The sequence below is a fragment of the Rana temporaria genome, chromosome 1, assembly GCF_905171775.1.
Source record: "Rana temporaria chromosome 1, aRanTem1.1, whole genome shotgun sequence".
NCBI lineage: Eukaryota > Metazoa > Chordata > Amphibia > Anura > Ranidae > Rana > Rana temporaria.
In genome coordinates this window covers 267,916,993-269,007,845 of record NC_053489.1, presented here as the reverse complement: position 1 = coordinate 269,007,845, position 1,090,853 = coordinate 267,916,993, and the positions used below count along the sequence as shown (strand labels likewise).

Genomic DNA, 1,090,853 nt, shown 5'->3' with positions numbered 1-1,090,853 from the left:
TGCTTTAATTTACGCAACTGTTATAGCATCTACAAACTATGGGATAAATTAATGATTTATTTTTATTTTTTACTAGTAATGGTGGTAATCAGCGAATTATAGTGGGACTGCAATATTGTGACACTAACTGAATAAATTTATAAAATATAGATGCGCTAATATTAACTTAAAAGGTGATAAAACGTACAAAGAAAAACTAATCAGGGAGAATACTCCATAAACTGTGAATTACTAATATGTCCTTAATTAGTGCACAGTGATTAGCAGGATTCCATGCAGGGAAAAAATCACTCTCTTCAATCTGAATGCTAATCCAGCCCTCCACCGCTGTGATCAGATGATACAGGCACTCACAGACAGGGATTGCATGAAAGAAAAGAGAAAAAATCTCATTGCGCAATATTCGATGACAGATCAAAAAATGTAATCAGAGCATTGACATATGCACTCACGAATCCCGGCTTTCAGTAAAGCATGAAAACGCCACTCAGTATGTTGTTTCCTCAGCTCGATCCGATGCACTCGGATTCGATCGCAGGCTCCTCCCTACGCGTTACGTCACAGGCACGCGACTTACTCATGGGTTCATACGTTATGAGAATGGCTTGGGGTTTAGATAGCCTTCTCATTGACAGCGTTTACATTAGTGTGAGCAACCAAAGGGAAAGACAAACATCATTGCGGCAAAACTTTACTCACATAGCTGAATTCTAGTGAGATCAAATGTCGATGCATAGACACACATAATTTTAATAAACAAATTTAAAAAAATGTAATTGATATAAAACTTTAAAAACATTCTATGTAGTTTGCTATGTGAATGGTGCATTTGCATTTGCATTTGCATATGCAATCTACTGCCCTCTTGTGGCCAGATATACAACAAGCATAGAATAAGTAGATGAACATTTAAAAATACAATTAAATAGATGCATCAACACTATTCAATATTATCAATAAAACATATAAAACCATCAAAAATATGTAATAAAAATTGTACTAAAGAGTTAAAAGATTATTACTATAATAACAGTAATAAAAACCATCATAATGAATAAAAATCAATATATATTAATAAAATTAATTATTAATACAAAACCAAGAGTATGTTTACGAATTGGAAATGAAGCAATTTAAATCAAATTCGATATTAAGGCCATTGGGAGATAGAGTCTGCATCTCATGTATCCAGCGAGACTCAGTTTTACTTAATTCCCTTACTTTATGACTGCCCCTCCAGTGTGGAGTGTATTTGGCAATGGCCCAAAATTTCATTTCCTTGGGATTGTTGTGGTGGCATAGATCAAAGTGCCGAGACACATTGTGTTTGGGGAAGGCTTTTTGGATATTTTGGACATGTTCTCTGATGCGCTTCCACATTGGGCGCTTCGTGCGTCCAACATATTGGAGTGAGCAAGAGCACTCCAATACATATACTACCCCTTCAGTCCTACACGTGATCAGATCCTTTATGTTGTATTCCTTCTGAGTCACTGTAGATTTGAATTTAGAACATTTTTGTCCATTGAAATTGGTTTGCCTACACGCAAAACATCGTTTACATGGAAAAAAAACCTTTTCCTTGGTAAAAAGTGAGTAAATTGTTTCTCACTGGTGGGTCAGGAATATTTTTTGCCACCAAATCCCTTAAAGTTGGTGCTCTTCTGTACACCACCCGTGGGTAACTCGGTAAAATTCCCTGTAGCTGTCTGTCTGCTTTCAAAATTGGCCAGTGTTTCTTTATAATAGCTTCAAGTTGCTTGTGTTGGGTGTTATAATTTAGAATTATGGGTAATTCAGTTTCCAGCCTTTTTGTCTTGATTTTGTCTTGTGTTAGAGAGGTACGTGGAGTTTCATACACCTTTTGTATTTGTTCCATTATAAAGTCCTTGTTATACCCTTTATCAATAAATTTTTTCCCGATCGTTTTAGCTTGATCCAAAAATACCTCAGGGTCTGAGCAATTCCTGCGAATCCTTAGCATTTGACCCTTTGGTATATTGATTAGCCACGGGTCATGGTGGCAGCTATCCACAGGGATATAGCTGTTCCTCTGGACCGGCTTAAAGTGTGTTCTAGTTTTTAGTTGTTGATTGTCTATAGTAATCTCTAAATCAAGGAACTGAATAGTAGTGTTGCTCAAAGTGTAGGTGAGTTTTATGTTCTTCTGGTTATCATTTAATTTCTCAAAAAACTGAGTTAGGGTATTCTCATCCCCCTTCCAAATGATGATACAGTCGTCTATAAATCTTCTGTAGAGTATGAGCTGCTCCGGCATACCTTCATATATGGACGACTCCTCCCACTCAGACATGTACACGTTGGCTACACTCGGTGCATATTTAGCACCCATTCCTATACCATTCAGTTGCCGGTAATACTCTGATTTATGCCAGAAGTAGTTGTGCTGTAGCCCATATGCAAGACATCTCAAAATAAACCTTTTTTGTTTCGATATGAGATGACCAAAACTGTTCAATGCCCATTTTGTGGCCCCAATGGCTTCTTCATGGTTTATCACAGTATACAATGAGGCCACATCAGCTGTGGCCAACAAGTAACCACAATTAGGTTCCAGTACTGTGCTCTCAAGGATCTGTATTAAATGCTTTGTGTCCCTGAGGTAAGCCCTAGTTTGGGGCACTAACGGCTGAATAAATCTATCCACATACTCCCCTAGGCGTGAGTTGATGGATTGAATCCCATTGATAATGGGACGTCCAGGGGGTTTCTCAGGATCCTTGTGGACTTTGGGAACAGTATATATAATGGGTACTCGGCACACCTCAGGTATTAGGTATTTAGCTTCTCTTTTGTTCAGCACTCCTTTTTCTTTTCCTCTATAGATCAAGTCAACTAGCTCCTCCTTGTATTCTCCTGTCGGATTGGAGCGTAATTTGATATAGGTATTGGTGTCCTCGAGTTGCTTGGCCAATTCTTCATAGTAATAGTCTTTGGCGAGGACCACAATGGCTCCACCCTTATCGGCTGGTCTTATTATAACCTCTTTGTTTTCTTCCAACATCTTAATACCCTTATGTATGGCCATGGGGTTCGGTAACTTCTTCACTTTAAGTTGGTCCAAATCTTTCAGTACCATCTTTGAAAAGACCTCAATATGTTGATTATTTACAACTTGCGGGTTGAACAGTGATTTGTTTCTCAACTGACTATGTTCAACCCTTCCTGGCATATTAGGTACAGCCTGATACGTTATTGGCTGTGTTAGCATGTATTTCTTGATGTTTAGTTTGCGTGTAAACTTTTTGATGTCTACATAAGTATCAAATTTGCTCAAATTCCGCTTAGGGGCAAACTTGAGACCCTTATCAAGTGTTATCAATTCTGTTGGGCTTAGGTCTATCCCACTTAGATTGATAATGCCTTCTCCTATTCTAGTTTTCTTCTTTTTGTGTCCCCCTCTGCATCCCCTCTTCGATTTGGGCTTCGGCACTCCCTTTGACGCGTGGGTGAGGACCTCTCCTCCCGGCGATACTCTAAAAAAGATGAGGAACGAGGATCCACATCCTCTCTATAACTAGATAGAGGCTCATATTGGTTGTGAGTCGGTACTGGACTTCTTCTCACATCATATTGGTGATGTTCATAATTTGGTGGTCCCCTTTGATAGTAGGCATGCGGCTGTCCCCCTGTATGATGGTATTGTGGGGGTGCATGATAATCTCTTGGATCTCTTCTATCCTGATTGTGATAGTAAGGATCATGGTGGTATCCTTGTGTGTTCCCACCCTGAGATTCCTGTTGATTTTTAGGGGGGTTAGATGGTTTTTGGTTCCCCTTATTCTTCCAATTAGGCTTTCTTGGAGATTTTGATCGGGGTTTACCATTGTTTTTATTTTTCCACCATTGTTTTGGTGTTCTTGGTTCATTATGTTCATCTCTTGGTGGTCTTGGTGGGTTAATGTGGTGATCCCTTGGATGTCTACTATGGTCATCCTCATACGATCTCCCAGGTTCAGGTGTTCTATATCTCAAATCCCTCTCAGGTGAGATAATCCGTACTTCCCTATCAGGTGAAGAGGATACTGAACCATCCCCACCTTGTTTTAAATTAAATTGCCATTTAAATGTTTGATGTAGACGATAGTCATTAGTATCTCTAAGGTATTTCCTCCTTTTTCGTTGCTTTATTTCAAGGTCTTTTTGTTCCAAGACCTTATTAAGTTGGCTCGTAAGTGTTGCAAAGGATGGAGTGTCTTTATGACTCTCCAAAGAAGTTTTGCACTCTGCTATTAATTTGTTCATATTAGCAATTTTCCGTTGTTTCCTTTTAATGAGGAATTGCAAAGCTTCCAGCCCTTTTTCATTGAAGAATTTATACCATTCCTCAATGGAATCATTATCCATTAACCCATCATTAATAGGAATATCCCATCTCAGTCTTCTTGGGACTATTCCTTCTTTAATATATTGCTCATGTGTTGTGAGATCCCACCAAGCACTAACTTTCTTCTCCATCAGGTGCCCGAATTTCCTAAAATTAGTATCCAGGTCACCCGTTTGAGAGATAGTTTTGGTGGTAAAAACTTCTTTCAGATCAATAGTACGATTTTCCATGAAATTAAAAATATCCATAATTGCTGCTAATAGTGATTGTAGGTGAAATAAACAAGTAATGTGAAAAATATACTACAGCGCTAATTAAATAATCAATTCCACGTGCACCTAAATAAAAAAACAAATAATATAGCTGCTATCTTGAGTGATACCAAATCCAAACAGTGAAACATATAAAATATAGATGCGCTAATATTAACTTAAAAGGTGATAAAACGTACAAAGAAAAACTAATCAGGGAGAATACTCCATAAACTGTGAATTACTAATATGTCCTTAATTAGTGCACAGTGATTAGCAGGATTCCATGCAGGGAAAAAATCACTCTCTTCAATCTGAATGCTAATCCAGCCCTCCACCGCTGTGATCAGATGATACAGGCACTCACAGACAGGGATTGCATGAAAGAAAAGAGAAAAAATCTCATTGCGCAATATTCGATGACAGATCAAAAAATGTAATCAGAGCATTGACATATGCACTCACGAATCCCGGCTTTCAGTAAAGCATGAAAACGCCACTCAGTATGTTGTTTCCTCAGCTCGATCCGATGCACTCGGATTCGATCGCAGGCTCCTCCCTACGCGTTACGTCACAGGCACGCGACTTACTCATGGGTTCATACGTTATGAGAATGGCTTGGGGTTTAGATAGCCTTCTCATTGACAGCGTTTACATTAGTGTGAGCAACCAAAGGGAAAGACAAACATCATTGCGGCAAAACTTTACTCACATAGCTGAATTCTAGTGAGATCAAATGTCGATGCATAGACACACATAATTTTAATAAACAAATTTAAAAAAATGTAATTGATATAAAACTTTAAAAACATTCTATGTAGTTTGCTATGTGAATGGTGCATTTGCATTTGCATTTGCATATGCAATCTACTGCCCTCTTGTGGCCAGATATACAACAAGCATAGAATAAGTAGATGAACATTTAAAAATACAATTAAATAGATGCATCAACACTATTCAATATTATCAATAAAACATATAAAACCATCAAAAATATGTAATAAAAATTGTACTAAAGAGTTAAAAGATTATTACTATAATAACAGTAATAAAAACCATCATAATGAATAAAAATCAATATATATTAATAAAATTAATTATTAATACAAAACCAAGAGTATGTTTACGAATTGGAAATGAAGCAATTTAAATCAAATTCGATATTAAGGCCATTGGGAGATAGAGTCTGCATCTCATGTATCCAGCGAGACTCAGTTTTACTTAATTCCCTTACTTTATGACTGCCCCTCCAGTGTGGAGTGTATTTGGCAATGGCCCAAAATTTCATTTCCTTGGGATTGTTGTGGTGGCATAGATCAAAGTGCCGAGACACATTGTGTTTGGGGAAGGCTTTTTGGATATTTTGGACATGTTCTCTGATGCGCTTCCACATTGGGCGCTTCGTGCGTCCAACATATTGGAGTGAGCAAGAGCACTCCAATACATATACTACCCCTTCAGTCCTACACGTGATCAGATCCTTTATGTTGTATTCCTTCTGAGTCACTGTAGATTTGAATTTAGAACATTTTTGTCCATTGAAATTGGTTTGCCTACACGCAAAACATCGTTTACATGGAAAAAAAACCTTTTCCTTGGTAAAAAGTGAGTAAATTGTTTCTCACTGGTGGGTCAGGAATATTTTTTGCCACCAAATCCCTTAAAGTTGGTGCTCTTCTGTACACCACCCGTGGGTAACTCGGTAAAATTCCCTGTAGCTGTCTGTCTGCTTTCAAAATTGGCCAGTGTTTCTTTATAATAGCTTCAAGTTGCTTGTGTTGGGTGTTATAATTTAGAATTATGGGTAATTCAGTTTCCAGCCTTTTTGTCTTGATTTTGTCTTGTGTTAGAGAGGTACGTGGAGTTTCATACACCTTTTGTATTTGTTCCATTATAAAGTCCTTGTTATACCCTTTATCAATAAATTTTTTCCCGATCGTTTTAGCTTGATCCAAAAATACCTCAGGGTCTGAGCAATTCCTGCGAATCCTTAGCATTTGACCCTTTGGTATATTGATTAGCCACGGGTCATGGTGGCAGCTATCCACAGGGATATAGCTGTTCCTCTGGACCGGCTTAAAGTGTGTTCTAGTTTTTAGTTGTTGATTGTCTATAGTAATCTCTAAATCAAGGAACTGAATAGTAGTGTTGCTCAAAGTGTAGGTGAGTTTTATGTTCTTCTGGTTATCATTTAATTTCTCAAAAAACTGAGTTAGGGTATTCTCATCCCCCTTCCAAATGATGATACAGTCGTCTATAAATCTTCTGTAGAGTATGAGCTGCTCCGGCATACCTTCATATATGGACGACTCCTCCCACTCAGACATGTACACGTTGGCTACACTCGGTGCATATTTAGCACCCATTCCTATACCATTCAGTTGCCGGTAATACTCTGATTTATGCCAGAAGTAGTTGTGCTGTAGCCCATATGCAAGACATCTCAAAATAAACCTTTTTTGTTTCGATATGAGATGACCAAAACTGTTCAATGCCCATTTTGTGGCCCCAATGGCTTCTTCATGGTTTATCACAGTATACAATGAGGCCACATCAGCTGTGGCCAACAAGTAACCACAATTAGGTTCCAGTACTGTGCTCTCAAGGATCTGTATTAAATGCTTTGTGTCCCTGAGGTAAGCCCTAGTTTGGGGCACTAACGGCTGAATAAATCTATCCACATACTCCCCTAGGCGTGAGTTGATGGATTGAATCCCATTGATAATGGGACGTCCAGGGGGTTTCTCAGGATCCTTGTGGACTTTGGGAACAGTATATATAATGGGTACTCGGCACACCTCAGGTATTAGGTATTTAGCTTCTCTTTTGTTCAGCACTCCTTTTTCTTTTCCTCTATAGATCAAGTCAACTAGCTCCTCCTTGTATTCTCCTGTCGGATTGGAGCGTAATTTGATATAGGTATTGGTGTCCTCGAGTTGCTTGGCCAATTCTTCATAGTAATAGTCTTTGGCGAGGACCACAATGGCTCCACCCTTATCGGCTGGTCTTATTATAACCTCTTTGTTTTCTTCCAACATCTTAATACCCTTATGTATGGCCATGGGGTTCGGTAACTTCTTCACTTTAAGTTGGTCCAAATCTTTCAGTACCATCTTTGAAAAGACCTCAATATGTTGATTATTTACAACTTGCGGGTTGAACAGTGATTTGTTTCTCAACTGACTATGTTCAACCCTTCCTGGCATATTAGGTACAGCCTGATACGTTATTGGCTGTGTTAGCATGTATTTCTTGATGTTTAGTTTGCGTGTAAACTTTTTGATGTCTACATAAGTATCAAATTTGCTCAAATTCCGCTTAGGGGCAAACTTGAGACCCTTATCAAGTGTTATCAATTCTGTTGGGCTTAGGTCTATCCCACTTAGATTGATAATGCCTTCTCCTATTCTAGTTTTCTTCTTTTTGTGTCCCCCTCTGCATCCCCTCTTCGATTTGGGCTTCGGCACTCCCTTTGACGCGTGGGTGAGGACCTCTCCTCCCGGCGATACTCTAAAAAAGATGAGGAACGAGGATCCACATCCTCTCTATAACTAGATAGAGGCTCATATTGGTTGTGAGTCGGTACTGGACTTCTTCTCACATCATATTGGTGATGTTCATAATTTGGTGGTCCCCTTTGATAGTAGGCATGCGGCTGTCCCCCTGTATGATGGTATTGTGGGGGTGCATGATAATCTCTTGGATCTCTTCTATCCTGATTGTGATAGTAAGGATCATGGTGGTATCCTTGTGTGTTCCCACCCTGAGATTCCTGTTGATTTTTAGGGGGGTTAGATGGTTTTTGGTTCCCCTTATTCTTCCAATTAGGCTTTCTTGGAGATTTTGATCGGGGTTTACCATTGTTTTTATTTTTCCACCATTGTTTTGGTGTTCTTGGTTCATTATGTTCATCTCTTGGTGGTCTTGGTGGGTTAATGTGGTGATCCCTTGGATGTCTACTATGGTCATCCTCATACGATCTCCCAGGTTCAGGTGTTCTATATCTCAAATCCCTCTCAGGTGAGATAATCCGTACTTCCCTATCAGGTGAAGAGGATACTGAACCATCCCCACCTTGTTTTAAATTAAATTGCCATTTAAATGTTTGATGTAGACGATAGTCATTAGTATCTCTAAGGTATTTCCTCCTTTTTCGTTGCTTTATTTCAAGGTCTTTTTGTTCCAAGACCTTATTAAGTTGGCTCGTAAGTGTTGCAAAGGATGGAGTGTCTTTATGACTCTCCAAAGAAGTTTTGCACTCTGCTATTAATTTGTTCATATTAGCAATTTTCCGTTGTTTCCTTTTAATGAGGAATTGCAAAGCTTCCAGCCCTTTTTCATTGAAGAATTTATACCATTCCTCAATGGAATCATTATCCATTAACCCATCATTAATAGGAATATCCCATCTCAGTCTTCTTGGGACTATTCCTTCTTTAATATATTGCTCATGTGTTGTGAGATCCCACCAAGCACTAACTTTCTTCTCCATCAGGTGCCCGAATTTCCTAAAATTAGTATCCAGGTCACCCGTTTGAGAGATAGTTTTGGTGGTAAAAACTTCTTTCAGATCAATAGTACGATTTTCCATGAAATTAAAAATATCCATAATTGCTGCTAATAGTGATTGTAGGTGAAATAAACAAGTAATGTGAAAAATATACTACAGCGCTAATTAAATAATCAATTCCACGTGCACCTAAATAAAAAAACAAATAATATAGCTGCTATCTTGAGTGATACCAAATCCAAACAGTGAAACATATAAAATATAGATGCGCTAATATTAACTTAAAAGGTGATAAAACGTACAAAGAAAAACTAATCAGGGAGAACACTCCATAAACTGTGAATTACTAATATGTCCTTAATTAGTGCACAGTGATTAGCAGGATTCCATGCAGGGAAAAAATCACTCTCTTCAATCTGAATGCTAATCCAGCCCTCCACCGCTGTGATCAGATGATACAGGCACTCACAGACAGGGATTGCATGAAAGAAAAGAGAAAAAATCTCATTGCGCAATATTCGATGACAGATCAAAAAATGTAATCAGAGCATTGACATATGCACTCACGAATCCCGGCTTTCAGTAAAGCATGAAAACGCCACTCAGTATGTTGTTTCCTCAGCTCGATCCGATGCACTCGGATTCGATCGCAGGCTCCTCCCTACGCGTTACGTCACAGGCACGCGACTTACTCATGTAGCCAACGTGTACATGTCTGAGTGGGAGGAGTCGTCCATATATGAAGGTATGCCGGAGCAGCTCATACTCTACAGAAGATTTATAGACGACTGTATCATCATTTGGAAGGGGGATGAGAATACCCTAACTCAGTTTTTTGAGAAATTAAATGATAACCAGAAGAACATAAAACTCACCTACACTTTGAGCAACACTACTATTCAGTTCCTTGATTTAGAGATTACTATAGACAATCAACAACTAAAAACTAGAACACACTTTAAGCCGGTCCAGAGGAACAGCTATATCCCTGTGGATAGCTGCCACCATGACCCGTGGCTAATCAATATACCAAAGGGTCAAATGCTAAGGATTCGCAGGAATTGCTCAGACCCTGAGGTATTTTTGGATCAAGCTAAAACGATCGGGAAAAAATTTATTGATAAAGGGTATAACAAGGACTTTATAATGGAACAAATACAAAAGGTGTATGAAACTCCACGTACCTCTCTAACACAAGACAAAATCAAGACAAAAAGGCTGGAAACTGAATTACCCATAATTCTAAATTATAACACCCAACACAAGCAACTTGAAGCTATTATAAAGAAACACTGGCCAATTTTGAAAGCAGACAGACAGCTACAGGGAATTTTACCGAGTTACCCACGGGTGGTGTACAGAAGAGCACCAACTTTAAGGGATTTGGTGGCAAAAAATATTCCTGACCCACCAGTGAGAAACAATTTACTCACTTTTTACCAAGGAAAAGGTTTTTTTTCCATGTAAACGATGTTTTGCGTGTAGGCAAACCAATTTCAATGGACAAAAATGTTCTAAATTCAAATCTACAGTGACTCAGAAGGAATACAACATAAAGGATCTGATCACGTGTAGGACTGAAGGGGTAGTATATGTATTGGAGTGCTCTTGCTCACTCCAATATGTTGGACGCACGAAGCGCCCAATGTGGAAGCGCATCAGAGAACATGTCCAAAATATCCAAAAAGCCTTCCCCAAACACAATGTGTCTCGGCACTTTGATCTATGCCACCACAACAATCCCAAGGAAATGAAATTTTGGGCCATTGCCAAATACACTCCACACTGGAGGGGCAGTCATAAAGTAAGGGAATTAAGTAAAACTGAGTCTCGCTGGATACATGAGATGCAGACTCTATCTCCCAATGGCCTTAATATCGAATTTGATTTAAATTGCTTCATTTCCAATTCGTAAACATACTCTTGGTTTTGTATTAATAATTAATTTTATTAATATATATTGATTTTTATTCATTATGATGGTTTTTATTACTGTTATTATAGTAATAATCTTTTAACTCTTTAGTACAATTTTTATTACATATTTTTGATGGTTTTATATGTTTTATTGATAATATTGAATAGTGTTGATGCATCTATTTAATTGTATTTTTAAATGTTCATCTACTTATTCTATGCTTGTTGTATATCTGGCCACAAGAGGGCAGTAGATTGCATATGCAAATGCAAATGCAAATGCACCATTCACATAGCAAACTACATAGAATGTTTTTAAAGTTTTATATCAATTACATTTTTTTAAATTTGTTTATTAAAATTATGTGTGTCTATGCATCGACATTTGATCTCACTAGAATTCAGCTATGTGAGTAAAGTTTTGCCGCAATGATGTTTGTCTTTCCCTTTGGTTGCTCACACTAATGTAAACGCTGTCAATGAGAAGGCTATCTAAACCCCAAGCCATTCTCATAACGTATGAACCCATGAGTAAGTCGCGTGCCTGTGACGTAACGCGTAGGGAGGAGCCTGCGATCGAATCCGAGTGCATCGGATCGAGCTGAGGAAACAACATACTGAGTGGCGTTTTCATGCTTTACTGAAAGCCGGGATTCGTGAGTGCATATGTCAATGCTCTGATTACATTTTTTGATCTGTCATCGAATATTGCGCAATGAGATTTTTTCTCTTTTCTTTCATGCAATCCCTGTCTGTGAGTGCCTGTATCATCTGATCACAGCGGTGGAGGGCTGGATTAGCATTCAGATTGAAGAGAGTGATTTTTTCCCTGCATGGAATCCTGCTAATCACTGTGCACTAATTAAGGACATATTAGTAATTCACAGTTTATGGAGTATTCTCCCTGATTAGTTTTTCTTTGTACGTTTTATCACCTTTTAAGTTAATATTAGCGCATCTATATTTTATATGTTTCACTGTTTGGATTTGGTATCACTCAAGATAGCAGCTATATTATTTGTTTTTTTATTTAGGTGCACGTGGAATTGATTATTTAATTAGCGCTGTAGTATATTTTTCACATTACTTGTTTATTTCACCTACAATCACTATTAGCAGCAATTATGGATATTTTTAATTTCATGGAAAATCGTACTATTGATCTGAAAGAAGTTTTTACCACCAAAACTATCTCTCAAACGGGTGACCTGGATACTAATTTTAGGAAATTCGGGCACCTGATGGAGAAGAAAGTTAGTGCTTGGTGGGATCTCACAACACATGAGCAATATATTAAAGAAGGAATAGTCCCAAGAAGACTGAGATGGGATATTCCTATTAATGATGGGTTAATGGATAATGATTCCATTGAGGAATGGTATAAATTCTTCAATGAAAAAGGGCTGGAAGCTTTGCAATTCCTCATTAAAAGGAAACAACGGAAAATTGCTAATATGAACAAATTAATAGCAGAGTGCAAAACTTCTTTGGAGAGTCATAAAGACACTCCATCCTTTGCAACACTTACGAGCCAACTTAATAAGGTCTTGGAACAAAAAGACCTTGAAATAAAGCAACGAAAAAGGAGGAAATACCTTAGAGATACTAATGACTATCGTCTACATCAAACATTTAAATGGCAATTTAATTTAAAACAAGGTGGGGATGGTTCAGTATCCTCTTCACCTGATAGGGAAGTACGGATTATCTCACCTGAGAGGGATTTGAGATATAGAACACCTGAACCTGGGAGATCGTATGAGGATGACCATAGTAGACATCCAAGGGATCACCACATTAACCCACCAAGACCACCAAGAGATGAACATAATGAACCAAGAACACCAAAACAATGGTGGAAAAATAAAAACAATGGTAAACCCCGATCAAAATCTCCAAGAAAGCCTAATTGGAAGAATAAGGGGAACCAAAAACCATCTAACCCCCCTAAAAATCAACAGGAATCTCAGGGTGGGAACACACAAGGATACCACCATGATCCTTACTATCACAATCAGGATAGAAGAGATCCAAGAGATTATCATGCACCCCCACAATACCATCATACAGGGGGACAGCCGCATGCCTACTATCAAAGGGGACCACCAAATTATGAACATCACCAATATGATGTGAGAAGAAGTCCAGTACCGACTCACAACCAATATGAGCCTCTATCTAGTTATAGAGAGGATGTGGATCCTCGTTCCTCATCTTTTTTAGAGTATCGCCGGGAGGAGAGGTCCTCACCCACGCGTCAAAGGGAGTGCCGAAGCCCAAATCGAAGAGGGGATGCAGAGGGGGACACAAAAAGAAGAAAACTAGAATAGGAGAAGGCATTATCAATCTAAGTGGGATAGACCTAAGCCCAACAGAATTGATAACACTTGATAAGGGTCTCAAGTTTGCCCCTAAGCGGAATTTGAGCAAATTTGATACTTATGTAGACATCAAAAAGTTTACACGCAAACTAAACATCAAGAAATACATGCTAACACAGCCAATAACGTATCAGGCTGTACCTAATATGCCAGGAAGGGTTGAACATAGTCAGTTGAGAAACAAATCACTGTTCAACCCGCAAGTTGTAAATAATCAACATATTGAGGTCTTTTCAAAGATGGTACTGAAAGATTTGGACCAACTTAAAGTGAAGAAGTTACCGAACCCCATGGCCATACATAAGGGTATTAAGATGTTGGAAGAAAACAAAGAGGTTATAATAAGACCAGCCGATAAGGGTGGAGCCATTGTGGTCCTCGCCAAAGACTATTACTATGAAGAATTGGCCAAGCAACTCGAGGACACCAATACCTATATCAAATTACGCTCCAATCCGACAGGAGAATACAAGGAGGAGCTAGTTGACTTGATCTATAGAGGAAAAGAAAAAGGAGTGCTGAACAAAAGAGAAGCTAAATACCTAATACCTGAGGTGTGCCGAGTACCCATTATATATACTGTTCCCAAAGTCCACAAGGATCCTGAGAAACCCCCTGGACGTCCCATTATCAATGGGATTCAATCCATCAACTCACGCCTAGGGGAGTATGTGGATAGATTTATTCAGCCGTTAGTGCCCCAAACTAGGGCTTACCTCAGGGACACAAAGCATTTAATACAGATCCTTGAGAGCACAGTACTGGAACCTAATTGTGGTTACTTGTTGGCCACAGCTGATGTGGCCTCATTGTATACTGTGATAAACCATGAAGAAGCCATTGGGGCCACAAAATGGGCATTGAACAGTTTTGGTCATCTCATATCGAAACAAAAAAGGTTTATTTTGAGATGTCTTGCATATGGGCTACAGCACAACTACTTCTGGCATAAATCAGAGTATTACCGGCAACTGAATGGTATAGGAATGGGTGCTAAATATGCACCGAGTGTAGCCAACGTGTACATGTCTGAGTGGGAGGAGTCGTCCATATATGAAGGTATGCCGGAGCAGCTCATACTCTACAGAAGATTTATAGACGACTGTATCATCATTTGGAAGGGGGATGAGAATACCCTAACTCAGTTTTTTGAGAAATTAAATGATAACCAGAAGAACATAAAACTCACCTACACTTTGAGCAACACTACTATTCAGTTCCTTGATTTAGAGATTACTATAGACAATCAACAACTAAAAACTAGAACACACTTTAAGCCGGTCCAGAGGAACAGCTATATCCCTGTGGATAGCTGCCACCATGACCCGTGGCTAATCAATATACCAAAGGGTCAAATGCTAAGGATTCGCAGGAATTGCTCAGACCCTGAGGTATTTTTGGATCAAGCTAAAACGATCGGGAAAAAATTTATTGATAAAGGGTATAACAAGGACTTTATAATGGAACAAATACAAAAGGTGTATGAAACTCCACGTACCTCTCTAACACAAGACAAAATCAAGACAAAAAGGCTGGAAACTGAATTACCCATAATTCTAAATTATAACACCCAACACAAGCAACTTGAAGCTATTATAAAGAAACACTGGCCAATTTTGAAAGCAGACAGACAGCTACAGGGAATTTTACCGAGTTACCCACGGGTGGTGTACAGAAGAGCACCAACTTTAAGGGATTTGGTGGCAAAAAATATTCCTGACCCACCAGTGAGAAACAATTTACTCACTTTTTACCAAGGAAAAGGTTTTTTTCCATGTAAACGATGTTTTGCGTGTAGGCAAACCAATTTCAATGGACAAAAATGTTCTAAATTCAAATCTACAGTGACTCAGAAGGAATACAACATAAAGGATCTGATCACGTGTAGGACTGAAGGGGTAGTATATGTATTGGAGTGCTCTTGCTCACTCCAATATGTTGGACGCACGAAGCGCCCAATGTGGAAGCGCATCAGAGAACATGTCCAAAATATCCAAAAAGCCTTCCCCAAACACAATGTGTCTCGGCACTTTGATCTATGCCACCACAACAATCCCAAGGAAATGAAATTTTGGGCCATTGCCAAATACACTCCACACTGGAGGGGCAGTCATAAAGTAAGGGAATTAAGTAAAACTGAGTCTCGCTGGATACATGAGATGCAGACTCTATCTCCCAATGGCCTTAATATCGAATTTGATTTAAATTGCTTCATTTCCAATTCGTAAACATACTCTTGGTTTTGTATTAATAATTAATTTTATTAATATATATTGATTTTTATTCATTATGATGGTTTTTATTACTGTTATTATAGTAATAATCTTTTAACTCTTTAGTACAATTTTTATTACATATTTTTGATGGTTTTATATGTTTTATTGATAATATTGAATAGTGTTGATGCATCTATTTAATTGTATTTTTAAATGTTCATCTACTTATTCTATGCTTGTTGTATATCTGGCCACAAGAGGGCAGTAGATTGCATATGCAAATGCAAATGCAAATGCACCATTCACATAGCAAACTACATAGAATGTTTTTAAAGTTTTATATCAATTACATTTTTTTAAATTTGTTTATTAAAATTATGTGTGTCTATGCATCGACATTTGATCTCACTAGAATTCAGCTATGTGAGTAAAGTTTTGCCGCAATGATGTTTGTCTTTCCCTTTGGTTGCTCACACTAATGTAAACGCTGTCAATGAGAAGGCTATCTAAACCCCAAGCCATTCTCATAACGTATGAACCCATGAGTAAGTCGCGTGCCTGTGACGTAACGCGTAGGGAGGAGCCTGCGATCGAATCCGAGTGCATCGGATCGAGCTGAGGAAACAACATACTGAGTGGCGTTTTCATGCTTTACTGAAAGCCGGGATTCGTGAGTGCATATGTCAATGCTCTGATTACATTTTTTGATCTGTCATCGAATATTGCGCAATGAGATTTTTTCTCTTTTCTTTCATGCAATCCCTGTCTGTGAGTGCCTGTATCATCTGATCACAGCGGTGGAGGGCTGGATTAGCATTCAGATTGAAGAGAGTGATTTTTTCCCTGCATGGAATCCTGCTAATCACTGTGCACTAATTAAGGACATATTAGTAATTCACAGTTTATGGAGTATTCTCCCTGATTAGTTTTTCTTTGTACGTTTTATCACCTTTTAAGTTAATATTAGCGCATCTATATTTTATATGTTTCACTGTTTGGATTTGGTATCACTCAAGATAGCAGCTATATTATTTGTTTTTTTATTTAGGTGCACGTGGAATTGATTATTTAATTAGCGCTGTAGTATATTTTTCACATTAACTGAATAAATTTACCATTTCCAATTGAAAGACAAACTTGGAACAGAAAGGGTGTATTTACTGTCTCAGATCTTTAGCTCCCCCCACCCTCCCCTTCCTGCCATGACTTTGACAGCTGTCCGAAGACCTTCTAAAAGGCCACAATGATCTTAAAGGGCAAAGTTTCAAGGACGCAGCCAGCAACCCCTTGTTATATTTAACAAGTATGGCTCACTCTACAGCATGCAAACATGAAACACATTTTCAATGTTAGCATTTATTTTACATTAAGCATTGGGGCCTCTGATGCTGCAAAACATTTAAGCTACAGATCAGGTAGTATAAAAGTAGACTATGGGTAACATTAAAACCTGTTCTAGTAAAGGTAATTCACTATTTTTGGAGGATAATGGTGTCGGTTTAATTGTGCAAATTCAAGAAGGATAAACTGCACGGCAGGCAGCATGCCTAGACTGGCAAACATTTGTACGTAGGAGGATTCCTAGTGTATCCCTGTAGGCTGCTCAGATTCATTATGTTCAAATGAAAAGGCAAATCGCATCGCAGAATATGCATAACCACAAACTTCATCACAAAACTTTATTGTGCAACAAATGGTTTGCTTCCAATGATCTCCCATCTAGCTGATCATGGTCTTTGTATAGTGAACAACCGCATCACCTGCTGGATTTGATAGGGAACTGAAGCACACTGCCTGTCACATTACAAAGCTGCAAATACAAATTCTGCTTAATGCACTGCATTAGTGCCTGAACAAATGCCTCCTGCTGGTTCATTTTTAAAGGGGTTGTAAAGGTAAAACATTTTTCCCTAAATAGCTTCCTTTACCTTAGTGCAGTTTTCTTTCACTTACCTCATCCTTCCATTTTGCTTTTAAATGTCCTTATTTCTTTTGAGAAATCCTCACTTCCTGTCCTTCTGTCTGTAACTCCACACAGTAATGCAAGGATTTCTCCCTGGTGTGGAGAAAGCCTCTCGAGGGGGGAGAGGGCGAGCAGGAGTGTCAGGATGCCCACTAACACACAGCTCCTTTCTCTATCTGCATAGTAGAGAGCGTCCTGACCCTCCTGCTCGCCCCCTCCCCCCCTAAAGAGGCTTTCTCCACAACAGGGAGAAAGCCTCGCATTACTGTGTGGAGTTACAGACAGAAGGACAGGAAGATATAAGGACATTTAAAAGCAAAATGGAAGGATGAGGTAAGTGAAGGAGGACTGCACTTCCTGACCCCACAAAGGGGGGTCAGGAAGGAATTTTTTCCCCTGCCACGGCACATTGGCATATCACGGACAGGGGTTTTTCGCCTTCCTCTGGATCAACCAGGGAGGTAGGATTCAGTGAATCGCCCTCCCGTCATTTACCGAAACCCCCCCCCCCCCCCTTATCGGCATCTGCCCCCCAGTGCGCCAGCAACTATGACTAAACTGAGTTACTCGGCTGCAACCATATGGGGACTAAAGCCATTGGCCTCAATATTACCAGCCGCCACCAAAAAAGTCTTAAGGAGTGAACGACTGTTTAGAATCGATCGACGATCGACAGTCAAACACTACACCTTCTTATCCAAACCTAAGCGCATATTATGCGCTCTGGTCAATACAAGATCAGCAGTAAGACACCGAGCAGAAATTCATGATCTCATCCTATAATGCGATTTAGACTGCCTCTTCATTACAGAAAGCTGGCTCACAGCTGACTGTAACACCATTCTAGGGGAACTGGTGCCAGTGAACTATCGCATAATAACAGAAAACAGAGTGGAGCAAAGAGACAGAGGCCTGGCAGTGATCCACAAGAGTTATCTCTCGATCACTAAACCAGTCCTTCAAAATACACTTCCATTCATGGAAACCCTCTCCCTACAGCTTCAAACAAACCCCCAGGAGACCGTCCATATTCTACTCTGCTATAGACCACCGGGTCCTAAATCGCAGTTTCTCACATCATTGACAGAATTTGTTTCCACTTATACACTAAACAGCAAACATCTTTTGCTGCTTGGGGATCTCAACCTTTGGGCCAACTCCTCACAGGATCCCGTGGCCGTCGCCTGCATTGACCACTTGGAAGGACTAGGTCTGCAGCAACTAGTTTGTGGGCCCACACATGCTTCAGGTCACACGCTCGATCTTATTTTCAGACAAGATCTGGAAGTAAAAATTCTGGAAAATGAGCCGTTACCATGGACAGACCACCACGTAATAAAATTCCTGATTACCGAAAAATGTCTCTTTGGACTAAAACACTAAAACCAGTGACAACACACTGGACCAGATCTCAGAAGAAGCTCCATTCGGAACTCTTCAAAACAACATTAGGGAACAAAGTAAAAACAATCTATTCACACCAGTCTGCCACGGAAACCTTGGATGCCATTAACACAGCTCTACTACAGTCAGCCGACGTAGTAGCGCCCAAACGCAAAACCTGCATCCGGAAAATCAACTCCAGCTGGTTTAACGACCAGCTGGCATTGTTTAAGCAAGAACGCAGAAGAGCGAAAGCAGCTTGGAAAGAAGCACTACAGACGAAAACCACACCATCTACAAGGAAATAACAAAAAAATACCACAAATAAATTTTCAAGGCCAAAAAGAATCATTTTTCCAAGATCATCACCAATACCCTAAATCGTCTCCGCGAACTCTTCAAGCTTGTCAGCCAGACCATGAGTCCAGTCTGTCTAGAAGCTCCCAAGAATTTTGCAATGAATTATCGGATAATTTCGTTAACAAAATCGAAAGAATCCGTGAAAGCATTCAGGCCCAATCAACAATGTTTACTCTAAAACCCATCTCCATCGAGGCCACAAAAAATATCATCAACGCCCTGCAAAATAGCACAGCGCCTAATGATATTATCCCCACCAAACTGCTTAAGGAATGGGCCGATATTCTGGCACCACCTATCAAGCAGCTGATTAACCAGTCATTCAGGGAAGGCATAGTGCCCACCCTGTTGAAACAAGGTATAATCAAACCCATCCTAAAGAAACCCACCCTTGACCCCAACGACCCTGAACATCGTCGTCCCATTACAGGTCTGAACGTCTTCTCCAAGGTAATGGAGAAAGCGGTGGTACAACAGCTGCAACAGCATTTAGACACCCATAATTTGCTCGATCCATTTCAATCGGGTTTCCGTCCAGGGCACGGGACGGAAACAGCATTGCTCAAAATATGGGATGATGCTCTCGAGGCCGCAGACGAAGGCGAATCTTGTCTTCTAGTACTGTTGGACCTCAGCGCAGCTTTTGACACGGTAGACCACAAACTATTGCTGACTCGGCTAGCTGAAGTAGCCAAAGTCGCGGAATGTGACTTATCCTGGTTCGCCTCCTTTTTGGAAAACCGATCACAAGTAGAGAAACTGGGACCGTTCATTTCTGAAAAATGCGGAGTCCCTCAAGGATCCCCTCTGTCCCCGGTGCTGTTTAATATCTATCTTCGCCCCCTTTTTGAAATCATCAGCAGCCAGAAGCTGCTCTACCACTCTTATGCGGATGACACACAATTGTACTTTCGCATCGGCAACAAAAAGGATCATCATCTCGGTCTAGAGAAATGCCTCTCGTTGATAGAGAACTGGATGACAAAGAGTTATCTTAAACTCAACAGCTCAAAAACAGAACTTCTCCTGTTTCACGCCAATCAAAAGAATCATTTGGCAACACCCTGGATACCTCCGCCCATTCTGGGCAAAATCATCACCCCTAGCACCAAAGTCAAAAGTCTCGGAGCCATCTTTGACACCAACATGACAATGGATGCACAAATAGGGTCGGAATGTCAGCGGATCCCACCATCTGCTGCGTCTACTACGCAGACTTATTCCATTTATTCCCAAAGAGGACATAGCAGTCGTGGTGGGAACAATTGTTAACTCCAGACTTGACTATGCAATTGCCCTTTACCTCGGACTCCCAAAGTACCAAATCACTCGCCTGCAGGTCGTTCAGAATACGGCCGCGTGACTGGTGACTGGGAAAAAACCTTGGGAATCAATCTCACCCTCACTGAGAAGCCTTCACTGGCTGCCAGTGAAAGACAGAATCACTTTCAAAGCACTCTGTCTGACACATAAATGTACTTTGGGAAATGCACCCAAATATCTGTGCGAAAAAATAAAGGCTTACAACCCCAATCGCGCTCTGCGATCCTCCAACCAAAATCTACTCCAAATCCCCAAAACCAGATACAAGTCCAAAGGAGAAAGAAGATTTGCTGTCCTGGGCCCTCGACTTTGGAACACTTTACCAACATCCATTCGGTTGGAGGAGAACCACTTGGCCTTTAGGAGAAAGATCAAAACCCATCTATTTTGAGGTCAAAGGAGAACTGGTTAAACAAGCGCCCAGAGGCAATTCAGTTCGCATGTGCAGCGCTATATACGTTTTTCACTCACTCACTCACTAAGGTAAAGGAAGCTATTTAGGGATTTTTTTTTTACCTTTACAACCCCTTTAACTGCTATGATCTATTTCCTTGATGTTTATGTAGCGCTACCCTCATAAAGGGCCGCTGGTGGAATCTGTACCCCACTGATTGCCCCAACTCCGAAAGTCCTTCACCACCTCTGACACCCTGGGCTCAGTCATTTTTTACCAGTTGATACCAATAACAATAAACTTACACGATGCAGGTGAAGCAGTTTAAATGTGTTTACTGTGACAAAAGGGACACATAAAAATGCATAACATTAAACTGTACGGCATAAGGATGAATTGCCTGGAAACAATATAGCACTAGTATGAAATGTGATTGTGCAATCTAGAGATATCTATTTAGCAATCAGGGGACTGACACTTAAGGGGTGGTAAACCCTTGTTTTTTTTTTAATAACAAACATGTCATACTTACCTCCACTGTGCAGTTCATTTTGCAGAGAGTGGCCCCGATCCTCCCCTTCTGGGGTCCCCCGGCAGCACTATCAGCTCCTCCCCGCATCGGGAAACCCCCTAGGAGAAGCGATCTTCCTGGGGGTTACCCTGCACGCACGCTCCCAAGTCAGCTTTTGAGTCCATAGACACAGAATGCCGGACTCGGCCCCGCCCCCAGCACCCGCATCATTGGGTTTGAATTGACAGCAGCGGGAGACAATGACTGCACTGCTATCAATCTATCCAATCAAGAGCCGATAACTCCTAGCAGAGAGGTAGAGTGCATCTCTGTGTGGGAACGAACGGACTCAGTTGAGTAAAACTGCGGCTGGGGGGCTGCTCAGTGTCAGAAGTTTTTTCACCTTAATGCATAGGATGCTATGGGTAAAAAATCATGAGGGTTTACAACCCCTTTCATAGAACTATGTCAGGCCACTCCACTCTGTCACTTCAGCCCACAGGCACTTAACATCCAACAACTGACAACATTCAGCAAACTGTTGTGTTTAAATTGGTTGGCTCATTTAAGCAGAGTTACAAAGAAATGAGAGCAGACCCCTTGTATTAGACAACACTCAGTCACTTGTGAAAATGAGGAGAGGGTAAAAGGGGTTAATGGCAACCCCGCAGAATCCAGCAGATCTTCAGCTAGCACTTAAAGTATGATGGAAGGAACAATCCTTGATGTCTGAGCAGAGCAAATTTAGCTGGTATGTAATTAACCCCTTTGAAAATGCAGACTTTTCCTGTATGACCTAAGCACACGTGGTCTACATATATGTTGTTTTAATATAATTGTATCGAGTAGGACTACAGATGACAGGGGTGTGAGCAAAGCACAGATGTCTTCATACATTGTCTATGGGATTTACTGAACTTGTGTCCAGTAGCACTACAAGTATCAGGAATGTGGGAAGAGACAATGATGTCTATATGCAGTGTCTATAGGATAAAATAGGCAGGTGCCCGCTCACCGACAGCATAACAGAATTTGCTGGCAGTGATGCAGATGATGATGAAGATTCTTTCGGGATCTTCCATTGGGTCCTGGCTCAGGGAATGGCATCTGACCTCCGTCATACTGCGCCGCTGCCTCCCTAGATCTGAAGTGCAGGTAGAGCTGAAGGATCAGGAACAGCCTCCGAACTGCTGTAGATAGGAAGCGACAGTATGCATTCGGGCTATGCCCTCACATGGATGTCAGATTGGGAGAAATTTACATAAATTGGACTACCTGCACTATGGAATGCCCATAACACCTGTTAACCTATAATCTGCTGGATTATTAAACAATTGTAGCGCTCACCCCCGAAAGAGCCGCTGGTTGATTTGCGATCGGCGCACTAAGTTACCAAATTCTTCTGTCTAGGGGTAATACTTGTGAGTGTGGATAAAAGAGCAAGTGTCCAGCCGGTAGCGTGAGTTTGCAATGCTTTATTCCAAGGCCAACATCAACATGGACACACATGGCAACAGCACAAACTAACAATTAGTGAATGGGAGCAACTGAAATCTCCCATTCCCCACTAACTTTAGCGTAACGCCCCACTAACTTTAAAGGGGGGGGGGGCGCTACACAATATAATATGAGAGATGCGCTCTATGAACAAATATAATAAGTGACAAATTGTGACAATAGTGAAAAATACAACAATATTAGTCAACACTAAGGTTTGTTGAGTTCCAAGAAATAGGTCTGCAACATGAATAAATATGTCCTTCGAAGTAGTATCCAGGGTCCTCGATTCTCATGATCATGATAGCCCAAAGAAAGGGAAATGGCTCGCCATAGGTAAAACCAGACAAGTAATTTATTGAATAAAACAGTATCACTTACATGGAAGTAACGTAATTCAAGCATAGATAGTAAGCCAGCCGGATACAAATGGAACGCCGTATCTTCAGAACGTTGAACATTGCTGTAACGTCAGCACGTTTTTTTCACAAGTCTGACGACGTCCTGGGGCACGGACGACATACTGACTCACTGCAATATATATCTAACGTACACCATCTTTGAATGGGGAAAGTTGCCAATACCAAACAACTTCGATACTAACAACCTAATTGAGGAAAAGCTGATAAATTAAACTGGATGTAGTTAAACCAGTATAAAATAGAACCTACAGTATCTAGACGTCCACACTCAAGTTCAAAATATGACTAATGAAGTGAGTGGAAACGGCAATTGTAAACATATATGGATGATTTAAAAGTCATTAAATAGTTTTATTACAAACGTATCACCAAATAGCGGCCACTAGTGGTGGTATCAAAAATCACCTAAACTTCAATTAATGAGTAAAAACACATTAAGATCTAAATAGCAAAATGAAAACAAAAAATGCCTACGGCTCAGACTAAGTTCACAATACAATTGGGGCACATGACAGTAGGTTAAGAATTATCAATAAATGCGTTGACATCTAAATCAACGTTCAACCCATGTGGAACATAGTATTTGATCCAAGCCATCTCAAGCCTGGAAATGCTTCTAACTAGGGAACTACCACTCCAATGGGGACTGTATTTATCTATCCCCATAAATGCCGCGTGGGCGGGGTCCCTATTATGCGCCGTTGCTGGATTATTGCCTGTGATGCCTTATAACATTAGTAGCTATGTACAGCCTTACTGTATGTAAAAACCTGTTTACTTGTGTCTGTTCACGTAATATATTAATTACCACCAATGTACAATACTTGCATGGTATATGAAGTATAAACAGACAGAGTAGTAGTGAAATAAATGTATGGTAATTTTTCATATTTATTTAGGCCTTGACATTATATCCCAAGTAAGAAACTGTTATATTTTTAGCAGACTAATAGTGGCATTCACTGTGACATTTATTTAAAGGTCGGGCTACCATCTCCCATTACATCTAAGGGTTAGTGTGCAATACCGAGCATTAATCATTACAGTGCTGATTTTGCAATCACCTGGAGATAGTCAAACCTTCATTTATGAATATTTATCAATATACACAAATTTTTTATTTCCAGTGGGGGAAACAAGCAGATTTCTATCATCATCTATAATATCACAGAGTAAATAACTTGGAATAGGATGTAACAGTATTCAGAAGCATTAGAAATATGGGCTCCATGCCCAGACTGGGACAAAAAAAAGGTCAGGGTATTGTAGACTGAGCAGCCCATTTTTTTGTTTACTTAACCACTTCAGACTCACGCTATAGCCAAATGATGTCTACAGCGTGGCTCTGTTTCATAGTTACATAGTTAATCAGATTGAAAAAAGAGTCCATGTAGTTCTTCCAAAAAAAAAAGAAAAAAGAAGAAATACAACCCCATAAACACAATCCTTCACCCACAGTTGATCCAGAGGAAGGTGAAAAACCCCAGCAGAGCATGATCCAATTTCCTACAGCAGGGGAAAAAACTCCTTCCTGATCCCCCGAGAGGCAATCTGATTTTCTCTGGATCAACTTTACCTATAAATGTTAGTACCCAGTTATACTATGTACATTTAGGAAAGAATCCAGGCCTTTGTTTTAAAAAAAATCTACTGTTGTTCCGGGAGGGCATCCACAGATCGCGGTAAAGGGCCAATCCCAGCGGATCACATGTAAAAAAAACTTGCTGGTTATGGGCATTCCTTTTCTCACGCACTGTTAAAGCGCGAGAAAAGGAGAGCCGGTAACTGGCCAGTATGACAGGAGACATGTACACAGCTAAGCAGGGCACAGTGCAACCCCATCATTGCCAATCTGTGCCCATCACTGCAGCTTATTAGTTCCCATCAGTGCCCCCCCCATGCAATTTAGCTCTCCGTCCCAACATCCCGGTGCTAGTTCAGGCCTGACATCCCTGCTACATAACGTAAAGGCACAGGGGAACTGGTGGGACCACTACAGCTGTCTGCTGCATCCCCCAAACTCAAGTTGCATTCACCTCTGGAGGTGCTGCCTTCTCCATCACCTCCTCTATGCCAATGAAATGTAGAGATGTCCACCAGGCTCCCGCTGAAATCCCCACTCACTCTCCTGCAGCTTCGATCTCCCCTCTCCTTCAGCTGTAATGCCCGTTCCTCCAGCCACGATCCCCATTCCTCCAGCCACGATCCAGTTTCTTCCAGCCCTATCCCCTCTCCCCCAGCCAGGACCCATTCGCCTCCTGCAACAATCTCCATTATCCTCCAGCAGTCACAGCTAAAATGTCCATTGAACACCCGCTGCGATCCCCGCTTTCCTCCCACTCCAGTCCATTTCAGCCTCACCGTTTCACTGATCCAGCCCCGCCGCTCACCACTCCAGCACCTCCAGCCTCACCACTCACAGCATACCATCACAGCACATTACCCTGCTTTAAAGACAGCCATGGTCCCGCCCCTGGAAAATGCCGCCCCGTCCCACAGTGCAAATTCCCATTGTGCCCTATGGCCAGTCTGGTTCTGATGGGCTCCAGCTATAAACTGAGTTTATAGGTCTGTAAACTAAAAGCAGAATTCAAGTGAAACTATCCTCAAGGGGATACACAGAGATGAAACAAATCCTCCTACATAGGTTGTACCTGTTTATCTACAGCCGTCTTTATCCTACATCCATTCAAAGTGCAAAATTTACACAGGACCTCTCAGCTCTGAAAAGCAGGGGAGTTGAAGCTGTCAGTAAGGACAGTTCTGAAAGCTGATTGGAGGAAAGGATATACCCCCTTTCACACAGCACACATAAACAGAGCAGAGGCTGTCAATCAGCTGGAGTTCCATCCCAGTCACCATTTTTCTATTGGTGTCAGGAAAATCTGTCAGAAGTGAATCATGCTGATGGAAGAAGAGAGGGGCACCAGTTAGAAATAACACATAGTGCTTCTAATTGAGACATGTATACACTATAGAGGGATATGCTTTTTTTATATTTCATGTCTGAGGTTTACAACCACTTTAAGTCATTGTTGCAAAGGATACATTCTGGTCAATCCTTGAAGAAGTCACATGATTAGTGGCGACACGTGTCAGGACTCAGGAGCAGAGTCAGTGATGTCATCAAGCTGAACCAGGATGTGATGCTGATATGCAGAGTTAGAAGGTGATGCCGATTTTCTGGTGTTTGAGGGGGCAGTACACTGTATACTTTCAAGCCATATAACCATGTGCATGGTTTAAAGTGCACTGTTTCATGTGAGTGTATTTGGGTTTTTACTAAAGATTGAGTTTTAATTATGGTAAAATGCGATGATGGCCAATCTTTGATTCTGTTTGAGCTATGAATGTCTAAGAATGTTATACAGTAAAGCAAAAGGAGCTGTTGGATCAAAGATCCACCTGAATAATAGCCAAAACAAGTGGCATTAATCCCAAGGTGGGGAAAGCATGCATTGACCGGTTTTATAAGTCAAATATGAAGGCAAGCTCTTAATACTGCTGGTGACCGATATCACGTGGTGCAACTGCTGTGGATTTGGCATTGTGCTCCTAACTCAGGTTACCATTAAGTGGATTGTTTGTTATGAACATATTGATGCACTGGATTTTAATTTTGTATTCAACCACTATTCACTGTATGAACTTTATTATATAATTTAGGAGGTCTCCACCACTATTCATCATATGTTGTTGAAATATTTGAGTAACGTTATTGATATTCAGGTATTGCATGTTACTTTGCAGTATAAAAAACACAATCACGAGGTGTATGGTATAGGAATTTATTTAATTTATATTTTATTTACTTTTCATGTATTGTGGTTCAATATTCTATTGAGAATAGGAGTGGTAAGCTGATATTCTGTATAGGAGAATATATCACGCATTAGTAAAGGAATTACTTTCCACCACTATTCACAGATATTGGAAAAATTTAGGTAGCGCTTCACTTTTCTGTGATATTTAACCAGTTACTCCCCGGCCTTCAATTTGCTATTGTCTGGTGGTAATCACACAGTAGGTGTGATTCTTAAAATGAATATATATTGTATAAAGCTTGCTTTATGAACTAAAGGTCACGTATGAATGATCTATTTTTTGCTGTGTTTACCACAAAGACCCAATTCCAGAATTGTATATAAATATGCTTCTTTAGAATCATCTAAACTTGCAGCATTTTGTGCAAATATCAGAAATTAGCAGACAATTTCATGAGACTGCACTTTAAGAGTATAAGACCAGTATTTTACCTTTGTGGAGTGTCACCACGTATAGAGTAATGGGCTTAGTTGTGCGTTAACGTACATGTGATAAAGAAGTCAAATTATTCTAAATAGGCTGAGTAGACTACATTCACACTACAACACTGTAAGGAAAGGACGGAGTGTCAGGGAAATATCCGTAGTAGAAGTACTGGCAATCTTGCCAGTAGAATAAATGGCCATAGAAGAAGTACTGGCAATCTTGCCAGTAGAAGAAATTAACATAGAAGAAGTACTGGCAATCTTGCCAGTAGACGAAATGGGAGCCATAGGCTCATCATGTGACAGGAAGATCCTTCCTGATGCCTATTTAAAGAGAGCTCTGACCATCAGGCGGTGCTGACTGGTCTTCAGCTTGTACCCCGATACCCTGAACCTTGCTGATCTCCTGTTGCTGAACCCAGCTTGCCCTGACCCTGTTCCTGAACTCTGTTATTCCCTGACTACCGGTTTCTGATCCTGGCTACTCACCTGACGCTGCTACCGCCTGCTGCTTGGTACCTCGCTGCCCGCCTTCCACTTGACCCGGCTTTCTGTATGACCCCGCATCTGCTTCCTGTGCTGAGCCCTGGCAACCCCCTAGTGTCTGAGACTTGCTCCTGCGACTTCCTGCTACAAGTCTTCCAGGAACTACACCTCATCTGATATCCAGTGTCACTGCTCCCGCGGAGTGCCTCCTACTCATCTCGGCTTGCACCTCCCGCTACTGCTGTGGGAGTCTTCATCTGCAGGCACTCGTGTTCCTCCTGTCCCTCGGTGTCCTCTGTTTCATCTCCAGCGGTGCCAGGGCGGGAGATACAAGAGAGGCCGACCTCGTCATCTCAGTCTCCCATCAGGTACGTCACAAACACTATGGAGTTGATTTACTGAAGGCAAATCCACTTTGCACTACAAGTGCACTTGGAGGTGCAGTCACTGTAGATCTGAGGGGAAGATCTGAAATGAGGGGAAGATCTGCTGATTTTATCATCCAATCATGAACAAGCAAAAATGCAGTTTTTTTTTTTCCTTGCATGTCCCCCTCAGATCTACAGCGACTACAATTTCAAGTGCACGTCCAAGTGCACTTGTAGTGAAAAGTGGATGTGTCTTTAGTAAATGACCCCCTATGTAACAGAACTACACTTTTCCAGTGCACCACAACACAGATTATTCACAAAATAATTGATCTCTAAACTTTCTAAACAAAGGACTAGTTTACTGTCCGTCAGACTTTAAGGAGGAGGGGGGAGTGCTGTAGCCATTGGGAGTAGAAAATGCCCCAGTGACAGTGGGATTCAAAAAAATGATATAGAGTCTGTAGTAAGTAGGAGGAATAGTGCCCCATCTTTGGTATTAATAGGAGGAATAATGCCCTATCATTGGTGTCATTGGAAGAAAAAAAAATGCCCCATTGTTGGAAGCAGTGAGAAGAATGGTTCTCCACTGTTGGCGTCAGTGGAAGAATGGTGTTTTCTTGTTGGCATCAGTAGAAGGGATGGTGCCCCAAGGGCCTGATAAAGGCAAGCATTGGTCCTCATTTGCCCCACACGCTGAAGTTTGGAGACCACAGCACTAAAGCATAAGTCCATAGTGCATTGGAGATGTAGATTAGGGTACTATTCAAAATGAATGGTAATGTACTGCACCATTTTACACATATCTGCATACAGAGGCGTTGCTAGGGGGATGCGGTCCGCACCCGGGTGACAACCGCTAGAGGGGTGACACCATCCCGACATTGAGGTTTTCTTTTTTTTTAGCCGACATGCCCCAGAGGTGTACTAAGTGGGGGGCGGGCACACTGGGGGGTGTCAGGCCGGCGCCCCCCCCCTGACTGCCGAGCGCCGTGGTACAAGAGGGGGGTTGCGGGGTGACACCACAGCACCATCCATCCCCTCCTCTCACAGCCACGGGCTGTTCGCGGTGCTCTGCACACAGGCACAGCCGAGTGAAGTTGCTGCCGCCTCCCCCTCTCAGTTTGTGTGGAGAGGGGGAGGGGCCAAGGGGACCTTCTGTCCATGTGCCGTGACCGTCGCTGCAATGATCTGAGGTATTAAATGGGGAGGGGGGTGTTTGCACCTGGGGGTGTTTCACTGGGGGGGTGTTTGCACCTGGGGGGATTTCACTGAGGGGGGGGGGGGGTTTGTACTAAGAGGGGGTTTGCACTGGGGGTGTTTTCACTAAGGGGGGGGGTTTGCACTGAGGAGGGGGATTTGCACTGAGGGGGGGGGGGTCTGCACTAAGGGGGTGTCTGCGTAACATGCAGGGGGTCCAGAGCTGTGGGGGCTGTATAATGTAAAGGGGTCCAGAGGTGCAGGGGGCTGTGTAATGTAAAAGGGGTGCAGTGATGCAGGGTGCTGTGTAATGTAAAAGGGTCCAGAGGTGCAGGGGGCTATGAGATGTAAAGGGGTCCAGTGATGCAGGGGGCTGTGTAATGTAAAGGGGTCCAGAGGTGCAGGGTACTGTGTAATGTAAAGGGGTCCAGAGGTGCAGGGGGCTATGTGATGTAAAGGGGTCCAGAAAGATGGATAGGTAGAGAGAAAAGGGGAAGAAAGGAGAACAGAGAGCAAACAGTAGGGTAAAAAATATTTGGAAACGGTTATTGGGGGGGGGGGGGGGGGGGGGGACACCATATTTTACCGCACCAGGTGACACCAACCCTAGTGACGCCACTGTCTGCATACTGAAAATGACAGGCAATCATTAACAAGAAATTACAGAAACTTTCCACTTTTGTGGAGAAAGTAAAATGGTAGGAAACCTTTACAATTTCTTAGCAGCACCTGTAAAACTGCTGTTAAGTGCAGAATAAAAGAAGGACATCCTGCTTACCTGCAGCAGTGGGGCAAGCATTGAGGGTTTTCCACATTCTCTCTGCCCCCCGGCACTAATGTAGCTTATCATGTTACTTTACAAATGCTTAAGAAAGCCTAATGAAATACACAAGACTTAGTTATAGGTAAATATAAAAATTTATTCACATTTTTAAGCAGACCTGAAATTTTTTAGAAAGTTGTGTTCCTGAGAATCTATGAAAGATCACAGATAATAATAAACGATTGCTCCACGAACCATTCAGAAGAGCAGACACTGAATTTTGCTTTTTGACAGACACCCCCAAATGAATTGGTACGAAGTTCAAAGGACCCCTTTACCAGTTCACCAAGTAAACTGATTCACCCAGTGAGAAGCTGACCCATAGAGATCTACTTGCTGTGAATCAGAACCATACTTTGGGTGAATTGATCCGCTCATCATTAAACACAGACAAGTATTATATTCTTTGGTCCTTTTTCTAGGAATTCAGTCCAGCAGCCTTTTATTTCTTGGCATGTTTCTTGAAAATCTCAATGTACTCCTTCACATCTTCTGTAGAGCCCAGGGCTATGGGCATTCTCTGGTGAATACTCTCTGGAACTATATCCAACACATTCTCCAGTCCATTGGTGGCCAGTCCTCCGGCCTTTTCCATGATAAAGGCCATGGGATTGCACTCATACAGAAGCCTCAGCTGTTAGACAAATATGACATTAAGATTAAATCAGTATTAGTACACTGAAGATTAAAATGTATGAAATGTTAGTGGAATTTAGGTTTTAAAATATACCTGTGAAATGAAAAATGTGTAACCTATTACTGCTGAACTCTCCAAAAATGCTAGTTGGCCGGCTGTCATACTGATCCCATAGTTTCAATAAATTTGTTTTACTGATCCAAAACAAAATATGCATATGAGAATGTGATTTTTAGATTTTCCCGATCTACATTCTAATACTACACTGCTTGAAGAGCAGGCAAGTGGCTCTAACGCCCACTACATTTTTAACCTCCCTAGCAGTAATCCCGAGTCTGGCTCGGGGTGGAAATCCTGAACCATTAGCGGTATCCTCGAGCCAGACTCGGGATTGCATCGCAGTATCCAGGCAGAGGTTACTTGCCTTGTCCCCTGGATCCTGCAATGTCTCCCCGCTGTGTGTGCGACCTGTCTCCTCGCTAGATTCACACAGTGCCCGTATGCCGCCGAGCTCTGTTCCCTGCGACGTTACAACGCACGTGGGTGGAGATCGGCACCAAATTCAAAAAAGTAAAAACACAATACACATACAGTATCCTGTATTCTTACAGATTACAATACTGTATAAAAAAAATACACACCAAAATTGGTTTTAGACCAGCTAGAAAACAGCGATAATAAATTAGAATCATTTGCAGAATTGAGCGATAGTTGGTACCGAAGCTGATATATCCATCAGCTGTCGTCTTCACGCTAGGTCCCTACTGCGCATGCGCGAGGCACCACTGCGCTCTCCTACTGGCCTGTCTGCTGACGTAATTCGCCGTGGGCCGGTCTCCCGGAAGTGGGGACAGTGTACCTGTTAAAGTCAGGTATCCGCTTCCCCCTCCCCCCAAAGGGGGGGGGGGAGGAGACAATGAGCAGAAGTTACACTTTTGGGTGGAACTCCGCTTTAAGAAGAGTGTAATGCTTGGAAATGGTAGTAAATTGATCATATAAACTTTACTCACATAAGCACAGCTGCTAAAATCCTAAAGGTAAGTGTATAACACAATGTAATTCAGAGTGTTTTAAGTTCCTCTTAGAGTACATTATGTTCTATTCACCAGAAGATGAATGAATACTAATTCTATTTAGGAACAGACAGGTGACTTTTACAGAGGAGTCGTGTTCAATGTATATACAGTAATTACATTGTACATTACATGGTAACATACATTAGTGGATATCCACATAGACCACCTTGCTATTTTATACAGAAAAAAACTGAAGTTACCTTTCCCTTTGGGCTTTTAGTGTTTGCAGGATATAAGAAGATTCCTCCATAAACCAGTGTTCGGTGAACATCAGCCACCATGGAACCAACATATCGTCCTCCATAAGGTGAACTGCCATCCTATTACAAGAGAAAAGATACAGAATATCTATCACAACTGTGGTACACTATTTTAATTTTTTTTACATTTTAGAAATGGGGTTCCTCGAGAGGGTGTTTTGACTGAAAACGGTTAGGAGACACTGCTTTAGACAGTGGGAAAATACTATGAGGTTGAAGGTCATGGAAAACCTGCTTTCATATGGTCATTCATCAAACAGTTCTGGCATAGTAAAGTACAATGCCTAATACCATGGTTTAGGCAAGTTGCACAGAGATTTTAGAGCAACCTTGACATTTTTTAGGTGTGATATAGAAAACTATGCTATGTAGTATTCTATCTAGCAGTACTACCTAAATGGCACAGTGGGAAACTACCATAAGGTTGAAGGTCAAGAAGAACCCGCTTTCATGTGGTCATCTGTATGGCAATATTGGCACATTAACGAACAGTGCTATACATCATGGTTTAGGCAAGGCAAGTTGCACTGAGATTTTCCAACAACCTTGAAAATAAGTATGCCCAATAATGGATGGCTACCAATTATCAGACAAACACAATTTTAAGGTTGTTGGAAAATCTCAGTGGAACTTGCCTAAACCTGTCCTCTGCTCAGCTAAACAGTACATGCACCACTTTAGCATATCAGTCGTGTTGCATGATTGCAGGAATGTCATCAAGTTTTGCTAGCCCTTAGTCTCAGGAAGATATCTGCACATTTAGAACTAGTCTAAGGCAGGCCATATACGGTTCGAATCTTGGCCGGTTCAGCAGGAACCAGCCGAGATTCAAATTGTGTATGGGCAGATTCGAATTGTGTATAGCCGCTAGCAATAGTCACTGCCTTTTCCATTTGTGGATGAGAGAAGACAATGGTCCAACAGTCTTGTCTGTGCTGATGGGGAAATCTTCATGTTTTTACCATTGAAACATACCTCTGGGAATTTCTTCTTCTGGAGATATTCTGTGACTGCTGCATCAAAGTATTTGGCATAGCCTTCATTTAGACTGTAGATATTGCCTCTTGGTTTAACCTTCACATTTTTATTGACCAAAAGGAATTCTCCAATTGCCTAGAAATTGATAAAGTAATATATGCTGTCAATTACATTTTGAAACAAAATTTCCTTCGTTAAATATGAAATACTGTATGTTAACATTTTGAATTATTCCTTTGAACCAGGAGGTGGAGCTTTAGAATTGCATATTGCCAGATTATCATTTGACTCTGTTGTAAAAAGCCTGCAGTTTACACACCTCAGTAGCTTAAAGAAGAAAATGTTTAAAATAATAATTATATTCCCGAGGAGTCTAAGTCTTGGTCTCATTCAGCTCTACCCTGCGGTTGCTAAGCAGTCCCACCAGCACTGACTGAGGTAATTTACTATTAAAGGAGTTGTAAAGGCAGAAGGTTTTTTTATCTTAATGCATTCTATGCATTAAGATAAAAAAACCTTCTGTGCGCAGCAGCCCCCCCAATACTTACTTGAGACCCATCTCTGTCTAGCGAGTTTACAAGTCCCTTGGCCATCCAGGACACTCCCTCCTGATTGACTGAGACACAGCAGCAGCGCTATTGGCTCCTGCGGCTGTCAAAGTCAGTTAGCAAATCAGAAGAGAGAGGGAGCAGGGCCGAACAGCATCTCTGTGCTTGAATGGACACACAGAGCTGCAGCTCGACTGCCCCCATAGCAAGCTGCTTGCTGTGGGGGCACTCGAAAGGAGGGAGGGGCCGGGAGCAGTGAAGAAGGACCCGAGAAGAGGAGGATCCAGGCTGCTCTGTGCAAATCCACTGCAATAGAGCAGATAATAAACATTCACTTCACCAGAAGATCTATCACACAGCACTGACTGTTCATTCTCAGCACTGTGGGGCTTTTGATGAATCATTTGGTACTGTGTATAGCAACTGCAGATCTATCACACAGTCCCGCCAGCACTGACTGACATCATTTACTATTAAAGGAGTTGTAAAGGTAGAAGGTTTTTGATCTTAATGCATTCTATGCATTAAAAACCTTGTGTGTGTAGCAGCTACCCCAGCTCACCCCAATTACTTACCTGAGTCCCACCTCTCTCCAGCAATGTCCACGAATGTCTGAGCTGAATGTCTAAGCAATCCTTCGGACATCCAGGACACTCCTCCTGATTGGCTGAAATACAGCAGCGGCGCCATTGGCTCCCGCAGCTGTCAATAAAAATCAGTCAGCCAATCAGGGGAGAGAGAGGGTTGGTCGGGTCGTGGGGTCTGTGTCTTCATGGACACAGGGAGCTGTTACCCGGTTTCAGTGCCCCCATTGGAAGCTGCTGACTGTGGGGGCACTTGATAGGAGGGAGTGGCCAAGAGCAGCAAAGAGGGACCCGAGAAAAGGAGGATCCGGGCTACTCTGGGCAAAACCAACTGCACAGAGAAGGAAAGTACAACATGTTTGTTATTTAAAAAAACAAACAAAAAACAAGACTTTAAAATCACTTTAAGTCTGTGAATGAACAGTCAGTGCTAAGCAGCTGTTCACAGTGGGAATCTTAGAGAGAGAGCAGTGACTACAGGGCTGGGATGTAGCTCCCCCATAGGAACATCCATAAACGGGGCTTCAGCCTGAGGAAACAGAAATAAAAATGTGCTTTTAATGAAGAAGGCAGCTAGGGATCAGTATGTGACCAGGTCCTACATGTACTTAGTCCCTTGGGGGAAATTTAATAAAGATTTTAAAAATGAAGTGACACATCTCTAAACTGAGATGCACACACAGACGTGAATGACATATTGCAGTGGCTCATTCCCCATCGGAAGGTTTCATTCTGAAAAATATATATATATATATATATATATATATATATATATATATATATATATATATATATATATATATATATATATATATATATATATATATATAACAAATATTATTTTTATATTTTTTTTATTATAGATTTATGTTTGTCCCAAGCATGTTTGAAGCCGTTTACTCTTGACCATCTCACTACCTCTGTTGGTAGTGTATTCCAATCATCAATACCCTTTCAGTAAAATAATACTTTCTAAGATTCGTTTTGAACTTTGCTCCAGTTAGTTTGAAGTCACATCCCCTTGTTCTACAATTTGGTTTCATATTGAAAAGACTGCCTTCCTGAACCTTAATTACTGCATTAATGTATTTAAAGGTTTTGAACATTCATAAACTCTGTGACTCTTGTCGTGTATTAAGTATTTACTTGTTCAAAACAAGTTTTATATTCATGCATACATATATATGTATAGAAATTAAATAAAACTTACAGGGTCTAACATGAAGCAATTCACTCCATGCTCTGTGGCAAGGACCAGCATTGTGGCACTTCCATACAGTGCATAACCTGCGACTACAATGTCACGTCCTGGTTGCAAAGCATCTTTTTCACTAGGCTCATCGTCTGACACCTGAAACAGAGAATTTTTTTTTTTTCATTTATAAACTTGGGGTACATTTTGTAACAATAAATAACAAGACAATCATTTGCTAAACGAAGGTGAATGTCAAGTGGTTTTTATACTATAATATATATATATATATATATATATTATATATATATATATATATATATATATACATACATATACACACACACACACCGTGTTTCCCCGAAAATAAGACCGGGTCTTATATTAATTTTGGCTACAAAAATCACACTAGGGCTTATTTTCAGGGGATGTCTTATTTCTTTACGGTATGTACAATAATCTACATTTATTCAAATACAGTCATGTCATCATGATAATCTTAGAGTGGTTGTAACCCCAAAAAGAAACATAATATATCCTGATCCTTTAAAGCATGATAGCCAGCACAGTGACCTGCCGTAGCTCTTCTCCACTCTGAGCACTGCAGAGGAAGGGACCGCTGACGTTGGAGAGTAGAAGATCTCCGGCCGGTCACGTGAGCGCCCACCGGCACTGTAAGTAAGGTATTTTCCAAAACAAAGTTACAAAAAAGAGACACATTGCACATTATATAATCTTTTTACAAAACGAATTACGTTCGTTTTTACGACGACTTTAACTAGGGTTTATTTTCGGGGTAGGGCTTATATTGCAGCCATCCCCAAAAATAACGCTAGGTTTTATTTTCGGGGTAGGGCTTATTTTCGGGGAAACAGGGTATATATATATATATATATATATATATATATATATATATATATATATATATATATATATATATATATATATATATATATATATATATATATATATATACACACACACACACACAGCGGGTAAAATAAGTATTGAGCAAGTCACCATTTTTCTAGGAAAATATAATTCTAAAGGTGCTATTGACATGAAATGTTCACCGCATATTGGTAACACATGGAATCCATACAAACAAAAAAAAAACAAAACAAATAAAGTTCAGGAATAACATTATGTGTAATAAAATGGAATAACACAGAGAAAAAGTATTGAACACATTAAGAAAGAGAGGCGCAAACAGGCATGGAAAGCCAATACACCAGCTGAAATCTATCAGTAATTAAAAAACAATCCTGCCACTTGTCAGTGCAATATGTCAGTGCAATATGTCAGTGCAATATGTCAGTGCCGATGGCCTAAAAAAAAGGTGTCTCATTACCAAGGTGTCACAGAGCAAAGAGCTCTCTCAGCACTCAGCAGAACAGCCGGCAGGGGGAACCAAAAAGAAGAGAATCGGGGCTGCTCTGTACAAAACCATCAGCCAGAAGCATGCGGGGGCCGTGATGTCATCAGGAGGCGGGCCACCTGGGGATGTCACTAGATGACTTCTCCCTATAGCTATTTAACAACTGTCAGGGTCTGAATTTTTTTGTTGTTTTTTTGGGGGGTCTGGCGGGCAATGTGATTGATTTTGGATCTATTTTTTTAATAAAGGAATTATCAAAACTGTGTGCGTTTTTATTTCTTTTTAACACTTTTTGTCGAATGAGTAGGGGTATAATGTAAAAGGGGGCTTCCAGATTCTGATCCTGCCCGCAGACCCCCACAACCACTGCTCAAGGTTGTGGGGAAGAGGCCCTTGTCCCCATCAACATGCCAAAAGCCATGTTGAGGTCATGTGGTATGGTATGGTATGGTTCAGGAGGTGAGTGGGGGTGCTCCCATTCCTTTCCTGGCCTGCTGGGCTACATTCTCTGGTATGGGTCTGGATTTTGGGGGGGAGGGACTCCATGCCATTCTTTCAAAAAATGTTGGGGTGAAGTTCCCTTTAAAATCTATACCAGACCCAAAGGGCCTGACATGCATTGGGGGAGGGGGGGCACGCTGTTTTTCTTTCATAACTTTTAATTGCCAGCATGTTTTCTTTACATTCAGCTGTCAGCGGGGAACCTACTGACAGCTGATGAGTCATCTGTTAACCACTTAACGCCCGCCCACTGTATATATACGTCCTGTTTTTAAAGATGGATATCTCGGTAACGGCAGCAGCTGCTGCCACAACCGAGGTATCCATCTTTTCAGTGGGCGAGCCTGTAAACGATAACGGCGGTCTCCGCGGCGCATTTGCCGCGAGATCGCCGTTATCGGTGGCGGGAGAGGGCCCCCCCCTCCCTTCCGCGCCCTCTGCCGCTTACCGGAGCCGTCGGTAGCGGCGGAGGAGATCGGATGCTGCTGCCTGGTGTGTGAGGACTTGAGTGAGGGCAAGATGGCCCCCACCCGTCCTCATAGCTTTGCTGGGCGGAAGTGACGTCAAAACGTCAGTCCCGCCCAGCGTCTTAAAGAGACAATTTTTTTGTTGTCATTTTTTTAAATGACAAATTTTCCTTTTTTTTTTTCTTTCTTGCATTTAAGTCTAAATATGAGATCTGAGGTCTTTTTGACCCCAGATCTCATATTTAAGAGGACCTGTCATGCTTTTTTTCTATTACAAGGGATGTTTACATTCCTTGTAATAGGAATAAAAGTGATCATTTTTTTTTTTTTTATTTCAGTGTAAAAAATAATAAAATAAATAAAAATAAATAAGAATACAAAAAACGTTTTTTTTAAAGCGCCCCGTCCCGACGAGCTCGCGCGCAGAAGCATACGCGAGTAGTGCCCGCATATGAAAACGGTATTCAAACCACACAAGTGAGGTATCACCGCGATCGTTAGAGCGAGAGCAATAATTCTAGCCCTAGAGCTACTCTGTAGCTCAAAAAATGCAACCTATAGAATTTTTTAAACGTCGCCTATGGAGATTTTTAAGGGTAAAAGTTTGACGCCATGCCACGAGCGGGCGCAATTTTAAAGCGTGACATGTTGGGTATCATTTTACTCGGCGTAACATTATCTGTCACAATATATAAAACAATTGGGCCAAATTTATTGTATATCTTATTTTTTAATAAAAAAAAGTGAATTTTTTCCAAAAAACATGCGCTTGTAAGACCGCTGCGCAAATACGGTGTTACAAAATGTATTGCGATGACCGTCATTTTATTCTCTAGGGTGTTAGAAAAAATATATATAATGTTTGGGGGTTTTAAGTAATTTTCTAGCAAAAAAAACTGTTTTAGTCTTGTAAACACCGAATCTGAAAAACACCTTCTGTCCTTAAGTGGTTAAGGATGCGGCAGGTGGCTTCCCAGCCTGCTCCTTAGCAGCCAGCTCAATACAATAAATTACCACATGAAAATATGTGGCAATTACCACAATATCGAAACTTTACCACAGTAGTTATTTACTGCACAATTCTTAGTGAATTAAACATTTGCACAATTGTTTCCACATGCGTTATTGTACTCTTGACCCCAATGTCTGGTGTGATAAGCAGGCTTTAAAGGGGGAGATTTATTAGAACTGGAGAATGCAAAATCTGGTGCAGCTCTGCATAGAAACCAATCAGCTTCCAGGTTTTTTGTCAGAGTGTAATTGAACAAGCTGAAGTTAAAAACCGATTGGTTATAATGCTCAGCTGCACCAGATTCTGCACTCTCCAGTTTTAATAAATCTCCCTCAGTGTGTGGTGTCTGCAAAAGAAGAAAAATGCAAAAGAATAGAGTTGAACCATTCAAACACGAACCCAGTATCAAAATGTTCAATATTTGCAATTTTCTACTGTTTTAAACTGTCAAAATGACCATGACTTTCATAGCGAAGGTGAAGAAGCAGTAATGCAATGGGATGAGAATAAATTACTTATTCAAGTCCAAAAAAATAAGTTTTTGAATTCCCATAGACTTTACATACTGACAGCTAAATATTGGCTCTTATTTGGTATGTGCAATGGTATCATTATACGGTATTTCCCAATTGCTCTATTTATTCATCCCTTTTTATCCCTAGGAAGCCATTGTGGGAATTATACCTCTGGAAAAATCCTTACCTTTCTATATATGGCGAAGATTGTGCCAATGGATGCAAGACAATCAATGTTTGACGAACCGTCCAAAGGATCAAAGCACACAATGTATTTACCCTGTAAAACATTAAAAATTATTTACAGCTTTCTCTTGTTAAAAAATAATAATATTTACAGCTTGAAATCTAACAGAGGACATGCTCATAATTAGATATTTTAGGTAAAATCAGTAAATCAACAAGCCTGAACTAGTAGTCACTATGGGGTTAATTTACTAAAGGCAAATAGGCTGCGAGTGCAGTTGCTCCAGAGCTTAGTAAATGAGGAAAAGCTTCACTTTGCAAAGGAGTACACAATCATGACCAAGGAAAATTTTTTAAAAAAAAAAGCATTTTTGCTTGCACGTGATTGGATGATGGTAGTCAAAAGAGTTTCTGCTCATTTACTAAGCTCTGAAGCAACAGCACTTGCAGAGTGCAATTGCATTATGCACAGTCTTTTTCCCTTTAGTAAATCAACACCTATATAACCAATTTAATGCCAAATGATTCTTTGATTTGCACCTCAGAAAGTAACTGCTATACAACTGTACACAATTATCCTACAGTTACATTTACACACCGATTTGTATGGCCTACATGTTTAACCACTTTACTACCGGCCGCCGTCAATTGACGGCGGCACGATAATGCTCTTGTTCTGAGAGGATGTCATATGACGTCCTCGCCTTGCAGAGCCACTAGGGGGGCGCGCGCACCCCCCGCCGCATTACTGGGACCCTGATGTGCGTGCCAGGCGGCTGCGATGTCCGCCGGGCACCTGCGATTGCCCAGTAACTGAGCAGGACCGTGGATCTCTGTGTGTAAACACAGAGATCCACGTCCTGTCAGGGAGAGGAGACCGATGCTGTGTCCCTTGTACATAGGGACACTGATCGGTCACCTCCCCCAGTCAGTCCCCTTCCCCCACAGTTAGAATCACTCACTAGGGTACACATTTAACCCCTTGATCGCCCCCTAGTGTTAATCCCTTCCCTGCCAGTCACATTTACACAGTAATCAGTGCATATTTATAGCACTGTTCGCTGTATAAATGTGAATGGTCCCAAAATAGTGGCAAAAGTGTCTGGTGTGTCCGCCGCAATATCGCAGTCACGATAAAAATCACTGATCGCCACCATTACTAGTAAAGAAAAAAAAATGCTTTAAATCTATCCCCTATTTTGTAGCCACTATAACTTTTGCGCAAACCAATCAATATACGCTTATTGCGATTTCTTTACCAAAAATATGTAGAAGAATACGTATCGGCCAAAACTATATTATATATATTTTTGGGGATATTTATTATAGCAAAAAGTAAAAAAAAAAATTTGTGGGGGAAAAAAGGATTCAAATTTAATTTGCATAATGTGTAGCACGACCGCGCAATTGTCATTCAAATTGTAATCTACCTGATATGTGAATCTATCCCTCAATTTTTGGAAATTAGGAGCAAATGCAATAACATATTCAAACACTAGAGGGCACTGTAATAGAGTCATTTTTAGCCTGGAAAAGGCCTGTTTGCTGTACACAACTGTGCATCTTCTGCCTCCAAATGCTATTTATCATTATTATCATTATTGAGGATTTATATAGCGCCAACAGTTTGCATGGCGCTATACAACATGAGGGCAGACAGTACAGTTACAATAGAATTCAATACAGGAGGAATCAGAGGGCCCTGCTCGTTAGAGCTTATGTGCAAATCAAAGTGAGGATTTATGTAGAAGGGTTGTTTATAATATTTTAATACATTCTTTAATATTTCTCAAGAATTAAACAGCAGCTTACACAATTCATAAATACAAACTTTCACATAACAAAGGCTATCTGGTTATCGGCTAGCTGCTATTACTGCATACATGTTCAAAGCATATGAGGAAGTCATAGAAAAGTTCGCCTGTGCACATACCCTGGTCTCGGGCTCCACTATGAGTGCATGATCGTCTTCTTCTGATACAAGGACACAGGTACTAAATGATGACTTTAGCAGGTTAACAACCAGATCATTTGATAGAACATCCAGCTTCTTCACCTGGTCCCCTGTCACATTGGTGGATCCAGCGATGCCGTACCTAAACAAAAATACTCCGTGTGAAAACCATCATTTATGACAACTCCAACTGGAAGTATGTACAACCCCAATTTCAAAAAACGTTGGGACACTATTTAAATTCAACATACACTATAAACAGAATGCAATGATTTGAAAATCTCACAAACCCATATTTTTTCACAATAGAAAAGAGAGAACAAATCAAACGTTTAAAATGTAGAAAAATTTAAGAACTTAGGGCCAGATCCACAAAAACCCGGCGCAACGTAACTTTTTCAATTTAAGTTACACCGCCGGAAAATTTCTACCTAAGTGCCCGATCCACAAAGAACTTACCTAAAAATATTTGGCTGTGTAACTTAAATCCGGCCGGCGCAAGGCGTTCCTAATTTAATGGGGCGAGTCCCATTTAAATTAGGCGCGCTCCCGCGCCGGCCGTACTGCGCATGCTCACGACGTCATTTTTCCGACGTGCTTTGCGCGGTTTTACGTTGCGCCGGGTTTTGAGAATCGCGACGGGCGTAAAAAAAAAATACGAGTTGCGGCGGGAAAAAAAAAAAATTTGAAAAAAAAAAAAAAAAAGACGGCGACGCGGGATAGAAGGGTCTACTTTTACAAGGTGTAAACAGTTTAAGCCTTGTAAAAGTAACCCTAATATTGCGACGGCAAACTAATACTTACGGAGAAAAAACGAAGCGTAAAAGCTTTGTGGATCTCCGTAAGTGCTAATTTGCCTACCCGAAGCGGCATTCCCGAAGAGAAATGCCCCCAGCGGCGGCTGCGGTACTACATCCTAAGATCCGACAGTGTAAGTCCCTTACACATGTCGGATCTTCTGCCTATCTATGTGAAACTGATTCTGTGGATCAGTTCCATAGATAGAAACAGGGATACGACGGCGTATCAGTAGATACGCCGGCGTATCCCTTTTGAGGATCTGGCCCTTAAAGGGGTGGTTCACCCTAAAAACTACTTTTTTTTTTATTACACTGGCCCCCCACATTACAATACGATTAAGGCTATTATTTTTTTTTTGATGCTGTACATACCTTTGTACAGAATATTCACCCGTGGCTTCCGGCTTGCGAGTCCCGCGGGAGTGGGCGTTCCTAACATGTCTGTGATTGACGTTTTGACCAAAAACGAGCTCCCCCCCGTCGCGTAAGCCGCGTCACGATTGGCGAAAGGAGCCGAACGGCGATGCGCATGCGCAGTATAGCGCCGACTCGCCGTTCGGCTCCTTTCGCCAACCGTGACGCGGCTTACGCGACGGGGGGAGCTCGTTTTTGGTCAAAACGTCAATCACAGACATGTTAGGAACGCCCACTCCCGCGGGACTCGCAACCCGGAAGCTACGGGTGAATATGCTGTACAAAGGTATGTACAGCATCAAAAAAATAATAATAGTCTTAATCGTATTGTAATGTGGGGGGCCAGTGTAATAAAAAAAAGTAGTTTTTAGGGTGAACCACCCCTTTAAGGGCCGAGCCTCTTTTTAAGATTTGGTGTTTACAAGTTAAAATCTTTTTATTTTTTTGCTAGAAAATTACTTAGAACCCCCAAATATATATATATTTTTTTTCAGACACCATAGAGAATAAAATGGCGGTCGTTACAATACTTTATGTTACACCGTTTGTGCAGTGGTCTTACAAGCCAATTTTTTTTGGAATAAAATACATTCAATTAAAAAAATAAGACAACAGTAAAGTTAGCCCAATTTGTGTCTATATTGTGAAAGATAATGTTACGCCGAATAAATTGATACCCAATGTGTCACGCTTCAAAATTGCACCAGCTCGTGGAATGGTGGCAAAATTTTACCCTTAAAAATCTCCATTGGCGACGTTTAAAAATTTCTACAGGTTACCAGTTTTGAGTTACAGAGGAGGTCTAGTGCTAGAATTACTGCTCTTGCACTAACGATCGCGGCGATACCACTTATGTGTAGTTTGAACACCGTTTTCATATGCGGGCGCGACTTACGTATGCGTTCGTTTTATGCCCGTGAGCTCGGCGGGACAGGGCGCTTTAAATTATTATTTATTTTTCTTAATTTTTTAACTTTTTACTGTTACACTGTCCTTTAAAAAAAAAAAATTGGGTCACTTTTATTCATATTACAAGGAATGTAAACATCACTTGTAATAGAAAAAAGCATGACAGGTCCTCTTAAATAAGAGATCTGGGGTCAAAAAGACCTCAGATCTCATATTTACACGAAAATGCAATAAACAAAAAATTTATTATTTTCACTTTAGGACCATTGGGCGGAAGTGACGATTGTCTAATTGACTAACACTGTTGCTATAGAGCAGTGTTTTTCAACTCCAGTCCTCAAGGCGCACCAACAGGTCATGTTTTCAGGCTTTCCATTATTTTGCAAAGGTGATTTGATCAGTTTCACTGCCTTAGTAATCACCTCAGCCATTTCATCTAAAGGAAATCCTGAAAACATGACCTGTTGGGGCGCCTTGAGGACTGGAGTTGAGAAACACTGCTATAGAGAAGACCGCCAATCTCAGGAAAATGGTATGTTGCTGGTTGTAGAACCTTGTAGGTTCTCAACAGACTCTCTGATACAGGCAATATTTAAATTAAACTAAAAGTTAAAAATATTTCTCTCTCGTTGAAGGGATTTTCCACTCACTTCCTGTTTTGGCTATGAGACAGGAAGTAAAGAGAAGTCTCCACAATGGGCACAGATGGCAAAAAGCTGACAGGGGTTGAAAACCCTTACACTATCCAAACTGAAAAAAAAAGTTTTGCTTTCAATTGTCTCGTTGTTTTTTACCTGAATGCATTCTAACCTTCTGTGCTGCTCCCCCCAGAATCCCGCTTTTGCTTAATCTGAACCCGATCCTTCCAGCCGCTGTCTCGGGGTCCTCATTGGATAGATTAAATCCAGTGATACGGTAGCCAGGGGCGGGGCCGAGCCCTGCTGTCTGTGTCAATGGACGCAGCAGCAGGACTCGGGAGCACTCCCGCACAGGTGCCCCCATGGAAAACGGCTCTCCATGGGGGCACTTTATGAAGAGGAGGGGCCAGAAGTGCCGCTGGGGGACCCCAGAAAAGGAGGATCAGGGCCACTCTGTGCAAAACCCTTGCACAGAGCAGGAAAGTATAACATATTTGTTATTTATTTTCATACAAGCCTTTACAACCACTTTATAACCACTTCCTGCCCAACAAGTGGGGATATCTGAATGATGCCTGCAGCTACAGGATCGTTTTTCAGTTTTCTTTCAGACTTTCATAAAAATTAATGCACCCCTGTCCCCGCGTGCAGAAGAGAACGCATACCCAAGTTACGCCCACATATGTAAATGACATTCAAACCACACATGTGAGGTATCGCTGCAAATGTTAGAGTAAGAACAATAATTCTAGTGCCAGACCTCCTCTGTAACTCCAAACAGGTAACCTGTAAAAGAATGTAAAGTGTCGCCTATGGAGATTTTTAAGTACCAAAGTTTGGCGCCATTTCAAAGCGTGACATGTTAGGTATCTATTTTTTTTTTTACAAGTTTGAACAATTACTGCGCAAATACTGTGCAAGATAAAAAGTTGCAACGATCACCTTTTATTCCCTAGGGTCTCTGCTAAAAAGAAAACATATAATGTTTGGGGGTTATGAGTAATTTTGTAGCAAAAAAATGACTCTTTGTGGGTGTCAGAATTGGTCTGGGTAACAAGTGTTTTTTTGTTTTGGAGAGTGGAGAGGGATCTATCAGGTCAATGTCCCTGTTAGGAAGATTCCCTCTCTCTATTGTGCCACTGAAAGTGAGAAAATCTCAAATTTTGGGTTGCCCCCAGAACAGTAATGTAGGGGAAATTGTCCAATGGGGACATTAGTTCTGGTGACAACCAGCGATTCCCTCACTTTGGAGGGATTTCCTCTGACTTCTTGTTTTGGTTATGGGACAGGAAGTGAAGGGAAATCTCTACAATGGAACTTAGATGGCAAAAAAAAATATAGGGGTTATAATAACCCTCCTTTACTGAGTGAGTGAGAGACTTGTAAAGCGCAACACATGCGAACTGAATCGCCTCTGGGCGCTGTATCCATTTCATGGGTAAGGAACCCCTTGACCTTATCCAAGATAAAAAATAAAAAAAGTTTTGCCTTTCCAATTTGAAATGCATGGATAAATAAAAAATAACTTGTTGCAGTGCTGTATGTTAAGCCTCGTACACACAACCGAGGAACTCGACGGGCGAAACACATCGTTTTCCTCGTCGAGTTCCTTGTCAGGCTGTCAAGGAAATAGAGAACTTGCTCTCTTTTTGGCTCGTCGAGTTTCTCGACAGTTTCCTCGACGAAAATGTACACACGACCGGTTTCCTCTGCAAAAAAATATCTCCCAGCAAGTTTCTTGCTGGTTTGTACAAGGCCTGAGAAAAACATCCTGCTTGCTGATTTTCTTATGCACTGCCTTGCAAGTCAATAGAACAGGACCTTTCAGCACAATGGCACAAAGCATGTGAAAACACAGTGACACGTGTCACCTTGCACACAGAGCTGTATGTACTTTTAAACCTGTACTTTGTCCATAGTAGGAAAATAATGAAGGCTTGCCTGTTGAGACACAGTGCGCAATCAATACTCTCGTTCCTCACACACCAAGCCACTCACTTTTGTTGCCAGCGGTTTAGACATTAATAGCTGTGTGTTGAGTTATTTTGAGGGGACAGCAAATTTACACTGTTATACGAGCTGTACACTTACTACACAACATTGTAGCAAAGTGTCATTTCTTCAGTGTTGTCACATGAAAAGATATAATAACATATTTACAAGAATTGTAAGGGGTCTACTCACTTTTGTGACGATTAATTTCTGATGATTTTCTAACCGTGTTTGGAAAAGCCTTACCTGCCATTCACACTAGGGTTGCCACCTCATCCCTTTAAACCCGAACACATATTAATTACACAGGTTCTGTGGCTGATCAAGGTGGTAATTAGACTCACTTGTTGTCTTATCTGCATTAAATTTGCCTCAGAACCTGTGTAATTAATATGTGTTCGGGTTTAAAGGGATGAGGTGGCAACCCTAATTCACACTTGCCATTTTGGGATCTTGAGCAGAAACACTGCGATTCTGCCCACAATATCAAAAAAATTAAAAAAAGAATTGCAAAACGCAGGTTCGGGTGGCATGCTTTTTTAAACGTGGCGCGGTTTTGCCACAATTGTCGCCCGATTTGTCGTGAGGCAATCGTGGCAAATCACATCGTGTGAAGCTTGTCGCTCAAAAAAGGAGTAGGAGCTTCTTTTGGGCAACAAGCTTCACGCGATGCGATTTGCCGCAATTCCCATGCGACAATCGCGGCACAAACGCACCGCGTTTTAGATGCCGTTGAAAATAATACTACCTGAACCTGCATTTTGCGGTTTCGGTGCATTTTGATATCCAGGGCAGAATCGCAGAGATCCCAAAACAGCAAATGTGAATGGAGACTAAGGCCAGGTTCACTGATGAGGTGCGGAATTCACATACATTTTTTGTGCGTTTCCCGCACTGCATTAAAATCACACCCCGTTCACGCAAACAGCTGCGGGCGTGTTTATTAAGTTAACGACACCAAAGCCTTATATGACTCCAAAGTTGCACCGACTTTGGAGTGCAACTTTGGATGGGTGCAACTTGGATACGACTTTGGCTTTGACCAGTGATGATGGACAACTGTTGCATTGCATAACACGAATTTCATGCAACTTTTGAGACTATGGCCCTCAAGTTGCATGAAAGTCAGACCAACGTAGTGCATGAACTACTTTGAAGTTGCTGCAACTTTAAGTCGCGCATGCGCAGTGGGTGCCCGGCCGTCAAGCCGAAAGCTGTCACTGCTGGGTGCCCACACTAGGAAATGAAGACACCGGCCGGCGAGGGGGGGCGAGGAGCGGATGCCCGGCCGGCGCGTCGCTGGAACCGTGGAGCAGGTAAGTGTCTGTTTATTAAAAGCCAGCAGCTACACTTTTTGTAGCTGCTGACTTTTAATAAACTTAAAAAAAGGCTGGAACACCCCTTTAAGTTTTTCGCAGGTTTGGGAGCCATCCACAGTATGGCATTAAAAAACTTTTCTTTTTAAAGCTGTACAGTGATTTTTAAACTTGAATGCATAGGAATTTTGTATTGGAAATGTGAGTTACTTACACAAACCCAGTGAAGTGACTGGCCTCTGGTAATACACAAAAAGATGAAATAATCCTCCTGCATAAGTTGTACCGGTTTATCTTATCTACTCTTCTCTACAACCATTCAAAGTCCAAAATGTATAAAGCTGTCAGAAAAAAAAGGGGGTGGAGAGCTGAAGTTACACTCTGCAGAGCTCAGTGAGGAGAGCTCTGAGAACTGATTGGAGGGAAGAGAAACACCCCCCTCCACACAGCACACATGAACAGAGTTGAGGCTGTCAATCAGCTGGAGATCCCTCCCCTGTCACCTTTTTTCTCTTTGTGTCAAGAAAACTTGTCAGAAGTTACTCATGCGATAGAAGAGAAATGAAGCAGCAAAGAGAAAATGACACTTGAGACAAGTACACACTATAGAGGGATATGCTTTGTTCATATTTCATGCCTGAGGATTACAACCACTCTACATGAATTCCGTTTACTGAGGTTTGTTGCACAAAAGCATTTAGTAATGCCAGTTCCACAACGGTATACCTTGTTGCACCACAACCACCCTTCTACAGGAAGTACAGTCAGATGGGGCAATGATGATATGCTTCGCAGCCATGGCAGACATTATACCCTCAACGACCAAGACCTATTCAATTGAATAGCAGTGCAAGGGAGGGGAGGCACATTGCTGTCAACTGCTCTCTGAAGAGTGATCCAAATGCTGACTGCTCTTCAGAGAGCAAAGCATGCTTGAACAAGTCTTTATTTACATTTTTTAGATTTTTTTTTTTTTATTTAATTTTTTTGTACATTTTTTTTAACTGCCCTTTTGGGGAGCCTTTGGTAAAAGAGGTCTAAACAGACCCCTAATGTCTCACGTTTCAGACAGAGAGAGGGCCTGATGCAAAGATTCATCAGTTCCTTTCTCTGCAGCCTCAGTGAATGAATGCAAAGCGTTTTGTGCTGAGCGACTTCCTGTTCACACACAAACTGAACCATAGTACATACTGTTTACTATGCTTCAGTGTGAACGAACACAGGAACGATCAGTACCGTTCACTCACTGTGTACATTCAAGAAAGGAAGGGGCCAGTAAATATGACATATTTACTGGTTCTCGTGCTCTCCATCCTGAAATTGATCCCCCTTGTTGGAGGGGGAGGAGAGGGGGGAGGCTAGAAGCACTGTGAGGCAAAGGGGCACACAGGGGGGCCAGATAGCAGGTGGAAAAGGGTGCAGATCCAAGGACCAATCCCCCTGCAGCACAGCCAAAGAAGCACTGCAGGAAGATCAACAAGTGTCAGCAATAAGGCAGCACAGCCGGCCCTGCTGATCACCCTTTTTAGTGGCCCTGTGTCCAACAGTCCACTTTGTCGGCTGAAAACTCTGACAAGTCACATTAATGGAAAAGGTTTTCCGTAAAACTCCATTAAATGCTTCCTTCTTTTCAGATAGGACTAGATCCTCTATCAGGTTTTTGTTGCTGTTTGTGTTCCAATTTACGTTTTGAAAAAAAAAAAAAGGGTGCACCCATGGTATGACGAGAGCGTTATGGGTTCTCTAATAGGAGAGCACAGCAGAAGCTTTTTTCAGTCTGAACGCTCTGTTCAGGCAGGAAGGAGAGAGGGTGGTGGGTGTCTCCTCTGATCTTTCTGTTGTATGTATCTTGAGCTACTGAGCTCTGTAAACAGCATACTTTTTTAGAAAAGCAAACAAGATCTATCTGCTAGTTTAAAGCCGACCAAGAAAATGTGGTATTCGTTATAGGACTTGGCTCCTCTTGGGGATGATGCTACCTGGGTAAACTGGAAAGCTATTGGCAGCTTTAGGCCTCTTTCACACGGAGCGGACCGTTTTTGTGTCCGCTGGCTCATCGGGGATCATCCGTAATCCCCGCTAAGCTGTCGGCGGACAGGGCGGTCCCCACACACTGTGCAGGGACCGCCCTGTCTTTCCTCCGCTCTCCCCTATGGGGATTCGGATGAAGACGGACCGTCTGTCCGTCTTCATCCTTCGCCAAGAATGGGCTGCCATCAGTCAGGATGAGGCCCAGAAGTTGATTGGCAGCATACCAGGGCGATTTGCAGAGGTCTTGAAAAAGAATCGCCAACACTGCAAATATTGACTCTTTTGCAAGAGATTAAAAAGCCAGCAGCTACAAATACTGCAGCTGCTGACTTTTAATACTAGGACACTTACCTGTCCTGGAGTCCCAGCGCCGTCCGCAGCAGAGTACGAGCGATCGCTCGTCACTCTGCTGCCCCCCCGCCATCCTCGATGAGGGAACCAGGAAGTGAAGCGCTCCGGTTTCACTGCCCGGTTCCCTACGACGCTAATGCGCGAGTCGCGCTACACCTGCCGATTGGCTCCCGCTGTGTACTGGGAGCCGAGTGTTCCCAGAACACAACGGGGGGACGGACGGAAGGTGACATCATGCCCGCAGTCTGCCCGAGACTGTGTGGCCGGAAGTGGGGTGCAAATACCTGTCTTTAGACAGGTATCTGCACCCCCCCTCCCCCTGAAAGGTGTCAAATGTGACACCGGAGGGGGGGAGGGTTCCGATCAGCGGGGTTCCACTTTAGGGTGGAGCTCCGCTTTAATGTAATTGTCAATAAAAGCCTTTGACACTTATAAAATGCTTGTAATTATACTCCAGTATACCATAGTAACATCTGACATAAAGACCTATAAACGCTGAAGCAGCAAACTTTGTGAAAATGAATATTTGTGTCATTCTCAAAACGTTTGGCCACGACTGTGATGCTGTAGCGTTCATTATTCATTACATAAAACCAGAACATTTCCAGAAGACGTCCCACCTGCCCCTTTTTAAAGTACTGACACATTGTTATCCCAGCCCACAGGCATATTGTCTTCTAAGGTGGGAGGCAGCTTTGTGATGAAAGAGTTAACAGACAACAGTGTAGGGGAGGGGTTGATGATGTGAAGGGTTAATGTACCTGGAGGCTGGCACACTGCTGCCAACAGGAAGAGGGTTAGGATAAACACGCACCAGTGAGCTGCTGATTGTCATACAGTACATGGCCGAATCTTGTCTAACCACCAGTGATTACAGGGTTAACAGGACTCTGGGAAGGCTCTGGTTATATAAGGAGTGATAATGCCCGGGCACCACAGAGATAAAGGAGTTCCTTTCATGCAGGCACCAGGGAGCTGCTAGTCATGAAAGAGTTAATCACATACAAACATCAGGCGGCCAGTACTCATGGGGTTACATTGTATCAATAATAGTGTGAGCACAACCACTGACAATAGAGACCCCTACAGTATGGGAACATAATAGCAAATAAAGTTTGTATTCCTGAGTGGTCAGTGTAGGCAGAACTGTTCAGAACCGACCTGTCCCCCAATGTTTTTGTCCAAGCCATGGTCATTGTGTGACATCTAGAATTACTCTAGGGGCGCCCAGATGTCCTATAAGTGACACTACTTACCTAGAGGGGTGTATAGATGCCCTATACATAGGGTTGCCACCTGTCCAGGATTCACCCAGACAGTCCGGGTTTTGAATCATGTGTTCAGGTTTCAGGCAAACTGAAACCCGGACACATTATTCAGACCTAGTATCCCCCCCAAGTAACCAAGATCTGTTGCTGTCCGAGAGCTGTGGTGGTTGTCTGGGCACAGGTTCAGCATCACTGGGGGGCAGGGCGATGATGTCAGCAAGATCAATTTGGCCACACCCACTCTTTGCTGCAGCACGCTATGCGCACCACATTACTACTCTCCTTGAGGGCACCCAAAGGTGTCCCAGGATGCTAAAATGTTCGGGTTTGATTTGAAAAAAAAGATGGCAACCCCCACCTATACATAAAAATGCTCTATAGGTAACAATGCCCACCTATAGGGTGCACAGATGCCTTATAGGTGACAATATTCACCTATAGGGTGCACAGATGTCTTATAGGTGACAACAGCTACTTATAAGAGTGCACATATGCCCTATAGGTGACAATACCCACCTAGAGAGACTCACAGAATCCCTCTAGGTGCAATATTCACCTATAAGGATGCCCAATAGGTGACAATCAGCAGCGATAGGAATGCACAAATGCTGTATAGGTAACAATGACCACCTATAGGATGCAAAATGTCCTATAGGTGACAATACTTACCAATAAGGACGCACAGATGTCCTTTAGGCAATAATGCCCATCTACAGGTGACAATACTCATCACTAGGGTAGCACAGATGCCCTACAGGTGACAATACTCACTAATCAGGGACAGTGGCGTATCTAGGGTATGGCAGCCATGGCAAGTGCCATGGGGAGGGGAGTGGAAAAAAAGCCCCCCCCCCCCCCGCATGAAAAAAAAAAAAACACCCGTCCTCCACGGCCACCTCCCCCACTAATGTAGCTCCGGCGCTGCACCCCCCCTGCTGAAGCGCAACACCGGCACAACAATTGCTAATATTTTCTCCTTCTGCCTAGGGAGGGGAGTGACAGGTGTACCCAAGACGGCCGATGACTGGCCAGACTGGATCCACATAGGGTAGTGGCTGCGTTTGATGGGCACAGTGGCTTAAATTTATGTGTTTTTTTTTTCAGTTTGTTTACACCCCCCAAAAATGTTCAGTACCAGCCGCCAGTGGTCCTCAGTGTCCCTCTCTGTCTCCGCCGTGTCCCTGGTTATCTGAAAGATGGGTTTAAATGTTTTGACAGGGGCGCAGTTTCAGTGCTTGCCATAGGCGCCATTTTCACTAGATACGCCTCTGATCAGGGTGCACCAATGCCCTATGGACGTATATACCTACCTATAAGAATGCACAGGTGCCCTATAGGTGACCATACCCTCCCACAGGCATGCATAGATGACCATACCAACCTATAGAGGTGCTAGGTGATCTATAAGTGAGAATACTTGCCAAAAGGGGAGCACAGACACCCTACAGGTGACACTACTCACTTAAAGGTATGCAACAGTTGTCCTAGAGGTGACGCTTCAAGGGATGCAAAGTTGCACCTTGGGCGCCGATATTCACATATAGGAATGCATAGTTGCCCTGCCTATAAGTGACAACATTCACGTATATAGATGCACAGTTGTCCTACATGTGACAATTTCCACTAAGAGAGATGCACAGATGTCCTGTAAGTGACAGTACCTACCTAAAGGGATGCACAGAAGTCCTGTAAGTGACAGCACCCACCTATATGGGATGCACATATGTCCTGTAAGTGGCAGTACCCACCTATATGGGATGCACAGATGTCCTGTAAGTGGCAGTACCCACCTATATGGGATGCACAGATGTCCTGTAAGTGACAGCACCCACCTATATGGGATGCACAGAAGTCCAGTAAGTGACAGCACCACCTATATGGGATGCACATATGTCCTGTAAGTGGCAGTAACCCACCTATATGGGATGCACAGATGTCCTGTAAGTGGCAGTTGTACCCCACCTATATGGGATGCACAGAAGTCCTGTAAGTGACAGCACCCACCTATATGGATGCACATATGTCCTGTAAGTGGCAGTACCCACCTAAATGGGATGCACAGATGTCCTGTAAGTGGCAGTACCCCACCTTTATGGATGCACAGATGTCCTGTAAGTGGCAGTACCCACCTATATGGGATGCACAGATGTCCTGTAAGTGACAGTACCCACCTATATGGGATGCACAGATGTCCTGTAAGTGACAGTATCTACCTATATGGGATGCACAGATCTCCTGTAAGTGACAGTACCCACCTATATGGGATGCACACATGTCCTATAAGTGACAGTACCTACCTATATGGGATGCACAGATGTCCTATAAGTGACAGTACCTAACTATATGGGATGCACACATGTCCGTAAGTGACAGTATCTACCTATATGGGATGCACAGATCTCCTGTAGTGACAGTACCCACCTAACGGATGCACAGATCTCCTGTAAGTGACAGTACCCACCTAAAGGGATGCACATTTGTCCTGTATGGACAGTGCCCACCTATCTAGGATGCACAGATGTTCTACAGGTGGCACTTAGAGGGGTGCACAGATGTTCTATAGGGACGCACAATGGTGGCACAGGGTGACAATACTCACAGGTTGGCCAGACCAGCTTTGCGCACAGCAGAAGAGATGGCTTTGATGGCAGTACAGAGGGAATTGAGGAGCTGGGTCATCTCTCCGGTTCCTTTGGCTTTGATGCCCTCCTCCATGATGAATCGGGTCATGGTGATGACATTGGTGTCAAAGGGTGCTTGGTCCGTCATGGTGGAAGGAGCGGTGAGTGCACACAGAGGAGACAGGTAAGTGAATGGCCAGGTCAGCACGGATCCCGGACAGTGACACTCTTATATGAGGAGACACGCCCCCCTCCCACATCGTACAGTCACTGGAGGGGAAGGGATGTGGGTGTGGCACTCTGACAAACTCTCAGCCAATCACTGCTCCCAACTGGCAAACTTTTCACTTTCTTCTGCTGATTTGTACAGTTCAGCCCAAGGAAGGGGTGGAAGAGGAAATGTCAGTGTAATGTTCTGCTTCCCATCCCCCTCATGTAACTCTGCCCATATGACTAAAGTCCTCTGATGAGGCAAACAGGAATAGTGACAAGAGCTTTCTCCCTCCACACATCTGGATTGTTTGTGCAAGGCTTATCCTCTCACTCATTACACCAATACATCTACTTATACAGCTTATATGATAATACAGACATCTACACTGGTCAGCCTTTGTGCAATTATTACAGGGCACCCCATACCCCTCTGCACTGCAAGGGTTTAATACATAGCCCTTCCCTGGCTCAAGCAGGCTTCTTCCATCCATGCAATGGCGGTGCGTCCACACGGGCGCTGCCCCCTCTCTCCAGCCACCCTTTCTATGTATAATGGATACATTTCTGCATTGCATTAATCCATGGCTGCCGCCGCCACCCCCTATTCAGGCGTCCGGACCCTGAATTCCTGCGGCGGGGGGTGTTTTTGAAGCACCTGATTAGAGCCTTAGGCTTTAATAGGCTCCAAAAAAAGGTGAACTGCGAGCACTGCGCTCGGAGTCCACCCAGGTGTGTTAGAGAAGCGAATGAATATTCGCTTTCCTAACTCTGAACCGCCTCTCAGCCAATCAGATGCGCGGGTCTGTTACCCATCACCTGATTGGCGGAAACGACAGGTGCTACGATTGGACGCCCATCAGGAGAAGGGGAGGAGATGCACGGTCTGAGCCGCTGCAAGGTCCCCCCCGGGCACGGGGGGGGGGGCACAGTGGCACTATTTGATGGGCATAGTGACAGCATTTGATGTGGCACTATTTGATGGGCACAGTGACAGCATTTGATGAACACAGTGACAGCATTTGATGTGGCACTATTTGATGAGCACAGTGGCAGCATTTGATGTGGCACTATTTGATTAACACAGTGACAGCATTTGATGGGCACAGTGCAGGCATTTGATGGACACAGTGGCAGCATTTGATGGTTACACAGTGGCAGCATTGATGGGACACAGTGGAAGCGTTTGATGGGACACAGTGGCTGCGTTTGATGAGCACAGTGGCTGCGTTTGATGAGCACAGTGGCTGCGTTTGATGAGCACAGTGGCTGCGTTTGATGAGCACAGTGGCTGCGTTTGATGAGCACAGTGGCTGCGTTTGATGGACACAGTGGCTGCGTTGATGAGCACAGTGGCAGCATTTGATGAGCACAGTGGCAGCATTTGATGGGCACAGTGGCAGCATTTGATGGGACACAGTGGGCTGAGTTTGATGGGGCACAGTGGCTGAGTTTGATGGGGCACAGTGGCTGAGTTTGATGGGGCACAGTGGCTGAGTTTGATGGGGCACAGTGGCTGAGTTTGATGGGGCACAGTGGCTGAGTTTGATGGGGCACAGTGGCTGCATTTATGGGGCACAGTGAAGCTGCAATTGTTTTTGTTATTGTCCGAATTTTTCAGTTTTGAGCACCAGCCGCCACTGCATCCATGTGACCGGTCTTGTGCTGCCAGCTTTATAAGGTCCTCCAGGCCACAGTCACATGCTCACCTCCTCTGCATACAATGAAGGGTTAATGGCCCTGCACTGTATGTGATAACACCAGGGCTCCACTCCCAGTCAGGTGGTTTAGGCGTCAGAGAACAATGCAGGGACCAAGGGACAGGGTAAGTAAGACACATATACTTCATGCACCCCTAGGCTCAATTAGTTGCAGGGGCCACACTGCAAGGGTAGATTCTATTCAGATTTAAAGCCCCAGCTCTGAAAAAGTCCCCTCTTGTAATGGAGCTGCAAGGCTCATATAGTCTAGGGCAGGGGTCTCCCTGCCCTAAACTTTCTAAGCAAAGGGCCAGTTTACTGACCTACTTGCTTTAGGGGGGCCGGACTGTGGCCAGTGGGAGTAGAAATTGTTCGGGCATCAGTGCCCCTTCGTTGATTTTAATGGGAGGAATAGTGGCTCATTGTGGATATCAATGAGAAGAATAGTGCCCCATTAATGGTGTCAGTTGGTGGAATAATGCCCCAAGGGCCAGATAAAGGCAAGCAAAGGGCCACACCGGGCCCCCGGGCCGCAGTTCGGAGACCACTGGTCTAGGGGAAAGGAAAAACACATTTATTACCTGACCCTCTCAGTTCTGGATTTCCATATAGGCAGAGTAGGCATCGGCCTATGGGCCACACCGTTTAAGGGCTCTGCAACAATGCTACAAAATAATATTGATTTGCTCTTAAAAGAAAGTTACAATGAAGCTTAAAGTGATTGTAAAGTCTTATTTAAATAATACAAACATGTTATACTTACCTTGCTCTATTGCAGTGGATTTGCACAGAGCAGCCTGAATCCTCCACCTCTCAGGTTCCCTTTTCACTGCTCCTGGCCCCTCCCTCCTGTTGAGTGCCCCCACGGCAAGCAGCTTGCTATGGGGGCACCCAAGCTGAGCCACAGCTTCCTGTGTCCATTCAGACACGGATCTGCCATTTGGCCCCACTCCCTCGCTCTCCTGATTGACAGCTGCGGGAGCCAATGGTGCCACTGCTGTGTCTCAGCCAAATAGAAGGGACGGCCGAGGGACTCATAAACATTGCTGGAGAGAGATGGGGCTCAGGTAAGTATTAGGGGGGCTGCAAGCAGAAGGATTTTTATCTTAATGCATAGAATGCTTTACTGCATACACAGACTGATTTTACTCTTGTGGGTTTAGTAACACTATAAAGTCTCTAATCCCTGGTTCACACCGGTGCAATGTGCCATGCCATTTGTGAGTTCAAAGTTGCATGCCGGCAATGGAACCTTTCAAATCTGTGCAGCTCAAGTGGCAGCGACTTTGAAAAAGGTTCTTGCACTACTTCTTTGCGATTTCATTGCGTCTTGATTTGTCTTCTGTTCAATGAAGTCGCAAGCTGCAATGAAATCAAAGATCCAAATCACACTGATATGCGCTGACATAGCGGGATTTCAAAGCCGCACTGGTGTGAACCAGGACTAAAATGAAAATACCGTAGTAATGTAACATATCTAATAACAACTTAAAGGGTCACTAAAGGAAAACATTTTTTTTGCTGAAATGACTGTTTACAGGGTATAGAGACATAAAAGTTAACTGATTCCTTTTAAAAATGTTTACAAATAGATAAAAAATCAATCATATAATGTGCCTGCAGGTTAGTTTCACTTTTAAACTGGTTTCATGTTCCTGTGAACTAGAGAGACACACAGAACAAAAAACAAACAAATCCAGGGCAGTGTTTTGTTTTTAAATGAATCTGATTGGTTCTGTTAAGTTTTAGACACACAGTAATGACAGCTTAGACCACCGTGAAAATCTCCCAGTACCATGGTTATAAGAAGACAGACAACCAGGAAGTGTGGAGATCAGAGCAGAATTACAGCCACTTCAAAGCAAAAACGAACAATAAGGACATGAAACCAGGACTGCAGTAAGATAAAGGAAGCTATTTAGCTAAAAAAAAGAATTCCTTTAGTGATCCTTTAACCTGTATACACGTAATGTACAGTGGTAATGGTCATTTCCGTCTAGCGGCCTACGTGCATGCAACTTAGTTCAATGTTATCCCACTAGAGAGCGCATATGAAAAACCTACAGACTGCCATACCAAAGGGATGAAAAGGCAGCAGGGACCAACCTAGCAGCACAGAGGAGGTTTAGGTAAGTAAAACTGTTTTTGTCTAGTCCCACTAGACTAGGGTTGCCACTTTTTCTTCAAGCCAAAACTTTAGCGGCCTGGGGCACCTTTGGGTGTCCTAAGGAGAATAGAAATTCAGTGCACATAGCGTGCCGCAGCGAACAGTGGGTGTGGCCAAATTGCTCATGCTGACATCATTGCCCTGCCACCCAGTGATTCTGAACTTGCCCCCAGAACGCCGCCTGCAGCTCCCGGATGGTAGCTCCCAGATGTGTGTGACTATCTTGGTTACTCGGGGGAACCACAGCCCAGTCTAAATAATGTGTCCGGGTTTCAGTCCCCCTAAAACCCGGACACATGATTCAAAACCGGGCCGTGAATCCCAAACATCCTTTCTCAGGCTTTTCAGGAACCTTGAAATAACTTTCCATTTGCAGGAGACCACTGCTGACAAATGTCTATATCTACCATTTATGATAGAATAGTGTGATGGACAGTGGGAAGAGAATGATCCATGTGGTCATGGGAAGAATTTCCCCCTAACAGATAGCTAAAAAAGATCAAAGGTGTCAGTAGGAACTTATCTGACAGGCAGCTATTGCTCATTGCTCAAGGAAGGAACCCTGGTTGAGAAAAATTTCCCTAGACAGAACTAGCATTTAACCCCTTGAGTGCAGCCTTGGCCATACTGCAAAGGAGGACTTTTGGCTTTCCTGAAGTTCAGCTCTAACCCTTTCTCCCTTAGCAACATAGGAAGAACGCAATAACAAATGAAGATGAATCTCAAATCAGATAAGGGTACCCAGGGATGTGAGATCACAATCATATTGATGCTATCTAGTTGCTATTTTTCCAATAATCAATTTTAACCGTGGCCAGGCCAAGACAGTGCCAGAAGAGGCACCCACCTTTTATTTTGTCTTTTTTTTTTTTTGTAATTGCTTGTATGTAACTTTTTCCATTTGTGTTTTTAGCACCAAATTAGAACAACAAATGCTTTGTACCAAAACATGATTCTAGTGCTGTGCAACATGGACAAATTCCAGAATGATATCTGACATTGCTACTTTTTAGGAGGGGATACATCAGCCAAAAACAGTCACAGTAACCTTGGTTTGAGAGCGTTTTGCAAGACAAGCAAAATGTTTCAATACATTTTGACTTGATATACAAGCGATGCCTTGATATAAGAGTAGCTTCATGTCACAACTGGGTATAAAATAGAAGAGAGGAGCCTCTAAGTGTAGCAATATGGTTACATTTAATGAAGGTACAACATTCAGCAACTCACATTTGATGATTAAAAGAGGCAAATCTAAAGCCTTGTACACACGGTCGGACATCCGACAAAACTTTCCCTTGGATTTTTGTCTGACGGGAGTTGTCCGGTAACACCCATAGCATACACACGCTCTGACTTTTCTGAAAACTTTTCTAAAACTTTCCCAACATCACGTGGTTTTTCTGCTCTTTATCGCCACCCTTTGGTTAACTTCTGCTATTGTTGGTTGATTTTAACATTGGTTCTGGGCATACGTGTTTGTACTTCGGACAAAAATCCGATGGCTTGCTGTACACACGGTCGACTAGCACCATCGGACTTTTGTTGTCGTAAAGTTTGTCCGTTTGCAGACCGAACCTTTTGTCCGATGAAACCCGAAAAAGTTGGACAAATGTGAAAACTTGTTGATTTTGAAGTTTGTTGGCTGAAAGTCCAACCATGTGTACGGGCCTTAAGTATGCAGGCATCCGGGGTAAAGCTGTCCACATAGACCATCCTCCTATTGCTACACGTAGAGGCTCCTCTCTCTCTTTTAATACCCTGTATTCCTATGGATTTTGCTTCTAATTCCTTTGTGGATGGACATTTTATGGTTACACAACCTGGTCACATTGCTATAATCTTTTTATATGGACTATAAATTGAAGGACTTATGAATAAAAGTTAATTGACAGCCTCAGCTGTGCATGTTTCCCTGAGACTGTTTAGAGGAGTGCATTCCCTCCACTCCCTGCCCCCGCATGCTTGAACTGCAAAAGGCCTTTGTGTTTTAGAACACCTCAGAGGAGAGGTGCTGGAGATAAACAGGTACAACATATGTAGGAGGATTTGTTTAATCTATGTGTATATCACCTGAGGCCAGTCCACTTCACTGGTATATGTAAGGACTGGTTCACACCTATGCAGGCTGCAGTTGATGCATATTTCAGGTGCATTTTGCGTTTTTTTTAGGCTGGATTCACACCTATGCAGTTTTAGTGCATTTTGCACTACAGCCCATGTAACATGGTTTCCTATGGAACATGTTCTGTAGTGCAAATCTGCAAGATGCAAAAAGCACATTTTGGTCCACTGAAGTCTATGGAACCAAAACACAAACCTGCTGGTCCTTTCTATAAAATGCCTAGATGTGAACGTGACCCAAAGGAAACCATGTTAAATGGACTGTAGCGTGTTTCTGCAAAACTGAAAACGCACTAAAAAATGCATAGGTGTGATCTAACAAAACTTTAGTTAACCCTTATTATGTTTATTAACTCCTTCATTTCATTCACTTACCTTTTTTTTTACTATTTTAACTTTATGTTAGCTTTTGCAATGCCGAATAAATTATCTTGTAGGGGGTGTGCACTTTGACAACTTTACCTTGAGTGCCAGAGTCTTGTGCCATCACCTTTTCATCCTTTCCTGACAAAGTTTTATGCAGGCTCTGTATATTCCTGATAAACAGACTGTCACAAAGCTGAGGATTACACAATGGTAGACTGAGCACACCATGTCATGAAGCACAGGGCCGGCCTTTGGGGTGTGCGAGCTGTGCGGCCACACAGGGCGCCATGGGCAACAGGGGCGCCGTGCAGCCATAACAACTTGCAGAATGTGAGTCGCAGTCACTCACATGATCATCACAGGAGTCCGACTCCTACAAGTCACAGCAGCAGGCGCTGCCAGGTTTCCCTGCCCTCGGACTGGCTGAAGAGCAACGCATCAGCTGTGGCACCTGAAAAAAAAATGGCTGCTGCCGGGCCCGACAGGCACACTGCGCATGTGCCGCTGCTGCTTGGGAAAGCCCGAAAACGCTTGGCTATTCTCGGGAAGATTGGCGCATGCGCAGTGGCGTCTAAGCGCCGGGCAGTGCCATTTTAAATGCAAAGCCGCACTGTCCACCGAAAGGTAAGTCACACTGAGCCCCTTATAGATAAAAATAAAAAGAAGAAGTATTTACTTTTTATAGCCAGCCTACACACAAAAGGGGAAGAGGATACAAGGGACCTCTTTGTGTATGTTTAGGTGAACAAGGAGCGAGGGGTGAAGATGGGGGGGGGGGGGGGGCGCCACGAGCGCCACAGGATTAGCTTGCACAGACCGCCTGAACACCTAAGGCCGGCCCTGATGAAGCATTCTGCTGACAGTTTACCTGGGTATTCTGCAGTCTATAGATGACCATGTTGGGATATGCAGGGTGTATTCAATTACTCTCAGGGCATCATACAACAGTTGAATCAGGTGATATTAAAGAGGCACTGCGGTCTGCTCACATATTTGTAATAAAAACAGCTTTGCCATTCTGAAGCTTCCCTCCAACCACTTTGCATATTATTTTATATATACTGTGATTCTGTACTTGCCAAATGTGCTGCAGAATTCTCCCTCCACCAAGTCTGGCTGCATCCATTTTAACTGTGGGCAGCTGAAGCTGCTGCCTGTTCACTTCCTGGATTTACACAGAGGCACACCTCCAGCTCTGTAGCTCTCAATTGGCCCTCTTATGAGTCATCCCCCCTCCCTGGCAAACTCTCATGAGAGTGAGAGAGAACTGTGCATGATGTCATAAGCCTAGGCATTTTACCAGACAAGAAACAGGAAGTGGGCTGTAAAAGGTATTTTACGATCCAAAAGTTCAAACAAGGGCAGAGGATTTAATACAGGGGGTCCTCAAACTTTTTAAACAGGGGGCCAGTTCACGGCCCCTCAGACGGTGGGGGGCCGGACTATAGTTTGAAAAAAATATATAAACAAATTACCTTTGCACACTGCACATATTTTTTTTTTGTAGTGCTCACAAAACAGTTAATCAACATATACTAATAAGTTTTTCACACAATCCCTTCATCAGACTCCCCCCCCCCCCTCCCCATCACAGATCTCTCCCATTACAAAGCCCCCCCATCACAGATCCACCAATCATAAAGCTCCACCACAGATTCCCCCCCGTATCACAGAGTCCCCCCTTCCCCCATATCACAGAGCAGCACTTCCCCCATATCACAGCACGGCACATCACAGCCCCCCCCCCCCCCCCATATCACAGCACAGCACTTCCCCCCCATATCACAGCACAGCACCTTTTTTCCCTTGGTGTCAGCAAAAGATTCTTGCAGATATCAGAGGACGAGGCAGCAGACAGAGATGACATTTAGTGCTCTGGGGTCAGACAAGTTACGCACTATAGAGAAAAATGCTTTTTTTCACATTTCATGTCTGAGGTTTACAACCACTTTATTTAAAGTCTGAACCTGTACTGCTTATTTGAAGAGATATTTAATAAAAGCAAATACTAGCATGAGTAGCTTTAGATGTAGGTTGGTGTTCTCTACCTCCAGGCTCCTACTAATTCCAGCCAGTCAAGCTGAACTCGTTCAGCTAGGGTCACCATAAACTCTTTGCAGCCGTCCCTATCGGATTGTGGGCTGTAGTAATGTAGCAATCATTGAGTCAGCTCCTTCTCACTTCGGGAAGGGAAATATTTGGATATGGGGAAAGAGATGAATAATATGAACCTAGATGGAAGAAGTTAGAACATGAGTATATACAGTATGACTTGGGGTAGTTTTAATAGCTACTAGAAGTCATAAGATATCAATTCATCTACTGTATGTGCTTACAGTACTCCACCACTTCCTCTACAATACTGAAAGCTGGTGTTTGAGTAGCCAATACTCAAACATGAGGGATAGGTCACCCAGGCACTGTCCACTGCATTATTTATTACAGGCATTAATATAGCATATATCATAATATAACATTTTACACCGTACATTACATACTGTACAACTGACATCAGTCCCTGTCCTGAAGGAGCTTACACTTTAAAGCGGGATTCCACCCGCAATTTTTTTTTTTTTTTAAAGTCAGCAGCTACAAACACTGTAGCTATTGACTTTTAATAAGGACACTTGCCTGTCCTAGGTGCCTGCAATGTCGCCCCCCCCCCCCCCCCCCCCCCCCCAGAGGCAGATCCCTCGATCGTGAAGGGGCCTGGCGCCGCCATCCGCAGTAAGGGAAACAGGTAGTGAAGCCGCCCGTTTCCTACTGCGCATGTGCGAGGCTCGCGCCACTTTGTGAATGGGCGGTTGCTTTCTGGGATACACACAGTTCCCAGAAGGCAGCGCGCCACATTCCCCAGAAGACACCGCGAGGAGGACGAGGAAGAAGACCTGCCGAGGTGGAGGAAGAGGTAGATTAGCAAGTTCTGCATAGCAACCGCCCTTTCTGGTGAGTAAAACATATTTTTTTTTTTTTTTTATTAAATAAAGGATTTTGGTGTATTTTTTTTTTTTAGGGTGAAACACCAATTTAACCACTTGCTTACTGGGCACATATACCCCCTTCCTGCCCAGGCGAAATTTCAGCTTTCAGCACTGCGTCGCTTTAAATTAAAATTGCGCGGTCGTGCAACGTGCCTCCCAAACAAAATTGACGTACTTTTCTTCCCACAAATAGAGCTTTCTTTTGGTGGTATTTGATCACCTCTGCGGTTTTTATTTTTTGCACTATGAACAAAAAAATAGCGACAATTTTGAAAAAAAAACTTTTTTACTTTTTGTTATAATAAATATCCAATTTTAAAAAAATATATATATATTTTTTTTCTCAGTTTAGGCCGATATGTATTCTACATATTTTTGGTAAAAAAAATAATAATAAAAAAATCGCAATAAGCGTATAGTGATTGGTTTGCACAAAAGTTATAGTGGCTACAAAATAGGGGATAGAATTCTGACATTTTTTTTTTTTTATAATCTTTTTTTTTTACTAGTAATACGGCGATCCGCGAATTTTGTCAGGACTGCGATATTATGGCAGACACATCGGACACTTTTGACACATTTTTGGGACCATTCACATTTATATAGAGAACAGTGCTATAAAAATGCACGGTTTACTGTATAAATGTGACTGACAGGGAAGGGGTTAACACTAGGGGGCGAGGAAGGGGTTAAATATGTATCCTGGGAGTGATTCTTACTGGGGGAGGTGACCGATGCTGTGTGCCTATGTACAAGGGACACAGCATCAGTCTCCTCTCCCTGACAGGACTTGGAGCTCTGTGTTTACACACAGAGCTCCATGTCCCTGCTCTAAAACTGCAGATCGCGGGTACCTGGCAGATATCGTGGCCGCCAGGTACACGCATCGGCATCGCGGTGACGCGCTGGGCCGGAAGACCCGAGGCCGTAAAAAGATGGCCTTCCGGATTTATAGAGCCACCTGGAGGCCGTCTTTTTACTATGGCCCGGGACTTAAGTAGTTAAGGTCCCTAGCTCACATACATACACATGCATACTAGGGCCAACTTAGACAGAAACCCATAAATGTACCAGCATGTTTTAGGGGTGTGAGAGGAAATCCATGCACGTGCAAAGATGGCCTTCCGGATTTATAGAGCCACCTGGAGGCCGTCTTTTTACTATGGCCCGGGACTTAAGTAGTTAAGGTCCCTAGCTCACATACATACACATGCATACTAGGGCCAACTTAGACAGAAACCCATAAATGTACCAGCATGTTTTAGGGGTGTGAGAGGAAATCCATGCACGTGCAGAGAGAACATACATACTCCATGCAGTTAGTAGTAGGACCACAGTACTGCAAATCAGTAGTGCTAAGCCAATGTCTGTGTTGCCCATGATAGGATGGAGGATGATTTGTGCCTATTCTCCTCAAAGGGATATTTCTGGGAGACTCAATCGTTGTTGTGAGGATTGTTATGCCCCGTACACACAATCGGATTTTCCGTCGGAAAATCTTTGGATGTTTTTTCCGACGGAATTCCGCTTAAGCTTGGCTTGCATACACACGGTCACACAAAAGTTCTCTGAACTTTTGTCCATCAAGAACGCGGTGACGTACAACATTACCACAAGCTGAGAAAATTAAGTTCAATGCTTCCGAGCATGCGTCAAATTGTTTCCGAGCATTTTGCGCGTCGGAATTGCTACAGACGATCGGATTTTCCAGTTCTCAATCTTTTGTTGGTGGAAATTCCGACAGCAAAAATCAGATGGAGCATACACACGCTCGAAATTTCCGTTCAAAAGCTCACATTGGACTTTTGCTGTCGGTATTTCCGATCGTGTGTACGGGGCATTACTGTAATTGTACTAGTTTGATTTTCAGCGCTATGGTGCCTCCTAATCAAGCAGCAATTTCTAAAATACCCTTAGTCCCAGATATCTTCCAATAGGCTCTAACTGATGCTAAAAAAACTTGCTGTGTAAAACCAACTACCGTATTTATCGGGGTATTGCGCGCTCCGGCGTATAGCGCGCACTCCTAATGTGGACCCGCATTCCTGTAAAAAAAACATTTTAGTACTTAAAGTTTTGGTGTCTTGCGCGGCGTCCATCGGCGGCCTCGTTGGGTCCGGCGTCCGTCTGCGGCTTCGGTGGTGTCCTCCTCGTCGGGTCCGGCGTCCTTCTGCGGCTTCGGTGGTGTCCTCCTTGTCAGGTCCCGCGTCCGTCTGCGGCTTCGGTGGTGTCCTCCCGGCTTCTCCCGCGCTGTTACCCGTCAAATCGCCGCTTCCCGTGCTCAGTTTGAATGCCTGCGCCGACATATACCGTCGTGCAGTACACTCGGCTACATTCGGCCAGGCTCGGCTTCGCTCGTGCTCACGCTCTGTGACGTTTATGCAAGTGTGTACTGCACTCGGTATATGTCGGCGCAGGCATTCAAACTGAGCGCGGGTATCGGCGTATATCGCGCACCCACGATTTTCCCCTTATTTTAAGGGGGAAAAAGTGCGCGGTATACGCCGATAAATACGGTATTTAATGGACGTGAGAACGAAAATAATAACAAGAGAACACGTCTATCACCATAGCTCCCAACTGTCCATAGGTGTGTGCCAGGTGTGCCTGGGTACACCCTTATCACTCTGTGTGGCACAGATTCCCATTGTTTAAACCCCCGATATTTCACCAAAGCCCCCTAATGGACCGCCTAAAAAAATTTGTACAAAAAATTTAAATTGCAAAAAATAAAATAATACAAATAAAATAATACAAAAAAACAACTGACACCATCCACTGCCATACAGAAACCAATCTCTGCCCTACTGACACCGCCAATATATACTGTAAACACACATGCACACACAAATGTGTTTGAACTTTGAGGTGCACACCCTAATGCAATAGGCTGCGCACACCTATGCAACTGTCCCTGATTTCAAGGACTAATCGAACACCACCTTAGTAACTGTTTGTTCGTCTCATCCCTGTAACCTTCAATAAAACACTGACAACAGCTTATCTTTGAGTGGACGTGGGGGTCGGCCACAGCTTTATTTTGGTAAATCATAACCTTAACTTTATTAAACTTTATTAACCTCTCATAGGTTGTTCACCAGGGGGAAGCAACCAGCCAGCCGCCGGCCTAAGCCGACGGGCATAATAGCCTTCCACCTCTCTTTGCATAACTTTATTCTCCTGTACCGCCACAGGAGGAGCTCAGCCCCTCAAACTGAGCTCCGACCCCCACCCAAAATATATAGGGCCTGCTCAATGCCATCTTGAAGGCCAGACAAAAATATATCCATGTCATTGAGGTGTACGCCGTCTTGGCTCATAAGCCGTCTGTTATCTCCTTCCAACTGTCTATGCCGGACAACTACCCCAGACCTGGCCCTGACATATCGGGACATACGAGAATTAATGGTCCTGCGGGCCCTCTCTATGCCAACCGCGTCCCTGTCCTCCTGCCATGTGACCCGAGGGACAATTTCCGACCAAACAATAATAACTTCGGAAAAAAGGAGCACCATTCTTTCAAGATCAAGACGCATCAGAACAATTAGTTCCGGAACCCGTAGGGAACGTATGTCGTTCCCACCAGCATGAATCACTAAAACTACCGGTGTCCGAGACACTCCAGCAATTTGAAAAGCTTCCATAAGGATCCGGGACCAGGGAAGACCCCCAATACCTCGCCAATGCACCTCCACCTGAAATCCCAGGGATCTTCCGCCCGTCCGGCAGATAGCCCTCTGCGCGGCCCGATGAATGTAGGAGTGCCCCACAATGTGCACAACCGGAGCACGAGGACCTAAAAAGAAAAAACATTAAAGCAACAATTCTGGGCGAACATAGCCGGCATAGCACCCCGATTTCCACCGACCAATTCTCTGAATGTCATTTACCGACAGACCCGCCCTGGCTGCTTCCGTGGCCGCACCGATTCTAAACGAATGCGTGCCAAAATCGCCAGCCGAAACCCCGGAAGCCGCTAAACAGCTCTTAAACATCGAACTAAATTGATACCCGCGTAAGGGGGACCCCGGAGGCATGTACTAAAAACTTCACCCCGATTGGACTCCCCTTCAGGAACTCCGTTACCATAGCGACTGGGCAAAAAGGGGGCCCCCCACTGCCCCCAGGCGCAACCAACAACCCTCGCCCAACTGATCTGTCTTTGATTTCCTAATCCGAACTTGGACCGCCCCGTTGGCTAGTAAAACATCCTCCCTAGCAAGACCCCCGGACCCACCGGCTGAGGCCGGTACCAGCTCTTACCCTCAAAGCACCGAAAAATGCTAAACAAAAAGCCTTGAAAAAAGAAGCCCCTCGTAAGGAGAGGAGCAAACACCCCCCCGTAGCCCCAACTAAAGAATCTAATAAGGCAAAGGAAACCGGACGCCTGTTGTTCTTCTTGGCGTACACCTTCCGCCAGCCCTTTAACGCCTGTAACATAACAAAATGTTTCGTACAATCCTGCCAACCTCGTAACTTCAGGTGAAAGCCAACCCCCCCCCAAACGGCGTTTCGCTACCGCCGCGGAGCAATCAGAAAGCTCCAGGCCCAATAGGTAATCAATCGTGACTTGAAAGCGGACACTCTCACGGGAAGTCACGTCCCTAGTACCCGCCACCACTAACCAGGCCTCCCATGCCTTACCGTGATTGGACCAGGTAGCCGGAGTCACAGAAGAAGCGATGAGCGGCATCAGATTCACAATGCCAGGGTCCAAAGGAACTGCGGGCAAGGCAGGCCCTCCTGAGCCGCCCCCGGGCACAGCGTGCGGAACTCCTGGAAGCGGAAACGAGACAACAAATCAGCGCCAGTGTCAACACCAGGAACGTGTCGAGATCTGAACCATATATTATACTCCAGACACCTCAGAACCAGGTGTCGGAGTAGGGCCAAGACCGGAAGGGAGGAGGAAGACAGACCATTAATACAATGAACCACACTGCTATTATCGGTCCAAAAACATACCTTCCTGTCTCTGAGCTTGTCCCCCCAAAGCTCAACCGCCACCACAATGGGAAAAAGCTCAAGGAGAGTCAGGTTGCGGCACAGCCCATTATCCCGCCACACTTGTGGCCATGCTTCCACACTCCAATCATTCCCGAGAATTGCGCCGTAGCCCACCGATCCAGCCGCATTGGTGAACAGGGACAACTCCTGATTGCATACCTTATCCGACAAAAAACACGTGCGACCGTTGTAGCGGCGCAAAAACTCACGCCAAACCAACAGGTCCGCCTTTAGGGATGAGGTCAGTCGGATACGATGCTCAGGTCTCTTGGCCCCTTTGGTAGCCAATGACAACCGTCGGGGAAAAAACCCGACCCATCGGCATGATACAGCATGCAAAGACCAAGAGACCCAAGAGCGACTGCAACTGACGCAAAGTGACTTTCGGAACTCCGCAAAAACCATCAATCAAACTTAATAGTTTTTCAAGCTTGCCAGCCGGCAACCGTATAACCAACCATTTCTAGGGAATCTATTTCAATGACCAAAAATGACAGGTTGGAAGTCGGACCCTCCGTTTTTTCAGCGGAAAGCAGAACACCAAATCTGCTCATCGGGGCACAAAATGAATCCAACAAAAATTTACAGTGAGAGGACTCATCCGGGGCCACGAACAGAAAATCATCCAGATAGTGAATGATAGATCTACAGCCAGTGTCACATCGTACCACCCATTCCAAAAAGGAACTGAACATTTCGAAATAGTGGCATGAAATGGAGCACCCCATCGGCAAACAGGTATCATAGTAAAAGAGGCCATCCACGCAGCAACCCAGAAGATGGTAGCAATCCGGGTGTACCGGCAACAGCCTGAAGGCGGATTCGATATCCCACTTAGCCATAAGGGTGCCCCGACCCGCCCGTCGTACCAACATCACCGCCCTATCAAAAGACACATAGGAAACCGACGCCTCCTCCTTTAGAGATGCCGTCATTGACCGATGAGCCCCTCGGATAGGACAAATGGTGAATCAGGCGAAACTTACCACTGTCCTTTTTGGGGACCACTCCCAAAGGAGAAACCCTCAAATTGGAAAAGGGGGGGGGATAAAAACGGGCCCTCAATGCGACCCAAATTTACCTCTTTACTAACCTTGTCCCGTAGGGCATCCGGATAAAGCGTAGCCGATTGCAAATTGTCAGCCAGTTGAGGGGAAGCTGAAGGAACAAAGGGGATGATAAAACCATACAAAAAGCCTATGCGCAACTGTTCTGCCTCTGACCTATTGGGGCAACGCTCTAGCCAGGGCAACATCTCGTCCACGCTCACTGGCGTCTTTCCCATCAGCAGGCCCTGCGCCCTTCTGCGCCGGTCTTGCACCGCGGGGGGAACGGACTGCCCTGTGGGAGCCCCCACAAGAGGAACACACATGTTTAAACTTGCATAACCCGAAGAACTTGCAATGGCCTTCGTTAAAGAGCCAGCAAGTTCCGGGTCTCTTTGCGGCCGCTGCTCCCTGCTGACCTGTGGAGGAGGCAGCGGCCCCGCCGAGAAAGGGAGTCTGCCTCTGCGCCATCATAAGCCGCAGCCAGACATCCGTCGCCTTGCAGCCCCATCCCACTTCGGGCTGCAACGCCAAACGCCTTCGGAACTCCTCATCGTATCTCCACCAGGCACTGCCGCCATGGGATTTATATGCATTGTAAACCGAGTCCAAATAGATGAAGAGTTCCGAACAGCGTTCAGGGTGTTTCTCTCCCATTATACCACCCAGCACCACAAAAGCCTGAAGCCAGTTACCTATCGTTCTAGCAACGCGTGGCCTGCGCTCTGCTGACATGTCCGTAAAAAGCTTGCGCTCTTTCTTTGTCAATTGTGTGCTGGTCCGCAGATACCAGGGACCATATATCCACGTACTTGTTATCCCAGATTTTTTGCTTAATGTCATCGCTAACATGTGAACCCAACGGGCTAATCCCGCAGAAAAAAGACTCCTTGTGCACACTAGCTCTTGGCGGAGACGGAGCCCGATTGTTCGGAAGAGGCGTAACCACCCCTTGGGAACCGGACTCCAGCTGCGTCAACAGTGCCTTTTTAGGGCCGGAACCAAAGCCTGTGACCCACCCCCAGCACCCCAGGCCCCTGCGTAATCAAACTCCACCAATCACAGCAGAAGAAGGAGGAGGAGCCATTTCTGGAGAAACCGCGGATGACAACACCACCGTAGAGGCGGACACCGGAGCAGCCGGAGGCATCGCAGGTACTGGAGAGGGGGCCACCGGAGCGAGAGTAGCTAGAGTAGCAGAGGAAACGGGCGCGCCGGACCGCTCGTCCACGCGAGAAGGCTGCCTAGAGCGCCTTGAGGATTCGTGCCGAGACCTGTGGTGGCCCTCCCAGCCCTTAGGGCTCCTGGAGCGGCTGCCAGAGGAGGATGGTGACCCCCAACGGGAGGACCTAGAGTGCCTGGATGTACTACGGTGCCTGGGGGACCTATGGCGACGGCTTCTGCTGTACCTGTAGTATCTCCCTGAACTACGGGACGAGGACCTAGAAAAGGACCGTACATCCTGTCTGCGGGAGCGGTCGCGCCTGTGACTCACAGCGCGGGGGCGGTCATCAGCAGGGTTGGCCAGAGGGGCAGAGGAAGGGCCTGCCACCTCCGCCCCAGCATCTACAAATACAGATGCAGGTGGATCGCTGTTAGTAGGCTGGCCATGGGGGGGCACTAGACTCAGCACAGACTCAGAAGCGGGGACACCATCCCAAACTAAGCCAGCCACCTCACTAGCTGAGGAGCTGGAACCACCTGGGGTGTTAGTGTTGCCCATAGCCATAGAGACAAGGGGGGGAGAGATACGGGCACCCACTGGAGGCCGGCAGGGGAGTGAAGAGGCACCGCGAGGAGAGCCAGAAGAGGAAGGGGGCGGAGCCACAGCGCCACCGCGCGCACGGGCGGCGCCGCCCCTCCCCCCCTCCCAGCCTCAGATGCTACGAAGCATCCCCGCCGCCTGGGGGGACTCGGGCTCAATTTAACAGGCGGCCGGGTAGCCCTGCGAGGGGCCCGCCGACCCCTTACCTGGACATCTACATTGGGGCACGGTCCCGACACCCCCAGGTCGGCGGCGACACGGGCCAGGAAGCTGCCATCGGACCGCACCCGCTCCCGGATCAAATCCAGCAGATCATCAGCCATGACACAGCCAGAGCTTCCTCTGCTGGCGCTGCTACAGGTAAGAGGAAGTGGGAGGGGTGGAATCCCTCCTTAAAGTACCTCTGACCCAACCTCCTGAGGCAAAACTCCCTTTCCCTGCCATCTAACTGGTCCTGGGCTAGCCTATAGGGGGCCTCCATCTGCCGCAGGGAGGAGGGGGGGGGATGAGGCTCACTATTAACCCCTTCCTGCTATACCCTGACTATTTCTATTAGTCCGTGGCACCTAGCCCTAATTGGCCCGGTGCCAACCAGCATTGTCCCTAAATTGTAACAAAGTCCCTCTGTCCCTTCTTCCGCTTCATTTATACCTCACTTTGGTCTGATCTACATAGTTGTATATACAATGCACTTTTTATCTTTCAAAAAGTGTTTCCCAGTGTGTTTCCCAATGCTAAACCTTTCTTCCAATTTCTAAATTGCTGCATCTGTAAAATTCAAAAGGCAATATAAAGGAATAGTAGTTGTAAGAAAAAGCACTTGTGGGTTTAACCAATAATTTTTTTTGTATAATTCTCCTTCAAAGTGGCGTGGCAGGAGGTGTGTCCTATGCCTACATACTTTTGCTTATAGGTGACCCTCGTTCCTATATCAAAAAGTTGGGAGGTATGATATTACTGGATAGCGGGAGATCACTTCTGGGGTGCGCAGTGACCTTCACATGCAGTGCTGCTGAATTCTTCTTCCAACAGAGTAAATGGAACCTACATTTAACAAAGGTGCCGGCAAAATGTTACACAAACTCAACAGGACAAGTTATACGGCCTTGTCAGGAGTTGGATTCGCAGTGTTTACTGTTTATCTGCATTGTCTGAAAAGTTTCCCAAAGCATTTAGCAGACTTCATTAGGTAAAAGAGCAGATGATCTTTGTACAGAAAGGCTGTTAGTGGCTGTTTGTTATTTGTCTTGTATGTACATTGGGTGTAGCCTCTATACTCCTAGGTGCAAGTAGGTAGGCCAAGAATAAGTAGCACAGCTCAGGGCCATCTTAATAGCATCATGTGCCCCTGGGCAAAGTAATGTTCTGGGGCCCCTACAATGATGACAGTGCAGGTAAACAGACATCAAGTAGGTAGGAGGCAGATTGCCTCCCCTGTGTATCTATCACTCTTGGCGCCATCACGGGCCACCCAATTTCGGGGCGGCTTGGGCTTAAAGACCAGCTGCTTTTGGGGAAAGTGCAGGGGTCCCTCATGCAGCTGGGGCCCCTGGGAAGTGCCCAGGTGTGCCCTCTCATTAAGACAGCCCTGGCATAGCTATAAAGTAGTTTACCTGACATTCACCAAACATTCACTGTGAGTGACTTTTCATGATGCATGTGTTTAACTTTTAAATGACAGTGATTCACCACCAGTGGATGTGTGGTGAAAGTCACATTCACTACTTTATAAAAAAAAAAAATCGAAGCAGTGGCGTGCCTAGCACATCTGGTACCCAGGATAAAATCTGGTACCCCCCCAGATAACATAGTCTGTTGTGGTATAGCGCTGTGTAACACAAAAAATAAACAAAGGAAATGTCAGGTGGCTGCAGCATCCCTAAAGATTTCTTAATCTGCCCAACAACAAAATTACCAAAAAAATGCATAAAAAATGCAAAATGCATCAAAAACGTAAGAAAAACGCATGTGCAAAAAAAGGTAAAAAGCACTTCAAAAAGCAGAAACAGATCAAAAGCAAACTGCATAGGTGTGAACCAGGTCTTAGTAAAACAAATGCACCACCAGAAATAGTTTGCAGGTGTTATTGCTATTTTTATCGCCTGCAAACCAACCCTAAACAGCGGATGCTGTTTTTCCAGTGTGAAACCCCGAGGGCTTTCACACGGGAGCGGTGCGCTAGCAGGACCGCTCCAAAAGTCCTGCTAGCAGCATCTTTGGAGCGGTGTGTGTTTACCTCCACCGCTCATTCCCATTGAAATCAATGGGAAATCGCGGATATACCGCCGGCAATGTGCCTCTGCAGAGGCGCATTGAAGGCGGTATTCAACCTTTTTTGGCCGCTAGCAGGGGTTAAAACTGCACTGCTAGTGGCCGAATACGCCGCAATTCCGACGGTATAGCGCCGCTAAAAATAGCGGACGATATACTGCCACCGCACCTCCCGCCCCAGTGGGAAAGGGGCCTTATAGTATAACTAAAGGCAAAGGGATTAGAACACTTGTCAGTTTTGAATGCTGTCTGTGTCTCCATTAGGAAGATTCAACCTCTTTATTTGTTCTGTTATCCCTGTAATAAGAGGGAAGTCTTCTGGTGACAACCAGGGATCCCCTCACTTCCTGTTTTGGTTATGGGACAGGAAGTGAAGAAAAATCTCCCCAATGGGACACATATGGCAAACAAATGATATGGGTTGTATAAGCTGCGTTTATTGTGAGTGTTGTAAAGAAAAGGGTAGTGCTGCGCTGTAAATAGGGAATGGGGTACAAGTGTAGAGGAAGTGTAGCAAATCCTTATATGTAAAAAGATACAGTCTGACTAATGATCAAAATGACAATGTGAAAAAATATTGACATCAAAATTAACGTGCTACAGTGCAGCTAATCCAGCTGGCAAAAGTAGGGTCATTTTGACCTGAATTTCCCCTCCATCAGCTGGAAGGAGGCCAAAAATGTCCTAAAAAGTCTCAACAAGAAGCAGAGACGGGAACACTATGGCGCAAAAGATTTTTATCAAACTGAAGGATATCCCAACATGGAAAGACACAGCAAAAAAGGTAAAAGCCAAACCTTCTGAAGAAGTCAAGTTCCCGAAGAACAAAGACCTAATAGAGAAAATCTCTCTCATCAGGGGGGACATCACTAAACTGGAGATAGATGCCATTGTCAATGCAGGCTTCTCCTTCCTTACATGAATGAATTGCCAATGAGAGAGATTTATCTCTGGAGTCCATTTGATGGTTTACTACACTGTGGATGCAGCTGATATCATTCCCCTGCTGGCTTTATTACATGCTGAACTCGGTCCATTAGGACCATAGGATCTGGTAAGCAGACTAATTGGCTAAAGGGGTTCCATACGGCATCACAAGAACGTAGCCATTTGGTGCACCAGATGCAGTCAGTGGGCCAGATTCAGATAGGTCAGCGGATCTTTAGATCCGCGTAACCTATCTGATTTACGTTACGCCGCCGCAAGTTTTTGAGGCAAGTGCTTTATTCAGAAAGCACTTGGCTCTAAAGTATCGTAAATCCCCCGGCGGAATTCAAATTCCACGGCTAGGGGGCGTCTAAAATTTAAATCAGGCGGGTCTCGCACCGATCGAACAGCGCATGCGCCGTCAGCAAATTTTCCCAGCGCGCATTGCTCCAAATGACGTCGCAAGGACGTCATTGGTTTCGACGTTAACGTAAATTACGTCCGGCCGTATTCGCGAACGACTTACGCAAACGACGTAAAAAAATTCAAAACTCGGCGCGGGAACGACGGCCATACTTAACATAGGATACGCCGCACTTACCCCTCCTATGGCAGGGGTAACTTTCCGCCGGAAAAAGCCGAACGCAAACGACGTAAAAAAAAGTGCCGGGCGGTCGTTCGTTTCTGAATCGGCGTAAATGCTCATTTGCATATTCGACGCGTAAAAGATACGGAAGCTCCACCTAGCGGCCGGCCTGGAATTGCAGCCTAAGATCCGACGGTGTAAGTCACTTACACCTGTCGGATCTTAGGCATATCTATGCGTAACCTGATTCTATGAATCAGGCGCATAGATACAACGGCCGGACTCAGAGATACGACGGCGTATCAGGAGATACGCCGTTGTATCTTCTTTCTGAATCCGGCCCACTGTGTTTTTTTTTTTCCTGCATCCAAAAATGCATGGACAGTAGTTCATATGACATAGTTCACACAAGAGAAATGCGTTCCATTAGAACATGCTGCAATTTTTCAGCATGGAACTGCACTGAAAACGCACCTAAACGCATCAAAAACCTGTATGTAGAAACATATCTGGACTGTGTTTCTGTGGTGTGTACCAGCCCTTACTGAGTATGCAGCTTCTTATCCTTTAATCCTTGCCTATATTCCAGTTTAAGCTGGTACCATGAGGACTGCCCCAGTTTCCCTGTTCCAGGGTGGCTATGTTTTCTTGCAGCATCCTGTGGAGTCACCCTTTCATGCAAAGACTAGTGTTGTGTCTCCCTACACTGTGTGCATCAATAGAAATACACAGCTCCATAGCCTAGGATGGCAAGGCACTCCCCTGCTCCTTCCTCTGTCTTACCCTTCCCATCTCTAAACAAAAGGAATGGCTCCAGACTGCCCCGTCTACTTTGAACTTTTTCCTGTGAAGACCAGAAGTCCAGGGAAGCAGCACTGGTATAGCAGGATCTAGCAGCTTTTAGGCTCCGTTCACACTGGATACCAATGCGGCTCCCAGCAGGCATCCTGTGCGTCCTGGTTCACTGTCTCAGGTCTGATTTCAGCCCAAAATTTGGGCTGAATTCGGGCCTAAAGTGGACCAAAAGCCGCCCAGATTCTCCTCTTCTCAGACCCCTCTTCTGTGCTCCCAGCCCCTCCCTCCTGTTGAGTGCCCCCACAGCAAGCAGCTTGCTATGGGGGCACCCGGGTCAAGCCGCAGCTTCATATGTCCATTCAGATACGGAGCTGTGGCTCGGCCCGCCCCCTCTCTCTCCTCATTGGCTCGCTGACTTTGACTGACAGCAGTGGGAGCCAATAGCGCTTCCCTGCTGTCTTAACCAGTGAGGAGGGAGAGTCCCGGGCAGCCGAGTCTCTTGTGCAACATCGCTGGATCGAGAAGGGGCTCAGGTAAGTATATAAGGGGGGGGGGGCTGGGAGGCTGATACATACAGAAGGCTTTTTAGCCTAATGCATAGAATGCATTCAGCTAAATAAATAAAAATAAATAAATAAATCTGCCTTTACACCAACTTTAAGCTTGACTAGTTTTTGGTGTTTTTGGTAAAATATGATTAGTACTCCTTAAATAATTGTAACCCACAGTGTGAAATTCTTCTTATTGATTCTTTCTATACATTGTCACCCCTGCAAAGAAAAGAAAAAGTCTTAATTGCCTTGTTTTCGTTTTGCTCTTTGAAAATAAATGGTGTCCTGATAATAAGGAACAAACACTTGGAAAAAAAAAAAGCTTGTTCAGCTGGTTTGTTCTTTGCTAGTCAGGTTTATGAAAGGTTTAACCCTATCTGCCCTGGTAACCTCTATAGGTGAAATGTTTTTATTGTGTGATTACAATTTTTAGCATTTCATTTAAGGAAACGTGTCAGTTTTTATTTAATCCTGTAATATCTATACATATCTAAGTAGATGAGCAGTAGAAGATTTGCAGCAAAAAATGATTTGTCATTCTTTTGCAAATGGGGTACCAGTTGGGTCCCTTTTACTTTCATGCTTGAAGCTACAAGACATTCAACAAGCAAATTGAATGGCCCCTGTTCACATCTGAGCATTTTGTCGCCTGTAGCAAAACACCTGTCGCTCCAAAAAAGTACATAAGCTTCTTTTCACTGCCGAGATTGCAATCACATGACTGGCCAGCTTTCTCCTTTCCTCCTCTGAGAGATGCAGTGGGCGGGGCTGAGATTCCTCTGCTGATGTCAGTCTGGAGGGGAGGAGAGACCTGACTGGTCATGTGATCGCAATCTCGGCTCATAAATTAGGTATTTACAACATTTATATTTACAGTAAAACCTTGGATTGCGAGCATAATTCGTTCCGGAAGCATGCTTGTAATCCAAAGCACTTGTATATCAAAGCTATTTTTTCCCATAAGAAATAATGGAAACTCAAATGATTTGTTTCACAACCATTTATTCATAAGTCCTTCAGTTTATAGTCCATATAAAAAGATTATAGGAATGTGATGATAAGTTGTGTAACCATAAAATGTCCATCCACAAATGGAAGCCTCCACAAGGGGATTAGAAGCAAAATCCTTCATGAGCTACAGAGTATAAAAGAGAAGAGAGATGCCTCTAAGTGTAGCAATATGGTTACATGGTACAACATTTAGCAAGTCACATGGTTGATGATTAAAAGAGACACATCTAAGTATGCAGGCATCCTGGGTAAAGCGATCCACATAGACCGTCCTCCTCACCGCCGGCTCTCACCGCTATCAGTCTGCAATCGTGACCGGGAAGACGGCCCTGCAGTAGAGCGATCTGGAAGCGTGGCTTGAACCACTTGTGGAAGGGACGACATCAATGGCGATGATGTGCCTGTTTTAATCATCAACCATGTGAGTTTCTAAATGTTATACCTTAATTAAATGTAACCATATTGCTACACTTAGAGGCGCCTCTCTTCTATTTTATACTTAGTTGTGACATGACGTTACTCTTATATCAAGACATCGCATGTATATCAAGTCAAAATGTATTTAACATTTTTGCTTGTCTTGCAAAACGCTCTCAAACCAAGTTACTCTCAAACCAGTTTTAGACCAGGTTCACACCTATGCGAATTGAATGCGGTTTAAACCGCATCCAATTCGCAGAACATTTTAAAATACATTGTTTTCAATGAGGCTGGTTCACATATGTGCGATGCATTCGCACTGCGCATTGCCGCCAAACCGTGTGCGTCTTTTAGGCATTGTGGTGCTGCTCAGGTGCGAATTCAGTCCCATTATCTTCTATGGATACGCAGCTGAATTCTCAGATGTGTTCTGTTCTCTTCAGGAATTTCTCTCAGGTCTCCAAATTCGCATCTAAAACATTGCTAATCTGCTGAACACTTCTCTTATCTCTCTGCAGAGATAAGAGAGCTGAAATTCGCACCGCACTAGTTTGATTCCGGCCTTACTGTATAAATCATTCACAGAGAGGGACACTACAACAGGAGGCAGTGCTGTTGGTGTATGCAGGTTATGCCGCGCGCACACGATTGGAAATTCTGACAAGAAAAGTTCGATGTGAGCTTTTGGTCGGAAATTCCGACCGTGTGTAGGCTCCATCGGACTTTTTCTGTCGGAATTTCAGACAGCAAAAATTTGAGAGCTGGTTCTCAATTTTTCAGACAAGAAGAGTTCTTGTCGGAAATTCCAATCGTCTGTATGCAATTCTGACGCGCAAAAAAAAAAGCATTCTCAGAATCAATTTTGACGCATGCTCGGAATCATTAAACTTAATCTGTTTCAGCTCGTTGTAGTGTTGTACGTCACTGCGTTCTTGACGGTCGGAATTTTGTGTGACCGTGTGTATGCAACAGAAGTTTGAGCCAACATTCCGTGGGAAAAAAATCTACGTTTTTCTTGTCGGAATTTACGATTGTGTGTATGCGGCATTAGTGTTATAAGAGCAGTAGGAGGGGGGAAGGGCCGGTTCACACACACACACACAGACAGAGATGGGAGGGGGGAAGGAGGACACAGGAGCAGAGAAGACTGCAGATAGCAGGCTGCTGATCACAGAGGCATGTAAACTGACCACGGCGTCTGGCCTCAGCAGCCATAATACACCGTGGTCAGTTTACAGAGGGTGGGGAAAAACTGGCAGAATCAGCCAGGTTTTTTTTAGGTATTACAGGGGATCAAATGACACTGGACAAGCACTGTGTTATGTAACATGCTTTTAAGGAGCAGGTTCCATTTTTTGTTTTGGGGGGAGGTTAACAAACGCTTTAAGGGATCATTTTATTGGTTGAAATAGATGGACTTGTGTCAAACACAAACACATATAGGGCAGCCCATTTAAGTGAATGGTCTGGCCCTATGCGACACGCAGAATCACTTGTTCCCACTAAACGATACCTTTAATGCTTGTAATACACTTCTACAATGGTTGTATAAGCGTGCAAACCTCTCAAATAAAAACACATGAAAACGTGAGTGCCCAGGAATGTGGTTATTACATTTATACCATGATCAGAGAATAGTCACTTTATAATTAACTTTCCATCATTACATTCTTTATCCATGTACAAGTGGACTGGGTAAATATTTGTGTAATTAGTTGCATTAGAGATATTAATTACCATAGTTGCCATGAGTGGGTATTCTACCAACCAGAGAAGAACACACTTGGGGACTTTATTCACATTACCGGTACATAGCTAAATGATTTGAGAGGAACATACTGTATTTTTATTGTACCGATCCAGGCTGGATGTTTGAAGTGAACGAGCATAGGCATGAAACTTGTTCTCTAGAGACACAATAATCAGTGGTTTTTAGCATTGTAAATTTTGGCACAGTAAATTTAGGATCAGAAGAGTGAGCTTTCAGCACTAATCTGGACTCAGGGTAGCTGATATTTTCTGCCAACAACATAAGTACAGACTAGGGGTTATGCTAAGGTCTCTATTAAGGGCTAAGATCCAGGTTGATTGTAAGGTAGTAAAAACTTGATTACATTTTAATTACTTTTTTTTTTCTACATTTAGGGGCCATGATACATAAGGGGACACAATATGGATTGTTTTCAGCAGAGAAAACTCTATACTGTGAACTACCAGTTCTCAGGGCCAAAAAACAATATCAGGTAAATTAGCCCATATGTATACTGCAATGCCCAATACTAGCAGTACATTGGCAAAGAGGGAAAATCACAGTATTTTACAGTGCCCATAAAGTAAAGGTAACTGACAATAGACACTGTCTATTAAATCAGAAGTAGGACCAAAGCACTATCGGCCATACTTCTCGAGTTGCTCACAGGAATCCACTTAGTTCTTCACGCCTGTGGCAAGATTCAGCTAGGGTTGCCACCTCATCCCTTTAATACAGAACACATATTAATTACACAGGTTCTGTGGCTAATTAAGGTGGTAATTAGACTCATTTGGTGCCTTACCTGCATTAAATTAGACTCAGAACCTGTGTAATTCATATGTGTTCTGTTTTAAAGGGATGAGGTGGCAACCCTAGATTCAGCAGATGTCACAGATCCGGTCTGGGCTCTGCAGGGATCTCGACAATAATGTCGGTATCCACTCAAATGCCTGACTAGCAGCTGGCTTAGCCTCTCACATGCCACTGAAAGCCTGAGTCAGCTGCTCCCGACCCCTTCACAGCCCAGTGCCCAGTGAGTGCTGGAAGGGCAGAGCAGAGAGTAGTGACTGACGGTCACTGCTCTGTGTTCAGAGTGGACCCGAGAACTGAGCGATCAGCGGTCTTTGATCACTCATTTCTCAGTGTAGAGCAAGCAGGGGACATCTCCAGCATCGGGTCAATGATGCATCTACATAGGTGAGTATAATTGTTTCTTTTATTAGAATCCCACACTTTAAATGCATAGGGCATCAAGCAACAAACTATTAAAAAAACAATGTATTAGAGAGGATATGCTCAGTCTGAATTCATGCTATGAAGTCCATTCATTTTGAATAGGCTGTCAATGCACTAAAATGCAGGTTTTGATGCACCTGAAATGTTTTATTGCAATGCAGCACAACACACAATTTGTCAGTAGGCATGTGCCATACCTGTGGGATCCCTAAGTAAGCCATTGGCTTCCAGGTCCCATGCTGAGTACAGTAGATGCCCTGCTGCATTGTGAACATGGAAGGTTTTTCGTTTAGCACGGGAACCATTCAGAGAACATTTTGCAGTTCCTCAATGAATGCAAGTGTATGAAAGTGAATGAAAGTGTTTTCTGATTAAACAAGGTGAAGAAGCAGAGCAGTGACATCGCATTCTCATCCAGTCTGAGAATACTTTGGCCCGGATTCACAAAACACTTACGCCGACGTATCTCGAGATACGCCGCGTAAGTGTAAATATGCACCGTCGTATCTGTTCGCCGTGCCCACAAAACTAGATGCGCCTGAAAATAGGCTTCCTACGACGACGTATCTTGTCTACGCCGTCGTATCGTGGGCGCATATTTACGCTGTGCGCATTTGCCGCTCCCATTGATTTTCTATGCACATATGCAAATGAGGGAGATACGCCGATTCACGAACGTAGTTGCGCCCGCGCATAATATACGCGGTTTGCGCAAGTCGTACGTCTGGCGTAAAGTTATTGCCCATATAGGAGGCGCAAGTCATGCAAAGGTATGGACCAGGGAACACAGCCGTCGTATTTTACGTTGTTTACGTAGTACGTGAATAGGGCTAGGCATAGGTTACGTTCACGTCGTAGGCAGTGATTCGACGTATCTTAGGCAGTTGTTTTGATGTGATTCTGAGCATGCGCAGTGGTATGCGTCCATGGGACGGCACATTCGCCGTACGTTATTCGTAACTTTATGACGCTCAGTCCTTCATTTACATGAGGTCACGCCTCATTAGCATGGCTCACGCCCACTTCCACCTACGCTGGCTTACGCTGAGGAAACCCAGCGTAGATTTGAGAGCGACTGGGGGCGAGTGCTTTGAGAATACTGTGCTTGCCTCTGTGCGCTGCGTCGGCGTAGCGTATATTCGATACGCCGGCATAAATATGCGCCAATGTATGTGAATCCGGCCCTATGTGTTCATTCAGAAAATGTAAAGGGTTCTCTGAATGGTTCCTGTGCTGAGCAAGAAACCTCCTGTGTTCAGTAAGTAGCATGGCAGCCATTAAGCACAGGATGTGGACACTAAGGCCTCGTACAGACGGGCAAACATGGTCCGCCGGACCGTTTTCAGTGTACATGCCCGCCCGGAGATTTCTGTATAATGGCTGTACACACCATCATACAGAAATCCGCGCGTACACAATACGTGGCGACGAGTGCGCGGCCCTGGCAGTTCAATGCTTCCGAGCATGCGTCGAAGTCATTCGACCCATGCGAGGGATGGCGGCCGCTCGGACATGTACGGTGAGTCTGTACAGACGACCGAACATGTCCGACGGGCAGGATTCCAGCGGGCATGTTTCTAAGCAAGTTTAGAAACATTTGCCCGCTCGAAAACGGTCTGGCGGGCAAATGTACGCTGGAATCCTGTCCGCTCGGCTGTACAGACGACCGAACATGTCTGCTGAAACTGGTCCGCGGACCAGTTTCAGCAAACATGTTCGGTCGTGTGTACGGGGCCTTACAGGCAGGGCCGGGACGAAGGGTGAGCAAGGACAGCTGCCCTGGGCACAACGGCATACTGTAGAGATGGTGGGTGCCTTCCTTCTGTTACAAGGCTGACAGGAGTAGTGACAGTGGCAGTGGTTTTGACAAACGAGTGACTGCTGAGTGTATTATCCCCTAAGCTTGCACATCATTAATGCATAACTCCCAACTGTCCCTGATTTCGAGGGACTGTCCCTGATTTAGAGCAATGTCCCTCTGTCCCTAATTCCTCCTCATCTGTCCCTCATTTTGATCTGATCTATATTGTTGTATATAAAATGCACTTTTTATCTTTCAAAAAGTGTATCCCAGTGCTAAATCTTTCATCTGATTTCTAAATTGCTGCATCTGTACATTTTAAAAGCCAATATAAAGGAATAATAGTGGGACAAAAAAAGGCCTTGTGGATTTAATTAACCTTTTTTCTTGTTAATCCTCCTTTAAGGGTGTGTGGCAGGGTGTGTGTCCTATGCAGGGCCGATCCGCCCTATAGGCTCACTATGCAAGCTGCTTAGGGCCCCGCAAAGCTGCGGAGGACCCCCAAATTACTAAAGGCCCCGTCTGGTGAGAATTAATTATTGGGCCCATGGGAGAAGGGGTATGAAGTCAGCACCCCCTGCTTCTCACTTTAATGTAATGTAATTTTCGACAGTAGAACACCCCCGCTCAATGTTTAATGTGACATGTCACTGTCGGCAGTGCCCCAACCCCCCCCCCCCGCTTCTCAACTTTAATGTTGTGACATGTCATTTTGCTTGCTTAGGGCCCCAGGGAGGTCAGGATCGGCACTGGTCCTATGCCTACATACGTTTGTTAGTAGGTGTCCCTCATTCCCATCTCAAAATGTTGGGAGGTATGTATTTGGAGGCACAGTTTGGGATCTTTGCCCTGGGCGCTGGATGACCTTGTCCCAGCACTTCTAACAGCATGCACTGTAGTAACTACTATGCATGGCTACTCCAGATTCTGCCTGCCATGGTTTTAGTAAATTCTACAATGAGTGTTTAGATCTGTGCATTAAGGTGCATGTGCAATGTGGTAGGTTGTGTATGTGCTTTGGGGTGCCATTATAAATTAATGGCAACACCAATAGAGCTGTGCATTTAATGTGTGTTACCACAATGCAACATACTATGAATAAGGTTTCTTGTGATAAAAAAAAAAAAAAAAACAGGGGATTGCTCAAAGTCAACGAGCATATATTCATATATTCCCGAAATGAGCACACATCACAGTAAGCACAATGCATAATGAGTTTGCAATATTTTTTATAAAGATAAGATTAGCATCTTTGGGTGTGTTTAATAGTGCCGTCCAATATTTGGAACTTTGATATATTTATATTGGTGGGTGCTGGCATAAATCCACATCAGCAAATATGTACAAGAAGTTATTTATTTTATACTGTAAATTTTACAGTAAATACAAATATCCACTCCCAGTCAAGAACCTGGGTAGATAGAAAGAATTACTATTCGTGAACATGCAGGCATAGTTAAGACAATTTGTTACCATGCAATAAAATATTAGAATGAGGAAAGACAATCACTGCATGCGAATGTGCACTAAAAGAAAACGCCACTTTTAGGGCTGATCATTCATAAGCTCAAACACTATCCAAAATCAGTTTGGGCTCTTTCACACATGCGGACAGTATGTCCGTATTTCATCCATCTGTTTTCAGATGTCTTGGGACAGTACGAGGCTGAAAAGCGCAAATCGTCTCCCACCAAACTTCTACTAACACGAGATTAGCAGAAGGAGCCCAAAGGGTGGCGCACTGGGTATTGAACTTCCCCTTTATAGTGCCGTCGTACGTGTTGTACGTGACCGCGTTCTTGGCGATCGGAATTGCCGACATTTGTGCGACCGTGTGTATGCAAGATAAGTTTGAGCCAACATTCGTTGGAAAAAAATCCACGGTTTTGTTGTCGGAATGTCCGATCGTGTGTACGCGGCATAACAGTTTTATGTATCTCCTTAAACATTGTCAGTATTTATTCTTTAGTAAATAGACCCCAGTTATAAATGTACATTGTGATATGTGCAGTTATCTGTTGCAACAAGGAAGTCCTTATGGAACTAACGCATACCCGAAAAACAAATTGGGGACTTAAAGCGGATCTCCACTCTAAAGTGGAGTCCCGCTGATCGGCACCCTCCCCCCCTCCGGTGTCACATTTGACACCTTTCAGGGGGGAGGGGGGTGCAGATACCTGTCTACAGACAGGTATCTGCACCCACTTCCGGCCCTACGATACGGGCAAAAGACGGGTTTTTTCCTCGTTTCCCGTCCGTCCCCCGTTGTATGCTGGGAACACTCGGCTCCCAGCACACAGCGGGAGCCAATCGGCGGGCGCAGCGCGACTCGCGCATGCGCCGTAGGGAACCGGGCAGTGAAGCCGGAGCGCTTCACTTCCTGGTTCCCTCACCGTGGATGGAGGGGGGAGCAGCAGGGTGACGAGCGATCGGCTCGTCATCTGCTGCGATCACCGCTGGACTCCAGGACAGGTAAGTGTCCTTATATTAAAAGTCAGCAGCTGCAGTATTTGTAGCTGCTGGCTTTTAATATATTTTTTTAGTGGCACATCCGCTTTAATACAGAACTGTGTAGTCTCATAGAATGCAGAAATGTATAACTGATGGTATCATGCTGGAAACTAAGTAGTCATATGCAGCAAACTGGACACCTCTGCACATTTCCCAAGACATGAGATGTGCCAAACAACTTGCAAAATGAGGAGACTTTCCTACAAAAAGAGGAACACTTATCTGTGAAATGGAACTCGACATGAGCATGCTTTAAAGTTACCCATTCCTTTGTCCATGCAGGGCAAAGTAAAGGGGTCATGTAAGTCCCATGATCCCCAGAAGCATATACTCTCCTTTTATTTACTTCCCCACCAATTTGTTCAGCTGCTGGGAACAATGTGATAGTATGGGTAAGTATGTGACTCAATCACTGTAATTTCTAAAGGTTAATTCAAAGCTTTCTTTCCCCAGTCCCAAGAACTAAATGCAGCGTGGAAAGGTAAGTATAGGTATGCTGCTGAGTACGAAGGGGGAGTTAGGTGACCCTATTAATTTTCCCTGCATGTGCAAAGAAAAAGGTTACTTTTACAGGTGCTAGCCTCATAGCTGCTGTTGTCTTTGCTTGTATATGAGCAACATTTTTGTAAGATTAAAGGGCTTCCTTTATACTATTGTGTAGCACTACCCCCAGAGGAGCTGCTAATTTGTTTTGGGTCTACACTCTGTGGTCAACCCCTGAGAGTGGCTCAAAACTCTCCCTTGGCACAACTGGTAAAAATGGGAGTCGTGGACCCCAATAATTCGTTGGAGGGCACAATATCCCGTTACATTGCAACAAATTATGTGTAAATTAATTGTTACCTTAAACTGGATGGATCCTGCGATATGACAAGTAGACTGGACACAGATTTCAGCTTAACCAAAAAGGGGTACTTTACTGACAAAAATAAGGTGAAGAACAAAGGGGTAAGACTCTAGTAAACTGCTCGCAGAGCCCTGCAGAGTCAGCAACAATAACAACAAATAGGTGTACCGTATTTGCCGGCGTATAAGACGATCTTTTGGATGCAAAAAAATGCATCCAAAGTCAGTGGTCGTCTTTTATACGCCGGATCTGTCTCCGTCAGGCTACGGACATCCATGTTTCAGGCTGCGGGCATCCATGATTCAAAAGCCGCACCTCCTCCTCAGACTGTTCCGTGATATGCGGAACACTCATTTTTCCAGCAGGGCCTCTGTTTAGTGTTCCGCCTATCACGGATGCCTTCTCATCCTCGGACGAGAGGACGTCCGTGATGGGTGGAACACTGAACAGAGGCCCCGCTGGGAAAATTTAGTGTTCCGCCTATCACGGAACAGTCTTCTGAGGAGGCGCGGCTTTTGAATCATGGATGCCGCAACCTGAAACATGGATGTCCGCAGCAAAAAAATAAGGTAGGGAGATCTTCTTGGCCGGCACAGTGGAGGCATTTGATGGACAGTGGAGGCATGTGATGGCACAGTGGAGGCATGGAATGGCACAGTGGGGGCATGGAATGGCACAGTGGAGGCATGGAATGGCACAGTGGGGGCATGGAATGGCACAGTGGGGGCATGGAATGGCACAGTGGGGGCATGGAATGGCACAGTGGGGGCATGGAATGGCACAGTGGGGGCATGGAATGGCACAGTGGGGGCATGGAATGGCACGGCATAGTGGGGCATGTAATGGCACGGCATAGTGGGGCATGTAATGGAATGGCACAGTGGGGCATGTAATGGAATGGCACATTGGGGCATGTAATGGAATTGCACAGTGGGCATGTAATGGAATGGCACAGTGAGGCATGTAATGTAATGTAATGGCACAGTGAGATTTGAAAAATGCCTGTTTCTGTCAGTGGTTGTCCTGTCAGCGGTTGTTCTGGCTACCCCTCAGCTTCCAGACAGACTAGTAGGAAGGGGGTACTCTTATACGGCGAGTATATCCCAAAACCAAATTTTTTCCTGGAAAAATAGGGGGTCGTCTTATACGCCGGCAAATACGGTAAGTTAAACTACAGTGTCATATAGACCTGTGCAAGCACACAGCAAGGGGATTCCCTCAATTAGGTATTCGCATTGAAGCACCCCCTTGCCAAGCCTCACCCAGCTCTCTCTCTATGAACAATACTGTACAATACCTGTTAGCTGGCAGCCTCCGGTTCTCAGACAGGAAGCCCATCCGATCACTCCGTCAGAGGTTCCGTCTCTCCTTCTCAAAGGCACTCCGCCTGGGCGTATGTAGGCCTCAGCTGCAGCCTACTCCCTGTGAAGACACTTCTGGCAGTGTCCTCATGGGTTGAAGGGGCGGTCCAGAGAGAGCGCGCCAAGTACGTCCTCTCCCTTAAATTACCTCCCCCAGCAGGCCGTGCGGAAGGCAAGGCATTCTGGGATTGTACAGTTGCTCTCTGGGTAATGTAGTCTATAACAGGCCAGGGCAAAGTGGAGTCTATTCTCTCCTTGTACTCAATTCCCCAACATTCCCTGCAGTACCAGAACAAAATGTAAACAGGTGGCTCTAACTCATCTCGGCCACTGGAGGGAGCTGAGATCCTTCACGATCTGCAATAGTAGTCTTTTATATCACATTAAAAAGGGTGATATCCCGCTACAATTGCAACAGTTATTAGCAGCACCACAGACACACATAATTAAAATTTCATTTTTTGGCTGCAGTTCAGCAATAAATACTGTTCCGTTCAAGCATAAATTATCTGAACCCAGTGTATTTGAATGCAGTCCCAAGTTGGGGGTATGCTTATAATCATAATATGATTTTTAGAGTTAATTTGCAGGAAAAAGTCATGAAATCTATTGACTATATTACCATGGTCAAAATTACACGTTAAAGACCTCTTGCTTCACAATGTTCCTTATTTACGCACCCAGCTTGATATGTGTGTACAAAGGTGCAAATGATACGTGCTGCAGGGGAGAATTTTTAAACAGCTTGGTCAGACGGGTTTGCTGAGCCTCTTCAATTATTGCTTTGTAATTTATTTTGCTAAAAAGTGAGCCATTTGTTTTAGACAAAATTAGCATATAAGACATATATAAAATATTTCCCTGCGCAGCTACCCAAAACCACCAATAATCTGTTTGTAACACCAAAAAGCATATCACATACTGTTGACTTCCAGACAAATGTATATACTAGTATAAAGTATAGCGCTCCACTTCTTATAGTGATGAAATTAAGGTAGGAATATATGCACCAAAAAAATTGCTAATAAATCTTTTAACTAATTTACATCAAAATAGATCACTATAAGATCGGCGATACAAAATTAGAAAACTACTTTAAATGGCACCACAATCAAAAGTGTCACAAACATACTGTATGTGCTTTAATAATATGTGATTGTAAACCTTTAAAAGTTCACTAAAGTGTCCACAGAAATCTAAACCCTTCATTCAGTGTAACCCTGTGATAACCACAAATGTGCAAAAAAATGCTGTGGCACTGTTTGTGAAGTGCATTGAACCTTGGGGATATATAGGCATTTTAGCACTTTGTTGCAGTTATCAAGCAATATGATCTCTGCACTGGTGCCCTTGTACATTATTATACATCATGCACTAAACAGGCTAAGTGACTTGTTTTCTGAACTAGCAGTCAAGGACTTAAAAACAACACATCTGTCATTGTGTGCTGCTGCAGGGCACACACAGAAAGTGAATTATAAGTGACATCAAACATTCCAGGCCACTGTTAATCATAAACAGCTAAAGGCTGAAGACAACAGGCAAAGGTCTGTCTGGTCATAGGTCAAAACTCAGGACTTCATGATAGTAAGCTGTTTATTCTACATGCTGCATCATTTACAAATTTCTTGTATAATATGGCAAAAACAATCCTACATGATACATTTAATAGTTTAGAGCAATGGTTCTTAACTATGGACCATGTACTTCTAAGCAGAGATGGGCCAAACACCCCCCTGTTCGGTTTGCACCAAAACTTCCGAACAGAGAAAAAGTTCTGACCCGCACCGCAAACCCTATTAACGTTTATAGGACCCAGACTTGAAAAATCAAAAGTCCCCATCTTGAAAGCTTATATGCAAGAAATTGGCCATAAAAAGGGTACGCGGGTCTGGGTACTGTCCTGGAGGGCATATATCGATGCAAATAAAACAATTTTTTTTTCTTTTTTCACGTACCTCGGCGTTAATCTAAGCGGGAGTATCGTATCTCACATACACTACGCCGCTGTAACTTAGTGCGGAGGTTCCTTATCCACAAAGAATTTGAGCCGTAAGTTACGGCGGCGTAGTGTAAATGTGTCGGCGTAAGGGCGCAGAATTCAAATGACAAAGATGTGGGCGTGTTTTATGTTAATTCAACTTGACCCCACGTAAATTACGTTGTTTTTTTTTACGCCGCATGCACCGTCCGTGGGGGTATTTCAGTGCGCATGCTCGAAATCACGTGGCAAATAGTCAATGCTTTCGACGTGAACGTAATTTACGCAAAGCCCTATTCGCGAACGTTTTACGCAAACAACGGAAAATTTGACGCTGGCCCGACGTCCATGCTTAACATTGCGTACGCCTCATAGACCCAGGGGTAGCGTTACGCCGAAAAAAGCCTCACGTAAACAACGTAAAAAAATGCGCTGGCCGTACGTTCTGAGAATCGGCGTATCTAGCTAATTTGCATAATCTATGCGGAAATCAACGGAAGCGCCACCTAGCGGCCAGCGTAAATATGCACCTAAGATCCGACGGCGTACTAAGACGTACGTAAGTCGGATCTAGCCCCCATTCAGGCGTATCTTGTTTTGTGGATACAAAACAAAGATACCCCGGAGCATCCTAGAAGTTACGCGGCGTATCAATAGATACGCCGACGTAACTTCTTTGTGGATCTGGCCCCAAAGGTTTTATTGAAGCATAATACAATAACCGATAATAAAAAAACAGGTGTAATAAAGAATATCATACATCCATGGCTAACCGTTGTTACTGTAATGAAATTAAAAACAAGAACCCATAGCCAGGTGAATGAGTAAGCAATACATAGAACATACATAAGCTTTGGAAGTATTATATAAAAGGGTTGGGATAGGGAAAGGGCAGTGGGGTGGGGGGGGGGGGATAGGTTGGGGGAAAGGGTAAGTAGCATATTGAGTGGAGCTTAAGGGTTCAGGTACGGTGATATACCACCTTTTTTTTTCTCATGGAACGAGTTGTGTGGGCTAGCTTGACAACAAATATGCGTAGACGTAAAAGTAAAAAGAGGGTTTTACTGGAATGATACTTAATCACTATAGACAACTTTATTTGGTAAGTAAAGTATTATGCAATGAGTTTTTGGAACTCCGGGGAATAAGAGAATGAAATCCATGATTTCCAGGTCTCATTAAAACTTGTGCTATTTTCCTTTTTCCTGGCCGCAAATTTCCTCCATTTTGTGAATATGGTTCACTCTATCTAACCAATCCCTTATCTTGGGTGTATGTGTGGTCTTCCAGTGTAGGGGAATAAGGGCTCTTTCACACGGAGCGGATCCGTATTGATCCGCTCCGTTAGCCCGTTTGGCTCAGCGGGGATTCATCCGTTAATCCCCGCTGAGCTGTTGGCGGACAGGGCGGCCCCCGCACACAGTGCAGAGACCGCCCTGTCTCTCCTCCGCTCTCCCCTATGGGGAATCGGATGAATACGGACCGTGTGTCCGTATTCTTCCGATCCGTTCCGCTGGACGGAAGAAAAATAGGGGTTTCTTCCATCCGCAAAAGCAGATTTTTGCGGACGCGGATGGTTGCGGACGTTAGCGGATGCATCATCCGCTGACTTCTGCAATCCCATAGGGATCCCATAGGGATACATTACAAGTCCGTAAACGGACTTGTAATAAACGGACCGTTTGTCCGTGCGTGTGTAAGGGCCCTTAGTGTTTTAGCTGCTAGTAAGAGATGTCTGGTAAAAGATTTCTTGTATATGCTTATGGGGATGGTGTTGATATTAATCAAGCATGAAGCTGCGAGTTCTAATTTAGTTTCTGTAATGAATTTGATCCATTTTCTAACCTCATCCCAATATATAAGAATTTGTGGACACTCCCACCATATATGAAGAAAGGTGCCAATTCCGTTACCACAACGCCAGCACAAATCTGAAGCAGTAGGGGACAAAAGATCGTTTTTAAAGAGGCAGTGATTTTAATGATACTTAGGCCCTGTACACACGAGAGGATCCATCCGCTGAAAAATCTCAGCGGATCGGTTTCAGCGGATAGATCCCCTGGTGTGTACGTTCCAGCGGATATTTATCCGCGGATATTTCCGAATTCCAGCAGATAAAAATTTGTAGACATGCTTACAAATCTATCCGCTGGAATCGGCACCAGCGGATCGATCCGGTGGTCTGTACAGACTCACCGGATCGATCCGTCCGAACCCATCCCTCGCATGCGTCGTAATGATTCGACGCATGCGTGGATATCCTTATATGACAGCGTCGCGCACGTCGCCGCGTCATCATCACAGCGACGGCGCGACACGTCACCGCGATGGGAATTCGGCGCGGATTTCAATCCGATGGTGAGTACACTCCATCGGATTAAAATCCGCAGAGGATTTATCCGCGGATACGGTCCGGCGGACCGTATCCGCGGATCAATCCTATCGTGTGTACCAGGCCTTAAAGTGCAACAATAAAAATGACAAATTCATTTAAATATAGTGCCCTGATGCCCCGTACACACGATCGGAATTTCCAATGGCCTAAAATCCGATTAATTTTTGGTCGGAATTCCATTTAAGCTGTCTTGCATACACCCTGTCAGACCAAATTCCAACTGTCCAAAACATGGTGACGTAAAACACTACGACGAGCCGAGAAAAATGAAGTTCAATGCTTCCGAGCATACGGCGACTTGATTCTGAGCATGCGTGGGTTTTTTCTCCGTTGGAGTTGCACACAGACGATAGGAATTTCCTATAGTTTTTTTTCCATCGAAAAAAAAAAACATGTTCTATTTCTAAACAAAGACGGAAAATAGTCTGATGGGGCCCCCGCACAATCAGAATTTCCGATGAAAAAAGTCCATCATGTGTACGCGGCATTAGTCTGCTTGTAAAGTGGCACATCTGTAGCATGTATAGAACATGGTTCAGCAAAAATCAAATTTCTAAAGAAAAAATTAATGAATGAAATGGCATTTAAATTTCCGGCATTACAATACCATTGCCGGCAATAGAAAAATGTAAAAAAAAAAACGACATGGGGTTTCCCCCCAAAATCCATAACAGACCCTTATCCAAGCATGCAGCCTGGCAAGCCAGGAAAGGGGGGACAACCCCTTTCTGAACCATACCAGGCCAGGTCGGCGAGCAGGAGGCTTATCATAATCTGGAAACCCCCTTTAACAAGGGGAGCCCTGGATCCTAGCCCCCTACGTAGTACCCCTACGCATGCTGCAAAAAAGTTCAAAAAGTAATAAAAACACAGACAGTTTTTAACAATTCACTTATTAAAAAAGGTTAAAGGGGGCTTCCAGATTGCAAAAAAGCCTTTTGCCCTCAGACCCCCACAACTACAGCCCAGGGTTGTGGGGATGAGGCCCTTGTTCCCACCAACATGGGGAAAGGTGCCCCAAAGCACCCACCCCCCCCCCATGTTGAGGGCATGTGGCCTGGTATAGTTCAGTAGGGGGGATGCTCGCTCATCCCCCCTTTCCTGGCCTGCCAGGCTGCATGCTTGGGTAAGGGTCTGGTATTACTTTTGGGTGGGACCCCCCGCTGTTTTTTGTGCAAGTTCGGGTGTTTGCAAACATGCAATGTTTGGGCTGAACTTTTGCTCCGCCCAAACTATTCGCCCAACTCTACCTCTAAGTGGTCCCTTGGATGGGTTTCAGGGGGTCGGTGAGGGTCAGATAACAATGACATTAACATTCACAGTGTAGCATCCTCTACCATAGGTAGGTGCTAGATGTGAGGTTTTTGGTGTTGGCTGCCAGTGCAGCTAAATTTAAGCAGGCCTATGCTGCGAGCTAGGCCTGTTTGTTTTTTTATCTGGGGCAGGGAGTGGTTAGTGTAGCAGTGGGTGTGACTGACATGTACTTTAGATTTTTAGCGCCTCCCCTGTTTCCAGTGAGAATGTTCTGGAAAGGGGGCAGGGCTGAGAGTTGGAGTGGCATAGGGTGTGTGTAGGAGCTCTGACCAATCCCCAATTGAATTGGCAGGGGGCGGGCCTCCTATATATTCTCTTAGTCAGCCTGCTGGGGAGTAGTTGTTGACCAGGTGAACTGAAGGATGGAGTGCTAGACTGCGTGCTGGGGAGAGACCCCTATCTGCAGGGGTGTGGATCCGGTGGAGGAGCTCGGGAGCTGGGAGGGAGCCTCTCCTTACACAGTCATGGAGTGGTGTCCTGGAACAGGAGCTGGAGAGCAGTTGGTCCGCATGATTCTTCAGGAAGAACTCGGTGCAGAAGTCGGTGAGTGAGGCACAGTGGAGATCTGGAAGAGGCACACCAGGGACAGCTGGAAGGGAGCCTTTGCTGACACGGTCATAGAAAGGTGTCCTGGAACAGGAGCGGGGTGTAGAGCCAGAGGAGAGACTGTAGAGTTTGTGTCAAATTGATGCAACCCGAGGGCGCAGGATTTGCAATTCAGGACCGCTGGAATCAGTAGTCCATCATCAAATATTTTCCTCAAGTAATATCAATGGCCACAAAAGGCGGTACTGCTGGCCCCTGGCCTATTCAGGTTCATCAATTGAAACTACTAGGACTTATTCAGAGTGGGGCCTAATGAGCTGAAGATGGCGGGACAGAAGAACTAATCTGTGACAGGAAAGTGATGTGCAGGAGGTGAAAAGTCTGCCAGGATTGGGGTCCGCCATTTTATCCCATCTGAGGAGTAAACCATTTGTCTATGTAAAGCTGGATACTTTCTTGCTGGTTTTTGCCGAGAAACTTGGTCGTGTGTACAAGGCTTGAGCTGCAGTTTAGGAGGCTGAGACCAGGCAGGTTTTTATTTACAAAACAAAATTACAGTCTCTTACATCACAGAAACACAGAACACCACAGAAAAAAGCTAAAAAAATTGTAGATTATCTGCACAGTATGTAAACACTACTACTAGGCTTTAGTTCAAAAGGTAGAGAACAGGCAGATTGATAATCAAGAAATCTAAATTAAAGTGTATTGTTTCACAGACAAGACAAGAAATATTGTACAGACTCGAACAGTATGCAAGCAGTTTTCCTAAGCCACCATTTCAGAGAGAGAGAGAGAGCACAAGCAGGTTCTTTTTTCTAAAACCATAAGTATAAATATTGTACACCAGGGGTCTCAAACTCAAATTACCTGAGGGCCACAAGACAAGTTTTCATATGCCATGGGGGGGCCGCATGCAAACTTTCAAACTTCAAAAACAACAGTACTGGTGTCAGCGAACACATTATTAACCCCCGGCACTGGTGTCAGCGAGCGCATTATTACCCCCAGCACTGGTGTCAGCAAGCGCATTATTACCACCAGCACTGGTGTAAGTCAGGGTTTGACAAATTTGCTTGGAATCTAGGAGCCAGCTAAAAAAGTTATGAGCCAGAAAACGCACCCCGTCCCGACGAGCTTGCGCGCAGAAGCGAACACATACGTGAGCAGCGCCCGCATATGTAAACGGTGTTCAAACCACACATGTGAGGTATCGCCGCGATTGGTAGAGTGAGAGCAATAATTCTAGCTCCTCTGTAACTTAAAACATGCAACCTGTAGATTTTTTTAAACGTCGCCTATGAAGATTTTAAAGGGTAAAAAAGTTTGTCGGCATTCCACAAGCGGACACAATTTTGAAGCGTGACATGTTGGGTATGAATTTACTCGGCGTAACATTATCTTTCATAATATTAAAAAAAATGGGGATAACTTTACTGTTGTCTTATTTTTAAATTAAAAAAAGTGTAATTTTTTCCCAAAAAAGTGCGCTTGTAAGACCGCTGCGCAAATACGGCGTAACAGAAAGTATTGCAACGATCGCTATTTTATTCTCTAGGGTGTTAGGATAAAAAATATATATAATGTTTGGGGGTTCTAATTAGAGGGAAGAATATGGCAGTGAAAATAGTGTAAAATGACATTAGAATTGCTGTTTAACTTGTAATGCTTAACTTGTAATACCAACGGCCACCACCAGATGGCACCAGCTCACATCTGGTGGTAATAACTTGTAATACCAACGGCTCACCACCAGATGGCTCCAGCTAAAAAAAAAATAAAAAAAAAAAAAATTTTTTTTTTTTTTTTTTTTTTTTGCTCCCCTCACTTCCACCCTGCCTGCGGGCCATTTATAACTGGTCCGCGGGCCGCAAATGGCCCGTGGGCCGGTACTTTGAGACCACTGTTGTACACAGTATGCAAGCAGTTTTACAAGGCCATAACTTCAGAGGGAGAAACCAGATGGGTTTTATTGTAAAATAAAGATGAGAGTTTATCGTGCAAGCTCTGGCCAGTGGACAAGCCAATACTCCACATAGACCTCACTTTGAAAAGTGTCCCCATGAACCCTGGGCCTAAAGTATATTACAGCCATATGGTTTAGCTACTGCCTATCCTGTTAGCCGCAGCTGGGCCTGTGCGATATAGTTTGAAAAAAAATACTTTAAAACCATTGCTGATGCAGTCATCACCAATGTTTCTCCTCCTTTTAAGCTATCTGAGAATCCAAAACACATTGGGGACCTAAAGTAGTTTGCAATAATATGGTTTAGGTGCTGCTTGTGATTGCTACCTGCAGCTGGGCCTGTGTGCTGTTGTTGGAAAAATAATTTAAAACGGATGCATCCATTACCACCTTTGCTCCTCCTTTTAAGCAATCTGGTGATTGAAAACACATTGGGCACAAGATTGGATACTGCCACAGTCTGGAAATGTGGTAAGGTTCTTCAACAGAAAGTGGCACATATTTTTTCATTTACAGATGTAGAAATTGCACGCCCCCTACTAGCTGCACATGCAGAACCTTTGCCTCTCTTTTTAGACATTATGGGCCAGATTAAAAAAAACACTTACGCTGGCGTATCTACAGATACGCAGTGTAAGTGTAGAGATGCGCTGTCGTATCTATGCGCTTTATTCACAATACTAGATACGCCTGAAATATGGCTTCTTCCGACCGACGTAAGTCTTAGTACGCCGTCGTATCTTGGGTGCATATTTACGCTGGCCGCAAGGGGCGCTTCCGTCGATTTACGCGTCAAATATGCAAATGACCTAGATACGCCGATCAAGAACGTACTTGCGCCCGTCGTATTAAGCTACGCCGTTTACGTAAGGCTTACGTTCGGCGTAAGTTTACCCCTCATAAAGCAGGGGTAAGTCATGTTAAGGTATGGACGTCGGAACAACCGTGGATTTTTACGTTGTTTACGTAAGTCGTACGTGAATGGGGCTGGGCGTAGGTTACGTTCACGTCACAGGCATTGAGCTGTCGTATGTTAGGGAGTAAATTGGACGTGATACTGAACATGCGTGCGCATGCGCCGTTCGTTCGTCGCTTCATTTACATGGGGTCACGATTCATTTAAATACATCACGCCCACCTTCTTTGAATTAGACGGGCTTACGCCGGCCTATTTACGTTACGCCGGCGCAACGTTGTCGGCGAGTGCTTTGTGAAAAGTGATCTTCCCTCTCTATGCTACGCCGCACTAAAGATACGCCGATGTATCTGAATCTGGTCCTATGAATGCAGGGGATTGCCTAACTTTATTAGCTATAGCAATAAAGGGATTGAGGAGATGGTGCTTTGGTGTATTAATGTGGTGATTTTTGTGCAAGTGCGAGTGGTGACAAGAGGGGAGCGCTAAGATCGCAGCACTGAAAGGCATTGCTTGCATGATGAGCAAATATACTGTGCATACTAGAACATTAAGGCAAACAGCTTCTAGAGGCCCAAAAAAATATTTTGTTGTGGTAGTTTAGTAGAAACCTTGTTCTACATATTCATTCTTTCTACTTTTGCAACAATCTGTAGATAGTACACAACCTAAGCACATTCAGGTAGTGATTGCAGAGAATATTACATAGCAATCTGCAGAGAAAAACAAATTGGTATATTTCTCTATGCAGAAATAATGGATGTTGCAGCAACAGAATTTTTATTTCATAACAGGAAGGAGGAAGGAACTGGTATGATACAATTATTAATGTTCTAGAAAACAAAATTGGAAATGTGTGGTCAGATTGACACAACTGGTGATGAAAAAAAGCTAAATCGTTTTGCATCTTTACTATTTTGTAGCTATTTAAAAGGAAGTGCACAAGGTTAGGCATAGTTCTGAATATCCAGTAACTGTGAATGTATATCACAACTCCGTGCATAACATTGTTGCCCTACAGATCTAGGCTCCTTGATTCCCAGCAGTATACTACTTGCATAGACCTTGTATGTTCTCCCTGTGCACTGCACATTCATTTGAACTGGACGTCTAACACACCAAAAAACACCAATTTTTTTAACTCATTGTTGGTTTTGCCATTACTCCTAGGATTTTACATTGCTAAATTACTCCTGGGCCAGGTCAGATGAGGGATTTTGTAGCAGAGATTAATTGCTACTACAAATTGCTAATGCCATCAATTTGTTTGAGATTTTTAGCTGGAATCACCAACGAATTGTCACTGCGAAGGATCAAACTCTAGGGTTACGTGTTCTGTCTTCCTGGACCACCATGAATTCTGATGTGGAGATTTCGTTTTTTTGCCTCATGGTAATTATAGCTGTATTAAAGCATATCTATAGTCAAAATGTAAAATTATATATTCATTTCCACTTTGTATTTCAGTTATTTCAAGCTTATTCTGAAGGATCGTGATTTTCTAAACCTACTTTGCAAAGATCTCACAAATTAAAATTGTATTTCTATGACACATACCGTATTTATCGGCGTATACCGCGCACTATTTTGCCCTGAAAATCAGGGCAAAATCGTGGGTGCGCGATATACGCCGATACCCGCTTTCCCGCCACGAGTTTTGAATACTGCGCCGGCATATACCGAGCGCAGTACACTCGTGTAACTTCGGGCAGTCTCGGCGCCTCTCGCACTGACGTCCTGAGCGTACAGGATGTCAGCGCGACAGTTGCCGAGCCTGCCCGACGTTACACGAGTGTACTGCGCTCGGTATATGCCGGCGCAGTATTCAAAACTCGTGGCGGGAAACGAGCGGGGAGGACGCGAGGACACCGGACCCGCCGAAGAGGACGCCGGACCCGCCGAAGAGGACACCCGACCCTGCCGAAGAGGACGCCGGAACCGCCGAAGAGGACACCCGACCCGCCGAAGTGGACACCCGAAGCCGCAGAAGGACGCCGGACCCGACGAGGCCGCCGATGAACGCTGCGCAAGACACCAAAACTGTAAGTACAAAAAAACTTTTTTCCACAGGAATTCGGGCCACTTTGGGGGTGCGCGGTATACGCGGGAGCGTGCTATACCGCGATAAATACGGTATTCACTAAACCCTATAAGTGGGTACTGCTGTGTCACACATTTAACAGAGCCTGCCTTCTGATCTACAGAGGTGCTGAGAGGAGGTGTTTTAGGAGGCGGAGTCAGTACAAGAATCACTGTTTGTAGGCACCATGGGATATGTAGTCCTTAGAAGTTAAAGTAAACAGCAGAGGAGAAGCTGCAAAGACTAGACTAGCCTAAGGTGACCAGATTTTTAAAATTAAATCGGGGGACATATTTTTTTTACTAGTAATGGCGGCAATCAGCGACTCTCTGCCCCGTCGCCGCCGCCGCCGCCTGCCTCACAGCCTGTCAAGTCTAATGCCGCGTACACACTATCATTTTTCGGCATAAAAAAAAAACTTTTTTGTTTTTCAGCATGTCCAAAAAAACGACCTTTTTCCAACTTCATCATTAAAAACGATGTTGCCCACACACCATCGTTTTTGAAAAATTATGAACAAAGCGCGGTGACGGCACTCTAAAGGGGAAGTTCTATTCGCCTTTGGGCTGCTTCTAGCTGATTCCTTGTTAGTAAAAGACGATTCACGCTTTTTTGTCTGTTACAGCGTGTGCTTACTTCATTATGAACGGTAGTTTTACCTGAACGAGCGCTCCCGTCTCATAACTTGCTTCTGGGCATGCGCGGGTTTAAAACGTTGTTTTTGCCCACACACGATCATTTTTAACAACACGAAAAACGACATTTTAAAAAACGACGTAAAAAAATGCAGCATGTTTTTTTTTTTTGTCATTTTTCAGAAGCCGAAAAACGATGTGAAGCCCACACACTATAATTTTAAATGACGTTTTTCAAAAACGTCGTTTTTTTTAGGCCGAAAAATAAAATGTGTGTATGCGGCATAAGGCCGGGTACACACGATAGGATCGCCAGAGGACAACGGTCTGAAGGACTGTTTTCATCAGTCCAAACCGATCGTGTGTGGGCCCCATAGGTTATTTAACCTTCGGTCAAAAAAATGAGAACTTGCTTTAAAATTTAACCGATGGACGCCTAATCGATAGGTCAAAACCGATCGTTCGTATGCAAAAGCATCGGTTAAAAACCCGCGCATGCTCAGAATCAACTCGACGCATGCTTGGAAGCATTGAACTTCATTTTTTAAGCATATCGCTGTGTTTTACGTCACCGCATTCTGACACAATCGGTTAAATAACCGATGGTGTGTAGGCGCGACTGACCATCAGTCAGCTTCATCGGTTAACAGACAACAACGGTCCTTCAGTTCCTTCTCATCGGATGGACTGATCGTGTGTACGAGGCTTTACACTCCGGGCCCCCGGCTACTACTGGGTGGGTAGCGGAGGAAGATCACTCCGCCAGGGAAGGCAAGGAGATAAGCAGGCAGGGGCTGGCCAGGATTTGAGCCAAGGCAGAAGAACATGCGAGCGGAGCTGAATGGGCATGCAACCGAAACTGAAGAAATATTTCCTCTGCTCCAACCAGCACATGATCATCAGAAAGGGGCACAGATAATGGAAAAAATACACCCCCCTAAGCTAGTAGGAGTGGCGGAGCGGGGGGGGGGGGTAATTCAGATTTTCTTTTTTTTATTCTGCACTGACTGTCTTTGAAATTGCCCCAGCCCCTGTTCAAATCCAATCCGGGGACAGACTTGGCTCGGGGACAGTGTCCTCAATCTGGGGACTGTCCCCTGAAACCGGGGATGTCTGGTCACCCTAGACTAGACTATCAACTCCTTTTAAACGTCAATATCCACATTTTTTCTTCATGCTATCATCACCCCCCTTACATTGTCAGAAAAGTCCAGGGATGCACGTGGGGCAAAATTGCAAAGTTGTTTTAAATTATAGAAAATATGTGCAGATCACATCATCACCTCTGGGAGGCCAGTGTCTGATCTGACAAACTTACATTGCAGGGAAACTCATTGTTTAATTTTTTGAAAAAGGGGCAAAATGGTGTTTAGACTTATTACGTTGCATTTCTTCTTCTCCCATGTTTTCTTTAACAAGGCAGTGACAGCCTTACAATTAAAAAAATGCAAAACAAGGCTTAATGTAAATGTCTAAATACAAAATACTGTTGAAAAACCTTAATTTACTTAATACCATGAAAGCTATGGCAAAAGGGGAGAAAAATAGGGGATGCTTTGGTGTACACTGGTGTTAGACACAAGTATATGGTGATGTACTGATGGAAAAGGGCAACGTTGCCTGTGTCAGGAACAAGCAGGGCCGGTGCTACCACTAGGCAACCTAGGCAGCCGCCTAGGGCGCCCGGCCACTGGTGTTCATACTCTCTTCTCTCTCCAGCAAGCTACTAAGTCTCAGCATCAGCAGGCAGCCGCCGCTCCGTTCACACAGTGTCAGAGGCGCATCGTGGCGGAGGACTGTGTCTGTGTCCCGACTTCCAAATGAATGGAAGCAAGCAAACATTTATTGATGGGCACTGGTAGGCTGCATTGATGGGCACCGGTAGGCTGAATTTGATAGGCGCTGGTGAGGCTGCATTTGATGGGCACTGGTGAGGCTGCATTGATGGGTGCTGATGAGGCTGCATTGATGGGCGCTAGTGAGGCTGCAGTTGATGGGCGCTGGTGAGGCTGCATTTGATGGGCGCTGGTGAGGCTGCATTTGATGGGCGCTGGTGAGGCTGCATTGATGGGTGCTGGTGAGGCTGCATTTGATGGGCGCTGGCAAAGTTATAGCGTCTACAAAATAGGGGATAGATTTATGGCATATCTCTGTCATGTTACTAGGCAGAACAGGGAAATGCCTTGTTTACATAGGCATCTACCCGTTCTGCCTCTCCTCACCACAATCATGGGCTGCCGGCGAACATCGAGTTCGCGGGACCAGCGGGCACACTCCCGAGGCACGCGGCAGGAATGCGTGATCCTGCTAGGTGGCAAATTCAAAGGGACGTACGGGTATGCCCATTTGCCTGCCCATGCCATTCTGCCAACGTATATCGGCGTGCGGCGGTCGGGAAGCGGTTAAAAAGCAAACGGGCAATGAACCCTGGTTATCTTTGATCTCTTTCATGTTGTTCAGGTAGATCTCCAACTCTTACAGGGGGCCTACCCCAGCTGTGTGTATTTAAAAAAAATGGAGTGGTATGTCAAAATGTGGACAGTTTCTCCAAAATTTTTTTAATTAACCACTCAGTATGTAAATAAGGATCTGAAATAACTCTTTAGCCACTTGGAGTGGCAGGTGGTAGTGGGGGGTCCCCAGGTCAACTTTTGCATTGGGCCCACAAGCTTTGAACTATGGCTCTGGTTGCACCCCTTTTCAAGATCAACCCTATCTCATACCTCTCATGAACGCATTGGGGGGAATTATTAAACAGTGTATGGAGCAAACTTTGTCTCAACTGGAGTGCAGCCATTGTTTTGTTCCAAGTGGCTGCTTTGATGCATAGTAATCACAGAGGGCCTCCTGCACGGCATAGCCACTATTCAGAAAACGCCTTGCATTTTATTTAATCAGATGCAAAGCATTCTCAGATCAGATGAGGTGAGGATGGTGATGTCACCATCCTGCCTCGCCACCTCGTCCAATCGGCTTGGCGATTACTGTAGTAGTGGTGACCACTACTATAGGGATTCTCTACTACCACAGTAATTCCACAGGTATAGAATTGGCATACTTACATTAATCAATGCTGGACCAATGTAAATATGCAATATAAACCATACCTGCAGTTCAGCTTTAAATTTTCATTTTCTGAAATGAAAAAAAATTATTGGTAAAAGCTGATTACTATGGAAAATGACACCAGTTGAGATAAGACACCTATTATTTTTCCCCATTGTAGCTGCACTCTTATAAACGTACTGGAAGATGATATCTTTGAAATGTAATGGTGTGGGAAAAATGTGTGGAGCTTCATTTATACATACAAAAATTACTAAACCAATATATATACTTTCAAGTGGCATCATAATTAAACATGTAAAACTAGTATAAGTAAACTGCTTATATTACTAAAAACGACAGCTATGCACATGAATGGAAATGAGATAGCATAACTTGGCCACTAGATGGAGTTGGTAGACCTATATGCTGATAATAAATGAATGACAATTTGCTACAATCATCGAAAAAGTGAAACAATTGTAGAAAAAATATAACCAAAATGAGTGGATAGAAGCACACAAGATAGGAACAAATGGAGGAACAATGCAAGGGGATATAAAAAAGGAATACCTGAATGCAAAAAATGAAAAAATGTAAGTAAAACAGCAATTGTATAAGTGCTATATTAAAAGATTGTTTACAAAAGTGTACATATTACAAGCAGAAAACCATAATTACATTATTTTAGTTACTTAAAATGATTAGGATGAAACATTGCTCTAAAAAAACAATATTAATGGATAAAACCATGTGAATAGTATACTGCAGTGGTCTCAACTGTGGCCTGGGGGCCGAATGCAGCCCTTTGCTTGCCCTTGAGGTACATTTCCTCTCGCTGATAAAAGACACAATTTCTCCCACTGACACCAACAATGGGGCATGATTCTTGGTGGTGACATCAACAACGGGCCACTATTTCTCCAATTGACACCAACAATGAAATTCCTGCCACTGATACCAATGATGGGACACTCTTTCTCCTACTGACACCAACAATGGGGCACTGTTTCTCCTACTGACACCAACAATGGGGCACTGTTTCTCCTACTGACACCAACAATGGGGCACTGTTTCTCCTACTGACACCAACAATGGGGCACTGTTTCTCCTACTGACACCAACAATGGGGCACTGTTTCTCCTACTGACACCAACAATGGGGCACTGTTTCTCCTACTGACACCAACAATGGGGCACTATTTCTTCTACTGACACCAACAATGAGGCACTTTTTTTCCCACTGACACCAATTATAGGGCACTATTCATCTCACTGATACAAATGATGGGAGACTATTCCTCCAACTGATACCAATGATGGGACAATATTCCTCCCACTAATACCAACGATGAGACACTTTTTCTCCCACTGATGCCAATGATGGGACACTATTCCTCCCACTGATACCAATGATGGGACACTATTCCTCCCACTGATACCAATGATGGGACACTATTCCTCCCACTGATACCAATGATTGGGCACATTCTTCCCACTGACATTGATGGGGTGCTATTCCTTCCCCTTATACTAAAGATGCATTGTTTACTCCCACTGATGGCAGGACAATTTCTCCAAATTGCCGCAGTCCAGCCCCCCTAAAGTCTGATGGACAGTAAACAGGCCCTTTGTTTAGAAAGTTTGGAGACCCCTGGTATACTGTGTATATATAGATTTATTATATGCATACACTGAAAGCTTTTTTGTGTCTTTCAGAATTTAGGTATGATCCCGATGTCATTTAGACCAAATGGGGTCATGATGTTTAAAGTATAGATCCAGAATTTTCCTTGGTTACATAGTTTAGAGGGGACCTTCACTGAAATGTAAACTTACCTTATTACTTCTCCTCCTCAGCATGCAAAGTTATGTCAGATCTTTTTCTTTTGGGGGGGGGGGGGGTAAATACTTATTTTTGGTGGTACCCTCTTTCACATCCTCATTCTTTACCTGGTTATATAAATTAAAGTGGACCTTCACCTGAAATGTAAACTTGCCTTGTTTGTTTTCCTCTTCTCAAATGGATTTATATACTTTTTGGCTATTAAGTATATATTCAAATAAAAGTTTTTGTGCCAGGAGTTCAGCTTTCGGTTCGGCTAAAGTATAACTAAAGGCAAAACTTTTTTTTTTTGGTTTTAGAGTAGAGAAGGATTAGAACACCTTTTTTGTCGTGTTTACTGTTATCAATGGAAGAAAATCACAAATTTTGGGACATCAACACACTAATAAACGGGAAATCTTCCAATGGGGACATTAGTTCTGGAAACCCTGGTATTGCCTCACTTTGGGGGGATTTCCTCATATTTCCTATTTTGGCTATGGGACAGGAAGTGAAGAGAAATCTCCCTTATGGCATACAGATGGCAAAGAAAAAAAATCTGACAGGGGTTTTAACCCTCCATTTATCCAAAATAGAAAAAAAGTTTTTTGCTTTTATTTACACTTGAAGAAATCTCTATGCCTACAGTATGTTAGTTTTGAAGAAATCATTTCTATTACAGAAATCTTTAAGCTCTCTGTCCTTTTTTTTGTGTGTGCTTCATTGTAAAGTATCTTGGAACACCCTGGCCTAAAACATTGTTTTTTAACCTTTTTTCAGTCAAGGCACCCTTTAAAATTCTGCATAATCTCGAGGGACATCGGCGTCTAGAAGGTTGTAATGGTGCACAATGAAAACCTGTGGTTTTGTGTAACTAAAAGGCAGGCTCAATCAACCTGCTGACTTGTATCCTCTTTTTTTGGGGGGGGAAATTTTTAGATATTTTGTCAAGGCACCCCTGAAGAAACCTGAAGGCACCAAAGGATGCCTGGACACCCTGGTTGAAAAAGGCTGGTCTAAAGAACCATTTTCAATGAACCTTCAAGCAGCTTCTTAACAAATTAATGTTATTCATTGTTACATATTTGCTATAACTGTTTCAATTTGTTAGTAACTACTTACAAAGCCATCCACACCTCTGCCCCCAGCTACATCACTGACCTAGTCTCCATATACCAACCTAATCGTTCTCTTCAAGACCTCCTGCTCTCTAGCTCCCTCATCACCTCCTCCCATGCTCATCTCCAGGACTTTTCCAGAGCCTCTCCAATCCTATGGAACTCCTTACCCCAATTTGTCCAAATATCTCCAACTCTATTAGCTTTTAGACGATCCCTGAGAGAAGCCCATCCTACCCACACCTAACAGCTGTTTTTTTCCTTTTCTCCATCTGATCATCCCTCACAGCTGTTACCTTTTGTTCCACTTGACCCTCCCTTCTAGATTGTAATCTCTAAGGCCCCGTACACACGAGAGGATCCATCCGCTGAAAAATCTCAGCGGATCGGTTTCAGCGGATAGATCCCCTGGTGTGTACGTTCCAGCGGATATTTATCCGCGGATATTTCCGATTTCCAGCAGATACAAATTTGTAAGCATGCTAACAAATCTATCCGCTGGAATCGGCTCCAGCGGATCGATCCGGTGGTCTGTACAGACTCACCGGATCGATCCGTCCGAACCCGTCCCTCGCATGCGTCGTAATGATTCGACGCATGCGTGGAATTGCTTATATGACAGCGGCGCGACACGTCACCGCAGTGTAAATTCGGCGCGGATTTCGATCCGATGGTGAGTACACTCCATCGGATCAAAATCCTCAGAGTATTTATCCGCGGAAACGGTCCGGAGGACCGTATCCGCGGATAAATCCTATGGTGTGTACTAGGCCTAACAAGCAGGATCCCCCTTGTATTAAATTGTATTGTTACTGTACTTTCTGCCCCCCATGTTGTAAAGCGCTGCGCAAACTGTTGGCACTATATAAACCCTAAATAATAATAATAGTTTGCAAGCTAGTAGCAAATTGTCCTACAATCAACGATTATCGCATGTAGCTTTAATAACGCCATCTAGTGGACATGTGATGCTATTTCATTCCCATTCACATCCATAGGGGGTCCCTGTAGTAACATGTTTACCCAAAACTTATTTATATTATTCTATATAATGTGCAATGTGCAGACTATATTTTTAGCATTACGTGTATATGTGTGTGTGTGTGTATGTATATGTGTGTATATATATATATATATATATATATATATATATATATATATATATATATATATATATACTAGGGCTGTGCAAATTAACTTTTAATTAATCGATTAATCTTTAATTTTTTTGATCGATCAAAATCTTTTTGATCAATTAAAATTCTTTTGATTAGTACTCGCCTCTCCGCCGGCTTCTGGGCCTTCAGGGAGTTCCGTCGGAGATCCAGTAACGTCACGGACACCGGCGGGGCTTGCCGTGTCCATCTGAAGGGCTCCTTTGCTGTTCCTTCATATCTGCATGCCAGCGGGACCTTACTATCTGCCACACGCAAGGGCTGTTGCACTTCCCTCTATCAACCTGGGATTCTACAACCATCCACTGGGAGTTGTGATAGTTCCCTTCATGGGACATCTACATGCTGACGGACTGATGTTAACCTCTCCTCATCTGAATTCAGCAGTGGTATCGTTGTACACATTTTTATACCAGTATCATACTTAGCTACATGTTTTTATGACTGTTTTTTGTACCGTTTGGTATTACTCGCACCATTTTTACAGTTTATGTAGCTACATCGATTTTATCTCCAGTGCAATATTTATTGGGTTACCTACTTGAAGACTATAAAAGTTTTAGTGCTATTCCCATTGAGCGCTGCCTTTGTGTGTTTTTTGTATCCTGCTATCCATTTTTTCCAGTGGTTGGTAGCTGCAATGGGAATCAGCCTGCAAGGAGATCAGCTAAAAGTAGTTGGATCTGTATGTGCGTTATAATTAATCGAAATTAGTCGATTAATCGATTAAAAAAAAAACGATTAATCGAACAGAAAAATTTTGATCAGTAACAGCCCTAATATATACAGTATCTCACAAAAGTAAGTACACCCCTCACATTTTTGTAAATATCTTATTATATCTTTTCATGTGACAACACTGAGGAAATAACAAAATTAATTCCCTGCGCTAGTATAGCTTGCTGATAGTGGCACTGCTGCATATTTAATTATGATCCCACACAGGCCAGTTTTTGTATTATGTGTATTGTGTGTATATTGGCCTATATGAAGTCTTACAAAAGTTCCCATATTTTGTATCGTTTGCAGATAGCCCTTTCCAGTTCATTATAAGAGAGCAGCAACAATCCCCAGAATTCATAAAAAGTGTCATAGACTCTTTTTAGAAAGCCTGTCTTCAGTCTGTGCAACAAATGTCACAACTTGTGACAGATTCATCTAACTGTTGGTAAGGTACATATGAATCTGTTGCAACATTGCTTCAGACAGAATTTTGTACTGGACAGAATTTTGTCAGCAACACAATACTTACACATGCAAAACAATTTACTACAATATTGAAAAGGTCTTACTTACCCCCACTTTTCCATAGGCCAATATGACAGTATTTTGTCACAGCCACGGCGCCAAAATGTAAAAGTAATGCACATAAAAACTACATGAATTTGTCACGCATGTTGGAAATAACCATGTGCTAAAGACAACCATAGGAAGCTATCATACCCTAATGCTAGGTTCACACCTTAGCATTTTGATCAACTATTTACATCAGTTTACATCCACATCCATCAAAATCCATTTTAACGGATCAAAGCCCTATTTTTGCTCCGTTAAAAAATGGAATGGATGAAAAAACGGTCCATTTGTACATCCTTTTTTGCATTGGTAGTGGATGTAAAAAACTGAAGTAAAAGATGATGAGAAACTGATGCAAACTGATGTAAACTTCATCTGTGTGACAATAGCGTGTCCTGGAATGAAACTGGCACAGCTGATGCAGCCATGTGTAATTCTGCATCAATGCAGAGAACAACTGCATCGATTGTCGATGATGTGATCCCAGCATGCTGTGAGGCACCCTGCTTCTCCTGGAGAAATACAGCAAGAGGTGGATAGAGCCCTCTCCTCTTCCTAGTTGGGCATTTCACAAAGGAGGAGCCATGGGCATTAGACAGCTCTGTTTGCCCGCCTCCTGCTGCTGATGTCACCACCAGCCGCCGGTGTTCAGTATGTTTTACAGACGTGGGAGCCCCAAGCGTTCCGACTCCTAGATGAAATCCTGGATGCCTCAGTGCTCAGTCCTCCTCCTCAGTGTGTTACAGACATCGGGTACATTAAAGGGGTTGTACACGGTTTTTCACCTTAATGCATTCCATGTATTAAGGTGAAAAACCTTTTCTACTGCTGCAGCTACCCCCCCCCCCCCAATCCCCCTCCCTTTTTTCTTGCCTGAGCCTGATCGTTCCAGCAACGGGGATGAACACAGCAGCTCCAGCCGCTTTCTCAGGTCCTCATTGGATAGATTGATGGCAGCAGGAGCCATTGGTTCCAACTGCTATCAATCAAAATCAGTGACACGGGGGGCAAGGCCGAGCCCTGCTGTCTGTGTCAATGGAGGCAGCAGCACTGTGGAAGCGCACCCGCATGAGTGCCCCCATGGAAAGCGGCTCTCCAGTTCCGACAGAAAAAGTCAGATGAGGCATACACACGGTCAAAATAATCAGATGAAAAGCTCCTATCGGACTTTTCCCATCAGAAAATCCGATCGTGTGTACACGGCATTACACTCTTTGATACCAAGTGGCTGCCTGCAACTGCAATGTTAAGCTAACATACCATACATTAAACAAATGCTTTTCTATCTAAGCCAGTGTTTCTCAACTCCAGTCCTCGGGGCGCACCAACAGGTCATGTTTTCAGGCTTTCCATTATTGTGCACAGGTGATTTTATCAGTTTCACTGCCTTAGTAATTACCACAGCAGTTTGATCTGAGGGAAATCCTGAAAACATGACCTGTTGGTGCGCCCCGAGGACTGGAGTTGAGAAACACTGATCTAAGCCACTAAAGTTGCATATAAACCCTGCTCCGATCTCGAGCACAGCCACCCGCCGATTGCATTGTAAGCCAAGACATTTCTTAAATAGCTATGAGGCAGGACCAGTAATATTACAACAAAAAACAGTGTCCACCACTACCAGCTATAACTGGCCTTTGCATCAAGTACCATAGGAAGGCAACATATGATATAAACAAGACCAAGGATAAATCCAACTAAAGATCCAAGCTTTACTCACCGGCCAACCTGCTGACAACCAAATCAACCTATCTAACAGTCTGCGTTAAAACAGGGGTTTAGTCTGCACACATTTACAAATGCATGCGTAAGCCACAGAGCCTTGTCACGGCACCCTGGTATCTGTGGTCCTATCTCTAGCTCATGAGAGACTTCACAATGGAATAGAAAAATAGCAGCGCTTTACCGTCGCCGCCACCCACGCCCCAGTGTGAAAGCAGCCATAGTTGTGGTACACTGCAGGGAACTGAAGAGTGCAGAATCGTCCTTCTCCTCTGAGCTGGAATTGGCCGGAAGGAGAACCAGGAAGACAATAGCGAATATTAATTCACTATTGTCACACAACTAGGTGGGCTCGGGGAGCAGAGCACCCTTTTTTGAAGCCTCCGGCTCTAATCCATGCGTCTGGTGCTCTGCATGTAAGTTAGGGCCCAGGCACATGGATTAGGGGGGCGGCACTCCTGTGCCCATATGGATGGGCCACTGCTGGTTGAAACACATGGTGACAAGGTGACATATCGCCTGACTTAGGAACTCTGTGCAGGGATGGTGGGAACTCTTTATTATGGGCATAGCAGATATATAGACTAGGGAACGTGGTGCAGAGATCTCATTTATAGAGTGCCTGAGAGATAGAAGTGTCTGTCTAGGGGGTTTGCTTCTCCAACATCCACAAAACACAAAAATATCGTCTTTGGGAGCACTGTAACAATAGCCAGCTACTGGCTGCACATGTTATTTAAAGGATTGGTGTTTTTATTTATACAGTATCAACCTTGAAACTGCATTAAATGGAGGAGCCTTTCCCTACTCTATGATATTTAAGAAAAAAAAAAGATTTGCATTGGTACATGCAGGGCTGGCGCAAGGATTTTTGACACCCTAGGCGAAGCCTCATGTTGACGCCCCCCCGCGTGACATTCGCTCTGCCCCTCACTGACATTTTTGCGGTGCCTCTTCACTTATTTCTTCTGCTGTGGTCCACATGCCTGCACCTGTGCCTCTGGACCCAGCCAAAAGTCAACTAGAGGATGGCATCGGCTCACTTCCTCACGCCAGCTGTGGTCCACAGGCTAGGCCAGTATACAAAGAGGCTAACTGTGTAACTGCCTGTCTGTACGACCAGACAGATACACTGACAATGCTACGCTCCTAGTAAAAACAATAATAAATGCACATTTTTTGACCTGCAAAAAGATCTGCATTTATTTTTTTTACAAAACTGGATTTGAACCTCCACACCTCAAATAATCCCAATTCTTGTATTTTTAGGTCTCAGATCACCACAATTCTTCCACCTTTACACCTCAGATCACCCCATCACTGTATCATCCTGAACGCCTGTTCCCCTCTGCACTCCCTACCTTTCTTCCCCTTAAACCCCCCCCCACACACACACACACAGTTCCTATATGTACCCCCTGCACATCTGTTCCTTCCCCCACCCAATCAGTTCCTCTCTGTAACCCCCCCTAACACACACACACACACATCTGTTCCCCCTCCGTACTCCCCTGCACATACACACACACACACACACACACACACCAGTTCCCACTCTACTCTGTACCCCCCTGCACATCTGCCCCCCCCCACACCAGTCCCAACTTTGTACCCCCCCACACACACACGCACACCTGTCCCCCCCCCACACACACACCTGTCCCCCACACACACACACATCTGTACCCCACACACACATCTGCCCCCCCACACACACCTGTACCCCCCCACACACCTGTACTCCCCCACACACACCCGTATCCCCCACACACACCTGTACCCCCCCCCACACACACCTGTACCCCCCCACACACACCTGTACCCCCCCACACACATACCTGTACCGCCCCCCACACACACCTGTACCCCCCCCACACACACACACACACACCTGTACCCCCCCACACACCTGTACCCCCCCCACACCTGTTCCCCACCCCCCTCACACCTGTACCCCCCCCCCACACACACACACATGTACCACCGTGCATGACAGCCAGTTGAAGAGAGTTTTGTGGGAGTTACTAAATATCCCTCAGATGGAGTGTATATGCATTCATATCACTAGAAAAATATAATATTTTGATTTTTACAGCTATACTTTAGGTTGTATGAGATAAACATCCCCTCCTCAGAGTTCCCTGTGAGTTTAAAAACATGGGGATCCATCATCCAATTCACTTATGAGCGGGAAGACAAGAAGTGTCGCCCGTTAGGCCCCGTACACGCGGTCGGTTTGGTCCGCTGAGAATGAACCGAAGTTCCGTTTCATCGGACCAAACCGACCGTGTGTATAGGCTAGCGGTCTGGTTTCCTCCGGTCCAAAATTTCTAAACATGCTTCAAAACCGAACCGATGGACCGCTGCCCCATCGGACCAAACCGATGGTTAGTACAGAAAAGCATCGGTTCAAAACCCGCGCATGCTCAGAATCAAGTCGACGCATGCTTGGAAGCATTGAACTTTGTTTTATTCAGCACGTTGTGTGTTTTACGTCACCGCGTTCTGACCCGCTCGGATTTTGGACTGATGGTGTGTACACATATCAGGCCGTCAGGCCACTTCAGAGGTGAACCGCTGAAAACGAACCGACGGACCAGTCTCATCGGTTTGGTCCGACCGTGTGTACAAGGCCTAAGGGATCCTGGGAGAGATGACAGAAGGGATGAACCATGGGACATTTGAGTCACTGAAGAAATTACTTTTATATTTAGAAAGTGTCTACAAATAATTTTTAATGCTTTCCATATTCACATGGATGGTGAACAGAGGTAAAAAGACCAATACATATCCACTTGACATGGGGTGACCTCTGCATAAAAACAGGTACATAACCTAAGCTTATAAAAAAAAGGTCATTGCCCCCACCTATAACTGGTCTTCACAGCAAGGAGCCAAAGGGAAAACGCATGCCAAATAAAACCAAGTGTAGCGGTACCCCCGAAGGGGCTGCTGATTAGTTTTGGGTCTACTCTCTGACCTATCCACCCCTCTAATAGGCTCGAACCCTCCCTTGGCACATCAGACAGAGGCAAATGTATTGCGAGTCCCCTGCTTGGTTGGGATCCCAATAACACATGTGAAATATACAATGACATGCAATAATGTGGTTACCTTCTTCTGAATGCAGTCCTTAGGAGCAAACACACCCCACACAATCAAAATAGTAAACCAAGGGTAACTTTACTTGGCATGTAATAAGAAAGATAAAAATATTAAACAACAGATTAACAATAGCTGACTCTGCAAGGGCCCTTTGCAAGAGTCAGTAAGAGCAAACTAAAAATGTTAACGTTACAAAGTCTGCAAGTGGCTATAAATAGTCTATGCTCGCGAACTTCCCCTAGTGGGCAACCCCTTTAAGCGCAATCACTAGCAATCCTGACCAGGCCTGGCTTGGATAACTCTAGAATGTTCCTCAGTGGTGAAGTCTATTGTAAATTTATTGGTGCATGTTAACTTGTTTGTAATCCAAAGGGTATTCAGGCTCAGTTAAAGGGTATAATCAATACAGGTGCTTGTGGACCGATTCTCAAGTCAGCATCAGTCAACTTGGCTAGCGTGACTTTCAGATGTCAGGCCTCTGGGTTAGATCAGTAGAGGGTACGATGCTCTGATATGTGGAGCACTACGAGTCACAAGGTTGAGGTAGTATTGAAAGCTTGGGCAAGTGCTCTCTCACCCGAGCAGGCCTAGTCCGCCTGAGTTCCTCACGAAAGATACGCTGATCAGTGGCCACTCTGCAACGCACAATCTCCGGTATCTTGCTCTCCACTGGTACAATCATCAGCTGGTGAGTCTCTCCGGTCTCTTGGAAGCACGAGCTGGACGCACTTGATCTTGTCTCTCTCCGGATGGCTGGTCTTTCGGTGGATCCCGGCTCAGGCTTCAGGCCTAACTGCTTGGCTGGAGTGCTCTCCCTTGTTCCGCAGAGGGAAGAGTGCCGATCCCAAGAGAGTGAATTGAGCTCCTCCCCGCCTTTATGTAACCTCCCCCATAAAGCTGTGCGGGGGTGCAATGTTCTCTGGGAAGCCAATGCATTATGGGTACCGTAGTCTATTTTTATTAATGTCAATGGAGTCCTTTTTCTCCTAATACTTCAAAACCCACAATGAATTGCTTTTAGGAAAAAAATAAACACATATATACAACGTGACCGGATTTAGGTATGCATAACTATAAAATAGTCCATGATAGTATGACCCCGCTACACAAGGAATTTTCAAGCTCAACTTACCAACCTGCCTGCGAACAATCACATTGACCTATCTAACATGTTGCGTTAAAAACAGGGGTCTAGTTGCATACATTTGCAAATACATGCGTAAGCTGCAGGCCCTCGGCAAGGCACCATGTATCCTGCAGACCCTACCTCTAACTTATAAGAGTCTCCAGAGTGAGAGCACATGCATTCTGATGGATAGATGAAGGGTAGTGATTGGAGGAAACTAACCCCCCCCCTAAAGGCGCAGGAACACACTGAACACCAATCACAATGGCAGCAAAGGTGTCAGTGCGTTGCATGACCAATAGGTCAACAATACTATAACAAAAAAAATCGTATTGTGTTATAGCTACATAGTTAGTCAGGTTGAAAAAAGACACAAGTCCATCTAGTTCAAACAAAAAAAAATGTTGACATATTGGTCAGGCAACACACTGACACCTTTGCTACCATTGTGCAATGTGCTTGGTGTTCAGTGTGTTACTGCGCCTTTAGGAGGGGTGGGCTCCCTCCAGTCATCTGCATTTCATCTATCCATCAGAATGCATGTGCTCTCACTGTGGAGACTCTTAAAATTTAGAGGTAGGGTCTGCAGGATACAGGGTGCCTTTCCGGGGCCTGCAGCTTACGCATGTATCTGCAAATGTGTGCAAGTATACTGTTAGACAAGTAAATTCGGTTGTTCGCAGGCTGCTTGGTAAGTTTAGCTTGGAAATTCCTTGGTATTATTTGACATAACCTAACCTTGTCTTCGCTGTCTCTTGCACACTAAAGATGCCAAAGAACCTCATTCCTGACAGGCTCCATGGCAGCATAGGTGTATGTTGGCCTTGCCTCCATAACTATACAATAGGACCCCTCCCTATAAATTTCAGCGCTGGGCTCCTAGCTGTGTTGCTTTTTTGTTCTCCTCCGTAGGACCATATGTTTGGTTCTCCTACCTGAACACAATTTTTGGGGGCTTTTTCCACCTGCAGCCATTACTGAATTGGTTATGGACTCTTCACTGCCCCCTGGTGGCCAGCTCTTTCACAGCAGGTAAGATTGGGAAACTGTTTTTTCTCTTTACTCTACCTGCTGGGGAGGAAGAGAGTGGAGTATAGGACATTATGGTGATCTTGTGCCTTTCTCTCTCTCTCTGTGTATTCTTCTGTCTTCCCTTTCTTCTCAGCTCTTCAAGGTGTGATCAATGACAAAGCAGTTCCTGCAGAAGGAGCGGGTCCTCTAAATCACACCACCGGCACTCCTCTGGCTCTAGACTCCATGATTCTTCTTCTAAATCTGGACATCCCAGTAGAGACACCCCCACTCCCCCTCTTCTCACAGTAAGAGGTCAGAGCGGTTATGTTGGGGGTGCAGGGCTCCGGTTCCTGCCAGCAAATCTCTCTGTGATCATTGTTTCTCTAAGGCAGCTAATGAGATGGAAGGTGCAGAACAACACCTAGAAACATTGGTCAAGCAGGTCGTGAAAGAGACACTAGAAAGCCTCATGATTCCCCTTCAGATCCACTGATTCCTCTGTCAGGAGAGGTACAAGTGCATGAGACATTGGAATCTTCTCAACCTAGCCACCCTTCAGCTCCTCCTTCGGAGAGCGGTTCAGAAGCAGATGATCCTGGCATGGGTTTTGATTACGCCCTAGTTCCTGTTCCATTGAAAGCTGTTAAAGAAGATCTGAATTGGGAAGAATCAGTTATTTCTCCTCCTAAGCATAGAATTTTTTTTAAACAGCTCAGTAAAGAATGTTAATATTTTCCTTTTCTCGCTGAAGTTGGCGCCATCATTTCTGAAGAATGGGGCAAAACAGATAAGAAAAGCTCTATGCAGTCTAAAGTTTCAAAACTGTATCCTTTCAAGGAAGAAGAGTTTAAACACCTTGATTGAGCTCCCTTGGTCGATGCAGCATTAATGAGACTTGTTAGGTATGTGACGCTTCCTCCGGAAGATACGGTCTCATTTAAAGATCCTCTGGAGAGACGGATTGATTCCGACCTAAAACTGATTTATTTGACAGCAGGAACAGTCTGTAAACCAATTCTGGCTTTGGCAGCAGTCTCAAAAGCCTTGGAGGCATGGTCTGACAATGTGGACGAATCTCTTAGAAACATTTCTGAAGAAATAGCTCCCCTATTCAGGAAATCAGGCTTGCATCCGCCTTTCTGAGGGAGGCTTCTATTGAGGTTATTCGCCTAGTGGCCCGGGTGATGTTGTTAGCGGTCACCGCCCGTTGTGCCTTGTGGCGGATCCAGCTTCCAAGCAGGCTTGGTGCCGTATTCCTTTTGAGGGCTCATCTCTCTTTGGTAACAATCTTGATAACACCATTATCAGGGTTCCTCCCTCAGGACAGGCGTTTACAGAACCAGAAGCGCACCTTTCCAAGAGCTCAGAATAGCGACCATGCAAGGGAAGCACGCAGCTACAGGCCTGGTCGTGAGTTTGCAAGGTCCTGGAAATCCAGACAGTCCTCTTCCAAAAAGCCCACAAAAAGTGGTCCCTCTGGAAGTCGAGATTCCACTAAGTCCTTAATTGGGCCTGCTCAAACATGTCAGATGGGGGCTCGTCTACTCCACTTTCGGCATGTTTGGGCGGCCTCAATTTGGGACTTTTGGACCGTCAAGACAGTCTCTTCAGGCCACACCTGGGTCTTCAACAGCACCCCCAGGCTCAGATTCATACCTACAAGTCTTCCATGTTCAGAAGAAAAGAAGCAAGTCTTGTTAGCTTATGTAAGCTCTTTATTAAATCAAGGCACAGCCATTACTGTTCCAGATGGCGAACAAGGCAAAGGCATGTATTCTCCTCTGTTCATGGTACAGAAAAATAACGGTACATGGAGACCAGTTATGGACTTAACTCATCTCAACCGATTTATTCGAAAATAAAAATTCAAGATGGAGTCACTATTGACAATCCAACAGTCAGCCCATCCAGGAGACTGGTTGGTATCAATAGACCTGAAAGACGCCTTTTTCCACATTCCAGTGGCTGCAGACTACCAGAAGTACCTCCAGTTTGCTGTAGGCAATTAACACTTACAATTCACCTGCCTACCCTTTGGTCTCACGACATCACCTTGGGTGTTCTCCAAGGTTCTGTTAGCTGTTGTTGCTCTGCTCCGAGTCAAAGGAGTTCATCTTCACCACTACCTAGACAACCTCCTGCTTCTAGCTCAAGACAGAGGTCAACTCCTAGAGAACAGGAACCTAGTAATTGACACTCTCCAAGAATTTGGGTGGCTCCTGAATCGGCAAAAGAGTCATCTAGAGCCAACACAATCTCTTATTTTTTTCTCGGTGCCCTCTTCAACACGTTGGAAGACATCATCTTGTTGCTCGAGAAAAAAGATTGTGGTAATCTGGGACAGGATCCGCTCAACACTTGCCTCATTTTACCTGTCTGCTCTTGAATGTCCAAAGGTGATTGGCACCATGGCAGCCACCATTCCCATGGTGAAGTGTGCTCAATGACACACTCGCCCATTCCAAAAAGGGTTCCTCCAGCAATGGGACTCCCCCAGCAAGAGTCAAAGCATCATTCTTACTCCGCCCATGAGAGAGTCTCTTCTTTGGTGGCTTCAAGGGAAAAATCTTTGCAACTGTCACTCGATCCGTCCCATCACATGGGTTACGATAACCTCAGATGCCAGCAATCGGGGTTGGGGCGCTCATTGCCTCTCGGAAATGGCCCAGGGCAGGTGGGACTCACCTTCTCAAGGAGTTGTATCCAACATACTGGAATTGCGGGCTGCCTTCCAGGTGCACTCCTCAGTGATGCTCAGGTTGGACAATACAACCACAGTTGCTTACATAAGGAAGCAAGGTGGAACTCGCAGCTGGTCCCTACTCTGGGAGGTGGAGGCAATCATTAACTGGGCTCAGAGGAATCTGTCCAACATCTCGGCAGTTTACATCCCAGGGGCCCAGAATGTACAAGCGAACTTTCTGTCTCGAGTTCAAATGAACAAACGAGTGGTCTCTACACAAAGGGGTGTTCAATTGGCTCCTCACTCTGGGAGTGTCTCCAGAAGTGGATCTGTTTGCGTCCCCATGCAACTACAAATTGACCAAGTGCTACTCGAGGTTCCGGGATCCCCAAGCCTATAGGATAGACGCCCTCACGGACTGGTGGAGATTCAGCAAGGCTTATGCCTTTCCCCCCCGATACCTGTGATACTCCAGTTTCTCCGCAGACTCAGATCAGAGGAAGTGAAAGTCATAGCAGTGATTCCGTTATGGCTCAACAGGCCATGGTTTCCCCTCTTAACACTTCTCAGTTATCGAGACTCAATTCCTCTACCTCTCAGGCTGGTTCTCCTGTCTCAAGGTACAACTCTGCACCCATGTCCGGCTTATCTGCACCTCAGGATGTGGTTTTTGAGAGGGGAAGGCTTGAAGCCTTAGGTTGCCTAGAAGAGGCCAATAGAGTCTACGAACGTGTCTGGTCCAAGTTTACAGAGCACATGTCTTCTAGGCCTAATCCTTGTAGTTCTCTAGAAGTCCAGGATATTCTTGGCTTTTTACAAACAGGGTTGGATTTGTTTCTAGCAGTAAGTTCCCTTTGGGTACAAATATCGGCCATCTCTGAATTTACAGGAGTCTCATGGGCTAATCACTCCCTGGTTCGCCAGTTCTTTAAGGGTGCTATCAGACTTAGACCTCAAAGGAAACCAAGGTTTCCCCAGTGGGATCTACCTCTTGTACTGGACTTCCTTTCAATGCTTGGTACAGATCCAGACAAACCTTTATCAGCTAAAGACCTTACTCTCAAGACCGTCTTCCTGGTAGCGGTCACTTCGGCTAAAAGAGTGTCTGATATTAGAAACTTGGGTTCCAAGGAGCCTTTCCTGACCTTTTTTTCCAGACAGAGCAGTATTAATTACAATGCTGGGCTCAAACCCTTAAAGCGGGAGTTCACCCAAAAAATGTTTTTAACATTAGATTGAGGCTATTTAAGGGGAGCAGAAACGGGTATTTTTTTTAAAATCAATGTTTATAGCGCAAAAAATAAAACCGCAGAGGTGATCAAATACAACCAAAAGATAGCTCTATTTGTGGGAAAAATGGATGTCAATTTTGTTTGGGAGCCACGTCGCAGTTAAAGTGACGCAGTGCTGAATCGAAAAAAGTGGCCTGGTCTTTGGCCAGCCTAATGGTCCAGGGCTTAAGTGGTTAAGAAGAGATCTGGGGTAAAAAAAAAAATAATGTTTTTTGATCTTTCGTATGAAAAAAAAGAAAAAAAATAGTTTTGTCCAAGGCCTAATGCCGCGTACACACGATCGGTTTGTCTGATGAAAACGGTCTGATGGGCTGTTTTCATCAGACAAACCGACCGTGTGTGGGCCCCGTCGTTTTTTTTTTTTACATCGGTTAAAAAACTAGGAACTTGTTTTAAAATTATCTGATGGTTAAAAAACCAATAGAAAAACTGATCGTCTGTGGGCACGTCCATCGGTTAAAAATCCACGCATTCTCAGAATTAAGTTGACGCATGCTTGGAAGCATTGAACTTCATTTTTCTCAGCACGTCGTTGTGTTTTACGTCACCGCGTTCTGACACGATCGTTTTTTTAACCGATGGTGTGTAGGCACGACTGATGAAAGTCAGCTTCATCAGATATCTGATGAAAAAATCCATCAGTCCGTTTTCATCGGATGAACCGATCGTGTGTACAGGGCATAAGAGGAAATCAAAGTGGATCTAATCTTTGATCACCTGTGTGACTAGCCGGTGGCACTGTCGGATCATATTTTCAGGCGAACCTGCGGAAACACCGGAGGGAAAAGGAACGTCCGTCCCATCCTGCCACTTCTGAAAGTGTTCCAGCTGCTCATGAGCCGCTCGGAACACTTTCAAGAGAAAGCCAGCCACCGGCTGAAAAAAACATTACAGGGTTATGGATGATATCTTCAGCCATGATCACGGTAAATCACTTGCAAACCACAACATCTATATATACGTATTGCGGTTATTAAGTGGATTACTTCCAGTTTCATTGGACAATGGGTCTCCATTTTCATTAGAAGATTCGATGATTGGCTATTTCAACCATGCCAATGTACAAAGCATGTGGTGAATGTGCAGTACATGCTCTGTCATAACAAAGAGTGTATGTTACAGTAACTACTTTTTCCCCTTGGAGAATGAATGCTGTTGAAATACGTAGCAAATATACTGCAAAAATACATTATATATGGAATTAATGTTCCCAATAAAGGCATTTTTAAATATCCCCTTAGTTGGCTTTTGCCAGTTCGGCTCTATATAACACAATTGCATTTCACTGCCAGTATGCTCCTGGCTCATACTAGGGCAGTTAGGACTATAGTAGTGCTAACAGCTGATTGAATCCACAGACTTCTTTTTTCTTACAATCAAGTTAGACTATTGCATTACCTGATTTCATACTTTATGTATCACCACTTTCATTAAATTGCTGAGCAATAACACATTTTCAATAATGCAAGCACATGTCTGTTTATTTGTTAGAAAATCAACCAACTTTTTATGAAGGTAATATATGATGGGCAAGCTACCACTTTCCTCCCTAGGCTCCCCAAACAAATTCAAGACAAGAGCGCAAGGTTATCCCGTTTGTCCACAAGATGGCAGTGCTTTATTTGTTTTCTCTCTCTCACCTAACATTACCTTAGCTAAATTGCTTGGAACAAGATCATGTTCAATGGAGTTATGATCCTTATTTGGTTAAAGTAGCTAAATAATGCATTTATTATTATGTAAAATAAATTATGAAAATTAGATAATAAACTAGAATATGGTAGAGGATGGTAAGCTAAGCTTTAATGTACTCCATTAACATCCCTTCAGTCAGTGCTATCATGTAAAAATAGTGTTATAGGATAGAAGAGTAGAAGAAGATATGTGATCCACCCACTAAGTAAGCCCAACATAATGTCATATCATGTTTGGATTGTACCGTTGGAATTATTATTTCTTTTTTAATTGTCATATATAATTGTGCAGCTTTATCATCTTTGGATTGTACCGTTGGAATTATTATTTATTTTTTAATTGTCATATATAATTTTGCAGCTTTATCATCTTTACATTCAGCTTCACTTCTGTGGGCAGACATGTAGGTGTCCAGAGAGAAAAAGATCCTGCCAGTTACTACACATAACCAAACAGCATTTGGTATATTAATTCTATTATGATCAAAAAAAGGCCAATAACAGATATCTCTGATGCCGCGTACACACCATCACTTTATGTGATGAAAAAAAAACTACATTTTTTGTGAAGTAAAAAAACAACGTTTTTGAAACTTCATTTTCAAAAACGACGTTGCCAACATACCATCGTTTTTTCACAATGCTCTAGCAAAGCGTGGTTACATTCAGCACTCGTTTCCATTGAAGCTTGCTTCATAACTTGCTTCTGAGCATGCGCGGGTTTAAAAACGTTGTTTTAAACGTCGTTTTAGCCTACACACGGCCATTTTTTGTGACACAAAAAACGATGTTTTGAAAAACGACACAAAAAATTGAAGCATGCTTCAATTTTTTTTTTGTCGTTTTTCACAAGACCTAAAACATAGTTTTCTCCCACAAACTGTCATTTTAATTGACGTTTTTCAAAACGTCATTTTTTTTCATCACATAAAGTGATGGTGTGTACGCGGCATCACAACATTTGCCAATATTCTTTATAGTCTTCCCGCAGTTCTGGATAGGATGATTACTGAATGTTGGTCCAAGTTTCATTTAAATTTAAATAGATTCATGCTATGGTTGGGGGGTAGGGGGTGAGAGGTGGATTTTTATTTGGGACAGGAAAATGTTTAGCAGTATTATCGTCCACTTGCCCATTTGTTGTCTGTATATTGCTACAACTGCCTGTTTGTTGTCTGCATATTTTCATGATTGTATGTTTGTCGCCCAAATATTGTCACTGCAATTAAACCACCAAATTCTATTTAGGTCAATTAACGAGCATGATTATACATACAACATTCTGAAGAAGAAATCCTTCACTATCTTCTATGTTTCTGCACATTATTAGTATTCATTTAATTTCATGATTATTACAAAAAATAACTTCAATGCATATAGTCACACGTGAGGATGGATTTAAAGGTATTTTGGCTAAAATAACATACAGTGGGGAAAATAATTATTTGTTGCCCTGCAGATTTTGTAAGTTTGCCCACTTACAAAGAAATGAAGGGTCTATAATTTTTATCATAGGTGTATTTTAAATGATAGAGACAGAATATCAACCAAAAATACAGAAAAAAAACACGATACAAATGTTATAAATTGAGTTGCAATTCAGTGAGTAAAATAAGCATTTACTTACTTGATGGAGAAACCCTTGTTGGCAGGCACAGAGGTATAATACGTTTCTTGTAGTTGGTTACCAGGTTTCCACACATCTCAGGAGAGATTTGGATCCACTCTTCTCTACAGATCTTATCTAAATCCTTAATGTTTCTTGGCTGTCACTTGGCAACTCAAAGTTTCAGCTCCCTCCATCAATTTTCTATAGGATTAAGGTCTGGAGACTTTAATGTGCTTTTTCTTGAGCCACTACTTTGTTGCCTTGGTGATGTGTTTTGGGTCATTGTCATGATGGAAGATCCATTCACGACCCATCTTCAGTGTTCTGGTTGAGAGAAGAAGGTTCTCATCCAAGAATTTACAATACATGGCCCTGTTCATTGGCCCCTCAATGCTGCAAAGTTGGCCTGTTCCTTAAGCAGACATACAGGCCCAAAACATAATGTTTCCACCTCCAATCTTGACTGTAGGGATGGTGTTCACGGTGAGTCAAATTATTGCCAAAAAGCTTCATTTTGGTCTCATTTGACCACAACACTTTCTCCCAATCCTTCTCTGAAACTTTAGATGTTCATTGGCATACTTCAGACAAACCTGTACACATGTCTTCTTGAGGAGGAGAACCTTGTGGGCGGTGCAGGATTTCAATCCATGGCGGCATGCTTATTTTACTCACTGAACTGCAACTCAATTTAAACCATTTGTATCATGTTTTTCTTCTGGATTTTTAGTTGATAATCTGTCTCTATCATTTAAATTACATCTATGATAAAAATGATAGACCCTACATTTCTTTGTAAGTGGGCAAACTTACAAAATCTGCAGGGGATCAAATAATTATTTTCCCCACTGTATATTCTTTGTGTAGGCCTCTTGTGAGAGGGAGAAAACCCAGCTACATTTACAAAAAAGCTCCTAATCTTAGAGGCATGGTTGTTAAGAATACAGTACAACCACCCATGTTTTGGGATATGAAAGGATTTTATGGATGTGGTAGGTGCCATTGCTTCACAAAGGTTCCTAAAAATATCAGAAAAAGAAAGGAGTTAATTAATCCCACTAACCAAAGAACATATGCCATAAAGGATTTTATATCCTGTGATACTAAGGGGGTTGTATATTCCTTTAAGTGGTTGTAAAGGTTCAGTTTTTTTTAAATAACAAACATGTCATACTTACCTCCGCTGTACAGTTAGTTTTGCTCAGAGTGGCCCCGATCCTCCTGTTCTGGAGTCCCACAGCGGCTCTCGCGGCTCCTCCCAGCAATAGATAGCCCCCTCTGGGAAGCTCTCTCCCGAGGGAATTACCTTGCGGGCGCGCTCCCGTGTCATACACTCGGCGTCCATAGCTGCTGAGTTTATGACTCGGGCCCGCCACGTCATTGGATTTGATTGACATCAGCGGGATGGCCAATGGCTGCGCTGCTATCGATCTATCCACTGAAGAGCCAAGAAGCCATGAAAACAGCGACGCAGGATTGCGCCCACAGAAATTCTGGGCTCAGGTAAGTAAAACAGGGGCTCGGGGGGGCCGGACACTGAAAGGTGTCTTTTCAACTTAATGCATAGGATGCATTAAGGTGAAAAAACACAAGGGTTTACAACACTTTTAAAATGTCAATGTGACCTAATTTATATAGGCAGAACAAAAAGATATTTAAAAGACCTGATAAGGAAGCACATTTATAATATATAGGACATGAAAAAAATCATCTTTACCTTTTTTTAAAAAAAGCTCATAACAAAGATTATAGGGGATTGCAATTTTGGGGTATAGAAGCCCTAAAGAAATATCGGCGGGGACAAAATGGAGTAAGGGAGTTAAGTAAAAGGGAATCATGGTGGAAAAGGGTTAAATAAGGAATTTGATTTAGGATGTTTCCTTAGTAATTATTGATATTTAGGAGAGATTAGATAAAATTTATATTAGGGGGTCTTTTATTTCTACCATACACATTGTGACAAAAACCACTAAATCATAACAGCCAATATAATAATGTATGTGAATCCTGTTATGATATATACAAAGGGGTTAAATTAGGTATACGCCATAGATAGCTCCCATATCAATATCTAGGAGAGACTAGATACAACTTATACAGAAATAGGGGGTTTAAAGGGTCACTAAAGGAATTTTTTTTTTAGCTAAATAGCTTCCTTTACCTTACTGCAGTCCTGGTTTCATGTCCTCATTGTTCGTTTTTGCTCTGATGTTGCTGTAATTCTTCTCTGTTCTGGACACTTCCTGATTGTCTGTTTCCTGATCACCACAGTACTGGGAGATTTCTCACTGTGGTGACTAATCAAGGAGGTGTGTCTAAAACCCCTCAGCACCAACCCAGTTTCGTTTTGCAAAACCTTCACTGCTCTCTATTGGCTCTCTGGCTCAACCAGGCTGAACCAGGAAACAACAGCAAAAACAAAACTAAACTGCAGGTACATTATATGATTGGTTTTTATCTATTTTTAATCATTTTTAAAAGGAATCAGTTAACTATTATGTCTCTATACCCTGTAAACAGTCATTTCAGCAAAAACATTTTTTTTCCTTTAGTGACCCTTTAATATTTCTTCTGTGTACATTGTGATGAATATTTTTTTAATATATTTTAAAAGCCATTATATTTTATGTATTTATAGGAATGTTTTAACAGTGCACAATGTTACATTGTTAGTCAGGTTGAAAAAAGACACAAGTCTATCAAGTTCAACGAAGAAAAAAATTGAATAAAATACAATCCAATATACACAAACCTATACCCACAGTTGATCCAGAGGAAGGCGAAAAACCCCAGCAAAGCATGTTCCAATTTGCTACAGCAGGGGAAAAAAAATCTATCTTGATCCCCCGAGAGGCAATCGGATTTTCCCTAGATCAACCTTACCTATGAATGTTAGTACCCAGTTATATTATGTACATTTAGGAAAAAATCCAGGCCTTTCTTAAAGCAATCTACTGAGCTTGCCAGAACCACCTGGAAGGAGTCTATTCCCCATTTTCACAGCTCTTACTGTGAAGAAACCTTTCCACATTTGGAGATGAATTCTCCACTGCTCGATGTTAACCCACCAAACAGCAACAATATCGAGGTAAAAGCTTTATTAACTTCAACACACACACAGATTGGAATCGGGTTGATTAATCACAAAAGTCCTAGGCGCGGCATTGCCGTGTGTGAGCAGCAGTCTTAAGTATTAGTATAAAAACACACCACGGACTGTAAAACCAATTAGTGGAGCAGGTAAAGTCTTGTTCACCAATAAGAATCCCACTGAGGAAGTCACGTGACCCTGTAACACAACACGCAGGGGAGGGGCATAAAGTCTGACGAGACGCTTAAATCATTTTCAGAGTGGCACAGCATTGTTGCAGTGTCGTGGATTTCTATAACTTTTATATGCTGTACATAGTTGGTGCACTGGAGCACCTGTCAAATATTAATCTAATCAAAGTAATTGGAAGTGGAGGAACTACTGCAACCAGAATATATCATTAACTTTAAGGAGGGATGCACAATACCATTTTTTTTAAGTACCAATACTTTTTTAAGTACTCGCAGATGCCAATTGCTGATGCCCACTGCAACTATATTGTTTACACTTCAGCTGTCAGCTTTTTTCCATGTGAAACGTGTAAATATATGTTAAAGGTGTAAAAACTTTAACAGACAAAGCAAACAAAAATAAAGTTTAAATTATTGATATAAAATACAGATGTAAACAAAAAAAATCATCAGGAAAATAATAATTAAATGGAGGTTGAGAATAGTGAGTTAAGTCTGATTAGAGTAAATTAAGGGTTAATAATTAATTTAATAAAAAAATGAAAAAAACATTTACTTGACAGGTTGCTTTAAACTGACTTCATCTGCAGAGGGAAGTCCATCTCTTTGATCTGTAGATGAAGAAACAGATACAAAAAGAAGCAATGTTTACTTTTATTTCTATGTTCCAGCAGCTTAGCAATGTTGTTGATAAACATTGCCCGGCTGATTTTTTTTGACAGCTCCAATTGCTGGGACTTCATTTTACACTTCAGCTGTCAACAGGGGTACCCCACTGACAGCTAAATGAGTCATTGGTTCTTAAGGACGCGCCAGTCCCTCTCCTTAACAACCGATAATTACCTGATTTTTTGTTTTACATTTCAGTGGTCAGTGGGGGAATCAGCTGAAAGAACCAAGCCTGAAAGTATCGGTTTCAGGTATCGGAGCATTTGCATGAGTACTGATACTCGTGCAAATGCTTAGTATCGGCATTAATGCCAGTGTAGCGCTACCCCCTCAGGAGCCGCTGGTTGTTTTTTTGGGATCTGCAAATTAAGTTACCTCTAATCGTTGTCTAGGGTGATAGCAGTGAGTAGAGCAGTAAACGAATGTCCAATCAGCGAAATAGGTTTTCTGAATGCTTTATTTCTCGGTCTAACACGACCAACATCAACACGAGGTATGACAGGAAAGGTTGATGAAGTAAGAAAACTTTGCAGTATCAGGCTTGGATAGAAGATAAGCAATCCTGATCTCAATAGTAATAGATACAGTTCGTCGCCACTCCAGCCAGAGTGGGTGAAGTGCCTCCGAACAGACCCCTGCCACAGGCCTGGCAGCCAAAGTGTCACTTTATGGATACTGGGAGGAGCAGGTCTCTGCCACAGACCTGGCTCTGAGGGAGCCTCTGCCACAGGCCTAGAACTTGGCTACTTGGATGAGCGAAATGATTGAGCGTATCCTCCCAGTAAATTTTGCACTAGGGTCACCGGTTGACAGTGTAAGTGTACCTGTCAATGTCCCGGTCACCAGATCCCCGATGGTTCGTTCAAACTCTTTTGGACAACCTGCCTCCGGGTTCTCTTCAAGCCGACTCCCCACCGAACGGCATACAGCCTGGGATCTCCTCAGTAGAAAGGGAACCCAGTCAGTCACTGGGGCCCCTCTGTGGCATCAGTTGCTCCAGGCCAGGAGGGCCCAGAGTCAGGAATTTCCGCGTTGCGCGCGACCCCAGGCCAGGTAGGCCATAGTGGTGGGGCCCGCGATGTGCGCACACTCTAAAGGTGGGTGCAGCACCCGGAACCCGCGAAGTACCAAGAATAACGGCCTCCGCCACAGAAATACCCCCTCCCAGCATGCACAGTGAGGCTCAACTCCTCTCATTGGCTGCTGGGAAGAAGCGGCTCCGCCTGGATCCTCTCTGGCGCCACCTGCCGCCCAGGGCTGGCACCACATCTCCAGAACGCAATCTGGCACACAGAACAGTCCAGATTTGGCGACAGCCAAATTTAACATAAATTCAGAATGAGAGCAAACTATCTCTCTCATTCCCCACTAACTTTAGCGTAGTGCCCTTACTGAAAGTAAGGGGCGCTACAACAGTATCGGTATCGGTGCATCCCTAACTATAAGTATATAGATCTACGACAGTATAGAAATAATACAAGCTTTATGTAAGAAAAAATTTGCAAATAGTACATGCATCCAATATACTAACAAGTCGTATCAGCAAAGAGCTCAACAAGAGTCCTGGTTGAATTGTGCCCATATATCCTGGTATAGAGATACTGTATATTTTGCTGCAAAGTCCAGTTGCAGGGACACCTGAGGATGATCGTGATGTGGCATCTGTCTTTGTATCGGAGACCTAAAGACAAGATCAGTGGTATTGGAGAGAACCTCCAACCATTATCCAACCAGCATGGAACACAGATTCTCACCAGCAGAAACCATGGTGTGCCACTGGAACTCAGAGTCAGTTTATCTACGCTGTGTCTTAGTCCCGAGTTGTTTCAAATCTGTAATGCAACTGGACCTCTAACTGTCCTAAGTGACTGTTGGATGCTTAACCTGGCTTTAGCCAAAAACTAGCTATAGAATCCCAGACCAGGTGGGACAGGGTTAGCTACGGTAAATTAACAGGAGCTGCATATAAACTCTATTAAATAGGTTCACTTACTAATATACTGGAAGATGACCAATACACACATACAGTAGCACAGACCTAGCTATCTGGCATTGTGCAAGTTAAATAAAAACAGGACAGAAATAAGTCTATTACAGGGATTTAGATACACACTCAATAAAATATGGGCAGCTGCAGTTAAACTATTAGAACATACTTTCCTAATAGCCTCTACTTCTGGTCTAAGTAAAATACAGCACCTCCTGTGCACATAATGTGTCTCAGTTCTGTGTCTACTTCCTAAAAACTCCCCTTTATATAATATCATAGTCCTCAAAGTTGGGGTTTCTAACCCAACTAGCAGGGATAGAAAGCCTGTAACCTACTAACTCTGGTAATTAATTATCTTTTACGCTGACTATACGGTACACAACAACTTTTTCTTTAAGTTAGAAAAGTGGTTTGAAGAGATGACAGCTTGTGTGGGATATGTTTATCTATTCAGTACCGTTTTTTTTTGTTTTTTTTTAACCTAGCTTGAGATAATACATGAATTTTGGAGTATAGTCGATAAGTCCTGGTATCCAGATTTTTAATGACCAAAAACATTGAAGGACAAATGTTCAAAAGTTGAGACTCCATGGAATTCAGGGGCAGTTGGCAAGCCTGTATAGTTCCTTTGATGCTGACCTGAGTCCAGACTGCGGAGGAAGCAGACAAAAGAGGCCAATATTAGACATTTGTGGTTAGTCATACTAGTAGGACAGGGTTGTAAAATTTGTGTTTTTATTTCAAACAGTGAAAACTGCAATATCTTTGTATGGTAAAAGAACCACATTTCCTTTTTTTGATCAACACAGAAGTTACTCTTAGTTTATGAATCATTTTTTTTTTGTATCAGAAAAGTCCCCAACTGTTATTACCCGCTTGAAATTAGTGGACGTTCCAATACTGAGCTCCTAAGGATATACAGTATTATGCTCCTAGCTCCCTATGGAAAGAGCATTGGATTTATGACAAATAAACACTCATTTGAAGAACAGAATTTTGTGCCAGTCTTCAGCAAGTAGACCACTGGTGTCTGATAACCACACATTGATTTCTTTTTCAGACAAAGGCAGCATTACACAAATAAGCGCTGGGCAGATGCATAACGCTGAAAATACTGAGTGCTTTTCTGGCCATCAGCCATCCTTTAATGACTAAGCAATGAAAACAATGTGAACTCATACCTAGATTCTTCTATTTGTATTACATTAGTTTTCATCTCCATTTTCTCTTTAAAATTATACTTTTTATGTGCTGGTTATTTCAGTTTATTGAAGAAAAGCTGTGAATGTGCAGTAACTGAGCAGCCAATTGCCTGTCCAGTTCTATAAATTGATTTTATATACAAGGTAATTGTAAATCTAATGTCAACAGTCATCAGATTTTAATAATCCTATGCACAGCAAAGTGAGGAATGTATGAACAGGTGTACCCTATGTATCTCTTGTTTATCTAAGGTGTTATTTCTAATAACAGAGATTAAGCACACATTATTGCTTGATGCATTATGAAAGGATATTTTCCAGGGTGCCACTACCATCATCTTTTATTTATAAGGCACCAGCATATTCCACAATAGAAATTCATTCGGAAAATTGAATAATCGTGATATAATTAGTTGGAAGCTACAGAGCTTACCCTTTAGTCTGCGGTGTTGTATAACTTGCCCTTGCTCTATTGTTAGCTGTTCTTTAACCACTTCAGCCCCGGAAAGGATTTACCCACTTCCTGACCAGGCCATTATCTTCGATATGGTACTGCGTCGCTTTAACTGATAATTGTGTGGTTGTGCGACTTTGCACCCAAACAAAATTGATGTCCTTTTTTTCCCATAAATAGAGCTTTCTTTTGGTGGTACTTGATCACCTCTGCGGTCTTTATGTGTTGCGCTAGAAATTTAGAAAAAAAACAATATGTTTTACTTTTTGCTATAATTTTAGTTTTGACCAATATGTATTCTGCTACATATTTTTGGTAAAAAAAAAATCCCAATTAGCGTATATTGATTGGTTTGCGCAAAAGTTTTTGCGTCTACAAAATAGGGGATACATTTATGGCATTTTTATTATTTTTTTTACTAATAATGGCAGTGATCTGAGATTTTTAGCGGGACTGCGACATTGCAGCGGACAGATCAGACACTTTTTTAAGACCAGTGACATTTATACAGCGAACAGTGCTATAAAAATGTGCTGATTACTGTATAAATTACATTGGCAGGGAAGGGGTTAACACTAGTGGTGTTTAAGGGGTTACATGTGTTCCTTGGGAGGCTGGGATGACTGGAGGAGGAGAGAGATTGCTGTTCCTAATCACTAGGAACAGACGGTCTCACTCTACTCCTCTGACAAAACGGGCATCTGTTTGTTTACACTGGCAGATCACCGTTCTCCCTCTCTTTGGAATGATCGCGGGTTGCCGGCAGACATCGAGTCAGCCGGACCCACTTGTTGGCTCCCCCGCTAGTGAATGGGCACGCACTCGCGCCCACCGATCGCGTGTACGCATTCACGTACAATAACAGCGATTCGCGCAGCCGAGCCAACCTGCCGCAGTACAACTGCAGCGGCTGGTCGGCACGTGGTTAAAGGGGAGCTCCAGCCCCTCCACCAAAATGTTTTAAGTCAGCAGCTACAAATACTGTAGCTGCTAACTTTTAATACTAGGACACTTACTTGTCCAGGGAACCTGCAATGTTGGCACCGAAGCAAATATTCAGTTGACTCTCGGGTGCTGCCACCACCATTTCTTGTAAGGAAAACTGGCAATGAAACCTTGCGGTTTCACAGCTGATTCCCTACTGTGCATATGCTAAGCAAGCTGCACTTTGAATGGCCCTGCGGTGGGGGGAAGGAAAAGTGGGGCTGAACTTCCGAGTGACTTTACCGAGGCGAATAATGCTAAAGATTTTATGGATCTGTTTAGCTTTGACAAATGTTCCTGTAGACTAATTCATGTGTTCTTTAAGGTATGCATACTGTAAACATTAAGTAATCACTGTCTTCTGGCCAATTTTAGTCAGAACAGGTGAGAATATCTGTGGGTGTTGATGTTAAATAGTGTTTTTAGTTTGTAGTGCTCAGCTTCAGTTGAGATTCACTTTAAAACTGAACCATTTTGTAGGCTAGCATATGTAGCAATAATCCCGGAGGAGTCCCTGGAAATAAATTGGGTTCCCCTTACCTGTCCAAAAGCTGCCCACCCTGTTTTCTGTTTTAGAAGTACACTGACAAACTCAGGCTCAATCTAAGGGTATCTTTTGAAGATTTTTTGCTCATCTTGAACAAATGCAGGGAGGAGTGTTGAGGGTTGCAGAATACTCAAGGCACAAAATCTTGGAGGACAGCATCCCTGAATAATTCTGTATTTGACCTTTCGATAACAGCCTAAAAATGATGGCAAAGAAAGAGGGGACAGCCAGTATATCTGAGACCTTATGAGAGCAGTCACTGTCCTTAAAGGGGTTGTAAAGGAAGCATTTTTTCCCCTAAATAGCTTCCTTTACCTTAGTGCAGTCCTCCTTCACTTACCTCATCCTTCGATTTTGCTTTTAAATGTCCTTATTTCTTCTGAGAAATCCTCACTTCCTGTTCTTCTGTCTGTAACTCCACACAGTAATGGGGGGCTTTCTCCCTGGTGAGGTAAGTGAAGCACTAAGGTAAAGGAAGCTATTTAGGGAAAACAATTCCTTTACAACCCCTTTAAGCAGCAACTTCTGACATCTTTTCCTCAGTGAGCAGTTCTGCACATGGAGCTTGAGGGAAAAGCAAGTTTCCTTAAGTCCAGCTTCCTTCAGGCCCTCAGCCATAGCACCCGATGAGGCCCGGCGGGAGTAAGATCCCTGGAACATCCACATGCTCCATCCCAGGGGAAAAGGACCCTGGGAAAAAGAATTGAAGTGTGTCCAGACCTCCAGTCAGGAAATTATCCTATTGCATGCACCAGAATCCTGCAGATTCCGCAGGGAAGGTGGTAAGAAGGAAATCATTTACATTTACTAAAATGGATTCAAATCATAAGACAAACATTGCATTTTTCTGGGACTGGTTTCCTTTAATTTATTGTAGGAGTTCAGTATTGTCCAGTCTTTTTTTATTTCAGCTGAAACTAGCCATGGTTAGAAGCCATGGTACTCCTTTACTATTACAGCAGTCAGCAAGTCTGACATTGGAAATGCAATAGTGACATCGCCAGGTCACTGTGATATAATATAAAGCCTAGCAAAGTACTATTTTGGTTCCATCTGTCTGTGTATGTATCTGTCTTTTCTTTCTGAATTATGTTTGTTAGCCAAAAAAGAGAGCCAGAAAAATACTTTTTAGCTTCCAGGTATATCGATGACAAACCTTTGAGATAAGCCTCTGAGATCTACTGATGTTACTACACAATTGTTAAAACATATTGGGACCCTCAGGTGATATTTTTGTTGTTGAGATTTCATTTAGACACATCCGTAGACCAGAACAGATATATTACGTCCATCAGGTTTGTTAATCAAAACCTTACAGTTCGGTTGTAATTCTATGTCAGCTAACAAAAATACACTGTGCAAGAATTTACAACGTACATTTCCAGGAGGGAAAAAATCTTTCCTGATGCTGTGTTTTAGCAGTTCTCCCATAAAATGTATACCATTAAGATGTTCTTTATTTTATTACTGACAACAATGGGGGAATTGGTCCCTTGTTTACCAGTAAGGTCGTCTTTGTTGGATCTGTCATGGCTGGACAAGATGCTGCTGGTAAAGAAGAGAAAGAAGAGAAAATGTGTGTAAAATTGTAATAATCACTCCAAAGGTTTCAGTTTTATTATGTATTATTTTCTTCAAAATGAAATACAACTAGCAAGTGTGTGTCCATTACTTGAACAGGTATTTTGAAATGCTTTACAGTGATATAATCCATTTGCTTCATGATGAAAAAGGTAGCACTACCCCAATAGGAGCTGCTAAAGTATTGGCCAGGTATTCCCCATTTTATCACAATCACTGATAGATGGTAGTTGTCACTTGTAATTTATCATAACCCCATGCAGATTGGTTTTATGTGTAGCGCCCCCTTACTTTCAGTATGGGCACTACACTAAAGTTAGTGGGGAATGGGAGAGTTATTTTGCTCCCATTCACAATTTGCTAAATTGTGGCCTGCTGTCATTCCTGAACTATCCTGTAGGTCAGTCTGCGCTCCAGAGGTGTTGTTTCCACCCCTGGGTGACAGGTGGCGCTAGAGGGGTTTTGGCAGAGCCACTCTTTCCCAGCAGCCAATTAGAGGGGCATGCTGGGAAGGGGTATATCTGTGGCAGACGCCATCTTTATTGGTTCTTCCCACGGGTTCCAGGTTCCAGGTGCGGCATCCACCTTCAGGGTGCGCGCATTCAACGGACCCCGGCGATGGCCTTCCAGCAATTGGTCGTAGCTCCAAATTGCTGAGAGGGGCCCCAGTGACTTACTGGGTCCCCCAAATTACTGAGAAGATCCCAGGCTGGGTGCCGCTCGATTGGGCGGTCGGCTTGAGGAGAACCAGGAGGCAGGTTGTCCAACAGACCTTGAACGAACCATCGGGGATCTGGTGACCGGAATGCTGACAGGTACTCTTGCTGTCATCCGGTGACCTACTTTCAATATACAGGGAGGATTCGCTCAATTCATCCGTTTAGCTCATTCAAGTAATAGGCCTGTGGCAGAGGCCCTAGAACCAGGCCTGTGGCAGAGGCCTGTTCCTCCCAGCAACTCAAAGTGACACTTCGGCTGCCAGGCTTGTGACAGAAGTCTGTCCGGGGGCACTTCACCCACTCTGGCCAGAGTGGCGACGAGCGGTGACTATTATTATTGTGCTGCTGAGAGCAGGATTGCTCTTTCTATATCCAGGCCTGATACCGCAAGTTCTCTATCGCTTCATCAACCTTTCCTTCCTACTACATGTTGATGTTGGCTATGTTGGGCCTGAAATAAAGCATTTGAAAACCCTTTCCTCATGTACTGGACATTCGCTCACTATTTTATTCACCAACTGCACCCCTAGACAACACTGAGATAACTTAATATGCCGATCCCAACAACAAACCAGCGGATCCTGCGGGGGTAGCGCTACATATGCATGAGGACATATAGCATTCATATCACATTTTCACATAGTGTTAAATCATATACCACTTGTAACCAGTAGGTAGCGCCATTCACCCCACCTTCCTAGATTCCTAGAATCCCCGTGTGGGAGCTGTATTAGGGGAGGCTGCAACCAACGTCCGTCCTAAGCGTGGTACTCCCTATCCTTCCTTTTAGAAGAATTAGGGCCACTCTTCCATTCCAGTTTTAGGCCACATGGCAGCAAGTGCCAGGGGAAGCAAGCCTGGCTGGTGCAATCCACTATGGGAAGGACCCAGAGCCCATTTTCCCCCATAATATATATGCCTGCCCCAGCATGCTCAGGGGCACCCTCCCCTGTAATTGGCCAGAGCTGAATACATATTCATGCTGTTCATTTGCCTAGCTCCCACCTATGTTCTGGAAAAGCTCTACTAGTTTCCAAAAGGCAGGAGGAGCCCAGGAAAACTTAACGGCATCAGAACATCATGAGCAGTCCTGACTAGTTAATTGCAGCAGTCTGTTAGGCAGAATGCTAGAGATAATCTTGCCTCTAGCTCCACCGTTAGGCGAAGGAGCAAATTACACTAACCTAACTATTTACATCCTAGTACATATATCATAGGTGTGCGCACAGGGTGTGCCAGGTGTGCCTGAGCACACCCTAATCACCCTGTGTAGTATCGATTTCCCCTGTTTCCTGTCTCCCCTTGCAGTGCTGCCAGCTTCCCTCATTTTCTCTGAGGAGTGGGGAAAGGGGTTGGTAAATATTTCATTAAGTGGCCCCTTCCTTTTCTGAATGAACACAGTGAGTGATCTTTACCGATCGTTCCTGTCTTCATTCTTAACTGAAGCATCGTAAACTGCAGAGAAAAGGACTGGGGAATTTATGTCCTTAGTTTTTTTTCTCTGTCTCAAACGAGAGACATCAGCAGTCTGTTTAGACCCTCTATATTTCACCAAAGCCCCATAATGGGACCCCTAAAATGTTTTAAAAAGTAATAAAAAATATTATTGTAAAAATTATCTAAAACAATATTGTAAAAAAATTATAAAAAAATTATAAAAAAAAAAAAAAAAATGACTGACGCCGTCCCCTGCCCTATTGACACCAATCTTTGCTCTACTGACACCGTCCACTGCTCTGCTGCTATACACGCATATACATTTTTGCTCTGGGGTGCACACCCTAATGCAATAGGCTGCACACTATGCCTATACTAGGAGGGTGCTACACAAAGAAAAGTAAAAAGGCAATACAGGTCAATGGAAATGTGCAAATAGCCATAGTAACCAAATATCATGTTAGACTCAAGGTGACTGCTATCTGATACTGTTCTTATTAGATTCCTATTGCCATTTGTGTTGTTTATTTTTTATAAATATTTCTTTAAGCATAAAAAATGCATTAGAGTGGATGCAAAGGCAATACATTTTTATCTTGTTGCATTACCTGCATTAAAGGATAAGTTCACTTTTCCTAACATGTTACACACATATTAAGGGTGTAACATGTTAGTGACGCAGAAGCCCCTGCACCCCCACAAGTTCCATCTGTGACAAAAGGATGAGGATCTTCTCTCCCGCACCCGCTGTCACAACTTAAAAAAAACACGGCAATGAGGGGCTCCGCCTAACCTGCCGAGTCATTCATTCACAGAGTTCTGTGAATGAGGGAACTACAATTACCGTCATTGAAACAAGAAAAGCCGCTCCAGGTGAGTGAGTCTCTGGTTAATCCCCACACACACTAGTCAGGTGCTAGTCCAGCTTGCATGCTGTGTAACATAGGCAAATAATTCCGGATGACTGCACTTAAAAAAATGGATGGTGCAAAGGACAAAGAGGTAGACGTGTTTTGTGCAAATGTTAGCACTTAGTCATTACCTATTGAAGCTAGTCAGTCACCATAATCACCTATATACTGCTCTAATGTGTCATCATTAGGTTACAGGTGAACTAACCAATTCAAATTAGTACTCAGCTGTTGTTACAAAGAAAACCCGGCTAGAATACACGGTACTTACACTCAAATCTCCTACATTTTTTTTCTCTCTAGTTTCCTGCAGTCTATTAGCACCAGTGTTGTAAGTAACGGCGTTTAAAAAAACGCTGTTATGTAACGATGGGCCTCCTAAGGGGAACGAGTAATCTATCAGATTACTCTTTCCCTCTCGGCAACGCCGTTCCCATTACTTGGGCGGCGTTACCGAGATGAGATTACATTGAGCGCGCGCGGGGGGCAGTCCAGGGCTCCGGGCAGACTCTGACTCCACCACCACCGGTCCGGACTCCGGGGATAGTCACCTCACCACCTGAGAGTGCCAGCAGACCAGCACCGACGGACCGTGGCCCTGCAGGTGAGGAGCCGAGGCGAGCGGCATCGGATTGGAACTGGGAGTGGGGGGGGGGGGGGGTGGGGGGGAGAGCGGCCTAGTCTAAGGCCTGGTAAAAAAAAATATGAACTTTGTGCTGATATTGCTTGTAAAGCTTAAAAGACTCCAATTATCTGTCTATATCACCCTCACAGGCACAGAGATAGCAGCAGGAGGCATTGGCTCCTGGTGCTGTTAATCAAATCCTGTAGTAAGGAGCAGTGAGCAGGGACAAGCAGTGCTTTGTATGCCTACAGACACACACAGCCCGGCTCGGGAGCAAGCCCAAAGGTGTGCCATCATAGGAAGTGGCTTCCTGTGATGGCGCACAGAGCAGAGGAGATGCCGAGAGTACTAACGAGGGTAACCAGAAGAGGAGATTCTAGGCCACTCTACCATTGCACAGAGGAGGGACAGTATATACTGTATAACATGTTTATTATTTTAATAAAAACAAGTGTTTTTTCCTTTACAATCACTTTAAAGCTTAAGTATAATCTGCTTTTTTTTCTGCTTTCCCCTCGAATAATCCCTCCCTTGTCATAAATTTGCTAATGAGATTTATAATTAAAACATAAACATTTGGATTACATACTATATTTTTGACCCAGTGATGTTTTATGTGGGTCCCTGTGTTTGCTATAGAATGCAGGCAGATCATGGTTGGTGGAGGACTGGGGGGGTAGCAGGGTTCTGTTCATAACTTCCTGAAAACATCACACCACCCTGCCTCAATAGTTAATAGCATTAATAGCAAACATGCAAGCAGTGGGCTGGTTCTTGGGAAGATTTATGCAAATATTAAGGTGCTTTGATGGGTGCATGTCAGTCTGCAGGATTGGGAATTCTTAGGCAGGTTGCATTTTTGTACAGACTGACCTAGGCAATCCCTACATGTAGGGTTGCATCAATACCGGTATCAGTGCAGATACTAAGCATTTGCACGGGTATCGGTACTCGTGCAAATGCTCTGATACCTCTGATACCTTTCAGGCTTGGTTCTTTCAGCTGACAGTGGCAATAGCGACACTAGCTCATTATGTAATACTTACCTTAGAACGAAGCCCACGTAGTGGCGCCATCACGTCGCTGAGACGGCCAACATCTTCCCCGGTATTTCCTACAGGTTCGCGGGCTAAGTCGCTGTGAGTGGTCGGATGTAACAGCACTGGTAAATGGAGTGAACCACAACTGCGGTTAGCAAGGAATTCAATGCGATTCTCTATGCAACAACTCAGTATTGGGCCCCAGGCATCACTCCTCGCAACAGGTGTTTGGGGGATCTATACATCATCTCTGTGTCACATAAAGAAAGGCGTTGAGCTACTAAGCATGGACACATTACAACATGCGACCAAAGCTTAGCGTTTAAAATTATAGCTCAAGGTCAATATTCCAATACACCTCTATATGCAAGTGATTATCATGCGTCACTCCTCACAACAGGAGTTTGGGAGTTCTCTACATCATATCACTTTGAGCATATAGGGATGTATTAGGCCACTAAGGGAGATGCTATGAAATAGCATCAACCCCTAGCATAGAAAAGTTAGAGGGAACATGTTCAAACAGTTAGGACAAGGCCTATAAGTAATTATACTTCTGTCAAGCACGTAGTAACGTAGTAATATGAGTTGTAGTAACAACCAGTAGTTGCATATGAGAGGCAATATAGCTCAGCTTCAACCTCCGATGAAGTCACGTGTCGTGACGTAATGCATAAGGTTAGATGTGACCGGAAGTGACGTGACACCCTGACCGTCCACCGGAAGTGCCGCTGTTTGGCGTTTTATTAGTTTTTTCAATGTACGCACATTTTTACCTTTGTTAAATTTTAAAGTGCTTGCATACTTCACCATGAGAGCTTTTTATTTCTACATTTGCTCCTGATACACCTTGTGGCTATCCTGTGGAGTCGACTTCGTTGCGCCTGGACCTATACTGGTATTGGATACAGAGAACGCCCCTCGATTCTATCTCAGCACTGGGAAGATTCCGTGCAACACGTGTTACCCACTGTTTGGATTCTGTTCCAGTTTTGGGAGGATTTCGTTGACACGCATGACCTAGTGTCTGGAGGTAAGCGCACTGTGAGCCCAGGCTAAGCAAAGAGTTATCAAGATTGTCCACATTGATGCCTGAAGTGCAGAAGTTTTGTTTATCACTGGCACACTAGATTGATTTATCCAAACTTTGATTTATATATTTGGACTTTTAGTTTTGGATTTATTATCAGTTTTGGGTTATTTCACTAATTTTGAATTCACTGCATATCTTTATTGATTGTTATCAGTCCCCTATGGACTGTCTTTATATTCACTTTTAGATTTTCAGTTTGCGCTCATCATTCTTTATTCAGACCTTTGTTGTTAGCACATTTTAGATTTGAGCAGCATTTTGTTTTTCACTGGTCACTTTTAATTTTCACTGTTGGCTAGCGCTTTAGTCACCCACTTGTCTATTCCAATATAGCTCAGGTACTTTGAGAGTATACGTAGTAATACACGAGTTGTAGTGGCAACTAATAGTAACGTATGAGAGGCATTATAGCTCAGGTACTTTGAGAGTACATATAATAATTAGGAGCTGTAGTAACAAATAATATTTATATATGAGGGGTGAATATAGCTCAGGTACTTTGAGAGTACATATAGTAATTTATGAGCTGTAGTAATAACTAATAGTTACATATGAGAATTGGATATAGCTCAGGTACTTTGAGAGTACATATAGTAATTAGGAGCTGCAGTAATAACTATTGGTTACATATGGTTACATAATAGAGGTGAATATAGCTCAGGGTATTAGAGTGTAGATGTCGCTTTAAGATATTCCTTAGCAGACAGTCCTTTAACACAACAGTATATCCTAGATCGGGGATATGCAATTAGCGGACCTCCAGCTGTGGCAGAACTACAAGTCCCATGAGGCATAGCAAGACTGACAGCCACAAGCATGGGACCCAGAGGCAGAGGCATGATGGGACTTGTAGTTGTGCCACATCTGGAGGTCCGCTAATTAGATATCCCTGTCCTAGATGTTGATCAACAGAAGGCATGATAAACAATAGCAATTGTATATCTGGTATATAAGTAGCAGATCTTGCTATAGCACTACAAGTAACACAATAGCTACTTATCCGTTTTGCAGGCTTCAGTATAGGTACTAGGGCTCATGTGGTGAAGGATGTTCAGCAGGGAAGTCTGAAAGGTTGTCCCCAGCAATGGCATCGAGTTGCAGTAGATGCAGATGGCATTAAAGGAGTAGTTGAGGCTGGAGCGGTGTTCCGGCATGGGGAGCAATGACACCCATCTCTGTAGCGTAGGCCAAGCTACGGCTGACAATAATAAAATGGAGAATCTTTGCCAAGTCAATGCCTTTACGGGCTGGAACGCATCGCGGCGCCAGGCAATGTGTTTAACGTATTACGACGCTGAAAGCGCCTGTTTTGAAAAGGAACAGACAGCGAAAAAAGCAGCTGTTACATCGGAGCTGCAATAATGTCACTCCTGCGCATGAAGAAACGGCATGGGCAGCTGTTCATTCAGAGCGCATGCACCAATGACATCATCAGTAAATATCCCCTAAACGGTGGAAGTTTAGGAGATATTTACAGTATCTATAGGTAAACCTTATCATAAAACCAGGGGAGTTTACTTCCTCTTTAAGGAGTGGGGCCGCCATGTCCTTAACAAGGAATGACTCATGTCAGTGGGGTTCCCCTGTTGTCAGCTGGGCTGTAAACTGAAGTCCCGGCAATTGGAACTGTCAAAAAATAAAAAATTAATGTTTAACAACAACAATGCTCAGCTGCTCAACCGAAAGATGAAAATAAATATTGTTTCTTTTTGTATCTTACTGTCTTTCGTCATCTACAGATCAAAGGGATGAATTTCGATCTGCAGATGAAGTCAGTTTAAAGCAACATGTCAAGTTTTTTTATTAAATGTTCCTCTGTTTAACGCCTTAATTTACTCTTATCAGCCTTAATTAACCCCTTATTCTCCTCCATTTAATTATTATTTTCCTGCTGATTTTTTTTTTGCTCACTTCTATTTTTTAAACTATTAATAATTTAAAACTTTTTTTTTTGTTTGCTGTGTTCGTTGGTATTTTTACACCTTTAACATATATTTACATGTTTTAAACATTGAAAAAAGTGCAAAATTAAATAAAAATACTTTTCAATGCTTTGTACCATTGCTGAAGTATAAACAAAACAGTTGCAGTAGGTATCGGAAAATTGGTATTAGCGAGTTCTATAAAAAATGTACTGGTACTCAAAAAAAAATATGGTATCGGTAATCCCTACCTACATGTGAGGCTGAGCCTCCATGGTTAAAAGAACTGAAATAAATGAATAAAAAGGGACAGGAGTAGGACAGTCATGCTGGGGGAGGATAGATCTGGATGATGCTGGGGGTTTTCCAGCCAGGAAATGAGAAGGCCTTATTTGACTTGCTGCAGCTTCTAAAGCACATTGTGGGAAGCTCCCTAAAAAGAAAATGGATAAATTAAGCTGTCAGTTAAAATGGTTGGAAATTATGCAATTTTCTTGCCTTTAACCACTTCAGCCCCGGACCATTTTGCTGGCCAAAGACCAGGCCACTGCTTCGCTTTAACTGGCAATTGCGCAGTTGTGCGACGTGGCTCCCAAACAAAATTTACGTCCTTTTTTCCCCACAAATAGAGATTTATTTTGGTGGTATTTGATCACCTCTGCGTTTTTTTTTTTTTTTGCTCTATAAACAAAAGTAGAGCGACAATTTTATTTTTACTTTTTGCTATAATAAATATCCCCAAAAAATATATAAACATTTTTTTTTCCTCAGTTAAGACCGATACATATTCTTCTACATATTTTTGGTAAAAAAAATTGCAGTAAGCGTTTATTGATTGGTTTGCGCAAAAGTTATAGCGTTTACAAAATAGGGGATAGTTTTTTGCCATTTTTATTAATATTTTTTTACTAGTAATGGCGGCGATCAGCGATTTTTATCATGACTGCGACATTATGGCGGACACATCGGACACTTTTGACACCATTTTGGGACAATTGTCATTTTTACAGCGATCAGTGCTATAAAAATGCACTGATTACTGTAAAAATTACACTGGCAGTGAAGGGGTTAACCTGTAGGGGGTGCTGAAGGGGTTAAGTGTGACCTAGGGAGTGCTTCTAACTGTTAGGGGGTGTGGCTTGCCCTGACACATCACTGATCACTGTTCCAGATGACAGGGAACAGACGATCAGTGACATGTCACTAGGCAGAATGGGGAGATGTTGTGGTCTGTGACCTGATCCCGGGACACCAGGTGACATCGAGTCTGTGGGTCCCGCGGGCACAGTCACGGATCTCGCGCGCGACCATGCGGCCGGCAAATTAAAGGGGACGTATATATACGCCCATTTGCCCTGGCGTGCCATTCTGACGACGTAAGAAGTCGTGCGGCGGTCGGCAAGCGGATAAACACTTAAATTGCCTTATTTATGCTGGTATATTAAAATAGGCACTGTGAGGTAACCCATACGAACTTGTTTTTAAGTTTCCTGTTGGTAGTTTCTTTAAGAACTACCTATGCCAAATTCAGGCAAGCATTTGGGCTAGTGTTGATAACATTATTGGCACGTGTGGCAGGGACAAATTCTTGAAGAACTACCACCAGATCCCAGAGGAAACTGGTGGCAATGGAAACCAACCCTGAGCTGGCATACAGAGGTACACAAGTACTCAAAGCAGGCCCCATCTCTGCTTGGAAGCTGTTATTTACGGTGTGTACGGCTAACACTCAACCAAATGTAATACTTACATCAGTTGTATTTAGAATACATTTAATCTATTTTTTTTATCATTGCACAGCTGGAATATTTGATGTTTTTTTTTATATCTGGTAGGTAAACATTGCAACGATAACTCCTTTAAGGTGAGATCAGCTGTGAGTGCTCAGACTGCTAAAATCAGCCCTCGCCAATTATCTTTTCAAACAAAAAATATTTTTTTCCTCCTAAATTTCCTGAATTTGTCTTACTAGGTTGGAATTTTGCATCATATGCAGAACCTTCACTTATACGGTTAGATGTCCAAATCACATAACACACAAGCTTTGTTTCCTGACTCTCTACTCCATACAGTTATAGTGGCTATTTAGCTGAACTGATCTCATGGGCTTCCACGATTTAAGGTAGGAAAACAAATGACCCCATTCCATGCGGTGCAGTGAATTACTGATCAGTTAAAGTTTACAGTCACTGTAAGTGCTCAAAATTGTTAAACAAGCTACAGCTGTGTTAAATGGCTACACATATTGGAAAAAAAATAAGCCCTTTGATAATATTGTGGAAATCTGGCCAACATATTAAGAGAAACCTGACCTGTATTATAGAGAAAATGAGATTCCTGCTGGGGAGCATGCAGGAGCATCGTTGTGAGGGAAAATGCGCAGTGCTGCCTCACAGTAGGAACTGCTCACAAGTGTAATAGATGGACGGTTAAAGGAAATGGTAGAACAGTACTCCATACTAAGCTGCTAATAGCTATAGACCTGTCTTTATGCAGTGATGTAAGCTAGTGCAGTAAAAGAAAAAGAAAACTCTTCATAAAGCAGTCAGTCAGTCAGTCAGTCAGTCAGTCAGTCAGTGTCAGAGGTGGAGTAGGGTGCTTCGGACCTTCCGCTTACGAGCCTGCTCCCACCCAGACCTGGCAGTCAGAAACTAGGCAGACTAGGCAGACTTTCCATTACCTGTGCTGCACAAGAAACAGCTCCTAGGAACCAGGAACCTAGGAACCAGGAATCCAGCTCTCTCCTCTCCTCGTGGACTCCTTCCTGCTCCGCAGGTAAGACCCTGTTCTCTCAGGGCCTACCATCTTGGGGAACCACTGACGGCCGTCCTTTTCAGGGCAGCCGTCACACAGACCCCACACTGCGGCTCTCTATTTTTCTCGGCATCCTCTCTCGCACGGCCACCCACGATTGTGGTTGCCCCCAGACACCCCCCCTGGGTGTATTTTCGGCGCTTTTTGGCGTTTTTACACGCCCGCGCCAGCCTGCTACTTTTCGCGGCCGCCGCGCCTCAGGAAAGTCCGCGGCTTCAGCCGCGGCCTACCGGCGCTCCGACCGTTTCTCCCTGCACCTACCACCAACAGTGCAGTTTTCGTTGTTTATCGCCCCTGCACCCCTAGAGGTCCCCTCCACCCCCCCTATTAGCAACCAGATCGGTGGAATCATTTTCTTACCTACCTGATTGCTCCCCCAGCCTGGGTCCTGTGTCTTTGCCTGGCGGCCATCTTGGTGCACCCCAGCAACAGTGACACCCAGCATCCCCCCCCCCCCTTTTCCCCTCATTAAGTCATCAATCTTTGATCCAGGGCTTGAGCCGATCGCCTTTAGGGATCAGGAAGGAATTTTTTTCCCTGCCGCAGCACATTGGCCAGCTTGCCCAGGGTTTTTTTGCCTTCCTCTGGACCAAGGATTGCTGAGAGCGAGGATTCCCTGAATCCTCTCTCACCAAACACCCGCACCCCCCCTCACGGTGACTGGCAACAATGGTTAAATTGAGATACTCTGCGGAAACCATTTGGGGTCTGAGACAATTCGCAACAATATTACCTGCCGTCACCACAAAAGCCTTAAAATCGGATCAACTTTTGAGAATCGATCGACGATCGATCATCAAAAATTTCAACCATTCAACACAGCTCAAGCACATATCATGTGCGTTGCTTAACACTAGATCGGCAGTTAAACACCGCTCAGAAATCCATGATTTCTTACTACAAAACGATCTAGACTGCCTCTTTATTACAGAAAGTTGGCTGTCAGACGACTGCAACACCATTCTCGGAGAATTGGTGCCAGAAAATTATCGCATCCTAACGGAAAATAGAATAGGGCAAAGAGGAGGAGGCCTGGCGGTGATTCATAAGTCGCATATTGCAATCACTAAACCGGTCCTTCAAAATCCTCTACCTTTTATGGAAACCCTTACGCTTCAACTTCAAGCTCACTCTCAGGAGACCGTTCACATTCTCCTCTGCTACAGGCCCCCTGGGCCCAAATCGCAGTTGATTCCAGCATTAACGGAGTTCATTTCCACTTACTCCCTTAACAGCAATCATCTTTTGCTGCTCGGGGATTTCAATTTGTGGGCCAACTCCTCACAGGATCCCATCGCGGAGGCCTGCATCGACCACCTGGAAGGATTAGGACTTCAGCAACTTGTATGCGGTCCCACGCATGCCTCAGGTCACACACTCGACCTAATTTTCAGACAAAATCTGAAAATAAACATTTTGGGAAATGAACCTTTGCCATGGACAGACCACCATGCAATTAGCTTCATAATTCCCAGAACTTCACTAGTCATGAAAGTACCCAAGCCGGTGACAACACACTGGGCTAGATCTCAGAAGAAGCTCCACTCGGAACTCTTCAGATCTACCCTGGGAAACCGAATTGGGGCTATTCCTCCTCAGCTAGCAGCCTCAGATACTTTGGATGCCATAAATGCAGCTCTGCTACAGTCAGCCGACTTAGCAGCACCAAAGCGCAAACTCCGCAGCCGGGCAAAAAAGTCCAGCTGGTTCAATAACCAGCTGTCGCTATTGAAGCAAGAGCGCAGAAGGGCGGAAGCCGCCTGGAAAAGAAGTCCTTCAGAAGACCGCCTCAACTTCTACAAAGCAGTAACAACACGATATCACAAGGAAATTTTCAAAGCCAAAAAACTGCACTTTTCTATGGTAATTAACAGCGCAAGGAATCGCCCACGCGAACTCTTCAGGATGGTCACCCAGACCATGAATCCGGGATGTCTTGAAGTTCCCACTTCAGACACCCAAGAGTTCTGCAATGAACTATCGGATTTCTTCATCAACAAAATTGAAAAAATTCGGGTAAGTATTCGGCAAAACAATACTCCACTCAGCCCCCTCTTCAATCAATACACCGACGGAACGCCTCTACAATCAACTAAGTTCACTTTGGAACCCATCTCCATCGATACCACAAAAAAATTCATTGGTGCACTGCGCAACAGCACAGCACCCAATGACATCATTCCCACCAAGCTACTGAAGGAATGTGCCGACATCCTGGCGCCTCCGATCACGCAGCTTATAAATCAGTCATTTAAGGAAGGCATAGTGCCTTCCCTGCTGAAAGAGGGCACAATCCTGCCGATCTTGAAAAAACCTAATTTGGATCCTATGGACCCAACTCACCGCCGTCCCATAACAGGTCTAAATGCTCTGTCCAAGATAATGGAGAAAGTGGTGGTAAATCAGCTGCAACAGCATCTGGACACCCACAACCTACTCGATCCATTTCAATCCGGGTTCCGTCCCGGACACGGTACAGAAACGGCCTTACTGAAAATATGGGACGATGCGCTCGAGGCCGCAGACGAAGGAGAATCGTGTCTCCTGGTTCTGCTGGACCTAAGCGCAGCTTTTGACACAGTAGACCATAAATTGCTACTGAGACGACTAACAGAAGTCGCCGGAGTCTCAGAAGATGCCTTACCATGGTTCTCCTCTTTTCTCGGAAACCGATCACAAACAGTGAAACTGGGATCCTTCACCTCAGAAAAACGCACGGTGCCATGTGGGGTCCCCCAAGGATCCCCCCTATCACCGGTGCTGTTTAATATCTATCTTCGTCCTCTCTTTGATATTATCGGTAGCCAAGAACTACTCTATCACTCTTATGCAGACGACACGCAGTTGTATTTTCGCATCTGCCATAAAAAGGATCATCATCTCAGATTAGAGAAATGTCTCTCTTCAATAGAAAACTGGATGACTAAGAGTTATCTCAAACTCAATAGCGCTAAAACTGAACTCTTTATCTTCGATGCCAGTTGGAAGAAACAACCGACAACAAACTGGACACCATCTCCCATCCTGGGACAAATCATCTCCCCTAGCTCCAAAGTCAAAAGTCTGGGAGTCACGTTTGACACCTTCATGACAATGGACGCACAAATAGGGTCAGTAGTCAGCGGGGCGCACCATTTGATGCGCCTACTACGCAGACTGATTCCATTTATCCCCAAAGAAGACGTAGCAGTCGTGGTGGGAACAATCGTGAATTCCAGACTGGACTATGCAAATGCCCTTTACCTCGGGCTCCCCAAGTACCAAATCGCTCGTCTTCAAGTCGTACAGAATACGGCCGCCAGACTGGTGACTGGGAAAAAATCTTGGGAATCAATCTCACCTTCATTGAGATCCCTTCACTGGTTGCCAGTGAAAGACAGAATTGCATTTAAAGCACTCTGCCTGACACATAAGTGCATCCATGGGAAGGCTCCTAGATATCTATGCGACAAGATCAAACCGCACAATTGCAACCGCATTCTGCGATCCACCGACCAAAATCTGGTCAAGGTTCCTAAAACCAAATACAAGTCCAAAGGAGAAAGAAGGTTTGCTTTCCAGGGCCCCAGGCTTTGGAATGCTTTACCAACCAGCATTCGGTTGGAGCAAAACCACCTGTCCTTCAGAAGGCAGATCAAAACCCTGCTTTTCTGATAGGCATGAGACACAAACAACAAGCGCCCAGAGGCGATTCAGTTCGCATGTGCCGCGCTATATAAATTTTTTCATTCATTCATTCATTCAAAGCAATAATAATAAAAAGCATTTCTTTGCAAAAAATGAATATTACAGCCACAGATTTCCCCAGTCACCCCCCTCCTATGTATAAGGATCAGTTCAAGGTATGGATATTTTATACATACAGTAAAACCTTAAATTGCGAGCACAATTTGTTTCAGAAACATGCTTGTAATCCAAAGCACTTGTATATCAAAGCAAATTTCCCCATAAGAAATAATGGAAACTCAAATGATTCGTTCCACAACTATTTATTCATAGGTCCTTCAGTTTATAGTCCATATAAAAAGATTATAGCAATGTGATCAGGTTGTGTAACTATAAAATGTCCTTCCACAAATGGAAGCCTCCACAAGGGGATTAGAAGCAAAATCCAGCAGGAGCTACAGAGTATAAAAGAGAAGAGAGGAGCCTCTAAGTGTAGCAATATGTTGCTAAATGTTGTACCTTCATTAAATGTAACCATATTGCTACACTTAGAGGTTCCTCTCTTCTCTTTTATACTTGGTTGTGACATGACGCTACTTGTATATCAAGACATCGCTTGTATATCAAGCCAAATTTTATTAAAAAATGTTGTTCGTCTTGCAAAATGCTCTCGAACCAAGTTACTCTCAAACCAAGGTTTTACTGTAGTTTCCTTGGTCCAGCTTGGACCAAGGTAACTATGTAAATACCATAGACAAAAACTCACCCAAGCTCTACTGCATGTTTGTAGGATGATGAGCTGAATAATGGTGCTCAGGCCATTGTGCCCCAAACATCAAAATTGCATAAAGAATTCCGGCAACTCGATTGCTTCTTTTTAAATCTTTATTGAGCACAAACAGCAGAGCGGCATCAAAACGCTAACATGTTTTGGCAAAAGCCTTCCTCGTAGTTATGAGGAAGGCTTTTGTTGAAACATGTTAGCGTTTTTGCCAAAACATGTTAGCGTTTGATGTCGCACTGCTGTTTGTGCTCAATGAAGATTTAAGAAGCAATTGAGTTGCCGGCATTTGTATGTAAATACCATACCTGGCTAACCCCCCCCCCAGAAACCACTAAAGTAGATGCTGGTACTCCAATGACCTGCTTCAGGGTCCCATGCAAAGTAGCTACCTCCTGGATTCTGAACACAGGAGGTCAGCTGCTGGATACCACGTCCAATAAGAGAATGTTTTGCATTCATTCAGTAAATGGAAAGCATTATGTAAATGGGGCTGGTGCCAAGTGGAAGACCTCCTGTGTTCAGAATGCAGCTGGGCAGCACAAAGTCTGGCCCCAGGGCTACATCTCGCCAGCTAGTACATTGTATCTGCCCCACAGCTAGGGGAGAGACTCTGATGGGAGCAAAGATGTGGGGAAAACTCTGATGGGGAAAACAGATGTGGGGGAGACTATGATGGGAACACAGATGCGGGGGACATATTGATGGGGACACACGAGGACACATATGCAAGTTCACCCTTACATCTGTGCCCTCCTCAAATTCCCCCTTTACATCTGTGTCTCCCTCAGATTCCCCTTTATATCTGTATTCCCATCAGTGTCCCCCTGTACCTCTCCCCATCATATTCCCCCTTACATCTGACATCTTGCATGAATAAGTGATTTTTTTTCGGCAAGTGAAAATGTGTAAAATATGCAATGTGGCCCTTGTACTGAATAGTTTGGGGACCACTGCATGGTGCATTGTGGGTAAAGAAATTCTAAATCCGAGAACAAAAATTGCTAGTATTGCAGCTTATAGTTCCTTAGATGTGCTGGCTGCATTACGTTACTTATTCACCTCGTTTTTTTAAATCTGGTAATCCTGCCATTAACATGCTTCCTATCCTGGGGTGACAACTGAACTGACTAACCTTGTCACCCTACTACATGGAATATGTCAAAGCAACATAACACTGTGTGTAACTTAGGACTACATAACACCTAATTAAATTCTCCAAAATAAGGGGAGGTGTTTTGTATTTCACAGAGATAGCTGGGAACAAAGCTAGCTGATAACAGTCCAGAGGAAGAGAGTACAGAAATTTACAAACTCACTGTTTTGCTGGCTGGAAAAACAATTTTTTATTTTTATTTTTTTGCACTTGTTAAACAGACGTGATAAAATATTTATTAATAACAAACCAAAAGAGAGCAAATAAGAGAAATGTATTGTTAAAGTTTAGAGCTCAACTAAAAAACGAACTAAAAAATGTTGACAGGTTGGCTTTTTTTTATGAAAGAAGAGATTTTGTATATCTCTTGTGTCATAAATGTTTCTTCCTGGCTTCCCAGTGAGTAAGTGTATCCCTTATCAGAGGGTTTGCAGGCAGCTCGTGCTGTTGGTAAATTTCGGGCAGGTAAACTCACTGGATATGACCATAAGTGGCTGCACACTCCTTTGGAATGCTGCAAGACACGCTAGAAACCAGGGTACCTAACTAGAAACCAATGCACCACTGGGTTCAGTATGTGTGTCAGGCAAGACACATGTGTAAACTTTACTCCGTATGCATGTAAACAGCACAAAAGTTTGGTCAGAATTGGACCATGTATGCAAATTTTTCCAGTTTGGGTTTACGCAGTCAAATGCTGCAGATGCTAAAACTGAGCTGCGAGAATGGGCTCATAGCATGCAATGAACAACTGATCTGAACGCAGCTTTATGTATGCCTGTGTGCATGAGCCCTTAATGGGATGCTTATTATCACCCTATATGGCACCGTTAAAGAGTAGGGATGAGCTCCGGCGTGTTCGCACAGTCCACGTGCAGAGCCCGCCAGGAAGTCTGCATGGCGCTGCGCTAACCACAGGCAGGGAGACATTTCCCAATCTCTGCAGCTGAGCATTGGGACAATGTCTCCCTGCCTGTGATTAGCGCAGCGCGGTGCATACTTTCTGACTGGACTGTGCGAACACGGCGGAGCTCATCCCTATTCAGGGCCATCTTAATAGCATCATGGGCCCCTGGGCAAAGTAATGCTATGGGGCCCCTACAATGGAGACAGTGCAGGTAAACAGAAATCAAGTAGGTAGAAGATAGGGAATATCTAGGGCGTAGAGGGGTCAGAGTGCTGGGGGGATATCTGGGATGTAGAGGGGCATCCCGGGCTGCCCCACTTTTGGGTCAGCCCGGGCTCAAGGACCAGCTGATTTGGGGAAAGGGCAGGGCGCCCTCATGCAGCTGGGGCCCCTGGGCAGTGCCCAGGTGTGCCCTCTCATTAAGACAACCCTGTCCCTATTAAAGAGCAGAGCATTTGTCTGTGTGTCAGGAACGGGCACAATTTTGCATGCGTTCCGTGACGCACAGTAACGTGAACCAGATTTTTAAGGGTAAAAGTTTGTTGCCATTCCACGAGCTGGCACAACTTTGAAGCGTGACATGTTGGATATCAATTTACTCAGCGTAACATTATCTTTCACATTAAAAAAAATTGCGCTAACTTTACTGTTGTCTTATTTTTTTATTAAAAAAGGTGTTTTTTTTTTCAAAAAAAAGTGTGCTTTTAAGAATGCTGCGCAAATACGGTGTGAAAGAAAGTATTGCAAAGGCCGCCATTTTATTCTCTAGGGTGTAAAAAATATATATATATAATGTTTGGGGGTTCTAAGTGATTTTATAGCAACAAAAAAAAAAATAGTTTTTAACTTGTAATTGTAAACTCCAAATCTCAGAAAGAGGCTCGGTCCTTAAGTAGTTAAGTTGATGTGTGCAGAGTTGTCACCCCTGGAGGGCAGTTCATTGGGTGATATACTCTAGGAAAATGGAGCTGTGCAGTCTTCATACAGAATAAGAAGACATCCTGAGAATGACTGTCATGTTTACATAGAAAAACATAAAAATAAACATATCCAGTGTGTATAACAAAAGAAATAGTACAGTAAATGTTTTGGAAAGTAATAAAAAAAGGAAATTTGTGAAGGAAAGGTGTCCTCAGCTGACAGTACTGCAGTCATACTGCATCCATCATACTCCCTGGCTCAGTTGGAAAGCTCCGCCTAGTAAAGCAGGCAGCGTGCTGTTTGTTTACCTTTGTGTGATGAATGTGCTGACACGGACTTGCAGCCTCCGCTTCCCCCGTGTGGAATGTGCTGATGTGAACCCTGTACTAGCGGTGTGCGTGTGCGGGATCCAGAAGTTGGAGCAGCTGCAGTGCAGAGTGGTGGTGAGCCAGTGCAAAGAGCAGCAAACAGCTGGTAAGTGCTGGACCTGTGTATGTGTGTGTGGGCTGTCTGCTCTCATGTGCTGGGATGTAAAAACAATCTCTATAATTGCAGTGATGCCATGGAATGAAGATGAATCCATGCTGGAGATGACTTCTCCATAGAAATCTATTGTGGTCAGAGGAAATAGCAGGTGGTAGAGTACAGGGTAATGGCATCAGCTAGAATTGACAGGAAGGAATACCTGTGTCATTCAGTGCCATCTTAATAGCATCATGGTCCTGTTGGCAAAGTAATGCACTAGGGCCCTTACCAGCCTTCATCAGGTGTCCCCATCACCGTGCTCCCTTACATCAGGCTCCCCTATCACAGTGCCCATATACATCAGGTCCCCCATCACAGTGCCCATCTATTGCACATTGACATCCCCATGACAGTGTCCCCTTATACATCAGGTGTTACCATGACCGTGCCCCCTTACATCAGTTTACCCCATCACAGTGCCCCCTTACATCAGGTGTACCCATACATAAGGTGTCTACATACATCAGGTGGATCCATCACATTACCCCCATGCATTAGGTGTCCCCATCACCGTGTCCCATACATCAGGTGTCCCCACTAAGGATGAGCTCTGGCGTGTTCGCATGGAACACGTGCAGAGCCCGCCAGGAAGTGTGCACGGCGTTGCGCTAATAACAGCCAGGGAGACATTTCAGGATCCCTGCAGCCGAGCATCGGGACAATGTCTCCCTGGCTGTGATTAGCGCAGCGCCGTGCACACTTCCTGGCGGGCTCTGCACGTGTTCTATGCGAACACGCCAGAGCTCATCCTTAGGCAGCATCTCCTTCCTCTCTCTGAGACTGAGGTGAGTTCTCAGTCTCAGTGCTGGCTCTACTGCAGGAGGGAAAAGAAAGCTGAACCCTCGCTCCAGACTTCTGATAGGAATGACATTGCTGTTACTCCTGTCGATGAGTGACCAAATTGCCAGTGCACCCTGCCAACACAGCGCCTGCCCCCCCCTTTTCTGGCCTTGATCATGGGCCCCCATGCACTTGGGGCCCCTGGGCAGTGCCCACGTGTGCCCATTCATTAAGATGGCCCTGGTGTCATTCATATGCACTACTTACTACACCAGGAACTTACCTTTTTCTAAATGTGCATGCTGTTCAGGGACAAGGCGCTTCTTTTGTTTGCCTGTCAAATTTGCAGCTGGGTCTGCAGCCACTTCCATAGTGTTTTGTCGATATGTTGCCCGCCTTCGAAAAGTGCCCACGCATGTGCAGAACGGAGTTGCCGATCAGCTGGAGTGTTGTCACCATAGCTTATGCGCACATCGTAGGAGCCTTTTTTCAACGGGAGATACCATTTTCCGGGCACAATTTAATGCTATGCAAACAGCGCAGGGACGTGGTATTTGTCATATTGTGCCTCGCTGTTGCGCCACGGGTTTACAGCGAGGCACAATCTGACATCTACATTGTCCCTCCGCTCTTTGCATGGCTTTCAATTGTGACTGTGAAATGGTATCTCCCGTCGAAAAAAAAAACCTCTTACAATGTGCGCATGCACTATGCTGACGTCATTCCAGCTGATTGGCAACTCAGCTGGAGTGCCCTTCCATTCTGCGCATGCGCGGGCACGATTCGACGGCGGGCACATATCGTCAAAACACAGGCAGCCTATGGAAGTGGCTGCAGACCCAGCACCTTCAAATTTGACAGGCATACAAAAGCAGCACCATGTCCCTGAGCAGCGTGCACATTTGGAAAAGGGTAAGTTTCTGGTGTAGTAAGTAGAAGTGGATGACAGGGCACAAATCGATAGAACACCTGCATGATGCTTTGGGTAGATGTAGGCACGAAAACAAATGCCTCGTTCATGCAGGTGCCAGGCTGCTTGTATACAGAAAAACTATTTTACCACAGATTAATCACTTGTTCACTAATGCCATTTATAAATGTATGGTAGACATGGATTTTAAACACAGTCCTGGTTGCTATAGCAATGGGGATTGTGTCTACATGTGTAGTGTGGGCAGTGGGCTTTCATGTTAAAGTGATTACTGGTTGTAAACCTCAGACATGAAATATGTACAAAGCATATCCCTCAATAGCAGGAGTCTCCAAACTATGGCCCTCCGGTTGTTCAGGAACTACAATTCCCATCATGCCTAGTCATATCTGAATGTCAGAGTTTTACAATGCCTCATGGGACGTGTAGTTCCGCAACAGCTGGAAGGCCGTAGTTTGAAGATCCCCGCTATAGTGTGTTCTTGTCTCAATCTAGAGCACCCATTGTCATATCTGTCTGCTGTCACATTACCTTGCAATCATCATAAATCGCTTCTGATTCATGATGACTCCTGACACCAAGTGAAAAAAGGTGACGAGGGGAGGATCTCCAGCAGATTGACAGCCTCAGCTTTGTTCCTGTGTGCTGTATGAGTTTGTCCCTTCCCTCCAATTAGCTCTCAGACCTCTCCTCTCTGAACTGTGCAGAGTGTGACTTCAGCTCTCCCCCCCCCCCTTTTTTTGGAACTCTCAGACAAACTATAAATTCTGGATTTTGATTGCGTGAAGAGAAGACTGCTGTGGCATGTTCTGTGCTCCATTAGCTTCAGTGGAAGGCAGAGAAGACATCAGGGGTCTAATAGACCCTTGATCTTTCATTAAAGAGAACTTGTTATTACATAGGGGCTGTATTTGTAAAAAATATAAATAGTGTCATATTAAAAAAAAGAAATGTTAGACCCCCACATCTGTGTACATATACGTAAGGACATAACTGCATTTGGCAGGTGCCTGCATACAAGATAGCGGCCTTACTACACCATATATATATCTATATCGCCAGGAATGTCGGTAGGAGAGCAAGAAATCTACAGTCATCTTTTGCAGTTACCCCCAAAGTGATAACCTAGAAATTCCTTTAATACACTACCTGTGGGCATATATTGTGATAACCTTTAACCCTTTTGCTGCCAGAGCTGTTTTAGGGACAAGGAAGTGATATTTTACATGTCGCTTCTGGGTCAGAAAGAAGAAGGGGAGGAGAGCGGATGGACGTCCACTCTGCTCCCTCCCCTCTATCTGGCAGCACCCGCCATGCTGTTCCTGGGCACGCCGATGGGTGCTCAGAGCCTGGGATACATGGAGGGGACACGTGTTGGGGGGAGTATTTGGAAGCAATTTGGCTTGTCAGAATTCACACTCTGTGACTGCAGCAACTGGGAGTGTGTGTAACAAACCCCCCCCCCCTCCCCCATTGTTATCTCCATACAAAGTACATTAGTGGCAGCGGAAAGGCTTTCAAAGTCTAAGGCCCAGATTCACAGAGAGCAAGGCGCACATTACGCCGCCCTAGAGTAACCAATGTACGCTACGCCAACGCAGCGCAGAGAGGCAAGCAATGCATTCAGCAAGCCAGTGCTCCCAACGCTGCGCCAGCGTGGCGCGGGATTCGAAGGTACGCCAGCGTAGGTGGAAGTGGGCGTGACCCATGCAAATGAGGAGTGCCCCAATGCAAATGATGGGCCGAGTGCCAGACAGATACGTATAACGAACTGCACATGCGCCGTGACGTGGACGCATCCCCCTGCGCCGGATCACTGCGTACGGCGTGAACGTAACCTACGCCCAGCCAGACACACGTCCAACGTAAAATACACCGGCTTGTGTTCCCTGGTGCAGACCTTTGCATGCCTGCTGCTGGGTTGCACCTCCTTTATGGGGAATAACTTTACGCCGGACGTACAACTTACGCGCACCTCGCGTAGCCTGCGTCGGGTGCACGCAGGTTCGTGAATGGCCGTATTTCCCTCATTTGCATGTTTAAATGGCTAATCAATGGGAGCGGCACCATGCACCCAGCTTAAATGTGCGCCCACCCTACGCCGGCGTAAGCAAGCTACGTCGGCGGGTTTTGTAGCCTGGTTTTAGGCGCATATCTGTTTGTGGTCTGGCGCACAGATACGACGGCGCACATTTGCACTTACGTCGGCGTAACTTGTTATACGTCGGCGTAAGTGCTTTGTGAATCTGGGCCTAAATATTTTTTAACTAAATGCATTCTCTGCATTAATTTAAAAAACACTGCACTACTTCTTTTCCCACACCCCTCCTTAAACACTTACCCGACTCCTCTCATCACTCAAATTCTGTCCTTGCTTTCTTCTCTTCCTTGTTTCACAAGAGACACTAAGTACAGCAGGAGTCATTGGCTCATTTTGCTGTCAGTCAAACTGACAGCAGGTGCCCTTTAGCACAGTGCTTGCTGAGGGGTCACCCAGAGAAGGGAGGAATGGACAGAGCTGGCCGTGGACTGCCAAACAGGAGGTAAGGGACCGCTCTGTGCAATATCGTTGCACAGAGAAACTAAGTATTACCTTTTTTTTTTTTTTTCTATTTTAGCCCAAAAAAGCAGTTAATATCACTTTAATGCAACACCTATAGACAATTATGTTTGTCACCGTTTCATGGGTGTGAACAATTTTGGGTCTTGACATATTCAGTATGTATTTACTTGTCGTATCTCCATCTTTTGTATTTAACCAAAATTTGTGTAATTTATTGTGTTTGTGTGCACTAAAGTTAACTTTAGTATGTATTTTTTGTTTCTTGAAATTTTGCGTTAGTTGTGCACTAATATAACGTGACATACAAAATTGCAACTACCACCATTTTATGCAACTTAGGCCTCGTACAGACGAGGGGACAGTCCGCTGATAAGAAACCGCATGCTAAGAAACATTTGTCCGCTGCAAAACGGTCGGCTGGACAAATGTCCGCTGGAAACCTGTCCGGTCGGCCGTACACCCGACCGAACATGTCTGCTGAAACTGGTCCGCGGACCAGTTTCAGCAGACATGTTCGGTCGTGTGTACAAGGCCTTACACCAAAGAATCCTCAATAAATTGCAGCACCAGTTCCCTTGAAAACAACTCCTGTGTGCTTAATACTTCTCCTGTCCGTCTGGGGGAATGGTCTAGGTGGAGTAGTGTGTCCGGATCAGGAGGGAAAAAGAGGATCCCATTTAAAGGGTACACAAGCCTATTTTGCCCTTGCATTTTTATGTGGGTGTAATATTTGATGTACAGTATAGTGCAACACAATTTTTTGTTAAATTTAAGTTAGTTAAAATGGTTGTAAAGTCCAGAATTTTTATTTTATTTTAATGCATTAAAATAAAAAGCCTTTTGTGTTCAGCAGCCCCCCTAATACTTACCTGAGCCCCATATCTGTCCAGCCACATCCACGAGTGTCAGAGCCGATGGGGACTCTCCCCCCTGATTGGCTGAGACACAGCAGCGGGAGCCTATGACGCCGCTGCTTTGTCTCAGCCAATCAAATCCAGTTAGCCAATCAGGAGAGAGAGGGGACGGGGCTGGGTCACGGCTCTGTGTCTGAATGGATAGACAAAGCTGAAGCTTGACTTGGATGCCCCCATAGCAAGCCGCTTGCTGTGGGGGCACTCAACAGGAGGAGAGGGCCAGGAGCACAGAAGAGGGATCCAAGAAGAGGAGGCTCTGTGCTGCTCTGTGCAAATCCACTGCAACAGAGCAGGTAAGTATAACATGTTTGTTATATATATAAAAAAAAACAAGACTTTACAATCACATTGAAGATTAAATTTGACTGACCTCCCCATCTTTATTTTTTTTTTGTCCCTTTTACCAGAAGGTGGTATCTGCACATTTCACATAATCGCCCATCCAATGGATCCAGCATTGTCCTCCCATGCCTGGCCACAGCTCCGCCCCGTGCCACCATGTTCTCCCTGACGTCATCGAGAGGCCTTCGACTCTTCTGGGTCCAGCGGCCGTGCCTCTCTTTGACACGCCGATAAGCCAGCCCTCTCCTCCTTACCTTGAATGAAAGGCTGTGCCTCCTGGGATATGTGATGTACATATCCCGGAAGGCACAGGAGGCATTGTGCGTATCATTCGCCTAAGGCGAGTGACGTGCATAGGAGGCCAGGCGGACTTTAAATGAAAAAACAACACCCTATTCCTGCAGAGGAAGGGAGGATGGGTGGAAAGGCAGGACCATCCTCGGAAGGCTGAAGGTCCGCTTTAACACATATGGGAGTGTTATTAGGTGGAAGCTGTTGAGGTTCGCTCAAATTGTCATTTGGTTAAATTAAAGCAGCACACAGAATTCATATTTTATATATATATTGTGGTGGTTTGGGTCTGTCTTACCTGAATGATGGCGGGTTTTTGCCATATTTTGGGAGAGACAAACACAAGTTAATTGGCCAGCTGTGGTTTGGGCTTTTAAAGGCTGATCTAAACAGCATTCAGGGCCACACCCCACAGACAGGAGGTCTGTGCTAAGGAGTCAGGTGACTCCCAAAAGCTCTGTGAGAGAAGACAGAGTGGATGCATCTCTGCAGGAGGCAGAGGTGATGACTGTTGGAGCAGAAAGATGTAAGCTAGACGCTGTGTGCCAATTAGAAGCCGTGTGTGTCAAGAGGACAAGTCGCTGTGTGCGAATCAAATGCTGTGTGCAGATAAGTCGCTGTGTGCGACTGTTGATTTTCTTTGCAAGATACAGAAATGATGAAACTCCCCTGCGAGGGCTGCTTTTGTTTCTTGTGAACTTTGAACTTTTCTTTTAAATAAAAGTGGGCTACCAGGCCCTTAAAACTCAGCTCCGGATTGGCGTCTCACTGAAAAACGCATCTACCGTTGGAGTATGATCCCCCAATCTTACAATATATATATATATATATACAGTATCCCACAAAAGTGAGTACACCCCTCACATTTTTGTAAATATTTTATTATATATTTTCATGTGACAACACTAATGAAATTGCATTTTGCTACAATGTAAAGTAGTGAGTGTACAGCTTGTATAACAGTATAAATTTGCTGTCCCCTCAAAATAACTCAACACACAGGCGTTAATGTCTAAACCGCTGGCAACAAAAGTGAGTACACCCCTAAGTGAAAATGTCCAAATTGGGCCCAATTAGCCAATTTTCCTCCTCGTGTCATGTGACTTGTGTTATAAGGTCTTAGGTGTGTTAAATTTAGCGTTATCACTCTCTCTCATATTGGTTACTGAAAGTTCAACATGGCACCTCATGGCAAAGAACTCTCAGAGGATTTGAAAAAAAAGAATTGCTGCTCTGCATAAAGCTAGCCTAGGCTATAAGAAGATTGCCAAGACCTTAAAACTGAGCTGCAGCATGGTGGCCAAGACCATACAGCGGTTTAACAGGGCAGGTTCCACTCAGAACAGGCCTCCCCATGGTTGACCAAAGAGTGCTTTAAAAGTAAAGGGCGACGTTGTTTTAATTGCACAGGTCTTTTCAGTTCTCTTTCAGATCAGGGATGAGCTTGGGTTTTGTCTGACCCAAGTTTGGCAGAACGCACAAGAAAGCTGTCAGTACCATCACAACATCCCAGCTCCGCAGCTGTATGTACGAAAAGGGTCTGGGGATACTCATGACGTCATTGTCTACCTAATATGGAGGAATGTCCTAATTGGAAGGTTCCCCCATCAGGGACACAGACAGCAATAAAAATGTTGTGGTGTGTTGAGGAAAAGCACCAAAATTAGTGTGTAAGCTAAATGTTTTTTTTTTTTATTCGGTGTCATATGAAACACAAATCCAGCATGTTTTGAGGGTTCCAAGGTGCTCCCTTCATCATAGCTTTATAAAGATTAAAATAGCATAGCATGTTGTGGACAGTATTCAACAAATATGTCCTGGAATACAGATTAGATTGTAGAGTTGCTCCTGTCACTAGTTTAACATCAACAATATTTGCCAAGCCCTCATGACGGGGGCCCATTGAAATCCTCATGCCGCGTACACACGACCGTTTTTCGGGTTGTAAAAAATGACGTTTTTCAGGCTCTAGAAAAAAACGTTTTTTTTCAACCCGATCATTAAAACGCCCTTGCCTACACACGATCGTGAAAAAAAATGTTCTAGCAAAGCGAATTGACGTACAACACGTACGACGGCACTATAAAGGGGAAGTTCCATTCGGATGACGCCACCCTTTGGGTGGCTTTAGCTGATTTCGTGTTAGTAAAAGACGATTCGCGCTTTTCTGTCTGTCACAGCGTGATGAATGTGCTTACTCCATTACGAACGGTAGTTTTACCAGAACGAGTGCTCCCGTCTTATAACTTGCTTCTGAGCATGCGCAGATTTTTCACGTCGTTAAAGCCCACACACGTTAATTTTTTACAACCTGAAAAACGACAACGTTAAAAACGTTGTTAAAAAATAGAGCATGTTCGAATTTTTTTTTGCCCGTTTTTCCGGACCCTGAAAAATGCTCTGAAGCCCACACACGATCGTTTTTAATGACATTAAAAAAAACGTCATTTTTTTTAAAAACCCGAAAAACGGTCGTGTGTACGCGGCATCAGAAAGCAATAGTTTTGTTTTGTATGAGTCAAATAAAATCTCTGAACCCAGTGCACTGATTAGGCCCTTTCCTTCATACACTTCCAGTATTACTGACATAAGAGTTGAACTTCAGCTTCTGATTTCTGACGAACTGTTTGAAAGAAACCCTTCCCACCAGATGAGACACTATCAGGTCCTTAAATTGATATTAAAGGTTTGTGCTTTTTTTTTTTTTTTTACCAACAACATATACTTTACTTGCTCTGTGCAGTGGACTTGCACAGAGCAGCCCCGATCCTCTTATTTTCGGGTCCCTCACTGGCTCTACTGGCTTTTCCACCTTGACCAGTGCCCCCATAGCAAGCACTTGCTATGGGAGCACTGGTGCGTGCTTGCTCCCGAGCCTTGCTCTATGCATCCATAAGACACTTAGAGCCGTGGCTCTGCCCTGCCTTCCACTCTTTGATTGGCTGTGATTGACAGCAGTGGGAGCCAATGGCTCCTGCCGCTATGTCTCAGCCAATGAGGAGAGAGAGAGACTTGAGTCTCTCTTGAGTATTAGGGGGAGCTGGGGGGGGGGGGGGGCAACACACAGAAGGTTTTTTAGCTAAAAAACCTTCAACCTTTTCAACCACTTTAATTTTACTAGAGATCCAGCTCTCCTCGAAGTTACTCTGGCAGAGGTTCATCCTTTGCTTACTCTATTAAAAAAAATACATGCAAATCTAAAAAAAGAGATGCACTATAGCTGATTCCACTGATCACTGTATTAGTGTCACTGGTGATGTCAGTTAGTTAGTTACAACCCACTGTCAGTTAGTGTCAGATTGTTTTGTTACAGTATTGCACTCCCATTATAAGTCTTTGATCGCCGCCATTACTAGTTTTAATTAAAAAAAAAATCCTGTATACTGTATATACCATCATTTGTAGATTCTATAATTTTCATGCAAACCAAACCAATTTTTTTTTTTTTTTTTTTTAACAAAGACATGTAGCAGAATACATTTTGGCCTAAATTTATGAAGAAAGATCATTTTTTTATTGGATATGTTTTATATCAGAAGGTAAAACTTTAATATTTATTTTTTTCTAAATTTTCAGCCTTTTAATTTTATTTTAATTAAAAATACAGGGGTGAACAAATACCAACAAAAGAAAGCTCTTGCCTGACAAAAATTATAAAAATGTAATTTGGGTGCAGTGTTGCATGACCTTGCAATTGCCAGTTAAAGTAGCACAGTGCCGAATTGCAAAAAACAAAAAAGGTCATGAAGAGGGTAAAACTTCCTGGAGTTCAAGTGATGATTCTTTGCTGAAAGGTGTTCCCATCCTAGAATTCTGGGCATTATGAATGTTCCTAATTTTACACACTTAATAGCTATACCCTCTTTTTAATGTACTGTTGAGTAGCAGAATTCATTATTTATAGAAGTATTCTTTAAAAAAGGGAATTTCGTAAGCACAGGATTTTAGCAAGGGGGTACATTGTTCTGCATTTTTTTCAGCACAAAGGGCCAGATTCACAGAGCAGATACGACGGCGTATCTCCTGATACGCCGTCGTATCTGTTGTTCTATCTATGCGACTGATTCATAGAATCAGTTACGCATAGATAGCCATAAGATCCGACAGGTGTAATTGTTTTACACTGTCGGATCTTAAGATGCAATGCGGCCGCTGGGGGGAGTTCGCGTCGTAAACCAGCGTCGGGTATGCAAATTAGGAGTTATGGCGATTCCCGACGGTTTTTCGCGTTCGCTACATCGCCGCTAGTCTAGTTTCCCGCCGCAAAGTTAGTCGTTTTTTTTGGTGCCTTAACTTTACACAGCAATCGTATTGCTGTATAAAGTATGGCCGTCGTTCCCGCGTCGAAATTTAAAAAATAACGTCGTTTGCGTAAGCCGTCCGGGAATACGGAATTACGCTACGCGCGTCGCCGTTCGAAAAAATGACGTCACTTCGCGCAAAGCACGGCGGGAGTTCGGAAACGGAGCATGCGCGGTAGGTCCGGCGCGAGAGCGCGACTAATTTAAATGGCACAAGCCCATTTAAATTGGCCCGCCTTGCGCCGGAGCCTGCCGACGTAGGTTTTCATTGCAAGTGCTTGGTGAATCAGGCACTTGCGATGAAAAATTGCGGCGGTGTAACGTATCTAAGATACGTTACGCCGCCGCTGCCCTACGTGAATCTGCCCCATAGTACATAGACATGGAAAAAATGCCTTCTAATGTCAGTATGGGGCCATTATTGCCAACTGGATGCATTGACGTGCACTGAAAATTGTCCTGCTTTCTGCATGTTCCCATTAATAAGCTGCGGTCCTTCTCACAAACTGGGAGATACGTATTGTAAATCTTGCCAGGTGTATATGAGCCGGTAGCCACTTGCCTATATATGTCCACATGTATTATAGTAATTGTTGTTTCTGTAAATACTAAATCTACTTAATATGATTTACATAACACACATGCATCTTCTCTTATCCTGAGGACTAACTCTCCCTTTGCTCTCATCCATGTAGAATTTTTTTTTTCACTTGTTTGGCTATAGTAATTGAATACCTGATCAGTTCCCTTATGGTTCTGTACCCTGAACATGGTCATTGCTTATGTTACTGTCTAATTGGTAAATCTGAAAGGATTATGTAGTGCCTGTAGAGTGCACTTCACTTTTAAATTAGCCTTGCAAAATATCCCTGCTACATTTTCAATTACCTTGGTAGCAAAATGTTTTTGCTTATTTTGAAAACACATTATTATACTTGGTTTCTATTGTGTTCATGAGACATAGACATCTCAAAAATGTATTTTGAACAAAATAGTCGTTGGTTAGTACAATGAGTAACAAACAGGATTGATTAGTCTGCTCTTCACTCTGACCTTGTTTGGGGTACATGAGCATACAGAAGTCTACTCCCCTGTATTATCTTAGGTAAACATTAAGGCTCCATGCACACTGAAACTATAAAAAAACGCCAGTAGCTTTGCAGGGAGCCTTTCAAGGGTTTTTATCGTTTTTGCAATAGCTTTAATCAGCGTTTTTCAGTGTAACTTTTCTTTTTTTTTAATGGATAAAAAACCGCTAGCTGGCTCAAGCGTTTATGAGCGTTTTTGAGCATTTTTCGTTTTTTTGCGTTTTTTCTCGCTGAAAAACGTCACTTTGAACGCAAATTTCGGGCGTTCAGAAAAAATCCAATAAACTCCAAAGCTCATTAACACTAAAAAACGCACAGGTGTGCATGGGCACAAAGGCTAACATAGAGTTCAGTTCATGGGCTTTTAAAAAAAAAAAAAAAAGCCAAAACGCCAATAAACTACAGTGGTAAAAAAGGATACCCATGATCAATTCAGAATCTGTTTTTCTGTTATTGGTTAGCACGTCTGCCTTGCAGCCCTGGGGCTCTTGTTTCCAGTCCTGGTCAGGACACTATAAGCATATTTTCACTGTTCTTGCATGGGCTTCCTTGGGGGACCACACTCCAAGGATTTGCTGGTAGGTTAATTGGCTTCTATTGCCCCATGTATGATATTCTACAAAGGGTGCCCAAGATGGCTTCCTCACCAACAGATAAAGCATATTGAGTTCCTAGAAAGAAAAGGGCTATGGAACTATAAATTCATATGTACATCATATTTTACTAACTACCATCATATTAATGGAAAAAGAAAATATGGACAGCCGCACTCCAAAAAACCTTGATGGTTGTCTTTATTTAAAAAAGGAAAAATGCACTACAAGTCACAGCACAGCTATGATTAAGCACTAATTTATAGTGCGAAGCGCGTCAGCTGTTTTACTCCCGTGTTGTGTGCTGTGGCTTGTAGTGCATTTTTCCTTTTTTAAATTAAGACAACCATCAAGGTTTTTTGGAGTGCGGCTGTCCATATTTTCTTTTTCCATTTGTTGCCTTGTGCATTGCCAGCACCCTTGATCTCCTGAGACCATACTGATCATCCTAACACAATCCACCTGGAGCGGTAATTTTCTTTCTACCATCATATTAAAGCATAAGGAAGGATTAGAACCCCGACTAGGCTTTTATTACTAATTTGAGCTCGGTTAGAGAGATTTCAAATTGGATACTGTAAAGGGGACAACAGTTTCAGCAGCGAAGGTGTAGTAAGATCATACATAGCACTATAATCTAGTATTGAAGAAGAGGGCAGGTTTGGGACTATAAATGAGGAGCATAGTATAACAACTAAGTTTCTCCATCCCTATGTTGGGAAAAGAGTTTGTTAATTGAATGAGATGCGTAGTGTACAGTCAGTAATTGATTACATAAAAACACATTTGTAATATATGTACACAATACAATGGGATATAGCGTAGGTCAACAATAGACAATAATGTTGAGAGCAAAATGTATTGTTGAAGAGCCTCACCAACATACAATGGATATAAAAAAGGCTACACACCCCTGTTAAAATGTCAGGTTTCTGTGATGTAAAAAAATTAGACAAAGATAAATAATCCACTTGCTTACTGGGCACATATACCCGCTTCCTGCCCAGGCAAAATTTCAGCTTCCGGCACTGCGTCACTTTAACTGACAATTGCGCGGTCGTGTGACGTGGCTCCCAAACAAAATTTACGTCCCTTTTTCCCCACAAATAGAGCTTTCTTTTGGTGGTATTTGATCACCTCTGCGGTTTTTATTTTTTGTGCTATAAACAAAAAAACAGCGACCCCCCCCCCCCGCTACATGCGGCGGTCGGAAACCCGCGGAGAGCGATCCGGGACGAGGGTGCAGCTATTCGTTTCTAGCCGCCCCCTCGCGATCGCTCCCCAGAGCTGAAGAACGGGGAGAGCCGTATGTAAACACGGCTTCCCCGTGCTTCACTGTGGCGGCTGCATCGATCGAGTGATCACTTTTATAGGGAGACTCGATCGATGACGTCAGACCTACAGCCACACCCCCCTACAGTTGTAAACACACACTAGGTGAACCCTAACTCCTACAGCGCCCCCTGTGGTTAACTCCCAAACTGCAACTGTCATTTTCACAATAAACAATGCAATTTAAATGCATTTTTTGCTGTGAAAATGACAATGGTCCCAAAAATGTGTCAAAATTGTCCGAAGTGTCCGCCATAATGTCGCAGTCACGAAAAAAAATCGCTGATCGCCGCCATTAGTAGTAAAAAAAATATATAAATAAAACTATCCCCTATTTTGTAAACGCTATAAATTTTGCGCAAACCAATCGATAAACGCTTATTGCGATTTTTTTTACCAAAAATAGGTAGAAGAATACGTATCGGCCTAAACTGAGGAAAAAAAATGTTTATATATGTTTTTGGGGGATATTTATTATAGCAAAAAGTAAAAAATATTGCATTTTTTTCAAAATTGTCGCTCTATTTTTGTTTATAGCGCAAAAAATAAAAACCGCAGAGGTGATCAAATACCACCAAAAGAAAGTTCTATTTGTGGGGAAAAAAGGACGCTAATTTTGTTTGGGAGCCACGTCGCACGACCGCTCAATTGTCTGTTAAAGCGAAGCAGTGCCGAATTGTAAAAAACGCCTTTGGGCATTTAGCAGCATATTGGTCCGGGGCTTAAGTGGTTAAATTACATACTGTAAGTTTTTTTTTTTTACCTGGCCCTTCATAGTTGGCCTCATCTGCTTAATAATCAGACTTTGTATGGGAATATTCTGGTTTTATTGGTTAAAGTAGATGTTGTGCTTATGTAAAAAGACTGTAAATGAGCCACAGACAAGAACTGAAGAAAGTAGTTCAAGGCGTTCACATAGGCTGTTTCATGTATTCACTAAGACTGTGCAAAGAGCAGTGGGATATACAAGATGCAGAAACCATTTGCATGTAAGGCCCCGTACACACGGCCGAGAAACTCGACGTGCAAAGCACGTCGAGTTCCTCGTCGAGTTTTGGGATGAAGCCGCCGAGGAGCTCGGCGGGCCGCCTTCTCCCATAGAACAACGAGAAAATAGAGAACATGTTCTCTATTTTCTCGTCGAGCTCCTCGGCGGCTCCATCGAGCCAAAACTGTACAGACGACAGAGTTTCTCGGCAGAATCCGGGTTTTGACCGAGTTTCTCGGTGAATTCTGCCGAGAAACTCTGTCGTGTGTACGGGGCCTAACAGACCCGATAATAACCAGTTACCGTGATCTACTGCCCTTCGCACTTTCCCTTTGCCCTGCCCTTTTTAGAAAGCCTGAATGCATTACCAACTATGTACACTAGATGGCAGGTGAAATGTGTTCAAATCTATGTTTGCTCTGAGTTTTAGTGTATTGTGTACAGGTCAGAATAAGAATTAAACGAAAAAATACTATTTGAATACAATTATTAAGTTTGAGACCAACAAAGATAAGTAGCCCTCTTTGCTTTACCTTGGAAATTTATATACATGCATTCTATCATTATTTGCTGGTTAAAAATGATTGCTTGGTCACATTCTTAAAGCCTACGTTTAGTCGCACAAGGACATTACATACATAAGTAGGATGTGTCTCTTTGCTGCAGGAAAACTGCAAAAAATCATCAAAGAAAAGCAGAATAGTAAAGACGATATCTGTGCTCAGTATTTAAGTGTTACTAAACCCAGGGCCCTGCATTCATTATATCTGGTCTCCCACAGTACATGGAAATGCAATTATTTTTGTAAATATAAACTGCTAAATACCCTTTCTCAACAGCAGTATATAGCAGTCTTGTGACTTTTATCAGTGTCTTGCCAAGCACTGCATACAGCTTGTAGGAGGAGTTTCCATTCTCATCTGAATGTCCTATGAGGCTGCATGACCTGATTTTCTGTCTGGACAGCGCTGATTGGCCATGTGCCAATCAAATGCACTCTCACCAAAAAAGACAACAAGAAAAATAACTCTCTTTTAATACTTACAGTGTTACATTTGGCAGCAAATTTCGATTTGGTTTTAGTCTTAATCTTAGGGCTAAATTGGCATTTTAGTTTTCATCCCAATTTTAGTCTTCTGCAAGTGTTTTAGTTGTAGTTTTTAGTCTTTGATTAAAATGGCATTTTAGTTTTAGTCCCATTTTAGAAATCGTATTTTAGTCGATTAAAATCTCCAGTACATTTTAGTTGATATAAATAATTTTAGTGTGCACAGTACACAGCCCCCTACCCTCTGCACAATACACAGCCTTCACCCTCTGCACAATACACAGCCCCCCACCTTCTGCACAATACAAAGCCCCCCACCGTGCACAGTACACAGACCCCCACCCTCTGCACAATACACAGCCTTCACCCTCTGCACAATACACAGCCCCCCACCCTATCCACAATACACAGCCCCCCACCTTCTGCACAATACAAAGCCCCCCACAGTGCACAGTACACAGACCCCCACCCTCTGCACAATACCAGGCCCCCCATAATACACAGCATACAGCCCCCCACCCTCTGCACAGTTCACAGGCCCCCCTGCATTACCAGGAGACCCCCAATCTCCTGGGACAGCACTGCCAGCGTACTCTAAAGTCAAGAATAAGTCACTGCCAGCCCTTTCTTATACACAGCTCCTCCTGTCAATCTCATTGTAAATCAAAGCCTCTAAATATAACTCAATAGCTCCATTCTTGCATGGACCCAGTCACATGACTGCTCTCCTCTGATGTTTCATGGATGGTCATGTGACCGCTCTCCTCCTCCAATCTAAAGCAACACTCTGAGAAAAAGTTTTTTTTTTTTTTCTAATTTTGTACTTTGCTGGCAGTGCTGTCCAAGGGCCAGGAGAAGCGGGGCGGCGGCCTTGACCACCCGCCCAATGTGTGGCATCCGGGGCGGAGCGCCCAATCCCCTCTAGGTCAAATATTGGCGTACAACACGCACGTGTTATACGCCGATAAATACAGTAGTTTATGAGGGTAAACGTCCCTCCTTGCCATTAACCTCCCTTTTTTTTATTCCTTAACGAAAACGGATTGGATTTTCGTCATAGTTTTTGTCAGTTGATGAAAATGTGCTGTACTTTTAGTTTCGTTTTCGTCACTGTAAAAAGACCGTGCCAAATTATGACAAACATTTTCGTTGACAAAATTAACACTGCAAACTGAGCATGTGCAGAGAGTGGCCCCAAGGCTCTGTTCTTTTGGGAGATGGATTAAGGACAGTAAAAGAAGGGGGGGTCAGAGAAGTCATAATCAATGCAGAGGATTAGCCCGTTATGCCGCGTACATACAATCGGAATTTCCGATGAAAAATGTCAGATGGACTTTTTTCATCAGAAATTCCGATCGTGTGTGGGCCCCATCTGACTTTTTTCCATTAGTGTTTAGAAATAGAACATGTTTTCTTTTTTTTCCGATGGAAAAAAATCCTATAGGAAGTTCCGATTGTCTGTGTGGAACTCCGACGGAGAAAAACGTACGCATGCTCAGAATCAAGTCGACGCATGCTCGGAAGCATTGAACTTAATTTTTGGTCTGACAGTGTGTATGGAAGACAGCTTGAACGGAATTGCGACAAAAAATTCCATCGCATTTTAGGCCATCGGATATTCTGATCGTGTGTACGGGGCATTAGGTTCCACATTGAGTATAACAAGCCTGCTTTACTGCTTATACAGGCTGATTTTACTGTTGTGGATTTAGTAACACTTTAAAATGCTAACTGTCGTGTCACTGAAAGTTACTTGCAGCTTGTCCACTTTTCATCCACTTGTCCCAGCCCTGAAACTCTAGCTAATCTACTACAAAAATTGGGGCTTTGGTCCTTGACATTGCTATTTGATGTGAATATATAAGTGGGGGGAGGAACTGTGTCTTATTCAAAAATTACTAACACCATCCCCCCATTTAATTGTACTAGACAAAAAAATAGGGAGAAACTGTTCAAATTACTAGGCAGGGAGATTGGTGCATGTAAGAGTGTCATACAATACACAAAACTTACCGTATTTATCGGCGTATACCGCGCACTTTTTTTTTTTCAGGGCAAAATCGTGGGTGCGCGGTATACGCTGATACCCGCTTTCCTGCGCCGAGTTTGAATACTGCGCCGACATATACCGAGCGCAGTACACTCGGGTATAGTCGGGCAGTCTCGGCTCCTTCCGCGCTCACGCCCTGGACGTACAGGACGTCAGCGTGAGAGTTGCCGAGCCTGCCTGACAATACACGAGTGTACTGCGCTCTGTATATTTTGGCGCAGTATTCAAACTCGGCACGGGAAACGAGCGGGGAGGACGCCACAGAAGGACGCCGGACCCGACTAAGAGGACACCCGAAGCCGCAGACGGACGCCGGACCCGACGAAGAGGACACTCGATGCCGCAGAAGGACGCCGGACCCGACGAAGAGGACACCCGAAGCCGCAGACGGACGCCGGATCGACGAGGCCGCCGATGGACGCCGCGCAAGACACCAAAACTGTAAGTACAAAAATAACTTTTTTTCCACAGGATTCGGGCAACATTAGGGGTGCGCGGTATACGCGGGAGCGCGTTATACCGCGATAAATACGGTACAGTGTATTGGAAAGGTATTCATACCCCTTTGAAATTTTCCTAATTTTATCATGTTATAACCAAAAATGTAAATGTATTTTATTGGAATTTTATGTGATAGACCAACACAAAGTGGCACATAATTGTGAAGGGGAATGATAAATGTTTTTTTTTTTTTTTTTTTTAATATGTGAAAAGTGTGGTGCATTTGTATTCAGCCCCCGAGTCAATACTTTGTAGAACCACCTTTCACTGCAATTACAGCTGCAAGCTTTTTGGGGATGTCTCTACCAGCTTTGCATATCTAGAAATTGACATTTTTGCCCATCCTTCTTTGCAAATCGCTCAAGCTCTGTCAGATTGGATGGAGAGCTTCCGTGAACATCAATTTTCAAGTCTTGCCACAGATTCTCAATTGGATTTTAGTCTGGACTTTGCCTGGCCATTCTAACACATGAATAATACTTTGATCCAAACCATTCTATTGTTGCTCTGGCTGTATGTTTAGGGTTGTTGTCCTGCTGGAAGGTGAACCTCCGTCCCAGTCACACGTCTTTTACAGAATCTAACAGGTTTTCTTCATAGATTGCCCTGTATTTGACTTCATCCATCTTCCCATCAACTCTGACCAGTTTCCCTGTCCCTGCTAAAGAAAAGAATCCCCACAACATGATGCTGCCACCACCATGTTTCAGGATTGGGTTGGTGAGTTCAGGGTGATGTGCGTGTTAGTTTTCTGCCACACAGCATTTTGCTTTTAGGCCAAAAAGTTACATTTTGGTCTCATCTGACCAGACCACCTTCTTCCACATGTTTGCTGTGTCCCCCACATGGCTTCTCGCAGACTGCATACAAGACTCCACAGATTTGTGGAGTGCGTGACTAACAGTTGTCCTGTGGACATATTCTCCCACCTGAGCTGTGGATCTCTGAAGTTCCTCCAGAGTTACCATGGGCCCCTTGGCTGCTTCTCAGATTAATGCTCTTCTTGCCTGGCCTGTCAGTTTAGGTGGACAGCCATGTCTTGGTAGGTTTGCAGTTGTGCCATACTCTTTCCATATTCAGGTGATAGATTGAACAGTGCTCCGTTAGATGTTCAAAGCTTGGGATACTTTTTTATAACCTAACCCTGCTTTAAACTTCTCCACAACTTTATCCCATCTGGTGTGTTCCTTGGCCTTCATAATGATGTTTGTTCACTAAGGTTCTCTAACAAACCTCTGAGGACTTCACAGAACAGATGTATTTTTACTGAGATTAAATTACACGCAGATGGACTCTATTTACTAATTAGGTGACTTCTGAAGGCAATTGGTTCCACTAGATTTTACTTGAGGGTATCAGAGTAGAGGGGGCTGTATACAAATGCTCGGCACACTTTTCAGATATTTATTTGTAAAAAAAAATTGAAAGCCATAAATTTTTTTCTTCCACTTCACAATTATATGCCACTTTGTGTTGGTCCGTCACATAAAATACATTTACGTTTTTGGTTGAGAAAATGTGCAACATTTCAAGGGGTATGAATACTTTTTCAAGGCACTGTATGTAGTATATAAAAAATACATCTTTATTTGTAGATAAAAAAAATCCATATCCACATAAAGTACACAAAATACAAATATGGAGCCTAGTGGACCAACACATTAAAGCTAATCGTGTTTAGCAGGAATTAAGGACCAGGACGTTTTTTTTTTTTTGGGTTTCTAACACCTTTTTAGAAGTGTTGTTACAGTAATACTTTATAATAGTGACTATATCTCATGGTAGTTCCACAGCTACAACGTATGGGACACCATAAAACAAACAATGCCTCTACACCCTTATTACTCCACTCATTTTAAATGCATATATAAGACTTTCTAATGATGTATTTTAGTGCTAAGAAATTCTGCAGTACCTTACAGAGTATATAGACTATTTATATGAGAAGAGCTATACAGTATAATGTCCCTAGCAAAGACCTTTAGTCTTAAAAAGGGGAAGGAGGAAATGGGGAAGGCATATTTATAAGATGTTTAAACTTTCAACTTTATTAAAGCTCAAATTCATTTTTTGTGTTGTTTGAGTGAGGTAGAAAGTTAGATGACCTAAAGAAAACCCCTGCGAGCATAAACGTAATATAAATGGTTGGATTTACTATTACAATTTCATATGTTAGTTTGCACATTGTCCTAAAACAGTAGGCCAAATTTGGGCCCATAAAACAAGAGGTGACCTCGGCTGAGGGCCTGTAGTGATGGCCACTGTGCCAGTGTTTTGTAGTTGGTCTGATTACTTCAGGGTGACTCTAGTAAGATACATGTCTCTATAGCAGGTAGCTCAAAACATTCTTTTCTCTTATCGTCCATGGACGGACACAGCTCCTTAAGTCTTGACAAGTGGGTTATGTTCCCTGTTTACAGGAGAGGACTAGGCAGAAACATGTTAAATACATGTTACATTAACAGAGTTGAACAGCCCCTCCTCACTGCAGCATGCAGCCTCAGTTTCGTTCTGCCTAGCAAAGGAGAAGGACGTATGGCTCCCTTTGGGCCCAGCGCCTGAGGAGAAATTTTCTTTTATTTTCTTTTCTTTTGATTTTTTCTTGAAGAATCTTCTGTCGGCTGAGAGACAGGCTGGATAATATAGATCCTTGTAGTCTACTCAGTCCGACCAGCAAGCGTCGGCACACCTTTGCAAAGAGGCTTGGTCTGCCATGCCATACCCCATGGCTCCTGGGGTGGCTGGTGAGCTTTGCTCCGAGGTCCACATATGACTGGGCTGTGGTGTTGTCTCGCTCACAGTGGACCGGGCCGACAGCTACCTCCATTGCGATTGTAGGTCTGTCAGGAATGCGTCAGCGAGTCCTCGCTTGGACGGGTAAGTACAGTCTCTCCCGCTTAGGTGGGTTGGTACAGCTGGGCATTCCTGGGGTTCGGGGGTCCTCTTCTCCCCCTTCCCTGCTCCTTTCCCTCTGCTGCATTGCTAACACTTGCCGGGGGGCGGGGGGGGGCCTCCCTGAGGGGACTGTGTCTGGCCTGTGTTTTTTTGTGGGGTTTTCTGTGTGATATTTTTTTTTATTACACTTTTAAAAGCCTTAGAGGCTTTTGCTATTTAAATGCGGCGTTTTGCCACCATGTGGTCGGCTCCGGCGCCATTTTTGGGGTGGTTTTCAATTGCATTGAAAACTCCCATTGGTGGCCTTTTTGCCGTAGCCGCGCTCCGAGGACATTAGGCGGCCATCTTGGCTAACCCCTAGTGCTGAATCTACAGCGTACACAGGTCCCTTCGGATGCCGCGGCCGTGAAGCAAGTTACCTCACAGTGTTTTTTCCTCCCCACACGCCGTGTGCTCTGGCGGATGGCGGCGCTGGACAGTCCCCTCCTCGGTGAGTCCCCTGATACCCCCGACCAGCGCAGCAATGAGTTGCCCTGAATAGGGCATGGGAGCTCCCGTTTTCTGGTGACACAATGGCATGTTGTACATACACACTAGTGTGTCTGTTGCTCTATTTGCTGTCAGTATCTGGTCCTTCCCCTACATGTTTGTGATGGCAGCTGGTTTCTAATACCTGGGATCCCCACAGATGTTTTTTACTGTTTGTCCTGGACACTTTGGTGCCAGGGTGGGGGTGGACTGCGGACGGGCAGGGGTTAAAGGAGTGCCCCCCCCACCGTTATCCCCTGGGGAATGCTCTGTCACAATGGAGCCATGGACCAGATACCTGGGGGTGCAGGATAAGGCACTTGGGGGTGCGCTTCTCACTGCCGTATGGGACTTTCCGTAGCTGGATAGTGCAGCTCGGTTTCCGCATGAGTGCTCGGTCTTTTTTAGGATCACACAAAAACGTTCTGTTTAGGTTTTTCCTTCTGTGCCCTTTCTTTGCTAATCTTTAAGATGCGGAATGAGAAAAGCCACTAAGGGCTTTTGTAGTCCCTCACCGCCTGGCGGCTCAGTGCCCCTTGAGGAGAGCCTTTTTTTGAAGACAGTGGGCTTCTTCTCCGGTGGTGGACCCTCCGGGGGTCATGTATAGGTGACCACCCCCCCTATTGCGGGACACCCCCGCTTGTATGGATTTGACTGAGAAGATCCGAAGTTCTGACCCGTTCCATGTCTATCATGCTGGGGTCTGCCTTGAGGCCTATTGTGGCCACTACTCTGGAATCCCAGTCGCTTACAGGTGAGCATGTTGCACCATACAGTGGAGGAGCACCGGCTCTCTCCTGAGGTTATTGGGCTAACGGACCAGCAAAAGGGTCCAGGGCCTTGTATATGTCTGTGATTTTTTTCACTGGATGCAGCGCCCTTGATATCCAGGGCTTTGGTTTCAGAGATGGCGCCTTCTCTGGTTGGGATACTGGTCTGCTGGCCAGGCCTCTAACATACGCCCTGACGGATTTACCCTTTATGGGTGGGAGACCTTTTGGGTCCTCGCTGGACGACATTATCAAGAATGTCACTGGAGGGAAGAGCGCTCTCCTCCCTCAGGCCTCCAGGGGGAAGGGGCCCCGCCGTTGGCCGGGTCCTTCTCTTTCCACACCAAAGCGGTATTTTTTCGTCAGTCAGGGTCCGCGGGCGAACCTCCCGGGCCGACAAGGGCTCAGGTGGGGGACTGATCTGTCCCTGGGTGCGTAAGCCGATCGCGCCGGCACTCAGACCCGCCAATGTATGTAGCTTCCCCTGCCCGTCTCTGAGGTGGGGGGTCGCCTTTGCTGTTAACAGCTCGGTGAACCTCCCTGCTCCCCGACCAGTGGGTCCACGAGATGGTATCTTCGGAGTACTAGATAGGGTCCCTCCCGATCCACCGAACAGATTTATTCCCTCGTGTCTCCCTCTCCTGGCTCGTCGGTCTGCCTTGGGGCAGGGTGGGACTTGCTAAGCTGCAGGGTGATTTTATCTTTCCTGCAGTACTAGAGGTTTGAGGGATTCTATCCAAACCTGTTCTCGGTCCCAAGGATGACATGGTCCGCCCGATTTTGGGCTTCAAGGGCCTAGGGGGCTTTTGTGAATGATGGGTAGTTCCGCTCGGAATCCATTCGTTCGGTGGTAGCTGCGCTCCATCCGGGGGACTTTCTGGCGTCCTTGGACATTAAGGACGCATACATGCATGTCCCACTTTGCGCAGGTCACAGAGGTTTTTCTGTGCCTCGCGATGGGGATGCCCACTGTTAGTTGTGGTCCTCCCTTTTGATCTGGCGCCAGTACCAATGGTTTTCACCAAGGCTTATCCTAACCTTGTTGGGACAGCGAGGTTTTGCCATTGTGGCTACTTAGACGACCTTCTGACACAGAGGTTGTGTCTGTAGCTTTTCGGACCCTCCGTGAATCCGGGTGGGTGTTAAACATTTGGAGTCGGTCCTGGTTCCGACTCAGTTTGGAGTGCCTACGGCTTCCGGACTCCTTGGTGGCGAAGGCCTTTTTTTCCCCTGGAGAACTTGCAGATTCTTCAGTCGGCGGTGAAGTTATTGGCATCACGCAATCGATCTCTCTCCGTTTGCATGCAAATCCTAGGTCTGTGGGTAGCCTCCTCCGAGGCGGTACCATATGCCCAGTTTCACGCTTAAATTTTTTTCCAGAGGGAAATGCTGTCTGAGTGGATACGAATCGTCAGATTCAGGTGCGTCACCTAGTCAGTGTGTCTCTGAATTGGTGGCTGAGATCCCTGACTCGTCGTTCCGGAAAGTGGTTTCTTCCTTTCTGTGGACGGTGATTACAACGGATGCCAACCTCCAGGGTTGTGGGGGCGCCTGGGGGGTCCGGTCGGCCCAGAGTCCCTGGACTTGAGTGGACCTACGGCCACACCGCCCTGCATGTGCCCGGTCTCGTCGGATCTCGGTAACTACCCAGGCTCGGGCCTGGTTAATACCTGGGTGGGAGTCCGCCTGGAAATACCAGGTGCCGTAGACCCTGTCTACCGTTACTTGTCCTAGTACTGTAGGCGGTCAGGCTATGCCTCTCCTCGTGGTTGAGGGGGTTGCAAGGTCGTTCGATCTAGATTCAACCTAACAACGCCATGCCGGTGGCTTCGGACTTCCATCAGGTATACCGGCAGGCAGGCTACTGGAGTCGCCTGATGTTGGACCAGGACAACTGGTCTTGGCACATGGAGTCGACTCTCTTGCAGGAGGTGAGCCTCGCAGGGCAGGGATCTCCTAGTCACTCGTTTTAGCCACAGGGGTATCAAGGTTCGTGGCCAGATCTAGTGATCTGGTACAGACGCGCAAGTTGCGCTGGTGGCCCTGTGAGGGTCTGTCTCGGCGATTTTATGCCTTTCCCCCATTGTGGTGGCTTCCCCGGCTGCTCCACACAGTGGAGGCTGAGGAATCATGGCGATATTAATAGCTCCAGATTGGCCTTGGCGTCCTTGGTGCACCCATATCGGGTGCCTGGTAGTGGAGGTACCCTGGCGGTTGCCAGGGCAGGAGGTCCTTCTGTCTCGAGGTTCCATACTTCCTCATGTTGTACAGTCGCTGACTTGCTCAACAGGGCTATTGGAAGCCAGACTTTAAGGGACCGGCGTCTGTCCGACTCGGTCATCTCAACAATACTGAGGGCATGATAGTCGTCCTCCGGAGGACCTACTGTCGCGTCTGGCTGACCTACATCTCTTGGTGCGAAGAGATGGAGTGACGTCCACGGACGTACTCATTGTCCATGGGCCTGCTGTTTTTTACAGCTTGGAGTGGATCAAAATTAGTTTAGAGCACCGTTTGGGGGCAGATTTCAGCCTTAGCTGTGTTCCTTTAGTGACCTTTTGCGACCGTTCCCTGGTGGGTACCTTTTTTGTGGAGGGGGCTTGTCCTATACTTTCCCCTCTTGGCCCATCTCTTCCCCCATGCTTGATCCCTCATAGGCTTAGGTGATGGTGCATCCGCGACCTTTCCTTCTTCCGAAGGTGGTTTCGACCTGTCACCGGAGTAAGGACATTGTTTCTTCCATCCTTCTGTCCTCAGCCGGCACATCCTACGGAGGTTGTCTTTCATACTTTAGGCGTGGTACACGCTTTGCGGGTGTACCAGCCGGCTCGGCTCCGTTTCGGAGATCTGACTCTCTTTTGTGTCGGTGTCGGGTCCACAAAAGGGCCTGGCAATCTCGTTGTCCACCTTTTCTCGGTGGATCAGGTAGGCTGTCATACAGGTCTATGCTCTTAGGGGGCGGGCCCCCCTTTTCCGGTCCGACAGCATGCGTCGGTCTCAGGTGTGCGAGGCGGCGACTTGATCGTCCGTTCACACTCTTTCCAGAATTTTCATGGTTGCTGTGAGTGCATCTTCTGATGCTTCTTTCGGCCGCTAGATTTCTGCAGGCGGCTGTTTAAAGTTGCACCTCCTCTTTTGAGGAGCTCTGCTTGTTTTGGGGTGAAGTTAAAATTGGTTTTACTGATATATTTCCCACCCCTCGTTTTGACACTGCTTGGGGACGTCCCACTTGTCAAGACTTAAGGAGCTGTGTCCGTCCATTCACGATAAGAGAAAATAGGATTTTTTGTACTCACTGTAAAATCCTTTTCTCTGACGTCCATGGGCGGACACAGCTCCCACCCCTCCTTTTTAGGTTTGTACTGCTTGTTACGAACTGAGGCTGCATGCTGCAGTGAGGAGGGTTATGTCTGGAGGGACCGCCCCCTGGGCGGGGCCATGCAACTCTGTTAATGTAACATGTACAGTGATGAAAATAAGTATTTGAACACCCTGCTATTTTGCAAGTTCTCCCACTTGGAAATCATGGAGGGGTCTGAAATTGTTATCGTAGGTGCATGTCCACTGTGAGAGACATAATCAAAAAAAAAAAATCCAGAAATCACAATGTATGATTTTTTTAACTATTTGTATGATACAGCTGCAAATAAGTATTTGAACACCTGAGAAAATCAATGTTAATATTTGGTACAGTAGCCTTTGTTTGCAATTACAGAGGTCAAACGTTTCTTGTAGTTTTTCACCAGGTTTGCACACACTGGAGGAGGGATTTTGGCCCACTCCTCCACACAGATCTTCTCTAGATCAGTCAGGTTTCTGGGCTGTCGCTGAGAAACACGGAGTTTGAGCTCCCTCCAAAGATTCTCTATTGGGTTTAGGTCTGGAGACTGGCTAGGCCACGCCAGAACCTTGATATGCTTCTTACAGAGCCACTCCTTGGTTATCCTGGCTGTGTACTTCAGGTCATTGTCATGTTGGAAGACCCAGCCTCGACCCATCTTCAAAGCTCTAACTGAGGGAAGGAGGTTGTTGCCCAAAATCTCGCAATACATGGCCCCGGTCATCCTCTCCTTAATACAGTGCAGTCGCCCTGTCCCATGTGCAGAAAAACACCCCCAAAGCATGATGCTACCACCCCCGTGCTTCACAGTAGGGATGGTGTTCTTGGGATGGTACTCATCATTCTTCTTCCTCCAAACACGGTTAGTGGAATTATGACCAAAAAGTTATATTTTGGTCTCATCTGACCACATGACTTTCTCCCATGACTCCTCTGGATCATCCAAATGGTCATTGGCAAACTTAAGACGGGCCTTGACATGTGCTGGTTTAAGCAGGGGAACCTTCCGTGCCATGCATGATTTCAAACCATGACGTCTTAGTGTATTACCAACAGTAACCTTGGAAATGGTGGTCCCAGCTCTTTTCAGGTCATAGACCAGCTCCTCCCGTGTAGTCCTGGACTGATTTCTCACCTTTCTTAGGATCATTGAGACCCCACGAGGTGAGATTTTGCATGGAGCCCCAGCCCGAGGGAGATTGACAGTCATGTTTAGCTTCTTCCATTTTCTAATGATTGCTCCAACAGTGGACCTTTTTTCACCAAGCTGCTTGGCAATTTCCCCGTAGCCCTTTCCAGCCTTGTGGAGGTGTACAATTTTGTCTCTAGTGTCTTTGGACAGCTCTTTGGTCTTGGCCATGTTAGTAGTTGGATTCTTACTGATTGTATGGGGTGGACAGGTGTCTTTATGCAGCTAATGACCTCAAACAGGTGCATCTAATTTAGGATAATAAATGGAGTGGAGGTGGACATTTTAAAGGCAGACTAACAGGTCTTTGAGGGTCAGAATTCTAGCTGATAGACATGTGTTCAAATACTTATTTGCAGCTGTATCATACAAATAAATATTTAAAAAATCATAAATTGTGATTTCTGGAATTTTTTTTTTTGATTATGTCTCTCACAGTGGACATGCACCTACGATGACAATTTCAGACCCCTCCAAGATTTCCAAGTGGGAGAACTTGCAAAATAGCAGGGTGTTCAAATACTTATTTTCCTCACTGTATTTAACCATTTAACATGTTTCTGCCTAGTCCTCTCCTGTAAATCGGGAACATAACCCACTTGTCAAGACTTAAGGAGCTGTGTCCGTCCATGGACGTCAGAGAAAAGGATTTTACGGTGAGTACAAAAAATCCTATTTTTACTAGGCCACATCATTGGGTAGCAAGTTTACAGCTATCTCCCCAACCCCCAGTTTTAATGGAAGTTAAAACCTGAAATATGTAAGCTGATTCACAAATCCGAATGGGAACATTACTTTAGTATGAACATTGTTACCCCCACACCACCTGGGGTTGGTTTACTAGACATTTGAGCTAAATTGGTTGGAAAGTGGATTATTATAGCCACCTTAGCAGTTTCTTGGGCAATAAAAAAAATTTGAGCAGTTGTATAAATCAACTACACTAGCTACAGGGGGTAGCTTTCTGAGCAGTTGAGGATGTAAATGTCTTTAGGTCGCTCCATGTATCCTCTATGATTATGCCTTGCCACTTCCCAAATAATACAGCAGATATTTGACGTTGACATATGTGTAGTGTTTTGATCTTCTCTTAATCATTAGGTTTATGAGTGTACGAATCTGAACTTTTTTTCCCCTTCATGGTCCTGTTAACAGAGGTTCATATTTTGGTGCCACTGTCACAGGATAGGATTGCAATGGAATTTTCTGTAAGAATAATTATGTAATTGCTATTTTTTTTATGGTCATATACGGGCTAAGCATGTTAATGCATTTCCTTGAGATGGAATAATATAGTGTTTGTAACCTGTAATTGAGATGAGAAAAAAATTGCAGTTGATTTTAGAATATTTCATTCATTTAGTCCCTTTTTACTGCTACCTGTATGGTCACACTGTCTAGACTAGCACATTATTGGTAAAACAAATAGAACATGTGTTAAAAGTATCAGTATATGTAGGTTGTCTAAAGGTGTCAGGGCTGCTCACTTTCCACACGAGACTTCATATATTTGCACAGAGAATCCAGAGTTAGGATGATATTAATATGTAAGATAAGGATTAAATAGTGTTCAAACCTGGTTAAGGATTTTAAACCACCTAATTTATTTATTTTTATTGAGGGGGAAATCCCCCAATTTTTTGTTTTTATAAGAGCAAGAGGTGAAAAATACTCCAATGTAAATAAATGTTTCTGTGACTCTGATGAAAATTGCGTTCCTCTCATTCTTGTTTCAACCTTTTGACAGGAAGTGAAGGAAAATACCCCCCCTCCCCCAGTGGGACAAAGACCGCACAAAAAAACTTGACTGAGGTGTTAACCCTTCCCAACATTATTTAAAACAAAAAAAGTTTGAACTTGCATATTAATTGTGGGTGGGGATTCAAAGTTTATACATTAGGGGTTAAATGTTGGTGAACATGTTAAAGCTGCACTTCAGAAATTCAGACACTTAGATAAATGTGCAGGCATACAATAAGGTAAGTCCAACAAAATGCATGCCACCACCTGGACCGAGCTGTCGGTAGCGGCGGAGGCGATCGGGTCCTGTCACGCCAGTGGTATGGATACGAGTGAGGGCAAGGTGGCCCCCACCCGTCTCCATACCATAGCAGCGGGCGGAAGCAATTTCAATACCAATACAGTGCCCTGTGCCAAAACTATAACATATGAATCTCTCAATCCATCAAAAAATGTGAAATAAATCCAAAAAGATTTCAAATATGCTACTGTTACAATCCACAGATTGAATGTGCCCCAAGAAAGCAAGAAAAATTTATTGTATACGAAAAATATATAAAAAATATATATGTATATGTGCTAAGAAAGTCCTTAATAGATAGATAATTTGTGATGCCCAGCTATGTTTCCACCTTCACCGCAAATAGTGCCTACACCGTCACCGGATAAAATGGCCACTCACCAGATGGACCCAGAAATCTGCCTTTGGTTCATATGGATAACCACTCCCTCTCTCAGGTTTATCAGCAATCACTCCCAATGCTTTGGCTGTAGTCTCGTTCTATATCCACTCATGTAACATATAAAAGACTATCATGGTGTAGTATATCAAAGAATTTATTATGATTAAAACATATATAGTGGTTATCCATATGAACCAAAGGCAGATTTCTGGGTCCATCTGGTGAGTGGCCATTTTATCCGGTGAAGGTGTAGGCACTCTTTGCGGTGAAGGTGGAAACATAGCTGTATTTTTTATATTTTTTTTGTATACAATACATTGTTCTTGCTTTCTTGGGGCACATTCAATGTGGATTGTAACAGTAGCATATTTGAAATCATTTTTGGTTTATTTCACAGTTTTTGATGGATTGAGAGATTCATATGTTATAGTTTGGCACAGGGCACTTTATTGGTATTTATTGCACACTATTTGTTGATTGTTTGCACATTAATTAATAACCATAGACACATGTACATACTTTTTGAGTAACAAGTTCACAGGATCAGTAGTGGTAAAATGTTTATATAAATATAAGTTAGCGCAATTTACTTCACAGATACAGAACGTTAGAAGCTGATTGGTCACCATGCACAGCTGCACCAGATTTTGCACTCTCCAGTTTTAGTAAATTAAGCCCAGTGTGACATGTCAGGAATGTATTCATGAAAACTTGTAAATAACATTCTCCCATTTTTATGACACATCCCATGTCTGCATCTCTGATCGTTATTCTCAAAGCATTGTGGGATTGGGTAGCATGTCTAAGCTTTTTAAAATGTGCTTAGACATTCAGAGGTGTCCTGGATGTAACCTGGAGGAGCATCTAATAGTATGCTGAAGCCTTCTTTTATGCAAACAGTTGACATGTACATGCTTGATTATGTGACCATTGCTGCTGAAGAAATGACAGAAAGCTACAGGGAGGCATCGGTGCTAAAGGCAGTAATGGATCGTGCATAACGTTGGCTTTCCGTTCCTTTTTCTGTGGCATCATTTCTCTCCCCAGGGTGGCAGCTGTTACTGTCTGCATGATGATCAGCTTCTCTTGCATCCTGCTAGGATATATTAGGTGAAAGAAATAGGTAGAAACCAGTTGTTAGACGCCAGCACATAAATCAGCTTATACAGAAACATGAAAACTGCAGTAGCCACAAAATTGAAATTTAATTTATTACCTAATTTTCAATAAAAGGAATTCTGATTGGTTACTATAGTATACTGTGAAATTTCTGTCAGCGCTTTTAACTCTTGCCACTGAAGTGACTCTTCTGGTAGTTTCAATTACAAGGATAATTGCTTCGTATTACAATTGCTTATAACTCAAAAGGAACCTGCCATAAGAGAATAATAGCGGCTACCATTAAAGAATATTTAAGTCCAAAATGTCATATTCCTGATATGTGCCTGCTGTATCATATACTTTTATGAAGACATATCCTGATCTCTTTGCATCTCTCCTTTTGTGTGAAATCCCTGGTGTTCCTGCCAGTCCTTCTGCCTTCTATAAATAAAACTGACCATGCTAAGCAAGAGAACACAAGTGGTCAGTTCTCTAGCTATGCTGGGAACTTAGGGCCAGATTCACAAAAGAGATACGACGGCGTATCTCCTGATACGCCGTCGTATCTCTGTGATCCGCCCGTCGTAACTATGCGGCTGATTCATAGAATCAGTTACGCATAGATATCCCTAAGATCCGACAGGTGTAATTGACTTACACCGTCGGATCTTAAGATGCAATTCTAGGCCGGCCGCTAGGTGGCGATTCCATTGCGGTCGGCGTGGAATATGCAAATGACTAGTTACGGCGATTCACGAACGTACGCTTTACCCGTCGCTCTAAATTTACGTTGTTTCTGTCGAGATACGCCGAGTAAAACTAAGGCTGCCCTCTAGGTGGTGTAACCCATGTTAAGTATGGGCGTCGTTCCCGCGCCGAAATTTTAAAATTCACGTCGTTTGCGTAAGTCGTCCGTGAATGGAGCTGGACGCCATTTACGTTAACGTCGAAACCAATGACGTCCTTGCGACGTCATTTAGCGCAATGCACGTCGGGTAATTTGACGGACGGAGCATGCGCAGTACATTCGGCGCGGGAACGCGCCTAATTTAAATGGTGCCCGCCCCATTTGAATTAGGCGGGCTTGCGCTGAGCGGATTTACGTTACACCGCCGCAAATTTACAGGTAAGAGCTTTGTGAATCAGGCACTTACGCTGTAAACCTGCGGTGGTGTAACGTAAATGGGATACGTTACACCGCTGCGGCGTAACGTAATTGTACCTGAATCTGGCCCTTAGTCTGCTCTCCTCCAATGATCAGACTCGTCCTGACAGTTGACCCCCCCGCCTCCGCACAGCCAATCACTGGGAAGCTCAGTGTACCTCATTTTCTCCTCCCCCCAGCTCTTATGCAGCTAAGAACAGAGGGAGTGTGATCACTTATAAAAAAGGGAATATATATATATTAGGGCTGTGCGTTAAACGCGATATTAACGGCGTTAACGCAAACCCATGTTAACGCCGTCAATATTTTTATCGCGCGATTAACGCAGGAGCCCTCGGGGTGGACATGCAGAGTGTGCAGCGGCGCGGCGCGGCTTACCTTCTCGCTGGATTCACAGGCAAGTTACTCACCTTGTCCCTGGATCCAGCGATGCCACCCCGCTGTGTGATCGAGCGGGTCCTCCTTGCTTGGCGGGTCCTCCTTGCTTGGCGGGTCCTCCTTGCTTGGCGGGTTCTCCTCGCTCGGCGGGTCCTCCTCGCTCGGCGGGTCCTCCTCGCTCGTTTCACAGTGCCTGTGTGCCGCCGAGCTCCGTTCCCTGCGACGTTACGACGCACGGGGACGGAGAACGGCGCCAAATTTAAAAAAGTAAACAAACACAATACACACAGTATACTGTAATCTTATAGATTACAGTACTGTATGTAAAAAATACACACCCCCCTTGTCCCTAGTGGTCTGCCCAGTGTCCTACATGTACTTTTATAAAATAAAAACTATTCTTTCTGCCTGAAAAACTGTAGATTGTCCAAAAGTGTCCCTTTATGTCAAAAATGGTTTTAGATCAGCTAGAAAACAGCGATAATAAATTATAATCACTTGCAGAATTGTGCGATATTTGTGGGGAAATTCGTCATAAATTAGAGCGATTAATCGTGAGTTAACTATGACATTAATGCGATTAATCGCGATTAAACATTTTAATCGTTTGACAGCACTAATATATATATATATATATATATATATATATATATATATATATATATATATATATATCTCTATACACAAATGTTTTGCCTTTCAGTTCTATTTTAAACAGAATGGGTTGTTTTACAGGACGAGGGTTTACAATCGCTTTAATGACTTCTCCTTTTGATCCCCGTTCACACCTAAGCATCTTTTTGAGCGATTCCTAAAGCTTGTTGCACGGCATGTTTTAAGCCCCATAGACTTTAAAGGGGTTGTAAAGGTACAATTTTTTTTCCCTAAATGGCTTCCTTTACCTTAGTGCAAAAAGAAGGGGGAGTTTTTGGGACTTTGAATGAGATGCGTTTTTAAGCAAAAAATAAGTATAAATAAAGTTGTATACGTAATAACCAGGCTCACGCTTACCACCCAAACGGCAAACCAAATTCAACTGTCTAACTGTGTGCATTAAAAACAGAGGATTGGTTGTACGCATTTGCAAATACATGGTTAAGCTGCAGGCCTCGCCAAGGCTCTCTGCATTCTGTCCTTATTTCTTCTGAGAAATCCTCACTTCCTGTTCTTCTGTCTGTAACTCCACACAGTAATGCAAGGCTTTCTCCCTGGTGTGGAGTGTTGTGCTCGCCCCCCTAACTTGGACTACAGGAGAGTCAGGACGCTCTCTACATTGCAGATAGAGATGGGAGCTGTGTGTTAGTGGGCATTACTGTGTGGAGTTACAGACAGAAGAACAGGAAGTGAGGATTTCTCAGAAGAAATAAGGACATTTAAAAGCAAAATCGAAGGATGAGGTAAATGAAGGAGGACTGCACTAAGGTAAAGGAAGCTATTTAGGAAAAAAAAAATTGTATCTTTACAACCCCTTTAAAAGGTGTGCCTTTAAAAAAAACTTTGTTTACATAAGTTTTCATGTGCTGCCATACTGTATATTTTTAGTTTGTAAGCTCTAAAGAGCAGGGCTCTCTGATTCCTCTTGTACCAAATTGTAATGTAACTGTAATGTCTGCCTTTATTTTGTTAAGCGCTGCGCAAACTGTTGGCGCTCTATAAAACCTGTATAATAATAATAATAATAGTCTAAAGCAGGGGTGTCAAACTCAATGTAATCGCTGGCCACATCAGCATTATGGTTGCCCTCAAAAGGTCTGCTGTTTCTCGAAGGCTAGATGTCCATAGCACCCCCCCCTCTACATCAAATGTCAAGAGCTTCCCCAACATGCAAAGTTATGAGTCCCCCCACCCTCTCTTACATCACAGTACACCCCCTTACCTTGTGGTGCTGCCAGGAAGAATCTGGGTGGAACTGGGAGGCAGAAAGTGCAGGATCTGGAGAGGGACAAGAGGATGCTAGAGTCAGCTGCTGAATGCTGAGACAAGAGGAGGCTGAGATTAGGGAGTGTTGCAGCTGCACAAAGAGATGCAGGACTTGTAGGAGCCTCTTGCCGCCGCATGGAGAAGTGCAGAATCTGGCGGAGGAGTTCTGTCCTCCCTTTCTGTTTCTGACTCCCGAGACAAAGTGGGGGTGGAGACGAAGGGGGTACCACTGCCACAGCTGCAGTAAAGGTGTGCGGGCCACATGAAATGGCCTGGCGGGCCGGATCCAGCTTGCAGGCCTTGTGTTTGACACATATTGTCAAAGGGGCCATAAACACCTGTGCTACAAATGCAAAGAATAAAATGCCTGGCTAAGGTCACCTTCAAGTGTGAATGGGGGCTCAAAAATAAGAAACTGATGCTTTAGTTATAACACACTGGTCCCAGGTCTTTAGCTAAATGAAAGTCAGGCACAGCCAGCCATCAAGCATTTTCAGATGGAGAATCCATACATCTCTCTGGGCAGGGTCACACTTTAAAGCAGCATGGTATCACAAAAATTACCTCTTCGGCATTAACAACTTTGAATAGTCTCTATCCCAGTCCCAAATACATTATAGAGGTTGTATAAAATAAACAGTAAATTTTCTGCAAATCTGGTCATGTCTACCTACTGTACATTGGCAAATATCTATAATGAAGTAACAGCAAAGTATGATAAGAACATATATCCTTTCCCAAAGAGAAAACACTTTGGGCTAGATTCAGGTACGAGATACGACGGCGTATCTCCAGATACGCCGTCGTATCTCTGAGTTGCGGCGTCGTATCTATGCGACTGATTCATAGAATCAGTTGCGCATAGATTTCCCTAAGATCCGACCGGCGTAAGTGTCTTACACAGTCGTATCTTAGGCTGCATATTTACGCTGGCCGCTAGGTGGCGCTTCCGTATATTTACGCGAGGAATATGCAAATTAGGTAGTTACGCCGATTCAGAAACGTACGTCTGCCCGGGGCAATTTTTTACGTCGTTTACGTTAGGCTTTTTCCGCCGTAAAGTTACCCCTGCTATATGAGGCGTATCCTATGTTAAGTATGGACGTCGTTCCCGTGTCGATTTCTTGAAAATTTTACGTCGTTTGCGTAAGTCGTTCGCGAATAGGGCTGGACGTAATTTAAAGCAATGACGATTTGCGGCGGAATTTCGAGCATGCGCACTGGGATTCTTTCACGAACCGTTCGTAAAAAACGTAAAGTACGCGGGGTCACCATTCATTTAAATAAAACATGCCCACATCATCCCCATTTGAATTAGGCGGGCTTACGCTGGCCCACATACGTTACGCCACCATAACTTGGGGCGCAAGTTCTTTCTGAATACGGAACTTGCGCCTTAATTTGCGGCAGCGTAACGTATCTGAGATACGTTACGCCCGCAGAAAGATCCGCTCATCTTTCTGAATCTAGCCCTTTGTTTGCTATCATAAGTTCATTATTTAGAATGTTAATGGCCCTTCTGCTATGAAGATGGTAATGACATACCTTGAATATTTAACTATAAACTTGAAAAATCTTCTCACACAGCCTCTGAGGAATACTTAGGATGCACTTCTAGTAAACTGGCTCTTTTTCTCATAATTTACTAGAAGTGGTGATCTGCGAGCTGTCCTATTATACATAGTGTATAAATCCCTTGCGTTACATTACACTTTTGCCTTTAAAATATGAATTTTAAAGATGAATAATACAATTTTGCCTGCTTATATTTTGTTTTCATCAAGAAAATATTTATTTTTGTTGCACATCTTCGTAAGAAAGTTAAAAAAAGTCATTCATACTGGTTTTCCCATTTATTGCATTCCATTTGCAGAATTTGTTCTTGATGCTGGCACTTTAGTGTCTGCAGGTGTTTTGTGAACTGGTCAGATGAAAATCCAGATAATGTTAAATGCTGAACTTAAAGTGATTGTAAACGATCACCTTGTAAAACAACCCATTCAGTTTAAAATACATTTTTGTATAGGAAAAACATACTTTTTTTCCCTTTATTCTAAGTTATTTATTATACAGGATTTACCCTGTTTCCCCGAAAATAAGCCCTACCCCGAAAATAAGACCTAGCATTATTTTTTGGGATGGCTGCAATATAAGCCCTACCCCGAAAATAAACCCGTCGTAAAAACGTAATCCGTTTTGTAAAAAGATTATATAATGTACAGTGTGTCTCCTTTTTGTAACTTTGTTTTGGAAAATACCTTACTTACAGTGCCGCTGGGCGCTCACGTGACCGGCTGGAGATCTTCTCCTCTCCAACGTCAGTGGTCCCTTCCTCTGCAGTGCTCAGAGTGGAGAAGAGCTACGGCGGGTCACTGTTCTGGCTATCATGCTTTAAAGGATCAGGATATTTTTTTTTTTTTTTTTTGGGGTTACAACCACTCTAAGATCGTCATGATGACATGACTGTATTTGAATAAATGTAGATTATTGTACATAAGACATCCCCTGAAAATAAGCCCTAGTGTGATTTTTGTAGCCAAAATTAATACCCGGTCTTATTTTCGGGGAAACACGGTATATAGCGCCAACAGTTTCCGCAGCACTTAACAAAATGAAAGCAGATATTAAAGTTAAATTACAATTTGGTACAAGAGAAATCGGAGGGCCCTGATCATTAGAGCTTACAATCTAGGAGGAAGGGTCAAGTGATACAAAAGGTAATAGCTGTGGGGGATGAGGTGATGGAGGAAGTAAAACGGTGTATTAGGTAGAAGCAGGATCGGCTTCTTTAAACAGAAGGGGTTTCAGGGATCATCTAAAGATGCATTGATTAGGGCACTGTCTGACAGATTGGGGTAGGGAGTTCTAAAGGATGGGAGAAGCTCTGGAAAAGTCCTGGAGGTGAGCATGGGAGAAGGTGACAAGGGAGCTAGAGAACAAGAGGTCTTGGGAGGACCCAAGAGAGCGACTTGATTGGTATTTTGAGACTAGGTTAGTGATGTAGCTGGGGGCAGAGTTGTGGACAGCTTTGTAAATTTTGGTTAGTACTTTAAATTGTATTCGTTGGGTGAGCGCAAGCCAGTGCAGAGATTGTCAGAGAGGGGTGAAGGACACTGAACGGTTGGTAAGGTGGATGAGTCTTGCAGCAGCATTCGTTATGGACTGAAGGGGAGATAGCCAATATAAAGGTAATTCAACAAGGAGGGAGTTGCAGTAGTCGAGGCGAGAGATAACTAGCGAGTGAATTAGAAGCTTGGTGGTGTCATCGGTTAAAAAGAGGCGTGTTCTAGAGATGCTGCAGAGGCTAAGGTGGCATGATTTGGACAGGGATTGGATGGGGGCCTGAAAGGACAGTTCAGAGTCTAGGGTTATCACTAGCACTCTGGCATGTGTTGACGGACTGATAGTTGTGCCATTGATCTTGACAGAGAACTCAGGGGCAGCGGCATGTGGGGGAGGAAATATTATGAGCTCGGTTTTAGATAGATTCAGTTTGAGGAAGTGGTGATCACAAATGATCACATTCCCTCTGTTCTCAGCTGCATACGAGCTGGGGGAGAAGACACAGCAGCACACTGAGCTTCCCAGTGAATGGCTGTGCAGCGGTGGTGTGCGAGGACAAGTCTGATAATTGGAGGAGAGCAGCCTGAGTTCCCAGCATAGCTAGAGAGCTGACCAAGTTGTGTTCTCCTGCTTAGTAAGGTCAGTTTTTAATAGGAAAGCAGGGGGACTGGCAGGAACACCAGGGATTTCACACAAATGAAGCAATAAAAAGAGAACGGATACTTTTCCATACAAGTACATGATACAGCAGACACATATTAGGAATATGAAGTGTTGGGGTAATAAACGCTTTAAGACAAACTGAGAGCTAGTTTGTCCATCAAATGATGTGTATTTCTGTCCATCCAGTCCTGCATTCTACACAATTCTGACACACAGCTCAGTCCTGTGAAGCAGGGGAGGATACCTAATCTCTTGATGCTGCAGTTTCACTTGCAGGTCCCTTCCCATCTCTTACCTTATGACTGGACATTGAAAGTAGAAATTGTGGAGCTCCTCTTTCTGCCGCTCTGCTCTCTCCTCTTGGCATGCTTCTTGTACTGCATCACATCTGATTTGCTCCTTGTGCTTCTTCTCTCTCCTTTTCTAACCTCTTCTGTGCACACTGTACGGTGGACTGCAAGAGGCTGATACCATGTCAGATTCAGGTACTACTGCTTGTATTTAATGATGTATTTAATGATGTATTATTGATGTATAATGATGTATTATTGATTGGGAGCTGCATTCATTTGTGTCTCATATATGTCTGGAGTTCAGTTTTAAAGAAGCATTAAAAAACCCTTTACATATACCCAGTGAAGTGACTGGCCTCAGGTGATACACAGAGATAAAACAATTTTTTTGGCATAAGTTGCACCTGTTTATCTGCAACCACCTCTCCTCTACAGCTGTTTACAGTACAGAATTTACACAGCATTTCTCTGCTCCAGAAGGTAGAGGGATGTAATCTCATGGACCTCACAGCATAGAGCAGGGAGCTGAGTGTAATCTGAGTGAAGGGAATGGACACTCCCCCTCTACACACAGTCTCAGAGGAAAACATGCACACATAGGCGGCTCTTTAATTAGGTGATCGCCTAAGGCCTCGCACTCACAGGGGCCTCGCAGCCGCCTAACTTGCCCAAAGCATTACCCCAGTTTTGAGGGACAGGGGACCTTAATGCTGCTGTGCTCAGGCAGCGTTATGAGTCTTGACTTAGAAGCGGGGCCGCCAGCCTCCCTAACAACCAGTGAATATCGGTGACACCACCCCCTGTGACGTCAATGACACAGAATGCCCTCAGTTAATATCGTCACAAGGGGAAGGTTCACCAGATGACAAAACGGGTGCCCCGCCCCTTAGTTATTAAAGAGCAGGATTCCAATAAGCCCCCTGCCCGCAGACCCCCACAGCCAGGGTTGTGGGGAAGAGGCTCTTGTCCTTGAATTATTTTTCCCATCATGGGCGTGAGTGGGGCCCCAAAATTGACTCATGTCAATTTTTGCCTAAGGCCTCACAAAGCCTAGAGCCACCTCTGCATGCACAGCACACCTGCTGTGTGCGGACGTCTCCAGGAATTGTCTGATGACGGCATAAACTTTCAGACAGGGGTGTACTCACTTTTGTTGCCCGCAGTTTGGACATTAATGGTTGTGTGGTAAGTTATTTTGAAGGGACAGCAAATTTACACTGTTATACATGCTGTACACTCACTACTTTGTAGCAAAGTGTCATTTCCTCAGTGTTGTTACATGAAAAGATATAATAAAATATTTACAAAAATGTGAGGGGTGTACCCACTTTTCTGAGATACTGTGTATACAAAAATACACAAACGGATACATTCACTCTTATGATTAAATGTAAAAATGTATTAAAGCGTGGACGATGTCAGTAGAGCTGTGGACATGTCAATAAGGCAGAGGTTGGTGTCAGTAGGACAGTGGATGGTGTCGGTCAGTACAGCAGTGGATGGTGTCAGTAGGGCAGTGGACTTTCCCAGTAGGGCAGAAGACAGTGTCAGTTATTTTTATTATTTTTTTTTAAATTATATTTTACAAATGTCTTAATTGTTTACAATAGTTATTTATTTTAGATTTTTTTTTAGGATCACCATTGGGGGCTTTGGTGAAATATCAAGGGTCTAAACCCCTGATGTCTCACATCTGAGATGGGGAAAGGGACTGAGGACAAAGATTCCCTAGTAACTTTGGCCCAGATTCACAGCCGAGATACTCCGTCGTATCTCTCAGAGTATCTATGCGACTGATTCATAGAATCAGTTACGCATAGATAGCCCTTAGATCCGACAGGTGTAATTGTTTTACACTGTCGAATCTAAGGATGCAATACCGCGGCCGCCGCTGGGGGGAAGTTTGCGTCGTAAACCAGCGTCGGGTATGCAAATTAGTAGTTATGGCGATCCATGACGTTTTTTTGCGTTCGCTACGTCGCTGCTAGTCTAGTTTCCCGTGGCAAAGTTAGTCGTCGTTTTTGGTGCCCTAACTTTACACAGCACACGTATGTGCTGTATAAAGTATGGCCGTCGTTCCCGCGTCGAAATTTAAAAATGTTTCCTTCTTGCGTGAGACGTCTGGGAATACGGAAGTACGCTACGCACGTCGCCGTTCGAAAAAATGACGTCACTTCGCGCAAAGCACGGCGGGAAATGGGGGTGGGGGCATGCACAGTTGGTCCGGCGCGGGAGCGCGCCTAATTTAAATGGCACACGCCCCTTTGAATTACGCCGGAAGTTTTCTCGCAAGTGCTTTGTGAATCAGGCACTTGTGATGAAAACTTGCGGCAGTGTAATGTATCTACGATACGTTACGCCGCCGCGATTCTATGTGATTCTATCTGGGCCTTTCTCTACAAACTCGGCTGCACTGAACAGTGAATAAATAGGAAGTTTTCCATGCTGAGCCACAACCTGTTCATTTGCAAGCTCAAGCATAATAAACCATTTTTTTTTTTTTTTACTATGCTTCAGTTATGAATTAACACAGTGAGTGATCAATACCAGTGAGAAAAGGAAGGGATCCATAAATTACATATTTTCCAGCCCCTTCCCCCGCTTTCCATTCTGAAATATGCCCTGTAGAAGCCAGCAAAAGAGGAGAGAAGGGAGGCCACAGTGCTGGGAGGTGGGTGACACGAGGTCCCAGACAGCAGGGGGAGTCTGCACCACATAGGGTGTGCCCAGAAACACCTGGCACACCCTGTGTGTGCACGCCTATGCATACAGTGGGCAATCAGGCCAATTCTGGTGGTAAAGTCAGTGTTAGATGACAGCCTGGAACTGTCAGAATTTGATGCTTTCTATTACATTTCTGTTTTTCTTTTTTTCTTCTTTCAGATTTTAGTTTGCCATTGAATTGCACTTGCTATCCTGCTGATGACACTCTGTCATCCCTGAAAAAGGTTGAGGATGGAGCCGGATACTGACGACTTGCCATTAATGGCTAATACAAGTCACATACTTGTGAAGCATTTTGCCCTGGACCTAGATGTCAATTTTGACAGCCAGACGATATCAGGTAGTGTTGTGTTATTCCTTCAGCCTACAATGACTGGTGAAGCTTACTCCTCTCAGCTGGCTGAAGCCCATGGAGTCCAAGAACCCGAAACTTCTGTGCCACATTTAAATATATGCTCGTCACATAGTGGCATGAAAGACACAACTTTGTGTGCTATAGGTGAAAGAGATACTTTTGATAAGTGTGATCACCATGGTAACAGCAAAGAGACTTCTGGGATTACTAGTTCGGGGAACTGCCATGACAGATGGAATCATGGGAGTGGGGATTTTATTCTAGTGCTGGACTGCTGTGATTTAACTGTGTTAAAGGTCGAAGAAGTAGATTTAACGGCGGTGCCAGTTACCGAAAAATGCCAGTCAAATCGTGGATTGGAGCAACAGTTCCCTGAGAGCCATCAAATGCCACCTGAACTAGCAGCTTCTCCTGCAAGCTGTTGGAAGGATCAACTATCGTGTTATATTCAACAAAGTCGGGCACCAGGAGGTGGGGAGCTCATCTTTGTTACTGACTCATGGAGCCTGCAGATTAGAAAAGCTGGAGTAAAGATGCCATGTGCTTTCCCATCAGCAGTACGAATATGGTATAAAACAGCAGCAAATGGGAGGTCTGTGACGTGGACTAAGGACCAAAGTGGAAGGTCAGTATTTACCTAAAAAAAAATGATCAGCTACTGTCAAGTCACACAGATACAAGCATGAGACATCTAATACGAGTGGATTCAACTGCCATTAAGACATAGTAAATATGCTCGGCATCCCTTTTATGCCTTGCTTCAAATCATGATCACAGTAAAGAAGGTCAGCTTTATAGCACATTGAGTTCTAACAGGATTACATCCCTTAAGCTTGGATCAAAGGCTCCGATTTGCCGTCCCTCTCTATTCAGACGTAACCATTTAAAAGACAGGGACTGCAGGAAGTCTAGTTCACAATACAGCTGTCTGTATGCATTTTTAGAGTGGCAGGTTATTAGTTGTCTGAGATTCTTAGCTTAACATATGAACATTAGGGCAGGTGTGGTGAGCAGAGGTATGTACCTGCATTTTTTAAACACCTTTATTGACTTTTGGACCTTAGACATTTATCTTTTATCCAAACGATCTGACACTTTTTTGCTTCTGGCTTTAGACATTTTTTTAAAAGTCTAAGAACTGCGGGGCAGCTTGTTGTAAAACACATTGCTGACTACACTCGGATACTGTGCCATCTGTTCCTTCGTTTCATTTAGTGAATTACTAGAATTCCTAGGGAGCGTCACATATACATATATCTACCTTTTGCCTCTAGTGTTACAAAATAAATTGGCAGTGTGTAGATGTATGCTTAAAGAAAAAGCATACTGAAGCTTGACTTGCATTAGAAAATATACATGTACTCTGTGGATTTTTGGGGTTCTTTTTTTTTTTTTTTTTTTAACTCTTAAAGGGGTTGTAAAGCTTCGTGTTTTTTCACCTTGAGGCTGCGTACACACGATCGGTCCAAACCGATGAAAACGGACTGAAATTCAGTTTCATCGGTCCAAACCGCCCGTGTGTACGCCCCATCGGTCTGTTGTCCTTCGGTCCAAAAAAAGAGAACTTGCTTTAAAATCGAACCGATGGACGGCTGACCGATAGGTCAAAACCGATGGTTAGTACGCATGCTCAGAATCAAGTCGACGCATGCTTGGAAGCATTGAACTTCGTTTTTTTCAGCATGTCGTGTTTTACGTCACCGCGTTCTGACCCAATCGGTTTTGAAAACGATGGTGTGTATGCACATCAGACCATCAGTCTGCTTCAGCGGTGAACCGATGAAAACGGTCCGTCGAACCATTCTCATCGGATGGACTGATCGTGTGTACGCGGCCTAATGCATCCTATGCATTAAGGTGAAAAAACACCTTGCACTCTCGGGCCCCCAGCCCCCCCTTTTACTTGCCTAAGCCACAAAACTCTGTGGGCTCGTTCCCGCGATGGTTTCCCCCAGCTTATGGCTGCTCGTCATTGGAGATTGATGGCAGCGCAGCCATTGGCTCCCGCTGCTGTCGATCAAATTAATGACGAGGCGCACCGGGGGGCGGGGCAGATTGATACAGTCAGCGGCTGTATCACAGGAGCGCGCCCGCAAGCTAACCCCTTTGGGAGATCGCTTCCCAAGAAGGGGGTTAGCTCTTGCGGGGGGGAGCCGAGACAGCCGCCGAGGGATCCCAGAAGACCGGGATTTGGGCCACTCTGTGCAAAAAAGAACTGCACAGTAGAGGCAAGTATGACATGTTTGTTATTTAAAATATACAGGGAGTGCAGAATTATTAGGCAAGTTGTATTTTTGAGGATTAATTTTATTATTGAACAACAACCATGTTCTCAATGAACCCCAAAAAAACTCATTAATATCAAAGCTGAATATTTTTGTAAGTAGTTTTTAGTTTGTTTTTAGTTTTAGCTATTTTAGGGGGATATCTGTGTGTGCAGGTGACTATTACTGTGCATAATTATTAGGCAACTTAACAAAAAAAATATATACCCATTTCAATTATTTATTTTTACCAGTGAAACCAATATAACATCTCAACATTCACAAATATACATTTCTGACATTCAAAAACAAAACAAAAACAAATCAGTGACCAATATAGCCACCTTTCTTTGCAAGGACACTCAAAAGCCTGCCATCCATGGATTCTGTCAGTGTTTTGATCTGTTCACCATCAACATTGCGTGCAGCAGCAACCGCAGCCTCCCAGACACTGTTCAGAGAGGTGTACTGTTTTCCCTCCTTGTAAATCTCACATTTGATGATGGACCACAGGTTCTCAACGGGGTTCAGATCAGGTGAACAAGGAGGCCATGTCATTAGTTTTTCTTCTTTTATACCCTTTCTTGCCAGCCACGCTGTGGAGTACTTGGACGCGTGTGCTGGAGCATTGTCCTGCATGAAAATCATGTTTTTCTTGAAGGATGCAGACTTCTTCCTGTACCACTGCTTGAAGAAGGTGTCTTCCAGAAACTGGCAGTAGGACTGGGAGTTGAGCTTGACTCCATCGTCAACCCGAAAAGGCCCCACAAGCTCATCTTTGATGATACCAGCCCAAACCAGTACTCCACCTCCACCTTGCTGGCGTCTGAGTCGGACTGGAGCTCTCTGCCCTTTACCAATCCAGCCACGGGCCCATCCATCTGGCCCATCAAGACTCGCTCTCATTTCATCAGTCCATAAAACCTTAGAAAAATCAGTCTTGAGATATTTCTTGACCCAGTCTTGACGTTTCAGCTTGTGTGTCTTGTTCAGTGGTGGTCGTCTTTCAGCCTTTCTTACCTTGGCAATGTCTCTGAGTATTGCACACCTTGTGCTTTTGGGCACTCCAGTGATGTTGCAGCTCTGAAATATGGCCAAACTGGTGGCAAGTGGCATCTTGGCAGCTGCACGCTTGACTTTTCTCAGTTCATGGGCAGTTATTTTGCGCCTTGGTTTTTCCACACGCTTCTTGCGACCCTGTTGACTATTTTGAATGAAACGCTTGATTGTTCGATGATCACGCTTCAGAAGCTTTGCAATTTTAAGAGTGCTGCATCCCTCTGCAAGATATCTCACTATTTTTGACTTTTCTGAGCCTGTCAAGTCCTTCTTTTGACCCATTTTGCCAAAGGAAAGGAAGTTGACTAATAATTATGCACACCTGATATAGGGTGTTGATGTCATTAGACCACACCCCTTCTCATTACAGAGATGCACATCACCTAATATGCTTAATTGGTAGTAGGCTTTCGAGCCTATACAGCTTGGAGTAAGACAACATGCATAAAGAGGATGATGTGGTCAAAATACTCATTTGCCTAATAATTCTGCACTCCCTGTATATATATATATGTGTGTGGGTGTGTGTATGTATATATATATATAATATTATATATATATATATATATATATATATATATATATATATATATATATATATATATATATATATATATATATATATATATATATATATATATGCCTTTACAACCCCTTTAAGTATATTTTTATTCTCTAGGAAGCCCATTTCTTGGAAGTTGGCAGTGTAACAGTAGATATTCTAATGACACTTTGCTCTACCAACATTAGATAGGATGTCCACGTTACAGCCAGTTTAAGTTGGCTAAGGCCATGACAGGATATTTTAGCTTAGGACCACACAGGCAATTTTTAGTAGGGTAATCACGCTGTAACAGACGCAATTGACCGCCACTCTTATGGAACAAATAGCTCCCTATGGAGTGAGGCGCAGAAGTTACATGTACAGTATACGTGATTAATTGTGCAATGTTTCAAATGTGTTTGATTAATTGCTACTATATATGTGCTGCTTGTGTGCCTCACTCCATAGAGAGTCATCGGTTCCAAATGCGTAGTTATCGGTTGCTACCACTAGAAATTTTAATAGCACAATCAAAAACCTTTGCAAACAGAATGAGCCTTCAAGAAAGGTTAAAGCGGACCCCCCCCCCTTTTCATCTCCCCGTTATTTAATTAAACCCCTGCATACCTGATGGTGTGTTCTTCAGATTTTAGATACTCACTCACCCAGTGGATTCAGCATTGTTCTTATGAGATTCCCTGCTCCTCTGGCAGCACCCGGCCATGTGCCGCCATGTTTTGTGTGATGTCATTAAGAGGCCCCCGTCTCCTCCAGGTTGAGCCGGTGGGCCTCCCCAGAACATGACACTAGGCCCTCCCCCTCCTCCTTTGTGAATGAAAGATTATGCCTCCTGAGATATGGGAGGTGCATATCCCAGGCAGCATAGGGAGCACAGCGCACACCATGTGACGTGCATGGGAGGGCATCCTGAAGAGTTATAAATAAACAAAAAAAGCCCTATTTTTTTAAAGGAATGGAGGAGGGGTGGAGAGGAGGGATGATTGTTTTGGGGGTTAACATCCCTATTAAAAAGATTGATATTGTTCCCCCAATCCCCATGGTTATTCATGTTCATAGTTTTTAAGCTCATGAAATGTGTAGTCCTATTAAAAAAAATAGACCCGAGCTGCTAAGATTATGAATTTTTATTATACTTAACTATTTGAAGAATCACATTGATGCTACATACGTATTAAGTTAAAGGACTTTTTTTTATATTTTTATAAAAAATTGTTCTCGTCTACCTTCCCCAGTCCACTAACCTAAACAAACTAGTAAACCTTCACCCAGCTGCTGATTTATAACAGTATGACAACCAAATGCTCTCAACTGTTAAATTTTATAAATGATGTAAAGTGACAAGTTTAATTCATAGGGAAGAAATAAAATGTATGTTCTTCTTCTTCTTTTTTTTTTTTTTTTAAATAATCAAAAAATCTTTTTAATTCTAGTTTATTGGTTGTTGGTGATGCAATGTAGATGTGAACAATATACAGTATTTCTTCCTTAGATAATTTGGAAATTGACCACCAGGTGGCACTGGAAACGCAAGAGCAACATGATGATCTAATCAAGTTTTCTTCTTGTGCATTTTTTACCCCAACACTTCATATTCCTGATATGTGTCTGCTGTACCATGTACTTGTATGGGAAAGTATCCTGTTCTCTTTGTATTGCTTCCTTTATGTGAAATCCCTGGTTTTCCTGCCAGACCCTCTGCTTTCCTATTAAAAACTAACCACACTAAGCAGGAGAGCACAACGTATTCAGTTCTCTAGCTCTGTTGGGAACTCAGTGTGCTCTTTTCCAATGGTCAGATTTGTTTTGACATGACCCGCTGCACAGCCATTCACTGGCAAGCTCAGTATGCTGCTGCTTCTCCTCCCCCAGCTCTTATGCAGCTGAGAACAGAGGGAATGTTAAATTTTTCCTTTTTTTTTATAAATTATATTCGTTTTTTTTTTTTTTTTTTTTTATATATATCTATACAAAAATGTTTTGCCTTGCATTTCTATTTTAAACTTAATGGGTTGTTTTACAAGATGATCGTTTACAATCACTTTAATGTAAAGGTACTGTGGAACAGAAGTGCTTCCAGTGTCACCAGATATTGGGCCCTTTGAGGTTTTGCAAGTCAGGTCCCGTTTCTTATTAAGAGCCAGGGTTTTCTAAATGCCAAAAAATACCGTAATGCTAATTTTCCTACACAGGAGTGTGGCTCACCCATTGCTGCCCCCGTAAGCCTCAATATTGTCTAGTGAGCCTGTCTGTTACAAGAAGGAGCCAATAGAATGGCTTGGGAAGTAGCATTTACTCTGTACTGTGACAATAAAAACAGTGTAAACCTTCAGGCCTCAGGTTCACAATTCAGGCAGTAGTGACCACTTCCCAACGAAGAGTGGCATAACCTCTGGGAAAACACTATTTAATTACTAGGCTTTTGTTCTCCTTACCTGAATTCAGTCTTTTTTTTATTTTAATTAATTAAAATATGAGTTAAACTAACTCAGCAAGGGGCTGCAATGTTGGCTTTGAAAATGGTATTAAAAGATTGCCTATTCTTTTGGAGTTTCTAAGATGGTTTGCAATTTTGCTTGGATAGCAAAATCTTCATTTGACATATGGAGTTTGTAAGACCGGTCAAGGTTATTCATTGTGTAAGCATTGGCGTATTGACAGCATATAGTGATTTTATGTGATCTAGAGCCAAACATGTGTGCTTATTTGATGTATATTCTAATATCTGTTTGTTGGGTATTTTTTTTTCTTTGTAACTAGGCCCTGTGTTTACACATTTGGATCTCCCATCAACAATAGGGCTCTTTTTCCATGTCAAGAGCCACCAGTAGCAATGTCAACATGGCATGCAACTGTCCGAGCTGACAGCACATTTATTGTGCTAATGAGCGGTGAAAACTTTGCTGCTCCAACCAACTGTGGTCAAGGTAAGTAGCCTTTGCTTTAATCAAAAACCACGCTTGTATGTCTCTCTGTTTTGGTTTCACTGACTATCCTAGAATTGTAAATATACCCCTTTTTTTTTTATTGTTGTATGAGTAATGGCCCATAAATACCTTCTGTTTCTTGGGAGTATCGAGGTGTACCTGCCTTTTTTTCATTTATCACTTTTATTTTTTTAAACATTAACATAATTGCAGTACATTATCACATGTGCATTAATTAATGTCTGTAACTCCACACAGTAATGCAATCTCCCTGGTGTGGAGAAAGCCTCTTGAAGGGGGAGGGGGCAAGCAGGAGAGTCAGGACACTGTCTACTTTGCAGATAGAGAAAGGAGCTGTGTGTTAGTGGGTGTCCTGACTCTCCTGCTCACCCCCTCCCCCCTCAAGACGCTTTCTCCACACCAGGGAGAAAGCCTCGCATTACGGTGTGTAGTTACAGACAGAAGAACAGGAAGTGAGGATTTCTCAGAAGAAAGAAGGACATTTAAAAGCAAAATGGAAGGATGAGGTAAGTGAAGGAGAACTGCACTAAGGTAAAGGAAGCTATTTAGGGAAAACATTTGTTTACCTTTACAACCCCTTTGATGCACATGTGATAATGTACTGCAATAATGTTAATGTTTAAAAAAAAAAAAAAAGTGATAAATAAAAAAAGGCAGGTACACCTCAATACTCCCAAGAAACAGAAGGTATTTATGAGCCATTACTCATACAACAATAAAAAAAAGGGGTATATATGAGGGACATAGTTTGGAGACCTCTGTTGTACATTAACATGCATTTTTGCCAAGACAGCCTACTGAAATGAATGAGCTGCTAAAATACCCTAATGTGCCCGAAGTTGGAGGTGACCTATTTTTTTTTCTAAAGGTAATGGTTTGTTGCGTGTTATTGCATTTGCATTGCGTTGGGATGCAATCCAAAATGAATGAAACTTCAATGCAATAATGCATTTAACACGCACATTACTAGGATGCACACATCTAAATGAACCCTAAGGCTCCATTTACACATGATCGCAAGCGGAATCGCCGCAATTCCACCCCACGATTTCAAATGGCTGCAAAACACGGGACAACGCGCAAAGTATTGTAACAAAATTGCGCAGACTAAATCGTGGGACACGTGTTGCCCAAAAGTAGTTGGCCACAATTGGGGTATCATTAGAAGTGCGTGAATGGAGCAATACTGACTTATCTATATGTTATAATTAGTTTATAGTTAGGTTCTCTGTTGGCAAGGTGTTCATTACTTTTGATAATATATATATATATATATATATATATATATATATATATATATATATATATATATATATATATATATATATATATATATATATATATATATATATATATATATATATATATATATATATATATACACATATACATTAATTATGTATACATTTCTTCTCTGGAAAACAAAGCTTTCTTTTGGCAATAGTGACTAAAAAAAAGTATTGATAAAATAAAACTCATTTTTTTTTTCTGTGCAATATACTGGCAAACAGACAAAAATACATGCTAAAACAAGCAAACAAAACAAATAAAATGTTAGTTTAACTTTAGTTTAACTTTTTAACTAACAAGCAACTAACTCTACACATAAAAAAGTTCAAAGCTGTATAATAAAAGCTGTTAATATTGTCAAATTCATAATCACACTTAGTAAATATAGTTCTGGTACAAAAAATTGTGTTTTTTGCAAATAAATTAAAAATTATGTTTTTTTCCCTGTTTGGTCTATTTATTCATGAAACTAAAAAAATCTAACAAAAAAGTAATAATAAAAAAAAAATTGAAAAAAATGTGAATACAGTATTAAAGGAGTTGTAAAGTCTCATGGTTTTTTCACTTTAATGCATTTTATGCATTAAAGTGAAAAACCTTCTGTGCTGCAGCTATTGTCTTGCAAAAACATTTTATTTTTATTTTTATTTTCCTTGTAAGCTTTTTTAAATCAATGTTTTAAAATGTATTATAGTTTGACCTACTAAAAATGACACAAAAATGTAGTTTCTGGTACAAAGCTTGGCAAAGTTACTTGCACATGAAAAAGATGTGTGTTTTTTTTTTTTGTTTGCAATTTATCACATACATTTTATGTGACAATAAACAAACTAGCAAAAAAAATAAAAATTAAGATAAAACAATAGCTAATGAAAAAGGGGAGACAGGGGGTTAATTAGGGTGGGTTAGGCTTAACTAATGGATTAAACAATATTAAGGTAGAACTTTTTTTTTTCCATTTTGGATTAAGGGTGGGCTATAACCTTGTGTTGTCATGTGTCCCATTTGAGGCGATTTACCTTCACTTCCTGTCCCATAGCCAAGCATAAAGTGAGAGGAAATCCCTGCAAATAAGGGGAACTAGTTGGGGCCCCCAGATCTATCCACTCTGTCCAAAACTGAAAAAAGTTTTGCCTTTAGTTATACTTAAAACCCTTGTTTTTTTTAAGCACTATCAACAGCTGATTTAATCATTTACTGATTATGCAGCGTCTTTATTTTTTGTTACTAGTGTTTGTTCCATTTTAAACTGGTGCCATGACCGCTACCCTAGGTTTTCTGTTTTAGGGTGGCTCCTTTCTCTTGCAGTGTTCTGTCGGGGTACTCTTGCATGCAGAGATTAGAGCTGTGTTTCCTTAAACTGTGTTTTAACAGAAACACATAGCCCTGTAGGCAAGGATGGCAAGGAACTCCCCTGCTCCTCCCCCCCCCCCACCCCTTTTCCCTTTTAAAAGCTACCAGACTGGCTCAAGACTGCACTATCCACTGTTAACGCGTAACTGTAATGATTGGAAGTTCAGGGAAGCAGCACTGAGACAGCAGAGGCCAGCAGCATTGAAAGTTGAAAATTGCGCAAAGTGTTAAGCTTAAAAAAGCACTGGGGTTTTTTAATACTACAGGTTGACTAGGAATAAAACTTTGATCCACATTTGAATGGGATTATAAACACAATGTTGTAATACATTGTTGTACTGTATTACCCAATGACACTTGCAGACTGATAGGGTAATTTTCACTTAGAAGTGCCTGTATTTTGACAGCTGCTTCTGCTATGTAATACGTAGCAATTCCTGGTATGGTTGCTTTAACAGTGATCATGTGCAGATCAAAGGAAAGTTCTTTGCTCAACATATAAACAATGTTATTTCCCTCCAACAGTAATATTGTTAGGGTGACTTTATCATTGATGAATGAAGGTATCACATTTCATTGAATCCACTGCAGTCGATTCTGACATATAGAGTGAGACCCAATCTGGTGCTATAAGTCTGGCTGTCATTTTGACAGTTGGGCTTTGCAGATTCTAGTGGCAGAGGAGCTATGGCAGTGGAGAAGAAACGGCATGCACGGTATATGCACAGGGTACTTTTGTTGAAATATTTTCGGGAGTAAACCATAGAACAAGGATCCTTAACTGTTTAATGGGTAACAATTCAACATTTTGCACAAGACCAATTGTGACTGGTTCCATTTTAGTGGTCAGCATTTAGTAAACAGGTATCCTTAAATGCCAAGTCTTTTTTAATGTTTGTTAACAACTTCACCTCCGGAAGATTTACCCAGCCTTCCTGACCAGGCCATTTTTTGCAATACGGCACTGCGTTAATTTAACTGACAATTGCGCAGTCATGTAACGCTTTATCCAAATACAATTTATGTCATTTTTTTCCCACAAATAGAGCTTTATTTTAGTGGTATTTGATCACAATTAGATTTTTTTACTTTCTGCTACAAATCATATCCAATAAAATAATTTAAAATCTTATGTCTTCATAAATGTAGGCCAATATGTATTCTGCTATATGTTTTTGGCTATAAAAAATTCCAATGAGCGTATATTGATTGGTTTATGTAAACATTATTACATCTACAAATTGTGGTATAAATGGAATTTATTTTTTACTAGTAATGGCTGTGACTTCTAGCGGGACTGTGATATTGCAGCAGACAATCAGACACTCAGGCCTTGTACTCACGGCAGGACATGTCCGATGAAAACGGTCTGCAGACCGTTTCCATCGGACATGTCTGGCCGGGGACTGCCCGGGGACTTCTGTTCGATGGCTATACACACCATCGAACAGAAGCCCGCGCGTAAACATTACGCGGGGCGTGTCCGCGGTGTCGCCGCGTCGATGACGCGGTGTCGCCGCGACAATGACGCGGCGACGTGGGCGGGCCGCCTTAAAAATGCTTCCACGCATGCGTCGAAGTCATTCGACGCATGCGAGGGATGCGGGCGGCAGGACATGTACGGTAGGTCTGTACAGACGACCGTACATGTCCGGGCGGACAGGTTTCCAGCGGACTGTTTTAAAACAAGTCGGGGAAACAGTTGTCCGCTGGAAACCTGTCCGATCCGTCCCAAAATGGTCCGCTCGGGCCAACACACGGCCAAACATGTCTGCTGAAACTGGTCTGCGGACCAGTTTCAGCAGACATGTTTGGTCGTGAGTACGGGGCCTGACACTTTTGACACTTTGAACCAGTGACACTAATACAGTGATCAAAATATGCACTGTATATTCACTGTACTAATGGCACTGGCTGGGAAGGGGTCTAACATCTAGGGCGATCAAAAGGTTAAAGCGGGGGTTCACCCGAAAAACACATTTTTAACATTAGATTGAGGCTAATTACGGGAAGCACAATCGGGTGTTTTTAAAAAAAAAAATCAATACAGTACTTACCGTTTTAGAGATGGATGTTCTCCGCCGCTTCCGGGTATGGTCTGCGGGACTGGGCGTTCCTATTTGATTGACAGCCTTCCGACCGTCGCATACAGCGCATCACGAGTTGCCGAAAGTAGCTGAACGTCGGTGCGCAGGCGCCGTATAGAGCCGCACCAACGTTTTTTCTGCCTAGCAAAGGAGAAAGACATGGCTTCCTTCGGACCCATAGGCCTGGAGGTTTATTTCTATTTTTATTTCTATTTTTTGTTCCTGTGATCTGCGATCAACTGCCAACTGGGTGACAGGCTGTATCCCAGATCCTTGTAGTCTCCCCAGTTTTGGCCAGCGAGCGTGTGCCGACCTTGGCTACCACTGGGTCGTCCACGACATGCCCATCGCTCTACGGGTGGCCGGTGAGCTACAAGATTCGGGGCACACATATGACCAGTCTAGACGGCTGAGTCACAGCGCGCCAGGCCGACAGTCACCTTCGTAACCGTGCGGAGGATGGTCTGTCTGGGATGCTTCCAGCATAATCCATGCAGAAAGGGTATGTAGTAATCCCCTGCTTCGGCAGGAGGGCATAGCTGGACATTCCCGGGGAGGTCGAGTAGGGGGTTCCATCCTTCCTTTCCTCCCTCCCTTCCTTCCCTCCTCCCTGGGCTCTGTGAGCTAGGCTGGCTGCCTGGGGCTGGGGGTTCACCTGGGGGGGCTCCATCTGTGGCGGGAACTGTGCTGTACGTCCGCTACTGGGGTTTACGGCCGACTCGGATCTTGGTCTCCCCCCCCCCCCCTTTTTCATATTGAGCATTGCTCTAGGACGTTCCATTATGTAATGATTTAAGGCTCTGTGTCCCGAGGTGTACGATAACGAAAATAGGATGTTTATAACAGCTTACTTGTAAAATCCTTTTCTTGGAGTACACCACAGAGGTCCCCCCCTTCTTATGGGAACCTTATTGCTTGCTACAAATTAAGGTACTTCCCTGATGGGAGGGGTTATATGGAGGGGAACTGTCTTTGATTGGTTGTGCCAGTGTCACATCACCTCTGGTGACCATACAACCCATTATGTAATGATTTAAGGCTCTGTGCCCCGTGGTGTACTCCAAGAAAAGGATTTTACAGGTAAGCTGTTATAAAAATCCAATTTTACATTAGTTACATACAAACTGAAGTCAGTCATTTTTTTCCAGAATTAAGAACGGCATTTCTGATCTGGGTAAAATCACTTTACAGAAGGCAAATACTGCAGATATAAAAGATGAAACTGGCGTGTACGATTGTTTATCCTAAGAAATGTGCAAGTAAATTTGACAATCTTTGACAGGTGTTCCAAGTGACAATGATGTTCCAAGTTGTTGGCAGCACCAAACTCTATGATTAGTCATTTGCACCTAATGGCAGAGGGCATTGATGTTCTATTCATAATTTCTGAATGAGTCATTTTTTACTTTAGCAATTATAAGGTAATTTTAGATTTTCCACAGCCCTTTTCCACCTCTAACTAAGCAAAAAAAAAAAAAAAATGGAATGTATTTACTTAAAACGAATTAGCTCATTCCAGCTTCAGTTCACATGGACCCCACCCATCCTGTGTACACCTCTTTATTCGTTCACCATAGACAGACGCACATTGTGTACAGTACTCTGCTAAAATAAATCAATAGAATGGTGTGTTTTTTGGTGTGTTGGAATTTTGGACTCCAGTCTCACAGCTTGAACAAAGGGGATTTCTTAAGCAACAGAAAAAGTTTTGTGGTTTCCACGGAAATTATCATAACTGGGAAATGCACGCTAAAATGACTAACACTGTGTCTACAATGGATGAATTGCACAAAAATATGTTGTTGACGTCTTTATTCCTAAAATTCCGGACACTGACTTATGTAGTCAACTGACTTATTTAAATGGGACATTCATACATGGCTCAGGCATATTGGCCTGATAATAACAGTTGTGTACTTTGGTGTGCAGCACAGTTGTAATTTGTATATAATTTAGAGTATGTAGATGGTTCTTTTGTTATGACACCTGGTCTGCTGTAACAGTAGCTGTGTTCATTGGATACCTCTCTGGATGAGAGATACCGTTTTCTATTGCAAGCTGTTGCAGCTGTTTTTTTTTTATCTATGTTCAAAATAAGTGCACCACAAAACACTTTTTCAATGTAGAAGAAAAAAAAACAACAAAGAATTAACAACATAAAACAGAACAAAAAACATGGTGTGTGTTCAGAGCTTTGTCATTGGTAGTATAAAGCATGACATTTAGCACGTTTATCTCTTGTGTATCTTATAAGTCATAGTGGACACATCAGTCATCAGCCGCCATATATGACTATAAATAAGAGACTCAAGCCACTTATTGTCTCTTATTTATAGTCCTTTTAAATGCCATTCATGTATTTGTGGATGTTAGTGTAAAGGTTAAAAATGTATCAACCAAAACTTATTTTTCTTTTATTTTTTTTTGGGTTAAAACTTGCATTACTTTTTTCTACCCTAAGTTGCCCCATTGGCGGGATTTTCAATAATTTCCTGGTGATCTGTTCTGGTGAGTAGGGGGAAGACTAAACACAAATTTGTGTTGCTAACGGTTCTTTGTTAGAGATTATAATTTCCTGTCTGGGTGGCAACATTTTAGTGGGATGGCAAAAATAAAGACAGAGGGGCAGATCTTTGTGGATCTGCCCCTCTGTCTTTATTTTTGCCATCCCACTAAAATGTTGCCACCCAGACAGGAGATACGCTACGCCGCCGTAACGTTACGACGTAAAGTACTTTTTTTGGTTTGAATCCTGAAAGAATTCGCGCCGTAAGTTACGGCGGCGTAGTGTATCTCTCGCGGCGTAACGGCACCTAATTCATATCGGCGAGTAGGGGGGCGTGTTTCATTTAAATGAAGCGCGTCCCCGCACCGAATGAACTGCGCATGCGCCGTCCCTAAATTTCCCGGCGTGCATTGCGTTAAATGACGTCGCAAGGACGTCATTGTTTTGACGTGGACGTAAATTACGTCCATCCCGATTCACGGACGACTTACGCAAACAATTTTTTTTTTGTAATTATACGCGGGAACAACGGCCATACTTAACATTGCGTACGCCACCAAATAGCAGGTTTAACTATACGCCGGAAAAAGCCGACTAGAGACAACGTAAAAGAATGCGACGGACGATCGTACGTTCGTGGATTGTCGGAAATAGCTAATTTGCATACTCAACGCGGATTACGACGGGAACGCCACCCAGCGGACGCCAAAGAATTGCATCTTAGATCCGAAGGCGTATGAAGACGTACGCCTGTCGGATCTAACCAAGATGCCGTCGTATCTTGTTTTGAGGATTCAAAACAAAGATACGACGCGGGAAATTTGAAAGTACGCCGGCGTATCAGTAGATACGCCGGCGTACTCTCTTTGTGGATCTGCCCCAGAGTTTCTATGACTAAGCCCATAAGGGTGAAACATATCTGATGCCGCGTACACACGATCATTTTTCGGCATGAAAAAAAATAAGTTTAAAAAAAAAATCATTTAAAATGATCGTGTGTGGGCTTCACATAATTTTTCGGGTTCTGAAAAACAAATGTAGCGCCCTCTTACTTTCAGTATGGGCACTACGCTAAAGTTAGTGGGGAATGGGAGAGTTACTTTGCTCCCATTCACAATTTGCTAAAATTGGGACTTCTGTCACTCCAGAAACGTCCACTGGTTCAATCTGTGCTCCAGGGATGCAATACCATCCCTGGCCAGCAGTTGGCACCAGAGGGGTTCTGGCAGAGCAACTTTCCCCAGCAGCCAATTAGAGGAGCTTCTCCCTCGCGGGGCATGCTGGGGGAGGGTATATCTGTCACAGGTGTCATGTGCTAGGCAAGTTTTTGCGGGGTCCCGGTTCCAGGTGCGGCATCCACCTTCAGCGTGCGCGCATCCATGGACCCCGCCAGCGCGGCCCACCAGGCCAGAATTGCAGACTACACAAACCCTCATCCGGAGGTAAAAAAGGGACTCCAGTGACTTACTGGGTCCCCAGTTCTATTGAGAGGATCCCAGTCTGGGTGCCGTTCGATTGGGGGGTCGGCTTGAGGGGAACCTGGAGGCAGGTTGTCCAACAGGGCTTGAACGAACCAATCAGGGATCTGGTGACCAGAATGTTGACAGGTAAGTTTTGCTGTCATCTGGTGACCTTTGCTAAAATCTACTGGGAGGATTCGCTCCATTTATCCATCTAGCTCACCTGAAGTAATTGGCCTGTGGCAGGGGCCCTAGAGCCGGGTCTGTGAGAGAGATCTGTTCCTCCCAGCAAATCCTAAGTGACACTTCGGCTGCCAGGCTTGTGAGAGGGGTCTGTCCGGGGGCACTTTACCCACTCCAACTAGAGTAATTTGGTACTCTATTGAGCTAGGACTGCTCAATTAATATCCAGGCCTGACACTGCAAGGTTCTCCCTTTTCTTCATCAACCTGCTCTTCCCATTTGATGTTGATGTTGGCCGTGTTTGGCCTGGAATAAAGCATTGGAAAACCCCTTTATTCACTGTCTGGACCTTCGCTCACTGCTTTGTTCTCCAACTGCACCCATACGCCACATTAAGGTAACTCAATATGCCGATCCCAATAACAAATCAGCGGCTCCTGCGGGGGTAGCGCTACACAATTTTTTATTTTTTTCGAACATGCTGCATTTTTTAACGACGTTTTAAACAATGTTGTTTTTCGGGTTGTAAAAAATGATCGTGTGTGGGCTAAAACGACGTTCAAAACCCACGCATGCTCAAAAGCAATTTTTGAGCCTGGAACTCTCGTTCTGTAATGGAGTAAGCACATTCATCACGCTGTAACAGACAGAAAAGCGCGAATCGTCTTTTACTAACAGTAAATCAGCTAAAGCAGCCCCATAGGGTGGCGTCATCCGCATGGAACTTCTCCTTTGTAGTGCCGTTGTACGTCACCGCGCTTTGCTAGAGCATTTTTTAAAAACGATCGTGTGTGGGCAACGTCGTTTTAATAATGAAGTTGGAAAAAACGTTTTTTCTACATGCCAAAAAACATTGTTTTTTTCATGCAGAAAAATGATTGTGTGTACGCGGCATGAGAGTCTAGGATGCTAGCAATAATGCTGTATATGTCTGTAAAGTTGCTTGTTCTGTAGTAAACATATGACAGGGGGGGACGATCTGCTTGGCAGGGATGTGTTGCTTTTATGGCTAAATAAAAAATTAAAGAAACGGATGATGTCATCAGTGTGCAGCTTCCCCTTTTTTGTCAGTGCAGACAAATCTAAATGCCTAAGCACAATTTTGCAATTTTGACATGTGTTAGTAAAACCATACATATCATGACAACTACCAGTACTTTGTGTATCCAGGTGGCTTATTCCTTTTTTTTTTCCTCAGGACAAATTGGGCTTTAACCACTTAAAGACCACTCGCCACATATATACTGCGGCAGGGCGGCTCTATTGCGCCCCCCGAAATTACAAAAAGTAGTACAGAAACCACATTTTGAAATCGGTGCGGTGTCGCACCCACTGGACGGTTCCATTGCCAGCAATTGCCACCAATTTAACATGTCAAATCGCACCAATGAGAACCAGGGCTCAGTTTGTTTGTTTGTATCCATACAGCCCAGAAGCAATAATGCAAGTTTTTCTTCTTTTTTTGTCCTACCTAAAACACATTAACACTAACTGAAAACCTGTCCAAAATATACTGACCCTGACCTTTGCTCCTGACCATGACGCTTACTTGACTTGATCTAGGTATTTTTTTATTTATTTTTTATTTTGTTTTTATTTATTTAATTTTTATATTTTATAATTTTTATATTTTTATAAACACTTCTTAAAGACAGTGGCTCAAATAAGACCTTTCATTTTAAATGGGGGTTTTGTCTCTGATAAAAGGTGTCCTAGAACTACTGTCACTGTACATGTAAAATACTACAGAATTTATGCTGTAAGCCTATGAGTAAAGGTCCCATTTCAAGTTCAGGTCCATTTTTTTGTTCTTAAAGCACTAAGGTGTGAATTGGCATTGTTTAGCACTTTTAAAAAGTCTGGCTTCATAGCATATTTTTATAGGTACTAAAATTAGCATGATTGCTTGTTTCTATTCTATTCTACTTTATTTATTTGTTCTAAAGTTATGTTTGTGAAATTCCTTTTTTAGGTTATTTGAAATGATTTTGCATTGCTTTAAACAAATTCACTTTCAATTAATAAAAAGAGCAAATGTACAACAGCTTGGTTAAGATAACAGTTTGCATCAGCAGAGTAGAACTAAGTACTGAAATATGCTTTGTTTCAAAATGCAAGCCAATAAACAGTAATATATTTAAAAAAGTAAAAAATGACTGTTAGGCTAAGATAGAAAATATATGTCGTTTTTTTTTTTTTTTACATTTCATCTTATTTGTTATGGTAATACTGGACATTTTTGCATTTCCTGCTAGGATACCATGTTTTTTCTTTGTATATTAATTTCTTATGTGTGTGTGTATATATATATATATATATATATATATATATATATATATATATATATATATATATATATATATATATATATATATAGCAAATCTGCTCTTGAGTATATAAAACCACTAAATCTGCTGTGTACTATGCCACGATATGTGACATTACAAACCTGAATACAAACAGTGCAGCTTTATATGCGATAAGTGAAAGAACTATACAAAAAATCTGTGAAAATGGTGACTTATGCTCCAAAAGAAATGAATATATGCCAATGAAGTCCCAAATCTCCAGATTCTGAATGATTAAATAGGAGACAGACAGTCTCACAAGCCGTGTTCAAGTGGTGGAGGTTAATAGGAGAAAAACCAGAGTGTCACCAAAGAGAGCTCCTATTGCGCTTACCAGAACTTGTGTGACCCCTTAATTAAAAGTGGTCAGATCCTGCTCAAAGTGAAGGGACATAAGTCCACCTTCCAGGTTCTAGAGAGCAACCGAATGCTATGGCTTGGTATCAGCTCACTGACTCAGGTGTGGAGGTATGTTAGCAATCTGTACGTCATAAAAAGAGAACACATTGCATAGTGTATAATTGTAGGTAAAAAAGATTTAATGAAAAGAATAACACTCGCATGTATTATAATGATTTAAGCATGGTCGCTGGAAATAGTACTTCCTAGAGTAGCCAAAATGGGCGACAGTGATTTACGCATGTGTGCTTGCTTGTGTACGTGGCTCTGCTCGTTTCGTCACATATGACGTCATCAGGGGCATCTAATTTCTTATAGAGTTGGACAATGCTTAAACCTTTTTTCATATTTTTATTCCTATCTGTGTCTCCACTGGAAAGATTTCCCTTCATTTTCACCAGGGCATAAGGTAACCCAATAGAAACACAGACAAAGCAGTAAAAAAATGTAATATTACATCACTCCGAGTAATTTCATTCCTGATATGTATGCATTCATAATTCCCCTCATGACCTGGTGACAACATTGTCCCTGGGCCAAAAAGAGAGGGTTCAAAGCCAATAAAGATTGATTTGTCTCAACACTCTAAATGTTACATGTTACATTTGTATAACAGCTTGTTGCATTGAAAACCAATACACGTACTGGCAGAATCACCAGGTGAAAATAAAGTAAAGGAAAGCATGAAAAAAAAAATAGGCATCATATCTAAGAATTGGTAAGCTGCAATATAATAAATGTTGGGTTTGGGGTTTAATACCACTTTAAAAATTGACAGAGCTGGGTGGAAAATTATCTGGGGAATTATGACTACATCATATTAGGTTCAGTTACCTTTCATGTATTCAGACAGCCACGAGTGCTGCAACTATCTGAATACAATAGTCAGTAGGGAAAATCACTGTTTAGCGGGAATTGAGTAGCCTATTGATTTTTTTTCTCTTTCAGTAAATGGGCATGCATGTATGGCTAGCTTTAAAATAAAATACATTGCTATCTTCAAATGCTTGAACTTTTGTCTGCCAAAACATGTATAATACAAAAGGTGAGAATATGGGGAATTTCAATAGAAATTGTAAGCATAAACAAAAGAGCAAGCAGGCAGATTATGTAGTCCCTTGTTACTACAAAGTCTTTGCTTTTATATAAACTTCATAAAATTATCCATCTATATTACTTCAAACTCTAATCTTTTTGTCTTGCTACAGAATTGGTGAAAAAAGGTGTCTTGGCTAAGCTTCAGTTTCCTGACACCGCCTGCCATCAGTTTTTGCTGAATGCACCATATTAGCTGGTAAGCTTGACATTCAAGTAGACCCTTTAGTAGCCTTACATGTATAAAATTATACATTTAAAAAGGCAGGCCATAGACTGTGCATTTTTTTTTATCTGGAACCACCGTTGCAGGAGAGAAATTCACACGTTACCCCCATCAACACAGACAGTGGGAATCACTTCTGCCAAGCAATTGTCTTCTCCTGGGGGGCATTCCCCACCAGGCGAAGACTGTGATTATCACTAGTGGCTATAGCACCTGATTGCGATAATCACAAGAAAATCAGGCAGTCTGTTGTACCTAAGTTGATCAATCGACTTGGTACATTCAGCCTGACCATTAACGGTTTGAATCCTGGACGGTTCATACTGAACCGTCCAAGATTCGAACCGTGTATGGCCAGCTTTAGTTTACAAAAGTAAATAGGAATAGGTGATAATGTTTGAGATTTTATTGCTGCATTATAAGCTTGCTACAGATAGATAGGAGCTTACTGAAATTTTGGCAAGTTTAACAAATATTTTTGTGACTTATTGAACAAATTTGACCACTACTGGTTCGAATCTTGGCTGGTTCATGCTGAACCAGCCAAGATTCAAACCGTGTATGGTCGGCCCAAGAGTTAATGTTTTATATCTGATACTAGGTGCATTTCAAATAATTGGAAGCAAATTAGAGGGAGCGTGTTAACCTTAAGAAATTCTGCCAGTTGTGTGTTTTTCGTCTGAGTAAAAGTGTATGAAATCTTGTTTCTCAAAGAAGCATTCTCTAAATATGCAATATTGTTGATGATTCTGTGGTTTGCTATATTTTTGTACAATCAGCCTATGGCATTTTTATGAGTTGTGAACTGAAAACGTAGACAAAGATCACATTTCACAGTAAGTTTATACTACTTAAAAATGTATGTTAATAATAGTTCCCTCTTAAAGTATACCTGAAGTAGGTTGTACTCCAATAAGAACCGAAAAAGTCTGTGGACAAATAGTTTGAAACGTTATGAATGGCTTTTTTATTATATATAAAAAAATGAGAATTTTGGACATAAAGGAGGTGGTGGTTAAAAGACAGCGTGGTCTGTGTTACTGGTTTATGTAGAAATATTTCAAACCAGATGATTTATGTACAGCAAATGATGTTGCACAAGACTTAAGCACCATTTAAGAGCAAGTAATGCTACTTTTGGACATTAATAAATGTCAAAAGCTATGCATTACTAAGCTTTATGAGCATATCAGAATAACTGAAGTGTTTGTATTGTACATGACTTAAAACCTGTATGATATCTTTTCTAGACCCATGTTGGTCATTTTTTTATCAATCCATTAAGCTCTTGCATTTCTCTGGCCATACATTAACTCATTCGACTGTTTGCTTAGCTAATTTGCCAAGGTAGGCTCCATTTTTCCTAGCTGAGTTAATGGTCCTTCTAAGGAGTGTGTTTGACATTTTTAGTCTGTAATAGGCTACACCATTTTCGCATATTTACATATTATGTCTGCAAATATTAGTCAAAGAAAGGTTCCACAAATGCATTGCATTAAGGGAGAGGTATACAGTGAAAGTTTGAGTGTCTACATGGTTCATGGCAAAAGTGATGGCAAAAGTGATGGAGATTCCCAGGTAATACCAGCCGATTTAGCAATGTTTAATCCACTGGTTTTAAAATCTAATTATGCTATATAATTTGCTAAAAAATCTAAAAAAATATTTATTAACCATTTGCTGACTGCCCTATAGCAGTTTTAGTGCTGCAGGTCAGAAGCTGTGTAGAGGATCGCATGTATATACATGATCTGGCTCTTCTGGGTAGTGGACGCAAATGCATGCCGCTCATCCCCACTGTGATTATACACAGCGGGAGCCGATCAGCAGGTACTGCAGACTGGATGTCTGCCGACACCCACCGATCATTCTGTACAGAGGAAGAACGGCAGTCTGCATATGTAAACAAGGCAGATTTCCGTTCTGTCAGTAGAGAAGGCATGGATCCTGTGTCTTCCCCTAGTAAAAGCACCTCCCACACTGTACAGAAACACTTGCTAGGCACATAATTAACCCTTTGATCACCCCTGATGTTAACCCCTTCCCAATCAATATCATTAGTACAGTGGCAGGGCATATTTTTAACACTGATCACTGTATTTGTGTCACTGATTTCCATAAAAGTGTCAGTGTCCGATTTTGTCCACTGCAATATCGCAGTCCTGTTATAAATTGCTGATCGCAAAAACTAGTAAAAAATAAATAAAGAAAAAGTCCATAAATATATCCCATAGTTTGTAGACGCTATAACTTTTGCGCAAACCAATGAATATACACTTATTGGGATTTTTTAACCAAAAATATGTAGCAGAATACATATTGGCCTAAATTGATGAAGAAATTAGATTTTAAAATGTATTGAATATGTTTTAAAACAGATAGTAAAATGTATTTTGTTTATATTGCAAAAAGGAAAGCTCTATCCGGTGGGTGAGGAACTTCCACCATGTACACATGCAATCTAAGCATTCGCTAGAGACCCATCTATGAGCCGAGCAGAGACACCCCTTTGTCAGATAGAATAAACATGTTTCATAACCTCCATGTTTTACACTGCTTGTTCTGTGCTGTAAGGATCAAGTCATCCAATTTATTTATATCCTCTACCTTGTGCAACCAAGTCCCAATAGAGGGAGGTACTTGCTTCTTCCAAAGTACCGATTACCGATACACGATTTGGCAGCATTCAACAAATGTTGCACGATTGATTTTTGGTATTGTTTTGTTGGGATTGTGGTAACATGGAGTAAAAAGAAAGCAGAATTGTTAGAAATCCTATAGTCTGTGAATTTTTGGGTGATATTCCGGACAGTCGTCCAAAAATTTTTCAGCTTAGGGCAAGACCAAAATATATGGAGGAGCGTTCCCCTGTCCATTTGGCATCTCCAACATCTATCCGTGGTGTTTGGATAGTATTTCTGCAATAACTGAGGTGTATAGTACCACCTGGTCAAGATTTTATAATTGGACTCCTGTATTTTGGTACAAATTAATGACGTTAATAAGAATTAAAGGATATTTTTTGTTGGAGTATCATAAAGGATCAGTTTAAGTCTACTTCCCAGTTTTGTAAAAAAGGCAGTTGTGGTTGTTCAGAGGGGGAATTAAGCAAGGTATAGGTTTTAGACAAAGTGAAGCTTTTTACCTTTATTCACTAAGCTTTTGGGGACATTGAGTGCAACTGTATTTTTTAAAAGCATATGGTCTCATATGGTCACGGTAATATCATACTTCTCTATGAACTCCTCTGTGAGCTCTGACCAGCTTTCTATATAGTAAAAGCGTATATTACTGAGAGTGGTATAATTCATCTTCTCTAATTGTTCACTTTACTTTTGAGTATGGACAAAGCCACTTGTCTTCTGATTGTTGAAACTGTAATGTCTGCAGGTGACAACACACCGTTGCCATGGTAAAATAGCTGCCTATTACAAAAAGCTTTCCACAAACCGACACGTTTGTGTCTGAGCCTGTTGTAATATAAAAATTTGGAACTCTTTTGATTGCCTGATGAAAGATTTGAGGTTCTTCACGCTGTGTGACTCATTTAACTTTTCCTAAGTGGCGCAATGGAAAACACTACTAAACAATGTTCACTTCTGGATTCAAGATAATCATACCAAAGTACGATTGACTTCACAATAATTAAAAAGTGTTGGCAAATGCATGAATATTGACTCATCAGGTAAGATATATAGAGATGGTCTCTGATCAGTAAGAGAAAATATATTATGGGTAAGACCATAAAGGAAAAACATGTTTTTAACTTGACCATAAAGTGTAATTTTAAGGGAAAATATATATTCAGGACATTTTACCGGTACTTCAGAATGTTTGTATTTTTCTTCTTTAATCCATTATGTCAGATGCCCACTTAGCTTTTCTACAGAACTTTCTTCAGTTATAAACGCTAACAAAAACATACCTGATGGGTAGCTTTTTACAGATTTTTGGTTATAGTTTTTATACATGAGCTTTTTTTTTTTTTTTTTTTTTTTTACACATTAAAAGCTGGGTGATTTCAGTATGTAAAGAATTTTATGGGTACCTAGTTCCTTACACAAGCGCAAGTAAACTCACCGATTTAACAGTTTCAAAAAACAGTTTCATTCCTGGCATGTGCTGGGAATGTAACTGTCACATTGGTTGTGCTCTCAACCACACTGTAAAACTATCCAATGGCTGGTGTCATAAGTGATCACATGTGCAGCATCATAGCAGTTGAAGATTAACCAATTGCAGACTGCCCACTGTACATATACTGTGGCAGGGCGGCCGTTCTGTGCCAGATCACGTTCCTACTATGTGATCTGACAATTTTGGGTCTGGGGTATGCACGCGTGCCACCGGCAGCCCGCTTTCACTGTGATCACACACAGCGGGAGCCCAGCGATGGGTACCACAGACTCAATGTTCGTCAGCACCCTCCAATTAGACAGTGTACAGGCAAAACGGCAATCTGCCTATGTAAACTAGGCAGATTGCCGTTCTATCAGAAGGGAAGGTATTGATCCTGTGTTCCAGCAAAGCAGGAACATGGATCAGTGCCTTTCCCTAGTCAAATCACCTCCCCCACAGTAAGTAAGCATATGCTTTGATTGTCTTTGATGTTAACCCCTTCCCAACCAGTGTCATTAGTACAGTGACAATGCATATTTTCAGTCCTGATCACTGTATTAGTGTCACTGGTCCCCAAAAAGTGTCAGATGTCCGATTTGTGCGCCGCAATATCGCATTCCTGCTATAAGTCGATGATTACCACCATTACTAATGCAAAAAAAATATATCCTATAGTTTGTAGACTCTATAACTTTTGCGCAAACCAATCAGTATATCCGTATTGGGATTTTTTTTTAACCAAAAATATGTAGCAGAATACAGTACATATTGGCCTAATCTGATGAAGAAATTATATTTTTTATTTTTTTTATTATTGGTTATGTTTTATAGTAGAAAGAAAAATATTTGGGTCTTTTTTGTTTATGACGCAAACAAATTAAAACCGCAGAGGTGATCAAATACCACCAAAAGAAAGCTCTATTTGTGGGGAATTTCTTTTATTATTTGGATACAGTGTTGCACAACCACGCAATTGTCAGTAAAGTAACAAAGTTCCATATCGCACAAAAAAGGCCTGGTCATGAAGGGGGGGGGGGTTTAATCTTTTGAAGGTTAAGTGGTTAAATGTTTACAGCATGTCTGTGCCATATCTAATCGCAGCTTGAAATGACAGTATAAACAGATTTGTATAATTTTTTTATTTTTTGTTTAAACGGTCTTTAAGTCTTCTTTTTTTTTGGGCACACTCCTTATCCTCCACTGATACTCTTCACTGCTGTTAGTGTAAAGTGAACAGTGCCGTTATTTCTGGTCACGTGATCTGTTCTATGTGTACTGCAGTTCCTATAGAGCTGAATATATCTACAAGTAGATGTGTAGTTCATCTCAGGCAGGAGTAAGAAAGGGTGGCTATGTTTACATAGACAAGGGGACATGGAGAACGACCATAGCCATCACAGAGAAGGAAGTCTGAGAATAGCAGAAACAAGTTTGCATTTGAGAGATGAAATGAAGGAAGAGAGGGATAGAAGGTGCATTCTGATTGTCTTTAAACATTTTATTTTATAAAAAAAATGTGAGTTAAGTGTCAGTTTAGGCCCCTTTCACACTTGTACGACTTGTCCCTACGATTTGGGACTGCAAAGTAGCATGACAAGTCGTTCACCATTAATTCCAATGACAACCATTCATATTAATACAAAGTCATTCCGACTTTAAAGTAGTCCCTGCACTACTTTGGTTCAATTTTAAAGCCAATTACAGAGGCATTGCTTGAAATCGCAGTAAAATTGCATGACTTTGAAGTCGCACAAGCGTGAAAGAGGCCTTAATGTTGCCTGCAACAGCAATTTCTCATCCCTTCATATAGAAAACTGGGTCCATGAAATAAAATCTTTACCCCTTCATATTTCTCAAAACTGCCCTTAAAAATGCTAAAGACTATAATTAGTATTTCTAAAATAACAGATTTTTTTTGGGCACTTGGATAAATGAGGCCCAAAACAACGACAAAGCGTAATGTACAAATAAATGTTAATGATGGCGTTTCTGTTGCCTTTCAGGGTTAAACAGTTGGTTCTATTATGTAACTATGCCAATGCCAGCCTCTACCTTCACCATTGCAGTTGGAAGGTGGACAGAAGTTAAGGAAAACACCTCTGAAGAAAGTTTTGCTTTATCTCATTTTCCACCTTTGAATGCCAATAACAGGTTTGTAATGTTACTTATACAGTGTTATACTAAGTCACTATGCATACTGTAGTACTAAATAATTATATAAAAATGCATGACTTTGGTTTCAGTTCTTTTTTGATACCTTATTGGAAAAATTCTCCATGAATAAAATAAGCTAATAATGAAATGTGCACATGCCAAGAGAAAGTTAGCATTGCTAAATTTTATAAGCTGATCTCGGTTTGTTACACAACACAAATATATTTTATTCCTTAGGATTAGTAGATGTCAATTTTTTTTTACAAATGCAAATCTATTCAGAATGAAAACAAGCAGTGAACAGGAAGCACAGGATAACTGTCTTTGTCTTACTTTGCTCTACTTCCAGGCAGTATTGTAGTGTGCCATGCCAGCTTGCTGCCCAAAATTGCCATGTTGCTGGTACAGTAACTACATTTTCTGACATCAGATTGTCTCCTGTTTAACTAGGCATTGGTAAATTCCCTGCACTCTTAACAGTTCTCTTGTCTGAGAAGGGTTTGGAAGGAACATGGTCATGTAGATATATATGTCAACTCATGACACTCTGCTCATACAACCTAGGCTTTGCACAGCTTCTCTTGTGCTCTCCACCCCAACCACCTCCTTCTTTAGCTTCTGCAATTTCCATGAATTCTGCACAGTAAAAGTATCAAAGCAGACCTGGCTTGTGGGTTCTCTGCTTCCAGGCACCCACGTGATCCTTGCAAGAGCCCCTCTTTGGTCAGGTCAGCATGCTCCTATGATGCAATAACACTGCAGCCTCATACAGAAGCCTCCCCAGGAATCTGGCTATTCTGCAGCCAGCAACTAGGGATTCAATCAGGATTAAGGTGCATTAAATGGATTTACTGACTTTTAGTGCCATTTCAGTGTTTTCTACATAGGATTAGGAGCTCACTGATTGAATTTACTTGCCCAAACATGCAGTAATTTTTGTCTGTTATATAAAATCATATTTTCTTTTACAAATTTCTGTACATATTCTTTAGTTTCTTATTTCACTACATATTGTAAACATATTTATATCTTCATTTAAACGAACAAACAAAAGACATTTAAATAGCTTTGTCATAGTTATTCCTATCCTGTTACATAAATACAGTGTATTTATAACAGAGAAGGAGGTTATTTTACTTGTACACTACTTGACTATAGCACTGAAGCTGGGTTCACTTATATGCAGCTGTGGGTGCATTTTTGTTCACCGGTTCAGGTGCGATTCATGTGCAAATTGTTCCCTGAATTTGCACCTAAAGTGCACCCAAAAAACACACCAGACCCTTTTCAAAACTGCACTGCGGACACCTCACTCATGTGTGAACCAGCTCCATTGAAAGCCGGTCACATTCACATGGTATGCAAATTGGATGTGGTTAAAAATCCACCCAATTCGCATATATGTGAACCCAGCCTTAAAGTAGGCTTTGCAGTAAAATTCAAGGTCAGAGCCCTCTCCCCTATTACAAATCACCTAATATTAGTAGTTCCAAACTATACCTAGCTTACCCCATCTTCCGCATTGTTGGGTGTGACATGACCATCTTTCTAGAAAAATTCCTGGTGGAATGCAGAGCTGGCATAGTGTGGGAAAACACCAGAGTCTATTGCATAAGTGTTCTCTCACAAGATTTCGACTGTTCTAGCAGAAAGGAGCATGACATCATACTCAACTAGATGGTGCAAACAGGATGAGGATGTCACGCCCAGCGATGCGGAAGATGGGGTTAGGTAAGTAAGCAAATAAAAAGACTCGTACACACGATGAGAAACCCGGACGAAAAATTCTGCTTTTGATGCGATTGGACTATAATCTGATCGTTGGTACACAGCTTTCGTCCAAAATTTTCTCAAGGGACAAACCCGAAAAAAAATTCTCCTACGATACAAGATTGTACAAATATTTTTTCTGGCGTAGGAGAATTTTCGTACTTTTAGTAACCCATTTGCATTCGATATGGAGAATAGCATGCAAAAAAATGGGCGATCATTAATCCGATAATCTCATCCTGTGTCTAAGCTTTACTTTTGTATTCACGGGTACATTTGGAACAATGAACCATTAGTATTTAATAAGGCTTTGTAACAGAGTACTTTTTTCTGTTTTAAAAAAAAATATCTGTTTCACCATGTCCTTTCCAGACAGATTCCTAAATGGGAGGATATGTGTTCATTACAGTTCTATTTTTCTCTTATACTTTACAAATGTTATTGAAAATGTTATGAAATTCCAAGTTCATAGTTTTTCTTTCTATTGTATTTTACCTAAAACTTGTATGGTGATTTGACTATAAGATTGATTTGATTTGGTCTGCGAGAGAAATCCTTTAGACAACATCCTAAACATCTTCAAAAAAATTTAGTTCATAAACATCCAAAAAATGTTAATGCATGGGATGTTCTTATGCTGATTGTTGCATGATTTCATTATGAATAACTGGATTTATTGTTGAAAAGACAAAGGGCCAGATTCATAAAGACTTACGATGGGCGTATCAGTAGATACGCCGTCCTAAGTCCGAATCCGCGCCGTCGCAACTTTAAGCGTATGCTCAAACTGAGATACACTTAAATGTTGCTAAGATACGACCAACGTAAGTCTCCTACGCCGTAGTATCTTAACTGCATATTTGCGCTGGCCGCTAGGGACGTGTACGCTGATTTACGCCTAGAATATGTAAATCAGCTAGATACGCCTATTCACGAACGTACGCCCGGCCGTCGCAGTAAAGATACGCCGTTTACGTAAGGGGTTTTCAGGCGTAAAGATAAACCACCAAAAAGATGGCGCAGCCAATGTTAAGTATGGACGTCGGAACCGCGTAAAATATTTCAAATTTTACGTCGTTTGCGTAACTCGTCCGTGAATAGGGCTGGCCGTAATTTACGTTTACGTCGAAAGCATTGACGATTTGCCGACGTCATTTGGAGCATATGCACTGGGATACGTCCACGGACGGCGCATGCGCCATTCGTTAGAAACGTCAAATATGTGGGGTCACTAGTATTTTACATAGAACACGCCCCCAACCAGCCTATTTTGAATAAGACGGGCTTACGCCGGCCCAGTTACACTGGGCCGCCGTAAGTTACAGCGCAGGTTCTTTGTGAATACAGGACCTGCTGCTCTAACTTACGGCGGCGTAGTGTATCTGAGATACGCTACACCCGCCGAAATCTACCTGAATCTAGCCCTTCATTTTTCATGACTAGTCTCTCCCTTATATGTAGAAGGGATTTGACAGCTCCCAAGCCATGTGTTCATTTGTACACTGTAAAATAGTGCCTTCCGTGCTCCAGATCCTGGCCCTCCAAATGTAATAACAATATAATATCAAACGCCTAAAGAGCTCTGCTGCTTTGATACAAGTATGCCCAGGGTGCTCCCCATTCCTGGTGAGTTGCAGGCATGGTGATTCCATGCATGTTTTGGCAAGTCAGAGCACCTATTTCTGTGAACACCAGAATGTCAACACCCTATATCAAGGTGTGAATAATTATTAGGCAGGGTCTTTCCTCAGGCAAACTGGGCCAAAAAGTCTTTGAGAGGGATTCAGCACTCTTGAAATTTCTAAAATATAGGGGGGAAATTACAGAACCATCAAATGTTTTGTTGCATATAGTCAACAGGGTCGCAAGAAACGTGTTGAGAAACAAGACGCAAATTAACTGCTAAAGATTTGAGAAAAATCAAGCCTGAAGCTACCAGGAACACATTATCCCCCAGTTCTGCCATATTCCAGAACTGCAAAATACCTGGAGTGCCCAGAAGTACCAGGTGTTCAGTGCTCAGTGACATGGCCAAGGTAAGATAGGCTGAAATCTGACCACCACTGAACAAGACACATAAGTTGAAACATCAAGACTGGGCCAAGAAATATCTGAAGACAGGTTTTTCAAAGGTTTTATGGACTAATGAGTTGAGATTGACTCTTGACGGATCAGATGGATGGGCCTGTGGCTGGATAAGTAACGAGCACAGAGCTCCACTTCTACTCAGATGCTAGCAAGGTGGAGGTGGGGTACTGATGGAGGTGGGGTACTGGTATGGGCTGGTATTATTAAAGGTGAGCTAGTTTGACCTTTTTCGAGTTACAGATGGACTCGAAATCGACTCAATCAATCCCAAGCTCCAAACCTACTGCCAGTTTTTAGAAGACACTTTCTTTAAGTAGTGGTACAGGAAAAAGTCTGCATCTTTCAAGAAGGACAATGCAGGACAATGTTCTATCACATGCATCGAAGTACTCCACTGTGTGGCTAGCCAGTAAAGGCCTTTAACCACTTAAGGACCAGCCCATGTACATATACGTCCACAATATGGCACGTACAGGCACATGGGCGTATGGGTACGTCCTCGCCTATTAGCGGGTGGGGGGTCCGATCGGGACCCCCCCCGCTACATGCGGAGGTCGGGTCCGCTCGGGGAGCGATCCGGGACCACGGCGCGGCTATTTGTTTATAGCCGCTCCGTCGCGATCGCTCCCCGGAGCTGAAGAACGAGGAGAGCCGTGTGTAAACACGGCTTCCCCGTCCTTCACTATGGCGGCGCATCGATCGCGTCATTCCCTTTATAGGGAAGACACGATCGATGACGTCATTCCTACAGCCACACCCCCAAACAGTTGTAAACACATACTAGGTGCACCCTAACTCCTACAGCGCCCCCTGTGGTTAACTCCCAAACTGCAACTGTCATTTTCACAATAAAGAATGCAATTTAAATGCATTTTTTGCTGTGAAAATTACAATGGTCCCAAAAATGTGTCAAAATTGTCCGAAGTGTCCGCCATAATGTCGCAGTCACGAAAAAAATTGCTGATCGCCGCCATTAGTAGTAAAAAAAAATAAAAAAATAAAAATGCAATAAAACTATCCCCTATTTTGTAAACACTATAAATTTTGCGCAAACCAATCGATAAACGCTTATTGCGATTTTTTTTACTAAAAATAGGTAGAAGAATACGTATCGGCCTAAACTGAGGAAAAAAAATGTTTTTATATATGTTTTTGGGGGATATTTATTACAGCAAAAAGTAAAAAATATTGCTTTTTTTTCAAAATTGTCGCTCTATTTTTGTTTATAGCGCAAAAACTAAAAACCGCAGATGTGATCAAATACCACCAAAAGAAAGCTCTATTTGTGGGGAAAAAAGGACGCCAATTTTGTTTGGGAGCCACGTCGCACGACCGCGCAATTGTCTGTTAAAGCGACGCAGTCCCGAACTGTAAAAACCCCTTGGGTCTTTAGGCTGCATATTGGTCCGGGGCTTAAGTGGTTAAAGATGAAAGAATAATGGCGTGGCCCCCTTTCTCACCTGATTTAAACCCTATTGATAACTTGTGGACCCTTCTTAAATTAGAGATTTTATGGTGAAGGAAAACAGTATACCTCTCTGAACAGTGTCTGGGAGGCTGTGGTTGCTGCTGCACAAAATTAGTAAATTTTAAGGAGTTTATTATTCTCACTTTAACAGATGAAAATAAGCAAGTGAGATGGGAAAAGTTTTGTTTTTCATTTAGTTGCATAATAATTCTGCACACTAATAGTTGCCCAATAATTCTGCACACATAGACATTCTCCTAAGAAAACCTTAACCCCACGTTTACTCTCTTAAATATTCAGGTTTAAGGTTTATTAACAATTTCAATTGACCGAGAGCACTGTAGTTGTTCAATAATGAAATAAATCCTCAAAAATACAACTTGCCTAATAATTGTACGCAGTGTACCATGCAAATTGAGAACTACTTAGAGGCATGACAAAAGTGAAAGGGGATCTCCACTTTTTACCTGTTTCTTTACTCTATCCTATCAACATATTGGGATCAATAAAAGATATTATGTAGCTTTTTTTTGGTGTTGCCCACTGTAACTATAAAAGCCCATAAATTGCCACCCATCTACACAAATTTTCACTACTAGTAAATTTTGCTTGGGTAAGGCCCATTCAGCAGCAAGTGGGATCAAACGGGCAAGTAATTCTATTTGCGAAATACAAACCAGAGGTCCATTTCCTTTATTCAATGAACCCCACTTAAAATAAAATAAATTAGGGGCAGGTAAGTGAGTTTAGTCTACAGCGCTTTGTTTTGATAATAAAATGAAAGCTAGATAAGTAACAAAGAGAAGCCCAGCTGTCTTTGGCAAGATTACTACTCACTCATTAACTGTGAATGGTGCAGCATGAAACTTGTCATTCCTGTCACAGTGTTTGAACACAGCTGGAGTGAGCTCATTTCACGATTTCGGTGGAAGAATAGATCTGTCAAGAAAAACTGGAGGCAGTAAGAATAAGGACATAAACATATATTATTTCCCTGGATTAAATAAAGATGTTTCAAAGATCAGCTTGTGAAGGGCAGCACAGCTGGATGCTTCAGGGCTGGTTAAGGCACTAGAAATGTCATTTCTGCCTATGTGCCTATTCATCGTTCCTTTTCACAACAAACACATTTGCAAACATCTATCTAACGTTACGGAAGTTATTTGTGTTCACATCCTTTATGTATACGTGTGTGTGTGTGTGTGTGTATAAGATACCAGAACAGGAAGTCGCGGGCCACATCAGAGGGCGCTGCGGGCCACTGGTTGGGCACCTATGTTAAGAGCTTCTGACTTGACCAAACCCCTCTCCTCAATTTCTGCTCACCTTGTAACATACAGTATCTCGCAAAAGTGAGTACAACCCTCACATTCTTGTAAATATTTTATTATACCTTTTCATGTGACGGCACTGAAGAAATTACACTTTGCTACAATGTAAAGTAATGAGTGTACAGCTTATATAACAGGGTAAGTTTGCTGTCCCCTCAAAATAATTCAACACACAGTCAATAATGTGCACCCCTAAGTGAAAGTTTCCGAATTGGGCCTAATTAGCCATTTTCCCTCCCTGATGTCATGTTACTCATTAGTGTTACAAGGTCTCAAGTGTGAATGGGGAGCAGGTGTGTTAAATTTGGTGTTATCACTCTCTCTCTCTCATACTGGTCACTAGAAGTTCAACATTGCACCTCATGGGAAAGAACTCTCTCAGGATCTGAAAAAAAGCATTGTTGCTCTACATAAAGGTGACCTAGGCCAGTGATGGTGAACCTTGGCACTCCAGGTGTTTTGGAACTATATTTCCCATGATGCTCATGCACTCTGCAGTGTTGTTGATCATCATGGGAAATGTAGTTCCAAAACATCTGGGGTGCCAAGGTTCACCATCATTGGCCTGGGCTATAAGAAGATTGCCAAGACCCTGAATCTTAGCTGCTGCAGCACAGTGGCTAAGACCAAACATCACTGCATTAGATGAGCTATACATGGTAACTGTCCAGATTGGCCTTTCCTTAGCCTAGCTTTAGAGCACTGTACCTGGCCCCTGCTTTTCTGGACATTGTAAGGTTAGCCTGAAAGTAATCTTCTGGCACTGGGTTTTATTTTAGGCACTTTCTAGACCCTGTTTTGGTAATAAATTAGCCATTGAGTGCTTTCCATTTCCAGAGCCATTGGCATTGCCTCAGTGCTTGCCCTGTCTCCCACACCCCGCTGTTGCTTCTGCTTTGCTAAGTACCACATGGAAAGTCGATCTCTAGTTTATTCCCACTAATCACCTACAGTGACTTTTTGCTCACCTCTGGACTCTGCTCTACCTAACTGCCAGCTGTCTGGGTTTTTGTGAGTACCTAGGGCCCGGCCTTGTACCGTGAGCTTAGTTGCATCACCGTCACACAGTTGCAACATTTCTGTGTCAAGACATAGAGGGAAAGGTTCTGCTGCAATGGGTAACTCCATCTCACTCACCTCCTACAGGTTCAGAAGATGTTTTTGTTTTGTGCCACCTGAGGGAGCCAGCATCTGTTATCTAACATTTTTATTATAATCAAGGATATCATAGAAGGCCAGAGAAATAACCTTCCACAGTCCAAGTAGAGGTCAGTGGAGTCCAATACTTCTTCACCCACTTCTGGAGAATGCATACCTAAAACCACCAATCCTGGCTCACTTGCATCTTGAAAGCCTGGAAACAAAAAATCCACTAAACTATTGGAGAAGCCTTCAACATTAAGGTGCACCCCCACATTTATAAGTCAGGGGATGGTTGCTAAGCCTTTCAGGTCCTTGGGTACTTTTTACCTTTAAATATTCGGAAGAAGAGAGCTCCTCTTTGGGTTTACGGGCTAACCTCATGCTTCTAGCATTCTCTTCAACTGCTCACCTTCAACTTCCCTGTGCCACTGCACAGATTAACACACCCCCCCCCCCTACTCCCTGTAGGGTCTCCTCAACCCAGGGATTCTTGCTCTAACTCTTGAGTCAGCTTGGCTTCAGGAGCTGTTTTACACCCTGGCCACCCACTGCAATTGCCTCACGGCAATCCTCTTCTCTTTGGGCATGTCGGGTCATCAGTGGTACTTGGTACTCATCAGTGTAATTTTCCAGAGGGACATTCTGCCCCATTTGGTCAGTTGGGATCAGGAATGGTCATTCTCCAATCTAATAGGGCTCTGACTCCTCAGTTTCCTGCATACATATTCTTCCTCAGGGTGTTGACTTCAGTGTCTGTCCTTGTACTTTCTCATGGCATCCCTATTATGCGGATGCCACAATCAAACAAGCTCTTGTGAAAGGAGCCATTGGTCCTGGTGCATGTAATTTCTCTGGTGATCTAATTACTTGCAAGTGGTTTTACAGGTATCGGTGCTGGAGACTGCCTGTTACCTATAGGTGAAGTTAACCAGCATGGCTCTTTGCTTGGGGGGTTCACAGCATATCTGCCCTCTTACCTCTAGCCATCAGCCAAAGATTTACCCGTCTCTCAACTCTTGTCTTCCCTTCCTCTTCTCCTCTCTCTTTTAGCTCTTCTTTTTTTTAATTTATTTTTTTGACAGTAAAAAAAACCTTCAATTTTAAAGTTACAAAGTATCCACAAATCACAGTCAACATACAAAAAATAGTATGCAAAGATGTTCGACATCTATACAGACCTCACAGAAACCATAGCTCATGACATTTTGTATGCCCGTATTAAAGGAGCAAGCATCATCTAGACCTTTTTAAACCCTGGATAAATTGAAGGGAAGATGAGAGAAGGGAGGGGGTGTTCAAGTGGAATTTATTCATGCGACCAGATTTTGTCATCTTTGGCCAGACAGCCTCTGTTCATATATGTCAACTGGTACATAGGAAGAGTGATCTGACAGCTAGTTTTCATTGAAGAAGAATTTTTCTTCTAGCGTAGTAAGATGAATATATAAAAAACTGTAATTTAGCATGTTTTTTAATCAGAAATGTTTCATCAATACCTAGCAATAGTGCAAGAGCATTTGGTATCAACAGTAGCTTAAGTAGTGTCAAAACACCTTGTGCGCTTCTAGAACCCTTTCCAATATTTGATGCTGCTGCTACCACCTATGTGCTCTCACATCCAAATGTCAATAATAATTAAAAACCTATATTACAAAAAATAGTCAAAATGTGGATAAATGCAAACATTTGTTGTACTCAAAAAAACAACAACATAACAGTGTAAACAATCACAGTGGGTGAAATACAATTGAAGGTAATCCCCTCAGTTCTACCAATTTGAATACACTAAGGCCCAGATTCTCGTAGATGGGCGTAAAACTGTGCGGGCGTAACGTATCTGATTTACGTTACGCCGCCGCAAGTTTTACAGGCAAGTGCTTTATTCACAAAGAACTTGCCTGTAAAGTTGCGGCGGCGTAGCGTAAATCACCCGGCGCAAGCCCGCCTAATTCAAATTAGCCGGGTAGGGGGCGTGGAGCATTTAAATTAAGCGCGTTCCCGCACCGAACGTACTGCGCATGCGCCGTCCGGAAAATATCCCAGGGTGCATTGCTCCAAATTACGTCACAAGGACGTCATTGGTTTTGACGTGAACGTAAATGGCGCCCCATTCACGGACGACTTACGCAAACAAAGTAAATTTTAAAATTTCGACGCGGGAACAACGGCCATACTTAACATTGGTTGCCCCTCATACCGCGCAAATCTAACGTAAACGTAACTTCACTGCGTCGACCGCGTGTACGTTCGGGAATTCGCATATTTAGCTAATTTGCATACTCGACGGGGAAAACGACGGAGACGACACCTAGCGGCAAAAAAAAAAATTGCATTTAAGATCCGACAGCGTAAGAGCCTTACGCCTGTCGGATCTAATGGATATCTATGCGTAACTGATTCTAAGAATCAGTCGCATAGATACGACGTAAGCCCTTTGAGAATCTGGGCCTAAAAGTCCATATTTTCAAGTGCTGGAATGTGCACTTCACATGTGTGGGCCTCTCTGCCCTTATATAAGCAATCTCATTAATCCATGATATACCTGTGGTCCACCTCAGTGTGCCATATGTGCTTACCTTTCTTATTGGACCCATATAATTTATATCATATAGGTCACACGTAATGTTTATAATTCCTCACTTTGCATCATAAATGGAATCAGCCTCTCTTCCTCCCAGGATATGATGCTTTAAATGGGGGAAAGTTGGTGGACAGGTCCCTTTACCAGATCTAGCTTAGGTTTCCATAGCGAAGAATGACACTCCCAGAGAAAGAAGAAAAATTGCCAATGGTGCAATACTGTTAAAAACAACATACTTCTTTTATAACAATGTAAGCACTCACATGTAAAATCTAATGGACAGCATTGCATTAACTCTCAGTATAGATCAGGAAACCTGCAATTCGCAGTATCTCTCACCAACTTCCAGTTTCGATCTGTACTGGAAGTGATGTTACCCAGCTCCGCCTGATGCGCTGCATCATAGATCACATGATTTCCCTTAGAGATGTTAATATTTTTTGCTTGTGAGGGCTTACAATTTTAATAAAGCATTGTATTGTTTTTTAACAATATTGCACCATTGCCAATATCCCCTTTTCCCTGGGAGTGTCACTCTTCATTATGAAAACATGCCAGATCCCCCATTTAAAGGATCTTACCCTGGGAGGTAGAGAAGCTGAATCCATTTATAATCCACAGTGAGGGATTGCAAGCCTGTGTAACCTATATGATATAAATTATATGGGTCCAATAACAAAGCTGAGCACATAAGACACACTGAGGTGGTCCACGGGTGTATCACCCTTATTTGGGATTACTTATATTAAGGGCAGAGAGACCTGCATGATTGAAGTGGACATTCCAGCATAGTAGGTGCAACAGATTGTGAATTTATTTATGTTCAACAAATTTTGCATTAATTCACATTTTGATTATTTATTTTTTGTAATATAATAGAAGAGTGGTATTGTAGAGCAGTGCCACAGCAAATTATTAATATTAAAGGTAGCTTAAGTGCTTTGGACAATCTGATTGCAATTTGATTCAATAATAAAAAACCTGAGAGTCACAGCATGTGATGGAAGGTGTCGGTGGCACCTGACATTTGTTGCAAAGGGGGGCAGAGGGCCAGGTTGATGTGATGTAGCCTCTGGCTTATGTAACGCATCCTATATATAAAAATTAATATTGGACAAATTTGTCCTTGGCATAGATCATGAGTTTAGTGTATTGAGCGATCACATCCTCCCACTTCTCCTCTGAAAGGGCAGGTATATCATTCTTCCACTTCTGGAACAAAGAAGTGATCATGTACTGCATGTTTTAAGGTGAGGAGAAATTGAGGAGAGGGGTTTGGTCAAGTCAGAAGCTCTCAACAAAGGTTCTAACCCAGGAGCCACATGTGTTCCACGATTTCCTGTTCTGGGATGGTGGGTTGGCAAGCACAGATCACGATTGCTACCCTAGAGCATCAGTGTTGTGAATGAAGCCAGGGGTAGAGGAAGCAAGCGGCTGCGGAGCAGAGCCGCATAAGCTGTTGCTTCCTGTATAGCGCCGGCTCCTGGTACAGGCAGAGTGATGCCAAAGGCACTCTGCCTGGGACAGCAACAGACTGCAATACCTGAATGGAAGACTGTTATTAAAGGTAAGTTTATTACTAAAATCACAGCGTATATATGGGCATATCTGTTCTGCAGTGGTTACCGAGCTGCTTTCAAACTGATCCGCAGGTGTAGCGCAGAACACCTGAGGGTTACCTGCACTGAGCCATAGACTTCTGTTATTACCTGCGGGTTTGGTGTGCTTTTAAAAAAGTGCAACACACCTGCAGGATATAATAGAAGTATTTGGCAAAGTGCAGCTAACCCACAGGAAAGCCACTGATGCACTGCGCTGGTAATAACCGTATTGAGTCTTCCAGTTAGGACCTTCACCAGCATCTTTGCATCCATGGTAAGGATGCCGGGAGGGTCTAAATTTGAAAAGCATATGAAAGTGTTTTGTGCAGGCAAGAAATGATAATGTCAGCTTAGTGTGTATAATATTTCACCTGAAGGCTGTCGGTCCCAGAGGTTTTATCAGATTGTAATAACTTGATGGTTTGAAGTATCTTATCTGGGGTGATATCGGCCTGCAGGCTTCAATGTGAAAGCCCGAAGGCTTTCACACTGAAGCAGTGCGCTAGCAGGACCGCTCCAATAGTCCTGCTAGCCGCATCTTTGGAGCGGTATAGGAGCGGGGTGTTTACCGCTCCTATACCGCTCCTTCCTATTGAGATCAATGGGAAACCGTGGTAATACCGCCGGCAATGCGCCTCTACAGAGGCGCATTGCTGGCGGTATTAACCCTTTTTCGTCCGCTAGCCGCGCCGCTATACCGTCACCGCACCTCCACTGCCCTCGTGTAAAGGGGCCTTACAGAGTCCAGAAGAAATCTAGCTGAGTTTACCATTCAGATGATGTCAGTTTTTATTGGATTGCATTGAAAATGCCTCTGTCACTTTGAGAGGAAATAAATGAAAGGCTTTAGATGCACATTACAGCAGCCCCAAACCTGGATTAATCATTATGTACAGTAAGCAGTTTCACAACCGAGGAAATGTTTGCTTTAAAATAAAACTATAGATCAATATAACACTGCATAGTTTAACCCTGCGCGCTTCCCTCTTGCCGATTCTGATATGTCACATCTGTTTTTATGCAGTTTTTGTACTCTTTGTTGTGTACCATCACCATTAATAAATAAATAATTAAAAATAAAAAATAAACAAGAAGAAGCATAGCTTTGGTCTTTTTGCCATGTCCTCATCACAGGGCCTAATAATCAAAAATAAAAAAAAATATGTTTTTCATTACTTGGGGGTGGGAAATTACCCTGATAATATAGACACAATAAGGATTTAAAGCAGGATAAAATGTATTGTCTGAACTAGCTAGTAAATGTCTTGTGTAAAGTAATCACATAAGAAATTCTGCAGGGTAAAGAGCTAATGTCAGGTGACACTCACTTATTGTCATATGTGAAGAAAACAATAAGTCATTACACAAATTCCACCAGATAAAGCAGGATATCTAAGATATTAGCCCACAGCAAAAACGAATAAAGGGATGAACCCATGTAGACAATACATAATCTGTAAAAAGTGTCAGTTCTCAGACTAAGGAATTTTAAAAGGCCACACCTTTTAAATAATGAAAAAGTTAAGTGCCTGGTATTGTTCATGGTTATAATCTGGTGACATTCCTTCACACATATTGTAGTCAACAAGCATGCAGTTTATTTTAGCTAGTTTAAAAACGTTTTGTTCATTTGCTGACTCTTTCATGTGAAAATGTATGCGGTTTCTTCCTTTTGAAAATATTCAATAAATAAACAAAAAAAAATAAAGAATGTGTTAATTTAAAGTATATGTTGTCAGTACACAGATCCATATCATATACGTAGTCCACATATTTTTGGGGAATTAAGTTATTGCATCGCAATTAATGGTAGTGCAGGACCCCTTCGCCAGGCTTATGACATTCAAATTGCAGGAAAAAAATATTTAAAATAAAAATCTACACCATGTCTCAAGCCAGACAGATTTCAAACAAAAGAAAATTTACACCATCAGAGCAGTTTCATTCAAATAAAGGCTATATGCATACGACTATGCATGATGTTGTTTATGGTGTTTCCTAAAAGAGTCACACCAGTCCGAGCCTCTGTGAATTTTCTGCATTAAAACACTTAAACAATGACAGTATGCTAATTATTGGGAAATTGTATTCATTATGTTTGCAGATACTACAAGCTATGTAAAGCTGGACCGAGACCCACTGTGCAATACAATAAAAAAATGAAATGCCCTGGTTAACCTGGGCTGGTCCAATGGTTACTTAACCAAAGTGATGTTGAAATTCTCATGTAATGAACGTCCCCATCTCCTGATCATTTATGTCTTGCCTAAAATACTTAAACGGATTTCACTGTCGACAGTTAGGCTCATTGTATTTGCCACATGATCTGTGACACAACTTCTAGCTCGCCTCATAGGCTTTTACCCTTATCCAAAATGACCTGCATATAACCAGTACACAAATGACATTTGGAGAGGCTTATGCCGCATACAGACGGTCGTTTTTTGCGATGAAAAAAAATTAAGTTTTAAGTTATGAAAAAAAACGACATTTTTGAAACTTAATTTTCAAAAACGATGTAGCATACACACCATCGTTTTTCAAAATGCTCTAGCAAAGCGATGTTACGTTCAGCACGTATGACGGCACTCTGTTCCATTGAAGCTCGCTTCATAACTTGCTTCTGAGCATGTGCGGGTTTAAAAATGTTGTTTTGCCCACACACTATCATTTTAATTGACACAAAAAACGACATTTTGAAAAATGACACAAAAAATTCGAGCATGTTCGAATTTTTTTTTGGTCGTTTTTCTGAAGACATAAAACAACGTTTTCCCCACACACTATCATTTTAAATGACGTTTTCAAAAACGTCATTTTTTTTCATCACAAAAAATGACCGTCTGTACGCGGCATTAGATCATACTCTGCATTCAAAGAAAACTGGAAGTTGCTGACTATAGACATTAAATCTCTGTGTACCTGCTTACCTAATGAAGCAGATTTACAGGCAGTAAAACACGTTGTCTGCATTTACATTAGGGGGCTTATCAACAACTCTTGTTTGAATGTCTGAGTTTTGAACTTGAGAACAACTATTATGTATTTAAGGGGGAATTATATGCAAAGCAGTTCAGCTGCCTCTGATCTGCAAACTTATTAGTTGGTTGACTTGAAGAACATGATATTTATGCCTCTACCATATACACTGGGAGTGTTGTTTGATCCAGAATTTTTCCCAAGCTGTATTACTTTTTTTGATGTTAATATCACCAAAAGTACACTGACCATGTCCATCGATTCCAAACTGACTGATGGGAACAAATTACTACATTAGCACAGTGCAACACCTTTTGAGAAGTCTACCCTATCCCACAACTTTTTACTTTTTGAAAAGCTCTAGTCAAATGACTGAACCTATACAGATTCTCTTCCCCTAGTTATTACTCACTAGACTTTACATTGCAAGTTACAAAGTGAGATATGGGTGCAGCTGGCTAAACTGTGTAATAATCAGTACACTCTCAGCCAAAAACATTAAGGGCTAGATTCAGGTAGAATGGTCTATCTATGTGCCGGCGTAACGTATCTCAGATACGTTACGCCGCCGTAAATTTGGGCGCAAGTTCCGTATTCAGAAAGAACTTGCGCCCTTAGTTACGGCGGCGTAACGTATTAGGTCCGGCGTAAGCCCGCCTAATTCAAATGGGGATGATGTGGCGTGTTTTATGCATATTAACTGTGACCCCGCGTATTTGACGTTTTTTACGAATGTCGCATGAAAAAATCCCAGTGCGCATGCTCGAAATTACGCCGCAAATCGTCAATGCTTTAGACGTGAACGGAACATTCGTACAGCCCTATTCGCGAACGACTTACGCAAACGATGTAAAATTTTCAAAACTCGACGCGGGAACGACGTCCATACTTAACATTAGCTACGCCTCATAAACTACGTAAAAAAATGCGCCGGCCGGACGTACGTTTCTGAATCGGCGTAAATACCTAATTAGCATATTCCTTGCGTAAATATACGGAAGCGCCACCTAGCGGCCAGCGTAAATATGCTGCCTAAGACACTTACACCGGTCGGATCTTAGGGAAATCTATGCGTAACTGAATCTATGAATCAGTCGCATAGATACGACGGCCTGCACTCAGAGATACAACAGCATATCCGGAGATACGCCGTCGTATCTCCGTTCTGAATCTGGCCCACTGATTACTGAATGGGCACAAGGAATTTCCTGACTTTATCATTCCTGGGTCAGCATCGTAGTTTAAAGGTAGATGCTGCTCCCAGGTGATACTTGAACAAAGATAAGGCTCGTCTTCTGGGGCTGATGGCTTTGTCAGGGAATACATTGTATTCTTTTTGCAAATTAATAAATACTTGCAAGTATTAAACTGATCTATTACTAAGCAAGCATTGACCTAACCTAAAAATCAGGTCTAGATTGTGCTAGATTATTTTTAAAATGCTTGCACAAAAGATATTTACATTAACATATTTCACATGTATATCTAAAATAGAATAAAGTTCCTCTTCTTCAAGCAAATATGGCAAAAGGATAGAACATCTAGTACTTATTTCTGAATTATTCTATTTTTCATTGTTTTTCCAGATCACCGGGACCAGAGTGCAAGCACATTGAATACCCATGTCGTTATAGTAGTCCTGAAGCTCATACCCAGATGTGTATACCGTACCGTGTTTTTGCCCCAGATGCACTTTTGAAAAGGTGTAAAGAGTTGTTGCTTCCTTTACTATGTCATTGCCTAGAAGCTGCTTATTCTGTGGTGGGTGTTCATCCATTCTCAAGGCTTGATGTTCTCATAGTGCCACCCAATTTCTCTAGTTTAGGAATGGCAAGGTAAGCCTATTTACACCTTTTTACTTTATTATTTTATTAATCTGAATGTAAGGAACTATGTGTTTTTTAACTCCTAACACAGTATCTTCATAGTGGCTTTCTTTAGAACTGGGTGTAATATTTAATATGAATATCATGTGTTAAAGAATTAATGGTAGGTGAAAAAAAAAAACAATTCTCTAAAACGGTTGCCAAAAGGTAAACCGGGATAGGTAAAATATTTGTTCGCAAAGAAACATATTATGGAATCAACTTGTATACTTTTTTTATTTTTCTTAAAGTGTAAATTAATTTACTGTATGTTAATGTATTTTAAGGTCATTTGAAATGCTTTTAAATCTAATGCCGCGTACACACCATTGTTTTTCCTGACGTTCAAAAAGCCGTTGTTTTTCACAACGTGATTCCTCTCCAGCCTGACTTGCATACACACTTTCATGCAAAAAAAAATCTGACCAAAGCGCAGTGACGTACAACACATACGACGGGACTATAAAGGGGAATTCCTTTAAATTGGCGCCACCCTTTGGGCTGGTTTTGCTGATCCTTGCGTTAGTCAATTTTGATGAGAGACGATTCACGCTTTTCAGTCTTCGTGCTTTTCAGTCCATTACACTGTTAAGCCTCGTACACACGACCGAGGAACTTGACAGGCGAAACACATCGTTTTCCGCGTCGAGTTCCTTGTTAGGCTTGTCAAGGAACTCGACAAGCTTGCTTTGCGTACACACTGTCAAGACAAAATCTCCTCGTTCTCAAACGCGGTGACATACAACACATACAACGGCAGGGGAAGTTCGATTCCACTGGCTAAACTCTTGGGGCTGGTTTTGCTAATCTCATGTGTTTGCGTGTTAAGTAAAAGTTTGTTAAGAGACAATTTGCACTTTTCAGTCTGTTACAGCTTGACAAATGTGTTATCTCCATTACAAATGCTACTTTTACTCCCGTCTCATACTTTATTCTGAGCAAGCGCGGGTTTCTTAGCATACACATGCTCGAGTTTCTCGTCGGAAACCAGCCCGACCAGGAACTCGGTCGTGTGTACGAGGCCTTACACATGTGCTATCTCCATTCTGAATGCTAAAAAACTGCCCGCACGAGCGCTCCCATCTCATACTTGATTCTGAGCATGCAGTTTTTTTTCCCTCGGAAAAGCATACACACGACTGACGGTAAACACAACTAGAAAAAAAGAGAGCTGGTTTCAATTTTTTGCGGGCAGTTTTTTAGTCTAGAAAACTGCTAGGGAGGATACACACGACCGGTTTTCTCGATCATTATAAAAAATGGCAGTTTTCTCGTCGTGAAAACCAGACGTGTGTACAAGGCATTAACCACTTAAGGACCCCTTAACGCCGATATATGTAGGCAGAATGGCATGGCTGGGCACATCAACGTATAGGTACGTTGCCCTTTAAGCCATGGGCTCCATGACCGTGGGACCCGCGGACCCGATCGCCACTGGAGTCCCGCGATCGGTCCCCGGAGCTGAAGAACGGGGAGAGCCGTGTGTAAACAGGGCTTCCCCGTTCTTCACTGTGGCGGCGTCATCGATCGTGTGATCCCTTTTTATAGGGGGACACAATCGATGATGTCACACCTACAGCCACACCCCCCTACAGTTGTAAACACACTTGAGGTCACACATAACCCCATCAGCGCCCCCTGTGGTTAACTCCCAAACTGCAATTGTCTTTTTTACAATTAACAAAATTTTATGCTGTGAAAATGACAATGGTCCCAAAAATGTGTCAAAATTGTCCGAAGTGTCCGCCATAATGTCGCAGTCACAAAAAAAATCGCTGATCGCCGCCATTAGTAGTAAAAAAAAAAAATGAATAAAAATGCAATAAAACTATCCCCTATTTTGTAAACGCTATAAATTTTGCGCAAACCAACCGATAAACGCTTATTGCGATTTTTATTTTTTTTACCAAAAATAGGTAGAAGAATACGTATCAGCCTAAACTGAGGAAACATTTTTTTATATATATTTATTATAGCAACAAGTAAAAAATATTGCATTTTTTTCAAAATTGTCGCTCTATTTTTGTTTATAGGGCAAAAAATAAAAACCGCAGAGGTGATCAAATACCACCAAAAGAAAGCTCTATTTGTGGGGAAAAAAGGACGCACATTTTCTTTTGGGAGCCACGTCACATGACCGCGCAATTGTCCGTTAAAGCGACGCACTGCCGAATCGCAAAAAAAGGCAAGGTCCTTTTTAGCTGCATTTTGGTCCGGGTCTTAAGTGGTTAAGCTTTCATTCAGATAATACCTGGTCAACATGCCATCATGTTCTTATTTCCTCTTTCAGGGTGACAACTTTATGCCTGTCTTCAAATTGTTCTCCTGTGTTGTCACCCTGACACACCCTCCTAGTGAAAAACAGTGTAGTCCTTTCTGGATTGCATGTATATGGATTATAATGGCTGCAGAGATAAAAAGGTGAAACTTGTATATTATTAAAAAAAACGTTATATCTTAGGCTGCAATATTTACGCTGACCGCTAGGTGGCGGTCAGCGTAGAATATGCAAATGACTAGTCACGCCGATTCTCTAACGTACGCTTGCCCGCCATAGTGTTTTAACGTTGTTTCAGTAAGCGTTACGCGGCGTAAAGATAAAGATGCCCCCTAGGTGGCGTACTCAATGTTAAGTATGGCCGTCGATCCCGCGTCGAATTTGAAAATTTAATGTCGTTTGTGTAAGTCGTCCGTGAATGGCGCTGGACGCCATTTACGTTACAGTCAAAACAAATGACGTCCGTGAGACGTCATTTAGCGCAATGCACGTCGGGTAATTTACCCGACGGAGCATGCGCATTACGATCGTCGCGGGAGCGCGCCTAATTTAAATGATCAACGCCCCCTACCAGGATCATTTGAATTAGGAGGGCTTGCGCGGGTGGACTTTACGCGACGCCGCCGCAAGTTTACAGGTAAGTGGTTTGGGAATCAGGCACTTGCCACTTAAACTTGCGGCGGCGTAACGTAAAGGACATACGTTCCGCCGCCTCAGATATTTAAGAATATGCCTTGTAATGTTTATGATCAACAGTTCTTTAGCCAATGTTATTCATTTAGGCCTAGATTCACGTACGGCCGATCTACGTTGCGCGGGCGTAGCGTACCGTATTTACGCTACGCCGCTGCAACTTAGAGAGGCAAGTGCTGTATTCACAAAGCACTTGCCTCCTAAGTTACGGCGGCGTAGCGTAAATAGGCCGGCGTAAGCGCGCGTAATTCAAAGTAGGCTGTAGGGGGCGTGTTGTATTTAAATGAGGTTTGACCCCATGTAGATGCATGGCCGAACGAACGGCGCATGCGCGCGCATGCGCGCGCATGCTCAGTATCACGTCGTATTTGCCTGTGACGTGAACGTAATTTACGCACAGCCCTATTCGCGTACGACTTACGCAAACGACATAAATAAGATACGCTTGTTCCGACGTCCATACTTTGCATGGGATGCGCCACCTAGAGACCAGCTTTATCTTTACGCCGGCGTATCTCTAACATAAACGGCGTAACTAATTGCGACTGGAGCACGTACGTTCGTGAATCGGCGTATCTAGTCACTTGCATATTCTACTCCGAACTCAACGGAAGCGCCACCTAGCGGCCAGCGTAAATATGCACCCTAAGATACGACGGCGTAGGAGACTTACGCCGCTCGTATCTTAACCTAATTTAAGCATATCTGGTTTGCAGAATACGCTTAAATTTACGACGGCGCAGATTCGGACTTTCGACGGCGTATCTACTCATACGCCGACGTAAGTCTCTGAGAATCTGGCCCTTAGGGTTTAAATTGTTAAGTAGCTTTTATTAAAGGATTGAAAAGGCAGTTACAATATTTAATAAATTACTTTATGTCATAAAGAATTCAGATTTTTATTAATCTGTAAAATATTTGGCACAGAATCTAGGAATCGTACTGCTTTGCAGATATGAAAATTAGATTGTCTAATTGTGTCTGGTTGTTGCTGAACAGAGACGAAGGGACATAGAAGGGCTTATTTAGTAGAATGTGTAATTTAGTGATTTAAGCCTGTGGCTGATTCAGAATCCAGCTCTAACTACTGCCATTATGTAGATTTGGAGAAATCATTTTATCTGCACATGTTCAACTCGCCCATCTGTAATTGAGTTTTGTAACAATGTCCCTTCTCTTGGACGTAGCAAGGTTAAAGCGGAGGTTCGCCCAAATAACATTTATATAAGACCAAATTCTTTATACTACCAGCATGTACAGTCGGCACTTTTTTAGGCTGTACATACCTTATAATCTATATTTGCAATCCGGCTTCCGGGTACTTCTCCCGCGGGAGTAGGCGTTTCTAAGCTGAGCCGCAATGTAATCTGGGCGTTCGCCCAGATTATTGATGTCTATCAGAAAATGTTTCCCCTGGTGGATAAGGCCCTGCCCCCCGTATTGCGTAGGCGCGTCACGGAGTTGCCGAAAGGAGCCGAACAGGTAAAGCTGCGAGTCGGCTCTATACGGTGCCTGCGCAGTCAGCTCTACACGGCTCCTAGTCGGTGCATAGGCGCCGTGTTGAGCCAACTTGCTCCTTTACATGTTCGGCTCCTTTCGGAAACTCCGTGACGTGCCTACGCAATACGGGGGCGGGGCCTTATCCGCCGGGGGGAAACATTTTCTGATAGACATCAATAATCTGGGCGAACGCCCAGATTACATTGCGGCTCAGCTTGGAAACGCCTGCTCCCACAGGAGAAGTACCCGGAAGCCGGATTTCAAATATAGATTATAAGGTATGTACAGCCTAAAAAAAAAAAAAAAGTGCCGGCTGTACATGCTGGTAGTATAAAGAATTTGGTCTTATATAAATGTTATTTGGGTGAACCTCCGCTTTAAGCCTGTGAACCTTTCTGCACCCGAAAAAGAACAGTAGTAATCTTTCTCTAGCTCCATATGCTCAAGTTACACTTAATCCTAGCTGTTTGCTATATAACCACGTTCCCATATGCTTGCAATCAGACATGTCAGCTGGAAAATCTGTTTTCCTGATTAAAGAAGAAAATGTCAGGAGTGTTGTTTATTTACTCCATGTCATGTCCTGAATTCTGACCAGTAACTGTTTTAATCCCATAAATGTCACTGAAATCTTAACAGTAGACATACTACCAGTTAGGCTTTTGATCATTTATTTGTGATTTGAAGTCTAGCAGCTTAAATTTCCTTGCCGTTTGTGTCTAGGTCTGTGAAGCCCCATTTTGTAGTTCTTTTGATGCCCTCTTCGTGCAGCTTTACTCTATACTTTACATATTTCAGTCTTTTCACTTGCAAATTTTATTTTTGTAATGTTAGACTGTAGTTAACATTTTACATTAACTTGAGACTTTATAGCATAGTATAGATGCACATTTACTGTATACAAAATAGAACAAGAGGGTGGGAATAGGACCCATGTAGTCCTTGTCTTCAATGAAGCAAAAGGAACAAACATCGGTTTAACCTGAAGTGTATTATTGAAGGGAAAGCATATACAATAAGGAATTACACAAAGTAAAACCGACAACATTGTCAATTGAAAACGCATGCCCATGAGCTCGGCCATGCCAACAACATCATCGGCTTGTGTTAATCACCCCAAGTCACCTATTAGTGTAACTTATCACAAAAGGCATATACACATTGGGTGAGGTGAGTTCTGGGAAACCTTGGTGGCACAGACCGATACACATTATTATGCATAACAGTGGACCTCCAGACTCTCTATATGCCCTTAAAAATTTTGCATTAGGTATCTACAGTGACCGTAAATGCATTGATCATCACAGACAAGTAAATACAGCTTTTAGGCTGGAAAGTTTCCCTGACAATTAGTAGAAATGGCAGGTTTAGTTTCCTGATGTAGCACTATCAGTCATACTAGAGATGGTAAATGAGTGGAATGCAACTCGCAGTGATATATTAATGTAACTTGAGCCTAGGAAGAGAAATGGATCTGCAATGAGCCTTTATACATTCAACACCATGTTTCCATGAAACAGTAAGGTAGCATCCCATATGGGTTATGCACATATCATTTCTACTAATTGGCAGGGATACTTTCCAGCCTAAAAGCTGAATTTACTTGTCTGTGATGATCCATGCATTTACTGTCACTGTAGATACCTAATGCAACATTTTTTAAGGGCATATAGGGAGTCTGGAGGTCCACGGTTAAGCATAATAATGAGTATCGGTCTGTGCCACCAAGGTTTTCCAGAACTCGCCTCACCCGATGTGTATATGTTTTTGTGATTAGTTACACCAATAAGTGACTTGGGGTGATTGACACGAGCAAAGATGTTGACATGGCTGAGCTCATGGGCATGGGTTTTTAATTGACAGTGTTGTCAGTTTTATGCTGTATATTTGCTTTCCCTTCAATGATTCACTTTTCTATTTGTTCTAATAAAGATTAATCAGATAAACCGCTGTTTGTTTCTTTCCCTTCATTGAAGACAAGGACACCTTGGGTTCTATTCCCACCCTTTTTCTATTTTGGCTGCCTCTCCTGTTTTTACAAGGAACTCCACCTGATTTGGTGAGTCGGTAACCTGCTACCTGAATTGACCAAAAATGACTGGTCATCAGGACCCCACCAATGTCCTTTTATCCTTTTTCACATCCAATGTATAGTTAATATATAATAATAGGTACGGTTATAATACTTATATCATAATTCAGTCACCAGTAGCCTTGTCTTTTTCATGATGGCAGTCAGGTGAGTCTCTGAAAGCGGAGTTAAATCCTTGTATCCTTTACAGCAAAGTAAGCTGCCATATTAGCCTCTGTTTGATCTGCAGTTGCCATGGTGCTGCACATGTGATCAGTTATAACACCAGCCATTTGATGGTTTTTACAGCTTGGTTGAGTGCATAAACAACGGTGACAGCTATCATTCATGGCATGCCTTAAATGTAGCTGTTTTGGGAAACCGTTAATTCAATAGGTTTAGATCCATATTATGGTTTTCATTGGCACATAAATACCCGCATTGACATCTGGTTCATCTAAAATTCTATGTGATAATTTATGGACACAACATTTATTGGCAGTTTAGGATGGAAAAAAATTATCTGTAATTCGTTGTTACGGGTTAATATCGCCATTCATCATTTACTATAATAGGACTCCAGCCGACAGCCTATCAGATCTCAAATTTAGAAACTTCTTTCAACCGGGCTAGATATTTTCAAATTCAGAATACAGGCAGGTTTAGGTGGCCATAGAAAAGCAGTTGGTTCCCTAAGGAAAACAGGTGTAGGTAAATTTGTTCAAACACAAGAAAGCTGTTGGATTGCTAGGATCTGCTATAATTCTAACCTGTTGATGACGGTGGTATATTGGCTGTTATCGCTGTACTGCTAATCGCATACTCCTGTACATGGAGCAAAATTTGACAGTACAGATGGGAGACTCTCCCTGTTTGGGCTTTTTTGATCTCCTTGTTGCTCACAAGGATGTTACAAATGGCCTGATAATCACAAACGATGCTCAAAATTGAGAGCATTGCTTTCAATAATTAATGCCCAATATTTTACTATATATATATATATATATATATATATGTCTGTGTACTACTGGTCTGATTGTCAATGCTGTGTTATGTTGGATATAAGAAAAATATATCATGCTATCATAATGCCATGGATCTTGAAAACAAGGGGCCAGATCCACAAAAACCTGGCGTAACTTAAAAAATCCCATTTAAGTTACACTGCCTTAAAGTTTCTACCTAAGTGCCTGATCCACAAAGCACTTATCTAGAAATTTCAGGCTGTGTAACTAAAATTCCGCCGGCGCAAGGCGTTCCTATTCAAATGGGGCGAGTCCCATTTAAATGAGGCGCGCTCCCATGCGCGAAGTTACGTTACGCCGAGTTTTGAGGATCGCGACGGCTTAAAGTTGCGTCGGGGAAAAAAAAAAAATGACAGCGTCGCTCGGCATGCATTCCTGAGAGGGAGAACTCCATGCCAATTTTCAAAGAAAAAACCGGCATGGGTTCACCCCCCAGGAGCATACCAGGCCCTTAGGTCTGGTATGGGTTGTAAGGAGACCCCCCTACGCCGAAAAATCGACGTAGGGGGTCCCCCTACAATCCATACCAGACCCGTATCCAAAGCACGCTACCCGGCCGGTCAGGAAGGGAGTGGGGACGAGCGAGCGCCCCCCCCCCCTCCTGAGCCGTGCCAGGCCGCATGCCCTCAACATGGGGGGGTTGGGTGCTCTGGGGCAGGGGGGCGCACTGCGGGCCCCCCCACCTCAGAGCACCCTGTCCCCATGTTGATGAGGACAGGACCTCTTCCCGACAACCCTTGCCATTGGTTGTCGGGGTCTGCGGGCGGGGGCTTATCGGAATCTGGGAGTCCCCTCAAATAAGGGGGCCCCCAGATACCGGCCCCCCACCCTAAGTGAATGGATATGGGGTACATCGTACCCCTATCCATTCACCTGTAGGCAAAAAGTTAGTTAGTAAACACACAACACAAGGCTTTTTAAAATAATTTATTATTCTGCTCCGGAGGCCCCCCCTGTCTTCGTTATTAGCTCAATTACCAGGGGGGGCTTCTTCTTCCACTCTCCGGGGGTCTTCTCCGCTCTCCGGGGGGGGGGCTTCTCCGGACTCCGGGGGTGTTCTTCCATCTTCTCCCCTCTTCCGCTGTTGACTCGGCGAACTCCGGTTCTTCTGCAGATGTCCGGTGCCTTCTTCTTCAGCGCTGGCTGCCTGCTATCTTTGTGTGTTAGCTCAATTTCTAACAGGCAGCCAGCGCGGTCTTCTGTGACGTCAGGGTCTTCTTCTCCCTTCTTCCGATGTTGCCTCGTCGCCTGTTGTCGCTGTAATGATGGAAGCGCGCCTTGCATCCCATTTATATAGGCATCACCGTCCCATCATGCTCCGGCAGGTACCCACGTGGTGGGTGCACGTGGGTAGGCACCCACCACGTGGGTACCTGCCGGAGCATGATGGGACGGTGATGCCTATATAAATGGGATGCAAGGCGCGCTTCCATCATTACAGCGACAACAGGCGACGAGGCAACATCGGAAGAGGGGAGAAGAACAGAAGACCCTGACGTCACAGAAGACCGCGCTGGCTGCCTGTTAGAAATTGAGCTAACACACAAAGATAGCAGGCAGCCAGCACTGAAGAAGAAGGCACCGGACATCTGCAGAAGAACCGGGGTTCGCCGAGTCAACAGCGGAAGAGGGGAGAAGATGGAAGAACACCCCCGGAGTCCGGAGAAGCCCCCCCCCGGAGAGCGGAAGAAGAAACCCCCCCCCCGGAGAGCGGAGAAGACCCCCGGAGAGTGGAAGAAGAAGCCCCCCCTGGTAATTGAGCTAATAACGAAGACAGGGGGGGCCTCCGGAGCAGAATAATAAATTATTTTAAAAAGCCTTGTGTTGTGTGTTTACTAACTAACTTTTTGCCTACAGGTGAATGGATAGGGGTACGATGTACCCCATATCCATTCACTTAGGGTGGGGGGCCGGTATCTGGGGGCCCCCTTATTTGAGGGGACTCCCAGATTCCGATAAGCCCCCGCCCGCAGACCCCGACAACCAATGGCAAGGGTTGTCGGGAAGAGGTCCTGTCCTCATCAACATGGGGACAGGGTGCTCTGAAATGGGGGGGCCCGCAGTGCGCCCCCCTGCCCCAGAGCACCCAACCCCCCCATGTTGAGGGCATGCGGCCTGGCACGGCTCAGGAGGGGGGGGCGCTCGCTCGTCCCCACTCCCTTCCTGACCGGCCGGGTAGCGTGCTTTGGATACGGGTCTGGTATGGATTGTAGGGGGACCCCCTACGTCGATTTTTCGGCGTAGGGGGGGGTCCCCTTACAACCCATACCAGGGCCTGGTATGCTCCTGGGGGGGAACCCATGCCGGTTTTGTTTTTACAAATTGCCGTGGAGTTCTCCCTCGGGAATGCATACCAAATGCCGTCGCTGGAATGGGCTTTTACATGGTGTGACTAGTTTACACTTTGTAACATCAGCCCTAGTTTTACACTTGCAAAATAACACTTACGGCGAAAAAACGAAGCTGGAAAGCTTTGTGGATCGCCTTAAGTGCTAATTTGCATACTAGAAACGGCATTTCGACTCGAAATGCCCCCAGCGGCGGATGCGGTACTGCATCCTAAGATTCGGCAGTGTAATTCAATTACACATGCCGGATCTTCTGCCTAACTTTGGAAAAAGCCTTTTGAGGATCGTTTCCAAAGTTACACACAGACTGAACAGCAGTTAAGTCTGCGTATCTCTTTTGAGGATCTGGCCCAATGTCCGTATCAATTTAAACTTCTTCTAGGTAACCAATTCTGAGGAGTAATCTTTTACACCACCACAAATTATTTTGTCTCATTTTAAAGACCTACGTTTATCTACTGGAGCACTTCGTTTTTACACATTAAAAATTCCAAGAGAAAAAGCCCTATGCAATAAACTCACTTACCTTTGTGAATAAGATGAAGCTTTCATGACCTCAATAATTCAGTCATGCAATAAAACAAATCATGTTTTTTAAATTTTACTTGCACGTGATTGGATATACGTTCGATTGTCAATTTTCAGCACATTCGTTAACCACTTGACCTCCAGGAAGTTTTAAACCCCTTCCTAACCAGGCCATTTTTTGCAATAAAGCACTGCTTTCCTTTAACTGACAATTGCGTGGTCGTGCGACACAATTTAGAAAAAAAAGCAATATTGTTTACTTTTTGCTATAATAAATATCCTCCAAAAATATATAAAAAAAAATGTTTTCCTCAGTTTAGGCCGATACATATTCTTCTACATATTTTTGGTAAACAAATTGCAATAAGCGTTTATTGATTGCTTTGCGCAAAATTTATAGTGTCTACAAAATAGGGGATAGTTTTATGGCATTTTTATTAATATTTGTTTTACTAGTAATGGCGACGATCATTATTTTATTTTATTTTTATTTTTTATCGTGACTGCGACCTTATGGTAGACACATCGGACACTTTTGGCGCTATTTTGGTACCATTCACATTTGTACAGCGATCAGTGCTATAAAAATGCACTGATTACTGTGTAAATGTGACTGACAGTGAAGGGGTTAACCACTAGGGGGCTAGGAAGGGGTTAAGTGTGTCCTAGGTAATGATTGTAACTGTTATACCAATCGCTGCTCCTGATGAGAGGGCGCAGACGATCAGTATGCAATCACTAGGCAGAACAGGGAGATGCTTGTTTACCCCCATTCTGCAGCTCCGTGACACACGATAGCGGGACACCGGCGGACATCGAGTCCGCCGGTCCCACGGGCATGATCACGGAGCTCGCAGCAGGGGCGCGTGCGCTGCCCACATGGCGGCAAATTTAAAGAGATGTATATTACGTCGATTTGCCTCTCCGTGCCATTCTGCCAACATAAATGTTTGTGCGGCGGTCCATAAGTGGTTAATTGGTTTGTGCAAACCAGGGACATATCCTACTTCGAACCAACTGTGTCCCATGATCTGCTGACTATTGCTTACAGTAGAAATCTTTCCTCCACTGGCGTTGAATGCTCCCACAGTGGTGATCTTCCACTGCTGCATAGGTTAAGATTAGTGACTGTGAAGCATTAGTGCTGTTTGCCTTCCTCTTCCTCCTCTCTAGCCATTTCAGGAAAATTATAGTATTCTTTTCAGAATGCAAATCACTTTGTGATTGGAGGAGGTGGAACCTGTCAATCACCCTTCCCTCTTCCATTCACAGAAAGCAGAAGGGGAGTGCATGCGGCGCCAATGCTACACAGCAGCTGATCCTAACCTTTTGCAGCTTCAGAATATTTGTACAGTAGTTAAACCTATCTTCCAATAAAATGTACTTACTTGTACTGTGACCATTGCACTGTAAATTTAAGGGAACATTACATTGTGTTTCCCCATTCATTGTTGGGATGAGTTCCTGACACGTTGTTCCTCTGGCTACATTTTATACTCTAACTATACTGAACATTGAAGATAAAGTTTAGTGAAAAATAAAAAAACAGTATCAGGGGCCATACTTACCATTAGTAAAGAGTGGCCTTTGTGCTGGCGGCTACTGTGTTCCTTTTGAAATTCAAAGTCCTTAGCCCCCAGAAACCCCTGCAGTGGTGATCTTCCTATTTCCATGCTGTGTGGATGAATATGAGCAGCTGCTCATGTTCCACAATAAAAAGCACTCTATGAATGGAGAATGGGCAGATGCATGAAAAGTCCTCCTTCTCCATTCACAAAGTGTATTTCATTGTGGGAACCAATATTGTACAATGTCTATAAATGGAGTATGGGAGTGGAAAGGGCAAGCAGAGTCGACATCTGACGAGTGCCTCTCAACTGCAGAGACACTTCTATTAAACCCCCCAGCACCAGAAGATCTTGGTTATCCAGAGACAGAGGACTTCAGATTTGAATGTATCACAGCAGTTATGGGTAATTAGTGCAGCACTAGACGTGTCAGAACACAATGCTTATAGTGACATACGATCCATAATAATAGAAACAAAAAATGTGAATTAATAAATAATGAAAAATTCCATATGCAAAGACCAGACACCACAAACAATGTGATGCTGGAAACAAGTGTACACAAAACACTATGGGGTAGATTCATGTAGATCCGCGTATCTTTGCGGCGGCGTAACGTATCCGATTTACGTTATGCCTCCACAACTTAGACGGGCAAGTGCTGTATTCTCAAAGCACTTGCTCCGTAAGTTGCGGCGGCATAGCGTAAATTGGCCGGCGTAAGCCCGCCTAATTCAAATGTGGGACAGGGGGGCGTGTTTTATGTTAATGTTCTGTGACCCGACGTGATTGATATTTTTCCCGAACGGCGCATGTGGAATTTTCCAGTGTGCATTGCTCCTAATACGCAGCAAGGACGTCATTGGTTTCGACGTGATCGTAAATGACGTCCAGCCCCATTCACGGACGACTTACGCATACGACGTAACTTTTTCAAATTTCGACGTGGGAACGACGGCCATACTTTAACATTGGTACGCCGCACTTACGCCACCATATAGCAGGGGTAACTATACGCTGGGAAAAGCCTAACGTAAATGGCGTAACTGTACTGCGTCGGCCGGGCGTACGTTCGTGAATTCGCGTATCTAGCTGATTTACATATTTCGATGCGTAAATCAGCGTACACGCCCCTAGCGGCCAGCGTAAATATGCAGTTACGATCCGACGACGTAAGAGACTTACGCCTGTCGGATCTAAGGGAAATCAATGCGTAACTGATTCTATGAATCAGGCGCGTAGATACGACGGCGCAACTCAGAGATACAACGGCGTATCTGGATATACACCATCGTATCTCCAGTGAGAATCTGGCCCTATATGTGAAAAAAGTCAGTGTACAGAAATGTGTATATCTTTCCAATCGCTGACGTAGACTGAATATCTAGTTGTCTGCAGGGATCACCAAGGCATCAAGTATGAATAATGAGGTACTCTTACCATGGGGTGTGGACTCAGCTGTTTTGCAACAGTAAGTCTGATACACTTGATGGCCTCTGTGGACCTGGATCACTGCAACAGGGACTCCAAGGATGATGGTACGTTCTCAATCACTCAGGTGGGATGAATGCCAGGAACGACAGGAACCAAACCGATGGGCCTTCCGATGCAGGATAGGTGGGAAAAGGCAATTCCAACAGGCTTGGAAAAGCAAAAAGAAACAGAGTGCTCCAGATGGTGCAGGTCAAAAATAAATCATGACATGTTTTATTTAAAAGGTCATAAAAAATGCCAAAAATATGTAAGTTAAAAGTGATCACATAAATAAAAGCAGTATAGGGTGCTGTAAAGCGGAACCCGACACGTTTCGGCTTAGAGAGCCGTCATCAGGGGTCCACATGGTAAGAGTACCTCATTATTCATACTTGTTGCCTTGGTGATCCCTGCAGACAGTCTACGTCAGCGATTGGAAAGATATACACATTTCTGTACACAGACTTTTTTCACATATAGTGTTTTGTGTACACTTGTTTCCAGCATCACATTGTTTGTGGTGTCTGGTCTTTGCATGTGGACTTTTTTCATTATTTATTAAGTCACATTTTTTGTTTCTATTATTATGGATCTTATGTCACTATAAGCATTGTGTTCTGACACGTCTAGCGCTGCACTTATTACCCATATTTCCATTTACTTTGTTTGAGTGCTAGCTGCTTTCTTGTTTTCGTGGTTTAGCGCAGTTTTCCCCCCCTTTTCACCTATCACAGCAGTTGCCATTACACGGGACACTCTTCGTTCATGGTATGTACCATCCCTGGTGCTGTTTTTTAATTCACTAAAAATCATGTCTGTATCTGATTTATCTGTCTTTTCACCCCCATTTTCCACTGTTCTATTTTACTTGTATACTTTCTTCATACTGGATGTCTGCACCATGTACATTTTCTCAATAAAGCTGTTTTCTGATTAACCACTTCCCTTCTGCCATATAACAGAATGATGGCCACAAAGTGGTTCAGTTATCCTTACTGGGCGTCATATGACGTCCAGCAGGATAAGCCTCTCACGCGTGCCCACGAGGTCACACAATGTGGCCTCCGGTATTGCGGTGTGTCGCTCTGACACACTGCATCTCCGATCTTGGTAAGGAGCCTATGACGTAGGCTCTTTACCATGTGATCAGCTGTGTCCAATCATGTGTCCTTTGAAATGTACATAATATTTTAACTGGAAAATGCTTACCTGTAGGCTGAAACTAATTGGAGGCAAAGCAAGGCACATTTCGATTTGCATGTTTCTATTAGTTATGAGTAAGTGCCGGGCTTTTCCTGTATCTTTTTGCTTTATGTGGGAATTGTTGTTTTGTAGATGACTGGAAAGGAACGAAGTGATGGAATGAAGAGTGTATATTATTTTTCTAAGCATATAAGCTCTTCTCTTGAAACCAAGAACATAACTTATTCATAAAGCAACAACATACTCTATCTTCTGTTACTGGTAGTCAGATCAGAAAAGCCAAAATCTTTCTTTTTCATTGTCTAAGTAGTTCTCAACCTTTTAGTGTTTCCCTCTCCTAATTAGTTCTAACAATATCATTACCGTATGTGAGTATCCAGCTTGCTATTAAAGCAGGCAAATGTTCAGTATAATTTCCTAGCTCCTACCCTTCTGTTTATAATTAACAATTCATCCAGGAGTAAAACTATAAATTCTGATTGCTAGACTTTTGCTCAGCTTTACTTAATGTAATCCCTCAGGGAGGATTGTTTGAAAGGGGAAAAAAAAAAAAAAAGATGGGGGGTTGCCTTTAATATACAAATTTGAACACTAGATTGGTCTCATTTTGGAAGGAATAAAGCAACCACATGAAATGTACATTCAAAGCCTTGCTAAATTTAGAATTATAAAGCTTGCAAAGTAGTCATTCTGAAGTTTGAGTCTCCACAAGAAACGTTTATTTGTCATTGGCTGTATAAGAAATCTCCAAAGGCTTTATCCCAGAATGTGTTTATATTAAAAAGCATTAATAGAAACATTTCAACATAATATAACATATTTATTTAACTTCTGCATACCTTTTTAATGCTGGTTTCACTATTGGCCATGCATAAAAAAAAAAAAAAAAGCAATACATAGAACCATTAGACTGATAAAAGACTAGCTGTTGTTATTGTGGCTCCTCTAGGTTTGTGCTTAACATGTCACCGAACTGTGCACCGAAACAGATGTTACCGTTTATATTCAGAAAGCCAGCAAGTTTTTTGGCATAGAGGTGGTTACATTGGCAAAATCCTGAATATAATTTTTTATTGTAAAAATTATGTTTAGATTGTAGCACAGTATCAATTTTAATTTTAAAATATTAAAACTTGTACACATGTTTCTAAATTTGTTGAGTTTTTCAAATGTAGGAGACACGTTTAGGGTTAATTTACTAAAGGCAAATAAACTTGGCGTTTTGCAAGTGCAGTTGCTCCAGGGCTTAGTAAATGAGGGGAAGCTCTGCTGACTTCCATCATTCAATCACATGCAAGCAAAAATTCATTAATTTGTTTTGCTTGCTTGTAATTTCCACATGTCTATTTGGCAGACAAGTGCTAACAGGACAAGGCAAATGAACAGAGATGATGAACCCATCACTGATAACCCTGCGCTCTTAGAACAGTTGGAGTTGATGCCTTCAGCCTTATTGTTTTGTGTTGACGCTCTAGAGCAGGGATCCTCAAACTACGGCCCTCCAGCTGTTCTGGAACTACACATCCCATGAGGCATTGTAAAACTCTGACATTCACAGACATGACTAGGCATGATGGTAATTGTAGTTCCTGAACAGCTGGAGGGCCATAGTTTGAAGACCCATGCTCTAGAGAATGTAATTTACCAAGTCTATAGAATGACCCTTATGTCTGTGCACATATGGATTTTTTGGCTAAAAGTTTGGTCTGCTGAACCTGCTTGTAAAAAATGTATTCTACACCTGCCTTTTGAAGGTGAATCCCTTGATTAAATACATAAAAGAAGTTATGGAGGGAAAGGTGCTTCTACCTTCCAAGAAAAAGCCTAAGCCTATGGCTACTTTTTTTTCTCAGCAAAAGGGACCTTTTCACTCTCCCCAGGCATCAACCTCAAAACCAAGGCTTAACACTTCCTTTCGTTGCAAGCCCTGGATTCCCAAGTCCACAAAGCTTCCAGAATCCCTCCTCTTAATGAAAAGATGACTCCTTTACTCGCAATGGGAGGATTTAACAACACACAGTAATGCAAGGATTTCTCCCTGGTGTGGAGAAAGCCTCTTGAGGGGGGAGGGGGCGCGCAGGAGTGTCAGGACACCCACTAACACACAGCTCCTTACTCTATCTGTAAAGTAGAGAGTGTCCTGACTTGCCTGCTCGCCCCCTCCCCCTTCAAGAGGCTTTCTCCACACCAGGGAGAAAGTGCCGCATTACGGTGTTGAGTTAGACAGAAGAACAGGAAGTGAGGATTTCTCAGAAGAAATAAGGACATTTAAAAGCAAAATCGAAGGATGAGGTAAGTGAAGGAGGACTGCGCTAAGGTAAATGAAGCTATTTAGGGAATTCTTTTTTTACCTTTACAACCCCTTTAATATTTCTAAACCGATTCCTTTTGTGTATCAAGATTCCGGATTAAATCAACAAGATCTGTCATTGCTTCTCTCAGACAAGGGGAATTTCTGGCATAAGTAGACACACAGTACATGATTCCTTTCTACTCATCCCTGTCTTCCCTTCACAGCAATGCTTTCTGCTTTTTTCTGTGGGAGCCCAACACTTTCAATGTTTAGCACTACAATTCTGGCTGTCCTCTGCACCACACGTGTTCACAAAATGCTTGACCCACTTCTAGCACTTCCATACACCCAGGGCAAGCATTTATGTCACAGGTTAAACGGGTGACCTCTATTTCCTCAGCCTTGTCTGCCAATGTCCAGAGGATGATTTAGTTCCTTCAAAATTTGGCAGGATAATCAACTTTCCAAGGTCTTCTCTACACCCCCCACACTGTCTTAAGTACCTGAATCTAATATTGGACGCTGTACAAGCCAGAATATTCCTTCCTCAGGAGAGGGTTGCTTCCCTAATGTCCCACGTGCAGACCCTCAGATCAGAATGACATCCCTCAGTTAACATCTGTATGAGGTTTATAGGTGTAATGGTAGCCTCCTTTGAGGCAGTTTCATTTGCCCAGTTTCCATTCAGTCCTCTTCAATCCAACATGCTCATGATGCAGAACAATCGGATACAATCCCTGGATCATCCAGTGCTTCCATCCAGCCAGACAAAGCTTTCCATTGGCATGGTGGATCTCTAGTTCTTCCCTGAAATTGGAAGTTCCTTCACATGCCCGAAGTTCCTTCACATGCCCTGGAAGGTGAAAAAAAATCCTGACTGTCCAGGGGATACGGTCACCAGAGAAGTTGACGCTCTCTATGCTAGGGGTGCCCAACCTTTTGAAGAGTGAGGGCCACCTAGGCGACTTGGTAACAGATCGCGGGCCAAAATGAGTGGAGCGGGTGGATGGCATGTTCGTATCTGCTCTGCATATGCAGAGTGGACATGGACACAGCCCAGTATACTCCTTTTTTTTTTTAGCGGATCAGATTGGAGGTAGGACACAAGTCGGTTTATGTCTGCCACTACTTGTAGGTGAGGGTCCAATTGGTCGACTGTTGGACGGGTGAAACGGGCCCAAGGCTGCTTTCATATTGATGTGCTGCAGTTTACCAGCACCGCGGTATGCCCATATATACACTGATTTTAGAAATAAACTGACCTTTAATAGCAGTATTCTATTCCATCCTAGAGAAGGAGATCGCTGGCCACATCAGAAGGCTCTACGGGCCACATGTGGACCCCGGGCCACTGGTTGGGCACCCCTGCTCTATGCGCATTCATGAGAGCCATCAGATTAGTGCTTGAACACTGGACCTCCCTTCTGCAAGGTCTCAACGTGCAGTCAATGCCATAGTGGTGTCCTATATAAACCATCAGGGCATCAGCAATAGCTTGAAAAATCTGTTGAAAACCTGATGTGGACATCCTGACCAACAATCTCAGGACCAGAGATCCCAAAGCTTTCGCAGTAGATGGTCTGTTTAATCCTTGGAATAAGTTCAAACTGAATCCTTTTAAATCCTTCTGGTGGGACACAGTGCAGGTTCACTCCCAAGCTGGGCTGTGTCCAGCCACAGACACACACAGCGTGGCTCAACCCTGCCCCCCTCGTTACAAGTTTTGACTGACAGCAGCAGAAGCCAATGGTTTCTGCTGCTCCTAGTGCCTCTTGTGAGAGCAGGGATTAGGGAGAGACCAGATGCAGCCCAGCACAGCACTGGATAGATAATGGACTCTGGTAAGTGTAGGGGAAAGGGGGGCACAAAGCAATGGCTAAAAGTTTTTTTGTTTTTTTACCTTAATGCAGGGAATGCATTACAGTAGAAGATTTTAACATTATAACTACTTTAAAGTAAAAGTCCAGTGTAAGGGCCCTTTCACACGGGCGGATCAGTAATGATCCGCTCGGTGTGTCCGCAAAAGCTCAGCGGGGATCCTCCGTAAAATCCCCGCTGAGCTGGCAGCTGGCAGGGCGGTCCCTGCACACTGTGCAGGGACCGCCCTGTCTTTCCTCCGCTCTCCCCTATGGGAGATCGGATGAACATGGACCGTATGTCCGTGTTCATCAGATCCGGCAGACGGAAGAAAAATAGGATTTTCTTCCGTCCGAAAAATCGGATCTTTGCGGAGGAGGACGATTACGGGTGTCAGCAGATGGTCATCCGCTGACACCCGCAATCACATAGGGACCAATGTATGTCCCGGTTTCATCCGCAACGGATGGATGAAAATGCACGTCTGAAAGGGCCCTAAACCTTACATAATCTAAGCTTAAACCTGCTACCAACCCCTGTAAAGGAAAGATGTGTATGCATACCTAAGCCAAGGGCTCTCCAGTCCGGTCATATGATCTGCCCAGCATCCAGCTTCAGGGGAGAGGAGAGAGCAGTGACAACTGCTGCAGTGCCTGAGCGGTGACGTCATCCATAGGCTTATTATGGGGCATTCATTGTCCTATCCCTTAAAGCCAATGCTGGAAGTCGATCATGTGAGAGCATCAAGACCAGAGCATCCTTATATTAGGTAAGTATATACATCTTTCCTTTACAGGCTAGTTAGTATAGGGTGTGAATGGATGTGGGAGCCTGTTTAAGCTTGGATAGGTTTAGACTGGTCTTTTTTTAAGCTGGCCATATACCAGTAGAATTCAGTTTGAAGGTTTGAGTCAACACATTTATTTGGAAAACCTTTGAAGAAGTAGGGCCACTGCTCTTTTGGCCCTACTTCTCCTGTGGATCACAGGAGTGCACTTCGTTCTGCACTCCTGTGACCCATATTCAGCTGACAGTGGGCTAAAGCTCGCTGTGGTCTGATGTTACTCAGCCGGTCCAGACTCTGGCGTGATCTCAACATTAAAGTGCCTGACTGGCAGTTGGCAAAGGCTCTCCGCATGCTGCAGAGAGCCTGAGCCAGCCACTGCCGCTCCCTCCACAGCCCAGTGTTCCAGTGCTGGAGGGACAAAGCAGAGAATTTGTGACGGACAGTCACAAGCTTTCTGCTCACTGAAGACTGAGAACTGACCTTTAACCACACAGTTCTCTTTTTAGAGGCAATGGTGGGAGGAGCGATGCTGCATCTGCCTAGGTCAGGGATATGCAATTAGCGGACCTCCAGCTGTTTCAAAACTACAAGTCCCATCATGCCTCTGCCTCTGGATGTCATGCTTGTGGCTGTTAGAGTCTTGCTATGCCTCATGGGAATTGTAGTTCTGCAACAGCTGGAGGTCCGCTAATTGCATATCCCTGGCCTAGGTGATTATGTGTGTTTGTTTTTTTCATGTCCCGCACTTCGCTTTTAAAATGTCATTCATACTTGCTACTTTAATGGAATCCTGGGTTTATTAAACAGGATTGTTTTGTTAATTTGAGGAAAAAATTCCATCATGCTCCTTTTGAATTTTCTCACTTCTAAAATGAAAATTTTTAAACAAAATTCTGTCTTATGGACAGCTTTAGTTAACCACTAGCCGACCAGCCACCGTCATTATACGGCGGCAGGTCGGCTCTCCTGGGCGAGAGCCCGTAGCTATACGTCCGCTCTTCGAGCGGCCACTAGGGGCGCGTGCGCGCCCCCGCTCGCCCCCGACTCCCGTGCGTGTGCCCGGCGGGCTCGATCCCCGCCGGGCACCCGCGATTGCTCGTTACAGAGCGGGGACTGGGAGCTGTGTGTGTAAACACACAGCTCTCGGTCCTGTCAGCAGGGGAAATGCTGATCTTCTGTTCATACAATGTATGAACAGAGGATCAGTGTTTCCCCTAGTGAGGCCACCCCCCCCCCCCCACAGTAAGATAACACACAGGGACATACTTAACCCCTTCCCTGCCCCCTAGTGTTAACCCCTTCACTGCCAGTGGCATTTTTATAGTAATCCAATGCATTTTTATAGCACTGATCGCTATAAAAATGGCAATGGTCCCAAAAATGTGTCAAAAGTGTCCGAAGTGTCCGCCATAATGTTGCAGTACCGAAAAAAAATCGCTAATCACCGCCATTACTAGTAAAAAAAATATATTAATAAAAATGCCATAAAACTATCCCCTATTTTGTAAACGCTATAACTTTTGCGCAAACCAATCAATAAACGCTTATTGCGATTTTTTTTTTACGAAAAATATGTAGAAGCATACGTATCGGCCTAAACTAAGGAAAAAAATATAATTTTTTTTCAAAATTGTCGCTCTATTTTTGTTTATAGCGCAAAAAATAAAAACCGCAGAGGTGATCAAATACCACCAAAAGAAAGCTCTATTTGTGGGAAAAATAGGACGCCAATTTTGTTTGGGAGCCACGTCGCACGACCGCGCAATTGTCAGTTAAAGCGTCGCAGTCCTGAATCGCAAAAAGTGCTCTGGTCTTTGACCAGCAATATGGTCCGGGGGTTAAGTGGTTAAAGTTCCAATACACTTAGCCAACTTTAGGGATGAGTGTGATAAAGAACCTTTGGAGAGTTTCTAATGACTGGTACAGTGATGCTGCTCCATGACAGATCACAGGAAAACTTTGGGACGCTGTCACTTTGTCAGGCTTTAGAAGTTTCCTTGTTTGCTTGTGGATGATCTTTTACAAGCCCCTTTCCGCTGGCATGTTCTACAAACCTGTAAGTTGCACTAGTAAAGAGGGATAGGTGTAAAGTGCATGGGGCTCAATAACTGGAGGAATTGAGAAGGGTTGTTAAAGATAGAGGATGGGGTTGCCTAGTTCAGAAACCAATATAGGTATGTCATTGTTCTGTAGCTTTCTGTTGCTCCTGACTTAAAGGGGTTGTAACTCCACACAGTAATGCAAGGCTTTCTCCCTGGTGTGGAGTGTCATGCTCGCCCCCTCCCTTGGACTACAGGAGAGTCAGGACGCTCTCTACGTTGCAGATAGAGCGAGGAGCTGTATGTTAGTGGGGGTCCTGACTCTCCTGTAGCCCAAGGGAGGGGGCGAACACTACACTCCACACTAGGGAGAAAGCCTTGTATTACTGTGTGGAGACAGACAGAAGAACAGGAAGTGAGGATTTCTCAGAAGAAATAAGAACATTTAAAAGCAAAATGGAAGGATGAGGTAAGTGAAGGAGGACTGCACTAAGGTAAAGGAAGCTATTTAGGGAAAAAAATTGTACCTTTACAACCCCTTTAATTATATTGTGGTATGTAGTGCCAATTTAAAATTATGATGGTGCATCTTTTTTGTTTTATCATTGATAGTCATCATAAAACGAAATTACAAGGCCATGTCTGGTTTTGTTTGTTTGACCTGTCTACTAAAATCACAGATTGTAGTGGATAACCTGTTTTTTTTTTCTGTCTGTTTGAAGTGAATTCCAGTTATTTAGCTTTCCTGCACAAAGCACTTCACACTTCAAAAACACCTTCTATAATAGAAAGAAAAATGCAGTGGGTCATTGTAGCATGTATGTGTGACTGAAATGTTATTTTGTTAAATATATGCCATCATTTAATATCCCACGTTGTCATCACTGACGCTCATGGCCCAGGTAGCAAGTGTGATTTTTTTTTTTTTTAAGATTTTTGCTGCTTGCTACATTCTTCATATGGTTCCCATTATTACTATGTTTTTGTCAGTTAATGTGGGTGTTGAATCTTTATAGGTTGTATTTTATGTTCGGGTTTATTAGAACAAAAGGTGCACCATAGTTATCAATTATTAGAATGATATATGTACAGTGATTCCACCACTGTTGGGCCAAATAATGTACTGCAATTAAATAGCATTGTTTCTACCATGAAGTTAGCCGCCAACTAGAAATTTAAAACATTTTCAGTCGGCATTTGTTTGGGGTGGGGGCACAAACTATATATGCTACCTTAGAAACCAAGGCCTAGATTCACGTAGGGTGGCTTTACGTTGTGCGGGCGTAGCGTATCTTATTTACGCTACGCCGCCGCTACTTAGAGAGGCAAGTGCTCTATTCACAAAGCACTTGCGTCCTAAGTTATGGCGGCATATCGTAAATCGGCCGGCGTAAGCGTGCGTAATTCAAAGTAGGCAGGTCGTGGGCGTGTTGTATTTAAATTAAGCGTGACCCCATGTAGATGCATTGCCGAACGAACGGCGCATGCGCGCGCATGTTCAGTATCACATTGTATTTACGCCCAAAGATACGCCGGCTCAATGCCTGTGACGTGAACGTAACCTACGCACAGCCCCATTCACGTACAACTTACGTAAACGGCGTAAAAAGATACGCTGAAAAATGATCATGTGTACGCGGCATAAGCTCCAGAGAGGTGTCTTATTGCCTGCTGCCACTTTTATTTTTTTAGTTGCAATTAAATATGCTTGAGAAACAAAATGCCCATTCAGACATGTTCTGTCCGAAGACACTTGTTCTTCTGAATATATACAGTTGTGCTCAAAAGTTTGCATACCCTGGCAGAAATTGTGAAATTTTGGTATTAATATTGAAAATATCATTGATCATGCCACTGACCTCCTCATGTGAGAGCTAACAAACTCATTGCCTATTTATACACAGACATCACTTGTGATTTAAAAAGCCACAAATGTGGGAAATTAACCTTTTAATTGCCATTTAACCTGTGTGCCACCTTCTGTGTCTGTACCAATGCCAAACATTCCGGGGTATGTCAACTTTTTATCAGGGCCATTTGGGTGATTTCTGTTATCATTATGATTTAAAAAGGATCCAAAAAACGATGTGATAATAAATTACTTCATGTAAATGCTATCCTTAAATAAAAGAGAGTTTTTTGGCAGGATCAGTCATATTTTCAAAATTAATGCCAAAATGTTACAATTTCTGCCAGGGTATGCAACTTTTAGCACAACTGTAGGTGTTGCTTCCAAGGCATTGGCACCTTCAGTTAATAAATTGACTATACTTTGCTCTTCCTGCATTCTAACCATGAATAATTTCTTTGTTTATCAGTCTAAATATATTTGCTTTTGCTCCAAAAGAAAAATGAAATGAGTAAGATGGTAAATCAATTTATGTATTCATATTCTGTTTCTATATGTCTGGAAAATGTTCCTAGCAGTTCACTTCCATCGTGATGTAAAGTGGGGAAACAGCTGGCGAATTAGAGAACTACTCGGGAGGGATTGAGCCTTAAATCATTCTTTATGTTTTTACAGCAAATCACTTGCAAATGAGGTTACATACTATTTTTGAAGATTAGATCTTGCTCTGTTTTTCCTTCACTTGTTTGAATCCATAGATATCAACTTCCAAGGATCCAAATAAGTAGAGTTTCAACATTTTCTATATATATAAAAAAAAATGACATTCTGTGGTTAAGGCTCCAAGTTGAAAGTGCGCGGCATTACTGTGATCTATGAAAGGAGTAATATTGAAGTCAGACTGCCTTCACACAGTGGAAGTAGAGGTGTCTGGAAATGAAAGTGATTGAAGGTATTCTAGTCTAACTAAAAGAAAATAAATGGTTACTAGTATGATGCTGCTTGAGCTGACCATGCTAGTTGAAGCCAGTGTCAAGGAAAGAATGGGGTTTCCAGATGCACAGCTGAGACTTGAAAAACACCCTTGAACATGGTATGCTATAGTCTAATAAAGAGTAACTAGTTTTGATTAAAAAAAAAATACCATCTTGATGATCAATGTACATTGCAAAGATTTAAAAAACTTTGTAATTGAATAACATTAAATTAGAATATGACTTCTGTGCAACTGTATATGCTATACATTGTTTTTGGTATATTTATTTCCACCACGTGGAGTTACTCTTTAAGCACTGTAAACACAGGATAAAACATATTCCATTATGATATGAGCATTGCGCTACCCTGGTAGGTGGCCTACATCCACCTAATCGTGTGTGATACACATAGGTGTTAATTAGAATTATTTTTGTTTATCACCTTGTGCTATTTCACCACAGGTTTACTACTAAATGACAATCCACCAAAAATGTGTGTATAAACAGATAACAATCCTTCTTATATACAGAGATTATGTATGTATATATGAAAAAACGGAAATAAAATTAAGCTGCGCTGCTAAAGTATGACTTAGATACAGTTCCTATCCCAATTATAGCACAAAATTAGAGATATAACCATATATATGTACAAATAATGAAAATAAAGTGACTTAGTGCACACATTAAAATGCAATCAGTATTGAACAAAAGTCCCAAAGAAATTTCAACAAAACTCCAAATTCTGTGCGGACATGAATGCCAGAAAGAAAGGTGCTGAAAGTAGTGTCCAAGTAGCAGGATAGATGAGAAAGCCACCACCTCCTATCTATATCCTGCTTACCGGATGGGATGGATCCCTATAATAAGGAATCAAATGCGCTTGTGGCTCTACAGCCCAGATGGCAATCAATCGATCCAGCAAGCAAAGGGTCCTCACTTCTTAGTTTGCAATCTAGCTTTCCCCTTAAGTTCACATTACCGCTCTCCAGCAAGTCACCATGTAGATATCCAAAAGGAAAAAAGAATCGACATAGAGCAGTATTGCAAACAAAGCTGATTTAATAAGAAAATGTCAGTTTCACTCACATTTAGTGGAATAACAGTAAGCGTTTAAATGTCTCTAGCCGGCCGGCTTTCTCGTGTCGCTCGCTCCTTCCGGATGGCGATGAGGTACACACAATAGTGGCGTCAGCACGCCGCTCCTCCCTACGCCGTTTCGTCCTATCGTGGACTTCTTCCAGGGGCACGAGCGGCGTGCTGACTCGCCACTTGATATTCGTTAGCAACGCCCTAGGTCCGCCCAGTTCTGACATCATGTGACCTGGCGTGCCGATCCGCCATCTTGGAATTGGGATCGCTTGCCCTTATTAGTGTTTTCACATAATAAGGGTGCGGAGAGATGTGTATTAAGTGAATTTTCTGCTGGGATTCAAATACGAGCCACAAGAAATAGACAAACAAGGGTGGCATTGTCCATAACAAAAACTCAAGTAACCCTCCCAAATCAGTACATCAATCTCCGAATTTGATAATATCTCAGCATATCCATATTAAAGATTCAAAACTTATATTTGCATAAGTTGAACATGTATATGTAACAAAAATATATATATGTGAAGTTAAAAGTTATTTTAATAAATTCATTATGTTAAAAACGAATGTGCATTAAAATTGATTGTCTGCCAGTAGGTGGCAGTGTATCTCAGTTCCAATTCATTTTAATTAAAAAAACAATTGGAACATATTCTTTAAAAATTACAGCCAGCCTCATATAAATTGATGATGAAGGGCCATCTAAAATAACAACATAAAATGTTAATAATAAAAAAAATTAAAAAAATTATTTTATATTTTAAAATTTAAGGAGATATATTTTACAATTTAAATATGACAATTCAGTCTGCACCGAGGATACATCACACATCTAATTGCGTAAGTAATGCAGACCAAATATGTCAAATAAATATTCTATATGTCTCCAATTTATAACCTTATATACAACCGTGTAGGTGTCATAGGACTATAAAAAAGGTTAAAAATCTATGTCCCCCTTGTAAAGTTTGAATTAGAAGTCCAGGTTTACCAGGATGTCAGATCTGGTTCACACAAAATTTCTCAATTAACCATTGTCTATAAATGCGTTAACATCTGTGTCAACATTTAATCCATAGGGGACATAAGTTCGAACTCGATATATCCAAGACATTTCAAGTCTGGACAGCTCCCTTACTAGAGAACTCCCCCTCCAATGGGATTCAAATTTGTCTATACCCAAGAAGAGGGTGCCCTCCGGATTTCGCTTATGGTGCTGATCATAGTGTTGTGACACAGAATGATTCGGGTAACCAGATCGTATGTTTGCAATATGCTCCCCTAATCGTACCTGCATGGATCGCTTGGTCCTTCCTATGTATTGTTGTCCACATGGACATTCCAAGAGGTAAACTATACCCGTTGAGCTACATGTAATAAATGGCTCGATTTTATGTCCCATGGACGTGCTGGTGGAGACAAAATTTACAGTTTTTTTTGTTTTGATTTTATTGAGGGTGCAAACCTGACACCTCCGACATTGGTGATATCCTGTGAGGCCCCTCTGAAAAAATGAGACTTTTTTGTCAGGAGGGTCTACTACATTAGGAGCAACTCTGTCTCTTAAAGATGGTACACCCCTAAAGATTACCCGAGGGTTAGCAGGCAAAAAGGTTTTTAAGATCCTATCACTGCCTAATATGTGCCAATGCCTCTTTATTATTTTCTTGATCATATAGTGTTGGGTAGAATAGGTAGTAATAAAGGGCACAATAGGCCCTACCTGATTGATCTTGGGGACAGTTTCCAACAACTGACATCTATCTATGTCGGCCACCTCTTTCATAGTATTTTCAAGGGTTTCTGGGTCATATCCCTTTTCAGATAGCCTATCTTTGAGAGTGGTGGCTTGAATATTGTAATCATCCAGGGTAGTACAGTTCCTCCTCATTCTGACAAATTGGCTCCTAGGAACCGACTTTAACCAATTATCATGGTGGCAGCTCCCTACCGGTATATATGAATTTCTATCAGTTTTTTTGAAAAACGTTTTTGTCTTGAGCTGGCCTTCTTCATTTCTTATTGTTAGATCAAGAAAATTGATTGTTTCCTGGCTCGCTTCATGTGTGAGACGTATTCCCCTATTGTTGACATTAAGGGCAGATATAAATTCTTCCAATTGGAGTTTGGTGCCTGTCCATAGGAGGAGGACGTCATCTATATATCTGGCCCATAGCCTGATGTGGGGGTTCAGGCCACTATAGACGACGTCCTCCTCCCATTTGGCCATAAATAAATTGGCCAGACTCTGCGCATATTTTGCACCCATCGCGACACCACGTGTTTGCCTATAGTAATTATGGTTGAACCAAAAATAGTTATGGCTAGCCGCGTACTCAAGAAGCTCTATAAGAAAAGTCTTCTGATTGGAAGGAAGGTCAGAGAGGATGTCTAAATAATGTTTTACAGCCGAAATACCCATATCATGTGGAATAATGGTATATAATGAATTGACATCGGCTGTCACCATCCAAATGTTCTCATCTACTTGTATTTGAGAAAGCAAATTGATCACCTGTTTGGTGTCCCTCAAGTATGAAGGCATTTTTTGTACAAGGGGTTGGAGAAAAAAGTCTATATACTTGCCCACCCTGGACGTCACTGAGTCTATACCACTGACTATTGGGCGTCCAGGGGGGCAAGTCAGACTCTTGTGAATTTTCGGAAGACAGTATAAAATGGGAACCCTTGGGGCCCTTGGAATCAAAAAGGATTGCTCCTTTTCGTTAAGAATCCCCAATTCTGAGCCCTTCTTAACTAGCACTTCCAGTGTATTTTTATATTGTATGACTGGATTTCCCAATAAAGGTGCATATGTCTCACTGTCCTCCAGTAATTTGTTGGTTTCTTGAATGTACACTGTCCGATCCATTAGGACAATCCCCCCCCCCCTTATCTGCAGGGCGAATGACTATGTCCTTATTAGAACACAGAGAGTCCAAACCTTCAACCAACCTTTGGTCCATCCTATCCTTGGCCACTTTAATAGTCTCCAAATCCCTCAGCACCACATCTCGGAACACCCTTAGAGGAGGTGCCAGAGTTCCGGGGGGATTCCAGGTAGAGGCATTAGCAAGGCCAGAATGAGTATTGACCTGCTGTGTCTCAACTTGAACACATATATGAAAAAACACCTAAATATACCATGCGCGTGTTAATATATCAAGATAGTGCTCTTTAACCACTTGGGATCCGCACTATGTACGAAAGACGTCCACAGCGCGGCTCTCCCGTCCCTGGACGTCCTGTTGTTGTTGTTCCCTGTGCGCGCCGCTGGGGGCGCACAGCGGGAAAACAACGTGCCCGGCGCATCACTCGGGAGCCGATGCGTGTGCCTGGTGGGCGTGATGTCCGCCAGACACCCGCGATCGTCGGTGACACAGCAGGACGTGGAGCTCTGTGTGTAAACACAGAGCTCCACGTGCTGTCAGGGAGAGAGGAGACCGATCTGTGTCCCTTTACATAGGGACACAGCATCGGTCACCTCCCCCAGTCAGTCCCCTCCCCCCACACAGTAAGAACACACCCAGGGAATACATTTAACCCCTTCCTCACCCCCTAGTGTTAACCCCTTCACTGCCAGTCACATTTATACAGTAATTAGTGCATTTTTATAGCACTAATCGCTGTGTAAATGTGAATGGTCCCAAAATTGTGTCAAAAGTGTTCGATACGTGCGCCACAATATCGCAGGCCTGACAAAAAAATCGCAAATCGCCGCCATTACTAGTAAAAAAAAAAAAATCATAAATCTATCCCCTATTTTGTAGGCGCTATAACTTTTGCGCAAACCAATCAATATACGCTTATTGCGATTTTTTTTTTTAACAAAAATATGTAGAAGAATACGTATCGGCCTAAACCGAGGGAAATTTTTTTTTTTTTTTTTAAAAATTGGGGTATTATTATAACAAAAAGTAAAAAATATTGTGTTTTTTTTTTAAAATTTTCAGTTTTTTTATGTTTATAGCGCAAAAAATAAAAATCGCAGAGGTGATCAAATACCACAAAAAAAAACTATTTGTGGGGAAAAAATTATAAAAATATAATTTGGGTACAGTGTTGTATGACCGTGCAATTGTCATTCAAAATGCGTCAGCGCTGAAAGCTGAAAAATTGGTCTGGGCACGAAGGGGGTTTAAGTGCCCAGTAATAAAGTGGTTAAATCTTCAAAAACGTGCGTTACCCTGTTACGGGTTTTACAAAAAATATTGTGTCATAAAACCACAACAAATGATAAAAAATTTTGGAAAATATATGTATAAGGGAGAAGGAATCCTCTTCAATTTATTAGGAAAGTCCCAATGTGATAACCAAATGCTCATAAACAATCAATTCCTCCTGTGGAGTGTTCAAGTACAGCGTGATTTCACCACTTCCGTGATCATCCCATCACCGTTAAAAATGGCCACTCACCAGATCCTATTTAATAAATGCCTTTGATTCATTCCCAGGATAACCACTCCTATTTTACGTCACCACAGTTGTCAGCCTTTCTTACGATCGTAAGAAAGGCTCGGGGGAAACGCGATAGAGGAACGCCTTTTCTCTCATATGTTTGCATACACGGCTGGAGAAACTTAGTGCCGGCATACAGGCACACTAAGATGTGAGTGGGAATATATGCTTTGTTTTTTAATCCAATAAATTCTTTTACCTACTATACTATGATGGGCATCCCTTTCCTGTGAGCTTTTATAGGGAAAGAGAGGCAATAATAATAATAATCTCAAGACACCTGACAACTGTCGTGACGTAAAATAGGAGTGGTTATCCTTTATACACACATTTTTGGTGGATTGTCATTTAGTAGTAAACCTGTGGTGAAATAGCACAATGTGATACACATAGGTGTTAATTAGAATTATTTTTGTTTATCACACATGATTAGGTGGATGTAGGCCACCTACCAGGGTAGCGCAATCCTCCTATTATATTAAATACACTTTGGGCAAGCCACCATAGAGTGACGTGCACCCTTTTGATTGCAGCAAAACCATCTAATTTAGAACAAATTTGTTTTTTCCATTTGCGCCAGTAACATCCGTCCCATATAGTCCATTATGAGAATGAGATTTACTAGACAACATCATACACCTAACAAATGAAACACAGGATTAAATAGGTGCGCAGCATTCTCAATTCTAAATTTCTGCACCCTCCACTTGTCTCTCGATAATAAAACATCCCCATTGTTCCAGCTACATTCAGAGAACACTGATGTTATTTCATATTCCATCAAGTTGATTATGGCTAATGTGGTCGATATACCATACCACTTGTAGCACCACATATCTGTTGTGCGATAGTTACTACGCCTCCTGCAGTGTACCCCAAACTCTATTCCTGACAACAGGCACACTCCAACCCGATGCTGCAGTCCTTGTATGTATCATCCACTGTCTATACCTATGAACCCCCCTACCCTGAGTAGTTTCATCCTTCGGTTCACCTTCTAGAAATTTAGACAGAGATATCCTGTGTCCACAGTTGAACCTGTTGGTCCTTCTCTCCTTGAAACACAAAGCTATCCCCCTCAGATTACCATTACTACATACTAATCCCTTTTTCACCTTACGACACTGAGCTAACTTGACTGCCAGGAACTGGAACCTCCTTCCCTTTACAATTTTTGTATATTATAGTATTATTGTATCTGTCAGATACTGTGTGGCAACTTGGCCTAAGTATTGTTCAAAACCATTTTACTGCTTTTCTTTATAACTTTTTGTTTTCATATGTTTTCCTTTTGTTGTCTATAGAGCTCTCAGATAGCAATAATAACCTTAGAGAGGTTCTGTCTTTTTACCACTCTGAAGTTTTTTCCACTTTTGAGGTTCCTGTAGACAAGACCAGATAATCTTTTCTTCTGGTCCATTACATTATGATCAGAACACTATTGTATCTTTGTAGGCACCTACTTTTCTTTGTTGATGTTTTTCAGGTAAAACAATTAATCAGCACTGGAGTTATTTGGCAGTGCTCCCCCTGCCTCTTTCATAGACATAAACTTACATACCTTGCAATCCAGGAATGCATATTTATGATAAAACTGAAGTCTTCAGGTAGTTTGAGAAGCAGATTATTATACGTTTGCAAATAAGCTTCCAAGTTGTACTTCAAAGCTGTCTACCCAGACAGAGCCTGTAAATCGACAAAAGATGATGGCCTATGTACAGTCTAGTGTGTTTACAGGATTACATACAGAAAATACATTTTATTCAGCCTTACTGACCATGCTTTCCTATGGATATACAGTAGGGGCTGCATGATCAATCGTCAAGATCACGATATAAAACCCCCCACAATCTTAAAACAGCATTTCCTGGATTCAGTGCAGAGAGTTCTCTGCTCACAGCTGACGGCTGTCAAAAAAACCCCAAAAAACAGGAAGCCTGCCAAGTTTATAACAACATCGCTTAGGAGTAGATGAAGACAAACATTGTAACATTTACTTCTTTTAGATCAAAGTGATGAACTTCAGTCTGCAAATTAAATCAGTTTAACCAATTAAAGACTATTGACACTTGTTGCTTCCAAGTAAAAATCAGTATTTTTTTCTAGAAAATTACTTTGAACCCCCAGAAATCATATATACCCTAGAGAATAAAATGGCGGTTGTTGCAATATTTTATGTCACACTGTATTTGCACAACGGTCTTTCAAATGCAATTTTTTGGGAAAAGATGCACTTTAATGAATAAAAAACAAAACAATTAAGTTAGCCCATTTTTTTTTGTATAATGTGAAAGATGATGTTACGTGAGGGAATCATGATCTTTATTCTAAACAAAAAAAATTCTCATTTAAGCCAGAATCGTGCAGCTCTAATGCAAATATTAGAACTTGGAAAATGCTTTGTTTAAATGCCGAATTAGAGACTAAAGTTTCAGCAATTGCACTTATTATTAGAAAAGATTATTTGTCTGATTTTACTTTTCATGTAAGGTCTTTTTGTGATTTTTTTTTCTGTTTGTGGGATATTTGGAGCGAGGGAGATTTCAGTGAAAGACCTCAAAATCCTCTATGTGTGCCCTGTAGTCTTTTTAGATGTGCAACTGTGTTACAGATGACCACCTCTGCTTATCGTAAACCCAGAGCTTACGGTAATAAAGTCTCTTAGACTGAAAATCTAGCTCAGATAGGCAGGGTGCTCATTCCTTTTCAGCTGTCATTATTGTTCCAAAGACCATAATAATGCATTTCTGTTTGCTGATGCATAACCCGTGGGATGTCTTAAACTTGCCTCAAATTAGAGGTCTACTATAATGTGAAGTGAGGTGCCGTCTCTGAATGTGACTTTTGTTGTGTATTTAACACATTAGTATGTTGACATTTGTCACTGATGGGTTTCATTATTTGCTGAAAGGGTATTAGAGGGCTTGACAGCATGAATGGTTTGTCCTACAGACTTTGAGAATTGATAATGGCATCTTTGTTCTGAAAGCAAAAGAATAACAGACATCTTATTGACGGACACACACAAATAGTGCAGTGCTCTGTCTCATACATACACATGCTTCACAAGATTATGCAAACTTCATCTATTACATCAGATTTTTTGCATTTATCATTTATTTTATTTATTTTTTATTTTAACTTGCTATGAGACAAGAAGCATAGGATTTAGTGCATGGTGTTTTTCAACTTAAAAAATAATAATATTCGGTTTACATAAATCTGTTTAGGTAATAAGTGCTATTGATGTATGATATGCAATACTTTACTGCATGCTGCAACTAGTAGTTTGGCTGCAGTGAGTGAAGCTACTATTATTGTTGCCATAAAGTAGGAAGGTTCCAATAAAACAAGTGCATATAAGGTCAGTAGTGAGGAGTCATTGTTATTTAGGAGGTTACCAGTGAGGAAATAATAACTGTTGCTTACAAACAGCCTTTGGCTGGCTGTGCCAAGTGCTAAAATTGTGTTTTATTAAATCCACATTTATTTTTATTAATAGGGACAGTTGACAATTTGTTTTCTGTCAAATTTTCATTGGCATGGTATTTACCAGACAAAGAAATAAGATCATTCTTATTTTTTTTTATTTTTTTTTTTAGTTTAAAGTGGTTAAAAAGAACTTGTTCCAAAAGGAATTATGAAAATTGCAATTACTGGTTTCTCCTTCTAAAAATACTAATTGCCAGGCTTTCATGTTGTTTTAGTTATTTCAATGTATCCTGCAGGAGAAGTATGCAAATAAGTTCTTCTGACTTTGACTTCAGTGCAGGGGCGGACTGACAACTCATGGGGCCTTCCGGGCAAGAGGAGATCCTTGGACCCCCTGTGTCCCGGCCTACACTCCTGCCACATCCATGTAAAGCCCCCACCTACATATAGCACTGCCCACATTACAAACGTTTGTCACAGAATTGGGCTACACTATGTTCAAAATAAATTTAAGTTAGGAAAATAAAGAAAAATGTGACAAATTCTTATTAGAAGCTAAAAGAATTGATATTTAACCTTTTCGCTGCCAGGTCCATACGTCGTACAGACCTGACAGCAGGGGGGCTTCACACACAATCTGGTGGCTGCAACCAGGCTGGGATTCTTTCCTAAATGTACACAATATAACTGGGTACTAACATTTATAGGTAAAGTTGATCTAGAGAAAATCTGATTGCCTCTCAGGGGATCAGGAAGGAATTTTTAGACCCTGCATGTCTTATTAAAGAGAAACTATCACCTAAAAATCATCACATAGGGGACTTTTTTTTAGGGCCCCCCCACATATACGCACCTACAAATGTAAACGCAATGTAAACACGTGCCTATGTGATATCCATAACATCCGACAGGTGTAATTGTTTTACACTGTCGGATCTTAGGATGCAGTACCGCGGCCGCCGCTGGGGGGAGTTTGCGTCGTAAACCAGCATCGGGTATGCAAATTAGGAGTTACGGCGATCCACGACGGATTTTCGCGTTCGCTAAGTCGCCGCTAGTCTAGTTTCCCGTCGCAAATTTAGTCGTCGTTTTGGGTGCCCTAACTTTAGTCAGCAATCGTATTGCTGTCTAAAGTATGGCCGTCGTTCCCGCGTCGAATTTAAAATTTAATGTCGTTTGCGTAACACGTCCGGGAATACGGAAGTACGCTACGCGCGTCGCCGTTCCAAAAAATTACGCGCAAAGCACGACGGGAATTGCGAAACGTAGCATGCGCAGTAGGTCCGACGCGGGAGCTCGCCTAATTTAAATGGCACACGCCCATTTGAATTGGCCCGCCTTGCGCCGGAGGCTGCCGGCATAGTTTTCATCGCAAGTGCTTTGTGAATCAGGCACTTGCGATGAAAACTTGCGGCGGTGTAACGTATCTACGATACGTTACGCCGCCGCGATTCTACGTGAATCTGGCCCGTTGTGTTTACTTTGCGGTAATATCATGTGACATAAAAAATTTAAACTATCACTATTTTATTCTCTATGGTGTCTGTTTTTATAAAATATATAATGTTTGGATGTTTTGTGTAATCTTCAGGCCTAAAAACGTGTGCAAGAAATGCTGCAAAAACTGCTCTGGCAGCGAAGCATTTTAACAATTAGTACATCTTAACAATGGCAGTAACAAATAATCTGCTTGGCTTTACAATGAAAAATCAAAAGAGTGAGACAAAATGTGAGCATGTCTAGGACTTGGGAAAATCTGGGATGGAGCTGTAAAAAGTCCTGTGGCATACATAGCATGTTTTGGCAAACAGAACTGATGGTCAGTTGGTGAGTAACAGTGGGACTGGCTTAAAAGAGAAGTATGGTATTTTCTTCTCAAAATCATACTTATTTAGGTGTCCCCTGTCGGTTCTAACATTGTTATCGGAACAATCAAAACACTGCTGATTGCTCAGTTCTCCCTGCCACTCTGAGCAGAGTGTTATGACAGTCAGTAAATGCCTCTGTGCCTGCCCCCCGATGTTCATTGGAGCACAGGGCTGTGAAGGGGATGGGAGCAGCTGGCCATGGCTCTCGGTGGCCTCACCTAGAGAACCAATACGGCCAGCATATCGGAGAAGGCCTAGCAATTCCTTTAATTTTTAAAAAGATTAAAATGTGCTAGCCTTTGTACTGCAATCCTCATCTCATTTTATAGGTGTGTTGTGGAGGGTATCACTCTTGCACCACTTGGTATGGTACTGCAGCAGGTAGTAAACACTGCCTAGAGGATAATTGGCAGCAGTATGCCCACCATCAATAATATATACTATATAAAAGTAGGTGTGGGAAGATAACCCTTAATATTATGAAAGAAGGTTTCTGTAGTAGTGAGCCCTTGAAGAATGCCCACGCGGTGTTCTCCAGGGCCCAGTGTCTAAGCCCCAGTCTGCTTCTTCACCACAGGAGCCAAACCGCACATGTGAATAGAAATAACAGGTCTAACAGAACCACTGCTGCAAGGTGGTAAAACATTTGCATGAAACTGCATGCTGAACAGTGACAGAAAGACTGTTCCTACCTTGGTTATGGACTTTGTTCCCCTCCCTTCAGGTCAAAGGCTACACAGCATCAGAGATGGAACCACCAGGCTAACGAACAGCTTTTTTCCCCCTGATGCTGTAAGAATGCCAAATTCTGCATTACCCTGAATTATTGCTGCTATACAGTAAAAACTTGGTTTGCGAGCATAATTTGTTCCAGAAACATGCTTGCAATCCAAAGCACTTTTATATCAAAGCATTTTTTTTACAGAGTATAAAAGAGAAGAGAAGCACCTCTAATGCCGCGTACACACAATCAGTTAGTCTGATGGACCGTTTTCATCAGACGAGAACTGATCGTGTGTGGGCCCCATCGTTTTTTTTATCCATCAGTCAAAAAACTAGGAGCTTGTTTTAAAATGATCTGATTGATAAAAAACCTATAGAAAAAAAACGATCGTCTGTGGGTATGTCCATCGGTTAAAAATCCACGCATGCTCTGAAACAAGTCGACGCATGCTCGGAAGCATTGAACTTCATTTTTCTCAGCACGTCGTAGTGTTTTAAGTCACCGCGTAGGACACGGTCAGATTCCATCAGATATCCGATCGTGTGTACAGGGCTTTAGGTGTCCACAACTTGTGTTTTACGTCACAGAGTTCTGACACGATCGTTTTTTTAACTGATGGTGTGTTGGCACGATTGATCATCAGTCAGCTTCATCGGATAACTGATGAAAAAAACCATCAGACCGTTTTCATCAGATTAACTGATCGTGTGTACAGGGCATTAGTGTAGCAATAAGTTGCTAAATGTACTTGTATATTATTATTTTATTTTCTGGGCATTGCTGCAAATTGAGTTTGGTATTATTACACTTTATAATTGTTATTAATTGCAATATTAATTTATGCATTTATATTTATGTTTGCATATTTATACGCTATTCTTTGTTTGTCTTGATTTTATTATTGATCACCAGGATCATATTTCGTTCCTTTCATGTATAGCATGTTTTTGGAATGGCAATAAAAATGATCCTTATGTTATAAAGAGCTAGCTAATACTACTTACTGTGAAAGACACCTGATTCATGACACAATACTATAGTGTAGATTGATGTACAAGATCATACAAGTTTATTATTAGCCACTCCCAGAAAACTTTTTTTTTTGTTGGAGGCTGTCCCGACTCCTCAAGTACTAATGATGTTCTAGTTTTGTTTAAACTTGCATTATGCAGGGTGTGAAAGCTTTTCCGATTTTCTGGTAATTTAAAGGAATGGTTTTATTTGAACTCCATTAAATCTCACCTGAATATTAAATCACTACAAACCTTCCTTGATTAATTATGGTTAACTATACCTATACATTCACTTAAAGCGTCTGAGGCTAAACTCAGAACATATTCGGATAAGGATCCTGATTTTTTTTTTTGTATAATCAGTATTTATTGAAAAATTAAAAGGGAAACAGAAACATAAAAGGGGGAGGGGGAAGAGCGTATAAGCCAAATGTCAGATACACCCAACAGGTTATTATTACATAAAGATCTGGCCACGCAGGGCCGCCAAACATCGGAGCCATGTATCAATCAATGCACATTGTGTGAGCAGGTATGGGCCGCCAGTGTCAGACTCAAACTCAGCCATGGGGGGCCGGTCTAGCAGCCAACACCCTAAGGTCGTCCGCGGCCGGCCCGGCCCCCCTCTGCAACATGGAGGCCACACGGGCCACGATCAAAGATGTTGTGGGAACGAGCATCTAAGGTGTGATATCCCAGAGGGGGAGGAGCAGAACTCCCCGCCGGACCCCCCAAGCCCGGATATGAGCCAGGAGGGAGGTCCGCGCGAGAGCCCCACCAACCCAGGCGAGCCGTAGGGCTCAAAACCGAACCAGAAGCCCACATCCGGAGCGGAGGGGGGGGTACTAAGACCTCCAACTAACCACCCACCACCCCCAAGTGAGCTCCAGGTCAGGGCCAGGAGTCGGCAAGGGCCCCCAGGCGGGCTATGGGGTATACCAAGGTCTAGCAATTTGCTCGAACTAGCCCATCACCACACTCAACATTCTCAAGGAGTAACATTCCATCACTGGTCACAAGCTGTATCAACAAAAAAGGGGGGGTCGGACTTCTGGGAGGGGAGAGGGTGAGAGGGAGATAAGGGTCTAGGATCCTGATTTTAAAGAAAGTGATCGTTATTTTCAGCAAGATTTGAAAATTCCATTTACATGGCTGAAAAAAAGAACCTTATCCTTTGTGTTAAAGCTTCAGAAATTAAGCATATGATTCTCTAAATATATCCAGTAGGTTCATCTTTATCTAAAATTGTTATATTACTTTAAAACTATATTCTGCTAACATTGATATATTTAAAAAAAATTAAACATGTATACTATTGTATGCCAATAATGTGATGGATGCAATACTCTGTCAAAAACGTTATGTAACTCATTCCTATCTCTTTGTCATTTATAGCTTATAATACAGTACACCTAAATCTCCTGATGAAGCTTTTTGAAGCAAAATATGTAGAGTGGTAGTGTCTGTATATGCCTTGAATACAACAAATTATATAATAAGGAATTTTGTACTATGTTTTATTGTTGTAATAAAATGTATTACGGGGGGCGGAGCCAACGGCCGACATGTGAGCAGCGCTGGTCCGGAGCTCCGTGCAGGGCAGACGAATCCTGAGCTAATCCTGGGCGATAGAGCAGCCGAACACCGCAGGCAGAGACATCCCCCGACTCCTAGTCCTGTGCTGCCCACGTAGGGATGGTCAAATACGGCCGTGCACCAATGGCATCTCCGGAACAGCGCCCGGTCCACTTTCCCTGGAAGTCCCAAGATGGCGGCCGCCATGAGGCAGAGGGACAGGGCCCCAGCGCGGAGCGGCCTCCGGACGACGAATGGCCCTCACTGTCTGACACCCAGGTGAGCCAGCTACCTCCCAGAACTAAGGGGCCGAAGCGGGGCACACAGCAGGCCGGATCACAACCACAGGATGGGGGTGATGAGGCTTCTGAAGCCGGAGGAGGGGAGCCCTCCCTGAAACAGATCATGGAGGCCATATACACCTGCCAGGCCACCCTCACTGACCACATAGATGGCATTAAGACTGAACTGTCGTTCCTTAAACATGATGTGCAAACCATCAGGGAAAGAGCTGGGGAAGCTGAGCAGAGAATTAGTGACCTGGAGGATGTGGTGCGCCCTTTGGAGAATAAATTGCAGACCGTCCACTGTGAGGTGGGAGCTCATACAGATAAGTTATGGGACATGGAAGACCGCCAGAGGAGGAATAACATACGTTTGGTAGGCTTCCCTGAGAAGGCAGAGGGCAAGCAGCCTGAGGACTTCTTGAGCTCTGGCTAAAAGATACTTTGGCTGACACTACTTTCTCCAGTCTGTTTGCTATAGAGAGGGCACACCGCATTCCGTCTAAACCCCCTCCACCGGGCGCCCATCCGCGTCCTATGATTGCACGTATCCTACACTTTAGAGATCGTGAAAATATTCTGAGGGCAGCTCGCACTGTAGGGGAGCTCCAATTCAATGAGAATAGGATCTCTATTTATTCTGATTTCTCTGCAGCTACGCAGAAACAGAGAGCCAGTTTCCTGCATGTTAAAAAGAGACTGAGAGATATGCACATGGCCTACAGTATGATGTACCCTGTGAAGCTCAGAGTGGTCGACGAGGGCAAAGTGTTCTTTTTCAATTCCCCTACAGAGGCTTCACGATGGTTGGACACTAGGGGGCGACCTAGTCCAAGAAATGATCACTAACTGCATTACATAGGCTTGGCCCTTAATCTGGGCCGTTTGTTTCTGCCTGCGCTCTGTTTGCCGCTGGGACGGATGTGGTCAATCCCACTGCGATTGTTTTGCTCTGACGCCTCGGTCTTCCTGGACTGAGCCCTGCCCGGATTCACCAGCATTCTTTCTCTATCGGTTTTTGTGTGGTTTGGGTTTTTTTTTCTCCCCCTTTTTTTCTTTTTTGGAACTTTGACTTACTGAGTCCGTGTCAACGGCAATGTCAACATAGACTCCCTGGAGGGAGTTGGTGGTTGGGGGGTGTGACTGTTATAATCCCCTGACAATTTGTTTGCTGAAGTTATGGGATACAGGCACTCGGCAGGTTGGGGCTGTGTGCAGGGTGGGGTTCTGTTTCTCTCTGTGAACTTAGGTCGTGTGTCGTTGTCTCTCTTTTGTTCAATCTCCACAGGTTGATATGGTTGACCGCACCGGAGGTGTCCGGGGAGTCCCTGGGTATGCACCTGCGATTCGTTACTTTACAGGATGACGGGTAAGATAAATGTGTTGTCCTGGAATGTCCGGGGTATGAATTCAAGGATTAAGCGTTCCCTTGTCTTTGACTTCATAAAGAGGTATAAACCCCATATTATTATGTTGCAGGAGACACATCTCCAAGGTTCTAAGGTATTAGCGTTGAAAAAAGCTAATGTGATGAGGGTAATACATGCTGAGTATTCTACTTATTCTAGAGGAGTGGCCATTCTAGTCACTAAGAAGGCGGCTGCACATATTTTACAGGTTAAGAGTGACCCAAAGGGGAGGTATGCTGTTCTTGTCTGCCAAATGTTCGGGATCTGTATGACGCTGGTGTGTGTATATGTCCCTCCCCCTTTTTCCTTCCAGGTACTGGAAGAAATCCTTACAGCTGCAATACAGGTGGCCCAGGGCCCACTACTACTGTTAGATTTTAATGCGGTGTCAGATGGGTCACTCGATAGACATGGGAGTGTGACTGGTCCACGCCATACTCTTTCCGCCTGGTTGGACAGCTACGCCCTCACTGATGTGTGGCGTTGTCGCAACCCTGGGGTCAGAGAATACTCATGTCACTCGGGGACGCATAGGACACTATCTAGAATTGATATGGTGCTGACCTCTGTGGATGCATTACCCCTGGTTTCAGGAGTTAGATACCTCCCCAGAGCTTTATCTGATCACTCTCCTATGGAGGTCACGCTGACTTTAGGTGTGCCTGCTGGGAGACGATTATGGCGTATGAAAACGCAGTGGTTGGAGGAGGAATATGTAAAGATCAAATGTAAGACGGCTATTGACCTATATTGGAGGGAGAATAGCTCCGGCACCTCGGTCCCGATCCAATGGGACGCTTTTAAAGCAACTTTGAGGGGGTGTTTGCCAAGGAAACTAGGGACTTTGCAAGGGCCTTAAATTTAGATGTGAAACAGGCTACTGTAACTGCTGAACGACAGTATATTCAGGCCCCATCCCCGGATACCTATAGCTCATGGCAGGACTTAACGAGACAATATAAACTACTACTAACGGATCAGACTATGAAACTGCAACTGAAACAGGCTAGGTCCATTTTTGAGTTTGGGGACAAAAGCGGCCGTTTGCTGGCATTTTTGGCAAAACCCTTATATGCCCCTACATCGATACTGCAGATTAAGCGCCCGACCGGGGAATTAGTGAGCGACTCTCAGGATATCCTGTCCATGTTCCGGGACTTTTATAATACACTATACCAGTCCCAATCTAGCTCTACAGTTCAGGACGTCTCTTCCTATCTAGACGCTATGACACTCCCATCTTTGACGCAGGGTGAAAGTGCTGCTCTTGATCAACCCATAACATCAGAAGAGGTGGCTGGTGCCATTGCTTCTTTTAAACCGGGAAAGTCGCCAGGCTTGGATGGCCTCCCGGCCGAATGGTATCAGTTGCATAAGGAGAGCTTAACCCCACGCCTCCAAACGGTGTTTAGCAACGCAGAAAAGGAGGGCATATTACCAGAGTCGATGCGTGAAGCACTGATTGTGGTAATTCTGAAACCGGGTAAAGACCCGCTGGAGTGCGAGTCGTATCGGCCGATTTCTCTGATCAACACCGACGTTAAGGTGTTGGCAAAGATTTTGGCAGGTAGATTGCAGTCGGTAATACTGAAATTAATTCACTCAGACCAAACCGGCTTTATACCGGGGAGATGCACTCAGATGAATCTAAGGAGGTTGTATGTCAATTTGCAAGTGTCCCATGCTAACTGTGGTCAGAGGGTGGTGGCATCACTAGACACGAAAAAGGCATTCGACTCCGTAGAATGGACTTACCTTTTTCCCCTGCTTCTAAAACTGGGCCTGGGACCGAGGTTTGTGAACTGGGTCAGGTTGCTCTATGCTGAGCCGAGGGCTAGTGTCAGGGTCAATGGCCTCATCTCGGACTCATTTCCGATCAGGCGGGGAACTAGGCAGGGTTGCCCCCTGTCACCACTTTTATTCGCACTAGCCATAGAACCTCTGGCGATTAGGCTCAGGGATCGAGCTGACATTGCCGGGCTGCTGGTGGGGGATCTGGAGGAACGTGTGTCACTATACGCGGATGATATGCTCCTATACTTGGGTGATCCCGGGGACTCCCTGGCAACCGCGTTTTCCTTGATCCGGGAGTTCGGTGATTTCTCTGGATTCCGGATCAATTGGTCCAAGTCGGCGCTCTTTCCTCTGGACCCACAGCCAGATTTACCTCTCCCTGCTCAGTTCCCCCTGCAGGTGACGGACCGCTTTAAATACTTAGGAATAACCATAGAATTGCCTATAGAGAAATTTTCGAAGACAAATTTATGGCCAGTCATACGAGACTTCGAGGACAGGGTGAAAAAATGGAAGGACCTCCCGCTTACAATGCTGGGGAGATCCAACCTGTTTAAAATGATCTTCCTCCCAAAATTCCTGTACATTCTTTCTAATGCCCCCTTAGGCATCCCCAGGAAGACCTTTAGATACATCGACTCCCTGCTGACCTCCTTTCTGTGGGGTAGTGGGGCAGTTCGGGTGGCGCTGGCTGTGCTGCAGCTGCCGGTGGGGAGAGGAGGTCTGGCGATTCCCGACCTCCGTCTATACTACCTGGCGTCACAGTTGGTTCATGCCCACTGGCGTATGTTCCCCCAGCTGAACAATGCCGCTGTAGCGGTGGAGGCGGCTGTGGCAACCTCATATGAGACATTGCTGAACTTTTTTCATAGAGGGGAGGTCCCGACAACAGATGGAATGGTGATCCTTAGATCAGCCAAAGCGGTGCTTGAGATATGTGGGAGACACACTCTGGACACCCCCCTGCACTTGTCCCCTAATGCTCCACTGTGGTTTAACCCCAGATTAACCGACATCTTTCTGCTGGAAGATGGACATAGGTGGGCCAAATTTGGCCTGGTTTATTTACATCAACTGTTTGACAGGGGGGAGTTGAAAACGTTTACGCACTTGAGAAGGGAACTGGGGGTGCCCGAAACTTGGAGATTTCAATACACGAGATTGAGACATGCCGCTCAGGCGCAGTTTGGTACGGGGGTAGTGGTGTTAGAAAACACTAAGTTAGAATCATTATTGTTGAATCCTGAACATACCAAGTTAGTCTCTACCTACTATACTATGCTCATGAGTAAGATACGACCGAGGGAGGAAAAGACGAGACTTAAGTGGACTACGATAATACCAGAACTGACGGAACCCCAGTGGGAGGAAGTCCTAGTGTCATATCTCCCTACTGTGATCTCGGCAAGGGACAAACTGATACAGCTGCGCTACCTGCATCAAATGTATTACACACCACACAGATTATATAGAATGGGCAGAAGAGAGAACCCTGTTTGTCATAAGTGCTTGGTGGCAGAGGGCACCTTTATGCATATGGTGTGGGACTGTAATAGGATTCGACCGTTTTGGTCGCAGGTTACGCAGTTTATTGCCGACACCTTTGATCTCCCGAATATATGCAGTCCACTCTTGTGTCTTCTGGGTATTATAGAGGATGATATCATGAGTAACAATATGCAAATTTTCCTGAGACTGCTCTTCTACTATGCCAGGAAGCTCATTGTCTTGAACTGGATAAAGAGGGAATTCCTCACTCTCTCTGCTTGGAAGGGGTTAATCAATGCTAATATTACGATGTACAAAATGACCTATGAAGCGAGGGGAAGCAAGAAAAAATTTCATAAAGTGTGGGGTAGCTGGGTAGACTCCAGGGACACTAACTCTGGAGAAGTGTAAGGGACTCTGTTTCTTGTCCTCTGTATACAATGTATGAGACGTATTGTGCAGCTCTGGTGCGGGCGGCTCTGGGGAGATGGGGAGACAACGACACACGACACTTGGGAGAGAGGGTTCTTTTTTCTATGTTTGTTTATATGCCCTAGTTTTGTGGTTTTTATTATTTTAGTTTCTGGTGGGCATGGTGCTCTGAACTTACGATATATGCTATAATCTAGCTACACTGCTCAGTTTTTTTTGGTCAGGAGCCCGAAGTTTGAATAACTAGTTCTCTGTTAATAAAATAAAAGGCTATATGCACTTTAGAAGAATCCATGTTAGGATTGTTCCTTATCACTTTTACGGACATGGAAATGTACAATGGGGGAATCTTTTTCCCTTTGATTTTGTTTTCCCCTTTTGACTGTCCTACATGAGTACTTGTCATTTCTATGCAATGCTATTTCCTGTAACCGTGTATATGGCTAATAATAAAAACCTTTTAAAAAAAAAAAAAAAAAATGTATTACATTTTATCAATTGTAATCTATTTACTGAATTGACACCTAAAAAATCCCCAGGTTTGTTCCTTCCTCCCTTTTCTTATGATATATTGGGATGTGGTGTCTCTCCTGATCTCTTTGCCCTTACTTTCAAATCTGATCACATTCTCTTGTAATGACCTCTTTTGAATTCTGTATTATTTAGGGGAAAAACAGATCTACAGAATGACAAATTTTCTTTGAAACTTCTAAACCAAAGAGAAGAAAGATGGTACACATTGCAGCTTACCAGTCCTTCGATGTTGTGGCTGCATTAGCTTACTTTTTTTTTTTTAATACTGTGATCCTGCTAGTAATACATTTCTTTTTTTAAGAGGACAATGCTTACTCACTATATTGTATCAATGGAGGAGCAGCATTGACACTCTAGGCTGCGTTCATAGTGTGGACTACAAACCCCTACCCTCTCCTGATCTCAATTACATGGGAGGAAGGTGTTCTGCAATTTACAGAAGATAGCTGGTAAAGCTAAGAAAATTGTTTGAGATTCAGTGCACAGATCAAGAGGTAAAAACCGAACAATGGACTGTTTTCATCAGACAAACCAAACCAAAAAAATAGAACATGTTTTAATTTTTTCCTATGGATCAAAAACCGATAGAGAAATCCAGTCGTCTGTGTGGAACTCCATCGGAGAAAAGTCCACGCATGCTCAGAATCAAGTCGACGCATGCTCGGAAGCATTGAACTTCATTTTTCTCAGTATGTCATAGTGTTTTACATCACCACATTTTTGCACGGTCGGATTTTTGACTGATGGTGTGTAGGCAAGACTGATGAAAGTCGGCTTCGTTGGATATCCAACGAAAAAATCCATCGGATTCGATTCCATAAGATATCTGATCGTGTGTACAGGGCTTAAGGGTTGGGACTTTGAATGAAGCAGGCAGGTGTAAGTAGTTTAAAATTTATTGGAAATCAATAAAAAGTTACAGGGTAATCATGAGTAAACCAAGAGACCAATAAAATTCATTCAGTAAATATACATACAGCAATGACAATTTACCACTTAATAATACAAATCACATGATACAGGTGATCACTAAAAGGCAAAACATATAGTTGACATAAAACATGGCATATAATAGCTCTATGCATTTTGTAGATTCATCTACTCTTCAGGAGCATGCACATGAAAACTGAATGCTGTAGTATAATAATAGTAACGGGAATATCTGTAAGGTCTGACCCTGTCCGGAAAAGAGATTAAAATAAATTTATTGGAGGTAATATTGCCTAGGATAAGCCCCCCAAAACCACTCAACAGAATGTAAGCATTGTCTGTGTCTAAGCAATAGCAATGTACCAATATGACTCAGAAAACCCTTAGGGGTGTCACTGGTGGCTGTGACAGATCGGGACTCAACAAGGATGGTTTCCAAAGAAGGAAAGTCCAAAGGATACTGGTCAAAAATGAACACAAGTGCTGGAAACAAAGGTGACATTAGAAATAGACTAGAAACTCATATTATGTGGTATGATGGGTCATCTTTCCTAAACTTGGTAAAGGATAGGGTAATAAGATGCTAATGAGTGTATAGGTAAAGTTAAGTTAGCGAGAGTAGAAAGTAAAAATGATGTGGAGGTGAAATACATAGAGATTTAAGAAGCCATTTTACCCAAGGGAATAAGATGGGATCAAATTAAAGTGCAGCATAAATAAGTGAGGAAAGGGTAAGGTCAAATGACCTAATGAACACTTCAATTCTGAGTGATCCACAAGGTATGTAGGTAGAGAGCGTGAACCACCATGTGAGTCAAATCGCCCCAGAATGGTTTATAAGGGCTGGTCTGCCACACCCACCAACGTCACGTGGGCGTGCACTATGGAGAGTAGGCAACTGCAGCTGGGCGGAAACCCCCCCAAGCAAAATAGTGCCAAAATGTCCCTCCACCTGGCTGCTAGATGTAAAAAGCAATAGAAAGCGGCGGCGCCAAGGGCGTGGCACAACAGTTCCATCGCATAAGGCGTGACGTCGATGCGTATTGCAGGGCGGGCCACCCACCCACCCTATGTTGGTGGGAGAAGGCGCACCCGCAGTGTGCCTCGCAGCTCCCAAAAGCGATAGAGCGACTGCTCCTATCTGTATCATATAACACAAGAAGCTGCCAGGGGTATTAGACTAACTAGTATGGGGGGGGGGAGATCAGGAGGTATCTTTCTGTATTTCTAGAAAATGCACTTTGTCTGAAAAAAACAACTGCCATATCTAGGGATTGGTAAGCTGCAATCTATAACATTTTTGTTCTTGGATTTAGATATACTTTACAGTGATTGTAAAGTCTCATTTTTTATTCAATAAAAATAACAAACATGTTATACTTACCTGCCCTGTTGCAGTGGATTTGCACAGAGCAGCCCAGATCCTCCTCTTTTCTGGTCCATCTTCACTGCTCCTGGCCCCTCCCTCCTGTCGGGTGCCCCCACATCAATCAACTTGCTATGGGGGCACCCAAGCTAAGTCACAGCTCCCTGTGTCCATTCAGACATGGAGCTGTGGCCTTTCCCCACCCACCCTCTCTCCTGATTGGCTGGCTGACTGACTTTGATTGACAGCAGCGGAAGTCAATGGCGCTGTTGCTGTGTCTCAGCCAATCAGGAGGGAGAGTCTCGGATGGCCGAGACACTCGTGGACATATCTGGACTGAGCTGGGGCTTAGATAAGTATAAGGGGGGCCGGAGGCGGCTGCTGCACACAGAAGGCTTTTTATCTTCATGCATAGAATGCATGAAGATAAAAAACCTTCTGATTTTACAACTCCTTTAACTACTTCAATACAGGGCTTTAAAACCCACCTCCATACCAGGCCTATTCTGGCACTTCTCTCCTATATGTACAAATCATCACTCATTTGCTAGAAAATTACACCCTAGGGAATAAAATGGAGGTCATTGCAACGTTTTATCTTGCACGGTGTTTACGCAATAATTTTTCAAACGCCTTTTTTTTGGAAAAAAAATGGTTTCATGAATTAAAAAATAACAAAACGGTAAAGTTAGCCCAATTTTTTTGTAAAATATGAAAGATGATGTTACGCCGAGTAAATAGATACCTAACATGTCATGCTTTAAAATTGCGCACACTCATTGAATGGCGCCAAACTTTGTTACTTAAAAATCTCCACAGGCGACACTTTAACATTTTTACAGGTTACTAGTTTAGAGTTACAGAGGTAGTCTAGTGCTAGGGAGGAGGAGACGCTCTGACGTGCTGCGTCTAGGTCCCGAAGGACGGGCGCTCGTAGAAGCCGGCCGGCTCGCAAATTTTTTTTATGCTGACATTACTCTTTTTATGTAAGTGCATCTACTTTTTATTAAACCTATATCTGCGATACTTCACTATGTGGATTTCATCTTTCTTTCTGGTGACATATTCCGTCATGGTTGTCTGAGAAAGCCGTGTGCTTTGGCTGGTGTGTTTGGAGATTATCTAAAGGCCCTGGCTGGGTTTGGCCACAAGTACTCTATTTAGCATATCTGGTAAGAGTCCCCCTTATTTGGTGATTCTATTTGGTGGCGGCTTTTCCTGGTGTGCTTATCATCCTGTGTTATCTGCGGTACATCACCATATGCTGTATATATATTTCTTTCATGTTTTTCGGATTCCATATCCACCCACACCATTGGAGGAATATTATTTGGATCATCAGCAGCAGTTTCCATAAAGACCCTTGCTGGGGGTTTCCAGCTGCAAGCCCTAAGTGCTTGCCCTTCTGGTAAGCGCATAGCCTTTTTATCTTTTCACTGGTGGAGGAATTTTGTTTGCCAGTCACGGTTAAAAACTTCACTCAACAATTAACCTGAATTCTCAATATATCTTTATTGTTCATTGGACACTTATTTGTTTTGTTTTAGTCTAGTGCTAGAATTGTTGCACACGCTCTAACGCACGCGGCGACACCTCACGTGTGGTTTGGATGAAGTTTACATACGTGGGCGGGACTTACGTGTGCGTTCGCTTCTGAGCGCGAGCTACCGGGACAGGGGCGTTTTAATTGTATTTATTTTTTATTTTACTTATTTATTTTTTTACACTTTTTTTAACATTTTTTTTTTAGATCGCTTTTATTCCTATTACAAGGAATGTAAACATCCCTTGTAATAGGAATAGTGTGTGACAGGTCCTCTTTATGGAGAGATGCGGGGTCAATAAGACCCCCACATCTCTCCTCCAGGCTGGAAAGAATGAGATTGTGAAAAAAAATTCACAGATCTCATTCTTGCTAGCCGCAATTGCGGTTTTGTTTACTTACCGGTACCCGGGCGCGACGTCATCACATCGCGCCCGGGCCTCCGACGGTCATAGAGATGACTGGTGACCATCCTTTAATTGTATTCACCCCCTGTAGCATAGTGCACTAATGCCCAAGTTTCCGCACAATGACCAAGTTAAAGTATTTCTAAATTCAAAATGTTTATACTACTTTTGTATTAGAGTTTGACTGATAGTAAATCTGTCTGTAGAATTTTAAATCCTGTCTTAGACAGTTGTCACAAAAGTAAGTCCCATTGAAATTCTTTCCCTCTATTCCTGTTCTAGTGACAACCCACATTTTTGGATTTCCCATCACTTCCAGTCCCTGTGACAGTGGTCACCAGGCTGAGAGAGAGAGTGAATCTCCCTAGCAGGGTCACAGACAACAGAAAAAAAATTGCAGGGGTTTTAACCACTCACCACCAAAAATAGTTCCACCTTCTGACTTTAATTTAAAAAAAATAAAAAACTTATTTAATTTTTTTTTATTATGATAAACAAATGCAGATGAGTAGATTTAGGCAACCTTTGTTTGTTATTCATTGTGGACAAGTCTGTATGTTATTGTTTGCACACATGAGCTTTATGAATCTCACGGGAAAGAGAACGTGAAAAGAAGAAGTCCATCTGTAAATAGGAAAATTCCATAAATGCTACTGATGCATTGACCACTGTGTATGGGAGGATTAACTTGTCTGTTGGTTTGTTTGTGTGAGCACACATATGTGTATATGTACTATAGACCAGAATTTTCCAAAAACAGAATCCCATAAAAATACCTTAAGCCATGAATCAACATGGCTTATGGAGTCTGTTAGTAATTATTATTATGCTCTTTTAATAATTTTGATGACTGGATCTTATTAAGTGAAATACAGAAACTTTCAAACTCTACATTTATTTATTTTTTCATCCTGAAAGCACAAAGCTGTCGGGCATGCACATTTATTGGCAAACAGGCAGGAAATGGGATGGACAAAAGTGCAAGACAATGCCAGTACTCAGGTGGAAGGGATAACCTCAGGGATGTTTCCTGCTGATTAATTGACTCTAAAGTACAGGAGAGAAGACCACAAACACCCAGGACTGCTATAATTATCACTCTTGTAAAGATTACACATAAATTCCTTCTTGCATTCAGAAACCATTATGGGAAAATCAGTTTAGAAATTCTAGCCAGATTCTTAGTGTAACAAACGAAATATAAACAAAGTTAGATGGGGCATCATATTTTTGTTTTAGTAGAGAAGGGGACCTGTTGTTTTCAGAACTCCTTGGGGGGAAAAAATAGATTGGATGATTTACTGCTTACTGGCCAAACACTGTACGTTTTCACGAGCGATACAGTGGACTCATGTGTCGTGAAAGATCTACGGTATACAGATAGGAACACAGAATAAATTATTTCCTTGTGTTTAAAAACTAAAGCTCTCTTTTTACTACAGATGAGCAACACGCATTGTATGTGTGTGTGTGTGTGTGTGTGTGTGTAGCAACATTCACAGAGGTACTCAGCTCTTACTGTTTAGTTTGATAATGGAACATTTTGTGGCTGTAAAATGGGGAAAGGGGATCTCTAAGGCCTTGTACACACGACCGGATCTGTCCACTGGGATTTATCCGTGGATCAGTTCCAGCAGACAAATCCGGTCGTGTGTACGGCCTAGCGGACATTTTTCGGCGGACATTTGTCCAGCCGACCGGTTTTCAAGCGGATAAAAATTTCTTCGCATGCTAAGAAATCTATTCGCTGGAAACCTGTCCGTCGGACATGTTCAGTCGTCTGTACAGACTCACCGGACACGTCCGACCGTCCGCCATCCCTCGCATGCGTCGTACTGATTCGACGCATGCATGGAAGCTTTGAACTTCCAGGGCCGCCCACGTCGCCGTGTCATCGTCGCGGCGACGGCGCGGCCATGCCCCGCGTATTGTTTACACGCGGATTTCTGTCTGATGGTGTGTACAACCATCAGACAGAAATCTCCGGGCGGACATGTCCGCTGAAAACGGTCCGGCGGACCGTTTTCAGCGGATTATCCGCCCGTGTGTACAGGGCCTAAGGCTGTCCATAGGGGCATGTAAAATAAGTTTGAAATGCATACAAGTACAGTAATTTGCCACTCCCAATGTTTCTAATTCATGTAAGAAAATGTATAGGTTTTTGCTAGTTACAACAGTTACTAGAAAATCTGGGCTTTGTATAGCTAAAATACTATACATAGGCGCTCGTTGATCTGTACTGCAATAGCTAAACAAAATGCAGAAGAAAGACACTTGTAATTACAAACGTAATGACCTAGAAGGTTTGATACCTTTCATATACAAGCATTTAGGTTATTGAAATGATCTAGAAGGTAACAGCTTCTTTTTCCCAGGAATGCTTCTTGGCCCTAATTAAAATGCACAAAAAATACATGAAATGATTGGTGAGAGAAAATAATTTTTCAAATCTGTGTGGACTATTAAGGATGTTTTGGCTGTTTGCAAGCAGTCGAAAAGGATGATTGTGTTTTATGAAGAAGGAATATATGGTGCAGAGAGGCAGAAGTAAGTAAAGGTTTAGACATGAAACAGATGTAAAAACAATGGAGCTCAAAGCAAGGAAAAATCTAGGTCTAGGATCTAGCACTCATGGAGTTCAATACTCCATGCTTATCAACAGAACGTTTGAAGGTTCTTGAAGTATAGCCTTGTATTGTGTTTATTGAATCTGATGTTTACTGAATCTGACTAATAAATAGTTTTAGTGATAAGCGGTTAGTAATATGGGACTGTTATGTCTTTCAAGCTTTAGTGGTATGCATTCTCAAAAATAAACATTAATTGTTAGAAATAGACAATAGTTATTCTGCTGTCTGAAATGGCCCTAAAAGGGATGTTCCGCTTTAGCACTGCTTTCCCCCCTCCTCTCCTACTTTTGGAGATTTTTTTTTTTTTTTGGGAAGTGAGTACCTAATTTTAGCAGATACCCACTCCAACTTCAGCTTTGACCTCCTAGAACAGGGGTGTCAAACAAAATTTAATCGCAGGCCGGATTACCATTATGGTTGCCCTCAGAAGGCCGGTTATATCTGTAAGACTAGATGTCCCTCCCTTACATCACAGTGCCCCCCCTTAACTTGTGCTGCTACCAGGGAGAATCTGGGGGCAGAGATAGGGGGCCGGGATCTGGGGGCCCCCTTGTTAAAGTGGGCTTCCAGATTCCCCCCCCCCCAGAGGCCCCGACAACCAACGGCCAGGGTTGTCGGGATAAGGCCCTTGTCCTCATCAACATGGGGACAAGGTGCTTTGAAATGGGCGGCGCAGGGCCCCCCTGCCCCAAGGCACCCACCCCCCCATGTTGAGGGCATGTGGCCTGGTACGGTTCAGCAGGGGGAGGTGCTCGGTCGTCCCCACCCACTTTCCTGACCTGCCAGGCTATGTGCTCGGATAAGGGTCTGGACACACTTATACGACAAACGCTCCGACTTTAAGAGCTCATGACGCATGACGTGTGAAAATCAATGTTTCGACATGAGAGCTGTCTTAACTGGTCCGACACAAATCGGTCCGCCTTGAAAATGCTCCCTGCACTTCTTTGGTCCAACTTTGATCTTACTTCAGCCCGTTGAACATCATTGAAGTCAGATCAAAGTATGATCCTTGTCCTAACCATCCGACATGGTGATTACATCAGCAGGAATTTATGTCACACTGGGATTGTTTTGATTGGTCAAAGGACAAGTCAGAATATCTCAAAGTCGGATCAAAGTAGTATCCTGTTCATTCAATTCAGATTGATGTAGGACTGATGTAGGACTGATGTCGCAGAGCAAAGTAGAATGACAGTGGTATGAGGCTGGGTTCACACTTGTAAGACAAACGCTCAGACATTGGGAGCTCATGTCGCATGACATGTGTAAATTAATGGTGCATGATAGGTGGTGACATAAGGGGCGGGTCCTCCGCATGACGTCACACTGCGCACCAGGCATTAGAGCGTGAGAGACTTTTGTGTCAATGGAAGAAGAGCAGAGGGAAGAAGACGACGAAGAAGACCGGGCAAGAGCGAGCAATAGAACGGACAAAAGAGCAGAAGATAGCGGGGGAGACCGGCAGAAGACAAAATGAGAAGAACCGGAGAGAGTGCGAAGAAGAGCCAGAGAGGGGAGAAGACATCAGTGGAGGAGGCAGAAGAGCTGGAGAGGGGAGAAGAAATTGTAAGAGTCCCCCGGACCTGCCTAATAAATTACTTTAAAAACCTGTGTAGTGAGTTTTATTTTTGTCACTTTTTTCAGGTGAATGGGTTGGGGTACAGTGTACCCCATACTCATTCACATAGGGTCTGGGGGTCCCCTTATTAAAGGGGGCTTCCAGACTCCGATAAGCCCCCTGCCCGCAAACCCCTACAACCAACGACCAGGGTTGTCGGGGAAGAGGCCCTTGTCCTCATCAACATGGGAACAAGGTGCATTGGGGTGGGGGGGCACTGCGCCCACCCCGCCCATGTTGAGTGCATGCAGCCTGGTACGGTTCAGGAGGGGAGCGCTTGCTTGTCCCTACCCCCTTTCCTGACCAACCGGGATGCGTGCTTGGATAAGGGTCTGGTATGGACTTTGGGGGGACCCCCACGCCATTTTTTTGGTGTAGGGGGTTCACTTTAAAATTCATACCAGGCCAAAGGGCCTGCTATGCTCTTATAGATGGAACCCATGCCAGTTTTTTATTTTATTTGGTGTGGAGTTCCTCCTAAAGATTCATACCAGATGCATGTCGGACTTCAAGTTGCAGGGTAAAGTCAGATCCAAAGTTGTATGATTGTCGTATAGTACCAGTGTGAACCCGGCCTTAAGCCGGGTTCACACTGGTACGACATGACTGTTGTATGACTGTCATCCTACTTTGCCCTGTGACATAGATCCTACTTTGGCCCTACTTCCATCCGACTTGAATGAACAGGATACGATTTTGCTCTGACTTCAACGATTTTGAATGGGCTGAAAATGGACCAAAGTAGTGCAGGAACCTTTCTAAAGGATGGTTAGGACAAGGATCCGACTTTGATCCGACTTCAATGATATTGAATGGGCTGAAAATGGACCAAAGTAGTGCAGGAACCTTTCTAAAGTCGGACTAGTTAAGATGGCTCTCATAGGGAGCCATTGATTTGTACAAATCATGTGACATTTTCTCCCAAAGACAGTTCATATGCTGCACCAGTGTGAACCGGGCCTAGGGCCTCACTGCCTGTTTTAGCCTCCCAAATGCTGCACCACCCACCAACGCACCACAACCATGTGCATTACAATGCAATTGTGGGGAGGTTGGAGCACAGATATTTTAATTTTGAATGAGTTTCATTCGGTGGGCGGTAGTGCCTGCCAAATGCAACCGGTGGTATAATTCCTGCTGCAGCTATGAAGCAAAGCATTGCAGTTGTGGCATGTGTACACCCCCAGCCACTGTCTTGCCCGCTAAGGGTGTGGTATCAGCACTGTGTATATGCAGCTATCGCATAGGAGGTAGCGGATTGCCTTGCACTGTACTGAAAGAAAGTCCTACATGCAGTACTGTTTTTCAGTGCACACCACTACAATACTATCACTTCTTGCAGAGACAAGAATACCTGCCAAACACAATCCCACTGCACCTGTTGTGAATGGACCCTAAAGGGTGAGTAGTAAACCACAGCTGAACCAGATGGTTTTACCAACCCTAACCAAAAATGTGAAAGAGTCCTGAATAACATATAAGCAGAGCTGCATAGTCCTATGGAATGAGTAACCACTGCGTAGATACAACTTGAAGTGACCTCTATACATCACTCTGTGTTCCATTCTCACTCAACCCCCTTCTCATTCTCTATCTCTCTCACCCACCCTTCTCCTTCTCTCTCCCTCTTCCCCCCTCTCTCTTCCCCTTGCTCTGTGATCCTCTTTCCCTCTGACCCTCTCTCTCCCTTCTCGCTCTTTCACTCTCTCCCTTTCCCTCCTTACCTCTTTTTTCTCCCTTGCCCTCTCCCTCTCTCTTTTCTCTCCTTCCCCTCTCTCCCCTTCTGTCTTCCTCAACTCCCTCTTCTCCTCTCTTCCTCCCCTCATTCCCCCCCCCTCATTTTCCCACCTGTCACTTCCCTCCTCTTTCCCTTTGCTCCCCTCTTTCCCCCTCTCATCCTGACTGCTGCAGAGACCAGACAAATCTTGGTCTATTTAAGCCCATATCCATTTAACAGAAGTTGGTCTAATGATCGACTGTTGGAAGGAAATGTTGTAAAAAGTTTTTCAATCATCAGATGCAGAACAGCAATTTGTGTATTGTGACAGTGGAGGAGTTCCTGTTTTCAGAATACCATAGCACAGAGGGAAGAATTCCTCCATCCACCTTACTTGTGTGGATGAAGGAATCTGTTTTTTTTTTTCATTCGGCTAAACGAAAAAAAAAAAAAAAAGATTAATTTATTGGCATGTTTACTGCTGACCCCTACGCTCTCTCTCTCTCTCTCTCTCTCTCTCTCTCTCTCTCTCTCTCTCTCTCTCTCTCTCTCTCTCTATATATATATATATATATATATATATATATATATATATATATATATATATATATATATAATTGTTTTTATACAGTGCTCAACATGAATGAGTACACCCCTTTTGAAAGGTAAGATTTGATTCGATATCTCAATGACCACAGAACAATTTCCAAAATTTTTACAAAACTGAGTGTCATTATTACAGTGCATATTATTTTAGCACTGATCACTGTATTGGTGTCACTGGTCCCCAAAAAGTGTCAGTTCGATGTCTAATTTGTCTGCCACAACATCGCAGTCCTGCTAAAAGGTTGCTAATCGCCACCATTACTAGTAAAAAAAAATCCCATCTTTTTTAGATGCTATACCTTTTGCACAAACCAACCAAAATAAGCTTAGTGGGATTTAACTTATCAAAAATATGTAGCAGAATATATATTGGCCGAAATTGATGAAGACATTTTATTTTTTATTGGGTATGTTTTATAGCAGAAAGTAAAAAATATTGATTTTCAAAATTGTCTGCCTTTTTTCTGCGCAAAAAATAAAAACCGCAGAGGTGATCAAATACCACCAGAAGAAAGTTCTATTTGTGGGGAAAAGAAAAAAATGTTATTTCAGTACAGTATATCACAATCGTGCAATCGGCAGCTAAAGCAAAAAATGGCTGGTCGAGAAGGGGCTAAAACCTTCTGTACCTCAAGTGGTTAAAATAACCATATAAAAGTAAATGATACAGCGCTGTCACTTTAAACATAAAACAGCAGCCAGCACAGCAAGAGACAATTGCAAGTGAGAAATAACAGATAAATGTGCAGCGCTAATAGGAACGGTCACTAGATGGTGAAACTGTATACAGTGATGTAAAAACTGAAAATATGCATTATTTACGTACACTTATAGTGACACATGTGTAAACACATAAATAAATAATAAACTCAATGAAGTCCACAACGTGATAAAAAAGTAGAAACACAAAGTCCACAGATGAAAACTGTGATATTGGTATAAATCCGGATGATTGGATGACCTCCTTAGGACATCAGTAGGAGGACAAGTGTGAAGAGTAGATAATGGTAGATCCACCACCAACATTAGGAAGGCTTAGCAGAACTATCGGACTCAAAAGGACATATGCCTGATGAGTCGTTAAGACTGGTGGTGAAAACACACCAGTAGATAGGAAAATCCACGTCTGCATCCACTGGCACGAATGAATGGTGATCCCACTGTCCTTCGAATGGTTCCAAGTAAATAAAAGATCTCGGAGGGAGGTTGGCCGAACCTTTCCCATGAGCTCACAAGATGCAACCTGTGCTGTGTTTCGGAAAATAGCCAGGGGACGCGGTACGTAAGTACAGGTTGCATCTTGTGAGCTTATGGGAAAGATTTGGCAACTTCCCTCTGAGATCTTTTATTTACTGGGAACCATCTGAAGGACAGTGGGATCACTATTCATTTGTGTTAGTGGCTGCAGACGTGGTGGCTATCTCCCATTACTGTATATACTCTGCACACTTGTCCTCCTATTGATGTCCTAAGAAGATCATCCTTTCACCTGGATTTATACCAATATCCCAGTTTTCATCGGTGGACTTTGTGTTTCTACTTTTTTATCACATTGTGGACTTTGAATTTATTATTTATGTGTTTACACATGTTTCACTATAAGTGTGCGTAAATAATGCATATTTTCAGTCTTAAAATAACCTTAGACATTTTTTAGGGATGAACATATAAGTAATTCTCAGTGGAATGTACTTTGAAATTACCTGTTCTACAAATTATTACCTCTTCTGCAGATTTCTGCATTCGGTGATGGAGGAACATCAAGGTATAATAGACTCGTCTTGGTGGCCCCTTCAATTTTTTTTCTTGTTAGTGATGTTTCTTTGTTACAGTTGAGTATTGCAAATGTCATTACTACTGCTTAATTACACAGGATTTACAGGATGATGCAGTATAGACTTTGTCTTTAAATTATTATACTACATAAATCAGTTCTTTAAAGTAAAATTTTGATTCACATCAGATGCAAACAAAAAAAAAATTGGTGTTTTTTCACAATAAAAAAAAGTTACATCTATTTATCGACCCTTACTAGACCTTCCTCCTAAAAAAAAATATCTCTTGCATTAGACACTAGAGAGCTTGTGTATTTAGATCCTGGCTATGACACAGGAACATAATATCTAAATATTGGACAAAAAAGCAAAATATAATCTGGGGAGGTACATAAAAGGAATGTAAAGGACAGAAAGCCCACTTTTTGCCAGTGCAAACACAGTGGTTGTATACAGATACCATCAATACACACCCTGAGCCTTCAGCCAAGTATTAGTCACCACACCACTGAAATACTAGAACATAATAGTGTTTGTCTTGGAAATCTGTGACAATTTACCTGTACCCTTATGTGTTTTTGTGGTACTCTCTTTTGTAGGTGTTGGTTTACTAGGTATCAAGTGTCTTATTAATATTTTACAAAGAAGTGACAACTGAGACAGAGGTATGCTTGGAATGTTCTTTACAAGGTGCATGTCTGCGGTTGTCTTTCTAGGTGTACTTATGGTCCTGTCAGATCTGTTGCAAGACAAAATCACACACCTAGGGTGTTATTTTTCACATCAGACACGCTGTAATGAAAGAGACATTTCCACATACCTTCTATTCACAGTTGTTTTTCTTTCTTGCCAAAAAAAAATAATATTTTCCTTCCCAGGTGTCATGAAGTATGCTACTATAGCTAGGCTAAGCAATTTCTCAAATTATTTGAGAACAATAAATGCATATAAAACATTACTGTATACTAGTAGCCCTTATTCCTGTGTTAGGATTCTGCAAGCTGCTGATGAGTAGCAACATTTTCTGTGCTGGCTTGTTTAGGGCAGTGGTCCCCAACAATTTTTGTCTCCAGGGACTGGTTTCATGGCAGCCAATTTTCCTAGGGATGCGGGCTGGAGGAGGATGGTGGTTGTGGTGGTCGGGGAATGGTATATTCATGAAGTCTGTCCTCAACTCCCTTCACACCACAACCCACTTTTACAGCACGGTCCCCCTTTACATCACAGCACTGTAATGTAAAGGGGACTGTGATGTACAGAGGACTGCACTGTAAAGCTGGTACTGTGATATAAAGTAGACTGCACTATAAGAGGGCCTGTGATGTAAAAAGGGCTGCACTGTAAAGTTGATCCAGGGTAAATCCGATTGCCTCACGGGGGATCAGGAAGGAATTTTTTTCCCCTGCTGTAGCAAATTGAATCTCATGCTCTGCTGGGTTTTTTTTTGCCTTCCTCTGGATCAACTGTGGGTATGGAGTTGGGTGTATGGGATTATACTGTGTTTTTTATTTTGTTTGTTTATTTTTTTTTGTTGTGGTTGAACTGGATGGACTTGTGTCTTTTTTCAACCTGACTAACTATGTTACTATGTAACTATGTAATGGGGCACTGTGATATGAAGGGGGCACAGAGTTATAAAGGGAACTGCAGTGTAAAGGGGGCACTGTGATATATAGGGGGCACAGAGTTATAAAGGGGACTGCAGTGTAAAGGGTGCACTGTGATATAAAGGGGACTGCACTGTAAAGGGGCACTGTAACACTGACCCTTTACAGTGCAGTCTTCTTTATATTACTGTGCCCCCTTTACATCACAGCCCCCCTTTACATTACAGTGCCCCTGCAGTCTGCCCCCCCCTCCTCCCCTCTGCTCAGGACTCCTACCTGCAGGGCAGAGGCTGTTAACGGTCCATGTGTCCTCTCCCAGCTCCTCCGCCTGACGATGTCATCCTATGAGCATGGCAGGAGGAGCTATCCATTTCGATCTGAAGCTTCTCCCGCCCCCTGCCCTGCTGATAGGATGACATTGTGACCTTGTCAGCCGGGTGGCCAGGGGAGCCTGGAGAGGACATACGGGCATGCCATGAGATGGGCGGCAACCTTGGTCTGTGATGGCCCTGTGCAGACCCCGGTCACCGCTCATCTCCTGCTGTGTGGTCCAGTCAGCAACAGGCCATGGATCAGCACCGGTCCATGGCCTGGGGGTTGGGGACTCCTGCTTTAGGGTGTTGAAAGTAAAAGAAAATCCCAAATATTGTGTTGTCCCCAGAACTGAAATAGAAGGGAAAACGTCTAATGGGGACATTTGTTCTAGTGACCCTGATGGCAGCCTGGTTTTCCCTCACTTTGGGGGAATTTTCTCTCAGTTCCTGATGTGGTTATGGGACAGAAAGTGAAGGGAAATCTCCTCACTGGGACAGAGATGACAAAAGAAAACCTGGCACAGGTAATAATCCTCCCTTACTATATCCCAAATTGACAGTTTCCAGAGCTGAAAAATGTGCTTTGTTCAATATAGATTTTCACTATACATCAGTATAGTCCAGTGGTGATCAATTTTAAATTATAGAGCGTCTCATGTGTGGCCCTGACACTTCCAGAGAGCCGCCTAATAGCAGCGCATTTTCTTGCATTGAGGTGCATGGCGTCAAGTTAGGTAACCCATTCAAAATGAATAGACTATAGTTCATGTCAGTGGCCAAAAAGTTTGGCCCTGCTGTATTTTTTTCAGTGTATCACAATGCATATGGAAAAAGTTGGAGTAAAATAACCCCAGCTTGGTATCAGTGGATGCAATAATTATTCTCAAAGTTGATATCAGTAGACACAGTAATAACCTCCAATATTGGTGTGAATGAAAGTAATAATAACCCCCAATATTGATGTCAGTGGATAAAATAATAGCTCCCAACACTGATGTCAGTAGAGGCAATAATACCAAAAATTGGTGTAAGTAAGTGCAAAAAAACAAAAACCCAACATTGGTGTCAGTGGACTCAATAATAACCTTCAATATTGCTATCAGTGGACATAAAAATAACTCCCAACATTATTGTCAGTTGACGCTATAATAACCCACAACTTTGGTTTCAGTGGATACAATATAAGCCCTCAGCACTGATATCAGTAGATGCAATAATTAAACTCACCATTGGTATCAGTGAATGCAATAATAATTTTGAACATTGTGAGTGAGTGAGTGAGAAACTTATATAGCGCAACAAATGCGAACTTAATCGCCTCAAGGCGCTTGGCATCCAGAGTTGTACAGGTCTTTCAGAAGAGGTGGGTCTTCAGTTTTTTCCTAAAAACCCGATGGTTTTCTTCCAAGCGGATGGTCGTGGGTAGAGCATTCCAGAGCCGTGGTCCTTGGACCGAGAATCTACGTTCTCCCTTAGATTTGTAGTGAGATTTGGGGATTTGTAGAAGGTTTTGGTTGGTTGATCGGAGCACGCGCTTGGTGACGTAGGGTTTTATTTTCTCGCTTAAATATTGAGGAGCTTTACCCTGTGTACATTTGTGGGTGAGGCAGAGTGTCTTGAATGTCACCCGGTCCTGTACGGGCAGCCAGTGGAGGGACCTCAAGGCCGGGGAAATTGGTTCCCACGGCTTTTTACCAGTTACCAGTCTGGCTGCCGTGTTTTGGACGACTTGTAGACGTGAAATCTGGTATTTCGGTAGTCCTAAATAGAGTGAATTTGCGTAGTCGAGTCGTGAGTTGATGATAGTTCCCACCACTACTGCTGTGTCCTGTTCCGGGATGAAGGGGATGAGTCTACGTAGCATGCGGAGCAGATGATGAGAACCGCTGACGACTGATCCTATTTGTGCATCCATCGTCATGTCTGCGTCAAAGATGACTCCGAGACTTTTGACTTTATTGCTTGGCGCGATGGTTTGTCCGAGGATGGTGGGTGGTGTCCATGTGGTCCTGGAGATAGATTTCCTATTTGCATGAAGGGTGAGTAGCTCCGTTTTGGATCCGTTGAGTTTGAGGGAGCTTTCCGTCATCCAATTGTCGATCAGTGTAAGACATTTTCCTAGTTCATGAAATTGGTCTTTTTTGTTGGTGATTCGAAGGTACAGCTGCGTGTCGTCCGCATAGGAGTGGTAGCACAGGTCCTGTTTGCTGATGATTTTGAGGAGCGGGCGGATGTAGATGTTGAAGAGTACAGGTGAGAGAGAGTCGTGCGAGCAGTATGTTGTGGTCTACCGTGTCAAAGGCTGCACTAAGGTCCAGCAGCACTAGGAGACAGGATTCTCCGTCATCTGCTGCTTCCAGAGCGTCATCCCATATCTTGAGGAGAGCCGTTTCTGTGCCGTGGCCTGGGCGAAAACCTGATTGTAGGGCATCTAGTAGTTTGTGGTCGTCAAGATGGGGCTGAAGCTGTTGTACTACTGCTTTCTCCATGATCTTGGAGATGGTGTTCAGGCTTGTTACCGGTCTGCGATGGTTTGGGTCTTTAGGGTCGAGGTTGGGTTTCTTTAGGAGGGGTTTTATTATGCCTTGCTTCAGGGTGCTCGGAACCATCCCTTCCCTGAACGATTGGTTTATGATGTGCGTTATGATGGGTGCCAAGATATCCGTGCATTCTTTCAAGAGTTTTGTAGGGATGATGTCATTTGGTGATGTGTTGTCTCTGAGGCTTCCGATGATGGTTTTTGTGGTGTCGATGGTAATTGGGACCAGTTCGAAAATCGTTGATCGTGGACTATTCATGTGGATTGCTTCTTCTTGCTGTATCTGAGTGGGGTTAATGTTTTTTTTCTGTTGCACTGTTTGCCGAATCTTTTCTATTTTGTCGATGAAAAAGTCAGATAATTAGTTACAGAATTCTTGTGTCTCACTTGCAGGGGGCTCCAAGCATGCGGGGTTCATAGTCTTAGCAACTAGTTTAAAAAGTTCCCGTGGACGGTTTAGGGCTTTTGAGATGGTGTTTGCGAAGTGCTCTTTTTTGGCTTTAAAGATTGCTTTGTGGTAATTCTTGGTGAGGGTTTTGTACTTTGTGAGGTTTTCTTTTGATGGGTTCCTCCTCCAGGCTCCTTCAGCTCTTCTGCGATCCTGTTTCAGTAGAGTCAGAGTGTCGTTAAACCAGCCCGAGTTGTTTTTCCGGCTGAGAGCTCTGCGTTTTGGAGCGACTGTGTCGGCTGTTTGCAGTAATGCTTTGTTTAAGGCGTTGAGTGTTTGATCCGTTGAGTGGTTCAGGTTTGGTACTTCTATTTTGGTCGCTAGTGTGGTTTTGAAGAGCTCGGAGTGTAGTTTCTTCTGCGATCTTGTCCAGTGTATTGTTGTTAGGAGCTTGTGTTTTTGAAGGATGGTGTCGATGGTTAATATAAATTTGATGGCGTGGTGGTCCGTCCAAGGTAAAGGTCTGTTGTCCAGAGTGTTAATATTCATGTTTTGTTTGAAGATGAGGTCCAGAATGTGACCTGACGCGTGTGTTGACGTCTTTATCAGTTTCTGCAGACCAAGTTCTTCGAGTTGGCCGATGCAAGCAGTAGCGATGGGATCCTGGGTTGAGTTAGCCCAGAGGTTGAAATCCCCAAGTAACAGCAGGTTTTTGGTTTTCAGGGTGTACGTCGAGAAGAATTCGGTGAAGGGTGTGAGGAGATGCGTCTTTGGTCCGGGTGGTCTGTAGCATAGTAGTATGTGGACGGTTTCCTCGGGTGTTGTTTGAAGTTGCAGGGTGAGTGTTTCCATAAAGGGCAGTGAGTTCTGTAGAGTTGGTTTGGTGAGAGCGAGGTGGGATTTGTAGATCACTGCTAGTCCTCCTCCTCTTTGTCCTGTTCTGTGCTCGGTTAGGATGCGATAGTTCTCGGGCACTAAATCCGCTAGGATGGGATTACAGTCGGGTGTTAGCCAACTTTCTGTGATAAAGAGGCAATCTGTGTTGTGTTGGATGATGAAGTCGTGGATTTCCTGTCTGTGCTTGACTGCCGATCTTGTGTTGATCAGGGCGCATTCTAAGTGTTGTAATTGGGGCGGTGGCTTCTCGTTTTTCAGTTTTGTTTGGCGGTAGAATCTTAGTAGTTGTTCTTTCCGTAGTGTTCTTTGCGTGGAGGTTGGTAGCGTTGAGGCCAAATTCCTTAGGCTGCGGAGAGTGTCTGCTGCGTACTTGATGATGAGCATGGTGGGAGATGGCTTGATGGTGATGTGATGGTACAGTGATCCTGTTGATCCAGCGAAGATGAAGATGGTGATCAGGGGAGCTGATATTCCCGGAGGTTCGGTCGGTATTCGCTCACTGACGGTTAAGCAGATCTGTGATGTTGCTGCAAGGATGATGGCCTGGCCTACCGCCCCCCTCAGTTGATCCAGAGGAAGGCAAAAAACCCTAGCCGAGCTGGCCAATTGCTGTAGCAAGGGAGAAAAATTCCTTCCTGACCCCTAGGCGATCGGAAAACCCTGGATCAACTGCTAAGTGATACCCCGGATGGACTTACCTGGCAGGTGTTGGCTGGGATGCGATGGGTGAGCTGGGGAAGAAAAGTGTAAAAGGGGGGTGGGGAAAAGGAAGAATGGTCAAGAAGGGGTGCCAAAAGTCCTTTACTTACCGGGCTGTGTCCCTGGGCTACTCATCCAGGTATGAGTTGTCAGTGGACCCCGTGAGAAATGTTCCAGTGCCTGTATGGCCTGAGCTTGCAAGGCTGGCTGGGTGTACCAAGATGGCCGCCGGGACCGGAGCTAGGCCCGAGCCACGGCCTTTCCTAGGCTCTGGTAGCCGAGATGCGGCTAGTGGGCGTCGATTACCAGCCTCCGGGTGTTCCTGGGACCTGTCTGGCTGGGGAAACCTGTGGAAAAAGGGAGAGATGATGCGGCTGGCTGGGGCTAGGCCGCAGCCGCGGTCTTTCCTGTGGCTCTGCCCGCGAGAGGGGGGGGAGCGCCCGTGGACGCCTGGATGTCCACAGGGGAAGGCGGCGGCTACGTGGGGGGCGAGCGGAGCTGTGAGAGGGGGCCGCGGGTCCTGGATCCCACGGAAGGGTGCTCGGCGGCGGGTAAAAGGCCTCGGCGAGGGGGGGGGGGCTCGGATGTGCCGCTGGAAGGGGGGCGCGAGTGCTGAGTAGGGGAGCCGCGAGTGCTGAGTAGGGGAGCCGCCGGTCCTGGATCCCACGGAGCTCCGATGAAGGGGCTCTGGATGGATGCCGCTGGAGGAAGGGGTGGTCGCGGAGAGCCGAACCCGAGGGAACGGGGAGACCAAAAGATGCAGCCCTGTGTCCGGCTGACAGGAGCTGACAGGAGCTGCAGTTGCACACGTCCACACGCTGTGAGTACAAGCTGTCAATGAGTGCCATAATAACCCCCAACATTGGCATCAGTGGATGCAATAATAAATCACCAACATTGGTGTCAGTGGATGCAATAATAACCCCCAACATTAATGTCAGTGGATGCAATAATAAACAACAGGATTGGTATCAGTGGGCAGTAATAAACACCAACACTGGTATCAGTACTAATAACTTCCCCCATATTTGTTGTTAGTGGCATTGAAATTTAACCCCACATGACCACTAAAGGGGGGGAAATGGGAGTTAACTTTTACTGCCACTGACCACTAATACAGGGGGGATAGTGGCAGTGAAAGTTATCCCCCCTCCTGCACTGGTGAGCATACAGTGGGGATCAAAAGTTTGGGCACCCCAGGTAAAAATTTGTATTAATGTGCATAACGAAGCCAACGAAAGATGGAAAAATCTCCAAAAGGCATCAAATTACACATTAGACATTCTTATAATATGTAAAAAAAAGTTAGATTTTATTTCCATCATTTACACTTTCAAAATTACAGAAAACAAAAAAATGGTGTCTGCAAAAGTTTGGGCACCCTGCAGAGTTAATATCTTGTACTGCCCCCTTTGGCAAGTATCACGGCTTGTAAACGCCTTTTGTAGCCAGCCAAGAGTCTTTCAATTCTTGTTTGAGGTATCTTTGCCCATTCTTTCTTTCAAAAGTCTTCCAGTTCGTTGAGATTTCTGGGCTGTCTGTCACGCACTGCTCTTTTAAGGTCTATCCATAGATTTTCAATTATGTTGAGGTCAGGAGATTGTGAAGGCCATGGCAAAACCTTCAGTTTACGCCTCTTGATGTAATCCCCCGTGGATTTTGAGGTGTGTTTAGGATCATTATCCATTTGTAGAAGCCACCCTCTCTTTAACTTCAGCTTTTTCACAGATGGCATCAAGTTACCATCCAAAATTTGCTGAAATTTTATTGAATTCATTTTTCCTTCTACTCGTGAAATGTTCCCTGTGCCACTGGCTGCAATACAACCCCAAAGCATGATTGATCCACCCCCATGCTTAACAGTTGGACAGAGGTTCTTTTTATTAAATTCTGTGCCCTTTTTGTACCTTTGCTCATTCCGGCCAAAAAGTTATATTTTAACCTCATCGGTCCACAGAACTTGTTTCCAAAATGCATCAGGCTTGTCTATATGTTCATTTGCAAAGTTCAAACGCTAATTTTTGTGGTGAGGACGTAGAAGAGGTTTTCTTCTGATGACTCTTCCATGAAGACCATATTTGTACAAGTATCTCTTTATAGTGGAATAGTGTACCACAACTCCAGTGTCTGCCAGATCTTTCTGGAGGGATCGTGCAGTCAAACGTGGGTTTTGAATTGCTTTTCTCACAATCCTGCGAGCTGTTCTGTCTGATATTTTTCTTGGTCTTCCAGATCTTGCTTTAACTTCCACTGTTCCTGATGACTGCCATTTCTTTTTTTTTTTGATCAAAAAGGTTTTTATTGCTCACACAACAGAAAAACATAGTACAGATGACATTGTACATTTAAAATTGCAAAAGAGTATATCTTCAAGAATACAGTTCAACCATCAGATGCATTTTATAAGGTCACTTATGCACAATCGTTTTAACATCAGACCCACCTGGGCACCAACCCTTACACTCCGCCCCCGCCCACTCTCCCCGTCTACCCCCCTTCATTTGTCCTCACGAGTGTGCAGGCCCGGGGTCCTGCAGATCAGTCCCTGTCTCTACATCCCCCCAAGTAACCGTTCTTGAACTAGTTCCACGGGGCTCAGCCCCGGCGTTGCGAGCCATGGGTCCCATAGTCTGAAAAATTTACCTGCATTACCCCTGTGCTGGTAGATGTATTTCTCCATCAGTAAAGTCTTGCCCACATGCTGTACCCAGACCTTAACAGACGGGGGCTCCCTTGACTTCCAATGTATGAGGATAAGCTTTCTCGCCTGGAACAGAGCCCTGGCAAACGCCACTCTAGTGGCTTCTTCTGCTATCGCCCCTTCCAACACGCCCAAGAGGCAGCAAAGTGGGTCTAATGGGACACTAGTCTGAAATACCGAGTTCAGGGTCGCCAGAACCTCCGACCAGTACCTATGGAGCTTTGGACAACGCCAGAGCAAGTGGACCAAGTCCCCCTGAGTCGCCCTGCATCGACCACACAGTGGGTCTGGGGCACGGCCCATTCTAAAGAGTTTGACCGGAGTGTAATGCACCCTGAGTAAGATGTAGAGCTGAGACACCCTTTGCGACACATTCAGCGAGCACGCGTTCACCGCCAGCAGGGCCTCCTCCCATACTTCCCCCTCAATCGGCCCCAAGTCTGTCTCCCATTGCTCTGCCACCTTCATAGGATGTCCCTCTAACAACGACGACAGGAGCATATTATAGCATTGCGAAATCATGCCTTTGGTATCCTGCGCTTGAAACAACGTTCGGAAAACCGGAGTGGGGGACTGAACCCACTCAACCGCTGTCCCCTGCGCTCTCACTGCGTGCTGTAGCTGTATGTAATAAAAGTGCATATTGTGCGACAGGTTAAATCTACTTTGTAGTTCACTGAAGGGAAGTAGGGCCCCCCTCTAAAGATATGTTTGAGATGCGTGACCCCATAGGAGCTCCACCTGCGACCCTGCTCGAGCTTGGCCAGTTCCTCATAGGCGTCATTCCCCCAAATGGGACTGAACTCTGTGAACCCGGTTACTCCCTGGAGCTGTCTAGCCTTATTCCACACCTTCTGGACAAGCGCATATGTGGGCATTCTCCTATTGGGTTTTTGGAATTTACACGCCTCCAGCCCCTCTGGTATCAAGGCTGCCCCCGATCCCCGCAGCATAAGTAGAGCCGCCGAGGCCTCGGGTTGCACCCCCGCGGTTCCTATCAAATGTTGGAGTTGGGCCGCTAAGTAATATATCCAGGGGTTTGGCAGTGCCAGCCCACCCCCCTCCTCCGGGCGCTGCAACTGCTCAAGTTTGATCCTAGGGGTTTTGGTGTGCCACAGCAGCTGCCTGAAAAGAGAGTTGACCACTCTGATTACTTTCAAGGTGATCACCATAGGAGCATTGTGCAAGAAATACAGCAGCTGGGGCATTAGTATCATTTTGATGAGATTAGTTTTGCCTGCCAGGGACATTTTTAGTTTGTTCCACACTTGAATTTTATCTCTGAATTTGGATAACAGGGGGTATATATTTAATTTACAGAAGTCAGTAATCGTGGGGGATATCCAGACCCCCAGATATTTAAAAGATGACACTACGGGTACTGAGCACGCGGGGCCACCCCCCTGCGCGGGTGCCCCATCCAGGAACATCAGGGCCGATTTGGTCCAGTTAATTGTAAGCCCCGAAAAGCGGCCAAAGTCAGTAACAATGGCCATGGCCTGTTGCAGAGATCCCTCCGTGTCCTCCAAGAAGAGGAGCATGTCATCTGCGTATAGCATGATTTTCTCATGCATGTCTCCATATCTGAACCCCCGAATCGCCTCGCAGCTCCTCACCAGGACCGCAAGGGGCTCGATGGCCAGAGCAAAGAGCAGGGGGACAGGGGACAGCCCTGCCTAGTCCCCCTGCCCAGAGCAAAGGCATGGGACATCCTATCCGCCATACGTATGGCCGCTTGAGGTGTAGCATACAGAAGCCGGACCCACCCCTGGAACCTAGGGCCGAAGCCGAATTTGGTCAGTACCGCCCATAGATACCGCCAGCCGACACTGTCGAAGGCCTTATTGGCATCTAACGACAACAGTGCCCTACTGCCGACGGCCTCCGAGGGGGTCTGCATGTTCAGGTACAGCCGCCGGAGATTCGTCGCCGTGGATTTGCATGGCATGAATCCTGCCTGGTCAGGATGTATGATGGACAGAATAATTTTGTTCACGCGCATGGCCAGGACTTTTGCAAGTATTTTGACGTCGCTCTGTAGTAAAGAAATGGGTCTATACGATCCGGGATCCAGCGGATCCTTGCCCGCCTTCAGTAGTAAAATAATATTCGCCCTTGTCATGGAAGGAGGCAGGGCCCCCGAGTCGAGCGAGGCGTTAAACACCTCGAGCAACCTAGGCAGCACCACCCCCCCATACTGGGTATACACCTCCATGGGTAGGCCGTTATCCCCCGGGGCCTTACACGTGGGAAACGAGGCCGCCGCCTCCCCCAGCTCCTCCAGAGTCAGCGGCCTCTCCAGCTCGGCCCTTGCCCCCTCTTTCAGGGCCGGGAGAGCTATCGCATCCATGTAGCGCTGCAGCTCCCCGTCCGTGAAGTCATCCCTTGAACTGTACAGTGTCGAGTAGAAAGCCGCTAACTCGGTCAAGATTGATTCAGGTTCATTCACCAGCCTTCCCTGTGTGTCCCGAATTGCTCCTATGGCCGGGGACGCCTGTTGTGACCTCGCTATTCTGGCCAACAAGCGGCCCGTTTTCTCCCCCTCCTCATAGTAGGCCTGCTGGGTAAAGAATCGCTTTTTCTCCGCGGTGGAGGATCTCAGCCGGTCCAGGGAATCCTGGGCCGACATCCATACCTCCCTCGCGGATTCCGAGGGGTCAACAACATAGGTCAGTTCTAACCGTCTCACCTGGTCCTCCACCCGCTCCAGGAGAGCAGAGGAGTTGTGTTTTATGGACGCAATCTCCTCAATGAACGTTCCCCGCAGGCATGCTTTAAAGGCATCCCAGCCCAGGGCCCTCTCCGTCCCCTCCCAATTGTCTCGGAAGTATTGTTCTATTCTGCGGGTAATATGGTCATGGGAAGTGAACAGTTTTAGCCAGAAGGCGTTTAGTTTCCACGGGGCTTTAGGCAGAGAGGACACCGGGCGTGTGACCAGGTAGGCCGCAAGCGGAGAGTGATCAGAGACCCCCCGTGGAAAATATTCCACTCTGGGGATCATATGAAGTACCTGCGGGGACCCGACACACAAATCGATGCGGGACAGTGAGCCGTGCGTTTTGGAGAAGCATGAGAACTGTTTAGTTGCAGGGTATCTAGCTCTCCAAATATCTAGCCACCCTACCTCTCCCATTAATCTGCTCAGGGCTGTCCCCCTACTCCCCTGGGGCATCCTAACTGGTGGGTGCCTATCCTCCCTCGGGTCAATACATGCATTGAAGTCCCCCATAATCATTACGGGGACATCGGGCTTATCACCCAGGTATGACAGCAGAAGCTGTAACACCTCTCTCGAAAAAGGGGGAGGAATATATACGAAAGCAATAACCATCGTTACCATAAATACTTTGCAATATAGAAAGACATATCTTCCGAGCGGGTCAACCTGTGCGTCCATTTCCTGGTAGGCCAAGGAGCCGTGTATCAGCACACCCACCCCCCTTGAATATGAGGTGTGAGTGGAGTGATATGCCTTGCCCACCCAGGAAAATCCCAGACACCCAACCGTGTCCTTGGTAAGGTGAGTTTCCTGCAACCCCACAATGGCAGGGAGAAATTTCTTCAACCCTGCCCGTATCATAGTCCGTTTCAGCGGATCATGTACCCCGCGCACATTCCAAGTCACTATCGGGGTGGTGGCCATAACTGAGTCTGAAAATAGTTACCGTCCAGGGTATAAGGCCTCAAGGCCATTTCCGAAGGGCTGGGCCCCAACCGGGGCCGGGTCTGGTCCATCAAGTAACCGTGCATCATGTGGCATAGGTCTGTGAGCAGAGTGTCAAAAATAATAGTAAAAAAGAGAAAAAACATTTAAACATACGTGTCCGCCTCTCGGCCCCGTCCGGGGCAGAGGTCGATCTCCTGTTGCGTGGATCCAGCAGTCCCCGTGTGCCAACAGGGCACCAAAAAACAAGGGAAAACTCCCCCGGCCGGGGTTCGTCGCTGGTACCAAATAGCCCATAAGTGTAGGCCCCCCCCCTGTAGCATGGAGTCCAGAGGGGGTGCGATTCAGCTTCCGAAGCTCTTAGGTAACGCTATCAAAGTACAATCAGGTAAAGTTCCGGCTTGCAGGTAACAACAAAACTGGTCTGCGGCGAACTTAGCGGCTATGTAGGGGTGTCCCTGGGGCCTCAATCCCCCCTGTCTTCCTCGCGGCGTCTCCTCAGGTCCTGTTCATTGTGGTCCAGCCACTGTGCGGCCTCCGTGGCAGATTCGAAGAACGTGGCTTGACCCCTCACCGTAATCCTCAGCTTGGCCGGGAACAGCATGGCGTAGTTGACTTGGATCCTTTGCAGGCGCTTTTTAACATCCACAAACTTGGCCCTCTTGCGTTGCACCTCAGCTGAGAAGTCGGGGTAAAACGACACTCTGGCTCCGTTATAGTGCACCGATCCCCTTTCCCTGGCCAGCCGCAGGATGGTTTCTTTGTCCCTATAATTTAGGAGCCTGGCTAGGACGGATCTGGGAGGGCCGCCAGGGGGAAGGGGTCTGGGAGGCGTTCGGTGCGCCCTCTCTACCGCGTACAACGTGGAAAATGCCTCCTTGCCAAAGGTATCCTGGAGCCACGTCTCAATGAACGTAGTGGGGTCCCTACCTTCCACCTTCTCGGGGAGACCCACTATGCGGACATTGTTCCTCCTCAAGCGGTTCTCAATGTCATCTGTTTTTGCGGCGGCCTGTGCGGACTGCTGCAGTGCGGCCCTAGCATCCCTGGTGAGGGGTGGGAGCGCGTCTTCTACCTCGCTGATACGCCCCTCCACAGCCGTGGTCCTCTCCCTGATTTTCTGGAGGTCATGGCGCATGAGAGATACTGTCTCAGTAAGCTCCCCAAACTGTGCCTTCAGGCCGTCCACAGAGGCTGTAACTGAGGTTGTGCATTTCTGCACCGCCCGGAGGATCTCACTAAGTGTGGGTTGTGGGGCATCATCCTGTAATTCCCCAAATATGTCCTGCATAGTGTCCGTGGAGCTCTCAAGTGGCAGCGTGTCATCCATAGCAAAGTCTCCATTGAGGCCCTGCACTCTCTGCGCCCATGTCGGCTGTGTAGGCGCCGGGGAGCTGGTAGATCCCTGCAGCCTTTGGGTGTAATAGAGCATGTCCTTGGGGGGTTCTTTCCCCTGGTGTTTGGGCGCCTTACCTCCAGCCTCTGCATGCCTTTCAGGCCCGCGCACTGCACGCTGCTGCTGAGAGGCCCCGGCGCCATCTTGGATCTCCATGGCCGAACCGACCGCGGCTCCTTTCTCGGGTTTGCGGGTCATTCGGACCCCCGCCACTCGATCAGACACCCCCCGCTGAGGTCCGTGGAGTGCGCTGCCTCGTTTGGTCCGCTCGTTGGCGTCGGATTTTGCCGGTAACAGGATCGTAGCAGGATCAGTAGCGGGAGCTCCGTGAACTGCGACTGTTCACATGCCCGTCCAGGCCACGCCCCTGACTGCCATTTCTTAATTACATTCCGAACAGAGGATATTGACATCTGAAAACGCTTTGCTATGTTCTTATAGCCTTCTCCAGCTTTGTGAGCGTCAACTATTTTCAGTTTCAGTTTTCTAGACAACTGCTTAGAAGAACCCATGGTGCTGATTGTTGGGGCAAGGTCAAATGAGTCTGGGCATTTAAAACCTTTGAGATTGACATCACCTGGTCTTCCCAGACAATGATTGAGAACAATCCATGACACTGGCAGTTCTCAGCTTTGCAAAGGGGGCAGTGAATGCTATAAATTCTGCAGAGTGCCCAAACTTTTGCAGACGCCATTTTTTTGTTTTCTGTAATTTCGAAAGTGTAAATGATGGAAATAAAATCTAACTTTTTTTTTACATACTATAAGAATGTCTAATCTGTAATTTGATGCCTTTGAGATTTTTTCATCTTTCCTTGGCTTCGTTATGCACATTAATACAAATTTGTTCCTGGGGTGCCCAAACTTTTGATCCCCACTGTAGTAGTGTAAGTTAACACCCTCGCCCGCATTGGTGATCTTGACAGTGAAAGGTAAGCCCCTGCATTGTTTATTTCTTACCTGGCTCCTGTGCCACTCTCGCTCTCTCTCTCCCCAGGCTGAGATTACTCCCCCCAGAGTACAGTGTTCTTTTCAGTGTCAGGTACTGGAACACAGAGAGCGTTCCAGCGTCCAGTGCCCTGCTGCCACTCTGCTGCCTAGCTGGTGCCCAACAGCGCAAGTTAGCTGTTTCACTCCAACCGATAACTATGCCCAGATGTTTAATAAAGTCCCATTTGTAGGAGAACTTTTTTAACTTTAACAATCTTAAGGGCGAAACCATTTCTAAGATTGAGTTCTAAGATGAGGTTTGGGAGAGTAGTCTCCAGTTGCATGACAAAAGAAGAACAAATCATCTGCTACCTTTTATGTATAGTACCTTGGCCCTCAATGGCATTGTTGTTTGGGTTAGCTCAAAGGTGAAACAAAAAAGGTTCCAGGGTGAGTTTAAAAATTAAAAGGTGAGAGGGGCACCCCTGTCCAGTGCTATTGTGCAACTCAAAGTAGTCCAATGTAACCACAATAATTTTGACTGCTGCTGATGGGTGAGTGCATAACATTGATCTATTTACACATTGTTCCACCCAGACCAATCCACTTCAGAGAAAGAGAGCCAATTGACTCGAACAAAAGCCTTTTTGGCATTGAGAGGAGTAAATTTGGCATGTTTTGAGATGTGTGCAAGATGGATGGCCTCTCTACCTGGGACAAAATATGTTTGGTTTAAGTAAACAGTATTTAGAATTTTTAAAAAGACAATGTTAAAAAGCTCAAAATGTATAGAGTCCTCAGTAATATTGTAGTAGTGCTTTAGTCACGCTCTGAGTTTGACCTAACTTCCATATATTGTTCATATATAGGGAATGGGGTGATGTGGAGGAGTATAGTATTGTTGGGTATGGTACTCAGTCTTTAATCCATGCACCTTCCACAAAAACTTCACCGCGTGAGGGGGTCTCCCCTCCAGGGGATGAATTCCCCAAAATTCTGAATAAAATGCACCTTAATCACACTGATCATCCACCGCTGTACTTTCCACTCAGTTAGTATTCACACTTGCAGTATGCAGAGGGTACAGCAATCATATGTGGAAAAGATAAATTGTCCACATAGTATAATATTGCTTTTTCAAAGTTTATTGCAAAACCCAGAACCCCTTACAATTAAACGCACCAAAAGACAATATTTCTCAAGCAAAATGAAGTGTGAGAGTAATTGCCCGGTTACCGCGGTAAGCAGGGAGAGCTGGCTGTGTACATCAGCGGTTGGTGTTACTTCCTGGTTCACCTGCGGCCTGTGGAGCGCACGCGTCACTTCCAGTCTAAGCCACAGAGATCACAACTGACGCGTTTCGTCACTTCCTGAAGTTTACCAGAACAGACATTTTTTTTTTTCATTCGTTGGAGAGCACAGCTTTGGTTTAAACCATTACCAAAGGGTATAGTGCTATTTGTAGGAGTAGGACACTAGGTAAAAGTAAAAAACAAGACAGTCCAGGGGCCACAACCCCCTACACTGTGAAACAAGCTCAGTTATTAGCTTAACATCTAGAAGTTATAACTTTTTTTATTTCCTCCTTGAAATCCTGGTTCCTTTAGTTTTAATTCAAGCAAGTTGCTGGTTGGGTTACAGGCTGAATAATACAGACCTTCGTAATCTCCCCAGTTTGTCTTCGAATGCATGCAGTTTCTTTGCGTGAGCAGGTTTGGATGTTAACGTCCTTTATAATATAATAGCCTGCCAGAATTAGCATGCCGCTGTGCACCTTTAAGGCGTGTAGTGTTGCAGCTTTGGCTCAAGGTGACCTGCTTCTCACAAGGAGGACCACTTCTGATTGCCTATCAGCTTCTGGAGTGTAATTTTGGAGGTCTCCATTTTTCTTCAATTTTACCTACTTCAATCTTGCTGTGGAGTTTTACTCTTGTGGGATAAAGGCAATTTTGGTGAGCAGGTGTGCTGTGCCCCACATGGGGGAATCTGGACCACTATGGTTTTCCAGGCTGCAGCCACAGTGCATAACATGGCCCTACCCGGAGGTCTGTTTCATGCTGCTTGGGTGATTGCTGCATCCCTACCTCTAAGCAAGTAGGCAAACTGGCTAGATGCTACTCTTGTCCCCGAGCCATGGCAAATGGTGGGTTCAAGGCAATAAATTCTTTGCATTTTACTGAACAAATGTTAAAATCTGAAAAGTGTGGCATGCATTTGTATTCAACTCCCTTTACTCTGATACCCAAAACTAAAATCTAGTGATTTCAGAAGTCACCTAATTAGTAAATAAAGTACACCTGTGTGTGTTTTTAATCTCAGTATAAACACAGCTGTTCTGTGAAGCCCTCAGAGGTTTGTTAGAGAACCTTAGTGAACAAACAGCATCATGAAGGCCAAAGAACACAACAGACAGGTCAGAGATAAAGTTGTGGAGAAGTTTAAAGCAGGGCTAAGTTATAAAAAAAATATCCTAAGCTTTAAACATCTCACAGAGCACTGTTCAATCACCATCTGAAAATGGAAAGAGTAAGACACAGCTGTAAACATACCAAGACATGGCCTTCCACCTAAACTGACAGTCCGGACAAGGAGAGCATTAATCAGAGAAGCAGCCAAGAGGCCCATGGTAACTCTGGAGGAGTTACAGGGATCCACAACTCAGGTGGGAAAATCTGTCCACAGGACAACTATTAGTGGTACACTCCACAAATCTGGCCTTTGAGAGTGGCAAGAAGAAAGACATTGTTGATTGAAAGTCTTGAGACGTCCCGTTTGCAAGAAGCCATGTGGGGGACACAGCAAACATGTGGAAAAAGGTGCTCTTGTCAGATGAGTCCAAAATGTATTTATTTATTTTCTCTAAAAGCAAAAAGCTATGTGTGATGGAAAAATAACACTGCACATCACCCTGAACACTTCATCCCCACCGTGAAACATGTTGTGGGGATGCTTTTCTTCAGCAGGGACAGGGAAGCTGGTCAGAGTTGATAGCAAGATAGATGAAGCCAAATACAGGGCAATCTTAGAAGAAAACCTGTTAGGCCCCGTACACACGAGGAGACATGTCCGATGAAAACGGTCCGCGGACCATTTTCATCAGACATGTCTCCTGGGAGCTTTTGGTCTGATGTGTGTACACACCATGTCACCATGACATGTCTAATCGCATGTCAAATTGGCTGCATTTGCCGACAATGGCACCGTCCTAACTTGTGCGACGCCGCATCTGTGGTGCTGCACCGATTTCAAAAAGTAGTTTCTGTACTACTTTTTGCAATTTCGGGCCGCGATTTACATTGACATCTATGCAGTAACCTGCACAGATGTTTCTGTAATCTCGACCGAAATTGGGACTGACAAGCGAGAGTGAAATCGTGTGAGTTCAGCTAAACTCGCACGGCTTCATTCTCGCAGCTCAGTGTGAACCTGGGCTACAACTTAAAAATAAAGTCGTTTAACATGCACTCCATGCCAAAGCATTAGTACTGTTTTGCAGTTCATTGCCAAAGCAAAAGAACTGTTTTGCAAAGTGTTTCCATGCCAGTTTAAAATTGTTGCCACATCGAAAATGTGCGCAACAATGAGTCAATTAGAATAACATAGCAGGCGTTAGAAGGAGACTAGAACATTTGCATGCTTATTCATTGTGCAGATAATTGCTTGCTGTTTTGGAGCTGATGTAGGTTGACTTCTCGTTTGCCAAAAGATTGTTTGTGGGAAGGGATTTTTTTTTGAACTCTAACAATGTAATTTGCTTAGGCTATTTTAAATCGTATGTGCCCTGGCAAAGACATATTTTTTTTTTTTTTTATATGTTGTATTACTTCTTTTTATTAAGTCCAGTTAACATAAGTTGGCATGTGTTTTCAGCATCTGCCAAGTGCCCTCCAAACACCAGGTATGAAAAGGCTGCACTTTCCTATTAATTACATGGACAGTTTTGACTCTTGGGGCTGAAAGGAGCCTGCAAAACATTGGTGCTGTGTGTTCTTTTGAATCCAGTGCTCCTATGAATTTAGCTTCAGTGTATGTTTAAAGCAATAAGTCTTGTCCAATAAGTTTTAGAAAACTGGAGAGTGCAAAATCTGTTGCAGGTCTGCATAGAAGCCAATCACCTTCCAGGTTTTTTGTCAAAGCTTAATTGAGCAAGCTGAAGTTAGAAGCTGATTGGCTACCATGCACGGCTGCAACAGATTTTGCACTCTCAAATTGTAATAACCATTTCTTGTTGGTAAAATAAAGTAAAGCAGCCCATATATGGTTAAAATGGGCCACCTGACATGGTGCCAAGATGTATGAAATGTTGCTATCCGTTGTCTTTCTCTGATAGTATGCTCATGTGCAGACATCTTATGGTATGATATATTACCTGTCAAGGCTGTAGAGCATGGGTCTTCAAACTACGGCCCTCCAGTTGTTCAGGAACTTCAATTCCCATCATGCCTAGTGATGTCTGTGAATGTCAGAGTTTTGCAATGCCTCATGGGATTTGTAGTTCCGCAACAGCTGGAGGGCCGTAGTTTGAGGATCCCTGCTGTAGAGGTAATACGCCTACAGTGCAAGCTCAGGCCCTGACAAAGAAAGTAGGCAAAAACTGTTGCATAATTACACTATAGCATACAGTGAGGGTTAATTTGCCTTAAAAATTTGCTCAGTCAATGGATTAGTAGCAGATAGGTTCCTACCTCTTTTACTAGGAATTTCCTTTAAAATAAATTACATCTTTAGAAACACTGAATTTTATTTGGAATGTATAAGGCCCGAGAGCTGCAGTGGCAAGACGGTGCAACAAGTGGGACTAACATTTAGGGCAATAGGTACTCGGGGACAACTGCCCAGAATGCAAGCAGTCTGTTTTCCGGGCTTTCAGTGAATACTGACCTAAATGTTAGTACCACTCGGTGCAATGCCCAGCCCTGTTCAGCCACAGAGATTTCCCGTCTCATAGAGCTTTACAGGCTGCCGTTCTGGATGGTGCGTCTATGCTTTTTGCCCACACCAAAAAACTGCGATTTCATGCACCTGGGCTAAATGCCCAGTAGGTAACCTTGAGATGAAAAAGTACATTTTGAGGCAATTCCCCATTAGTACCCCAACGTTGTAAAAATTAGGACAAAAACTGTTAAGCCCTGTACACACGATCGGTTTGTCTGATGAAAACAGACCGATGGACTGTTTTCATCGGACAAACCGATCGTGTGTGGTCACCATTGGTTTGTTTTCCATCGGTGACAAAAAAATAGAACATGTTTTAAAATTTTCCTATGGATAAAAAAACGATATAAAAAAAACGATATAAAAAAAACGATCGTCTGTGTGGAAGTCCATCGGTCAAAAATCCATGCATGCTCCAAATCAAGTCAACGCATGCTCGGAAGCATTGAACTTCATTTTTCTCAGCACGTCGTAGTGTTTTAAGTCACCGCGTTGGACACGGTCGGATTCTATCAGATATCCGATCGTGTGTACAGGGCTCTAGGTGTCCACAACTTTTTTAGTCATACAGTATGTCCTATACAACACATATATCTGATCGGATGTTTTTAAACCGTTGTGTAGCAGTACAGTACATGGGATGTGATTTGATATTGTGCATCTATTCTGCAGTTGCAGCTGGTTTTGGTAAAGTAAAAAGACTCAATGGACGATGGGAAACACAGTGATTATGAGTTTATCACTGCAATGTGATAAATGAGGTGATGTACAAACCATGTTCAGTGCTAAAAAGACACAAATTGACATGTGTTTTATCTATCTATCTATCTATCTATCTATCTATCTATCTATCTATCTATCTATCTATCTATCTATCTATCAGTTGAAACCATAAGCAATTACCAAACTTTTGCTAAAGCAGTCTATATATGGCCTGATATTCACAAGTAATCTGGTTAGTCTGAGGCCTCGTACACACGACCGAGAATCTCGTCAGGAAAAACCCATTGTTTTCCCTGACGAGATTCTTGGCAAGAAACTCTTGCCTCCCGAGTGTACAGACTTTCGTTTCAAAAGAACCGCAGTCACTTCATCACGTACGACGAGCGAGCGTTTGTCCCATTTGATGCCGTTGCCGCCATCTTGCTTCACCCTACCTATGCCGTGGAAGCTACCGCGCATGCGTCAAAGTCATTTCGAGCATGGCGACCGGTAAGTATACACTCTCGGGTTTCTCGTCGGGAAACAGGCCGACAAGATACTCGACGAGAAAAAAGAGAGCAGGTTCTCTTTTTTTTCTCGTTTAGATTCTGCCTAGATTTCCAGACGAGAAACCTGAATGCTTTGTACACACGAACGGGAATCTCGGCAAGAAGCAGTTTTCTTGCTGGTTTTTGCAGAGAAAACCGGTGTGTGTACGAGGCTTCAGAACTGCTTGTAGATTGTTTATGAACAAGCAAATGGCAGCATGTGGAATTGTTTAAATCTAAAATCTTGTCATTGCTGTTACATAAATTCCATTTTGCTTGAGGCGATTGTAGCCGCATAAGTGCACTTGCGACAGTACTCAATAAATTTGATTTAAATATAATACTTGTAAATGTAGGAGTAATGTATAGTGTATTGCACATTTTTTCTTTGACTAAATATATATATATTTTTTACATTTAGATCTGATATTTACTACTTTAAGCCAGCGGGTGGTACAATCAAGGCTGATCTCTTTCACTTTTGATGAGTGATTAACAATTAGTTCCTCCCCTCCTTAGCTTTTATGGAGCATGTAGGTATTAATGAATGAAAAATGAGTAGGTAGTATTAGCAGTGGCGTAGCGTGGGTTGTCAGCGCCCGGGGCAAGGCAAGAAATTTGCGCCCCCCCAACATATGGACTTTTAGCACTCCCTGAGTCCCTTCCCTTCCTACAAATAGTACTGACCAGCCAAATTACTACAATGACCACTACACTAACCTCTACACTGACCTACATGATTCCTAGACTGATCACTACACTTACCTAACTGTCCACCGCACTGATCTACCCGATTCCAGTGCTGACTACTACACTGACTAACCGGATTCCTATACTGACCACTACACTGACCTACCTGTCCACTACATTGACCACTACACTACACTGTCCACTACATTAAACTGTCCACTACAATATACACTACACTGTCCACACTACACTAAACTGTTCACTACACTGTCCACTGACCACTACAATACACACTACACCACACACTACACTGACTACTGCAACACAAAGACTACACTACACTGACTGCAACACAAAGACTACACTGACCACTGCAACACACACTACACTGACCACTGCAACACACACTACACTACACTGACCACTGCAACACAGACTACACTACACTGAACACTGCAACACACACTACACTACGCTGACCACTGCAACACACACTACACTAACCACTGCAACACACACACCCACACTACACTGACCACTGCAACACACACACTGCACTGACAGGCATGTAGGTAGCCAGCAACATCCAGAATGTTCGCTGGTGTAGGATGGAAGTGCACCAGTGACCATGCTGGGGAGAAGGACAGAATCCCTGTCTGAAGGCGTGCACCCAATGGCTGCCGCCAGGCTATGGGCAGAGACGCGGCCGTGTTTAGTAGATGGTGTGTGGTGTGCATTTGGTACAGTACCTGCAGTACGGGAGGATTTGGGGGCCGGTGTTCTGACAAGAAAAGCCACGGCCGGCCTAGGCCAAGCTGGTGTCCGAGGGCCCGGGTCCGAGGAGCCTTGTCTCACCTGAGCCATGCTGAAGCCGTCCGGTGCGCTAAAATGAAGTCAGAGCAGAGCGGTAGGTGGAACAGGAAAGCCACACAGGCACATGACCCCATTCCCCCAATCACAGGGGCAGCTGGAGACTAAACATGGCAGCTGGAGCGCAAGCTGCGGGGACACAGGAAATAAAAAGTTTGGTGGACATGGACAGAGCCAAAATTGTGCCCCCCCCCACGCTACGCCACTGAGTATTAGTTCAGTTTCACATTGGTGTGCTGCATTTTGGCAGCAACACAGGTGTATCCCCATGCTTTACCTGCAGTCCCATAGACCTTTTTATTAGGTTGCTTGTTTTTGCCGTGTTTTCTTAAAGCACAAAAAAAGTCCTACATGCTGCATCTTTGGTGCACTTTCAGAAATCGCAGGAAAAATTCAGTGCCTACTAGTCTATGGGGCTGCAGGTAAAGTGTACGAAAACCGGAGATACACTCAAGCCAAACTGCAGCACACCATTGTGGAATTGTCCAAAGGCGTTCTGATTGCAAAGCCCAGTATGCTCTGAAAACACAAAATCTTGAAAGCTCCTTGGTTTAGCAACTTAGGGACTGCCCTATAGCAGTTTTACTGCTACAGGAGGGCCGCTGTGTGCAGGATGACGTCAATATACGCAATCCTGCATTTCCGGATAGCGGGCACAAGTGCGTGCTGCAGACGGCTCACTCCTGCTGTGATTATTCACAGCCAGAGCCAATGGATGGATACTGCAGACTCCATGTCCGCCAGCACCTGCCGATCACTCAGTACACAGGCAGAACCTCAGTCTGGCAGATTGCCGTACTATCAGGAGGGAAGTCATGGATCCCGTGTCTCTACAAAGCAGGGACATGGATCCATGTCTTCCCCTAGTACAAGCACCCCCCCCCACAGTAAGAAAACCCCAGCTAGGCACACATTTAACCCTTTGATCGCTCCTTATGTTTAACCCCTTCCCTGCCAGTGTCACTATTACAGTGACAGTGCATATTTTTAGCACTGATCATTGTATTAGTGTCACTGGTCCCCAAAAACTGTCAGATAGTGTCTGATTGCCCACCACAATATCGTAGTCCCACTATAATACCGAGCGCAGTACACTCGGGTATACTCGGGCAGGCTCGGCTCCGCTCGCGGTCACGTCCTGTGCGTCCTTTACGCGAGAGGAGCCGAGGCTGCCCGAGTATACCTGAGTGTACTGCGCTCTGTATATGTCGGCGGAGTGGTTCAAACACAGCGCGGGAAGCAGGGATCGACTGAAAATACAGCGGGGAGGACACCACGATGGCCGCAGAAGGACGCCGGACCGGACAAGGCCGCCGATGGACGCCGGGCAAGACACCGACGAGGGGCATACAAACTCCTAAGTATTTCTTAATACGCTGGGGCGTGTTATATGAAGATAAATACAGTACTGTATTTATTGGCGTATAACACTCACTTTTTTACCCTGAAAATAGAGGGTAAACTGTGCCTGCGTGTTATACGCAGGGGGCTGTGGAAAGTTTTATTCCTGAAACTTCCCTCTTAAAGTTAGGGTGCATGTTATAATCCTGTGCGTGTTTTATGCCAATAAATACGGTAAATATAAATGCACATGGAGTGGCCCTAATAGCTCATTGCATTTCCAGACTCTGCTTTCTCCTGTATAATACAGTACTTATTTTTTAATATTATTCTCTCTTTCTCTATCTATGTAGATCTGTAGCTCTAAATGGAAGTCTACTAAACAATAGACTTTCTGTGTGGCTAATTTATGTTATTTCAGCATTTACGCAACTATGTATGCTAAGTGGTATTTTTGACATTCAGATAAAGCACATGTGTACCTGCATGACTAGTCAAATTAAAAGGATTTTGAGTTGCAGAAGATGAACTGATGTAGCAGTTCAGACAGTGATGGCACCAATCTCATGTCTCTTAAAGTTTAAGGCATCTTTGCAACATTTTCGTTTTTTAGTGACTAAAAATATTTTGCGTTAAAGTTCAGTCAGTTTTCATGCATACTGTACAGAATGTAAATAGATGTTTTTAGCATGGTACAAATTATGCAGTCTAGTTGCTATTCCTTGCACTATACTTCACTGTGCAGCACAATTTTATTAAAAATTCTGCAAGCAATTAGTACATCCAGACAGATAACACTTTGAATATGTGCCAGGAAGTGAAATCACATACGGGCAACCGCCAGTGCGTTTCCGCTGCCACACAGTCTTAATTACTGCAGCGCTGTAAAGCACTTACCATCACTAAATTTTGATTTTGGCAAACCCAATACTTATGAGAAGAATAATATGGAAACTGTATAAACCAAAGTGATTTTTCCTGTTAACCATTTTTTTTACTTAATTTTCAGGGTTTAATTGATGCTTTGTATTTTTTGTTTTTTGGAGGGACACATTTTTCTAATTTTGTGAATACAAAGTATTAACATTTTTAATGGTCAATTTTAGCTTTAAATTGTGCTCGAATGACAGTGAGCTTTTGTTTTTGCTGCTGGTTTTATTAAATTTTTTACCTTGTTAAGGATGTCTGTGCTGCAAAAGGCTTGTCAGAACCTGGCACCACATACTAACAATAATAAATCGACATAACGAAAAAGGAACACATAATAGCAGAGATGTTCATGCTGCAACAAGACCGCCACCTAATATGTAATTTGCTCTTTATTTTTATGATCCAGCCCACACATTATCTACCTGTCTCAGAGTGTTCTGTCTGGAAGTAAGCAGCTTTGCTTGACACGTGTCAGCCATGAAATTGCACATGCTTGGTTTGGGTTGGCCATTGGTGCACGTGATTGGACAGAAGAATGGATAAGTGAAGGCTTTGCTACACACCTAGAGGATGTATTCTCAGCAGAAGTTCAAAAGGTATACTGTTCTTTGAAAACGTTTCAAAGTATTTATATTAATTTCCTTTACCAGCTCACTTCTGATTTAAAGTAACTCTGTCCCACTTTGCTGACTTCAGACATCTTCAGCATCCATAAATATTCTGTGAGTGTCAGATATCTGGTCCCCCACTGGCTGCTGTGGTTCCTTTCTCTGGATGCTACATCACTGCAATGTCCTCTTACTATAGTGATATACAGTAGGTGAACCCGATTTTGTGTCAATCTCGCTCTCTTTCTCGGCGAGATTGAGCACCTACGAGCCCCATCGCGGGAGCCAGCGCCGAGCTGGCTTGCCGCGATGGAGACAGAGCCGTCATAGAAGCGACGGGAGATCCGACTTGGATTCCCGCCAATTCTACACGTGTGCGGCGTTTGTTATGAATCCTGAGGGGGAAGTCCCCGCCGGATTTTAAATAAAAATCCGGCATGGGTCCCCCCCTCAGGAGCATACCGGGCCCTTAGGTCTGTTATGGGTTGTAAGGAGAGCCCCCCTACGCCGAAAAAAACGGCGTAGGGGGTCCCCCTACGATCCATACCAGACCCGTATCCAAAGCACGCTACCCGGCCAGCCAGGAAGGGAGTGGGGACGAGCGAGCGCCCCCCCCCTCCTGAGCCGTACCAGGCTGCATGCCCTCAACATGGGGGGGTTGGGTGCTCTGGGGCAGGGGGGCGCACTGCGGCCCCCCCACCTCAGAGCACCCTGTCCCCATGTTGATGAGGACAGGGCCCCTTCCCGACAACCCTTGCCATTGGTTGTCGGGGTATGCAAACGGGAGGCTTATCGGAATCTGGGAGCCCCCTTTAATAAGGGGGCCCCCAGATACCGGCCCCCCACCCTAAGTGAATGAGTATGGGGTACATCGTACCCCTACCCATTCACCTGCAAGAAAAGTGGTAAAAACACAAATAAACCACACAGTGTATTAAAATATTTTATTAGTCTGCTCCGGAGGCCGCCCCCTGTCTTCTTTATTAGCTCTTTTACCAGGGGGGGCTTCTTCTTTGACGTCTTCGGGTGGGTGGGGGCCGCCGTCTGGTTCTCTTCCACCGCCGGGGGGGGTGGCTTTTAAAAAAGCCCCCACCCCCCCGGCGGGTTTCCTCCGGCGTCTTCGGCGGGGCTCTTCTTCTTCCGCTATCCCGACGGGTCTTCTCCGCTATCCGGGGGGTCTCGCCGCTCTCCGCTGTTGACTCGTCGCACCCCGGTTCTTCGTCTCGCAGTCTGGTCCCTTCTTCCGTGCTGTACGTCTTCTTCCGTGCTGTGAGTTCTTCTTCCGCGCTGTGACGTCATGTTCTTCACTTCTCTTCTTCTCCCGATGTTGACACGCCGGTCCTCCTCGCTGAAATGACGGATGCGCGCCTTGCATCGGACCTATATAGGCCTCACAGTCCCATCATGCTCTGTACCTACCCATGTGATACCTACCCACGTGGGTAGGTATCACATGGGTAGGTACAGAGCATGATGGGACTGTGAGGCCTATATAGGTCCGATGCAAGGCGCGCATCCGTCATTTCAGCGAGGAGGACCGGCGTGTCAACATCGGGAGAAGAAGAGAAGTGAAGAACATGACGTCACAGCGCGGAAGAAGAACTCACAGCACGGAAGAAGACGTACAGCACGGAAGAAGGGACCGGACTGCGAGACGAAGAACCGGGGTGCGACGAGTCAACAGCGGAGAGCGGCGAGACCCCCCGGATAGCGGAGAAGACCCGTCGGGATAGCGGAAGAAGAAGAGCCCCGCCGAAGACGCCGGAGGAAACCCGCCGGGGGGGTGGGGGCTTTTTTAAAAGCCACCCCCCCCCCGGCGGTGGAAGAGAACCAGACGGCGGCCCCCACCCGAAGACGTCAAAGAAAAAGCCCCCCCTGGTAAAAGAGCTAATAAAGAAGACAGGGGGCGGCCTCCGGAGCAGACTAATAAAATATTTTAATACACTGTGTGGTTTATTTGTGTTTTTACCACTTTTCTTGCAGGTGAATGGGTAGGGGTACGATGTACCCCATACTCATTCATTTAGGGTGGGGGGCCGGTATCTGGGGGCCCCCTTATTAAAGGGGGCTCCCAGATTCCGATAAGCCTCCCGCCCGCATACCCCGACAACCAATGGCAAGGGTTGTCGGGAAGGGGCCCTGTCCTCATCAACATGGGGACAGGGTGCTCTGAGGTGGGGGGGCCGCAGTGCGCCCCCCTGCCCCAGAGCACCCAACCCCCCCATGTTGAGGGCATGCAGCCTGGTACGGCTCAGGAGGGGGGGGCGCTCGCTCGTCCCCACTCCCTTCCTGGCTGGCCGGGTAGCGTGCTTTGGATACGGGTCTGGTATGGATCGTAGGGGGACCCCCTACGCCGTTTTTTTCGGCGTGGGGGGGCTCTCCTTACAACCCATAACAGACCTAAGGGCCCGGTATGCTCCTGAGGGGGGGACCCATGCCGGATTTTTATTTAAAATCCGGCGGGGACTTCCCCCTCAGGATTCATAACAAACGCCGCACACGTGTAGAATTGGCGGGAATCCAAGTCGGATCTCCCGTCGCTTCTATGACGCGCTTGCTGGGATGTGCTGTCACTATTCCAGTGAGTGCAAGATGTCGGCGAGATCTCGGCACCATGTCGCCGAGTATCAGCGCGACGCTGTCGTGCTAAAAGCACAATATCACAAACACCTACTGTAGGTGTCGGGCAAAGGGATATCAGAATATAGATATAACGATTTTTCAGCCAATTTATCCCTCCAAGGCTACTAAGATCAGTGGTGCTGTTGGTGGGAGGTATACCCCCTGTCATACATCAGAAGCCCTACTATACAAATTGATAACTAAAAAGAATTACAGCGCTTGCAAATAAGTAAATAAAATGCAGACATTAAATAAAAACAATTCATAAACAATTAGTGAAAGTTCAAAAGAATAGTGGTAAATAATGTGTTCCAATGTTAAAGTGCAGTCGTGCTCCAAATCTCAAGGTGTGCCACCCCCTCCTGTATCCCCACTCTATGGATGGAATGGACCTCTAGCTTTTTAGTTGGGGGTCGTTCAGGCTTTGAGATGTTGGCCAGGGATGGCTGAGTCACATCAATGTACCAAGAAGATGGGATGGAATAGACACCTAGCTTTTCAGTCTGGGGGTCATTCAGGCTTTGAGATGTTGGCCAGGGAGTCGCATCAATGTACCAAGAAGATCTCCAGTATTTTATAATCATCACATGTGAATAAATGAATGAGTGACTTGTATAGCGCTACACATGCGAACTGAATTGCCTCTAGGCGCTTTTTCCAGCCAGTATCTGCTTGGCTGGTGCGGTCATTTTACCCCGTAGGATCTCGACACGCTTGGGACACACAGTCGTACACACACATATATACGAAAGAAAGAAAGGGTTGGGACTTTAAATGAGATGCGTGTTGATGCAAACAGTATTTATAAGTAAATAAATAAAGTAGTATAGCGTAATAACCAGGCTCAAAACTTACCAACCAAATTGCAAGCCGAATTCAACTGACTAACTTCGTATGTTAAAAGCAGAGGATTGGTTGCACACATTTGCAAATATATGGATAAGCCACAGGCCTCTTACAAGGCTCTCTGCATTCCTGTGGTCCTAACTAAACTTTTCTAGTTTCCTCAGTAGAGGCATACAAGTGCTAATGAGTAGATAGAGAGCAGGTGACTAAGGGTGTGTGTCACCAGCCAGCCTCCATCTAAAATAGGTGTAGCAATAAAGAGCACTGGAAAAAACGCATAAGGGTAAATGTATAAGCATCAAAATTGCATCTCCATCCCTATTGATAAACATGGAACTGGGTTTGGGACTTTGAATGAGGCATGTGGATGACACATGCCTCCATCCCTGAAAATTGAAAGAAAGAAAGGGTTGGGACTTTAAATGAGATGCGTGTTGATGCAAACAGTATGTATATGTAAATAAATAAAGTAGTATAGCGTAATAAACAAAGCTCAAAACTTACCAACCAAATTGCAAGCCGAATTCAACTGTCTAACTTAGTATGTTAAAAGCAGAGGATTGGTTGCACACATTTGCAAATATATGGATAAGCCACAGGCCGCTTACAAGGCTCTCTGCATACACACATATATACATATATATATACTGGGTCAATTTGGACAAGATCCAATTTACCTACCAGCATGTCTTTGGAGTGTGGGAGGAAACCGGAGTACCCGGAGAAAACCCACGCAAACACAGTGAGAACATGCAAACTCCAGGCAGATGGTGTCGTGGTCAGGATTCGAACTAGCGACCCTTTTGCTGCTAGGCAAAAGTGCTATCCACTACACCACTGTGCTGCCTCCATGTGGATCATGATGCCCAAAATAATGAAAAGAAAAGGGACCATAGTGAAGTATTGTTTAGTAAAGAATTTATTGCGCAAGTGCACAGGTACTTACAAACTGAAGGTTAAAAATAGACATTAATGATACTCTATAGATGGTGCTTGACACCAGTTCGTCTATCTAAAATACATAAAGAACATTCTCTGAACTGCTGGCGTAACTGTGGGCAACCGGGGAACTTGTTACATATACTCTGGCACTGCAAATCAATAACCAGCTTTTGGAAGTCTGTCTTCCAACTAATCTCAACTATTAGAGGGATCATAACTCATCCCTCACCGGCCTTGGCACTGCTAGGACTCTCCATAGGAAATTTCCCCACTAACTTTAAAACAGTAGTTCTACATATTTTAATTGAAGCTAGATTGTCCATAATGTGTCAGTGGAAAAAAGATACGGCATAATTACAGAAGTTATCTCTAGGGTAAACTTACATTGCTCTTATGAATATTCTTAGGCCAGCATCCACGGAAATAGGAATAACTTCAGCAGGAAATGGGAAGTATGGATTAAAACTTACAAATTAAGGGCCAGATCCACAGATAATTAGATGGGCACAGCGGATCGGAGATACGCTACGCCACTGTACCTTACCTGGCGGATCTTCGAATCCTCAAAGAATTTGCGCCTTAAGTTACGGCGGCGTAGTGTATTTCTGGCGGCGGAATTTAAATTGGCGGGTAGGGGGCGTGCTTCATTTAAATGAAGCGCGTCCCCGCGCCGAATGAACTGAGCATGCGTCGTTCTGAAATTTCCCGCCGTGCATTGCGCTAAATGACGTCGCTAGGACGTCATTTTTTTAACTTGAGTTACGTCCATCCCTATTCACGGACGACTTACACAAAAAAAATAAAAATTTCAAATTTCGACGCGGGAACGACGGCCATACTTAACATGGCAAGTCTATCTATACGCCGCAAAATACCAGCTTTAACTGTACGCCGGAAAAAGCCGACTACAGACGACGTTAGAAAATGCGACGGCCGCGCATACGTTCGTGGATCGTCGTAAATAGCTAATTTGCATACCCGACGCGGAAAACAACGCAAACTCCACCCAGCGGGCGCCGAAGTATTGCATCTAAGATCCGAAGGCGTATGAAGCCTGTCGGATCTTACCCAGATGCCGTCGTATCTTGGTTTGAGGATTCAAACTAAAGATACGACGCAGGAAATTTGAAAGTACGCCGGCGTACTTGCTCTGTGGATCTGTCCCTAAGCAATTACTTTTGAGATACTAGAAAATAATGGCAGGCAATTAAGCAGCAAGCAACTTACAAGTAGTAGATGAGGACTAGTAGTAGTTTATGGATACTTGTTTTCTTTTCAACGTTATGCTATTTGGTTTATTCTTTTGTTAGATGTCGTTTGTTTTCTATAAGGTCGAAGATTTGTACCTCTAGGTTAGCTCGATGACCTCTAAAAACAGGTTTATGTACAGAAGATGCAAATATAACTCATACCTGGGTTACGATAACTATGAATATTTTGGTCAAAGTAATACTACTACTATTAAACGCAGCCTGTGATTATCTACACATTATAAAACGCTAAGATGAAATGTACAAAACCTGTAAGAATACCAACTTGTTATCTAGGTCTGTACGTATATGATACAGCTATGTTAATTTTTGACCTTGTAACTGCTCAAAACCAATACAAATTTAACGTAAAAAAAAAATAGGCATTAATTCGGCAACAGTTTAAAACAACAAGCAAACACCGCTGGTGTGCGTTCCACCCAAAAATTGGAAGTGACGTCTCGTTGATTAGGAACTGAAATTTCCCCTGAATGACTCCCCAGACTGAAAAGCTAAGGGTCCATTTCATCCAGTGAGTGGGGATACAGGAGGGGGTGGCGCACCTTGAGATTTGGAGCATGACTGCACGTTAACATTGGAGCACATCATTCACCAATATTCTTTTGGACTTTCACGAATTGTTTATGAATTGTTTTTATTTACTTATTTGCAAGTGCTGTAATTTTTTTTAGTTATCTATTTGTCAAGTGTTGGCACTTTGTGTACAGCAGCTGTAACGTCACATATCACACATTCTATAAATGTTTATTACATTCTCTATGTACTTCTAAAGGAAGTTATATATATATTTGATCACTACATATTGCTTATGGTCATACCCTCTGCATACTGTCCATTGCCATACTCTCCACATCCCACTCCTGCACATACTGCCCACTGTCATACCCACCACACTTCTCTCCTGCACAAATTCCCCCCTGTATTACCCTCCTCACTCTTCTACTGCTGCACATACTACCTGCTGTCAAACCCAGCACACTCATGTACTGAACATTAGCCTGCTGTCATACCCTCCTTTTTCCTTTAGTAAAGGAGTATTTGACAACCCATAAATCTTCAACAAACAATAAATAGTGAGAATTCCGTGCCAACCCCTCAAAATAAAGTGCAAAAAAGAAAATATATATATATATATATATATATATATAACAACTTAAGCTGCTCCTCTGAAAGTCAAGTATTACTTAATTGGAATAGTGGTGGATAGTTGAGGGTGCTAACTTGTGATACAATGTGCAATATTACACTATTCTGTCACAAAAATTCAAAAGATAAATATACATAAATAATATTAGTCTATTGTGATGAGTTCAAATTTCAAATAGATCACCACAGTGCACTCAGTGTACACTAGTATGTAGTCCCAATATTTGATATAAGTTCCAAACAGTCCAGTGACCAAAGGCTTAAAAACTGTATCAAAAGTCTTGCTTATAGTGAGATAATCCTTCACCAAACACAAATCTCTGTGATCACCCAAAGTGCTCAGATGATTAATGCGCTTACCAGATGTATCTGACTTCTTTTGTGAAAAAGAAAGTCAGATAGAGCATTAGCAGGATGGTGCCTGCATACACACCAATCGGACAGGAGAAAATTTCAAAAGCCTCTTCCTCAGAGTTATAAATAGGATATGCAAGAAAGAATATAGAAATCCATCGCATAATACTGGTGATTTATTTAAAAATTATACATAAAAAACAGCCAATTGGCCTCTTACATTAAAATGTGCCTATCCCGGCACCGGGGCTGCGGGGCTGCTAGCTTGTCTGTGTCTCGCTCTGCTTCCACCTCCGTGGTGGCGTGTGTTCCACCCAGCGAAAACAGCAACCAGATGTCCGGAACTAGCGTTAGGTAACACGTGACCAGGTCCGCTGCCGACGTACGTTTCGTTGTTTACGTCTTCAGTATTATGAGATGGATTTCTATATTCTTTCTTGAATATCCTATTTATAACTCTGAGGAAGAGGCTTTTGAAAATTTCTCCTGTCCGATTGGTGTGTATGCAGGCACCATCCTGCTAATGCTCTATCTGACTTTCTTTTTCACAAAATAAGTCAGATACATCTGCTGAGCGCATTAATCATCTGAGCACTTTGGGTGATCACAGAGATTCGTGTTTGGTGAAGGATTATCTCACTATAAGCAAGATTTTTGATACAGTTTTTAAGCCTTTGGTCACTGCACTGTTTGGAACTTATATCAAATATTGGGACTACATACTAGTGTACACTGACTGAGTGCACTGTGGTGATCTATTTGAAATTTGGACTCATCACACTAGACTAATATTATTTATGTATATTTATTTTTTTAATTTTTGTGACATAATAGTGTAATATTGCACATTGTATCATGAGTTAGCGCCCTCAACTATCCCCCAATCTTCAACAAACAGCTTCCTAATTGGCTCACATAAACAACATATTTATTGGCTCGTGTTATAGAATCCAGTGCAGATAATGGCACTGTGGTGCTATGAGTAAGGTGTACATTAACAATTGTAAATAATGTGGGGCTAACATGTCAGCTGAGGGGTACTTAATTAGTAACTCAAGCAGTCTTATACCAGAAGGGCACCAATCCAAAAATTGCAACTACAAAAGAAGAGAAAGGGTATTCTAGGATGACCCACCGATATATTAATAATATATCAGAGACAATTAAATATTTAAAACCATCAACATAATTTTTTTAATTGTAAAAAAGTGGCACGTCTTTTTTCAAATATTTACAATAATATTTTGTATGTTGATGGTTTTAAATATTCAGTTGCCTCTGATTTATTATGATTATACTGGTGGGTCACCCTACAACACCCTTTTTTTTTTTTTTCTGAGTTGGGCATAACTGCTGAAATGCGCCACTCCATTATTTGCATGTGAGCTGAAAGTTGTTTATTTTCTGTGTTGCCAGCTACTCCTTTACTAAAGTCTGCATGCTGCATGGTTTAACAGTAGCCCCAGCCTGAGCACTAGTGTGTCTTCTATTACACAGCCTGGAGGTAGAGCGCAGCCCCTCTGTGCTGCAAGTCCTCTGTCCTACTTACGTTCTGCTTGCTGTCGTAACCTGCACAACCATCTTCTGCACATGTTGATCACTTAGACACTTCTTTAGCATTGTTTGTTATATTCCCAGCCTTTCTTTTTCTGGAATAGGCACACTTCTGCTATTTTCCATAATGACACCTCTATAGGACAGTATAGTATTGGCGGAGCATGAAGATGCTACAAATAGTTTTTTAGTTCAGTGATAAAGTACAACTTACAGCTGAAGAAGAGCTTATGCTAGCCCTCAAATGCTGTCAAATAGTTGTCATATTTTTGCATGTTAAAATTAACCTTGCACTGACTATTGGATTATTTGCAAAAGTCACAAATTCACAACATTTTATACTTAAATAAACCATTGCCTTGGCATGTCCCACACCAGCATTTTCTATATTGCACACTTTCCTCTCCAAAGTGCTGTGTCCCCTCTAGCTAGATGACTAAAACCTGTTTGAATGCATTGCTATTGCTGCAGTAAATACCAGGGTTTTTCCCTCTAGAATAACAAATATCAAGATAATTCAGCCATGGTCTGCTGGAGGTCATAATGTGTGTAGTAGTGAGTCAGAACTGTAGTGTGGATGCCATTTCAGGGTAGGGCTAGATATTACTAAATAGGTATATGTTACACTCCTTTGGGAGACATGTTACGGCAAATTGTTATTGTTATACAGAAAATACACATATGGAAAATAATCACATTCTGACATGTTGGTGTTGTATCTTTCACTTGGATGTTATAAGATGCAGCTGGATAAAACGAAAAATGTGTCTGTCTTCAGTTCAGGCTGCAAAGCAACAAAATGTGATTATATAAAAAAAGGGGGGGGGGATTCTTTTCTATACCCACTGTAGATGCGTTAGGGGTCCTATTGACCTGATTATTTTGTGTTTGCATACAAATTCTTATTTTCAAATAAGTGCAAAACAGGATTTCTACATGCACTGAGCTGCTAAGGTAATATAATATTGTGCTTAATTGCCTTTATCACCATAAACACAAAATGCAGTATTTTTATACAATGCTTGTGACACTTGGATCATAGTTTATATCTTTTATGACAACGAGAACTGCAGTGTATGCTGATACACAAACCTTTCCTTATCTTAATAGTGCAGGATAGATTCAACAGTCATTATTGGTAACAAGAACACTTGGTGCAGGGAAATAACAGACGGAGTGATGATCTATTTATTTATGACTCAGTTGGACTATTTTTATGTTATGATTTTCTTGCCAAAAATAAGCTAATACTGTGGCTTTGCCATAGAATTTCTGATTTCTCTGGGAGTATTAAATCACAAATATATTATTTAAAGGAAGTTGTTTTGATGCTGTTAGGTTTTTATTACCCAGACGGTGTTCCTACACTTTTCTGTATTATACTTCTCTTGTCTTCAGTTTTTTTCTGTTTTGGCAGCTCTTGCTTACCACTTCTTTTGAAAAGGCTTGTTGCCTGGAAGCCTCACCAGGCTTCAGTATTTTTGTCACTGAACTAAAATAAGTATAAGGATAAAGTAATTTAATATTTCTCCCAACTTTCATTTGCAGCTTGTTTGTTGCATTACCTTTATTTCTGACCTGTGAGCTACAATAAGGCTGCATTCACACCTGAGCGTTTTGTCGCCTGAAGCGCGACGCTCAAATACGCTAGAGGGGAAAAAATACATTATTCCCTATGGAGATGGTTCACATCTCCACGCCAATACGCCTGACGCCGAACGACTGAAGCTCAAACAAATTCCGGACCGCGTATCGGGCGGTTTGGGCGTATTTGAGTGTTTCCATTTCCCATAGAAAGTAATGGAAACGCTCTATTCAAGCGACTAGCGCTTGCTGCGGGCGTTTGGTCGCTTTAATCAATAGAACTTTTCACCCAGGCAGAAGATTAAAAAAATCTACCAACATAGCAACAAGTGATGAAAAGATGATGATTTTTCCTATTGGCTAAAATAAAAAACGTCGAAGTACAAAAACGTCGGACGACGCTGTATGCAAATGCGCAAATAAGCATGAATATGCGCGACAAAACGCCGGAAAAAAACGCCAGAACAAACGTCCGAACGACTGACCGACGCTCAGGTGTGAATGCAGCCTAATGCCTGCAAATCAGTTTTGCCACAGAAGCAGGCTTCTGGCTACAGGACTAAATCTGTATGCACCATTATTTTTGCTTCTAAACGATCTCAACAAAGCAAACATTGGTAAATTACTATCTTAACTATAGAGTACAAAACACAGGCAGCATACCCATACACCATGAGCTATAGGTGTGTACTTTCAGGTGATTGGACACTGGCAAGGCTTTAGAAAACATGTTCTCTGGGTGCCTCCCATGTAACCCTACCCCACTCTGTGACTAATTACCCTTAGCTTAACTAGTTTAATATTTTTCTTTATTGATTTATAGTCTGATTCTTCAATAAAGCCCTCGTGGGCTTCTAATGACAGCATATAAGCAGTGTATCTGGATCGGCACAATCTCAGTTAAGCTATGGGAGCCACACCCAAATCCCACCTTGTGACGAGGGCCTTTATAATTTGAACACTGGATCCTGTATGGGTGCTTACTTTGGCACTTGGCGCAATGTGAGGAGTTAGCCACAGGGTGCTATACAGATCCATCGCCATGGAACCCAGTCACTGAAGACCCTTCCGGTTGTATGCCTACCTTGATGGGTCTGAACTTCAGAGTAAAATATGTGTTTATTGCTTTTCAACAGGATAATACAACACATATAAATGTCAGATGCTCAAAACATAAAATACGAACATAAAACAATATACTGTATGGAGCCTGTCCAACACGAATCCAAACAAGTTGCCGCCTTTACTAGGCAGACAACAATATATTATACATAAAGGCAGTGAGAACCAGTGAGATATAAACTATAAGCCCGACATCTGACTACCGGAAGAGGGCAAATAAGCAAAAACAGAAGAAGAAAGAGAAAAAGGAAAAAGGAGGAGAAAAAAAAGGGGGGGGGGAGAGAAGAGTGAGAGGGAGGGGAAAAGTGTACCGAGCAGACCACGACATGTCATCCTAAAAGAGGTAAGTAGGTCGAACTTTAGGACTGGCTCTGAGGCTTTAGTAATGACTTCAAGAAATCCGAGGTAGAGTAATCGATCCATAAAAGCCACAAGGACTTAAATTTATCATAAGTGTCATTATCTAAGGCCAGCATTTCCTCCATACGCATGATGTCGTTGACCACAGAGACCCACAAGGACAGGGGAGGGGTAGTAGTAGTTTTCCAAAATTGGGGGATAAGCTGCCTTGCGGCCGACAAAAAGAAGCGCAGCAAGGTTCCTTTTTGGGAAGCTCTTGAGCCAGGTAGCATGGACAGTAAAGCTATCTCCGGTAGGGGTGTTAAGGGCCGGTCATAGAGCCTGCTGTATATGGCAAAAACCTGAGACCAAAGGGGTTGAATGACCGGACACTTCCACCAAACATGGAGGTAGCTACCGTCTGCCGAGCCACATCTCCAACACAAGGGAGGTACAGATGGGAACATTTTATGCAAAGAATGAGGATCCCTGTACCACCGAGAGAGGAGCTTAAAGTTTTAATCCTGGGAGTAACAGGAGATAGAGGATTTGTGTGTAAAGTGGTACAACTTTTGCCAATCCACTCGGTGGAGTTCTTTTCCCAGATCGATGGATCACTTCCTTGTGTAAAAGGCAGGTTGATCATGTATCAATGAGTGTTGTAGTGTGTACATGGATGAGAGCAAATGTCTCAGCGTTTCTGAGACAGATCACAGCTGTTCAAATCTCGTTAGGGGTCTGTGAATCTGGGATGAGGAGAAAAGGTCAGAGCAGAAGGAGGATATGCGTAGGGACGTGAGCCAATTGCCTTGGACACTGGGCACTACGGGAGAGCCAGAAACGGGGTTCACAAAATAACTCGCTACGGGCCAAGTGTGGTGGGAGTATGGCCCCACCGAGCGTGAGCCTATGCCCTGTGGTAATGCGGGATGGTCAAATAGGGATGTAAGTGGTTTGATGGGTCTGGACTTTAGCGTAGACAGGTAAGACCCTGTATCTCTGACCATGAACCTAAAAATGGGACTATGTTTGGCGTGCAGTGTAAACTTTACTAACCTGGCGCAAAAATGTACCACTCAGAGCTCAGTCTTAGGTGGATGACCAAGTCACATCACTAGTTGCATACTTTAACGCCACTTCTGCTTATAGCGGTAAGGTTCTCAGGTGCTTCCTCCAACCCTTTCACCACAAGGATTTGTAACAGGATGGACTACACCAGTTGAATAACCTCAGTTGTAGTGATGATGGAGACCAGGTGAAAATGAGTCAATGCAAAGTCACAGGCGAACATTCACTCTGCCAAAGGTCCACACAACACCCAGCCTCAGAGTGTATCCCTTGCACAAGGACAAGAACAGGGCTCCAACTTCAGGCTGAGCATCTGATTCTAGCTCTATTTCAGGCACGCAACAACAATCTATGTCACTAAAGCAAAATTCTGTGCATCTATGTCACATTTCTTTGGGCAGATTATATGTTTAATACAGCCATCCCTGTCCAGAGCCCAAAAATTCCTTGCTTTTTCTCCTACTCCCATCTTTCCACCAGAGTTGGATCCTGAAATGCCAGTCCTAGAAGACACAGACACAGAAGAAATGAAAAAGGACATTGAGGCCATATTGGAGGAAGCTGGTGCAGATTCTTCTGCCCCAGATTTTCACTATATTGAAAGGGAAGCTTCACGCAGCATGCTTGCTAATGTTGAAAAGCTAATTTCCTCTATCCACAAAAACCTTGTTCATTGTATCTCCTGTGTTTCACCATGCCGCTTTGAGTATAGAGGCATACAAAATCCTGCAAAACATTCCCTGTTCCCGAACAATGCAGTCTGTTCATGTGCATTCTGTGACAACTGGGAAATGCTTGAAAAAAAATTCACTTCCCCAAAATCTTTACTGAACATTTCAGAGTTACTATTGAAGATGTTCCTTCTTTCAAAGATTCTGTAGAAAGTTTGAGATTCTTCTAAAAGCTCTCTAACCTTGCAAGCCCATCCCTGCAACCAGATTTTGCTGCAATTTCACTATGTCTGTCTGTAACTAACTGGACCAAGGACAATGTACAACTGCCTTCTGCTCTGCTTTTTTGCCCTGGAACATGCCATGAGACCATTTTTCAAAATGGCCCTAAGCTCCATTCACATGCACAGAATCCTACGGTTAAAAGCTTGGAGCGGAAAATGCCTGCCATAGGTGCCCTTATGAATCCCAGATAGCAAGGATAACTTGCCACAAATTTGTGGCAGTGTTGAACTGCAAGTCTGTTAATTTGCTGCAGATTTTGACTGGCAAGTTGTGCACTTGAAGCACAAGTTCTAGTTGACACCTTTCCAATTTGTAAAAAATTTGCTTGGCAAGTCTCTAGCAAGAGCAAAGGTGTAGTGATGAGTCTACAGCAAGAACCAGAACTTGCAGAAGACCTGCAGACTGTTTGCAATGAAAGTTGATCTGGAGTCATGTAATGCGGACTTGCTGCAATTGTGCAACAAACTTGTAAAGTCTGGCAAGTCTAGCAATAGCTTAACAAGTCGTTTTCAAACTTGCAGCACAATTTCTTGCTATCTGGGATATGCCTTTCCAAGAAAGCGTTTAATTGGTAGCACCTCTAATTGCCTTGCTCAGAACTCAGGCATCCAGTCACAGACTATCTAGGCAACCTTCTTTTGAAGGACCCATCTCCTTTTCAGGTATCATAAAATGTCCACAAGACGATTCAGATGCTCCAAGCCATTGGCAGGTGATCAAATCCCACCTTGAGATTCTCCATCCGAGTTCTAGCCCTAATGATGAAGGTAAATTGGGTATCTGGCACTCCAGGGGTCAATGCCCTTAGTTTGTAATAATGTACATTTGATTAATCAGTCTTTAGATAAAAACAAAGTTGAACCATGGTAAAGAGGTGATTTAAAAAGAGGCAGCCATCTTCAGAGTGTGTCCTGCAACTCTACAAAACATATGAAAGAAACAAGGGGGTGCCTCTCTACGTGTAGTATTAAAACAGTAACATTTATTGCACAAGATTAAAAACACTTACAAGATATAAGTGGGAGTCATGCTCATCATAAGTAAGTAGTCCTGGCAGTTCTACTGCGTCCCACAGGCTCCTTGCACGATCCTGGTAGCTGGGAAAGGTTCTGGTGTGATGTTGTGCTGAATAGCTGTACATTCAGGAAAACCAGGTGGTAGTTAGCTCCATGTTGTCCAGCTTGAACTGGAAGAGGAAACGATGTCACCAGCAGGGGGCGGGAGGAAGGGGTCAGAACTGTCTCAGTGAAATGAAAGGCTACGTGGTCGGAGCTCACAGCTCCTTCTACTGGCAGTAGATCAACAGCCATCAAGGGGGCACCAGGAGTCTGGCTGCCATGAAGGACGCTAACCAGACCATCTCTTGAACAAAAACTCACTGTCCACCGATCTTTGCGGTACACATCCCAGGAGTGGACAACTGGAAAGTGGATTAACTTAGCTGCCATCGCCTGTATCAGGGAAAATTGACTTTTCATCCAGATGTCTTCAATCTCATATGCAAAATATCAAGAATTCAGAATGTGAACATCCTAGCTTGCAGATTCAACAACCATCTACCTGTTTGTTGCCAGAACCAGGGATCCTCTATCTCTAGACACAAATGCCTTGAGAATTCCCTGATCTCTATATCCCAGATTTTCAAGGATACCTGGTCCTCAAGGTTTTACCAGGAGGATGTTCAGGCTTTGGCTGCTGTAAGCTTCTGCCGTAAGTTGCTTCAAGCTGTCATCTTAGTGGGTTTTTTTTTGTACAGGTCTCTTAACCCTTATTTTTGTGGGCTTGGTGGCAGTTCTGTTTGCTTTATTGTTGTCCAGTCTTCAGTTTATTGCTTTGGGGCCTCCCATAGTCTATGCATACAAGCCCTGTGTTCTGTACTGTACTCCAATATAACTTTCACATTTTTTTTACATTTAGTATTGCACTGTGAAAGCTGTTGCCTGCCAGTACTATGGCCTCAGCCTTAGTGACAGCTGAAGCCAACAGATTTGTTTGTAAACAAACCTCATTATATGTAATTACTATGATTGGCTGATCATGCTATGTGGTTGCTGATAACTGTTGAAACTAGCAGCTGTCAGTGACAATTGCATGCTGATAGTATTACATTGAAACCTAAATCATCATTCTTTCAGCATGGGATACAATGCCTCTGAATGTGAATCTACAGACTGTGGTCAGTGACAAGTTAATAGCTTTAGATACCTGTGAGTTTAATTGGATCTAGATGAAACTGGAAATATCTCCTCTTTTACAGCTCCTAGCTCCACTTCTCTTTGTCAGACATTATTTCAGCCAGGAATGTCAAACTGAAATGAAACAGAGTGCCACGCTGATTAGAATAACTCTGTAAGGGGCCTCATTAGTGCTACTCAGGCCTGTAGGTGGTAAATGTTGTAACATTTTGGAGATTAACATACCAGTTCTAAACACCAATAGTTATTTTACAGGGGAAAAAAATAGAATTGTTAGTTTGTTCAATTTTATCACGCCAAAAAAGTTACAAAACATTGGTATAGACCTTTAAAAACGCAATGCAGTGAGCAAAATAACAGTTTAAGACTAAATTCAGCTTGGTTGCTTTAACAGATTTTGGGCAGCATAAAAGCAGTAAGGGGACTGAATATAATCCAAGACCAGTTTGACATGTGTGAAATACTGAATGCCTTATATGTAAGGAGACTAATCAGATGGGCATTTGCACTGTGATGCTTCTTCCACGAATATTGCAAGGTGTTCTGCTGCATCCGCTAAATTAAAACAATGGGGTAGATTCAGGTACATTTGCGCATTTTTTACGGAGGCGCAGCGCACCGTTTTGCCGCTGCGCCTCTGTAAATTACCTGCGCTACGCTCAATTCACGGAGCAGTAGCTCCGTAAGTTGCGTGGGCGCTCCTGAAAAATGCCCGGCGTAATCGTGTGTAATTTAAATGATCCCATAGGGGGCGTAGATCATTTAAATTAGGCGCGTTCCCGCGCCGAGCGTAGTGCGCATGCTCTGTCGGGAAACTTTCCCGACGTGCATTGCGGTAAATGACATCGCAAGGACGTCATTTGCTTCAAAGTGAACGTGAATGGCGTCCAGCGCCATTCACGATTCACTTACGCAAACGACGTCATTTTTCAAAACCGCGATGCGGGAACGACGGGTATACGTAGCATTGGCTGCCCCTGCTAATAGCAGGGGCAGCCTTACGCAAAAACCGACGTACGCAAACTACGTAAACTGCGTACGCAGGGCTCGCGTAGGGTTGTGAATCGGCGTTAGTATGCAATTTGCATACTATACACTGACCACTACGGGAACGCCACCTAGCGGCCTGCGTAAGAATGCAGCCTAAGATATGACGGCATAAGAGCCTTATGCTAGGCATATCTTAGGCTGCAGTCGGCTTAACGAGGTTCCTGAATCAGGAGCATTCGAAACGCCGGCGCCAGTAAGCAATTGCGCTGCGTAACTATGGTTACGCAGACGCAATTGCTCTCTGAATCTACCCCATAGATTCATGGACCCCCATGATCATGAGAGTCATGTGAAGACTGGATGAAGCATAATTGCAGCAATATTCTGGATCTCTCTACTGTGAAGTCTTATAGGTAGATTCAGGTAGAGTTAGGCCGGCTTATCAGTAGATAAGCCAACCTAACTCAGAATCTACGCCGACTTATGTTTAAGCGTATGCTCAAACAGAGATACGCTTAAACATATCTAAGATACGACCGCTTGCGCCGTCCTATCTTAGATTGCAATATTTTGGATGGCCGCTAGGTGGGGTAGAATATGTAAATGAGGGGATACGCCGATTCACGAACGTACGCCCGGCCGCCGCAGTCGATTTACGCCGTTAACGTAAGGCATTAGCAGTCCTAAAGTTATTCCACCTATTAGATGGAATAACAATGTTAAAGTATGGCCGCTGTTCCCGCCGCGAGATTCAAATTTTTTACGTCGTTTGCGTAAGTCGTCCGCGAATCGGGATTTACGTCGTTTACGTCCACGTCGAAATCAATAGGCCCCCTCCAAGACGTTTGAATTGGGCGCCCTTACGCCCGCCCGCTTTAGGCTACGCCGCCGTATATTAGCAGGCAAGTATATTGAGAATCATTCCTAGCCTAGCTAATTTACGGCGGCGTAGCCTAAAAACGCTAAGCTACGCCGCCGTAACTTTGCTCCAATGTACCTGAATCTACCTATTACTCTTCAATGGTCTATGGACTCCTTGCTTCATATACTGCCAGTCTGCAGTTGGTACTGCTGAAAAGAAACAATGCTTAGTGTATCTTAGTGGGACAGTACAGCTCAAAGACAGAAGTAAAGGCCCATTCGCACTGGTGCATTACATCAATATGCAGTAAAGTACATTCTATGGTGTGGTCCATTACAGTGTCATTCATTTTAATGCAAAACATCTACAGTATGTGTTGTGGTGCATAAAAAAAATTGTGAAAGTTTTTTTAGTTTATTGAGGGGCACTGACCACCAATCAAATGTAATACCTTAACGCCGCAGCCTTAATGTAAAAACGCACGGAAACATATAATGGGACCTCCCGGCATCAGGTAACCCTCTAGAAGAAGTGGGTGGGTTACCAATGGCTGCGCTGCTATCAATTTATCCAATCTAGAGCCGGGACCCCATGGAGAGAGGGACAGGAAGTCCCAGCCGAGGGAAATACAGAGCTCAGGTAAGTAAAACAGGGGGGTGGGGTGGGCGGTCACTGCTAGGTGTTTTTTTCACCTCAATGCATAGGATGCATTAAAGTGGAGTTCTGGCCACAATTTCACTTTTTTAAATATAAATACCCCTGTAATACACAAGCTTAATGTATTCTAGTAAAGTTAGTCTGTAAACTAAGGTCCGTTTTGTTAGGTTGTTACAGCATTTAGACACTTTATAAAATAGAAATTGACTGGGGCCATCTTAAGTGTGGGCATCATGAAGCCAGACTGTATGACTTCCTGGATTTCAGCCTTGCATATCTCGCACATGCTCAGTGCTGCACAAGCAATGTAATAGTTTTCAGATCAGATTTCAGCACCTGTACTGTCCAAGTCACATGATTCTTCGAGACTGGGGAGTGCACAGTTACACCCACTACATTCCCAGGAGTCTGTGCGGTGAAGCTTAAGCACCTAGGTGCAGGAAGAGGGAAGATTATCTATTCTGCCTAGCAACAACACTTTGAAGGCATCTAAAAAAAAAAAAAAATTCTTAAAGGACTAATGAATTTTTTTCAAAACTACTGATGTAATGTTATATTTATGGGTGGAACTCCACTTTAAGGTGAAAAAACACAACCTCTTTAAGTATGATAGTTTTCTGTTTAACGCATCTGATTTTTTTCAGAATTACAAATGGTCTAAATTACATTTCCTTGTACAACCTTTACATGTATTCCTCCTGTTAGGAGCAAAAACATACTTTGAATCACAACTGTAATATGAATAACCTACCAAATACAATTGTTTTACTACTCCCGGGGAGTTTCTGTGATATTTGTTGTCACATATCTTGCTACCTGAATAACGGCTTTAAAAAAGTCCTAACGAGGCTGAAGATCTGCCACCCACCAACAGGACAATCTGGAGGTATCCGAGCCATCAGCAAGTGTACAGACATATGGATGGATGGTGTAATTGTGAAATTAATATATGTAAGGCCCCATGCACACGAGACGCTGGTAAATGCTGGTAAATGCGTGTTCAGAGACAGTTGGACAGCTTTTTCACCTGCCTCTGAACACATTCAATGTTATCCTATGTGTCCATGCACACAGTCAAGTTTTTCAGCTTTTTTCGGCAGTTGCGCTTATCCTTCGTTTTTCCAGAAGCAAAAAATTGGGTTCAGACGCAAAAGTTTTCCACGTTTCAGACGAAAAACACAGCCAAACGCGCTACACCAGCGTTTTGCCGCGATTTTGTTTATAGGCGTTTTTAAAGGTGACCTATTTTTTTACATTAGAAATCTCAAACATGTTGGCAAATTATGAAAAAACATTAAGAAAACATAAAAAAACTGTAATTGTTTTCATTGCATTGTGGACAACCCACAACTTGTGGCAGGTGACGTGACAAGTGGACAATTCACAACTTGTGGCAAGTGGACAATCCACAACTTGTGACAGGTGTCGTGGCAAGGTGATGTGGCAGGTGATGTGACCAGGTGACGTGGCAAGTGGACATTCCACAACTTGTGGCCAGGTGACATGGCCAGGTGACGTGGCCAGTGGACAATCCACAACTTGTAGCAGGTAACGTGGCCAGGCGACGTGGCCAGGTGAAGTGGCAAGTGGACAATCCACAACTTGTGGCAGGTGATGTGGCCAGGTGATGTGGCAGGTGACATGGCCAGGTAACATGGCAAGTGGACAATCCACAACTTGTGGCAGGTGACGTGGCCAGGTGACGTGGCCAGTGGACAATCCACAACTTGTGGCAGATGACGTGGCCAGGTGACGTGGCAAGTCGACAATCCAAAACTTGTGGCAGGTGATGTGGCAAGTGGACACTCCACAACTTGTGGCAGGTGACGTGCCAGGTGATGTGAACAGGTGATGTGGCAGGTGACATGGCCAGGCGACATGGCCAGGTGACGTGGCAAGTGGACAATCCACAACTTGTGGCAGGCGACGTAGCAAGTGGACAATCCACAACTTGTGGCCAGTGGACAATCCACAACTTGTGGCAGGAGACATGGCCAGGTGACGTGGCAGGTGATGTGGCCTGGTGATGTGTCAGGTGATGTGTCCAGGTGACGTGGACAATCCACAACTTGTGGCCAGGTGACGTGGCAAGTGGACAATCCACAACTTGTGGCAGATGACGTGGCCAGGTGATGTGGCAGGTGACGTGGCCAGGTGACATGGCCAGGTGATGTGGCAAGTGAACAATCCACAACTTGTGGCAGGTGACGTGGCCAGTGGACAATCCACAACTTGTGGCCAGGTGACGTGGCAGGTGGACAATCCACAACTTGTGGCAGGTGACATGGCAGGTGATGTGGCCAGTGGACAATCCACAACTTGTGGCCAGGTGACGTGGCAAGTGGACAATCCACAACTTGTGGCAGGTGACGTGGCCAGTGAACAATCCACAACTTGTGGCAGGTGACGTAGCCAGTGGACAATCCACAACTTGTGGCCAGGTGACATGGCCAGGTGACGTGGCTGGTGGAAAATCCACAACTTGTGGCAGGTGACGTGACCAGGTGACGTGGCCAGTGGACAATCCACAACTTGTGGCAGGTGACGTGGTCAGTGAACAATCCACTTGTGGCAGGTGATGTGGCCAGGTGACGTGGCAGGTGACGTGGCCATGTGACATGGCAAGTGGCCAATCCACAACTTGTGGCAGATGACGTGGCCAGGTGACGTGGCCAGTGGACAATACACAATGTGTGGCAGGTGACGTGGCCAGGTGACGTCAACCTAAAAACTAATTTTAGTCAACTAAAAACTAATTTTGGTCATCTAAAATCTAATGAGTGTAATTAAATTGTAATGCATTAGTTAACATTTCTCTACAATTTCCAAATTTATTATATACTGCAAAAATCTAATATGTTATTATTTATGGTATTGAGGTATGAACATGCACTACAGACCATTGTTAATTTGGAAGTCATATTTAAATTTAGTTTTAGTCTTAGTCTTTTGACCAAAATGGCATTTTAGTTTTAGTCGTATTTTAGTTATCGCAATTTTTTTAGTTTTAGTCGAATGTTAGTCGACTAAAATAGTATTCATTTAGTCGACTAAAATGTTTTAGTCTACGAAATTAACACTGCTGGGGAAACAGATCATGGAGATCATCTCTCAGACTCTCTGGATCCAACTCTGAGGGTGGGCAGAGACCAGCGGCACTCTGCCCCTTAGCCAGCGATTCAGCCGGGTCACTGGATGCGATACTCTGGGCTTGCTGCTGATCGCCATCTAACAGCCTTCCATTGCCCATCTCAATTCCCCCTTCCGAGACCTTTATGCCATCAGCTTGTCTCGCTGCCTGGGGAACCTCCTGTTTGCTATGGCATTCAAGCAATCGCATTACCCTCAGTATTATCGCCCCTTCGTCCATTGTGGTTAGGACAGGGAAAATGTAGGGGCACTCGTCTCGTCTCGTGGTCGTTCCCTCAGGAACACCTCTCGTGCATGGTACTGCATCCAGTACATCTCTGTGGAGGAGTGAAGGTTCTTCCCCTGATGGTGCCGCTCGTTGCTTAGCATCTCTTGCCAGAGTTGCTGGGAGATCACATCCCCCCAGCCGAGCATGGTGCGCTCCATCGCTGGTCCCCAATGTTGCTTCCGCATGCCTTGCAGCCTCTCGAACTCCGCTCTCATGCTGGCCGGTCCCCATACCGCTCCTCGGCAGCTGCCCAGATCTTGAATCCCGGTGGTGGTTTGGATATCCCGGACTGCAGGAGACATCCCACTGCTGCCACCAATGTGACAGATCTCAGATACCCCAGCTGGGCACCATCTCCTGACTTGTGTATCCTGTTCTCCAAACGCACCCGCAGCCAGAAGACTCGCCATAACCAGCCCTTAACCCCCCAATCATGAGGCAAACCACACAGGTGTTGAATGTTAAACATGCAGAGCATTAACTGTTTATTAAGTACAAAACATACACCTTTAAAGTGGAGGTTCACCCACAAATGTTAATTTTTAACCTTAGATTGATGCTCATTTTGTCTAGGGGAATCGGGTAGTTTTTTTAAAATCTAAGCTGTACTTACCGTTTTAGAGAGTGATCTTCTCCGCCGCTTCCGGGTATGGGCTGCGGGACTGGGCGTTCCTATTTTGATTGACAGTCTTCCGACAGGCTTCCGACGGTCGCATCCATCGCGTCATGATTTTCCGAAAGTAGCCGAACGTCGTTGCGCAGGCGCCGTATAGAGCCGCACTAACGTTCGGCTTCTTTCGGCTACTCGTGACGCGATGGATGCGACCGTCGGAAGCCTGTCGGAAGACTGTCAATCAAAATAGGAACGCCCAGTCACAAAGACCATACCCAGAAGGGGCGGAGAAGATCGCTCTCTAAATCGGTAAGTACAGCTTCGATTTTAAAAAAACTACCCGATTCCCCTTGACAAAATGAGCATCCATCTAAGGTTAAAAAAATTTTTTAGGGTGAACTCCCGCTTTAAACACAGTTAGGGACACTCCCCTTAGCCTTGTCATAGAGGGGGTAGGGGACAAGGAAGAACTAATGGAAACGCGACACTTGTACATTCAAACAGAAACTACAGTTGAAACACACAAAGGGATTATGATAAGCAGGCAGCCCTTCCTTACAAATCCCCACACCTTTTATCACATGCCATAACCTAATATAATTAAACACATTAACAAGAGGGGGAGGATGGGGGAGAAGGTATGCAACTTTTATAGAGACATCATTACATTAACCCAACGCCATTTTGTCCCCAAGTATCTCGTTCTCTGCTGGGCCATAGTCTATGGGTAGACGGCCAGCCCACAGCCCCTTCCAAAACATACATTGAGGCCGGGTACACACGAACAAACATGTACGGTGAAAGCGGTCCGTCGGACCGTTTTCACCGTACATGTCTGCCAGAGGGCTTCTGTACGATGGTTGTACACACCATCGTACAGAAGTCCGCGCGTAAACATTACGCGGGGCGTGTCCGCGTCGTCGCCGCGACGATGACGCGGCGATGACGCGGAGACGTGGGCGGGCCTGCCATTTAAAGGCTTCCACGCATGCGTCGAAGTCATTCGACGCATGCGAGGGACGGCGGGCGCCTGGACATGTACGGTAGGTCTGTACTGACGACCGTACATGTCCGAGCGGGCAGGATTCCAGCGGACGGTTTTAAAACACGTCCAGGAATATTTGTCCGCTGGGAAAAGGCCCGGCGGGCAAATGTTTGCTGGAATTCGGCCCGCTCGCGCCCACACACGACCAAACATGTCTGCTGAAACTGGTCCGCGGACCAGTTTCAGCATACATGTTTGGTCGTGTGTACGGGGCCTGACAGTGGGTTTTGTCACAGTCTCTACATCCAAGCCCACAAATGTTCAGGAGGTACTGCAAGGTCAGTAATCAGTGAAATTAGATGAGGTGTGTTGTTTACATACGATAGCAATGAGCCCACAACATATTTAAGGCTGCATTCACACCTAGGCGTAGGCAATAGCGGCGTTTCGTATTCATGCTAATATGCGCGTTTGCATACAGCGTTGTCCGACGTTTTTGTACTTTGACGTTTTTTTTTTAGCCAATAGGAAAAACTATCATCTTTTCATCACTTGTTGCTATGTTGGTAGATTTTTTTAATCTTCTGCATGGGCGACAAGTTCTATTGACGAAACGCCCGTAGCAAACGCCCGTTGTCGCTCAAGTCGCTTGAATCGAGCGTTTCCATTACTTTCTATGGGAAATGGAAACGCTCAAATACGTGCATATCGCGCGATATGGGCGACAAAAAAGGGTCCAGATCTTTTATTGACTACATGCAATGCGCGTCAGGCGCATCGGCGTTCAGATGTGAACCATGCCCATAGCCTTACATGTATTTTGGTCCCTCTGGCGTTTGTGCGCGTCGCGCTACAGGCGACAAAACGCCAAGGTGTGAATGGGCTCTTAAGAAGGAATCTATATACTGTATATATACTTAACTTTTCTTTTGGTGACCTACAGCTCAAGGCAATGGGTCTTCCCAGCAGACATTCATGGTTCTTTTGAACTTTTGGCCCTGCATAAAAAGCCCTTGAGTCCTTAAATGTTTAAAAATTCAGCTCTTGACTAATCCATAATCCTAATGTTAAAGGTCTTTTCCGTTATCTTAATATTGAAGAATACTTCCATGTGGTATTTTTTTATTTTCATTCTACATTTCTTAATTTCTTTTTGGCCGTGGCTTAATATTGCTCATTGGCCATCACACCATTGGTATTACAGTACTGTGCAAAAGTTTTAGGCAGGTGTGAAGATATGCTGTAATGTAAGATTGCTTTAAAAAATATATATTTTAATTGTTCAGTTTTATCAATTTACAAAACACAAAGTGAGAGAACCGAAAACAAAACAAAATCAAATCAATATTTGCTGTGACTACCCTTTTGCTTCAAGCCAGCATCAATTCTAATGCCGCGTACACACGATAATTTTTCGGGTTCTGAAAAACGACAATTTTTTTTTCCGAACATGCTGCATTTTTTAACGACGTTTTAAACAATGTCGTTTTTCGGGTTGTAAAAAATGATCGTGTGTGGTCTAAAACAACGTTAAAAACCTGCGCATGCTTAGAAGCAAGTTATGAGATGGGAGCGCTCGTTCTGGTAAAACTACAGTTCGTAATGGAGTAAGCACATTCATCACGCTGTACCAGACAGAAAAGCGCGAATCGTCTGTTACTAACACAAAATCAGCTAAAGCAGCCCCAAGGGTGGCGTCATCCGCATTGGAACTTCCCCTTTATAGTGCCGTCGTACGTGTTGTACGTCACCGCGCTTTGCTAGAGCATTTTTAAAAAACGATCGTGTGTGGGCAACGTCGTTTTAATGATGAAGTTGGAAAAAACAACGTTTTTCGAGATGCTGAAAAACATCGTTTTTTTCATGCCGAAAAATGATCGTGTGTGCGGGGCATTACACTTGCACAAAGTCAGGGATTTTGTAGAATTTGACTCTGGTGTATGAGCACTTGTACACCTTCCTGCCCAGACCAATTTCCAGCTTTCAGCGCTCACACTTTCAATGACAATTGCACGGTAATGCGACACTGTACTCAAACAAAATTTTTATCATTTTTTCCCCAACAAATAGAGCTTTCTTTTGGTGGTATTGGATCCCCATTGTGTTTTTTTTTTTTGCGCTAAAATAAAAAAAAATTTAAATTGAAAAGTTTTTGTTACAAAACTTTGTAAAAAAGGACGTTTCTCCTTCACTGATTGGCACTGATGATGAGACACTAATATGCAGCACTGGTGGGCACTGATAGGTGGCACTGTTAGGCAGCACTGATCAGGGGGCACTGGCAGGCATCACTGATGGGCACAGTGCCAGCCCTATTGAGCACTGATTGGCATACCTGGTGGTCATAGATGGCATCCCTGGTGGTCCTGGGTGGGCATCCCTGGTGGTCCTGGGTGGGCTTCCTCAGAGGGGCTGCACCCTATAATCGGTGCAGACCCCCCCCCCCCCCGGTCAGGAGAACAGCTGATTGGCTCTCTACTAATCATGCCTGTCATATATGGCTCTTTCTGTTTACACTGTGATCAGCTGTGGTTGGACACAGCTGATTATATGGTAAAGAGCCTACGTCGGAAATTCGGTTTGTCAGACTGACATGCCACACTACTGATCGCTGCCTTGCGCGCCCCTGGCTTATTCTCCTGGACGTCATATTATGTTCAGTCAGGATAAGGTGACCACTTTGTGCATGTCATATTGCTATATGGCGGGCGGGAAGTGGTTAACCAATTATACCAAGCAGGTGTTAATGATTATCAATTTCCTACAGTATGTAGGTTGAAACACAGTAGTCATTAACTGAAATGAAAAAAGCTGTGTAGGAGGGTTAAAACTGGGTGAGGAGCAGCCAAACTCTGCTACTAAAGTGAGGTTGTTGAAGACACTTTCATGTCACAGGTCATACACCATGACAAGACTAAGCACAGCAACAAGACACAAGGTCGTTATAATGCATAAGCAAGGTCTCTCCCAGGCAAACATTTCAAATCAGACTGGGATAAGCACAAAGAAACTTGCAACGTTGCGGACCACAGGTGCAGTTGCAGTAACAATGTGGAAACGTAATGCAGCAAATGAAAGATACATCATGCATACCTCCCTTTGACATCAGAAGACGTCCAGCAGTGCCACCAGTGTAAAACTGGTGGAAACCAGTGGGATCCATCTGCAGCCCTTGTCAGTCAGAAGTGGTCTTTACTAAAGAATTACAGCCAAAAAGCCATACCTCTAACATGGAAACAAGACTAAGCGGCTCAACTATGCATTAAAACATAGGAACTATTTGGCTGTAACAGGAGGCAGTTTTCTCGTTGAAGAACTGGAGAGTGGTACAATGAGTGTCTGCAAGCAACAGTGGAGTATGGTGGAGGTTCCCTGCAAATTTGGAGCTGCATTTCTGCAAATCTAGTTGGAGATTTGGTCAGGATCAATGGTGTCCTCAATGCTGAGAAATACAGGCAAATACCTCTCTATCGTGCCATACCATCAGGGAGGCATGTGACTGACCCCAAATTTATTCTGCAGCAGGACAATAACCCCAAACATATAGTCAATGTCATTAAGAGCAATCTTCAGCATAACGAAGAACAGGGAGCCCTAAAAAAATGATGGTTTGGTCCCCACAGAGCCCCGATCTCAACATCGAGTTTGTCTGGATTTACATGAAGAGACAGAAGGATCTGAGACAGCCTACATCCACAGGAGCTCTGTGGTTAGTTCTCCAAGATGTTTGCAACAACCTACCTGCTGAGTTCTTTCAAAAACTGTGTGCAAGTATACCTAGAAGTATTGATGCTGTTTTGAAGGCAAAGGGTGGTCACACCAAATATTGATATGATTTGGATTGCTCTTCTGTTCATTTACTTTCCATTTTGATAATTAATAAAAAATGTCATTATTAACAGTTCTTAATTTACAGCATTCTTTCACACCTGCCTTAGGCCTGGTTCACACCTATGCGTTTTTTGGTGCTTTTTGTAGACACGCACTACAGTCCATTTAACACTGTTTCCTATAGGAAACTTTCACGTCTATGTTTTTTTATAGCTGCTGCATTTGTGGAAAGTGTCAGGGACATTTTTTGTGTTTTTTTTGGTTCCATAGACCTCAATGGAGAAGCTGCGGAAAAGCATCTAGTGTGTTTTTGCAGTGATTTGCGTTTTGCTTTTTTCAATCGGCCCAAGAACAAATTGGTCAAAAACAAAAAAAAAAACATAAACGCCAAAAGCAAATCATGGTAAGAACGCACTATATGAATTTTTGCAGCTTCATTGAACCAAAAAAGCACAGTTTTGCATTTCCAAAAATTAAGGCGGCTGAAAAAGTATAGATGTGAACGTGTCCCATAGGAAGCCATGTTAAAAGGACTGTAGTGCATTTCTGCAAAAAGGAAAAGCACCAAAAAACGCAAAGGTGTGAAACAGGCCTAAAACGTTTACACAGTAGTGTACATCGTTGGCCAGATTCACGTACGGCGGCTTAAAGTTATGCAGGCATAGCGTATGTAATTTACGTTACACCGCCGCAAGTTAGAGAGCCAAGTGCTGTATTCACAAAGCACTTGTGTCCTAAGTTACGGCGGCGTAGCGTAAATGTGCCGGCGTAAGCGCGCCAAATTCAAATTGTGAAGAGGTGTGCGTGTTTTATGTAAATAAAGCATGACCCCACGTAAATGACGTTTTGAACGAACGGCGCATGCGCCGTCCATGGACGTATCCCAGTGTGCATGCTCCAAATTATGCAGCAAAGACTCATTGGTTTCGACGTGAATGTAAATTACGCCCAGCCCCATTCACGGACGACTTGCGCAAACGACGTAAAAATTGAAAAATTTGACACGGTTCCGACGTCCATACTTAACATTGGCTGCGCCATCTTTTTGGTGGTTTATCTTTACGCCTGAAAACGTCTTACATAAACGGCGTATCTTTACTGCGACGGCCGTGCGTACGTTCGTGAATAGGCGAATCTCACTGATTTACATATTCTAGGCGTAAATCAGCGTACATGCCCCTAGCGGCCAGCGTAAATAGACAGCTAAAATACGACGGCGTAGGAAGACTTACGCCACTCGTATCTTAGCAACATTTAAGCGTATCTCAGTTTGAGAATACGCTTAAATATACGACGGCGCAGATTCGGAGTTACGACGGCGTATCTACTGATACGCCGTCGTATCTCTACCTGAATCTGGCTACCTATCTTTATTCTGAATTGGAAATAGCATCCCTCTGTTCTAAAGTGAGGTTATATTTTTGTATACCAGGGGGCTTTTCTTATACAATTTTGTTTCACTATGTCCTGTCAAATTTTCAGATAGCAACATTCTGAGACAAAGGTGGGGATGTGGTCGATCTCTTTTTACATTTTGTAGTTTTGCATGTCTACTTTTGTTCTAAAATGTCTGTATTTTTAACAACATCTCCAAGTATAGCCCACCTCACACACTTTGTTTAGCTCTGTCAGGGCTCTATACTTCTTCCCGCCAGTCAGAGATTATTTTATCTAAATGAAAGTTGCCAGTGTCATGTTTTCTAACTTTCTGCTGAACAGAAAGTTGGTCATTTAGAGATCACTTTCTACTCCTTTTCTGTAAATTCCAGAGATTTTGTATTAATTATATAGCTTGCAATAAAACATGTTCTCTATTCTGTAAAATAGAACTGACAGCACTGATTGCTGACAAGTACACAGAAGGGGAGGCAGCCAGTGCAAAGCACATCTGTCGGCTGTCCTCATTTTCAAACACGGTGTTATCTGAGAGCATCATCAACACGCCATCCCACATTTAGCAAAAACATGGAAAGGCTCCATCCTTTCTCCCTTTTAACTGCAGAAATGGTTTCCATTATCCTCTAGCGTGGTATTGTGTGCTATAAATACAAAATGTAGTATTTTTGACTCTGCTTTTAATTGTAATGGCAGGAAATGTAGATTTTGAGTGATTAGTTTTGTACAAAACAACAGTAATGTCATAATGCAGTCTGCAGAGAATGAACACAGTCAGGCATTTTAATTTAATTCAGAAAGTGTTACTAAAACTGAATTTTTCTTTGAAACTATGATCAAGAAATAGAGGTCTTACTAACACTGACTTGCTTCATCTTGTTTTTTTTTTTTGCTGTACATACCGTATTATTGCTATTTTTCACCCGGCTACCGGGTACACACTCCCGCGGGAGTAGGCATTCCTATGCAGAGGCGCAGTGTCATGTGGGACTTCGCCCAGATGATTGACGTCTTGAGAAAAACTTCCCCTCGGCGGATAAGGAGCGTCACGAGTTTCCGAAAGTAGCCTATACAGCGCCTGCGCACCGACTAGGAGCCGCATAGAGCTGACTGCGCAGGCGCCGTATAGAGCCGACTCGGCTACTTTCGGAAAATCGTGACGCGCCTTATCCGCCGAGGGGAAGTTTTTCTCAAGACGTCAATCATCTGGGCGAAGTCCCACATGACACTGCGCCTCTGCATAGGAACGCCTACTCCCGCGGGAGTGTGTACCCGTAAGCCGGTGGAAAATAGCAATAATACGGTATGTACAGCAAAAAAAAAAATGCTGTAAATGTTGGAAGTATGCAGAATGTAATGTTATATACATGTTTTTAGGGTGAACCTCCGCTTTAAGTATGCTTCCAAGTATAAATGCAGACTTAATCTCAGATATATTTTACTCATGTTAGGCAGATGTACACTAATGCCACGTACACACGATCAGACATTCCGACATGAATTTTTTTCAGATGGATGTTCGCTCAAACTTGTCTTGCACACAAATGTTGTCGGAAATTGCGAACGTCAATAACGCGATGACGTACAACACTACGACGAGCCGAGAAAAATTAAGTTCAATGATTCCGAGCATGCATCTAATTGATTTCGAGCATGCGTAGAATTTTTGTGCGTTTGAATTGTGTACACACGGTTGGAATTTCCGTGTTGTCGGAAAATTTGAGAACCAGCTCTCAAATTTTTGTTGTCTGAAATCCCGACAGCAAATGTCCGATGGAGCATACACATGGTCGGATTTACTGTCATTTAAGTGGTGTGCTAGCGACCGAAAAAGGGATAAAAGCGCCTGCAAAGGGCGACGCTTCGGCGGCACTGCCCATTGATTTCATTGTGTACACTGCTCCTACAGCGCCTCAAAGATACAGCTAGCTGGACATTTTTTGATGTCCTGCCAGCGCACCGCTCCAGTGTGAAAGCCCTCGGGCTTTCACATTGGAGAGACAGGAGAGGCGCTTTACAGGCGTTATTTTTAGCGCTATATGTGAAAGGGGTCTTAGTAAAGTTTGAGTGCAACACTTGTATGTATTTTATTAGTTGTCATCAACTACTCCCCGTAATGATGCCTTCAACATCCTCTCTTACCAGAAGGTTGATCCAACTTTGGTCAGGGTCATCTACTTGTAAAATCATATATTATTAATATTTAAGGTACTTGTATAGTGCCATCAATTTAAGCAGCGCTTTTACATATACATTGTACAATCACATCGGTCCCTACCCTCAAGGAGCTTACACTCTAAGGTCCCTAACTCACATGCATATACTTATGCCCCGTACACACGATCACTTTTTGTGATGAAAAAAAAATGACATTTTTAAAAACGTCATTTAAAATGATCGTGTGTGGGCTAAACATAATTTTTTGTCTTCTGAAAAACGACCAAAAAAAAATTCTAACATGCTTTAATTTTTTATGTCATTTTTTAAAATGTCATTTTTTGTGTCGTAAAAAATGATCGTGTGTGGGCAAAAATGACGTTTTAAACCCGCACATGCCCAGAAGCAAGTTATGAGATGGGAGGTAAAACTACCATTCATAATGAAGTAAGCACATTCATCACGCTGTAACAGACAAAAAAGCACGAATCGTCTTTTACTAACAAGTAACCAGCTAAAAGCAGCCTCAAGGCAAATACAGGGAGTGCAGAATTATTAGGCAAGTTGTATTTTTGAGGATTAATTTTATTATTGAACAACAACCATGTTCTCAATGAACCCAAAAAACTCATTAATATCAAAGCTGAATATTTTTGGAAGTAGTTTTTAGTTTGTTTTTAGTTTTAGCTATTTTAGGGGGATATCTGTGTGTGCAGGTGACTATTACTGTGCATAATTATTAGGCAACTTAACAAAAAAAAATATATATACCCATTTCAATTATTTATTTTTACCAGTGAAACCAATATAACATCTCAACATTCACAAATATACATTTCTGACATTCAAAAACAAAACAAAAACAAATCAGTGACCAATATAGCCACCTTTCTTTGCAAGGACACTCAAAAGCCTGCCATCCATGGATTCTGTCAGTGTTTTGATCTGTTCACCATCAACATTGCGTGCAGCAGCAACCACAGCCTCCCAGACACTGTTCAGAGAGGTGTACTGTTTTCCCTCCTTGTAAATCTCACATTTGATGATGGACCACAGGTTCTCAATGGGGTTCAGATCAGGTGAACAAGGAGGCCATGTCATTAGTTTTTCTTCTTTTATACCCTTTCTTGCCAGCCACGCTGTGGAGTACTTGGACGTGTGTGATGGAGCATTGTCCTGCATGAAAATCATGTTTTTCTTGAAGGATGCAGACTTCTTCTTGTACCACTGCTTGAAGAAGGTGTCTTCCAGAAACTGGCAGTAGGACTGGGAGTTGAGCTTGACTCCATCCTCAACCCGAAAAGGCCCCACAAGCTCATCTTTGATGATACCAGCCCAAACCAGTACTCCACCTCCACCTTGCTGGCGTCTGAGTCGGACTGGAGCTCTCTGCCCTTTACCAATCCAGCCATGGGCCCATCCATCTGGCCCATCAAGACTCACTCTCATTTCATCAGTCCATAAAACCTTAGAAAAATCAGTCTTGAGATATTTCTTGGCCCAGTCTTGACGTTTCAGCTTGTGTGTCTTGTTCAGTGGTGGTCGTCTTTCAGCCTTGCTTACCTTGACCATGTCTCTGAGTATTGCACACCTTATGCTTTTGGGCACTCCAGTGATGTTGCAGCTCTGAAATATGGCCAAACTGGTGGCAAGTGGCATCTTGGCAGCTGCACGCTTGACTTTTCTCAGTTCATGGGCAGTTATTTTGCGCCTTGGTTTTTCCACACGCTTCTTGCGACCCTGTTGACTATTTTGAAAGAAACGCTTGATTGTTTGATGATCACGCTTCAGAAGCTTTGCAATTTTAAGAGTGCTGCATCCCTCTGCAAGATATCTCACTATTTTTGACTTTTCTGAGCCTGTCAAGTCCTTCTTTTGACCCATTTTGCCTAAGGAAAGGAAGTTGACTAATAATTATGCACACCTGATATAGGGTGTTGATGTCATTAGACCACACACCTTCTCATTACAGAGATGCACATCACCTAATATGCTTAATTGGTAGTAGGCTTTCGAGCCTATACAGCTTGGAGTAAAACAACATGCATAAAGAGGATGATGTGGTCAAAATACTCATTTGCCTAATAATTCTGCACTCCCTGTAGAACTTCCCCTTTAGAGTGCCGTCGCTTTGTTCATCATTTTTCAAAAATGATGGTGTGTGGGCAACATCATTTTTAATGATGAAGTTGGAAAAATTTCATTTTTTTTCATGATAAAATTTTTTTTTTTTTTTAATCACAAAAAGTGATTGTGTGTACGCGGCATAAGGCCAATTTTAGACAGAAGCCAATTAACCTACCAGCATGCCTTTTGGAGTGTGGGAGGAAACCGGAGTGCCTGGAGGAAACCCACGCAGGCACAGGGAGAACATGCAAACTCCAGGCAGGTAGTGTTGGGGTTGGGATTCGAACCAGCGACCCTTTTTACTGCTAGGCAAGAGTGCTATCCACAGACCTGTATATATGTGTTGTGCTGTCATATAAATACTCAATAGTTGCAAGATATTGCCAAAAGACACAAAAGAGTCCAGTGCAAAGATATATCACCAAAAAAGTCTATTCAGTGAAAAGTGCATCCAAATACGACTCTAGTGTGTCCCAAAATGGTGTAATCAGAATCCTTCAAAGTCACCAAAGTGCACCCAAGCATGCAACACGAAATCTGCTTACCGGAAAGTTATACCCAAGGACATAAGAGGTCTGAGGCCATGTACACACGATCGGACAAAACCGATAAAAACGTACTGAAATTCAGTTTCATCGGTCCAAACCGACCGTGTGTGGGCCCCATCGGTCAGTTATGGACGCCTAACCGATAGGCCAAGACCGATGGTTAGTACGCAAAAGCATTGGTTCAAAACCTGCGCATGCTCAGAATCAAGTCGACGCATGCTTGGAAGCATTGAACTTCATTTTTCTCTGCACGTCGTTGTGTTTTCCGTCACCCCGTTGGACTCGTTTGACTCGATCGGTTTTGTGTAGGCACATCAGACCATCAGTCTGCTTCATCGGTTAACCGATGAAAACGGTCCTTCGGACCGTTCTCATCGGATGGACCGACCGTGTGTACGTGGCCTAACAGTGCTTGTGGGTAACCGACTCCAATGATGGATAGATAGTATCAACAGTCTCTAATCACACCACTTGTTAACTGGGTGGATGATTGAATGAGAGTAAGTCCCTACTTGCCTCAGTGGGTAAATTACCGTAATAGAAGTCGGCCTCCTCATCTACAGTATGCCGACCTGCCCGATGGATGGATCAGAGCTTTCACTTCTGTAGTTCAGTGCCTGGATGAGTGGATAGGTGTGATATGTCTCCACTCACTCTTCCTGCCACTCAAACCCATATTTCCCAGCAGATTAAACAGGCAATCCACCGCTCAGCCACAAAGGAAACGGCATATAAAAGAGGAAGGGAGAATCGCTATAGTGTAGCAAGTAGCAATAGAAACAAGTTTATTAAAAGCCATTTGTCTACTCACATTGATGTAAAATCAAGCCGCATGTCAAACTACCACTTCACACACCGGCAAGTGAAATGATGTAACCGCTGTAATTCCGCCCTAGGGATTTCATCCAAACAGAAGTTATCACTAAGGCAAAAGTGGGCACTTCCACACCAGCCATCAGGATGAAAATGAACCTTGTGGCCGCCATATTTTCGAAGCTGGTGGCATAAACAGAGTCTCCTCTGCACTTCCTTCCTGAGGGAGGTAATCACAGACCACCAATAAATGAGGGTCCTTCTTCCACTAACGCCAACGATAGGGAAGGCTTCTGCAACTGACAAAATTGTTTTGGGGTTCTTCTCTTCATGAACACCTGCATTGGTGGACTCACCACCGACCACCCATGTAATAGGAGCATTTGCACTGACACCAATGCAATAGGGGTGTTTTACACTGATCACAATTATTTTGGGAGCATTAGTATTGAGTGCAGAATGCTTTTGTTACACTGGTGGTTGCTGTGATTGTCTCTGTTACATCACTGGTTAATGTGAATTTCATGTTACATTGGTAGCCAATGTAAATGATGTCCGTTATATATGTATTTACTTTAATATTTCATTGGTAGTAAATTTAAATGCTATTGATACATTGGTGGCAAGTGAAGAATCCTCTGTTGCAATAATGGTAAGTGTAACTACCCCTGTTAAGTTGGTGCTCAGTGCAAAAGCCCCCTTTACATTGGTAGTCATTGTAAATGTCCTAAAAAAATGTTTAGAAGGCTGCCTTGTGCTAAATATCAAATCATAACTAGGATACAAATGTTCTTATTTCTGGACAGCTCACAGCAGAGGAGGCCAGGGAGCAACATGAGTTAAAAGCTCTTCTTCGATGGCATCGCCTTAGTGATGAACTCACAAATTCCCAACAGGAGCTACAAATTCTTAGGTATGTAATATTTAAATATTTTTAATTTGTTTTTTGTTTTTTAGGACCCTTAAAAATTATTATTATTTTTTTTACATACTAATCTGATCATTTGACACTATATGAACATATGTGTTTTCCAGGACAATCAAACACACGGATGTAAGATAATCTATTGTTTTCTCTAGTACCTGCTCCAGCATCTTGCATTTCATTGGAAAATAATTCTTCTGTGCTGTATTTTTACATACGTGTTGGCATGCTTTGCAGTTAAAGTCCACATGAATTTTTTTTTAGTTTTGAATGGAGTGGGGAAGGATTGGAACCTTTGTTGGTTCTTTACTCCAATCAGGAGCTCCAAATATTAGGTAATATCTTCAGAAGAGACACACAGAAATATATTTTTTTCCCCTGTAAATTAGTGAGATCATGTAATTCTTCTGACCATTTAATTTCGATCTGTCTTGCTGGTCCCTTATTTCGTGTCTGATGAAACAGTAAGTGGAGGGTAAATCTCTCCAACTGAGCCCCGGATAGCAGTAAAAACCCAACAGGCGTTCTATTTCCTGCCAACTCTATCCAAAATGTAAAACAAAAGTTAGGGTTGGAGATACAGCATAATGTTAATGCAACATGGGTCAAAGTTAATGTTTTTTGGTGTCAATTAGCCATTTCTGCCCAGTATATCCTGTACTGTGTTTTAACTCCATGTGTATTGTCACATTTGAATTTTTATAATTTGGTAAAATAATTTCTACGCAATCTAGACGTCAACCGAGTTCTAAGGCTACATTCGCATGGACATTTGTATCTGACAGCAGCTAAGCACCAGTAATCTGCACTTGAAAATGTTGAACTATTACCTGCAGATAGTCGCAGTTTGTAAATGCGATTATCTATGTTGAGAAGCATTTACCGTATTTATCGCGGTATAACGCGCTCTGGCGTATACCGCGCACCCCCAAAGTGGCCCCCAATCCTGTGGGAAAAAAAGATTTTTTGTTGGTTTGTACTTACAGTTTTGATGTCTTGCGCGGCGTCCATCTGCGGCCTCGTCGGGTCCGGCGTCCTTCTGCGGCCTCGTCGGGTGTCCTCTTCGGCGGGTCGGGCATCCATCTTCGGCGGGTCGGGCGTCCATCTTCGGCGGGTCCGGCGTCCATCTTCGGCGGGTCAGGTGTCCATCTTCGGCGGGTCCGGTGTCCATCTTCGGCGGGTCCGGCGTCCTTCGGCGGCGTCCTCCCGCTCGTTTCCCGCCACGACTTTGAATACTGCGCCCGCATATAGCGAGCGCAGTACACTCGTGAATCTTCGGGCAGGCTCAGGCGCCTCTCGCACTGACATCCTGTACGCTCAGGACGTCAGGACGTCAGTACGAGAGGCGCCGAGACTGGCCGAAGATTCACGAGTGTACTGCGCTCGCTATATGCGGGCGCAGTATTCAAACTCATGGCGGGAAAGCGGGTATCGGCGTATACTGCGCACCCACGATTTTGCCCTGATTTTCAGGGCAAAATAGTGCGCGGTATACGCCGATAAATACGGTAGCTGCATTTCAGTGCATCCGCATTTTTTGGGGGGAATGGTATACCCCAAGCACCTCATCTTCCTCTTTGTGGGTAGTTTTCTGAACACTGAAATCTGTGTAATTAAAATGGAGTACAGCACAAAGCTGGTGTTTACTATTGCATGCCTGCTTGAGAGAAGAAGAAGATTGAGGGTCGGTTCATACCAGGATTGCATGGGAACGTGGCACGCATTCCTATGCGATGTGATTTGACAGGGAATTTCTTTAATACTGTGGTACCATACAATTTGGTGCTTGGGGTGCTGTTAACAATTCATTGGCACTTGCATGTAGTTTGCAAGGGCAGTGTTGTCACCTGCAGTGCAGGGAAACACGTCTTTCCTGCACTGCGTTCTGGTGTGAGGCAGAGAGCGGGTCAAAGGAAGTGAATACTGTAGGTACAACCAACACTGTATCCTGGCCTAGGCCAACGGCAGCACTTTGCAGGGGGGCAGCACGGAAAGTGTCCCCGCTGGCTTGTGCTACACTGTTGGTGTAATGCAAGCTGTTTCTAATTTTGACTGTCCTATCTTCCTGGACCACAAACCTTCCTCACTGTGCTATATGTTTTCTGCTGTACCATTGGCATGGTTATATCGTCTTAGTCCTCTCCATAAAATTATCAGAAATTTTGTGCTTGAAGTAGAACTATAGGCAACACTTTTTTTTCCATTTTGAATAGAGTAAGGGAGGGTTATAGCCCTTGTCAATTTTTATTTTTTACCATCCCTGTCCCATTGCAGAGATTTCCCTTCACTCTCTGCCCCATAGATAAACAGGAAGTGATAGGAAATCTATGCAAATTAAGGGAATCCATTCCCCCCACCCAGGCATTGAGAACTAGTGTCCCCACTCGAAAATGTCAGGGTTTGTCTTAAACAGAAAGGGGTGTGGCCTTGACAAGAAGGGGGTGGGTCATATTTAAATTAGGGGGTGCACGAGTTTAGTCAGGCCTAGGGCAGCACAAGACCTAAATACACCACTGGGTACAACCCATAACATCCTAGCATTTAACTAGGAGATATTTTATCCTGATGTATGACACAATCAGAGCCTATCCCAATAAACTTTACAACTTTGCCAGAATGTCAGTGTCCACTTTTGACAGTTTACTAACTGTTGTTAGACCATGTCTGCAAAGAATGAAGACCAACATGAGCAGAAATACCAACATTTCAGGAAGAAAAGGGGATGTGCGTCATTTTCTGCTGCCAAATGCACCTCAGCTATCTACAGCTAAACACAATGCACTTTTAGCTGCAGATAGGAATGAAAAGTCGATCCTGGTTGATCATGTGACCTCACAGAGGAGCTATGCAAAAAGGTATTTAGGATTATCATTTTCAAAAAAACTGACATAATGCACTGAATATTTTGCTAAAACATAGAGGATACAAGTAATTGTGTTTTATGTAATACTTTGGAATAGAGGCAGGAGGAGAGGGGAGGGACAGAGAGGAGATTGGCTCTGCAGACACAGACTGGAGCTGACAGGCAAGGAAGGAAAGGGAGAGACATTTAGAACACAGGATGACAAAGGCATGTAACCTGCCCACGGTAATCATGGATCAGCAGCCATGATTACCATGGTCAGCACACACAGGGGGAGATAGGATCAACCAGGTATTTTAGATATATTTAAAAATACACTGCAACAGCACTCACTGTTCTACTGATAATGCTTTAAAGGAACAGGAGCTTTTATTTATTTATTTTTTATGGTTACAACCACTTGAACCATTTGCCGACCCGGCTATAGCCGAATGACGGCTACAGCACGGACGGCTAGTTTTGGGAGGCCAACATATGATGGCCTAGCGTGATCATGCCCGCTGCAGAGGACACTGCTGATCACAGACTGAGGTCAAGAGCCAGTCAGCGGCTTTTCACCACATCATCAGCTGTGTCCAATCACAGCTGATCACGGATGTAAATAGAAGTCAGTTCTCTGCACTGAGAAAAGGAGAAGAGAGACGATAATCGGCTTTTCTAAAAGGGACATCTACACTGGTAAGCAGGGCACTGATTATCAGTGCAGTCCAAACAGTGCCCACTAGTGCTGCTAATGTGTGCCCACCAGTCAGTGCATGCTCATCCTGCCCTGCTAGTGATCATCATTGCTGTCTACCAGTGCCCACATGTGCTGCCTCATCAGTCCCCATCAGTGCAGCCTATCATTACCCATCAGTGCAACCAATCAGTGCCCATTAGTGCAACCTCATCAGCGCACATCAGTGAAGGAGAAAATGTACCTGTTTCCCAAATTTTTTAACAAATTATGAAAAAAAAATCTATATTTTCGGTCTTTATTTGTTTATTTAGCAAAAAATAAATAAAACCTAGTGGTGATTAAATACCAACAAAAGAAAGCTCTATTTATGTGAAAAAAATGATAAAAGTTTTGTTTGTGTGCAGTGTTGCATGACCGCGCAATTGTCATTCAAAGTGTGACAGCGCTGAAAGCTGAATTTTGCCCTGGGCAGGAAGTGCCCAGTAGGCAGGTGGTTAAGAGTTGCCTTTGAAATCAGTGATAAGTCATTTAAATTATTAATGCCTTGTTAGGTTTAGATATAAGCAGATTTTAGAACCATGTTTTGTAAACAATACTTCTGTTTTTCTGTCTACATTTTGACACTACCCATGAATGAATGAATGAATGAATGACTTGTATAGCGCAACGCATGCGAACTGAATCGCCTCTGGGCGCTTTTTCCAGCCAGTATCTGCTTGGTTGGTGCGGTCATTTTTACCCCGTAGGATCATGACACGCTAGGGACACACAGTCATACACACATATATACTGGGCCAATTTGGATGAGATCCAATTTACCTACCAGCATGTCTTTGGAGTGTGGGAGGAAACCGGAGTACCCGGAGGAAACCCACGCAGACACAGGGAGAACATGCAAACTCCAGGCAGATGATGTCGTGGTTGGGATTCGAACCAGCGAACCTTTTGCTGCTAGGCGAAAGTGCTACTCACTGCACCACTGTGCTGCCCCATTAATTAACATTCCTGTTGTTCATTCTTGTGCTGCGATGCCTTAAATGTCTCATTTAATAAGATAACTGAAATGTTGTACATTCATTCTTAAAGCGGAGTTCCACTAATTTTTAAGTTTATTAAAAGTCAGCAGCTAATTCATACTTACCTAGGTGGATGCAGTATGGCTCGGTTCTCACAGCTCCCGGAGCGGAGAGCTGCTGACTGTCAATCATCAGCTCTCCTGCTCTGCTCCTCCGTGCTCACTGGAGCGCTGAGCTGTTGAGGGGTGGGGTGCGGCCGTTTCAGGCTCTCAGCGGTTTGCTGAGAGCCTGAGAAGGGTATCAGTCCCGGCACCTGGTGGTTCCAGACTCTTATTGTCGTGATGATGCAGTGCCTCGACTGATTCCTGTGACCTCAGCAGAGAGTGGACTTCAGATCGCTCTCTCCTGAAAACAGGTCACAGGACTGGACAATTGCACTCCTGTGATCCATAGGAGAAGCCCAGCCAAACAAGCTTTGGCTGGACTTCTCCTTTAATAAAAAACACTAACCTGTTCCACGGTCCAGCGATGGGGTCGCCCAATGCCTCGCTCCTTTCCTCCACTTCTCTGCAGGGCGGGCATTGGAAGTGTAGGCGCCCGGTTGTGACAGTTTGTGGCTTCACTGCTGGGCACGCACTGCGCACTATCAGTGGCCAGGAAATCTTCTGGGACCTGTGATGTGTCCCAGAAGATTGCAGGGAGGGTGGAGTCACCTAGGCGGTGAGGCGACCAGACCTGGAAGTGGAAGCTGGGTTCCCGTCAAAACTAGGTACCCCCCCCCCCCCAAAATGATGTGCCAGGGGGTGAGGAGTGCTTAAAGTGGAAGTTCTACTTTTGGGTGGAACTCTGCTTTAATATGGTTATTGACTCAGACTGATATAACCTTGTTGTTCTTCCTGGCCAGAGACTCTGTTTATGATATTTTTGGGGAACAGAAAAGGCACTTTCTATTTAATGTTGGCTTTTTATAGAAAAGGGGGGTGCACATGTTTCCCATGTAAAAATGGCATCTGAATAATTTTTATTAATGAATAACTAAAGGAAAAATGTTTATTTTAGTTTTGGAAAGAGTGGCGAAGGATAAGAACACTTGTCAGTTGTTATTGCTGTCAGTGTCCCCGTTGGAAAGATTTGTCCCGTTTACCATTATCTTCAAAAATGAAAGTAAAGAAAATTACAAATTATGGGTTGTCCTCGGAAAAGTAATGGAGGGGAAATCTTCCAATGGGGACACTAGTTCTGGGAACATAGGGGTCCCCTAAAGAATTCTCGTATTAAAGTGTATGTAAAGTCGAGTAAAGTTTTCTTTTTAGTTTTGGATAGGATGTGGAAGGTTTAGAACCTCTGTCTGGTTTTCATTTCTGCCTATGTCTGGGTTGGGAATGTTCAACCCTCTCTATTGGACTTGGTGACCCTTGTCTTCACTATGGAAAGTGGTGTGAGGTCCAAATCTTTTTGAGCTGTAACAGGAATAATAGGGGAGAAAAATATTCCAATGGGGGCAGATGTCTAAGCCGGGGAATATACTCTTGCTTTTGAAGAGATCTCTTCTTACTTCCCTCTGTGTCCTTTGGGACTGGGTGTTAAGGTAAATCTCTCCAAAAAGACAGTCTAAAATAAAAATGTAAAAAATAATAAAACATTTTAGCCGGATTCAAAAAGACTTACGACGGCGTATCAGTAGATACGCCGTCATAAGTCCGAATGCGCGCCGTCGTATATTTAAGCGTATTCTGGAAACCAGATACGCTTAAATTTGGCTAAGATACGACCGACGTAAGTCTCCTACGCCGTCGTATCTTATGTGCATATTTACGCTGGCCGCTAGGGGCGTGTACGTGGATTTACGCGTCGAATATGTAAATGAGCAAGATACGCCGATTCACGAACGTACGTACGCCCGTCGCAGTAAGATACGCCGTTTACGTTAGACATACGTCGGCGTAAGGATAAACCACCAAAAAGATGGCGCAGCCCATGCAAGGTATGGACGACGGAACAGTCATCCTATTTTACGTCGTTTGCGTAAGCGTACGTGAATGGGGCTGGGCGTAGGTTACGTTCACGTCGAAAGCATTGAGCCGACGTTGTTACGTAGGGAGTATTTGCGACGTGATTTTGAGCATGCGCCCGCATGCGCCTTACGAACGGCCCTCATTTACATAGGGTCACGGTTACTTTAAATGTAGCCCGCCCACTACCTGCCTATTTTGAATTAGGCGGGGTTATGCCGGGCCATTTGCGATAGGCCGACGTAACTTAGGGAGCAAGTGCTTTGTGAATACTGGCCTTGCCTCACTATTTTACGGCGGCGTAGCTCAAATGAGCTGCGCTACACCAGCTTAAACATACGCCGATGTATGTGAATCTGGCTATTTGTCTTTAAATACACTTTAAAAATCTTTAGACATACACCGAGATAAAATAACTAAGTAAACTGGGTCTTGGGTTCAGTAAGTATACATTTTATGCAGTGTATTTTTGGATATTTGAATATTTTAGTAATGGCTAAATGCCTCCTGGCATTTTCCAAGCGTTCGTCTTAATCAGAGAGAAAAAAAAAAAAAAAAACGGTTCCAGATTCTTCCTTTCCAAGCAAAAGTCCTTTGTTTGAAGTCTTTCATGGTTGCTTCATTTTGTAACCGCAGACAGAGGGGAACATAAGTACAGCACTGGCAGACTAAAGGAAATCAATGGGATGTAGAAAGCAAGATCCCAGGCAGCCTTAGTAGAAGCAGATGCCATCTATCTGTTCTTGCTGGCAGATCTAGGTAAGAGAGATGCCAGAGACCCAAGAACACTGGACTGACCTACCCCCGCCCTGATACCCAAAAGAAGAGCATACATTTAGGGAGCAGAGGAAGGAAAGAGAATGCACCTCCCAAGCTTAGAGATTAAGTCTGGAACGCCGCCTGCGCCTTTGTTCTGTGCAGTAACCACTACCATACCCTGTCACAGACACACAGGCCAGGAAAACATGCCTGCCGGCTTGTTTCCCCTCTCAGGTTACTGACTGTACCACATTTGGGATTAGCAAAGAAGAAAATACATATTGTTCTGAAAACCACACCCTGCTGTCTCTACTTCAGAGCTTGTATCCTTCCATGTGGCTACACATCATCAGACATGGGGTGGGGCGGGGGGAACACTGAGCTGAGAAATGCCTTGCCAGTCATTTGTCTACAAACAGAACGTGATGAATGGGACAGTTCTGATACAGGAGGTGGCACTCTGGTGGCCAGCACTGTGTGTGCAATGACTTGATAGTTTGCAGCCACAATAACAGAAGGCTTATCACCTGCTAGCATACAACACTGACTAACAGCAGCTGATTGCCTTTATTGTAAGGATTAAAGAATAACAATCACCTTTCAGAGATGCATCACTTATCTGCCGATGGATTTCCTCATTTATTTATTTTTTATGTTCAATGAACGCATTTGGGAATGTCACTGAATTGGGAGTTCTGCAGTTTAACCCTTACTGACTCTAAACGCACACAGCAAAGCAAGGCAGCTTTTTTTTTTCTCCCTCTGTGAACTCTGCACACTGTTACTGTCACCTCCCCCTTCTGTCTGTGTGTTTTATTGTGCTGTCATCATAACTGGTGATTTTCACAAGAAGTTATTGGGGGATTTCTCCCAGAAAATCCTGGGAGTGGTTGACGACAGGAAGTCTGCCAATAATAAATTCTGCAGTGCCTGGGGCTCAAGCTGTTTTCGTGAGACTTGTATTTTACAGCTCTTGATTTCCTGATAATGCTGTGAAGAAACACAAGCTCACGTGAGACAAAGCCGACATAGCTGTGGCATTCGTACGAAAACAATACGGCATTGTCGGCGGTATTATTTTAGTGATCTTTGCTATAAAAATAGAACCTGAGACACATATCTTTTCAGCTGCCAGATCATTTCATATAGGGATATCTAAGGTCATTCTTATGTCTATGCTCTAATATTTCCTGCTATTTCTTCTTTAAAGGACAAATCCACTAAACACTATTTGTGTCTGAAAAGGCCAGTAGTCCTAAAGCTTCTAACTTAGTAAAGCAAAAAAAATAAGCTAATGCCCACCTAAATCACAAAATCAGTGCATAGAGAGTTAAGAACATCAATTAGTTCAGAGTCACACATATGCGATGCGGAAACCAGCGAGATTCACTCGCCAGCGTTCACACTGACATCTGTGAACCACTGCATATGTAAAGTTAATGACACCCCCAGATTAGTTTGCAGATCTGTCAAATGGTGCAGGAATCAGATTGCAAATGTGTGAACACTCATGTGATCCGATTCCAGTGCGAACTAAAAAAGGGTCCCGCACCATTTTGGTGCGAATATGATTTTAGCCATACAATTTGTATGGCAGAATTTGCATCGCACAGACATTGCATGTGATCTGCACAGCAATGCAGTGCGAATCACATGCGATGTCTGTCATCGCACAAGTGTGAACCCAGCCTGAAGGTGCTGAAACCAAAGATTGGGTTTGCTCACAAAAGACCCAGGATACACACTTAAATAAATAATGAGCAGCACTCCAGACAGCTAACTGTTCAAGTTTAATATATTTTTGAAAGGAAGCATCATAAAAAGACATACAATTAAGGCCCCTTTCACAGGAACATTCTGTTCCTGAAAAACAGACAGGCGGACCCCATTGGAAACCTTCATTATCTGCTTTGGAGCAGCGAATGCAAAAGGACATGTGTCCGTTTACACCTGCCTATATCCAATCCAATCCACGAAAAACAGATGGAGGGGTATCCATTTACCTTCCTTCCAGCAGATCGGAACGGATGGAAGTCGGGTGTAAACGAATAAGCAATCCATTTACATTCGACCGCCCTTAGAGGAGAGCAGGCTGTGTCTGTGTCCACTCTGCATAAGCGGAGCAGACATTGACCTGTCATCCGCCTGCTCAGCGGACAGATCCTCTGCTGAACAACCGGATGACAGGCAGAGTCCACTCTGTGTGAACGGACCCTTTAGCTTCCTACGGTTCAATTGTCATATGACCAAGCATCTGATTTTTGGCAAAAGTGCGTGTGCAGGATTTTGTCTAGCATACTAAGTATTCGTAAATTGACACGAACGTAGTGATGTACCACGAGAGTATAAAGAGGAAGTTAATTTCATTTCTCGAGTGCCACCCTTTAGGCCCCTTCTGCTAATTTCATATCGCCAGCAAAGCAGCTTTATTATTATTCCATTAAAGAAGATGATAATTTGCACTGCATTTTGACATTTCATCAATTGTCCCGTCACAAATGTTAATTCTAGATTACGAACGGTAGTTTACAAGACCAAACTCTTCTGGGTCGTTCCTTAATTCCGATCATGCGTGTTTGTACTTTGGACTTTTGTGTGACGATTTCTGTACTGACCATCCGAAAATCGGACGCTGAGCTGTCCTTCCTCAAATTTACTAGTCTGCTCTTCCAGCCTTTGTCTTACGACAAATTAAAATCCGATGTCAAAAGGAGCATACTAACGGTAAGAATTTCTGACGACGGGCCGTCAAACGACAATTCCCTTCCAAAATTTGCATCATGTGTACGAAAATCGGAAGTAAAATTTAGTCCAATGAACGATCTGCCGATTTTCAGGTCGTTGGTACAGTGCTTTTCGACAGCCGATTCCGTTTTTTCGTCCGACAAAAGCTGGATGTGCAGACTATAAAATTTTTGACGGAATTTAAAACCCAACGTCCGATTTTCGTATAATTTAGTATGCTTTTGTAAAAAAATGGTAAGAGCAAGACTATACATGCTCAGAAACTAAAGAATACATACAAAATTATTTTAACACATTACAACACTTCTGAAGTTGTATTCTGTCGTACGATAATTTTCCTATGGTGAGTAACTGCTTCCCCTTAGACATGAGACTAGCATGCAACAAAAAACGGACGTTAGGTCGTCCGAAAATCTGATCTTGTGTACAAGGTTTAAGTTGTAGTACAAACACAAGATCTCCCCACAGTTCCTCTATCTAGACAAAGTCAAACTCTACAAGCATCATATGGGTAAAGTAGTTATTCCTGCGCTACAGTGAAAACTATGTGTGCAGAGGGTAAAGGTGCGGCAACTACCATATGGGCCAACCTCTACACACAGTGAGACATGGAAAAAATCAAGAGATGGTGTTGCGCTCCAATAGCATAGAATGGTGTAATTGGTAAAATGTATAAATAACCAGAATAATATAATTGATAAATAAATGTGCAAATATGCAAATAGACTGACTGAAAGATATAAATCGCTATAAATGCTAAGATAAGGTGCATCCAAAGGTGTACTGAATGAATGTGCAAACAGATAAGGTGACTCAGGTGCATTATAGTTATACTATTCTGGTTATTTATACATTTTACCAATTACACCATTCTATGCTATTGGAGCGCAACACCATCTCTTGATTTTTTCCATACAAGCATCATATACATTTTCATTAGAAGAGGGAGGAGATATATATAGCCAGGGATAGATACCAGAAAAAAACATCAGTTGGCATGCGGACACTCAGGATCAGGTGGAGGTGGGAATCACAAAGTTTTGGAGTACAAACCACTTTGTCAGGTGGATCTCATTTGATGAGTTCTGATTTTCACCTTCACGTGATCCTGAGTGTCCACATGCCATTGCCAACTGAAGTTTGTTAATTACTTTTAAGCTGGCAATTATGCACATTTCTTATTCAATTTCCTTTAGATTTACCTGCCTGATTGCATGCAAATTCAAAGTGTTTAGGTTTGACTTCATATTATATGGTTTTGGTAAAATTAAAGAAAAATTGTGCAATAAAATTGTATAATGTTTGGCCAGCCTTAGCCTGGATCTTCTCCTTATTCTAATAAAAAATGTATAAGATCCTTGTAGCTGAGAGTTTGCCTTTGTCTAGATATAGGAAGTGTGGGGAAATCGTGTGCTTGTACTACAATTTACTGTTATGTCTTCATATGATACTTCCTTTCATAAATATATGAAACTTGAAACGTTCGCTGTCTGGAGTGCTCCATTATTTATTTAGACTAAAGCTTCTAACTGCAGGATAGCTAAGCACAAATTAAAATATCATTATTATAAATTTCAGGACACAGCAATCGACTCCTAGACCATGGGTTATATGCTGCAACCATGGCCTTTGAATCAATTCCTGTGTCCTGTACTTTATCCAACATAGAGTTTACAGGTACTGTACATGAAAATTCCTTTTATCTTTATCTTACAGTACAGGACTTAGAATTCATTCCCAGACCATGGTGGAGACATACAACTCATGGTCTATTTTTGAAGTCCTGAACTGTAAAATCTGTAATTTAAAGGTACATCAAAATGTCTGTTTGTAGATCCTTTTGGTCTGGTTATTCATTTTCCCTTTGTGCAAAATGTTCTGGCAGTCTCCATCATGGGTCTGATATATACATATTTTGTGGAATCTCAGGCTCTGATTTTTGTTTGGATATGGGAGCACCCAGGAAAAGCCTAAGAAAACCAGGAGAACAGACCTGCAGATGCCTTGGTGGCAATCAACACAGGCGCTTGTCCGAGTGCTTCAAGGCAGAGTATGTTAGTACAAAGTGGTTGCACTTTGCTGCTATTCTGCCCAGATATGTCTTCCAATGTATGCCTAATATATTATTATTTTGACATAGAAACATGTGTTCTTCTGGATGGCAGGATCGCTGTTGGGCCCACTCTGAAAAGTGGTCCACTGTGAATTGCTTTTCAGAGAATAAACAAGTGTAAACTTATCCCCTGTACACACGATCAAAATTTCCAATGAAAAAAGTCAGATGGAATTTTTTCATCGGATATTCCGACCGTGTGTGGGCCCCATCTGACTTTTTTCTTCAAAGTTTAGAAATAGAACATGTCTATTTCTAAAAATCCTATCGGAAATTCCAATCGTCTGTGTGGAACTCCGACGGAGAAAAAACTACGCATGCTCAGAATCGAGTCGACGCATTCTCGGAAGCATTGAACTTCATTTTTCGTCGTCGTGTTTTTTTACGCCACCGCGTTTTGGACAGTCGGAATTTGGTCTGACAGTGTGTGTATGCAAGACAGCTTAAACGGAATTCTGACGAAAAATTCCATCGATTTTTATCCCACCGGAAATTCCGATCGTGTTAGGCCCTGTACACACGACCGGTTCATCCGATGAGAATGGTCCGACGGACCATTTTCATCGGTCCACCGCTGAAGTGGCCTGATGGTCTGATGTGTGTACACACTATCAGTTCAAAAACCGATCGGGTCAGAACGCGGTGACGTAAAACACACGACGTGCTGAAAGCATGCGTCGACTTGATTCTGAGCATGCGCGTGTTTTGAACCGATGCTTTTGTGTACTAACCATCGGTTTGGCCTGATCGGTCAGCGGTCCATCGGTTCGATTTTAAAGCAAGTTTTAACATTTTGGTCCGAAGGACAAAAGACAGATGGGCCGTACACGCGGTCGGTTTGGACCGATGAAACTGAACCTCGGTCCATTCTCATCGGTTTTGACCAGTCGTGTGTACGCGGCCTTAGATGGGGAAAAGTCCACTTTACTATCTGTTCTGTTTATTATACCCAAATTGTTCATTGCCTTATTCACGCTGTAATATTGTTAGGGGTTTTGGAAACATTTTGGGGAACATTTGTGTAAGAGCAACAAATTTGCATTTCTCATATATATTGCCAAACTTACCTCAATAAAAAGGTTTTGGGGAAAAGAAAAAAATTTGTTAGGGGTGGATGGCTCATAGCACTTCCAGTCCCTGTTTTTAATTTTGTCATAATGTTGTTATTTGGTGTCTGTCCACTTTGGGTGATACATCTTTATACAGTCAGTCTTTGGGTCCAATGCAAAATTACAATAAAGTTATTGTTTTTTTTTTTTATTGCAACCTTTGTGTTGTGGAAATTTGTTTTAGGAGGTACTTTTTCTTGTAGGTTTCTTTAGCTGCCGTGGACAGCATAGACACTTACCTGTTTTTTTAAATGAGGCCCATTGTGCAGATTTAACGATTTACACAAAAGCTCTTTAAACCTTAACAAGTGTATTCCTAATAGCTTTTACAGAGCCAGTTCCTTGTCCTCTATGCATTTTGCAGCTTGTTATTAAGTTACAGGTATCAAGACTGGCTAGATGTTTTACTTGGTTCACTGCTGGTTTGAGTTGGAAAGACAGCTTCACCAGCGTTCTTTTAAAAGAACATCACTGTATTGTAAATCTGATTTATAATTCAGAATCCTTGTATTTAAGTAAAGGCTGTTATATTTTTTTATCATTTACAAAAAATACACAGACATACATAGAGGTGTGCATTACAAATTTCACTAAATGATATCCTTATTTTCCAAAAATAATCTATACAAATCTACTACCTAATTGACCCTGTAATTGTTTTTTCATTAAAAAGTTTCTCGCTGTGTTTTTCTGCCTCCTTCAAACATCCTCCATAAGTGCCCAAACCTCTTCTCCCTCACTTTCATTTGTTTGGAACAAGCAGTGCGTATTCGTTGCAGTCATGTCCACTGCTCTAAGCACATTACACATCCCATAGTCCATGGTCCTTAGACCATGAAGAACCAACACAGTCACCTACTAAAAGGAAGTAAGAAAAGAGATTTGGAGGAGGCTGAGGGCAATAGAAGGTACTAATTTGAGTTAAGAATACATACAGTGCCTTGAAAAAGTATTCATACCCCTTGAAATTTTCCACATTTTGTCATGTTACAACCAAAAACGTAAATGTATTTTATTGGGATTTTATGTTATAGACCAACACAAAGTGGCACACAATTGTGAAGTGGAAGGTAAATGATAAATGGTTTTTAACATTTTTTACAATTAAATATCTGTAAAGTGTGGCGTGCATTTGTATTCAGCCCCCCTGAGTCAATACTTTGTAGAACCTTTCACTGCAATTACAGCTGCAGGTTTTTTTGGGGATGTCACTACCAGCTTTGCACATCTAGAGAGTGACATTTTTCTCCATTCTTCTTTACAAAAGAGCTCAAGCTATGTCAGACTGGATGGAGAGCGTCTGTGAAAAGCTATTTTCTAGTCTTGCCATTGATTCTGAATTGGTTTTCGGTCTGGACTTTGACTGGGCCATTCTAACACATGAATATGCTTTGAACCAATCTGAACCATTCCATTGTAGCTCTGGCTGTATGTTTAAGGTCGTTGTGCCATTGGAAGGTTTACCTCTGCCCCATTCTCAAGTCATTTGCAGACTCTTAACAGGTTTTCTTCTAAGATTGCCCTGTAATTGACTCATCCATCTTTCCATGAGCTTCCCTGTCCCTGCTGAAGAAAAGCATCCCCACAACATGATGCTTCCCCCACCATGTTTCACAGTGGGGAGGGTGTGTTCCGGGTGATGTGCAGTGTTAGTTTTCCACCACACATAGCGTTTTGCTTTTAGACCAACAAGTAAAATGTTGGTCTCATCTGACCAGAGCACCTTCTTCCACATGTTTGCAGTTTGCGATAAGCCATGTTTGGGACACAGCAAGCTTTCCTTTTGTCACACTTCCATAAAGGCCAGATTTGTGGAGTGCACTACTAATAGTTGTCCTGTGAACATATTCTCCCACCTGAGCTGTGGATCTCTGCATCTCCTCCAGAGTTACCATGGGTCTCTTGGCTGCTTCTCTGATTAATGTTCTCCTTGCCAGGCCTCTCAGTTTAGGTGCATATCCATGTCTTGGTTGGTTTGCAGTTGTGCCATACTCTTTCCATTTTCAGACGATGGATTTAACAGTGCTCTGTGAGATGTTCACAGCTTGGGATATTTTTTATAACCTATACCTGCTTTAGACTTCTTCACAACGTTATCCCGGCCCTGTCTGATTTGTTAATTTGCCTTTATGATGCGGTTTGTTCTCTACGGTTCTCTAACAAACCTCTGAGGGCTTCACAGAACAGCTGTATTTATACTGAGATTAAATTACACACAGGTGGAATTTACATGGTTCTACTAGATTTTAGTTAGGGTATCAGAGTAAAGGGGGCTGAATACATATGCATGCCACACTTTTCAGATATTTATTTGTAAAAATATGTGAAAACCATTTATGTTTTTCCTTCCACTTCACAATTATGTGCCACTTTGTGTTGGTCTATCACATAAAATTCCAATAAAATACATTTAAATTTTTGGTTGTAACATGACAAAATAAGGGAAATTTCAAGGAGTATGAATACTTTTTCAAGGCACTGTACATGAACTCAATGTATTTTTTTCGATAAACCAGAGTTTAGTGTCAGTTTAAACTCTCTATTGAAAGCACTGTGATGGAACAGAGGCTAGGGGACAAGCTGCAAATGCTCAGTTTGGTGTGTATTGCTAGAGAGTTTTTTTCTTGGGAGAGTGCATGTGATCAGCACAGGGCCAATCAGCACCTGCAGCCTCATAGGACAATCAGAGCAGAATTAAAACTCCTTCTACAAGCTCTAACCAGACACTGATAGAAGTCACAAGACTGCTCTAACTGCTGATGAGAAAAGGTATTCGGCAGATTATATTTACTAAAATGATTGCATTTGCATGTTCTGTGTACTGAGAAAAACCAGATATAGTGAATGTAGGGTCCTGGGTTTAGTAACACTTTAACTTCTGCTGCTTCCACTTGCCTACTGGGCACTTTTACTCCCTTCCTTCCCAGGCCAATTTTCAGCTTTCAACGCTGTCACATTTTGAATGACAATTGCTTGGTCAGGCAAAACTGTACCCAAACAAAATTTTTAGCATTTTTTTCACACAAATAGAGCTTTCTTTTGGTCGTATTTATTCACCAGTGGGTTTTTAATTTTTTTTGCTAAATAAACAAATAAAGACCGAAAAAACAAACAAAAAAAAACCCTTTTTGTAGTTCATTATACCATTTAGCAAAAAGGTAATTTTTCTTCACTGATGTGAACTCATGAGGCTGCACTGATGGGTACTGATAGGAGGCACTGATAGGAGGCACTGATAGGCATCACTGATGAGGAGGCACTAATGGGAACTGATTAGCAGCACTGGTAGGCAATGATTGGCAGCACTTTTGGGACTGCACTGATTATCAGTGTACATGTCTCTTTTAGAGAAGCTAGTTATCGGCTCTCTTCTCCTCTCCTCATGTTGTCGGCGTGAAGAAAAGAATGCAGAAAACCAGCTTCTGTTGACATCCATGATCAGCTGTGATTGGATACAGCTGATCACATGGTAAAGAGCCGCTGATTAGCTCCTTCAGACACTGCGATCACAAGACGCCATCATATGATGACATCCCAGAACAAGACAGCCGCGCTGTAGCTGTCATTCGGCTATAGCCTGGTCGGCAAATGGTTAATCATTACCTGCCTCTATTCATAAAGGAGGCAGCTCTGCGGTTAGTAAGCAAAGCCCTGCCCCTCTACCAAGATAACCACCTCTACCCAGAGAAACAGTGCAGAACAAGGTATGGTAAGTCAGTAATGGGAAAAGGATCAGCTGCAGAGAGCCAATGGATTCAAACGGACCAATGTGTTAGCGGGACAAGCCGGAAGATTACCAGCTGTAACAACCAGATTGGTTTGTGAACTCACAACAGGTATATGGCTTGACAGTCCTTTCTATCAGAGTGTTGTGATATTAACTTTTAAACATCAGGTGCTACATTGTCCCTGCCACCCTTGGACTGTCCTTATGCGCCAATTACATTGTTTATAGCCGCATTTGATCAGCCTTTATTTATTTTATACCTTCCGTGGTGAGGGGTTTAGTGATCTGGATAGGACTTTCGAATCGGATGAACCATCCTTCGCTCTTTGATTTTGTGACTCCCACATCTCCTGTGGAAGCTGCCCAAAGCGGTGAAACATGTAGAGAAACATCAAATGTAGGACTGTCTCCCATGCGTTTATGTATATACCTGATACTGTAAAAAAATCCCTATATTATATATGGCAATTGCTACTTTAGACACTTGTATGTATATATTGTATGGAGACAATTCCACTATCGGGTGGGAGTCCCTTTTCGGAGTGTGGGACTCTGTGCTACGTAAAAGGTTGCTGGTTTATGCCATATTTCGGAGAGAAAGACACATTAATTGCACAGCTGTGCCTTGGGCTTTTTAGTTCTGACCTGACATGGCTCAGAGCCCCACCCAACAGACAGGAAGTCTGGGGATCCTGGGGATCCCATTTCCAGTACAGCTCCCAGTTTCTTCCATCTATCTACCTAATAGAAGATAGGATGATCGGCTAAGTTGTGATTTTGCCATGGATCGTTTATTGACTTTTTTTACTTTTTTGACTTTTGGTGGCATACGTCACCCTAAGTCAACGTGCTCTGGTAAGCCTGCATTGCTTTCGGTGGCAGGATTATTGCACATTGGAGAAGTCACTTATTGAATTTGCTCACTCATTCACTTGATTGACTTTCTGATTCAAACGGACTTTCATATCTCGCACTGGTTGATTTTATTTGCGAATAGGTGCAACAGTTCATGTTGTATCATGTGCTAGCGGCACATTTTTGTTCTTTGAAAAAGGGACTCTTATATTATTTATGCACATTTATAGTGTTCTTATTTTATATATTGTTATGTGTTTTCATATTTTCACATTCACTGGTTATTGATCTTCATTAATGATCGTCATCATCCAAGCGCTACACATTTATTTTTCCTTTGTCTTTTTGCTTTTCTCAAACAAGCCGTGTTAGCAGCTACCATTTATTCATTGTTGGCAGCGCAGGCTATCCACATTTTTCTAAAAACAAAAAAAGGCAGATCATCTTCTAAGGCTGTCTTCCTCCGTATTGTTGTCGCCCAATGTGTGGCATCTCTTATATAGCCATGGGGCCTGGCCATCCGATGACATCACCCAGAGAGCCCACCCCGTGTGATGACACGTGTCAACATAGAGCAGAACCCCCCTGCCCCAAGCTTCCATCCCCCTATGTTGAGGGGTATGCGACCTGGTATGGTCCAGGAGGGGGGGCCCGCTCGCTCGTCTCCTCCCTTTCCTGTCCTGCCAGGCTGCATGCTCAGATAAGGGTCTGGTATGAACAGCATTTATTTATTTTTGGCATGGGGGGCCTGGTATGGACCTGGGGGTGACCCCACACCATTTTTGTTTTTCCAGCAATTTTTTACATTTTTAAATTCAGCGCTTATAGTTGATAACACATCAGTTGTTAATGATGAGGTGGCCAGCTTCCCGGCCCCTCCTTAGCAACCAGTGTACAGGAAGAAAAGAAAACGCAAAAATGCATGAAACCTGAATGCAAAGACGCATAAAAAAAACAGGGGTTTAAAAGCAAAAAACACACTTCAAATTGTGCCTAAAAAACGCATCCACCACAGCCGCATAGTCAGAAGGTTTTTTATCTTAATGCATTCAGATAAAAATAACTTTTATCTGTAGCAGCCCCCCCAGCAACCCCCTAATTATTTACCTGAGCTCGATCTCTCTCCAGTGATGTCTACAAGTGTCTAAGCCGTCCATTGTACTCCTCCTAATTGGCTGAGAATTGGCTGAGACACAGCAGCGGCGCCGTTGGCTCCCACAGCTGTCATTCAAAGTCAGCCAGCCAATCAGGGGAGAGAGGGTGCAGGCCCGAGTCGGGGCTCCATATCTGAATGGATACACAGAGCTGTGACTTGGCTTTGGTGCCCCCATAGAAATAAAGTATAAAGTGTAGCGCTGTGAATGGGAAATCGTCACTGTAAAATGACGTAAGTGAAAACCTTAGGAGAATATAACTGTTCTCAATATACACAGAGAATATATACTAAACCATGTTCAAGTATGTGCAGTGTATATGATCCAAACATTTTAAAAAATATACTTCATGTGTTAAATAAGAAAAATAAGCACAGAATACAGTGAAAATCCAACCAACACCAAAAATAGTGTATCTTGACCACTGTGAGATAAAACAATCTGCATGTGATATAATGCCAAAGTCCAAAGTTATGAACATTAGACAGTTCAACAGTATATGTCCAAGTGGGAGGAGACTTGTCCAAAGTCGGACTGTACTCTGCACTTCAAGTGATGTACTGTATATTTGGTGTACTATAGAGAGTGTCACCCAGGAGTGCCTTCACCTTTGGGCAGGGGGAGAGAAATTAATACTCTTACCCTCCAGAGTGGACCCAACTCACTGTACGGTGGTGGATCTCCAGAGCTTGTTCACACCAAGGACTCGTAAGGACCGGATCTACAGGACACCTCTTTTTTCTCCACTTTAAACAGACCTCTGTATCCAACCAGCTGTTAAACCGTCAGGATCTGGAATACTGGAACTTAATGTGCCAGACTAGGACTCCGCCAGACTTGCAAAGCATATAGAAAAAAAGGAAAACCTCCACATGGTGTAAATCCAAAAAGTAAGCTTGACAAGCTTTATTAAAAAAAAAATTCAAAACAAAGCTCCAAATGTGTAAAAATACAAAAAAGACAGAAAATAGAAAACATATATAAAAAAATATAAAAAAACTTCCAAAGTGTGCAACAAAGAGAGAGGGTAATATTGCGTGGTATGGGCATCTGGAGCTGACGTGCGGACAAGCGCTGGAGATCCACCACCGTACGGTGAGTTGGGTCCACTCCGGAGGGTAAGAGTATTAATTTCTCTCCCCCTGCCCAAAGGTGAAGGCACTCCTGGGTGACACTCTCTATAGTACACCAAGTATACATCACTTGAAGTGCAGAGTACAGTCCTACTTTAGACAAGTCTCCTCCCACTTGGACATATACTGTTGAACTGTCTAATGTTCATAACTTTGGACTTTGGCAATATATCACATGCAGATTGTTTTATCTCACAGTGGTCAAGATACACTATTTTTGGTGTTGGTTGGATTTTCACTGTATTCTGTGCTTATTTTTCTTATTTAACACATGAAGTATATTTTTTTCAATTTTTTGAATCATATACACTGCACATACTTGAACAGGGTTTAGTATATATTCTCTGTGTATATTGAGAACAGTTATATTCTCCTAAGGTTTTCACTTGCGTCATTTTACAGTGACGATTTCCCATTCACAGCGCTACACTTCTATACTGCTATACTTTATTTTCATTTTCACAATTCCTGTCTGATTGTAGTGTTTAGCTGCTATTTTTTGTTCTTGGCGCAATATTAGATTTTTTTTATTTTAGATTACTATTTCCCCCATAGAAAACTGCTGGCTGAGGGGGCACTCGATAGGAGGGAGTGGGCAAGAGCAGCTAAGGGGGACCCGAGAAGAGGAGGATCCAGACTGCTCTGTGCAAAACCAACTGCACAGAGCAGGTAAGTATAACAGGTTTGTTATTTTTTTTTTAAAAACAAGACTTTGCAATCACTTTAAACAATCCCAAAGTCATTTTCTTGAGTTTACCCATCCTTGGCAAATGAAAGCTATTTAGTAATTGGTTGTCATGAGTTGCAGCATTTAAAAGAGAAGTATGGATTTTTTTCCCCTCCATTATACTTACCTAGGTGGATGCAGCATCTGTCCTCCAGTACCTCTGCACTGAGAACCGAGCGATCAAACACCGCTGATGGCTCGGTTCTCACAGCTCCCTAAGCAGAGAGCTGCTGACTGTCAATCAGCAGCTCTCCTCTCTGCTCCTCCACGCTCATTGGAGCACTGAGATGTGGAGGGGCGGGGAGTGGCCATCTCAGCGACTCACTGAGAGGCTGAGATGGGTGTCAGTCCAGACACCTGGTGGATCCAGACTTCCAAGGTCGGGATGATGCGGTGCCTGGACTGATATCCATGACATCAGCAGGGAGCAGACTTCAGTCCGCTTTCTGCTGAAAACGAGTCACAGAAGTGCAAAATGAATTGCACTCCTGTGATCTATAGGAGAAGTACAGCCAAATGAGCTCAGGCTTCTCCTTTAATGCATCCCTATCCAGTGCGGCAGCTGCTGACCTAATCATGTCTATGCATGAATGCAACCCTTGTTTACTTCTATCATAAACATAGGCTCTCCTGCACATGAAGTGCAGGTCATCAGACAAAGCATCTCTCTGTGCAGAATACTGGGTAGAACTGCAAAATACAGCTTATCTGTCATATATCTTGCTGAGAAAACGCTCTCCTTTGTTAAATTTAGCACTCCGTGGACATAAATCACTTTCTGTATTTATTAAGGCCCAGCACAGATGCCTATTCTACTAATTTGATGATCTTAATAATGTTTCCTTACTTAGTGAGTGTATAAGGAGCATATGTTGCATCCCAGCAACAACTGCAACCCTGGCATGATGAGGCAATAGTAATGCCTGTGCAGTTTTGTCTGCAATGATCATACTGAACACGCAGCAAGTGATTAGACAAGTACATTTTGCACTTTGATTTGCCAAGGTGAAGGCACTTCAAGAATAGTTGGGCTCTTGTCTAAAGTTTTTATTACTTTGGTAGTGTGATCAGACGGATCAGAACAACATTTCACACAACATTTTTTACACTACTTGGCTACTTGCGGAAGTTATCTTAGAACAGTCTGTTAAATGTCTAAAGTTAAAATAAAATGACTTGGAAGGGGGAAAAACATACAAATTCACATATAAAACGTACTATGGCCTTGCTGAATGTATCTTGCCTTGCTGAATCTTGCTCTAAAAGTTTCTGAAAGACAGTCTTTGCTAATCTACTGTTCCTTATCAGCTTCATGGAGTATGGATGAAAAGAGCCATTCATTCTGGCAGGCTTTGTATTGTGAGCTTTTAAATCAATACTTGGAAGTGTAATAGAATACCTGTGCTCTCAGCCATTGTGGTGATTTGAGATTCATCTAGCTAAAAAAAAAAATATTAAACTTGTCTCTTCTTGTAATGTGACAACTCTAAACATATGGACTATTTTCCCTTTTTTTGTGTGGAAATTACCATATTTATCTTGCTATAACGCGCCCCGGCGTATAGCGCGCACCCCCAACCTAGAAGGAAAATTCCTGGAGAAAAAATAAATACTTACAGTTTGGATGCCCCTCGTCGGTGTCTTGCCCGGCGTCCATCGGCGGCCTTGTCCGGTCTGGCGTCCTTCGGCCATCGTGGTGTCCTCCCCGCTGTGTTTTTCAGCCGATCCCCGCTTCCCGCGCTGTGTTTGAACCACTCCGCTGACATATACCGAGCGCAGTACACTCGGGTATAGTCGGGCAGGCTCGGCTCCTCTTGCGTAAAGAACGTACAGGACGCACAGGACGTGACAGCGAGCCGAGCCTGCCCGAAAATACCCGAGTGTACTGCGCTCGGTATATGTCGGCGGAGTGGTTCAAACACAGCGCGGGAAGCGGGTATCGGCGTATATCGCGCACCCGCGATTTTGCCCTGATTTTCAGGGCAAAAAAGTGCGCGGTATACGCCGATAAATACGGTATTTATTAGTGAAAAAATACCAGTCAAGCATTTATTTATAAGACTGTCTCCCCTTGTTGTATCAGTTTAACATTTACTTCTCTAAAATATTTGTAATGCCTGTTAGTGAGTTCTCTTTACTTTCCTAGAATAATTGTAACGCCTGTTAGTGAGTTCCGTTTTTAAAGTAAAGATTTGCTGTGATAGATAACATTTAGAACACATGTGTCAAAGACGAGGCCTGTGGCCGAATCCAGCCCGCCAGGCCATTTCATGTGGCCCCCTCACACCTCTCCTGCAACTGCGGCACCCCCCTCTTCTCCATCCTCACCTTGTCTCAGCATTCGGCAGCTGAGAGGAAGATAGAACTCCTCCATCAGATCCTGTGATTCCTTATGCAGCCACAGCACCCCTTCATCTCTGCTTCCTCTGGTCTCAGCATTCAGCAGACTCTGGCAGCTGACTCCAGTCCTCCTCTAGACGCTGCGCTTTTTGCTTCTCAGCTCTGCCCCAAGCTTCTTCCCAGCAGCAGGACAAGTTTCGGGGAGTGATGTGATGTAAGGGATGAGGTGGGGTGTTGACATCTGATGTTAGCAGGAGTGGGGTACTCCGGACATCTAGTCTTATGCCTTATACACACGATCAGTTTTTCCGACAGGAAAACCGTGTTTTTTTTTCAGCAGGAAAACAGCTCAAATTGTCTTGCATACAGACGGTCACTCAAATCTTGGCTGAAATTCCGAACGTCAAGAACGCGGTGACGTACAACACGTACGACGAGCTGAGATCAATGAAGTTCAATAGGCAGTTTGGCTCTTATGCTTGATTCTGAGCATGCACGTTTTTTGCGCGTCCAAATTGCATACAGACGAACGCGATTCGCAAATTTTTCCTGTCACGAAAATTGAGATCCTGCTCTCAATCTTTTCTTGGCAGGAAAACTGACAGAAAAAGTGTGATGGAGCATACACACGGTCGGATTTCCTGATAAAAACCTCACATGGCACTTTTCCTGTCAGGAAAACTGATCGTGTGTACGAGGCGTTACAGGTACAACTGGTCATTGGAGGGAAACTATAATGCTGATGTGCCCTAATGAAATCAAGTTTGACACCCCTAATCTAGATGGTTAACTGTGCCTAAGCTGTACCCTAAAAAAAATTATCTTTTATTTTTCATACATCATGGGACACAAAGTTAGGCCCCTTTCACATGTATACGACTTGGGACTGCAAAATCGCATGGCAAGTCATTCTCTGTGATTTTCAATGACTACCATTCATATTAGCACTGCTTTCAGTTGTGCCAACTTCAAAGTAGTCCCTGCACTACTTTTTTTCTGAAGTCGGATCCCCATTTTTTTTTTTTTTTTTAAACAGCATGGGTTCCCCCTTCAAGAGCATACCAGGCCCTTCGGAAATTCCGACGGACTTCGAAAAAGAACATGTTCTCTTTTTTTCAGACGGAAAAAATTTCTAGCGGAAATTCCATTTGTCTGTATGGAATTCTGACAGAGAAAAAAACGCATGCTCGAAAACAATTTGACACATTCTCGGAAGCATTGAACTTAATTTTTCTAGACTCATCGTAGTGTTGTACGTCACATGTTTTTGACGGTCGGAATTTGGTGTGTCCGTGTGTATGCAAGACAGCTTGAGCGAAATTAAATCGGAAGAACCCGTCGGAGTTTATTCCGATGGAAAAACTGGTCATGTGTACGTGGCATTTGAGAACAAAGTCTAAAGACATGGCAACAATGGAGGGAGTTCAAAACCTCTGCAACAATAATAGATTATATCTAGCGCTATCATTTTTTTTGGGGGGGGGATGGGTATGGGAGGGGTTATCTGGATTTATGTTTGTTAATTTGTAAGAGTCTGGACAATGATTTGGGGATCCTGGATAGATACTGTATATACTGATTGAGAATTTTAGATAGTATATTTAAGATAAAGAAACAGGAATTAACATATAAAATGGTAATGGCCTATAGATGGGTTTACAGGATACCCAAGATCATTTTTCTTTTATGTTATGTATATTTGTGTAAAATGGAAAAATGTATAAAATAAAGATATAAAAAAAACACACTACACAGGTGTTTAAAGTAATTTATTAGGCAGCTCCTGGGGTCTCTTCTGACTTATTCTGCCCTCTCTGGCTCTTCTGCCTCCTCCCCTGATGGAGCTATGACTAAACACTAGATACAGTGTGAAACGCGTTAGCTGTCTGGGGTTTGAGTGCTGTTCCTATTTTTTAAATAAAGGCAACTTTTGTTCGAGAGTGCGGCTGTCCAGAAATAAATTGTTGTTATTCCTTCCTCCGCTGATGTCTTCTTTGCGCTCTCTCCGGTTCTTCTCCCTCTGTCGGGTGTCTTCTGCTCTTTTTCCCACTCTTGCCCGGTCTTCTCCGTTGTCTTCTTCCCTCTGCTCTTCTTCCGATGTTGACTCAGCACTCTCTCCCACTCTAATGCTGTGTGTGCAGTGTGCAACAACTTATATTGTCATGGGGCGGTGTCATCAGGTGATGTCATTTGGTGACCCCGCCCCTTATGACGTCACTGCAGAAGTTAGCAGAGGAGACCTGGCAGAAGGCACCGAACCCAGGGAGAAGAACCTGAGAGAGACATCAGCGGAGGAGGCAGAAGAGCCAGAGAGAGGAGAAGAAGTTGGAAGAGACCCCCGGAGCTGCCTATTAAATTATTTTAACACCCAGGTTTCAGGTGAATGGGTAGGGGTACGATGTACTCAATACTCATTAACATATGGAGGGGGGCCAAGATCCTGGGGCCCGCAGATCCCAACACCTTAAGGGTTCTCTTCACTGGAAATAGGGAGCCAAACCCAACCTCTGAAAAACAACCCCACACCATAATCCCCCTCCACCAAATGAATTGGACCAGTGCACAAAGTAAGGTCCATAAAGACATTGATGAGCGAGTTTGGGGTGCAAGAACTTGACTGGCCTGCACAGAGTCCTGACCTTAACCTGATAGAACACCTTTGGGATGAATTAGAGTGGAGACTGTGAGCCAGGCCTTCTTGTCCAACATCAGTGCCTGACCTCACAAATGTGCTCCTAGAAAAATAGTCAAACATTCCCATAGACAAACTCCTAAACCTTGTGGACAGCCTTCCCAGAAGAGTTGAAGCTGTTATAGCTGCAAAAGGTGGGCCAACTCAATATTGAACCTTACAGTCTAAGGCCCCATACACACGATAGAATCCATCCGCTGAAATTTATCCGCGGATCGGTTTCAGCGGATCGACGGATTTATCTGTTGATCCGCTGGAACTTACACACTAGCGCCCAAAAATCTCCGCGAACCAGAACGTATGCAACGTAAACCACGTAAGACGTCACTATAAAGGGGAAGACCAAAGTCAACGGCGCCGCCCTCTGTTCCGCTTTTGCTAGTTCCGTGTGACCGCGTGCTAGTGAAGGTTTGGTTAGAGCCGATTCGTGCTTTTCATTCTCCGCGTTTTGACAGTAGGTATTCTCGGGTTCAGTGCGTTTGCTTGCGGGTTTGCAGTTGGCATTCGGGCACAGGCTTTCAGCACGTTTCCGCGTACTGTGCGCTCGTATCTGTGTGTCGTGCGGGCTTAGCAGGTTGTGCTGGATTTGCGAGTGCTTTCTGTTGGAGTGTGTTCTTGACTGACCAGCCGGCCGGTTTGAATCCATGATGGAGCAGCAGCGTCGATTCTCGCGAATTGGTGCTGGTTATGGGATTGCTTCTGGACAGGCTCAGCGAATCAGTTGTTTGGCCAGGAACAGTGGGAGGAGGCGTTTCTGGGCCAAGAATTGGTTGCGCCAGCGTGACCAGTTTTCTCATATGCCTCTGCTTAGGGAACTCCAGGAGAATAATCCGGATGATTTTCGGAATTTTCTCCGCATGACGGACCCCGTATTCAACCGTCTGCTGGATCTTCTGTCCCCCTATATCACGAGGCAGGACACTGTGATGCGCGATGCCATCACGGCCGAGCAGAGGCTTATTGCCACGTTGCGGTACCTGGCGACTGGGAGGAGCCTGCAGGACCTCAAGTTCTCGACAGGCATCTCTCCCCAGTCACTTGGGGTCATCATACCGGAGACGTGTACTGCCATCATACATGTTCTGCAGGAGGAGTATCTTAAGGTAAGTTCCCTAATTTGAACAACACAAAATATTTTTTTTAAAAGTGTGAGAAAGTCATTTTTTTTTTCTTCCCTAATAACCATGAGATTGTAATCTGCTGTGTGTGGGATGTTCCCTTTTCTCCCCATGCATGTTGTTATCGTTTATACATGTTTGTTTTGGGCCTAGCTGCATATTTTGTCCTTACCCACCATAAACCTGTCCAGCATGCTTTCCTAGGCCCAAACCCACCTAGCCTAAATTGTTGGTTATTTTTTGGATAATCAATTGTAGCTCTGACCCTCCCCCCCCCCCAAAATAGTTTCTTGCTCTATCATCAGAGGGATGTGGAGTCTGATAATTAAGTGGGTCTATATTTTGCCAAAAAATAAATCACTTCACAATGCTTGTGTGAAATGTGAATCCTGTTGTTCATGTTGCACAATGATGGATTTTAGATTATGTTTGCAATGTTTATGTGCCAAAGTAGTAAATCTCATTTTTTTTTTGTCCCCACAGCTACCCTCCACCCCACAGGAATGGCAGTCTGTGGCTTCCCAATTTGCCCAGCGGTGGGATTTTCCTAACTGCGGTGGAGCAATAGATGGGAAACACGTCCGCATTGTGCCCCCACGCCACTCGGGGTCCTACTATTTTAACTACAAGGGTTATCATAGTATTGTGTTGATGGCGGTGGTGTCGGCACAGTATGAGTTTCTATATGTGGACGTGGGGAAGAACGGCCGGATGTCAGATGGGGGAGTGTTCTCACGGACTGAATTCTACGATCGTCTCCAAACTGGTGATCTGGCACTGCCACCAGATGAAGACAATGTGGAAGGACTTCCGTTTGTGTTCCTAGCGGACGAGGCTTTCGGGCTTGGACCTCACCTAATGCGGCCTTTTCCCCAGAGGACCCTCACCTCAGAGAGGAGTGTGTTTAATTATCGGTTGTCCAGGGCTCGGAGGGTAGTCGAGAATGCCTTTGGGATCCTCAGCAACCGGTTCCGCCTGTTCCTGACATCGATACATTTGGCGGAATATAAATTGAACACCGTTGTATTTGCCTGCTGCATTTTGCACAACTTTTTACGCAGGCATTCCCAGACGTACCTATCAGACAGCGTTTCTGAGGCAAGACTACTCTCAGATCCTCTCCCTGGGCTGGTCACTGGTCGCGCTGGCATTGGCACCCCATCTGCTCGTGAGGTACGCGACAAATATGTTGAGTACTTCATGGGTCGGGGGGCCATTGCTATGCCAGATCATATTTCTTTCTAATTTGGCCCCCCAAAGAAAGGAATATTCACAGAAAAAATAAATAATTAGACCATTGGACTTTATACAGTTGTTTGTCATTACTGCTTTTTGTATTTTTTTCTGTCTTCCTGGTTAGCCCAAAAAATAGTGCACTTCTAGTGCCAAATGTAGGGTTCAGGTTTTAGTAAATAAACACAATTGCACATTATTCACTCATCTCCAAACTGGGTATTCAGCATCTTAAATAATCAAGCCACTCCTTGTAATGTTTTTAAACCAACTTTTTTTATTGTCAGTTTTTTCCTGTTTTTTTGCAAAAAATTTTTTTTTTTGCTCTTAAACATGCCAACATTTTAAATTTTCACGTTTATTATTTTTTTTTATTTTTTTTATTAAGTATCCTTTTTTTTTTTTTTGGGTTCCAAACAATTTCTTCAATATTTTTTGGCGTAATTTTGTATAAAAATATTTTACACATTTTTTACACATATTTGTTCACCAAATAATCTTTTTTTTTTATTTTTGGTAAATATTTAAAAACAATATTTTTGGTTTTTTATTGTTGTTTTTTTTTTTTTTTTTTGGTGTTGTGTTTTTTGGAAATCAATTCAAAAGATTGATCTGATTTTTGGGATCGATGTGTTAACCAATCTTTTATTTTTTATTTTTTTTTATTTTTTTTACATTATTTTTATTTATTTTTGTTTAGTTTTTCTGTTTTGTATGGCTTGTTGAATGGAAGCCATTTTTAAACTATACAATAGAAAACATGTCCCACAAAATACAACCCCAAATGTGTCACTTTTGCATTCCCAAAAACAGTCATGGTGTGAGGTCACACCGGAACACGCCAAAATTTGAAGATGCACACATTCAGTGCTTTTCGCCAAATGTCAGTTATACCACACCAAAATACTTTAAAATGGCGACATGTGCTATCTGCCATCATGGGTGAACAATGTCTGGGTTTTGTGGGAGCAAACCTTTCCTCGAAAATTTTTTAATAATCGAGGAGGGGGTTGTACCCACAAAGCACAGATATTCTCTATTCTGTGATGGCAGATAGCACATGTTGACACACTGTGTGTGCATCTTCAAATTTTGGCGTGTTGCTGAGTCAGACATAAAAACAGGTTGGGGGATGGGCGGGGGGGGGTTGTTTTAGTCTTTGACACGGCCCATCATGTCAATGATGTTCTTATAGTTTTGCTCTATAACCACCATTCTTTGCCGCATAGTGTCCAGCTCGGCACAGCAGTCGACTATTATATTGCGCACATTCTGTTCCATCTGAACCATCTGTTGATGCATATTTGCCATTTTGCTGCTGCACTCCATTACTTGCTGGATTATAATTCCCGCACTTGCCCGAGAAAAATGGGGAACAGCATCTTCATCCCCTACAAAATTATTAAAAAATATAAAATTAGACATTTGACCGGCCGAGATACATCTAGGGTTGCCACCTCATCACTTTAAACCAGAACAAATATTAATTACACAGGTTCTGTGGCTGATTTAAAGGTGGTAATTTTACTCACCTGGTGCCATATCTGCATTACATTAGCCACAGAACATGTGTAATCCATATGTGTTCGGGATTAAAGGGATGAGGTGGCAACCCTATCTACATCTGTTTTGCCCTATCAAGCTGGGATGACACTGACCTGATGTCGTGTTGATTTCCTCCTCCTCCACCACTTCTCCATCTTCAATAACTCCTCCTTCTTCTTCTTCCACCAATCCACCATCTTCAAAATCACCAAAATCTTCTTCTTCAATTTCATCTTCCTCCTCAACAACTACTAGATCTAAAATTACGCCATCATCCTCTCTTCCTTCCTCCTCCTCCTCCACATCCTCCTCTCTTCCTTCCACCTCCTCCTCAACATCCTCATCTCTTCCTTCCACCTCCTCCTCAACATCCTCCTCTATTCCTTCCTCCTCCTCCACATGGCCAGATGGCATATCCCGGGCGTGTCTGGCCCTCTCTGCCTCCTCAAATTGCTGGCGTCTTCTTTCCCCTAGAAAAAATAACAAAACAAAAGGTATATACTCATCAGCACACAGATATTGTAGAGCATAAATCGCACACATTGCATAGAAGTTTAGAGGCTTTTTTTTTAAATATTTAGTTGTCTTATCAACCCAAACCTATATTTTAGGATGACTTCTAGGCCAAGCTCTGATTAATTCCATTTTTAGCAAAGTGACACACATGGATGTCCCCCCCTTCTAATTTAGAGCTGAGACCATCCAAATTTTCGTGTAATATTTTGGGGGAGACACAGGTGCTATGGATTACAGATATGAAAACACCTGCCTAGTAGCACTGTTTGCATTTCCCATTCTTGGATTTAATTGTTCGATTAATAAATTTGACCACAATGTTTACAAACAATGTTTTTGGCAAGAGAGGCATGTCCAGGTGTGTTTTTCCTGGGCCAACATCGTATTTTTGAGAAGCAACCTGATGTGAACAAGGTTTCCTATTAACAGTCGTTGGCCAAGCAAATGAGATTTTGAGAAATACAATTATTTAAACAGATTTTCAGAAGTACAACCAGGCCAAGGATACAGATGTAGAAATGTACCTGACCAAACATTCAAACAATAAAATTGTCCCCACCCCTCAAACCAAAAAATAACTTACGTTTTTTGAGTATTTTTTTGATTTTCTTGAGTTGATGTGGCTCACGAAGCTTTAAGTCGGACCACCGCTTCCGTAGCTGCTCCTTGGACCTTGCGATGCCAAACATCCTCTGCATTTTACGTGCCACCTTCTCCATAATTTTCCCCTTCCTGCGGTTGGGGGTCTTGTATGGGCCATATTGCCCATCATAGTCCTTCCTCCGCATAATCTCTACCAGCTCCACCATTTCGTCAAAAGACATATTAGTTGCCTTATAACGTTTAGGCCGGGATCGGGACGTTCCTGCCTCTGTCCCCTCACTTCTGGCCTGAGAGCTCCGTGCATGCTCGCCTGTCATCGCCATCTTTCATCCCCACAGAGATTAGGGGCGTGGAAATCTGGAAATGTCCCGTCATGGGCGGGGACCAGGGCGGCGGGTACTACATACGCGGAGTCTAGAGAATGAATAAGACGTGATTACGTAGGTTACGCGGAGATTATGCGCCCGTTTCTGCTCAGTTGCTTACGCGGAGATTAGTAAAACATTTGACTGCAGTAACACAGTTAACGCCAGATTTACAGAATTAACATTGAGTAGGGGGCATGGCAATGTGTCACGCACACGCGGAGTCTATAAAAGGGAACCGACGTGATTACGTAGGTTACGTGGAGATTATGCGCCCGTTTCTGCTCAGTTGCTTACGCGGAGATTAGTAAAACATTTGACTGCAGTAACACAGTTAACGCCAGATTTACAGAATTAACATTGATTAGGGGGCATGGCAATGGTGACGATGTGTCACGCACACGCGGAGTCTGTTAAAGGGAACCTACGTGATTACGTTGCTTACGCGGAGATTTGTAGAACATTTGACAGCAGTAACACAGTTAACGCCAGATTTTGAGAATTAACATTGATTAGGGGGCATGGCAATGGTGACGATGTGTCACGCACACGCGGAGTCTATAAAAGGGAACCGACGTGATTACGTTGCTTACGCGGAGATTATTTCATTGAGCTGCACGAGGAGCTAGAGATAAGGTACAAACTTGAAACATGGGATCAGCAGAGGCCTAGAAACTTGAGAGCCATGGGATTGTGGTTTTGTCTGTTTGCAGCCTTTTAACGCACCTTAGTATGTTTATTGTGTCCCCCAAACTGAATTAAATTATCACAATGCTTTTACACATCACTTAAATCTAGATGTGAAGAATGCTCTACCTAGTTTTAGTTTTTGCCAGGTGTATTGTGATCATGCAAGTATTGTTCTGTGTTGGTTGGCCAGAGGTTATTAGGAAGTGTATTTAGATCTCCGGAATGATGAGTGGCAGGCTAAGTACACATTAAATACTGCCTTCATGAAAGGTCTCAATCTGTAAATTTGTGGATGGGTCTAGATTACACGTATTTAGCAAACTGATTTTAAAAAGGGTCTGCATGTGAACTAATTTGGGGTCACAACAATGGGGCAGAGCTGGCCAGCATTTTGGCTGCAGGAGACACTGTGTTTGCATAGTACTAGATCAATCTGGGGCCACATATGAATACAATGTGAATGATGGGCATTTTTTAATTTTTTTTTTTTTTGGTTTAACAGTGTTCATCAGAAATTTACATTCTAAAACTCCCAAATGGAAAATATCGTGGGAAAGGAGATAATTTCTCGTCTCATAGAGAAGTTTAGGGAAATGCCCCTACTTTGGGATTCAAAACATCCTCATTATTCAAACCGGGACCAACGAAAGGCAGCACTTGCTGAAATAGCTAGATATATGCAGACATGGGTTCCCGGCTGCACAGGCAACATGGTGAAGAACAAAATGAATAACCTGAGGGCCGCATACCGAGCAAAAAGAAGAGAACTTCGGGAGCAAAGATCAGGAGCAGCAGCAAGACAGTCCACGTTGCCAAGTCTGTGGTACTACCAGGAGATGGAGTTTTTGGGGGATCAAATAGAGGGCCGGCAATCAATGTCAAGCCTTCCTCCCAGACAGCATCGCAGCAGACCTTCCACAGATCACCACAGCCAGGAGGAGGACGGTGAGGGGCTGGCTGGCAGGCAGGAATATCTGCGATTATCCACTTCTGATGAGGTAGAGTATTTTAAAAAATGTTTTTGGCCTGCTAATTCTTGTTTGTTTATTGAGTTGATATTGTAATCCCAAACAAAAAAATGGACTAGAAAAGTCATGGTCATAAAAATAGGGGTGATGGATGCCAAGTACAGGGATCAGAAGGAGAGTCTATTCAAGTTTAAAGTAAGATAAAACAAACCAGTCTAGAGCATGAAAATGTGTGTGATTTGCTTGTGCCAAATTTTTAAACATGTGACTTTATTTTACACAGGAAGAAGGGAGCAACCAGGAAAGATTGGCTAATGATGCTGAGCTGCCTGCCAGCCAGGAGGAAGGGGTCATTGTCAGCCAGGAGGAGGAGGCCGGTCCCAGCACCAGCCAGGAGGGCCCCAGGCCCACGGTCAGCCCCACCAGGCAACTCCCTCCCCCCAGGGTCAGGCAAACTGGCCTAATGAGGCGCAGGAGGCAGGTGGAGGATGAGAGCCTCCGAATGATTAGGGAAGCTAGCGCCTTAATGAGGGCCCCCCTCAACCCCACTGAGGCCTACAGTGCCTATGTGGCACATGAATTGTCCCAAGCGGGGGAGGACGGTCAGAGGCGTGCCAGGAACCTCATGAACCAGGTGCTTTTATGGCTGCACCAGGGCTGGCTGACCGATGACACTGAGCTGAGTGACCCGGCCTATCCTGCACAACACCTGCTAACTCCTCCTGCTGCCACATCATCCCGACCTGCAAGGGGCCGTGGACGGGTCCGTGGAAGATCTGCTGCAAGGAGGGTTCCAAGGAACAGGAGAAGATGATTGCCGGCCTTCCATTTGATCCCCCAAAAACGTCATGTTTTTTGGAGTACCACAGCCTGGGCTCCATTGGCTCACTTGCTGCTGCTCCTGGTTTTTGTTTTTGTTGTTCTTTTTTAGTTCTCGGTATGCGGTCCTCAAGGTTCTTCATTTTGTCCTTGACTATGTTGCCTGTGCAGTCTGGAACACAAGTCTGCATGTATGTTGCTATCTCAGCAAGTGCTGCCCTTCTTGGTAATTTAATTTTGTTTATGTACCAAATAAATGGTTATTTGATTTACTGAAAGACCTTGTCTATTGTGTTTTAATACTGTGGTGATTAGGCATGAAACATTTTAGCAAATAATATGTGTCATTTAGAAAGGACACCAACTCCTTGGGGGGGGGGGGTACATTTGGCGTACCAACTTGGGAAAACAAAAGAGGAAAAACACACGCCTACATAAACTGGTGACATAACTTTACCAAAACGAAACAAAAAAAAAGGGTAAAAAAATGGCCAAGAAAAAAGAATGGGGACATAATTAGCTAAACCAAAAAAAAAGGGTAAAAAAATGGCCAAGAAAAAAGAATGGGGACATAATTAGCTAAACCAAAAAAAAAGGGTAAAAAAATGGCCAAGAAAAAAGAATGGGGACATAATTAGCTAAACCAAAAAAAAAGGGTAAAAAAATGGCCAAGAAAAAAGAATGGGGACATAATTAGCTAAACCAAAAAAAAAAGGGAAAAAAAATGGCCAAGAAAAAAGAATGGGGACATAATTAGCTAAACCAAAAAAAAAAGGGTAAAAAAATGGCCAAGAAAAAAGAATGGGGACATAATTAGCTAAACCAAAAAAAAAGGGAAAAAAAATGGCCAAGAAAAAAGAATGGGGACATAATTAGCTAAACCAAAAAAAAAGGGTAAAAAAATGGCCAAGAAAAAAGAATGGGGACATAATTAGCTAAACCAAAAAAAAAGGGTAAAAAAATGGCCAAGAAAAAAGAATGGGGACATAATTAGCTAAACCAAAAAAAAAGGGTAAAAAAATGGCCAAGAAAAAAGAATGGGGACATAATTAGCTAAACCAAAAAAAAAGGCAAAAAAAATGGCCAAGAAAAAAGAATGGGGACATAATTAGCTAAACCAAAAAAAAAGGGAAAAAAAATGGCCAAGAAAAAAGAATGGGGACATAATTAGCTAAACCAAAAAAAAAGGGTAAAAAAATGGCCAAGAAAAAAGAATGGGGACATAATTAGCTAAACCAAAAAAAAAGGGAAAAAAAATGGCCAAGAAAAAAGAATGGGGACATAATTAGCTAAACCAAAAAAAAAGGGAAAAAAAATGGCCAAGAAAAAAGAATGGGGACATAATTAGCTAAACCAAAAAAAAAGGGTAAAAAAATGGCCAAGAAAAAAGAATGGGGACATGATTAGCTAAACCAAAAAAAAAGGGTAAAAAAATGGCCAAGAAAAAAGAATGGGGACATAATTAGCTAAACCAAAAAAAAAGGGTAAAAAAATGGCCAAGAAAAAAGAATGGGGACATAATTAGCTAAACCAAAAAAAAAGGGTAAAAAAATGGCCAAGAAAAAAGAATGGGGACATAATTAGCTAAACCAAAAAAAAAGGGAAAAAAAATGGCCAAGAAAAAAGAATGGGGACATAATTAGCTAAACCAAAAAAAAAGGGAAAAAAAATGGCCAAGAAAAAAGAATGGGGACATAATTAGCTAAACCAAAAAAAAAGGGTAAAAAAATGGCCAAGAAAAAAGAATGGGGACATAATTAGCTAAACCAAAAAAAAAGGGAAAAAAAAATGGCCAAGAAAAAAGAATGGGGACATAATTAGCTAAACCAAAAAAAAAGGGAAAAAAAATGGCCAAGAAAAAAGAATGGGGACATAATTAGCTAAACCAAAAAAAAAGGGTAAAAAAATGGCCAAGAAAAAAGAATGGGGACATGATTAGCTAAACCAAAAAAAAAGGGTAAAAAAATGGCCAAGAAAAAAGAATGGGGACATAATTAGCTAAACCAAAAAAAAAGGGTAAAAAAATGGCCAAGAAAAAAGAATGGGGACATAATTAGCTAAACCAAAAAAAAAGGGTAAAAAAATGGCCTAGAAAAAAGAATGGGGACATAAATTGGAAAACAAAAACAAAGACATTCACATGTGGATGCAAAAAAAAAAGTTAAAACATCTGGATAGATGGCATCAGCAAGAGAACAGGTTTAGTCTAGCAAGAGAACGCGGAAAAAACAAGAGGAAATAAACGACACACTATATAGTTAAAATGACGAATGTGCCATATCACAAACAAACGAGAGTTTTACCTGAACGAGTGCTCCCATCCCCTTATTTTGTCTGAGCATGCGCGTGGTTCTTATCCGCGGATAATGTGTACTAACCAACGGATCTATCCGTCGGATAGATTCGCAGCGGATAGATTTGTTCAACATCTCAACAAATATTCGATCTGCTGAAAAGCCATTCGACGGATAAATATCCGCGGAAACAGATCCGCTGGAGTGTACACACCATAGAATATATCCGCTGAAACCCATTTGCGCGGATTTATCCGCGGATGGATTCTATCGTGTGTATGGGGCCTAAGACTGGGATGCCATTTAAAGTTCATGTGGGTGTAAAGACAGGTCTCCCAATACTTTTGACAATATAGTGTATGTCTATCTATAAAGTTAAAGTACAACTAAAGGAAAAACTTTTTAGAGCCCCTGTCAGTTGTTATTGTTTTCTATGCCCCCTTAGGGAGATTCGCCCTCTCTATTTGTCCTATTTACCATTATCATTGAAAGTGAAAGTAAAAGTAAATCCCAAACTTTGGGTTGTCCCCAGAAAAGTAATAGCGGGGTAATCTTCCAACAAGGACACTAGTTCTAGTAACCTGGGGGGCCCTAAGGGATTCCCTTTGCATGAATCTCCTCTCACTTCCTGTTCTGGTTATGGGGCAGGAAGTGAAGGGAAGTCTCCCTAATGGGACATATATGGCAAAGGAAAAAAATAAAATAAACTGACAGGACTTATGACCCTTCCTTACTCTATCCAAAATGAAAGATAAAAGTTTTGCCTACAGTTTTTCTTTAATTGAACCTGAATGGATAAAGCAAAGGTTTACTTTAATCAGTATTTGACAAAAAGTGTTGTATTGTTTTTGAAAATAATGGCACATCCCTCATTTCTCATACCATCAGGCCCCAAGGTGATAGCACGGGAGAAGTAAGTGACTCTGGAGCTTCTGTTGTACGACACGGACTAAATGCAGACAAGGCTTTTATGCAAGTGCATTATTTAAAGGTAACTTGTTTATTTTTTCCTTTATCAAACATTGATTTGAGTTATTTTTGAGTTAAATGTAATTTATTACATTTTCAGGGTTATTTTCTACTTCGATATCTTGAAAAAATCATGGGTCCAGATGCATATTTCTCTTTTCTGAGAAAATTTGTGACTAAATTTCATGGGCAGCTGATACTCTCTCAGGTATGTTTAACAAATTATCAACTGTACAAATGGTCAGACTCAAGTTTTCTGTACACTGAATACTTTCAGCTTCATTGCTCAAGAGTCAGCATGCGATAACTTTGAATTTCATTTTTTATTTTTAAATTTGTTTTATTCAATTTTTTAAAACGCAGATATAATTTCCATTACATTTTCAATAAGCATACAAAAAGAATCACATTTAAAATTAATTCAACACTACATTGACATAAATAACAACAATAACAACAATATGGGTCTATCCTACATCCTCTCTTCTACCTCAGTCTTCTCCTTTCCCTCTCGCCTCCCAAGGGCAAACACATAAAAAAAAAAAAAAACTATTAAGTGCTGTATGCCCTATTTCCCATTTCTTATCCTTTAGTGATTGTGACCTCTATTTTTTATTGTTATGAGGGGACGGGAGTATCACTCTCTTACCCCATTACCTATTTACCACTCAATAAAAAAAAACAAAAAAAAACAGGGGGGGGGGTAAATAATAATATATTTTTTAAAGTGCATCGTGCGCGTTTACCCCATATCTTATCCTTTAATTAACTCATGTGACTTCTATGTATTTCTATTAATTTTAAGGGGACAAAAATATCCCTTTTTACCTGAAAACCTACTGACTTCCTTGTGAAAAAAAAAACACAGATTGGGGGGGGGGGGCTACTATTCCTATATTTAACAAACCAAAGTTACCTAGGCACTGCCTTCCCTACTCATATAGCCTACATAAACCAGAGACTGTCTAAACTCCACCCAACCCCTCCAAGTTCTAGTATCTCCACTTTTAGGTTCCTTCTGTTGGTGCGTTACCTCCTCCATAATTCTTATTCTTTCTACCTCCCTCAACCAGTCCTGTATCGGCGGGGCTTGCTTTTCCCTCCATCTTTTCGGGATCAATGTCTTCGCTGCATTTAGTAGGATTGGCATAATTGTTGTTTTATATTTCTTCCTAGGGATAGCCATTGCATGGAACAAACATTGCCAAGGGTCCAAGCCAATCTCAATTCCACTGATCTCCTTAATTAATTCTAATATTTGCACCCAGTATAGCTGGATCTTAGGGCACTGCCACCAAATGTGGGCAAGAGTTCACACCTCCCCACACTCCCTCCAACATAAAGGTGACACCTGGGGGTTTATCATGTGTAATTTTGCTGGGACATAATACCACTTAATTAATCATTTAAAGTTCATTTCTTTTATCAGTGTGTCGACAGATGTGGAGTGGACATAATCTAAAACTTTACTTCTTATTGTTTCTGACAGTGACTGATTCAGTTCTAATTCCCAACTCTCCGTTGGACACACGGCTCCTCCCTCTAGATGTGTCATCAACAACTTATAAATAATAGAAATTCCATGCCTATCTATCCCCATTTGATCAACCAATTGTTCCCATGAGTTCAGCCTACCAACCCCCCAAAGGGGTTTTGGGAGGGAACCTACAAAATGTTGCAGTTGTTTATATATACAGACTTCCCATGGAGTGGACCCAAATCTTTCACGTAATTCAGTTAATGAACATAGGACATTCCCCCTCATGACATCCCTTAATCTCAAATAGGAGGATGTAGTCCATTTTAGGTATAGTTTGTTCTCTTTCCCCGGTGGAAAATAGTTATTTCCTGTTAAGGGCATTAGGGGGCTGTTGTATTGTCCCTGTATATTTTTTATTAATTTGTCCCACGTTCTTAAAGCTTCTAAAGTAATCGAGTCTGCTTCCTCCAGGGGACCTCTAAACTGCCTTGGTATCCAAATAATCTGTCCCAGCGCAGATTTACAGTTTTTTTCCTCCAACTCGACCCAATTTTATTTATTTTTTTGCAGAGGGGCATGAGCCCAGTCCATGACCCTCCGCAAAATTGCTGCTTTATGATATTTTTCAAGATCCGGGAGGAATACACCCCCCCCCCCCCCCTTCTCTTTAGATCTAGTTAATGTCCTGAAGGCAATATGGTTACTTTTGTTATTCCATTAAAATTTCTGTATTACCGATCTCAACGTTTTAAAGTATGCCCCAGGGATATTTATCGGCAAACTTTAAAAATATATACAGGGCTTTTGGGAGGATCATCATTTTGACCACACTTATCCTGCGAAACCATGACAGTCTATGAGCGGGATATCCTTTCAATTCACTTTTAATTTTATTCAATATAGTTGTCTTGATATAAATCTACAGTTGATTTCGACAGGAATACTCCCAAATACTTCAGACCTTTTTGTTTCCACCTGAAGGGATATAATCTTCGGAGGTCTCTACTCTCACTTATTGGAACCAAAATATTTAATATTTCCGTTTTTTCCATATTTACCTTTAAATTTGATACACTCCCATATTTTCCCAGTTCCTCCAGAATTTTTGGAAGAGTTTGCATAGGGTTGGTTATATACACCATGATGTCATCTGCAAAAACAGATATTTTATATTCTTGACCCCCAACCTCTATGCCTTGAATTTCCTGATTGGCTCTTATAGATATTAAAAAGGGTTCCAACGAAAGCACAAAGAGCAAAGGGGACAATGGGCTACCCTGACGTGTCCCATTGAAGAGCCTGAAACTTTCCGAAAGGGTTCCATTAACTTGAATTTGGGCCGTGGGGTTAGAATACAAAGCCTCTATTCATGTAATCATGCGGGGTCCTATACCAAATTTGTATAGAGTCTGCAACATAAAATCCCAATAAACCTATCAAAAGCCTTCTCGGCATCTATTGATAGGAACAAGGCTGGCCTTTTACTTTTCTTTGCTTCATGTATTAGGAGGATTGTTTTTAGGATATTATCTCTAGTCTCTCTACCGGGGACAAAGCCTGCTTGGTCTTCCCCCTATAAGTTCTGGCATATGAAGCTTTAGTCTCTCGGCCAATATCCTCGCATAAATTTTCATATCCTCATTAATCAGGGATATTGGCCTAAAGCTAGAGCACATTGTAAGGTCTTTTCCCTCTTTTGCTTAGAGGGATATATAGGCGCCTAGGGCTTCTCCTCGTATCTTAAGACCTCCCCCTATAGAGTTCATATACAAATGATAATAAGGGGACAGAATTCCAATAAATTTCTTAAAATATAGAGATGTATAACCGTCAGGGCCGGGGGCTTTTCCCTGCCTTACTATTTTTAATAGCCTGCTCTATTTCTTCTCTAGAGATATCCGTATCTAATCTCCTTGAATCATCTTCTGCTATTTCCGGCAGTTTTATTCCCTTCAGATATCTTCTTATTTTATCTTTTCTATCTTGTATATCCCCAGGGTCCTGTAGGTCATTTACTTTATATAATAATTGATAGTACTCCATACAAATTGTGTTAATATCCCTAGTAGAATGTTTCATCTCTCCTATTTTATTTTTTATCTTAGCTATATAATTAGGATTCCTTCTAGGTTTAATCTGCCCCGCCAACAATCTCCCCGATTTATTGCCGAATCTATACTGCTTTTTGGCCATTTTAGTAAAAGCTTGTTTAGTATCTAACTCCAACATATCTCTCAAAGCTTCCCGCTTTCCCATCAGCTTAGCCATTACCTCCCTGTCATTTACTGTTTTATGTTTCTATTCCAACTCTTGAATTTCCTGTAACAATAATTGTTTTTGGGCTATCCAAATTTTTTTCCTCTTTGCCCCTTCTGCACTCAATATCCCCCTCATGAAAACTTTATAAGCTTCCCACAGGACAGTTGGTGCGATATTCTCTTCATTATTTTCTATAAAGAAGAGAGACAATTCCCCTTCCAAATCTCCCACTATAGTCTGATCATATAGGAGTGATTCATCCAACCTCCAGGATCTTTGCCTATCCGGTAAATCTTTTAGCTCCAGGCTGACCACAACCGGTGCATGATCGGAGAGGGTGATCGATTTCACTTCTGCCTTTATTAAGCCTTCTAAGAGCTGATGGTCTAGGTAGGAACACATAGTCTATTCTTGAATATGAGGAATGTACTTGGGAGTAATATGTAAAGTCCCTCCCCCTCGGGTACAGGACTCTCCAATCCTCCATTAAATGCTGCTGGTGTAATTTTTGTTTAACTGTCCTTAAAAGGTTTTCCCTCTGACCGTAGAGAAATAGGTTGAGTATCCAAACTTGGATCAAAAACAAAATTTAAATCTCCTGCCATAATCACTTCCCCTTCTCTAAAATTTTCCAATTTTTTCAGTACATTTTTTAAGAACAAGCTAGGGTAAACATTAGGACAATATATGTTTACTAATGTATATTCCTTATTAAACAAATGTCCCTTTACAAATAAAAACCTTCCTTCAGGATCTGATTTCATTGCTTTTTAAATAAATGGAGTATTCCTATCGAAACCCACAGCTATCCCCCTTGATCTCTTGTTGGGGGAATATCCATGAATCCACACTGGGAAGCCTGTGGAATTCAAACCCACCCTAGATGAGTACTTAAAATGAGTCTCATGCAAGAAAACTATATTTGCTGCCCAACCTTTCAATTCCTGCAGTATTTGGTGGCGTTTACCAGGGCTGTTTAGACCTCTGACATTGTAGGTAACTCTATTTAAGGGAAGCATTTCTCAAGTAAATATGGCTTGTATTGCTGACTCTTTATATCCCTAGAGATTAAAACCAATTCTTGTATTTTTTCAGGATCAACCCATTCAACTAACACTATACAAAATGACATGACTAAACTACATAACACCTCCCTCATGTACTTCCCCCCTCCCCCCTCCCCCCTCTCCTCCCCCACTTCAATGAATATCAATGGTATGGCCCATCCAGCTGTCGCCTAAATAAAAGGCACCCAGCCGGTTGGGGCATTTTCTAGGGGCCCTTATATGACCTCCCAATCGTCCGGACCTCATCCCCACTATGGAGATGGTCCCGGTAAATCGGAAGGGCATCGCCAACCCCCACCGTACCCTCCCTGAATGAACACCCCTTCTCTTACCCCCCCCCCCCCCCACTGCCCTGCTACCAATAATTCTTATTTATTTTCTTAATGCTTCTCAAGGTTCTAAACTTTTTTCCATGGTTGGTCTTTTAACTTCCTCCATTCTGATGGCTTTTTTTCCCAGTTTTCTATTGTGGCATTGGCACATCTAATTTACTTCAGAAACCCTTCAGATCCTCCAGGAATCACAGTATGGCCAAAACCCTCTGATTCTTTGCTGTTAGACAGGCTGGGAAACCCCATCTATAAGCAATCTTTTTTTCCTGTAATTGTTTTATCAAGGGTTTCAACGCCCTCCTGTGAGCCAGAGTTTCTTGTGATAGGTCTGTAAAAACCAAGGGCCAGATTCACGTACAGCGGGCGCAATTTTGCGTAACCGGTTTACGTTTTCACCGCCGCAATTTTTCCGATTTAGTGCCCGATCCACAAAGCACTAACCTGGAAATTTGTGGCGGTGTATCGTAAACAGGTCCAAGGCAAGGCGGTCCAATTCAAATGGGGCGGGTACCATTTAAATTGGGCGCGCTCTCGCGCCGGACGTACTGCGCATGCTCCCGTCGCAAATGTCCCGACGTGCTTTGCGCGAAATTACGACGCGCCAACGTTTTGTGAATCGCGACGTGAAAAAAGATTTACGCCGGGAAAAATAAAAGATTTAAAAAAAATTCAAAAGCAACGCGGGAAAGACAGGCATACTTTAACATGGTGGAGTACTTTTGCACCATGTTAAAGGTGCACTATCTTTGCGACGGAAATCTAACACTCGCGACGACGTAACGACGGGAAAAAGCTTTGTGGATCGCCGTAACTCCTAATTTGCATACCCGACACTGGTTTACGACGCAAACTCCCCCCAGCGGCGGCCGCGGTACTGCATCCTAAGATCCGACAGTGTAAAACTATTACACCTGTCGGATCTTAGGGATATCTGATTCTATGAATTAGTCGCATAGATAGAAACAGGGATACGACCGCGTATCAGGAGAAACGCCGTCGTATCCCTTTTGTGAATCTGGCCCCAAGATCTCTGCACCCATAAATTCAATCAGTGCAGAGCTTCTCAAGCCCTGTGTGACTTGTTGTTTTGTTTCAAAGTTTAAGAACCTCGCTATCACATCTCTCACTATATCTGTTGATGGTGTGGTTATTCTCTGCACTCTATGCACTCTTTCAAACGACATGGGAGTTGTTGCTTCTCTCTTCAATATTTTATTAAACAGTTCACGGATCGTTGTTTCTAGATTACTGTTTTCAACTGACTCCGGTAGTCCACGTAGCCTCAAATTATTGCGTCTATTACGATTCTCTTGATCTTCTAACTTATACCGGATACTCCTCATTTCAACCCACTCCGATTCTGCCCTTTACTGTAACTCCAGGATCGCATTTTTATGATCATCCAAATGTGCTTCTGATTCTTCCATTCTTTGTAGTACGTTTTGTATATCTGTTCGGGTAGCACCCAATTCTCTTTTAATCATACCTTCTAAATGGGCCATCATCTCTACCATGTCTTGCTTTGTGGGGAGTGCCTGGAGCTTATCGATTTGTTTCCCATTTTCTTTTGATGTTGATCTTGCTGTTGAGCCCCTTCTTCTCCTAAGTCCATATTTTTTTCCTGTTCTTCTACCAAAAGAGGTGTTTCTCCTGTATTTTCTATTGATTGTTCCAGCCTCTGATCTACTATGGGCCAAATTCTCAAAAACCTGTGTAAATTTAGGATTATCTAACTTATGTCATTTAAGTTACGGCGCCCTAAGTTGGTGTCGTAAGTACCGTATTCTCAGTGCATTTGCGCACAAAATTGCGCCATCCTTAACTTAAGTTTCAATGCGTAAGGCGTGGTTATGGCAAGTGGGAATGAAGTGGGCGTGCTTCATTGTAATGAGCCGTGACCCCATGCAAATGAAGTGCCGGCCGTACTGCGCATGCGCGCACGAATCTGGACCTCACTGCGCATGTGCAGAACTTTGGTCAGCGCAATCAGTGAGATAGGTAAAAGGCCAAGCGTACTTAGTTTGAAGATCGCCCTGTGTCTAAATAGCCCCAGTCAAACAGACTTCAATTGCAAAAGTATTTCCCTGTGTTCCCTTCCTAAAGCAAGTTGCTTCTGCTTTGAACGTTTGTCAGTGTTTGTTGGTAAGATTTGTTTGTGAGAAAAGTGTTTGTGGAGTTGGAGGGTATAGTTGGTGTTTGTTTTTGATAAGTGTTTGTTTTTTGGTGTGTGATTGTTTTTTGTTTTCCTTTTTTGCCTGTTTGTTTTTGAATTTATAGTAGCTGTCTGTATATTTTTTAATTTTGCTTGTTTGTATTTTCTTTGTTGTGTGTGTGTATTGTTGTTTGTTTTTTGGGTGAGTTCCCTGTTGCTGGGTGTTGTCTGTCATGGCTCCCAAGCGCAGGAAGCTTAATTTTACCCTGGCAGAGAAGCATATACTTGCTCAGGGCGTCATTAAATTTGGGCGATTTCTCCATGGCCCTGAGAGCCACAACACCACCCCGGCCAGGAGGAAGGAGATCCTTCAAAAGATCACCGATCGGATCAATGCGGCGGGGGGGGGGGGGGGGGAGACCAGGACCATCGCTGGAGTTCAAAAAAAAATTAATGACTTGAGGAGCGTGTCCCGGAATAAGCTGGCAACGCTGCATGCCCATACCAGGGGCACTGGAGGAGGGGGACCCTGCCCAGTCAGGATGAGTGAGGAGGAATGGGCAGTGGCCCAGTGTTTCCACCCACAGCAGGTGGTGGGCCTGCCTGGCTTTGACAATGATCCTCTTATGAGGACAGGTAATTTTTTGGAATTTCTATCTGGTGATTAGCATGTGTGGGTGGGGGAAGGGAAGATGTGCCAAGTGTGTGGATCCAACAACCTGTGATTGTTTTGTGTCCTCCCCAGATGGCCAGGAGGTTGCAGCCCCATCAGCCCAGGAGGTGGCAGCCCCATCAGCCCAGGAGGTGGCAGCCCCATCAGCCCAGGAGGTGGCAGCCCCATCAGCCCAGGAGGTGGCAGCCCCATCAGGTCAGGAGGTTGCTGGCCCATCAGGTCAGGAGGTTGCTGGCCCATCAGGGCAGGCTGCTGCACCACCCCCAAGACAGACTGATGCAGAGTCCCAAGAAGGGCAGGATTCGCCATGGGAGGGGAGTGCCCACAACTCCCCTAATTTGGATGTTGAGTGGGAGGAGGATGAGGGGGAGGAAGATGACAATATTCTGATTGGGCAGGAAATAATGATGGGCCAAGATATGACCTTTGAATCATCCCCTGAGGGAACCCCACAGGCGCCCAGCAGTCAGGCCACCATCATGGGTCGCCCCTTCCAACCCTCCTCCAACATGCAGCAGCACCCATGGCTCACTCCAACTCCTCCTCCAAGGCCACAAGCCTCAGGGGCAAGTAGGAGGCCGACCCCGGAAAACAGGGGGGGGGGTGGTGCGTCTGCCGGTCAGTCTGTTGAGGGACAATGTCCGGCAGACCCGCAGTCTGTCTGCAATCCAAAAAACAATGACCAAGGTGGAGCGCAGCCTGGGTGCAATGAGGGAGTCACTGGGTGACGTGGCCACCAACTCCGTGGGGGTCATCACCTGTTTGTGGGACCTGAGGAACGCCACAACAGGTGTGGCCCAGGAGGTGACTGCCCTCACCCAGGCTGTGCAGGCCAATACCCGGGCTGTGCAGGCCAATACGGCTGACATTACTTCCTGTCTGACAAGGATAGCCGTTGCCTTGGAGGGAAGGCCAGCAGGAGGACAGACACCAGGGGAGGCTGCTTCTTCCCCTGCACAGACCCCCCCCTGAAAATACTCCCTCCCCTGCACAGTCCCCCCCCTGAAAATACTACCTCCCCTGCACAGTCCCCCCCCCCTGAAAATACTCCCTTCCCTGCACAGACCCCCCCGTGAAGATCCCCCAGTCGGCCGTGGCCGTCCCTGTGGCCGTGCCCGTGCCCGTGGCCGTGGGCAGCCCAGAAGGAGCACTCGGCAACATCCTTAATTTGCAGGGGTACTTTTGATTTTTTTTTTTGCTACTGTACTTATGATTTGGTTTATGTGTGTGAATGATGTGTGAATGTGGGGGGGTGGCATTCCTGAAATCATAAGGGTGTCACCCTCAGTTTTGGTGGAGTATGGATCCCCAGGACCAGGGAGAAGTCATCCTAGGTTCCTGAATGGTGTATGAATGCACAGTGACATAATTGGAGCCGTGGCGGGGCGTTACTGCTCCCAAGTACCAAAGGGGGGGGGGTACTTGGATCTAATCCAATTCGATGTGCATGTGATGTGTCTGTGCTAGGGACCACAGTGACGTGCATTCATGCATTCTCATTGGCATATAAGTAATGTGCATTTAATTTGCAAAGAAAATATTTAAAGGTCACATAATCTCTGTGATTTGTTCTGGGCAAAGCAAAAACAAAAAGATAATTAGGGTCCATTTACTGGGCAAAGATGCCTTCAGACAGTTGTCTCCTTATTGTCTGGCCCTCAGCAGACCGGGTAGAGGGGTTTGGGGGGGGGGATTGCCTGGGTGGGGGGTTAGGTCAGGACATATCTCCACATGCAGGCCCCTTCTCAAAGCAAAATTGTGCAGGATGCAACATGCCCCAATAATTTGGCAGACAAAGTCTGGGGAATACAATAGTGTACCCCCAGTCTTGTCAAGGCATCTAAATCTGGACTTGAGAAGGCCAAAAGTCCGCTCTACTATTGCCCGGGTCTGGATGTGCACCTCATTGAATTTCCGTTCTCCGGGTGTTTGGGGGTTCCTAAAGGGGGTCATCAGGTGGGGTCCCAACGCATATCCTGAGTCACCTGTAAGGGAAAAGACAGGAGGATATTAGTCATGCATGTGCCCCTTGTGATGTCTGCATCATGGGGGGGGCATACCTGACACCAATGTCACTCACCAATCAGCCAGCTGTCTCCATAAACGTTCATCTCCAAGTCTCTGTAGATCTTGGTCTGCCGTAGGATGTAACTATCGTGGCACGAGCCTGGAAACTTGGCACAAACGTGCCAGATGAGGCCATGTGCATCTACGATAACCTGTACGTTTATCGAATGCCAGCCTTTCCTATTTCTGAACAGGTGTTCAGTATCATGGGGGGGCTGTAGTGCCACATGGGTGCAGTCTATCGCCCCGATGGTCCTTGGAAAGCCAGCAATGTTATAAAAGTCTGTCATGGCTTGCACACGCTGGTCCTCCTGGGTGGGCATGACAAACTGGTTGGTCATGCGCCGCAGTATGGCAGGGACCACCTAATGGACACATTTGCTCATTGATGACTGCACCATCCCAGCCACACCTCCAGATGCACGCTGGAATGAGCCACTCGCTAAAAAATGGAGGGTTGCCATCACTTTTTCGAGAGGTGTCAGGGCATGGGAACGTAGGGTTGGGGCGATAAGATCCTCATGAAGGAGTTGGGTGATCTCCAGGATGGCCTCCCTATCAAAACGGTAGTTGCCAATCACCTCATAATCTGGCATTTGCCAAATATCACGCCGTGGACGATAAACTTGCGCCTGTGCCCTCATCCTCCTCCTCTGTGCCCTCCTCCTCCTTTGTGCCTGTAAGGCAGCAAGTGCCGTCAGAATCATAGCTGGTCCTGGCATTTTTCCAAAAATAACCTTCACAACTAGAGCTCTAACCTCTAGTCACTACCTACAGCAAACCCTTCCACAGCATGTGTAAAATTAGGGCTGGTTTTATAATGTGGAAATTTAGTCAGAAAAACTAACAGGTGCGCACAGGGCGGAAAATACGGCACACACACTTAATTCTGAGAATCGCCCTAACTCCCTCATTTGCATCTTTGCCTATCAAAAACAGCGGCGAGCCTAGCGTAATTTGCGCCCGGGAATGCGCAGGTGTAACTAATTTAAGTACGGCTGAAAATACGGAAATGTTTGCTTAAGTCGTTTTGACGATCGTGCGCAAATATACGCGCCGTGTAAATTTAGAAAAATGGAGTTAAGTCTGCGTATCTCTTTTGAGAATTTGGCCCTTTATCTTTATCTACTTTATCTTGTACCAAGTACGTTTTTATGGAGTTACTACTTCCACTGTCTGCTTGATTAGTTTTTGCTCCTTTTCTCCCCATTTTCCTTCCTATTTGAAAATGTATATTCTTATTCACTCTATGTGTTTACCTCCTGCTCACTTCCCTCATATCAGTCAGAATTAGCTTCTTTTCTAATGGCACTATAGAGGGCTACCCCAAGTACACAGACCTCTTATAAAGAGTGTCAGTAAGTGATAACACACAAAATAATATATACCTGGCCTGTTGATGACCTATTTAGTTATTTGGCCAAAAAAAAACACACACACCCTGCAGCTCAAAAATAGCAGGGCAGAAGCACATGCAAAGCAAACGGCAGATAGTAAAACAGGAAATATAATCCGGGCAGTCACAGCAATCAATTTAAACAGTATATTCAAAACTGGTTCAGGCAATTATGAATAACTAATAAATAAATAATAAATCGCATAAATATATAAATTATAAATAAATGCAATCAGATCAATCACTTTGAATATTATATACAGGCTTATACCAGCACATATAGATACCTTTCCAAAAAAAAGGAGAGGGGGAAAGAAGCCCCCTATAAGTGGATAACAAGAATGTGTATATATACGCCCCCCCCAACTCAAAGATATCACAAGCAGGGGCTCACACAGGATAAATGGGGATGACAGAGAAACAGATCCAATCAGTCACTTTAAATGGTTTAGGCAAGTTGGTTCTTGGGACTTCTGAAACATTTTCCAGGCCCCCCCCCCAAAAAAAGGGGAGGGGCACCTAGTTGCCCTCCAATGTATAGCTGTATAAAAAAAAACAAATTCAGTTCGTTCTACAGGGCATTCTAAGTTCCTTAGTGTACTACAGCAGCAGCAGGTCAGTAGAAAAAAAAAAAGACCTTCCGTATGTGTTTACAGACTACAGCTTCTCAGGCTCATCGTAGACCTCTTCCTCCTGATCCTGCTCCCCCCCAGTCTAATACCAAGCTTTTATATGCACAGCAAAGTTCCTATTCGGTCTCGATGATCTGTGAGAGTCAATAGAAGTTATGGAGCTATATGGGACTGAATATAGCTTTTGTACAGCTTTATCTGGTTTGTTGTATAACTTTATTTGGCTCTGCGCGCCTCCTTCAGTTCCTTATCCCCTTCCAGGAAGTGTGGGACCATGAAAGACCGTGCAGAGCTTTTCCCAGGCTTACCCGAGAGTCGCCTTCCCGCTCTTCTTCCGACCTCCCGATCGCCAGACTCGGCTCCACTCAGGGTCATGGGTGGGTTTATCTCGGACACTCAAACCTCTTTAACATGACCGCTCTGGGAGAGAACCCGCCTGGAGTTCACAGCATCAAACTGCTAGGCGCCATGTTGTAACTCCTCCCCCTTTTGAATTTAAACCTCATATATCCATCTAACTTTAGTGTTCTCCTTCTATACGTTACGCTTAGACAGGAGACTGAAACTTTCTTTTGTCATAAGTATGTATTGGTAATTTGTCCTGTTTAATAATGCAAAAAAAAAAACATATTCATAGCTGACATTCCTCATACCATAGCCTTCTGTCAACCTCCTGGCTCTTCTCCTTGTATAATGATGCAGATAAGTGAGTAGTTGATTTATGGTCACTTAAAGAGCACTTCAGTAAAGAATTCAAACAATTGTTTCAAAAATCTTTTTAAAGGTGTCACAGAAACCCTTATTTGATAAAAGACTTATAAGCCCATGAGTCATTAGAAAATAATAATCATGATTGGTCTAATATTCTGTTCCATCTCATGCAGTACACAATGGTAAGAAACAACAAGGCTTCATTATCGAAGGACTATGAAGTGAAGACTCACTTTTACAATTTTTGAATCATGTGAAAAGCAGGTTTCGCCTTACTTATTTCATCTGCATGATTGGATAATTGAAGTGAATATTCAAAAAAAATTTGAGTTAGCATTACTAAGTACTTTTAGTAATTCAACCTCCGTGAGTCAAAGAAAGTATTTAAAAATGCCAGCTACTGCAAGATTTCAGATGACTTCTAAGCTATGATCATCTAAAGCACAGGTGTCAAACACAAGGCCCGCGGGCCAAATCCAGCCCTTCAGGCTATTTTATGTGGCCCTCGCACCTCTCCTGCAGCTGCAGGAGAGCTCCAGCCTTCCTCTGGTCCACCTACAAACCCTTACTTTCTGCTTTCAAGCAATGCATCCAGCTTCTTCCCAGCAGCAGCTTAAAGAAAAGGGGGTGCACTGTGATGTAAGGGAGAATAGGGGACTCAACTTCTGATGGTGGGGTGGCTCTTAAAATCTAATGTAATGGGGAGGGGATGCGCTGGACATTTAATCTTACAGAAACAACCGGCCCTTTTGAAGACAATCAAAATGCTGATGCGGCCCACCATGAAATTGAGTTTGACACCCCTGATCTAAAGCATGGGTGTTCAACCTGTGGCTCTCCAGCTTTTGCAGAACTGCAGGTCTTTTTATGGTTTTACTTTTGGGAGTCATGCTTGTAACTGTTCAGCCTTGCAATGCTTCATGGGACTTGTAGTTCTGCAACAGCTGGAGGGCCACAGGTTGAGCACCCTTGATCTAAAGAGTGACAACCCCTATATGTCTGTTTTCATAAGTTCCTAGTAGGGCCACATGCACAAGGGTGTTTGAATTTAAGCAGGCCATACACAGTTTGAATCTCGGCCAGTTCCTGCTGAACCGGCCGAGATTCGAACCGTGTATGGGGTAGGCGAAATGTACCAAGTTGATTGATTGATCAACTTGGGTACAACCAGCATTCCAGGTTTTATTTGCGATTATCGCGAGCGGCTGCTATAACTGCTAGCAATAATCACTGTCTTCTCCTGACAAATATAAAAGTGTTTTTTTTTGTTTGTTTTTTATACCTGTGTGGATATGAGGCCTTAAAGGCTACTCTTTTTTTTAAAGATATGTAACTACTACACACACCCTATTATGATTCAAAGGTATTAAAAATCCCCTTTCCATTTTAATCTACAACCACTTAAAATTTCCAAACGTGACAAAATTAAAATTTTCTCTTTTTGAATGTACAGGGCCTTGAAAAAGTATTCACACCCCTTGAAATTTTCCAAATTTTGTCATATTACAACCAAAAACCTATATGTATCTTATTGGGATTTTATGTGATAGACCAACACAAAGTGGCACATAGTTGTGAAGTGGAAGGAAAATGATAAATGGTTTTCAATTTTATTACAAAAAAAAATATGTGAAAAGTGTGGTGTGCATTTGTAATCAGTCCCTCTGAGTCAATACTTTGTAGAACCACCTTTTGCTGCAAATTACAGTCTTTTTGGGGATGTCTCTACTAGCTTTGCACATCTAGAGAGTGACATTTTTGTCCAATCTTCTTTGCAAAATAACTCAAGCAGATTGGATGGAGAGTGTCTGTGAACAGCAATTTTTAAGTCTTGTCAGATTCAGATTCTAAATTGGATTTAGGTCTGGACTTGGACTGGGCCATTGTAACGCATGAATATGCTTTGATCTAAACCATTCCATTGTAGCTCTGGCTCTATGTTTGGGTCATTGTCCTGCTGGAAGGTGAACCTCCATTCCAGTCTCAAGTCTTTTTCGGACTCTAATAGGTTTTCTTCCAAGATTGCCCTGAATTTGGCGCTATCCATCTTCCCATCAACTCTGACCAGGTTCTCTGCCCCTGCTGAAGAAAATCATCCCCACTACATGATGCTGCCACCACGGTTCACGGTGGGCATGGTGTGTTCAGGGTGATGTGCGGTGTTAGCTTTCGACCACACAAAGCACTTTGCTTTTAGGCCAAAAAGTTCAATTTTGGTCTCATCTGACCGGAGCACCTTCTTCCAAATGTTTGCTGTATCGCCCACATGGCTTCTCGCAAACTGCAAATGGGACTTCTCATGGCTTTCTTTTAACAATGGGCTTTTTCTTGCCACATATTCGTAAAGTCCAGATTTGTGGAGTGCACAACTAAGGCCTTGTACACACGATCGGACAAAACAGATGAAAACGGACTGAAGTTCAGTTTCATCGGTCCAAACCGACCATCAGTCAGTTGTCCTTCGGTCCAAAAAAAGAGAACTTGCTTTAAAATTGAACCGATGGACGCCGAACCGATAGGTCAAAACTGGTCGTTAGTACGCACGACCATCGGTTAAAAATCCATGCATGCTCAGACTAAATGAGGGGACGGGGGCGCTGGTTCTTGTAAAACTAGCGTTCGTTTTGGAGATAGCACATTCATCACGCTGTAACAGACAGAAAAGCGTGAATCGTCTTTTACTAACACAAAATCAGCTAAAGCAGCCCCAAGGGTGGCGCCATTGGATTTGAACTTCCCCTTTATAGTCCCGTCGTACGTAGTTTACGTGTCCGCGTTCTGACACGATCGGTTTTTAAACTGATGGTGTGTAGGCACATCAGACCATCAGTCAGCTTCATCGGTTAACTGTTGAAAACGGTCCTTCGAACTGTTCTCGTCGGATGGACTGATCGTGTGTACGCGGCCTAATAGTTGTCCTGTGGACAGATTCTCCCACCTGAGCTGTGGATCTCTGCATCGCTTCAGATTAATGCTTTTTTTCCCGGCCTGTCAGTTTAGGTGGACGGCCATGTCTTGGTATGTTTGTATGTCTTTCCATTTTCAGATGATGGCTTGAACAGTGCTCTGTGAGATATTCAATGCCTGGGATATTTATTTATAACCTAACCCTGCTTTAAACTTATCCACAACTTTATCCCTGACCTGTCTGTTGTGTTCCTTGGCCTTCATGATGTTGTTTTGTTAACTAAAGTTCTTTAACAAACCGCTGAGGGCTACAAAGAACAGCTGTATTTATACTGATAATAAATTACACATAGGTGTCTATTTACTAATTAGATGAAGGCAGTTTTTCCAGTAGATTTTAATTAGGGATATCAGAGTAAAGGGGGCTGAAAAGAAATGCACACCACACTTTTCAGATATTTATTTGTTAAAAAAAAATTGAAAAAGATTTATTGTTTTACTTCCACTTCACAATTATGTGCCACTTTGTGTTGGTCTATCACATAAAATGTCATAAAATACATTTAGGTTTTTGGTTGTAACATGACACAATGTGGAAAAGTTCAAGGGGTATGAATACTTTTTTAAGGCACTGTATTTCAGTAGGTTTCTGTTTGGGTATTTCCAGAATTTCTGTGCACTGCTTTTATATGTATAACCAGAGCTTGAGTTTAAATGATGGATATCCCCTTCAATAGCAGTTTTACCCTTTTTAAAATAAATTCAAAGTGCCTTTCATGCATAAAGGTAGTGCTGGGGCTGCAGCTTCTATTTTTACAACACTAAAGTTGGTCATACAGGCAAAAACTGGGGTGGATAAAAGAATCCCCTGCTGTGGCTATTGTATGCGGACAAACAGCGGTCACGCATGCAAGTCCCACCCACATATGTAAACTTTGTTCAAACCACACATGTGAGGTATCGCCGCATTCTTTAGAGCGCGTGCAACAATTTTAGCACTAGACCTCCTCTGTAACTCGAAAATGGTAACCTGTAAAAAAAATTAAAGCGTCGCCTATGGAGATTTTTAAGTACTGAAGTTTGGTGCCATTCCATGAGTGTGCGGAATTTTAAAGCGTGCCATATCAGGTATCTATTTACTCGGCGTAACATCGTCTTTCACATTATACAAAAAAATTGCGCTAACTTTACTGTTTTGTTATTCTTTAATTCATGAAACCGTTTTTTTTCCCCAAAAAAGGCATTTGAAAAATTATTGCGCAAATACAGTGCAAGATAAAAAGTTAAAATGGCGGCCATTTTATTTCCTAGGGTGTCTGCTAAAAAAAACCCATATATAATGTTTGGGGGTTCTGAGTAATTTTCTAGCAAAAAAATTATGATTTTTAAATGAAGGAGAGAAGTGCCAGAATAGGCCCGGTATTGAAGTGGTTAAAGTTTGCATTCATATACCGTAATTGGAGGCAGGAGCTTATTGGCTGAAATTTTTTCAACGTGGTCCTTTGATTTTTAAGTCAAAGGGTATTGGGTGGAAGGTGATTATAGTGAAGCCAGTCTCTTTCCTTAGACGTCACTTTCAGAAAGTGCTTGCAAGGTCTTTAATCAGTATTTGCAGAATATTTTTTTTGCTAATCTTTTATGGATATTAGAGTTCCCCATTTTAATGGCATCACATAAGCATAGTGTACATTAGCATGCTCCTCCAAGTTACATATAGTAGTTAATAGATCATCTTTGGCTGCTACAGGTTACTGCACATTACATCTATAGGCTGATTTACTAAATAAGTTGATACTCTTCTCACCAAAAATGTGGACATTCACTTCAGTTATCCAATCATATAAAAAGCAAAAGAAAGAGTTTACCGCTCAGAGGTCCCAGAGAACTGCAAAGTGGAGTCCAAACACTTGGGTGCAGGCACTGCAATAGTATGCAAAAATGTATAAGAAAGAACCGGGACGGCCGCACTCCAAAAATAAAAGTTTGTTAATTTTAATAAAAACTGGTCACAACATGGATGTCACAGCAAAAAATCAGGAAAAAGGGCTAACGCGTTTCACACTCTCATACAGTGCTTATTCATAGCAAACTCCGGTGTGCTTATTTTATCTGCACGTGATTGGACAAGGGAAGTGAATATTCACGCGTTTTGTAGTGTAAAAAGTCTCAACTCATTTAGTAAATCAGCCCAATAGTCTTTGGCCCAGATTCTCAAAGGGCTTACGACGGCGCAACGCAATGTACGCCGTCGTAAGTCCTAATCTGGGCCGTCGTATCTATGCGACTGATTCTTAGAATCAGTTAAGCATAGATAACCATTAGATCCGACAGCCGTAAGGCTCTTATGCTGTCGGATCTTAAATGCAATTTTTTTTTGCCGCTAGGTGTCGCCTCCGTCGAGTATGCAAATTAGCAAAATATGCGAATTCCCAAACGTACGCGCTGTCGACGCAGTGAAGTTACGTTAGATTTGCGCCGCGTAAAGTTGCCCCTGCTATATGAGGGGCAACCAATGTTAAGTATGGCCGTCGTTCCCGCGTCAAATTTTTAAAATTTACGTTGTTTGCGTAAGTCGTCCGTGAATGGGGCTGGACGCCATTTACGTTCACGTCGAAACCAATGACGTCCTTGCGACGTCATTTGGAGCAATGCACCCTGGGATATTTTCAGGACGGCGCATGCGCAGTACGTTCGGCGTGGGAACGCGCCTAATTTAAATGCTACACGCCCCCTACCCGGCTAATTTGAATTAGGCGGCTTGCGCCGGGTGATTTACGCTACGCCGCCGCAACTTTATAGGCAAGTTCTTTGTGAATAAAGCACTTTCCTGTAAAACTTGCGGCGGCGTAACGTAAATCAGATACGTTACGCCCGCACAGTTTTACGCGCATATACGAGAATCTGGGCCTTTGTGTTTTAAGCAGTTTTAAAAAAACAAGTAATTATTTATTAATTTTGAAAGATTACAAGTCACTTTAATCTCTTTCATGCTTGTGTTATCTGGATGGGTTTATGAGAAAAAATATTGATATAGTACATCTACTTTCTGTAAAGGATTCCATTAAGTCTGCATTAAGATGTCATGTGCGGTCTTCTGTATACAACTGAGCGTGAGTCACATACACAATGTCAGGCTTCAAGTATCTATTGGTGTCTCTCATTCTGTTTCCCATACTACTGCTATTTTTTTCAACTCTGCTAAAGAGTCCTCAATTATCTGATAATTTTTTTATTTGCATTTACTTGTCAACCTCATGTTTTGCTATCCAATAAAACCTTACATGCTTTTCTTTCTCATCATCAAATACATTTTATATTCTGTGTTTAAATTTGCAATTGCTTTTACATTTGCCAACAAAGCACACAATAAAATAAAATCTCACAAAAAAAAAGCATGAAAAGCACAAAGGGAACCTGTGACATTATAATAGGAATTGACGTGCTTCTAGGACTGTTGAATGCACATTTTCTTCCTGCCAGTAGCTCACGTGCTTTTAATTCAATGTATTTTTCTGTTAAAGTAGGACATCTGTTTTGTAAATATGTCAGAGCTTAATAGTAGATATGTGTAAGACTGTTACGCTTATTCAGTGGGTAAACAGCAATAATGTTGCGCAATACACAGTCAGGGGAATTCAATAAAGCTTTAAAGCGGGAGTTCACCTGAAGAACATTTTTTAACATTAGATTGATGCTCATTTTGTCAAGGGGAATCTGGTAGTTTTTTTAAAATCGAAGCAGTACCTACCGTTTTAGAGAGCGATCTTCTCCGCCGCTTCCGGGTATGGTCTTCGGGACTGGACGTTCCTATTTGATTGACAGGCTTCCGACGGTCGCATACATTGCGTCACGAGTAGCCGAAAGAAGCCGAAACGTCGGTTCGGCTACTTTCGGAAGATCGTGACGCAATGTATGCGACCGTCGGAAGCCTGTCGGAAGCCTGTCAATCAAGTAGGAACACCCAGTCCCGCAGCCCATACCCGGAAGCGGCGTAGAAGATCGCTCTCTAAGGCTGGGTTCACACTACTACACTACTTTCATCCTACTTTGCTCTGTGTTCAATGTTTCCCTATGAGAGCGTCTTGTAGCGTCCTACACAAGTCGGTCCGACTTTGAAAATGCTCCCTGTACTACTTTTGGTCCTACATTGATCCTACTTCAGGCCCATTGAATATCATTGAAGTCGGACCAAAGTAGTATCCTGTTCATGAAAGTAGGATGGATGTAGGACCAATGTAGGATAAATGTAGGACCAATGTAGCAGAGCAAAGTAGGATGAAAGTAGTGTAGTAGTGTGAACCCAGCCTAAAACGGTAAGTACAGCTTCGATTGTAAAAAAAAACACCTGATTCCCCTTGACAAAACGAGCCTCAATCTAATGTTAAAAAAAAAGATTTTTGGGTGAACCTCCACTTTAGCAACACTTTTCTGGCAATAGCCTAGAACTACCTGCGTAAAATTCAGGCAAGCATTTGCACCATTTTTGATAACATTATGGTCACATGCGCCAAATTCAGATAGTTCTAACTAGCACCACTTTAACCACTTCCTTACAGGGCACGTATACACCTTCCCGCCCAAGCCAATTTTCAGCTTTCAGCACTGTCGCACTTTGAATGGCAATTGCGCGGTAATGCTACACTGTACCCAAACAAAATTGGCGTCCTTTTTTCCCCACAAATAGAGCTTTCTTTTGGTGGTATTTGATCACCTCTGCGATTTTTTTTTTTTTTTGCGCAACAACTAAAAAAAGACTGAAAATTTAGAAAAAAAAATACGTTTTTATTTTTTTCTGTTAATTTTTTTGTAAATAAGTACGTTTTCTCTTTCAATTACGGGCACTGATATGGCGGCACTGATGAGATGGCACTGATGGACATCGATGAGGTAGCACTGACGGGCACAGATAAGGTGGCACTGATTGGCGGCGCTGGTATGCGGCACTGATGGGCACACATAGGCGGCACTGATGGGCACACATAGGCGGCACTGATGGGCACATAGGCGGCACTGATGGGCACTCAGGCGGCACTGATGGGCACTCATGGGCGGCACTGATGGGCACACATAGGCGGCACAGATGGGCACTCATGGGTGGCACTTATGGGTGGCACTGATGGATACTTATGGTTGGCACAGATGGGCACTGATAGGTGGGCACTGGGCATGGATGGGCACTGTGGGGTGGCACTGATGGACACTGTGGGTGGCACTGATGAACACTGTGGGGTGGCACTGATGGACACTGTGGGGCGGCACTTATTTTTCCTATGTTGTCAGTCAGTGCCCATGTGTGGGCACTGATTGGCATTTATTTTTTATTTTTAATGGTTTTTTTTTTTTACTTTTTTTTTTTTTAGACTTTTTTTTTTTTGTTGCCCTTCCCTGGTGGTCCAGGGTGGGCTTCCCTGGTGGTCCATGTGGCGATCCGAGGGGGGGCTGCGCTGATAAACAATCAGCGCGAACCCCCCCTGTCAGGAGAGCCGCCGATCGGCTCTCCTCTACTCGCGTCTGTCAGACGCGAGTGAGGAAGAGCCGTCGACGGCTCTTCCTGTTTACATCGTGATCAGCCGTGGTTGGACACGGCTGATCACGTGGTAAAGAGTCTCCGTGAGAGACTCTTTACCGAGACTGGCACCCCGCAACAACGATCGCCGCGATGCGCGCCCCCGGGGTCGCGCAGCGGCTTAGAATCCTGAGGACGTCATATGACGTCCAGTCAGGATTCTACAACCACTTTGCCAACGTCAATTTATCATTGGCGGGCGGCAAGTGGTTAAAAACCTTTGATTATGGTAGCCATATGTTCCCAAAAAATTACCGCCAGTTTACAGATCAGGAAACTGGCACTAAATACACCCAGAATCATGGAAGTATGCCAGTGCTCAGAGTGGGGCATGTCTGTGCTGGGAACTCTTCATGAATGTAACAGCTTCTTAGGCTGGTTTCACACCTATGCATTTTTAGTGCTTTTTGCATTTTGCAGATTTGCACTACAGAACGTGTTCCATATAAAAAACATGTTAAATGGACTGTAGTGCAAATCGGCAAAATGCAAAAAGCACTAAAAATGCATAGGTGTGTATCCAGCCTTACACAGGGCTCTACAGCAGAGTGTGGTGATGTCACTACCAAAATATGACAATGCCCATGTTTGGGAGTTACTTGGTGGGCAGAGCCTGATAGGGATCTGAGAGATTTGTTTCTCCATTAAACCCACCCTAATTTTGATTGTCAGGTGTATTCGGAAGACGTTATTGGACTAAGTGGCAGCTATGGATCGGCCCACTGTCATGCGCTGTCCGTTAACAGCAAGGCGGACCTGATGAGTGAATAGTGTATCAGTTTTCTGATCAGGTCTCACCCACCACAACACAAAACTACTTGGCCTTTTGCCTGTCAATGTGACAAATTGTCCTGGGTGGGAGCACAAATATGACCACTCCGATGTCAGTGCCAGGCACCAGGGCCGCTGATAAGCCAGTACAACTGGCCCTGTTGTAGGGGGCCCCGGGCCAGCAGGGGCCCGGATGGCAACCCCCTTTAAAAAAAAAAAAAAAAAAAAATAATTTTTATTAAAGGGCCATTTTTTTTTGTTTTTTTTAGAGGTCCGGGGGTCCGAAGGCCCCCAGGGCCCCGGATGGCAACCCCCCTTTTTTTTATTTATTTTTTATAAAAAAATATATTTTTTTTCTAATATATATATTTTTTATTAAAGGGACAATTTTTTTTTCTTAGGGGTACGGGGGTCCCCAGGGGCCCGGAGATCCCCAGGGCCCGGGATGAAAACACCTCTTTTTTTTATAAAAAAATAAATACATTTTTAGATATTTTTTTATTTCATACATATATATATATATATATATATATATATATATATATATATATATATATATATATATATATATATATTATTAAAGGTCCCCAGGGCCCCGGATGGCAATCCCCCTTTTTTTATAAATTCTTTTTTTTTTTCATATTACATTACTTCATTTTTTTTTCTTTTTATTCCTTTATATATATATATATATATATATATATATATATATATATATATATATATATATATTAAAGGGCTCATGAGGTCTCCATGTGGCAAACGGCAAACCCCCCTTTTTTTTTTTTTTTTTATAAATGTTTTTTAATTAAAGGGCCCAGAGGTCCCCAGGGCCCTGAATGGCAACCCCCCCCTTTTTTTCCCCCGCTTCTTAATTTCAGACGGCAGCCCCCCCCCCCCAGTTCTCTGCTCCAGGTGCCTACCAATGCCGCCAATCCATAACATGCTGCAGAGACAGTTTCAAGGCGGGGCCAGGGGTGGAGCTAAAGTCGGGACCAGGGGTGGAGCTGAAGGGGGCCCCGTCAGGTAGGCTGTACGGGGCCCCATGATTTCTATCAGCGCCCCTGCCAGGCACAGACAGATTCATGTACCTGTCTGTGACGGGTACTTGAATCAGATTCAAGTATTGACAAACCCCCCCCCCCCCCCCCCCGATATTCCTTAGCCATTGTTCATAAATAATTTTTACAGATCTGACTACAGTAAACCTAAATCATATTGGTTTCTATGGATTACTGCAGTTTGCATATCAGCTTTACACTTTAAAAATAAATAAACCTCTATGTATAAAAACTTTTGGGGATCCAAAGAAGAATGGATAGAGGATGTGAATACAAGTCTGGACTATATTCTGCACTGTGTTGAAAAGAATGCAAATTTTGTGTCCTTTTTATATTTTATGTATGCAAATAGGCTTAGGAGCACAATACTTCCATAAGCAATCTGACAGTGGAGTGTAAAAGTGCAAACAAACTCCCATTGGTAGCAGCCAAATGGTTAACGTAATACTAAAGGATAACATTTTTGGGGTTAAAATAAAAATCTGTCATACTGTACTTACTTGCTTTGTGTAACAAAATTGCACATAAAAGTCACTTGCCTGCGCTGTCCGCTCCTCCATGTATGCGTTCCTCCATTCCAGTTGGCACCAAAGTACTCAATGTTGTCTGGTGTTGGAGTTCAAAGTGAGTGGTTACATCATCCCCTCTGCCATGTGACAATTTTAATCGTTAGGCCTGAGTACTGTGTCATGGGAGGAGGTCACATGCTTCCCTTATTCCTGTGTATTTTGCCACACCTGTCATAGAAGAAGTTAATGGACTAGGTGATGATTTCTGGTAAAGAAGCAAGGTAATGGATTCTAATGTCACAGACATTAGAAGGAACGGATATAAATTGTGCAGTGCTTTTCTCAGTCATCCTGTAACATTTTCTCTACAATGTGGGTCCTAAGTGACACAGGGAAGGCACCCACACTTCCACATCTACAGCACACGCATTTGTGTTCACAGTCCTTGCCATCAGCATGTTTTCTAGGAGAGATGTAAATAGCTCTGTTACCTTTGTATTTACTGACACATTTTTTGTTTAAGTGGTGTTAAACCCTTACACATACCCAGTGAAGGGACTGGTCTCAGGTGATACACAGAGATGAAACACATCCTCCTACATAGGTTGTACCTGTTTATCTTTAGTCTTCTCTTCTCTATGTCTATTCAAAGAGCATAATTTATAAACCTTGTCTGAGTGCAGAAAGCAGGGGACAGGAGCTGAAATTACACTCTGCAGAGCTCAGTGAGGAGAGCTCTGACAGCTGATTGGAGGGAGGGGACACCCCCTCCACACAGAAACAGAGCTAAGGCTGTCAATCAGCTGGAGGTCCCGCCCGTCACCATTTTTCTCTTGGTGTTGGAAAAAATTGTCAGTAGTGATTCATGCTGATAACAGAGGAACAAAGTAGCAGACAGAAATCACATTTAGTGCTCCTAATTGATATGCTATGGAGGGATATTCTTTTTTCACATTTCATGTCTGGGGTTTACAACCACTTTAAGTTCATTTTTTTTCACTTTACCATGTTAGTGATATTCCATCACTCGAGCAGTGTGTATTTTAGTTTCAAGGAATGTTTGGGTGTGATGAAGTACCAAAAACTGATTCAGCCGAGAATTTCTATTTTTATTTGCAAGTTAAACACTTGTTATGCTGCCAGTGGGTTAACAATAATGCCAAGCCTGAATGTTTCTGTTTATAGGATTTGGCTTGAAAAGTAAGAACTTTCTTCATTTTTTTCTGCCTTGGCTCAGTAAGAAAGGCTTGGAGCATGTGATTACCTGGAAGTAGTGTTCATTTTCCAGCATTTAAAATCGTTTTTAAAAGTCAAACGTTATGAGAATCAGTTCAGGATGCAGGATGTGTGCAGAGCAGTCACTTCGATCCCAAGCTTTTCCCTGGCTTTAGATTTTATTATGAAATAAGATGGAAGATATTTGAAGGCAAGGAGACTCCCACACCTTGTTAATACATCTTTCTTTATAAGAACAAAGCCTCCAATGTCTATGACAATAACTGTAGGATTCTATGTTTTAACAAAGAAAATATTTGTGATTACTGACCAGCTTTTGTTATGATCCCATTTTAAAGTTGACTTCTCACCGGTGGTTTGTTCATTTGCCAAATGCATATAGTGTTTTCTTGGCATTTGGTATGCAATTAAAAAGCAATCAGAAAGCGTACCTAATGCTTGCAAAATGCTCAGAAAACTGTTTTAAATACACCAGAAATCACCTTCTAACCACTTGTTAACTTCACCAGTTATTTTGAATAGGGGCGGTCCGATTGAAAATTATCAGTTGTAAGTGGTTGGCAGCTTTGGAATGCTGTGGATGTTTCGCAGTGGCCACTTAAAATATGCTATGCTATTGGTTGCCTGTATGTGTACTGTCACATTCATTTGCTGTTCAAACTTGTGCAGTAAGCAGTTGGCAGGGTGTTGATTTGCACACTCACTGCGTGCCAACAATGTCAGTAAGTACTGAGCCTTAAAGTGCACTATACTAATGTCTGGATATATTTTTTAGGACGCTGTCAAGGCTTTTGTAAATACTGTTTTTTTTGTACAACTTACTGCAGTATAGCTGCTCTGATCATTGAAAGAGACATGTCATAACATTCAGAGTTTTGAGGGTATCTGCTGACAACTGATATTAATAAAGTGCTACCAAAAACTAAATTTACTCTATTAGTGTCGGGTCACCTGTGGCCAGGTGACAAGTGCACCCCTTTGGGGTCAGGGATGCACCACAGGGTAGTGAACCCTATGGCCGACTGCTGCGATCAGAGAGGAAGCGTGAGTCCAAGATTCCCCAGGGTGCGGAGTCTGATGCCGCGTACACACGATCATTTTTCGGCATGAAAGAAAACATTGTTTTTCAGCATGTCCAAAAAACGACGGTTTTACAACTTCATCATTAAAAACGACGTTGCCCACACACCATCGTTTAAAAAAAATGATGAACAAAGCGCGGTGACGTACACCACGTACAATGGCACTCTAAAGGGGAAATTATATTCGCCTTGGGGCTGCTTTAGCTGATTCCTTGTTAGTAAAAGACGATTCACGCTTTTTTGTCTGTTACAGCGTGATGAATGTGCTTACTCCATTATGAACGGTAGTTTTACCTGAACGAGCGCTCCCATCTCATAACTTGCTTCTGAGCATGCACGGGTTTAAAACGTCGTTTTAGCCCACACACGATCATTTTTTACTACCCGAAAAACAAAAAATTTTAAACGACGTTAAAAAATGCAGCATGTTCGAATTTTTTTTTGTGCAGCCCACACACGATCATTTTAAATGACGTTTTTAAAAACAACGTTTTTTTCCTGCCGAAAAATGATCGTGTGTACGTGGCATAAGACCCAGCTTTGTGTTCACCAGAGCCTCTGGTGGTGAGGATGGCCTTCGCCGCAGCTGGATACAGGTCACGACCCCTGGGGTCCCCAAGGTCACGCTCCACAAGAAGAGAGGGGAAGCAGCAACCAGGACAATAGATAGTGATGGGTAAGCTAAAGTCGGGGCAACAGGCAGACAAGGGTAATCAAGGAACAGGCCAAGGGTCAGGGAAACAGGCAAACAGGAGAAGTCAGAGACAAGCCAAGGTCAGTACACAGGAAGGTAAACGTAACACACTGCAGACGGAAACAAGCTACAAACAAAGGTTGAACAGCCAAGCAGACTAGCAGTGCAGTGGTTAATATAGGCTTTCTGGGATGGCCTAAGGTGGAGCCATACAGGGAGGAAGGTGATAAAAGACAGCCAGAAAGAGGGTCAGGCCTCTAATGAACACATGAGACAGGTAAGCTGCTAGACTTTATTGCATATCCATGACAATTAGGGACTTCTAATTGAAGGAAAAGCACACTACAGATTTTATTTTTCTCAGTTCTGGCCATAATAAGAAATAATACAGCTTGTAGAAAACCACTTGCCATTCACTTTAAGTTAGTGCCTTTTTTAATTATGTATTTCCTTAACCTCCCTGGCGGTAAATGTGCAGAGTGTGCAGCGGCTTACCTTCTCGCTGGATCCACAGACAAGTTACTCACCTTGTCCCTGGATCCTGCAATGTCTCCCCGCTGTGTGAGCGAGCGGGTCCTCGCTCGATTCACAGTCTCCCTGTGTGCCGCCGATCTCCGTTCCCTGCGACGTTACGACGCACGGGGGTGGAGAACGGTGCCAAATTCAAAAAAGTAAACAAACACTATACATACAGTATACTGTAATCTTATAGATTACAGTAATGTATGTAAAAAATACACACACCCCTTGTCCCTAGTGGTCTGCCCAGTGTCCTGCATGTACTTTTATATAATAAAAACTGTTCTTTCTGCCTGAAAACTGTAGATTGTCCAAAAGTGTCCCTTTATGTCAAAAATGGTTTTAGAGCAGCTAGAAAACAGCGATAATAAATTATAATCACTTGCAGAATTGTGCGATAGCGATTTGTGGGGAAATACGTCATAAAAAAATAAAAGTAATGACAGCGACAATTCTGCAACTGAGCAAATTTCAGTGATTTTGAGTTTATTACATTATTGAATAATTTTTATTATAATTATATTATTATTTGTGATAATTATTTATAATTATTTATTATATTATAATTTATAATTTTGTTTTTAAAAAAATGTCATACCCGGGATGCCTACAAGACTCTTGTTTGGTCAGATTTAAGTGAGTTATTCCTAAGAATTACAGGCCTACAGTATAAAACACCAACTTTCCTTGCAAAATAATTGTACCGCTTTTGGTACGTACTGTAATTCCAGACAGAATCATACCGCCAGGGAGGTTAAAGAAGAACTCTGGCAAAACTTTTTTCCCCCATTGCAGTGGAGCTGTGCCTGCACTGCATGGGTTACCTGCTCGTTTTTCTTCTAGGGGATTTCAGAACAGAGACATACTTACCTAATCTGCCAATCCTAGGTGCTAGGAGTCTTGTGAATGAGACTGTTACTGACGTCATCATAGACCGGATCTCTGGAAGTGAGGACATCAGGAACAGTCCACCAAAGGACGTGGGGAGTGGTTTTCGGGAGGATCGAAATATCAGGTAAGTATAGCCTTTTGCGCTGTACAGTGATATACAAAATGGATATAGATATATATAAATATACATACATACACACAAATATGTATGGGTGAATGAAAGAAACAACATGAAAGTGACACTTAAATGACAGTGAGTAACAATGTTGAACAGTCCCTGTTCAGGGACACAACGCAAAAGGTCCAGAAAAACACAGATCCAGCCATATAAAGATACAGTTCATCAACACTTGATCCGATCAATGCAGTGATGTAAACTTAAAAAATATTAAAATAAAAATAGTTCAGAGAAGAGAGGCCTCGTATCCGGAAATGGGTGAGAGACAGAAGGTAAGGTTATTACACCATTCAGTATTTGCCTTCTATGTTTTTCATGCATCGAACTATACGGAGACTCGCATCTGATACTTAGTTCCGGACTACATTCACTAGGACTAGGCCGACTCAGTCCGACTTGCCAGATCCAAGGTGAGCTGTTGGGACCACTAGACCACTAGAGGTGTATATATGAGATCTTGGTTACGGCTTACCTTCTGTCTCTCACCCATTTCCGGATACTTTATACAGAGATATATGCTGCAGTAATTCATTATAAGTGCATCTGCACCTACAATTTTCTCTTGGTCCCCCTGTAAAGTCCCACAAATGAGTGTTGATCCTGTCAGTGAAGTTCACCTAATACATCTTCCTGTGATAGTGTGGAAACAATGCTGAACTTCTCTTGAATTCAGAGAGTTGCAATTCTTGCTGTGGATTCCTGCTTGTATTCCAGTGGGATGAAAACATGTTGTGTGGGTGTGGGTATTGGCATTGTCACTGCTAATTAACAATCCTGTAGCTTGTCAATTGTAATTTCCTCTAATGATAAAATGAAATCTAATCAGATATCTTGATTGGAAATTTTTTGTAGCTGTTAAGCTATTTAATATGGACCACATTCCTTAACCACTTATCTACCGCCGTATGTTGCAAAGTGGTGAAGTGGTGGAAGATGGTGAAAGGATTCATACAGCTCATCACGTGTTTTGTGGCAGAGTGCCTCCTGAAGTAGTGATGTGTAACGTTCTCTTTCTCTGCTAAATGTGTCACAAGCCACATTTTTGGTGGCAGGTTGACAAAATATTGGTAGCTGTTAGAAACACTTTTACTGAATCTTTGTGCTTTCATGTATGTAATAAATAGCAGGGAGCCTACTAGGAGTGGTTTGGGAATACCGTTCTTGCATTACAAATAGGCAAGTATGAGTCTGCGATGACAGGTTTTTGTTCACATCAAAACTACTCATTTCCCTATACATGTCAGTGGGAATGCAAAAGTAGCTGAAGCAGGTTGATGCAGATTAGAAAATCAAATGCAGATCAGGAAGTGTCACATACCTGGTCGAGGCCTAGTTGATGAGAGGACTTCCCTTACTTCTTTTTTTTCCCCCTGGGGTTGATGTCAGAGTATAACAGGTCACAGAGTGGCAAGGTTTCCTGTATGAGGTCTAGGCTGGGAGATCTTGTAGTAGATGCAAAAAAGTCCATTCAAGCATGTATGCTCACCCTCATGAGCACACTAAGGCCACTTTCACACAAAGGGAGTCCGATCAGGTCTGCCTGTCAGTTTTTCAGGTGGACCTCATTACACCCTCCATGCACCCCTATGGACTGATGGGTATAATCATACCTCTTTCAATTTACGCCCGCCTACCTCCAATCCGATCTTGTCCGCTAAAAACGAATGGAGGGAGAATGATTATAGAAGTGTCTGAAATAGATATCAAATGTAGACTTTATGCCCCTAAAAGCAGTCTGCTTTTCCCCATCAGAAACAAGCCGTGAGCAATGTTTCGAGATCACCAGAATAAATACTAAAGGGAATTAGATGGATTGGTGCACTACAATGCTGCCTGAATTATTCATTTAAGAAGTGATCTGGTAGGCTGTTTGCCCCATATACTTTTCTGATCTTAATCAATTTACTGACCTTTAACTTCAAGTTTGTAAGACAAAGTTTATTAAATTATGTACTGTATTGATTGAGTTGCCTTCTGCAGGAAATGACAGAAGTAAGAGAACTGACTGCCTTGAGAAATTATTGTATTTTTTTTTTTAAACAATCAGGAGAGTCTCAAATTAGTGGCTGTCTGTCGGGCAGGGAAAGGGACAAGGGGGGGCAGTCTCATTGGGAGGTCCAGGGCAACCACATTTTATCGAACTTCCATGAACATCCACGACTAATGTATTTTAGCTTATAAAGGGGCACTGCAGCATTGATCTGACCTTCCCAGGATGACAAGGTAGGGGAGGTAGAGGAGGACCATTTACAGAGAATTTCTTTCTTGGCGTAAAACAGGAGATATGAGATCAATAGTTTGCTGTGATAGGGTCTTTGGTCATCTTCGTGGATCCCTAACAGGGCTAGCTCCAGTGACATAGGGACAGACAGTTCAAGCCGAACATTTAATTGTTCAAAAATACCCGACCAGAAAGCAAAGACAACTGGGCACTCCCAGAATATTTTTCTTTTATTGGTCGGATGAAATATGCTAATTTTTTGAGATAGGAATTTGGGGTTTTCATGAGCTGTATGCCAAAATCATCAATATTAAAACAATAAAAAGGCTTGAACTACTTCAGTTGTGTGTAATGAATCTAAAATATATGAAAGTCTAATGTTTATCAGTACATTACAGAAAATAATGAACTTTATCACAATATGCTAATTTTTTGAGAACCACCTGTACATATGTGGACGAATTACAAAAACTGGAACCTGTGTGTTAGAAACAAGGAGGGGAGGGCAGAGACAAGTAGAAGATGAAGTGAAAAAGAATTGCTGTCTCTCTTGCATCCTCCCAGTTATAGGAACTAAGGCAAATTGTATACAGGTTATATTTAGAACTGTTAACAAATCTGCCATAAAAACTGTATAGGTGGTTTTTGTTTAATCTGCAGCTCTTCTTAAGTCTCCTTTCACACCTCAGTGTAGGTGATCTGCCGCGTATTGCGGCGACATCAAATAGGCGTTTTGTCCCGCGATTTGTGGCGACAAAACGCGATGTATTTTTTGCTGGAGGGGTGATTTTTTACATGGTCGGCTATGCCCGAACGCCGAAGCTGCCCGAAAAAAAGGGTCCGGGACTTCTTTTGAGCTTCAGGCGTCTCGGCGTTCGGCGTGGAGATGTAAACCATCTCCATAGCCGACCATGTAAAATCACCCCTCCAGCGTATTAGGGGCGGCTGCGGCGTCGAGCTTCAGGCGTATATACGCCTAGGTGTGAATGCAGCCTAAGGGAATACCGTTCTGCCTGCTCTCAGAAATGGCAATTTGACAACTTACACAGAGATCACACATATTTATTGTTGTGTTTTTATTATGGATATGTTTCCTGTAAGTAAAACATCTAATGTATGCTTGAATTGTCTTTTTGCTGTTACTTTCTTGTGCATTAAAAAAGTTTTTTTGCAGTGCAAAACCATGTTTTTGAATTTACCTAATTACTGGTAATATTAAAACTTAATTCAAAAAAACTTTTTTTATTCCATAGTTAAATTTTTCAGACTTGGACCAATTAATGTATGAATTCCATACCAGTGGTACTACTGTAGTAGTAAGTCTTTTGGTTCCTGTGCCTTGTAAACACAGGGAGTCATTTGCTCGGCACAGCCACCATTTACAAAATGCTTTGCATTTTGTTTTAATGCATACAAGGTTTTCTCTGATTGGATGAGATGGAGATTGTGACGTCATTACCCTGCCTCTCCACCTTGTCCAATCAGAGAAGGCCTTGTATTCATTGGAAAAATGTTAAAGTGGTTGTAAACCCACTTTTTTCACTTTTACCTACAGGTAAGCCTTTAATAATGCTTACCTGTAGGTATAAAGAATATCTCCTAAACCTGTATGGTTTAGGAGATATTCCCCTCGCAATACGCCGCTGATTGCAGCGGCGCATGTGCAGGGGGGATCCACGGCGAAAGGACCGGCAGCCGCCGGACCTTGCCAAATTTAAATCTCCCGCGCGCGAGTGACGTCATCGCCGCTCCAGCCAATCACAGCGCTGGAGCGGCGATACTCAGAAGACACGCCGGAGCAAGATGACATCTCGCTCGGCGTGGACCAGGTAAGTGTTCTTCACCTCGTTCCGATGGTGCATACTAGCTGATTATGCCTTTTGCCTTGCAGGTATAAAAAAAAAAAAAAAGTTTATGCGGTTTACAACCGCTTTAAGTTCTATGAATGATGGCTGTGCGAGGCACAAGACTGGAAGGCTGTGGTGATCACTGTATTAGTGCAGATTATAGTAATTCTCTGTCTCCACAGCAATCCCACAGTCAGGTATGGAACAGTATACTTACATTGGGCCAAGCTGGACTAATATAAGTATGCAATAAAAGCCATACCTGGAGTTGAGCTTTAGATGGTGACTAAATAAAGGAAAACTATAATGGTTTTGAACATTTTTTTTTTTTTTTTTTTGTAGTTTTTTTTTCAAATTTCAAGTTTTAAAATGTTCACTCTTAAACAATATTTTCTTTGCAAATAAAAATGTAATACATGACAAAAGATTTCCAGAGCAATGTGGATTATCTTAAGAGATGGCAGATGCTGTTTAGCATTGTTTGTTTAACTAAAACATTGGAAAAGCTGTTTATAATAAGGGATGACAAAGACAGAGACTAATACAAGTAGTTGTGAGCTAAATACCATCAAGTGTCAAAAAACAGGCAGTACAATTGTATTTATATGAATTGAGTTGAAATTTTATAATTTTTTTTTAGTTCTGACCATAATGAAGAAAAGAAAAAATATGCATAAAGTACATATACAAAACAATTCATTTTTGGAATATTGGCACTAGCTAAAGGGAATCTTTATTTTTGTAAGTGTGTTTTGTGTCGTTGTGTGTGTTTTGTAAAGTATAGCTGACAGTTTAAACTGGAAAAATATTTAAAGGTAAACTTTTCCTTTTCAAACAGAACTGCACTTTTCATAGTAAAAAGAAGCCTTTTTAACCAGTTAGCAACCGCCCTATAGACGAAATACGTCTACAAGGCGGTTGCTTAACTCTGAGAGGGCGTCAATGTACGTCCTCCCAGAGTCGCGCTCCCGCGCGCCCTATGGGGCGCGCACACGGGAGTCTCCGTGACCGCCGGGTCCTCCGCACCCGGCTGATCACGGATCACGGTAAATCGCCGCTGATAGCGGCGATTTACCACGTGATCGCTCTGTCCAATGACGGAGCGATCACTAGTAAACAAACCGGCGTCATGTGATGACGCCGGTTCCTCCCTCTCCTCTCTGTACCGAACGGTACAGTGTGAGAGAGGAGAGGGGAGAGAGCGGAAGCAGCAGCAGCTGCTGCTGCTGCTTCGGGCTGGATCTGTGACACATGCAGTCACAGATCCATCCCTCCCTCCCTGTGCAATACTCTGCAGTACCAGCCATACTCTGCAATGCCCCCACACTCTGCAATGCCCCCACACTCTGCAATGCCCCCACACTGTGCAATACCCCAAAATACTCTGCAATGCCCCCACACTCTGCAATGCCCCCACACTGTGCAATACCCCAAAATACTCTGCAATGCCCGCAATACTCTGCAATGCCCGCAATACTCCGCAATGCCCCGCAATACCCCGCAATACCCCGCAATACTCCGCAATGCCCCGCAATACTCCGCAATACCCCGCAATACCCCGCAATACTCTGCAATGCCCCGCAATACCCCGCAATACTCTGCAATACCCCGCAATACCCCGCAATACCCCGCAATACCCCACAATACCCCGCAATACCCCGCAATACCCCACAATACTCCACAATACCCCACAATACTCCGCAATACCCCACAATATTCCGCAATACCCTGCAACGTCGTCTATGGGGATTTTTAAGTAGCAAAGTTTGGCGCCATTCCACGAGCGTGTGCAATTTTGAAGGGTGACATGTTGGGTATCTATTTACTCGGCGTAACTTTATCTTTCACATTTATGCAAAAGAATGAAGAAAAAATACTAAATTTGCCAAATTTTATAACAGAAACAAAGAAAAATTATTTTTTTTTACAGAATTTTCAGTCTTTTTTCTTTTATAGCGCAAAAAATAAAAAACCCAACGGTGATTAAATACCACCAAAAGAAAGCTCTATTTGTGTGAAAAAAAGGACGAAAATTTCATTTGGGTACAGTGTTGTATGACTGAGTAATTGTCATTCAAATTGTGAGAGCACCGAAAGCTGAAAATTGGTCTGGTTATTAAGGGGGTTTACGTGCCCAGTGGTCAAGAGGTTAATGTCTTTTTTGTCAAAGCCATGCTTATATGCTTTTCTCTCACCTACCCAGTCCATTGAGGCCTTCAATCTGCATCTCATTTTTCAAAATGCATTCTAAACCCTATTATCATATGACTATCCAAGACACTTCCTATCATACACTATCTTACTGCATCACAGAATTACATTTCACTTTAAAACCTACCAGCTCAGACAGTACTGTGTGCTTTTAGGCCAATCATACTATACTGATTGTACACTCTACTTTAGATCTACCATCAACTGTGTAGTGCAAGTGCCTGACCTGATTTGGTATATATTGAATGCATTGTTTAGGCGTGTCGTCATATTGCATAGATTCGGTAAGTCTAAAGTTTATTATACAGAGCTTGTACAATCAGATTGTATCAAGTGAGAATATTCGGTCTCAGGCTTCTGTATGGTGTTGTTCACTTGGCAGGAAGCTCCACGCTGACCAGTCTAGAAAGTGGAAGTGACATCAACACAGCAGGGCAGGCATATGAGCTGGGGATTGTAATGCAGGAAATGTACAGGCTACACGCTCAGAGCGCACAGCTCCTTCTACTGGCCAGATTGAATTGTGTGTGGCCAGCTTAAAGGGTCACTAAAGGATTTTTTTTTTAGCTAAATAGCTTCCTTTACCTTACTGCAGTCCTGGTTTCATGTCCTCATTGTTCGTTTTTGCTCTGATGTTGCTGTAATCCTTCTCTGTTCTTAACACTTCCTGGTTGTCTGTTTCCTGATGAAAAAAGTCATGGGAGCTTTCTCTCTGTGGTCATTAATCAAGGAGGTGTGATTACTGTGTGTCTAAAACCCCTCAACATCAATCAGTTTCGTTTTAAAAACCATCACTGCCCTGTACATCACATAAGCTGGAAACCGCATGCAAAAACGAAACTGAAACTGTAGGTACATTATATGATTGATTTTTATCTATTTTTAATCATTTTTAACCACTTAATACCCGCACGCCGTCATATGACGTCCAAAACGGGGACCTGTTATCCCGGGTTGACGTCATATGACGTCCTGGGCTTTGTGGGGGGATATCTCAATGATGCCTGCACCCAGAGGCATCATTGAGATATAATTTTTTAGCGGCGGCGATCCTGCGCAACGTAAGAATGAAGCACCCGCCGCCATCCGGTGCTTCTCCGGGCTCTCCCATGCCATCGGGGGCCCGGAGAGATGATCGCCGTCTGCCGGATGTTTGCCATAGAGATGACTGGTGACCAGGTGGTCACGAGTCATCTCTATGACCGTCGGAGGCCCGGGCGCGATGTGATGCCGTCACGCCCGGGTCCCCGTAAGTAAACAAACCCCAATTGTGGCTAGTTTGAATGAGATCTGTGAATTTTTTTTCCCAATCTCATTCTTTCCAGCCTGGAGGAGAGATGTGGGGTCTTATTGACCCTGCATCTCTCCTTAAAGAGGACCTGTCACACACATTTCCTATTACAAGGGATGTTTACATTCCTTGTAATAGGAATAAAAGCGATTAAAAAAAAAAATGTAAAAAAAAAAGTGTAAAAAATAAATAAGTAAAATAAAAAATAAATAATAATAATAAAAAAATTAAAATGCCCCTGTCCCCGGTAGCTCACGCTCAGAAGCGTACGCACACGTAAGTCCCGCCCACATATGGAAACGTCGTTCAAACCACACATGTGAGGTGTCGCCGCGTGCGTTAGAGCATGTGCAACAATTCTAGCACTAGACCTCCTCTGTAACTCTAAACTGGTAACCTGTAAACATTTTAAAGTGTCGCCTATGGAGATTTTTAAGTAACGAAGTTTGGCGCCATTCCATGAGTGTACGCAATTTTTAAGCATGACATGTTAGGTATTTATTTACTCGGCGTAACCTCATCTTTCATATTTTACCAAAAAATTGGGCTAACGTTACTGTTTTGTCATTTTTTAAATGACGAAACCATTTTTTTTACAAAATAAAGCCGTTTGAAAAATTATTGCGCAAATACGGTGCAAGATAAAAAGTTGCAATGACCGCCATTTTATTGCCTAGGGTGTCTGCTAAAAACACATATATATAATGTTTGGGGGTTCTGAGTAATTTTCCAGCAAAAGAACAGCTATGTTGGTAACTAGAAACTAGTAACAAATCACAACCCTAATTTCCTAGGGGCAAACAAATGCATAAATCTTGGTTAATTTTTATATTTTACTGAGTTGCCTTAGGTTCACCATACACATTACAATTTATTTAATATGAACAAATAATTTGTATCTAACCAGGCAGGACCTTGAATTAAATATTTGTTGGCAAATCTAAAGATTGCAAATCAGATTGCAATGTGTTGGGAGGCTTTTAGAGTCACTATGAGAAATTGGCAACAGAATCAATAATATGAGTATGTGTTCCTATAACAAGTGCATTCTTTGCATTCTTGTCTGTATCACTAAGAAATCTATTTTCATTGCTGACAATTGGAGTTCTACTCAAACCTATAAATGTGTTTGCATTTTTGGCAATTCCACTGTATATCCAGAGGGAGAGAGCTGTACACTGATAGGGGAACAGGATCGCAAGGCAACACAAATGGCATGGAACAGAGATGGGTGTTAGCACAGCTTGACAGCTCTGACAGAATCTGAGGGCAGTAGCAGTGGATGGGAACCGCAGTAAATCAGCACCGAAGCAGTCAGCAGATACTGTAGAGGTGGGAGGAGCTATCTCCTGGAGTGGTGGGCAGGTTTTCTGGAGCAGAAGAGCAGTGGGCAGGAGGGCAGGTTTGCACACAGGTGCTGAGGATGTAGAGAACTTCCTCACTCTACGAACGGTTTTGGCATCCTGCAGGATGGATACCAGGAAGTCATGGAGGAGTTTCTACAGAAGGAACTGGAGGCTTAGGTGATGCCTACCCTAGAACATAGGGAAACCCTTTTCATTTCTGCAAGGCAGGTACATTATTATTTATAGGTACTTTATATAAAGAAAGATGAGCTTAGCATTTAATCAACAGTATTATAATTTCTTTATCGTACACCACGGGACACAGAGCCTTAGTCATTTCATAGTGGGTTGTATGGTCACCAGAGGTGATTGGACACTGGCACAACCAATGAGAACAATTTCCCCTCCATATAACCCCCCCTATACAGGAAGTACCTCAGTTTTTTCGCCAGTGTCTAAGAAGATTGGACGCGATGAGGATAGTGCTAAAGGAAGCTCTGCCATAGAGGCCCCTGGGGAAAAAGAGCTATGCTTTGGGTCCATCCAAGATGCCTAAATTTTACGCCACAATTGGATGGTATCCGGGTCTCGCGCACAAGGTGCCGCCTGTAATGTCTCTTTTTGGAGGACTGGGCTCTAAGGTCCAGCACTTTCGCTTTTTTACAAACGCTAAAAGTCCTGGCATAGTCTTTTACAAGGCCCAGGGAAGAGGAATCCTTTAAGTAGGAACCCATATGCCTGAAGGTTGGCACACAATACCCGCTGTAATTGGTGAAGATTGTTTTTTGTCTGATTTTCAGCAAACCTGCGTCAGGGATAAGGTAAGCGGGGAAAAAAGTATTAGGCGTTTTCCTTATAAATGGGAGTCTTCTCTATTTCCGCCATTTGAGGGAGTAAAGAGTCAAGTTTTACTCACCAAGCTCCATACAGTATCAGGTCGTTTCAGACAGCACACTATCCGCTGACCCCCCTGGGTCGCGCACAGGGGCATGCTATATGGGGGCAAGGAGGAAAGGGTGGGGCGGGTTGTGAGCGTGCATGGGCACATGCCCATGCGCGGGCACGTCATCCGCTGCATTTGTAAGCAGGCTGAAGCATATAAAAGCCTCTCAAACCTGTAGCTCTTCCCTGATCAGGGACACAGCGACTTGCAAGGGCACGTAAGGTCTCTGTGGTTGGTTATCTGGGCACCCCAAGAGAGGACACCCATGGGGCATGAAACTGTGTGATTAGTTGCATACTGTATGTAAAAGGCTTAACTAGCACAGGAGTATATGCTCTTGATAGTACCTTGGCTTTGTTGCTTGGTAATATGACTTCCCAAAGAAAAATACAGGGACTAAAAAAGACAAAAAAGCATCACCACCTGAGACAAGAGCCTCTAGTCAGGCCCGCTTGGTACTGTCCTCTCCGGTAATTTATGACGCACCTGTACAGGGTGAACCATTGACTCCATCAGGAGCAACAGCCTCTCCTGTAGTGCCTGGGCCTGCATATGTCAATGATGACTTTTTGGCAGTAGCCTTTAACAGTTTAGAAGGAAGAATCGCTCCGTTAATGGCAAAGTCCTCGCAAAAGGCTCAACAGGAAGTTGGACAACTTTGTGTCCAGGACGAGAGATTCGCTGGCCTATGGAACGGATGCTCTGACAATTCCTTGGAATCAGTTTTTACTGATCCATGCATTCCCCCGATCTCTCTCTTACAGAGATTGCTGGGCAGGATCAAGAAGGAGGGAATACAGTACTCCTAGTGGCCCCAAATTGGCCCAGGAGACTCTGGTATGCCGAGATCAAAAAAAGATAGCGGTAGGAAGACCTTGGGTGCTTCCACTACGTCACGACCTGCTATCACAGGGTCCAGTGTTCCACCCTTCCTTACAAAAGCTAAATTTAATGGTCTGGCTACTGAGACCTACATTTTGAAAAAACAAGGAGACTCTGGTCCAGTTCTTTCTACACTCAATAATGCTAGAAAGCTGGCCTCCAGGTTCATCTACTACAGAGTCTGGAAGGCGTATGTTTCCTGGTGTGAATCCAGAGGGTGGAATCCTCGAAAGTATACTATAAGTAGGATTCTCGCCTTTTGCCAATTAGGAGTGGATATGAAATTGGCCCTGAGTATCATCAAGGGTCAAATATCGGCTCTATCAGTCTTTTTTCAGAGACCATTGGCATCTCATTCCCTAGTCCGGGCATTCATTCAGGCAGTACTGCGGATAAATCCGTCGGTCAAATCGCCCTTGCAAATTGGACTTATCAGTGCTGCAAAAGCAACCTTTTGAGCCTATTCGCCATATACCTTTGATTCTTTTAAGCAGGAAATTGGTCTTTCTGATTGCTATCTCTTCTGCTAGAAGAGTTAGCAGCTTTTTCTTGTAAAGAACCTAATTTGTCACAAAGACAAAATTGTACTACACCCTCATCCTACCTTTCTTCCAAAGGTGGTGTCGGCATTTCATTTAAATCAAGACATTGTTTTGTCTTCCTTTTTTCCTGAACCGCGAACAGCAGAGGAAAAGTTATTGCACTCTCTAGATGTAGTGAGAGCATCAAAGTTTATCTGCAGGCTACGGCTCAGATACGTAAAACAGATGTTTTGTTTAAGAAACTTTGCTTGTCTTGCAAAACGCTCTCAAACCAAGTTACTCTCAAATCAAGGTTTTAGTGTATTAGAAATTGAATATAGGGAACCAGATACCCTAATTGAATATAGGGTACCAGATGATTACAACAGCAGTATGCAATGCTTTTGTGTACGCTATGCTCTAAAAACCCTGTACACACGATCGGTTTGTCTGATGAAAATTCGGTGTTAAAAAATAGAACATGTTTTAAATTTTTCCTATAGATAAAAAAACGATAGAAAAATCCGATCGGCTGGGTGGAGCTCCATCAAAGAAAAATGCATGCATGCTCAGAATCAAGTCGACGCATGCTTGGAAGCATTGAACTTCATTTTTTTCGGCTTGTCATAGTGTTTTACGTCACCGTGTTTTGGCACGGTCGGAATTTAGTCTGATAAACCCGGATTCACGAAGCACTTACGCCGACGTATCTCGAGATACGACGCGTAAGTCTATCTATGCGCCGTCGTATCTGTGCGCCGTGCCCACAATCTGAGATACGCCTAAAAATAGGCTTCCTACAACCTACGTAACTTGCCTACGCCGTCGTATAGTGGGCGCATATTTACGCTGGGCGCATTTTCCGCTCCCATTGAATTTCTATGCACATATGCAAATGAGGGAGATACGCCGATTCACGAACGTAGTTGCGTCCGGCGCATAATATACGCGGTTTGCGTAAGTCGTACGTCCGGCGTAAAGTTATTCCCCATATAGGAGGCGCAACTCATGCAAAGGTATGGACCAGGGAACACAAGCCGTTGTATCTTTTGTCGTTTATGTTGTACGTGAATATGACTAGGCGTAGGTTACGTTCACGTCGTAGGCAGTGATCCGTCGTATCTTAGGGAGTAGTTCCGACGTTATTCTGAGCATGGGCACAGGGATGCGGCCACGGGACGGCGCATGCTCCATTCATTTTAAGTACTTCTATGGCGCTTGCCCCATCATTTGCATGGGGTCACGCCTCATTAGCATGGCTCACGCCCACTTTCACCTACGCTGTCTTACGCCGAGGAAACCCAGCGTATCTTTAAGAGAGAGTGGGAGCGAGTGCTTGGTGAATCCAGTGCTTGCCTCTGTGCGCTGCATCGGCGTAGCGTATATTAGATACGCTACGTCCGCATAAATATGCGCCGATTTATGTGAATCCAGGTAAGTGTGGTAGCTATGAGATGCATATTCTCTTTGAATATTGGATGAAACTTTTATATTTTTTAATGAAGAAAAAAATGATGATGAAATGTTTAAAATGAGCTTAAAATTTAAACTTTCATCATAGAAATTTTGTATAAATTTACCAAAGGAAAAAGAAAATACAAGTAACATGGAAATATACAGTAATTTTTTACAATTTTTTATGATGAAAACTTCACTAAAAATATATTAATCTAAGTGAGCTTCAAATCACTCTGCTATAATGCTTACATAAGAGGTAGTAGGGATACCTCCTGTATATGTATCATTTTATGCAGACTCCCCAGCTGTGCACATTTGTCGTGTCATACTAGTGTGCAAGTGTTTGCCCCATTTTTAAGTTAGAACCAAGACACTCACTCTTCAGGGACTTCTGGATAAGATGTTTGGGATGTGAGATGAACTTGCGCGTCCTTCGGTTAGAGATGCCCAACATAATCTCTCATTGTGATCTAAAGCTGAAGGTGAAATTTAATTTAGAAGCATGCAGATGAATAGATACTTTAGTTTTCAATGTATACTAGGGCATCTTTAAGTCCATGCTATTTGTGTTGTTTTTTTATTAGTCTATCTTGTTGCTCCCAGTTATAGATTTGCTTTAAATACATAAAAAAAAAAACAGAGTACAATTTTTTTTTTTTAAGAATTAATGATTTCCTAGAATAATAAAGCAGAATTAGCACACACAGCTGTCATTGTGTTTCTGGCTCTACTTATTACAATATTTTATAGTTTAAAGGGCGCAAAAATATCTGCTGTTTTTGGGAGGAGTCAGTAGAACATTCTATTGTAGAGAAAACAGAAAAAAGACTCTTCCCTGTCAATATGCATTTTGTTGGAAAGAGTGTTTTTTTTTCTGGATGTGAAGTGCAGGTGCAAAGGAAATGACTTCAGATGCAATACATTAATCTATTGCATTTATTTCTTTTTCATTGAAATCGTATGGCATGTTTCTAATTTTAGGAGCTGCTCTCTTGTGTAAAGTCTACTCTGGGGCACATGCAGGCGGGAGTCTACCAAAACACACATGCTCCATTCTCTGCCCTTTCAATAGTTCCTTTGTTGCTTCTTTTTCAGGTTTATAACAAGTAGAATTAAACTGATTATATGTGAAATACAAATAAGTGTCAGTGGTTTATTTCAGTAGTGAACCCAGTTTATGCTTTTGTGGAGTTTGTGGAAAATAATGGTGCCCAAGGGAGGAATTAAATTTGGCCATGAGTTTCCGTGGGATTTGAGGAGTGGTATTCATAAATTTCACCTTTTTTATGTTTTATAATGAAAACAAAATAATAATAATACTCGCAGCCCAAAGAAAACAAATGAAGAAATCCTACATTTTGTTTTTAAGGCTGATTGAATTTCACAATCGTCATATAGAACATTAACCCCTTTCAAACCAAGAGTATTGCAGAATCACCATTTATTTAATAAAGCAACAAGTTACATGTAAATCTATGGTAACATCATTTCTTAGTCTGACTGCACTAAATTGTTAAAATCTGAAATCTGATAGTTTAGGACAATCCTATATTATTGTCAATGGTCATTGATTTTGGGCCTATAAACTAATGTTTAAAAGCAGCTAGTTTGCAGGGACTTACCTGCAGGGCGAATGCATAACTAGAACCTTTAGGGCCCCGATGCAAAAGAGTATGAAGGAACCCCCAGCCAGGGCCCTTCCCTCCAAGCCCAGGGCCCTTTACAACGAATCCCGGGGCCCATTACTCCTGTTACAGGACCCTTTATTATGGTCCTGCAGCGGGACACCCACATGTTCTACACTACGCCCCAGTCCTGCCATTTTGTGACCTTCCCACAGGGCTGGAATGCCAGGGCCTGGTTGTAAGTGTGACCTCTGTGACCCTGGTAGTTCCACCACCAGTGTCGGTAGTTTATTTATTTATTTTTCTTTACAGTTTTTTTTTTTTTTTTTGGAAACCCGTTGGAGGACTTTGGTAAGATATCAGGGGTCTAAAAAGACCTTTGAGACAGAGAAATGAGTTTGAGGTAACAGCCCTAAATCTCCATCTCTGCAGCCTCAGCTGCACAGAATGCATGGGCAGGAATATCTCTGTACAGAGCTTCTAGTTTGTTCACAAACTGAAGCATAGTGAACATAGTTTACAATGCTTCATTTATGAATGGATAGAGTCAGTGATCAGTACCATTCACTCACTGTGTTAGTTCAGAAACGGAAGGGACCAGTAAGTGACATATTTACCCTGTCCCTTGCTCTCTATCCTGACACATCCCCTGCAGCAGCTGGTGGGAGAGGGGAACTTGGCAGCTCTGATGGAGGGCAGCAGGACCCCTGGATAGGAGGGGCGACTTATAGAAGAACTGATTCCCTCCATTTTTCTTCAGCAGCCTCTGAATGACTGCAGGAGAGATAGGGGGAGAAGCAGGCTTTCAGAGGCTGCAGGAGGAAAATGGAGGGCATTGGTTCCTCTATATCAGTGATGGCGAACCTTGGCAACCCAGATGTTTTGGAACAACATTTTCCACGATGCTCATGCACTCTGCAGTGTATTTGAGCATCATGGGAAATGTAGTTCAAAAACATCTGGGGTGCCAAGGTTCGCCATCACTGCTCTATATGCTGCCCCACTGCCGGCTCGTAACAATAAAATGAACTAGAGAAAGAACTCCAGCATTCAAAGGCTGTATTAAAGAGACCTACATGGCATATAGCAGGCACTAAACACAGTTTGAGATAAATATTGCAAAATTTTATTAGCATAAATAATTCCAAAAGAATCACATTTAAAGCTGAAAAAAAGCAAAAACTATTTATCCCTCTACCATATATTAAAAAAGACAATGTTGTCTACACTTCCCTCTTAAATGTCAATCCCAACCAATGTGGGAACACAACACATGAGCAAACGGGATCTGCCCCAAATGGGTTCAGTATTTAAGCTCCCTGGGCCAGATCCACAAAAACCTGACGTAACTTAAAAAATCCAATTTAAGTTACACTGGCTTAAAGTTTCTACCTAAGTGCCTGATCCACAAAGCACTTATCTAGAAATTTCAGGCTGTGTAACTAAAATTCCGCCGGCGCAAGGCGTTCCTATTCAAATGGGGCGAGTCCCATTTAAATGAGGCGCGCTCCCGCGCCGGCCGTACTGCGCATGCGCGTCGGCCGTACTGCGCATGCGCGAAGTTACGTTACGCCGAGTTTTGAGGATCGCGACGGCTTAAAGTTGCGTCGGGGAAAAAAAAAATGACAGCGGCATGCATTCCTGAGGGAGAACTCCATGCCAATTTTCAAAGAAAAAATCGGCATGGGTTCCCCCCCCAGGAGCATACCAGGTCCTTAGGTCTGGCATGGGTTGTAAGGAGACCCCCCCACGCCGAAAAATTGACGTAGGGGGTCCCCCTACAATCCATACCAGACCCGTATCCAAAGCACGCTACCCGGCCGGCCAGGAAGGGAGTGGGGACGAGCGAGCGCCCCTCCTGAGCCGTGCCAGGCCGCGTGCCCTCAACATGGGGGGGTTGGGTGCTCTGGGGCAGGGGGGGCGCACTGCGGGCCCCCCCACCCCAGAGCACCCTGTCCCCATGTTGATGAGGACAGGACCTCTTCCCGACAACCCTTGCCATTGGTTGTCGGGGTCTGCGGGCGGAGGCTTATCGGAATCTGGGAGTCCCCTTTAATAAGGGGGCCCCCAGATACCGGCCCCCCACCCTAAGTGAATGGATATGGGGTACATCGTACCCCTATCCATTCACCTGGAGGCAAAAAGTAAAAGTTAATAAACACACAACACAAGGCTTTTTAAAATATTTTATTATTCTGCTCCGGATGCCCCCCCTGTCTTCGTTATTAGCTCAATTACCAGGGGGGGCTTCTTCTTCCGCTCTCCGGGGGTCTTCTTCCACTCTCCGGGGGTCTTCCGCTCTCCGGGGGGGCTTCTCCGGACTCCGGGGGGGCTTCTCCGGACTCCGGGGGGCTTCTTCCATCTTCTCCCCTCTTCCGCTCTTGACTCGGCGAACCCCGGTTCTTCTGCAGCTCTCCGGTGCCTTCTTCTTCAGCGCTGGCTGCCTGCTATGTTTGTGTGTTAGCTCGATTTCAAACAGGCAGCCGGCGCGGTCTTCTGTGGCGTCAGGGTCTTCTGGTCTTCTCCCCTCTTCCGATGTTGCCTCGTCGCCTGTTGTCGCTGTAATGATGGAAGCGCGCCTTGCATCACATTTATATAGGCATCACCGTCCCATCATGCTCCGGTAGGTACCCACGTGGTGGGTGCCTACCCACGTGCACCCACCACGTGGGTACCTACCGGAGCATGATGGGACGGTGATGCCTATATAAATGTGATGCAAGGCGCGCTTCCATCATTACAGCGACAACAGGCGACGAGGCAACATCGGAAGAGGGGAGAAGACCAGAAGACCCTGACGCCACAGAAGACCGCGCCGGCTGCCTGTTTGAAATCGAGCTAACACACAAACATAGCAGGCAGCCAGCGCTGAAGAAGAAGGCACCGGAGAGCTGCAGAAGAACCGGGGTTCGCCGAGTCAAGAGCGGAAGAGGGGAGAAGATGGAAGAAGCCCCCCGGAGTCCGGAGAAGCCCCCCCGGAGTCCGGAGAAGCCCCCCCGGAGAGCGGAAGACCCCCGGAGAGTGGAAGAAGACCCCCGGAGAGCGGAAGAAGAAGCCCCCCCTGGTAAAAGAGCTAATAACGAAGACAGGGGGGGCGTCCGGAGCAGAATAATAAAATATTTTAAAAAGCCTTGTGTTGTGTGTTTATTAACTTTTACTTTTTGCCTCCAGGTGAATGGATAGGGGTACGATGTACCCCATATCCATTCACTTAGGGTGGGGGGCCGGTATCTGGGGGCCCCCTTATTAAAGGGGACTCCCAGATTCCGATAAGCCTCCGCCCGCAGACCCCGACAACCAATGGCAAGGGTTGTCGGGAAGAGGTCCTGTCCTCATCAACATGGGGACAGGGTGCTCTGGGGTGGGGGGGCCCGCAGTGCGCCCCCCCTGCCCCAGAGCACCCAACCCCCCCATGTTGAGGGCACGCGGCCTGGCACGGCTCAGGAGGGGGGGGGGGCGCTCGCTCGTCCCCACTCCCTTCCTGGCCGGCCGGGGTACCGTGCTTTGGATACGGGTCTGGTATGGATTGTAGGGGGACCCCCTACGTCAATTTTTCGGCGTAGGGGGGGTCCCCTTACAACCCATACCAGACCTAAGGGCCTGGTATGCTCCTGGGGGGGAACCCATGCCGGTTTTGTTTTTTACAAATTGACGTGGAGTTCTCCCTCGGGAAAGCATACCAAATGCCGTCGCTGCAATGGGCCTTTACAAGGTGTGACTAACTTTACACTTTGTAAAACGAGCCCTAATTTTACACTTGCAAAATAACACTTACGGCGCAAAAAAGAAGCTAGAAAGCTTTGTGGATCGCCTTAAGTGCTAATTTGCATACTAGCAACGGCATTTCGACTCGAAATGCCGTTGCGGCGGATGCGGTACTGCATCCTAAAATTAGGCAGTGTAAATCAATTACACATGCCGGATCTTCTGTGTAACTTTGGAAAAAGCCTTTTGAGGATCGTTTCCAAAGTTACACACAGACTGAACAGCACTTAAGTCGGAGTATCTCTTTTGAGGATCTGGCCCCCTGTGTCCTAGCCCCATGGATGGAATGGATTAATATTTTATAAAAAGCAGTGTGCACCCAATGTAAGAATACATTATGTTGATAAATCACTAAGCAGAATATACACTTTCCTCAATGTGCAGCAACAATGAAACATAAGGATACATTGTTAACTTGATGATATTCAAAAATCCCATGCAGAGATAGATTAACTCATCTGACCAAGTGACACAAGTAATGTAATTGTTTCAAAATAACACTGACATCAAACATGAAGGTCATCCACTTACTAGGTCAGATATATAATGGCTGCTATGTAAAACTATGTGAGATGATCAATTCACAAGGCAAGTACCTCCTCTTTAATTGAGCTCAACTGCAGCAGTGACACAAAAGGGTTATGTTAATTGGCTAAGCAAAGCATAGTATCCATATGCACAGGTAGATGCAAAGTGAAAAGCATTGAGCAAGGTGTATAGTATGTGGCTTAAATAGCTAACAGCTAAGAAACGGGCTGTCTGCTCAGCAGCACAGCCATAGCTCTCAGTTAGCAAAATATGTTGACAGAGTGAGCAAAGAAGGGAAACTTCCCTATACAGCGTAAGTTCTCACCCACTCTGCAATGTAAGGTGGTGTAGAAGCCACCGTCTGCTCTCTGTCAAAGCTGCTAATGCCACCGATTTCCACTTTGCTGGCTGTCTTTCAAGGCAGCTGTCAGTATCCAAAGGCTCCACACCTCACCTGCCTGTGTTGCCAGTGCAGTACATTCAGTAGCTCCCGCTGGGCATCACTGGCTTTTCCCTCCTCAAGTCTGCCAATCCAGTGGATAAGTACACTGGCTGCTGCAGCCAGCTAGCTCCATACAGGGACACCACAAAGCTGTAAGCCGTGGGCATGGTAAGGATGGTGCCTCAGCTGCCACTCACACAATAGCGACCCATGCGACTCCTGTAGGTACGCCTCTGCTGCAGAGTATTTATGGAGCTGGACTGTCAGCCTCCCCATGAGAGGTGGTCTAGTGTAGGGATGAGCTGAACACCCCCCCTGTTCGGTTCGCACCAGAACCTGCGAACACACCAAACGTTCGTGTGAACTTTAGAACCCCGTTAAAGTCTATGGGACTCAAACGTTTGAAATCTAAAGTGCTAATTGTAAAGGCTAATATGCAAGTTATTGTCCTAAAAAGTGTTTGGGGACCTGGGTCCTGCCCCAGGGGACATGTATCATTGCAAAAAAAGTTTTAAAAACTGCCTTTTTTTCGGGAGCAGTGAATTTAATAATGCTTCTTTTAAATTTCGTACCTAGGCGGGGTGTAAAGTAAGCATGCGAAATAGCGCATGTTTCCCATACTTAGAACTGTCTCTGCACAAAGTGTAATTTCTGAAAGAAAAAATGGCATTTAAAACTGACTTGCGGCTATAATGATTTGTCATAAAAAAAAAAGCGTGGGGTCCCCCCAAATTCAATTACCAGGCCCTTCAGGTCTGGTATGGATATTAAGGGGAACCCCGCCATCAATGAAAACAAAAATGGCGTGGAGTTCCACCCAAAAATCCACACCAGACCCCTTATCCGAGCATGTAACCTGTCCGGCCGCAGAAAAGAGGGGGGGACAGAGAGCGCCCCCCCTTCTGAACCGTACCAGGCCACATGTCCCACATGGGACACGGATCTTATCCCCACAACCCTTGCCCGGTGGTTGTGGGGGTCTGCGGGCAGTTCTAAGTACGGGAAACATGCGCTATTTCACATGCTTACTTTACACCCCCCTAGGTACGAAATTTAAAGCAATATTTCACTTTTGATGTTTCACTTTAAGCACTATTAAATTCACTGCTCCTGAAAAAACAACCGTTTTTAAAACTTTTTTTTGCATTGATACATGTCCCCTGGAGCAGGACCCAGGTCCCCAAACACCTTTTAGGACAATAACTTGCATATTAGCCTTTAAAATTAGCACTTTAGATTTCTCCCATAGACTTTAACAGGGTGTTCAGCGGCTTTTCGAATTTGCCGCGAACACCCCAAATTATTCGTTGTTCGCCAAATAGGCGAACAGGCAATGCTCGAGTCGAACATGAGTTTGACTCAAAATCGAAGCTCATCTCTAGTCTAGTGTAGAATTAGGTCAGCTAAAGGGCAGTACTTGCTGATGCACTTTTCTGGTTCTTTTCTAAAAAAAAAATCTGTTCTTTGGCTCTGCTGGGTCCTTTTGTACTTCAGATTCCTCTACTGCAAGGGTTTCAAACTTAATTTCATCATATGCTGCATCAGCATTATGGTTGCCCTCAAAAGGCCAGTTGTATCTATAAGACTATATAAATTTATCCAGGGTTTTTTTTACCCAGAGAATAGGTGCAGGAACTTAACCATGCCCAACCCCAGGCTTCTGGGGTGCTCTACATACCGAATGCAGGGTTCTGTGGTGCACTATGTACAGAGTGCAGGGTTCAGGGATGCCCTGTGCACAGAATGCAGAGTTCAGGAGTGTGCTACATACAGAGTGCAGAGTTCAGAGGTGTGCTGTGTACAGAGTGCAGAGTTTAAATGTGTACTGTGTATACAGAGTCCAGATTTCAGGAGTGTGCTGAGTACAGAGTGCAGATTTGAAGAGTGCGCTACATACAGAGTGCAGGGTTTAGGGGTTCCGCTACATTTTGGCTGAAAAAAGCCCTGGGTGTGAGGGCTACATGAAATGACCTGATGGGCCAGATTCGACCCGTGGGCCTTGCACTCTACTGAGTTCAGGTGAATTCTCCAGTGTTATCTTAATGCCCATAGGCACGCAGTTTACCAGAATGGCCCCATGTCAGTAAATGTCCTACTTTGTTGGACTCTCTTTTTAGGCTACATGCACACAGACATTTGCAAGCATGTGTGGTGTATTCCTGCCTCCTTCAGTTCCCCAGGCATGAAAACATTTTAAGCCTCCAAACAGCGCTGCCCCCTATTCTCTATGCGGGGTGCCAGACCCATGGGTTTCTATGAGGTTTTTGTTTTGAAGCGCATGATTAGAGCCTGGGGCTCTAATTGGGTTCAAAAAGGTTGGGCTTGGGGTGCAGAGTGACATTAGGAAATACATTTTCGCTATTAATAGGAACATTTTATCTCACATGGAGACCCCTGTGAGTATGAGTTCTCATACTCACAGGGGTCTCCATGAGAGATAACCTTTTCCTATTGTCCACTTGGATGTTGGCACGCTCAAGAAAGCTGTTCTCTTGAAAATTGCCCAATCTATACAGCAAGGGGCAGATCAGATGTGATATTGAGCAGTACTTTCTTGTTTGTTTATACACGCCGCTGTATACACCAAGGGGCCGATATAATATTGAGCAGTGCTTTTTTGCTTTATACACACCGCTCTATACAGCAAGGGGCAGTAAGGGATGCATTTAAACATATTAGTAAAAACCCGTCCCTTGTGGCGTGTAGTATAGAGCCTCCGCCCCTTTGGCATGTATCGTCGGGAGCGAGCGCGTCTACAATGTTTACGTTTACAATGAAAATAAAATACTACAAAAGTTTGATTTCTTAGCATTAGTAAATGCTTACAGAAATGGACTAGAGTGCTTGCAGTGTGAGGGAGTTCTGAGTAAGGAAACTATTTTAAATTAAACAAAATACCCACTACATGAAAATAGACCCATGAATTGACAGTTTTTTCGACTGTAGAAAGGTAAGTTGTTAGATAGTAGCTGTGGGTCGCTAGCTAGAATCATACCATAAGATTGAGCAGCCTGTTCTACAGTGGTTCTAATGTGCAGACAAAAAAGCGCGAATCGTCTTTTACTAACACGGAATCAACTAAAGCAGCCCAGAGGCGAATGGAACTTCCCCTTTATAGTGCCGTTGTACGTGTTGTACGTCACCGCGCTTTGCTAGATATTTTTTTTAAAACTATGGTGTGTAGGCAACATCGTTTTAATGATGAAGTTGGGAAAGCGTAGTTTTTTTCGACATGCTGAAAACAACGGTTTTTTTTCATGCTGAAAAATGATCGTGTGTACGCGGCATTTGAGTCAGAAAAGGATCTACAAAAAAGTATATGAATCAGATATACAGTAGTCATGTTAAATACTTTCTATATCTTTGTAAAAAATCTTTTCTATATAAGTTTGTTTCCCTCTTTTTTCCTTTAAAGGTACTCCCTCAAATTTGCATTGGATCCCTTGAAATAGGAATCCTCACAGTCCCGTGGAGGGCACCTTGACATTTGGGAGTGAAAAACTTGTATTCACACAAACTGAATCACCTCAAGGCGCTTGGTATCCATTTTCTTCTATCTTTTGCCTTCAGAATATGTGGCTTTTGATTTTTTTCTGAAGGCCTGGTGATTCACTTCCATTCGGATATTGGTTGGTAATGCGTTCCAGAGTCGAGGTCCTTGGACTGCAAATCTTCGTTCTCCTTTGGACTTGTATCGGGCCTTGGGTATTTGAAGTAAATTTTGGTTGGTAGATCGGAGAACGCGTTTGGGGTTGTGGTATTTTAATTTATCACATAAATATTGGGGCGCACTTCCTTGTACACATTTGTGCGTCAGGCAGAGCGCCTTAAACGTGATTCGATCTTTTACGGGCAACCAGTGGAGGGACCCGAGGGAGGGAGTGATTGATTCCCAGGGTTTTTTTCCTGTTACAAGTTGTGCCGCTGTATTCTGGACGACTTGTAGACAAGCAACCTGGTATTTTGGGAGTCCGAGGTAAAGGGCGTTTGCATAGTCATGCCTGGAGTTGATTATTGTTCCCACCACGACTGCTGTATCTTCTTTTGGGATGAAGGGAATGAGTGTACGTAGCAGGCGCAGCAGATGGTGAGACCCGCTGTTTACTGAACCTATTTGTGCATCCATTGTCATATCGGAGTCAAATGTAAAAATGCTAAACACACATCATAAAAGAATAGCATATAGTTTGAGGCCAGCCTGAACAAGAAGATGCCAACCCACTGATGTTGTTACCCCGCATTTGGGAGTTAGGAGTTGATCTAAAGATCAACCCACACCTCTCTCTAACACAGGACTTTGCTCCTACTAGTACTCGCAACACATTGAGGTTGATTTATTAAAACTGTAGAGTGCAAAATCTGGTACAGCTCTCCATAGAAAACAATCCGCTTCCACGTTTTTTCATCAAAACTTAATTGAACAAGCTGGAGTTAGAAGCTGATTGGCTACCATGCACAGCTGCACCAGAATTTGCACTCTCCACTTTTACCTGGAAACCAGGGAAGATGCATCTTCTGCCATAGCACAAGTCTGTGTATTCACATATATGCTAAGTTGGGGAAAACACGTCAGCACACCAAGTGGAATCATGGAGAAACAGAAGCCTAAAGCCCCATACACACTATCAGTTTTCCTACAGGTTTTTCTCTTCAGGTTTACCAAAACCATCTAATGATGTTAAACCTCAAGAGTTTCAATTTGTATGCAATCAGGCAGGCCCTTGCACTACATGGTTTTGGTAAACCTGAAGAGAAAAACCTGCAGGAAAACTGATAGTGTGTATGGGGCTTTACTGTTTTATGGTCTCAGTGTGGCATCTGCATTGCTTTGATTATTTTATGTCTACCCAAAGCTGGCACAGTTAATGTTCTATTTTAGTAGATAGAATTATCCATTGCAGTTACCATGCCTCCTTTTTCAGCTTTGCCCTTTCAACATAACAGCCCCAAATACCAGCTAGGTTTTGTATGTTATGGCTATCTATAGCTACATGGCTGACTTCATAAAGTAAAACTGCAGAAAACAGTAAGGTGCTGGTTTGCACTTGTTCACGTAATAGGGCTGTAGATTTTTGTCTTGCTGACATGAGTTACTGGACATTAATTCTTTTTCTGGCTTCTTTAATAAGCCTGTAAGCCCTCAACAAGCAGTCTGGTATCATTTGAGGATCTGCTATGCACATTTACTAGAAGGGCACCTAAATTGAAAAGGTGAGGGCTGCATACAGCTGCTGTTACAGCTGTTCCAGGGTTAGACATGTTCTAATAGACACCACCTGGGGCTGCAGTAGCACAAAGTTGGTGGTGTGATAAAAAAACAAACAATTTCATTTATAGTATAATGAAGAGAAGAGGAAAAGTTTTCATGATAGAATAGGATAGCTGTGTTTATCACTCCAAATTAAATTCCACTTTGTAAGATCCCATAGTAGACAAGGAAAAGTAGTTGCAGTACCCGTCATTTCATAAGTATTTTTATAATTTGATAAGAAATATTGCTCCATATATATATATATATATATATATATATATATATATATATATATATATATAAGGCCTAATATTTTGGCATTTTGTGCAGTCAGGTGTTCTTAATCAATAATTTATGTGATAAGAACATATGTTAATAAACAATTTCTGTTGTCAAAACATGTAGCGGTGCCAATACTTTTACATTGAGGCTAGTTACTGTCTAACTGAAATCATGTTTGAATGATAAGCTTTTTACACTGTGCTGAAGGAGTACTAAATTCATAAATTTACAGTGTATGTTAAGACTTGTTGGTAGTCGTACACGGCAACCCCTAGAGCACAGTTATCTTGCGATGAGATAGATTCGAAGATGTGGCTCTATCTGATGGTTGAGATGCTGCTTGAAAGAGAATGCAAGTCAGAGTACAACATTCATTTAAATACATATTTAAAATGAAACGTTATATACTTCTGATTACTTTATGTGTTTAAGGCACTATCTGGGGAAAAAATAATCATGCCTATAAAAATTTCCACTGTGAAGTCTTGTGTGGGTTCAAGACCCCAACTATCTATTACAAAAAACAAAATTATTCCATCGAACAGTGAAACTACACTTGGGCAAGTATTTCTCTTAAACCCAAACTGCAAAGGCCAATTCTATGGCCTCTAGATACAGTATGTATTAGAATGTTTGGAATTCTAAAAATACTTCATAATTCTTCCCTGCTTTGCTACACCATTTCAGATAGGGATAGTCATATTGGAGTTGCTCTTTTAGCACATATTAAATGCCAGGGACATATCGCAGTTATGCTGACACTGCAGTGTCACAAAGCCCTTATAGAAGTGAATTGACCTTTCACTTCTATTAACAATCATATATCTAATATTCCTAATGCGCTGTACACACGATCGGAATTTCCGATGAAAAAAAGTCAGACGGAATGTTTTCATCTGATATTCTGACTGTGGGCCACTGACCTCATTAATAACGGCCAGTGAGAGCTTAAAATAACAGTCAAGATGCTAAAAATAGCGGCCTTTATATCTGGCACCTCCAAGGCACATTTTTGGATGCAAGAGTCATGGATATAAAATGTCTTTTAAGACTAGATGCCCCTTGTTTCAGCAAACACAGTTATAAATAGATTTTAACATGTGATTGATTTCTGGAATTCAGCTAGGGTATACATTGTACTTTTGTTCCACTTTTCCTGTTTCATTTTGCCAACACCCACCCTGCTATAGTAACCAGAAGCTATCACTTGGGTGTGCCTGGTGTACTTGTCACTCATTCACTTTATTGAGCTTCTAGCTAATGGTTACATTTCAGCTAGAACATGTTTTATAGCCATAACATTAAATGATGCAATAAATGAAAAAATGCGGATAAAAACCTATGTTAACTGAAGTAGATGTTTTGCTATTTGCCTGAGCAGGCTTCCACATCTTGTGTAAAATATGAACTGACGAGAAGCGCTCTTCCTATCTTTTCCATCTAGTTTACATAAAGCATGTTTTATACATAAATTGCAATGCAAGAAGTAAATTATTATCCTAACACTGTGAAAGAAGTATAAATCTTTCAGCAGCCATGCGAAAACATTTCTGGTGTTGCTAAACATCACAGATGGTGTGTGGAAAGCTAGAATGACCAAAGAATAAGACTATTTACTTTAGGAAAAATGACTTTATTTCATTAAAGCGGAGTTCCACCCAAAAGTGAAACTTCCGCTTTAAGCACTCCTCCTTTTTGGGGGGGGGGGGGCTTCGATAGGAGTGGGACTTCCTGTCCCACTTCCTACTTCCACCCAGGGACCGCTTAGGCGACTCCTCCTCTCGCCTAATGTGGCCCCTCCCTTTAGGCGATCTCCTGGGACACGTGACAGGTCCCAGGAGATCACCTGTCCACCTGAGTGCCTGGCCGTGAAACCGAAAGCAGTCATGGCCGGGTGCCCGCACTATGAATAGAGATGCCTGTCAGAGAGGTGGGGAGAGAAGCGGAGCTCCGGGCGGCCATGTCGCTGGACCATGGAGCAGGCAAGTGTCTGTCTGTTTATTAAAAGTTAGCAGATACACTTTTTGTAGCTACTGACTTTTAATAAACAGTAAAAGGCTGGAACTCCGCTTTAACGAACCTAGTTCTCTGGGTATGTGTATATTTTTCTAAAAATAAAGTTCCAGCCATCTCAATCAAGACAAAACTTTCTTTCAGATGGCAGAGTGCAGATTAATGCCACGTACACACACTCAAAATTTCCAACAACAAATGTTCGATGGGAGCTAGTTGTCGGAAATTCCAAACCGCCTGTAGGCTCCATCCGACATTTGCTCTCGGAATTTCTGACAACAAAAATTTGAAAGCTGGATCTCAAATTTTCCGACAACAAAATCCGTTCTCGTAAATTTCGAGCATGTGTAGACAATCCTGACTCACAAAATTCCATGCATGGTCTGAATCAAGTATGAGACGGTATCGCTCAGTCTGGTAAAACTAGCGTTCGTAATTGAGAAATTTTTGAATCTTTTAATGCAGCACATTCTTTTCTTCTTTATAATGCTAGAATAATGAATTTGTTTTGCTGCTGATATTCACACAGAGTTCTGACAAACTGATTTCTTTATTATTTCTGAAGAGCAGTAACGGACTGAAAAGCACGAGGCTGGAAAGCGCAAATCGTCTCTCACCAAACTTATACTAATGTGTGATTAGCAGAAGGAGCCCAAAGGGTGGCACACTTGATATTAAACTTCCCTTTTATAGTGTTTGTTTTGAAATTTTATAATGGGTAACCCCACCAGTATATTTGCAGGTTCGAATCCCAACCACGGCACTACCTGCCTGGAGTTTGCTTGTTCTCCCTGTCCCTGGGTTTCCTCTGGGTACTCTAGTTTCCCCCCACACACCAAAGGCATGCTGATATGTTAATAGGTTGCTCTCTAAATTGGCTCTACTGTGTGAATGTGAGTTAGGGATCTTAGGCCCAGATTCACAAAGGAGATACGACGGAGTATCTCAGATTCGACGGAGTATCTCAGATTCGACGGAGTATCTCAGATACGACGGAGTATCTCAGATACGACGGAGTATCTCAGATACTCCGTCGTATCTCTCAGAGTATCTATGCGACTGATTCATAGAATCAGTTACGCATAGATAGCCCTAAGATCCGACAGGTGTAATTGTTTTACACTGTCGGATCTTAGGATGCAGTACCGCGGCCGGCGCTGGGGGGAGTTTGCGTCGTAACCCAGCGTCGGGTATGCAAATTAGGAGTTACGGCGATCCACAACGGTTTTTCGCGTTCGCTACGTCGCTGCTAGTCTAGTTTCCCGTCGCAAATTTAGTCTTTTGGGTGCCCTAACTTTACACAGCACACGTATGGCCGTCGTTCCGGCGTCAAAATGTAAAAATCAACGTCGTTTGCGTAAGACGTCCGGGAATATGAAAGTACACTACGCACGTCGCCGCTCGAAAAAATGACGTCACTTCGCGCAAAGCACGGCGGGAATTTCGAAACGGAGCATGTGCAGTAGGTCCGGCGCGGGAGCGCGCCTAATTTAAATGGCACACGCCCCTTTGAATTACGCGGGCTTACGCCGGAGGCCGCCAGCGTAGGTTTTCATTGCAAGTGCTTTGTAAATCAGGCACTTGCGATGAAAACTTGCGGCGGTGTAACGTATCTACGATACGTTACGCCGCCGCACTTCTACGTGAATCTGGCCCAGTGATTGTAAGCTCCTTGAGGGCAGTAATATAATTGATGCCTAACACATTCTAAACAAGGAATACAGGTTTATTTTTGAGATAACTAGCATATATCTTTCATAAAATGTTTCACCATTTGTGAAGTACAGTAGACTGTTGATGTACTGTTTCCTCTACTTTTCCTCTACTCGGGACATAGGTAAACAAGGAAGATTCCTAGGTCAGCTGGTTGAATTTTATGGTCTTTCCACTCTTACTATGTGTAATGGGAGTGGAAACAACTGAGAGCTGTTAGCTATGAGTTAAGAGCAGAGAACCATGGAGGGGGGAGGGGGGGTTGGATGAATTATTTTGTACTTGTCTTATTAAAATTTTAGAAAGAAGCTGCTAGGATATACAAAATAGTAAATGTGATAACGAGATAAATGTGGAATGGGCTGGTAACATTTTCTCTTTAACTACTTCCATACCAGGCACGTACGCAGCTTCTTGCCCAAGCCAATTTTCAGCTTTCAGTGCTGTCGCACTTTGAATGACAATTGCGCAGTCATGCTACACTGTACCCAAACAATTTTTTAATAATTTTGTTCCCACAAATAGTATTTGATCACCTCTGCGATTTTTTTTTTTTTGCGCAACAACTAAAAAAAGACCGAAAATTTTGAAAAAAATTAAGTTTTTTTTTTTCTGTAATTTTTTTTGTAAATAAGTATGTTTTCTTTTTCAATTACGGGCACCAATGAGGTGGCACTGATGGGCACTGATGAGGTGGCACTGATGGGCACCGATGAGGTGGCAGTGATAGGCAGCACTGGTGGACACTGATAGGCGGCACTGATAAGCGGCGCTGGTATGCGGCACTGATAGGCACTCATAGGCGGCACTGATGGGCACTCATAGGCGGCACTGATGGGCACTCATAGGCGGCACTGGGCACTCATAGGCGGCACTGATGGGCACTGATGGGTGGGCACTGGGCATGGATGGGCACTGAGAGGTGGCAAACCCCCCTGTCAAGAGAGCCACCAATCGGCTGTCCTCTACTCGCGTCTATCAGACACGAGTGAAGAAGAGCTGATCAACGGTTCTTCCTGTTTACATCGTGATCAGCTGTGATTGGACACGGCTGATCACGTGGTAAAGAGCCTCCGCTGGAGACTCTTACCGAGATCGGAGATGCAGGGTGTCAGACTGACACTCCGCATCACCGATCGCCGCGCTGCGCACCCCCACGGGTGCGCGCCGGCATTTTATCCTGCTGGACGTCAATAGTCGTCCAGTCAGGATTTCACAACCACTTCCTGGACGTCAATTGTCTATCGACAATTACTCAAAAGAGTAATCTCGGATTTTTAAAGTGGTTCTAAAGTCTAAACTTTTTACAACAATGCATTCCTCATTTGATCCAGTGCTGTGCCCATCTGCAGCAGTTCTCTCCTCTCACTTTCTGGTCTCGTAGGCTTTGCTTAGACAGTGTCGCACTGCCAGTGTTTATGGGAACAGGCAGCGTGGCTAGGGATCGAGTACACATGTGTGCCAAAATAGGTAGTGACTTCCTATGGTGGTACCATGATAAGAGGAGGAGCCAGGAGTGCTGGTGGGGGACCCGAGAAGTGGAAGTTCAGGGCCACTCACAGAGCAGGTAAATATAAACCTGTTTTGTTATTTCAAATAAAAAAAACCTTGGAGTTTACAGTAATTTAACCTCTGTAAAATGAATGAGGAGAGAGCTGTTAAAGCTGTGGGAAAGCTGGTTGATATATTTTCTACTAATATTAAAATAATATCACTGTAATGAGGGTTGGGATAGCTGAGAGAAGAGAATTGTGGGGGTAGGCCAGATGAATTCTCTTCCTATGCTCTTCTTGACCTTGTATAATTAGTGAGAAGGGAGCTGTGAACTACAGATAGGGAAGAGAGAGCTAGTAGGTATTCTCATTGAACTCTCTCCTTATACTACTCTTCTCTCAGGTATCTAAACCCTTATCTCACGGTCTAGTGCTCGGAGGATTGGCGGATTAGGTATCTCTGGGCTCCAAAATTCCCTAGACAAAAAAGAGCAGTGTGGGCACCCAGAGTTCTTCTTTAAGTAAAGAGCTAGGCGATATCCTAGCTGTGGGTAGGCTGGTTGATTTTTCTCTTCCTTCCACTCTGAGTGATATCATTGTAATGAGGGTATAGACAGCTGAGAGGAGAGAACTGTGGTGGTAGGCCAGATTAATTCTATTCTCATACTCTTCCCGTGTGGGTGGGATAGACTTATGATGTGGGAGTAGAGGGCTATGAGGGTTGACTAGTTGAGTCCTCACCTTTTGCTCTAATTTTTGAGTTGCCAGAGAAGGGAACTGGGAATTGTACACAATTTGGAGTACATGACTCAATCTATTTGGCTGTGTCTGGGCTGAAAACTAGTGGCCCTAGTCCCCCAATTGGTCCATGGGCATAAAATTACAGTTTGCATGGCTCTGCCTAATATTCTAAAATGATTAAAAAATTAGGACAAATACTGTATCTTCCGTTTTAAGAAGTGTCTGGTATGTTTTTAGTTGCTCTTTCCAAAGCTATATCTTCATTATTATCTAGCACTATCTGTGATTTGTTTGTATTCCCTATGTCTCTTTTTAATTAGTCAAAGCATATCTAAACCCGAAATAAGAATGTTATAAAATGGATCTTACCATATCTTAGATGATGTACTTGCATTCGTTATTTTTTATTTCAGGCTATTTTTCCCTTAATTTTTACCTCGTAGTCCTGCAGAAACACAGTTTGTTTCCCTTGGTGGCGACACTTCAGGTTATCTATGGAGGGGAGCCATAGTAGTCACCCAGGCTGGACTTAAAACATGCCTGCCTTTTTTAATTTCCATTATATGTGGGGTGATAGGATTAGTAGTTCACACAAAAAGTACCTTTTTGGAATCCAGTTCATCTCGGAGGAAGTGACAAGAACACTGCGGCCCAGATTCAGGTAGATTTGCCCATTACTTACACATGAGCTGCTCAGCTGAATTTCTCTGCGCTGGAGCAATTTTGCCAAATTGCCACCTGATTCAGGAATCGTTTGTTCATTTAATTTGCTCCTGTTTAAGGCAAAGCTGAGGGCGCAAGGCCGCGCAAGTCAAAGTGGGTGTGCCCCTATGTAAATGAGGATTTTTCGGCTCAGCAGAGGTTTGCGCCAGGCACGCGCATGCGCAGTTAGAGCGCTGCCGTCTGCGCATGCGTCAAACTGCGCCTAGCATACTTTCAGGGCAAATCATGCTCAGCTGCTTGCACTGAGCAAATAAATAGGAGCAGACTTGCGCAGGTTCTTTGCTGAATTTCATCCTGCTTTTTCCTACCCCCCCTGAGCAAGGAAATTCAGCCCATTTTCAAGACATGGCACCTCCCAAAGGGACCAAAAAAAGGAAGGCCAACTTTGTGGCTGCGGAGATGGACATCCTAATTGCTGCACTCCAGCAGCATAAAGAAGTCCTATATGGTGCCCAGCGGGCAAACACCACCATTGCCCAAAGGAGGGCTATCTATGAAGCCATAGCCTTGGACATCAATGCCCTGGGTAATGAAGAGCGTACCTGGGATGACATCCAGAAGAAACTAAACGATATGAGGCGCAGGGTCCGGGATAAACTGGCTCTTATCAGGAAACATACCGGTGGCACGGGAGGTGGGCCGCGATGTATGATCCGGCTCAATCAGGAGGAGCAGCTTATAGCCCAAACGTTCGTGCAGGAGCAGGTGGAGGGACTTGAAGGGTACGACTCCACTGTTGGGAACTTGGGGACTGGTAAGTTATTTTTCTTTCATATCTGCTGTGCATCATGGGAGGGGGTACAAGTGAACATATTTGTGGGTAGAAGTGAAGATGGAACTATTATTTTTGTTTCATATCTGCTGTGCATCATGGGAGGGGGTAGAAGTGAACATATTTGTGGGTAGAAGTGAAGATGGAACTATTATTTTTGTTTCATATCTGCTGTGCATCATGGGAGGGGGTAGAAGTGAACATATTTGTGGGTAGAAGTGAAGATGGAACTATTATTTTTCTTTCATATCTGCTGTGCATCATGGGAGGGGGTAGAAGTGAACATATTTGTGGGTAGAAGTGAAGATGGAACTATTATTTTTCTTTCATATCTGCTGTGCATCATGGGAGGGGGTACAAGTGAACATGTGAGAAGTGTGTTGCACCAACAAAATATTTCGTTTTGGTGTCATCCACAGGTGGTGATGAGGAAGATGAAGCTGGACCGTCTTCGGCTGCGGGTCGACCCAGCCCATCCATACCAGAGCCAGGGGTCCAGTCAGGCCCCATGGACATTCTGTCTATGCTGGTCCAGGAGGAGATCGTACCGGGGACAAGTATGGAGGAGGAAGTGGTTTTGGAGGAGGATTCCTTTTTCCTCATCCAGGAGGACTCTGGCTCCCTCCAGGAGGATACCACCATCCCTGGGCAACCCACCACCCCCCCGCCCAGCACGTCATCCCCCTCCAGGGCAAGCCCCTCCAGGGCAAGCCCCTCCATTGTGGACCCCTCCCCTTCTCCCTCTGTCCATGGCCGAGCCTCTCCTCCCAGGAAGGCTCTGTCCAAAACGAGGCATATACCCTCCAGCCTCCGTGACGGTCTGCTGGAGGAGCAGGCCCTGCAGACCCGCCATATAGGGGCCATGGTGGGAGAGGTGCGTCGTCTGGCGGACAGCATGGCATCCACCTCCACCTCTGTGCAGCATGCCCTCACCCTGCATGCGGACCGGGACAAACATGTCTCACAGAGCCTGGGGGAAATTAGTGGCAACTCGAAGGCCATAGTCACCTGCTTGGTGGCTCTGGAGACCACACCAGCTTTATTAAGCAGGATGACAGCTGCGGTGGAGGCCAATACCGCTGCTGTGCAGGCCAACACCGCTGCAGTGCGGGAGGAGGCGAGAGTTACCCGCCGGCATCAGCGGGATACCACCACCCGCCAAATGAGGATGTTGGCCCAGACCAACACCATCCTCGCCCGCCTGGCCAACGCCATGGAGGGCATGCAGCCACCACCTGCAAGGAGTGTGGAAGTAGGGGTTGATGCTCCTCCCCCCCTCAATCCCCACCCCATGCCTCCTCCGCACCACGGAGATTGAGGAGCCAGAGCCGGGGCACCCTTGGCCCAAAGAAAAAAAACAAAAAATAATCTAATTTCAAAATTTATTTTATGCACAGAATATGATTTTGTATTTTTTATTTTATATGCTCAGGATATGAGTTTCTATTTTTTTTATATGCTCAGGATATGAGTTTCTATTTTTTTTATATGCTCAGGATATGAGCTTTTATATTTATTTGTAGTCCCTACACACGGTGAGGAGTGTATACTACAGTGTGACTGGTGTGTGAATGGGGGGGGGTGGCACTCCTGCTGGAAAAGGGGTGTCACCCTCTGCCATGTGAAAGGTGTATGAATGGACAGCAACATAATTGGAGCCTTGACGCGGCGTTGCTGCTCCCTAATACCATGGGGTATTGTTGGGTCTAATCCAATTTGGGGTGCATGTGTCGTGTGTGTGCTAGGGACTACAGTGGTGTGCATACATGCATTATACTTGTGACAAGATCAGGGTGTGTTTAATGTGCAAAGAGACGTTCCACAAGACCATTCCGGATTGCTCTTCCCTCAGAAGATCCGGTAGTGTTTCTTGGGGGGGGGGGGTTGCGTGGTTCGGGGGTAAGGTCATTGCGTAGCTCAATGTGCATGCCCCTTCTCTCAGCAAAATTGTGGAGAATACTACACGCCCCGACGATTTGGCACACAAAGTTGGGTGAATACAATAGGGTCCCCCCTGATTTATCCAGACATCTGAATCGAGATTTAAGGATGCCAAATGTGCGCTCCACCACCGCACGGGTACGTGCATGGGCTTCGTTATATCTTTCCTCTCCTGGTGTTTGAGGGTTACGAAATGGGGTCATCATGTGAGGTCCCAGGGCATATGCAGAGTCACCTGGAAGGGAAAAGACAGGAGGATGTTAGTCGTGCATGTGCCCCTTGTGATGTGTGCATCATGGGGGGGGGGGGGCAGTCATACTTGACACCCATGTCACTCACCAATCAGCCAGCTGTCTCCATACATGTTCTGGTCAAACTCGGTTGGGATGGGGCTGTGTCGGTAAATAAAACTGTCATGGCTTGACCCTGGGTGTTTGGCACGGACATGCCATATGAGGCCATGTGCATCCACAATCATCTGCACATTTATCGAATGCCAATGTTTCCTGTTGCAGTAGATATGCTCGAGGAGCCGGGGGGGGCGTAGTGCCACATGGGTACAATCTATTGCACCCACAGTGCGTGGAAATCTGGCTAATAAATAAAAATCACTGATTGCCTTCTGCCGCAGGTCAGCCGTGGTTGGTTTGATAAATTGTGTGCCCATTCGTCTGAGTATTGCAGGGATCACTTGGTGCACACACCTGCTCATGCTGGATTGGGACATCCCCGCCACCATTCCACCTGTGCGCTGAAATGAGCCCCTTGCCAAAAAATGAAGGGTTGCCACTACCTTCACCAGTGGCTGCACTGCCTGTCCCCGATGGGTCGGGCTGCTGATGTCATCCTGCAGGATTGTTACCAACTCAAGGATGACTTCAGGGCTAAAGCGAAACATGCGATACACCTCATTATCACTCATCTGAAAAAGGTTGTAGCGCCCGCTGTAAATCCTCTCCCGTGCCCTCCTACGAGTCGGCTCAGTCAATATAATATCAAGAACCATAGCTGCCCCTGGCATGTTGGTGCACAGATGTGAGGTCCCGAAAATGTGGGTGCTCTGCTTGTTCAGCTCGTCTGTCTAGGTGCTGCTGAAGTTGCGCGCTCCTTCAGATGACATTTGGCCATCTTTTGCTAACTTGCCCCTGCTTTTAGCAGGAGCAAGTTTGCCCGGGGAAAAAAGCTTGCGCGCTTCCAGCGCAAGATGCGCATCACACGCGCATGTTTCTGAATCATCGGCAGTACCTAATTTGCATATTCGCTGAGGGAATTCCATGAAGGCGCAACTTACACCCCGCGCAAAATTGCGCGAAAATTGCGCAGGAGCAGCTAGGCTGCGTGCGCGGGAAAATGGCCGCATTTCAGGCTTAACTGGTTTACAGAATCAGCCGCAAATTTGCATGGGAGCAAATCAGTACTTGCGCGGCGCAAATCACACTTGCTCCCGCGCAAGTGCTTCTTGAATCTGGGCCTGCATTTCTAGAAACATGAACAGGTAATTTTTGTATCTGCTAAAAATGTTCTTTAGCTTGAAATAAAGAAATGGAGCCAGTACATCTTAAAAAAGAAAAGCTAAAAGGGGGCGTGGCCAGGCAGCGGATGTAGCCGGACGTGTCTGAAGTGAGCTCCGCCGAAAATCCTTCTATTCATCCTGCGGAAGAAATTTATACTCACCCACAGTCACACCGGAGGATTCCTTGTTGCTCGGGGAACACGTACATACCTTTCCCGGCGTCCTGGTCCCGCGATGTCGTCCGGCAAACGGCAGCTGGTGAACAAGCCAGCAGAACTCATGGTCCAAAATGGCGCGTATGCAGGCCGCACAGCGAGGGAGAAACACCGCGAGGCAGCTGAAAAACTGTTCTCCAAGCCACTGCTGAAAGAACCTACGGCCTCCTCCAGCACTCCGGAGGACTCACCGAGCGGAGGATCCGAGGCGGATGACACAGTGCCCCTGGAGGACTCGGTACAGGCCGGACTACTATGGGACACAGTGAGTACTCCAGAGCAGGCCTCAGATAAGACACAGGGCCCGGGGAGTCCTACCATAGAGGGAGAACCCACGCTGAGAGATATATTCACTGCAGTCACTTCATGTAATGTATCCCTGGCAGTACTGACCACGGAAGTAAAAGGGATGAAGTCAGAAATCTCATTTCTCAGACAGGATGCCCAAAAAATGAGAGAAAGAACCTCAGCATTAGAGGAAAGGGTGAGCACCATTGAAGATGACATGGGGCCTATGCAGAGGGACCTGACCTACAATAACCATTTAATAGACCAACACTCTTCTCGTTTGGAGGAATTAGAGAACAGGATGAGAAGAAATAACGTAAGGGCTATAGGCCTACCTGAGAAAATGGAAGGAAAAAATCCTGTGGAGTTTATTGAGAAGTGGCTGATTGCAGCTTTTGGAAGAGAAGCATTCTCCCCTATGTTTTCTGTTGAACGGGCACACAGGGTGCCATCTAGACCCCCACAGCCTGGAGCACCGCCTAGACCATTCCTGTTTAAATTCCTACATTATCGGGACAGGGACGCCACTTTATACAATGCCAGAATTAATCCAGCAGCACTGAAGGTTGACAATACTAAAGTCTCCCTATTCCCGGACTTTTCTGCTGAGCTACAGAAGAAGAGAAGCAAGTTCCTGGATGTGAAACGCCGTCTGAGGGACCTCGACTTGAAATACGCCATGTTGTACCCGGCCCGCCTTCGGGTAGAGGTTTTTGGTGCTGTCCAATTTTTTGATTCCCCGGCCACTGCAGCACACTGGCTGGATCGGGAAGAGCAATCCATCAAAGAGGCGAGGGGTAGACGACCGGCAGACTGAAAAGAAAGTCTAATCTGATGACCCAGCATATTATGTGCTCACTTTCCTAGTTGCCTTTGTAAGGCGGTTTTTGTTCACTTTGGTCACTAAGGCCCAGAGTTTTGCTGTTGAGAAGCTCTAAGACACTGTGGTGCGCTTCCACTGTTGCCCCCAATAGGGTTGTTTCAGGCCCTAACTTGCCCCCTGGGTAAACTTTCGTTAGCCATGTTGGCTACATTACATATGATACTAAGGAGCGATGATCCCGCCATGCTCTGCTCTCAGGAAACTGCTCTATATACTTCTTTGTTGTTTTTTCTGTTTTTTTTACTATTTTTTTCTATGCTCTCCCTAGCCTGTAGCCCACATGATCATGAAATAGGGTTCCCTTACTGCAGTAGACAAGGGTCCCAGAATGGTAGTATGCTTATTGCTTGTGTTATGCCTCTAATCTCCAAGATGGTCACAGATGATGCTTTAGATAATTTTTACTTATACGGTATAAGATTGTATTCTCCTACTGATATTAAGATTCCGGTAGCATGTCTAATATAACTAGGTGTCTGTCGTGGAATGTCCGAGGCCTGAATAGTCCGGTGAAGCGCCTTGAGGTACTGCGCACTATTAAAAGATTGGGCGCGGAGGTAATCTGTCTACAGGAGACTCACCTCCCCCCGGGTTCTACCCCAAAACTGGCAACTAGGCAATTTTGCCACCAATATCATTCTACCCATACGGTTTACTCGAGGGGAGTGAGTGTCCTGATCCGTAGTGGTACACAGTACACACTTATAAATGTTAAGATAGATCCCGAGGGTAGATATGTCTTTTTATATTGTTCCCTTTATGGGGTCAAATGTGTATTAGCGGGAGTGTATATCCCCCCACCATTCTCATCTAATGTCTTGAAAACACTGGCTGAATTTGTGTCCTGTCTTCCTGGTATTCCAGTCCTAGTAATAGGGGACTTTAATAACCTAATGGATCACGAAAAGGACAAACTTAAGACTGGTGCGGGACAGGGGGGACATGATAGGAAGGGTCCCACACCTTTTGCCCGTTTAATTGAGGAATTAGGCCTGTTTGATGTCTGGAGACTGCATAACCCTGATTCTAGAATTTATTCCTGCAGGTCAGCTTCTGTAGGGGGATTGTCAAGGATAGACATGGGTTTCGGTAATGGTCTATTACTACCATTGGTACGGAACTCGGCATACCACCCGAGACACACTTCCGATCATTCCCCGTTTACGGTAGATCTGGGCCTGGGTGAAAGACGAGGTAAAACACTGTGGAAACTCAACCCGTTCTGGTTGTCTCTTATTCCGGTACCAGACCCAATCCCGGCATTACTTAGTGAGTTCTTTAGGGATAACTTAGGCACGGCGGACATTCATGTGGTGTGGGATGCGGCTAAAGCCTTTATGAGAGGCCAATTTATTAGAACTATCAACCAAATTAAATCGGGCACAAAGGAATGGGAGACACGTGTGTTAGAGGAAGCTCGCAGCTCAGAGGCAGCCTACGTAGCAGATCCATCTAATGATGGCTTAAAAAGACAGTGGATGGCCTCCCATACCATGCTTAAAGACCTATCGTTTCAACTTGCAGAAAACAAAAGGTTCTTCTTACAACAGAGACATTTTGAGGAGGGTGAAAATACAGGTCATATGCTGGCGATCCTGGCTAGATCACAGCAACCCCCTTCTCATATTGCAGTGGTAGCGGATGCGGGGGGGACACTATGCCACTCCACACGTTCCATTATAACTTGCTTCCAAGAATTTTTCCAAAACGTATACTCATCTAAGGTCAGCCCCACTAGTGAACAGTTGCATTCTTTCTTGGATAAATATCAGCTACCAAAATTTCCTGGGTCGGATGTAGCCATGCTTAATGCTCCCCTTACTAGTGAGGAACTTCTGGAGGCACTGGCGCAGGCACATAATGGGCGGGCGCCAGGGGCTGACGGTCTTCCCTCTGAGATTTATTGCAGATACTCTGAGCAACTCATCCCCATTTTACTAAAAGTTTATAATACAGCTTTTGAAACTGGAATTCTACCCCCGTCTATGAATGAGGCCCTGGTTGTGGTTCTGTTGAAGCCTGGTAAGGATCCTCTCTCGCCAGACTCCTATAGACCGATCTCTCTCTTGACATTTGACATTAAGTTGCTGGCTAGAGTTCTGGCTACCAGACTCTCCAAATGTATTCATCAAGTAATACATAGGGATCAGTCGGGCTTCATCCCTACGAGGTCCACAGCACAAAACCTGCGTAGGCTATTCCTAAATATACAGGTGCCGGTGGACAACCCAGGTAATAGAGCTATATTCTCTCTAGATGCGGCCAAGGCATTTGATAGTGTTGAATGGCCTTATCTTTGGGAGACTCTGCATAGATTTGGGGTGGGACCATCCTTCCTAAAATGGGTTCAACTACTGTATAGCGCCCCGACTGCAAGAATGAGAATTAATGGGGAGGTCTCTGACTCTTTCAGGCTCTTCCGGGGCACGCGGCAGGGGTGCCCCCTGTCACCCCTGCTGTTTGCCCTAGCCCTAGAACCCTTGGCAATACATATGAGAGCTTCACCCGACATTACAGGTTTCATCCGAGGTGCAGGGCGGGATGTCATTTCTTTATTTGCAGACGATACACTGCTGTATTTGGGTGATACTCAAAAGTCGCTGGGGAATGCGATGTCCTTGATCGCAGGCTTTGGCGAACTATCAGGATTCAGCATTAACTGGAATAAATCAGTACTTATGCCTCTAGACCCCCTAACAGACAGCCTGCCTGACTGCGCTAGGGATATTGTGGTAGTGAATGAGTTTAAGTACTTGGGAATTCGGGTCACGCCAGACCCCTCCCAATATCTCTCTCTGAATCTGGCACCATTGCTACAAAAATTCAGACAGAAATGTGCGTCCTGGAAAAAACTTCCACTATCAGTTACAGGCAGAGCGAACCTCATTAAAATGGTGTGGGCCCCCCAGCTTCTGTATGTTTTCCACAATACCCCGATTTGGATTCCCCACAGGTGGTTTGCTCAGATAGATGCCCAGTTCAGAGATTTAGTTTGGGGTGGTAAGGTGGCACGTATAAAACTTGCCACATTGCAACTAGCCAAGGATCAGGGTGGTTTGGCTGTCCCTCATGCCCGCTACTACTTTATAGCATCGCAAATACAGCATCTAGGAAACTGGGGGGAGGTAGACCTCGGAGACCCAATACGAGCCATATTACTCCCGTCGGGGCCAATGCTACCAGCGGTGTCTTACTTGGAAGCAGGACTCACACACCTGGACCAGACCTTACCTACGGTGGTGCTGCTTAATACGTTGTGGAAATACGTTCGTTCCAGTCTCAATGTCAGGGGGGTATGCCCCTTTACTCCCATTTGGAAAAATTCCTACTACAGGGAACTTTTTAAATTAGAAGGCTTCAGGACCTGGGTAAATGCAGGTATACACTATATCACACAATTGTTTAGTGGCCCAACCCTCAAATCGTTTGTTAATCTGCAGGAAGAGTATGGTCTGCACAGAACTCAGTTCTATAAATACTTACAGCTGAGACATGCAGCCCAGAGGGAAGTCAGGCTATCTCCAATCTTGCTAATAAGACACCCCCTTCATAAAGATGTGCTTTTTAATGTGGACAAGAAGGGCATGATTTCCCTTGTATACTCCAGACTGCTCAATGTAACACATGATGCATCGGCATTACCATGTAGGAAAGGGTGGGTATCGGACCTAGGTCCCATCGATGGGGATACATGGGAGCTGTGCTTGACTTCCGCTCCTCTGGTCTCGGTATCGGCGCAACACAGACTTTCTCATCTATTTCTCCTCCATAGAGTATATAGAACACCCACTCGACTACATAAATGGGGGTTACGGGATTCCCCAATATGCCCAAAATGTAATGTGCAGGAGGGAGATTTATTACACATGATGTGGAAGTGTCCAAAACTCTTCCGATACTGGAAATATGTTATTGATACTATATCCCAGGCGTATGGCTTTCCGTTGCCTCATGACCCGGTGGTGTGTCTGCTGGGTGGCCTCGAGGTACCTTCGCTGTCTCCCGGTGGCCATACAGCCGTACTTAGACTACTGTATGTGGCTCGCAAGGCCATCGCCAGATATTGGATCACTCCCCGAGTCCCTACAGAGGGTCAATGGGTAAAGCTGGTAAATAATCTACTGATAAGGGAAAAAGTCACATACCAACACAGAAATGCTCTTAAGAAATTCTACTCATTATGGCAACCCTGGCTGGACGTACCAGGCCTGGGACCCACGCAATTGATTATGGAAAGGCTATTGCAGGGATAAATAGATAGGATATGAGTTGAGATGGGCTGGCGAAGTGTGGGATGAATAATGTTCAAATAGTTTTTTGATCCTTGGAGCAGAGTGTGGGGCGAGGGATTCAGAACCAGGAGGTGGTTTAAGAATCAAAGTGTTTGTTACAAATGTAAATGTTATTGCTGGCATTATGGCGGGGTAGGTTAAATAATTACTGCAATTAGAGGGTAGGGTAACATAGGATAGACGGCCTGAACGCAAATTGAACAAGGTTATATCCAAAGTACAGGTAGAATCTGGCTTTTCTTGGCCGCTGTCTAGGGGGGGTAAGCTCCTCTCATGTTTGATTTAGCTCATGTAATTATGATTGCACGATGTTTTGCCTGCCTCTCTCTTAATTTGGCATATGTTCACCCTGAATGTAATGATACTGTCTGTGTATGTATCCTAAAGTATTGTTTTACTATTTTTTGCATCAATAAACCTTTTTCTTGATTTAAAAAAAAAAAAGAAAAGCTGGTAAGCTGGCACATTAGCACTTTCGTATGATTTATTACATGTTTTAGCTCTTTTTTATTTTTTCTGAGTGACTTAAATTACTTAGCACCTTATTCCCCCACCCCGACCCTCTGGAAAATCTCAGGTTCAGTAAATTTCAGAAGTTCCCAGCTATGCCCTTCTGCAGCATCTATTATCCCATTTAGTTCTTTAAGAAAATATGTTGTATCTGTATGTGAAGAATCAAACATGCAATAATAACTATGGGGTAAATTGAGGTAGAATGGCGTAAATTTCTGCGGGCGTAGCGTATCTCAGATACGCTACGCCGCCGTAACTTAGTGAGGCAGGTTCTGTATTCACCAAGAACCTGCGCCCTAAGTTACGGCGGCGTAGCGTAAATCTGCCGGCGTAAGCGTGCCTAATTCAAATTGTGAAGAGGTGAGCGTGTTTTATGTAAATAAAACATGACCCCACGTAAATGACGTTTTTGACTAACGGCGCATGCACCGTCTGTGAAAGTAACCCAGTGCGCATGCTCCAAATTAACCCGCAAAAAGCCAATGCTTTCGACGTGAACGTAAATTACGCACAGCCCCATTCACGGACGACTAACGCAAACAGCGTTAAATTTTCAAAATTCGATGCGGGAACGGCGTCCATACTTAACATATGCCTCATATAGCAGGGGTAACTTTACGCCGGAAAAAGCCTAACGTAAACGACATAAAAAAATGCGCCGGGTGGACGTACGTTTCTGAATCGCCGTATCTACCTAATTTGCATATTCCTTGCGTAAATCGATGGAAGCGCCACCTAGCGGCCAGCATAAATATGCAACTAAGATACGACGGCGTAAGAGACTTACGCCAGTCGGATCTTAGCTAAATTCCGGCGTACCTTGTTTTCTGAATACAGAAAAAAGATACGCCGAGCAACCTAGAAGTTACGTGGCGTATCAATAGATACGCCAGCGTAACTTCTTTATGAATCTACCCCGATGTGTCTATTTATCCTTTACTATAACTTATAATATATATATATTGTAATAGTCAGGGTCCCGGTCACCATAAAAACGCAGCAAAAACGGACACAGAGTCTGCATGTCAGTGGACTGCAGAACTTCACAGCATAACTTTAAAACGGAGAAAACTGTTTTGGCAGCTTTCTCCGGGTTTTGCCAAGTGTGAATGGGGCTGTGTGGTTTGGAGATCCTGCAGAGACTTGGGCGGGATGGGATCTCCGGCCCTGTGTCCAGGTCTTGGGAATAGCCAGCAGGTGAAAACAGCCAATATAATCAGGTACTGGGGGAGAACAGAGTGGAGAGGAAGGTGGAGTGTGTGCAGCTGGCTGTTGCTGCAAGGCAGACCTGTGTGTGGGGAGCTGTCTGTCTACCCTGCAAGACTACATCCCTTGTGTGGGGGGGGGACTTCGTGCCGATGGACTGAGAGGCTAGTAGACCTGGGGTGGCTAGTGAGTCCAAGAGGGGCTGAAGGAAGTCCTGAAGTCGGGGAGACAACAGACTGGAGAATCCTGTTGAGGCCAGGAGTGGGCCAAGGTTTAACAGGTACAGCCAGGCTGAAGTAAGCCTAGGAGCCAGCAAGCTTGGCATTTTGTGTTTGTGAACTGTATTGGAGAAGAACCCCTGCGTGGGAATCCTATGAATGGACTTTTTGTTTTGTTTATCCCCATTTAATAAACGTGGGCTACCAGGCCCTTAACACTAATTGCCTGTTTGCTGTGGACTCACTACACCAAAACGCATCTGCCAGAAGAGCTAAACAACCCCCAATGTTTACTATATATATATATATATATATATTGCATCTGTATTACTGTATATGAGTCCCTTGTTTGCTAGTATATAAGACCAGAGTGTATATTAGGCTTACTGCTATAATGCTAGTTATAAAGACAGAAGCATTGCTAGTTCAACATATATTTATTTCCTTCAAAGTAGGAACATCACATTCTAACAGAAAATGTCTATGGCCTAACAAACAATACTGGCAAATAAGATATACTCAATACTCGATCGCCTCCCTGGCTGAGCTCACAATGTAAAAAGAGGAGAAGGCTTCGGCCTTGGCCACATGGCTAGGCCCCAAATACAAGCCAGGCTTCCATGAGGCTTTGGCCAGCCGAGATCCTTACTCACCAAGCATCCAAGAGAACAGAGAGCTCTGAGTTCCAGCCACTCACTCATCACTCATTCCAAAACTCCCTCCCATTTGCCTGTGGACCAATCACTGTTCAAAGGCAGGCCCTTTCTCCAGCTGGCTTGCAGGATATTGTCTTACACATCTAAGCCAGGCCCCCTTGTTGTGCAGATTTTACCTGAGGACAAAAATCCTCTGTGCCTTTAAAGATTGCAAGTGTCATTCGTTGTACAGCCAGCTGAATTGCTCTGCAACAGTATGCGACAACTGCATCTGTGGAACACTGTAAGTGTTACTATCATACTTCCCATGCAGTATAGAGCCCAGCAATATTTGTAACAGCCATTGTATCTTTTGAGATTGTGAGTCTGCTATCTGTGGTGGATAGAGGTAATAGACTGAGCTCTGCTGGTAATAATCAAGTATACAAAGACATAAAGTATGGCATACACCTTTTGCCCATGGCCTTCACATGAGAGCTTGTCTATGCCATCCTTATTGAGCCAGCCAAACCCAGGACAGCTAGCCAGTTATTAGCCAGCAACTTCCACAGGCTGACCAATTATATGATATATCAATCTGTTTAGCAGCATTGTCTGTGAACTCTGCCTATTGTGTCCAGTGGTGTTGTAGACATGTTGTAAAATGGAACAAAGACGGTTCAATTTTGCTCAGAATAAAGTGTAGACCTGCAATAAAGTGTTTTGTTTTTTTACTTGAGTAAGGGCTCTTGAACATAGGTGGCAAAATGCCGCATTTTATGTAGTTAGGTAATTGTTTTTACTGATCTGAATGTAGCCCATTGATTCCGGGCCTGTACACACAGGCTCATAAATATCAGTAAACTAGTGCCAGGTCAGCAAAAAAATATATAAAATCTGCTTTACTGGTCAGTATTTTACACATGAATACGCATGTACACAAGTAAATCACAACTACACCTTAAATAGTAGATCACAGTATTTGAATATTTGTCATTCTGGGAGTTAGAAGAATGTTTACATGCATATACACTATATTGCCACAAGTATTGGGACACCTGCCTTTACATGCACATGACCTTTAATGGCATGCCAGTCTTAGCCTCACCCTTAGGCCCCGTACACACGTGTTCATGTTCGGTCATGTGTAGGCGCGAGCGGGCAGAATTCCAGCAAACATTTGTCCGCCGGGCCTTTTCCCAGCGGGCAAATATTCCTGGACTTGTTTTAAAACCGTCCGCTGGAATCCTGCCCGCTCGGACATGTATGGTCGTCAGTACAGACCTACCGTACATGTCCGAGCGCCCGCCGTCCCTCGCATGCGTCGAATGACTTTGACGCATGCGTGGAAGCATTTAAAAGGCAGGCCCGCCCACGTCGCCGCGTCATCGTCGCGGCGACGGCGCGGACACCCCCCGCGTATTGTTTACGCGCGGACTTCTGTACGATGGTTAGTACAGCCATCGTACAGAAGTCCCCGGGCAGACATGTACGGTGAAAACGGTCCGACGGACCGGTTTCATCATACATGTTTGCCCGTGTGTACCCGGCCTTAGGCACACCCTTTGCAGCTATAACAGCTTTAACTCTTCTGGGAAGGCTGTCCACAAGGTTTAGGAGTGTCTATGGGAATGTTTGACCATTCTTCCAGAAGCGCATTTGTGAGGTCAGGCACTGATGTTGGACAAGAAGGCCTTGTTTGCAGTCTCCGCTCTAATTCATCCCAAACGTGTTTTATCAGGTTTGAGGTCAGGACTCTGTGCAAGCCAGCCTTGTGGGCAACATTCCCAGAAGAGTTGAAGCTGTTATAGCTGCAAAGGGTGGACCAGCTCAATATACTGAATCCATATTGACTAAGACTGGGGTGCCATTAAGTTCATATGTGTGTAAAGGCAGGCGTCCCAATACAAGTATGTACCTGTATATACAAACCATACTTTTTTTTTTTTTTTTGCACAAAAACTTTCTGCCGGGAAAATCTAGCATGCAAACATCAGTACCATGTGCAAGGACCCTTATTGCTCTAAATTAGTATCCTGGCAGGCATAGCTGTTGTCTAGCCAAGGACACCAAAATGGTCACAAACTCCCCCGACTTTACTTTTTCCCCACCATTTATGTACAGTATATTTTATATTTGTTGATGCATTAGATCTGATAGTATCTAGTAGGACAGGTCTCAGACAGGGCACAGCTGTACTAGCAGCTGTATTCAGCCCTTACCATGTGATTTCAGCTGCTCTTCTACAGACTAGTTAATCCATATGGCCAAGTAATTTTGGTTTACCTTGTGAAGACATACAGTTTTACATGATTCTCATACAGTAATATATGTATGCAGTAGGACCTAACATTCAGTTAGGTCCTTGAAAAAATATATCAGATTAGTTGCTATCACACTGCTGCACTTGTAAACGTGTACTATAAATACATGATAGTATAGTTATAGATAACAAAAATATAGCCTATAGGAGCTGTAATTGCATTTTTTTATTATTTTAGTTTTGTTTTTAGTCCGCTGGGAAAAAGAGGTAAATGAATCCTGGTTTAAAAATCAGGTGATACATTCTTAGGAAATTTCATGTGCCACAGGGCCCCTGTACAAAAGCTGTATATAATCATAGTACCCAAGAAAATGCAAACATTCATGTAAGCTGAAAGCCAAGCCAATTGTGTGTGTATGTAATGTATGTGTGTGTGTATATATATATATATATATATATATATGTAAATTGTGTGTGTATGTAATGTATATGTGTGTGTATATATATATATATGTAAATTGTGTGTGTATGTAATGTATGTGTGTGTGTATATATATATATGTAAATTGTGTGTGTATGTAATGTATGTGTGTGTGTGTGTATATATATATATATATATATATATATATATATATATATATATATATATATATAAAGTTTTATTTATGTTTTGCCATTTGGGGAACAGAAATAAGGGCACAAGCAACAGATCCCCAGATGACAAATATCCTTCACAGCCCACTTCACCTCCCTTTCAACTGACCTACATCTCTGCTGACAACATTAGCAGTAAAAGCTAAAGCTGGCCAGACAATAAAATCTCTGATTGTGCATATACTCTGCACTCTTCTCCTGCACATACTTCCACCTTAAAACTTTAAAGGGGTTGTAAAGGTTCATCTTTTATTTTCTAAATAGGTTCCTTTAAGCTAGTGCATTGTTGGTTCACTTACCTTTTCCTTCCATTTCCCTTCTAAATGTTTTTTTTCTTTGTCTGAATTTCTCAAATCCTGTTTCTCCTCAGTAAGCTTTCCACCATCATCCAAGCGGTGGAAAGTCATTTAGAACAGCTTACTGAACAGCTTACTGAGGAAGAACAGGAAGTGAGAAATTCAGACAAAGAAAACAAAGAAAGAAAAAATTTAGAAGGGAAATGGAAGGAAAAAATAAGTGAACCAACAATGCACTAGCTTAAAGGAACCTATTTAGAAAATAAAAAAACCTTTACAACCTCTTTAATACCACCCACACTTCTCTCCTGCAAATACTGTCTGCTTTTTACTCTTTCCATTCCCTTTATATACTACCTGCTGTCATACTCCTGTCCTGCATATACTGCCTGCCGCTATACCATTCATACATCTCTTCTGTCAATACTGTCTGTCGTCATACCTTCCATACAGCTTTTTTGCACATACTGCCTGCCATTTATACTAACCACACTCCTGCCCTGCACATACTGGCACTGCCATCACATCTTCCATGCTCCGTTCTCTCCTATCCTGCACTTTACTTCCTGTATTATTATCCTCCACACTCCCTCCTGCAGACGTTGCCTGCATCTCACCAACCATACTCCCCTCCTGCACATGCTGCCATACTCTCCCCTCTCATTCACCTACTGTTGTCATTCCCTCTACAGTTTTATCCTGCACATACTGTCATACCCACCACAGTCCTTTGCTGTGCATAATCACTAACCCTCTATTGTCCTCTCCTCCACATACTGCCTATTGTCATACTTTCCATGCTCCTCTTCTACACATACTGCCCAAGGTCATACCATCTGCATTGCTCCTTCCTGCTATAATACCCTTTACACTCCACGTATGTACATACTGCCTGCCGTACTACCTTCCACACTCTTTACTTTTTTTCAGTTTTTCAACATTATTTCTTAAATTCCCAACCTTGTAGTTTTGGAAGGAGCACACTTTTTCTAGTGGCAGTGATAATGAATTCACACTTTGCATGGAAAAACATTTAAATACTGAGATCATATATGTTTTTTTTATTTAATATTGAAAAGAGCAAAGTGCAATAACTCATAACAATCCGGTATCATCATTCATTGTCCCTAATGCTCTCAGCTCATCAAAGGTGAAATCTTATTAGATATGGTTTACTATACTCTTCAAATGTACATCCTTTCTTTATATCAATCTGTGGACTGAACAGATTTATGATTACAGTAATAACATATTACAACATTTTGATTATATATGTGTTACAATAGCTGAATATACAGTTCGTTGTCCAGGTTACTTAGTAGCATTGTAAATCAGTTGATTCATCTGTTTGGCTGACACTTAATTCTTTAGTTAATGATGGTCTCTTTGTCTGGAAAGGATCACTATATATTATTCTGATTAATGAAATAATTGAATCAGCATAGGTTTCAAAGTAAAACATTTCTGAGAACTTAGATGTTTGAACTTACATTTTTATTAGGCTGCCCTATGAACTTTTGCCTGTTAAGTAAAAAGGGATTTGGAGCTGGAGGAGTTGACTACAAGTCCATTATTTTATAGATAATAATCTATACACTTGTAGTTTTCTGTTCTTAAAAGACAACTGTATTTTTTGTAAAACATGTTAGAAGTTTAAATGTATCCAGAAGTACCAGGAAACTTTGCCAGTATAACCTTTTACCTCTGCCCTTTTCTTCCCAGTGCCATGATATTTCTTTATATATTGAGTAGTACAGTGGCTTATCCCTTCCACCTGGCAGCACTAGGGATGTCTGTTTGAATCCCAACCATGGCACTACCTGCATTGGTTTTTCATGTTCTCATTGTGCCTGTATGGGTTTTCTCACACACACCAAAGACATGCTGGTACGTTAATTGGCATCTGTCTAAATTTGCTCTAGTATGTGTATGTATGAATGTGAGTTGGAGACATTGGGTTGTAAGCGCCTTGAGGGCAAGCATTGATGTGAGTGTACAATATACTGTACATCAGCCCTCAAAATTTCCACTCGCCTACTAGCATTTGGCGAGTGGATTTAAGCTGGTGGCGAGTGATGACAGGGCGTCATGACCAATCTCCCTCCAATCTGTGCCTACACTTAGAGTCCCGATTAAATTGGCGGCCGAAGAGGAAAGGTGCATGCTCGGGAAAAGTAGTCTGTTGAGCCGCGCACAGGCAGAGCAGTACACCGGTGCTCTCTTTACAATTCTCATTAAACCATGGGACCTAACAGTATGACCTCTCTGAGCCTGCCCCCCTCCCCCGGGCCCCGACCAATGTAGCTGGAGAGCAGAAAGTAATGAGTGAGGTGGAGGATTGCAAAAATTACCACTCCGGTGCAGCGCTTACTGAAAGTTGCCCTGACATGAGAGCGGCAGCCTTCTAGTTTGTGCAGTTTTCTTCTCCTTGTGCTCTATGTAAGTGTCCAACAGTTTAGCTTGAGCACTGTGAACAGACTGGTCTCAATGTGTGCTGTGCGCTGTTAGTGTGCGCTGTGCTATGGTGTCAATGGCTGTGAAGTTGTGTGGATCTCAGCGCTGGATTGTACTCCCTCCCGCTGTGCTGCAGCTCCTCTCCTCTCTGCCAGCCTGAATAAAAGGGGGAAGTGGGGACATGCAAGCGTGGAGCCGCACACACAGGCTCCTGATGATGAGATGAATGGGAGAGAGTGAGAGGATGGATGGGAGTTGCAGAGGAGACAGCAAGAGAATGGGGAAGAGACCCAGTTCTAGTGCCCTGTCCCTCTGGTCTGCCCCCAGTGCCCTATCCCTCTGGTCTGCCCCCAGTGCCCTGTGCCATTTTGTTAAAGTTGTTGTTGGTAATATTGAATTTTGTAACTTAAATTCTGCATACAACATTGTCATTCCATGAGATAATCTACGAGGGCGTGTTTACGGGTGCAATTAGGTGCAGGGCAGTGTATGAATTAGGTGGGGTAACTGGTGGCGAGTAACTCTTGAGGCCTGGCTAGTAGCTCAGGACTTGAAATTTTGAGCCCTGCTGTACATATCAGTAAAGGGCTGCATAAACTGCCAGCACTATATACAGTAAATATCTGTAGTAATAATAATGCTCTACTGTAAGAATTTCGTACTCCTCTTGTCTACCATATGAACTGTTTAACAATATAGTGTAGCGTGCAGCTACACAATTGATTCAAAGACTTCAGTGCCAGGAGACTTTTTTTTATATTTTCTATCCTGAACTCATGTAATCGCTGGAGTAATAAATCGCAAACTGATAAAAGCTGGTTGTGTCTGCATATATTTAGGTAAGCTTTTTCAGTCCCTATCAAATAAAGGCATATAGCGGGTTCCTCAGCGTAATCTTCATTGTCATGCCTGGGGCATGGTGCTGTCTATACTACATAGTGCATATTGCAGAATGTGGTCTGAGATGACAGGTCTGAAAGCATTGAGGAAAAGTAAGCAAAACGTCAATGTTGCAAAGTTTTCCTGCATAAAATAAAAGACAAAATGTATTGGTTGTTGTTTTTTTTAGGATGTCAGTAGGAACCTACCTATTTTCTATCTGGCACTGGGGTAAATGATTTTACCCTTTGTCTGCCAGAGTTTATATTACATTTTTTTTATTAATTTTAATTAATTTTAGTGCACACTAACACAAAATATAGAAGTGGCACAATCCTATGTTGTCTCTCAGATATTTGGAGCCTACACATTTTCAATGGTGGTTATCAAAGGACAAGTACAGAATACTGTATGTAACTTAATTTCTCTGATGGAAATCTTGAGCTTTTCGGCAATTTAGCAGATGTACAAAGCAGCTCCGAAGCAAATATTGAACATTTTTTGTAGGACAAGTAATTAGGTCCTCATCTTCGCTTCAAACACTTATTTCCTTTGAGAATATCTGCTTACACCCCCCCCCCCCCCCCCCATGATCAAGGGCATCATTACGACAGTCTATACTTTTATTCTGGAGGGTCAAGCTCCACAAGCACACAAGTAAATCACAAAATGGAAAAATGATCTGGGGTGTCTTAAACTTGGAAGACTGGAAACAAATATGGCAGGCTACAGCACATTGTTCAATTAATGTGGCTGCAGTCAAGTCTAATTATAAAGTATTAATGAGATGGTATATGATTCTTTAATGTTTGGCAAAGTTTAGACCAGCAACCTCTGATCGCTGCTTTAGGTTATGAAACCTATAGGGAACTCTCATGCACATACGGTTCTGGTCTAATGTGGAAACAGCAAAAAAACAATGGTACCCAAAACTGTCCATAGGAAAGGTTTATAAGCTTTAACAGCTCATCACTTTAATGCTAACAGTGATATTTAACAGCACTAGAATTATTGCTGTCATTCCGGCTTGTGCGGTACTAAAATGTGAGGCACAATTGTCATTTGTTTATGCATGCATACCTATTTGTTCTCATGGGGACAGAGTGCTTTAAAAAAAAATGTTGGGGTGTTTTCAAGTGTATTTTATTAAATGTCAGAGTCTGCATAACTGCAAGCTCTGAAAAATGTTTGATGTGAATCTGCTGTTGATGGTTTTGTTACTAGATTTCCTGTGTTAAAATTCAATTGAATCTCCAGGCACCATCCCCTCTTGCTTCCCATCCTTCCTCTGTCTGTGTAGAATCGCCAACCTTGCTTCAAAAAAGAGCAATCTCCATTTTTATGGCCAGTGACGTCATTAGTCTGGCTGAAAAAAATGCTCTTATGTTTTTGCTGCCTGGAGGAGGGCTTCCTGCACCACATCCTTGTGTAAGTGCTGCAGAACTACATTTACAGTATTTTGGTCTTTCAGCCAGAACATAGCTTGTCTGGCTAGGCTCCCAGCAATCCCATGAGAACAGAGGGCAGTACTGTGGCTGGTAACAGGGGAGTGTGAACTTCTCTTGCACTGCTGTCTCATAAAACTACAGGAGGCACTAGGGGGACCGGTCACCCTCCTGCACATGGAGCAAGCAGGGGCGTTTGGTCCGCTAGACAGGAAATAAGGGACTGACTTTCTGTAAGGATTACAGAAGAATGAAGCAAAAGATCGTTATTGTGAGACAAATTTAAAAGGGAAAGGATAGCTACACTCACATGGAAAACGGTTTTGCCAAGAGATGAGCTTTAACTGTTGCTATGTTTTTTTTTTGTTTGTTTGCTAACACAGCTTGACTGTAGACACATGGCTTATGTGTGTTTCCTAAAATCCTCTCACACATAACACTTCAGAGTTCAAAATCGCGTTAAATTCAATGTTTTGTTGGAGTTGCCCTTTTATATAAGCAATATGTTTGAATATTCTAAGTAATCCAGTCTCCATCACATACAGTTTTTTTCTTTTTTATCCTTATGAATTTATATCTCTATATACTGCAACATCAAATAGCAGAATAAACAACATTATTCGTTCTTCCCTGTGGAAGAAATAAAAGTGTTTTATGAATTATAACTGGAATAATCTGAGTTTGCCCATAGCAAAACAAGAGGGCAAAACTGTGATACTTAAAATCCCTTTCACCGTCATTTGGGTCACACGGTACTAACTTTGTATTTTGAGTTCACTGAACCTGTTATAGACCAAGATGGCAGGTAATACTTTATTTTATGTCTTGCAGGATTTTCTACATATGCTGCTGAATCATTTTCCTGAGCAAAATAAGTAAGTAATTCTACTCTATACTCGGGTGCCTACTGATATAAAATTAATTCCCCTTGTGAAAGAACTGATTATTACATAATTTCACGAATGACTGATGCACATTGTTACATGGCTATGTTTCAATAAGATTTTTATCTACTGGATTTTATGTATATGTTATATTATAGGGAGCCTGGGATGGGATCACCAGCCAGTGGCTTTTAAAAGTAAACAGCATTTATTGTTTTCAAAATTAAACAAACAAAACAGCTTTTCTTTAGCAAAAGCAAACCCAAACAGTCCATAGTTTTGGTATCTTGAAAAAAAAAACCACAATGTCTCACTACCAATATATCTGTCTCACACCAGGGTTTAGGGTTCCCATCTGCTTCAGGGTACCAGAAAGGCCACACACAGGAACTTCACAAACAATATCTCAGTTGGCAGGCCGTCCACACTTTCTCACAGCTGTCAACTGCTCCACACTACTTTACTAAGAGATGCTGACACCTTCCTGCTTGCAGCGCAGAGTGGCGATCGGTGGGGCAGTGTGTCACTCGGAAACACTGCATCTCTGATCACGGTAAAGAGCCTATGAATTAGGCTCTTTACCATGTGATAAGCTTTGTCCAATCACAGCCGATCACAGTGAGTAGCTCGTGACAGAGCGTGAGTAGGGGGGAGCCAATAAGCAGCTTCCCTGATAGGAGGGATCTGCACTGGTAATGTGCATTGCTTATCAGTGCAGTCCCATTAGTGATGCCTGTGCCCACCAGTGATGCCAATCTGGACCCATCAATGATGCCTTCAGTGCCCATCAGTGATGCCCTTCAGTGCCGCTTAGCTCTTACTTACAAAAAATCACTGCTTGCCCTAGAATGTAACTACAAGATCTAATGCTGTCCAACGACTACATAAATTACATAAATTAGACCCAACTAACACCGACACATGTTGGAGCTGTTTGCAAGCTGCGGGCAATATGTCCCAAGATCATTCCCTTCTGTGATAAGATACGGAGCTGGTAGCAGATGATCTCAAATAAACCTCAAATTACATTGGTATTGATATATTTTGTGCTCTTATAAACAAATAAAATACATTTTCTCATGGTTGCACGGAGGGTGATTACTAGACAATGGAGTAATGGGCATGCATAGTGGAAAATATTAGAGATGTAGAACAAGGTTCATCAACTCCAGTCCTCAAAGCGCCCAACAGGTTATGTTTTCAAGATTTCCCTCAGCTGTGGTAATTACTAAGGCAAATCAAAGGTGCAAAATAATGGAAAGCCTGAAAACATGACCTGTTGGGGGTACTTAAGGACTGGACTTGAATTGGATTGCTGTAGAACACATGATTGCTTGAGAAAAGGATAATATGGAGTTATATAGGCTTATGTAAACAGTGTGGTCTCATTTCTGTTACTCTTTGGATTTTGAGCCCTTCATATCTTGAAATTCTGGATGGTTTAGCCTGCAGGGACTCCCCCTTCCTCTGAAAGTAGATAGAGTGTTTCGCCTCCTAGATACCCCGGGGGTGGAAGCCCCCTTTTGTATGTACGTATGTATACATATGTGTATAGATAGGAAAAAGGGGGGAAAGGAATGCAAAAGGAAGAAGAAAAGAATCCCCCCTTTCCTCTCCTTGTTCGTTTCTTCCGTCCTAAAATTTGAGAGTTATCCTTTGCGCTGCATTCAAAGAGTAATGCCCTGTACACATGATCGGTCAATCCGATGAAAATTGTCTGATGTATTTTTCCATCAGTTATCCGATGAAGCTGACTGATGGTCAGTCGTGCCTACACACCATCGGTTAAAAAAACGATTGTGTCAGAACGCGGTCACGTAAACCACGTACGACGGCACTATAAAGGGGAAGTTCAAATCCAATGGCGCCATCCTTGGGCTGCTTTAGCTGATTTTGTGTTAGTAAAAGATGATTCACGCCTTCGTGTCTGTTACAGCGTGATGAATGTGCTATCTCCATAACGAACGCTAGTTTTACCAGAACGAGCGCTCCCGTCCCCTAATTTAGTCTGAGCATGCGTGGATTTTTAACCAATGGATGTGCCTACAGACGATCGGTTAGGTATCCATCAGATAATTTTAGATAATCAGATAATCGGGTTTGGTCTGATGAAATCGGTCCATCAGACCGTTCTCATCAGACAAACCAATCGTGTGTACGCGGCATAAGTCCACTTTTGAGAAAAAAAACAATCCCATCTAGGTGATCAATGTTCATTTAGGGATTTTAACAAATTTTATTGCAGTTCTACCTTTTTCTGGTCTGAAGAAAATTCAGTTTGTTCCTCTATATCCTTTGAATACTGAGTCTGAATAGAAGAAATTGGTTTGTTATCAGCTGGTGCACCATTGTAGAGTATCTCACCAAAAATTTTATTGCAAGTAATGCAATTAACTCAATTTTGACTTGTATATTAGTGCAGACTTCTGGGCAAATCAGTGAGTCAATCACACAAGCAGGAAATAACATTTTTGGGGAATTTATGTACACCATTAGTGTACAGAATGCCTCCAGGTTGTCATATTGCTTTAAGAGCCGGTTCACACTGAGCCGCCTGACAAGTCGCATCCCTTTCTTTGCAATAGAACCGTTCTAATAGGAGCGACACAAGTCGCTCCGACTTAGAAAAAGGTTCTTGTACGACTTCGGGGGCGACTCGGGGGGGGGGGTTTGCATGTACAGAAGTCATTTTGCTAATCGCCTCTGAAGTCGTCTTCAGGACGACTTGCAGAGTCGCCCCCGAAGTTGTGCCGCCGCAGTGTGAACCGGCACTAAATGTTACAGAAAATTACAGTGTTGCAGGTAATATTTATTAACATCAAATTATAAATGTGGCTTGTGTAGCAATTGTTTATGCTATATATTTTTTTCTTATTTGCTATAGTTTTTTTTTATGAAAGTGGACTTGCCCTTTTAACTCCATTTATGTGTATTCACTGTGTGCTTCATTTGAGCATGTGTGTTCCCTTTCAAAGAACAGATGTGTCAATTATAAAATGTAAACTTGCTTTATATAGAAAACAGAGAAACAAAGCATCAAACATTTCAACAGGCATTTAAATAATATATATTTTCTGTAAAATCCATTAGGTATCATTGTATTTTTGCTGAAAGTTGTAAAATGAATAGACATTGCACTTTTTTGTTTTAATACTCTACACCCACAAACCATATAAAGGAAACAAATGCAATGATTCATTTGTTTTAGCGTCCAAAGGAAATTTTGTGCGGCTTTTCTCCTAGTATAGCTTCTATTTTATGTGAAAGAGGATGATGCCAAACAGATATACACGCTGTCCTTGCTCTTTCCAGACCGGATGCTGTAAGAGAAACAGTTGACATGAGTTGTTAATTTTATGACTGCAGCTGAAAGTATAACTGCTCCAAACTTCCACTGGGACTGCAAAGATCATATGTTTGTTTTAGTAGGTCGGCTTAGTTATTAGGCAGAAAGAAGCTAGTAGCATATTGTTCATAACAGCAATACTTTTGAAAAGCTATAAAACTTGAAAGACAACCGACTCATAAGAGTATTTTTGGTTACCTTTATGCCAGACAATGAGTGATATCTTTAATTTCTTAGAGCTACCAGTGGCAATGCTATCAAACACTTTAAAGATCTGTGTCGGCTAGCATGTCCCCCACTGGGTGCTGTGGTTCCTCCTGCCATCTACTACATTACTACTGTTTTCTGTAGTGACATATTGTCCAACGGGAGGAACCACAGCAACCATTGGAATCCTTTTTACCTAATGGCTCTGAATCCAATCTTGTGAAAATATAGGTTTCAGGTTAAAGAAGAGATACACCCAGAAATGGAACTTCCATGAATCGGGATCCTCCCTCCCTCCGGTGCCACATTTGGCAACTTTCAAGGGGGGGGGCGGATACCTGTCAAATCTAGGTATCCGCTCCCAAAGATTGCCGTAATCTACACATTGTCTGGCCCCTCCTCTGCTGCCTTCTGGGAGATACACAAGTCCCAAAAGACAGAAGGGACCATTCAGAAAGTGCAGCACTACTCGCGCATGCACAGTAGGAAGCAGGCTGTGAAGCCACAAGGCTTCACTTCCTGTTTCCCTTAGTAAGGTTGCCTGCACCCGGAGCCGAGGGATGGGTTGGCTTCGGGTGCCAACATGGTGGGCTCTCTGGACAGGTAACTGTCCCTATATGAAAAGTCAGCAGCTACAGTATTTGTAGCTGCTGACTTTTAATTATTATTTTCCCAGGCGAAACTTTGCTTTAACTGATTGTAAAAATATTTTTTTAAATAACAAACATGGCATACTCTACCTGTTCTGTGCAATGGTTTTGCACAGAGCAGCCCGATCCTATTTTTTTCTCAGGTTACCAGCCAACGCTCCTGGTTCCTCCCCTGGTGAGTTTCCCCATAGCAAGCGGCTTGCTGTGGGGGCACTCATGCAGGCTTGCTCCCATGCCACACTTTTTGTGTTAGTGGACACACAGTGCAGCTCCGCCCCACACCCTGCTCCCTCCTCACTGGCTGTGTTTGACAGCAGCTACCTTTGAGCAGTGCACAGCGCTGGATTGATATAGGGCTTAAGTATAATGGGGGTGACACAGAAGGTTTTTCTTACCCTAATGCATAATGCAGAGCGTGTTCCCCGGTACAGAGTAGCACCCCCTGTGGTTCTTAAAGAGAGGTTATAAAAAAAACTAAAAATTATGGGGTGAACTTCATCCTCTCAACATGTTTTTCACCCATTTTTTTTTTTTTGCTGGTCTTGTGCACAATTCACATACCCAAACAGCAAATCGATCGTCCTGCTGTGATCCACCACGCTGCTCCTAGATGACTTGTCCCATGTGCCATCCTTGTTCCCAACGTTATTGGGGGCCTGCTGCCTCCTCCTGGTTTCTGGAAGCCCAGTCCTTCATGGCACACCATCCGTCCCCCCTCCTTCATCCATAGTGAATGTATCATGGAGCATCCTGAGATATGTTGCATGCATATCCCAGGAGACTTCAGAGTGGAGGAGACGTCATTCTTGCCAGGGTGAGAATGCCAGGCAGGGCAGAGCATTTTTACTTGTCTCCCCTCCAAGGATGTGATGCCTATAAGCCCACTCACAATTGTTGGCCCAGATTCACAAAGCACTTACGCCGACGTATAACAAGTTACGCCGACGTAAGTGCAAATGTGCGCTGTCGTGTCTGTGCGCCAGACCCACAAACAGATATGCGCCTAAAAACAGGCTACACCCTGCCAACGTAACTTGCTTACGCCGGCGTAGGGTGGGTGCACATCTAGGCTGGGCGCATAGTGCCGCTCCCATTGATTAGCCATTCAAACATGCAAATGAGGGAAATACGGCGATTTACGAACGTAAGTGCGCCCGACGCAGGCTACGCGAGGTGCGCGTAAGTTGTACGTCTGGCGTAAAGTTATTCCCCATAAAAGAGGTGCAACCCAGCACCAGACATGCAAAGGTCTGCACCAGGGAATACAAGCCGGCGTATTGTACGTCGGACGTATGTCTGGCTGGGCGTAGATTACATTCACGGCGTACGCAGTGATCCGGCGTATCTTAGGCAGTTTTTCCGACGTGGTTGTGAGCAGGCGCAGGGGGATGCGTCCACGTCACGGTGCATGCGCAGTTCGTTATACGTACTTGTCTGTCGCTCGGCCCATCATTTGCATGGGGTCATGCCTCATTTGCATGGGTTACGCCCACTTCCACCTACGCCGGCCTGCGCCTTTGAAACCCACGCCACGCTGGTGCAACGTTGGGAGCACTGGCTTGCTGAATTCCATGCTTGCCTCTTTGCGCTGCGTTGGCGTAGCGTACAGGGGTTACTCTACGGCGGCGTAATGTGCGCCTGCTCTCTGTGAATCTGGGCCACTCACGATTGTTGATTTCTTCTTCCAAATTCTTCTCCTTGGTATCTTCAGACATCTTGATTGGCTGACCTGGCATGATGTAACCGTGCGCATGCACACAGAGACTAATTTCTTTTAGCAAGTATGTCTCTTCTGCTATATAAAAATCCTGCATTAATAAAAAAAAATGTTGATTGGTTTCCTGAGAGCATTAGTGTGACACTTTTTGCATTGCGTTCTCATGTAACTGTCAGGAATGTAGACAAAGCTGTTAAAATCAGGCTTTAAAAGTAGTATACATGAATGTAAAATGTTTCAGTATGAATGGAGCTTTCTTTCTTATTTTTTAAAATGTAAATCCTCATGACTAGTTGTATTATTACATTAAGAAGTTAAATAAAAATGTTAGTTTGACCAAAATAATTTCAGTGGAAATGTGCTTTCTGCCTTTCCAATTCAATGTTTTGTGCTGGCATAGATGAAAAACAGCCACGCTCATCATTTTTACGCATCCTCATGCACACTTAGACTGGGTTCACGCTGGTACGACAATTGGGAGTTGATGTCACATAATGTATGAAAATAAATGTTTTCCTATGAGAGCCATCCTAACTGGTCCGACTTTGAAAATGCTCCCTGCACTACTTTAGTACGACTTTCATCCTACTTCAGCCCATTGAATATCACTGAAGTCGGATCAAAGTTGGATCGCAGTCTTAACTGATCTGACTTTGACATGCAACTTATGATCTTGAAGGGGAACTCCATGCCAAATAAACAAAAAAAAAATGGATGGGTTCCCCCTCCAAGAGCATACCAGCCCCTTCGGTCTGGTGTGGATTTTAAGAGTAACCTCCACGCGGAAAAAAACGGTATGCGGTTCCCCCCAAAATCCATACCACACCGTTCTCTGAGCATGCAGCCCAGCAGGTCAGGAAAGGGGGTGGGGACGAACGAGCACCCCCCCTCCTGAACCGCACCAGGCTGCATGCCCTCAACATGGGGGGTAAGTGCTTTGGGGCAGGGGGGCCTTGTTCCCCCCCACCCCAAGCACCTTGTCCCCATGTTGATAAGGACAAGGGCCTCTTCCCGACAACCCTGGCCGATGTTTGTTGGGGTCTGCAGGCAGGGGCTTATCAGAATTTGGAAGCCCCCTTTAACAAAGGGGCTCCCAGATCCTGTTCCCCCACCCTATGTGAAAGAGTATCTGGTACATTGTACCCCTACCCATTGACCTAAAAAAAGTATCAAAAATAAAAACACAGTACACAGGTTTTTAAAGTAATTTATTAAGGCAGCTTCGTCATCTCTTCTGATCTCTTCTCCCCTCTACGGGTCTTCTCCCTCCTCCACTGACATCTTCTGCCTCTGCTGGTTCTTCTCCCCTGTCCGGGTCTTCTCCTCTGATGTCTTTTAGCCCTCTCCGGATCTTCTCCCTCTATCTTTTGCCTCTGCCGGGTCTTATACGCTGTCTTCTCGCTCGTTTTGCTGGGTCTTCTCCGCTGTCTTCTCCCTTTGTTCTTCTTTCGATGTAGACTCAAGGCTTTCTCCTGCTCTAATGCTTGGTTTGTGGTTTGCCACTACTTATATTGGCATGGGGTGGGGTCACCAGTCATCCGGAGGCCCCACCTCTTATGACATCACCGCCTGGGACATGATAGGGGATAAGCGGTGATGAGAAGACCCAGCAAAAGAGCGAGAAGAACCAAAGAGGGCTAGAAGACATCAGCGGAGAAGACCCAGAGAGGGGAGAGGAACCGGAGAGGGCTAGAAGACATCATCGGAGGAGGCAGAAGAGCCGGAGAGGGGAGAAGAAATCAGAAGAAACACCAGAGCTGCCTTAATAAATTACTTTAAAAACCTGTGTACTGTGTTTTTATTTTTCGACACTTTTATTTAGGTCAATGGGTAGGGGTACAATGTTCCCGATACTTATTCACGTAGGGTGGGGAGTTGGGATCTGGGGGCCCTCTTGTTAAAGGGGGCTTCCAGATTCCGATAAGCCCCCCGCCCGCAGACCCAGACAACCAACGGCCAGGGTTGTCGGGAAGAGGCCCTTGTCCTCATCAACTCTGGGACAAAGTGCTTTGGGGTGAGGGGGGGCTCGCTCGTCCCCACCCCCTTTCCTGCCCTGCTGGGCTTCATGCTAGGATAAGGGTCTGGTATAGACTTGGGGGGGGGGAACCCCATGCCATTTTTTTGGCAAGGGGGGTTCCCCTTAAAATCCATACCAGACCAAAGGGCCTGGTATGCTCTTGGAGGGGGAAAACATGCTTTTTTTTTTTTGGCGTGGAGTTCGTCCTAAAGATTCATACCAGACATACCAGACACAAAGTGCCTGCATTTTTGGGATCAAAGTCAGATGGATGTCGGACTTCAAGTCATAGGTCGTTATTTTAGTTCACTTACAATGTTTTCTGGAATGCTCTGGCGAGTCAGCAAATTACTTTTGGGTTGGTCCTTAGGCTGTAAAATGCTGTACAGGTGCTGCCCATAGAATTTAAGGGGCAACTGCAGAATGTCTCTGAAGAAGTGTTTGTTTATTTTGTATGGAGAGGACAGGTAAAAAATACTGCAGCTCAAGAAACTGTAAATTGTTGCTCTTAGCACTGTCAAACCTACTTTCAATCCTGTTTATGTAATGTAGAGTATCTATATGCCTAAAAGCTAAATGATGCATTTTGCATCAGAAACAAAAAAAAACATTTTCCAGAATACGACATTAACCAGAGCATGTGTCTGTGTTTCTGAAACATGATCTAGGCATTCGTAGTAAACAATGCCATACTCTAAACGGAAATATTCTCGTCCTTAGCATGTTCCTTATTTTTTCATTCTGCTTTTTCAAGTGTACTCTATTAGATATTTACACTTAAGACCAGGCTCTGTAACCACTCACCGTGACTTGTGATTGGCTAGGCACATTTTCCAACATGACTTTGCCAAGTTATGCTTATTTTGTTGCCAGCATTAAGAATTTGTGGTTTTAATTTTACTGCTAGCTCTTTGTGGAAATTCTATTTCCATAGTATTCAGACGTTAAATGAACGATTATTTCCTGAAAAGGAGAGTACAGTTCCTTATTCAGTAAAAAAGATTTCTCCACTGTTATTTTTACGAGAATAGAAGCATAGATTTTTCTTTTTTGCAGGATAACGTGTGGGAGTCAGTGTACTCCTGAAACAAAATTCCATTGGAAACCATTTTGAAAGGTAGTTTTGCTTCCTGTTGTTAGCATTAAATACAGTTAGGCCATTAACATTATTACACTGAGTGTATATTAGGTTTGTATTTATTATAAAGGTGTATAGTGCAGTGATGATGGGCAAACTACAGAAACCCATATAACATTTTCTTTTTTTTAGATAAGTACAGGCACAATGCTGGCTTTTTGAATGGATGGGTAACCCGAAACTAAAGTGTATTTTTTAATTGTAATTCTGTTATTACTGTAACAGTTACTTATATTAAATCAGGCTGGTTTGCTTGCAATAAGCAACAGAAACTGTCATGTAAAACCACTGCATAAGAGACACAGCCAAGACACTTGAACATTCTTTCCAACAATAGGATGGAAACCCTTTGGGTCTGGAATGTTTTTTTTTAAGGGGAACCCTATGCCTTAATTTATACAAAATACTGTGTGCCCCCTCCACCCCAAAATTCATACCAGACCCTTATCCAAGAATGCAGCCCGGCAGGTCAGAAATAATGGGGGGGGGAGAGGGCGCCCCCTCTCCTAAACCATACCAGGCAACATGGCATCAACATGGGGACACATTGGAACCCCAAAGCACCTTGTCCTCATGTTGATGGGGACAAGGGCCTCTTCCGAGCAACCCAGGGCTGTGGTTGTGGGGATCTGAGGGCAGGGCGCTTATTAGAATCTCACAAGGGGGCCCCCAGATCCCGCCCCTCAATGTGAATGAGTATGCGGTACATTGTACCCCTACTTATTCACCAAAAAAAGTGTCAAAAATAACTAAAAACGTACACAGGTTTTTGACAATCCCTTTGTTAAAAAAAAAACCTTGTCCCCCGGTGTAGATCCATCCATCAAAAAATAAAAGCTCTACCCCCGAGGATGGCTGACCACCGAATGCCTGCTCTTCCTTTTGACAGTTCTTTAATAGGTAAGAGGAAAGGACCACCTGGTGATGTTACCTGGTGGCCCCACCTCTTGTGATATGGTGCATGCTGAGTCTGTGATGACGCAAAGGGGCGGTGCCACCAGGTAATATTGCCAGGTGGAACCACCCCTTACCCATATAAGAACTGTTAAACGATGGAGCATGCAGTAGGCAGTTGGCCTTTTTTGATGGCAGGGAGTTTATTGGGGGGTTTTTTCGTGTCCGGCGGTGGCGGCGTTGTTATGATTGACAATGGATCGGCATCATGGGAGTTTTTTTATTTTTTTTAACAAAAGACTTCTCAACAACCGTTACTGTTTTGTTCTTTATTTTTGACACTTCTTTTGGTGAATGAGTAGAGTAAAATGTACCCCATACTTATTCACATAGGGGGGGCATGGGATTTGGGGGCCCACTTGTTCAAGGGGGCTTCCAGTTTTTTATAAGCCCCCTGCCCGCAGACCTTCACAACCACTGCTCAGGGTTGTCGGGAAGAGGCCCTTGTCCCCATCAACATAGGAGCCAGGTGCTTTTTGGGCAGGGGGCCCCCCTGCCCCAAAGCATCTACCGCCCCATGTTGAAGGCATGTGGCCTGATATGGTTAACTATGGGGGTGCTCGCTCACCCCCTTCTTTTCCTGGTCTGCCAGGCTGCATGCTTGTATAAAGGTCTGGTATGGATTGGGGGATGCCATTTTTTCTTTTCAATTTTGGCATGGGGTTCCCATTAAAAATACATACTGACCCAGCTTCCCCTGGTCGGTGACGTCACATGGGCGGGGTCAACCGCTGATGTCATTGGGGGATTCCGCCCCTTAGCTATTTAAGAAATGTCAGGTGGAGAAGATAGAATTTGACAGGGGGCGTTCGACGAGGCCAGAGGTTTTTTCTTTTTTCTGGTCCAGCAATGGCGGCAGGCTGCGTGATTGACTATTGATCTACTTCGGGGGACATTTTTTTTTATTTATTATTAAGGAGTTGTCAAAAACTTGTGTACTGACTGCATGCTTAGATAAGGGTCTGGTATGGACTCTAGGGGAGATCACACACCGTTTTTTTTTTTTTTTTCTTTTAAAGGTTCCCCTTAGAATCCACACCAGACCCAAAGGGCAGAATTTTCTATTGCCAGCATTGTTTTGTTTACATTTCAGTCAGGGCCGTCTTTACCGCAGGGCAAATGGGGCAGGTGCCCTGGGCCCTGTCACTGTTGGGGGCCCAAAGCAACCCCCTTTGAAAAAAAAAAAATATATATTTTTTTTTTTTTTTTTTAGGGGTCCGGAGGCCCCCAGGGGCCCGGAGGACCCCAGGGCCCCAGATGGCAACCCCCCCTTTTTTTATTTATTTTTAAATTAAAAAAAAAAAAAATATTATATTTTTATTAAACGGACAATTTTTTAATATATTTTTATTTTATTTTTTATTAAAGGGCCAATTTTTTTTTAGAGGTCTGGGGGTCCCCAGGGGCCCATAGTTCCCCAGGGCCCCGGATGACAACCCCCCTTTTTTATAAAAAAAATATTTTTATTTATATATATATATATATATAAATAAATATATATATATATATATATATATATATATATATATATATATATATATATATATATATAAATGTTTATTATTATTATTATTATTATAGGACCCAGGGGTCCCCAGGGCCCCGGATGGCAACCCCCCTTATTTTTTATAAAAAACATTTTTTTTATATATTTTCTTTCTTTTTTTTCTTTTTATATATATATATATATATATATATATATATATATATATATATATATATATATAATTCTTTTTTTTTATTAAAGGGCTCAGAGTTCCCCAGGGCCCCATGTGGCAAACACCCTTTATTTTTTTTATAAATGTTTATTTTTTTATTTTTGTTTATATATTTTTTTATTTAAGGGCCCAGAGGTCCCCAGGGCCCTGGATGGCAACCCCCCCCTTTTTTTTATAAATGTTTCTTTATATATATTTTTTTATTAAAGGGCCCAGAGGTCCCGGATGGCAACCCCCTTTTTTTTGTAATTTATTTTTATTAAAAAAAAAATATTAAAGGGCCCAGAGGTCCCCAGGGCCCCAGATGGCAACCCCCTTTTTAAAATATATTTTTTATATATATTTTTTATTTCTTTTTTCTTTTTATTAAAGGGCCCAGAGGTCCCCAGGGCCCCGGATGGCTACACCCCTTTTTATATATATTTTTCTTTATTTCTTTCTTTATTTCTTTTTTTGTAAATGGCCCCCCGCTTCTAAATTTGCGGCAGCCCCCCCCCTGCTTTATTAATTTTAGGCGGCAGCACCCCCCATCCCGGTTCTCTGCTCCAGGGGGCCCATGCCTGAAGCTGTGTAAGTGGCCTCATAATTCCTGATGGCGGCCCTGCCTCCCGTTAAGCCCCTGTGCTGCCCACAAATCAGGCTGAAAATCATCAGCGGCACGCAGCCAGTGACAGTACTGCTTCCCTTCCCAGTGTTTTAAAATGTACAGCACCCCTGGCTTCCCTTTAGATGCGCACTTCTCCCTTCCTGCCACTGGGTGCTGCTTGCATATAAAAGTGAATTAGAATGTGATTTTATAACATCCCCAGTTTGCTCTTCCTGAGGCTGACTTCTTCATGTCCTGCTCCTCAAGGTATGTCACTGTTTGCTAATCTATATTGTAAATTGAAGTTTTCTGTAGAGTGTGCCCAAAGTCTTTATAATATTTGATGATTCACTGCAGGTCTGGTCAGTGCTTTAAAAAGTTCCTCTATTTTACACATGGCATGGCATGGGGTCACAGCACCGTCTGTCCATTCTGCTTTAGCACTATGGGACACCATGCCATGCCATGTGTAAAATAGAGGAACTTTTTAAATAACAGACCAGACCTGCAGTCCAGGCTGAGTAAAGCCTCAGAGCAGATGACATTACTGTCTGTATTTAACTGCTTGATGGGCTTATTTTGGGCCTGGCTGGTTCACATGTATGTGTTTTGGCGGCCCACATTTGCGCAGGCACAGCAGCCCATTCATTTGAATGGGCCGCCATGCCTGCGTTTCCTGCAAAGAAAAGCGCATGCCTCATGTAATAGGCTGCGCACACGGCACGCCTATGCCCATCAAGCACTGAAATACAGCACTGTCTGTCCATTCTGCTGTCTGCTGTGACTTATCTGCAGTTCCCGCACTGTCAAACTTGCTGCATTTTTAGATGTTTAGGTCACGCTTTTAAAAACACAGTGCGTTTGTGTGTGCAAGAACTGCAGGTAAGTAGCATGGTGCAAAAGCAGAATGGATTTCAAGGCAACTGTATTTTTAAAATGCTGAATGCACCTTTTTCTGCAGGAAACAAAGGCATGGCAGCCCATTCAAATCAATGGGCTGCTGTACCTGCACAAATGAGGACCGCCAAAACATACATGTGAACCAGCCAGGCCCAAAATAAGCTGGAGGGGGGCCCAAAAAAAATGTTTGCCCTGGGCCCAAACCATATTAAAGACGGCCCTGATTTCAGTTGTCAGCGGGGGAAGCCACTTTGAGAGATCACCTCTAACTTCTTGTTGTATCTTTGGGACAGGAAGTGAAGATATATTTCCCTAATGGTACACAGACAGCAATAAAAAATACCCTGGTAGGTGTTTTAGCCTTCATATACAAAACAAATGCCTCGTACACACGATCAGTTTTCCCGACAAGAAAGGTGTGATTGAGCTTTTTGTCAGGAATTCCGACCGTGTGTATGCTCCATTACACTTTTTCTGTGAGAATTTCTGCCAAGAAAATATTGAGAGCAGGATCTAAATTTTCGTGACAGGAAAATTCCTATCGAGATTCACGGTCGTCTGTATGCAATTACGACGCGAAAAAAACGTGCATGCTCAGAATCAAGCAGAAGAGCCAAACTGCCTATCGAACTTTATTGATCTCAGCTCGTCGTACATGTTGTACGTCATCACGTTCTTGACGTTTGGAATTTCAGACTTGTGTGACCGTGTGTATGCAAGACAAGTTTCAGTCGTTTTCCTGCTGAAAAACTGATCGTGTGTACAGGGCATAAAGAAAAAGTGTTGCCTATAGAAACACTTTAATTGGTAGGTAACACGGTATACCCCATTAAAGTACTGCAAACACCCTCTAGGACAGGACTGGGCAAACTACGGCCCGGTGGACCTTTTAATCCGGCCCGCGGATCGCTAGTGACTGAGAGGGAGTCAGCCAGGGGCATGGCCGCGGAGTCCGGTGTAGTGACACTACACCGGCTGCATACAGTGGCTTCTGGGAATTGTAGTCTACACAAGCGCACTGTGATTGGCCGACCAGGGTCATGTGGTCCCGCTGTGGAATTCTGGGACTCGAATTTACACGAGCGCCGTGCGATTGGCTCGGCGGAGCTGGCGTGTGGATGCGGGCAGGCGGGGCTGGCTGGTCTGAGACTGTGGGTGATCGTATCATCTTGCTGCCGGAGTCACGCTTCTCTTGCTAGTGCACTGTGGGGTTTCTCTCAGCCCACCCCTCTCTGATTTGTTTAGCTGTCTCATTGATTCTGGCAACAGTGCAATTTCATCAGCCAGTTCATCTGCACATACAAAACATTTAGCTGAGATATATTTTTTAAAATATGTATTTGTTTTGTATCTGTCCGCCTGTCCCTCTTTCAGTCCATGTCCCTCTGTAAGCCCATCCCCCCTCCGTCGGCCTGTCCCCCTGTCAGCCCATCCCACCTCCGTCCGCATATCAGCCCACCCCCCTTTGTCCACCTATTTCTCTGTCAGCCCACCCCCTCTGTCCACCTGTCCCTCTGTCAGCCCGCCCTTCTGTCAGCCTACCCCCCCTCTGTCAGTCCGTCCCCCTCTGTCCGCCCGTCCCCCTCTGTCCGCCCTTCTGTCCCCCTCTGTCCGCCCTTCTGTCCGCCCGCCCTTCTGTCAGCCCACCCCCCTCTGTCCGCCCATCCCTCTGTCAGCCTACCCCCCTCTGTCCGCCCTTCTGTCCGCCCTCCCTTCTGTCAGCCCACCCCCCTCTGTCCGCCCATCCCTCTGTCCGCCCACCCCCCTCTGTCCGCCCGTCCCCCTCTGTCCGCCCGTCCCCCTCTGTCCGCCCGTCCCCCTCTGTCTGCCCATCCCCCTCTGTCAGTCCGTCCCCCTCTGTCAGTCCGTCCCCCTCTGTCAGTCCGTCCCCCTCTGTCAGTCTGTCCCCCTCTGTCAGTCCGTCCCCCTCTGTCAGTCCGTCCCCCTCTGTCAGTCCGTCCCCCTCTGTCCGCCCGTCCCCATCTGTCAGTCCGTCCCCCTCTGTCAGTCCGTCCCCATCTGTCAGTCCGTCCCCCTCTGTCAGTCCGTCCCCCTCTGTCAGTCCGTCCCCCTCTGTCAGTCCGTCCCCATCTGTCAGTCCGTCCCCATCTGTCAGTCCGTCCCCATCTGTCAGTCCGTCCCCCTCTGTCAGTCCGTCCCCCTCTGTCAGTCCGTCCCCCTCTGTCCGCCTGTCCCACTGTCAGCCCACCCCCCTCTGTCCGCCTGTTTCTCTGTCAGCCCACCCCCCCTCTGTCCACCATACCCCTCTGTCCGCCCGTCCCCCTCTGTCCGCCGCCCCCCCTCTGTCAGCCACAGCAGGGGGCACCGTGCCAGCCACCCACCCACTAAGCCACAGCAGGGAGCCAGGCCATCCACCTGTAGCAGGGAGCCAGGCGCCAGCCACCCACCACCCTACAGCAGGGGTGCACCATGCCAGCCACCCACCCACTGACCCACAGCAGGGAGCAAGCCACCCACACCAGGAAACCAGCCAGCCACGGTGACCCACCCACAGCAGGGATTCAGCCAGCCACTTACAGGAGCCACCCAGCCACGGTGACCATCCGCAGCAGGATGCCAGCCAGCCACCCACACCAGGGAGCCAGCCAGCCACAGCAGGGTGTCAGCCAGCCACCCACAGGAGCCAGCCACAGAGGATGCGGGAGCCAACTACAGTACCCATAGTTAAGGTAAGAGGAGCATTACACAGTATCAATTTTATTTCTACTTTGTGAGAGGTTGGGGTAGGCCTAGGCCTCAACACTGTGGGTCCTGCTGGGAGATGGCCATGGCCTGTAGATCCTGCTGGGAGCTGGTGATGGCCAGCAGGACCCACAGGTCCACGGCGAGCTCCTCTCAGAACTACAAGCCCCAGCATGGATTCAGTAAGGGCAGTCTAGCTGCGCAGCAACAAGATAAAGGAGATTGGAGTTGAAATTGATTGATATTCTTTACTAGCTAACAAAAGTTATTAGGCAAAATCAAATGTTAGGTTTCTTCAAAGAGAGGGTTTGTATGTGTATATATATATATATATATATATATATATATATATATATATATATATATATATTGTACCACTGTACCCTATTGCTATGTGTGTGTTTGTGTGTGTGTGTGTGTGTATATATATATATATATATATATATATTTTTTTTTTTTTGTCAATACTGTACTGTATTAAACACTGTACTTATATATACATATTTTTTTATACTGTACCCTATTGCTATGTGTATATATAAAGTACAGTATTTAATACAGTACAGTATTAAAAAATATATATATATGGTCCGGCCCCCGGGTCCAATATATGAACCCATTGCGGCCCTCGAGTCAAAAAGTTTGCCCACCCCTGCTCTAGGAGCACTCCCTGTTATTACTTGATGGCTTTCTGGTGTTTAAGCATGTGAAAGTGTGTGCACACAACCTGCCTGTTATAAGAAAATGAAGGCAGAGAAAATTCCACAACTTTGCATATTGGTGTGTGGAAAGCCTTTCTCAAATCAGGCACTAATGTATTTCCAAAGTCGAGCATTTTTTTTTTTACATGAAAACATCAGTTTAATGAGTCAGGGTCATAGAATTTTATTATATTTGACGAAAGAACTGTCTATATAGTGAGTCATTCTTTCAGGACCATTTCCAACCACAATCGGACTTTAACCACTTAAGCCCCTGACCAAAATGCAGCTAAAGGACCAGGCTCCTTTTTGCAAATCGGGACTGCGTCGCTTTAACTGACAATTGCGCGGTCGTGCGACGTGGCTCCCAAACAAAATTGGTGTCCTTTTTTCCCACAAATAAAGCTTTCTTTTGGTGGTATTTAATCACCTCTGCGGTTTTTATTTTTTGCGCTATAAACAAAAATAGAGCGACAATTTTGAAAAAAATGCAATATTTTTTACTTTTTGCTATAATAAATATCCCCCAAAAACATATAAAAACAATTTCTTTCCTCAGTTTAGGCTGATACGTATTCTTCTACCAATTTTTGGTTAAAAAAATCGCAATAAGCGTTTATCGATTGGTTTGCCCAAAATGTATAGCGTTTACAAAATAGGGGATAGTTTTATTGCATTTTTATTATTTATTTATTTTTTTTACTACTAATGGCGGTGATCAGCGATTTTTTTCGTGACTGCGACATTATGGCGGACACTTCGGACAATTTTGACACATTTTTGGGACCATTGTCATTTTCACAGCAAAAAATGCATTTAAAACGCATTGTTTACTGTGGAAATGACAGTTGCCGTTTGGGAGTTAACCACAGGGGGCGCTGATGGGGTTATGTGTGACCTGAAGTGTGTTTACAACTGTAGGGAGGAATGGCTGTAGGTGTGACGTCATCGATGGTGTCCCCCTATAAAAGGGATCACAGGATCGATGACGCCGCCACAGTGAAGAACAGGGAAGCTGTGTTTAGATACAGCTCTCCCCGTTCTTCAGCTCCAGGGACCGATCGCAGGACTCCAGCGGCGATCGGGTCCGCAGGTCCCGCGGTCATGGTCACGGAGCTTCCGACCGTGCCGCGGGCGCGTGCCCGCGACCCCACGGCTGGGCTTAAAGGGCAACGTACATATATGTTGATGTGCCCAGCCGTGACATTCTGCCGACGTATATCATCGTGCAGCGGTCCTTAAAGTGGAGGTTCCCCCTAAAAAAATTTTTCGAACAATACATTCGGAAGACTGCTTACACTGCGGGTAGGCTGTTTTTTTTTTTTTGTACATACCTCGATATCGCCGTTTCATCCCTCGGCTTCCGGGTATGGTTCTTGCTGGACCTAGTTGATTGACATTCCTCCCACCGGCGCATACTGCGCGTCACGACTTTCCGACAGAAGCCGAACGTCATTGCGCAGGCGCAGGCGCCGTATAGAGTTGGCTCTATACGGCGCCTGCGCAGCGACGTTCGGCTTCTTTCGGAAAGTCGTGACGTCAAGTATGCGTCGGTCGGAGGAACGTCAATCAACTAGGAACGCCCAGCCCCACAAGAATCATACCCGGAAGCCGAGGGATGAAACGGCGATATCGAGGTATGTACGAAAAAAAAAAAAGCCAGCCTACCCGCAGTGTAAGCAGTCTTCCGAATGTATTGTTAGAATATTTTTTAGGGGGAACCTCCACTTTAAGTGGTTAAAGACATGTGAAAATGCAAGGATACAAGCATATAATATAAACACATTAGGCTTAACTTACTATGAATGCAAAGGAAAAATAATTACTACTGACCTCTGCACTATGTCGGTTATATATTTCTGACCCCTGCAATTTGTGTTACATGCTCCTGAGCCCTGCAATCTGCACTTCTGAGCCCTGCAGGCTGTGCGATCCTCCTGAACCCTGGACTCTGCATTCTGCACTCCTGAGGCCTCTACTCTATTTACATGCTTTTATGCAAACCAGGCTAACAGCAGTGCTGGATATCTAATTATGGAAAATCAAATGTTTGTTTTTGTATATATTTGTAGAAGTACTTTGTATGTATATACAGTACTGTATATTACAGGCTGTTTGTTATCACCCATCTGTTTAGTTGATTTATCTGAAGACATTGGCCCAGATTCAGGTAGAATGGAGCAATATTTGCGTGGGCAAAGAGCAAAGATTTTTCTCTGCGCCCACGCAAATATTTCCATTTGCCCAGCGATTCACGGAGCAGTAGCTCCGTAAATTGCGCGGGCGATATGCTAAACAGCCAGGCGTAAGGCTGCCTAATGTAAATGATCCCGCCGGGGGCGGGAATCATTTAAATTAGGCGCGCTCCCGTGCCGAGCGAACAGCGCATGCTCCGTCGGGAAACTTTCCCGACGTGCATTGCGGCAAATGACGTCGCAAGGACGTCATTTGCTTCTAAGTGAACGTGAATGGCGTCCAGCGCCATTCACGAATCACTTACGTAAACAACGTGAAATTCTAATTTCACGGGCGGGAGGCGCAGCTATACTTTAGCATAGGTTGCCCCTGCTATAGCAGGAGCAACCTTATGCTAAAGTCGCCGTACGGAAACTCCGTACCTTGCGTGCGCAGGGCAACTTTTGTGAATCGGTGGTAGTATGCAATTTGCATACTATACGCCGATCACAATGGCCGCACCCCCTAGCGGCCAACGCAAGAATGCAGCCTGGGATGTGAAGGCATAAGGAGGCTTATGTCTGTCACATCCTAGGCTGCAGTCGGTGTAACGAGGTTCCTGAATCAGGAGCACTCGTTACACCGGAGCAAGTAAGCACTTGCGCCGCGCAACCTATGGTTGCGCGGGCGCAAGTGCTTCTTGAATCTGGGCCATTGTCTGACCTGAATTTTTGTCTATCTCTGAACACTACAGCTGCTCTTTTCATAACTATCAAAATATTTCAAGACTAATAAGACGCGAATGCCTGAAAATATACAATTCTTGTTAGTTTTTAGTAAATATACCCGACACTTAACTCAAACAGCTCTAACAATGCTGATGGAAAGGTTTCAGAATATTGAGGACAGAGTTTGATCTTGTCTGGCAATAAACATCCTTTTCTTTTACTTTTCATTCCAGTTTTTCTGCTATGTGTGAAAACCTGCCATATCCTAAAACATAAAATATTAAAAAGCTTCATGATAACTTTCAAATTCAACAGTAAAAAAAATCCACTGTGTTTTAATTGTATTATAAAGGGTTGTTTTTGCATACCAAAAGTGGTTGAAGACCGTGGCATATATCCAGTGAGGTGACTAGCATCAGAGGATACACAGAAATGAAACCAATCCTCCTGCAAGTTGTATCTGTTTATCTGTAGCCATCTGTCCTCTACATCAGTTCAAAGTCCAGAATTTACACAGGATCGCTCAGCTCTGAAAAGCAGGGGGTGATAATCTGAAGTCTCACAATTCAGATTGAAGTGAGAACAGCTCTGAGCCCTGATTAACCCTTTCGCTGCTATGTCCGTACTTCGCACATGCCTTTAGAATTTAATTAAAGCAGACTTCAAGCCAGACAGCTAAATATAAAAACATAAAAAGACAGGAACTGTTTTTCAAGTTAATTTATTTGTAAATATGTTTAGCCCGATTTTTTTTTTTTTACACCCTCTATGCAAACCACAATGATGTCAGTATTAAGAGCCAAGATGCACTTTTTTTGATTTGTAAATGTGCCATGTACCTGAAAAACAACTTTACTGTTATAATAAATAGGACAAAACCTACAATACTGGTACTTTCTTTTTAATTGTCTCTCATTGGGCAAACTTAAAAAAAGGCCTTAAATGCATGCCATACAGTATAAGGAATAACAGTTGAAAACTACATTCCTCAAAAAATTTGGTTGTTCCCAAAAACATCATTAAACATATAACTTTGGCATCCATCATAAATAACAAAAGTTGTTGCCAAATCAGTAGGCCTGCAACTAAAATGTGAAGATTTCTCTAGTTCACATAGGGGAAACTAGTGTTAGGGCTGAAATGACTAAAATCTCTATAATACATTTCCACTGTATTCCAGCAGCTTTTAGTCCAAATGTATTATGTAAATCAATGATGGACCATGGTGGCCTAGGGTGAAGGTTATACAATATGTAGGAAAAAAAGATTTGTGCCTCATCAATTTTTTTTTTCTCTTGCAGACATGGGCTCTCTGTTGAACTTATATACAAAATCTGGCTTGACACTCCTGGGATGCCTCAGGTAATTAAAAAAAAAACACTAACCCAGTTTTTTCTATTTTGGAACATGACTTTGGAATGTAACTTAAAGCTCTAATTGCCAAAATTGAATGTAGAGATTTAAAATATTTTTTTATTGTTTTTGAGGATCTGGCTCTGATAACGATACAAATTTAGCACTGGTCAAATATAGGGATTTATTAGGAATCAGTTTTATTTTAAAAAAAATGTAATTTCAGGCACTCTATTAAAGTTTTTTCATCAATGATCCTGACAGTGTGTCCCTATTGTGGGCTAATGAGTAAGAGGGCCCCTCTATAACCTTACAGGGTGTAAAAGTACCCACACACATTTTTGTGTCAGAAAAATGCCTTTTTGGTTCTTTATTAATCATCATAGAATGCATAGAATAGAATGGCACCAACAATCTGCAGGGTGTCTATATCAAACAGCCAAGATGAAACATGCCCTTATTTCAGGGTCACATTAGCTACGTGACCTCTGCATGATTGCTTTTTTATTGTCCAATGGGCAAAGGTGTGTCAGATTGGTCCATCACCTTCCAAGAATACATAAGACTGTATAGGAAAGGACAAGCTGTGAACTCTCCAATGGAGCTCTTTAATGTGTCAATATACATATGCTCTTTACTGTGTACATTCTGTAAAAATTGTTACATCTTCACTACTCAAACGCAATTTCCATAATTTTTTTGCACAGATTTTACATAAGGCGGTGGCTGTTACATTAAACAGCTTTGTAAACAGGGCTTGAACACAGTTGGAGAACTATGGATGAAACGTGCATGTTATTCTAGTTGGTTTCCAACACATCTGTTTGGACCCATGACCCAAAGTGTACTGTGTCTTAAACAGCCTTTATAGTGTGACACTTCGGTCATGTCACTGCACAGCAGCATGGCCCATTGTGCAGTGACATTTGGGGCCATCCAGATTGGTCCAGTTTTATGCAAACATGTTGATTAATACTGCACAGCTCTGGAACGTAGTGAAACACTGTGCTATGTTCTCAATTATTGTTTTCTGTGTGTCATTGCAGTGTGATACCTGTTTTCTAAGTCATCCCTTACTTCCACATTCGGTTACAGCTCGGGGGTTGTTTGTGACTAGTAGATCTATCCTTGTTCCTGGTTGGGGCATCCACCAACTGACACATACCATTGTCCCTGAAGACATTCAGGAAGTGCTGAGTCTTAGAAGAGTGAGCAGTTCCATCTGCCCTGTCGATATTTGGATAATTAAAGTCCCCATGATGAATACATTGTCCTGCCTCACTGCCATTTCTAACTGTGAAGGAGATTGGTCTCCTCTTCATCCTTCAGGGTAGGGGCGTGTAGCATAACCCCACTATTAATTTCCCATTTTGCTCTTCCCTTTGAAGTTCCAACCACAAGGATTTCACCCCTTCTATTGTCCAGTTAGTAATGTCACATCCTTCATATTCACCTTCAAATCACTCTTAATGTACACGCACACTCCTCTCCCTCTTTTACTTATCATGTCCCTTCGATACAGGGAGTACCCCTGGACAGTCACAAGCCAGTCATGTATATTTTCAAACCAGGTTCTGTTACTCCCACAAAGTCAAAATCCACCTCATATATCAGTAGTTCCAGTTCCTCCATTTGGTTCACCAGACTCCTTTAGTGAACATGCCTTTTAGTTTTGTACGGCAGCATATTGTTTTATCCCTGCTTGTTCCGAGGCTGCGGTAAGATTCTGCCAGCCCACGCATGTTGGTTTTAGGTACCCCAGTTAAATTGACCACAGTCACACTTTCTTCCATTCGTTCACTAGCTGAAAAAGTTTCCTCCCGCCCATCACATAGTTCAAAAGTTTTAACTTTTTGGCCATCCTTTCCCCCAGCAAGACTACACCCTCCTTTTAGTTGCAGTTTGTCCTTACTATAGAGCCGGTAACCGACTGAAAACCAGGAACCCAACACCCTCTTCCTACACCAGTTCCTCAGGCACTTGTTAGGTTCCCTAATCTCCTGCTGCCTCTCTGGTGTGGCTTGCGGTACAGGCAGTCTTTCTGAGAATACAACCCTGGAGGTCTTTTTTTTCAATATAGCTCCCTAAGTGCCTGAAATAATTTACTAGGTTGCTCCATCTTCCTATAACTTTGTCATTGGTACCAATGTGCACCATGACAGCTGGGTCCTTTCCAGCCCCACCCAACAATCTGTCCATCTGATCCACAATGTGCCGAACCTGAGCACCTGGTAAACAACATACTGTTTGGAGATCACAGTCTTTTTGTGACAGATTGCCCTATCTGTTGTTATAATTATTGAGCCCCCTACCACAAGTATCTGCCTATACCCTACCACCAGTGTCTGTCACCAGTACCCCTGCCCCCATACTCACAAGAGCAGTCATTCCTCTGGTAGCTAGGGGAGGAAGTTTGCTCCAGCAACGCTACACGTGAGCTGATATCCCTAACATCATGCTATTTGGAATATTTATTGGGATCTAACAACTCAGGACTAGCCTCTGTAAGGCTCTTCCTACCTCTGGACCATGCACCCCCATATCCCTACCCCTCCTCTGTACTGATCCCAGCCAGCATCTGCTGTGTAATGTCCAAACTCCTTTCCAGGTTGTTGAGCCTTCGCAGTGTTGCCACTTGATTCTCTAGATCCAGGATCTGGGCTTCCAAAGAAACAACAAGCTCACATCTTGCACAGCAGTATCCGTTCTTGAATAGCTCTTCAAGGAACGTATATCCAGTCCTATCTGAATTAACATAAAACTAAAAAAAAAATCAAGTTGTGGGTATGAGGCAATTTATTTGCCTAAATTTACTCTGTCACTAAAATACATTTAACAAGAAAAAGCTCCTTGCAAATAAGGCATCAAATACTCAATGCTCTAGCTGCTCACACCCCAGAACTCTGCAAGATTGAAGAGAAACTGGCAGCTGAAGATTATGCAGAATCCAACACTTTCAAGAGTGTCAAATTCCTGGTCTTCTACTGTGCTTGATTTTTCGATCCGTTGGCTTCTTTTTTGTTTTTCCACATTTTATTTTATTACTTTTTTCCAAGACAATACAATAAATATACCATAACAACAACATACAAACTAACAACATATATATGGTCTCACTAAAACAAAACAAAAAAGAGAAAGACTCTACTGACACTACGACTCCTAGGATTTCTACCTTCCATTATACCTCCATGTCTAATTTTCCCTTTATATTTTCTATGGGGGGCATCTGGGGACATGACCCTAGTACCCATAATGGGGAAGATAAAGAAGGCGAGGGGGGGGGGGGACGAAATGGGCAGAGACAGGAGAGAGAAAAAAAAAAAAAGAAATTATTCTAGGGGGAACAAATTTCCCCGATTGTGTATCGAATTAAATGTGAAGGGGAAGGAGGCCAAGGGAGACTAAAAGAAAAAAGGGATTGAGAGAGTAAAAAAAATAAAATAAAATTACTCGGGGGGGGGGGGGTTTAATTCCCCATGTTGTGAATTAACTTAAATGTGGGAAAAAAATAAATAAATAAATAAATAAATAAAAAAAACACAGCAAAACCACCATAGTGGATAAAGTTAATCTGGAGGGGTCTTACTACCCCTTGTTGTGTATATACTTAAGTGTAGGAAAAAAAAAAACACAGCAAGATAGTGGATAAAATTATTCTGGAGGGGTCTTACTACCCCTTATTGTGTATATACTTAAGTGTAGGGAAAAAAAAAAAAAAGAAATAAAATCGTGAGATATAAGAAAACTAATGAATTTATTCAGAGGGGGGTTAATTCCCCATATTGTGTATTTACTTAAGTGTAGACTAGAAAAAAAAAGAAAAAAAAATACATAAATTAAATAAATAAATAGATTATTATAGGGGAGATAATCCCCCCTAGTGTAAAGATGCTCCCCTTCCGTTGGCTTCTATGTTAATATTGTCTCCTGTTTTGATGGAACGTGTAGCTGGATAAATCCGTGTCCAGTGGGGAACCAGTAAGTCCACACTCTTGGAAGCGTTAGGTTCTGTCTGATCTCCAGCCGATGGTTTCCCTTAACAACTGCATTGGGTAGTGGCACAAGCAGCAAGAGAGGTTCCTATTCAATGTCGCCTTTGCAGGGAGCCCTTTACTATACAGTATTTTTTTGGTGACAGTCTTTTTAAAATATCTTTCCTTTTGTAGGAGAGCTGTCAGATGATTGTTGTATATTCCTTCAATTGAAGTGATATGATATAATTTAAAGTACATAGTTTCCATGATCTATTCTGTTGAACAAACTTTAAATATCTAGATTTCATGAGAATGCAGGAAAATGGCTTTCAGGATCAAGGTACTAGGAAGCAGGATACATTTCTAAGTACAATTTTGGAATTTAGGGATTGTAATTGGAGTACTATTAGAAACCAATTACAATGTGCTGAAATATATTGCTGAGGTTTTGCAAAATGGCACTGACTTTGGGAAAAAGTCCAAGTGATTGACAAAGAGTTACAGGAACTTGACAGCAGTAAAAGTGTAACTTCTGATGGGGAATAATGAGTGTAAATGAAAAAGTGTGCTTTTTCTGAATTGTGCTGACCTTATAGAAGAAACTTTCATTGCAGAAGAACAACTAAGAAAATGCACAAAATGTACAGTGATTGTGGATAGTGGAGAGCTATACACTTTTTACCACCACTAATAAATATCAATATAAGAGATCTAAAATGTATGCTACTCTTATTTATCTTAATAAAAACAAATACATTTCCAAGCTCAACTTACCGACCAGCCTGTGACCAACTGAATTGACCTGTCCAACAATATGCGTTAAAAACAGGGGTTTAGTTACACACATTTGCAAATACATGCGTAAGCCACAGAGCCCCGACAAGGCACCTCATTTTCTGTGGACCTAAATTAAATTTCTGTGAGTCTCCGCAATGGAAGCACATGCATTTAAATTGACAGGTGTAGAGCAAATAAACCTGGAGGGAGCCCACCCCTCCTTAAAGGAGGAGGGGCCCACTGAACACCCAGATCATAGCACTATGGCAGCAAAGGTGTCAGTGCATTGCCTGGCCAATATAATTCATAGTACAAACAGGTGGTTACTGTCCCCACCTATAACTGGTCACTGCAGCAAGAAGCATTGGAAAGGCAATGCATATAAAAAAAAACAAAGAAATCTCCAAGCTTAACTTACCGACCAGCCTGCCAGCCACCCAAATTGACCTGTCTAACAGTATGCGTTAAAAACAGAGGTTACAATTGGTTGTACTACCTATTACTTATTGATCCTAGAATTGGTTGATTTAAATTTAGGAAAGGTACCACTCATGGTCATTAACTATTTGAGAAGCAATACTTCTCTGTGTTTAAGGGCCAGGCCAAAAGGAAATTCCAAAAATAAGTTTTGAATTTTTCTCTAACTCTGTAATCATAGTAGTAATGCTATAGCTTGCTACTCTAACCTGCAAGTATTCACTTCAGTTTTACTTTTTCTCATTAGTAAACATAGATACAGATATACCAGCTCAGATAGCGAGTTAAGCAGTGGTTCATTTAGAACTACATAATCAAGATTTTTGGCTGTAATAAAAATACTGTATTTTCCGGCGTATAAGATGACCTTTTACACCGGAATTTTCACAGCCAAAAACCGGGGGTCGTCTTATACGCCGTGTGAAGCAGCTGCCCGATGGATATCAGCCCACCGGGTGCTCTGTAAAGCTGTATGTATTCAGTATTATGCGCCGCTCAGCCAATCCCGGCGGGCGATGCACTCTGTTGATGACTACAGAGCCTGCTAAGCCTGCTCGAATTGAAGTAACAACCTCTGCCAATCCGAGCAGGCTACATAATATAGCCTGCTCAGATTGGCAGATGTTGCTCCAAGCTCCATAGCTATTGAGCTATGATTAAGCACAATTTTTTGGTTTCTGAGTTTGTGGTCTTGTCTTACAAGCCGCCATGCTTGACCCTCCATAGGATTAGGTGGTGGTGCGCCCGCGACCTTCCCTTCTTCCGAGAGTTGTTTTGGCCTTTCGCCGGAATAAGGACATTGTTCTTCCATTCTTCTGTCTTCGGCCGGCACATCCTACGGAGGTTGCCTTTCATACTTTAGGGGTGGTACTCGCTTTGCGGGTGTACCAGCCTGCTACGGCTCCATTTCGGAGATCTGACTCTCTTTTGTGTCGGTGTCTGGTCCACAAAAGGGCCTGGTGGTCTAGTCGACCACCTTTTTTCGATGGATCAGGCAGGCTGTTATACAGGCCCATGCTCTTAAGGGGCGGGCCCCCCTTTCCGGTGACGGCACTTTCGACCAGGGCAATGGTGCTTCCTGTTTTTTTTTCGACAGCATGCGTCGGTATCACAGGTGTGCGAGGCGGCGACTTACTCGTCCGTTCACGCTTTTCCCAGAATTTTCATGGTTGCTGTGAGTGCATCTTCTGATGCTTCTTTCGGCTGCTAGTTTTTGCCGGCGGCTGTTTAAAGTTGCACCTCCTCTGTTGAGGAGCTCTGCTTGTTTTGGGGTGATGTTAAAATTGGTTTTACTGATACATTTCCCACCCCTCTTTTTTGACACTGCTTGGGGACGTCCCACTTGTCAAGATTTAAGGAGCTGTGTCCGTCCATGGACGATAAGAGAAAATAGGATTTTCTGTACTCGCCATAAAATCCTTTTCTCCGAGTCCATGGACGGACACAGCTCCCACCCCTCCTTTTTAGGCTTGTACTGCTTGTTACGAACTGAGGCTGCATGCTGCAGTGAGGAGGGTTATGTCTGGAGGGACCGCCCCCCTGGGCGGGCTGTTCAACTCTGTTAATCTAACATGTATTGAATTATCTAACATGTTTCTGCCTAGTCCTCTCCTGTAAACAGGGAACATAACCCACTTGTCAAGATTTAAGGAGCTGTGCTCGTCCATGGACTCATAGAAAAGGATTTTACAGTGAGTACAAAAAATCCTATTTTTTTAACAAATTTCCTAAATAAAAACATCAGTCAACAGCCATACATAATAAAGATAACCACATTTTTGGAAACTCCTCAGAAGCGCTCTCTGTTCACCTATGTACTACCACTGTTTCCCCCTCTCACACCAGCCAGTATAAAAGCAGGATGCTGCCACAGACATGGCTGCACAAAGGTTTCTGCGACGTGGTGTTAAGAGCAAAGGCACTTATAATAAGCCCTCCTTCATTAACCACTTAAGGACCGCCTCACGCCGATATACGTCATCACAATTGCACAGCAGGGCACAATCACGTACCTGTATGTGATTGTTAAATGCCCCGCCATGGGCCGCTTGCACGCGCCCGCGACCCGGGCCAAAGCTCCGTGGCCGCGGGACCCAATCTCCGCCGGAGTCCCGAAAACGGTCACAGGAGCTGAAGAACTCCCAAACTGCAATTGTCATTTTCACAGTAAACAATGCATTTTTATAGCACTTTTTGCTGTGAAAATGACAATGGTCCCAAAAATGTGTCCGATCTGCCTGCCATAATGTCGCAGTCACGAAAAAAATGCTGATCGCCGCCATTAGTAGTAAAAAAAAAAATGATTAATAAAAATGCAATAAAACTATCCCCTATTTTGTAAACGCTATAAATTTTGCGCAAACCAATCGATAAACGCTTATTGTGATTTTTTTTTTACCAAAAATAGGTAGAAGAATACGTATCGGCCTAAACTGAGGAAAAAAAAGTTTTTTTTATATGTTTTTGGGGGATATTTATTATAGCAAAAAGTAAAAAATATTGCATTTTTTTCAAAATTGTCAATGTATTTTTGTTTATAGCGCAAAAAATAAAAACCGCAGAGGTGATCAAATACCACCAAAAGAAAGCTCTATTTGTGGGAAAAAAAAAACGCCAATTTTGTTTGGGAGCCACGTTGCAGGACCGTGCAATTGTCAGTTAAAGCGACGCAGTGCCGAATCGCAAAAAGGGGCCTGGTCCTTTACCTGCATATTGGTCCGGGTCGTAAGTGGTTAAAGGGGTTGTAAAGGTACAATTTTTTTTTTCCTAAATAGCTTCCTTTACCTTAGTGCAGTCCTCCTTCACTTACCTCATCCTTTAATTTTGCTTTTAAATGTCCTTATTTCTTCTGAGAAATCCTCACTTCCTGTTCTTCTGTCTGTAACTCCACACAGTAATGCAAGGCTTTCTCCCTGGTGTGGGGTGTCGTGCTCGCCCCCTCCCTTGGACTACAGGAGAGTCAGGATGCTCTCTCCGTTGCAGATAGAGAAAGGAGATGCGTGTGACGATTCCCAGTTGCTTTAGTAAATCAGCCTCATTACTCATTCTCTGACTTTCTTATGTGACTATGCAGATTTAGACCTCGCCATGTTTCCATGTTCATATGCCCATGGTGGATCATTTGACAAAATGTGTTTTTGCTATAGCACAAGCTGTTTTTTTTTTTCTTTGTTTCTAGTTTAAGGAACGTGTTATGTTAATAGTCCACGTCATCCTCTCTCCTTATACATAGTTTTTTTTTATCATGAAAGGTTCCAGATCATTTCACTTCAAAGGTTCTAAATGTGAGGGTGTGTGTGGGCTGCATTTGTACATCTTGATGTGAGGATACTCTATATACTCCCACCTCACCTCCAAAGATCAATACTTCCTTGTTTTATCCTCGCTTGTCTTTCATTTAATATGTGGTATCTCTTTCTACAAGGAGCTGTATAAATCTTATATTCCTTGTCAGCAATTCACGTCCTGTGAACCAGACACTGCCATGTGATGAGGTACTTGTGATGTCAGAGTACTTTTGCATAGCAGATATATTTATGTAGGACAGATTGCTTTTTTATTGTGCCTTTGTAATGTACAGTGCTATAAAAAAAATATTTAATATTAAGCAAGTCTGTGCAGCAAGGACTTTCCCTGTTTTGAAATGTCTGCGACGTTTTGTAATAGCTTTGTGTTTTTAGAGAGGCTCAGTGCTGCTCAACACAAAAGCTGTGTTATACGCAAAAGACAGTGCTTATCCCTGCTAACGCAGAGTTATGTGTGGTATCCCAAGAACAATGAGGGTTTGCTGCCTCACTGATCAGTGTTGGATCAAGTTCACATTCCCGAGCTCCCACTCTCCCACCTACATACGTTTGGGCTGGAAACTTTTGCAATGAGAAGGGAGGATGGGTACTTTATACACAGAGATTTCAGTCTTTCCTAATATGGACTTGCCTTTGCCAACTGTAGCATAAACACCAGCCAGTGCTGCTTCATGGGAAGAAAGCATTTCATGACGAGCCATCGTTGATCAGATTGTTTGGATATTTTCATGCATCTAGTTTAAGTTACGATTAATTAGCTACTGTACATGTAAACACATTATGTCATTTTTAATTTAGGAATTACAGTGCTTGAACAATCCAGGAATGTTTCCTGCTCCATTTCAGAGACAGACTATAACACAGCCAGCCCTTACTGCACAATTTTTCATAAAGTTCAGTTCTCATGCTGTGGTGTGACTTTTCCCTGTGTTCACCTTGCATGAGCTTGGTTGTCAATAATCAGGATGGAAGGCATGAATGCAGACACATAGGGGGTTATTTACGAAAGGCAAATCCACTTTGCACTACAAGTGCAAACTACAAGTGCAAAGTGCACTTGGAAGTGCAGTCACTGTAGATCCGAGGGGGACATGCAAGGAAAATAAAAAACAGCATTTTAGCTTGCACAAATGTGATTGGATAATAAAAATCATCAGAGCTTCCCCTCATTTCAGATATTCCCCTGAGGCCTTGTACACACGACCGAACATGTCTGCTGAAACTGGTCCGTCGGACCAGTTTCCGCGGACATGTCCGACCGTGTGTAGGGCCTACCGGACAGTTTTCCGGCCTAGCGGACAGGTTTCCAGCGTCAAAAGTTTCTTAGCATGCGTTTGTCCGCTGGAAGCCTGTCCGTCGGACATGTCCGATGGTTAGTACGACTCATCGGACATGTCCGCTGGCCCGAAATCCCGCGCATGCGTCGAATTGCTTTGACGCATGCGTGGAAGCATTGAACTCCTGTGTCAGAGAACGTCGGTGTCTTCTAGGTCACCGGGTTCTCTGTCCGCAGGGATTTTGGTCTGATGGTGTGTACACACATTAGACCAAAATCAGCCAGCAGACATGTCCGATGAAAACGGTCCGCAGAACATTTTCATCGGACATGTCTGATCGTGTGTACAAGGCCTCAGATTTACAGTGACTGCACTTCCAAGTGCACTTTTAGTGCAATTTTAAGTGCACTTTGCACTTGTAGTTTTCACTTGTAGTGCAAAGTGGGTTTGCCTTTAGTAAATAACCCCCATAGTCTTTGAGGGTTTAGGGTACTGGGATTGTATAGCAGCAACTGTCCCATTAATTAAAAGTGAAAACGTGTTACATATGTTGATTAATGCTCCTCATTTTACAATACACATGCACTCCATGTCCACAGGTACACTCAATACTTCCTCATTTAAAGGGGTTGTAAAGGTTTGTTTTTTATTTTCGAACTAGGTTCCTTTAACCACTTCAGCCCCGGACCATTTTGCTGGTCAAAGACGGGCCACTTTTTGCGATTCGGCACTGCATCGTTTTAACTGACAATTGCACAATCATGCGACGTGGCTCCCAAACAAAATTGATGTATTTTTTTCCCCACAAATAGAGCTTTCTTTTGGTGGTATTTGATCACCTTTGCGGTTTTTATTTTTTGTGCTATAAACAAAAATAGATCGACAATTTTGAAAAAGATTCTATATTTTTTACTTTTTGCTATAATAAATATCCCCAAAAAATATATATATATATATATATAAAAAAAAAATCCTCAGTTTAAGCCGATACGTATTCTTCTACATATTTTTGGTAAAAATATTGCAATAAGCTTTATTGATCGTTTGCGCAAAAGTTACAGCGTCTACAAAATAGGGGATAATTTTATGGCATTTTTTATTAACTTTTTATTTTTTACTAGTAATGGCGGCGGTCAGCGATTTATTTCGTGACTGCGACATTATGGCGGACACTTTTGACACATTTTTGGGACCATTGTCATTTTTACAGCGACCAGTGCTATAAAACTGCACTGTTTACTGTGAAAATTACACTGGCAGTGAAGGGGTTAACCAATAGGTGGCGCTGTAGGGATTATCTGTGCCCTAGTGAGTGATTCTTACTGTAGGGGGGATGGGCTGTGTGTGACAAGACAGTGATCACCACTTCCGATTACAGGAAGCAGTGATCACTGTCATTGTCACTAGGCAGAGCGGGGAGATGCTTGTTTACATCAGCATCTCCCCGTTCTTCCTCACCGTGAGACAATCACAGGAATCACGCACGGTGATCGTGTCTACGGGACCCGCGGTCGGGCTCACGGAGCTTGCGGCGGGCGTGTGGATCCACAATGCCACGATCTTAAAGGGGTCGTATGTATACGTCCTTCTCCCTGTCCGTGCCATGCTGTCGGCGTATATAGTCGTGAGCTGGTCATCAATCAGTTAAGCTAGTGCCTTGTTGGTTCACTTACCTTTTCCTTCGATTTCGCTTCTAAGGCCCCGTACAGACGAGGGGACATGTCCGATGAAAACGGTCCGCGGACCGTTTCATCGGACATGTCCGCTCGGAGATTTCGGTCTGATGGTTGTACACACCATCAAACCGAAATCCCCGTGGACAGACAGCGCGGTGACGTGGCGGTGACGTTGACGCCGCCACGTCAGCAAACCAGGAAGTAAAATACTTCCACGCATGCGTCGAATCCATTCGACGCATGCGTTAGATTTCTGTCCGCTGGTTTGGTGTACTAACCAGCGGACATGTCGGACGGATGGGTTTCCAGCCGACAAGTTTTAAAGCCTGCTTTAAAACTTTTGTCTGCTGGAAACCTGTCTGCTAGGCTGTACACACGGTCGGATCTGTCCGCTGAAACTGGTCTGCGGACCAGTTTCAGCAGACATGTTCAGTCGTGTGTACGAGGCCTAAGTGTTTTTTTCCTTTGCCTGAATTTCTCACTTCCTGTTTCTCCTCCGTAAGCTTGCCCCTATCATCCATGGGGGTTAGTCAGCCAGAACAGCTTACTGAGAAGGAACAGGAAGTGAGAAATTCAGACAAAGAAAAAAAAACATTTAGAAGGAAAATCGAAGGAAAAGGTTAGTGAACCAACAATGCACTAGCTTTAAAGGAACCTATTTAGAAAATAAAAAATGAACCTTTACAACCCCTCTAACCCTGCTACTAGAGACAAAGTTGCTAAACTTTTTTCTAATGACCACCTTCCCCCTCCCTGTTCCCCATTACCACCTCACTGAGAATAACATTATTGACTCCCAAAATGTATGGAGGATGGTGCTCTGGTCCGATGAGACTAAAATTGAACTTTTTGGTCATCAAAGAAAATGCTTTGTCTGGCGCAAACCCAACACATCAGATCACCCAAAGAACACCTCCCCCATAGTGAAACATGGTGGTGGCAGCAATATGCTGTGGGGGATGATTTTCTGCAGTCGGGACTGGGAAACCGGTCAGAGTTGAGGGAAAGATGGATGGTGCTAAACACTGGGATATTCTTGATATTCTTGAGCAAAACCTGTATACTCTGTGATTTGAGGCTAGGAATGAAGGTTCACCTTCCAGCAGGACAATGACCCTAAACACACTGCTAAAGCAACACTTGAGTGGTATAAAGGGAAACATGTAAATGTGTTGGAATGGCCTAGTTAAAGCCCAGATCTCAATCCAGTAGAAAGTCTGTTGTCAGACTTAGATTGCTGTTTACAAGCACAAACCATTCAACTTGAAGCAGCTGAAGCAGTTTTGCAAGGAGGAATGAGCAAAAATCCCAGTGGTAAGATGTGGCAAGCTCATAGAGACTTATCCAAAGCCACTTGGAGCTGTGATGGCCGCAAAAGGTGGCTCTACAAAGTATTGGGGTGAATAGTTCTGCACATTGACTTTTTTAGTTATTTTGTCCTATTTGTTGTTTGCTTCACAATAAAAAAAAAAAACTTCAAATTTGTGGACATGTTCTGTAAATTAAATTATGCAAATCCTCAAACAATCCATGTTAATTCCAGGTTGTGAGGCAACAAAACCACGAAAAATAGCAAGGGTGGTGAATACTTTTGCAAGGCGCTGTAAATGCAATATTTTTATCTACCCTAATACTTCCCAGTAACCCATATGGGCAGCAGCAAAAATCTGGGCTTTAACGTCCACTTGTCACTGGGTGAGCAATGTTTAAGTGCTGGGAGCACGATCCCAGCATAAAGATTGAGCTGCCGAAAGCGGCTTTCGGTGCCAGGAAACCATTAATAGCCTATGGGTCTGGCTTCTGATCATGTGACCACTGTGACACGTTATCACAGTGGTCAGATGATCGCTAATCCTTCTCCCTGACTGTTTAACCACTTGAGACCCACGCTATTGACAAAAGACGTCAACAGCGCGGCTCTCAGGTGCCAACTGGACGGCTTTGGACGTCATTTGAAGTGCATTACCCGCGCGCGCCTCTGGGGTGCGCGCAGCGGGTAAACACTGTCCCGGCGCATCGCTGGGAAGCCGATGCGTGTACCTGGCGGCCGCGATGTCCGCCGGGTACACCCGATCGTCGGTAAGACAACAGGGACGTGGAGCTCTGTGTGTAAACACAGAGCTCAACGTGCTGTCAGAGGAGAGGAGACCGATCTGTGTCCCTTGTACATAGGGACACAGCATCGGTCACCTCCCCCAGTCACCCCCCTCCCCCCACACAGTTAGAACACACCTAGGATACACATTTAACCCCTTCCTCACACCCTAGTGTTAACCCCTTCACTGCCAGTCACATTTATACAGTAATTAGTGCATTTTTATAGCACTGGTCGCTGTATAAATGTGAATGGTCCCAAATTTGTGTCAAAAGTGTCCGATACGTCCGTCGCAATATCGCAGTCCCAATAAAAATCGCAGATCGCCGCCATTACTAGTAAAAAAAAAATCATAATTCTGTCCCCTATTTTGTAGGCGCTATAACTTTTGCGCAAACCAGTCGCTTATTGCGATTTTTTTTTTACAGAAATACGTCGAAAAATACGTATCGGCCTTAACTGAGAATTTTTTTTTTTTTTTTAAATTGGGATATTTATTATAGCAACAAGTAAAAAATATATATATATTTTTTAAATTGTCGCTCTTTTTTTGTTTATAGCGCAAAAAATAAAAACTGCAGAGGTGATCAAATACCACCAAAATAAAGCTCTATTTGTGGGGAAAAAGGGACGTCAATTTTGTTTGGGAGCCATGTCGCACGACCGCACAAATGTCAGTTAAAGCGACGCAGTGCCGGAAGCTAAAATTTTCGCCTGGGCACGAAGGGGGTTTATGTGCCCAGTAAGCAAGTGGTTAAAGGGAATGCCAGGGCAAGTTGGAAGGGGTTAAAACTATGTGATGTACAAATCTAACAACGCCATATGATATGAAGAAAAAAAATGCTATGGAGCAATAAGGAGTGGTCACTACCCCTCCCCGTCACCATCCTTTGCAAGCAGTATAACATTTAGTCCCACTGTTGTTTACACAAGCATCACAGTGTAATAGTGCTCATAAAATTCCATTCTATCATCATAGACAGCTGCCATAGCACTTCTTTTTGTAACAGGTGTAATGTGATATTGGCTTCCCTTGGGTCACAGTTGAGATCCTTATTTATTTATTTTTTTCTGAGTAAAAGTGAACAATCCCTCTAAGCACACTGGTAATTAGGCAAATCACTGTGTAAAATTGTGGATCTATAACAGATGACTGATGGAGACAAATATTTGACTTCTGTGTCTTCACTTTTAAGATCCCTGATTGTGAGTGCAGATGGTTTCATTCTCATCTAAAATCTAGAGGTTACATAAGGCAGTATTTCTGGGAAATATTTTTAGTTATTTTTGGAACAAAAAAAAGTTATATTTTCCATGTTATTTCCCAGAATTCTTCACAGGATAATTCCACTGGAGGCTGCAGCATGTACCAGCATATTTTATAAGCGGCCTGCAAAGAAAGACTAGTGATATAGCTTTATATGTATTTGAGTGCATTGTCAAGCCTGCTAAATCGAAGAACAGACTAAAAAACGACATAATAGATTTTAACATAACCACAGGGCAGTATTAAACAAAGCAAGATTAATAACCAGGAGTCTCACTAGATAATTTAGACATTGCAATATCAATACAGGAAGATCATCTTGGCAAATAATATTAGGAATATTTCTAATGATCTGTAGAGACAGAGAGTCTGCTTCTATTGATTATAAAATTCTATAAGTGCAATTTGTCATAACAGATCATTTCTTTTAGTAACATGCATTTTAAATGTATCCTTGTAGGAGCTTTCAGATACGTAGAATTTTCAGGAATACTACTGATGGAAAATAGAACCTGTGCATGGGTAATATCTATCTATGTTGCTTTTTAAAGCTTAAACCTTGGAGTTGTGGTCTTTTTGATCTGTTTTACCCAAATTATAAAGGCTGAACATAAAATAAGGATTGTTCTTTAGGTATTAGATACTGTATATTTTATGCAGATACACTAAATATACACATTAGATTAAAAATAAAGAAATTACCTAATTTCCCAACAAGCTCTCCCCTCACACTTAAAGTGGATGTAAACCCTCCATACACCCAGTGAAGTGAACAGCCTCAAATAAAACACAGAGATGAAACAAATCTCCCTACATAGGTTTTACATGTATATCTGCTGTCTTCACATTTATCAATCGCTCATCCCCCCCCCATATACCTTGGTCTGCTGGGCTGCATGCTTAGGTAAGGGTCTGGTATGGATTTTGGGGGAGGACCCATGCCGTTTTTTTTTTTGCATGGAGTTCCCCTTAAAATCCATACCAGACTGAAAGGCCCTCACACTTACATTTTTTTTCAAACATTCCCATAGACGCACTCTTAAACCTTGTGGACAGCCTTCCCTGAGGAGTTGAAGATGTTGTAGCTGCAAAGGGTGGGCCAACTCAATATTGAACCCTGCATAGTACAGATGCTCAATAGGGTTTAGGTTTGGAGACGTGCTTGGCGGCAAGTCCATTACCTTTACCCTCAGCTTCTTTAGCAAGGCAGTGGTTGTCTTGGAGGTGTGTTTGGGATCGCTATCATGTTGGGATACCGCCCTGCGGCCCAGTCTCCGAAGAGAGGGAATCATTTATTCAGTATGTCACAGTACATGTTGGCATTCATGGTTCCCTCAATGAACTGTAGCTCCCCAGTGCTGGCAGCACTCATGCAGCCCCAGACCATGACACCACCATGCTTGACTGTACACTAGACACACTTATCTTTGTACTTCTCACCTGGTTGCCGCCACACACACTTGACACCATCTAAGCCAAATAAATTTATCTTGGTCTCATCAGACCACAGGACATGGTTCCAGTAATCCATGTCCTTAGTCCTTAGCTTTTCTTCAGCAAACTGTTTGTGGGCTTTCTTGTGCATCATCTTTAGAAGAGGCTTCCTTCTGGGACAACAGCCTTGCAGACTAATTTGATGCAGTGTGCGGTGTATGGTCTGAGCACTGACAGGCTGACCCCCCCACCCCTTCAACCTCTGCAGCAATGCTGGCAGCACTCATAGGTCTATTTCCCAAAGACAACCTCTGGATATGACACTGAGCATGTGCACTCAACTTCTTTGGTCGACCATGGCGAGGCCTGCTCTGAGTCTAACCTGTCCTGTTAAACTGCTCTATGGTCTTGGCCACAGTGCTGCATCTCAGTTTCAGGGTCTTGGCAATATTCTTATAGCCTAGGCCATCTTTATGTAAAGCAACAATTCTTTTTTTTCAGATCCTCAGAGAGTTCTTTGCCATGAGGTGCCATGTTGAACTTCCAGTGACCTGTATGAGAGAGTGAGAGCAATATCACTAAATTTAACACACCTGCTCCTCATTCACACCTGAGACCTTGAAATAATAACAAGTCACATGACACTGGGAGGGGATATTGTGAATTGGGCCCAATTTGGAAATTTTCCCTTAGGAGTGTACTCACTTTTGTTGTCAGCGGTTCAGACATTAATGGCTGTGTGTTGAGTTATTTTGAGGGGACAGCAAATTTACACTGTTATGCATGTTGTACACTCACTACTTTACGTTGTAGCAAAGTGTAATTTCTTCAGTGTTGTCACATGAAAAGATATAATAAAATACTTTCAAAAATGTGAGGGGTGTACTCACTTTTGTGAGATACTTTATGTACTGTGTATATATATATATATATATATATATATATATATATATATATATATATATGTATGTATATATATATATATATATATATATATATATATATATATACACATACATATATTGAAACTGATGTGATTGCTTAATACAATGATAATCAATGTAATACGCAATTGATAAAAGACTGTGTAAACTCATAAAACCTTGTGTACTACTGCAACACTGTGATTAGTAACAGCTATCACATTGTACAGGTCACAGAGCTCACACAGTAGTAAACAATGATAGCATTGTTTATTACTGTTACATTTGCTTGCTGTGATTACTGTGTCTGGTGGACACAGCGGGTCACAGATCCCGCTGCTGCGCGATCTTACACGTGTAATGCGGAAGGATGTACAAGTACCTCCACCCTCATTGGCACTGTTCCCCTCTGGCCATAGTACATAAACAAAAGTGGTTAAAGCAGATGTCCACACAAAAAGACTCTCCCCCCTTTGGTGTCACATTTGGCACCTTTCAGGGGGGAGGGGGGTGCAGATACCTGTATAATACAAGTATTTGCAGCCACTTCCAGAAATAGACTCCCGCAGGAATCACGGCCCTTCCCGTCACCCCCGCTGCCTTCTGGGAAACACACTGGATGTGGAACTTCGCTTTAAGCTGTATTTCAATTTTTGTTCTGTTCAGCTTTTAACCACTTTTAACCTTTAGGCAGCTTAATGCCCAGGCCATGTTTTGCGATTCGGCACTACGTCGCTTTAACAGACAATTGCGCGGTCGTGCAACGTGGCTCCCAAACAAAATTGGCGTCCTTTTTTCCCCACAAATAGAGCTTTCTTTCGGTGGTATTTGATCACCTCTGCGGTTTTTATTTTTTGTGCTATAAACAAAAATAAAGCGACAATTTTGAAAAAAATGCAATTTTTTTTTACTTTTTGTTATAATAAATATCCCCCAAAAACATATATACATTTTTTTTTCCCTCAGTTTAGGCCGATACGTATTCTTCGACCTATTTTTAGTAAAAAAAATCGCAATAAGCGTTTATCGGTTGGTTTGCGCAAAATTTATAGCGTTTACAAAATATGGGATAGTTTTATTGCATTTTTATTATTTTTTTTTTTTTTTACTACTAATGGTGGCGATCATCGATTTTTTTCGTGACTGCGACATTATGGCGGACACTTCGGACAATTTTGACACATTTTTGGGACCATTGTCATTTTCACAGCAAAAAATGCATTTAAATTGCATTCTTTATTGTGAAAATGACAGTTGCAGTTTGGGAGTTAACCACAGGGGGCGCTGTAGGAGTTGGGGTACACCTAGTGTGTGTTTACAACTGTAGGGGGGTGTGGCTGTAGGACTGATGTCATCGATCGAGTCTCCCTTATATAAGGGATCACTCGATCGATAAGCCGCCACAGTGAAGCACGGGGAAGCCGTGTTTACACACGGCTCTCCCCGTTCTTCAGCTCCGCGACGGAGCGGCTAAAAACAAATAGCCGCGCCGTCGTCCCGGATCGCTCCCCGAGGGAACCCGACCGCCGCATGTAGCGGGGGGGGGGGGGTCCCGATCGGACCCCCGACCCGCGGAAAGGCAAGGCCGTACATGTACGCCCATTTGCCTGTACATGCCATATTGTGGACGTACATATACATGCGGCCGTCGGGAAGTGGTTAATAAAGAATTTATCGTGGGGGGAATAAAAACGTTATTAAACCCAAAAACAAACAATTATTTTATTGCGGCATACCAATTCTTTGATGGTATGTCTGCATTTGTTTTATTTATTTTTTCTTCCATTTTCACCTGGTGATCTGGTCAGTAAGTCAGAACTAGCTCTTTTGCAGATTTATTCGTTACAGGGATGGGACAAACCATTTAATACTGGCAGGGATGCTTACAATGATCAGTTTTATTCATTAATGTAAAACATCTGTACCAAAAGAAAAAAAATGTTTTGCTGTAACTGCTTTTAAAGTGTGAGCTGGAGTTTGCCTTCAATTTGATTGCATATTGAAATCTGTTAGTACATCTAACACTACCCCCCAGACTGACAATGCAGCTGTATAAATGTTTCCCCCTGAGCTCCTTCGAGAGTGGAGGCACTCTATTGCAGGAGTTGTGTTACTGGCCAGATCACCAGGTGAAAACAGAGGGGAAAAGAAAACAAATGCAGCCACAACATCTAGTGATTGCTAAGCTGCAACATATTACATATTTGGTTTTGGGTTTAATACCGCTTTTATATCCCCAAAACATAAAGTGTTTTTTTTATATTTAGTTTGGGTACCAAATGTATTTTCTATTTCTATCCTAACCTTACCCTGTCCTTACCCGTGCTCACTCACGGCTTCATTTATCCATCAGAGCCAGTTGTTCAAGCCCTGTATAAGCTCTGAGTAACTTCTTATGCCCTGTACACACAATCAGACTTTTGCCCGGCCAAACTCACATCGAAATTCCGACGGGAATTCCATCGGAGTAAAAGAGAACATGTTCTCTATCTAAACTCCGATGGAATTCCTCGGAAAAAAGTCAGATGGGGCATACACACAGTCGGAATTTCCAATGGAAAAGGTCAGTCAGACTTGTTCCATCGAAAATTCCGATCATGTGTATGGGGCTTTACTCATGTCAGAGTGCTTGAGCCTGGCAATTGCATAGCACTTCTTCCCAGGAGGAGATATATTGTACATGCTCTTCTACATACCTGAAAGGAGCAGGTATTTATTTTGTTTCTAATTCTGGAAGTGAAAAAATATCTGAAGAATTAGAATTTCTTTTGTTGTTAAGGGCACATTATAGGTTGTAAGTAGAAGCTTAGAAGTTCTCCCAGACAAAAGCCTCATGATTTGTGCCTGTAGAGGTACCTCCTAATGTTGTGCGATTTAGTTGTCATTAACATGATCAAGCAGGACCAGACATTTCATTTACCTTATTCATGCCTGCCACTTTGGATATTAATCAAGAGGCATAATACTCTGGTACCTTGTAGGGAGCCTCTTTGGTTTTTGGTTAGTTAGCTTGCATGTGTAATTTTTGTGTCACATGATCTTTAAGGATGTGCTGCATTTGGCTCCTTTTTAAACAGTAAAAGCTGAAAATCTATACAGTCATACAAACCTTAAAGGAGTTGTAAAGGATTTTTTTTTGTTTTGCTGAAATGACTGTTTACAGGGTATAGAGACATAATAGTTAACTGATTACTTTTAAAATTGATTAAAAATAGATAAAAAAAATCAATCATATAATGTACCTCCAGTTTTGTTTTTGCATTTAGTTTCGTTTTTGCATTTAGTTTCGTTTTTGCATGTTATCCTGCCTGTGTGCTATACAGAGTCATAGAGCAGTGATGGTTTGGAAAATGAAACTAGAATCTCCCAGTACTGTGGTCATCAGGAAACAGACAGCCAGGAAGTGTGCAGAACAGAGAAGAATTACAGCAACATCAGAGCAAAAACGAACAATGAGGACATGAAACCAGGACTGCAGTGAGGTAAAGAAAGCTAAAGCTAAAAAAAATCTTTAGTGACCCTTTAAGGTAAACTTGTACAATATAGTAAGAGTCCTGGGACTGATTTTCCCTGCTTTCATGGCTGAACTTCCAACTACCATTCCACTGTCCAGTTAGACTGTCTCGGTTACCAGTTGTGAAAGAACTTACTTCTTATTGAAATATAAACGTTGGCCTGTATTCTTGCAGCCAGTGTTACAATCTTGCTACCTGGTAAACAAGCACAAAACTACAGCTAATCTGTAACCGTAACTCTGTGATCTGTAATTCCCTGTGTTGTTATTAGAGGAAGCTTGTGGCACTAGGTGTTCTTGGTATTCTAGAGTACAATGACTGACTTATGAGTTTACTACAAGGGGGAGATTTTACACTTTAAAACATTAAGTCTTCCTTCATTCATGTTAAAACAGAGTTCTACCCTTTTTTTGCAAGTTCCTATGTTCTCAACAGCCCTCCGGTGAACATTCCTAAATGTATACTTTTATTTATCCAGATGGCACTTTCTGTCCCAAGGCAATAACATCATTGGGCGATTCCCATTGACTCCTGGGATATCAGCTTCATCTATCCCAGGAGTCTTCGGAAAGTCTAAGCCGACTGCACTTGCCTTCCAGGTTGTCCTTTGATTGAAAGGTTGCCATGACAACGTCGCGGAAACTTTCACCAATGCCGCCATTGCTATGGCAACCTGTAATGAACAAACTGCGTTGTGCAATGTCATTACTACGCAGACGCAAGATTGGGAGGCGCATACTGGGTAGCCAGCTGCACCTAATCCCGGAAATGCACACGAGCAGGCTTTAGATGCCCACATTCTCGATGAAGCCTGCCTGCCTGCCAGAAGTTATAACAATTACGGGAGAGCTTGTAGACAAATAATGGAGAGAAAATTGATGCAATGCCACATTGCCCTAAGTATTAAAGCTTGGCTCCAGCACAAACTTTTTTGGTTTTGTCTCCATTGAAGACCTTTCTTCCTTCAGAGATATGAAATCTCCAGGTGGGGATTCAAACTGCAAGACAACACTTTTCCAGTAAAATAGGGAAGGGTTATAAACCCTATGAAATATTTCTATGTGTGTCCTCCTGTACCAGTGACAACTGCTCCCCTTAGTTCTTGACCTGTAAGCACAGGGACAGGAAATGAGGTGAAGGATTTACTATTTCCAAGTCTATCCAAAATGTCTATCCAAAAACTGAGTTGGGCTTTTAGTTGACTAAGAACAAGCTTGCTCATCAGAATCTTAGGCCTCGTACACACGACAGAGATTCTCGGCAGAATTCGCCGAGAAACTCGGTCAAAACCCGGATTCTGCCGAGAATCTCTGTCGTCTGTACAGTTTTGGCTCGATGGAGCCGCCGAGGAACTCGACGAGAAAATAGAGAACATGTTCTCTATTTTCTCGTTGTCCTCGTTCTTCTATGGGAGAAGCCGGCCCGCCGAGCTCCTCGGCGGCTTCATCCCAAAACTCGACGAGGAACTCGACGTGCCAAGCACGTCGAGTTCCTCTGTCGTGTGTACGGGGCCTTAGACTTGCCTTTACTGGTTGAGTGTTTGTTCCAGGTTAGTGAATCAGAAAACATTGAAGCCAAAGACCGTCGCCTTAGGAACTGCACTTTGACTAGGAAAGGGTGGGTAAGTACCCTGAGCTAGTGAAGGATTTTTAGGCTAGATATAATGATGGCCTTATTAGTGTGCAGCTGCACTTTAATTGTCCAAACAGCAGGTTTTCAGGAACAAACTGTACTCCTGAGTTAGGCTAGCACCTATTTTGGAATGGACAGTAGGTGGGAAAACTAGTGATGAGTGTATGAAGGTTAATGTGGAGTTAAAGACAGAACTGAGCATGCAGGTGAGCCATGACTAAACCTGGCCTGCCACTTGACTTTAAAACAAAGCTCTAGGAAATAGCCAGGTGTAAAAGATTAAAAAAAGATAGTGGTAAAGACAGCCAACCTACACTCTTGCCCCCTTTTCCTATGATTCTACTGGAGGTCGTGTGCAGTTTGTTGGCCAAAAAAAAGTTGTAAATGTCTCTCTGGAGGTTAAATGGGTCCAATCTGGGGACTTACTGGGGAAGAGGGGGGGGGGGGGGGAGAGAAAGAACGTAATCGTTTGAGAAGATCGTTTATCTAAATGTGTACATAAACACACTTTTCTTTTTTCTAGGGATATTTCATAGAGAGTTATACATTTTGAGAGAGGGTGATACATTTGTAATAATGTATCATAGTTACATAGTTAGTCAGGTTGAAAAAAGACACAAGTCCATCCAGTTCAACCATAAAAAAATATATATATATAATATCATACAATCCCATATACTCAATTCTATACCCACAGTTGATCCAAAGGAAGGCGAAAAACCCCAGCAGAGCATGATCCAATTTGCTACAGCAGGGTAAAAAATTCCTTGCTGATCCCCCGAGAGGCAATCGAATATTCCCTGGATCAACTTTACCTATAAATGTTAGTACCCAGTTATATAATATACATTTACTGTGAAGAAACCTTTCCGTATTTGGAGGTGAAATCTCTTTTCCTCTAGATGTAAAGAGTGCCCCCTTGTTCTTGTGTTGACCGTAAAGTGAAAAACTCAACAACCCCACAAGATTTGGGGTCCCTGGGCTGCATATGTTGGAATCTCCCTTATTCCGGGTATCCGCACAGTTGCTACACAGTACTAACCCCGTCACTGGGAACTCTGCTTCCCCTTATCCCCTCACCCCTATCCTACCCTCCTCATCATTTTCTTTTTCTACTATCTCTCCTCTCTATCTATCCTTGTTTTTGTTTATGTTATTCTTCTAACCTACACAGGTGATTGTTGAGGCTCTACTGTTTCCATAGCAATTAGGGGAATACATTCACATAGATATAACAACACTATAGTTTCCTTCCCCTTTCCCACATGGTCAGCCTATATCCTGGTTGGGTCCTGGAGGTTGTGGGGGGACCACGCCTTTGGCACAGCATGATCCCTAGCGGGGTGCCAGAGGTGGGGGGACCCTTGTTGCTCCGGGGGCCTGGCCTGGACTTCGTGGTGACAACACCTTACATCAGTGGGACCCTCAGAAAATCCTCATGTTCTGCTTCTATGCATGTACCAGTTCTTAAGGGTATCACAGCCTTTTCAGAGTATATGGTAACTTTTTCTTGGTTGCATTGTTCTTAGTCTTAACTGGGCTGTTCCCCCCGGTTTGTTGTATTATCTGTTGCATATGTATTGTTTGTACGTGCATCTCATTTTCAATAAAAATTTATTGAAAAAAAAACACCAAGTTCACTATATGGACTCCTTATATATTTGTACATGTTGATCATATCCCCCCTTAATCTCCTCTTCTCAAGAGTGAATTTGTTCCTCTAATCTTTCCTCATAGCTGAGCTCCTCCATGCCTCTTATCAGTTTGGTTGCCCTTCTCTGCACTTTCTCCAGTTCTCCGATATCCTTTTTGAGAACTGGTGCCCAAAACTGAACTGCATATTCCAGATGAGGTCTTACTAATGATTTGTACAGGGGCAAAATTATATTTCTCTCTCTGGAGTCCATACCTCTCTTAATACAAGAAAGGACTTTGCATGCCATTATTGAGCTTATGATCTACCAACACACCCAGATCCTTCTCCACTATGGATCCCCCCAGTTGTACTCCCTCTAGTATGTATGATGCATGCATATTCTTAGCCCCCAAGTGCATAACGTTACATTTATCAACATTTAACCTCATCTGCCACATAGTCGCCCAATTAGACAGAGCATTGAGGTCGGCGTGTAAATTGGAGACATCCTGTAAGGACGTTATTCCACTGCATAGCTTAGTGTCATCTGCAAAGACAGAAATGTTACTTTTGATCCCAGACCCAATATCATTTATAAAGGTATTAAAAAGTAATACAAATATATCGTATGAGTATGACAGGCACTGGGGCTAAAATTAGATTGCACTGTTTCCCAACTGCTATTGAAAAATTGCCAATGCCCAATATAAAAAATTATTGCCCATATTTACAATATAAATACATTCAGGAAACCCTTTTTTTTTTTGTCCGTTAATTCATAATGGAGTTGGTCTTCACACTGTTGATTGACTAATTCATTTGCTAGATAATCAGTTCTAAATTCTGTTTTTTCACTCTAAAAAAGGCTGTAATTACTAAAGAATTCAGAGAAGGTGAATGTCACTTTTGATCAGATTGATCAAAGATGATCCGTGAGCAGCAAGCTTTATCTACAAGCCTAGGGATAATCCCATTAATCTATAGGTCTTCAGCCACTATGTCAACAGAAAGTGTCAAACCACGTTTTCTCCCTCAGATGAGTATTTCCTTCTTATCCAGATTATCTATGGCCCAGTTAGCAGACATTCCATTGATGGCTTCAGGCAAATCTAGAATCTAGAGTGATAGGTTGTCAAGAGTTATAGGTGGGAACTCAACCTTGATTACAGTATTGGTAATGCCAAAAAATATATATTTCACAGACTTTCAGACAAAAAGCCACACACTGATGATATACATACTGTATATGGGGGCTGTTTTACACCCTAAGGCATTTGTTTTTTTGCCCATCTTGTCTTGAGATTTACATGGCTCTTCCACACACCTGAATACCATCTGGAGGGCAGGAGACCTTATCTTTCTCTGCTTTATTAAGTAATAAACGTCTTTTCTTTCCCCATGCCTATGACTGGACAGTGAAAGGATAAGCAGCAGGCTGATGTGCTTATCCTTCTGTCATTCAGCTTTCTCCTCCTATCAGTTAGCACATGACCACTGCAGCACAGCCTATTGGGCCATTGTTCAGCTTCCTTTGCCCCCTTTCTGATCTCTGATGTACAATGGGCTTCAAGAAGCTGATAAAAAGTGTCTCTAATGCCGCATACACACGGTCGTTTTTTGTGATGAAATAAAACGATCGTGTGTGGGCTTCACATCGTTTTTTGTCTTCTAAAAAACGACCAAAAAAAAATTCGAACATGCTTCAATTTTTTATGTCGTTTTTCAAAATGTTGTTTTTTGTGTCATAAAAAATGATCCTGTGTGGGCTAAAACGACGTTTTAAACAACGTTTTAAACCCGCGCATGCTCAGAAGCAAGTTATGAGACGGGAGCTTGAATGGAACAGAGTGCCGTCGTACGTGTTGTCTGTAACCGCGCTTTGCTAGAGCATTTTCAGAAAACGATGGTGTGTGGGCAATGTCGTTTTTTATGATGAAAAACTTTGTTTTATTTCATCACAAAAAACGACCGTGTGTACGCGGCATGAGAATACCGGACAGATTGCTGATGAAACTTGGAACTTTCTTCACCATGACTTTAGAGCCATAAAGCCCCTGAGAAATTGCCATTTATATATTAAATGAGGAATTACTGTTATGCTGTTGCAATCTAGGAGAGGGATGTAGACTTTTGTGGACTATTGCCTTTACATTTTTTATGAGAATTTGGACACATCAATTTGTGTGAAAAAAAAGGTTAGACTGTGGCTCTACAGAATCCCCTTCGTAAGCTTAAACTATCCTATTCTTCTGCAGTTGTGGAGGTACGTTTTAATCTTTCCAGCTCTGTGGTTATGACGGAATAATTGTGATAGAAATGTTATGGTCTTGGCCTGATGAGGTGTCCCCACACTTCTTTGCTCCAGTTTGAAGGATTTTCTTAGTGCTAGATCTTAATATTGGCTAATACGTGTGCTTTGTCACAGTTTTTATGCCAAGGATACCGGTTGTAGAATGAATGAATGATGGTGTACATGGATTGCACTATACATTTGTGGCCCACTGAGACACAGATGGATCCAAGTTTTTGAAGGTAAGTAAGACTTTTATGGAAACCCTAGTTTGGATTTCAATATAAATGTATGGCCTACTGAGACATAGAGATGGATTCAAGTTTTGTAGCTCAGTTAATCTGTAAATTATTTTAGATCCTCGATCTTAATACTTAATAAAAGCTTAATACTACGTTTGTTTGAAATGATTCATATAGAATAACTGTTTTTCACACAATTGTGGGAAATAAAATACCTACCTACATATGATATTATTATGTACCTGGTGCTGGAGGCCAGTGGAGAGAGGGCTTCTTCCAGACTCCCCTGAAAGTGGGAAGAGGTGGAGTCAGGCTCAAGCAAGCATGTGTCGCCTGCTGGAGCTGCTTGCAGAGATGCTCTGACTTATTATCAGATGAGACAAAAGGATAATGTCTGCAGACAGGTGGCACCTGTGGGAAGTAGCAGGATTCAGGCAGAGCAGGAGTCGGGACAGAAACCAGTTCATACAAGGTCATACACAGAAGAACAGGATAATAAATTCCTTTTAACAAGCTGAGGTCAGACCAGGAGGCAGGCATAAGACAGGTCCAGGGGAAAGCTGAGTCCGTGACACGTATCCACAGATGCAAGGTGACACAGGAATAAGCGCAGTGGAGAGCCGAAGATCAACCACAGAGAGGAACTGGCTTCTTTTATAAAGGTTGTTTGGTGCCAGTTCGGGCCAGACTCATGCCAGCGTGCATTTGTGCACGCACATATGTGCCAATGCACATTTGTGCGTGCCCATTTATGCATGCAGGCATGTTATCCTTCGGCCATGTAAGATACTGTCAGGAATGCCAGGTGTTTGTGAGCGTCTGCTGCTGAGTCCTGATGATACCATGTCTGGATAGCCCTTGGGAAATCTATCAGGACATTTTCAATGACCCTATAGTGATGGTGTTTTCAGTTTAGATAATATCTACAGTGGCTATAGAAAGTATGTGAATCCCCTAGAATTAACTGGGTTTCTGTAGTAATTTGCCATAAAATGTGATCTGATCCTCATCTAAGTCACAAGAATAGACAAATACAATGTGCTTAAGCTGATAAAACACACAACTCTAATTTCGTATGTCTTTATTGAACACACCAATTAAACGTTTACAGTGCTGGAGGAAAAAGTACCTATAGACTACTTCAACAAAAGTTAATTGGAGTCCGTAGTTTGCACACCTAAAGTCCAGTTAATTAAATTAGTTTGGAGGTGTGGTTTAGAACTACTTTGATTAATAAAAGATACTCAAACATTTTAAGATTCCTGTTCATAAGAAGCATCAACTAATGTGAACTATGCCTTGCAAAAAGGAGCTCTCTGAAGACATATGATCAAGAGTAGGTGATCTGCACAAGGCAGGAAAGGGATACAAAGCAATCTCAAAGTGTTTAAGCATCCATCAGTTGACAGTTAGACAAATTGACTATTCTTCCTAGTGGTGGGTGCTCTGCCAAGATGACTCCTACGGGACAAAGCAGAATCCTCAATGAGGAAAAATACACACAAATAACCGCTAAAGGCTTGAAGACATCATTTAAACTGATAAACATTCCTGTTCATGAATCTACCATACTTAAATCTTTGAACAGGAAGGGTGTTCATAGCAGGTCACAGTGGAAGGCATTGCTCTCTAAAAAAACAAAACCTTGCTGCGCACCTGAAGGTTGCCAAACAGTTCCTTGGCAAACAACAACGCTGCTGGTAACATGTTTTGTGGACTGATGTAACAAAAGAAGTTGAATTGTTCAGGAAGAATACCTACCGCTATCTATGGTGCAAAAAGGGCACAGCTTATCAACATCAAAAAATCATCCCAACGGTGAAGTATGGGGGAGGGAGCATCATGATTTGGGCTTGCTTCGCTGCTTTAGAGCCTGAACCACTTGGCATTATCCAGGGGAAAATGTATTCCCAAGTTTACCAAAATATCCCACAGGATAAAGTCTTGGTGGCTGTCCACCAGCTGAAGCTTAGTAGAAGTTGGGTGATGCAGCAGGACAAGGACCCTAAGCATGAAAGTAAATCAACCACAGACTGGCTTTAGAAAAATTACATGCACCTTTTGAAGAGGCCCAGTCAGAGCCCAGACCTTAACCCCATAGACATACTATGGAATGACCTCAAGAGAGTCCTTCACAGCAGACACCCTACAAATGTGTCTGAGTTGAAGCAGTTTTGTAAAGAGGAATGGTCAAAAATTGCACCTGAATGTTGTGCAGATCTTATCCAGAGTTAATGAAAGCACTTACTTGAAGTCATTGCTGCCAAAGGAGGTTCGACCAGCTAATTACTCAAGGGATTCACATACTTTTTCTTTCAACACTGTGAATATTTAATGAGGTGTGTTCAATAAAGACATGAGAAATTAGAATTGTTTGTGTGATCAGCTTAAGCAAAATTGTGTTTGTCTATTTTTGTGACTTAGATGAGGTCAGATAATATTTTATGGCAAATGATGGAAGAAAACCAGTCACTATATATATGTTTTGTGCTTACAGTAATGTTGTTGTTGATGTTCAGTTCTGTAGTCATGTCTGAATCTTCGTGACCTTATGGACCATAGCTTGCCAGGCTTTTCTGTGCTCCACTGCCTCCCAGAGCTTGCTTAACTTCATGTTCATTGTTTTGATGATGCCATCTATCCATCTTGCTTTCTGTCATCCTCTTCTCCTTTTTCCTTCTATGTTTCCCAGCATCAGGGTCTTTTCCAATGAGTCCTCTCTTTGCATTAGGTGGCCAAACTATTCGAGTTTCAGCTTCAGGAGCTGTCCTTTCAGTCAATATTTAGGGCTGATTTCCTTTGAACTACAGTGCTATACATTGAGGAAATTGAGAGTATAAAAACAACCCTGTGATGCATGGCTATGTTTTGTTTTTATGGGGTATTTTGTACCATTATAACTTTAATGCATATGTATTATTAAAGAAAATGGCTGGATTACATGGCTGTTGGTAAGAAAATGTGTTATAATTAATAATCTAGGTAATTTTTTTTATATTTTTGTTGAGTCCCCCCATAGCAGTGTATCTATAGCAGGGTAGCCATGTGTATGAGAGCCTTGGTTCTCCAGGACTCTCCCTCCTCATTGACTGAGACAGCAGTTGGAGTCAATGGCTCTTACTGCTGTCAATCACAGCCAGTGAGCCAATGAGGAGAGAGAGGGGGCAGGGGTGAGCCACTGCTCTGTGTGTGAATGAACACAGAGCCGTGGCTTGGGAACGAGCCTGTTTGGGTTCCCACATTGCAAGCTGCTTGCTCTGGGGGCACTCTGCAGAAGAGAGGGGCCAAGAGTGCTGGTGGGGGACCCAAGAAGAGGAGGAGGATGGTGGTTTTGCACAGGGTGGGAGGGTATGATATGTTTTTTTTTTTAAAGCTTTGAATATTACTTTAATGAATACCGAGCTGCATTAATTTTTGTTTTTTTATATCTGAGCAGGTTTCATCTTTAAATATATTTTAATTCTTTACTGTGAAGTATGCTGCTATTAACAAAAAAGTTATGTTACGTTGACATTGATGTATAATTGCTGACTTTGTTGATATACTTATATATACTTATATATACTTGATATATTTTGCATTGCAGCATATTCCTGCTAAGCCATTGCAGAGATTTTCAAGTATGCTGAGCTATCCGATCTACCAATCTGCCATAGTAATTACAAGGGTGGGTCTGCCTTTCTATGTGAGATGCGTGTGTCTGTGAAGACTGTTGGTATGCTTGTGAATCCCGTGGGTGATTTAATCCACCTTCAACTAAACTAACAGTTTTAGGTTGACTGACCATTTAAAGTAGTGTGTAAAAGTAAAAGAATCTGAAGTAGAGTTTAGACACTGTTGTAAGCCATGAAAGTTTAAAATATAACTAAAGGCAAAAACATTTTTTAAGACTTGGATATAGTTGAGGTTTGTATTGTGGTTTGTGCCCCTGTTAAAGAGATTCATTCCCACTAATTGTCCAGATCATGTCACTGGGAACTAAAGTAGTGGTAAATCAAAAATGTTGAGATGCCACCAGAACAAGAATAGAGGGTAAAAATTACAATTCGGACACTTGTACCCAGGACAACTGTCTAAGTGGGGATTTCCTTTATATTGGAAGGCTATCCTCTCACTTCCTGTTGAGTCTCAAGGGTAGGAAGTAAGGGGACATTCCCTAATGAGAGACAGATGGCAAATCAACTTAGTGATTTAACAGTACCCTAATGCATTCAAAGTAGAAAAAAAATAGCTTTAAATTAAATTTCAGGTTTGTACAATTAGTCATGTGCCTGGGGCGTGTAAACTGTTTTAAAGCTAATAGCTCTGAACATCTCAGAAATGTTGTAAGAGATAAGTTGGCATTGTCTTGTGCATAAAATCCGTGCTGTAACATGTCAATATTCAAGACTAATCTGCTTGTGTAACTAAGGTAGCTGCCAGATGTCTGCAGAATGAAAACACTATGAAGACTGCTAATTCTTGAGATTATATATATATATATATATATATATATATATATATATATATAAACATATATATATATATTTGGACAACACAGGCACAATTTTCATAGAAATAACGAAGGAGTAACCCACACCTGGCCATGAAACAGCTTTTGATTCAATTGTCCAATTACTTTTGGTCCCTTGAAAAAGGGGGGATGGCTATTCTTAAGGGCTGTAATTCCTAAACCCTTTCTCAGATTTGGATGTACATACCCTCAAATTAAACCTGAGTGTGTGCACTTTTAGAACATTTCCATTATATAACTATAGCTTGAATATGTTTTGGTAAATACCTGAAAAAACTAAAATTGTGCCTGTGTCCAAATATATATATATATGGACCTAACTGTATATAAATTATTCAAATTTTTTTTTTCTTTTTTTACTTTTTCTTGGTTGCCAATAGAATATGAATAAGTTAAAGGATATCTCTGTAACAGAGTCTTGTTTAGCAGTAAAAACCTGAAATGGGGTCTATAATTTTCTTAATAAACCCAAAATAAAAAAAAGTTTTGGCTGAACTTTAGTTTAATAGGATTTGCAAATATAGTCAAGAACATCAAAAGCATACTCCGGTAAAAAATGAAAATCAATTCCTAAAGTAGCATTTTCTCCTGATCTGATGGAATGTGCAAACCAGGAATTCACACTTCTGCCCTTATAGTATCTCATGATTCTGGATTCACACTTTAATGCCATAGTCCATGATGTTCTGACAAACTGAACAGACAGTGAATTTTGTGTTAGCTACTGACATAATTTCTCTGATTCTCCAACAATTATAATTTCAATAGCTAAGGATATGATGACAATAATTATTACAATTCTTTCTTTATTTTTTCTTTGTGTCACTTTTCATTAAATCAAACACTTTATTACTATTCATCCTTTCAAGTTAAGAAGATTATTTAAATTATCCAAACTTTGAAGCCAATCCACCTTTCCTTTTATGATATTACAGGGTCAGTGTACAGAAATCTGATATTTCAGTTTTTGGGAAATAACAGCGAGTTAAAGCTCCAGCGAACCTAAAATTGATACTCTACTTATTAACTATACAAGTCTTTGCTAATATATTCCTGAAATGTGATATAAAGCAACCTTCACAAATGCTTTGCCCAATAAAAATTGTTCCTGCAACTGAACTTTGGAAGCTGTTCTCCAAAATATAGACAGAAGGCAAAGGAGTAGTAGCCAATATTGCTTGTGGTCTCCATGCAGAAGATCCTTCTTCATATCTGACTTAGCATGGCTTGTTCTGCATTGTGTCTCTGTGTGGAGGAGGCCATCGTGGTGAGGCAGAGTTTTGTTTCTTCATGTTAAAGCCTCCAGCAAGGAGAACACATTGCTACATAATAGTGGCATCACAGATCTCAATCCAAATCTCCTCAGGCCCCGTACACACGTCCGAGATACTCGACGGGCAAAACACATAGTTTTGCTCGTCGAGTTCCTTGTGAAGCCGCCGAGGATCTCAGCGAGCCAAATTTTCCCATTGACCAACGAGGAAATAGAGAACATGTTCTCTATTTGGCTCGACGAGTTCCTCGGCGGGTTTCTCGGCGAAAAGTGTACACACAACCGTTTTTCTCGGCAGAATACGTCTCGCATCGAGTTTCTTGCTGAATTCTGCCGAGAGACCCGGTCGTGTGTACGGGGCCTAAGACTAGCAGTCAGAGACAGCACATCCATGGATCTTACACTGCATATCTAATGTTGTAGGCACCCTCACAAACCAGGAAATGTGCTACTATACTTCAGGAGGAATTCAAAACAAAAGGTACACTTTTTAGGGTACTGCATAAGCACTAAAGCACTGAAAAATTTAGGCAAATATCTGTTTTTATACTTCCACTTATTGGCATTAAATATAGCACATTTTCCACAAATCCATGTAAAAAAGGGTATTTTGCAGAACATAAGTACTGGAAATTGAAAAAATTACAACTACCTACGCTATTGTTTTTTTTTATTTATGCTTTCCCAGGTGGATGCTGCATCTGTCCCCTGGCACCCCTGCACTGAAAACCGAGCAATTGGAGAGAACGGAGTGGCCGTGTCTGGCTCTCAGGTGCAGGCACATGGCGGATCCAGAATTCCATTGTCGTGATGACGTGGTGCATGGACTGATATCTGGGAGGTCAGCAGAGAGCAGACTTCAGTTCACTCTCTTCTGAAAATGGGTCACAGGAGTGAAAAATGAATTGCAGTCCTGTGATCCATAAGAGAAGCCCAGCCAAATATGCTTTGGCTGGACTACTCCTTTAACAGTTCAGGCTCCATGTAACTTAGCACTACATGTCTTTAGATCTGGGCCAAATAATTGAATGGCAACACTCTAAGTAAATTGCAGTCTATGTACACCACACTGCATGAAAAATACAGAGATGTAAATATACAATAGCGCTAGGTCTGTCTCCTAATTGTGCTAGACCCCATGCTCTGTAATTAAACTGATAAATGGCAAAGCCTTTGTCAGTAAATGTTCAGGCAGTTCAGTGACAAAGGCAGGCTTAATTTAGACTGGCAGAAAAGTCTATATGTAAATCATAGACCTAGAATGAAGGGTCCTCACCAGCTAAACTTGCATTACTATTTCAAATAGACTTTCATGGATGTGTTTGGATTAGTTTAAGAGACATTGTCACGTTGCCAATATTTGGGAAAGTGGCAGTGTCCCTGCAAAGAGCATTTTCCAAATGCCATATGTTCATGCTTGCCCTCTCTGGAAAGTGTTTGGGCCTAGAATTCACATGCTCTCCTAAATCTGGATCTATGAGTTTTTTTTTCACCGCTTGTGAAGCAGCAAGGAGTTGCAAGGAAGCACAGGCTAAATGAGTATATGGGGTGATTGGGTTCATATGGCACAATAAAAAACCCAGGTTAGCTGTGCACCTACAGAGATCTAAAGGGGTGGGGGGGTTTAGGCCTCCCAGTCATACGGCGCTATTATAGAGCCATAGCACTCCAACGTATATTAAATTGGTGCTATCATACTGGCTCTAAGATGTGGGTTTCCCTAGAGAAAAGCCTAGCAGGTCGCAACTTATCGTACGCCCCTAGGCTGTCCCGGGAACACAGAGGGCTTTCAGGGTCAACTTCCCCACTTACTACTCCTGCCCTACGAGTATGGGATCGCAATAACGCATTATACGCCCTGGCTCCCTCTGGTTCCATGTTGACACTGCTGGGAGGCTTCCTGTGGTTCCCTCCTGGGGAACAGGTGACCTTTTTTCGGGTCCTGGATCACTGACCGTAATTACAGCTGTGGCAAGTTCCTGGAACAGGGTAAGTTGCTAACCCTTGAGACCCTGAGGGATAGACATGAACGCTTCACAATGGACTGGTGGCGACACAAGCAGCTTCACCACTTCATTGCGACTCATTGTAGCTATATCAGGGGGCTGCACTCTCTCACTCCATATGAACGGCTGTTCATCAAGCAGGATCCTACCCCCCATTTGATTTCTGAACTTTACCAGCTGCTGGGCTCAGCTTCCACTGTCACCAAACCGGCCTTTGTCCGAGATTGGGAGCGTGACCTGGAGATGGAGTTTTCCAGCTGAACAAATGTCCCATATGTTTAGACTCGCACATACCAGCTCAATGGACTCCAAGAGGCAGGAAACTAACTATAAGCTTTTGACACGCTGGTACCGGGTACCTGCGGCCCTGTGACATATATACCCCTCGGTCACGGACCGTTGCTGGCGCGGTTGTGGCCAGAAAGGAACGCTCCTCCACATATGGTGGGATTGCCCGGCGATCAGTCCATTCTGACTGGAAGTTAACACCCACATAAAGGAAGCCCTTGAGGTGGATATCCCGTTTTCCCCAGTTCGCTTTCTCCTGCATCTCCCTGCCCTCCCTCTGAGCCATTACAAGAAAAGCACGCTACCACACCTTCTGAATGACACCAAAAGGCTCATACCTCTCTATTGGAAATGCCCACAGGTCCCTACTGTAGAAGAGTGGTTCAAGAAGGTGGATGAAATTAGAGAGGCGGAGGAGTGGGTAGTGAGGTGCAAGGACATGAGCGAATGGTTCATGGTTGCTGACCCAGACCCTATGCCATCTAGCCTGGAAGTTGCGCTGTTGGAGCTAGCGGAGCCCTAGCTGAAGGTGCCTGTTATTGCTGATGTGCATGCCTGAATCAGATTTTTCATAATTTCTTGTGATACTGAGGTCCTCTGTTCGTCCTTACCCGTTTTCCTTTTTTATTTGTTGTTTTTTTTCTCTCCTTTCGGCTAATGTAACAAACCTGACCAAAACTCATGTTTCCTATATTCTATGCAAAAAAATTCTGTGTCTTTGTTTTGTATCGCCTTCAGCTTGGGTCAGGCTCTCTCTCAGATTGGCAGGGGGGTTTCCCCCCCGGAACGATAAACTTACCGTATGTGTTTTCGTCCGCTTTCCCAACCATCTATACATTCCCCTTTGCCCCCCCCCCCCCCCCTGTTTTTTATGTTCCGATATGTTGATATGTTTCTCCGTCACTCAAATGTGACCCCACTACTGATGGAGAGGGGCAGAAGAGGGTGGAACAAGGATGCTATGCAGGCGACTGACATCCTTCTGATCAACTGATGATGCCATTGGTCGTTAGGAGGCCGACAGCTAGAAGGTTGTAATGGTTCACAATGAAAACCTGTGACTTATTGTAACCAAAAGGCAGATTTCATCCACACGCCTGTTTGTATACAATTTTTGGTTTACAGTATGTAGACCAGTAAAAACCTGACTTTTGGACAACATGTTATATTACTATGAATTGTCATGGAAGTGTAACTCTGTGTTGTGTGCGTGGGTGAGGTCAGTTTCTTATAGTTGTTGGTGAGTTAAAAGGTTTGTTATATCCCTGCACCTGATTTTTTAAGACTACATTCTTCTCGTGGCCTTTACAAGGGCATTTTTTCTCTTTGTTTTTTATTCTATTAAGTAGGAGTCTCAAAGTCAGTTAGGTACACCCAAAACTTAAAGCTAGGCAGAGCTAGGAGCTATGGGAGATGTCAGATTAGAGAATTTTTTTGACTGCTTGTTAAATATGAATTGTTTCCCTGCTATTCAGGTGGCATTGCAAAAAGTTATTGTGCGCTAAAATGATCTGCATATGAAATATCACAAACTATCAAATAGCATGATCCATGTATATTTTTTTCTTTTGTTATAGCGACTGCTGATAGCATATACAGGGTGTTAACATTGAATAGGATGACATCTATCTGGATAAAGTTACATTTTCTTTTTAAAGGCTTGTTTTTTTTTTTTTTATAGAAGTAGAGTTCAATTTTTACTTTGATCACACGCTTTTGATCCTGAAAAAAGTAACACTTGAAAATGTTTTGAGCAGACATTGTAAATATCTTGTTTTGCAATTAATTGACTCCTATGGAAATATTTTGGATAGTCACTGCAACTGCAAGGAAATGTTACTTTATTTCAGAGCATGTGTGGAGTTTTATGTTTGACAACACTGGGAGGTTGTAGAAAACACTTTATGTGTGAAGGAAATAAGTATTTATTTATAGTAAATGTAATATTTATGTATATTAATGAAGTTAATTCATTTTATACTAGACCTGCAATTGGTAACATTAATTTGGAAACCATATACCATGAAAACCTTTGTCCTACAAACACGAAAACATCTTTAGATAATGATGTTTTAAATGTGTTCCTATTGTTTACTAATCCTTTATTTCCAGATTCCTTACTTCAAACAGAAATCTGGTCCCTGAGCTCCTTCTGGCCCTAAAAAGCTGCTGCACGGGTCCTACAAGCATGATTCTTGTAGCTTCAAAACACACCAGAAGGCAGAAAATGAAAGTCACATTTTCCTAGCTAGAAACACTGTGCTTCTGCTCAATTGGTCCCATAAACCAACATCCAATATTCGAGCAGTCAAATGAATATGAGCAAATTAATAAGGATTGCCATTCTTAGGCCCCATACTCACGACCAAACATGTCTGCTGAAACTGGTCCGCGGGCCAGTTTCAGCAGACATGTTCGGTCGTGTGTGGGCGCGAGCGGGCCGAATTCCAGCAAACATTTGCCCGCCGGGCCTTTTCCCAGCAGACAAATATTCCTGGACGTGTTTTAAAACCGTCCGCTGGAATCCTGCCCGCTCGGACATGTACGGTCGTCAGTACAGACCTACCGTACATGTCCAGGCGCCCGCCGTCCCTCGCATGCGTCGAATGACTTCGACGCATGCGTGGAAGCATTTTAAAGGCGGGCCGCCCACGTCGCTGCGTCATTGTCGCGGCGACACCGCGTCATCGACGCGGCGACACCGCGGACACGCCCCGCGTATTGTTTACGCGCTGACTTCTGTACGATGGTGTGTACAACCATCGTACAGAAGCCCTCTGGCAGACATGTATGGTGAAAACGGTCCGACGGACCGCTTTCACCATACATGTTTGTTTGTGTGTACCCGGCCTTACTGGTTAGAAGCATAAACTGACTGACCCCAAGTGTAGTGTTTATGGATCTTGATAAATTGTACTTGTTTACTGGGTCATGAAATTTAAAGGGGTTGTAAAGTAAAACATTTTTTCCCCTAAATAGCTTCCTTTACCTTAGTGCAGTCCTCCTTCACTTACCTCATCCTTCGATTTTGCTTTTAAATGTCCTTATTTCTTCTGAGAAATCCTCACTTCCTGTTCTTCTGTCTGTAACTACACACCGTAATGCGAGGCTTTCTTCCTGGTGTGGAGAAAGCCTCTTGAGGGGGCGAGCAGGAGTGTCAGGACGCCCACTAACACACAGCTCCTTTCTCTATCTGCAAAGTAGAGAGTGTCCTGACTTGCCTGCTCACCCCCTCCCCCCTCAAGAGGCTTTCTCCACACCAGGGAGAAAGCCTCGCATTAGGGTGTGTAGTTACAGACAGAAGAACAGGAAGTGAGTATTTTTTAGAAGAAATAAGGACATTTAAAAGCAAAATCGAAGGATGAGGTAAGTAAAAATTCCTTTACAAATCCTTTAATTACATAATTTAAAATTGTCAAGGCAAAACAATAACAAACAACATATTCAGTATATATCTGCATTACATGCACATTTCCCTACATTTTTAAAGACCCTGCAAATACAGAAAAATATCTACAGTGCCTTGAAAAGGTATTAATACCCCTTGAATTTTTGGGGGGATTTTCTTGGATAGACCAGCACAAAGTGGCACATAATTGTGAAGTGGAAGGAAAATTATAAATGGTTTTTAAAATGTTTTACAAATAATATCTGAAATGTTTGACGTGCATTTGTATTCAGCCCCCTTACTCAGATACCCTTAACTAAGATTGAGTGGAACCAATTGCCTTCAGAAGTCACCTAATTAGTAAATAGAGTACATCTGTGTTTAATTTAATCTCAATATAAATACAGCTGTTCTGTGAAGCCCTCAGAGGTTTGTTAGATAACCTTAGTGAACAAACCGCATCATGAAGGCCAAAGAACACACCAGACAGGTCAGGGATAAAGTTGTGGAGAAGTTTAAATCAGGGTTAGGTTATAAAAAAATGACCCAAGCTTTGAACATCTCTCGGAGCACTGTTCAATCTAACGTCTGAAAATGGAAAGAGGATGGCACAACTGAAAACCTACCAAGACATGGCCGTCCACCTAATCTGACAGGCCAGACAAGGAGAGCATTAATTTGAGAAGCAGCCAAGAGGCCCATGGTAACTCTGGAGGAGCTGCAGAGATCCACAGCTCAGGTGGAAGAATCTGTACACAGGACAAATATTAGTCGTGCACTCCACAAATCTGGACTTTATGGAAGCGTTGCAAAAAGAAAGCTATAAAAAGTCCTGTTTACAGCTTGCCAGAAGCCATGTGGGGGATGCAGCAAACATGGAAGAAGGTGCTCTGGTCAGATGAGACCAAAATTTTACTTTTTGTCCTAAAAGCAAAACGCTATGTGTGGCAGAAAACTAACACTGCACACACCATCCCCACTGTGAAACGTGGTGGTGGCAGCATCATGTTGTGGTGATACTTTTATTCAGCAGGGACAGGGAAGCCGGTCAGAGTTAATGGGAAGATGGATGGAGTCAAATACAGTGAAATTTTAGAAGAAAATTGTTAGAGTCTGCAAAAGACTTGAGACTGAGGAGGAGGTTTTAACTTCCAGCAGGACAACAACCCTAAAAATACAGCCAGAGCTACAATAGAATGGTTTAGATCAAAGCATATTCATGTGTTAGAATGGCCCAGTCAAAGTCCAGACCTAAATCCAATTGAGAATCTGTGGCAAGACTTGAAAATTGCTGTTCCCGGATGCTCTCCATCCAATCTGACAGAAGAATGGGAAAAAACGTAACTCTAGAACTAGATATTTAAAGCTGGTAGAGACATCACCAAAAAAACTTGGAGCTGTAATTGCAGCAAAAGGGGGTTCTACAAAGTATTGACTCAGGGGAGCTGAATACAAATGCACACCACACTTTTCACATATTTATTTGTAAAAAATAAGGAAAACCATTTATCATTTTCCTTCCACTTCACAATTATGTGCCATTTTGTGTTGGTCTATCACATAAAATCCCAATTAAATACTTTTACGTTTTTGGTTGTAACATGACAAAATGTGGAAACTTTCAAGTGGCATGAATACTTTTTCAAGACACTGTATTGATGTGACAGAACTGTACTTGCCTCCTAATCTTGTTGCCTGGAAACACCTAGCATTTTTGTGGATTGGTTGTTGTCGTATGCCAAGCTACTCAGCTACTCCCACTCTCAGATCTCTACAACATATAGGGGTTGATTCACTAAAGGCAAATAGGCTGTGCACTTTAGTAAATGAGGTAAGGCTTCACTGTGCTAAGAATACCGGATCACATGCAAGAATTCTTTTTTTTTTTTTAAACTGCATTTTTGCTTGCACGTGATTGTATGATGGACATCAGCAGAGCTTCTGCTCATTTACTAAGCTCTGGAGCAACTGAAAATGCATTTTGCAAAGTGCACAGTCTATTTGCCTTTAGTAAATCCACCCCATAGACTAGTCATTATGTAGTCTATGATAGGAATTAAGAGGGTTAAATAGACTCTTTGAGGAATGTGCACAGGTCTGAATTTCTGACAAGATCAATGTGTATTTTTGCACTTAGCAAACATAACAAAATGCTTCCAATGATATTTTTATCATATTAAAGAAATGCATTGTTAGGGCTTCTATACACTTCAGATATGTAAACGTGCTTTTAAATATGTTCACCAAATAATTTGTATTGTCTTCTGTAAGCCACATTCGAGAGTGTAAAGTGAAATCCCTGTGGATGATTTAAACCAGTCAGTCACGCTGACCTGTGGTTTTGTGGTCATGCCTTTAGTTCCCATAGAATGTTCCATTGCACCTGCTTGAACACCACGGATTATTTGGGGTTTATTTACCAAGGAGTAAAGGTTGTTCAGTTTGAAAAGTAGTTTCTGATAAATAAGGTAATTCTGTGTTCACTTTGCATATCCAATCAGGTGTGAGGAAAATGACAACAGAAGGATTTTTTGAGCTCATGATTAGGTATGCAAAGTGAACAAGAGTTCACTTTTATAACTAACATTTACTTTCCAAAGTAACCATTCACTTTGCTAAGTGGGCAGCCTCTGCTCTTTTTAAAGGTATTGTAAAGTCATATTGTTTGATTAAAATAATACACTTGTTTACAGGCATACCCCGGTTTTAAGTACACAATTGGGTTTATTTACTAAAGCTGAAAAGCAAAAAATCAGGCTCACTTCTGCATAAAAACCAATGAGCTTCCAGGTTTTATTACCAGTCTTAATTGAACAAGCTGGGGATAGAAGCTCATTGGTTTCTATGCAGAAGTGAGCCTGATTTTGCACTTTCCAGCTTTAGTAAATAAACCCAATTGTGTACTTAAAACCGGGGTATGCCTGTATACTGTACTTACTTGCTCTGTGCAGTGATATTCCACAGAGCAGCCCCTAACCTCCTCTTCTGGAATCCCCCACCGGTTGTCTAGATTCCACTCTTCTGTGTCTGCCCCCATATGCAGGTTATATTTTCTAACATGACTCTAAATACATTTACTGCATACAGGTTTTGTGTCAGTGACCCTAAGATTAGTTTGAGAGATTGACAAGTTACATGGGACCCAAAATAATCTTTCATGACAGGTCACCTTTAACAAGAGACTGTAGCTCAATAATTGTGTTGGTAACTTAAAGGAGTTGTAAAGGAAAACAATTGTTTGCCTAAAATTAATGTCTGCAAGGTATACAGACAGAATAGTGTAATTATTCTGTTAAAAAAACGAGTAAATACCTATTAAATTCCTTCATCTATATCACCTCCGGCATTCTAGTTTCTGTTCTCTCATTCACTTCCTGGTTTGCGGCGTTCATGTAAGAACTACATTACCCAGTATGCATTGTGGCATGTCCAGTAATTCACACCTCCTTGAAGTCTCTAACACGTAGAGAGCATCCTGACACACACATGTAGTTCCCAGGAGGGGGTGAGCACGTCACTGACCACCACAGTAAAGCCTCCCGTCACGATGGTCAGTAAAATCAGACAAACAGTTAGTGAACAGAACAGAAAAGAAATAGAGCAACTTCTGAGCAAAAACGAACAATGAGGAAGTGAAAAGAGGAATGTCTGCAAGTAAAAAAAATGTTTCCTTTGCAACCCCTTTACTTTGACACCGTTTATGTCACAGAGGAAAATGCTATTCTAAAAAACACTTTTTAAAGCAGATCTAGCAGCATACACTTTCATTGTGTACCACCAGTATTGTAAAAACTATACATTCCGTACAATCGTTTTTTTTTTTTTTTTTTATGCAATTTAGGCTTACTTATAAAATGTGCTTTATTGTTGTCAGTGCTGCCTGGCTGCTGGTGATCTTTTTCCACAACTTCCTGGATTCCTTTGCTGGGCTACTATATTCTTCCAACCAGCACAAAAAGCTGTCAGAATACCCAAAAAGCAGCTGAATCTGATTGGATATATCCTACTTTTTGCATACAGGGCACTTGTACTAAACTATCTTAAATCTTTTTTCCTGATTACATGATTGGCTCACTGCATTGAACAGTCTGCAGGGTTAACTTACTAAAGACTAGACTGTGCTTAGTAAATGTGGTAAAGCTTCACTGTGTAAAGTATACCCAATCAGGTTCAAGGAAAATGAATGATGGAAATCACAAGATCTTTACATTAAATAAGCTTTGGAGAAACTGAGTGAAACTGCACTTGCAACGTGCAGTCTATTTGCCTCTAGTAAATCAACCCCTATGTCTTTTATATATGACGATGATGGTGCTTCTTTTTACAACACTGACATTTCTCAGGTAATGTTATTAAAGGCAGAATCATTCCCTTCCCCAAAAATGCACACACATTTCTCTAATCTTCTTCCAAAAGAAAATGGTAAGCATCTTTTAATCACTGAAAGGTACCAATCTTTAATAACATTTGCTAAAATCTTTCCTCAAATTGCTTGTTTCTCAACAAAGCAAGAATTAAATTTTAGGAGTCATTATTTTTAACTGCTGCACTACCTCCATGAGTTTATGAATTCCAGTTTGGCAGACTATTATCTCCCCAATGCTGTTTTGGACAAAACATCAGGCGGCTGATTTACTTTTTATTAGCTATGGTTAATGGCTATGAACCCTGCCATCCTTAGACTGTTGTTTCAAAAACACAGTGTACTGAGCTGATCCAAGTGGCTCTGTACCATGTGATTGCTTTGATGATGAAACATAGTGATTACAAATGTGCACACACTACTGTTATAACCTTTTCACACCCTTCCCTCTGTACATCTAATCTCCATCTTACCTGTGTATGACCTGTTTGTTAACCCTTCACTTCCCTTATCCTGCACAATAACCCCCTCACCTCCATTCCTTTATATTGTAAACATTTAAATTAAAAAGCTGTGGTTGTGTTAATACCACCAAAAGATAGTTCTATCTAACATAAAATGATATCAAATTAATTTGGGTACAGTTTTGCATGAGTGAACAATTGTCAGTCAAACTATTACAGCCCCGAAATCTGAAAAATTACCTGGTAATGAAGGGGTACAGGCTGGTACTCAAGTGGTTAAAGAATCAGAATAGTCTTTTGCCCAAGACAAGAGCTTTTGGTATTATTTCACTTTTAGTAGCACTTCCACTGATTCCCACTAAAGACAGGATCAACCTTAAAGAGGGAAGGGGAGAGATGGTGCTAAGCTATGTCATTTCTTCATAGTTTTCCTTTGCACCCATTGTATCCTTTTTGTCTCCACTTAGCTAACACGAAATGCTGTTATGACTTTGTTATTGAACCTAGTTTAGATAGTTATAAATGTAATTTATTGCATTTTGTTTTAACCTTAGAATAGTGCCCAAGTAGATTGTAATTATCAAGTTTTAGAATAAAATAATAAAACGCAAGTATTTGTGCTTGTTCTAAACTAAAATGGCAAATTGCTGTAATTTTGCTGGCTGTGCTTTATTCTTACTAGAAATGAAGGCAGATATTTATTTTAACAAAGTTTAATGTACCTCGGAGAAGTATCATCTATAAGAGTCCACCATATCAAAGCAATATTATGTAAGTGTTCAAGATCCCACTTGGGTTTACACTACTTTCCAAAAACACTGACGCCACAGCTTAGTACATGGAGTTCTTTACTTAGTGCAATAAAACAGGAGCAGGACCAATAAAATTTTACACCTGCACTCTTGCTGTATTTTCTTTCTTAAACATTCTGCGACTCATTATTTCCATTATTTCAATATTTTTCTTAGCCGTTTTACACCAGTTTTCACCTATGGGATTGCTGCATATTTTGTAGGCTGCCAAGAAACGTTGCCAAATTAGCAGTGTTATTCATACTTTATCTACAGCACATCGGCTTTCCAAAATCCTCACTGACATTCGTGAATATATTTGCCTACGTAGGGCCTCACCACTATCCTTCTAAGTGTTATAGAGGATAAGTTCATCCGTATTTAGTGTGTAACTTGTAACATGTTACCAAAGAGTACCTATCTACGCCCCTCCAATTCCCTGCTGTGACAGCGGGTGGGATCCACTCTCTGGACCCGCTGTCACAATTTAAAAAGAGCATGGCCATCTAGGGTTCCACTCACGTGTCATTTATTCACTGCAATCTGTGAATATTTGAATAAACTACAACTCATATTTGTATGCCGGTGCTAAGGTAGAAAAAAGGTGTCTATTAAATAATAATAACAACTAGGTGCTACAAAGTATTACGTGGGCTGCTGCTTGAAAGAAATTGTGTGGTCCCTTTAAATAATGTATTTGCAGGTCCCCATGAATTATACAATTCATAAATATACACCTTAAATCATAAAACACATTTGTTCTTAATAGCAATATTGCACTTTGTTGGGAGGACTTTGATGATTTTTTGCAGAACTGAATTTTATCAACTAATATTTTTTTATGATTTATGGTTTATATATATGAATTGTATAATTTTGGGTGGACAACCCTGGGGAACTGCATATACATCAAATTACAACTACTGTCTGCCATCACGGCAGACAGCTTTTCGTTTCTCAATGAACTGCGAGGGCCCCGATGAGCGCTCTTGTATTTCATTAATCTTCCCGCTATCCAGTAATTGTCTGTCTGTATGGGAAATTACGGACAGACAGCTAAACTGAGATTCTGCAACAGCATGACATTGTAGATTACGGGTGCTATTCTTTGAAGGCTCAAGAAAATATAAAATAAATGTAATTTTTTTTGCCTACAAACATATGCGCATGTATTATTATTGTTTTTTTTTTTTTAAAAAGGTGAACTTTTTAAAGTAGCATCACTTTTTTTAGTTTCAAATATTTTGTAATGAATTGTTTAGAGTGTTTGTTGCCCTAAAACAATTATCCTGTTCATTTAAAGCATAACAAACTGCATAGCGCTTGTGCTGTGTCATTTTTCCTTTTATAAACTGTAAAATAACCTGGCTGATCCTGCCAGTTCCTGTGCCCCCCTATGTGTCCTGACCACGGTATATCATGGCTGCTCAACCCTGATTACCGTGGTCAGTTTACGTACCTCCCTCTTCCAGAAGCTCTCCTCTCTCCCATTTCCTCGCTTCCTGACGGCTCCTGTATGCGAGCCGCCCCCCACAGAAGTGCCTCAGTCAAGTAATGCTGTGTACACACGATCGGTTTGTCTGATGAAAACGGTCTGATGGACCATTTTCATCAGGCTAAACCGAGCGTGTGTGGGCCCCATCGGTTATTTATACATCGGTTAAAACATTAGGAACTTGTTTTTAAAATTATCTGATGGATAAAAAACCTATAGAAAATAATGATCAACTGTAGGCACGTCCATGGGTTAAAAATCCACGCATGCTCAGAATCAAGTCGACGCATGCTTGGAAGCATTGAACTTTTTTTCAGCACGTCGTGTTTTACATCACCGCGTTCTGACACGATCGTTTTTTTAACTGATGGTGTGTAGGCACGACTGATCATCAGTCGGCTTCATTGGATAACTGATGGAAAAATCCATCAGACCGTTTTCATCGGATTGGACCGATCGTGTGTACAGGGTATAAGAGTTTTTGTTCCTTGAAAATCCCTTTTAATGATTTTTGCTTGCAGTCTGACTTGCCACCTCCTGTCCACCATCCTAATAGATGATCTTGCAGAGCAATTCTATTGGTACCTGTTTCTTCTACTGTATGTCAAACAGGAGCTTGTAGTATTCACACCAAATACATGTTGCTGTTCTAAATCTCCTAAGTCCTCTGTGTAAGAACCTTTAATGTATACGTGTACAAACTCAGGTTTTTCAGGATTTACAGTTTGTCTGAAAATAAGATTAAAAGAACAAATAAATAATTAGGAGATAATTACAAAGACTCTGGAAATGTTCATCCAATTAAAAAGGTATGATGTGTGTTATACAGCAGCTGCTTCTTGTAAGATCTACCCAGATATGCATGCAAAATATACTGAAGTGGTTGTCTCTTATGTTGCTAAGACACTTGCTGTTTTTTTCCTCCAGATCCAATGTTTTCCTTTTTTTTTTGCTGGCAAGCCCCTTTTAAAGAGGACAAGAAGTGCTGTGCCAAAAAAGAACAGGACTAATGGCCAATATTGTTTATAGGCACCCTACAGCTAATTATTTTCCCTATTACTGATGTATCTGCCTTGTTCTTCACTTGTTCTCTGAGTGGATGCTGCCATCTTAGTAGAGGAATAGGGCTTTGCTTCATCATTTCAGAGCTACTCCACTGATGATTGGTCAACTAATGATTGGTGGGGAAATATTTAAGAAGCAGCTAGACAGGTTTAGAAAGCACCAATCCACAGTACGAATAAAGCAGAAACAGGGATATATTTGCATTGGAGTTCCACAGGTACAGGTTCCTCTGTAGCAATCATAATGGTATACAGGACAAATAGAGAGGCTGAATCTCCCTAACAGGGGCACAGACAGCAATAAAAATGTAATGGGTATTCTAATCTCTCTATCCAAAACAAAAACAATTTTTGCCTTTAATTATTTATTAAGATTCAGCTACAAGTTTGGGGGTTTCTGCAGCATTTTCCTTTCTCCAGTTTTTATAAAAAAGGCATATTTTCATGTCCGGTATTTTGTTTGTATTGTTCACGGGGCGTTATCATTTTTTATTGTTAGTTTATATTGTATTGCTGTAATACAACTACCGTGTTTCCCCAAAAATAAGCCTGGGTCTTGTATTATCTTAATTTTTGCAACAAAATACACAGTAGGGGTTATTTTCAGGGTAGGTCTTACCATGTACTGTGCTTTTTTCTCTCTCCCTCTCCCTCCCAGCCTGTCAGGAATCTCCAGTGTGAACTGAGTTAAAATGCTTGTAAAATCCTATAATCCACTCTATTGCATGAGTATATATTGTACAATGTGTGTGTTTCTGTAATATAAATGTGCCAAATACCTTCATTACAGAGTTGCTTGGTGCTTCCATGACCCGCCGGAGCTCTCTTCCCCGCTTCAAGCACTGCAGAAGGGGAAGCTGAGATCCCCCGCTGACAGCTGGGAGGAGAGCAGCGGGAGAGCAGTGGGAGGTCAGCTGAGCACCAAGCGGAGCTGTGCTGAAGGTATTTGGCACAATTGTATTTCAGAAGCACACAAAACCTGTGGCTTTGTGTAACTGGCACAGCACGATGGACAATCTCAAGGCATCCTTTAAAATTATGGACAATCTCAAGGCACCCTTTAATATTATGGACAATCTCAAGGCACCCTTAACATAATGCGGCAGCATCGACGCACGTAGGCCACCCAAAATTAGAGGCAATTTATTCTTCCAAATCAAATACATTTTTGCACACTGGTAGCGAATAGTATTCCAGTGTTTCACCTCTCCCTCGGTTTCTCTCCATCATTCAGCTAATGTGACCCCGGTGTTGACGAAGAGGGGCAGGGGAGGGTCAAACAAGGATGCTGTGCAGGGGATCAACACTGGTGACATAGTGATGGTTGTTAGGACGCCAGTGGATGGAAGGTTAAATTGGTGCACAATAAAAACCTTTGGCTTTGTGTAACTAAAAGGCAGGCTTGATCCACCTGCTTGCTTGTATACAATTTGTGTGCAATTTTAGGCATTTTACCAAGGCACGCCTGAAGAAACCTCAAGGCACCCGAGGGCACCCTGGTTGAAAAAGGCTGCTGTAGAGAACAATGCTCTTTCCCTGTAAATACCAAAGTACTGGGAAAGATCATGTGACCACACAATAGCGCCAAAATAATAAAGGATTTAAAAAAAAATACAGTGGCATGATATATATGATTTATGTAAATGAATTATGACAATTAACGCTTCTGTTTAGTATCACTTTAACGCTTGTAATATAGGGGGGGACGACAATGTAACTGCATTTGTGCTATTGTGACATAGACATCTTTGTTTTGATGTGCTAAAGTTGATATATTAACGGAGTCTAAATTTTGCTGGCTTTATTAATTATTTGTCATACATAAACATTCTTCATGTCTGTGAAACCCGTTAAAGACCATGACACACATATACAGGTGATACTCGAAAAATTTGAATATCACGCAAAAGTTCATTTATTTCACTAATGCAACTTAAAAGGTGAAACTAAAATATGAGATGGACTCATTACATGCAAAACAAGATAGTTCAAGCCAGGATTTGTCATAATTGTGATGATTATGGCTTATAGCTCATGAAAACCCCAAATCCACAATCTCAGAAAATTTGAATATTATGAAAAGGTGCAATATTCTAGGCTCAAAGTGTCCCACTCTAATCAGCTAATTAAGCCATAACACCTGCAAAGGGTTCCAGAGCCTTTAAATGGTCTCTCAGTCTGGTTCAGTAGGAATCACAATCATGGGAAAGACTGCTGACCTGACAGCTGTGCAGAAAAACATCATTGACATCCTCCATAAGGAGGGAAAGCCTCAAAAGGTATTTGCAAAATAAGTTGGATGTTCCCAAAGTGCTGTATCAAAGCACATTAATACAAAGTTATTTGGAAGGGAAAATCGTGGAAGAAAAAGGTGCACAAGCAGCAGGGATGACCGCAGCCTGGAGAGGATTGTCAGGAAAAGGCCATTCAAAAGTGTTGGGGACTTTCACAAGGAGTGGACTGAGGCTGGAGTCGGTGCATCAAGAGCACCACACACAGACGGATCCTGGACATGATCTTCAATTGTCGTATTCCTCTTGTCAAGCCACTCCTGAACAACAAACAACGTCAGAAGCGTCTTACCTGGGCTAAAGAAAAACACACCTGGTCTGGTGCTCAGTGGCCCAAAGTCCTCTTTTCTGATAAGAGCAAATTTTGCATCTCATTTGAAAACCAAGGAGCCAGGGTATGGAGGAAGAATGGAGAGACACACACTGCAAGATGCTTGAAGTTTACGCAGTCTGTGTTGATTTGGGGAGCCATGTCATCTGCTGGTTCAATGACTGTGGGATTACTGTGCTTGATTGGCCAGCAATCTCGCCTGACCTGAACCCCATAGAGAATCTATGGGGCATTGCCAAGAGAAAGATGAGAGACATGAGACCAAACAATGCAGAAGAGCTGAAGGCTGCTATTGAAGCATCCTGGTCTTCCATAACAACTCAGCAGTGCCACTGGCTGATAGCTTCCATGCCACACCGCATTGAAGCAGTAATTGCTGCAAAAGGGGCCCAAGCCAAGTACTGAGTACATATGCATGCTTATACTTTTCAGAGGTCCGATATTGTTCTATGTACAATCCTTGTTTTATTGATTACATGTAATATTAAAATTTTCTGAGATTGTGGATTTGGGGTTTTCATGAGCTGTAAGCCATAATCGTCACAATTATGACAAATCACGGCTTGAACTATTTTGCTTTGCATGTAATGAGTCTATCTCATATATTAGTTTCACCTTTTTAAGTTGCATTAGTGAAATAAATTAACTTTTGCACGATATTCTAATTTTTCGAGTATCACCTGTACAATATAGTTGAATGAAAGAAAATGAAATGTGCGTGGCTAACCTTAAAAGCATTGTTTAAAATGAAGTATTGGAAAACACTATGTAAATCACATTTACACTTAAATAAACCACACCATTTTGAATTGGCTGTTCATGTTATCGGTGTATTTTGCTAGGAGATTAATAAGGACAACATATTCTTATATTTTCCGTGAGAACAATATAATTCTAGAACAATATAACATGCTCGGCACTTGGGTGGAACCTGTCATTGTAGAATAAATTATATAAACCTGACATACATGTTTTCTTTTACAAAGATGAATCACCCCAGGCGTGAGTGGCTTACATTAAGAGAATGGAACATTATACATTTTGTTGAGAAGATTTTGAAAACAGGTCTTTTAAGTGGACATGGGCAAGTTCATCATATTTATACAATGCTACACTGTACAGAACACCAGGAATGTGTCCTTGACAGCAGGTGTATCCCCTCAGTATTTGAATTGTGGTCTCTTTAAGGGGAAAGACATGTTTGAAGACATTGAGTACTCAGAGGTTCTCGCCCATGTAGGATGGGGAGTTCTGGGGTAGTCTGGCTGGCAAGGAGAGTGCTGGTTTTTAGTACTCTCTGGATTGCTAAACCCGGATTTCTGAGGTTCAAAGAGTTTTGGTTGGGAAGAACATCCAAACCCTGATTACCGGAGCTTTGGTCCTGTAGGGGTTAACCCAAGTGCCTTAGAGTCCAGAAGAGTAGGGACTATTTTGTGTACTTTGCCGAACATAAGTTTGCCTGCTTTTGTAAATAAAAATACTTTTTGCCTTTACCAACATGGCTGACTGATGATCCCGGGCTACCTCATATCACAATATGTAGTAATTATTACCACCTATCACCCAACGTCTAATTTACACACATATCTAATAAACATGTGTTTATTACAATATACCCATTGTGGCTTTTAGAGATGTATCAATGCATAGCCATCCAACCTAGAAAGGATTAATTACTTTAAAGTGATTTCACTCAGTAGACATGTCATGCTACTAAGCCTTGGAAAGATTTACTAAATCTGGGCATTAAGCATTATACACACTTCTGTCTGAAAAGCTAATTCCTGTTTGGGAAAGAAGCAAATGTTCTGTACAAGGTTTCCATATTTGGTGGATTTCTGCTGTCTTAAATGACTTAACTTCCCCCACAATACACGCAGTATTACAGCTTGTAGTAAAGTTCACTATGGTAAGAAAAACCTTTAAATACTGAAAACTGCTGTCTGACAGCAGGGTACACAACACTAGATCTTTAAATATAATGTGAAGTGGTTTTATATGCTGTATGTGTATATATATATATATACACAGTATTTTACAAAAGAGAGTACACCCTTCACATCTTTATAAATATTTTATTATATCTTTTCATGTGACAACACTGAAGAAATGACACTTTGCTACAATGTAAAGTAGTGAGTGTGCAGCTTGTATAACAGTGTAAATTTGCTGTCCCCTCAAAATAACTCAACACAGTCATTATTGTCTAAACCACTGGCAACAAAAGTGAGTACACCCCTAAGGCCCCGTACACACCATAGAATCCATCCGCTGAAAAATCCCAGCAGATGGGTTTCAGCGGATAGATCCTATGGTGTGTACACGCCAGCGGATCTGTTTCCGCGGATATTTCTCCCCTGGGATGGATTCCAGCAGATCGAATATTTGCTGACATGCCAAGCAAATCCATCTGCTGGAATCCATCCCAACGGATGGATCCGCTGGTCTGTATAGACTCACCGGATCCATCCGTCCGAAGGGATTCCCCACATGCGTCGTAATGATTCGACGCATGCGTGGAATTCCTTATATGACAGCGTCGCGCACGTCGCCGCGTCATAATCGCGGCGACGGCGCGACACGTCATCGCCAGAGGATTTCGGCGTGAATTTCAATGCGATGGTGAGTACACTCCATCGCATTAAAATCTGCTGAAATCCTCGAGAGGATTTATCCGCGGAAACGGTCCGCTGGACCGTATTCGCGGATAAATTCTATCGTGTGTATGGGGCCTCAGGTGTTTTTCAGATTTGGTGTTTGCAAGACTAAAACAGTTTTTTCTGCTAGAAAATTACTTAAAACCCCCAAACATTATATATTTTTTTTTTCTAACACCCTAGAGAATAAAATGGCTGTCATCGCAATACTTTTTGTCACACCGTATTTGCGCAGCGGTCTTACAAGCGCACTTTTTTTGGAAAAAATTCACTTTTTTGAATTAATAAAAAAGACAACAATAAATTTGGCCCAATTTTTTATATATTGTGAAAGATAATGTTACTCCGAGTAAAATGATACCCAACATGTCACGCTTTAAAATTGCGCCCGCTGGTGGCATGGCGTCAAACTTTTACCCCTAAAAATCTAGATAGGCGACGTTTAAAAAATTCTATAAGTTGCATTTTTTGAGCTACAGAGTAGCTCTAGGGCTATAATTTTTGCTCTCGCTCTAACGATCGCGGCGATACCTCACTTGTGTGATTTGAACACCGTTTTCATATGCGGGCGCTACTCGCGTATGCGTTCGCTTCTGCGCGCGAGCTCGTCGGGACGGGGCGCTTTAAAAAAATGTTTTTTTTGTTTTCTTATTTAATTTTATTGATTTTATTATTTTTTACACTAAAATATAAAAAAATAAAAAAATTATCACTTTTATTCCTATTACAAGGAATGTAAACATCCCTTGTAATAGAAAAAAGCATGACAGGTCCTCTTAAATATGAGATCTGGGGTCAAAAAGACCTCAGATCTCATATTTAGGCTTAAATGCAAGAAAAAAAGGAAAATTTGTCATTTAAAAAAATGACAAAAAAAAATTGTCTCTTTAAGAGGCTGGGCGGGACTGACGTTTTGACGTCACTTCCGCCCAGCAGAGCTATGAGGACGGGTGGGGGCCATCTTGCCCTCACTCAAGTCCTCACTCTCCAGGCGGCAGCATCGGATCTCCTCCGCCGCTACCGACGGCTCCGGTAAGCGGCGGAGGGCGCGGAAAAGCGGCGGGAGGGGGGGGTCCCTCTCCCGCCACCGATAACGGCGATCTCGCGGCGAATCCGCCGCGGAGACCGCCGTTATCGTTTACACGGCCGCCCGCTGAAAACATTACTGCTGCCGTTACTGGAATATCCATGTTTAAAAAGAGGACGTACATTTACAATACGCGGGTCGGGAAGTGGTGGTATGGCTCACCACTGGAATATGGTGTTATGGCTCACCACTGGAAGTTCAACATCATGGCAAAGAACTCTCTGAGGATCTGAAAAAAAGAATTGTTGCTCTATATAAAGAAGGCCTAGGCTATAAGAAGATTGCCAAGACCCTTAAACTGAGCTGCAGCCAATACTATACAGCAGTTTAACAGGACAGGTTCCACTCAGAACAGGCCTCGCTATGGTCGACAAGAAGTTGAGTGCACATGCTCATCGTCATATCCAAAGGTTGTTTTGGGGAAATAGACGTATGCGTGCTGCCAGCATTGCTGCAGAGGTGGAAGGGGTGGGGTGTCAGCCTATCAGTGCTCAGACCTTATGCCACACACTGCATCAAATTGGTCTGCATGGTTGTCGTCCCAGAAGGAAGCCTCTTCTAAAGATGATACACAAGAAAGCCTGCAAACAGTTTGCTGAAGACAAGTAGACTAAGGACATGGATTACTGGAACCATGTCCTGTGGTCTGATGGGCCAAGATAAACTTATTTGGTTCAGATGGTGTCAAGCGTGTGTGGCAGCTACCAAGTGTGTCTTGCCTACAGTCAAGCATGATGGTGGGAGTGCCATGGTCTGGGGCTTCATAAAGTGCTGCCGTCACTGGTGAGCTACAGTTCATAGAGGGAACCATGAATGCCAACAGCCACCAGCTCCATGATATCATGGAGGAGTGGAAGAGGACTTCAGTGACAACCTGTGAAGCTCTGGTGAACTCCATGCCCAAGAGGGTTAAGGCAGCGCTGGTAAATAATGGTGGCCACACAAAATATTGACATTTGGGCCCAATTTGGACATTTTCACTTAGGGGTGTACTCACTTTTGTTGCCAGAAGTTTAGACATTAATGGCTGTGTGTTGAGTTATTTTGAGGCAACAGCAAATTTACACTGTTATACAAGCTGTACACTTTACATTGTAGCAAAGTGTAATTTCTTCAGTGTTGTGACATGAAAAGATAAAATATTTACAAAAATGTGAGGGGTGTACTTTCGTTTATTACATTTTTTGCAAGAAATAAGAGCAGACACTTAACAAAACAACATAAAACAGTGCTATGTGCACTGAGGACATTGGGTACATACCAATCGACAACTGCACATAAAAGCACGCAGAGGTTACCCTATAATCCAACCGAAGTCTTAATAAAGACAAAAATGTACATGTGTATGCCATTAAGATTTTCTAATAAAAGCTGTTCCTGTGTTGTAGCTTGTTGTGACTAGTGAATCTTTTCATGGATTTAACAATCTTATATATCTATATAGGCCGCCTATTGCTAGTAGATAGGAAGGTATTCAACTGAGTATACAGATGGGGGGGGGGGGGGGCGGGGGAAAAAAAAAAAACAAGGTTGGAGAGAGTAGGACTTGACTCTCAGTTGGGGTATGAAAATGGATGGGGACAGAATTACAGAAAAAGAAGGAGGGGGAGAAAGTATGCATTTATGGCTCCAAAGAGGAGATTTACTAAAACTGGAGCACTGATAATGTGATGCAGCTGTACATAATAACCACTTAAGGACCGGACCAATATGCTGCTACATGACCCAAGGGGTTTTTACAATTCGGCACTGCGTCGCTTTAACAGACAATTGCGCGGTCGTGCGACGTGGCTCCCAAACAAAATTGGCGTCCTTTTTTCCCCACAAATAGAGCTTTCTTTTGGTGGTATTTGATCACCTCTGCGGTTTTTATTTTTTGCACTATAAACAAAATTAGAGCGACAATTTTGAAAAAAATGCAATATTTTTTACTTTTTGCTCTAATAAATATCCCCCAAAAACATATATAAATTTTTTTTTTTCCTCAGTTAAGGCCGATACGTATTCTTCTACCTATTTTTGGTAAAAAAAAATCGCAATAAGCGTTTATCGATTGGTTTGCGCAAAATTTATAGCGTTTACAAAAGAGGGGATAGTTTTATTGCATTTTTATAATTTTTTTTTTTTTTACTACTATACTACTAATGGTGGCGATCGGCGATTTTTTTCGTGACTGCGACATTATGGCGGACACTTCGGACAATTTTGACACATTTTTGAGACCATTGTCATTTTCACAGCAAAAAATGCATTTAAATTGCATTGTTTATTGTGAAAATGACAGTTGCAGTTTGGGAGTTAAACACAGGGGGCGCTGTAGGATTTAGTGTTCACCTAGTGTGTGTTTACAACTGTAGGGGGTGTGGCTGTAGGACTGACGTCATCGATCGAATCTCCCTATAAAAGGGATGACTCGATCGATGCAGCGCCACAGTGAAGCACGGGGAAGCCGTGTTTACATACGGCTCTCCCCGTTCTTCAGCTCCGGGGAGCGATCGCGACGGAGCGGCTATAAACGAATAGCTGCGCCGTCGTCCCGGATCGCTCCCCGAGGGAATCCGACCGCCGCATGTAGCGGGGGGGTCCCAATCGGACCCCCGACCCGCGGAAAGGCAGGGACGTACAGGTACGCCAATGTGCCTGTACGTGCCATTCTGCCGACGTATATCTACATGCGGCGGTCGGGAAGCGGTTAATAAGCTACTTGGTATTATTGTTAAAGCTTCATTGAACAAGCTGAATTTAGGAGCGGATTGGTTACTATGAACAGCTGCACCAGGTTCTCTTAGCTCCAGTTTTAGTTTCTCCCCCAAGCGTGTGTGTGTGTGTTTATATATACACACACAATTTTAAACCTTGTGAAAATTAAAATAAAAATAACCCAAAGACAGATTAGTTTACCTTTTAAAGAGAAGTGCGGGGATCTAAAATAATAAACTTGCTCGCCTAGATGGCTGCAGCAGTTGCCCACAGCCTCTACACTGAGAACTGTGTGATCAAAGACCAATGATCACTCAGATCACAGGTGTGCTCTGGAGGGGGCCGGAGCAGTTGGCTCAGGCTCTCAGCGTCATTCTGAGAGGCTGAGCCAGGTAGCAGTTCGGCATCTGGGCAAATCTTGACAATATTGTTGCGGTCCCTGCAGAGCCTGGATCGGCTCTGTAACATCAGCCGACAGTGGATTTTAGCCCACTGCCGACCTAATCTGGTTCACATGAGTGCAGAACTAATTGCACTCCTGCAACTCACAGGAGAGGTATGGCCACTAGAGCTTTTATAGAGAATAGTCTAGACAAGGTATTGAGCACCAGCCTAACTCAGGAATCATAAATAGGTAGATTCAGAAAGAGTTAGGCTGGCTTATCAGTAGATAAGCCGACCTAACTCAGAATCTACGCCGACTTATGTTTAAGTGTATTCTCAAACAGAGATACGCTTAAACATATCTAAGATAGGATGGCTTGCGCCATCCTATCTTAGGTTGCAATATTGAGGATGGCCGCTAGGTGGCGCTTCCATTGCGGTCGGCGTAGAATATGTAAATTAGTAGATATGGCGATTCACAAACGTACGCCCGACCGCCGCAGTACATTTACGCCGTTTCCGTAAGGCATTATCAGGCCTAAAGTTATTCCATCTAATAGATGGAATAGTAATGTTAAAGTATGGCCGCCGTTCCCGCATCGAAATTCGAAATTTTTACGGCGTTTGCGTAAGTCGTCCGTGAATAGGGATTTACGTCGTTTACGTCCACGTCGAAATCAATAGGCCCGTGCGGCGTACTTAGCCGCAATGCACGCTGGGAAATGTAGGCGCCCGGCGCATGCGCAGTTGAAAAAAAACGTCAATCACGTCAGGTCAAGCCTCATTACCATTAAACACGCCCCCTCAGACAAATTTAAATTAGGCGCCCTTACCCCGCCCGCTTTAGGCTACGCCGCCGTAACTTAGCAGGCAAGTACTTTGAGAATCAAGTACTTGCCTCGCTAAATTACGACGGCGTAGCCTAAACACGCTAAGCTACGCTGCCGCAAGTTTACACCACTCTACCTGAATCTACCTAAAACTATTTACCCAGCAGCTACCATGTTGAATCTAGCCTATGAATGGCTCATTAGCGCAAAACATTGACCTGTGCTGCTGCATAAACACACTTGATCTGATACCTGGATTTGTTTTGACACTTTTGTCATTTTGCAAGAGTTCAATATGAAGCATATAACTGCAAGTTTGTTTATCACTTAATTAATGGTGGTATAAAGCATTTGCTTTGAGCTCAAACAGACTACTCTATTAGTAGAGACTCTCTGATGTCCACAGATCAAAGCATTTAGGAGTTTCTTGCAAAAGGCTTGGCTGAGCCTCGTAAACATGTTTAGCATTACAAGCTTTAGCAACACACTATTGTGCATCTGCGGATGCCCAAAACCTTTGTGTAAGATCAAATGATGCTAGTGGAGCAACTACTGATAATGATGGCGGCTGGTGATTGAGTTTATTACCACCCTTTCCAACTCGTATAGAAGTGGAAGTTATATAAACGATAATATTAATGTAGTTCAGATATTAAAACAATTCTAATGGAAATATGAACAATTAGCCTCATTAAATAGGATCTGTTCTTTTCCCAATGAGGGCAACATTTTCTTTGACAACCCCATCAGCTGCCCCTTTTTAATTCCTTTTACTCCCCTGACATTCCTTTTGGATGCTGACAGTGGAGAGAGGGAGCTCTGTGTATGCTCCTATCTATGACTTGGACAGGGCTAAGGACTCTATCCCCACCCACCATGACCACCATCATGTAAAAGCACCATTTGCATCAAATTGAGTGGTCAATCCAAATATTGTATCATCATGGGATGATCAAGGGTGAAATATTGGGTATTTTCTCTTGTTTTCAGCAACAGAGGAGCAAAGGAAAGGTGACTGTGCTGCTGGTGGGGCCATTAAAAAGTACATATTGCTTTGCTTTGACAAGTAAATACACAGGTAGGACTAACACTGCTATGGATCACAAAGGCAAGACAAATCTTAAATTGTAATACAATTAGAAAGAGTTTAGTGAGGTACAGCATTACCTTCCTATAACACGAAGGTATTTGCATATCCTCACTTTCAGCACAACAATAAAAATCCCAGCCTTTGCTTAAGTAAGTGGGTGGAGTCAGGCAAATAATTATTCTTGCCCTTTCTAGCCATCTGTGCATCGAGAAGTGTGTCTCACAATACTTTAGCAGTTCTTTTTGTAACACCTTGATGAGTTTAGTGAAGTACATATAGATTTATGAAAATTATTGTGATTGTAAGATGTGGTATTTTTCTTGGGTTTTAAACCATTTTCATAAATGAGCCCCATAGATATGTTATAAGAATTACACCAGTAATAGAAACTGGGAATCATAAACATGTTTTGAATATACATCTGTAAAATGTCACTATGAAATTGGTAATTTAGCAAACTAATTTTTGCTGACCCGATCAGGGAAACAAATCGACTTTAGCAATAAGGTTAGAATTGCTAGTTCATCAATCTTGTTTTTCAATATGTCCATGCAGATCTGTCAGATCTGTGGAGACTTAAGCTGTTTATGAATCCAGGCAATTATGATATGTGAAGAAGGAGGGCAAATCATCATGTATATATTCAGTAGTTCACAGATCCCCCTAATTTTCTAAATTATTCTTAGTGGTTACTTTCTATGTCATCAGGAATTGTTACTAGCTAGTATCTCTGTAATGATACCCAATATTACCAACTACTAACTAAAAAAGTTGCAAATTGTAGATCCTGTATACTAGAGTTTCACAACCAGGGTTCCTCCAGAGGTTGTTAAGGGTTGATCTTGTGGGGTAATTCTTACCAATGACCACAAATGTAAGGAGCATTTTCCCCACTGTCTGAGTTGTAGATATAGTAATTTATAGCAGGGGTTCCCTGAGACCAGAAAGTTATTTCAAGGGTTTCTCTGTGTTGAAAAGGTTGAGAAAGGCTGTTGTAGAGACACTACACAGTAAATAAGTTTCTATGGCTTGATGCATCTGCACACGCTAATGCCTCGTACACATGTGCAGGATTTCCGACGGTAAAAGATGTTGTCGGAAATCCCGAGGGGAAAGCCTTTCCCCTACACACGGTCGTTTTTTCCCACAGGAAAATTGTGATGGAGCTACACACGGCTGTTTTTTCCCACAGGCAAACTGCAATGGAGCTTTGGCCGTGTGAATGCTCCATTGCAGTTTTTCCCTTAGGAAAACTGCCAAAAAACGCCTGGCAAAAGTCCACTGGATTTCCCGGCGGGAAAAAAGAGAACTAGTTCTCTTTTTTTGTCAGGCAGTTTTTGGGCAGTTTTCCCGTCTGAAAAACTGCGAGGAGCATATACACGGCTGGGATTCCTGGCCAAAAGCTCTCCTCACAGTTTTCCCGTTGGGAAAACTGATCGTGTGTACGAGGCTTTATACTTTGAACTGCTGGTTAATAAAAACAAAGCTATAGAAAAGAAAATGAGCACAAAAGTGGATTTATTTTGCATTACAATAAAGAATAAATCCTGTTTGGTGTTTCCATAAATTGGGTTGAAACCTAATTGGTTGCTACTGGCATAGGTGCGAACTTTCCAGTTTTTGGTGGGAATTGTTGACTAATTAGCATGATTACTGGAATTCTGGCCACACTGCTCCATTCTCCGACACACCTGCTGAGAGAATATATGCCACTGCAATCAGAGCAGGGACCATAATAGTGGGAGGATGCCATTGGAAGAGGAGGAGGAGACAGTTGAGGTAAGAAAGAACTCCGATTACTCCTCTCTGTTGTTTCATATAGCCAAGACACAGAGAAAGAAAGATGGGGTGGGAGGAGATAGCAGTACGTCGCCATGCAGCATGGCTGGAAGGATGTGCCATCCACAGGAAAGCATTCTCTATACTGCTGTATGTCTGCCCTGGGGTAAAAGTTAAGGGGAAGGGTTGCTGTGCTTCTGTTGTTGAATCTTGGTTACAGCCACTCATGTGCCACATCCGTATTTTACATCGAAAAAAACGAATATATTTCATTGGACTTTACTGGCACAAAAAGAGAACACACATATTAAATTAAAACATTTATATCACAAAATTAATTTGTTAAAACCACAAAAACACCTATTACAGGTCATAAAAGCTATGCATGTACATATTCATAGGTACATAGGACAAAGATACAAACTATGACTTATCAATCAAGGTGATAAACTTTTGTTGTTAAATATGGCTCACTGCACATTAATATAGCAAAATAATCTGTGGAGGTAAGTCCTCGTAGGTCAACCTGTTTCTTGCTATTGCTTCTTCAAGACACATAGAGGTTGGTATCATGCAGTTACGGATGGCAACCCTAACTGCATGCAACCACTCGATGTACAGATACATGCCTATAGCAACGGACAGCTGCAGCTCCTGTTTTTCACTTGTACAAGCTTTCTGATCATGGCATACTTGCTGCGCCATGGCTGATTTGGTTGTGTGAATGAGAATATGTTTCAAAGATACTGCACAGTGAGAGTTTTTTCATATGCTCTTCTTAAACACGAGTGCAGCCAAAGGGACCATAACTCAAATGTACTGGCATTGTACGTGATAACAGGAGAGTCCCTAGTGGCCAGGGGGCTTTAAAGTGTGCATAATTTGGAGAGATCTTACCTGGCAGGGGAGACACCATGATCATGAAGGTGGTTCTCCCAGGGCGAGGCACGGCTATTGCACACTCTAGGCCGTGCTGATCGTGGTTGTCTTCCCTGCCGCTTCTCGGCCTTTTGGCTGGGACTGGGTGTGGTATCTGTCCTTATCAGTTGTCAGCGGAGCGCTGAAGCACCTCCTACATGGGGAGGGTGGATGCAATCCAATGACGTCATTGCACCTGGAAGGATGGTTTCAGCAGGGACTACGCTGTGCTGCCCGACAGAATACTGGGGGCCGGCCCATGGTTGAGTCTGAGCCATCTGGAAGGGTGCTCCTGGTGAGGATGGGTACTGCGCTTGGTCTTGGTCTTTTTGCCGAGTTCTAGTCTGGCCTTCTGGCTGGCTGGTGTAAGTGCTATCTCTGTCAGCGATCCGGTTGGAGGAGCTGGTAATGCCCTGTGGTAAGACGGGGTAGGACCATGCAAATCTGCCGGGTTGGCTGGCAGGGTTGGAGGGCTGCAGTGGCCGGTCGGGGGGTCGGATATGGAATGAAAAGCCTATGGTGCATGTGCCCCTGGAGTGGCAGTCCAGGGGTATCTGAAGATCACTGTGTGTGAGGGACACATTGATTTAAGATACCACGGTCACTGCACCAGATACATGCTTTTTTTAGCACCTGCCTCCTGGGCCGGGCCTTTTGGCTAGGACCGGAGGAATTTTTTATTCCTGGCCGGAGGGCCTGGTCATTGTTTCACCACAATGGCCACTTCTTTCACTCTCCTCTCCACTATCCCTTCCCCCACTTTATTTTATTTAAGCCTGTGTTTGTCACTTTTTTGTCTTTTTTTGTTGTGCACGTTTTGTCACTGTGTGATTAGTAGGGTGCGGGTCCTCGGGCCAGCCCTGAACGTCTTGGGAGTGGGTGGACATGGCCTTCTGGCTTAGTTCGCCTGCTCTCATGGGTTCTCCCTTCGGGGGAGCCCCACCTAGTACTGGGAGGGTTCTGTTTCGGCAGTCCCTCCGAGGAAGTTGGGTCCGTGTCGGCTTCGGTTGCTCGGACCACAGTACCTCAGTCCCCGTCTGGAGCCTAACGCCCCGGGGGATCAGGGTTTGGGTCCCTCTTCACAGGAGGACCACTTGACGTTGCACCCGTCTGCACGTTTTTGTGAACACTCTTTATGTGTGTGCACATTTTTTCTGCATCGGGTGGAGTTTTTTGGGTGTGTTCACATGCCATAGGCTTTTCAAAAAAAAAAAAAATTGGATAATGATATAGAGGCGCAATTCTCATTGACTGGAGGTTAAGAGTTCTGTGGGCATTGAGGTGACACAAAGTAGAACACTAGAGGAGAAGTACAGCCAAAGCTCATTTGGCTGTACTTCTCCTGTGGATCACATGAGTGCAGTTCGTTCTGCACTCCTGTGACCTGTTTTCAGCCGACAGCAGGCTCAAGCCAGTTGACATAACTGAGACCACCTAGGATATATAAGATGACATACATGAGACTACCTAGAAAATATAGGATGACATACATGAGGCTACCTAGGACATCTAGGATGACATGCATGAGCTACCAAGGGCATTTACAATAACAGACATGAGGCTACCTGGATGTATTGGGTGACACAGGTGAGGCTATCAAGGTCATATGGGATGACATAAATGAGGCTACCTAGGACATAAAGAATGACATCTGTAAGAATACTTAGGACATGTACAGTAGGAGGATGTATGTGAGGTCACCTAGGACATATGACATACATGAGACTGCTAGGACATAGAAGATGACATATGTGAAGCTACCTAGGACATATAGGCTGACACAGGTAAGGCATATGGTAATATGACATACATGAGTCTACCTAGACATTCAGGCCTCTTGCACACTGCAGCTTGAAAAAGCTCAGTGCAGCTTCTTTTTTTTTTACTGAGCTAAAACACACAATGGGCTAGACATGAGCGGATCTTTGTGCGGGCGTAGCGGATCTTATGTACGCTACGCCGCCGCAACTTAGAGAGGCAAGTGCAGTATTCACAAAGCACTTGCATCCTAAGTTACGGCGGCGTAGCGTAAATTGGCCGGCGTAAGCCCACCTAATTCAAATGTGGAAGTGGTGGGCGTGTGACCCCTTGTAAATGACGCTTCTTACGAACGGCGCATGTGCCGTCCGTGGACGTCTCCCAGTGCGCATGCTCAAACTTACGTCGCAAATACTCAATGCTTTCATCGTGAACTTAACTTACGCCCAGCCCCATTCACGGACGACTTACGCAAATGACGTAAAACGTGGAATATTCGATGCTGATCCGACGTCCATACTTAACATTGGCTGCGCCATTTTTTTGGTGGCTTATCTTTACGCCTGAAAACGCCTTACGTAAACGGCGTATTCTACATGCGACGGGCATGCGTACATTCGTGAATAGGTGTATCTTGATCATTTGCATATTCTCTGCGTAAATCGACGTACACGCCCCTAGCGGCCAGCGTAAATATGTAGCTAAGATACGACCGCGTAGGAGACTTACGCCGGTCGTATCTTAGCAACAGACAAGCGTATCTCAGTTTGAGCATACGCTTAAAGATACGACGGCGCGAATTCGGACTTACGATGGCGTATCTACTGATGCGCCGTTGTAAGTCTTTCTGAATCTAGCCCAATGTGCCTATGCGTAAACAAGCCCTGTGTATTCTTCAGGGTAAAAAAAATAGAGAAATCTGCATTTTTGGTCAGTAATTTATACCTCATGCACGCATATGTCCATTAACATATTGTGAACGCGCGAACACGTTTGTGAAAATGCACATGAAATGCGCAAACGCATATGAGCGAAAATGCATGAAAATCCGCGCAAATACATACAAAAAAACGACTGAAAAAATAGATAGTCAAACAGGAGTATCGTGTGCAAGAGGCCATAGGATGACATACATGAGATTACCTAGGACATACTGTATATAATGCAATGATGTAAATATATAATTGGTTGACCGGCACGAGACAACGTAGGACATATAGGATTACATATGTGAGATGACCTAGGACATATAGGATGACATAACTGAGACCACCTAGGATATGTAGGATGACATAAATAAGGCTACCTAGGACATAAATAATGACCTATGTAAGAGTACCTAGGTCATGTAGGAGGCCACCTAGGACATATGATGTACCTGAGGCTACCTAGACATATAGGATGACATACCTGAGACCACCTAGGACATACTGTATATAATAGAATGATGCACATATATAATAGGATGACAGACATGAGACCACATAGGATATATAGGACTATATGTGAGATTACCTAGGACATACAGGATGATATAACTGAGACCACCTAGGTAGGGCATTTAGGATGACATAAATGAAGCTACCTAGGACATAAAGAATGACATCTTTAAGAGTACCTAGGACATATAAGATGACAAATGTAAGAGTACCTAGAACATATGACATACATGATGCCACCTAGACATATAGGATGACATATGTAAGAGTACCTAGGACATACAACATACATGATGCTACCTAGACAAATAGGATGACATATGTAGGAATACCTAGGACATATGACATACATGATGCTACCTAGATATATAGGATGACATACATTAAACCTCCAAGTACATATATAATAGGATGGCATACATAAGACTATCTAGGACATGTATATGATATATAAGATGACATATATGAGACTCCCAGGTCATAGGCAGTAGGGGTGAGTGTGATGAAGAGGTGACATTGCGTGGTTTGGATCTATAGGCGGTAGAGGTGAGTGTGATGAAGAGGTGAGATTGTGTGGTATGGCTCTATAAGAAGTAGGGGTGAGTGTAATGAAGAGGTGAGATCAGGTAATATGGATCTATATGCGGTAGCAGTGATAGGTGTGATTAGGAGGTGAGATCGTGTGGTATGGATCAATAGGAGGTAAGGGTTAGTGTGATGAAGAGGTGAGATCGTGTGGTATGGATCCATAGGAGGTAGGGGTGAGTGTGATGAAGAGGTGAGATTGCGTGGTATGGATCTATAGGAGGTAGGGGTGAGTGTGATGAAGAGGTGAGATCGTGTGGTATGGATCTATAAGAGGTAGGGATACATAGGAGGTAGGGGTGAGTGTGATAAGGAGGTGAGATCGTTTGGTATGGATCTATAGGAGGTAGGGGTATGGATCCATAGGAGGTAGGGGTGAGTGTGATGAAGAGGTGAGATCACGTGGTATGGATCTATAGGAGGTAGGGGTATGAATCCATAGGAGGTAGGGGTGAGTGTGATGAAGAGGTGAGATTGCGTGGTATGGATCTATAGGAGGTAGGGGTGAGTGTGATGAAGAGATGAGATTGTGTGGTATGGATCTATAGGCGGTAGGGGTGAGTGTGATGAAGAGATGAGATTGTGTGGTATGGATCTATAGGAGGTAGGGGTATGGATACATAGGCGGTAAGGGTGAGTGTGATGAAGAGGTGAGATCGTGTGGTATGGATCTATAGGAGGTAAGGGTGAGTGTTATGAAGAGGTGAGATTGTGTGGTATGGATCTATAGGAGGTAAGGGTATGGATACATAGGCGGTAAGGGTGAGTGTGATGAAGAGGTGAGATCGTGTGGTATGGATCTATAGGCGGTAGGGGTGAGTGTGATGAAGAGGTGAGATCGTGTGGTATGGATCTATAGGCGGTAGGGGTGAGTGTGATGAAGAGGTGAGATCGTGTGGTATGGATCTATAGGCGGTAGGGGTGAGTGTGATGAAGAGGTGAGATTGTGTGGTATGGATCTATAGGCGGTAGGGGTGAGTGTGATGAAGAGGTGAGATCGTGTGGTATGGATCTATAGGCGGTAGGGGTGAGTGTGATGAAGAGGTGAGATCGTGTGGTATGGATCTATAGGAGGTAGGGGTGAGTGTGATGAAGAGGTGAGATTGTGTGGTATGGATCTATAGGAGGTAGGGGTATGGATCTATAGGAGGTAGAGGTGAGTGTGATGAAGAGGTGAGATCGTGTGGTATGGATCTATAGGATGTAGGGTGAGTGTGATGAAGAGGTGAGATCGTGTGGTATGGAACTATAGGAGGTAGAGGTGAGATCGTGTGGTATGGATCTATAGGCGGTAGGGGTGAGTGTGATGAAGAGGTGAGATTGTGTGGTATGGATCTATAGGAGGTAGGGGTGAGTGTGATGAAGAGGTGAGATTGTGTGGTATGGATCTATAGGAGGTAGGGGTATGGATCTATAGGAGGTAGAGGTGAGTGTGATGAAGAGGTGAGATCGTGTGGTATGGATCTATAGGATGTAGGGTGAGTGTGATGAAGAGGTGAGATCGTGTGGTATGGAACTATAGGAGGTAGAGGTGAGATCGTGTGGTATGGATCTGTAGGGGTATGGATACATAGGCGGTAAGGGTGAGTGTGATGAAGAGGTGAGATCGCGGCTCTATAGGCGGTGGTAGTAGCGATGTGTATGATGGAGAGGTGAGATCGCGGCTCTATAGTAGCGATGTGTATGATAAAGATAGAAGGTGACGGCCGGGCGGGTTTAGTAGTGTAGAGGTCAGTGATGCGGTGAAGTATGTGCCGGGAATGGTGTACCTCCAGCCCCCTGGAATGGTAAGCTCCTCCCCGAACACAGTGCACAGGCTGGAGGTGTTTCATTTCCTCACAGGACACGTTTGTGTTGTCTGTCCATTCTTCCAGGGAGACACAGAGCCGACACAGGGGCTCCCCATCTCCACACACATAAGACTGCTCTGTGCCGCCGTCCTTCATCATGACACCGTGCTCCTCTGACTCCTCTATGTATTTCTTCTTCTTCTTCTCCCGCAGCCCTTGCTGGAGGACAGGCAGACCTGGGAAGAGAACGGACTGGTGCAGCGAGTGAGAGAAGAGGTAAGATGCCCGCCCGCCCGCCCGAGGTGTGTGTGTGTGCCCACTCCCTGTCCGCTCTACCTGTTGCTGCACAAACTTCACTACTCGGTACTCCGGGGACACGGAGGAGCACCTCTGTCCTCATCTAACTTTACTACACAATTCTCATGTCACCTGTGTCATATAAGACACACGGCTTCTGATTGCAACAAGTGCAGGAGACATGCATGACACACACAGGTCACACCTCATTGTAGGACCTGTCTATAGTCCCGGGAAGGGGACACTCACCCTTTGTCCTCCCAAGAATGGAGCTCATTTCCTCCTTGTCCTCTCCGGGAATACACCTCATCACTTTCACCAACACTACTACTACCTATCTCTTCTCCTAAACCTCCCTAACTCTTTGGGTGGGCTAGTTAGTTACTAGTGCAGTGTACACACCATGTCATTATCTGATCGATTACAGTCCAGGGGCTTATTATTGGAATAATACAGTGTCCACTCTACATGTATGGCATTGTGTTCTGCTAGAGGGAAGATGGAGACACCAAAGCTACTTCTTTTCAGGGACACATCTGGCTCTTGTGTATATCCAGTATATGTAGGAATCACACTGATTTGCAATAGGTGGACCAAGCAAACATTTCAAAGTTACTTCTTGTGTCTGATTTATTTTGAGGAGCACACTTGGTTTGACACACATATATATATATATATATATATATATATATATATATATATATATATATATATATATATATATATATATATATATCAATGTGTGTGTGTATGTGTGATATATATATATATATATATATATCTTGAGTTCCAGGATACATTGAAAGTTGCTCATTGTGTCTGATTTCATTTGAGGAATACATCTGGTTGCTATACTTACAAGTGACATTGAGGAACTTTGGAAAGGTACTCCTTGGGTCTGGTTCCTTTTGAGGAACATGTCTGGTTGGTGTATATATATGAATGACATTAGGTCCCATTAGGTGGAAGAAGCACACATTTGAACGACATCTATAGAGAGAGATATCTATAGAGAGATATACCTATAGATATATATATCTATCTATTTATAGATATATATATTAAAAGGCATTGAGTTCCAGTAGATGGAAAAGGCAAACTTTGGAAAGGTACTCCTTGTGTTTGGTTCATTTTGAGGAACGTGTCTGGTTGGTATATATATATATATATATATAGCATTAGGTACCAGTAGATGGAAGAAGCACGCATTTGAACGTTACTCCTCGTGCCCAGTTCCTTTTGAGGAACATGCCTGGTTGGAATGTATTTGAGTGCCATTAGGTTCCAATAGGTGGAAGGAAACACACGTGTAAAAGTTGCTCTTGTGTCTGGTTCATTTTGAGGAGCATGTTTGCTTGGTATGTAGTTGAATGAAATTAGGTTCCAGTAGGTGGAAGAAGCAAACATTTAAAAGTTGCTCCTTGCCTGGTTCCTTTTGAGGAATGTGTTTGGTTGCTATATGTATGATTAACATTGCGTTCCCAGAGGCGATTCAGTTCGCATGTGCCGCGCTATATAAATTTTTCATTCATTCATTCATTCGTTCCAGGAGATGGAGGAAGCAAATATGTGAAAGGTTGGGTTGATTTACTAAAAACTGGAGAGTGCAAAATCTGATGCAGGTCTGCATAGAAACCAATCAACATCCAAGTTTTACTGATTGAACAAGCTGAAGTAAGAATCTGATTGGCCACCATGCATAGCTGCACCAGATTCTTCAGCTTGTTCAATCAGTAAAAGTTGGACGTTGATTGGTTTCTATGCAGACCTGCACCAGATTTTGCACTCTCCAGTTTTAATAATTGAACTCCCTTGTGTCTGATTCTTTTGAGGAGTACATTTGGTTGGTATGTATAATCAAGAAGGGAAGCTACTTTTTCCTTTTCTTCATTGTTGGTCTGGTTGCTCTGTGTGTTCTTGATTTCATTCTATCTTGAAGAATGTTACTGAGTCTATTTTCATACACAGTCAGATAAGAGTCCATTCTCACACTTATCATCTATATGAAGTATGCGTATTTTAGGAACGTCATTTCAGACTGAAGAGGGTACAGAGGGTTTTTTCCAGTCAGTGAAGCAATGGAAAAATGTGTGTGTAGCGTCTGTTTATAGTTTCTTACGCACATGGGCCATCTGCACACAAGGAGAGTATCTTTAAACAAACTCTGTAATCTCCTCTCCAGGTCTCAAAATGGGCTCGATTGAACAAGAGGACCAGGAGAAGCACAAGCAGAAAAAGACAGCACGAGGAAGAATTTAACAGTCAGGTAAAAATACAATTGCATCTCATTGCCTCTCTTTTTTTTTTTTTCTGTTGTCTAAAATGCCCTTAAAAGTTTTATATGGATCAGTTGCTACTGTTCCCTTATAAGCTATAGTATATTTTCAGTGTGTTAGAGAAGGAGCTTGTTGGAAGTAACCAGCTACACTGCGCCCTCTATTAAATCATCTGTAGTCTTTGAAACAATGTGTTTGTATTATGTGTAATGAGTTCTTGCTACTTTGTTTTGTTATGACGTTTAAGCTGATAAAGGAATATAGTTTTGTTTGTTTATTTTACATTCGTACAATGTACTACTTTTTTTATTTACTTTGTGCTGTTTGTGTTTTAAATCTCTGGGTTAGTTGTATGTATTTCTATTTAATAGAAATCATTTACAGTTTTATTATGTGTGCAGGAGTTAGATTCATTTAATTTATATCTATCGTTTGCCAAAATTTCAGACAACGTGCGGGGGCCTCGAAACAGCAGCCAAAGTCTCCAGAAGCATGCTTTGCTACTTTTCGTGTATGCTTTTTTGTTACAAAGTAGGCAATCTTGGGTTTCACTAGAAGGCGATGAATAATTTCGGCCTGAGTTCTGAAAACCTTGTTTATTTTTTGAATGTCCTGGACTTTAGGCATTAGCTTTCTTTTTCTCTACAATAGCTGCTACTTCCTGCAGTTTTAGCCCCTTTTGTGATTTAGTGTTTGTTGCATGATCTATGTGACACACCAGGATAATATTTCACTCCCAAGCTTCAACCTTCCTGACAGGTAGAGCAGAGATTTATTCTCTGCATCTAGACTTCAATATAATGGGGCACGTTAAAGGCATGTTGAGGTTAGGAACAATATTGCCACTGTTTAAAGCAGTACAACAAATCCACAAAAGAGTACAAAGGACAGTGGAGCATAGGAAGCAAGGGCAACCAATCAGAATACGTAAACTAAAAGCTGAATTCTGATTGGTCCCTCTCCTGCAGTTTACATTTAAACTAGACATGGTCAACCATGCAAGTGTTGTGGAACAACAAGTCACAAGGTGTCCTGCCAGCCAAAAGCCTGAGGGTCGTGCTGTTAGTCTACCAATAGATAGAAGGCTGGAGGTTTCCCAAGGGACAGTTAGTGTAGGTTTTATACTTCATAGGAAGTGTGGACATTTTCCAATATAATAATGTTCAAGTGCTGTATTAAAACGATTTCTTTGTTCATGTAGAAATGTGTTATAATGTCCAGCATGCCATCTGGAGCAGATGTTTGATGATTTTGGAAGCATCCATATAAGCTAAAGCCCATCATCTGCAGAATGTAAATATCTATACGTGGACTTTTTCAAAGGATGTTTTATAATATGATCTGTTCATAATAAACAGGGATTTTTTTTTTTTTGTGATGACGCAGAGTCCACTTTAATTACATAATTCATAACGTATGTGATCCCAGAAGGGAAGGAAACAGAAGTTGTTTAGTTAAAACTTTATAAGAATGGAAGGGTGACTATAACAAGCCTAATAGAATGTTTAATTTCTGGGTTAGCCTTTTCCAGGTTTTTAAGGAATTCATTAATTGCTGAACAGAACAGCCAGTGTAAATGTGATAAAAAAAAAAAATACTTTTTTTTATTATGTCGAATTTATGTTTAATTTTTGGGTTAGCTTTTCCAGATTTTTAAGAAATGTATTAATCACTGAACAAAACAGCCAGTTTAAATGTGATAGGGGAACTTTTATTTTATTATGTCGTTAATTTTGTTTAATTTCTGGGTTAGCCATTTCAGGGTTTTAAGTAACTCCTTAAATGCTGAACAGAACAGCAGTCAAATGACTTCAGCTAGTTTTAATGTGACAAACAAAACGCCCAAAAACTTTTTTTCTATTATGTTGACTTTTTTTATATCATGTTTGAATCCCCAATAATATTTTCACTGGGAATGTTGCGAACTACATGTACACAATAGATGTAAAAAGCAGGAAACAGTGGCGGCCATTGCGACTATTCACTGCCATCTGTAGTTGGTCAGTTTTCTGAGGACTCAAACACAACAGGGAGGCTGGTGCGCAGCCCCGAGCATTTACAACAGAGAACAGCAGATTAAAGCAACATAATGAAGTGCTTTTGGTCCAGAGCAGACTCAAAGATGTGCAATTAAAAGTTTAAAACCTCCATTACTTGCTCTCTGTCTAAGTCATTTCCTCTTCAACAATAATTAGATCTGTGCTAGTGTAGTTATCACTCTCTAACATCCCTCCTTTCAGTGAGGCACCTCTCATAATTTTCAGGAACAACTTTTATCCTCGGATATCTAAATAGCCTTAACCCCTATGCCAAAGAGGGGGCTGATCTGAGCTTCTAAGAAATCATTATCTTCCTCTGTTCTACCAGATTTGGCGGAATTATAGCAGTCAGTAGCACATGTAGCATGTTCTGCTAATCCATCCTTCCCTTGCTACAGTAAATATCATTCTTGGCTCTTATATGTTCACTAAAAGAACAGTTGGAACAAAATGGGTCTTTTTTTTTTTTGCGCATTAATACTTTTTATACCCTTTTTTTATTTTTATATAATCTTTATTTAAACAGGCAAACAGCATACAGAGACAAGGTGACTGTATAAATTACCAATTTGCATCATAGAGCGGCAAACAGCTAAACAGGCTGTCCCATGTCACCAATCGTAGGCGTGCGCACAGGGTTTGCCAGGTGTGCCTAGGCACACCCAAATCATACTGTGCTGCACAGATTCCCCCTGCTGCTTGGCTGCAGAAGAAGGGACTGGGGAATCTCTCTCCTTAAAGTGAGACATCAGGGGTCTGTTTAGACCTCCGATATCTCACCAAAGCCCCCCAATGGAGCTTCTAAAAAATTGTATATACAAAATAAAAATAATAAATTATTAAATAAAATTGTGAAAAATTGTAAAAAAAAGTTATGATAATAAAAATAAACTACTAACATCAATTTCTTCCTACTGACACCGTCCACTGCTCTTCTGAGATATATATATTACACACACACACACACACGCACACACACACACACACACACACACACACGTGTGTTTGAGCTTTGGGTGCACACCCTAATGCCAGGGTCTGCACACACCTATTTTACCAATCCAAATACAGAAAGAAAAATGTAAAAGAAGAAATAAATAACAGGCAAAAAGTAGCACATATGCAAACTAGGGATCTGAAGTGTCGTGAAGCAAAAATGGTGGCTAACAGCAAGCCTAAAAGTATATACAAAGCCTTATCAGTTAGGAGGGTAAAGGGCCTAATTTTCATACCTTTTTTAACATTTAAATTGTAGATTTTAGTGTTTTTTTATTTTTGTTTTTTAAGTTTGTTTAAGTTATATATCAATATTGATATCCGTTAACTAAAATGTATTTGAGCAATGGTAGGACATTCTGTTTACGAGTAATAGAATTATGTGAGCCACTTTTGTGACTTTAGTTCAATATATTGATTTTACAGCCCCTTCTTGTCATTTTTATTGTCCAGCTCTTGGACAGTAATTAGCGTGATCACGCTGGTCATTATAGAACTAGGCCATTAGGAGCTAGTTACGACTTCCTAGCAAGGTGCGGGTGATTTCATATTCTAAACTGTTCTCCGCTTACAACATGTGCTTGTTCACGCGTGGTGTCTGCCGGAAAATATCACATTATTGTTATTATTGTGACTTGTGTTCATTCAGATGTAGTAGTTATTTTGTAAATAGATAAGTGTTTCTCCCATTACAAAGTATATGTAATATATAAATGGCTGCTTAGTGGTGTACTTTCCATAATGCACATTGGATAGAGAGAACACCATGCGTTCACACAATGATCTGGACAATGTTGTCTTTGTTTGAGCAGTTGGTAAAGTTTTAATGGATTACTGTATGTAGGGTGTTATTTTAGGTATGCACTCTCAGACTTCATGGCAATCATGTAATGGAGATATTTGGCCAGAGATATAAAGAACTTGTCTCATTATTTTTAAGGGAGTCTAGGAGGTATTAAGAAGATTTAAATTTGTGAAGACTCAAAGCCTTTTCAACTACACAGACACAAAGAGATTGCTGCAACAAACAACTAGTGTGTGCTAAGGGCAAGACAGGAACATTTTACTAGTTGTGCAGCTCAGAAAAAGCTGAAACCTTTTTTTTTCCTAGATGTTAGCAGTTGGCAAAATATAAGTCGCAGATCCTTGCAGTTTCACTGCTGTTTTACATATCTTTATATGCTTTACTAAATGCAATGAGTATTGTACAGTTACTACTAGCTTATTTTTCCTTCAGATTGCTGCCCATTAAAATATGATATTTTTAAAATGTTGCGTTATCAGCAGGGTAATTTAAGATTTAAGTTCTTTAGATGTAGGCTATATTTTGAATAGTGGGTGGTCCTAAATCTGTTGTTGGCAAATCAGCATAGGCTAAATGTATGGGGTAAAAGGCTGAAAAATGTGGATATTAAAAAAAAAAAAAAGGATAGAGTTGATTTACTAAAGGAGTACAGGCTCTTCTCTCAGAAAAGTACACTATATTGTCAAAATTATTGGGACGTCTGCCTTTAAAGGCACATGAACTTTAATGTCATCCCAGTCTTAGTCTGTAGGGTTCAATATGATGTTGGCCCACCCTTTGCAGCTATAACAGCTTCAACTCTTCTGGGAAGGCTGTCCACAAGGTTTAGGAGCTGTCTATGGGAATGTAATGTCAGGCACTGATGTTGGACGAGAAGGTCTGGCTCGCAGTCCCCACTCTACTTCATCCCAAAGGTGTTCTATCAGGTTGAAATCAGGACTCTGTGCAGGCCAATCAAGTTTCTCCAAACTCACTCATCCATGTCTTTATGGACCTTGCTTTGTTCACTGGTCCAAATAATTTGGTGGAGGGGGGATTATGGTGTGGGGTTGTTTTCCCGGGGGTTGGGCTTGGCCCCTTAAGACTTTGGCATACCAAGACATCTTGGACAATTTCATGCTCTCAACTCTGTGGGAACAATTTAGGGATGGTCCCTTCCTGTTCCAACATGACTGCACACCAGTGCACAAAGCATAGACTACCTTTGGGATGAAATAGAGCGGAGACTGTGATACAGGCCTTCTCATCCATCATCAGTGCCTGACCTCACAAATGCACTTCTGGGAGAATGGTCAAATATTCCCATAGAAACACTCCTAAAACTTGTGGACAGCCTTCCCAGGAGTGTCAAAGCTGGTATAGCTGCAAAGGGTGGCCCAACTCAATATTGAACCCTATGGACTAAGACTGGGATGCCATTAAAGTTTATGTGTGTGTAAAGGCAGGTGTCTGTCAAAAGTATTCAATCTAGTGTAGATGTTCACTTTGCAAAGTGAATGTTGCAAAATAAGGTAAAGCTGTGTTCACTTTGAACACCCAGTCATGCGTAAGGGAAACTTAACTTGAATTTGTGGTCAATATTTAAAATCATAGTTTCTTTTTCACATTGTATTTGAATTATTTCTAGCCTTCTCTTGTTAATCTTGTATATTTTGAGGATCGCAAACATACTTTGTGAAGATCCACAAAACATTAAGTTCCTTGAATTCTGTGACCTGTATTGACTGAGCCTTGTGAGTTGGCACTGCTGTGTCACACATTTCACAGAGCCTGCCTTCTGAACTACAAAGGTGTAGCCAGGAGGAGTTTCAGGAGGTGGAGTCAGTACAGGAATCACTGCTTACAGACAGCAAAATACTACACCTCCTAAAACTCCTTATCTCATGATACCTTGCTGGCACAAGCAGCGATTCCTGTTCTGCCTCTGCCTTCTCTCAGCACCGATTTAGTTCAGAAGGCAGACTCTGTGAAATGTGTGTCACAGTAGTGCCTACAGACTGGGAGGGCATCATGCATATGTTGTGCAGAGCAGAAGTAAATAAACGTGTTGGGATATTCACAAAGTATATTTACAAGCTCCAAAGATGGATCAGATTATAAGGAGTAGGCTAGAAATAATTGAAATATGATGTAGAAATGTACAATTATCCAAATACCTGATTTTACATTTTGACAATAGATACACTTTGCAAAAATAATCACATTGTGAAGCAAACAACTATTTTAGCAGAAACCAGTGTTGCAGTAACCATAATGCATGTTATCCCACCAAGATAACCTATCAAACACATGTATGTGCTTTGCAGTGCTGTTCAATTTTAATGGCACCCTAGCACACTTGGGTAACCTCCCTAATGTTGCAGCTTAACATGTGTTGTGGTTTACTGCATCAAAAAATAAGGTGCATGTCTGATTTTTTTGTGTGCTCTAAAATGTTGGTAGCCCTTTAAAAATAATGGCGTGCCTTTAAGTGGATATAAACCTGAATTATTATTTTTTTTAATTAAGAGTATAGGATTTATGTCGTCTGTGTCCAGTTTTGCTGCAAAGAGTTAAATCAGTTCTGAGCAATCCTCTTATCCTTTTTCAGTAAGATAAAAACAGACACTTTGAGAAATAGGTGTCCATTTCTTCCCCCTTGCTGTGACTGACAGGTGATTTCCTTATCTCATACACTAGTGTGAGAGAGGCATTCTGTGTACTTCACATCCCCCCTCCTTTTCTCTCTAGCTCTCCCAGGATTGGCTTCTTCACACCTCATGATTTGGAATGTTGAAGTCATGTGGTGCCTTTCCCTGGTTTTGACTGGATGTTAGTGATCATGGGGCATAATCCACACGACCAGCAGAAGTTCAGTATAAGAAATACACAGAAGAAAATATGTTGCCAAGGGGAGTGTAGAGGTGGTGTTTAGTGTACTGACTCTGCCCACCGAGCTCCAGGCAACAGACACGCCCACAGAATCCCGAGTTTTGCAGGGCTACAAACAGAAAAGGCGGAGATATTTGACAGGTAAGGATACATGCAGGAGGCATGTATATCCTTATAGATAAGCACTTTGGCAGTAGTTTAGCAATGATGAGAGTAGTTTTACATCCACTTTAAAGCAGAGGTTCACCCTAAAAACATGTATATACCATTCCATCCAGCATACTATATACGTATAGAGCCGACTCGCAGTTTGGCTTCTTTTGGAAACTGGTGACGCGCTTATGCGCCGGGGGGAAGCTTTTGTCATCACGTCAATCACTTTCTCTGAATAGGAACGCCCACTCCCGTGGTTTCCACTACCTGGAAGCCGGGGGGAAAATAGCTATACGGCGGTATGTACAGCGAAAAAAAAAAAAAAGCATACTGTACATGTCGGCAGTATGCTGGATGGAATGGTATATACATGTTTTTAGGGTGAACCTCTGCTTTAAGGTGTTGGTTCATCTTTTTAGATGTACCTACTTCCGTAAATGTTGAGTTGTCAATGTTGACACAGACAGTTTAGCGGTGCTCTAGGGATTCTAAATCCCTGCTCATCTCTCTTTTCTCTATACAGTACAGGACAAATCAGAGCTATGCTCAAAGTCGCTTTGTCTGTCCCAGAAGCACTGCACAGAGAAGAGGGAGAAGGGCTGGGATTCCAAATCACATTGCTGTACCGGCTACGTGGACACGGACAGCTCAGCTGCCTTGAGTTAGGTACACTGGAGACCAGGGGGTGGGTGTACGGTGTTCACCTTTTCATTTTTTCTGTAAAGGTAAACTAACACTTTAATGCAAATCACATTAGCTTGTGATATATAACGCATGTTAACACAATACACAAGAGTGGAAAGGTGTGACTGGGCTAATTTTCAGCTCCAATGAGTTATAATTATGCATGGATCACTGGAAAGATGAGTTATCTTGCTTCATGTGGGGAGCTCATCATGCTTGCACTTTACTATAAATATGTTTGGTGAATTAATGGATCTCCTGAGTGTCTGATCTTGCTACGTCATGAATGCTGCTGCCAGACTCATCCACCTTACCAATCAATCCGTGTCTGCTACTCCTCTCTGCCAATCCCTCCACTGGCTTCCGCTCACCCAACTAATTAAGTTCCTCTCAAGACCTCCTGCTCTCTAGCTCCCTCATCACCTCCTTTTTTTCTCGCCTCCAGGAATTTTCCAGAGCCTCTCCAATCCTATGGAAATCCTTACACCAACCTGTCCGACTATCTTCTACTCTGTTAGCTTTTAGACGATCCCTGAAAACCTTCCTCTTCAGAGAAGCCTACCTTGCCCACACCTAACTATATCTTCATTTTCTCCATCAGTTTACCCCCACAAATTCTCTAACAATGCAGCTATGATAATGTCCGTAAATCCACTCTGCCTAGTTTTGTGTAATCCACCACATCTAGAATCCTACACATGGTCACTGGGAGTGTACTTCCTGAGGCCTTTGCAGTGTAACATCCTGTATCACCAATCTGGATCATTCAGGTTACTTCTAATTCTGACATTTTTATTTACACCGATCTGGGAATACCTCTCCACCACAAGCAGCATCTCCAGCCAACCGACAAAAGGGAGGAGGGTGGACTGGTGCATCAAAACAGACTGTGCTCCCTGTATTTATTTCAATTTTTTTTCCAATTTGACATTAAAATGAATATAAAATCAGCTGCTTGTGATTTGCTATGTATTCTGCAACTTACTACTGTGTGTATGCAATGCTACCCTATCGCCAAACAAAAAAGCAAGTTAGCAACCTACCTCCCGTACCTCCTGTACTGCCGATTGCTACTTCGCTGAAAAAGTTTCTTTCAAAACGAAAACTTTAAAGAATGTCAATGTTCTACGTTCCCCACTGTGAGTTGTGCTTCCATAAACCAACCCTGACCCTCTTCTGCTTTAAAAGGTACAGCTTTTATTGGGACTTTTACTTAGCTACATATAGAGTCTGTCTGCTACCTTATGTTGTCTGTAGCTTCTCTTAGACTTGGCTGGGCTTTGATAACTCTGTGATACATCTAAATTTCTAAGAACTATATTTATTTTGTGGCAATTAAGATCACTGATATCAAAGAAGGGGAAGTATGGATATCTTCAAATAGTTGTATGTAAGACCATCTTACATACAACTATTTGAAGATATCCAGTTGATATCATGCTGAAGTCAAGAGACCACGTGGAAGAAGGGGCCTTTGGGCTCTGTACACATTACCCTGTACAGGTTTACACTACTTTGCTAGTACATGATCTTATTCTTTTATTTTTTTGCGACCATTCAGAAATCTTTGGCAGGACCACTGGTAAACTCACAATACATGTGTTTCTGCACCTGAATAGCTCCTCTCTTTCTCTAGAACTGCTCTCCTCCCCTTGGAACAATTACTTCCTTGTATTATGTGATTCGTATCCACTGTGTCCCTTCAATAGGCACTGCTGTGTCACAGAATTCACAGAGCGTGACTTCTGAACTACAGAGGTGCTAAGGAGATGTTTCAGAAGGTGCCGTCAGTACAGGAATCACTGCTTGCAGGCAGCAAGTTACCATGGGACATGTAGTCTTTAGAGATTGAAAGTAAACAGCAGAGGAGAAGCTGCAAAGCATGCAGGGAAACCAGGAAGTTGTGGAAAGAGATGACCAGCAGATGGGCAGAATGCACAAAAGGAATGAGATTTCTCAAGCAAATATATTTTGGATTATCAAATTTAACTATTGTTATTACAGTGCTGATTTTATACAACATGCTTAAGCAACCCCAATTCCAGTCTGGTAATGCTGAACTCAGAACATAATGGTAGACCAGGATATTGTGTTAAATATGTTGTTTAACATCTATTCTTTCTTTTTTCTCAATTTTTCTCTAAGTATTCTTGAATATTTAATTTCCTCCATCAAAAAGAAATGTCATTCTTGTGGTAACCTAGGTCATATTACTTTTTGACCTAAAGAGGTGTAATTTCCTTTACAATGTCATTATGAAGATCAATATTTAGTTTTTTAGTTGTAAGTTGTTCCAAATGGAAATGTGACACCACGTGATGAGGGTGAATAGAAAGGTTTGAAGAGCAAACACAAAGTCTGATCAATCGCTTAGCCATTAGATACTTTGTATAATTTATTTATGCTAACCTAGCATTCAGGACGTGATTTTCAGAACACAGTTTAGAAGCAAATTAAGCCGAACATTTTCTTCAAGTGATTGAAGTACTGAACAGGTGTTTACAGATTTCTATAGAAAGGTGCTATTTATTGCGGTAATTTATAAAACTTAATCCATGCTGTTATTTCATGGGATGAAAATACTCAGCCATGTGCTGAGCTATCTGTTCCTGTCAAACATTGCTTGATCCCATTGAGAGAACATCACAAGATGATTTGCATTTTCTTTTTTTTGTTATGGTCATTCTCTGAGTAGGGAAAGATGATTATTTTATGGTGCTACATGAATGTCTACTACTAATGCTTCTGATTGCTTCTTGATTCCTGGTCAGCAATCATTGCCTCTTTGAAGCTCTTATTATAATGTGTCATAGAAAATAAACAATGCATTATAGTACAATGTCAGCAGACATAATTGATAGATTTAAAGGTACACTTTAGTCCAAACTGAGAGCTATGCCTTGAAATGTACACTAGGGAGTAACAGCCCACTTACTCATGACTTCTGTTTCTCCTCCAGATGTAGCTGTAATGTACCTGACCATTCAGCTACTTAAAATCCCCTTGTTGCCCATAATCATTGTAGAATGCAGGCAATGCGTGTGCCTTTCTGTCTTTCACACAGCTATTAAGATGAATTGCACAGCTTAAAATCATGTAGTTGGAAGCTGGGACTCCACCTAACAACACGTGGTGAAAGTAGCAGAGTACATGTGGGGCCTATTGAGTCATTGGGGTTGATTTACTAAATGAAAATAGGCTGTTGACTTTGCAAGGGAAGTTGCACTGTTCAAGGACATTTTCCCCAGAGCTTAGCAAATGTGGTCAGTTTCCCTTTGCAAAAAATACCAAATCAGGTGCAAGGAAAAACAATTTTGCACAGTGGCAATATTTTTGTTTGATGCCATTTACTATGCTCTGATATCACATATTGTTTGCAATTACCCTTTAAGGGAGAACACAGTTTCTATCTAACCACAATGTAGAATAGTAGCCCGGTTCCTGTTCTCCATACTGCTTATAATAAAGGAATGTGCAGGAAATCAGAAAAAATAGGGTATGTATGAGCTGTCCTCCTGAGAATTGAATTGCTGAAGATGTCTAGCCCACAATGCCATAGGAGGTTGGCCCCTTTCGCACGTGCTGGATCTGTTTTTTTTTCATCAGGGGATTTGTCTGCTGATCCCCTGCATAGCTTAGCGGAGCGGCTGGATGACAGGTCCATGCTTGGCTGAAAAACAGGCACCCGATTGGACCTCACTTTGAAAGGGGCCTTACCCATACTCTGTTCTGTGTAGAACAGATGAGAATGGAGGGCCTGATCGGGCTTGGCTGAAAAACAGAAACCCGGACCCGATCGGACCTCACTTTGAAAGGGGCCTTAACCATACTCTGTTCTGTGTAGAACAGATGAGAATGGAGGTCCTGATCGGGCTCGGCTGAAAAACAGAAACCCAGACCCAATCGGACCTCACTTTGAAAGGGGCCTTACCCATACTCTGTTCTGTGTAGAATGCTATAGTGGAGGATGGGCAAAGCCACAAAAAAAAAAAAATCAGAAAGGTTTGGAATCAGGTTTTCTTTTTTATTGCTGTTTGTGTCTTACAGTTCCAGTGGCATTTATTTCCCTTGTTTTTGTCCTAGTGTCAGAGGCACAATGGTAAGGTCATAGATGGCAATAAAAAAATGGACAGGAATTATAACTTTCCCCACGTATTCTAGAACTAAGAAAACAATTGGTTGGAGGTGGGACTTTTTTTTTTTTTTTTTGCACTGTCATGCTTGCTTGCTTTACCATTGTCTGTACTTTGCTAGAGTGTTTGCACACTGAAGGACTGCATGCGACTTTTGGCACACTTTAGTCCACCGTACTGTTAACAGTAGAAGCGGACCAATGCAGAGGACCACACCAGCGTTGACAGTAAACATTTCTAAATAAACTATTTACTATGTACAACGTAAATAGATTTCATGGCCATGACAAGTCACCATCTAACACCCATAATACTTTGATACAGTTATTAGGAGACGAAAATGTTTCTCACGCACTGGCTGGGAATTTTGGGCACCCTCTACAAACGGCAGTATTTTTAATGGCACAACACAACTCCAATTATAGTTACTTTTATTTTTAACATAACACTAGTTATAGTTACACATTTTAAACTTTTTAAGATCTAACGTTTTAACTCGTCATAGGGAGTCAAGAAACAAATTATTTATAACACATGAATAAATATACAGTATGTAAAGGATTTAAAACATTTTTTTTTACGATTTATGCATTTGGATAACTTCTGAATGTGTGATGTGTCTTTAAATGCTGACATGCAGTAGGTTAGCTTTAAAAATGAAGTTTGTGTTTTACTACTGTTCTTTTGAAACACTTTTTTTTTTTAAACACAACACTTATTGTGTATTTTTTCACTGTGTGGAAACAATTGAGTGAATTTTTAGACCTTTTCAAGGTCTTAAAGCTGGCATTGTTCTTTATTCTCCAAATAAAGCAAAGTAGGGCACAAGAACATAATAGACTCAGGTTACAGGTGGAAAAGATTTTGTCTCTTGAAACATAGAGTAGGGACAGCTGGTTTATAAAAAAAACAACATAGAAGTGCAGGCTGCAAAACCAGAACTACATGTGCCTGTTTTTCCCGTAGCTGTAAATTTAATTCAGGGGTACTAATACTAAATTTATTTGGTAGAACGATGCAGCTGTGAAATAATTTTGAAAATATACAATGTAAAAATCTGTACAAATGCTTATTGTACAACCAGACTAATGTTGGGAGCTTTCCCACAATTTCTGTCTATATTCCATGGTGTACATTTAAGAATGGCATTTTACGGGCATCTTATTGCACTGCTGCTGTTGTGATCTAATAAATGTGAATGGTATATGGAAGTGCATCATTCTACAGTATACTGTATAGCTTTCTTAAATTGTAATACATTCCTTTTTTCTGTTCAGTAGATTACAGACGTGTTAAACTGCCTGTCAGGTTTTATATTGCGGTCTGTGTGCTCTCTGAGGGGAAGATTACCCTTCTATATTTGTCATGGTGACCTCTATCTTCAGTACAGAAAATAACAGAGGATCCAAGTTGTCACCATAGCAAGAGGTGTGAGGCAATCTTTTATTGGGGACACCTGAAACAAACTGTCACTCCCTGTTTTGTCTCTGGGACAAGAAGGGAATGAATGTTTCCCTAGTGGCTATATTTAAAACTTTATTTAAAATCTAAATGTGAAGTTTTGTTTATGGGTGAACTTAACATATGTTTTTTAACCTGGTATAACAAAAAAAGTTATTGAAATCTCCTGGTATTTCACTCAAGGCTGTATATGTTTTAATGGGTTTTCACTGAATATATATATATATATTTTTAAAGTACTTACTGACGGCAAATTATTTTTGCACTTTGCCATTGTGACTTTTATAAATGGATATGCCAGATTTCCAGAGTCTAAAAATGACTCTAGATTACAGCATTACAGACCCTGCAACAGTAACTAAGTTCTGTACCACATGTGCGTAAAAACGAAACACGCCATTCATGAAGGCAGCCCGTTTATTAAAATGGGTTACCAATGGACAAAAAACTCACCTGCAGAATATTTTTAATGCAGTGCACCACAATGTATGGCATGTGTGCCATGGCACACTGCAGCTTGGGTACAATGCCACCTACTGTAGTTGTGTATTTGGGTGTCAATCTAAATTAATGGCACCACATCTGTTAAAGTGCTGTGCATTGTGGTATTGCAGGATACAATGTGCTTTTTACCGCACAGTAGTATATCATGTAGCTAATCTAAAGTGGTAGAGACTGTTCACTTAGCAAAGTGATTGTTCATGGAGCTTACCAAAGAAGGAAAATCTGAATGAAAACCCAGTCATTTGCAAAGAAAATTAACTAAGTGGCATTGTTTTCTTTAAAGCAATTGGGCGATTGAAGTTAATACAGCTTCACTTTGTTAAATGAATTCCCGTGTCTTACACATGTTGTTGCCAGAGTGTCAGCAGACTTTGCGGGGTGTACAGCAAGCTCCAAGAACACCATTAAGAGATCACTTTCCATTTTATTAACGTGAAATGCAAATCTTTCGCAAGTATACATATATGTATACATAATGCCTGAAATAAAACATTCTGCTTCCTGTTTAGTGTAGGAGTCTTTTCAGTTGTTTCCCTTGGGCTACTTCAGTGAACGCTCTGTGGGCCTGGATAATCTCACAGACCCACCCAAAGTTAAGTGGCTTCATATGCATCTGTGCGGCCTTGCTTTTTAAGGTTAGAATGATTCCATTAAAATGCCATTATACTTTTTGAAAGTGACAGATGGAGTCGATTTTTGTCACATACTTTTCAGCATTCATTTTATCATGTACATTTCAGTAGATGGAGTCTTATTACCAAACTTTATTGACATATAATGGAGAACTTATATAATTATATATATATAAATGTTTAAAAGAGAAATAGGGAAAAGTTTGCTGCAGATATGGAAATTAAAATCTACCTATATATATGTTGTATTTCCAATTTAAAGCTAAACTGAATATGACACACACATTTTTTTTAACAATGTTCTCATTTTGTTGTGCCAGTCTTATAAGACATGTAAGTCTGCTAGACAGTTTGACCAGGTCAGGGACCTCCCTGTAAGCAATGCAGCAGTAAAATGCAAGGTCCTGCCATTTAATAGACCCTTGTAAATATGCTGAATAAAAATAAAAAAAAATCTTAGAAATAAAGATACTTACCTTAGACCCTGGGCCTGTGATGTTCCTTAGACTTCCCTTGGGATCCTCTGTAAACTGAAGCCGGCCATACGTGGATTGAAATATGGCTGGTTCAGCAGGGACCGGGCAAATTTTGATCTATATATGGGCAAAGCTGATTGCACCCAAATTGATCCATTGATTGACTCGGGTACATCCAGCCTGTTGGATTTTTGGCATGTCATTACTGCTGGCGGCTATAACCACATGCAGTAATCATTGTGTTATGTCAGCCGGAAAGCCCCCTCCCCTCCTTGTCAACACAATAGTATTGCAGGAAGCATTTTCCCCTATCAACTCTGAATGTGTTAATGGGAAAATCAAAGTGATTTTCCTTTGGTGGAAGGAAAGAAAATCTAATTGTTTATAGGCTGCCTTAAAATCCCAAATCTCAAAAGAATATGATCCTGAACAGCTACGTGTAAATCGGTTGACTGAAATGTACCCTGTGGCTCATAAATCATGTGTATATACAGATTTGCATGTTTTACTTGCTTTCTGAGATGTGCATTCATTTAAAGCAGGCCTGTCGGTAGCTTTACAGGTCTGCATTAGTATAATTTTTCAAAAGAACTGTACCTTTAAACAATACATTTTAATCCTTGATCCTCCCTTATATTCTTTCTTGTGCCAACAAACGAAACACAGCATATGAATAAGTGCTAAAGGGGGTGTGAAATTTGTTAAACCGCTTCTTCCTTTTCCACTGTCTTTAATATTGTGTTTGGTTTGTTTGCACAAGAAAAAATCTGTGCAATTGACAAGCTGGGCTGGCACCTTTTGTGAGCGGTGGAGCGGTGTGAAAATGCAGTGGAATGGTGCCTGCAGCAGAAATAATAAATATTTAATCCTTGAACTCAACTTGCTTGAGTAGAGCATCTTGGGAGAATTACATCATCAGTTTGCTGCAGGTAGAAGGAAGCATTGCCTCAGTTTTCCCTCCTTCAGTCATAAATCACTGAGATTGGTCTAACACTGTAACTAAGAGCACAAAGACTTTTGTACAAAAAACAGTATGATTGTGTTGTCTCTGGACTATCATTTAAGATCAGAAAATAGTTGACCCTGGAACATACAAATTCCTACTAGCCTGTCACTTAGATGGGCTTTGATTATGAATGTGTCAATAAGAAAACTAAACATGAAAAGGTGCAAATGACATGTGCATTAAATAAACTCTGAGCTTACTTTATTAAAGCTAAAAAAAAGCACTTTTCTTTAGCTTTCAATAAACCTTATGATCCAGATAAAATATAACAATCAATGGCAAGGATTTTTCTGCTCAGGAGTATCTGATTTAGGGTAACCCCTGGTACCAACTTTAGCAGGTACCAGGGGTTGCAGATCTTGACCAGCCCAAGGATGAGACACCACTCAGAGCAACATGTGCAATAATCATCCAGTGGCCAGCGTTCAAGAACAGTCTCTAGATCAGGGGTCTCAAACTGGCGGCCCTCCAGCTGTTGCAAAACTACAAGTCCCATCATGCCTCTGCCTGTGGGAGTCATGCTTGTAACTGTCAGCTTTGCAATGCTTCATGGGACTTGTAGTTTCGCAACATCTGGAGGGCCGCCAGTTTGAGACCCCTGCTCTAGATGTAAGCTGGAAAAATCACCTTGCAAATCCTGGTAGATGGGGCTGTGAAGTCTGCATCTGGTGGCATCCTGTAGCTAGGCAATACATTTTGAGGAAACCATACTCCTTCTAAAGCCTGGTGGAGAAAAGGGGCTTTAATTAAAAATAAATAGCAGTTTACTTTGTGTGTTTCTCCCAGATCTGTGCATTAAATAATGCAGTGTGAAACTTTGCATATGTGTAGGAGTTTATTGTAAGTCACTGTGTAGAGCAGTGATTCTCAACCTTTCTACTGCCGTGACCCCTTGATAACATTTCCCAAGTTGTGGGGACCCCTAACAACAAAATTATGGAATGGGATAAGTGTCAGTGCTGGCGGGGAGTTGGAATTAGTGACAGTGCTGGTGGGGGCTTGGGATCAATGGCAGTGCTGGGGGGAGTTCTGATCAGCGAACTTCAGTGCTCTTGATCAAGGTCATCTGCTAATCTGAAAACTGTTGTGGGGACTTTTAATGGCAACTCTAATCACAGGTAGTGTTACTCACTGTGTCTCGCAGCAGTGACACCTATGCCAAAATCAGGATATAGGGTCTCCTCTGGCTCCTCCCACTTCACATTCCTCACCAGTCAGCTGACCTCTAGTCTCTCTAGATATCAGCAGAGGTTCCCCCCTTATTCACTAAGGGAAAATTCCCTTGCAAAGTGAACAGTGTGTTTGCCTTTAGTAAATCAGCCCCTTAGTGGCTATGTAGGAATATGCCCCGAGTTCAGCATCGAGTGTCATGTTTTTGCTGAGACTGTCAGTGGCTGGTTCAGTGCTGCAGTGTCACTTGGGCACGTTCATCTTAGATATTATTATTGGTACCATAGAGTATTGTAAGCCTGGAGCTTGATACATATTTCTGTATTAGTCTCAGTCAATAAAATAGAAGGCAGCATAATAACTAGAATTAAAAAAATCATTCCCCAGATTTCTTTAGTCTGATCTTTCTTAATGCATTAATTTCATTTTTTAGGCTTTCTTTCTCCTTATTTAATCTGATGATCCAGCCAGCAAGTTTGTTGTTTTTCACAAGCTCATTTCACATGGATCAGGAAAACCACTTGGGCCCCTTTCACATGGACTGACCGCTCGGACCCGTTTAAACCACCAATTGCCCTCTATGAAGTGACGGATGTATCACCCACCAACATCTGATTTTATCCACTAAAAACAGATGGATGGGGGATCCATTCCTCTTCCATCTGGCAGATCGGATGACAGTCGACGCATGCTCGGAAGCATTGAACTTAATTTTCTCGGCTCGTCGTAGTGTAGTACGTCACTGTGTTCTTGACTGTCGGAAGCTTGAGCGGAATTCCGTCGGAAAAACCATTGAAGGTTTTTCCGACGGAAAATCCGACCGTGTGTACGTGGCATAAGAGTTTATTTATTTATTTATATATATATATATATATATATATATATATATATATATATATTTGGATGTTATTGTATTATTGTAATGTTGAAAATGAGTAATAAATAGCAAAGGATGTAGTAATAACATTTTGTCCCCTCGAACAAAAAGTACCTTGTTATAAAAACATGTGCATTTTATGTGTACTTGTAGTCCAATATTAGTTCTAAGAAGATAAAGCCTCAAGCTCAATAAAAGGGAATCTTGTCTCGAAAAGTATAACGTCTGGTGACAAGATGGTTTCATATCACAGTCCTGGATAAAGAGAATGTATTCACTAAGATCTGCACTGTAAAGCTTTCTTTTAGTATTTGTAGACTTATAGTACAGGGTCTTGCTGCTGTACTTTGGATGTCTGTAGACTTAATTGGACATTCTCCCAACTCACCAAGAACAGCACTTGCCTCATAGTCTAGTCATTTACCATACATTATTAGATTATGTTGGTGCATGAAGTAAACTGAGATGAGGAGAGCGGGCGTTATGAGCTCCTATTACATTGGTAGCTAGATAATCCTATTGTGTTTAGGGTTACAATTTGTTGCCTTTCTCATACGAAGGGATATACCCTCTACCTCCTGCATTTGTTCAACCCTAGTGAAAAGACATATTTAAAATGCCAAAAAAAAAAACTCACAGTAGGCTGTCTACCAGCAAAGCAAAATTCATCCTTGCATCTCTAACATACAGATTTGGAAGCCTTTAAATACTTAAACGTAAAACATCATTTTTATAATGGGGATGTTTTCTACATTTATTTCAATGTGTTTGGATACATTTTCCAAGCTGGAAAACAGAAATTGAAGATTGCTTTCAGCAGAAATTATACAGTTTAAGACCTTTAACTTTGTCAAAATTGCACATTAGGCGAATTCATAAAAAATGTTTTTTCATTTTGTGATCGGTAAAGAGATAACGTGGCCTATTGCATGTTCTATGATGCTGTAACTAGACATGAAAATAATGCATGTTTATTGCATTAATTGATAATGAAATAATAATTGTGAGCCCTAATGCTGGTTAAGGTAAGGTATCAGTGTGATGTTTTTAGATCTATCCATTTGGGAGAGGGATTCAGGATCTGTAAGTGCTCCTTTTATTCTAGTAATTATTTCCTCCATTTGATCTTAAATGGTAAGGATTTAGCTGACACTTTAGAGGCAAAACGTTAGATGAAAGTGAATGGGATTTATAAGCAAGTGCGTTGAAAAAAAGGACTCTTGGTTCTTGGAATGACATCATATAATTACTGCTGTGCTTATATGTGATAACTTTGAAAAGTGATCACACATGGGGGTTATTTACGAAAGGCAAATCGACTTTGCACTACCAGTGCAAAGTGCACTTGGAAGTGCAGTAGCTGTAAATCTGAGGGGTAGATCTGAAATGAGGGGAAGCTCTGTTGATTTTATTATCCAATCATGTGAAAGCTAAACTGCTGTTTTTTTTATTGTCCTTGCATGTCCCCCTCGGATCTACAGTGACTGCACTTCCAAGTGCACTTTCAGTGCAATTTCAAGTGCACTTTGCACTTTTAGTTTGCACTTGTAGTGCAAAGTGGATTTGCCCCTATTTGCCAATATGTGTGTTTAATGCAATAGGCATATGTGCATTGTTCTGTTATTTTGTGTGTAATCTTTTTTTTTTATTATTCAATTCATAATTTATGTTGATAAACATGGATATAGGACATTTTTGATCATATAGGTTCTGTGAGTTTTGCAGTAATATACCACATCACAATCTGAACTGAGTCAAATCAAAAAGTCACCTAGTAAGGTTATCACTCAGTTTTGTTGCCTTAAGATTTTAGTGTATTCTAGAGTAGTTATGGCCAATACCCTGTCCATGATGTCACTTTTTATGATGTCTGAATGGAAGAACAGGCTGCAGGCAGACATGGAATATTTGGGGAGTGGGATATTTGGGGAGGAGGATTCAAACCTGTAGAACCATGTGTGACCGAATCTATCTTTCTGCAAGTGAAGTCAGTAAGATCCTCCATCTGCATGATTGCAATACTGCATGCAAACCAATGGCTTCTGGTAGGGGGTGCCATTTGTTTTCAGAGTACTGGCATACAGTCCCTGGCTGTATTGAGAAAATTGATTAATAAGGATTTTTTTTAAACATCTTTTCACTGAGAGAGAGGTGGTGTGTAGTAAGTAGGCCAAAGGGTTTGGATCCAGGTCAATGTCTGTGAGTTTCTGAATAATATTTTGCATTAGAGCCCAGAAAGTTTAACCAAGGACATTCTCAGAATATGCCAGTATTATGTTACATTGTATTTGTTATTTTATTACCTTTTATGAGAATATATATACATTTGCCTATTTACTGAAACATAAAGCAGCCAAGCCAATTTACTTTATTGAGCACTTTTTTTGACCTAAAATAAGATTCTGTATTTATTTTCTACTTTAGTTGGTCAGTTTGAGTAGTGAAGATTGGATTTAATATGATTCCTAAAATCCTGATATGGCAAACTTTTTTTCTTTTTTTAAAGACGTAAGCCTTGTGCTGTTCATTTGTATATGGTATGTATATTTTTTCACATTAATAACATATTCTTTTAAAAAATGTCATTGCTGTTTGAAAAGGTTCTGTAACACAATAGTCACATTGGTCCATGCAATAATCTTGGCTTTGAGATATGGCAGGTTTATGTAGTTGTACCCTAGTGTTATGTAAATGGTTGTAACGTGTCAGATACCAGACACAAGTCTGCATCCGTGTGCTAGAGAAAAATGTTGAGTATTTGTGAAATATGTTTGCATATATTGTGCTGTTTTGCTTGCACACCTGTATCTAGACAATACCTTCAGCCCTAAGGATTGAAAAATACATCATCATGGCCATAAATGTCAGTAAGGCAGTTTGTATTATCTTCACATCACCTGTACAATTTATGACATGTCTGACAAAACACACACAGTAAAAATTAAACGGTAAGAGTTATGTTAAATGTTTGAAGGGCAAGAATACAGTGTTAATAGTTTAATGCAACCTTTCCTAACCTGTTCAACACAGAGGAACCCTTAAATAAACTTTCTGGTCTCAGGGAACCCCTGCTAAAAATGACTATATCTACAATTCATGATACATTAGTAATGCACCTTACACTTGTGGTCATTGGGAAGAATTGCCCTCTTACCGATAGCTAGGAACTCCTAGCAACCTCTGGAGGAACCCTAGTTGAGAAACCCTGGTTTATGCATAATATTGTTATTGCACCAAGTCATCTGCTTTGATAAATTGATGACATTTGGTTAACTTCATGTATCCAGCATGTTATCATATGAAATCAGCGTGGTACAGATACCCTTGAATGGAAATACTCCTCTATATTTGTCTATATTATAGTGGAGGAAAACATTTAACACTAAGGTGGCATATGCTTCTTTAATAAGGCAGAGTGCAGTAACTTAACGTTATCTATTTTGCTTAATTGTGATGGCTGAAAGAAAAAAATCTTACATCTGTAGGTTACACTTCACTGTCACCTTTCTTTCTGTTATACATTATCCACTTCAGCTCAGGAAGATTTTACCCCCTTCATGACCAGGCCATGTTTTACTATTCTGCACTGCGCTACTTTAACTGGTGATTGTGCAGTCATGCAACACTGTACCCAAACCAAATTAATATATATATTTTTTCACACAAATAGAGCTTTATTTGATCACCACTGGGTTTTACATTTTTTGTGATATAAACGTAAAAAGACCTAAAATTTTGAAGGGAAAAAAAATATTTTTTACTTTCTGCTTTTAAAATCTATCCAATAAAATGTTTAATTTCTTCATATTTTAGCCAAATATACTCTGCTACATGTTTTTGATAAAAAAAAATAATCCCAATAAGTGTATAGTGATGGGTTTGCGTGAAAGTTATAGTGCCTACAAACTATGGTACATATACTGGAATTTTTGTTTTTATTATACTACTAATGGCAGCAATTAACGACTTATAACAGGACTGTGATATAGCAGCAGACAGTCGTACACTAACTGACACTGGGGGGAACTGATTAACTGCCACTGACATCACCAGTGGCAATAGTGATAATATTAAACACTGTCATTGCACTAATGACTGGGAAGGAGTTAACATCTAGGGAGATCAAGGGGTACAATGTGTCTACAGGAGAAATTGACAGATCCCACCCTGTGTACAGAGCTCTACATTGAATCGCAACACAACTCTCTCGACTGTAAATGTACACAGCCGATCAGCACGTCCCGGGTGTGAATCATTGGCTGGGACTTGCTGACAGGCTCCCGCTGTGTACAATCACAGTGGGAGCTGGACAGGGGGCGCACATGCGCGTGCCCTAAACCCAAGAGTAGGCAGTGATGTATCAGTACGTCGCTTTGCCTACAACGGACACCAATCTGGAGTACAATGCAGGCAGACGGTCGTTAGGTTTTTAAAGGGATCATTATGCCGTTGACAAACAATTTTCATTTTATAAGAAACTAATCACATTCATAAGTATTAATTATTCAGTACCTACATTTATACGTAAACCAGGGGCATTGTTAGGGTCCTAATAGACCCAGGGCACCCTTGGGCACTTTGATTAAATTGTTGCAGGCCCTCTATTTGGACTATTTCACCTTTCCTAATACACTTTCTTGCCCCTTTGCTGATAAGAATCCCAAACATAAGAACTCAGGGTCACAGAAGATCTCCCAAAAGTTCCTTGCAATGCCATGTTTTCCACCAGATCTCATCTTGCACACCCTTATTATGCTGCGTAGAAGTAAGCCGATACTTGGGATTGGCATTCATTAGTATTAAAAATCCACTTTGGATGTGATCTGGTCTAATATAATGAAGGCAGAAAAAACTATGGAATTGCTAATTTATTTATTTTTTCTCTATGAGATTCCTAAATACCTTCACCCCATAATCATACTATTTATATGTTAAGGCAGTCTCAAGAAACATATTTTACATATTAATCAGTGCTATAAATTCTCTTTTTATTAACCATGTATAGAAAATGCCATATATATGTACCAGCTGTTAAAATATATGTGTGAAAGTGTTGTTTATCAGATCGTACATCATTTTGTAATTAGTAGTTGATGGGTTTCCTTTCTGCTATATGACAAGGATAATTATGTACTGTATATAACATTGTATGTTCCATTACATATAAGAAATAGATCCGCAAGGAAACATAATTAAATCACTGTTTTGAATGATCAAAAAAGCTTTTTTGATCACATGTGCACTTTCAGATAGGCAGTTAAGCTTAAAATAGTTTAGGCATGTCATACAGTAGATGTGGGTTTCTTGTCAAGATCTGTATGTACATACAGAGCTAGATCAGACTCCTCACTTCAAAGGTTTATATTTCTGACAAGTTGACAATATGATTTAGTATTTGAGATGGACACAGTTTAGAACATCTGAGTTACAGAGAAGCTGCTTGAACATGCCTTTAAAATTAAGTGGGTCCAAAATTCTTGGGGCAATTTTTTTACAGTTTTGAGTTGGAAATAACAGGATTTTGTTGCAACTTTCATTTCATTTAAGCAGTTATGAGTTTTTTAATATGCTCAGCAAAGATTTCCAAAGGCCATTTTCAGACAAAATTAAAAATGCTGCAAGTTAAAATGCAAAATGGTATTTATGTTCACGCCATCAATTACATGACTTGACAAGCCCCCACTGTATCTTAACACTCTAGTACAAGATCCTCAGTTCTGGTAAATGCACTCTTGGAGATAGAAAGTTCATAGGACAGTCACTTGAGCCAGAATCCTTTGCCCTGGAGCACTATATATGTTTGGAATTATTGAAAATAGACATATGATTATAGTTATACATTTTTTCTTACAGAAAGATGTGGTAATAAGAATTATTAATCCAAGGCAGTCACTTAGGCTCCTTTCACACTACTGCGACTTCAAAGTCGTGCGATGTTGACACAATTTTTGCCCTGATTTCAGGGAATGCATGTGTAACTCGCATCGAAGTCGGACCAAAGTAAGACAGAGACTACTTTGAAGTCAGCACGTACCAATATGAATGGTTGTCATTGGAAATCATGGGGAACGACTTATCATGTGACTTTGCAGTCCCAAGTCGCAGGACAAGTTGTACAAGTGTGAAAGGCCTAAGACTCAGTACAGGATAATGTATTGTTTGATTGACACGCAGGCACTTCAGGAACCCTCATTTTGGATTTTTCTTCCTTATGTATTGCCAGCCTAAATTTTTCAATAAAGAGCATTATTTGCATTACTATGGATTGGGCACTGTGAAATGGATCTCATTTGGTGTGCAATTTTTCAGCATCACACTTCTGTGATGAGGTGCCGTAGCTTATGCTTTATTGCAAAAAAATGTTTAGTGCAGTTGCGATTCCATTCAGTTGGATGACACTCCAGTGCACTGAGGTAGTGCAGCACACTACAATACATGGTAATGTGCTAGTGTGAATAGGAAAATAAATTTCTTTTTTTGTCTGTTACTGTGCATTGGCAGTCCATTCAAAATTAATGGGCTGCGTTAACGTAACTCACAATAATGCGTGCCATACATGTGGTAATGTGTCTTGACCTCCCTGGCTATATGATTATGCTAGTTTTTTTGATGCTGAAAGTTTTTTCATGAAAATTTGGCATTTTATATTGTAGGCCTGTAATTCTGAGGAATAACCTACTTGAATCTGTCCAAACAAGAGTCTAGTAGACATCCCCTGTATGATAAAGTTTGAAACACAAAATCATAAATTATAATATAATAAAAGCTATAATTAAAATAACATAATATTAATAATAATAAAATGTATTAAATAATGTAATACAATCAAAAACACTGCAATTTACTCAATTGCAGAATTGTCACTATCATTACTTTCAGTGTCTGATGACGAATTTCCCCACAAATCGCTATCACTCGATTCTGCAAGTGATTTTAATTTATTATCGCTGTTTTCTAGCTGATCTAAAACTGCTTTTGACGTAAAGGGACACTTTTTGGTTACTATGGACAATCTCAAGTTTCCAGGCAGAAAGAACCGTATATATAATATAAAACTACATGCAGGGCACTGGACAAAGCACTAGGGACAAAACTGATGTAAAATCATTTGATATAGTAATGTAATCTGTAAGATTACAGTGTACTGTATGTATTATGCTTTTTTCACTTTTTGAATTTGCGTTGCAATGCTCACAAGAAATGGAGCCCGTCACAGTGATAGATTGAGCGGAGGACACAGCTTGCATACACAGCGGGGAGACATTGCAGGATCCTGGGGACACGGTAAGTAACTTTGCCTGGATCCTGCAATGCAATCCTGAGTGTGGCTTGGAGTTACCACTTTTGGTAATGAAAATTCACCCCTAGACAAAAACAAGCAGTTAACCCATCCTGGGTTTCATCTATCCTGGAATTCTTTTTTAACTACTTAAAAAAAGAAAAGCCCCTAGTAACCCTCCAATAAGGGAGATTTTTACCTTAAGAATTTTTACTTTCTCCTTTCTTTCTTGGATATCTACCTCTGTTATTTGTGAACAATACAGTACATGTTGCATTCAGTAAAAAGTCCAAAGTACAATGCCAGTGTGCAAATATCAGTAAGCCATAGCTGCCAGTCAGAAGTCACCTCTGCTCTGATTGCTGTAAAATGAAATCTGTAACTATGAGCTACTACCTTTTGCAAAGTCATTGTGCTTCACAGTGCTTTGTTGAATAAGGCTAAATACGTCATTGATTTCTGTTTCCCTAGATACTGTATATCTGGTAAGGAGCTTTGTATATTTTACAGCATGTAAAACATTTTTTTGAGAGCACAGGTATTGAAAAAAAGGATTCTTACAGACTGTTTGGGAACACCCAGTTTTAAAGAAGTTTTAAATTGAAGGGGTATATGGAATTATATAGGTGGAATGATTTTTTTTATTTTTTTATTTAAACTTTTCAAATGTACATGTTTGAAAAGTATCTTGCCAATGTTAACTTGCATATTGATTTGTTGATATTTGTCTGGGCATAATTCAGACCTTTTATACTGTAAATTGTAAAAAAAAAAAAAGAAAACTCAACTGAAATGCAGCGCAGTGGCCTAGTGTACTGGGGTCCTCAATTCTAGTTCTGATCAATGTACTACATCTATGGTGTTTGCATGCTTGAGAGTGTTTCCTTTGGGTACGCCAGTTACCTCGCACACTCTGAAAGACATGGGCCCAAGATGATAGTTTCAACTTCTAAGCACTATGGCTGGCCATAGACGGTTTGAATCTGTTGAATCGGCTGAGATTTGAATTGTGTATGGGCAGGCTGAATGTACCAAATTGATCAATCCATCAACTTGGGTACAACCTGCCTGACAGATTTTACTACGAGTCCCCAGAGAGAAAAGCACTATAGAAAATTAAACTAAAGGCAGTATATCAAGTGACTGTCAGCAAATCCACTAGACCACACTACCATAAGAGAGTTATAGAAGAGTTACAAGGTTCTCATATACTGTACCTATCTTGTTAATATTTTTCCTCTGCATACTTTTCTAGCCTTCAAACACAGAGCACTTACAGCAGATAAATACTACCTTTGTACCAATTTGGAGCTTTGACCCCTCTATCCTTTCTCATACACACTTCTTGCAGTATCTGTGTGTCAATAACCTGTTGAGAGCCGGACTTTTTGCATGGGTCCCCATGTGCATGAGTGTAAATAGCTATTTAGAGCTGTCTTCAGGCCGGTCACGTGACTTGCTGACGCTTTTCAGCTCCGATACATGGCTACAGTAGGTACTGTGATCTACCTCTAACATCAGCCCGGGAGATTACGTGGCCGTTTGGCTCCTCCCGCAGAAGCCCTATCTCAGTGCTGTAAAGCGGCCGCGTGTCACGTGACCAGCCTGAAGACAGCTCTAAATAGCTATTTACACTGCTCATTTTTAGAAAGGATTTACACAGTGTTGTATGCCAATAGAGAGGCTGGCAGGGACAATTTTAGGTTTTTAGTTTTCAAAACTAGCGGCAGGGGGCAGGGCGGAGACAGAGTGGGCGCTGACCTGCAGGAAGGAGGGGGTGAGGGGGAGAGAGCAAAGGAGAGCAGGGCAGCGTATGACGGAGGGACGAACTTTGACCACGGTGATCAGGGCTGAGTAGCCCTGGTTATCGGATTCATGGTCAGTTTAGAGAGGGCATTCAGGGAGTTTTTTTTTAGTTTACAGCACTGTGCTGTGTAATCTTCTTTAAAGGACCAGGATCTTTTTTTTTGGGGGGGTTAACAAACACTTTAACAGCTACTCTTCACAACATTGAAAAAGCATTTACAGAAAAGCGGAGGCCCTGGAGATACTTTATTTGCACCCATAATTACCTTCAGGTGATGTCTCAATTGGTATCCTAAGCATTAGGCTGAATGTGTGTGTGCTTTTGGAGGCCACCCTGGAGACACCCCAGAGTGTGACCCCCTCTTTTTTCCCCCAATTATTTTCCTGCTATTCCTTTTCCCCCCTATAACAACGTCTTTTGGTGCACCTCCTCCAAAATTTTTGCTCAGACAGCCATATACACGTTGTATTTTATGTTAAAATGTAATATCCTCTTGCAAGACACTGTCAGATTCCAGTTGATACATGTCCTGGCTCTATGTAATCTTATTTTCCAGCTCCTACATGTGTTAAAATTGTGGAAAGCTTGATTTAAATGAACTTGATTTAAATCATTACTTTTAAAGAGCAACTGTTATTTCTGTCCCACAGCGTCTCCTCCTCTGACCCGCTGTTGACTCACCGACAGTCCCATTCACTTTAATGGAACGGCTGGTGATGCGACAGTGACACAACAAGGTGAGGGATGTTGTGGCAGCAGGTGAATGGATGCTCACTAACAGGCACTACCATTATGGATCTGAAATGACAGGTGCTCTTTAAATGTAAGGACTTATTCTTTCTGGTAGTTAGAATCTTTAATATTTTCAAACAAAATGAAGGTTTCCTATTTAGAAAAATCAGGCTAGTAAAACAGTGATATAAGCGCCAATTCAATCATACAGTTTGTGGTGTACATAGATTTTAAAAAAAACATTGGATAAAGGAATAATCCTGAACTTATCCCATTGTTAATGTGAAATTGTGTAAATGCATCAATGCAGTGCATGTTATCACAGCTTGCAGAGCTTGGATTCATTGAATGAGTTTACCAAAAATTTAAATACTGCAGCATAAACAGCCTAATGCTACATAACTAAGCTCCATTTCATGCTAAATAAACTAAATTATTAAGGTATTTTAAAAAGAGAACTATCTTTAGATTTTCACTCCAAAAGCATTTTATTTAAATAAATTTGATAAAAATATAAAAATAAATATTAAAATCCACCCTGATTTACTAACTCTGTACTGGACTCCAGTGTGAAAGTTACATGCACAACACTGTAAGAAGATTTTCTATAAATAAAGAATTAAAAAAACCTGCTTGGTTAGGGAGTTCGGGACTAATACTGTAAATAGTAAATGATTTTTAACTAGTATACAAAAAAATTGTACTTTAATATTTCATTTACCAGTTACGGCCAGCAGGTAGCACACCAGAAGCTATTCTGTTTTAGTATTAAGCGGACATACCACTATGCTGTGAATAAGATGCCCAGATATTTGAATTTATTTAATTTACATACTGACCTGGTACAGACCTGTATGCTTTTTCAGTTGAACGTGTTTAATGAATGAAAAGGCACACTGAAATTTCTTAAAAACCCAGCATGCTCTACAGGCAAAATGTCATGAAAGCACCCTGCTATGAATGTTGATTTGTAATTGTTTATGTTATGCGGTAAAAAAATAAAGAAACACGTTTTTATATCTTCGAAAAATGCAAATTAAAGTTGGTCAAAACCCATTATAGTTATCTATTAGGACAACTGATACAGATAGAATACAGAAGAATTTATAGTGTTCTAAATAAGAAAGAAATAGATTTGCCTTAGTTTCTTAGAGTCAAAGGGTCCGAAAATGTTGTCTTGAGTGTTCCCACTTCCCAAAATGGGGGCTTCAGGACATAGGTAAGTTGATCTGAGCATAGAGGGAGATGTGTTCTGCTTCTCTCTCCTATGCCGGATGTTATTTCACTTCAGAGACCTGCTATGTCCCTTTTGAAGTGGTTTATATTTTCAGACTCAAATGGCTGCTTTTGAAGCTCCTTCTGTTTGCTCTTTCCAGAAGCATCAGCCCATGTAATGCCTGCATGTAAGTGAGTGCACCGCTGCCAAGAAGCGTCATACTTGATAACTCTCTAAGAATTTTCCAGTCTTAACGTCATAATTTAATTAAGAAAAACAGTCTCCTACAATTTGAGACCAGGCTCTGGTCAGTGCGGTCTTTTAGAACAACAAGGAGAATTGTCCGGGGGGAGCTAGTCCGTTTATTTGATCTCAGGCACCAGTTAGAAAAAACTTGCCTATAATGTTTATCGGGATCCCATGCCATTCAGTTAGCAGGAAAATGTGTTTAAAAAATGATCAAAATCTACTCCACAAGTTTCAGTGTTTTTCCTTATGCAGTCAAAAACAACAGTCTGAATTTTATTTATTTTTTTCTGCTCTGAAGTGAGAAATCCTAGAAAAACTATGATTCCTCGTTAATTTGCCTGCTTGCTAATTCTGTCATGGTAACACAGCTGTAAGGGCTTGTTGACATATTCCTTTCAGACTTTTGTAATTGAAGTGAACTGAAGATGCTTGCTTAATGGATAAAAAAAATTATCTTTCTCTTAAAATTATATTTCAGTTTCACTAAGTGATATATTTGCAGAAAAGCCCCAGACATGATTTCGGACATGATTAAAAGATGTATAGTTTCTTGTATTCGCTCTCTAGTAGAGAGACCCCTGAAAATCTCAGATTTCTGAAATGATGACGTAAGGCCAGATTGCAGTCTGACAAAGCACAGATTAAGTTATGTGGTTATCTTCCCTTGCTCACAAATTTAGGTAACCAGCAGCTATTAGTATTTGAGCTTAAAATGCGAATAAAGTAGTTCTGTTGTAAGCTGCTCACTTTAATACCATGTTTGAGTGATGGCATGGGTACTGCAGACAGGAAGGTGGGTAGGGAATACATTTTTCTCCACATATTACTAAGTACATAATTACTTCCTGTTGTCTGAAGAAGCTCACATGTTAATACTCCTAGCATTGTTTACGCCCACTAGTAGCAATTTTACCTGCCAGTGTGCTTTTGGATTGTGAGAGGGAACCAGAGCATCTAACTACAGGAAGAGAAGAGGAATGCCATGCAGATGTTCCAAGTGATATTCAATCAAGAGGCAAGACAAGACTTACAAACCTATTACCCACCGTATTGCCCACAGAATGAACAGAGGTTCACTTTAAACGGGTTCATGAATCACAATGCCCTAGTAAAGCATAACACTACTGTGATAGCAAGTTGCAACTCACTGAAAATATAGTAAATAGGCAATATATATGTGTAGATATTGAACATGCAGGCATTATTGGGGTTAACAAGATTTGGAATGCTACTGGGTATGAAGATCTTGCCCAGCCATGCATGTACCCAGTTATCTGTCCGAATGCTAAAACCTCAAACTGACCTGCTTGTATATAGTGGTGATTCACCGAAATGAAAATTCCGGTGCCGAAACTGAAAATTCATGATGCGCTTGGCAGAAAACTGAAACAGACGTTTTTTTTTTTTTATTATTCAATTAAAGTGGCTGTCATTTTTGCATTGAAATCAATGGGATGCGATTTTGCATTGAAGTCAGTGGGAAGTGATTTTGCATTGCAGTCAATAGGGGGCGTTTTTGCATTGAAATCAATGGGACGCAGCAAGCCATTATCTGCACTTTTTTTGGCAAAATGCTAATAACCCTATTTTCGGCCAATTTATCAATGCACCCCTACTAGTCAGTCTGAACTTTTATCTGATGTACACGCATGCAAGTTAGTATTGCAATGTACACAAACAGATGTGGTTATCTTTTGAAAATATGAATTATTCCTGTCGTTTGACCCTTGGCCCATTGGATTCTTTATACATTGATGTTTTTTTCTGCCGCAATGTATTGTGGTATTTTACCTGTTCTCACTTACTATAGGTGACCTCTGGATAACCAACCACCATAGGAGTTGATTTACTAAAGCTGGAGAGTGCCTAATCTGGTACAACTCTGCATAGAAGCCAATTGGCTTCCAGGTTTTTTTTTGTCAAAGCTTAATTGAACAAGCTGATTGGCTACCATGCACAACTGCACCAGATTTTGTCACCCTATAGTGACAAAATGTTAACATTTTCATGCATAATAACTGTAAATGAAATAGTCACGCTCTCTAAAGACTGCTTTGCTGAAGTAGCATATAGCATTAGAGAAGTAATTGGTGAAAAATTAAGTTATAATTGTTGGTAAAGCATCCTTCAGTGACTTTGTCATTGCTAGTTCATAGATCCTTCAGGTGTAAAATGTCTTGGCAGAGCATGATTGAGACAGAGTGATGGAAATTTGGGCAAATGAGAGGATGAAAGGAAGTCATATTTTTGTTCTGTCAGTGTGTAACCTAACGCTGTTCCATTTATAGGCTCTTTGATCTTGCAACTGTTCATGTACATTCATCAGCACATTAATATTCTCTCCTCCCATCACTTGTGTGTGCTGGAAATGCAGTCATTGTCGCATGCTCTCTGTCCCAGACAATTACTTGGTTTCAGTGAGACAGGCTTCACTGCAAACAGAACATGGTCTGTTACTCTAGGACAAGAACATCTGTAACATTATTCTTTCTGGAAAACAGTTTGGTGATGTAGATGTTGCTCTATAGTTTTCGAAAAAAATCTGTATTTGCTTTATTCTTATTTTTTATTTGTTCATTTGGTCTTTATTATGGCAATTTATTTGTAATTCTTTCAAAGTATTTTTTTTATTTAGTAGTTGAACAAATAGTTATGCTTTTACAACCATAGTTTTTGTCAACCATATACATGAAATAGAAAAAAATACATTTAAACCCGTAGGATTACTCAAAAATAATGAAGGAAGAATTAAGAGGTAATAAATAGATCAAACATGTACAGTGTTTTTGATCACCCTAAAATAATAATATATATGGTTTTACATTCTGTAGGTCTATTCCTTCACTTGTTTATATATGTTGACCCATTGTAACATTGACATGATAGTCATGGCTTTTACGAGTAATGTTTTTGGCTATGTTCGATCATGTACTTGCTCCTGTGTACCATTTTATAGGCATCCATGAAGACAGAATAATAAAAAATAAATAAAAATTAGGACAAGATACACAACATAACAGTAAAGCCGCATACACACGATCCGTCTGTCGGCTGAAAACAGACCAATGGACTGTTTTCATCGGACAAACCGATCATGTGTGGGCCCCATCGGTTTTATTTCCATCGGTGTAAAAAAATAGAACATGTTTTAAATTTTTCCTGAGGATAAAAACTGATAGAAAAATCAGATTGTCTGTATGGAGCTCCATCAGACAAAAATCCACATATGCTCAGAATCAAGTCGACGCATGCTTGGAAGCATTGAACTTAATTTTTTTTTGGCTCATCGTAGTGTTGTATGTCACCGCGTTTTGGCACGATCGTATTTTTGACTGATGGTGTGTGTGTAGGCAAGACTGATGAAAGTCCGCTTCATCTGATATCCGACGAAAAAATCCATCGGATTAGATTCCATCAGATATTCGATCATGTGTACAGGGCTTAAGGCTTAAAAATGTTGGTATTTATATAAAAAAAAATCACAGGGGTTAACCTCCCTGGCGGTATGATTCTTTCAGAAAAAAGGTGCTGAAAGCGGTACCATTATTTGCAAGGAAATGTGGCGTTTTATATTGTAGGCCTGTAATTTTTAGAAATAACTCACTTAAATCTGACCAAACAAGATTCTTATAGGCATCCCGGGTATGACATTTTTTAAAAAACAAAATTATAAATTATAATATACTAAATAATTATAAATAATTATAACAAATAATAATATAATTATAATAAAAATTATTCAATAATGTAATCAAATCAAAATCACTGAAATTTGCTCAGTTGCAGAATTGTCGCTGTCATTATTTTTTTTTTTTTATGACGAATTTCCCCACAAATCGCTATCGCACAATTCTGCAAGTGATTATAATTTATTATCGCTGTTTTTTAGCTGATCTAAAACTATTTTTGACATAAAGGGACACTTTTGGTTGCTATGGACAATCTACAGTTTGCAGGCAGAAAGAACAGTTTTTATTATATAAAAGTACATGTGGGGCACTGGGCAGGCCACTAGGGACAAGGGGGGTGTGTATTTTTTACATACAGTACTGTAATCTATAAGATTACAGTATACTGTATGTAATGTGTTTGTTTACGTTTTTGAATTTGGCGCCGTTCTCCGCTCCCGTGTGTCGTAACGTCGCAGGGAACGGAGATCGGCGGCACAGGAGGACGCTGTGTGAATCGAGCGAGGTCCCGCTCGCTCACACAGCGCGGTGGCATCGCTGGATCCAGGGACAAGGTAAGTAAACACTGCCTGTGGATCCAGCGAGGCGAGCCCGAGTCTGACTCGGGGTTACCGATCGCAGCATGAAAATCTAACCCCGAGTCAGACTCGGGAATACCGCCAGGCAGGTTAATAAGTTAGAATACCGCCAGGCAGGTTAATAAGTTATTATATACAGCACGCTTAAGGTATGTAACATATCAGATGTAAGCTAGAGAATATCTTGCATATGATTGACATTGTTAGTTCAGCAAAATCTTAACACAAAAAAAAAAAATCTGAATTGTATCGATTGATTTACCATAATAGTCTGTTTAGTGAGTAGGTAGGTGGGGAGTAAGAGTATAGAAGTCTAACCATTGTGCCCAGGATTTATAGAATGTTTGAGGGGAACCTCTCTTAACGTCACTACTTTGCTATGATCCTTTTACTAGGCTAGAAAAACATTTCTTGTACTTGTGTTACTGAGTGCCATTCAACCTGTGCTTTCATCCTATCACTTGGATGTAAGATTTCTTTCTTCATCCCATATTTTTTCTTTTTCTGAACTTGCATACAGTACACTTATATAGTTAATTAGAATGTGTAATCTTCTTAATTGTGCAGAATATAATTGGAAAACACATAATTGGAGACTTTGAGGAAGCCAATACCTATTCATCTTGTTATCACTGCTTCACAAAACACTGGCAACAAGGTCATACGTGGTCATGTACATTTTGACCTTGTCTTGATCAACTGGTCAGTGCATAGGTGAGAATAATTTAGGTGACTGGTTGTCTTATGAGCCAAATATATCTGTGTATAGTACGATACCCTCTGTAGTCTGGAAGTTGAATCACTCACTTCAGCCATCAACACAGTAAGGGGTTATGGGGGAATCCCTCCTGCCAGAGCTATTGTACTCTCTTGGTGGAGGGACAGGGGGAGCCATCCCTCCTGGGAGAACACAGTGATTATTGATAGCGGCTAAAGCCTCTGGAAATAATCATATGAAATTTCCAATCTATCAACTTGGGTACAATTAGCCTGCCCATACATGGTTGGAATCTTGGCCAGTTCCTGCTGAACCTGCTGAGATTCTATGGCTGCCTTTAGAAGTGTATACAGAAATTCCTTGTAGACTTTCAACTATATAATAGTTTCCATCCTTCTTTTTTTTATTTTATTTTTTTATGTAGTATTATTATTATTTATTATAAATCTCATCAATGGTTAGCTGAATTCAAATGTCCATCAGATCTTTGTTTTACTAGCCATTTAAGATCTCTGAATCGTCTAAGGCCCCGTACACACGTCCGAGAAACTCGTCGGGCAAAACACATCGTTTTGCTCGTCGAGTTCCTTGTGAAGCCGCTGAGGATCTCGGCGAGCCAACTTTTCCCATTGACTAACGATTCTCTTTTTGGCCCGACGAGATCCTCGACGGTTTCCTCTGCGAAAAGTGTACACACGACCGGTTTTCTCGGCAGAATTCAGCCAGAAACTCGATGGGAGACGTATTCTGCCGAGAAAACCGGTCGCGTGTACACTTTTCGCCGAGGAAACCGGCGTGTGTACGGGGCCTGAGTGTGACATAGCAATAGCACCTGGTCCAGTGTTTCTTAGCCTTTTTTCAGTCAAGGCGATCTTTAAAAATGATGGACAATTTTGAGGCACCCATTTAAAATCATGGACAGTCTCGAGGCACACCATTCTAAAATGTAAAAACTGTTCTAATAGTTTTACATAATGCAGCAACATCCACAAGTTCAAGTAGGACACCCAATGTTAAAAAGTGATGTATTGTTCTAAAGCAAATACACTTTTACAGACTGGTACTATCTAGTATTCCAATGTTTTTCCATCACTCAGCTAATGTAACCCCAATGCTGATGGAGAGGGGCAGGGGAGGGTCAAACAATGATGCTATGCAGGTGACTAATGCCAATCAACGCCATTGGCTGCTGGCAGCAAGAAGGTTGTAACGGTGCACAATGAAAACCTGTGACTTAAGGCGGCCATACACGGTTCTAATTTCGAAAATCGTATCAAAGAATTTTAGTAAGAATTTCGCACCGTAAGGGCTCTTTCACATTTTGCAGTAATACATTAAGATCATTGAATGTTACCATGTACTGGTTGATACTAAAACATAATAGTGTTTTTTAAATTGGAATAAAATCTGCTGGGAAATGTATTTTCCACTTCAATAAAGGGTGGAGATGGGCTTTAGACATTACATGTGAAAAACTGTACGTTTTAACCACTTAAGGACCGCCTCCTGCACATATACTTCGGCAGAATGGCACGGCTGGGCACAAGCACGTACCTGTACGTCCTCTTTAAGTGCCCAGCCGTGGGTCGTGCGCACCACGGGCCCGATCGCCGCCGGTGTCCCGTGATCAGTCACAGGAGCTGAAGGAGCTGAAGAACGGGGAGAGGTGTGTGTGTAAACACACCTTCCCTGTTCTTCACAGCACCCCTAGTGGTTAACTCCTAAACTGCAATTGTCATTTTCACAGTAAACAATGCATTTTTATAGAATTTTTTGCTGTGAAAATGACAATGGTCCCAAAAATGTGTCAAAATTGTCCGATGTGTCCGCCATAATGTCGCAGTCACGAAAAAAAATCGATGATCACCGCCATTAGTAGTAAAAATTAAAATATTAATAAAAATGCCATAAAATTATCCCCTATTTTGTAAACGCTATAAATTTTGCGCAAACCAATCGTTAAACGCTTATTGCAATTTTTTTTACCAAAAATATGTATAAGAATACGTATCGGCCTAACTGAGAAAAAAATATGTTTTTTTATATCTTTTTGGGGGGTATTTATTATAGCAAAAAGTAAAAAATATTGGTTTTTTTTTTCAAAAATGTCGCTCTATTTTTGTTTATAGCGCAAAAAATAAACTATTTGTGGGGAAAAAAGGACGGCAATTTTGTTTGGGAGCCACATAGCACGACCGGGCAATTGTCAGTTAAAGCGACGCAGTGCCGAATCGCAAAAACTGGCCAGGTCCTTTACCTGCATAAAGGTCCGGGTCTTAAGTGGTTAAGATGCCCAACTTTGATTTTGTATATGGGAATAGACCTGTTCTTGAGAAAATATATAATATTTCTAAAAATCAAGTATGAAAAAATTATTTCTGGAATATAGCCAAGAACCAGCAAAATCAGAGCTACAGTAGCTGCTAAGCTGCTGTAAATGCTAATCCTGACAAGTGCATGATATATAAGCTTGCTCTATATATGTATATGTGTACATAAAGGGTCATTTCGTATTGTGATTCTGCTTTGTGTTTTATAGATATATTTCTCACCTATCCAATCCAGATACATATTTGCACATTTAGACTTCATTTCCACTGGCGTTTTTACAGCCACTGTTGTTAGCCTTTTTTACAGCTTAAAAACGCCTGTCCATGTTTATTTTGTAAAAAAAAAAAAAATTTGTGAGCTGCAGCTTTAAAAATGCAGCGGTCGCGTTTTTGAGCGTTTTTTAACGTTTTTTAACGTCTGGCGTTTTTACAGCTCTACTCTGGAGCTTCAGAACGCCCTGGTCCTGCGTTTTTTTTACAGCTCAAAAACGCCTATGCCATTTGCAGCTCAAAAACGCCTATGTGGGCATGATGCCATAGAATAACATGGACAGGCGTTTTTAAGCTGTAAAACGCTCAGAAAAGTGGCTGTAAAAACGCCAGTGGAAATGAAGCCTTAGACATTTTCCGGACTTTACAATACAAACACAAATCGCCGATACAAAATAGCATTTGGAAAATGGCAAGTTTAGACAGTAGTTAATATTTAATAGCTATTTTAATGACAAAAATCCCTCCTATTTGTTTTTATTTAAAGAGCATATGGTAAGGTTAGGTGCTGCACAGTAAATTGCCCTATCTGCTAATAATAGCGCAGCATGATGTGAAAGACCTATCAGTTAATCCCTGTTAGAAATGTTACATAAAATCACTTTCTGCTCATCTTGGGAATGAATGCCTTCAATAAATATAGCTGATTGTTGCTTTTTATAGTCCTTACACTTTTTCAGTACATACATATGCAACTATTTTCCACAGATTACTTTACAGACATTAGCTAATAGAACCTTTTCCTGCTCCCTGCATAGCCTTCTGTAAAAGGTCTCAATCCAAAGACATTTCAAAACATTTCAGAGGCGCTGTTCAGAATCACAAAATTGTTCCACGTCGACAACTTTTTTTTTTCCTGTGCTAGTAAATTGAGACCAAACCCCAAACCATTGAAAAATATACTGAAAATACAAAGAAACATAAACATTAAAAATGTGTGTAGTTAGTGAATCAAGACAATATCCATTGCTCTTTGTTTTGGTCTTCTCTGATGCATGTTAAGTTTCTTTGGTTGTCATTAATAAACTTTTCTTATTGCCTATTGACTTTTTGCCCAGCAATATTGCATGGTATCAGGAAATGCTGGCGAATCAAGAGTGGAAAGCATACGATTAATTGAAAAATTTAAACCAAGCCTGTCAGACTTAAAAAGGCTGGGTTCACAGTCACACTATTGCGAATTGGATGTGGGTTTCCCCGCATTCAATTTGCATAGCAGGAGATTTTGACCGACTCTCTATGGAGCCGGTTCACACATCTCCAGAGTGGATCCAGTGCAAATTGTACAGAAGTCCTGTGCCTCTTCTGGTCCATTTCAGGTTCAAATTCATTTATACCTTTGAAAAAGTGGGGGTCAAATTAGTTTTCAACATTCAGTTTTGGTTCAGTAATACTCATCCTGGGACATGCATAGCAATGCATTCTATGTAGAATGCACCCAAGCTGAAGAAAATACCCTGCATTCAAATGGAGAAGCCTATCATTTTCGTGTCCCTAGAATGGATGCCTCTCCAAATAAATGGGATTTTCTTTGCACATGTGCAGAAAAAACAAGGGATCAGCCCTACAGCCTAAATCTCACAGGAGCATGGACAAGTGGGTATAGGACTTTTGAGGAGAGGGGGTATCTATACTTTTGTATAATTATCCTTTAATGACTTGGGGATCATGACCTTGTAAGGAAACAAAAGTCAAGATGAGTAGAAAGTGATTTACATAAAGAAAAACCTACATTTGTTCTGTTTTGCAAAAAGCAAAATAATAGATATAATAATTTAACAAATCAGATTACGTGTTCTTTTCAGGTTAAATAGATCTAGGTGTATAAGCAGGGCACACATATTTTGCCTTTCACTGAGTTTTTGTACAATGCCAGCATTAGGTATGGCATGTGACCATTTATAGAGTTTGATGCTCAAAGAAAACGTATAAAGCCTACACATGTGTTGCTGGCGACTATACCTCAGATGTTATTTATGTGCGAGTCGTGTTTTTTAAAATTGTCTTTATCAAGGCAATTAGTGTACTAGTGTTTCAGAATATCAGCTGGAATCACTTCTGAAGGGCTAGTATGTTTTGTTCCACCTTCATTTGTGCATCAACGTAGAAGCTTGTGTGCTCCAGTTAAACGTTTCTCATAAAGATCACTAATACCTGGTTCAGCAGCATTACTGTATCATTACTAGATCTGTTAGAGCCCATATGGTCTAGTTTTAAGATGATGCCAGGGGCAATGTTTGGGTTACAAATTTTACAATGTAAGTCTAGTATGGTATTTATGTCCTGTTTGCCTATTTTATGGTATGCTTCATATTCTACGCATATTGAGTATGTTAACAATATTTCTGTAATGTGGTATTGTCTGCATTGGCAGGTCTATTGGGTTGTGAGTAAATATTTAGCACGTAATAATACATTATTTTTACATCTTCGCAATGCATCTGTTTTTTCAGTCTGTTGTCCAATCTGCAAGGACACAGAAAATGTGAAAGGGCTTCCCCTACTCTAGGAAACAACATGTTCTCTCTGGTAAAATATTATCATGTGATTTGACAGTCTAAAATCACATGGCAAGTTGCACCCTATTTGTGCCTATGGAACCCTTCAAATTGGTGCAACTCAGACTTGAAAAGGGTTCCTGCACTATTTTTGGCGATTTCATGTGTGACTAGCATAGACATCTGTGCATGAAGTTGCACAGATGTTAGCAAGCCGCATAAGAAATCTCACTGACCGGCGGCTTTGAAATTGCACTGAAGTGGCTCAATTTCAAAGGCACATTTAGTGTGAATAGGGTGTAAATGTTGTTAATGGAACCCCAGATAGTAGTAACTCTTCATACCTCTATCCAAAACAGAAAAAAACTTTGGCGGGATTTGCACACTAACCCTTTCGCAGCTGTGAGCTTGTTTTCAGGTTTTATCAACAGGCTTCTGGCTTTAATGTAAAAGTGATGAGGTTGGCTATAAAGTTGCGTGATCACTTCTACTGTCAGGAAAAGTGTAGGTTCCCTCCATGGTTCCCCAGCTCTCTTGCTCCTCCCGTTAGCCTGGGACCATAAAAAAGTGTCAGGATAGATAGTGGGTCATACATAGGAGAGATCACCTACCTGATCTCCCCTCTGTACAGTGAAACCTTGAAACTCTGTAGAGTACCTCCTGGATCATGGATGTCACCTGAGGCCTCGTACACACGACCAAGGAACTCGACAGCGAAACACATCGTTTTGCTCGTCGAGTTCCTTGTTAGGCTGTCGAGGAACTCGACAAGCCAATTTTCTCCATTCCCATCAAGGAAATAGAGAACATGCTCTCTTTTTAGCTCGTCGAGTTTCTCGACGGTTTCCTCGACGAAAATGTACACACGACCGGTTTCCTCGGCAAAAAAATATCTCCCAGCAAGTTTCTTGCTGGTTTTTGCTGAGAAACTCGGTCGTGTGTACGAGGCCTGACAGTCAGCTGCCACTTTGTTGGGAGTTTATCGGGAATTTTATGCTCAGGAACAGTGCAGAGGAGACATTAGGGGTCTAAAAGACCCCTGATATCTCCATAAAGAGAATCTATCATATAGGAGGCTTTTTAGCCCCCTTGATGAGGGGCTAATAGTAGTGAAGTAAAGTAAAAAAATAAATAAAACATTGAATAAAATTAAATAAAAATTAAAAGAGCATCTGCCGAAAAAAGTGCACCAACAATGTACACATCAGTAGTTCACAAGAATTGTTGTTGTATTATTTTTTTTGTTTTTGTTTATTTTTTAAGACATATATTTTAATGTAATTATGTCTAATAATGATCATCAGACATAATTTACTATGGTCAGATATAAATGAAAATTAAAGGAAGGTATGGTTCATAGGTAGAAATGCAGCCACTAAAGCTAATGATTGGTAAGCTACAATATGTTATAGTTTTTGTTTTTATAACTGCTTTTAAATAACAAAATTGAATGCATCAGATACTGTATACTGTAGCAGTTGTGCTGATATTATCAAAGTATTACTTTTTATAAAGTATTACTTTATAAGTGTACGTAAAGAGAGCTTTTTGTTCCTACTGTCTTAAAGTGACTGTACAATTGTTTTTGAGAGATCTAGTGTTAGCACTTTGTCCTCCAGCCACCTTGATCCTTCCTTTAAGCCACCTTATTTTACCCTTCTGCTTTCCCCAAATGTAATTTTTTCATGTGATACACGCAGGACACCTGGCCCATATTTGTACATGCAGGACATTAGGAATATAAACAATCCTCTTTATTGCGACTGCAATGTAAATGTATCTCCTTTAGGACAGCATTCAATAAATCAGATTGTAGGATTCCTGGCATGTGAGATCTTGTGTGCTATCAGTCTGGCTTGAGTAATCCCAGAAGGGACAGGTACAAATCATACTAATGAGCTTTACCATAAATATAAATTATGCTTCTGTCTCCCACTTACTATGTTCAGGGTTTTACCTAACTCCATCTGTGAAGCTTTGTGTATTTCAGTACTGCTACATAGGCCCTCAACTACAGGAATAATTCCTGTACCCCTATTAACTAGTTTTTCAGTAATAATATTTCTAGTGATTGTGTAGGTTAAACACTTTACAGAAAAAGCAAATGTTTAGGAGCCAGTTCATACCGGAATCGCACAGGAATGCAAACCCCTGCAGTGTGATTTGGCAGCCCATTTAAATTCATTTGAATGGGCTGCACATCACACCAGAATGCACAATAAGTAGTACATGCACTATTTTTGAGGTACACGCAACACCAAATCGTATGGTACTGGTACTAAGGTATTTGCAATCTGATGCCCACAAACACACCATGTTTGTGATCTGTGTTTTGTGGTGCCATTAACAATGTACTGGCAACTGCAGCAGATTGTAAAGGCAGTGCATTTTAAATGCTGTGCAGGAAACGGGCATAGAATGTGCTTTTTCTGCACCACATTCTGGAACTGGCACAAGATTTTTTCAAGGAACAAGAAACATTTAAGCCTCTCGCACACTGAAAACTTTGTTTTTAGGGGCACCTGCCAATAACATGGCCAGACTAAATTATTTTTCCGGCCAATTAAATTAATTACCGTCCAAGCACCTGACACGTCTAGATACACTTACACGTGCTTACACGTGTCAGGCGTTTTTTTGTTTTTTTTTAAGGATAGTTAGGTAAATGCCCTGTGTGCATGGGACCCTAAATGTTTTAAAAAGTATATTTAGACCAAAGAAAAAAAAATAGTATATATTTTTTTTTTACATAACTAGTAATACTGCCAGTAACACACATCCTGTCTTAAGACGGCAATGCTTCCTGTACTGTATCAATGCAGGAGCAGCATTGTCCTCCTAGGACAGGAAGTGTGATTGGACTACAGAACCATTCCCCCTCTCTCTTCTCCAATAAAGGGTTGGTATTGTATAGTCCTAGCACACCTCCGGTTTTAGGGTGACAGTTCTGCTGGAACATTGAAATTACATTGCAGAATGCAAGTAACACAGAACAACACTGGATCTCTGGCAGGGTCAACAGGTATTTGATTGCATGATTCCATCAAATATGACAACATGCTTTCAATTATATATTTAGCTGACCAAAAAGAAGCCATTACGAAAAGTATCTTGTCAGGGTTTACATATACTTTAAAGAAAAATGTTTCAACACTTATTAAAAATGTGGTGATTTCAAATTTCTATCACAACCATCATTTCTTTCTATGCAAACTAATTGTAATATCTGGTAAACCTAAAACTGTAAGTATTTCCCAATACCGCCTGAACACAAACCTGAACACAAGGGTTTATTATTATGAGTAGTTGTATTTTATTATCTGTTATTTGCAAGTCTGGTTTTGATGTAATAGGAACCTTGTATTGAGCTGTTGGCAATTACCGTATTTATCGGCGTATAACACACACTTTTTTCCCCTTAAAATCAGGGGGAAATCGCGTGTGCGTGTTATACGCCGATCCATGCTGTCTGAGTGAAGAGGAGCGAGCGCCGCTGAATTACATAGAGCCGTGATCTCCTTCCTGTGTATCCGTCACTCCTTCGCGCACAGCCACGCCTCCTGGCCCTGAATTGGACCACTGTACTGTCTATCATATGAGTAGGGGCAGGAGGCATGGCTGTGAGTGAAGGAGCACAGGAAGGGTACACAGGAAGGAGATCACGGCTCTATGTAATTCAGTAGCGCTTGCTCCCTCTCTTCCCTCAGGAGACAGCAGGGATGATCTGACAATGAAAGGTAAGACTGCAGATGGGCACTGAACAGGCAGGGAATTTTGGTAAATGTATAGGCTGCAGATGGGCACTAATCAGGCTGCAGTGAGGAGCAATGTTGCAGATGGGCACAGATCAGACTGCACTAAAGCTGCAGATGGACACAGATCTGGCTGCATTTAGGCTGCAGATGGGCACAGATCGGGCTGCATTGATGCTCAGATACCATAATTTTGCTTCAAAGTGGTTTATTAAAAAAAAACATTAAACTTCCCTCTTAAATCGGGGTGCGTGTTATACGCCGGCGCGTGTTATACGCCAATAAATACGGTAGTTTTTTTGCCCCAAGGGTCTTTCAGAATGCCCTAGAGCTTTTGGAGGCTTCAGGACTGAAACACAAGTCTCATGCTAGATAAGGTTGTCCTTGGGCGTTACTCTTGTAAACTCATAGCCTTAGAAACCTGGTATTTTTTTTTATAAGTGAATGAGGATAAGGCACTACTTTTGAAGCAAAATATGTGCAATTACCCTATGCAGAAGCAAGTACAATACCAGTTAATACATTCTGACAGGCTGAACTCCAGGAATTCAGCCACTTTGTAAAAAGTGCAGGCAAACTATGAGTTAAAGTGTTTGTAAAGTCACTATGTGACTTTACATGTATCCCATGCAGGTATGCTGCCATTAACAAAAGTGTAAGTGTTAGAAATGAAAAGGCATACCTTTTCTGACACCGCAGCTGTGCGGTCAAGTGATGCCCCTGTGCTGGCCGGTCTGGATCTATGGAGAAAAGCAGGAGGAGCTGAGATTCCCTTTGATGTTAGTAGAGGAGAATCTTGGCCCCTCCAGTTTCTCTCCATAGATCGAGGCTAGCCAGCACAGGGGGATCATGTAACCGCATGGCTGCGTTGTCAGAAAAGGTATTTTGCCTTTTCATTTTAAACAAACACTTAGGCCTTGTACACACGACACAAGAAACTTGCTGGGAGATATTTTTTTGCCGAGGAAACCGGTCGTGTGTACATTTTCGTCAAGGAAACTGTCGAGAAACTCGACGAGCCAAAAAGAGAGCAAGTTCTCTATTTTCTTGACGGGAATGGAGAAAATTGGCTTGTCGAGTTTCTCGACAGCCTAACAAGGAACTCGACGAGGAAAACGAAGTGCTTCGCCCGTCGAGTTCCTCGGTCGTGTGTACGAGGCTTTACACTTTCGTTGATGGCAGCATATCTGCATGGGATACATTGATATATGATGCAGCTCAATAGAGGCGGGAGGGGCAGGGAGGAAAGCACTTTCATGCTGACAGGGAGGGAGGGAGGGGGGAGAGACTGTCAGAGGAGAGACAAGAGCTGCGGGTGACGGAGGCACATAAACTGACCACAGTAATCAGGGCTCAGCAGCCATGATTATCGTGGTCAGCAGAGGCAGGGGGCACAGGAACTGGCAGGATCAACCAGGTGTATTACCAGTTAGGAAGAGAATATTTACACAGCTCAAGCACTGTGCTGTTATTCATTCCTTAAAGTAACAGGATCTTAGCTTTTTTTCCTGGGTTTATTACTATTATTTATATTTGAACCTTGCTTGGGCAGTGGTTAGTGCACATAGAAGACCTACCATGCTCAGGAAACCTCTTTACATCAGCTTGATACAGGAAAGGCTTGGACAACCTCTTAAAAGCCAGTCTACAAAATCTTTTAATGATGAAATGAAAATGCAGTCACACATCGGCCTATCCAATTATATTCATAGTAGTTTTCAGAGTTCAGTGCACCTATTTAGATGTATTTATGTTATTTCAATAAGCTTGCCTTGAACAGGTTTTATATTATCTGTTATTGCTGGATTCAAAAAGCTTTTAACATTGCTTCTTGATTTTCTGCATCCACTTGTTACACAACACATTATAGCCTGAAGGCAGATCTGCACATAGCAATTCTGATAACCTGAATAGATAATATACTGGACTTGGGCAATGATGATCTTTCGCAAACTGCATAATATTAAAGCTAGGATGAAATTCGGATTGGAAGGGCTTATGTCCTCTGATGAACTTTAACCACTTCCTTACTGGGCACTTAAACCCCCTTCCTGCCCAGACCAATTTTCAGCTTTCATCGCTGATGCATTTTGAATAATTGCGCGGTCATACAACACTGTACCCAAATTATATTTTAATCCTTTTTTTCCCACAAATAGAGCTTTCTTTTGGTGGTATTTGATCACCTCGGCGGTTTTTATCTTTTGCGCTATAAACAAAAAAAGACAGAACATTTTGAAAAAAACACAATATTTTTTTACTTTTTGTTATAATAATATCCCAATTTAAAAAAAATTATAATAATTTCCTCAGTTTAGGCTGATACGTATTCTTCTACATATTTTTGGTTAAAAGAAAAATCACAATAAGCGTATATTGATTGGTTTGCGCAAAAGTTATAGCGCCTACAAAATAGGGGATCGATTTATGATTATTATTATTTATTTTTTACTAGTAATGGTGGCGATCTGTGATTTTTGTCAGGCCTGCGATATTGCGGCGGACATATAGGACACTTTTGACACTATTTTGGGACCATTCACATTTATACAGCAAACAGTGCTATAAATATGCACTGATTACTGTATAAATGTGACTGGCAGGGAAGGGGTTAACACTAGGGGGCGAGGAAGGGATTAAATGTATTCCCTGTGAGTGATTCTTACTGTGGGGGGAGGGGACTGACTGGGGGAGGTGACCGAGCTGTGTCCCTATGTACAAGGGACACAGCATCGGTTTCCTCTCTCCCTGACAGGACGTGGAGCTCTGTGTTTACACACAGAGCTCCACGTCCCTGCTCTGTCACTGACGATCGCGGGTACCTGGCGGAAATCGCCGCTGCCAGGCACGCGCATCGGCATCATGTGACACGCCGGGCACAGTTTTTCCCCGCTGCGCACTCTCGGCGGGGGGAATGTAAACAGTAGGACGCCCACCCGGCAGGTGAGAGCCGCGCTGTGGACGTCTTTCGTCTATAGCGTGGCTCTCAAGTGGTTAAATGCAAACTGTTTTTGTTTGTATTTTTGTGGTGGTTTTGCTGTTTCAGAGTTGGCTTTTGTCAACATTGAATGGTTATTGGACATTGATTTGAGGTATGTGCCATAGCTGACCTAATGAGATCCCGACATTCGTGTATTTAATTGCTTTATAAAAAACAGGAATTTCTTATACATATCAATGTATCCTGTGGACATCTGGATCCATCCCTCTAACACAGTGTTCATCAACCCTGTCCTCAGGGCCCACTAACAGGCCAGGTTTGCAAGATAACTGAAATACATCACAGGTGATATAATTTGCTGCACAGTGATTGCAGTATTCTAGTCTGCATCTCCCCAAGGGAATACAGAAAACCTGGCCTGTTAGTGGGCCCTGAGGACAGCATTGATGACCACTGCTCTAACACATATGCAACCCCTGTACAAAGCCTGTGCATATGGATCTATTGAAGATACAGGGTTTGTTTTAAGAATATTGTAAAAGCTTTATGTATAATAAATAGCTATCTATTATTTTGTAGTTCTAGAGTTATTTTTATATTGGCTGCATGGGTCAGTGGTAATATTTCTTCTGCTGCTCTCAAATTGCCCCGCTAAATTAAAATCACTTGGAGTTATAATCTTTATTTTCATGACAAGTAGAAGTTATTGACATGTCCGGAGTCACACAACCCTGATAGAGAACTCAGGATGTGTATAGAACTACTGATTATACTACTCCCTTTTCATGTTTCCCCTTGGAGTACAAAGACAATCTATTCCAATTAAGAATGGCTAAAGAGAAGAGGTGAAATGGGAACACAAAATCTTGATATTCCACTGCAAAGGGCGTGTTGTAAATGTTTGAGGGAGACAATGAGTCATTTATGTGAGTCATAGACATTCAAGTATGTTTTTGTAAGGATGATACATTTTCAGTTAGGAAAGTATGGATACATAAGTCTGGCAAATTAACAGCTATGTTTTATGGTGGTGACAAAGCAGCTTGCCACCAATTGCTTTAGTGCCAATAAGACACTAACGAGCTATGTATGGAAAAAGCCACATAGAATAAAATAAAATGCACAGGTTCATGTTTGAAACTGATTTAGCATGTGGCATCTTTCCATCATATAAGTGGCTGGTAGGAACGGAATGGTGAACGTTCTTGTTGTTGTACCATTCTTATTATATTTAAGTTTTGCATATGCATTGCAAGATATTCTATCATTAAGAATCATTTCTATCCAAAAATACTTTCCCTGTTTTGGGTGTGGCGGGGCAGAAGAAAACGTCCTCCTATCTTGCCTGTTTTCCAAGCCATTTGTTTTCAACACAAGGTCCATCTGGTTGAAGTCCAATATGACTGTTTGGAGAATCCACAGGCCAGTGACACAAATGATTCAAGTAGTTCTTGCTGGGGTCCAGGAAAGCAGTGAACATGCTAAAGGGGCCCGAGTCTTCATTTAGCAACCAGAGAGCATTTGAGAGTAAACCTGCACCCCTCTAACAAAGGCAGGTACATATGTGTTGGGTACTACATTTGGGGAGGTATGGGACATACCCAGTAGCAGGGTGTGAAGCATATGCTTCAGTTAATTCTCCCTGTTAGTAATGCTGTGTATGTTAAAGGGTAATTGATCTAGTGTGTTGTGTGAAGAAGCCCTGTGTTTACTGTCACACAGGGTGGATTTGATTTAAATCATGATTTAAATTGTGAATAATTTACTAGAAAAAAGGCTTGATTTAAATCAACTCAATTTAAATTGTAAGTTTTAACTACTTAACCCCCGGAACATATTGCTGCCCAAAGACCAGAGGACTTTTTGCGATTCGGGACTGCGCCGCTTTAACTGACAATTGCGCGGTCGTGCGACGTGGCTCCCAAACAAAATTGGCGTCCTTTTTTTCCCACAAATAGAGCTTTCTTTTGGTGGTATTTGATCACCTCTGCGGTTTTTATTTTTTGCGCTATAAACAAAAATAGAGCGACAATTTAAAAAAAAATTAATATTTTTTACTTTTTGCTGTAATAAATATCCCCCAAAAATATATAAAAAAAAAAATTTTTTCCTCAGTTTAGGCCGATACGTATTCTTCTACATATTTTTCGTAAAAAAAATCGCAATAAGCGTTTATTGATTGGTTTGCGCAAAAGTTATAGCGTTTACAAAATAGGGGGTATTTTTATGGCATTTTTATTAATATTTTTTTTACTAGTAATGGCGGCGATCAGCGATTTTTTTTTCGGTATTGCGACATTATGGCGGACACTTCGGACATTTTTGACACATTTTTGGGACCATTGGCATTTTTATAGCGATCAGTGCTATAAAAATGCATTAGATTACTATAAAAATGCCACTGGCAGTGAAGGGGTTAACACTAGGGGGCGGGGAAGGGGTTAAGTATGCCTGGGTGTGTTCTTACTGTGGGGGGGGGGGGGGGGGCCTCACTAGGGGAAACACTGATTTTCTGTTCATACATTGTATGAACAGAAAATCAGCATTTCCCCTGCTGACAGGAACGAGAGCTGTGTGTTTACACACACAGCTCCCGTTCCCCGCTCTGTACCGAGCGATCGCGTGTGCCCGGCGGCGATCGCGCCCGCCGGGCACACGCACGGGAGTCGGGGGCGAGCGGGGAGCGCGCGCGCGCGCCTCCGGCGGCGCGCACGCGCCCCCTAGTGGCGGCTATACGATAGGACGTATAGCTACGGGCTCTCGCCCAGGAGAGCCGACCTGCCGCCGTATAATGACGGTGGCTGGTCGGCTAGTGGTTAAAGAGCAACTGTCAGCTCTGTCCCTCAGTGGCTCCTCCTCTGACCCGCTGTTGAATTACAGACAGTCCCATTCACTTTAATGGGACGGCTGATGATGCGGCAGTGACCCATCAAGGTGAGGGACGTGGCGGCAGCAGGTGAGTGGATGCCCACTAACATTCACTGCCACAATGGATCTAAAATGACAGGTGCTCTTTAAATGTAAAGACTTATTCTTGCTGGTAGTTATAACCTTTAATATTTGCAAACAAAATGACAGTTTCCTATTTAGAATAATAAGCTGTCAGGTTAGTAAAACAGCAATATCAGAACCGATTCAATCATACAGTTTGTTGTGTACATAGATTTGCAACAATGGAAAACAATGGAATAAAGGAATAATCCTGAACTTTGTTTTATCTCATGGTTACTGTGAAATTGTGAGAATGCATCAATGCATGTTATCTCAGCCTACAGAGCTTGGATTCATTGAATGAATTTACCAAAAATGTAACTAATGCAGAATATACAGTCTCATGCTACATAACTAAGCTCCATTTCATGCTGAATAAACTAAATTATTAATGTATCCTAAATAGAAAATTATCTTTTGATGTATTTTTTTTTTTTTTAAATCATTGATTTGTATCCACCCTTCCCAGTAGTATCCTATACGAGTGTGTGTACCAGGCTACTCAGCACTAAAAACTAGCATCTAATGTCTGTGGATGCATTAGGATCTGAATATAAAAACCATGGCACTTTCCAGATAGCAAAGGTCATCAGATGTAATTTATCAACTTCCTTCTCATATATAACATTAGAAAGGGTATTTCTTAGATACATTTTCTAAAATCTGAAGCCTTATTTGATATTTACAATTTTTTTTTTACGATATGCAATTCATTGAAGTACTGGAGTATATCCATTTGATAACTGATAAATAGTTGGTTATGGTATATTTTTGTATTTATAATTTATATTGTATTTGCTGGGGGTTGGGAGATGGCCAGGGAGGGACAAGGGATACAGCATGCTTGGTGAGTTGGGTGAACTGTTTATTCTTTGCTTTTGTTTGCATTCAAGTTTAACTAAACTCAGGAACAAAAATGTAATTTATTGCAGCTTACCAGTCCTGCATTGTTACATTTTTTTCTCAGGCTATGAAACATTTTCAGCAAGTATAAAAAATACATGTTGATCTTACTAGAAATCCACTGTCCTGCTACGTGAATGAAGTGAAACACTGCTTACTCATCCAACCATATACAAGCAAAAATTGTGTTTTTTTTTATTATTTCTTGCACATGATTGGGTATAAAATTACAAAGGTGAACATGCTGTACCTCATAGTAATCGTTCTTTTGTAAACTAATAATCTTCCCATCTCCCATGTAATGGAGGGGAACAATATCAGATTTGGTAGTAGACCAACCTGAGTGATAATCATGGCTTCCCCCGTAGATACAGTGGAGCATTGAGCAAAGCCACCCAAGGCTAGATTGTGGTCTGTCATGCTTGGGATTTTATATTACAGTGATGGGCTATTTAGCGGTCAAATGCTTATTCCACGTACTGTTTATGTACATAGACTGAAGCATTGGAGTAAAATTACATAAACGACAGCCATTGGTAAATTTCCTGCGGAAGCTGCTAAGTCAACTGTTGTTTATTGAAGCTAGTGTTTGTGCAAACTAAATAAGAGTGTCAACAATGGGAGACTAGAAAGCGCACAGCTAATTATCTGCTCCACTAAGCATTCTTTATGATGGTTTTATAAACCTCAGTTATTGTTTCCTAATGGGTCTTTTCAACCACCTCTGGGGAATTGCCAGTTTATCTTTATGGATTCATTTAGGAGTCTGATAATAAATCACTTTTCCTTATTAATATTGACAGTGGTTATTTAGTGTACCTTATTAGAAGTCAACCAAATTACACTAAAATATGCACAAGTTTATTAGCATAAAAAGGTGTAAACTACAGTGTGTTTTACTTTGTTACATGAGAACATGCTAGATGTTCCCTATGTCTGGATTAAATTGTAAGGGGAAAAACCGTATTTGATATGGTGCTTTTCAACCATGTAACTATAAACTGGAGTTTCATGTCAAGGTCTTTAGATATAAATTTCCTAATAAGCTACAATATTTTGCTTGGCAAATGATCTAAAAGACACAACAGGTCTTTTCTTTTTTTCCTGTGGGTAAAAGAGGGACAGACTAAGAAATAAAAATACACAAAGGGTTAGTCCTTATTGATGCAGCACAATGTTCATTCTTTCTCAAGTGAAATTCCTCAGAGGTTACTCATCTCAAAAATAAAGCAAAGATATTCTATGATTCTATTTGATTTGCTTTCAATTTTGTTGGACAGATCAATTTTGTGGGGCTGTGCGCAGCAAGCTGTTGCCTCACCTGTCAGAAGCACGTGGGGTTAACATAAGAATGAAATCTTTTCATTAACTAATTACATGGTGAGAGTTGATGGCTCAAAGAACAAAGTCTTTAGACACTGTTCTAATAATGGGAAGTATATAGGGTGGAAAATGTAAACCTATCATGTGTTTTCAGAGGTGAAATATGATTGGGAGTGGATACCTAGTTATATAGCACAGGATGACAGAATAGTACTGATATAAGGTAGGAGCAGGTGAGAGTAGACACTTGTAGTCAGGTACGGGAGTCTGCAAGTTTCAAAGTAAGTAACTCTTCATTATCATGCTTATTATTATTCCTGGAGTTATTATTTAATCTTACTGAATAGCTAAGCCTAGATATACTGTCTGGTCACATTTCTCAATTCATATCTACTTGGCAATTATTGTTAATCCATTTTAACTTCTTAAGAAATTATAAGATTTCTAGGTTTTAAAATCTTTGTCTGCCCAAAACAATTAGGGGTAATGTTCTATAAATCTTAGAAGATTGCCCCAGAAATGAACAGCCGCCCCCTCATCCCGGATCACTCCCACAGCAAACCGGACCACCACATGTACCGGGGGGGGGGTCCCGATCGCACCCCCGACCCACGGGAAGGCAGGTATGTACAGGTACGTTGATGTGCCTGTCTGTGCCATTCTGCCGACGTAAATGTACATGCGGCGGTCCTTAAGTGGTTAAAGTCACCAGCAATATGAAAGCCAAAGAGTGCAGTCTACCCTTTATTATGTATTCTATTGGTGGCTTTTGTATGTGTACTAAATGTCTGCTTGCTTTGCGTTTTAATTTTTTTTGTGCTTGTTGACTTATATGTGTCTTCTTTAGATAAATATGAATTAGGGGGACAGTCTTCTTGTTTCTGTTTTATATTTATTTGATTTTTGCATGGGGTAAATATCAGTGTCTTATGTGGTGTACCGTGCAGGTTACTATATAGTGAGGATATGCGAAAGGGACGGCATAATCAGTGTTGTTCATGTTTATGTTCAAGTTCTGCTGGAAGGATTACAATCAATTAGAAGTTATTAAAGATTGTCTTGATGGTGGGTGCTGTAACCTTGGTCTGCCTTAGTGTTGTAAATGTCATGTCTTCATCATATATTTATTTAAGAATATTTTTGCTATACCCAACATGCAATGTATTATCAGTAAGTATGCAGAATTTGTAATGCAGTTTCTGCGTGTACATCTCAATGCATTCTATCTACATGTAGAAAACTAATACAAAAGAATGACAATGATGCCAGTAAATAAGTTGTTTGGCAGCAGCAGAAACCATAGAAACCAAATAAAAATGAATGTTTCCAAAAACCACCCCTGGCACAATAACTTTTCTCCTATTTTAGACCTGCCCTTTTTTTATAACACACTCTCTTGTTTTTTATTATTATTACTAGTCTTTTGGCTTGTGTATCCTGTATCTGTTGTTTGTATTTTATGGTTTACCTTTTAGGCATACGGCACGTTTAATGCACAGGATGAATTTCAAATGGGTAGTTGCTAATCATTAAAAAAAGTGCTGCTGTTTAGAAGTAATAATGTAAGTAGTATCAGTCCCTATGTTTAGTGGAAAAGTAATGGAAATACAGTTAGTGATAACAAAAATATACTAAACTTCATTTAATTTACAGATTTTCCATTCATGACCGTGTCTATTTTTCATGCTAATGGATATCTCCCAGTTTGTTTGTTTTTTATAGTTTGTTCAGTTTGGTGCCTCTATTTAAAGTGGACCTTTAGTAATTTTTTCAACTTTCCATCTATTAAATCTTATGCCCTTGTTTTAACTTTGGATAGTAAACATTTTTTTTCTGCCAGTAAATACCTTATACAGCCAACTTTATTTTTCTTGTCTGGTATTAACCCTAGGATTATGACATCATACACAGCTCTCTCTCACTCTCGTGAGGCCCCGTACACACGACCAGTTTCCTCGGCAGAATTCAGCTTCCGACCGAGTTTCTGGCTGAATTCTGCCGAGAAACCCGGCCGTGTGTACAATTTCGCCGAGGAAGCCGACGAGGAGCTCGACGAGGAAATAGAGAACATGTTCTCTATTTCCTCGTTGTTCTATAGGAGCTCTCGGCCCGCCGAGCTCCTCGGCGGCTTCAGGGCTGAACTGGCCGAGGAACTCGATGTGTTTGGCACGTCGAGTTCCTCGGCCGTGTGTACGGGGCCTGAGAGTTTTCCAGGAAGGTAGGGGGCGGGTCATAAGAGGGCCAATGAGAGCCGCAGAGCTGGAGATGTGTGTCTGTGTAAATCCAGGAAGTAAACAGGCAGCAGCTTCAGCTGCCCACAGTTAAAATGGATGCAGCCAGACTTAGTGGAGTGAGATGTCTGCAGCATATTTGACAAGTACAGAATCACAGTATATATAAAATAATATGCAAAGTGGTTGGAGAGAAGCTTCAGAATGGTAAAGATGTTTTTATTACAAATTATGTGAGCAGACTGCAGTTCCTCTCTATGCATATTTCATCTTCATCACCATTTTGGTTGCATCAACTACTGCAACTCTTCTGAATAACATTATGTTCTGGCTGTTTATGGACATCCATTCATGGATACATGCTGTGTGTGTGCATGGCAGGAACCTGTAGTGTTCCATTCAACAATGCAGTGGCTGCTATAAGCCTTACATTACTTCTAAAAAATATCTTATTTGTGCTACTAGTCAGTTCTTTTCTGTGATGTAAGAAGTCTAAAGATCACATTCATCATAATATGTCCGTTAAACATATTCTAAAAACTAGGGATGATTTGCTAAACTAATGGAGCTCATATAGATTAAATAATGTGAAGCTGTAGGGTTGATTTACTAAAACCGGTGAGTGCAAAATTTGGTGCAGCTCTGCATAGAAGCCAGCAATCTTCCAGGTTTTTTGCCAAAGATGAATTGAACAAGCTGAAGTTAGAAGCTGATTGGCTACCATGTAGAGCTGCACCAGATGTTGCACTCTCCAGTTTTCAGTAAATCAACCCCTGTGTGCTCACTTTCAATACCCATTCACATGTGAGGGGAAAAAAACAAAAACAGGATTTGTGCCTGCATGAGTATATATGACTGAACTGAACAATGTCTGTTCGTTTAGTAAATCAACCCAAAGGCATTCATAAGTATTCTATGTAATACAGTGAATTGTATTTATTGAAATGTTTTCTCCGATATTGCCATTTTTTTCTGCAAAATTTTCAGCTTATACATGTATACACTTTACATTAGAAACTTTGTGACTTGTTCACACCTACGGCCCTTCATTGAGTTGCAGTGATGCATGGTGGTACACATGCATTAGTTTGATGCAGTGCCATTCATTTTGAATGGCACCCCAACATACCTACTCAATGGATGGATGGATGTGCAGCAAGGCCTTAATATGCATTGTGGTGTCCTGACAAAAAACAAAACAAAATGTGCAGCACCGCATGAATATGCATTGTAGTTGTGTGTGCTGACAAAAAATGCATGTCTGTTGGCAAGGTTTGTTGGTGTGCCCTTTGGATAAATAGCAGCGCATCGCACCAACACTTATAATACCATAGTGTGAACAGGCCCTAAAATAAAAGTACTTTATCATGCAATATTTTATTCCAAGTATGTTTTCAAAACCTAAAAAAAATTAGTGGCATCAGATTGTTTTGACATCTATTAGTACTGTAAGAATAGATAATAAAGAAAGTATTTGGTCAGAAAGGCTTGGTGGTGGATATTGAAGTCAGTAATTCTAAACAAGGAGACATTTAGGAAGAGCATTTTGGTAGCTGATTTTAGTACCTAATAACTATTATAGCAGGCTCTTTTATTTTACTTTATATTATTAATTTATTACAGGTACTTATATATCACTGTCAATTTACAAAGCGCTTTTCATATACAGTAGTACCTTGGATTATGAGCATAATCCGTTCCAGAATCAATGGAAATTCAGATAATTCATTCCAGTGTCACTGCTAGTGTATGCAGTACCACATGTGACCAGAGGTGGGGGGTACCAGAGACACTCAGAAACACTTTGAGAGGCTCGAAGACCACTCAGAGACACTCGAACGGAGTGTTTCCGAGCCTCACCGATGCCCCCACACCTCTGGCCACATGCAAATTGAGTCAGGATTTTAAAAAAAAAACAGCTCGTACAGGTAGTGCCTTGGTGGGATATGTATGCTTACAGTAGGATAAGTGACATATTGAACATCATTTTTAGCCATCATCTGAAATATTTGTTTATGAAGACTGAAATTACTACATCTTAGTTTACTTTTTTAATAGGATAATTTTTGAGACAGTTTTAACTGTTAAAGCTGTTTATAACGACGTTCTTGCCCTTTCAACAAAACCAATTACTTTCCTTTCCATATTTTAGTTCTCTTTTGCTGGTTTTCATTTTTTTTTATAAAGAGTTTATAAATTAGAGAAGAAGAATTTGATGGCAAAAAACAGAAAAATGAGACAAAGCAAAACGTTATTAATCAGTCTTTATAAATGGGTCCAATGCCAACAGAAATTGATACCAGAGGTGGAAATTACAATTATCATAAACAGTTATTGAGTTTTAGAAAATAAAAAAGTTGTCTTCAAGTTTGTCGTTATGAACAAATACTTGGCATTTTTATTGTTTCACTATTTGAGTAAGTTAAATTGCGTAAACATTTTACATCTATAAATGATAGGGGTATCACATTTACAGTATCTCCAAGTAAGGGACAGAATATACAGTCTCCAGTATTCTATACTGTGCTACTGAAATTGCTCAGAGCTAACACTGTGTGCCATGGCATACCAAGCTACCCAGCTGACCACGCATAATTCTACAACCAGCTCAAAATAATAGACTATAGAAGTAAAAAACAAACAGAAAAAAAATTTGGCAAATTTCAGGGCACGTTTTAGTCATCAGCCTTTGCAAGACAAACCCTTGACCACTGTAGCCGCTCTTCAAATGTAACACATCATGCAAATCCAGCTATTTAAAAATGTAAAAATCCAGCATTTTTCGTCATCTCTATCTATAAAACAACCAAATGGCAAATATTTTCCTATCTTGACTGCTGATTTCTAAATGGGTATTATGGAGCTGTGCTAATGAAACTGCACTGTGCAAGATAAATAATATATCATTGTTTATAAGACCTTTGGGTCTAGCAAGACAGGTATAGGATGGTACAATTTTTCATTGTATTACTCAATGGTAGGATGTATGTTTCTCATTTCATTTAAGATCATAGTTATAAAGAATATAGCAGGTGTTCACATTTGTCAGCTGGTAAGAAAGCAGACCAAAATGAAAGACTGGATAAATCTAACATATTCCCTATTTATATGCCGCTGAGATTTTGTCACAAAGAGTAGTAGAGCTGAAAGAAATAGAGGCCGCAATAGAAAACTGCCATTTAAAATCAACTAGCGCTTCCAGAAGGATAGTTTAGCAGTGATAGGTCGGAATTTCTCTTAGCACAAGTTTCTGGTAAAATAGCTGTCCAAGTATATTCTGGAAAATTCCATTTTTGCAGGCATATCTCATTATGATTTAAGAATAATGTATTTTAACCATGACATAATAAATGCATCAGGCTGCAAAAAGTAAAAAATGTATGTCATAAACAATTAAGTCCATTTTTAGATGCTGAATTAAAATATTAAGCAGTTAGTTATTAAAAAGCTGCAGTGAAAGTTTTTAACTCCTATGATACACAGGTATTTGAATGTATATGTGTACTCTTTTTTTGGCGTGGAAAGTAGGAGGGAGAAATTGAAAATCCCTCTTTATTTTCAGGTGTAATACATAGATCTGGGGTTATCTTAGGGTCACCAAATAAGTTAAAGCCCACAACAGATTGTACAATCAGATTGTAACGTGTGGTGAGCTTAAGGCCCTACCTGATTAGACAGAGTACCACTGTTGGTTCTTCACCTAAAGGAAAGTGAAGAAACAAGCTTATGGTACTTTATGAATTAGTCCACGCAGTGTTTGCATCACTTTAGATCTGGATCAGCCTTAAGCCTACTACACACGGGCCGAATGTCAAACAGCATCGGTTCGGTTCAATAGAAACAGGCCGACATTTGGCGCATGTGTAATGCAGCCGGTCGAAGGGTCATGACCAAAAAAAGTCTGATCATAGCTAATCCTCCTGTCAGATCACAATAGCACAGCAGGGGAGATTGATGTACTAACATAGGTTTGTTAGTACAGTGGCTCTGGCCTGAGTTGTCAGTTTTTTCATTCAGTGCACTGGGTTGAATGAAAAAAAAAACCTACTAGTGTGTACCAGGCTTTAGATAAAGTCTCAGCATAGCAAGATTGGTAGTTGGATCAGGTGCTTCTGGCATTGATATCTTGGCTCTGCATGTGGCTGTTGCTTGCTAGGGGCACCCACCACAGAAACAGCAGAATAGGGGTTAGTATTAGTGATAGACTAGTGCTAGGTTCACTTTATCCAGTAAAAAAGTAATTCCTTGACAAAATCTCCCAAATGGGGCTGTAGACATCACTGATGCCCTTTCTTTATCCTAACCAAAAAAAAAACAATTGTCTGGTCCTGGGCTTGTTAAAATGTTACAATTTTTCTTTAAATCCATTTTGCATAATTTATATTGTCATTAATTGTCACATAATGTTAGGCACTAACATAATGTAAAGTATTTTGTATTTTTGCCAGATATACTTTTTATAGCACTGAACATTTTTTAGGCCTAGTTCACACTAGTGCTATTGTGGTGCAACTTGAGTTGCACGGGAAATCACTTTATATTCAATGGTGTCTATTCACATTAATGCGACTCAGCACAGAGCAATTTTGGTGCGATTCCAGTGCAATTTTTGCACCATTGAATATACAAAGCTGCATCAAAGTTGCCTTCATAATCACATTGAAAGTTGGATCAAACTTGTATTGCAGCAATGGGAAGGCTTTTCTCTGGGTGTCTTCTTTTTGGAAGCAATAGATTTGTATATTGGGAAATTGAACTTGACTCCTTGTCTTCGTAGTGCTGGATATTTTGCCCTATCCAAGAAATAAGTCTAACATTTTACAAGGCTTTTCTAAATTTGACAAGCACTACCGGAGAATGTTTCTACACATCATTATTAGGTGTCAACAACAGCTACCAATCTGCTAATGCGTACATTAATGCTGTGTAGTACAAGTATGATGAAGAAAATGATAGCTGTTGGCAGCAGTTATGATTTTAAAGTAGCAGTGTGATATATGCAGAATTAAAATCAGTTTTTCTGCTTACCATAACTATCCAATTTAAAAAAAAATTTACACTGCGGGGTTGATTTACTAAAGACAAATAGGCGGTTTACTTTGCAAGGGAAGTTGCAATTTGCAACATATTTATTCCCAGAGGTAAATCTTTGCTAAAGTCCATTGTCCAGTCATGTGCAAACAAATATGCTGTTCTTTTTTTTTTTTGCACATGAGTGCGTAATCTATACATAGTGAAATTTCACATGCAAAATTTCAGCTTCCCTTACAAGATGGACAGCCTATTTGCCTTTAGTAAATAAACCCCTGTGAGTTAGACTTCAACTTCCTAACAACTTCAGACATAGGACCAGCAGACACTAGCTTTGTCCCAGGCCTCACGTGGCTCAGGACATAAATCCCAGCCCTTACTGCATGTGTGTGACTCGTGTACTGACTACACAACACTGCTACCTTCATATTTAGGTCTGCATTTGTGTAAGTTTATATTTAGGTTTTAGTCATGAGGCAAGTTTTTTTTAATTCTGGATAGCTTCTTTTTTAAGTAAGCTTTTTAAGTAAACTTCCGCTTCTGTATTCCTTTGGAGACTGAGGATGAAATTTATTGGGCTGAGCTTTCATTGGTGAAAACAAATGTAAATTTAAATTTCACTGCGCACCTACCTTTCCCTAACATTTGTCATCGGCCTAACATTTAACCCCTACTCTCCATAACCTTGACCCAGCCCTTAAATTTAACACTTAACCAACTACCCATCATGGTGTCAAAACTTGCCTTGCATTTTTTTTAACAGCATTTATTATTTTTTGCTGATTGGCTGCCATTTATAATTTTTTGGCTGATTGGCTGAGCTGATTGGCTACCATTCACAGTTGCACCAGATTTTGCACTCTCTGGTCTTAGTAAATCAACCCTATTGTGTCCTTGAGCCCAGGTTCACACTGGGTACGATTTGCTTCGATTTGAGATGCGATTTCACATGTGAAATTCCATCTCAAATCGGCGGCATCTGCCGGCAATTGTCGGCAATGACACCGTCCTAATCGGTGCGACGCCGCATCTGCACCGATTTTAAAAAGTAGTTCCTGTACTACTTTTTGCGATTTTGGGCCACGATTTACATTGACATCTGTGCAGAAACCTGCACAGATGTCTCTTAAATCGCGGCCGAAATCGGGACTGCCAGCGGGAGTGAAATCGTGCGAGTTCAGCTGAACTCGTACGGCTTCACTCCCGCAGCCCAGTGTGAACCAGGGCTGAAGGAGAAATCCTCCTCAAGATAAGGCATTTCTAAGGGCCCATTTACATGATTGCAATGTGCTAATGTGAGTTATAGATGTTGGTGCACTGTGGTTCATTCTAATTAGCACCCCAATGAAACTTCCCTGCACACATGTGACATGTGCATTGTGGGCTACCAAAACAACAGCATGCATGATTGGTGGCCTGTTGTTGTGCATTTAGCACCCCACAGTGGAACAGGCTGTGGAAGGGTTTATCGCAACATAAAATTGCATTGTCTGTAATGATCTGTATATTTTCTGCAACACACAAACAGGACAACTGCCTAATTACCTGCTACTGGCCCATGAATATTATAATTACTTCCAAACATGTAATAAAAAAAATGACTGCCAAGTGTAAATATCTTTTACATTTTGCATATTTAGAGATAAGTTTGCCTGTTTTTGCCTGAAGTTCCATCAACACACACCGAGGCAGATTAAAATTTGTACTAATGCTTGATTCTGTAGATGCATTTTCCATGCATTTACAATGCCTACTAAACCTAGTAACAGCAGGTAGACATTTTTGGAGTATATTCTGTGATGTAAAAAGATTGCACGGAATTGAAAAGGTGTGCAGGTAGTGGTTTAATGTCACCAACCTAATATTAAGGGGGATCTGTCAGTATAAAAATACAGGAGTTGGGATTATAGACTTGTTTTTGAAGGTACGGGCTCATGGGGCTGTCCTGTTGGGACACCTGATATGCACAGGTTCCAGGTTAGTGAAAGAAGAGTAAGGAAGACAGCTGTGAATCTTGCACCTTCAAAAGAAATGTTGCAGCTGCTATATTTCTATCCTGTCATTTTATATCCTGATATTCTTTTTAGGTGTTTGCTTCATTTTGATATAGGAAACCACAGCCCTGTAGCAGTACTTTAGGCAAAAATGCTCATGTATCCTAATGATAGGGTCTTTTTAAATATATGTACTATACTTACCACTTTTCAGTTGAATGAAATCTTAATTTTCTTGCAGAGCTAGCAGTGCTGATTGAGTCTTCAGTATAGTAGTAGTGTCCTAACAACAGTGTCTCTTTTAATATCATATAAACATTTTTCATAAATTGTGGCAAGTTAAAGCAACACTGTTGCAAGAATAATAATTTTAAACAAAGTGCCCCCTGCAATGAGGAGAATTCACACTTAACTCTGCCACCTGTGCCATTAATCTGCTCTGTATTTTAAAGATACCACTGCTGAAGACTTAAGGCTGGACTCACACTTATGTGAATTGGATGTGGGTTTCTCCGCATCCAATTCGAATAGCAGGTGATTTTGACTGGCTCTCTATGGAGCCGGTTCACATATCTAAGAAGTCCTGTGTGTCTTTTGGTCTGTTTCAGATCCAAATTCAGCCCTAAATTCAGGCTCAAATCAAGCCTGGAAAGTTGAATGGAGAAACACGGACCCCTGCTGTGAGCCACTGCATTTACAAGTGTGAACTGAGCCTGAACAGATTGTAAATAATCACCTTGTAAGCAACCCATTCAGTTTAAAATAGAATGGAAAGGCAAAAGAATGTTGTATAGATATAAAAAAACATAAATAAGTTTTTCCCTTTTTTATAAGTGATCACATTCCCTCTGTTCTCAGCTGCATAAAAGCTGGGGGGAAGAGAAGCAGCAGTACACCAAGCTTGCCAGTGAATGGCTGTGCAGTGGTGGTATATCAGGACAAGTCTGATCATTGGAGGAGAGTACACTGAGTTTTCAGCTTAGCTAGAGACCTGACCACGGTGTGATATTTTGCTTAGTGTGGTCAGTTTTTAATAAGAAATCAGAGGGACTGGCAGGATCACATAAAGGAAGCAATACAAAGAGAGCAGGATACAAGTACATAGTACAGCAGGCACATATCAGGAATATGATGTGTTGGGGTAACAAACTCTTTAAGGCACAGCTTGAGGAACCATAGAGTGCAGCAGGGGGCCGGGCATTAGACATTCCCAGAAATTTCATTTCCTAAAGAGTCTTTGAGCAGCAGCAGCAGCAGCATATATGTAATGCAGTGCAGATCGACAGGAAAGAGGGAAAGTATGAATATTTTAATTTGGGGGCACTTTGTAATCATGATTCTAGCACCTTTGTTAGCAAATGTTCAAACTGCATCTTTATTTTGTTCACCACACTAAACCTCTTTCTAATGGAGTTATAATTTTTTATACCAATATGTAATATGTGTGACTTGGAAAGTCAATAAGAGTAAAAAAATCATTTAGTATTTTGAAAAATGTGTTCCTTCTGGTACAAAATATTGATTTGTATAAACGGCAAAGAGGTTTAAATAGGTTTCTGTATGCAACATTGTAGTGTGAATTTATAATGGTGTTGTTATCCCTGCAGTAATATGAATAACGTATTTCATTTTCTGGTAGGTGCTGGATAATTTATAAGAATAACTGTGCCTAGATAAACCATGGGCAAACTATATATTTCATAAGCCTAATGGGCAGGTGCCTGGGGCCCTTTGGTTAGCATGTTACTGTTCCATTCTGCATATGTCTGCCCCTAACCTGTACTTGAATGATATGCAGTATATTCCTAAGTGTGAGTCAGGTGAGGATATTGGAGTCAGGCCGCGTACACACGACCGGTTTCCTCGACAGAATCCATCAAGAAACTTGGTGGGAGAGCTTTTTTGCCGAGGAAAACGCCCGTGTGTACGTTTTTCATCGAGGAAACTGTCGAGGAACTCGACGAGGAAAAAAGAGATCAAGTTCTCTTTTTCCTCGGCGGGAGTCTCAATTTCCTCGTCGTGTTCCTCGTCGGGCTGGTTTTCGACGAGAAACTCGAGCGTGTGTATGCCAAGAAACCCACGCATGCTCAGAATAAAGCATGAGTAACATTTGTAATGGAGATAACACATTTTTCACGCTGTAACAGACTGAAAAGTGCAAATCGTCTCTTACCAAACTTTTACTTAACACGCAGTAACATGAGATTAGCAAAAGCAGCCCCAAGGGTTGTGCCAGTGGAATCGAACTTCCCCTGCCATTGTGTTGTACGTCACTGCGTTTGAGAACGAGGAGATTTTATCTTGACCGTGTGTACGCAAAGCAAGCTTGTCGAGTTCCTCGATAAGCCTAACAAGGAACTCGTCGAGGAAATTTATGTGTCTTTTCCGACGAGTTCCTCAGTCATGTGTACGAGGCTTCACAGTTTGATAACCAACATTTCTGAACAATCCAGGCCTAATAGTGTAAAAAGTACATTATGCTTCTACAGGTATTTTCTGATTATTACACATAAGCAATATTTAATTTACCTTCCCAGTGTCACAAAAAGCTTTGTTGGTATAGTAATACTCCAAAAACACTTGGTTTATTTCCTACCCCAAATGGGAGATATCTGCACTTGACAATCTTAGGCCTCGTACACACGACCGAGTTTCTTTGCCGAGGAAACCGGTCGTGTGTACATTTTCGTTGAGGAAACTGTCGAGAAACTCGACGAGCCAAAAAGAGAGCATATTCTCTATTTCCTTGACGGGAATGAAGAAAATTGGCTTGTCGAGTTTCTCGACAGCCTAACAAGGAACTCGACGAGGAAAATGATGTGTTACGCCCGTCAAGTTCCTCGGTCGTGTGTACGAGGCTTCAAGCTTACTTGCCAGCCTTTTTTGCTATTAAATATTTAATTTATTTGATATCAAATATTCAGACTGCAGCAGCAGTGGGAGTAGCTCTAGCCTGCAAGATGGGTGGGAACAAAGACCAGAACTGTGCAAGGACAATTTCTCTGTGGGAATCGCCTAGATATTTTAGAAATTGATAGGTGATTTCCTTCCCCAGGTTAAATATCACTTTTGGCTGTACTGGCCCTTTAAGAAAGTCTTGCAAGACTTTTTTCACATGAGTACACTAACACTGAATGGAATGTTCTACAGTGTGTTCCCGTTGCAACCTGCAAATGTTTTTTTGTGTTATAACTTGACTTAAGAACTCTAATAAACTTTATTTTTTCAACTTTTCCTGTACCTAAGCAAATTTTAATTGCACTACATTAAATGATTAGTCGTTTTTGCAATAAACACATGTCTGCTTTTGTATGTTTAGTGCAGTGTCATTGTGGGTTAAAGCCACCTAAACAATCAGCAAAAAAATATTATACAGGATTTATATAGAGCCAACAGTTTGTACAGCACTTTCAAATTTAAGAGGAGAGAGTTCAGTTACAATACAATCAAATACAAGAGGGTTAAGAGGGCCCTGCTCATAAGAGCTTACAATCTAACAGGATGTGAATGTGGCTTCCCTCTGAAGTAAACCAAAAATGAAGAAATTATTCTAAAATAAAATTTAAAATAAAAATAGTTCTTGCAAATTGCAGACAATTATTTTTGGTTATTTGGTTTTAGATATTTAAATTCATTTTTTTGCACAAGCGATGTATAATTATTATGGTTTGGCATAATAATACAGTTGATTTGTGTTAATTTTTTTATTTTATTTTTTTATTCTGGCTGGGCAATTTTGTCAAGATGCATGTCTAATGACTGACAGATTAACATCTTGTGTTCATAAACACACCCTGCAGAATGTTCCAACCTTCTTTATGTAAGAAAAACCTTTTAAAGCACAATGATAGCAGCATAATTTAATTGAATGCATTTTTTGCATTATAGCTAAAATGGTGCTTTATTTATTGGGTTTCAGCTACTTAATATGTCTTTTTTTTTTTTTTTTACTGCAAAAGCTTATTGTAGAGAGTGCCCCTTATCTTGCAGAAAGGCTTTCCTGTACAGTGCACAGTAAGGGATCAGCGTGCACAATGAGTTAATTTGGTTGTGTGCATTGTTTGCATTGAAGTCTAGCCAGTATTTTTCAAGCCTGTGCCTCCTTGTGCTTCTTTTTTCTCTCTTAAATTCAGTATAAACATTTCTGGCTGTAGTAACTTGGATAAATATAGCAGAGTACCCTTTTCTGGTAGAAGAAGATCCCTAAGCATTTCTTAACCATTTTTGGGAAGAATTGATCTATCTGAACTATGAGAAAGAGGGAGGCAGCGTCTGTAAATTGAAGTGACATCATATGTATTACTCCCATTGATCCGCTTTTAGACTACAGGCAGGATAAAAGGAAATGGCATCAGGGAGGAAGTATGCCTCATTTAGGCACAGATCCCAGCGTGATAATGGAGTAATAATAGAAAACACGCCACTATTAATCGCTCACTGCATTAGTCCACAGCACATTTTCTCTCCGAGGAGGATTTCAATGCCCTCATTCAAGTGCAAGCTGAACCAAATGGGATATTCGGCATGCCAGCTGTAGTGTGATTTGTATGATCCCCACTCCTGGGTGTAGTGCTGTCGTCGGTGGTGGTGCTGGGGATGTTCAAGTGCAGACTTGTGTCACATTTCATGCATGTGGAAAGGTCAGTAATCAATTGTTTTCTCATGTGGACCCACCCGGAACCTGGCATTAATCCTCTTGCCATAATGTATGGATTGACAGATTGTATCTGTAAGTTGTGGGTGGTCTTTGTCTCCTATTATGTGGCAGATGGGTCATGTCCTTCATCTACACGTTGCTGTAGTGTGAAAGCAAAGACTTTTTTTTCCTTTAATGATAGTTGAAATTCTTTTTACCATGTCGAATTTTCTGTGCGTGACAACATCACAAATTTGCTTTTTGTGACATGGGGCTGTGGTATTGTGAATGTTTTACAAGATGTGGGATGACTTACATAGTTTCTTAGTTTGGCTTTGGAGTTGAGTCCTGCTTAAACCTGTATACCTACACCCAATGCATGCAAATCCCAACTGTTTAAATATTCTTGTGTTACTTTTTTGCTCATTTCTTTTGGTTAAACTTTTCAAATAAGGTTCTCAGTTATGATTACTGGCATGCAACAAGTTAATTTTATTTTAGTTTCTTTTTTTTCCCAGTTATACAGTTATAATGTCAGTTAATGATTTAATGACTTGAGTTTTTATCAGGAATATTTTGATAAACTGTGCATACAGGAAAGTCATTTCTCATAAGTTTTACTGGGACACAGTCGATAAAGTCTGCACTTGTGATCTTAGAACGAGTAACAATTGTTTTGCAATAACCAGTGGAACATTGTGCACATTTTTTTCACATGTAAAATTGAAATGAATTGCAACGTTTTTTTTTTCTTTAAAATTTTTACTGAGATTGTTTTGAAACAAATTATGTTTTTATTTTAATTCATTGTTTTTTGTTTATGGTATGTTATGTTGTCACCAGAGGGACATATTACTTTTTGATTAGCTTAAAATATGAAATATGATATAGTGTGTTATGTATCACCTTTGAGGGAAGTAACCTGTTCTCGTTTTAGTATCTTTATATCAAACTGTGATCGATAATTGTTTGGTATTTTGTTTGCAGTTTTGTCCTTAGAAATATAAAGATTCAGTTTGCCAGATTGAGTTCTGTGAAATGTTAAATTGTGGGAATTGGGTACAGTATCTCTTATTATTTTGCCAGAAAGTTATGAAGTATTATTTGGTGTTCAATACCCTTTATTTTGTGTGATACCAAGAGGTAGCTAGGTTTGTAGGAAATGCAATATCACATTTGCTTCTATTTATTTGTGTTTTATCTTGTTACAATTTCTTATATTTGGCATTTTATTATCAGAAATATCATAGAAAAAAAATGCAGATTTTTTAAGGCTATGTATGTATGACAGAAGTCAGAATTCTTCTATTCTTTTCAAGCCGAGGCCTCTGCGCAAGCTTTGTACTGTGTTTATGTTTCCCCATATTTAAGGGATCTTTGGTTTTCTCCTTTAGGGTTCACATTTAAGAACAGGTTTCAAAATTATGGATATTTTGTAAAATAGTAATTCTGTAGCACTTAAGTGTAACGTTTGGCAGTTGAGACAAGGTGTAACATACCTAGAGGCCTGTCATTGTTACAAGCAAGTCTGAGCTGTTGTACCCTATAATTTATAAATAAAAGACTAAAACACCTGGTTTGTAGAAATATGAAAGCGCAGCATGGGCAGAGCAAAGCAAAAGGGATATGGCGTGTCACACTTTTAAGGGAATAAACAATATGCTTACTAATAAATATATTAAAAGAGCATGAACAAGGACTTATTGAAGCACCTGCTCTCGTTTTCATAGCTGTTATACTTTTGCATGTCTCTTTTTGTGGCTGTTTTAAAAAGTTTGACTTTCGTTGTAAAAGTTTTATGCAGTGGACAGTTTTGACAAAAAAGCAAATGTTCTGTATATCTGAAGAGTTGTTAATCTTATCCATAATATGAGAATAGAGGAAAATAGTAAAAAGGAAAAACACATGTTTATTCTGTGGTGTGGCTTGCTTTTTGTTTAAGTGCGCTGTCTTTCTCTGACTATTTGCAGATGTGTTTTTACCTTGAATTACAACACTCTCCAGTCATTCGAATTTATGAAACCAGTGACAGGATGCTGTGTAGTGTATCTGAGGGTTACGACCCAGTCTTTCACCATAGATTTTCTTTAAAATGGAGATATTTTTGCTGTATAAACCCACAGTTTATCATCAGCTGAGAAATGTGTCTTATTAATTATTTGCATTAAATAGCTCAAGTAGTGTGTTACTTGATGTGTTGAATGTTTTTCCTTTATAGGATAAATGATACCACAACAGTGTGGCTTTCCCTATGTGGTGTTAATTCTAATATACATGATTTATTTCTTCTGAACAATATAGACCTTTTGATTTGAAAGAGTCACTAGAGATTGCTATATATGAATAATTGTGCTGCTTATAAAAACACCAGTAACAAAAGTGTTTTTGTTCACAGATCCTTCCAGATCAGCTGGTTCTGCTTTTGGATTTGCTGCTGCAGGAAGATACTTTATGCGCCAAAACACTGCAATGCCTAAAGACAACCTACGGTCTGCAGGAACAAGACGCAGAGGTAAGAACAGATGCCTAGTGCCAAACATGAAACCCAAAACTAGGTGTTTGGTTGGCCAAAAAATAAATGGCTGACTGTTTATTGTCAAATGTAATCACAGTTTAGCAAAGGCGTTAAAAAGTCTAACAGCAAGCTTTCGAGGAGGGGAGTACACTTTTTCATGCAATCATTTGTAGATCTGTCTAGGTGCGTGCAAAGGTTTATTGTATCCAAAACTGTATTTCAACTGTATGCAGACCTTGGTGCATCTTGGCTGGTTCTAAACATAAGGGTGGATTTGAGATTGGACGCCCCCAACCCACTCAAGCTAGTTTTGATTGTACTGCTACCTATGGCTGTGGGTCAGGCCCCGTACACACGACCGAGTTTCTCGGCAGAATTCAGCCAGAAACTCGATCGGAGCTGAATTCTGCCGAGAAACCCGGCCGTGTGTACACTTTCGGTCGAGGAAGCCGACGAGTTCCTCGTCGAGCCAAATAGAGAACATGTTCTCTATTTCCTCATTGTTCAATGAGGAAAGTTGGCTTGCCGAGATCCTCGGCGGCTTCACACAGAACTCGACGAGCAAAACGATGAGTTTTGCCCGTCGAGATCCTCGGACGTGTGTATGGGGCCTCAAAGTAACTTAATGTGTTTTGTAATTTTTATAGGCTATTTTTTCAGTATTTTCTTTTGCCTTGCCTGGCTACATGTGAAATAATAGTGATAATAAACCAAAAGAAGCTTACCGTTAATTGGGGATGCAGCCTACAATTATCAGTATGACTTTATTTGTTTTATGCTCCATAAACTAGGATAAATGAGGAAAATGTACATTTGCATTTTGTGTGTAGGGGTTGGGGTAGACGTGAAATTGTTATACTTCCACGGAGGCACCCTCCCTGAAAGATAGTTGCATACATTTGCATTTTATTTGCTTTTTTTACTTAAAATCTGCAGGATTTAGGTGATCATATTTCAGTCGTTTTAATCTGTTTAAGTTCTCTGTTTTAGCCCAGGCTCACAATGGGCTGCGGGAGTGAAGCCGCAGCCCATTGTGAAGTATTGCAACCCTTTATAATTGGTATTGTATCATCCAAATAAAAACACTAAAGATTATGACAGCACATATTTTAATGTGACCTTGTCATAGCAGGCACTAAGATGCCTACTTTTCTCTTTACCAAACTCCCTCACTGCTGGGATCTGTCGTTGGAGCCTCTAAAATTGCAATGGTAGTATCAATCTTCTATAAAAGTTGAAAGTTGTACAAGTCTAAGGCCTCGTACACACGACCGAGAATCTCGTCGTAAAAAAGAAACTATGTTTTCCTCGACGAGGTTCTTGTCAGGCTTGACGATTATCTTGTCAAGTTTTCCTTGCATACACACTGTCAAGACAAAATCTCGTCGTTCTCAAACGCAGTGACGTACAACACGTAAGACGGCACTATAAAGGGGAAGTTTGATTCCACTGGCGCCACCCTTGGGGCTGCTTTTGCTAATCTCATGTTACTGCGTGTTAAGTAAAAGTTTGGTGAGAGACGATTTGCGCTTTTCAGTCTGTTACAGCGTGACGAATGTGCTATCTCCATTACGAACGCTTCTTTTACCGAAGGCGCGCTCCCGTCTCATACTTTATTCTGAGCATGCGTGGGTTTCTAAGCATACACATGAACGTGTTTCTCGTCGTAAACCAGCCCGACGAGAAAATTGAGACTCCTGACGAGAAAAAAGAGAGCATGTTCTCTTTTTTTCTCGTTGAGATCCACGACAGTTTTCTCGACGAAAAACATACACATGACCGTTTTTCTCTGCAAAAATGCTCTGCCAGCATTTTTCTTGATGGATTTTGCAGAGGAAAACGGTCGTGTGTATGAGGCCTTAGTAAACTCCCTTCCAGTCCATGTGACAGCAAAGGCTTGGTGATTGGCTGCTCACACTATACATTGTGGGAGCCACACATGCTCACATACCTAGATATTTGCAGGGGCTGTAAAGGTAGATCTCAGCAGTGCGTGGAGCAAGGTAGAGCACACAAATGTTAATATCAATACATTCATATTTGATTCATTACTTAAACTTCCTTCACACTGTAAATGTAATTTTCATGAAAAAACTGTTAATAGGGGCTTAAATTACCTCTTGCATTAGAATATAACAGGCCCTATTAAATCAAAATTTTCTGTATAATTATTTTTAATAACATAAAAAACAGGACTTCTACAAGTTCTTCCTTTTTGATGCAAGTCTGAGAATCATTCAAAACGGTCTCTTCTCATAATTTAGCAATACAATGAGCACAGTTGTGATCGGTTTTGGTTATTGATGCCTGCAAACTAGTTTAATTCTCCATCAGCTCATATTATCGTTTTCAATATTTTGATGAGTTGTAGTGATCTGTGCTGCAAATTCGGGGTGATTTTTTAGGATGCCAATGTGCTATTGTAGCCTGATAATGAGTAGTGATTTTATTTTGTTCTGCTCAACTACATCCTCATGATATAATTGTTAATCAATAATGCACACAGGCATGTATTAAAGGTACATTTCTTTTTACCATGCTGACCTTACTTCACACTAATGTAATGGTCCATTTTGTTAGAATCTCATCATCCTTCAGACATTTGCTCTCATATAATACATATAGCCTTGTTTTGTCATATACATTTATTGCACACTATATCACGCACATTACTATTGTGCACTATTGCTAATAGTACATTACATCTTCTACTACCTCAGAGTTATCTCTGACCTACATAACGCGATAAATCTTACAAATGGAAAGGGTAAAAAAGATAGTTCTTTTTGTGTCAATGTATGTGATTAACTGTCATGCAGGGCTACTAAGCCCAAAATCATATTGTTTTATATCAAAGATAAGTACGCTTTCTTTAAGTATTTGTCAATAAAATGAAGAGCAGTGCCCCGCAATAGGGTACATGCTATAGGTCATGGACAAAAGTAGCACAGTAGATTGTGATATCGGATTGTGAAAATGGGCCATGCATACTATGTGAGGAGGCTTCCTCAGATATTGGTATATGGATGAGTCTCTCTGTTGACTTTGTATACTTCACAACAAAAAGATAAAATATGTGTTTGTAATACTGTTAAAACTTTAATAAAAATGTATTAAAAGTAAAAAATAAAGAGCAGTTTCAGGCAACAAGTGGATCCAGTTAGTGAATATCCAGGAAACACTGCAGCTGTGCTAAATTCTACCCATTGTACCTATTGGTTCTATTTAACCCCTAATTGACACATTTTACAGGGCTCCTCCCATGTAGGCTAGATGTGTTTGCTAAAGTGTGTGCTGTTTAATATGCTTTATCTCTGCTTGCTGTATCTCCAATTGGATTCAGAAGTCTAAGTTGATTTAAACCTGATTGGAGCCTGTGATAAATTTACTCCTGGCATTTTGATACATCAGACTTTCTGTATTACAGACAGCAAGTAGCCTGTAGAGGTTGTGTTTGGAAATAGTTGTCCTGCAAGAAAGCAGATTTCTCAGATCACTTGATCCCAGTCGAATGGTATTAAACTGGTTTAGTATCCTACTCCATGTATGTGTTTTAGTGATAAATGTTTCATTTTTACATTTTGTGCTGAACTATGGAGATTTTTGCCCACTTCCTGTCATGACAGGAAGCACTGGAAAAATGTCCCTAAGGGGGTGCAAACAAAAATATATTAGGTAGCTAAATAGGAAAATAGTCCTTTCGTTAGATAATATTTTGTCAGGGGAACCAATGAGATATCTGGCCAAGTGACCATAATTATAACTTTAATAAATACATATACTTTGTCCAGTGTATACCTAGCTTTTGGCTTATCGATGATGTTATAAAATAAAATTTCAGTTTTATTGTTAATTTCGCATTGGAAAATGTTAGAACTACAGCCAAAACTAGGTTTTTCATGGAACTATTATAGTACCCAGAGGGTCCCAAAGATAGTTAGTGTCCGCAGATTTTCAGAATCTAAGATAGGGAGTCTTTACATGTTTTCTCTGCTTCTCCTAAATTACACTTCCAGTTTAAGCACATAGCTAGTACAAGTTAATACTGAATATGTAAAAAAAAAAGTGTTGTAATGATTTCTGCACCCGTGCGTCATGTGGTATCCTAGTGTCTATTAGTTGGTCTCTGTTGTCGTGTCATCACACATCAAAAGAGAATGCTAGAAACCGTATACCCCAATTAAACCACGCATGGGTTTTTTATTATACATAGCAGTGATTTCGATTTTTTTAGTTTGGAGACTTTCAGTATAGTTTAATTGCGTACAAATGTTTGTGCTTGTAAAAAAAAAAAAAATGTAACCCAACTTGTAGGTATTATACGTGGCAAATGGAGATTGCATATGTGGAGGAGTTCTAGATTTCATATATTTGGTGTTATGAAGTACACAGCAGGGGAAAGTCATTCTCATAGGGGTGGAAAAGGAAACAGACTGTTGCTTATCAGACTATGAATTTTCTTATTTTAGATAGACGGGAAAAGCTAGATCCTTAAAATGCAGCAAGTGCTGCTGGGTAGTAACAAGATAAGCATGAGTTAAGAGCCCTGACTGGGAAAGAAGAACAAATAAGGCAAAGACAGGCTTTCCAGTAACGACTTTGGAATTCACATGTATTCACAGACAAACTGTTCAGGGCTTTTTTTTTATTCAGTTTTAAAAATGTGGATATTTTTTCTTTTATTCCATAACCAATGTAATTGAAATGGTATTTGGGAAAGGAGAGATTCCATGGCTTTGATAAAGCATTTGTTATGTGTTACGAATTGTATTTTCTTTCATTTAGAATAGGAGATATACATCAGTGTCATAGGAACAGGTGTTAGAGGCTCAGCAGTCAGAAATGGTGATGATGTCATTGCTCTGCCCATGATGACCTCACTTTGTCTACACTGCTGTCTGTAAAATTGCACTTGTGCCTCTGATATACAATGTACTTCTGCAAATAAAAACCAATAACAATTGGGAGCACAAAAACAATATGTAAGAAAAGTTGGATATGCAAGGTACTTCTTGTGTAATGAATCATAACACAGTATTTATGCTTAGAGGGACAATCTAATTAGCTGTAATCATTCATCAAGGCGAGGCTTTGCTCACACTGGCTATTAAACTGCTGTAGGCAGTATGCATTTGTGTTCACTAAAACAATGCTGGGTCACTCAGGGTCAATGTTTGATATTTATGTTCTGTGTTTTTTTTTTTCAAACTAATCCTATAATGTTTTGCAAGTATTACATACACCTTACAGACATGATGTAAAAGTGGCCATTATTTTTAAAGGTAAAACGATGAGATTACTTTGTTTTCTGTTATTTCAGACTTAACAGTTATTTTACAGCCCAACTCTAGGCAACTAAAACATTTAGGCCTAGGGGAGCAAAAAAGTTTACTTACCCCATCCTCTGCTCCTCCATGCAGCTAGACCAGTTCCCACAGCTTCTACTACACACTCCTGCAGTCTAGGATCCTAATGTCATCAAAAGCAAAGCAGGGTCCATTGCTCTGCACTGGGCACGTTGACACTGTGGGATAGTCCACTGCCACAGCATAGGGTAATGCTATCTGCCAGGGTAACAGGAACGGGTAAGTACAAGTATTTCTTCAAAACTAGCTGTTAGGCCCCGTACACACGACCAGTTTCCTCGGCAGAATTCAGCTTCCGACCGAGTTTCTGGCTGAATTCTGCCGAGGAAACTGGCCGTGTGTACACTTTCGGCCGAGGAAGCCGACGAGGACCTCGGCGAGGAAATAGAGAACATGTTCTCTATTTCCTCGTTGTTCTATGGGAGCTCTCCTCCCGCCGAGCTCCTCGGCGGCTTCAGGGCTGAACTGGCCGAGGAACTCGACGTGTTTGGCACGTCGAGTTCCTCGGCCGTGTGTACGAGGCCTGAGACCTCTTTCACACTGGAGGCATTTTTCAGGCACTAAAGGGCTAAAATAGCACCTCTAACACGCCTGAAAAACACTTCCCCTACAGCCCCAGTGTGAGAGCCTGAGTGCTTTCACACTGGAGCGGTGCATTTGAAGGACGTTGGAAAAAGTCCAACAAGCAGCATCTTTGGAGCGGATTAGAAGCGGTGTATAGCTGTGCTTTTTGGACGCATATAACCCTTTCTTCGGCAGCTAGCAGGGGTTAAATGTGCCCACTTCGTCGCTGGCAGGGGGTTAAAATCGCCGGCTCCCCACCCCGCTAAAACTATAGTAAACCACCGCTAAAACTAGTGGCGTTTTACCGCTAACGCGGCCTGCTGGCAGTGTGAAAGGGGTTTTACCCCTTGCAGTGTGGGCACAGTCTCTCATGATCTCCCGCTGGGACTATTGTAACAATGTTTTTGTGGCTGCACAAAAAGTGAGAAGCAGCAGTAGGTGTGCATCTGTGTGGGTCAAAACACAGTCAAACACCTAAAGAGTTTTTTGCACAGCTGTTTTACATGATTGTGCCCTCTATAGGAAAGCCTGTGTCACTGATCTTTGGGCTTGGATTGATGGTATTAGTTGGACGTCAGTTTGAGAAGCTTTGGAAGTCATTCAGATTTCATTGACAGGTGAATTTTACCTGCAGTTGGCCTCCTGCTGACTCGCATTAGGGTTTGTTTACAAATGCTACAGTGACTGATCTTTTTCTACAGTGGATCAACACCAGTCACCATAAAGGAACTTAATTTATTGTTTCCATAGATGACCAACAAAAAATAGAATAATTCTACATGTTCATTTGAGTTTTATAGTCAGTAAAAAGTTTAAAGTCTATATAGACATACCAAATAATAACCCTGACAACACTACATGTAGTAAAGAATAGTCATCCAATATCTTTGGATAAGTTGTGTACTGGTCATATGAAATATCTTTCAGGGTCATTATCAAAAACTTTTTAGGTACCCTAAAGGCATTTTTTTCAATTAGAATAATAAATATTTTAATACATATAATAAATATTTTATACTTGCCTGCTCTGTGCAATGGTATTGCACATAGCAGTCCCTTACTGCCACTTCTGGGTGTGCCCCCATGGCAAGCCATGTGCTATTGGGCACACTCCTGAGCCAGGCTGTGGGCGTCAATAGACACAGCATAGCTCAGCCATTCGCTGCTCCCGGACACAGTGCTGGATCGAGATCGGGCTCAGGTAAGTAATTAGAGGGGAGGAGAGCTGATTACAGAAGATTTTTTACCGTAATGCAGAGAATGCATTAAGGTAAAAAACCTTCTGCCTTTAAAACCACTTTAATGAAATCCCTGGTTTGTCTAATAAAGCACAGTGATATGACAGTGCAGCAACCTACCTGTATATAAATGATGAAAATTCTTTTTTATAGGTAATATATTGAAATCTGCTATATTGAGTCGACGTAATCTGCATGAATGATCTTTTGCTTTAAATTGCCACCTTGACAGGCAGGGTAAATAGCAGATGTTGCAAATTCTATACATTTATACATAGCACTGAGATGCCACAGGTTTACATAACAAGAAAACTTACAATCTTTACAAATGAAACTGGTTTCCACTCATCACAGTTCAGTACACACGTCACTGATGTAATAGTGTGCTGATGTGGACACATAGGAATGTGTTTGTGTACGTAACTTGGTATTTTCCCTCCTTTTTCTACAGGATCTTTTCTTTTTTTTGGAATTTTCATATGCCCTAATACTTAAAAAGGGTGGAAGAACAAATATAGCTGAGTAAAGAAGAGTTGTAACAAAATATCCTTATAGGGCAATAGAGATTTGTCTCCTTTTATTCCAGCCTTTTGACATTGTTTATACACATTAACAGTTGCCAGACTGTTATTTTTAATTAGTATGCAAACATACTTTCACTATATATAGTAATTAGAATGTATTTTAATCGTGCCTGGATACCAGTGAAATGTCAGATCTATAACAGGGAGAAGAGAGGCTGGAAAGGGAGCAATACTGCTGGAGAGATCCCATGCTAGTGTGTCAGGCAAGTAAAGAGGAGCTTGCATGTCACTTCTTTTTCATTAACGACACAAAAACTGACCATCCGACTCTGTTATTTTTAACACATAGAAGAAAAAATAAAGAAAAGATCTGTCTAACTGTCAATAAAGTATATATGTTCCCCAAAGAATAGCACTCTGTGACCTTTCCAAAGGGCAAATCTCTGGCTTTCATCTTATCAGACAAGGTGATATCAAGGACTGTGCTGATTTTTTCCAGAGTAGAGATAACATTGTTTGCTGTGCAGTAGCTGTAAGTGGCAGACCTATTACCCTACCTACCTATCCATCTCCCTATGTCCTTTTGGAACACTGAGATTTTAAATGTGATATAACAGGTCCTGTTTTGTCAGAGGAATGGGGCAACAAAACCTATATTACACTTTAGTTTAAAGGAGCTGGAACCAGCTTTTAATGTTTTTTAGAAATGTGTCCTAAATACGTTTGGAGTAAATCATGTGAGTCAATGTAAAGCTTCAATTGAGAAGCTCTAGGGAATCGTGCTGAAAATTGCACGAAACTATAATGATTTTTGATTAACATTGGAAACAGGTTGCCCAGCATGTGTTAAAGTAAAAATGCAGCTTTTACTAAAACACTTTCATCCTCCCTGGGGCTATCTGCTTAAAACTTAAAGGGGTTGTAAAGGTACAATTTTTTTTCCTAAAAAGCTTCCTTTACCTTTGTGCAGTCCTACTTCACTTACCTCATCCTTCGATTTTGCTTTTAAATGTCCTTATTTCTTCTGAGAAATCCTCACTTCCTGTTCTTCTGTCTGTAACTCCACACAGTAATGCAAGGCTTTCTCCCTGGTGTGGAGTGTCGTGCTCGCCCCCTCCCTTGGACTACTGGAGAGTCAGGACTCACACTAAGGCCGCGTACACACGGTCGAACATGTCCGCTGAAACTGGTCCGCGGACCAGTTTCCGCGGACATGTCCGACCGTGTGTACGGCCTAGCGGACAGGTTTCCAGCGGACAAAAGTTTCTTAGCAAGCTAAAAAACTTGTCCACTGGAAACATGTCCGTCGGACATGTCTGATGGTTAGTTCACCTAATCGGACATGTCCGCTGGTTATGACGTGTAACCAGCGTCCCGAAATCCCGCGCATGCGTCGAATTGATTCGACGTATGTGTAGAAGCATTGCACTTTCGTGTTTGAGAACGTTGGTGTCTTCTATGTCACCGCGTTCTCTGTCCGCGGACCGTTTTCATCGGACATGTCTCCTCGTGTGTACGGGGCCTAACACACAGCTCCTTTCTCTATCTGCAACGTAGAGCGTGTCCTGACTCTCCTGTAGTCCAAGGGAGGGGGTGAGCATGACACGCCACACCAGGGAGAAAGCCTTGCATTACGGTGTGTAGTTACAGACAGAAGAACAGTTTTTCCTCAGTTTAGGCCGATACGTATTCTTCTACATATTTTTTGTAAAAAAAAATCGCAATAAGCGTTTATTGATTGGTTTGCGCAAAAGTTATAGCATTTACAAAATAGGGGGGAGTTTTATGGAATTTTTATTAATATTTTTTTTTTTACTAGTATCAATCAGAGATTTTTATCGGTACTGTGACATTATGGCGGACACTTCGGACACTTTTGACACATTTTTGGGACCATTGGCATTTTTATAGCGATCAGTGCTATAAAAATGCATTGATTACTATAAAAATGCCACTGGCAGGGAAGGGGTTAACACTAGGGGGCGGGGAAGGGGTTAAGTATGTTCCCTGGGTGTGTTCTAACTGTAGGGGGGGTGGCCTCACTAGGAGAAATGACTGATCGCTGTTCATACATCGTATGAACAGACGGTCAGGCATTTCTCCCCTGACAGGACCGGGAGCTGTGTGTTTACACACACAGCTCCCAGTCCTCGCTCTGTAACGAGCAATCGCGGGGGGGCCCTGCGGCGATCGCGCCCGCCGAGCATGCGCACGATAGTCAGGGACGAGGCTGCTAGCTACGTGCTCTCACCCAGCAGAGCCAACCTGCCGCCGTAAAACTGCGGCGGCTGGTCAGCAAGCAGTTAACGTTGTGAGGTCCAGCTGCATCATCTTCTGGGCTGAATAATATCCAGTATTATCCAGTCCATTTTCTGTGAGCTGATGATGTCATAGATATACTTCTTTGGGGGGCTCGCAGTACACTGGTGTACAGAACCATGTTCACACATTATGTGAGCCCCACTTGTGCAGGAGTAAAAACTGCCAAGGCCAGAGGAGAGGAGAAAGAAGATCTGACATCACGTCATAGGCCAAAAAAATTGCGTAAGTATAAAGTGATTAAAAAAAATAAAAATAGGTTGGGAAACACAAAGATTGAGTTGAGCTTTAAAGCTGGACTTCAGGCAGTCAGTTTAAAAAAAAAATTAAAATACATATAAGGAAGTTGTTTTACCTGCCAAAAGATTTGTGTTAATCCATTTTTTTAGATTCACATAACTCCACATCACAGCACCACCCTTTCTGGCAGGAGAAAAGACCTGAATCTTCTCTGCAGCCGTTCTGTAATACTTACAGGTCTCCTCCTCTGAGGGAGCAACAATTGAAACAGCAGGCAGATGAACTCATCTCTCTGTCACTCTGCTCTCTCCAACTATTAGCATTCTCCTTTCACTGCAGCACAACTGTTTGAGTTCTTCTGCTGCTTTTTTTTTTTTTCTATGGTTTGACCTTTGCTATACAGGGACTGCTAGAGGTTGATACCAAGTCAAATTCGGGTACTAACACTGCTTGCTGAAAAAAAAATTAAGATATATTAATAAATACTGAGCTACAACCGTTTACTATCTTTTGTAACTGCCTGGAGTACCACTTAAAACACTGCCACCTAAAGTGTCTTTGTAAAGCCCATTTTACTAATGCTGTTAGCATTAGTAAATATATAGGAAGGTATAATACTATGATCATTTGTTTTAAACTTCTATTTGTTACCAGTTGCTTCCTGGTTCCAGGCCTAGGCCAAAAATGCCATACATCACAGGAGTCCTCATAAACATTTTTTTCTTCATCTGGAGGAGGGGCTTTCTCAGCTAAACACACCTTCCTGCCTACATCTCTTAGCTAAGGGCAGAAGTAAGTACATGCTACATGAATCATCTGCCCTTACTCAAGATGGCTGCAGCTACAAATCCTAGTGGGGGTGGGGGTCAATGTGATTTCTTAAAATAAAGTATGCAGACATGGATGGATGGGTGAGTTTGGGTCATATAAACATTTGACTGTTTATCTGATATCATTGGGCACCTGTAAAGCTGGCCATGCATGCATTATACAATGTTCCTATTCATTTTCCTTTAGATTTACCTTCACCTATGTAGTGCAAGGCTCTGCCTGATTGCACACAAATTAAAGGTGTTTAAGTTTGACCTCATATTATATGTTTTTTGTAAATCTAAAGAAATATTGTACAAGAAAATTGTTTCATTTATGGCCAGCTTTAGTGTGTGTGTTGGGGATGTTGGACAATTGCATATAATCGACTGTGACCTTCCTTTCACCACATATTGGCTACTTTTCCTTACTGTGTTGATGAGATCTATTATTTTGTGCTATCTGCTAGAATGGGCCATATGGTACTATACGCATCATTTTCAGGCTTAAAACATTAATTGAAGCCAAATGTTGTTAATTGAAATGACACTATCTTTAAATTACTCAGACTGTAGAACGATAGTGAAAAGACAGGGATTTTATGTTCAGGTAGGCTCATTTATTGTTGATAATTTTATTATGATACTTTCAGTCTGTACACTAATGTTGTTATTCATAATGGATGGATGGAAGTGCTCTGCTTCCAATGATGTAATTCAGATATTGCATCTACTTTGGTTGCTCCTGAAGCAACTGCAGCTCTAATAAGAACCTCATGATATCCTTCAAGGGCCTATAATGTAATTTTTATTTTATTTTTTGTTTCCGTATAAAAGAATCGAACAATGTAAAAAATAATTGTTTCTGTATAAAAGAATTGAACATTGCCGTTATATTTCTTATGAGTGTCAAAAGCTGAAAAAAACAAAAACTTTTACTCTGTTACAAGTCTGTCTGGTATTTCAAACCATCAGGCCCCGTACACACGACCGGTTTTCTCGGCAGAATTCAGCAAGAAACTCGATGGGAGACGTATTCTGCCAAGAAAACCGGTCGTGTGTACACTTTTCGCTGAGAAACCCGTCGGGAAACTCGTCGAGCCAAAAAGAGAACATGTTCTCTATTTCCTCGTTGGGCAATGGGAACATTTGGCTCGACAAGTTTTTTGACAGCCGAACAAGGAACCCGACGAGCAAAACGATGTGTTTTGCCCGTCGAGTTTCTCGGCCGTGTGTACGCGGCCTAAGTGATCTATCTGCTCTATCATTTGTACCCCAGAGAATGGCATACAAGACATTTTTCTACAACACCTTACCACAGAGCCTTGAATATATGCTGTAGAAATGCATTTGGATCTTCCTTAATGCATACGAATATAGTTAATAAAATACTTGTGGTTTTTGAGCTGCTTTAAATTCCCACAAAAGGTCAGAATGTAGGAGCCAGACACACAACATGTTTTAAAATATGATAGCCAAGGCCTGCTAAAGGAAATTTCTGGTTATACAGGCAGTTCACACAATTTTCACAATTTATTATAAACCCTTCAGTAGTTTCCTGGTGTGGAAAGACATTGAGACAAGAACATATTGTGCAGGAAGTTTTGCAATGCAGTGATATTTAGATTATCAGTGATACACCCTGGTCTGTACTTTTATTTATCTTGCCTAAATATTTCACAAGCATAGAAATGTACCTAGACTTAAAACATAACAAAATAGACTATTATCCATAACACCATACAAAAGACGTTTATGTACAGGGTTTTCACCCTTTGATCTGGGACCAAAATTGGGGTTTTATAATTTATTATTTTTTTTATCCCAGATCATAAATGTTGAAATGTCATAATTAATTTTTAGTTGGAAACCTTATATTTTGGGGACACCAAAACAATGTTGCAGGATTCCAAAAGAATGTGTCATTGACACTTTAAATCTTGTTGCTCACTTGTGTTCTGATGAAACCATTGTCATTAGCAAAGGAAGTGAGAGGAAATCTCTCTACCAGGGTCTCAGAGAGAAGAATCCTGGCAGAGGTTTACACTTTGCTAGAGTCAACAATAGGGATCCAGGCTCATGGTAGTCTGACCCTTGGTTAAAGGACATGTGTTTGCTCACCGTGCCCCTCATTGTCGCTTCACCATCATTGCAGCCTTACCATGCCCTCATTGCAGCCTCACCATCACTGCCGCCTTACTGTGCCCTCATTGCAGCCCCCCTCACCATCATTACAGCCCCCCTCACCTTCATTACAGCCCCCCTCACCTTCATTACAGCCCCCCTCACCATCATTGCAGCCCCCCTCACCATCATTGCAGCCCCTCTCACCATCATTGAAGCCTTACTGTGCCAAACAATGTAGCCTCACCAGTCAGTGTGTGCATTACGCACATCGGGCATGTCCTGCTAGTGCTGTGTCACGGAACTCACTGTGATGAGTTTAGACGTGCTGTGGTAAAAGTCCCGCCCTCCTCTTAGACCAGCTTGTGTGATAGACAGAACACTGCCTCTATCACACAAGCTGGTCTAGGAGGAGGGCGGGACTTTTATCACAGCATGCCCAAACTCTTTACAGTGTGCTCTGTGACCCAGCAGTCTCCAGCTGTGTGTTACAACCGGCGCTTCCCCTGCACCCACTGCCGCTCCAAGGCCTGGCCTCGGTGGTCTTGTCAGGAATCCGGCCCTGTTTACAGCGATCTATGTAAGAGTCCCCAAGAAAGGCATTTGCCAAATAAACTACTATCTTAAGCAGAAACAGCAGAAATCACAGCACTTTTTTCTTACAGAGTATCTTTATCAGAATATGTATTTCACAAAATACATAGCACTCATTGGTTTAGCCTACATCTTGGACCAGCACAGATTTATACCTCTAAACGTCTGATGTTCAGTTATCATTTATTCCTGTTGTTTGTATTAAATTGATGGACTATAGCAATTGATTTGATGTCATCATTGCTTAGGACCATTTCACACATCATTTATGCATTATGCAAATTTGTCTGCATTTTATATGTGTGTATCTAGACATTTTCTGGATTTTCAATCATGCAGATGAAATAAAATTACAAAATACAAAATTGCATTACACATATTTGAGCTCCCCATTGATTTAACTGGCCTGCTTGGCTTGTGTAAATGCACCAATATACACAAAGGCCTTCCTTTTAAAACTGTAGCACATATATGTGAACTAGCCACATAGGAATCAGTGGGACTCCTACTTTTATTGCAGGAGAATGGACACGTGCTTTTTAGACACTGTATTCTGTGTTTGTGATTCATCCATTGCTGAGAAAAAAAAGTAAACAGGAATAGGAGGCTGAGAAAATGGAGATAACACCATGGAGTAAACAAAGTGAAAAATAAACCTTGGTTGGTCAACATGGGCAACAGCTCAATTCGTGTTCCTGTTCCTGTTTTCTTTCTCCAGTTTGCTTTTGTTTTAAAAATAGCTTCTTAGTGTCAGACACCAAGCATATGGGTCCTCAAAGTACAACCCCAGTTCCAAAAAAGTTGGGACGCTGTGTAAAATTTAGAAAATAAGAGGTAGTAAGATGGAAGAGCTGGAAGAACATTTTGCAACAAATTAGGGTAATTGGCAACAGGTCAGTAACATGATTGGGTATAAAAAGAGCATCTTGGATAATCATAGTGTCTCAGAAGCAAATATGGGCAGAGGTTCATCAATCTGAAAATCTGCACCTAAAAATTGTCAACCAATTTCAAAATAATGTTCCTCGGTTTAAAATTGCAAAGATATAAATATATCATAATCTACAATACATATTATCAAAAGTTTATGAGAATCTGGAGAAATGTCTGTGCCCAAGGGACAAGGCTGAAACACAATATTGGATGCCTGTGATTGTTGGGCCCTCAGACGTCACTTTATTAAAAACAGGCATGATTCTGTGATGAACACCACTGCATGGGCTCAGGAATACATCCAAAAATCATTGACTGTGCCTTCAAAAAATGCAGGGTAAAGCTCTATCATGCAAAAAAGAAGCAATATCTAAACACGATCCAGAAATATTGCCATCTTCCCTGGGTCAAAACTCATTTAAAATGGTCTGTTGCAAAGTGGAAAACTGTTCTGTGGCCAGACAAACCAAAATTTGACATTCTTTTTGGCAATCAAGAGGAGAGGGACATTCTGGCCTGTCCCATATTATTTGAGACGTGTTGCTGTTATCAATTTTTTTTATAAATGGTACATTTTTTCAGTGAAAACATTTGATATGTTCTCCATTTCTGCTGTGAATAAAATATGGTTTTATAATTTACAGTCACAACTTTTTTGAAGATGTAGGCGTATAATAATTCATTGTGTTCCAGAAAACAGGCCTCTCCTCACCATTCTAGGCCAATGTTCTGTGTGTAGTATGGATTGGCGGCAAAGGATATTTTTAGCTGATATTAACTCTTGAGTTTATTGTGCGCCCTTCCTTTTGAATATAAATTATCATGCACATTCAGGCAAACCAAACATCTAAGTTTAGGCCTGCTTCACACCTATGCATTTTAGTGCTTTTTGCATTTTGCAGATTTGCACTACAGTTCATTTAACATGGTTTCCAATGAAACACGTTCTGTAGTGCAAATCTGCAAAATGCAAAAATGCATAGGTGTGAATCAGGCCTTAATGAATGATCAGTTAAAAAATGTTCCCTCAGTCACGCCAAGAAAAATAAGAAGTGTTGAAAAAACATACATTTAGGAGTATTTTATAGTACAATTGTAAGTAAATATAACTGTACACAACATAACATTGGCTCAATAGTTGTTTTTTTCAATTATTACCTCTGTTTATATAATTAATACAATAAAATAAAAATGTTTCTAATAAAACAGGGCCTCATACATATCACTGTGCATGTACAGTTAAGTTTTATTCATATAAATAGCCAACAGTTTTTTTGGGGTTTTTTCATCACCTTCCTAGCATGTCTAGTAAATAATTATAATTGTATCCGTTTAGGTGGTCTGCTGCCTTCTATAACCAGTTTATTGCATTTTCTATATTTAATAGGCTCCTATGTAAGAAAGACTAATGTGTACAAATTAAAATGAGAGCATACGGTTCCCAGTCTCACTGTGTATGTATTCCAAGCCTGCTGGAGGGCAGTGTACAATGTATACCAGACTACACGCCGCAAACAATAGTGTGGGTGTAACGGAGCCATGCACACAAATACCCCATTGTACCCATAGTCTGCCTATAAAAAATAGCTGCACTATAAAACGATGGCATTGTATTTCACAGCTGTAATTTATAAGCACTCATAAACCCATACAAAAATGGCATTTGAAAGAAAGTTGTTCTTTTCATCAAACAAACCTTTGTGTTGCACTTTATCTTTGTAAGAAATAACAGTGCAGCAGATCACAGCTAATTGTATTTATTCTATCTGTATCTCTCCTTTGTTGGAGAAGTGATTTGTTTTTTTTCCACGTGATTAAGGGAACCCAAACTTCTTTAATTTTATTTGCTCTTCAGTAGTGATGTTTCAAGCTTAGTTTGTTTTTACATCTAGTACAACCAGAGAAAATGTACATCATATTAGCTGTCTCTAAATCGATCTCAAGAAAAGCACCTTTTTGTTTTTAGCACAGAATGGCCGAAGGTTGGAACCCTTGTGTTTTTTTTATTGCTGTCTGTGTCTTTAAGGCCCGTACACATGATCAGAATTTCCGACGGGAGTTGTGTGATGGCAGGCTGTTGTTGGAAAATCGGACCGTTTGTTTGCTCCATCGGACAATTGTTGTCGGATTTTCTGCCAACAAATGTTGGATAGCATGCTTTCAAATTTTCCGACAACAAATGTGTATTGTCGGATTATCCGATCGTGTGTACACAAGCCCTTCGGACAAAACTCCAAAGTAAAAATACACATGCTCAGAAGCAATGCTAACCATAACACATTAGGAGCAGTTGCCCAAAGGGTGGCGCTAAAGAGCTGAAAAAACACGTAGTTTCCTGTTTGTTGACCACCAATTCTTTGCCGTTTGTATGCAATACAAGTTCACGGCCAACGCTCTTCGGAACACAAGTCCTATGCTTTCCCTGCAGAAAATCTAATTGTGTGTACCAGGCTTTAGGAAGATTGACCATCTCTTTTTGCCCTGTTCCTGGAAAATAAGGTGATGGGAACGCCAACATTTTCCAATGGAGACATCTCTTTTGGTGACAAAGAACATTGCTCCTACTATAGAGAAATTTCACCCCACTTGATGTGTCTACAAGACAAGGAAGTGAAGAAATCTCCCAGTGAGCCTAGCAGGAGATTTAACCAGTCTCTATTCTGTCAAAAATAAATAAATGGCTTTGTATATATGTTAAAAAGCAGTTGTAAGACCTCATGCACAATGAATGGTTGCCCAGCTCGCTTGAACGACTTTCTCCTGGCAGGGGAAAAACTGTGTCAAAAATGGGTTTAGGCGCATCTGGGTGGTAATTAATTTCGTTGGTCAAAATAATAATTTATTTTGACCACTAGGCGCATCTGGGTTGTAATTCATTTAGTTGGTCAAAATAATAATTTATTTTGACCACTGAAATTAATTAACGCTGAAATGCTAAATGCACCTAGTGTTAACACGTGTGTACAGGGCTAGTGTGAACAGACCCTTATCTCTTGACACCACTGATGAGATTTTCCTCACTTCCCTCCCCTGTGTTTCCATACAAGAAATGGGTGTGGTGGTCACCAGGACATGAAGGCATAGACAGCATTAAAAGCATTGTCAGACTTGTTAACCTTTCCCCACTGCAGAGTGGAGACAGACCCAGTCCCGTTCTCTTCTTTGGGTAAATAGGGTTAAAACGGACCGCCTGTCTATTTTCATACGATCCTATCCAATCCGCCAGATAGATGGAAAATAGGACCATCTGGATTTGGCGGACAGGATCCAATCAGATAGTGGCGGATGTCAGAGGACATGTAACTATAGTGGCGGATGTCAGAGGACATGTCACTGCTGACATCAGCTGCTCCATAACAGTAAATGGAAGGTTCAATCAGGTGTTAATGGCAGGATTACTGGGTTAAAATAAAGGAAAAACAAGTGTGAGGCCTCGTACACACAACCGGTTTTCTCGGCAAAAAACAGCAAGAAAACTGCTGGCAGAGCTTTCTTGCCAAGAAAACCATTCGTGTGTACAAGACTTTCAGGGTTCTCATCGGGAAATCTGGCCAGAATCTCAACGAGAAAAATAAAGAACCTGCGCTCTATTTTCTCGTCGAGATTCTTGTCGGCCTGTTTCCCGACGAGAAACCCAAGATTGTGTATACTTACCTGTTGCCTTGGAAACCGCGCATGCTCGAAATGCTTCCACGGCATAGGTAGGGTAAAGCAAGATGGCGGCGACGGCATCGAATGTGACGAGCGAATGCTCGTCGTACGCGATGATGTCACCGCGTTTTTGCCTTTCAAGAGAACCGCGGTTCTTTTGAAAGGTCAGTGTGTACACTCGGGCGGCAAGAGATTCTTGCCAAGAATCTCGTCGGGAAAAAACAACGTTTTTTTCCTGACAAGATTCTTGCCCGTGTGTACGAGGCCTAAAAATAAAGAAAACACATGCATCCACCATATCATAGGACAGGTATACTAAAAATACTAAAATTGTTTGTTCTTGGCTTTAGATGCTCCTTAAGTTCTGCTCTTGGGTCTTTGCTGCGCTATACATAGTTCATCACATCTAATCTGTTAAGGTCCTGCCCTTATTGGAGTCCAGCAGTCACAGCTGTCTACCACAATAGGAACGATTTCAGGCAATATGTTTGATGTGGTTTACTTTCATCAGTTTCCACATACTGCTTGGTGTCGGTTAAAATACCATCCAAGCTGCATTTATAGCAAGGCACTGTGCTTATCATCTTAAAGCATAAGTTCACCCTAAAAATAAATAATAAATAAATTCACATTTTTTTCCACTCCTACAGACTGTCAGTGTAAGCTGTATACCTCGTACTGGCAGGCAGTTACACACTGACAGGAAGAATCAATGAACTACCTATAGCACTCAACATTGCCCCTGGTAGTTCATAGAGAACTCATTGAATCGTCAGCTGCAAATGCCGTTGGTGCTTGTAGTTCATTCCTTCACAGAACTGCTGCACCCTTTTCAAATAGTGACAGCGGGTATGGGGGTGAAGATCCCCAGCCCACTGGGGGGAATCAGGGATCAGCCGCAGGAGCAGAAACATGTTCCATGTTCCACCCTAAAAACAGGCAGAACATGTAACATGTTCCCAAAGTTGAACCTATCCTTTAACTACTAGCCTGTAATATCCTTTCATTACCGTGCAATTTTTAAGTTTTCTGTGCTGTGATAGTTTGACTGACAACTACATAGTCATGCAATAATGTACCCATGTTTTTGTGGGGGGGGGGGGGGGGTGGGTTGCTATATAAAGGAATTTAAAAAAATAGTTTCCCTTACTTTTTGTGGAAATGAAGAAATATTCTACAGTTGAGGTGGTTATGATACTTACACTGGATTCAAGTGACAAAAATCAGCAGATTCTGGTGGCTGGGATGACAGGTGTATGCAGATAGCAGTGGATACTCAGCTTATACAAAGTAATGACAGGCTGATAGCAGATGTCACTTTTCATATGTATCCATACACCAAATGGTTATCTGTGGTTAGGAATGGACATCCAAGTCTGAAAGCAGTCACACACTTATTAAATCACCAATACTAATGCTTTACCTTTTACATACAGAGAGCTGAGATTTATCCAAGGGTTTGCCTAACTCTGTTGTTTTAAATAAACTAACATGTTGGCTGCCTTATGTCATCATTTAGGCCCTTTTCACACTACAAAATAAATCCGTTTTAATAATCCGTATTAAAATCCGTCAGATAATGTTAAAAAACGGAAGTTATACGTCCTTTATAAAATATCATTAAAGTCTATGGGATTTTTTTATGTTCCGTAAAGATCCGTAATAGTCCGTTATAACATACGGACGTTAGTTATAACGGAATATGTGACGGGTCTTGCACTATTTTTTGTCCATTTTTTGTCCGTTGCAAATAACGGATATATTAACGTCCGTTATATTTTAACATTGAAGTCTATGGCGCACGGACGTTAGTAAATGTCTCCGTAAATGTCCGTTATTTTAACGGACGTTAATTTTACTGAGCATGCTCAGTAAAGACTTCTGGAGCTGGACTTCAAGAAAGGGTGAAATGTTTTTTATTAACGGACGTTAGAAAGGAATGATATAACGGATGTATACGGATATATACGGATAAACATTATCCGTTTTCAATAAAGGAAGAATGGTAAAATATTTATCCGTATGTATCCGTTATTAAATCCGTTAATAAACGTCCGTTAATAGGTGTAATACGGATATTATAAAACGGACATACAATCCATAGTGTGAAAGAAGCCTAACTATCCAGTGCTCTAAAACGTACCAGCATTCGATGAACCTTAGGAAATGTTCCCTCTGTTTGTCCAGCCCGCTAGTAAGTTGATTTTCCATGGAGAAATAGAATTCTGAAGTATCCATGAAGGAAAAGAACCCTGAAGTGATCATAGAAGAAGAGAACCCAGGAGTGTCCATGGAGATATAAAACCCAAGACCCCAGTATTGCAAGTCAAGATATGGATCACTGGGTCTCCCTGCTGCCTTTTGCTTGCTATAGCTCCTTAGATATAGTTGAATACCCTGACTTATGAAATATTTATACAAATTATTATTCAATGATTGCTGTAGGCACACAAGCACATATTAATGTCAAGGGCTGACACCCCTTACCCCTTCTGTGTCACTTAATGACAACAGATATGGAAAAGGGTCTTTTCAGTACCTAACTAGGCAAACAATGTCTAGGAGACTGCATTAGGCAAACTGTTTCATCAAAGTGTATTTAATTATTTGTTTTACTAGGCTACATATTTGTTTTGTTTTTTTTGATACATCTATGTATGTTGGATTATGAATGTAATGCAAGTAATGAATGTCTTATAAAAATATTCCTAATTGAATGGTGCAGCCTCATTTTCAGTTGGTAGCGATCCCCTTAATTGTGATCTTTTCCTGATGCCAAATTTTATTTTCTCATAGATTTTTCAGATTCTGGGAATGTGTTTTTTATATTAAAGGCTTAAAGACCAAAGGATAAAGCCTGTTTATTTTGCTCTTGGCCAAAGTTATGGTTTATGAAGCCTAATAGCGTTAAAGCATTCATAATCTGCTATTTAGCAGAGTATTGTGCATATTCCAGGTCTAGTGGGTTTTTCCTCCATCTGTTCAAGGTTATATTGTTTTGGTGCTGTTTGTCCATATAGTGATAGAATATGTCTAGGTGTAACAAAATGTTCCCATGCTCTTATATTGTTATAATTATACAGAATTTATATAACACATCGCTTTACAAGGTAAACAGTGCAGTTACAGTATAATATATTTCAAGGCAAGAGGGTTAGGGGGGACTTGTCCAGAGGGCAAATTAAATTTAATAGAGCCCAGTGCCTGCCTAAGAAAGTCATACATACATGCATGCATGTACAAGCTTAAAAGAATCCCATACTGAGAGAGTATCTCTGTATAATAATACTACCTGCCTGTCTTTTAAGATAACCAAATGGTGTCAAAACTTTGGCTGGGTTTAGCAATTTTTAACTAAAGGCTACTAGAGCTACTACATGTCTTGGCTCCTGCAATCAATATGCAGCTGTTTCTCATTCCCCCACAAAATATTAACGTATATCTAAAGCCAAACTTTGTCTTAATTTTGGATAAAGTAGTGAATGTTTAAAACCTCTGTCAGTTTTTTTGCCATCTGTCTTCCATTGGGGAGATTTCATATTTTTTTTCCTGTAGACATGAAAGGTGAGAGACATTTCTCAAAAGTGAGTAAAATGTCATCTTAAGCTGTCAAAACACAGCTCTAAATTTAACCAATTCTTGCTAAACTGGCCCATCATGGATGGTAATGTAGGCACCACCCAGCACAACAAAAATCAATGTAAGAATCTGCTGAGCTAGGTGAAAACTTGTCACCTGGCCTATTAGTTGCAGCCACTCACAGCTTCTTGAATACCATAGCCAGCAGTGAGGATTCGTCTATCCCCGCTGCTTAGTGGATATGTAGGGATTCTTTAATCTTTTATTCAGCCCGCAAGGCTGGATTTAGGTGACAATTACATTTTTGAGTTTTGCATTACATGCAGTTCTGGTGACAGTACTCACCAGGACAACCAGAGAGGCTGGATCTCCTGATGGTGACGCAGATACCCCTCATCAATCCAAAATGTAAAGTAAAAAAAAGTTTTGGGTTTAGATACAATTAATGCCGCGTACACACGACTGTTGTTAATGTCATGGAAAAAACAACGTTTTTCTCGACGTGATTCTTGTCAAGCCTGCCTTGCATACACATGATCATGAAAAAAAAATGCTCAAGCAAAGCGCGGTGATGTACAACACGTATGACGGCACTATAAAGGGGAAGTTCCATTCGATTGGCGACACTCTTTGGGCTGATTATGCAAATTTCCCTTCTCATAACCTGCTTCTGAGCATGCGTACACTGGAAGAATGCAAAAAGTGGAAAGCATAAAGTAACTTAAAAGCAGAATCTGCAAATATTTTAGGACCTGACTTTCACTTATTTAATAAAGCGTTTCTGCTAATCGACCTTCCAGTCCCACCCAGGGTTAATTTTTTATAACCTCAAAGAAGTGCAGTCATTAGTCACTCAGCAGAAGTTTAGCTACTCTTTGTTAGACTGAGTACAGGTTCTAAGAGCCCTGATTTTACATTTTAAAAATGTTGTCCCAGCACAGTATTTAATGCAGAAATTACCATATACAATATTTCGGTAACCTCAGAAAGTAAAGTGAATAATGGACGCAGGTTTTACTCCTTTCCTACTTTTTGACCAAAAATCTCAAAACCAGCAGGCATTTGTTGCCCCTTTGTAGCATGAAGTTCAAAACACACACATTGCAATCTGATTATACAATCTACAAATTTTATACTGGAAAGAATGTAAAAATAAAAACATACACAATGGGCCAGATCCACAGCTCCGCAGCGCAACGTAACTTAACAGATTTAAGTTACACTGCCGCAAATTTCCTAAGTTAGGTATCGATCCACAACACACTTACCTGGAAATTTGCGGCGGTGTAACTCAAATCCGTCCGGCGCAAGGTGTTCCTAATCTAATGGGGCGAGTCCCATTTAAATTAGGCGCGCTCCCGCGCCGGACAAACTGCGCATGCTTGTGACGCAAATTTCCCGACGTGCTTTGCGCGACGTGACGTCATTTTTTGATCGGCGCGTAGCCTATTTCCGTATTCCCGTATGGCTTACGCAATCGACGTAAGATTTAAAAATTTGACGCGGAAAGGACGGCCATACTTTACACAGCAGTACGCCTGCTGTGTAAAAGTAGGGCTGCTTTACAAAAGTGTAACTAAACGACGGGAACTAACGTAGCGGCGACGTAGCGAACGCGAAAAAGCTTTGAGGATCGACGTAACTCCTCATTAGCATACCCGACGCGTAATTTCGACGATGAATGCCCCCAGCGGCGGTCGCGGTACTGCATCTTAAGATCCGGCAGTGTAAAACTATTACACCTGACGGATCTTCTGTCTATCGCTTGGAAACTGATTCTGTGGATCAGTTCCAAAGATAGAAACAGGGATACGCAGGCGGAACAGCAGATCTCTTTTGAGGATCTGGCCCTTAGTTACCAAAAGTATTGGGGCATCTTCCTTTACACACACGTGAACTTTAATTGCATCCCAGTCTTAGTCCATAGGGGGCCAGATCCTCAAAAGAGATACGGCGGCGTAACTGCTGTTACGCCGTCGTATCCCTGGTCCTAACTATGGAACTGATCCACAGACTCAGTTTCCCATAGTTAGGACGAAGATCCGACATGTGTAATTGAATTACACTGTCGGATCTTAAGGATGCAATTCTAGGCCGGCCGCTAGGTGGCGAGGCCATTGAGGCCGGCGTAGAATATGCAAATGACCAGTTACGGCGATCCACGAACGCTCCGACGGGCCCGACGCTCTAAATCTACGTCGTTTACGTCGAGTTCCGCCGCGTAAAACTAGGGCTAAGCCCTAGTTGTCCTAAGCCATGTTAAGTATGGCCGTCGTTCCCGCGTCGAATTTTAAATTCTACGTCGTTTGCGTAAGACGTCCGTGAATGGCGCTGGACGCCATTTACGGTAACGTCTAAGCAAATGACGTCGGAGCGACGTCAGTTAGCGCAATGCACGTCGGGTAATTTACCCGACGGAGCATGCGCAGTACGTCCGGCGCGGGAGCGCGCCTAATTTAAATGGGACTCGCCCATTTGAATAGGAACGCCTTGCGCCGGACGGATTTAAGTTACAGCGCCGCAAAATTCCAGGTAAGTGCTTTGTGGATCGGCACCTAACTTTGGAATTTTGCGGCGGAGTAACTTAAATCAGAAAAGTTACGTTGCGCCAAGGCTTTGTGGATAACCCCCAGGGTTCATAATTGAGTTGGCCCTGTTGCAGAATATGATATTAATGTGTTAATGCAAATAATTTTAGCAATCTATGTCATTTTAAAATCCTTGCTTCAGTTTATAGTTTGTAATTGTATGTGTTCATTAGGGAAACCCTTTTTGCTTATTACATTTATTGGCTCTACTTCATACTTGGTGGTTGTACCTGATCTTTTTATCTCCTTGCCAGTCTGCCTGGCAGGGTCTTTCTGACTAAAAACAATAGGCTTGCTGCAGTGATCAGTTATGTGAAACACTCAGTGATTCTGGTAGCCATAGAGCATGTAATCTTCTGCCTAGACTTTAGAGTAATACAAAATGGAGCTTGGCAGCAAATTGTTTTTTATTACTGAAAAACGTGAGGAACTTGGTACGTCTGACTTGTGCCGTGTTGATTTTTTTTGAAGTGTGAATTTATATAATAGGCCCACCTAAAATGTATTTGTGGAGTATTCAGGCCTAGATGTCAGGCTGGCCTGGTTGGTGACCTAAACAGATATTTATCAAGCTCAAATTGAGAGAACAAGACTGAGAACTTACACAACCTATCCTGCTTATCATGAAGGATTCAAAATAGAACCATTCATAAGCTACCACCAGTACCTCATAAAATAGGCACTTTAGCATTTTTTTTGTCCATTTAACAGTAAATAGCCTACCCCCCCCCCCCAAACCATTTACATAAAATTATATATTGCATAACAAAAAGCCTGGACAACCTGATATTGCAAAGACAGGTGCTGTTATAAGTTAAATGAATGGCATTTCTTTATATAATGATCCATATGAATATTTTATACTAATGACATGAGCACTTTAGAATTGGTTTCAATGTTCCTTTCCACCTGACCAGCACCCAGAGGCTTATCACCCATCACCAAGTGTGTAAACATGTCTAGTATCTTTCATTCCTTCTTTATGGATGACGAGCGGTGTAGATTTGAATTTCATTGTTTAGATAAGTAAAGTTACAAAAAAAATCATGCTGCTCTTAGCATAATAAAAAAAACTCTAAGGAAATCCACATGTATTAAAAACATAATTTACAAGTAATGGGTGACTGTTGCAGGATATAGCTCATCACTGAAAAGTTTGCTTTCCAATCCAGCTGTATTATGTTAAACCTCTTATTATTAGCTTTAGAAATCCAGTAATGTTAAAGTAATAAGCTCCGGGGACCAATTTCAAAGACACTAATTCTAAAATGAAGATTCTCAATGTCATTCCGTACACATAATTTAAATGCATTGAGGAGTTGAGAATGAATACAGCATGAAATCAGGTCTAGGTGGGGAGCTATTACAAAATGTTCCTAGGCTGGCTGGTTCTGCTATGACAGGTGGTACAAGCAGGTCTTGGTTAAATTTTCATTCAAACAATGATGACTAGATTTGCTAATATTTGTATTTCTTTCATTGAACAGAACTAGGCTATAGAACTAGGTGTGTCGATAGACAAGGTCCTGTCTTTCAAGCAATACGCTCTGTCATGGGAGAGGTTAATGTTTACCACAAACAAATGACTTAATTGTCTGCCGACTATATTATGGGTCCAAAGTTGGGACTTATATGAAGAGCTGCATTAGAGAACTTTAAAATAAACAGTATAGTAGACTGCCTGCCTTTGTATGCAGTAATATTGTGGCAGATGTTTCTGTATGTGTTTTTAAATTATTGTGACTGTAGTGATGGAGAATCACGAGAAGCTGGAAACACTGATATGTATCCTGTCACGCTGTCTGGCATGTTAATGCATTAAATATTTTGGCAGCTCAATAGGTTTTTATATGCTGGGCTGTTGGCAGAACTAAATTACATGAAGGTAAAGTTCTAGAAAAATGAAGGCGGTGAGACTGAGTATTTTTGGTTTTCAGATAAAACTCCCTATACAGATTTCTGTCTACATATTGAACGTTACATTTTTTACCAACCTGTCGCCTACAAACAACAGCACATAAAATCGGTTTGTTAATACACACCTGTTGTTTTTTGCTTTTTTACCTTTCTGCAAGTTGCTTGGCTAGGTAGCTCTTAATACTACTTAGCAACATGAGCAGTTCACATACCTTCCATCTTTCTGAAATGATAAAGATGAACACCTTTTAGCACACAGTAAGTAAAAGACATGTCCTTGTCACGGCCCTGGTTACATGGACCACAAAGATCCAATATGCAGAAATGATTGGCTTAACCATACAACTGCTTTTTGTTACTTCTATTTTACCCTTAAATTGGCGTTTCAAAATAACAAATGCAGTGATATAGAGGTTGTATACAAAGTTTAGTGAAACATAATACTTTTGGTAATCTATAGGGACATTTTGTATAGAGTACACATCAGATTAAAAATAGATTAAAACTAAGACTGCACAAGGGACAGAGAGATTTGGTCTCAAAACAGGGACAGTCCCTCCAAATGAGGAACACTTTTGGAACTACGAGTCTATCCTCTAGCATAAAACAAGTCTAATGCTGCGTACACATGAAAGGATTTTCCATTGGGCTGTGGAAATGAACTATTAATTCATCGATTAATCTTACATTTTTTTGATGGATCCAAATTTTTTGGATGGATCAAGTTTATTTTGATTGGTACTCACCTCTCCGCCGGCTTCCGGGCCTTCAGGGAGTTCCTTCAGGGAGATCCGGTGACGTCATGGACACCAGCGGGGCTTGCCGTGTCCATCTGAAGGGCTCCTTTGCTGTGCCTTCATATCTGCATGCCGGCGGGGCCTTACTATCTGCCACACGCAAGGGCTGTTACACTTCCCTCTATCAACTTGGGATTCTATAGCCATCCACTGGGAGTTGTGATAGTTCCCTTCACGGGACATCTACATGCCGACAGACTGATGTTAACCCCTCCTCATCTGGATTCAGCAGTGGCATCATTGTACACATTTTTATACCAGTATCATACTTAGCTACATGTTTTTATGACTGCTTTTGCTACCGTTTGGTATTACTCGCACCATTTTTACAGTTTATGTAGCTACATCGACTTTATCTCCAGTGCAATATTTATTTTGTTACCTACTTGTAGACTATAAAAGTTTTAATGCTATTCCCATCGAACGCTGCCTTTTTTGTATCCTGCTATCCATTTTTCCAGTGGTTGGTAGCTGCACTGGGAATCGGCCTGCAAGGAGATCAGCTAAAAGTAGTTTGATCTGTATGTGTGTTATAATTAATCGAAATTAGTCGATTAATCGATTAAAAAAAATTGATTAATCGAACACAAAAATTTTGATCAGTAACAGCCCTAGAAAAAAACGGATGTTTTTTTCCGACGGAATTCCGCTCAAGCTTGGCTTGCATACACATGGTCACACCAAATTCCAACCGTCAAGAACGTGGAGATGTACAACACTACGACGAGCCGAGAAAAATTAAGTTCAGTGCTTCCGAGCATGCTTCGAATTGTTCCCGAGCATGCATGTTTTTTTTTACCGTCGGCATTCCATACAGACGAACACATTTTTCGATAGGATTTTTTTCCATCTGAAAAATAGAGAACATGTTCTCTATTTAAGTCCGTCGGAATTTCCAACGGAAAAAGTCAGATGGGGTATACACACGGTCGGAATTTCCGATGAAAAGCTCCCATCTGACTTTTTCCATCGGAAATTCTGATCGTGTGTACAGGGGATAAGAGTGTAGTGTATATATAGTAGATCGAGAGTATGATATTACATATTTTTTATAAATATATATATATATATATATATATATATATATATATATACAGTATAATAAGTCAGGTAAAATTAGTTGAAGGTTAATTATGAACTATACCTGCTAAAAATGTAAAATGCAAAACTTGATTTACAATTGTATTTACAATTGCCATATTGTATTACAAAAATCGTAATAAAAATGTTGGTTTTGTTGTATAAAGGCGGTCCCCGGGTTACAAACAAGATAAATTCAGTAGGTTTGTTCTTAAGTTGAATTTGTATGCAAGTTGGAACAGGTAAATTTTTTTGAGTGTAGCTACAGCCAAAAAAATATTAGGTTTTGTGGATATCATAGGGAAGGGTTAACACCCCTGTAATGTTTTTCCCATGAAAACTCTTACAAGAGTGAATCTCCCTTCCCAGGGGTAGATTTCATCCCACTACCTGTTGTCTCCCTCCGTTTGTAAGTAGGCGTCGTATGTAAGTTGGGTGTTTGTAACTCGAGGGATTGCACGTATACAGTTATAAAGCTTGGCTAATGAAAAACATTTTTAGATTTGAAATGTTTAAAAGTTTAGTGAAGGTGACTCTCTAATGTTCTTTGGTAGTGAATTCCAGAGTTTTGGAGCATAGCGGGAGAAGGCTCTGTCTCCCATCAAGTGGGGGGGGGGGGAGTAAGGTGATAAAAGGTCAGACAGATAATGGGGTGCTAAGCCATGAAGAGTCTTATAGGTGAGCAAGTGGATCTTAAAGTCTATGCAAAACCTGTCGGGTAGCCATTGCAAGGACTCCAGGTTAGGGGTGAGATGATCACTTGTACCAGACCTTCGGACGGCAATATTGTCAGTATGGGGAGAGGGTAGTGTTAAGCTGGCTATACATGTTTTAAAAAAAGTGAATGGATTCCCCCATCCAGTTGGAGGGGCAATCCACCCCGCTGAACTATTGTTATCTGACAGCCTGGGGGACTCCCCCACTGTCAGAATATACAGATCAGTGCTAGTCGAGCAGCTTTTATCCGGCAGGACAGTTGAACAGAAATCAATCAGTTCCTTGAAACTTGAAATTCACCTGGTCCCTGTTGAACCGATCGAATTTTGATCCATCTATGGCTAACTTTAGACTGTCATGCCGCGTGCACACGACCGTTTTTCATGACGTGAAAAATTAATTTTTTTTAATTGGTCATTAAAAACGATCGTGTGTAGGCTCCAGAGCATTTTTCTCGACGTGAAAAATGGGCATTAAAAATTTAGAACATGCTCTAATTTTTCTCTTCGTTTTTCACGTCGTGAAAAATGGCCGTGTGTAGGCTTTAACGACGGGAAAAAATGCGCATGCTCAGAAGCAAGTTATGAGACGGGAGCACTCGTTCTGGTAAAACTAACGTTTGTAATGGAGATAGCACATTCATCACGCTGTAACAGACTGAAAAGCGCAAAGACTGAAAAGCGCAAATCATCTTTCAGCAAACTTTTACCAACAAGAAATCAGCAAAAGCTACCCAAAGGGTGGCACCATCTGAATGGAACTTCCCCTTTATAGTGCCATCGTACGTGTTGTACGTCACCGCGCTTTGCTAGAGCATTTTTTTTTCACGATCGTGTGTATGCAAGGCAGGCTCATCAAGAATCACGTCGAGAAAAACATTGTTTTTTCTAGGGCATTAAAAACGGTCGTGTGTACGCGGCTTTAGATTTAGATGAACTTGACTAACAAATTGAAGCTACACTGTTTTCCTATTGGACTAAAGGTTTTATATAAATTAATAAAGGCCAACCATTGTAAGCACCCCTGTCAGTGGTAAATGGGTTTGTCACAACTCTCCAATTGCTGCTTTGTCTGGACAGATTTGTCAAAGGATGTTGAAAAATAACAGACCTACTGACCTGGTCACCAAGTGAAAACAGAGGGAAAGAGGCCAAAAAAGAAAACAAATGCAGCCACCACATCTAAGAATTGTAATACATTTTTGTTTATGGGTTTACATTAAACCAAGATAGCAGTTTATTATGCACTGCTTTCCAGCATTGCACAGGGGTCTACATTTCTGAGGGAAAAGCTGGCAGTTTAATGTTTACTTGAATTAAATCTTCCAGCTGCTGGCAGAGGGGACTCTCATCACTTCTCGACAGCCCATCAAGTAAGGGATAGAGGAAATAGCTTACGTTAACTGAAGGCCTAATTTCAGCAACATACATCCGCTCAGTAGCAGTGCACAGTCTGATAACAGTGCAGGAATTATGTATGATGTAACCAGCAGGTCTGCAGCATAGAAGACCATATTACATTGGCTTCTATAGCTGGCCCCTGGTTGCCTCAGGACTTTTCATGCAGAGACGTGGGTATGTCTGATTTCAATGAAGTTTATTGATGCTTTCTTTTCCTAGCTGTGCTTGTCCATTCTTCTTAATGATGCCAGAATTTTTATTTAAAGCCAAAAGTATTTATTGCAATTCTTTTTTAAGAAATGTCTACGTCTATTACGGACCAGTGTACACATGTTGTCTGAGATGGGATACATAAAAGACAAACTGCTTTAAGACCTACTGCTTAGGATAAGGATCCTTATTGTCTACATTGATTGTATGGTCTATCAAGATCTCAAAACTACTCACATGGTTTAAAGACCATTATGCTTAAGTGAAAGCTTTGTGAATTATTTTATTTTTGTTTTTTACTCACTATTTATTTGGAACATTAGACATACTCCTGACATGAAAAATCTATTGAATGCATTGGGAATCTTCAGCCAATAGTCTACTTTTCTCCAATGAAGTACTTATAATATGTTTCTTAATTGTTATCTTTCTTACGCGCGAGCCACATCTTAAACGTGTACTTTTTGGCTCATGTGTGGGCTGGTTTCTTTTTTTTTTTTTTTTTATTGTTAGTTTCTGTGTATTGTACTTTTAACTTTTTTTACTTTTTATTTACTTTAAAACAGCAATAAACAGAAATTAAAAAAAAAGTACTTGTAATATGTGATAACTGCTAGATTCAAGGGTTGAATGTGAGGGCTGGGAGGGGATAGACTTTTTGGTGTAATTTCCTTTACATCTCAGTTTATAGCAAGTCAAATCTCAATTTTTAAGTGGAGTTTAAAACCATCCTGTCCTGAGAACAAAATAAGCAAAGTAAGGCTGAAGCTTTGTGGAAGACACATTTAGATGTCTGTTCCTAGTTGCACAGCATCACTTGTCACCCAAATTCACTGCTGTAGCCACCCAAATTTCATATGTCCTTTCTACTTTCCTCAATGTTGATATTTGCATAGGGCTAGAAAACCTGTAATGTTACAGTGCTCAGGCCTGGTAATTGGCTGCTCAAGGACTATGCACTGGATTGTGATAGCCAGTGCAGTATATACATGTGGCTGATATTTGATTACTATGGCGTTTACAGGCTTCTAGCAGCAGATGGAGACTGTGATGTGTAGGTAGGAGCAGGGACTGTTAATATGGTATCTTATCTAGATCTTTAATCGGGGCACTCATAAGTGCTTTTACCTGTCAAATGATTAGTATTTCTGTCCATTCATTCCTGAAGCTGGCCTTGGGCAGACTGAATTTCGGTCGATTAAGCAGGATCTGGAAGAATTTTGATCTGTCTGTGGGCAGGCTGGTTGTACTGAAGTCTGTCAGGTTTTATTTCATGCAATCACTGCCAGTAGTTATAGCTGTCTGCAGCGATCATTGTATTCTGACGGCTGGCAAACTTCCCGCTGTCACACTACAAAAGCACAGCAGGAGGGATTACTCCATCAACACGGTCAATGTTGATGGGGAAATCAAACCATTTACTTTCCTTCAACCTGTGGATGAAGGAAAAAAAACATATAATGTATGGCTTGCTTGACATTTACACAACTCTAACAGCAGAAAACTAACATAGAGACCTGTCATAAACAGTTAAGCAATACAACCAGGTAGATTGATGAGCTCCTCTTTTTGTCTCTCTGTATGCACTTATGGAACAAATACATTTTATTTTTGAGAAAATGGTTTACTTCTTAATTTTATTGATTAGACTTGGTAAAGAATTTATTTAGCTTTTTTAAATTTTCTTTTGGAGCATAATTAGGTAGATTATTTAAAAATAGAAGTATGGGATTTTTTAATATTTTAGCATAATACTTACCTAGGAGGATGCAGCTGTCCCCCACTGGCTCTAAAACTGAGAACCTAGTGATCAAACACTGCTGATCGCGTGGTTCTCAGATAGTCGGTGTCTGTCGGTCACCACTTTCTGCTCTGCCCCTCCAGTGCTCACTGGCGCACTGGGCTGTGGAGGAGGTGGGAACGGCCTGCTGTGAGACTGAGCCAGGTGCCGTCCAGGCATGTGGGCGGATCCCGATGATATGGACGCAATTTTTTCCGAGCCTGAACCGACTCTGTTACATCAGGGGATAGCGAGCTTCAGCCCGCTATCTGCTGAAAACAGGTCACAGGAGTGCAGAAAAAACTTCACTCCTGTGATTCACAGAAGTACAGCCAAAATGATCTTTGGCTGTACTTCCCCCTTAAGGACTTATGCACACGGGCTTATAAAAAGCAGCATTTTTTCTGCCAGAATTTGGAAAAGAAACGCTTCTAATTTTACAATATGTATGCGCGTATGGCCCCTTGTAAATTTTTTAAACTTCATTAAGCGTAAAAGTGCATATATTTAGCACCAGACATGTAGGTTTAGAATTTTTGTTGGTCAACATTGTTTCCCTTACTTGCCCATTCCACGGCATAGGCTAGAACAGATATTTTTTTCTCTGCTAGTCTGGGTTGTATGTTGCTAGCAGACAAAAATCCTCATAAGAATGCATTGTTGTTATGTTATTAATAGAAGGTCATAAGACTGGTACAAGCTACTGATAAACTTTGCTAGCTACCCCCTCCTCTCTTTTCGTCTCCACCATACCAGGAATATCAGACTGTTGATCAGCATTTTTCTGTCTGTATGACTGCACAGGGCAGACAAATATGGAGTATTACTCAGCAGTCATTTTAATGCTGTACGTATATGTGGTAGCAGGACTACTGCGTTTACATACTCCAGATGGAAAAACGGTTTCTAAACAAATCTTTTCCTTCCCATCTCTGAAAAGGATTGGGCTTTATTCATATAATAATGCAACTTGTCTTGCTACATGACTGGTTTATGGCTCTTATGCATTTTGGAAGGATAAGAAAATCAAATGTATATTGTAATAGTGCTTTCATTTCCTGTGATTTTTCAGAGATTATGGCTTTCACCATTTTATACGCAAAGGCGCTCCTGTAATGAAAACTCCTCTAATAAATAACATTGGGAGGTTTCTTGAGATTTTATTCAACTTTAGCATCTGAATTTTCGATATGAGTCTTGAGTGCACTGTATTTAAATTGTAAGTGCTTGAGGGGAAGGGGAGTGCGTAGAAGGGATTTGATGTATGCTAGATGCTTTTATATTTTTGTGTATGGCAGTGCAAATATGTTGGCATCTGCAGATGAAAAGTTTTTCCCTGCTAAAGAAAAGTAGGACTATCTGACTTGTCAAAAGGTTTCATGAATGTGAAAATCGCTCTGCAAACAGTATGATATCAAAGACAAGAATTTCTGAATGACTAGGATCAGTTCCATACAGGCATTTTTCCTGTAGCCTGTGGTGGCCTTTATTCACCTAGTCCAGGGATCTCCAAACTACGGCCCTCCAGCTGTTTCCATGAGGAATTGTAAGACTTATATTCACAGACTTGACTAGGCATGATGGGAATTGTAGTTCCTGAACAACTGGAGGGCCATTGTTTGGAGACCCTAGCCCTTCAAGCACATAACTATATGTAGCCAGCAAATGGTGAGGAGGCCTGCACTGAAATTTTATGATATTGTGGTGATGTATAGTACTTGGGTCTTGGACTGACAAGAAACACTTAAGTCCCAACATCCAATTGAAGGTGAAAACTAGGACCGACTTCAATGGACTGTACAGTAATTATAAACATATTGGGGTAGATTCAGATAGAAGATACTACGGCGTATCTCCAGATACGCCGTCGTATCTCTAATCAGTTACGTATAGATTTCCCTAAGATCCGACCGGCGTAAGTGTTTTACACCGTCGTATCTTGGGCTGCATATTTTCGCTGGCCGCTAGGTGGCGCTTCCATAGATTTACGCGAGGAATATGCAAATGAGCAAGATACGCCGATTCAGAAACGTACGTCCGGCTGGCGCATTTTTTTACGTCGTTTACGTTAGGCTTTTTTCGGCGTATAGTTACCCCTGCTATATGAGGCATATCCTATGTTAAGTATGGCCGTCGTTCCCGCGTCGAGTTTTGAAAATTTTACGTCGTTTGCGTATAGGGCTGGACATAATTTACGTTCACGTCGAAAGCAATGACAATTTGCGGCGGAATTTTGAGCATGCACACTGGGATTTTTTCACGAACGGCACATGCGCGGTTTGTAAAAAACGTCAAATACGCGAGGTCACAGTTAATATACATAAAACACGCCCACATCATCCACATTTGAATTAGGCGGGCTTACCCCGACACAGATACGTTATGCCGCCGTAACTAAGGGCGCAAGTTGTTTCTGAACTTGCGCCCTAAATTACGGCGGCGTAACGTATCTGAGATACGTTACGCCGGGCGCACAGATAGACGATTCTATCTGAATCTACCCCATTTTCTTTAAGTTTAGGATAAAGGACTGAATCGCCTAACAAGTATTGTTAAAGTCGTTTTAGTTCCAGTGTATAGATATGAATTGTAATGTCATCAAAGCGATTTGTAATAAATGTTGATCACTAAAAAATAAAATGTATGTATACTATACTATAAAGCAACATCCTATTTTATATTTGTTAAAAAAAAAATTAGTTTAAAAAAAGTGCAAATATTCTGAAAACGTTTTATACAAACTTGCCAAACTATTTTAGGGCGAGTGTCGAGAGACTTGTTTGCTTCAAAACTGCTTCTCTACCCATACAAGGTTATGGCCATGCAAAGGCAGCTGGAAGCAGGTCAAAAGTAGCCCAACTGCTGGTGAAATGCTCCTGCAATGAATTGACATCAAAAGCATACAGTTTTTAACACTTTCCCTGGATATTTTGGCCTCATGTACACTGGGTGTCCAAAAAGCCACCCCTTATGCTGGCTTATGTGTCCATGCACACAACATTTTTACAGGCTTTTAGAGGCAGGTACAGTAAAAGGCAGCAAAAAAAACCAGAGCTAGTGTGTTCAGGAGAGGAGCACTTTACTGCTAAAAGCTGCCCAACATGCATAAATGCGCATATAAAATAGGCATGTCAAGCGCTCGAGCGTGCATTCATTCTATTTGATGCCCTTAACCACTTGCCCACCAGGTGAATTCTGGCACTTCTCTCCTTCATGTGAAAATCACAATTTTTTTGCTAGAAAATTAATCAGAACCCCCAAACATTATATATTTTTTTTAGCAGACATCCTAGGGAATAAAATGGCAGTCATTGCAATACTTTTTGTCACACCGTATTTGCGCAGCGGTCTTACAAGCGCACTTTTTTTGGATAAAAATCACTTTTTTGAATTAAAAAATAAGACAACAATACATTTTGCCCAATTTTTTTATATATTGTGAAAGATAATGTTACGCCGAGTAAAATGATACCCAACATGTCACGCTTAAAAATTGCGCCCGCTCGTGGCATGGCGTCAAACTTTTACCCTTAAAAATCTCGATAGGCGACGTTTAAAAAATTCTACAGGTTGCATTTTTTGAGTTGCAGAGTAGGTCTAGGGCTAGAATTATTGCTCTCACTCTAACGATCGCGGCGATACCTCACTTGTGTGGTTTGAATACCGTTTTCATATGCGGGCGCTACTCGCGTATGCGTTTGCTTCTGCGCGCGAGCTCGTCGGGACGGGGCGCTTTAAAAAATTTTTTTTTGGTTTTCTTATTTATTTTTATTTAGTTTTATAATTTTTTACACTGAAAAAAAAAAAAAAATTGATCACTTTTATTCCTATTACAAGGAATGTAAACATCCCTTGTAATAGAAAAAAGCATGACAGGTCCTCTTAAATATGAGATCTGGGGTCAAAAAGACCTCAGATCTCATAATTAGACTTAAATGCAAAAAAAAAAATAATAAAAAAAAAATGTCATTTTTTCAAATGACAAAAAAAAAAATGTTTCTTTAAGAGGCTGGGCGGGACTGACGTTTTGACGTCACTTCCGCCCAGCAGAGCTATGAGGACGGGTGAAGGAGATTTCTCCTTCAGTCCCGTCCCCGCTCAGCTGCCGGACACATCCGATCCCCTCCGCCGCTACCGACGGCTCCGGTAAGCGGCGGAGGGCGCGGGAGAGCGGCGGGAGGGGGGGGGGCCCCTCTCCCGCCACCGATAACGGCGATCTCGCGGCGAATCCGCCGCGGAGACCGCCGTTATCGTGTACACCACCGCCCCCTGAAAAGATGAATATCTCGGTTGTGGCAGCAGCTGCTGCCGTTATCGGGATATTCAACTTTAAAAAGAGGACGTCTTTTTGACATGGGGCGGTGGTCAAGAGGTTAAACACAATTGCAAAAAAAACACCTTCAGCCCTGGTTCACACTGGTGCGTTTTGACATGTGATTTGACATGTCAAAACGGCAGCAATTGCCGGCAATGGCACTGTCCTAATAGGTGTGACGCCGCATCTGCGTCACTGCACCGATTTCTGTACTACTTTTTGCGATTTCAGCATGCAATTTACATTGACATCTGTGAAGAAACCTGCAAAGATGTGTCTGTAATCGCAGCCGAAATCGGGACTGCCAGTGGTAATGAAATCGTGCGAGTTCAGCTGCAAACTGCAATGGCCCTACAGCTATGGCACCTGAATAAAACTCCAAATTTAAAGAGGTTGTAAACCTCAGAAAAAAATTCCCCCAAAAAATAAACCCTGCAAGACAAAGGCATAATGAGCTAGTATTTTGAGGGGACAGCAAATTTACACTGTTATACAAGCTGTACACGCACTACTTTACATTGTAGCAAAGAGTTGTCACATGAAAAGGTATAATAAAATATTTACAAAAATGTGAGGGGTGTGAGATACTGTATGCCGCTAAATAACCAAATTCAGAAAATCAACTCACGTTGTTCATCAAGGGTTGACTGGATGACTAACCCCCACTAAACAGCACTGTGACATAACTATTAAAGCTGGCAGAATGACGCAGGTGAGCAGCTTTAAAGGAGCGGCAGAGCACACTTGCACAAACCACCAAAATCCTCCAATTACCACTTGTTACTGGGGAAGAAGGCACCTTGCAGGAACCAATAGCAATCTGGCAAAATAGTAAGGGGGGGAAATAAGAAAGTGCCCTTTATACTACATTTGACATCTTCTCTCTCCTAGAGGAATTGTAATGTACTTTGAGCGTTCGAATGTTAATACTGAAGCTGAACCTAAAGGTACTCCGTATTCTTACTTGTGCAAGAAAGCTCACATTTTTAACTGTTCAGACCTGTATACATTGTACAAGAGTTGCCAGGTGGCCCTGCTGTTCTTTGTTATTGTGGCCTAGACCAAAATGATAGGAGCAAAGCTAAGTTGGGTTAGTGTTGGATTGGCTGTTTAATATTGATGCAGTAAGGACTCTAATAACAGCTGTTAACCCTATTGACTTGATTCTGTAAAACTAGAAATCATAAAAAAAAAGGGAAAACAGAAAATAATGCACCATTCCTGTCCTTTCATCACTCATCAATCATTTTAATTAGGACGTCGGCTGAGCTTCATGAGTCACATAGCTTACTCCTGTTAATATGGAGCTGCTGATAGCTGTCTTCATAACTGTACTATGCATCTCTAATCAAATACAGGTACATGAAAAGATGGCCTTAGATTCAGTTATGATAAATGAAAGAACAGGGCTAAGCAGCCGGTATACGTTCAAGAAATAGCTGGGATGTTGACGTTCTGTTTGTATGAGATGCTTATTTAATCTTGTTTATCCTTCACAACTGTCTCTACAGTGCTTTATGCAAGATTAATGGCTTGCACTATTTACTTTAAACATAGCACATTGGCTAACACACTGATTCAGCCTTTTCCTACATCCATAATCATAGCTAGAGCTTAGAAAATGCCATGTCATGGCACAATTGTTTAATGTTTTAGGTTTGAGGATTTACAGCTTGGCATCTAGGTGTGTAATACGCTCCAGTTTGTTTGGTGTTTCTCAGATGGCAAGGAAAGGGTACAATTGAATAGTAACCTTTTTTTTTAACTAAAGGTGAAAAACAAACATTCTAAACTGTCCTTCTACTGTAAAATGATTTACTAATAAGTACAAAATCTACAAGAATTTTGCCTGTTTTTGTGCATTTTTATTATTTCAGTAAATCTACCTAGTTTAAAACTCTACTGTTTGTATTTTATATATTATACCAATGTACTACAGATGAAAATACAACTATTATTATTGACACACTTTGGTACTGACTGGGCAAACATGTAATTAATGTGGTAACAGCACTTTAAGCTCCATTCACACGTGTGCGACTTGTCATGCAACTTTGGACACCAACGTCACATTACAAGTTGTACCTGAATGTTATGCAATGCAACAGTTGTCCATTATCACTGGTCAAAGCCAAAGTCATATCCAAGTTGGGTCACAGTTACACTCTAAAGTCTGTGCAACTTTGGAGTTGTAAAGGGTGAATGGAGTCTTATAAAAGCACAGGACACCAATCACAGAAGACATGAACACAGAATATGTTCACAAAGTCAACTTTTTGTGCACTTTACACAAAGGATGTTCCTTTTATATATGACTTAAACTCTGTTGTGTGTTATACAGATACAAGGCGCTACGTTTAGCTACAGTTTCAGGTGTACTTTTAGAATAGTGAACATGCAGAAAATAATCTAGGTGCAAACATACTAACAAATCTTGTGTAGGTGCAAAGTATTTTTGGACTTCACTAAAATACAATTCATTTATTTATTACAGGTAATTATATAGCACAGAACGTTTACATCGGTCCCTGCTTTTAAGGAGCTTACAATCTAAGCTCCATCTCTCACACTAAGGCCAATTTGAACAGGAGCCAATTATTCCATCAGCATGTCTTTGGAATATTGGAGGAACCCCATGCAGGCACGGGGAGACCATCAGGGCCGTCTTTAATATTGATTGGACCCTGGGCAAAAATGTTCTTGGGGGCCCCCAAATTTCGCTCTCCACCTGCTCTGAGACATACAATAAATAGCATCTAGACTCAAAATAAGTTTACTGTATCAGATCAGGCAAGCGATTGTGATTGGTTGCAAGAGGTTACAGCATATCATTACCGCTTACTGACTGATTGCCAGAGGTTACAGCACACATCACGGCTCACTGATTAGTTAATATTGGTTACAGCACATGATTTCTGCTTGTTAATTGATTGCTAGAGATTACTGTACAGTAATACTGCTCACTGATTGGTTGCTATAGGTTACAGCACATTATCTCCTCACTGCCTGCACACCATGGACTGAGGAGGTGAGTGGGCCTATCAATAGACAGAAAACTCCTAGGGATCCAGCAACATTCAGTATAGGTGATGGTGGATATGACCTTTAGGGGGGGGCATGATATACATATGAATGCCGCCTTTATTTACATATCAATTCCACCGGACGCCACTATTTACATATGAATACTGTTTCTGTTTACATATGAATGCTGGTTATTTACATGTAACACAGGGTCTGTAGGTGAGTCACAGCTACACAACAATAGGGCAGAGCTGGGCAGCATTAGTAACAGAACTTTCCGCTGAGATATCGGGACACAGCACAGGACTAAAACCTCAAGGGACAAGGGAATTCAAACCTGGAAATACAGGGCATTTCTCTTGGTTCCTTAGTGGATTAAGGCAGTTGAGGAATAGAAGGAAAGGGTCAGTAATTTTTTTTCTAGGGTCCCTAGAGTATGGCCAAATTACAAGTTATGCTTTTTAGGTTTTTTAATTTCTGGGGTATGCCAACTGCTCTTCAAAGAGGAAACCAACAAAACATATGGACAGTAATTAGACCAAGGGTGCCCAAGAGTATATGTATGTAGATAATGTTGCTTATTTGGGGTTCGATATGGTAATTTACAAAAAAGCTGGAGATTGTAATTGCTACATAATTCTGTTAAAGTAATCTTATATTGCTAAAATACAGGTTTTGCCATTGCTAACCCCTTGTGAAAATGCTAGTTGCTTGACCACTATATTGGCCCTCTAGATTCAATATCTTCAAAGTCATTGACCGCTAACAAATTTCAGATTAGTAGTCTTTTAGCGTACAAACTACTTTAACCTTACCAGTCTCGGGTCCCTGATTAAAATATTGAAGCCAACGGGTCCATATGACAGCCAGCGTATAGCATTTTAAGAAGCCGAGGACAGCAATTGCAGCTTCCATAAATCCTGTGTGGCATTTTACTGTAAAAGGGTTTCATTGTTACTGTTTTCCCTGTTTAGAAGATTTGCTTTCAATTCTTGTGCCGTTTACCATTGTTACTAAGAGAAAATGTAGGGCATTTCATAATTTAGTGCTGTCACTGGAACAGATGTAGAGAGCAAACCTGTTCCAGTGACAATTGTAAAAGGTGAAAGAAAAACAAGCTCTCCTGTTGTATAACAGACCTCTTTCAGTGCTTTGATTTACCTGCCCTGTTCCCATCCACCACGCCAGTCACGGATGTGGACGCATTGTTTTTTTTTTATTGTTTTTTTTTAAACAAGTTTACTTTATTGTACAGAACATAGTTGTCTTGATGTAAATGTTGTTCTTGAACTTATCAATATTCCTTTTTTAGGTGCGGCACAGATGGTGTGAGCTGGTTATAAAACATAAGTATACATCAGCCTATAAGGATGTGGAAATATTCCTACTGCAGGACCAGGTATGTAAATGGCCAGATTTATTTATTTATACATATCTAAGGTTGTTTCTAATATAAATTTTCATAAAAAGTAGATCTATACACACATGTTAACATAAGCTGTATTAACATTATTTCTGGCCTAAATAAGTGAAGTGAAGTGTAATGGAAGGGTTGAAATGCTCATCTTTTATAGGTTTTCTACAGTTCTTTCTTTATCACAATAGTTGCTAACTGTCAGGTGTCCAACTGGTACCCTCTATCACCCTGGGAAACCACCCAGATTGATTTTATTACTGTCTGTATGTTTTGTGTTTGGAAGGTTTTGCACTTTTTCAAGTGGATGCAATTCTACGTAATTTATTAATATTTTTTTCAATAAACTTTTTTCCTACTACACTGCTTGGATATTTTGTAGTGCATGCTTTACACAGTTTGTACTACACAGCTATATTTTTCCATTTTGGTCCTCTTATCGGGCATATACCACACCTAACTGGTGAGTCAGTGAGTAGTTAACCCCTCAATTACTGGGTGATATTCACCTATCTTTCTTTTTCTACAGTTCGTACACAGTCCAAGACCCAGGCAGTTTGTCATGTGGTATTTGTTTAAAAGGAGGAGCAGATCTCAGATTGGTTAACTCTCCAATTTAGCTGAAATCATGTGACCAAAAATATAGGCTTTAGGTCAGGGATCTCAAACTTATGGCCCTCCAGCTGTTGCAAAACTACAGGTCCCATCATGCCTCTGCTTGTTCTATATGTAGGATCAAATCTTGGTTATACACAACATAGCAGTATTAACCAACTTGAAATATAGGTTGTAGTGTTTTACAGGGAATATTTGTCACAGGATCTGTAGTCACAACAGTAGGTTATAGGCAGCTATCAGTTAACTGGACACTAGAAAAAAAGCTTCAGGGACATCCCCTCTTTAACCCCTCCTACTCTAAAATCTTTTTGCATGTGTCCTTTATTAAGGTCTTTGTGCCGGGTGTTGCAGATATTGCTCCCTCCATGATCTCCAGGGACACTTTAACCTGATTCTCTTGGCCCTTCAGAAGCCACCATTCAGAATGCAAATCATATTTTCTAATCTGATCTCACTCTCAAGGTGGCTTTTTTGTTGCTATCATGTCTACAAGGTGGGTCTCTGAGTCAATGGTCTTATCCTGTAAGGAGCCCTTGCTAGTGTTACACATCCTTTTGCCTCAAGTTGATTTCCACCCTAAGCAGGATATTGTACTTCTATCCCTTTGTCCTACCCTGAAAGATCCCAAGGAGATTTCTCTAAACTGTTTAACTTTAGTATACGTTGTGAGAGTCTATCTCTCGTCTACAGCTTCCATTAAGCAACTGGACTCACTCTTTGTCCTTCCCCAAGGTTCCAATATGGGGCTCTCTGCTTCCCACTCCTCAATTGCTAGGTGGATTAGACCGGACATCAGGCTTATGGTCCCAAGGATAAGGTTCTTTATTTCCCTATTTGTACTCTACCAGATCTGTTAGCGCTTCATGGGCTTTTAAGCATCAGACAACTGTTTCCTAGATTTGCAAGGCTGTTACCTGGTCTTTCGTTCATACATTTGTTAAGTTTTACCAAGTGGATGTTCATGCTTCCTCTAATGCCAGTTTCATGTGTAAGGTGCTTTTGAGCTCTGGTGAGACTTTCCTTACTCCATTCTTACATGCGCCTATAGACGTTTTATGCTGTGTTGTCCGCCCCTCAGTTGGACTGCTTTGCGGCATGTCATGGTTATGTGTAGAGGCCCTGTATCCCGTACTATATACAAAGAAAAGGGTCTCATTAGTACGTTAATTTTTTATTTTTTTTCCAATATAAGTAATCTTTACAAATCGTTAAAATAATGTAACCCTAAAGCAGGGTTTGACAAATTTGTTTGGAGTTTAGGAGCCAGCTAAAAAAGTTAGGAGCCAAAAAAAGGGGCCCGTCCCGCCAAGCTTGCGAGTAGAAGCGAACACCCCTGGACCCCTTTACATTGCACAGCACCTCTAGACCCCTTTGCATTTTACAGCACCCTGCACCTCCGGCCTCCTTTACATTACACAGCACCCTACACCTCTGGACCCCTGTAAATTACACAGCACCCTGCACCTCTGGACCCCTGTACATTACACAGCACCCTGCACCTCTGGACCTCTTTACATTACACAGCGCTTGTACCTCTGGACCCCTTTACATTACACAGCACCCTGCACCCCTTTACATTACACAGCGATTGTACCTCTGGACCCCTTTACATTACACTGCACCTCTAGACCCCTTTGCATTTTACAGCACCCTGCACCTCTGGACCCCTTTACATTACACAGCACCCTGCACCTCTGGACCCTGCAGTACAGACCCCGCTACAGTGCATACCCCCCCTACAGTACACAGACCCCCCTAGCAATACAGACCCCCTTAGCAATACAGATTCCCCTTAACAGTACAGACCCCCCTTAACAATACAGACCCCCCCTTAACAATACAGACCCCCCTTAACAATACAGACCCCCCACAGTACAGTAGTAGTGGCTTTGCAGGGGGAGGGGTATTGCATCTGAACCACCCGGCGCCATGACAGACCCTTCCCTTCAGACCACACATAAAGAGAACAAGGTAGTGGCTTTGCAGGGGGAGGGGTAATGCGAGCCGCACCTGAGCCAGTCGGCAGACCCGGGACCCGGCGCCATGATGATCCCATTCTCTCCGTGGTAGCGCGGACTCTTGGCTCTGATCAGTCTCGGCAGCTGCTGTCACAGCCTAGCAGAGAGTGAAGCCGCCTCCCCCTCCTCCTGCATGCACAGCACTGTGTAGACATAACGGAGGAGGGGAGGCAGCTTCAATCTCTGCTCGGCTATGAAAGCCACTGCAGAGACTGATTGATCATAGCCGCGACCACAGAGAGGACAAAATGTGATGGTTGCGCCGGGTCCCGGGTGTGCTCGCAATACCCTCTGCAAAGCCACTACCCCGGGCTCTACAGGACGCGACCGCTCCGTGCTGCCGCTGCCTAAACCCGCGGCACTGTCTTCAGTCGCGGGAGGGGCACCACCGGCCTGACACCCCCCCAGTGGGTGTTACCCGGGGCGGCCCGCCCCTCGCTCGCTCCAGTCCCCTAGGAATGCATAGGCCGCAAAGCCGCGGCCATCGCGGCACTACGAGATCGCGGGGGGGCATCCGACGCTCACAGGATACCCCCAGCTCTACTTCCCTGGGTGCCAGGTCGATAATTCTAGGCGCAACGGCGACCTGGCGCCTGGAATTTGTCGAACCCTGCCCTAAAGTGTTTTAAAATCAAGATAAAGGAGCAAAGTAATACATCTGCAATAATCTTTGTAGAGTAATGTTGTAATCTTGCATGTCTGTGTCCATAACTGCATAGTGAGCTGTCCACTGACAATTCAGAAGCATTTCTTACCCCTTCTCTGTAAATATATTGGTGAAGATATATAAAATGTTATGAATGTGAAGCATCATATTGGGAGGTAAGGATATAAGGGCTTATGTAGAAAACATGTGCTGTAGTAAAAATATCTTTGTAAGCAGAACAGCCAATCAGCTTCCTTCTGTTATTTCTGCAGTTCAGGCATAAACAAGAAATTATTGTTTTTTGAGCACACCTTTCAAACAATAGCCCCAGTCTGTACCTTCACTGAGTGACTTGTCTGAAGTTGTAGGATCTACCTCACTTTGCTCTATAGACTAAATCAAGATCACACTTTATTCAGAGCACTGGGGAAATAACATAGCAACCAATCTGGTTTCATTTGTTTGGCTTATCTTTTTTTCATTCTAGCCATACAGGTCCTAGGATTGGGTACTTAAAAATGTGTCAGGGAAAAGATAAAGACCAGCCACATTCTTTTAAATCTAACATGTAGTACTTGCCAGTTCTACACAAAAGTGCAATGCTATGTGTTTTTCCTTTTTCTGCATTTATCTTTGTTATTTATTATTATACACAATAATTACACAAGTCCAGAATCAGGATAAAGGGCATGAGAAAAATGTTGCAGGCATAGTTATACAGTTTATGAAAGTTTGTGTCCAGCATTGTTGAATAGGATCAGTAACATTTTTGCCACAAGGGGAGGTGAGAATAAAATCTCAGAGTGTACCTTAAATGGGCATAGTAGAGTTCAGAATTTCATATTTCCTTCTGACACAAAATAGGACACTACTCCGAGTGGGTTTTTGTTTTAGTTGTTAAATATTTGCCATCAGTGTCCCTTTTGCAACAGGGAGTGAAAAGAAATCTATACAAATTAGGGATAATTCCCCTTTTACAAAGTTGACACCAGAACAGGTCCTTACTGGAATAAAAGTAAAATTGTAATGCACTTGGTGTGTTCAGCTGCCATAATAGTTTTCAGTCTCAAGAAGATACCCCTGATGGCATTATCTGTATTACCATGATTGGAAAAACATCAGTGGCATCTCATTTTCGCCTATTACGATATTCAAAAACACCCATTATGAAAAACACTAGCAGCAAAAGAGAGACGTATCCAATAAAAGCCATAAAACAAAAATATGAATGAGCTTGGTGTGTCACATAGATGCAGCACCAAGTAAATCTGAATACAGGAAAACTACAACTAAAAAACAAAAAAGTGCACAAAATGACGTACTTCCCAAGATGTATGTATTTCAGCTGCCTTAATATTTTTCAGTCCCATGAAGATACACTATTTTACCAAAAGTATTGGCATACCTGCTTTTACACGCACATGAACTTTAATGGCATCCCAGTCTTAGTCTGTAGTGTTCAATATTGAGTTTGCCCACCCTTTGCAGCTATACTTTTTTAACTTTTCTGCGAAGGCTGTCCACAGGGTTTAGGAGTGTCTATGGGAATGTTTGACCATTCTTCCAGAAGTGTATTTGTGAGGTTTGGCTCTGATATTTGGATGAGAAGGCCTGGCTCTCAGTCTCCCCTCTAATTCATCCCAAAGGTGTTCTATTGGGTTGAGGTCGGGACTCTGTCAAGACCAGTCAAGATCCTCCACCTCATACTCACTCATCCATGTCTTTATGGACCTTGTTTGTGCACTGTCATGTTGGAAACAGGAAGGGGCCATCCCCAAACTGTTTCTAAAAAGTTGGGAGCATGAAATTGTCCAAAATGTCTTGGTATGCTGACACCTTAAAGCGGAGGTTCACCCTAAAAATCATCTATATACCATTACATCCAGCATACTGCTGACATCTACAGTATGCTGGTATTTTTTTTTTTTCGCTGTACTTACCGTCTTATAGTTTTTTTCACCCAGCTCCGAGTTCTCACTCTCACGGGGAGTAGGCGTTCCTATGAAGAGGCGTAGTTGATTGACGTGCGGGTAATGCGCGTCACGCGTTCCGAAAATAGACAAACTAGGGCTCGGTTCTATACGGCGCTATACGGCGCCTGCGCCTGCCTGTAGAGCTGGCTGCGCAGGCGCCGTATAAAGCTGAGTCCCAGTCTATTTTCAGAACGCGTGACGCGCCTTACCCGCACATCAATCATCTACGCATCTTCATAGGAACGCCTACTCCCCGGGGCAGTGAGAACCCGGAAGCCGGGTGAAAATAACTATAAGAAGGTATGTACAGCTGGAAAAAAACAATACCAGCATACTGTAGATGTCAGCAGTATGCTGGATGTAACGGTATATAATTGTTTTAGGGTGAACCTCCGCTTTAAAAGTTACCTTCACTGTAACTAAGGGGCCAAGCCTTAGCCCTGAAAAACAACCCTACCCCATAATCTCTCCACCAAATGATTTGGACCCGTGCACAAAGCAAGGCCCATAAAGACACGGATGAGCAAGTTTGGGGTGGAGGTACTTCACTTACTTGCACAGAGTCCTTTCCTCAACCCAATAGAACACCTTTGGGATGAATTAGGGCGGAGACTGCGAGCCAGGCTTTCTCGTCCACATCAGTGCTTGACCTCACAAATGCGCTTCTGCAAGAATGGTCAAATATTCCATAGAACACACTCGTTAACTTTGTGGACAGCCTTACCAGAAGAGCTGAAGTTGTTATGGCAAAGGGTTGGCCAACTCAATATTCAACCCTTTGGAAGTAGATTGGGATGCCATTAAAGTTTATGTGTGTATTAAAGGCAAGCGTCTCAATACTTTTGTTAATTTAGTGTATCCCTTATATTGTTATCTATATTACCATGACTGGAAAAAAACATCAATGGCATATAATTATTACCTGTTCTGATATTCAAAAACATCCATGATGAAAAACACCAGCAGCAAAAGAGTATTATGTAATAAAAGCTAAAAAACAAAAATTATAATGTGCTTGGTGTGTCGTGGAGATGCGGCCCCAAGTAAATACAGAGACAGGAAAATGAAAACTAAAATACAAACCACATGGGTTTGTGAACTGTTTTCGTATTTTAGCCCTTACTGGAATATTTACCCTCATCACTTGTTTAGTGACATCTGTAAAATATTAGATTTCCCATTTTACCAGGACAAATAGAGAGACTATTCTACTTGTGTAGAGGTATACATATCCCTTCCTGTTTTATCCATAGAAAAACATTTTGGTTAAACACATACTTTTAATGGCACGGCCTGTGTTCCTATAGGTTTGTGTATTTGCATCAACTAGCACATAGATTCCAACCACTTGCAAAAAACATGGCTCCTCTTAAACACCTCCTGTACGTCCTTCCATCGGTTCTCCACCCACAGTGAGTGCCAGCCCCTCTAGAAGCATGTCTTACTCCACAGAACAATCCTAATAGCAAAATTAGAGGGCGCACACCACATAGATCAACCGCATCCAGTGGTAAGCTAACAGAGCCTTCAGCTTCAGTCCACACGTCTTGGCAGCACATAGATTGTGACACAAAACATTGCACACCACAGTTAATTACACTGCTATAACTACCACAAAATAAAACTGCGTGCATGCCATAACACAACATTCAGAAGCATAAATACTTGGTATTATCATCAGTTTAGTACACACTGCACTGTTCTGTATGTTTTGGACAGGTTTAAGGAAACTTTATAAATGTTGAAAGCTTCATTAAATTGGCTAGTTTGTCACCTCTAGTAGTGATTAATAAAGGATAAAGATATAATGGGGTGTGAATGGGATGGGAGCTGCATTTGAGCAAAGAATCTTCTTGTAATAAAAGTGTTTATTTGTTCTTTTCTTCTCCACAGGCCATGGGTGTGTATCTCTATGGAGAATTAATGTTGAACGAGGATGCCAGACAGCAAGAACTTGCACACAGATGCTTTGCTGTTGTCAGAGATCAAATGGATGTATCCTGTGTAAAAGTGGTGGGAGAGATGTTGTTTTAATGGATTGACTTCCATAGTTCAGTGCTGTGATAAAACGACCAAGCTTTCAGTGTGGTCATGTTAATGCAAGTTAAACTGAATAGGATTAAGAGCTGTACTATAGGTGGATTACTTGTTCTAGAACAAGGCCATATTTGGAGCCTGTCTTCCAGCACATTTATGTGATCCCTCAGTGCTAGACTAGAAACATCATAGGGCTTTGTGGTATGTTTCTAATGAACGGAGAAAGAAAATATTGCTATTCCTAGCCAGTAAGACTGTATGTAATGTCTTTTTCTAGGATTTTTACCCTTCTATGCACTAGATATGAACAATAAATATATTTTAATACCTTTAAAAATATGTACTGTGTCCCTAAATATCTCCCTTCCTTATTACAATTGAAAAACCATACATCTAGATGGGGCTAAATTATACAATAAAACTGGATCTGTTGCCTAGAGCAGTGTTTCTCAACTCCAGTCCTCGGGGCGCACCAACAGGTCATGTTTTCAGGATTTCCCTCAGATCAAACTGCTGTGGTAATTACTAAGGCAGTGAAACTGATAAAATCACCTGTGCACAATAATGGAAAGCCTGAAAACAAGACCTGTTGGTGCGCCCCGAGGACTGGAGTTGAGAAACACTGGCCTAGAGCAAGCTATCAGATTTTCAGTGACACAAGAAATCTGCTTTCTATATGTGTAAATAAATCCCAGTGAGCTAAGCACTAAAATAAAGCACCCGTTGAAGTTTTCTATTTGCATATTAGATTTAGCTAAATTCTTATCACATAAAGGGTTTCTTACACTAAACAATATATCTGTCATAGGAGATAAATCCTGAAATCCTCAGAATCCGTCATGGCTATCATGTTATCGGGTTCTTCTTCTAAATCTCTGCATGAGATGAAGCTCTAGAAATGGCCTTCACTTACACAATATTTGAATACCCTGAGGTAACCTTGCTGGTGTTTGCACATGCAAGTTTAACACATATTCAATTTGGTTTGGTATGAAGGTCTTCTGTAGTGCTACATAGTTTAGATACTTCACTAATGAAATAATACATTTGACAGACTTGGAGTCTGTTTTTTGAGTGGAAGATTTCTGTTAGTGAAAGCTTGTCACATTCAACTTTACAGATGTTATGAATCTCATTAACCTTTTTTTGGTCAGCATATTTAGTATAATTATATGAGTAAATATATTCATTTAGGAGGTCAGTCATTTTAAAATGAACCTATTGACCCGGCTCTATTTTATTGCTGATTCTATTTTAATTTGCAGGATAACGCATGAATTGACAGCAGCAATGGAAAAATGGAAAGAAGCCTTGGGTCATAGAAATAACATTGGTTAACAAATATTTGAAAAAAACTGTTCAGCCAACACAGTAGACTTTGGTGCAGCATATACGTGCTAATAACTACTGATTCCCATGTGCTACTGTGATTAAAACTTTAATTTACAATATGTTATGTAGCCTGAATGAAATAGTATTCCCCTCACCTAGTATTCACAGCATATCTCTTAAAGCACATATGTCAATCTGGCCGTCGGGCTTTGACGTGTGGCCCTCCCACCCAGTTTTGCATCCAAAACATGGCAGACCTCCTTTCCGCCACCGTGCTGTCACATGTAAACACAGAAGTCTTCTGTGTTTTTAAGGGTCAGCTTTGCTTTCAGCGGTTTCCAGGTGAAACAGATCCCAGCACAGTGGGGAAAGCTCTGCAGAATTTGAGCGTGAGAACGATCTCCCAAGGGAGCACTGCCTACACAGAGAGGTAAAACGGAGCCAAAATACACAGGTAGTAGAGAGCCGCCTACATTGAGAGTTACTAGAGCCAACCCAGGTGGAGGGGCAGGTTGGTGTACTCTGTGCATAAGGCACCCTTAAACCATTGCACTCTATGCATAGGGCACCCTAAACCTTTGCACTCTATGCATAGTTCACCCCTAAACCTTTGCACTCTATGCATAGGACACCCCTAATCCCTTGGAATTTATGCATAGGGCACCCCTAAACTCTTGCACTTTGTGAATAAGGCACGCTAGATACAATTGGTCGTTTGAGAGCAACCATACTGCTGATGTGGCCCATGATTAAATGGAGTTTGACACCCCTAAACTAAAGGATAACTAAAGCCAAGAACTAAATGTAATATATTGCAGCCTACCAGTCCTTAGATGTGGTGATTGCATTTGTTTTTGTTTTTTCATGCTAAGAACATTTTCAGCAAAAACAGAAAATACCTGGCAGAAATATAGTGCATACAAGAAGAACAAAATCCCACAGAAATACCAAGACTGGGTATGCCTGGGGATATAGGGGGCTACAAAGGCTGACACAGAAATATAGTGCCCTTGTCAGTTCCTGTGTGCTGCACTGGTGTTATCTTCCTGTGCACAAAGGTAGAGATTTTAAAGTCCAGCCTGTGTAACAACCATGGCTCCATCCATAGATGCAGTGGAGAAGTGAGTATAGCCACCTGGAGACAGAAATGGTGTAATTCGCAGGATCACTAGGCGAAAATAAAAGGGAAGAAAGCCTGAAAAAATACTGTCACCACATCTAGGGACTAGTTAGCTGTAATACATTTTTTGTTCAGGGGTTTTAGATACTTTCATACAATTATTATTATACTCATTCATATTTCAAAATGGGATGGGTGTGGAGTCACTAAACCTGGTAGGTATTATTAAATATTAATGGTACACAAATCCTGAATCCAAATGAGAAAAAAATGAAAATATATGAAAAATCACCCCAGTCTTGTGTTGTATAGAGAATATAGTTGCTGTTGCTTGTCTCCTGGCTTATATGGGGTGGGATTCTGTGTAGGCAGTATTGGCCAGCTGGGTAATTAGTATTGCCAGAACTATCATAACTCACAATTAAACTGCAAAACACGTGTCTAATCTTTTTTCTCTTTTTAGGGTGTCTGTGTTACTTAAAAACAAACGTTTTTTTCATGTTCAGTTTCCTGTAAATTGTGCAGATCACATCACAGCTATCAACACTGGCAAAGCAGCAAACATGTATGAATGTTTAAGAGTCTAGTTTGTTTGAAGTATTTGGAATTTTGGCCGCAGATGATGAAAGGAAATTGTTTCATGTTCTCAGCCATTCTGTAGTATTGGTGTGGCTGTTTGGGTTCCTGGCATGCTGATTTGTGAGTTAAGATTAAAATCACATTGCCAGGGATTACCACACAACCATGTCCTTGGCAGCTGCAATGGAAAGACCAGCTCTCTCCACAAATTGAGACCATAAACGCCTAAGCACAAAAAAGACATAAGGAAGAAGAGAAGAGCAGCACTACAAATCATTACTGGCAGAATATCTGCTTGTGCTCTAAGCAACCGACAATGGCCTTTCTAGCAAGGTGCAGAGCTTAGCTGATTGGTGAACAGTGATTAATGTCCTCTTTGTTCACAGTGGCTAAGTTCTGCACCTGAAGAGAGGGAGAGATGGAGCCTGCTCGGGCACAGAATGAAAATGCTATCGTGTAGCTCTGTAGATCTTTGGCAAACCTAAGCATAAAATCGGGGATTAGAGAAAAGGCATACCCCGAAAAAATGCCATGAATGCTCTTGTTCTTGATGTGGTAACTGGATATGATGGATTTAGGTTACACTATGGATGGGCATTCTAAGTGGCAACAGATTGTGTAATTAAATAATTCCAACCCTACTTTGATCTTTCTGATTGGTCATGGTGCATTACTGAAGCTTCACAGGAACTTTTCCACTTTCTTCTGTTCAACACAAAGGATGGACCCGTCCTCATGTGCCTACTGAACTGATATCAGTTCTATCCTATACACTGGCTCAGTTCAGCAGGAACAGGAGTTAGGCCCTTGAGCAAAAAAAGACATCAGTTCTAAAGTGTACTACCAGGATTGACGTACCGTTTCTTTCTATTTTTATTCATCTTTGTTAATCTATATATCGCTTCACAAGATTAACATACAAATGTTGTTAGCATTCATCTTGGCAAAAAAACGAAATTGTTCATAATGTCAGTGTCACTTTTATTATTGTGTTTAATAAAACTGTAGAACAGAAACCTTTTTGTTTGCTTTTTTTTCCCACTCATACAACGGTAATTGGTCACTTTGTAGCCTAAGCCTTTGATTTCCATTTTATTTTAAATGTATACATTTTATCAGAGAAATAAAAGGCAATGAGTCACTGGGATCACATAAGGGGCTTTTTCATACATAATTATCTACATTGACTCGTGTAACATTGGCGTAATTTGGCACATTGTATTTTTGAAGGCCCTTGTTGACTTGTTAGGCAACATTTAGGTTGGTGCACTAAAAATGCATCATAAAGAACTTTCCACCAGTACACTGCTACCCAGCATATTTATGTGAACATTCCACATTAAATGACATTTAAACTCAAGAACAAAAATGTAATATATTGTAGCTTAATATTACTTATATGTTGTGGCTGCATTTTTTTTTCTTCAGGCTAAGGACATTTTCTGCAAGTACAGACAAATACACTTGAATTTGACAGAATTTGTGTCTTTTTTAAATTTCTGTGCACATATTTGATATATTAAACCATATTGTACACTCTCCCAGTTCTCTGAACTACCAAAACTCTCCTCCCTCTGCAATAGACTTGTGGAATTGTAGTCCAAATCAGGCGAGCAGCAACTTTGCTTCTCCATAGATACAGTATAGTGAGTGTTGTCAAATTAATATAGGAAGTGTGTTACTGTCAGGATCACTTGGTGAAAATAAAGCAACAAAAAACGAATAAAGCCATCACATCCTTTAATACAAAGGTGGACAAATGTGTTGGTACCCTTTCATGAAAAAAGAAGTACCTTATCTTAATATTTTATTGCATGGCCTTTAATATCAAACACTGCAAATAAGCACCAGCCAACAGGTAGTTTGGCCCACTTCTGTAAAGAAAATTGCTCCAGCTGGCTCAGGTTTGAAGGGTGCCTTCTCCAGACTGCAAGGCCACTTCAGAGTAGTCCCATGTTTTGTTCTTAGCCTTTCTTGGGTGATTTTAGCTGATTTTTTGGGAGGGTCAATATCCTGTTGAAAGACCCATAAAGTCCTTGATAATCTTGTGATGTCATCATGTACAGCTTCAAGGCACCTTGTGCCAGATGCAACAAAGCATCCCCACAACAGAACTATTCCTCTTCTGTTTTTCAATCGGTAGGTACAATGTTTTTTCTTTAAAAGCCAAATTTTTTCGTCTGTGAATATTAAGCTTATGCGACTTGCCAGCCAATATAGCTATAGTTTTATCTCATCAGTCCAAAGCACAATTCTCCAGAAGCATCGTGGCTTGTTAATATGCATTTTAGAAAATTCCAGTCTGGCTCTCTTGTTTTTCTTTCAACGGGGAAGTCCTTTTAAGTCAACTATGCTCAAAAGCGATGGATGTTATGATCAAATATTGATGTACCTTGGAGTTCAGCTTGCATCTCTTTGGAAGTTTTTATTGGATCTTGTCTGCCATTCACACTATCCTTCTATTCAATCTGGGGTTGGTTTTCCACGTGTGGCCACATCCAGGGATGTTGGACCTTATACGTCAAGCTGCTTGGAGATGGTCTTTAACCCTTTACGTTTGACATGCTGGTCTATAGTTTCTTTCTGATCTCTTAAGACAACTCTCTTCTGAGCTTTCACTGGTCCATGTTCAGGGTCGTGCACACAATGAAATCAAATACTACTACTACACACTACTTTCTCTATTCAAATAGACTGACTTCAAGATTAAAGACGTGTTTATATAAACTAGTTATTATAAAAAGTCACTATGATCCAAATATTTATAACGTTTTCTAGGCGTACCACAAATTTGTCCAGGCCAAATGTTTTTGTAGAATAAGCGAAAATTTACCATATTTCACAGTTTCCTTGCTTTACTTCTTGTCACTCCAGTGGCATGTAGGTATACATGAGACAATCGCTTTCATTTCATTGCTTTTCAGAAGAAATTAAGAATTGTTTCAAAGAACCATAGGAGTAACAACAAATTTGTCCATGTTTATATATAAAATGTTTGTTTTTAGATGCACTTTAAATAAAATTATTTTTGGACCTTTGTATACTTCTTGTTAGAAATGCCCACAGCCTAATTTCAGTCAGAAATTTTTGTGGGGACTATTTTTGGGAAGATGTTCAGTCACGTCTTGTTCTGTGGCAACCATGCCAGAAAATCACAGGCATAACTGTGACAGGAAGGCATGAGCAGCAATAAAACACTCTATGAAGTTGTACAAATTTTCTATCTGCTAAATATCTGATTTTGTTTTGTGCAGTGTCCCCATTGGAGAAATTTCTCATTTCCTCTTCTCCTGATAGACAGGGGAAATATCCCTAACAGGGACACATTCCATAATAAAAACAATAGAAAGGCTGCAACCCTCTTCATGTTAAAGAGAAAGTTGATGAAAGTGCATCCAGCATGAACAAACCAGAACGTATACTGTTGCTTTTCTGATATTAATATTTGTTATTATATTAATAATTATTATATTGTATATACAATATATGGTTAAAATAAGGGTTCTGTGACTAGAGTGAAAAGCTTTAACATAACACATTTATTTAGAGAAAAGATATTAGCTATCTAACATACTGCATACATATACAGTTTTAAAGTAAGGGAAATAAAAGTTAGTTTCAAATACAAGATAAGCACATCACACTAAAAGTATTAAGAAAACAAATTATGACAAAGTAAATAAGTGCAGGGGAGAAGATAGATTCTGATGTTACCTTGACATCCCGGGCCCGGGAAGTTCTCATCATCTCTCTCTAATTCTATTGATGAGACCCCCTGACTTTATAATCCTGATGTCACTTCTGATTGGCTGAAATAGCCTTTCCTTTTATGGTCACAGCTTCCTTCCACCTTAACTATATGTCCCTGAGGCCCACTCTGATTGGACATTACTATCCTTTCCAAATATGGGCAACATCCTAGTTCTATCTATTAGCTATGTATAGGTTTGAAGTTTAAACTAATTACCTCTAGCTAGTTAGACCTCCTGTCTATTCATGGAAGAGTACAGTCATTTCCAGGTGACACCATAAAGTGCAAACCTTTCCCACTGTGATTTCTTCCTGACTTGCTTTGTATGTCAAAAGATGTAGTAGATTGGTCGTCTCCGGCCACCTTCATACAAAGCAATCATGCATATCAAATACGGAGAGTGCTAATTAGATAAATTCAATCCCTAACTGTCAGCCTATTTAAAGTATCAGAACTTCTCCCCACCACACATATACTGTTATCGTAATATATATTTATACCTATGTATAATTATGGCGATTAGACATCAACAATTCACCCAGGGCAACAGATGACCCCTTGTGGCCAGTTGAGACAGATGAGACTAGGCCACACTTTAAGTGAGTAATTGTTTATGTCTGATATCCATTAGAATGTTAAGTTTCTCCCTCTGCCATTTTTTTTTTTTTTTTTTTTTTTAGAAGTCAGCCAAGATATATCACCATGCCCGTCATAAAAATCAATACCCCACATTGCAATAGGAGAAAACCTTTTCATCCCATTTCCATCCAGGTCCTAGTGGTGACTAAGCTAAAATCCCCATCATGTAAAAGTTCATTTAACCTTTCCTCGGTTTTCACCATATCATTACTAATTTGATTGTGGAGGTTTACTGACAAAGTATACATTTTTACATCAACATGGGGTATGTATGTGCTAGGATCTGGGACCTCAGGGGTGTACTCTCAATGATGTCAACACTGGTATGGGGTTTCTATAGTTTGCCCAATAGTACTGTACTCATGTGGAATGAAGCAAAAATTTGGATAGGGTATTTGGACACGACTGACCCCCATAGAGAAATGTCCGGTGATTGGTAACGACACAGTACAGTCCATCCATGTGGTAGGTGACCCTTGTGCTTGGTGTTCTCCATTTTGACAATTTCACTGGGCAGTTAGCCTCCATTTCACTTGGACTGGTTTCTTGAGGTGGTTGGCGTGGACTTTCCAGTTGGGGGTCCCTTGCTACGTTGGCTGTGGGATCCGGGTCATTGTTTAGACCACAGTCTGGGGTGTCAGTTTCAAACACCTCACAACGGCATACGTATCTATTGTCTTTGACAGTGCAGCAGGCAGTGTGCGGTGCTTTCCATCGCCCTTGAACTTGAATGAGCATTTCGGGGAGGTGCAGCCTTTCCTTGTACACGTCATTCTCGAGGTATCCGAGGGAGTGTATGGACGCCATTGTGTTAAAAGTAGTCCTCTTGTGGATGGAACACGGCAGCGACATTGTGAAGGATATGTACATTAGGTCACGGTAGGTGCACAGTGACTGGCTTTTCTTGCAAGAAAATGGCCCTCTATTTGGGTGTGGTGTCACTATCCCTATGCTTCAAATTGTGGAAACTGGCAAAGGTTTGCACGTGTCTCCAAAATGTACATTCATTCCACCACTAGTATTAGTGTGAGTACAATACCATTGTGTAAGATCTGTGTCTTTTAAGATAAAATTTCCATACGCGGTGCATATCACCTCTTGGCCCATACCATCCTCTCTAGCTTCATGTTATAAACCGTAGAAAAAATTAAATAACAAAAACCTTTCCTCCCCTGCAAGCCCCTCAACACCCTGCAGAACTGGTTTCAGCACTTGCCGAACCTTTTTCCTATTCACCATTTCCGATATGCCGGCGAATCGCTGTCAAATCGGCTTGGTTCCAAATTGACATGTCAGTTTCACAAAGTTATGGGTTGGATGCTAGTATGCTGTCCGTGCCCTTTAACTTTCTGGATCTGAAAATGCCCCTGTGGTTCTGCCAATGGATCCTGAGTTTGCTTGCCTGGGAGGTAATACAAATCTACTAGCAAGGAAGAGTAAAACAAAGATACATTTGTCCGGGCACATGAGCCATACTCATAATGATTTGTACCGGTTGAATGGGGTATACATTGGAAATCATCTCATTCCCTTCACTATCAAACCCTAAAAATGTTTGATTTCCTTCATTGGAAGATAGGATCTGGGGAGTACCCATGCTGGGGAGCTTGTCCTTCTCCTCATTTCTGGATAGCTGGTCCCCATGGTCTGGTGAGTCTATGACAATGGGACCTTCTCGATTTTCCTGTGGCTTTGCGATTTCTCCCCTCGCCACAGGCAAAGTGGAACTAAGATCCATATCTTCCTCAATTTCAAAGGCACAGGTATTACTGTGTTCTCGTATGCTAGCCACAGCCTGTCCTTTAAATTTTACTTTGTTAGGTTCATGTAACTGATCTTGCAACACTTTGTATGCAATAGTTACATGGTCCAGTTGTGTTTCAACTTTAATTAGCATGCTTTTGTATGGTACCAGTTCTTTTTGGGCCAATTGGTACTTTTTTAAATTTTCCTCCTGTGAGGCATTAAGTATTTGATTAAGGGTAGATAAGGATTGTACTTGGCTTTTTAAAGCTGTATTCTCCTTTTCTCTTTCAGAAATTGTAATATTTTTATTACAGACTATACCTTCCAATTTCTTTATTTTAGTATGCATAGACATGCAAGCCGCATACATGCCTGCTAAGGCTAGATTTTTAAGTTTTTTGTTATTTTTGGTTGCTTTTGCTTGTTCTTCCAATACTTTAGTATCACAGGCAAAATCCTTGTTCTCATGTTTATGCGTAAACGTTGCTACAACACTTTCTAGCCAGGAATCCATTACGAACAGCTAGTATGCACAATTTGTGAGCTGAATTAAAGTAATTGTTCCCTTCTACTGTAAAGTCATTTACAGTAAAGGAGAAAAAGGCCAAGAGAAAAACAACCAAATACAATATATTCCCCAAAAATACAGTTTAAAAAAAAAATAATATTTTCAGCTGTCCCTAACACAGTCTTTTTTATTTTTTTATTTTTTTAGATTAGAGTGGAAACCTAATTATCCTTAACAAAGCATTGTGCCTATCTTGTCTGAATAGTAGACAAAGGAAACAATAGAAGCCCCCCAAGGATCAATTAGGATGAACACCTCTAAGCTATCAATAGCAAAGGTAAATAACGGAGTGTTTACACTGTGTAACACTCAATTCAGTAAAAACTGAACTAACCCAAAAATCCAATAAAATAAATAAAAATAAACCAAAAATGCAAGATATCACTTTCAGTATTAAACATCCACTGTTTTGTACTGAACTAACAATAATGAGAATGTTACTACTTGTAAAATTTCCTCATAATAAAAAAAAGTCAAATAAAACTACATAAAATTAGAACCAACTCTTTTGTAGATTTGATTTCAATGTTAGTGGACATATAATTCAACTAACAAAAACTCATTGAACTTTTTGAACATCAAAGTCTAGTCAGCTTTTTCTTTTTTTTCAGTGTCTTTCTGCAGACAACAGAAAATAAGCACGTTTTTTTTTGTATATAAAAAAAAAACAATCCATAAAAATAAAAGCTAAAACTAATACAAAAAAAAAACAAGAACAAAAAAAAAATCTTAACAGCAAAAATTGTGTAATTTGCAAAAAAACAATAAACATTTATTTTTTTCCACAAAAACCAATTGACAACCCTTTCAGTGTGTCAATATAAATGATATTTAAACAAAAATGTGTGATCCCATCCTTATCTCTCCCCATTACATTGACCGGTTATAATGGTACATCCGAGATTTTTTATCAATTATGATTTTGGGATATTAATGAAACACAAAAAAAAAATAAAAAAAAAATCAAATAACCTTAGAAAATATTAACATATATTTTCCCTAGCTAGGATAGGATAAACTGACTCAGTTTGAACTCCTACTAACTTTAAAAAAAAAATAACTTGTGGGTAAGCTGACTCAGCTTGAATCCCTTAATTAAAAAAAAAAAAACTTGGTGTATTATCTCTCCTAATACCCACTAAAAAAACAAAAATATTTTACTTATCTTTTCCTTAGATATTTGTTATTATTAAATACTTTCAGTCTTGTTCACAACGTCGTGGTCGCCACTGTTGCTTTTCTGATATTAATATTTGTTATTATATTAATAATTATTATATTGTATATACAATATATGGTTAAAATAAGGGTTCTGTGACTAGAGTGAAAAGCTTTAACATAACACATTTATTTAGAGAAAAGATATTAGCTATCTAACATACTGCATACATATACAGTTTTAAAGTAAGGGAAATAAAAGTTAGTTTCAAATACAAGATAAGCACATCACACTAAAAGTATTAAGAAAACAAATTATGACAAAGTAAATAAGTGCAGGGGAGAAGATAGATTCTGATGTTACCTTGACATCCCGGGCCCGGGAAGTTCTCATCATCTCTCTCTAATTCTATTGATGAGACCCCCTGACTTTATAATCCTGATGTCACTTCTGATTGGCTGAAATAGCCTTTCCTTTTATGGTCACAGCTTCCTTCCACCTTAACTATATGTCCCTGAGGCCCACTCTGATTGGACATTACTATCCTTTCCAAATATGGGCAACATCCTAGTTCTATCTATTAGCTATGTATAGGTTTGAAGTTTAAACTAATTACCTCTAGCTAGTTAGACCTCCTGTCTATTCATGGAAGAGTACAGTCATTTCCAGGTGACACCATAAAGTGCAAACCTTTCCCACTGTGATTTCTTCCTGACTTGCTTTGTATGTCAAAAGATGTAGTAGATTGGTCGTCTCCGGCCACCTTCATACAAAGCAATCATGCATATCAAATACGGAGAGTGCTAATTAGATAAATTCAATCCCTAACTGTCAGCCTATTTAAAGTATCAGAACTTCTCCCCACCACACATATACTGTTATCGTAATATATATTTATACCTATGTATAATTATGGCGATTAGACATCAACAATTCACCCAGGGCAACAATACTGTATACCGGTGATATGCAATTAGCGGACCTCCAGCTGTTGCAAAACTACAAGTCCCATCATGCCTCTGCCTCTGGGTGTCATGCTTGTGGCTGTCAGTCTTGCTATGCCTCATGGGATTTGTAGTTCTGCAACAGCTGGAGGTCCGCTAATTGCATATCCCTGCTGTATACATTGGTAGTTAATTGCATACCCAGTCTAGTCGCTGACATTGCATGAAATTACTTTTTAACCACTTGCCCACCGTCAAATGACGGCTGGGCGGTGCGGTTCTCGTTCTGGGTGGATGTCATATGACGGCTTCCCAGAACAAACTCTCTTGTGTGCCTGTGGGGACAGGCAGAGTGGCGATCGTGGCCGAGCTGTGTTGCTAGGACACAACGCGACCTTAATCTCTGTAAAGAGCCGTGGCCGCGGCTCTTTAACCATGTGATCGGCTTTGTCCACACATGTAAACACAGAGATGCCGGTAATGGTGCTCCTCGCCTCACACTGACAGAGTGAGAGGAGAGCCGATCAGTGGCATCTCCTCACAGGGGGATATCTAGGTATTTAATTAGGACACTGATCATCAGTGCCCACCAGTGCGAGTAATGAGTGCCCACCACTGCCAGCAATCGGTGCCCACAAGTGCCAGCAATCAGGGCCCACAGGTGCCAGTAATCAGTGGTCATTAGTGATGCAAGTCAGTGCTGGCTATCAGTGCCGCCCATCACTGCTGCCCATCAGTGCCGCCTATCTGTGCCCACCAGTGCTGCATATCTGTGCCTACCAGTGCCACATATCAGTGCTCATAAGTGCGGCTTATTCGTGCCTCCTCATCAGTGCCAGCTAATCAAATCAGTGCCCATAAGTGCCGCCTCATCAGTGCCCGAAAGGGCCACCTCATTAGTGCCTATCAGTGCAGCCTATCAGTGGCGCCTCATCAGCGCACATCAGTGAAGGAGAAAAATTACTTATTTACAAAATTTACTGACAGAATCTTTTTTTTTCTGTCTTTTTATTTTTTAGGAAAAAATAGAAAACCCAGAAGTGATTAAATATCACCAAAAGAAAGCTCTATTTGTGTGAAGAAAACGATAAAAATTTCACATAGTTACAGTATAGCATGACCGCGCAATTGTCTTTCAAATTGTGACAGAGCTGAAAATGGCCAGGGCAGGAAGGGGATGAAACTGCCCTGTATTGAGGTGGTTAAAGGAGTTTGTGGTCATTTATTATGTGGCCTTTTCCTCAATGTCCTCTAACTTAGAAATATGTCAAAGCTTTATTTGTGTGTATGCAGCTAAATGAGTCAAGCAATATAGCAGTAGCAATATAAGATCTAGAGGAAGAGATTTGGAGAACACAATTTCCCTTTATTTAAGGGGAAATATTAATTCAGCCAGGTTTGCCTATTAAGCTTCTCAAATCTGTTTTGTTACCTGTTATTGCAATAGCTTGCAAGAGTTAATCTTTGTTCTAGAAAGGGTGCAAGGATGCAACCAACAAAAATTGAACCTCCTCAAAGACACATCTGATGTCTATGAAAACATTGTGGGGTTGACTTACTCAAGGCAAAAAGGCTGTACAACTGCACAAGGGACTTTTCACTTTGCAAGAAGGTTTTCTCTTAGCTTGATGAGTAGGGTGAAGCTCTGCTGTCATCCAATCATGTGCATGCAAAAATCGTTTTTTTCTTTTATGTTCCATATTTATATGATTTTTTACATCTTCGCAGGTGCATTTTTTACTACATTCACCACTACATTCAAAGTAAAAATGCTCTTGCAAAGTGAACAGCCATTAACCACTACATTTTTTTTGTATAATGTGAAAGAGAATGTTACTCAGAGTGAATAGACACCTAACAAATCACACTTTAAAATTGTGTCTGCCCATGGAATGGCAGCAAACTACAGTGCTTAAAATTCTCCATAGGCGACACTATAAAGGCCTTTACAGGTTAGAGTTGCACAGGAGGTCTGGTGCTAGAATTATTGCTCTCACTCGTAACTTATGAATTCACATTTGCGCGTAAGCACAGTGGGATATTTTTGTATTTATTTTGTACAAATTTACATATTGCATATTTTTTATGGATAAACTTTATTGCATAGGTTGTGACAGGTCCTCTTTATGGAGAGACCACAAATCTCTCCTCTACCCTCCAGGGACATGCGGTGAGCTCAGTGGCTGGTGAGGCATTGGCTAGTATCAGAGCCAGATACACACAGGTTACATACGCATATGTTAGAGCAAGAGCAATAATTCTAGCACTAGACCTCCTCTGTAACTCTAAATATGTAACCTGTAAAAAAAATTAAAGCATCGCCTATGGAGATTTTTAACCACTTCAATACAGGGCATTTTCACCACCTTCCTGCCCAGACCTATTTTTAGTTTTCAGCGCTGTTGCACTTTGAATGACAATTGCACGGTCATGCAAAAGTGTACCCAAATGAATTTTTATGTTTTTTTTCCACACAAATAAAGCTTTCTTTTATTGGTGTTTGATCACCTCTGCGGTTTTAATTTTTTGCTGGCTGCCTTGGAGGGGACAGAGAGGAGGCGGGACGAGTGCCGTGCATACAAGAGTATTTCCTTTTTACACCGCAACCTCTGCAAAAGAAAGTCCCTTCTCCTGCGGTGCCATTGGAAGACTATTCTGTCCATCATAGGAGGCAGGACTTTCTATTAAAGAGGCCACTGATAAAACAGGAGTTTCTCCTGTATGTCTGTCGGTGCTCATCCCACCCCCTTCCTGTCTCCTCCAAGGCTGCAGATGGGCGTGCTGCATTCAAGACAAGAGGGGTGCTGCATTTAGGGCAATGGGGGTGCTGCATTCATGACAACGGGGGTGCTGCATTCAGGGCAATGGGGGGTGCTGCATTCAGGACAATGGTGAGGCTGCATTGATGGGCACTGACCCTTATTTTGCTTCATAGTTCTTTATTTAAAATTTAAGATTTTTTCCTGAATCTTCCCTCTTAAAGTGAAGGTGCGTGTTATAAGCAGATAAATCAGTGCATATTTATAGCAGTGATCGCTGTATAAATGTTAATGGTCCCAAAAATGTGTCAAAAGTGTCCAATATGTTTGTCGCAATGCCGCAATGTTTGTCACAATAAAAATCGCAGATCGCCACCATTCCTAGTAAAAAAAAAAGAAAGAAAATGCCATAAATCTATCCCCTTTTTTGTAGACGCTATAACTTTTGCACAAACCAATCAATATAGGGTTTATTGCAGGTTTTTTTTTACCAAAAATATGTAGAATACATTTCGGCCTAAACTGAGGAAAATTATTATTTTATTTTAAATTGTGATATTTATTATAGCAAAAAGTAAAAAAAATATATTTTTTAAAAATTGTCGCTCTTCTTTTGTTTATAGCGCAAAAAATTAAAACCGCAGAGGTGATCAAACACCAATAAAAGAAAGCTCTATTTGTGGGGGGGGAAAAAACATAAAAATTAATTTGGGTACAGTTTTGCATGACCGCGCAATTGTCATTCAAAGTGCAACAGCGCTGAAAACTAAAAATAGGTCTGAGCAGGAAGGGGTGAAAATGCCCTGTATTGAAGTGGTTAAAAATCTCCATAGGTGATGCTTTAATTTTTTTTACAGGTTACATGTTTAGAGTCAGTTGAACTGCTGAAACGTTTACTGCGAATTAATAGGAATGCACCTTTGTGTTAACATAGTACTCTGCTGTCATAGCAACCTGCCAAATACTGGATATTTTTTTTGTTATCAGGCATGCTCTACAAATATTGTAGCTCCTTGGTATTGTTATATCAGCATCATTGGATGCCAAACTACACAGTACATTGTTTTCCTGGTTTAATGATTGGATCTATGGACAATGAATGCATCTATTACTGTAAGCGGATATTCAGGTGCACAAAATTCTACACACTAGGGTCCACGTATTTGCCCATCATAGAACAGCTGAAGCAGTTGGACCTTTTGGATGTGATGATGAATTTGCCGAAAGAAGAACTTCACTAAGTGCTATTTGCTTCTACCATACCATATAAAATAAAACAATTGTTATTCCAAAAAAAAACAAGTATGAACTTTGGATGGTGCCTTACCATGGGCTTCAGCTTGTATTAAAAAATTGAGAAAAAATGTAAAAAATAATATATATTTTTTAAGCTTCATGCCTAAAAAATAACCTGCTTTTCAATTACAGTTCTCCTCTAATGTCGCGTACACACGATCGGAAATTCCAGCACGAAAAGTTCGATATGAGCTTTTGGTCAGAAATACCGACCGTGTGTAGGCCCCAATCCGACTTTTTCTGTCGGAATTTCTGACAGCAAAAATTTGAGAGCTGGTTCTCAATTTTCCCGACAAGAAAAGTTCTTGTCAGAAATTCCGATTGGCTGTATGCAATTCCAACCTGCAAAAAAACATGCATTCTCTGAATCAATTCGACACATGCTCGAAATCATTGAACTTAATTTTTCTCTGCTCGTTGTAGTGTACTACGTCACCGCGTTCTTGACGGTCAGAATTTTGTGTGACCGTGTGCATGCAACACAAGTTTGAGCCAACATTCAGTCGGAAAAAAATCCACGGTTTTCTTGTCGGAATTTCCGATCGTGTGTATGTGGCATAAGTTGGCTGCTTTGAGCAGCCCATTGTACAATCTCATTTAGTTTTACTAAAACAATGTAATATAAGGACAAACCTAAAAAATCCATTTGTTTTGCTAATAAATCAGGCAGGCCCTTGTAATTTGTATAGTGAGCCTTAGACAAGAGAGGAAAGAAATATTATTTAGACATAGTACAGTATTCATTTTCAACTAAATGGAAGCTGGCAGGTATTTTCAATATTCATTTTGTACTGTAAACGTAACATTGCTGTATTTCTGTGTTTATGTACTTAATTGTACTTGTTAGGCCACTTCTTTTTGGTTAGATTTATTATCCAGATTCGTGGTCAATAGAATCATATCTATCGAATTAGATGTTTTGGTGTTCAGCTTATTATTATTTTTATACAGGATTTATATAGCGCCAACAGTTTGCGCAGTGCTTTACAACATGAGGGAAGACAGTACAGTTACAATACAATTGAATACAGGAGGGACCAAAGGGCCCTGCTCGTTAGAGCTTACAATCTATCAGCTTTTTGTTTTCTAAATTTTGTGGAAAGGTTGTACATGTTTAAAAGGCTGTCCATGGACCATTGAGATAAGATGGACCACAATTGACCAATAAACTATGTGACTAAATGTCATTGGAAAAACCAGGATGAAAAGTACCCCATGGATATTGTTGACTCTATAAAAAAGAGTACCCCATGGATATTGTTGACTCTATCAAAAAAATTAACAGGCAAACATTAGATCTTTAGTCAGTCTCTAGAGATAAAGGAGATGTGCTTGAACAAATGACACATAAAACTGACTTGGTGTATTCATTCATGTAATCTAAATGAACGGAAATTCTCATTTGTTATGTGGAAAAAGTAAGTACACCCCATACCTTTAGCACCACTTAGAATTAGGTGCCAATGATTAGAACCTTGAACCGGCCTTTAGACAGTTCAAATCTCAACTGTTTCAGCAGGGACAGGACAACATTTCAACCATGTATGAGCAAGCTGATTGTACCCAAGTTTGTCAGTCGATCAACTTGGGTACAACCAGCCTGTTGGACTTTACATGCAATTTTTGCTGGCGGCTATTATTGTTGCTAACAGTAAATACTGTGTTCTGCCGGAAGGGATGACACCCCCCACTAGGAGAACACAATGGCTCTGTGGGAGAGGTTCCCCCATCAACATTGACTGTGTTGATTGGGGAATCAAGCGATTTTCTTTCATGCAACCAGTGGTTGCACCAAAGAAAATTGCTCTGTCTATGGCTGGCTTTAGAGATCATATTTAGGCCTCAGATATCTAGTGTCTGGTGTTCTTTTTACTAATGATATGTATGGGGTCTGACCCCAAAATGCTGACTCTTAGCTGTAAAACAATAAGACTCCAAGAACTCAAAAATGTAATTGCAGGTAAATCTTGCAACAGCTGATGTCAAAGTGCATGCATCTACAGTGAGAAAAAGATTGCACCAATTTAACCTGAATGGGAGGTACACCAGGAAAAAAAGCCTTTGCTGTGCAAAAAAAAAAAAAAACGGCCTCCAACTACAGTTTTCTATTTAATGGAACAATGTGCTGGGGACAAATGATCCAAAGATATTTTTTATTATATTTGGCTAAAGTATCAGCAAGTCACAAACTGAATACAACATTTGGGAGGAACCTCATACCAACTGTGAAATGTGTTGAAAAAGTTAGTTTTTGTGTTTGCTTTGCTGCTTTAGGGCCTGGGCAGCTTGCTGTCATCTATGAAGTATGTATCAAACTAAACTGTGCTTGATGAAAATGTGAAGCTGTCTGTTCCAACGTTGAACTTGAACAGGAATTGGACCTTTTAATGTGATAATGATCTGAAGCACGCTAGCATATCCACCAAGGAATAGCTAAAAAACAGGCCTACTCAAATCATTTTAATCAAATTTAAATGTGTGTGTGGGAAGCAGTGGGGGTGAAACAGTCAGTTCATGGGTGCTTAAATTTTTACATAACTGTAAATAGGAAAAACATTCCATACATATATAATGGTCAAACATGGTTGTCTTATTCTTTCCACAGTTATTATTTTATATGCCTTCCACACTCATGGCTGAGGTGTGGTATAGAGTTGTGAAATAATTGTTTGCTGTTACTATAAAATGCTTATCTTATAGGAAATAGCTTTATTTTACTGAACAGCGCTACTGCTTCCTGAGCTGTCACTCACACCAACTAATTTTATGTTACCATAAACATAGAGTTTGAGTATTTCCCATCTCTGCCACTTAGAGCTGGAGCACAGGGGTAGTATTCCGACATATAGTCTGCAGGGAGTGTTAATATCTTTCTTTAGCTGTGCAAGCTTCCTCTATCTTGTGGTTTTCCCCCACACTAGGTTATGGGACTCTAATTTATCTTCTTTATTTATGATTTTATGTTCTTTTACTGGGAAACGTTAAATACAAGCTCCAAAGGGGCAATGCGGTATATACTGTAACAATTCATGAATAAGATACTATAGTAACAAAATGAAACAATATAAACAAATCTTTTATATTTTTATAGTCCTTGGCACATTTATGTATGTAATAATCGTATTGTTTCCTTTTGCAACACACACATATATACTGTACACACACATATATATATATATATATATATATATATATATATATACACTTTTTTTTTAATTTTACAAAAATGTTATTAATTTTACAGTAAGATAAAATAGTCAGCAGAATGTTCGCATTCAAGGTTAATTCTACATTTACCATAAAAAGTAGTATTTGTGTATGATGACAAGCCTGTAGCTTGTCAATCATCACCTGGCCACACCTTAGTCCTGCCCACTGCTTTCTAGATTGACAACACTACAACAGTGGCTAAAACCTTCCCACTGTGAGCTGCAGTTTCTGAAGGGGTGGGGCATGTGAAACACAATTAGAAGAAGATTTGGCTCGATCAGGGGAACTATTTTTTGTTTTCTTGAGGCTTGTACATCACATAGTAACTGGATTTGATACGTGTTTAAACCATCATACAGGAGCATTTTGTTGTACTTTAACCATAATAAAAAAGGGCAGCTATTAGAAAGTAGTCTAATTTAAAAAGAGTTGTGCAAAATGCATTTTTAAATGGAATATCAAGTAATTTTGTATTTTCTTTATTTATTATTAAGGTGTTTTTTATTTTTTTATTATGGAAATATGAGAAATTTCAGGTTTAAATTATACAGTGTTCTAGCCAGCAGGTGGGGCCCTGGTCTCCTTTTCTCATGTAAAGAGTTGTATTTTACCTGTGCTGAAAGAACAGTGACATCTTATAGACCGCTTAGTTTCAGTTCTCAAGTTTAGAGTTCCAAAACAAGATAAAGACCATAATTTAAAAGTGTGTGTGTATATATATATTTATATATATATTTATATATATATATATATATATATATATATATATATATATATATATATATAATGTTTAAAATAACATTTACCTATTAGGCTGGAATCATACCTTTGTGTTTTTGCCTGATGCATTTTCCATTGTAATTAAAGAAAATCCATCAAAATGTGCATCATTGCGTAGTTGTACTAAGGAAAGTGCATTGCAAAGTGGACATGAGACTTCATTGATTGAAAGGAAAATGTATGAGGCAAAAACACACAAAAAAAAATGTAAATCAGACCTTATAGTTTCTGTTTAATTAGTACATTTGTTTTTGGTATATTGTTTGAAAGAAAAAAATATGCTTTACAATTCTTTAAGCTTATAGTGGAAACAGAAAGCTGCCCATAAACACCATTGGGCTTTTTTTTTTTGTGAAATAGCCATTGCACACACAGTAATGTGATCTACCAGTAAATGTTCACAATGATGGCAGATGTGCATACTCTTCTGTTGGGAACGGATTTGTGATGTTTAGTACAAGTTCTTTTACATTTTATAAATGATACATAAAATCCATCTAGCTGGGTGTAACTATTCCCATTGGCCACTTTTATTAGGTACGTGTTGCATGCACATTAACAGTGAATCAAGTGACTGTAAGGTGATACATAAAAACAGCAGGTATGGTCAAGAGGTTGATTGTTATAAGACCCAGCATAACAATGGTGGAGAGGTGTAAAAATCTCCCCAGATTTTAACTTACTATAGTCTCTTGAGTTTACAGAGGATGATGCAAAATACTAATAAAACTTTCCCTGAGTGGCAGTTTTCTGGGGAAGAAAAGCTTGATGGCAGAGACCAGAGTAGAATGACCAGACTACTCTTTTTAACAGTATTTATGAGCATACAACACTTTGAACTTTGAAAACAATAGGCTACAGTAGAAGAAGACCACACAAGGTTCCACTCCTGGCAAATAAAAATAGCAACATAAAGCTACATTGGGCTTGTGTTAGCGACTGAAGATTGGAAAAATGATACCCGATACAAGCAATTTATACTGTATATGATAGGGTGAGAATTTGTTTTACAAAGCATAAAACCAAAAATCTTTATGTCAGTGTTTTTGGCTGGTGGAGGTGTAATAGCTGGTAATATTTTCTTAGGCGACCTTAGACTCTATACTAGCCTATTGCTGACCATTTATGGGTATTAGATGACCATGTAGTATATATATATATATATATATATATATATATATATATATATATATATATATATAGGCATTTCTCTATTAGCTTGTTGGTCTTAAAAAACACCTCTAGTCTGTTTTCTATAACAAATAAGCTCAGTTTTATATCACCTAATGGATTTCCTGTAAAAAGAGTTATTAGAGAAAACCCACTAAAACAATATGGACCTAAGCTACAATGCATTCTCTAATTGATTTTTCTTTCCTTGAAATCTTTAAAGAAACGTACAAAATTGTATCAAATGCATAAACAGATGCCTGCCATGGCAAGAAACAATACAGAATGTAGACATGTGCACACTGAAATATTTTGTTTCAGAATTTCGTTTTCGTCCAAAAAATTAATTTATTTAGTTACTCCCGAAATTTGTTTTTATTTATTTTGTTTAGTTAAAAATGCATTCGTTCGAAAATCTGAATTAATTAAGGTCGAATCTGTCATTGAAGGCTTATGGTGTCTGTTGAATGTTCTAAGAGGATTCGAAGGAGCAGCTAAAATAGTCAACGCCGCAATCGTACATTTCCGGTCGAATGTTCCGCCTACAAGCTATAGAAGAATTCTAATGTTGTATGACACTAGTAATAATTATATTTATAAATTATTATTACTAGTCAACAAACATTCAAATACTTCTATAGCCTATGGGCTGAGCATTTGACCAGAAATATACGATTGCGTCGTTGTGCAGTTTAGCTGCTTGTCGAATCTTCTTAGAACTTTCAACAGACACCATAAGCCTTCAATGACAGATTCAACATTTGTATGTTTTTTGCTGCTTCATCGAATCTTCGCCATTCATGTCGAATGGTCTGCCCCAACACTGTCTCTATAGTGTTGAAACTTTCCTCTCTATGTCAAATCTTTCCTCTCTATGTCGAATCTTTCCTCTCTATGTAGAATAATCTTGGACTAATAGAGCTAAGGTTAGGCACATTCGACCGCAGGTTCGATAGACACAGATTGTTATTGTCAGGGTCATGTTGAATCTCCTATCTATATCAAACTGTTGTAGCAACGAAAATGAAAATAAAGCATTTTTTTATGACCGGATCTTTCAGATTTCAGATTCTTCACGTTCGTTTTCGTTTGTTAAAACAATAACGAAAATACCTGAAATTCGGACGAAAACGAATTCACATGTCCAACAGAAAGCAGAGTTTGTGCTAACCTGGAACTATTGCACGATGCTGTTTGTGTCTTCATGGGCAGTATATATATATTGTAGCACTAAGGACAGCAAACATAATGGAAATGTGAGTTGCCCACAAATTAGTATTTATAAACCATACTGCAGAATGTCTTCACCATAGATGGGAACAGTATGCAAGGTATGCACTGGAGCAGGGGTATGCAACCTTTTGAGCCTACTGTTACTAGAAATAGTAACCACCATTATTATTATTATACAGGATTTATTTAGCGCCAACAGTTTGCACAGCGCTTTGCAACACAAGAGCAGACAGTACAGTTGCAATACAATTTACCACAGGAGGAATCGGAGAGCCCTGCTCGTCAAGAGATACAAAAGGTAATTTCTATGGGGGATGAGCTGATGGAGAAAATAAAAGTACAGTTGTTAGGTGGGGACAGAATAGGCTTCACTGAAGAGAAGGGCTTTCGGGGATCGTCTAATGGCAAACAGAGTAGGAGATAATTGGACAGATTGGGGTAGAGAATTTCATAGGATGGGAGAGGCTTGGCAAAAGTCCTAGAGGCGAGCATGGGAGGAGAAGCCAATGGAGGGATTGACAGAGTAGTAGCAGACACTGATGCCGCATACACACGATCGGTCCATCCTAAGAGAACGGTCTGATGGACCGTTTTCATCGGTTAACCGAACGTGTCAGAACGCGGTGACTTAAAACACAATGACGTGCTAAAAAAACCCGAAGTTCAATGCTTCCAAGCATGCGTCAACTTGATTCTGAGCATGCATGGATTTTTAACCGATGGTTGTGCCTACTAACGATTGTTTTTTTTCTATCGGTTAGGTATCCATCGGTTAAATTTAAAACAAGATTGCTTTTTTTTAACCTATGGATAAATAACCGATGGGGCCCACACACGATCGGTTTGGTCCGATGAAAACGGTCCATCAGACCATTCTCATCGGTTTGACCGATCGTGTGTACGCGGCATGAATGATTGATAAGGTGGATGAGCCTAGCAGCAGCATTCTTGATGGACTGAAGAGGGGATAGCCTATGTAAAGGTAATCTAGTGAGGAGGGAGTTGCAGTAGTCGAGGCGAGAAGTAACCAGGGAGTGAATTGGAAGCTTGGTGGTGTCATTGGTTAGGAAGGGGCGTATTTTAGAGATGTTGTGGAGACTGAGGTGGCAAGACTTGGACAGTGATTGGATGTGGGGCCAAAAGCATAGTTCAGAGTCCAGGAAAACATCTAGCACCCTGGCATGGGGGGATGGGTTAATAGCTGGACCATCAATTGAAACATACAAAACATAGGGCTCAATACAGCCTTTCTCTCAGAAACCCCTCCCACTTAGTGTCTCCCTATAATACTTTAAACCCCCCTCAGGGCCACTGACAGGCAGGACTGACACAAGAAGATCTGTCACTTCTGGTTTTAGTTATTACCCAGTGCATTGTCATGCTAGTACTGTCTCTGTGTATTGCCTAGGTAGTTCCTATGGTGTCCCCTGTCACCTTTCCCATCAGTTCTAGTCTCTCCTATTTCTAGCAACCCCCATGCCCTGCCCCTGTGTACAGGAAGCCTTCATTCACTTCTTTGTCCAAGAATCTCCTGCTGTTTTTGCCATGTTTGCAGATCTTGTCAATGCTTTGAACACCCTGTATGTTATTGGGTAACTCCCAGGTCTTCTGGGTCACATTGCTCCCAGCAATAATTCTAGCAAAAAAATTCAGGCTAACTTTAGTGTTTTTTTTTTTATAAAAAAAAATGTTTTATTCATTAATTTAAAAAAAGAACTGTTTGAAAAATTGCTGCACAAATACCGTGTGGCACAAAGACCACCATTCTATATCTTAGCTTCTCTGCTAATATATATATATATATATATATATATATATATATATATATATATATATATATATATATATATATATATATATATATATATACAATGTTTGGGGTTCTGAGTAGTTGTCTAGCAAAAAAAAATATGAACAGCCTTGAGACACCCTTTAAAATGATGGACAGTCTTGAGGCACCCTATTCTAAAATTTAAAAACTACTCTAAAGCCCTGTACACACGGTCGGTCCAAACCGATGAAAACGGACTGAAGGACTTTTTCATCGGTCCAAACCGACCGTGTGTGGGCCCCATCGGTCAGTTATCCTTCGGTCAAAAATTTTAGAACTTGCTTTGAAATTGAACCGATGGACGCCTAACCAATAGGTCAAAACCGATGGTTGGTATGCAAAAGCATCGGTTAAAAACCCGCGCATGCTCAGAATCAAGTCGACGCATGCTTGGAAGCATTGAATTTCATTTTTCTCTGCACGTTGTTGTGTTTTACGTCACCGCGTTGGACTCGATCGTTTTTTTAAATGATGGTGTGTAGGCACATCAGACCATCAGTCAGCTTCATTGGTTAACCGTGTACGCGGCCTTAGTTTTACGTAATGCAGCAACATCCACAAACGTAGGACACCCAACGTTGGAGGTGATTTATTCTTCCAAAACAAATACATTTTTGCAAACTGGTACTGAATTGTATTCCAATATTTCGCTTCTCCCACGTTTTTTCTCCATCACTCAGCTAATGTGACCCCAAAGCTGATGGAAAGAGACAAGGGAGGAGGAAACAATGATACTCTGCCGGCAACTAACATTCTCCTTATCAACTGATGATGTCATTGGTCATTAGGAGGTCAGCTAATAGAAGGTCATAATGGTGCACAATGAACTTGTGGCTTTGAGTAACTATAAGGAAATTTTCATCCACATGCCAGCTTGTATACAATTTATGGGCAATTTTTTGACATTTTGCCAAGGCATCTCTGAAGAAACCTTAAGGCACACTGATTGAAAACGGTTGCTCTAACTACACCCAATTGTACTTTGGGTAGTAATTGTAAATCAAAATTTTTCTTAGTCTGGTAGAAAGACCTTCTTGCCTTTTAAGGCCCGGATTCACAGACAGCAGGCGCACATTACGGCGTCCCCCTACATCCCCCTTTTGCACTACGCCGACGCAGCGCAGAGAGGCAAGCATGTAATTCAGGAAGCCAGTGCTCCCCACGCTGCATCGGCGTGGCGTAGGTTTCGAAGGCGCAGGTCGGCGTAGGTGGAAGTGGGCTTGACCCATGCAAACCCATGCAAATGAGGCATGACCCCATGCAAATGATGGTCCGAGGGCCAGACAAGTACGTTTAACGAACTGCGCATGCGTCGTTCCGTGGACGCATCCCCCTGTGGATGCTCACAACCACGTCGGAACAACTGCCTAAGATACGCCGGATCACTGCCTACTCCATGAACGTATCCTACGCCCAGCCAGATGTCTGCTGCTGGGTTACACCTCCTTTATGGGGCTTAACTTTATGCCGGACGTACAACTTACGCGCACCAGTCGTAGCCTGCGTCGGGTGCACTTATGTTCCTGAATCGCCGTATTTTCCTCATTTGCATATTTGAATGGCTGATCAATGGGAGCGCCACAATGCGCCCACGCTACGCCGGCGTAGGCAAGTTACGTTGGCTAGATGAAGCCTAGTTTTAGGCGTATCTTAGTTTGTGGGTCTGGCGCACAGATACGACGGTGCATATTTGCACTTACGCGGAGTATCTTAAGATATGTCGGCGCAAGTGCTTTGTGAATCCGGGCCTAAGTGTGTATGAATGGAAACCTGTCTGGTTTGCCTTCAGCAACTTTTAAAATTATTCAATTTGTTTTTTTACCAAATCTACATTCTCGCTTCAGAGACTTTAGATGCACAAGGCCTAGTGCCTTTATAGAGTTATTTGGCTCATAAAAATACAACACAGAAATTCCTCTGTTAAAACTTCTTACTTAGTAATGTTTCTTCATAGAAAATGTAATTTCTTTTCTCAACCTTTCAGCTGCAAGCTTGTCTAGCTTCTTTTTTTGGCATTCTAGTGATTTACAATCACGATAGTAGAATTTATATATTTATTTTTATGAGTGGGTTTTTCTGGACTGTAAAAGCTGGTTTAGTGTATCCTTTCTGTACTCTTACTACATCCTCTCTGTAAATTGTTCCCTGTTGTGCTGTGCCGAAGCTGATGATCTTTTTAAAGAATAAAGAATGATGAAAATTGTAGTTTGAGACATATTATACGTGTATTTCTCTCCAGGGCGTAGCCTGTCTGCACGCTATCCATGTCATAAATTGTATAATTTCCCCTCCCAGGAAAGAAAAACACAGGATTTCTTTATTTTTATGACTAAACGCATCTACAAAAGGCTTTAGCTAGTAAAGCTTCAGAGAGCAGACCATCACAGGGGCAATTATGTGATTGCTAAATGATCAGTTGACAGTGACATTAACCTCAGAACAATTAGAGCATGTAGCAGCCAAGCACATTAATATTAGAAGAGCACAAACAATGATCTCTAGGTAAATAATGCTGTGTGGACGTCATCCTATTGTGCTCAGGAAGGATATGTAACGGTACAAGAAATAATTATAAACCTGGGAGAGGGTTAACTTGTAAGTGGTCTACTGTATATGTTTTTCTTTCTGTTTTGTTTTACGTAGAACTCTTATCCGTCTAATGGACAACAATTGACTTATTTTCTGGAAGTGCAGACAGAATCCGGTATGGAGTTTGGACATGTCTGCTAATAGCACAAATCAGATTATAACATTTTACTCCATGCAATTTAAGATCATTTCCTGAGTGTACTGAAAGCCTCAGCTGACAACAGATCTTGGCATGGTTACAAAAGTTAATTTCCGATTGACCCCTCCCAGATAGATCTGCTCACTGTTTGGCTTGCAGACCATCAGATAAATAGGCTACATCTAGTCTGAAAAAGCTGTGACATATTTGTGTTAATTCTTATTTGTATTTGAACTACTATGATGATGTCTCATATAATTCGTTACTACTAATATAATAAATATAGAATATGGAAGCAGGCAGTTTTGTGGCACATTATAGGGAAACTATAATGTGCACTGCAAGTGCACTTGTTTAAGAGCTTAGTAAATGAGGTAAAGTTTCACTTTGCAAAGAATACTTAAAGGGGAGGTTCACCCTAAAAACCACTTTCTCTAATTACACTGGCCCCCCACATTACAATACGATTATGCCTGTTATGTTTTTTTTGATGCTGTACATACCTTCGTACAGCTATTCACCCGTGGCTTCGGGGTTGCGAGTCCCGCGGGAGTGGGCATTCCTCACATGCTGGTGATTGACGTTTTGACAAAAAAACAGCTCCCCCCGTCGCGTAAGCCGCGTCACGATTGGCGAAAGGAGCCGAACGGCGATGCGCAGGCGCAGTATAGCGCCGACTCGCCGTTCGGCTCCTTTCGCCAGTCGTGATGCAGCTTACGCGATGGGGGGGAGCTGTTTTTTTGTCAAAACGTCAATCACCAGCATGTGAGGAACGCCCACTCCCGCGGGACTCGCAACCCCGAAGCCACGGGTGAATAGCTGTACGAAGGTATGTACAGCATCAAAAAAAACATAACAGGCATAATCGTATTGTAATGTGGGGGGCCAGTGTAATTAGAGAAAGTGTTTTTTAGGGTGAACCTCCCCTTTAATTGCATGCAAGGAAAATAAAAAAAAATGCATTGTTGATTGTACACGATGGGATGATAGAAACCAGCAGAGCTTCCCCTCAGATCTAGAGCAAATGCACTTAACCACTTACCTTCCAGAACATTTGCCCCCCTTCATGATCAGGCCATTTTTTGCATTACTGCACTGCTTTGCTTTAACTGCCAATTGCGCAGTCACGCAACACTGTACCCAAATAAAATTTGACATTTTTTCCCCCACAAATAGAGCTTTCATTTGGTGGTATTTTATCACCACTGCATTTTTTATTTTTTGTGCTATAAACTAAAAAAAAAGAGCGACAATTAAAAAAAAAAAAGAAATAATTACTTTCTACTCTAAAACATATTCAATAAAAAAATGTAAAAAATCGAATTTCTTTATTAATTTGGGCCAATATGTATTCTGCTTCATATTTCCATAAACAATCCTAATAAGCATACAGTATCTCAATAAAAAAAAATGAGTACACCCTCACATTTTTGTAAATATTTTATCATATCTTTTCATGTGACAACACCGAAGAAATTACACTTTGCTACAATGTAATGTAGTGAGTGTACAGCTTGTATAACAGTGTAATTTTGCTGTCTCCTCAAAATAACTCAACACACAGCCATTAAAGGAGTTGTAAATAAAAAAAATGTTTTGCTGAAATGACTGTTTACAGGGTATAGAGACAAAATGGTTAACTGATTCCTTTTAAAAACGATTAAAAATAGAAAAAAAAAACAATTATATAATGTACCTGTAGTTTCTAGTTTCGTTTTTGTGTTGTTTCCTGCCTCTGCTGTACAGAGCCACAGAGCCAATACAGGGCAGTGATGGTTTGGAAAACGAAACTGATTGGTGCTGAGGGGTTTTAGACACACAGTAATCACACCTCCTTGATGAGAAAGCTCCCAGTACTGTGGTACTGTGGTCATCAGGAAACAGACAACCAGGAAGTGTGGAGATCAGAGAAGAATTACAGCAACTTGAGAGCAAAAACGAACAATGAGGACATGAAAACAGCACTGCATTAAGGTAAAGGAAGCTATTAAGATAAAAAAAATTCCTTTACAAACCCTTTAATCTCTAAACAGCTGGCAACAAGTACACCCCTAAGTAAACATATGTCCAAATTGGGCCCAACGTGTCAATATTTTGTGTGGCCACCATTATTTTCCAGCACTGCCTTAACCCTCTTGGGCATGGAGTTCACCAGAGCTTAACAGGTTGCCACTGGAGTCCTCTTCCACTCCTCCATGATGACAGCACAAAGCTGGTGGATGTTAGAGACCTTGTGCTCCTCCACCTTCCTTTGAGGATGCCCCACAGATGCTCAATAGGGTTTAAGTCTGGAGACATGCTTGGCCAGTTCACCACCTTTACCCTCAGCTTCTTTAGCAAGGCAGCGTTCATCTTGGAGGTGTGTTTGGGGACATTATCATGATGAAATATTGCCTTGCGGCCCAGTCTCCGAAGGGAGGGGATCATGCTCTGCTCCCGTATGTCACAGTACATGTTGGCATTCATGGTTCCCTCAATAAACTGTAGCTCCCCAGTGCTGGCAGCACTCATGCAGCCGCAGACCATGACACTCCCACCACCATGCTTGACTGTAGGCAAGACACACTTGTCTTTGTACTCCTCACCTCTTCCAACATCTCGAACTTCTTACCCCAATCTGTTTGGCTATCTCTCACTCTTTCTGATTTTAGGCAAACCCTAGAATCTATTGCTTTAATGGAAGCCTAAAATGTCTCTACCTAACATTTTGGTAAAAAGAGTTCGGTAGTAGGCTTGGCATGACATGTGGAGATATACAGTAGGTGAACCCGATTTTGTGTCAATCTCGCTCTCTTTCTCGGCGAGATTGAGCACCTACGAGCCCCATCGCGGGAGCCAGCGCCGAGCTGGCTTGCCGCGATGGAGACAGAGCCGTCATAGAAGCGACGGGAGATCCAACTTGGATTCCCGCCAATTCTACACGTGTGCGGCGTTTGTTATGAATCCTGAGGGGGAAGTCCCCGCCGGATTTTAAATAAAAATCCGGCATGGGTCCCCCCTCAGGAGCATACCGGGCCCTTAGGTCTGTTATGGGTTGTAAGGAGAGCCCCCCTACGCCGAAAAAACGGCGTAGGGGGTCCCCCTACAATCCATACCAGACCCGTATCCAAAGCACGCTACCCGGCCAGCCAGGAAGGGAGTGGGGACGAGCGAGCGCCCCCCCCCTCCTGAGCCGTACCAGGCTGCATGCCCTCAACATGGGGGGGTTGGGTGCTCTGGGGCAGGGGGGCGCACTGCGGCCCCCCCACCTCAGAGCACCCTGTCCCCATGTTGATGAGGACAGGGCCCCTTCCCGACAACCCTGGCCGTTGGTTGTCGGGGTATGCGGGCGGGAGGCTTATCGGAATCTGGGAGCCCCCTTTAATAAGGGGGCCCCCAGATACCGGCCCCCCACCCTAAGTGAATGAGTATGGGGTACATCGTACCCCTACCCATTCACCTGCAAGAAAAGTGGTAAAAACACAAATAAACCACACAGTGTATTAAAATATTTTATTTTTCTGCTCCGGAGGCCGCCCCCTGTCTTCTTTATTAGCTCTTTTACCAGGGGGGGCTTCTTCTTTGACGTCTTCGGGTGGGTGGGGGCCGCCGTCTGGTTCTCTTCCACCGCCGGGGGGGGTGGCTTTTAAAAAAGCCCCCACCCCCCCGGTGGGTTTCCTCCGGCGTCTTCGGCGGGGCTCTTCTTCTTCCGCTATCCCGACGGGTCTTCTCCGCTATCCGGGGGGTCTCGCCGCTCTCCGCTGTTGACTCGTCGCACCCCGGTTCTTCGTCTCGCAGTCCGGTCCCTTCTTCCGTGCTGTACGTCTTCTTCCGCGCTGTGACGTCATGTTCTTCACTTCTCTTCTTCTCCCGATGTTGACTCGCCGGTCCTCCTCGCTGAAATGACGGATGCGCGCCTTGCATCGGACCTATATAGGCCTCACAGTCCCATCATGCTCTGTACCTACCCATGTGGTAGGTATCACATGGGTAGGTACAGAGCATGATGGGACTGTGAGGCCTATATAGGTCCGATGCAAGGCGCGCATCCGTCATTTCAGCGAGGAGGACCGGCGAGTCAACATCGGGAGAAGAAGAGAAGTGAAGAACATGACGTCACAGCGCGGAAGAACTCACAGCACGGAAGAAGACGTACAGCACGGAAGAAGGGACCGGACTGCGAGACGAAGAACCGGGGTGCGACGAGTCAACAGCGGAGAGCGGCGAGACCCCCCGGATAGCGAGGAGGAGGCCCGTCAGGGTTTGCGGAAGAAGAGCACCGCCGAAGACGCCGGAGGAAACCCGCCGGGGGGGTGGGGGCTTTTTTAAAAGCCACCCCCCCGGCGGTGGAAGAGAACCAGACGGCGGCCCCCACCCACCCGAAGACGTCAAAGAAGAAGCCCCCCCTGGTAAAAGAGCTAATAAAGAAGACAGGGGGCGGCCTCCGGAGCAGAAAAATAAAATATTTTAATACACTGTGTGGTTTATTTGTGTTTTTACCACTTTTCTTGCAGGTGAATGGGTAGGGGTACGATGTACCCCATACTCATTCACTTAGGGTGGGGGGCCGGTATCTGGGGGCCCCCTTATTAAAGGGGGCTCCCAGATTCCGATAAGCCTCCCGCCCGCATACCCCGACAACCAACGGCCAGGGTTGTCGGGAAGGGGCCCTGTCCTCATCAACATGGGGACAGGGTGCTCTGAGGTGGGGGGGCCGCAGTGCGCCCCCCTGCCCCAGAGCACCCAACCCCCCCATGTTGAGGGCATGCAGCCTGGTACGGCTCAGGAGGGGGGGGGCGCTCGCTCGTCCCCACTCCCTTCCTGGCTGGCCGGGTAGCGTGCTTTGGATACGGGTCTGGTATGGATTGTAGGGGGACCCCCTACGCCGTTTTTTCGGCGTAGGGGGGCTCTCCTTACAACCCATAACAGACCTAAGGGCCCGGTATGCTCCTGAGGGGGGACCCATGCCGGATTTTTATTTAAAATCCGGCGGGGACTTCCCCTTCAGGATTCATAACAAACGCCGCACACGTGTAGAATTGGCGGGAATCCAAGTCGGATCTCCCGTCGCTTCTATGACGCGCTTGCTGGGATGTGCTGTCACTATTCCAGTGAGTGCAAGATGTCGGCGAGATCTCGGCACCGTGTCGCCGAGTATCAGCGCGACGCTGTCGTGCTAAAAGCACAATATCACAAACACCTACTGTATCAATGATTGGTATACGTGTCCTATTAACCTCGGTCCATTTTTTCCAGTCTATTTATTAACCACTTAACCCCTGGACCATATTGCTTGTCAAAGACCAGAGCACTTTTTGTGATTCGGCACTGTGTCATTTTTAACTGACAATTGCGCGGTCGTGCAACGTGGCTCCCAAACAAAATTGGCATCCTTTTTTCCCCACAAATAGAGCTTTCTTTTGGTGGTATTTGATCACCTCTGCGGTTTTTAGTTTTTGCGCTATAAACAAAAATAGAGCGACAATTTTGAAAATAAATAAATATTTTTTACCTTTTGCTATAATAAATATCCCCCAAAAATATATAAAAAAAATGTTTTTCCTCAGTTTAGGCCAATACATATTCTTCTACATATTTTTCGTAAAAAAATCGCAATAAACGTTTATTGATTGGTTTGCGCAAAAGTTATAGCGTTTACAAAATAGGGGGTAGTTTTATGGCATTTTTATTAATATTTTTTTTTTACTAGTCATGGCGGCGATCAGCGATTTTTTCCGGTACTGCGACATTTTGGCGGACACTTCGGACACTTTTGACACATTTTTGGGACCATTGGCATTTTTATAGCGATCAGTGCTATAAACATGCATTGGATTACTATAAAAATGCCACTGGCAGGGAAGGGGTTAACACTAGGGGGCGGGGAAGGGGTTAAGTATGTTCCCTGGGTGTGTTCTAACTGTAGGGGGGTGGCCTCACTAGGGGAAATGACTGATCGCTGTTCATACATTGTATGAACAGAATGTCAGGCATTTCTTCCCCTGACAGGACCGGGAGCTGTGTGTTTACACACACAGCTCCTGGTCCTCACTCTGTAACGAGCAATCGCGGGTGCCCGGCGACGATCGCGCCCGCGCACGGGAGTCAGGGACGAGCGGGGGTGCGCGCCCCTAGTGGCCACTTCGAGAGCCCGACGTATAGCTACGGGCTCTCGCGCAGGGGAGCCGACCTGCCGCCGTATAACTGCGGCGGCTGGTTGGCAAGTCGTTAAAGATCTGGTGGATGAAATAGTCAAAATATAACTATTGTTTTTGCAGATGACAGAATTCTGTAAATTTACTTAAAGAGTAACTCTGCTTTGGTTGAAAAAAAAAAAACATTCCCCTCTAGCCTTTCTTGCAGATTCCTACTTTTTGTTAAAGAAATAGCTGTATGTGTCCAGTATATAAAATAAATAAATAGTATGTAAAAATACCCGTTGATCTGCCAGCGTGGTCCTAACTCCCTGTTTGGAATGACAACCTAGTGCCTTTTTCTGCACTGAAATCCCAACCGACATTATCAGTGCTACCTATGGAACCCCCTCCCACCCCCATAATTCCTCTGTCCCGTTACACATGCATAAATAATTTATAATTCTTTCCCAGCATAACAATGATGATGCCCTGATGCTTCAGAGCCAGGAAGAAGCTCTTGTGATGGAGTTCTGGGGGAGGGGGCATGTCTATCTGAAGAGAAACTGAGCTCCCAGCAGCTGCCCCTGCAAGAATCCAAATGAATTTGAAGTGCATACTTTCAGATTTAATTCAAGGGATTGAACATAAATATCAAGTACAAATTTTAGGAACTGCAACCATTTTTATACACAGCCCCCCCCCCTCATTTTTCAGGGGCTGAAATGTAATTGAACAAATGAATATAATCATAAATAAAATGTATTTTTTTTGTTGAGAATCCTTTATTGGCCAAGACTGTCTGAAGTCTGGAACCCATGGACATTACCAAAGACTGGGTTTCCTCCTTTCTGATGCTTTGCCAGGCTCTAACTGCAACTTTCTTCACTTGTTCTTTCCTTCTGGGTCTTTCTGCCTTTTAGTTTTGCTTCAGTAAGTGAAATCCATTCTCAATTGGGTTGAGAGCAGGTGATTGACTCGGCCATTGCAGAACATTCCACGTCTTTTCCTTCAAAAGCTCCTGGAATGCTGTGTTTTGGATCATTGTCCATCTGTACTGTGAAGTGCCGCCCAATCAATTTTGCTGCATTTGACTGAATCTGGGTTGACAGTATATTTCGAAACACTGCATAATTCTTCCGGCTGCTTCTGTCTTCTGTCATATCATTAACAAACACCAATGACCCAGTGCCACTGGAAGCCATGCATGCCCATGCCATCACACTGCCTTCACCATGTTTTACAGATGACATGTGCTTTGGATCATGAACTGTTCCAAGCCTTCTCGTCATTCTGGTACAGATTAATCTTGGTTTCATCCATCCAAAGAATGCTTTTCCAGGTCTGGCCTTTTTAGATGTTTTTGACAAAGTCTAATTTGGCTTTTCTATTCTTCAGGCTTATGAATGGTTTGCACCTTGTGGTGAACCTTGTGGTGAACCTTGTGGTATTTGCTCTCTCTTGATCGTAGACTTTGACCATGATAGGCCCACCTCCTAGAGAGTGTCTTTTACTTGTCTGGATGTTGTGAATGGGTTTTTCTTTACCATAGAGGGGATCCTGCGATCATCCACCACTGTTGCTTTCCGTGGATGTCCATTTTTATGTTGATGAGCTCACCATTGCATTCTTCTTTCCTCAGAATGTACCAAACTTTTGATTTGACCACTCCTAATGTTGCTGCTATCTCTCTGATGGATTTGTTTTGTTTTTGAAGCCTTACAATGGCTGCTTTTACTTGCATGGACTACTCCTTTATCCACTTTAGCCCCAGAAGGATTTTCCCCTTTAATGAAGAGGCTATTTTTTGCGATACGGCACTGTCGCCTTAACTGACAATTGCGCGGTCTTGCAATGTTGTACCCAAACAAAATTGATGTCCTTTTTTCCCCATGAATAGAGCTTTCTTTTGGTGGTATTTGATCACTTCTGTGGTTTTAATTGAATTTACTTTTTGCTATAATAAATATCCCCAAAAAAATGTAAAACATATTTCTTCATCAGTTTAGGCCAATATGTATTCTACATATTTTTGGTAAAACAAATCGCAATAAGTGTATATTGATTGGTTTGCACAAAAGTTATAGCGTCTACAAAATAGGCAATAGATTTATGGCTTTTTTTTTTTTTTTTTTTACTAGTAATTGCAGTTATCAGTGTTTTTTTGCACGATTGCGACGCACAGATCGCACACTTTTGACACTTTTTTGGGACCAGTGACATTTATACAGCAATCCATGCTATAAAAATTTACTGATTACGGAATAAAGGACATTGACAGGGAAGAAGTTAACACTATGGGGCAGTCAAGGGGTTAAGTGTGTCCTAGGGAGGTGTTTCTAACTGTGAGGGGAGTAGACTGACTGGGGGTACAGAGAGATCGCTGTTCCTAATCAATAGGAACAGACGATCACTTTGAACTCTCCTGACAGCGGGGATCTGCTTGTTTACATTGATAGATCCCCATTCTGGCTCTCTGTGGAGCGATCGTGGGTAGACGGCAGACATTGCGGCCGATGGCCATGTGCATTAGCTCCGGCCCACTGTATCTATTGCACAAAGCGACATAAAGCTACAGCGATTTGTGCAATAGAGCTGACCCGCAGCAGTATAATTACGGTGGCTGGTTGGCAAGTAGTTAAACGCATGATGTAGGTTCACAGTAATAGATTCCAAATGCAAATACCAAACTTAGGCTTAATTCACATCTATGCATTTTTAGTGCTTTTTGCATTTTGCAGATTTGCTCTACAGAACGTATTCTGTAGGAACCCATGTTAAATGGGCTGTAATCCAAATCTGCCATAGGCTTAATTTACACTAATGTGTGTTTTGATGCATTTTGCAGAAATGCATAGATTTCTTTTAACATGGGTTCCTATGGAACATTTTCACATCAATGCATTTTTGTGCTTCTGCATTTTTGGAAAGGGTCTGACTTTTTTCCTGCAAAATGCAGCGTTTTGCATGTAATAGACTTTGACAGACCCGCATCCAAAATGCAAGTACCGTGTTTTTACCAAGTTTTGATTGCAATTTGCATTTTTCTTTTTATGCTGCATATAGCTGATTGCTAAAGGCACGGTGTGCTACTTCGATTGGCATGGGGCGGGTTCACGGGGGGCCCTCTCCCTATGATGTCACCACCCATCATGCCCCAGGTGGTGACTTCATAAGGGGCGTGGCCTCCGAATGACATCACACATGACCCCGCCACATGCCAACATAATAAGTGGCACACCGCGCATCGGCATTAGAGCGTCGAGTCAACATCAGAGGAAGAGCAGAGGGAAGAACAAAGTGGAGAAGACCGGGCAATAGAGAGCAAAAGAGCGAGTAAAAGAGCAGAAGATATAGGAGGAGACCCAGCAGAAGACAGTGGACAGAGGGAGAAGAACCGGATAGGGAACAAGACATCAGCCAAGGAGGCAGAAGATCCGGGGAGAAGAAGTCGAAAGAGACCCCCGGAGCTGCCTAATAAATTACTTTAAAAACCTGTGTAGTGTGTTTTATTTTTGACACTTTTTTTTAGGTGAATGGGTAGGGGTACAATGTACCTCATACTCATTCACATAGGGTGGGGGCCAGGATCTGGGGACCCCCTTATTAAAGGGGGCTCCCAGATTCCGATAAGCCCCCCGCCCACAGACACCGACAACCAACGACCAGGGTTGTCAGGAAGAGCCCCTTGTTCTCATCAACATTGGGACAAGGTGCTTTGGGGCAGGGGGCACAGGGTCCCCCTGCCCCAAAGCACCCACCCCCCCATGTTGAGGGCATGTAACCTGGTGCTCACTCTTCCCCCATCCCCTTTCCTGACCGGCCAGGCTGCTTGCTTAGATAAGGGTCTGGTATGGACTTTGGGGGGAACCCCACACCGTTTTTACAGCGCAGGAGGTTCCCCTTAAAATCAGTTCCAAACCGAAGGACCTGTTATACTCTTAGAGGGGGAACCCATGATGTTTTTTTTTTTATTTGGCATGGAGTTCTTCCTAAAGAGTCATACCAGACACAGTGCCTGGTATTGTCGGGAATCGAAGTCGGATCCCTGTTCATTGAAGTTGGATGCATGTCGGACTTGAAGTCGCAGGGCAAAGTCGGATCCAAAGTAGTACGACTGTCGTGTCGTACCAGTGTGAACCCGGCCTACTCCAATGTTACACAGACACATTACAATCTTTTACATAGATAGGCCCTTTAGTGTATATAATATACATATATTCTCTTTATTAAATTAAATCTAATGCTGCGTACACACAACCATTTTTCGGGTTCTAAAAATTTACGTTTTTTTTATGTCATTAAAAACGATTGTGTGTGGGCTTCAGAGCATTTTTCGGGTTCTTTTACTAACACAAAATCAGCTAAAACAGCCCAAAGTGTGGCGTCATCCGAAGGGAACTTCCCCTTTATAGTGCAGTTGTACGTGTTGTACGTCACCACGCTTTGCTAGAGCATTTTTTTCCCACGATCGTGTGTAGGCAAGGCCGTTTTAATGATCGGGTTGAAAAAAAATTTGTTTTTTCTAGACCCTGAAAAACGTAATTTTTTAGAACCCGAAAAACGGTTATCTGTAGGCGGCATAAGTCTACTATATTGGACTATTACTGAAGCCTATTTATATTCAAAAAGTGAGAAAGGAAATCAACAATAAAGTAACTTTTTTTCTTTATATGCATAAAAAATGGGCCTAATGCATCAAGCTATGATAACATACTACATGCAAAAAGTGTCAGGTATTGATATAATAATGCCTGACAACATACTCCTGCAATATTGATAACTCATTGACAAAGTTTTAAAATCAATAACAATTTGACATTTGAGCGTTAATATCACTTTAATGTGTGGAACACAACTGGGTATAAAGACACCAGTGACAAAAAATGAAAAAGTATATTGTAAGAAATAACAGAGCTTTATTTTTACACAAGCTAAAGTCATAAAAAAACAATGGCTGATTTTGCAGAAACAACATCCACTCGTATTTACATAGTATTATGAGATCTAAATATTAAAGTGTCCATATGACAACAAAGAGAAATACTGTGGATTGCCAATGTATTGTGTTGTTGATGTGATGACCAATGGCTATAAAAACATTATAGTTTGCCCAACAATAACTTTTCCTCAGGGACAAAGTAAACCTATGAGATTTATACAGTGATATACAATAAAGTCATCAGTAACACAGAAATACTGATCCATAATTATTTGAAACCATAGATATCAAAAGTCTTGAGACTTACTGGAGGTAATAGTAATTTCTTGAGGTATTTTGGCAAGAGTTTTAAAAGGTGGCACTGGAATTGGAGATGAAATAATGTATTGTGAGAAATAGAAGCTTTCACTAGTTAAATTTTTATTTGATGCAGAAAAATGACAATTCCACACAAGTGATATATTTATGTTTGTAAACTGCAAAAAAGCAGGCTCTAAAATAACAGAATGAAATTCTACAGCCAACATAATAACAGATGAAATGGGGAAATTTCTAAACAAATATATTGAAAGGTTGGAATAAAATGACAGAAGTAAGTAATCAGTGGGCACTAATAAAGTCTACCATCCTGGAGGCAACTAGATTATATGTCAGACAAGTTAGTAAGAATAAACAGAAGAAAAAACAATATGGTTCACTAAAGTGGTAAGTAGGTAAGTAAGAAAATGAAAAAAAATAGCATATAGAAGATTCAAGGAAACGGGAGTTGTAGCTGACAGAGAAGAGTATTTGAAATGGACAGAAAGAAAAGGAAGCCAAATACATTATAAGTGCTGCCAAAGCACAAAAGATGCAAAATCGATTAAGAAAGGAGATAAAAACTTTTTTGGGTACATTAGTGATTTGTCCCAGAGTTCTGAGGCCTAGTACACACGAGAGGATTTATCCGCGGATACGGTCCAACGGACCGTTTCCGTGGATAAATCCTCTCGAGGATTTCCGCGGATTTGGATCCGATGGAGTGTACTCACCATAGGATCGAAATCCGCGCCGAAATCCCATCGCGATGACGTGTTGCGCCGTCGCCGCGATGATGACGCGGCGACGTGCGCGACACGGTCATATAAGGAATTCCACGCATGCGTCGAATCATTACGATGCATGCGGGGGATCCATTCGGATGGATTGATCTGGTGAGTCTGTACAGACCAGCGGATCAATCCATTGAGATGGATTCAAGCGGATAGATTTGAAAGCATGTCTTCAAATTTTTATCCGCTTGAAATCCATCCCAGGGGATAAAAATCCGCGGAAACAGATCCGCTGGGTTGTACACACCAGCGGATCTATCCGCTGGAACTGATCCGCAGATCAATTCCAGCGGATAGATCCTCTCGTGTGTACGGGGCCTAACTTTGAGGTATAGTTGTTGGACCATTAAGGGATCTCTTTAATTAATCTCTTCTAACAGGAGAAGTTCCCCTTGACTGGCGGACAGCTAATATTGTACTTCTCCACAAGAAGGGCAGCAAGGTAGAAGCTGGCAATTACAGGCCAGTGAGTTTAACATTAATTTTAGTCAAGTTAATGAAATCACTCCTGAAAAGAAGGATCATTGATCTCTTAAAAATTCACAACTTGCTGGACCCAAAGTAGCTTGGCTTTACTGAGGGCATATCCTGTCGGACCAATCTGATTTAATTTTCTTACTACATTACTAATGTTTTAGACCAGGGTGGTGCTGTGGACATAGCATATCTACATTTCAGCAAGGCATTGGGCACAGTTCCACATAATAATATTACATAAAAGTTGTAAGATGTAGGACTTAACCTTTGGGTGGTTCAGTGGATATGCAGTTGGCTAAAGGATAGATATCAGAGTGCGGTTGTATATTCACTCAGAACAGAGACCAGTCACTAGTGGGGTACCACAAGGCTCTGTACTGGGTCCTGTTCTATTTAATATATAGGTAAGTGATATAGAAAAAGGTTTGTTGGGCAAGGTATGTCTTTTTGCTGATGATACAAAGGTGTATGATAGGGTTGATATCTCTGGAACATGATTTGGCATTGCTGGAAGATTGGTCAAAGCAGTGGAGTCTGTAGTTCAATGTTTCGAAATGTAAAATAATGCACCTAGGGAAAAATAATCCCCTGAGAGAGTACAATATTGGGGGTACAGTATTGGCCAGCACTACAGGGGAAAAAGATTTAGGGGTACTTATTTCAGATGATTGCAAAATGAGCAAACAGTGTGACCAGACAGTTGGAAAAGTGAATCGAATTCTAGGATGCATCACTAGAGGGAGGGATCACCAGCAGGAAGAAGAAGACGTTCATGATTCCTCTATATACAGTAGATCTTTAGTGAAACTTAATTTAGAATACTGTGTCCAGTTTTGGAGACCTCACTTAAAAAAAGATATTGATAAGGTAGAACGAGTCCAGAGACGGGTAAAAAAAATTGTGAAAGGTCTGGGGGAAAAAAACATATCGACAGTGACTTCAGGAACTTAATATGTACAGTCTGGAGAAAAGAAAGGGAAAAGGGAGACATAATTAAACCCTTCAAATAAGGGGTGAATAAGGTTTAAGAGGGCAGTATTTTTTAATATGAAACCAATATCAAGAACAAGGGGACATGACCACAAACTAACTGGAGGAAAGTTTAAAACAAATCTTAGAAAGTATTATTTTCCTGAAGGGGTAGTTGATGATTGGAATAAACTACCAACAGAGGTAGTGAGACAGTGAACAGTAAATGGCTTCAAACAGGCTTGGGACAAACATCTATAGTCAGACAATTAAGTTAACAAAAAAAATGGGCAGGCTCGATGGACTACTTATGCCGCGTACACACGACCGTTTTTCATGACGTGAAAAATGCCATTTTTTTTTAAATGTCATTAAAAACGATCGTGTGTAGGCTCAAGAGCATTTTTCTCAATGTGAAAATGGGCATTACAAATTTAGAAAATTTTGCGTCGTGTGTAGGCTTTAACAACAGGAAAAAAATGCGCATGCTCAGAAGCAAGTTATGAGACGGGAGCACTCCTTCTGGTAAAACTAGCATTTGTAATGGAGATAGCAGATTCGTCACGCTGTAACAGACTGAAAAGCACAAAGACTGAAAAGCGCAAATCGTCTCTCACCAAACTTTTACTAACACGAAATCAGCAAAAGCAGCCCAAAGGGTGGCACCATCTGAATGGAACTTCCCCTTTATAGTGCCATCGTACGTGTTGTACGTCACCGCGCTTTGCTCCGGCATTTTTTTTTTCACGACCGTGTGTATGTAAGGCAGGCTTGACAAGAATCACGTTGCGAAAAACATTGTTTTTTCTAGGACATTAAAAATGGTCGTGTGTACGTGGCATTAGTCTTTTTTCTGCCATCACTTTTCTATGTTTCTAGAGTATGTTTCCATGTAGAAACGATAAAAGGATGTATATTTATATGGGTGTGTTTTAATAATGGCTTCTTAAATGCATTACATCTTGAAGTGAAATACATTGTTGATGCAGAAGTTTTTGCAACAAGTATAGTACTGGTAAATATACACACCTATATTTGTGCAGATGTCTTTTAAATTATAAAAAATAAATGTGCATTTCATGACAAACTCAGCAAAATACAGACCTGTTCTATACTGGTGTGTGTTGTAAATTTATATTTTTTTCTTGACCTACAAACCCATATACCACTTACATACCACATTCTTTATGTTAAAAGATGGATGCTTTCCTTGATGTTGGACAACATACCTGATGTCTATAATAATTCTTTGCTAAACATAGCTACCAAGATGAGGACTGCCTGGTTATCAGAGAAAGTACAGTGTGACTAATGTGTTTTAAACTTTTCTGAAAAATGATTTTTGTGTGGACTGCTGAATCTACACACAAAGAGATTATACATTGTGATACATAGCTTGGTTGTTCCATTTGCAATTATTGTGTTTTATACGGGCAGCTTTATATTGTATGTTGAAAAGAGTGAATAACTACAGGGTTTGATATTACCATTTATGTATTAGTTTAATCAGTAGACTTTGCACATGGTTACTAAAGAACACAATATGTTAGCTTAATGCTAGTGCAGATTTTCATCAAATGGCAATCATATATTATATTATGCTGGCCGACTACTGTGCAGAAATAAAAGATTTACAGTGGACATTTTAACTGCTTGAAAGCAGATGTTTCTGATTTTCTGACCGAAATGTCTTTTGAGAAACATGGCACAGAAGACCATAGTGTGAAGTAAATCAGAGTTCATTCAAATTACTACACTGAAATACTACAATCTGATTGACCACTATAGTTTACATACAGTATGCCAATGCTTTTAAAACTATGAAAGAAAAGGTAACATTTCTTAAAAGATAAAGGATTTCATTGCAAACGTCTCACTTTTTTGTCAGATGCCTAGATGTGATGCCAACTTTATGACTTTAAAGGACAAGTTGCCTTGTCTCCCTAGCCTAATCTAGAACCTCCACATCACCACCCCCACATCACCACCATCAAAGCACACACACAGGTTCTTCTTTCACTCTCCCTGACAGTGATGGCATCCTACTATTCCAACATAACGACCCCAAACACACCTCCAAGATGTCCACTGCCTTGCTAAAGAAGCTGAGGGTAAAGCTGATGGACTGGCCTAGCATGTCTAAAGACCTAAACCCTATTGAGCATCTGTGGAGCATCCTCAAACAGAAGGGGGAGGAGTGCAAGGTCTCTCACATCCACCAGCTCTGTGATGTCATCATGGAGGAGTGGAAGAGGACTCCAGTGGCAACCTGTGAGGCCTCGTACACACGACCGAGGAATTCGACGGGCGAAACACATCGTTTTGCTCGTCGAGTTCCTTGTGAAGCCGTCGAGAAACTCGACAAGCCAATTTTCTCCATTCCCGTCAAGGAAATAGAGAACTTGCTCTCTTTTTGGCTCGTCGAGTTTCTCGACAGTTTCCTCTACGAAAATGTACACACGAACGGTTTCCTCGGCAAAAAATATCTCCCAGCAAGTTTCTTGCTGGTTTTTGCCGAGAAACTTGGTCGTGTGTACGAGGCCTCAAGCTCTGGTGAACTCCATGCCCAAGAGGGTTAAGACTGGGAAATAATGGTGGCCAGATAAAATATTGACACTCTGGGCCCAATTTGGACATTTTCACTTAGGGTTGTACTCACTTTTTTTGCCAGTTGTTTAGACATTTATGGCTGTGTGTTAAGTTATTTTGAGGGGACAGAAAATGTACACGGTTATACAAGCTGTACACTCACTACTTTACATTGTAGCAAAGTGTCATTTCTTCAGTGTTGTCACATTAAAAGATATAATAAAATATTTACAAAAATGTGAGAGGTGTACTCACTTTTGTGAGATACTGCATATAATAAAATGTGAAGCCACTTTTTATAGTGATGAAATAAAAATGTGAATATACAGTACAGACCAAAAGTTTGGACACACCTTCTCATTCAATGAGTTTTCTTTATTTTTATGACTATGACAATTGTAGATTCACACTGAAGGCATCAAAACTATGAATTAACACATGTGGAATTCCACATGTGTTAATTCATAGTTTTGATGCCTTCAGTGTGAATCTACAATTGTCATAGTCATAAAAATAAAGAAAACTCTTTGAATGAGAAGGTGTGTCCAAACTTTTGGTCTGTACTGTATATTCACATTTTTATTTCATCACTATAAAAAGTGGCTTCACATTTTATTATATGCAGTATCTCACAAAAGTGAGTACACCTCTCACATTTTTGTAAATATTTTATTATATCTTTTAATGTGACATTATACATAACAAAAAAGTGTGAAACAACTGAAAATATATTTCATATATTAGGTTCTTCAAAGTAGCCACCTTTTGCTTTGATTACTGCTTGGCACACTCTTGGCATTCTCTTGATGAGCTTCAAGAGGTAGTCACCTGGCGCAGCACCCCATCACTCTCCTCCTTGGTCAAATAGCCCTTACACAGCCTGGAGGTGTGTTTGGGGTCATTGTCCTGTTGAAAAATAAATGATGGTCCAACTAAACGCAAACCGGATGGAATAGCATGCCGCTGCAAGATGCTGTGGTAGCCATGATGGTTCAGTATGCCTTCAATTTTGATTAAATCCCCAACAGTGTCACCAACAAAGCACCCCCACACCATCACACCTCCTCCTCCATGCTTCACGGTGGGAACCAGGCATGTAGAGTCCATCCGTTCACCTTTTCTGCATCGCACAAAGACACAGGGGTTGGAACCAAAGATCTCAAGTTTGGACTCATCAGACCAAAGCACAGATTTCCACTGGTCTAATGTCCATTCCTTCTGTTCTTTAGCCCAAACAAGTCTCTTCTGCTTGTTGCCTTTCTTTAGCAGTGGTTTCCTAGGGCCTCGTACACACGACCCGACATGTCCGATGGAAACAGTCCACGGACCGTTTTCATCGGACATGTCTGCTGGCAGAATTTGGTCTGATGTGTACACACCATCAGACCAAATTCCCCGCGGACAGAATACGCGGTGACGTGGCGGCGACGATGACGCGGCGACGTGCGCGAACCCCGAAGTTCAATGCTTCCACGCATGCGTCGAATCGCTTCAACACCATGCGCGGGTTCTCGGGACAGTGGACATGTCCGATGAGTCGTACTGACCATCGGACATGTCCGACGGACAGGCTTCCAGCGGACAAGTTTCTTAACATGCTAAGAAACTTTTGTCCGCTGGAAACCTGTCCGCTCGGCCAGGAATCCGGTCCGCTAGGCCCTACACACTGTCGGACATGTCCGCGGAAACTGGTCCGTGGACCAGTTTCAGCAGACATGTTCGGTTGTGTGTACGAGGCCTAGCAGATATTCTACCATGAAGGCCTGATTCACACAGTCTCCTCTTAACAGTTCTAGAGATGTGTCTGCTGCAAAAGGTGGCTACTTTGAAGAACCTAGAATATGAAATATATTTTCAGTTGTTTCACACTTTTTTGTTATGTATAATTCCACATGTGTTAATTCATAGTTTTGATACCTTCAGTGTGAATATACAATTTTCATAGTCATGAAAATAAAGTAAACTCTTTGATTGAGAAGGTGTGTCCAAACTTTTGGTCTGTACTGTATATGCACCAAAAAAATTACTTATAAATCTATCCAAAATTAGATGATGAATGTTATAGCGATTTTTTATGTCAATTTTGTTAGTTGAGAGACTTATTAGAAAAAAAAAATTGGTGCATATATATTCACATTTTGATTTCATCACTAGTGAAGTGTTACACTTTTTTATTATATAAAGATTTAAGTTGTGTTCACTTTGAATATTCTATCAAGTAAGTGTGGCTTTATATATATATATATATATATATATATATATATATATATATATATATATATATATATATATATATATATATATATATATATATATATATATATATATATATTTTTGCCAACACAAGACTGATTGATTGTTCTGAACACAGCTTCAACTTATTTACTAACATTTACTTTCAGTGGCAGCTGGTGCTTAATTTTCTTGAGGGGACGGCCCTCCAGCCAGCCAGGTCTCAGGACCTGCTTCCTGATTGGCTGGGAGGAGAAACAGGAACTGGGTGGGCTCTGGGCGCAGTACTCTGCGCCCGGAGCCCACCCTTTTGGAAGCAAATTAGCCCATCAGGCTCTAATCATGTGCTTAGAAGAAAGAAAAAAAACATTGGAATCTATGTGTCTGGCGCCCTGCATGTAGATTAGGGGCTGGGCACATGGATTAGGAGGGCAGCGCCCCTGTGCCCTGCATGGATGGCTGCCACTGTTTGCTTTGTAAAGTGAACATTCACTGCTTAGTGAACAGCCTCTACTTTGCTTGTTCCTAGTTGCATCAACTACCCCAACATCTCTGCAGGCATTATAAAGCCATGAAATGTTAGGCCCCATACACACGAGAGGATTTATCCGCGGATACGGTTCAGCGGACCGTTTCCATGGATAAATCCTCTCGAGGATTTCCGCGGATTTCTATGCGATGGAGTGTACACACCATCGCATTGAAATCCGCGCCGAAATCCTCTGGCGATGACGTGTCGCGCCGTCGCCGTGATTATGACGCGGCAACGTGCGCGACGCTGTCATATAAGGAATTCCACGCATGCGTCGAATCATTACGACGCATGCGGGGGATCCCTTCGGACGGATGGATCCGGTGAGTCTATACAGACCAGCGGATCCATCCGTTGGGATGGATTCCAGCGGATAGATTTGTTTGGCATGTCAGCAAATATTCGATCTGCTGGAATCCATCCCAGGGGAGAAATATCCGTGGAAACAGATCCGCTGGAGTGTACACACCATAGGATCTATCCGCTGAAACCCATTTGCTGGGATTTTTCAGCGGATGGATTCTATCGTGTGTATGGGGCCTAATAGTTTTGGATCATGTGTTCATTTAGGGACCACAGGTCTTTCAGCTATTTGACTTTAGAATTATACAAACTCTGTTGTGAAATGATAGGTCATTGTCAAAAAGCAAGAAAAGAAAAAAGCGGTGCCTTCTAAGCGTAGCAGGTGAAAATGTATTCAAGTAAAAACATATAGAGGTAATGTACTCACAAACGGAGCTACATAATAGGCTTCATTAGGTATGTGTTCGTCCGCTCATCCCAGGGAAGACTGTGGTCACTCGGTGTCCAAAAGGACTGGATCAGCTTGTTTCCTTGCCTCTGATGGCAGTGACGGCGGGAGCCGAACGCTCTCGGAACACTGGAGAAGGGGAGCTTGTTTCCCGAGTGTGCTGCTGGAATTACGTCACTTCCGGGTCATAGGTGTGAACAAGACTAGGTAAAAAGTGAAATCTCACAAACAATATTGGAGTGCAGTCTAAAATTCAGACAAATTCAAAGTGAAAATGGGTAAAATAAGTGGTTAAGTGTGAGAGGTACCAGGCTCAGGTGAGTGAAGGAATGTAATCAGGTAGAGTCCACACACCGTGCACCCTTCACCAATGGTGAATCAAACAGCTTACCTCACTCGTTGATCATACATGTAAAAACAATGGTAAAGGTATTGTAGCTTTATCCTCTTTAAGGCAAGGAGGAGAAAAACTGCGCAATATTGTTTGTGAGATTTCACTTTTTACCTAGTCTTGTTCATTTTATTTTATCTTACTTCCATCTTCAATCCAAGGTTTTTTCTTTTGAACTATAGTTCATTTATTATTTACATTGGAAGATTCTCTGTGTGTTCCCTGCTACACAGTTTAGGTCAGACCGATATATGGAAATATGTCTGAGCCCTGGTTCACACTGGGTACGATTTGGAACGATTTGAGATGCGATTTGACATGTCAAATCGCATCTCAAATCGGCGGCAATTGTCGGCAATGGCACTGTCCTAATCAGTGCGACGCTGCATCTGCGATTTCAAAAAGTAGTTCCTGTACTACTTTTTGTGATTTCGGGCCGCGATTTACATTAAATTGCGGCCAAAATCGCGGCAAAATCGCAGCCGCGAAATCGCGGTAAAATTGCGCATTTTGCCGCGATTTTGAATTCGCAGCAGTGTGAACCTAGGCTTTAAGTTTTTTTTTGTAGACTGGTTATCTTACATTATATCATTTGGTTAGTATAGGTACAGGTTGAGAGTTGTTTACTTGCACTGGAGAATAGCGATCTTGGGGCAGATCCACAGAGCTAGTACGCCGGCGTATCTACTGATACGCCGGCGTACTTTCAAATTACCCCGCGTCGTGTCTTTGGTTTGAATCCTCAAACCAAGATACGACGGCATCTGGGTTAGATCCAACAGGTATACGTCCTTGTACGCCTTCGGGATCTAAGATGCAATACTTTGGCGTCCGCTGGGTGGCGTTCACGTCGTTTTCCGCGTTGGGTATGCAAATTAGCTATTTACGTCAATCCACGAACATAGGAGCGGCCGGCGCATTTTTTTACGGCGTCTCTAGTAGGCTTTTTCCGGCGTATAGTTAAAGCTGGTATTTCGTTGCGTATAGTTAGACCTGCCATGTTAAGTATGGCCGTCGTTACAGCGTTTATTTAGAATTTTTTTTTTTTTTTGCACAAGTCGTTCGTGAATCGGGATGGACGTAATTCACGTCTAAGTTAAAAAAAATTACATTGTTGCGACGTCATTTAGCGCAATGCACGGCGGGAAATTTAGAAACGGAGCATGCGCAGTTCATTCGGCGCGGGGACACGTTTCATTTAAATGAAACACGCCCCCTAATAGCCAATTTGAATTCAGCCGCCAGAGATAGACTACGCCGCCGTAACTTACGGCGCAAATTCTTCCAGGATTCGAACTAAAGCCAGGTAAGATACGGCGGCGTAGCGTATCTCTGATACGCTGCGCAGGTGCAGATCTCTGTGGATCTGCCCCCTTGTGTATATTTCAGACATTTACACTGCCTGTACCGTGTTTATAAATATGACAATTCTATTTTTTCTCCTGTTTACTTGTACTGGAAAAATAAATAATTGGGTTAGTTTTTGTGTAGGGATAAAGAGACCATGGGGACTGCTGACAATACCGCTACCCATTGGTCATCTGATATAAACCCAAAATCTCGTACCCAGTAGACATGTGCAATTATTTTTGTCTGAATGCACTTTCGTCCGAATTTTGGGGATTTTCGTGTTCGTTTTAACAAACGATAACGAACGTGCAGAATCCGAAAGATCCGACATAAAAAATGCTTTATTTTTGTTTCATTGTGACAACAGTTCGATATAGATAGAAGATTCAACATGACGGTGACAATAGTGATCTGTGTCTATCGAACCTGCGGTTGAATATGCCTAACCTAACTTTATTAGTGCAAGATTATTCGACATAGAGAGAAAAGATTCGACATTATAGAGACATGAATATTTGACAAAGCAGCTAAAAACATACGATCGCCGCAAGTGGACAATTATGGTCAAATGCTCCGCCCATAGGCTATAGAAGAATTCTAATGTTGGTTGACTAGTAATAATAATTAATAAATATAATTATTACTAGTCCTATAACATTTGAATTCTACTATAGCTTGTCGGCGGAGCATTCGACCGGAAATGTACGATTGCGTCGTCATACAGTTTAGCTGCTTCTTTGAATGAAAGACACCATAAACCTTCAATTGACAGATTTGACCTTAATTAGTTTGGATTATCAGACAAATATCTTTTTTAACTAAACTAAATAAATAAAAACGAATAAATACATTTATTTTTCGGTGTGCACATGTCTAGTACCCAGTGTATCGGTCCTTCAGACCGTTGTCCTCTGGTTAACCTATCGTGTGTACGAGGCTTTAGTCTTCCACAGGTCAAACCCTTCCAATTTCATTAATTCTCCATAGCCAAAATTATTCCATATTGGAGTGAATAGTGTATACCCCGCTATACCTGTAATATTTTTCATCTCCTGCCATCCTTTTTTTTTTTTAAAGTTTAACCCGTTAAAAAAAACTTTTATCATGTAACTGGTGTCTCCAATAAAGATATTCATGGATATTCGTCATATCCCGACAGCAGTAGGCCCTGTACAAGGTCAGAGTCCAATAATGTTGTCCATCTGACAAAATTCTGTAACTGTGAGGATTGACAATAACTTTTAGGATAGGGGATAGCAAGCCCCCCCTTTTTTTTTTAAATATGGAACGCTCTAACGAATTTGCGTGTCATCCTTGCGCAGGGGCCATGCTAATCTTCTCTGTATCGTTCCAATTTTAGTATATGTGCTGCTGAAGCGAGCACCCCCCTACATTTTTAGCTAACATTAGTGAAGACAATTTAATATAGGGTTGTTATTTCCGTCAGATGCATTTTTCATGGGATTCAATCTTCCTAAACCAAAGTGAGGTAATCCATATGGGGGAGTTGTGAAGTATATAAAGCAGTTGCGGGGTCCAAATCATTTAAATAAGGTTGGCTCTGTTGATCACTGTCAGTGGGAGTTTACACCAGATTCGGCATATATCCATAAATGTAACTAATAATGGTTTAAGAGTCAGATTAGTATAATCCTTTAAATTTCGGGATATCTCTACCCCTAAATATTTCACATTATGCTTAATTTGAATTTGAGAAGCTTGGTCTGGCAAAGGAGTTTTTAAATCATCTAGTGGCAACAATAGCGATTGATCCCAGTTGATCTGAAAGCCCGAAAATAGCCCAAAATAGCCCAAATGCAGAACTGAGACTCATAAGTTCTATTAATGACTTTGAGGTATCCCCCAAGAAAATAAGAGCATGATCTGCATATAGGGCTATTTTATCTACCTGCGTGGAAGAATCCTGTTATTCCCGTTGATCGTCTAATAGTAAGAACCAAAGGAGGAGGATACAGTATTATTAATTCTCAACCTGACTTTAGGATCTTTATCCAATATTTTTTATTTTTCTTTTTTTTTTTTTTCATATTTACTTCTTTTATTCTTTCTTTTTTTTTATGTTCAAGGTCACAGAACAGGATTAACATAACAAAGGTTTAAATCAGAGGTGCATTATCCTATACACAATGTCACTTCAATCCACATATAACAACATAACACTGCACACAAATCCTAGCCGTACCACTCCTTGGCCCTGCTTCTTGTACTAACCAACATCTGACCTTTGACCTCTTTATCTCCTTCCCATAGTCAGATGTATTAACTTCATACACCTTAATCCTCTCTGATCCCTTGCCCTTATATAATTCCTACCTAACCCTCACCCCCCCCCTAAAAACAAAACACAAACCAGAGGAAAAAAAAATACCAAAAAAAAACATTTAAAAAATCCAGGGCCTATGCCAAAAGCAGTAAGTACAGCCCATAGATATTACGATTCCACCATATCAAAAGCTTTCTGGGCATCCAGGCACAATATGCCTCGTGTGCCTACATTATGCATAGGTAAAGTAAAGTTTGTGAATATTTGTTGATGCTGCTCTTGTAGGGATAAAACCTGTTTGATCTTCATGGATTAGAGTATTACTATATTTAGATAACCTGTTTGCAAGCACCATGGCTAGGATCTTAACATCTGAGGTATATTAATGGATCATTCCCTGCTTTAGAATCACTGTTATTGTTTACTGCATTTATTCTGGGAGTTTTTGTGTTCTAGAGCAAAATGTAACCCTTTCAGAAGCTCAGGTAATAAAATCTGACCATATTTTTTGTAACTGTCTGAGAGCAATCCATCTAACCCTAGGGCTTTATTATTATGAGTCTGTTCTACTGCTTGTTTTAGCTCTTCTAGAGATATAGGGCTGTCTAAATATTCTCTTTCTATTGGTTTACGTTTATCTAAAAATTGTTTAACTTGATTCATTACCTTTGACATTTTAGACTCATAAAGCAAGGTATAAAAATCAACACATATCCTCTGAATACTACTTGTGTCATACATTATCACCCCCTTTTTATTTTTAACTGCTGCAATAGCTATTAGGCCCTCATAATGTTTTGGACTTTGAAAAAATCTAGTATTTTCTGCTTTTGTTAAAGATAAGGTTCTATACATTTTTTGGGCATCCTGCCAAGCTAATCATCTCTCTTCGGTAGGGTCTGTGATAAATTCCTGCTCTGCCTGATTCACCATTTGCATTACTTTATCCTCTCACTGCCTTGATTCTGGAGATTCCTTTAATTATTACTCCCCGTAGATAAGCTTTCATGGCACCCCACACCACTAATGGGGAAGCTGTGTCCTTGTTGTTTTTAAAAAATTCTACTAGTAATGACTCTATAAAGTTCTCCTCTGGGATTGAAGATAACCACCGTGGATTGATTTTCCATGGTGGGGGGGATAATTGCCCCCCAAGCTCCATGGTCAGTACAAAAGGGGTGAGATCCGAAAGGCCTCTAGGGCCATAATGGATTAAAACTAACCATGGGAGAAAATTATCATTCCCCAGGGCCAAATCAATTCTTGATAGAGATCCATAAGTGCTTGAGAAAAATGAGTAGTCTCTTATTAATGAATGCCTTAGTCTCTACGCATCTACTAGCCACTTCTCCTGTATTTGTCTGGAAAACCTAGTTTTATTCACTTTCCTTTTAGCTATAGTGGTGTTAAGTCCATCTTCCTCTTAACTTAAAGTGGTTGTAAACCCACTATTTGGACTTTTACCTACAGGTAAGCCTATAACAAGGCTTACCTGTAGGTAAGGAGAATATCTCCTAAACCTGCACGGTTTAGGAGATATTCCCCCCGCAATGCGGGCGGCGCATGCGCAGGGGGGAATCCACGGCTCAAGGACTGGCATCCGCCGGACCCTGCCGATTTTAAATCTCCCGCGCGCACGCGCGGGAGTGACGTCATCGCCGCTCCAGCCAATCACAGCGCTGGAGCGGCGATACCCGGAAGACACGCCGGAGCAAGATGACATCCTGCTCGGCGTGGACCAGGTAAGTGGTACACACCTCGTTCCGAGGTAAGTATTTCATAATAGGCTAGTATGCGGTGCATACTAGCCTATTATGCCTTTTGCATTGCAGGTTTGGGGGAAAAAAAAAAAAGTTTATGCGGTTTACAACCGCTTTAATGTATTATTAAAGTTTCCCGTCAAAAAGATTGGGATACCAGGCCATTGTGCCATTTTTTTTAAAAACAGTTTTCAGCACTTCATCATTATAGACATTCACCAACAAAAAAATTATATAATTTAATGAACATCGTAACATAATATAGCGACCTACGGAGTCTTTAAAACACTGTTTGCATGAGAGCCGTAAGGAGAGAAATCAGAACACTTTCACCTTGTGCGTATGTACAGTAAGTAGAGTGAAACTGATATGGAAATCTTGATATGTAAAAAAATGCGTCTCCTGCATAAAAACTATTGCTTTGGTTTATAGAATCTTATTGTTTTAAGAACTGCTTGCTCCCCCATCTCCTAATCCTCTTACATTCCATGAGAATATCTTAATTTTACTACTCATCCTTTTCCACTATCTAATGGCCCTAGTTAATTAATGCGGGCCCATCATAAGTTGAGTACCTAAATACCATTTAAACCTCATAGTATAAGATTCTATCCAGAAATAAGATTGCAAAAACAAAGAACATCCAGTAATTATGACCAATCGGAAGAGAGAGAGAGAGGGAGATAGGAAAAAAAAGTTAAAATGTTGATCTTTTGCTTTAAAACAAAAATAATTTTTCTTTTTCACCGTAGACCAGACGTGACATGACTTCACTCTGGTCCTCCAAGGCCATAGAGGCGATCAGAGAATATCTGGTCTCTGGTAGCCTCTGTGACCAGCCGTCAGATTGTTTATCAGGCACGCCGGTAAAAACATCCCCCCTCCCGCCGCTTGCCGATGTTTTTCGGGCTTACCGTTTATACGGCAAGACACTGAAAAATGGAAAACGCTTCTCCCAGTTCCAACTAATATATCTTTTAGTATGGAAGGGAAAGATGAGTCCACTGTCTGACCCAAGTTGCATATTATGAAGCATGAGAATTTAGGGTATTGCAAAGTCTACTGTCTCTCTACACCTACATCAATATATCTATCTATCTTGGACATGTGTTTGCAATTGGGCAAAAGGAATGAGCTTACTGGCTTTGGCTGTTAGCGGAATGTCATGTATAACAGCAGTAATTCTACTGCAATTATACATGACAGCTTCCCACTGGCAATGGTTCCTAGGAACGCTGGTGGGTACAGGCACTGCCAAGACCTTAACAGTCAGAGATGTAACTGGCCGCATTCACCATGTAGGCCAGGAATCCCCAGCCATGTAAGAAAAGGAGACCAGCATAGTTAAAAAAAAATGCCATGGGGTTCCCTTTAATTAATACCAGGCCCTTCAGGTCTAAGGTTTAAGGGCAACACAAACAAAAACATATTTAAAAAACAGCATGGTGTCCTCCCCAGATTTTCTACGAGAGCCTTTGGGTCTAGTATGGATTTTAATAGGAGAAAATCAAGAATTTTTTTTGATATCCCCTCCAAAAAAATCCATTCTAGACCTTTTATGAGCATACAGGAAAAGGGTAAAAGGGGGAAAGGTGCCCACTTCTGAAAAACACACGGCTTCATGCCCTCAACATGAGTAAGTACCTTACTTGCCCAAGTTTATGCCTCTTCCTCTCAACCCTGGCCTGGTGGTCATTGGGTTCTGCAAGCAAGGGGCTTATTGAAACCTGGAACCCCCTTTTAACAATAGGGGGCACCCAGATACCCCCTACCCATGTAAATGAGTAAGGGGTATAGTGTAAAGTGTGAACAAAGACAGACACAGTTTTTGTACTTTTTTTTGTCTATTTTGTTTAAGAATTGCAATGAAGTATATCATACAACAGTTACAATATCAAATGTAATCAATACAATCTGTATCATACAAGCATCATCAAAGAAATGTCAGTTATGTATTATAAAGCTGGATGAGTTGTTTATGGCTTACTTACAAACCACCCCTGAATGTACATATTGAACTCATATGCTTCCATAGAAAGCCAGAATACATATCAGCATTGTGTCAGAGTGACTTGCAACGTTGCAATACATTTTTTTTCATACATTTCATACTAGGTAAAGGAAATAACAAAAGGAAAAAGAAACAGCTTGAGTATCCAAACAGGAATACAAAAAAAAGAAGAAAAGGAAATTATCTTTTACAAACAACTCAATGAAACACTTTAAATGGTCTTCACAAGACTGGTGTAGGGATGTGGGGAAAGGGTAATGGGGAATGGTAAGTTAGAGATGGAAATGCTTGAGCTGTAGGAATAGCAAAACAACAAAAAAAATTAAATTGGATAGGGTATTTGACATGTACTTTCATAGAAACACTCCAAAAATGCCCCAAGATGTACATCCATTGTCAATCACGTTGCCCGATTCACGTCAATTACGAAAGAAAAAAAACGCAGATGGTCAACACACGTCTGATGCTCCAGCATTAGACAGCTGATATAAACAAAGGGGAGAGTTCTACTGAGTGTGGTGGTCCCCTATTAACATCTATATGAGCCCCTACTAATCTAGGATAAGGGTATGTTGTAGATGAAGGTAATATATGGCTGCTTTGTTTACAAACAGAACAAAACTGTCATTTTGACAGCAGTTTGAATACACTTTTTTTCTATTTTGTTCTATTTTTTGTAAATGTCAGTTTTGCTGTAGTAGGTTGTATACATTGCATAGATGCACCACTTCTCAAGAAGGGTCAGGATATCTCCCAGGTATGTTATTTAAAGGAATTTCAAATTTTTTAATGTTTAACTTTAGGTTACTAAAATAGCCGCTGTCAGCCAAGCAGAATAATCAAAACATTTTGCTTTGGTATATCTTCCCCAGGGCAGTGTCCAGCCCTGAAAGCCATTTATTTGACAATTCCTTGCCTTAAAACCATATAAAATGTCCATTACTGTATTTTTTTTAACATTTGGCTCCCATTGACTTGAATGGGGTTTGGATTTGGCAACCAAACTTTAGTAACGTTTGCTGAACCTGACACAAACAGAACCCGGGTATATTTGGCTCGTCACTATTGGGCAGTTGTAGTTTGGAGGTGCCCAAAAATAGTTTTTTGACCTTTTGGTGGCTTTGTCTATTACTATAAATAATTGCACAGGTAGCTCTGGGAAGAAAATAATGAGGCGTGGGGTCAGATCTGATGAGTGTTTTTATTACTGTAGCTAGGCAGCAGAATATTTCAAATATCAGTATTCTAAGATTCACATCAATAAGCAGGATTTACTGACCTATCTAGAAATGATTATTTGAAATCCATACTTGGGTAGCTACAACTGAATAACCCTTATGGTCCTCTTATTATTCACAGATTATTTTGGGCTGGTTCAATGCATGTATGCATTTTCAAATATGCTCTACTTTTTTTCCAAATCTTAGAACACCATTGAGGAATTCAAATAATTATAAGGGGTTAAAAATCTTCATTACTATACCTACTAAAAGTCAAAAGAATTGCCATAATTGTTATATAGCTGTGTGTATAAGAGACATCGGTCATATCTACCCAACATGACTAGTTTAAATATACCTAAAGTATTATTTTTTCTACATTTCAAAACATTGTGGTGACATCTGTGGCTGCCATTCAAGCCGCAGTGATCTTTAATGTACATTGATCTAGATTTCTGTGATACAATGTATTCATGTCAAGACAAATTGTTTTTTGCAGTGGTTAATGCAAACCATATCTCTCTAACATAGTTAGGTAATTGAATTACTCTTACTCTTGAAAAAAAATCTAAGCCAGAACCTTATTACACCATCTTTATTATGTTTGCTCCCTTAACAATGGGCATTTGCTCAGGAAATCATCCATTTATGTATACTCAAGCAGAAAAATAAGTATACATGCCAGAACAGGCTAAAACACTGTTCTGTAATTAAATGCAATGTGCAAAATCACCAAGCAACTATGGAACCTATTCACTATTCAAGGGAATGTAAAATCTTCAACATTTTTATTTTATAGCTATAAAATAATTCAGTTTGTGTGAATAATCTTATTAATATGTGCTAATATATTAAACATCTTTTTCTGAATATACAGTCGTTTGTAATTATGTGTACATGGGGCAGCCGTATTTGTTTATTACAGGGGGTCCCCGAGTTACGAACACCAGAGTTACGAACGACTCCTACTTACGAACGGCCTCAAATGCCAACCACTTGTGCTCCATGCTGATCCTGGATACCTTTCGAGCACCTCCGGACACATCCCACACTGCCGTACTACGCCCCAGATAACATAACAAGCGCCCGAAACATCCCACATCCATGCACAGGCAGCAGTAAACACTTACAAACACTTACGAATGCAGTGTTCCGACCGGAAGTTACACTTACAAATGCAGTGTTGCAACTTACGAACAACTTTGACTTACGAACAAACCTACAATCCTTATTGTGTTCGTAACTCGGGGACCCCCTGTACATATGCAGGTTTTGTTTTATGCAGTGGAATATAATGGCTGTGCTATTTAGCTAATGGCTCAATTACACTTACTGTATGTGTTGCAGCAACTTGAATTACGATATGCATGGCGATGGATATAGTGCAGTAAGGAGCATTGCAATACCATTCTTTCTGAATGATACCCCAAAGCATTTTACAGTCATGGTCAATGCACACGGATTACAATGATTGTCTTGTGTAATGTCACTTGTTCAATATGACCTAAGATTGATGCCAAAAGATGTAAATAGATTGTTTGATTGGAGGGGGGGGGTAATTACTGTTATTGAATCACATTGATCTGTTGATTATCAGATAATTTGGATTGCATGCATTGCTACTTTGGTTAAGGATCTGGGTGTGCTGATGTGACCCCCCCCCCCCCATGGATGGTTGGATTCAACTCTAACCAGAACAAATTACAGTTTTTGTATGAATACATTATTTCTTGCATTTGAAGTTCTTACTTCTGGCTTACAAAAACTAGAGGTCTATTTTGGAATATCAGTAGAATTTGGTCAAGCATCTTCCCATTTCCATCGAATATTCCCTTCTGGAATTGAGAATTTCCACTCCAACTGTACGGAGACATTTAATTTTGATAAGAGAAGAATATTTTTCATTCAGTCTCATATAGCACTCTTTTTGTGCTTGCAAGTGAGATGCATAATCACATGTTTCATCAGCAGCAGTTATGCAATTTACAGGTCAGATGGATTTCCACTCACATCAGATAACTCTACTTGTTGCACATTGGTTTCATCTTGAGGGTCCGTCTGTAGTGAATGCATAGGTCTTTCTGAGACATGATGCTGTGTTTGTGTGCAGTCACATTCATATAGGAAGTGGTGAATTTAATTCCAACCATCCCTGATGTTCTCCTGAAGAAGTGGTTATACCACGAAACTAGTCGAGACTCAGATCATTCCATATGTTTGTAATTACAGAAATTGCCTGGAGTCATCCCAGGCTTCTGTCTTTTCAATTTTAATTATGTATTGATTGTATAATTTTTTATATGTAATAAATTTCCCTTTTACACTACATGTATGTTAATTTTATCGTACCAAGACAGTCCCTAATTTTTTTGGGGGAGGGAATACTATTGGGTCAACCTCAGCCACTGTCCCTTTTTACCTCTTGCCCCACCCTCTTCTGTTGTTACATACTTTCCCGGATGATGGTACACCCTTATTGCTTATTAATCTGTTTACAGGAGGCTATACTCAAAATTCTTGCTCTATCACAGTACAACCATATCAGTAGCAGGAACACTAGAAGAGTAGTTCTTGTAGTTCCACAAGTTCAATACACAGAAAACTCCAATACATGCACAAATTTTCAAACTGTGTAAAAATTTGATTTTAAAGCCCCATGCACACTGGTATTTTAGGCCCCTGTGCATTGGGGTTTGTAGTTTAGCTGAGGGTGGAGGTCTAGGCCAGCCCCACTGCCAACAGCCTGTCAAACTCTATTAGAGACTGACAGCTGCCATGGTTGAATGGTACAGCGGGTTGCTTGAACATTTAGGGCAGTGTATGCCAAGGGATGAATGCCTACAATTTAGGCTTTTAGCCTTTGCTCGTAGCTAAACACCAGAGCCCTATGCACAAGGCTAAACGTACAGTGTGCATGGGTCCTAATGATTGGGAACATTCCAAGGGCACAAAATTAAACTGGCTGCTGTGGGTGCACATAATGTTCTTCCTTATATAGAATGACGGTAGTATAAAATATAGGCAGATTACCAGAACAAATTATTAGAATCTCCAAGAAAAAACTGTACATTTCAGGCAAGGAAACACAAGAGAGGTTTCACCTATTGAACAAAGGCCTGACAGGCAGAAAAGAAACCAAACCCACAAGCTCAACAATAACTGATATGGCTATGCAGAAGTAGATAGTTGAATGTTTTTTGATTTGTCCCTTGCTACTTCTTTGTTCTGTAGATAAGACTCCTTGTTTTCAAAGCTTTCATTTCTCATTTAGTCGTACAGCTAGTTAAAAAGACTGATAAATTAGGCTCAACGGATGCAGGATTTTATCAGCATCTCTGATTGGAAATGATGAAGGTGGTGTTGTGGAATACAACAGGCTTGGCATTGTCCTTAAAAAGCAGAAATTATGTAAATCAAAGCATTTTTTCATATTTGTAAAGTAAATCAGGTAAACTGTAGTATCTTGTTTCAAAAGTCGTCTGCTTTTTCTGGCTGCTGGGAATGTAATTATTGGATACAGGGAGTCCAATATTTGCCCCCACTATGGTGAAATCTTGAATTGGCCCACTTACTGTGTGGAAGATTTATCCTTACAACATGACAAGTACTAATACATTGACGCGACCAGTTGGATCATCTTCTTGGGTTTAGTGCACATTATGACTTGTTTGACATTATTTCTTGAGTGCATATGACAGAACTAAAGCAATGAGGCTGTATACCCCCCCTCCCTCTAGACCAGGCCTAATTTCCCATCCATTCCTTAGGAGGGGTATGATTGTATATCAAAAATGATGTACGAGTGAATGTGAGGGACTACATCACGAATGGAGCAAGTAGGGATATGGAATCCTTATGGGTAGAGCTACAAAGGGAGGAAACTAATGGGAAAGTAATAATGGGAGTATGCTATAGGCCCCCTAACCCGAGGAAGGAGGGGGAGGCGGACATCCTATCACAATTTCGTTTAGCGGCAAGGATGTGAGATGCAGTGGCGTCACTAGGGTTGGTGTCACCTGGTGCGGTAAAATATGGTGTCACACCCCCCCCCCCCCCAATTACTTTTTTAAAATATTTTTGACCCTACCGTTTGCTCTCTGTTCTCCTTTCTTCCCATTTTCTCTCTCTCTATCCATCTTTCTTGTTCTTTCTATCCCCTTCTTCTTTCTCTCCCTTTTTCTTTGTCCCCTCCCCGCATCTCTTTCTCCAGGGCCATAATTCACATCTCATGAGCCATCCCCCCTACAACCTTTTCATACCCTGAAAAAACATGGAAAATCTACTAACAGAATGCATTTCCTTACTGAGAACCTGAAATGACAGCCTGCTGTCCGACATTTTGGACAAAAAAAAAAAAAAAGGAGGGGGGAGTATGATGCACCAAACTGTTAATCATACTGCCCCCTAGCAGCCTGCAATGCAGAGTGGCTGGAGTGCCAAATTGCTCCGGCTGCTCTTTGATTTCATGCTGATTTAGTGGGAATTTGCCCTAAAAGGGAAAGAGGGGGTGGAAGGTTAGAGACAGAAGGGGGGGAGAGAGAGAGGAGGGTGGGGGTGATAGAGAGGGGGATGAGAGAGAGAAAGGGGGTGGGGGTGAGAGAGAGGTAGATGGGATGGGACAGAGATGGTGGGGTAAGACAGAGAGGGAGGGGGTGGGGTTGAGGCAGAGATGGGGGGGGAGGGGGTGACTGAGATGGAGGGGGTGTGGGTGAGACAGAGATGGAGGGGATGGGGGTAAGACAGAGGGGGTGGGGGTGTGACAGAGATGGAGGGGGTGTGACAGAGAGGGAGGGGGTGGGGTTGAGACAGATGGAGGGGGTGGGGTGTGACAGAGAGGGAGGGGGTGGGGAGTGAGACAGAAGGGGGGGTGACAGAGAGGAAGGGGGTTAGACAGAAGGAGGGTGACAGAGAGGGAGGGGTGACAGAGAGGGAGGGGGGTGAGACAGAAGGGGGTGACAGAGAGGGAGGGGGTGACAGAGAGGAAGGGGGTGACAGAAAGGAAGGGGGTGAGACAGAAGGGGGTGACAGAAAGGAAGGGGAAGGGGGTGAGGCAGAAGGGGGGGTGACAGAGAGGGAGGGGGGTGACAGAGAGGAAGGGGGTGGGGGGTGTGACATAGATGGGTGAGACCCCCCCCCTCCTCTTCACCTTTCCTGGCTCTTTACCCCTTAGCTGTTTCGGTGTTACCTGCAATACATGCACAGTGCCGCGGCCGGTGGTGGACTCTGTGGACACAAACCCCCCCCTTTTCTATTATCCCTGCCGCGGCCGGCGGTGGATTCTGTGGAAACCCCCCCGCCCCCCACCCGGGCCCCCTCGCACCTGTTCCTAGCCGCGTCTGGAGACAGAGGACTGGTGTGGGCACTGGCAGCAATCTGAATCATAACAGCAGGTGCCAGGGCAGCCGGGCAGGTCACACGTGCAGCCGTTGAGCTGCCGCCGCGCCGCTCGGGCGGAGAAACTGGAACTACTGTGTGTGACGTGACTAACGTCACATCATCACACAGTGCAGTGTGACAGGCAGCAGGCAGGCACAGGCTGAGCTCTGCTGAGGCTCGACTTGCCTCGCTGCTCGCTGGTCTGGCTGGCTCAGTAGGAGAGGGGAGGAAAAAGTACAAAGTCCAGTCGGAGGGACACAGACGCCACGGCGCTGCAGCGCTGTTTTTTTTTTTAAATCCTCAATGTCAGGATGGTGTCACCCCTGTAGCAGGTGTCACCCGGTGCGGACCGCACCCCCCCCCCCCGCACCCCCCTAGCAACGCCTCTGGTGAGATGGCATTATAATGGGGGATTTTAATTATCCAGACATAGACTGGGCAGAAGGAACAGCGCATTCATCTAATCTAAAGCTGGCCATTTCCTAAATGTCTTGCAGGACAATTTCATGGGTCAGATGGTAAACGCACCAATAAGAAACAAAGCATTATTAAACCTACCAACAATAAAGACCTGATCACATATGTGGAAATACAGGGCAATTTAGGAAACAGTGATAATAGGTCAATTAGTGTGCAGACTCTGATATAAGGGGGCCTCTATGCAGACTCTGATGTAAGTTGGGCCTCTGTGCGGACTGATGTAAGGGGGGCCTCTGTACGGACTCTGATGTAAGGGGTAGGCTCTGTGCAGACTCTGATGTAAGGGGGGCTCCGTGCGGACTCTGATGTAAGGGGGGGCTCTGTGCAGACTCTGATGCAAGGGGGTTCTGTGCAGACTCTGATGTAAGGGCGACCTCTGTGCAGACTCTGATGTAAGGGGGACTCTGTGCAGACTCTGATGTAAGGGGGACTCTGTGCAGACTCTGATGTAAGGTGGGCATCTGTGCAGACTCTGGTGTAAGGGAGCCTCTGTGCGAACTCTGATGTAAGGTGGGCCTGTTTGCGGACTCTGATGTAAGAAGGGGGCCTCTGTGCAGACTCTGATGTAATGGGGCCTCTGTGCAGACTCTGATGTAGGGGGGCCTCTGTGCGGACTCTGATGTAAGGTAGGCCTCTATGTGGACTCTGAAGTAAGGTGGGCCTCGAGTGCAATAGTAAAAAAAAGGAATATAAGGAAATCAACCAATGTACTGTATTGCAGCATAGTGATGGTGTCACCCTCTCTGCACAAATATTTTGAGAAATTGCAGAGCTGCAATCTGCAAATATTGGTGAAATCCCCTATATATAATAATAATAATAATAATAATAATAATAAATGTAACATTGATGTACATACAGTATTTGCATTGTATTATTATTATTGTTATATATAGGGGGTTTCACCAATATTTGCACATTGCATCTCTGCAAAATATTTTTGCAGGGAGGGTGGCACTATCACTACTATATTGCTTACATTGGTTATTCCTATATTGGTTTTACCATTGCATTTATAAGTGCATTTGTATAATTTTGTAGAGGAAGTGTAGGGCTGTGATGCATTTTTTACTTTTGATTGATTCACGTTGGACGTTTCGTGGTAGTTGTTTTATTTGATTTGGTATGTCCTCTGTATACTGGAGCCAGTGGCCCTGGATACTGATGGTCACTGCGCCCCTGCATACTGATGGTCAGTCCCCTTGTATACTGGTGGTCAGTCACCTTGTATATTGGTGGTCAGTCCCCTTGTACACTGGTGGTCAGTCTCTTTGTCTACTGGTGGTCAGTCTCTTTGTATACTGGTGGTCAGTCTCTTTGTATACTGGTGGTCAGTCCCTTTGTATACGTGCTCAGGGCTTTTTTCTCAAAGAATAGGTGCAGCATCTCAAACACGTTTCGATCACAATACAAATTACCCACTCTCCCCCACTAAGGGGGAAAGAAACACGCATCAAATGGTGAGTCTGGCCAAACTGTACTAATAGTTGCAGGGTCTTAAAAAGGCATTGTTAAATACCAGGAGAGCGTTACACACAGGTTGCAGAGTTCAAGGGGGTGTAGTGTGTTACTCATAGATTGCAGGGTTCAGGAGTGCGCTACATGCACAGTGCATGTTTCAGAACTACGCTACATACAGAGTGCAGAGTTCAGGAGTGCATTATGTACACAATGCAATGTTCTGAAGTGTGCTCCATACAGAGTGTAGAGTTTAGGCTTGCACTACATACAGAGTACAGGGTCCAGTAGTGCAAAACTTTAAGAGCTCAGACTTTGGGGTTGCCTTATTTACAAAGTGCAGGATTCAGGAGTGTGCTACACACAAAGTGCACTACACACACAATTTAGTGTTCAGGAATGCACTACGCATACAATGAAGGGTTCAGTAGTGCCCTATGTACATAATGCAGGGTTCAGGAGTGAGCTACACACACAATGCAGGGTTCAGGAGTGTGCTACACACACAATGCAGAGATCAGGAGTGTAATACATACAAAATGTAGAGTTCAGGAGTGTGCCACACATACAATATAGAGTCCAGGAGTGCGCTACGCACATGATGCAGAGATCAGGGGCGCACTGTATACACAATGCAGGGTTTATGAGTGTGATATGTATACAATGCAGAGATCAGGATTGCGCTATGTACACAATGCAAGGATCAGGAGTGCACTATGTACACAATGCAGGGATCAGGAGTGCGCTATGTACACAATGCAGAGATTAGGAGTGTGGTACGTACGCAATGCAGAGATCAGGAGTGTGCTACATACCCAATGCAGGGATCTAGACTGCGCTACGTACACAATGCAGGGATCTGGATTGAGCTACGTACGCAATGCAGGGATCAAGAGTGCGCTATGTACTCCACGCAGGGATCAAGAGTGCACTATGTACTCAATGCAGGGATCAGGTGTGTTACATACACAATGCAGGGTTCAGCAGTGCACTACATACACAATGCAGGGTTCAGGAGTGTGCTATGTACACAATGCAGGGCTAAGCAGTGTGCCATGTACAAGAGCCATGGCTTGTTACTAAAGTGTGGGAAACATAGGGTTAGTATAATGCCATCAGAGGAGAATATCCTTTAATTTTTCAATCCATTCTTCTTGTATTGTGACAACAGCAATGATGAATGGATAGATAGATATATAGAACATCCAGACATGCATTCTTTTCTCTCTGTCAGAGTCTCTGTAAGAACCATATGACTTGTGTTGGCAGAGAGGAATGCATGATCCAAGTCTTGCAGGTGTCAGAATACAGCATTGATGGATAGATAAACAATCTTGTTCTCCTCTGCTGACCTTCCCACGCTGTACAAACCAGCTCATTCACTCAATGCTGGCAGCAGTGCAGGCAAACACAACTCACTGTTTATTAGTGCTTGGGCTGAGGAATCTGTCTGCTTCTTACAGTGTGTGTCCCATAGCAGGCTGTGTTCTCTCCTCTCTCTCCCCTTTCCCTCCAGCTGCCGGCATCTCCTCTTCTCAGAAGTCAAAGAAGACTGACTGGGGAAAGGGGATGGGTAAAGTTTTTATCATTGATTAAGGAGGCAGCATAGAGGTGGATATCCATCCGACTCTGAAATTAGCCTTTTTTAGGTCTAGCTAAAGATCATCTGCTTATGCGGCCAGAGCTGTTGTATCCTTCCACAATAAAAAAGAGTCCCCAGCTTCCAGGCAGCAATAGAGAACATGCAGACAAGGAAACAAAAAACACTAACATCTGCAAATACTACCATTTTGGGGGTGCTTAAAGAATTTTTGGGGATGTTTGAGCACCCCAAAGTACCCACATTGCCCCTCCCCTGTCTGGACCTCAAACTGGGGCGAAGGTTCACCTTCCAACAGGGCAACGATTCTAAGCACACAGCCAAGATAACAAAGGAATGGCTACGGGACAACTCTGTGAATGTCCTTGAGTGACCCAACCAGAGCCCAGACTTGAACCCGATTGAACATTTCTGAAGAGATCTGAAATTGGCTGTGCACCGACCCTCCCTATCCAACCTGATGGACCTTGAGAGGTCCTGCAAAAAAGATTGAGAGAAACTGACAAAAAATAGGTGTGCCAAGCTTGTAGCATCATACGCAAAAAGACTTTAGGCTGTAATTGGTGTCAAAGGTGCTTCAACAAAGTATGGAGCAAAGGCGAATACTTATGTACATGTGATTTTTTTTTTATAAATTTGCAAAGAGTTCAAGCAAACTTCTTTCATTATGGGGTATTGTTTGTAGATTTTTAAGGAAAATAATGAATTGAATCCATTTTGGAATAAGGCTGTAATAACAAAATGTGGAAAAAGTGAAGTGCTGTGAATACTTTTTGGATGTACTGTAGGTTGATCACAGCACATGTAAGTATTTTAATCTTCCTTAGAGTGGTCAATACTCACTTGCTGCTTACCTCATTTTTGTTTTTCAGCCGTGATTAGCTAAAATGCGTAAGTGAGCCTCAAGACTGCCCATCTGCCAAGAGCACATAGGAGTTTAAAAATGTCAAGAGAGATTGCAACTTCCAGTTTCACTACTGAAGGACTCTGTTCTTGTTTTTCAATGTCATCTTAATAAGCAAAGAAACAAATGTGGCAGGAATTTCCACTGACAATATGTATACATCACATATATTAAATATACTTTATTAAGTTAAAAGATGCAACAACTTAAGGGCTGGCCTATTGTGTGCTAAGTGGTGACCATTTTTCTTTTCCAAACTAAAATTGCTCTGCTGAGTGGTACACAAGTGACTGTAATTTGCCAGTATGTCTCCAATGAAAAGAAAGCCTTTTTACGTATCTCAATGGAAATTGTACATAAACCTTGATAAGTGGAGGGTGGCGTCATTTAATCAGGTTGGATTTCCTATACACCTGTGTAAACAAACACACCCATGTGCAAACCGTCTATTATTATCAATGCCAATAGAGCAGCCTTATTTGCTCTCTGTTTTTTTCCCCCTTACATTAAAAGGTTCATTGTATATAATCAATTAAGTATGCCGCATAAATACTCCAATTGTAAATACTGAGAAAAGTCAAACTGCCTGTCATCGACAAGTACACATTCTCATATGAAAATAAAGAACATAAATAAATGAGGTCATTTAATGTTGAACTACGATAAATTTCCTTATAACAACATCCCTTTATACTGTGATGTCAAGTTTTAATGTTCCCTGTGTTTCCATCCAGACCTTGAAGACCTCTTTTATGTCATTTTCATATTCCAAGAACAACAGTTTATGAAACAGCTAATACGAAAATACAAGAGTGAAGTGAAATAGATCTTTTTTATTTGACAGATGTTTTTATAGAGAGCACTACATATCCTTTTTATTTTATTTACCGCTGCACAAGAGTCTACACTACCAATAGGAAGTTTCTGAGATTGAGAGCGGGGTGGATATACACACCTGGGTTTATCCCTATTAGGGGAGTGCTTATTTGGATCCACTGGTAAAACAGGGGTCTAAGTATAAGGTGAGTTGCTACACATTCACCGGTGGAGGATTATTTATGAGCACTGTTTGTAATATCTCACACAGATGTGGAAGATTGTAGCATTTTTTTCAATGGAACTACAAGCAATAAGGACTGTTTAATTATCTTTATTTCTGTTATGAACTGTATTGTGAGTAATAATTGTCACTTCTGGTCACATCACTGTTATTTACTGATTATTTGGTCTTATGTATTGTTAGTTGTGCTGCACTATATTTATAGTTGTATATTGGAGTGGGGTGAGTGAGAACACTTATGAGTGTTAGGAAGCAACTTTATTTTTGAGGTTTTCTTTGTGAATATTATTATATCACTTTTGGGTACTAGATTTAGAGGTTTGTTTGCGCTGATTGTTATTTGAGGTTATTTAATGACATGCAAAAGACTAGACCACAATCCATTCCCAGAGGTAGTGCACCAGTTGAAAAAAACAGGACACCTGACATGTACTGTCAAAAATAGCTGATCTGCAGGTTGAAGGTGATGTGTGGTTGATAGGTATAGATGTGGAATCATTCTATACTTTGATTCCCTATTCCTGTGGCTTAAAATAGTAGAAATGTTCCTAGACTTTCATTATCCTGAGTTTGGCCCACAGAATTAAATTTTAGTGGACCTACTTGATTTTTCTCTTTCAAACCATTTTTTCAATTTTCCATGTACTATTACCAACAAATCAGGGGCACCTCTATGGGGGTAAGCGTAGGTCACCACCTACATCTGCCTACACTTGGGCCTATTGGATGAGGAGAAGGTTTTTACCTCGCCAATGTATCTGGGCCACGAACATATGTGGCTAAGATACATTGATGACTTGTGGCTAAGATACTTGATGCTTGTGGTGTGGAACAGAATATTAAGGATTTGCATACATTTGTTGATCAACTAAACAGCAATAAATGCAATAAACGCCTCACATATATCTATGACCGTATCTAAATCTAATTTCTTGTCTCGTTAAAAAAAATATTGAATTTCTTGACCTATGGATTGCCAGCGAAAATGGGCAATTATGTATGCATACTTTAACAAAGAGACTGCAGCTAACACTCTGTTACGGGCCCATAGCCACTACCCCATGTGGCTTAAATATTCCCATATTTCTAGTAGGTAATTTTTGAAGGCTAAAATGAAACTGTGACTATAGAAAAGAGGGTAATGAACTTTACGCGAGGTTCCGCAAACGTGGATACTTGAATGGACAAATCCGTAGGGCCAAACGCAGGGCATCAAGACATAGTAGAGAGTGTCTCTTATCAATTAGATCCACCAATGAAAACGAAGAGCAAGCTAAACCTGGCCCAGTGAGGCTAATGACACCATTCAGAGGTCAATAGAATACAGTACGCAATGTCCTAGAAAGACATTGGGGGATCCTGACAAATAGCCCAGGACTGGCAAGCTTAGTGAGACCAGCTCTCAAAATGGTAGCCTGACGGGCAAAGAACCTGGGGGTTATTTTGATACACTCAGAATTTACAAAAGAACCAAGCCCAAACTGGCTATCGGAATACCCAAGGTCTAAAGGAATGTTTCCTTGCAACAGATGTCAGATATGTTCTTTTGTGGACAGGACCAATATATTTACTGACGCTGTGGGACAAAATAATTTTTGAGATAAAAGACCTGATAAATGATTCCACTGCGAGAGTAATTTACATGCTTACCTGCCCCTGTCCGAAGATCTACATAGGACAACCAAGACACCCCTTCAGATTAGAGTAGATAAGCACCTAAGAGAGATCAAAGAAAAGGACCCAGGAAAAACCCTTGGCAAAACATTTTGCTTCGTGCCATGGAGGTAGAACCGATGGCATTAAAATAAAGGGAATCCATGTCCTTAAGTTACCTCCAAGAAGGAGGGACTTTAACCGTATATTACTTCAGAAATATAAGTGGTGGATATACAGGTTAAGGTCTCTCACGCCACCAGGATTAAATACAGAGTAGAATCTCCAGGTATTTCTTAAAGACTTTAGGACATTTTTGGTCCCCCCGTAGATACTGTCTCACATAAGCCCCACACTAGCTATGCTTGTCCTGTTATATGTCATGCCTGTGAGTTTACATTAATGCCTGTTGTCTATCCTGATTCTGGAAAATATTATTTCCCCAGACTGCTATTATGGATGAGACATCTACATGAGGGGCTTGTGAGGGCTACAATTGAGTCACCACTTAAAGTGATTATAAAGTCAAATTTTTTCCTTAAAAATAACAAACATGTTATACTTACCTGCTCTGTTGCAGTGGATTTGCACAGAGCAGCCCAGATCCTCCTCTTCTCGGATCCCTTTTCTGTGCTCCTGGCCCCTCCCTCCTGTTAAGTGCCCCCACAGCAAGCGGCCTGCTATGGGGGCACCCGAGCTGAGTCACATTCAGACCACCAGGCCCCGCCTCCTCTGTCCCCTGATTGGCTAGCTGACTTGACAGCAGCAGGCGCCAATGGTGCCGCTGCTGTGTCTCAGCCAATCAGGAGGGATAATCTCGGATGGTCGAGACACTCTTGGACATCGCTGGACATAAAAGGACCTCAGGTTAGTGTTAGGGGGGCTGCTGCACACAAAAGGCTTTTAATCTTAATGCATAGAATGATAGAAAGATACAAAACCTTCTGCCTTTACAATCCTTTAAATATCACCCCATAGAAGTAGATGATCCCTGGAAACTAATGGAGAACATTAATCAACAAAAAATGACAAACAAAAACTGTTCCATTGTCCTAGCGAAACTTGTTGATGTCATCAGCGTCACATGATGCCACTCGTGGAACACCCTGGTAAATGGGAACCGGGAGCTGGAGTTTGCCTGGCATTTAGAGGACTCGGCAACCATTCGAGGAATGGAGGAAAGTATGGGAACACCGGGACTTCTGGAGCTTACAAGTGTCCCTATGGTTCAGTAAAGTACTTGCTCAGCCTAGGAAGCCTGTATTTAGTGCATTCTCTAGATGGACATACTGCTAATGTGTAGGGGACAAACTTCAAGATTTATACACATGTTGGTGTTTTGGAATACCACCTCCTAGTGTTCCCAATTGTTACACTTGGCAGCTGTAACAGCACTGTTGCCCCACTGGCCTTTTATAGCTAACTGGAGGCGAATGCTATGCTGTCGTTCCCATACCTTCATTAAAACCTATTGCTTGCTATAATTGCACAGCTGTTTTTATCCTTACATCATATTCAGTAGGCTGATGAAACGGCAAGACTAATGTATTGTTGAACAGCTCTCCTCACAAACACGTTACAGCTGGCAGGCTGACAAAATGTTTCTTAATTGAATATTGACTGCTGAAAGCTCTCTATCATTTTCATCTTTACACTTTGATATTCCAATCACCACGATCTAACGGCTCCACTGAGCTAATGTTGAAACCCCCCGCCCCCCTTGATGGCTCAGAGGACATCAGTTAGTGAAATACCATTTATTTCATCCATGCCTTGTAAGGCACATAGGTAAATAGGGGTTTATCACCGGGCTCTGGTCCCCTCTGGCTTTACACACATTGGTTGTCATTTTGAACCACATTGGTCTTTTACCAATTTTTGTTAGTTAAAGGTGATATTTATTGCATGACAGCCCATGTGTGTATTATTTGGCATCTGGTCGTTCAGCATATTGTATTCAGTGTTTTTCACACTGATCCAAGAAAGCACCCTAAATAAGGTGCATACAAGACTGACAAACAAAAATGTTTTCGGTCTTGTATGCACCTTATTTATGGTGCTTTCCTTGGACCTGTGACGTTGGAAGATAAATTGTTTTTATATTGAACATTATTGTCATGAATGTAAAATAAAGTTTTTATTTTTTTTACTAGCAAACACTATTATGGCTTTTTTTGTCACTAGAGTAACCCCTTTGCCTCCCAGGTAATCTTTTACCAGGGTTTTTGAAATATATATGTGTCTGGTTATGGTGACAACACTTGATTTTGTGAGTGGTCTATGGGAATGTATGATAATTGATGATGAACAAGGGCCTGCTGTTGTTTCATGTTTACACTAACAGCCTGGTTTTGCAAAAGGAGAAGCTGGAGCAATGATGAGCCAGGAGACACTCCAACTGCAACTGCATTCCCCCTACCATCACAGTGCCAAGGCAGGAGCCTCTCTAGCATCAAGGTTGGCCTCGCCTAGGACAGGTTTACCATTACCAAGTTGACAATAATTCCATGACACAGTGGCAAAAGTTAGACAATTTGCCAATGTCATGTTACTACAGTGATTGTACAAATACTTGAAGGAAGTCATAATACCAGAGACATACCATTTTAGCAAAAAACATGACAAGGTAATGAAGGAATAGAGTGCCTTTCCTTGTTTTATGTTTCAAGGGTTATGAGGCAAAAGTGTGAATTTAGAGAGCTAGCTTACTCCTGGACACATTTTCCCCAACATGAATTCTACTTGTAAAACAGATTTACTTCCTAAAGACCCTCTCCTTATGTTGTTTGGCTATAGCACCCTGACAGCCCAGACTACTCAGATGCAGCTGGAGACACTTGAATCTACATTTGCTTACCAGCCGCCTGTGGGGCTATACTTAAAAAATGGACCTAAAAGCTAGCCGTGGATCTCGTCGCCACTCCCAAAGGCCCTCTCTGATCACCCCACACTGGGTAGCACTCTTATGATAGCCAGGGACACATTTAGACACTCTTCAGTGTCACCGCTGCCTTCTCCCATGGTCCCGGTTCTGGGCAACCCAGAGTTTCAGCCCGGTATTCGGAGCCCCCATTTCCAGCGGTTGGCCACGAGTCGCAGACTTCGCCTCTGTGATTTTGTGGGCTCCGATGGCTCACTCTCCACCTTTGCTGGGGTGTCTGCCATGGATCCTTCGTTGGAATTTTGGAGCGGCTTCCAGCCACACAACTTTCTGCGCCAGAGTCTACGGACCCTTGGCACCTCTCGTCCGCTTACGGAATTGGAGCGCCTGTGCTGCCGGGGGGAACCGGTCCGGCATGGTCTCTCAATTATTTATGCCTCCTTGACTAGACCGGCAGAGGGATACATTCCTCCCTTACTAACCAAATGGGAGTCTGACCTAGGCACCCAGTTCACGGACGCACAGAGGGAGAAGATCCTTTACTTTTCCCATAAGTCATCCATAGCCACGAGGATACAGGAGACATGCTACAAGATCCTAACCCGTTGGTACAGGGTGCCTACCACCTTGCATCGTTTCCTCCCACATGTCACCAGTGTTTGCTGGCGGTGTGGAAATGCTGAAGGGACGGTGCTGCACATCTTCTGGGACTGTCCCAAACTTGTTTCCTTTTGGCGGGAGGTGATCTGCACAGTCAAGCACCTGTCTGTTGCACTTTTTAAGAAGACTGCTAAAGAAATATAAGCCGTCTCTCACAATCCAGTTGCTAAACGCAGCCAAGGCATGCATCCCCCTTTGCTGGAGTTCGGATCTCACCGCTACACAACCGGGAGGAGACCTTTTGCGAGATCTGGCGACCCTGGAATCTCTTTATATACACTGACGCTTATCTACAGGAGGTGGCTCAATCGAGCTAAGCTTCCCAGATCCAGCCTTATCCTCTGGGCGAGAGGCCCTTTCTGCTCTCTCTCTCCTTCCTTTTTCCTTCACTCAGTACTACTCTGTTCTGGGACGTTCACTCCCCCCCCCCTTGTTTTCCCTCCCTCCCTCCCTCTCACCTTTCCCCTCTTTGAGATTTAGGGGTGGGAAATACCTTACAGATACGGGCCCGGATTCAGATAGGAGATATGTCCTGATACGCCGTCGTATCTCTGAGCGCGGGCCGTCGTATCTATGCGCCTGATTCAGAGAATCAGTTACGCATAGATTTCCCTAAGATCCGACTGGCGTAAGTGTATTACACCGTCGTATCTTAGGCTGCATATTTACGCTGGCCGCTAGGTGAGGCTTCCGTATAGTTACGCAAGGAATATGCTAATTAGGTATTTACGCCGATTCAGAAACGTATGTCCCGCCGGCGCATTTTTTTACGTCGTTTACGTTAGGCTTTTTTCGGCGTATAGTTACCCCTGCTATATGAGGCGTAGCTAATGTTAAGTATGGACGTCGTTCCCGCGCCGAGTTTTGAAAATTTTACGTCTTTTGCATAAGTCATTCGCGAATAGGGCTGGACGTCATTTACGTTCACGTCAAATCCAATACGTCCTTGCGGCGTACTTTAGAGCAATGCACACTGGGATATTTCACGGACGGCGCATGCGCAGTTAAAAAAAAACTTCAAAAACACGGGGTCATCTCAAATTTAAATAAAACACGCCCACAACATCCCTATTTGAATTAGGCGGGCTTACGCCGCCACACATACGTTACGCCGCCGTAACTAAAGGCGCAAGTTCTTTCTGCATACGAACTTGCGCCCAAAGTTACAGCGGCGTAACGTATCTGAGATACGTTACGCCGGCAGATAGACAAATCTATCTGAATCCGGCCCATGGTGTGTATCTTTAGTTCTTATATTGCCCCATCCCCGGGCGCACTAGGCCCAAGGGAGGTCTTACTTCCCGCTAAGTTTTACTGGAAAATCCCAAACCAAGTTACTCCCTGCTACCATTTGTTTTATGATCGGTATGTCTCACTATCCTTTGTCTTTTAAGCATAGCTGTCTCGACCATGTATAGGAATTTTCGATAGTTGTCCCAGCGTGAGCAATATCCCTATATTTGTCGTTACTATGTCCACATATTCTGTGCAGCGTTGGGCCTGTTGTTTTCTGACTTTAACCACTTCCCTACCGGCCCATAGTGAAATGACGTCCACAAAGAACCTTTGCCGTTCAGAGTGGACGTCATATGACGTCCTGGGCTTTGTGGGGGGGGGATATCTGAATGATGCCTGCAGCTAGAGGCATCATTCAGATATCCTTCTCTTGTGCCGGCGATTCTGCACAACGTAAGAACGATCATAGCGGCGGTTCCGCCGCTAGATCGTTCTTACAGGCGGCGGGAGGGGACATCCCCCCCCTCCCGCCGCCATCCGGTGCTTCTCCGGGCTCTCCCGTGCCATCGGGGGCCCGGAGAACGAATCGTCCGGCGCTCGCAGGAAGCATAGAGATGACTGGTGACCAAATGGTCACCAGTCATCTCTATGACCGTCGGAGGACCCGGGCGTGATGTGATGACGTCACGCCCGGGTCCCGTAAGTAAACAAAGCCGCGATTGCGGCTGCTAAGCAACAGCAAGCATGAGATCGGTGAATTTTTTTTCACCGATTTCATGCTTTCCAGCCTGGAGGAGAGATGTGGGGTCTTATTGACCCCGCATCTCTCCATAAAGAGTACCTGTCACACACATTCCTATTACAAGGGATGTTTACATTCCTTGTAATAGGAATAAAAGTGATAAAAAAAAAAAAAAAATTAAAAAAAAAAGTGTAAAAAAAGAAATAAATATATAAAAATAAAAAAAGAAATAAAATGTATTTTTTTAACGCCCCTGTCCCCGGTAGCTTGCGCGCAGAAGCGAACGCACACGCAAGTCCCGCCGACATATGTAAACGCCGTTTAAACCACATATGTGAGGTATCGCCGCGTGCGTTAGAGTGCCAGCAACAATTCTAGCACTAGATCTCCTCTGTAAATCTAAACTGGTAACCTGTAAAAAATTTCAAAGTGTTGCCTATGGAGATTTTTAAGTACCGAAGTTTGGCGCCATTCCATGAGTGTGCGCAATTTTAAAGCGTGACATGTTAGGTATCTATTTACTCGGTGTAACATCATCTTTCCTATTTTACAAAAAAATTGGGCTAACTTTACTGTTTTTTAATTTTTTTAATTCATGAAACAATTTTTTTCCAAAAAAAAGGCGTTTGAAAAATTATTGCGCAAATACCGTGCAAGATAAAAGGTTTCAATGACCGTCGTTTTATTCCCTAGGGTGTCTGCTAAAAAAAAATATATAATGTTTGGGGGTTCTGCGTAATTTTCTAGCAAAAAAATTATGATTTGTACATGTAGGAGAGAAGTGCCAGAATAGGCCTGGTATGGAAGTGTGTATAACTGCCCTGTATGGAAGAGGTTAAAGAGCCTAAATGTTACTCAATTGACATACTGTGAACTTTGGTTTCTTTGACTGTTGCATGTAACTTTCTTTGGTCAATAAAGGAATTATAAAAAAATTAACATAATCTGTATGACCTACTATATTGGATGTCAAAAATTAGCTGAAAACCCTTTTATACCATGAAAAACTTTAAATGAAATTATTCTGCTCCATCTGTCTATTGTTTCAACTCCGGATGGCAAGCATTTATGGAACACATCCTATCAAAATCAAAAGTGTCTGCCCTTTTGTCTTTTGGCCACCCAAATTCTACTCTCATACCGCAAGGGTGGACTCTCTTAGCCGGATTCAGAAAGACTTACGCCGATGTATCTTCTGATACGCCACGTATGTTCACTGATGTGCCGTCGTATCTATGCGCCTGATGCTTGAAATAAGATATGCCTGAATTTTGGCTCCATCCGACCTACGTAAGTCTCCTACGATGTCGTATCTTGGGCGCATATTTACGCTGGCCGCAAGGGGCGCTTCCATTGATTTACGCATCGAATATGCAAATGACCGAGATATGCCGATTCACAAAGTACTTGCGCCCGTCGCTGTAATCTACGCCGTTTACGCAAGGCATACGTCCCGCGTAAAGTTAAACCACCATATAGGAGGCGCAGCCCATGCAAAGGTATGGACGTCGGAACAGCCGTCGTATTTTACGTCGTTTACGTAAGTCGTACGTGAATGGGGCTGGGCGTAGGTTACGTTCACGTCGTAGGCATTGAGCCGTCGTATCTTAGGAAGTATATGCGACGTGATTCTGAGCATGTACGGGCATGCGCCGTTCGTTCGGCCCTTCATTTACATGGGGTCACGCTTCATTTTAATAGATCACGCCCACTACCTTCCTACTTTGAATTAGGCGGGCTTACGCCGGCCAATTTACGTTACGCCGGCGCAAGTTTGGGAGCCAGTGCTTTGTGAATACTGATTTAGCCTCACTGATTTACGTCGGCGTAGCGCATATGAGATGCGCTACGCCGGTCTAAAGATGCGCCGCTCTACGTGAATCCGGGCCTTTCTCTGTTCAGCCATGCCAACATAGCGGAAGCCTCACTGTCCCAACACTTGCTGACTAGGTAGGACTCCCAGTGTATTTACCCCATAGCTGTTTTAGGTTATATTTTGCAGCATAAACATAGTTGCCAAAAATTGTGGGGAAGAATTTAAGATTGGATCCTCTTTTTCTAGGTAGGTATTTGCCCAAGCACGAGGTTCTCCAGTTAAATAGGATATAAGGGTAAGCACCTTAATCCTATCATTGGGGGAAGGTGCGCGGGCGAAGTTCAAACATTAATTTACACACATTAATGAATTCTCTATAGGTCTTTTGATTACCAGAAAAAGGAGCAGGTGGATATACCTTAGGTTCAGGGGGAAAGCGAGGCAGATTTGGAGTCAACTAAATCTTGCAAGGCCTGATTTTCTGCTTGTAGATTTTGTACATTTTGAGCAAGAGCGTCTACCTTTTGAGTAAGGGTGACAACATGCTTTTGCAAGTTCCGCTGGGTTCATGATGTGGTTCTATTATTCTGTGACAGCTCTGGTGAACGGGAGTGAACCACAACTGCGGCTATCAAGGAATTTCAATGCACTTCTGTATGTGAGAATTCAGTATTGGACCCCAGGCGTCACTCCACACAAACAGGCATTTGGGGGTTCTCTACATCATCTCTCTCTCACATAAAGGAATGCGTTGAGCTACTAGGGGTGATCGCATTACAACATGCGACCAGACCCTAGCGTTAAAAGATATGATTCACAAGGAGATCCCAATGCATGATTATCAGTATTGGACCCCAGGCATCACTCCAATCAGAGAACAGGAGTTTGGGGGTTCTCTACATCATATCACTTAAACATACAGCAGTGCATTAGGCCACTAAGGGATTAGGTATGTATTACCATCAACCCTTAGCATAGAAAAGTTATAGCTAACATGTTCTGTAACTTAGGGCAAGGGCCCTTTAACAAATAAGAACTTATGTCAAGCACGTAGTTAGTATGAGTAGTGGTAGCAACTAGTAATTTGCATAAGAGAGGCATATATAGCTCAGCTTATTGGAAAGTATATGTTCCTTTTAAGATGTTCCACAGCAAACAGCCAAAGCACAACAGCAAGTCCCAAATTAAGATTATAGTTTACAAGCCAACGTTAAATATCATTTGTTTAACAATCAATATGTGTAGCAGATCTTCCAAAGCACTTCAAGTAAAACATATGCTACTTATCCATTTGCAGGGCTTGAGACAAGGGCTTTCGTAGTGTAGGGTGTCAGCAAGGAATTCTTCTTAGGGTCCCAGCAGGAATGGTTGTCTGGAGGTAGATAGCATGATGGCTATATTGGCATGGAGATTCCTGGTAAGGTTGGAACACACGCGGCGCCGGGCGATGACGTCATTGCACGGTCTCTGCGCTCCAGCGTGGAATGCATTACGGCGCCAATTACACATATGCTGTTGTTTATGGCGTATTTCATTAGTTCCATTAGTAGTTATATTTACAACTGAGAAGAGAGTCCAAACAATATAAAGGGGGAGAGGGAGGGAGGGAAAGAGAGAAAAAAAAAGGGGGGGTAGGTCAGTTCTGAAGTCTAAAAATGAACCAAGGATTCCATTTGGCGTCAAATATGGGAATAGAGTCGTGCAATGTGTGATGGATTTTCTCAGATAACATCATTTGATCAACTCTCGTTATAATCAGCGAGAATGGAATCAGCGAGAATGGAACCGAGTCCTTTTTCTAGCTCAGGGCAATCGCCCACTGCGCAGCTAAACAAATTGAATGGATCAGTTTTACAAGGGGTCTGGGAGAATCCTGTAAGTTTTCAAATAAAAGGCAGTGAGTATGTGTCAGAGCTATGCGTCCACCCGCCAACCTATAAACCTTAAAGTCTCAATGTTTCAGTCCAGGTGGGCCGCAATTTGTCACATTTCCAAAATAAATTAAAATAGGAGCCCGGGAGGTTACAGCCTCTAAAGCATAAGGGGGACACCTGTGGGAACATCCCATGAAGACGCACTGGAGTGTAATACCAGCGGGTCAACAATTTTATAGCCATTTCTCTAATAATGAGGGAAAGAGTGCATTTTCGCATATTAAGCCAGCACGATGTCCAGTCTAATTCATCAGATTGAGCTCTTGTTCCCATTGGGACCTATATTTGAGTATAGGGGATTTCATGGCGGAAACCAAAGAACTATAAATTTCCGAGATAAGACCTCTTTGACGAGGGGCTGTGTTACATATAGTTTCAAAAAAAGTGGAAGAGTCTGACTAACATAGGGTGTCTGGAAAAAGTGCCTAATTTGGAGGTAGTGATAAAACTCACCCGCCAAAATACCATGCTTTGTTTGCAAATTAGTAAATGACTCAAACTTAGAGTCTTGCATAAAGTTTGCTAGTTTAGTCAGGCCCGGGTCTACCCAGGTCTGGAAAGTGTCTGGGAAAGCAAAGGCCGGGGGGAAAATCGTGAGTCACCCAAAAACGAGGCACCTAGAGAGGGTTGTGAGATAAGGCCAAACTTAACCTTATAACTGTCCCATAGGCCCAAGCATGCAGCAACTATAAGGTTTTTGGAACGGAGAATAGAACTAGCTGGGTTGGAAGACCACATAAGTCCAGGAAGATAGAATGGGGCAATTGAGTCTCTTTCAAAGTTAACCCTTGGAACCCTGGGATTACGAATATTCCATTGAGCTTGCTGGGAAAATCTGCTGGACAAGTAGTACAACCATAATTGAGGGACCCAGAGACCACCCCTTTTGGAGGAACGGTATAAGATAGTTTTAGCGAATCTAGGGGGCCTATCTTTCCATATAAATGTATTAAATAGGGTCTGGATCTTGAGAACGTAGAGCTTTGATAGCCTAATTGGAAGGGATCTGAATAAATATAACAACTTAGGGAGACTGGTCATCTTAAGGGCAGTAACCCTCCCTAGGAAAGAGATGTGAAGTGGGGCCCAAAGTTTAAGCAGTTATTTAATTTTAGAGACCATTGGGGGATAGTTGGCTTCAAACTATTTACGGTAGTTACCGGTCAAATTGATCCCAAGATATTGGAGAGATTGGCTAGCCCAGGAGAACTTGAAAGAATGTCTAAAGTGGTCAAGCTCAGAAGGGGAGTAACCTACAGGGAGGGCCAGTGATTTTGATACATTAACCGAGAGGCCCGAGACCCTCGCAAACCTGGACAAAGTGCGGAAAAGGTTGGGCAACGTGATCAGAGGGTTGGTAATAAACATTTAAATATCATCCGCATACATGCAGAATTTGTAATCAACAGGCCCCTTACAATATCCGGAGATTTCAGGGTCCCGCAACAGTGCAATAGCCAGGGGTTCCAAAGCCAGGGCGAAAATCAGTGGCGCGAGCGGGCACCCCTGCCTTGTACCCCTTCCCAAACTAAAAACCTCTGAGCTACACCCTGGGATCTTAATCCAGGTCCTGGGATCCTTATATAAAGCTTGAAAAGCCTTAAAAAACTCACCATTAAAACCCATACGTTGTAACAGAGTGGACACATAGCTCCAAGACACGCTATCAAATGCCTTTTGAATATCAAGGCTCAGCAGAATAATTTCTTATAGAATAGGTTAGCATCCTGAATTAGGTCAGCAGCTAGACGTATATTATCAGTTAATCTATGGGGGATGAACCGCGCTTGATATGGGGATATGAGTGAGGAGATAACGCTAGCTAAACGATCCGCAAGAATCCTGATGAAAATTTTCAGGTCATTGTTAATGACTGAAATCGGCCTAAAATTCTGAGGGAGAGGGTGATTTTTATTTGGCTTAGGGATAAGGGACATATTAGCCAACAGCATTTCCCCAGGAAGGGATCCTCCCTGCAATACTGAATTGAAGAGCTGAACCAGCCTACCAGACAATGAAGGTGCACATTTTTTATAATAAATTGAGGAGAAGCCGTCTGGGCCAGGGGCCGAGCCAGACTCCAAGGCTTTTTTTTTTTGATCAAAAAGGTTTTTATTGCTCACACAACAGATAAACATAGTACAGATGACATTGTACATTTAAAATTGCAAAAGAGTATATCTTCAAGAATACAGTTTAACCATCAGATGCATTTTATAAGGTCACTTGTGCACGATCGTTTTGACAACAGACCCATCTGGGCACCGACCCTTCCACTCCACCCTCGCCCTCTCTCCCCATTCTCCCCCCTCCATTTGTTCGCACATGTACGCAGGCCCGGGGCTCCGCAAATCAGTCCCTGTCTCTACATCCCCCCAAGTAACCGCTCTTGAACTAGTTCCACGGGGCTCAGCCCCGGCGTTGCGAGCCATGGGTCCCACAGTCTGAAAAATTTTCCTGCATTGCCCCTGTGCTGGTAGATGTATTTCTCCATCAGTAAAGTCCTGCCCACATGTTGTACCCAGACCTTAACAGACGGGGGCTCCCTTGACTTCCAATGTATAAGGATAAGTTTTCTCGCCTGGAATAGAGCCCTGGCAAACGCCACTCTAGTGGTTTCTTCTGCTATCGCCCCTTCCAACACGCCCAAGAGGCAGCAAAGTGGGTCCAATGGGACACTAGTCTGAAATACCGAGTTCAGGGTCGCCAGAACCTCTGACCAGTACCTGTGGAGCTTTGGACACCGCCATAGCAAGTGGACCAGGTCTCCCTGGGTTGCCCTACATCGACCACACAGTGGGTCTGGGGCACAGCCCATTCTAAAGAGTCTGACAGGAGTGTAATGCACCCTGAGCAAGATGTAGAGCTGAGACACCCTTTGCGACACATTCAGCGAGCACGCGTTCACCGCCAGCAGGGCCTCCTCCCATACCTCCCCCTCAATTGGCCCCAAGTCTGTCTCCCATTGCTCTGCCACCTTCATAGGATGCCCCTCCAACAATGACGACAGGAGCATATTATAGCATTGTGAAATCATGCCTTTGGTATCCTGCGCTTGAAACAACGTTCGGAAAACCGGAGTGGGGGACTGAACCCACTCAACCGCTGTCCCCTGCGCTCTCACTGCATGCTGTAGCTGTATATAATAAAAGTGCATATTGTGCGACAGGTTAAATCTACTTTGTAGTTCACTGAAGGGAAGTAGGGCCCCCCCTCTAAAGATATGTTTGAGATGCGTGACCCCACAGGAGCTCCACCTGCGACCCTGCTCAAGCTTGGCCAGCTCCCCATAGGCGTCACATCACTGAATTCTGTGAACCCGGTCACTCCCTGGAGCTGTCTAGCCTTGTTCCATATCTTCTGGACAAGTGCATATGTGGGCATTCTCCTATTGGGTTTTTGAAATTTACACGCCTCCAGCCCTTCTGGTATCAAGGCTGCCCCCGATCCCCGCAGCATAAGTAGAGCCGCCGAGGCATCGGGTTGCACCCCCGCGGTTCCTATCAGATGTTGGAGTTGGGCCGCTAAGTAATATATCCAGGGATTTGGTAGTGCCAGCCCACCCCCCTCCTTCGGGCGCTGCAACTGCTCAAGTTTGATCCTAGGGGTTTTGGTGCCCCACAGCAGCTGCCTGAAGAGAGAGTTGACCACTCTGAATATTTTCAGGGTGATCACCATAGGAGCATTGTGCAAGAAATACAGCAACTGGGGCATTAGTATCATTTTGATGAGATTAGTTTTGCCTGCCAGGGACATTTTTAGTTTGTTCCACACTTGAATTTTGTCTCTGAATTTGGATAACAGGGGGTATATATTTAATTTACAGAAGTCGGTAATCGTGGGGGATATCCAGACCCCCAGATATTTAAAAGATGACACTACGGGCACTGAGCACGCGGGGCCACCCCCCTGCGCGGGTGCCCCATCCAGGAACATCAGGGCTGACTTGGTCCAATTAATGGTAAGCCCCGAAAAGCGGCCAAAGTCAGTAACAATGGCCATGGTCTGTTGCAGAGATCCCTCCGTATCCTCCAAAAAGAGGAGCATGTCATCTGCGTATAACATGATTTTCTCATGTATGTCTCCATATCTGAACCCCCGAATCGCCTCGCAGCTCCTCACCAGGACCGCAAGGGGCTCGATGGCCAGAGCAAAGAGCAGGGGGGACAGGGGACAGCCCTGCCTAGTCCCCCTGCCCAGAGCAAAGGCATGGGACATCCTATCCGCCATAGCCGCCTGAGGTGTAGCATACAAAAGCCGGACCCATCCCTGGAACCTAGGGCCGAAGCCAAATTTGGTCAGTACCGCCCATAAATACAGCCAGCCGACACTGTCGAAGGCCTTATTGGCATCTAACGACAACAGTGCCCTACTGCCGACGGCCTCCGAGGGGGTCTGCATGTTCAGGTACAGCCGCCGGAGATTCGTCGCCGTGGATTTGCATGGCATGAATCCTGCCTGGTCTGGATGTATGATGGACAGAATAATTTTGTTCACGCGCATGGCCAGGACTTTTGCAAGTATTTTGACGTCGCTCTGTAGCAAAGAAATGGGTCTATACGATCCGGGATCCAAGGGATCCTTGTCCGCCTTCAGTAATAAGATAATATTCGCCCTTGTCATGGAAGGAGGCAGGGCCCCCGAGCCGAGCGAGGCGTTAAACACCTCAAGCAACCTAGGCAGCACCACCCCCCCATACTGAGTATACACCTCCATGGGTAGGCCGTCATCCCCCGGGGCCTTACACGTGGGAAACGAGGCCACCGCCTCCCCCAGCTCCTCCAGAGTCAACGGCTTCTCTAACTCGGCCCTTGCCCCCTCTTTCAGGGCCGGGAGAGCTATCGCATCCATGTAGCGCTGCAACTCCTCGTCCGTGAAGTCATCCCTTGAACTGTACAGTGACGAGTAGAAAGCCGCTAACTCGGTCAAGATTGATTCAGGTTCATTCACCAGCCTACCCTTAGTATCCCGAATTGCTCCTATGGCCGGGGACGCCTGTTGTGACCTCGCTATTCTGGCCAACAAGCGGCCTGTTTTTTCCCCTTCCTCATAATAGGCCTGCTGGGTAAAGAATCGCTTTTTCTCCGCGGTGGAAGATCTCAGCCGGTCCAGGGCGTCCTGGGCCGACATCCACCCCTCCCTCGCGGATTCCGAGGGGTCTACAACATAGGTCAATTCTAACCGTCTCACCTGGTCCTCCACCTGCTCCATAAGAGCAGAGGAGTTGTGTTTTATGGACGCAATCTCCTCAATGAACGTTCCCCGCAGGCATGCTTTAAAGGCATCCCAGCCCAGGGCCCTCTCCGCCCCCCCCCAGTTGTCTCGGAAGTATTGTTCTATTCTGCGGGTAATATGGTCATGGGAGGTGAACAATTTTAGCCAGAAGGCGTTTAGTTTCCACGGGGCCTTGGGCAGAGAGGACACCGGGCGCGTGACCAGGTGGGCCACAAGTGGGGAGTGATCAGAGACCCCCCGTGGAAAATATTCCACCCTAGGGATCATATGAAGCACCTGCGGGGACCCGACACATAGATCGATGCGGGACAGTGAGCCGTGCGTTTTGGAGAAACACGAGAACTGTTTGGTCGCAGGGTATCTAGCTCTCCAAATATCTAGCCACCCTACCTCACCCATCAATCTGCTCAGGGCTGTCCCCCTACTCCCCTGGGGCATCTTAACCGGTGGGTGCCTATCCTCCCTCAGATCCATACATGCATTGAAGTCCCCCATAATCATCACGGGGACATCCGACTTATCGCCCAGGTATGACAGCAGAAGCTGTAACACCTCTTTCGAGAAAGGGGGGGGAATATATACAAAAGCAATAACCATCGTTACCGTAAATACTTTGCAATATAGAAAGACATATCTACCGAGCGGGTCAACCTGTGCGTCTATTTCCTGGTAGGCCAAGGACCCGTGTACCAGCACACTCACCCCCCTTGAATATGAGGTGTGAGACTCCAAGGCTTTAATCACATTCAGAACTTCTGTTTGTGAGATAGGCGAGTTTAGCCTCTCCACCATGAAAGGGGAAAGAGTAGGAATCGGGATAGAGTCCAACCAAGCCAAATCATCCGCGGAGGGAATCGACGGTGATGGTGCCAAAACGGTAGAGTAAAATTTTGTAAAAATCTTTAGAACCTCTTGCGGGTGTGAAGTAGTCAGACCCGAGTCATTAACCAATTTGTATACATAAGAGAGTCTAGCAAACCGGTTCAGCCTCCTAGCCAACATGGTGGAAGGGGAGCTACCATGCAATAAAAATGTTGTCTTTGCCCACCTTAGGGCTTTTTCTGCCTTGGTGGTTAGTAGCATGTCCAGCTCTAGACGTTTCTGATCAATTGCTATGCTTGTAGACTCTTGAGTCAGCATGGGTGTATTTTTATAGAGTTTGTCTAAATCTGTTGTGAGTTCAAGAAACCTTTGTCTGTTTAGTTTGTTATGAACTGAAGCTATCCCAATCAGTTTACCTCGCAAGACTGCCTTATAAGCCGTCCAGACAACCGAGATGAGGGTTTCAGGTAGGGCGTTGAGTTCAAAGTACTGGTCTATAGATTGCAACACCTCAGACTCAATCGCCGTATCCAAAAGAAGCGCCTCATTCAATCGCCATGTGAAAGGTGTGGGGGCCAGTCCAATGAACTCCGTCTCAAAGGTGGTAATTTGGTGATCCGACCAGACACAGGGATGAATGGTAGCTGTATTGGAATTGGCTAGGATAATCGGGGAGACAAAAATGTAATCCAGCCTGGCATAGCTGTTATGAGGGTGGGAAAAAAAGTGAATTCCCTAGCCTCAATATTATGGGCCCTCCAGGAGTCAACTAATTGGCAGTCCCTCAGTTCATGTGTGAGGGATTTAGGGAAGGCTCTAGCCGAAGTAGTAACTTAAATCCTGTCAAGCATGGGGTTAGCTACCAAGTTAAAATCCCCACCGACAATCATGTGTGGGGACTGATAGGCAGCTAGATGCTCAAAAAAGGATGCAAAGAACGAGGCAGGGGGGTCATTGGGAGCATATACACTAGCAATAGTTAGTTCTCTATTATTCAGAACACCTTTCACAATGACATATCTGCTATCATTGAATACTTTCCTAACTTCCATAGGAAGGGAGGAATGTAGGAAAATAGCTGCACACCTGCTTTTCAAGGTTTGAAGTGTATAAAACGATTGAGGAAAGTTTCTATGAAAAAATTTGGGATGGGAGGCTTGGGAGAAATGCGTTTCCTGAATCAGGAGAATTTTCGCTTTTAAATGTTTGTATAGAGCGAACGCCTTTCTCCTCTTGATTGGGGAATTAAAGCCTCTCACATTGTGGGATATGCAGCTGATCACCATCAATGCAGGGCAGATAGGAATTTCAACTGACATTTTATAGAAAAGGAGCATGTAAATGGGAATCCCCTGCAATCCCAGCCGCACCTGATGCTTACAGCAGGGGTCGCCGTCATCATCCCAACACTTGCCTCAGCAAAATGACAATCACATCTAGTAAGATCAAGCATTGCAAATATGGATATGTATACAAGAACATGTGACCTATGAGAGAACCGACCAAAAACAAAATCAAGAAAAAAATTTAATAAACAGATCAGTAAAAAAAATTGAAATAAAAACAGGGCAACCTGATAAAAGAAGCAACCAAAAGAGACCTCCAGGTCTCGTGCCCAGCCATGATGCCGACCCAGCACTGACCCCCGAGAGGGTGTCGGAGCAGAGGAGCCTGCAGCGAGAGATAATTATAAGCCAAAACAAGAAAAAAAGCCAATGGGCAAAGTCAGGCTGTGGCTGGGAGGGGAGGTCATGCAGCGGCCCAAACAGGTATAACCTGAGGTCCAAGGGCTATGCAAAAGATAAGTACGTGGTGCTGTTTTCAACAAAAGACATGGACAAATCCAAGCCGCTAGTCCATTCTCATACCTCCGATGTCATACCTGATCCTTCTGCGGTCACGACGGGGTAAAAATGTGCGCCAGAGGGGAGACGGTCTGGGAGTCGAAGGCGGGCGACGACAGCTTCGGCGTCTAGGAGCCCCAGTTTCACGAGGATATCTTGTCCTTCCAGGAGCGTAGTGGCTACATATGTAGTGCCATTATGCGGAATCACCAATTTAAATGGGAAGCCACATCTATAACGGATGCGTGCTGCCTGGAGTGCCGTAGTGATCTCCTTCAAACCCTGACATCTATCCAATGTAGCTGGGGAGATATCCGGATAAATTTGTACGACATGGTCATCCAAGGTGATGCGTTGTTTATTTCTCGCTGCCCACAGTATCTCTTCTTTGGTTAGGAAGTCCTTCATACAGAGAACCACATCCCTAGGAGGCTTGTCGGCCGGAGGTTTCGGCCTGAGCGCCCTGTGGATCCGATCGCAAGTGAAGGCCGCAGAATCACATTCTGGGAGAAGAGATTTAAACAGTTGGATGAATGTTGGAATCAAGTCAGTCTCCGTCTCCGGAATACCTCTCAGATGCAAATTATTGCGTCTGTTTCGGTTGTCAAGGTCCTCGACCTATGCTTGGATCAGGAAGAAGGCCTGTGACGGTATTAGAATGATATCCCCGTCAAAGTCTTCCCTTCTTCCCATAAAGATAATCACCCAATATTCCACAAGGGGTAATATTCCTGGAGTCGCCCCAATAAGCCACACATGCCAAGCTTACTGCTGGAACAACACACTTTAATGGTTTTCTTCTCAGCTTTTTATACAGTCCAAGACATTCAAGCAACAATGAAATCTCCACCCCCCCTAATCACACACTAAGGCTAATTACTAAAACATTCTAGACAGGTCGGCACCGACCGACAATTATGTCTAATCACTGCACATTCCTTAAACAGCATAACAACAAACCACCTTCACACACTTGAGTTTCCTAGGCAGACGTTTCGTCTGCATACAGTTAGACACCTATTAACACCTCTGAGCATCACTAGGTTGTAGACAGCGTTATCACACAATTAAAGGCCTTTCAAAAGCTAGCCTTATTTAACATATGAACAGTCTTTACAGAGAGAGATGAGTCACACATGAAAACACCTGTTACCTCTAACCCACAGCATTAAAATAGCAGGGAGAGAATTAGACTGAAGCATATAGGCAAAAAGTCCTTCACAATGGCCCCCCTTTTTCTCCCTGCTCCAGCAAACCCGGTTGGACCTTCCCTCGTCCAGTAGGGTTGACGGGTTCAGAGCTTTTAGTCCGAGGATAACTCCGTTTGGCGTAACTGACCTCCCTTGGCAACTGCTCCCGACTCAGGTATGCCACCGGGTCGTCAGATCACACGCCGATCAGTCCCCAAGTCTTTGTGCGACCTGTAGAGTCACCAGAAGTCAGTGTGAAGACAGCGAATGGGTCTGTGCGCCACCGTCTAGGTGTCCCACTATGGGAGGGGCAGGTTATGGCTCTGAAGTGACAATCACAGGAGATTCATAAAAAGAAAGTTATATTTGTTGAAATGCTGTAGCACTGGTGCTCAGAGTTCGGGGGGGGGGGGGGATCAGTGCCCCATAGGGTCAGCCACCCTCTGCTCCCTCCGCAGCCGCCTGTTCTCCTCTTTGAGCTTCTCCAGCTCCATCTACAGTTCATGGAGCCTGGGGGGGTCAGCCCGCTGTGACCTCAGGTGGTTGTTCTCCTCCTCCATGTGGCTTATGCACTCCTCCAGCTCTATGTAATCACGGATCAGATCCTGCTTGCTCATGTCCTGCAGGCTCTCCACGTGGTCCTTCATCATCAGGAACTGGGTGGTGGTGTAAGGGGCCACCGGTGGGCCCTTGGCGAACATCTCGGCCCGCATCTGGGACGCCCGCTGCGACTCCCTCTCCTCCAGTCGCTTCTTCTCCTCCCAGGTCAGCTTGTTATACGGCTTCCAGGACCTCTTCTTCTTGGGGGGTAGCCGGCGGTGCCTCTTTCTGCCCAGCTCCCACCAAGGCCCCTCCGGCTCATGGTTGTCACCCATGACCAGCTGACAATGGTGTTCCCTGTTGTCCGTAATAACAGATTGTACCGTGAGGACTTCGTAAAGGGTGTCCAATGGTTCTTCCTGACCCAGCTCCTGGAGATCCCAAGCCGAGTCTACACAATGGGCTGCTGCTGGTGGGCGGTACCCAGGCTGAGACCAATTTGACCTGGTGTTGTCATTCATGGGGCAATTCTGCTTGAAGTGACCCAGCTGTTTGCACTGGAAGCAGCGTTGTTCGTTGTCCTCCTGGCGTGGATAGCGAGGGCTAGATGTCACCGGTCTGTTAGGAGGTTGGTATCTAGCGGCTGGTAGGTGTGAGGGCACCATTGGTCGTGGAGGTTGTACCTGTGGTGTGACCTGGTTCGTCTTGCGAGTTTCCGCATATTCATCCGCCAACTTAGCGGCCTCTGGTAGAGTCATGGGCCTGCGATCTCTCACCCAGTCTTTGACGTCCGTCTGGATGTGATTGTAAAATTGCTCCAGGAGCATTAGTTGCAAAATGTCCTCTGCGGTGGTGGCCTGGCTGCTGTTAACCCAGTTAGAGGCCGACAGGGATAACTGGCATGCCCATTCCACGTAAGAGTCTTTCGTGGTTTTGCGTGAGTCCCTGAACTTCTGTCGGTGGGACTCTGGGGTTACTGCATAACGAGCCAGGAGCACTTCTTTAACCCGGGCGTAGCTTTGCCTGACAGTTTGCCTGACAATATTGCAACCCACTCTTCTCTAGCTATTCGGTGCAGGTTACATTGTCGCTCAAAGTCTGGCAGGTAGTTATCAATTTCACAGTCCTTTTCATCAAAAGCTTTAAAAGCGCTAAACGGAATCTTCCTTGTGTCTGCTGTGCTGTACTCACTGTTTGGAGAATGTGCGGCTGCTTGTCAGACTGCTGCCAGTTTTAACTGTAGTTCTGCGTCTCTTATTTCTTTAGCCTCCTGTAGCTCCATCACTCTCAGCACCACATCCGCCGTTGGGTTCGGACCGAACCATGCTAGCTTCTCTCTCATTAGCTTGTTGGCTGGTGATTCCTCTTCCTGAATCACTGGTGTCTCCATCTCTTGTACTGCTGGCGTTGCTGCAATCCCGTCCTCCTGGTCTAGCTCCATTAATTCTGCTATGATGACCCGCTTGGTTTTGTTGCTAGCAATCCTTCCACGAACTTCCAGTAGTTCTTCCAGTGTCTGCTTGGAATCCGGGTGTAAAGGGGAATAGAAGGGAAAATCCCGCTGCTGCCAACCATTTGTGACGGTATTAGAATGATATCTCCGTCAAAGTCTTCCCTTCTTCCCATAAAGATAATCACCCAATATTCCACAAGGGGGAATATTCCTGGAGTCGCCCCAATAAGCCACACATGCCAAGCTTACTGCTGGAACAACACACTTTAATGGTTTTCGTCTCAGCTTTTTATACAGTCCAAGACATTCAAGCAACAATGAAATCTCCACCCCTCCTAATCACACACTAAGGCTAATTACTAAAACATTCTAGACAGGTCGGCACCGACCGACAATTATCATGTCTAATCACTGCACATTCCTTAAACAGCATAACAACAAACCACCTTCACACACTTGAGTTTCCTAGGCAGATGTTTCGTCTGCATGCAGTTTGACACCTATTAACACCTCTGAGCATCACTAGGTTGTAGACAGCGTTATCACACAAATAAAGGCCTTTCAAAAGCTAGCCTTATTTAACATATGAACAGTCTTTACAGAGAGAGATGAGTCACACATGAAAACACCTGTTACCTCTAACCCACAGCATTAAAATAGCAGGGAGAGAATTAGACTGAAGCATATAGGCAAAAAGTCCTTCACAAGGCCGATGCTAAATTCTTATGTTCCCGACTGAGGTCATTTTAGGCCAGGGTGAGCTTGTTGTGCTTCGTCTCCAACCTGTCAGTCCTCGTGCCCAGGGCCGCAATCTCCTAGGACAAAGTATAGGAGGTCTTGTGTAGCTCCTACTGGAATTTGGCAGCCAGTCTGGTATACATAGCCTCCAAGCTGGAATCCAGATCTGTCTTAGAGAGAGCAGGCAAACAGTCATCCGAAGCATCGGGAACCCGAGGCTGGATGGGAGAGGAGGAGAGAGCCCCGTTAACTCCGTTGGCGGTGCCATCTTGAGCCATGCTGTACAGTTCTCCGGTGCGGAGAAGGTAGTGTGTAAGAGACTTTTAAACTAAGCCCCGACCTTTCTTCTTAGTGGACGGCATGCACCACCTTTAAGGCCCCGTACAGACGACCGGATCGATCCGCTGAAAAATAGCAGGGAGAGAATTAGACTGAAGCATATAGGCAAAAAGTCCTTCACAAGGCCGATGCTAAATTCTTATGTTCCCGACTGAGGTCATTTTAGGCCAGGGTGAGCTTGTTGTGCTTCGTCTCCAACCTTGTGTCTCCAACCTTTCTTCTTAGTGGACGGCATGCACCACCTTTAAGGCCCCGTACAGACGACCGGATCGATCCGCTGAAAACGGTCTGCCGGACCGTTTTCAGCGGATAGATCCGCTGCCGGATTTCTGTCTGATGGTTGTACACACCATCAGACAGAAATCCACGCGTAAACAATAGGCGGGGCGTGGCCGCACCGTCGCCGCGGGCGGCCCTGGAAGTTCAAAGCTTCCACGCATGCGTCAAATCAGTACGACGCATGCGAGGGATGGCGGTCGGTCGGACGTGTCCGGTGAGTCTGTACAGACGACCGAATACGTCCAAAGGACAGGTTTCCAGCGGACAGTTTTCTTAGCATGCTAAGAAATTTTTATCCGCTGGAAACTGTCCGATCCGCGGGACAATTGTCCACTCGGGCCTACACACGACCGGATGTCCGCTGGAACTGGTCCGGCGGACCAGTTTCAGCGGATCGATCCGGTCGTGTGTACGGGGCCTTAGGGGCTCGAGGGGTGTTAAAATTGTAGATAAATCCGAAGATTATAGCCCTCAATGAGCCGTTATCAGCCCTGATGGAGCGGAGCTAGTGTCTCAGGCATCCATCCTGCTCAGCGTCGCGCATGCGCCCAGTAGTTATGTTTACTACATCATGATGTTGGTAAAATGTATGTTAAATGTGGGTGTATGCATCTCTAACTTCTCTATCTTTATGAAGGTCCATCAGATTGCCCCTGAAGAAAAGCAAGTCTCGAAATGCATAAGGCAGTTGGGCATGCTGATATCCATATAAGAAATATCTATTTATTAGGAATGAGCCGAACAGAACCTGCGAACACACCAAACGTTCGTGTGAACTTTAGAACCCTGTTAAAGTCTAATATGCAAGTTATTGTCCTAAAAAGTGTTTGGGGACCTGGGTCATGCCCCAGTGGACATGTATCAATGCAAAAAAAGTTTTAAAAACGGCCATTTTTCAGGAGCAGTGAATTTAATAATGCTTAAAGTGAAACAATAAAAGTGAAATATTCCTTTAAATTTCGTACCGGGGGGGGGGGGTGTATAAAGTAAGCATGTGAAATAGCGCATGTTTCCCGTACTTAGAACTGTCTCTGCCCAAAGTGTCATTTCTGAAAGAAAAAAAAGTCATTTAAAACTGACTTGCGGCTATAATGAATTGTCGGCTCCCGGAAATTCATTCATAAAAAAAAACAAAAAGCGTGGGGTTCCCCCCAAATATCCATTCCAGGCCCTTCAGGTCTGGTATGGATATTGAGGGGAGCCCCGCCGTCAATTTAAAAAAAAATGGCGTGGAGTTCCCCCAAAAAACCACACCAGACCCCTTATACGAGCATGTAACCTGGCAGGCTGCAGAAAAGAGGGGGGGACAGAGAGCACCCCCCCTCCTGAACCGTACCAGGCCACATGCCCTCAACATGGGGAGGATGTCCCTATGTTGATGGGGACAAGGGCCTCATCCCCACAACCCTTGCCCGGTGGTTGTGGGGGTCTGCGGGCGGGGGGCTTATCAGAATCTGGAAGACCCCTTTAACAAAGGGGACCCCCAGATCCTGCCCCCCCCCATGTGAATTGGTAATGGGGTACATTGTACCCCTCCCATTTCACAAAGGAAATGTAAATAGTTGTAAAAAAACACACACACACACCGTGAAAAAAAGTCCTTTATTAAAAAAAAAATCCAGCGGTGGTAATCCACTCTCGGTCCCGGCTCCCCGCTCCAACGTTGTCGGTATCCAGCGACGGGTGATCTCCTCTCCAGTCCAGCGATGAGAAGATCGTCCGGGATCCAGAGCGCAGCATTAATCTCACTTGTTGATATGTAAGACACAAAGAAGCAGGGGCAGGATGTGTCCAGAAAATTTTACCCTGCAAGTGGGCATAGGCTCTCCTTCAAACAACTGAGATGTTGAATTTAGGCCTATAGTTTAGTTAAAGGCTGTGTAAATAAATAATATGATTTTAGATTTAAGCAAATGAAAATCAGTTCAAAATCCATACAGGATTTATTTTTGCATGAATTCATATATTGTGTTCGATTATTCTGATGTCATGGTTATGGTTAACAGCGAAGAGATACAATATTTTTAGTGAGCATAGGTCTCTTTTCTGTAAATCACATATGCTTTGGTAACACTATAAGTTGGTCTCTCCCTCTTTCGAAAATAAAGACACTTATTTTATATGTACATTTAATTGCATCTACAACAGCCAAGAACAATGTTAATTCAGGTGCAGTATATTTCAGAATACATTATAAGTTTTCCACTGCCATGGTTACTGCTGCTCCTTTCTGAAAAGGCATATGTGTTTTTAATATGATTTCTCGGCAGAATTTCACAGGAATATGGGAAAATCCCAAGTTCCATCTAAATGGGACATAATGTTTATTTTATATTTTAGAAATTATACTTCTCCACCCAGAAACCCTGTATTTCTCTGTAAAAGCTTCCAGTTACTGGGTTCATTTTCCATAAAACACTAAGGTCAAATTATTTCAGTGGGTGGAACTTAATATTGTTAACATCAGGATTTTTCGAAGGTTAACACTCTATTCCAAATGACTACCATTAAATTAAATGCGGGGAAAGAAAATCTGAAAGTTTTGTCTAGAATATTATTATTATACAGGATTTATATAGCGCCAACAGTTTACGCAGCGCTTTACAATATAAAAGGGAGACAATACAGTTACAATACAATAAAATACAAGAGGACTAAGAGGGCCCTGCTCAGAAGAGCTTACAATCTAATAGGGTGGGGCAGGTGGTACAAAAGGTTGTAACTGTGGGGAATGAGCTGATGGAAGTGGTAAAATATTAGTTGGAGACGTGATAGGCTTCCCTGAAGAGGTGAGTTTTAAGGGATCGCCTGAAGGTAGCAAGAGTAGGAGATAGCCGGACAGGTTGGGGTAGTGAGTTCCAGAGGATTGGAGAGGCTCTGGAGAAATACTGGAGACGAGCATGGGAGGAAGAGACAAGAGAGCTTGACAGTAGGAGGTCTTGAGAAGAGCAGAGAGGACGGTTTGGGATATGTTTAGAGACAAGATTGGTGATGTAGCTGGGGCAGAGTTGTGGATGGCTTTGTAGGTTGTGATTAGTATTTTGAATTTAATTCGCTGATTGATAGGAAGCCAGTGTAGGGATTGGAGGATAGGTTTGGCAGATACTGAGCGGTTGGTAAGGTGGATAAGTCTGGCAGCAGCATTCATAATAGATTGAAGAGGGGATAGCCTATAGAGAGGCAGGCCAATAAGAAGGGAGTTGCAATAGTCAAGGCGAGAGATAACAAGGGAGTGAATGAGGAGTTTGGTGGTTTCATTTATTAGAAAGGGGTGAATTTTAGAGATGTTACGAAGGTGAATTCTACAAACTTTTGACGATTGGACTTGAGGCTGAAATGACAAGTCAGAGTCTAGGATTACACCGAGTACCCTGGCCAGAGGGGAGGGACTGATGGTTGCATTGTTGATTTTGATGGAAAAGTCATGGAGGGGAGCACGTAAAACCATTTATTAAAACAGCACAGTTCCAGGTTTATGTAAAAAGGTAGTGCAGCGCAAATGATAATACAATACATACAATAATAAATCAATAAATAAATTGATAAATAAATTTGGTAAAGTCCATAAAGTGCAAAGTGATATAGGTGCTCCAAAAAATCAATAGTGATCAAAAGTGCAAAAAATCTTCAACGGATCCGTGACCCACAGGAAAGGGTTAACCTCCACCAAGAGAAAAGGGTGGCCTCTCACCTCAATAATTCGACCTGTGGCTAGGTCAAAAGGCAAGAAGCAAAATCTCCAAAGATTGATAATCAACTTCACATGGGTTCAATTTCCAAAGAATCCACCAGATGGCACCAGCGGGCAATAAGCAAGGCAACACTCTCCCATACAGCAATAACATGGACCGAAAAGGAGTAAGAAGGACAATTCTAAGTGCTAACTGCTTAAAACGTTTTAATGAAATTTAAAAGCATAAGATAAAACACTCACATGGTCCTGCACTCATAAACCGAGTGCAGGAATGACAGCAGTTACCGGAACGAACGTCCGGATCAGTGTAAACAGCTTGTTGGGTCTCTGTGAGGCAAACGCGGATGACGTCAACGTAGCTCCTCCCCCTCGTACGCGTTACGTCCCAAAGTGGGCGGGACTTCATCAGCGTGGGGCGGGGATCTCCGTGAACTATTTTATTTATCTTGTGTTCTGCTGTGTGGACACAAGATGGCGCTGGCTAATTAGTTCCTGTGAATGTTGCTATGGCAACCACATGGTATTTATTGCGCTGCGGGACGTTCACGGAGATCCCCGCCCCACGCTGATGAAGTCCCGCCCACTTTGGGACGTAACGCGTACGAGGGGGAGGAGCTACGTTGACGTCATCCGCGTTTGCCTCACAGAGACCCAACAAGCTGTTTACACTGATCCGGACGTTCGTTCCGGTAACTGCTGTCATTCCTGCACTCGGTTTATGAGTGCAGGACCATGTGAGTGTTTTATCTTATGCTTTTAAATTTCATTAAAACGTTTTAAGCAGTTAGCACTTAGAATTGTCCTTCTTACTCCTTTTCGGTCCATGTTATTGCTGTATGGGAGAGTGTTGCCTTGCTTATTGCCCGCTGGTGCCATCTGGTGGATTCTTTGGAAATTGAACCCATGTGAAGTTGATTATCAATCTTTGGAGATTTTGCTTCTTGCCTTTTGACCTAGCCACAGGTCGAATTATTGAGGTGAGAGGCCACCCTTTTCTCTTGGTGGAGGTTAACCCTTTCCTGTGGGTCACGGATCCGTTGAAGATTTTTTGCACTTTTGATCACTATTGATTTTTTGGAGCACCTATATCACTTTGCACTTTATGGACTTTACCAAATTTATTTATCAATTTATTTATTGATTTATTATTGTATGTATTGTATTATCATTTGCGCTGCACTACCTTTTTACATATTCACTTTGAGATATTTTTGAGTTATATCTACAGTGCTGGCTTGCAATTTAGTTTAATTTTATTGATTTTCCAGCGCTGAATCACTTTTACTTAATTTTTTGCACCCAGTTCCAGGTTTGCCATGACTGCTATATATCGCATGCACCGCCGCTAGTCTCTTGCTTCTGAAAAAGGATTTTGTTTGAAGTGCCTTGTTTTTCTTAAAAGGATGTAAGTGCAATATTTGGAGATTTTATGTGTGCAGTTTTAACCACTTACCCCCCGGACCATATTGCTGCCCAAAGACCAGAGTACTTTTTGCGATTCGGGACTGCGTCGCTTTAACAGACAATTGCGCGGTCGTGCGACGTGGCTCCCAAACAAAATTGGCGTCCTTTTTTTCCCACAAATAGAGCTTTCTTTTGGTGGTATTTGATCACCTCTGCGTTTTTTATTTTTTGCGCTATAAACAAAAATAGAACGACAATTTTGAAAAAAATGAATATTTTTTACTTTTTGCTGTAATAAATATCCCCCAAAAATATATAGAAAAACATTTTTTTTCCTCAGTTTAGGCCGATACGTATTCTTCTACATATTTTTCGTAAAAAAAAATCGCAATAAGCGTTTATTGATTGGTTTGCGCAAAAGTTATAGCGTTTACAAAATAGGGGGTATTTTTATGGCATTTTTATTAATATTTTTTTTACTAGTAATGGCAGCGATCAGCGATTTTTTTTTCGGTATTGCGACATTATGGCGGACACTTCGGACATTTTTGACACATTTTTGGGACCATTGGCATTTTTATAGCGATCAGTGCTATAAAAATGCATTAGATTACTATAAAAATGCCACTGGCAGTGAAGGGGTTAACACTAGGGGGCGGGGAAGGGGTTAAGTATGCCTGGGTGTGTGCCCCTAGTGGCGGCTAATAGGCAGGACGTCCATTTACGTGGTCTCGCCTAGGAGAGCCACCTTGTGGACGTATTTCGGCGGTGCAGCGACGGCAAGTGGTTAATAAATGGTTTTACAGTACTTCACTATTGCAAGCACTTATTTATTCTTACATGTGGAGAACACTGGTTTACTGAACACTGTTGGAATTGCCTAGGAGACCTTGGAGAGTTTTACTAAGCTTTAAATGCCAAGCATGTGAATGCAAGACACATTCTTGTGGTGAGTGCAAATCCTTAAGGGGGCGGAGTGATAGAAACACAATTGGTGCGGTGGAAGCATTATATCAAGTTTTTTTGAGAAGATTGCATGTTTGTTTAAGTTTTGGATGACCACTTATGAGCACTTGTTTAGAGATAATATATAATTTGTAGTATATATTTTCTGGTGATTTAGTTTATATTATTTACATGTTTTAGACGTTTATATGATTTATGAACACAGCGCTACAAATTTTTCATTTAAATTGTTGCATATATATCATACCTTTCAAGTAGCAGCTTTGGGAATATATATATTTTGAGTATATATATATTTGCATTTACTTTTCCTGTGTGCAGTGGTGGTTTGAGAAGGTAAATGGGCGCGTATACTATCTTTAACTAGAGTTTCACAATTCCTATATACTGGTGAAAGTGTCTTGTGTGCATTCTAAAAGTGGTGAAGCATGCATCAAATTCACATACCGGTCTAGAACTTGTACTTGAATTTGGTGCATGCTGCACTACTTTTAGAATCCATGCAAGACACTTTAGCAAAATCTGTTTGCGCCAAGGGCTCTCTCTGTACTCCAAAACAGAGTTGGTTGCACCACAATGTAAAAGTGGCACATTTTAGAACTCCCTGAATTTGCCGCACAAGTCACTGTCAGAACAAAAAGTGTTTTAGTGCACCACATTAACAAGAGGGATTATCACCAGAAAAGTGGTGCAGCAGCTTTATATAATTTCCCCCAATATGATTTCTATCTGCAATAAACTGAATAATAAATGTGTACAAAAAATAAAAATGGTTATTTATGGTTCTCTTGTAAATATCCTAAAAAGTATGTGATTTGAAATACATGGGATATGCACGGTGGCTATGAGCCTACTCTAACAATGACCAAAGATTGATTCTATATTGAGACAAAGGTGATTTTATTTGTTGTTCAGTCGTTTAGTTGTGTCCAACTCTTCGTGACCTCATGGACCATAGCGCATCAGGCTTTTCGATTTATTTGTACAGATGTGCATTAACAAATACAGGATAAGTTCTCAAGAACTTGCAAACTGAGAACAGACATCTACCCTGCTAGTCAGCACTGTGTCATTCATTAGTCTTGGAGGGTCCATTCACACCACTGTGCTGTGATAATGCCTGCTACATGTGTTGGTGTGCTGCCATTCATTGGCACTGCACAATCCATTATGTCCTGTGCATTGCCCTTTTATAAAATGCACCCTGTCCCATTTTCCAAACAATCAAAAGGGCAAGCACCTAAAATGTAAAAATCATATAAATATATTTTAAGTTAGCTACTGCAATAAGTCAATATTAGTGGTCACTGAAAATACCCTAATAGCAGTAATCCAAGAATAGATTTTATGTTTTATGGATTAACTACACCTGCGCTGACCATGCATTCACTAAGGAGGAACAAAATATATATTTACAAAACAAATACACATACATTGCTTTATTTTGAAAAGCAGCCCCTTTTTTAAAAGAGAAGTTTGATCAAAGCTTTTTTTGGCCATAGGAGTGAACTTACATTTGCTCTCCTGTGACCCATAGTCAGCTTATAGCAGACTATTGCCCACTATCAGCTGACATCACAGAGCTGCTCTAGGAAGGATCCAGACCATTGTGTACAAATCCACCGAGCTGCCTGGTTGTGTGTGTGTAGCTGAAAGCCAAAGCCAGCTGCATGTGCTCCCTCTCTCCAGCCTTAAAGTCCAATGAGCCCTGGAGACACAGAGTGGGGAGTGGTAACTGACAGTCACTGCTCTGAGAAGACTGAAAACTGATTGATCGGTGGTCATGTGGTCACTTAGTTATCTGGCTTAAAGCCAGCAGGGGACAGCTACACCATCAGACCGATGCTGCAGCATGGAGGTGAGTATATAAGTCCAAACGTCTCTTATAAATATTGTAAACATTATCTGCAAGTAACATAGCTCGTAATTGTCCCTGATTTGTAACAATGTCCATCTGTCCCTCTTTCCTCCTCATTTGTCCCTCATTTTAGTCTGATCTATATATTTGTATATAAAATGCATGTTTTCTCTTTTAAAAAGTGTTTCTCAGTGCTAAACGTTTTAACCAAATTCTAAATGGCTGCATTTGTAGATTTTAAAAGCCAATATAAAGGACTAGTAGTGGTAAAAAAAAAGCCCTTGTGGATTTAATTAACCTTTTTTTTAGTTAAGTCTCTTTTTATGGTGTCTACATACGTTTGCTAGTAGGTGTCCCTCATTCCCATCTCAAAATGCTGGGAGGTATGCAGTAGCGTTGGCCAGGGGGATTATTTTTCACTGTCTGCAAAGTGAATATAAATATTACCCACCCATCCTCTATCTAGATTTTTCCTAAATCTGTGCTATTTTGATATTCTATTTTAACCACTTCAGCCCTGGAAGATTTGGCTGCTTAATGACCAGGCCATTTTTTCCGATATGGCATTGCGTCATTTTAACTGACAATTGCACGGTCGTGTGACGCTGTACCCAAACATTGACATCCTCTTTTCCCCACAAATAGAGCTTTCTTTTAGTGGTATTTGTGGGGTTTTTTTGCGCTATAAACAAAAGAAGAGCGATAATTTTGAAAAACACACAATAGTTTTAACTTTTTACTATAATAAATATCCCCTTTTTAAAAAAAAAAAAAATTCCTCAGTTTAGGCCAATATGTATTCTTCTATATATTTTTGGTAAAAACAAAAATCGCAATAAACGTATATTGATTGGTTTGCGCAAAAGTTATAGCATCTACAAAATAGGGGATAGATTTATGGCATTTTTATTATCATTTTGTTTTTTACTAGTATTGGCGGCGATCAGTGATTTTTATCGGGACAGCGATATTGTGGCGGACAGATCGGACACTTTTGACACATATTTGGGACCAGTGACAACTATACAGCGATCAGTGCTATAAAAATGCACTGAATAAATATCACTGGCAGGGAAGGAGTTAACACTAGGGGCAATCAAGGGGTTAACTGTGTTCCCTAGGTGTGTTCTAACTGTGGGGGAGGACTGACTAGGAGAGAGAGGTCGGTGTTTATACTTGGTATGAACACACGATCTGTCTCCTCACCCCTGAGAGAACCGGGATCTGTGTGTTTACACACACACACAGATTCCGGGGTTCTCGCTGTGTCACGAGCAATCATGGGTGCCCAACGGTCATTGCCCCCTAGTGGTCAAAAAGCGAACCGACGTAAGGTAACATTGTTTTGTCCAGGGGAGCCAACCTGCCACAGTACAACTGCGGCGGCTGGTCGGGAAGGGGCTAAAACATGTACATTCATATTTGTCCATTCTATGTTTATAGAAAAAAATATACCTTGTATTTTAATGGATTATTCCTTCAAGGAAAAAAATATTCAAATTCAGAAAAGGCATTTACTATTTTTTTTTTCTTGTGGGGCAAATTTACAAAAACCATTAATAAAGCATGGATAGCACTTAAACAATGGTTCTAATTGCTATAAGTTTCTTTTGTCTGTTCACTTTGTAATTAACATTTTCTCTATTTTAAGTAGATCATATTAACAGTCTCTGCTAGGTCAGTGGAGGGCAATGTTTTTTTTAATCCTTCTTTTAACTGTTAAAAAATGTTCTTTGTGCCTGCTCTGTGACACAGAGTCTCGCAGGATTGAGTTGCCATGCTCTGATGGAGATCGAATCACACGATGAAAAATGACGTTACTCTTTCCCTCCAATAAATTGTTTAAACAGCTTTGAATGGCAGGGCTCTGCAGACTGGGAAATATAAAGAAGAGAGCCAAGAAAAGATGTAAATTAAAGAATGTGACAGTCTATGTAGACTTTGAATATCAAGCAATTTAGTCAACAGAGCTTCACATCATCAATTCACTATAAAAATGGAACTGCTCATGGTAAGAATTATACAGAGCAACATTTTGTAGCCAACACAGTTATGTGGCAAGCGATAAGTACACTGCTCAAATTTTTTACGAAACACTTCGAAAACACATCAGATCTCAATGGAGAAAAATGTTATGCTGGATATCTATACTGATATGGACTGGGTAATGTGTTAGGAATGAAAGGATGCCACATGGTTTGACAGAAATTTAAATTATCAACCTACGGAGGGCTGAATTCAAAGACACCCCAAAAATCAAAGTAACAAAATGATGCAGCAGGCTAGTCCATTTTGCTGTAATTTCATTACAGCAACTCAAAATGGTAGTCAGTAGTCTTTATGGTCCCCACATGCTTGTATGTATATGCCTGATGTCAGGGCATGTTCATAATGAGACAACAGATGGTGTCCTGGGGTATTTCTTCCCAGAGCTGGACCAGGGCATCACTGAGCTCCTTAACAGACCTGGAGGCATCGGACGGACCGAAACATAATTTCCCAGAGGTGTTCTATTGGATTTAGGTCAGGCAAATCGTGGGGGCCAATGGTATCAATTCCTTCATCCTCCAGGAACTGGCTGCATACTCTCGCCACATGAGGCAAAGCATTGTTGTGCACCGGGAACCCAGGACCCAATGCACCAGCGTAGGGTCTGACAATAGGTCCAAGGATTTCATCCCGCTACCTAGCGGCAGTCAGGGTGCCATAGTCTAGCCTGTAGAGATTTGGGCATTCATCCATGGATATGCCTCCCAGACCATCATTGACCCACCACCAAACCTGTCATGCTGAACGATGTTACAGGCAGCATAACATTCTCCATGGCTTTTCCAGATCCTTTCATGTCTGTGACGTGCTCAGGGTGAATATGCTCTCATCTGTGAAAAGCACATGGCGCCAGCGGCAGACCTGCCAATTCTGGTGCTCAATGGCAACCACTAGAGGACTTTGGGCCCTCAGGCCACCCTCATGAAATCTGTTTCTGATTGTTTGGTCAAAGAAATTCACACAAGTGGCAGTCATTTTGTAGGGCTCTGGCAGTGCTCATCCTGTTCCAAAGGAGCAGATACCGGTCCTGTTGATGAGTTCCACGGCCCTGTCTAGCTCTCCTAGAGCAGTGTTTCTCAACTCCAGTCCTCAGGGCGCACCAACAGGTCATGTTTTCAGGATTTCCCTCAGATGAAACTGCTGTGGTAATTACTAAGGCAGTGAAACTGATAAAATCACCTGTGCAAAATAATGGAAAGCCTGAAAACATGACCTGTTGGTGTGCCTTGAGGACTGGAGTTGAGAAACACTGTCCTAGAGTAACTGCCTGTATCCTGGAAACTCCTCCATGATCTCTAGACCTTCTAACAATGGCACGTATTGATGTGCCATCCTGGTGGAGTTGGACTGCCTGTGCAACCTCTATAGGGTTCAGGTATCGCCTTATGCTACCAGTAGTGACACTGACCCTAGCCAAATAGGACAAACAAAGTAGTGAAACAATGAGGACAAAGACAGTAATACAAACATTTGACAGAGGGTCCAACCCTTCGCCACTTCATCCAAAAATGAAAGCATTTAAAAAATCTTAATATTTTGCTGCATAACCTTATTCACAGCTTCAGCATTATTTTAGCACAATATTAAGTATGAAATCCAAAAAAAAAAAAAGTTACCATTAAAGAATTTTATCACACTGCAAAATCACCAGAGATGCTGTAACTATAACATATTAATACATATTTAGAAATAAACTGTCTAATTCTTGTTAAACCAAATGAGCTACTTAACCAAAGGTTAAGTAATGTTTTGTCACAGCCCATTATTATGATATAATATTTCTTATAATTGTTATTAAAATATATTACAAGGTTAGCATAAATAAAATAAAAAAAATGCAAAGATAGCTCTTGAATGGTGTCAGTGGAAATAGCCTTTTATATTAAGTGTCTATTCTCTTTTGTAGCATGCACGTTAACTTTAAATTCTTTGGACGGAAGCTTGCATTCCTCACTTATGTTCCCACTGGATGGAACAATCCGTTTTGAAGCATGCAGACAGCTTCCTCATTTAGACTCCATAGGAATGCTAAACCTCATATGATTGCATTTCCACTTCTGTTATAGTTCAGCAGATGTTTCAACAGCTAGGTAACAATTTAAATATTCTGTTGGAAAAACTAGGTATGTATTTCAAAATCCTTTAGCCTGAATCATCCAGCCATCTGGATGATAAACAGGTGGTGTGAGATAACAAGTCAAGTGTATCCCTTCTTCCAGTTATTAATAGAAGCTGTATATAGGGGAAATAATAAATACATACCTACATCACATAACTCCACAACCTTGTTAAACTCATGAGTCAATTTTAATGAAATGACTATTTATCAAAACACAATATACCCTATATACAGTATGTTACACAGGCCATTTTGTCACTTAGGCCTCATTTACATGGACATACCAATCTATACACCCAACCCAAGCAAAAGGCAATCTTTAGCTGCTCAGGAAGCACAGGTGTTCGGTGCAGGAATGTGCAGATGGTCTGTTCAAATCAATGACAGATGGATGGCTGCACGGAACTGCATGGATCTCCGAGCACACATGTATACATTTATGCTGGTCTGGTCTGTCTGTATTTTGATCCATGCATTGGACCAGTACAGATGTACACTTCGGTCTTATTTAGATTTCTTTAATGCATTCCTGTGCCAATAATCTCTAATACATTCCTATGTCAATAGTTTGTCTTGTGCACGTGCTTTCATTTTTTAAACTACGTTCATTTTCAGCATAAACTATCTGGTTGGCCTTCTGGTCCCTTTTTTGTTCTTGAATCATTTTGACCATGCTAAGCACAAAAGTAGATTTGTGTTTGCATCCCATAGCTTCTTATCCAAGCTAAAATGTGAATGGTGTGCCTGTAGCTCTGTAGTTATCTAGAAGACATGCCACCTGCCCAGTCCCCCTTAACTTAACCACTTGACCTCTGGAAGATTTACCCCCATTCTTGACCAGCCAGTTTTTTGCGATACGGCACTGTGTTGCTTTAGCTGACAATTGCGCGGTCATACAACGCTGTATCTAAATACAATTTACGTATTTTTCCTTAAAATCAAGCTTTATATTGGTGATATTTGGTCACCTCTGCGTGATTTTTTTGTACTATAAACAAAAAAAGACTGACAATATTGAAAAATTTCTGCTATAAAACATATCCAATAAAAATTGAAAAAAATCAAATTTTTTCATTCATTTAGGCCAATATGTGTTCTGCTATATATTTTTGGTAAAAAAAAATCCCAATAAGTGTATATTGATTGGTTTACGCAAAAGTCATAGCTTCTACAAACTATGGGATATTTTTATTATTTTTGTATTTTTTTGTATTAGATATGCCGGCAATCAGCAACTTATAGCAGGACTGTGATATTGTGGCAGACATTTTGACACTAATTGTACTTTTTGGGGACCAGAGACACTATTACAGTGATCAGTGCTAAAAGATATGCACTGTCACTGTACTAATGACACTAGCTGGGAAGGGGTTGACATCAGAGGCAATCAAAAGGTTAACTGTATGCCTAGCCAGTATTTTTTTTAATTGTATGTGGTGCTTTTACTAGGGGAAGGCATGAATCCATGTCCCTGCTTTGCAGGAACACAGGATCCATGCCTTCCCTACTGACAGAACGGCGATCTGCGTTGTTTACAAAGGCAGACCGCCGTTCTGCCTCTGTGCTGGGTGAACGGTGGGTGCTGGCAGACATTAAATCCATGGTACCTGCAGATAAGCTCCCACTATGTGTAACCACAGCGGGAGTGCACATGCGTGCACCCCCCAAACTGGAAGTGTCGGATCATGTACTAGAAGTGTCACCTTCCCGCCGTTTATTCAAGTTATACAAATTGGCAAGTGGCTATTTGACAGACCTCTATACATCTCATGCTGCTGCCTGCCCTCTAACAGCACAGGTAGCAGCCTTCCAAACTCAGGAAAAGCAACGAGAAGAGCAACTCTTGCCACCAAGAGTAAAAAATAAAGGCCTTGCACCTTTTACACAGGCTTTTCGATCAGGGCCAGTTTTTCAGGTGGACCTGATCGAAAACTCCATGCAGGTCTATGGGCAGTTGGATGTAAATGAAATAGTGTCCATTTACATCTGCCTACCTGCAAGTCTGTTCAGGTCTGTAAAAAAAAAAAAGGCACGCTTTTTTGTTTTTCTGGACCTAAATGTGACGGATCAGAGGTAGAATAATGTAAACAAATTCTTTCACATACGGCAGCCCATAGATCCAGCATGGGTCTGTCACAGTCCAATGTCAGAGTTGAACTGGCTTTGATGTCACAAAAAGGTCAAAAGGACCCTTACAGCTGCCTTTTATGACAATAAAAAATAGGTGACTGAATGTTATTTATATTATCCGTCTTAAAGCGGATGTGCCATGGGAAAAAAATATTAAAAGCCAGCAGCTACAAATACTGCAGCTGCTGACTTTTAATATTAGGACACTTACCTGTCCTGGAGTCCAGCGCCGATCGCAGCAGAGGACGAGCGATCGCTCGTCTCTCTGCTGCTCCCCCCGCCATCCACGCTGAGGGAACCAGGAAGTGAAGCGCTGCGGCTTCACTGCCCGGTTCCCTACGGCACATGCGCGAGTCGCGCCCGCCGATTGGCTCCCGCTGTGTGCTGGGAGCCGAGTGTTCCCAGCACACAACGGGGGGGCGACGGGATGTGACGGAATGCCCGTCTTTTGCCGGGCCGGAAGTGACAGGTATCTGCACCCCCCTCCCCCTGAAAGGTGTCAAATGTGACACCGGAGGGGGGGAGGGTTCCGATCAGCGGGACTCCACTTTAGGGTGGAGAACCGCTTTAACATACTGTATACTTTAAGGGGTGGATTTTCTAAAGGCAAATAGACTGTTCCCTATGAAAGGGAATTTTCACTTGCAAGGTCATTTTTCCTAATGATTGTGATTAAAATCCACTTTGCAAAGAACATGCAATCATGTGCAAGAAAAATAATAAAAAAAAAATAAAAAAATGTATTTTTGCTTGTACATGATTGGATGATAAAAGTCAGCAGAACTTCACTTCATTCACTAAGCTTTTGGAAAATTCCCTTGCAACGTGAAAACAGCATATTTGCCTTCATTAAATCAAATCCTAAGTTTGTCAACAAAAAAAACCTACCAATTAGACCCAATTTTACGCTAATCTGACTGTTCACTCTGAGTTATCGCACTTGAAATTTAGCAGTTAAAATCACGTGAAGACCTTAGGCTCAGTTCACACTGCTGCGACATGGAATCCAACTTGTGCGAAACCAAGTTACATGACATGTCAAATGCATTGTTTCCCTATGAGAGCCATCTTAAAGCGGAGGTACAAAATATTAAAAGCAAGCAGCTACAAATACTGCAGCTCCTGACTTTTAATAAATGGACACTTACCTGTCCAGGGTGCCCGCAATGTCGGCACCCGAGGCCGACCCGTTCCTCGGATGCTGCCATCGCCATTCTCGGTGGGGGAATCAGGAAGTGAAGCATTGCGGCTTCACTTCCCGGTTCCGTACAGCGCATGCGCGAGTCGCGCTGCATGTCCTCACTGGTCCCAGCTGTCTTCTGGGACCTGTGTGTTTCCGATAAAACAGCGGGGGGGGGGGGAAGTGACGTAGACCCCCGCAGATTCTGCGGGGGTCTATGCCCGGAAGTGGGTGCAAATACCTGTATTATACAGGTATCTGCAACCCCCTCCCTCCTGAAAGGTGGCAAATTTGACCCCGGAGGGGGGAGGGTTTTCAAAAAGTGGAGGTTCCATTTTTGTGTGGACCTCCGCTTTAACTGATACTACACAAGTTGCTCCGACTTTAGAAGAGCATTCTGTACTACTTTGGTCTGACTTGGTTGCATATTCAGCCCTTGTACAGGCACCTAAATAGAATCCAAGTTGGAAGGAAGTCGCAGGGCAAAGTCGTCGTACGAATTTGCCATCGCAGCAGTGTGAACCAAGCCTTAAGCATACTTTACTTAAATCAAGAACTTGAGTATACCTTGTACCTTTCCCATCATGTCATAGCTGCTCTAACTAGTGAAATGTTTAGGAGTGATAGTCAGTCATGGTCTTTGCTCAGGAGCAGGTTCTATATGACTGAGGCCTGGTTCACATTCAAGCGATTTGGCATGCGATTTAACATGTCAAATCGCATGCCAAATCAGAGGCCATTGCAGGCAATGGCAGCGTCTGAATCTTTGCAACGCAACATTTTAGGCGATGCACCGATTCCCAAAAGTAGTTTCTGTACTACATTTGCCGATTTCAGGGTGTGATTTCCATTGACTTCTGTGCAGAAACCCACACAGATGTTTAGGAAACTGCCGCTGAAGTTGGGACTGACATGCGGGAATGAAATCCTGCGAGTTCTGCTGAACTTGCAGGATTTAATTCCCGCAGTCAGTGTGAGCCTAGTGTGAAACCTGAAAGCAGTAGAAATGTTCAGAATTATTGCATCAATATTTTTGCAATGAAATTTTAAGTTCTTTTGCATCAGATCAATGTAGTATCTTTTGATCTGCACCTAATGTCAGTTCCAGCAAGTTTTATGTTTAATAATTGGCCTATTGGATGTATGCCTACAAGCATGAAGGTGGGATGAATGGGGGTTATACTATATAACAAGAGGTTGTTTGGTGCACATTCTTCTTGCACATTTTTGTTTTTATTTTCCAAAGATGTAGCAGCGTAATAAAAGCAAACACTCACTCAAAACCATTTCAGCTTTTTAAGTTCTTAAATTATAATTTGTATTAGAGATTTACATTCGAATATAAAATAATTGAAATGCCAAATGTTTGTATGATGGTTTTAGCTGAATTTTACATGTAGTGTACATCTGGAGAGGAAGGGTTTACATTCCCATAGTATGATGGATACGTAGGGCCTCATTCTTAAATCTACAGTAAGCCATTGTACTAAAGGCCTTGTATTTCATCAAATTTGAAAGACAGAACACTCATGGGGGCAGATCCACAAAAAGATTTTAAATTTCCCGCGTCGTATCTTTGTTTTGTATCAACAAAACAAGATACGACGGCATCTGGGATCGATCCGACAGGCGTACGTCTTAGTACGCCGTCGGATCTTAGATGCAATTTTTCGGTGGCCGCTAGGTGGCGTTTACGTTGAAAATGCAAATGAGCCATTTACGGCGATCCACGAACGTACGTCCGGCGCATTTTTTTACGTCGTTTTCGTTCGGCTTTTTCCGGCGTATAGTTAAAGGTGCCGTTATGAGGCGTACTCAATGTTAATTATGGCCATCGTTCCCGTGTACAATTTTGAAATTTTTACGTTGTTTGCGTAAGTCGTTCGCGAATAGAGATTTGCGTAGAATGACGTCACCGTCGGAAGCATTGGCTTTTTCCGGGTTAATTTCGAGCATGCGCACTGGGATACCCCCACGGACGGCGCATGAGCAGTTAAAAAAAAACATTGTTTACATCGGGTCACGACGTATTAACATAAAACACGCCCCCATTACATCCATTTGAATTCCGCGCCCTTACGCCGCCAGAGATACACTACGCCGCCGTAACTTACGGCGCAAATTCTTTGTGGATTCAAAATAAAAAAAATAAGTTGCAGCGGCGTAGTGTATCTTAGATACGCTGCGCCCGGCGGAAGATTACGCGCAGGTACGTGGATCTGCCCCATAGTTTTTCTGTACCCTTGCATTTTTGAATGTTTAAGTGCGTCTGTTTTTTTTTGTACATAATAATAAAAGAGTAATTAAGAACATCTGAGGTGTTGTAACATATATTGACTAAAACATTACTATAACATTGAAAAGACTAAGAAAAATAAAAAATAGAGCGTACAATTCAAATTTTTTACATATTTTGCTTGCCTTTTATCCAGTGTGCCCATTTCATAGGCAAATGCTGGTGGAAGTTCCAAATCACTCATTAATATTAAACTAGTCACAAACAACTTCCTGACATCTGTATTCTAAATAAGCAATTCCCTGGAGCCACTGCTGTGAATAAATAGATCCATTTTTGTACAGGAAAAAGTGACATGGACAAAACAGTTTGCCAAGAAACATCAAATTTCCACTGGCCGAGTGAAAAGCAAGCGGCTGTATACACTGTTGTTGTAAGACACATTAGGCCCTGTTTTCCTTAATTCCTATTAGGAGTCCTGAAGCAGCCAGTGCGCTATCGTGATTATCTTTCGACTTTCCATTCCAGGAATATCAAGTCTGCATAAAGTACGAGCCAGTACGTCAGAAACTTCACTGGCAGCTTCCTGTGTCTGAGTCATCTGAGAGAGAGGAAACAAGTAACGTTATCCTCAAATGCCTTTTAGTATTCCACAAACAAATATGCAATACATTTTTCCAAATGCTAATAAGCCACACTATGACCACAAAACAAACAACTTTCATGTTTCTAATTATTCTCTGTAATGTAAAAGCCAGCTCCCTGCAATCTGATCAGACTCTGACCTTCGCTTTGGGTCTTGCCATGTTCAAAAATCAAAGGCTTTGCAACTAAACAACAAGATAAATATAGCAAAAAGGAAAATAAATCTTCCCAAGAATGCATTTACATAAGCCATGTACATTTTGTGCATAACGAAAATTACAACATTTTAACAGAGAACATACAATAACCCCCTTCTTACTGTACTGCATTTTCTGTGAGCAAATTTTTTACTCACAGTTTAAAATAATTAAACAATCCTATATATATTTAATATTATACCAGCTGATTCAAATCGTGTACTGGTGAGAGCTAAAAAGACTGACACAATGCCTTTGTGATGATAACTTAGAACCATATAGGTAGATTCACACACATCGGCCTAAATTTAGGGCGGCCTAGCCTAGCCTTTTTAGGCTACACCGCCGTAAATTAGTTAGGCTAGTAGTGATTCACAATCTACTTACCTGCTAATCTGTAGCCTAAAACGAGCAGGTGGCGCCTAATTCAAATGACTTGGAGGGGGGCGTGTTGTATGGAAATGAGGCTTGATCTCACGTTTTTTGACGTTTTTTAACCCTGCGCATGCGCCGGGCGACTACATTTCCCAGTGCGCATTGCGGCTAAGTAGGCCGTACGGGCCTATTGATTTCGACGCGGACGTAAATGACGTAACTCCCGATTCACGGACGACTTACGCAAACGAAGTAAAAAATTCGAACCTCGCGGCGGGAACGGCGGCCATACTTTAACATTGTTATTCCACCTCATAGGTGGAATAACTTTAGGCCGCCTAAGGCCTTACGGAAACGAAGTTAATCGACTGCGGCGGGCTCGCGTTCGTTCGGGAATCGTCGTAAAAGCTCATTTACATAATTTACGCCGGCCGCAATGGAAGCGCCACCTAGCGGTCAGCCAAAACATTGCAATCTAAGATAGGACGGCGCAAGCCGTCCTATCTTAGATATGTTTAAGTGTATCTCTGTTAGAGAATACACAAACAAACGCCGGCGTAGATTCAGAGTTAGGTCGGCTTATCTACTGATAAGCTGGCCTAACTCTTTGTGAATCTACCTAATAGTCTCCAACTTTGTGTTTGCAGGAAATAAATCCCATCTCTTCTCCTAGTAAAAGCACCTCCCACAGTACACTAAAACCCCGGCTAGGGACGCAGTTAACCCTTTGATCGCCCCTGATGTTGAACTCTGTCCCAGCCAGTGTCATTATTACAGTGACTAAAAATGCACTGATCACTGTATTAGTATCACTGGTCCCTAGAAAGAGTCAAAAGTGTCAGTTATCCTTATGTTCACCGCAATATCACAATCCTGCTATAAATCGCTGATCGCCACCTTTACTAGTAAAAATAAAAAATAAATCCCATAGTTTGTAGACTAAGTTTTGCACAAACCAATTAATATACACTTATTGGGATTTTTTTTTACCAAAAATATGTAGCAGAATACATATTTGCGTAAATTGATGAAGACAATTAAAAAAAAAAAAAAAAAGCTATATTTGTGGGAAAAAAGGACATACATTTTATTTGGGTATAATGTCAGTTAACCACTTGCCGACCAGCCGCCATCATTATACTGCGGCAGGTTGGCTCTACTGCGTGAATCACACGACTGGCAGCCGCAATGTCCGCCGGCCACCCACAATCGCTTCACAGAGAGCCACAATAGGGATCTATCAATGTAAACAAACAGATTACCGTTCTGACAGGGGAGTAGAGAGAGATTGTCTGTTCCTAGTCATCAGGAACAGTGATCTCTCTCCTTCTCTAGTCAGTACACTCCCCCCACAGTTAGAAACAACTCACAGGAAACACATTTAACCCCTAGTGTTAACCCCTTCCCTGCCAGTGTCATTATACATCAGTGCATTTTAATAGCACTGATCACTGTATAAATGTCACTGGTCCCAAAAAAAAAAAGTGTCCGATCTGTCCGCCGCAGTATTAGCAAAAAAAAATTATATAAAAAAAAAATATTAAAATGCCATAAATCTATCCCTTATTTTGTAGATGCTATAACTTTTGAGCAAACTAATCAATATATGCTTATTGCGATTTTTTTAACCAAAGACATGTAGAAGAATACATATTTGGGTACAACTTCGCATGACTGCGCAATCGTCAGTTAAAGCGACGCAGTGCAGTATCGCAAAAAATGGCCTGGTCATTAAGGGGGTAAATCCTTATGGTCCCTAAGTGGTTAAAGTAACGCAGTGCTGTATCGCAAAAAATGGCCTGTTCATGAAGGGGGGTAAATCTTCTGGAGGTCAAGTGATTAATAACCTGGGTTATTTCTTTGTTGCTAAATAAACGAAAAAAGATAGAAAATTTTGAAAACAATGGGCCAGATTCACGTACAAGAGCGCCGGTGTAACGTAACTCGTTTACGATACACCGCCGCAATTTTCCAGTTTTAGTGCCCGATCCACAAAGCACTTACCTGGAAACTTGCAGCGGTGTATAGTAAATACGTCCAGCGCAAGGCGGGCCAATTCAAATGGGCGTGTGCCATTTAAATTAGGCGCGCTCCCGCCTTTCGCAATTCCCGTCGTGCTTTGCGCGCAGTGACGTCATTTTTTCGAACGGCGATGCGTGTAGCGTAATTCCGTATTCCCGGGCGGCTTACGTAAACGACGTTCATTTTTAAATTTCGACGCGGGAACGACGGCCATACTTTAGACAGCAATACGTTTGCTGACTAAAGTTAGGGCACCAAAAACGACGACTAACTTTGCGTCGGGAAACTAGACTAGCGGCGACGTAGCGAACGCGAAAATCCATCGTGGATCGCCGTAACTCCTAATTTGCATACCCGACGCTGGTTTACGATGCAAACTCCCCCCAGCGGCGGCCGCGGTACTGCATCCTAAGATCCGACAGTGTAAAACAATTACACCTGTCGGATCTTATGGATATCTATGCGTAACTGATTCTATGAATCAGTCGCATAGATAGAAACAGAGATACGACGACGTATCAGGAGATACGCCATCGTATCTCTTTTGTGAATCTGGCCCATAGTGTTTTTCTTTGTTTCTGCAAATAAAGAATTGTTCTTCATAAATTTAGGCCAAAATGTATTCTGCTACTGTCTTTGGTGAAAATAACCCAAATTAGTGTATATTATTTGGTCTGCAGGAAAGTTATCTACAAACTATGATATACAGTTCCTTGAAAAAGTATTCACACTCCTTGAAATTTTCCACAAATTGTCATGTTACAACCAAAAACATAAATGTATTTTATTGGGATTTTATGTAAATGGTCAACACAAAGTGGCACATAATTGTGAAGTGGAAGGAAAATAAAAAATGGTTTTCAATTTTTTTTTTACAAATAAAATATCTGAAAAGTGTGGCATGCATTTGTATTCAGCCCCCTTTACTCTGATACCCCTAACTAAAATCTAGTAGAACCAATTGCCTTCAGAAGTCACCTAATTAGTAAATACAGCTGTTCTGTAAAGCCCTTAGAGCCGGTTCACACTGGGGCAACTTGGGATCCGACTTCAAGTCGCCCCTGGTTGTGCGGTCGAGAAAATGAATTGAAGTGAATGGGAGCCATCTTAATATACACTACTGAAGTTGCTCTGACTTCAGAAAAGGTTCCTGTACTACTTCAATCCGACATCCCAGTGTGAACCTGTTCTAAGGCAAGCCCCTCCCTCCCACAGGGGAACTCCACGCCAAATTTTAAATAAAAAGCCGGCGTGGGTTCCCCTCCAGGAGCATACCAGGCCCTTAGGTCTGGTATGTATTTCAAGGGGAACCCCCTACGCCAAAAAAACGGCGCCCCCCCCAAATCCATACCAGACAATTATCGCAGACCAGCCGGTCAGGAAAGGGGGTGTGGACGGGCGAGCCCCCCTCCTGAACCGTACCAGGTGGCATGCCCTCAACATGAGGGGGTGATTTGGGGCAGGGGGGCACCATGTGACAAAATGTGGGAAATTTCAAGGGGTACGAATACTTTTTCGAGGCACTGTACATCTGAAAATCAATCAATCCTGATGTACTGATTATGTATCTAATTTCTTGGGGCCCAAAAATGTCACGACAGTACAAAGTTCGACCAAATGATCCATTTTTGGAAAGTAGAAAGTCCAAGGTATTTAGTAAGAGGCAGGGCGAGTTTTTTTAAGTTGTCATTTTTTTGGGGGAAAAAATAAAAATAAAATGTGCACAATTTTTAATAATCTGCATTAAATTTTCATCGTTTAACTGGTGTGGGGGTGATCAGGGACACCTACTGGTGATAATATAAAAAAAAACTATTTTTTATTACGATATTTCACATTTTTTTTTAACCACTTCCCGACGGCCGTACGACTATATACGGCCGCAGGGTGGTTCTACTTCTCTGGGGCGCCGTCATTTGACGTCCGCCCCTTTCCGCGTTCCCCGCGCGCGCTCCCGAGCGCGCAGCGGTGAACTTCTGTGCTGGCCAATCGGAGTGGCCGTTTGCTAGGCGATCTGTGCGGCCAATGAGAGATGATCTCATATGTTTACATATGAGATCATTTCTCATTGCCGCCTCTCACAGACAGCGGTGCTGTCAGGGAGAGAGGAGACCGATCTGTGTCTACATAGAGACAAAGATCGGTCACCTCCCCCAGTCACCCCCCTTCCCCCACAGTTAGAACACTATATAGGGAATACCTTTAACCCCTTCCTTACTCCCTAGTGTTAACCCCTTCCCTGCCAGTCACATTTATACAGTAATTAGTGCATATTTATAGCACTGATTGCAGTATAAATGTGAATGGTGTCAAAAGTGTCTGATGTATCCGCCATAATGTCGCAGTCGCAATAAAAATCGCAGATTGCCGCCATTACTAGTAAAAAAAAAATAATAAAAAATAATAATTCTGTCCCTTATTTTGTAGGCGCTATAACTTTTGCGATTTTTTTTTTTTTACTAAAAATAGGTAGAATACGTATCGGCCTAGACTGAGGATAAATAAAAATAAAAAATTGAGCTATTTATTATAGCAACAAGTAAAAAAAATTTTTTTTTTCAAAGTTGACGCTGTATTTTTGTTTATAGCGCAAAAACTAAAAACCGCAGAGGTGATAAAATACCACCAAAAGAAAGCTCTATTTGTGGGAAAAAAAAGGACGTAAATTTTGTTTGGGAGCCACGTCGCACGACCGCGCAATTGTCAGTTAAAGCGACGCAGTGCCGAATCGCAAAAAGTCCTCTGGGCAGGAAGGGGGTTTAAGTGCCCAGTAAGGAAGTGGTTAAACACACTGTGACCAGAGCACTGCTATAGTGACCTATTTTGGCTATTAGAAGTGATCTGTTGCTGCACAGTTGAATGATGAGTGAAGGGTAGATAACAAAACCTAAAAGATTTAGGGGTCTTCTAATAGAGAAAAAAAAATCGGGACAATCATTTGACAAGCATTCATCCAGCTGTCAAGAATACCAACTATAATTTGCCTAATACCTTTTCTAAATATGATCACCAGCAAAATTTAGTAAGCAAGGATAAGTGCTCTAAAGTCCCTGGTGCCAATTTAAAAAGTATAATAAAGATTAGTCTTTAAAGTGATACTGTACTCACATTTTTATATATAAAAAAAAAAAAAACAATATGTCTAAATATAACTAGAATATACCTTCTAAACCTCTCTCCCTTTGTTTTATCTCTTAAATGGAAGTTTTTTTTTTCTGCTATTCTCAGACTTCCTGTTCTAGGGTGGCAACATTTAGGCTGGGTTCACACTTGTGCGGTGCGAATTCCAGCTCTGTTTTCTCTGCAAAGAGAAAATACAGCTGTTCAGCGGTTCGTCTCCATTGTGGCTACGGATTACCTGACCTGGGAGAGGGTGTAGTGAGCAGGGAGAGAATTAGTGTTCAGAACGATTTGCAAATCAGATGCATTCCCATAGAAGATAATGTGCAGACAATTCGCACCGCAATGCCTAGAAAATGCACATATTTTTTGTGCAATGCGCAGTGCGAATGCCCCGCAGATATGTGAACCAGCCTCATTAAAATGAATGTATTTTAAAATGTTAGGTGTGAACTGAGCCATATTCTTCATGCCCCCTCATGTATGTGAATGTAGCCACCACTTCCTGTTTGAGCCGGAAATGGACTACACATCTACTTGCAGACACAATAAGCTCTATGGGAATTGTAGTACACAAAGAGCAGATCATGTGAGAAAAAATATGGCACTGCTCGCTCTACACTAGTAGCAGTGAGGCGCATCAGTGGAGTATAAGGTGTGTGCACAAGACAAAAAAGAAAACTGAAAACAATGGTAAGAGACTTAATAAACAAAAAAAAACAATAAACAAACAAAAAAAAACCCAGACATACTTGATATTTTCAACTCTTTTAACCCTTTCGCTTCCAGGCCCTGTGCTCCATTTTTTACACGCCAGACCATTTTTGCAATTTTTCCTTTTATTTTTCACTTATAGCTTTCAGAGTTTGTAAAAGCCCCCACAAAACCATATGTTTTCTAAAAGCACATGACCAGTAGAATAAAAAGAAGGTGCTACTGATTTTTAAGGGCCATGATATTTGTGAAATTGTTCATCCAATCAATATTTTTGCTAAAAATCCACTAAAATCATTATTAGCAGATAAAAACACAGCAAATTTGACAAAATTCCTACTAAATATAATAAATAATTAATAAATAACAAATATTTGTAACTTTTAAATTGCGCCATTTTTGGAAATGGTGAAAATCGAACAAACGCAAAAGTGTAAATATCCAGATTTCTCAAAAAAATCTGAAGGTTTTCCTTTTTCCCCTCAAAGCTTTCAAATATTTTCTGAAAGCATATGATCTCTAGAATAAAAAGAAGGTGCTACTGATTTTTTAGACTCTGCGGTATTTGCGCAAATGTTTATCAAAACAATATTGTCGCTCAAAATACACTAAAACCATTATTAGCTGATAAAAACACACAATTTTACAAAACTTCTGCTAATTTCCAACTAAATATAAAAGCCTAACCCTGTATGGAGTTAATAACAAATATTTGTAATTTTTATATTGCGCCTTTTTGCAAAATGGTTAAAATCGGAAGGTTTTCATTTTTCTCTTACAGCATTTAGAATTTGTGAAAGACACCCCAAACCATATATTTTCTGAAAGCACATGACCATTGGAATAAAAAGAAGGTGCTACTGATTTTTAAGGCCCTGCAATTTTTGCGCAAATGCAGTTGTGGCACATTTGTTGGCAAAAATTGGGTTAAAACAGGTGGCAGGTGCATCGCTTTCCTCACCACCTGCCAGTAGCCTCTGGAGATTAGCCTCTGGCTTCAGAGGCAAGGGCAATTTAGACGCATGTCTAAATTTACTCTTAGGGCCCTTTCACACGGGCTGCCCGATCAGGTCCACCTCTCAGTTTTTCAAGCAAACTTGATCGGACCCTCCAGTCTCCCCTATGGAGTGGCGGATGTCAGCTGTGACATGTCCGCTGACATCCGCCGCTATCCAATCCAAAATTATTGGGACTGTGTCCGTCTTTGGAGAGACATCAGGGGTCTAAACAAACCTCTAATTTCTCTTTTTTTAGACAGAGAAAGGGACTGAAGAGTTCAGTCCCTTTCTTTGTAGGCTCATCTGCAATACTTATGAATGAATAGAAGCCTCTGAATAGCGTCTCTCATTCATTCATAAACATATGACCGATCGGTACCAAACGCTCATTATGTTCACCTGGGAAAGGAAGGGGGCTAGTAAACATATGTTTACCAGCCCCTCTCTTCTCCATCCTGACACAGCACTCGCCGATCTCCCAGGAAGCAGCTGCAAGGAATGCCACTTGCAGAGCTGCATGAGGTGGGGGAAACATAATTTAGGGAAAAAAAATTAAAAGTGTAGCAGTGAAATTTCCGGCAGGGGGGGGCAGCGGAGGGAGTCAGCAATTGCAGCGGATCCACGGAGATCCATGCTGGCAGGGGGAGAGGGGCGCTGATGCTGGGGGGGATGAAAATGAGTGCTGGGGGGATGGATGTAATAGACAGAAGACAGTGTGGGGGGGACAAAGCAATCATCTGAGGTAATGCAGGAGGGGAGGAAGCAGCATGTGACAGGTAGAGAGGTGGTGGCAGGGAGGGGTGTCATTTTAGCTAAATAACTCCGATCAGCGTCTTGTTAGTCACTAATCAGAGTTATTGTTTTGTTCAGCAGAGCCACCTGCAGGCAGTTCTGTAGGTCCGTACGGCATACGGACCTGGCAGTAAATAGGTTAACGCACATATAGGTCCGACAGACGAATGTAGTGAAGCTTTTTGTAAAAAATTCAACCAATGGAGTAGAAAACCTCACCCTTGTGTTATCTCTGTCCTCTTTTGCCCTAGTAAAATTGTAAAATGTAGAAAAGCCCCTGGAGGAGATATTAATACAAATCAATCCTACAGTATAATTAATCTTGTTTTCCCTTACAGCACCTAGTTTTGGCACTATTGTACAGAATTATGTGTAAGAAACACGGTGTAAGCTGACATTGGCTTTCAAAATGACTTTGATACATATTACATCTTTAAAACTTACAAAAGAAATACACTGTTTGATGATGTTATGCCACTCAGGAGAACACAGAAGGAAAGTTACGCAGAGATGTCTGATCAGCTGCAGAGTACACGCTTGGCATTCGTCTGATTTTTTTTCCACTTGGAATATTTTTTTCAGGGATGTAACACAAACTGTTGAATTTCTGAAGAGTGATACTAAACTTCTATATGCAGATTTTGCTTCCATCTAGGAGATACAACATGAGACAATTAAGAAAACATCAGGTAATCTATTTAAATGTAGCACATCTTTGAGCAGGTAGCAGTAATATCATCATTGGGCAGTACATAGCCTGTTGTGGAAAAACTACAGGAGTAGGCTGAGACAAGACCATGCTTTCCTATAGGATGCCTTCTCTAAATAATACTGCATAGATGATGAAGACATCATCAACTTTGTCTTAATTTTTTTATTTTTTTTAATAATTGTCAGAAAAATCTCTCATCTGACACTGCACAAAGTGATGCAGAACATCAAGCACACAGATGTCTCCAAGAAGTTTTGTAATGAGGGATTAGTGACAGCTGAAATCCATGTTAGGAAGTCAGCAGACCATTCACTTTCAGAAGAGGCTGGATTTAGGCACTGGGACACTCAGCTTGACACTAAAACTTTAAAAAAGCAAAAATTAAATACCCTAAATTTCTTTAGTCTCTATTATTAAGCTGTCAGGGCAATCTGCCAACAACCGAATAATTAATTGAGAAATCAGAAACGAAAAACTCCTTGAATAATGTCTTTATATATTGTCACTATTATATAACACATTTTCACGGGCATCACAAGAATAAGCCCTGTTTACCATTATTCAGCAGGATTTGTAAATGATCTGTTGTAATTAGAGGATAACAGCAGATTGCTGAAATGAAAATCCCACAATCTGATTTCAAAACTGCATGTTTTTCAGAGGAAATACCATTATTCCAGGTCTTCAAGTAGAATAACATTTACTGTACATAATATGGCAGAAGTAATGTCCCTGCTTGCCTCTTGGTAAAGTATTAGATTCAATATCTCACAAAAGTGAGTACACCCCTCACATTTTTGTAAATATTTAATTAAATCTTTCCATGTGACAACACTGAAGAGATTACATTTGCTACAATGTGAAGTATTGAGTGTACAGCTTGTATAACAGTGTAAATGTTTTGTCCCCTCAAAATAACTCATTACACAGTCATTAATGTCTAAACTGCTGGCAACAAAAGTGAGTTCACCCCTAAGTGAAAATGCCCAAATTGGGCCCAATATATATATTTGGAGGCCATATATATTTGGACACAATTTTAGTTTTTTTCAGGTATTTACAAAAACATATTCAAACTATACAGGGAGTGCAGAATTATTAGGCAAATGAGTATTTTGACCACATCATCCTCTTTATGCATGTTGTCTTACTCCAAGCTGTATAGGCTCGAAAGCCTACTACCAATTAAGCATATTAGGTGATGTGCATCTCTGTAATGAGAAGGGGTGTGGTCTAATGACATCAACACCCTATATCAGGTGTGCATAATTATTAGGCAACTTCCTTTCCTTTGGCAAAATGGGTCAAAAGAAGGACTTGACAGGCTCAGAAAAGTCAAAAATAGTGAGATATCTTGCAGAGGGATGCAGCACTCTTAAAATTGCAAAGCTTCTGAAGCGTGATCATCGAACAATCAAGCGTTTCATTCAAAATAGTCAACAGGGTCGCAAGAAGCGTGTGGAAAAACCAAGGCGCAAAATAACTGCCCATGAACTGAGAAAAGTCAAGCGTGCAGCTGCCAAGATGCCACTTGCCACCAGTTTGGCCATATTTCAGAGCTGCAACATCACTGGAGTGCCCAAAAGCACAAGGTGTGCAATACTCAGAGACATGGCCAAGGTAAGAAAGGCTGAAAGACGACCACCACTGAACAAGACACACAAGCTGAAACGTCAAGACTGGGCCTAGAAATATCTCAAGAATGATTTTTCTAAGGTTTTATGAACTGCTGAAATGAGAGTGAGTCTTGATGGGCCAGATGGATGGGCCTGTGGCTGGATTGGTAAAGGGCAGAGAGCTCCAGTCCGACTCAGACGCCAGCAAGGTGGAGGTGGAGTACTGGTTTGGGCTGGTATCATCAAAGATGAGCTTGTGGGGCCTTTTCAGGTTGAGGATGGAGTCAAGCTCAACTCCAAGTCCTACTGCCGGTTTCTGGAAGACACCTTCTTCAAGCAGTGGTACAGGAAGAAGTCTGCATCCTTCAAGAAAAACATGATTTTCATGCAGGACAATGCTCCATCACACGCGTCCAAGTACTCCACAGCGTGGCTGGCAAGAAAGGGTATAAAAGAAGAAAAACTAATGACATGGCCTCCTTGTTCACCTGATCTGAACCCCATTGAGAACCTGTGGTCCATCATCAAATGTGAGATTTACAAGGAGGGAAAACAGTACACCTCTCTGAACAGTGTCTGGGAGGCTGTGGTTGCTGCTGCACGCAATGTTGATGGTGAACAGATCAAAACACTGACAGAATCCATGGATGGCAGGCTTTTGAGTGTCCATGCAAAGAAAGGTGGCTATATTGGTCACTTATTTGTTTTTGTTTTGTTTTTGAATGTCAGAAATGTATATTTGTGAATGTTGAGATGTTATATTGGTTTCACTGGTAAAAATAAATAATTGAAATGGGTATATATATTTTTTTTGTTAAGTTGCCTAATAATTATGCACAGTAATAGTCACCTGCACACACAGATATCCCCCTAAAATAGCTAAAACTAAAAACAAACTAAAAACTACTTCCAAAAATATTCAGCTTTGATATTAATGAGTTTTTTGGGTTCATTGAGAACATGGTTGTTGTTCAATAATAAAATGAATCCTCAAAAATACAACTTGCCTAATAATTCTGCACTCCCTGTAGTTATATAATGGATATGAGCTGAAAGGTTTAATTTGAGGGTATTTGAGGGTATGTACATCCAAATTGGAGGAAGGGTTTAGTAATTACAGCTCTTAAGACTAGCCACCCCCCCCCTTTTCAAGGGACCAAAAGTACAATTGAATTAAAAGCTGTTTTATGGCCAGGTTCAGGCTACTCCTCCGTTAGTTCTTTATCGTTTAACCACTTCAGCCCCGGAAGGATTTACCTCCTTAATGATCAGGCCATTTTTTGCGATTTGGCACTGTGTCGCTTTAACTGACAATTGCGCGGTCGTGCGACGTTGTACCCAAACAAAATTGTCCTTTTTCCCCCAAAAATAGAGTGTTCTTTTGGTGGTATTTCATCACCTCTGCGGTTTTAATGCGCTATAAACAAAAGAAATTGACAATTTGGAAAAATATATATTTTTTACTTTCTGCTATAATACGTAGCCCAAAAATATATAAAAAACAAATGTATTCATCAGTTTAGGCCAATATGTATTCTGCTATATATTTTTGGTAAAAAAAAAACAGAAAAAAAAAAACAATAAGCGTATATTGATTCGTTTGCACAAAAGTTATAACATCTACAAAATAGGGGATAGATTTATGGACTTTTATCTTTTTTTTGGATGTTTTTACTGGTAATGGTGGCGATCTGTGATTCTGACCCCAAGTGACACTTTTTGGGGACCAGTGACATTATTACAGTAGTTAGTGCTAAAATGGACTAATCGATGTATAAAAGATACTGTCAGGGAAGGGGTTAACAAGGGGCGATCAAGGGGTTAACTTTGTTTTAACCGTGTGGGGCTGGGCTTCTTGGGACAACACAGAGATCGCTGTTCCTGATCACTAGAACAACAGATATCCATGTTGTCCACTGTCAGAACGGGGATCTGCCTTGTTTACATAGGCAGATCCCCGTTCTGCCTTTCTGTGCAGCAATCGCAGATCAGGCGCACGCGTCCACAGTATCCATTGCATGAAACGATGTACAGGTATGTCGTGTTGCGCAATAGAGCCGTCCTGCCGCAGTATATGTCTGGTGGGCGGTCTAAAAGTGGTTAAGCAGGTAAAAGGTCTGGAATTGATTGTAAGTGTCGTATTTCTATGAACCTACATCATGGGTTCAAAAATGCAAGTGAAACAGGCCATTTGACGGCACCTCACAGTACAGACGGACAATGATCCAAGGATCATTGAAGTAAAAGAAGTGGAATATTCTACAATGGCTGAGTCATTCACCTGATCTCAACCCAATTGAGCATGCATTTCACTTTATGAAAGCAAAACTAAAGGCAGAAAGACCCACAAATAAAGAACTGAAGACAGCTGCCTATGGAGCCTGGCAAAGCATCAGAAAGGAGGAAACCCAGTCTTTGGTAATGTCTATGGGTTCTAGACTTCAGGCAGTCATTGCCAGTAAAGGATTCTCAACAAAATATAAAAAAATTAAATTTTATTTATGATTATATTCATTTGTCCAATTACATTTGAGCCCCTGAAAATGAGGGGACTGTGTATAAAAACGGCTGCAGTTTCTAAAACTTGTACTTGATATTTATCTTAAACTCCTTGAATTAAAGCTGAAAGTCTGCACTTCAAATTAATTTGGATTGTTTTGTTTTAAGTTTATTCTGGTGGCATACAGAGCCAAAAGTATGAAAATTGTCCCCGTGTCCAAGTATATATGGACCTAATTGTATGTATTTAACAAAAAAAAAAGTTGTCAGAGGTGCTCCATGGGGGCAGGGATGTGTCAGAAATTTGGAAGGGGGCATACTGGAGTTGATTTTTATGTGCTTGCATTCTATAAGTAGAAGTCTCACAAAAGTCACTGTAAATTCATGTTTCCTGGCCAGCCTCACGTCAGCACACAATGGGTTAATCCCTACCTCCGGTCCTCCAGTACCACCTTCTTATTATGGGGGCCCCTCCTCCCTTGTCCTTGTTCCTTTTTTTTTGGTCGGACTCCAGGCCACCAGACACACTGAAAGAAAGAAGCTGCAGACAAGAAAAAAAAACCCTGCCGAACCAACCCACCTAGGTTTAAGCCTCCCCTGGGACTGGAAGGTCCAGAATAATAAAGGTAGTAGCTTTTTCTTACACTGGATGCTCTATGTGCAGGAGCTATGCAGGCAGATTAAGGCTTAAAGAGCTTACCATTTCCTGGGCTGTGGTGCTGCTGTATTATCATGCTCTCTAAATATCCGCGGTGGTAATCCACTCGGTCCAGGCTCCACGCTCCAACGTTGTCGGTATCCAGCGACGGATGATCTCCTCTCCGGTATAGCGATGAGAAGATCATCTGGGATCCAGAGCGCAGCATCGCCGGCCGCCTGTCTCCACCGGAGACAGCCCGGGGAATGACGCTGCTGAAGCTGTGACATTTCTTATATAAAAGTAAAAGTGTCAGCCTTTATGTGCTTCACAGGGCACAGATGGGCAGACGAACCACTAATAAGACAATTTTTTAAAGGTGGCCATAAAGTTGAATCCACCAAGAAAATCTCTGATCCCAGCCTGGGACCTAGGCACGGTACTAAAAGCTCTTCTCCTACATCCATTTGTGCCGGCGGAGACATGTCCGCTTTGGTTCCTAACAGTCAAGCTGATTTTTCTCACAGCCATAACATCAGCAAGGAGAGTCTCTGAGCTAGCAGCTCTATCATGCAAGGACCCATATTGCATCATTCTCCCGAATAGAGTAATCCTAATGCCGCATACACACCATCACTTTATGTGATGAAAAAAAACGACACTTTCTGTGAAGTAAAAAATGACGTTTTTGAAACTTCAATTTTCAAAGACGAAGTTGCCTACACACCATTGTTTTTCTCACAATGTTCTTGCAAAGTGAGGTTACGTTCCACCACGTTTTACCATTGAAGCTTGCTTCATAAGTAGCTTCTGGGTATGCGTGGATGAAAAAACGTCTTAGAAAACAACGTTTTTTGCTACACACAGTCAATTTCTGTGAAGTAAAAAGTGCACTTTTGAAAAACGACACATAAAATTGAAGCATGCTTCAATTTTTTTTGGTCGTATTTTACAAGACATAAAACAACGTTTTCCCCCACACACAGTCAATTAAAGTGACGTTTTTAAAAACGTCATTTTTTTTTCATCACATAAAGTGATGGTGTGTACGGGGCATAAGGCCCTCATCGGCCATAACTCCTAAGGTGGTTTCCAAGTTTCATGTGAATTGGGAGGCGGTTCTACCTAGCTTCACACAACCGCCAAGGCAAGAAGAGGAGCTAGACCTCAGACTGTTAGACATGGTCAACCTGTTTTAAATGTATCTACACCGCTCTCTACAGGTGTGCAAAATGGATTAGCTTTTCGTCCTGCCAGGACCAAAAAGAGAACAAGCCGCCTCAACAAGAATCATATCTACCTGGATCACCTATCAGTCTTACGTATGAGAAACAGGGGCTGACGCCTCCACGGGCGATTAGAGCTCATTCTACGAGAGGGGTGGCAGCCTCATGGGCAGCGTCTGCTAAGATACCGATTGAAGACATATGCAGGAATGCTAGCTGGAGTTCCTGGGAAACCTTTGCGAAACATTACAGTTTAGATGTTACAACGGCTAATGCATCGAATTTTGGGAACCCAGTGGTGTCGGCACCCTTTTCAAGCAAAACAAAATATTTACTAAAGCAGCATTTTCAGTTGTTCGAGTTTTATATTTATTTTCCCACCCTAGATGAGCTAAATGAAATCCCATTGTGTGCTGACGTGAGGCTGGCCAGGAAAACGGAAAATTGTTATCAATACTTACTGTAATTTTCCTTTCCTGGCCTGCCCTCACGTTGGCACAGCTCTTTTCCCTCCCTATAAGCCTGTCGTCCGCCAGTTAAGTGGAACAAGAGCAAGGGAGGAGGGGCCCCCTATTTATCAGCTAATAAGAAGGTGGTACTGGGGGACCGGAGGTAGGGATTAACCCATTGTATGCAGACGTGAGGACAGGCCAGGAAAAGAAAATTACAGTAAGTATTGATAACAATTTTCCGTTTTTCTGTTGTCATGTTGATCCGGTGCTCTCAAAACCTTCTCTGAGACACTGAGCTGTAACAGCCATGTAGATCAAACATTCTAACTTCACTGCACAACTGTTCTGCATCAGTTACCCTGAAAGTACTGGAGCTAGGTACACCTAGGCAACATTTTCACAAAGGGGTCAGCCTAAATATTTATCTCAGCACAGTTTCCATTTACAAGCAGCCAGATTCTGCCTGCAAATCCATTTACAAGTATAGCAAATATTATTTCATTTAAAACATGTTTTGCTCTGTGAAAAAATGTATTGCGTAATAACGCATATGTTACATAGACTGTAGTGAAAAAGTCTAAGGGCATATGGATTTGCAGACAGAATCTGGCTGCCTGTTTAATCTTTTTAAAAACCTCTTTACATTTGTGTGTGTACTTCACCAAAATGCACAGAAAAGTTGCATGTACTACTTTAACCAACGCCATGCACCACAACGCATGGTAATGCAGTTGTGTTGGGCTGCCATTCACCCATGTTTATAACACAATAGTGTGAAGTCAGCTTGTGAACAACAATGCTAAAATAGATGACAATCATCTTACAGTATGTCTATCAGAAAGTAAAAAATAAATAAAAATAAAACTTAAACAGGTATGTTCAAACAGTTGTAAAGGAAAGGTAAAGGTTTTATTTAAACTTGATATTAACAACTTAAGGACCGCCTTCAGCACATATACGTCGGCAGAATGGCACGGCTGGGCACATCCACGTACAGGTACGTCCTGTACTAGTACCCAGTTGTGGGTCGCGGGCCCGCGGGACTCACAGACCCGATCGCCGCTGGAGTCCCGAGATCGGTCCCTGGAGCTGAAGAACGGGGAGAGCCGTGTGTAAACACGGCTTCCCCATTCTTCACTGTGGCGGCAGCATCGATCGTGTCATCCCTTTTATAGGGGGACACAATCGATGACGTCACACCTACAGCCACACCCCCTACAGTTGTCACACATAACCCCATCAGCGCCCCCTGTGGTTAACTCCCAAACTGCAATTGTCAATATCACAATAAACAATGCATTCCAAATGCATTTTTTGCTGTGAAAATTACAATGGTCCCAAAAATGTGTCAAAATTGTCCGAAGTGTCTGCCATAATGTTGCAGTCACGAAAAAAAAATCGCTGATCGCCGCCATTAGTAGTAAAAAAATTGTTTTTTTATAAAAATGCAATAAAACTATCCCCTATTTTGTAAACGCTATAAATTTTGCGCAAACCAACCGATAAATGCTTATTGCGATTTTTTTAGACCAAAAATAGGTAGAAGAATACGTATCGGCCTAAACTGAGGACATTTTTTTTTTAATATATTTTTGGGGGATATTTATTATAGCAAAAAGTAAAAAATATTGCATTTTTTTCAAAATTGTCGCTCTATTTTTGTTTATAGAGCAAAAAATAAAAACCGCAGAGGTGATCAAATACCACCAAAAGAAAGCTCTATTTGTGGGAAAAAAAGGACGCCAATTTTGTTTGGGAGCCATGTCGCACGACCGCGCAATTGTCAGTTAAAGCGACGCAGTGCTGAATCGCAAAAAGGGGCAAGGTCCTTTAGCTGCATTTTGGTCCGTGTCTTAAGTAGTTAAAGAGATATACGATTGTAAAGAAATGTGTATCTATTTGACAGAAAACAAGGAAATAATTATTTGATATGTGGTGAATTACTCTTTTTTTAAATTAAGCAATCAACGGAGACCTTAAATTGCTTCTTTAAAAAATCTTCTTATTTAGAGATCGTTTAAACCCCACTCATACTCTGGGACGCCATAGTGTAAATATATCCCATCCAAAGACTCTGGAAAAACAGGATATATGCATATAGAGTTATTTGTTCCCTGTATAAATGCAGCTTTTATTTCATGTGCGGTCTCGTGAAAGAATGCAAATACAAGTGGTTTCCCAAATACTTACTGAAAATTAAGAGACATCTTCCTGGGTGGTCAGAACTTTTTACAGACTGAAATAAATTTGAGTGATAGAATGAGTATAACTACTTGTATCATTTCTGAGGACACCCTTCAATATGTACTGTAGGTTTGTAGACAGAAATATGAAAGAAACTATTTCAGAAGTTCTTCTTAACTTGGGTCAATATACCTGAATTTTGGCACATTTGTGAACACAGAAAAATCTTCCTCGCTCTATAAAGCTGATGGGAAAAAACAAGCAGCATAACATCTGTAGTCAAAATTTTAATGTGCATTGGCTGAAAGCAGAAGAACCTGATAGGATTTACGTATGGTGTTAAGAATGAATCTACAGTATTGTACTCACTATGGTAAATGTCCTTGAAGATGTTTTATAATAAAATGTTTCTTCTGCTCTCCTACTATGGTCAGATGTCAACAAACCCACCAGTATGTTTCTAGGTTTTGGGAAGACACTAGATCATCTGGAGCATGTCCCCCACAACCATTGAAAGAATGTACATACATCTAAGCAGAGCTTATCACTAGTGGTATATGAACCCAGCAGTCAGCAGTGCAAAAGCATGTATGCTAACCATACAGATATGGGGGTTGATTTACTAAAGGCAAATCCACTTTGCACTGCAAGTGCACTTGGTAGTGCAGTCGCTTTAGATCTGAGTAGAAGATCTGAAATGAGGGGAAGCTCTGCTGATTTTATCATCCAATCATGTACAAGCAACAATGCTGTTTTTTATTTCCCTTGCATGTTCTCCTCAGATCTACAGCGACTGCACTTCCAAGAGCACTTGCAGTGCATTTGAAGTGCAAAGTGGATTTGCCTTTAGTAAATAAACAACACTGGGGCAGATCCACATACAATTGCATGGGCGCAGCGTATGTGAGATACGCTACGCCGCTGTAACTTACTTTTTTTATCTTTGAATCCACAAAGAATTCGCGCCGTAAGTTACGGCGGCGTAGTGTATCTCTCACGGCGTAACGGCGCGTAATTCAAATTGGCGAGTAGGGGGCGTGTTTAATTTAAATGAAGTGCGTCCCCGCGCCAAACGAACTGCGCATGCGCCGTTCCTAAATTTCCCGCCGTGCATTGCGCTAAATGACGTCGCAAGGACGTCATTGTTTTGACGTGGACGTAAATTACATCCAGCCGCATTCACGGACGACTTACGCAAACAATATAAAATATTTTCAAATTCGACGCGGGAACGACAGCCATACTTAACATTGCGTACGCCACCAAATAGCAGCTTTAACTATACGCCGAAAAAAGCCGAACGGAAACGATGGAAAAGAATGCGCCGGCCGCTCGTACGTTCGTGGATTGTCGGAAATAGCTAATTTGCATACTCAACGCGGTATATGACGGGAACGCCACCCAGCGGACGCCGAAGAATTGCATCTAAGATCCGAAGGCGTATGAAGACGTACGCCTGTCGGATCTAACCCAGATGCCGTCGTATCTTGTTTTGAGGATTCAAAACAAAGATACGACGCGGGAAATTTGAAAGTACGCCGGCGTATCACTAGATACGCCAGCGTACTCTCTTTGTGGATCTGCCCCACTGTGTCTAAACCACTTTGGTGTGCAAAGCAGATTTGTTTAGCCAATTATATTGTGGCTCACCTAAACTGAGAAAAAGAACAGAATCTGCACAGAAAACCGAAATACAAAAGGCCAAAAAAACTTATCTATACAAATGTGACAAATATTTGCACAGCCCCAACAGAATTGCTGCTTAGTTTTCTTCTTTTTTTTTTTGTAATAGGATTATTCCCTATGATTAAAAGTGTGATCTAAAAGCCTAACGCTTAAGGTATTTAAAAATACTGCATTATGGCCACTAGATGGTGCTTAGGAAAAATTCATATCACACATAGGTGTCCGTTTAATAAACTGTGAAGTTTTTTCTCTGTTCAGTTCACAGCAGTTCACGGCAGTTCTCATGAGGAGAATTATCTCCTCTGCAGCCGGTTTAATAAACTGAGAACTTCAGTTCTCAGATGGTGAACAGAGGTGAAGTTTTTTCTCTGAAAACAGCCGAGATCTGTGTAAAAGTGGGTGGACTGCCTGTAATCTCGTGAGATATTATGAGATTATGGTGCAGCCGAATTCAAAAAGTGAAACTAAAGTTTAAAAGAACATGTAATTAATGTTTTCAGACATGTGATAAAATATATATATATATATATATATATATATATATATTATATATATAAAATTACATATATATATATAAATACTGTATGTATGTGTGTATATATATATATATATATATATATATATATATATATATATATATATATATATATATATATATATATATATATATATATATATATATATATATATACCGTATTTATCAGCCTATTGTGCGCACCCGCGTATAGAGCGCACCCCTACTCTGGACGTGAAATTCCTGAATTTTATTTATTTTTTATTACTAACAGTTTTGGTGTCTTGCCTGGCGTCCATCGGCGGCCTTGTCCGGTCCGGCGTCTGTCTGCGGCCTTCGTGGTGTCCTCCCTGCTGCTCCTGCGCTGTCTCTGAGCCGATCCCTGCTTCCCGCGCTGTGTTTGAATGCCGCCGCCGACGACATATACTGAGCGCAGTACACTTGAGCACGCTCGGCTCCTCTCGCATAACCTAGAAGAGAGCCGAGCCTGGCCGACTGTACCCGAGTGTACTGCGCTCGGTATATGTCCGCGGCGGCGTTCAAACACAGCGCGGGAAGCAGGGATCGGCGGCAAAGTTCAAACACAGTGCGGGAAGCAAGTATCGGCGTATATATCGCGCACCCACAATTTTGCCCTGATTTTAAGGGCAAACAAGTGCGCAGTATACGCCGATAAATACGGTATATATATGTGTGTGTGTGTATTTATATATATATATATATATATATATATACACACACACACACACACGTGTTATATAGATACTGTATGTATATATATATATATATATATATATATATATATATATATATATATATATATATATATACATATACATATATATATATACACACACACACACGTGTTATATAGATACTGTATGTGTGTATATATATATATATATATATATATATATATATATATATATATATATATATATATATATATACACATACACACACACACACACACACGTGTATATTGTTGTTAATATTCATTTTTAACCCACTGGTGTTGAAATTAGGAAGAAATAAGCCTTCTTCCTCTTATCACACCAGCTTCTCTCCCAGATTCTCCACCTCTGAGCTGGTGAATCTGGAAGGGAGATATTTCAGTGGAAGAGCTGTGAAATCTTCAGATGACGGTTTATTAAACTGGCCGTTTGTGACAAAACATCCTCGTGATGTGATGTGAAGTGGAGAATGTGTTCTCTGCTCCTTATCACAGTTTATTAAACCGGCAATGCTCTGTGATAAGCAGTGATCAGCCGTGATCATCATGATCTCGGCTTATCACGGTTTATTAAACGTACACCATATAGTGATAGTCATTGTGACTGTATTAACGTGTGTTGCATTTATAAAGCATTTTTTTTATATATAAACCTTGGGAGAGAAGTCCCTCTAGCAGAGCAACACTGTGTCAATTGTGATGTGAGGCAAAACATTTCCCTGTATTAGAGTCTTGAAACAATACCAGAGGAAAACAAGCCCTGAAAGGTTGCCTGTCCCAAGGCATATGCTGCCTTTCTGAGATGTTTTTTGCAGTTTGACATTAAACTTGCATGTATTAAATACAACAATTTTTTTTTTTAAATACATCACATTTTGAAAACAGGTATAACTGTCAGTTGACATATGCATGTAGTTAATTCAAACAGAGTGCACAATTCTTGTTTGTAACGAGACTCACGCTATTTTCATTTACAACCCACCATTGTTCTATCTCTGCTTTGGTTCTCATTGCATGGATTGTAGTAAAATGCCAAAAGCCACAGCAGGTCATCTGAAACTTCCAAGTCTGATGTCAACAGCTGCTCTGCTGCAATGTCTACCCATTCGCCAAAGTGGATTAGTAAATACCAGGATTTAAAGACACAGTCAGCAGTCCTGCAAAAATGAAATAATGGATTGCAGTATAATAAAGGAAAAAGTAATCATATTTCCATCTCAATTAACCCACTGCACATTAAAAATGTGTAGAAGATTTGATTCAAACTCAGTAAGAAGGGGGGGACAAGGGGTGATTTGTAGAAGGAAACAAAAATAATTAGAAGAAATTCAACTATGAACTATGTTTTTTTTTTTTCACCAGACAGTGCAATTATCCTTTACACTTGTCAAATATGTACAATGTCTACCTCGAACAATATCATATGATGCAAACAAATTAGCATTGCTAAATATTATGATATATTATTGATGTTAAACATATTGGATACATATTACCGTAAATCATAAACCTACCCAAAAGTAGTATTTTTGTGTTGTGTGGCTGTTGGAGATCTGAATCTAGAACTAGCATACTGTATACCACAGGAGCTCCAGGCATAAGGTATCACCATAAATAGCAGCTCTGTATAAATGTGCCAACTAGTCAAATAAAGAGATCAATTTAAACCTTACCAATTTACACCTTACACAAGGAAAGGTGTACATAGGAGTGGCAGAAGTCAAAGAACAATTCAAAAATGAGGAAGGAAGAGGTTACCGTTCAAGACAGCTTCAATTTTATACACTGGTTTATATACACACACATTGGCCATTTTATTAGGTACATCTGTTTAATTGCTTGGTAACACAAATTGCTAATCAGCCCATCACATGGCAGCAACTCAATGCATTTAGGCTTCATGTATACGGGACGTTGTTCAACCTCTCCTGAACGATTTAACTTGACAGCTAGAAACCGGTGTCTAAAAACGACTGTTTAGCTCCACTTACATGCCACGTTTAGCCGCGTTTGCGCCTAGAAGCATTTAAAAAAAAAATATATATATTTTGTTAAAATTAAAAATGTCTGTAAACGAAACGCTGCTAAACATGGCACTTCAAATGCCTCTAAACACAGCTTCTGAACGCATTTTTTGGGGTTCAAGAAAAAGCCTCTAAACACAACTGCCTAGAAACTACTATAAACGAACCAGTGTACATGTACTGATAAGATAACATAGAAGAAAATTCAGGAGCAGTTGAAAACAATGCCCAACTGCTCTTAAACCTCCATTTACCAGCAGCAGTGTACATGAGGCCTTAGGCATCTAGACGTGGTTGAAGACAATTCACTGAAGTTCAAACCGAACATTAGAATGGGAAAGAAAGGGGATTTAAGTGACTTTAAATGTGGCATGGTTGTTGGTGCCAGACAGGCTGGTCAGAGTATTTCAAAAGCTGCTGCTCTACTGGGATGTTCATGCTCAAATCATTTCTAGGGTTTACAGAGAATGGTCTGAAGAAGTGAAAATTTCCAGTGAGTGAAAGTTGTGTGGAGGAAAATGCCTTGTCAGAGATCAGAGGAGAATGGGCAGACTGGTTCAAGATAATAGAAAGGCAACAGTAACTCAAATAACCACTTGTTACAACCAAGGTATACAGAATACCATCTCTGAATGCATAACACATCAAACCTCGAAGATGGGCTACAGCAGCAGAAGACCACACTGGGTGCCACTCCTCTCAGCTAAATTTGCACAGGCTCACCAAAATTGGACAATAGAAGATTAGAAAAACATTGCCTGGTCTCAAGAGTCTCAAATTCAGATGGTAGGGTCAGAATTTGGCGTAAACAACATGAAAGCATGGATCCATCCTGCCTTGTATCAATGGTTCAGGCTGCTGGTGGTGTAATGGTGTGGGGGATATTTTCTTGGCACACTTTGGGCTCCTTAGTATCAATTGAGCATTGTTTAAAAGCCACAGCCTACTTGAGTAGTGTTGCTGACCATGTCTATCCCTTTATGACGACAGTGTACCAATCTTCTGATGGCTACTTCCAGCAGGATAATGCACCATGTCACAAAGCTCAAATCATCTCAAACTGTTTTTTTGAATGTGATAATTAGGTCACTGTATTACACAGTCATCAAATCTAAATCCAATAGAGCACCTTTGGTTGGTGGAACAGGAGATTTGCATCATGGATGTGCAGCTGACAAATCTGAAGCAACTTTGTAATTAACTTTGTGGTAATTAGCTCCTCTAAATGCGGTGCCAGAATGTCTGTCTGGAAGGTGGATTGGAGGGGGAACCCGTTAACCACCCATTGTGTGATGTTTTGGGTGGAGAGTTTCATTGTCCCTGTAACTACTGTAGCATGCTTGTACTGTATAAAAACCTAAGAGTGTACCATGAAAGATTCATTATATTGAACCAGAAAGAACAGAGCTTGTCTCTTCCTTATTCTGGGGATTGGAATGGGTCCTGTCGGCTGGATTGTCGGATAAGCTGTCGTGGGTTGGTGGAATGGAAATCGTAAACGATGGTGACCGTTACACACACATTTGCAGGGCTTTCAGCAAGTTTTGGTGAGGCTTTTGTCCAGTATTGAGTTTGCTAAAGTACTATTAAACTCCAGTTTGTAAATGTTGAACACAGATCCTAATATGAGTGTTGACTACCAAGCTGCTAGCAGGCTTCAGCACTTCTTGAACTTGGTGAAAGCCTGTTGAAGCCTGATAGCAGCTTGCTTAAAGTGGCAATCAACACTCCCATTAGGAGCTGAGTTCAACATTTACAAGCTGGGAGATGAATGGCACATTAACCACCTCAATACTGGAAAATTTCACCCCCTACCCAGGCCAATTTTCAGATTTCAGCGCTGACACGCTTTGAATGACAATTAGCCATGCATTACTGTGCCCAAATGAAATATTAATAATCTTTGCTAAATAAATGGAAAAAGGAAAATATATTTGAAAAAAAAAAGTGATTCTTAGTTTCTGTTATAAAAATTTTCAAATTAAAAATCTTTCTTCATAAATTTAGGCCAGAATGTATTCTGCTACATTCCTGACATTCAGTCTGAACTGATCCCACTGAGCATCCCAAATACATGCAAAGCTAAGGCTCCCTAAACCTGGAGACACATTTGTTCAGTTTGTCATTGAATCTGGAGACCAGGAGAAGCATATCTGAGTTTCCCACCTGGGACACAGGTCTTTAAACACCTCCAGGTGAAGAGACCATTCCTCTAAATTTAGATGCTGTCGACTGAGAAAGTCCGCCTGACAATTTTCTATGCCTGGAATGTATACAACGAACAGAGCTGGAACACAAAGTTCCGCTCAAGCCAGAATTATCTTTGAGTTGAAAGACTTTGATTCCTTCTTGATGGTTGATATTTGCCATGGCTGTGGCATTGTCAAAGTGACTTCTCATTGGATGTCACAGATGAGTGGTCCAGTGCTAAAGGGATAACCAAATCACTTTTAGCTCTGGTATGTTAATCAGTAGACAAGCTTCCTCTGGTGACCAAATGCCTTGCACCGAGAGGATGTCTAGGACTCATTCACAGCCTGTCAGGATGGTATCCTTCATGAGAATCTTCCAGACTAGTGGAAGGAATGATTTTTCTTGTCTCCCAGTTCTGTATTTGTGAGCCTCCAGGCCAAGGACAACTTGGTCTTGAGTGTCAGGTGCATCTGATATGCAAAAGAAAGTGCCTTCTCGCTCTACCAGAATGTTTAGTTGCAATGGTCTTGAGTGAAATTGAGAATTTTAAACTGCCTTGAAGCAGACAACCATTAAGCCTGGAACCCTCAAGTAAAAGTAGAGTTTGAAAAGCTGCTGTAAAGAACCTGGACTAAACAGTATCTAAAGGAAGACCTACATATTCCAGGTAATGAGCCAGAACAAACTTTTGGAGGTTTAGGATCCACAAAAATCACTGGAGAGATTAAACGGTCTGTTGAACATTGACTGACAAGGTCTGTGCCAACTGTTTCCCCAGTAAAAGGTTTTTGGGAATGCTTTGTAAAAAAAAATAGAGCAACCCCAGGACTAGCACCATGTTGAAGATCTGAGGCATGGTAGATGGACATAAGCGAAAGGCAACAAACTAGTAATGTTGTGTGTCCACCACAGAAACAAAGGTTGCGTTCATATATTGGAAAGACAGGGATATGCAAATAGGTATCTTGTTGTCCACAGAGGCCAGAAAGTCCCCAGAGGAAGAGAAGACATGACTGACATGGTGGAAACCATGCTGGATTTTTGCACTCAAATGAAGGTATTGAGTACCTTTAGCTCCAAAATAGGGTTAAAGGGTCACTAAAGGATTTTTTTTTTTTATAGCTAAATAGCTTCCTTTACCTTACTGCAGTACTGGTTTCATGTCCTCATTGTTTGTTTTTGCTTTGAAGTAGCTGTAATTCTGCTGTGATCTCCACACTTCCTGGTTGCCTGTTTCCTTATAACCATGGTACTGGGAGATTTTCATGATGGTCTAAGCTGTCATTACTGTGTGTCTAAAACTCCTCAGAACCAATCAGATTCATTTAAAAAACAAAACACTGCCCTGGATTTGTTTGTTTTTGTTATGTGAGTCTTCCCGACTCACCTCTCACCCGAAACTTCATGTATGTACCTTTAAAACCGAAAGTGAAACTAGAGGCACATTATATGATAGATTAAATTCAGTTTTTAATCATTTTTAAAAGGAATCAGTTAACTTGTATGTCTCTATACCCTGTAAACAGTCATTTCAGCAAAACATTTTTTTTCCTTTAGTGACCCTTTAATGCTTCCATTTGCTTTGGGAAATGCAGGGCAGGGTGTGCTAGGAAAAATAATGCCTTAGAAAGTGCTTGCAGTCTTTTATCCACAGTGTCTTTAAACACTGCAGTGTTCTCAAAAGGAACAGTCAGTGCTTTGACAAGACATAAAATAGCCATATCCACAATGGAAATTATTTCACTACATATTAACCGCTTGCCGACCAGCCGCCGCAGTTTTACGGCGGCAGGTCGGCTCTGCTGGGCGAGATCACGTATATCTACGTCATCTCGCCTAACAGCCAATAGGGGCGTGCACGCCGCCTGCTCGCCCCTGACACCGACGCGCGTGCCCGGCGGGGGCGATCACCGCTGGGCACCCACGATCGCTCATTACAGAGCGAGAACCGGGAGCTGTGTGTGTAAACACACAGCTCCCAGTCCTGTCAGGGGGAGAAATGCCTGGTTGTCTGTTCATACAATGTATGAACAGCGATCAGTCATTTCCCCAAGTCAGTCCACCCCCCTTCAGTTAGAACACACCCAGGGAACATACTTAACCCCTTCCTCGCCCCCTAGTGTAAACCCCTTCCCTGCCAGTGGCATTTTTATAGTAATCAATGCATTTTTATAGCACTGATCGCTATAAAAATGCCAATAGTCCCAAAAATGTGTCCGAAGTGTCCGCCATAATGTCGCAGTACCGATAAAAATCGCTGATCGCCGCCATTACTAGTAAAAAAAAAATATTAATAAAAATGCCATAAAACTATCCCCTATTTTATTAACGCTATAACTTTTGCGCAAACCAATCAATAAACGCTTATTGCGATTTTTTTTTTACGAAAAATATGTAGAAGAATACGTATCGGCCTAAACTTAGGAAAAAAAGATTTTTTTATATATTTTTGGGGGATATTTATTACAGCAAAAAGTAAAAAATATTATTTTTTTTCAAAATTGTCGCTCTATTTTTGTTTATAGCGTAAAAACTAAAAACCGCAGAGGTGATCAAATACCACCAAAAGAAAGCTCTATTTGTGGGAAAAAAAGGACAGCAATTTTGTTTGGGAGCCATGTTGCACGATCGTGCAATTGTCAGTTAAATTGCCAAATCGCAAAAAGTGGCCTGGTCTTTGACCAGCAATATGGTCCGGGGCTGAAGTGGTTAAATAACTTTCTCTCATTAGGGTATTGCTGAGAAAAACAATTAGCTTGTCTTGGCAAGACCATTCACCATACAAAACAGGTTGCAGTAGCCAGTGCACTGGAAATGTTTTAACAGGATGGGGACTATTAAGGATCCCAGACAGGTAACTCCAGAAAATTTGGATGCTGGTTGCTACAGTTATTTACACATGTGAACTGGACTAGACAGAGATGGTATCTTTAAGCTTAGGAAGTTTGGGCCAGATTCACAAACAGCGGCGCAAATTAAGTTACTCAAAACGTATGTCATTTAAGTCCCGGCGCCTTAATTTTTTGTCGTAAGTGCCGTATCCACAGCGCATTTGCGGCCCAAATTGCGCAAGCGTAACTTAAATCCCGAGGCGTAAGGTGGGGTTATTGCAAGTGGGAAGGAAGTGGGCGTGCTCCATTGTAATGAGCCGTGACCCCATGCAAATGAAGGGCCGGCCGTACTGTGCATGCGCCCACGAATCAGCACCTCACTGGGCATGTGCAGAACTTGGCTCGGCGCAATCAGTGAGATAGGAAAAAGGCCAAGCGTACTTAGTTTGAGAATCGCCCTGTATATAAATAGCCCCAGACAAACACACTTCCCTTGCAAAAGTACATCCCTGTGTTCCCCTTCCTAGAGCAAGTTGCTTCTGCTCTGTCGTCTGTTGGTGTGTGTTGGTGAGTTTCGTGTTAGTTAAAAGATTTGGAGGAGTAGTAGAGTGTAGTAGTTGTGTGTTTTTTCTGATTGTATTTTCTGTTTGTTTTTTCGGAGTTTGTTTTTGAATTTGTAGTAGCTGTCTGCTTGTGTGGTTTGATTTTTTTGTTTGTTTGTTGTGTGAGTATTTTTGTTTGTTTGTTGTGTTTGTTTTTTGTTGTTGCTGAGTGGTGGGTATTATGGCACCGAAGCGCAGGAAGCTCAATTTTTCAAGCATAGAGAAGCAGATACTTGCTCGGGGCATCGCCCAATATGGGCGTTATTTACATGGCCCTGAGAGCCGGAACACCACCCCGGCCAGGAGGAAGGAGATGATCCAGAAAATTAATGATCAGATCAATGCGGCGGGGGGGGGGGGAGACGAGGACCCCCGGTGGGATACAAAAGAAGATCAACGATCTTAAGAGCCTGGTCCGTGAGAAGATGGCCAAGATCAATGCCCATGCCAGGGGCACTGGAGGAGGCGCACCCTGCCCCATCAGGCTGAGTGAGGAGGAATGGGCAGTGGCCCGGTGTTTCCACCCACAGCAGGTGGTGGGCCTGCCTGGCTATCAATCTGATTCTCCTGTGAGGACAGGTAAGTTTTGGCTTTTTCTATCTGGTGATTAGCATGTGTGGGTGGGGGAAGGGAAGATGTGCCAAGTGTGTGGATCCTCCAACCTGTGATTGTTTTGTGTCCTCCACAGATGGCCAGGAGATTGCTGGGCCATCAGGCCAGGATGCACCATCCCCTGGACAAGAGGCTGCTGAGGAGTCTCAAGAAGGGCAGGAGTCCCCAGGGGAGGGGAGTGGCCACACCTCCCCTCATGAGGAGGTTGAGGGGGAGGAGGATCAGGGGGTGGAGGATGAAGATATGGAGATTGCCAGGCAAGTCCTTTTGGCCTCGGATTTGTTGACCCTTGAGGCTACCCCTGAGGCTGGCAGCAGTCAGGCCACCATCAGGGGTAGCCCCTCCCACTCCTCCCCCAACAGGCCTCAACCCACAAGGGTCTCTCTCTTCCCTCCTCCCAGGCCACAAGACACGGCTGCAAGCAGGATGGCGACCCATGAGACCAGGAGGGTGGCCGAGCGTCTGTCGGCCAGTCTGCAGGGGGACAATGCCCGGCAGACCCGCAATCAGGCTTAGATCAAGCAGACTCTGAGCCAGATGGAGGTCAGCCTGGGTTCAATGAAGGAGTCACTCACTGATGTGGCCACAAACTCCTTGGCGGTCATCACATGCTTGTGTGACCTGCAGACCGCCACAACAGGCGTGGCCCAGGAGGTGAGTGCCCTGACCCAGGCTGTCCAGGACAATACTCGGGCTGGCCAGGCCAATACGGCTGCCCTCACAATCTGTCTCACCAGGATAGCAGTGGCCTTGGAGGGCAGGCCAGCAAGAGGACAGTCACCAGGGGAGGCTCCTCCTTCCCCTGCTCACACCCCCCCAGGAGGATCCTCCTTCCCCTGCTCACACTCCCCCCCCAGGAGGATCCTCCTTCCCCTGCTCACACCCCCCCCCCAGGAGGCTCCTCTGGTTGGCCGTGCCCGTGGGCGGCCCAGGTGTAGCTTACGCCGCCGCCGTTAATTTTTGGGGGTACATTTGTTTTTTTATTTTTATTATTTTTTTTGGTATAATGTACTTATGATTTGTTTAATGTGTGTGAATGATGTGTGAATGTGGGGGTGGCATTCCTGATTAAATAAGGGTGTCACCCTCAGTTTTGGTGGAGTAGGGATCCCCCAGGACCAGGGAGAAGTGATCCCAGGTCCATGTGAATGGTGTATGAATGCAGCGTGACATAATTGGAGCCGTGGCATGGCGTTACTGCTCCCAAGTACCATTGGGGGGGTACTTGGATCTAATCCAATTAGATGTGCATGTGATGTGTCTGTGCTAGGGACCACAGTGGGTATGCATTCATGCATTCTCATTGTGACATAATTAATGTGTGTGTTTACTGTGCAAAGATGCATTCTGCGAGGCGTCTCCTGACTGCTGTTCCCTCAGAAGAGGGGGTACCCTCGGTTACTAAAGTCACTAGTCTAGCTATGCACATGGATGCCCCTGGCATGTTGGCATACAGATTGTTGTCCTGCAAGTGTGTGTGCTCAGCTCTTCCCTAATGGTGTTGCTTTAGCTGACATTTACACGGCAGGTGTAAAGTTAGGGCTGCTTTTATAAAGTGTAATTTTACACCATGAAACTAACAGAAGCGCACAGGGCGTAATCTATGCCGCACACACTTAATTTTGTGGATCGCCTTATCTCCCTCATTTGCATCTTTGCCTATCAAAACAGCGGTGTGTCTAGCGTATTTTGCGCTCGAAGAAGCGCCGGTGTAATTTTTTTTAGGTAGGACGGAAAAAAATGGATTTCAGGCGTAACTCGTTTTGAGGATCAGGCGCAAAATATGCGCGGCGCATCTTTCAATTACGCCGCACATCTCGAGTTAAGTCGGCGCAAGTGCTTTGTGAATCTGGCCCTTTGTCACCAGGCTGAACCTCCTCAGGTACAAACTCAGAGACAGGAGGAGAGGGTGAAGAAGTACTCCTTAAACAGAGTAGTAAACATGTACATACCAGACCATCTGAGACTGACACGCTCATTTCAACTGCACACTCGATTAGTACCATTGATGGGAAGCTTAGTAGGTTTTTATGCACAGATTACCACGTCACACTATTTTTTTATTACCTGCCAAAAATCCATAAGAACCATACTAATCCCCCAGGATGTCTTATTGTGTACTGACTCTGTATTCCAACTTCTTGCATGTCCATACCTTCATACCAAAACTGACTTTCTCAGCTCCCTTCAGAGATTGGGTAGGTCACCATGAGATTGCCACTTGTGCACTATGGACGTTAGCAGTTTCTATACCTTCAATCACGCACTCCGTTAGAAATTGGGAATTCTAATGTCCTGACAAGTATGGCACTACAACCAGACATGCTAGAATTTTAGATGGACATACTCCATATTGTAAAGAAAAAAAAGGGGGAGCTCAGTTTGCGTGAAATGGCACCACATTGAAATATGTGAATTAGAAAAGAAAACAATGGAAAATAGGACTTTAGGACCTTGGCACTTTATTTTTCCTCTCTTTTCTTACTCCATATTATACCCATTAAGAATTAATTTAGCTTTTTAGTAAGTTTTACCTACAGCTCTAAGGGATAGCAATGGGCTTGAACGTAGCATCAAGCATTGCAAACCTATACATTGTTTACACTCATCCAGTGTACTATGGCCACATTTTGTATGGTAGGTACATCAATCACATTGAATTCATTTAGCAGAGGCCACTGGATGACTAGATTGCATTTCATTCTTACCTAATTCGGTGTATACCCAATCTTTTTTTCTCACTTGATTTTAACTCTACCCAGATTAACTTTTTAGATGCTGACATACACCTTCACCAGGGAAATCTGTCAATTGACCTTTATCATAAACCTACAGATAGGACTAACCACCTATCTGCCACAAGTTTTAACCAGTTTCCCCTTAAAAAGGGTTTACCCTATAGCCAGTTCATTTGCACCAGACATATTACTGGTGCTATTGAACAACTGATGCCAGAACACAATAAATTATGCCTGCATTCCTAGCTAAGCATTACCCCCAGGGGTCACTCCCTGTGGCAGCTAATTGTGCCACAGTCTGCAACAGGCAATCTTTTCTTAACTTTAAGCACTGTCAGGTGCTTTCCAGTGATACCCAACAATCATAAACTTTCCAAGAACCTTCTCCCTTGACCTACAAATGCTTCAGGAACTTGTGGAACCAACTTGTTTCTGCGGATTTCACTTCTCAAAGATCCATACAAGGTAGTTGGCTTGCTACCATGCCCTAAGGCAGTGTTTCTCAATTCCAGTCCTCAGGCCCCCCCAACAGGTCAGGTTTTCAGGATTTCCATTATTTTGCACAGGTGATTTGATCAGTTTCACTGCCTTAGTAATCACCACAGCCTTTTCATCTGAGGGAAATCCTGAAAACCTGACCTGTTGGGGGGGCCTGAGGACTGAAATTGAGAAACACTGCCCTAAGGGGAGTTACTTGTGTATCAACTTTTTCTGTGGAGTTTCAAAATATCAGAAATATCATAAGCAAACACCTGTCAGTGTTATACAGTGATAGCATTATGATATCTTCATGCTCCTTGAACGTAAAATTTGGTAGATACTTACAGGTAAGTGTCTGTATATCATATAAGCATGCATGTTCTGCAATTATAAGCAAGTTTATGCAAATGTGATTCAAAGAACAATTATTCAGGGTTTGAAGTAGACCTAATGTAACTTCAAAAGTTATTTTCAATCTCTTAAATCTGCAGCATCTATTGATTCAACTATGAAAGTTCTTGATTTCCATTGTCACCAAAAGTGTCCATCACTGTCACTATCAGGCGTGGCTAAAAGAAGCCAAATGAGATTAAAAGCACCAAGATGCAAAAAAGAATAAAAAAAAGAATAAAAGATTGAAAACAGTATTTTGTTTAAAAAATATCAACACTGTTTAGGATACACAGTGCTTTAGCAAATGAAATGTCATTCAGTTAGGGTTAGATATTTTAAATCTTCAAACCCCTATTGATTCACTATGAACTATATGAAAATGAAGCCTCTTGGGTTCCTTTTTCTTAAGCCTCGTACACACGATAGATTAACCAGAGGACAACGGTCTGAAGGACCGTTGTAATAGGTTAACCGATGAAGCTGACTGATGGTCCGTCACACCTACACACCATAGGTTAAATAACCGATCGTGTCAGAACGCGGTGACGTAAAATAGAACGACGTGCTGAAAAAAATGAAGTTCAATGCTTCCAAGCATGCGTCGACTTGATTCTGAGCATGCGTGGGTTTTTAACTGATGGTCGTGCCTACTAACAATCGGTTTTGACCTATCGGTTACCAATCCATAGGTTAATTTTAAAGCAAATTGGCTTTTTTTAACCTATGGTTAAATAACCTATGGGGCCCACATATGATCGGTTTTGACCAATGAAAATGGTCCTTCAGACCGTTGTCCTCTGGTTAACCTATCGTGAGTACGAGGTTTAAGAGGTTTCAAGCAGATTGAGTTTTCACAATTTTTTTGTGCATAGGTTTTGGAACTAAATGTTATTACCTCTCTTCCTTGTCCATATTTCTTAGAATTTTAACAACGGTGCACAAGTGTTGAACACAAGCATCAGATGGTAATCCTGGAAAAAATAAGAGGAGATGCCAATAATACTTCATAAAATCAACCTAACTTTTCTTTACTGATAGCTTGTTGGACAAAAGCTAAAAATACAGCATCCATGTTAGGATGTACCTCAGACAAACACACTCTTCACTCTGTGCCAAACCTTTGTAATTCTTCCTACAAACTGCTTCTCCCAAGTTCTTCCTGCTCCTCCTGAAAACCACTACTAGTAGCTGTACTCAGTCTTGCTCTACATCTCAGTCAATTGACAGGTATCTTCATTCCATTCGGCTCCCTCACATATCTTTTTCATATATACTTCCAAGCTGTTCTCAGTTCTCTTTACACATACTTCTAATTTTTTATCTTTATTCCCTCTGCTCGCAGAACCTTAAAAGCTCTTTCTCACTCCTTATCCTAATGCATTCCTTTAACGTATCTTTAAAAATGTTTCTTATTAGTCCTCCTCACTCCTGTCAATCCAACTACAGGAGGCGTCTCAACAGAAATTCTGCTTAGAACTCCCTTGATGTTGCTCTCGAGTTGTAGCACCACTAAAAGTTTGTGATGTAGACAGGATAAGACAGTCATTCAATTTCTTGAAGGCAGCAAACAGGAATGACACTAGCAGTCCTTTCTCAAATGTGTTAATTGTTTTGACGATATAAAAGAACCATAACACCTAGGGCCATCTGATGTAATAATGGCATTTACTGTAACTCCTGATCATAGTCAGTGTCAGACTGCCACAAAAGTCAATAATCTCTGTAATGTTTGTAATATGCGTGTCAGTTTCTTTTTCGTTGCCTTTCACAGGGCAAATGTAACATACCCTAACTTTTGTTCAAAGAGAAAATAGTCTTAACATCATTTGAGCAGAAGAGCTAAAGAACATTCAACCAACAGAGAAAATAACTTAACACTACAATATAGGGTAAGAACATTTGATCAGAAGAGGAAATAATTTAAAGGAGACCTCTACTAAGTGTTTGGAGATTCAAACTGACAGGTTATGTCCTTGCTCTGCTAACTAATCCTACTATATAGATTTCTAATCCCTTCTTGACTGTTTTAAAAATTCGGTAAAGTTTTAAGGCTCACTATTAATGACTATACAAAAGACATTTTTAAATTCCCCAGGGTTTTGTTCCCGGCTACCATACGTAGGTGTTCACCTCACCACAGAATACAATGCACAGGTCACGTACGTAGCTCCACCCTTTTAAACATCTACATGGCCTATTAAACCAATGAAAGAAGCAACACATATCTTGGCTAGCTTATATTTTTAGTGCCGCTGTAAGCAAAAAAAAAAAAAATACAGAATATGTATATTGTGTTGCTGGTGCTCAGGAATGGGGTGCCAGCATGAAATACAGTATCACCATTTAGAAAAATCGCAGCTCTCCAAGTCCAGTCTGTATTGTTAACATTTGTGAGATGGGCTCAGTCTTACACCACTCCACAAGCCACGCCTTATGACATGTTTTTGGGCCCACCGGGGCTTAATCATGGATGTAAAGGGCAGAAGCATGACGGAAAAACGTATGCATCACTGGCAATGAAGATAAGGAGATACACATGTGTAAGTGATTGAGTGATGAAGTGAATGGATAAGATATGGGGAAACAGAGTCTAAAACTGAAAGAGAAACATAGGTCCAGATTCACAAAGGACTTAAGACGGCGTACGTGGAGATACGCCGTCATAAGTCCGAATGTGCGCCGTCGTATCTTCGCGACTGATTCATAGAATCAGATACGCCTCACTGTTGCCAAGATACGAGCGGCGTAATTCTCGTACGCCGTCGTATCTTGGAGTGCATATTTACGCTGGCCGCTAGGGGCGCTTCCATATATTTCTGCGTTGAATATGCAAATCAGCTAGATATGCCGATTCACGAACGTACTTGCGCCCGGCGTATTAAAATACACTGTTTACGTAAGGCGTACGACCGGCGTAACTTTACCCCTCATAAAGCAGGGGTAAGTCATGTTAAGGTATGGACGTCAGAACAGCGTCGTATTTTACGTTGTTTGCGTAAGTCGTACGTGAATGGGGATGGGCGTAGGTTACGTTCACGTTGACTAAGCATTGAGCCGGCGTAATTTACGGAGAAAATTTGACGTGACACTGAGCATGCGCGCGCATGCGCCATTCGTTAGGCGCGTCATTTACGTGGGGTCACGATTAATTTCCATACAACACGCCCCCTACCAGCCTACTTTGAATTACGCAGGCTTACCCCGGCTCATTTACGCTACGCCGCCGCAACTTACGGAGCAAGTGCTTTGTGAATACTGCACTTTCCTGTCTAAGTTGCAGCAGCGTAGCGTAAATAGGATACGCCATTGTATCTGAATCTGGCCCATAGTGTTCTCATCAAATGTATAACTCTTGAATAATCAGCTACTTTTACTTATTGGGTCCCCTAACCTGATTTCCTGTTCCTGTCAATCTTAATCCACCCCCACCCCTAAACTTCTATGACTCATGTGATGTCCTCCCTTCCCCCACTTTCAATATTCAATATTTTTCAAATTGTTTTTTAAGCTTGCAAACATTTTCCATTAAAAAATTAAGGAAGGAAAATATTAAACTAGATAATTTTTAACCTCTTCTCGCCGACCTGGAGCATATATGCAGCCTCTCGGCAGGTGGACTTTAACGCCGAGCAGCCGCATATGTGCATCCCTGGGTAAACACTTTCCTGTGCTGAGAGAGTGCTCCCAGCACAGTAGCAAGCAGGTACCAGAAAGCTACCGATCTATACTAGTGATCGGAAAATTTCTAATCATGTGACTTCCAATCACAGCTGTCACATGATCGGAATGCCCGCCCCAGGCATCCCAGCATTTAGATCCTGTTAAAGGGTCGAAATGCAGTGGCAGGAGGGGGTTAAGCAAAGATAAAACAGTTTGTACATAAAATCTGTTGGACTGTACTTTATTTTGCTGTACTATAAGCATACTAATAACAGGGCCTGGTAATTTGTGAAATCCATACCCACTGCTGAGATTATTGCAAATTTCATGACAATTGTAAATCCATTTTAACATCTCTGAAATTTCTTTCATCATTTCAATACATGTTGGTACTTGTAAGTATTGTGTTTTCTAGACATACAGCGGGTAAAATAAGTATTGAACATGTCAGCATTTTTCTAGGTAAATATATTTCTAAAGGTGCTATTGACATGAAATTTTCACCAAGTCAGTAACAACCCATGCACTCCATACACACAAAGAAACTAAAACAAATACATTCAGAAATGAAGCTATGTGTAATAAAATGGAATGATTCAGGGAAAAAGTATTGAACATTCTAACTGAAATGTATTTAATACTTCATACAAAATCCTTTGTTGCTAATGACAGCTTCAAGACGCCTCCTGTATGAAGAAAATAGGAAGGAAATTGCTTAGGTGTGATTTTGGCCCATTCTTTCACACAGTCTTCAAATTTTGAAGGTTCCGTGAGCCTCTTCTATGAACTCTGATCTTTAGTTCTTTCCATAGATGTTCTATTGGATTCAATTCAGATGACTGGCTGGGCCATTCTAGCAGCTTTGTTTACTTTCTTTAAAACCAATTGAAAGTTTCCTTTGTGTTTGGGATCATTGTCTTGCTGAAATGTCCACCCTCGTTTTATCTTCATCATCCTGGTAGATGACAGCAGATTTTTATCAAGAATAATTGGTACATTTTTTCATTCAACCTTCCTTCAGTGAGCAGATGAAAAAATAGATGGTTCAGTGACATGAAGTTTGCCAATACCGTATGCCAAAAAACAGCCCCACACCATGTTCCCACCTCTAAAACTTACTGTTGGTATGGTGTTTCCGGGGTGATGTGCATTGTCATTTGACCTCCAAACATGGTGTGTATTATGGCATCCAAGGAGTTAAATTTTGGTCTCATCTGACCAGACTATTGTCAGAAACCATGAATCAGACCGAGACAGAAGTACAGTTCTGAAATCACACTTGTTTATTAATAATAATACTAATAAAAAAGGTAAACAGAGTAAGCATAGTCAAACAAGCCAGAGTCCAGTAACCGGATCGGGTAGTCGGCCAAGCCAATGTCAGAGCCAGAGATAAACGTAGTAGTCCAACAAGCAGGATCAGGAGCCAGAAGGAATGCCATGCGAGCAAGTCCACAACAGGGATGTAGGAGAAAGTCTCTGTGATGTTGACAAAGACGATGGCAGAGATGAAGAGAGCTGGAAGGCTTAAGTAGGCAGGACTGATGAGCAGATCAACAGGTAAGTCACTGTGGAGAGAAAGGAGCTGGTAATTAGCCGACAGCTTAGCAGCCAGCTCAGAGAAGGAAGGGCTGAGCCCAGCCCTGACAACTATATTCTCCCACTATTTCACAGGCTTGTTTAAATGTTGTGCAGCAAACTTTAAACAAGCTTCAACATGCTTTTTCTTCAGCAATAGAGTCTTGCATGGTGAGCGTGAGCGTGCATACAGGCCATGGCGCTTTAGTGCATTACTTATTGTTTTCTTTAAAACAATTGTATCTGCAAATTACAGGTCTTTCTGAAGCTCTCCACAAGTGGTTTTTGGCTTTCGGACAACTCTTCTGATAATTATTTTCACTCCTCTGTCAGAAATCTTGCGAGGAGCACCTGGTCATGGCCAGTTTATGGTGAAATTATGTTCTTTCCACTTCCAGATTATGGCCACAACAGTACTCACTGGAACATTCAGAAGTTTAGAAATCCTTCTGTAACCAATGCCATCAGCCTACGGATAGACACTTGGCCATCCAACTCTTAGCAGGACGCTGCCTTAATCCCAGGCTGCGGTCCATGGTCAGGGAGAAGGGATAGGCTTTTTGTGTCCTGCCCCCCTCCCCTCCCTGCTTTCTATACTTCTGTTTACTTCTAGCTTGTTCCCCGCTCTTACTCAGATGTCCTAGTTTCTTCTTTTTGCTCCTGGGAACTGGATACCCCCAGCTTGTTGGTAAGTGCTTAGATGCGAGTTTCACAACTCGCATTCGGCGCTCTATAAGCATTTATTCCAATCCAATCCAATCAGTATGTTTTGCAACAATAAGGTTGTGAAGGTCTTGAGAGAGCTCTTTGCTTTTACCTATGCTTTCTAATTACTGATAGATTTCAGCTGGTGTCTTGGCTTTTAGTCCACGTTCACATTGGGCTGATTTGGATGTGACTTGACATATCAAATTGCATGCCAAATCGGAGCATATTACTGGCAATGCCATCGTCTGTGCCATTGCCAGCAATACCATTACCAATACCATTACCATTGGGCTGCAAAGTCGGTGTGATACATTGGCCTATATGTCTCAGTTTAATTCTCCCTGCTTGCCATTGTGATTACCATCCGGTTATTGAAGTGCTAATGTCCCCTCACTATTTCTAAAGGTTAATTGATCTATTGTGTTGTGTGAAGGAGATCTGTGTTTATGTGGCTTGTGTTAATTATTCTGATTGCTTCATTGTGGTAGTTATCTCTCTATATGCGGGGTCGAGTTGTCTAGTTGATGTATTCAGTACAACTAGTGCTCAGCTCCACTGATGTCATTATCTAAAGAAAATGTGTTTTCAGACTCGGCTCCGTCGTGTCTGCCTACTCATCTGTATGGAAGCCCCAGTGTGAGGGGGGCGGAGATTTGTCATTGTAACAGTTTTGGAAATTACATATAAGCTGTGTGTTATAACATTAAACTCTGTCTTGTTCTAGCAGTAAGCCTGGACTAATGTGTGGCTTAATGGGCGATCTCAGGAATATCCCTCCTAGTGGAATATTGGGGTGATGTTCTTATGGAAGAAGGGAATCTTTGACGGGGATATCATACCGATACCGTCACAGTCGGCGTCGCACAGATTCCCAAAAGTCATTTCTGCACTACTTTTGGTGACTTTGGGGGCGATTTCAATAGACATCTGTGCATGAACCTGCAGAGATGTTTGTCAAATCGCCCCTGAAGTCGGACTGAAATACTGTTTTGAAATTGTGCGAGTTCAGCTGAACTCAGTGTGAACAAGGGCTAAATGACTTTTTGCACCTTTCTTTCATCATGCGTTCAACACTTTTTCTCTTTGTTATTCCATTTTTTTTACACATAACCTAATTTCTGAACTTATTTGTTTTGTTTACATACCCTGACAGAAATCATGATTTCTTGGCCATTTTTCAGAGAATACAAATGATAACAAAAAATTGTTGGCAACATGAATGTAGTATGTTATCAAAATATACTGGAGGAACATTTGCATTCATCAGCCTGGAAGCTGCGTGTGGGACGTACTTGGACATTCCAACATGACAATGATCCAAAATACAAGGCCAAGTCAACCTGCCATAGGCTACAGCAGAATAAAGTGAAGATTCTGGAGTGGCCATCTCAGTCTCCTGACCTCAATATCATTGAACCACTCTGGGGAGGTCTTAAACGTGCAGTTCATGCAAGACATCCCAAGAATTTACAGGAACTGGAGGCTTTTTGCCAAGAGGAAAGGGCAGCTTTACCATCTGAGAAGATAAAGAGCCTCGTCCACAAATACCACAAAAGGCTTCAAGCTGTCATTGATGTTAGAGGGGGCAATACACGGTATTAAGAACTGGGGTATGTAAACTTTTGATCAGGGTCATTTGGGTAGTTTCTGTTGCCATTATGATTTAAAAAGAGTAAACACAGTTGATTGATAATAAATAGGGGTGCAACGGATCAAAAAACTTACGGTTCGGATCGTTTCTCGGATCAGAGTCACGGATCGGATCATTTTTCGGATCAGCAAAAAAAAAACTTTGTAACGTGGCTCAAGCACTTTCAGCATGTGTTTAAAGCCCTTGTTTTGCACAACCGAATATGGCCTCATGTCTGCACCTATAAACACACCGATGGCGTTTGTGATGGCTTTAGCCCGGTCTGATTGTGCAACAAGGGGCTGCTTAAATGCTGCGCTGATGAGCGGTTGTTGAGCAGCTTTTGTTTTCATTTTCACTCCTGTCAGTGAAACACCAGGGTGATGTCGCTTCATGCGTGGCCATGCTTGATGTGTTTCCACTGTCATATGGCTTTTTTGTGCCACAGTGCCTACACACCATCACGGTTTTATCCACTAACCTCTTTCCTTCATCATTATATTTGACAGGGAAGGCAAAATGCTCTCATACAGGGGATTTAAATGACGCAGGGCGTTCAATCTCCTCCATTCCTCCACTCGCCATAACCACGCTGTGTGTGGACTGAACATGCACACAACTTTTTTTTCCAGAAATCAATCCGCGGATCACACGTGTGTGGTTCGGATCAAGGATCGATGACAATCCGTTGCACCACTAATAAAAAATGGCTTCAGTCAAACACTAACCATGAGTGAAAGAAATGTTTTTGTGTTATCATTCATATTCTCTGAAAAATGGCCAAGAAATCATAAATTCTGCCAGGGTATGTAAACTTATGAGCACAACTGTATTTACCTTGGAAAATAGTGACATGTTCAATACTTATTTTACCCGCTGTACATGGATCTATTTCTGTAAATTTAATGTAGATTACTGCATCTACAAAGACAAAGAAACCGATGAACACATATCCAAACCAAGCTTGTGATGCACAAAATCACGGTAAATTCAAGTATGTCTAGAGCTCAAATTTTTGTTTTAATTTGAATAGAATATAGAATAGTTAAAAACAGACTTTTTTTTCCATTTGTGTTCTATTAAAAGATTTTATCTCACTTCCTGCCCTGTAGATGCAACAGGGGGTGAGATGAAATGGCCACAAATTGAGGGAAAGTCCCTCTTAGTTGTTCCTATCAAAAGATTTCCACTCTAGTTCTGTTGTGGTGACTCAAGATTTTGGATGTACCCTGGTTTTCAGCCCAAGTAACATTTGTCACCTTAACAGAAATAAAGAGTTCATTTACAAATATGGTGCACATACAACCTTAAAAACCTGAACGGCGTTATAAACCCACCCTACTCCATCTAATTAAAAGCCTGGACCTTACAAATACTTTGGATTTGAGTTTGCAACCTAAAGAATGTTATTTCCTTTCAAATGCATGTGACTAAACCATGGAACAAATTTTTTGCAAAAGCATTGGGAATGTTTTGTATTGGATTATATACATACATACTGTACTTTCAAAAGTTTGTGTGTATATTGTTACACAAACAGAACATACGAAAAGAAATGACAAAAAAATATCTAGAACAAATTATCTACCACAGACCCAGAAAAAATGATTCAGACCCACTGGTGTTAGTCCCACTAACAGTGCAAATACCTAAAGGTAAGGCAAAGAAAACTAAGAATACTGTACTCTTACCAGGGTTAGAGGGTCAGAGTTGTGCCCCACTAGACGAAACATTTTTGGAATAATAATTACTGATTTAAAATGTAGCTGGAATTGCTGTTTCAGAACTCTTAATGTGATAAAAAAAATGTGTGCAGTAAAGGAGTTTTTCTGTTTACCTTGATGTAGAGCAGAGAAAATATAAGTATGATACAGTTTGGAAATTCCCGGAGTGAAACACTGTCAACTGGAATATTGGAAGGGGAATGCTGAGGGCGAGAGAGATTTATTTTCTTGCCTGACCTCAGATCCTATAACATGTTGAAATGAGATGTGAGCACATTCAGCTGTATACTGATGCACAAGCATCTGATATCCTTGAGAATCAGAGCATTACATGCAAAGCTTGTTAACATGACAATGCAACACATGATATTTGAGATGAGAAATGGTTTCTGCAGGGAGAAGCAAAAATCTGTTCCCTTTTGCACAATGGAGCCAATAAACACGTTAGATGCACAGAAGGTTCCTAAAACCAAGATTAAATGAAAATAATATAACAATATTTCATATCCAACTTCTGAGAACTATACTATGCCATTTGAAGCAGCCTATTTAAAACCCATACCTTCATACTTTCTCAGTAATGCCAACACCAGCGCAGGACTTTCAATGGGGAAATAAGCCCTTAGTGGAAGCTTCGGCTAGAATAGAAAGATTTATTATTACACTTATAATTGGTAAATTACTAGGACAGGTGATCTTTACATGCAAGTTTATATGCAAGTTTACTTGCTGTTTCAGAGATTCTCAAGCATCACCAACAGACACACACACACACACACACACACATACAATTTTACTCCTTCCCATTACACGGAACTCTAGGCAAATATAAAAAAAAAGGGATTTTTAATAACAGCTTACCTGAAAAATCCTTTTCTTGTAGTACATCACGGGACACAGAGCAGCATAGCCATTACATATGGGTTATATAGTGTACCTTCAGGTGATGGACACTGGCACTCTCCAACAGGAAGTTCCCTCCCTATATAACCCCCACCCATAGTGGGAGTACCTCAGTTTTGTAGCAAGCAATATGCATCCCAAAATTCCCCATAAGAGGGGTGGGAGCTCTGTGTCCCGTGATGTACTACAAGAAAAGGATTTTTTAGGTAAGCAGTTATTAAAAATCCCTTTTTCTTTATCGTACATCACGGGACACAGAGCAGCATAGCCATTACATATGGGATGTCCCCAAGCAATGCTCCATGAGGGGAGGGAGACAACCAGAAAAAACCAAACAGGAGGTGCCACCGGACAGGAGGAGGTTAAATTGCGGCCTGGAGGACCGCCTGCCCAAAAGCTGAATCAGCGTTCCTCCTAACGTCCATTTGATAAAACTTTGCAAATGTGTGGACAAACGACCAGGTCGCTGCCCTGCAGACCTGAGCCATAGGGACCTGGTGATACGCTGCCCAAGAGGCACTCACAGCTCTAGTGGAATGAGCCTTAACCGATAAGGGTGGACTTTTCCCCTTCAGGCCATAGGCCTGTATAATTATCTGCCTAATCCACTTAGAAATAGTGGCTTTAGACGCTGCCTGGCCCTTCTTGGGCCCTTCTGGCAGAATGAATAAGACGTCAGTCTTACGAATCTGGGCTGTAGCTTCCAAGTAAATCTTTACAGCTCTAACTACATCCAAGGAATGTAGTAACCTCTCTTCCTTAGAAGAAGGCTTTGGAAAAAATGATGGAAGAATCACATCTTGATTAAGGTGAAAATTAGACACCACCTTAGGCAGGAAGGACGGAAGCGGCCGCAAAACGACCCTGTCCTTATGCAGTAATAAATAAGGTGCCTTACATGACAAGGCTGCCAACTCCGACACTCTTCTGGCGGATGCCATGGCCACCAGAAACACTAGTTTCCTAGTCAAAAGGACCAAAGGGATCGCAGACAAGGGCTCAAAAGGCTGCCTTTGCAAGGCCGATAGAACCAAATTTAGATCCCAAGGATACAGGGGAGCTTTAATCGGAGGATTCACCCGAATGACACCTTGTAAAAAGGATTTCATTAAAGAATGGGCAGCCAAAAGTCTCTGGAAGAAGACCGACAAGGCAGACACCTGCCCCTTGATTGTGCTGACCGCCAAACCTTTTTCCACTCCCAATTGTAAGAACTCCAGGATTCTCCCAATGGTATATTTGCGGGGATCCCATTTCCTGGTCTCACACCAGGTAATATAGGCCTTCCACACCCTATAGTATATTAACCTGGAAACTGGTTTCCTTGCGCTTATAAGGGTGGAAATGACCTGCCCTGAAAGGCCTCTGTTTCTGAGAATCAGGGACTCAGCCGCCAGGCCGTTAAATTTAGGGCCTGTAAGGCAGGATGGTAGAATGGCCCTTGTGAGAGGAGGTCCGGACGTAGAGGGAGGACCCAAGGCTCCTCTACCGTCATCCTTTTTATCAAGGAGTACCAAGGTCTTCGGGGCCACGCTGGGGCCACTAGAATCGCTGGCTTGCGTTCCCTTTGAATTCTGTGAAGAAGGCAGGGTAGCATCCGTATTGGAGGGAAGGCATAGATTAGCGCAAACTGATGCCAAGGGCACACCAAGGCATCCGTCCCGCAGGCCAATGGATCCCTCGTTCGAGAGACAAACTTTGCTACTTTGGCATTGAATCTGGACGCCATAACGTCCACCTCCGGAGTACCCCACTTCCGGCAAATGTCCTGGAACACTTCGGGGTGGAGGGACCACTCCCCTGGGGACATCTGTTGGCGGCTGAGGAAGTCCGCCTGCCAATTGTCCACCCCGGGGATAAAGATAGCTGAGATGCAGGGGACATGGGCTTCTGCCCATGAAAAGATCCGATCTACCTCCCTCTGGGCTGCCTGACTCCTGGTGCCGCCCTGGTGGTTTATATAAGCCACGGCAGTGGCATTGTCGGATTGTACCCTTACTGGGGAGCCCTGCAGAATCTCCGTCCAGCCCAAAAGAGCCAACCGAGCTGCTCGGATCTCTAAGACATTTATGGGTAGGGCTGATTCTGCCCTTGACCATTTCCCCTGTAGGGTTAAATCGTCTAGGACTGCACCCCAGCCCGATAGGCTGGCATCCGTGGTTACTATCCTCCAAGAGGGGGGACTGAACGATCTTCCTTTCAGAAGATTTTTTGTGACTAGCCACCAACACAGACTCTGCCTTACCGCATAGGGAAGGGAAATGGGAAGATCCAAGGCCTGGAGTCTTTTGTCCCAGGCCGTGAGAATTGCTCTCTGTAGCCTTCGAGAATGGATCTGGGCATAGGGCACTGCCTCGAAGGTGGCCACTAGCTTTCCCAACAGGCGCATGCAGAGGCGTATAGATGGCCTTGTGCTGCTTAAGACTACCTGGATTAATTCCCTTATCGAGTCTACTTTGGACTGGGGCAGGAAGATCCGTTGTTGTCTTGTATCTAAAATTAGACCTAGATACTCCAACCTTCTTGTGGGCTGTAAGGCCGATTTGTCCCGGTTTAGAACCCAACCCAGGGACTCTAGGCAGTTTACTACTAGCAACACTGCCTGATTTAAGCCGGCCGCTGAGTGGTCGACTACCAGAAGATCGTCTAAGTAGGCCATGACCAGAATGCCCTGTTCCCTTAGGATGGCCAACACAGGGGCCAGGATTTTCGTAAAAACCCGAGGGGCCGTGGCTAGTCCGAACGGAAGGGCCACGAACTGATAATGCCGATAGTTTAGGGCAAAACGCAGAAACCTGTAATGGCCTGGGAAAATCGGAACGTGCAGGTACGCGTCCTTTATATCGATGGAGGCCAAGAACTCCCTTCCTTGAAGGGCGGCCACCACCGAGCGAAAGGACCGGACTCTTAAAAAGCGGTTTAATGACTTTAGGTCCAGTATAGGCCTGACGTCGCCGTTTGGCTTTGGGACAATGAAGAGGTTTGAGTAAAACCCTTGTCCTTGCTTCCCTGCTGGTACTTCCATAATCACTCCTTGAGATAGGAGTCGCTTTAGGGCGGACAGAAGTGATGCCTGCTTTTGAGGGTCGCCTGGAAGTCTTGACGCTTGAAAGTGAGGAGGGGGGAACTCCCGAAACTCCAGCTTGTACCCCTGAGTCACTGAGGACAGAACCCATTGGTCGGTAACTTTGGCCCCCCACAACTCCGAGAAGAACCGGAGTCTTCCCCCCACCCGAGAGAGTGGGGGCGCCCCTTCACAAGGCTGCCTTAGGGGCAGCCTTAACCGGCTTACGGTTCCATGGTCTCTTGTTCCCTGCAGCTTGCCCCTGTGGCCTATTTGCAGCTGCGCGTCCAGGAGGCCGTCGATACTGCCTAGAGAATGAGGGCCCTGGGACTGGAGAGGTTGGACGCTTAAAAGAGGGACCCCGGAACCTTTTCTTAACCGGTAAGAGGGTGCTCTTACCACTAGAGATCTTTTGTATATATTTGTCAAGATCTTCTCCAAACAATCTTTCTCCCTGAAAGGAGAATCCAGTAAGGAGTTTCTTGCAGGGGGTTTCTGCAGACCAGTTTTTCAACCAAAGCAATCTCCTCATATGAACCAAAAATAGGGATAAGCGAGAAGCTTGTTGGATCGAATCCTTGATTGCGTCTACCGCGAAACATAAGGCCCTAGGTAGGTCAGCCAGATCCTGAGCCTGTTGGGCTGGGAGGTCCTTTAGGGCCTGCTTTGCTTGGTCTTTTAAAGCCTGGCAGACGCCAATGGCGGCTACAGCCGGCTGGACCACTGCCCCCGCTGTGGCAAAGGATGCCTTCAATAAGGTCTCAAGCCTTTTATCCACAGGGTCTTTAAACATGTGGATATTGTCTACTGGACACGTTAAAGACTTATTGACACATGAGATGGCTGCGTCCACAGTAGGGACAGCCCATTTCTTTGAAAACTCTTCCTCTAAGGGGTACATGACTGCGAACCTTTTGGGAGGCAGAAAAATCCTGTCCGGCTTAGCCCAGTCCTGAAAAATCAGGTCCTTTAACAAAGGATGTACCGGGAATACCAAATTGGCTTGGGGCGCTTTCAGGGAGCCCAATGAGGATACCGCGGAGGCCAGAGGCTGAGGCACAGGTATCTTAAAAGCCAACCACACCATATCCGTTAGGGACTGAACCCACAGTCTTTCTGCGTGAGAAGCTGAAAAAGGTTCCTCTATTGTAGAATCCTCAGAACCTAAATGGTCAAGGTGATCCTGAGTCTGGTCTCCTTGATCTTCCAATTCGTCAGCGGAGAGGATATCCTCCTCCAGAGACTCAGACCTGGGAGACGGGGATCTAACCCGCTTCTTCCCTGCCAAAGATGCCGTAATTAGAGCGGCCATCCTCCTTTCCAATCCACCCAAGGTGGAGGCTAACATCTCTTCCGTCACATAGGAAGGAGCTGGTTGAGTAGGGCCAGCCGTAGCACCTAGCAACCCTGATGGCTCACCTAGGACAACAACTTCCGGGCATTCCGGAGTAGTAGGGGCCGCTGGATTTTGGATATCCTCAGAGCCTGATGGAGAACCCTTTGGTTTCTTAACCGTCTTAGCGTTTTTAGCGCTACCTGCACCCTTAGGAGCCATAATATACAAATTCTGAGGCACTCCGCTAGTATACAACTGACTGTAATAGCTGGAGGAAATACACATATAATCAAATAAATGTGAAACAATAGGATAGGGTAATGTCAGAGGGACTCCAAACTTCCCATAACCTATAAAAAAGGAAAATCAATACTGAGCCCCAAGGGCTTCAACTATCAGTCTGGTATTGACCCCCTAATGCTGGGCTAGGTGAGCACCCCTAAGTGTTCAAAGGCGCTGCTTAGTACACAGGCTTTGAATGCAAACTTTTAAGCCAGAGGCTCCTTTAGTAAGGTGTACTTCCAACAACTGCCACCGGGTGTCACTGTGCCAGAAAGCTCTGTCAAACCTTCCTATGCTGTAGCCAGCATCGCTGCTCCGTGTCCCTTCACAGCCTTCACAGACTGAACAGCCCTCCAGGATTTATCCTCCCTGTGTGCAGGGAGGAGGAGCCATCCGGCGTCAACCGCCCCCTCCCCGCGGCGGCGTCGCGCGCGCACCGATAAGTAAAGCGCGCGCACGCCAGACGCCGTCAGGGGAAGCAGGAAGCCATGTGGAGAGGAGCATCAGGACCTGAAACGCTGGAGCAGCAGACACAGGTAAAGGGAAGCATTTAACTGTCTCCCTAATGGTATGTTTCCCTCTCTGTGGAACACCCTGCCCAAAAAAAGGCCCTCCTTGTGACAGAAGCAGCAGCAGCCCACTAGCCCAGCCAGGGGAACCATACCTGGGTGCTTTGAGCCATCCCGTTTGAAAACTTTGTGGTTCTCCTTTGCCCATGCACAGAGGCATAAATAGGCTGCCCAAGAATCCCCTATAGGAAGCCTACTGACAAACCAAGTTTCGTAGGCCCCCTGCTTACCTTTCCACGCCGCAGGGTATTGCTCTGCAAGAGGCCCAATCTTCACCCTTCACCGTGGGTATGGTCATAGACCTTCAGGAACCGGGGTCTTAAAAGAACACCACACACCTGGACCTATACAGCACCACTGGCAACAGGTATTCTCTAGGTATAGAAACCAGACCTGGAACCCAGGGTCCAGCCCTCCAAGGAGAGGCATTATAGGCAAAACCCCATCCACGAATTGGGGCCCGGGTACCGTCCACTTTGGCTATGAAGCACCTTGGACGGATCCGGTCAGCTGGCCCTGGTCCCAAGGACTACTACAGGCACAGCCTCAACGTGCACCAACACCTAAGACACTGGCGAAAAAACTGAGGTACTCCCACTATGGGTGGGGGTTATATAGGGAGGGAACTTCCTGTTGGAGAGTGCCAGTGTCCATCACCTGAAGGTACACTATATAACCCATATGTAATGGCTATGCTGCTCTGTGTCCCGTGATGTACGATAAAGAAAACACTGATTAATCATAAAACACCATAAATGTAATTATACAATCATTAAAACAGGAACGGAATGGATTTTTAACCACTTGAGCCCCAGGTCATTGTAAAATGACGTCTTCACGGTGGCTCTGAAAATCCAACAGGACGTCTATTGACGTCCTGGATTCCTCCGGCCACTGGGGGCGCGCCCGGCGCGTCCCCGAGATGCCGATGCGCGTGCCTGGCGGTCGCGATGTCCGCCAGGTACCCGTGATCGGTAATGACAGAGCAGGGACGTGGAGCTCTGTGTGTAAACACAGAGCTCCACGTCCTGTCAGGGGAGAGAGGAGACCGATCTGTCTCCCTTGTAGATAGGGACACAGATCGGTCACCTCCCCCAGTCACCACCATCCACACACAGTTAGAACACAATACAGGTACACATTTAACCCCTTCCTCACCCCCTAGTGTTAACCCCTTCAATGCCAGTCACATTTATACAGTAATTAGTGCATATTTATAGCACTGATCGCTGTATAAATGTGAATGGCGCCAAAAATGTGTCAAAAGTGTCTGATGTGTCCGCCATAATGTCGCAGTCCCAATAAAAATAATCGCAGATCGCCGCCATTACTAGTAAAAAAAATAAAAAATAATAATAATAATAATAATTCTGTTTTGTAAGCGCTTATTGCGTTTTTTTTACCAAAAATATGTAGAAGAAGAATACGTATCGACCTAAACTGAGAAAAACTTGGGAAAAAAAAAATCGGGCTATTTATTATAGCAACAAGTAAAAAATATTGATTTTTTTTTTCAAAATTGTTGCTTTTTTTTGTTTATAGCGCAAAAAATAAAAACCGCAGAGGTGATCAAATACCACCAAAAGAAAGCTCTATTTGTGGGGAAAAAAAGGGCGTCAATTTTGTTTGGGAGCCATGTCGCATGACCGCGCAATTGTCAGTTAAAGAGATGCAGTGCCCGAAGCTGAAATTTCACCTGGGCAGGAGGGGGGTATATGTGCCCGGTAAGCAAGTGGTTAAAGGCAGTTAGAGCAAATATCCACATTTTTCTTTGTACTGGCTTCCTGTAATCCAACATGACTCAGAGAGATGAAGGGCCAGCACTGGGAGGCAATCAGGCGATGCTGCATTGCTTCTGAGCATGCAGTGATCATGGGAATATTAGGACAGAGCAGAGTAATAATGCATCAGTGTGATCCTGTCCCTTCATTTTCCAGTCATCAAGCTAGAACCAAGCTGTGCTGACAGCCGTGGAGGAGGACATTCTGGCTGGGCTATCTGGCAGATGTGCCAAAATCACTGGTTTAACAAAACTAAAATTCATTTGGAGTTTGCATATATGTATTTAAAAGCTTGCCTGGGCTTTAGCTTTATCTCTCAAAAGAGATTGTTATAATTGTTCCTCTTTGCAGTCTAGTTACTAAATTATTTTTCAAGATTAGAAATATACCATAATCTCTGTAAACTTGAATTAAAGATATTTTATGAACTAGGTCCATTAAGTAATCTCTGTAATGTGTACTTGTCCCAATCCAGTTCAGGAAGTGTAATTTCTCTCTGCTGCCTCCTTTCTCTGCTATATGTATATACTTTTGACAATTTGTTTCTGACATTCAGAGGTAAAACGTTGACAGGGAGGGAGCTCCAGCACACAGCATGTGATGGATAGCCTCAGCTCTGTTTCTGTGGGCTGTGTGAAGGGGGTGTGCCTCTTCCCCCCAATCAGCTCTCAGAGCTCTACTCACTGAGCTCTGCATAGTGTAACTTCAGCTTCCCATCCCCTGCTTTCTAAAAGCTCACATAAGCTGAATAAATTCTGGACTTTAAATGGATTTAGAGAAGAAATGGTTGCAGATAGACAGGTACAACTCATGTAGGAGGATTTGTTTAATCTCTGAGTATCTCCTAAGGCTAGTCACGGCTATTAACCACTTTAAGGAACAATTGAGATTTTAATTAGGCAAGGTCCAGCTGGATCCAATTGTTCTTCTCAGCATAAATTATTGACTGTCACACAAACTTCAGACCACGCTAATAAACATTTTTTTATGCTCTGGTCTAAGCACAATCAGGTGGTCTTCTGCTCTCCTGGGTGCTGGTGGGCTATGTGATACTAAAAATACACCAGTTCCCTTCAATATCATATAATAGCTAATCATCTACACTGTATACATGGTCAGAGCTAAGACATACATGTCTGCTTTATTGCTCTCTTTTAGCAATACTTTATTATACAATTAGTAGATAGGTAATTTTTATAAATTACATAATTTTTTTCTTCTAGAACAGAAAGCTATTACATGAGGATCTGTACACATCTGCCACTTAAACACACTTAGAAACAAATAATATACTATCAGACATCTGCAGCCTCAGCACTAGAAACATATCGCTCAGGGGAAAGTATTTAACTTGACACAAAACATATTTTAACTTATATGTTAAAAACCCCTGTGAAGTAAAAGCTAGCAGAATTTTGATTAAGGGTGACCTTACACCTGAGGAATAAATAAATATACAGTACAGCTCCAGTTTTTGTTATTTTATGTTTCAGATATCAGCAAATTGCTACCACCTGCAGCACAGTTTTTTAAGTGCCACTGTACTCTTAAGAAATGATCTAGTAAATTATATAAATTAATCAAAAATATAGATATTTGTAAGGCTTAGTTAAGCTGGCAGAAGGCTGTATAACATAGCCTTAACAAATACTAAACTACAGTGACAAAAGCCCATGAGGCATAGGTGTGTGCACATGGTCACCCTATATGGCACCAATTTCCCCTTTCACCAAAGCTCCCCCAACTCCTAATAAAATTGTAAAAATAATAATAAAAATATTATTGTAAAAAACAATAAAAAATGTTTTATTAAAAATAAAAAACTACTGACACTGTCCACTGCCATAATTACAAAGTCCACTGCTCTACTAACTTACACCAACCTCTGCCCTACTGACATTGTCTATGTTTTAATACATTTTAAAATGTTTGTTTGTTTACATTTATTTATATAAGTGTGTGTGCATGTATATGTATACATATATCCAGTGTGTGTGTGTGTGTGTGTGTGTGTGTGTGTGTGTGTGTGTATATATATATATATTTATATATATACACACACACAGTTGTGTTCAAAAGTTTACATACCCTTTATGATTTCTTGGCCATTTTTCAGAGAATATGAATAACACAAAAACTTTTCTTTCACTCATGGTTAGTGTTTGACTGAAGCCATTTTTTAATCAACCATGTTTACTCTTTTTAAATCATAATCACAACAAAAACTACCCGATCTACCCTGATCAAAAGTTTATATACCCCAGTTCTTAATACCGTGTATTGCCCCCTTTAACATCAATGACAGATGGAAGTCTTTTGTGGTATTTGTGGATGAGGCTCTTTATCTTCTCAGATGGTAAAGCTGCCCATTCCTCTTGGCAAAAAGCCTCCAGTTCCTGTAAATGCTTGGACTGTCTTGCATAAACTGCACATTTGAGATCTCCCCAGAGTGGCTCAATGATATTGAGGTCAGGAGACTGAGATGGACACTCCCGAACCTTCACATTATTCTGCTGTAGCCAATGACAGGTTGACTTGGCCTTGTGTTTTGGATCATTGACATGTTGTAATGTCCAAGTTCATCCCATGCGCAGCTTCTTGGCTGATGAATGCAAATGTTCCTCTAGTATTTTTTGATAACATATTGCATTCATCTTGCCATCAATTTTGACCCAATTTCCTGTGCGTTTGTAGCTCGCACACCCCAAAAACTTCAGCAATTCACCTCTGTGTTTCAAAGTAGGAATGGTGTACCTTTCATCATAGGTTTTGTTGACTCCTCTCCAAATATAGCATTTATGGTTGTGGCCATAAAGCTCAATTTTGGTCTTATCACTCCAAATGACTTTGTGCCAGAAGGTTTGAGGCTTGTCTCTGCTGTTTGGCATATTGTAAGCATGATACTTTGTGGCATTTGCGTATGTAACGGACCTATGAACTATTCTGCCTACAGAGGACTGCATGACTGGTTACTGAGCTCAAAGGGTTAATTGTAGAGGGACTTTTTCACTGCTAAATGCTAATTGACGCTCTGTTGTGTATTACCAGTTAACAGCCTCTTGCCAGGTGTATGCTAACGTGATGATCTGTGAGTGTATATTGTTCTAAAGGTTAATTGAATTCTATTGAGAAAGGAATGTGCCCGGCCAGGTCATGTTAAGTAGATCTCGGTGCCGGAACGTCTAGAGACTGATTGATTCAAGGAGATCATTGTGTTTGAGTTCTGGTAATGAAGAAATGTTTATAATTAGCTCAAAGAAGGTGATTGAAGCTTCCCCACGGTGTGATGTGTGGGTGGGGACAGTTTGATTGTTCATGTGCCTTGAATACTGTATAAAATCTCAGAGTGAACCATTAAAAATCAGTCCTGCTTGACTCTGCAAACGTAGCCCGTCTCGTTTCTTGAAAGGGCATTCGATGGGATATACCGGCGGTACCTGCATATCGCAGCTTGCCAGGGAAAGGGACTTCTCCAACGGCTGAGACCCTCTCACTACATGGGTAGCCGTTACAGCGTAGTAACAGCTTTCTTCTGGCCATGCAGCCCATCTTTCTTCAAGTGCCTCCTTATTGTGCATTTTGCAACAGCCACACCACGTGTTTTCAGAGAGTCCTGTATTTTACCTGAAGTTATTTGTGGATTTTTTTTTCATCCCAAACAATTTTCCTAGCAGTTGTGGCTTAAATTATAGTTGGTCTACCTGACCGTGGTTTGGTTTCAACAGAACTCCTCATTTTCCACTTCTTGATCATAGTTTGAACACTGCATTCTCAATTCCTTGGATATCTTTTTATATTCCTTTCCTGTTTTATACAGTTCAACTACCTTTTTCCACAGATATTTTGACAATTCTTTTGCTTTCCCCATGACTCAGAATTTAGAAACGTCAGTGGAGCATTGGATCAAAGATGCAAGGGTCTGTCAGGAGTCCAGAAACTCAATAACCTTTTGGAGACACACACTAATTACAAGCAAACAGATCACAGGTGAGGATGGTTACCTTTAATAGCCATTCAACTTGTGTGCATGTTATCAGGCCAAAATCATCAGGGTATGTAAACTTTTGAGCTGGGTCATTTGGGTAGTTTCTGTTTCATTATAATTTAAAAAGAGTAAACATGAGTGAAAGAAATGTTGTTGTCTTGTTTTTGATCTCATACGTGCAGTTCATGCAAGACAGACCAAGATTTTCCAGGAATTGGAGGCTTTTTGCCAAGAGGAATGGGCAGCTTTACCATCTGAGAAGATAAAGAACCTCATCCACAAATACCAGAAAAGACTTCAAGCTGCCATTGATGTTAAAGACGGCAATACACAGTATTAGGAACTTTTGATCAGGGTCATTTGGGTAGTTTTTGTTGTCATTGTAAACACAGTTGATAATAAATGGCTTCAGCCAAACACTAACCATGAGTGAAAGAAACATTTTTGTGTTATCATTAATAAGCTCTGCAAAATGGCCAAGTAATCAAAAATTCTGCCAGAGTATGTAACTCATGAGCACAACTGTGTACACACACAAGTGTTTTGTTTCTGAAGTTTCATACTAAGGCTACGTTTGTGACCCCAAAGTCATGTGATTTAATGCAGACTTTGAATGCAGCTTTGATACAACTTTAGTCTCTTGATCAAAGTCGCATTAAAATTGTACAGGAACCTTTTCAAAGACGCTGCAACTTTAAGTTGCATAGATGGGAACGGGTGCCATTGAAATCAATGGGCTGTGACTTGTCATGCGAATTTATGTGTCAAAAGTTGCATGACAAGTCGCACTAGTGGAAACAGAGTCTAAATATTTGTGGTTGCACAGAAATCTTGCACTTTTATAAAGCTTTTGTCTCCTCCTCTTCTGTAAGCTGCTAAGCACATCACACTAGTACTTCAACCAAACCACCATATTTCACTAGAACCCAGTTGCCACTCCAACGTGAAATCTCCAACCACGTCACTTCCGGTTACTCTCCAGCATCGGTAAATGGAGAATTCGACGAGTTGGCTGTTTTGACACAACACCGGCAGCATATACACTACGGTACACAATGACTTGACTGTTTTGACAATGTCTAAGGAGGAAAAGTAAACAAAAAAACAAAAGGGGTAGCCCTGGAACTTTGGATGAGGTGAGAGAGGTTTAGCCAATGTTCACAGCGAACAATGAGACTAAATAAATTAATTTGTTTCAAAATGTTATGTAACAGGGCGGCAACAACAATGATTGGGAGTTACCCAGCCAATGTACACAACACAGATTAAAGTAAGTATATAAAAATTTATTACAAATGTTATACATCAATGAGCAACAATAAAACTTGAAAGTTGCTGGGCCAGTAGATATGTATATACACAATAAGAAAAGAAAATGTACATTCATATAGACAGGGAAGTATGTAAACATAATGCAGACATCAATAATACCCAGCATGTACCGGCATAAAACAAGCATCAATGAAGCCCTACGCATTTTGCGAGACCCTGCTCACTTCTTCAGGGACGGATGCATGAATGTTGTATCTGCAATGCATCCGCCCCTGAAGAGATTTAAACGAGTTGGCTGTTTTGACAGAACACCACCACTCAATTCTGAATATGCTTGCCACAACATGAATAAGTGGGATTGCAATTTGTTTGTGTGCTCTATGCCTGTGCATTATGTGTGTCCACCATCTCGTGTGTGCTCTATCTATGCTGCATCTGGGCTTTACCAACTTGCTGACCAAGACTTTTCTGGCTAGAAAATTACTTATAATCCCCAAACATTATATATTTTTTTTATCAGAGACTCTAGGGAATAGAATGGCGATTGTTGCAATTTTTTATGTCACACAGTATTTGCACAGTGGTACTTCAACCACAATTTTTATGGGAAAAAATTACTTTATTGAATAATAAAAAATAAAAAAATATATACTTCATTTTTTTCTAAAATATGAAAGATGATGCTACGCTGAGTAAATAAATGCCTAACATGTCATGCTTAAAAATTTACCGGAAGTGATGTCATGGCATCGCTCTGGTCTTCCAAGGCCATAGAGGCGATCAGAGATGATCTAGTCTTTGTCCGCCTCTGTGTCCAGCCAGGTTTGTCGGTGAAATGGGTAAGCCCCAGAAACACCAATGAGCAATGGGGAATGTCCCCTTCCGCCATTTCTGAAAGTGGTCCAGTGGCTAATGAGCCCCCTGGACTGCTTTCATGAGAAAAAAATAAAAATATTGGAATTGTGGCTGATACCTTCAGCTATAATCCCAGTAAACCACTTGCAAACCGCAACATATATACAATGATGTGAAAAAGTATTTGCCCCCTTTCTGATATGTTATTATTTTTTCATATTTGTCACACTTAAATGATTCAGATCATCAAACAAATTTTAGTATTACACAAAAAAACCAGAGTAAATACAAAATCCAGTCTCAATGATGGTTTAATTTATTAAATCAAAAAAGCTGTCCAAACCTGCCTGGCTTTATGTGAAAAAGTAATTGCCCCCTAAACCTAATAACTGGGGGCAACAACTGCAATCAAGCGTTTGCAATAACTGGCAATGAGTCTTTCACATTGCTGTGGAGCAATTTTGGCCCTTTTTTCTTAGCAGAATTGATTTAATTCAGCCACATTGGAGGGTTTTCCAGCATGAACGGCCTGTGTAAGGTCATGATACAGCATCTCAATTTGATTTAAGTCCAGGCTTTCACTAGGCCACTCCAAAACCAAAATTTTGCTTTGTTTGAACCATTTGGCGGTGGACTTGCTGTTGTGTTTCAGATCATTGTCCTGCTGCATAACCCAAGTGCACTTGAGTTTGAGGTCACAAACTAATACCATTGACTCTGTTGCCCCATTGGGAGTACCTACATCACTGATGAATGATATAGGCTCTGATACTTTACAGGGGGATTTTTGTCCGACACAAACTTTCAGCCAGCCAGTTCCAGATTCCAGAAGGTGGACCAACAAAAATCCAACAATTCCACCAACACCCAGGACGGTTTCCAAATAATCAATCTTTCGTCTGTTCAACTGTCTAAGGACCAAATTTCAGTTCTTGAACTCGGCCTATCTTTTTGTCCAACTCAAAACATTGACGCATTCGAACTTATTAAAGACATCAACCTCTTCTCCAGAAAGTTGATGTTAAAAATTTTATTCGACAAACCTAAACCTGCCATTCACACTACCAACTTTGACAACCCTTTATGGCAAAACATGTCTATTGCTGATATCAAGGCAGTTGAGGAGTTAATGGAACTCTGGGAAGAAGGCCATATCAATGACGATGATCTATCCGCAGCTGAATTCTTGGAGTCTAACTTTGATCCATCTGTATCACCATCCACTGGCCTTAGACCTAATATCATTCCCACTACATCGGCTCAAAGGGAGTACAAACCGAGATCACGAATGTTCCCCACCCTTCAGGGGAACCCCAATGTATGGGCCTTCACCAGTCAAGTGACTAAGGAAATAACAGAAACTAAATGGGTCAACCCATCCCAAACCAATTTGACATCTACCCAGAAAGCGGCTCTTGCCTCTCTACAGCAATGTTCAGAAATTATAATCAAGCCCTCCGACAAGGGCGGAAACCTTGTTGTAATGGATGTCACCCAATATGAATGCATGGTATTTAACATACTTAACAACAAACAATGGTACAGAAAGGTCTCATTAGACCATCTGAACCTCACTACCTCTCTATATCAAAGATTAATAGGTTCTGCCTATCACACTGGACTTATTACAAAAAAAAACTGGGAATTCCTCAACGTCACTTGCCCACGCACTCCAACCATGTATGCCTTGCCCAAGATCCACAAAAATGTATCCCCACCCCCTGGACGCCCTATTGTGTCCGGTAATGGGTCTCTCACTGAAAAAGCCAGCGAGATGGTCGATGACTACCTCAGACCACACGTTGAAGGTTTATCTTCATACCTACAAGACACCAGCGACTTGCTCAGATCCCTCGATGGCATTGCCGTGCCCGAGGGGTCTTGGCTGATATCGTTGGACGTTGAAGCCCTATACAACTCTATCCCCCATACTCATGGGGTGGGAGTTGTCGAGGGCTTCCTATCTGGTTGCAGTGAGGCTAGGCCTCACTACAATCAATTCATTTTGGATCTTTTGAGGTTCATCCTCACCAACAACATCTTTCTCTTTGGTTGCTCCCACTACCTCCAGGTGCAGGGGGTTGCTATGGGGACCAAGTGTGCCCCCTCTTATGCAAACCTGTACCTGGGGGGGTGGGAGCGCAACCTCTTTCATCAAGATGGGATCCAGCACCATTTGGAACATATCCCATTTTGGCGTCGTTTCATCGACGACATTATGTTCATCTGGACTGGACCCCATCTTGATCTTATCACCTTCCTCGATAGTCTCAAGACCAATGATTTCAACCTTAAATTTACTTTTGAAACCAGTCAGACAAGAATTTCCTTTCTTGATGTCCATATTTTCATTCAACCAGACGGTACTATAGGTACTTCGTTATTTAGGAAACCCACGGCAGGGAATGCTTTGCTTCATGCATCCAGCTCCCATCCTGAACCTCTCAAATCCAGCATCCCCTATGGACAATACCTCAGACTTAGGAGGAATTGTAGCTCTGATGAGGACTTTATCCAAGAGGCAAATTCACTACAAAAACGTTTCCGCGATAGAGGCTATAGTAACAAGTGTCTAAAAAGGGCATTTGCCAGAGTAAAGACCAAAACCAGAGGTTCTTTACTTCATGACCCGAAAGTAGCCAAACCAAATCCGGGTACCAGAATAATTACCCGCTTCTCTGGACATCACCAACAAATAAGGACCATCCTTCAAAGACACTGGTATCTGCTCATGGGTGATGAATTAGTGTCCAAACATCTAGATTCCCACCCTCAAATTACCTTTCGCAGGTCCAGTTCGCTCCGTGATAAGCTGGTCAGGAGTCATCACTCCAGTCGTACATCCATCCCTGCAAGTCTGCTAGGTACACGCCCATGCCACAAGTGTGCATTTTGCAGATATATATTTGCATCGGCTACATGTGTACTTCCGAACGGACATAAATACAAACCCTATTTTGCGGCCAACTGCCAATCAATAGGTGTTGTTTATATCATGCAATGCTCTTGTCGTGCATTTTATGTCGGCAAGACGAAGATGCCCTTTTTCCACCGCATCAGGGATCATGTTGCCCTGGTGCGAAAGAAAAAGATGGAAACTCCCATCAGCAGACATATGGGATTGTTCCATAACTTCGACAGTACGTGTATGCATTTTTTTGCACTCGAGTATGTCCCCCCAGGAGATCGAGGAGGGGACTATGATAAGATACTTTTGCAAAAAGAAGCTAAATGGATCCACCAATTAGCGGCTCTCAAGCCACCCGGCTTGAATGAGGGGTTCAGTTTCAAACCCTTCCTCTAAAAACAGATATTCCATTTATTGTTTAATCTTGGTTTTGTTATATTTTTTATATTTTTTTATTTTTCTGTCTTTTCCCCTATATTGAAAGTTGTCTATTGTTAAATCAGTCATTTTCATATCCAATGTATCATTTAATGTCTACATGTATCTACAGAGCAGATTTACCAGCACTTTTTGATCAAGATCAAACCCCCCCCCCCTTTTTGTGTTATGGAGAAATACATTTATATATTTTTTTTCATCTTTATTGACATTTTCTCCGTAGCTCTCCCAATAACCACAATCATTGTATTGGCTTGTTATTTATCCTCAAACCATGTTTTAGGTCTCCTTCTATATATCTATATATGCTTTTGCCATGCCTGTATTTGTATTTGCCTCCACTGGTCTCCTTGTTTCATTATGCTGCTGTCTCTGTGCTGTATGGGCAATAGGGGCGCACGTTATAATGTGGGGAAATAGGTCCGGTCCCTGCTATTTATGTGATCCCATATGGGCATTGCTTGTCGGTGCTGCTCACTATCGTTTGGCTCCACCCATCTGCCTCCGATGGGGACATCCTTGGTGTGGCCCGGCCACTTCCATTCTGGCCTTCCCTCACCATGCCGCGCTCACTCACTAGTGTGTTCACTTCTTTTCGCCGCCGTTCACCGTTCGGTGACGACGGACTGACTGCCAGTGACCCACTCTAGTTCGTCATCCGCTTTGCCAGGTCTCCATCCCTGATCTAAGATGGCGCTCACTCTCAGCGCCGCCCTGTGACGTCATCCACCCGTCACTGACGTGCGCGCGCGTGATATGCTTCGCCGCTGCTGGCGATCTATGACAGGGGATTTCTATTGTCTTCCCCCCTGTCCTCCCCCCTTGAAGTCCAGCACCTATCACTGCCCATCACTTCAGCCCACCCCCAGCGGCGTCATCAAACGCCTCTGTGGGAGGTATATAAAGAGATCCACACTTATGATCCATTCAATGGCTCTGCCTTGTCAGGGTCACTAGACTGCTTGGTTTTCAGATCTATCCGTGCTTTTTAGCTAACCTGTCAGCAGTGAAGAGGTAAGTGGTGTGCTACTATCTTGAACTGTTCACCACACCAACAATTAATAATTTTTTCAGCTGTTTCCCTTTTATTTTAATACATATTACCTATCATTATATCTACAAATTTTTTTTTTTTTTTTTTTTTTTTTTTTTTTTTTACCAGTCTTCAACATTGGGGATTTTGTCCCACCCTTTGACCAATGGTTGTTTAACCATTCAGGTGCTGGATTTATCCATACGCTGATGCCAGCTTTATTCACTGGACCCTACCAACCTCATTAGGTATATATATATATATATATTTTTTAGGATATTTTTCCTTTCTACTTCTTGCCACATCTGGCAAGTATAGTGTTCTTTGCATAGATTTTTATTTAATCTGTGCATGCATGTATCTGTCTGGAATTTTAGGGATCTATACAATTTACCCTATATATATTTAATTTCATCTATTCCCTCTCTTTTATACTGCAGCATCTCTTTGACGGCTTGTGTATGGAATGGTTCCAGTGGGGCTCTGTGCCTACAGGTTTAATTTGGTTTTCAAACTATGGCTGTTTATGCTTAGTTTGTATTACATGACCTTTGATGATCTTTGATCTCTGCGTGGTAAGTCTGCTCATGATCACCCTGCTTTATTATGGTTTCTGTGATCTCTGTATTATTCATGAATACTTGACATCATTCAATTAATTTTGTTCCTTTTCTATTGTTAATGATTATTTATTGTTTAAATTTGCTTATTGTCTGTTAGTATAATACTATCGACATGCCAATTATCTATACAAATATTGATGATGTTGTTCTCTGCTTATCCCTTGTAGCCTTCCCTGTATATATGCTCCTGATGAAGCTTGTAGCGAAACATGTCGGGCAATTTCTAACAGGTCTGGGCGTTGCTTGGTTCATTCGAGCCGCTACATGATCACAAGGATCAACAATGTCATGTCTTAATTCTGTGAAATTTTGTATCATCGAATAAATTATATTTTTATCTACATCATTATTCTCTGATATATTCTTTAATTGACACCGTTTAAAGTCCCTGGGTTTGTTACCCGATCCCCCCATCCAATCCTTTTTCATTTTCTATGGGATGTGGTGTCCTCTGATTTGTTTCCCTATGCCTCATTAATTTAATTGTCACAAACTAATGGGCGGACATTCTCCTTTAGGATTTTCTGGTAGAGCTCAGAATTCATGGTTCCCTCAATTATAGCAAGTTGTCCAGGTCCTGAAGCTGCAAAGCAACCCCAGATCATCACGCTACCACCACCATGTGTGACTGTTCGTATAATGTTCTTGTTATGAAATGCTGTATTCATTTTATGTCAGATGTAACAGGATGCACAGCTTCCAAAAAGTAAAATGTTTGTCTCATCATTTTAGGGAATATTTGCATAAAAGTCTTGGGGATAATCAAGATTTTTTTTTGGTAAATGAGAAATGAGCCTTTGTGTTCTTTTTGGTCAGCAGTGGCTTTTTGTCTTGGAACTCTCCCATGGATGCCATTTTTCCCAGTTTCGTTCCTATTGTTGAATCATGAAAACTGATCTTACCTGAGGGAAGTGAGGCCTGCAGTTCTTTAGATGTTGTTCTGGGTTCTCTTATGACCTCCTGAATGAGTCGTCGTCGTCATGCTCTTGGAGTAATTTTTATAGGCCGGCCACTCCTAGGAAGGATCACTATTGTTCCAAGTTATCTCCATTTGTGGATAATGGCTCTTCCTGTGGTTCACTGGAGTTTCAAAGCCTTAGAAATGGCTTTGAAACCATTCCTAGACATATACATGTACATTAGAAACAAATAATTTTGTTTCTAATCTGTTCTTGAATTTTTTTTAGATTGTGGCATGATATGTAGCTTTTTGAGACAGCTTCTTTTAATGTGATTTCCAAAAAATGTGGTTACAGTTCATTTATGATTCAGCATGGGAGGGGGAAGTTACTTCTTCACATAGGGCCAGGCAGGGTTGAACAGCTTTTTTCCCTTAATAAATGAAATAATAATTTAAAAACTGCATCTTGGCTTATCTTTGTGTAATATTAAAATTTGTTTGATGATCTAAATCATTTAAGTGTGACAAATATTCAAAAAAATAGAAAATCAGGAAGGGGGCAAATACTTTTTCACAGCACTGTATATGTATTGTGTTCGGCAAGTGGTTAACTGTGCGGTATAATTGTGCATGCTTTGTCTGTGCATTCACTTCTCTTCTGCATGTGTTCTGTGTTTGAAATTTCTGCACGTGCTATATCGTGTGAGCTCTGGCTGTGCATGTTTTTTATGTGTAATGATTATAGGAGTGCTCTGTCAGTGTTTGTGCAATCTGTTTGCTGCATGCTGTAGATTGAGTTGGTTCACTGCCATCACTTTCTGGGTATGCAAACTTCAGAGCCTGTGTACTTAAGTAGGAGGGTATAGAAGACAATGCAGGAGAAGAAAAGTGACAAAAATATAATGAACACACAGTTGGATGAAAGAAGAAAAACTTAAAATAGTAACATTACCTGTAGATTATCCTTGTCATATTCTTTCAAAAACGAGTGTGTGAATACCCTTATAATAGTACTCACTTTAACATTTCCATCACTTTCAAGTAGTGCATTCCTATGTATTACACAACGAAAAGTTTTAGTTGTCAATTATACACTAAGGGTAATATCAGAAAAGACATACACAATGCATTTTTTTAGTAAATAAAATGCAGCATTCAAAAGAATATATACATGTACTTTGTGACTTGATATGATGAAGCAGGTACATGTCAAAGCTTGAAATCACTGCTAGCAAATGAACACGAGTAGTAACAGGGAATGCACATAGCTGGGTATGTAACTATACTTGAATGTCAGTGTTCACTTAAAAAACTGGAAGTCAGTAATGTCAATACAGTATTTGTTAACAGACAATTAACAACACTGCACCGTTATGAAAAAAAAACGTTTCAAAGTTTAATTCTACAGCTGGCCATAAATGGATGAAAATTCAGCAGGTTCAGTAGGGGCTGGCCGAATTTCAATTAATCTATGGCAGTTTCTGCTCGACACAAGTCAATCTGATGATCGACTTTGTCAGAATGGAATGGCTCAACTGGGAAGCTTACTCTATCCACCTTGCAGCCAAGACAGCTGATTGGAGGAAAGGCACCTACCCCCTCTCCTCATAGACTTTCAGCTGTTTGTTGAATAGTTCAGGTCTCTGCTAATCTATTTATAGCATCCTCCCCAAAACAAAAACTCAGGCTGCTTTTATCATTTGTGACAGAGAACTTGTCAGGAGTTATCAGGATGATAACAGAAGAACGAAGCAGGAGACATAGTGCTTTGAAGAGAGATAACAAAACACTGCATATATATGTGCCCAGCTCAAATTTCATGAATCGTGTTTACATCCACTTTAACTCTTCCTGCGGGGTAGTGCACTGTAGGGGGAGGCAGAGAACATAGCACACACTGTGCTATTTACTTACTTAGGTCTAAAGTGTGGCCAGTTTGGCAGAGGAAGGGGGAGCCTGGATTCAGCCACCCTTGCCACTCTTTCTATCCAGGCATACAGGGGGGCCCGCACAGCCCCCTGCAGCATGGGAACGGGTCACAATAGAGACTCCTGCGACCCCTGTGGGTCCACCCCTGACTCCCGATCCTCTCAGCAAAGCCTAGAGAGCGGGAAGAAGAGGAGAGAGCCGCTACAGACAAGCACAGCGCTGGATCAAGAACTGGCTCAGGTAAGTATAGGGAGACAGTGAGAGTTCATATCCAGGATTTTTTTTTACCTTATCGCACAAAATACATTACAGTAGAAAAAAAAATAGGGTTTACAACCACTTTAATGGGGAATGAGGGGGACAGATTAGATTACTGGGGATTTACCATCCACTATGTATCGCATGGGCCTGCCTGATTGGATACATATGGAAAGTGTTAAGATTTGACCTATTACAACATATTATATGGTTTTGGTAAATCTAAAGGAAAATTGTACAAGAAAATTGTAGTGTATGGCCAGTCTAAGGCTGAAAAGCAATATTAGATGCCCATGATCTTCGGGCTTTTAGATGGCATTGCAATAAAAACAGGCATGATTATGTGATGGACTTCAGTGTATGGGCTCAGGAATACTTCTAAAGATCACTGTGAACACAGTTCACTGTGCCATCCAAGAATACAAAGCAAAGCTCTATCATGCAAAGAAGAAGCCATATCTAAACATGATCTAGAAATGCTGCTATCTTCTCTGAACCAAGGTGGAAACATTTTATGTGTTTAAACAAATCAAAATTGGACTTTCCTTTTGGCAATGATGGGCATTGCGTCCTCCGGACTAAAGGGGCGATGAACTTTCTTGCTTGTTATCAGCACCCAGCTCAAATGCCTGCATCTCTGATGGTATGGGGGTGCATTAATGCAGACAGAATGGGCAGCTTGCACATCTGGAAAGACACCATCTGTGCTGAGGAGATATCCAGGTTTTAGAGCAGCATATTGCTTAGGCAAGAATAGGACAACATTCCTCTCCCAGAACTCCAGCAACTTGTCTCTTCAGCTTCCAGACATTTACAGAGTGACATTAAAAGAAGAGTGTGAACCTCTGCCTATCTCTTCTTCTGAGACACATAGCCTTTTTTTCAGCTCCTCCTTGTTAGTACTATTTACTTTGCCAGCTTTTTATTGCCTTGTCCCAACTTTTTTCAGATGTGCTGGTCCCATCAATTTCAAAATTACCTTATGTTTTTCTTAAAATGGTAAATTTTCTCAGTTTAAACATATTTTTTCAATTTTCCTTTGTGAATAAAATATGGGTTTATGAGATTTACTAATCATTGCATTCCATTTTTATGTCGATTTTACACAGTGTCCCATCTTTTTGAAATTGGAGTTGTATATTATTTTTCCTCCTACATGTACATTTTCATACAATGGAATATTTAACCAATTTATTATTATGATGCAGAACTTACCTAAAGGTATCATCAATAACTCTAAAAATAGATGGATGACAAGCAGCTCGTAACTAGGGAAGAAAAAAAATACAAAATTAACAATCAAGTACAGATGATAATAATAAAAATAATAATAATAATAATAATAAAATATATATATATATATATATATATATATATATATATATATATATATATATATATATACTGTATATACACACACACACAAGACCAAGGCAGGTGAATTTGTTCTTTTTCATAATGTCAAATATGTTATGTTTATACTTATGCATAGTACACACAATCCTTTTGTCCAATCGGGAAAACTGCCGTGATTTCCTTTGGCCGGGAAAACCAGCCGTGTGTATGCTCCTTAGCAGTTTTTCCGACAGGAAAACTGCGGTTTAAAAAATTAGAACATGTTCTCTCGCCGTGAATTGCAGTGGATTTTTCCCCGCAGTTTTCCTATGGGAAACACTGCGAGGGAGCATATACACGGTCGGTTTTCCCGACCAAAGTTCTTCTGGCAGTTTTCCTGTTGGGAAAACCGGCCGTGTGTACAGGGGAAAAGGGACCGAACCGGTTCTCGGTTTTCCCGGTGGTCTTTTGATCGTCGGGAAAACCAATCATGTGTACTAGGCAATTACACTTTTGGGTAAACCAGCACTGCAAGTTTATAAAGCGATAAATGTGATCTTCACTAAACATTCATAACATAACATAAACATAAGCCATGACTAAGCACTAGTTAAGTGCGAAACGCGTCGGCTGTCCTGTTTTGTGGTTGCGGTGATTGTACATGTTCCAGCTTGAAAATAAAGACAACTTTCTTTTAAAAGTTTCTCCGGAGTGTGGCTGTCCATCTCTCTCTTCTCACTGATATTGCTACGTGCATCGCCAGCACCTTGGTAATCCGACCATCCCTGATCATCTACAAGGCTCACCTGGAGCGTTGAAAATCTTTTCCAAACATTCACTTACGGTGAATCAATCACTTTAATTTATGTGTGTACCCCTTAGACTGTCACTGTTGACTCCTAAAAACGTTAGTTAGCCAGCTTCAATACTGTGAGTCATAGTTTGAGAGGGTAAATTATCCTAAAACAACTAGCTTTATTAAGCATAGGCTTTATGTACACTGGTATCTCATGACCGTGGCTGTGGTAAAACATGGCAAAAACACATGGACACAAAGGCTTATATGGAGTTTAGTCTACTAGCTTTGGTAAAAAAAACTCCAAAAGCTCCTAAACTCAAACTGCCAGTGTACATGAAGCCTTAGGCCCATATTCACATACAAACGCCTATCTTTAGGCGGGCGTAGCGTATCTCAGATACACTACGCCGCCGTAACTTAGAGCGCCATGTCCTGTATTCAGAAACAACTTGCGCTCTAAGATACGGCGGCGTAGTGTATCTGACACGGCGTAAGCCCGCCTAATTCAAACTAGTCTGTTAGGGGGCGTGTTGTATATAAATGTGTTGTGACCCCACGTAAATGACGCATTTTACGAACGGCGCATGCGCGCGCTTGCTCAGTATCACGGCAAATTTTCAAAGTAAATTACGCCCGCTCAATGCTTAGTCGACGTGAACGTAACCTACACACAGCCCCATTCACGGACGACTTACGCGAACGACGTACGTACGTTTCCAACGTTCATACCTAACATGACTTACCCCTGCTTTATGAGGGGTAACTTTACGCCGGCGTATGTCTTACGTAAACGACTTATCTTGATACGCCGGGCGCACGTACGTTCGTGAATCAACGTATCTAGCTATATAGCATATTCGACGTGGAAATATACGGAAGCGCCACCTAGCGGCCAGCGTAAATATGCACCCTAAGATACGACGGCATAGGAGACTTACGCCGCTCGTATCTAGGCAACTGTGAGGCGTATCTGATTCTATGAATCAGGCGCCGAGTTGCGATGGCCCGCACTCAGAGTTACAACGGTGTATCTGGAGATACACCGTCGTAACTCCTTTGTGAATCCAGGCCTTAGTGTCCTAATAATATACTGTACATGCAGCTTATATAAAAGGAGATACAATGCAAGTTAAGCTTGGTTAATGGACTAGGATTTTAACTGCTTCTAAATGCACTATTTTGTAAATAAATGTGATGGTGCAACTTACTTAAAATAGTCAACAGTGGCAGCGAGCCAGTAAAAATTTTAAGTATCATGCTAATTTCTGTCATATTTTCCTATTAAGTGTTGATCTGAGAAGTATTCTCAGCAGTGTAAATATCATTGTAATAAGTAACATTTCAGTCAGACTTAAAGTCTACTGCATTTAAGCGGATCTTTTGATAGCCATACCAAAGACAAATACAATGTCCTTTTGCTGAAAACAGGATGCAGCTCACATGACGCCTCAAGACTACAGAAAAAGGAGATTTTTTAAACAGGCTTCTTCTCTAGAAGCGAAAGACATCCTATCTGTCCAATGCCATGAAAAATGCATCAATGTCACTATTGACAGAATCTGAGGACATCAAACTCTAGTGCAACAGTCTTTTTCTGTTCTTTTTTTGGATGTGTTAAATTGACCTTAAGACAATGTTAACAATACATGAGATTTCCGATAAGCAACAAAGAGACTACCCATATACATTTCTACTCCTTCACCAGGCACAAAAAAAAGCACAACTTGTCAAATATAGGCGGCATTTCTGACGAGGCACTCTGTTGATGGTCATAAGGGCCTCATACCCAGGGGCGGCCTTAGGTGTTCAGGCGCCCTGTGTGAGCTAATCCTGTGGCGCTCCCCCCCCCATCTTCACCTCTCACTCCCTGGTCACCTAAACATACACAAAGAGGTCCCTTATATCCTCCTCCCCTTCTGTGTGTAGGCTGGCTATAAAAAGTAAATACTTTTTCTTTTTTCTTTTTATCTAAAAAAGTAGATGCATGCAGGGCCAGGGGCTCAGTGTGACTTACCTTTCGGTGGACGGTGCGGCTTTGCATTTAAAAATGGCGCAGCCCGGCGCTTAGACGCCACTGCGCATGCGCTGTCTGTCCGAGAATAGCCAAGCGTTTTCAGGCTTTCCCGAGCAGCGGCCGCGCATGCGCAGTGTGCCTGTCGGGTCCGGCAGCAGACATTTTTTTTCAGGTGCCGCAGCCGATGCACTGCTCTTCACCCAGTTCCAGGACAGGGGTACCCGTCTGCTGCTGTGACTTGTAGGAGTTGGACTCCTGTGATGATCATGTGAGTAACTGACTGCGACTCACATTCTGCGAGCTGTGATGGCCGCAAGGCGCCCCTGTTGCCCATGGCGCCCTGTGCGGCCGCACAGCTCGCACACCCCAAAGGCTGGCCCTGCTCATACCCACATCCCTGGCCTGGTGGATGTGAGGTATGCAGGGGGTGACTTACATAAATTTGAAAGCCCCTATGTTAATAAATAAAGAGTACATGCTACCTCTTGGTATTCATTCACAAAAAAAATACAAAGTAAATAAACATATACACACTTACTATAACAAAGTGATTATTAAAAAAAAAGAAGAATAAAATAAGTCCAACATCAAATCACATTGAAGGTTCCCCCTTTGACATGATGACCCATACCACAGTGATCCTTTCCCACTGTACTTCCATCACTAAATGACAGCTCCCTGGATGTCAACAAATTACCTGGTGATTATGGCTAACGTCACTGACCATATTTGGATAATGACACGACCCATTATGACTGCTGGCTTGTTTACAATTTGAAACAAGCCAACAGGTGACTGGAAGCTGCCAGTTAATGGCGGTAGTAACACTGTCAATGACCTACTTCCAACTGCTTCAGCCGCAGGTTCAGGCAGGTGGAAAAACCATTGCATTCAGCTCGACCATTCAGTGGACTGCTAACAGCTTACTCACAGTGGACTCACAGTCGACCTGTAACTCATCACTAATCATAACTAAATGATAAACCAAAAATATCAAAATGCAAATATTTATTACTTTATGCCCCCTTTCACAAGGGCGGATAGAATTCAGATTTTAGCTGCGGAGAGATTAAGTTATCTACCGCAGCTAAACTCAGACAATGCTTTCCTATGGCCACATTCACACACTGCATTTAGCAACGGTTTTGTTACATGGTGTTTGGTGCAGTTAGAAAAAATAAATTTGCGTCCAGGACCGATTTATTGCAGCTATCTGCACATAACTGCAGGTGTATTATTTCACCTGCAGATAGCAGTGGCAACAAGGAAAGAAAAACAACAGGAAGCAGATCAGAAATGGCAAGAATGTTCCAAAGCAGCCACATATAAACGCAAGTAATCGCAATGTACAAATACAAGTGATCGCTGTGCCTGGAGTCTTGGAATTTCAAAATAACAAAACATGCTTTTAACAGCGGAAGAACAGCCGCCCGTGTGAAAGGGGCCTAACAGTAGCGCTGTGATATACAAAAAATCGTGTCCATCAAAAACTTTTGTAAAATTAAAATCAAAATGACATAAAAATTATATGATAAATATATCAATAACACAAAGCCCATCCAGTGTCACTTGTGATGATAGCATTCACCAAGTGCTGCTCTCTGAGGCAAATGGTGTTTCCAGTCTTCCCTATTTAGGATGTCTTCCAAATCAACGAAAAACACCTCATGTGCACAGGTGATCCCTCTCCCAATAGAAAATAACTCAAAATATAATCATGCCTCCCACTCTCATGGTTGGCATGACACACTTTATATATCAGTACACCAGCTCTATCCTTATATGGATGCTGCTATATGCCTCCGCAAAGTTGGTGAATGGCCAGATGACATATAAAAGAAAATAGGATTTTTTGTACTCACCGTAAAATCCTTTTCTCTGTCATTCCATGGACGAACACAGCTTCCTTAAATCTTGACCTGTGGGTTAAGAGCCAGATCCACAGCCAGCGGGTGTAACTCAAGTATTCGGATTTTAGTTACACCGCCGGAAAATTTCTACCTAAGTGCCCGATCCACAAAGCACTTACCTAGAAATTTTCTGCGGTGTAACTTAAATCCGGCCGGCGCAAGGCGTGCCCAATCTAATGGGGCGAGTACCATTTAAATTAGGCGCGCTCCCGCGCCGGACAAATTTGACAGCGTCGCGGGAAAGAAGGGTCTACTTTTACATGGTGTACTAACTTTACACTTTGTAAAAGCAGCCCTAATTTTGCGACAGCAAACTAATACTTATGGAGAAAAAACGAAGCGTAAAAGCTTCGTGGATCTCCGTAAGTGCTAATTTGCATACCCGACGCTGGATTTCGACGAGAAATGCCCCCAGCGGCGGCTGCGGTACTGCATCCTAAGATCTGACAGTGTAAGTCCCTTACACATGTCGGATCTTCTGCCTATCTATGAGAAACTGATTCTGTGGATCAGTTCCATAGATAGAAACAGGGATACGACGGCGTATCCCTTTTGTGGGTCAGTCCCTTAGTTCCTGTTCTATAGGAGAGGACTAGGCAGAACATGTTAGATATTTAAATACATTTTACTTTAAACAGATTTGAACAGCCCTGCCCAGGGGGCGGTCCCTCCAGACATAACCCTCTGCCCTGCAGTCAGCAGCTCAGTTTGTAAAAAGCACTACAAACTTAAAGAGAAAAAACGACAGAGAAAAATATTTTACGGTGAGTACAAAAAATCCTATTTTCTCTTTAAGTCCATGGACGTACACAGCTTCCTTAAATCTTGACTTGTGGGACATCCTCAAGCAGTGTCAAAAAACGAGGGGTGGGAACAGCAATCAAAAAACTAACTTCACCCCAAACAAACATAGCTCCTCAACGGAGGAATTGCAACTTTAAACAGCCGCCTGCAAAACCTTCCGAAGGAAGCATCTGAAGATGCACTCACATCAACCTTGTAAAATTTGGAAAATGTGTGAATGGACAACCAAGTCGCCGCCTTACACACCTGTAAGACAGACGCTTGATGTCGGAAAAGCCCAGGAGGAACCAATAGCCCTGGTCGAATGCGCAGTAACAGGAAAGGGAGGCGCCCGCCCCTTAAGGGCATAAGCCTGGATGACAGTCTGCCTGATCCACCGAGAAATGGTGGCCGATGAGACCGCCAGGCCTTTTTGTGGACCAGACACCGACACAAACAGTGAGTCAGACCTCTGGAATGGAGCCGTAGCAGACAGGTACACCTGTAAGGCACGTACCACATCTAAGGTATGTAAAGCAGCCTCTTTGGGATGCGAAGGCCGAGGACACAAAGAAGGGCCCAGATTCAAGAAGCTATTGCGCAATAGCTGTTTTGCTCCCGCGTAGCGAATGCCCCTGATTCAGGAACATCGCTACGCGGACTGCAGCCTAGGATATGACAGGCATAAGCCTCCTTATGCCTTCATATCTTAGGCTGCATTCTTGCGTTGGCCGCTAGGGGGCGCGGCCATTGTGATCGGCGTATAGTATGCAAATAGCATACTATCACCGATTCACAAAACTTGCCCGGGCCCAGCGCACGCAAGGTACGGAATTTCCGTACGGCGGCTTTAGCGTAAGGCTGCCCCTTCTCATAGTAGGGGCAGCCAATGCTAAAGTATAGCCGCCCTTCCCGCTTGTGAAATTTGAATTTCATGTCGTTTACGTAAATGATTCGTGAATGGCGCTGGACGCCATTCACGTTCACTTAGAAGCAAATGACGTCCTTGCGACGTCATTTGCCGCAATGCACGTCGGAAAAGTTTCCCAACGGAGCATGCGCTGTTCGCTTGGCGCGGGAGCGCGCCTAATTTAAATGATTCCCGCCCCCGGCGGGATCATTTACATTAGGCGCCCTTACGCAGGGCAAATTAGCATAGCGCCCGCGCAATTTACGGAGCTACTGCTCCGTGAATCGCGGGCAAATCGAAATATTTGCGTGGGCGCAGAGCAAAAATCGTTGCCCTTTGCCCACGCAAATATTGCGCGGCTCTACCTGAATCTGGGCCAAGGAAGTACAATGTCCTCATTTAGGTGAAAAGCTGAAACCACCTTCGGAAGAAAAGAAGGCTGCGGGCGTAGCACTGCCTTATCCTTATGGAGTACCAAGTAAGGTGACTTGCAAGACAAGGCCGCCAACTCAGAAACACGTTTGACAGATGTAATGGCCACTAGAAAGGCCACTTTCTGAGATAGTGTCAACAGAGGAATTTCTCTGATGTTCTCAAAAGTTGGCTCCTGAAGAGCTGAGAGCACCAGTTTCAAATCCCATGGAGGAAGTGGTGATCTAATTGGGGGAATCACATGTCGAACCCCCTGCACAAACGTACCCACTAGTGAATGGGTCGCCAAGGGCCATTGAAAGAAAACAGCCAAGGCTGAAATCTGTGCCTTAATGGTGCTTAAGGCAAGTTTCTGATCCACTCCTCGCTGCAAAAACAGCAGGACCCTGGAAATGTAATATGCTCGTGGACGCCACTCCATCTCCTCGCACATAGAGATGTAGGCCTGAGATGGTAGATCTTCCGAGAAGAGTGTACACATATGTACACATATTCGCCAGCACACCAAGGATCATTGAAAAAACGTCCAAAAATGTAATGCATAATAGCGATCCAAAAAGCAAAGTTTCGAGGTCACGCAGGACCTCTTCGTCAGGCAAAAGATACAAACACAATGCAGTACACAAATATATATAGAAAGCTGTTACCAATCAAACCATGTGAAAAAATAAAACCCACCCATCCCAATCACCTCCTCCCCCTCCCCTCCCCCCCAATCAGGAACCTTCATTGATTAAATTATGCAAGTATCTGCTAGTAACCAGCTGCTTGTGGATTATCATCAGGAAAAAGCAGCCTGGGGTGCCGACAACCTACCCCCGCTGTACTCACGATCGCAGTGGCGATTGCACAACTGTGTCACACATTGCTAGTGAGATAAATCAATCACATCACATGTAACAGGGCTGAAGGTGTCGACAGTATACCCCCCCCACTGTGTCTGCGATCGTAGTCACGATCGCACAGCTGATACCCCACATAATACAATAAGGATTGCCAACCGCCAATCATATCTTACCACGCATCCCGCGCAAGCGCACAGGATGCGGGAAGACATCTCGGAAGACGCCGATGTGCGGCCACTGCCGCCATGGAAACAATGACGTCAGGGCGCCGCACATCGGCCCAACCTATCACTCAAGGCAGATGTGACAGCGAGGCTTGGAAAGCAAGCCGCTGTCACATGGCTAAAGGGGCCAAGGAGAGTTACGAAATAGAGGAAGTATGGTGCGCTCACCCCAGCTTAAAAGCGCAGCGGAAAGACAGTAAAAAAGTAGGAAAGAGGAGAGGACTTTCCCAACTTTCCCAACCTCAGCATGGCTGAGATGATCGAATCCGACAGACCTCGGTCCCTTAGTACCTGGCTTTCAATAGCCATGCCGTTAAAGCCTTGAGACCTGGAGACAGAAGGTCCTCCCGCGTTGGCAACTGCCAGGACGCATCTGCCATTAGGCGCACAAGGTCGGCGTACCAGGGACGCCGGGGCCAATCCGAAGCGATTAGAATTACCAGGATCCCCTCGGCCTCTACTCTGCGGAGCAGACGAGGAAGCAACTTCAGTGGGGGAAAGGCATAAATTAGCTGATACTGACCCCACGGGGCCACCAACGCATCTGCCCAGGGATCTCTGGACCTGGCCACGAACCTCGACACCTTGCGATTGAGTCGAGAAGCCAGGAGATCCACGTCCGGCATGCCCCACCTCCGGCAAAGGAGTTAAAACACCTTGCGGATGTAACAACCATCCCCCTTGATCCAGCACCTGGCGACTGACAGTTTTCTACGCCCGGAATGTAAACGGCTGACAGAGCCGGCACGTTCCTTTCCGCCCACTGCAGGATGTGAGCGACCTTCGACGACGCAGCCAAGCTCTGTGTTCCCCCCTAATGGTTGACATAAGCCACCACCGTGGCGTTGTCCGACTAGATTCTGATTGGGCGTCCTTGTAACCTCTGCGACCACGAGGAGAGGCACAGCCAGTACTCGCATGCAAAAACGGAGAGATGACCATTTGCGGGATGCTAACAATTTCACCGCCGACTGGAGTGTCTGCAACTTCTCCAAAGGAAGGAGGACTTTCGCCTACGAGGAGTCCAGAATTAATCCTAGGTACTCCAGATGCTGAGTCGGTACCAAGACCGACTTCTGAATGTCCAGCACCCAACCAAATTCCCGGAGGGTTTGACTGGCTATAGACACATCCTCCTCTAATTCTGAGCCAGAAGCGGCTTTTTTAGAAGAATATCATCTAGGTAGCCCACGATAGCAATCACAGAGCAATTCTCAGCAGAGCCAGAATCGGGGCGAGCACCTTGGTGAAGACTCTTGGTGCTGACGCTAGGCCAAAGGGAAGAGCCACAAATTGCCACAAATTGATAATGGTCTTTGCCGAACTCAAAGTGCAGAAACCTCTTATGCCTGGTGCAGATGGGGACATGCAAGTATGCATCCTTGATGTCCAAGGACCCCCTGATGGAGCGCAGCACCCACCAAACTAATTGATTCCATCCGGAACTTTCGAACCCTTACAAAGGCATTGAGGGCCTTGAGATCCAAGATTGGATGGACTCCGTCCTTCTTTGGGACCACAGATTCGAGTAGAATCTCTGAAACCTTTCTTGTATTGGCACAGGTAAAATTACCCCGCACCTCAGTAAGTCCTGTACTGCCCCCATTAAGGCAGTCTGACGAGTCGGGGAAACAGGAAGATTTGAGGGAAAGAATCTGTTTGGCGGATAGGAAAGAAACTATCTTGTACCCAGAAGTGACCACCTCGCAGACCCACTGGTCGGCGAGCAGGGAGGTCCACCGTTCTGCAAACCCGCAAAGTCGTCCCCCCACAGAGAAGAGTCGGATGGGGGCAAAACTTCATGCAGTAGTAGTCTTGTTAGCCGGCTTGTTTGGCTTGCGCACCCAGGGACGCTTCTGTCCCCCAGCTGGACCTTTGTCAGTCTGGAAGGATCTTCCCGCGGGCCGACTGACGAAAATACCACTTCTGCATTGAAAAGGAAGGTTCCGGCTTATGGCGTGGCTCCCTCCCCTTAGAGGACTGAGGGAGAAGTGTGCTCTTACCTCCAGTGACATCCTTAATAATGTCATCCAGCGAGGTACTAAAAAGCCTCCCACCTTTGAAGGGCAAATCTGCCAGAGCTTTTTTTGGATGCTTGGTCAAGGGACCAGCATTTCAGCCAAATCATGCGGGGCAATACCACCTCAGATACAGAGGCTCTGGAGATCAAGTGGGCCGCATCCAGAATGGCATCACAGACATACACAAGGCCCTGTACCAATTGGTCAGCCAGCCTTACGCACTCTAGAGAAAGCTGATGCTCCTCTACTGTGTGTTGTAAAATCTTTGCCTATTCAGTGAGTGTCTGAGACACCAAAGTCGCAGCCAATATAGGTCGCAACGCTGACCCCAGCATGGTGAACATGGAACGGCTCACTGCTTCGGACCTCCTATCAGTAGGGTCCTTAAATGCAGGGGACTCCTCTACCGGGAGAGTGGTTACTTTATTTAACCGAGCGACTGGGGGGTCAACGATCGGAGGAGAAGCCCATTTTTTCAAAAGGCTCTCCTCAAAAGGATAAGGGGCCGCCATGCGCTGAGGGACCACAAAGGACGTTCCCATTGCTTATCTATGAACTTAGTAACAATGGGTGATCTATAGGATGCGCCCTAAAAAGTCGCCCACCGTTGCGCCTATGGAGGAGTGGATGATGCCTAGCTGCTGTTTAGAAGATAATAAGTGAACAAAAAGAATGTAAGATGATGAAACTCTCTAAGGAGTGTCAACAAATTAAAACAGCGCTATCAAATAACTGTGCATATTTGACTATATAAAATACATTACTACAACCCATATGTAATGATATACAGTGATAATAAACAAAATATATCCAGTTTAAGAAATAAACACTAAACTGTGACTGTAATAATAAACACCCGTGATTGACTTAAACGTGAAGTGAACGCACTGATAGTGCAAGAGACAGTCTTTAAAAATAATTTAGAACGTGGCCAAACAAAGCAAAGTTCATGTGTATAAGGATCCTGCGATCTTCAAAAATTTTTCAAAAACTTCCACCACACCCGACAGTGCTCAGTGACTCCTCCCCCATCAAATGGACACTCACCGGATAGGTTTGCCTCACACTCTCGTGTTTTGGCACAAAAAACCTTATCAGATGTAGTTGTTCCCGTCAATAAAGATGTAATCCAAATATGACATCCAATCAGTTCCACATATATGTCAGAGAGAGACAAAAGAAGTGCAAATAGTGTGATACCATCAAAGGTTTAATAGCACACCAAAATAAAACTTCAAACAGTGCACTCACAAACAAAATCTTGTAAAACAGCAGAATATCACATCAAGAAACTCCTTCAAACGTCAAAATGGTGAGAAGCGGTCACGGCGGACCCCCGATCAGCGAGAAAAAGTGAAACCAATTCTCCTACTCACGGTGCCATGGACTTCTGTCAGATGCAGCTGCACATCCACTTAAATAAAAAACTTCAAACGCACTCTGCATCCAAAAACGCAGCACTCACTAGTAAAATTAGACTGTATGGCAATACCCCGACATGTTTCGTTATAAAAACTAGTCCCATGAATAAGTTTTTATAACGAAACATGTCGGGGTATTACAGTCTAATTTTACTAGTGAGTGCTGCGTTTTTGGATGCAGAGTGCGTTTGAAGTTTTTTATTTAAGTGGATGTGCAGCTGCATCTGACAGAAGTCCATGGCACCGTGAGTAGGAGAATTGGTTTCACTTTTTCTCGCTGATCGGGGGTCCGCCGTGACCGCTTCTCACCATTTTGACGTTTGAAGGAGTTTCTTGATGTGATATTCTGCTGTTTTACAAGATTTTGTTTGTGAGTGCACTGTTTGAAGTTTTATTTTGGTGTGCTATTAAACCTTTGATGGTATCACACTATTTGCACTTCTTTTGTCTCTCTCTGACATATATGTGGAACTGATTGGATGTCATATTTGGATTACATCTTTATTGACGGGAACAACTACATCTGATAAGGTTTTTTGTGCCAAAACACGAGAGTGTGAGGCAAACCTATCCGGTGAGTGTCCATTTGATGGGGGAGGAGTCACTGAGCACTGTCGGGTGTGGTGGAAGTTTTTGAAAAATTTTTGAAGATCGCAGGATCCTTATACACATGAACTTTGCTTTGTTTGGCCACGTTCTAAATTATTTTTAAAGACTGTCTCTTGCACTATCAGTGCGTTCACTTCACGTTTAAGTCAATCACGGGTGTTTATTATTACAGTCACAGTTTAGTGTTTATTTCTTAAACTGGATATATTTTGTTTATTATCACTGTATATCATTACATATGGGTTGTAGTAATGTATTTTATATAGTCAAATATGCACAGTTATTTGATAGCGCTGTTTTAATTTGTTGACACTCCTTAGAGAGTTTCATCATCTTACATTCTTTTTATCTATGAACTTATCAACGAAAGACACATAAGGAAAAACTTTAACAGACCGGTTTGCTTTGTGCGACCCAACTGAGACTGAGCCCTGCGTGGACGTCTCAGCTGTATCCTCCAGCTTGAGAGAGTCTCTCACAGCATTGATAAGTGCACTCACAAGTGCCCTGTCTTGCGCTGACCCGGACGAGGGATCCTCCTCACCAGGAAGGTCCTAGTCTGCATCCTCTGACAGTCCAGACCTGGGGGCCTGTGCCGCAGCGAGGCCCGATTCTGAGTCAGAGTATTCCGCAGAAGATGGCGGGGGCGCTTTTTACCCCCCTTTCGCCTGCACGCCGCTTCCACCCTGGCAACAAATTAGCGCTTTTTACCCCCCTTTCGCCCGCACACCGCTTCCACCCTGGCAACAAATTACTACAGGACTGCCGACAGCGTATCCATCGGAACCACAGGTGCAGGGGCACCGGCTGTTGCCTCAGGAATGTTTGGGAAAGCAAGGTCAGCCACTGACTCCATGTTGCCCACTGACAGCCCTTAGGGATGTAGCCAAGACAAAAACGTCCACCCTCCTATGCTGCACTGACCGGGGGGGTTACCCAGGGGACTCACCACCCTGTCAGAATCTGTTCAGCGCCGCTGCCAGCTTTCCTTTCACCCTGTGAGGTGAATTGCGCCGTTTGCGCCATCCAGGAAGCTAGTCCAGCACAAGAGGGCAAAATCCACTCCAAAATGGCCACTGAAACACCTTGCCGCCGTGGTGGAGGCTTCCCACTAAAAGACTACCACCCACAGAGAGCGGGCCTGGACACCCCCACAGACCATAACCGGGACCTGGAGACTCTCAAAGGTATACCCCGGTCGCAGCAAACCCTGCAAGGGAAGGAGTAAAAAGGGTGATAGAGGGAGAGGATGAGGAGGACAGAAGAACCCCCTTCCCGGGAATGCCCAGCTGTTCCATCCTGCTGAGGTATGAGGAACCGTACTTACCCGTCCCTGCGAGGACCAGCTGGTACGTTCCTGACAGACCTTCAACCGAGTAGTACGGAGTAGCTGTCGGCCCGGTCCACTGTGACTGAGACAGCAAGCAGCCCGGTCATATGTGAACCCTAGAGCATATAGCTTACCGGCCACCCCAGTGCCATGGGGTATGTCGTGGCCGACCCAGCGCGTAGCTAAGGCCTGCTCACGCTAGATAGCCGGACTTGGGGGACTACAAGGATCTATATTATTTAGCCTGTCACCCAGTCGGCAGTTGATAGAAGATTCTTCAAAATAAAATCATAAAAATAAATAAAATAATAAAAAATTACCTCAGGACCCTGAGTCCAAAGGGAACCAGGTCCTACTCCTCTACTAGGCAGAAAAAAACTGAGCTGCTGACTGCAGGGCGAAAAGTTATGTCTGGAGGTGGGGCTGTTTAACTCTGTTTAAAGTAACATGTATTTAAATATCTAACATGTTCTGCCTAGTCCTCTCCTATAGAACAGGAACATAACCCACAAGTCAAGATTTAAGGAAGCTGTGGCCGTCCATGGATGAAAAGAGAAATGAGAGATTACATCCAATGGAACAGGAACCACGCCAAACAATTTATTTACAAAATGAAAAACCATTCACACATTAAAAGCAGTTTGTGCGCTTAATACAAATTTGTGTCAGGATTCATCTTGCTCAGTGAGTCCGTGTTGTCTCACCACCTCCAGATGCCGTTTGTTCTGGCCCTGGCGTCTCCTTCGGTCGCTGTGTAGCCATGCCCTGGCGTGTTTCATGACTTTCAACTTTGTGACGAGGTGGTCTATAGCGCAGAGATTATTTCCATTTATTTAACTAAATGATACTAAAAAAAAAGTGGGCTGGGAAGGAAGAGAGACAAGGATAGCTTGGGGGAGGGGAATGCATACTAGCATCTATTCCCAAACAAAATCCTGCTGGTGACCACATTTTTTTTTAACAGCACAGGTTAAAAGGTTTATATGCTTAATTAAGATGTGTTTATAAAATAAATGGTTAGCCAAAGCTTTCATTAACATTTCTAATAGACTTATCCACTTCCTGTCCGCCGGCCGTCATATGACATCCTTGACGTTAAACGGGGATATCTGAATGATGCCTGCAGCTATAGTAAACACTGAAGTTAGTGTGAAACGCGTCAGCTGTCCTAGGATCCGTTGCTGTGATTTGTAGTGCCCGTTTCCATCCTTTTACTTTAAAGTTACGTTGGATTGGAGTGCGGCTGTCCTGATCATCTGTTGTTCTTATTTGCAGCTACAGGCATCATTCAGATATCGTCCTTTTCAATCGGGGATTCCATACACCATAAGTATGATCATAGCGACTTTTCAGCCACTTGATCGTTCTTATGGGCAGTGAGAAGGGAGGTCCCCGTAAGTTGCGGCGGCGTAGCGTAAATCTGCCGGCGTAAGCGCGCCGAATTCAAATTGTCAAGAGATGAGCGTGTTTTATGCAAATAAAACATGACCCCACGTAAATGACATTTCTCGCGAACGGCGCATGCGCCGGCCGTGAACGTATCCCAGTGCGCATGCTCCTAATCACGTCGCAAATAGTCAATGCTTTCGACGTGAACGTAATTTACGCAAAGCCCTATTCGGGAACGACTTACGCAAATGACGTAAACGACGCAAAATTCGACGCTGTCCCGACGTCCATACTTAACATTGGCTATGCCTCATATAGCAGGAGTAACGTTACGCCGGAAAAAGCATAACGCAAACGACGTAAAAAAATCCGCCGGGCACACATACGTTTCTGAATCGGCGTATCCAGCTCATTTGCATATTCTACGCTGAAATCTACGGAAGCGCCACCTAGCGGCCAGCGTAAATATGCACCCTAAGATACGACGGCGTAGGAGACTTACGCCGCTCGTATCTTAGCCTAATTTAAGCTTATCTGGTTTCCAGAATACGCTTAAATTTACGACGGAGTAGATTCAGAGTTATGACGGCGTAACTCTCTATGAAACTAGCCCAATGTTTGTAGGTTCTATGTAATTTTATAGCAAAAAAAATAAAAAATCAGAATTGGCCTCGGTGGCAAGTCATTAATGGCCAGGTAACCATAGCTGTTGCCATTGATCCTGTATCTTGATGCGCATGTTTTGCAAATCTCAAAAATGACTCAATGGTTCTATACCTTGTTGTACATTACTGAATCGTAAATCTTCAGATTGAGAGAGTTATTACTAATTTGTCTCTGTGTGCTTATGTCATGTTTAATATTTATGTTTCTCTGTATCCATGTATAGATAAATGAGTGCCAAGTAACCATAATTGCAGATTTGTATCTCACAATTGTGCAGTTATGAGGGTGTAAGTCAAAACATGCCTGTGTATATTAGGTAACCTGTAACCACCCCCTCACATCTTATTGCTAAGGCTGGTGGGAGGTTGGTTACTGGGTGATCAGTGTACTTTGCAGGGATCTTACCAAACCTTAGATTTCTACCCGTTTCTGCTCTGAAGAAAAAAAAAGCTTGTTGTATGCATAGGAAATATGAATGGGGGTGACTTTTTTTAATCAGATGATGCATTTGCAGTGTTCTAATAAGGGACGTTGCAGTGTCTGCATCCCTCTAGAACCCTTGCGTGAGTATTGCACGGGATGCTATGATCTGACTTGTTACAAACTTCTGGGAAAATCATTGAGCCAAATCACACAAGCAGGAAAAATATTTCTGGGGGGCATTGCCATATTTCATTGAATTTTACAGAAAATGAAAGGCCATTTTTAATAACAATAAATTCAAAATATTGCTTGTGTAGCAATTATATATATGTAATATTTTTTTTTTTCAATTTACTATATTTTTTCCCACAAATGTAGTTACCCTTTAACCACTTCTCACCCAGCCACTGCACATAAACAGCTGGGTGGGCACTTCCTCCTTCTGGGTGGACGTTCCTGAATGTCCTTCAGAAGGAGTAGGATCATGCAGCCCTGATGCGCGCGTTTCCCCCAGACACGCTGCATCTCAGGATTGGCAGGAGGGCCCTGTGATTTGCCCTCCTGATCACTTGATGGCTGTGTCCAATCACAGCCATCATGTCATGTAAACAAAGCCTGGGGGAAGAAGCGGGATTGCGCATGCTGGCGCAATCCTGATGTTCCTTTGTCCCCAGAGACAGGGCAACATTGCTCGGCAAGAGGGCTCTGTGATTGGCCCTCCTGATCACATGATGGCTGTGTCTAATCACAGCAATCAATCAATAGCAGCCTGCTGTAATTGCACATTTACTGCACCTATAGTATTTACAGCAGGGGTAGGCAACCTTAGAGAGATGGTGAACTCAAAGATCAACGGGCACAGTATCCTGTTAGGCAGGGTTCACACCAGACTGTGACGCCAGAAAGGCATGTTCCATGTGTGTTTCCTGCATAGTGTTCAAAACACACTGCCTTTGTGATCTACTGTGGGTGATGATACATTGTTAACCCCAAAATAGATCGCAAACACGGTGGACAAAAAAGTATTACAAAGGAGTGCAGTGTTTAGGAGTGCGTTACATAGTTATGTAGCACTCACCCCCGCAGGAGCCGCTGGTGAATAATTGGGTGGCATGTTACCTCTGTGACTCCGCCGTCTAGGGTAGTTCAAGAGAGCCATAGCAATGGAATGTCCACACAGCAGGTGTCTTTTTCTTGCACTTTTATTTACCCAACAAGGTAAAACAACGGGACTTTCAATGAAGGGGTAAAGAAACAGTAGAAGGAGAAACAGCAGACTCAGGCGTAACGATATGGAAACAGTCCTGTTTCCAACCACACTTCGTTTTTTCGTCGCCACTCTCGTCAGAGTGGGTTTAGTGTACCCTGGACAGGCCTCTCTCACTGACCTGGCAGCCAGAGCACCACTCAGAACATCAAGGGAAAAGAGTCTCTGCCACAGACCCTCCCCAGAACTTAGATTATGGAGACACTTCTCCTCAGTAGACTTTTTGCCTGGATCTTCTTCAGGTAGTTTTACAGTTAGGTACCAACTGACAGGTTACGGACGTCCAGCCTGTCAGTGTCTGGTTACCTCGATCCCCGGTGGATTGTTAAGGCCCTGTTGGAAGGCCAGCCTCTCTTGGCTCTCCCTTCAGGACGACTCCCCACCGAACAGCTTCCTCACAAAGGAACAACGCTTGGGATCTTCTCAGGATTGGGGACCCAGTCGATCACTGGGGCCCCGCCACAGCTTAAACATTCCGAACCATCATGGTCACGGAACCAGGAGCACTGCGTGGCACGAACACCCCGGCCTGGTAGGCCATCTCGCCGGGGGCCATGATGTGTGGACACCCTGAAGGTGGGTGCCACACCGGAAGAAGACCTCGCCTTAATGGCGTCTGTTCCAGAAGTACCCTCTCCCAGCATGCCCCACAAGAGAACCTCTCTCCTCATTGGCTGCTGGCAAACGGCACCCAAGCCTCGACTCCACTGCTGCCACCTGTCGCCCCGGGGTGGTATGACACACCAGCCACAACAGAATGGGCACACAGCACAGCCAAGCTGAAACAGAGACCCTTTCCAGAATTCAAATTGAAATCAGAGTCACTTACACTCTGATCACCCCTTAAATGTTGTCAGCACCGGTACTTAGAAGTAACCCAGAGCTACAGTTACATAGTAGGCGAGGTTGAAAAAAGACACAAGTCCAACCTATGTGTGTGATTATATGTCAGTATTACCTTGTATATCCCTGTATAGTGTGGTCGTTCAGGTGCTTATCTAATTTAGTTTCTTGAAACTATCAATTCCCCCCGCTGAGACCACCGCCTGTGGAAGGGAATTCCACATCCTTGCCGCTCTTACAGTAAAGAACCCTCTATGTAGTTTATGGTTAAACCTCTTTTCTTCTAATTTTAATGAGTGGCCACATGTCTTGTTAAACTCCCTTCCGCAAAAACGTTTTATCCCTATTGTGGGGTCACCAGTATTGTATTTGTAAAATGAAATCATATCCCCTCTTAAGCGTCTCTTCTCCAGAGAGAATAAGTTCAGTGCCCGCAACCTTTCCTTGTAAAAAAATATCCTCCAAACCCTTTATTAGCTTTGTTGCTCTTCTTTGTACTCGCTCCATTTCCAATACATCCTTCCTGAAGACTGGTGCCCAGAACTGGACAGCATACTCTAGGTGCGGCCAGACCAGAGTCTTTTAGAGCGGGAGAATTATTGTTTTCTATGGAGTTAATCCCCTTTTTAATGCATGCAATTACGCTCAAAATGTAGGGATCAGGAGTGTGTTACGCTCAGAATGCAGGGGTCAGGAGTGTGTTATGCCCCGTACACACAATCGGATTTTTCGATAGGAATTTTTTCTGTCGGAAAATTTGACAGCAAAAGTCCGATGGAGCATACACTTCAAAAGCTCACATCTGACTTTTTCTGGTGGAATTTCCTATCGTGTGTATGGGGCATTATGCTCAGAATGCAAGGATCAGGAGTGTGTTTTGTTCAGAATGCAGGGATCAGGAGTGCGTTGTGCTCAGAATGCAGGGATCAGGAGTGCGTCGTGCTCAGAATGCAGGAATCAGGAGTGTGTTGCGCTCAGAGTGCAGGGATCAGGAGTGCATTGCGCTCAGAATGCAGGGATCAGGACTGCATTACGCTTAGAATGCAGGGATTAAGGTGTGGGGGGGGGGGTGATGTGAAGTGTGGTAGAGGACACTGCTATAGGGGTGGTCCTGCCAATAGCAGTGTCCACTGCCCCTTCAAATCACCCCCCCTTCCCTCCCATAGCATTCCACATATGCACACTGCACACAAGAGACCAAGAAACAGCACAGATCTGTACAGGGCAGGGGAGGAGATGGCAGAGTGACTTTTAATATTAACAAGCTTGTGATTGGTTCTCAGGACCTAGCAACCAATCTCCTGCAGGTTAACTTGAAAAATAGGATTTTTGTACTCACCGTAAAATCCATTTCTCTGAGTTCATAGACGGACACAGCATCCTTTGACAGTAGGGTTATATCCGCTTCCCTTTAGGAGAGTTTCTCCTAGTGAAAGCGGATATACCCCTACTGTCAAAGAAGGCTGTGTCCGTCTATGAACGGAAGAGAAAATAGGATTTTTGTACTCACCGTAAAATCCATTTCTCTGAGTTCATAGACGGACACAGCCTTCTTTGACAGTAGGGTTATATCCGCTTTCACTAGGAGAAACTCTCCTAAAGGGAAGCGGATCTAACCCTACTGTCAAAGGATGCTGTGTCCATCTATGAACGGAAGAGAAAGTTAATTTGCCCAGCTCCCCTGCTGCCCTCCGTCCGGGGCTGTGCGGCTTCTCGCTCTCTGCTGGTAACAGCGCCAGAGGAGGCTGGAGGGGAGGGAGATAAAGGCGGGACAGAAGACGCTGAGGGTGGAAATAGAAGCACCAGCAGCCATCAGGGTCGGTGGTGCAGACCTGTTTCCGGTCTACCTGTCACCTACCCATGGTCAACAGGTAGCCCGCGATCGACCGGTTGTCGACCTTGATTTTACAGCATGTAAGTGGAGCTGAGTGCTGGGGGGAGAGGCAGTGGAGGTTACTGCATCCCAGAATGCACTGGGAAATAATAGAGAAGTAGAACAGAGTCTACCCATTTCCTATTTGTACAGAGCAGCTGTGTAGTAACACCACTTTCTTCTGTGTGCAGCCAACAGTATAAAGCCATGCAGCAATACTGACAATGCCAGCCAGGAGCAGAAGCACTGAGCATTATTGCCAGTGGTAAAAAGCTTTTTGTGTCAGCAAAGTGTCAGTGCCAGCAAGCAACCTCGCCAGCAAGTGCTGGTACATTTAAGTGACGGTGTCAGAAAGTGAAACAAAGGCTGATATTGATACACCAGTACTGATAGGAGAGATGAGCAGTGGGTAGGTTCAATACCCGATATTGAGACAAATATCAGCTATGGGATGTGGTCACTGCTAATCACAAGGCAGGGGGCTTGATGAAGTAATAGTCTTCATAAATGGAATAAAAAAATTCTTAATGAAGAGAATATTTATACATGACTTACCGGAAAGTTAAAAGGAGACCTGGTGATACAGGATGTCTCAAATCAGTTGTGGCTGATTTTAGATGTCCACATTTGATCCAGGAAATCTCAAATATGGACATCTTCATGCAGGTACAATTTAAGAACTTTTAGGGGGTATGCCCAAAATTCATGGTAAAGAGTATGGAAATAACTCCTTGGAAATTCTCTGAGAGACAATGAGATGCACCCAATACCAACGCAACACCCTCCTCTTTTTCTGCAGGGCCATTCTTTCCATGATCATCTTGAGCTAGACCATACCAAGTATTAAAGAGATCATATACAGTATGTATATGAATCCATCTTGCAGAGAATTCACAAAAATGCCTGGCATCACACCACAACATACCCACGCCTCAAAGCACATCATTTACTTTACATCACTAAAAAAGATGAAAAGTGCTGTATTCACAAAGTACTTGCCTCCTAAGTTACGGCGGCGTAGCGTGAATTGGCCGGCGTAAGCGTGCCTAATTCAAATGAGGATGTGGGGGGCGTGTTTTATGTATATTACTTGTGACCTGACTGACGTTTTTTACGAACGGCGCATGCGCCGTCCGTGTACATATCCCAGTGTGCATTGCGCCGAAGTACGCTGCAAGGACGTATTGGTTTCGACGTGAACATAAATTATGTCCAGCCCCATTCACGGACAACTTAGGCAAACGACCTAAAATTTTCAAATTTCGACGCGGGAACGACGGCCATACTTAACATTGACTAGGCCAGCTATTTGATGGAATAACTTTACGTCGGAAAATGCCTTACGTAAATGGCGAATCTTTACTGCGACGGGCGCACGTACGTTCGTGAATCGGCGTATATAGGCATTTACATAATCTACGCCGAACTCAACGGAAGCGCCACCTAGCGGCCAAAGGAAAAATTGCACCATAAGATACGACGGCGCAGGCCGTCGTATCTTAGCTAGGTTTAAGTGTATCTCAGTTTGAGCATACACTTAAACTTAGGACGGCGCAGATTCCGAGTTAGGTCGGCGTATCTACTGATACGCCGGCCTAACTCTCTCTGAATCTGGCTAAATAAAAACAAGACATAGATGCTGTAGATGTGTTTGGGAGGTTTTGTGTCTTTACATTATTGACTATGGTGATAAAACATTTACATAGCTCACTTTTCCCTTCTCCCATCCATTACACTCAAATGTATTAAAACTGCTGATTCTTTATGTATTTAGATGGATAGATAGACAGACAGACACAATTGTGTCATGTATAAAATGTATTAACAGTAAAGTTAAAATTCCTATAAATTGATTCTAGGCAAACAGATGAAAAGAGACAAAATAATAAAAAGGGGTTTACCTGCCAATTAAATTGAATTTTCATTCGTTAGTTCTTGAGATTAGTACAGCCCCTTTTCTTACATTATGAATGAACACAGAGTGCTCTGTATTGAGCATTCCCGTATTCATTTTGGGTGGCGGTAAACATAAGAAACATGTTTATAGCCGAAAGGGGAATTCCATGGATGTAAATCTTACTGACCTTGTCAGCTAAAAGCAGTCTCGTTCTGATGTAAGCCTTACATCCATGGCATTGAAAGAAGTATGCATTAATATTTATACACCTTTTAGATCTGGCCAGAGCTTCAAACTGTTGCTTATTGTGCAATGATTTAGAACAACTTTGTAAAAGAAAAATATTCCAATACAATTGGGAAAAAAGTCCCAGCTTTATGTGGTTGTCAAATTACAACTAAATCCCTATCCAAAAATGTCAAAGAATATTTAACAAATTGATGCATGTTACAGGGTCTGTTCTATACAGCAATGAAAAGCCCTCCATGTTGCCTTTTTGGAGGAAACCTGCATTGCGGAAGTGGAAGGTTTTGATTGTGAACTTCCACTTCTGGAAATGTTAGCGTCCTGGCTTTCATGATGATCAAATGTCTTCAGTACTTTGCGCCACTATGACGTTTACAAGATTAGCTAAGTATGCTATAACTTTTCTGATCAGCATACTTGTTTCAGCTACTTGTGTCAGAAAAAACTGAACCCATAAATGGCTAGGCAACTACAATTTTCAGAGTGAGTTGGGCAATTAACATTCACATCCACTATGCATGGAGATTCATCACGGAGTGACTTTGAAGCAGCCTGTAGCATTTTGACACCTTTTGGTAACTTGTGTATAAGATGCTAAAAAACAACGACGGAGTGGTTCAGAGTCTGCTGCATGATCCCAATTCACAGTGTGGATGCAATCTACCTGGGAATTCATTTAAATTTCATCATATCAGGTAGACTAATGGCGCATTTCTTGTCGGAAATTCAGTCAAGAAAAGTCCGATGTGAGCTTTTGGTCGTAAATTCGGACCTTGTGTGGCTCCATCTGAATTTTTCTGTCGCAATTTCCGCCAAGAAAAATTTGAGAGCTGGTTCTCAAATTTTCCAACAAGAAAAGTTCTTGGAGGAAATTTCGATTGTCTGTATGCAATTCCGACGCATCAAAAACCATGCATGCTCGGAATCAAGTTGACGCATGCTCGGAAGCATTCAACTTAATTTTTCACAGCTCTTCGTAGTGTTGTACGTCACTGCGTTCTTGACGAGCGGAATTTGGTGTGACAAGTTTGAGCCAAGATTCTGTCGGAAAAAAATCCACGGTTTTCTTGTTGGATTTTCCGATTGTGTGTACGCAGCATAACACTAAACACTTGGTATCCGTCTGTCATACTGAAAATCTACCTTCATGACACAAACAGAAGTTCAGCAATAAAGAAAGAATAACTCTTTATTTGCACACTTCAACCAAATTCACTTCCAAACTTTTCATGAATAAATACAATTGTAAAGCCATGGTAAAGTAAAAAAAAAAAAAAAAAAAAAAAAAAAAGAAGTGAAAATATTTTGAAACTGAAAAAAATTTGCGACAGAAAATAAAAAAGTTGAAAACTTTGTACTCCAGGTTCCAAACACTGGCCCAGATTCAAGAAGCAATTGCGCCCATGTAACCATAAGTTACACGGCGCAATTGCTTACTTGCTCCGGTGTAACGAGTGCTCCTTATTCAGGAACCTTGTTACACCGGCTGCAGCCTAAAATCTGCGCGGCATAAGGCTCTTATGCCTCGCAGATTTTAGGCTGCATTCTTGCGGGGGCCGCTAGGGGGCGCTCCCATTGTGTATCAGCGTGTAGTATGCAAATTGCATACTACCACTGATTCACAAGCTTGCGCGGGCCCCGTGCAAGCCAGGTACGGAGTTTCCGTACAGCAACTTTAGCGCAAGGCTGCCCTTTCTAATAGCAGGGGCAGCCAATGCTAAAGTATAGCCGGCCTTCCCGCGCCGTGAAATTTGAATTTCACGGCGTTTGCGTAAGTGCTTCGTGAATGGCGCTGGACGCCATTCACATTCACTTTGAAGCAAATGACGTCCTTGCGACGTCATTTGCCACAATGCACGTCGGGAAAGTTTCCCGACGGAGCATGCGCTGTACGCTCGGCGTGGGAGCGAGCCTGACTTAAATGATTCCCGCCCCCGGCGGGCTCATTTATCTTGCGCGCGCTTATGCCGGGCAAATTTGCCGGCGCGCCCTCGCAGTTCACGGAGCTACTGCTCCGTGAATCGAGGGCAGCGCAAAATATTTGCGGGGGCGCAGGGCAAAATCGTTGCCCTGCTCCCCCGCAAATATAGCGCAAGCTATGCTGAATCTGGGCCACTGAAAATAGCTATAAACAATGACTATTTATAAGAGTTCTCATCAAACTTTAAGCCAAGATTTACACAGGTTTCTAACTGGTTTCACTGACTGAAAGCTGTGTGAATTTTGTGTAAAAATTTATAAATAGATTATTTAGCATAAACCTCCATCAAAAGTGTAAAAAAAATTCAGAAAGTTTTTACAAATTTGTGTATGTTTTTTGAAAAAAATATCTCTTGCAGGATTATATTCAGTAAATATCCCCTCTTAACAGCTTTATAAATGATGTTCCCTGCATACAAACAAAAGAGAAAAAAAATGCACTAAGCCACATATATGAAACTAAAAACCCTTTAAAATATTGCCATCTAGTGTCTGTGAGAATGAAGTGAATTTTACAAGTTTAACAAATTCATCATGATGAAGTGCTTTTTATGCAACCACACCTGGAAAACAAGATACATGTTTTAATAGGTTGGTACATAGAAACACTTTTTTTGTCGCTGTTCAGGTGGGGCTTTTTACTGGATCTGGAGCAAACCAGAGCTGTTGAAACATTGACGCACTTAGGTTTCATGTTTTCATATAAATCAAAATATTTTGCCCCATTTTTATTCAAGCAATTATTTACATGATGAATTTATATTTGTAGGAATAATGCTAAAAAAATAAATAATGTAAAAGTATTGCAGAGCATACTAATAGAAAGAGTGTGTATGAAAGCAGTGTATTTTTCAAATTACTTGTCTTTGCAAGCATTACAATGCCATTAGCTCCATTTCTATGAAGTTATTCTATAAAAAAATAAGGAAATAGCAAGCCAAGGCGTTACCCTAGCAACTGATCAGATTCAACTTGTCATTCTTCTAGGTTAGAAAATGAAAGCAGACATCTGATTACTTGTTATACATATAGAGATTTATACCTGCCTCCATTTTAGAGGATGATACTCTTGTTTAATGTATAAACAATCTTTTTTTTTTTTTTAGAAGAACTGAAGTTTCCGAGTAGCAGAAATTTAAGCTATAGTTCATACAGTGTACACTGTTATGGTTTATTGTAATATAATTGCATATTAGAGCTGTTAATGCCATTCTTGGGTCCAGATACAATGGGTATAGAAAAGAATCACCCCCCTTTAACCACTTCCATACTAGGGCCAATTCTGTCAATCCGTTCCTTGTAATAATTATAAATTTTTTCTAGAAAACTATTAAGAATCCCCAAACATTATATATGTTTTTTAGCAGAGATCCTAGGGTCTTTTGTATAATGTGAAATATGATGTTATTCCGAGTAAATAGATACCTAACATGTCACACTTTAAAATTGCGCACACTCATGTAAAGGCGTCAAACTTCGGTACTTAAAAAATCTCCATACGTAACACTTATGCCACGTACACTCGATCGGTTTGTCTGATGAAAACGGACCGTTTTCATCAGACAAACCGAACGTGTGTGGGGCCCATCGTTTTTTTATCCATCGGTTAAAAAAATAGGAACTTGTTTTAAAATTATCTGATGGTTAAAAAAACGATAGAAAAAAACGATCGTCTGTGGTCACGTCCATCGGTTAAAAATCCATGCATGCAGAATCAAGTCGTTTCATGCTTGGAAGCATTGAACTTCATTTTTCTCAGCATGTCGTTGTGTTTTACATCACCGTGTTCTGACACGATTATTTTTTTAACCGATGGTGTGTAGGCACAACTGATGAAAGTCAGCTTCATCGGATATCTGATGAAAAAATCCATCAGTCCGTTTTCATCGGATGAACCGATCGTGTGTACAGGGCATTACAGAATTGTTGCTCTTGCGCCAACGTTTGCGGCGGTACCTGGATTAGGCGCCTTTTACATATGTGGACGGGGCGCTTTTAATTTATTTATTGTTTATTGTTTATTTAAATTTTTACACTTTCTCTTAAAAAACAATTTTTTATTACTTTTATTTCTATTACAAGGAATGTAGAAATAGGAATAGTGCATCACAGGTCCTCTTTATGGGGAGATCTGGGGTCAAAGAGGCCCCACATCTCTCCTCCAGGCTGGAAAGCCCAAGATCAAAAAACAAAATAAAACGATCTCGGCTTTCCAGCTGAGTACACAGCAGTGTCTACAACTGCCAGGCCAGACGTGACGTCATAAAGCCTCCTAGAGTCATAGAGACTTCTGGGGACCATCTGGTCCTCGATATTCTCTATAGCAGGGATCCTCAAACAACGGCCCTCCAGCTGTTGTAGAACTACACATCCCATGAGGTATTGTAATCACAGACATGACTAGGCATGATGGAAATTGTAGTTCCTGAACAACTGGAGGGCCATAGTTTGAAGACCCATGCTCTATAGTGAACTTCCGCCACCGGCAGATTCCTTCTTTGGCTTGCCGATTGCAGGGGCGAGCTAGTAGAAGCACCGGATTTCCCGTCCCCCCTCCCACCGCCTGTAAGAAAGATCAAGCGGCTGAACAGCAGCTATGATTGTTCTTACTGTGCAGGAAATCGATGGTGGAAGGCATCATTCAGATATCGCCATTTAAAGCCCAGGATGTCATATAACATACTGCGGGCGGAAGTGGTTAAAATAATCACATTTTGTTGCTTTGCAGCCTGAAATAAGGACAGAAATGTTTTTATTTTATCCAGCTGTATTTACTAGTACAACCTATAACATCCGAGTGAAAAAATGAAACACCAAAATGTCAGAATTTTTTTTAATAAATAAAAAAACAGATACACTGAGTTGGAAAAAGACCACTTCCAGACCACCCGCCGTTGATATACATTGGTCCTTTGACATTAAATACCATTGTTATGGCAGCAGATAGCTGACATAACCCCGGTATTTTCTTTACGCATTAAGATAAAAGTGGCCTCAGTGGCAAGATCACTTTTATTAGCGGCGGGAGAGGTGCACACCCCCCTTTGCGCTATAAACAAAAAAAGAGCGAAAATTCAAAAAATATATATATTTTTTACTTTTTGCTATAATAAATCCCCCCCCCCCCCCAAAAAAAACACATTTCTTCATCAGTTTAGGCCAATATTTATTCTTCTACATATTTTTGGTAAAAAATCACAATAGGCATATATTGATTGGTTTGCGCAAAAGTTATTGGGCCAGATTCACAAAGACTTACGCCAACGTATCTCGAGATACGCCGCGTAAGTCTAAATGTGCGCCGGCATATCTAAATGGGCCCCGTGCAAGCCAGGTACGGAGTTTCCGTACAGCAACTTTAGCGCAAGGCTGCCCTTTCTAATAGCAGGGGCAGCCAATGCTAAAGTATAGCCGGCCTTCCCGCGCCGTGAAATTTGAATTTCACGGCGTTTGCGTAAGTGCTTCGTGAATGGCGCTGGACGCCATTCACATTCACTTTGAAGCAAATGACGTCCTTGCGACGTCATTTGCCACAATGCACGTCGGGAAAGTTTCCCGACGGAGCATGCGCTGTACGCTCGGCGTGGGAGCGAGCCTGACTTAAATGATTCCCGCCCCCGGCGGGCTCATTTATCTTGCGCGCGCTTATGCCGGGCAAATTTGCCGGCGCGCCCTCGCAGTTCACGGAGCTACTGCTCCGTGAATCGAGGGCAGCGCAAAATATTTGCGGGGGCGCAGGGCAAAATCGTTGCCCTGCTCCCCCGCAAATATAGCGCAAGCTATGCTGAATCTGGGCCACTGAAAATAGCTATAAACAATGACTATTTATAAGAGTTCTCATCAAACTTTAAGCCAAGATTTACACAGGTTTCTAACTGGTTTCACTGACTGAAAGCTGTGTGAATTTTGTGTAAAAATTTATAAATAGATTATTTAGCATAAACCTCCATCAAAAGTGTAAAAAAAATTCAGAAAGTTTTTACAAATTTGTGTATGTTTTTTGAAAAAAATATCTCTTGCAGGATTATATTCAGTAAATATCCCCTCTTAACAGCTTTATAAATGATGTTCCCTGCATACAAACAAAAGAGAAAAAAAATGCACTAAGCCACATATATGAAACTAAAAACCCTTTAAAATATTGCCATCTAGTGTCTGTGAGAATGAAGTGAATTTTACAAGTTTAACAAATTCATCATGATGAAGTGCTTTTTATGCAACCACACCTGGAAAACAAGATACATGTTTTAATAGGTTGGTACATAGAAACACTTTTTTTGTCGCTGTTCAGGTGGGGCTTTTTACTGGATCTGGAGCAAACCAGAGCTGTTGAAACATTGACGCACTTAGGTTTCATGTTTTCATATAAATCAAAATATTTTGCCCCATTTTTATTCAAGCAATTATTTACATGATGAATTTATATTTGTAGGAATAATGCTAAAAAAATAAATAATGTAAAAGTATTGCAGAGCATACTAATAGAAAGAGTGTGTATGAAAGCAGTGTATTTTTCAAATTACTTGTCTTTGCAAGCATTACAATGCCATTAGCTCCATTTCTATGAAGTTATTCTATAAAAAAATAAGGAAATAGCAAGCCAAGGCGTTACCCTAGCAACTGATCAGATTCAACTTGTCATTCTTCTAGGTTAGAAAATGAAAGCAGACATCTGATTACTTGTTATACATATAGAGATTTATACCTGCCTCCATTTTAGAGGATGATACTCTTGTTTAATGTATAAACAATCTTTTTTTTTTTTTTAGAAGAACTGAAGTTTCCGAGTAGCAGAAATTTAAGCTATAGTTCATACAGTGTACACTGTTATGGTTTATTGTAATATAATTGCATATTAGAGCTGTTAATGCCATTCTTGGGTCCAGATACAATGGGTATAGAAAAGAATCACCCCCCTTTAACCACTTCCATACTAGGGCCAATTCTGTCAATCCGTTCCTTGTAATAATTATAAATTTTTTCTAGAAAACTATTAAGAATCCCCAAACATTATATATGTTTTTTAGCAGAGATCCTAGGGTCTTTTGTATAATGTGAAATATGATGTTATTCCGAGTAAATAGATACCTAACATGTCACACTTTAAAATTGCGCACACTCATGTAAAGGCGTCAAACTTCGGTACTTAAAAAATCTCCATACGTAACACTTATGCCACGTACACTCGATCGGTTTGTCTGATGAAAACGGACCGTTTTCATCAGACAAACCGAACGTGTGTGGGGCCCATCGTTTTTTTATCCATCGGTTAAAAAAATAGGAACTTGTTTTAAAATTATCTGATGGTTAAAAAAACGATAGAAAAAAACGATCGTCTGTGGTCACGTCCATCGGTTAAAAATCCATGCATGCAGAATCAAGTCGTTTCATGCTTGGAAGCATTGAACTTCATTTTTCTCAGCATGTCGTTGTGTTTTACATCACCGTGTTCTGACACGATTATTTTTTTAACCGATGGTGTGTAGGCACAACTGATGAAAGTCAGCTTCATCGGATATCTGATGAAAAAATCCATCAGTCCGTTTTCATCGGATGAACCGATCGTGTGTACAGGGCATTACAGAATTGTTGCTCTTGCGCCAACGTTTGCGGCGGTACCTGGATTAGGCGCCTTTTACATATGTGGACGGGGCGCTTTTAATTTATTTATTGTTTATTGTTTATTTAAATTTTTACACTTTCTCTTAAAAAACAATTTTTTATTACTTTTATTTCTATTACAAGGAATGTAGAAATAGGAATAGTGCATCACAGGTCCTCTTTATGGGGAGATCTGGGGTCAAAGAGGCCCCACATCTCTCCTCCAGGCTGGAAAGCCCAAGATCAAAAAACAAAATAAAACGATCTCGGCTTTCCAGCTGAGTACACAGCAGTGTCTACAACTGCCAGGCCAGACGTGACGTCATAAAGCCTCCTAGAGTCATAGAGACTTCTGGGGACCATCTGGTCCTCGATATTCTCTATAGCAGGGATCCTCAAACAACGGCCCTCCAGCTGTTGTAGAACTACACATCCCATGAGGTATTGTAATCACAGACATGACTAGGCATGATGGAAATTGTAGTTCCTGAACAACTGGAGGGCCATAGTTTGAAGACCCATGCTCTATAGTGAACTTCCGCCACCGGCAGATTCCTTCTTTGGCTTGCCGATTGCAGGGGCGAGCTAGTAGAAGCACCGGATTTCCCGTCCCCCCTCCCACCGCCTGTAAGAAAGATCAAGCGGCTGAACAGCAGCTATGATTGTTCTTACTGTGCAGGAAATCGATGGTGGAAGGCATCATTCAGATATCGCCATTTAAAGCCCAGGATGTCATATAACATACTGCGGGCGGAAGTGGTTAAAATAATCACATTTTGTTGCTTTGCAGCCTGAAATAAGGACAGAAATGTTTTTATTTTATCCAGCTGTATTTACTAGTACAACCTATAACATCCGAGTGAAAAAATGAAACACCAAAATGTCAGAATTTTTTTTAATAAATAAAAAAACAGATACACTGAGTTGGAAAAAGACCACTTCCAGACCACCCGCCGTTGATATACATTGGTCCTTTGACATTAAATACCATTGTTATGGCAGCAGATAGCTGACATAACCCCGGTATTTTCTTTACGCATTAAGATAAAAGTGGCCTCAGTGGCAAGATCACTTTTATTAGCGGCGGGAGAGGTGCACACCCCCCTTTGCGCTATAAACAAAAAAAGAGCGAAAATTCAAAAAATATATATATTTTTTACTTTTTGCTATAATAAATCCCCCCCCCCCCCAAAAAAAACACATTTCTTCATCAGTTTAGGCCAATATTTATTCTTCTACATATTTTTGGTAAAAAATCACAATAGGCATATATTGATTGGTTTGCGCAAAAGTTATTGGGCCAGATTCACAAAGACTTACGCCAACGTATCTCGAGATACGCCGCGTAAGTCTAAATGTGCGCCGGCATATCTTTGCGCCGTACCCACAGAAGCAGATATGCCAGAAAATAGGCTTCATCCGACCGACGTAACTTTCCTACGCTGGCGTAACTTGGGCGCATATTTAGGCTGGGTGCATCTGTCGCTCCCATTGATTTCCTATTCAAATATGCAAATGAGGGAGATATGCCGATTCTCAAACGTACGTTTGGCCGGCGCAGGCTACGCTCCAGGCCCTCCACCTGCTCCCTATCCAGGCATCTGGCAATGACCTGATCATCAGGAGTCAGCGTGATATTCAGGGCTGGCCCACCTCCGGTGCCCCTGCTGTGCCTCCTCATCTTGGCCACCATCTCTTTCACGAGACGCCGCAGGTCGTTTATTTTTTTGCCTATGCCCTTTGGGGACCGATCCTCATGGCCAAGGGCATTGACCTGTGTTGCAATCTCAGCCAATATCTCATCCTTACGGACCTTGCTGGTCATGCCAATCTCAGAAACATGAAGGTACTTGATGTGCCTTGACATGGAATCAATAATAAGAGCCTTCTCCTCTGCTGTGAAGTTTTTCTTCCTCCTGTCTTTAGGCCTAGGCACTGGTGCAGACATGGCTCTGAAATATGCAAGCAAAAGTACCAACACCAAACCAACCAAAGCTGCTGGTGTACTTTTGCACTCGACGGGCGCATGTCTGGGCGTATTTATGCCCTGGGCGTAAATGGTGGGCCGGCTTATTTCAGGGGATACGCCGGGCGTAGTTGTGAGCATGCGCAGAGGGACGCGGGACATGCGATCACGTCACGGCGCATGCGTCGTTCGTTCGGCCCTTCATTTGCATGGGGTCACTCTTCATTTAAATGGATCACACCCCCTTCCTTCCCACTTTGAATAACGCCGGCTTACGCCTACAAATTTAAGTTACACCGGCGCAACCCTGGGAGCATTTGCTCTGAGAATACGCTGCTTGCCTCTCGAAGTTATGTCGGCGTAGCGCATCCGATCTACGTGAATCTGGCCCATAGTGTCTACAAACTATGGGAAAGATTTATGGCATTTTTATAATTATTTTACTAGTAATGGCGGTGATGTGCGATTTTTAGCAGTACTGCAACATTGCGACGGACAAATCAGAGACTTTTGACACATTTTTGTGACCACTGGCATTTATACCGCGGTCAGTGCTATAAAAATGCACTCAGGTCAAATGTGTGTTCCCTCAAAGTGTTCTAACTGTATGAGGATAGGATTGAATAGGTGAGGAGACATATAGTTTTTCCTACTTGGTAGGAATAAATCATATGGCTCCTCTTCCCTGACAGGACAGGGATTTGTGTGTTTACACACACACAAATCCCTGTGCTGGCGTTCATGCACGTGGCCGCGTATGGGCGACGGTGATCGTGCCCGCCGGGCCAAGCGCATCGGGTCCCCCAAAAGACGTACCCGTACAGGATTTTGCCCAAAGGAGGCATTCTGCCGCAGTACATCAGCGTTAGCCGGTCGGGAATTCTATGCATTAAGGTGAAAAAACTTCTGACATTGACCGCCCCCCCCTGTTTTACTCACCTAAGCCCTTCGATCCCTCAGTGGAGACACGCTCTTTTTCTCTGCCCAGGGTTCTCAGCTCTTGATTGGATAGATTAATAGCAGCGCACGTGTAGGGACTTGGTGGGAGCAGACAGGTGACATGTGTAGGGACTTGGTGGGAGCAGACAGGTGACATGTGTAGGGACTTGATGGAAGCAGTCAGGTGACCCGGGTAGGCTGTAAGCTTTGAGCCCATTCAGCCTTACTTGGTGTAATCTATAAAAAGTGAGACATCCACCCCACCTCAACATAACACATCCTGGTGATCAAATAGAATGCTGCAACTGTGATCAGGTGACCTCAGACACACACACTGCGCCATAACAATAATATAATCACTGGAGCTTCTCCTCTGCCCAGTTCTGACTAGACATATCTCCTCTAAATCAAATCATTTGTTTGTGTGTGTTCTGCTGGCCGTCCTGTGAGTTCACTGCACTATGCATGGAATTCCTCCTATCACACTGATCTGTGGATCACACCCAATGAAGAGAAACATCCAGTCAAAACCCAGGAAAGGCACCACATGACTTCAGCATGCCCAATCATATTGAGGTGTGGAGCAGCCAATCCTTGGAGAGCTGGAGAATAAAGAGGGGAGGGGGGATGTGAAGTACAGAGAATGCCTCTGTCACGCTTCTGCATGAGATAAGGAAATCACCTGTCTGTCACAGCAAGGGGGAAGAACTGACCCCAATTTCTCTTGGTGTCAGTTTTTATCTTACTGAAAAAAGATAAAAGGATTTCTCAGAGCTGGATTAACTCATTGTGGCAAGACTGGACACAATCTTAATTAAAAAAAATAAATAAATGCGGGTTTATATCCCCTTGAACTATCTTGGGCATGGAGTTCACCAGAGCTTCACAGCTTGCCACTGGAGTACTCCTCCATGATGACATCATGGAGCTGGTGGATGTTAGAGACCTTGCGCTCCTCCACCTTCCATTTGAGGATGTCCCACAGATGCTCAATAGGGTTTAGGTATTGAGATATGCCTGTCTAGTCCATCACCTTTACCCTCAGCTTCTTTAGCAAGGCAGTGGTCATCTTGGAGGTGTGTTTGGTTTTGTTATCATATTGTAATACTGCCCTGCGGTCCAGTCTCCGAAGGGAGAATATAGTGCTCTGCTTTAGTATGTCACAGTACATCTTGGCATTCATGGTTCCCTCAATTAACTGTAGCTTCCCAGTGCCGGCAGCACTCATGCCGCCACAGACCATGACACTCCCATTACCATGCTTGACTGTAGGCAAGACACACTTGTCTTTGTACTCCTCACCTGTCTGCCACACACGCTTGACACCATCTGAACCAAATAGGTTTATCTTGGTCTCATCAGACCACAGGACATGGTTCCAGTAAAGCATGTGCTTAGTCTGCTTGTCTTCAGCAAACTGTTAGCAGGCTTTCTTGTGCATTATCTTTAGAAGAGGCTTCCTTTTGGGATGACAGCCATGCAGACTAATTTAATGCAGTGTGTGGCATATGGTCTGAGCACTGACAGGCTGACCCCCTACAACCTCTGCAGCAATGTTAGCAGCACTCATATGTCTTTTTCATAAAGACAACCTCTGGATATGATGCTGAGCACGTACACGCAACTTCTTCGGTCGACCATGGCGAGGCCTGTTTTGAGTGGAACCTGTCCTGTTAAACCCCTGTATGATCTTGGCCACTGTGCTGCAGCAGCTCAGTTTCAGGGTCTTGGCAATATTCTTATAGCCTAGGCCATCTTTATGTAGAGCAACAATTCTTTTTTTCAGATCCTCAGAGAGTTCTTTGCCATGGGGTGCCATGTTGAACTTTCAGTGACCAGTATGAGAGAGTGAGAGTGATAACACCAAATTTAACACACCTGAGACCTTGTAACACTAACGACTCACATGGCACCAGGGAGGGAAAATGGCTAATTGGGCCCTAATTGGGCCCGATTTGATAATTTTCACCTAGGGGTGTACTCACTTTTGTTGCCAGTGGTTTAGACAATAATGGCTGTGTGTTGAGTTATTTTGAGGGGACAGCAAATTGACACTGTTATACAAACTGTACACTCACTACTTTACATTGTAAAGTGTCATTTCAACAAGTGTAATTTCTTTAGTGTTGTCCCATGAAAAGATATAATAAAATATTTACAAAAATGTGAGGGGTGTATTCACTTTTGTTAGATACTGTATTTGATGCACACAAAGTGGATTTATATTCTTGGGGAATATATTTCAGTGCAAGTTTTTGTGCTCAGGGTCAGCTTTAATCCTTCACTTTTTTTGCCTTTCATTTTTTTCAATTTAATAAACACACTTGCAATTGTAAGATCTGCAATCATTACTACTGTGTGATCTACTAATGAGCAGATTAGAGCTGGACTTATTACCTTGCTATTTCTCAATGCAATGTGAGCATTATTACATGCCAGGCATCATGATACAGGTGTCTGAACATTGGTCTGATGTTCAAAATGCTATATTGAATAACATTCATTACCATAAGATGTATTCCTATTATGTCATCCTTATTCAGTGCAGAGGATTAGAACACTCACAATAAAAAACTAGGTTTAAGAAGTGTAATTGGCCTTATATTTTGTGAATACTAGCGATTGTCTTTTGCCTTCATTAATGTTCTCCTTTATATTTTCACTAAAATGCAAAAGAAAAAAAAAAACATCCTACAGATAATATACAGAGGGAAACATTATTTCAGAGGAAGCACAAATGTACAGTATCTTTATTCAACTATTTTATAACTTCCCAGAGATTCTAGAATTTCTACAGTTCATTTTGTTTAATTCTCAGGGGACAGGAAACAAAATTAACTGCACACCTTATAAAATAGGAGTTACTAGACCATCACACACTTTAATTACTTTCATGAACGAAATATAATGCATAGAAGATCACATTTCCACTTTGTGCTGAAACAGAATGTGCACTGTGCAGATCCTACAGATAGTTCATTCAGATACACATATTGTTCTAGCTTTAATAACTATACATTTGCCTTACACTAACACAGTCTTGATTAGAGAACATAATATAATCACAAAGAATGCATGACTCACATTCCCACATACACTAATCACCTAACACCATATGGATTATGTACAGGCCATTAACACACCATTTGTAGAATCCGAATCGATCACAAAAAAGACAAGAGAGATTACTTTCATTAAAGAAGCTAGGTTGAGATCTCAACTCCCACAAGTGAGAGGTGGGAGACTTTCCACACTTGTATTGTAATGTAATCTGATATCTGTTTTGTGCGTATCACTAGATGTGTCCCAGACAGATTTGAGTGAAACTTCCTCCTCTTCGTATAGAGGAAAACCTTGGTTTGTGAGCATAATTCCTTCCAGAAACATGCTTGTAACCCAAAGCACTTGTATATCAAAGCATTTTTTTACAGGGTATAAAAGAGGAGAGAGGCACCTCTAAGTGTAGCAATATGTTGCTAAATGTTGTACCTTCATTAAATGTAACCACATTGCTACACAGAGCAGTGGTTCTCAACCTGGGTCGGGATCCCCTCGGGGGTCGATTGACGATTTGCCAGGGGCCACCGAATCCCAGGCTGTTTCTGAAGCCCACACCACTCCCAGCCTTTTCGTGGCCGCCCAGCTGGGCTGTTCCTGGAGCCTGCAGGCACCCACTCAGTTCACGGCATTGCCGGGGGGCAGAGACTAGAGGTCAACTGACTGGTGAGAAATGTGAAGTGGGAGGGGCTGGAGGAGACACTATCTCCTGATTTTGGCATAGGTGTCACTGCTGCGAGACGCTACGAAGCCGGAGACACAGTGAAGCTGGAGACACAGTGAACAACACTACCTGTGATTAGAGTTGCCTTTAAAAGTGCCCACTACAGTTTTCAGTTTAGCAGATGACCTTGATCAAGAGCACTGAAATTGGTTGATCAGAACTTCCCCCAGCACTGCCACTGATCCCACTGAAAGAACAAGTAAGATCGCTAGAGAGAGGTATGGGGGGGAAAAAAACAAGAAATTAGGATAACAAGAGATAAAAGGCAAAGAAAGGAGAACAAATGGTACATCCTAAAATGTACCATAAGGGATTTTAATACTGTGAGTGGACTCAGGGAGTGCTAAATGTCTGTGGGTTAGGGGCGCAAATTACTTGTCTTGCATTGGGTGCTGAAAACTTACGCTACGAAAATTATTTTAGGGGTCCCCACAACTTGGGAAATTTTATCAAGGGGTCACGGCACAAGAAAGGTTGAGAACAACTGACTTAGAAGCTCTTCTTTTTTATACTCAGTTGTGACATGATGCTACACTTATATCAAGATATCGCTTGTATATCAAGGCAAAATGTATTAAAACATTTTGCTTGTCTTGCAAAACGCTCTCAAACCAAGGTTTTACTGTACATTCATCTGAGATTAACAGCCAAATCAACCGAAAAGTAAAACATTTATAAAATTTAAAGAACATTGTAATATTCTATACATTTCTTTGCAAGATTTTAGTTGGAGTGAATGGTTCATTCTAATGCATCCATGTGATTCTTTTTAAAACACTGCAATTGTGGCTGTGCGTTTAGGACATTGTTATGATGGCCCAGTCTCATACTTCTTGCAGGCTGAAACAAGTTTATTTCTTGCATTGTACTGTATTTGGCTCCATCCATCTTGACCTAAATCCTGATCGACCCCAGTCCATGTTGATGAAAACCATCTCTACAATGTGATGCTACCACCACCGTGGGGATTGTTGTTCTTAGATGAGTAAAGTTGGCTTGATACATTGGCTTGATGCAGATACGCCGTCGTAATTTCAAATGTGCGCCGTCGCATCTTTACGCCGATTTACAAAGCGAGATTCGCCCACAAACATGGCTTCAGCCGTCCGACGTATCTTGCCTACGCCGGCGTATCGTGGGTGCATAGTTACGCTGGACGCATTCGGCGTTCCCATTATAAATATGCAAATGACCTAGATACGCTGATTCACGAACGTACTTGCGCCCGGCGTATTACTATACGCTGTTTAAGCAAGACGTACGACCGGCATAACTTTACCCCTCATAAAGCAGGGGTAAGTCATGTTAAGGTATGGACGTCGGAAACATCGGAACAGCGTCGTATTTTACGTTGTTTGCGTAAGTCGTACGTGAATGGGGATGGGCGTAGGTTACGTTCACGTCGACAAAGCATTGAGCCGACGTAACTTAGGGAGAAAATTTGACGTGATACTGAGAATGCGCGCGCATGCGCCGTTCGTTAGGCACGTCATTTACGTGGGGTCACGATTCATTTCCATACAACACGCCCCCTACCAGCCTACTTTGAATTAGGCGGGCTTACGCCGGCCAATTTACGCTACGCCGCCGCAACTTACGGAGCAAGTGCTTTGTGAATACTGCACTTGCCTGTCTAAGTTGCGGCGGCGTAGCGTAAATAATACGCTCACGTGAATCTGGCCCATAATGTTTTACTCTCAGATCACAAAGTTAAATTTTGTTTTTATCAGACCATGCATGTAATTTATTTTTTCAAATTTTGGCTATTCATAACAGAATTTGATTTGGGTTATTTAAACAATGGCGGTTAGTGTCATTCTTCCAAAAAGCCAGACGTTGGGGAGCATCCAGGCTTAAAATAATGTTTTTTCATGTAGATTTCCACCTTAGAATTACCATTGTCCTTGTGCCTGATTGCTTCTTTGACAAGTGCCATCTTTACCTGGTCACTTATATGGAAGACATCCTACTGTAAAACAGATGTGCATAAAGGCAAGACATTTTTTTCCTTAATGCATTCCCTGCAATAAGGTAAAAAATGTCTCAGTAGTAGTATCATCCCCCCACCGCCCTATACTTACCTGAGTTCTATCTTGATCCAGTGCTGTGCCCATCTGAAGCAGCACTGGTCTGTGTTCCTCTCCTCACTGGGCACAGAGCCAGCGAGGGACCCCAAAAGCAGAGCTTCAGGGCTGCTCTGTGCAATATCATTGCACAAAGCATGAAAGTATAAGGCCGGGTTCACATATGTGCAGTTGCGGTTTGCAGTTCAGGGTTAGGTGCGTTCCTGTTCGCCGGTTCAGGTGCAAATTTTGCCTAAATTTGTACCTAAACTGGACCCAAAACTGCACAGGACCCTTTTTGAAACCACACCGCAAAAAGCCTTTAAAATCACTGTAAACTTTAAAAAAAAATGTATAGCCCTAAATGGTGGTCTGCCAGAACTTTAGCTCAGGCTTGTTAGTGATAGTACCGTGGTCTTTGTGATACTGTTTGTGCACATATGTTTTCTAACAAACTCTGGGGCCTTCCAGAAACAAGTGTAATATTAGGACCTAAGGGGCAGATCCACATACATCTGCGCTGGGCGCAGCGTATCTAAGATACGCTATGCCGCTGTAACTTACTTTTAGTTGGTTTGAATCCTCAACGAATCCGCACCATAAGTTACGGCGGCGTAGCGTGTCTCTCGCGGCATAATGGCACGGAATTCAAATTCGGCGGGTAGGGGGCGTGTTTCATTTAAATGAAGCGCGTCCCCGCGCCGAACGAACTGCGCATGTGCCGTCCGTAAAAACTCCCAGGGTGCATTGCTGCAAATGACGTCGCAAGGACGTCATGGGTTTCGACGTGAACGTAAATGGCGTCCAGCCCCATTCACGGACGACTTACGCAAACGACGTAAAATTTTCAAAATTATACGCGGGAACGACGGCCATACTTAACATTGAGTACGCCACCATATAGCAGCTTTAACTATACGCCGGAAAAAGGCGAACGGAAACGACGTAAAAAAAATGCGACGCCCGGTCGTACGTTTGTGGATCGTAGGAAATAGCTCATTTGCATACTCGACACGGATTACGACGGGAACGCCACCTAGCGGACGCCAAAAAATTGCTTCTTAGATCCGACGGCATACGCAGACGTACGCCTGTCGGATCTAGCCAAGATGCCGTCGTATCTTGTTTTGAGGATTCAAAACAAAGATACGACGCAGGAATTTTGAAATTACGCCGGCGTATCAGTAGATACGCCGGCGTAATTTCTTTGTGGATCTACCCCGATGTAATCATCCAACTAATTTATATCCAATCATACATAGTTGTTGGTAGATTTAAAGAAGACTGGACTGTCAGATTGTAATGTGAGTGGTGTTAAAGAAAACAGAATAAAGACTTATAGGTATGTACAGTTACTACAAAAGATTTTCCATGGCATTAGATATACCATGGAACTACAGTCAACATCAAGTGGAGAAAATATGGCACATTACTAAGAACTGAACGTCCATCCAAAATTGATGAAAAGATGATAACAAAAACTAGTCAGAGAGGCTGCCAAGAGGCCTACAACAACATTAAAGCAGTGGTAGTGGAAACAGAAAAACAGTACTGGCAGTGTGGTACATGTGACAATAATCTCCCACATTCTTCATATGTCTGGGCTATGGGGTAGAGTGGCAAGACGGAAGCCTTTTCTTACGAGTAAAAAAATTCCAAGGCTGGCTACATTTTGCAAAAACACATTTGAAGTCTCCCAAAAGCATGTGGGAAAATGTGTCATCGTCTGATGAAACCAAGATTGAACTTTTTGGCCATAATTCCACAAGATACGTTTGGCGCAAAATTAACACTGAACATAATCAAAAGAACACCATACCCACAGTGAAGCATGGTGGTGGCAGCATCATGCTTTGGGGCTGTTTTTCTTCAGCTGGAACAGGGGCCTTAGTCATGGTAGAGGGAGTTATGAACAGTTCCAAATACCAGTCAATATGAAGAGGAACTTAATCTTTCAGCATGACAATGACCCAAAGCATACATCCAAATCAACAAAGGAATGGCTTCACCAGAAGAAGGTTAGAGTTTTGGAATGGCCCAGTCAGAGCCCAGACCTGAATCAGATTAAAAATCTGTGGGGTAATCTGAAGAGGGATGTGCACAGGAGATGCCCTTGCAATCTGACAGATTTGGAGTGTTTTTGCATAGAAGAGTGGGCAAATATTGCCAAGTAAAGGTGTGTCATGTTAATAGAGTCATATCCAAATTGACTGAGGGCTGTAAAAAAAAATCAAAAGGTGCACACTTATGCACCCAGATTATTTTAGTTTTTGATTTTTAGTTCCCTCCACCTAAAAGATTTTAGTTTGTTGTTCAACTGAGTTGTACAGTTTATAGGTCACATTAAAGGTGGAAAAAGTTCTGAAATTATTTATCTTTGTCTCATTTTTTTACATCACAGAAACCTAACATTTTAACAGGGGTGTAGACTTTTTTTATCCACTGTACATATGCTAGACATATACATATATTTATAGGTATCCTGTATATTGCAAACATTTATTCCTACAATAATCTTGGGATAAATATAAACTTCTGTTAGGCTAAAGCACTTACCAAGAATGAATCCTTTATAATATGTTCCATTTCTTTCACTGATTTGCTTTGGAGGGCAATTAATCTTTGAAATAGATCCAGCACAGCTTTTTCAAGGCTCGGTAAATGACGAAGCCACAGGCTAAGTACTGCTGATTCACTTAGCACAATCTTCTTCCTTTATTTGCAAGGTAAACACAAACCAATTTAAAACAATTTTTTTCATATGATAGACAACATAGCAAATGAAGACCGACATTTCTAGTCTGTTACTGTACACACCCTGTGACACCAAAAGCACATTTCCAGAAAGAAGCACATACTTCAAAAGAAAAATGACATTAAAAAAACATGTAAAATATCCAGGTACGGCCATGCTTCTGTATTCAAAGACAGGTGTAAATAAAAAATATGTAAAAATAAAATACATACAGTGCTTATTTTGTACATTTAAAATATAATTCATGGTGCTTTGGAAATGTTTTTACACCATTCTGCATGTGTTGAATAGTGTTGAATGTGTCTAATACAGACTACAACACAAATTAACAGACTATGCAAACTTTACATTAAAGTAGATTAATGAGGCATAGGGAGTCAAATCATAGGACACCACATCCCATAGAAAATGGAAAAGGATTGGATGGGGGGATCGGGTAACAAACCCAGGGACTTTAAACGGTGTCAATTAAAGAATATATCAGAGAATAATAATGTAGATAAAAATATAATTTATTAAATAATACAAAATTTCACAGAATTGAAACATGACATTGTTGATCCTTGTAATCATGTAGCGGCTCGAATAAACCAAGCAACGCCCAGACCTGTTAGAAATTGCCCGACATGTTTCGCTACAAGCTTCATCAGGAGCATATATACAGGGAAGGCTACAAGGGATAAGCAGAGAACAACATCATCAATATTGTGTATAGATAATTGGCGTGTCGATAGTATTATACTAACAGACAATAAGCAAATTTAAACAATAAATAATCATTAACAATTGAAAAGGAACAAAATTGATTGAATAATGTCAAATATTCATGAATAAATACAGAGATCACAAAAACCATAATAAATCAAGGTGATCATGAGCAGACTTACCACGCAGAGATCAAAGATCATCAAAGGTCATGTAGTAAAAACTAAGCATACACAGCCATAGTTTAAAGCCAAATTAAACCTGTAGGCATAGAGCCCCACTGGAACCATTCCATATACAAGCCGTCAAAGAGATGCTGCAGTATAAAAGAGAGGGAATAGGTGAAAGTAAATATAATGGGTAAATTATGTAAATCCCTAAAATTCCAAACAGATACATGCATGCACAGATTAAAAAATCTATGCATAGGACACTGTACTTGCAGGATATAGCGAGAAGTAAAGAGGAAAAATATCCTAAAAAATATATAATATATACCTAATGAGGTTGGTAGGGTCCAGTAAATAAAGCTGGCATCAGCGTATAGATAAATCCAGCATCTAAATGGTTAACAACCATTGGTCAAAGAGTGGGACAAAATCCCCAATGTTGAAGACTGGTAAAAAGCAAGAAAATAAATATATTATATGTATAGGTAATATATATTAGAATAAATGGGAACAGCTGAAAAAATTATTAATGTGGTGAACAGTTCAAGATAGTAGCACACCACTTACCTCTTCACTATTGACAGGTTGGCTAAAAAGCAGGGATAGATCAGAGACCAATCAGTCTAGTGACCCTGACAAGGCAGAGCCATTGAATAGATCATGAATGTGGATCTCTTTATATACCTCCCACAGCGGCGTTTGATGACGCCGCTGGGGGTGGGCTGAAGTGATGGGCAGTGATAGGTGCTGGACTCCAAGAGGGGAGGACAGGGGGGAAGGACAATTGAAATCCCCTGTCATGGATCGCCAACAGCGGCGAAGCATACCAGACGCGCGCACGTCCGTGACGGATGGATGACGTCACAGGACGGCGCTGAAAGTGAGCGCCATCTTAGATCAGGGATGGAGACCTGGCAAAACGGATGACAAACTAGAGTGGGTCACTGGCAGTCAGTCCGTCGTCACCTGACGGTGAGCGGCGGCGAAAACACAGTGAACCCACTAATGGGTGAGCGCGGCATGGTGAGAGAAGGCCAGAATGGAGGTGGCCGGGCCAAACCAAAAATGTCCCCATCGAAGGCAGATGGGTGGAGCCAAGCGAAAGTGAACAGCACCAACAGACAATGCCCATATGGGATCACATGAATAGCAGGGACCGGGCCTATTTCCCCACATTAAAACGTGCGCCCCTATTGCCCATACAGCACAAAGACAGCGGCATAATGAAAAAAGGAGACCAGTGGAGGCAAATACTAATACAGGCATGGCAAAAGCATATATAGATATATAGAAAGAGACCCAAAGCATGGTTTGAGGATAAATAACGAGCCAATACAATGATTGTGGTTATTGGGAAAGCTAAGGAAAGAAATATGTCAATAAAGACTAAACAATGTATAAGTATATTTCTCCATAACATAAAAAGGGGGGGGGGTGATCTTGATCAAAGGGTGCTGGTAAATCTGCTCTGTAAATACATGTAGACATTGAATGATACATTGGATATGAAAATGACTGATTTAACAATAGACAACATTCAATATAGGGGAAAGGACAGAAAAATTAAAATAAAAGAAGCAAAACCAAGATTAAACAATATCTGTTTTTAGAGGAAGGGTTTGAAACTGAACCCCTCATTCAAACCGGGTGGCTTGAGAGCCGCTAATTGGTGGATCCATTTAGCTTCTTTTTGCAAAAGTATCTTATCATAGTCCCCTCCTCGATCTCCTGGGGGGACATACTCAAGTGCAAAAAAATGCATGCACGTGCTGTCGAAGTTATGGAACAATCCCATATGTCTGCTGATGGGAGTTTCCATCTTTTTCTTTCGCACCAGGGCAACATGATCCCTGATGTGGTGGAAAAAGGGCCTCTTCGTCTTACCGACATAGAATGCATGACAGGAGCATTGCATGATGTAAACAACACCTATTGATTGGCAGTTGGCCGCAAAATAGGGTTTGTATTTATGTCCATTCGGAAGTACACATGTAGCCGATGCATATATATATCTGCAGAATGCACACTTGTGGCATGGGCGTGTACCTAGCAGACTAGCAGGGATAGATGTACGACTGGAGTGATGACTCCTGACCAGCTTATCACGGAGCGAGCTGGACCTGCGAAAGGTAATTTGAGGGTGAGAATCTAGATGTTTAGACACTAATTCATCACCCATGAGCAAATACCAATGTCTTTGAAGGATGGTCCTTATTTGTTGGTGATGTCCAGAGAAGCAGGTAATTATTCTGGTACCCCGGGTTTGGTTTAGGTAATTTCGGGTCATGAAGTAAAGAACCTCTGGTTTTGGTCTTTACTCTGGCAAATGCCCTTTTTAGACACTTGTTACTATAGCCTCTATCACGGAAACGTTTTTGTAGTGAATTTGCCTCTTGGATGAAGTCCTCATCAGAGCTACAGTTCCTCCTAAGTCTGAGGTATTGTCCATAGGGGATGCTGGATTTGAGAGGTTCAGGATGGGAGCTGGATGCATGAAGCAAAGCATTCCCTGCCGTGGGTTTCCTAAATAAAGAAGTACCTATAGTGCCGTCTGGTTGAATAAAAATGTGGACATCAAGAAAGGAAATTCTTGTCTGACTGGTTTCAAAAGTAAATTTAAGGTTGAAATCATTGGTCTTAAGGCTATTAAGGAAGGTGATCAAATCAAGATGGGGTCCAGTCCAGATGAACATAATGTCGTCTATGAAACGACGCCAAAATGGGATATGTTCCAAATGGTGCTGGATCCCATCTTGATGAAAGAGGTTGCGCTCCCACCCCCCCAGGTACAGGTTTGCATAAGAGGGGGCACACTTGGTCCCCATAGCAACCCCCTGCACCTGGAGGTAGTGGGAGCAACCAAAGAGAAAAATGTTATTGGTGAGGATGAACCTCAAAAGATCCAAAATAAATTGATTGTAGTGAGGCCTTGCCTCAATGCATCCAGATAAGAAGCCCTCGACAACTCCCACCCCATGGGCATGGGGGATGGAGTTGTATAGGGCCTCAACATCCAACGATACCAGCCAAGACCCCTCAGGCACAGAAATGCCATCGAGGGATCTGAGCAAGTCGCTGGTGTCTTGTAGATATGAAGATAGACCTTCAACGTGTGGTCTAAGGTAGTCATCGACCATCTCACTGGCTTTTTCAGTGAGAGACCCATTACCGGACACAATGGGGCGTCCAGGGGGTGGGGATACATTTTTGTGGATTTTGGGCAAGGCATACATGGTTGGGGTGCGTGGGCAAGTGACATTAAGGAATTCCCAGGTTTTTTTAGTAATAAGTCCAGTGTGATAGGCGGAACCTATTAATCTCTGATATAGAGAGGTAGTGAGGTTCAGATGGTCTAATGAGACCTTTCTGTACCATTGTTTGTTGTTAAGTATGTTAAGTACCATGCATTCATATTGAGTGACATCCATTACAACAAGGTTTCCGCCCTTGTCGGAGGGCTTGATTATAATTTCCGAACATTGCTGTAAAGAGGCAAGAGCCGCTTTCTGGGTAGATGTCAAATTGGTTTGGGATGGGTTAACCCATTTTGTTTCTGTTATTTCCTTAGTCACTTGACTGGTGAAGGCCCATACATTAGGGTTCCCCTGAAGGGTGGGGAACATTCGTGATCTGGGTTTATACTCCCTTTGAACCGATGTAGTGGGAATGATATTAGGTCTAAGGCCAGTGGATGGTGATGTAGATGGATCAAAGTTAGACTCCAAGAGTTCAGCTGCCGATAGGTCGTCGTCATTGATATGGCCTTCTTCCCAGAGTTCCATTAACTCCTCAACTGCCTTAATATCAGCAATGGACATGTTTTGCCACAGAGGGTTGTCAAAGTTGGTAGTGTGAATAGCAGGTTTAGGTTTGTCAAATAAAATTTTTAACATCAGCTTTCTAGAGAAGAGGTTGATGTCTTTAATAAGTTCGAATGCGTCAATGTTTTGAGTTGGGCAAAAAGATAGGCCGAGTTCAAGAACTGAAATTTGATCCTTAGACAGTTGAACAGACGAAAGATTGATTATTTGGAAACCGTCCTGGGTGTTGGTGGAATTGTTGGATTTTTGTTGGTCCACCTTCTGGAATCTGGAACTGGCTGGCTGAAAGTTTGTGTCGGACAGAAATCCCCCTGTAAAATACCAGAGCCTATATCATTCATCAATGATGTAGAGGCTCCCAATGGGGCAACAGGGTCAATGGGATTCAAACAGGCTTCGGTATGATGATCCATAAGTGCATTTTTAGCTAGTGTAGCACGTGTATTCATCTGACTTTTGGGAAACGCCCCCCGTTTGGAAGCATTGGTGGAGGCTGAACCCCTACCAGCTTTGGATTGGAACATCCCATGAATCTTGGGGCCTGTAGTTACACCTGCCATCTGGATGGCCGGAGTGGAAGGCATAGATGAATCAGAATCCGTACAATCGGTGGTAGAATCACGTGGATTGGACTGATTAGAGTTGGTATTTCTATTTTTATTTTTGTTGACGATGCTTGGTCGTTTACGGCCTTTGTTGGTCGCTGCCCAGTTATAGGCTTGGCCATTATCAAAAGCCAACTTATCACGGATGAATTTCTTGTCTTTGTTTTTTAATAAGGTGGATACATAAGCCTCCAAATCCTTATTCAAAGCAAGTTCTTTGGTAGGGAAGATTTCATCTGCAATGACGAGGCTATTATCTTTATATAGATCCTCGATTTCTAGATCTAGAGTGGCCAAATCGGATGAATACTGATCACATAAGAGAGTCATCATTTTTGCCGAACATTTCTGAAGATTTAATTCCCATTCAAGCTTGAATTCTGAGCTGACATTAAAAATAGTGGGAAAGATCTGGATCCTAAGACCCCTAAGACCTCACGGGGTGATCTTATCCTCAATGTACTTCATAAAGTTTATGAAGTACATTGAGGATAAGATCACCCCGTGGGGTCTTAGGCAAAAATGATGACTCTCTTATGTGATCAGTATTCATCCGATTTGGCCACTCTAGATCTAGAAATCGAGGATCTATATAAAGATAATAGCCTCGTCATTGCAGATGAAATCTTCCCTACCAAAGAACTTGCTTTGAATAAGGATTTGGAGGCTTATGTATCCACCTTATTAAAAAACAAAGACAAGAAATTCATCCGTGATAAGTTGGCTTTTGATAATGGCCAAGCCTATAACTGGGCAGCGACCAACAAAGGCCGTAAACGACCAAGCATCGTCAACAAAAATAAAAATAGAAATACCAACTCTAATCAGTCCAATCCACGTGATTCTACCACCGATTGTACGGATTCTGATTCATCTATGCCTTCCACTCCGGCCATCCAGATGGCAGGTGTAACTACAGGCCCCAAGATTCATGGGATGTTCCAATCCAAAGCTGGTAGGGGTTCAGCCTCCACCAATGCTTCCAAACGGGGGGCGTTTCCCAAAAGTCAGATGAATACACGTGCTACACTAGCTAAAAATGCACTTATGGATCATCATACCGAAGCCTGTTTGAATCCCATTGACCCTGTTGCCCCATTGGGAGCCTCTACATCATTGATGAATGATATAGGCTCTGGTATTTTACAGGGGGATTTCTGTCCGACACAAACTTTCAGCCAGCCAGTTCCAGATTCCAGAAGGTGGACCAACAAAAATCCAACAATTCCACCAACACCCAGGACGGTTTCCAAATAATCAATCTTTCGTCTGTTCAACTGTCTAAGGATCAAATTTCAGTTCTTGAACTCGGCCTATCTTTTTGCCCAACTCAAAACATTGACGCATTCGAACTTATTAAAGACATCAACCTCTTCTCTAGAAAGCTGATGTTAAAAATTTTATTTGACAAACCTAAACCTGCTATTCACACTACCAACTTTGACAACCCTCTGTGGCAAAACATGTCCATTGCTGATATTAAGGCAGTTGAGGAGTTAATGGAACTCTGGGAAGAAGGCCATATCAATGACGACGACCTATCGGCAGCTGAACTCTTGGAGTCTAACTTTGATCCATCTACATCACCATCCACTGGCCTTAGACCTAATATCATTCCCACTACATCGGTTCAAAGGGAGTATAAACCCAGATCACGAATGTTCCCCACCCTTCAGGGGAACCCTAATGTATGGGCCTTCACCAGTCAAGTGACTAAGGAAATAACAGAAACAAAATGGGTTAACCCATCCCAAACCAATTTGACATCTACCCAGAAAGCGGCTCTTGCCTCTTTACAGCAATGTTCGGAAATTATAATCAAGCCCTCCGACAAGGGCGGAAACCTTGTTGTAATGGATGTCACTCAATATGAATGCATGGTACTTAACATACTTAACAACAAACAATGGTACAGAAAGGTCTCATTAGACCATCTGAACCTCACTACCTCTCTATATCAGAGATTAATAGGTTCCACCTATCACACTGGACTTATTACTAAAAAAACCTGGGAATTCCTTAATGTCACTTGCCCACGCACCCCAACCATGTATGCCTTGCCCAAAATCCACAAAAATGTATCCCCACCCCCTGGACGCCCCATTGTGTCCGGTAATGGGTCTCTCACTGAAAAAGCCAGTGAGATGGTCGATGACTACCTTAGACCACACGTTGAAGGTCTATCTTCATATCTACAAGACACCAGCGACTTGCTCAGATCCCTCGATGGCATTTCTGTGCCTGAGGGGTCTTGGCTGGTATCGTTGGATGTTGAGGCCCTATACAACTCCATCCCCCATGCCCATGGGGTGGGAGTTGTCGAGGGCTTCTTATCTGGATGCATTGAGGCAAGGCCTCACTACAATCAATTTATTTTGGATCTTTTGAGGTTCATCCTCACCAATAACATTTTTCTCTTTGGTTGCTCCCACTACCTCCAGGTGCAGGGGGTTGCTATGGGGACCAAGTGTGCCCCCTCTTATGCAAACCTGTACCTGGGGGGGTGGGAGCGCAACCTCTTTCATCAAGATGGGATCCAGCACCATTTGGAACATATCCCATTTTGGCGTCGTTTCATAGACGACATTATGTTCATCTGGACTGGACCCCATCTTGATTTGATCACCTTCCTTAATAGCCTTAAGACCAATGATTTCAACCTTAAATTTACTTTTGAAACCAGTCAGACAAGAATTTCCTTTCTTGATGTCCACATTTTTATTCAACCAGACGGCACTATAGGTACTTCTTTATTTAGGAAACCCACGGCAGGGAATGCTTTGCTTCATGCATCCAGCTCCCATCCTGAACCTCTCAAATCCAGCATCCCCTATGGACAATACCTCAGACTTAGGAGGAACTGTAGCTCTGATGAGGACTTCATCCAAGAGGCAAATTCACTACAAAAACGTTTCCGTGATAGAGGCTATAGTAACAAGTGTCTAAAAAGGGCATTTGCCAGAGTAAAGACCAAAACCAGAGGTTCTTTACTTCATGACCCGAAATTACCTAAACCAAACCCGGGTACCAGAATAATTACCCGCTTCTCTGGACATCACCAACAAATAAGGACCATCCTTCAAAGACATTGGTATTTGCTCATGGGTGATGAATTAGTGTCTAAACATCTAGATTCTCACCCTCAAATTACCTTTCGCAGGTCCAGCTCGCTCCGTGATAAGCTGGTCAGGAGTCATCACTCCAGTCGTACATCTATCCCTGCTAGTCTGCTAGGTACACGCCCATGCCACAAGTGTGCATTCTGCAGATATATATATGCATCGGCTACATGTGTACTTCCGAATGGACATAAATACAAACCCTATTTTGCGGCCAACTGCCAATCAATAGGTGTTGTTTACATCATGCAATGCTCCTGTCATGCATTCTATGTCGGTAAGACGAAGAGGCCCTTTTTCCACCGCATCAGGGATCATGTTGCCCTGGTGCGAAAGAAAAAGATGGAAACTCCCATCAGCAGACATATGGGATTGTTCCATAACTTCGACAGCACGTGCATGCATTTTTTTGCACTTGAGTATGTCCCCCCAGGAGATCGAGGAGGGGACTATGATAAGATACTTTTGCAAAAAGAAGCTAAATGGATCCACCAATTAGCGGCTCTCAAGCCACCCGGTTTGAATGAGGGGTTCAGTTTCAAACCCTTCCTCTAAAAACAGATATTGTTTAATCTTGGTTTTGCTTCTTTTATTTTAATTTTTCTGTCCTTTCCCCTATATTGAATGTTGTCTATTGTTAAATCAGTCATTTTCATATCCAATGTATCATTCAATGTCTACATGTATTTACAGAGCAGATTTACCAGCACCCTTTGATCAAGATCACCCCCCCCCCCCCTTTTTATGTTATGGAGAAATATACTTATACATTGTTTAGTCTTTATTGACATATTTCTTTCCTTAGCTTTCCCAATAACCACAATCATTGTATTGGCTCGTTATTTATCCTCAAACCATGCTTTGGGTCTCTTTCTATATATATATATATGCTTTTGCCATGCCTGTATTAGTATTTGCCTCCACTGGTCTCCTTTTTTCATTATGCCGCTGTCTTTGTGCTGTATGGGCAATAGGGGCGCACGTTTTAATGTGGGGAAATAGGCCCGGTCCCTGCTATTCATGTGATCCCATATGGGCATTGTCTGTTGGTGCTGTTCACTTTCGCTTGGCTCCACCCATCTGCCTTCGATGGGGACATTTTTGGTTTGGCCCGGCCACCTCCATTCTGGCCTTCTCTCACCATGCCGCGCTCACCCATTAGTGGGTTCACTGTGTTTTCGCCGCCGCTCACCGTCAGGTGACGACGGACTGACTGCCAGTGACCCACTCTAGTTTGTCATCCGTTTTGCCAGGTCTCCATCCCTGATCTAAGATGGCGCTCACTTTCAGCGCCGTCCTGTGACGTCATCCATCCGTCACGGACGTGCGCGCGTCTGGTATGCTTCGCCGCTGTTGGCGATCCATGACAGGGGATTTCAATTGTCCTTCCCCCCTGTCCTCCCCTCTTGGAGTCCAGCACCTATCACTGCCCATCACTTCAGCCCACCCCCAGCGGCGTCATCAAACGCCGCTGTGGGAGGTATATAAAGAGATCCACATTCATGATCTATTCAATGGCTCTGCCTTGTCAGGGTCACTAGACTGATTGGTCTCTGATCTATCCCTGCTTTTTAGCCAACCTGTCAATAGTGAAGAGGTAAGTGGTGTGCTACTATCTTGAACTGTTCACCACATTAATAATTTTTTCAGCTGTTCCCATTTATTCTAATATATATTACCTATACATATAATATATTTATTTTCTTGCTTTTTACCAGTCTTCAACATTGGGGATTTTGTCCCACTCTTTGACCAATGGTTGTTAACCATTTAGATGCTGGATTTATCTATACGCTGATGCCAGCTTTATTTACTGGACCCTACCAACCTCATTAGGTATATATTATATATTTTTTAGGATATTTTTCCTCTTTACTTCTCGCTATATCCTGCAAGTACAGTGTCCTATGCATAGATTTTTTAATCTGTGCATGCATGTATCTGTTTGGAATTTTAGGGATTTACATAATTTACCCATTATATTTACTTTCACCTATTCCCTCTCTTTTATACTGCAGCATCTCTTTGACGGCTTGTATATGGAATGGTTCCAGTGGGGCTCTATGCCTACAGGTTTAATTTGGCTTTAAACTATGGCTGTGTATGCTTAGTTTTTACTACATGACCTTTGATGATCTTTGATCTCTGCGTGGTAAGTCTGCTCATGATCACCTTGATTTATTATGGTTTTTGTGATCTCTGTATTTATTCATGAATATTTGACATTATTCAATCAATTTTGTTCCTTTTCAATTGTTAATGATTATTTATTGTTTAAATTTGCTTATTGTCTGTTAGTATAATACTATCGACACGCCAATTATCTATACACAATATTGATGATGTTGTTCTCTGCTTATCCCTTGTAGCCTTCCCTGTATATATGCTCCTGATGAAGCTTGTAGCGAAACATGTCGGGCAATTTCTAACAGGTCTGGGCGTTGCTTGGTTTATTCGAGCCGCTACATGATTACAAGGATCAACAATGTCATGTTTCAATTCTGTGAAATTTTGTATTATTTAATAAATTATATTTTTATCTACATTATTATTCTCTGATATATTCTTTAATTGACACCGTTTAAAGTCCCTGGGTTTGTTACCCGATCCCCCCATCCAATCCTTTACATTAAAGTACCTGTGTGTCCAAAACTATAAATGGGCATAAAGACAGTGCAATACAAATATATTCTAGTTTCATCATTCTATGATGTGGGACTATCGCCTAAATTATACCAATCCATACTTGTCAAAAAAAGCTTACAGTCCTTGAAGGCCTCATGCACACTGTCCATTTAGCCCAGATAAACAACGTTCCAGCGTTTACCTGTGAGCGAAGGGTAGAGGTGCACTGTCCAACCCTGCTGTCCGCAGCCTGTCAGACTCTGTATGCATATACAGGTGAAACTCGAAAAAAAATTAATATTGTGCAAAAGTTCATTTATTTAACTAATGCAACTTAAAAAGTGAAACTAATATATGAGAGAGACTCATTACATGCAAAGCAAGATAGTTCAAGCTGTGATTTGTCATAATTGTGATGATTATGGCTTACAGCTCATGAAAACCCCAAATAAATAATCTCAGAAAATTTGAATATTGTGAAAAGGTACAATATTCTAGGCTCAGTGTTCCACTCTAATCAGCCTGATTAAGCCATTACGCATGCAAAGGGTTCCTGAGCCTTTAAATGGTCACTCAGTCTGGTTCAGTAGGAATCACAATCATGGGAAAGACTGCTGACCTGACAGTTGTGCAGAAAACCATCATTGACACTCTCCATAAGTAGGGCAAGCCTTAAAAGGTAATTGAAAAAGAAGTTAGATGTATCAAAGCACATTATTAGAAAGTTATTTGGAAGGGAAAAGTGGGGAAGAAAAAAGTACACATGCAGCAGGGATGACTGCAGCCTGGTGAGGATTGTCAGGAAAAGGCCATTCAAAAGTGTTGGGGACTTTCATAAGGAGTGGACTGAGGCTGGAGTCAGTGCATCAAGAGCCACCGACGGATCCTGGACATGGGCACAGACGGATCCTGGACATGGGCTTCAAATGTCGTATTCCTCTTGTCAAGCCACTCCTGAACAACAAACAATGTCAGAAGCGTCTTACCTGGGCTAAAGAAAAAAACACACCTGGTCTGGTGCTCAGTGGTCCAAAGTCCTCTTTTCTGATGAGAGCACATTTTTCATCTCATTTGGAAACCAAGGAGCTGAAGTATGGAGGAACAATGGAGAGGCACACACTGCAAGATGCTTGAAGTCCAGTGTGAAGTTCCCACAGTCTGTGATGATTTGGGGAGCCATGTCATCTGCTGGTGTTGGTCCACTGTGCTTCATTAAGTCCGTGGTCAACGCAGCTATCTACCAGGAGATTTTGGAGCACTTCAAGCTTCCTTCCGCAGATGAGCTCTATGGGGATGCTGACTTCATTTTCCAGCAGGACTTGGCACCTGCCCACACTACCAAAAGCACCAAAACCTGGTTCAATGACCACAGCATTACTGTGCTTGATTGGCCAGCAAACACGCCTGTCCTGAACCCCATAGAGAATTTATGGGGCATTGCCAAGAGAAAGATGAGAGACATGAGACTGAACAATGCAGAAGAGCTGAAGGCCGCCATTGAAGCATCCTGAACTTCCATAACACCTCAGCAGTGCCACAGACTGATAGCTTCCATGCCATGCGGCATCGAGGGGCCCAAACCAAGTACTGAGTACATATGCATGCTTATACTTTTTAGAGGTCCAATGTTGTTCTAGGTACAATTCTTGTTTTATTGATTGCATGTAATATTCTAATTTTCTAAGATTGTGGATTTGGGTTTTTCATGAGCTGTAAGCCATAATCATCACAATTATGACAAATCACGGCTTGAACTATCTTGCTTTGCATGTAATGAGTCTATCTCATATATTAGTTTCACCTTTTAAGTTACAATAGTGAAATAAATGAACTTTTGCATGATATTCAAATTTTTTGAGTTTCACCTGTATTCGGCAAAACAGTGATCCAAAAGCCTTGTTGCTGCCATATTTATGCGTATGACTGGAGGCAACAGTTTAAAGCAGCTGGTAAATCCTCCTAAAAGGAAACTTATGAAAATAAAAACAGGTGGGCTGCCCATGCGGTTTCATTCCTTCTGAAATACCTAGTTGTCTGGCTGCTAAGCTGATACTGTGCTTTCAGGCTGCATTCACAACTGAGTGTAGCATCTTTTTTTTTGTGCACGTTTTTATGCACGATTTTGGCCCATCTTTATATACGACTTGGGTGTTTTTATGTGCGATTTTGAGCTTTGGAGTCTTTTTATTAGCCAATAGGGAAAACTCATATGTTGTATCATTTGTTGCTAGATATTTCAGCTTTAAAGTTTTTCCATTAGCTTTTATTTATTTATTTTAGGGTAAGGGGTTTGAGTTATGGTTAGGTCAGGATTTAGAATAGTTAGGATTGGGGTTAGGATTATTAAAAAAAAAGAGATTTTTTTGTTAGGGTATAAATACTACTACTTACTACTAAAAAATAATTATAAATGAATAGATACATGTTAAAAAAAAACTCCACAAATAAATAAAAATAATCATAAATAAATAAATCCAATAAATGAATGCTAGGTAATCATAAACAAAAATAACCCCTAACCCTTAACAAAAATAAATAAATAAATAATAAACAGAACAAAAAAAACCCTAACCCTAACACAAAATAAATAAATACATTAATATGATTATTTTTTTCAGGTTTATCATTAATATTATTATTAGTATTAATAATAATTTAGGGGAAGATCCACAGAGCAAGATCCACAGAATCTACTGATACGCCGGCGTACTTTCAAATTTCCCGCGTCGTATCTTTAGTTTGAATCCTCAAACCAAGATACGACGGCATCTGGGTAAGATCCGACAGGCGTACGGCTTCCTATGCCTTCGGATCTTAGATGCAATACTTCGGCACCCGCTGGGTGATGTTCGCGTCGTTTTCCGCGTTGGGTATGCAAATTTGCGATTTACGACGATCCCACGAAAGTACGCGCGGCCGTCGCATTTTCTAACGTCGTCTGTAGTCGGCTTTTTCGACCGTATAGTTAAAGCTGGTATTTTGCGGCGTATAGATAGACTTGCCATGTTAAGTATGGACGTCGTTCCCGCGTCGAAATTTGACATTTAGATTTTTTTTGCATAAGTTGTCCGTGAATAGGGATGGACGTAACTCACGTCTAAGTTAAAAAAAATGACGTCCTAGCGACGTCATTTAGCGCAATGCACGGCGGGAAATTTTGGAACGACGCATGCACAGTTCATTCGGCGCGGGGACGCGCTTCATTTAAATGAATCACGCCCCCTACCCGACGATTTGAATTCCGCCGCCAGAAATACACTACGCCGCCGTAAATTAAGGCGCAAATTCTTTGAGGATTCGAAGATCCGCCAGGTAAGGTACGGCGGTGTAGCGTATCCCTGATACACTGCGCCCATCTAATTATCTGTGGATCTGGCCCTTAATCTTTTTTGGGGTTAGGAGTTATTATTTATGTATTATTACACAATGTTTATTTATTTTATTTATGATGATTTTTATTTGTGTATTTATTTTACATGTATTTATTTATATATATTATTACTATTTTAGGTTTAACATTTTTTTTCCATTTAAAAAGAAAATCACACAAAAAAATTTGCACATGCGCACGAAAACCCGTGAATGGCATGTTTCTATTGCTTTCTATGGGGAAATAAAAATGCGCCAAAATCTGCCCAATTCAAGCTACAAAAAAAAGCTACAAAACTTTTTGGTGCTTCAGGCATTTGGCTTCAGTCAACTTGGAGTGGAGATGTGAACCATCTCCATAGAGAATATTTTTTTATTTTATTTTCCAACGGTGTTTTGGAGCTTCAAGCTACAAAACGCTGAGGGGTGCTTTGAGCAATTTCCAGTTTTTCTGACACATATTTGCTAAATTCTTTTTGATTGTTTTTACATTTTGTTTGGAATGGGAAGTCCTTTGCTCATTCTTTACTGGGATTGCAAAGTGGAGATATTACCTTCAGTCTATGACAAGCTGAGATACATTTTTAAGCCAAAGTCAGCTACTTTGAATTGAATACTCCATACATTCCTAAGGAGACAGGCTAACAGACACAATTCGTTGTGCTTTTCTGGATTCTTCATAAAAAAATATGAAGAACATACTATGTATAGAAGGTCATACACAAACAGGGCTGGTGCAAGGATTTTTGACACCCTAGGCGAAACCTAATTTTTCCGCCCCCCCTTGGCTCCACCACTGACTCCACTCCCTTTGCCCTGCCTATGTATACCCCACATTTTTAATGACTGTTACTATTTCGCATGCAACACTTTGGTAGACTAGCTAATTGTGGAAAGTCTCACCTGTGCCAATCAAATAGTCTGACCTGTGCCCATCAAATAGTCTGACCTGTGCCCATCAACTAGTCTGACCTGTGCCCATCAACTAGTCTGACCTGTGCCCATCAACTAGTCTGACCTGTGGCCATCAAATACAGTCTGACCTGTGGCCATCAAATACAGTCTGACCTGTGCCCATCAAATACAGTCTCACCTGTGCCCATCAAATACAGCCTCACCTGTGCCCATCAAATACAGCCTCACCTGTGCCCATCAAATACACCCTCACCTGTGCCCAAACACAGTCTTACCTGTGCCCAAACGCAGTCTCACCTGTGCCCATTAATGCCGCTTCACCTGTGCCCAAACGCAGTCTCACCTGTGCCCATTAATGCTGCTTCACCTGTGCCCAAACGCAGTCTCACCTGTGCCCATTAATGCCGCTTCACCTGTGCCCATCAAATAGTTTCACCTGTGCCCATCAAATACAGTCTCAGCTGTGCCCATCAATGCCGCTTCACCACTGCCAATCAATGCAGCCTCACGGGGGGGGGGGGCATTGGTACATACTTGGCACATCAGTGAATATAAATACATATAATACACACAAGAGATTTGCCAATTGCATTCCATTGACAATATATACACAATCTTGTGATTATCTAAGAAAGGCAACAGTTTTTACTGAATACACATCAGGTGATGGTCTTGCTCTCAGAAAACTTGTATCCCACGTGAGTGCTTGCTGTCTGCCTGTTCCTTGCTCACACCAATCCTAAATTCTGCTCTATATGCCTGTACCTGCCTATGTCCGTGCCTCTTCTAGGCTCCAGCAGGCCCCAACCCTGGAAAACCACTGCCAGATGCCATGCTGCAAGATTGTCCCAGGATTTACTCCCCTCCACTCCAGTGTGACACAGCCATTCCAGGAGAACGTCCTGGGGGGGAGAGGGGGGGTAGACGCTGGACACACACACATGTCAGAGCGGAGAGTAGAGAGCAGAGAGGGGAGGGGGGCTAGGTGGGGTGCTGGACACAGTACACTGTCAGAATGATCTCCGTTCTGAGTCAGAGGCTCAGAGTGCAGAGCGAAGAGCCGGCTGGGTGAATCCACTGCGAAAATGTCAGAGGCGGAGAGCGGCAGGGGAGGTGTTCTGCACACTGTGGACACACACGATGTCAGAGTGGAGACCGGGAGTGGGGGCGCTGCCCTGCTTTACACATGCCAGAGGCTCAGAGGAGTCAGAGCGGCTGCCTGGTGCATAGTATTATTGGAACTGCAAGCTCTGTCTACAGTGGCCGGGCGCTCTAGGTGGCAGTGCGCTCTAGGCGGCTGCCTAGTGGTAGCGCCGGCCCTGTACACAAAGGACAGTTGCATAGTTGAGCTGGGTGGGTCTGTCGTAGCTGTGTTAAAGGGGAAGGGGGTTTTCCATTTATGGTTCCAGTAGGGGAATGAAACCTGTTTCACTCTAACCAAAATGTAAAAAGAAAAAAACACTTTAGATAGATTTCTTCCATGTAGTGTGCTATTCAGTCTATGGTAACATACTTAAATCAACCATTTCAAGTGTATCTAAACTAAAGAAAAAACATTTAATATATTGCAGTTTACCAGTTCTTAGATGTGGTAGCTGCATTTGTTTTCTTGTTTCAGACTTCTCTACCTATTTTTACCTGGTTATCCTGCCAATAGCAAAGTTCTTGCCATGGTGTGACAATGCTTATTCAGGAGGCATAGTACTATCACCCTAGTCTGTAGTTTACGAAGGTGAACTAGGCAGGGCTGATACTACCAATTACGTCGGCAGAATGGCGCGGCTGCACAAAGGGATGTACCTGTATGGCCCCTTTAAATCGCGGCATCGTGGACGCACGCGCCTGCTGAGAGCTCCGTGAGTGTGACCGTGGGTCCCGCCGACTCAATGTCCCCCGGGTGCCCGGGATCATGTTGCGGAGCAGCAGAACGGGGAGATGCCTATGTAAACAATGCATTTCCCTATTCTGCCTAGTGACAAGACAGTGATCTACTGCTCCCTGTCATCGGGAGCAGTGATCACTGTCTTGTCACTTGTAGCACTGCCCCCCCACAGTTAGAATCACTCCCTAGGACACACTTAACCCCTTCATCGCCCCCTAGTGTTTAACCCAGTGGTGGGCAAACTACGGCCCGCGGGCCGTATACGGCCCGGCGGACCTTTTAATCCGGCCCACGGACAGTTTGTTAAAACAAGGCACTTTTTCCCTGTACGTAAATGTAAGTGAAAGGTGCCAGTAAAAATGGCGGCGATCGGCTCAGGGTCAGAACTGCAAATGCGCAATTCCCGGAAATACCCGAGAAGATCCGATGCTGAGCCCCCGAGCCTACCTCCTGCCCAGCCCACCTGCCCGTGCAGCCAATGCAGTGAGTGCATTTTCTCGCCAGCCTATGAACAGGCAGACAGGACGGAGGAGCCTCTTAGAGAGATCTGAGAGTCACGGTCTGTGACCTGAGCGGCTGCGGAGGGAGCCTGACCAGTCGGGACTGATGGACTGGATAACAGAGCACACACACCCCCATCGGAGCAACGGACGGACCCCTGCCAGTGCCTGCCCGACTGAGTGCGTAAAGTGTGTGGAGCCTGCTGCCCGCCGTTGACTGTGTGTGAGGGTGAGCAGGGAGACAGCCAGGATGGAATGATTAATTGATGGTGGAGGGAGGAGGGGGCTCAGGTGGACCTACCACAGGTCCACCTGAGCCCCCTCCACCATCAATAAATCATTCCAGCCTGGCTGCCTCCCTGCTCACCCTCACATGGACAGGATACAGGAGATATCAGAGACAACAGACAGAGATTGCATACAATGATTTTGTACAATATCACCACTGCCATTTTTGTCTGTTAACTGCTGCCTGTGCCTGTGCGTGGTTGCTATTAAAAATGCTCTATTTTAGCTAATTTTTTAACAGCATGCATGATGTTTTCAGTTACCTGAACTTGATGTGCTAATTAAAAGAAAACCCCTTATTCTGATGAGCAATTAGCTTGTGGATTATAAGTGATTTTAGGTATAATGGTGCCGTTAACCATTACAGGGTTTCTGCTGTCAGACAGGCACAGGCAGCAGTTTCCAGACAAAAATGGCAGTGGTGAGATTGTACAAAATCATTGTATGCAATCTCTGTCTGCTGTCTCTGATATCTCCTGTATCCTGTTCATGTGAGGGTTTTGTAAAATAACTATTTTTATGCTTTTCTACCTTAAATTAATCTAAACATTTAATGTTACAAATTTAAATTTAATTTATATTAATTCACACATACTCTTCCATCTACTCTTGGTCCGGCCCCCGGGTCCAATATATGAACCCATTGCGGCCCTCGAGTCAAAAAGTTTGCCCACCCCTAAATGACACTGGCAGGGAAGGGGTTAAACTTTAACCCCTTCCCTGCCAGTGTCATTTATACAGTAATCAGTGCATTTTTATAGCACTGATCGCTATATATGACAATGGTCCCAAAATAGCATTAAAAGTGTCTGATGTGTCTGCCATAATGTCGCATTCCCGATAAAAATCGCAGATCCCCGCCATAACTAGAAAAACAATTAAAAAAATAATAAAAATTGCATAAATCTATCCCCTATTTTGTTGACGCTACAACTTTTGCACAAAGCAATTAATATACGCTTATTGCGTTTTTTTTTTCACCAAAAATATGTAGAAGAATACGTATCGGTCTAAACTGAGGGAAAATAAGTGTTTTTTTTATATATTTTTTGGGCATATTTATTATAGTAAAAAGTACTGCTTTTTTTCAAAATTGTCACTCTTTTTTTGTTTATAGCGCAAACAATTTAAAACCACAGAGGTGATCAAATACCACCAAAAGAAAGCTCCATTTGTGGGAAAAACTGACATAAATTTTGTTCGCGCGCAACTGTCAGTTAAAGCGACACAGTGCCGAATCGCAAAAAAAGACCTGGTCATTGGGCAGCCAAATCTTCTGGGCTAAAGTGGTTAAGACTTCAGTGCAGCAGAGACAGACTGCACAGAAACTTTAAAGCTCAATGTATTTTTGGCAGTATCAAGTATTTTTCACTAACTAGACATAAAAAAATAAACATATTCAATAATACATTTAACAAACCAAAAGAGAAGGTAATTGTTAGGGTTTACAAACACTTTAATCAAGTGACACACACTGCTTAACTGTGCTGTTTTAATAGCAGACTATACAGCTAAAGCCTTTCTTGTTCAATTATTTTTAAGACAATTACAGTACAAGTGCAAGGATATGCTTCTGTGTCCACACTTTGTACATCCATGTCTTTAAAGTCAGGAAAAATATCTAAAGTGTTCCTTTATCAATTTTAAAAGTGTGCCACTAGATGGCAATATTACCAAGCACAAATTCCAAAAAAAGTAAGCATATGTATTACAAACTCATATTATTATTACCGATTCATAGTTAATCTGAATAATATTTAAATGACTTAGCTGCATAATCATCTCTTTATCGTGTCCCCATAATTCTTATTCTGTAAAATTGCTTCTGACATAAAAGCTGATTTGGCAGGTTGCTGCCTTTCCAACGCATGCTAGCAGTATAGCAGTTTTAGACATTTTCTTGCATTTTGTAAGTAAAAACAATTTTTCAAAATTATTTTTTTTATTTAAGTAGCACAAGATTTCAATCATGATGAAAAATGTCAGCAAATCATATAGGGCTGATAAGATGAATCAGAAATAACACTGAGGTAAACTACTGAAGTTGCTTTTAGTAGCTAGTAAACTCCATTGCTGAAATTGATAAAGAAGTAGTGCTATGGCTGACCGTTCAATGTTTCATAAGTTTTTTTTTCAGTGCTTGTAAAATAAACCCATATAGTAGTAATTTATCAATATATTTTATTATAACAGATTCAAACTATTGTGTTTTTTGTGTGGCAGGCATCACCCAAATAGGATATAAATTAGGCATACAAATGTAAAGGACACGTTTAATACAGATAATGTAGGGGTTGGATCACTACCTAGCTTATGTCTACAGCTAGCTTTCATGGAACTGTGAGAGATTAAGTCTTATGCCGCGTACACACGACCGTTTTTCATGGCATGTTTTTCTCGACGCGATTCCTCTCAAGCCTGCCATGCATACACACGATCGTGTTAAAAAATGCTCTAGCAAAGCGTGGTGACGTACAACACGCGGTGGCGTACAACGGCACTATAAAGGGGAAGTTCCATTCGAATGGCGCCACCCTTTGGGCTGATTATGCAAATTTCCCTTCTTATAACTTGCTTCTGAGCATGCACGTTTTTTCTCCGTCGTTAAAGCCTACACACGACCATTTTTCACGACGAGAAAAAAGGACGAAAAAAATAGAGCAGGTTCAAAATTTTGAATGCCCATTTTTCTCGTCAAGAAAAATGCTCTGGAGCCTACACACGATCGTTTTTAACGACCAGTTAAGAAGTTGCATTTTTCTCGTCATGAAAAACGACAGTGTGTACGTGGCATTAAAGTGGTTGTAAAGGCTTAATATTTTTTCTTAATACAATAAACATGGTATACAAATCTGCTCTCTGCAATGGTATTGCAAAGAGCATCCCCGAACCTCCTTTTCTGGGGTCACCAGGCAGCACTCTTGGTTGCTCCTCTTCTGTGTGTGTCCCCATAGCTAGACACACAGCATGACTGCCCTCCTCCGCTGATGCCTCTGTGTCTTGTGAGAAAAGTTCAAAGTGCAGAATTTATACAGCTTGTCTGGGATTTCAGAAAGCAGAGGGCAGGGAGCGGAACTTACACTGCAGAGCTCAATGAGGAGATTGGATGGAAAGGACACTGAGGTTTACAACCACTTTAATGCAGGGAATGCATTAAGGTAAAAAATGTCTTGTCTTTAGAACCACTTTAAAGTGCTGACCACTCTTGAAAATGTTAGCTACCTGGCTGTCATTCTATTATAGTGCTCTTTATGCTTTCACAGTCACTGACCTGAATTTTTAATGTTTACAAACTAAAATAAACAGGCTGAAATTAACTAAAATGCAGATTGACAAAAAACAATACTTATGGGAGAATGTTCTTTGGAATGATGAGAAACCTAAAATTTTCAATAACACCTTAAATAATGTAAACCTTGTAGGAGGCTCAGTAATGTTTTGAGACTGCTTTGCTGCGTTCTGCATAGGGTACATTGAATACAGTATGTGCAGAACACATTTAAATCTCAAGACTACCAAGGAATTCAGTAGCAAAGTGTACTGTAAAGTTCCAGAAAGCTCTGTCCTAGTCGCAGATCATAGGTCCTCCAACAGGATAATGACCCAAAACACACAGCTCAAAGCAACCAAGAATAGCTTATAACAAAACACAGGACTGTTCTGAAGTGTCTTTCTATGATATGAATCATATCAAACATGGAAAATATTGAAACGTACAGTCGTAAGAAGGCACCCTTCAAATCTGAGACAGCTGAAGCAGTTTTTTCAAGAAGAGTGGGTCAAAATACTGTTGCAGAACTCGTACTAAGAGCTACAGAAACAAATTGATAGTAGTGATTGCTTCTAAAGGTTGTGCAACAAAGCATTGGATTTGTTGGATGCAAATTTTTTGAGAAAGTTATGGGTTCTTCCTTTTTTGGAAAGGTACCAGCAAAATATGTCCATGTATGTGTATGTGCTTGCTTTGCAACAAGTTTACTAATGTGACTGGGTTGATTTACTTATTATCAATGTGTCTCCTTACTCAAACACAAAAATCTTTTTGTTATATTGTATAGCAAAAATATTACCCACTAGATATCAGATATAAAATTAGGACTGTTTACAGAAATCACCAAAATAATATTTTCATAGCAAGTAAAAAAACATTAAAGTAAAAACAACTTTCAGAAGAAAAAAAAAACATTGCAGTATGGGAAATGCAGCGAATCCTGAGGGTTTCCAACACTGCATTGAAATCGCACAGCATCATGAGAACCGCAGGGTGTGTTAATGTTAAAATGACGACACCCCAAAATGGTTTGCAAAATGCAGTGCGATTGATAGAATCAGATTGCATAGGTATGAACAACCATGCGATCTGATTTCAGTGAGGAAAAAAAAAGGGTCCTGCACCATTTTCGTGCAGGTATTTTGCAATTTGAGCCATACAAATGAACAGCTCAAATCGCACTGCACACACATTGCATGTGATTTGCACAGGAATGTGGTGCGCTTCCAGTGTTATTTACCTGCGATGTGTCACACCGCAGATACAGGATCCTAGGCTAAAACAACAAACTTGTGAGCAATATAAGCTTCCTTTCTTTCATTTTGTCACAAGCCCTTTAATTTTTAAGCACAATAAGCTTTTGCTGACTTACCTCAACACGACATCATTTAAAGCTTCTAAGAAGTAGTTGTCGAGAACCTCTTTTGGCCCAGACCAATAATAGAGAAGCAGTGCTTCCAGCAATGGGGTTACTTCAGGCAACGTAAGAACACATAAACAGGTCACAGATAGTGCGTGTACATGCTCAGCCAAAACACTGGGTGAGAAAAGAAAAGCATTTCATGCTTACATGTTAACATATAACTACAAATGTGTCTGTATGAAACTTCTATATCTAAAGAAGCAAGGAAAAACATATGTTTTAAAGGGATCCCATAGGCCTTTTGCACACTGCTGCCTACAAACATCATTTTTAGGTCCCATGCGGTTGAGTGCTTCTTGATAGCCGAACAGTGGCTACATCTCTTTCTCCCCTGGTCCAGGCTGAGACATGTAGGGTCTCTCAATTGTATTGAATGTGGCAACAGGACATGCCTACATTGACAGATGGAGTGGGTATCCAACCTGCTCCCTCTTATGATTTCGGCTGAGGAAAGATGGGTAAAATTGAAATGTATTCATAGGGACTACTACTGCCTTTCAGCTCTCTATGCTACTATGGACTCTTCCTGTCCTAAATGCAAAACTGAATAGGGTGCGTTTATTCACACGGTTTGGCCTTGCCCTCCTCTGTAAGCTTTTTTGTCAGGAAGTGGTGGCTGATGTTAGTGCAGTAAGTGGCTTGGTGGTGGCCATGTACCTGCTCTTGCGCCCGCTGGGAATATGTGATACGACTGACATTACTCACCACAAGAGGCTATTTATCCTATTTGTGGTGTACTACACCAGGAAATCCATTCTTACCAAATGGAAAGTATCGGATCCTCCCACGATGCAACAGTGGAGGTCCATGGTCAACAAAGTTCTGCCACTTCACAGGTTTAAATGTGAAAAGAAAAAACTGCGCTCGGTGCTAAATAATAATAAAAAAAAAATTTAAAATCGCCTCAAATTGAACCATGCATAAATAGCAGTGCTAATCCATAAACAGCTGCACTCAGAGGCATATACATACAAATGTAGTGTATACATATATCAAATGCTGTTGCTGTTAGAGTCAGGTGGTGTTTGTGTTGGCAGTTCCTATGCTGCGCTGGAGCCAGTCATATGCCATTCATAACGATTTTATTCAAGTAGATGGTACTAGTAAACACCTGCGGTACTTCACTATTGGAGGCTTGTTTATTCTCTTGCAGGGTGTAACCGTGGAACGTGAGAGGGAGATTACAGTCTTATTGTGCCGCAAGCAACCCTGTGATTAAGGATCCATTTCCATTGTCCATGATCAACGCCAGCTTCATGCTTTGATAGACATCCTATAATTTGGGGTCTCATGCTTTTGTAAGAGGCTGTGTATGCAGAGGTGGAGGGTTCACAGACTATACAATATTGTATACATTTTTATGAAGGATGAACACTATATTGTTTTGATTTTCTTTATTTTTATTTCATTCATTCACATTTTTACATGAGTTATTCACCTGAAATTTGTTTCTGTATTTGTATTTATTAAGACTTTATTTAGAATCACAGAGATTTTTATACAGCGCAACAGCATTTAATTATTGTATACACTTTACAGGCTTACTTATTTTGGTCGAAATTGCCCAAGGAAATCTATCAAAATTTGGGAAGCATGGGTAAAAGCTGAAGACTTGAAACTGTAAAAGAGCTAATGGTTGAGTTTGTCGGTTGCTCCTCAATACTTGCAGAACTCCTGGTAGCTTCTTAGTTCCCTGCTCCCCCTGTCGTACCCTTACTCCTTGTTCGCCCCCCCCATTTTCCTTTCCCCTCCTTGCACTCCTCCTTTGGTATTCCTACCTCGCTGCCCCTGTCTCCCATCTCCCAAGATGATTACTCGTATGGTCTGAGGGTTGATTGCAGGATGTTTTGTCTATGGATGGGAATTATGGTAGCTTAGTTGGAGTGACTAGGAAGAACTGGTATACTAACACGTGTATTGTTATTGTATATGTTCTCCCGGATCACTACGTCATTGTGACTCATAAAAATTGTTGTAACTTTCTCACCGCTTGACCAAGTGCTTGCCACTAACGATTTATGTCACTACTAATTTTCTTTGATTAAACTTAATAAAATGTACCGGTTAAAAAAAAAAATAACTTTTTTTGAGGCATTCGAGCATTTTTCTTTTAACTGATGTAAATGCAGACCATTTTTTTCAATGTGCCTGTACACAAAGGAGTGTAAGCATGCACTGCGCATAGATCAGTAAAAATAAAATACAGGAATCTGTGTTACCAGTGAGTATTTCTGCGCATATACATGAAAATAATATACACCACACTTTCTTCATTAGAAAAAGGCTAAAATAACTTTTACCCGAGTGTGTGTATATGTAAATACGCCCAAGTGATATGTAGCCTATCCTTGTGTTTTTTCTGACAGGAATGTCTGATGTTCATTTATCAGTACAGTGTGCAAAAGACCATAGAATATCTTACTAATTACACTATTTCTAATCATTACATTTATAGTCATTACAGCACGTGTTATTATAGTGTCAAAGCAGAATGCTATTACTCTTACAGTATAGTTCTCTTGATCAGTCTGACAGCTGCTGTCCTGTATTGTAAACAAGCAAGCAGTAGTCAAGATAATGATAAAATGTTCAAAGAATAAATTCACCTTTTGGAACATGTTACAAGCTCCACCTGTAACCTCCCCCCCCGCCTTCCTGTGATAGCGAGCTGGGGGATCTTCTCCCCATGCCTGCGGTCATTATTTGAAAATGATGCGGCTGTGTGGGTTTCCGCCCACAGGGCCTCGTCATTCATTCACAGTTTCCTGTGAATGCATGATCTACAACTACCATCAGCCACTGCAGTTCTGAATGGTGACTAATGTGCGGCCTCATACTACATTCACAAGCCCTGCAGCTTGTAAACAGCCAGTACTTAGGAAGGTACGGGCTGAAAGCTGCAGGACTTGTCTGCAGGAGTCTGGTACACTGATCACAAATGCAATGCTTTCGAGGCACCTTAGGGAAAAAATAATAAATGTACATTTTTTTTCTGCAAAAATCTGTGCATTTATTATTTTTTGCCAAAAGGTGAACTTATCCTTTAAGTCGCTCACAGATAGAGAATGGTTTAATGTGCAGGCATGATCAAAATTCCCTTAAGCCATTTTATCCCCCAAGGCATCCAGTTCTCCTAACTGACTCAGTGAAATGTGGTTTACTGTACATAAACCTGATACACACTGCAAGTATTTACTGGGTTGAACGTGAAAAACTGACACAAGGGATGTTGGTGCAGCGATCTCCCATGCTGTACGCCCTCCTGCAAGAAAACACTGATTGGATGCTGGTTTTCTAGCATGTCAGTTCAACAAAAGCTGGTCATTGGGTTGGCTTCTGATGGACAGACTGTCCAAGACACTAGGGGTTATTTATGAAAGGCAAATCCCCTTTGCACAACAAGTGAAAACTACAAGTGCAAAGTGCACTTGAAATTGCACTTGGAAGTGCAGTCTCTTTAGGCCCCATGCACACGAGACGCTGGTAAACGCGTGTTCAGAGGCATTTGGACAGCTTTTTCAACTGCCCCTGAAAACATTCAATGTTATCCTATGTGTCCATGCACACAGTCACGTTTTTCGGCAGTTGCGTTTATGCTCGTTTTTTCAGAAGCACAAAAAATGGGTTCAGACGCAAAAGTTTTCGCGCTTCAGACGCAAAACACCGCAAAATGCGGTACCGCGGCAATTTCGTTTATAGGCGTTTTTAAAGGTGACCTATTTTTTTTACATTAGAAATCTCAAAATGATGAAAAACCATTAAAAAAACATAAAAAAACTGTAATTGCCTGCATTGCATTGTGGACAATCCACAACTTGTGGCAGGTGACGTGGCCAGTGGACAATCCACAACTTGTGGCAGGTGACATGGCCAGGTGACGTGGCAAGTGAACAATCCACAACTTGTGGTAGGTGACGTGGCCAGGTGATGTGGCAGGTGACGTGGCCAGGTCACGTGGCCAGTGGATAATCCACAACTTGTGGCAGGTGACATGGCCAGGTGACGTGGCAGGTGACGTGGCCAGGTCATGTGGCAAGTGGACAATCCACAACTTGTGGCAGGTGATGTGGCCAGGTGACATGGCCTGGTGACGTGGCAAGTGGACAATCCACAACTAGTGGCAGGTGACGTGGTAAGTATCATGGCCAGGTGATGTGGCAAGTGAACAATCCACAACTTGTGGCAGGTGACGTGGCCAGGTAACGTGCCTAGGTGATGTGAACAAGTGACGTGGCAGGTGACATGGCTAGGTGACATGGCAAGTGGACAATCTGCAACTTGTGGCAGGTGACGTGGCAAGTGGACAATCCACAACTTGTGGCAGGTGACATGGCCAGATGACATTGCCAGGTGATGTGGCAAGTGGACAATCCACATCTTGTGGCCAGGTGACGTGGCCAGGTGACGTGGCTAGGTGATGTGGCCAGGTGACGTGGCCAGTGGACAATCCACAACTTGTGGCAGGTGACATGGCCAGGTGACATAGCAGGTGATGTGGCCAGGTGATGTGGCAAGTGAACAATCCACAACTTGTGGCAGGTGACATGCCAGGTGATGTGAACAGGTGATGTGGCAGGTGATGTGGCCAGGTGACATGGCCAGGTGATGTGGCAAGTGGACAATCCGCAACTTGTGGCAGGTGACGTGGCAAGTGGACAATCCACAACTTGTGGCAGGTGATGTGGCCAGGTGATTTGGCAAGTGGATAATCCACAACTTGTGGCAGGTGACATGGCCAGGTAACGTGGCAAGTGGACAATCCACAACTTGCGGCAGGTGTCGTGGTCAGGTGACGTGGCAAGTAAACAATCCACAACTTGTGGCAGGTGACGTGGCCAGGTGACGGGCCAGGTGACGTGGCAGGTGACGTGGCCAGGTGACATGGCAAGTGGACAATCCACAACTTGTGGCAGGTAACATGGCCAGGTGACGTGGCCAGTGGACAATCCACAACTTGTGGCAGGTGGCGTGGCCAGGTGACGTGGCAGATGACGTGGCAAGTGGACAATTCACAACTTGTGGCAGGTGATGTGGCAAGTGGACAATCCGCAGCTTGTGGCAGGTGATGTGGCAAGTGACATGCTAAATACACGTACACTGCTGCTCTCTCAGCTGCTACTCTGGTCTCACAAAATGGCTAAAATGGTTAAATAATACTGTTTTTTGAGCTTAGGGAGGGTCTTATGATGTTTCTGAACTAAATGCTTATAAACGCAAACACGGTAAAACGCCGCAAAATTCGCGGCAAAACGGGCGTTTTAAACGCCGTTTTTTGCGTTTGAAAACGTGTGTTTAGATGAGTTTGCATCTGTGTCCGTGTGCATGGGGCCTTAGATCCGAGGGGGACATGCAAGGAAGAAAAAAAAATAGGATTTTTATAACAGCTTACCTGTAAAATCCTTTTCTTGGAGTACACCACGGGACACAGAGCCATTAATCATTACATAATGGGTTGTATTGACACCAGAGGTGATTGGACACTGGCACAACCAATCAGAGACAGTTTCCCTCCATATAGCCCCTCCCATCAGGGGAGCACCTCAGTTTTGTAGCAAAGCAATAAGAATTCCCACAAGAAGGGGGGACCTCTGTGTCCCGTGGTGTACTCCAAGAAAAGGATTTTAAAGGTAAGCTGTTATAAAAATCCTATTTTCTTTATCGTACACCACGGGACACAGAGCCATTAATCATTACATAATGGGATGTCCCAGAGCAATGCCCTATATGAAGGGGGGGAGACACAGATCAAGCAAACCGCCAGGTACTAGAAGCTCTATACTGCCGCCTGCAGTACACTTTGCCCAAAGGCGGCATCCTCACGTGCCCTCACATCTATCTGAAAAAAATTAGAGAATGTGTGGACTGATAACCAAGTTGCAGCCTTACAGATCTGAGTCACCGAAGCCTGGTGGTGCACTTCCCATGAAGCACTTATCGCCCTGGTTGAGTGCGCCTCAACAGAAAAAGGAGGAGTCTCATTTTTTAAACTATAGGCCTGAAAAATAGTCTGTCGAATCCACCTGGAGATGGTGGATCTTGACGCCGCATGTCCCTTCTTGGGACCAGCCGGCAAAATTAACAAAATATTTGTCTTGCGTATCTGAGCGGTCACCTGCAGATACATCTTTACAGCTCTCACAAGATCTAGAGAGTGTAACAATTTTTCCTCCGCTGTCTGTGGATTTGGAAAGAAAGAAGGTAGGACAATGTCCTGATTTAAATGAAAAGCCAACACCACCTGTCAGGAAAGGTTCCATCCGCTGGTGCTATTTATTACCTGGCTCGCAGTACTGCGTCTCACCAGCAGGTGTCTCCTGACAGTGCCAAACTGTCAGGGGAACTTCTTCCTGCTGGTGTTATATCACCCTTAGGAAGCAGTACCGGTCTCCACCAGCGGATGGACCCTGGCAGCATGGAGCATATGGCCCTTCCTGCACTCAGGTGTGACCTGAACTTAATTGCCATACCTTTATATACCCGGCGTGTGCAAGCATACCTCGCCCTGGTATCTTTCTACTATCTTGATCCTGAGCCTGCTATCCGGACCCTGAGCCTGCTACCCTGACCCGATCTGACCTGACCTGATCCCTATCCTGAGCCATCCTGGACCTGTCCTTCCTGTTTACCTTGGATTCCTGCCCCGCAGCCTGTCCATCCATCCTCTCCCTGCTCTGTGGTGTTCCTATCCGCACCCATCTGCTGATATTTCCTTGTGTATGACCTCGGCCTGGCTTTGTTTACGATTACGGTATCTCCCCTTGACTATATACGATTTGTTGTTATTTGTGCACTGGTTGTCTTTGCATATTTGTCACTGTGTAAATAAACACCTTTTTTATTTCACCACATACATTGTTGGTCTCCTCTGTGTAGTCACACAGTACTGGTCTACCAGATTCTCCGACAGTATACCAGGGCCACTCCTTGACCAGACGTGCCTGCATTGAGGAACCATCCTGTTGTGGTGCATTTTTTGAACATGAATTTCAATGAAATCACTTGCTTGTCTCTGCTGGCATAGGAGGATGAGAAGTATTGTCGCCAGGTTTTTGAGGGATGGACTAGTGACCAGCTGATGGAAACCATCCGATTAGCCCATTCCCTGGTGGATCAGGGTTACATGTCTTTCGATGATATTCAGCCATTAATCCGGTTATGTGTTAAACTGGCCCTGTCATTTATTCCAGATGGTAGTGATGATTTCTCTCCCCCCTTCAGTCGTGACCAAGTCAAATCCTTGGTATGGTTAATGGAGGATGATCCAGCTTCTTTTGATGAACATTATTCCCCTTGTCCACAGCAAAAGTTATCTGAATGTATTAGTTCTGTGCAGTTTATGATTAGACAAGGTGTGTGTGAACCAGCTTTTGTTCAACCTGTGCTGCAGGCATGGTCAGATCTCCTGATTTCAGCCAAGCCACTACATTCCAGCCCTGCCATTAAACACCTGCCTTCCCAAGAATCTATCCGTCCATCACCAATGGCAACCCCAGCTACAGCCCAGATAATTCCGCTTCCTACCAAATATTACTACCCAGTCTCTACTAGTTGTACCTACCCTGTCTTCAATCCACCTGCTTCTTCCCTTCCACCTGTAACTACTCCACAAAAACCTCCTCCAGCCACTGTTCCTGTGTCTCTGCCACGTTCCAACCCTTCCTCTTATTTAATTCCATCCTTTTCATGCATCCCTCCTGTTAACAAATCTGCAGTAACTAAACCTAAAAAGAAGCGGAAGTACTTCCCGACCCACACCATTGTGCCAGCTACCCAGCCTGACGTCCCAGTACCAGCTACCCAGCCTGACGTCCCAGTGCCAGCTACGCAGCCTGACGTCCCAGAGCCAGCTACCCAGCCTGACGTCCCAGTGCCAGCTACCCAGCCTGACGTCCCAGTGCCAGCTACCCAGCCTGACGTCCCAGTGCCAGCTACCCAGCCTGACGTTTCAGTGCCAGCTACCCAGCCTGACGTTTCAGTGCCAGCTACCCAGCCAGACGTTTCAGTGCCAGCTACCCAGCCAGACGTTTCAGTGCCAGCTACCCAGCCAGACGTTTCAGTGCCAGCTACCCAGCCAGATGTTTCAGTGCCAGCTATCCAGCCTGACGTTTCTGTGCCAGCTACCCAGCCTGACATTTCAGTGCCAGCTACCCAGCCTGACGTTTCAGTGCCAACCACCTATGAGCCACTGTCTGCTGCCCAGCCTGATGAGCCACTGTCTGCTGTCCAGCCTGAGGGGTTCCTGTTTGCTGCCTAGCCTGGTGTGCTGGTGCCTGTCTTCCAGTCTGGCACCCTGGTTCCTGTGTTCCAGCCTGGCGTCCCGGTTCCTGTCTTCCAGCCTGGCGTCCTGGTTCCTGTCTTCCAGCCTGGCGCCCTGGTTCCTGTCTTCCAGCCTGGCGCCCTGGTTCCTGTCTTCCAGCCTGGCGTCCTGGTTCCTGTCTTCCAGCCTGGCGTCCTGGTTCCTGTCTTCCAGCCTGGCGTCCTGGTTCCTGTTTTCCAGCCTGGTGTCCCAGTTCCTGTCTTCCAGCCTGGCGTCCCGGTTCCTGTCTTCCAGCCTGGCGTCCTGGTTCCTGCCTTCCAGCCTGGAGTCCCGGTTCCTGCCTCCCAGCCTGGCATCCCTGTTCCTGCCTTCCAGCCTGGCGTCCCGATTCCTGCCTTCCAGTCTGGTGTCCCGGTTTCTGCCTTCCAGTCTGGTGTCACGGTTCCTGCCTTCCAGCCTGATGTGCCCACCTTCCAGCCTGATGTTCCGGTTCGTGCCTTCCAGCCTGATGTACCTGCTTTCCCGCATGATGTGCCTGCCTTCCAGCCTGATGTGCCTGCCTTCCAGCCTGGTGTCCCGGTTCGTGCCTTCCAGCCTGACGTACCTGCCTTCCAGCCTGATGTGCCTACCTTCCAGCCTGATGTGCCTGCCTTCCAGCCTGATGTGCCTGCCTTCCAGCCTGGTGTCCCAGTTCCTGCCTTCCAGCCTGACGTACCTGCCTTCCAGCCTGATGTGCCTACCTTCCAGCCTGATGTGCCTGCCTTCCAGCCTGATGTGCCTGCCTTCCAGCCTGGTGTCCCAGTTCCTGCCTTCCAGCCTGATGTGCCCGCCTTCCAGCCTGGTGTCTCGGTTCCTGCCTTCTGGCCTGATGTGCCTGCCTTCCAGACTGGTGTCCCGGTTCATGCGTTCCAGCCTGATGTGCTTGCCTTCCAGCCTGATGTGCCTGCCTTCCAGCCTGATCTGCTCGCTTCCCAGCTTGATCTGCTCGCTTCCCAGCCTGATGAGCTCGCTTCCCAGCCTGATGCGCTCGCTTCCCAGCCTGATGCGCTCGCTTCCCAGCCTGATGCGCTCGCTTCCCAGCCTGATGCGCTCGCTTCCCAGCCTGATGCGCTCGCTTCCCAGCCTGATGCGCTCGCTTTCCAGCCTGATGTGCTCGCTTTCCAGCCTGGTGTGCCCGCTGTCTGCCCGGATGTGCCCGCTGTCTGCCCGGATGTGTCCAGATATGCCAGTACCCGCTGCTCAGCTCAAGCCTCTTTTTGCCCAGTTTGTCACCATGGACCTTCCCCGGCAACAGAGAGTTGGAGCGCCTGGAGGCCGCACATTTGAGGGGGGGGTACTGTCAGGAAAGGTTCCATCCACTGGTGCCATTTATTACCTGGCTCGCAGTACTGCGTCTCACCAGCAGGTGTCTCCTGACAGTGCCAAATTGTCAGGGGAACTTCTTCTTGCTGGTGTTATATCACCCTTGGGACGCAGTACCGGTCTCCACCAGCGGATAGACCCTGGCAGCATGGAGCATACGGCCCTTCCTGACCTGACCTGATCCCTATCCCGAGCCATCCTGGACCTATTCTTCCTGTTTACCTTGGATTCCTGCCCCGCAGCCTGTCCATCCATCCTCTCCCTGCTCTGTGGTGTTCCCATCCGCACCCATCTGCTGATATTCCCTGTGTATGACCTTGGCCTGGCTTTGTTTACGATTACGGAATCTCCCCTTGACGTGTATATACGATTTGTTATCTGTGCACGGGTTGTCTTTGCATATTTGTCACCGTGTAAATAAACACCGTTTTTTATTTAACTACATACATTGTTGGTCTCCTCTGTGTAGTCACACAGTACTGGTCTACCAGATTCTCTGACACCACCTTAGGTAAAAAAGCAGGTTGGGGTCGTAGTACAATTTTGTCTTTATGACAAACTAGATTAGGCTCTTTGCAAGCAAGAGCTGCTAATTCAGATACTCTTCTCGCCGAAGAGATGGCAATCAGAAACACCAATTTCCTGCTTAAAAGAATCAGCGGAATGTGGCGAATAGGTTCAAAGGGTTGCCTCTGCAACACTGACAATACTAAATTCAGATCCCATGGGCATAAGGGAGATTTAACTGGCGAATTGATTGTAGTACCCCTTGAATGAAAGCCTTCACCAGGGAATGAGATACCAAAGGCCTTTGAAAGAGGACCGATAGAGCTGATATTTGACCTTTAAAAGTACTAAGGGCTAATTTCATATCCACTACTAGCTGGCAAAAAGCAAGAATCCTACTAATGTCATCTCTGAGGCTTCCATTTGTTAGTTTCACACCATGAAACATATGACTTCCACACTCTATAGTAGATCTGTCTAGAAGCTGGCTTTCTGGCATTAATAATCGTAGAAAGTACTGGTCCTGAGAGCCCTCTCTTCTTTAGAATGTGGGTCTCAGCAGCCAAACCGTCAAATTTAGCCCTCGTAAAAAAAAAAAGGGTGGAACACTGGACCTTGTGATCACAGGTCGTGATGAAGCGGAAGCTTCCACGGCGTTCCTACTGCCATCTTTATGATCTCAGCGTACCAGGGTCTTCTGGGCCAATCTGGAGCCACTAAGATTACTGGAATTTCTTCCTTCTTTATTCTGCAAATCAGTCTTTGTAGAAGGGGAATTGCTGGAAAGGCATAAATCAGTGAAAACCGATTCCATGGCACTACCAGTGCATCCGATTCGTAAGCCAGAGGATCTTTTGTCCTGGATACAAAATTGTCCAACTTCCTGTTGAACCTGGAAGCTAATAGGTCTACATCCGGGGTACCCCATTTCTGGCAAATGGCCTGAAAGATTTCAGAGTGGAGAGACCACTCTCCTGGTGATAACCGCTGGCTAAGTTCTCTACCCCTGGAATGAAAATTGCCGAAAGGCAAGGAATATGTTTTTCTGCCCATCTCAAGATGCGATTCACTTCCTTCTGGGTGCCCTGGCTGCGGGTGCCTCCTTGGTGATTGATGTAAGCCACTGCTGTAGCATTGTCGGACGGAATCCGAACAGGGTGGCCTTGTAACCTGCTTGTCCACGTTCTGAGGGCCAAATATACTGCCCGCAACTCCAGTAGGTTGATGGGTAAGTTTGTCTCAGCTTTGGTCCAGATTCCCTGGGCTGAAGCCTCTTCCAATACAGCTCCCCAGACCTTTAGGCTGGCATCTGTTGACACCACCTTCCAGGTGATTGGGCAAAAAGATCTTCCCTTCTGTAAGTTCTTGGTCCTTAACCACCAACTGAAGTCCTGGCGCGCCTGTGAAGACAGGTGCATGGGTAAATCCAGAGCCTGAATGTTCCTGTTCCAGGCCGTTAAAATATCGCCGAATAGATGGCTTTCTCTTTCCCTTCACCTTGTGGATCAGATCCCTTAGGGATTTGATCTTTGACTCTGGTAGAAACACACGGCTTTTGGATGTATCTATGATCATACCCAGATACTCTACCCTTCTTTGGGCTTATAGCGAGGATTTTTGTAAGCTTGTTATCCATCCTAATCTCTCCGGGTATCCTTCTGTAGTGGATACCGCGTGATTCAATCCTGCCATTGATTGATCTACCATGAGTAGATCGTCCAGATAGGCTGTTATCACTATGCCCTGTGCTCTGAGATTTGCTAGCAGAGGGGCTAGTACCTTTGTAAACACTCGGGTGCGGTGGCTACGCCGAAGGGCAGAGCTACAAATTGGAAGTGGCGATGCTCTACCGCAAACCTTAAGAATCTCTGGTGAGTGGGATGGATAGGTACATGTAAATAGGCGTCCTTGAAGTCTATTGACACCATGAATTCTCTGACGAGAATTCTCTGGCGACTACTGAATGAATAGTTTCCATTCGGAAATGGCGAATGTTCAGAAACTGATTTAGAGATCTTAGATCCAGAATAGGTCTGATGTCTCTGTTTGGTTTTGGGATCACAAAGAGGTTTAAGTAAAAACCTGAACCTTGCTCCCTTAAGGGTACTTCTGTGATTACCCATTGGGACAGCAAGTGATCCAATCCCTTGAAGAAAGGTGCACTTTTTAGAGCATCTTTTGAGAGGTCTGAACTTCGGAATTGTGAAGATAGGATTTCTCTGAACTCCAGCTTGTACCCTAGGGATACCGTGGATTTCCCCCATCTGTCCTGGATCTCTGTCTGCCATACCGCAGAAAACTGCCGAAGCCGTCCCCCCACTCGGCCGAGCGGGGGGCGCCTCTTCATGCTGAGGTTTTGGAGTTCTGCTTGCTAGCCTTAAAACCCCACTGTTTCTTGCCTCTCTGAGGCTGCTCTTCCTTGGCTTTTGTGGCTGGCTGAAGATGCCGTCACCACTGGCTAGAGACGGCTTTACCAGGAGCCAGGGACAGAGAACGTTTAAAACAAGGTCACTTGTTTTTCTTTTTCTCTGGTAATAACGTAGACTTCCCGCTGGAAATCTTTTGGATATATTTCTCCAAGTCCTCCCCGAAGAGGCTTTCCCCATGAAAAGGAAAACTTGCTAGAAGCTTCTTGCATGGTACTTCCGCAGACCAATGCTTTAAACCAAAGAACTCTGTGCATATGCACTAACTGGAGTGCCAGACGAGATGCTTGCTGGACCAAGTCTCTCATAGCATCTATAGTAAAACACAAGGCCTTGGGAAAATGTTCCCACAACCTGGCCTATTCTGGAGACAACTCCTTAAGCCCTTTCTTTACCTGATCCTTGAGGACCTGGCACATGCCCACTGTGGCTACTGCAGGTTGTGCCACTGCACCTGCCAACATGAAGGAGGATTTCAATAAGGATTCCAACCTTTATTCTGAAGGGTCTTTAAACACCTATACGTCATCTACCGGACAAATCAGTTTCTTGTTTACACAAGATATGGCTGCGTCTACCGCAGGTAAACTGCACTTCTTGATAAACTCTTCCTCCATAGGATAAAGAATTTCACATTTCTTTGGCGGAGAAAAACGCTTGTCTGGATGTAACCAGTCTGTGTAAATTAGCTTCTTTAACAGCGGATGAACTGGAAAAGAGCCTGAACTCTGCAGAGATTTTAGTGACCCTAGAGAGGAGACAGGTAATTCCGACTCCGAAGGGGGCAGTCTGAATGAAGTGCGTACCGCTTCCGCATAACATTGCACATGCGATCTCAGCATCTGGGAGGCAGAAAAGGTCTCCTCTGATACCCCTGAGCCGTCCGACTCCTCATCTCTGTCCTCTGCAGATTCTTCCTCCTTCTCCTCTTCAGATCTTTCTGATAGAGGATCTATCGCTGACGAAGGAGATCTACTTCTCTTTTTGTCCCTTTGAGAGGACTTAGCGATTAAGGTCGCAATCTTTTCCTCTAATTTCTCCATGGCTGCCGTAAAAGTGTCTTCAGTGACATAAGCAGACCCAGGTGCCACCGGAGAGACTCCTGAAAGTGGCAAAGGATCCTCCTGTATAGGCAAATCAAGGCTTACAGGGGAGGATGGTACCAAACAGGCGCGGGAAGAACCCCCTGTCTCCGGCGGTGCTGACTTTTTATTTCTAGTCCCTGGACCTTTCCTAAGGTAAGACATTTCAAAGCAACAAGCCGAGGTACCAATATGCATATACTACTGTGCTCAGTTTAGCAATCTACATGACAGTATGCAACTTAAACACATAGGTTCAATGCAAAGGGTAGGTGTCTCTCTTTAGTAGTACCACCAACCACCTTAACTCACGTGCCCCAAGCTGCTGTGTCCCAAGGGAGAGCTGCTGTATGTGCTGGCCTTTTCTGCTGCAGCTGCTGGGCGCCATCTTCAAAAGTTTTGGTGTGCCCGCTACCCCGCATGTAATGCCGCTGCTGCGGCTGCCTGGAGGCATGGGGAGAACTTCTGTACCCCCTTTGGGACCCTTTAATCTCCCCCTCTTTCTTTCACCAGCGCTGGGAGGCAGAGCTCTGCAGGAGAAGTGTGTGACTGGGCTCTGGCACGTGTGAGGTCTGAGGTAAGCAGGTTTAACTCTTTACTCCCTCCGGTGCCCGTTTTTGAGAAGACGCCTCCCTAAAAAAAAAATTGGGAAAAGGTCCTAAGATACACATAGGCTCCTTTTCCCTTACCTTATCCCCGCCGCAGGGTTACTCCCAGTCTTCACCCATCTCTGCGGGCTTTGTGTGCCAACATTCAGGGGTCTGGGTTCCTATTTAAAGGATACCTCTTCCCTGGGCCTTGTAAAACACTCTGACCAGGCCTTTTAGCTGCAATAGTGAAAGTGCTGGAACCTCAGAGCCCAGTCCTCCAAGGAGAGACATTACAGGCGACGCCTCCTGCGAGACGCCCGAGTCACATCCAATTTTGGCTTAAATTCAGCGTCCTGGATGGACCCGGCTGTCTAGCTCTTCTGTCCCTAAGCAGGGTTTGCTTGAGCTTTCCTTTGCACTATCCCATGCGTCCAATCCTTAGACACTGGCGGAAAAAACTGAGGTGCTCCCCTGATGGGAGGGGCTATATGGAGGGAAACTGTCTCTGATTGGTTGCGCCAGTGCCCAATCACTGTGTGCATACAACCCATTATGTAATGATTAATGGCTCTGTGTCCCGTGGTATACGATAAAGAAAAGAGCATTTTAGCTTGCACATGATTGGATAATAAAATCAGCAGAGCTTCCCTTAATTTCAGATCTACTCCTCAGATTTACAGCGACTGCACTTCAGAGTGCACTTTCAGTGCAATTTCAAGTGCACTTTGCACTTGTAGTTTGCACTTGTAGTGCAACGTCAATTTGCCCCTCGTAAATAACCCCCACTGACCGAAAGTCAGTCAATTCCTGCTGAACCAGACAATTTTCAGGCAGTGGGTATCCAGCTTTATTTTCTCCAATAAAATTGATAAATAAGTCATCTCCCTGCAAGCATACAGCAAAAAAGCAAGAAGATACCTTCTCCAGATTTAATAAAGAGTAGTAGAGCTGGCATAGGCAAAAGCTGGTGTATGAAGTTGACGATTATTCTGAGGTAAATAAAAGAGGGTATATGGAGGATGGAAATGGTGAGGGGAAGTGGGTGCTTGATTATTAATAGGCATATTTACAATAATGGCGCACACTAACAGAAGATTTAATAGTTTTCCATAAAAAGTCCTTTGAGCTGAAAGCTCTAGAGTGAGAAAACAGTCTTTTGATCTGGGCAGCCTTGTGTGGGGAGCCGAAGCCGGACTCCAAAACATGAAACAGAGAAAACAAAAACAGGCGCCACTTAGAAAACTGTAAACTTTAATATAAAAGTAATTTCACAACTTTCAAGCTTGAAAAAGGTGCACGCTGTGACTCCTAGTAATTCACGGTGCATGCACCGAAACGCGTTGCATCTTGGTCCTCAGAAGTGACGTCATTCCCCCTCACGCTGTTGCGTCCCAGCAAGACCCATCACGTGCACTCCAGCCCTCTATCTGGTTGCCGCTGAGCCTACCCGGAAATCGCTCGTCAGTGAACCAGGCACTTGCTCCTTTACATTGCAGCACAAGCGCAGCAAACGAATCTCATAGCGACAAGGGACTACACATCTCGGCTGAGAATTGACTGCCATCTGGACCACATCTACATGCCTGAACACAGTTATTTCAATGTGAGTGCTTTGATATTACTTTTAAAATTAAAGTTTACAGTTTTCTAAGTGGCGTCTGTTTTTGTTTTCTCTGTTTATTAATAAGCATAGCTATCCTTCCAATAATTTCCCCTTATAGTAAGTGGTCTCCCAGCCAATGCAAATGGCTATATTGCAGCGACTATCCAAGGTATAATAACATGTAACTAAACAACTAATTATTACAGGGTGTAAATGTAAACTTAATCAAAATCTATTAGGTAGATTCACGTACAGAGGACTAACTTTAGGTTGGCCTAGCCTAGTGTTTTTGGGCTACACCGCTGTAAATTAACTAGGCTAGTAGTGATTCTCAAACCACTTACCTGCTAATTTTCGGCGGCGTAGCCTAAACCGAACGGGCGTAAGGGCGCCTAATTCAAATTACTAGGAGGGGGGCGTGTAGTATGGAAATGAGGCTTGACCTCACGTTTTTTGACGTTTTCGCGTACTGCGCATGCGCCGGGCGCCTACATTTCCCAGGGCGCATTGCGGCTAAGTAGGCCGTACGGGCCTATTGATTTTGACACGTACGTAAACAACGTAAATCCCGATTCGCGGACAACTTGCGCAAACGACGTAAAAAATTCTAACCTCGCGGCGGGAACGGCGGCCATACTTAACATTGTTATTCCACCTCATAGGTGGAATAACTTTAGGCGGCCTATCGCGTACGGAAACTACGTTAATCGACTGCGGCGGGCTTGCGTTCGTTCGGGAATGGTCGTAAATGCTCATTTACATAATCTACGCCGGCCACAATGGAAGCGCCACCTAGCGGTAAGCCAAAACATTGCAATCGTCCTATCTTAGATATGTTTAAGTGTATCTCTGTTAGAGAATACACTTAAACATAGGTCGGCTTAGATTCAGAGTTAGGTCGGCTTATCTGTAGATAAGCCGGCCTAACTCTTTGTGAATCTACCTACATGTGTCTTGCATTATTATATTACAAATAAACACAATAACAGTGACTGTAGACAGAAATGTAGTATTCAAAGGCATACCTTCCAACTTTCTGAGATGGGAATGGGGGACACTTATCAGCAAAAGTATGCAGGCATAGGACACACCCCTTGCCACGCCCCTTAAAGGAGCATTGTACAAAAAACAAGATTGGTTAAACCATTTTTTTTGCCATTACTATTTCTTTATATTGGCTTCTGGAATTTACAAATGCAGCAATTTAGAAATCAGATGAAAGGTTTGGCACTGGAAAACACTTTTTGATAAAAAAAAAAGTGCATTTTATATACATCTATATAAATCAGACCAAAATGAGGGACAAATGAGGAGGAATGAGGGACAGAGGGACATTGCTCCAAATCAGAGACAGTCCCTCGAAATCAGGGACAGTTGGGAGCTATGTTCAAAGGCCTGATAACTATTGCATACAGATATTATCAATATAAAAAGTAAAACACTTACTCTTTTTTGTTTTCATCTGACCAGCTTCTTTTAATCTGAATAATTAATGATGAAATGATCTGTGGAAAAAAATATGTTAATGTTGCTACCCCTAAGCAAAAATCTATAATTATGCATTGTGGATACAATCCACTCACTTTAAAATATTAGTTCCTTAAAAAATAAATAAAATGAAAGTGTATGCTGTATTCAGTGGTTTAATCCCCAGAACCAGAACAAATATTACATTTGTACAGCACAAGTTTTCAGTCAAGTCTCTAAAGTAGAAAACCTATAAGATCTGTTTCACACAGGCTTCAACTTGTATAAGAGCTGTGTGAACAGCAAGCTTTGACAAAGCATTTTCAGAGCTTTCGAAAAGCTTTGTTGAAGCTATTAAATTACCATCCAGCTGAACACAGATCCTAATAATGTGAGTGTTGATTGCCACTTTAAGGAAAAATCTGCTAGCAGGCTTTCAACAAATTTCAAAAAGTGCTGAAGCATGTTCACAACTTGCTTAAGGTGGCAATCAACACACCTATTAGGATCGGTAGTCAACATTTGGAGAGTGGAGCTCAATCATGCATTAAAAGCTTCAACAAAGTTTGTTGAAAGTTCTGCAAATGCTTTGTCAAAGCTTGCTGTTCACACTGCTCTTATACAAATTGAAACCAGTGTTAAACAGGCCTAAGAAAAGGGAATTTCACAGACATTTTAGCAGAGAGCATCCCATATGACTTTGGCCAGTCAACTTTGAGTAGGGATGAGCTCCGGCACAGTACACGTGCAGAGCCCGCCAGGAAGTCTGCACGGCGCTGCGCTAACCACAGGCATTTCCCGATCTCTGCAGCCGAGCATCGGGACAATGTCTCCCTGCCTGTGATTAGCGCAGCGCCATGCAGAATTCCTGGCGGGCTCTGCACGTGGACTGTGCGAACACGCCAGAGCTCATCCTTAACTGTGAGCAAGCTTTTAGAAAAATGCACATGTTAAGAGGATACTGAGTTTTATTTCTGATGTAACAACCTGTACACAAAATCCTGATTGCGCAAAGAAAGCGTCAAATGACTTGGCATTTGACCACAGCTTACAAAGAAAAAGAAAATACAAGGCAAAAGGTTAAATCTGCAAACATGTGTTCGTTGATTGGATAGACTAAGGGCAGCCATTGCCACCTAAAAATGCTAGTTACCTGGCTGTATCTGGCTCTGGCACTTTCTAAGGCTCCAACCCCAGGTCAGAAAAAGCCAGAGTGAATCCAAAACTCCTGACTTGCATTCGTCAAAGGAAAGGAAAAACATTTTTTCCCTAAATAGTTTCCTTTCCCTTAGTGAAGTCCTCCTTCACTTATCTCATCCTTCCATTTTGCTTTTAAATGTCCTTATTTCTTCTGAGAAATGCTCACTTCCTGTTCTTCTGTCTGTAACTCACCACCGTAATGCAAGGCTTTCTTCCTGGTGTGCAGAAAGCCTCTTGAGGGATTTTGCAAAAGCGTTGGACACAGTTCCCCATAAACTTTTACTGTACAAAGTAAGGTCCATTGACATGGACCATAGGGTGTGTACATGGATTGAAAACTGTATGCAAGGGCGAGTACAGAGAGTGGTGATAAATGGGGAATACTCGCAATGGTTAGGGGTGGGAAGTGGGGTCCCCCAGGGTTCTGTGTTGGGACCAATCCTGTTCATAAACGACCTGGAGGATGGGGTAAACAGCTCAATCTTTGTATTTGCAGACGACACTAAGCTAAGCAGAGCAATAACATCTCTGCAGGATGAGGAATCCTTGCAAGAAGATCTGAACAAATTATTGGGGTGGGTAACTGCATGGCAGTGACAAATGTAAAATAATGCATATGGGTGGCAAAAATATGAATGCAATCTACTCACTAGAGGGGTGAACCTCTGGGGGAATCTAGGATGGAAAAGGACCTGGGGGTCCTAGTAGAAGACAGGCCTCAGCAATGGCATGCAATGCCAAGCTGCTGCTAACAAAGCAAACATAATATTGGCATGCATTAAAAAGGGGATTAACTCCAGGGATAAAGCGATAATTCTCCCGCTCCACAAGACTTTGGTCCGGCCTCACCTGGAGTATGCTGTCCAGTTCTGGGCACCAGTCCTCAGGAAGGGTGTACTGAAAATGGAGCGAGTCTAGAGAAGGGCACAACACTAATAAAGGGAATAGAGGATTCTAGTTATGAAGAAAGGTTGCGAGCACTGAACTTATTTATTCTCTCTGGAGAAGAGACACTTGAGATGGCATATGATTTCAATTCAACGTACTGGTGACCTCACAATAGGGATAAAACTTTTTTGCGGAAGGGAATTTAATGAGGTTTAACCTTAAACTGCATAGAGGGTTCTTTACTGTAAGAGCCGTAAGGATGTGGAATTCCCTTCCACAGGCGGTGGTTTTAGTGAGGGGCATCGATAGTTTAAAAAAAAATATTAGATAAGCACCTTAACTACCCTAACATACAGGGATATATAATGTAATACTGACATATATTCACACACATAGGTTGGACTTAATGAACTTTTTCAACCTCACCTACTATGTAACATTGTATATTTTTTTTTTACTTCTTGATAAATAGTATTACACAGATTATTTGTTGGCTTATGAACCCCACATACTAACCCTTTGCCCATTAATAAAGCAGTTGTATAGCCTAAATGTCACAATATTGTTGCTTTAAAAAATAATATAGCACATTAATAAAACTCAGCTTTCTGCTTAATTAATTTTAATTAATTGGCATGGCGGGTTGAAATTTTGTTACATAACTTTGAAAAGTCATGCGACAGGGTTCTCATCCTCTACTATGTTATACAGAGGTCCCCCTGCAAAAGACCATAGCATTAAACAAAAAATGTGCAAAGTGATATTAACCAGGATTAAAGACACAGCTCCAGCATGCTCACCTTTAAAAAAAAGACAGCAACGGCAACTCACACTTCTGCACTAATATATTATTTTTAAATCTTAAACTTCATTGTAAGGGCCCATTCACACCAGTGCTGCGCTGGCTCTGTCCTGATGTAAGAGTAAACTGCCTTATGTCCTATTGTTTCAGTTCATACCAACATGCTGCATTGGTATGTGCTGTAAAACATCTCAACGCACTGCAGCACATAACAGTACATTGAAAAGTTAAATGATAATGGGGGTGCTGCAATATGAATCAGTCTAAATAGTAGCCAGGTCCATTGACACAGACAGCAGGACTTGGCCCATCCCTCGGCTCCCGTGACACTGGATTTGATTGACAGCCATTGGCTCCTGCTCCTATCAATCTGTCCAATGGGGGTTTGAAACAGTAAAGAGGGAAGAAAAGAAAAAGGCGTACCAGCCTAGTGTATTACCATAGACAATTTAATGAATTAAAAATGTAATAAAAACTATCCACAAGAGAAGCAACATAGGAGGCTTGTCGACAACATTGTAGTAGATACCCCTCGAACCAGTCTGCTGGGCTCTGATGAAGAGGTCTTTATAGCCTCGAAACACGTCAGCCGGCAGTGACATACCTTCATTCCCCCCATTTGGAGTGTGGTTCGAGAGGTATCTACTACAGTGTTGTTGACAAGCCTTCTATGTTGCTTCCTTTGTGAGTATTTTTTATTACATTTTTAATTCATTAAATTGTCTACGGTAATACAATAGGCTGGTGCGCCTTTTTCTTTTCTTCCCTCTTTTCTGCTACTAGGATTTTCCCCATCATGAAGGGCAGCAAGGCCACTGTTACCAGTTTTGACAATTTTTTCATGGAACATTGACCACTGGACAATCCACTCGTGCGCAGGAGTTTTTGTTTTCTGTGTCTAAAGTACTAGGGTTTGAAACAGTGTCTGGAGCTGCTGTGCTCATTCTCATCTCTAGGACGATTGGGTTCAGGTAAGAAAAAGGGGGGCTCTGGGCGGCTGCTGCAGCACAGAAGGTTTTTCACCCTAATGCATAGAATGCATTAAGGTAAATAAACCTTGAGACTTTACAACTTCTTTAAGCAGGCTGCAATACATAGTGGTAGTCTACAGTGAGTTGCCAGACCTGGCTGTGCTGACTGGCACAGTGCTAGGATTACAAGAGGAAATTAACAGAATGACAAATCCTTCAGCAGGTAAACCAGCTCACATAGATGTACTTCAACTGTATATTCAGGTAATGGCCTGAAGTTTAGCTTTTAATCAGTGGTTTTATAAGATGGTAACCTTATGCTTTAGTGTTCAGCCAATAGTACATTTCTAGAACAGTTACAATTTTAAAACAAGAAATGCTTACATTTTTTAAAAGCAAATCATAGTATTCAGCAGTTGAACATCCCAGCTGGCCAATGATTTCCATTTCTCCATTTCTTTTTTGTTCAGATGAGGAAAACAGATGACAAACTAGTTTCTTTGAGAAGACAGAAAACACAAACAAAAACACCATTATTTAAATTTGTAGTTTTACTTCTACAAGCATACATTTATAATTAACCACTTGCCGACCTCCTCATGTACATATACGTCAGCAGAATGGCACGGACAGGCACATGTATGTACCTGTACGTGCTCTGCTTGACGTGGGTCGGGGGTCCGATCGGGACACCCCCCCCCCCCGGTACATGCGGCGGTCGGGTTCCCTCGGGGAGCAATCCGGGACGACGGCGCGGCTATTCGTTTATAGCCGCCCCGTTGCGATCGCTCCCCGGAGCAGAAGAACGGGGAGAGCCGTATGTAAACACGGCTTCCCCGTGCTTCACTGTGGCGGCGCATCGATCGAGTGATCCCTTTTATTAGGGAGACTCGATCGATGATGTCAGTCCTACAGCCACACCCCCCTACAGTTGTAAACACACACTAGGTGAACCCTAAATGTTACAGCGCCCCCTGTGTTTAACTCCCAAACTGCAACTGTCATTTTCACAACAAACAATGCAATTTAAATGCATTTTTTGCTGTGAAAATGACAATGGTCCCAAAAATGTGTCAAAATTGTCCGAAGTGTCCGCCATAATGTCGCAGTCACGAAAAAAAATCGCTGATCGCCTCCATTAGTAGTAAAAAAAAATAAAAAAAATAAAAATGCAATAAAACTATCCCCTATTTTGTAAACGCTATAAATTTTGCGCAAACCAACCGATAAACGATTATTGCGATTTTTTTTACCAAAAATAGGTAGAAGAATACGTATCGGCCTAAACTGAGGAAAAAAAATTATATATGTTTTTGGGGGATATTTATTATAGCAAAAAGTAAAAAAATATTGCATTTTTTTCAAAATTGTCACTCTATTTTTGTTTATAGCGCAAAAACTAAAAAACGCAGATGTGATCAAATACCACCAAAAGAAAGCTCTATTTGTAAGGAAAAAAGGACACCAATTTTGTTTGGGAGCCACGTCGCACGACCGCGCAATTGTCTGTTAAAGCGACGCAGTCCCGAACTGTAAAAACACCTTGGGTCTTTAGGCAGCATATTGGTCCGGGGCTTAAGTGGTTAAAGTGGATTTGGTTATCCTCCTTTATAGTTAAATTGCAGTTCATTTAGAAAAGAATATACACTATGAAAGCATTTAAGTAACACAAATTTCTCTCATCACTCTAGGTGGGTAAAGATGCAGTACAATGCTCTCCACTTAGCATTAACAAAATCTTATGGCACCATCTCTGGACAAACAGAACTGCTCACTCATTTAAAGCTTGGCATATCTTAAATGGCTTGAAGGACAACGTCATTTGTCAATTGGTGGATGTGAAGGGATGTGTTTCCGCGCCAAAATTAAATAATTAATACCAATTTCACAAATTGAAAAAAAGGGGTTAACTACTTAAATACCAAGCAGCTCCTCTGAGTCAAAATATCAGAAAATATTGTGCAATGGAATGGTGGTGTGAAAGAGGGCGCTAGAGGACCACGAAAGATATGTCGGAGGCAGTCTGACATTTTCGCTCCCCAGCTGATCCCGCACATAGACGCTGCCGAATCTGATTGGGACTCCCCGCACCGCGAGTGACCTGTACACATCCAGAGAGAGCCCATATCCACCAGTGCATGCAGTCCTAGTGCCTGGTAGGCACCTACAAAGTAAGGGGCCATTCAGCCATTTCGTTTTTTTATATTTTTTAATAAAGCAATAATGCACTATTAGTTCTCCTCTGTTTTTGTTGATGGATTCCCGGGATATCATTGGTCTAAACATCATAGCAGTCTGAATAGCTGGTGAACAAGTGTGCAGGCACTGAAACCTGCTCAGCTCAGCAGACCTTTCTTTTTAATTAAAGAGGTCCACACTTTCCGGTAAGAGCATTACTTGACCAGAACACATCGGGTGAAGCTTTACAGTTGGTGGTGGCTGCAATATCACTCACATTTCATCGCATGATTACCAATTTTCTTGGGAAGATTACACATTATGGACTGCAATTTTGATTGTGTTATTTAGAGACACTCTATCACCTCTCTTTTTTTCACAGCATCGATTCATGTTCACGGTCTCGTAAACCATATATTTATATTTTTTGGCTTACTATTTCACAGTACCTGGCATATTATATTCATTATATTGTCTTTTTATTTGATATATCTATTCAGTATTGTGATACAATTTTTTGATTCTGTCACTGGAGTGTTTAATTTATTTAATATATCACACCCACTGTGAGGTCCCCCCCAGTGAGGGAGTCCAACAACTGGTGGATGCCCTGACTAGAAATAATGCATTGCTAGATCTACTAATTACAAACAATGCGATCTGATTGCAGTTGTTGAAATGAGGAATAACATAGAAAACAGCGATCACAGAGTAATTAAATTCAAACACAAATCATGGCTAGCTGCCATAGCCCCGGTATCCTGTTCTTCAGCTGGCGGTCTGCTTTCAGATAAAAGTGGTCTCTACGGCAGATGCACCGCAAGATCACTTATATTGGTGGCAGAAGAGGGTCCCTCTCCTGCCACTCTCTGGTGCAGTAAAATAAATAAGAAAAAAAAATAAAGACGATTTTTAAACGCGCCCCGTCACGCCGAGCTTGCATGCAGATGCGAACACATACGTGAGTAGCGCTGCATATGAAAATGGTATTCAAACCACACACGGGAGGTATCGCCTCACAGAGTGAGAGCAATAATTCTAGCCCTAGAGCTCCTTTGTAACATGCAATCTGTAGATTTTTTTCAATGTCGCATATGGAGATTTTTAAGGGTAAAATTTTGTCGCCATTCCATGAGCGGGCGCAACTTTGAAGCGTGACATGTTGGGTATCAATTTAATCGGCATAACATCATCTTTCCCAATATAAAAAAAAATTGGGCTAACTTTACTGCTGTCTTATTGTTTAATTCAAAAAAGTGATTTTTTTCCAAAAGACCGCTGCGCAAATATGGTGTGACAAAAAGTATTACAACGACCGACATTTTATTCTCTAGGGTGTGGGAAAAAAAACACACACACACAATGTTTGGGGGTCCTATGTAATTTCTAGCAAAAAAATTGGATTTTTATAACAGCTTACCTGTAAAATCCTTTTCTTGGAGTACATGACGGGTCACAGAGCCTAGTAATTACTAAGTGGGTTATATTCCACCTTCAGGTGCTGGACACTGGTGTAACCAATTAGACAGGAAGTTTCCACCCTATATAACCCCTCCCATACTGGGAGCATCTCAGGTTTTGTAGCAAAGCAATAAGTGTCCCAATGTCCCCAAACAAGAGGGGCGGGAGCTCTGTGTCCCGTGATGTACTACAAGAAAAGGATTTTACAGGTAAGCGGTTATAAAAATCCTATTTTCTTTATCGTACATCATGGGACACAGAGCCTAGTAATTACTACGTGGGATGTCCCAAAGCAATGCCTACTGAGGGGAGGGAGACACAAATAACGCAGACCGCCATCAGACGTGAGGACCTATACTGCTGCCTGCAGCATACTGCGCCAAAAAGCGGCATCCTCTTGCTATCTTACATTCACCTGATAGAAATTAGTGAATGTAAGCACCGACGACCAAGCTGCGGCTTTGAAAATCTGAGTCATAAAGGCTTGGTAATGCACCATGCATGAAGCGCTTACTATCCTGGTAGGGTGCACTCTAAAAGAAACAGGGGGAAACCCTCTCTTTAAATCACAAGCCTGAATAATAACCTAATGAATCAACATTGAAAACAGTTGATTTAGACGCTGCCTGCCCTTTCCTGGGGCCTCCTGGTAGCGCAACAACATCTGTTTTCCGTATCCAAGCAGCCACTTCAGAGAGGCCTTGACTTTTCTTACTCTAATGAGAGAGAGAGAGAGAGAGAGAGAGAGAGTGTAACCATTTTAACAGCTGATCTGAACACTGCTTGCCCATTTCTAGGGTCTTCTGGCAGCACAACAAAACGTCAGTTTCATATATCTGAAACCTTCAGATAGAGTTTTAACTGCTCTTATCTATATTTAGAGAAAAGCAATAACTTTTCCTTCCGCAGAACAAGGTTCTGGAAAAAAGAAAGGCAAGTATATCTTGATTCAAATGAAAACTAGATCCTTCTAGGAAATAAGGCTGGGTGAGGATTTAACATCACCCTATCCTTAAGAATAATTAAGTATGGCTCTATACAAAGAAAGTTGCCAATACTGAAACGCTCTTGCGGAGGCTACCACAACCAAAAACACCAATTCCCTTGTTAACAGGATGAAGGGAAATATGGTGCATCGGCCCAAGGTGCTGACCTTGTAAGCCGACAAAACTAGACTCAATCCCCCGAGCACAAGGGCGACCTAAGTGGCTGACTTATACTCGTTACTCCTTGTATAAATGTCGCGTTTAAACAGGAAAAGCCTCTTAGGGCTTTTTAACAGTGAAAAACCCCTCACAGGAAAGCCCCATACAAAAAAGAAAAAACACAGGCCAGATAACACAGTCCCCTCAGGAAGGCCCCCTCCCCCTGACAGCGGCAACGTTAGCAATGCAGCAAGGGAAAAGGAGCAGGGAAGGGAGAAGAAGAGGACCCCCGAACCCCAGGAATGCCCAGCCGTACCAACCCACCGAAGCGGGAGGGACTGTACTTACCCGTCCGAGCGAGGGTTTGCTGACACATTCCTGACAGAACTACAACCGCAATGGAGGTAGCTGTCGGCCCGGTCCACTGTGAGTGAGACAACACCACAGCCCAGTCAAATGTGTTCCTCGGAGCAAAGCTCACCGGCCACCCCAGGAGTCATGGGGTATGGCGTGGCAGACCCAGTCTCTTTGCAAAGGTGTGCCCACGCTTGCTGGTCAGACTGAGTAGACTACAAGGATCTATATTATCCAGCCTGTCTCTCAGCCTACAGTTGAAACAAGATTCTTCAAGAAAAAGTAAAATAAAATAAAATAAATTCTCCTCAGCGCTGGGCCCAAAGGGAGCAATACGTCTTTCTCCTTGCTAGGCAAAACGAAACTGAGGCTGCATGCTGCAGTGAGGGGTGTTCAACTCTGTTAATGTAACATGTATTTAATTATCTAACATGTTTCTGCCTAGTCCTCTCCTGTAAACAGGGAACATAACCCACTTGTCAAGATTTAAGGAGCTGTGTCCGTCCATGGACGATAAGAGAAAAGAGAATCGCCTGCCAATTCTGCATTCCATTAAATGACGATTGTCAATAGGCAAGGCACAAGCTCCTCTGCTGAGCACAGACAGACCCAATCTTCACCCATCACCGCGGGTTAAGTCAACAGACCTTCAGGGACCAGGATCCAAGACAGAGTTTCGACTCCCCTGGACCTGTACCGCATCTTGCCAGAAATCTTTTGGTATGTGGTTATAACCAAAGTACCGGGAACCCAGGATCCAGCCCTCCGAAGAGAGGCATTACAGGCAAAAACCTTGTGCTTCGGATACGAGGCCCCAGGTACCATCCACTTTGGCCCAAGGCACTTTGGATAGATCTGGTTTTCAAGGAGGCTATTCCAGCATGAATCCCTCCAGTGGAGCTCCTCAGAGCACATCTTCACTTGTGACCAACACCTTAGACACTGGCAAAAAAACTGAGGTGCTCCCAGTATGGGAAGGGTTATATAGGGAGGAAAGTATAAATGGAACATCTTAGGGTGATCTCGAGTAGTTGCCAACACCCCTGATAAACAGGAAATTGTGGAGAAACCCCCAAAGTGGGGCTTTTTAGGCAACAATATTTAAAGTAGTCAAAGTAGTACAAAAATAGTATTTTTAATGTTCAAGGAGAATAAACATATATAACACAGAAATGTTTAAAAACAATACATAAGGGGGTATCAATAGAAAACAGAGGCCATAATACAATTACAAGGCCCTACGTGTTTCAGATTGGCCTTCTTCAGGGGCCGAAGTGTATATGAAGTCAAAGGTGTTTTGAACACTTTTCTGGAAAAACAGAAAAATAAACATAACATATATGTTGCAAATAATCACATACAATAAGAAAGTGGCAATAAATACATCAAAGGGTACAGATAAAAACAACATACCACTCAGGACGCTTGATCAACCTTGCACACCCCAGAAAGGGACACCGCTAACAGGACGCAGAAAGATTCCTCAAAAAATAAGAGGAAAAGACACCGGCAGTCTTGAATCGCGATAAAGCAAAACCTCGGCCACAGTAGTCACAAAGTAGCATTTGGTAGTAATATTATTGCCTGTCCATAAAATGAGAGGACAGGATAAATATAAATAAAATACTGAGTATAATTACAAAAGATTTTTTATTTGTGTGTAAAAGCACTGCATACCTGTGATTAAGGATGAGTGTCATATATGATTGACTCTCCTATAAATAATCCTCAGCCGCCCAACAATGTCAGACATTGCTGGACGTCAGTGGTGCAAGCGGCACGTCTCTTTGGCTTTACAGAGCGTTTGCTCTATGCAAGTACTCTCCTTTTTGGGGTTTTATAATCTCCATTCTGTTTTTTTCTTATCAGTTTATTATTGTTTTCAATTGTCACCTACTTTATTTGCAGATCTGAGCCATCCAGCTCTTTACTGACTCCTCTGGCCAATCATATATGACACTCATCCTTAATCACAGGTATGCAGTGCTTTTACACACAAATAAAAAATCTTTTGTAATTATACTCAGTATTTTATTTATATTTATCCTGTCCTCTCATTTTATGGACAGGCAATAATATTACTACCAAATGCTACTTTGTGACTACTGTGGCCGAGGTTTTGCTTTATCGCGATTCAAGACTGCCGGTGTCTTTTCCTCTTATTTTTTGAGGAATCTTTCTGCGTCCTGTTAGCGGTGTCCCTTTCTGGGGTGTGCAAGGTTGATCAAGCGTCCTGAGTGGTATGTTGTTTTTATCTGTACCCTTTGATGTATTTATTGCCACTTTCTTATTGTATGTGATTATTTGCAACATATATGTTATGTTTATTTTTCTGTTTTTCCAGAAAAGTGTTCAAAACACCTTTGACTTCATATACACTTCGGCCCCTAAAGAAGGGCAATCCGAAACGCGTAGGGCCTTGTAATTGTATTATAGACTCTGTTTTCTATTGATACCCCCTTATGTATTGTTTTTAAACATTTCTGTGTTATATATGTTTATTCTCCTTGAACATTAAAAATACTATTTTTGTACTACTTTGACTACTTTAAATATTGTTGCCTAAAAAGCCCCACTTTGGGGGTTTCTCCACAATTTCATATAGGGAGGAAACTTCCTGTCTAATTGGTTACACCAGTGTCAAGCACCTGAAGGTGGAATATAACCCACTTAGTAATTACTAGGCTCTGTGTCCCGTGATGTGCGATAAAGATTTTTTTTTTATCTTGTTAACAATTATCAACAAATGAAAGCCCAATGTGTCCTAAAAAATAAATAAGGTATGATACACTAAGTAGTTGCGATGATGTGTACAGTTTTACTAACACATGACAAAGTTGCATTGGGCTTGAGCTTAAGGTTTGTTTTGACCCTGGTCGTGAAGGAGTCAAACCCCTCTACACATATCTACACCCCTGTGCCTTATCTTTCTCACCATAATACCAACTGTTTGATTTAACATCCCTAAGGCCTCGTACAAACGAGCGGATATCCGATGAAAACGGTCCGCCGGACCGTTTCCATCGGATATGTCCGCTGGCGGATTTTGATCTGATGGCTGTACACACCATCAGATCAAAATCCCCGCGGAAAACATGCGCGGTGACGTGGCCGCGCCGTCGCCACGACAATGACGTGGCGACGTGCGCGACCCTGGAAGGTAAATACTTTGACGCATGCAAGGGATGGGGATCGGGCGGACTTATCTGGTGAGTCTGTACAGACGACCGGATAAGTCCGAAGGACAGGATTCCAGTGGATAGATTTCTTAGCATGCTAAGAAATTTTTATCCGCTGGAAATCTGTCGGCTGGATTTTTATCCGCTGGAAAATGTCCGCTCGGGCCTACACACGACCGGATCTGTCCGCTGGAACTGATCCGCGGATAAATCCCAGTGGACAGATCCGGTCGTGTGTACGGGGCCTAAGCCCACACATACAGAGGACATTTGCTCTAAAAATTGGGCCAAAAACCTCATTGTGATCAAATTAAAAATCCTATAAGTAAGATTGCGTTTTAGTTATCCCCTTAATTTCAGCCTGATGTAGACTGCATTCACATGGGTGTACCTATCCATGTACACCCATGTGAAGGGTTGTTTTTGCCTGCATGGGATGCACAAGTGTTCTGTGCATCTGCATGCAGGCAATCACATTTACCTCTATTTGACAGCCGTGCAGGTGCGGGTGCATGTCACCTGCACGGCTGTCAAATTGAGACCAGCACTTGTGCTGAGTCCCAATAGACATAAATCATACTGCCTGCGCACAAATTCACGGAACACCTATGCAGCTCTTGTAAATAATGATGGCCTTTCGCATAGGTGTATGATTCAGTAGTTTAGGAGGAGTGAGAAGTTGATGTCACCAGAGCGGAATGATAGTGGGCAGTGAGGCAAGAAACTCCATGCTCCACCTCTCTGTCCCTGCAAAGTTGATAGGAGAGAACAGAAACAGGGGGAGCAGTAGGGGAATACGCATTGACAGAGTTGCTAGCTAGCAGAGAGATGCAGTGTCTGGGTAGTTGGGGTTCACTGACAGGGGAGCTCGGAGATAAGAAGGTTCAGTGTCAAGGGAGAATGGGGGGTAAAATGGTAGGAGTTCATGGTGCCTGGGGTACCGAGTTCTTTATAGGTCAGAATACAAAAGCTGTCTACTTGTAATCCTGCAGGGAAGCGTCTCTGACCAAGTGCCATCTGAACTGCATCACCTGCTGATCTAATGTAAATGCAAAGGGGTTCAATTAACACAGGAAGAAAGGTCATTAGGAGTATATTGTTTGTAAGGAAAGTTAGCCTTTAAGCCTCTTTTAAACCTATGCATAATGGGATATTCTGTGCTGTGCATTGCAATGTAAGTCAATTAGAATGGCACCATAATGCACAAGTACAGTAGGCGGCAATGGACTGTTATGCCCTGTACACACGATCGGTTCGTCTGATGAAAACGGACCGATGGATTCTTTTATCAGATATCCGATGAAGTGGACTTTCATCAGTCTTGCCTATACACCATCGGTTAAAAATCTGATTGTGTCCAACGCGGTGACGTAAAACACAACGACGTGCTGAGAAAAATGAAGTTCAATGCTTCCGAGCATGCGTCGACTTAATTCTGAGCATGCGTGGATTTTTGACCGATGGATTTCCCCACAGACGATCGTTTTTTTCTATCGTTTTTTTAACCATAAGAAAAATTTAAAACAGGTTCTATTTTTTTTCACCGATGGGAAAAAAAACGATGGGGCCCACACACGATCGGTTTGTCCGATGAAAACTGTCCATCGGTCCGTTTTCATCAGACAAACCGATCGTGTGTACAGGGCATAACACTGTAGTGCATCACAACACAATGTAAGTTAAACAGGATGTACCTGTATCTTTATTCAACATTACTAGTCATGGAACTAATGCCGCGTACACAAGATCGTTTTTCAGCATGTCGAAAAACAACGTTTTTTCCAACTTAATCATTAAAACAACGTTGCCCACACACGGTCGTTTAAAAAAAATGCTCTAGCAATGCGTGGTGATGTCGGCACTATAAAGGGGCAGTTCCATGCGGATGACGCCACCCTTGGGGCTGCTTTTGCTGATTTCCTGTTACTGGTGAGAGACGATTTGCGCTTTTCAGTCTTTGTGCTTTAAAGATCGTTTTCTGTCGTTCAGTTGGTGCTTGTGGGTTCGTATCTGTCTTTCAGTGCTTGTAGTCAGTTCGTATCTGTTTTTGCAGTGCGTTCTTGTCCGCTCGTTACTGTTTTTTAGGTCGTTTTTCAGAGGCCTTGCTGTTCTTTAGTGTGTTCTTTTAGTTCGATCTGATTAGACGACCGTTATCTAGCCATGTTACGGGTACGTTCTCGTCGCCGAGATCGTGCTGTGCTTGGTGCAGGGATTTCTGCTTTATCCCGGCTCCGGTCCATGAACAGGGTGAGGAGGAGTTTGTGGGCCAAGAATTGGTTTCTCCGCAGAGAAACCCTGATGATTTCAGGAATTTCCTGAGGATGTCTGACCCCGTATTCCAGCAGCTTTTGGCTTAGATGTCTCAGTATATCACCAGGCAGGACACCGTTATGCAGGAAGCCATCACTGCTGAGCAGCGGCTAGTTGCTACATTGCGATACCTGGCAACAGGGAGAAGTTTGCAGGACTTGAAGTTCTCGACAGGCATCTCCCCCCAGGCTCTGGGCGTCATAATCCCGGACACCTGTTCTGCTATTATACAGGTTCTGCAGGAAGACTATATTAAAGTAAGTTTTGTCCTTTAACCTCACAATCTATGTATTTAATGCTTGCTAATGTTTTTTTTTTTTTTCAATCAGTCCCTAATTAACATGTTTGTAATATGCTGTGAATGTTCCCTTTGTCCCCATGCATGCTGTAAGCTTTTTATGCTCCTTTTTTGGCCTACATGCATATTTCCAATAGCCAACCTCTTCAACATTCTATCCTGGGCCCAAACACACCTAGCCTAGTCACTTCCCCAAGTCTTTTGTCGGCTCCATTGTAGTCCTTGCCCACCCCCCCCCCCCCCCTCTAAATGTGTGCATTTTAAAATTGTTGTTGAATTCAGATTGAGTGCTAGGTCTTTTTTTTTTTTAGGTCCCCAACTCATCTTGACCCCCCCCCCCCCCTCCCCATAAACATTAATTTTTTGGGCCATCAGAGGTGGTGATGAATCTGATTAGTGATCCATTATTTTTTGTGGCTCTTAAAATACTCCTTCAAATTAATGATATCCTGTTGTTTTTGGTAAGAATGTTTTTGTCTAATCTGATTGCAATGTTTGTTTGAATTTTTTTTATTTATTTTTTCTCGACAGTTCCCCACCATGCCACAGGAATAGCAGACTGTGGCATCGGACTTCGCGCAGCGATGGAACTTTCCAAACTGTGGAGGAGCCATTGATGGCAAGCACGTCCGCATCGTGCCACCACCCCGTTCCGGATCCCACTTATGAATTTTTATTTGTTGACATGGGGAAAAATGGGCGGATGTCGGATGGCGGGGTGTTTGCCCAGACCGAGTTCGCCCAACGGCTTCAGTCGGATGACCTTGGATTGCCACCTGCAGAGGACAATGAAGATGGACTGCCATTTGTCTTTGTTGCTGATGAGGCGTTTGCCTTGGGTCCCCACCTCATGAGGCCTTTTCCCCAACGTAACCTCACCCCTGAGAGGAGGGTTTTTAATTATCGGCTGGCCAGAGCCAGGAGGGTGGTCGAGAACACCTTTGGCATCATGGCCAGCCGGTTCCAGTTATTTCAAGCTGCCATCAACCTGGCAGAATATAAATGGAATCATGTGATAGCTTGCTGCTGCATCTTGCATAACTACTTGAAGAGACATTCATCGAACTACCTTACACTTGTGCCTGATGAGGCCTTTGATCCTGTTCCAGTGGCGGCACGTGAGGCTGGCCCTACAGGCTTGGCCCCCCAAATGCCCAGGCTGTGCGGCAACATTATGTCGACTATTTTAGGGGTAGGGGGGCCATTCCAATGCCAGATCTTGTCTGAAATAAAAATTTGAAAGAAAAAGTCTGTTATATTTCTTAGTTAGATTATTTTCTTATTTGGGTTTATTTTATCTTTCTCCTAGGTTATCCTAGTGCCATGTTTATTTTATTTACTAAATACCCATCATTGTCAATGTAAACACCACAAATATAGATTTGTTCTTTCAGGCAGCATTGATATAATAAGAAGCCACACATTGTTGAGAATCCAAAACATTTTATTGGTTCATATTTAAAATGTGTCATATTTGTTTCTGTTTTTTTTTTTAAATATATATATTTTTGGATAGAAATATTTTTCTATATATATATTTTATTTTTTTGGTTATTGTTCATGCGTTTTAGCCAATATTTAAATGCACATAAAAAAAACTTTTTTTAAACCCTCCCCAGAACATCCATCACATTTTTTAGTCGTCGCTCCACCTTTTTTGTTTTTTCCCTCATCTGCCCCAAACATGTATTGATGTCCTCTATGTCAGCCCAGCAGGCCACCACCTCACCAATTAACAGCTGGGTGCTGTATGTGTCCAAGCCGTCCCCAGCCCGAAAAGCTCCTGAAATTTGGAAACACACCATGTATTATAAATATGCAGGCCTACATCTATTACCTGAAGCTGTGGTGTATGACACTGACCTGTTGTGGTGCCAGTTTCCCCATCCTCCTCATCCTGCGAGGGTGGGGCTTGGGTAGAAGGTGTGGGGTTTCTCTGCTCCTGTCTGGAAGCTCGTTTGCGCCCTATGAGAGTAAAAAAGGGAAACATGATTAAAAAAAGATTAGAGGCCTGAACGAGGAATATGAATCATTCTTTTTGTAAAGTGTGGTACAATTGTCTTTTTTTACAATCCTTCTAAGCTGAACACAGGATTGTATCCATTATCAAAGCTGCTACATTTCTCTATCTTTGGCCAAGTTTTCAACATGGAAACCAAACAAGTATCCACTGGTTCACCCGTGTGTGACACCCTAAATAGGTTGTTCTTGTGGCCAACACTTGTGCTACTGAGTCCACATGTGTAACCAACTGCTGAGCATACTTTCCTTACTGTATATTGACTTCAGTTTGATTAGTTAAATCTAGTTAAGAACACATCTACACAAAAAAAAAAAAAAAAGTTGTCTCACATAAATAGGTCAAGATGTCAAGTTTCATGTTTGTGGGCACAATAATTGGTCGTATGAGTTGTTGTTCATTCGCTCACTAATAAAAAAACATACGATCTCTTTGTCTGATACAGTGTTAACTCCATTTGTCCATGCCCAAATAGGCATGATGACATTTCAAAAACACTGTATCAGACAAAAAGATCGTATTTTATTATTATTGAGCAAATGAACGACGACTCATACGACCAATTATTGTTCCCACAAACATGAAACTTGAGACATCTTGAACTGTATGTACAACATGAAAGAAAAAGCACATGCAGCACAATGATAATAAAATACTAATCTGAGTACACAGTAAAATTACTTACTTTTTCTAATGAGTCTTTTAATCTTCTGCAATTGCTCCGGCTCCCTCAATTTTAGGTCAGACCATCTTTTGCGGAGCTGTTCTTTAGATCTGCGCACCCCAACATTTTTGGTAGAGACTTTTCACCACTTTGTCCATGATTTGGGCCTTAACCTTATTTGGATATTTGTAAGGGCCATGTTTTCCATCATAATCCTCCCTCCTCAATATTATAACATTTCCACCATCTCCTCAAACGCCATATTTGTGGCCTTGTATCTCCTGGTCCTGGTGTGTGCTACCACCTGGCTTCGCTCCTGGCTTGAGGTTGCCACTTGCTGAGTGTCCTCCATGTTGTATTGCATTAAACGACCGAGAAGGGGTGGGGAAAGTACTAGAACGAACGTCAGGGGCGGGGAAATGTGTGGAGCTTCATGCATGCGCAGTGTATAAAAGGATACCGCATGAGTGAAAACAACGTTTACAGTCTGTGGAAGAAGGCGGAAGAAACGACCGTGTACAACGACGGTACGTAACTTGATTTTGGACTTTAGTGATCAGTGGATGAGTTAGTGGCCTATATATGGGGAGAAAGCTTATTAGTAGAGGCTTGACTGACATTAGCTTTTTTTGATTAATTTTGACTTGCAGAAATAATGAAGGCCTTCAAAGAACATGATTTTTTCACGGAATATAGGGATCTCCCTATATTGTGGCAAACTAAAAGCAACATTAATAAAAACAAAGAGGCCAGGAACAAAGCACTGGAGACCCTGCTTGTTTTTGTGAAGATAATGATCCCCACAGCAACAGTCAAGACTGTGGAAAAAAAAATTGCGACCATTAGGGGCACCTACAGGACTCAACAAACACAAGTCCTGAACTCGATGAGGTCTGGGCGACCACCTGGAGTCCAGGACATCCCTTTTGACCCTTCCCCCCCAGAGGGAGCTCCAGACTTCCCTGCAGTCAACCCTCCAGCCTTCCCTGCAGGCAAGAGCAGCCATCCTCAGAGGAAGAGCCAGAGTTCCTGGAGGAGCCTAATTGTGATCCATGGAGCCAGGTATTGCATTTTGTGAACAATTTTTGGGAATCAAAGTATAATGATGTCAAATTGATGTTACTAGTGCTCCAAATTTAAGAGGATTGAACAAAAAGACAGTATAGACAGTAGTGGCCAAACATGATGGGGACAAGAATGAAAAATGCTGGGGTCAGAATGATTGTCTGTAAATTTCAGGGATGCCATCAGGGGGGTACAGGCATTACACCTGTAAGGCCCCGTACAGACGACCGAACATGTCTGCTGAAACTGGTCCGCGGACCAGTTTCAGCAGACATGTTCGGTCGTGTGTAGGCACGAGCGGGCAGGATTCCAGCAAACATTTGACCGCCGGGCCTTTTCCCAGCGGGCAAATATTTCTGGACTTGTTTTAAAACAGCCCGCTGAAATCCTGCCCGCTCGGACATGTTCGGTCGTCTGTACAGACCTACCGTACATGTCCGAGCGCCCGCCATCCCTTGCATGCGTCGAATGACTTTGACGCATGCGTGGAAGCATTTAACTGGCAGGGCCGCCCACGTCGCCGCGTCATCGTCGCGGCAACGGCGTGGACACGCCCCGCGTATTGTTTACGCGCGGATTTCTGTATGATGGTGAGTACAGCCACCATACAGAAATCCCCGGGCATACATGTACGGTGAAAACGGTCCAGCGGACGGGTTTCATCGTACATGTATGCTCGTCTGTACGCGGCTTTAGGTGTCCCCAGGGCCCCAGATGGCAACCACCCTTTTTTGTAATTTTTTTTTATATTTTATATTTATAAAAAATGCAGCATGTTTGGGAAAAAATGTTTTTTCATGCTGACAAACGATCGTGTGTACGCGGCATCAGAAACAAAATAATTGCCTTATAATTGGTTTTAATTTAAAAAATACATAAACCTTTTGAAAAACATTTCTGAACAGTTTTTTTACCTTTTTTTTCCTCAAACTGTGTGATCCACTCTAAATCTTGTCTGCTGTATACCGATGAGGTTCTGACACCAAATCAACCAGCATTTTGCTGCAATGTTTAGCTTTACTCTTCAGAGGAGAGTCAAAGAGAACAACAACTTGCAATTGGCCACCTTAAATACCTTTTCTCATGATTGGATACACCTATGACGTTCAAGGTACTAATGGTATTCCCATTAAGCCCCAAGATTCTAAAAAAAACAAGTGTCCTCTCCAGGCTTGAACCATGGAAAGCCCCCTAACGAGACCAGAGGAGTGGTTTTAGGTGCCAAACCCCCAGTAGCATTTAGTCTATCCCATGCTTTCAAAATCTTGAGCATCAGGGGAGATTTCTAGTCTGTGAGGCCTCTATGTGATGCTGGTATACACAGCACTCCAGCTAGACTCCTACCTGCCATCGACTTCTCTAAGGGTACCCAGAGTTTGTCAGTGATGTTATAATTCCAATTCAAAAGACATACAAGAGCCATGGTTTTAAAATTCAAAGCTATATCGGGAAGGCCCAAACTCCATCTGCTTTCGATCTGAGCAATAATGGATATGCTAATTTGGGGTTCTTCCTGTGCCATACAAAAGGTAGTAAATAGTGTCCTTATAGGTCTGAAAAAGAAAGAGGGGGGAAAGTAATCGGAATGGTATATAGTAGATGAATATTTGGAAAGTGTATCATATTTACTACTAACATGGAGACGTTGGATGGAGGGGTGAGATTGCTTTAAATATAAAAAAATGCATCAAATAGTGTTTTTAGTTTGTGATGCTCAGATGTAGTACTATAGTTCTGCTTTAACTGCAATACTGTACCGCATTTGTTTATCTTGTTTTAACAGATTTTTCTTGAGTTCATCTCATTGTAATCTGCTTTAGTCATGTGACAGGGTCAGTATTCTGTATGAGCTGTGTTTTTCCTATACTCTAAGTATGAGTACTCGATATAGAATGCTTGATGCATCAAAAAGCTTGTATTTAGCTACTCTTGTGGAAAAAAGTGGCTAGTTGGCGGTGTTATAATTAACAGGGATTGGATATTATTTTCCAACAAACATAACTAGGACATTTGAAATTCTTCTGAAACACATTGTTAAAAGACAAATACATATGTCTGGATCAACATACAGTATAGCATTTTGTGAAACAACATAGTAAAGGGAAGAGTTGTAAGACAAACATAATATCAACTAGTTTGCACAGTTTATCTAAATTGCAATGTCTTTTTAAACAATAAGAACAGTACTCTCTTTTGGAGCATAGGCTTAAGTCACCAGAACCAACCTATTACGTGCCTATTCGATATGCTTGGCTAGGTCAGGAAAAAGAAAAAAATTAAATGAGTAAGACATGGGCCACCCACTACTTGCAGAAACCTCAATCTCCCATAAGGCAGCTATACTTTATTTCTGAACACATAAATCAAATGACACAATAAATGTAGAGATTGGTTTTCCGGCAAGTCTTAAAACGCATTGAAAGGTTCACATCATGAGAGAAAACCTAACTCCTCTGACCCCCAAGGAAACTTCAGCCACTGAGTTGTTGCTACAAGGCAATATTTCAGAGAACACGGTTCTGGAATCATTCCCAAGTAAATGTGGAAATAATCTCAAAATTGATTCTTTGGGCTGAGTTACATCCATAAGATTCCACTTAGCAGGGTGCTTGCTGACTTCTATTACACTGTTTTTTAAAACACAGAACATGACAACTTGCACAAGAGGACATGTATTTAACATTATAAGACTTGATATCACATTTTCATCAATGGAGACAGTGGGCAATCAAGTGTTCTGCAGCTGACTTACAAGCAGCACACTCATGCACTAGAGCCTTGGGAGACTTTACTACATTTTCTAATGACAAGTTTTTTTAGGTCTCTAGGCTTAACCTACTAACAACTCGGTTTCAGTTTCTGATGCTGGTGGGGCAGCTAATAATTTGTCATCTTTACCCATCCTGCTTTAAAGCTAAACTCCAAGCAAATAGCTAGGAACAAATACATATATGTGAAGGGTTTTACCCATCAATAGATTAGTAACGATGCTCAGACATGTGACTCATGCTCTTCAGCCACAAAAATGCACCAAAAAAAATGCAATACAACATCCAGGTTGGAATGGAGCCTAAGATCTCTGTTGCCTAAAGTTTTGCTTTAGCTTCTGATCAAAATGCAACAATTTACCTACCAGTCTATTGCAGAGTGGAAAATCTGGAGGAGATTCACTCTCAGGACTTATCCGGCACTTGTATAGTAAGTGGTGATTTGGCAATAAACAATTGATCATTCATTAATACAACAATGCTAATCATGTCAGTTGAAATCTAGCATCTAGTGCCCATGCAACAACCCTTTAGAGAAAATTTACATTTATTTAATATTTACTGTGTTAAGGCATTTACTATGAATCAACTGCCTGTACATGGTAACATCCAAAAGACTGGAAATACCTTATTTTTTCTTAACACAGTGCACTGCAGCACAATGTGCAGTATAAATGTTGTGGTGCATTGCAGTGCAGTTGCTTTACCTACTTTTGCAATAGTGCATTGGGGTGATATTTAAAATTAAGGGTACAGCAATGCACTGTGTGCGCCTTAAAGAAGAACTAAAGGCAAAACTTTTTTTTTTCATTTTGAATAGAGTAAGGTAGGGTTATAATCCCCCTCAATTTGTTTGCTTGTTACTTTGTTCCATTGGGAAGGTTTCACTTCCTATCCCATATCCAAAACAGGAAGTGAGAGGAGTAAGGGAATCCCAGGGTGTCTCCAGGGTCTACAGAATTAGAGTCCCCATTGGAAGATATTACCTCTTTTACTGTTCTGATGGCAACCAAAAACTTGGGTTGGGATACATCCATCCGCCTATAGAGGAGAGTGGGCATAAGCAGAGTAGATATGGACCAGCCATCCAGCTGCTCAGCGGGAATTAGCAGACAGATTCCCCGCTGAGCAGACAAACTCCAACAGAGCCTGCCCTGGGCCTTAGGAGAATAATTATTAGCATTTGGGTGTGTCACTAAGCATCCACTATTGCATCCACATATTTCAAAATTGTTCAGATTTAGTTATCTTGTGCCAGCATGCGCTCTATTCGATCGCTCAGGGCCATAAACCACTCATGCCAGGTAAAAACTTTCCAGTGGTCATCCTCTGGGGGACTGACTTTCTTTTCTTTCTTGCCTTACTCTTCTCTTACCTTTTTTTGTTTCCCCTCTTCCCCCCCCCCACAAGTATGGATGAGATTAACTTGGTCACGTTCAACGTAAAGGGCCTCAATGTCCCAGAGAAACGGCGGATGCTGCTCAACGTCATGAGGCGCCTGAATGCAGACATTGTCCTGTTGCAAGAGACCCATTTCCGGGAAAACTCCCGATCCTCAAAAACAGATTCTTCCCGACGGTATACCATTCTGCCTACAAGGAAGCTAAATCTAGAGGGGTCTCTATACTGATTTCAGCAAAACTACCGTGGTCTCTGACCACGGTCATGACTGACCCGATGGGCAGATTCTTATTCCTCAAGGGCCTAAGTTGTGGTGTGAAGGTTACCATTACTAACCTGTGTGCCCCGAACAGCCAACAAGACGGTTTCAGAAAAAAACACCTGATTACCCCCTGGAAATTCTCGGAGGGGCAACTCATTGTCGGAGGAGATCTCAACATCCCCCTAATCCCGGCTAAAGACACCTCTACGGGTCGCTCTTCCACCACTCGAGGCTTGCAAAAGGCCATACACCTAGCACTACATGACTCACAGCTCATTGACACCTGGCATCTTTTCCACCTCGGCTATCGGGACTACACATTCTACTCCACAACGTATATTCGTGCAGACTATTTTTTTATTCCTCACGCTCAACTCAAAGCGGTTAAAAGCACCTCAGTAGGGTCCATCACTTGGTCGGACCACGCCCCGGTCACACTGAGATATGCATTGACCGACTTTTACCGGGGTCAAAAGAAGCCGTGGAGGCTCAATGACAGTCTTCTTCAAGACCCCGATGTGCTAGCTGACGTGACAAAGGAAATATTCCACTACTTTCACACCAATAATGACACTGGTTTTAATATGGGAGGCACACAAGGCGGTAATCCAGGGAGTCCTTAAAAAACACGGGGCGAGGCAAAAAAAAACACAGGACTGCCCAACTGATCTCCCTCCTTAAAAAACTCCAGAACCTAGAGCTTCAACACAAGCAGACCCCGACGGACCCGCTGAGAATGGAACTTGATACCCTATGCACACAAGTCACTGACCTACTCACTTTTAAGGCCAAGTCGGCGCTCCAAATATCCCGCAGGATAGTCTAGGAGTCGGGCAACAAATGTGGCAGGCTCCTAGCACAATCCTTATGTTGCCAGAAACTGGTGCTGTATATACCACTTTTGCACTCCCCGACGGGCCAAAAGGTTGCTATGCCCGGGCAAATATCGCGGGAATTCAAATCTTACTACGGGGGTCCTCTACAATTTACACATGACACCCCCAACACTGGATAATATGACAGACTACATAACTTCCTCAGGCATGCCCACTTTACCTACTGAGGCACGCAACCTCCTAGAAGACCCGATCACGCTACCCGAATTACAACCGGCGATAGGGAGTTCCAAGCTGGGGAAAGCCCCCCGGGCCAGATGGACTCACCCTTCAGTATTACAAGACATTATTACCATCCCTAGGTGTTCATCTAGTTAACCTTCTTAACAGCCTCACCAAGGGAGGTGCACTACATACCACCACGTTGCAGGTGCAGATTTCTGTCATCCCTAAAGAGGGCAGAGACCCGACGAGCTGCGGGAGCTATCGACCCTTATCCCTGCTTAATGCGGATCTTAAATTATTCACAAACATTTTGGCCACTAGACTACAATCCCACCTATCCCACTTGATACATTTAGATCAAGTGGGTTTCGTCCCAACGAGAGAGGCGAAGGACAATACCACATGTTCACTACGCCATATAGGCCTGGGTCATCATACGTTTAGTTGGATCTCTGCAACATACGCAACACCGTCAACCAGAGACAGGGCTAATGGAGTGCTCTCTGTCTCCTTCCTGATCACTAACGGGATGAGGCAGGGCTGTCCGCTGTCCCCCCTGTTGTTTGCCCTCTCGTTAGAGCCATTCCTCTGTCACGTACGACTGAACTCTAACATCTCAGGAGTAAAGATCAACCAAACTCAACATAAGGTGTCGGCCTATGCCGACGACCTTATGTTCACACTAGCTACACCCTCTGTCTCCCTCCCACATCTGCTACGGGAATTTGAATTGTATGGGGCGCTCTCCAACCTGAAAATTTACTTTACTAAATCGGAAGCGTTGGGGTTGGGGAATACCGCCAACACAACTCACGCACCGACAATCCAACTTTAAATTGAAACAGACGACGACTGCCTTGAAATATTTGGGCACGCACGTCCCTCATACATTCTCTCAGCTATTTAAAATCAATTTCCCCCCCCCTGCGGTCGGTTCGGACACTGTTGAACCAATGGCACGGGCCTCCATTCGTGGAAATACCGCTGTAACATCTTGAAAATGACGATCCTCCTGAAATTCCTCTATCTTATGCAAGCGCTACCTATCTGTATCCCCGCAGCCCGCACCCTTCTTTAGACAGTTACAAGCCACATTTACTGAATTCATTTGGACCAAAAAGAGACCACGACTCTCTCATAAGCTCCTAGTCTTGCCGAAATGTCACGGGGGTCTCGCTGTGCCAGACATCCGTGTGTACCACCAGGCAGTACACCTAGGGAGGCGCATAGACTGGTGCTGCCACCTAGAAACCAAGCTCTGGACACAATTGAAGCAGAGCCAAAGCACAATACCTCTCAGCAGAGCCCCCTGGTGCTACGCATCCCTACCGGCAGAGACCAAGCGCCACCCACTGATCGGCAACACGACACGAGTCTGCGCAAGACTGCTCTCACAACCATCAGTTTCTTCCCCCAACTCACCTTTATACCCCATATTGGGAAATCCCGGGTTTACACCGGGGATACAAGACGTGAACTTCCGGAGACTGGGGGAGGTGGGCTTTCACCAGGCATCCCACTTTAGTGCTGACGGATGTTGGCTCGGTATTGCTGACCTCTCTGACCCTGAGGGCCCTTTTCGCTTGAAAATCCTGAGGTCCCGTCAACTAGCTCACTTCCTACACTCCTTGAGGCCCCCTGCTGCCAACGACCAACCTCTAACAACATTGGAGGAACTCTGTAACACCTCGGGCACCATAACACACACACACTCTCCCTGGCCTACAGCCTTTTAAATTCGCCACAGGTAGACTTACAACCCCCGGGACTCATCCAATGGGAAATTGACCTAAATTGTCACTTCAATGAGCCCAGAAGACCACGAATCCTGAGATTTACGTATAAGTGCTCCATATGTGCCAAAACACAGGAGACAAATTACAAGCTCTTGTCAAGGTGGTACAGGACCCCTGCGTTGCTCCACAGATTCTTCCCGGTGACGTCGGATATTTGCTGGCGCTGCCGGGCAGACAAGGGCACGTTAGTGCATATTTTCTGGTCCTGCCCCAGTCTGAAACACTTCTGGCAAGTGATACGAGAGGTGGTTCAGAAATTCACAGAACGCACGATCCCAGAAGAGCCAGCATTCTTTCTCCTTCATGCATCTACCGTCCCGGAGAAAGTATACAAAAAGTCTGTGATAAGACACCTTTTGGATGCAGCCAAGGCCTGCATACCACTCCTCTGGAAAGAAACACATACACCAACAGTGTCCTTATGGCTCACAAAAGTGGAGGAAATAAAAGCACATGGAAGATCTTATTCTCACAGCACAAAATAGACAGGAAACATTTAAGAACACTTGGCAGATGTGGAACATCTTCATATATTCGGCTGAGGGTCAGGCGTTGAGAGAACCAGCTGCTACCGTGTGAACATGCACTCACCAGCCTGCTTCTTCTCACATCCTGACATTGCTACTACGGATGACCTTGGCTTCCGTATGGTAGCACCCCCCTGGCATCCTTTCAAGGGAGGGACCAGAACCCCCCCCCTTTTTTTTCTTCTCTCTCTCTCTCCCCCTCTCCTTAAAATCTGACCACCACCCCTATCTACTTCCTTCTCCTTTCTCTATTCCACTCACTGATAAAAAGGAGAAAATAAGGGGACTGGGCGCAGGGGCCCGGCATCCTAATAGGAACAGTCACATATACACCCTCCCTTGGAGGCAACCTTCAGGGGCAAGCAAGACACATCACTGTCAGGATGTATAGATGTTGCCCATCATAAAGTACTCAGTTGTCGGACACGTTGTCCTCTTTGACATAATTTTACTTATTATGTTCTGTATATGGATTATTGTATTACCATACACATTCTCTGTACTGTATTGGGCCCTGTCCCTGTCCCTGTTATAAATAAAAAAATTGAAGAAAAAAAAACAGAGAAGAGTTCAGGGGCAGCTAAAAAAAAATGCCCAACTGCTTCTAAATGTCCGTTTACCAGCAGCAGTGAACATGAGGCCTTAAGGTCCTTTCTAGCTCTATGCTAGTAAAGAACAGATGAAATAGAAATAAATGGATGAAGACTTCAATGAACATGATTTTATAACACTGGACTGAAAACAGTACAGAAAAAAAAGTGGAAACAAAAACAACAAATATTAGGAATTTTCTAGGCAAACGTCTAGTCTATCACACTAGCAATTAACTAAAATCCAGACTAATAACATGGAAAAAATAGAAATTACTGTAATTAAAATAAGAAAATGCCCTTTCTGGTTTTATTTTAAGGAAACCAGTGTTCTGAATGTCAAATGTTTTTGTGTTTCTTTCAAAATTTTGGTTAACCACAGTGAACCTGGGTTGGAATGGAGGGAGAGCCAAAAATACTAGAAGAAAAAAAGGCTGTCATTTCTGTTACTATATTCCTTTTACAGATTCCAGCTCATTTCCTTGTACCTCAGTGTTACTAGGATAGGAAAACTTATGCTGTGCTGCTACTGTGGCTAAGACCACACAACTCTGTGGTGGAAAATATCCAAGTTCCATCAGTGAGTCACGCTGAGCAATGCTATGAGTTTCACTTGCACATGTATTAGATCTGTTACGTTTTAAAGTTTACATACAGCTGAGTCAATGGCTAGTTAACTGTTCAGCTCTGGAATACCAATTCTATCACATATATGTAATGTGCATAAGATTGCAATAATGCTTTCAATATAAATATCTTCAAACCTTTCAGATCACAGCAATGCTGCCCAATCCATACATACAGTATTTTTGTTGATGTCAAAAAGAAATTGGACACCAATTGCGTAATCCATACCAAATAATTAGACATCCAGAGTTGTTGATCTTTCTTACTGAGGACTTGTAGAGAAATTTCACATATTTAATGCCAGACAGACATCTGCAGCAACATAGCGCTTAGCTGCCTTGTGGTTGAAAATGTATCCCAATTTCAACCCATGCCAAGCTCCAAACCACTAGGATTCTGAAATAAGGGTTTTATTTAGCACATTACAGCATTAATAACTGTACCAAAGCTTTGTTTTCTTTACATAGATTTTCATTAAAATTACACTTTAACTATAGGCTCACTTAAAAATTATTTGGTGATTCTTTGTCACTTCCTTAAAGCGGAGTTCCGGCCACAATTTCACTTTTTACATATAAATACCCCTGTAATACACAAGCTTAATGTATTCTAGTAAAGTTAGTCTGTAAACTAAGGTCCGTTTTGTTAGGTTGTTACAGCATTTAGACACTTTATAAAATAGAAATTGACTGGGGCCATCTTAAGTGTGGGCATCATGAAGCCAGACTGTATGACTTCCTGGATTTTAGCCTTGCAGATCTCGCACATGCTCAGTGCTGCACAAGCAGTGTCAGATCAGGTTTCAGCACCTGTGCTGTCCAAGTCACATGATTCTTTGAGACTGGGGAGTGCACAGACTCCTGGAAAGTTACACCCACTACATTCCCAGGAGTTTGTGCGGTGTAGGTTAGGAAGCATTAAGCACCTAGGTGCAGGAAGTGGGAAGATTAACTATTCTGCCTAGCAACAACACTTTGAAGGCATCTAAAAAAAAAAAAAATATCGTAAAGTACTGTTACAAATAGTATACAGCGTATTTGTGCCTTTTAAGCTTCTGTCCCCAATACTATGTTATGAGAACAAGCAGAGGGTAACATTTTGAGACCCAAAGCTAAATGTCAACTTTGCCAAATAACAAGATGGGCATGACCACAGTTCTCTAATAATTCTCTAATATTATTTATAAAAAATATATATTCTGACTACTGAACTGTCTGAACTGAACCTACAAATGAATAATTGGTTTGATTGTGTACAATTTAAAAATGTTGTGATATCACTAAGCGGGCATGGTAACTTGCACTTTGGCACTGTTACTGGAATATAACATAAATCTATTATCTGAAAGCTTAAACACTATGGCCCGGATTCACATACATTGGCGCATATTTATGCCGGCGTAGCGTATCGAATATACGCTACGCCGACACAGCGCAGAGAGGCAAGCACAATATTCAGGAAGCCAGTGCTCCCACTCGCTCTCAAATCTACGCTGGGTTTCCTTGGCGTAAGCCAGCGTAGGTGGAAGTGGGCGTGAGCCATGCTAATGAGGCGTGACCCCATGCAAATGATGGGCCAAGCGCCATAGAAGTACTTAAAACGAACGGCGCATGCGCAGTCCCGTGGGCGCATCCCAGTGCGCATGCTCAGAATCACATCAGAAATACTCCCTAAGATACGACGGATCACTGTCTACGACGTGAACGTAACCTACGCCCAGCCCTATTCACGTACTACGTAAACAACGTAAAATACGACGGCTGTGTTCCCTGGTCCATACCTTAGCATGAGTTGCGCCTCATATATGGGGAATAACTTTACGCTGGACGCACGACTTACGCAAACCGCATATATTATGCGCCGGGCGCAAGTACGTTCGTGAGTCGGCGTATCTCCCTCATTTGCATATGTGCATAGAAAATCAGTGGGAGCGGCAAATGCGCCCAGCTTAAATATGCGCCAACGATACGACGGCGTAGGCAAGTTACGTTGGTCGTAGGAAGCCTATTTTTAGGCGTATCTCAGATTGTGGGTACGGCGCACAGATACGACGGCGCATAGTTACACTTACGCTGCGTATCTCGACATACGTCGGCGTAAGTGCTTTGTGAATACGGGCCTCAGTGTTTACAACAGCTCATCTCAAAGAATAGAAAGCAAGCAAAGCAAAAACGCACCTTTATTGGATGTGTGAAATGTATAAGGATCAAATAAATAGTGGGAGTTTATTGTGGGCTTGGAACTTATGCATGCCCATCTGCAGCCTCACCTCAGATTACTGCTGCCTCGGAGGGGACAGGGAGCGGGGGGCGGGATAAGCACCATCAGATTACATACAGAGAGAAGCTCCTATTTATTCTGCAGTCTCTTTAATACAAAGTCCTGCCTCCTGGACCGGCTTTCTATGATAGACAGAACACTGGTCCAATGCCGGCCTAGGAGACGGGACTTCCTATTACAGAGGCCGCTGAGTAAACAGGAGATTCTCGCTGTATGTAATCTGATGGCCCTCCCCGTTCCCTCCGAGGCAACCCAAATTGTAGTATCTGCGTATAACATGCACACACTATTTGCACCCAATTTTCAGGGTGAAAAAGTGTGTGTTATACGCCAATAAATACATTATATCATTTTTTTTCACACAAATAGAGCTTTCTTTTGGTGGTATTTAATCACCACTGGGTTCTTTTTTTTTTATACATGGCAAAAAAATTAAAAAAATTCTACTTTCTGTTATAAAACATATCCAATAAAATCTAATTTCTTCATAAATTAAAGCCAAATGTATTCTTCTACATGTCGCAAGTGCTAGTAGTGATCAGGGCTGATGCTAACACTGCATTTTTGGGGACACTAATATAGTTCTGAACGTGACCAGGATACAGACACTATACTAGCAATGGCAATGATCAGCGATCTATAGTGACTGTGATAGTGTGGTGAGCAATCAGGAACTGGCCCTAACCAGCTCTGTCTGGGAGGGACGCTAACCGACTTTAACTGCCACTAATGTCGCTAGTGACACTAACACAGTAATCAGTGATAATAATGTATAAAGTCACTGTACTAATGACACTGGCTCAATGGCAGAAGTGATCAGAAGGGAAATCAAAGGGTTTACTGTGTGTCTAAGAAGTGTATGTGTGCTGATTTTACTCACTTATACACTTTGTGGCTTTTCCTCCTGATTTCAGCTTTGAAAGTGAAATTAAGAAGAGAAAAACAGCCAGATCTGGGTTGTGTTTACTAACACACAAAGATCTGTGCTGTGATTAGCCAAATGAATCAGCAGGTTCAAAGGTAAAAATCATTGGCTGTGATCCTGATGACAAACTTGTGCTGTGTCCAACCACAGTATGAGAGGCAGGGGGTAGGTGCACACATGCCTGTAAACCAGGAAGTCTGGTGTGGTGTACGAATACGTCGCAGTGCCAAGGGGAGCCACCGGCCAGCAGTAAAATGCCTACTGGCTGATTGGCAAGTGGTCAATTTGTAATATTGCTTGTCTCATTTTACTACCGTTGCTGGCAAGTTTAAATTCAGTTTGTTATCTTCTACTTGAAAAAGCCAGGGCATTCGAATTATGAAATGTTCCTGCATTTATTTAACTAAATACAAACGAAACCCCAGGACTGGATGCATGCTCAGTCACATAATATATATTTTTTAATCAGTATATCAAATAATCCAACATTACTTCATAAAAGTTAGCGGTTTCCATTAAATTTTAAAAGGCTTACATGTCAAAGCTTCCTAAGCCTGGCAATGTCCTCATGTTATCCCCAAAAATTGGTCAAATTCATGTAGACAAATAAAGTAATGCTCTAATGCCCCTATCACTGATATCAGCTATGTAATGAACTGGTGCAGATCCTATAAAACTATACAATTTTAAGGCTACAATATGCTACCGAAAAATGGTATCCGATTGCACACAGGATGCTGATTCACTGTAAGTGTAAACAAACCTTATCCTGTTCTTCCTAGTGGCAGTGTCACTGATCGTCTGTTCCCTGTCAGCGGAACAGACGATCAGTGATGTGTCACGCTAGGCAACGCCCCCACACAGTAAGAATCACTTCCTAGGGAACACTTAACCCCTTCAGGACCCCCTAGTGGTTAACCCCTTCACTGCCAGTGTCATTTTCACAGTAATCAGTGCATTTTTATAGCACTAATTACTGTGAAAATGACAATGGTCCCAAAATGGTGTCATAAGTGTCTGATGTGTCCGCCATAATGACGCAGTCACGATAAAAATCGCTGATCGCCGCCATTACTAGTAAAACATTTTTTTAATAAAAATGCCATAAAACTATCCCCCATTTTGTAGACGCTATAACTTTTGTGCAAACCGATCAATAAACTCGTATTGCGTTTTTTTTTCTCCCAAAAATATGTAGAAGACTACGTATCGGCCTAAACTGAGGAAAAAAAATGTTTTATATATTTCTTGGGGATATTTATTGTAGCATAAATTTAAATTGTCGCTCTATTTTTGTTTATAGCGCAAAAAATAAAAACCGCAGAGGTGAGCAAATACCACCAAAAGAAAGCTCTATTTGTGGGAAAAAAAGGATGCCAATTTTGTTTGGGAGCCACGTCGTACGACCGCGCAATTGTCAGTTAAAGCGACCGAATCACAAAAAGTGGCCTGATCCTTTAGCTGCATAATAGTCGTCCGGGGCTAAAGCGGTTAATGAGTGAAATATGTATTTGATACCTTTGCATAACATGACTTAGAACTTGGTGGCAAAACCCTTGTTGGCAATCACAGAGGTCAGACGTTTCCTGTAGTTGGCCACCAGGTTTGCACAAATCTCAGGATAGATTTTGTCCCACTCCTCTTTGCAGATCCTCTCCAAGTCATTAAGGTTTCGAGGCTGACGTTTGGTAACTCGTACCTTCAGCTCCTTCCACTTATTTTCCATGGGATTAAGGTCTAAAAACTGACTAGGCCACTCCAGGACCTTAATGTGCTTCTTCTTAAGCCACTCCTTTGTTCCCTTGGCCATGTGTTTTTGGTCATTGTCATGCTGAAATATCTATCCACGATCCATTTTCAATGCCCTGGCTAAGTGAAGGAGGTTCTCTCCCAAGATTTGACGGTACATGGCCTCGTTCATTGCCGTTTGATGCAGTAAAGTTGTCCTGTCCCCTTAGCAGAAAAACACCCCCAAAACATAATGCTTCCAACTCCATGTTTGACGATGGGGATGGTGTTCTTGGGGTCATAGACAGCATTCCTCCTCCAAGCACGGCATGTTGAGTTGATTCCAAAGAGCTTGATTTTGGTCTCATCTGACCACAACATTTTCACCCATTTCTCCTCTGAATCATTCATATGCTCATTAGCAAACTTCAGACGGGGCTCTACATGTACTTGTAGAGGGACCTTGCAGGCGCTGCACGTTTTCAGTCCTTCACGGCGTAATATGTTACCAATTGCTTCCTTAGTGACTATGGTCCCAGCTGCTTTGAGATCATTGACAAGATTCTCCTGTGTATCTCCACAAGGTGAGATCCTGCATTGAGGCCCAGACCGAGTTATTTTGCGTTTCTTCCATTTGTGAAAAATTGCACCAACTGTTGTCACCCTCTCACCAAGCTGCTTGGCAATGGTCTTGTAGTTCATTCCAACCTTGTGTAGGTCTACAATCTTGTTCCTGGACAGCTCTTTGGTCCTGGCCATGGTGGAGAGATTGGAATCTGATTGATTGATTGCTTCTGTGGACAGGTGTCTTTTATACAGGTAACAAGCTGAGATTAGAAGCACTCCCTTTATGTTAACATGTGAGAAGGCAGTAGCGGCAGCCTCAGCAGTATTCCTGACAATGCCAGCTCCAGCCCTGGACTAAAAGAGAAGTTCTATCCTGAATTATGTGGAATCGAATTGGTTGGCTCATCGCATAGTTTTGGAGAGCTTATTCTCCTAATGCCTGCTTCACTCAGTGCTGTTGGTATTGGAGTCTAGACATTTTGGCAAGCAAAATTAACCCTCTGTGTGGGTGGTGATCTTTTAAATGAATCCTACTTATATGGACTTCCTTGTTTAAAGACTATTTCACTCATGGACTTCTGAGTTTTGTGTTTTCACCTATCGCACTACATCATATGTCGAAATGTTATATGGAGGAATGCGAGTCAATCCATATTGTGACATATTGATTCAAGTCACTTTATATGATAATTTATAGTGCAGAACTCTTTTTTTTCTTTTTCACAGTATTACACAATGTTTTGTCAAGTTGTTGTGCTTGCAGCTGTTTTATTTTAGTTGTTAAAGTGAAGGTTCACCCTAAAACAATTATCTAACATTACATCCAGCATACTAACGACATGTAAAGTATGCTGTTTTGTTTTTTTTCGCCGTACATACCGTTTAATTGTTTTTTTCACCCCGGCTTCCGGGTTCTGATTCCCGTGGGACTGGGCGTTCCTATTGAGAGCTTAGATGATTGACGTCTTGTGAAAAACTTCCCATGGAGCATAAAGCGCGTCACCAGTTTTCCGTAAATAGCCGACCTGCGAGTCGGCTCTATATGGCGCCTGCGCAGTCAGCTCTGCACGGCGGGCGCAGGCGCCGTATAGCGCTGACTTGTAGGTCAGCTATTTACGCCTTATGCGCCATGGGAAGTTTTTCACAAGACGTCAATCATCTAAGCTCTCAATAGGAAGACCCAGTCCCGCGGGAATCAGAACCTGGAACAGGGGGGGGGGGAATAACAATTAAACAGTATGTACAGCGAAAAAAATAAAAATACCAGCATACTGTACATGTCGTTAGTATGCTGAATGTAATGTTAGATCATTGTTTTAGTGTGAACCTCCACTTTAATAGGGCAGTATAATATTAGAATTTATTAAAAGAACAAACCGCATTGCACAAATCTCATACACTCTGTATATAGATGTGGGTGGCTAAATCCAAACAGAGAAAAAAGCCAGCACTCAAAATGAACTTCCAGGATGACTTTACTGAAGTCCCATATCACTAGTTTCAAAAGTACAAAGACCCTTTTTTTCAAGATGACAGACAGTTTGAAAAATAGTGACCTTAAAAAAAAAGAAGAGACTGATCTTTATGGAAGATTCTGAGAACGTGGATCCGTAGAGCAAGCCTTCTGTCTATAGAGAATAAAAAAGAGAAGGAGACACCTAAACTCAAATTCAGTGAGATTGATAACTAACTATGGAGCACAATGGAATAATGTACGTAAGGTCCTAGAGAAGCACTGGAAAATCTTAACAAGAATCCCAAGTATAGCTGCCATAGTGGGACCTTCTCCCAAAATGGTTACTCAAAGGGCTAAAAACCTGGGAGATATACTGATACAGTCAGAATGTGTAAAATAACTGAGTTTGAGCTGGTTATCAGCATACCCCAGAACAAAGGGAATGTATGCCTGCAATAGGTGCCAGGTTTGCCCCTATGTTGATCAAACCAATGTATTCACGAATGCCCTAGGACAAAAAAGTTATGAAATTAGAGATCTAGTGAATTGTTCTACCATACAGGTGATCTACATGATCACATGTCCATGCCCAAAGATCTACTTTGGTAAAATGAAGAGATCTCTGAAGGTCAGGATAGGGGAAAAACTCAGGGAATTCAGTAAAAGAGACACAGAGAAACCTTGGCGGTAGCCCTGATGGCATGAAGTGAAAGGGATCTATACCCTTAAATTACCACCAACAAGGGGGGAATTCAACTGTATATTGCTCCAGAAGGAAAAGTGGTGGATATATAGGTTGAAGTCCTTTACGCCTATTGGACTTAACACAGCATGGATGTTGCACCACTTCCTTAAGCAAAATCTCTCTAAAACCGAGCTGATAATAATCCTCCTCCTCCCCGCCCGTGCCCCCCCTCCATGGCTTTTCCATCAAAATCAATAATGCAACCAATCAATCCCCCCCCCCCTCACGCCAGGGTACTAGGTGTAATCCTAGACTCTGACCTGTCGTTTCAGCCCCAAATCCAAACGTTGTAGCTTTCACCTTCTTAACATATTCAACATTTGCCCCTTTTTAACAAATGAAAGCACCAATCCACTTATTTACTCCCTTGTTATATCTCCCCTTGACTGTTGCAACCATCATCTCATAGGCTATCCCCTCTTCAATCTGTCATAAATCCTGCTGCCAGACTCGTCTACCTTATCAACCGCTGTAGTGTCTGCTACCCCTCTCTGCCAATCTCTACACTGGCTTCTGATTTCCCAGTGAATTTCATTTAAAATACTAACTACAACATACAAAGCCATTCACAACTCTGCCCCAAGCTACATCACCAATCTTGTCTCCAAATATCACCCGAACGGAGCCTCTCCCATCGTCTGGAACTCTCTACCTCAATCTGTCCGGCTATCTTTAGGCGATCCCTGAAAACAAATCTCTTTAGGGAAGCCTATAACGCCTCCAACTAATCTTTTACAACTTCCATCAGCTCATCCCCCACAGTTATAATCTTTTGTACCACTTGTCCCACCCTTTTAGATTGAGGGACTCTTATGAGCAGGGCCCTCTTTAACCCTCTTGTATTTTATTGTATGGTAACTGTACTGTCTCTGTGTTATATTGTAAAGTGTTGCTTTAACCACTTGCCGACCGCGCACCGTCGTTATACGTCCACAAGGTGGCTCGGCTGGGCGAGAGCACGTAATATGACGTCCTCTCTCCCAGGGGCGCGCGCAATCGCTTATTGCGATTTTTTTTTTTACGAAAAATATGTAGAAGAAAACGTATCCGCCTAAACTGAGGAAAAAAAATGTTTTTTTATATATTTTTGGGGGATATTTATTATAGCAAAATGTAAAAAATATTCATTTTTTTCAAAATTGGCTCTCTATTTTTGTTTATAGCGCAAAAACTAAAAACCGCAGAGGTGATCAAATACCACCAAAAGTAAGCTCTATTTGTGGGAAAAAAAGAACGCCAATTTTGTTTGGGAGCCACATCGCACGACCGCGCAATTGTCTGTTAAAGCGACGCAGTCCCGAATCGCAAAAAGTACTCTGGTCTTTGGGCAGCAATATGGTCCGGGGGGTAAGTGGTTAACTGTTGGAGCTATAAAAATCCCGTATAATAACTATAGTTGTGTGAAAACTTTTTTAGATAGACCCAAAGCTAAAAGCTTTTTTTTGTATTAGATAGAGTAGAGAGGGGTTAGATTCCCTGCCTGTGTTGTAGATTAACAATTTCTGTTTGTTCTGGTGACCATTAGCACTGGTAATAAAAAAAATCTATAATAATGCTTACAGAGCATCAACATATCTGAATGAGAAGATTACCATTCCAGTTCCCCTATACCCACTTTTTCTGACCTGTGTGCATCCCTCTGCCTAGCTTACAAAAAGCCGCTATTAACCTTGTAAATGACCGTTCATTTGCCATTGTATTTATATTGCACTGGGTAAGCTAATTGTTGTACATATACCCGTTATATGCACACAGATACCAATCTGTTTCTTTCTTTGTATTTTTATTAGATATATTTAGATGCAGAAGAAACTAGTCAAGCAGAAATTGAATCTTTATCAACGCAGAAGTGACATACCCTGAGCTGGCTCTTGTTAACACCTTTTTACCTTCAGCAGGACTTCAATTGTCCAAGTTACCATTCTGAATATTATATTGGGGAAACTATCCAATTTAGGGATTTCTTGTGGTTCAACAAACTTGTTATATGTAGTTCTTTCAAAACTCTAGGCCGTCTGTTGGTTAATTTTAGCCTTAATTATACCTACCATTGTATATGTATTGTATATTTGTCTTTGTCAAGATTTTCTTATAAAATGTGTACAAAAACTTTTTTAAATTATGCCTACACAGTCAATTTGTTCTTTCCTCCACAGACTGTGATTACAACATATCTGAATGGATAGACTGCAATAGTAAATTCCACTTGTAGCTGGTGTGGATGAAAACTAAAACTGTTATCCCACAATTTCAAAACTAGCCTTTAGTTTATTTTCAGGCAGCTTCTGATTTATATTCTTAAAGCATATTTCTATGTTTAAAAATGGGGGTAAAAAACTGCGCTGAAACCCAAATATAAAAAACAAAAGTGAAAGCCGCTAACACTCAAACAAACAAAGCTGATGGGAATAGTGCAAAAGTAGTGTAGCGCTAATAATATAAATGTGTAAGGGATTGCTCAAAAAACACAATGAAAAACCTTTGTGAATAAACTTCAAGGTGAATAACAAAACAGAACCTGTATACAAAACACACTGTAAGTGATGTGTAGTGAAGTCCAAAAAAAATGGAAAAAGGCAAAAGAAACCTCTTCCTATTGAAGTGACATAGTAAAGGTGAAGAAAAGAGTTGCCGGTAGTCACTCTTAAAACTCTTCTGAGGTAAGTGAATGGGGTACTCTTACCAGCTATGTTGGACACACCTGTCTTCCGACAGTGGGTCATGTAGGGTCGTGGGTGGTCTGGATCCCCTGTTGAGCAGAAGTGGATGGTCCTGATGGGTCACAATTAGGAAATTATACATCGTGACCCATTGGAACCGTCCACTTCTGCTCAACAGCGGATCCAGACCATCCAGGACCCTAAGCTCACATGACCCACTGTCGGAAGACAGGTGTGTCCAACATAGGTGGTAAGAGTACCCCATTCACTTACCTCAGAAAAGTTTTAAGAGTGACTACAGGCAACTCTTTTCTTCACCTTTACTATTCGTTGTCACTTCAATAGGAAGAAGTTTCCTTATTTTTTTTCCAGTTTTTGTGGACTCTGTCTTATATTTTTATCACTACATTGGAAGCTTATATTTTTGTTTGGGACTTCACTACACATCACTTACAGTGTGTTTTGTATACAGGTTCTGTTTTGTTATTCACCTTGAATTTTATTCACAAATGTTTTTCACTGTGTTTTTTGAGTTTCATATTCAGGTGGAATCCTACACATTTATATTATTAGTGCTACACTACTTTTCCAATATTTCTATGTTTGCTGTCACTGTCAGTACCAGAACTTGCACTGATCCTTAAAGGCTGAGCAAAACTCACCTGTGCCAGCCTTTACCCAGAAACAGTGATTGGCCAGCTCTTTGCTGCCCATTTTTAAAGTACCTTTTTCACACACCACCAGTGCTCATGTACGACTGACTTGTGTATGACCCGGCTTGTCTAGACTACACTTCTGCCTGACCCTCCTGTGATATCAGACTCTGTTACCTTTTTGTCTTCTCTGACCTGCTCCACCCTTGCACCAGTCCTTGTCCTGCAGTGGTGCACCACAAGTGCCAGCCAGCCTGTTCTAGCAACAGTCCTGCTTGTGTATTTGCTATCTATTATTATCTAAATATACCAATTGTTCTATTACTTGATGTTTCATAATTAGTCCTGCTGGAAAATTTCCATCTAATTAGCACTTTCAGCTTATCAGCTGCAGTGCTGATCAGTGTATTCTGGTGGCCAGAGGGTCCTGCTGTCGGAATACAATGATACAGTAAAAGGATTCCTTCATCCACATTGAATGTGTGGATGGGGGAATCAGGTCAGTTTTTTCATATAACCTGCTGCCTGAATGAAAAATAAAGAGTCATGTATGGCCAGCTTAAATTAACAATTTACTAAAACCAATTCCACTTTGCACTACAAGTGCAAAGTGCACTTGAAATTGCACTTGGAAGTGCAGTCGCTGTAAATCTGAGGGGTAGCTCTGAAATGAGGGGAAGCACCTGCTGATTTTATCATCCAATCATGTGCAAGCTAAAATGCTGTTTTTTATTTTCCTTGCATGTCCCCCTCGGATCTACAGCGACTGCACTTCCAAGTGCACTTTTAGTGCAATTTCAAGTGCACTTTACACTTGTAATGCAAAGTAGATTTGTCTTTCGTAAATAACCCCCAATGTGTCTACTCTGTTGCAAAATATAGGTTGTTCCTCCTATGCTAACTACTAAGAAACAGTAAAACAATTGGACGAAATGTCTCACTGCCTGTGATTAGCTGTGTGCAGTGTTGGCTTCCTGGCAGGATTGGGCATGTGGGATCACGCCCGAGCCCATCTCTACATATTATATATGAAATACTGGGCTTCAATATCGGGCTCCCTCTGCAGGTGGTACTGTGTGCAAAATTTGAATTGCAGATAATTGCTTGGTAGCTGGAGAAGCTGGAGGGGTCAGTATTTGTAGAGTGATAAAAAATGGAAGTCAAGATTTAATTTCCAAATCTATTCAAATATCAATGATATAATAGCAACAAAAGCTTAAAAAGTGCATACCGTATTTTTCGGACCATAAGACGCACTTTTTCCCCCAAAAAATACAAAGGAAAAAGTTCCTGCGTCTTATGGAGCGAATGTGCATCAGGCACTGCCCCCTGCCGCCGCTGTCAACGCCCCCGCCACTGCCAGCAACGCCCCAAGCTCAGTGCTGTGTTATGGGCTATGGAAAGGGAAAAAGCCAAGCCCCCCACCCGCACAAATGCAGTACCCGTCGGCTGGCTCGATATAGTGGCACTTGCAGGGGTGGACTGACCGGAACCGACACACATACCGTACTGAACGCTGCAAGCCCAGCGACGAGCTCCCTGTGATTGGCCGGGCGGCCGACATGGGCATCTGTGATTGGCCCCGGCGGCGAATGTGGAGGCGGGGTTGGTCTGTGAGTGACCATGGTGTTCCATCAGATATGGCAACCGGAACAGCTGCACAAGTCCCGCCTCTCTGCCTGGCGTGCTGTCTCCTGAGGTCTCCCTCTGTCACACTGTCAGCCCCTCTCCCACTCTGTCAGTCAGCCCCCCTCTCTATCAGCCCACCTCCCCCTCTGTCTGTCAGTGCCCCCCTCTTTATCAGCCCCCCTTTCTTTCAGCCCACCCCTCTCTGTCAGCCCCCCTTTCTATCAGCCCACCCCTCTCTGTCAGTGCCCCCCCTTATTATCAGCGCTCCCTCCCTCTCTGTCAGTGCCCCCATTATCAGCGCTTCCTCCCTCTCTGTCAGTGCCCCCCATTATCAGCGCTCCCTCTGTCGGTGCCCCCCCTTATTATCAGCACTCCCTCTCTGTCAGTCAGCCCCCTTTCTCTACCTCCCTCTCTGTCAGTGACCCCTTGCCCTCTGTCAGCACCCCTTCCCCCTCTATCAGCGCCCCCTCTGTCAGCCCCCCTCTCTATCAGCACCCCTCCGTCAGCCCCCCTCCCCCAGTCAGCCCACCCCTCTCTGTCAGCCACAGTAGGGTGCATCGTGCCAGCCAACCACTCAAAGTACGGAGCCAGGCTAGCCACCCGCAGCAGGGTGCACCCTGCCACCCACCCGACTCATAGCATGGAGCCAGGGCAGCCAGCCACCCACCCACAGCAGGGTGCACCATGCCAGCCACCTACTGACCAGCAGCAGGGTGCCAGCCAGCCAATAACAGCGACATACCCACAGCAGGGACAGGGTGCCAGCCAGCCACCCAGGGTGACCCATCCACACCAGGAAACCAGCCAGCCACACACAGGAGCCAGCCCGACATGTCCTGACACTTGCTGAGAAGATAGAGAAGCCCGAGCGATGGCACAGGTAAGGCTGCAATATTGGCACAGGTTGTGCTGCATTATTGGCAATGGTCTGGCTGCATTTCTTTGGCAATGATCGGGCTGCATTTCTTTGGCAATGGTCGGGCTGCATTTCTTTGGCAATGGTCGGGCTGCATTTCTTTGGCAATGGTCGGGCTGCATTTCTTTGGCAATGGTCGGGCTGCATTTCATGGGCACTGGTAAATATTTTAGTACACAATTTGGTTAAGAATATTTTTTTTTCTTGTTTTCCTCCTCTAAAACCTAGGTGCTTCTTATGGTCAGGTGTGTCTTATAGAGCGAAAAATACGGTATGTATAGTAAGTTTCCAATTTTCCTGAACCATTGTAAACTATATTGAATTCTGTTTATGCCATTTGGAATGACTGATGCCTTTAGCCTGTGACCACCCACATTATGGCAAGCACTATGATTAAAGGGAGTTCTGTGTTCCAATATCTGCCAGCACAGTCTGCTCCATGCTGTAATTATTATATTTGCAGCCTTCTCATAATCTTTTGCATGTGTTGTGGCAAGTCTCCCTTACATTACCCATCCTGTGTAAAAAAACAACAAGGTAACACTGTTAATATGCACACACACAGCTGAAAAAAATGTTTCTGAAAAGTTTATGTTAACTATATAACAAAAACTATGTTTTCAAATGTTGTTATTCCTAAAAGATATAAAGAAATGAGGGGAGGATTGGTTAATATTGTTACTTTGCTGCCTGTCGTCTAATGAACTGTTTTTTTTTTCACTACCCCCTCCTTGTCCCCCTTCTAATAATGAGCCAAGTCATTAACTTTGGTCTTAAAAAGCCTGAAACCATGTAAGTTGTGGTTTAAGAATGCAGCAGGAGAACAGTAAAAACAGTCAAAATGCATCTGTCACTTTGTTAAGAGATTACACAAATTGTACATTATTGATTAACCCATGGATTTACAATTCCAATACTTTTTCCTGTAATGACTTTAAAAATTCTTGTAAAAAAAAAACAAAGATAAAAAGCAGCAGTCATTCTACCAATAAAAGAACATAAGCATGCCTGTAATGAAAAACAGTACTAAATAAAATAAATAAATATGTCCTATGGTAATAGTGTTTCTGCCAGCAAAGGAAATAACTTGCATCTACAAAACAAAGTAAGTAGACAAACTGCTGCAATCAGTACAGTGACTGGAACAAGTCTCCAAGACCTCAACTTATTTTGTTTTAGGTGCTGCTGACCATCATTTGAAGTTGTTAGGATCTCCACATTAGGTTTCTATTCTGAGCTTTCATGTGTTAATATATATTATTTTACATAATTTAGTAATGTATGACCGGAGATGAAAAAAGGTACTTATTAAAATTAGTCATTCAGATTTGTAAATAATTTTTTGCCTTTTCCCAAATTACAGGCTATGGAATATCAGCTACTGCTGTGTTTTTCAGTCAAGAAACCCTTTAAAATTATGGACAGTCTCAAAGCACCCAATTCTCAAATGTAAAAAACTATTCTGATAGTTTTACATAATGCAGCAACATCCACACAGAGATGTATTATTCCAAAGCCAGGGTCAGCAACCTGTTGATTGCCACCAGGTCTTGACCGCACCTGCTATCTGTAAGATCAGAGCATCTATGTACAACAGCCAAACCTAGCTAAAGTCCAGTGTTGCAAACATCAGTTCCACTGCTCAGAACACACTGTGCACAGAGTACACTTGCAGAGCTGCAGCAGGGTACCGAATGCACATGGCACTAGTGTAGAATGCATGATGACTACTAGTCCTGGCCTCTGGCTTGATGCAAGTCAGAGGCCAGTAGGCAGGAGAGAGTGGTGCCAGCACCAGTAGGGAGCCTAAATGCAAGTAAGCAACAGCAAAAGCAACAGGAACCCTTACTTGCAGATCAGGGATTGCATGCGATTTAGACATGTTCCCAAACCTGCTACAGTGTTAACTTAGACTTACAGACATACAGTAAACATGTTTTTTTTGTGATGGAGAAATTGAAAATATACCAGGATATTGAGGCTAACCACTGCAAAAAATGGTTAGTCCTTAACCACTTTATTGGGCATCATCTCATATCTTCCTGTCTTCAATACAGCAGCTGAATAAGCCTTAAGATTTTATCCAAAAAACTAAGGGCCAAATCCTCAGCCAGGCGGCGTAACTTAACTTTCAGCAGTTAAGTTACACTGACTTAAAGTTTTTACCTAAGTGCCTGATCCTCAAAGCACTTACGTAAAAATTTCAAGCCGTGTAAGTTAAGTGCCGCCGTCGTAAGGCGTTCCTCCTCTCCGGGGGGCGTTTACAATTTAAATGAGGCGCGCTCCCGCGCCGGCCGTACTGCGCATGCGTGTGACGTCATTTTCCCGACGTGCATCGCGCGAACGTAATTGACGCCGGGCGGCTTTGTGGATTGCGACGGGACACTAAAGTTGCGACGGGTGAAAACAAAGACGCGCCGGGAAAACAAATAATTTTTAAAAAAAATGACAGCGTCGCTCGGCATGCATTCCTGAGGGAGAACTCCATGCCAATTTTCAATGAAAAAAACGGCATGGGTTCCCCCCCCCAGGAGCATACCAGGCCCTTAGGTCTGTTATGGGTTGTAAGGAGACCCCCCCTCCGCCGAAAAATTGACGTAGGGGGTCCCCCTACAATCCATACCAGACCCGTATCCAAAGCACGCTACCCGGCCAGCCAGGAAGGGAGTGGGGACGAGCGAGCGCCCCCCCCCCTCCTGAGCCGTGCCAGGCCGCATGCCCTCAACATGGGGGGGTTGGGTGCTCTGGGGCAGGGGGGCGCACTGCGGGCCCCCCCACCCCAGAGCACCCTGTCCCCATGTTGATGAGGACAGGACCTCTTCCCGACAACCCTTGCCATTGGTTGTCGGGGTCTGCGGGCGGAGGCTTATCGGAATCTGGGAGTCCCCTTTAATAAGGGGGCCCCCAGATACCGGCCCCCCACCCTAAGTGAATGGATATGGGGTACATCGTACCCCTATCCATTCACCTGTAGGCAAAAAGTAAAAGTTAATAAACACACAACACAAGTCTTTTTAAAATATTTTATTATTCTGCTCCGGACGCCCCCCCTGTCTTCGTTATTAGCTCAATTACCAGGGGGGGCTTCTTCTTCCACTCTCCGGGGGTCTTCTCCGCTCTCCGGGGGGGGTTTCTGCTTCCGCTCTCCGGGGGGGGCTTCTCCGGACTCCGGGGGGCTTTTTCCATCTTCTCCCCTCTTCCGCTCTTGACTCGGCGAACCCCGGTTCTTCTGCAGCTCTCCGGTGCCTTCTTCTTCAGCGCTGGCTGCCTGCTATGTTTGTGTGTTAGCTCGATTTCAAACAGGCAGCCGGCGCGGTCTTCTGTGACGCCAGGGTCTTCTGGTCTTCTGTTCTTCCGATGTTGCCTCGTCGCCTGTTGTCGCTGTAATGATGGAAGCGCGCCTTGCATCACATTTATATAGGCATCACCGTCCCATCATGCTCCGGTAGGTACCCACGTGGTGGGTGCACGTGGGTAGGCACCCACCACGTGGGTACCTACCGGAGCATGATGGGACGGTGATGCCTATATAAATGTGATGCAAGGCGCGCTTCCATCATTACAGCGACAACAGGCGACGAGGCAACATCAGAAGACCAGAAGACCCTGGCGTCACAGAAGACCGCGCCGGCTGCCTGTTTGAAATCGAGCTAACACACAAACATAGCAGGCAGCCAGCGCTGAAGAAGAAGGCACCGGAGAGCTGCAGAAGAACCGGGGTTCGCCGAGTCAAGAGCGAAAGAGGGGAGAAGATGGAAGAAGCCCCCCGGAGTCCGGAGAAGCCCCCCCCGGAGAGCGGAAGCAGAAACCCCCCCCCGGAGAGCGGAGAAGACCCCCGGAGAGTGGAAGAAGAAGCCCCCCCTGGTAATTGAGCTAATAACGAAGACAGGGGGGGCGTCCGGAGCAGAATAATAAAATATTTTAAAAAGACTTGTGTTGTGTGTTTATTAACTTTTACTTTTTGCCTACAGGTGAATGGATAGGGGTACGATGTACCCCATATCCATTCACTTAGGGTGGGGGGCCGGTATCTGGGGGCCCCCTTATTAAAGGGGACTCCCAGATTCCGATAAGCCTCCGCCCGCAGACCCCGACAACCAATGGCAAGGGTTGTCGGGAAGAGGTCCTGTCCTCATCAACATGGGGACAGGGTGCTCTGGGGTGGGGGGGCCCGCAGTGCGCCCCCCTGCCCCAGAGCACCCAACCCCCCCCATGTTGAGGGCATGCGGCCTGGCACGGCTCAGGAGGGGGGGGGGGCGCTCGCTCGTCCCCACTCCCTTCCTGGCTGGCCGGGTAGCGTGCTTTGGATACGGGTCTGGTATGGATTGTAGGGGGACCCCCTACGTCAATTTTTCGGCGGAGGGGGGGTCTCCTTACAACCCATAACAGACCTAAGGGCCTGGTATGCTCCTGGGGGGGAACCCATGCCGGTTTGGAATTTACAAATTGCCGTGGAGTTCTCCCTCGGGAATGCATACCAAATGCCGTCGCTTGAATGGGCCTTTACAAGGTGTGACTAACTTTACACTTTGTAAAAGCAGCCCTAGTTTTACACCAGGCAAACTAACACTTACGGCGAAAAAACTAGGCACAAAAGCTTTGAGGATCGCCCTAAGTGCTAATTTGCATACTAACAGAGGCATTTCGACTCGAAATGCCCCCAGTGGCGGATGCGGTACTGCATCCTAAGATCCGGCAGTGTAAGTCCCTTACAGATGTCGGATCTTCTGCCTAACTTAGGAAAACTGCTTCTGAGGATCAGTTCCAAAGTTAGAACCAGAGATACGACGGCTTACGCCGGAGTATCTCTTTTGTGGATTTGCCCCTAAGATTTCCACTTTTTGAGACAAATATGCCTAAGGGTGCACTCACACCTGCAAATGCGATTATACACGAGAAACTTAGGGGGAATTTCTGCAATTAGCTGCATCCTCCCGTCCTCCCCCCGTTGTGCTCTGGGAACACTCGGCTCCCAGAGCACAGCGGGAGCCAATCAGCAGGCGCAGCGCAACTCGCGCATGCGCCGTAGGGAACCCGGCAGTGAAGCCGGAGCGCTTCACTTCCTGGTTCCCTCACCGAGGATGGCGGGGGGGCAGCAGAGTGACAAGCAATCGCTCGTCCTCTACTGCGGACGGCGCTGGACTCCAGGACAGGTAAGTGTGCAGATATTAAAAGTCAGCAGCTGCAGTATTTGTAGCTGCTGACTTGTAATATTTTTTTTTTCAGCGAACATCCTCTTTAACTGCATTAACATACAAATGGCCCTTGCCTGGGTGTAAGAGCATTAGGACTGCAAGCATACACAGGGTACCATGAAGAGGCCTTGCATCTTATGCATGCGTTTGCAAATGCCTGCTAACTAAACCCCTTTTTTGTAACACAGACTGTTGAAAAGGCTTGCTATGGAAGGTCTCCGTTTTTGTATTTAATACATTTGCCCTTCCATGTGCTCCTTGCTGTGAAGGCCAGTTATAGGTGGGGGCAGGGACTATTTGTTTTTAACTGGTGTAAATATGGTCAGGGGACACACTGGGCACATTTTCTGCCATTGTGCTATGTGCTGGGTGTCCAGTGTGCTCCTGTTCCTTTAAGGGGGATTGTGCTGTCTCCAGGCCAACCTACCCCTCATCTATCCATTGAATGGGAGTGAAGAGGCTTTGCAGCTTATGTGCTAACTAAACCCGTTTTAAACGCAGACTGTTTGACAGGTTAAATCGGTTGGTCAGCAGACTGGTTGGTGAGTTGAGCTATGGAATGTTCTCTGTTTTTGATGTGAACTGCATTGATATTTTTCCAATTGCAAGTTCTCTTTGGCTTCTTAGATACTCAGATCAACATGACTTTATGTTAAAATCTATTATATTGGTTATATATTGGGTATTTTTTCACACACTCAGTGTATCTAGCCACCCATGAACAATGATTTCAAAATAAATGAACATTGCTAAAGAATTGGAAAACATTTTTGGTGTTTAAATAACACATTTAAATTGAGTTAGGGCCCTTTCACATGGGCAAACCGTTCAGGTTCGCCTGCCAGTTTTTTAGGCGCACCTGAATGGGCACTCCGTGCACCTCTATGGAGCCGCGGATGTCAGCGGTGACATGTCCGCTGACATCCAACCCGCTCCGATCCTCCAAAGTGTGACGGAGGAAAACCCTACTTTTCCATCCGTCTGGCGGATCGGATGACAATTGACTCTACGGTCCGTCGTCATCCGATCCCCCATAGGGCAGAGCGACGCTCTGACAGGTCGGTCCCTGCACAGTGTGCAGAGACAAACCTGTCATCTGCCTGCACACGGACAGCCCCATGTGCCCATGTGAAAGAGCCCTTAGAATACTTTTTTTTAGCAGCCCCCCACCTTCCCCTTTCCCTGAGCCACTAGATCATCTCTTGCTGTCGATTATAGCTTAGCAGCATTAAACATCACATGTGATACTTACAACGCAGGCTTTTTACTATTACATGTGCTTTAATCTTACAAAGTATTGCTAGATATTGAAAACATAAGGGATTGTTTAGAAGCCATTTAGACATAACTTGTGGGTACAGTTAATACATCTATGCATGCCAAAAAGTACTTGAGATAAGGTGACTTACACACTAGGGGGTACCTAAAAACATCAGCTCATTAAAATACATCCTTTAATAAAGATAACGGTGGCTTAACCACTTGCTTACTGGGCACATATACCCCCTTACTGCCCAGGCGAAATTTCAGCTTTCAGCACTGCGTTGCTTTATTTTTGCGCTATAAACAAAAAAAGAGCGACAATTTTGAAGAAAAAAAAACACAATATTGTTTACTTTTTGCTATAATAAATATCCTATTTAAAAAACAAATATAACCATTTTTTTTTCTCAGTTTAGGCCGATATGTATTCTACATATTTTTGGTAAAAAAAATAATAATAAAAAAATCGCAATAAGCGGCAACAAAATAGGGGATAGAATTCTGACATTTTTTAAATTATTTTTTATTTTTACTAGTAATACGGCGATCTGTGAATTTTGTCAGGACTGCGATATTATGGCGGACACATTGGACACTTTTGACACATTTTTAGGACCATTCACATTTATACAGCGAACAGTGCTATAAAAATTCACTGATTACTGTATAAATGTGACTGGCAGGGTAGGGCAGGGTTTGACAAATTTGCTTGGAATCTAGGAGCCAGCTTAAAAAGTTAGGAGCCAGAAAACGCACCCCGTCCCGACGAGCTTGCGCGCAGAAGCAAACACATACGTGAGCAGCGCCCGCATATGTAAACGGTGTTCAAACCACATTGGTAGAGCGAGAGCAATAATTTTAGCCCTCCTCTGTAACTCAAAACATGCAACCTGTAGATTTTTTTAAATGTCGCCTATGAAGATTTTAAAGGGTAAAATTTGTCGGCATTCCACGAGCGGACGCAATTTTGAAGCGTGACATGTTGGGTATGAATTTACTCGGCGTAACATTATCTTTCATAATATTAAAAAAAATGGGGATAACTTTACTGTTGTCTTATTTTTTAATTAAAAAACGTGTAATTTTTTCCCAAAAAAGTGCGCTTGTAAGACCGCTGCGCAAATACGGCGTGACAGAAAGTATTGCAACGATCGCCATTTTATTCTCTAGGGTGTTAGGATAAAAAATATATATAATGTTTGGGGATTCTAATTAGAGGGAAGAAGATGGCAGTGAAAATATTGAAAAATAGTGAAAAAGGACATTAGAATTGCTGTTTAACTTGTAATGCTTAACTTGTAATACCAACGGCCACCACCAGATGGCGCCAGCTCACATATCTGGTGGTAATAACTTGTAATACCAACGGCTCACCACCAGATGGCGCCAGCTTTTTTTTTTTTTTTTTGCCCACCTTCCAAGCCAAGTCGCCAGGACACTATTTCTAGTCGCCAATGGCGACCTGGCGACCGGGATTTGACGAGCCCTGGGGTAGAGGTTAACACTAGGGGGCAAGGAAGGGGTTAAATGTGTATCCTGGGAGTGATTCTTACTGTGGGGGGAGGGGACTGACTGGGGGAGGTAACCAATGCTGTGTCCCTATGTATAAGGGACACAGCATCAGTCTCCTCTCCCTGACAGGACGTGGAGCTGAGTTTACACACAGAGCTCCACGTCCCTGCTCTAAAACTGCCGATCGCAGGGAAAACGGACATCGCGGCCGCCAGGCACATGCATCGGCATCGCGGTGACGCACCGAGCGCGCACGCCCCCCAGTGGCCGGAGGACCCGAGGCCTGTAAAAAGACTTATAGAGCCACCTGGAGGCCGAAGTACTGAAGTAGCTAAAGTAGGAAGATCAAAAGGTAAAAACTTAAGCTGGCCATAGATGGATCGAAATTTGGACAGCTCAGCAGGGACCGGACAAATTTCAATCCATCTATGCGCAGGAAGATTGTACAGAAGTCAATCTCTCAGTTGACTTCTGTACAACCAGCCTGATCGGAAAAAAAATGCATCCACCGCATTTTAAATATTGGTATGCTGCAATACATACATGTATATGAAATATACACACACACACACACATCCCTGTTACGTTTTGAAAGGAGAGAGGGATGGTGAGTTTCTATAAGCTGGGTACCAGGATCTGTCATCTCCTATAGTGAGTCTCCTCCCCCTACAATTAGAACACACAGTCAGTGAACACAATTAACCCCATGATCGCCCCCTAGTGTTAACCCCTTCCCTGCCAGTGACATTTACACAGTAATCAGTGCATTTTTATAGCACTAATCGCTGAATAAATGCCAATGGTGTCAAAAGTGTCCGATGTGTCCACCATAATGTCGCAGTACCGATAAAAATCACAGATTGCCGCCATTACTAGTAAAAAAAATAATAATAATAAAAATGCCATAAATCTATCCCCTATTTTGTAGACGCTGTAACTTTTGCGCAAACCAATCAATATATGCTTATTGCGATTTTTTTTACCAAAAAAATGTATAAGAATACATATCGGCCTAAACTGAGAAAAAATTCGCTTTTTTGGGAAAAAAAATGGGGATATTTATTATAGCAAAAAGTACAAAATATTGTGTGTCTGTTTTCAAAATTACCGCTCGTTTATTGTTTATAGCACAAAAAATATTTTGTTTGGGTACTACATTGCACGGCCGTGCAATTGTCAGTAAAGCAACGCTGTGCCGTATTGCAAAAAAATGGCCCGGTCATTGAGCAGCCAAATCTTCCGGGGCTGAAGTGGTTAAAGTCTGAAGGGCAGTAAGGACTGGCTCTTTGTTTGGAAAGTTTGAAGACCCCTGCTTTAATTCATAAGGTAAAAAATAAATACAAAATATAGTATACTTAAAACATGTAACTTGGTATGAGGGATCTAAGTGCAGTGCATCATTAAATGTACAGGTTGTACACAGGAGAAGGAGGTGAGGAGTTAATATACAGGTCACAACACTTAGAAAATGGAGGTAAGGAAGGTGATAAGCAGATGTGCAGGATAATGGAGGTAAAGTGTTCTCAAATGTAAAGGAGATGGAAGAGTGATGAAAGGGTTAAAAGAAAATATCCCACACTCAAAGGGGCAGATCCACAAGGATCTGCCCCGGCGCACCGTATCTGAGATACGCTATGCCGCCGTACCTTACTTCTCTTTGGTTCGAATCCTTAAAGATTTTGCACCGTAAGTTACGGCGGCGTAGTCTATCTCTCGCGGCGTAAGGGCGCGGATTTCAAATTGGGCGGGTAGGGGGTGCGTTTCATTTAAATGAAGCGCGTCCCCGCGCCGAACGAACTGCGCATGCGCCGTCCCTAAATTTCCCGCCGTGCATTGCGCGAAATGACGTCGCAAGGACGTCATTGTTTTGACTTGGACGTAAATTACGTCCATCCCGCAATTCACGGACGACTTACGCAAACGAAAAAAAAAATTCAAATTAAACGCAGGAACAACGCCCATACTTAACATAGCAGGTGTAACTATACGCCACGAAACAGCAGCTTTAACTATACGCCGGAAAAAGCCGACTAGAGACGACGTAAAAGAATGCGACGGCCGCTCGTCCGTTCGTGGATCGTCGGAAATAGCTAATTTGCATACTCGACGCAGATTACGACGGGAACGCCACCCAGCGGACGCCGAAGAATTGCATCTTAGATCCGAAGGCGTACGAAGCCGTACGCCTGCCGGATCTAGTCCAGATGCTGTCGTATCTTGTTTTGAGGATTCAAAACAAAGATACGACGCGGGAAATTTGAAAGTACGCCGGCGTATCAGTAGATACACCGGCGTACTCGCTTTGTGGATCTGCCCCCAAATCTGCTGCTGCCTGTGATCTGGAATTATCAAATGATTCATTTATTTATTAGTTCTTCTTTCCTATGTTATGGGAGGAAGGGGTGGGCTCTCCAATGTAAACAGTAGTACTGTGTATATTTGTGATTACTTTGATTGGTGATCACAGTGATCACGAGAAACAGAGCCACTTGAATCAGCTCTGTAACACTGTGTCTGTGGATTGCATTGCATAAATAACTTTCACCACTCCATCATTCATAAACATATGGCAGTAGTGAAGTGGTTAAAGACTATGGCCCGGATTCTCAGAGGACTTACGACGGCATAGTGCCATGTACGCCATCGTAAGTCAGAATCCGACCCGTCGTATCTATGCGCCTGATTCTTAGAATCAGTTACGCATAGATATCCATTAGATCTTAACTGCATTTTTTTTTTTACCGCTAGGTGGCGCTTCCGTCGAATTCCGCGTTGAGTATGCAAATTAGCTAGATACGCGAATTCCCGAACGTACGCACGGCCGACGCAGTAAAGTTACAACGTTTACGTTAGGCTTTTCCCATCGTAAAGTTGCCCCTGCTATATGAGGCGCAGCCAATGTTAAGTATGGCCGTCGTTCCCACGTCGAAATTTTAAAAAGTTACGTTGTTTGCGTAACTCGTCCGTGAATGGGGCTGGACATCATTTATGTTCACGTCAAAACCAATGACGTCCTTGCGGCGTACTTTGGAGCAATGCACACTGGGAAATTCCACGGACGGCGCATGCGCCGTTCCGCAAAAACCTCAATCACGTTGGGTCACAGTAGTTTTACATAAAACACGCCCCCCTGATACAAATTTGAATTAGGTGGGCTTACGCCGGCCGATTTACGCTACGCCGCCGCAACTTACGGAGCAAGTGCTTTGAGAATACAGCACTTGCCCGTCTAAGTTGCGGCAGGGGAACGTAAATCGGATACGTTACACCGCCGCAGAGATACGCCGCTGGACGTGAATCTGGGCCTTTGTGTGCCAAAAGCTTTTGTTTCTAGTTTAGCACAGAGTGGGAAGAAATGTACCCTCACTTTCTGCCCTACTGACAACAGTTTCACGAGAAAGGAAAGTACAGGAAAATATGAAACAGGGACACAAAAATAAATAATAATCTGGCAGAGGTTCAAGGCCTTCCCTACGTTACCTAAGAAAAGTATTTCTCTGTGTTGTTGTTGGAGAGCCCCCTCAATATCTGTCTACAGGTCAGAATTTGTGGCTAATTTCTCTAAAAGGGCCTTTGATAGTAGTAAAAACATGGCAACAGTTTTAAGCCTCCCCTACACTATCCAAAACTAAGAAAAATGTTTGGATGGACATACACTTTAAGACATTTGACTTTTAGACTTAGAAATCAAGCCAGTTTTTATTAAACCTAGAGGAAAACGTTTGCACCACTCATATTTCATAATAGGAACTATCTTATCCTAAACATAGGGGCCAGCTAAAATGAGTGTACTGAGAACTAAATATTCATGTTCCACGTATCTTCATACTATTCATTATGGAGAAATGCTCAGCTACCCTAGAGTTGCACGGAACTAAAAAAATCACAAAATTAAAAAAATATCATTAGTAGTTTACATCAGATAGCTTTGTATGCGTAGAAACAGTTAAAGTATATTCTCATAAATGTTTTTGGGAAAACTAGGATTAGGCGGCAGTTTCATGTGAAGTATATGTATTAGGTAAGCATTTAACATCTATAGAGGTAGAGTTATATTAGGTACTTTCTTTGGACAGGGTGTTTTATTGAGACTGTTACTTTGTGTTTTTCCTTAAGATAAACATTTAAAAAAGGCTGAAACAAAAGAAAAAAAAAGAGAAAAACTAAATAAATATATAAAACAAATGAAAACTAAACTAAATAAATTAAGCAACGTTTTTAGTGTCCCAAATTAAGAACTGTATCCAGACTGCACAAACTCAACCTAAAGCCCTGCTTCATGTAACAAACAAAACCATTCCAAAATGTAGGTGGTCAATGAAAAAGTCAAGGTGATCATAAAAGAGCAGGTCACCAGGAGAACATCAATACAAACTCAAATATCCTGCTTTAATTAGCAGTAAATTATTTAATCTGGCCTGCTAAAGCTCTTCTTGAAAAACCTTGCATAATGCTATACAGTATAACCATGGGTTATTAGGAGAGCATCCTCTTAACCAACCAAAGCAAAGAGAAATTGAAAACTAACTCTGTTGACAAATAAAATAGGGGGTCAAGAAGAAATCTACTTTAAATTTAGCACATTTTAAAAATGTTGAACTTTCAATTAAGTGGAATTTTAACTGTGTTGATGGAGGAAATCAAACAATTTTACTTCCGTCAACCCATTTTTAAAGGAAAGAAAATTGCTTAAATGGAGAAGTACAGCCAAAGCTTGTATGGCTGTATTTCTCCTGTGGATCAGAAGAGTGCAGTTCGTTCTGCACTTCGCCGACTGATTTTTAGCAGACGGCTAAAGTCTGCTGTTGGCCAACAACACTGGACCAGGCTGAGGAAGGATGGTGACGATATGGTTGGGATCCGCACACAACCCTGCTGACTCTGATGTAAGGGGAGGCTCTGTGGACTCTGATGTAAGGGGGGGGCTCTGCGGACTCTGATGTAAGGGGGGCTCTGCAGACTGTGATCTAATGTGATCTAAGGGCGGATCCGTTGCAGCGGAGTCCGCCAGCTCAGCGGGAGATCTCCCTGTTTATCTCTGCTAAGCCGGCGGATGACAGGTCTCTCTCTGCTCACTGAGCGGGGAGCAGCTTGTCGAACGCTGCTGCTTGCTATGGAGAGATCGAATGAAAACATATGTACGTATGTCTGATTTTAGCTGATCGGATCAAATGTCAGCGGACATGGTCACCGATGACATCCAACGCTCCATAGACTTACATGGAGCGCCTGTTCAGGTCCGCCTAAAAAACTGACAGGCGGACCTGAATGGTCCGCTCGTGTGAAAAGGGCCTTATGCCGCTTACACACGATCGGTTAAACCGATGAGAATGGTCCGATGGACCGTTTTCATCGGTCAAAACCGATTGTGTGTGGACGCCATCGGTTATTTAACCATAGGTTAAAAAAAATCCAACTTGTTTTAAATTTAACTGATGGATTCCTAACCGATGGGAAAAAAAATTGATCGTTAGTAGGCACAACCATCGGTTAAAAATGCACGCAATCTCAGAATCAAGTCGAGGCATGCTTGGAAGCATTGAACTTTATTTTTTTCAGCACGTCGTTGTGTTTTACGTCACAGCGTTCTGACACGATCAGTTTTTTAACCAATGGTGTGGAGGCGCGACGGACCATCAGTCAGCTTTATCGGGTTAACCGATGAAAACGGTCCAACGGTCCGTTCTCATCGGATGGACTGATCGCGTGTACGCGGCATTAAAGTCTACAAGCTATGGTGCCAATCATTGAAAGCTGATCACACCTGATGTACTGACAGCCTATCTCATTTCTTGAGACACTAACAAGCCAGGAAAGGACAAATAAATCCCCCCCCCCAAATGAACCCTTTCAATTTGAATGTTTTACCACAATTCTTTGCAAAACGAAGATTATATTTTCTTTCTTTTTCACAAAATTGTCACATTAACAGGTTATTTCTCTCACATGGCACATCCTACACCCCAAAGCATATTCTGCTACTCCTCCTGAGGAGCTTGGCTACATACAGAGGCCCAACATGCAGATAGCATCGTCAGGTGTTCTAGGGACATAAACTACACATTTAATTTCTTGACTACCTACAGTACATGTTGCCGAAAATGTGTTTTTAGCACGACAGCATCGCGCTGATTCTCGGCGACATGGTGCCGACATCTCGCACTCGCTGGAATAGACAAAGCACATTCCAGCGAGCGCGTCATAGAAGCGACGGAAGATCCGACTTGGATTCCCGCCAATTCTAGCTGCGGCATTTGGTATGCATTCCTGAGAGGGAGAACTCCACGCCAAATTTTAAATAAAAAACCGACATGGGTTCCCCCCCCAGGAGCATACCAGGCCCTTGGGTCTGGTATGGGTTGTAAAGAGACCCCCCCTACGCCGAAAAACCAACGTAGGGGGGACCGCCTACAATCCATACCAGACCCGTATCCAAAGCACGCTACCCGGTCGGCCAGGAAAGGAGTGGGGACGAGCGAGCGCCCCCCCCTCCTGAGCCGTACCAGGCCGCATGCCCTCAACATGGGGGGGGTTGGGTGCTCTGGGGCAGGGGGGCGCACTGCGGGGCCCCACCACCCCAGAGCACCCTGTCCCCATGTTGATAAGGACAGGGCCTTTTCCCGACAACCCTGGCCGTTGGTTGTCGGGGTCTATGGGCGGGGGGCTTATCGGAATCTGGGAGCCCCCTCAAATAAGGGGTCCCCCAGATACCGGCCCCCCACCCTAAGTGAATGAATATGGGGTACATCGTACCCCTACCCATTTACCTGGAGGCAAAGTGTAAAAGTAAATAAACACGACACAGGGTTTTTAAAATAATTTATTAGTCTGCTCCGGGGGCCCCCCTGTCTTCTTTAGCTCTTTTAGCAGGGGGGGGCTTCTTCTTCACCGCCGTCTGGTTCTCTTCCGCTCTCCGGGGGGTCTTCTCCGCTCCCCGGGGGTCTTCTTCTGCTCTCCGGGGGGTTTTCTCCGCTCTCCGGGGGGGTCTTCTATCTCCGCTGTTGACTTGGCGCACCCTGGTTCTTCTCCAGCTTTCCGGTGCCTTCTCCTTCAGGGCTGGCCGCCGCTATCTTCGTGTGTTAGCTCAATTACTAGCAGGCGGCCAGCCCGCTCTTCTGTGATGTCTTCTTCTCCCTTCTTCCGATGTTGACACGACACCTCTTCTCGCTGCAATGACGGGTGCGCGGTTTGCATCCGATTTATATAGGTCTCTCTTATGATGTCACAGTCCTATCATGCTCCGGTACCTACCCACGTAAGCATTGAGCTCACAGAGCACTTACCTCCCCCCTCTGGAACAATCGCCTGAAAACACCTCCAAACGGCTGAATGGAAACTGCAGCATCCTATTCAGTGTTTTAAGATCCTGGTCTTCAACAAGATGGAGGCTCGCCCACCATACGGTCCAAGTATTAATAGGAAATAAACAAAGAAAAGGAGGCTTCCATCGTGAAGTAAATAAGAACAGAGGGGAATTTAATAAGACTAAAAATGCTTACAAGCATAAGCAATCAAATGCGGGGATAACAATAAAAGTCCGGTCGGACGGGGTTGCACGTCACTTCCGGTCGCGTCTAGCTATGATGTTCCTTACGCGTTACGTCACGTGACTTCTTCAGAGGATCGATTGGACGATGGTTGGGGGGGAGGGGAGGTGGGAAGGGAATGAGAGTGGCTGGTGCAGAATGCAAGGTAAGTGATGTGGAAGTCAGAGGGAAAGGAGTTGGGGGGAATGATGTGGGGGGAGGGGTTAATGCGGGGGGTTGGCTGAGGATGTCCTGAGGGGGGGAGGGATTACTGCCACCGGGATTGTCGAATGAGGATATGGAATGGTTGGAGGTAAAAAGGAAAAAGTGCACAAACCCTCTTTACTTTTCGACAGGATTTAAGAGACCAGTCCCTCATCTTAGTTTTGCCCTCCACAATGTATACACCCCTGAAGTAGTCTTCAGGCCCTAGAGTGTTTAAGTACCTGAAGGTAGCTGCACATAACCCATTGTTAAAGACAAAAAAATCATGCGTCTTGTATGTAAAACTAAGAAATTTGGATGCTTTTCTAATATACATTTCAAAAGATTGGTTTCAAGAGGCCTCAGTGCCCTAGCTACTGTTTTACATCAGGCAACTGGATTTTAGGAGTCACCGTTCTTTTTGTACTGGCTGATTGCTATGCAAATATTAAATATTATACTGTTAAACAAATATAACATAAAGCTTGCAAGAAGTCTTTGGAATGTTTATCTAATTGTCAAACTATCACATGAAGTTTATGTGGAATCAGGCAGCTCACACTTTGCTCAGTGTGCACCAGATGTGTGATAAGGAGGGGGTCTGAATCACCTTCATTCTTTTGCAGTGTTTTCAGTCCAGGTCAGGGGTCATCCCATGAGTGAGAAGTTAGTAGAAGCACATTAGCAAAGCTTTCTACACTACATCTGGCTGGGGCATAGAACAGGGAACTAGTTTTCAATAGTCTAAAATGCAAATGTGTCTATTTAATGCATACATTTAAAATGCTCACGGTACACAGACATATACAATATGATCATAACAAGTGGCAAACATGTAACCAAATTTTGCACCACGTGACTGAATTTAGGCTTCACTATCCTATACATGAAAAAAAATATATAAAAAAGTTTCATTTTTGTTAAAACTAACATGAGACTACAAGGCACTAGCTTGAAGCAAGGCAATACCGTCATTCCATACAAGAAACTGCTAATTTATGAGTTTTTTAATTGTGCACAGTGCTCAAAGAAAGGTAACTGCTAATCACCTACAGCCCACATAAAGTGCAGGAAACGTTCCTAAAATGTCCTTTGCTCAAGAAAAGTGTACACATGTTACCATTCCTCAAAGTGAAACCCAAGTTTTTAAGCATAGTGAATTAGACAAAAATGTCAAATCACAGCCACAGTAAACTAGTAATTTTTTTTTTAAATTTTTACAAAAAAGAGCTGCAGACTGCAGCTGAAAGAGAACAAGAGTGTCACCAAACAGAATGAGAAGGGGAGCTATTATATTTTGCTGCAGAAAGATCTAGAAAGGGTGGTACAGGAGAAAGAGCAGCAGCCCAGAGAGGCTGAAGAGCGCAAGAAGACAGAGCAATAAAAAAGGTTACCCAGTGACATGGAGGCCAAGAGACCCCAAGAACTAGAGGAACAGAGGTTGCATGAGGAGCAGAAGAGCATTGGTCAGAAATAGGTGGCCAACACTCCCGTGCTAAATATCACTGTAGATATGTAGAACTTATCCTGTAAATCCTACATTATCTCAAAGGAATAAAAAAAAGGTACGCCTTAAAAAAAAAAAGAAGGGAAGCCCATGAAAATGTGTTAAATGGGGTATACAGTATCAGAGTGATAACTAAAATGGTTATTCCATGATTCAGTATATATATTGGATGTATATTTCATAAATAAATGTTTGATAAATAAAATGGTTATTCCATTTACCCTATCAAGAGCAACGGGTGAAGTCACTTTCAGATGTGCATCAGTTAAACAGGTACATTTCTACTTGTTAATAGAATACCGGCCAAAAAGTCTCAAACTTTTTACTACGGGGACCTGACCATTACATTTTCTACCGGAAAAGGGTTAGCAGATCTACTCTTATGTGACCTATATCAACAGATCTGCACATCTAATAATTTACCTGACAGATAGTATATCTTAGCAGGGGGTTCCACCATCCGTGTGAAGGTGCTCTACATGTTTTGCAGCGTTCCCCCTCCTTCAGGAGAATATTAGGTGGTCTGCCTACAGTACCTGGGGACCTAGGAAACCATCTAGAAGCCAAGTTGAAAAAAACATTGGTTGTACATTACATGTGTTCTAAGAAAACAGATTACTACTTCACTCTGTGGCTTTACCTGGAGATTCTGTTGCCCCTTGTAATTGATAATATACAATTGATCTGTGGGGCCCCATACACACGAGAGGATTTATCCGCGGATACAATCCACCGGACCGTTTCCGCGGATAAATCCTCTCGAGGATTTTGATCCGATGGAGTGTACTCACCATCGGATCGAAATCCGCGTCGAAATCCCATCGCGATGACGTGTCGCCGCGATGATGACGCGGCGACGTGCGCGACGCTGTCATATAAGGAATTCCACGCATGCGTCGAATCATTACGACGCATGCGGGGGATTGATTCGGATGGATTGATCCGGTGAGTCTGTACAGACCAGCGGATCAATCCGTTGGGATGGATTCAAGCGGATAGATTTGAAAGCATGTCTTCAAATTTTTATCCGCTGGAAATCCATCCCAGGGGATAAAAATCCACGGAAACAGATCCGCTGGATCGTACACACCAGGGGATCTATCCGCTGGAGCCGGTCCGCGGATCAATTCCAGCGGATGGATCCTCTCGTGTGTATGGGGCCTAACACCACAACCAAAACTTCAGATTCTCCAGAGGGCGTTGATAAAAGGGTCCTAGGCTTTAGACAGACCTATCCATTAGAATGTAATCCTAGCAAAAGGAGTCTAGCAATCGAAATTGGAGAAAAGGTCCACCATAGGAGGAGAATAGATGACCATTTGAGGACAAATTTTTTAGAATCTGTGGAGTGATTAACAGCCCGATGTGAGGGCAAAGCGCATTTTGACGTATCCATTTTGTGGGTCATCTGTGTAGGTAAGCGGTCTGCACAGCTGGTGGTGGCAGATCTGATATCACTGCACAACAGGAGAATACTTTGTGCACACTGATGAGATCATCCCTCTCTCACTCTGCTCTTTCCTCCTATCAGCATATATAGTATCTTACACTACAGCCCAACTGATTGGCTCTTTGACTCGCTTCTCCCTCCCCCAGTCTAAGCACTGCATTACAAGGACTGCAAAGGGGTGATACTAAGTCAAATCAAGGCAATTAAATCCCTTGCAATAAAAAAAACATGGCTATATAAATATTAAACTTGTTAAAGCCTCATTAATTTATTTTATATCTGGTGGGAGCTCAGGTTCACAGGGGATCATTCATAAACAATTGAATAACATACACTGTACTATATCACAGGAGAAGCTACATTATCTACTTAATGAGTAAAAACAGTATTTGTATTATGTTCTAATGCAGTGTTCCCCAACCCTGATAGCTTCTCAGATATGATTACATTTCTTCCTGATTACATGCACACCGGTGATTCAGGCCGGTGCAAACTGTAGTAACAGTAATTAGAGATTCACTATAATGACAGGTCACCAGCTATTTACGGCTGTCCACGCAGCCAGCCATTACCATGATCACAAGGTGCTTATGCTAGTAACAGAACTGTCAATCCAGCAATTGGCTAGTATCATAACTGATCACATGTACAGTACTATGGCAGTTGTAGATCAAACAATGCAGGCCATACACTAGCAGATTTTCAGAAAAAAAAATGTTGTACATTTGATGACTGTACAAACGTTGCTTGAAAATCTCACGGTCATGCAACACTGTACCCATATACATTTTTATACTTTTTTTCCCCACAAATAGAGCTGTCTTTTGGTGGTATTTGATCACCTCTACGTTTTTTATTTTTTGCGCTGTAAACAAAAAAATCAACAATTTTGAAAAAAACACAATATTTTTTACTAGATATAGTACATATCTAATAGATATCCCATAAAAAAAAAGTCTTCCTCAGTTTAGACCGATATGTATTCTACATATTGTTGGTAAACAAAATTGCAATAAGCGTATATCAATTGGTTTGCGCAAAAGTTATAGTGTTTACAAAATAGGGGATACATTTATGGCATTATTATTATTTATTTTTTACTAGTAATGGCGGCGATCTGCAATTTTTATCATGACTGTGACATTGCGGCGGACATATCGGACACTTTTGACACTTTTTTGGGACCATTCACATTTATACAGCGATTAGTGCTATAAAAATGCACCGATAATTGTGTAAATTGTGTATTGTGTAAAAACTAGAGGAAAATAAGAACATTATTATTCGCCCCGCAGATAAAGGGGGGGGGGGGGTAGTGGTTCTCACCAAAGAGAACTACTACAAGGAAATACAAAGACTATTGGAAGACGCCAACACATATAAATTACTTCGAGGAGATCCTTTGATTAAGCTGAAGGAACAACTTCTACTGTGGACTAAAGAGGGTACATCTAAGTCCATATTGACCCCAAAGGAGGCAACATACATTATCCCCAATACACCTAGGAACCCGGTTTTATACATAGTTCCCAAGGTGCACAAAGACAAAGTGAACCCACCAGGAAGACCAATAATAAGTGGTATTGGTTCTTTGTATTCCAGAATTGGAGAATATTTGGATACATTTCTCCAGCCCCTAGTCATCAAGGGTAAATCCTACTTAAAAGATAGCCGGGAACTCATAAAATCCTTATCCTCCGTAAAAGTCACAGAATCCACCTGGTTGGTTACAGTTGACGTTGAGTCGTTGTACACCAACATCCGACAGGAGGATGCAATTGAAGCTGTCACCCTGGCACTCAAAACTGATCCCAGACTACCGGAGGTCCAAGTCAAATATCTTGTAGACGGATTACAACAGGCAATGGGGAATAATTATTTCTGGGCTCTGGGATCGTACTATAATCAAATCAAGGGAGTTGCAATGGGGGCTAGGTATGCCCCTAGTGTTGCAAACCTGGTACTGAACAAATGGGAAGAAGAGACCATCTACCGAGATAATCATGTATCCCTCATCTTCTACATGAGATACATAGATGACATCATTCTCTTGTGGGAGGGACCTTGGGTCACTTTGGAAACATTCCTCAATGGATTGAACAGTAACCAATATGGACTCCGATTTACAGCCACGTCTAGTTTAGCATCAATTAATTACCTGGATCTAATTCTGATCAAAAACGGAGATAAAATTAGCACACGCACATATTTCAAGAGTACAGATAGGAATGCATTTGTACCAACCAACAGTTGCCACCATCCAAAATGGTTGAGCACCATTCCTAAAGGACAATACATGCGGATCCGTCGAAATTGTGATGCTACCACAGATTTTCAATCCCAATCTGAGATTCTAACAGAGAAGTTTAAGGAAAAAGGCTATTCCCCAAAAATATTAGAAAAAACAGCTCTAGAAGTATTAAAAATGGATCGGGAAGAACTTCTGACCACTAAAAAAAGGACCCCATTTTCAGGAGAATTGGCCTTTTTTTCGGGCTTTCATAGACAATACCAAAGCATTGAAAAAATCTTTAAAAAACACTAGCCAATATTATTAAAAGACAACGACTTGGCCGCTATCCTACCCCCCAAACCAAAATTTGTGTATAGGAGGGCACCAGGGCTATGGAATATCATTGCTCCCAATGTACCCGACCCTCCACCTCGACCTCTAACCTTCCTTGACGAATCTGGCTTCCATCACTGCACAAGGTGCAAATCATGCAAGAGCACTAGTAGAACCAGCAGAAAAGTCACTCAATTTAAATCTAACGTTACACATAAAGAATATAAGGTGAAACCCCTTATAACCTGTGACTCTCACCATGTCACCTACCTACTCGAATGCCCATGCTCTTTGCAATACGTGGGCCGTACCAGCAGAAAATTGAGAGTAAGAATCAACGAACATGTGGCAAATATTAAAAATGGTTTCCCTAACCATAGTGTGTCAAGGCACTTTGCGCAATTTCACAATGAGGACCCCAGCAAGTTGACATTTATTGGAATAGATAGGATAACCAGCCACTGGAGGGGCACCAATATGACTCAGGCAGTTTCACAGAATGAGACCATGTGGATCCATCGTTTGAGGACGATGCATCCATAGGGCCTCAACATTGAATTGGACTTGAACTGCTTCCTCACTAACTACTAAACGGGGCACTGAGTCTATAATACCCTATCACCTTTTCCCTTAATGTAATTATTTTAATGAATTTTAATAAATTTTTATTTCTATTTTAATTCTATATATAGTACAATGTAACCCAATGTTAAGCTAAAATTATTTATCACTATGGTTATGGACAAATATTGGGATACATAAGTTAATACTAAGCATGGCATTCATGATTGATCCCTTTCACTTAAGGGGTTAATCTGTTTTGGCAAAAAGTAAATATTATTGTGTCCGTTCGTATGGAGAACCAACATTCCTAGTCTGGTTTTTACATTTGTTTTTATTTCTTATTTTTATCGTCACTGTAATCTTACATAATGTTTTGTCCCATCCAGAAATACCTAATTTGATGTATCTTATGAATACTTGTGGAATAGCTGTGGTGCACTACTACAATTACTATCTACTGTCTGTATTTTAAGATAATATTCTGGTTGAATGTAAAGAGGAGGATCGTACTGCTGCTGTCAAGCACATTGTAGCACTGAACCCGCTACTGAGGCTGGTACTCGCCCACTTCCCGCCCATACAAAGTGACGGACATATAAATACACATAATCAGCGTGGTTGGGCACGCCTCCTGAAGACGTTCATCACGAAACGTACGTTGAGGCGGCACCCAACCACGCAAACGTACGCACTAGTACCTGTCACTTCCTGCATCGCTGGCTCCACACCGCCGCGGCCGTGGAACCAATAGAGCACCCAGCTCACAGCGCTCAGGATCCTTCATAGCTGACCCTTTACCACTAAGCCTCAGTGCCGGGTTCAATGCACTTCAAAAGTAAGCGGCCACTTGGCTCCCCTTGTACATATTTTAACGATCTATTAAAACAAGTTACACTATGTTTTGCCACAATTTATTTTACATGCATACATCGGAAAATCATTGATTGCGATCATCACTGCTGTCAGGACGCATCAAATCCATACACAGGTGATCCTGTTACAAGCTTTATTTGTCCTCCCTTTTTGGTATCAAAATTGGGGGCAACTCCATCTGGTAAGGAGCCTGCATATCCATTCACATTGGGTGTTTGATAACGTTATGGTTAAGGTGGGTCACAACTTTGATTGGAAGCACATCATAACTTTCAACTAAGAATTACTTATGGGAAGCATCTTTCCAGCCATTTATGTTTTCACTGGACTTCTTTACAGCAGATTCACGTTTGATATACTAACACTATTACTGCAAGCATTTTAGTGTTTCTGGACTTTCTGGCTTGAATCACATTTATTTAATATTCTTAAGGTGTTTTAGTATTTGTTATATCACTTGCACAAATATTGTTATTATTATTATTTTAGCGCACCCATTTACCTACATAAAATTGCATAATCACTTGATTATTTTGGGTAGCAGCTTATCAGATTGTTTAGCAAATTGGCGCGTAGTACCCCATTTCCATTGTGTAAATGTGACTGGCAGGGAACATTAGAGGGTGATCAAGGGGTTAAATGTGTATCCTAGGGAGTGATTCTAACTGTGGGGAAAGGGGACTCGCAAGGGGAGGAGACCGTTTTTTTGGGGGGGGGGGGAATGTTTCATGCTTTTAAAAAAACAAAACAGTAAAGTTAGCCCAATTTTTTTGCATAATGTGAAAGATGAAGTTACACCGAGTAAATAGATACCTAACATGTCACACTTTAAAATTGCACACGCTCGTGGAATGGGGCCAAACTTCGGTACTTAAAAATCGCCATAGGCGACGCTTTAATTTTTTTTACTGGTTACATGTTTTGAGTTACAGTTCTAGGTCTAAAATTATTGCTCTCGCTCTAATGTTAGCAGAAACACCTCACATGTGTGGTTTGAACACCGTTTTCATATGTGGGAAGGACTTACGTATGCGTTTGCTTCTGCGTGGAAGCACATGGGGACAGGGGCACTTTTTAAAAAAAAAAAAAATTATTGTTAATTTTACTTATTTTTTTTTTTATTTTTACACTTTGGATAAGATTTGAACCTCTCAGGTTAAGAAAAAAGTACAAAGGGGTTAGGGGTGTACCATCATCCTAGTATCGAAGATATTTTGTGAATAAATCTTTTTAAAAATTACTCTTTTGTATCACTCTGGTTGAGTATAAACACTTTACCCCATACCGGTATAGTCCTCCCCGCCCACTCTTTGTCTGTCGGCTTTCAGGGTTTCTGGGGATTCCTTGAACCCGTCAACTTTATCTATTTTGACACTTTAAAAAAAAAAAAAAAATCCTATTACATCTCACCACTAGGCTAGGAAGGCAACAAAAAAAAAGAAAAAGATCACCGCTTCCCAGCCGAGGCGGCGCGGTTTCTTTGAATGCAGAGGCCGGGCGTGACGTCATAACATCGCGCCCCACCTCAGACGATCATAGAGACTCCAGCGACCATCTGGTCCGCCAGAAATCTCTATGATCAGCATGCGGGGTCGGCGGATCCGTTCTCCGACTCACTGATCGCACAGGTGAATCAGTAGAAGCACCGGAGGGCAGTGGGGGGGGGAGAGACGGTAGAAGCACCGGAGGGCAGTGGGGGGGGGGTGTCCCATATCTCCACCTGCAGGAACGATCAAGCGGCGGAACAGCCGTTATGATCATTCCTATGGTGTAGGGTAGGGATATGCAATTAGCGGACCTCCAGCTGTTGCAGAACTACAATTCCCATGAGGCATAGCAAGACTGACAGCCACAAGCATGACACCCAGAGGCAGAGGCATGATGGGACTTGTAGTTTTGCAACAGCTGGAGGTCCGCTAATTGCATATCCCTGGTGTAGGGAATCGCTGGTTGAAAATGCCGATATCTGAATGATGCCTGTAGCAGCAGGCATCATTCAGATATAGCCCCACAAATCCCAGGACGTCATATGACATCCTCTGGGCCTCAAGTGATTAAAAACCACATACACTAAATGATAATTTGTTAGTTCGAGAAAAATTTCCTTCCTGCTCCTTTGAATTTTCTCATCACTGTGGTCAAAAATTAATGATTTGACCCCACTAGAAAATCTAAGGAATAAACATTCTTAAAATTTCAAATTAAAATCTACATGTGTATGGCCAGCATAAGATGGCAGATTCCTTGGCTGTAGAAGATAGCCAAGTTTAGTTATAACCTTCTGAGGATGTAACACATCTATGACGAAATACATTAGGCAGGACTTCCAGTACGTCACTTCTGCTTAGCTGAAATGCAAGCTGGTGGGCACTGCGGGAGTCCCTGAATGTTTATTGTGAAACTCTGAACTTTGAACAACCCTGTAACTGCAATACATTCTCTTTCAATGTAGTAATAAACTGGGTACACTTAGGCCTTGTACAGACGAGCAAACATGTACGATGAAACCGGTCCGCCGGACTGTTTTCACCGTACATGTCTGCCCGGGGATTTCTGTATGATGGCTGTACTCACCATCATACAGAAATCCGTGCGTAAACAATACGCGGGGCGTGGCCGCGCCGTCGCCGCGACGGTGATGGGGCGACCCTGCCAGTTCGATGCTTCCACGCATGCGTCGAAGTCATTCGATGCATGCGAGGCATGGCGGGCGCTCGGACATGTACGGTAGGTCTGTACAGACAACCGAACATGTCCGAGCGGACAGGATTCCAGCGGGCTGTTTCTTAACAAGTTTGGAAATATTTGCCCGCTGGAAAAAGGCCCGGCGGGCAAATGTACGCTGGAATCCTTTCCGCTCGGGCCTACACACGACCGAACATGTCTGCTGAAACTGGTCCGCGGACCAGTTTCAGCAGACATGTTCGGTCGTGTGTACGGGGGCCTTAGAGAAACTTCCCTTTCTTGTTATCCTGCTGCTGAGCATGGTCTGGTGCTCTGAGAGGATTTAAAAGGGGCAGTGAAGTTTTATCCAATATATATGGAAGGCTTGGTCTATGGTGTCATTAGTGGATGCTGATGGAGGCTGGATGCAGTACATGATGTTTTGGGAATTTCTCTTACATAAATTAGCTGCCAAAAATACAAAGCCATTGATTCTGATTTAAAGAACCTGTACAAGATAAAGGAAAACCTTCAAACATGGCCTGTTGGGGGTACTTGAGGATAGGGTTGAGAGCCACTACAGTATATCATATATACAATTATTGGAAAAGCACATCCTGATTTTCTTGTATTCCACAAATGGTCAAACCGGTTATGGTGAGTGCAGTGTGTGATGAAGAGGAATAACACATGGTGATTTTTGGCATGAATGTACAAGAATAGTGCACGGAGCACAATAATTTATTTATTACTTAAAGTGGATGTAAACCCACATTTTTTTTATTTTTTATGTCACAATGTAGAGTATAAGATTTCCTATTATCTGTGCCCAGTCTTGCCACACAGAGTTAATCCAGCTCTGAGCAATCCTCTCTTATTGTTTAGTGAAAATGAACAGACTTCCAGATAAAAACCTGTCTAAATAAAAAGTCCTTTCCTCTCTCCTTGCTTTGAGTGACAGGTTATTTACATATCTAGCTTGGACATGTTTATCATATGTTATGTTATGTTTATCATAATATGAGGTGAGCCACAGTTCATTGTATATTACCAGGATGTGTTATGTGGGGGAGGGTGGATTTCTCACTTTTTATACTGTGGATCACCTAATATTATGATAAACATAACATAACATATGATAAACATGTCCAAGCTAGATATGTAAATAACCTGTCACTCAAAGCAAGGAGAGAGGAAAGGACTTTTTATTTAGACAATTTTTTATCTGGAATTCTGTTACATCCACTTTCATTTTAGCACAGGGAAACCCTCAATATATGTAGAATTTTATTTTTCAGAATTAATTATTTTTTTACATATGGATTCTCCCTTATTTTATATATTATTTATATGTTCATGTATACATGTGGTATAAGTCACTGAAGTTGTTTTAAGTGCTGTCTCACTTTAATGGATTGATGTATTGACATTGTTATTATGCTTTAAGGTCCAAGCATAAGGCCCCGTACACACCATAGAATCTATCCGCAGATAAATCCCATCAAATGGGTTTCAGCGGATAGATTCTATGGTGTGTACACTCCTGCGGATATTTATCCTCGGATAAATCTCCCCTGGGATGGATTTTCAGCAGATGAATATTTGCTGACATGCTCAACAAATCCATCTGCTGAAGTCCATCCCAAAGGATGGATCCGCTCGTCTGTACAGACTCACCGGATCCATCCGTCCAAAGGGATTCCCCGCACGCGTCGTAATGATTTGACGCATGCGTGGAATTCCTTATATGACAGCGTCGCGCCCGTCGCCGCGTCATAATCGCGGCGACGGCGCGACACGTCATCGCCAGAGGATTTCGGCGCGGATTTCAATGCGATGGTGTGTACACGCCATCGCATAGAAATCTTCTGAAATCCTCGAGAGGATTTATCCGCGGATACGGTCCGCTGGACCGTATCCACGGATAAATCCTCTCGTGTGTATGGGGCCTAAGATCTTAGAGAGAGAGAGAGAGAGAGAGAGAGAGAGAGAGAGAGAGAGAGAGAGAGAGAGGCAGGTTTGCAGAAAAAAAAAACTTTTGCTCTATAACCTGGATTCCTTACGTTTCTAAGAGGACAAGCAGCGATGCAAGCACCTTTGTGAATACGCTAGGTGAACAAGATAGGCCATACGGCAGTGCGTAAAATTTGAACTGTATCTCTCATACTAAGAAGCACAATTGAAGTGCTAATGAGGTGTGTAAATCGGAATATGGAGGTAGGCATTGTAAATATATTATAGAAAAGAAAGAACACTGCGCCAAACCAAAAAGAGCCAAAAAATGCTGCCGGTACCAAAAATATAGATACATATATTGGGAACAAATAAGAAAAAAGAGAGGTACAGCGCAAAAATACTAGTGAGTGAAAATTCTGATGTGACACAAAATTAAATAATAAATGAAAATCAACCACTGTGTATCACTGAAGGTTAACAAATGACTGAAAAAATGTGTACAAATAAAAATAAAACACAAATACAAGTGAGTAAATGCATATAACAGAAAAGTGGATTAGACTGTCCGTGTATTTATAAAGATAAACAATATGTGCAAGGAAGTGGCTCCAATAGGAGTGTTTAGTCCATATATTCCCAGATGTCTAAAGAAAATTTCTTGAAACAATGAATTCCACAAAGGATATCTTCAAAATAGAGGGTAATAAGAGGCTGACACCACCTTCCACCAAGGGCACACCCGAGTGACAAGTAAATCCCCTTACCGGATATGCTGACCGCGGTCAGACTGAACACGGGTGTGTTTAGAGTCACCCAAATGACTATATGCTGTATGCTGGAGCTGCTTCAAACCGTATCCTATTGACCGAGGCGGATGGATGGCTCAAATACAAAAAAAGAGAAGGGGACCCATAGTGCAACTTTGCAAAACAGTTTTAATGTAAAAGTAAAGTAATGCACTTACAGGTAGTTGAAGAAATTCGGGCCCAATAAGATGCACCATGTGCAGTTAAAAATTGTAAATATATTACCCTTATCTTACAGAGGTAACAACTGGCATAGCAGATTTCATGTGAAATTTGTGAACACAAAAAGGTACTTTAGGATTTTAGGTCCAGGATAGAACAAATATCACCCTGGGGTTTTGGTACGGTTAACTGGTTTGAATAGAATTACTTTAACCTGTCTTTCAAAGGGAATAAAACAAGTCTCTGAAACAGCATAATGATATTGTTGTCCACCTCGTCGACAAGGGGGGGCGGTATTGTCCTTTTAAATTGGGAATCTTATTAGGAGGAGCCAAGTAGGATTTTGTCTGATGCAGGAACTTATTCTATGATACCTAATAATCCCACCTATAAATTTAAAAAAGAGCTGCTGACCATCATTGAGGAAGGTTTTAAGGGCAACATTCTCACTAAAAAGGGAAAGAGGATAAATCCTCTCGTGTGTATGGGGCCTAAGATCTTAGAGAGAGAGAGAGAGAGAGAGAGAGAGAGAGAGAGAGAGAGAGAGAGAGAGAGAGAGAAAGAGAAAGAGAAAGAGAGAGAGAGAGAGAGAGAGAGAGACAGGTTTGCAGGAAAAAAAAACTTTTGCTCTATAACCTGGATTCCTTACGTTTCTAAGAGGACAAGCAGCGATGCAAGCACCTTTGTGAATACGCTAGGTGAACAAGATAGGCCATACGGCAGTGCGTAAAATTTGAACTGTATCTCTCATACTAAGAAGCACAATTGAAGTGCTAATGAGGTGTGTAAATGGGAATATGGAGGTAGGCATTGTAAATATATTATAGAAAAGAAAGAACACTGCGCCAAACCAAAAAGAGCCAAAAAATGCTGCCGGTACCAAAAATATAGATACATATATTGGGAACAAATAAGAAAAAAGAGAGGTACAGCGCAAAAATACTAGTGAGTGAAAATTCTGATGTGACACAAAATTAAATAATAAATGAAAATCAACCACTGTGTATCACTGAAGGTTAACAAATGACTGAAAAAATGTGTACAAATAAAAATAAAACACAAATACAAGTGAGTAAATGCATATAACAGAAAAGTGGATTAGACTGTCCGTGTATTTATAAAGATAAACAATATGTGCAAGGAAGTGGCTCCAAGAGGAGTGTTTAGTCCATATATTCCCAGATGTCTAAAGAAAATTTCTTGAAACAATAAATTCCACAAAGGATATCTTCAAAATAGAGGGTAATAAGAGGCTGACACCACCTTCCACCAAGGGCACACCCGAGTGACAAGTAAATCCCCTTACCGGATATGCTGACCGCGGTCAGACTGAACACGGGTGTGTTTAGAGTCACCCAAATGACTATATGCTGTATGCTGGAGCTGCTTCAAACCGTATCCTATTGACCGAGGCGGATGGATGGCTCAAATACAAAAAAAGAGAAGGGGACCCATAGTGCAACTTTGCAAAACAGTTTTAATGTAAAAGTAAAGTAATGCACTTACAGGTAGTTGAAGAAATTCGGGCCCAATAAGATGCACCATGTGCAGTTAAAAATTGTAAATATATTACCCTTATCTTACAGAGGTAACAACTGGCATAGCAGATTTCATGTGAAATTTGTGAACACAAAAAGGTACTTTAGGATTTTAGGTCCAGGATAGAACAAATATCACCCTGGGGTTTTGGTACGGTTAACTGGTTTGAATAGAATTACTTTAACCTGTCTTTCAAAGGGAATAAAACAAGTCTCTGAAACAGCATAATGATATTGTTGTCCACCCCGTCGACAAGGGGGGGCGGTATTGTCCTTTTAAATTGGGAATCTTATTAGGAGGAGCCAAGTAGGATTTTGTCTGATGCAGGAACTTATTCTATGATACCTAATAATCCCACCTATAAATTTAAAAAAGAGCTGCTGACCATCATTGAGGAAGGTTTTAAGGGCAACATTCTCACTAAAAAGGGAAAGAATTGTTTGGTTCCAATGGCCCCACATGTGCCGGCAATGTATTACTTAACCAAGGTACACAAAAAAAACCTTAAGCCACCAGGTAGACCCATTATCAGTTTGACCGAGTCCATTACATCTAGGGTGGGTCGCTACATTGATAATTTCTTACAACCATTGGTCACCACCAACCCCACATATCTGAAGGATTCCACCCAAGTGATTGATCTTCTTGATGGAGTGGAGTGAAAAGAGAGCTACATCAGCATGGAATAGAAGCGGTGGAATATTGTTTGCAACAGAAATGTATTTTGAGGCTATTGGATTTTTCCATGGGACATAAATATTTCTGGTCTCAAGGTTCCTATTATTTGCAGTGCTGTGGTGCACCCAGTAAGGCCAATTTGTTTATGGCCAAGTGGGAGGAGGACGTCATCATTGCCCCTCGGAGACCAGAATTTGTCATCTGGAGGACGTGTTCTTCCTTAGGGATGGCGATGCTGATTCCCTTATAAAAGTCCCTAATGACAATGATCGTTCTCCAGCATGAGATGAGTAAGGAGGAGGTGGACTTCCTTGATCTAAACATAAAGGTACAGGACCATAAGCTAGTGACCTCTACGTATTTTAAGGACACCGACTGTAATGGTTTTATTGACACTAAAAGCTACCATCATAAGGCATGGCTTAAGGTTGTACCTAAAACCCAGTTCCCACGGTTGAGGAGGAACTGTGCTTTCCGAGAGGACTATTTGCGGGAGGCAAGTCACCTTAAAATACGGTTCCTGGGAAAAAGGTTATGACCCCATAGAACTTCATATGACCATCCAATGAGATTGAACAGAGAGGTAGGACATTATTATAAGCCCGTTCTACAACAAGACAGACCGATCAATCATCTAAGTTTTCTCCAAAAATGTCCTTCTTTACCTCTTATTCTATATAGCACTTTATTATTAAGAAGATACTCAAAAAACATTGGGGCATCCTTAGGAATGATAGAGCCTTGGGTCTGGCACTAGAGATTCCAGCTGAGATCTTTAAAGGGGTTCCCCCTCTGGGAGTTCAGGTTGCCCCGAATATAGCTGATTCTCCTAAGAAATATTTTGAAAGCCTATGACATCCAACCATTTTTAACTTGCTCTTCTAAAAATGTGGTCTACATTATTACTTGTTCATGTGGATTACATTATGTTGGTTTCACCATTCACACCTTTCAGGTGCGGATGAATGAGCACATAGCCAACAAAAGAAAAGGATTTCCCAAGCATAGCCTTTCTAGGCATTTTGATAACCATCATGGCAGGGATTTAAAAGGGACATCTTTTATGGCTATAGATCAGTATACTCCCCATTGGAGGGGTAGCCATATTAGGAGGGAAATTTCCAAACTCGAGACTAAATGGATCTTCTGGCTCAAATCCTATAGGCCTAATGGTTTAAACAATGATTGGGATATAAATGCGTTTATAAACAGCGAGTTTGTTTTAACTTTATCTTATTATTTTATATTTGTAATTTCTGATCAAATGTTTATTTATTAAATGTTCTGTAATTTCTGATGACATTTTTATTTACTGAATGATATATATTTACTATTTAGACTTTATAGCGATATGTTTACATTCTTTATTTATGGTTGATTCTAACTGACCTGCTATCAATGTTTTCATCCACTAGAGGGCACTGTGAGCTTTACCCAATATGGGTCTATATTGGTAGTGTCATATGAAGAAAATTTGTTTTATCTAAATACTCTCCCTATACCAGCGGAAGTTTCTTCTTTAGGCTGGTGATTTTTTTTATTCTGGCTAGTCCAGTGCGATTATACAGACTGCTTTTCTTCATTGATGGCCAGTCTTTTACAACCAGGAAGTTGTTGTAGCATCTTACTTCCTGCAAGTGGAACGCAGACACATAATTTCCTGCTCGTCACTGGTGTACTCCACTTCTGGTTCTCCACTTCCGGTTTCTGGAATGCCAGTGACTGCTTTCTAAATCCATTTTCGGCTTGCAGCATATATATCTATAGCAACTTTCTTATACGTGGCCACACACCTGATAGCATCTGGTTACGACGAAACGCAGTGGAAGGTGTTTGGTCAGGCTTGACAGACAGCCATCACACGGGATAGAAACCTTGTTTGTTTTTATTGGATTGAAATGTGCTTTTTACTGCATTGTTTGTGAGTATTCTAACCTTTGCTGTAATGTTGTACTTGTCAGTAATACTGCGTAATGCCATTTTTTATACCTAGTAACATGATGTCCTGATGCGATGAAAGTCTGTCTTACAAGGATTATATTGGTGTTCATGCAATCTATCTCTGTGTATGGTGGAATCCAAGTAGAGTATTTACAAGTGTGTTTGACTGCTTTTTATTAAGTAGTCCATTCATTGGTGTAAGAGGCAGTGTGAACCTTTCCTTCTTGGTGACGGATTCTTCCCAGCACTTTACTTTATGTAGACCTACACCTATTGGACCGTTTTTATTTGAGATGTCATATTTTCTCAACATTGTTAATTCTTAGCGCTGCACTTTGTGATTTATGCTATTTTGTCTTTTTGCCAAAAGATTTGTGTCAGCAGCTGTGTTGCTATTATTAATGCTATCATCTATTAGCGCAGATATTTTTGTTTTTTATTTAATGTAGAAGCAAATAATATTCAAGAGACACTAATAAGCGTATTGCAGCTAGTCTCATATATGCTGTAAGGTTACAGTAATGGACTGATAACAGGTCAAACATGTTGTTGGTCCTTGTATGGGTCCAGGCTTTGCTGGTCATTGTGGGCATACCACTGGAGGTTTCTTTGGGGTCTGGGAACCATAGGAATGGACCACAACTCTGGACCTGTATAACATCCTGCAGCCAACTACACACATGTGCCAAGATGAGCACAGAAGCAGGATTCAGTGTACTGGAGCAACATTATAGGCCACCCCACAGGATTGTGTCCAGGTACAGTTCCCAAGTTATTTATGAGATTGCACTGATCCAGTTATAGTAGAATGAGGGGAAGAGTTGATTGAGGAATAGAGGTATGCACAAGGGAAGAACTTTTAAAAGCTTTGCAAGTGTCCATTCACCTTCCTTTATTCACACCCACACGGCGGCATCATTCATTCACAGAGATCTGTAAATGAATGAACTACAAGTACTAACAGCCTTTTTAGCTGACGGCTTGTAGTTCTCAACAAGCTACCAGAAAGCTAGTGAGCGCTCTAGGCAGTTCATTGAGTCTTCCTGTCGTTGTGTAACTGCCTGCCCATATGAGGTACGAGCAGACAGATACAGACAGTGTTACAAAATATATATATTGCACTTTTTATCTGCTCAAAATGTGCATTTATTTATTTTTAGAAAGGTGAACTTCTCCTTTAAGGTAGTGACATATCTAGGGATTATTATACATCTAAAAATGGAGGATTATTTACACTATCATTTCCAATGTTAACCATATTTCGACTTGGAACTGAAAGTGGAATAAACCACCACTCTCTTACTCTCTCTCAAAAAGGGTAAACTTACTTAAGATGATTTGGGTTACACATTAAACAGATGTTCTACAAAACTCCCCTATTTGGGTCACTCAAACATGGTTCAAAAACATTGACTCACTTTTTTGGACCTTGATTTGGAAAGGAAACCAGCCCAGAATTAAATTATCAGCCTTACAGTTGTCAAAAAATAGAGGAGGTCTGGTGGTGCCACATGCCAAGTTGTATTTTATAGCGGCTCAGCTACAGCATTTTGCTGGATGGGGTATAATTATTAAAAAGGATTCTATTCAAGCCATTTTCTTAGATTATATATCCAGGTATCTTTTGATAGTGCACTTGAAAGCAGGTAACTTTACTACGCTGTCTAAATACCTGATCATTACCGTCATACAGAGGATATGGATGGAAAAATCATGAAATATAGAAGCTATACAATTTAAACCATGTTATGGGAGAATATTTTTTATGTGGAACTTATGTGGTAAAGTCAGTTAACTGGATACTACAAGCATATGAGGTGCAGGGTGTGTTCTTTGAATTCCTGTATGGGTAGACGTGTTACGACCTTCATATCCACTGCCACTCAGAGAAAATTCATTATTAAGCCTTGTATTATGTGTGCCACCATTGGGGTGGTCTACATGTTGCAGTGCCTGTGTGGCTTGCAATATGTGGGGTAGACCAAACGCCCCCTACAAGTCCGCCTCAATGAGCACATTACAAATATTAAAATGGGATTCAAAAACCACTCGGTATATAAACATTACCTTTTAAAACATAATAGAAATCCATTCAGGACCCTTTTTTTAGGTATTGATAAATACAAGGCTCACTGGAGGGGTAGTCTACATGTCAGGGAGATCTCCAAAATGGAAATGGCTTGGATACATAGACTTAAGACTTATGCCCCTTATGGGTTGAATATTGAGACAAATGTCAATGCTTTTATCAATAACACCTAATGTGTAATCCCGATGTGAGTTGCTGCGGTGGGTGTATTTTATGTTTATGTTTTTTTCTTTCTTTTTTTTTTCTATTTTTTCTTTAAATTTATTTTTACATTTTTATTTGTTTTTATGTGGTAAATCGCATAAGCACTAGAATTATTCCTTGCACATAGTTTCTTCCACTTTTGCTACCTTTCTAGGGGTGATTATCCCCATTATTTATTTATTTATCACCTAGTGGCATTGTAATTAATTTAATTATATGCCCCTTTGTATTTAATTAATTAAACTTAATTGAACCAATTAATCTACTAATATAGTGTTAATCTATTTTTTGGTAGGATTATACACCTTTGGTGGTCACTTGTACACCATTTATGTGATTATTATTTTACAATTAATTTATGCAGTTATTTAATTGATCACCCTTGAATGGGTTCTATAATATATGCTATTGCATATTCACTATTTTTGCACTATATTAATTTAAACTTTGACATTTTTGATACATTCATTATTATCCGGTTGGCTTAGTGTATGTCTAACATCTATGTCATTATGCAATCATGGTCTGGCGTTGCAGCCTGCCTTGGCCGTTTTTAGTTTTATGGTGGAATTTATTAAATTACCCCTTTAATTGGACATATATTGCTCTTTTTTTTACTTTTTCTTTTAATTTTTTTATGATATCCTTTTTATAATGTCAAATTTATTCTAATCATGCTGTAGTTAGCTCTCCCGAGTAGCTATTGGCATTTTTGCCCATAATCAATAAGGTGCTGTATGACCTGATCCTCGCATCTCACATCGAGGCTTGGGCTATAAAAGTGGTGTGTCAGTACGTCGCCCTATCCCCATTGAGAATGTCTGCTATGACGAAACGAATATGGGTGCGACGTTGCGACGTCGCAACGCTGTAGCAGAGGACGACGGCTTCTGTACTTGCTGGCCGACAACTTTCTATGCTGTTTTTAATCCGAATTATGTAAGTGTATTACTTTTTTATTAGTAAAATTATCCTACAGTATCACGCTATGGTCTGTGTTCCTTCCTTTCTTTGAGCATATTGTGGTAATGTGGTACCCCAAAAGTGTAGTGACCCAGAATTCTCAACTGGATGGGTTAAGGGGCTCCAGGGAGCTTATAATGTACAGAGGAAACTGGCGTTTCCATTTACTCAGTATTTAATAAAGTCCACTTTGGGACCTGGAGCCCGGGGATTTCATAGAGATCCGGGTGGGATAAAATCCCCAGTCCTGGGTCCAGATTTTGAGATTTACCAGCACACTGACTGGTCAGGTGTGTGCTGGCCTATTTGTAGACACCTGCCCATGGTTCTGGGCTCCATCCTTCCGAGGAGTCCAGGCTTGCAAGGGAGAACCCAGAGTGTGCAGGTGTGCACTGGAGTAGCTAGAGAAGCTGGAGAGTGCAGGCTGCACTTTGAAACCCAGAGACCTGAGTCTGAGGTTGCTGACTTTTCTTTAATAAAAGTGGGCCAACAAGCCCTCAAAAGGAAACATTTGTGTGGGACTGTCCTCGCTAGTGGGTGCTACACTTAAGCTAACAACCCCCAACATTACAAGTGGTGGAGATTGCGGGCAGATATGGAGAACCCTGGTAAAGTAAGTTCATGTGTTTTATGAACTGTGTTTGTGTGCTTGAGAAAGCACAATCTGTGTGTGCAGCCGAGCAAAGCTTGCATGAAGTGAAAAGCAACTTGCTTTAACCACTTCCCGACCGCCACATGTAAATGTACGTCCACAGAATGGCACGTACAGGCAAATGGGCGTACATGTACATCCTTGCCTTCTAGCGGGTGGGGGGTCCGATCGGGACCCCCCCGCTACATGCGGCGGTCGGATTCCCGCGGGGAGTGATCCGGGACGACGGCGCGGCTATTCGTTTATAGCCGCTCCGTCGCGATCGCTCCCCGGAGCTGAAGAACGGGGAGAGCCATATGTAAACACGGCTTTCCCGTGCTTCACAATGGCGCTGCATCGATCGAGTGATCCCTTATATAGGGAGACTCGATCGATGACGTCAGTCCTACAGCCACACCCCCCTACAGTTGTAAACACACACACTAAGTGAACACTAACTCCTACAGCGCCCCCTGTGGTTAACTCCCAAACTGCAACTGTCATTTTCACAATAAACAATGCAATTTAAATGCATTTTTTGCTGTGAAAATGACAATGGTCCCAAAAATGTGTCAAAATTGTCCGAAAAGTCCGCCATAATGTCGCAGTCACGAAAAAAATCACTGATCGCCGCCATTAGTAGTAAAAAAATTTTTTTATAAAAATGCAATAAAACTATCCCCTATTTTGTAAACGCTATAAATTTTGCGCAAACCAATCGATAAACGCCTATTGCGATTTGTTTTACCAAAAATAGGTAGAAGAATACGTATCGGCCTAAACTGAGGAAAAAAAACATTTTTATATATGTTTTTGGGGGATATTTATTATAGCAAAAAGTAAAAAATATTGAATTTTTTTCAAAATTGTGGCTCTATTTTTGTTTATAGCGCAAAAAATAAAAACCGCAGAGGTGATCAAATACCACCAAAATAAAGCTCTATTTGTGGGGAAAAAAGGACGCCAATTTTGTTTGGGAGCCACGTCGCACGACCGCGCAATTGTCTGTTAAAGCGACGCAGTGCCGAATCGCAAAACCTGGCCTGGGCATATAGCTGCCTAAAGGTCCGGGGCTTAAGTGGTTAAAGTGACAGTGCTTCATTTTTTTGCTGGATGGCGCAAAAGTTTGGAGGAGTGACTGCGAAGATGATGCAAGGGTTTGAGCCTGCCGGAGAGTATTGCAGACTGTTTTTTGCTACACCAACTCCAGTTAAAGGGGAAGTGCATGCTGTTGCCCCTGGCAACGCTGATGCAAGCAGGCCAGCTGTTAATGTGCAAAGTCCTATGCTTACAAGAAAATGCAATTGGGGAAGCCCTGTTAAGGCTCTGAAGCAGGAGCGCTGTTTGTGGTGCAGAGAGTGGTGCCCTTTGTCTCAGTCTCAAGACAAGGTGACATGGCCAGACAAAGGTCTGCGACAATGTTTGGGAAGCCTGATTTGAGTGCCAGGAGTGTCCAAAAGGCTGATCAGAAGTTTGAGAGATATGTGGCTGCCCGTAGCTGCGTCCTCCTCTTTTTAACACTTGGCCCCTTCTTTATCAAGACCCCTCTAATAAAAGCTTTGTGTGCCATCCATAGGGTGGCAGCTCTTTCTACCATTCTGTTGTTGTGCAAGAAAAATTTGTCTAGTTGGCTCTGAACTTCCTCGGCATATGGGGATAACTTCAAAAGAAAGGCATTGGCCCTCCACATCTTGGCGGAGGTGTGGTGAAATATACGGTCAATCAAAATGCAAATTGGAGCATGATCTGACCATGAGATCGGCTCTATGGTTGCTTCAGAAGTTCGTTGAAGAAGCCATTTGTCTGTTAAGAAGTAGTTAATTCTTGAATACGAGTTGTGTGCTGTTGAGTAAAATGTAAATTCCTTCTCGGAGGTGTGGAGGCATCTCCAGATATCATAGAGGTTGTTGGTTTTGATGAAGTGTTGCATAGGGGAAGTGCATTGGAGGTGTCAAGTTGGTTTATAAGGAGCGATGTTAAAGTCTCCACATAAGATTAGGGAACCTTTTTGAACTTACCTTACTCTTTTCATTAGCTGTTTAAGAATGATGCTGCGTACACACGATCATTTTTCAGCATGAAAAAAAAACGTAGTTTTTCAGCATGTCGAAAAAACGACGTTTTCCCAACTTCATCATTAAAACGATGTTGCCTACACACCATCGTTTTTGAAAAATGATCTAGCAAAGCGCGGTGACGTACAACACGTACGACGGCACTATAAAGGGGAAGTTCTATTCGCCTTTGGGCTGCTTTAGCTGATTCCGTGTTAGTAAAAGACGATTCACGCTTTTTTCTCTGTTACAGTGTGATTAATGTGCTTACTCCATTATGAATGGTAGTTTTACCAGAACGAGCGCTCTCGTCTCATAACTTGCTTCTGAGCATGCACAGGTTTTTTACGTTGTTTTAGCCCACACACGATCATTTTTTACAACCCGAAAAACGACATAGTTTAAAACTACGCTAACATTTTTTTTTTTTTTTTTGTCGTTTTTTTTTTACCAGAAAAATTATGTGAAGCCCACACACGATCATTTTAAATTATGTTTTTGAAAAACAAACGTTTTTTTCATGCGGCATGAGACTTGTCGAGAGTTCGGAGCATATAGGCAAACCAGTGTGTCTAGGCCAGGGTTGAGCATGCATACCATTATGAGATAGCGGCCATTAGGGTCTGAAATTAGTTATTTTATTTGTACATCAACCGTATTCTTAAAAGCGATCAGAACGCCCTGCTTTTTCTAAGGGCTACATGCTGGGAACATTTTGGGAAAAGCTTTATGCTTGAATGAGGGGATTGCAGTATCTTTGAACTGTGTCTCTTAGGAACAGATGATATCACATCTCAGGTTCAGTGCTTTATGGATACTATTTTGATACCCACAGTGTGGTATGGGTGTGTTGGTTGATAATCATACTCACAGTTCTTAGGCTGGTAAGCTGTGCTCTATTTCAAGTTCAATCGCTTAGGATGAGGGGTTGGGTGGTTGGGTGACCCCATTTGTAACCAATATTATGGTTATGTAAGGCTTTAGTTATGGTATTTAATTGACGTCTGAGATCCATAGTAAATTTGCATAAATCAGCATATATATGTATGTTTTCATAGGGTTCGGGAAGTTTGCCTAGGGTTCTGGACTTTCTCAGTATTTGATCTTTAGTTGAGTAGAAGTGCACCCTCAAGAGCACGTCTCTAGGAACAGTGTCTGGGAGAATGCAGGTTTTGGGATGCAGTGGATACGGTCAATGGAAAGCTCAATAGGCAAGATGTCAGGGAGTAGTGCCCGAAACATTTCAGTAGCGTATTGTTTTAGCTCTGGAGACAGTGCCGATTTGGGAATTCCTTGCAATTTAAAACTATTATGCCTGGAGTGGTCCTCCATGTCTGCAATTTTTTCTCGCAGCCATTGTCTTTCCTCTGCGCTTTCCTCATTTTCATACACAAAATCATTTATAGTGGTGGTTAATATTACTAACAGCATCCTCAACCATGTTTACTCGTTCCCCCAGAGCAGAAACCTCAGCAGGGAATTTTTGGGTCATAGAGGTAGAGTCTTGTTGCAGGGACACCAACATGTCTTTTAGTAATGTGTCCATAACAGGTTGATTGTGCGGAAAGAAGCGATAGAGGTACAGAGAGTGTTCTAAGGAAGTTAAGGGAAATCCCGTGACTCACCCGGCTGCTGCTATGATCACAGTTCAGCCTTATCTTGACTTTGGTTGGGCTGGTGCAAGGACAGCTGGATGTAGGAGAGACCGAGTGGGGTGATGCAGCCCAAGAAGTTCCTTTTGCAGGTGGGTATTCATCCAGCAGATGCTCTAGATATTTAATTGAGTCTTCCTGTCAGAGTGTAACGGCCTGCTCATACTAGGTATGAGCAGACAGCTTACACAGACTGTACAAACAAATGACAGCCACCCCAACCTATAAATGGCCATTGCAGCAAGGAGCAAAGACCACATTACGGCCCCCTACTATACTGCAGTCCTAACTCAAAAACAATTCACAGCTCACTCACCAGCCAGCGTGCAACAAACTGAATTGACCCTGTCTAACAGTTACGTTAAAAACAAGGGGTTTCGTTTGAACAGACTTGTAAATATACAGATAAGCTGCAGCTGCCATGTCACAGCACCCCAGTGTACTGCAGTTCTAACTCTATAATTTTGAGAGTCTCCTGAGTTTGAGCACATATATATAATAAAGGCTAAATTAAAGGCAGGTATGCCCGAAGGGAGCCCACCCCTCATTAAAGGTATAGGGACACACTAGACACCCAGCAATAGCACAATGGCAGCACAGTTATCCAGTGCATCCCCTTACTAATTCATCAACTGTTCAAACAAGCTTATACAGACCATCTGCAAGAACCCTGCATTGCACCCGTGATCTGCTGATCATGGATGCAATGCTTTGCATGCTCATAGTAAAAAAAATGGGGTAGATTCAGAAAGAAGATACGCCGCGTAACTTCTAGGATGCTCCGGCGCATCTTTTTTCTGTATTCAGAAAACAAGATACGCCGGAATTTGGCTAAGATCCGACTGGCGTAAGTCTCTTACGCCGTCGTATCTTAGTTGCATATTTACGCTGGCCGCTAGGTGGCACTTCCGTCTATTTACGTGAGGAATATGCAAATTAGGTAGATACGCCGATTCAGAAACGTACATCCGCCCGGCGCATTTTTTTACGTCGTTTACGTTAGGCTTTTTCCAGCTTAAAGTTACCCCTGCTATATGAGGCGTATCCTATGTTAAGTATGGACGTCGGGCCAGGGTCGAATTTTCCGTCGATTACGTCGTTTGCGTAAGTCGTTCGCGAATAGGGCTGTGCGTAATTTACGTTCACGTCTAAAGCATTGGCTTTTTGTGGGTTAATTTGGAGCATGCTCACTGGGTTACGTTCACGGACTGTTCATGCGCCGTTAGTCAAAAACGTCAATTACGTGGGGTCAGCCTTCATTACCATACAACACGCCCACTACATGGATAATTTGAATTCCATGGGCTTACGCCGGACCACATACGCTACGCCGTCTTAACTTAGGGCGCAGGTTATTTCTGAATACAGAACCTGCCTCACTAAGTTACGGTGGCGTAGCGTATCTGAGATACGCTACGCCCGCAGAAATTTACGCCGGGCTATTTGAATCTACCCCTATATATATATATATATATATATATATATATATATATATATGAAAAGGTGAACCTATCCTTTCTGCATACTGGACGTTATAAAAAAACACCAGTAGCTTTGGCTGTAGAATGCTGCTATAAAAACGTAAGCGTTTTTAAGCGTTTGTGTCTCTTGGCTGTTCTTCAGCAAAACTATGGGCCAGATTCACGTACCTGCGGCGCAGCGTAACGTAACCCGTTTACATTACACCGCGGCAAGTTTTCAGTCTAAGTGCCCGATCCACAAAGCACTTACCTGGAAACTTGCGGCGGTGTATCGTAAACACGTCCGGCGCAAGGCGGCCCAATTCAAATGGGGCGGGTACCATTTAAATTAGGCGCGGTCCCGCGCCGAACGTACTGCGCATGCTCCGGTCGCAAGTTTCCCGACGTGCTTTGCGCGAAATTACAACGCGCCGACGTGTTGAGAATCGCGACATGCGTAACGTACTGACGCTGGGAAAACAAAAAAATTCAAAAGCGACGCGGGAAAGACGGGCATACTTTAACATGGTGGAGTAATTTTACACCATGTTAATAGCAGCCCTATCTTTGCGACGGGAATCTAAAACTTGCGACGACGTAACGACGGGAAAAACCTTCGTGGATCGCCGTAACTGCTAATTTGCATACCCAACGCTGGTTTACGACGCAAACTCCCCCCAGCGGCGGCCGCGGTACTGCATCCTAAGATCCGACAGTGTAAAACAATTACACCTGTCGGATCTTAGGGCTATCTATGCGTAACTGATTCTATGAATCAGTCGCATAGATACTCTGAGAGATACGACGGAGTATCTGAGATACGACGGAGTATCTGAGATACGACGGAGTATCTCCTTTGTGAATCTGGCCCTATATTCCCACAAAAGCTTATGGCTCAAAATGCTCATAAATGCTGAATAGCCAAATTTTTCTACTTACAGAGTTAGAGCGTTTTTACAGATGAAAAACTCCTCTTCAAACCCACTAATTCTGAGGGTTTTTTCCAGCCAGAAAATGCCCCTTCCAAAAACTGCTGATAAAAGCCTATGGCCCGGATTCACAAAGCACTTGCGCCGACGTATCTCAAGATACGCCAACGTAAGTACAAATGTGCGCATAGATACTCTGAGAGATACGACGGAGTATCTGAGATACGACAAAGTATCTGAGATACTCCGTCGTATCTCCTTTGTGAATCTGGCCCTATATTCCCACAAAAGCTTATGGCTCAAAATGCTCATAAATGCTGAATAGCCAAATTTTTCTACTTACAGAGTTAGAGCGTTTTTACAGATGAAAAACTCCTCTTCAAACCCACTAATTCTGAGGGTTTTTTCCAGCCAGAAAATGCCCCTTCCAAAAACTGCTGATAAAATCCTATGGCCCGGATTCACAAAGCACTTGCGCCGACGTATCTCAAGATACGCCAACGTAAGTACAAATGTGCGCCGTCGTATCTATGCGCCGACCCACATACTAAGATACGCCTAAAAATAGGCTTTCTACGACCGACGTAACTTGCCTACGCCGTCGTATCGTGGGCGCATATTTACGCTGGATGCATTTGGCGCTCCCATTGACTTTCTATTCAAATATGTAAATGAGGGAGATACGACGATTCACGAACGTACTTGCGCCCGGCGCATAATATATGCTGTTTGCGTAAGTCGTATGTCCGGCGTAAAGTTATTCCCCATCTATGAGGCGCAACCAATGCAAAGGTATGGACCAGGGAACACAAGCCGTCGCATTTTACGTTGTTTACGTAGTACGTGAATAGGGCTGGGCGTAGGTTACGTTCACACCATAGGCAGTGATTCGACTTATCCTAGCCAGTTGTTTCGTCGTGATTGTGAGCATGCACACTGGGATACGTCCACGGGACGGCGCATGCGCCGTTCGTTTTAAGTACTTGTCTGGCACTCGGCCCATCATTTGCATGGGGTCACGCCTCATTAGTATGGCTCACGCCCACTTCCACCTACGCCGGCTTACGCCGAGGAAACCCAGCGCAGTTTGGGAGGCAAGTGCTTTGTGAATTCTGTGCTTGCCTCTCTGTGCTGCGTCGGCGTAGCCTATATTAGATACGCTGCGGCGGCATAAATATGCACCGATGTATGTGAATCCGGGCCTATGTGTGCATGGACACATAGAATAACATTAAAAATAGAAGGCAGTGCAGCGCAAACCAGAATAAAATATTATAATGAATAATATGATAAATATAATAATTATGCTCGTGAAAATTAGATAATAAATAATAAGAAAGGTATAAAGTCAAAAAAGTAGAAATATAAGATCCTGCGACCAAATTCTTAAGAATCTCCACCACGTGTGTTGCAGTACACCAAAAATTCAAACGTGATCCCTCCACCAATGGGTGTGGGTACTCTCACCTTGGCTTTTGACCCCTGTTTTACCAAAAGGTCAATTTAGGCATTTGGAATTCAAATATAGAAAATCAGGTAACACAGTGATGTTTAATATTCCTCAAGATGAAATAGCCGTATGACCAGGAAGCACAATGAAATTCAAATCCTCAGTGTAGCCGCCAAAAAGACATGAACCGGAACATGCAGAGAGATAAAATGACATCTAAGAGCTTCCGCTGGGTTCAAAATGACTTTAATTCAGTACGAAGTACAGGCTACTCACACATTCGCTGATTCAAATAGGCATGGGAAACATACAAGCATGGCATCACAGCATCACCGAGTGTATGGGACCACAGCGAGCGACGTGTGAAGAAGGCTCCTGACCCCCGCTCAGGGATTCGTTGGGGGCCACAAAAGATATATATGTCAAGATCACCAGGTGGGCCGTCCGAAACCGGAACGCAGGCCACGGGCCGGACTTTGGACATGCCGGACATAGAGGAACTATAAAATCTATTCATAAGAAAAATATTTAGTTAATAAGGAAAAAAAAAAATAGGATTTTTTGTACTCACCGTAAAATCCTTTTCTCTGAAGTCCATGGAAGGACACAGCTCCTTAAGTCTTGACAAGTGGGTTACGTTCCCTGTTTACAGGAGAGGACTAGGCAGAAACATGCTAAATAGTTAAATACATGTTACATAACAGAGTTGAACAGCCCCGCCCAGGGGGCGGTCCCTCCAGACATAACCCTCCTCACTGTAGCATGCAGCCTCAGTTCGTAACAAGCAGTACAAACCTAAAAAGGAGGGGTGGGAGCTGTGTCCTTCCATGGACTTCAGAGAAAAGGATTTTACGTTGAGTACAAAAAATCCTATTTTCTCTTATCGTCCATGGACGGACACACCTCCTTAAATCTTGACAAGTGGGACGTCCCCAAGCAGTGTCAAAAAACGAGGGGTGGGAAATATATCAGTAAAACCAATTTTAACTTACACCCCAAAACAAGCAGAGCTCCTCTACGGAGGAGGTGCAACTTTAAGCAGCCGCCGGCAAAAACTAGCGGCTGAAAAAAACATCATAAGATGCACTCACAGCAACCATGTAAATTCTGGAAAGAGCCTGAACGGACGAGCAAGTCGCCGCCTCGCACACCTCTGAGACCGACGCATGAGGTCGGAAAAAAACCCAGGAAGCACCAATTGCCCTGATCGAAAGTGCCGTGACCGGAAAGGGGGGCCCGCCCCTTAGGAGCATAGGCCTGTATGATGGCCTGCCTGATCCACCGAGATATTGGTGGTCGACGAGACCGCCAGGCCCTTTTGTGGACCAGACACCGACACAAAAGAGAGAGTCAGAAGCTCCGAAACTGAGCCGTAGTAGGCTGGTATACCCGCAAAGCGCGTACCACACCTAAAGTATGAAAGGCCGAAACCTCCTTCGGAAGAAGGGAAGGTCGCGGGCGCACCATCACCTAATCCTTATGGAGGATCAGTTCGCATGTGTAGCGCTATATACATTTTTCACTCACTCACTCACTCACTCACTCACTCACTCACGGCGGCTTGCAAGACAAGACCGCCAACTCAGAAACCCCTCTAACAGAGGTAAAGGCCACTAAAGGGGCCACCTTCTGAGATAGTGTCAAGAGAAAATCTCTCTGATGTTTCCAAAGGAAGGTTCCTGAAGAACCGAGAGCACCAGAGTCAAAACTCATGGGGGAAGAGATGGGCCAAGAGGGGAAAGTATATGACAAACCCCCTGCACACAAAAAAGGGGACCCACCAGGGAACGGGCCGCAAAAAGGCCACTGAAAGAACACAGCAAAGGCTGAAATCTGCCCCCAAAAGGTGCTTTAAGCAATTTTTAGATCCACTCCAAGCTATAAAAACAGCAGGACCCTGGACACCGAGTACGTCCGTGGACGTCACTCCATCCCTTCGCACCAAGAGAGGTGTGACGGTAGATCCTCTGGAAGAAGACTACGGTGCCCTCAGCATTGTTGAGATGACCGAGTCAGACAGACCCCGGTCATCTAAAGTCTGGCTTCCAATAACCATATTGAGCAAGTCAGTGACTGTACAACAGGAGGAAGTATGGGACCTCGAGACAGAGGAACCTCCTGCCCTGGCAACCGCCAGGGTACCTCCGCTACCAGGCGCCCGATTTCGGCGTACCAAGGACGCCAAGGTCAATCTGGAGCGATTAGAATCATCTGGATCTCCTCAGCCTCCACTCTGTGGAGCGGCCGAGGAAGCAACTACCATGGAGGAACGACAAAAAGTCGCCGACTGACGCGTCTGTACCAGATCACTAGACCTGGCCACTAACTTTGACACCCTTGCGGCGGAGACGAGCGGCCAGGAGATGCCCTGTGAGGCTCACCTCCTGCAAGGGAGCCAAAACACCCCAAGCACAAAGACCAGTCGCCCTGGTCCAGCATCTGGCGACTCCAATAGTCCGCCTGCCGGTATACCTGATGGTAGACCGAAGCCACGGCCGTGGCGTTGTCCGGCTATAACCAGATCGGTCGACCCTGAGGAGAAGCATAGCCTGATCGCCTAAAATAGTAGGACAATGAACAGTAGACAGCACCTGGTATTCCCAGGCGGTCTCCCACCCAGGCACTAGCCAGGCCCGACCCTGGGTAGCTACTGAGACCAGACACATTCAGAAAGGTGTGGCGATAGGTCCACGCAAGTCCAGTGACTGGACCCCCCAGTTTTGTGAACCCCCCAGGTTCACAACCCATGAGCTGGCATCCGTCGTAAACACCGACCACTGGAAGGAAGAAACAACTTCCCGGACCGAAGAGTCGGGGATCTCTGTCACCAACTCAGAGAGACTCTGACTAGGTGGCGCACCGGAATCTGATGATTTCAGAGACAAGAGATTTTTACCACGTGGACAGTATTTCCCCTGGAAAACCAGGGTGTGGAACTGGGCATACAGTACCGCCTTGAAGGAGGCTACCCACAGGCCCCGAACCAGCAGGCGCCCGGGGAGAAGACCGATTGCGTGATGCCAATACCTTCACCACAGACTGAAGAGTCTGCAATTTCTCTAGGGGAAGAAGGACCTTTGCCACCGAGGAGTCTGGATCAACCCTAGATACTCCAACACTGAGTCGGAACCTAGCATGCCCAGGATTTGAACCCTGGGTCGCACACATGGAGGGCAGGCTTTCTGCCACTGAGCTACACCTTCTGGCCTAAACGTTTAACACCCACCCGAATCTTCGGAGGGTCTGAATATGAATAACCCATCCACTAGGTCGGAGACAGAAGCTGCTCTCAGAAGAAAGTTGTCCAAGTAGCCAATGAGGCAAAGCCTCGCTGTCCCAACAAAGTTAGGATAAGTGCGAGCTCCTAGCTGAAAACCCATGGTGCTGACGCCAGATCAAAAGGGAGGGCCACAGGCTGACAGAGACCCTCTCTCATCACGAAGCACAGAAAAAAACACTGTGACATGCGCAAAACGGGACATGCATGTATGCGTCCCTGATGTCCAAGGATGTCAGCACATCCCCCGGATGGAGCGCAGGTACCACCGAACAAATGGATTCCATGCGGAACTACCCGACGTTCACAAAGGTATTTAGGGCCTGAGGCCCATAGAAAACCCCAAAACTCTTGTCCTGCAGGAAAGGTAAAATTACCCCGCAGCTTAGCAAATCCCACACTGCCCAAGGCAGACCGACGGGCCGGGAGAGGAAGACACGAGGAAAGAACTTTGTTCTGTGGATAGGAGGAAACCCTATCTAGTACTCCGAAGAGACCACCTCGCAGACCCACTGGTCGGAGAGCAGGGAGGTTTCACCGAATTGTGAACCTGCAAGCCGCCCCTCCCACCTAGAGACAGGGAGGGAAGGCTACATACATTGGCATGATTTGGGTGCCGGCGTGATCGGCTTACGCACCTAGAGATGGATTAGTCCCCCAGCTGGGCCTTTGACGGCCTGGGAGGGTTGCCCCTAAATAATACACACATATTATTTAAGGATAAGACACAAATACAGCATAAAAAACAAAACCGTTACAGGTGTCACCAATCAGTCAGCGTCTAACTACTCGCTGAAGTGTAATCATAAACATCTGTGCTCATCACAGGGCTTTTTAACAGTGAAAAAAACACAGGCCAGATAACACAGTCCCCTTAGGAAGGCCCCCTGACAGTGGCAATGTTAGCAATGCAGCAAGGGAAAAGGAGCAGGGAAGGGAGGAGAAGAGGACCCTCGAACCCCAGGAATGCCCAGCCGTACCAACCCACCGAAGCAGGAGGGACTGTACTTACCCGTCCAAGCGAGGACTCACTGACGCATTCCTGACAGAACTACAACCAAATGGAGGTAGCTGTCGGCCCGGTCCACTGTGAGCGAGACAAAACCACAGCCCAGTCATATGTGGACCTCGGAGCAAAGCTCACTGGCCACCCCAGGAGTCATGGGGTATGGCGTGGCAGACCTAGCCTCTTTGCAAAGGTGTGCCCACGCTTGCTGGTCGGACTGAGTAGACTACAAGGATCTATATTATCCAGCCTGTTTCTCAGCCGACAGTTGAAAGAAGATTCTTCAAGAAAAAGTAAAACAAAATAAAAATAAAATTTCTCCTCAGGCGCTGGGCCCAAAGGGAGCCATACGTCCTTCTCCTTGCTAGGCAGAACGAAACTGAGGCTGCATGCTACAGTGAGGAGGGTTAGGTCTGGAGGAACTGCCCCCTGGGCGGGGCTGTTCAACTCTGGTAATGTAACATGTATTTAACTATTTAACATGTTGCTGCCTAGTCCCCTCCTGTAAACAGGGAACATAACCCACTTGTCAAGATTTAAGGAGCGGTGTCCTTCCATGGACGATAAGAGAAAACAATATTAGAAAAACAGCAAAGGAATAACTAAACGCAAACAGTCTGCTTTATTCAAATTGATTAGACCTAGCATATCCGTTCCACATATAATTCTGTCCGTTTCTTAAACGTGTTCAAAATAATACTGGTATTGCACATGCTGTATACAAGATGTCTTTAAGCAACACTTGTGGAATTTCATATGTTGTGAACCAAGGACAAAGTAATACTGGGAATATGCTATAGGCCCCCTAACCAGGGGGAGGCGGACCTCCTATCATAATTTGGATAGCGGCAAGGATGGGAAGTGTCATTATAATAATGAGGGATTTTAATTATCCAGACCTAGACTGGGTGGAAGGAACCACGCATTCATCTAAAACAGGGGTCTCAAACTCAAATTACCTGAGGGCCACAAGACGAGTTTTCATATCCCATGTTGGGCTGCATGCAAACTTTCAAACTCCAAAAACAACAGTACTGGTGTCAGTGAACGCATTATTACCCCTCAGCACTGGTGTGAGCGGACGCATTATTACCACCAGCACTGGTGTCAGTGGATGCATTATTAACCCTGACCACTACACTGCACACTGACCACTACACACTGACCACTGCACACTGACCACTGCACACTGACCACACCACTGCACACTGACCACTGCACACTGACCACTACACACTGACCACTACACACTGACCACTACAAACTGACCACTACACACTGACCACTACACACCGACCACTACACTGCACACTGACCACTACACTGCACACTACACACTGACCACTGAACACTACACACTGACCACTGACCACTACACGATGACCACTACACTGCACACTGACCACTACACACCCCACTGACCACTACACTACACACTGACCACTCACCATCAGGGCACAGCACATCAGGTCACAGAGCCCAGCACATCAGGGTAAAGGGCACAGCGCACATCAGGGTACAGGGCACATCAGGGTACAGGGCACAGAGCACATCAGGGTACAGGGCACAGCGCACATCAGGGTACAGGGCACAGCACACATCAGGGTACAGGGCACAGCGCACATCAGGGTACAGAGCCCAGCACATCAGGGTACAGAGCACAGCACATCAGGGTACAGAGCCCAGCACATCAGAGCACAGCACAACAGGCCACATCAGGGTACAGGGCATGGCAAGGCACATGCCACATCAGGGCACAACACATCAGGACAGGGCACATGGCACATCAGGGTACAGAGCCCAGCACATCAGGGTACAGAGCCCAGCACATCAGGGTACATGGGGCACATCAGGGTACATGGGGCACATCAGAGCACATGGGCCACATCAGGGTACATGGGGCACAATCAGGGCACATCAGGGTACGTGGGGCACATTAAGGCACGAGGGCACAATCAGGGTACATTGGGCACATCAGGGTACATTGGGCACATCAGGCACATCAGAGCACATGGGGCACATCAGGGCACATGGAGCACAATCAGGGCACATGGGGCACAATCAGGGCACATGGGGCACATCAGGGCACACTCAGGGTACATGGGGCACATCAGGGTACATGGGGAACATGATGTCACAATCAGGGTACATGGGGCACATGACAGCACAATCAGGGTACATGGGGCACATCAGAGCACGTGGGCCACATCAGGTTACATCAGGGTACATGGGGCACATCAGGGCACATGGAGCACAATCAGGGCACAATCGGAGTACATGGGGCACATCAGGGTACATGGGGCACATCAGGGTACATGGGGAACATGAGGGCACATTCAGGGTACATGGGGAACATGAGGGCACACTCAGGGTACATGGGGAACATGAGGGCACACTCAGGGTACATGGGGAACATGAGGGCACACTCAGGGTACATGGGGAACATGAGGGCACACTCAGGGTACATGAGGGTACAATCAGGGCACATGAGGGTACATGGGGCACATGAGGGCACAGAGTACATGGGGCACAGGTCAGCGTTTACTTGTGGTTTTCTTCACATGCAGAGTAAAGCAGGAAGCGTCTGTCATAAGTTCACTTCTCTCTCATGTCACGCTGCGGCTGCTCCCCGCCCCCCCGGCGGCCCTCCTCTCTTCTCGTCCATCCCAGGTGATATCACAAGCAAATAGAGATGGACGAGAAGAGAGGGGGGGCCGCTGGGGGGCGGGGAGAAGCCGCAGCGTGACATCACAGACTAGTGAACTTATTACAGACACTTCCTGCGCTACTCTGCATGTGAAGAAAATCTACTCCCCCACTTCCGCGGCACCCCCTGCCCTGCCTGCGGGCCATTTAGAACCGGTCCGCGGGCCGGTACTTTGGAGACCCCTGATCTAAAAGGTTGCCATTTCCTAAATGTCTTACAGGACAATTTCATGGATCAGGTGGTAAATGTAGACACCAAGAGTTACTAGACATACTGATTACCAACAATACAGGCCTTTTCACAGATGTGGAAATACGGGGCAATTTAGGAAATAGCGATCACAAGTCAATTTGCTTTAGGAGCATATTAAATAAGGGTATTAGCCACTGCATTCCAATGGGAAATACATTTAAAGGCGCTAATAAAAGTCCTGGGTGGCTTAACTCCAATGTAAAAATGCATATAAAAGCAAAGGAGAAGGCCTTCAAAAAATACAAGGCTGAGGGGTCATCATCAGCATTCCAACTTTACAAAGAATGCAAAAAGAAATGTAAGGGTGCAATCAGGGCGACTAAGATTTAAAACAAAAAGGCACAAAGCGGAGGAGAGTAAAAAAAATCCCAAGAAATTCTTTAAGTATATAAATTGTAAGAAATTGAGGTCAGATCATATTTGTCCCATAAGGAATGATGAAGGGAATCTGGTTACCAATAATGGAGAGATGGCAAAGGTATTGAATTTATTCTTCTCCTCAGTCTTCATGAGGGAAACGGGGGGCTTCAGTAACCAAAACTGCAATGTTTATCCTCATGGCACGTCACAGGAAGCACCCTCGTGGCTTACAGAGGATAGAATTAGAAATAGACTTGAAAAACTAACATAAGTCACCGGGACCAGATGGCTTGTACCCGAGGGTCCTTAAGGAACTCAGTCAAGTAATTGCCAGACCACTGTTCCTAATTTTTTACGAACAGTCTACTGACTGGAATAGTACCAGATGATTGGAGAAAAGCCAATGTAACACCAATATTTAAAAAAGGGCCAAGATACATCTCTGGGAATTATAGACGAGTTAGCCTAACATCAATAGTATGCAAGCTCTTGGAGGGAATGATAAGGGACTATATACAAGATTTTAGTAGTGAAAACTGTATCATCAGCAGTAATTAGCATGGATTCATAAAGAATCGTTCTTGTCAAACTAATCTATGATGAGGTGGGCTGCCATCTAGATAAAGGAAGGCCGTAGACATGGTGTATGTGGATTTTGCAAAGGCATTTCATACAGTTCCCCATAAACGTTTACTGTACAAGCTAAGGTCTGTAGGCATGGACCATAGGGCGAGTATATGGATTGAAATATGACTACAGGGGTGAGTTCAGAGGGTAGTGATAAATGAGGAGTACTCGAAATGGCCGGTGTGGAAAGCGGGGTCCCCCAGGGTTTTGTCCTGGGACAAATCCTACTTAATTTAATCATAAACGATGTGGAGGATGGGATAAACAGCTCAATCTCAGAATTTATGGATGATACAAAGCTAAGCAGGGCAATAATTTCTCCGCAGGATGTTGAAACCTTACAAGAAGATCTGAACAATATAATGGGGTGGGCAACTACATGGCAAATTAGTTTATTGTAGAAAATTTTTAAATAATGCATTTGGATGGCAAAAATATGAATGCAATATACTCACGAGGGGCAGGACCTCTGGGGGAATCTAGGATGGAGAAGGACCTGGGGGTCCTAGTAGATGATGGGCTTGCAGCAGCTTGGCATGCAATGCCAAGCTGCTGCAAGCACAGCAAACAAAATATTGGCATTCATTAAAAAGGGGATCAACTTCAAAGATAAAGCAATAATTCTCCCACTCTACAAGACTCTGGTCCGGCCACACTGGGATTATGCCATCCAATTCTGGGTACCAGTTCTCAGGAAGGATGTGCTGGATCTGGGACCTTAGTTATGAAGAAAGGTTACGAGCACTGAACTTATTCTCTCTGAAGAAGAGACGCTTGAGAGGGAATATGATTTCAATGTACAGATACCATACTGGTGACCCCACAACAGGGATAAAACTTTTCTGCGAAAGGGAATATAAAAAGACACATGGCCATTAACTAAAATTGGAAGCAAATCGGTTTAACCTTAAACTGCGTAGAGGGTTCTTTACTGTAAGAGCGGTAAGGATGTGAAATTCGGCAGATTCAAAGCAACGTACCTGTACGTTGCTTTGCTACCCATGCCATTCTGCTGACATATATGTGCGTTAGGTAGTCGGCAAGTGGTTAACATGGCCACCCTTCCATTTCCTGCCTATATAAAAATAGGCCATACTGAGCGAGCCTGGGCCCTCTAGTGGCTGGAGGAAAAACAGCAGCCCACATGACTAAGAAGTGCCCAGCATGATTAAACAGTACACTGACTCGGAAAACAGACAGGCAGTCAGATTTCTCTCTCTTTTTTTTTTAAGAGAAACTGCAAAAATGCAGGACTTATCATTCCCGCTGCAGGACTCTGAACATAACAGTCCAATCTTTACCCAAGCTTTGTCATAAAAGACCTTCAGGGACTGGGTCCCCCTTAATGTGGGGTCCACTCCTCTGGACCTACATAGCACCCTGCAGGAAAGCACCTCGGTCAGCAAAAACACTGCACAGGGTTCCATTGCACACTGTGCCCATAAATGCAGCCTCACTGCCCATTAATGCAGCTCAATGTCCCCGTGAATGCAGCCTCACTGCCCATGGATGCAGCTTACTGTGCCCATAAATACAGCCGCCCTGTGCCCATAAATGCAGCTCACTGTGCCCATCATCAATACAGACTCGCCATGGATGATGGATCACACACACATCGGGCATCTCCCGCTGTGTGTCACGGAGCTGGGTCTGTGTTCGAAGGCACTGTAACAAGGTCCCGCCCCCTAGACCGGCTCCTGTGATAGGCGGAACACTGATTCAATCAGTGTTCCATCTACTATCACACAAGCCGGTCTATGGGGGCGGGACCTTGTTACAGCGCTGCTGAACACAGACTTAGCTCTGTGACACACAGCGGGAGATGCCCGCTGTGTGTGTGATACACAAGAGGAGGAGCGAAAGAGGAAGGGGAGCACTCCAGCCTCACCTCAGCTTAAAGCAGCCCCAGGATTCCAAAGAAAATTTGTTTGGAAGCTGTCATTCCTTAAATGCAGGCCACAAACTATAAGACACTAATTAACTCACTGTGAATGTGGTTAAAGTCAGTTTTCACTGCTGTGAAACAGTTTTGCAGCTCTTGAGTCAAGGAGTAGTTGCTTCCATTACAGGTTTGCAACCAGAAGTTTTTCTTTAAAGAATCATTTTAAATAATCTGTTATTGATCCTGACTTGTGGATAACCGGGGGAGGAGGGTGGGGGTGTGACTATACCAGCAGAGTGGAGCTAAACAGTGCAAGGTGCTTCCTGGTGGATATGGGGATTAAATGCGGCCCATGGAGGACTTTTAACCGGCCCACCACACCCTGACAAGCAACGCCGGTTACACGGCAGGTTGTAACACAGCAATCCCGCTGTGTCACAGAGATCACAGTGTTAACAGTTCTGGCGTGCTATGATAAATGTCCCGTCCTCCTCCTCCTAGACTAGCTTGTGTGATAGAGCCAGAGTTCTGTCTATCACACGAGCTGGTCTAGGAGGAGGAGGGCGGGACATTTATCATAGTGCACCAGAACTGTTACCAACACTTTGAGCTTTGTGACACAGCAGGACCGTGACAGTAGTTTGGCACAGTAAGGAGTAAGGCTGTGAGGGGCTTACAATGGTGAGGTGAGGGAGGGAGGGGGGGGCTTGCGATGGTGAGGGGGGGCTGATGATGATGTAATGATGATGATGGTGGTGGGGGGCTGGTGATGATGAAATGATGATGATGATGATGATGATGATGGGGGGGGGGCTGATGATGATAAAATGATGATGATGATGGTGGGGGGGGCTGATGATGATAAAATGATGATGTAATGATGATGATGATGATGGTGGGGGGGGGGGGGGCTTGCAATTAGGGGCTGATGATGTATCGATGAAGGTGGGGGGGCTTGCAATGAGGGGCCTGCAATGGTGAGGGGGGGTTGCAATGAGGGGCGGATGATGGTTAGGGGGGCTTGCAATGAGGGGCTGATGATTATGTAATGATGATGGGGGGGCTTGCAATGATCTTGATCGGCTTGCAATTAATGATTGTGAGGGAGGGGGGCTTGCAATGAGGGGCTTACAATGATGATGGCGAGGGGGGGGGGCTTGCAATGAGGGGATGGTGATGATGGTGAGGTGGGGGGGCTTGCAATGATCATGATCGGTTTGCAATTAATGATTGTGAAGGGGGGCTTGCAATGAGGGGCTTAATGATGAAGAGGGAGGGTTGCAATGATCGTGAGGGGCTTGCAATGGTGAGGGGGGGGGGGCTTGAAATGATGGCTTGAATTTGAAATGCATTACTTGTTTCGACTAGCAGTGACAAATATGGAACCGGACATTGACCATCTCATTAGCCAAAAGCAGGCCCATAGTTCCCATTGAAATATTGGTAAGTTTGTTGGTTTAACTTTAACTTTACTTGTTCTTAATTTTAAATATTGTATTTGTTCCCATTTAGTTTTTTAACCCCAAAATAACATATGTGCAGTGTGCATAGGAAATTGTTCATAGTTTTTTTATAGTCCGGCCCTCTAACGGTCTGAGGGACAGTGAACCGGCCCACTGTTTACAAAGTTTGAGGACCCCTGCCCTAGAGGAACCCTTGAAATAATTATGAGGCCTTGGAGCACCTCTGAAACGAGCAATATATTTGAGGGTCAATGGGAAAAATGACACCCTTACAGACAGATAAAAACGATAACCAGTGTCATGCCTCTAGCTAGCCAAGTGGTGTTGTCCCCAGAATTATGCAGGCACCATTAAATGGTTCCACAAAACCCTGGTTGGGAATGGCTGACCTAGACACTACCTACATTTTCAGCGTACAAAGCTATAAAAATTTCACCCGAAAGACTTAAATGTACATTTGTGTTATAACTGTTTTTATTAGTTCTGCATAAAGTAGGGAAAAGGCTGCGTAAGTGAGATTTTTCACTCACTTGAACCCTCCTTCACACAACAATTTGAGTCTGTGTCCCCACAGGGGTCTAGACAGAAATTAAAACAAAGGCTTTACCTTTATATTATCTATCAGAATGCTGACATAATGATGTAGAGCACCAGTCCAACCCATGAACTTTCGTTAATCTGGGACACTGTATTGCTGACCTGCTTTCAATGCAAGAAAAGTATTCCCAAACACAGCCACCAATCAGATTCAATCCTAGCTTGGATTGTTGAATCTAAATGCAAGTTACCCTGCATCAATACTCTAGGGCAGGGGTCTCCAAACTTTCTGAACAGGGGGCCAGTTTACTGTCTCTCGGACTTTGGGGGGCCGGACTGTGGCCATTGGGAGTAGAAAACTTAAAGGTCCCAACGTCAGTGGGAATAAACAATGCGCCATCTTTGGGAAGGATTGTGCTCCATCATTGGGAGGAATTGTGCTCCATTGTTGGTGGGAGGAGTTGTGCCCCATCATTGATGTCAGTTGGATGAATTCTGCCTCAATGTTGGTATTAGTGGATGACATAGTGCCCCAAGGGCCTGATAAAAGCAAGCAAAGGGCCACTTCTGGCCCCCGGGCCGCAGTTTGGAGACCACTGCTCTAGGGCACCCATAGACAGTTCAAATCTCAGCTGGTCCAGCAGGAACCACCCGAGATTTAAACCATGTGTGGGCAGGCAGAATATACCAAGTTGATTGATCAATCAACTTGGGTACAACCAGCCTGCCAGATTCAATTGCAATAATCACTGTCTTCTCCCAGGGGGGACGGCTTTCACGACCCGCCCCCACCCCCCTGACGGGAGCAGACAATTGCTCGGCAGTAGGGATTTCCCTGTAAACACTGTCTGTGTTGATGGAGAAATCATGTGCAAATTTCTTTCCATTCATAATTAATGATTAATCTAAAAGAAATTAAAGCCCCTTAATTGCACAGGAATTGAACGGACTAAGGATTGTGTAGTAAATCACTTATAGAAAATATCGCTCAACAAAACATTGAAAGCCTGCTGGTAGGTTTATATACTGTGTAAATTAAGCAGACTTTTTTTAAGAAACATAAATGATAGAATATATAGACAGGTATTAAAGAACTAAGGCTTCGTACACACGACCCGACATGTCCGATGAAAACGGTCCGCGGACCGTTTTCATCGGACATGTCTGCTGGCAGAATTTGGTCTGATGTGTGTACACACCATCAGACCAAATTCCCCGCGGACAGAAAACGTGGTGACGTGGCGGCGACGTAGCGGCGACGATGACGCGGCGACGTGCGCGAACCCGGACGTTCAATGCTTCCACGCATGCGTCGAATCACTTTGACGCATGCACGGGATTTCAGGCCAGCGGACATGTCCGATGAGTCGTACTGACCATCGGACATGTCCGACGAACAGCTTTCCAGCGGACATGTTTCTTAGCATGCTAAGAAACTTTTGTCCGCTGGAAACCTGTCCGCTCGGCCAGAAATCCGGTCCGCTAGGCCCTACACACGGTCGGACATGTCCGCGGAAACTGGTCCGCGGACCAGTTTCAGCAGACATGTTCGGTCGTGTGTACGAGGCCTGAGGAGTATGCCCTGCAATTAAAACCAATGGTAAAAACAACTTGATTACGCCTTCTGAGGTTATTTTACACGTATGCTCTTTAACTTTTTTATTGCCATGAACATGAGGGTTACGGCGGAGCAGAACTGCTTAAAGCTGGCCGGCTCAGTGACCTTTATATCGTTTGCATTTTCTAATCCTTTAGCAACCATGAACTTACACTAAAATTGTATCTGACACTTTAAGGGGAATAAGAGGTGCTTAAGACAAACTTGTGTCTGAGCCTTTTAACACAATGGCATATTTTACTTTAATCAAGTCATGTGGACTAGCCAGATTTGTTTAACTTCATGATGAAGACATGTTACAAACATACTAATTCATAAATAACGCAGTGCTATAGCATAAAGCAATATAACAATGGACCTGCAGGTGGAGTACTTTTACCTTGATACAGCTGTTAGCTTTAATTTCTATTGCATTCTGAGGTTCACTGCTGTATAAATGGGCCAAGCAACACATCAAAATCTTGCGGGTGCCTGCTAAAAGATAAGCAAAAACAAAATGAAATTATAAAAAAGCTGTTGTAGCACAAGAAGTATGTAAATGTAACTTGAAAATGTTTTTATTTGCGTAGCTTTGTGCTCATGTGAATAAATAGATAAATCAGCTATATCAAACTGCTGCAATAATCACATTAACCACAAGAATAACAATATAACTGGCAAAGGAAGGTAGTATTAGTACAGCAGCCAAGATAAATGCCTTGATGCTCCACACAAAACAAATACAAACAATGTAGCAATAGTTATAGTGGGTACTCAAAGGGCAAGCAAGGAGGGAAGCAAGGAACAAGGAAGGCTTTTTGAAAGACATAACTCGCCATAACTTCTGTGCAAGAATGCCATTATGATGTCCACCTTTCTTTCCCAATTTTAATAATATATTTACACATTATTTTTCATTTCTTAAAATGTTACACTTACATAAGAAATTTAGTCAGCAGGAGAATCGCCAAACATGTTAAAAAGTACTCCATCAGGTATATATACCTGTTAAGCCGAACACACGGGCCAGAATCTCGTCAGGAAAAAAAAACTTAGTTTTTCCTGACGAGATTCTTGGCAAGAATCTCTTGCCGCCCGAATGTACACACGCTCCTTTCAAAAGAGCCGCGGTTCTTTTGAAAGGCATGAGCGCGGTGACGTCATTGCATACGACGAGCATGCGCTTGTCACATTCGATGCTGTCGCCGCCATCTTGCTTCACCCTACCTATGCCGTGGAAGCTACCGCGCATGTGTCAAAGTCATTTCGAACATGCGCGGGTTTCCACGGCGACAGGTAAGTATACAGACGCTCGGGTTTCTCGTCGGGAAACAGGCCGACAAGAATCCTGACGAGAAAATAGAGAGCAGGATCTCTATTTTTCTCATCGAGATTCTGACCAGATTTCCTGTCGAGAAACCTGAAAGCCTTGTACACACGCTCGGTTTACTCACCGTGTACGAGGCTTAACAGAACCTATAATATGCTTTTTACTGCAAATGCAAAAGCCTTAGATCCTGGTGAAAAATGCTGTAGGGCAGGAGAACATTAAAAATAATGCCATTGGAGGGGTCATGGGCAGAGGCTGACTGAGCAGACATGCGTCCCGGCTCAGCATCACCCAGAAAATATTGTTACTCTAGTCTGCTAATAAATCCCGCCTTTAATGTAATAATTCTTGGGAGTTCTCGCCTGAAAATGAAGCCAAAAAAGTGCGACCTCAGGCTTCGGTCAGAATGGCACTAGCTTCATCCCCTTCCCCTGGTACCTCACACACAGTGAAACCCTCAGAGCTATAAGGCATCTGTGCAAACACAGGGTGAATATGACTCGGATTTATCTATACAAACTTCACAATTTACATCCTTTACAGACCCTGTTCATTGTTCTGTTCTGAAGCAAATCTGAAAAAATGCTTAACAAAGCCCTAAACAGACCTCAGATCATATTCCAGACAGTCTGACTAGGCAAATCAGAGAACTGGGCCAATGCACTGCAAATCTTGAACTGATGGTTGATGTACTTGAAATTAACACCTAGGCTTATTCCTCAAAAGAGGAAAACTTAGTCATTCAATCTCATTTAGAAGATTACGAAAATAGGGCCCGGTGTTCCATTATCCATATATGTGGAATACCTGAGTCTGCCACTGATTTGCAAGCCACTATACTATCCCTATTTCAAGAACTACAGCCTTCTTTATTAGACAAATGAATGCAGATGGACAGGGTTCATAGAGCCCTCACACCTTGCATAGCTGATGGACCACCGTGTGATATTTTCGCCACATTTCACTATTTCCATTCCAAGGACCAACTTCTAGCTGCAGCTAGAGCAAAAGATTCACAGATTTTCCAAGGACATAGCGATCAATTTTTTTTCGATCTCTCTTAGCTCACCATCTGTAAGCGTCAGGCTTTGAAGCCACTTCTTCAAGTTTTACAGTGACACCAAATTACCTATTAATGGGGCTTTCCATTTTCAATTTGCTTCACTTATCAAGGATCTAAATATGTCTGCCGTTCTGCTGAAGAACTCCATTCTTCTCTACAAAACATCAAGCTTCTAGAATGCCCTCTCAACCAAAGCAACACACAAAGTCAAATGGTTCCCGTTCCCTGCAAAAACCAGCTGGTGCTGAAGGAAATACAATAAAATTTGCCAGGGGAAATCAAAACGTGGTTGTTTTTCTTCTCCTACTCAACTCCTGAGGACTGACTTTTTTCTTTTTGTTTGACTCGATGTCAGGTATTTTTATTCCTTTAATGCCACGTACACACGATCATTTTTCAGCATGAAAAAAACGTACTTTTTCAAAAACGTCATTTAAAATGATCGTGTGTGGGCTTCACATAATTTTTCAGGTTCTGAAAAACGATTGAGGATTGATTTTCGCGCCAAAAAATGTGTGGAACATATAAACTTAACTTATTATAATAAATTAAAAAATATATAATGGAAAGCTGCTCCCCTAAAAATATAAGAGGACAATACCTCATTAGATTTTAGTGAATGTGTGGTAGGTAGGGGGCGCTGGTACAAAAAATCTAATCGATCAGTGATAGCAATTACAAAATTCATGTGATATCCATTAAAAAATAAACAAACAACTATCAATCAAAACTAAATAGCAAAGACCCAGTTGGATCAATAGTGAAAGAAAAAGATTCACAAAAGAACCTCTATTAAAAGAGTGATGTGCTCCCAAAACCTTAAATCAAGAAGAAAATAAATTCTTTAGTGATAATAATAATGTCCATAAATTTCTGTAGTAGTAGTGAGCCACTTAAAAATAACGGAGTGAATCTTGCAATGGACCAGAAGATAAACATGCAATCTTCTCATGAACTGCAGTGCTTCAAAATCCTTCCACCAATTCCGCAAAACGACACCCAAAAGTGTAAATAATATATGCGCTTACCACAGCGCTTTGACTCCTTTAGCTAAAAAGAGAGTCAAACACGCTTGTGCAGTTGTGAATGTCTGCAAACATATAATGCGTCCTCCAGTGGTTGACACAGGCAAATCTTCTCTACTTTTTATTAAAAACCGGTTGCACTATGGAGTTTTTCTGTTTTTTATTCCATTCCTGAGATTACTGGGAGAAGATTTGCCTGTGTCAACCACTGGAGGACGCATTATATGTTTGCAGACATTCACAACTGCACAAGCGTGTTTGACTCTCTTTTTAGCTAAAGGAGTCAAAGCGCTGTGGTAAGCGCATATATTATTTACACTTTTGGGTGTCGTTTTGCGGAATTGGTGGAAGGATTTTGAAGCACTGCAGTTCATGAGAAGATTGCATGTTTATCTTCTGGTCCATTGCAAGATTCACTCCGTTATTTTTAAGTGGCTCACTACTACTACAGAAATTTATGGACATTATTATTATCACTAAAGAATTTATTTTCTTCTTGATTTAAGGTTTTGGGAGCACATCACTCTTTTAATAGAGGTTCTTTTGTGAATCTTTTTCTTTCACTATTGATCCAACTGGGTCTTTGCTATTTAGTTTTGATTGATAGTTGTTTGTTTATTTTTTAATTGATATCACATGAATTTTGTAATTGCTATCACTGATCGATTAGATTTTTTGTACCAGCGCCCCCTACCTACCACACATTCTGAAAAACGACAAAAAAAAAATTCGAACATGCTGCATTTTTTAATGTCGTTTTAAACTATGACGTTTTTCGGGTTGTAAAAAATGATCGTGTGTGGGCTAAAACGACGAAAAAACCCGCACATGCTCAGAAGCAAGTTATGAGACGGGAGCACTCGTTCTGGTAAAACTAATGTTCATAATGGAGTAAGCACATTCATCACGCTGTAACAGAGAAAAAAAGCGCAAATCGTCTTTTACTAACACTTTGAGTCTGTGTCCCCAGAGTTTTGTGCTGACACTTTGTTTTTTAGACATGCTGAAAAAGGACATTTTTTTCATGCTGAAAAATGATCGTGTGTACGCGGCATAACTTCCAACGAACTAGATGTTTGGTAAACTTTTTTTTTTGTCTTACTAGTTTAGAACTCACTTGATGAAATCTTTTTTCTATTGTTTAAAAGAGAAGTATGGGTTTGAGTTTTTTTTTTCCCATTATACTTACCTAGATGGATGCAGCATCGGTCTGATGCTGCATCTGTCCCTCTGCGCCTCTACACTGAAACTGAGCGTTCGAACATTGCAGATGGCTTGGTTCTCACAGCTCCCCGAACAGAGAGCTGCTGACTGTCAATCAGCAGCTCTCCACTCTGTTCCTCCACAATCACTGGAGCGCTGAGCTGTGGAGGGGCGGCTTGCCAAGAGGCTGAGATGTGTGTTAGTCCAGGCACCTCATTTATGGGCTACCTCATTTTGCACTTCCTTTGTGTATATTGGCATGAAAATGTACTATTATGGTGAGGACAAGGTGCTTTTGGGTGTGGGGCCACAGGGCGCCCCCTGCCCCAATACACCCCTGGCATGTTGAAGGCATGCCGCCTGGCATGGCTCAGGAGGGGGGGGGCGCTCGCCCGTCCCCACCCCCTTTCCTGACCGGTTGGTCTGCGTGCTCGGATAAGGGTCTGGTATGGATTTTGGGGGAACCCCACGCCGTTTTTTCAGTGTAGGGGGTTTCCCTTGAAATCCATACCAGACCTAAGGGCCTGGTATGCTCCTAGAGGGGGAACCCATGCCGTTTTTTATTTAAAATTTGGCATTGAGTTTCCCCTCCTGGAGGCGACTTGTGGGTAGCGTTGTGATTCATACTCAAGTCGTGTTCAAGTTGCCTCCCAAAGTCGTGCTGAAAGGCGTGTTGCCCCTGTGTGAACCGGCTCTTATGCAATTGTTGTAATAATAAAATAAAGTAGTAATAACAATCTACAATGATCGATCCTACCATTTTTTAAACACTGTCAGCTTCTCATTGTGCATACTAAGCTGTTGCCAGCAATCCTAATATTTGGTCAGGACAGCACAAACCCAACCATCAGAATGTCAGAAGTAAGAGAGCTGCTTATTTGCATACCTGCAGTTCTATTGGAGCCATGAAACCAAAAAGTATAAATGCAGAGTCATAGACAGAGTTTTAATAGCTCCCTCATTGCAGCTTATATAGAGGTTTTAATTTAGACCAAAGTGTGCTTAAAGGACATATTGACTTACACTGCCTAGGGGCAACTTCAACAAGCATTATAACTGTAGGACGCATCCCTACCAAAAACATATTTCTATAAAGAAACCATCAGTAAATCCCAGAGCTCTGTACACTAAGAACACATATCAAATGTCCAATAATACAGAAAACATAAAAGTCAAACTGTCCAGGCATTTGATTTTTGCATTATAAAAGGCCTGAGTTTCTAAAATTAAAAAAAATCAGTTTTAATAAAACAGTCTTAAACCTCACCATAATAGTACATTTTCATGCCAATATACACAAAGGAAGTGCAAAATGAGGTAGCCCATAAACAGCTGTTGGGATGAAAAGTATTTAGTGTTTGCCTTCTGTAAAATTATGAAAATACATTTTACATTGATTAGGAACATATTAATTTTCTATCCATGCCACAAAATCTGATGATCATTGAGATTAGATGTTACCAGTGTAGTACTGTATAACTATTAACCAAACTAATTGCAGGGATACAATTTCCTGTAATGCTGCCTGTCTTGTATTTCATTCATTGTCTTTACCATTAGCAGCCTATTCCTGTAACAGGGACAGAAATCGCTTGGCCATAACTATTAATATGGTGTCTTTTAATTGATCTCCATGGTTTCATCAGGTACTTTAGTATGTTAATGCTGATGTAAAGCAGCCTCATGCCATAAACGTCCAGCAAGCCTGTAGGCCTGCACTGCCCTCCTGCTGGCACCACTACTGCAGATGAATGAGGGTTGTAGGGCTTCATCAGATATTAGTTTCCATTTGTTGATGCCTAGATGCACTCGGCTGCTTTGGGCATATAAAAAAAAAAAAAAAAAAAAAAAAAAAAAGATATGAACCTCACATCTTCTCTTTGGCGGAGGTAGAATAGAGCTGTAATTATCACACTTCCCTTTCAAAATAATTCTATTGGCTGTTTAACCTGGTCAGATACAACATTTTAATGTAGAAAAAAAAAAATCTTCATAACAGTTAAAGGCAGACATTTAAAACAATACAATTATGATTTCCTGCGTCACAAAGAGAACATAACTCAACCACTATACCACAGTAGTAAAATCACTTTTAGCTACATTCTCTGCTTCCCACACACAAAATGCAATCTCAGCATAATACAGCAGAAACCATAGTAAGAGTTTTGTAAGGTAAACCGAGGAAGCGGAGTGAGTGGAGAGTTAAAGGTTCTAAGGAATATAAAGAAGAAATAAGAGCACAAGTGTTTACACTAATCTATTTTCTTAAGAAAAAAAAAAAGATAAATTCCAGCTGTTTGAGACACCAGGAAAGTGGTTATAGACTGACACTGTGTAAAAATTGTACTGAGATGATGTAAAGGGTGACGCACAGAAATGAACCATCTGCCTTAAAGGATACAACTACTATAGAAAGCAAATGGAAATTGCCAGAAAACACTGCTGTTAAAACAATAACTTAATTTACTTCTATATCTGTGCTGAGTACAGGAAAGAAAATTGTCAATTTTATAGTGGATACCTTGGTTAAAGTATTGTTGAACACAGTAAGTCTTTGCTGCACACTGGAGTTTGGAGTGTCCATCAGTGGGTACCTTTTCTGTTTCCCAACCTTTTATCATTATAAATATCTTACACAAACATGAAGCATTTTTCTACAAAAAGAGGAATTCAGCAGGTATGGGCACATTTTAGTCACAGGGGGCATCAAGCGATATTACCAAATCACACATTATGTTCAGCATCTGTCATTAAATTACATTTTAAAGCCTAAGTATACACAAACAAAACAGCACAAGGGACATTTCTTCTCCCAATTAACTACCACATTGTTTTCTACCACAGCCACATTTTACTCTGCGCCCACATCTCTTCACACATTCTTCTCAGCCCCAACTCAATACAATATCCCCAAGCCTGCGCAAACTCAATATTTTATTAAATTAAGAAATAAACCCACACAATATAAACCAAAAAAAGTGAATGTGGAGAAGTAACAAATATAAATGTATTCAAATATGATAAAATAAATTCTAAAAATATATGGGTTGAGACAGGGGTCGACAATCTCCGGGCGCCAGGTCGCAATTACGACAAGAAATTGTGACCTGGCGCCCGCACCCGCCGGTAATTGAGGCCGCGGGCTCAATTACCGGCTGCCGCGGGCCCACCGCGATCGCGCGTCGGGAGAGGTGGGGGCGCACGGAGGCACAGGATCCTGTGTCTTTGTGTGCCCCCACCTACCCCGGCGGGCCCGCGACGGCCGGTAATTGAGGCCGCGGCTTTGCGGCCTTGTGAAGTCCCAAGCTCTTCCTTCTGTGAGCTGTGACCTTCTGTGAGCTGGCACCATCTGGTGGTGGCCGTTGGCATTACATGTTAAACAGCAATTGTAATATGTAATTTTTCACTAATTTTCACTGCCATCTCCTTCCCTCTAATTAGAACCCCCAAACATTATATATATTTTTTATTCTAACACCCTAGAGAATAAAATGGCGATTGTTGCAATACTTTCTGTCACGCCGTATTTGGGCAGTGGTCTTACAAGCGCACTTTTTTGGGAAAAAAATACACTTTTTTAAATAAAAAAATAAGGCAACAATAAAGTTATCCCAATTTTTTTTTTTTTTAAGATAATGTTACGCAGAGTAAATTGATACCCAACATGTCACGCATCAAAATTGCGTCCGCTCGTGGAATGGCGACAAACTTTTACCCTTCAAAATCTCTATAGGCGACGTTTAAAAAAATCTACAGGTTGCATGTTTTGAGTTACAGAGGGGGTCTAGGGCTAGAATTATTGCTCTCACTCCAACGATCGCGGCGATACCTCACTTGTGTGGTTTGAATACCGTTTACATATGCGGGTGCTACTCACGTATGTGTTCGCTTCTGCGCGCGAGCTCGGCGGAATGGGGTGCGTTTTCTGGCTCCTAACTTTTTTAGCTGGCTCCTAGATTCCAAGCAAATTTGTCAAACCCTGGGTTGAGAGCATCATAAGACTAAGGTTAAGTCTAAAGATCAAGCAACCAAAAGAGATGCACCATGCTCTAGCACACTTCGCAGAAAAGTAGTGTCATCAAAACATAAATATAACTAAAATGTCCAAAAAATAGTCCAATTAAGGTGCTCAGAGCACAATCTTGACAAAAGGTGACACCTGCATATCGTGTCTTCACCAAATAAGTAAACAACACACTCACCAGAGATTTATGACCGCTTTTGCTCAAAGGAAGTCACAAAGCGCTTATTATATGTCTCCAACTTGCAATCTGTCATGCCAGGCCATGGAGTTCAGCTCCCTGTTCCATCCAACATAGATTCCCATACATTTGTACAAATGTATACATACCAGCATACACTTATTGGTGCTCCTGCACCTATAAGAGACTCTACATATATCCCAGTGGCATAAAGAAAAAGATAGAGGAGCCTCTTATAGTATACTACATTCAGTTTAATGAATAAAGGATTAAAATTGCACTTACATCAATTACAAATACTCAGGCATTGGAAAAAAACAAAAAATGTCAGTTTGCGTTCCACCTGCGCTCCAAACACCGGAAGTGACGTGTCACAGAAAGTCCCTCCCAACATCAGCAACACGTTTACACCTTTTTATGCACTGCTGCCATCCTACATCTATAATTTACCTATAATTAAAACTTAAGTATAATCAATATGCTAAATATATCATACTTAATTTCTAGATTTTGGTGTTATGATATCCCCAAAAAAATGTAGTTATATGTTATTATGGACATTTTCCATAAGGAATTAAAGAAGGACATCTAGTGGCTAAATAGAAGAAAAGACATGATCCACAAAATAAGTAAAAAAGTACTTTTATTGATACGTTTTACTACACGATGTTACTCGGTGGGATATCTTAGACCCATCTGGCCATGTGTTTGTTCTTTTTTACTTTTTTAATTATTTTTGTGGCACATACTCCTCTGCGTACTTGTTGTCCACGCAGTGAAGTGGAAAGGAAGCACTTCTCTCACATGTCCAGACTGCTGCATACCTGTCGGATGGGGCTCTGGTAGCACATAAGACCAGGAGCTGGGGTATGCAGCCCCTAGGCTAGACAGAAGGGTTTTAGATCATCTGATAAAAGTTATCCTGCTCAAGTCAGGATTATACCCCACTCCTCACTACACTGAGCTCTACTCCCTGTCATTCAACTGTCAAATGCCAAATGTTCAGTGGGCATAAGGGGCTCTAGCCCCTGAATAGCCAGTTTTGGGGCCTACTAGGCAGAAAGCAGGGCTACAATCATGGCTCCAGCATTAAAATCTTTTGAAGACAAAAATCCACACATTTAGCACATCAGCACTGTTGTTATGTTACAGAAATGTTGTAGCATCACATTTTTTTCAGCTTAATCCCAGTACAGAGAATGAGCAGCTAAGTGGGAATCCCAGGGCAAAGGCAGACAGTAGATTCACAGTTTAGGCCACAGACTAGAACTACACTTTCTGCTTACCATGACCAATAACAAAGCGGTTCCAGCACAGGCGTCCCAGAAACTGTCCAAGAACAGGGAATTTTTCAATCGCTGCATTTGTACTCTGCAAAAATAATCAACAGGGATATCTGAATATTGTGACTTTTACCTTTTCAGTCTAAACTGTTTCTAAAAAAAATTTTTAATAACTAAAAAATGTAACATTGCGCAAAAAATTATATTTGTACCACATTTTACAGCTGGACCCCAGGCAGATGTAAATGGCACACACATTAATACAGCTCTTTATTTATTAACACATCATCAAATGCATTTTTAGTGCATACAGATTACGCATCTGGATACGGTATGACTCGGTATCACTCCTTTGCAGTCTACTGTACAGCAGGGCTCAGAGAGGGGGGCAGAGAATAAGCTCAAAGAGCCATTCAGCTGTGTTGCAGTGCAAGAAGCAGGCTGATAGGATGAGAGAGCAAAGTGCCATAGAAATTAGATCATCAATGTGTTGCTTCTCCTTTTGCTGTCCACTCACAGAGAAGAGGTGGGGGGCAGGCCTGTAAGTGCAAGTACAAAGTAATACTGCAGCAGGGAAAGTTTATCTCAGGAATAGGCGAACAGAAATACAGCTATTTTGGCAGGTAAAACAGCATGAAGTTATGTATTTGTCAGCAATGCAGCAAGATCACAATTTGATATCACATAACAAAAGATATAATATATAAAAAAGATATAACGAATACAGTTAAAGTACAATTAACAAAAACAGGTACAATTAAAACTAAAATATTCAAAAAGGGGTATTTTAATGTTATTCTTCAGCCATCTAATTTTTAACCTGCTTATCTATCTATAACACACTAAAAGTGACATAAATGAAAATGTTGTTTTTATACAACAAAGGGTTTGTGGGTGGGGGGTTTATTTTGTACCCAATCAGTTCATGTGATTAGCTTATTTTTTTACACACAATTATGCACAAAGTTTGATGTCAGATTTCAGTCATTCCTGGAAATCCTTAAAGTTAGCTGCTATGATCTTTTTGTTCTTGGTGAAATACAGAGATGCCTATGTATATATTTTCTTTTTTACAACACTAGAATCTATTACTTGATTATAGTAGGCAGACCCTTCCATTTAGGCAGGCTGTTGGAGGATGTTGCTGGAATGGCCTGACCCGATGTCTACACAACAAAATCAGATAAGAATCTGCGAATACATTTTCTGAAAATCTAAACATATGTATTTAGAGCAGAGGGGATTTTTCCCTCAACTAAAGTAGAGTTTCACTTAAAAAAAAAAATACAAATTTTGAAAAGATTATTGCAGTGTGTGCTAAAGGACTACTAGTAAACTAAACTAAACAAGAATATCACAAAGTTGTAAGGAATGTGAAAACACAGTAAAAGTATAACAGACCACCAATAAGAAATGTTTTTGTAGATTTTCTTTTAAACCTACATTGTGATGGCTCATTCTTTTCTACCTGCTACCACATTTATAGCTACATCATACAGTTTTAAGTAAGTGCTGAACAGGGATAATGCACATGTAAAAAACCTGCTAACCATCTCCTGCTGTTGCAATAAACATAACATCTTTGTTTTACATGCGTGGCTCACTCTAGACTTGCTGGGGCCATGCACAGAGACAGTCCATTGAGAGCCAACCTAATAACTGTACCAAAGAGCTACACAACACACAAAGTGGCATAGGCTCCTCATTATAGCTAGTGATAAATCAGGGTTATTGCCCTGCTGCAGCAGTTATAGCTAGCAAGCCAGAGATGCTGTTGTTTACTATTGCTATTAACAAGCTACATTAATCTTAAATACATGGGACCTGCTTCTTGCCAGCAATTGCGACCCACCAAGAGACAACAAGATTGAAGCTAATTGGGTTGGCAAGGATTAAGAGATCTTTTGTCTGTGTGGTAGAAAATGTGGTTTGAATTTGTGGTTTTGTGTTACTGTATTGTCATTCAAAAATTGGAACATCAACATCATATGTTGCTTTTTTGGATAGAAATGCATACTGTACATTTGTATTTATGGAAAAGAAATTCATAAAGTATGGTTGCAGAAAAACACTCATGAAGAAAACGAATGGCAGTAAGTGTAGCTAGGTAATTAGAACACAGTTTTCTGGTACAGAAAAAGCTATTAAGAATGGAAGTCCCACATGATAGTAAGTGCATGAGACTAAAATAATATATTTGATATACTTACCAGATTGAGGTTATTATTCATGTTAAACCACTGGAATGAAATGAAAAACCTCCATGACAATAAATCACGAAATGAGGAAACAGATTACTATGTCTTTTAATCCTTATTTGACGCTTCGATAAAGAAACATACCTCAAGGTCAACACCATAAGTCTGCAAACTGATGTGAGACTGAAGGTTTGATGAAACTTAGACTGTGGGTTAATACTCAACCTATATTTAAGGGTAATTTCTTTCAATAAGCTACTTACCATATGTTTCAAAGTTTCATAAATCTGCAACAGGAACTCATGTAATTTTGGCAAGTGAAGGCAGACATCTTCCTGGATTATCAAAGTGGTAGTATCACTCCATTCAACAGCTTTTCTAAGCCAATTCCCAATCTCCATCTCAGAGACTTCGGTGGCCATTATTACACAGAGGATGCCTCATAAGCCAAAAGCAGATACTGTCTTCTGATTTGGAAAGTCTGAAATTAAAAACAAGGTTGCGACTTACTGTATGTGCTAAAAATACAAGTTGATAACATAAAAAATAGGATTTTTTGTATTCACCGTAAAATCATTTTCTCTGAAGTCCATGGACGGACACAGCTCCTTAAATCTTGACAAGTGGGTTATGTTCCCTGTTTACAGGAGAGGACTAGGCAGAAACATGTTAAATAGTTAAATACATGTTACATTAACAGAGTTGAACAGCCCCGCCAGACATAACCCTCCTCACTGTAGCATGCAGCCTCAGTTCGTAACAAGCAGTACAAACCTAAAAAGGAGGGGTGGGAGCTGTGTCCGTCCATGGACTTCAAAGAAAAGGATTTTACGGTGAGTACAACAAATCCTATTTTCTCTTATCGTCCATGGACGGACACAGCTCCTTAAATCTTGACAAGTGGGACGTCCCCAAGCAGTGTCAAAAAACGAGGGGTGGGAAATATATCAGTAAAACCAATTTTAACTTCACCCCAAAACAAGCAGAGCTCCTCAACGGAGGAGGTGCAACTTTAAACACCCGCCGGCAAAAACTAGTGGCTGGAAAAAACATAAGATGCACTCATAGCAACCATGTAAATTCTGGAAAAAAACGTGAACGGATGAGCAAGTCGCCGCCTCGCACACCTGTGAGACCGACACATGAGGTCGGAAAAAAACTCAGGAAGCACCAATTGCCCTGGTGGAAAGTGCCGTGACCTGAAAGGGGGGCCCGCCCCTTAGGAGCATAGGCCTGTACAACGGCCTGCCTGATCCACTGAGAAATGGTGGTCGACGAGACCGCCAGGCCCTTTTGTGGACCAGACACCGACACAAAAGAGTCAGAAGCTCCGAAACGGAGCCGTAGTAGGCCGGTATACCCTCAAAGCGCGTACCACCCCTAAAGTATGAAAGGCCGAAAACCTCCTTCGGAAGGAGGGAAGGTCGCGGGCGCGCCATCACCTAATCCTTATGGAGGATCAAGAATGGCGGCTTGCAAGACAAGACCGCCAACTCAGAAAACCCTCTAACAGAGGTAAAGGCCACTAAAGGGGCCACCTTCTGAGATAGTGTCAAGAGAAAATCTCTCTGATGTTTCCAAAGGAAGGTTCCTGAAGAACCGAGAGCACCAGAGTAAAAACTCATGGGGGAAGAGATGGGCCAAGAGGGGAAAGTATATGACAAACCCCCTGCACACAAAAAAAGGAGACCCACCAGGGAACGGGTCGCAAAAAGGCCACTGAAAGAACACAGCCAAGGCTGAAATCTGCCCCCAAACGGTGCTTTAAGAAATGTTTAGATCCACTCCAAGCTTTAAAAAACAGCAGGACCCTGGACACAGTGTACGTCCGTGGACGTCACTCCATCCCTTCGCACCAAAAGAGGTGCGACGGTAGATCCTCCGGAAGAAGACTACGGTGCCCTCAGCATTGTTGAGATGACAGACAGACCCCGGTCACCTAAAGTCTTGTGTGTACGGGGCCTAAGTGCAAGCTCCTAGCTGAAAACCCATGGTGCCGACGCCAGATCAAAAGGGAGGGCCACAGGCTGATAGAGACCCTCTCTCATCACGAATCACATAAAAAAAACACTGTGACATACGCAAAACGGGACATGCATGTATGCATCCCTGATGACCGAGGACGTCAGGGCAACCCCCGGATGGAGCGCATCTACCACCGAACAAATGGATTCCATGCGGAACTACCCGACGTTCACAAAGGTATTTAGGGCCTGAGGCCCATAGAAAACCCCAAAACTCTCGTCCTGCAGGAAAGGTAAAATTACCCCGCAGCTTAGCAAATCCCACACTGCCCAAGGCAGACCGACAGGCCGGGAGAGGAAGACACGAGGAAAGAACTTTGTTCTGTGGATAGGAGGAAACCCTATCTAGTACTCCGAAGAGACCACCTCGCAGACGCACTGGTTGGAGCAGGGAGGTTTCACCGAATTGTGAACCTGCAAGCCGCCCTTCCCACCTAGAGACAGGGAGGGAAGACTACATACATTGGCAGGATTTGGGTGCCGGCGTGATCGGCTTACGCACCCAGGGACGGATTAGTCCCCCAGCTGGGCCATTGACGGCCTGGGAGGGTTGCCCCTAAATAATACACACACATAGGGGCAGATTCACAAAGAGTTACGCCGGCGTATCAGTAGATACGCCGACGTAACTTGGAATCTAAGCCCGTCGTATGTTTAAGTGTATGCTCAAACTGAGATACACTTAAACCTGCCTAAGATACGATGGCCTGTGCCGTCGTATCTTAGGGTGCAATATTTACGCTGGCCGCTAGGTGACGCTTCCATTGAGTTTGGCATAGAATATGCAAATGAGTAGATACACCGATTCACGAACGTACGCTTGCCCGTCGCAGTAAAGATACGCCGTTTCCGTAAGAGATACGCCGCGTAAAGATAAACATGCCACCTAGGTGGCGTATCCTATGTAAAGTATGGCCGTCGTTCCCGCAGCACAATTTTAAAATTTTACGCCGTTTGCGTAACTCGTCCGTGAATGGGGCTGGACGTCAATTACGTTCACGTCGAAACAAATGACGTCCTTGCGACGTCATTTGGAGCAATGCACACTGGGATATTTTACGGACGGCGCATGCGCCGTTCGTTCGGCGCGGGGACGCGCATCATTTGAATGATACCCGCCCCCTATCCGCCAAATTTTAATTCCGCCGCGTGATTTACGCTACGCCGCCTCAACTTTACAGGCAAGTTCTTTGTGAATAAAGCACTTGCCTGAAAAACTTGCGGCGGCGTAACGTAAATGACATACGTTACGCCAGCAGAAAGATCCGCTGATCTTTCTGAATCTGGCCCATAGTATGTATGTATATTATGTAGGTGTATGCACACATGCCTTTGGAGGAAACCGGAGTACCCGGAGGAAACCCACGCAGACACAGGGAGCGACAATGCAAGCTCCAGGCAGATTGGTGTCAGTGTCCGGATTTGAACCAATGACTCTCTTGCTGCCAAGTAATGGAGTTAGGCACTACACCACCGTGTGCATAAAACCATTCTGAAACCAAAGCCCTGGATAACAAGGGCGCAGCATACAATGAAGCATCACAGACCTATATGAGGCCCTGGACCAGCTGGTCCGCTAGCCTAATAACCTCAGGAGAGAGTCGGTGCTCCTCCACTGTCTGGTGCAAAATGCTCACTCCGTGAGTTGTATACAGCACTAGGGGTCAGGACTACTCCAAGATGGTGGACAAGCGTTCAGAACGCGGCCACAGGAAAATGGCCGGCGCAATGTAAGCTGCGCCATAGCGCGGCTACGACAAAATAGCCGCCAATGGGAGTTTTCACCAGCGCCGACTGAGACTCCAGAGTAGTGACCACAATAGGCCGCAAGCAAGACCCCAGCATGGTAAACATGGAACGGGTCAGTACTTCGGATCTTCTATCAGTCAGATCCATACAAGCGGGGGTTCCCGCCCAGCGGTGAGGGACTACAAAAGCCCTCAGCGGCTTTTCTCATTCCGCATCTCAGAAATGATCAAAGAAAGGCACAGAAGGAAAAAACCTACACAGCGGTCTGATTTGTGTGATGCAAAAAAGACCGAGCCCTCGGCGGAAACCCAGCTGCACTGTCCAGCTTAGGAGAGTCCCTTGCAGCAGTAAAAAGCGCACCCATAAATGCCTTATTCTGCTCTTTTTTTTTTACTAGGTACCTGGTCCATGGCTTCATAACAGAGCATTGCCCAGGGAATAACGGGGGAAGGGGGCACTCTTTTCCCGCCCGCCCGCAGTCCACCCCCACCCTGGCACAAACGTGTCCAGGACTAACAGTAAAAATTCTGTGGGAATCCCAGGTGCTAACACCTGCTGCCACCACCAGCATGTGGGGAAGGACCCAGATACTGACTCCAAATATTAATTAATATTTACATAGTGTGTATTATAATATGCACACCTGTCCTTACAAATAGACAAAAGCTCCTAAAGCCCTATTCAGGTCCTCTCACCCACTTGCTGCGCTTACCAGGGGTAACCAGGGGATTCACCTCAGGAGCAGACTGCCCAGCGATGCCGTCCGCTCTCAGCACACAGCGTGAGAGGAAAAGAACCATGAGGTAACTGTGCGGCATCTGTAGGGACCTGTGTTTAAACAGGAAAAGCCTCCTAGGGCTTTTTTATTTAAGGATTAGGGCCCTTTCACACGTACGGACCGTATGTCCGCATTTTTATCCGTCCGTTTGCGGATGAAAACGGGACATACATGGGTCCCTTTGTGATTACGGGTGTCAGCGGATGAACATCCGCTGACACCCGTAATTTGTCCACCTCCGCAAAGATCAGCATTTGCGGACGGAATGAACACGGACATAGGGTCTGTGTTCATCCGATCCCCCATAGGGGAGAGGGGAGGAAAGACAGAGCGGTCCCTGCACAGTGTGCGGGGACCGCCCTGTCAGCTGCCAGCTCAGCTGGGATTTTACGGAGGATCCACGCTGAGCTTTGCGGACACACGGAGCGGATCATTACTGATCCGCCCCATGTGAAAGGGCCCTAAGACACAGATACAGCATAAAAAGCAAAACCTTTACAGGTGTCACCAATCAGTCAGCGTCCAACTAGTCGCTGAAGTATAATCATAAACATCTATGCTCATCACAGGGATTTTTACCTCACAGGAAAGCCCAATACAAAAAAGAAAAAACACAGGCCAGATAACACAGTCCCCTCAGGAAGGCCCACTCCCCCCTGACAGCGGCAATGTTAGCAATGCAGCAAGGGAAAAGGAGCAGGGAAGGGAGGACCCCCGAACCCCAGGAATGCCCAGGAATGCCCAGCCGTACCAACCCACCGAAGCAGGAGGGACTGTACTTACCCGTCCAAGCGAAGACTCGCTGACACATTCCTGACAGAACTACAATCGCAATGGAGGTAGCTGTCGGCCCGGTCCACTGTGAGTGAGACAAAACCACAGCCCAGTCATATCTGGACCTCGGAGCAAAGCTCACCGGCCCCCCCAGGAGTCATGGGGTATGGCGTAGCAGACCAAGCCTCTTTGCAAAGGTGTGCCCACGCTTGCTGGTCGGACTGAGTAGACTACAAGGATCTATATTATCCAGCCGGTCTCTCAGCCGACAGTTGAAAGAAGATTCTTCAAGAAAAAGTAAAATTAAAATAAAATTTCTCCTCAGGGCGCTGGGCCCAAAGGGAGCCATACGTCCTTTTCCTTGCTAGGCAGAACGAAACTGTGGCTGCATGCTACCTTGAGGAGGGTTATGTCTGGAGGGACCGCCCCCTGGGCGGGGCTGGTTAACTCTGTTAATGTAACATGTATTTAACATGTTTCTGCCTAGTCCTCTCCTGTAAACAGGGAACATAACCCACTTGTCAAGATTTAAGGAGCTGTGTCCGTCCATGGACGATAAGAGAAACAAAGTTTTAGCATGATAAAACAGCACAAAATTGTTCTGTGACCAAGGATAAACTAGAGGTCAAAAACGCAACTAGATTTTTGAATGAACGTTCGTACAAAAATGTGTACGCACATCCATACAAGTTTTTCCAGCACATTTGACCACTTGTCAAATGTCATTTGAAAGTACTTCAAAATAAATGTTGTTTGCTTTTAACATTTGACTTTGAAGTGAATGTAATTTCCCTAAAAAAAAAACAGACACAAAAAAAAATTGTGCGTCTTTGCCTCTGTTTTAGGGCCGAATTCAGGAAAAGACTCTGCCCTGATTCATCCCTGAAACTGAGAACAGGGACGGACAGAGTTGCTGTGCGATCCGCAGCCAGTTTAGGTGTGAACCGAGCCTTAATGACAATTGCATTATCATACAACACAGTAACCATATGACATTTTTATCATTTTTTTCCACACAAATTAAGCTTTATTTTGGTATTATTTAATCACTACTGGGGTTTTTTTTGTTTGTTTTTTTGCTAAACAAATGAAAACATTTTTGAAAAAAAAAAAAATTCTGCAAATAAGTAATTTTTCTTCTTCACTGATGTGCACTGATTAGGCTGTACAGATGGGCACTGATAAGCTGTTAAACCAACAAAAAAATAACATATCCCCGATAGATGTGCTGCTAGATAGACCTAGGGATCCTGTAAAGCCTCGTACACACGATAGGTTAACCAGAGGACAACGGTCTGAAGGACCGTTTTCATCGGTCAAAACCAATCGTGTGTGGGCCCCATAGGTTATTTAACCAAAGGTTAAAAAAAGCCAACTTGCTTTAAAATTAACCTATGGATTGGTAACCAATAGGTCAAAACCGATCGTTAGTAGGCAAGACCATCGCTTAAAAAACCCATGCATGCTCAGAATCAAGTCGACGCATGCTTGGAAGCATTGAACTTCGTTTTTTTCAGCACGTCATTGTGTTTTACGTCACCGCGTTCTGACACGATCGGTTATTTAACCTATGGTGTGTAGGCGTGACGGACCATCAGTCAGCTTCATCGGTTAACCTATGACAACGGTCCTTCAGATCGTTGTCCTCTGGTTAACCTATCGTGTGTACGAGGCTTAAGTGGTCACTCCTCCTATACGAGGTTACTGCCGTAGCCAAAACATACATGCAAAAAAATATACTATCATACAGGGAGAGTCCAAGAAGCAGAGAGACCCTGAAGATAAAGGAAGCTACTTTAGGCAGTGATGGACAATACTCAGGATATTGATAGAAAATATAAATTTTAATAAGTTGTATAGAAAATCCCTACATCAATAAAATCACAGCAAAAAAGCTACCAATAGTCAATCACAAAAATGAACTACTAAATACCAGGCAGTGTTGCACCAGCAAACATAGTTTACCGTGTACGTGCAAACAAATAACACATAAGGACATAGACTAACATGAAACAAAAATAACAAAGACAGTCCGGACGCCTAAGGCCGCGTACACACGGTTGGACAAAACCGATGAGAATGGACCGAGGTTCAGTTTCATCAAACCGACCGTGTGTATAGCCCATCGGTCTGTTGTCCTTTGGTCCAAAATTTTAAAACATGCTTTAAAATCGAACTGATGGCCTGCTCCCCCGATCGGTCCAAACCGATGGTTAGTACAGAAAGCATCTGTTCAAAACCTGCGCATGCTCAGAATCAAGTCGACGCATGCTTGGAAGCATTGAACTTAGTTTTATTCAGCATGTCCTGTGTTTGACGTCCCCGCGTTCTGACCCGATCGGTTTTTGGAACAATGGTGTGTACGCACATCAGACCATCAGGCCACTTCAGCGGTGAACCAATGGAAATGGCCCGTCGGACCATTCTCATCGGTTTGGAACGACCGTGTGTACGCGGCCTAAATGTCCGCACTTGTTGGGGTCCCAAACAGTAAACCACCGTATAACTGCATTAAATAATAATGATATGTAAATATAGGGGACAAGCCAACAAATGCATCCCCGCAGGGGATGATAAGGAGATAGCCGTTATGTAATAATGGTATTGAAGCTATGGTACTGACAACCCAGTTGCTGATGAAAATCCAGAGTTGTTGTTGCAAGGGTGCAATTAATAACAAAGTGTCCCTCTGTATGTGGATGCTTCCAAATATTTCAGAGCTAGGCTTCAGCCGGGCTATACGTGACTAGTGTCCAGCAATTCCACTATATGGGAGTGGGTAATGTAGCTAGCAATGTCCGCTGTATGCTGATCTTCTGTAACAAATTGCTGCTGAAGGCAAAGATCCAGCGGGTTAGTTCGGTTGCCTTCAGTTACCTCATAGACATAGGTGTCACTGAAGCAGACTTACTGTATGTGCTAAAAATACAAGTTGATAACATAAAAACAAGGTATTAGCATGATAAAACAGGACAAAATTGGCCTGTGACCAAGGATAAACTAGAGGTCATAAACGCAACTAGATTGCTGTGCAGTGGGGGAGAGAGCAGAAAGAAACAGAAAATATACCCCAACCTGCTCATTGAACGCCTTTACCTATCACTATCCTGGGAAGAGATAGTGTATGTGTCCTGGGATAAAGATCCAGCTGATACAAAGGGTGGCTTGGTATCCCATGGAGAGGTGAAAAAGTTCGCTAAGGAAGGATTTTCTGCTGTGGATCAACTTCCATGTCCAGAGCCTGGTGAACCAACCCCGATGTGCTGAGCCCTTTGATCTCCGTAATAGAGATCCAGTCGGTAATCGGACAATTTATCTACCTTTACCTGATGGAAGCATAATACTGAAGATTTGTATCCCTGCTCCTGTGTTTGATTGAATCCTTGCAGGTTTTTTTTGCTTCTTTTTTGGACTTTAAGGTTCCTTTTTATTGCTTTTCTGTTGGACTTTAAGTGATCATTCAGGATTATTGCTGAAAGTGTGCCGCAGTTTTCATTCACTTATATTGCTGCTTGCTTTCATCACTTGTGTATGAGCGGTATTGGGCCAGATTCAGAAAGATGCGCGCATCTTTCTGCTGGCGTAACGTATCTCCGATACGTTACGCCACTGTAACTTTGGGCGCAAGTTCTGTATTCAGAAAGAACTTGCTCCCTTATTTACGGCGGCGTAACGTATGTGTTGCGGCGTAAGGCCGCGTAATTCAAATGGGGATGTTGGGGGCATGTTGTATTAAAATTTGTCTTGACCCCGCGTTTTTTATGTTTTTTTTAAACGGCTTATGCGCCGTCCGTAAAATATCCCAGTGTGCATTGCGCCAAAGTACGCCGCAAGGACGTATTGGAATCGACGTGAACGTAAATGATGTAAAGCCGTATTTGCGAACGACTTACGCAAACGACGTAAAAATTTCAAAACTTGGCGCGGGAACGGCCATACTTAACATTAGCTACGCCTCATATAGCAGGGGTAACTATATGCCGAAAAAAGCCGAACGTAAACGATGTAAAAAAATGCGCCGGCGGGATGTACGTTTCTGAATCGTCGTATCTACCTAATTAGCATATTCCTTGCGTAAACATACGGAAGCACCACCTAGCGGCCAGCCTGAAATTGCAGCCTAAGACACTTACACCTGTTGGATCTTAGGGATATCTATGCGTAACTGATTCTCTGAATCAGGCACATAGATACGACCTCCCGCACTCAGAGATACGAGAGTTTCAGGAGATACGCCGTCGTATCTCTTTTCTGAATCTGGCCCATTGTGTTTATATTCACATTAATTCTTATGTTTTTTTTTCAAGTTTATATACATATACACTTTTATAGTCGCTTGTTTATGCGATTTTTTAGGTTGCGCATTATTTTCACTTTATTACATTTATTTCCAGTTTACTATTCAAACTATTTCTATAATTGCAGCACCTTTTCTTTGTCATATATTTTTTGTCATATTTGGAATTTTGTCCCAGTGGGGACAAGTATTATCCACATGTATATTACATTTTCTCACATGGTGGCATTGTTTTGCACTTTGTTGCACTATTACACACCCCGTTTCTTTGGGGATAGCGCGGATTAACCCTACTACACAAGTTCTACATGTGAATGGCTGGGATTGGACACAGCTGATCACATGGTAAAGGGTGGCTGTGATTGGCCACAGCGATTAGAGTGCGCACCCCAGGGGCCATGAACGCTCTCCCAGAACAACAGAGCTGCGCTTTAGATGCTTTTAAGCTATGACGCGGTATTGAAGTGGTTAAGGACTATGCTTTTTTCATCATTGTCTCAACCAAGACAATTGAAACTGAGCGCATAACTCCTAATCTCAATCTCCTAGCTCAATCTGCGCTGCAGCATATACCTGTTGGCTGGGAATTCTCTCCACTGTCAGAATAAAAAAACACAACGGGGAGGATTCTTTTTGATTTTCCAAATCATTTGGTGGAGGGGGGATTATTATTGTGTGGGAGTTGTTTTTCAGGGGTCCATAAAGACAATGATGAGCGAGTTTGGGGTGAAGGAACTTAACTGGCCTGCACAGAGTCCTAACCTTAACCAGATAGAACACACTTCTAAACCTTGTGGACAGCCTTCCCAGAAGAATTGACGCCGTTATAGCTGCAAAGGGTGGGCCAACTCAATATTGAATTATATATATATATATATATATATATATATATATATATATATATATATATATTACACACACACACACCTACACGCACACAGTTGTGCTCATAAGTTTACATACCCTGGCAGAATTTGAGTTTGTGGCCATTTTTTGGAGAATATGATAACACAAAAACTTTTCTTTCACTAAGACTCCATTTACACAGGGGCAACACGACTTTCAGCACGACTTTGGGAGGCAACTTGGACACGACTAGAGTATGAATCACAGCGCGACATGGGGCAACTTACAAGGCAACTTCAAGTTGCCTCCAGAACAGGAGGCTTTCCAGTGGCCAATCAAACAACAATCAGCTCTGAGGGAGTGAGGGGTTTGCCTGAGAAAAGTATCTTCTCTTTCTGTATTGTTGCTTCTGTTAAGACAGTGATCCGACTTCTGAGGCGACTTCCATTGAAATCAATGGGTATAAGTTGCCTAGAAGTCGCCTAGAAGTCGGATTGAAGTAGTACAGGAACCTTTTTTGAAGTCGGAGCAACTGCAGTAGTGTGCATTAAGATGGCTCAATTCACTTACATTGATTTTCTCATGCAGCGCAAATTGAGGCGACTAGGGGCGACTTGAAGTCGGATCCAAAGTCGTCCTAGTGTAAATGGGCTCTTGTGCTTAGTGTTTGGCTGAAGCTATTTATTATCAATCAACTGTGTTTACTCTTTTTAAATCATAATAGCAACAGAAACTACCCAAATGCCCCCGATCAAAAGTTTACATACCCTGGAGATTTTGGCCTGATAACATGCACACAAGTTGACACAAAGGGGTTTGAATGGCTATTAAAGGTAACAATCCTCACCTGTGATCTGTTTGTTTGTAAATAGTGTGTGTGTATAAAATGTCAATGAGTTTCTGGACTCCATAGACCCAGTTCACACTGGGGCGACACAACAGGCGGCTCAGCCGCCTGACGTGTCGCGTCCCATTCAATGCATTGGAACCGTTCTAATAGGAGCGACGCAAGTCGCTCCGACTTAGAAAAAGGTTCCTGTACGACTTCGGGGGCGGCTCGGGGCGACCTGCATTGACTTCTATACAGAAGTCGTTTTGCAAATCGCCTCTGAAGTCGTCCTCAGGACGACTTGCAAAGTCGCCCCCGAAGTCGTGCCGCTGCTGTGTGAACCGACTCTTACAGACCCTTGCATCTTTCTCCCAGTGCTAGCTACATGTTTATAGTTTAAAAATTGATATTTGCACTGTTTAGTTATTTTAGGTACTTTTTTGCAGTGTAAGTAAAAAATGTCTGATCAATATTCCTATCGCACACGTTCCCGGTAGATATGGCTCATAAAATGGTGGGTGCTGCGGCAATTACCAGTTGGGTCCTGGAAACATACTGGATACATACATTAGGCATGGTACAGCCTGGTGGTCTCAACACTAATCTATCTCTCACGTTTCATTGATGGCAGATGATGATCTCTTCGCTACTCTTGATTTTTTCTTCTACTGTTTATTTTACAATGATGATGTTAAACCTGTATAATTTCAGTTGATGTCTAGTCTGGGCAATGCCTCATCGGGTATGATTCATACTATGTTCTATGTTTATTACCTTTTCCTCTTTTTCTTAGAATGCAACCAGAGCTTAGCGTTTAAAATTAGTTCAAGGACAATATCCCAATACACCACTACATGCAGGTGATTATCAGTAAGGACCCCAGGCGTCTCTCCTCGTAACAGAAGTTTGGGGGTTCTCTACATCATATCACATTTGGCATGTAGAGATGTATTAAGGCCACTAGGGGAGATGCTATGGAATAACATCAACCCCTAGCATAGAAAAGTTAAAGAGAACAAATAATTAGGACGAGGCCTACAAGGATTTGTACTCATGTCGGGCACGTAATAATAGAAGTTGTAGTAACAACTGTAGCTTGCATATAACAAGTACTTTAATTGAGTAGTAGTACTTGTATATGAGAGGTAGTATAGCTCAGGTAGTTATAGTAGCATACTTGAGGTAAATTGGTAGATGTAATACGATTGCGTATGAGAGGCAGTATTGCTCAGGTAAATATAGTAGCATTCTTGAGGTATTTATTTGTAGAAGAATATGAAAGGCAGTATAGCTCAGGTAAATATAGTTGTAGACATGAGCTATAGTTATAGATGTAGCAATGCACACATATGAGAGGCGGTATAGCTCAGATAATTATAGTAGCATACTTGAGGTAACTTGCTATAATGATTTAGAGGTAACTGTCCCTTTTAGGTACTCCTTTGCAATAAGCTTTAGTACATTATTATCTTCCAGACGATCTAGTAATATCCACACGGTATTCGTAATAGTACAATAGTAATAGATGAATCATTAGCATTAGATCTTCCTATAGAACTACAAGTGAAAGAATGTCTACTTATCCGTTTGTAGATCTGTATGCAGGAGATGGAATGTCCATAGTGCAAGATGTTCATGGCATGAAAGTAGTTCCCATCAATGCAGTTGTTGTAGGAAGTCTTAGCAGCAAACTAGCAGTTGTTTCCTGGAGCTGTGTTCCGGCAGAGGGAGTAAGGACAGCAGCATGCCTGAGCTGACAGGGTAAGCCTGCCTGTACGGCTGACACTAAGGCTGGCAATAATAGAACAACGCCTGTATCTCCTATGCATGCCTTTATAGGCAGGAGATCAGGTGTAGTGCATTGCAGTGAGATTTAAATAGAGCGCTGTATAAGACGCACTTCCGCGTTCCAAGCTGGAACGTATGATGGCGCCGGGCAATGACGTCATCGCGCCGTATGCGTTCTAACATTGAACGCAATACGGCACTGAATCGCCCATAGAGAGAGAGGAGCAGTGGCGCAAGGGCGCCTGTTACAGTACCCCCCTTTTAGGAGATACCCTCTGGGGATCTTAAGTGGGTGAAGGTTTATGTGGATATGTAGAATGAAATTGACTACATAATTCAGGTGCATGCACTTCCTCTGAGTCTTCCGAGAATCCTCTTGCATACCATAATCCTTCCATCTAATTAGATATTGTAGACGACCTCTTCTTTTTCTGGAGTCTAGAATATCTTCAATCTCAAAATGTTCTTCACCTTCGACTAGGATAGGAGGTGCAGGATTCCTCCCAGGAAAGGGATTAGGTCGATAGGGTTTGAGAAGCGACACATGGAATGAAGGATGAATGGTAAGTTCCAGAGGGAGAGAAAGTTGCATTGTATTTTGCTTAATAACTTTTGATATTGGAAAAGGTCCAAGAAATTGTTTGGCGAGTTTCCTCGCTGGTAAATGCAAACGTAGGTTTTTTGTTGAAAGCCACACTTGATCGCCTACTTTGTAAGATGGCGCAGGTCTACGCCTAAGGTCGTAATAGACTTTTTGGCGATCTTGTGCCTTTTTGAGATTTTGTTTAAAAAGTTGCAATCTGGATGATAAAGTAGACCAATAATCATTTGTTGAAGGAACATTTGTAAGTAATAAAGGTTCTGGTAGTATATTTGGATGAAACCCATAGTTTGCGTAAAACGGGGAATAATTCGTAGAGGAACTAGTTAAATTATTATAAGAGAATTCAGCAAGTGGAAGAAGAGGAGGACCAGTTATCTTGAAGATGGAAACAATAACATCTGAGATATTGTTCGAGACACTGGTTTATTCTTTCTGTCTGTCCATTTGTTTGAGGATGATAACCACTGGAGTATCTGTGGTCTATATGAAGAATATGGCACAGGGCCTTCCAGAATTTGGAGACAAACTGGAAACCTCTGTCTGAAACTAGGCGTGAAGGAACCCCATGCAATTTGATAACATGATCGAGTAAGGATTGCGCTGTTTCTTTGGAAGAAGGCAGTTTCTTTAGAGGGACAAAATTAGCCATTTTACTCAGCATATCAACAGTCACCATAATGGAGTTATATCTATTAGAAGGAGGCAATTCTACGATGAAATCCAAAGACAATGCTTCCCAGGGTTTTGTAGGAATTGGTAGAGACATAAGTAATCCATAAGGTGGTCTTCTTTCATGTTTGGATCTTATACAGACCTCACAGGTAGAAACATAGGGGCAGATCCACAAAAGAATTACGCCGGCGTATCTATTGATACGCCGGCATAATTTTAAATTTCCCGCGTCGTATCTTTGTTTTGTATCTCGGGTCGATCCGACAGGCGTACGTCTTAGTACGCCGTCGGATCTAAGATGCAATTTTTCGGCGGCCGATAGGTGGCGTTTCCGTTGAATTCCGCGTCTAGTATGAAAATTAGCTAGTTACGGCGATCCACGAACGTACGTCCGGCCGGCGCATTTTTCTACGTCGTTTGCGTTCGGCTTTTTTCGGCGTATAGTTAAAGCTACTGTTATGAGGCGTACTCAATGTTAAGTATGACCGTCGTTCCCACGTAGAAATTTGAAATTTTTAGGTCGTTTGCGTAAGTCGTTCGCGAATAGGGATTTGCGTAGAATGACGTCACCGTCGGAAGCATTGGCTTGTTCTGGGTTATTTCGAGCATGCGCACTGGGAAACCCCCACGGACGGCGCATGCGCAGTTAAAAAAAAAACGTTGTTTATGCCGGGTCATGACGTATTTACATAAAACACGCCCCCATCACAGAGATTTGAATGCCGTGCCATTACGCCGCCAAAGATACACTACGCCGCCGTAACTTATGGCGCGGATTCTTTGTGAATTTGAAAAAAAAAGTAAGTTACGGCGGCGTAGTGTATCTTAGATACGCTACGCCCGGCGGATAAATGCGCCGCTGTACGTGGATCTGCCCCATAATCTTTTATGGTGTTAGTCATATTAGGCCACCAGAAATAACGTTGGATTAGATCTGTAGTTTTCTCTATTCCAGGATGACCAGCCAAGGGAGCATCATGTAATACTTTCAATATATGTACAACCATAGAAGGAGGAACAAAGAGTTGAGTATGCTTATAGAAAAACCCTTCTTCATCTTGTGTTAATCCTTGAGGGATCGTAGTTTCTTGCATCGCTAAACTTTGTTTAAGTAACTGTTTTAAATTCAGATTAGCAAGCATAATCTTATGAGAAGGAATAAGAAGAGATGGAACAGAAGGTTCTTCCACAGGTTCCGAAAGTCTAGAAAGAGAATCTGCTTTTCCATTTTTTGCACCAGGCCTGTAAGTAATCAAAAAGTCAAATCTATCAAAGAAATGACTAGAAGAGAGAGTCTTATTAGATTTGAGGTATTGTAGATTACGATGATCAGTATAAATCATTATGGGATGTAATGATCCTTCTAGTAAGTGTTGGCAACTCTCCAAGGTGCATTTTATTGCGAGCAATTCTTTTTCTCCAATAGGATAGTTGCATTCAGCTGTATTCAGAGTTTTTGAAAGAAATGCGACAGGGTGGAGTGGAGAATCAGGAGTAGATCGCTGAGAAAGAATTGCGCCCAAGGCGCATTGCGATGCATCGACTTCCAAAAAAAAATGATAGGATTGGGGAGTTCCAGAATTGGGGCTCTAGTAAAGCTATGTTTTAGCTGTTGAAAAGCTTTTTGGGCAGCTTCTGACCAGGTGAACTTTACCAATGAACTGGTAAGTTGAGTAAGTGGTTTCACCAATAAGAACTTGCTCCCTTATTTACGGCGGCGTAACGTATGTGTTGCGGCGTAAGGCCGCGTAATTCAAATGGGGATGTTGGGGGCATGTTGTATTTAAATTTGTCTTGACCCCGCGTTTTTTTTAAACGGCTTATGCGCCGTCCGTAAAATATCCCAGTGTGCATTGCGCCAAAGTACGCCGCAAGGACGTATTGGAATCGACGTGAACGTAAATGATGTAAAGCCGTATTTGCGAACGACTTACGCAAACGACGTAAAAATTTCAAAACTTGGCGCGGGAACGGCCATACTTAACATTAGCTACGCCTCATATAGCAGGGGTAACTATATGCCGAAAAAAGCCGAACGTAAACGATGTAAAAAAATGCGCCGGCGGGATGTACGTTTCTGAATCGTCGTATCTACCTAATTAGCATATTCCTTGCGTAAACATACGGAAGCACCACCTAGCGGCCAGCCTGAAATTGCAGCCTAAGACACTTACACCTGTTGGATCTTAGGGATATCTATGCGTAACTGATTCTCTGAATCAGGCACATAGATACGACCTCCCGCACTCAGAGATACGAGAGTTTCAGGAGATACGCCGTCGTATCTCTTTTCTGAATCTGGCCCATTGTGTTTATATTCACATTAATTCTTATGTTTTTTTTTCAAGTTTATATACATATACACTTTTATAGTCGCTTGTTTATGCGATTTTTTAGGTTGCGCATTATTTTCACTTTATTACATTTATTTCCAGTTTACTATTCAAACTATTTCTATAATTGCAGCACCTTTTCTTTGTCATATATTTTTTGTCATATTTGGAATTTTGTCCCAGTGGGGACAAGTATTATCCACATGTATATTACATTTTCTCACATGGTGGCATTGTTTTGCACTTTGTTGCACTATTACACACCCCGTTTCTTTGGGGATAGCGCGGATTAACCCTACTACACAAGTTCTACATGTGAATGGCTGGGATTGGACACAGCTGATCACATGGTAAAGGGTGGCTGTGATTGGCCACAGCGATTAGAGTGCGCTCCCCAGGGGCCATGAACGCTCTCCCAGAACAACAGAGCTGCGCTTTAGATGCTTTTAAGCTATGACGCGGTATTGAAGTGGTTAAGGACTATGCTTTTTTCATCATTGTCTCAACCAAGACAATTGAAACTGAGCGCATAACTCCTAATCTCAATCTCCTAGCTCAATCTGCGCTGCAGCATATACCTGTTGGCTGGGAATTCTCTCCACTGTCAGAATAAAAAAACACAACGGGGAGGATTCTTTTTGATTTTCCAAATCATTTGGTGGAGGGGGGATTATTATTGTGTGGGAGTTGTTTTTCAGGGGTCCATAAAGACAATGATGAGCGAGTTTGGGGTGAAGGAACTTAACTGGCCTGCACAGAGTCCTAACCTTAACCAGATAGAACACACTTCTAAACCTTGTGGACAGCCTTCCCAGAAGAATTGACGCCGTTATAGCTGCAAAGGGTGGGCCAACTCAATATTGAATTATATATATATATATATATATATATATATATATATATATATATATATATATATATTACACACACACACACCTACACGCACACAGTTGTGCTCATAAGTTTACATACCCTGGCAGAATTTGAGTTTGTGGCCATTTTTTGGAGAATATGATAACACAAAAACTTTTCTTTCACTAAGACTCCATTTACACAGGGGCAACACGACTTTCAGCACGACTTTGGGAGGCAACTTGGACACGACTAGAGTATGAATCACAGCGCGACATGGGGCAACTTACAAGGCAACTTCAAGTTGCCTCCAGAACAGGAGGCTTTCCAGTGGCCAATCAAACAACAATCAGCTCTGAGGGAGTGAGGGGTTTGCCTGAGAAAAGTATCTTCTCTTTCTGTATTGTTGCTTCTGTTAAGACAGTGATCCGACTTCTGAGGCGACTTCCATTGAAATCAATGGGTATAAGTTGCCTAGAAGTCGCCTAGAAGTCGGATTGAAGTAGTACAGGAACCTTTTTTGAAGTCGGAGCAACTGCAGTAGTGTGCATTAAGATGGCTCAATTCACTTACATTGATTTTCTCATGCAGCGCAAATTGAGGCGACTAGGGGCGACTTGAAGTCGGATCCAAAGTCGTCCTAGTGTAAATGGGCTCTTGTGCTTAGTGTTTGGCTGAAGCTATTTATTATCAATCAACTGTGTTTACTCTTTTTAAATCATAATAGCAACAGAAACTACCCAAATGCCCCCGATCAAAAGTTTACATACCCTGGAGATTTTGGCCTGATAACATGCACACAAGTTGACACAAAGGGGTTTGAATGGCTATTAAAGGTAACAATCCTCACCTGTGATCTGTTTGTTTGTAAATAGTGTGTGTGTATAAAATGTCAATGAGTTTCTGGACTCCATAGACCCAGTTCACACTGGGGCGACACAACAGGCGGCTCAGCCGCCTGACGTGTCGCGTCCCATTCAATGCATTGGAACCGTTCTAATAGGAGCGACGCAAGTCGCTCCGACTTAGAAAAAGGTTCCTGTACGACTTCTGGGGCGGCTCGGGGCGACCTGCATTGACTTCTATACAGAAGTCGTTTTGCAAATCGCCTCTGAAGTCGTCCTCAGGACGACTTGCAAAGTCGCCCCCGAAGTCGTGCCGCTGCTGTGTGAACCGACTCTTACAGACCCTTGCATCTTTCTCCCAGTGCTAGCTACATGTTTATAGTTTAAAAATTGATATTTGCACTGTTTAGTTATTTTAGGTACTTTTTTGCAGTGTAAGTAAAAAATGTCTGATCAATATTCCTATCGCACACGTTCCCGGTAGATATGGCTCATAAAATGGTGGGTGCTGCGGCAATTACCAGTTGGGTCCTGGAAACATACTGGATACATACATTAGGCATGGTACAGCCTGGTGGTCTCAACACTAATCTATCTCTCACGTTTCATTGATGGCAGATGATGATCTCTTCGCTACTCTTGATTTTTTCTTCTACTGTTTATTTTACAATGATGATGTTAAACCTGTATAATTTCAGTTGATGTCTAGTCTGGGCAATGCCTCATCGGGTATGATTCATACTATGTTCTATGTTTATTACCTTTTCCTCTTTTTCTTAGAATGCAACCAGAGCTTAGCGTTTAAAATTAGTTCAAGGACAATATCCCAATACACCACTACATGCAGGTGATTATCAGTAAGGACCCCAGGCGTCTCTCCTCGTAACAGAAGTTTGGGGGTTCTCTACATCATATCACATTTGGCATGTAGAGATGTATTAAGGCCACTAGGGGAGATGCTATGGAATAACATCAACCCCTAGCATAGAAAAGTTAAAGAGAACAAATAATTAGGACGAGGCCTACAAGGATTTGTACTCATGTCGGGTACGTAATAATAGAAGTTGTAGTAACAACTGTAGCTTGCATATAACAAGTACTTTAATTGAGTAGTAGTACTTGTATATGAGAGGTAGTATAGCTCAGGTAGTTATAGTAGCATACTTGAGGTAAATTGGTAGATGTAATACGATTGCGTATGAGAGGCAGTATTGCTCAGGTAAATATAGTAGCATTCTTGAGGTATTTATTTGTAGAAGAATATGAAAGGCAGTATAGCTCAGGTAAATATAGTTGTAGACATGAGCTATAGTTATAGATGTAGCAATGCACACATATGAGAGGCGGTATAGCTCAGATAATTATAGTAGCATACTTGAGGTAACTTGCTATAATGATTTAGAGGTAACTGTCCCTTTTAGGTACTCCTTTGCAATAAGCTTTAGTACATTATTATCTTCCAGACGATCTAGTAATATCCACACGGTATTCGTAATAGTACAATAGTAATAGATGAATCATTAGCATTAGATCTTCCTATAGAACTACAAGTGAAAGAATGTCTACTTATCCGTTTGTAGATCTGTATGCAGGAGATGGAATGTCCATAGTGCAAGATGTTCATGGCATGAAAGTAGTTCCCATCAATGCAGTTGTTGTAGGAAGTCTTAGCAGCAAACTAGCAGTTGTTTCCTGGAGCTGTGTTCCGGCAGAGGGAGTAAGGACAGCAGCATGCCTGAGCTGACAGGGTAAGCCTGCCTGTACGGCTGACACTAAGGCTGGCAATAATAGAACAACGCCTGTATCTCCTATGCATGCCTTTATAGGCAGGAGATCAGGTGTAGTGCATTGCAGTGAGATTTAAATAGAGCGCTGTATAAGACGCACTTCCGCGTTCCAAGCTGGAACGTATGATGGCGCCGGGCAATGACGTCATCGCGCCGTATGCGTTCTAACATTGAACGCAATACGGCACTGAATCGCCCATAGAGAGAGAGGAGCAGTGGCGCAAGGGCGCCTGTTACAGTACCCCCCTTTTAGGAGATACCCTCTGGGGATCTTAAGTGGGTGAAGGTTTATGTGGATATGTAGAATGAAATTGACTACATAATTCAGGTGCATGCACTTCCTCTGAGTCTTCCGAGAATCCTCTTGCATACCATAATCCTTCCATCTAATTAGATATTGTAGACGACCTCTTCTTTTTCTGGAGTCTAGAATATCTTCAATCTCAAAATGTTCTTCACCTTCGACTAGGATAGGAGGTGCAGGATTCCTCCCAGGAAAGGGATTAGGTCGATAGGGTTTGAGAAGCGACACATGGAATGAAGGATGAATGGTAAGTTCCAGAGGGAGAGAAAGTTGCATTGTATTTTGCTTAATAACTTTTGATATTGGAAAAGGTCCAAGAAATTGTTTGGCGAGTTTCCTCGCTGGTAAATGCAAACGTAGGTTTTTTGTTGAAAGCCACACTTGATCGCCTACTTTGTAAGATGGCGCAGGTCTACGCCTAAGGTCGTAATAGACTTTTTGGCGATCTTGTGCCTTTTTGAGATTTTGTTTAAAAAGTTGCAATCTGGATGATAAAGTAGACCAATAATCATTTGTTGAAGGAACATTTGTAAGTAATAAAGGTTCTGGTAGTATATTTGGATGAAACCCATAGTTTGCGTAAAACGGGGAATAATTCGTAGAGGAACTAGTTAAATTATTATAAGAAAATTCAGCAAGTGGAAGAAGAGGAGGAACAGTTATCTTGAAGATGGAAACAATAACATCTGAGATATTGTTCGAGACACTGGTTTATTCTTTCTGTCTGTCCATTTGTTTGAGGATGATAACCACTGGAGTATCTGTGGTCTATATGAAGAATATGGCACAGGGCCTTCCAGAATTTGGAGACAAACTGGAAACCTCTGTCTGAAACTAGGCGTGAAGGAACCCCATGCAATTTGATAACATGATCGAGTAAGGATTGCGCTGTTTCTTTGGAAGAAGGCAGTTTCTTTAGAGGGACAAAATTAGCCATTTTACTCAGCATATCAACAGTCACCATAATGGAGTTATATCTATTAGAAGGAGGCAATTCTACGATGAAATCCAAAGACAATGCTTCCCAGGGTTTTGTAGGAATTGGTAGAGACATAAGTAATCCATAAGGTGGTCTTCTTTCATGTTTGGATCTTATACAGACCTCACAGGTAGAAACATAGGGGCAGATCCACAAAAGAATTACGCCGGCGTATCTATTGATACGCCGGCATAATTTTAAATTTCCCGCGTCGTATCTTTGTTTTGTATCTCGGGTCGATCCGACAGGCGTACGTCTTAGTACGCCGTCGGATCTAAGATGCAATTTTTCGGCGGCCGATAGGTGGCGTTTCCGTTGAATTCCGCGTCTAGTATGAAAATTAGCTAGTTACGGCGATCCACGAACGTACGTCCGGCCGGCGCATTTTTCTACGTCGTTTGCGTTCGGCTTTTTTCGGCGTATAGTTAAAGCTACTGTTATGAGGCGTACTCAATGTTAAGTATGACCGTCGTTCCCACGTAGAAATTTGAAATTTTTAGGTCGTTTGCGTAAGTCGTTCGCGAATAGGGATTTGCGTAGAATGACGTCACCGTCGGAAGCATTGGCTTGTTCCGGGTTATTTCGAGCATGCGCACTGGGAAACCCCCACGGACGGCGCATGCGCAGTTAAAAAAAAAACGTTGTTTATGCCGGGTCACGACGTATTTACATAAAACACGCCCCCATCACAGAGATTTGAATGCCGTGCCATTACGCCGCCAAAGATACACTACGCCGCCGTAACTTATGGCGCGGATTCTTTGTGGATTTGAAAAAAAAAGTAAGTTACGGCGGCGTAGTGTATCTTAGATACGCTACGCCCGGCGGATAAATGCGCCGCTGTACGTGGATCTGCCCCATAATCTTTTATGGTGTTAGTCATATTAGGCCACCAGAAATAACGTTGGATTAGATCTGTAGTTTTCTCTATTCCAGGATGACCAGCCAAGGGAGCATCATGTAATACTTTCAATATATGTACAACCATAGAAGGAGGAACAAAGAGTTGAGTATGCTTATAGAAAAACCCTTCTTCATCTTGTGTTAATCCTTGAGGGATCGTAGTTTCTTGCATCGCTAAACTTTGTTTAAGTAACTGTTTTAAATTCAGATTAGCAAGCATAATCTTATGAGAAGGAATAAGAAGAGATGGAACAGAAGGTTCTTCCACAGGTTCCGAAAGTCTAGAAAGAGAATCTGCTTTTCCATTTTTTGCACCAGGCCTGTAAGTAATCAAAAAGTCAAATCTATCAAAGAAATGACTAGAAGAGAGAGTCTTATTAGATTTGAGGTATTGTAGATTACGATGATCAGTATAAATCATTATGGGATGTAATGATCCTTCTAGTAAGTGTTGGCAACTCTCCAAGGTGCATTTTATTGCGAGCAATTCTTTTTCTCCAATAGGATAGTTGCATTCAGCTGTATTCAGAGTTTTTGAAAGAAATGCGACAGGGTGGAGTGGAGAATCAGGAGTAGATCGCTGAGAAAGAATTGCGCCCAAGGCGCATTGCGATGCATCGACTTCCAAAAAAAAATGATAGGATTGGGGAGTTCCAGAATTGGGGCTCTAGTAAAGCTATGTTTTAGCTGTTGAAAAGCTTTTTGGGCAGCTTCTGACCAGGTGAACTTTACCAATGAACTGGTAAGTTGAGTAAGTGGTTTCACCAATAAGGAGAATTTTTTTATGAATTTCCTGTAGAAATTAGCGAAACCATGGAAACTCTGTACCACCTTTCTTGAAGTAGGTGTAGGCCAGTTCGTAATACAAGTCACTTTGGATTGATCCTGTCACGGTCTGGAGTCAGGCTCAGAGGCCAAATTGCTATAGCAGTGACAGAACAGGTATACAGGCAGTAGAGTAGTCCAGGAACAGGCCGAGGGTCAAACACAGGTAGTTGCAGATTGGGATCAGGCAATAGAGAAGTCCAGGAACAGGCCGAGGGTCAAACACAGGTGGTTGCAGATTGGGATCAAGCAATAGAGAAGTCCAGGAACAGGCCGAGGGTCAAACACAGGTGGTTGCAGATTGGGATCAGGCAATATTGAAGTCCAGGAACAGGCCGAGGGTCAAACACAGGTGGTTGCAGATTGGGATCAGGCAATAGAGAAGTCCAGGAACAGGCCGAGGGTCAAACACAGGTGGTTGCAGATTGGGATCAAGCAATAGAGAAGTCCAGGAACAGGCCGAGGGTCAAACACAGGTGGTTGCAGATTGGGATCAGGCAATATTGAAGTCCAGGAACAGGCCGAGGGTCAAACACAGGTGGTTGCAGATTGGGATCAGGTAATAGAGAAGTCCAGGAACAGGCCGAGGGTCAAACACAGGTGGTTGCAGATACAATGGCAGCAGAGCAGACAAATCGCAAGGCACTGGCTGGGAAGGCACAATAACCTGGCAAAGAGGAAGTGCAGAGACAAGGCTTTTATAGGAAGTCTGTGGGAGGAGCAAGGGGTTCAAGGTTCAAGGCAATCAAGACACAAGGCAGGAATGTTCAATGGATCAGATGGGTTTGTCCAGCAGATCAGACAGGGAGCTGTCCAGCATCCCAGATAGCTCAGTGAGAAGGTTCACTGGCAGACACAGATGAGGTCCCAGGTTCAAGTCCAGGTCCTGACAGTACTCCCCTCCTCTCAGGATGTCCTCCGGACGTCCTAGGACTTGGCTTGTGAGAAAACCTCTGGTGGAATACTCTTGTTAATCTAGGGAGTGAACCTTATTATTGCTTCAGAAGTTCCTGCCCGGGAGATTCTCCTCGCTTGCAAGGCTTTTTCAAACATCTCCAGCTCCTGCTTACAGAGAAGGGTGCCATTCGAGGCATACATACAGTCAGGTGGTAGAACTTCTTTGGCAGGACAGGAATTAGTGATGAAACCAGACTTTACGGAAGTGGTGACGGTATCAGGAACAGGCGTTTTCTTAAGAAGTAGTGAAGGTGTTTCTGGAGCAGGAGGTGGTTCTTTGGTAGGACAGGGTGATGTTACTGTATTTACCACTGTGGAGTGTGGGATGACTACTGGAACTGATCTGTTGTCAGGGAGATGCATAGTTGCCTTTTGGCCAGATGGTAGGGGTATCACAGGGGTATTGGTTGCAGGTTCAAGAGGGGCACTGGTATAGTTGACCACCGTAGTCTGGGACCCCACTTGTGCCATTGAACATGGACAGGCCTTAAAGCAACCTTGGCAGTTCATAGGCCGAACAGCAGGGATAGCATGATGAGTCCCAATAGTACACACTTAAAGAACCTTTGGTCGAGGTGGGCGAGTTGGGCAGAGGGAGATAAGGTGACCTCTTTCTCCACAATAGAAACAAAGGCCATAGCCTCTCCTCCGCTCTCTTTCACCTTTAGACAGCTTGGTCTGGATGACCCCGATCTCCATTGGTTCCACATCTTCCAGGATAGGTGTGTGTATATCCACAGGAATGCCAAGACTCTGTGGTGTTAGGGCTTCACGGCTTGGCACATATTGGGATGGCTCAGAGTCGTATCTGTACAGGGTATTCCTGTCCCTGGGTTCCCGTAGGCCACATGAGCTAGGAGCAGACTTGGGAAGCCTGGTTTTCTTGGCAACTGTACAGTGAGAGTCCAGAGCTAACATAAATGCTTCCCAGCTGTCCCAAGACTGGACTCTTTTCCTGCAATACCTGATGAGACCATGTTTTGATTGATCCAGTGAGCAGGTTAATAGTAGCGCGAACCTTTATGTAATCGGTGGCATAGGTCCTAGGCTTGAGAGCAAACAACAGCTCGCAATCCACCTTGAAGCACAAGAATGATGCACAGCTACCATCAAACCTCTCTGGCTTCACCACTAATGGCTCAGGGCATGCTGGTCCCAGGGCTGGGCCTACTGTACCTTTCAGTAACAGCACTTCTTGCTGGAGCTCCAAAAGTTGCTGCCTGAGAGGAGCCACAGCCTTTGCTATAGCGGCCTCCATGTTTTAGGCCAGGTTATTCTGTCACGGTCTGGAGTCAGGCTCAGAGGCCAAATTGCTATAGCAGTGACAGAACAGGTATACAGGCAGTAGAGTAGTCCAGGAACAGGCCGAGGGTCAAACACAGGTAGTTGCAGATTGGGATCAGGCAATAGAGAAGTCCAGGAACAGGCCGAGGGTCAAACACAGGTGGTTGCAGATTGGGATCAGGCAATAGAGAAGTCCAGGAACAGGCCGAGGGTCAAACACAGGTGGTTGCAGATTGGGATCAAGCAATAGAGAAGTCCAGGAACAGGCCGAGGGTCAAACACAGGTGGTTGCAGATTGGGATCAGGCAATAGAGAAGTCCAGGAACAGGCCGAGGGTCAAACACAGGTGGTTGCAGATTGGGATCAGGCAATAGAGAAGTCCAGGAACAGGCCGAGGGTCAAACACAGGTGGTTGCAGATACAATGGCAGCAGAGCAGACAAATCGCAAGGCACTGGCTGGGAAGGCACAATAACCTGGCAAAGAGGAAGTGCAGAGACAAGGCTTTTATAGGAAGTCTGTGGGAGGAGCAAGGGGTTCAAGGTTCAAGGCAATCAAGACACAAGGCAGGAATGTTCAATGGATCAGATGGGTTTGTCCAGCAGATCAGACAGGGTGCTGTCCAGCATCCCAGATAGCTCAGTGAGAAGGTTCACTGCCAGACACAGATGAGGTCCCAGATTCAAGTCCAGGTCATCTGAGTAAATGAGTATGTCATCCAAGTATACGACAACGCATACGTCGAGAAGGTCTCTGAAAATATCATTCACAAAACTTTGGAAAGTTGCTGGAGCATTACACAACCCAAAAGGCATGACAGTGTATTCGAAGAGTCCATACAGTGTACGGAAAGCAGTCTTCCATTCATCACCTGATCTAATACAAATCAAGTTATAAGCTCCCCTAAGATCGAGTTTAGTAAATATGCTAGAGGCCTGTAGTCTTTCAATCAGTTTAGGAATAAGTGGAAGGGGATAGCGATTTTTCACCGTCACTTTGTTCAAAGCGCGGTAGTCTATGATAGGTCTGAGGCTACCATCTTTATTTGTGACGAAAAACATACCAGCACTGGCAGGGGAAGTAGAAGGTTTAATAAAAACCCTTTTTGAAGTTTTCTTGTAGATATTTCTTCAAATGTTGAAGTTCTGGTTGAGAAAGGGAATACATTTTACCCGTAGGTATAGGGGTGCCTGGCAATAACTCAACGGGACAGTCATATATCCTATGAGAAGGTAACATCTCCGCATTCTTCTCACTGAATACATCAGAAAATTCAATGTACTGGAAAGGTATCCCTTGAAGGGCAAGATGAAGCAATGGAGCAACTTGATAACAAGTCTTTTTACAATATGGTGAATGTAAAAGTACTGTTGCTTGACCCCAGAGAAAAGTGGGCAAATGCTGGTTGAGCCAGGGCAACCCCAAAACAACAGGAAATAAGGGAGAAGAAATAACATCATAGGTCAGGAATTCACTATGGTTATCTCCACAAATAGTCAATAAAGGTTGAGTTTGGTACAATATAGGTCCAGAAGCAGAAGTTGTACCATCAATAAAACTCACAGAGAGAGGAGATGACTTCTTCATATGTGGAATTTTGTGTAATGAAACAAGGGCTGAATCGATGAATTTACCACATGTGCCTGTATCCAACATAGCCTTGACAGGAATTCTAACTTGATCCCACTTCAACATGAGAAGTAAAAAGATATAAGGAGCATGTTTAGGAACAGAACGAGCCATTTTGCATAGGTGAATAGGCTTACGTTCGTCCTTTTTCTTCTTTACAAGAGGACAAGAAGAAATGACATGTTCAGATAAGGCACAATAAGGGCAGAGATTCAAAGTGCGGTGACAAAGTCTTTCAGATGAGGTAAGTGGGCCATGTGTGGAGCCAATGTCCATTTTTTCATCAACAGGAACCAAACTCAATTTTTTGGACATAATGCTGCGTACACACGACCGTTTTTCGGGTTCTAAAATGCTCTAGCAAAGCGTGGTGACGTACAACATGTACAACGGCACTATAAAGGGGAAGTTCCATTCGGATGGCGCCACCTTTTGGGCTGCTTTTGCTGATTGTGTATTAGTAAAAGACGATTTGCGCATTTCAGTCTGTTACAGGGTGATAAATGTGCTTACTCCATTACAAACGCTAGTTTTACCAGAACGAGCGCTCCTGTCTCATAACTTGCTTCTGAGCATGCATGTTTTTTTCACGTCGTTAAAGCCCACACACGACCATTTTTTACGACGTTAAAAACGTCGTGAAAAATTAGAGCATGTTTGAAATGTTTAATGCCCATTTTTTAGATCGTGAAAAATGCTCTGAAGCCCACACACGATCGTTTTTAATGACATAAAAAAAAAAACATAATTTTTTAGAACTCGAAAAACGGTTGCGTGTACGCAGCATTAGAGTCGATGTAATTGTACTTGATTGACGTTCAGCTCGTCTCTCTCTTAAAGCGGATCTCCCATGTAAATACGTTTTTTTTTTGGGGGGGGGGGGTAAATAGCCAATAGCAAGGCTTCAAAAAAACTCACGTTTCTCGTGTCCAATGTCCACGCCACTCTGTTTCTGTCTGGAATATACACTTATATTCCCTTCGGTCCGCCGTTGCCATTTTAAGTGTGGGCATTAGAATCCCACGAGCAGGGACTTCCTGGTTGCGCGCTAGTAAAGCAGCGAGCAGCGGCGTCAGCGTCTCTGTTGCCATGACAACGGCAGGCGTTACCGCCCCTGATGTTAACCCAGCCTCATAGACCAATACAGCTCATTAGAAACAACGGACTACAAGTGAATCGCACGATCACAAGGGAGCTATGACTCAAGCGCCCAGAACACACTGTGCTGTGCAGGAAATGAGGAAATTCCCGAGAAAAACCCGAAGGCTGCAGACCGGAAGGAGCTATATTATATCTGGTACTGTACATTTATTATTAAAAAAAATATCCGTTTGGGTAATGTTTAGGAGCAACTGTAATATTGAGATTATGTTGCGATTCGGGTGGAGCTCTGCTTTAACCTACAATCAATGGTGATCGAAGGTTGTATGATGTCGTTAAGAGTAGGAGGGAGATTCGATCGAGCCAATTCATCCTTGAGTGGTTCGGAAGGGCCAAGGCGAAATTGGTTACGCAGTGTGACATCATTCCACTCATTTTCAATAGCCCACCTCTGAAATTCGGCAATGAAATCTTCAACTGGTCGTCTACCTTGTTTGAGATTCCTAATCGCATTTTCAGCAGTGAGTTGCTTATTGAAGTCATCATATAGCAAAGACAGAGTTGCTAGAAATTGTTGACAAGAGTTTAGGATTGGATCCTCTTTTTCTAGGTAGGTATTTGCCCAAGCACGGGGTTCACCCTGTAAATAGGATATAAGGGTGAGCACCTTAATCCTATCATTGGGGAAAGTGTGAGGACGGAGTTCAAACATTAATTTAATTTTCAATGAAAAGGAACATGCCTATCTCATTCCGATCACACCCAGAGTACCAGTCATCTATTATTTACCCAAACTCCACAAAAGCTTGGTTAATCCCCCTGGCCGCCCAATCATAAGCGGAATTGATTCCGTTACGGCCAGGATCGGCAAGTATGTAGATAATTTTTTACAGCCACTGGTCATATCCACTCCTGCGTACCTTAGAGATACGATGGAGGTGCTAACCTTATTAAAAAAAGTTAGATGGAAGGAGGGCTACATTCTTGCCACCGCAGATGTGGCCTCCTTATATACAGTTATTTCACACCAGCATGGCCTACAAGCAGTTGATTTTTACCTACAGCATGAATCTACTTTACCTCCCCTTCAAAAGGAATTTATTTTGGAATTATTAAAATTTGCGACAACGCATAATTATTTTTGGTTTGGAGGTGGGTTTTTTCTTCAGATCTGTGGCGTGGCGATGGGGGCTAAATTTGCCCCCAGCCTCGCCAATTTATTCATGGCTTTCTGGGAACGAGAAGCCATTGACAACCAACCACCACCACAACTGCGACTTTGGAAACGCTACATCGATGATGTGCTAGTTATATGGGAAGGAGATGTCTCATCACTTGAATTATTCTTTTCTAATTTAAATTCCAACACAAAAGGCATTACTTTGCAATATGTTATCAGTACCTCGCATATACAATTTTTAGATCTAAATATTTTTGTCAAGGAAGGTCAATTGATTACTAACACATTCTTTAAAGATACCGATCGGAACTCCTTTATTCCGATTTCTAGCTGTCATCACAGCTCTTGGCTTGCTGCAGTACCAAAAGGTCAATTCCAGCGCCTAAGGCGTAACTGTACAGAGATTGAAGACTACCGTAACCAAGCAAGTGTGCTTAGGCAAAGATTCATCAATAAAGGATATCAAGTAAATCTGATTGACGAAACCATTAATAATGTGGAAATGATGGAGAGAGAATCTTTGCTAACCAAAAATACCACTAAAAGGAATCTCATCCCTCCAGACAAATTCAGCTGGTCCCTAACAACCAAATATTCCAATCAACATTTCTCAATTAAAAAAATCCTAAAGAAACATTGGGATGTTCTGAGAAGCGACAGGATCCTCGGGGCTCACATCCCCGAGAACCCTGTCTTAATTTTTAAGGGCGCACCTGCTTTGAGACATAGTGTAGCACCTAATGCTGTTGACCCCCCAAAGGAAATATCATTTTTTCACTCACTTAAAGGTTTCTTTCCATGTCGCCGGTGCAACATTTGCAAAATTAATTTTTTTAAGGAACGCAAATGTACCAATTTCCAATCCTCAGTCACTGGGACTTCTTATGACATAGATTCATTTATTACCTGCTCTACCAAGTATGTTGTATACATGATACAATGCCCTTGCTCCAAACAGTACATAGGCCGCACAAAAAGAGAATTACATATTCGCCTCAGTGAGCATGTTGGGAGAATTAAAAGTGGTTTTCCGAAACACAATCTCTCAAAACATTATGATAAATATCATGGGAGGCAACTGAAAGGTACCAGTTTCTTTGCTATAGACAATGTCCGTCCACACTGGCGAGGCACTAATATGGTACGTGCTATCTCTAGGCTCGAAACTCGCTGGATCTTTTGTTTGAAATCGTTCATCCCTTTTGGGCTTAATGTCGACTGGGATGTTAACTGTTTTTTAAATAATTCTTAATTAATTTTAGTGGTGATGCATATTGTTTTTAATATTTTTTAATCTTTTTTTTTTTTATTTTTTATAAATAAATTTTTTATATATATCATGATTTTCAAAATCAATTTTTTTTTAACATATCTTGGGTTTTAAATACTATCCCAATTTATATTTCCAGTTTTGTAAATAAATTCATTGAATATTTAATGTAATTTAAGCTGTAATCATATCCAGATATTTTTCACTAATTAGTGGACATCTATGATGTATATAGCTAAATTGTTATTTACTCCTCCAAGTAGTGATTCGTTGCTCCGCTGCCAGAAATTAAACACTGCCACGTTCTTATTACAATATTTTTTATTATTTTTTCGTTCCGGGTGGTCCGTGTTTATAACTACTTAACCGGACTTCCGCTCCTCTTGCTACCTATATTAAATGGTTTGCCCTCAGTTTATATGTGAACCTGATCCAGATTTCCAGCTTCATCAATGGATTCCTGGGCTATTTAAAACAACCAAGTGCGCTGACGTCCATATCCGGCTAATCCCCCGTAGAAGTCCCTTTGCGACAAAACGATTGTTGGGTGCCGTGACGTCATCGCGTTCCGTCCTGAACGCTGGCCGTGGTTGCAGACTGAGTAGCGAGGAGCATCGGAACACTACAGCTGAGGCGCTCTTTTTTATCCTTGTCCACCGTTATGCAGTTTTTGGCAACTTAACTGTAAGTGCATTACATAATTAAACGTAACTCTTTGGTTTAAACGTTATGCACTATGAGAAGTTTCTTCTGTTCCATTTTATGACACCCGGATTGAATGCTGAGTTTCATTAGTATTGAAAAGGTATTGGGAGACCTGACTTCCCATAGGCTCTATAAGACTGGTGGAAAACAGTCTTTACCTCTGGTAAGCGGTTAATCCTATTTCACGAATTGCATGGGTGCACACCATTTCACAGCAATCAAGAATTCATCATATCTTGTTATTCAAGGAATTTTTTTATAGAGGAAATAACACCGGATTGAGACACTCTTTAATTTTGGGCTTTCAAACGGACTTTGCTGTCTTTTATACACTTATTATTATCCTATTTTTTTCTGACTCTTTTTCATCAAGGACTTGTGTCTACACAGCATTAAGTCAAGCCATCCCGTTTCACTGAAACCGGCACTAAAGTTGTTATGCATACTCTTATTATCAGTTTTACAGACATAAGATTGTTTAGCTGGCCAGCGCTAATTGGGGAGGTGGACAGGTGGAGGTCGTCTGCGGCTATAACACTGAACATTAACCACTTGCCGACCAGCCACCGTCATACGGAGGCAGGTCGTCACGTTCCCGCGAACCGTCTTAGGCCGGGTACAGACGAGCAAACATGTACGATGAAACCGGTCCGTTGGACCGTTTTCACCGTACATGTCTGCCCGGGGATTTCTGTATGGTGGCTGTACTCACCATCATACAGAAATCCGCGCGTAAACAATACGCGGGGCGTGTCCGCGCCGTCGCGGCGACGATGACGCGGCGACGTGGGCGGCCCTGCCAGTTCAATGCTTCAACGCATGCGTCAAAGTCATTCGACGCATGCGAGGGATGGCGGGCGCTCGGACATGTACGGTAGGTCTGTACAGACGACCGAACATGTCCGAGCGGGCAGGATTTCAGCGGGCTGTTTTAAAACAAGTCCAGAAATATTTGCCAGCTGGAAAAAGGCCCGGCGGGCAAATGTTTGCTGGAATCCTGCCCGCTCGGGCCTACACACGACCGAACATGTCTGCTGAAACTGGTCCGCAGACCAGTTTCAGCAGACATGTTCGGTCGTGTGTACGGCCCATTAGCTGTACACCGGTCCCTTTAAGCCAGGGGTGTCCAAACTTTTTTCAAAGAGGGCCAGATTTGATTAAGTGAACATGCGTGAGGGCCGACTATTTTGCCTGACATTCTTTGAACCATTAAAATTCTGTCTAAGTGTGTTCGTCTGAGCACTAATACATGGCCCAACAAGAATTCTCTTGCCTTTGTGGTTGTGTGTGGTGTAGAGATAAGCTTGGGTGTGTTATTTGGATATACTGTATATATTTTATTTGTGGCCCCAACGAATCCCAGAGCGCTGCTTAGGACTAAGGATGAGCTTGGGTGTGTTATTTGGATATACCGTATTTATCGGCGTATAACACGCACAGGCTTACCATTGCCATGAATGCAGCCTCACCATTGCCATGAATGCAGCCTTACCATTGCCATGAATACAGCCTTACCATTGCAACCAATGCAGCCTCACATGTGCCATAAATGCAACCTCACATGTGCCATAAATGCAGCCTCACATGTGCCATAAATGCAGCCTTACCATTGCCATCAGTGCAGCCTGAACAATGCCCATCTGCAGCCTCGGAGGGCAGAGGGAGGGGGTGGGACGAGTGCCAACAGATTACAAACAGGAGAATGTCTTGTTTGCCCTGTGGCCTCTTTAATACAAAGTCCTGCCTCCTATGATAGACAGAACAGTCGTCCAATGGTCTCCCAGGAGACGGGACTTCCAATAGAGACACACACATCCCTGTTCTGTGAGAAAAGACAGATCGTGAGTTCCTCTAGGTCAGTCCCGACTCCCTACAGTTAAGAAACACACTAGGGAACACAATTAACCCCTTGATCGCCCCCTAGTGTTAACCCATTCCCTGCCAGTGAAATTTTTACAGTAACCAATGCATTTTTATAGCACTGATTGCTGTATAAATGCCAATGGTCCCAAAAATGTGTCAAAAGTGTCCGATGTGTCCGCCATAATGTCGCAGTCCCAATAAAAATTGCAGATCGCTGCCATTACTAGTAAAAAAAATGTTTTAAATCTATCCCCTATTTTGTAGACGCTATAACTTTTGAGCAAGTCAATCAACATATGCTTATTGCGATTGTTGTTACCAAAAATATGTAGAAGAATATATATAGGCATAAACTGAGAAAAAAAAAAGCTTTTTTTTAAAAAAATAAAAATAAATCAGGGATATTTATTATAGCAAAAATAAAAAAAAATAGGATTTTTTGTACTCACCGAAAAATCCTTTTCTCTGACGTCCATGGACGAACACAGCTCCTTAAATCTTGACAAGTGGGTTATGTTCCTGTTCACAGGAGAGGACTAGGCAGAAACATGTTAGACAATTAAATAGGGGGTGGTCCCTCCAGACATAACCCTCCTCCCTGCAGTATGCAGCCTCAGTTCGTAACAAGCAGTACAAACCTAAAAAGGAGGGGTGGGTGCTGTGTCCGTCCATGGACGTCAGAGAAAAGGATTTTACGGTGAGTACAAAAAATCCTATTTTCTCTTATCGTCCATGGACGGACACAGCTCCTTAAATCTTGACAAGTGGGACGTCCCCAAGCAGTGTCAAAAACGAGGGGTGGGAACAGTATCAATAAAACCAATTTAAATTCACCCCAAAACAAGCAGAGCTCCTCAACGGAGGAGTTGCAACTTTAAACAGCCGCCTGCAAAATCTAGCGGCTGAAAGAAGCATCAGAAGATGTACACACATCAACCTTGTAAAATTAGGAAAAAGTGTGAACGGACGACCAAGTCGCCGCCTCGCACACCTGTGAGACAGACACATGATGTCGGAAAACTCAGGAAGCACCCATTGCCCTGGTCGAAAGTGGTGTGACCGGAAAGGGGGCGCCCGCCCCCTAAGAACATAGGCCTGTCTGACGATCTGCCTGATCCACCGAGAAATGGTGGCCAACGAGACCGCCAGGCCCTTTTGTGGACCAGACATCGACACAAAAAGAGCGTCAGATCTCCGAAACGGAGCCATAGCAGGCAGGTACACCCGCAAAAGCGTGTACCACGCCTAAAGTATAAAACGCAACCTCCGTAGGATGCGCCGGCCGAGGACATGAGAACAAAAGTCCTCATTCAGGTGAAAGGCCGAAACCACCTTCGGAAGAAGGGAAGGTTGCGGGCGCACCACCACCACCTAATCCTTATGGAGGACCAAGCATGGCGACTTGCAAGACAAGACCGCCAACTCAGAAACTCTTCTGACAGAGGTAATGGCCACTAAAAAATGCCACCTTCTGAGATAGTGTCAAGGGAAGAATCTCACTGATGTTTCCAAAAGGAAGGTTCCTGAAGAACCGAGATCACCAGAGTCAAAACTCATGGGGGAAGAGGTGGGCCAAGAGGGGGAAGTATATGACAAACCCTCTGCAAAAGGCCACTGAAAAAACACAGCCAAGGCTGAAATCTGCCCCCAAACGGTGCTTAAAGCGGTGGTTCCCCTAAAAATAAACGTTTGACATTGCATTTGCTATAATAATTACAGTTAGAATCGGCTGGTTTTATGTAAAAAATACCTCCGTACGTAGCGTTTGGTATATTCGTTCCCACCGCCACTTCCGGGTACGAAGCTGGCGGTGGGCGTTCCTAATTGATGGACAGGCATCCGACCGACGCATCCATCGCGTCACGAGATGCCGAAAGAAGCCGAACGTCGGTGCGGCTCTATACGGCGCATGCGCACCGACGTTCGGCTTCTTTCGGCATCTCGTGACGCGATGGATGCGTCGGTCGGATGCCTGTCCATCAATAAGGAACGCCCACCGCCAGCATCGTACCCGGAAGTGGCGGTGGGAACGAATATACCAAACGCTACGTACGGAGGTATTTTTTACATAAAACCAGCCGATTCTAACTGTAATTATTATAGCAAATGCAATATCAAAAGTTTATTTTTAGGGGAACCACCCCTTTAAGGCAATTATTAAATCCACTCCAGGCTGTAAAAACAGCAGGACCTTGGACACCGAGTACGTCCGTGGATGTCACCCCATCTCTTTGCACCAAGAGATGTAGGCCTTCCAGGTGCGATGGTAGATCCTTCAAGAAGAGATGACCGATTGTGTGATGCCAATACCTTCACTGCAGACTGAAGAGCCTTCGCCAGCGAGGAGTCCGGATCAACCCTAGGTACTCCAAACGCTAAGTCGGGACCAGAACCGACTCCAAAATGTATAACACCCACCCGAATTCTTGTAGGGTCTGAATGGCTACAGACACATCCACCGATTCTGAGCCAGAAGCTGCTCTCAGAAGAAAGTCGACTATGTAGCCCACAATGACAAAGCCTCGCATTCCCAGCAAAGCTAGGATAAGTGCGAGCTCCCTGGTGAAAACTCTTGGTGCAGATTAAAAGGAAGGGCCACAAACTGACAGTGGTCCTCCCCCATCGCGAAGCACAGAAACCTCTGTGACTTGCGCAAAATGGGAGATGCATGTATGCGTCCTTGATGTCCAAGGACGCCAGAAAGTTCCCCAGATGGAGCGCAGGAAGAAGCCTCAAAGATTATGTCTCAAATATCTGGATCTAGAAATGTTCTCATTTTGAATACACCCACACAATACCCGCACATGGGAAAAATTGTAGCGGCACAGAGTAAGGTGAATATGTGACGTGCCGCTCCGTCTCCGTCCTGCCTCCAACGCTGCGTCTCAGGCTCCGCCTCCACCGCCGGAGATCTTTCATTATGGTTCGAGCTGCCGCTCTGGTGCCCGCCTCCTACTCCGCCCTGTCTCCGCCTCCACTCTGTCTGCAGCCACAATGCAGCTCTAGTAATGAAAGATCACCGAAAGATCAATCTAGGTACATATGCTTGTTGAGATACACTGACCATCTGCAAGCATTTGTCTCTGCTATGCCAGTATATGCAAATTACTATATACATTTATTTGATCTTTTTGGTTCAAAGTGGCACTTTTTGGACAGAGTGAAGAATAGTTACAGCTTATCAGATATACGTAGCGCAATCCTGACCCATGCACTTTGTACTTAGTGCAGTCCTGACCCATGCACTGTGCACTTAGCGCAATCCTGACCGCTGCACTGTATACTTAGTGCAATGATGATAATAAAGAGTAGATGCATAATCCTATACAACCAGCCCTTTGAGGGTAACCATACTGCTGATGCGGCCCCCGATTAATTTGAGTTTGCCACCCCTGCGCTGGAAGCTCTCTCTGATTCTTCCCTGTGCTATTGTGTTGCTGAGATGGGCTCCCCATCCCCAGGAACTTGCACCTATTGTGATCCTTTGGCATATAGGAATGGACAACTGCAGATCCCTTGTCATGTGAAGGTGCGACCTCCACCACCACAAGCTTCGTTTTACCCTGGAGGGTATCCAAACCCTCGAATCTAGGGAACTTGTGTCTTCGTCCCAGTACCTTAGCAGAAACAACTGTATTGGGCGTTGATGCAACCTTGCCCATGGAACTGCGGGAAAGCAAGAGGTCATCAGACCTACTGCTCTTTAGATTTCTCTGAGCAAAATCAACTGGTTGATCTGTAAGGTGACATTGCCTGAATCATTTTTGAGATCCTTTCCTGTGGGAGGAAAACCTCCTGGCTTACTGAGCAAAATTCGTATCCCAGATACGTCACCCTCTGGGTCGGAATCAGGGAAGACTTCTCTTTGTTGATCAACCAGCCCAGGGATTGTAGGAAGTCCTGTACGGTCTGGGAATCCACTTCCAATTTGTGGTATGATTCTGCCACCACTAGAAGGTCGTCCAGGTAAGGGATGATAGTAATCGCTTTTAACCTTAGCAGAGCCAGCACCTCTCCCAACACCTGAAAACAATCCGAAGGGTAGGGCCTGGAATTGAAACTGAAGGATCTCTGTCCCCATCTTGACTGCTAGTCTCCAACATTTCTGGAAAGCTGGATGTATAGGGATGTGCAAACAGGCATCCCTCAAATCCAAAGTGGACATGAAGCAGTTTGGGTAAAACATATTTTTGATTAACCACTTAAGCCCCGGACCAATATGCTGCTAAATGCCCAAAGGCGTTTTTACAATTCGGCACTGCGTCGCTTTAACAGACAATTGCGCGCTCGTGCGATGTGGCTCCCAAACAAAATTGACGTCCTTTTTTCCCCACAAATAGAGCTTTCTTTTGGTGGTATTTGATCACCTCTGCGGTTTTTATTTTTTGCGCTATAAACAAAAATAGAGTGACAATTTTGAAAAAAATTCAATATTTTTTACTTTTTGCTGTAATAAATATCCCCCAAAAACATATAAAAAAAAAATTTTTCCTCAGTTTAGGCCGATACGTATTCTTCTACCAATTTTTGGTAAAAAAATATCGCAATAAGCGTTTATCGATTGGTTTGCGCAAAATTTATAGCGTTTACAAAATAGGGGATATTTTTATTGCATTTTTATTAATTATTTTGTTTTACTACTAATGGCGGCGATCAGCGATTTTTTTCGTGACTGCGACATTATGGCGGACACTTCGGACAATTTTGACACATTTTTGGGACCATTGTTATTTTCACAGCAAAAAATGCATTTAAATTGCATTCTTTATTGTGAAAATGACAGTTGCAGTTTGGGAGTTAACCACAGGGGGCGCTGAACATGTTAGGCTTCACCTAGTGTGTGTTTACAACAGTAGGGGGGTGTGGCTGTAGGTCTGACGTCATCGATTGTGTCTCCCCTATAAAGGGGATGACACGATCGATGCGCCGCCACAGTGAAACACGGGGAAGCCGTGTTTACATACGGCTCTCCCCGTTCTTCAGCTCCGGGGAGCGATCGCGGCAGAGCGGCTATAAACGAATAGCCGTGCCGTCGTCCCGGATCGCTCCCCGAGGGAATCCGCCGGCCACACGCAGCGGGGGGGGGGTCCCGATCGGACCCCTGACCCGCGGAAAGGCAAGGACGTATATATACGTCCTTCTGCCTGTCCGTGCCATTGTGCTGACGTAAATAGTCGTGTGGCGGGCGTTAAGGGGTTAAAAACACTGGTTTACATATGAAAAAGGTTTGTACCTGATTGATCGGTTTAGAGACCGGAGGTTCAGGATAAGCCGATACTTTCCTGATGACAAAGGTATCAGAATAAAAGCCTGTGTCTTGATCCGATCGGGGGACTGGGATCAGGACTATTTGATCTATCCAGGAAAAAAAATTCTGCCCAAATTCACGAAGGCCGAGGTCCTAGCGATCATTCTTACCGAATGGCAGCACAAAGGAAAAGAAAGTCCTGATGTGTGTCAAACAAGAGTGATTCAACAAATAACAGAAACATGAAGAAAAGCCCATGATGGCACCAATATCACACGTGTCCCTTCACCAGAAGTACAATCCTGCTTACCAGAACACAGGCAAAATAGGCCTGAAGTCAAACTCTGGACTGGAATAGGTCGTTAGCCAGGAAGATGGACACGGGAAATCCGAACGGATCCAAATCTATCTCCTCAATTACGACGACTGGAGGGTGGATGGAAGTAATCCGAACGAGTGGAAACGATCACCTCACTCACAGCAGATATCTCGTACAGTACCGAGGGAAGAAATACTCGCATAGCATAATATTGTATGCACAGAGTTTTAATATGAAAAGAATCAGATATACTTACAAAAGCATCTGAATAAAATCACGTAAAAACAAACAGCCGGCCGGCAAGCAGACACCCGTCCTATGGGTGAAGACGTCAGCGCGTCAACTTCCCAAGGGGATTTAAAAGAGCTGAACGTTGAAGTTAGCACATCCCTAACTAAAGTCAGCATCTTCTGACAGGAAACAACTGGATCATCCTTGACTAGGCTGTCTATACAAGTGCGGCAGACAGCTTTGCTCATTGAGAAGCTCAATTTGTTTCCGCAAACTGCACATTTCTTTTTTGGTGGCTACGTCAACTCCATAACACATACGGGGGAAACTCTCATGCCGCGTACACACCATCACTTTATGTGATGAAAAAAAGACGTTTTTAACCACTTACCCCCCGGACCATATTGCTGCCCAAAGACCAGAGTACTTTTTGCGATTCAGGACTGCGTCGCTTTAACAGACAATTGCGCGGTCGTGCGACGTGGCTCCCAAACAAAATTGGCGTCCTTTTTTCCCCACAAATAGAGCTTTCTTTTGGTGGTATTTGATCACCTCTGCGGTTTTTAGTTTTTGCGCTATAAACAAAAATAGAGCGACAATTTTGAAAAAAATGAATATTTTTTACATTTTGCTATAATAAATATCCCCCAAAAATATATAAAAAAACTTTTTTTTTCCTCAGTTTAGGCCGATACGTTTTCTTCTACATATTTTTCGTAAAAAAAAATCGCAATAAGCGTTTATTGATTGGTTTGCGCAAAAGTTATAGCGTTTACAAAATAGGGGGTATTTTTATGTCATTTTTATTATATTTTTTTTACTAGTAATGGCAGCGATCAGCGATTTTTTTTTCGGTACTGCGACATTATGGCGGACACTTCGGACACTTTTGACACATTTTTGGGACCATTGGCATTTTTATAGCTATCAGTGCTATAAAAATGCATTGGATTACTATAAAAATGCCACTGGCAGTGAAGGGGTTAACACTAGGGGGCGGGGAAGGGGTTAAGTATGCCTGGGTGTGTTCTTACTGTGGGGGGGGGGGGTGGCCTCACTAGGGGAAACACTGATCCTCGGTTCATACATTGTATGAACCGAAGATCAGCATTTCCCCTGCTGACAGGACCGGGAGCTGTGTGTTTACACACACAGCTCCCGGTCCCCGCTCTGTACCGAGCGATCGCGTGTGCCCGGCGGCGATCGCGCCCGCCGGGCACACGCACGGGAGTCGGGGGCGAGCGGGGGGCGCGCGCGCGCCTCCGGCGGCGCACGCGCGCCCCCTAGTGGCGGCTGGGAGAGAGGACGTCATATTACGTGCTCTCGCCCAGCAGAGCCACCTTGTGGACTTATAACTGCGGTGCGCGGTCGGCAAGTGGTTAAAAACGTCACTTTAAATGACTGTGTGTGGGGGAAAACGTCGTTTTATGTGTTCTGAAAAACGTCAAAAAAAATTTAAGCATGCTTCAATTTTATGTGACGTTTTTCAAAACGTCGTTTTTTACTTCACAGAAATTGACCGTGTGTAGCAAAAAACGTTGTTTAAAACGACGTTTTTACACCCGCGCATGCCCAGAAGCTAGTTATGAAGCAAGCTTCAATGGAAAAACGTGGTGAACGTAACCTTGCTTTGCTAGAACATTGTGAGAAAAACGATGGTGTGTAGGCAACTTCGTCTTTGAAAATTGAAGTTTCAAAAACGTCGATTTTTACTTCACAGAAAATTTCGTTTTTTTTCATCACATAATGTGATGGTGTGTATGCGGCATCACTCTCACAGGATGTGCAAGGAAGTACAAATACTTCAAGCCAACCTGTGAGGTGCTGGGGCCTGCATCCGCTGAGAAATCCATATTGCCCACTTAGGTGATCCACAGCCTGGGTCTTTACTCTTTAAAAAACACCAGCATCCCTGTTTGTGCCGTTTTGAGATGGGCTTTTCTAGCATGAAATACGGATTTAAACTTGTACACAAAAAGTGCCAGAAAAAGCCTGGCCATCAAGTTGTTAAAATGTAACTCCACTTTTGTTGAGAAAAAACACATTCCCCTCTGGGTGATCTATGTACATTGCAATGATTTTACCAAACCTTGTTGCAGATTTCTACCTTTTTTAAGACCTATTTCACACTGGAGCGGTTTGCAGGCGCTATTGCGCCAAAAATAGCGCCTGCAAACCAACCCTAAATAGCCACTGCTGTGTTTAGAGTGTGAAAGCCATGAGGGCTTTCACACTGGAGCGGTGCGCTAGCAGGCCGGTAAAAAAAGTCCTGCTAACCGCATTTTTGTAGTGGTAAAAGAGCGGTGTTTATACTGCTCATTTACCACTCCCGCTTATTGAAATCAATGGAACACCGTGGCTATACCGCCAGCAATGCACCTCTGCATAGGCGCTTTGCGGTGGTCTTTAACCCTTTCTCGACCGCTAGCTGGGGGTAAAACCGCCCGCTAGCAGATGAATAGCGCCGCGAAATTGGCGGTAAATCTGACTTGTATCTTAGTGTAGACTTCTGGGAAAATTGGTGAGCCAATCACACAAGCAGGAAATTAGGTAGCCATATTGATTTTGATGTGATTACAGCGGCTGCAGAAAGAAAAGGAAATGTAATTTTTTATAACATTCAATTACAATATGACTTGTGTCGCAATTATATATGCTAAAGGTCGACCAATATATCTGCCGATATTTGGCGTTTTTTAATTAAAGCGGTGGTTCCCCCTAAAACAAATTTCTAACAATAGATTCGTAAGACCCGTTACACTGCGGGTAGGCTGGCTTTTGTTTTTGTTTTTTCGTACATACCGAGATCTCGCCGCTTCGTCCCTTGGCGGTGGGCGTTCCTAGTTGATTGACGTTTCTTTGACGGGCGCATACTGCGCGTCACGACTTTCCGACAGAAGCCGAACGTCATTGCGCAGGCGCCGTATAGAGTCGGCTCTATACGGCGCCTGCGCAGCGACGTTCGGCTTCTTTCGGAAAGTCGTGACGTCACGTATGCGCCCGTCCGAGGAACGTCAATCAACTAGGAACGCCCACTGACAAGGGACGAAACGCCGAGATCGAGGTATGTACTTAAAAAAAAAAAAAAAGCCAGCCTACCCGCAGTGTAACGGGTCTTACGCATGTATTGTTAGAAATGTGTTTTAGGGGGAACCACCCCTTTAATAGACATCAGCCGATTTTGCTGTAAAAAAAAGCCGATTAAACACAACTTGCTAAAAAGCTTCTGTAATAGAAGTCAATGCAAGTTGCCTGAGAAGTTTCCCTTGGATGTGACTTCTGCCTCCTGGGCAGCCTGCCAAGTCAGAGATAAGATACAATGTTTCAACTTCAAAGGAATGAACTCCCTGTGTATGAGTTCTCTGTTTAACCATTTAAATACTAAATCTTTTTTGACACTTGTTGCTTACAACAAGTAAAAATCCTGTATTTTCTGCTAGAAAATCACTTAGAACCCCCAAACATTATATATTTTTTTTAACAGAGACCCTAGGAAATAAAATAGCGATCGTTTAAATATTTTATGTCACACGGTATTTGCGCAGCGGTCTTTCAAAAGCAATTTTTTGGGAAAAAATAGGATTTAACGAATAAAAAAAAACAAAATAAACAGTAGTTAGCCCATATTTTTTTTTTCGTCCAAAGGTTTTAATTACCTGTTTTTGTGTATTTAAGATTTTATATATATATATATATATATATATATATATATATATATATATATATATATATTTTTTTTATTTCTTTTTTTATCTAAATTATACATACAAGTGCACTGATTGGAGGCTTGTTGTGTTTAAAATAAATGTTTAAATTTAAGAAATTTTCTGTATCACTTATTACTTGGCAGAGTAATAATGGAACTTATGCATTTCGGAATCCTCCCCCCCCCCCCCCCTTCGGTGTCACATTTGGTACCTTTCAGGGGGAGGAGGGAACATATACCTGCCTAATCCCAAGTATTTGCTCCCTCTTGATAGAATAGAAATAATGCGCAACCTAAAAAATCGCATTAACAAGCGAAAAAATAAATGTGTGTGTATATGACATTTTTTGAAATTTGGTAACCACACCAAAGTGACTAGTGAAAAAAACAAAGGGATTTTTTAGCCATAAATATATAGAAGGGATTGGCACCCACTCCAGCAATGCGAGTTGGAATATTAAAAACGCACTGTATGAAAACAGTGCATATAGCTTATTGCACACATTCTGCAATAATCACTTTAGAGTCCAATGTAAAATGACTGCACAGAATCTGTTGGACCCAGGAACTGGGGTGCAAATCTTCAGCTTATACTTCCATCAGATAAAGATATATGAATTGGCCGCTTACCGACTGGATCTCTGTTACGGAGATCAAATGGGCTCAGCATATGGAGGTTAATCCGACAGGCTCAGACTCTGGAGAGTTAATTCACATAAGGAATCCTACCACTCCTTGATGGTCCTTTTCACCTCTCCAAGGGATATCACACAATTGCAGGGTCAGCTGGATCTCTCACCCAGGGATACACACTCTCTCAGGCAAGATCAGTTGGTTTTTTTTTTGGCAATGTTTCCTTTCCCGTTCTCCTGGATGACGACACAGATAAGGTGGACCTCCGCTAGTGGCTGTGGTGACCTACGCCACATCTGGCGCCTACTCCGCCCCCTTGATGTCTTCTGGGATTGCGCAACTCGCGCATGCACAGTAGGGAACCAGGAAGTGAAGCCGCAAGGCTTCACTTCCCGATTCCCTTACCGAAGATGCCGGCAGCAGCACCCGAGGGAGAGATCGGCTTAGGGCACCCAGGACAGGTAAGTGTCCATATATTAAAAGTCAACAGCTGCAGTATTTGTAGCTGCTGACTTTTAAAAAATTTTCCGCAGAACTCCGCTGCTTTCACACTGGACCATCATTCTAGCGGCGCGCTTATATCCCAGCTAGCGGCCGATGAATGGGTTAAATGTTCCCATGTAGCGCCACTGCAGAAGCGCTTTGCAGGTGCTTTGGGAGCGGTGCCCATTCATTTTAATGGGCAGGAGTGGTGGAGAAGCGGTATACACCACTCCAAAGATGCTGCTTGCAGGACTCGGGCTTTCACACTGAGACTGCAGGGGAGCAGTTTTACAGGCACTTTACAGGCGCTATTTTTAGCCCAAAAGCGCCTGAAAAATGCCCCAGTGTGAAAGGGGTCTAACAGATTTTATGAGATGAAGGGGGGGGGGGGAATAAAAAAATCAGCCTAACATATCGGCCCAAAAAAAAAATCGGCATCATATATCGCCCGCCGCGATTTCTAAATATCGGCATCGGCCAGGCAAAAACCCATATCGGTCGACCTCTAATATATGCTACGGTATATTATTTTTTCTTTATATTCTTTTTTTTTAACACAAAAGTGAAGTTGCCCTTTAAACAGCTAAATTTAAAAAATGTACAAACTATTTTGTGCCAGTTTTCATTTGATTTAACCGCTTCCCAACCAGTCACCGTCATTATACTGTGGCAAGGTGGCTCATTGCTGAAAATCGTCGTAGTTGTATGTGGGCACAGGAACTGACTTTTGTGGGTGCGCACCACCATTGGTCAGCGGGGGGAGGCAATCAGCGGGACATTGAGTCCTCCGGGCCACCTGTGATCATACCCTGCAGTGACAGAATGGGGGTCTGCCTATGTAAACAAGGCAAATCTCTGTTCTGATAGGAGAGATCACACAGTTCCTGTCTTTCTGCTATGCAGGAAGACAGATGTGTGCGTTTCCCTGGTGACACAGTCCCCTATACAGTTAGAACACACAGTGAGGGAACACATTTAACCCCTTGATCGCCCGTTAACTCCTTCCCTGCCAGTGTCAATAGTACAATAACAGTGCATATTTTTAGCACTGATTACTGTAATAATGTCACTGGTTCCCAAAAAAGTGTAAAAAATTTCAGTTAGGTGTCCGATCTGTTTGCCGAAATATAGCAGTCCCACTAAAAATCACTGATTGCCGCCATAAATCTATTCCCTACGATGATCTGTAGTTTTACTTACACATGTCAAAGTTTTGCCATAGCTGTACGTCGGCTCCCTTAAGAGCCATAGCAGGCATGTGCTGCATGGCTGGAGACACTATGCGCATGGCCGGTTGCCGTGATCTCTGCCGGCTGGGCACGAGAGCCAGAACGGGTGTGTGTGTGTAAACACAAATCCCCATTCTGTCAGGAGAGGAGACAAATTGTCTGTTTATACTAAGTAGGAACAGCGATCTGGCTCCTCCTCTAGTAAGTCACATCCCCCTACAGTTAGAAACACCTAGCAGGGAACACAGTTAACCCCTTAATTGCCCCCTATCGTTAACCCCGTCCCTACCAGTGACATTTACATTGTAATCAGTGCATTCTTATAGCACTGATCGCTGTATAAATGTCAATGGTCCCAAAAATGTGTCCAAAGTGCCTGGTCTATCCGCCTCAATCCTGCTGAAAATCACAGATGGCCATTGTTGGTAAAAAAAAAAAAAAAATCTATCCCATATTTTGTAGGCGCTATAACTTTTGCACACACCCATCAATATACACTTATTGTGTTTTTTTTTTTTAACCACTTAAGGACCGCCTCCTGCACATATACGTCGGCAGAATGGCACAGCTGGGCACATGCACGTACAGGTACGTGCTGTGCTATTGTCCAGCCGTGGCTCACGTGCCCGCGGCGCGCACACCTGCGACCCGGTCCGAAGCACCGGGACCCGCGGACCCGATCGCCGCTGGAGTCCCGCGATCGGTCCCCGGAGCTGAAGAACGGGGGGAGCCGTGTGTAAACACGGCTTCCCCGTTCTTCACTGTGGCGGCGTCATCGATCGTGTGATCCCTTTTTTATAGGGATACATAATCGATGATGTCACACCCCCTACAGTTGTAAACACACATGAGGTCACACATAACCCCATCAGCGCCCCCTGTGGTTAACTCCCAAACTGCAACTGTCATTTTCACAATAAACAATGCATTTTAAATGCATTTTTTGCTGTGAAAATGACAATGGTCCCAAAAATGTGTCAAAATTGTCCGAAGTGTCCTCCATAATGTCGCAGTCATGAAAAAAAAAAAAATCGCTGATCGCCGCCATAAGTAGTAAAAAAAAAAAAAAAAAAAAAAATAGGTAGAAGAATACGTATCAGCCTAAACTGAGAAAAAAAAAGTTTTTTTTATATATTTTTTGGGGGGATATTTATTATAGCAAAAAGTAAAAAATATTGCATTTTTTTTCAAAATTGTCGCTCTATTTTTGTTTATAGTGCAAAAAATAAAACCTGCAGAGGTGATCAAATACCACCAAAAGAAAGCTCTATTTGTGGGAAAAAAGGACGCCAATTTTGTTAGGGAGCCACGTTGCACGACCGCGCAATTGTCTGTTAAAGCGACGCAGTGCCGAATCGCAAAACCTGGCCGGGTCCTTTAGCTGCATTTTGGTCCGGGTCTTAAGTGGTTAACCAAAAATATGTAGAATATATAATCAGCCTAAACTGAGGAAGAAATTCGTTTTTTTTATATTTTTTTTGTTGGGGGGGATATTATAGAAAAAAGTTAAAAATAGCTTGTTTTTCAAAATGTACGCTTTTTTCTTTATAGCGCAAAAAATAAAAACCGCAGAGGTGATCAAATACCACCAAATGAAAGCTCTATTTGTGGGGCAAAAAAAGGGATTTTGTTTGGGTACAACATCGCACGACCATGCAATTGTCAGTTAAAGTGACGCAGTGCCGTATCACATAAAATGGCACGGTCATTAAGGGGGAAATTCTCCCGGTCCTTAAAGCAGAGTTCCACCCTGTAACGGGAGGGCCGTGGGACCCAGAAGCTCTTACAAAATATGAGCCAGGAAATAAGGGACATATCTTGGACTGCTTTAACATGGATCTGTAATCCACAATATATTCAAGAATGTCTGCACGAAATATTTACAGGTTGTTGATTCTGAACCCAACAGGTCAATAGAAGAGTGACTCATTCAATGTGGCAACACAGACTGTTGAGGTGTTTAATGTCGTCTGCTACTGTCATGTAAATGAACCTTAGTCTGGCTCTCAAGAACCTTTCATTGTGTGATGCTAATTGACACTGTATTGTGTGAATTTCTATTGATGATAAATGTGTATTGTATAGCAGGTGAGAAGAGCTTATCTCGGAGTCACCTTGTCTGGGTAAATGATTAGTAATTAGCTCATGTAGATTATCTCGGAGTCAGAATGGCTGTCTCCTAAAAGATGTGTATTGAGCTCCTTGTGTCATGTTGTGGGTGGAGTTGGGTCATTGTTCATTGTGGTTCCTAAACTGTATATAAAAAGCCAGAGTTTCCCATTAAAGTCTATCCGTTTTGAACCAGAGAACAAAGCTGTGTGTCTCGTTTCTGGGGAATCCATATAGGCCGTGTTCCTCTGCTGGATTGTGGAGTGTCGATAAGCTGTCGTGGGTTGGTGGAATGGAATATCGTAAACGGCGTTAACCCCTGTCCCATTTGGGGTTCCGTTACACACCCAAAAGTGGACCTTCCGCTTAATCCACTCCTCGCCCCCTTACATGCCACATTTGGCATGTCATTTTCTTGGGGGGGGGGGGGGGGGCTTTAGCAGGAGTGGGACTTCCTCCTTCCGCCCAGGGACCACTAAGGCGATACGTCATATCGCCTTTTAGTGGCCCCTCCCTGTAGGCGATCACCTGGGACACATGACAGGTCCCAGGCGATCGCCTGTCCACTCAGGGAGCGCTGCGCTGTTCGCGCTTGCTCAGTGAGTGCCCGGCCGTGAAGCAGAAAGTTGTCATGGCCGGGTGCCCACAGTTGCAATGGAGGCGGGTGACCGGAATGAAGCTCCCGGCGGCACATTGCTGGACCATGGAACAGGTAAGTGTATGTTTATTAAAAGCCGTGTAGCTGCTGACTTTTAATAAACATAAAAATAAAGCTGGAACTCCACTTTAAGTGGTTAAGATTTGTTTTACACGCTGTCATGAAGGGGTTAACTATAGACTGAAATCCACTTGCCCATGTGTGGCAGGATGATTGTGTGGACTGTTGACTATAGATCACTTATTCCTACAGGAAAAGACTGATCAGAAGGCAAATCAAATCATTTATTGGAGCATGTATAGCCATCATAAGGCTCAGCTTTAGATCTACCCAAACTATGTAACAGGAGGAGGTGCCACCTATTCCATCCGTTTCCAATAAGGCAGGTCCTTGCACTACATACTTGTTAGTGGATCTTAATGCAGGTTGTACAATCACATTGTAATATGTATAGTGCTGCAGCACAATACACCGAAGGCTAATTCTGATCTTTATTTTACCATATAAATACATGTTACTCCTGCCATTCCAAAAATATGAAAACATACAAAGCTGACTGCTTTACTGTAACATGCACAAAACGTATTGTAAACATTGGCGACTACCGTCTAGCTAGTATGACAATACTCGGACTGGCACTGGAGACTACCGCTTGTTCCCTGACCTGCACTCATCCGAAACAAACCGAGCATACCGAGTAAGGGCAACAAAGGACACCTGAAAACTGGCTCCCTGCCTGACCCACGACTGGGCTCCACACACACCATGACCCTCCACATATACATACACTTCCATGTGCCGCCAAACACCCGGGACATCCAATAGACACCGCTGATAGGACGCAGAGCGGATGGGGGCGGGATTTGGACGGGAAGGTCTGTATGAGTTTGGCGCCAAGTGAGAGAAGTTGTATGGCTTCTTTGATTGGAGAAATGAGTGTGAGGTGCTGCTGTTCTCCTTGTCTCCTATGATGGGCGATACTACCTCGCACGAGGCTGAGGAAACAGCCAGTGTATGGAGTGTATGGCTGCTCTAGTCCAGCGTTAGTCAGTGAGGGTGCTTTTCTTATAATTCAGAATGAAAGTTCGTCAGTTGCTTATAGTAAACGTGTGGTAGAGCAGCGGAATCTCCACGTATGGAAGCTTTGAAAAAAAGTTCTGAACGTTGGGGTGGGTTGTGAAAAAGAAGTGGGGTAGATTCAGAGAACAATTACGCCGGCGTATCCATAGATACGCCGCGTAATTGCTAAGCTGCGCCGGCGTATCTACTTTCTGTATTCAGAAAGCTAGATACGCTGACTTTAGCCTAATATACGTCTGGCATTAGTCTCTTACGCCGTCGTATCTTAGGGTGCATTCTGACGCTGGCCGATAGGGGCGCTTCCGTTGCTGTCGGCGTAGAATTTTCTAAATACGCCGATTCACAAACGTACGTGCGCCCAGCGTTCGTTTTTTACGTTGTTTGCGTAAAGGCTTTTTCTGCGTAAGGATGCTCCTGCTATTAGGAGGCACCGCTTCGAAATTTGAATTATTTACGTAGTTTGCGTAAGTCGTTCGCGAATAGGGCTGGACGTAATTTACGTTCACGTCGAAACCAATACATCGTTGCGCCGTACTTGGAAGCAATGCACACTGGGATATGTACACGGACGGCGCATGCTGTAAAAACGTCAATCACGTCAGGTCATCACACA

General features: G+C 42.7%; 3 protein-coding genes, 2 non-coding genes and 1 pseudogene across 7 annotated transcripts; 3 read left to right on the top strand and 3 right to left on the bottom strand.

Moving 5' to 3' along the window:
- Positions 1–30,679: 30,679 nt before the first annotated feature.
- On the bottom strand, positions 30,680–54,453 carry LOC120941973 (fructose-1,6-bisphosphatase 1-like). The gene is made up of 7 exons (XM_040355488.1): positions 54,210–54,453; positions 41,871–42,033; positions 39,939–40,031; positions 35,897–36,037; positions 33,552–33,689; positions 32,517–32,636; positions 30,680–31,237 (listed from the first exon to the last, which is right to left on the bottom strand). Exons 1-7 carry the CDS (start codon positions 54,377–54,379, stop codon positions 31,046–31,048), a joined length of 1,017 nt encoding a protein of 338 aa, XP_040211422.1. The 5' UTR covers positions 54,380–54,453; the 3' UTR covers positions 30,680–31,045.
- Positions 54,454–151,292: 96,839 nt separating this feature from the next.
- LOC120941932 (aminopeptidase O (putative)) lies at positions 151,293–676,556 on the top strand. Of its 2 annotated transcripts, XM_040355486.1 has the most exons (16): positions 151,301–151,378; positions 191,763–192,583; positions 198,604–198,770; positions 217,861–218,008; positions 234,559–234,807; positions 317,584–317,773; positions 352,987–353,093; positions 390,069–390,171; positions 390,250–390,357; positions 470,927–470,970; positions 491,821–491,881; positions 557,893–557,955; positions 560,159–560,242; positions 627,623–627,739; positions 668,824–668,910; positions 676,074–676,556. In XM_040355486.1, the coding sequence occupies exons 2-16, from the start codon at positions 191,835–191,837 to the stop codon at positions 676,212–676,214; spliced, it is 2,418 nt and encodes an 805-aa protein (XP_040211420.1). In that variant the 5' UTR covers positions 151,301–151,378; positions 191,763–191,834; the 3' UTR covers positions 676,215–676,556. The 2 variants fall into 2 exon arrangements, with proteins under 2 accessions (XP_040211421.1, XP_040211420.1); XM_040355487.1 differs by lacking the exons at positions 627,623–627,739; positions 668,824–668,910; positions 676,074–676,556 and adding an exon at positions 580,484–581,000 and having other exon boundaries at positions 151,293–151,378.
- LOC120925449 lies at positions 174,937–175,055 on the top strand (annotated as a pseudogene).
- Positions 552,079–552,237, top strand: LOC120925724. The gene has a single exon (XR_005746924.1). It is a non-coding gene; the product is annotated as a U1 spliceosomal RNA (small nuclear RNA).
- Positions 676,557–725,775: 49,219 nt separating the features above from the next.
- On the bottom strand, positions 725,776–725,883 carry LOC120925366. Its single transcript, XR_005746648.1, has one exon. It is a non-coding gene; the product is annotated as a U6 spliceosomal RNA (small nuclear RNA).
- A 57,845-nt stretch (positions 725,884–783,728) lies between these two features.
- FANCC (FA complementation group C) lies at positions 783,729–1,090,057 on the bottom strand. Of its 2 annotated transcripts, none has more exons than XM_040355483.1 (15): positions 1,089,948–1,090,057; positions 1,041,631–1,041,848; positions 1,039,173–1,039,257; positions 1,029,464–1,029,555; positions 934,637–934,750; positions 930,371–930,429; positions 913,047–913,211; positions 890,206–890,362; positions 849,298–849,350; positions 846,848–846,947; positions 826,508–826,583; positions 817,541–817,616; positions 805,755–805,929; positions 792,958–793,164; positions 783,729–784,251 (listed from the first exon to the last, which is right to left on the bottom strand). In XM_040355483.1, the coding sequence occupies exons 2-15, from the start codon at positions 1,041,787–1,041,789 to the stop codon at positions 784,120–784,122; spliced, it is 1,650 nt and encodes a 549-aa protein (XP_040211417.1). In that variant the 5' UTR covers positions 1,041,790–1,041,848; positions 1,089,948–1,090,057; the 3' UTR covers positions 783,729–784,119. The 2 variants fall into 2 exon arrangements, with proteins under 2 accessions (XP_040211417.1, XP_040211416.1); XM_040355482.1 differs by having other exon boundaries at positions 1,029,464–1,029,558; positions 1,089,948–1,090,055.
- Positions 1,090,058–1,090,853: the final 796 nt, after the last annotated feature.

Coding starts and splice junctions, on each gene's coding strand:
- FANCC (XM_040355482.1), bottom strand. CDS start 1,041,789: ATGGCCACCGAAGTCTCTGAGATGGAGATTGGGAATTGGCTTAGAAAA. Junction 793,165..805,754: donor AAAGCAGAGATAGAACAATG/GTGGGTTGTAAA, acceptor TGTATCTCCTAG/ATGGAAGCAAAATCTGCATA. Junction 784,252..792,957: donor TCAAACAGTGTATTTCTTTT/GTAAGTTTTAAA, acceptor CCTCTCTCTCAG/ATGACTCAGACACAGGAAGC.
- LOC120941932 (XM_040355486.1), top strand. CDS start 191,835: ATGGAGCCGGATACTGACGACTTGCCATTAATGGCTAATACAAGTCAC. Junction 491,882..557,892: donor ACACTCCTGGGATGCCTCAG/GTAATTAAAAAA, acceptor CTTCTCCCGCAG/CCCTTGCTGGAGGACAGGCA. Junction 668,911..676,073: donor TATTCCTACTGCAGGACCAG/GTATGTAAATGG, acceptor TCTTCTCCACAG/GCCATGGGTGTGTATCTCTA.
- LOC120941973 (XM_040355488.1), bottom strand. CDS start 54,379: ATGACGGACCAAGCACCCTTTGACACCAATGTCATCACCATGACCCGA. Junction 40,032..41,870: donor TAGTGGAGCCCGAGACCAGG/GTATGTGCACAG, acceptor AATGTTTTACAG/GGTAAATACATTGTGTGCTT. Junction 33,690..35,896: donor ATTGCTTCATGTTAGACCCT/GTAAGTTTTATT, acceptor ATCAATTTCTAG/GCAATTGGAGAATTCCTTTT.